Consider the following 1,153,433-nt stretch of genomic DNA (forward strand, 5'->3'; position numbering starts at 1 on the left):
TTCCATTCATTGTTTTTCATATATACAATAATTGACTCTTCAGAGAAGTTGCACTGATACAAAGATATCAATCTGGTTCCCAGTCTCTAAGGCCTGGTCTACACTACGGGGTTAGGTTGAATTTAGCCGCATTAGGTCAATTTTAAAATGAATGTGTCCACACAACCAACCCTGTTCAGTTGACTTAAAGGGCTCTTAAAATCAAATTCTGTACTCCTACCCAGCGAGGGGAGTAGTGCTAAAATCGATCTTGCTGGGTCGAATTTGGGGTAGTGCAGACACAAATCGACGGTATTGGCTTCCAGGAGCTATCCCAGAGTGCTCCAATGTGACCGCTCTGGACAGCACTTTGAACTCCGATGCACTAGCCAGGTACACAGGAAAAGCCTCAGGAACTTTTGAATTTCATTTCCTGTTTGGTCAGCGTGGCGAACTCAGCAGCACAGCTGACCATGCAGTCCCCCCCCAGAATTGCTCCAGCATGGACCGAAAGGGAGACACTGGATCTGATTGCTGTATGGGGAGAAGCATCTGTGCAGGCAGAACTCCAATCAAAAAGAAGAAATGCTAATATATTTGCAAAAATCTCACAGGGCATGTTGGAGAGAGGCTACAACAGGGACACACTGCAAAGTTAAGGAGCTGAGGCAAGCCTACCAAAAGACAAAGGAGGCAAACGGTCGCTCCGGGTCAGAACCCCGTATATGCCGCTTCTATGATCAGCAGCATGCCGTTCACCCTACCACTACCCCACCACTGTCCATGGCCACCTGCAAGGGGGCAGTCTCACGCAGCAGGGAGGAGGATTTTGTGGAGGAGGAGGAGGAGAATGCAGTGAATCCGTTCTCCCTGGCAGCCAGGACCTTTTCATCACCCTGGAGCCAATACCCTCTGAAGGCAGGATCCCCAACTCTGAAGCTGGAGAAGGCACCTCTGGTGAGTGCACATTTGTAACTACACTACAGGGTTTAAAAGCAATAGCGTTGAATGTTTGATTTGCCCTGAAGAATTGGGATGCATTCGCGGCCAGTACAGCTGCTGGAAAAGTCTGTTCACATATCTGGGGATGGAGCGGGAATCCTCTAGGGACATCTCCATGAAGTTTTCCTGGAGGTACTCTGAAAGTATTCTGGAATCACTGCAGCACAAAGCATGACAGCGAATAGTCCTGGGTTGTAGTCGCATTCAAGCAACATCCGGTCTATATCTTTCTGTGTTAGCCTCAGGAGAGTGATATCATTCATGGTCACCTGGTTGAAATAGGAGAATTTTTGTAAGGGAACAGTAAAAGGACCCCGTTCATGCTGGGCTGTTTGCACTTGGCTAAAAGGGATCATCCCGGAGAATAGCCATGCGGTGGGGTGGGGGGAGGTGTGTGCTGCACATCCCCCCGAAAACCGCAGCCCCTCCTTTTAAATGTCAAACCCAACCCATTGCTTACTATGGGAAGGGATGGCATTGCAGTTTGAAACCATTCCCACATGTTATGCGTAAGAAGCCAACCTTGCGTACCCTTTGCCTTACCATGGCTGCATGGAAACCGAATTCTGTTGCCCAGCCGTGTGTGATGTGTCACCACACAGGCAGATGCTCAATATAAAAGGCAAAATGCGACCTTGTACCTAAAGCACATGTGCTATCTGCTGTGAATTGCTTGATCACTGTGAAAGAGTCTCCCTTTTGTTCTCAGAAATATATCATCTTAAATTTTACTCTCCCTTTTTATCTCCCCCCAGGTGCAAATGTTTATAGGATCCCCCTATCATCTCTGTCCCTGAGGTTATCGCAGATTAGAAGGCAAAAAAACGCACTCGCGATGACATGTTTTCCGAGCTCATGCAGTCCTCCCACACTGATAGGGCACAGCTGAATGCATGGAGGCATTCAGCGTTAGAGGCTAGAAAAGTGAGTGCAAAGAGCAGGTCATTAAGTGAATGCAAAGAGCAGAGGCAGGAGGCAATGCTAAGGCTAATGAGGAAGCAAACGGACATGATGAAGCGTCTGGTGCAGCTGAAGGAAAGCCAACAAGAGCACAGACCCCTGCTGCATCCATTGTATAATTGCCTGACCTCCTCCCCAAGTTCCATATCCTCCTCACCCAGACGCCCAAGAATGGCAGGGGAGGTTCCGGGCACCCAGCCACTCCACTCCAGAGGATGGCCCAAGCAACAGAAGGCTGTCATTCAAACAGTTTGATTTGTAGTGTGGCTACAATAAGCAATGTGGCCTTGTCCTTCCCTCCTCCTCCACCCCACCCCACCTGGGCTATCTTGTCAGTTATCTCCCTTTTTAAAAAAATAATAAAGAAAGAATGCATGGTTTCAAAACAATGGTTACTTTATTTTGAAGCGGGGAGGGTGGTTCGTTTACATGGAATTAAAATCAGCAAAGGGGGTGGGTTTGCATCAAGGAGAAATACACACAACTGTCACACCGAAGCCTGGCCAGTCATGAAACTGGTTTTGAAAGCCTCTCTGATGCGCAGCGCACTTTGCTGTGCTCCTCTAATCGCCCTGGTGTTTGGCTGCTCAAAATCAGATGCCAGGCGATTTGCCTCAACCTCCCACCCTGCCATAAATGTCTCCCCCTTACTCTCACAGATATTATGGAGCACACAGCAAGCAGCAATAACTAGGGGAATGTTGGTTGCGCTTAGGTCTGACCTAGTCAGCCAACAGTGCCAGCGAGCTTTTAAATGTCCAAAGGCACAGTCTACCACCATTCTGCATTTGCTTAGTCTATAGTTGAACTGCTCCTTACTACTGTCCAGGCACCTGTGTATGGCTTCATGAGCCATGGGAGCAAGGGGTAGGCTGGGTCCCAAGGATAACTATTTGCATTTCAACGCTAATTTTCTGGTCTGAGAAGTAAGTCCCTTCTTGCAGCTGCTCGAACAGCCCAGAGTTCCTAAAGATGCAACTGTCATGCACCTTTCCCGGCCATCCCACGTTGATGTCGGTGAAACGTCCCTTGTGATCCACCAGTGCTTGCAGCATCATTGAGAAGTACCCCTTGCAGTTTACGTACTGATTGGCAACGTGGTCCAGTACCAAGACAGGGATATGGGTTCCGTCTATCGCCCCACCACTGTTAGGGAAACCCATTTCAGCAAAGCCATCCACTATGAGCTGCACATTTCCCAGAGTCACTGCCCTTGATGACAGAACGTCAATGATTGCATTGGCTACTTGGATCACAGCAGTCCCCACAGTAGATTTGCGCTCTCCAAATTGATTCCCGACTGACCGGTAGCAGTCAGGCGTTGCGAGCTTCCACAGGGCTATCGCCACTAGCTTCTCAACTGTCAGGGCAGCTCACATCTGGGTATTCCTGCGCTTCAGGACGGGGGAAAGCAACTCACAGAGTTCCAGGAAAGTGGCTTTACGCATGTGAAAGTTTCACAGCCACTGTAAATCATCCCAGACCTGCAACACTATGCGGTCCCACCAGTCTGTGCTTGTTTGCCGGGCCCAGAATCGGCGTTCCACTGTATCAACCAGTCCCACTGCCACCATGATGTCCCAACTGCCAAATCCTGTGCTTTCAGGAACGTCTGTGTCCATGTCCTCATCAAATTCAATCTCATGCTGGCGTCTCTTAGCCCGATCCTGCATATACTCCAGGATAATGCGCGAGGTGTTTACAATGCTCACAACAGCAGCGGTGAGCTGAGTGGGCTCCATGCTTGCCATGGTATGGTGTCTGCAGGAGAGCAGAGTTGCAGCGGAAGCGGTGGATGACGACAACATGGAAAAATTTGCTATCGAGTCTGAGCTCATTTACAAGAGCAGCAGAGAAGAGTTACAGCGGAAGCAGTGGATGATGATGGTTGGCAGTCATACTGCACCGTCTGCTGACACAACAGCAGCGGTGACGGTGAGCTGAGCTGAGCGGGCTCCATGCTTGCCGTGGTATGGCGTCTGCACGGAAAAAAGGCACAAAACGATTGTCTGCCGTTGCTTTCATGGAAGGAGGGGCGACTGACGACATGTACCCAAAACTACCCACGACAATGTTTTTGCCCCATCAGGCATTGGGAGCTTAACTCAGAATTCCAATGGGTGGCAGAGACTGCAGGAACTGTGGGACAGCTACCCACAGTGCACCACTCAGTAAGTCAACGCTAGCCACAGTAGTGAGGATGCACTCCACCGACTTAATGCACTTAGTGTAGACATATGCAATCGACTGTATAAAACTAATTTCTAAAAATCGACTTCTATAAAATCGACCTAATTTCATAGTGCAGACATACCCTAACAAACAATAGCGATGCGGGATGTGTTTACCAAAGTGACCAGAAAGTATATGCCTCTGTCTCATTCTTTGTGTAACAGTAACCAAGCATTTCTGATATCAGATCTGACCTGCTTTTCTCCCTCATGTCTCTCTGAAGCAGAATGTGCATGAGTGGAGCTTCCCAATTCCAGGGTTAAAAGTCAAGTTGAAAATTGAGAATAATGCTTTGCATTTCCAGCCAATCATCTCAAAGCACTTATCAAATATTCATTAATTCAGCCTCACAAGCCTCTATGAGATAGGGCAGAACCATTATTCCCATTTTACAGAGAAGAAAACTGAGGCGCAGAGAAGGGAAGTGACTCACACAGTGAGTCAGTGGAAGAAGCAGAAACAGAAAACAGGAATATAGGAATTGCCATACTAGATCAGACTGGTCCACCAAAGCTTGATACTACACTCATTGAATTCAACAGCAAAGCTCCCATTGACTTTAATGCTGCAGAATCAAGGCCCTAGTCCAGTATCCTATATCTCTGACAGTGGTCATCACCAGGTGCTTCAGAGACAGATGTAAGAAACTCCACTATGGGCTATTATGGAATAACCTGCTCTCATGGGCAGTTTCTTCCTTGCCCCCTTCAGTTAATGATTTGTTTATGTCCTAAAGTATGAGAGTTTATATCTGTCACAGCTACAGAGCTAAGTGCACTTCTGCCCCTTTCTGATCTCCCTGAATGTACCCCCTCAGACATTGGTCAGCCTGCCTTTAAGTCTCTCTGGGTGGCATTTTACAGTTCTGCCACTCTGAGACTCGGTACAACACCCCACCTATGCCACCTGCTTATTACCCTGCAGGCCCAGCTGGGTTCAGGCACCTGCAGTTCACCCCTTTGAAAGTCAGCAATCAATGATATATAGTGACCAACAGCCTTCTTAAAACAAAAGCAATAGGAACAGAACTTTAGGAGAAAAGGATTTTAAAATAACAATCTACACATGTGTCTCTCCTTAAGTTGTACCATCCCATGTTGATGACCTAGGCAGGCCTAAGTTTCTCAAGATCCCCTAGGGTCAGTATCTGAGACAAGTTCCTGTCGTAGATCTCCCTCCCCCTACCAGAGTTTTTTGTTCTCCTGTGTCTGGTGGGTCTTCTTGGCCATTTCTGGTTAAGCCAGTTTTGTAGTGTGTCCATAGCTTTGATGGTTCTTTCTAATAGTTCTGGCATTGTCCTTTACCAACTCTTAAGTGATAGCTGCCTATCAGCAATCTTAAGCAATTCTTTTCCTTTCTGCCTGTATCCAGACAGTCACCTATTGAGTTAAATTATTATATCCATACAGTAAACACCATCCCAATATGGAGGCCAACACACAGTATTCACAAATTATCACAAGGAGCTCTATATCCATCCCAATATCCCAACTAAAGCTGTTATTTATCCTTTTCATTCTGGCTGTGGATGTTCTCATTATCAAAGCCTTTTTGAAAGTCCTCATAAAGTTTCTCCCTTATCCATTATTTTGTTGACATTCTCAAAAATTCTAAATTAGAGTGACATCATTTTCCTTTACAGAGGCCACTCTGATTTTCCCTTCTCATATCATGTTCACCTAGGTATTTAAAAACAGAACTGTAAATTACTCAGGTATCCTGAATTCCAATCTGTGTCTTCACTACAAGACTGTTCTTTTTTTCATGGATTATATTTTGCTTAGTGCTGGATTCAGATTCCAAAAATTCTAGAATTTGAATCAGCAGAGCAAGTTTTTGCTAATACACTTAGATGAGCCACGATGACAGTAATAAAATTTAACAAACCTGGTAGAGCAGTTTCTAAATGAGTTTCTAATGGTGTCTGGAGAAACCTTTCTCTTCCTGGGGGGCGGGAAGGTACTTTTAAGTGAATATTCTTCACGTGAAAATGATAGACAAATAATCCTGGATGTTAAAGTCCTTTGAAGCAGTATAAGTTCTATCCACGCACTATCACCATCAATTGGCCTCGGCTCTGAATTGCAGGGACATACCTTGGTTTTTTAAAAAGACAATTAGTGTTGAATAGGATGGTATTTATTGTGATGTGGATACCTGGCCACCAGGACTGCGACTGAGATTCACCAAGTCATTTCACATAAGCCACCAAACAGCCATCTGAACTAATGACTTTGTGCCTTTGAGGGTGGATTTTTACTCAGGCTTGGTGGTGAAATGTGGTTTATCCTATTCCTAACCTCTCAGCCTTCCAGAAGGCCTCCAGTTTATTATTCAATAGTCTCAGACCACTGGTACTGAGGAACTATAGTAGTCTGGGGAGTTAGCCCATTCTATCCTGAATCTCATAGGGAAGGGAAAATGACAGAATTTGACTCTGTGTACATGAAAAAAGAAAACCAACAAAAACAGAGCAATAAAGTCCTACACAGGAGGAGAAGTTATATCTACAGCCTCTCCCTATATACGTTTCCCCATAGCATATCCACTGGTGCCTAGACTCATTTAATTTTGGATAGTTTAGCTTTGCCCCAAGAGATAAATTTTTCCAGGTGATGAGTACAAACAATATTCCTCTGCCCTTCACTAAAGTCTTCCATACGAGGATCTTTAAACCTATTAGTGAATTATGCCTGATAGTCTCTCTGAAAGGTAAACCAGTATTATCTCTATTTGTACAGAAGGGGAAAATGAGGCACAGAGAAATGAAACAGTTCTGCCAGGATGGGCAGGGAGAACAAAACCCAAGGATACTGAGTTCCAGTTCCCACTTGAACATGAGACAACTCTCCCTTAGCTATCAGAGAACAAGGATGGTCTGTTAACATTGCTGGCGTGAAAACTTTGCTTTCCTTGGCAATATGTAGAATGACAAAGCAACTGTTTTAGAGATTGATTACTTATTAATTTTAATGGCTTTTCCCTTCCTTCTGCAGAACAAGTTCCCTGTTTGTGTTAGCGAGGAGGGAAACTATTCAGAACACTGTTGTCCCTGTAGTTTGCTATGTTCTCTCACAGAGAGAAATGTATCCTGGAGCAAATTAAATTTAGCTTGGTTCTCTCTAAATATTCGAATACCTTGGTTTTCTCTCTCATGCTTTTTCATTTTGTTGCCTCTAATCCAGGATACATATTTTAGTGTAATGTCTAAGGGGTATATCATACCCTCCCACAGAAAATCCCAATGGAGATGCAGATTTACATAGGAAATGATGCAGCTGGGGCAGGTTGGTGGACCCACACACGGGGCTGGGGACAGGCACTTTAACAGCATCAGTGTACCAAGATTGATGAAACTATGGGATATCTGTTGAAGGCCTGCACTTCAATGCTACATCCCAGGACACACTTGTAACACAGCTCCCTCAGAGGCTAATCTCCCCTACCTCTGCAGAGATGGAATCCACAGAAGTTAATCCTTAGGTTGTTTCCACATGAGTATGCCGGGGGTTGATGCTATGTAGACTGGCTCTCCCACATCTTCTGCCTAACAGGATTTCTGTGCAGGGGGAGTGCAGAATATGGGAGCTGAGATCTGAGAATTTTGCCCAAAGAATGTAACTACAGAGACACGACACAAACCTTCTTCACACTTAATTGGCTACATTTCCCACTAGGTAGGGTTATGATGTTTCAAAGAGGACACTGCCGGAGGGAGTGAGAGGAGGGGTACAGTTGCGGAGTGCTGGAGAGGCACATGTGTACCTGGGGGGTGCTGGAGGGGATACCTGAGGCCTCACACTTGAGGTGAGGGGGCACTGTCACTCCCTGTCACGGTGGCAAGCACAGACATGGGATGCGGAGACAGCTATCAGTCAGCATGGCTCTCCCTCTCCCCAGGGCTGGGAGCTGGGGCCTGGGTGGGAAGGACCTGGCAGCTGTGGGGAACCAATCAGATGCGGAAGCCGGAGAGGGACCAATCGCGGCTCTTTCTGAGCTGGAATGTCTGCTCCACAAAAACCCCACACATTGCCTCTTATTTGAAAAATCCGCTCTAACAGAGGATCAAAAAAGAGGCAATGTCCGGGAAACCCCAGTCCCTACCACTAGGGGACTTTCAAGATGAAAAAAATCCTCTGTAACCTCAACTCATGATGAATCATGAACCTTACAGACATGACTATCAAACTTTGCTTTGTTCTCTGCACATTTGTCATCTCTGGCGCTTCACTTATTTACACACAAATGAGACAGAGTTCCACTCTGGAGTGGAGCCAGTTTTACATTTCTGAGGGGCTTGGAAGTGAGCAGGCAAAGAGGCAGCACTGAGAAAGCTACCAGGGAGGCCAAACTGACATAGAGGGAAATAGGCCAGGTCCGTCCAGGGGAAGTTAAAATCATTAACTAGAGTTTATAATGAAAATGCATTTCATATACTTTGGATCCTAACTCAATGACTTCAAGAAGACAGTAGCCTGAGGAAGGACTGTAAATCTCATACATATAAAGAAAGCATAATACTTTGGAAGGAAATGTCCATAAAATAATTTTTTAAAAGGAATGTACTCTAAATCTCTCGGTTTCTCCACGTTTACTCCGTCATCCTTGTTTCTGAAACGGGCTGCCTCTTTTGCTGTGTGTAGTTTTCCTGTAGCTTATTTTGTTTTTTAATTCTCTTTTACGTTCACTTTCCCTCAGACTTTTGTATAGCTGCCAAATTGGGCTTCTTTGCTTTTTGCCTTCCTGGCATTCACTTTTTGCTGAAGCTTCTCATTTTTCTCTTTATTTCCTAATGACACAAAAAATCGAGACCCTGACCACCTGTGCTCATTAAAAATCCATTTTTTGCAAGAGTTGGATGATAAAACTGGTTTCCTAGTCAACTTCCAGTTGCCATTTTTCCTATTTACTTCTATCCAGACCTCTTCGCGTCACTCTATATTAGGGGTCTATACTGCTCCCTCTCACCATAATCTCTCTCCTTCTTGCATATTTCCCTTTGTCCTTCTCCTCCTCTCTCCTCTCCTTTCTTCTCTCCCTCCCTTCCTAATTCTCCAGCCAGGCCCAGAGTGTGGCCTAAGAAACTCTTACCCCACAAAAATGTTCAGAATGAAGAATCCTCCATCTAGCCATGTTTGGAGTGAAAAACATTCTTCTCCCTCTATCCCAATCATTGGCTGGTGGCACAAGTCCCTCTCCATGCTACCTATGATTGTCACTTGCAACAAAAGAGACTAAAGAATGCCTATGGAAGGACACAGCCAGACTTATGCAGGAGTTTTTGTTCACAGGTGGGGTCCACTCCATTATGCTGCACTATGACTTTGCTGGGGCTCAAAGAAGTGCTAACTGCTCAAAGGAATGATCTCAAGACACTGGACTGACCTTTTTAACCAATGTTTAAATAGCTGCCCTTCCAGTGATGTTTAAATGACTAATTGACAGATAGCTTAGAAAACCAAGATAGATACACAGGCTGCCTTTCACAGATGGCAAAATTCAGGTATGGGGCCAAATTTTCAAAATAGTTCCCTCCCTTTGACAAGTATAATTTGTATCTGCAAAATATGAGCTGGTATTTTTGCATCTGCAATTATATGGCACCCACAAACTGTACTTGATCCTCTAACTACCCTATTGCAAGTACCAGTCTGTAGTTAGACATGCAAATATGTTGCTTTGCTCCTTCAGTTCTCTTTGCAGGTGCTTCTCCTACCAGAGGGGAAGCCTGGGTTCAAACCTTTTGAAAATTTAACTGAGAGAGAGCATCAGTAACCTGTCTACGCCCGTGCCGTGTTAGTCTATGGCAAAAGTGAGATTAGGATTCAGGACTTCCTGGCTCCAGTTTCTTGGCTTAGACCATCAGACCTTGCCACCTCTTTCTCAAAGTCCAGATACTTCCACCTATAGGCCCTCATGTTGCTTGGTAGATTAGTTGACCTAACAGAAGATGAAAGAAATACAAAAGGGTGGTATTATGTTCTTGGTTTTTCTAGCTTCAGGCATTAATGAACACTAGCCTCACTGCAATTATTCCAAGTCCATATTTTTACCAGTTGTTAATAACACTAGCAGTTGCCATCCCATCCTAGCTGTGATTACAGTTACTTTGCTGAGCTCCCTCTTTCTTTTAATGAATGAATGGGCACATTTGCCAGTTATGAATCTTCTTGCAAAGTCTCAGGCAGTCATGAATTTGGTGATTACAGCCCTAAAGACCTGGTCAGTCAAGTTTCACTGACTAAACTGAGCAATGCTGCTCACGGGAAAAAACTTTGCCCTCATCTTGGGATATCAATATTCATTTCTCCTGGATAAATCAGATGGCAGCCGTTTTCCTGGGAGAACCTAGCATATGCTCTGCCAATGGAACAGTTCAACAGATGAAGTGCTTGTGTGTGCAACAAAAGGATCAGCCAGGAGAGCAATGGAAATGGCCGGGAGTGTGCGGGGGATGTGGGAGCGGAGATGGCAGGAATATACATACTGTATATGCCCTACTCTGAGCAGCAACACCCTACCCCCGACCCTCTACCTCAGCAGGGTCACACAACACCGCAGACATCCCTTACCATCCTGCTGTTGGCTTCCAGTTCCCATCTCCTGAACAGGGCAGATTTGGGCTGTTTTCTGGGGAAGCATAATCCCAGGCTGAGCATTTCACTCGCGATACAGCCTTACTTTAAACATCTTCATTGTTTCCTTAGTAGAGTCAAAGTCCTGTTGTAGTGACTCTAAATCCTGTTATAAGGGACATCCAGAAGAAATAGAAATTGAACCACAGACATATTATTTGAAAGGCAGCCATCATAATCTGTTTTACCTCTAGATATGAATGAAAAAAATTCAACATCCCAGCTAAGTAAACTAAATTGTCAGTGATCTGAAGAAAATCTGTATGCAGGGCCAACCCAACACTGTGAGGACTGGCTGCTTTCCTTAGATTTAAAACTGAAATCATATCAGGATATTATGCAGGGAACTGGCGTTTTTTGTTATTCCTGTTGTCGCCTAAGAGATCTTTCAGTAAGTCATTTAATTTTTGTTCAACTCAGTGACCCAGTCTGTAACATAGCCTCAAAGACATACATTTGTTTTCAATTATTAGTGCTTGTTGACTAACTATGATCTTACTGTTTTCCCCCAATCCTTCCTTCCCTAGCACTTACCTACTACTTTGCAACTCCCTCTATGACCTCATGACTGAGATTAGATTGCAAACTTTTTGAGGCAGGGACATGTAATATGATTTGCGTTGTCCAGGTATTTAGTACACTTTTGGGTGATTTAAAATAAAATAATAACAATATGATGATGATGAAGACGACAATGGGAAAATTATACTGATTTACAGAATATCACAGGATTTCATTAATTAATGTTTCTACAGTGGTTTGCTTCTGGTACAAAGGATTCTGGGGCATGTCTTGGAATTAAATGTGCTAGGCTGTCAGTGGTTAAACTGTAAGCAATGAAGACCATATTTTTAAGCCGCAGTGTTGAGCTTTTAAAGTATTTTTTCTTATGCATTGTTTGTTTTATGCCAATATTTAATTGTATTATATTTTAAAATATTAGTGCAGGACCCCATGCCCATTAGCGGGGGGAGGAAAGGAGGTGCTATACAGATGGCATATATATCAGTATATTTTACTGAAGGAACAGGGAAAGGTAGAAGACTATGTTCTCTCTCCTGCTTTGATGGCGTCTGCTAAGCAGCCACCTCTGTCACCCACCCGTAAAGATTAACTCCCCAGCTGACTGAGTATAACCACCTCAGCTCATGTCATGGATATTTGAACACCAGAATGTCTTGTTCAGTAGTCTCTTCCTAGTGTTTCTTTGGTCTTAATTACTTTAAATACTCACCCGGCGGTTTAAGGCTTGCAAGTGGATCTCTACCCATTGCTCCTAGGATCTGAGACCTTTTCTATAAACTGTACATACTCTGCTATATCTACACCTCTCAGGCAGACCCTGGAACAGCGCAGTTGTGCCTTTTGTTAGGATGGTGGCATTTCCTCCTTTGTTACAGTAGTCTTTATTTTCAAATATTTTGTTTATTTCTACACTATAGACATTTCTGCACTGTGTTGATTACTTCATATCCTTTTAAGTTGCACCCTTATCCCACCTATCAAATCCATCTCCATCTGAGTGCCTTGACAGTAAACTACATAACAGGTTTCACTAAGATTAAATGGAATAGAAACAAAACAATGATGCAGTCACAATGAGATCAGACGCTTCCCTCAAAAGCCCCTGGGCCTTCACAATGACTGTTCTGCTCCTCTCATCACTTTTGCCAGGGTTAATTTCCTGCATGACATGGGGAAACAAAGAGCATGTGGGAGAAATTCTGAGCAATCACTGCCCTCTCCATTTCTGGGCAGTGGCGGCAGCAGCAGTGAGCTGACCTTACCTATCACTGATAGATGCTCCCCATAAATACATACAATGCAGGCAAGCAGCTGATATTGCAACTTCTTTGATAAAACTCCATGATTTAGTGTGTAATACTGCATACCTTTAGTATAAAACTCAGGATTTACAATAGATCACATTTGTGCAACTTCACCACCAAACTCTGTGATTTATATGGGGGGAGGAATTGTGGGTAAATATAAAGCATGGTCTCTGCTGGTTTGAGCTGCCTTGTTACATCTGTGATAGATATTTTGCCAGTCATCTGTGAGACTTGGGGAGCTGACTCATACAAAGTCCTCTCCCCATAAATTAATTTATTCATACAGCTGTATCCCTACTTGTCAAGAAAGCTGTGTGAAATGTTCCATTTGTATAGGCTTGTATAACAGTGGTGACAAGTGCAATACCTATAACCAACCAACTATTCCAGAAGAGACCCTCCGATACCATCTTTCACTAGACCCTTGTTTTATTTTGTTCTTTTATTCATGTGGTGTTTTAGAAAACGGAAGGACTGACAGAGAAAATATGGGCTGTGACTATGCAAGTAGCCTAGCTCTGAGGCTATACCTCATTCCTGACCTGCAACACTTGTATATCCACCAACACTCCCAATTTCTGCAGGAGGCTCCTGGTTTATTTGGATGCTATCCCATTCCAAGATTGCCTAGAAAACAATGTACGATGCAAAACAATTTTTCTCATGCTGTCATTTCTTTTTTATGATGTTTTACCATTGCTGATACACCATACTGTATTGCCTGACAACCTACATGGTGACCTCCCTCATGGTGCTGTTTGTTGACATCAGCGATGCCATTATATAAGGCATCAAATGTATTCCCTTTAATAACTTTAAAAAAAACAGGAGAAATTTTCTAGTCCCCATGCTGGCAACCATATGCCCCTGTAATTCCCATCCTGAGCAGATACCTCAAACCATACCATGCTGTATTGTGATATGTCTATTAATTATTTGGATGAACCAGTAAACTCATTTTTCATTGTGGTCTTAATTGGGTTAAACCCTGTCCTCTAGCAGTGAAAAGTCATTGCACTATCTCATTGCTCCCTTCCCATCCGAAGTGCCTTAGTTGGTCTATCTTTCCTTGAACGTCTTTGTCTTGGAACTCATCATCACTATGAATTGCTGCCTTTATAGGATGCTGCTGTATGCTGCTGGATCAGCTTTAAGCAGGCCTGTGTATGCTCCCTCCTCTACTAGAATAAATAGCATTAGGTCATGTTGTTATAGCATGATCTAGCAAATGTGTTCTTCAGGATGGAATCAGTGAGCCAGCAGGCAAATGCCCAGGTTTGTGAAGAGAACTTTTTATTACCATATTACAAGGAATTATATTTGAAATGATGTTTTCCTTTATTAAAAATCTTTTAAGCGCCTAAATTTGACAGTGTACTTTAGATACCCCATTATTTTCATCTTGTGTGGGTGGCACTGTAAATCAATCTCTCAACTATTTCTAAGATTTCCATTATAGAATATCTGCACATTATTCTTAAGCATGTATCATGCTGTAAGTATCCTAAACTAAAAGATTTGCTAGTCACTCGCTGGGGAGCCTTTTTACTATGATTCCCCAAGTTTTGCTGAGGAAACCTGTGCATGGCAGTGACAAGCTGTCCTGCAGTGGCTCAAGGGCATGAGTATCAACCTCAGGGCAGACTGTTAAGAACTAAAACACAAGCCCAAAATTGGTTGGGAGTGCTATACTTAGATATCACCAATTATCAATTCGTCATGCACGATCGCAGCCATAACATGGAGTCACAGACAGATCCATTGGGTACTCTGATCTGTTTTGCCACCCAGGTAAACTTACCTTTGTGATAGATGGTCCCTTACACAAAGGATCACAACAATATTCACATTATTCCCAGTCCCAAAGGACCAGTCACTTATCCCAGGTCAATTGCACTTTAGATCTCACACCAAGGACAACGCTTGTAGCCAATCCTATAATAAACTATCTAAAGATGTATTATATAGGAAAAGGAAATAAGAGAATCATTTACAAGGTTTAAGAGGGTGAACATGCACACACAAATGACTTCTAATCTTAAATTTCAAAAGGTAACAGAAGCTTCTATAATAAGCAATCTCTATATGTCCTTGCTTATGCCTAGGGTGACCAGCTAGCAAGTGTGTAAAATCGGGACAGGGGTGGGGAGTAATTGGCACCTATATAAGAAAAAGCCCCAAATATCAGGACCGTCCCTATAAAATCGGGACATCTGGTCACCCTACTTATGCCTAGAAAACCTTGCCCTCCCAGAGTCCAAGCAGCATAGAGATGCAATTCCTTCTTGTTAGGGGTTTTTATTCCCTTCCCCCTGTGTGCTTTGAGTTGCAAACTCAGCTGATGTGAGTGATTCATTTGCTTCACTTGTTTTCATGGTGGGGAGGGAAGAGTAATCAACAAAGTCTTTTGCCATCTTTAATGTTCCACAATACTTTGTCTGGTGTTGATGGGTCTTCCCTGTTGGACAGGACATAACACCATCTGTTGGAGACTGCATTTCACACAGCCAATGTCTCTCTCCTGTCTGGTGATTTACACAGTTACAGAGGCTTACAATATAAATGCTCAAATATTATCACATAACATGAGATACACATGTTGCAAATGAGATTAATGCAATCGTTTAATAAAGACTGAACTCTATAAACACATTTTTATAATGCTAATACCTATTTTAACGATACTAACACACAGGTGAGCCAGACTGATTCCAGAGATGCATTTGTCAGTGTTCAGTTGAGACATGGGTACAGTGGCATGAGCTGGCACCTGGTCTGCTAGCCTCACAGACAGCTGTATTAATGGGAGGACTAAGCAGCCCGTTTGGGATAACTTTGGTTTAGAATGCTCCTGTTCAGTGTTTGATGCCTTCTATTCACTCTTTGATGTTTCCACAGCTTCTCATTGCTCAAATATTCAACTTTAAAAACTCTCAGCAATTTAACACAGCACCCGAATGCATTTATAACTAGGGGATAATTAAATGAACCAGGCACACAACACTGATTTGCTAAGGATATTCCCTGAGAAAAATGTTTGAAAAGCAAAAGATAAACTCCTGCTGCAATACTCAAAGCAGCAGCTACAAAATACCATATGGGGATTGTGATGTTGAATATATCAGAGAAATCAAGAAAAAATATATCTCAGAATAAGTCAACATATGGCATGAATCAGCAACGCTCAGGCAGTTCCCAGCTAAAGCTGTGTGCTTCCTACACAGGTCACAGAATAAATCTTAATGCCAGGAAAAAACAAATGTATGGAAGATCAAAGTTTGCATGTGAGTTAAAAGCAACTCAACATGTGGCCACAACAAGTAATCCATGAAACACAATGAACAGCCCACTACAGTCCAGACTGATGCCTCTGTTCCCCAACTGAAACCACAGGAGCCACCTCAATTCCTCAGACTGCAACCAAGTTTTATGACCACTAATAATTGCAGTTAAGCATGCTAATAAAACGGTCAGCAGACCTCATGCTTCATGGCATCAACTGATCCCTTGAGGACGTAAAAGAGGCATTTCTGCTTATCTAATATTTTTATACTATGCCCATCACCATGATATGTATATATCTTAAAATATATTTAAGTGTAAACATAGAACTCTCTTTGCTCCCCCTATTCTGTAGGGGACTGCCCCTGACCTCCCTCCCGCTCATTGGCAGTACTGGACAATAGGCCAGGTACGTTAAGGAATCTTGCAGGTTTCAGAGTAGCAGCCGTGTTAGTCTGTATTTGCAAAAAGAAAAGGAGTACTTGTGGCACCTTAGAAACTAACGAATTTATTTGAGCAAAAGCTTTCGTGAGCTACAGCTCACTTCATCGGATGCATTCAGTGGAAAATACAGTGGGGAGATTTATATACATAGAGAACATGAAACAATGGGTGTTACCATACACACTGTAACCAGAGTGATCACTTAAAGTGAGATATTACTAGCAGGAGAGCGGGGGGGAGAGGGGAACTTTTATAGTGATAATCAAGGTGGACCATTTCCAGCAGTTGACAAGAACGTCTGAGGAACGGTGGGGGGTGGAATAAACATGGGGAAATAGTTTTACTTTGTGTAATGACCCATCCACTCCCAGTCTCTATTTAAGCCTAAGTTAATTGTATCCAGTTTGCAAATTAATTCCAATTCAGCAGTCTCTCCTTGGAGTCTGTTTTTGAAGTTTTTTTTGTTGAAGAATTGCAACTTTTCGGTCTGTAATCGAGTGACCAAAGAGATTGAAGTATTCTCCAACTGGTTTTTGTATGTTATAATTCTTGACGTCTGATTTGTGTCCATTTATTCTTTTACGTAGAGACTGTCCAGTTTGGCCAATGTACATGGCAGAGGGGCATTGCTGGCACATGATGGCATATATCATATTGGTAGATGTGCACGTGAACGAGCCTCTGATAGCGTGGCTGATGTGATTAGGCCCTATGATGGTGTCCCCTGAATAGATATGTGGACAGAGTTGGCAACGGGCTTTGTTGCAAGGATAGGTTCCTGGGTTAGTGGTTCTGTTGTGTGGTGTGTGGTTGCTGGTGAGTATTTGTTTCAGGTTGGGGGGCTGTCTGTAAGCAAGGACTGGCCTGTCTCCCAAGATCTGTGAGAGTGATGGGTCATCCTTCAGGATAGGTTGTAAATCCTTGATGATGCGTTGGAGAGGTTTTTCGTTGGGGGCTGAAGGTGATGGCTAGTGACGTTCTGTTCTTTTCTTTGTTGGGCCTGTCCTGTAGTAGGTGACTTCTGGGTACTCTTCTGGCTCTGTCAATCTGTTTCTTCACTTCAGCAGGTGGGTACTGTAGTTGTAAGAATGCTTGATAGAGATCTTGTATGTGTTTGTCTCTGTCTGAGGGGTTGGAGCAAATGTGGTTGTATCATAGAGCTTGGCTGTAGACAATGGATCGTATGGTGTGGTCTGGATGAAAGCTGGATCTTGCACTTTCCTCTGAAGCATCAGGCATAGGCCATTGCCAGAGACAAGATACCAGACTAGCTAGACCAATAGACCGATGTGGTTGGGAAATCTTATGCTCCTATGAGTCAGCAACTCTGCTCTGTTCTTTCTGGATGCAGTTCTGTAAGTATATGAACTCGCGCCATTTGCTCTGTGATTTGCACCAACCTATCTAACTTACTTCGACCTTAGTCCTTCCTGAGCAGCTGACACATCGGGCAGTCCATTTTTTCCATTTATTATGATAATTTGCTAGTTGTGGTAATTCTTTCCAGGTGATGCCAGCACATTCAATGCCCTCTCTCACTCTCTTCTGCCAGTTTTTTCTTGGCCTTTCTCACTTTCAATATGTGCTTAGCATGTCCTCCCATGTTCCATTCAAAGTACGTGTCCCAACTACATGAGCCTTCTTTGATGATACTTTCTAACATGTTCTGCTCTGTCAACTTCCTTACTCTCAGATTTTGTCTTTTCATTAAAAGCATAATATCTTCCTCAGGGTCTGTGATGGGCAGCCTTCAAATCACTTTGTTAGCCACAGTCACTGGCCAGGTGTTACCTCCAAACAGTAGTGTGCTCACTACAGTCACATGACTGTTAGTTTGGTATGCAGATGGATGTTTGACCAGATGTTGTTCATCCTTTCAGAAGTGGGATTTGCTTTCCCTAATCTCACATGAATATCTTCAGATATCATCACACTCCCCACATAGCAGAAAACTCTTCTACCTGTTTGATTTTTTTTCTATCCAAGTATGCCTTTGCACCTGTTGCACCTTCATAATTTTGGTTTTCTCTGCATTTACTCTCAATCCAATTTTTGCTGCTTCCTGTTCTACCTCTGATGTATCTGATCAACATACCAAGATGTTTATATGATGGAAGAAGATGTGCAGTATGATTGGATATAGGCCTGGCCAAGTGGTTTGAAACTGCGACTGGAGTTAGACAAGGGTGTGTGTTATCATCAGTTACCCTTTGCATTTTCAATAGGTGATAAAGCAGGCAACAACAGCTTCGTGGATGGTGTAAAATGAGTTAGTAGAGACAAGCTACACAACCTTGACTTTGCAATGACATTGCTTTACCTGCCTATCACTCAGAGAAAATGAATTGGCACTATCCAAGTTAACTCTCCCTCCTCCCCCTGCCAGCAGCTCTGACAGAAGCCCCTGGAAAAATACCCATTAAGCAAACTTCTGTGCCTTTCCCTATCAACCACCATCTCAACAGCCCCAATAGTGAGGGCTGACGTAAAGGATCTGCCAATTTTACCAGAACTCAAACTTGGAGATGGCAGAGATTAGCGGAAACTCTGACACAAGAGTAATAAAGACCTAGAGATGCACCAAACTGTGTGAAGCAGCAAATTGTAGCATTCCTAAATGCATTATGTGCACCCTGGTACAATATATGTCAATTTTTACAATAAGACTCTCCCTTGAGAAGTTGCTGTAGGATTAGTATTGTCATCTGTCTGGTGATGGTACTTGATCATTTTGACAGATGACAATACTAAGTGAGCTAAAAACCTAAATATTTTAGCTTTCATGATAAAAAAAATCCATTATACAAAGGATCTTTTTGTTAAGAATGTCTGTGCTGCACTTAAGTCACGTGCCTGTGGAAGAGAAGGGGAAAGAAAGTAGGGACATAGTTGAACAGGAGACAAGTGAATAAAATTATTCCCCTTGGGAAAACTAGCTAACATTACATGACCTGCCTGTCAGCCTCAAAGTCAGAATCACTCAAGAAACATGGGCAATTTAATTTGCATTCAACAAAAGAAAATTATGGTGAAAGCTGCTGTTCTAGGCTCCCAGAAGTAGAATTCATATGGGGACTGTTATCTAATGTCTATATAGTGTTTTCTGAGGGATAGAACTCATCAACAGTAACTTTGCCATAAGATGGAGATGCCACTTAAATTATGGATCTCCCCAAACTCTATCAACAGGAGGCTAAAGTGGAAACTTGCTAGGCTTCAGGCGGCTGCTCAGAGTTGGCAAAGTACAACCAGATTGCCGCTACCTCACCTTTCACATGGAGGTGGGACCTGTGGGGAATTCAAAGCCCAGCATGGAATGTGGGCTCCACATGGCTCCACACAGCAATGAGTTCTGGCACCTGCTGTCTCCAAAATCTTCATTAAAAATGAGTGCTGACATGACCCACATTTTTGCTGCATGCTGAAGTTTGGTCACATCTGACTGAGACAACAATCTATAATCCAAGATGAACTTGAAAAAATTTGGACAGTTTGTGCTGGATGCTCAGACAAGAATTTCAAACTGAACAGAACCATCATATCACTTGAGATTTGCTCATCGCTAGTGAGAACAAGCTTATTAAACACAAATCAGTGCAGGGATGCTTTTGTTTCATCAGCCCCTTTCAGCCTTAACTCCCTAACCCAATAAAAGGCCCTTACAACCATCACTAGACTGTCATTCTGATTATGTATCATGCCAACCTAATCTAAAATGACCAGCCAAGCTCCCTTACAACTCTTCCACATGCAATGAGCTTGGATTCGCAGAAGATCATAAGACTAAGGGATCGTTCTCTGAAGGATGGTAGAGGGTCTTTTCCTCCCCATCCCACCTTCTAACAGCCGAGATAAAATAGTTTGTGACTTTTTGGCATAGCTGTTCCCCTGTGACAAGCTACCATAGAGGAGTCATTTTCAAAGTAAATAAGTTAGAAAAGGAAAAAGAAAATATCCTGGCATACAAGTGAACATGAAGCAGTGTTTATGTGACAGAGGTTGCCAGTATTAATACAGGCATGAATGGAACAGCAATATCTCTCTGTGAGAAGAGGACTTAATCACTCCAGCCATGTGCAGGGAACCACAACTGCTGGCCCATCATCATCAATGAAACAGATTATTTGTGAACTCAATGTAAAGAGATAAAATTCTTGAACATTAACAGTCAGTCAAACCTCATCCCCACAAATGCCTGAAGAGCACTGGATTTCTTGCAGTGAGTCACAGGGGCTGGGACAGTTCTGAACAGATAAGGAAAAGGTAATGGGGAATTAGTATTTCAGAGTCTAGGCTCATTTGTTTATGCTTGGGCCATTGCTTCCAAGATCACAAGAGTTGAGGGAATGATGTGCTCACAGATTGGTTTAATTCTGGGGCATTAGCACCACCAGAGTGTAACAGCCACAAAAATCTTCTCTAGCTACCTTTTAAAAAGCTGACCTTTGAGCCTGTATTTAGTCTACTCCATCCTGTTATTTCTGGTGGCCTCCAGTCAGAGGGGGATGGGGATGTCTGGGATCAGAGAACAGTACTTCTGCTGATGGGAAGTCCTTAGAATGAGGGTTACCATAGCATCCAGAAGAGGACATTTGCCATCCTGTCCAGCTTTCAGTAATACCACTATCCATGGGAGAAAGCTTTTAAGTATGTATAAGCCCCTGAAGAAGAACACAATGACAGGTTTCAGAGTAGCAGCCGTGTTAGTCTGTATTCGCAAAAAGAAAAGGAGTACTTGTGGCACCTTAGAGACTAACAAATTTATTAGAGCATAAGCTTTCATGAGCTAAAGCTCACTTCATCGGATGCATCAAATGAATGCATCACAATCATCTGAAAAGCACATTTCTTCTAACTGGCTGAGTTGCAGAGACATCACTTCCTTGTATAGAGCGAGCAAGCCAATGCCACAGCACCCTCTCAGTGGATTTCATCTGGAGAAAACTTATGTACCAGCAACAAAAGTATTCATTTCCATTTTCATATTATTCACTTCCAAGTCTAGCTGAGGATATTATTTAATACTGATACCAATAAGCAGGGAAATACAAGTAAGACCATAGTCTAACTTGGACATTTGTGACAGACTCCTATTGATTCCTTACATGGAACCAGGTTAGAATGTGGCCCAATCTCCTTAACATAGTTTTTCCTTTACATTAATAGATGGGTATCAGAAAACATTTACTAAAGGTGAGATATGCTAGGATGTGAAAGTGTCTCCTAAAGGAAGCTCCATTACGTTGGCCATTTCAAATTGCGTGGGGCAAGGCAATGAAAGAAACAATCCTGCACTAGTTCCTCAGGACAGGAGACTAGAAGAGCTGATAGGTCTCTAACTAGTAAAAACAGTTTTCTCCCAGCAGTCTATAATAGAACAATTTTTGTGCAGTATTCCAGAAAAGAGTATTGTGCTAAGAAAAACACAGGCCAGAGGTGCATCTATTTGTGCTATATTACAATTACTTATGGACAGTCTAATATATTTAGATTATGAAGTGGTTAGAAAACAGGACATTTTCCAGTTCCTGACACTGACATCAATTATGTTAATACGTCTCAATGATGCATTGATAGTTTACAGCCTCATTAACCTGAATGGACTTATAAAGCTTCTTAGAGCCTCAGTCTTGCCCTGGGTAGCTTTCCATTCCTCTGTCTTCTAGTTAGGTTCTTATAGAGCACCCATCACTATGGTATGTGTATCTTCTGCTTGCACACACACACTCTCATAGACATTGTCTCTTATGAAATCAGGAGCCCCACCTATGTGATGTCTGCTCAACTGGAAATTTCAGAATGCAGCCTGGGCTCTGTTTTATGTGAAGTACCCAAAACTGGATGTCTGGGATTATGTGATGATGAAAGACATTTACTTCTATTTAATGGCTTTAGTCCAGTGATGCTGCAATCCTTAACAAAGTTTATAATTTATAAACAACGGGCCAGATATTCAAAGTTCACAGTTGTAGGAATCATCTACGTAATTTAGAAGTCCAAATACCAAAACCACACTTACAACAGACCATATGTGTATACACCTGATTTGCTTTTGCCCACTTGTGCATGCCAGGTCTGAACAAATGTATGTGTGCACCTGCATAGCTTCACCTTGAAACTTGGCTCAAGACATACAAAGGAATAATTTTTCCCACCACCAAAATGCAGCTACCTCTTCACTGAAAGTGGCCACTGTTTACCAGTTTACAGAAGTACAGCATGCACCTGCACTTCCTCAATGTTGCTTTACACTGCTAAACAGATTCAGTCCTAGAGATAGCTGTATTTCAGTGTTAAGTCAAGCAGCCCTATAGTATTTGCCTACCTCACCCAGGTCTTGTGAAGTTTAATATTCAGAGAGCACTTTGAGACACTTGACTGAAAGGCACTACAGATGTGCAAGGTTCCGTTAATTCTTCAGTCAAAGCTTTGATCTGTGTACTGTTGCTGTGCAGGAGTTGTTTCTGCAGGCCAGGAAGAAATCCATGCAGTAGTCAGACATCTTGTGGCTGGTGGAACAGAGAATCTGTGTATTTCTTCTGTTTCTCCCTGAATGTCTCAGTAAAACAAGTAGAAATCAAAAGAAACAAAGAAAAATCTTCTCTGCAGGTTGATATTGTAGTTAATTCTGTATCTGCTAGACATAGGCAACTGCCCAGTGATTGCTTTTCACCCAAAGATATTCCTGTGATGTGCCTGCTGTTTGTTAAAGGCCCCCTAAGACTCTGCCTCTCTCTATGTCCATGGCGCTCTATTGCTGACTTTTAGAAAGTCATGGGGAAGATGGACACGTTTTCTTTTCTGGGAGCACTGTATATTGGGGGGAGGAGAGGGACTCAGGAAGATATGAGACAGGCTAAGATCTTTATATGGATGGTTTCTTGATCCTGCCTTGAGCTGTGATGCAGCCATAGCCCCTGTTATTGCTCTCCCGAAAGATATTAATTTCTTTAGTACAGCCCACAGGGGTACTTAATTGGCAACTAATAGAGGGTGAGCCACAAAATGAATTTGAAACCAAAAATGTTCCCTGCAATCAAGAAATTTGAATAGTCGCTCAGGTCAAAAAGGGGTAACAATATCAAGTATATCCAAAATTGACTTAAAGCTGCACTGGGAACTTCCCAGAAGCCTCACGCGTTACCCCTGATTTGCCAAGATGGAACAGAATGAAGTTATCTTTTCCTTAATATGGAGATGTAGCCTGGGCAGACTAATTGTCCAGCATGCAGTGCTCCCTCTTGATTGCATTGGGATGTGATTCAGATCATATGATGGAACTCTGTGGCCTGCATTTAGCCAATCCTGCATTAGACAGATACCGTTCCAGCAGTCAAGTGTCATAACATCAGTGTGCCAGGAATCAAAAGAGGTCAGTTTGCCACAGTTCAGTGATCCGGGTAACTGGTATCTTGTGTGCCAAAATATAAGCTTTCACCTTTAAAAGAAGCACGTGAGATTGCAAAACTGATCTTTAAAAACAAAACAAAAAAAAACACAAACAAAGTAAAATGAAAACAGATGCAGTGATATTTTCCTGAGTCTGCAGAAAGCCTGCAACAATAAATCTGAGAGGTGTGAACTGGCCTACTAATGTCAATGTTGTGTTTACTCTGAATTTGAAAGCTAACAATGTAAATACCAACATTAACAACTGTGGCACTGCTGATCAAAGCAAAAATGAAAGAAGAGTGCTGATCATACTATGGATTTGCACAATTTACTGTTGTGTCTCAATTTGGTGTCATAAGTTGGTGGAGCCCTGGTTGTGTGCAGATTTTGGGAGAGTAACATCACTTATCTTTTCCCCCTCAGTCTGAGCCCTGCACTATTTAGGCAATAGAGTTTGCACATTTGTGTACAAGAAGAGAAAATCAAAAACAAGCAAAGCACCCCACAACCAGTAAAACTCTTGAGTTCTCCATACACAGAGAGCCACCACTGTCATAAGATATATGGAATTAAACACTGATGCTAGAGCATTAGTTGCTATCAGATAAAGGGCTCTTTGAAATCCATTCAAAGCACACAAACCAGAATTTTTATATCTGGGGTTGCTAAAGTTAGGCATTTAAAGCCCTGTTTAGGGCTGCAGATTAAACTGGCCTGATTTTCTGAAGTTCTGAACACCCAACAATTTTTACAGCGGTCCAGGATAACTGTCACCTCTGAAAACGCAAACTATTTTTATTTAGGTCCAACATTTAGGTATCCATATTTGAAAAGGTTCTCTCTCTCTCTCTTTTTTTTGGTAATGTATAGAATATTCTTTTGTAAAATATAGAACATAATCTCAATTTCTTCTGCATTGTTCTCACACATTTTCCCTCCAGAGACTACAATGGTATGTTCTGGTAATAAAAGCAAAAGTGCACTGAGACTGTGTACTACAGCTATTGAACTCAACATTCCCATTGGCTACAGAGATTCACACTTTGATAACAGAATACTTGTATTTTGTGTTATATGCCAAAACGGGCCTTGCCATTAATTTGGAATTCTGCCCAACTCTGCCTGACTATCTCTATTCACAGACGCAACATGTAACAGCACCAGATGCTATTTGTCAAAACTGGTAATTATTTTCAAGAAAACTCCAGACGAGAGATTAAGCACAAAAGATCACTTTATTCCTAAAATCCACATCACCTTGTAGAGGTGCACTTCTAGTTTTCAACACTGTAAATATATATCTTTTTTTCTTGTTTAACATATATATTTTAAAGGAAACAAACTAAGAAATAAATACAAAGCGTAACAGTTTCAACTTTACATTTGCTTTGAGCATTGTCTGATCTGGCATTCACTCTGAGCAGTTTTGCTCCTCTTTGAAAATCTTAAAAAAAAAAAATATCCAGAGCTAGCTCTCCAAAATCCTCAGGTAATCAGCTTTTTCATCCTTTTTCAATACAAAACATTCTGGAGCATGCTTGGATTGTCTTATATCAATTTTACAATTCTAAAATCCTTCATTACTAATACACACGCTTTCTGGGAGACAATGTATAAGGATGCAAATGTTCACAGAAAATTCCAGGTTACAAAATGTTTGTTTGATAATGTACATGTCCACTGGTGAAGAGTTCCCAAAGCAGCAAGGAAATCAGTACTAAAGAAGTTTGCTGCTTTGATCGATGTGTAACTTACAAGACCAGACAATTCCCAAAGTTATTGATTGCATAATTGCAGGACAATCTGGGACTGGGGCTCTACATCAAATCTAATTAGTCAAAATGGTTAGCAACGCACATAAACTGCAGTATAAAATATGCCACCAAGGTCATCAAAGCATGCTGTGGATGGAATTATTCTTACATGATCGGCACAGCTTACCACAATTGCACAGCTCTTTCTCACAGCCAGGCATCAAGGACTGATGCAGCAATTTTTATAAGGGTTTTACAGTTAAAGATGGGCTACAATAGTCAATTGCAGAAAATGTCATGTTCCTTCAAACCCAGAGAGGAGATTGGATATTGCAAGTGTTTTACTTTGGATGTTCCATTCTCAGAAGCGATGCCCCTTAAAGGTTCCACTTGGAATGAGGGACAAGTATGGGACTGAATGGGTGTGGCTCTGAGCTCATCCAGTAAGTATCTCTTTCTGGGGGCAGTATTCCCAAAAATGAAATCATCACATCTTAGGCTGGTATAACTACATCTATATGGGCATTTTAAGAGCACCCAACAGCTCCATCACAGAGCAAGTATTTTAGCATCAGCGCATCTCTGTTCACAACAGGGTGTGAGGTAGTTTAGAACCAAGCTATGGAAGCCTATTCTCAAGAAAACTGTTAAAGGGGGAAAGATGGCAAAGGACAGTTAATGCACAAAACCACCATTATATAGCACAACTGACAGTCTCTGCTAGGGAGGAATGGGACCAGGGAGTCTGCTGCAGTTCAGGAATGAGGACCATTGACAGATGAGTGGAGAAATTCATAACAGGCCCCACATGCATTAAGCCTGGCCCTAACATTTCTTTCATGAGCTTTGAACCAAGGGCATTAAAATTTACTCCAGAAAGAAAACCCAACTATTAAAAAAAATTATAATGAAGTCAATATAGGAGAGAGGAACCCAAAATATTACAAGAACCTCGTGTCTCAAGATTCTCAGAGTAAGTTAGTAGAAATTGGGTCCTAAATGAATAGGTAAGCTGTATGGGATGTTTGAATCTAAAGATAATTAAGTTATCTACTTTGTATTTGTTGGTCTGGCAAGACATACTCAATGGATACTTTCTTTTGCCAATGCAGCTTACTGAAAATATTCTCACAATCCAATAAATATATCAGTGTATTGTACTGATGAATTCCAGGAGTGGAGAAATGATGGTGATGGTGCATGATGTAAACTACACAATCCCACACAAAGCCTGATCCTGCACCCCTTGAAGTCAATCGCAATCCCCTCATTGACTTCAGTGGTGAATGATCAGAGCCACAATGCATGCAGACTGTGAAAGCGGATGCTTCCCTGGTGCCTGGGCAGATTGACTTAAACTTTGCACTTTAATAATTCTCTGCTTTCTACAACTTATAATGAAAGTCTGGATTCTAATGAATTGGGACTTGTATACATTATTCAGGTATGGGGCAGAGAGGTGAAAAGCTAAATCTCTTTAGTTCATCATCATTCAGAAAAATATATGTTAGGTGCAGAAAGGAGTAAAAAAACAGGAGCAGTGAGTAGAGACAAAAAAAGAGGAGCTGGTAGGCCTGGGACATCCCTGTTGAACCCTTCCCCTAGAAACTATTTCTGCATTGTTCCTTACAGTCTATTCTCCATGGCTTTATGTTCACTTTTGTTATAATCCTTTCCATAACAAAATCTAGATTATAAAATTCTTTAAACTAAAAGAAAAAAATATGAACGAGAGTCTACGTAAAAATAAGACTCAAATGAATTTCAGGATTCTGGTGACATGGACTTATGAAACATCTACATATACTTTCTAAGTTATATGTATGCATATATGTGCATGTTTGCAACTACATGACAATCTCATCATCATCAGATGGCTCATTATGAGAGCACTCGCTAATATAAGATTGGTATACTTTGACTCTTAACCATGTTAAACCCCATACTCTTGTTATATAATATCTCTTCATATCATTTAAAATGTTTACCTCCTAATGCCTGTAAATTGCATTTTATCTGTACAACAGTTCCAAATTAGGAAATGTTAATAAAGTCTTTGTTATAAAATGAGTACAAGTGAACAAACACAAATGTGAAAGCAGAATCTTATCTAGCCTCTGTATCAGATTATGAAGTTTTGGATTTCCCAGTCCCCCTACCAGCATTTAGCTTTAATCTGTTACTTGAAGCTCCCTTTGCACCCTAGGTTGCATCTCTGCCCACTTTTAATAATAATCCTATTTTTTCCAGGTCACTTTTATATTTTCCTCTTGCACCACATAGTCCTGAAACGTAGAAAGCAGAAGGAATCTGCTTCAGGTCCTTAGTAATGAAGCCATTTGTGATTCCTTTGAAAGTGTAGTTTCTGCATGTGTCAAATTCCTATGAGAAATTCCTGTGAAGAATTTAGCAGCTGAATTAAACAAAAAGCAATAAACATATGTAGAAGGTGCCAGAGAACAGTTCTAGTGGCTGACTGTACTTCAAGGGAAGTACAATATCTAAATGTTTTCATAAAAGGAGAATATTAATTGAAAGGGAACTCTTTATACCATCTATCTATACACATAAAGGTATGTACATGCTAGGTATTTATAATAAATCACCTGCATCACACAGAGACTACAGGTATTTGTATAGTCTCAAAACATTACCAAGAAAAAGAACTACTGTATTTCCTTGTAGGTGTGTAAATTTACTAGTGTTTGCTTTGGGAGAAGCTGCAATAATTATTATTGGTTTCAAAGTAGCAGCCGTGTTAGTCTGTATTCGCAAAAAGAAAAGGAGTACTTGTGGTGCCTTCTCTAAGATGGCACAAGTACTCCTTTTCTTTTTGCGAAAAATTATTATTAAGTCAGATTACAATGTGCACGGTCTCAAGGTGTAGGCACTGGTCTGAATAAGTACAATACAACCCCGCTTATCCAAAGGTTTCAGGAGACATTTGACACCTTCAGATAAACAGCATTTTGTTTGATAGGATATTTAAGTCAGTTCTGTATATGCCCCAGAATCCTCACACAAACATACCATAGAGTGTTGCTGATGTTTCTGCCAGCTTTCATGACTTACCAGACAGCACTGAAAATCCGGGGAAATAAGCTTACCTTCTGTTAACTGGGGTTTGATTCATTGGGACTGCACACAAATAATGGATGGGCTGAGGTGATCAATAAGGAAATAGTTCTAGTGAAAGTTCTGGGGATACATTGTAAGTTTTTATATTGTACCAACAATGCAGTCCCACAGCACTTCCATTACCTCTACTACAGCTCAGGGCCTGTAGTAACAGTGGGGGGCTCTCCTGTTTACTCCCTATATGAGAATTTTAGTGGTTTACCTGATGCAGTCTGAACTGCAATTCCCAGCACACTTATGTAAGGAATACAGCTCAATGCTCTGAAAAAAGTTATACTTATCATTCTATTAGACTGGGGGTGAGGAGGTGGGCAAAGAGATAATTCTCTGATTTTGCTAATAATGACTTATGCCAGCAGGGTATTATTACTCTGAGTAAGGTTTGTTATTCAGTTACTGCCACCATTCATATATGTTACAGTAATAAAATGCATGAGTAACTAAACATAAGTGATGTGTAACTGAACTTCCATCAGCTGTAAATTGTAGCCATCCTATGGGAAAATGGCAGGAATTTTCAGTTTCCCCCATGAGAATCCCATATATCACAGTTGTCATCTTGGATTCCCTTTGTCTAAGATAAGCTACATGGCAATTTCAAAAGTTTAAACTGCTACTGAAGCATTTTAAATCTAAAACAAAGGACCCAATTTTGCCGTGAGATGTGGGCACAATTCCTACTCATATCAATCAAAGCTTTCTAATGAGTGCTTGTGGATTTCCAAATGACACTCAGAAAAATCACGTGTAGGAGAGCTGGCTAAAGTACAGCCTGCACACTTCCACAAACACCCTAATTTTTAATAGGGATGTTGACTCTAGGGAGACAATAGGTCACAGCATACAAGGGAGCCAAGTGGTACCTGTAGTGTCTACGGACTGCACTATTATCCTGAAGATGGATATATGCAATTTGCTCTTTTTTATGTGTGTTACTTACAGCCAAATTACAAACATCCCTCAGCTGAGAACAACATGAACACCCCACGATTGAATGTCCACTGCTTCACACCTTGTGTGCATCAGTTTTAGGTGACCATAAAAGGGGTGTAATATGCTACCAAATTACAATAGTAGCATTTTATACCCAGTTGCATAGCTGCAAGGCCTCATCTAGACCAGAGTACCTGATTCTGTTGTAACTCAAGTTTATCAATTTACCTATTAGCCCAAGTTCGCTAACAAAACTTTAAATGCTTGTCTAGCTGCCCCAAGCTTTGGAATACACTGAGAGATCGGGACCAGAAATAAGCATTTGTATCTTAGAACACAGGTTTTTGGAGCATCTAGATTAACTTTTACAACTGTCTAAACAAGGTGGGTGAGGCAATATCTTTTACTGGACTAACTTCTGTGGTGAAAGAGACAAGCTTTTGAGCTATACAGAGCTCTTCTTCAGGTAGAGCTCTGTGTAGCTCAAAAACTTGTCTCTTTTACCAACAGAAGTTGGTCCAATAAAAGATATTACCTCACTCATCTTGTCTCTCTAATATCCCAGGACTACCATGGCTATACCACCACTGCACTTTACAATTCTATTAGTTAATTCAAATTAGCAGGAAATCAATTAACTTACAAGATCAAGACTGTAGCTTAAATAAATCATTAATAGATACACAATTGGGAGGCAGTGGGTAATCAGGCCCTAGACTCTGGAACCTGTAAATTAATATTTCTAAAATATGTCCTTGCACCATGGCAGCTAATTTGACTTTATGCATGCACAAGATTGTTGTTTTTAACTGGCTTTGATGTTTCCTAATGGCTACAACCATCACTACTATAACTTCCTAAAAATGTATTCCAAACTCACCCCAATGGTATCTCAGCACCTTGCAAAACTTATATAAAGACCACAAATACTTCCTAAAAGGAAAATAATTACAAAATTCCCATTTGCCAGAAAAGTTCAAAACTGAGTTAGTCTAGTCTCTGATTCCATATTTTATATTCTTGGGTGGGCATTGCAAACATTTTGGTCAAACAGAACTAGTAGCTCTATCTAACAATGCAATAATAAACTCTAGTAACTTTAACTTCTAGTCTCTGCACTGACTCTGGCTATGCATAATATTGTTAAATGATCTGTAGATATTAAAACTTCATATTTTGTCAATTGACAAAACCCTGAAAAATCGGTTTCATTTACCTACAGTATTGAATTACCAACATCATGACTAAGGCCCTACTTAACTTGTGATATTGCAGAAATTGGGGATTCTGCAATATAAGGTTTCCACCGCAATTTTGTCAGTCTGGCAGCTGACAGCAGGAGCCTACCCATGCGTGGTGCTGACAGCGGAACCCATCCTTGAGATGGGCGCTGACAGTTGGATCCCTGGCCCTCAGCCCCGTGCACAGCTGACAGCAGGAACCCTGTCCATCAGCCAGGTAGCTGACACTGGGAGCTTCCACTGTCAATCCCATGCATGGCTGACAGAGGGAGCGCATTTTCCAAATTACTGCAAATAATATAGGCCCATTATTACTTTTCCACAATTTCCCATGTCTTGTCTGCAACTCAACCGCAATTATATGACAATCATCTCACAATTCAAGTAGCGCCTTAATCTTGACCTTTCACCTTCCTCCTCTATCAGAAGAGCCTACCAACTTGTCAAAGCAGATACAATACAGAAAATTCTCTAACTTAATGTTATAATAATAAAAATACATTAAGGTGAAGATGCATTAACTGCATTAGAATTTTCCACAGCACTAATAAGCACTGAACTCCAGTGGGAGTTGTAGTCAGGACAAACATGCAGAATTGATTTCTAAAGAAAGAGAAAGAAATGGTGCTCCAGAGGAAGCAAACTGCACTGAAGCACCAAGTTTCCTATACATGAAAAAGCTAATTTCACCTCTGTACTAAACGTCTCACATCAGCCTCGGATTCACTTGTTTTGTTATAGTTCAAACTGAACATGTTACTTTTGCAAAAGATAACGTAAAAATAAAAAGTACACACTGCAAATTCCTGGAAGAAAACAAATTTAATTTTCTTTGCTTTTTACCACATTGCTTCATTGTCAAAAGGAACTTCTTAAATGAAGGCTCATGAAATGGGAAACTGTGCCTCTGCATTATCAAATGTCCCTCCATGGAAAAATAAAAATATTTGCTTCGTTCAGTGGTACACTAGTTTTCCTTGCTAGAGAAAGACAAAATTATATTTTTGTTGCTTTTTAAATTAAAGAAAGTCTAAACTGATCTTTCAGGAGCTTGTTTGTAAGGTTGCTTGACAATGGTTTGGAAAACAGAGCTGAGCAATTTTTGCTCAATTCAAAAACTCATTTTCCCAGAGAAATCAGTTTTACAAATACGGCCTGCTCTTGCTGAAAATATGGTTTGCTTTGGTGCCAGACGTTTCTGGGAATAAAAGTGTTTTTAATGTATTTGGAAGAAAGAGATACTTAATTAAAAAAGGAAACTTTAAAGGTAACTCTGCTGAGCACCACATGAGCTTGATGCTAGTCTAAACTGAAGCTAGCATTGGGAGAAAACAGAGGAAATGAAAAAGAATAGGGAAAAACTGAGGGTGGAGTTTTCATTTTTAATGTCAAAGTCAATTTAAGTGCTAAATAGAAACAATGTCTCTATAATGAGAATATAAACAAATGCTATTAGCATAGAGATCTAACAACAAAACTCTTATAGTCTGACAGGAGACAAGAGAACATCTGGTCAGTCCTGTTCTATCTCAATCACAGATAAAATATACATGTATGCTATATAGTTCAGAGTACCTGTATATATCCCATCATCCTGAAGGGACACACTATTTAATGGTACATCTAAGCAGCTTAACTATGCTTTTAGTTCTTTCCATCAAGAAACAAGCTAAAAACTCAGATCAGGGTTGACAAAAATCATACATGAATACCAGAATTCAATTAAGCAGCAATCTCACAATGAAGAAAATCTATAAAAGAACTGGAAAAAGCTGAGGACATTTATACCAAAATATAAATTAATCCTCCTGCCTCGCCACTGGCACATTATATTGGAAGAGAATGTTCATGGCAGAAGAGCATACAAGGCAATAAATAGATCTTGTGGGTTTTTAAAGACTGAGCAAAAATGAGATGCTCAAAACATACAACTCCAAAACCACTAACATTACTCGTTATACAAGACTAAAAGATTCAAACCACAAAATGGAAAGTGGTGGGGTTATTTTGGCTTGTAAAGGTTTAAAAATTCTGTGCCAACACAGACACAATGACTCACTTCAGAGACAGGTTCAAAGCACAAATAATTATCAGAGAGGGGACTAACAGGTGTGTGAAAGAGGCACGATCTGATGGGGAATCATAATGTTCAAAAAAATTCCTATTTGTTTGTGAGGAAGGATGAGGTAATTTATCTCAGCTGTGGCTGACATACTTTTTTTTTTGGATATTTGAAGTTCTACAGATCCTGTTGCTCTGCATTTTGAGAAAATCTCACATGTACTCTGCTATAGGTTAAACTTTCAAATTCTTCATGTCCCAAAACTGGGGTGAATAGAGGCCTGGGTGGCTAGTAGATGTAACAGAAATCTAGAATATATAGATATCTTTGATCTATGAAGCCTCAGAGGGCAAGATCAGAGAGAATGCCAGAAGGAGGGGTGTAGACTGATGGCTTCTAAAGAGTCTTTTTTTGGCTCAGCAGTATTCTACAAAATAATTGTCCATGTCTGGGAAGTATACATTCAAAACCCTGCACTTTGTCTGTGAGAGTCTAAACCCAGGGACAATAGTACAGATCTATTTCATTCTTATGTTACAACACTCCCTACAACAGTGGCAATTAGAGCTAACAAAACTGGAAAATGATGTAATTTGTTTATTCACAGTCTGAGAATGGTGAAATTAGTTGTTAGTTTATTTGTAGTCTCTTGCCAATGTCAACTCTGACGCTGAAGGATCAAACCAAGAAAGACAAGGCAGGCTCCATGCAACTCAATAGGTCCAGCGAAGATTACAATTGTTAAGGGGTTTTTGTTTGTTTCTTTTTAAATAAAAGTTTAGTCTAAAATTTTTTACCTCTGTACTTGAAGTTAATCAAAGAGCTCTGTACCCAATACTTAGTCTTTGAATTCCACTATGCTAAATAAATGTGGTAATCAGCAGCCAGTGCTAGCTGATGGCTCATGAGCAACATTCCACATGCAGAGCACCTCTACTAAGCACTATGAGGGATAGCCATGACACCTAATATATCACGTAATGTCCATGCATCTCCAATAAGAACCATCTTGATTCAGGCAATGGGGGCAAAGGGTTTGGGGAGGGAATACAGGAGCTAGATGAGAAAGACTGAAGATGGGTCTGGCGATAAGGAAAAAAAGATAAAATTGCCAAAGTTATTCAACTTTGCAGGAAATATATCAGAAAGAGGAAACATTTCTTTTTTTCTCTGCCAAGTCTCTGCTGTTTTGTAGCCACCATGCTATTTGTTCCTTCATGCTTTTAGCCCAACTGGTATTCAGAAAGAAATTCTTTCAGGTTAAGCAGTGTGATAGATTGATATACAATTCATTATATCATTATGTTCAAGCAGAGGAAAATCATATTTGACTTGACTAACTCTGACTTGTTTTGCTCTGGCAAAGGTGTATTAGACCAACAGAAAAAAAAATTCCAGGTCGATAAACTTGGACAGTAGATGCTCCAAAGGTCATGTACTTCAGAAGAAATATCAATCTTTCCTAATTATTTTTGCCAATGACATCAATATTGTGTGTAAAAACAGAACCTCTTCTTCCCACAGTGGCAAGCCCAGTGAGATGTGGAGCTTTTGCTAAATCATATGGACTGGAGATTAGAGGATCCTGGTGATCACAATGTGAAAATGCTCAAGATTAAGAAAAAAAGCAGATAATCTGATCAAGTTACAAAGGAGAAGTAGGACAGTTAACACTGAGATGTAAATTACTAAAGCAAGAACCAATGAAGAGTGAGATCAAACTACAATAGTTACATTAATTTTTTTCCATGAAGATTATGAGAAAAGCATATAAGTGGCTTTTTAAATCCCTAGTTGAACACTGTAGTCTATTATTTTCTTTAAAATATTTTTGACTGCAAATTCTCATTTTTGTATTGGTGAGTCTGATCAGCAGCATGCCAGTGGTCAGCTGTAATTACAAATGACAAATTACAATAATTTTTGTAGAAATTTAAGTAAAACTTGAAGAATCATCTTTGAATTAAGCAGATAGTTATCTACTTGTCAAATTGGAAGCTTGACTAGGAATTTCCCACTTGGAACATAGATAAGAAATGACAATTTCATAACTCAATAATTCAAGTAAAGTCAGAATTAAATACAGCATCCATGAATTGATTTGTTTTTATCATGAGGGTTTTTTCCTTGTCATACTAGGTGATACACATGTCTGTTACTTCCCTAATCTATTGTACTGTATGTACTACAGCCGAAAATAAGGGAAAAGTCGGATACCCAGTCAAAATGATTTAGAAAACAGCTTATCATTTACAAAGGAATATGGATTAAGAATAATTTAAAAAAATAAAAACAATCTATTTTCCATAGTGTTGTCATAAAGATCATCATTCTGTTTCCTAATAGGTGCCTTCAGGTAACAAATACTTAATTTATATTCCCTCCAGTCTACTGTTCATATGCCATTTTTGTATTCCAATCTGGCTCTGCCTTTTATTTCCTTCCATTCTCTTTTCCTTGGTTAGATTAAAGAGGTAGGGTGTTAATGGGGGACTTGATATAGATTGAAGATCTATTTTATCCCCCAGGAGACCAGCCTGATTTGAACAAATTGAAGAGAGTGAAGCAGCCCTTTTGTGTCCTTGGAAAGCCTTTTCCATTTCAGCATTTCCAGCTGCCAGGCATGGTCCCCTTTGTTCACTGAGAGAACAAGAAAAAAGGTGCCTGTACAAGAAGGTTGTGAATAATTTCGTATAGCATCATGGAGACTGCAAAAGCTCCTTTCCACTCTCCTTTATGGTTGGTGAGCATGTGTACGTGAGGTGGATCCAGTGAGGGAGTGCAGAGAACTGGTGCTTGAGGCTCGAACTGGGCGAGAAACAAGCTGTTGTGTGCCAGTGCCCAGTTCTGCTGTTGCCACTTCCTCGTTACCCTCTTCCTTGTGGGCACTGTTTTGTGCTGGACACTCAAAATGCACACAGTGAAACACCTGGAAAAAAAATGAAGAGATAAAGCAAAACAATTAACAGTAGCAAAAGTGTGAACAGAACTAAATAACACCTTAAATGAAGCATGCAGACAACGAGGCAGTGCCAAAGGGCCGATTCAAGTTAGAATGTTTCATCATAGGATTAACAGCCTGTGTTCAGAACCCACAACTGCTATGGTTGAAACAAATGCGAGTAACGGCCATGTAGGGGGAGAAGGCCTTAGCTGATAAGCCTTTATGTCTGGTAGTCGTTAATTTGAGGTGCTGAGCCTGAATTCAGATAGATAGTTCTGAGGCATATGGGGACATTTTGGTGATTTGGAAAAATCCTTTAGTTTGCAAAGCAGCATATTTATAACCTAAAAGCCATCAAATGACAATGAAAACGACTTAATTAAACTCCAGAAAGGCTGAACATCCACGTTATCTATGAATTAAAGTTACATTGTAATGCAGATGATGCTCTCTCATGACTGCCCTCTACTGTATTCAGCAACACCTCAGCCGATGCAATATTTTGCAGTACACAGAAATATAAGATTTGCCAGGTCCAAGGAGACCATTGCTTCATCAAATGCAGTATTCTGCTTCAAGTAGCAGTCAACAGTTGATGTTTCAAGATGTGATCATTGTGCAAGCAGTACATAAGGTAACTCCTTCCAGACCCTGCAGGTGATTAGCTTAGGCCCTGAAACATTTTTCACCATATTTCCTAGGTTAGCATAGCTGCTTATAGAACACCTGTTCATGTAGCTATTCAGTGGGTCCTTATAAATGCCACTAAACTGTTTGCTTCAATGATTTTTCCATGGCAGTGAATTGCACGGGTTTACCACCAACTGTGTAAATAAATCTTTCTTTCTATTAATTTTAAATTTGCTGCCAATCAATGTAATTGAGTGTCCTCTTGTTCTTCTGTCATGGCACTAGCTGAGGAGGGATGCCTGCTTAGTTTTTTCTAATCCATTCATTATTTTGTATGCTATCATGTTTCTTCTTATTCTCCTCTTAAACAGTCCAAAACTTTTAAATCTCATCTCATAGCCACATAAACCCACTGAAACCTCTTCAAATCTTAGCTGTCCTTTCCCAGGCCTTTTAAGTTCAGTAACATCCTTTTTGAGGTCAGATGACCAAAACCAAACAAAGCACACAAAGTGTAGACAGATCATTGATTTATACAAAACCAGTATAATATTATCTATTACAATCTAATACAATATTATCTATTACAATCTAATACAATCTAGAATCCTATTAGTCTTTTTCACTGTGACTGCACATTGAGCAGACATCTTCATTGAACTGTCTACAGTAACCCCTAGATCTTTTTCCTGAGAGTTGCTAGCTAATTTGGAACCCAACAGTGTGTATGAAACCAAGAGAGCTTTATTCATAGTCATGTTCTCTGTAGCTCTCTTATTATAAGTTCTTGCGTCTTTCTTGGTGCCAGAATTCTTGCAATTTTTTTTGTCGTTATTTTCTCTCCATTTCTAGGTGTGATATATACAACGTTAGCTTCTTTTGTAGAGTCAACTCATCTCTGCATTTGCAAGTGTGTTGCTGTGCTGTCTTTCATTAAATAGATTCCGCAGAGACTGTGATTACTTGCTAGGCTTTAAAGCTTTGAAGGTATCAGCCACTGTCATTTTTCTAGCTTCCAGTATAAGTATCAGAATTTAAGGAAATGGACTATCGATGATCAATGCATCTTTATAGTACACTGCTTTCTTAGCAAGGTGGTGTGGTCAAAATGGTTAGGGCACCGGTCTGGAAATTGAGACACTCCATGCTCCCACAATGTCCTATGCAAATAGAGTTTCTCATCTAAAATTTCATCTTATATTTATATAATGATACATCTTTTTATACAGTAGCTATTACTAACCATTAGCTGATACCAATCTATAAAATCACAAAAACTTGGCTCCTAAATTATACCTTTCATTGTTACCATTTCTTTTTCATACCAGGCTGTAATGTTCACCTCAGAAGCTGCCACACTGACACTACTGTGGACTCAAGAGGTGTATTATCATTGTTTCACTTTAACATATATAGAGCAATGCTGCTGAAGGGGAGGAGGATTCAGAAGAACAGTCCTGGATGTATCAATTTCACTCAGTATTTGATTTATATATGTAACCACAGATAAAGTAAAACAAACAATGATACATGTGCTTCTTTATAAAAGCAGGAACCAAGAACTCAGTATTATCCTCTAATCTGAGGATTTCTTGTGCTTCTCTTGGGAAATTTGATGAAGTTCTGGCATCCAAATAAGGAGAGCCAAACTCCCCTACATTTGTTTGAGGACAAGACACCTCTCCCAGCAGATACGGCACTGGTCTATCAGGGACATCATCCAAAACTTTCAGAAACAATAAACCAATGACAAAAAGATCCGAGGAGAACAAATATTCTTTTTTCTTATTTATAAAAAAATAGAAGGACGGACAAGTACAAGGAAAAAAGCCAATGAAAACTTTTTGTTCTGAAATGTACAAAAAAACCAATATTTCATCTGAAATTTATGGCTTTCAATTCTGTCAACAAATGGAAAACACAGGGATGGATAGAAGAGTTTATAACAATTAAATAAAAACATTTACAAAATGGTTCAATGTCACCAACCAACTACAAAAAACACTCAACCATCCACTGCCATCCTGAGAAAAGCGTGGAAAAAACACAGATTATGCTCTAAAAGTCATAAAATCCAGGCTCTGACAGACCAGGTAGGGAAGTACATCCTAGAGTTGAGGACTCCTCCTTGAGAACAGGCTGTCAGCAGCCCATTTTGTTTAATATTACACTGTTTCAATCAAGAAGTCTACTATTTACGGGCAAATAAATCTGGTCATCTGAAAAAGAATGATACACAAGCGGCATGTGCCCAGATTAATTTCAAAGCATGTGCCCAGATTAATTTCCTATGTAACTGAGATAAAAAATTCTGAAGGAATAAAATGAAAGGAGCAGAATAAATTATGGCTTGAATATAAATACGATAAAGGCAGGAAGTGAATGGTAAGAATTTGCCAAAGAGCATCTGATCTGATTGATTAAAAGGATAAGGAAGTTATGTAACAAATCAAAATAGATTTGTGAAAAGAACAGAACAGTAACAATGAGATACTGCTATGTATCAATAATCTAACAAACTGGGACACATTAAACAAGGGGAATAAATTGAGTAACACATTTATAGACCCTATGATAAGAACAGCTTAGGTGTGGCATGTTATATAAAGGAAGGAAGTAGGGACCTAATTCTTCTCTTGTGAAGTCAATGGGAGTTTGGCCATCAGACTTCAAAGGGAAAAGAATACAACCCCTTAAGAAGAGCAGTCATTGACTTCTGAGTAATAAAAGGACATGATAAAAACAGAATAAATTTTGGAAGAATGTGGGAAATGGCTGGTGAAATGGGATCAAATAAAAAAAGGAAAGACCACAGGAGAAATGGGAAGTTTTCAAAAATATATTAATGTATGCCTGCCATCTAGTGATAAGCACAGTAAGAGTAGAAGAAAAATGCTAACATGAATGAACATGGTGCTATAAAATAAAATCAAGACTAAAGGAAGAGACACAAAATAGGTGAGATATACGATGTCAAATTCAAAAGAGGATTACAAAGTGAAATTAGGGGAGAGAGGAAAAATGGAGGTAGAGAATACAAGAAACTTTTAATAAGAAGTTAAGATAAATGAATGAAAGAGCAATTCTCAGTACATCAGGAACAAGAGGTCAGTGAAGAAGGTATTAGGGCCTCCAAGAGCTAGCATTAGGGGAATTTGACAGAAGTAGTAAATTCTGCTAAAAATTTAATGAACTAATTGCCTTATTGTTCACAAAAGATGAGAGCCAGAAGTAGACACACGTTTCCCAGAGGAAGCAGATACAATGCTGAAGGAAATCAGGATCATGCTAAATAGGTAATTAAAACAAAATCAAACGTCCAAAGAGTAAAACAAACAAACAAACAAACAAACAAACAAACTTTACAGTCACATGCTTATCAAGACCAAAGCTCCAAAGGAAATGTCAAATATTCATGTTCTTCAGACATATCTCAAATCTTTTGGAAACAGGGAAGGTAGTGGCAGATTGGAGAGAAGCTTGTGTAATACCTGTAATTAAGCAGGAATCAGATTCTTTATCTTTTAAGACACCTTACTCAAAACATACAGGTGGCAGCCTGGCTTGTACCAGGCTGCAATTCAAATTAGAGTATTCTTGAGCTCATAAGAAGTTGCATATCTTTGTATTTGTGCAACTTTTTTTACTTAATGCTTACTAATACATAGCATTTCACATTTTTTAAAAACATTTTATAAGCACTAACTAGGTAATAATCCTTACACACTTACCTCACAGATATGTAAGTATTACTCACCCACTTTACAGATGAGAAAAACAGGAAGGAAGAGAGTAACTTGCCCAAAGCCACACAACATGGAAAGGGTAAAACTGGGATTAGAACACATGGAATGAACTCCCAGCCCCACTGAAATCAATGGAAGTTTTACCACTGGTTTCACAGTAGCAGCCGTGTTAGTCTGTATTCACAAAAAGAAAAGGAGTATTTGTGGCACCTTAGAGACTAACAAATTTATTTGAGCATAAGCTTTTGTGAGCTACAGCTCACTTCATCTGAATGCATCCGATGAAGCGAGCTGTAGCTCACGAAAGCTTATGCTCAAATAAATTTGTTAGTTTTACCACTGACTTCCATGGGGCCAGAGTTTCATCTACCAGCTCTCAGCTCCTGTCAGGAACAAGGAATCCCAGCCTGCTCACCTGCTAGGTTAACTCCCAGGCAGTCTAACCAGTGCAGCTGGGCCCTAACAGAGCTGCCTGATTGGCCAACACTCGATTGGCTGAGGCTATCAGCAGACATGCTCTTAAGACCCACAGCAGCAGCAAGGCACTAGCTGCTCAATGCATTCACTCACGGCTCTGATCGCTCCTTAGCCTGCTTGTTCCCATGTTCTAAATTCAGATCCAGCCCTGCTCCTGCCATGGACTCAGCCTTGCCTCGCTCCAGTTAATCTGGCTCTGACCCTCAGCTCCAATTCCTGGCCTGACTCCTGCTCCAACCACTAGATCTGACTCTTGCTGCAACAACCAGCCTTTACTGCCTATTTCCCAGTCCCTGTTTGATCAGTCCACCAAGAGGAACCCATCAGAGGAAAAGGTGTTCAGTTCTCTCTGGCTTAGATCCCACCATGACAAATGTTTTCCTGTCACAGATAGTGGGTGCAGAGTAGGACCTGCAGGCTCAGATTGCTGCCCTGCAGGTGTAGAATGTGGCCTTGCAAGCACAAGCTGCACAACTTGCAGCTCTGTCCCCTGCTCTCCATGAACCAAAGATTCCACTGCCAGATGAATTCAACAGTGACTGTAGCAAATTCTGTGGATTTCTGAGTCTGTACTGGCTTCTGTTTCTGTTGCAACCAAGAGCACTGACCAAGCCAAAGTAGAATTTATCATCAGCTTGCTGACTGAGGAGGCCCTGGCCTGGGCTTCCCTGCTCATGGAAAAATCTAGCCCTCTCTTGGGTCAGTTTGAAAACTCTGTGCAAGCCATGGCGGTAATCTTTGATGACCCAAATCACATATGCAGGGCAGAGGCTGTGCTTCAAGCATTGCGTCAGGGGGGCTGATTAGTTGCCAAGTTTGCCACAAATTTTCAGGGCCTGGTAGCAGACACTGAATGAAAAGAGGCTTGCAGTGTTACCACTTCCAGCTTGGCCGCAATGACAAAACCAAAGATGAGCTGGCACAGATGGAGTCCTTGCTTGGCCTGATCAATATAATCGAACTGTGCATTAAGAGTGATCACCGTCTGATGGAGCACTGCTAAGAGTGATGCTCAGCCTCTTGTGGCCCGGTGGTTTCCCTAACTCCAGTTTGCTAACCACTGGCTTTATCCCCGCAGACTGACCATGCCCAGTCCTCCCTTTCCAAGGCTGAAGAAAAAAAAGACATAAAAAATGGCAGGCTTATGCCTGTACTGCAGAGAACCAGGACACTTGGCATTGGGTTGTCCTACCCCAGCAAATACCATGTCTCAGCTCCAACGAAGATGCCTGGGTTGATGTTCTTCCCCTCCCCCGAGTACTTGATATTGACATTTGTCTGCCAGTACTTTGGCAACAGATAACCAGAACCCGACACATTTCCAACTCTCCCTCCAACTTTGACACCCCACCATATCTGAGGTCTGCCTGGAAGTGCTGGTTGATTTGGGTGCTTCAGTAATTTCATGGACTTGGACTTTGCATGAGCACATGCAATGCCCATCCTAGTGCGAAAGCTCTCCATACTTGGTGGAGTGTATCGAAGGGACACTTCTCTTGTAGGGCCTGGATACCCACCAGACTGACCCCTTGGAGGTTACTATCCTCCAGTTTGGGCTCATCCGAGCACCACACTCTCAGATTATCTTCAGCATGCACTGGCTCACCACCCACAATCCGCATATCCATTGGCGGGCAGGTGCAGTACATTTCAATTCCCTGCATTGTCAGCAATCTTGTCTCCCAAAACTCAGCCCTGGGCCAGAAGATCTCTGTGATCACTCTGCCTCCTAAGAAAATCTGAGGCCATTAGTTCACAGGGAATCTCTGTACCCTCCGCATCCCTTCCTGCCACCTCAGTGATACCTGGTAAATACCAAGAATTTATAAGAAGAATGTGTACACCTTGCCACCCCATCCACTTATGACTGCTCCATTGATCTTTATCTGGAAGCGGAGATCTTTTTTGGTTACACCTACTCTCTTTTTGAAGCTGCCTTCAAAAGAACCTTCAAAATGATTTCATTCATCCATCCATATCTCTGCCTGGGGCACTGATCTTCTTTGTAAAAGAGGAGGATGGATCTCTAATGCCCTGTTTGGAATACAGCGAGCTAGCAAGGTTACCAAACAGAATTGGTAATCCCTGTCCCCTATCAGGGAGTTCTTTCAATAATTTAGCTCTTCCATGCTAACCTGGTAAGGGTTAGGAAGATTGACGAGTGGAAGTCCACCTTCCATACCTAGTAGAGACATTTCAAATAGCTAGTTATGCCATTTGGCCTGTGCAATTCCCTGGCAATCTTCTAGCATTTCATCAGTGATATCTTCAGGGACATGCTATACCGTTTTGTATTATCTTACTTAATGATATCCTCACCTTTTCAGAAAATCTGGCCTTTCACAATCATGCAACATCTTAGAGGGACTCTGTCAAAATTGTCTGTATGCTAAGCCTGAGAAGTGAGAGTTTGACCAAGATACAATTGAATTCCTCAGGTAAATCATCTGTCCCAAAGGGATAATCATGGACTAAAGATTATGGACTAAATCATGGACTAAAGAGGCCATATGCAACTGGGCCTCACCAAAGGACTTCCATGGGGTACAGCAATTTGTGGGCTTTGCCAATTTTCACAGAAAATTTATCAAGGGCTTTCCTAGTTTAGTCACCCTATGATTGTCCTGCTAAGTAAGGGAGCCTGGTTCACCTGGTCCCTAGAAGCCCAATCCAACTTCAAGCAACTAAACGAGAGCTTCACTATGGCACCCATTCTGACCCCACAAAACCATGTACAGTAGAGGACGAAGTGTCAAACTTTGCTCTGGATGCAGTGTTGACCCAGCCAGCAGATGACTGCATCCTCCCCAGATGACTGCACCCCCATGCCTTCTAGTCACATAAGCTAATTCATGTGGAGAGAAACTATGATATATGGGAAAAGGAACTGATAGCCATAAAGGCAGCCTTCGAGGAACGGCACCGTCTTCTAGAAGGGACCAGGTTCCCTGTACAAGTCCTCACAGATCACAAGAATCTGGAATACCTTTGGAAAGTCAGGCACCTTAACCAATGAGAGGTCTGCTGGTCCCTCTTGTTTGCCTGGCTCAATTTCATAATTACCTGTCATCCAGTGTCAAAAAACCTGTCCTGCAAGGTTTTTGACTCTGGCAGGGGGACTCCTTCAACAGTTCTTAAGGTGTCCAATTATGTTAATGGGACAACAGACAGCAACCTGATGTCTTCCTCTATTCCTTGCAGCCCAATGACCCATTCACAGCTTAGATCCACCCATCCCTTGATGATGCTGGTACCCAACATGTTGTAGAGTTTAGATTACAGGATGATGTCCTCTTCCAGAAAGGCTGTATTCATGTTCTGGGGGGACAGCTTAGGCTTCAAGCCATGAATCACCACTTCTTGGTCACTTTGGCCACTTCAAGATCTGTAACTTGGTGTCAAGGACTTTCTGATGGCTGGGCCTGCATACTTCTGTCAAAAAGTGATAAAACACCCTGCAATCTTGGTGCCTGAACCAAGAGCCCATGCTTGAAACCGCTTGCTCTTCTCCAACCCCATCATATCCACTGTGGATCACCATGTTCATGGACTTCATAGTGGAGTTGCCTTGCTCTCAGGGGTACACAATGATCTTGGTGGTGGTTGATCTTTTCATCAAGATGGCACAACTCATCCCGTTTTGTGCCATCCCTATTGCCCCAGAAATGGCTTGCTTTTTCCTAGAGAGAGTTTTTCATTACCACAGATTGCCAAGAAGACCAGGGACTTCAGTTAATCTCCAGTTTCTGACAGGAGCGTCTAATGCTCCTGGGCATAGAATCCCTCATCTCTTCTATATAACATCTGCACACCAACTAGCAAATAGAACGGGTCAACCAGATCCTTGAACAATACCTTTGCTGCTTTAGAACTACCATCAAGATGACTGGGTTTCCCTTCTTCTCTATGTTGAATTTGTGTATGATAATGCCTCCACCCAACAAAGTCCCTTCTTTGCCAATGATGGGTTTCATCTTTGTTTTCACCCAGATATCCCTGCAAAGTCTCTTGTACCTGCTGCTGCAGATTTAACTTCCCACCTATGTCAAATACACCAAGAATCGAAGGAACACCTGACATCTGCTAGGGAGGCTTAAACCCCATGCCAACCAGGATTGCTAGGCTACTCCCATTCTTGCCATACACTACAAGGTTTGGCTACCCACTTGGAAACTTAGGTCAATGTGCCCGTTGGCTAAATTAGAACACCAGTATCTGGGTCCAGTTAAGATTCTGGAACAGGTCAATCCAGTGGCATTCAGGTTACAATTGCCTGAGTCCTTCTGGATCCACGCAGAGTTCCATGTCTCCTTCCTCAAGCCTTATATCGAGAACCCATTTCTGCCCTGATTCACCCCCTCACCCCCACCTATCACTGTCCAGGGGCAGGAAAAATATTTGGTTTGACAGATCCTTGACTCCTGACACATTAGAGGGAAACTCCAGTACTTAGTGGACAGGGAGGGTTATGGTTTGGATGAATGATCCTGGGAACAAGTGGAAAATATTCATGCCTTGGGCCTGCTTGCGAGAGTTTTACAAAACCTTTCCTGACAATTCTGGCCCCTGGGAAATGCCCTTCCAGGAGGGGATACTGTCAGGAATGAGGTCCTGCAGCTAGCCTGTTTACCTGCTAGCTTTACACTCAGGCCATATAATGAACACAGCTGGGCCTCAAGTGAACTGCCTGATTGGCCAAACTGCCTGATTGGCTGAGGCGATCACCAGACCTACTCTTAAGACCAGTAGCAGGGTGCTGGCTGTTCAAACATTTGCCCACTGCAGCTATAGCAACTACACTTGCTTGTTCCAAGACTTGTTCCTGCCCTGTTCCTAGCCTTGGTTCACTCCAGCTAACCCAGTTCTGACCCTCTGCTTTGATTCCTGGCCTGATTCCTGCTCCAGCCAATAGGCCAGACTGCCCACATCCTCGTCCCTAACAGTTCCCAGTCTTTTGTTCATTCTACTAGGTCATTCTGCTTCCTTAGTTTGTTGCATTAGTCTTGTACATCTACTTCAACACCATAAATATAATCATTTTGCCATTTTCACATGTTTTCCAGTAACATGGAATATGACTGCCAGTTCCGACGGTGTCATGTGCAGCAACATGCTGTTGAAAACCTTAAACCAGCCCACTAATAATCTAGGAACTACAGATTTGCAATACTAAGCTTCACAGTGGGGAAGAATAATGGAAATGTGAATCAGAGACAGAATATGAGAACACCTGGAAAGGTGTGAATTAATGAAGTGTGCATGCATTCATAGAATGAAGATCACATCAAACAAATATTATATTGTTTTGAAGAAATGAAACAGCTGATGGGGGAAAGGCAAACAGTAAAAATAATTTTTTTGGTCTTGAAGAAAAGTTTCTGATAGAGTGCAACATGAAAGAGCCAGTTTAGGAAGAAAAGTTCAGAATGTGAGTGCTTAACATTTTCTTTCTTGATTTGTAACCATATGTAAAACACAGTACGTTAGCGGCTTTTATGAACTAAGAGATTAAAATAAAAGAAAAAGGACCTGATTCTCATTTACACTAAGGCCCATTTATATTGATCTGGGAGCATAAAGTGGCCCTAAAATGGATGTAAATTGTATTTGTGGTCTTAAACTTCGGGTAAATATAATTTACTCCCACTTTAGGGCCACTTTACACTGTCAGAGCAGTGTAATAGAGCTGTAGTGTAAATTAATATTAAGTGCCAACAATTAAGGTATATCCAAAATGAGACAGTGCAAGGTAGATGGAGGAGGCTATTAGGTTAGAGGAATAATTTTACACACTATACTGTATCTGTGACTTAGACAATTCATTGCATTTCAGTAAATGCAGAGAAATTTAAGATATGAAACTCAGGAGAAAACCAAAAAAGATTACAACCTCAATGATCACTAAGGATGTGGGGTAGTAGACAATAAGACGGTTGATCCTGTTGCATATGGCTTTACAAAAAATAAAACAGCGGGATCAAACACTATATAAATCAGAGGAAACTGCTTTGGTTTTTATTGAACAGACTATATTGAGGCTAGCTTTGGAATACTGTGCAATGTTCTGGCCATCTTATTATTTAAAAAACAACAACATAAGGGGTCACAACTTAATACTAGTGAAGAGGAGGGCAATACAGAATTTAGATGGGATTCTTCTGAGCAGTTACTTAATATATAGCAAAACCACCAAGTGGAGTGATAGGTGCAACTCTCATAATATTGCTCTTGTAGAGTTTAACAGAAATAAAATAATTATTTGGAACAAAGTTGACTTTGGAATACAGTTCTTAGTGTCAAAAGAGGGAATGACCTAAATGGGCACCACGGTCTCTTTCTGACCTTTATCTATAATGCAAGCTACAGTGTGGAGAGCCAGAATGTGCAATGAATTTGCACATACGGAAGGAATTTTCACTCCAGGCAATGTGCTCTACATAAACTACTATACAGCTCCTTAGAAATAGCACCAATTTCTACAGAGAATTGCACTAAAAAGCCCCCTGAGCTTCAGGTCTTAACCAACCTTTAGCTATTGGAGGTCAGGATGAAACTTATCCTATGGGCAGAATAGCTCATAAATGCCTATTGCACACTTTCTTGGCCTTTCTCTGAAGTTTCTGATACTGGTTACTATTGGTGACAGGATACCACCTAAACTGATCTCTGGTTTGATCCAGTACGGCAGCTCCTATGTTCTTAAATTACTGCAAACTTCATTTATGGTTTGTGGAGAATGAGAGTTATCTGCTTGATATTAACCTTCCCAAATGTCAGGAATTAAATCAAAGAAGTCTGTAAAGAATGAAACCCGCAGGGAACAAAACAATGGCAAAGAGAAGGCTCCTTGAGGAAACAATGGGGGGAAGTGATGAACTGAGAATATTCCGTCTGGCTCCATCCAAATTAGAATGGTTTACTCTTCCCAAGGCTGGGCCTAGGATCAGAAGGGATCCTAAACCTCACAAATGTTAGGAAAGAAAGGAACGGTTACCCAGGTTGTATCAGTGAAAGCTGACAGATGGACTGAGGCACACTGATACATAGCCTGCTGCTGCAGGATTGGCTGCTTTCCCTGCCAGAAAGAGAGTTAGGTGGCCTGAGAGGAATTCATAAAAGATGGCAACGAAAGCTGAAGGTGTAAGACAGATCCATTTGTGTAGGCCTTTTATTGTTTTTAGCCTTTGCTTTTCTTGCTTTTGTACCTTAAAAAGAATGAAAACAATGTCTTGTTTGAGGTGCTGTTTCTGTGAACGTACAAACATGCACTATCACATATGCTCCCGAAGAGAAACTCTGACAGGTACAACACCAAGTTGGACCTATGTCAATAACATGATTGGGAACCAGGGAGATTTAAGACCAGAAATCCAATCTAAGAGTGGTTGGACTGCATTGTTCCGCCCAGAGTGAGGTGCAAGAAGCCAGGCCTGTCACCTAAAGGGTGCACTCCATGAGGAAAAAAGGGGTTTAAGATGCAGTTTTCCCTGTAGGCAGGATACTGTGCCTTTCATTGAACAGCTTTGTATAACTGGACAAAGTATTCAGTGGTCAAAGTGAAATCAGTTAGAAATAAAAACAAGAAACGGGTGTTGGAAATGATCATCCAAACTTATGAAATAGTTTTTCACTGATACTCAGTCCCAAAATCAGGACATAATCACAGAGCTGATTCACAGCTTTAAAGTAAATTCTGCAACTGTAGTTCATCTATTGCTTTGTCACAGGAGCTAGTACAGATGAATTTCGGAGGGAAAGGGAATTGATTTAACTTTTATCACCATTTCAGGTACAGTATCCAAGTCCAATGTAGTATCACATTTATAATGTCCCCAGAATTCTAATGTTATAAGTATATGTATAGGAATAAATCTACATTAGTGATCTTTAGTAAAGAGATGATAACCAAAAGAGACTGACGAGTGTAAATGTGACAGTCTACATAAAGCAGAAATGGAATAAGCTTTCATGGTGTACTTTCCACAAATCCATGGGAGGCAGGAAGATATCCTGGCTCCAAATTTCAGAGAACTCACTAATGAAAACTGAGCTTCACAACAAGATGTAGATTTTTAAAACATTTTTAGTGTTTAAAATATTTTTGATATTTGTTTCCAGGGTGTCTTTCTTCCCATTTCAGTCTCTTGCTCATTCTCTTTCCAACCTTCTGCTGAGTGTTGGCAGTGTTGACTGCTGATTCCGAAAGGTATGCATGATAGCAAGCATTGCCTCAGCAATTTGTACTGACTTGACTTGTGAAATTTCACTCTATATTTCCTCCGTTGCCTTGCCTAGGACAAACATCCCCATATAGTAAATAAAATCAGAAATCTTGATTTCTAGTACCACTACAGTTTTGAGAGTCCACCTGAAAGTCACATAATACACTTTATTGATTACTTAGTATTATTTGAATCACCCCAGGAGCCCGTCATGGACCAGGACTCAATCATGCTTGGCACTGTACAAACATAGAACAAAAAAGACCCAAAGAACTTACAATCTAAGCACCGGACAAGAGACAACAGATGGATACAGATAATTGGCACAGGAGAACAAGACAATATTGGTCAGCATGATAAAGAGCAGTCTCAGCACACCAGCAGCCTAATCATTGTCAATTTTTTTGAAGGCAACACTGCAAAGGAGAGTTGGAAGGAGGAATCTAAAAAAAAAATAATGAAGTGGCTTTGCAGATGTTGACGGGGAGCTAATCCCAAGCATGAGGGGCAGCATGGCAGAAAGCCTGAAAGTGCTTGTTTGAAAATTTAACAAATAAGTGATAGTGGCTGACATCATGGACTGACTGGAAGCAGGAGTCAACCTTACAATACTAAATAAGAGATGACAGGAAGGGTGGGGAGAGACTGTGAAGGGCCTTGAAAGTGAAGACAAAAGGTCTTATGTTTGATACAACAGAGAAGAGGGAGTCAGTGAAGGGATTTAAAGAGAAGGGTGAGATGGTCACAATGATGGGATAGGAAAACGATCTTTGCAGCAGCATTCTGAATGGCGATGAGTGCTACAACATAGCATCTGTCAAGTCTAAAGAACAGAATATTGCAGTAACTGAGACACAAGATGATGAGAGCCTGGATGACAGCTTAAGCTCTGTGGATGGATAGGAAAGGTTGTATCTTACAAATGTTATACCAAAAACATCTGAAAGACTTAGGCCTTGTCTACACTAAAGGGAAAAGTCGATCTAAGCTACGCAATCTGAGTTATGTGAATAGCAAGTCTTGGAGCCTGGGGATCACGGCATGCCTTGGTGACAAATGGGGGGGGCGGAAGAGAAAAACGGGGGAGGAACCTACCATAACTGAAATTTATAAGTGAACTAACTACGCTATCCTAACCAACTAGAACTATCTATAGCAAAAACCAAAAGTACTGCTAAGCCGCTTGCCGAAGCAGAGCAAGGGAAAGTTCCAGCTATCGTCACTGGCGGTAAGAAGGAATTGGGGGCCCTTTATTGGGTGCCATGAAGGCACAACTCCAGGAGGTGCCCAGGCCGACCCCACGGATGCTGCTAAGGGAAAAATCTTCCAGCTACTGCACATGCACGCGCACACACCTGATTCAGAATTGATATGAACAAGTACTCGAAGAAGAAGCATTTCTTCTTCAAGGAGTGTCCCTATGGGTGCTCCACATTAGGTGGCTACCAAGCAGTTCACTCTAAGGTGGGTGTGGTGGGGGGTGCTTCAGAGTTGATTCCAGTACCAAAGAAAGCACAGCCGAGCTGAACACTCAGAAGCAAAGTTATGACTTATTGAGTAGTGTTCAGCGAAGATACGTATAGATGCTCTTACATATTTCAATAATTGGCACATTTTTGAGGAATGCTGTGAAGGTGGAAATGGATCTCGTAGAGTAAATATATATGTTCAAAGGTATTTGAGTATTACAAGATTCGCAGCAAGAATTAATACAGAAGGATATCATCTTGGAAAGACTTTGATTAGAGATTACAGACACTTTTAACCTACCTACAAGCAAGACAAACAATTTCAGGGTCTTTCTATCCAGATAGAAGGCCAGGGCTCTTCTGATGTCAAGGGTGTACAACTGTGCTTCTTGATTATTGAGGGGAGACGTAGGGTGGAAAAATGGCAGGTGAAAGAACGGGTTGGTTAGTATGGAGCTGGAAGAAATTTTAGGTATAAACATTTTGGATGGGGTCGCAGCATGACCTTGTCCTTAAAAAAATACTGTGAAAGGGGGGCATGCCATAAGGGCCCCTACTTAGCCATCACTTGGAGATCAGTAATGTCGTTTTCACTGACAAATGGAGCAGTGAGCAGATAGCCATCTGTTCAAATGGTGGTTCTTGTGAGGCATTTAGGTATTAGATTAAGGTTCCAAAGAGCAGTAGGGTGCTTGACTGGCAGATCAAGGTTCCTCAGGGAACTCGGAAATCTCTCTGTCATTGGGTGAGCAAAAATGGAATAACCCTCTATTGGAGAGTGGAAAGCCTTGATGGCTGCTAGATGGACTCTGACCGAGTTCAGTGAGAGTACAGAACTTTTTAGTGTTAGGATATAGTCCAGTATAACTGGCAGTGATGAGGTCATCGGTGGAATATATCTGAGGTTACACCAAAAGATATGGTATTGTCCATTTTTGAGAGTATATGCAGCGAACAGACACTTTCCACCTGTGTAATAGTACTTTTTTTTTTTTTTTTTTTTTTTTTTAAAAACACTTCCTCTAATCAGGTGGGTTGAGAGAAATCATGAACCATCGACCAACCATGCTTTGAGACAAAACATTGTGAAACTGGAGTGAAGGATCTTCCTGCCTTCCTGGGAGAGGAGATGAGGAGCGGCATGAAGAGTGATCGGGGAGCAAACGGCCAATTATATTAGGTAAGGAATACATGTTAGTCTGGGCCAGGTCAGAACTATTAAGATGACTGACTGTCTCTTTTTATTTTGAGGAGAACACTGCTATTAGAGGAGTCTGTAGGAATGCATACAGGAGATCCGACAACCCAATGAAGGTGAATAACAGCCCTCAAGGATCAGTGACTAGTCTGCCTCTCAAGCAAAACTGGGTACACTTCTTGCTTAACTCTGTGGTGAACAAATCTGAGGGGGTGCTCCATTGATGGAATATATGGTGTAATAACCTATGATCTATTTCCCTCTCATGATCTTGGAAGAAGTGCCTGCTAAGTGTATCCACAGTCACATTTTGAACCTCCAGGAGATAGGCTGCTGTGATGATGACCTGGATGCATATGCACCAATTTTAAAACTTGACATCCTTTGCGCAGACAGGGGGAGGGATCTTGCTCCTCCTTGCCAATTAATATAAAACATGCATGATATGTTGTCCATCATGATCTGTATGTGTTTGCCCCTGATTAGTGGTAAAAATTGGAGACAGGAGTATCTGACTGCTCTGAATACCAGGACATTGATATATATCGTGGTCTCTTGTGACATCCACTTGCCCAGGGCTGTGAAAGCATCTAGATGTACTCCCCACCCTAGTAGAGAGGCATCTGTCATTATGATGACCACTGGGAGAGGATGTGCAAATGGGACTACTGCAATAGTCTTTCCAGCAGTCGAGGGATTGTTTTACTCAGGTGGGTATAGAAAGAAGCACATTTTAACTGTTTGTTTGGTGAATAAACTGACTGAGCCTAAAAGCAGTTCTTGACTGGAGTTTGGGAACTGAGTTGCATTGTACTGGCTATGTTGGAAATGGCCACAAACCTGTGCAGAGGAAAATAGACTCTTCCTGTTAATGAACTGAGATGAGCCCCTAAGAATTCTAAGTTTTGCACAGGGGTCAAAGTGGACTTTGAATGTTGAACTGCAGGGAATATTTGAGGAAGAGATCTATGGCTTTGGAAGTTGTCTGTGATGTTCAGGTAAGGGAATACTAAAATACATTTCCTGCAGTGCTGTGCTGCTACTACTGACATGACTTTCAAAAAGACCCTCGGGGTAGATGACAGGCCAAAGCGGAGCACCCGGTACTGAAAGTGGTCCTGACCAACAGTGAAACATAGGAATCGTTTGTGGGATGGATGGATCACTATGTGGAAATATGCATCCCAAAGGTCAAGGGCTGAGAACCAATCCCCTTGCTCTAGTGATGAAATTAGTAGCCTCAAATCTAAAATGAAACTCCAACTGCCATTCTTTGCTGGTACCAGAAAATACCCAGAATAAAATCACTTTCATCTGTGTTGCATGGGAACTGGTTCTATAGCCCCCAAGCATAGGAGAAAATCTATTTCTTGATGAAGCAAGCTCTTGTGAGAGTGGTCCCTGAAGATCGATGGGATAGGGGGGTTGTTGGTGGAAGCATAGTAAAGTGAATGGTGTACTCTGTGGAAATAATCTCCAAAACCAACTTCTCTGTATGATTAACTCCCCAGCCCACCTGAAGCAAATGAAGGAAGGCAGGTGAATTGGTGCAGCTGGTAAGGAGAAGGAGAAGGATGGTAATTCAGGTCCTCAACTAGCCTGTCAAAATTGCTGCTTGAAGGTGGAAAGAGATAGGTGGAAGGCTGAGAGGTGGATGGTTTCCTTCTCTGGAAACGATGTCTCTTCTGATGTGGTTCATATGACATCTGGAAGATCAGGCTTTAAGCAAGATGGGATCTCTAAGCCATCTGGGACTTGCTGAGGTTTCTCTTGTGGGCAGGTGTATAGATACCAAGAGAATGTCAGGTAGCCCTAGAGTCCTTTAACATTCACAGAGTTTCAACCGTGCTGTCCACAAACAATGCCGACCTATCAAAATGGAGGTCCTCCACCATATTAGAATCATAGAATCATAGAACTGGAAGGGACCTCAAGAGGTCATCCAGTCCAGTCCCCTGCACTCAAGGCAGGATTAAGTCTTATCTAGACCATCCCTGACAGGTGTTTGTCCAACCTGCTCTTAAAAGTCCCCAGTGATGGAGATTCCACCACCTCCCTAGGCGATTTATTCTAGTTCTTAACCACTCTGAGAGTTAGGAAGTTTTTCCTAATGTCCAATCTAAACCGCTCTTGCTGCAATTTAAGCCCATTGCTTCTTGTCCTATCCTCAGAGGTTAAGAACAACAATTTTTCTCCCTCCTTCTTGTAACAACCTTTTATGTACTTGAAAACTGTTATCACGTCCCCTCTCAGTCTTCTCTTCTCCAGACTAAACAAACCCAATTTTTTTCAATCTTCCCTCATAGGTCATGTTTTCTAGATCTTTAATCATTTGTGTTGCTCTTCTCTGGACTTCCTCCAATTTGTCCACATCTTTCCTGAAATGTGGTGCCCAGAATTGGAGACAATACTCCAGTTGAGGCCTAATCAGCATGAAATAGAGCGGAAGAATTACTTCTTGTGTCTTGCTTACAATGCTCCTGCTAATACATCCCAGAATGATGTTTACTACTTTTTTTTTTTTTTTTTTTGCAACAGCATTACACGGTTGACTCATATTTAGCTTGTGATCCACTATGACCCCCAGATCCCTTTTAGCAGTACTTTAGCTGATGGCTAGACATCCATGAGCAGATGTTAGAGAGATGGACTGAGATTTTAATTTGGATAGAAGAAGACAGTGTAAACAAAAAGCACGAGAGGTGCTGCAGATCAATCACGACATTGCTAATATGGTAGGAAACTGCTTTTCATGCTTGAAATACAAGCCATGCCAAGAAGCAGAGCCACAAAGACTTCATCCAGTTCCACAAAGGCTTTATGAAAAGGTAGGCACTGACTTATTTACCTGGCAAACAATGGATTATTTAATAGTCCCAGATTATTATTCTCTGTATTCAGAGATTTGCACACTGCACAGTACTAATAGTAAGTAAGTGACAACCAGTGTGAAAGGTATCTTGTCCACACACGGAATTCCAGATGAAGTCTTTACTGATAATGGGCCACAATTTTCTAGTGCAGATTTTAGGCAATTTGCAATAGATTGTGATTTTCATCACAGAACATCAAGTCCAAATTATCCCCCAATCAAATGGATTTGTGGAAAGGTCTATATGGACAGTAAAGAACCTTATGAAAAAGACTTTTGACAGCGGGGGTGATTTGTAGAAAGCTTTACTGGTTTACCGAAGTGCACCCCTGGAGAATGACTTTTCTCCAGCACAGTTGTTAATGGGAAGAAGGATCAAATCTAATTTACCAATTACTGATAACTTGCTGAAATCTCATAACAATAAAACTATATGGAAGATGAAAGAAAATCAGAAGTGGAAGCAGAAATATTATTTTGACAAAAGGACCCATGATCTCTGAGGTGACAGAGTGTGCCTGAGGAATCACACATGTAATATTTGGGGCCAAATGAGTACCATTAAAGAACAACTGTATCCAAGGTCATATGTAGTCCAGACAGAACAGGGGACACATTTCGATGTAATATAAGGGATCTGTGAGTAATCCTAGAAAGTTCTAACACATTGACAGTACATGTGGACTCTGGTATTTCCCATCTGACTGATCCTTTATTATCAACACACAAAGGAGAAACTGTCAAGGAACAAGAGAACAACTCAGATGCTAATGAAAGAGTGATACTGAGAAGATCAGAATGGAGATTAAGCATCCTGAAAGACTCATAGAGACTTGCTAACCTGCCTGGAGAAGGGGTACTTGAGGAAAGTGAGTGGTAAAGACACTCCAGAGTGATGTACTGGTAATCTCTCCTCTCTAGGTAGTTGACACATTGGGTTTATGGAAATGCACGACATGGGTAGAGAATTTAATGCATGTGTTATTAGATAGTTGTTAGCTCTTTTTATATAAGAGTTAATTTGTTTTTCTTTAAGATGAAAGATGTAGAGATATGTTTGTAAAAGACTATAATTTAGAGATGTTCCCTCATAAGTGACAATATTATGAACATAAGAATTTGGACATGTGCCCTGGAGGCGGGGATTGAGAACACCACATGGCTGTGTGCAGCAGTTTATCAGAGACACTCTCCAGTTTGTTTTATTAAAGGTTTATTTCTTTCTCATTCACTGGTTTGTTATTTAATGAACCCCACATTGTTAGTGCTGAAGACAGCTGACAGGCCAAGGACGATGAGGACCGAGTATGGATTCTGAGACTTGTCTAGAAAAAGATAATTCGAGATTTTGGTGAGAGCGGTTTCAGTGGAATGCAATAGGCAGAAGCCAGACTGGAGAGAATCAAGGATGGAATTGAAAAGGAACTCCAGACAGTGATTGTAGACAACACATTCAATGGGCTTAGAGATGAAAGGGGAAGGGGTAGTTGGAGATGGAAGTGGGGTCAAGGTTGTTTTTTTTTTTTTTTTTTTTAAGATGGGAGAGATTAAAACATGCTTGGAAAAAACCAGACAAAAGTGAGTGGTTAAGGAGAAGATTAAGGGAGAGGATGAGAGTGGGCAGGAGAGTGATCAGGAAATGCTCAGGATGGATTCACAGGGGCAAATAGAGAGTAGGAGCTGGAAAGCAGATAAACTTCTGCATCCGTGACAGTGGAGGAGGAGAGTTGTCCTGGAGAAGGGAAAGGAAGCTGAGGGGAGGGGGAAGGTCACATTGTATTTTCTCTTGAGAGAAATCAATAAGAGCCTGTGCTGAGAGAGAAACGGAGGCAGGAGGAGTCGAGGGTTTGAGGAGTGAGTCAAAGGTGGCAGAAAGGCAGCTGAGATTGTGGGTGTGAGAGTCACTTAAATTGAAGTTGTTTACCTAGGAAGGTGGCAGAACTGAAGGAGGAGAGAACTAATTTGCAAGGAAGGAAGTCAGCCCAGTCACAGGATTTCCACCAGAGATGCTCTGCAGTTTGAGCACAGGAAGCAGATGTTGAGGATGGGCTGGGGGTTGACAGAGGAGACCTTGTGATGGCAGAAAGGGGCAAAACAGTCAAGGGTGGAGGAAAGTGAAGCATGGAGAAAATCAAAAACCCCATCAAAGGAAGAAAGGGAAGAGAGGGCTGAGAGCAGGTGAGAAGTTATCCACACTGATGGCCTGGAAGTCACAGAAAGACTGAGTGACAGGATGTGGGGAGTAGGGGGACTGATGGGTGATGCTGAAAGAGATCAGACAATGATCGGAGAAGGGGAATTCGGCAACAGGAGATCAGAAAGAGAGCGGTGCTTGGGCAAGACCAAGTAAAACAAATGGCCGTTTTCATGAGTGGGACAATTGAACCGGGGCTGCTGGTCAAATGAAGGCTTGAGGGTGTGGAAACGCGTAGCTAAGGGATCAGCAGGATTGTCAACATGGAAGCTGAAGTCATCAATGTGGAGTGTGGGAGACTGAGAGGAAAGAAAGCGAAAGAGAGAGCAAGGAATTGAAATCAGAAGGTGTGGCTGATGGGGAGTTCGGTGGACAGTAGATGACAGTAACATGGAGGCGGACAGGAGAATAGTGTCGGATGCAGTGCTGTTCAAAAAACGCAAAAGGGTGGGAAAAGGAGGTGTTGGAAGTGGCATGAATGGAAGAGAAGACCAACACCTTCACCATAGTCTGATCCAGGGAGTGTAAAAATCCTCTGTAAGAGAGGGCAGAGGCAGTGTCTGAATTATAGTTGTATTATAATAATGCTGAAAGGGCTACGAACACAATCAGAACCACATTGTGTGGCTCTGCAAACACATAGGAAAACATGGTTCCTGCCCCAAACAGCTTACAATCTAAGACTCTGCTAAGACATACACATGAACTCACTTAACTTTACACATTTTGAGTGGCCCCCCCAAAGTTAATTGCAGAAACAGGATCTGATTTGAGACAATATGTAATCAGAGTCTCAAACTAGTGGAGAGGAGGGAGGAGCAGGGTAACAACAGAAAGATCACATGGTTACATACCGCAGGGTAACTAGTGCACAACTTGATGTTTCTAAATATTCGGAATTAAAAATAAATAAATAAAATCAGCTATCCTGATTACCACACAACATATTCATTGCTGACTGATTGCTTGGCTCACTGATTTATAAGTAGAATAATCCTATTTATACATGATCCTCTTCTGGAAAATGAGACTTTTTATTATTATTTATAGGGCATCTTAATATTGTGTGATAAAAAACAAGCAATCAGAGTCTATATTGCTTCCCCAGTGCATTTATAATTGTGTGATCATTCCTAAAAATAAACATTTGTACACTAAGTATTACTCCTAACCTACAGCAATGTTCAACAATACCATGATGAAGGCCAGACAAACATTTTGGACTGGTCTACAATACAAAATTAGGTCGGCTTAACTTTGTCACTCAGGGCTGTGAAAAAATTCACGCCCTGTTGTAATGTAATTAAGATGACCTAAGCCCCAGTGTAAATACTGCTAGGACAATGAAGAATTCTTCTGTCAACCTAGCTACCGCCTCTCAGAATGCTACAGTGGTTTTTACATTTGGCTGTAAAGAAACCTGTACAATCTGGAAAGATAATGACAAAGTGACCAAAATACTCTTCATTATTAGACTGCTAGAACAGCAATAAACATAGGTAAATTTTAGGCAGCATTAGCAGTTTACTATGGAAATACAATGAAATCTGTATATCCAGCAAGAATATTATAGTTTTTCCTCTCTTAAAAACTGTCTCATACCTCGTTAGCTGTGTTGTGAGTTCCAACTATTCTGATGAAGGATGCAGGTTGTCTGTCAAAAGTTATTGCTTGCCAAGATCTACAAAAGAAAGCAGAGGGACATACTGTATCAGGCGGAGTTACCATAGGTTGCAGTGAAATACAGAAAGAATCCATTGAAATGACAAAACTGGCTGGCATTTAATGGGACCAGAAGGGGGACACACTTTTCATAGCCTGAATTTCCAGCAGTCTTGGTTCAGTTTAGATTTTTTAAGTGCCTTGACTCTACTTAGGTGTATTCCACACACAATTCAGTGCAAAAATTCATACAGAGAAGTTAAGCTCTAACTATTGTTAAAGATCTTTAAGAAAAACTGTAATAGAAAAAAATATTGGTCAGAATTCTAAAGCTCCTTTGAATTAATTTCTGACAGTATCAATAATAGAAATATACAGGAGGAAATGGATGTTAGTATTAACTACCTGTGGAGACCAAAGGAACCACCAGGGCTGGATTAAGGCAAATCGGAGCTGTAGGCACATGATGACACGAACTCCCCACCCTCTGCATGGCTCCACCCCATGGCCTCACCCCCAGTGCTGTGGCCTCATTCCCCACTTCAAATGGCAGTGGTGCCACCCTCCCTTTCTAAAGGCAGCGATATGGGGTCCCCTTCATTCAGCCAGGAGTGATAGGAGCAACTCCTCCCGCTGGGAACAGCAGGCCCCCACCTTTATACTCTCAGAGGGGCACAGCTGGGGTGTAAATGTTGGGTAGGTGGCGCAAGACTGAGTTCACTGTACTCTTCTCCTGCCACACACACAGTCCTCTGTTTTGGAGGGTAGGGAAGAAACTGAGATGCACAGGTTCTCTGCAACCATAAAGGCTAGAAACATTCTTCTGAAGTGATCACATGATTCAAGGTGCTGGGGCCCTAATATTGGTCTTTAGTACCTATGCCTTTATCTGGTCCTGGGAACCACCCAAATCTTTCAGGGTATGTCTACACTGCAATTAGACACCTGTGGGTGGTCTGTGCCAGCAGACACAAGCAGGCAGGGCTCAGGCTAAGGCGCTGTTTAATTGCAGTGTAGGTGTTCAGGCTTAAGCCTAAGCTCTGGGACCCTCCCACCTCGCAGGATCCTAGAGCCTAGGCACCTGCCTGAGCTCAAATGTCTACACCACAGTTAAACAGCCTCTTCACCTAAGTCAGCCCCAGGTTTTTAATTGCAGTGTAGATATGCTCTTAGTTACTCTTGGCTTGATTGTTGAATGTTTCAGACATTTCTCTGCATTTTTAGTGCATCCATGACCATGGTACCTTGGTCCCATAAATCCTTGATTAGTATAATGATTATTGCAGTTTACACAGCATATTTCTAATCAGTATGTTGGCACCCACAACTGTAAAAATCACACAGTATTTTTATCTAAAAGATTTGCAGTCCATAATTAGATTTCTTCCTTCCACATCAGATAGTTGCAGAGACATGTTTTTCAGTGATTATTGTGAATTACAAATGAAAGATCAAAAATTATTTATATTTAGATTTATGTCAGTTCATTGTTCTTTGGACCCTTTACTGAATCCTCACTCTATAAAGCGATTTTAGAGAAAGAAAAAGACCACTTACTCAACATGTTAACTTAGTACTTATTCTTCATTATAACAAAGTGAAATATATCAGTTATTAAGAAAAGCAAGAGGTAGAAAATCATAGGCTATGTCTAAACTGCAGTTGGGAAGTGTGACTGAAGCACACTCACACATACGGATGCTAGCTTTGATCTAGCTATATCAGAGCTATCTCGAGTTAGAATAGAAGTGGCAGTCAACGGAAACAAGTTACTCTCATCTCACTTTTAGGGATCCCACTCATTACAAAATCTCAGAGAGATACAGTTGCCTTAGTTTTATGTCAATGGTTTTATATGCAGCAAATTGTGTAAATTGGAACTGCAGTCAATTTATATTTTGTCCTCATTCTTAATCCTGTACTCCAGATGGTTTACTTACAACAATTAATAAAGAAAAAATTGCATGCAATAGGACAAATTAGCTCCCATAAGGAAAGAAACTTTGTTTCAATTTTTATGATATACTGTAAAATCACCCCTGCATTGTGATTTTAAAAAGAAAATTGCTTCCTCAATTTACTGCCTTGGAGTCTGACTTTTACATCATAATCCTTTTCTTGAACAGGAATATTTGATTTGCAAACAGTGTGGGGGTCATAATGTTGTGTAGCAGACTTTGCATGGGATTGTGAAATCTCTCCCTCCTAATAAAATAGAGCAGCATTACCCCAATAAACAAGACACAAAGCATTCTGATTCCCACCATTCCCTCAAGTTCACAGATCATGCTAAAAGTGAAAGAGGAGGAATAGGAAAGAATAATGTGATCTGAAGGTCTCAGTTTAAGAGCAATCTTCCATTATACTGGATTTTAGAGAGACAAGGTGAGTGAGGTAATATCTTTTATTGGACCAACTTCTGTTGGTGAAAGAAGAATAGGAATATTTGAACAGGAATATTTGATTTGCAAACAGTGTGGGGGTCATAATGTTGTGTAGCAGACTTTGCATGGGATTGTGAAATCTCTCCCTCCTAATAAAATAGAGCAGCATTACCCCAATAAACAAGACACAAAGCATTCTGATTCCCACCATTCCCTCAAGTTCACAGATCATGCTAAAAGTGAAAGAGGAGGAATAGGAAAGAATAATGTGATCTGAAGGTCTCAGTTTAAGAGCAATCTTCCATTATACTGGATTTTAGAGAGACAAGGTGAGTGAGGTAATATCTTTTATTGGACCAACTTCTGTTGGTGAAAGAAGTTTTCGAGCTACACAGAGCTCTTCTTCAGCTCAGCAACACTGCAAACATCATACTGGATTAACACTTAATTGCATTCAAATTTATTTTCAATAATACAACCTGAATGCTAGATACAAAATTAACCTTAATTAAAACTACCATTACAAAGGGCTTTGAATGATAAAAAATTAATATAATTTGATGAACTTCCTGAAGAGAAAAAAAATCAGACATTTTCCTGAATTTATTCAGAATAACTTCAAATGTTATTCATAGAAGAAACAAAATAGCAACAGAAAAAGTGACAGGCACATCAGAGCCAGTCTGTTATAACAGCTTTGCTGCTCACAGGTACATTTGACTTGAACTAGAGTTTTATCCTGATAGTAAACTTTCGATCTTTTCTTCACAAAGATGGTATTACTGTGTCTAGGTTTTACTAGTTTTATTATCATGAGGTTGTATTAATTTAAAGGAGACTATGAATCTCAATCTGTTCCAATTTATACCAGTTTTACTGCATTGACTTCAGTGGAGTTATTTGTGATTTACGTAAGTGAGATATGAATCTGTCACCTCCCCCCCCTCCTGAGGTACAGCATCTATCCGCACTCATGCCCTGCACATAATGTATTGTTTATTTGTATTCCTTATGGGATTTGGGTCCCTCCTATTGTAGAGATCTGGCTATCTCTTCATGCTCTAAATCAGTGTTTCCCAAACTTGGGACACCACTTGTTCAGGGAAAGCCCCGGCGGGCTGGGCCGGTTTGTTTACCTGCTGTGTCTGCAGGTTTGGCCGAATGCGGTCCCACTGGCCGTGGTTCACCGTTCCAGGCCAATGGGGGCTGCGAGAAGCGGCGCAGGATGTGCTGGCCGCCCTTCCTGCAGCCCCCATTGGCCTGGAGCAGCGAACCGCAGCCAGTGGGAGCCGCATTCGGCCGAACCTGTGGACGCTGCAGGTAAACAAACCAGCCCGGCCCGCCAGGGGCTTTCCCTGAACAAGCGGCATCCCAAGTTTGGGAACACTGCTCTAAATGAAACATGAGATCAGATAGGACTCTTTCACTGACTATCCCTATCTTTGTATGTCTATGGGAGTGCAAGTATGTTCTCAGTGGGGTATCCTGGCTTCTTGAGTTTGCTTCCCTAATTAGTCTGACAGAGCCTGAGTCAATTAACGTTCAGGGCCTATTGCAAGTCCTACGTATTCACTTATGCTTTTGTATGAGGTGCAAACTGCCAAAGTTGAGTTTCTGTTTTATTTTGGAGAGTTGTGGCACTCTTACTTGTAATAATCCATCACTTCAGTTTGCATTAATGTATGTGCTTGCACATATATATATATGCAATTCATGTACTGAAAAATGAATATTTCTTTTTACAGACTGAACACTAAGAGAAGAAAAAGCTATATGGAAAGGCTAAATCTGCCTTTCTCCACAGTGATCTGGAAAATATTCTAAAATTATGCTTTGTGAAGGTGTTTAAATTGCTAGGAAAAGTTATTAGGAAGGGTTATATGTCTTTGTGGCTTCCCAAGTTAGGAAACTTGTAGTTCTGGGACCAGGAAAAAGTTAGTTTAGGGATCCTAGTATACAATGTAAGTAAAAATATATCTATTTATAGCAATTCTGAGCACAGGTCAGATAATCGTGCCATCCTTCAATGCAGATTCCCCCCAAAATGGGAATAAGTAACACAGACTGTCATCTCTCAGATGAAGTGGAGACAATGGGGCAGACACATCCACCCAGTCATGCAGCAGTGGGATGTGACTGATATTAAAAGGCATTGAACAAGTGGTAGAAGTCCACTGAAGATCCTTTCAGTGACATTTTATGCAATTGCTTCCTGCAGTTACCTCACAACCACTGCCATCACTGGCAAGTAGGGGAATCCTTATTGGCTGCCACAATGCTGTGATTGGAAAAGTACCACAATCACTTCTTTAATCATATTGAAAGATGATGTAACAAATCTGAGGATTTTCTTGAGGATTTGAGGAGAGACAGGGTTTTTAACTTTTTATTAAAGTTGGTCCAGAGCATCTTTACTATTTTTTGGTGCATATAACACCTATTACCATGCTGGTTCAACATTTATTTACAACATTAGAGAATAAATTTCATAGTTATCAAACAACCTCCCAGTATCCACCATCATTTTTCCTCTAACCTACTGATAGACTCTAATACTGTGTGGCTAATTATAACTGGGAGGGCTGGGATAAGGATTCCTCCAAGGTAAGTTACTAATACAGTACAATCACTCAGCAATAAACAGTTCCAGAACTGATATAAGAATCTGTTGAGCACGCCACCGTGGTGTGTTTCCTCTTTCCTCCTTGTTTTTTAAACTTTATGAAAGTGTTGATCTTTTTCTACCCTTGCACAGTGTCTGACTTGTTGATTCATTTTAGATTTTCTGCTCAAGCTGAGGCAGTCCTGGTCATCACTTTAACAGTAGACATAATCATTACCTCCAGCTGAGGTCTACATCTTGAAGAAAAGACTAGGGACCAGCAGCATACACTGACTTACACTAGGGTCCTCAAGCTGAAAGGCAGCAGTGCAAGTTGCTTGGCCTGCAGAATTCCCTTTGCACCACAGCTTCATTTTTAAAAAGAAATTAGCCTTGTTACAGCCCTACGGTGTTTTATTTAATACTCTACAGCTCACCTCAGCCACACACCCCCAACTCTCTCATACTGCCTGACTCCCCTAAGGAGATGCAGTAATTGATAATTAGCATTCCAAAGCCAAGCTTGCATCCTGTGAGCCCGTCATATTTAATTACATTTTAACTATATTCGTCTTCAATAATAGCCTGAACATAATTTAGATAATTATCTCTCACTCTCTTATTCTCTTAGTCTGTCTGTCTCACTTAAAGCTCTTTACAACAAAAATCGCTTTTTCTGCTCAAACACATAAACAGACTCTCGGGCCAAGTGCTTTCATCTCTCCAACAGCAACAGCTTTGCACATCCAACAATGGCTTTGCGCATCCAACAATCGATTCAGGAAAAAAAATTCTTCACGTTTCTTCCTACCTCTTTATTTACTGGGGCAGGTGGGAGAAGAAGAATGGAAGAGGCATTACTATCCAGGCAAATTATAGCCTGTATCTCCATTATGGCACTTTACCTCTTACAAGGTGTAATGGCTTTTCTCACTGGTTTAAACTCTTGCCTGGTAAGTCATCTGAAAAGGTGCAGTCTTTCTAATATGATTTATTGCACACAGGAATCTAAATAATGACCTTTCCCCTTTTTGTGTTTCCCTCCAGAAGAAAGCAAGTTAAGAAAGAGGGAGAAACGTATCTATTACTGAGGTTTTCTAAGGATCCACTGACACTGTGAAAAGCTACTATATGGCAGGATCTACTTACAACACAGTAGTGCTGGACATGGTTAAAACCCAATTCATTCTTGTAGTGTAGAAAGGATTAAACCATACTTCAGAATTATGCTCCAACCGGGCTAACTCCAAGAGTTTAGCATGACACAAGAACACTTAAAATATAGTTTTGTTCTTGCTACACTGCAAGACCAAACCTATTTTAACTGTGTAAGATACTACCATGTTGTAATGAAGTCTAGCAATATGCTACCTTTCCACAACACAGATAGGGCCCAAGCAATAGCATTAATGCACCTAATTTCTACTGATACTCACTAGAACAAATTCCCCTTTAAAATATGAATGAACACAAATAGAATTTATATCAAACATGGAGTTCTTTCATGGGTCCAGCCTATTTGCAATCTATAGTGATAAACTGGAAATTCAAATTCTACTTATTCTCATGGAGGCAGGACAGAAGCAAAAGTGCCAGTCCCCAGGCTAGGTAGCAGTAGTGGGGATGTCAGTTTCATATGCTCTTCTAGATGGTCTCTGGGATCACAGGGAACCAGCCTCAAAAATTCAAAAAAATGAATGAATCAATGATTGTGGCCGAGGTATGTACAAGTAGCTTCTACTGGAGTTGTGATAATAGGGACACTTAATGGTAAAAATGGACAATAGGATGAGTAAAAATTTTAAATGGCCTCCTGTCTGTGCACACATAAATCTGATAATTGCATTAACATAAAATGGGTCATTAACCACCCAACCAGTATGTGCAAACACAAAAATGTGTGTACCACACAAAAGACAAGCCCATTGTGTCTACAGCAAGCATTGCAGCATGTTCTGCACAAGTAATATTCCTCCTGTATTATAAACATTATTATATAAATTTCTACTATGGAACAACTACAAAATTAACATGGATATGTGTATTAAAAATGCTATGAAAACAGCCATTGCAGTTCAACAGCAGCCCATTTTCAAATGATAATAAGTTGGCAGTTTTCCTTTTTCTTTTTTAAATACCAAAAGAGACCAAACCACTTTATAGACAAATTGCCTGTAAATTTCCAGTTTATAAAGAAAGCTCATTTTCAGATACAGTGGTGCCAAAAAAAAAATCCCCAATCTGCCCACCCTGGGAAATCTCTAATTTAGCACTTTAACATAAGAACAGGGGAGATCCAGCTAGCAGCTGCATGACCACATAAAGCACCCAAGTTAAGGAACCAGCTCAGTCCTCTTCTCTAAAGGACCTGCAGGGACTGGGAAGGGACATAGGGAAAGGAGAAAATATTGTAAAGGGACCCTCATAATAAAAGCTAAGGCCATTTTAATTTTATTTTTTTTTATTAAAGTAAAACTCAGCATCCCTTTTCTCCTCACCTCCCTCAACTGAGGACTATGAGAGCTTCAGCTCAGATTCCACCCATTTGTGATGTCACCATTACAGTTTTCCAAAGAGCTTGGCAAAATTCTCCAACAAAAAGAGGACTGTCAAACCTAGTATTTCTAAAGGAGCAATAAGGATGCCAGCTCAAGTAGTTGTTTTCCCTCTGTAATTCTCTTTTCTTAGCCTCTCTTTGGTTAATTTATTTTTAGTAGAGACAAAGCTAAAAGACATCTAATAGTGCATCTTGGTTACATTTATGTTATATTCCTTGATATGATAGTAATGAACAATGAAGAAAAGTAGAGCAAGAGGACTTGAAATGGCAATAGAAGTCTTTGAAGGAAGATATAATGAAATCTCTGAAGTAAATGTAAGAAGAATAAGCACTACACATTAGTCATGGCAGTATCTGTTACGTAACTGCAGTATGTATTAACAAACAAACATGTTACCTCCTTTATAAGAAGTCCCTTAACTTTAAAATACATGAATACAAATTAATTAAACACACCAACAAGACTGACATTCCAGTAAACATTATACATCATTCCACAGTGGCACGCCATCCAGGATACCAAAAGATCTACATTCCCTGAAGAGGTTTTAGAGTAGCAGCCGTGTTAGTCTGTATTCGCAAAAAGAAAAGGAGTACTTGTGGCACCTTAGAGACTAACAAAAACCTTGAAGAGTTACCAATTAGCCTCTCTTTGGATAATTTATTTTTAATACACTTTATCAGACTCATGTATTGAGGCAGCTATCTGTGTTTAAAATACTCAAACAACACAGGAAACAACATTATTTATAAATGAACATAATATAAAAGCAGTCCACTAATTATCACTGGTGTATCTTTTCATCCCGAGTTCACTATGGCATTGTGAAGTGAATGAGAATTACTTCTGGGGGAATCCTGTGCCAAAAAATTAAAAATTCTGTGCACAATATTTTAAAATTCTGCATATTTTTTGGTCAAAATAACACAATATAATCAAGGCGGGTTCAATTATTTTGGTAATTTATTTAAATTACAATACAATGCATGGAGAATGGGAGTGGGGAGCACTGGAAGAAATCCCCAAACTCCCTCTGTCTAATAGTAATGTTGCTAGTATTGACCCTTTACTTCTAGTTATTAGTCAACGAATATATGCAGCCATATGCTCAGTGTTAGATCATAGGCAACTGAAAAGCAAGTGAGGGCTGGGGACTCAAAAGTCACAATTTATATTGGCTACTGAGCATCTCCAAAAAGGTCAGTAACAAACAGTTCACGGAGCACATTTTGATAGAAAATTTTTTCAGTCCAAAAATTTAGACCAGCTCTAATCACTAAAGCACCACAAGTATTTATAAGGCCATACTGTCCTTTACAATAATGCTCCTTTACACCACTGTAGCAATGTAAAGGAGACTTAAAATTTGTACACCTGTTTTATACTCCTGGGGGAATTCACAAAGACAATGGGAACAATTCACTACATTCTGCTCTGCCTGAGGGAACAGAGCCTGCCCCATGCCTATCTCTTCAGAAACACTGCCAAGCCCTGCCCCTATACACTGAGCATGCCACAATAGTGAGCGAGAGGGATAGTGTGTGTGTGTCTCTCTCTCTCTCTCACACACAAGTATGACTGCCCAGCTCCTCCCCCCTGTGGTGATTTATGTCTCTACCAGCTGCTCTGGGTGCCCAAAGTGACCTGCCTGCACTGCTAGGGAAGTGGTACATGACTGCTCTTGTGGCTTCCCTTTGCTTTCCCGTCAGAAGTAATTTTTCTGCAAAGCACAGAAATCTGTGGGGGCCATGAATTCTACGCACGTGCGGTGAAGCAGAATTCCCTTAGGAGTAGAGAATGATGTGGGATGAGATGTTAATGCACTCTGCACCTGGCCTAAAAAACTGACAATACTGGACCCACACTTCTTCATATTTTACTTTTCTGCACATAGACTTACTGGATCCCAGGATGTAAGTGTTGTGTGCTACATTATTTACATTTGAGGCTTCCAAACCAGAGGGTAATCACAAAACAGACAACCTAATTTTGGCATTCTGTCCAATATGAACTGGGCTTTCTAAGATTAAGTTACTGTGATCATTTCCTTATGGAGAAAAGCTTCTGACAATCCCCCAAAAGGTTTTTATTATGAATATTTTTCCCCTATGGAAGACATGCAATCCTGTAAGCATTTGCACACGGATTTGAAGCTATAACTCCTACATGAATTAAACAAAACAAAACAAAAACATCCCCAACTATCAACAAGGGATCTTTTAATGAACTGATATAAAGTTTTACAATGTGTGATTTATTGTAGTCATAAAACACCAACTTGATAATGCATATTTATTACAATAAAAAGACTAACTTATGAAAGAGATTTAACAAAGTCTATACTGACTTCCTGACATCTTTAAATGCTGCGAATGAAAAAAATACATCTCTTTTTAACGTAATCTCTCCTTTCACAACTTCAGTGTAACATACGATAAAATAACAAATATTACAATAAAATATTTTTTTAAACGCAGCGAAGAAAATTTTATAAAATAGTCAAAGCAGAGCAACAGTAAAACAGAACCAAGTCACAAGGGGCCAGATTTTCAAAGATATTCAGACACCTAAAGATGCTGATAGATGCCTGGTGGGATTTTTCAAAAATGCCAGTGAGAGTTAGGCACCTAACCTGCTTAGGAGCTTTTAAATATCTAGCCCGGTGTTCATCTGCATCTTTAGACACCTAAATACCTTTGAAAATCTGGCCCTAAAACATACGTTCCTGATTATGTAACTTTGTTAAACAAAAGACTGGGAGTCAAATTTTCCAATATTGCCTCAAAACTTATGCACACAAAATGTACATATACACCCACTTGGGTATCTGCAAACACAAACAGAGAACGAGTGAGTATCCATCTGATTGGCACACCCCTGGTGCACATAAATTCTTGCAGGCAGAAAATTTGCAAGCACAATTTTGGAGGGTAAGCGGATCCCATATTGAACATTTTGTTGCATATATTTATTTCCACTATTTTGATGGATTGTGTACCTGTAGCACATGGTTGTTCATGTAACCATTAAAAGTAATGACGGTCTCTAATAAGATCATAATATATGCAGTAATACAATGAATGAACAGGGTGCTGCTTATGACTTTTCATCCAACCCCCACTGTGTGATCAAATCTTGATTATTTAACTTTTCAGATAACTAGAACAGAAAAGTTGATTGACAGAAAATTAAATAAATAACATTTTGGTGTGTGAGATATAATCATGTTCCCTATTAATCAGTTCCTTTGTGGTATGCAGGGTAACATGATATTTATCACTCTACTCTCACATGCTCCTTTGGGGTGTCATTTCATGGCCTACCCATAAAAACTTCACATTTACAGGAACTGTCCTCTATTACTGTCGATAACATCTAATTGACATGTCAAACTCCAAGGAATGTAGTAAATTCCAAGGAATGTAGTAGCATCACCTCAAAGACAAAAATAAACTGGTAAAAAGGTAAATCAGCACCTGTCTCTCTATAACAACACACAAACATGCTAGAGATTGATAATTAAGGGAGAAAATTCTTCTTCCATTATTCTCACCACACCGAATTAGCTATTAACCTGATCTTTGGAAACAAGGCCACTCAGCTTGTAATTCAGTCTTGTGAAATTTGAACAGCAAAAACACTGACCCAAGTTCATAGTGATACAAATGTGAACTATTGTAGACATGAAATATGGCTGTCCAAAAAAATGAATGCAATTTTTGGTTTGCATCATGTCAGAGATCAGGGAGATGATAGGTTATCTCCATATGATTCTGGTGAGACTAAACTTTGAATACTCATTCAACTCCCTGCATCTCAACACCAAAAAGATGTAGACAAATTGGACGGAGTTCAGAGAAGATGACAAAAACGATTTAGAGGCTGGAGGGATTGATTTATGAAGAAAGATTAAAAACTAAATATTAGCTAAACTTGTACAACTAAGGTGGTGGGAGGGACAGAATGACTGTCTATAAATATGCTATTTGAAGAGTATAAAATTCAAGAAAGGAGAATAATTGTTTAGTGTGATATAGGGGAAGCAGTTAAGTGAAATTAGATAGGCACATTGAGACTGAATATCAGGAAGGATTATTAATGGTAGAAATCTAGTAAATTGGACAGTAGTTACCATCAGAAAGGGGTGAAAGCCCCATCACTTGAGTCATATGAAATTGTACTGACTGAATATAACTCTAGCAAATATACTGTAGGGAACAATCCTGCAGCAGCCCCCAAGGGATGAACCTGAAGACCTAATAATTCTGCTCCATCTCGGATTTCTATGATTCATATATTTAATTTGTATGGATACAAACTTTACTTGGAATGAATCAATAGTTTAATATTGTGAATGCGTTATAGCATTTTGTGCCAGCCAGGTAGTGTTTACTATGCTATAAAAACTACACATGATTTGGTCAGCCCAGGCAAAATGGTGATTTTTCAAGGGTGTAATGAAATTAGATCCTGCATGTCAGCAATCTAATTAGGACAATTTTTTTCGGAAGAGAACAGAAATGCCACCTTTAGCAGAAGATACATTAACCTTCGACTTGGTTTGTGCATGTACAAGTGATTCTAACAGTCACTGTGGTTTAATGGCCACTTCTGTAACAAAGGGCAGCTGCAAATACTAGCGGCACCAGGCATTTGAAGACTAACCTATCAGCTAGTTTGTGAACATTCAAACAGTTTCTATTAATTAGATAGCTAAATGACTATCTTATACAACAATCACAGCACAGCAAATAAAAGCTATCACCAAATAAAAATTGCAACATTAGCAGGCCTTCCCTTACTCCAAAGGGTAATCAGCCCTTTCTCATAGGGAATGCCTGATGTTTGGATTATTATTTTGTGGTAACAATTACAATGGCATTGGTTATGGGGGTATGTGTATTTATTTATATTCAGATGAAAAATATTTATTTTCAGAATACCACAGCTCAGCAAAAGCAATCTCTCAAGATATGGTTGGCCATGAGATGCTTTACTGATCCAAATTTATCCAAAATGTCATTATTTAAAATATACAACCATCAAATGGAAGAAGAAAAGAAAAAAGTGTATTCATGAAAAAAGCCAATGATATAAAAAGACTTTTTAGGTCCCATCCAGGCCGTTGCACCAAGGATCAATGCAGGATTGTTTCTGTTGTATTTTCTAGTGTTTTGTCCAGTGTAGTTTTGAAGATATAAGAGCAGGAACTCCATTCAGCACTTTTCCAAACATTCAAATATGGGCAGGCATTCACCAGTACTCTCCAACCCCTGTTCCACCAACTGTGAGTGTGCCCTTGACAAGGGAATGGGAAGCTGGATTAGTGGAAATGGTGTGTTCAGGTTTCAGGTGCATAGGTTTCAGTAATACATAGATTAGTTTAGCAACCTATTAGTATTTGTTAGGTTCACCAGAGTTGGCAATAGTTGCACAAGTTTAGCAGACATCTCCAGAGCTGCTCAAGGCTGGGAGCCAAACTGAAATGTGATGTGTTAAAGGTGCAACATACAAGTCAGTAAGATTCATATATTCATGGACTTTAAGGCCAGAAGGGTCCACTGTGATTGTTTAGTCTGATCTACTTTATAGCACAGGCCATAGAAGTTCTCTGAATCTCCAGTATGATGTCATGATAAGTCCATGAGTCTAAGTTATTGTAATGTACATACTTACGGGCCATGTGATGGGGCACCTGCTCTGCACTGGCCCTGATAGGGTTAAAACCCAGCCTGAAGGGCTGCAAGGAACAGCCAATTAGGGCAGTGGCTGCAGCCAATTAGGGTGGCAGCTGGACCAGCCAGCAGAGCCCAGCTGACCTGTATAAAAGGAAGCTGCAGACCAGAGCAAGTGAGTCTGCAGCAGGAAGCCCAAGGGAGAGGACTGGCTTCCTAGAGGGCTGAAGAGACTAGCACCATGAACAGGGCTGCTAGGGTTTCCAGGCCCAAGGCCCTGGGAGGAGGGTGAAGGAGCCAAAGGCAGGAGCCGAAGGTGCTTGGGCTGTGGGGAAGTGGCCCAGAGAATTGAGACAGACTGCTGGAGAAAGGAGGGACAGCGGGAAACTGTTGTTTGCTGGGACCCAGAGTAGTGAGTGGGCCTGGGCCTTGGTCTCCCCTCCACCGGTGAAGAAGTGGCCAGGCTTTGGACTCCAAGCCACTGTGAGGAGCGGCTATACTGTTGCAGAAGGAGTCCCCTGGAAGAGGGGAACCTGGATTGAGATATGGCCAGAGGGCTGTGATACAAAGCAGAGGCAGTGAGACTGGAACTGCAGTGGGTCTGTAAGCGGAGACGAGGACGGGAGAGCCACCACGACTGGAGGGCACACCTGCTGACCAGCACTAATTCCCATAAAGGCCAGCAGGAGGTGTCAGTGTGGTGAAATAGGCCACAAGAAGGTATAGGTCCCTTAGGCTCATTTACAGTATCTTATCCACTATCTCTAGATTTGGTCTTATGACTGTATTAAACAATAAGGAAGGTGCAAAAAACATAGCATGGTGGAATATTAAATTGATGGACGCTTGTGCCCTCTACAAAGCAAGCCCTAATCGAAAAAAGAATTTCTATAAAGAAATATTATTTGCACCATAACTACAAACAAGAAATCCTGGACTAATGTACAATTTCATTTATTTTCTTTTTACACACAATTTATTGTAAAATTATTACAAATGTTTGATCAAACTGGAGATTGTCAATCACTAGCTATAGAGAAAAGGAAAACTAGAAAACTTTCTAGTTCAGAAAAATAGATCATGTGAGTCCCACATAAGAGGAAAGGGTAGCTTAAGTGAAAGGACACCACCACAATAGTGGAAAGTCACAGAAGTATGGTACCGCGAGTCAACTAAGTTATGAAAACCAAGAGTATAGTTTTTAATCGTCTTTGGCTAAGAAGCCATCAACAATGATGGAAGATGGCAAAAATATCTTGTTTCGAGTAATAAGAGAATAATCTGGCTGCCACACTGTGGCACTCCTGAAGTTAGAAAAGTAAGGATTTAAAAAAAAACTATAATGAGGTAATTGCAATAGTTGAAATGAGAGGTAATTAAGGCATGAATATAGATTTCTTGTCAGGACTGAGTAAGGATAAAATCTGGTAATATTCAGGAGATGGCAACAAGCAGACTAAAGCAGGAAAGATATGGAAGTATAAAAAGGGAAAAATCAAGGGTCCAGGGCTGGGTCCAAGTTTTCTAATTTGGGGAGTAAAGTTAAAGTCTGAGGTACAGCAGAATCAGATACACTGAATAAACAGGATATTTCTTTCTCCATAGGAAAATAAAAGCAACGAGTTATTTAAAGCCAATTTATCCAGAATAAATGAGTCAAGCATCTTATGGCTTTTAGTCAGAGATGGCCACCATTGGAATAACCACAGAAATTAATGACTTAAAAATGTCTGAGATACTAACTTCCTTACTAAAAAAAAAAAAATCTTCCATAGCAAAAATATAGAAAAGAAGATCGACAATGAGGAAGTGATTAGACATTATAAAAATAGCTATTAATAAAATGTAATTAGGAAATATGTAGAAAGTCTGAATACATATGGAACTGATTAATTTACACTAAGGCCCCATTTACACCTCACTGATAGTGAGAATCAGATCCATAAAAGTCTGGGTAGTCTATATCCTAAGATATTAAGCAAGTTAGCAAATAAACTTACTACACACTACTGGAAATTAGTTTTGAAAACTACTGAAAAAACTGGGAACTACCAAGAAATTGGAGAAAAGCAAATCTAGTACTAATCTTCAAAAAAAGAAAGGAGAACGATTCTGGTAATTACTCTCCAGGATTCTAATTTCTGTCTTCAGTAAACAAGGGCAATGGGTGTGGTGGGCAAGGCCCCCTTACTCCAAATGATTTCTGGGTGTTGAAATGGTCTGTTGGGGCCACTTACAGCTGATGTAAGTTGCCCCATTTTATGTCGGGGAGCATCCTAGTGCCAAAACGTCTCCCCAAGTAGAGGCACACACAGGTGGCTTAAAACCACCATTGTCCAAATCTCTCAAGCTGTGCCAAGTGCTCTTTGTCCACAACTCAGTATTTGGGCCTAAGTGTCCAATTAAAACAGCTAGAATTTGACATTTCAGTTCAGTGAGCCCATACAAAGTATTGTTCATAAACACTCTATAGAACAAGAATTATTCTCCAGAATTATTCAGTGAATATTTCTGAAAAATGATGAATTGAAAATCAATCTGTTTATGGACAATTTACAAAATGAAGAGACAAAATTAATTTTCTACATTTTTCTATAGCAATTATTCATTCAGATTTCTGATGTATTAATCCTAAAAATTAATTACACTTGGCCTGGAGAAAAACACTATCACATGGATTGGAAACTGGCAAAAAGAAGGTAAACAAACAGTAAATGGCAAAATCTCAAGAATGAAAAAGGTTTCTTATGGAGTACCCCAGGGATCCATGTTTTCTCTGACCTTGTTGATGATCATGGGGTAGGCTTTAACAGCATGTTAAGGAAGCTCACAGATTACATTAGTTTGGGAGACGATGCCAGTACCAGTGATGATCAATATAATACATCTATGGAAAAAATAATGCCACACATATATGTTTCCTGGGAAGGTACAGGTTGGGAGAAGTGATACCAAAAGAAAACCAGGGGCTTGTCTACACAGCAAGTTACTGTGCAGAAGCATTTCTTTGCTCTTGAAAATGATTTGGTTGCAATTCCAATCCATGTGTTGGTTGCATATAAAAAGATCACATCATATAATGGCTCCACACTGCACACTTTGAATATTGCACTTACTCTGGACACCTTGTTAATAAAGAGATACTGACAAATTGGAGAATGGTTACAGAAGAACAACAAAAATGTGGAGCTGGAGGGTTAGATTTTTGAGGAAAGATTTAAATATGCATAGCCTGCCAGAGATGACTCAAGGGTAGAACATGGTAACCACTACAAATATCTGAAAGAGAGAGGAGATATTATTTAGTATGATATACGGAAGTATAACTAGAAGTAATGGAATGAAGTTAAGGAAGTAAAAAACTTACAGAAGGCAAATTGTATTAGATGACTGAAAAGTCTCTGAATGAGAACTAATGAAAATAGTTAACTTAAAACACATTTAAAGTTAATTGGCCACTGAAAATAATTCTACATCTTGAAAGACAAAATCAGTGAAAAATCCTGGGCCATAGTCTGATTTTAGTTTAGTTTTGAAAGACATAATTGCTGCCTGCTCATAAAGTGACCTATGAGTCTAATCTGGCTAACACAATACCCACGAGACTTGGAAGATGTATTCATAATTTATTGTCATCTTCAAAATACTGAGCTGTACATGCCAAAAAGAGTTACGTATCCCACAAAAAATATGTAAAGGTCTACCTGACTGGTAGATTTAAAAGGGAAAGATGTATTCATGATGCAATTTACCAGAAATATACAATACCTTCCACCTCCAGATCACAAAGTACACCTTTATGAATTTCATATTTCTCCACTGGAGTGGTCTGTCCAGATGGCCATATCTGTTTCTCAACATCTTAATTCTTTAATATCTGCAGAAATGGCCATATATTAAATTTCTCTGCTTTGCACCATTTCTTCAATATTCTTAAATGTCTTTACCAAACTAGGCATTAAGGTCTTAACTACATTAAACCTCTGAGTAACATCTACAGAATGTTGATTTTAAATATAAGCCTATTCTCTAATGGCCCAGAACTGTGCAATGAGCAATCCTGAGAGTGATAAAGAATTAATCCAATACTGTAAGCCAGAAGAGGTTGAGTGCAGCAACACATTCAGCTGGGAGGGTGAGTCTTTCGCCCTCATTAGCTGATTAAGAAGCAAAATTGAGAGAATTAAATATTGAGGGGAAAAGATTTTTAAAAAAAACTCATACATCTTATTTTCATAACCATGGAAGAAGATCTAAATAATTAGAGTGAGAGCTCATACAGCAAAAAAAGAAAATGATGACTACTACAAGCTCAAAGTATTCTAAAATAGATCAGTTCCCTACTCCAGCATTTGTTGCACAGAATATATAATGTTCTGAAAAGCCTGAGAGACTGCTAACAACTAAGTCAGAATCTCTCTGTTTAATGACAGATCAGCTCTATATCTGGCAGTTAGTGCATTAGTCTTTCCTTCTCTAATGAACTGTGCATGCCACTGGCCATGATCTCTTGCATGTCAGCAAAAGTCATTTCTGCTTTCATATAGTTCTAACTCTTAGGTTATATTTATAAAATGGGAAGCTATCTGGCAACAATGTGACATCTATAGCTCCAATGGACACCATTGTGGGAACACTATATCCATTTCTGCTGAATTAGAACTAGATAAGAATCAGTCAAATATTGGACTGATTAAAACATCAGGATATTTCTTTATTTCTGCAGTAGCTTCTGATTTAAGTTTTTGTAAAATCTAAATTTTAATTCAGAAAAAAAATCTATTTTAACCAATTAAACAAATTTTAAAAGGGTATGTGTGTGTGTATTATATTATATGTAAAACTATTTATTTATTTAGACATTTTTAACAAGTTTACAAATTCTTGCCATGTAAATATCAAAAACAAAACAATCATTACAACAGTTGTTTTTGTTTAAAGAAATATTATATAGGGATACAGTCATCAGCTCTTTCTATTTAATGGGGTGTTACCACATTACAAAGTGAGCACCATTATGACAATATGTCACTTCAGATATTTTATTGAGTGAAATCTTTATTTACACATATTTAACAGAGCAGGCATGTCTATCAAATATTATTCAAAAAAATTGACAGGTATGTTGGGTTTTTTAAGGTGAATGTACTATGTCTGAGTATTGTATAAAAATAACTAAATATTTAAGTATCAATGTCTGTTTAGCTCGGTACATAGTTAGTGTATTAATTTTTCCATAACCACAACCTCCCATATTTTTTGAGCCATTCCTCTATAGTTGTACTATTTTTCTCTTTCCTATGAGAGGCTACCAACAGTTGACCAGTTACTAGCAGATGAGAGAAATTCTTCATTTCCTCTTGTCACCATTTCCACTAGCAAGCCCAAGGAAGATTACCAAAGGATCATTCGGTAATAAATATCCAACAATTTGTGATATTTGGTTACAGATTGCATCCCAGTACTCTCTAATGACTGGACATGTCCACTATATATGCATTAATTCTCCTCTTTCACCACAATTTCTCCAACATGCATTCCCATTCAATCTATACATTTTTTTAAACCTAACTTATTCTTTTATTGTGCTATCTATTAAAGTTAGCTTTCTGTATAAAAAAGAAAATTTTTAGACATTTCTTTTTCTAGAAAGCTAAGAAATATAATGCCTGACTCAAAAGTACTGGAACCGGCAAGAGTGGGCCAGTTATAGTTAGTTTTGCTCTCTAATTAAGTTGGAAAAGTTTCTCTACTGAATAGCTAGTCAACCGTGAGTGCCCTTGGTTCTCCCAATCTTTGAAGCTTTCTGGTTTCTGATATGGGTTAAGATGTGGATTATTAGCGGTAGGTGTCATCGGCAAAGGTAAAGAACTGATCTTATTTCTATCCCAAACCTAATAGCCTTTGTTAAAGGATGTGTGTAAATTTCTGGTGGGCATGATTTTTTTTTTATTAATCCATACTAGCATAGTGATATTTACACTGCCACAATTTTCTTGTTCTACGAAGACCCAATGTTTGGCTGGGTTAACGCATTGCCACTCCACTACTGCTTAGAGCTGGCTGGCTTGGTAGTACCACAGAATATTTGGAAAAGCTAGTCCCCCCTGTTTAATGGGTCTGTAAAGGGGAGATATTTGTAATTAAATGTGCTATTGTAATGTTACCCAATTACAGAAACAGATTTAATCAGTAGACAAACGTGTGTTTCTATATGGTTTCAGAACAGCCAATATTTTCAGCTGAAATTAGACCACTTTCACCATCTTCCAAAGCTCTGGAAACTTTACATGTATAACTGAGATTGTTTGATATGATTACGCACTCAAATGTCGAGAAATGTCAAAAGTAAGGTTATATTTGCAACTCTAACCATGCCAAAGAGAATCATGGCATACTCATGGTTAACTAGCTATTCGATAAAGAAACTTTTATAACTTAATTAGAGAGCAAACTGACTATAACTGGCCCGCTCTCCCCTGGTACCAGTATTTTCAAGTCAAGCATTATGTTTCTGAGCTTTCTAAAAAAGCTTTTTTATACAAAAAACTCAAATAAAGCCATATATCCTTCTGAAGTATTTCCAACAGCCTAAGACATACATGAGTAGCATCTTGTAATACCATTCATTCTTGCATACTTTACTTTCATTGTTATAATGGTCCAGTGTATCTTTATTGAGTTACACTTAAAATTCTCTTCTCTCTACAGTATACATTTTAATAATTTACAGTTACAATGTATATGCTTATGAAACCTTAACTACGGCTGCTGCTGCTACATCTGCTATAATAATCTAAAGAGAAAACAGGTTAAATCAAGAAATGAAAAAAAACCAGTATGAAGAGATATTATACCCCTTGAAAGGCTTTTTAACATTTTGATCTTCACTGTGGATATTTCAACTTCACAAGCCTCATAATTTACATTGCTTAACATTTACAAATATCAAAAGAACAAAACAGAAGATAAAAGGTTGTAGGCTATATTTTTCAAAGATCTGCTCATGTTGCAAATGTAAAAGCATCAATTACACCTTTAAACGGATGTGTGCAAGTTGCATTTGGGAGTGCTTTTAATTCTCTTCAGGTGACATTTAATAGTAAAACTACTGTAACCCGAAAGAAAAAAGTAGAAATACATGTGGGGAGGAGAGGCTGGGAACTGTCTATTTAAACAAATTACATATTTCAACCTTTCCCAACTGTGATTAGTCATTGAGTACCCAAATTTAGTTGAGGCTTCTGCATACATAATTATGATTTATTTAAAAGCACTCGTGGTAATAGTTTGTTCTCCATCACTTACAAATGAAGTTACTGAGGGAGACAGTTGATTCTGAAATTGGAAAATGTTTTACTCATTATGATATGTAGTAAAGATAATCAGAAGGAGGAGATCCCCCCCCCCTTTTTTTTTTTTTTTTTTTTTTTTGCTAAGAGGGCAGTCAGACATTGGGTTATTTAAACTTTCAGGAGAAGTTTCATAGACAGAAATTTGGCAAACTATACTTGATAAATATGAAAAGTTAAAAGTTGATTTGGTTGGGGGGACTGTTTACATTTTGATATCCCTGTAATTAATATATCTGCCTCTGAATTAATAAAATCAGGTTTTCACATTGTACTGATTTTCCTTTAGTCACAGACACACTTGACTGAGTGACGCGGACACCAAGCTGTAAAAAGTGCAAAGAGGAGAAGCCAAAGATAATCCTGTGATTGAAGCACAGAACTAGGAATGAGATGATCACGGACTTTCTGTGAGCATTGGGGTATGTCACAACCCCAGAGTACTTCAGCATGCCCATCTATAAAATGCAGAGGATAATATTTACATACCGACAATGATACTGTGAAGTCCTCAAACTTGGGCAGGGAGCCCCACAGATCGAACTCATACCGGCCCAGGAGAGCCTGGTGGTTTGCCACTCGTACCTGAAAGCTCAAGGACGAATACATTTTTCTTCCAAGAGTCCAGCCTCCATGAGTCTTTATTTTTCGGGGTAGGGGATGGCTGGCCCTGCCATTCCCTGTGGTTGACTGACTCAACCACAAGGGAGTTGAGCGCCGGGTGGGTGTATAAGTACTCGTGTTCCTTGGCAGGTACAAAGTAGTTGCGTTCCACCCTCTTAGAGATGTGGCAAACACCGGCCTCGTTGGCCCCCACGGCATTTGAAATTTTTGCCACCCCTTTATGGAGAGGCAAGGCTACCTTGCCCGGTGCCGAAGAGGACAGTACATTAAACAGGGAGTCCGAGGGCTCCTCCATCTCCTCTGCCTGGAGGTGAAGGCTTGATGCCACCCTTTTTAAGAGTTCTTGGTGGGCCCTAAAGTCCTCCTGCGGGACGGAGGGGCAATAATCGCCTCCTCTGGGGAGGGCGAGGAGGCCGGTGCGGTACTCTGGGTGTCCACCGGCACCAGAGGGTCCACCACCTGGTGGGTCTCCATGGTGCCGAGGATGTACCTCCCACCGACTCCTTCCTCGAAGGTCAGGAGAGGGAGGCCGATGGTTCTTCTGAGGCTCCAGCCACCGAGGGCTGTGTCAGAGGTCACAGTACCCACTGGTACCATTGGGCTGGCCACGGGGCCCGGTGCCCCTGTACCTGTTGCGGCACCAGTGGAGCCAGTTGTTCAGCCTGGCTGGCCTAGCCCATCAATGGACGACTACGAATGGAGGCCACGCTGATATATGACCTGCCACTGTCCCTGGACCAGGAGGAGCAGCAGTGCCAGAAACGATGCGGACCACGGGACCATGATCCCGACGTGGAGGACTGGTACTGTCAGTAACAGCTACTCTGTGATCGGCTCTGACGGGTGTACCTGCAATGGCAAGACACCGGCGATCGACGCCCGGGGCTGTGGAGGCAAAGCCTTGGCAGGATCTTGGAGCGGGATTCCGAGCGGGAATGGCATCGACATCCATGCCATGACTGGCTGCAATAACCCCTCTGAGACAAGGACCTTTGGCGATGTTTGCCTCGGTCCCGTCGGTATTTGCTCCTTGAGGTGGAGCGGTGCCGAGAGTCTCGGTTGGATGGAACCCAACCAGTCTGGTGGGAGTCAAGGGCGAACCACGTGGACTTTGCCCTGAACGGTCGCTGGGTGGCCAACGGCATCGGGAACGTTCCCTTGACCGAGACTGGTACCGAGCCAGGGGCGACTGCGGAGATCCCAGCAGCGGCTTGCTTCTGGAGCGTGGAGCTGACATCGCTGGTGCTCCTGCTACTGTCATGGACATAACATCCCGGGCATCCCGGGCCTCAGGCGTGGAGGGCATCCGGACATCTGGGGAGGCCTGCTCAGAATGGGCCAGGCTACTCCATTCGACTTGAGTCAGAGACTTAGAGGCCGGTGGGGATCGAGGACTGCCCGACATGGGTCTAGCCTCTGTCCTGGGTTTACTTCGGTGCCGCTGCGAAGAAGGCATCTTTATAGCCTTCTTGTCATGCCCTGTGGATGGGAAGCAGTGTCAACTGGTTGATGGCGCCGGAGGGTTGCTGCGCACTGACACCATGGTGCCCGGTGCCGACTCGGACTGGCACGCCGGAGTTGGGGTCAGCGCTGACTCCATCAGAATGGCCCGGAGCCTAATGTCCCTTTCTCTCTTGGTCCGAGGCTTAAACAACTTGCAAATCTTGCAGTGATCGCTGATATGGGCTTCTCCCAAACAGCGCAGACAGTTTGCGTGCAGGTCACTCCTTGGCACAGATGGCCTACAAGTGTTGCATGACTTAAAACCTGAGGCGTGGGGCATGCCCTGGCCTGGGTGCTCTAACTAACTGAACTAACTAAACTGCTAACTAACTACAGGTACCAACACTGAATGAACAAGCAGTTCTGGGGACGAGCTACAGAAAAGCCGGAGCAAAATAGTTCCGACGCACCTTCCCTGGAGGCAAGAAGGAACTGAGGGTGGGAAGAGCATGCAGCTCCCCTTATACCGTGCCATGGAGGCATCACTCCAGGGGTCACTGGGGTGCTCCCCCCTTACGAGTACTCCTAGGGGAAAATCTTCCGGCACCTGTGCACGTGGCAAGCACACATACCTATTGTGGAATACACATGAGCAATCACCTGAAGAAGAACCTAATTTATTTTTCACCATATATATTATTTATTGAGATTTATTTTAGTGGTCTCTGTATCTGAGATCTGAATGACTCAACATCTTGGTCTCTCAGCCTTTCACCTTTGCATTTCTTATTTCAGCCATTGCATAAATCAAAGATATCACAGAATAAGTGAAATGATTTAAAATGCTGAGAAGTCTTCCCTCAGACAGACAGCATCAGAAAGCAGGTTGGATAAAATCCAACGACTTTTTTTAACTGGGGGAAAGCTTTTATAAATTTAAATAGGATTTTTTAGATTGAAGTTAAACACATTTTCTTTGTAAAAATAAACCTATTTAAAATTTAATATGAAATTATGACAATCTATGTTAAGGCATAATTTTACCTCAGTCTATTAAAATTATTTAAATTGAATAAATATGTAAGATTCAAGTAGTACATGTTTATTGCTGAAGTTTTAAAGAAAGTCAAACCACTGCGCTGGAGGAAGTCATTGCCTAAGCACCTGGAACCAGAGTTTGTTGAAGAGCTAAACCAGCTTTTGACAACAGTAGCTACTTCTACAGGTGCAGAGAGAATATTTTTTTCATTTCAGTTCATAGTTGAGAAACCAATTGGGACTAGGCAAGAAAGCTTGTTCTCCTCTTTCCATCTATGAATAAAAATGAGGTTTGAGAGAATGCAATTTACTAATTCTAAAATCTTGGAGGACATGGTGACTAGAAATAATCAGTTCAATTCACTATCTACTGATAACACTTCTTTTGTTTAATAAATCAGTTAGTTTTAAAAGCAAATCATTTTTTGATAAACTTGCTTTTTCCCCTTATGTATCACACGTGTAATTTAGTTTTACTTATTTAATTAAAAAAAGTTTTAAATTCTGGTTTTGTGCATTTTAATTGAATTCAAATTTCCATCCAAATGCAGCTTGACACAAATCATGAGTAAAATAAAACTAATAGGCAATATATCATTCACCATTTTCTAATATAATAAAAATGTAAAAATCAAGAATTTGAATGAATATATGTTCAGCTATATAATTGCTTAAATAAATTTGTACAGATGTCATGAATCCTTCTGATTCACAAAAAGTAGTACCAATTTAGTATAAAGCCTATATTTAGTTGCAAATCAACATGTTTTAATGATTATCAACCAGTAAGAATCAATCTTTCTTTTGGAAAATAACTAAAAAGTACAAATGCAAAACAAGATTAAAATTGATTATTTAAATCAATATACCTAATGAGAAAGTAGAAAGAAAATGGAGTGAGGAAGAAAGTGGACATCCTGAAACAACACAGAAAGAGAAGAGTATATAAATCTGCCTAATGTAGATGTGGATAGTATAGCGAGAAGCCTATAATATGGCTGGTATCTCACAGCTACAAACAAGTCTATCTTGTATAAAGTCAAAGGCATAAGAAATACAGTTGGTGAAGTAGTTTGAAATAAATGCAAATTGCTTATCTTATTTAAGAAAATAGAAGAGAAATCTTAAGTCTCATAAAACTAACAAAAAAGCTGTTCTTTAAAAACACCTGAATTCAGGTGGTCAAAGCAGAACTTTCTGCTAAATTATGCGTTTGAGAGAAAGTATTTAATCCTCACTTCTGTGGACAGTGATTGAGAAAAGTCACTGAGTCTGAAAGGAAGATAATGAGCCGTATACAAAGAAATAATAGAAGGAATAAATTTGACTCTATAATCCATGATTTTGCTTTAAAAGGTTATCAGCAGAACATGGCCAACTCATACAAATTCAACGGATCAACTGCATGTTGGCATAATACTTTAAAAAAGTCACAGGCATCAAAACGGCAGGCAAGAAATCTACAGGAGGGCCATGTACAAGACAGATAAACGACAGCAATGGCTTGTGATGAAAGCGCCATGGCATCTCATCTCATCATCATGATTTACAAGACTTACAAGGTAGCACAAAATCAACAATTCTGGCAGCAGCTGGCCTTGTTCAAACCCAACAGGGATAAGTAGTTGCAAAGATGAATATATATACGTGAATGAATGGCTAATGCAGAGTGTGGCTATCTTGTTCTCCAACCCCTGACTATGTCGTAGGGTCTGAGTTGTTTTACAGCTTACACAAAGACATAACACTCCTTTTCTATTACAGAATAATTCTGTTCGGTGGGAGACAGTTTTTTGCTCAGAAATGCAAAGGGGTGTTTCTTGTTATCCTCCCCAGTTTGCATCAATACAGCTCCAAGATATGTGCTGGGTGCATCAGAACACAAGTCAAACTTTTTCTTCAAATCTGGACTGGCTAAAATGGGTGTCTGATCAAATTTGTTTCACTGCATCAAAACCCTTTTGACAGATGTCTAATCAAACCACTTTTACTGCCTTTGTATTCTGGAATAGGTTTGTGATAGGACCAATGCTGTTAGTGAAACCTCCCACAAATTTTTGATAATAGATCTATGAAAGATTGAACCAGTTTTTAGTTTTGGGCCAATTCACAATAGCTTCCACTTTCAGGAGATCTGGGTAGATTTGGGCTCCACACACCCAATGACCCTGGTTAAGAGATCTTTGCTGACTCCACTATACATTTTGAAACCTTCACTGTGAGGCCTACCTCCTCAAGATTTCTCAATACCTTTCCTCACTTGTGTTTTGTGTTCCTCTCAGATGTTGCTAAATAGAGCAATATCATCTATATAGTTTATAGCAAAGTCCTGGAACCCACATAATAACTGATTATGCCTCTGGAATGCATCCCCTGCATCAGTTAATCCAAAAAGTAATATCTTAAACTCCAAAAAGTCCAAAATCAGTAATGAATGCAGACTTTTTCTGTGACTCAGTATCCAAGGGAACTTGCCAGGATTCCTTGGTTAAATCCACAGCAGTTAAATATTTAGCTAAGTATAGCTAACATATCATCCATACAAGCATCTGGGACTGTAACAGCATTAAATTTTCTATAATCCACACAAAACCTTACTGTATAGTCTTTCTGTGGGACACTAGGATAACTAAGAAAACCCAGGGGGCTATCTGAGACTGCTACAATTTCCATATCTAGTATGCTGTGCATCTCCCCCTTAATCTCTTCCCTCGTCCCTGTTGTCCTGTAAGCCCTACCGGTTACTGGGTGTGCTTTGTTGGTATTAATCTAATGTTCTCTCACGTGAGTTAGGCTAGATTTGTTAGAAAACACCCCTTTCTGACTTTGTAACACACTCATGACTTCTCTCTTTTCTAGTTGGGTTATCCTTTCAGTTCAATTAACACTCTCTAACGGGTCTCCCCCTTACTCTCAAACATTAAGTCTAAGAGAGGAAATACTCTGCAGCCCTCATCTACATAGCATATCATGTTTACAATAGCCTCCCTGTTATATTTTCAGTATGTTAATGTGAGCAGTTTGGGGTAAGCCCTGATGGTAGGTTTCTGTACATGCACTTAATTTAGTCGCTTTATCACCTCAAAGGATCCTCCCATGAGTCCTGCTCTTTTTCAGGGACTAACACCAGAAACAAATCACCTTTATCAGTGGTTCTCAACCTTTCCTGACTACGGTACTCCTTTCAGGAGTCTGATTCGTCTTGCGTTCCTCAAGTTTCACCTCACTTAAAAACTACTTGCTTACAAAATCAGACATAAAAATACAAAAGTGTCCCAGCATACTATTACTGAAAAATTGCTTACTTTCTCATTTTTACCATATACTTATAAAATAAATAAATTTGAATATAAATATTGCACTTACATTTCAGTGTGATACTTGAGCCTGTTTTTCACTTGTGAGCCATGTCTGAAGCCTTAGCTCCAGGTGGTGGGGCTGAAGCTGAAGCTCCACTGCCTGAGGCTGAAGTATGTAATTTAGCTTCGGGGGGCCCCTGTTGCATGGGAACCTGGGCAATTGCCCTTTTTGCCTCCCCCTAACGCTGGCCCTGCACTTGTGACCCCTCCACCCCCACCCCCAAACCCATCCCATGACCCTCCAGGGGGTTGCAACACCCTGTTTGAGAAATACTGATCTGATGAGTGGTCTAGATGAGCTAATGTACCCACGGAAGTCCTCTGCATACCCCCAGGTGTATGCGTATCCCTGGTTGAGAACCACTGACCTATATCAAAGGATCTTTCACATTCCTTTTTATCATACCATGGTTTTTGTACAGTACGGGTTTTTATGCCACTTGGCAGATTATGCTGTATTAGGTCCATAACATATTTCAACTCTGCCCTGAATTTAGATAGGTTTAAGTTTGGGGCAATACCTCTTTACGTGCTCAACAGAGTCATACACAAAGAATTTTCTTGGGCCTTTATCCTGGGCCTGGAGTTTGTAACTGGATTAATTAGAGGGTACCTGTTTGGGATATATTTGGCCTTGCCTTCTCCCTCCTTCTTCCCATGAACAAAGCTGGGATCCCTTTTATAAGAGACCTCTGCCCTTCCCTTTGGGGCTTTCTTTCAATACTTGGCCTGTACATGCAAATCAGTAGCCCAAGCAGCCACCTGCACTATGTCAGGAGACCTTTCCAACATGGCAGTTTTGATTTCATCTGAGCAAGCAATGAAGTGTTCTTGGGCAAACAAATCAAAATTTCCCACAGTCCCCTTCTTCCCTTTACCTTTTACCCATTTTTTCATATAATCACATATTTCACGCATAAACTCCTCATGACTGATACTATCATGATCCTTTAGACTTCTAAACTTCAAACCATATGATTCTGGTGTAATTTCAAACATTAGCAACACAGCTTCCTTATATTTATCATAGCTCATGGCTTCCCCCACTCCATGCCAGTAGACTTAGAAAGCTTCAACCAGTATAGACATTCATTTGTCCATAGGGATGCCATTGGCCTAGCATTTTTAATACAGTCTTAGTCTTTAAAAAGCGGGCACATTCTGTCCCAGCTGGGCGAGTTCTCGGACGGATTACCCACAGGCTGGGGAAGAGATTTCCCTACACCCCCCTTATGGGGGTGTTTACCCCCCCTGAATTTCCCCCCAGTTTTGTGAACTAGTTACATGCAGTGTTGCCAATTTAGTGATTGTTTGGAAATGTGAATTGAAATTGAAACATTAATACACACTTTAAAAGCATATACAGTGTATGATAAAATACATGTATCTGAAAAAGTGTAATAGATTTGAATAGTATGAACATAGACTAGATTCCTTGTACAGCTGTTTATGACAATGTCAGTGCATTCATTGCGGAGATGTTGGCCAACCTAATAATTTCAAATTATGATTTCTAAGCAATGTCTAAATGAGCTCTCCCTGACAGCTGGTGATGAGCTGGGGGCTGGGGGGAAAGGCTTCAGGACCAGATTGTATTTACATTCACGCCTAATCTACGTAGGTATCCAGAGCTGTGTTGCCCAAGTGATAGATTTTGGCTGGGTTTGGGCTACAAATCACTTGAATGCGGGAGGGAGGGAGGGGGAGGTGTAATGAGATGTTGTTATTCTTATTGTATGAGTAAAGGGCAGCAGAACTGTACTTAGCCTGTGCTGACTGAGGGCATCGAGAGAGAGGGTGGGGACAGGTGTTTTGTTTGATGGTCTGTCTGAGTCCCAAGTACTATTAGACCTGCCCCTTTCCACTGTTTAAAGACAGAGCTGATTAGACTCCATAGATAGTCTTTGTTTGGTTAAGTGATCACTACAGCTGAAATCACTGATAATCAGGTCTAAGTGCTTAGACTTGCTGTGGGACAGTGTTTCTGTGGAAGAGACGGCCCAGTCTGCACTAGCAGCGAGGTTCCCCCACTGAGAGCTCAGCTAAAATCATTGAGAGCTGGGTGGAACCTCAAGAGACAAACTCGCAAAGGTCACAGTCGCAGGTGGCAGCAGAAGGTGATGGCGCAGGGCCATTGGCAACAGAGCGGTGGAGTGAATGGTGGCACAATGAACAACAGTGGCCAGAGTGAACAGTGAGCAGCTGGAGGAACGAGCAAGGCGCCTTCTTGCCCCCCACCTGGGAGATGAACTCATGTGAAAGCACCTCTAAACTCTGAGTTTCCACTGACCAAGGACAAACTCCGGTGAGTGCTAATGAGGCTTTTAAGAATGTTGGAGACACAACACAGTTCATGCCAACAAACATGGCCGTGGCATCATACTTTCTATTTAAGCAAGAGATACCACACACTACAAACTGGAGGCCAACGTTAAGTGTATTGTCATTTGTTAATCCTGAAGTTGAACACTGGTTCCAAAAAAGACCAGCAAATGCTCACTATCTTTCTGCAAGAAACTCAACTGACTGGCTAGACGCATGTGGTGCAACAGTGAAAGACTCAACAGTTGAAAAAGTGAAGAACTCTCTCACCACATTCAAAAAATTTGCAGACGTGGCTGATGAATGACCAGTGCAAATGGTCATCAAGTATTAAGTCACTGTGTATGTTATCTTGATGTCAGTGGTAGGCAGTAGACGCATTTCAAGATGTTCAAATTATAGAAGACAGATTGGCTGCATTTGTGACAATCCACATCTTAGAAGGGTTAAATGCTTGTCAGTGAGACCCCAAACAGATGGCTGTTTGTGCATTTGATGAAGCTGCAAAATTCTCTGGCAGACATGGTGGAGCACAAGTTTTGCTCAGAGAAAAGTGTAACCCTAGGCCTCTGCAGTGTGCAGAGAGACATCTACTCCAACTAGTGCTAGTACGAGCTGCAGACTCTTCAAAAGACATTTAAAAAGCTATAAATTTAATGTCTTCATTATATTCCTTTTTCAGCAAGAGTCCAAAAAGACTGAGTATCTTGGAAAATATAGAAGATACACTGGGACTGAAGTTCAAATTAGTCCAACCTGGGAAAACCCTCTGGCTTTCTCATGAGCAATCCTTGGCTGTTGTCTTAAAATTACTCCAGCCATTATTACTGGCTTTGGAAAGTATCTACCAAGATGGGATGGATCTAAATAGCAAGGCTGGTGGATTACTTTTGCTACTACGTTCAGAGAAGACTATTGCCATTCTCTCTCTTGTAAGTCTACTGTTGAAACCACTTGGGTCATTAAACAATGCCATCCAGGCATCTGCTACAACGGTAGTAGATCTTTGTCCAGCAATAGAAGCTACATTTGGATGAATCAGAGAGCTATCCATTGAAAAAATACTGGAAGAAGCAAAGACTTCAGTCTAGAAGTTGACTAATGAAGGCATTTATATTGAATCCTTAAGTGAACAGGACAAGAAGTGTTTTTTAAGACAACTGAAAAAGTACACAGACTTGATTCTTAAAAATCTACAACAGCGACTTCTAGATTCTACTCAACCTCTACATAGCTTTTACAGATCCCTGTCTTATAAAACACCAACAGTTGAGTGGAGTGAGACACCACCAGCAATGGGGCTGCCATGTGCTCAGGACAGAATAGAGAATTTGAACACAGAGTGGAATATCATACGACGAATGAATGAAGATTTGACTTCAACTTCTTTTTTATCATCACTAGTGGCTTGACCTGATCTTTATGCTATGTTTTCTGGGCTGAAAGAAGTAGGAATTCATCTCTTGCTACTCCCAATCACAACAGCTACAGTTGAGCATTCTTTTTCATCATTGAATAGAATTTTGTATTTTGAAAGAAGTCACCTTCTGCCTGACCATGTGAATGAACTAATGAGCATATCAATTGAAGGAATGGAAGTACCGGACACACGAGAAGCCACCAAAGATGAATGCATTGCATTCAAGAAGTTAATTAACAGAGTTGTGCAAAATGATAACAAGAAACCAAGAAGAATGTAGATGTAGTGCTTCATAGAAGGCTTGAGTAGCCAACTGTAATTTGTGTGATGATTTTAAAATCTAATAAAATGGTCATGAAGCATTTTTCAGTTTTTAATATGGTGCCATACAGCCTACCTTCACCCTCACGGTCTCACCCCTCATCGGCCCTGATCCCCACACCTGTAAATTTGAACACCCCCCCTAATTTCAATTCCTGGGGAAAACACTGGGCTGGGGAATACCTTTCTGCTGCTCTAGTACTCAGATCTGCATTTCCTGTGCCTTCATTTGCCGCTTGGATCCATTGTCTACAGCCAAGCTCTACGATATAACCGCATTTGCTCCAACCCCTCAGACAGAGACAAACACCTACAAGATCTCTATCATGCATTCCTACAACTACAATACCCACCTGCTGAAGTGAAGAAACAGATTGACAGAGCCAGAAGAGTACCCAGAAGTCACCTACTACAGGACAGGCCCAACAAAGAAAAGAACAGAACGCCACTAGCCATCACCTTGGCTATAAATCTCCCCTCTGTTTTTTCCACCAAATGCATCCGATGAAGTGAGCTGTAGCTCACGAAAGCTTATGCTCTAATAAATTTGTTAGTCTCTAAGGTGCCACAAGTACTCCTTTTCTTTTTGCGAATACAGACTAACACGGCTGCTACTCTGAAACCAGTCATTACTTCTGGCCTTTGGTTTCTTTTCTTTTTAATATGAATTCTAGACTTCTTGTCAGTAAATTCTTCTAACAAGTTCACATCTCTATTGTTCAAAACTAAAACTCAGGCAAACTTGTCACAAATGTTTGCCCTTTAAAAAAAAACAAAACAAACAGAACCTGACTGGTTTTCTGTCATACTGCATAGAGAAAAACAGGGTTTAGTTTGAAAACTGAAAAAATTTGCCTACATAGAGCATCTTTAAAATGACAATTACACAATCAGTGTGCATTAATTGGCTCCCATTTAAGGACAGCAAGCGTTCCCTGTGAAGATAACAACATCCTGGCTTCTCTCCTCAGCCTTTTGAGACTGAGTGAGAGAGAAGAGGAGGTTAGGAATAGCCTGTCACTGGAGGCTTTGAGCACTGAATTACTAATTCAGGCAAAACACTACATTAAAATACCATTACCCTGACCAAAGGCAACACATTCAGAGTTTAAAAGGAATTTTCTACTTGGGTAGACTATCAAATAAAGTATATGTTACTTGAACAAAATTCAATTTACTTTCCCTTTGTTTCTTATTATTTTCTTTGACATTCTTACTGATCATCAAAGATGTTTGTTGAAGTTTGAGTTTGCTACCTTTATAGTTTGTTCTACTCCTCCTTCTGGGAATCCAGCAGGCTGCTTTGGGGACCTCACAATCCCTTTCAAGACAACAGTCTACAAAGGATTAGAATTTCAGTACAGGATTAGGCAGACAGACAAGCCAGGCTGCAAGGGAAAAAGCTCTTATCTAAGCACATCTTTAAGAACAGCAAAGGGGATACAGAATATCTCTAGCAAAGTAAATTGTTTTGATTTAAACATTCCCCTTTTTTCCAACTCTGCAAGTCTCTCTCTCTCTCTCTCAAGCTGAATTTCATCCCTAATTCTCCTCATTTTCTTTTGCAATTGCAACATATACTGCATTGTAAGAGACATCACTCATTTTTCTACAGTTCACAACAGAGAACAGTATTAGCTGTACAACTTGTACTAAAGACAGTAATTGGAGAATTTCAGACAACCACAAACATAAAACGGTTATATTATATAAAGCTTTCTATAACTGTTATTCTTCGAGATGTGTTGCACATGTCATTCCAATGTAAGTCTATATGTGCCCTGAGCACAGCTGCCAGAATTTTTTCCCCTAGAGGTATCTGTCAGGTTGGCTCCGGAGCCCTCTGGTGCCGTGCGCTCTTAACACTGGTATAAAGGGCCCTGCTGATCCACTCTTCCTCAGTTTCTTCTTACCAACTGACTCTGATAACAGGGGTTGGAGGTTGGGTTTTGGAATGGACATGTGCAACATATCTCGAAGAACAACAGTTACAGAAAGCTTAATAACCATTTTTTCCTCTTCAAGTGCTTGCATATGTCCATTCCAATGTCGGTGACTCACAAGCAGTTGTACAGGAGGTGGCCTTAAAGTTCAAGGACAGGCTGACTGCAAGACTGCACGGCTGCAGTTGGAGTCATTTCTAGCCTGCTGGGTGATGGCATAGCACATTGAGAATGTTGCTGATCTGCAGATGTCCTGAATAGGAACTTGCGCTAAGAATGCGGCCGAGGGGGCCTGTGATCTTGTGAAATGAGCAGTCCTGTTAGCGGGGGGCAAGATTCCTGTGAGTTTGTAACACGCCCAGATGCATGAAGTATCCCAAGAAAGGGGAAAAAATTCATATGAAGGAGTTGTAGACCAAGCTGGATGAGCAAGCATCTTAGAGAGGTGATTAAGAAGAAGCAGAAAGCATACAGGGAGTGGAAGATGGGAGAGATCAGCAAGGAAAGCTACCTAATTGAGGTCAGAACATGTAGGGATAAAGTGAGACAGGCTAAAAGTCGAGTAGAGCTGGACCTTGCAAAGGGAATTAAAACCAATAGTAAAAGGTTCTATAGCCATATAAATAAGAAGAAAACTAAGAAAGAAGAAGTGGGGCCGCTTAACACTGAGGATGGAGCGGAGGTTAAAGATAATCTAGGCATGGCCCAATATCTAAACAAATACTTTGCCTCAGTCTTTAATAAGGCTAAAGAGGATCTTAGGGATAATGGTAGCATGACAAATGGGAATGAGGATATGGAAGTAGATACTACCATATCTGAGGTAGAAACGAAACTGAAACAGCTTAATGGGACTAAATCAGGGGGCCCAGATAATCTTCATCCAAGAATATTAAAGGAATTGGCACCTGAAATTGCAAGCCCATTAGCAAGAATTTTTAATGAATCTGTAAACTCAGGAGTAGTACCGAATGATTGGAGAATTGCTAATATAGTTCCTATTTTTAAGAAAGGGAAAAAAAGTGATCTGGGTAACTACAGGCCAGTCAGTTTGACATCTGTAGTATGTAAGGTCCTGGAAAAAATTTTGAAGGAGAAATTAGTTAAGGACATTGAAGTCAATGGTAAATGGGACAAAATACAACATGGTTTTACAAAAGGTAGATCGTGCCAAACCAACCTAATCTCCTTTTTTGAAAAAGTAACAGATTTTTTAGATAAAGGAAATGCAGTGGATCTAATTTACCTAGATTTCAGTAAGGCATTTAATACCGTGCAACATGGGGAATTATTAGTTAAATTGGAGAAGATGGGGATCAATATGAACATCAAAAGGTGGATAAGGAATTGGTTAAAGGGGAGACTGCAACGGGTCCTACTGAAAGGTGAACTGTCAGGTTGGAGGGAGGTTACCAGTGGAGTTCCTCAGGGATCGGTTTTGGAACCAATCTTATTTAATCTTTTTATTACTGACCTTGGCACAAAAAGTGGGAGTGTGCTAATAAAGTTTGCAGATGATACAAAGCTGGGAGGTATTGCCAATTCGGAGAAGGATCGGGATATTATACAGGAGGATCTGGATGACCTTGTAAACGGGAGTAATAGTAATAGGATGAAATTTAATAGTGAGAAGTGTAAGGTTATGCATTTAGGGATTAATAACAAGAATTTTAGTTATAAGTTGGGGACGCATCAATTAGAAGTAACGGAAGAGGAGAAGGACCTTGGAGTATTGGTTGATCATAGGATGACTATGAGCTGCCAATGTGATATGGCTGTGAAAAAAGCTAATGTGGTTTTGGGATGCATCAGGAGAGGCATTTCCAGTAGGGATAAGGAGGTTTTAGTACCGTTATACAAGGCACTGGTGAGACCTCACCTAGAATACTGTGTGCAGTTCTGGTCTCCCATGTTTAAAAAGGATGAATTCAAACTGGAGCAGGTACAGAGAAGGGCTACTAGGATGATCCGAGGAATGGAAAACTTGTCTTATGAAAGGAGACTTAAGGAGCTGGGCTTGTTTAGCCTAACTAAAAGAAGGTTGAGGGGAGATATGATTGCTCTCCATAAATATATCAGAGGGATAAATACAGGAGAGGGAGAGGAATTATTTCAGCTCAGCACCAATGTGGACACAAGAACAAATGGGTATAAACTGGCCACCAGGAAGTTTAGACTTGAAATCAGACGAAGGTTTTTAACCATCAGGGGAGTGAAGTTTTGGAATAACCTTCCAAGGGAAGCAGTGGGGGCAAAAGATCTATCTGGTTTTAAGATTCTACTCGATAAGTTTATGGAGGAGATGGTATGATGGGATAATGGGATTTTGGTAAGTAATTGATCTTTAAATATTCAGGGTAAATAGGCCAAATCCCCTGAGATGGGATATTAGATGGATGGGATCTGAGTTACTACAGAAAATTCTTTCCTGGGTATCTGGCTGGTGAATCTTGCCCATATGCTCAGGGTTTAGCTGATTGCCATATTTGGGGTCGGGAAGGAATTTTCCTCCAGGGCAGATTGGAGAGGCCCTGGAGGTTTTTCGCCTTCCTCTGTAGCATGGGGCATGGTTGACTTGAGGGAGGCTTCTCTGCTCCCTGAAGTCTTTGAACCATGATTTAAGGACTTCAATAGCTCAGACATGGGTGAGGTTTTTCATAGGAGTGGGTGGGTGAGATTCTGTGGCCTGCGCTGTGCAGGAGGTCGGACTAGATGATCAGAATGGTCCCTTCTGACCTTAGAATCTATGAATCTATGAAGTAATCCAGGATGAAATTCTCCAGGAGGAGATGGGAAGGCCCTTCTTTCTCTCTGCAAATGCTATGAACAGCTGAGTCAATCTGTGGAACAGTTTGGTAGTTTATATACAGAAAGCCAGAGCCCATCTAACATTCAAAGAGCGTAGGCACCGTTCCTCTCTGTTCGCATGCAGTTTAGGATAGAATACTCACAGGAAGATTGCTTGACTGCAGTGGAATTGCGAAACCACCTTTGAGAGGAACGACAGGTGTGGATTCAGCTGAATCTTATCTTTGAAGAAGATCATACATGGGGGTTCCAATGTAAGGGCCCAGATCGCTGAAACCCTTTTGGCCGGAGAGATGGCTGCTAAGAAGGCCACTTTCCAGGAGAGGTGTAACAACAAGCATGTTGCTAGTGGCTCAAACGGTGGACCAGTGAGTTTTGACAGGACAAGGTTTAGATCCCAGGGAGGAATGGGTTCTCTAAACTGGGGGTATATCCTCTCCAGGTCTTTAAGAAAACAGATAACCATCTTGTGTGAAAAAATGGATCGGTTGTTGACCTTGGGATGGAAGGCTGAAATGAACCTTAAGTGAACACTGACTGAAGAGAGGGACAGACTTTGTTTGTTTCAGAAGCAGAAGGTACTCCAAAATGAGCTGCAGTGAGGACTGCATAGTTGAATTCTCTATTAGTAGGACCAGATGGAGAACCACTTCCATTTTGCAAGGTAGGTGGCCCTGGTGGAGGATTTTCTAAAGCCCAGTAGAATTCTACAGACTTGCTCCTCATGATTCAGCCATGGAGCTTCCAGGCCATCAGATGAAGAGAGCTAAGTTTCAGATGGGAGCTGCAGGATGGGTGCATAGGAGCCGGAAAAGGGACATGCCTCTGCTTCTGGGAACTGCATGAAGTAAGAGTTGCCTGGAGCCTGCACCCCTGAGCCTCTCCCCATGTCCCAACCCCATTCCCCCAGCCCTGATCCCCCTCCTGCCCGCCAAACCCCTCGATCCCAGCCCGGAGCATTCTTCTGCACCCCAAACCCCTCATCCCTAGCCCCACTCCAGAGCCCACACCCCCAGCTGGAGCCCTCACCCCTTCCCGCCCCCCAAACCCCTATCCCAGCCCTGATTCCCTTCCTGCCCTCCGAACTCCTTGGTCCCAGCCCAGAGCACCCTTCTACATCCCAAACTCCTCATCCACAGCCCCACCGCAGAGCCCGCCCCCCACTACCAGAGCCCTCATCCCCCCTCTCCTGCACCCCACTCCAGCATGGAGTCCCCTCCCGCACCCTGAATGCCTCATTTCTGGCCCCACCCTGGAGTCCGCACCCCCTCCCACAACCCAATCCCAATTTTGTGAGCATTCATGGCCCACCATACAATTTCTATTCCCAGTTGTGGCCCTCTGGCCAAAAAGTTTGCCCATCCCTGCTTTAACTAGTACAAAGTATATGCGCTCTATATGCTTTGCTGTAGGAGGGAAGGAGGCAGGGGTTTGCCACAGTGCCCTGACTGAGTCCATAATGGTCTTGTTGAGTGGTAGAGCCACCCTAGAGGGACCTGCCACTGACAACATATCCAGAAGTCTGTGTATTGTCTCCTTGACCAACCAAGTTTGAGGCTCCCGGCTTTACCAAGTCCTGATATGCCTTGGGTTCATCTTGCGGCGGGGAGACCCCTGCTGCCACCATTGCCTCATCTGGGAAGGAGGAGGAAGTGGCGATGACTGGCTTAGGAGCCTCTGTCACTTCATCAGCGTCAGCCGAGGCCTGCGGGACTTCTTCCTGAAGGTTGGTGTGGATTTGGTACTGGAGTCTAGGTTGAAGTCTCTCAATGCAGTTTTGGGGGTGCCCTGCTCTCTGAAGCCACAGAGTATGATCGCCTTGAGAAGGTGCCCTGGGCCAGGGAAACCCCATGGGTTCCAAAATGGCCATTGCACAGGTACTGGTGCCCATGGACCTGCTGGCCAAGTGTTTGGCAGCACCCCTGTATTTGGGGCCACAGTAGTATAGGATTGGTCCGGGGAGCAGTGCATGTGGCTGTGACGATAGGGAAAGTAAGACCCCAGTTTGGACTCTGATGAAGAGGATGAACTGCAGCGAGGAGACCAAGGTGGTGCCATTCCCTTCAGTGCCGTTGATCGGCATCATGGAGAAGATTGTGCAGGGGCTGCCAAACGGGGTTTCCCCTAGATGGCGGTCACCAAATAGGGCCAAGTCCAGGAGATAGCTCTCTAGCTGCTCAGCAGGTACTGGCACTGCTGAGTCTTGAACATCCAGGGACACAGATGTCAGTAGGGAAAGTAGGTCCATGACCACTGCAAATACCTGCGGAGTCAACAGTACCGCGAACTGACCAATATATTGTCTGCGTGAGGAAGGTGCCAGTGTCAGCGAAGCTTGCAGTGGTACTGAAGCTGAAAGTACCTGATGCAATGGTGGGAAGAAAGAGCAGTCCGACTTGGGTCTCACTCTATCCCAGGCCCCCTGCATGTTTGTTTTTGGCACCGGGGATTGGCTCTTCTCCTGGTGCTTTTGGTGTTTCTTCTAAGGCACCAGAGAAGAAGATTGGTGCCTGGACTCTCAACTGGTGAGAAGAGCACTCCGCACCGAAGCTGAGGTGCTTGATGCTGAGTCTGAGCACGGCTCCAAAGCAAGTCTTAGGGCTGCCTCCATGAGAAGCACCTTCAACTCGCTTCCCGGTCCTTCTTGGTGCAGGGTTTGAAGTCTCTGCAAACCTAGCAGTGGTCTTTCCTGTGAGATTCCCCTAAGCACCTGAGGCAACTCAAATATGGGTCACTCAATGGCACTGACTTGCCACAGGAAGCTTGAAGCAGGGCTTGAAACCTGGCAACTAAGGCATGCCCCAGCACCGAAATGTGAACAGCCTTGCTGACTAAGTGCACAGGCATTCAAAACTATCTATTAAAAACTATTAGAATTAACTACTAACTACCAAAGTACAATAACTATTTACATTAAGAGGTAGGAAAAAGTCACTAGGAGAAATTCCCTAAGCAATAAGAAGTTCCAGCAACCATCACGGGTGGTAAGAAGGAACTGAGGGAGAGTGGGGTCGCCAGAATTATGAGCACGTGGCATACACCTACACTGGAATGGACATGTGCAAGCACTCAAAGAAAACCCTGGATTTTGCGCACGCGTTCTCTCTCTCTCTCTCTCTCTCTGTGTACACACACACACACACACACACACACACATTGTGATAGGGTGCTGGGCAAAGGGTTGCAGATTCAGCCCTCTGTCATGCCCGCTCCTCATTAGAGGAACAAATTAGAGTGGGCTGGAGGTAACCTGGCCCTAATTGGGGACAGCAGGAGTAAAAGGAAAAGGCAGGGAATGGAAGCAGGGAAGTAGCTCTCCCCTCCCACCTGCCTGCAGACGGTGAAGAGTGACTTGTACATGGTGAAATGGTGGTGGAAACAAGCCTGAGAATAAAGTGAACCACTGATTACTAAACCCAGGATCTCCGAGTAACTTTGTGAACCTAGCAGAGGCAGAAGCAAAGGGGGTCCTGCCACGCTCTGCTACACGTGGGGGCTTGTCCGGGATCTCCTGTGCCAAGTGTTTGGCAGCCCGGAGATGGAGGAGACTCTGCAATGGCTGGTCAAGCAGCAGGAGGAGGAGCAGAAGGCAATGCAAAGTTTTCAGCAAGCCCACCATCTGGAGAGACAGGCCTTGCTCACCTGGCAGACAGAACAGCAGAAGAGCCTGCATGACTTCATTTGGGAGCAGGCCGGCGTCCAACAACAGCTCCTGCAGAAAGTGGTGAGTCCCATGGCAGGGGATGGTGTTTGGGCGCCAGGCCAAGGACCATGTAAAATGGGCCTGACAGATGACGCTGACGCCTTCCTAGCTGCTGGAGCTGGATGGGACAGGACAACTTAGGCCGGATGACTGGCTTCCTACATAGCTGGCAAAGCCCAAGCAGCCTACATGGCCCTAAGTGAAGGGCAGGCCAGAAATTATGAAGTAGTGAAGGCAGCCATCCTAGATTGGGTGGAGCTGTCCGCGAAGTACTGGCAGAAGTTCCAGGCAGCGAGGTGAACGGCGGGTTTGCAGCCCCGGGCATTCACCCAAAAGTTAATGGACTGGGCCACCCACTGGCTGAGGTTGGACGCCCAGACTGTGGGGGAGATCACGGACAAGCTCGTCCTAGAGCAGTTCTTACAGGGCCTCCCCGAGAACAAAAAGGTGTGGGTGAGGAGGCACCAACCAAATATGGTCGAGGCAGTTGTGAAATGTACAGAGGAGTAGGCGGAGGCGTCCTTTCCCAGGAAGGAAGGATGGCCAAGCAGGGACGTGGAAACCAGGAGAAGGCCCAGAGAAACCGCACCTGGGAAGGGCCTGGAGAATGAACGGGAGGATACGCGAGGGGCTCTCCTGGGGTCCTGACCGGTAGTCTGCTGGCAGTGCGGACAACTGGAACACAAGAAGGGAGACTGCCTGCACATGAATTGTGGGTGGGTGGAGTTGTGTGGCTGGGCAAACACTGGAAGGCAGGGAAAGGGGTAGAAGCTGTCCACCATTCTAGTGATGGTGGGGAGGAAATGCCAGCAAGGGTTAGTGGACTCAGCCTCAGCCTGCTCCCTGGTACAAAGGAAGCTGGTGAGGCTGCACTGGTAGATTCCCAGGGCGAAGATGGACATAGAATGTGTCCACGGGGATAAGAGGCAATACACTATGGCCCAGGTGCCCCTCGAGGTTTGGCGCAGGTTTAAGCGGCAACGGGTTGGGGTAGTAAAGGGCCTATCCCATGATAGCGGGTATGGACTGGGACCCCTTCCCAAGAGGGAAGGTGGGCAGAGGGAGAAGCCCAAGATAGAGAAAAGGGGAGATTCCCCTAAGAAAAGGCTAGAGACCCCTGAGCAGAAAACCTCTAGAGAACAGAGCCCGAGAAGGAGAGGGAAGCTATGGGCAAGATGTCCACCCTAGAGCCCTTGACTGGAGAGCAAGACCCGGTGGAGGCACTTATTAGCAGACCCTCAAAGGAAGAGACACCGGCTCTGTTGGACAAGCGTGGGGGATAGGAAGCCCTGAGTGTCCAGGATGGGGCCAGGACCAACCCCGAACCCTGAAGGAAAGGAAGGTGTGGGGGGAAACAAGGGAACACCCAAGGGGCTGTGAATGGTGCGAGGACCTGTGGGTCACAGTGAAGTTGTGGGGCCATCCACCCCCATACAATGTAGTTTCTGTGGGTGGGGGATGAAGGAAACCCACACGGAAAACCCTGGTATTGACCTGAAAGAGGGGAAAAGACCCCCCCCATAGAGGGCTCCCTCCTCCCCCAGGAGAGGAAGGAGAGGACATGGAGGTGTGAACCTGGCGGTTTGAGAAGGGGAGGTGGTGTGTGACAGAGTGCTGGGCAAAGGGTTGCAGATTCAGCCTGTCATGCCCGCTCCTTGTTAAGGGAATAAATTAATTAGAGTGGGCTGGAGGTAACCTGGCCCTAACTGGGGAGAGCAGGAGTAAAGGGAAAAGGCAGGGAATGGAAGCAGGGAGGTAGCTCTCCCCTCCCTTCTGCCTGCCTCCGAGTGACTTTGTGAAGCTAGCAGAGGCAGAAGCCAAGGGGGGCCCCACCATGCTCTGCTACAGGGATTTATTTATTTTTAAATATAAATGCTCTTTCAGAATGAGAATTGATATGCCAAGTTTCAACTGAAAGTAAATATTTACATGTATTTAATAATATAATACACCCTCGCTATAACGCCCACTGGAATCCAAGTCTTTTGTTCATTATAGCCAGGGATTCATTATACTGAAAAAAACAATCAAAATGAATGATAAATTGCTGGAGTAAGTTAATGAAGTTGCCTTGAATAAAGGCGTTATCAGTATTAATTAATTAATTAAGCTAACAATAACCATTTGTGACATGCATCTAGTATTTTGCATTAATTCACTGAAGAACACAGCACAAAAAACCTCAAATCTCAAATTGAAATGGAACATTCAAAACCAGTCAAACATGAAAAATTTAAAAGCGCATCAACAAATTTTCAGTTTTGTTTCAATTCAAAAAATAAGAATGCCAAATGTTTAAGTCTCAGTTCTAAAAAAAATCATCGATTTTGCTTTCCTGCGCCAGTTGCATGGAAGCAGTACAAGCCAACATCAGCATTTGATGGAGTTGCAGGATTTTTATTGCCTCAACATCCTGTGTTTACATCAGTGCAAAAGCAGTCTCTAACCGCATTACTGCCTCAGATGCAAGTGGGGCAGGAGATGCTGGTTCATCTGCCTCATCGATTTCATTTTCTTGGGCATCTGACCTCCCAAACACGTTGTTAATGATGTCTTCATCTGTCAGCATGATAGTAACTGCACACTCATCATCCATGTGAAGCCAATCATTCACTACAGCTTCAGGATTCTCCACTCCATTTGGCAAATGAAGAGTCTGGATATCCAACAGAAGTTGCTCATTGTCGTCATTTTCTAGTTGGAGCACTTCTGCATCATGACTGACAGTTGGCAGGGAGGATACTAATGTCTTGTTCCAAATGTTTATGAAATTTCCTGAATGAATATCGGACCACGTGTCAGCTGCAAGATATATCAAATCTTTCAGAGTGAAGGATGTCAAAAAAGTCAGATAGCCTGTATTCCTTGTGACTAGGATTTCCCTCAGTAGCCTTTTTCTATACTGCTACTTGAATGCTGCAATTATCCCATCATCCATCAGCTGGATTTTTGACGTTGTGTTTTTAGGTAAGTAGACAATTTTTCTGGCAGATGTCACTAACTGGTGTGCAGGGAGTGTGCTGGGCAGTTGTCCAGGAGTAACAGGGCTCTTCCATCTTAATGCACTCAACCTTGACGTTTCTTAACAGTAGGGACATAGTCCTCAATATACCACGGATTAAAAATTTCCCGTCATCCAGGCTTTTCTGAGTTCTTGTAATACACTGGAAGTGATTTCATATTAATGTGATGAAAGCATCGTGGCTGTCATGACTTTCCAATGAAAAGTGGGATAATTTTGGAACTTCCACATTTGCATGTTAACAGAACAGAAACATCACCCTTTCCTTCAGAATTCTATATCCCTGCACCATATCTGTTCTCTGGGACAATGTCCTGTCAGGCACACATGTCCAAAACAACCCTGTTTCATCGGCATTGTATATCTCAGGGGTTCTCAAACTGGGGTTGCGAGATTATTACATGGGGGGTTGTGAGCTGTCAGCCTCAACCCCAAGCCCTGCTTTGCATCCAGCATTTATAATGGTATTAAATATATAAAAAAGTGTTTTTAATTTATAAGGGGAGTCACACTCAAAGGCTTGCTATGTGAAAGGGGTCACCAATACAAAGGTTTGAGAACCACTGGTATATCTGCTCAAGGATATAACCTTCTAACAAAAGTTGCTCTAGCTTTGGGAGAAAGCTGTCCACAGCCTCATCATCACATGAACGGGACTCACCAACGATTTTCAGTTCCTGAATGCCATGCCTTTTTTGAAATCCCCACAATCAGCCACCAGATTCTTTGAATTTTGTTTCAGGATTAATTTGCTGTGCCAGGATGTTTGCTTTTTTGTAAATGATCGGTCCAGATACAGGATTACCATTGCTTCTGCACAGCTGGAACCACAAGACTGCTTCATTTAGTGCATCATCATCGGATTTTAATTTCTTTTGTGACAGTCCTTCGTCAATGTTGACTTTATGGACAAATGCTTGGAGATTTTTCTGTTTTTTTTTTAAATGTTCCAATTGTGCTTTTTGACAGACCATAGTCACATCAGAGATCTGCCTGCATTGCTCCTTTTTTCAAATGATCAATAATTCCTTTATTGCAACAGAAATTGATTTTCGCTTTGGAGGCATGGCTCATATTTTAATGACACCTTTGTTTTAGAGGCACAATGCGACACTTCCGTTTTGGAAGCACAGCACGAACATATGGCACTGGATAAAAATTGTACATGTATGTGCAACATCCTTTTGTTACTTATTTATTTGTTTGTTTGTTTACAATACTGTAGTTGGGATCCAGGGACCAGGACTGTTATAGTTTAAAGTCTGTAATTATGGAAAGGCATTATAGAGTGTATACTGTATCTTAATGGTCATAGGCTAACAGATCCTTAATTGTAGTGTTGCTGTAGAAGGCACTGGAATAATATACACAGCCCCAACACCCCCCATCTGGTGACAAATCTCCTATTTTCCTTAACAAAGGAGTGCAAACATATACCAGTTTAACTTGCACACCAGTGAGTAATTCATTTTCTTCTCTTTGTTAAATTTCTTTCCCTCATCAAACACTAACACCCTGTCCAAACTAATTTTCAATGAGGACAGCATGTCACTATTTAGTGCACAACTAATTGACTGGGTATTCTCTCAGAAACACTATTCTGCATTCAATGAAATTATTAGCAATTATCAGATAGGAACTAATTCAGTGAAAAACTCTGAATACAATACTAATATCTTTCTGGGGTGTATTAACAGAAGTGTCAAATGTAAGATATGGGATGTAATTGTCCTGATCTACTTGGCACTAGTGAGGCCTCAGCTGGAGTACTGTGTCCAATTCTGGGCACCGCACTTTCAGTGAGATGTGGACAAATTGGAGAGATTCCAGAGAAGAGCAACAAAAATGATAATAAATGTTTAGAAAACCTGACCTATGAGGAAAAGTTAAGAAACTGGGCATGTTTAGTCTTGTTATTTACAAGCTTAAGATCTATGCCCTCAAAGTGGGATTTCCAGGAGTAGCTAAGTTACTTAGGCACACACATTTCAATGAAAGTCATTTCTGCTTCTAAGTCAGCTCGGCGCTCTTGAAAAATCCCACTATTTTTTTTTAAATTACTTTAAAGATAATTCAAGGGTTTTTCAGCTCTCCTGTGACTGTTTGCAAAAGAGAACCTGACTAAATGACTGAGTATGCAGGAAAGATAGTGAACATGATTGTACACAATGTCAAATACAAAATAAATTAACCAGAAAAAAAAACAGAAAAAATATTGCCCCTTCCCCCGCATTTAACTTTTTCCATGTATACTGATGTTAGGAGTTATTTGTAACTATAGTAGGTACAAACATTTCAGACAGAAAGGAGATTTTTCAAGTTGATGGTGTTTCTTTAAATGTTATTAACTCCATTGGATTGTACTGTTTTTGTATCCACTGTGCTTTTGTAAGTTTGAGCTTCAGGGCAGAGACGTTTATTTGTTTAGCACAGATCATTATTAGGGGAGCTGATAGAACTGTCTATACTTAATGTTGCCCAACAGTTCCCATTACATGCCCTTTTTTTAGTTGATTATACCATTGCCAAACTTAAAATTATTCAGGCTGATATTTTTCATGCCAGGTGTCGGCTTCAGGTTGATGATTTCTTTTGGAAACTTTCAGCAAAAAAGGTTCAGCAGTTTCTGAGCATGAGAGTAGTGAAAAATACCCTGTTTAGCCCACGTTAAAACAATAAATCCATTCTTTGAGAACTTCTAGCACTTCTATGCTTTGGATCTCAGGCTTGAAATTGAGTGAGAGGGGTGCCATGGAAGTGACATTTGCTATTCCCATGTTAAAAAAAAAATCCAAATTTGGACAAGCTATAAATTTTTTTAAAACCTCCCTTCAAACATGTTCACTAGAAACTTTGTTCAAGTTTGACAGCTAATGTATCAGAAGATTCTGCTTGCTCTGGCCATGGTCTTGCACAGGGCTGCAGCAGCTGAGTAGTTCTTTCCTTGCAATTGCTCTTTCTGGCTGCTGTAGGGCTGCGTGGTGGCATGCACAGAGAATGAGAGCAGAGAGACTGCTTCTTCTGTGCTCTCAGTCTCTCAGTGCTTCCCCTGATGGTGACCAAGCAGCATGGAGGATGATGCAGCCTGTCATGAATGCAGAGGGGACAAAAGCCAGACCTGGGAGTAAAGTTGCCAATTTGGTTGGATGTATTCCTGGAGGTTTCATCACATCATATAATCTTTAATTAATCCTGGTGGGTAGGTAACCCTACCTGAGAGCAACAGGTTGGTGGCAGAGGGAGTAGATTGGGATGAGGTACCTGGGGAAGGAAGGGGGGTGGGTGGGTAATAGGGAAAATGGTAGAAGATGGGGGGGAGACTAGGACTCAGAGCCAGCAGAGAACTGGGAGCTATGGGTGGGGGGAGGAAGGAGACTGAAATCAGATGCAGATCTGGAGGCACTGGATGAAACTGACTGGGAGGGCTGAGTCCAAGGGGGTGAAAACTGGAATGAGGAGCGAGGAGCAGGACACAGGTCTGGGAGAGGGACAGACTTGAATGGTTTAAGAAAAACAGTGTGTGATCATGTAATTAAAGACAATCATAATGCATATGCACAAGGGGAGAAAATTACGGTTGCAAGAGCTTGACCTAGCAACCTTAATATTCTTTCAATGTAGTTTTAAAAATGTAATTTTGGTAGAACAGTAGCTACACTATAGTTAAAGTTGTGCTACAAAGTTCAGATTTAATAGGAATTTTCAATCTTTATTTTGTAAAAATTGCAGTGAAAAGACAAAAACCTTAACAGAATATAAACTTTGAGCACTATTTAAATTTTTTATGATGGTTTGATGAAAAATGAATTGATATAGAAAGAACAATAAAAGTTCAAAAACACCCTTTTGGGCAATTTTTTCACTGGATTGTTCTCACTTTCACCCCTTTTACAAGAAACAACACACACTGGGACTCATCCTTTGGCCACTATGTTGCTCCTCATGTGCTGATTCCAAGAATATAATTTATACATTTTTACCTATCACAGAAAATATGTGAGCCAAGGTGAATCTACCAAATTTTAATTTGATGACAAATTTGCTGTAGCATGAATGCTTGCACCCTCTCTCTCTCTCTCTCTCTCTCTCTCTCAAACACACACACACACACACACACACACACACACACAGAGTTTCCTGAGCTACAAAAGAGGAGACCAGAAGTTCAGATCTCACTTCTTCTAAATGCTATTATCATGCAATTCACTACCCTTATTACTGACTACAGCCATAAACTCCAATCTAGAAGACAGGGAAGAGATGATGATCTCCCTCCCACACCCTTTTTCAAAAATAAATTAGCAAAGATATTATGCAAGATCACGCAGGCAGAAAACCCAGATCTCTAAAATGACAATAACCAGTCTAATCCACTACACTAATCTGCCTTTTAGAGGGACTAAACCAGTTTTAGTTATTCTTTCACTAAACACTATAAATCACATCTTCTATCCCAGAGCCAGGCATAGACTCCAGGATTCTTGATCACAAATATTCTTCTGTTGACTAGTAAATAGTTATGTAACTTACTGTAAAAGTGTGTGTGAAATCCCCCTCCTGCGTTAGGTCTAGAAAGGATCTAGCAATTACTTGTGTAGCTCAAACAATAAGGGCCTAAAATAGGGATGTGTAGGTCAAGGAATTCAAACCCTACTGCTAATTTATGTGGCAGGATGGTATGGTTGCATGTGATTCACACAGTGAAAAGGCCACTTTCAAACAGGTGTTGTAATTAAGAACCATCACATGACTTGAGCGACATTAAGGCAAAATAATTTCCCAGATGCATGGATTATGGGACAGTCAGATGTGCTGATCTGTTGATATAATTGTTATAAAAACATATGAAATCACTATCAAGGTTTTGCATTATAGGGCAAATTAGATTAAACTGGGTACGGCGTATGTGTATCTGTTGGAGCTAGAAATGAAAGCCTTTGGAACATTGGAGCGTATTATTGACAGTGTGTAGGCAATAAGGTAGAAAGGAATGTACCAGTCTATCCCCTTCTTATTTCCATGTGTGACAGATTATGGATATATCTTTGTCAACTTGTAAACTTCAATTTGTTTTGTGAATCCCATTTTGGTTCAGAGGCTCTACTTTGTACTGTAACCTCTTTTGTATATCCATTTTGTAGCCGGATGTAATGGGGTTTACAAACCCCATAATGGGCCTGAAGGGGTTAGAAGGCAATACTGGGCCCAAGTAAACCTGCTCCTCCAGGCCTGCTGAGCATGCTCCTACTGGAGAAGTGGGTTGAAAGGAGCTGAGAAGCCCATGCAAATGGTGATGGGATGAGCTGCAGGAGAGATGACTCATCTGGGAAGCCAGACAAAAGACTGCCTGAGAGGGCACACAGATTGGGTAAGGCTCATAGACATTGCCTTCTCCAACCACCACTCCCTTTGAGGTCCTGCAGAGCCTTGCTCCTTTGATCTCTTTTGTTAACTGATTGACTGACTCTAGGGGCCATGCCCCAAACTGAAGGGACATATAGGTAGGAAGTTGCTCAGGGCAGTGGACTCAGACTTGCTGCAGGGAGGATCCTGGTCTGGGACCCAGTGGAGTGGGAGGGCCTGGGTCTGGATCCCCCTACCACACCACTTTAAGGTGTGTTGCCCAGATGTGGGTGGAAACCAGGAGATTTCCATCTTAGAGTCAGGAACCAGACATCTATACTATCCTGAAAGAGATGCAAGGGGCTGGAGGGCCAATGGCACTACCTGCTAGGCTTTCTGGTCTTCCAAGCGACCTATCACACAGGGGCTTGAGACCTATGTCTGAGAAGCTATGACAGAACAATCAAGGGTCAACAACATAATGACTATTCCCTACTGGGTTTTCTATGGGTAGGGCCCCTGATTCGCAGCCCAGAAGCTGATAGGGGACATGGAGCCTGAAACTTTCCTAAGAAGAAGCACATGGGTAAATGGAGGACACAGGCTGTTTTAAAAGGGTGTTTTTCTAAGCCAGAGGCCAGACGACCATGACAGGCAAGACCACTGGGCTAAGGAGGACAGAAAGGGCTGCCAAGCCTAAGGATGCAGACCAAACCTCAGACTCATAGGAGGGCACAAGGTCAGGCTTGAGGAGTGTGCTCAGGATTTTGTTGTTTTTCAAAGATCTGTAACTCTTTAGCATGTATTTTATTAAGAAGCAAGTGGTTAAGAAATTCTTTTGCTAGGCCAGTGTTCCTGGCTTTCCTGTACCTGAAGGGCTAACTGAGAAATCAGAGCTCCCACAGCCTGAAGGGACTGTGGGGGAAAGCATCTAACCAAGTGGGAGCTTGGGAGTGATGTCAGACACAGGGTGTGTATGTGGGAGTTTGCTGGAGGGACCCAGAGCTAGAGCAGTGATCCGTGACTACCCTGATAAAGGGCTCTTAGAAACGTAAGGGCCCAGAATTTGGGACCCATTACAACAGACTGTGTCCATTCAGAAAGATAGCCTGGGCCAGGTTGTGACACCATACTTGTCAGGTTTTGGGTAGACAGAGTGTGTCCTACTGCAACCTTAACTGTAACTAAACATTGTTTTTGTTTGCTAATAAATATTACATTGGCAAAACAGTCTGGAAAAATGTGGAACTGGCTTGATCGGGAGCATCCATAAAAGTTGGTTTTGGTTTGAAAGAATGGCTCTTGAGCTACATTTGAAGTCTCCACTCCCCAAAATCACATATGTTGGGGTCTAGTCTCAGTTACTTGCAAGTTATAATGGTATAATTCCAACCAGTGTTAGTTAGACGCAATCATGTAAATCTCACACAGATCAATGGAATAATAGTTTGCTTAGTTTCTCCCATGGGCAAATAAGTGGAAAAAATTAAACTCACTTGCAGGAAACTTTTGTTCGATCAGCCACCATGGTCCATTGCTGTTGATTAGTGGAAACCTCAATGTAGTAACTATAGCTCCGATCATCACAGTCCCAGAGAAGTAACCTGGACAGGGAGAAATAGAATACAGAAGTGATCAGTAAAATTACCACTAAATCAAGCTGCTCATTTTTTTTCAGTCTTTTCTATCTTCTCCTTAATCCTTATTTAGCTAAACTCTTTGGTCTACAATGTGCCTTTAACAATGTGTTCCCTGTTGATACCCTTTTCCTTTCGCACATTATTTCAGGTGTTCCTCTGAGTCCCAACTATTCACACTACTTTACGTTAACGCCAACAAACAATCTGTAATATATTCCCTATAGTCATTCTACAATATTCATACAGTTTATTTTTAATTTATTTACTAATCTATATATACTCTATTTCAATTGCCAGGTGGAACTGCCATTGTATCACTGACTTGAAGATCTGTTTGGATAATGTGGCTGTGTACAGAAAGCACAGCTCAAGGGCCAGAAGAAAAATAAAGCAGATCCTGATTGTGTGGAATACTGTCTTCTGGCATATATTCTCTTATTGTGGCAAACACACAAGGATTACCCACTAGCAGAGAACTCAAGGCCTGCATATGAAATGGGAATTTCTCATCTCTATGGATCAAATTGGCAAAGAAAGAAAAAGTAAAACTGGCCTATTCAGGTCAGGTCAACTCTTAAGAAGGACCCCTTCTTCTACTCATGCTACCTAATGAGTGTGCTGTCCTTCAGGAAACACATTAAATGCATTGTTAAGGAGCTCCCTTCACCTTATCTTGGTTTTCCTGCAGTGTCCAGGACACAAGGCACCAGGAATATGGTTTAACTAAGCTCCAACTTTATCAAGTAAGACATCTGGGAACTATCTGGCAATAGCTTGTCCAGAGCAGGTCATCCTTCCATTGTAACCTGTGCCACTTGGAGGGAGGTGGCCTTCAGCCTCCTACTCCTAAAAGTGTCATATGCTACCTCTGTGATTATTTGTACTGCATTTATGCCTCCTACTCCTCTGTTCCATCTGCTGTATGGCTGTTGTCAGCTTCCGTTAACCTGTCTCGGAACCATTTCTGGGACTCCACTGCCCTTTCCTCCCAATATGAGGTTTAAAGGAGTGGGAAAGAGAGGGTCGTCTCCTCACTGTACCAAACATTAGAAGCCCCATCCCCATTTCCCACCTTCTTTATGAGATGTGGCTTCCTATTTCTCTTCTAGTTCTGGTTTATTAGGTAACTGAACCCCATGCTCAACAACTACCAGGACTGGGCACCTATGAAAAAAAAATAACTTTACAATCTAACCTACCCACTCAGTCCCTGGGCTGTTCACAGGAAGATGAAACCACACCCATCTTAGCCCAATCTGGCAGTGAGATAAATTCTTTTCCAGCACTAAAAAGGCAACTAGCATGATGTCTACAACAAGGTCCACAAGCCCAGTCCTACCATAATGCCAAGGGAGATGAGAGGGTGGAGCAGGAGCCCCCCCACCCCGCTGCAGAATGGTACCCTCAGACAGGAGGAAAGATTTATAGACTTTCCCCGTGGGTGCATGGGAGTCAGTAGGCTTATGCTGAACCCTTGTCCAACCAATGAGCCACAGAGCTCCGCCTCCTTCACTCTTCAACCCTGGAGTAGCAGAGGGTGTGCGCGCACGCAATCCTTTAAGGAGCCAAGGGTTTTCTTTCCCTGATAGTCCAGACAAAATTTTCCCAAGTGATGAGGTGGAGTCTATGCTACAGGACTAGTACACCATAGCTATGGCGCCATAGCAATGTCAGCATAACCCTATAGTGTAGATGCAGGCTACAGTGATGGAAAGGGTTTTTCCATTGCTGTTGGAACACCACCTCCCCAAACAAAGGTACTGAGGTTGATGAAAGCATTCTTTCATTGACCTACCTGCGTTTGCATTGGGGATTAGATCGCCATAGCTATGGCCCTCGGAGTATGCTTTTTTTCACACCCCAAGTACTGTAACTATGTCAACCTAAATTTTAAGTGTAGATCAGGCCTGAGGCTTGGGGGCGTTGGAAGGCAATCTCGTTACATATTTTTGTTTAGAAGCAGTGAAGCATTTTTAAAAATTGATTAATAGATGTGATTTTGTTTATATCTTACGTAAATGCCTGGGCTGGCTGCATATCATTGATTAGCAGGGGTTTGGTTTACAACTGATTGCTTTCTTTGCTGTTGTTTTGATATAAAACTCAATAGCAAGTATGTTCTCAAAACTCTTATCTTTGCTGTTTGAGCTAGGAGTGACTGTAGACAAACTCAACAAACTGCACTTCCCTTTCTTCAAAATAATTGCTCTCTCTTCAGTCTGTGAACCAAGTTTTTAAATGGTAACATTCTAATTGGAAAGCCTGCATTATGCATGTTATGGCAAACTATGTTATGCTGAATGTGGTTTTTTTTTATCTTCTATTCCTTTCCTTAAGGGATTAATTCTCTATCAGATTAAGAGTTACAAAGATTGAAGTCCTTTGCTTATTCACTGAACTGGGTGCCCTTTAAAAGCTTATAGAAAGTGCCTGCTCCATATTGTTTATGCAGTATGCCTAAATTTGTGCAATACACTAGTGTAAATATTTCAGCCTTTGTGATAATTTGGCCAGCAGATTCTTGTCAGAAAATGTTGCTAACACTAAGGCTGGTGCACACTAGGAACTTATGTTGGTATAACTCTGTGGAAAATCCATACCCCTGAGCAACACAGTTATACCGACCTAATCCCTGGTGTAGACAGTGCTATGTTGACAGACTGCTTCTCCTGTTAACATAGCTACTGCCTCTCTGGGATGTGAAGTACCTATACAGAATGGAGAAGCTCTCCTGTCGGCACAGATAGCGTCTTCACTAAGCACTACAGTGTCACAGCTGCACTGGTGTAAGTACAGACAAGCCCTAACTGTAATGAACATTTGGTATATTTTGATTGCACCTGCTGTCTGCTATGGAATCCAATGGGACTTGTTCCTACCACAATAATCAGAGCACAACTAACCAATCAAAAATAGCTAGAACTACATTGACCATCTAAATCACTATAAGGAGAGCTAAACATACAAGTCAAAAGCCAACTGTGGAATCTAGTTAGCACAATTAACAAAAGGGGCTAGTCAGGGTTCTTTCCTCAACTATGCACAGCAAACCCTTTTCAAACTACAGTGGGTAAGGATTGTTGCCTGTCACTGAAAATATCAAGAAACATCCACATTGAGCCAGTTAGATTCTAAAATAAAATAAAATTGGTCACATTTAAACACTTTTCCAGGAGCAAACTATCAAGCTTGTGTTTCTTTAAGGATCTCTTACCAGAATGCTTAACTCTCATATACTTTCACTTCTTCCCAGTGAGACAATCTTTCTTGCTTTCAGCTGCTACCTCTGCTGTGACAAAAATTACTGTTCAAAAATTATTCCATTCTTCAGAGTTAAACAATGCTGCTGGTAGAGAGGTGAAAATGACCTAGCTGGGAGCTGAACATGGAGCCCTTTTCCTTATGCGAAAACGCTATCCATAGCTGAGCCCGCCTTGCTTTATGAATTCATTTACTAGGAATATATGGGTCCAATCCCTGCCCCAAGAATAACGCTAAGGCCTCGTGCTTCCATGATCCTGTGCCAATCAGAACCTGGTAAAACTTTAGGTTTAGCATTATATTTCCTATTTCTCAATCTCAGAAAATTTGGGCTCAGGTAGGCTGAACAAACAGATTTTACAAAGAGACTTCAGAATCTCTCAACTCAATCCCAGACCATTAATATTATTAATAAATAATAATTTAAGACACTAAAATAAAAGGCTTCCAAAAGAAGCCTTTTAGCACTCATTAGTGCTGTCTATCTGCAAATTAAAAATTCAGAGCTGATTCTGTCAAATTCCCAGAGGCATCTTTTCAGGACTTGGTCAGAAGAAAGATTCAGCTATGAGAAATTCTGCTTCCTCAGATCCTCACTCATCCGGCTTTTCTACAACTGTTAAGGTTGTTTGCATGCTCAAGGCAAGACAGACTTCCTTGTTAAAAGTCTGACAACGTAAGGGTAGAATTCTAGATGTGACAAGTACTTATAAACAACAGATACTGAATCTAATTAACAATTTCTAATCGTAGGCTAAATCTTCTGAAGGATTATAAAGAGGGAAAAAAGCAAACACATATGTAAATTGTTTTATTTTAAAAAGGCTGTAAAAAAAGTAGCTAATTATGTTTTTCAATGGAATTCTTTCATTATTGGGGACTCAATGCAGTTTCCTTGTGCCAGGTCTTCAAAGTTTTGATCAGGAGTTTAAAATTCAAATATTTTCAATAGCACAGTGGTAATTACAATTATTCTAACCGCTAAATGCTTTCTAATTAAAACACAAGTGGTGTGGATTAAGAGCGAAAGACTAAGTGGACATATCTCTTTTTTTGTGAGTTGCTCTCATCTCAGCAGTACTTGGCCCAGGTTAAACTACTTGAAAGAGGACATGGCTTTGGGTTATCATTAACAAACAGTGTATTAATTTAAGCCACTCCCAAAGAGACTTAACATGAATGATAAAAATAGACACTTCCTCCTTTGGGATTTGTGAATTATGCTAATTATGTTTTTCAATGGAATTCTTTCATTATTGGGGACTCAATGCAGTTTCCTTGTGCCAGGTCTTCAAAGTTTTGATCAGGAGTTTAAAATTCAAATATTTTCAATAGCACAGTGGTAATTACAATTATTCTAACCGCTAAATGCTTTCTAATTAAAACACAAGTGGTGTGGATTAAGAGCGAAAGACTAAGTGGACATATCTCTTTTTTTGTGAGTTGCTCTCATCTCAGCAGTACTTGGCCCAGGTTAAACTACTTGAAAGAGGACATGGCTTTGGGTTATCATTAACAAACAGTGTATTAATTTAAGCCACTCCCAAAGAGACTTAACATGAATGATAAAAATAGACACTTCCTCCTTTGGGATTTGTGAAAGATGCAAAATAAGAGTTTGGCCTATGCCTCCACATTTTTTTTTTTTTTTTTAAAAGAACGAAGAGAGAAAAGAAATACACCCTGTTTGGAATTTATTCTGCAAGAGCTGTCTTTTCAGAGAAAAAAAAGCAAAAGCCTGCCAGGCACTTGCATGAATATTCACCAGTGCACACTGGGCACAAGGGCCACTTTTCATGCCACATGCACTAATCCTTCAAACGTATTCCAGGCAAGCTACTAGGGTAAACTTCTATAGAGGAGTGTGCTTTGCTGTGATGAATTTGGGATGGCTGAAAGGAAATGTTTAACTACAGAAGGCAGAGTTGCCTACATAACAGGAATACATCAGTCATGGGCAAAGCTGATTATGATACTGGGGCTTCCCATATTAGAATAAAATGTTACATTAGCTTTCATTAGTAAATCTTGCCCTGTGGGCAGAGAGAATTGAAGGTTCCTGCAGCTCATTCCCTGCAATAGCAGAAGCATTAAACATTTGTTTCTCTTATATAAACATTCCCAGAAGCCCAAGGCTTCCCCTATTATTCACTTAACCACTAGTGTTTATTTAAATTACAAATTTGATAACACACTGCACTTTATAAAGTGCATTTAAAATACAGGTAAATATTTCCATGTTACAGGTGGGAGAATTGAGGCATACACAGATTAAGTGATTTGTCCTAGTCCACACAGCAAAACCAGGTCAAAGCCTGGCCTAGAATCCAAGTGTCCTCTCTCCTAGCCTTGGATATAGAGTAACCGTGTTGCCTATCACATTCAGTATCCCTGATATTCATATGCAGGTATATGCAACATTCACTACTGGGTGTCTTAGCAAATGGCATCAGTCTGCTACGCTTTGTCCTCTAGCTCAAGAAATGTATATTGTAAATACAGTTATGCTGGAAGGTGTTAATGGCTGCCACCAAGCAGGTTGTTGATCTACAGACAATCACAGACCTGGTTAAAGCTGATATATATGCTAAGCACCCTTCTCTCAGGATCCATAAAAGAAGCAATTAAGCCCATTTATGTAGTGAAATAGCTGGAAACTTAGAAGCTGCCACTCAAGGCAATTGGTCCTATGTTATGGCCTGATACTAAATTTACTAAAGGATTCCCTGATTGCAATTGTAGAGGCTAAGGGATTATTTGGCAAGATGAGTGTGAGAGACGTAAGAAGACAGGAGAAAAAAGACCAGCACAGAGTAAGAGAAGCAGTTGTGAGCCTTGAGAGGGAGCAGAGACAAAGATCTCCTTGGGCATGGAACTTGCTGGAAATGCAGGCTTGGGAATTTCTGAGAAGGGAGGCTGCCTGCTATTTGTTTCTACTGCGTTCAGGCAAACAAGATTTGGGTACACACTTAGTAAACAAACAGGATTCCACCAAAGAAATAGCTGAGTTGTATCATCAATTTCTCCTCCTAATGGAACAAATGTGCAAGGCCTCAAATATTGGCTAATTATGCAGACCAAAGGAGGCAACAATACTTTTTTTCAAAACAGCTAAAAGTGTCATATGCTACCCCTGTAATTATTTGTACTTCATTTATGCCAGTATTTTACATTGCTGCTGCTCAGATTAAAAAAAAGCTGGGCATGTTTAGTCGTGAGAGGAGATGACTGGTGGGAGACCAGATAACAGTCTTCAAATATGTTAAGGGCTGTTATAAAGGGGATGGTAATCAATTACTCTCCGTGTCCACCAAGGGTAGGACAAATAATGGGCTTAATCTGCAGCAAGCGAGATTTAGGTTAGATATTAGCATACATTTTCTAACTATAAAAATAGTTAAGCACTGGACTAGCCTTCCAAGGGAGGTTTTTAGGAACTGGTTAGACCTGGGGCGGGTAAACTTTTTGGCCCGAGGGCCGCCTCAGGTTTCTGAAATTGTATGGAGGGCTGGTTAGGGGAGGCTGTGCCTCCCCAAACAGCCAGGCATGGCCCGGCCCCTGACCCCTATCTGACCCCCCCCCGGGACTCCTGCCCCATCCAACCTCCCCTGTTCCCTGACAGCCCCCTGTCCCATCCACCCCCCTGCTCTCAGTCCCCTGACCATTCCTGGAACCCCTGCCCCTAACTGCCCCCTGCCGCCCCCTCCTTCCTGACTGCCCCCCCAGAACCCCTGCCCCATCCAACCATCCCTTCTCCCTGACCGCCCCCAGACCCCTCGCCCCAACTGCCCCCCCACCCCATCCAACCCCCCCTCCTTCCTGACTGCCCCCCCTCCAGGACCCCTGCCCCCATTCAACCCCCTGTTCCCCACTCTCTGACTTTCCCGACCCCTATCCATGCCCCTGACCACCCCCCGAACTCCCCTGCCCTCTATCCAACCCCTGCTTCCTGCCCCCTTACCGCGCGGCCTGAAGCACAGGTGGCTGGCGGCGCGGGTGCGCCAGGACAGGCAGCCGTGCCACACAGCACAGAGCACCAGGTCAGGCCAGGTTCTGGAGCTGCGCTACCCAGAGCATTGCACTGGTGGCAAGGTGAGGCTGTGGGGGAGGAGGGACAGCAGGGGAGGGGCCGGGGGCTAGCCTCCCAGGCCAGGAGCCAGGCAGGGCGGTCCCATGGGCCAGGTGTGGCCTGTAGTTTGCCCACCTCAGGGTTAGACAAACACTTGACAGGGATGGTCTAGATATACGTGGTTCTACCTCCGTGCAGGGGGCTGGATTAGGTGAGCTCTCAAGATCCTGAGCAGCTCCATAATTCTATGGACCTATACTCTCAATCTGTCATCTTTCTGGGGAGGGATTTTTGTTCCCTGAATAGTATGTTCTGAGTGTGGTAAATAACTGGGAGCTGAGAAAATACTTAATAATAACGCACCTCACAAGAACATATTCCCTTCTTGAATACCTTAAAGGCAGTTCATGACACACGGATATCAGATTGTGATATGTCCATACAGTATGTGCAGTTTGCTAGAAAACCAGCTGTAGTTCAGAAAATATTCAAGTACAAGGTAACAACACTCAAAGAAAAATGTAATGAGCAAGCTTTAATAAACAAAATATTTTCATGGAAAGACACTTAAATTACCTACAGTTTCTGTAATCTCCCTTTCTGTTACTGCATTTATTTTTGTTTGAATAGGTTTTCCTGCAGCCAACCAGTCCCTTTGCTGGATCCTGCAGAGGAGCCATAACCCTGCACACTTGTTTTGTGCTTATATCATCACTTATTTAGACTTATGACTTCACTGCAGGATCAGGAAAGCATAGAAGATTAGCAGTAAGGGAAGAAAGTGATAATTAGCAAAAATTGCATGGGATAATTGGAAATAGAATAGGTGTTTGGGATGATGAAATACAGAGAAAATATTAACAAATTAATTCAAGAACCTTTAATGTTAGAAGGTACTTTGAAGATGAAAAGCACCATATATGTGCCTATTACTATTATTAAAGAGGGACAAATAGTTAATATATGTTTACAGAGGTATAAAATAAGCCTATTTATTTTAACATGAGGAAGAAATTAAAATGCAGGCAAATACCATATACACTGTTACAAATTATGTACTTGTTGGTTGTCTTTTCTTCCCCTTTGGGAAACTGTAGAAAAAATCTATAGGGTTATCAGCCAAATACGGAACTATAATATCATTAAAATCTCCAATTCAAGGATTGTTAGAAGAGAGTTACAGCTATTCAGCTGATTTTGATACTGCAGCACTTTCATTATTAAAAACAATTTTAGCAGCTAAATAGGAAGACACTTGTATTGTGTTTGCCATGTTAAATATACAATTTACCACATTTCTGCTCCTCATGGGATAACTTTTTTTTGTTACTAATAAGGACCAGCCAGAGGGGAAAATGTGAAAGACATTTTTAGTCCAAATAGAAAACAGAGTATGAAAAACTGTCTAAAAGGGATGTTTTATGTTCTGCATCAGCTATCTGCTTCTACTATATTATTATCTGCCACATGTGTGAGCCTTAGCTATAAACTTCATAAATGATAATTTTGTATTTTCCTATCCAAAATCTAAAAGATACAAATAAACTCATTTTCTTCTTTAAAAAAAAATCAAAATGTTTACAGGTTTTTTGTTGCAATGGCTGCTTACTATGAAAATATTTCTAAGCTTGTAATATTCATTAGAATTTCTTCCTAAATGTTTACATCTGGGAGTAAAGTGCTTCTCAGTTTATAAACAATCATTTGAAGGAGACAAATAAATTAAATCTGCAGTAAATCACAAGCACAAAACAGGTTCCTAAAGGGTTTAACCTTCTGCATTTCCAATGCATGAGTTTCAACAGCCCTTCTGTTGAATTTAGTTGCCATAGTAATTTGCCATAGTAGTTGCCATAGTTGCCATACTAGTTGCCATAGTAATACTTTCTAACCCTGAAATATGATTTTAATGGAATTCCTTCCAGTTTCTGTAGACTACAAGCATCTACTGCCCTTTTTAAAGAATCACTGTTCTTGATCTAGATTCATAGATTCATAGATACTAAGGTCAGAAGGGACCACTCTGATCATCTAGTCCGACCTCCTGCACAGCGCAGGCCACAGAATGTCACCCACCACTCCTATGAAAAACCTCACCCATGTCTGAGCTATTGAAGTCCTCAAATCATGGTTCAAAACTTCAAGGAGCAGAGAAGCCTCCCTCCAGTCAACCATGCCCCATGCTACAGAGGAAGGCAAAAAAACCTCCAGGGCCTCTCCAATCTGCCCTGGAGGAAAACTCCCTCCCGACCCCAAACATGGCAATCAGCCAAACCCTGAGCACATGGGCAAGATTCACCAGCCAGATACCCAGGAAAGAGTTTTCTATAGTAAATCAGATCCCATCCATCTAATATCCCATCTCAGGGGATTTGGCCTATTTACCCTGAATATTTAAAGATCAATTACTTACCAAAATCCCATTATCCCATCATACCATCTCCTCCATAAACTTATCGAGTAGAATCTTAAAACCAGATAGATCTTTTGCCCCCACTGCTTCCCTTGGAAGGTTATTCCAAAACTTCACTCCTCTGATGGTTAAAAACCTTCGTCTGATTTCAAGTCTAAACTTCCTGGTGGCCAGTTTATACCCATTTGTTCTTGTGTCCACATTGGTGCTGAGCTTAAATAATTCCTCTCCCTCTCCTATATTTATCCCTCTGATATATTTATAGAGAGCAATCATATCTCCCCTCAACCTTCTTTTAGTTAGGCTAAACAAGCCCAGCTCCTTAAGTCTCCTTTCATAAGACAAGTTTTCCATTCCTCGGATCATCCTAGTAGCCCTTCTCTGTACCTGCTCCAGTTTGAATTCATCCTTTTTAAACATCCTTTTGATCTCTTAGGATTTACCACATAATCTGAATATAGTAATGCTTATGAAACTCAAAACATATTTTCATTCCTAATCAATAGTTAGGGCCCAACCCATTGATCTAGTAACAAACTCAGCTTCTGAAGGGAGGAGCAATTCACTCTATATTGACTCTCTATAGCCTACCTAAGAGAAGTGCTGCTGAACTTTGGAAGGATCCTCCTCTCCCAGCTGGAAAAACGGGATCACTCAAAGTGCCTTGAGGGAGGTAGCTAAAGAAGAATAGACAAAGATTGTGGAGGATCCTCCATCTTTCTCCAAAAAATGCAGGTTTAAATGAAGGGGAAGCTTAACTGACTGAATTTTTGTACTAAATTCAGCTTAACTCAATTCTGGTTTCTCTTTCGGGGACTCCTGATAATAGCAGCACCTTTGATCTTTCAGGTTTCACACTAAGGGAAGCTACTAGACAGCAATAGCAGCTAAACAATAGCGTAATGCTGATGTAGCAGAATGGTAACAAAAGAAGGCCTTCCACAGTCTATGTTTATAGTCATACTATTTAGGGACAAGACACCTTCACTAGTGACCAAGGCAGTATTTTACTTCTTCAGCATTTGAGACTGAACATTTGTCTGTGGTTGCCTTGCATTACTTTGGGAGACAGTAATTTTTTTCACACTTGTTTTAAAAAGCCTGATGTTAGGTTAAATGCTGAACATTCATCAAGAGGTTAAAAGGTTTATGAACTGTGAAATAAATGCTGCTGTCCAGGGTGACTGAATAGACATTTCACTGGAGGCTGCTGTTAGGGCCGGTGAATCTTCCTGCAGTAGCAAATGCAATTACATAAGCTAAACCCATATGTATCTGGTTTTAGTTTGGTCTATAAGGAGGCAGTGTGGTTACTTTTGTCTTTTAAAGGGGGCGGGAAGATGGGAGGGGATATAGGTGTTGTAGCACTACCTCTTTAACACTACACTACTCAAGGGTTCGCCTCTCTCAGAGGAATCCCTGGATGCCCCTTTAGAGTAGCTTTCCATCTGGTTTGTTCTGTTGCAGCAGCAAAAAGCTGGCAGGGTCTGAGTTGGGAAACTGACCCCATGTTTTCACAGTTCACTCTCATTGCAACTGACTAATAATTTTATAATATGGAATAATATAGTTTATATTTTAATTTATGCTATTACACAAACCAATTATATAACCATCATTTTCTGGCCCCAAAAGCTACCATTCATCTAAAACTGTTTAATAATGAGAATTATTAAAATTGGATCTGCTCGAAGACAATAGAGGGTGGCACAGAGCTTAATTACAGAAAACAGTCAATTTCTTGCACTAACCTGAAAATACTGAAAACGATATAACAATTAGCCAATTGAAAGATGATAGGCAAAGGAACTATAAACTGAGAAAGTACATAAATTAGTGATTAGTGCCCTAATCTTTTATGTTGTCAGGCCTCTGCAGATTTTTTATTCTTAAATTTTAATGTTTTTAATTGGTATGAAAATGATGTAATTACTTCTCAATCACCAACTTCTAAGACATTCTGAGTACTGTATTTTTCCTTTTTCTATGTAAGCTGTGATAGTCGGTTGAGGATATAAAAGCCCAAACTGAAGAGTGTGAACTGTTCACTGTACAAAGGTACTGACTGCAATATCATTGCTCATTGAACGTTCACCAGCAACATCTCTGGACTCAAATTCAGTGCAATTTCTATAGCAGTATTATCATAATTGCTAATGTTATAGTTAAGAATCTGTCAGGGTGTCTAACCCCTACACAGCTAACTTCAGTTTTATATCAGCCATAATAGTTTGTTACAAGTTGAAACTACAAAACAAAAGTTTATCAGGAGGACAATAAATATTTCCTGAAATTTATAAGGTGTAGGAGTACTAATCTAAGTGGTTCACCAATTCTGCACTCATCCAAAAATAGCTCCACTTCTAAAAAATGCAAATGTACAGGCAGTTAGTGTATAATGTGAATAAGAGGAGGACAGGACACAAGAGAAAATCCTTAAGTCTCAGACCTTTTCCTTGTACTTTTACTGATATCGTGCCAAACCAACCTAATCTCCTTTTTTGAAAAAGTAACAGATTTTTTAGATAAAGGAAATGCAGTGGATCTAATTTACCTAGATTTCAGTAAGGCATTTGATACCATGCCACATGGAGAATTATTAGTTAAATTGGAGAAGATGGGGATCAATATGAACATCAAAAGGTGGATAAGGAATTGGTTAAAGGGGAGACTGCAACGGGTCCTACTGAAAGGCGAACTGTCAGGTTGGAGGGAGGTTACCAGTGGAGTTCCTCAGGGATCGGTTTTGGGACCAATCTTATTTAATCTTTTTATTACTGACCTTGGCACAAAAAGTGGGAGTGTGCTAATAAAGTTTGCAGACGATACAAAGCTGGGAGGTATTGCCAATTCGGAGAAGGATCGGGATATTATACAGGAGGATCTGGATGACCTTGTAAACTGGAGTAATAGTAATAGGATGAAATTTAATAGTGAGAAGCGTAAGGTTATGCATTTAGGGATTAATAACAAGAATTTTAGTTATAAGTTGGGGACGCATCAATTAGAAGTAACGGAAGAGGAGAAGGACCTTGGAGTATTGGTTGATCATAGGATGACTATGAGCTGCCAATGTGATATGGCTGTGAAAAAAGCTAATGTGGTTTTGGGATGCATCAGGAGAGGCATTTCCAGTAGGGATAAGGAGGTTTTAGTACTATTATACAAGGCACTGGTAAGACCTCACCTAGAATACTGTGTGCAGTTCTGGTCTCCCATGTTTAAAAAGGATGAATTCAAACTGGAGCAGGTACAGAGAAGGGCTACTAGGATGATCCGAGGAATGGAAAACTTGTCTTATGAAAGGAGACTTAAGGAGCTTGGCTTGTTTAGCCTAACTAAAAGAAGGTTGAGGGGAGATATGATTGCTCTCTATAAATATATCAGAGGGATAAATACAGGAGAGGGAGAGGAATTATTTCAGCTCAGCACCAATGTGGACACAAGAACAAATGGGTATAAACTGGCCACCAGGAAGTTTAGACTTGAAATCAGACGAAGGTTTTTAACCATCAGAGGAGTGAAGTTTTGGAATAGCCTTCCAAGGGAAGCAGTGGGGGTAAAAGATCTATCTGGTTTTAAGATTCTACTTGATAAGTTTATGGAGGAGATGGGATAATGGGATTTTGGTAAGTAATTGATCTTTAAATATTCAGGGTAAATAGGACTAATCCCCTGAGATGGGATATTAGATGGATGGGATCTGAGTTACCTAGGAAAGAATTTTTTGTAGTATCTGGCTGGTGAATCTTGCCCATGTGCTCAGGGTTTAGCTGATTGCCATATTTGAGGTGGGAAGGAATTTTCCTCCAGGGCTGATTGGAGAAGCCCTGGAGGTTTTTCACCTTCCTCTGTAGCATGGGGCATGGTTGACTTGAGGGAGGCTTCTCTGCTCCTTGAAGTCTTTAAACCATGATTTAAGGACTTCAATAGCTCAGACAAAGGTGAGGTTTTTCATAGGAGTGGGTGGGTGAGATTCTGTGGCCTGCGCTGTGCAGGAGGTCGGACTAGATGATCAGAATGGTCCCTTCTGACCTTAGTATCTATGAATCTATTTTCCTTCAGGTTGGATCAATGTCTCAAATTTTGTTTTAATTAAAAAAAGACAGGAAAAAAGCATCAATTGTTGCAAGGAGTTTGAATCTCACTGGCTAATCAGTCAGGTACCTGTCTTAATAGGGAGAGGGCACAGATCTAGTTTCTAGCAATACATGTCTGACTTTGTAGATCAGCTATTGCTAACCTCTGAGGGTGCCAAGATTTCCAGTTTCATCCACAAGCACTGTAAATTTAGAAATCTCTCTTCTTTTTCATCATATCACATAAGACACAAATGCAGTTCCTGACAACATACAAGAACACTACCTGATTTTCTTAGGGCTTGTCTATATATTGAATTATTCCAAATAGTTATTCTGAGATAGTTCCATGTGCATATACTCTTATTCCAGAATAAGAGAGCCTTGTTCTAGTTCAGCATAATCCACTTTGAAAGTGGAATAAGAAACAGGAACAAGGCACTCTTATTTCAAAATAATGGAGTTATTCAGGAATAACTATTGCATTTTAAATTCCCACCCTATCTTAATCCAAATTAACTTTCACATGTAGACAATCCCTTAGTGTGAAAACAATCAGCTCAATGGGGTAAGTCTACACTGTAGGTAATAGTAAGCCTCCCACCCTGCGTAGACAGAGTCGGGCTAGTGGGGCTTGAGCGAGCGTGCTAAAAATAGCAGTATGGACATTGTGGCTTGAGCTGGAGCTCAGGCTCTCTAGCCTAGGGTGTCAGAATCCATCCTAAATCTGCAGTAAAGACATACCCTAAGAGTAGGCATATGATCTTAATATGACTCTCCTTTCTTCAGTTGCTGCTATCATTTTTATCTAACAACATGTATATTACAGAGCATCTAGCTACTCCATAGTTAAGATTGAAACTAATTTTCTGTTTTAATACAGTAGACTTTTTTCTTCTTTTTATAACTTTTTTTTAAATCTTACTTTTGTATTTTGGTGCTATCCATACAGATGTATAAGGCAGTCACTGACATCATGTAACTTTTACTTTTGTTCTGATATTGTATTACTGTATTTTGACATAAAATTTGATAGATGTTGAGAAATTAAACATACTATGTTACATTGGAACAAAAATAAAAAAACAAATAGATAAATACTAAAATATCCCCAATGATACAATTACTGACCAGGAAATGTTTCACATTTCAGAGTTGATTTACAAGAAAGCAATTTTATCTGTAAGGCTGCTGAAGCCTCATTGCTACTGGGTCTTTAGAGAAGAAGAATCCCCTTACCGTATTGATCCAATCATGAATGGCTGTGCTAGCTGTACCACAATAGCACCACTGCCTAGCTGATGACACGTATACCCGGAATCCCAGTCATAATTCTTTGTATCTCCATTCAACAAGGCATTGCGACTTCGACTTACACCCTCAATCACACTGGCACAATCTGCAATTGTTGCAACATTTTCAGTGGGAACTGTAAATTAAAACACAATGAGAGCAAATGTGATCAAATGGCCAGCAAATGAGTTATCCAGTGTTAACAATTTTTATTTCTGGTGAAGAATAAAAAATAAGCATAGAATTATCGCTAACACAAGGAGCTCTGGATCTGTTTCATGGCATAAATTAAAAACACATGTGATCTCTGAACCCAAGCAGTAAAATTTTTACAGCACAGATTCCAGCGTAGTCGTGTGACAAATTAAGTATTGATAACTAACATTCGGGGATAACTAACATTTGGGATACCACGGTTGGGACATTAACATTCTGCTTCCTTTCCTGTTGGTGTGAAAGGACCCTGTTGATAGTTTCCGTTAGACAAGCATGCCCAGGCTCAGGCAGCGTGAATGGAATGCCAATAACAGGAGCATTCCCCAACCAATCAAGCAGAGGCAGGTAGGGGCAAAAATAAAATCCTGCATAGAAGAAGTTATGTCTCTTGGCAAGGAGAGGAAAAAAGAGTGACCATATGGACCTTAACTTAATGGGAGTGGAGGAAAAGAGAGTAGATGCTATTTTCCCTCCTGGGGGTAGCGTTGCAGTATTATGAGATTTTTGTTTTCCTTTTTACATGGACTTTTATCCAAAACTCATTTTGGATCATGTGTCCATTTATATGTGACTGCAAAAATGCCACTGCACCACTGCTGTCACAAAGTAAAAGAGTTTACTGCAGAATATGGTGCCCAGCTAATACAATAATTATAATGATTAATAAAATATCTCTCTCTTATGTAGTAGAACTGCAATTATTTGAATGTCACAGCAACCGTGAATAAGTTCAAAAAATTGAGGAAACCTTCATTATAATGAATGGATGACTGAGATGACAACAGAGAGTTTCAGATAATCAAGGGTAGACTGCAATTATATAACAAACTAAAAGCTAGAATTAAAATATTTTCTGTAATGTTTTTAGAGGTTTAGGAAGCTTACAAACTCATTTGTGTCAGAATAAAACAATGTTTGAGTATTAGGGGCATTTTCCTCTGATTCAGGAAAGACATCTTCTTAGAGATTGCTCCTTCGCATGGACTGGTTCTTTTCCTACTCATTCTATTCTGTTTAGGTCTGCATGCTCAGTGGACTCCAATCTATTTCATCCTTCTGAAACAGCTTCCCCATCTTTCCAGAGCAAACACAGATCATTACAGTAATAGTTTATTTATGGATAGAGGCCATTTAAACAATTTCCCCCAAGATCAAAACAATAATAACGTGAAGGCTTTTAACTCTTCTCAGAGCATGTTGACAGGATGGGGTGGGCTTGTGTGTGCACAGGTGCTTTTTTTCTACACTGTGTTTTACAAAGTGCTCTCACAAAAAGCTCTTATTTCTTGAATTCCCCAGTATTTACCTTAAGCAACGTTTAAGCAGGTATAGTGCTCTCTTAACTAGTTCCTTTCTATAATTCATTTGGCCTAAAAGCTGCTGTCAAGTTTTCAAACTTCATCTTGACAGTAAAGAGACAAATACATACACTTTTACATTTATAAAGATGGCAGAAATCCCTTCATTAAAGATATACTATTCAAGTCCAGCACCTTCTTAAAAGTCGACACGAGTCTTAAAATATTCCTTCTTTCTTTAGCTAAACCTTTCATATTTTTATCTAACACTACTGCAAATGCAAAAAGCTATGCTAAAGGAATGCCTGGATTGCAAAATGAAGTTCTCAAGTTTGGAAATGCAAAAATTAAAGTTGCTTGCTGAACCGTAACCTTGACCATTTGCATGTATGTATTATGATACACAGTTTAATTATATGATAATATATTATTTTTGACAGGGCCATTGCCTCCTTTGGTATGCCGATGAGATATTAAGCAGTGAATAAAGCAGCTGTTCAGTTTTTTATTTTATATATAGTTTATATATATATATATATAGCCACACTATATAAATAGGTGGTGCCTTGCCTTATTTACTTCACACAAATAGCCCTTTCCCTGTTTTGCTACACTCAATCTAACATGTACTGTGAATCCATATAATCCTGCATCTCTTCATAAGCACCTTCACTTATCATACAGCATGAGGAATGCCTCTTTCCATATTCATCTTCATATATTAGTCCTGTCTTCACTGTAGTGTTAGCTCAACTTATCAACACTTGAGATAACTCCTCTTGAGTTAATCTAGCTCAACTGAGAGTGGTCACACTACAAAACAGCACTCAAGTTGCAGAGTGTTTAGATTAGCAGAACAGAGCAATTGTCAGCAGCTCTCAGATTTAACCCATACCTCCTGAGGGGCCAGCTAGCTCAAGTTTAAAGCACCACTTAACTCAAGCTAGAGATTTTTGTATGTGAAGTGGGGTCAGCTTATGGGGCAACACACTGAAGACAAACCCGCTGTATGGAAAAATGCTGGGCTTCTTCACATCCCTGCCTCATTCCACAAGTACCCTCACTAATCGTATTCCACATTTAAAATAAAATATCTCCACCGGACTTTCTTACATATTCCTCTGCATAACCAATTGTTCAGAGATCATGTACTGCATGAAAATTTTCTAATCTATTTACATACATGTGTATGTGCAGTGCCAATAATAAATAATAGAAAGGACGTGCACATACACAAAATACACTTTGTTAACTCTTACAACTAAAGCAAAGCAAAACTGACTTTTCTCAGGACCTCTAAAAGGCATATCATGACCTACTGTCCCATTCAGGTCCCCCCGCCCTTTTTTTTTTTTTTTAAACCAGCTCATGCTGAAGTACTATACCTATTTAAAAGGGTGAGAAGGGTGAAATGTTTCATAATGGCAAAAGTGTACAGTACTTCTTCAGTCTTGAAAACAGTTGAACCATTTTTGCTCAGGCCTTCAAAATAAAAATTCAACCCAACCTATCCCCGTTCCTCACACTAGAACTAAGAACAAATGTGCAAAATTTCAGCCCAAAAAATAAAAATTAAAGTTATGAGCAAATGAAAAAGATCCTTTAGAATTGGACCACTAGTGTAACTATTGTAATACCACAATCTTAACTCTGCCCCACTAGGAATGCCACCTGTTCAGCACCACATTTTCCAAATTACCCCCTCCAACCTCAGCCATAGTACTCCCCTCAACTTTCCCTTCAGCATGCTCCATTCACTAAAGTATCAGCTCCAAATATTATTAATTGTGGGTATTGTTTATAGGAGGTACTGGAAGGTTGGTGTCCCTAAGGAGACAGAGTTAAGATTGTGGCTTGTGATTTGTAGCATATTTTAGCTGTTGTGGTACTAAGATGTGAGCTTCGGGTGGAGGAGTAGAGGTTGGCTATTTTTCATTTCCTTGCTTATTTGGTTTTGTGAGGGATATTATGTGTGTAACAACTGCTTAACAATGAACAGGATCTGGCGAGGCCTAAGTGGCAAGCGTGGATTGTGGTTGGGGATATGAGGAAGGGCAACCCCCAGTATTGCCAAATGCAAGCATTTAAACACCATGGAACAGATCCTCCAAAACTCATGAGATTGGTAGATGTATATTTATTTATTTTAAATCATATTTTTTGTTTGTTTCCTCTTTTTGAGTCGAGGACTACGTCTTCACTGCAGTGTTAACGCTGGTGGTCAGCACCTAGTCCTAAGTACCCACACTACAAAGCCACAATTGAGTTACTGTGTCCTCACTGGTACTGTGTACACACTTGTATATTGCTAGGATATTTGGGGGGCGTATCCCATGTTACTTTGCACTGCTGCAAGCTCAGCTGCTCTATGATACTTTTCCAGTGAATTGTGGGAGACTTGTCTGTTTTTCTGGGCACATGAGGGGAATTAAGAGAAGGCAGTGGATGACTATCAGCACTCAACTGATTTAGCCTGCATCCTCTCTGCAAGGTGGGCATGTTACCTCACTTGGGCTTTAACTGATAGCCTCAGATGAGCCAGCAAACCCAGGTTGAAAATACCACCAAACTTGGCTGAGAGGATTTGGTGTGTGGACAGGAGGGGAAGGATCAGTGCAAAACTGAAGTAAAAACTCTGCAGAGAAGACATATCCTGTAGCAAGAAGTACCCACCCCCAGTGAGTGTGGGATCATTTCAGGCTCAAAAGCCAAGTTTAAATGCATTAACGCAATCCTCCCTGTTGGCTACTCGAAGGGAGATTCAATTTACTGTCTTCTAATTCTGTCCTTCTACATCCCTGTCCCTATAACTGGTTTCAGAGTAACAGCGGTGTTAGTCTGTATTCGCAAAAAGAAAAGGAGTACTTGTGCACCTTAGAGAGTAACAAATTTATTTGAGCATAAGCTTTCATGAGCTACAGCTCACTTCATCGGATGCATTCAGTGGAAAATACAGTGGGGAGATTTATATACATAGAGAACATGAAACAATGGGTATTACCATACACACTGTAATGAGAGTGATCACTTAAGGTGAGCTATTATCAGCAGGACAGCATGGGTGGAGGGGAATCTTTGATAGTGATAATCAAGGTAGGCAAAGTTGTCAACTGCTGGAAATGGCCCACCTTGATTATCACTATAAAAGGTCCCCCCCCGCACCCACACTCTCCTGCTGGTAATAGCTCACCTTAAGTGATCACTCTCATTACAGTGTGTATGGTAACACCCATTGTTTCATGTTCTCTATGTGTATAAATCTCCCTACTGTATTTTCCACTGAATGCATCCGATGAAATGAGCTGTAGCTCACGAAAGCTTATGCTCAAATAAATTTGTTAGTCTCTAAGGTGCCACAAGTACTCCTTTTCTTTTTGTCCCTATAACTGTCTCCCTTTCACCTGATCCTCCCTGCCCACCCCTTCCTGTCTTTCTCTCTAGTTTATCTAGTTTTCTGTCCCACTCATATGCCCTCACCATGATCTCCCATAATCTCGTCTTCCACATTTCTAATATTCATTTACTCTGCAGAGGTCCTTTTCAGAAAAATGGAAGGCAGTGACCATCTTAGCTACCGGCAACACAAACTTTCTTCTGCACAGGCTTTAGAGAAACACAACCCTGTGAACTGAGGGCAGCCTGTGGTCTCTGTCCACAGAGAACAATGCGAGATGGTAATCTTGTTTGAAAAAGAGCTATTTATTTTATTTTTATTTATTTTAATTTTATAGTTGCAAACCGAGTGAGTGGCGAACAGAGGACAGGCAAATAGAGGAAGTTTGCGTGGGGGGGAGTTCCCACAGAGCGTTTTTGCCTTTCAGGCTTCTGTGAGCAGTAAATACAACATCTGAAGAGGCTCTTAGAAGGAAAACATTATGGATAGTGAGCGACCAGCTGTTGTGACCTGTACAGGATGTGCCATGTTTTTCAGAGGATAGAAGCGACTTCGTCTGTACAAAGTGCAAGCTGGTCTCAATATTGGAAGAGAAGATTAAAGGACTAGAGACCCATGCATCAATCCTGCATTGCATCAGAGAAAATGAAGACTTTCTGGATAGAAGTCAGCATTTGGTACTGCAGGCACAGGTTGCTAAAGAATCAGAGAGGGCAGTGCAGAACGGGGAAGAAAATTGGCAGCATACGACCTCCGGAAGAAGAATGAGGAGAACCCATGTACTCCAATGCAGATAGAGGTAAGAAACTGTTTTCAGGCTCTCTGCACAGGTACTATGGCGGAGAATGGTTTGGAAGAGTTATCCAAAGGAAGGGATCAGAAGGAGACCCCATTGATCGGAAAGCACGGGATGCATTGTCCTAGGGATGGGGGTTCCACGACCACCACTCTCAAGAGGAGGAGACAGGTGGTGGTGGTCGGGGACTCCCTCCTAAGGGGGATGGAGTGATCCATCTGCAGTCCAGACTGGGAAACTCAAGAGTGTGCTGCTTGCCTGGAGCTAGATTTTAGAATGTGATAGAATGTCTGCCGAGACTGATCAAGCCCTCGGATCGCTACCCCTTCCTACTTCTCCACATGGGCACCAATGATACTGCCAAGAATGACCTTGAGCAGGTCACTGCAGACTATGTGGCTCTGGGAAGAAGGATAAAGGAGTTTGAAGTGCAAGTCATGTTCTTCTCCATCCTCCCTGTTGAAGGAAAACGCCCAGGTAGGGACCATCGAATTGAAGAGGTAAATGCGTGGTTACGCAGGTGGTGGCGGAGAGAGGGCTTTGGATTCTTTGACCATGGGATGTTGTTCCATGAAGAAGGATTGCTAGGAAGAGATGGGATTCACCTAACAAAGAGAGGGAAGAGCCTCTTCAAAGGCAGGCTTGCTAACCTGGTGAGGAGGGCTTTAAACTAGGTTTGCCAGGAGACAGTGACCTAAGCCCAAAGGTAAGTGGGGAAGTGGGATACCGGGAGGAAACACAAGGAGGAGGGTGCAACAGGGGAGGCCTCCTGATTCATACTGAGAAAGTAGGGCAATTGACTAGTTATCTTAGGTGCTTGACGCAAGAAGCCTGGGAAACAAGCAGGAAGAATTGGAAGTCCTCGCATGGTCAAGGAACTGTGATTGGAATAACAGAGACTTGGTGGGGTAACTCACATGACAGAAGCACTGTCATGGATGAGTATAAACTGATCAGGAAGGACAGGTGGGAGAGAAAAGGAGGAGGAGTTGCACTGTATGTAAGAGAGCAGTATGATTGCTCAGAGCTCCAGCATGAAACTGGAGAAAAGCCTGTTCAAAGTCTATGGGTTAAGTTTAGAGGCGAGAGCAACAAGTGTGATGTCTTGGTGGACATCTACTATGGGCCACCAGACTATGGGGGTTGATGTAGACGAGGCTTTCTTCGGACAACTAACAGAAGTTTCCAGATCATAGGCCCTGGTTCTAATGGGGAACTTCAATCACTCTGACATCTGCTGGGAGAGCAATAAAGCACTGCAGAGACAATCCAGGAAGTTTTTGGAGAGTGTTGGGGACAACTTCCTGGTGCAAGTGCTGGAGGAACCAACTAGGGGCCATGCTCCTCTTGACCTGCTGCTCACAAATAGGTAAGAATTGATAGGGGAAGTAGAAGTGGGTGGCAACCTGGGCAGAAGTGACCATGAGATGGTTGAGTTCAGGATCCTGACAAAAAGAAGAAAGAAAAGCAGCAGAATATAGACCCAGGACTTCAGAAAAGCAGACTGACTTTGACTTCTTCAGGGAACCGATGGGCAGGATCCCCTGGGAGGCTAATTTGAGGGGGGAAGTAGTCCAGAGTAGCTGTTTGTATTTTAAAGAAGCCCTATTGATGACGCAGGAACAAATCAACAGAATATGCAGAAAGAAAAGCAAATATAGCAGGCAACCAGCTAGGCTTAACAGAGAAATCTTCAGTGAGTTTAAACACAAAAAGGAAGCTTACAATAAGTGGAAACTTGGACAGATGACTAGGGAGGAGTATAAAGATATTGCTCAAGCATGCCGGGGTGTAATCAGGAAGGCCAAAGCAAAATTGGAGTTGCAGCTAGTAAGGGATGTGAAGGATAACAAGAAGGGTTTCTACAGGTATGTTAGCAACAAGAAGGTCAAGGAAAGTGTGAGACCCTTACTGAACAGGGGAGGCAACCTAGTGACAGATGATGTGGAAAAGGCTGAAGTACTCAATGCTTTTTTTGCCTTGGACTTCACAGACAAGGCCAGCTCCCAGACTGCTGGACTGGGCAGCGCAGTATGGGGAGGAGGTGAAAGAACAAGTTAGGGACTTTAGAAAAGCTGGACTTGCACAAGTCCATGGGTCCGGATCTAATGCATCTGAGGGTGCTGACTGAGTTGTTGATGGTGCTGACTGATGTGATTGCAGAGCCATTGGTCATTATCTTTGAAAACTCGTGGAAATCGGGGGAGGTCCCGGACGATTGGAAAAAAAGGCTAATGTAGTGCCCATCTTTAAAAAAGGGAAGAAGGAGAATCCAGGGAACTACAGACCAGGTAGCCTCACCTCAGTCCCTGGAAAAATCATGGAGCTGGTCCTCAAGGACTCCATTTTGAAGCACTTGGAGGCGAGGAAGGTGATCAGGAACAGTCAACATGGATTCACCAAGGGCAAGTCATGCCTGACCAACCTGATTGCCTTCTATGGTGAGATACTAGCTCTGTGGATATGGGGAAAGCGGTGGACATGATATATCTTAACTTTAGCAAAGCTTTTGATCTCCCACAGTATTCTTTCCAGAAAGTTAAAAAAGTATGGATTGGATGAACTGACTATAAGGTGGATAGAAAGCTGGCTAGATTGTCGGGCTCAATGGGTAGCAATCAATGGCTCCATGTCTAGTTGGCAGCCGGTATCAAGTGGAGTGCCCCAGAAGTTGGTCCTGGGGTTGGTTTTGTTCCACATCTTCATTAATGATCTGGATGATGGGATGAACTGCATCCTCAGCAAGTTTGCACATGACTCTAAGCTGGAAGGAGAGGAAGATACACTGGAGGGTAGGAATAGGGTCCTGAGTGACCTAGAAAAATTGGAGGATTGGGCCAAAAGAAATCTGATGAGGTTCAACAAAGACAAATGCAGAGTCCTGCACTTATGACTGAAGAATCCCATACACTGCTACAGGCTGGGGACCGACTGGCTAAGCGACAGTTCTTGAGAAAAGGACCTGGAGATTACAGTGGACGAGAAGCTGGATATGATTCAACAGTGTGCCCTTGTTGCCCAGAAGGCTAACAGCATATTGGGCTTCATTAGTAGGAGCACTGCGAGCAGATCGAGGGAAGTGATTATTCCCCTCTATTTGGCACTAGTAAGGCTACATCTGGAGTACTGTGTCCAGTTTTGGGCACCCCACTACAGAAAGGATGTGGACAAACTGGAGAGAGTCCAGTAGAGGGCAACAAAAATGATTAGGGGGCTGGGGCACATGATTTATGAGGAGAGGTTGAGTGAACTGGGCTTATTTAGTCTGCAGAACAGAAGAGTGAGGGGGCATTTGATAGCAGCCTTCAACTACCTGAAGGGCGGTTCCGAAAAGGACAGCTTCTCAGTGGTGGCAGATGACAGAACAAGAAGCAATGGTCTCAAGTTGCAGTGTGGGAGGTCTAGGTTGGATATTAGGAAAAACTATTTCACTAGGAGGGTGGTGAAGCACTGGAATGGGTTACCTAGGGAGGTGGTGGAATCTCCATCCTTAGAGGTTTTTAAGGCCTGGCTTGACAAAGCCCTGGCTGGGATGATTTAGTTGGGGTTGGTCCTGCTTTGAGCAGGGGGTTGGACTAGATGACCTCCTGAGGTCTCTTCCAACCCTAATCTTCTATGATTCTATGATTAATTTATCTGAAATAGAAGATTTTATGTGCCAGCCCCTGATGAAGAACAAACTTTCAGTGATTTAGAGTAAGGGCAAAATATTATCCTTTATGCTAAGTATTTATTTTCTGAAATTACCCTCTGCACTAGATCTACTCAAAATCCATTAGTTTACCAATTTTGTGTAGTTAATAGTGGGGGGGGGGGCTTGTTCCCCCCACCCCCAAGAAATCAGTTGACTAAAAGACTAATAGTCAAAAATAAATTTCTCTTTCCCAATTTCAAACATTTCATATTAAAAATTTGTGAAAAGAAACCAAAGAAGAACTACACAGAAAATTCTTAGGGCATAATAAACTAACACTATGCAAAATTTCACATGGAAAGACCACTAGAAGGAGGTAAAAACAGAAATTTATGCTATTTTAAGACCATGTCAGAACACAAACAATTATAGAGTTGCAACTGCTGCTTCTATAATGTTCTTTTAAAGTACTGCATTGTTTGAAAATGGTTGAAACACAGTCATGTGAAACTTCAGAACTACTCATGAAACTTCAGCTCTAAAAAATCATTGAATCGATTTGAAAAGAAGAGCATCTCTAGAATACCATTTTTACTATGCTGCTCATAATTTTCGTAAAAAGGAGTGGGAATATGGCTTTTCTTATTGCTGAGACAACCCACCATATGCTGCTGAGACAAAATCAATCCCTATGCCAGAAATGCACTACAGTAACCCTATGGTCCATGACAGAAAGGTACCAAGTACCATCTCTTCATGTGCCATATCAAAAGCTACCGAGTGACCATACATGATATCCAAAAAACCCTCTGGTCCTTAATGCCTGAAAGCAGTCATTCACCAAATTTCTGATTTATAAGTAAAATAAATAAAATTGTGGCAAACATTGCAAATATTTCAATAGGAAGGACTCAAAATGCGTTACTGTGGATAGACATGACAAAGCCTTGGCTGGGATGATTTAGTTGGCGTTGGTCCTGCTTTGAGCAGGGGACTGGACTAGATGACCTCCTGAGGTCTCTTCCAACCCTCATCTTCTATGATCCTAAGACATGAAATTGTCCTTCCCCTGACAGTAAAAACTGCAAGTGCTGGCACCAAAAAAGGAAAGTTCTTTGGCTCTTCTCTTCCCTCCTCGTCTTGCAGACAGAGGAGACTTCCTTGGAATTAAGAAAACATATAGACTGCTGCTTTCAGTTTAAGGGGGAAAACTACTGACCTTTGGGTTAGAAAAGGGGTAGTGGGGCAATGCCAGTGTAACAATAATGCTTTCAGTTTGTGGTTTGGGGCTTTATATCCCATTTCTAGACATTTTGTGAACTGAGCAAGACATTAATTTAGCATTGCACACCTCAACTCTATTCAAAAATTTACTTGCACACACCAAGCCCTACCCTCCCTCTGTTACACTGAGTGATTTTTGAATTACTCCACAACCTCCTCACTCCTAAAAAACTATTTTCTTGCCAAGCTGAACTTCCCAATAATTGCCCAAAAACCTGTTTCACTACACATTGAATGCAATACTGTGGTCCTTTTTACAGTGGTAAATTAAACAGTGACTCTAACTGCAACACACAGAAGGTGCCATACTGTTTTTGCTCCCAAGGGGAGTCTGCCACTCCCCATTTTGAATGTTCATTATCATCTTTCATACCCGCCTGATAAATTTATTAAAAACACCATCTGGATGGGACTCTGCTCTGTGTGGTATTTTCAGTCTTCTGGCTCTCTTCCTTTTCCCCCCTGGAATTTCTGCCTCAATTTGTGTCATTTTGTTTACAAAAATGCACTGCCAAAAACAACAGTCTAGTTTCTATCTATTTCTGTGTTTCTTTTTCTATGCTATCCAACTATTACAATAACCCGAGCTGCAAGAAAAAGCAAAAGAGGAATGACTACATGGATGGGAATTACTTTTTTCGCCTTCTGTGCACATAGCAATTTTGCTCAGACAAATTTAATTTGCTGTTATGGAATGCAAAGAATGCATGTTAACAAAGTGTGCACATTCAGTAAGCAAACAAAATAAAAAATGACTGTGGCAATGGATAACAGCAAGAAAATACTTATCTAAAAATGTTTTTACTGTTCCCCACTCTTATGTTGCAGCATGGAGTGGTCAACAGCTTGCCGTACATTTAAGGGCAGTGTTATTTCCAGGAAATGAGCTGGGTGCCACCTATACCAACTATGTTTAAAGATAAGACTGACATGTTATTTAACTACCTTCCACCTCTGAGAGAAAGTGGTGGAGAAAAATGTCAGTCAGATATGTATATTTTCCCCTTTTTTTTATTAGGAGATATTCTTTTTTTAAATAACTATTTTTAACACCCAGTGTTTTCAGTAGGAAAAACTGGTCCCTAAGGTACAGTTCTACTCTGAAAAGTGACTTTGCAAAAGTAACACTGTGGATTTCCATATTTATATACCAGTGACTTGCATAGATGAGACTAAAGCTGGGTTCTTTCCATCTCAGGCATCACCACCAGTAATAATAGTCTGTTAAGGCTAAATTCTACCCTCAGTGAAACCAATGCATCTTCAATGCCTTCAAGTCACTAGCATGGGTGTAAGCAATTGGCAATTAGCAATGTTGATGAACAAGAAGGAATAGATAGAATTCACCTGATTTTTGTATTGGCTCTCAGGGCTAGCAGGAGTAATAAAAACATAATGTAGTTAATAAAATAAGAAGATATGACTCATACACAGAGAAAGCAGATACAGGTAAGAAGGTACCATTTTTATATCATCTATTTTCATAAGAGAACTCACTTTAAGATATTGCAGACTTTATCTGTTGGACATGTTTCTGATGAAATCTAGGCTTTCCATTCAACTCAACAATTGGGGTTTGAGGCTAAATAGTTCAGTTAATAGAATGGACCACTCAGATTCCACAGAATTGTGCTGCTGATTTGCAGTCAGGAAGGTACGCAAATGCTAGCAGGGGTTTCTCAGAGACAGTACCTGAATACATTTCAACCCATAGCAGATCTATTATTTCAGTTAAAAGAACTGTATGACTTTATTTCTCCACAAACTGGAAGGACAACAATCAACATCCAATCACACTAGAGGAAAGTGTTTTGTTTTTTTTTAAAATGTGAAGTGACCATTCCTTCTCCTTCTGTTGCCTGTCAGACTGTCCATTTACCTTCCCTCATATCAGTGGCAAAATTATATTTTCTCTCTATTCAGCAGTAGGTTAAAATTTCCTGACTGGCAAACTACATATGTAAACACTTAATGCTGAGGGCAAAGAAAAAGAAAGGAAATTAGGGTTGCTAACTGCTGTAACCAGTTTTGCTCTTTCCTATTATGTTACTTTAATCTTTTTCCACTTGGAAACATCGGGATTTTTACCAGTATTTTTGAGTGGAGATTAAACGAACATCTCTTGTTCATTTTATTAAAAAATAAACAACATTAAGAATCCAGACTGTACATTTAACTACTGTATGAAAACTTGTGTTCCTATTGCTGTCACCCCCGTCTTTCCTGACTCCCACAAACAGGATTTTACACCCATCTGTTGTTACATCTGGTCCCTATTAAGATCATAAGCTCCTTCAGGCAGGCACTGTATGATATGTTTGTACCTAACCCAGCACAACATGCTCTGGTTGGGGGCTCCTAGGTGTGGCCCTTGTTGCAACACCACAGTACATAAGAAATTAACATAGTTGGTTTTGATACTAGTTTATAATATTGAATTAGGCCAAAACATTTTTAAGCATGAAAATCAAAGATGCCAGCAAAGCTCTGGGGAGAGTGTACTTGCTACTTAACCTCTGCTACACAGAAAGCAGAAGGGCTACAATGCATTTTTTTAAAATGAGCCATACAAAACAATATAGCTATTTCTTTGTTCAGATTTGTTTTTTGTCTTCTGATGAAGGTGCAGATTTTGTTTTCTTAAACTAGCTACGTAGGGATAGATGGTGGTTTCTTGCAACTGCAGCCATAGTGCCGGGGGGGGGGGGGGGAAGAGAAAAAACACTCAGCAGTCCCTGGAGGAATTCTGCTTAAAAGCTGTTGTGGCAGATGGAATATATCCAGGGCACTGGGAGAACGTGCTCAGGAACAGCAATGATTACATTCTTTTAAAGGGTGGAGTCTCTATTTCTCCACCACTCACACACTTCTCAGTAATAGCTGATGCAAAAGAGGCAAGGGTGCTGTCCACATTGTACCCAGCCATACCCCTGCTGTGGTGTGATATGCCATTCTAGTCTGCTTCTTCTTTCAGTCCAGGAATGTAAACACCCAAAATAATTAAAAATTCACTTTAGTGTCAATCAACTTTTAGTGTCTCTTGTCCTAAGAGAAATTTGATGTGGTCCCTAAAGAACACCTGAAACATACCTTGCAACCACACACAAAAGTGTACTCAAGAGGGAACAAATGTTGCAACCATCATTTAGATTACACCTGCTTAGAGCAAAGTTCAGCACAGTGTGGTCCTCAACTATGCCAGTCTCCATTGTGCAGTGCCAGTGTGGGCAGAGATAGATGGTGTATTAGTCCCCAGAAAGAAGCAGCCAGGAACCTGGGTAACTTAAGGGAGGAACTAGAACTACTGATGCAGGAAGTGAAACCAGACATTACAGGGATAACAGAAACATGGTGGAATAGTAGTCATAACTGGAGTACAAGTATTGAAGGCTATGTGTTGTTCAGAAAATACAGAAATAAAGGTAAAGGTGGTGGAGTAGCATTGTATATTAATGATGAGGTAGACTATAAAGAAAAGAGAAGTGATGGAATGGATAAAACAGATTCAAAATCACTTTGGGGAAGAAAGCTACCAGATGCTCCCCCAGGAAAGTGCTTGAGGTATGCCACAGACACCCCCCGCCCCCCAGGATCCAACCTGGATATGGATGGAGACTTCTGATGCTTTTAATGAAATAAATACTACTGGGAATTGTGTGATTATGGGAGACTCATTTCCCAGATATAGATTGGAGGACATGTGCTACTAATAATGGTAGGGTCCAGATTTTCCTGGATGTGATAGCTGACAGATTTCTTCACCAAACAGTTACCAAATCAACAAGTGATGATGCCATTTTAGATTTGTTACTAGTTAGTAGTGGGGACCTCATAGAAGAGCTGGCTGTAGGGGACAACATTTGCTAAAGTGATCATGAGCTAATTCACTTACAACTAAATGAAAGAATAAACAAAAATAGGTCTGCAAAAAGGGCAAACTTAAAAAAATTAAGGGAATTAATGAACTGGACTAGACTGAAGAACTCATGGATCTGAACATGGAGGAAGCTTGGAATTACTTTAAGTCAAAGTTGCAGAAACTATCCGAGGCCTGCATCCCAAGCAAGGGGAAAAAAATTCAGAGGAAAGAGTTACAGACCAAACTGGATGAGCAAGCAGCTCAAACAGGTTATGAAAAGAAGGCCTACAAAGAATGGAACATAGGATGGATCAGTAAGGAAAGCTACCCCTTGGAAGTCAGAAAGTGTACAGAAAAAGTGAGAACTGCCAAAATCAGGCAGAGTTGGACCTTGTAAAGGAAATTAAAACAAATAGTAAAAGGTTCTATCTCTATATAAATAAAAAGAAAACAAGGAAGAAGAAATGGGCCCACTAAGCATGGAGAATGGGGTGATTAAATATAATTTAGGTATGACCCAACAACTAAACAAATACTTTGCCTCAGTTTTTAATAAATGTAATGAGGAGCTTAGAGTTAGTGGCAGGGTGGCTAATGGAAATGTGGATATGGAAGCAGAAATTACCATAGCTAAGGTGGAAATCAAACTCAAACAGCATAATGGGACCAGATTGGGGGCTCCAGATAATCTCCGTCCATTAATATTATAGGAACTGATATATGAAATTTCAAGCCCAAGAGCAAGAATTTTTAATGAATTAATAAACTCAGGGGTCATACTGGAGAATTGCTAATAGAGTGTCTCTTTTTAAGAATGGTAAAATAGTGATCTGGGAAACTACAGGCCTGTTAGTTTGACCTCAATTGTATGCAAGGTCTTAGAACAAATTTTGCAAGAGAAAGTAGTTAAGGACATAGAGGTCAATGGTAATTGGGGTTGTCATAAATATATAGCTAAGGGTAGCATAAAATCCCTCCTTACCTGTAAAGGGTTAAGAAGCTCAGACAACCTGGTTGGTACCTGGCCAGAAGGACCAATGGAGAAAGAAGATACTTTAAAATCGGGGTGAGGAGCTTTGTTTGGTGCTCTGTGTGTTTTCTCCCCAGAGACAAAGGGAGAGACCAAGCAAGTAATCCAGCTCCCACTGAAATGATACATCTAATATAACAGAAATAGTAAGCAATAGCAAGGAAATGTGTTAGAGTAGCTTTTGTTTTAACTTGTGAATTGTCCTGTGCTAAGAGGGAGATTTATCCCTGTTTTTGTAACTTTAAAGTTTTGCCTGGAAGGGAAATCCTCTGTGTTTTGAATCTTTTTGTTACCCTGTAAAGTTATCTTCCATCCTGATTTTACAGAGGTGATTCTTTTATCTTTTTTTAAATAAATTCTTCTTTTAAGAACCTGCTTGATTTTTCATTGTTCTTAAGATCCAAGAGTGGATGTGTATTCACCTGTACCAATTGGTGAGGACATTATTCTCAAGACTTCCCCAGGAAAGGGGGTGTAGGGCTTGGGGGAATATTTTGGGGGAATAGGACTCCAAGTGGTCCTTGCATTGATTCTTTGTCTTAATCACTTGGTTGTGGCAGCATACTGTTCAAGGACAAGGTGGAATTTGTGCCTTGGGAAAGTTTTTAACCTAAGATGGTAAAAATAAGCTTAGGGCATCTTGCACATGGGTCCCCACATCTGTACCCCAGAGGTCAGAGTGGGGAAGGAACCCTGACAGGGATAAAATAAAACATGGTTTTATAAGAGGCAGATCATGCCAGACCAACCTGATCTCTTTCTCTGAGAAGATAACTGATCGTTTAGACAAAGGAAATGCAGTAGATCTAATCTACCTGGATCTAAGTAAGGCATTTGATACAGTTTCATTTGGGAAATTATTAGTTACCTTGGAGAAGCTGGGGATTAATATGAGAATTGAAAGGCGGATAAGGAACTGTTTAAAGGGGAGACTACAAAGTGTCATACTGAAAGGTAAACTGTCAGGCTGGAGGGAGGTTACTAGTGGAGTTCCTCAGGGATCAGTCTTGGGACCAATCTTATTCAACATTTTCAGTAATGAATTTGGCACAAAAAGGGGCAGTGTGCTAATAAAATTTGTAGACGACACAAAGTTGGGAGGTACTGCCGATATGGAGGAGGATTGGAATTTCATATAAGAAGATCTTGATGACCTTGAAAACTCGAGTAACAGAAACTGGATGAAATTTAATAGTGCGAAGCGCAAGGTGCACTTAGGGACTAACAACAATTTTTTTCTATAAACTGGGGACTTATCAGTTGGAAGCAACCGATGACAAGACAGACTTGGGTGTATTGGTTGATCACAGGATAACTGTGTGTCGCCAATATGATGCAGCCAAAAAAAAAAAAAGGCTAATTCAATCCTAAAATGCAACAGGTGAGGTATTTCCTGTAGAGACAGGGAAGTGTTAGTACCATTATATAAGGCACTGGTGAGACCTCATCTGGAATATTGTGGGCAATTTTGCTCTCCCATGTTTAAGAAAGATGAATTCAAACTGGAGCAGGTGCAAAGAAGGGCTACTAGGATGATCAGAGGAATGGAGAACCAACCTTATGAGAAGAGACTCAAAGAGCTTGGTTGTTTAGCCTAAATAAAGGCCGAGGGGAGATATGATTGTTCTCTATAAATACATCAGAGGGATAAATACCAGAGAGGAAGAGGAGTTATTTACATTAAGGGACAATGTTGACACAAGAACAAATGGATTTAAACTGGCCATCAACAAGTTTAGGCTTGAAATTAGATAAAGGTTTCTACCCATCAGAGGAATGAGGTTCTGGAACAGCCTTCCAAGGGAAGCAGTGGAAACAAAAAACTTAACTTGACTTCAAGACTGAGTTTGATAAGTTACTGGAGGAGATAGTACTATGAGACTGCCTAGAATGGCATGTAGCTGAGCTGTGACTGCTAATAACAAATATTCCCAATGGCTGGTGCTGGGACACTACATGTGGAGGGTTCTGAGTTACTACAAAGAAGTCTTTCCCTGGTGAATGGCTGTTGGGCCTTGCCGACATGCTCAGGGTCCAACTGACAGCCATATTTGGGGTCTGGAAGGAATTTTCCCTCAGGTCAGATTAGCAAAGACCCTGGACGGTTTTCGCCTTCCTCTGTGGCATGGGTCACTCGGCAGGTTTAAACTAGAGTCAATGGTGGATTCTCTGTAACTGGAAGTCTTTAAATCATGATCTGAGGGCTTCAGTAACTCAGCCAGAGGTTAGGGGTCTATTATAGGAGTGGATGGGTGAAGTTCTGTGGCCTACAATGTCCAGGAGGTTGGACTAGATGATCATGATGGTCCCATCTGGCCTTTAAGTCTGAATTTATTTCTATGTAAACTAGATCACACCAATTAAGAGCTCAATGAGACTATTATAAGACACATCCTTTCTTCAGAAGTATCCATTATTACTGAAACCTAGTTTCCTCTAGAGTATCAATAAAGAGAGAGAATTCCAAAAGGCACAAATGGGAGTTTAGGGCCAAGTATCTGATTCCCATTGAATTTCAGTGGGAATTAGATGCTTAATTCCCATTTATTCCTTAACAAATCTCCCCCAAAACCTTATGTTGCACTTAATAAAATGCAGTTTCATTTTGTGGATAGAAGGCCATACTCGGTGTCAGGAGACGTGAATTTTAAACCCTCAATGTGCCAGTGATTCACTGTGTGACCATGGGCGAGACATTTACTTCTTTGTGCCTCTGTTTCCTCATCGGTAAAATGATATTTAACCACCTACATAGAGCTCTTTGAGATCCATTTTAAGTGCTAATTATTATATTAGCAGTGTTTATTAATACTTAGCATGTATGTAACATAAATCCTCAACACCCCTTAAGATAGGTATGTGTTATTTGTCCCATTTCATATGAGGAAAGACATAAAAAGATTAAAATATTTCTCTAATATTACTCAGTGAGTAAATGGCAGAATTGGGATTAGAATTCAGGAGATCCTGGCTCTCAGTCTTGTGCTCAAGCCACTAAATAATGCTGATTTTTTAGATTGATAACAGTCCTTCCCACCTTTAAATATTGAAAACCCAAGGTCTGACAAATTATCTGCTGTAGATGGCAATTTTTATGTTTACCACGACTAGTAGTTAGACAAGCCAGTCAGCATCCTGTGTATTACATAGGAATGTAAATTTTCCCATATGCTCCTATGTAGTGGAATTTGCTACCTGGAAAAAAAGAGGGAGGAAGTTAGAATCAATAAGGTTTCTACTGACCTGAGAAAAACTAGTAACACTTGCTAGTGTTGCATGCAATTGGCTGGTTTAGAATAACAAAAGAGAAGTCTGCTTTTTCTGGTCAATATCTGCTGGGGCTTGCTGTTTCTGACCCAACGAATCAGATGAAGATCATTCAAGTCATTAGAATGAAACAGACTTTTCACTAACACCATAGTGCCTATAGAGCTCTTTCATTAAACATGAGGCCTTCCTGCAGCCTGCTTTCAGAAACTGCAATTGCTTCAGAAAAACTTAGGAAATGAGCATTGTTTGCCGCAGCATTGGAAACAGGGAAGAAAGAAAACCTAAACTATGGGAATAGATCTTTAGATCTACAGATAAATGGGCAGCAGTAAATAAAACTGGGCATGTGGCTGTTCTTTACTGTAGAAGGAAAAAAATTCCCAGCAGTATTTAGGTAATCTTAAAATTTTCATAATTTCCTAAGGGTATGCTTAGTGCAAAGCTGACAGATGTTGCTGGGAAAACCTGTTCAACTTTGAAAAAAAAGCTAACCTTTAAAAAAGGGAGCAAGAACAAGATACGACAGCTTTGTGTAGATTTGACATTAAACTGGACAAGAAAACAGCACCTCTCACTGCTTCATCATGGGGGAGAGAGAGTAATATTTCACAAAGCTGAACTGCATTACTAGGAAATTGATTTGGTTATTTTCCCTTTGCTATATGCTTAAATGATTTTTTAAATAACTGCCATTGAGCAAAAGACAAGTGAATGATTATTTATTCCGTTTCTTTCTTTCCTTCCTTTTTTCTTTAAAACAATTTCTCATAAGGTACAGGATGGTCTGCAAATGAGGGTTCACAATGATTCATAAGTTCTGAATAGCATTCCCCAGAGGATAACCAAGGACATTCTATTTTTTATATCCATCTCCTACTCTTTACCCATTATTCACTGTTTTCCCCTGGTATGTTATGTAGATGTAGAAAGATAGGCTGATAAATTGAGACAGGCCTGAAAAGCCAGAGATAAGTACAACATACAATATAGGCTTTTCAGATTGTACTACCAATGATCTGGACCAGACCTCAAGGTAAGGTGAGAGGTTGCTCAAACCCCCATGCTTGCATAGTCCTTGACATTCCCTAAGCAGAAGATGCCAATAGTGCCAGGTTTGAGGATTTCAGTAACTCAGCCAGAGGTTAGGGGTCTGTTACAGGAGTGGGTGAGGTTCTGTGACCTGCAGTGTGCAGGAAGTCAGACTAGATGAGCATGATGGTTCCTTCTGGCCTTAAAGTCTATATGTCTAGTACAGCAGGGATATTATAACACTGACTACTGTCTCCTGGGACTCAGTTTAGGTAATCAAATTCTCTTCACTCCAAAGCAGAGAGAGCAAAAGGTAGCTCCAAGACAAGAAAAGACAACAAATGTATAAGGAAGCTCCTGACCTTTTGTAGTAGACCCTTGTCACAGGGTAGTTAAAGAACTCTAGCAAGGTCATCACATCGCAGGGTCCTGACTCTGCATCCAAACTAGTAGTTCTGTCATTTGCTAAGACACTGGTATATTTTGCTTTACATTTCTAAATAAAGTCTCAGACTTAACTCTGTTCAAAATTTTTGATGCTGAAATTCATGAAAGCAATCACTGTGTCTCTTTTTTAAATTTTATGTCCTTGTTAAGCAAAATATTTACGTCAATACTATAAGGATGTATGTAGAGCTATTTAACAAATGTATGCATTTACAGACTAACAACATGCCATAAGGAAAATTAAACCTCAGCCCAAACATCTGCATTGGGGAACAATTTCACAAGATCTCATTCATTTATATCACTTATCTTGTTTATCAGGACAATGAATTGTAAATTGGCACTAAAACAAGCAGTGCTAGAAAGAGCAATTCCATCTAGCTTTCCCTTAAAACTGCTAGACAACTGCCATTAGAGCTTTTTGGATATTGATTACAGTACCTGTTTTACATCTCTCTTCTCACATTAACTTTTAAATGTCATACGTTGGGAGCTAATGTTTTTGACATGAAAATGTTGTATGTAAAACACAGTGACATAAAATTGCTATTATGAATCTACTACATGAAATTACACTTCACTTTTATTACTTGTTTGCCAGGCTCCTAATCTCCACTTTACAGCGATGGTCATTATGTAGACGCTACACACTTGAAAATAATATGTCTGACAAATGTCCCTCCCTGTATGGAAAGCTACCTGATCCAATTGAATAAGTCTAATAAAGAGATTAAATAACAGACTATATGCATTTGCATGAGAACCCCCAAAAAGCCTCTCTCACTGACCCAATTTTTTGTTATTCCTTTGATTGATGCTTTAAATAACAGGACCCTTTTGCATAATTCCTGGCAATTGTCCAGGAAGTTGTTAAAGGTCACACAGCTCTTCCTAAAATGGCTATGTCCACCTGACGGACTAGCCAACATGCATTTTCTTAGTAAAACAGACTCTTATAATGACTGCATTGTAATCTCTTGTAGTATTTAATGGCTGCCACACTGTCTACACAGTCAATGCATTAACTGTATCTAAGAGCTAGTCTAAATAAACAGTGCACAGCAAGATGGGGTGTAAATCCACAGTGCACTAGCCTACCGCACACTAATTGTCCATGTGGACGCTGCTATCATGCCCTAAAAGTTCCCTAGTGCACTTTGAGCTACTCCATATTGAAACAGGAGGTCAGTGTGCACTAGGAAACCTAACATGGTGGCAGAGTCCACACAGACAGTGAACGGCAGGCTAACGCGCTGTATATTTACACCCCAGATTGCCATGCACGAACTGTTTGTCTAGACTAGTAGTCCCCAAACTTTTTACCTCGCGACCCCATTACCCCTATCTGCCCTTCTCCCCCACCCCCAGGGCCGGGGTCAGAAGTGGGGCCAGGAGACGCAGACAGAGGTATGGGGTCTGAGGGTGGGGCCATAGCTGGGGGTAGCGGGGAGTGGAGCCAAGGTCGACAGCTGGGGCCCTGGCATCGAGCCAGCAGCTGGGGCTGAGCTAGGAGTGGAGCTGGGTGGCACTCTGTCCCTGACCAGGCCCCAGCTGTAAACCCTCCCCCCCCCCCGAAATGTTCCTCTGTGCCCCCCTAGACAAGCCATAACACATTGCTTCTGTAAGATATTTGAGAATGCAAGGTGCTATATGTAACCAAATTCTTTTCTAAACTATCCACTTGTAGCCTTAGTGCCCTCATACAGTTCTAGGAGAATAGTTCTTGTGGGGTCCTTCACAACTTTAACATTTTTCAATGTTTTGTAATAGAATGCATTTCAACAATCCTAAGAGATTCCATGGAAATTTGCAAAACATTAGAACAAATCTCAGGCTTCCCATGGTCAATATAAACATTTACACTTCAATTTATTGCACTTTCAGTTTTGTCTTATAACAGTAACATGGAAAACAAAATCAATAAAGATCAGGCTAGTTATTCCTGTTATCGTCAGGCTAGAATTCAAATAATTTCCTGGCAGAATTCTATGTCATTTATATGCTAATTGTATCACAGATAACGGCATGCTTTCAATATACTGTTATTCTTTGCTAAAATCTAACTGTAACTTTAACAGGGTAACTTACCATTTAATGTTGCTATAAAAAAGATATTTAAGTCTTTACAACCTTTAGCAATAGAGATTGAGCAAAACCGAGTCTCCACCACTATACTGAAACTGAAATGCAACTGCTTTTATCAGGCATCCATTGACATGCAACTGCAAAAACAGACAAAGAAAGCAGGAACATGTCACACCAGAACTCTGCTAAAACCAAACCAAGTGTCAGAGAGATATTATCTGAAAGACAAGTGAATTAGGATCTAAGCTCACACGTATACCCACACACCTTGACCCCCTTATTTGTTGGTCTGACAAAGTAGCCTTTAAATATTACAGCTCTGACCTCACAAGTTGAAAACAAACAGTGTTACATGTGCCCTAAACTGTAGACTAAAAAACCCCAAACAGCACCCTAAGTAATTCTTAAAATCCCAGCTCTGGTAATACTATAATACACATGTATCTATTACTGATTTGCACACAGTAATAATATGGCTTTACATGAGTGAGCACAAGATTTCTGCACCTTAAATTAGCTAAGACCGTATTTATTTTAAAAGTATTTACTCCAACATGCTGGGTACTATTCTCTGTTGAGTAACTGCATACTCTTATTGATATTGCACTTTTTCTTTAAATGTAATTCCTTCCTACACTGCCTAATATACAGTACCTTGCTGACATCAGATATGAGATTATTTTGTGAACTCCTCAGGGGACAGATAAGGTCTTTATATCTGTATTATGAGGAGCCTTGCACACTCTTGATCCATGTCAAATAAAATTTAGAAAGACTTAACCTGATCTCTCATATATTTTTGTGACTGGCCACTTTAAGAAAGAGTGGGTGTCCAGTGCATCTGCGACTGATTAGCTGTTACCCAATTGGGTTTAATTAAGTCAAGGCACATGGGCCTGAGGAGACGGAAGACAGGAAGAGGAAAGGGAGAGCTGCCTGGGAGAAGCAAGGAAAGGTGTAGGAAAGAACTGCCTGAGAAATACGTAGAGAATAGCAGTGAGAACTACCTGGGAGGAGCAAGAAAAGAGGCAAGGGATAGCTGCCTGGGAGAGACAGGAAGTTTCTGCAGGTATTACTTGGAAATAGGGAGGAACTGGCAAGGAGACAAGTGGAAAGGCTAGCCTGCTGACCTTCCTGAGCTGGAGAGCCAGTGATAGGAGGCTGAAAAGGGTTCAGTAGTTGGATTGTGTTTAGACAGAAGTGTCATGAAACTGGTCACTCTCAGGTGGATGGCCAGGAGACTGGGGCTCTGGAACAAGAGCAGAAAAGAACTGCTGGTGGACTCAGAGATCTAGAAGTAATCTCCTTGAAAACGGGAATGGAAAATTGTAATACCTTTCTATGTTTTACTGTGGGAATTGACAGAATGGTTTTAGCATGAGGATTCTATAGATTATTGCCTGTATATGTGAATAAAATGTGCTCACAGGTGGGACTCTGAATTGGACAGTGAGAGGAACTGTGCTCTTATTATGGCTATACCAAGGGGAAACTGAGACTGCTATACTTGTTCTGCTGCAGCCTGCCGCAAGAGGACTCCACAGGCAGGGGCTGCCTTCTCACATACTTACAAGCCTAAAAGGAGATTCTGAAAGAGATTTTGTGGTAAATCTCATGAGATGCTGAACAGTGATTGTGAAATTATCTTGTTTCTCCACTGTACATGGCTAAACAGAGGAATAGAAGACTCAGAGACTAGCTCTCCACAGTCAAATCTCACAAAAGAAATTTAGGAGAGAAATGTCCCACTAGAATTTTTCCCCCTTTTTGAAAACTGTTTTTCCTTCACCTTCACTGCTGCGTGCATAAAATTTAAAAATTCTGTGAATCCTGGAAGGCCTCCTCTGAATTCTGAATCTTACTATCCTAAGAGGCACTGAAATATACTACAAGAAGCAGTACTTCTTGTCTGGTATGGAGCGTACAAGACGATTCTTCAAATGTTGTCACACAGCAGCTATAGGAAGTCTCAAATAATCTTCATAAAAGATTATTTTCTAACAGTTACTCTAGTAATTAAGCATAGTAAGTGTGACACAGAGGCCTACTGGTAATTCATTACTGTGTGTCAGGTCTGACATACTCACTACACTTAACACAGTGTTATCATGATATATACCCGGAAGATGGCATGTGATATATCATTGGAAAACTAATAACTCACTAAGCATTAATATTCCTGCATGATGTATGTATGGGGCGTGTACAAAGAGTTATAAATATGTGCTAGAATTACGTTCCTAAAATGTGTTTGGCAAGCGATGCATAACCACAGTTTGCCCTTTAAACAAAGGAACGGGTATCTGCTTGTCTGTCTAGCCTGGTCATCAGCCAGACACAATGAAAGTATATTTACATATAAAGTAAACAAAGCTATCAAGCTAACAAGCATGGGAGAAGGCACCATGGCATCTACCTCCCATCAGAAGAGAGAAACTTCATCTAGAGATACACTTCAGAAGAATAAATTTCAAAAGTTTATTGAGTTATAAAGACAGGGCTTTTGAAATGCAACTGATAAGTAATTGAATCAACTGACTGTATACAATATTACTGTATTATAAAAGTGTATTGAGTAAGATCTTTTATGAAAGCCTGTGACTCATAGTGAATAATATCGTGAAATGTATGAGTTAACAATATATGAGGAATTATGGATACTAGCTGATATTATGCTTTAAAGTCTGTGACCAAACACAGGGAGAAACAGGTTTTCTCCCAGACAGGAGGGAAGGTAGATATTTACCTGTCTCCAGTGTAAATTAAGCATTATGGAATCAAAACAATGGAATCCCTATTTACATATGAACCTGCAGGGGGATAGGAAGTCAACAGGAAGGGAAGAAAAGCAGGTAGCTGTCTCTTGTAACAGGGTCAATGAACTTTGGAAGGTATAAGCAGAAACAGAAAGCCATTGTGGTATTCATCACTTGGGGGATTAAAGGAGCCAGGGTTCCTGAAATCACAGAACGTTGAATCCTTCAGCCAAGGGGCTTGATGTCTCTGGGAACTGAGTTTAGGTGAGAAACCTGCTTAGGCAATGATTGTAACTTGCTGAAATTAAGTTTAGTGGTAGAAGAGTATTTTTCTTTTGTTTCCTTGTAACTTTTGCTCTTTTCCCTTACACTAAGTATCCCTTAATCTTATGTTCCTTTGTTAAAATAAACTTGTTTTATTTTACTATAAACCAAATCAGTGCTGTGATTGAAATAAGAGTATTTGTCAAACCCCAGTAAAATTAACGAGCTACAGTATATTACCTCTTTAAAGGATCAACAAAATTAACTTCAGTAAGAGGGATGGACACTGCAGAGAGACATCTCTGAAGAACTCAGAATTTGGGGCTCACTGTTTGTTACCTGCAAGGTAAGGTTTCGACTGGCAGAGTCCTGAAGAATTTGCTGACAAGACAGACAAGCTGGTGTGTCAAGGAGTTGTCACACAGTTTAGCTGTAGCACAACTCTCATTTTCTGAGGCTTGAGAGGGATAACATATGAGATGTTGCACCCCATAATGCTTTATGGGAATATACTTATGAATGTATATATGACATAACTGGAATATGTTTTATGCTACATATGCCATGTAACATATCTCTATAGAGATTATGATCTACTGAATATATTCATCCTATTTGCATGTATCATTTTTGTATTCAAAGTTATCGATATTGGCTATGTACTTGTTTAATTTTAAGTAGCCTCAGCAAAGCAGTTGGTCAACTTCCTGAGAAAAGTCTATTCTCAGTAAGTGCCCAATCAAGAAACACTTAAGCTAAAATGAACTTGGAGATGCCAATCTACATCTGAGTTTTCCTAGGAATGTGGCCTGGCTGGTAAGGAACTCAATCATGCATGAACATGTGACTTGCCCATGTGACTCCAAAACCCCATCTTGAAGCTGAATTCTGGATAGGAGAGAGAAGGGGGTCTGCACCCACAACAGAAAGTCTATTTAAGCCCCTGGGAGATCCCTCCATTTTGTCTTCAGCTGGCTCAAGAGATAGCCTCTCCACCCCCAAAAGGATACCTGAAAGAAACTGGAACAAAGGACAGTAACCACAGGGGTGTGAATGATTGCTGGATCCAGACTAGAAGGAGGCTAGTCTGTAAAATAAACTTATTGGAACATCTCTGAGGGTGAAATTTCATCTGTAATCACTTTCTTACTGTATTAGGTTTAGCCTTGCGTGTTTTATTTTATTTTGCTTGGTAATTCACTTTGCTCTGACTGTTATTATTTGGAACCACTTTAATACCACTTTTTGTATTTAATAAAATCACTTTTTACTTATTAATTAACCCAGGGTTATTTATTTACTCATTAATTAACCGCATTAATACCGGGGGGCGGGGGGGAAACAGCTGTACATATCTCTCTATCAGCGTTATGGAGGGCGAACAATTTATGAGTTTATTCTGTATAAGCTTTACAGAGGGTAAAACGGATTTATTGAGGGTTTAGACCCCATTGGGAGCTGGGCATCTGAGTGTTGGAGACAGGAACACTTCTTAAGCTGTTTTCAGTTAAGCCTGCAGCTTTTAGGGAATGTGGCTCTGACCTGGGGCTGTGTTTGTAGCAGGCTAATGTGTCTGGCTCAAACAAGGCAAGGTTCTGAAGCCCCAAGCTGCCAGAGAAAACGGGCTCAGAGGTAGTCTCAGCACATCATTTAGGAGGTTTCTGTGATCCAACCCATCACAACACAGTAACTCACAATGCTGAGAATCCCAGCAGACAGTCACAGTAAGTCTTTTAGACTTGGCCTCTACTCAAAGCTTGAGTGAGCATAGCTATTCTGGGCAGAGGTATGAAAAAAACACACCCCGACTGACATAATCATGGCGACAAAAGGCCCCAGTGTAGACGCAGCCAGAAAAGTGCTTCTGTAAGCACAGACAATGTTCTTTACGGAGGTCATATTCCTACATTAGTAGAAAAATTCCTTCTGTCAATGTATGCTGTGTCTATACTAGGTGGCTATGAAGGCATTGCTATGACACCATAGGCTCTGTAGTGCAGACACATCTTTAAAGTCATGTAGCCAACCTACAATGGAAGCAGACACAGGAATGTTCTTACAAACAAATGGGCTTTGCTTCTACTGGTACGAGTGGAACCCTAGGGTTGCAAAGACAAGATGAGTTCAGGCAATGAACCTGAAATGACTGAGAACAAACAAACAGTAGAGATTTACAAACAATAGAGATGATAACTATAGAATTAAAAAACAGTTGTATTTCTTACCTATAAGACCTTTCTCAAGAGTGAAGGTTTTGTTGGTAAACATGCATTCAAATGCCACAATATGGAAAACTTTGTTCACTGTGTTGTGGGTGCCAACTATTCGGATGTACCTAAGAGGAGAGAGAAAAAACAAGTTAAAGATGATGAAGACCCACTTTCCAAGTAACCAATGATTCATTAGGACACTGTCAGTGCTCTTGCCCTATCAAAGTATTTTGCCCAGCCACAAGAACCGGAGAATTGTTAAGAAGATTATGGATTTGACTACAGATATTGCACCTACTCAGAAATGCTGGTTCCAACAGAGCTTAGGAGAGTTACAGCAAATTTAAGAGCTGTGAAATGTATCAGAATTTTACAGAATTTGGATTAGATTTATCAAGAAAATAAAAACAAGACATCATCCAGCTCAAACATCAACTGTTTGTCCATAATACTACAACATTTGAGAACTACAAATAGCTGCCTGATTCTACTAATGGCTACAGAGGCTAATAGACAACTTTCCACCACAATGAAAGATTTCATACATTAAAAACAAACTCAATAAATCAATGTTGCTTCCCTACAGAAGCCATAAATTCTTTTATTGTAATGCTGCTTCTAATTCCAAATTGCTAAATTAACTCGACACATCAGACACCAACTTCTTTCTTGCAATACCTTTTATTAATCCCAGAAAAGTTATTTGAACAGTCAGGCTTCTGGGTTTCACTCTTGGTTATATAGCTTGCACTTCTGAACGCAAACGCAAAGTCACAGGCAGTGGCTCTTGAACAAAATAGCCTATTCACCCTTTGCATTACCTTGGAGGCTTAACCTTCTACAAACAAGTATTAACCTTGAATCAATATGCTCCCCTCATTTTCCAAAGGGATCTGACAGTTCAGAGGTTAATGAACAGCTGAAGTCATTATTATGAGTTCTGGAAAATCCCAAATGGGATACTATATGCTATCTTGGTGGATCTAAAAAAACAACCAGGAAAATGACTTGAATAGATAGCATTTCTCCAGTTATGAATTATCCACACTGAAGGAAGGTGCATATTAAATGAACAGATTTCAATTAAGAGAAAGCAGAAGCTGTAAGACGTTAGCAATATCTTTCTCTCTGCGGTGTAAAATAACCTTTCATTTATCTAATGTAATTTTAGTTCTAACCTAATGGCTGTTCGCTAATACAGTAAGCTTGTCTCACGTTCTTCATCACTCCAAGTTAACTAGGTAAAGTAAATGATGATTTTTTTTTAAGCCCTTAACTAAGAAAGCTTTTTGTACTTAGAGCTATTTTTCCTTCTAATTTTATTTAGGTCCCATCTACATACCAAAATGATTGTGTTAAAGGAACAATTCTTAAAAACCACTGTTGATAAATGTTTCAACTAATATATATTTTTCATTAGTGTAGGCAGAGCGGAATTCTTTAAAATGCTTTTAAATAAGTGGTTTACGAAATTTTTACTACATCCACAAAGGCGGCTAAACTATGTAAGCTGAAAACATTTGAAAAATCAACTTTTAAAATAAATTTCCTAATGTGATTTTATGTTGCAGATAGAATTTAAGTCTATCTTTAGGCAGTCAGCAAATACATTTATTTATTTTATCTGCTGACTGTTTCAAAGTGTTGACTTATTTAAAATTTATTACTAAGTACACTTTTTGGCCAACTTGTGTGACATGGTAAACCATATTGAATTTATGAACTTTCTCCAACAGGGAGCTGTAAGCCTCTACCTGCGCTACACATGATGCAAAACATGTAATGTTAACTCTTGTGAGTACCACAACTTTGGCCCTTGCTGATGGCAGTCCTGTAATGACAAAAAACTCAGTCATGTGATTTTTGAGGGAAACTCCTTCATACAGGGAAAGTGTACTATACTGCATGCCTAGAGACCAAAGTTCTAATCCAAGTTCTTTCACTGACTGCTGTTAATATTTCTGAAACCTTCACAACCCTTATAATGAATCAAGACTTCATGCCACTATGTTGGGGGGAACTATCAGTCGCGCATTTCACAGATAGATACCTGAGAGTACACACACAGTCATTTCAGGCACAGCTGGGAATAGAATATAACAGAGCCAAATATTATACACTTTGCCACACAGCATTTCAGAAGATCTTCTACTTCTTTAGCTTAAGCGGTAGAAGTTCATGCTTTTACATCTAGCAGTCTCAGATCTGGTCCCCTCAGATTACCCACAGGTATTGTTACATTTGACTTTGCTGACGATAACTCTCAGATCATACTGCTCCCAGAGCCAGAGCCAGAAACCAAAATACTGTTGCTCAGAATTTTACTGCAGTCTCAAAAATACTTGCAAAGTGTATGCTGTCTCCCTGTATAGGCTGGTCCCCATAGAGAATAAAGGAATGCTCTTTTCCTCCACCAGTTACTCCTAAAGTATAGTAGGAGAGATCAGTGCTGTGAATCTGAAGGTTGTCAAACCATGCTTATGACCCACATGGAAGTGAAAAAACATATACATATATGTATAAAAGTTAGTAAATTAACCCTGGAGTAACTGTTGGCATAATTTTATATTGCAAAACGTATTTAGAAGTATTTACAACATTTGGGTGTTGTATTATTGTTGTATTTCTGGTGTTTGTATCTTTCCCTTTAAGGATAGGGTGTGGTACTCTTCTGTAGAGTCTTTCAGATTGAGAACAAGGTGCAAGAGATTTTGCTGGTAAGTCCAGAGAGGGGAAGAACCAGCCTGTGCAAACTCCAAAAAATTCAGAAATTACAATAAACCTATCTTTCAGAAGGCAAGCATTATTATCTAAAGTGTAACATTAGAACTTATGGGGGACTGAATGTTTCAGGGCATTGCTAATGAACAAAGTTCTTCGCTGTTGGTATTTACTGATTTTCTCAAAAAAATTCCGCGTTTTGAAAATGCCAGCATTTGGGTTTTACTGATTTTCACCCAAATTTTGGCTTTTTTGGGACCCATAAATGTTCTGTGGAAGAAACACACAGGGCTATGCTGAAGGGCCAGGGTTAGGAGGGTAACGGAAGGCTGCATTCCATGAGTAGTGATCCCCCACCCAGAGACTGAGCCCACTGCTGACCCCAGCCCTTCGGCACAGCCCTGTCCACTTCCAAGGGCCACGCTGAAGGGCTGGGGTCAGGAGGGGTGCTATCTGGCAGAGGAAGCAGATGGGCTCCTTGTGGGTGGTCTCTACTGCCAGGACCAGGCTCCCTGCCCATCTAGCTCTCCAGTGGTGCAGGTGCAGCAGCCATCAACTGGTAGTTAGCCTACTCTGTGCAGGAAGCCAGCAGGGACTCTGTGAATGGGGAGCTGAAGATAGGACCCTGGGATCTGTGGCAGGATGGTCAATGCTTCTGGCCCTTCAGAACAACCCACTCTGCTTCCACTGTGTAGTGAGGGAGCGAGAAGAGCAGGGAGCCCATTCCTGGCAACTGAGACCACAACCACATCAGTAACCCCCGCCCCAGGAAACCCTTTTCTGCCCATTGCCCTTTGTTTTAGATTACTTACTTTCTCTGTTTTAAAAATTTAGAATAAACACTAATACATTCCCAGGAAATTTTGAAAAAAAATACCATAAAAATCCAAAACGAAGGGCCTTACTAATGAGCTACCTCGCCTTTCACTTGCAGGTTGTCAGTTTGAATCCTGCTCAGTTCATTAGGGATTAAAAACTGTTCCCATCTATAGATGCTTGGTACCATTTACATGAGATGAGATTGATGGGTTTCAGTTCCAGCTCCCACATCACAAACTCACCACTACATTTAATATTAAACTGTAAACTCTTCATTAAGTGCTCATACAGTGCCTAGCAAGATGGGCCCCTAATCTCAGCGGAGTCCTTGTAAAAGCTCCTGCAGTGGGGGTCAACAATGCATAACTCACTGTACAGTTGCAACAGTTGACAACACTGTAATTGTCAGACACATATTGGGAGTTGGAAGGGGGAGTTCAAAAATAAGACAGGCCAAACGCATTAATTTATTATTATTTTTATTTCAATCTCACGATTTTGGGGCCAATATCCTGAGTTTTTTTGCAGGGTCTGACTCATGATTTTTTAACTTTTGGGGTTAGCAATAACTAACATATCATGCTGTGCTATGATTGTGCCAGTTCTTACCAGCTAACAGATCAGAACCAGATCAGCATTTGGATGGGATGCTTACAAAGAAAAGCCCAGGTTGCAGGAAATGAAACAGCTGATTTAGTAAGCAACATTCTCCCTTCTGAGTCAGTACTGAGCAAGTCCCCCACCTTGTATGGCTATTAGCACATTGCCTAAAGAAGGTGCTATTTTTAGTATGAACTGTAAAAAAACCAATGTTTTGACTACCTACAATTATTAAAAGATCCCATGGAAATATTCCAAGAGGAAGGGTGTTAACTTATGCATCATGATCAAATTCCAATACAGGCAATTAAATGTTACCTCCTTAAATTCCCCCAACAGTTTCAGCTGGATATGGTATTTTTCTTCATTTACTGTCCTATACAGTTATGTATTGATGGCGTGCACTATTAAATAGTCATTGCATTCTACAACAAAAGGTGTTCAAGTGATTATGTATATCTTGTGTATATATATTCTAAGACAAAACTATGCAGAAATGGCAGTAAAGTTGAGGATATATAAGAGTAACGTAAGGGTAAAATACGTTATAGAGATGTTGCCATTATCCCAAAACCAAGCATTGGAACCCGAGGAAATTCAGAAATACAGCTGCATTGAAAATAAATTCAAACATGTTAAAAGGTATAGAAAGGGAGAGTTGTGGCACCCCAACCATCCTTACTGCCTCCTAGTGATGCCAAGCAATGAACATTTTAGTTTTTGGTTCCAGATTAAACTGATTTTTAAAGATCGTTCTCCCCTCCCCCCAACATATATATATTTTTACCTCTGATCTATTTACAGGGCAAAGTTGGATTCTTTTGATGCCTTAACTCTGCATTTCCATACCTTAACATGTCTAGATTTCTTTTAAGTGTAATCTTTGGTATGAATTTTCTAGGTTTGAAATACCTGATTTTGAGATAATTGCAACATTTCCGTAATACTTTTTCACCCCTAAGTTTCTAGCATTTACTTTCAAGTGTAACTCCATTTCATCACAGTTTTCCTGAGTTTCCTTGTTCTTTTTAAAGTTATTAAGTTTCATACATGAACACTAAATAAGAAACTCAAAGATAATATTTCTATACAATATTTCTAATAGCTTGATGATATGTAGTATCAACCTAGAATCATTTTTAAAAATTTTAACTTTCAAAGGGCAAATTCATTGGTATACCAGAGCACTGCAAAGCAACCAAACTAATTAAGCTGGGTTTACAGCTGCTTCGCATCTCTAGAGAGACACAAAGCTTCTGAAATCTACTGGTGAATCTGGCCCTTAATTTGCAACTGACTAAATGTTTTAGAGAGCTGTATTACATACACTGATGCTGTGTGAAAGGAAGGTTGCTCAGTGCCTCATCCGTGGGGTCTAATGTCTCTGTGCTTTAAGGGGCAATGTCTCCCTGCTCTCCTGGCTCATTTGTGCTGGCAGTGGACCCAAACTAGCTGGGCCATGGGGAACCTCCCAGCACCGATGCCCAAGTTACCATGTGGTGAAGGAATCTTTAAAGAGCAATGACAGTTCGGCAAGTAATTTACAAGCAAGAACTCTTCTCATCTGTTCTGTCTCCCTCAGATCACTTACTGATTGCAACCAAGAGAACTGCTGTGTGCAAATTAGCTGAAGATGAAGGGTGGTGATTGGTTGAGCTACCTCTCATGTCACAAAGATCGCACTTAAAAGCTACTTAAGCAGTTCACTTTAGCCTTTCTGTAGCTTACTTAAAAGCTTTTAGCTAAAAAAAATCAACAATAACATGGTTTAATTACAACTGATTTTCTTCAAATATAGCCTATGCACAGGATTTCAATTAATTTTAACTAAGTGGAAAGTTTGGAAAGTTTTTATTTCAGTATGAAATAGTGTTTCTTTATGTATGAAAAAAACAGTGTCACACACACACACACACACACATATATAATGTGTACACACACACACAAAATTTTTTTTAATACATAAAGAAGGTGAATCCCAGCTTTAAATGCAAAACAGAACTCTATAGTTAAGGTTGAGTCACAACCAGTGTCTCCAGAATATGTACAATATATTATACAAAATTTGAAAAGCACTTGAGAATACTTCAAAATGTAAAGAGATATATAAATGAAAGATATTAAAGTATATTACCTTAAAGGCATATTTTTACTACTACACTCACCTAACTTGTGAATATAATACCTATACTGGTACATGTTTAATTAATTATTTGCCTTTAACATTCACTGTAATCTCAGGAAATTAATATGTAAAATTCACAAAATGTATGACGTATTTTAAAATAACTTCCTCCGTAAAAATAGATAAATACATCATTAATCCTTCACCATTTAATTGACCAAATGGAAAGAATATTTTGTAACTTGTCCAGCAGGAAGTGCTGCATGAAAAACATCATCTCCATAAAAGATCAATAGCATCCGCACTGAAATATAGCCAGCCTATACAGCTCAGCACCCAAGATGCAAAATTCATGCCAGATCTCAAGCCTTCATCAAAACTTAATTCTCGTTATCCATTTACCCCTGAAATAAACCCGTAGGTAACTCTGAGCAATCAATAAAATGGCCTGCATTTATTCTTATTATATAATTTACAGTAAAAAGAATGAATATTTTCAAAGCTTTCTGTTCTATGTCATGGCACAGGAACAATGACAACACATACCACACTTTCTAGACAATTATTTTTGAATGAAAGCTGGAGGTTTTACTTGTTTCTCTTCCCCTTTCAATGTCATTTCTCAAATACATAGGAGGCTGAGATTTAAGCTGATAATAAGGACACTGCAGATAACTGACTTTATCAAGTCTGTAGAGGGATACTGCTGGAAAAATAGAATGGATGTTCCTCAGTATCTCTAAGGTCCTCTGCAAGAGCTTAGCCAGATGGAAGATAATTAAAACTTAAATAAGGATAGGGAAGATACATATGCAACAAACTGACCACCACTGATGCAAATGAATGCTAAAGGCATAATTCCTTATCTAGCTATCCATAATTACATCTTTATCTTCCTCTTCTTCAACTAATTCTACCCAATAACTAGGTTCGGTGCACACATGAAGATTAGGGCAGGAAAGGAATACTGTTCAGAGTTGACAAACAGAAAAAGAGTGGACAGTACTTGAACTTCCAAGCTAGTTAAATTATGAGGGGCAGAACAAAGTGAAAGTTGGAGTATCTAAATCAGAGGTCAATCATCCAAAGATACAGGTACTTATACTTCTCACAGCCATATTAGTGACTGCCCCTTCCCTCCCTTAACAAAAAGCCTCTATCTATGGTGTGCCATTTTGTACCTCCAGTCCCTGCCTCCTCCATTCATTAGTTTAAGCTCTAACATAAAATGTAGCTTTGCTTATCTAGGATGAAGACTATGATTTGGAGCAGCTCATACTTCATTACAGTTCAGATTGTACACAAATGGAATGAATGGAAAGCAGTGGGCACTCATACAGATATTGGAAAAGCTTAAGACTCCCTGATCTAAGCACTGGGAGGCCTAGACTATAGGCATCTCTTTGTGAGCCCAACATGCAAGTCCTAATGCAAAGGTTATCATCAAAGTCAATATGGAACTAAAAGTGTGCCTGCCCTGCTCTGCACTCAGTAGTAAGCTTCCCTGTAGTCTGGAGGAACGTTTAGCTCTGGGAGTTGTGTTACATTTCTGCATATTAGCTTGAGCCTCTCTTTTGGGAATTACAGGTGCATGTTTTTTTGTACAACCTTGCAAATCAGTTTCACACTGACACACCCCTTTACACAGGCAATAAATATTAGGACAATTACTCATGAAAATGACTGCCTATAATAATTTAAGTGTTGTGTATTCACTGAGCACTCAACTTAGAGTTCAGCAGTATTATGGCTTCAATGTGGTTGCAGTGCACTATTTAATCAAACACGTAGTCTCAGCAATGTCATCTTATAACCTGTAATCCTGAAGTGAAAATAACTGTACCTACTAAAATGCAATTCAAAATTGTCACATTTTCCATTTAGCTCGTGGAGGGGGAGTAATGCAGCACACTACCAAGCTGAAGATCTAGGTCCAGGGAGTGACCTTGAAATTCTTGTCCCTAAGCCAAATGGAGATTAGTATGTTGCAGCTACATCCAACTCTTTCTGTGGGAAGAATGTAGCAATAGGCAAGAAATGAGGCTTGTACAGAATCCTCTCTAGGCTAATCAACAGAGCATTACTAATTGGGATAATCAGAAACCACAGATTCTGCTCCTCTGGTTTAAGAAATCTGGGAAAGGAAATAAAATAAACTAAAATAAGAGAAAAAGATTACACTGACATGAGATACTGCTTCACATAAACATGAAAATCCTCATTCTGTTATATATTTATCAAGCGATGCCATTAGTCAAACCTTGCAAAGAAAGGGAAAAAGAGAGAAATTTCTTGCTCTTTATTTAAATATCAACCAAATAAGCAAGAGAACCTCATACAGTATCATGCCACCAACTTTGAAGAGTTTGAGATAGCAGCAGCAGCTTTAATATGACCCAAGAATATTCTATATAACAAAAAATAAATGGTTTGCAGTGTTCTCATTTGACAAGGGATAGGAACGTATATTATAATTACACACCAAACAACGTATCTTATCTTGAATAATAGCTAAAAGTATTTCACATTAGTGATCATCTATAATAAAACCTATTCCATCAGCTAATAGTTATATATTTCTATGTTAATCTTCATAGTTAGAGTATTTAAATACTATTATCACAAAAGGTACTTACTGTGATATTACTACAATAAGGAATTAATAATATAAGAACCCAGCTTCCTCCCAATAAATCCTGTATTTTTTTCCTCTCGGGTTTCTCATTAGGTTAAAAGCAGCACTATTTCCTGCCTTAATCTTGCATTCTTTCATGTGGTAAGAATTTATTCTAGATATAAAACCATTAAATGCACAGCTTTAACAATTTACTCTAGCACCCTGATTTTTAAAATCATATTTTCACCTCAGGGGTATAAATTAAAGTCTATGTTTCATTTGATCCAAATAGCAAAAAAATGTCATTGCCTGACACTGGAAACATGATCTCCCTCCAACAAAGCAGAACGGATTCAGAATGTCTGGTACATCTTGGTAATGGACAAACTAACTATGTCTGAATGATAAATACCAACAATACACAGATACATTCAATAAACAGATAGGCTTAAAAGCCTCTTATGAACACTTTTCAACCAGTTACACTGAAGAAATTTGCTTTCATGTAAGTAATTGTAAACAATTGCCTAAACACTGGAGAGATGGTTCAGAAATACATCAATGATGGCGTGGTAATGCAACCATAGTTAAGGTTTCACAAAGATTTCCATTTTAAGAAGGAAAATTAAATTCTCTAAAATCTATTTAAATCACATTTGATAGTTAAAAACATTATCATCAATAAATTAAGATGCAAGGCAAGAAAATACAGGGGTTTCACATTTTGATCATTTGTCACATTTGGATTGCTCATGACATACATCATCAGAACTGAAGTTAAGACATATGGTACTGACAACATAAGTTATGATGACAGAATGTCACAGTTCTTTTTCTACAGGACTTGAAAAGATGCACTTGTAACCCACGCTAACACAGTGGTGGTTTTGGTCCTTTAGCTCAAGCAGTAAAGCTTCAAGTGGGGGAGAAGGACAGGAGCTGGGATGGAAGGAAGTATAATAGCAGAGGGGTGTGAGAAGAATAGCTTAAAAGGATGGAGACCCAATATATAATTTTTAAATTTTATATTTCATATGATAGTTTCATCTTGATAAGCTTTAAAGTAACTTTATCAAGATGTAGATGTCAGAAGATAAGATAGAATGCACCGAATGCATCCGATGAAGTGAGCTGTAGCTCACGAAAGCTTATGCTCAAATAAATTTGTTAGTCTCTAAGGTGCCACAAGTACTCTTTCTTTTTTTTAAGAAAGAAAGGTTACTGTAATTGCTTTGTTTCCAAGAATAAGAAACTGGAGGTGATGACACTGATCATAAGTTTGAACTTATTTTTAATTTAATTGATGAATGAATATTGAGTGATTGGATGTATTAGGGTTTTTTCCAATTAGCTATTTTTATAGGATTTTAATATTGAACTTTTCATAAACTGGCGACATAACATTATCTTAAGACCTTTCACTCAATAAGACCATACTAGCTTCTTCAAAACTGGTCTCATGTATCTGGAATTTTCATATTTTTGGGAGGTCACAGATGGGGCACCCGCATTCTAAGGGCACCTTACCTCTCTAAAACTGTGTGCAACACAAAGGTCAGCTGTAGGCAGGGGGCGCTCTGAAGATGCTGTGCCTAGGAGTGCATAAAGGGTAAATCCAGCCCTGATGGCACAGTCAATAAAGTCTGCAAACTATAAGGATCAAGGGTAAGACCAAGAAACCTCACCTACTGGATCAGTGAGCCATGTGAGGGAAGACTGACCTTCTTGAACCTCTAAGGTTAGCCACCTTGTGGAGAAGAAGCCACAACATCAATAAAAAAAAGCTTTGATGATATGTTTTCTTGATTTTATTTTTGTGTGTTTTATTAAAAGTTATAAAAGAGATACTGAGTTACATTTCTTTCATCAAGCAATATAGGAAATTAAGGGCCTGGGGTGAATGCCAGCTGGTCAACCTAAAAGCCAGACCAGCTCCCGCTAATTAGTCTTTGGTGCTTGTAAGCAATCAGAGACAGGCTTGGGGAACAGGGACAGAACAATCTATAACTGCTAAAGCGAACACTCCCCTCCAGGATCTGGAACTGAATTGAGAATTTCTGAGTCTCAACAATCCCCTGCTCTCAGCACATAGCTGTGAAAGCCACCAGAAAATTGTCTCTCTTATCTACCACTAGTGGCTGCTCCACACAGAGGGTGGCAACCTGCTACCAAATACTCCAATAGCTCAAGTGGCAGAGGTCAGTATTGTAGATCTAAAGACTCCACCTGGGCTGATAATCTATGCTGGGGTCAATATGGCTCCCCACCCTAGAATTTCAGAGGATGGGTCAGCTTGTTGTTTGTTTGTTTGAATCTATGTGTTTTCTTTGTATAATGTTCCATGTCATCCTGGAGAACTGGATTCTATCCTTGCTTCTGCCACAAGTTCCTTTGTGATGCTGGGCAAATTGTTTAAATCATTTTTTTTTTTTACTGGTGTCCTATAGTTCTGTATCCTTCATTTTCTGCGTGCTCAATTTGAGACATCTGGAGGCAAATTTGCAGAAATGCTGAGTGCTCACAACTGCAACTAAAGTTGATTAGTACTATGCTTTGAAAATATAAGGGGCTATAAAAATGTTAAATACTCTGAAAAATCAGGCCCTAGGTGTCTGCCTCAAGTTGGGCACTCAAAATTAGTGGTCACTTTTGACTATTTTAGCCTTAATCTCAATGTGCCCCTGTTCCCCTTATTCTGTAAAACAGGGATAAAATACCCTCTTTACCTTATAGGTGTGTTATGAAGAGAAATTCATTAATGTTTGTGCAGTACTTAGATACTATGTTGGGAACATCATACAAAAGTCCATGAAGAAAATAATGTTGCATTCAGTGCAAGGATCGGATGGTGAGTGGTAAAATAAGGCCAGGGGCCACACATTGAATGACATGCATAGAAAGAAATACTGAATGACTACCCATTCAGTGAACATGGTCCATGCTGTGCACTGAATGAGGCAAGACGTTCTGTAGGGGAAAACAAATATGTGATCATATAATTATAGATAATATCAAAACGCATACTCTCAAAAGGGCCCAATTAAGGTTGCACAGGCAACTTTAATTCTGGCATTTATTAACTTTTGAGAGCTTGATTTTAAAACCTTAAAGGTTCTTTTAATGTAGTTTTTTTGTATGTGATATACATATAAGGTTTACGACCTAACATTCAAATACACTGTCTTGGAAAGAAAGTTTATTTTTGCTTAACTTAGTGTTTATTTTTGATATTTCATTTATTTTCTCTTTTGTTTATTTTGGTTGTTTTCTCCATGGAGCTTGGAAACAATAGGTGACAAATAAGCAGGGGTGGGAGTGTTGGCGACCAATAACTAATCCCTTTTCTGTATCCATTCTGTGCTATTGACAATAAATCTATCCATGTGGGAATACATTAAATCTTTTTTATTGTTCAAAATATGTTTGAAACAATCTTACCTATTTTGAAGACTAAAAGTAAAATATAAAAAGTTCAGTATTTGGGTTTTTTTTAATTAATTACACTTTCACCAACTTAAGTATTCAGAACAAAAAATAGGTTCAACTTTAAACTGGGTAGCCTTCCCCCAGCTTATCAGATACATATTTGCATTCTTTGTAGAGTTTTGAACTATAAAAAAACACTATATTTTTAATTGATGGCATGGTGCCAGAAGTCTGGGACAGGTATCTTTTATTCTGCTTAAATCAACATAAATTAATAGGTGTATTCATTATCACCTGTATCCATGCAAACTCATTTTTCTGCCATTCCCCATGCTTGATGTGTATCACTGGTTAAAATTTTTTCTCTCTCTTTGTACACAAGATCCTTGCATAGACTAACTTGTGCATCCTGAATCATATGTTCCTTTAAAAGGTCTGATTCCCAACTGGGGATGTGGGGGGGGGAGGGAGGGATGCTTGTGTGCTTGAGAGTCATGTAAACTTGGGTATAACTGATTTGGTCTACGAGACAGGAATGGTAAAGAATGGAGTGTGCAGCCAAAAACCTGGGGCCAAACTGTGAATTTTAATGACGTCTCTCTCTTTCAGAGCAATGACAGACACAAAAGAGGAGTACAGACACTAAAAACACTACAGGCAGTTTTCCCAATGAAATTAGAAATTGTTCACCTTCCTGTCAGAAATGCAGCATTTACATACATCACATAATTTCTATAAATCTTCCTGTGGTTCAAGGGGAAAAGAACCACAGTTCAAGGACTGTATTAGTTCTCCTGTCAACTAACACTCCCATCCCCATCCCACCCCAAATACAAAGAAAAAATACTTCTTTATAAAAGGAAACCTGCATCACTTTGGCATTTAAAAGATTTTTCTGTAGCGAAGGGAACGGTACTGAATAACTAAATCTTTGCCATTTGACAAAACATTTAATTTTGCGGTTTGATCCTGTTTGAGAATAATGGATACTTCTAGCTGCCTATAAATTATAAAGGTTTTGCTTGTATTTTTTTCAGACTCCTCTACTCCTCGTTGGTCATGTTCCATTTTTTCCACCAATTGCTATGACAGCAACGCCATGGAGGTCTGCTGTTAAAACTTTCCTTATTTTAATAAAATATTTGTTTCATGTTAATGTGAATACAATAAATAAGGTATTTATTTTAATTGCACAGAACAATTAAAGTGGTCTGTTGGCCACTTGGTAGAATATGTATCCATAAACAACTGAATGAACTGCATGAACTGATATACACATCAGCGGTAGGAGGACAATCCCCTCAAGTTTTACTTCTCACCCAAAAAGTCATCTAACTGCACAGGCAACTATCATGACTTGCACACTTTATTGCAGATACAAATGCTTCTGATATCTTCCTAAACAACTGCACTGCATCTTACTTCTGCTGTTTCATTTGTACAGTTGACCCACTTCATTCCCATAACAGCTGCTGCTGAGTACACTATAGATTAATTCAGCTGTGGATATCCTGGAGGACTTCTAATGCCACACTTCAGTCAGCTGCCTCAGAACAGTACTTGGAAAATGTGTGCTAAGGCACAAAAATGTACCTATTGTAATCCCCTTTAATCCTTAGAGTTGTAACAGCAGCAATAAAATGGAGACAAACATTAGTATTGCTTAGGCATAAATTCTAATCCCCTAAAAACAGTGAACAAGAAAACAATCTAAAAAGTGGAGAAGACGTGAATGAGGAATATCTTGCATCAGTATCCCTTTCTAACTTACTGGCTAGTGCACCAAGAGCAGATAAAGTTTTGTTTGCCTTTGACAAAGTGGGTTAATGCCAAAGAAAAATAAATTTGATACATATAAAATATAGGTCCAAGCCAATTTTGGGTTTTGTTTTCCATGTGTGGGACAATTTATAGAAGAATGCCACTACCAGGACTACCTAGCTCAGATCCCTTATAATTATTTAGAAACAAGTAACATTCACATTCTGATCTTTACCTTCCTTATCTTACAAAGCTCCTGCTTTATAGGTGCTCTTCAGGTTATATCATGTACAGCCCAGTAGACAAGGGCATTAAAAGGTCATTGTGTGTTTGTTTCTCACTAGAAAAGGAAACAGCGTCATTCACAATCATCTACACTTTTTCTTGGCAACTCTGTCACATGCACAATCCTTCAAACTCAATCAGCTGAACCAACAGACTCATGGCAAAAAGATAAAAGAATGAGAGGGGGGAAAAGGCTTACTAGCCTTAAACAATGTGCAAAATGGGAACATCATACCTTAAAAAGGTATGAAGCCAGAACAAATGTGAAAACAATACACTTGGAACGGAAAATCTTAAAAAATATACCGAGTCCATTTTACCTGACTGGAAATCCCTGCTACAAAGCTATGAAATAGCTCATAATGGCAGCAAACAACATAAAATGCTTACACAAAACTCAACCATTTAACACTTGCAGGTAAAATATATCTAAACCTGTAAACGTCGCACAGGAGCAAATATATTTTCATCGAAACAACTGATTCAGATACAAGCAGCAGTCTAATAGGTGGTTTCATTAACCTAATGCATTCCTCCCAGTAGATTCACTACACTGTTTACCCCAAACCTTCATATTGCTGGTTTTGCCTGGATCAGTTAAGGGAATGAAAACATTGATGCAGCTGTGTAACGGTTACATACAGTGTGTAGTTGCACAAGCAGCTACACACTGCATTTAACTGTCACTACACTGTGCAACTGATATGGTTCTGGAGATATTTAAACAACTGAGCATCTGCAGAGATAGAAGCATAATTAAGAGACAGAGAGTGGCACGACATAGTTTTCCATTTCCAAGTCAGAATGATGAGTTTGCAGGGAAATAAAAATTTTAAAATAATTCTTCATTTCTAACTTTAGATTAATTTTCTAAATAGAAAAGAATAAACCTGCCAATATAAGAGATAAGCCCAAATCATGCAATTTGCTCAAAAATGAACTTCCAAATTGTGTGTGAGAGCGTATGCATTGACATTCAAATCCTCAGATTTGAACCTGTCTCTGGCATTTTAATTTCAGGTGAGATCCCAAAATGGAATGGACCTGTTATCCTAATAACCTTTGGATGTGGACCAAAGAAGCAGAAGTCCTATAACATCAGCTGATCTCATGTGACTTTTACCATTTGGGTGCAGAAATCTTGTAAAAGTGGCTAATGAGATTTTGATGCCATCAAATCTGTACTTGAATCATAGTTCTGGTTCAGCACTGGTTGAGCGCTAATCCTACATATAAAACCTCCATGACAGGATGAAATCTAACACAAAAGCATCGAGAAGATATATATAAGATAGAAAGTTTTGTGTGTGCACCAACACAAAGTTCACGTACACAAAGCGTATGCACACTACAAATAAAATTGATGCATAAGAAGTTTATGTGCATGGCATAGAGCACATAAAATTTCTCTGCTGGTAACAACTGGCACATAAATTTTCAGTTATGACAAATAATGGCTTAAATGACCCAAAATTCAGACATTAAAACCCCCCTACATGTTGCACCATATCTACTGAGGAAACACCTCTCCAGTAAATTTTTTCTAATTAGACATTTTTTTAAGATATCAGTAAAAATTAAAGGTTGGATTGCCAAGGACATATTTCAGCCAGAGCCCAATTTTAAAAAAATCCCATTAAAATTATGAAAGTAATTAAATTAAACCTACAAAAAATTCAAAGGGTACAAAAATTAACACTGTGTGAAATTTCACACTGACTGGCTAGCTAGTGTTGGAGGGGAGAGGGGTGCAAGGAGAGGAACCAACCAACCAACCAAAAAAAATCCCAACCCTTCCTAAAAAAAAAACAAATTTCTCCGCACTCCCTCCAAAAAACCCACCAAAGAGATTGTACCCTATTTTAAGCCGAGTTTTGAACACAATCTTAATGATGAAATTGGTATTAGGTTCTATAAAATTAGGTGTCACTTCACACTAGCCCATATCATGACTGCAAAAAGACTCAGATTATTATAAATTATATTATGCAGGCAATAAAATCTCAGGAAACTGTACCATACTGTTAAGTGACTACAGTTATCAACTGTACCAACTAAAGATGCGTCAAAATCTTACATGGACTTGAGGGGTTGAAGGTTCAGCCAAACGCATGCTATGAAGTCACACTTTAAATTTATAAATCCCAGAATTTAGAATAGACAGTTGAAAATGAAGTCCATGCTTTTTGACAGAATAATCTGAATTTCCACTAAATACAACCTATACCTTAATCTCTATAAACTTTTAAAAATGTCATTCATTTATTGTATGCAGTGTAGTTGTAGCTGTGTTGGTCCCAGGATATACAAGGTGGATGAGGTAATATCCTTTATTACAGTGTTTTATTGCAGACCCAAACTTGGGATGTCGCTTGTTCAGGAAAAGCCCTTGGCGGGCTGGGCCGGTTTGTTTACCTGCCGCGTCCGCAAGTTTGGCCGATCGTGGCTCCCACTGGCCGCGGTTCGCTGTACCTGGTCAATGGGGGCTGCGTGAAGTAGCACGGGCCGAGGGACGTACTTGCCGCCGCTTCCCACAGCCCCCATTGGCCAGGTACAGCAAACTGCGGCCAGTGGGAGCCGCGATCGGCCGAACTTGTGGATGGTGTACGCAAGTTTGGGTCTGTGTTCGCCTTTACAAATTGGTGAGGATCTTTATCAAGCCTTCCCCAGGAAAGGGGGTGTAGGGTTTGAGGAGGATTTTGTGGGGGAAAGACGTTTCCAAGAGGGCTCTTTCCCAGTTATATATTTGTTAGAAGCTTGGTGGTGGCAGCAATAAAATCCAAGGGCAAAAGGTAAAATAGTTTGTACCTTGGGGAAGTTTTAACCTAAGCTGGTAAAAATAAGCTTAGGGGGTTTTCATGCAGGCCCCCCACATCTGTACCCTAGAGTTCAGAGTGGTGAAGGAACCTTGACAGACAAAAAATTTGTTATTGGATCAGACAATGGTGAAACAAGAGGTCTCAGACACAGGCCAGTAACATGAGCAGCAGAAAAAAGTAAAAAAAAACAAACACTGTTAAGGGCAATTTTGGAGTAACCAAGTCGTAGGGGAAGTTCTTTCCAATGCTGGTCAATCCGTGGCTGTCTTATACTCTGAAGCATGGAGGTTAAATCTATTAAATCAACACATGGAGGGGTTTCATTCATTTAATGGTGGACCTGTTCTGATGGTAAGGCTGATTATGATTTTTGAAAACTTAAAAAACAGAAAGAGCATGAAATTTGATAACTAACATCTTGAGAGAATGAATTGATGATTTTTGTTTATAAACTGGCTTCTTTTATTGTGATCAGATTGGGTTTTAGCAGCTTCATGGAAGAAATATGTAGTTTTGTACAGTTCTCATTCAACAAAGATCTTTTCACATTTGCAGGTGAAAACTGACAGCAACATGGAGCCACTAAGGAACCTCTTCAGTCCACAGCACTGCAGTTACCAGCCTTATTGACACAAGCAGGATGCAAAAAGAAATTTTGTCCCAGAAGTGTGTCAAATACGTAACACTGCATCTTGTGTTCCTGGATGAGACCAGGGAGCATAAACCCAACTTTGAGATTACCTAGACCAAAAGAATTGTGCTGAAGACTACGTCCTGCCTTAAAAAACTTATTTACAAGCCAATATTGTGACATTTTCATTCACAGAAGATGTCTATAATGCAAGTGCTTATGGTATGTTTCCACCAGCTATTATGCTGATTACCCTGTAAAAAGAATTTTTAGGAGAGTCTGACTGAAGTGTTTCTTGCTTCTAAAGTGCCTGAGATGAACTCATTGATAGAGCAAGGTTAGCCTACTTTTCCATGAGGGGAGTAAATGAAGGAGTAAAAAAATAAATAGAAAAAAAATAAAAAGCAGAGTCATAATACAAAGTCTCAAAATACATTGTCTCAAAATAGCCTTTCGTTCTACATGCAGTTTTAAATTTTCATCTTTGATGTTTTTTTAACCACAGAGTAATCTTTTCTTCGAAGTTCTATGAGAGAGTATCCTATCCCAGTTTGTGCTTAATAAACAAGCCAAAGTCTAGACTGTATGGTCATTTACGTTAACAATGGTAAAGATCTCTGAAGTTTACAGGGTAGATAGTCATCTAAGATTTTTCTCAATAGATTATTGCTTTGATTTTGTGAACTTTGCTGTAAATGATCATAAATCTTGTACAGATATAATAAAACTTTTTAAAATGAATTCAATACAGACAAATAATTTCACACTTAATGAGCTACAGTGTCTGGAAATGCTGATCTTGCTTTCCCCTTTGCAGAACTTTCTGCTTACAGGTCAAACTCTCACTGAAGGTTTTGGGTTTTTAAAACACAAAACGATCCATTAAAAAAAACAACATACTAACCAGATTAACCAAACTTGGTAAATCTGACTTTTTTTTTAATATAAGTAGTTTAGAAAAGGATTAAGAGAGGACTCAAATATATACGGAAGTATACATTACACACTGTATAAAATGGAGACAAAACTCATTATAAGCCATAGAAAGCATCCTTTTCAGATAAGCCAACCTATCTTAAAATTTCCAGAAGTCCTTCAAAATATATAAAAGAAAATAACAATTAATTCTTCTAGAGCTTTGAACTTCTGTGCCTAATGAGAGAAATTTGGCATTATACCAATTTGTAAAATCATTGGCTACCTGTCTATAGTTTTTACTCTTGTCTATTCCAGTTAATCAGTAAGTGTTTTGTAATCTGTATTACTTTTCCAGTACACTCAAGAACTAGCTGCTAATTACTGCGGGTCTGAAAAAAGCAGCGTACAAATGACAAAAGGAATACATTATTTAGGGGGTTATTCATCAGATACAGACAGTGCATTAGATTCAACCTTGAAAGTGTCATATGACCAGTTATTTTTAAATCAAATTGTATTTTACTGGAAATAAAGGTGGCATGGCAAAAGAGCACAATAAATTCACATGAACAGTAGGTCTATATTAATCTGCAACAAATATTTCCAGTTACCTCAGCAAGAGCAGTTCCTTCCCAACCAGAAAGATGGCTGCATCTTAATAGTTTGTGAAGAGCTATATAAAAACCTTCCAAAATCCAACTCCTGGAAAACAAGCTGTGTGTGTTCGTGTGTATTATTATCCCCACGTGTGTGTGTGTGTGTATTATATATATATAAAATACACACACATGTACATATGTACATGTATTAAAGTATTCTTCAGAGCACATATTCAGGAATAACAATTACTTAACATAAAAGACCCTTGTCCTTGCTATTTATTTCTCTCAACTCAAATATCTTTCTCTGCTGCGATTCCTTTTATCTGTAGAACAAAATCATGTTTATCATCTACAGCTCATCACATTTCTCTTGCTGACTGAATTAAGGGTCAGCAAAAAACCCTAAGTTGATGAATACACAAAGGGAACAATTGGCACTGCCTCACCAATTTAATGGATTACAGTGGGTATTCTTTCATTGAGGGGTTACTCATCAGGCTAAAATAATTTAGTGTTTTGTGCGTTGTACATGAGATAATTTTCTTTTGCTAAAATTCAACTCTGTGTCTCTACAGCTCTAAAATATTCTAGCATTAAAACCATTCTAACAACATGTAGCAGTGAAACATGCAAGCACAGAGGTAGCCGACTCAAGTTCAGGAAGCACCTATTATCATAATCTGTTTGTATTACAGTTGCACCAAGATGCCAGACTGAGATTGGAACCCCATACTGTGGTAGGTGTTGTATACATTGCAACAGACAACCCCTGTCCCAAGGAGCTACTGATCTAAATAGACAAAACCACCAAGGGGTGGGGGGAAAGTTAGTATCATCCTGGTTTTCCACATAGGGCAATTTACCTAATATCTCTGTTCCTCAATGTCATATTGGAAATCTACACAAGAACCAGGAATTAAACCCAGATCTCCTGAGTCCTAGAGCAGTGCCTTAAGCAAAAGATCATCTGCTCTCTCTACAAGCCACACCAATGTTATACCAACTTCACATGGCCAAATATTCTAAGAAAATGTTTTTAATATGTCATCAATATTCACTTCATTGTGAAGGAAGGGAGAGAGCAAAAGGACTATTAATCACTGAAAAAAAGGGAGAAAGGATTTCTGACCAGAACATTCCTGTTTTGTATGTAATAGGAAATAAATGAATTTCTTAATTTTCTAATCTTTCTATGATTTGTTCACCTGCAGAATAATTACACTCACAGGTTGTCCCACTTCAAATGTAGATTAACATCACCCCGTCATTATCTAAATAAATTGGTATTGAGAATTAGCCAGACAGTTTCAGTCTGTTAAAAACATGTACTATGAATGAGATGAGCAGAAGCTGTTAGGTTTTTATCAAAATTATGAAAATTAATGGAATACATATTTTTGGAAGTCAGTTTGCCCTTGTCTGCGTCCTTGGTTGGCATCTCTTATTTTTTAAACTAATCACACACTTCTATTTGGTACAAATCTGTTGTTGGCCACAACTCAGGTGAAGCAAGACTGAGCATCTTTACCCATAGGTGCAATAAAGCATCAGTGAAATAAATTAAAATTTCACATGTAATGCCACATTAACGTAGCCTCCTTCAAACATTTACCAAAAAGCTTTTACTAACTCTGATAATGCATGCAACTCAACCCCTATAAGCCCATCTGTTACCAAAGGTACTTAGAAAAGGGAGCCGAATGAACAATTCCCCTTTCACTGTCTCTAGGCATTAAACCACAGAATTTCTGTTTGATAGTGTCCCTGTACAGCACTCATTTCCATTGGAAAATCGAGAATACTGACATTTCACTGAAGTTACAATATAACTTTGTTCCCTTTAAAAGCGGCTGGCTTAAAGAGTGACACAAATTATCACCCATGTTACCAGAAAAGAATGTGATTTGGTTGAATCTCTGATAGCACCACATGCAAGTTATTTCCCAAGTTTAAACGATGTCTGTGTTTACAGTTCACAAAATCATTACTGAAAACCAAGACACAGAGATAAATGGAAGCAGCACTTTCATAGTGTCATCACAGAGTTCTGGAAGCAGCAGCATGTCCCCCCTCTGGCTCCTACATGGAGGCACAGCCCAGCAGGTCTACACACTGCCCCATCCGCGGGTGCCACCCCTGCAGCTCCCATTGGTCAGCCAATGGGGCCAGAGGGAGGTGCTTGGGGCAGGGGCAGCATGCAGAGCCCCTGGCAGCCCCTACACATAGGAGCCGGAGAGGGGATGTGCCGCTGCTTCTGGGACTGTGTGGAGCAAGACCCCAACCCCAGTCCCCGGCAGGAGCTTGAGGGCCAGATGAAAACACCTGAATGACTGGATGCGGCCCTGGGGCCATAGTTTGCCCACCCCTGTCCTAACTGCTAGTGCTGCACTGTTGCTACCGGCACTGAGAGGCTCTCTTTGCCCTCTGCAGCAGCAGGAGACTTTCAGCCAACAGACTTAAAGCAGCTTAAAGCTCCTTCTAGCAGGGTGACTCTGCAGGAGTGGAGAGCACAGTCTCCTAGCCCCAGCAGCAGCATAAGACACAGATGACTTTTAAGCCTCATTTAATAGTCTCTTAATTTTGGGGGGGGACCCCGAAAACAGCATATTAACAGTTTTTTCTCCAAATACTCATGGCTCCTTGTCTTACAGTTAAAGAAGCACTGGCTTACACATTGCCTTTGGGTAGGGTGACCAGATTGCAAGTATGAAAAATTGGGACAGAGTGTGGGGGGTAATAGGCACCTATATAAGAAAAATCCCCAAACGTCGGGACTGTCCCTATAAAATCAGGACATCTGGTCATCCTACCTTTAGGTTACCATAGCCTGACATGACATGCCATAGCATTAACAAAATTTTACAAAATATGTTGCAGTGGAGTGCACAATCAATGTGTGAACCTTTAAAAATAAAATATTACTAGAGTACCAAGCCCAGATAAAGGGAATCAAACTGCATATTTGTGTCAATAATATAAAGAGATCCACCTTGAATGATTTCTTTAGTACTGCATATTTCAACAGTCTAGCTACTCAGTGGCAGAGCCCTATGTGAAATCAAAGAGAACATTAATAAAGAGCCTGTACAGAAATATACATACAACTTTAAGGATGATTATGACGACTGCAATGAAATACTTCTGTTTCATGATAACTGAAAATACACAGTAATCATTTCCTTCCTCAGACAGCATAAACAACTAATTCCAGACAAAAATTATATATCCATTGTGAAAGATATGGCAATTTTGTGCAATATCCTGAAAAAAACCTTATTGAATTAAATTTAATTCAGTAAGGTTTATTTTAATTATCTTTGGAATTCATTTTATTAAAAATGCAAATGTTTATGTATTACTGTGGGATTGTATGTAACATGTCGTGGGGGGGGAGAAGACGTGAGTAATGTAAATACTGGGAAATGTTGAGTATGGCACTACCAAATTCACGGTCCATTTTGGTCAATTTCATGGTCATAGGATTTAAAAAAATCTTAAATTTCATGTTTCAGAGTAGCAGCCGTGTTAGTCTGTATTCGCAAAAAGAAAAGGAGTACTTGTGGCACCTTAGAGACTAACAAATTTATTAGAGCATAAGCTTTTGTGAGCTACAGCATCCAATGAAGTGAGCTGTAGCTCACGAAAGCTTATGCTCTAATAAATTTGTTAGTCTCTAAGGTGCCACAAGTACTCCTTAAATTTCATGGTTTCAGTTATTTAAATCTGAAATTTCACAGTGTTGTAATTGTAGGGGTCCTGACGCAAAAAGGAGTTGTGGGGTCAGTGCAAGGTTATTGTAGGGGGGGTTGTGGTACTGCTACCCTTACTTCTGCACTGCTGCTGGTGGTGGCCCTGCCTTCACCTGTGGGCCATGTGGGCAGCCGGGGAGCAGCGGCTGCTGGCCAGGAGCCCAGCTCTGAAGGCAGAACCACTGCCAGCAGCGGCACAGATGTAAGGATGGCACGATATGGTATTACCACCCTTACTTCTACGTTGCTTTCTGCAGAGCAGGGGCCCTCAGTCAGCAGACGCCACCCTCCGGCTGCCCAGCTCTGAAGGCAGCAATGCAGAAGTAAGGGTGGCCTGGTATGGTATTGCCACCCTTAGTTCTGTGCTACTGTTGGTGGAGCGCTGCCTTCAGAGCTGGGCACCCAGACAACAGCCACTGCTCTCTAGCTGTCCAGCTCTGAAGGTAGCGCAGAAGTATAGGTGGCAATACCACAATCCCCTAAATTTATCTTTTGACCCCCCTGCAACTCCCTTTTGGGTCAGGACCCCCAATTTTAGAAATGCTGGTCTCCCCCATGAAGTCTGTATAGTATAAGGTAAAAATCACACAAAAGACCAGATTTCATGGGGGGAGGAGGGGACTAGATTTCACAGTCCGTGACATGTTTTTCATGGCCGTGAATTTGGTAGTGCCCTAGTTATGAGCTTCAAAGGATTACTTGAAACAATTTACCAGACAAGAATAACTTTTAAAGTCAAGTGGGTTTTCCAGAAATGTCTAGTGGGAGCTGTATGCAATTGTAACCCCTCTCGTTCTGCAAGAACTCAACCTTTTAAAGCTTCACCCTGAGGTGGGGACCTTTCTCTGCTGATCACTTGTTATATGAGGACAAGATCAGAGGCACAAACTGTATAAAGGGGTGACTCTCAGATTCATGAGTGTGCCTGTTCTGAGCAAAAGGTGTTATGAACTCATAAGCACAGAAAACTCCTGCATTCCTACCAGAGCACTTGTTGGGGATTGGGTGATTTCTGATAAGTTTATTAGCATGTGTATAGGTTCTTTTATTGTTTTAGTATGTTTTCTCCTGTAATGCTTTCACTTTAAGAATAAATGTTCTTGTTTGAGAAAAGCTGTGTGGTACCTTATAATTGTGGGCAATTACACTATTTATAGCCTCTGAGAAGAAAGCAAAACAGTGCTGCTTAGGTGGCCTGACTTGCTGGGGTATTCACAGTGCAGGCAGTGAACTGTGCAGTTTGGAAAAATCCCAGTCAGCAGGGAATGAGACATGTGTCTCTATCCAAGAGAGGTCATGGCTAAGGAGCTTGGATCCTAAAAGTGGGTGCCCTTGCTAGACCACAGGGGGGAAAAACAGGTGCAGTTCCCTTAACTGTGACACCCATCACAAAGAGTTCCAAGCAATCAAACAAATTTTGGCAATAACTTTTTCAGATGTTTGGCTAAGAAAGTAGTAATTTCAAGCAAAAGAGGAATGATTAAATTAACAGTATTTAATTATTCAATACCCGCAACACTAATGACTCTGCAAATCTATATCCTCAAACGCATTAAATATAAGTTTGTTATGATATGACTACTTTGTTTAAGCAAGTTAAAATAAAAGTAAAAACAGAAATGGCAAGATTCCCTTCAGACAGACAATGACATCTAATACTGAAAGGATACTTTTGGAAATTCCTGAGCAGGACAATCTTAAACAGAAAAAAAACAAAACAAACCCTGTTTAAGACAAAAGCAGTAATTTGTCTCCACTCTTTATTTGGAAATCATAGCTGGAATTTTGTCTGGATGCATACTGTCAAGAAAGAGGGATTTGTAAACAAGCATGAATAGTAAAGACAAAAACACTGCATAATGACCACATCCTAACTCGGACACCACCCTCCACAGCACAAACCCAACCCTAACATGATAATCTAGTGGAGATGCACTGTTACAATTGTCTTTAATGTGTGCAATGTCATAGGTGCAAATAGAGTGTCTCACTATCCACAAAGAACCCTGGGATACCATGCCTGAAATGGCAGTGCTAATGTCACATAGCAGCAGCAGCAGTATGGACACAAGTATACGCACGAACATAGTAGAGCTGTGTCCAGCACAGCATAATGTGGGGAGCATGCACAAGCATGTGCATGGTCCAACACTTGAGTATGCGCGCCAGTGCAGACATAGCTTATAAGACTTATCACTAAGTCTGTGCAAATTTAGAGTCTGTGGACTTCATCTTCATTAACATGTCATGTCTATTTTTCTGAATCTTCTGTATTACTTTTTTATAACCATCCTATTCATTGTAGTGAGTGTACAAATTTTAAGTTTGAACTTGGTAGTGGTTATTTCAATATATAGATAAACTGAAGTAGAAGAGTTCTGTGCCTTGTATTCGGGCATATTAATTATCAGAAGACACATTTCAGCAGGCAGCTATTCATTGTTGTTTAATGTTTTATTCCCAGTGGTAATTGATGTCAGTTATGACAAGAAGACTATTATGAGACTACCACTATCTTTTCCATTGGAATATTATTCTCAGCCTAATGAAAAAATCCCTCCTATCTGAGTGCAGAGATACTCAATATTATTTATTGCCATATTTTGAATAGCTAGCAATTACAGAACAACACTGGATACATTTCAGAGGGGTTATAAAGTTGTGATCAGATTATTCTTTTAATTCAGAAAGTGGGACCACAGCCCTTCTTTTGCTCCATCAGCTTCCCTGGCTTCCTATCTATCTCAGTGCCAGCTCAAAATTTCAATTTTCATTTTCTGAACTCTGACTCAATCTACTCTACATCTCTGAGCTCATATCCAATTCCTCTACCCTTGGCTGCTCACTTATCTCCTATGATCTCCACCCTCTCCTCCCAGAAGGTCAAATGTAAAGTAACCATCAAGCAAAATTATCAAGTATCAAGCATAGATGATATGGTCAGAATGAATTATCTCACATCACCTTATATTAAATTTTGAGGTCAGTCTGAAGTTAATGTTTTACTTATGTACCTTCACTATAACATTTACTAGAACCATTGCCTCCAAATTCAGCAGTTTCATTCTTGCTATGAAACCAAACCAGTCTAGTGTTCACAACTGTATGATTCTACTGTATCCACCTCCTCCTCAATTACCTAATCATAGAACTCTCTCAATCTCCACCAAATCCCTCTGAGATTATATCCATCAACTCTCTCACTTCCCAACCCCTTTCATCCATGCTTCTAATTTTGTCTCCCTCTGTCACCTCCCCATAATGTTTCACATTAGGGTCACTCTCAATTGTACAGTCACATGTGTTTGGAGATGCCACACAATCCTCTGGCCCAAATGAATCAATTTACCTCTTCAAAATGTCACATTAACATCTTCCTATTCCCTTTAGTTTGCAACTGAGTCTCTCTACAAACATCTTGAAATCTAGCATATTAAACTATACACAAACAAAAAGCATTGTAATACATAATATTTTTACTACCCGTCTACTGTATTTAACTTCTAGTACGTTGAACTCCTAGGTTCCACATTTTGTATCTTCTGCCTCAATGAACAGTTCCTTGTTATGAAGAATTCAATAAAATAATATTAAAAAAGATAAAGAGTGCTGTCAAATATAAATTCACTTTTATGTTTTCTGCAAACCCATGGCCCTTCACAAACTGTTCTATTATGTCTTCAATAGAAATTCTATCTAGTATTGAACAATCATTCTTTTCCAAGTTACGAATTCTTCATAAGCGATGATACTGGAGTTTCTCTTTGCTGATGAATTAAAATGTGGTTAGGAGTTTTCAAAGTGTAAAATGGCTGTGATCTCATTCAATTTAAAAGGTATAACCTTATAGTCCTTTCTTGATCTAGCTTTTCCTGTAGAAGAGGATCCTGAACATAAATTCCTTTTATTGTCTCTAGAGAATTTATATTCTTCTATCTGAATTGCTGATGGAAACATTTTAAATCTGGTCTCAAACAAAAATTCTAAAAAATTGATCCATATCTGAAGGGCATATGTCATTGTAAAATTATCTACTCTGCTTGTGAATTCAACAGTACTTGATTTTTCAAGGAGAATCAAGAATTACTTGTGTAGCTAGATCTGGACAAATTTCAACACCAATACCTTTGTATGACTGGAATAGTAACCATCATTTACCCAAAGCATGATTTCTATCTTCTGTAATTATTTCAATCATCACTTTATACAGCAACTACTAAATGAAAATGTTTAAATAAAATCTGATTTAATGAGATATATCTGTACATAAGAAGCTGTTTGGGAAAAAGCATTATCCATTCTGTTGCATGTAAGTAACTAAAGAACTAGTGACTGTAATAGACTTGTTATCTATTCAAATATCAGGGAAGGTACCTGTCTTCAAAATTCAAAACAAGGAAATAGGATACAAAGGAACAGAAGTGTCAGAAAAAGGAAAATCCCACCAAGACTAAGCTTTGTTACTAATCATGTTTGTTATGGTAGTGCCTAAGGGTCAACCAAGAATATGGCCCCTTTTCACTAGTTACTGTACAAACACAAAGGGGATAGACAGTTCCTGCCCCAAAGGGCTTACTATCTAAATAGATAGAGGTGGGAAGGAAAGAGTGAAACAGGCAGAGTGAACAATTTGGTGTAATGGATATCCACAGCATTCCAAATTTCTCAATGCCCAGGAGCACAGCTTTAATTTTAAAATACTTATGGTCCATATCATCTTGAGTTTATGTACTTGTCCCTTTCTCAGACATCCTTTCTGATAAACATCCAAAAAGGCTTGTGTTTTAAATGAAATATAATCTCAATGTTCAAAAGTCAATCATGGAAAAAATATTTCCCCTCTTTCAAATGAGATCTGATTTTACAGTCCTTCTTTGCAAAAGGTGACATTTTGTTAACATGTTTGGCTTTAAATTTTCGTATGTTTACATAATTTTGTGAAAAAAGCCTTTCAGCAGAACTGTTTACCTCCTTTGGCACAATGACCTAACATTTCACATTTTATTTGGTTGGAACCCACGTGTTGCGGGTAAATCACGTATGTAGACATTGAAGGGGCATTCCTATACTTCCTTTATTCCTTATAACATAATAAAAACAGGTGTTCTCTTGAACCAGAATCGGAGTATAATTTGTACAATACCTGGACCAGATGTTAACAGTAATGTTTGCCTGAGAAGCACTTTAAATATTTTTCTTATTACTTAGAAAAATCTATAGCTATAGAATGATCATTTGTAATGGGGAAAACCCTATGCTGACACTTTGATTTCTGCACCTACTGTTCCAGTTTTCTGCCATCTTTTCACTGCATTTGTAGTGCCAATAAATAGAAAAGGAAAAATATATGGAATTCCATATAATAGGGGCATGTGTTTTGGTCCACTATAATGGAGAACACTGTAATTGCATCTACACTATGGCTCAAAGCTTATATAGTCTTTTTATATGAAAATGCCTATTCTACCCCTAAAACTTCAACCTTGAAATGATGAAGATTCTCATAAATACTAATCCCAAAGGCATGAGAAATATTTAAAATGGAATTCAGAGTAAAACCTTCCTGACTTTTGAAATATTAAAGCGTCATCATAAAAAATACATTTTAAAAGGGATTACATACATTTTATTTTATGATGCATCCCGGTGTCCTTTCTAGAGAGTGAAATTCCTGTTTTGTATTTTAGTAAAAGATCTGAACTATAGATGGAACTTGCTTAAGCAAAGGCTGAGACTGGTAAATTAATGTTTTCTTTGGCCTGGGAATATACCACTCTTACTGCTGTTGGAGGTGCAGTCTGAACTGCTCTCAACTGAGGAAGAGTTCATGCCTGACTAAATTGTCTGTCTCCTATTAAAATTATATAGATTAATACCAGAAAGGCTCCTAAACATATTTTGTACCCATTTTCTCTTGTATTTAGAACAGATTTAAGTAGTACAAGACCACCCTCAAATTCCTCACTATGGAAGCAGGAAGAATATATTTTATTCCCTTTAATGTAACCAATTAAATATGCAATGTTTGGCTTTTCGTCGGCCATGGGGAAATCTGTTTTATATCATTCTTCTCTATGTTAGACTGAATCACTGTTACTGTGATGCTGGCAGACCAGGTGCCTGCCAAGGCCCCTAGGTTTCAACTGAACACTGACCAATACATAGCTGTAGACCCATCTGGCTCACCTTTGTGTTAGCATTGTTAAAATAGATGTTAAGTTTATAAGAATGTGTTCAGTGTTTAGCCTTGATGAAATGCTAGTAAGATGCTGCATGTAGTAATCTCACTTATAACATATGTACCCCATGTTATAAGGTTATATTGAGTTTTTGCATTGTAAAACTCTAATTGTGTGAGTCATCAAACAGGTCGTCAAATGTAAAATGCTGGCTTCCTACAGAAGGTGTTAGGTCCTGCCCACCAAGAAGGTCCACTGAAACCAAATGAGCCACTTTGAAACATCAAAGAACAAAGACTTTGCTAGTTGCTCTCTCCCCACATCGATGAAGGGGAGACATACAAGTGAACTCATCCCATCAAGCTTGAACTCTAAGGAAAGGAATAAAAATCCCTGACAGGAGGAAACTGGATCTCTATGCTGCTTGGACTTCAGGAGGGAAAGATTTCTAAGCATAAACAAGGGATTCCCCCGCTGCTTAGCCTGGGGTAGCCCTAGAGGACATATAGAGCTTGCATATTACAGCAGCTTCTATCATCTTTTGAAACCTTGTGGCTGACTTAGAACCATGCTTCCTCAGCTCTCGTTCCCTAACGCCCCTACTCTACTTGCACTACATTGATGGCATCTTCATCATCTGGACCCATAGGAAGGAGGACCTTGCTGAATTCCACCAGGATTTCAACAATTTCCACCCCACCACCAACCTCAGCCTGAACCAGTTCACACAAGAGACCACTTCCTGGACACTACAGTGCAAATAAGCAATGGTCACATAAACACCACCCTATACTGGAAAGCTACTTACTGCTATACTTCCCTACATGCCTCCAGCTTTCATCCAGACCACATCACACAATACATTGTCTACAGCCAAGCTCTAAGATACAACCGCATTTGCTCCAATCCCTCAGACAGAGACAAACACCTACAGGATCTCTATCAAGCGTTCTTAAAACTATAATACCCACCTGGTGAAGTGAAGAAACAGACTGACAGAGCCAGAAGGCTATATTCTGCTTATTGTATTTTTCACTCCAAGCATTTGATGACGTTGGGTTTTAGCCCATGAAAGCTTATGCCCAAATAAATTTGTTAGTCTCTAAGGTTCCACAAGGACTCCTCGTTGTTTTTGCTGATACAGACTAACACGGCTACCACTCTGAAATCTGTCATTTGTAGTTGTTTACCTGCTTTACACTTGTAAATAACTCTTATTTCTTTTTCTTAGTTAATAAATCTTTAGTTAATTTATTACAGGATTGGCTACATGTGTTGTCTTTGGTATAGCATCTAAGTTGCAACTGACCTGGAGTAAGTGACTGGGAGTAAGCTGAATATTATTGCGATTTTTGGTGTAAAGGGACCATCTATCACAAAGGCAAGCTTACCTGAGTGGCAAGATAGAATAGAGTACCCAAGGGGACAGTCTGTGACTCCATGCCAAGGCTGTTATAGTGCTTGATACTTGGTTCGGGAAATGTAAGTATATCACTCGTAACCAGTTTGGAGTTTGTGCTTTGCTTCTTAATAGTCTGTCCTGAGGTTGGTACTCACACTTCTCAGCCACTCCAGACAGCATGACAGCTACATCATTAGTTCACAATTAATGCAAATGCTCCAATGTTCTTACTGTATGTCAGATATGGTCTGAGAACTAACATTAAAATAATCCCTCTTCCCACAATACTTGGGTAACTGTACAGACTTATAAATATTGTGTACAGCCTTGGAGGTTAGTGTGATATTACATCTTAAAATGATGTCATTCAGGACATTTTATCACAGTTAGAACTCCACCTTTTAAATAGCAAATTCAGATATTATAATACAAAAATGTCCTTATAAAAATAATCACATTTGCTATTCTACCTTAAAACAGAATATTTGCAGAAGATTAAACATATATAAGCAGAGAGAGAAACAATAGTACATTACAGACTAGACTACAAGTGTGACTCACAGTTGCACAGGGTGCACAAGAGCAGGAAGAAGGCTCCTTAAATTCTTCTCCCTTTGAGAGTGTAGATAAACTACAGTCTAGCTGTGACAGGTTTCAATTGGTCCACCGAGCTCCTGGGGGGCAGTGGGGAGTTACTGTCTCACTGGCAGGCCTTGGTCACACCTTTCTGTCACTAGGGAATTAGCAGATGCGCCGGGGGAGCGCGGGCAAGAGTCAGTGGCGCGCCCACAGGCAGGGGGAGCGCCAGCAAGAGTCAGTGGCGTTGTCGGGATTCTGCTACCCGAGGCAGGTTGGCCGGGGTAGGGGAACACAAGCCCACCCAACTCCACTGCATTCCAGCCCAGGGCCCTGACAGTGGTGGGAGGAGAGGGTCCCACCACTGGGTCAGCAGGGAGCCATCCGCAACACGCTGACCAAATAGACCCACCGCACTGTGCAGTTCTGCCCCTGGGCTCCTTCCTATCCGGTCTCTCGAGAGGGTCCCTATGGTCTCTCCAGCTCGTCAGGGTTCTCAGCTGCTGGCTGCTCCATCTCCCCCTCCGCATCAGGCTCACGCTGGCCTGGGTTACTGTCTGGCTCCTCCAGTTCCGCCGAGTACTCGGCAGCTGGCAGCCCTGGTAGCCCCAGTCCTTCCTCCAGGTCAGGTTTCTCCTGGTCCAGGGCCTCTCCTGGCTCGGCAGCAGGGTCTGAAGGGAACAGCCAGCAGTCTGTGCCTGTCTCCCTCCCTGATGCTGCCCTGACTGGGCTAAGGCCCCTGCCCTTTGTACTTCCTGTTCCACCCCTCCCCTTCCGGGGGTTGGAGTAAGCTTGGTCTGGCCCCGCCCACTCAGGCTGAGAGAGTGGCTCTTTACCCTCTGGTTCAGAGGGAAGCCACCCCTTGCTCCCTACAGTAGCCCATAGACAAGTATCCTCATAAAGCACTCAGACTTTGCTCTCATGCTAACAGTAAGGTCCTCAGAATCACCAGATATATTTCTAGTCATATTTCACAAAATGTTCCTGAGTTGTGTTTATTTTTGTTTAAATCACACCACTGGAGATTAGTTTCATTGGGCAATAGAATTGGTTTAATATTTTCCTTTTCATTCTGGAAAAGCTTGATTATGCTCAAAGAGGACTTTTCAATCTAAAATAAAAAGCTCTTGTGGCTTTAAAAACCAGCCACAAGGACTTGTAAAAAAACAACAACAAAAAACCAACAGTCTAAAATCCAAGATGGCATGTGTGAACTACAGTTCCGAAGCTCAGGAGTTCAAAGGGGAGTGGTAATATTAGCACACCACTCAACTATGCAGTTTCCATGAAAAATCAAAACATAAGAATGGCCACACTGAGTCAGACCAATGGTCCAGCTAACCCAGTAGCCCCTCTTCTGATAGTGGCCAATGACAGATACTTCAGAAGGAATGAACAGAACAGACAATCGAGTGATCCAGTCCCTGTCATCCACTCCTAGACTCTGGAAAACAGAGGGTAGAGACACTCAGAACATGGGGTTCCATCCCTGACCATCTTGGTTAATAGCCATTGATGGACCTATCCTTCATGAACTTATCTAGTTGTTTTTTTGAACCCTGTGGTAGTTTTGGCCTTCACAACATCCCCAGCAATGAATTCCACAGGTTGACTGTGCATTATGTGAAGAAGTACTTCCTTTCATTTGTTTTAAACCTGCTGCCTATTAATTTCATTGGGTGACCTATGGTTCTTGTGTTATGCGAAGCTGTAAATAATACTTCCTTATTCACTTTCTCCACATCAGTCAAAATTTTATAGATCTCTATCATATCCCCTCTTAGTTGTCTCTTTTGAAAGCTGAAAAGTCCTAATCTTTTTAATCGTTCCTCATATGGAAGCTGTTCCATATCCCTAACCAAATTAAAAATGTCATTACAAAAATGACATTGGCGTCTTAATCTTTCTAAAGACCACATGTATGCTAAAGGACATTGGACATGTACAAAAAAAAATCCTACTGCATAGCTCTGAGGTCCTGGGGGGAACAAGATTATAATTTTCTCCAGTCTCCAATCACATAAAATCATCTGACGACACCCTAGCTGTGAAATACAAAATTTTATATTGTTAGTCAGATATTACAGTCAGAGACACATAAGAAATATCTAAGATAGTTAGAAGTATGGATTACATGCAGGTTTCTCCGTAGTTTCTGAAAAAATAAAAATCGTTGTATTCAGAATGCATGAATTTTATCACAGTACAGATGTATTAGTTTCTTCCAAACACACAGGGAGGCATAAACGGCACATCCTTTCATTTGATATTGTGATATAAATGTTATTGCTAGCTAATGTTCAAGTTCAATAAATTCTGAAAGGGTGGATGATGTACCAGAAGACAAAGTAATCAATCACCTTGAGTTTCACATAAGTTAACTCCATCTTCCCCAAAAGTATGTTTTGCCTAGACTGAAATCCCAGAGGAGAGGGATCCCTCCATTTAAAAAGAGCATCAAAACTAACAGAAAAGTTTCCAGATACTCAAGCTCTTTGTCTTCCTTCACTCCCACTCACATCTGTCATGAAAACTCACTACTTTCTGAACATATCACTTCACAGTGAGCCAATTTAAGGATTGTTTACTAGGATTTTTTTTTCAGTTAGATGCCTAACAATGAATTGTGTGGTGCAGCCGGACAGTGAGTAAGACTTCAATAGTGTACACCAGGGGTGGGCAAACACAGGGCCAGGGCAGGCAGGGAGCCTGCCTTAGCCCCACTGCGTGCTGTTGCCATCCCGGAGCTGCTCAAGGTAAGCGGCACTGAGCTGGAGCCCGCAACCCTCCTACACCCCAACCCCCTGCCTTGAGCCCCCTGCCATACCATTCCTGCACCACAAAACCCTGTAAGCCCCCTCCCGCACTTTTCCCTGCATCCTAACCTCCTGCCCTGAGCCCCCTCCTGCACCCCAACCCATTGCCCTGAGCCCCTTCCTGCACACTGCAACCCCTCCCACATCCCAACCCCCTGCCCCAGCCCTACATTAATGGCCCTGCATGCAATTTCCCCACCCAGATGTGGCCCTCGGACCAAAAAGTTTGCCCACCCTGGTGTACACTGAGATTGATTACTTGGAAAAAAAATCTTCTGAAAAAAGCTAATGTTAAAATTTAAAGCAGACTCAACGCCTCCAAGTACATACAGTATATAGCAATACATGGAAAATCCCTGTCATAGAAGCAGAACACAGTGATTTTCAAATCTAAGGAAAAATAGCAATGATCTTCTGATTCTTGATCTCATGAACAGAGAACATGATGATTGGTTCTTTTCAACTACACTTTTTTTTAACCCTACCTTCAACATCAATGTTGTTCTTATTCAATTCAAAGCTTCTGGCCTTCTAAAAAACAAATCTTTGCACTGCTAAATTTAATTGCCAGAACAGCGTCTGATCCTAATAGGTCAGCATTGATCTCTCTAAACCAATTGGCTCTTTCATTAGAGAGAAAATGAAGCAAAGAGAAAAGGCAGGTGAGCTCTTGCACATACAGCTGGACTTCATCTTTTTTTACCCTGCTTCTCCCTCATTAATTAGCAGCCAATCGATCAGGAACCTACTCAGAACCCAGAAAAAACTATTCATTCTGTGTCAGAAGTGATGATTTTAACGTGTCACTAAAGTAAAGAATATTTGGGGTATCCCAACTCTATCTTTGCAGTCTGCCTCTTTTCACATATTTTTTAAAGAGAGAGAAGTCCAAATTCTACATCCTTTAACAAAGTCCAAATTTAAGCTCAATGTAGCACTCAGAATATGTCCCTATCTGTTAGTTGCCCTAAAACAGGATTTTTTGGAGCAGGGCACCTAATTTGAAATATTCTGTATAGTGAAGAATTCAGTTTAATCAGGGAGAGAACCACATGGGGAAAGACAAGAGAGAATATTCCTCCACTAACCCCCAAACTCATCACTGGCCTCACTATTCCTTAGCTCAGTGCTTCCCCACCTGGGGGTCGTGAGCCACTGAGGGGGAGGGGCAAAGGACGGGTTTAGGGGTGTCGCAAGTGAAGGATGCGAATTAGGGGGTGGCAAGCAGCAGGGCAACTGCCCCAGGCCCCACATCCAAGGGCTCCTGCTGCCCTGGGCTGAAGCCCAAGCCCCTCCCAGTGCCCGGGGCTGAAGCATGTAACTTAGGTTTACAGGGACCCCTGTGGCATGGGGCCCCAGGCAATTGCCCTACCTGCCAACCCTAAGACTGGCCCTGAATATTACCCATAATTTATTTAATGATAATAAAAGTATGGGGTCTCAATTTTTTCAAGTCTTTGGGGGGGGGGGCGGAGGGGGTCCACAATTTTTTTTAAGTCAAAAGGGGGTCACCAACACAAAAAGGTTGAGAAACACTGCCTTGGCTGATCAAATTCAAGCCCCCCATGCTCACCTGCAAGGCTCTTCACAATCTCACTTCTATATACACCTCTGCTTTCATATTCCTTACACTACTACTTGCTCCCTAATACTCATCTCCAATTATCTCTCATCACCATTCCCTTGTTCTTCTTCTACTCCCAGTTCCATGGCTTCATTTATGCTGGCCCCATGCTTAGAAGAGTTCCCGGCATTTTATCTACTAAATGCTCTCTAATTCGTCAAGTCACTCTTTAAAAGCACATTTCTTCCACAAATTTTACCTACACTGGGATCTTCACCATTTAAAGCTCTCCACACACTTTTACCTAAGCTATTGTCCCATGCTTTGTCTTCTCTATATCAAACTTTAAGGTCTGCAGAGTGTTTTGTCCCTTTTCTATGTTCCCTAAAGTGCCACGCATATGCATTTTATGCGATTCTCAATTCATATTCATACCAGCAAGACCATGAGGAGGGGAAAACAAGAAGAGTAAGCATAAGATTGTACAACAGGAAGTAAAGGAATCAGGAAGAAAGAAAACTAAGGAAACAAAAAGAGGAGTAAGGAAAGGAGAAGAGAGTATGGGGAAAATAAAGGTCAGAACAGACAACAGATAACAAGGAAAAATGGAGTAAGACCACCACAGACATGGAAAAGAAAAAATTATAAATAAAAAAACAAGAGAGAGAGAAACAAGACACAAACCATGTGGGGTAACAAAAATATTTTTGCTTATAGTGTTAATGGCTATATTCCATTGTCTGTCTCTGGAATGCTACCCACATAAATTTATTAATTTTGGTGATCCTGAAGGTGAAAGTATGTTGTCAAACTTCTGTCCCAACTGTTTAGACTGCAACTAGATTTACTGGGTAAATAACTCTCCTCCCTGAATTTCAATCCCTGACAAACACAACGATGGTTTACATCTCGTGTCTGCAAAGTTCTCTTTTCTGAAATAGAAGCAAAACACAAGAGAGAACAACAGGCCCTTGCTAAAATTACTGAAAGTTCATGATGAAATCAAGCTTTTTACAGTTTTAAAGCCTCCAAGCACTCTGAATGCTGAACATCTGACTGATTTCTGGGAGTAGGGAGCTGATAGCTGGAAACAAGCACAAAACTGGTACCCATACACAGCCATGTTTCTTTATTACTATTTTGATCTTCCTTATTTTTTCCTACCACATCCTCATAATGCACCAAACATTATGAGTTGTGCTTTAGAGATCTCTCCAAGGATATATCCACTTTACAGAAAGAAAATGAGAGAGAAGAAAGGGGATGAGGGGAATTGTCCTAAAATGGAAAAGTTAGAAAAAGATGAATTTTCACATATTAACCAGTGTGCAATGACTTCCTTTCACTTTTTGTAATGCTTGCTTGGTATTACGTCACTGATCCTTTCCTCATACTAGCCCAAAATGGCAAATTGCTTATCTCTAAGTCTAAATGTATTTGTGCACAAACACTACATTAAATCCAATACCATAAAAACAACAACCACCCAACCCAAACAAAACCAAAAACAAACCCACAACAATCTTCTACAGTATATATCTAAATACAATAAATTCTTCGTCTGTATAGTCTTTCACATAATGGGCGAGCCTGACTGATGCTACCTACTTTAGTTCTGTCCCCAATCACTTATTTTTAATGAGCTGTATGTTCTTTTGTTTTGGGCTTTTAAACCTATGAGTGAACTTATGACATAACACTATGTTTAAATAAGTTTAATTCAACCCATTGTGACTCATGTGGATGGCTGAAACATAACAGTGCAATGAATGTGACAGATTTCTAAGCATGAAAAGAGAACTGACTGCTCCAACTAACTCTCAATATTTTTTGTTTGAAGAGAGAGTAAGTTATGTTTTCTAAACACAAGGACAGAGAGAACTATTGCCATTCACTTTAGCAGAGGTGACATGTCGGGAGTGGGGCAAGCAGGGTCAAGTGTGTCCCCCCCCAGCTGCTGGCCCGGGCAAGGAACAGAAGGGGCAGGACCAGAGCTGGAGCCAAAGGGGTGGTCCAGAGCCTCTTCTGGCCATGTTAGGATGCTGCCCAGTGCAGCGCAGCAGCTGCCTGGGAGAGCACTGGCCACGGCAGGCTGCCCGCCGCCCAGGCTCGGCTTCCTGGCATAATAGCTGAGCAAGCCAGAGGCTCCCCACCCTCCCGAAATGCTCAGCCCCTGTCCCTGGAAGTCAAGTCTGGGCAGGAAGCAGGCTGGTGTAGAGGGCTTCTTCATCCATAGTAGCCAGGAGGGTGTTTTCTGGAAGATCACCGATGGATTGTAGTTTCCGCAGGAAGTCAGTGGTGTCTCGAAGATAGCTGGGAGTGCTGGTAGCATAGGGCCTGAGGAGAGAGTCCACATAGCCATACAACCCTGCTGCCAGGGTGCAAATGCCTGAGATGATGGGGCATCCAGGATTCCCGGGTTTATGGATCTTGGGAAGCAGAACTCTAACAGGGGCCAGTATCCAATGCTTCAGAGGAAGGTTCAAGAAATTTTTCAGGGGATAATTAGAGAATAACTAGCAGCCTACAGGAATAATTCTCTTAACTACATCAGTTAGTAATGCACTTGTGCCCATAGCATGAGGATTTATGGCATATCCATGTTAAATGTTTAATCCGTCTAATGAAATTGTGGATGTTCTCCCTATGCATCTATATAAAGGTCTCTTTTTAACAACTAAATTTTTGAACTACAATATTTAATGGCAATGAATTCTACAGGTTAATTATGCATTGTGCAAAAAATTTTCCTTATGTTGCATTTCAACTTCATTAGCTCTGCATTATCTGCACTAAATGTCAGCCAGCCAGGCATTAACCCAGAGGAAATGGTTTGACACTTGGTAAGCAAGAGAACTGGACCAACCAGATCCAATGATACAGAATTTAATTTAATTTATATACTGGTGACAATGCTATCCATATTTCCTCACTGACCCTACTAGTGGCCCCATATACAGTAGAACCTCAGAGTTGCAGATACCTCGGGAATGGAGGTTATCTGTAACTCTGAAATGTTCTGTAACTCTGAAGAAGAGATTATGGACTTCAGCCACACGGGAGGTTGGGGCTGCACCCAGGGGAAGGGGGCAGTCAAGGCTCCGGGTGGGAGGGAGTCGGGGCTTCTGACCCTCAGGGAGTCAGGGCTACAGGCAGGGGGAGCACTGTGGGGCTCAGTGCTTTAAATCTGGGGAAAGTGCTGGGGCTTGGGGCTTCAGGGCCGTGGCTCTGTTCCCAGTTTCAGCCTCATAGGGGTGTCAGGGCTTGGGGCTCCCCTTGGAGCGAAAGCCCTGAGCCCCAGCGCCCCATGTGGGGCTGAAGCCAGGAACAGAGCCATGGGGCTGAAGGCCCGAGACCAGACACCCCCACAAGGCTGAAACTGGGACCAGAGCCACAGAGCTGCAGCCCCAAGGCCCAGCACTCCTCCAAGCCTGAAGCCCTGAGTCTTGGTGCTCAGAAGGACCAGAAGCCCCTCACCCATCACTCACACTCTGCGGCTTCAGCTTTAGCCCCCCATCGCTGAAGCCCTGAGTCTCGGGCCAGTACAGTAATTGCTGCTTTTCTTGTATGCGTGTCTGCACTGCTGCCTGATTGAGGGCTTCTGGTTCCACAACGTGTCCAGTTGACCAGCACGTCTGTAACTCTGGTGTTCACATCTTTGAGGTACTACTATACACGTTGAGGGAGGAGTAACAGAATGGCAACCTGAATGATACCCCACCCAGGGCAAATGAACAATTGCCTGTGGGTTCTCATAAAAGGAATGGAACCGTTCGACGCCATCTACAAATTCATATGCAGATCAACAATACCTCTAGGTCCATAGTAAACAGTACTATAGAAAACTGATAGATCTTAAAAGTAAATAAATAAAAGATCACCTGATCTTCACTCATTACCACATGAGATCAGGGAATGAAGAGGTATGGAGCAGAGCTGGTAGAAAAACAATTTTGTGGAAAATTTTAGTAGTTATTTCTGTTCCACTGGGTTTGAATTTATTCTTTTTCTGTTTTTCATTATTTTTTAATATCTGTTTTATATTTTACAAAATATAACATTGAACAAAACCCTGGTTTTCACTAAGAAAATGCATTTTTAGTACATGAAAAATTTCAACAAAAATTTAGAAAATTATTGATAAAATTTTAATGCAGATATGAATATGTTGCAGACAGCTTTGTGAAACAAAAATTTTGATTATGACCGTTTTCATTACAATTTTCATTTTCTTAAAGAAGCCATGTTTCAATAAATCATTTTGTGCTAAAAATTTCAACCAGCTCTAGTAAAGAGGTTTAACAACTTAGTCCAAGTGGAGAAGATTTGGGAATCGTCTCAGTCAACAGAAGACTTAGGAAAGGGGGCAAAATGAAAGCAAGTGGAGCAGCAGAACCTGGTGGCATAATGACTTCAATTGTAGCTTTTTATAAATGGCCATATCCCCCAAATATGGTTATTGTCTCTCAAGAGAAGAAAAGAACAAATTAATACTGATAATTATTTCAGCATGAACTGAACAAACAGGAGTCACGGAGTACTGCAAACATGAGCACATATCCATATTTTTGTTTTCTACATAATAGACATGAATATAGGAACCATTATTTCAGTTCAATGATATTTTCTCTTTTATTTTCTATTTATATCCATTTACTATCACATCTATTAATTACAAAGTAAAATGAAATCTTTTTGGAGATGAAGATCTGAACTGATTCTACAAAGTTTTAGTACTTGCTCCCACTTCAATAAACCTCACAGCAGAAGACTAAAATGAAAAATAATAAACATATTCAAAAATATTAAATATAGGAAGTTTCAATGGTGAAAATCAATTATAAGTCCTGATTATTTATTTTAACCCTTGAGTAACTGTTGTAGTAACTCTCCTCAATCCATTAGCACATACAAGACTTCTGAAAGGACAACAGCCTTACTCAGAGGACCCATCTTCTGCAAATCATAACAAAAATGCAGCTTGGTCAAGAAATCTTCCATCTGGAGCCTGCATTTTTCATTTAGCAGTTGGTTATTTATTTTTTATTAAAGAATTGCAGCTGTAATTCAGGCCAGAGTTTAGTATGGAGGAAGGTCACTGTCATGAGATAATTAGGGCACATTTCATTGTGCAAAAATGCCAGCACTTGTTTAGGGATATTTTTCATTAAACACATTAAAACCTAAAAAGCCCAATTTCCTGGAGTTTTCAGTATTTGTCACACTATGACTGTTAGCACTACATTACTGCCCACTTTGAAACGGGCTAGGAGTTATCCAGATTTTTAAGGAAAAATATAAAAATAATCAACAAGTATCTTGTAGGGTAGAAACACCAAGGAGGAACTCCTTAGTGGTTTCCACTGAGGTAGAATCAAGACTAATGGAATGAAATGAAAGAAAGGAATATATTAATTCACAAAAGAGTTACTAATGGTAAAATCTATAATACTGTACTAGGAGAGTCATGAAAGTCCTATAAATAGAGTTATTTGAAACTCCACTAGAGAAAATATTGTAGGAACCAATCCTGATTCAGTCTCCCAGGAATGGGCCAGATGACTTAATGGGTCATTTCCAACTTGTGATGTGAAGCTGAGAGAGTATAGAAAAGAGGAGCATCAGAATAGGTTTTGAGGAAGAAGAGATTCAGGACACAATGTTTACCGACACAATGATTATTTTTCAGCATGCTGTTCCCAGAAATTATCAATTATCAACCTCACACCAAAAAGCTCTGTAGACAATCTATTGTAAGATATGATATCTATTTATTTTTTATGGTCCAAACTAGTTGTTATTATATCTAAATATTAGACCAGATGCTGTTTAATTTCCTGGGACCCAGCTCTGTCACTATGTATTTTTTAATTACTATTTTTGCTTGCAAAAAACTGGTGGCTTACACATTCCCTCTCCCGTGCCCCTCCCATCTCTACCATCAACAGTTCTTTGTTACTTAATAGTAATATGGAATTTATTCAGAATTTGTAATTTTTAAATTTTATATTATACTATCTAGAAACATAATTTAATATCAGCTGCAAGTAAATCATGAAATCCATCTTTGTTCAAGTAAATGCTAAACATGTAAATTAGTATTATTTAGGATCAGAGATTGACAGTAAAAAAAGTATACACATTTCAAAACAAATGAGAATGGCTATGCCCTGAAGATTACAATCTAGAAGGCACAAACAGGTATAGAATAGATAAAGTAGCATTGTGGACTATGTTTCTTTTTAGGAGTGACTTGAAGCACTTACTATTGTAAAGGAGACATTTCAGTGAGAATCTTCTTCAACCTGTGGTAGTAAAACCTGGCTGTATGAGCCAGAGGTCAGAGCAAAAGACAGATCTATTCTAGATCAACCTGAGACCCTGACCTCAATGTGCAAGACTGGTTTGTGTCAAAAAATTCAAGTGCAACCCAAATTAAAAACTGAAGGGGGAGGTGGATGAAGGAGAGAGGACCTTAACTGAAAACTACATACAGCCTTCAAAATATGCCTTCCAGGGAAATATTCCTCCCCACAAAAAGACACAGAACACTCAGCTATAAATACCAAGAAAAAATTTCTGCCTGTAGCAGTTACCTAATCATTTGAAAAACAGAAATAAGCAAAAACAGCCCAATCCTGAAAGTCCACCACACTGGCATGGACTACACAGAACAGTCAATTACAATCATATTCAGCAATGATGTAGGTCAACTGAAAGCTCTGGAAAACTCCACAGACAACCTGTTGGCCTACATGAAAATATATTTGTAAAGTTTATCCACCATTCATGACAGAGTTCATGTTTTCTGCCTACAGACTTCATTTTAGGGCTACAGAATGCTGTACTGTACTTCAAATAGTCATTTCACACTTTGCACAATGGTGTTGTATGGCACATTATAAAAAGCTTGTAATAATAATACTTATTAAAGGGTGTTATTAAAAAAGAGAGGAAATTAGTGGTGGAGAAGTAATATCAAACATGCAGTACCCAGAATGAAACCATTTAGCTATGTAACCTTGATTCATTGTAAAAAAACAAACAAAAAAACAAATAAATTATGGTCTGGGGAAACTGTTCCCCTTGGAAAAGCCAAGGGTTGGGTGGGAAAAAAAAAAGAGGCAAAGGTACTTTGTGGTGTTCATTTGCCTCATGCAAATACCCCCATTTTCTTCTCACTGCAATTTCAAAATTCAGGAACCCAATTGTAAGGAATGAACCCAAATCCTTGGGTTGTGCCAGTATAAGCAATCATTCCTTTTTCTATGCTTTACAACCAAGAATTGTGGGAGGCTTCACTTTTATTGATGTCGTGTAAAAACACATTTAAAACCAAAATGCACTACAACTAGTATCAGCAAATTGACTCTTAAATTAAAGTACATCCAAAACATACAAATATATAGCTGTACTCATTTCATGTTAACACATATGTAACATCTGGGAAAGAGTATGGGATGATTTCCAATAATTAAGGCTATGATTTAGTCATAGGTATTTCTAATAAAAAAAGTCATGGACAGGTCACAGGCAATAAACGAAAATTCACGACCTGTAACCTGTCCATGACTTGTACTATAAATACCCTTGACTAAATCTTAGCTGGAGGGCCACTGCTGGGAGGAACGGGCGGGGAGGCGGTCCCGGGGGAGCTGCTGCTCCGGAAGGCTGCTACTTGGAGGTGCCCTCAGGGGGCAGCTGCTCTGGGAAGGGTCCAGGAAGCCAGCAGCACCAGCTGCTGGGGCCCACCAAGCAGCAGCTGCTCCAGCTGCCCCCATGTCGCCCACTTGTCATTGCTTCTGCCACCCCGGGGCCAGCTGCCTGGAACTGCCCGAATAGCAGCTGGCCCTGGGGCAGCTCCAGCAGTGGCTAATCCATCTGGGTGCGGGGCTGTCCGAATGTCTGGCTGCAGAGCCGCTCCAGCAGTGGCAAGTGTGGCTGTTCCTGGGGCTGCCTGAGCAGCTGTTCCCTGGGGCCAGCTGCATGGGGGCCCTGGGCTCAGCCACACTGGTTGCTGCAAAGGTCATGGAGGTTGCAGAAAGTCATGGAATCCGTGACTTCCATGACAGACATGGAGCCCTACCAATAATGCATTTTCAAATATAGTAACTCCTCTCTTAAAATTGTCCTGGTTAACATTGTTTCGTTGCTGATCAATTAGGGAACATGCTTGTTTAAAGTTGTGCAATGCTCCCTTATAGCGTCATTTGGCAGCCGCCTGCTTTGTCCACTGCTTGCAGGAAGAGCAGCCCATTGCAGCTAGCTGGTGGGGGCTTGGAACCAGGGTGGACCAGCAGCCCCCCTGTCAGCTCCCCGCTCCCCTAAGTTCCCTGTGCAGCAGCCGCCCAGCAGGCTATCAATTGCCGGCAGTTCAGTTGTCCTTCTCCCTCACTGCCATGTGCTGCTCCTGCCCTCTGCCTTGGAGCTGCTCCCTGAAGCTTCCTGCTTGCTGTGCTGTGTGGGGGGGAAGAGGGGGGGCTTATGTCAGGGTGACCCCCTCTCCCCTTCCTGCACCCTGCTTACCCCATCTTCAATAGAGCAAGGGGGACACACAACAGAACTCAGGACTGAGGGAGCTTCCTGGCAGTAGCTGCCTTCTCAACTTGCTGATTAACTTAAAATGATAGTGTAGTTAGAGTGGGGTCAATGTACTTAAAGGAGCAATGCACATCTCTCTCTCACACACAGCGTGTGTGTCTGTCTGCCATACTGTCTCCCCTCCCTCCATTCGTGCTGCCTTGTAGAGTGTGAGGCTACATTAACAACGAGTTAACCCTTGAGGACTCAGTCAATTGCTAGTTCATCATTTAGCAGTAAGGCATCCCCGGGAAATATCCCACCCTCTGTCTTCACCACCTCAACCAAGCTTCACAATCATCATCGCTGTGTACCAGTATCAAATTGTTTGTTTAAAACTTATTCTCTCTCTCTCTGTCTGAGAGAATGTGTGCGTGTGTGTATAATATAGTCTTTTGTCTGGTGAAAAAAATTTCCCTGGAACCTAACCCCTTCCCCCTCTTCACATTAATTCCTATGGGGAAATTGGATTCGCTTAACATCGTTTTGCTTAAAATCACATTTTTCAGGAACATAACTACAACGTTAAGCAAGGAGTTCCTGTATATGTGGAAAGAGAAAAACATCCAAATATTAGGTATTAAAAAAGTTGCATACGATTTATGGATGCATAGCATGTACATTCTCTATTCATTAACTTATTTCAATGCAAAGATAGTCTGACTCTAAATTGTCATGTCTTAAAACATAGGATCATCCTCCAAATCCCTAAAATACTGATAAAAATAACGGAATATCACAGAAATTAAAGTATATACACACAAAGTCTGCATTTGAATGAAGTCAACTTAATTTTTCTATTTAAAGTTAGACTTAAGCACGAACATGCCATATGCTCTGTGTCTGCAGAATGTCCATCAACATTTCTAAGCAATAGCAGATACAGAGAAAAGGAAATTACAGTAACAAGAAACTCTTTTTCATTGTCATTTCTAATGTAACAATCTTTAATATTGCTTTAATAGATACACAAGATTTATTACGCAACTTTTGCAAAGTAATACTATACTGTATTTTTTTGTACATAGGTTATCTATATCTGCAAAGCAAAGGCTATAACAGAGGTAGGCAAACTATGGCCCATGGGCCATATCCGGCCTACAAGACGATCCTGCCCGGCCCTTGAGTTGCCAGCCGGGGAGGCTAGCCCATGGCCCCTCCCCAGCTGCTCCCCCTCCCCCGCAGCCTCACCTTGCTGCGCCACCAGTGCTCTGGCCTGCCGTTCCTGCTGGGCAGTGTGGTGATGTGGCTGCCTCCGGCTGGGCTGCAAGCTCCTGCTACTCTGAGCGGCATGGTAAGGGGGCGGGGGGGTTGGATAAAGGACAAAGGGTCCCGGGGGGCAGTCAGGGGACAGGGGGCGGTTGGATGCGGTGGAGGTTCTGGGAGGGGGCGGTCAGGGGATGGGAGTCCCGGGGGTGGGGAGCTGTTAAGGGGCGAATAGGGGTCAGGGCAGTCAGGGGACAGGGAGCGGGCGGGGGTCGGATGGGGGTGGGGTCCTGGGGGGTTGGTTGGGGCAGAGGGTTCCGGAGAGCAGTCATGGGACAGGGAGCAGGGGGGTTGTACAGGGGGTGGGGTCCCAGAAGGGGGTGGTCAGGGGACAAGGAGCAGGGCGGGTTGGTGGTTCTGAGGGGGGCAGTCAGGGGGCAGGAAGTGGGAAGGGGTGGATAGGGGGTGGCAGCCAGGCTGTTTGGGGAGGCACAGCCTTTCCTACCCAGCCTTCCATACAGTTGCGCAACCCCGATGTGGCACTCAAGCCAAAAAGTTTGCCCAACCCTGGGCTATAATAATTTTTAAGACACTGTAATGTGTGTGAAAAGAAAAGGAGTACTTGTGGCACCTTAGAGACTAACAAATTTATTAGAGCATAAGCTTTCGTGAGCTACAGCTCACTTCATCGGATGCATTTGGTGGAAAAAACAGAGGAGAGATTTATATACACACACACAGAGAACATGAAACAATGGGTTTATCATACACACTGTATCATGTGTGTGGATAGCCTATAATGTGGGAAGAAACAAATAAGCAGGAACATAAGAGGAGTAATTAGAGTGCAACCTTGATCTTCGAGTTGTAACCATCTGTCAATTTTTACATAGGACCAACTATTTTATACTGAGCAGGCTGATAGCCTAATTTTATGTCTGAACATATTCACGAAGTAAATCAAATATTTTTAGGAAGCTTAAAGTGTAATTACTGAATAATTACTTTTTTGAGCAGAACATTTTTTGTTACTATGATAAATAAGATAATTCCATGTTAGAATTATGAAGTTATTTGTGGTGATGATTTGCATATGATTTATGAATTCTAGTTGCTATTATGAAGTTATTGCTGTGAAAACTACTGTGTCATGTAATGCCCTCTGCGTGAATCAACCATGGGCTGACAGGACCTAGCATGTATTCACCAGACTAGGGACAATGGAGGTATTTAACTTTTAATGAACGCTTTGACCTGTCAATAGACATGCTAAGGATATTTGCTGGAACTGGGAGATTTCCCACTTGTCTGCAGGAAGAGGAAAAGGAGTAAGTGGAAAGTTACCAGAAATAGGACAAACAGACAGTGGTGACAACGGAAGGGTTTAAAGAGGGCTTACTAGGGAAAGGCTCAGGGACACACAAAAAACATTAGGCAGGAGAGAAGGGGATGGACAAGTCAAAATCAGAGAAAGTGAGCTGGGCTAGAGAATGCTCTATGTTTCATAAAAGTCATGCACTGCAGCTGAAGGATCCTGGATGGCTCCAGATGACTCTGATCCCACGCCAAAGAATGTGGTGCAGTGGTGAGGAAACTGAGCCGGGGATAACGTGTGTAGGGTTTAATATTTTTGAAGAGAACTGTGTATTTCTTGTGCTATTAAAGCAAGATAAATACCTTTGTAGAATTTTGTGTGAAGTGCCTGTGCATTTCATGTGTTACATTATTCATGTGCTCCTTGAAGAAGTAGACTGTAGACCCAGAACACCCTATGGCTGGAATTCTGGGAAAGCGTGTGTTTAAGCTGGGGGACGAGGGGGTGGGAAGAAGGGAACCTGAGGACTCAGCACAAGTGCTAGCACTGGGTATGGGGCTGTGTGGTCACAGCTCTCTGCAGGGGGTACCAGATAGAGGTTCTGCACTCCAAGAGTCTGCCCGGAGGTCCTAAAGACAGTGGGAGTGAGTCGGCTCCATTCAGACTCAGGGGGTTAAAACACACAGGATCCAGCAGAGGGAATCCCCTCACAACAGTCTTGTGAGTGGCCAGAAGAGGTGCTTGGCTGGCTCTTTGACATTTGCACCCAAGAATCTCTAGGTTAATAAAAAAAAACCCTATATGCAAGATTCTTGACCCAAAACCACCACAAGTGTAATAGAGACCCAAACCACCAAATATGTAAGATTTTAAGAGAAACAATAAAAGTACACCTAATTGTTCACACATTTAACCAAACACTCTTCAGTGTGTAATATGAAACTCTAATGTCTAGAACTTCAGACATGACATACTGTATGCTTACTGGTAATAACATATGTCGCAAATAGCAATATATAAAAATATTCATAGACTAAGATCTCATCTTTTCTTACATTCCTTAGAAAATGACTAAGTACTCGTTAGTAAGTCTTATCTACAAATTACACATTGTATATTGATAGCAATAGTCACAGTAAAAGAAATATCAATGTTTCACTGAATTAATTCCTTCCAACAGGAGGAGTAGTCAATGCTTCTCTTATCTAAAAAGGGTTTCAGTCGCTCTATAATCCTGTTATTTCGTATTCTCTCCGTCTTCTCTGTCTAGTGCATGAATCTATGGTTTCTAGGAACCCAACACAATAAAATGCTATTTCAAAAAATCAGAACTGTAGAAAAAATGTTTAAACATACAAATATCTGTTTGATATGATGGCCTAACAGCCTTGTCCTATACTATAATGCAGGATATCTGGGTTTGTTTTTCTTGCACTGAAGACCAAGACTGCCATAGAGGCATGGTGTTTAGCTCTTGGGAAGACATAAATCTTTATGTCAGTATCGCCAAAAATATGACTGAGGAGTAATTTTGAAAGGCTTTGAAGGGTAGCCTGTCTAGTCCTCTTCAGAGGGAAGGATTGTTGGTGAAACACACACTGATGTAGGGTGTGGATTTCAAATAAGAATAAGAGGAGACTATCTTTTAGGTTCCATCAGGATGCAGTGCACTACTCAAAACTAAAACAAATTAAATCATGCAGACAAAACTGTTCATCACCTGCTTTATTATCAAGCTAAACTTGATAATCCAAAAAACTCTGGTTTTAAAAAGTAAATTACAAAAATTAAGTTACCATTGACAGAGTTGTAAAATAACTGACTCAAGAGTGGTCACTGCTAGGAACTTCAGTCAATTATTCTTATAATAGTAAGTGGAAAGAACAAAATTAAACACTGTAAACCAAATGTCTTAGGCAAAAGCCAATCAATATTTTTAGTTAATAAACTGCACCGAAGTTATGCCACAGAAAGAGTTCTGCTGATAGTTAAATAAGTCAGCGAAATACATCCCATTAATTCATGGTGTAGAACTTGAGCCAGTCTATATAACGTGTTGCTTCAGCTCAGCTATTAGTACCTGGATCAAAGAGCCAAGACTAGGCTCAACGGACTTCTCAATCAAAACTATAACTAGCACCAAAAGGCATCAGAAACAAACAGTTCCAACCAGGGAGGAAACAACTTAAAAGTTATATTCTGAAATCGTGTCTGAGCTGATTGAAAGTCCAGTGGTATCCTTCTGCCAGTGAAAAGGCACCAGAGGAAGAATAAACAAATGATGTAACAGATAGGAACAAGTTAGTACCGTGCTGGGGGAGCGAGGAACGAAAAATTCAAGGACAACTTTCAGTACAGGTTACCTACAATACAACTCCACTCTGGCACCATTTCTGACAGCTGGGAATCTTTTCTGAGGGGCCAAAGTAACAGGATGAAGGAAAAAACACCATGCAAAACAATGCTGGGAAAAGGAGAAACACTACCGCTCTCCCTCCTCAGAGGAGCATCATTCTGCAAAAATCTCACATTGAGCTGAGATTCTTAGTATTCCAATTCTACTGAGGGTATAATGTAAAATTCTGTCAACTGCAAAAGCCAAGAAAGAAGTACAGCACATAAAGCCGAGCACAAAGCATACTGAAGCTTGGGTGGGCTTCACATAACTTTAGTTCAACAGCCCTGAATTTTAAGGTTACCATATTCTATATTTGTTTCATATAATCTTCTACAGAACTCAAATTACTTAAATTTACAGTATTATTCGCATGGAGTTAGCTGCTCCTATCTAGACAATTTACTATGAAAGTGAATTCTAAGCACAGGACACACGTACAATTAGCACCTTCAAGATTTACACAGTTACTGATATGAAACTGAGCAAGCAAACAGAAAGAAACAGTCTCTCTTTTCTCTTATTGACTCCTGATCTGTTTACAAGGATCAGTTTGCACATTTTGTTCACTGTAACAAATTAGACCAAGCATAAACTTCAACATCTTTTATTACAATGGTTCCCAACCTTTTCAGGCAACTATTAATTTACTAGACTAAAACCTTGCTTGTACCAGCCAGCCAGCCAGAAAGAAAATGCTACAATGATATCACTACTAGAAGAAAAGGGGGGGGGGAGCTATGTTCACTAATGAGAACTTGGGACTTATATCAGGCCAAGAGAAAACAGGGCGTTGAGTCAGACATGGAATTCCTATATATCTCTGTATTAATGAAATATAGCAGTTCACAGCAACACATGCATTATATTGGGGCTTAGATGCTAAAGTGATGATGGGCACCCTAGAAATACCATCACTAGATTAGATAGATAAAGATATGCTTCAGCTGAACAATGAAGATTCTTGAATATGATGGATCTGCTGGTCACTCCTGATACCTGATCATTTTTCTAGATACCTTAGAGACTAACAAATTTATTTGAGCATAAGCTTTCGTGATCAAATGCATCCGATGAAGTGAGCTGTAGCTCACAAAAGCTTATGCTCAAATAAATTTGTTAGTCTCTACGGTGCCACAAGTACTACTTTTCCTTTTGCGAATACAGACTAACACGGCTGCTACTCTCAAACTTTTCTAGATACGTAGATCATTCACCATATAAGGAAATATTTTAGTGATGAATACTTAGCTCTAGCATGATGGAGGAGGTTAATTATGGCACACCAGCATCAGATCAGAGTACGCTTTTGCAGATGGAAAACAGCTGGTTCTTACTTCTCAGATGGCCTTGAAAAACTTCTCAGATGGCCTTTTTTATTATTTTTTATTCCCAGCTAGCTGTTTCTTGGTGAAATGATGAACTCTTTCCTTTTATCAGAGTTTACTAGTTGACAAGCCTGCTGACGGAGCTAAAGTGAGAGAGACGGTCGAGACCGAAGTCATTAAATGTAGAGACACTCAATCTTCCTGAAATTCTGGAAAACTTAGAAGGACCCTGCTTGTCAATGATGCAGTTACCTCAGACTCCTTTTTCCTCGATTTAAAGCAACAAAAACTCATGAAGGATTTTAGGTAAATTATTAAAAAAGAACCTGCAATGAACCTGTCAGTAGTACACAATCTCCCCCCCATAACTTCCACCTTTCCTTCAATCATTTTGTTTTATGGGGAAACGAGATAATAATTCAACAACACATGCCATTTTTTTTCTCTCTGAACACACATATGAATTTCTCAAGAGAAATCTTAACAGGAGACACCTGAACACATTTTACCACTAAGCATTCTCTACACATTTCATAGTCAAACGTCACTCCTTTTCACATATAACATCAACTGAAGGGGCCTGAATAATACACAAACTGTAACATTTTATAAAATAAAAAATATTAAGTAACAAATTAATACCTTAGAGAAACACTTTCAAATAATCTGCTTGACAAAAAGTTTAAAAAGGAAAATCTCTAGAGATTCATTGGTTTCAGAGTAGCAGCCGTGTTAGTCTGTATTCGCAAAAAGAAAAGGAGTACTTGTGGCACCTTAGAGACTAACAAATTTAGAACAATAATAATAATAATAAATAAATATAATAAATAAATAATAATAATAATAAATTTGTTAGTCTCTAAGGTGCCACAAGTACTCCTTTTCTTTTTTAGAGATTCATTGACATTTTAAGGAACTATTAGTGACACCAATCAAGTCCAGACTATTGAATTAAATAATATAGTAAGTCCACTCCTTACATGAGATTCTGAAAAGAACTTTATGAGAGTTCGATGTCAGTGCTAAAATGAAGAAAATAACCTAGCAAATAACTTGGAAACAGTACCCAATTAATACATCCTCTACTGGTCATTTCTTCTTCCCCTGCATCAAAGAGGGAAACTGAACAAATTCATTAATAACATATCCAGTATTGGGTTTTCCTAGTAATAATATTACCTTTTTAATCTGGAATAAAGTCTATGGCTTTGATGTACTAAAAGATAGATCACCAATTAATTTCTCTGGTCTGTACCTATCTTAAAGGTCTCTTTGTAATGTCCATCAAAATATCACCTTACTACTGATGCCTAGACAGAGATAAACCAAAGTGTTAATACAAAGTTCATCTCACAACTTTTAGCGATAGTTCCCATTTATTGCATTCCAGAAACAAAGTACTTTGTTAAGAGTTTCCTTTTTAAATGTTCTTTCCAGGGAGGGACAAAAAGAAAGCGGGATTGCACTGCTTTTTTCCAAATACTTCTGTATACGTGAAGCTGATCTTTGATCCTTCTTAGTGTTATGTCCCAAATGAAATTTATTTGTAGCTTCATTGTCGCACACATCTTTAAGCATTTTTATGTGTATTTCACAAGAGATTTCCACCCCCCAAAAATGATCACTTTTTTTTTGTATATCATTTTGCCCTTACAATAAACCCCTCAATTCTGTGAGGTGCTGCTGACATAATGGAAGTTGCTGGACCACCCTCAAACAGTATTGACTACATTGCGTGAAGGGAGACTCAGTACCTTTCAGAAAGTGCTTAGCTCTTCATAGAATCAAGCCTTTTATGAAAGGCTAAAAGCAACATAGGGATGCACAAGACAAACAAAGGATGCATCCACATGGCTCCTATACTGATTTACAGTTATAGCCATAAAACGTTGGTAGAGCTTGCACACTAAACAACATATTAAATACTTATTTGAGATTTACATGTTAAAATAAGAAGAAGAAAAAAGAATTTCTAAACATTAAACTAAACTGGTTTATTTTCTGAAGGATATACATTTAAAAAAATCTAATTTCAATGCAGCATTCATATTCATCAGGATATTTCATAAAATACTATGTACCACCAGAATGATGTGAGGTTAATTGGAAAGTCTGTGGAGAAATTCCATATTTTTTAAAAATATAGTTTGTTGTTATGGAATCATAGAAATGTAGGACTGGAAGGGACATCCAAAAGTCATCAAATCCACCCCTCTGCACTGCGGCAGGACCCAGTAAACCTAGACCATTCCTGACAGGGGTTTGTCCAACTTGTTTTTAAAAACTGATGGGGATTCCACACCCTTCCTAGGAGTCTATTCCAGAACTTAGCTATCCTCATACTTAGAAAGTTTTCCCTAATATCTATCCTAAATCTCCCTTGCTGCAGATTAAGCCAATTACTTCTTGTCCTACCTTCAATGAACATGGAGAACAATCGATTGCCATCCTCTTTATAACAGCCGTTAACATATTTGGAAAGCTGTACCAGATCCTGTCCCCCACCCCCATCTTCTTTTCTCAAGACTAAACATGTCCGTTTTTTAACTTTACCACATAGGTCAGGTTTTCTAAACCTTTTATCATTTTTGTTATTCTCCTCTGGACTCTCCCCAATTTGTCCACATCTTTCTTAAGTCAGGTGCCCAGAATTGGACAAAGACTAGCGCTGAGACCTTACCAGTGCTCAACAGGGTGGGAAAAGTACATGTCTTACATATGACACTCCTGTTAATATATCCCAGAAGGATATTTGCCTTTGTCGCAGCTGCATCGCACTGTTGGCTCATATACAATTTGTGATCCTTCTTGGCAGTACCACCAGCTAGCCAGTCATTCCTCATTTTGCAGTTGTGCATTTGATTTTTCCTTCCTAAGTGAAATATGCTGCACGTTTCCAATGAATTTTGTTTTGTTGAATTCACACCAATTCTCCAATTTGTCACAGTCATTTTCAATTCTAGTCCTGCCCTCCAAAATGTTTGCAACCCTTCCCAGCTTGGTATCATCTGCAAAATTTAAGAGCATACACTCCACTATCCAAGTCATTAATACAAATATTGAATAGTACCAGACCCAGGACTGACCCCTGCGAGACCCGACTAGATATGTCCCCCCAGTTTGACAGCAAAACATTGATAACTATTCTTTGTGTATGGCTTTTCAACTGATTGTGCACTCACCTTATAGCAATTTCATCTTGACCACATTTCTCTAGTTCACTGATGAGCATGTCATGTGGAACTGTGTCAAAAGACTTACTAAAAATCAAGATATATCACATCTAGTGCTTCTCCCCTATTTACTAGGCCAGTAACCCTGTCACAAAAGAAATTAAGTTGGTTAGGTAATATTTGTTCTTGATAAATCCATATTGGCTATTCCTTATAACCCTATTATCTTCAAGGTGCTTTCAAATTGACTGTTTAATAATTTGTTCCAGTATCTTTGTCACTAGTATTCAATGGATCTGCAGATTATTGCTGATCCTAAGAAAATCTGCCTCATTATATGGGTTATGCTCACTTCTCTGTAAGAAAATGTACATAGAAAGCAGAAGTAATATGGTAGTGTGTAACAGAGAGGGAGGGATCACCCAGCTCACTGAATTATGATCTTTGCTTTTTTTATTTTTAAGATATTTCATCTATTTTTCACCTCTTAATGTCATAATCCTAAAATTGAAGCAAAGAGTTGTTACTGTATGAGTAACAAGGTATGCAATAGGTGTTAAAGAAAATCTATCACTTCCTCACACTGCTCACAAAGAAATTCCTTAAGAGAAGCATTTCTTCTTTGATCTTTGTAGTAACAGCTCCTCCTAAAGTGGAAATAGCCCTTCCTCTCAGAATCTCCTTTGCTATACCATTTGCTGCAAGTGTAAATTTTTATGCACTACCTGCATATAACATCTGTTCTTCTTAATGCCAGAGAGAACTAACACTAATTATGAGAACTGTGTGTCCCCTGCTCCTCTCCCCCCCAACAAAGCATTGCCTCTGCATACTTGCTACCAGGAGAGTCTACAAGGAGTCTTCAGCTGGATTACCAAAACCAAACTGGTTGTTGTACTTTATGCATGACAAATAACAAAGAGAAGAACCTTGCTGCAAGACACAATATAATTTAAACACTTATCTTGATATTATCCAATAGCCATGGGCTCTCTTTTGATTATCTCTGTACAGAAAAGTTGGCCAAAACGTGGCCCATGGAATTCCAAAATGCTACTCATATGCCTCCATCATTCACGTTGAAATCTAAATAATAAAGACTAAAATCATAGCAACGTAATCTCCATTTTAGGCTGCACTGCAAGTAGGGACCTGTCGTCTCTATTGCATCAACAGCCGTATAAAAATCTGCTGTTTTATACAAGATAGCTGCAATCTTGGCAAATATCAATGATGCCCTTGGTTGGGAAAACGTCAGACATCACTGCTTTAATGCTTCTAGAAGGCATGTTTCTGCTACCCTTATACTTCAAACCCTCTTATTCTGTAGCAAGGGTGACTAATGTGGCAGAATTGGGTCCACTAGAGAGTCACACGCTTTGTTGCTACTGTAGGCAGAGCTCCTTTCACACACCAGGTGTTCCATCATCACTCCATTCTCCTCCATAAACTCCCTGTGAGCCACCACCCCATCCGCTTCTATTTCAGGGAGTCCCTGCAACCCTGCCTCTCCCCCCACATTCCAGGTGCTCTGTGTGCCTCCCCATTTCCCCGGTCCCCATTCACCCCCCCATGCCAGGGACTCTGTGTGCCCTAATTTCCCATGTTCTCCATATGAGGGCTCCTTTTCCCCCATAGGAGGGGGTTCTCTGTGATGCCCTCATTCCCCCACATGCCATGGTCTATGTGTGCCACACTTTCCATGTTACCAGGTTTACCATGGTGCCAATGCTTCAGGCGGGCCCCCACATTCGGAAGGGGCCCATAAAGACATATCTCCAGTCTCAGCATCTTGGCTGTGGGTCCCACTCCCAGGCCAGGCCCGGCCCAGTTGCTTCCATCACAGACAGGGCCTCGGCTGACCCCATAAAGAGAGAGAGAGCCCCCCCCCGGACTTCTCCACACACAGCTCCCCGGGGCCCCCCAGCCCAGCTGCAGAGATCCACTGCCCCCAGCCCCCGCCCCCTCCGCAAACAGCTCCCCAGCACAGCCCCACAGAGACCCACCATCCCTAGCCCCACACAAGAGACACCCCCTCAATCCTCACCCCCATATAGACCCCCTCACAATTCCTTCCCCCCTTGTGCCCTATTGTCCATGGCTGGCCCCTTGCTCTGGGAACAGCCTCTGCTCCCCCCGGTGCCATGTCCCATTGCCTCCAGCTGGCCCCTTGACCTTGGGGGCCCACAAATATGTTTGGCGCCAGGCACACAAAAGGTTAATCCAGCCCTGACTTTCCCCCATACCAGGGTAACCCATTCTCCTCTCCAACATGGGCTCTGAATGCCCTCCATCAGAGCTCCATCATTCTTTCCCTCATGCATGCCAGGGCTATGTGCACCTTAGTTTCCCCCCACCCTCCATCTCCCCAAGATAGCTGAAGCAGATAGCTCTGCTAACCAGATGCCATGGGCTTCATGCATTCTCATTTTTCCCCTCTCTTGGCTTTTCCCAAAATCAATACGGTTCTGCCCATTAAGATCTAGAATGAACCCTGAAATTTTTGAATTGTTAGGATTCAGCATTCTGAAGTTATGGCATTACACCCAGAGAAATGCCATCAAGTTGAGTGTAAGCCTTGCAAGGTCAACCAAGTACTACCACTCCCAAGTACTACCATCACCATGTTTAAAGTCCAGAACAGACCCTTCCCATTTCTTACTCTTTCAGAAGTAAAAACAACTTCAAGATGCACAGAAAAGGAATTAATGCTCAAAATAGTTGAAACCAGTTTGTAACTATATTACCTATTCTTTAAAGCTGGCCATAGAGAAAGACTGGAAGAAACCAGGTGTCTTACTCTTCTGTCTAGAACACAGAAGACAGTAGTTCCTGTTTTAGTTTGTGCACTTTCAATATTACACAGAAAAATTCATCAAAGAACAGGATGGAGCTATGGGTGATTCTAGATAAATAAATTCTACTAATGTAGGGTCAAAGTCAAGCCAATATTAGCACCAAACTGTGCTAAAATGATTCTCCCTCATTTATTTCCTTTTCTCTGAATGGTAGCTCTTCTGAAAAGCTCCTGCCGCAAAAAGACTAACTAAAATGCCAGTGGGTAACTATTTGAAATCCACAGCAGAGAAGTATTACAGTCATATTTAATTATATGATTCACTGCTTCTTCTTTAACATGCAATAAACAAGGCAATAAATTAGAAAACATTTTCTACAGTCTGTTCCATTAAAATTATTTTCTTTTTAAGCTTTGTGTCAACAAGAAAAATTCATTATTTCTATGGCATTTTAGTACTATTGAAACTTGCAAGAATATTACAAAACAGATTTATCTTTCATTGTTATAAATGTTTAACTGGAAACCAGCTGTGTGGATGTCAGTTTTAAGACTTCAAATTTCTGTATTATAGATTTAAAATAAAAAAACCCTATATTAATAAAATGTTAAGGTTGAAAGTTTAAACATAATGAAGTCTGGAACTTTTAATGTATGGTCCCCACAATAATCATAACTCATCCCATTGCATATAGTATCAATCTAATTTGGTACTACTTTATTCTGCATAGAACTATAATGTGGCTGAGTTAACACTATTGTGGGAGCCATAACTTACAAATTTCCTAATTTTTGTGTATTTAAATTCTCAACTTCACTCGGCATCAGCATACTTTTTTTGCACTGAACTATCTTTAAAAACAACCATGAACAAGAGAAAGGGTCTAGTATATTAAAGGTAAAATGAATTTATATCAAAATATGTGTTCTCCAGTGCCTCCTTGAGAGTTGTACCTGAGGTTGTAGGCTTAATGGGTTACCTATGTTGAACACCTTACGCAAGGAAGCTTCAATTTCTCAAGTATCATACACAGTATAGGATCATGTATTTACACACTGTGTCATAATATATATGAGCAACACAGTCAAATGAAGGTTGCCCAAGCAACCTTCATTCTGACATTTCCCAACTTCTGACTTTTTCTGACTTTACTAATTTTCTTTTAACACTGTTTATATGTTCGTAATTTCCTTTAAAAAAAACCTAACTGAAAAAAATCAAATTCCATTATGTGGCATCATATTGACACCCACGTGGGTCATCAGCAGGACTGGAACCTTTAAATCCATTGCACAGCACTCCACTGCTTCAACTAATGGATTAACTGATAGCAGCAGTAGGTTATCATCATCTATGTGGACCAGCTCTAGAGGCAGATGGGACTGGGAATGCCAGTGAGTTTCACAGATATTTGCCGAGAGTAGAGGAATTGTGAGACTCTGGGATCTTGGGTTCCAATCCAAGCTCTGAAGGGAAATGTCACATCTGCCATTCCCATTAAGCATGACCTCTTCTGCCCAATCCACTCCACCCTGTCCTTATCCCAGTCTTAGGCCTGGTCTACAATATGGGGTTAGGTCGAATGTAGCCACGTTAGGTCGTTTTTAAAATGAATGCGTCCACGCAATCAACCCTGTTCCATCGACTTAAAGGGCTCTTAAAATCAACTTCTGTACTCCTCCCTGACAAGGGGAGTAGCACTTGCTGGGTCAAATTTGGGGTAGTGTGGATGCAAATTGACAGTATTGGCCTCCAGGAGCTATCCCAGAGTGCTCCATTCTGACCACTCTGGACAGCATTTTGAACTCAGATGCACTAGCCAGGTAAACAGGAAAAGCCCCGGGAACTTTTGAATTTCATTTCCTGTTTGGTCAGCGTGGCAAACTCAGCAGCACAGGTGACCATGCAGTCCCCCCAGAATCGTAGAATGTTTCTATGCTCTCCCTATCATCTCCGTCCCCGAGGTTATCGCAAATTAGAAGGTGAAAAAAACGCACTCGCGATGACATGTTTTCCGATCTCATGCAATCCTCCCGCACTGATAGGGCACAGCTTTAATGTATGGAGGCATTCAGTGGCAGAGGCCAGGAAAGAATTAAGTAAGTGTGAAGAGCGGAGGCAGGACACGATGCGGAGGCTAATGGGGAAACAAACTGACATGATGAAGCATCTGTTGGGGGAGCAAACTGACATAATGAAGCGTCTGTTGGAGCTGCAGGAAAGCCAACAAGAGCACAGACCCCCTGCTGCATCCACTGTATAACCACCTACCCTCCTCCCCATGTTCCACAGCCTCCTCATCCAGATGCCCAAGAACGCGGCAGTGGAGAGGCTCTGGGCACCCAACCACTCCACTCCAGAGGATGGCCCAAGCAACTGAAAGCTGTCATTCAAACAGTTTGATTTGTAGTGTGGCTACAATAAGCAATGTGGCCTTGTCCTTCCCTCCTCCCCCACCCCACCCGGGCTACCTTGTCAGTTATCTCATTTTTTAAAAAATTAAGAAAGAAAGAATGCATGGTTTCAAAACAATAGTTATTTTATTTTGAAGGGGGAGGGTGGTTGGCTTACAGGGAATTGAAATCAACGAAGGGGGCGGGTTTGCATCAAGGAGAAACACACACAACTGTCACACCGAAGCCTGGCCAGTCATGAAACTGGTTTTCAAAGCCTCTCTGATATGCAGCACACCTTGCTGTGCTCTTCTCATCACCCTGGTATCTGGCTGCTCAAAATCGGATGCCAGGCGATTTGCCTCAACCTCCCACCCCGCCATAAATGTCTCCCCCTTACTCTCACAGATATTATGGAGCGCACAGCAAGCAGCAATAACTATGGGAATGTTGGCTGCGCTGAGGTCTGCCCTAGTCAGCAAACAGCACCAGCGAGCTTTTAAATGTCCAAAGGTACATTCTACCACCACTCTGCACTTGCTCAGCCTACAGTTCACAGAATCATAGAATATCAGGGTTGGAAGGGATCTCAGGAGGTCATCTAGTCCAACCCCCTGCTCAAAGCAGGACCAATCCCCAATTTTTGCCCCAGATCCCTAAATGGCCCCCCTCAAGGATTGAACTCACAATCCTGGGTTAGCAGGCCAATGCTCAAACCACTGAGCTATCCCTCCCCCCAGCTGAACTGCTCCTTATTACTATCCAGGCTTCATGGGCCATGGGAGCAAGGGGTAGACTTGGGTAGGTGCGACCACGCGGTGCTGCTGGCTGGGAGAGCAGCCTGGGGCAGAAGCCTCCAGCTCGCATGATATTCTAGGCAGGACTGAATCTCCATATGATGAAACTTAAAGAAGAGAATGACCTGGAGTCTCTGGCTCCCATTCGGTGCTCTAAGAGGAGAATAGCCATGTCTGTCCAGGCACCCCGATTGACCTCACTGAGATCTGCCAGGAGCACCCAGGAGACATACGACGGCTATCAGTCCTACTGCACCATCTGCCACGAAGGCAAGGAGCTGCTGCTATGTAGCAATGCAGTACTGAATCTGCCAGCAGCACCCAGGAGACGTACGGTGACGGTGAGCTAAGCGGGCTCCATGCTTGCCATGGTATAGCATCTGCATGCCAGGAAAAGAGGCGCAAAATGATTGTCTGACGTTGCTTTCACGGGGGGGGGGGGTCTGACGACTTGTACCCAAAACCACTCACGACAATGTTTTTGCCCTATCAGGCATTGGGAGCTTAACCAAGAATTGCAATGGGCAGTGGAGACTGCAGGAACTGTGGAATAGCTACCCACAGTGCACCGCTCTGTAAGTCGATGCTAGCCACGGTAGAGAGGACGCACTCCACCAACTTAATGCGCTAAGTGTGGACATACACAATCAACTGTATAAAAATGGTTTCTAAAAATTGACTTCTATAAAATCGACCTAATTTCATAGTGTGGACATTCCCTTGGTCTCTTTCCCATCCTGGCTCCTTGTCCCAGTCTTACTTCCTTCACCTAGCCAGTCCCAGTCTTCACCCCTCAGGCTTCTCATTCCAATCCCATCAAGTCCTTGTTTCACCCCTTTGGACTCCCATCCCAACCTGGCCCCCACACTCAGTTCCAGTCTCCTTGTCAAGCCATTCACAGTTTCCTTGTCACCCCTCACATCTCCTTGCCCCCAATTTCCTTATCTTACCACTGCTAGTTACCCCCCAGCCTCTCATTCCTTATCCCCAGTCTAAATCACTTCTAGTCCCAGTTCCTCCCTGCCCTGGCTCTTGATCTGATTTATTTTTCCCACTCATTCTGACCTCCAGCCGCCCACATTCCTCATCCACACTTGCTCCTAGTCTACCTCTCCATGCTCTTTGTTCTGTCTCAGCGTCTCTCTACTTGACCCTGGCTCTTGTCCCAGTCTCTTTGCATAGCCAGTTCCAGTTCTCCACCTAGTACCTAGCTCCTCATCAAACCTGTGTCCCTCCCCACTTACCTTCTTCCCCCATCTGATCTCAGCCTCCCTCCAACCTACTGGCTTCCACTCAGTTTCCTTCTCAGCCACCCAGTCTCCTTGCCCAGCCAGTCCCAGCCTCCCTCATCCTAGGACCCAGTGTCCCCGCATCCTTAACATTCAGTCTCTGTTTTCCCCTGTGCCCCATAGACTCCTTGTCCTGATCATCTTCCCTGACCCCCAGCAGATCTGGCTCTTGTTACCTCTAAATTCAAATCAGGCAGCTTTTTCCTATGTTTTCTTCACTGTCTGAGCCCCCTGCTTTCAGTTCAGACACCCAGACCCAGCATGGGCAGTAGCAACTCAGCTGCAATTTCATGGAAAGTCCTGCTCAGCCTTGGGCTGGAACATGCCTAGTGTAGACAGAATCTTCAGTGAATTTAGCTGCAAAGTTCTAGCAAGTCTCTACTAAGTATGGGTGGACTGTGCTTTTTCAAAGGTTTATAATTTGGTCAAACTTGGGCAGATTTGTATGAGAAGGACAAAAAGTATATTGCTGACACAAAGGCCACCCCTCTGCCAAATTGCAAGTCTCTGCTCCAAAGCATAGGAACTCTAGAGCTTCTCAAACAAAGATTACCAGGATAGATATTTTAACACGAGGAAAATATATTTTTTCCTAAACTTGTTCTCAGAAATGACTGAACCATTTTGGCAGAAATTTTCCAAATATTTAGCCTGAAGTAGATACCTAATATGGAATATTTTATCCCAAATGGTTAATTTTCAAAGTTATAAGCAACTGAAAACAAGGTCTTATAATTGGAAGTGTTGGGCAACCTTAATATCAGATGGTGCTACCAGCCACACTTATAACACAGGTCTTTGAGTGCAAGAGCTAAAACATGTGTGTCCACATCATTCTGGATAGCCTAAAAGGTCTTACATAAATGGATGGGAGAAATAACCTCATGAATGAAATCCTGGATCGTGTATGTACATTTCTGATATGTCTATATTATTTTATTACATATATGAGGGGTCATCAGCTCTGGAACAGGCTTCCCCACCGTATGAAATAGCACAAGTCTATCGACCACCCAGTGTACACCGAAATCCTTTTTACCTGGGCTGCTGCAAAGATGGGCTTTTGAGAGAAATCAGAATTGTGTGTTCTGAGGGCAGTTTGTTTTTCTAATTTATGGCAGGGATGCCTAGAGCCTTGGGTAGGATCCTTGTTGTTCTCTCTCTAAATCTAAATAAATAAATGAATGAGAAAGATCATACAGTAAGAGATGCTTCCTTTGCAACTTCAGTAAGGTCCCTCTTTGTTTTTAGAGGAAATGGTACAAAACGAATAAAACTGATTTACAAAACTCTGTTTCAGAGTAGCAGCCGTGTTAGTCTATATTCGCAAAAAGAAAAGGAGTACTTGTGGCACCTTAGAGACTAACAAATTTATTAGAGCATAAGCTTTCGTGAGCTACAGCTCACTTCATCGGATGCATTTGGTGGGAAAAAAAAAACAACAACTTTTTTTTTTCTCCACCAAATGCATCCGATGAAGTGAGCTGTAGCTCACAAAAGCTTATGCTCTAATAAATCTGTTAGTCTCTAAGGTGCCACAAGTACTCCTTTTCTTTTTACAAAACTTTGTGTTATTACAGATTTAGATTCAAAATTACCAAAAACTTAAGTATAAACCTTGATTTTTTTTTGTTTTTGTTTTTTTAGGTGTTGCTACTGGTAGGGTATTTTATCTGAATTTTACAAAACTGCTAAAGATAAGGTAAAAAATATTGACAATTAAGGTCCTGATCCTGCAAACACTTAAACAGGTATTTAACTTTATTCCTAGAATACTCCCATTGAGTTCAATGTGATTACATATGTATATAAATGTTTGCAGCATCAGGGACTAAAACTGTATTTTTATTTAAATATTCTCTCAGTGGCATAAAATTTGGCACCTCAAAACAAAAATGCTTTAATGTTTACAATGAAACAGACTTTCAATACATGAACAAAATTACTGTGAACATTTTTAAACAGGTTTCAGAGTAGCAGCCGTGTTAGTCTGTATTCGCAAAAAGAAAAGGAGTACTTGTGGCACCTTAGAGACTAACAAATTTATTAGAGCATAAGCTTTCGTGAGCTACAGCTCACTTCATCGGATGCATTTGGTGGAAAAAACAGAGGAGAGATTTATATACACACACACAGAGAACATGAAACAATGGGTCTATCATACACAGTGTAAGGAGAGTGATCACTTAAGATAAGCCATCACCCACAGCAGGGGGGGGAAAGGAGGAAAACCTTCCATGGTGACAAGCAGGTAGGCTAATTCCAGCAGTTAACAAGAATATCAGAGGAACAGTGGGGGGTGGGGTGGGGGGGAGAAATACCATGGGGAAATAGTTTTACTTTGTGTAATGACTCATCCATTCCCAGTCTCTATTCAAGCCTAAGTTAATTGTATCCAGTTTGCAAATTAATTCCAATTCAGCAGTCTCTCGTTGGAGTCTGTTTTTGAAGCTTTTTTGTTGAAGGATAGCCACTCTTAGGTCTGTGATCGAGTGACCAGAGAGATTGAAGTGTTCTCCAACTGGTTTTTGAATGTTATAATTCTTGACGTCTGATTTGTGTCCATTCATTCTTTTACGTAGAGACTGTCCAGTTTGGCCAATGTACATGGCAGAGGGGCATTGCTGGCACATGATGGCATATATCACATTGGTAGATGCGCAGGTGAACGAGCCTCTGATAGTGTGGCTGATGTGATTAGGCCCTATGATGGTATCCCCTGAATAGATATGTGGACAGAGTTGGCAACGGGCTTTGTTGCAAGGATAGGTTCCTGGGTTAGTGGTTCTGTTGTGTGGTGTGTGGTTGCTGGTGAGTATTTGCTTCAGATTGGGGGGCTGTCTGTAAGCAAGGACTGGTCTATCTCCCAAGATCTGAGAGAGCGATGGCTCGTCCTTCAGGATAGGTTGTAGATCCTTGATGATGCGTTGGAGAGGTTTTAGTTGGGGGCTGAAGGTGATGGCTAGTGGCGTTCTGTTGTTTTCTTTGTTGGGCCTGTCCTGTAGTAGGTGACTTCTGGGTACTCTTCTGGCTCTGTCAATCTGTTTCTTCACTTCAGCAGGTGGGTATTGTAGTTGTAGGAATGCATGATAGAGATCTTGTAGGTGTTTGTCTCTGTCTGAGGGGTTGGAGCAAATGCGGTTATATCGTAGCGCTTGGCTGTAGACAATGGATCGAGTGGTATGATCTGGATGAAAGCTAGAGGCATGTAGGTAGGAATAGCGGTCAGTAGGTTTCTGATATAGGGTGGTGGTTATGTGACCATCGCTTATTAGCACCGTAGTGTCCAGGAAGTGGATCTCTTGTGTGGACTGGTCCAGGCTGAGGTTGATGGTGGGATGGAAATTGTTGAAATCATGGTGGAATTCCTCAAGAGCTTCTTTTCCATGGGTCCAGATGATGAAGATGTCATCAATGTAGCACAAGTAGAGTAGGGGCATTAGGGGACGAGAGCTGAGGAAGCGTTGTTCTAAGTCAGCCATAAAAATGTTGGCATACTGTGGGGCCATGCGGGTACCCATCGCAGTGCCGCTGATTTGAAGGTATACATTGTCACCAAATGTGAAATAGTTATGGGTCAGGACAAAGTCACAAAGTTCTGCCACCAGGTTAGCCGTGACAGTATCGGGGATACTGTTCCTGATGGCTTGTAGTCCATCTTTGTGTGGAATGTTGGTGTAGAGGGCTTCTACATCCATAGTGGCTAGGATGGTGTTTTTAGGAAGATCACCAATGGACTGTAGTTTCCTCAGGAAATCGGTGGTGTCTCGAAGATAGCTGGGAGTGCTGGTAACGAAGGGCCTGAGGAGGGAGTCTACATAGCCAGACAATCCTGCTGTCAGGGTGCCAATGCCTGAGATGATGGGGCGTCCAGGATTTCCAGGTTTATGGATCTTGGGTAGCAGATAGAATACCCCAGGTCGGGGCTCCAGGGGTGTGTCTGTGCGGATTTGTTCTTGTGCTTTTTCAGGGAGTTTCTTGAGCAAATGCTGTAGTTTCTTTTGGTAACTCTCAGTGGGATCAGAGGGTAATGGCTTGTAGAAAGTGGTGTTGGAGAGCTGCCTAGTAGCCTCTTGTTCATACTCCGACCTATTCATGATGACGACAGCACCTCCTTTGTCAGCCTTTTTGATTATGATGTCAGAGTTGTTTCTGAGGCTGTGGATGGCACTGTGTTCTGCATGGCTGAGGTTATGGGGTAAGCGATGCTGCTTTTCCACAATTTCAGCTCGTGCACGTCGGCGGAAGCAGTCTATGTAGAAATCCAGGCTGCTGTTTCGACCTTCAGGAGGAGTCCACCCAGAATCCTTCTTTTTGTAGTGTTGGCAGGAAGGTCTCTGTGGGTTAATATGTTGGTCAGAGGTGTGTTGGAAATATTCCTCGAGTCTGAGACGTCGAAAATAGGATTCTAGGTCACCACAGAACTGTATCATGTTCGTGGGGGTCCAGTTGGAGAACACTTCAATCTCTCTGGTCACTCGATCACAGACCTAAGAGTGGCTATCCTTCAACAAAAAAGCTTCAAAAACAGACTCCAACGAGAGACTGCTGAATTGGAATTAATTTGCAAACTGGATACAATTAACTTAGGCTTGAATAGAGACTGGGAATGGATGAGTCATTACACAAAGTAAAACTATTTCCCCATGGTATTTCTCCCCCCCCACCCCACCCCCCACTGTTCCTCTGATATTCTTGTTAACTGCTGGAATTAGCCTACCTGCTTGTCACCATGGAAGGTTTTCCTCCTTTCCCCCCCCTGCTGTGGGTGATGGCTTATCTTAAGTGATCACTCTCCTTACAGTGTGTATGATAAACCCATTGTTTCATGTTCTCTGTGTGTGTGTATATAAATCTCTCCTCTGTTTTTTCCACCAAATGCATCCGATGAAGTGAGCTGTAGCTCACGAAAGCTTATGCTCTAATAAATTTGTTAGTCTCTAAGGTGCCACAAGTACTCCTTTTATTTTTAAACAGAACATTTTAAAAAACAGGAGCTGGAAATTAGGCCCTTCAGTCCATTTTTAGGCACCTAAGAGTGGTATTTTCAAGGGTACCTATGTGACTCAGGAGCATATGTCCCATTGTCTTGAAACTGCATACCCTGATGCTGGTGTATAGCCTGGTGAAAGCATCACACATTTCTTCACTTCTGGGATTTTAACACATAGGAAGGCAGTGGTTGTGGTGTTTGCAAATGCAGGCTGGGCTATATGCTTATCAAATTTTGTGTTAAGAGTATGTGTTTTTCTCATAATAAGGATGCTAAAGAGGGCCTGGATTTGTGTTTTTTCAGCAAAGATGAACATTTTATGTGCAAAACTTCTTAGTAGTAAAAAAACCCTACATAAAATCTGAAATTCTATGAACAATTAAAAACTAATTAAAGAAATAAAGACAAAACATCCATATAATCAGTTTGAGACCATAAAATGACAAGCAGAGAAATAATATGAAAATAAAAATCTGATTTAAATTAAAAAAAAAATAGATTTATAAAAATAATCTGATTTAAATACGGAATCACAATTTTTAAAAATCAACTACTTTAAATAAACTTTTGCAGGTTATTAAAGCAAATAAAATTATTTAAAAAACAGTAAAAATGTTCATGGAAATAATAGTCAGCCATGAGAGTAGATGGGATAGAAATCAAAGGGCTATTCATACTTGGGAACATACACTAAACACCAACTGGAGTTAAGAAGAAATTCTCCCCATAGATTATTGCAAAATGAGGAACAATGTATGAAGTTTATAATTTTCTTCTGATAGCCATTCTATAGGTCACTGACAGAGACAGGATATCTAACTAGACAGACAATTGTTGTGGGGAAGCAACTATGAGGTTCCTGTGAAACAGACAGTAACCCATGACCACTTTTAAGACAATAAAGGAAAATTTTACTAGAATAAAATTGCCTACAAATAGTTACACTGCACTCTAAAGAGTTAAGCTAGGCTTTGATCAGACGATTTTGCTCCTTTATATTAAAATAAAAGAACAGCAATTAGTAAGTTATTTGAATCCTGTTTGCCCTGATACTGTCCACATTACTTGCATTTCATGTCTTGCCAACGTCTTTACCGAGTAACTCCAATCTTATCAAGAGACTGGCCCGAGGGGAGGTGTGGGGTGGGGGAGAGGAAGCCTTTATGCTGAAAATAATGAAAGTAACAAAGGAGCCATTTTACTGCTGCAAACTCTGACAATTTCATCTTTGCATTAAAAAAAGATAGTAAGTGTCAAGCCAGTTATTAAAGCATATGACAGCTTTTAGAAAAAAGTCAGCATACCCAACTCTGCAATTATTCAGCGTGGACACATGGGAAAAGAGCAAACAATTTTTCTAACAGATTTTTCTGCATCAATGCCAATATGGCAACTAATATGAAAATGTTATTACTGTACTTTAATTCTTCTTCCAGCCTTTTTAATAATATTTTTCTCTAATTGATTCTGAGAAGCTACTCTGTGGACAAGCAGAAGTGTTTCTAAAAGATTTGGCATAAAGGACAAGACATGAGGTCAAATCAAGCTGTGACAACTTTTCAGACCCTCAAAGAACAGTTACACTGCTCATGGCATATCCTTGGGACTCAGTTGCAGTCAATGTAGCAAAGCACTATTCTTAAGCTATGGAATGCACCTCCCTGAGGAAATGCCAACTGATCTTGAGGAAGATGTTGTTCCTCTGCTGCTCTAATGTTTTGGGTTGAACAACAATTACAATCACTCCCACTCAATCCCAAAGTCAGGAGAGGAAATAGTGGCAGCAAGACTACGATGGCTTCAGGAGATGGTTCTAGAGACTCATTTCTCTCATCAAACTCCATCATTATAAAGTTCTGAGCAAGGGAGGGAAGAGAAAGGATGAAGAGAAAGTAGCCTCTCCACCAGCCTCTTTAACAGAGGGTTTTACAGAAAAGTGAATTAGAGGAATTTCCATTTCCTTTTATAACAAGGCTCCACAGACGTCATCCCAAATTTTATGTTGCTATTGAAATTCTGGGCTAGCTTTTTCAGTGCAACTGGACAAAAAATACCCCACCTTCAGAAGCATCAGCAAGTCAAATTCTTCATATGAACTTATATACAGCCTCTATATCACAATGAGGGAGAGAAGTTAGAAAATAAAAATGTAATGGGGTTGCCATCCATTGGAGAAAAGCTTGCTATCATTAAAAAAGGACAGTTAATCTGAGTTTTTAAAAAATGGTTATATAAAAAAAATTGACATTTTAAATAGATAGCATACCTGGACACACAAAGAGAGAGAGTATGTGTGCGCACGCATGTGCATTTTAAGTTAACGGTTTTTCTGTACACCTGTTTAGAAGGCTCTTTGGGCAGGTATAAGAGAAACACAAAACAACATATTTAAGGCCCACCTTCTCTCCCTTCCCTTTTATCTTGGCACACAACTATCTGTGCTGCTTGTTTAGTTTCAACTCTGTTGCTCCTGTTTCCAGTGAACATCCTCCTTCAGGACCTGGGGAAATATGTGCATCATCTACAAAATGGTGAAAGTGGATGTTCACAAAGGAATAGCAAACATACAAAGTAAAAAGAAAAGGAGTACTTGTGGCACCTTAGAGACTAACAAATTTATTAGAGCATAAGCTTTCGGATGCATCCGATGAAGTGAGCTGTAGCTCACGAAAGCTTATGCTCTAATAAATTTGTTAGTCTCTAAGGTGCCACAAGTACTCCTTTTCTTTTTGCGAATACAGACTAACACGGCTGCTACTCTGAATACAAAGTAAACAAAGTGATTAAAGAAAAAATAAAAATGTTCACATCTATTTCACTTCATAAAGTTTATTTGTAACAACAGGTAGGTGCAAAGTTTTCAGATGGAAATGTGATTTTTTTTTTAGTTGACTGTATACCTTTAATTAAAAGCAGGGAAAAGTAGATGCTGGACATATACTCACCTCACACACAGCCCCACTCTCCTTGAGACATATAATTCATATATCATGAGAAAGAGTGTCATTGGTCAAGTGCTTCAACAGCTACAGGTCACTGCTTATTCTCTAGACAAAAAGAACCCAAAGAAGCTAAATTAATTTGGTTGTGTCTTGTGGGGAGGAGGCAGGACTGCAATCCGAAGACATTTTCAGCATGGAAAAGCACAACATTAGTCATCAGTTAATCAGATACGGAATTGGAAAAGTCATACAGAATGACCATTCACACAGTCGTACAGTGAATGGGCCTGGGAGTTCATCCTAATAGAGAAGACTAGAGAGTATATGTGAATCATGTCATGAATGCTCAGATAGACTCAGTGTGGAAGGGGGGAGACAGCAGCAAGAGAGCAGCCGCCAATGTGGTGTGGCCATGAAAAAGGCTAATGAAAACCTAGGATGCATCAGGCAAGATATTTCCAGTAGACATGGAAATGATAGTACCATTATACAAGGCACTGGTGAGACCTCATCTGGAATACTGTGTGCAATTCTGGTCTCCTTATGTTTAAGAATAATTAATTCAAACTGGTACAGGTGCAGAGAATGGCTATAGGATGATCAGAGGAATGGAAAACCTCCCTTATGAGAGGAGACAAAGAGTTTGGCTTGTTTAGCCTAGCCAAAAGAAGGTTATGGGGAGAAAAGATTGTTGCCTATAAATACATGAGAGGGATAAACACTAGGGAGGGAGAGGAGTTATTTTAGTTAAGGCTGGTGTTGGCACAAGGACAAATAGATATAAACTGGCCACCAGCAAGTTTAGGCTTGAAAGTAGATGAAGGTTTCTAACCATGAGAGGAGTGAGGTTCTGGAACAGCCTTCCAAGGGGAGTACTGGGGGCAAAAAACCTAACTGGCTTCAAGAGTCAGCTTGATAAGTTTATGGAGAGAGAGGTGGTATGATTGGACAATGTGACGCTCTGTACCTCGGGGGAACACCTTACACCCTATGTTCATCTTTATAAAATGATTGTGTGGTATCCAATGCAAAGTTTGACATGTTGGGTGTCTTTGGAAGGCTCATGATGCACTGAGCATGGTTATTATAATTATGTTATAGTAATTGTTACAGTAATGTTATAGGTTATAATTTAATGTATGTAGTTATGAGGCTGAAACCATAGCCTCATGGCTTAAAATAAGCCCAGGCAAAAATTCTCCAAGAGCAGAGAGGTAGTTCACACCTCATCAGGGCAGGTATGGGACAAACCTAGCCCAGCAAAACAAAAGACGCTGAGCCTAGGCAACAACAAAAAAAACTTAGACTCTCTAGTGAGTCACCTCCCTTTCCTTTGGTCAGTTTGGAACCGCGATGAGTTAATGCTCATCTGACTCTGAAGGAGGGGAGGCAAAGCCAAGAGGGAAGAAAGGACATGAAAAAAGGGAGAGACATAAGCACTGAAAGTGTTAAGACAGCTTAGAATGTGTTTTGCTTTTATTTCATTTGACCAAATCTGACTTGTTATGCTTTGAGTTATAACCACTTAAAATCTATCTTTATAATTAATAAATCTGTTCATTTATTCTACCTGAAGCAGTGCGTTTGGTTTGAAGCAGTGGTTTGGTTTGACAGAGACTCCCCTTGGGATAACAAGCCTGGTACATATCAATTTCTTTGTTAAACTGATGAACTCATATAAGCTTACAGTGTCCAGCAGGCATAATTGGACACTGCAAGACGGAGGTTTCTAGGGCTGTGTCTGGGACTGCAGATATTGGCTAGTGTCATTCACTTGCAAGTAGCTGGGAGCAATTTACATGCCAGAGGCTGTGCATGAACAGCCCAGGAGTGGGGGTTCTCACAGCAGAGCAGGGTAAGGCTGGCTCCCAGAGTCGAGGATTGGAGTGACCTAGCAGATCACTGGTCCAGATAACACCAGAGGGGAATGTCACAGACAGATGTGGCCAATCCCCAGCTGCTAGTAGTGAATATTTCCGCAGTGGCCGGTGATGGGACACTAGATGGAGAATGCTCTGAGTTACCACAAACAATTCTTTCCCAGATTTCTGGCTGTTGGATCTTGCCGAAATGCTCAGGATCCAACTCACCGCTGTATGAGATGTTGGGAAGGAATTTCCCTCTGGGTCAGATTGGCAGAGACCCTGGGAGATTTTCACCTTCCTCTTCAGCATGGGGCCTGGGTCATTTGCAGGTTTAAATTAGTGTAAATGGTAGATTCTCTGTAACTGGTAGTCTTTAAATCATGATTTGAGGGCTTCAATAACTCATCCAGAGGTTATAAATCTATTACAGTAGTGGGTAGGTAAGGTTTTGCAGCCTGCAATGTGCAGAAGGTCATACTAGATATTAATGATGGTTGCCTGCTGGGCTTGAAGTCTATGTGTCTATGCGAAAGGTGGAAAATCACAACAATGGCAGTGTCTCTGGGTTAAAGAGTTATTAAAGAATTAAAAAGCCCTTTACCTGTGATTTTCCTGAGAAGGTTTCTCATATAATACTTAATGGAGGCAGTTAAAAGAACCTCTAATTTTGATATACCTTATACACAAACCTCCAGCTACTGTGGAACATTAATTTCAATGTGCATGCTGGGATGATGCTCGAACAGTCCTTTATGCCAAGGGCTGCTTTTAACTGCAAGCATATTTTTTCATGCGAGGCATCCAGTATAATGTTGAGAGAAAAAATTACATTTTTAATTTTATGGCAGACTCCACGCACACATTTATCTGTTGGCGAGAGCCTTTGGACACTTGTACATTCAAAGGCCCCCTTTTCTTTAGGCTACCCTTTAACTCAGTCCCTTCATCCTGAAACTTTTTCTCTAAGACCAGCTTTGAAACCATTGTCAATACCTCTCTACAGACCAGGAGGGACAGGGTGTAAGTCGTTTTCACACCATATTTGATACATAGTAGCCTGGAAAATGGTAGCCATGAAGTTGAACCCAGATCTCCTGCGTAACAGTGCAACATACTGTCGTTCTATATAATCAACTTTAGATATCATTTCTTCTTCAGTAAATGCTTCCATTACTAGTGATCCTTTTTATTTTCCTTAATCTAGCTTTGATCTGTTTTAAAGTTCATGACTGGCAAGATGTCTTCAGCTGCCTGTTTACAAAACCTTATGTAAACAAAATTTAGGAATTCTTTTCAGCCATAATTCACTTTGGAATAAATTCATTGTCTACCAACAACTCTTACCAGCATTTAAAAATCTCTTCTCATTTCTACAATAAGAAAACTTGTCATAGAACTTTGATATGTCAAGACACGAGGCTTTGGGACATGTGATGAAACAGAACTTTAAAATTTCCACTGCAGTATTTCGTGCCTTTCATTTATATTTGTAACACAAATTATCCAGAAACATAAATTAAATGCGGTAGTTTCTCTCTCTAGTCTTGTGGTGTCCTGAAGTATAACTGTTTCATTTAAACGTCTTAAAACTCTATCATTGCATTTCAGAGAAGAAACCAAGATTGCAGATAGCACTAAATATGACGACCTAGTCATCTGATAGATTAAGGGTCAGAATAAAATACAGTAACTACTCACTTAACATCCTCCCGCTTAACGCCGTTTCAAAGTTACGTCGCTGCTCAATTAGTTGTGCAATTTTCCCTTATAATGTCGTTTGGCTGCCTGCTCCGTACACTGCATGTAAGATTTTGTGGATGAGCAGCGACTTTACAGGGGAGCATTGCATAAATTCCTCTTCTCCGCCTCCTTCCCTTCCCTCCCAGCACTTCCCCCACCGCCAAACAGCAGTCCTAAGCGCAAAGTACTGGGAGGATGGGGAAGCACCATGTCTCCACTCTTCCCCCTCCCTCCCAAAAAGTCCTAAGCCTGCCAAACAGCTGTTTGGCAGCGCTTAGGACTTTCTGGGGGCAGGAAAGGAGCGGGGATGTGGCATGCTCCGGAGAGCAAGTGGAGTGGGGGTGGGAAGAGGCAGGCCTGGAGCATCCCCCAGCAAAGTCGGCACCTGTTCTTCTCTGGGTAAGCTGCCACTACTGCTACAAAGGTGCTTCCTAGAATCCTTGCCTGCCGCGGGCCGTGCCTGTGTGGGGTAAGCCAGGGGCACTTCCCAACCACAGTACTGTATAGTACTGTACAGACAGTCTTTACGTAAAAGAATAAATGGACACAAATCAGACGTCAAGAATTATAACATTCAAAAACCAATTGGAGAACACTTCAATCTCTTTGGTCACTCGATTACAGACCTAAATGTGGCAATTCTTCAACAAAAAAAACTTCAAAAACAGATTCCAACGAGAGACTGCTGAATTGGAATTAACTTGCAAACTGGATACAATTAATTTAGGCTTGAATAGAGACTGGGAGTGGATGGGTCATTACACAAAGTAAAACTATTTCCCCATGTTTATTCCCCCCTCACTGTTCCTCAGACGTTCTTGTCAACTGCTGGAAATGGCCCACCTTGATTATCACTACAAAAGGTTTTTCCCCCCCCCTGCTCTCCTGCTGGTAATAGCTCACCTTAAGTGATTACTCTCTTGTTACAGTGTGTATGGTAACACCCATTGCTTCATGTTCTCTATGTATATAAATCTTCCCACTGTATTTTTCACTGAATGCATCCGATGAAGTGAGCTGTAGCTCACAAAAGCTTATGCTCAAATAAATATGTTAGTCTCTAAGGTGCCACAAGTACTCGTTTTCTTTATGGCATGAAAGTACTTCTTATTCCCACAGAGAAAAAATATGTTAAGGTTGAGAGTTTGTATCAGTAACTTAAAGCTTAAATACATTACAGGTATGCTCTAGTCATTCCAAAATCAAGCATTACAAATTCAGGAAATTCAGAATGAAGGTTATACTTAACAGAAATGCAGAATTAAGACACCCAAACAACATTAAACTTTGTCCTGTATTAATGTCATGCAATAATTGTGCAATTATGATTAAAGCAGTAGTTCTCAACCTATTAATCATTGTAAGCCGCATATGCAGCCCACAATGTGTTACCCAGGCTGCAGGTTGAGAATCACAGCACTCCCCCCTCCCAAACCCTCCCCTCACACCACTATGCCCAGCACCCCCAGCTGAGAGACCTCCTCCACAGAGTGGGGCCAGGAGCAGAGGCCCGGTGGTGGGGCCAAGCAGCAGGGACCGCGGAACCCATTGTGCAAGGCCAGGCGGAAGCCCCGACCTGACCCCAATGCCAAACTTGAACCCAACGCCGACTGTGTGAGGGCCGGGCAGCAGCCCCGACTCTGGATCTTGTTTTGCGAGGCCGGGTGGCAGCCCGAAACCGATCCCACAGCCAACCCTGATTGCTGCTGTGTGGGGCTGGGTGGCAGCCCTGTCCTCGACCCCGGACCTTGGTGTGTGGGGCCAGCTGACAGTCCCGACTCCAACCCTGCTGTGCAGGGCGTGCGGCAGCTCCGACCCTGACCCTGCTGTGGGGGGCTGGCAGCAGCCCTGACCCTGGGCCCTGCTATGTGGCAGCCCCGGCCCTGGACCCTGCCACCATTTAGCATACAGCTGGCCTGCAGCTGTGTGCTAATTAAGCCACATGTTGCCTGTGGGCTGCAGGTTGAGAACCATTGGAATAAGGTAGAATAATGTTTATGGCCCAGATTCCTCGGCCCCCAAACTTTAGCTCTTATGATATCCCTATATCAATAGTGGGAATTTCCTCAGTTTTTAAAAAATAATTAAAAATATCTTACATGAACACCAAACAAGAAACTGAAAGAGAATGTTACCATGCAATATTTCTAGTAACAGGATGATACGTAGTATCACCCTTAAATATTTTTTTCAAGCTTTAAACAGCAAATTCAATGAAGCACTGAAAGGTTGCCGGAGTATCCCAGCCAGATAAACTGGATTTACAGCTGCTTTGCATTGCCAGTGCTGTGGAAGGTAGCTGAAGCATCTGGCAAATGTGACCCTTAATATTAATTTATTTATAGCTATAGATGGCTATGTTAATTGGCACAATGTGAAGAGAAAACCCCATCTCCAGTATGTTTGTTCTTTATGGGTTTCCCCTGCACATCTGCCCCAGTTCCCCCACCACTGCCATCTCAATGCACAGTGGAGCCAAGGCAGTAGGGCCACAGAGAGCCTTCCAAGCATTGATAGTCAAACTAGTATGTGGACACAGAATCTTTAAACAGCAGAGCCAGTTGGGCCAAGTAAACTACCAGTCAGTAGTCTTGAAACATGTCCAGTCTCCTCATATGATTGATTCATTACAATCAATAGAAATGTTGCACACAAATAAATTGTACTGAAAGGGTGGCGATTAGTTGAATTACCTCTGATGTCACAATGGTCCCATTTAAGAGTTACCTGAACCAGTCTGTAGCCTATATAATCAAAGCAATTATATACAACAATCATTAATAACTTATTTTAATTACAACCTAATTTTTTCAAATATAGCCTATGTGTACAATTTCAATTAACATTAACTATATGGAAGGTTTTAAGACTCTGCCTTATTATTTTAAGATGGTTTGGACCAAAGAAAAGACTGACAGATGCTAAATTACTTAAAGGACAATTTTAACTAAATTTTTACTTAGGGACTAACAAATTTACTTGAAAAATCTTAGACAATACATTCTGTACCCAGTGTAAGTGCTGTAAGTATGGGGAGGAATACAGTATTTTTCATACAAATAAGAGATTGTATCACAGCTTTAAGTGCAAATTAGAGCTCAATCTTAAACCCGGAGTTGTGCTCAGTGTCTACGTAATAAGAAGTACAAAGTAAATTTCATTACCCAAAGGTTTGGGAGTGAAGCCCCACTCAAAGGAAATTATATCAGTCATGTCCCCCTACAATCCCTTTATGCATTGAAGGCCCACTCATATTAATTTATAGATCTTCTGCATTTCCTCTTGCCCCCCGAAAGGGTCCATCCCACGCTTTGGGAAATGCTGGACTAAACTTATACAACAAAATAAAAATAGCAGTGAAAACTTGGTGGCTTACATAGGCTAGTTCAGAGCTAAATTAGCTTGAAAGTTAACTTCCTTATCCCCTGAATTGGAATACTGCAGGGGCACTGCTGGTTGAAAAGAAAGCATATAGTAAATAGATGAATGCTGATTGAACTATTATAATACCAGATAGATAAGGAAACTTACATAAAATGACTATGTCAATAAACATACTACAGCATTATAATAATGAATGTAATATAATTAAATAATGAAAACAGACAGACATTACAAAATACTACAAAAATGTACTTAAAGCTGAAGAAATCGTACATGATGTTATATTGTATTATTTAAGAAACAGTATGTGAAGATAAAATTGATGATTGCCTTGTAATTTTTTTAATGTATACATTCAGGGGGGCTTGAATGCTTGTACGTTCAAGCACAGCTTTGGTTTTTCATGATGAACAATTAAACATTGAAACAATACTTAAACATATTATCCCTTACCAAAAACTACCACCACCTTTTAGTTTTCCTTTCTTGTTACCACTTCAGTAGCTGTGTATCCTATATCATTTCAGTCCTGATTAAAACATAAAATGTCTTTAGGAAATGTTACGTCCTAATTTACCGCTTAATTTAATCTTATCGGTCAAACACTGCATCTCTTAAACAGAACAAACTTATCTATTATCACACTCCAAAAACCACATTAAAAGGAACCTTGCACTTCTGACAGATGATAGTAAAAGCAAGGAAATTTACAGTTAAAGAAGAAATACATCATACATCCTCCCGATACCTAATCGCAATGTGTTGCCTTAAGAGAACCACTACAGCGATGTTCCATAGTGCCTACATATGGGAGGACATATGACAACCTTCACTCTTATCTTTGCTTTTATTGTTTTCTCTCTATTCTACTTAGTCTTTTAACATAAGGGGAAAGAAACACAAAAGGTTGTGCTGCAGTGCCCTGAACTCCTTGATGGGTAGGGAGACTACACCTTCATTGCTCAACAATGACCCCCTGCAGTAAATTAAAGAGCGACACTGATTGGCTCCAAAGGGAGTTTCAGTAAAGGAGAACTTGAAAAATAGATGATGGTTACATTTGCAATCTTGAGAGTAGGGCAAATGAGGAGTCCCTGAGAATTCTGATAGGGAGAGGAAAGACATTTACAGGTATGGGTGAAGTCATACCAAAGGTTTCAGCAAATGGGATAATAAAACCATAGAGCACAGATTAAAAAACTGCATTTGGAAATTAATATGTAATTTGCGACCAAAGATTGGCTGGAGAGACTAGAGGATAGCAGAGGAAAAAGCATATGTACTTAGACCTTTAAGAAGATTTATGTTGGGGGCAAGTTACTGCAAGTAATTTCTTTAAACTTACAAAAAGAAGAAAAAAGCATTATTTTTACCTGCGTGAAGGAGAGCATGCAATTAGCCCACATTACAGGGTGGATAAAAATAAATGATTTTTAATAAATAAATAAATAAATAAATAAAATAAATTTTTTGATAAAATGCGTTTTGAGGAAAAACCCTATCTAAAGATAGTTTTAATTAAGATACATTATAGCTCAAAGATATCTCATTATGGAATAGGGATTATAAATTCTAATTCTATAGTACGAGACAATATATTCATGTAATGTTTAAGAAAAGTTTTGTAAATGAGTTCTAATAGCTCATAGATTAGGAACCCAATCTTATGGGGCTCCAGACGCTTCTGTATAGATTATTTAGGTTAATCTTTCTATCTACCCAATGGAACTCAGTGCTCAGTCTAGAAGATACCATCAGAGATGCTTAGTTTTGCAGTTCTCAAACTGTGGATTTATGTCTCCAGAGATAACATGCTTGTTAACAGCAAAAACATTTATAAAAAATTACATATAGAGGTGAGAAGTAACAGACTTCAACTCTATTGTCCTACAAATTTGTGTACACAGAGTCAATATCTTACCTCTCTCTAAAAGTGCAAAGTTTCAAAAAGTTCAATGAATAGAAGATTGTTGGGAGCGGAATAGATCTGGACAAGGAGTAGAAGTCTGGAGATAAATGTGAGAAGGCAGGGACAGAAACAAAAGTGAAATTGTTTGAGCAGCATATTCCAGATGTCTTGAGGTCTTTCTGAGTGTAGCCTTCTTTGATTTGAGATCTACCATACCATTCTCTCACTAGAAGGGAAAACCTATAATGGCAGCAGGCCATAAAACAGACCCAGTTTGGGAATATTTTAATGAAGTTCCTCTACTTGTGGGTAAGACAGGCATGCATGCAAAATGCAAACAGTGCAAGAAAGAAATGCAAGACCTGCTTGCCAGAATGAAACAATCATGAGAAGTGTTCCTTCTCAGGAGGAAGCTGCTTTGAAGATGATGAAAGGAACATGTCTGAATATGCAGGATCTTCAGGTTGGTAAACTTTTTTATTTCATATGTCTTTCTTAAGGACTGCCTTTCTTCCTTCTGGACTATTCTTGAATTCTCATGTTTGAGCCAAAAATATCGTTGTTACTCTATGGTACTATCATTTTAGATTCAGTTGTGATAAAAAATAAATAGCTGAAATAGGCAGATCTTCCTTTTACAGTTTCACCTTTAAAGTAATACTGAGTGTCAGTGAATGCCATGAGTAATACTAAATTAGCAGTATGGTATTTATAGTTAAATAACTGCATTGACTTATTTTGTTTAGGAGAATCCATCCTCAACATACAGGATTCTGAAGACTATCCACCTTCAAGATCACCATCATTTTCTATAGTTTCAGAGTTATTATCTTACTACATGTTCCATTCTATGCCTCCGATGAAGTGGGCTGTAGCCCACGAAAGCTTATGCTCTAATAAATTTGTTAGTCTCTAAGGTGCCACAAGTACTCTTGTTCTTTTTGCAGATACAGACTAATACGGCTGCTACTCTGAAACCTGCGAATGATAGTGTTTCAGTCACATCATGTATGTCACATAGCTACAGTATATCACCTGTAGCAAAAAGAAAAAAAAATCATCATTATCCAGAAACAACAATAGATAAGTTTGTGATAAGAACCAGCAGATTACAAAGAGAGGTAATTGATGAAAAAACTGCCTGGTTTGTTGATGCAACAAACTCTCCTTTCCGTATGATTGAGAACCCACACTTCATTAACATGGTTCAGTCATTAAGACCAGGATACAGTCCACCCAGCAGAGCAGATGTCACAGGCAAATTGCTGGATAAAGTGTATGAAAGAGAAATTGAGCAGTATGGAAATGGTCTAGAGGGTAAAATTGTTAACCTGAGTCTTAATGGGTGGAACAATGTCCACAATGATCCTGTTGTATGTGCTTGTGTGACAACAGAAGAAGGGAATGTCTTCCTTACAGAAACAAGTTTCAGAGTAGCAGCCGTGTTAGTCTGTATTCGCAAAAAGAAAAGGAGTACTTGTGGCACCTTAGAGACTAACAAATTTATTAGAGCATAAGCTTTCGTGAGCTACAGCTCACTTCATCAGATGCATTTGGTGGAAAAAACAGAGGAGAGATCTCTCCTCTGTAAATGCATCCGATGAAGTGAGCTGTAGCTCACGAAAGCTTATGCTCTAATAAATTTGTTAGTCTCTAAGGTGCCACAAGTACTCCTTTTCTTTTTACAGAAACAATTGACACATCAGGAAATGCACACACAGCATAATACTTACAAGAAGTAGCAGTAAAAGCTATAACAAACTGAAAAAAAAATCAAAATTCTAGTATGCAGCTTGGTCACAGACAATACTGCAAATGTATCCAAGATGAAGAAATTTAGAAGAGAGTCCCAGGCTAATAACATATGGTTGCACTGCTCATTTGATGCACCTACTAGCCAAAGACTTCAGTGTTCCAGAAATAAAGGCTAATGTTGAAATTGCAAAATACTTCCATAACAACCACTTTGCAGCAGCTGCTCTGAAAAAAGTGGGAGGGACCAAGCTAACTCTCCCACCAGACGTGTGCTGGAACTCAGTAGTGGACTGTTTTGAGCACTATATCAAGAACTGGCCTAATGTGATGACAGTTTGTGAACAAAATCGTGAAAAAATAGATGGCACTGTCTCAGCCAAAGTTCTCAATATTGGGCTTAAAAGAAATGTTGAACACATTCTGAGTACCCTGAAACCTATTTCTGTAGCGTTGAGCAAAATGTAGGAAAATAGCTATTTTATTGCTGACACTGTTGAAATTTGGAAGGAACTGAGATAGATCTTAAAAAGAGAAATATGCAATGACAGAGTTAAATTACAAGCATTAAAAAAATGAATGGGACAAGCACGATCTCCAGCTCATTTTCTTGCAAATATTCTCAATATTCAGTACCAGGCTCAAACCTGAACTGCTGAAGAAGAGGAGTTGGCTATGACATGGACATCCAGCAATCATACCTCCATAATGCCAACCCTAATAAACTTCAGAACCAAGGATGAACCATTCAAGAAATATATGTTTGCTGATGATGTTTTAAAGAAAATCACACAAGTGAACTGGTGGAAGTCACTTAAACACTTGGATTCAGAGACTGTTGAAGTGATAATCTCACTTTTAACAGCAATAGCTTCTTCTGCCAGTGTAGAAAGAATATTTTCTTCCTTTGGACTAATTCATTCCAAACTGAGAACTCGTTTGGGACCTGAAAAAGCAGGAAAGCTTCTTTTTCTTCTCCAGATTTTGAACAAAAAGGAAAATGAAGGTGAAGACGACTGAGCTAGCTGCAGAAGCCAATATTTTAAGTTTCTCACGTTGACCTGGCTGACATAGTCGATCTATATTTTTTTTTAATATTTCATTTAACTATTTTAGTTTAACAATTTTAACAAAAACAAACCTGATTTTATAAAACTTGAATGTTGAACTAAATTCAAAAATTCATATGCTTGTTTTGTTCAAATATTATATGTTTGCTGTTGAAGAAAAAAATCCAGAATACGTAACATTGTTGTTTTAATTAAATAAAACAATTTAAACGTCTGTCCGGTGATGTTCCCCTCCTAATACAGCATGGCAAGAAAATCCTCCAAATATTAATGATTAACCCGTTGAATAGAAGATAGTTCACCTCCCAATGACTTCATAAATATCTGCTTCAATTACCTTTGGTAAATGAAATAATTAAACAATCATCCATTTTCTGATATAGCTGTAAAACTAATCTGAAAAGTTTTCAAAATCAATCACTTTAAAAATGTACAGTGTGTACCTTCTAAAAATGAAGCCTATATCTATCTCTGAGTTGTGAAGAATATGTATTAAGGTTAACAACAAACAACAAGAATGCACTTTTATGTAGAAATCCATGATTAAATCTTCCTGACTAGTGATTTAAATCATGATTTAAATCAATTTGATTTAAATCAAATACACACTGCCACATTATAATTAATGGTCCCACACAAATAAGCATCTTTAAGATGCAACATTCCTATTGGCTAAAGACTCATCTACAAATATGACATCTGTCAAAGATGAAATTTTTAATACTATAGTTATGATCTCTTGAAAACAGGATATTGTAATAGGAAGTGCTGGCACAACGTTAACTTACTGCATTTCAAATACTAATACAATGGTCTTAGCTTGCTTCTCTATCACTTGTTTTATTTCACAGGGTAGATTCAAACATTTGAAAACTAGACAGTAAACTGCATTTGTATATCTTATATTATCTGGACTCTGTAACATATACAGCAGCAACGCTGATGGGGTCTCTAAGCTCTAATGCTAAAGTTACACATTTTGTGATTGAAGAGGACAAATAAAGAATCACCACTGTTGGAGAAAGCTACACTTTATTCTCCTTATTTGGTAGTTACACTAATTTTGATATTTCAGTCAACATGGCATTTGCTTCTGTTCCACAGAAGGAGCACATAGATCAAAAATGTCTATAATTCTGCTTTGCAAAACTAAAATTTAGCAAGAAGGGAGGAAGGGAATCTGCAGTTAATCAACCTCTTCCTGAAATGGCAGCTGACAGTCCACTGAAACAGAATTAGTTAGCAATATAGCAAGGCCTTGGAAAAGGGAAGGGGGAAGGAAGAGAATAATTTATTCAATCAGAAAAAGTTTATTTAAAAAAAATCTTCAAAACATGTTTAACTTCAAACTTTTTACCCAAATAACCTCTCATTAAGAATGATCACAAAACTAAAACCACTGAGATTGGCTATAGCGTTTTAAGTTTAATTAACCACATTAATTAATGCTAAAAACAATGTTAACAGTGTATTATTTTGATCTAGTTAAATAAAGGATTATACACATTTCAGTAGATTATACAACATTAAACATTTAAGTAACTTGCAATGAAGCCATTACTGTCATTCAAATAAGTTTCCACAGTTAAAGGCTGTATGTTATGTATGAACTGATTTGGCATTACAAGAATATAAATCCTTTATCTGCTTAGTGAGAACATGGAATGAAGAGAGAATTTCTATTCTTGAGTGAGAAGAGGTTTACAGTTGCACAGCACACTCTAGTGACCAAAGGTATTCAAGATAACTAAGATCTCTGAAGTAAAATGAATAATTTGTTCACGTTCAGACTGAAATTATTGTATTATTTCTATTAAAGTAGTACCCAAAATGTGTTAGGTGCTTTTCAAACAGACAGGAAGATACCCTCCCTGCAATGCACCTTTTCTGACCATTTCAATACCAAATTCTCAACATCAGCTTTTGTTTTTCTCGATGAAGGTTTATTAAATTTTTTAAATATATTTTAAACCATTTTTGCTATTTTCTACCAGGGTGAGTACAGCTTCCCTTTCAAACCCAGCATAAATGGCAGAGTAGAAAGGATTTGTGTTGTTATTAGAGTTCACATTCCTTTTCTTCATCAAGCACAAAGCACATGTACAGGAACCTCACTGAACCACTTGAAGACAGCCATGATTATGAATTGGTCTGTTTCCTTCTGATGCACACACACAGCACTATGAACGAAGTTACAAAAGGTTACAGGCTATGAATAAGGAATTGGACACAAATAGGTAACCAACTTCAGCCTTGTAATGTGATCATAGAATCGTAGAATATCAGGGTTGGAAGGGACCTCAGGAGGTCACCTAGTCCAACCCCCTGCTCAAAGCAGGACCAACCCCAACTAAATCATCCCAGCCAGGGCTTTGTCAAGCCTGATCTTAAAAACTTCAAAGGAAGGAGATTCCACCACCTCCCTAGGTAATGCATTCCAGTGCTTCACCATCCTCCTAGTGAAAAAGTTTTTCCTAATATCCAACCTAAACCTCCCACTTGCAACTTGAGACCATTACTCCTCATTTTGTCATCTGCTACCATGGAGAACAGTCTAGATCCATCCTCTTTGGAACCCCCTTCCAGGTAGTTGAAAGCAGTTATCAAATTCCCCCCTCATTCTTCTCTTCCACAGACTAAACAAGCCCCGTTCCCTCAGCCTCCCCTCATAAGTCATGTGTTCCAGTCCCCTAATCATTTTTGTTGCCCTCCGCTGGACACTTTCCAATTTTTCCACATCCTTCTTGTAGTGTGGGGCCCAAAACTGGACACAGCACTCCAGATGAGGCCTCACCAATGTTGAATAGAGGGGAACGAACACGTCCCTCAATCTGCTGGCAATGCCCCTACTTGGGCATTGGCCTTCTTGGCAACAACGGCACACTGGTGACTCATATCCAGCTTCTCATCCACTGTAATCTCCAGGTCCTTTTCTCAAGAACTGCCACTTAGCCAGTTGGTCCCTAGTCTGTAGCGGTGCATGGGATTCTTCCGTCCTAAGTGCAGGACTCTGCACTTGTCCTTGTTGAACCTCATCAGATTTCTTTTGGCCCAATCCTCTAATTTGTCTAGGGCCCTCTGTATCCTATCCCTACCCTCCAGCGTATCTACCTCTCCTCCTAGTTTAGTGTCATCTACAAACTTGCTGAGGGTGCAATCCACACCATCCTCCAAATCATTAATGAAGATATTGAACAAAACCAGCCCCAGAGTCGACCCTTGGGGCACTCCGCTTGATACTGGCTGCCAACTAGACATGGAGCCATTGATCACTACCCGTTGAGCCCGACAATCTAGCCAGCTTTCTATCCACCTTATAGTCCATTCATTCAGCCCATACTACTTTAACTTGCTGGCAAGAATACTGTGATACATGCTATTCTGTATGTATATAAAAAAAGTTATTTCCATTAATCTGCTTGAAAATGCTTTGAGCTATGGAAAGAAGTTTAATTATAAAACAAATTCTATTTGTTTTAAAGATTATCATTTTTCTTTATTAAAAATCATGCCATTGTTGCTGTACACACAACACACAAAAATTGTTTACCTCATTTGGGAAATGAGAGATATAACACTGCAAGAAAAATAAGTGCATTTTCTGATTTCTGCAAGAGTCCAATAGAGGTATCTATTTATCTTCAAATAAAGCCTTGCCTTTTTTTTTTTAAGGTAGATTTTCAACAGGTGTGCCTCATCTCTGTCATGAAGCTTTCCCATTAAAGATGAGGGCCATACAGATAAAACCCCACATACAGTTTTTAAATGCAAGACCAAACCTCAGTGGAACAATTATGAAATAAATTAAGTCTTGTTCCTTTCAGTCTTTAATTCTATTGCTCTTGAAAATAAGTTTAATATACCTACACAAAACAGTACACACATCACCAGTCTATTATATTCTGTGTTAACTCATTAAATAATGACCCAAACCTGTTAATTTGCTTAAAGTTTATGATCAAAAGTTCTTATTTATGGTATAATTTTAGCCCAACACCACAAAGCTGAATACTTGGCTGAATGAAGCAACTTTTCTGATGGGAAAGCAAAATATTAGGTTTTTTTATTATCATAGCATAAGGGGGGGAATAGATTTTATACCGGGGCTGATACATTTTCATGACAATTCCGCAAAGCTGCTTTAAACCACACTTTAAAATTTCCAGCCATTTAAATAAATATATTCTAGTGTAATTAAATCACACAATACACTCCCTTTAAAAACATAATTTAAAAAAACAGAGTACCAGACATTGTAAGCTTATCTATCTACCAGTGTGGTGGTGGTGGTGGTATTTATTTTGTTTTTAAGGGGGTGGATTTCTCTTTGGAGCCAAATCAGATTTATTAAGCTGTATTGTCCATAAAGTTCATGGTACAACAAGAAAACCCCCAAAAATATAAATCTGAGCTATGAAGGCTGATGAAGAAAACCTTTCCAATAAAACATCAACAACAAGACATATATTCTGTGGACATATTATCCTTTTCAGAAATTATTTACTGAAAGTGAATGTGTGTATTTATTCTCTTGAAATGCCATTATGACAACAAACAATAAGAAAAATTATTTCATTCTCTTTTTTGCAGGGTTGATATGGTAGTTTCATAACTTAATCCTGGAAAATGGTATATTTGTAGTATGGCGATGCTAACTGGACTATTACACCTTAAACTTACATACCTGGAAAATAATTACACATCCTGTGCAATCCAGGATTACTTTTCACTTGTCTTTATAACAAAGGTGCATAATTATAGGCCACATTAGAGGACACACTATGGAAATGTGACCTAATGCGTATCCTTATCTGTCTAAAATTCTACATATAAAGATACAATTACAAGGTCATGCCACAGATTGAGATGAGGATAGTTTATCTTAAACTAGAATTTTAAGACTAGAGCATACAATTGGGCAGGAAAATCCATGGAAGAGGACAAAATTCCCAGGGAACTGCACAGAGTCTTCTCCTAATGCTCTCCATAGGATAAATGACCTAGGAACCACAGAGAGGGAAGAGATGTTGCTTCTTAAACCTCTGAAGACCAGGGAGCAGTAATGAAATTTTTTCTCAACCTATCACCATAGAGCCCTCTCCATCCTGGCAGAAAGGTTCCCTCAAAATCCATACCATGATTGGATTCTGCCCACTTATTGCTGCTTTTACCAACACCACCTCTTGTTACTGTCCCTCTTCCCATGCTCCCTGCCTCATCTCCACCTATTCAATTACTGTAAGGTGGGTGCATACCAGTTGAAACACTGTACTCAAAGTGTAGATATCAATAGTTCACTGTCAAACTTGTGGACTCACCTATTGGGATCCTGCAGAGGTCTGCGCTGGATCCAATACTATTCAACATTTTCATTAATGATTTGAATAATGGAATGGAGAGCATGCTTATAAAGTTTGCAGGTGACACCAAGCTGGGAGGAGTTGCAAGCACTTTGGAGGACAGGATTAGAATTCAAAATGATTTTGACAAATTGGAGAACTGGTCTGAAATCAACAAAATGAAATTCAGTAACAGAAAATTCAAAGTACTTCACTTAGGAAGGCAAAATCAAATGCACAACTACAAAATGGGGAATAACTGGCTAGGTGGGAGTACTGCTGAAAAGCATCTGTGAATTATAATCGATCACAAACTGAATATGAGTCAACAATGTGATCCAGCTGCGAGAAAGGCTAGTATCATTCTGGGGTGTATTAACAGGATTGCCATATGTAGGTATGGGAGGTAATGGTCCCACTCTACTAGGCACTGGTAAGGCCTCAGCTGGAGTACTGTGTCCAATTGTAGGGACCACACTTTAGGGAAGGTGTGGCTAAACTGAAGAAAGCAACAAAAATAATAAAGGGTTTAGAAAACCTGATCTATGCATAAGTTTAAAAAAAACTGGACATGTTCAGTCTTGAGAAAAGACGACGGAGGTGGGGACCTAATAACAGCCTTCAAAATACGTTAAAGGCGGTTATAAAGAACATGGTGATAGATTGTTCTCGATGTCCACTGATGTTAGGACAAGAAGTAATGGGCTTAATCTGCAGTAAGGAAGATGTAGGTTAGACACTAGGAAAAACCTCCTAGCTATAAAGATAGATAAACTCTGGAATAGGCTTCCACAGAAGATTGTTTCAGAGTAGCAGCCGTGTTAGTCTGTATTCGCAAAAAGAAAAGGAGTACCGGTGGCACCTAAGGTGCCACCGGTACAGAAGATTGTGTAATCTCTGTCATTTGAGGTTTTTAAGAACAAGTTAGAAGGCCTAAATATACGTAGTCCTGAATCAGTGCAGGGGGTGGACTCGATAACCTCTCAAGGTCTGTTCTAGCCCTTCATTCCTATGATTGTATTATTCTACAATTTTATGCTTCCTTCTATTTCCATAGTGGAGAATGTGGATTCTCCTCTGCTTCAGAGTTCTCATTCCTCATATAACAAAATAAATAGACTAAACAATAAACTGACAGCAGACAATGGATTATATCAGTTGCTAATGGACATCTAGGATGCTGAACAACTATCTTGTGCACAGCATTCAAGATTATTATGTAAAATCAGAGCTCACTATGTTTCTGGAGGTGCATTTTAATCCTTAAACAAACGTTGGCTACAGCATGCACCCAACTGAAGGTCAAAGCAGCAAGTTACTTTGAATACATTTTAATGTTCAGGAGACTGGCAAAATTTGCTGGAAACTATTTTGAGATTAAGGTTTTTTGATTATGATAATTTCAACATTTGATATTAATTTTGTCAGTTGAAAATAGCCTCCAAACCCCCCACCCCACACACACTTTAATATCAGAAGATTTGAAAGCACTACAGATTCAACAACTCAGCAATTCTAAATTGTACTATCATCGTCCACCTTTTGATTATCACAATGTTTAGGAATATATTCTTTTGACAAAATAAAAACTGAGCATCTGACAATCCTTTCTGGAAAAATAGTGGGCTGTGTAATGTACCTATCTTTATTAGCAATTATTTTACACATATTATACTGAAATATTGAATTTCTCAAGATAATGGATCTCTTCTAAACTGAAACTCTTTCAACATCCTTTTCCCTCCTTATTAACCATTATGATTTTGTATTTTATTGTACTTTGAAATGGTTTTAACATGCAATTTAGGAGTCTTCTTTCCTGTCTGAAGCCTCACTTTTAAAACAGACTTAACATTCATCTTTATTACTTGGCCTTTTATCCTTTCTAATACAGATATTAACTGTGTAAACACTGGTATGAAGTTTGCATGAAATCTCTATCCATAGCTTTTTAACAAATCCTATCTTTATAACGTGCATTATCAAAATAGATATTTTTTAAGGGTCAGTATATGTGTGGTACCCGATTACTTAAATTCTCAACATTCTCAATTTTTTCTTAATTTTGTTAAGTAGACTTTTTGAGAAGTGTTTTAGATTAACACACTGCAACAGGTAAAACAAATGGTTCATTTCACTTCTAAAGGCCCTTTGTTGAGTCTTCCTCCTGAGAATATGCTGAAAAACCTTACACATTCCTTATGCTCTCACTGTACTCAATGCTCACACATATAGACTAGACTCTTCTGCATTCACCATAAAAATCACTCTCTCTTGCTAGAAACAACTACGGGGGGGGGGGGGGGAATAAAGAAAAAGAATCAGAATCAATTATCTTGAGATATTTTAATTCTATGGTCTTTTCTGTAAAACAGTGGTTCTTAACCGGGGTACACATATCCCTGGAGGTACGCAGAGGTCTTCCAGCGGTACATCAACTCATCTAGATATTTAGCTCATTTTACAACAGGCTACATAAAAAGCACTAGCAAAGTCAGTACAAACTAAAATTTCATACAATGACTTGTTTCTAGCTCTATATATTATACACTGAAATGTAAGTACAATATTTATATTCCAATTTATTTATTTTATAATTATATGGTAAAAATTAGAAAGTAAGCAATTTTTCAGTATTAATGTGCTCTGACACTTTTGTAGTTTTATGCCCGATTTTATAAGCAAATAGTTTTTAAGTGAGGTGAAACTTGGGGGTATGCAAGACAAATCATACTCCTGAAAAGGGTACAGTAGTGTGAAAAAGTTGAGAGCAACTGCATGTAAAACACAATATGTTGCCTTTGGAATAGGAACATTGGTTTAAACCTCATTACTGGACTGTACCACACTACATGGACCAGCAACAAGTCAATGCACGGCGCATTTAACTCCATTTGTTTGCTTATCAACGAGAGAAGTAACCATTTATATTTCACATAATCTGATATTCTACAGTAGTTTTATAAATGGAATAAATAACTTTTTTATTCCATTTATCTTCCAAAACACCTTAGTTAGAGTGAGCATATGCTTGGCCCTGTGCAGGTGCAGCCTCCTGTCCCCTTGCATCATGATGAAAGGTCAGGGACTGACAAGGTCCTTGCGCTCAGGATTACAAGGACTATATGTAGGGCCCTAAAAAATTCACAGTCCATTTTGGTGAATTTCATCACAGTCATAGGATTTTTAAAATTTCATGATTTCAGGTATTTAAATTTGAAATACCATGGTGTTGTAATTGCAGGGGTCCTGACCCAAAAAGGAGTTGTGGGATGGTTGAAAGATTATTGCGGGGGGGTTGCAGTACTGCTACCCTTACTTCTGTGCTGCTGCAGGCGGCAGCACTGTCATCAGAGCTGGGCAGTTGGAGAGTGGCAGCTACTCGCCGGGAGTCCAGTTCTGAAGGCAGACCGCCGCCCGCAGCAGCGCAGAACTAAGGATGGCATAGCATGTGTCATAAATATAAAGGGAACGGTAAACACCTTTAAAATCCCTCCTGGCCAGAGGAAAAATCCTTTCACCTGTAAAGGGTTAAGAAGCTAGGATAACCTCGCTGGCACCTGACCAAAATGACCAATGAGGAGACAAGATACTTTCAAAGCTGGAGGGGGGAAGAAACAAAGGGTCTGGGTCTGTCTGTGTGATGCTTTTGCCAGGGACAGAACAGGAATGGAGTCTTAGAACTTAGTACGTAATCTAGCTAGATATGCTTAAGATTATGATTTCTTTAAATGGCTGAGAAAATTATGCTGTGCTGAATAGAATGGATATTCCTGTCTTTGTGTCTTTTTATAACTTAAGGTTTTGCCTAGAGGGATTCTCTATGTTTTGAATCTAATTAGGATGATAAGTATCTTACAGGGTGATTTTACAGAGGTGATTCTTTTTACCTTTTCTAATATTTAAATTCTTGTTAGAAATTGAATGGTGTTTTTCATTGTTCTTAAGATCCAAGGATTTGCGTCTGTGGTCACCTATGCAAATTGGTGAGGATTTTTATCAAGCCTTCCCCAGGCCGGGGGGGGGGGTGCACGGTTTTGGTGAGGCTTTTGGGGAGAAAGACATTTCCAAACAACTCTTTCCCAGTAAACCCACCTGTCTGGTGGTGGCAGTGGAAGTCCAAGGACAAAGGGTAAAATAGTTTGTACCTTGGGGAAGTTTTAACCTAAGCTGGTAAAAGTAAGCTTAGGAGGTTTTCATGCAGGTTCCCACATCTGTACCCTAGAGTTCAGAGTGGGAAAGGAACCTTGACATGGTGGCAGAGTGGTGGGATCAACTTGAAATCATTTTGAGGTTTTTTGAACCAGAAGCAGAGATTTAAAAAGGAAATTTTTTTTTCCTTTGGGCTGCTGGAAAGCAGGTTAAACTGAAAACAGAGGTTTTTTTTCCTCTGCTTTGGGGCCAGAGCAGAGACAAAAGGGAATTGTCTTTTGTGAGGGGGAGTTTTCTCTACCTAAAGGCAGGGTAGTTAACCTCCTGCAGGGAAATTCACCAGTCTTCACAGACCTGAATTTTTTTTCCCCTAAGAGCAACTAGAGGGGTTTTCTGTCTATTTGCCTGGAGCCGAAGGTGTTGAGGTTGTTTTTTTTTTGGATTTTTCTGTAGGCTCACAATCACTATCAGAGAATATAGGTATCCTATTACAGCACAGGAAAATTTTACAAGCCAAGTTTTGTTTGTTTTATTTCTAACCCTCGGGTGTAAAGTTAGTAAAAAACAGAGAGGTAAAGATGACAGAAACCAAGACACTATACAAATTAGAGTTAGCCAGAATGGAGGCAGTGAAAGAGGCAGAACAATACCGAGAGGCTGCCCACAGGAGAGCAATGGAGGCCAAGGACAAAGAAAGGGAGGCAAGGGACAAAGGGAGGCAACTGGAGGAGAAGGAAAAAGGGAGGAAGCATGCACTGGAGATGGAGAAGGCAAAGGCTCAGCAGAATATACCAAAAAACCCTAGCAATCCTTCTCCAAGTACCACTCCCCATCCCAGAAGGTTCCCCACCTACAAGGCAGGCGATGATACCGAGGCCTTCTTAGAAAACTTCGAAAGGGCCTGCCTTGGGTACAGCATCTCTACAGACTAATACATGGTAGAGCTGAGGCCGCAGCTCAGTGAACCCTTAGCTGAGGTGGTGGCTGAAATGCCTAAGGAATGCACGAACCAGTATGAACTGTTTAAAACCAAGGCGAGAGTCAGAATGGGGCTAACACCCGAGCATTCCCATCGGCGGTTCAGAGCCCTAAGGTGGAAACCAGACGTGTCATTTACCCGACATGATTAGCACATTGTGAAACATTGGGATGCCTGGATATCAGGAGCAAGTGTTAAATCTCCAGCAGATTTGCCCTTCCTAATGCAAATGGAACAGTTCTTAGAGGGTGTTCCTGAGGAAATAGAAAGATACATCCTAGATGGGAAGCCCAAAACTGTAATCGAGGTGGGGGAGATTGGAGCCAAATGGGTGGAAGTGGAAGAGAAGAAAAAAACTGGTCGCAGTTGGAGCGGATACCAGAAGGGACAACCTCAGACCACACCCTACTACCGGGGGCCACCCAAGGCCCCACCTACCCCCCAAGGAACCCTCCAGCCACCTTATCATCCTGCCACACCGTTCTCCAGCAACCCACCTCGCCCCATTGACCCGTCAGCTGGACGATGTTTTAAATGTAACGAGCCGGGGCATGTAAAGGCCAACTGCCCCAAGAACGCCAACAGATTACAGTTCATTGCACCGGAATCACACCCAGAGGTCCTCAGGCCCAGATACCTCCCAGATACCCTTGGTGAGGAAGGAAACTGTGAGTGTGGGCAGGAAGAAGGTCACCGCGTGGAGGGACACTGGAGCACAAGTGTCAGCTATCCATGCTTCCTTAGTGGACCCCAATTTAATCAACCCAGAGATCCAAGTGACGATTCAACCCTTCAAGTCCAACTCTTTCAATTTGCCTACAGCCAAGTTGCCTGTCCAGTACAAGGGCTGGTCAGGAATTTTTGGACTTTTGCAGTCTATGATGATTATCCCATCCCCATGCTGTTGGGGGAAGACTTGGCCAATCATGTGAAGTCAGCCAAGAGGGTGGGAATGGTCACCCGCAGCCAGACTAAACCAGCCAACACGCCTAGCACTGTTCTGGAAACTTCTACCCTGACCCGGTCAGAGGTGATGGACCCGGACCCCAGGCCAATGTTTGCAACAGCAGTAGTGGATCCAGTCCCAGAGACCCAAACAAAGCCAGTCCCAGAATCGGAACCGGCGGAACAACCAGCACCAGACCCATTGCCAGCACTGAATCCAGTACTTGCAACTCCAATACCAGAGGGCCCCACCGAACCGGCAGCAGCTGATAACCCTACACAAGAGGCTCAGCCAGAGCCTGAACTCCAACATAGTGCACCAGCGGAGAGAGGTTCACAGTCAACGGAAACAGCCCCATACCCTACATCACTTCCAGAAGGACCAAGCATAGGTCTACAATCTAATGAGGCACTGATGTCTCCAGCATCAAGGGAACAGTTCCAGACCGAACAGGAAGTAGACGAAAGCCTGCAGAGAGCTTGGACGGTGGCATGGAGCAACCCAGAGCCTCTCAGCTCTTCTAATCGATCCAGGTTTGTTATAGAAAGAGGATTTTTATACAAGGAAACTCTTTCTGGTGGACACCAGGAAGACTGGCATCCTCAGAGACAGTTGGTAGTTCCAACTAAGTACCGGGTCAAGCTCTTGAGCTTAGCCCACGATCATCCTAGTGGTCATTCTGAGGTGAACAGGACCAAAGACCAATTGGGGAGGTCATTCCAATGGGAGGGAATGGGCAAGGATGTTACTACCTATGTCCGGTCTTGTGAGGTATGCCAAAGAGTGGGAAAACCCCAAGAACAGGTCAAAGCCCCTCTCCAGCCACTCCCCATTACTGAAGTTCCATTTCAGAGAGTAGCTGTGGATATTCTGGGTCCTTTTCCAAAAAAGACACCCAAAGGAAAGCAGTACATACTGACTTTCATGGATTTTGCCACCCGAGAGCCGGAAGCAGTAGCTCTAAGCAACACCAGGGCTAAAAGTGTGTGCCAGGCACTAGCAGACATTTTTGCCAGGGTAGATTGGCTCTCCGACATCCTCACAGATGCAGGAACCAATTTCCTGGCAGGAACTATGGAAAACCTTTGGGAAGCTCATGGGGTGAATCATTTGGTTGCCACTCCTTACCAGCATCAAACAAATGGCATGGTGGAGAAGTTTAATGGAACTTTGGGGGCCATGATACATAAATTCGTAAATGAGCACTCCAATGATTGGGACCTAGTGTTGCAGCAGTTGCTCTTTGCCTACAGAGCTGTACCACATCCTAGTTTAGGGTTTTCACCATTTGCACTTGTATACAGCCGCGAGATTAAGGGGCCATTACAGTTGGTGAAGCAGCAATGGGAGGGATTTACACCTTCTCCAGGAACTAATATTCTGGTCTTTGTAACCAACCTACAAAATACCCTCCGAACCTCTCTAGCCCTTGCTAAAGAAAACCTACAGGATACTCAAAAACAGCAAAAAGCCTGGTATGATGAACATGCCAGAGAGCGTTCCTTCAAAGTAGGAGACCAGGTTATGGTCTTAAAGGCGCTCCAGGACCATAAAATGGAAGCGTCGTGGGAAGGGCCATTCACAGTCCAGGAGCGCCTGGGAGCTGTTAATTATCTCATAGCATTCCCCACCTCCAACCGAAAGCCTAAGGAATACCTTATTAATTCTCTAAAGCCCTTTTATTCCAGAGAATTAAAAGTTTGTCAGTTTACAGCCCAGGGAGGAGATGACGCTGAGTGGTCTGAAGGTGTCTACTACGAAGGAAAACGTGCTGGTGGCGTGGAAGAAGTGAACCTCTCCATGACCCTTGGGTGTATGCAGCGATAGCAGATCCAGGAGCTGTGCACTAGCTATGTGCCGACGTTCTCAGCCACCCCAGGACTGACTGAACAGGCATACCACTCCATTGACACAGGTAATGCTCACCCAATTAAACTCCAACCTTACCGGGTGTCTCCTCAAGCTAAAACTGCTATAGAATGGGAGATCTAGGATATGTTACAGATGGGTGTAATCCGCCCCCTGGCAGTGCATGGGGATCTCCAGTGGTTCTAGTTCCCAAACCAGATGGGGAGATGCGTTTTTGCGTGGACTACCGTAAGGTAAATGCTGTAACTTGCCCAGACAACTATCCAATGCCACACTCAGATGAACTATTAGAGAAACTGGGACAGGCCCAGTTCATCTCTACCTTGGACTTAATCAAGGGATACTGGCAGGTACCGCTAGATGAATCCGCCAAAGAAAGATCAGCCTTCGCCACAAGTCGGGCTGTATGAATTTAATGTACTCCCTTTTGGGCTGCAGAATGCACCCGCTACCTTCCAAAGACCTGTAGATGGTCTCCTAGCGGCATTAGGAGAATATGCAATCGCCTACCTTGACAATGTGACCATATTTTCGGATTCCTGGGCAGAATACCTGGAACAGCTACAAAAAGTCTTTGAGCGCATAAGGGAGGCAGGACTAACTGTTAAGGCTAAGAAGTGTCAAAGAGGCCTAAACAGAGTGACTTACCTTGGACACCAGGTGGGTCAACCCTCTATAGGCCAAAGTGGCCGCTATCCAAAAGTGGCCTGTCCCAAAGTCAAAGAAACAGGTTCAATCCTTCTTAGGCTTGGCCGCTTATTAAAGACGATTTGTACCGCAATACAGCCAAATCACCGCCCCACTGACAGACCTAACCAAAAAGAAACAGCCAAATGTCGTTCAGTGGACCGAAGAGTGTCGGAAGGCCTTTAACCAGCTTAAAGCGACACTCATGTCTGACCCTGTACTAAGGGCCCCAGACTTTGACAAACCGTTTCTAGTAACCACAGATGTGTCCGAGCGTGGTGTGGGAGCAGTTTTAATGCAGGAAGGACCAGATCAAGCATTCCACCCTGTAGTGTTTCTCAGCAAAAAACTATCTGAGAGGGAAAGCAACTGGTCAGTCAGTGAAAAAGAATGTTATGCCATTGTCTACACTCTGGAAAAGCTACGCCCATATGTTTGGGGACGGCGTTTCCACCTGCAAACCGACCATGCTGCACTATGGTGTCTTCATACTGCCACGGGAAATAACAAAAAACTTATTTGGTGGAGTTTAGCTCTCCAAGATTTTGATTTTGACATCCAACACATCTCAGGAGCTTCTAACAAAGTGGCTGATGCACTCTCCCGTGAAAGTTTCCCAGAATCAACTGCTTAAAATCGTCCTTGAGATGTGGAAAATATTGTTAGCTTTTATATACTTGGTAGTATATTTAGAGGTGCATGTGTCTTATTAACTTTGTTTTCTCCTAGAGCTCCAGGAAGAAATCCCAGCCAGCGTTTCACTCTAGCTGTGATCTGGGGGGCGTGTCATAAATATAACGGAAGGGTAAACACCTTTAAAATCCCTCCTGGCCAGAGGAAAAATCCTTTCACCTGTAAAGGGTTAAGAAGCTAGGATAACCTCGCTGGCACCTGACCAAAATGACCAATGAGAAGACAAGATACTTTCAAAAGCTGGAGGGGAGGAAAACAAAGAGTCTGGGTCTGTCTGTGTGATGCTTTTGCCAGGGACAGAACAGGAATGGAGTCTTAGAACTTAGTAAGTAATCTAGCTAGATATGTGTTAGATTATGATTTATTTAAATGGCTGAGAAAATTACGCTGTGCTGAATAGAATGGATATTCCTGTCTTTGTGTCTTTTTGTAACTTAAGGTTTTGCCTAGAGGGATTCTTTATGTTTTGAATCTAATTACCCTGTAAGGTATTTACCATCCTGATTTTACAGAGGTGATTCTTTTTACCTTTTCTTATATTAAAATTCTTCTTGTAAGAAACGGAATGCTTTTTTTTCATTGTTCTTAAGATCCAAGGGTTTGGGTCTGTGGTCACCTATGCAAATTGGTGAGGATTTTTATCAAGCCTTCCCCAGGCAAGAGGGGTGCAAGGTTTTGGTGAGGATTTTGGGGGGGAAAGACGTTTCCAAACAACACTTTCCCAGTAAACCCAGTCAAACATTTGGTGGTGGCAGTGGAAGTCCAAGGACAAAGGGTAAAATAGTTTGTACCTTGGGGAAGTTTTAATCTAAGCTGGTAAAAGTAAGCTTAGAAGGTTTTCATGCAGGTCCCCACATCTGTACCCTAGAGTTCAGAGTGGGGAAGGAATCTTGACCACATGGTTTTGCCACCCTTACTTCTGCGCTGCTGCCTGCAGCGCTTGGCCCTGAGTTAGCAGCTGCCACTTTCCCACTCCCCAGCTCTGAAAGCAGCAGCGCAGAAGTAAGGGTGGCATGGTATTTTATTGCCACCCTTACTTCTGTACTGCTGCTGGCAGGGCGCTACCTTCAGAGCTGGGCACCCAGCCAACAGCTGCTGCTCTCCAGCCACCCAACTCTGGAGGCAGTACAGAAGCAAGGGTGGCAATTCCATGATTCCCCCTAAAATAACCTTGTGACCCCCCTGCAACTCCCTTTTGGGTCAGGACCCCCAATTTGAGAAATGCTGGTCTCACCCACGAAACCTCTATAGTGTAGGGTAAAATCACACCAAAAAAAACAACCCAGATTTCATGGTGGAAGACTGGATTTCATGGTCCGTGACGTGTTTTTCATGGCCAATAATTTGATAGGGCTACCACCAACAGGGATTGAAGTGAGTGAAAAAGAGGGAGGGCAGGAGGGCTAACCCTACTGCTTCCCACCTCATCAGCTAGTGAAGCTCCCTACAGTTTCCCTACAGGAAACATTTTTTCAGTGTACTTGCAGCACAATGGCTCCCAAATCTCCTACTGAGACATTTATAGGCAGTCACAAATGCAAGATTATGCCTTTAAGAGTTCAATCGTGCCTTTATTCATTTTAATTTTATTAGCAAGTATAATAAATTATCACATACACATTCCCTTTTGCTGCAGAAATGCACTGTATACTACACACTTTACAAACCGTAACAAGTCTCATGACTCTTCTGTAGTCCCATTATATACATCCTGTATTATTGTGTAGTCTAAAGAATTCCATAGATTACTTCTGTTTGCAGAGATGCTCTTAAAGTATTTTAATAGGAACAAGAACTTGAAATAGCAGCATGTGATGTCTCAGAAGTCAACATAATATTATATTTACTCACACATCTTTTCCCTACTTTCAAACAAATGGATATGTTAAACATGAACTGTCAGAACAACAAAAACTACATCAGTTCTCATGTCTAAACAGCTCTAAAATGGGAATGCAGGCATGATGCGACTCTGTAATGCATATTTTTGTATAACACTGAAAGAGTAGCAATTTTTTTATTTGCTATACTCATTTCTAATCAATAAGCAAGTGGTATAAACACAACAGCTTTTATACTCCTAGCCCCTATACTCCTTTCCTTGTGACAATGCAAATAGCCCAAGTTCAGCAGAAAACAGAAAGATGTCAAAGAAAAGAGATAGAAACCCTTTCCCGAGTCCTTAATGAGGTCTCCAGAGCCAAAGGCAAACCAACAACAAATTGTACTTTCTACATGGGGGGGAGGGAGAAAAGGGGGAGGAGGAGGAGGAAAGAAAAAAATAGAGCGAGAGAACCCTGGAGCTGTCATATGAAATTAATTGAACTTAGCCTTGCCAAGAAAAAACATTGGTAATAAACCCTCCCCACCTAAATTAAGTTTTTACACCATGAGAAAAATCAAAATTTATGGCAGTAATTTCATCTAGGTTTTTCAAGAAGTGCTTGCTGATTTTCTAGCACTCAGTAGAAAAATCCCAGAGGAGCAATGCAGACAGCAATAAGGCAGACTTCTAAAAAGATACCATTTAATTTCTCACTCCTCCCCTTGCATTATTACCACTATCCCACTTCTTTTTAGCTGACTATTAACTCTCTCACTGCAATATGCTTTCGTCAAGTTTCCAGTCTCAAAGACTATAACCTCCATGGACTAACAGTTCAAAAAGAAGAAACTATATCTTTGCAGGTTCATCAATCATTCCTATTATTCCATGAACAGCCTAATTATGCTAGACCTCGGATTAATCTGGGATTAACAAAAGGTGTCATAGACCAAAGGCAGAGACTGAAAATATTCTGTCTCAACATGGGCTAGAGGATTACCTTCCGCAGAACATCCGACACCAGATTTCTTAACTGTTTGTTCCTTACATGCTACAGAAACAAAATCATCTAACATTTGTCAGTTCTCTACTTCCACATCTTCATTCCATTTTTTCTGTCTTGCTTCACCTTTATTTCCTACTTACACAGTATAGCAACCCATACTTACCACTCTTCTATTTATTACATGGTTTTTTAGCCTTTGTTCATTTGAGTACTCCTTGTTTTGACTTGCTTTGTCTTAGTCTCAGGCAAGTTAGTATCTTTGTACCTCCATTTTTTCCATCTGCAAAATGGGGATAAAAACAGTTACATACCTTTTTGTAACTATTGTTCTTCAAGATGTGTTGCTCATGTCCATTCCATTCTAGGTGTGTGCACATCCACATGCACAGTCATTGATGATGTTTGCCTTAATGGTATCCACAGGTTATGGCACCCCATTGAGTGCCATGCTCATGTGCTGATATGTTAGGTGCCGCTGACCCTATGCCCTCTCAGTTCCTTCTTGCCAGCAACTCCGACAGATGGGTAGGAGGGTGGGGGTAATGGAATGGACATGAGCAACACATCTCGAAGAACAACAGTTACAAAAACGTAGGTAACCATTTTTTCTTTGAGTGCTTGCTCATGTCGATTCCATTCTAGGTGACTCACAAGCAGTATCTCTGGAAGTGGGCTCAGAGTTCACAGCCTAGCAGCTTGCAGCACAGCTCTACCAAAGTCAGCATCGTATTGCGCCTGTTGGGTAAGTGCATAATGGGACATGTGGATGAATGACCAGGTAGCTGCCCTACAGATGTCATGGATTGGTACCTGGGCTAGGAAAGCTGCTGAAGAGTTTTGTGCCATGCTTGAGTGAGCAGTGACAATCGCCAGAGGGGACACCTTTTCCTGATCATAACAGCAGCAAATGCAGGCAAATTGATCCAAGAAGAAGTTCTTTGAGTGGACACCGGCCAACCACTCCTGCTCCTCCACATTTAACCATGCAGCAGGCAAGCCGTCAGGTGCAGTGCCACCAGGTTCGGGTGCAGAAGACTCCCCTGGTTTTGGGACAGCAGGTCTGACCTGAGCGATAGCTATAACAGAACAGCCACCAAGAGTTCCAGCAGCATGCCGAACCACTGCTAGCGCGGCCAAGCCGGCACTATGAGGATCACCTTCACCCTATCCTGCTTGATCTTCATGAGGACTCTGAATTAGCGGCACTGGGAGGAAGGTACCCCCGACCATGGGAGCAGAAAAGCATCCAACAGGGAGCCTCCGTCAATCCCCAGAATTGAGCAGAAAATGTGACATTTTCTGTTCTGCCTGGACGCGAACAGGTCCACTTGGGGAGTCCCCCACCTCTGGAAGATGATGCTGACCACTTCTGGATGGAGGGACCACTCATGGAGAGACAAGAAAGACCTGCTGAGGCGATCTTCCAAAGCGTTCCTGGTCCTTGGGGAGGTGTGAGGTTATGAGATGGATGTCGTGTTATACATTGAAGTCCCAGAGCCCGAGGGCTTCCTGGCAAAGGGCAGGCGATCTGGCTCTGCTTTTCTTATTGATATAGAACATAGCCGCTGTATCGTCCATCAGGACCTGGACCACCCTGCTTTTCATGTGAGGTAGAAAGGCTTGGCAGGCCAGGCGAACCGCTCTGAGCTCCCTGAAGTTGATGTGTAGGGAGCGAACAGACTTGACCAACAACCTTGTGTGCTGAGATTGCCCAGGTGAGCTCCCCATCCCAGGCATCACCGACGGGCACAGAGCTGCAAACGGAACTCCCTCCAACACCATGCAGGATTCTACCACCATGTGAGTGACAATAATACTTGGTCCAGGACCCTGACCACAGAGTCCATGCTGTGTCTGTTGGGGACATAGACCACTGCCAGCCACGCCTGCAGGGGCTTGAGGCAGAGCCGCGTGTGCCGGACCACGTAAGAGCAGGCTGCCATGTGGCCCAACAATTGCAGGCACGTGAGAGCAGTGGTGAGAGGGTGGGCTTGCAAGCACAAGATCAGGTCTGCCATGGCTTGGAACCGAGCCTTGGGGAGGAAGACTCTAGCCTGAGTGAGTCGAGTCAAGGACCGCTCCAATGAACTCTATGCATTGCATTGGAATTAAGGTTGACTGTGTCTCATTTATCAATAGGCTCAGGTCGCGATAGGTGGAGCAAACCAGATTGAGATGCCACCGCACAATCCCAAGATCAGCCCTTTATTAACCAGTCATTAAGGTACAGATAAATTTGCACTCCTCAGTGCCGCAGGTAAGCAGCCACTGGTAATATGCATTTCGTAAACGCCCAACAGCTGAGCCGTGAATTGGAAATGGTGGTGGCCCAACATAAAACAGAGGAAACACTTGTGCCCTGGTAAAATGGAAATATGTGTCATTTAAGTCGAGGGCGGTGTACCAGTCTCCCGGATCCAGGGAAGGAATAATGGAGGCCAGAGAAACCATGCAAAACTTCAACTTTTTGAGAGACTTGTTGAGGCCGTGCAGGTCCGGAATGGGTCTGAGGCCCCCTTTTGCTTTTGGGATTAGGAAATAGTAGTAGAACATTTTCCCCTTTAAATCTGGAGGGATCTCCTCTACCGCAGGAATAGGAGGTTCTTGAACTCTTGAATGAGTAGTTGCTCATGAGAAGGGTCCCTGAAGAGGGATGGGGGAAGGGGGTGAGAGGGAGGGTTGACCACGAACTGCAGGGTGTAACTTGCAGATATTATGTCAAGAACCCAAAGGTCCAAGGTCAGCCACGACCAGAAGGGGAACAAGGCAGTTGAGGAAAGAGCTGGAGGGTGTGGGTGGATGGATCCTGGGAAGTGACTGGGGCACCATCCTCAGGAGCACCCTCCAAGAACCAGGCTGGGCAGAAGAACGGGAAGATGAAGGGTGACACCGTTTAAATCCTTTGTCTCTGTCTTTCTTCCTGTAGGAGCTGGACCGGGGGACACCCCAGGACCTTGACAGAGGCGGAGTGGGATGGAATGGCTTTTTAGCCTGTTTAGGCGTGTGTAGGCCCAAGGAACGGAGGGTGACATGGGAACCTTTAAGCAATGGAGCTGTGCATCGGTCAGCTCCAAAAAGAGCCCTGCTTACTCAATGGGAGGTCTTGAAGGATAGTCTGCATCTCCTGGGACAGCCCGGAGGACTGTAATCAGGAGCTGTGCCTCATGACCACCGCAGAGGTGACTACCCTGGGCACTGAGTCCATAGCGTCCCAGGCCATCTGGAGGGTGCCTCTTACCACTGATTTGCCCTCTTCCACCAAGGTGGGAAACTACTGGGCTCAGTCCTGAGGAAGGCTTCCTTGAACTTGGAGTCCCACAGGTTGAAGTTGTACCTGCTAACTGGACCTGATGGCTAGACATCTGAGCTTGCAGGCTGGCTGTCAAATACATTTTCCCGCCAAACAAGTCGAGCCTCTTGGCATCTTTATTTTGCCATGTGCTGCTCACCTGGCCCTTTCATTGACAGTGGACACAAGCAAGGATCCTGTTGGAGGGGTGGGTATACGGGTACCCAAATCCATTTGCCGGCACATAGTACTTCTTTTCCACCTTCTTGTAGGTAGCAGAATGGAAGAGGGGATCTGCCACACAGACTTAGCAATTTTTAGGACCCCTGGGTGGACGGGCAACGTGACTCGGGCCAGAGTGGAGGAGGGTATGACATGAAAGAGGTCGTCTGACCAGTCCACTTCCCTAACTAATTCCCTTAATTTTTTAAAATTTGTCCTTTTGAAATCAAGAACCCTAGTTGCAGACCTATTTTTGTTTATCCTTCCATTTAGTTTAAACTGAATTAACTCATGATCACTCAAACCAAGGGTTGTCCTCTTCAACCAGTTCTTCTATGAGGTTCTCGCTACTTACCAATACTAAATCTAAAGTGGCTTCACCTCTTGTTGATTCAGTGACTATCTGGTGAAAAAAATCTGTCAGCTGTCACAACCAGAAATATCTGAGCCCTAAAACCATTAGTAGCATTTTCCCTACAATCTATATCTAGTAAATTAAAGTCTTCCACAATCACATAACTCCAGGTAGAATTTATTGCATTAAAACAGGGGTCCCCCATGTGGTGCCTACAGGCGCAATGGCACCCGCTGCGACAGTTGTGTGCGCCCACAGGACACCACGCCACCACGGAATGCACCCACCAGAGAACCACCCACCAAAATGCCGCTGAGAAGCGTTGCCATTTCTCGGCGGCGACGATTCTTGCCGCTGCCGCATCTTGGAGGGAGGGTGTCTGGCACCCACCACAGTCTTCTGGGAATAGGAATACGCTATTCCCACAGAAAGGTTGGGGACCACCGCATTAAAATATTAAAGATATTTCTATCCATATCCAAATGGGATCCTGGGGTTCTGCAGAAGATCCCAAGCACTATCCCAGTGGAGCCTCTGTTACCCTTCTTTCCCAAAGTGATTCTGACCCAAACGGATTCCATTTTAGCCACCCCATCAATTCTAATTTCTTTACACTCTACCTTGTCATTAATATACAATGCTACTCCACCACCTATACCTTTATTTCTGTCTTTCCTGAACAGTACATACCCTTCAATAGCTGTATTCCAGTCATGACTACCATGTCACCATTTTTCGTTATCCCTATATCATCTGTTTTCACTTCTTGCACTAGTAATTCTAATTCCTCTACTTTGTTACCCAGACTCCTTGCACTGGTGTACAGACATCTTAATTATTTCTGCTTGGCTTCACCCAGATTCTTCACTCTATTAGGTACAGTCATTTTACTGTCAGCATCGCCTACCTGACTGTCACTAACAGCTGTACTGACAATATCTTTCCTCTTGTTCATTCTCCTACCCTTTGTTGTTCCTTTCTCCATTGCTGTATCCTCTAATCAGTTGTGCCAAGGAAGTTTATTTCCCTTCCTACTCAGGTGGTGTCCGTCCCATGAGAACACTCCTCTATCTGTGAATGCCTCCTATGCAATATTCGACCAACATTCCAATGCCCTCCTTTACAGTACCATTCTCTGAGCCATCTCTTGTCCATCATAATCTTGTCTCATCTTCTCTCTCTTCCTCTAGGAACAGGTAGAATCATACTGAAGTTCACCTGAATCCCTATTTCTTAAAGCATCTTCCTCAGCCTAACAGTCTTCCTTGATGTGTCCCAGTAAGAATATAACATCATCATTTGTTCTCATGTGAATGACAATCAGAGGATTCTTTCTTGCTTCCATTAGGATCTTCTTCACTCTTAGGTCCACATCCCATATTTTAGTCCCCAACAGACAACACACTATTCCATACTCCAGATCAGTTCTAGTGACAGGCATGTCTGTTCTTCTTACTAGGGAGCCCCTAGTCATGGAGACCTAACTCTTCTTAATAGTGGTGTCATTCTCCGGCCTTCCCGCTTCTGTTTTTTTCCTAATTGAAAGTCTTCTTGCCTTTTGTTCTCACTTGCAATCTTCTGTGAGTCATCTTCTATCCTCCTGCAGCTCCAAACTCTGACTATCTCCATGTGTCTTCCCCTCTTCTTGTAGGACTAGCTACTCTTCTCATCTTCCTGGCTCACTCATCTTCTGTTACTGCCTGCCTTTTCCCTTCATTTTCAAACTCAGCAAACCTGTTTTTCAGCTCTATTTCTCCCTCCTAACTGGTATTTTCCTCTGTCCTGATCTCATAGTCACATGCTTCCACTGGCCCATTTCCTCATCAAGAGGTCTATCCTCACAGTTCTCTGGTCCAGCATGCATCTGTAAGTGTTGGGGTTTCCCTTTAGCCTCTTCTCTTCTTTCCTCCATCATCTGCTCAAATCCCCTTTGAAACCTAACCATAGTTTCTAGCTGCATTTCCAAACCGCGGATCTTCTTGTCCATCAGATCTATCAGGCAGCACCTACAAACGAAGCACCTTTCAGGTACCCTCTCCAGAATAACGTACATCCCAGGCCTTCCATATCCAGTCACCTTCGCTGTCTCTTCCATTCTTTGGGTCACTACCACTTCTGCCTCTGTAGCTGTCACAGCCTTCCCTTCTAACCTCCCGTCAAGAAGGAAAAAAAAGAAAAAAAAACCCACACCCAAAACAGAAACCCCACATATACCCTCCCCCAAACTTCTCCGGTTTTAAGCTCATGTATTACCACAGTGCCTAGGAGGCTTAGTCATAGATTGGGACCTCATTGTGCTAGGTACTGTACAAACAAACAAAGATGGCCCCTGCCTCAAAGAGCTTACAATCTAAGTAGAAGACAAAGACAACAGATGACATAGAGAGGGGTTGGGGGGTCAAGGAAACAATGAGACAGTACAGGTCAGCATAATAGGCAGTGCTATTAGCGTGTCAGCAACTTAACCATTGTCAAGTTTTTTGTTGGCATCATGGCAAAAGTATTTTAAGGAGGGATTTGAAAGAGGATAATTAGGTAGCTCTGCAGATGATTGCACGTAGTTCTTCCCAAGCATGAAGGGAAATATGGAAGAAAGCAAACAGGTGCTGATTTGAAATTTTAATAGGTGGGTGATGGATATAAAGCATTATCAGAAACTCAGTGAACAAAACCATGACACAGGCCAATATTGCATTTTCTTCCTCTAGAAATAGCTCTGCCAACCCAGTCTAAGTTAGACCGACTTTATCCAGGAAATGTAGGACATCTGCAGAGGTAGATAGGTGATGGTAGTGGTCCCAAATTTGCCCTTTGGAACCAGATAGAGGTTAAACACATGGACTACAGTTTTGTGTGGAGCACCACATACGATACCAAATGCAAATTCAAGTGAGCATCCTCAGTTCTCTAGCTTTCTTTCTGCTCATGGTGAACAAACCACCCAACTGAAGAAAGATGGCTAAAAAAGGAGCCTTCTAAATTTCTAATAATACAAATATTCAGGATGATGTGTAAATCATGGATAACTGTTAACAGGGTTACCCGGCCTTGCTCCAAATAGTATGAACTGCTGATTATGGTCCTTGACAGTTAATGCCTTGGGCTCCAAAAGCAAAACAACTAGAACTGAGAAATATTAATGATCTGTCTAGAAGATGGTCTCTTTCTACCTGGTCTCTACATGCCTAATACAGAGACTGAAGAGCCCAAACACCTGAAAATTGTCCCCTAAATCACCATCAAAGGTAGCTCCATTCAGTCCTGTCTGCCACTCTATAGTGGATATGAAAATCATGTAGCTGGCAGAGTTTAGCACATAAACAAAGACCCTTTAAGGTAGAGGAAAAAATATAATTACTAAAAATATCAGGAGCTCAACTCATAGTTCTACATTTTGACAGGATGATGCAGCCGCTGCCATTTACAGCTCCCTGATCCTCTGCCAGGTTCCAAGGAACTGTTCATCAGCTGTGGATTGCTGAAGCATATTGTGCTCCAGGCATGCTGCTCAGCCCAAACCTCCTTGCCATGACAAATTTCCTGCACCAGAGGGCAGTGGGAAGGATTATATAGGAGTTGGCTCTTTACCCATTGTGGAATCCCCATGTTGGGGGAATCCCAAGCCAAAGGGTTGCAAACACACTCAAATACCTTTGTACTGCTCAGATGACCCAGAAGGACTTATAAGGCAACCAGAAATGTCTTGTTATGTAATTTTCCATTGTACAATGGGCTAACATGGTTTAAGAAGTCTGGAAAAATAAGGGGTTTTTTTTTAGCAGTAAAACAGTAGTTTCTGTGAAAATGATTAATACTTCACTTTTCCCTGAAAAATTACATGAAAGTGTTGTGCACTCCCATTCTTGACTGTAATTCAGAACTCATGAATATGTTTTGCCTACTGTTGATGATACAATGTTCTCTTATTACTAATCTACAGTATGTCAATCCAGAGTAAGGGATAAAATACATTTATAGTTTTAGTTTCAGCCAAGAGTGAATTATTTAAATTTCATTAATTTTCACTCCAAAAATAGTATAAATTTGCTGTATTGCAACAATTTGTTCTCCCTTCATTCACACACTTATCTGTGAAGGTGGAATTAAGTATGGTGTTGGAAAACATCTCTCTTTACAGCCTGTTATGTATGCTTTGTAATATATTAGAAGTTGAGATCAGCAGCAATAATTTCTTCTCGTCCTTCACTCTATTATATTTGTTTCTATTGTGGTTTTCTAATCAGATTTTACCAAAATACATTATAAATCCTTTTTTCTGCTCTTTATAAGAAAAATGAAATCTGAACAGAAAGTGGTGCTTGTGTGTACACATATATACAACCTCACACCCCCGTGGTAAACTTAGGGTTTGTCTACATGGTATAGCAATGCGCACTAGAGGAGCATGAATTCTAAAGTACACCAATGTGTTCAACATTCACTGGCTTGTGTAGACCCTGCTGGGGTCACCTAAAAGTTCCCTAGTGTGCATTAACAAATTAAGAATACTCAAGTGCATTTTTATGAATACGGGGGGGGGGGGGAAGACATCAAGGAAGAACCCACATTGACACTACACTAAATTAACATGCAAAAAAAGGTTAGTTTATAATCTCACCCCCCCTCGGCCAACATTATAATGCCTACACACTCAGTTGCCCAACAGATTTGTTCTTCTAATGATGCTACAAGGGGAATAAAGTTATTAAAAAAAATCCAAACTGGTCTTTATAAATTAGTTTTACCTGGTAACAAACATACTAATACGCACGAAAGCATAATTAATTATTGCCTGGCTCCACCACAGAGCATAGCTATGGTTGTTTGGGTGCCTGAATACTACATTGCCAGACCTTAACATGTTTGGATATGTAAAATTTCAACAGTAACTCTGAATTTCTACAATTTGTAACACTTGTTTTGGGATAATTAAAACTCCCCTGTGATTTTTTTTACCTGTATGTTACTCATATATACTCTGAATCTTAACTCCATTTAAAGCAAGGTTTTGTTTTATTTTTGGTTATCTGAGCATATAAAAATAGGACCAAGTTGATTAGGAAGCTAAAATAACTTCCCCCATGTACAAAAAATCCTGAAGATTTGGAGAATAAAACACTGCAAAAATTCCTCTGAGTCTGCAGAGAAATCCTCAAATATGCTGTCAAAAGTTCCTGCAGATTTCTATTTATCTATGATTGAGCTCTTCACATGACTGGTTACAAATAACCAAGAAAAAGCTTTCCCAGTCTTCAGATGAAAGGATAATAAATACACAGGATTTGAAAGAAAATAATAATGAACTTCAGAATATTCCATTAATTTTTAAGTGATCTACTGCCTCCCTTGATAATTAAAAAAGCATGCAAAATATACAGCTCAGGTTTTTAAAGACATTGTTACACAATGTAAGAGGATATATGGATTATCTCAACAGACAGAGGTTGTAGAAAAAATAAAAATCAATAAATCACAGCTCTGTAAAGAACTTTAAAAAACAGGATTTGGGAGTATTTCTTTGGATAAATTCAGTGCACTGTTTATAAAGTTAAACATGGTAAGAGTTGTGCTAAGGCTTCCAGTCTCTTGTAGATCATATGACCACCTAAGACACTTCAATAGCCAAAGCAATTCTTCAGTTTATAGAGCATCATTAGTGCCAGAAGAAAAATGTCATCAGGTCTACACAAATGCTATATATCTTGCTTCTAAGTAGCTAGGGAAAGATCTCTTTAGGGCAGCTCATAAAAAAAAACACTGGGTTTTAAAAATGGCCATCCAGTTGCTTTTTGTATGTATCATTTAAGAAATATTTCAACATTAGAATTGATTTGTGAGAGCTATGTTTTTACTTGAGCTTCTATAAGCACACACAGAACAGGAATAAAGATATTTACATTATAGCAAATTGAATATATTAAGGCAGCATTGTATAGGTCTTCCTTCTAACCGATTAACTATTTTAAAGGGAAAATATACTCTAAATCTTATGTCAATAAAGAGTTCATACGTTAATTAACCTCTCCATTTTACAACATGATAAAATTCCAATGTACAAATTGAATATTTCATGGTTTTGTTTTTGTCTTTTTTAAAAAACATGCCTCTTGAATGAAACAGTGATTTTAATGCCAATGACTGGTAAAAAAATCTTTCATGATCTGCAGTAAAATAAGAGACCAGTGACACACATTGCCACCTAGTGGAAATATTGGTTAACTAAGAACAAGGAGCAGTAGCTCACGAAAGCTTATGCTCAAATAAATGTGTTAGTCTCTAAGATGCCACAAGTACACCTTTTCTTTTTGCGAATACAGACAACACAGCTGCTACTCTGAAACCTAAGAATATAGGAACAGCCTTAGAAGATCAGACCAGTTGTTCTATTTAGTCCAGTATCCTGTTTTTAGCAGTGGCAGGTGCCAGATGTTTCAAAGGAAGGTGCAAGAACCCACTTGTGGACAGTTCTAGAATAACCTACCTATAAACAAACTGTCTTCCTAATGTCTTAGTCAGTGGTAGCTTACATTCTTGAAACATGATGGTTTAGATTTCTCCTTTTAAAAAAATGTTTATTTACCTCTACCTTATATAAATAATAACATCCACAACTGCATTAAAGTCAAATACTTTTCTGAATTATTAGCATCTTATATCCTCAATTATATCTGTGACCCTGAATTCCACAGGTTATTATGCAATGTATTTTTTAAAATCAGTTAATCTTATTGCCATTTAGTTAGCTGAATGTTGTCTTGAACTCATGTTCTGAGACATGGCAACTGGAGCACTGATTTATCTTCTCCATGTCTTTCATTATTCTGTATACGGAAGCAAGCAGGCAGCAGCTCACTGGCTGGGAAAGTAGAATAAAGCTCCCAACAACCTCTCCAGCATTGGCAATCCCACCCATTCAAAAAATCATGTTTTAGGCCCCTCCAAAAAAGAGTGGAGACTGGCTTAAAAATCAGATTTTTATAAATAACAAATTTGGGTTCTTTATATTTGCCTTTAGTTTTGAATTTTTATTACAGACTTGGGTCACATATTCAAGCTTTTCTCTACAACCACAAGGGCTAGAATCATATATACATCCATTTTATGAAAGCTGAAATCATGCAATAATAGTATTCCAGAAGTCAGTGTTTTAAGAAAAACAACAAACATCATGAGACACCTCACAAAAAACAGAAGAGCACTGCATCTAGATCAAGACCCTTTCTTCAGGGTTAGTCTTATTTTCAAACAAAAGCCCCAAACACAGAGCACAAACTCAAAATGCTAGATGTATTAATCATCTCAGGCTTTCCCAGCTTCCATTAAATGGGAGGAAAAAAAGACATGTTCTCTCCCTGTATTAATCCTTTGTGGCTAACATGGAGACTCCCATATTAAGACTCTGTGATCCCAAGCCTATCTGTTGCCACTGCCCCAGAGGCAAAGAGCCTGATACTTGGTTTCCTGTAGATCACGTTGGATCCTACTCAAGTGCCCTGCAACTACAGCTCCAAGTTTTAAAAGAGAGCAAGGCCAAAACAGGCACACTGAGATGTTCACATGCCCTCAAGGCCCACCGCCCTGTTACAGTATCTATCAGGTCTTTTTCTTGCATGGTTACACTTAATTTACTGCTTGTCTACATATGGAGCTATTCATGTACCACTATTCCTGAGCAACACTGGGTGTAGACACTCTTATGCTGGAAAAAAAAAAAGGCTTTGTTCCTGTGTAGATTAAACTAAACAAGATCAAGGCCCCACTGTTCTAGAATAAGAGTGTCAACAGGCAGAGATATTCAGGAATACCTGTTCCTGAATAACTCCATGTGGCATCAAATCCTCAGAACCCAGTAAAGTATATGAGAAGTTCAAGTTAGTCTTTCCAGTGTGCGTTATGTTGCATGTTACCACTGAATCTCATCTGCCATCGTTCTACCTATTCACTTAGTTATGCTAAGTCCCTCTGAAGTTCCTCAGTGCCTTCTCTAGTCTTAACTAGCTTCAATTTTGTTTATCGGCCAATTTTGCCACCTCAGCATTCACCCCCTTTTCCAAGTCATTAAGAAATATATTAAAACACCAATCCTGCCGAGCATTTCACTGTTAACCTTTTACTGTGTTGAAAGATGACCATTTATTCCTGCTCTATCTGTAATCCATGACTGTACTTTATCTCTCACCCCATTGTTTTAGTTTACCTTTGTAGATGAATTTTATCAAAGACTTTTTGAAAGTCCAAATTAAGTCAGCCACGTATTATTATCAAGTATATTGTTGCCATGCTCAAATAGTACTATCTTAGAGAAGCACAATTTTCCTTTATATAAATTATTTTGATTTGCCTATTCATATAGAATCACAGAACAGGAAGGGACCTCGAGAAGTCATCTAGTTCAGTCCCCTGCACTCATGGCAGGACTAAGTATTATCTAGACCATTCCTGACAGGTGTTTGTCTAACCTGCATTAAAAATCTCTGATGCTGGAGACTCCACAACCTCCCTAGGCAATTTATTCCAGTGCTTAACCACCGATAGGTAGGAAATTTTTCCTAAAGTCCAACCTAAACCTCCTTTGCTGCAATTTAAGTCCATTGCTTCTTGTCCTATTCTCAGAGGTTAAAAAGAACAATTTTTCTTCCTCCTCCTTGTAATAACCTTTTATGTACTTGAAACCTGTTATGTCCACTCTCAGTCTTCTCTTTTCCAGACTAAACAAACACAATTTTTTCAATCTTCCCTCATAGGTCATGTTCTCTAGACCTTTAATCATTTTTGTCGCTCTTCTCTGGACTGTCTCCAATTTGCCCCCATCCTTCCTGAAATGTGGTGCCCAGAACTGGACACAGTACTCCAGCAGAGGTCTAATCAGCGCAGAGTAAAGCGGAAGAATTACTTCTCATGTCTTGCTTACAACACTCCTGCTAATACATCCCAGAATGATGTTATCTTTTTTTTTTTTGCAATAGCATTACACTATTGATTCATATGTAGCTTGTGGTCCATTATGACCCTCAAATCTCTTTCTGCAGTACTCCTTCTTAGGCAGTCATTTCCCATTTTGTATGTGTGCAACTGATTGTTCCTTCCTAAAGGGAGTACTTTGCATTTGTCCTTATTGAATTTCATCCTATTTACTTCAGACCATTTCTCCAGTTTGCTTATTTAAGTATGCTTACTTAAGTATAGCAGAAACCCGTTTATCTGGTCTAACAGGAACAGGGCCAGATCAGATAATCAAAATTCCGGATAAACCGGAGAATAGGAAAATGCAATGCTGCAGCGCCATCCAGCAGCCACAGGAGAGATCACCCGCTCTGGCCTTGGAGTCCTGGTTGTTCAGTAAATGCAGAGTTAAGGGAGGGTCAGATAAATGGGATTCTATGATATTTTATAATTCTATTGCTTTAGCCCATTTTCCTCATATTGAAATAAGGTTCTTTGGTTTCTTTTTCTTTTTCATGTCCTTTTAAAAGACAGGTACAACTTTTGTGAGATTCCAGTCCTCTGGAATTGTAGCTGATTTTAATGAGAGATTATATATTTTTGCTAGTAGCTCAGCTACTAGCCGCCTTAAGTTTCTTCACAACTCTTGGATGTACCACCCAGACCTTGTGGCCTGTTGCTCTTTAATTTAATCACTTTGTTACAGCACCTCAGTCTCAACAGTGCCTAATCTTTATTACCTGAAAAAAGTTTAGAGAAAATCTCCCAACATCCTCTGTGGCTTTCCATTTGGTTAAGGGTATATATACTTTCTGTGACTCATCATATAGTAAACTGGCTTCTATAACCTCCTGATTTTTAAATATCCTTATTTTTGACTGTTAAGTTTTGACAAAGAAAATTTGAGCTAGGGGTTAGCACCCTAGTCTGGAACTTGGTAGACATGAGTCAAGACTGTGGAGCCCCCCCCACCCAAGTGGCACCTTCATGGTGCTCAATATATGGCCCTGCCGATCCGACCCCCCTTCAGTTCCTTCTTGCCGGCTATTCAGACAGAGGGGAAGGAGCGTGGGTATTGGAATGGACGTGAACACCTCTCGAAGAACAACAGTTATGAGAAGGTGAATAACCATTTCTTTTCACATTGATTACAATCAGGTGATTCCCACGGTCCACCCCGGAAGTAGGGAGTTAAGGAATAGTTGATTGGAGTACTGTTCTACCGAACACTGCATCATCTCTGGAGTGTTGGGTGATCGCGTAGTGCGAGGTAAACGTATGCACTGATGAACATTTTGCTGTCCTGCACATCTCTTGTATCAGTACTTGAACCAGAAACACTGCTGCTGAGGCTTGTGTCCTTGTGGAATGTGCCTTAATAGCCAGGGCTGAGATCGGTAAACCTTTCATCTGGTCTGCCACGAATAGTTGGTTTGACTTCCTGAACGGCTTTGTGAGCTTGATATAGATTGCTAGCACCCAATGAACATCCAATGAGCGTAGCCTCTGCTCTTGGGTACTGTTGAGGCTTAGAATAAAAGATGGGTAGAAAAATGTCTTGACTAGTATGCAATTGTGACACTACCAGTGAGCTGTAGCTCATGAAAGCTTATGCTCAAATAAATTTGTTAGTCTCTAAGGTGCCACAAGTACTCCTTTTCCTTTTGTGAATACAGACTAACACAGCTGCTACTCTGAAACCTACCTTAGGAAGAAAGGCTGGGTGCGGTCTTAGTTGCACCTTGTCCTTGTGGAAGACCACGTATGGAAAATTGGAGGTAAAAGCCTTTAACTCCGACACCCTCCTAGCTGATGTGATGGCCACCAGGAAGGCTACCTTCCACGACAGATAGAGAAGGGAGCAAGTCACCAGTGGTTCAAATGGGAGCCACATTAGTCTGGAGAGAACCAGGTTAAAGTCCCATGCAGGAACAGGCTGTCTAACCTGTGGATATAGCCATTTCAGGCCCTTAAGAAAATGTCCTACCATAGAATTAGCCAATAGAGAATACCCAGACACTCCTGAATGGAAGGCCGAGATGGCTGTGAGGTGTGGATGACGCTGCCAGGCTTCGTTGGTTGAGGTGCAGAAGGTACTCCAGGATGAGTGGTATAGATGCCTGGAGTGGAGGTGTGTGTTGCTGGGCACACCAGGGAGTGAACCTCTTCCACTTGGCTAGATACGTGGCCCTGGTGGATGGTTTCCTGCTGCCAAATAGAACCTCCCTTACTGGTTCTGAGCACAGAAGCTCTATGGGGTTTAACCATGAAGCTTCCAGGCCGTGAGATAGACGGACTGGAGGTCTGAATGCTGAAAGCGACTGTGGTCCTGAGTGATCAATTGGGGTAGAATGGTAACACAATTGGGGTGTCCACTGACAGCTCCAGAAGCGTGATGTTACAATGTTGATGGGGCCATTCTGGGGCCAGCAGAATTACCTCTGCTTTGCCCCTGCCGGATCTTGAGAAACACCTTGTGCACGAGTGGTACCGTGGGAAGGCATACATGAAGCGGTCTCCCCAGGGTAGCAGGAACACATCCATGACTGAACCCAGGCTGTGTTTCTGGAAGGAGCAGAACACTGGGCACTTTATGTTGCTCCAGGTAGCAAAAAGATTGACCTGAGGAAATCCCTACCTTTGGAAGATGGAAAGAAGGACATCCAGACGGATGGACCACTTGTGGTTGCAAAACGATCTGCTGAGGTGATCCGCTAGTTCATTCTGCATTCCTGGGAAATAGGACGGCTCCAGGTGAATGGGGTGGTCTGTGCAGAACTCCCATGGGGGGAGGAACGGGCTCCACCCTGCTTGTTGATGTAAAACATAGCAGTGGTGTTGTCCATCATCACTGCCATGCACTGGCCTTGCAGCTGGGGCTGGAAAATTTGGCATGCTAGTCGCGCTGCTCTGAGCTCCCTGATATTGATATGGAGGGAGAGCTCGTCCTTCAACCACAGGCTCTGTGTTCAGAGATCTCCCAGATGCACCCCACAACCCAGAGCTGATGAGTCCATTACTAGGGACAAGGAGGGCTGTGGGCTGCTGAAGGGAACACCTTCTCATTCCATCTGAGGGTTGAGCCACCAACGTAGGGATTTGAGTATGTGTCCTGGCACCATCACTACCAAGTCCAGGCTGTCGCATCCCAGGCAGTATACCAACGCGAGCCACGCTTGAAGGGGCCTGAGCCTCAGTCTGGCATGCCAGACCATGTAAGCACAACCTGCCATGTGGCCAAGGAGACTCCGGCATCCCCTTGCAGTAGTGGTCAGGTATTGCCTGAGGCTTTGGATAATGTCTCTCACGGTTTGGAATCGGGTCTCGTCAGGAATGCCCTTGCCTATCAAGTCCAGCACCACTCTGATGAATTCTGTTCTTTGGGTCGGTGATATGGTTGACTTATTCATGTTGAAAAGGAGTCCCAATCTCTCGAAAGTGGATCTGACTAAGCATACCTGAGATTCCACCTGCTCCCTGGTATGCCCCCTGAGCAGCCAGTCGTCTAGTTATGAGTATACCTGTATCTGCCTCCTCTGGAAGAAGGTTGCTATGACCAACATGCACTTGGTGAACACTCGGGGGGCTGTCGACAGACCGAAAGGGAGGACCATAAACTGATCATGTTTGTGGTCGACTACAAACCGCAGAAATCGTCTGTGAACAGGCCGAATGGTAATGTGAAAGTACATGTCTTTCATGTTGAGGACGGCATACCAGTCTCCCGGATTCAAGGACAGGATAACAGAGATCAGGGAGACCAAGCGGAACTTCATCCTTACCTTGATCTGGTTGAATCCTTGCAGGTCTAAAATGGGTGTGAAAACTCCCTTTACCTTGGGGGATTAGAAAATAGTGGGAGTAGAATCCCTTGACCCATCACTCCCAAGGAACCTCTTCCACTGCCCCTATGGTGAGGAGTGACTGCACCTCCTGAATAAGGAGTTGCATGTGAGAAGAATCCCTGAAGAGGGACGGGGAAGACGGGGTGGAAGGGAGGGGAGGAGAGGAGCAGAATTGGAGAAAATATACCACTTCTACCATGTGACGAACCCAGTGGTCCGATGTTGTAAAACCAGGCAAGTTTCTAGATAAGCTAATGTACCCCTGGAAGACCTCTATGTATCCCCAGGGGTACACAGACCCCTGGTTGAGAACCACTGATTTAGAACAAATAATAGAATATAGCAAGTCAGAACAGTCTTCGCAACGTGCTTTTGTTCCACAGAAAACATGAATTGCATAAAATTCTGCAAACTACATCATGGGAATTCTACACCTGTCAGAGGACATGTCAGATGAAGAGAAAGGATTGTTCAATGGTTAGGGCACTAGACTCAGATTCAAAAAACCTGAATTCAACTCACCATGAGCCACAGTTTTCCTGGTGTGATCTTGGGTAAATCATTATTATTAAGTCGTTGTACCTCAGTTTCCAATTTGCAAAATGGAATGTAAAATGAGTATAATGCAGTGGTCCCCAAACTGTGGGCCTGCCCCCTAGAGGGGCACAGTGGGTCCAGGCCAGCCCCATGGGAGGCAGGGAGAGAGTGCCACCCCGATCCACTCTACCCCCAGTTCCGCTCCGGACCCATTCCCAGCAGCCCAGACACAAAAAGTCCAGTTACCCACAGTAAGAGAGGCACAATCCTAATAATAACTGATTCTTTTTGATGAAGTATTTGTCATGTGTTGCTTAGAAAAATATTTACTTCTGAGGTAAGAATGGGGTTTTCAAAAATAATTTCTTTATGTTTTAAGTCCCAGAAAACACACCACACACTTCCCTCTTGATTATGCACTGCTTTTCTTACCACAGAAACACAGTACAGTAAGCTGCAAAACCTGACACCAGTTCAGCTTTTGTATGTTCCCCACACTACAGAAGAGGGTGTGAAAATAAATCAATAAATTAACATCTGCCAAGAGAAAGAGCCGAGTCAATTTCACAAGATAACTGAATACAGCCAGCTGGGAATGGGGGTAGGTTCTATTTTTACCAGTTCTAAAAGCTTTCAAATGCAAAAGTAGGCCACAATGTGAGCGTATACAACTATGGAAGGAGGTGGAAGTGATGAGATTTGTTGGATCTTTCAAAGGGATCTTTCAAACTTAAATCCACACTGAAGCTCTGTATGAAAAGAGAGTGTAATACTCCTGAATAGAATACAGATTTTAAAATCAATATTTAATGCACATACTGTATGCAGGGGTGTCGAAATGGGCTGGGGCAGAGCCCTGTCACCTTTTCAGCAGGGGCCTCGTACCCTTCCCCCTGAAAGCCCAGCCCTCCTGGACAGGCCAGCAGCTGGAGCCCGGGCAGCTGTGGGTCACCACACTGCAGACCTTCCACCTGCCTGGGGTCGGGGAGTGGCAAGCAGCCCCCGCCCAGGATACGACGATCCGCAGCTCCCCAATTCTGCCCGCGTGCAGCTTTTACCTGGACCCGGTTCTGGCTGGGGGGCTGCAGCCCAGCATGGTAAGAGCTGCACAGGCAGCTGTGGGGAGCCACGCCGTGGGAAATGCAGGCCAGGGACTGCTCTTGACCCCCCCACCCCACCCTGGGCAGGTGGAGGGTCCGCGACATGGCTCTTACCATGGCTGGGCTGCAGCATCCAGCTGAAGCCAGGCTGGGGTAAGAGCCATGAACAGCGGTTGGGAGTCGCAGATCCTCCTGCCCTGGGCAAAAGGTCCGGGGGGCAGGACATGGGCTGGGGGCTGCTCTTGGCCCCCCACCCTGGGCAGGTGGAGGGTCTGTGACTCCCAGCCCGCTGCGGCTTCCGGCTTGGCCGGGGATGGGGCCTTGGGCGGGGCCTCAGGCAGAACAGGAGGGGGCGGGGAGCCATGAACCCTGACCCCCCCACACACTTTTGGGCAGGCTCTGCTGCCCTTGACTGTATGTGCAGTTATTCTCTCATGTGAACAATTAAGAATAGTGTACAGTGAAAATTTGTTAAGGTCACTGGTTTAAGTGTTTGCCATAATAATGAAGTACCTTATAAAAATTAATGAATTTATCCTCACAACATCTTTATGAAGTCAGAAATTATTATTATCTTCACTTTACAGATGGAGAAACAGACACAAAGATTAAATGACCTGAAGGTCACAGAGGAAGCGTGGCAGAAACAGAAACTGAACCCAGATTTCTTAAGTCTGAATCCAGTGATTTAACCAAATATAAACTTTCCACTCCCTAGCAGGATACTGAAAATACCAAACAAGTTGTTTCCAGTGGTAGCATGGGAAAATGATAAATTGTGCAAGGCAAATTTCATCTTGTTAGCCCCCTCAACCCACCCATCGCCATCTTTAATATTCTATTCCTTTTAGCATTTTTCTGTAACTGAAAGGGTATGTTTTAAGCTAGCCTAGGAGAGGCACTTGCCCAAATCCTCATTATAACTGATTATTTTTGTTAAAGTATTTGCCATGTGTTGCTTAAAAAAATATTTACTTCTCTGGTAAGAATGGCGTTTTCAAAAATAATTTCTTTATGTTTTAAGTCCCAGAAAATACACCACACCCAGCCCTCATGATTATGCAGAGCTTTTTTTTTTTTAAACGACTTCCTATGTTTCCTTTATGTTCTTCCTTCTCTTCTGTTTTCCTTTCCTTCACTAGTTTTCTTCCATTAGCTGTATACCCCATATAGTTTTCATCCCTTTTTCCCCCCATTTCCTATATACTGTAGAAAGGCAAGTCTTATTGGTTTTTCCATTTTTATTTCTCTATCTTTCGAACCTGCTCCTTTCTCTGACTTTTTCAGTGTTCTTTCCATTTCTCTTCTCCCTGTAAATTTCACCATTCTTCTTTAACGTCTTGCCCCTCAATCCCACCTCCTTTTTCTTCCTCTCCACCATTCCACTCACACTCGTTGTCCTTGCCCCAGGGGACACGAACACATGTATTCCCTCACCCCCATCTTCACAACAAAAGATGAATCCTCCTTCTGCATCTGGAACGCAGAGACATTCAGTTCAGTATGCAGGCCAGGTGGACTGATTAGTTCAGTCGGCTATCCCTGGTTTAGTCTGAGACAAGAAAGAGCGAGCCAAGCTTCAACTACACGCTCAGCATAGGTTCTGCCAGGACTAGGAGTGGAGGAGAAAGTTGCGGCAGTAATTTAGGGAGCTGCAAGGAGGATATGGCAATAGAGCCAGTGAGAGGGAATTGCAGCAAAGAGTTTTTTTATATACTCTCAGTAAAGCAACCTTAGACAGTCATACGGTCTTGTATAAAGTGGAGATAGCCCTCTAACCCAAGGATTCTTAAACAGGGGATCATGACTCCTCAGGGGGCAGCAAGGTGGTTACATGGGGGTCACAAGATGGACAGTCCCGAGCCCAGCCATGTGCAGGGCTGACAGCCCCAAGCCCCCGTTAAATTAAATAAAATTTAAATTAACCCTCCCTTCCCACCATTTTTAATTTAGAAGGGATGTCACACTGAGAGCTTTGCTGCGTGAAAGGGGTCAGCAATACAAAAAGTTTGAGAACCACTGAGTCTAACCACTACACTATTCTACAAGCGGACATGAAAGAAAGTGACTTGATACTATGCTAAACCAGATAGCACTACCTAATCTGAACAGAGAAATTAAGAGCAATTGTAATTTGTCAAATCATGATTAGATATCACACAAATGACACTAATGAAATCCTTAGAAGGTTCTGCTTCAAAATCTATAGCAAGATAATAAACTCATAATCCTGTAGATAGCACTTTTCCAACTTAAACCACTATAATATGATTTTAAAATGCAGCTGATTTTCTATTCAAAGGGAAAATAAACAGTCTAGTTTAGGTTTCTTGGGAGGAAAAAGTTTTGTTGTGTGTTACAATGCATTTAATGTGACACTCCTGTTCACCATATTGGTTCTACCTTAAAAACAAAGAAAGGAATATGTTTATACACAGAATGTGCCCTGACCCTTCCCAACAGGGAACCAAGTTTAAAAACAGTGGTCCAAATTTACTCCTAGTAATTATATCATTAACTTCAACTGAATTACACCAAAGATGACTCTGGCCCAACATTAGTTGACAGCTGGCTTTAAAAAACCTGGATCCTGAAACTGAAGAGCAAATCTACATCAATGTTCGTCTCTGTTTTTGCACGTAAGATTTGAATATTCATAACAATCCAGAAATGGAATCATTATCTGCTTTGCACTTCAAGTGTGATTTTTAACTGTGGTATAGTTTGTTTTAGATAAACAACAAACCATACCCATCATCTGTTTAGAAATAAGGAAAAGCATGTTTGCTTTAGATACTGACATTAAACAAATTCAACAGATGGCCCTCGCTGATCAGCTAACTGAAGTAAACTAGAATACTTATGAATCCAGAGAAATAGGTTTCCTTTATAAAATTTTTCCTGTAAAAAAAATTAATTTTCACAGAAACATCAACATCTGTGACATACTGTAGAATTATTAATATCAACAATATGTAAATTAATTCATTGGGTAACTAGAGGTTACTATACAAAAACTGATCATTTTGGTCCATATCACATTTCTTTTTTGGTTCAAATGGTCTAACAGATGCTACATTTTGAAGATTCCCAATGAATGCACACAATTCCTATGAATATTAGAAATGAAACTCATAGCTTTTCATCATGCAAAATATGTATGGACTACATCATTTATAAGAATAATTATAACTCATTAAAGTATAACCTGAAACATAATCAGACATAACAGAATATAGTCCAACTCTATTTCTTTCCTAGATAAGACCCACCAAGAACTCTGCTGGTTTTAATATGATACCTTGGCCAATTGAAGTCAAGTATTTTCACACCAGCAAATCTGTTTACAGACAGTCTTATTTTCACATTGAAAGATTAACATTTTCAGAAAGCTTACAGCCTGGCACATTGACTAGAGCTTTTGATGATCAATATGCAAATTGGTTTTTGTTCCTCCCCCGAGCTGACCATGTGTCAGTAAGAGCTCCCTCTTCTAAAGTATCAGCATAAGTTATCATGTTGATTGATAAGGGACCTGACAAAGAAACCCCGAAGGAAGTTCTTGGTGATTGTTTTATTAATTATGATCACAGGCTTCAGAAAAATCATCTTTTGATACCAGTGAGGTAGAAGCAACTCATTTGGAGCAGAAACTGAAAAACCAAGCCAAAGATCAAATGTACACAAGAAGTCAGATGAACAAAGATTTTGTAATCAGTGAACACTTTCTCAGTCAAGGCTGTAACTTGCTTGAGCTTGTGGGAGTTTGCAGGGAGACACTGTACCAGCTTGAGGACTGAGGCTATGTCATCACTAGGGCTCTGCATCTGTCATCGAGGTCACAGAAATCATGATTCTGTGACTTTCCAAGACCTCCAAACTTCTGCAGTGGCCAGCGTGGGTGACCCCAGGGCCGCCCAAGCAGCTAGCTCCTGGGCCAGCTGCTCAGGTGGCCCTGGGGACAGCCACACCAGCCACTACTGGAGCAGCTCTGCAGCCAGCCGCTCGGGCGGCCCCACAGCCAGCTGCACTGACCGCTGCTCAGGCAGCCAGCCACAGGACTGCCCAAGCAGCGGACAGTGCGGCTGGCCTAGGGGACCGCCCAGGGTTGTCGGAGCTGCTGCTCCTCAGAGGTCCGTGGCAGCTTGTGCCATTGGCCTTGCCCTCCCAATCAGTGCCCCCCCCGGGGCAATTTTTGTTTATTGCCCATGACCTGTCCATTACTTTTACTAAAAATACCCATGACTAAACTGTAGCCTTAGTCATCACCTTCGTTTTTCAAACTAGTTTTTGCTTTCTTAATGCTGAGATGGCAGGATGAAAAATAATAAAGTACTTAGATAGTAGTCAACACATCCAAAGCACTGAACAAAACATGAATTAGTCTTCAAAACATCCATGTTTAACAAGTAATTCACATTTTACAGATGCGGATACTGAGTCAAAGATGTACACCACCTGTCCAAGGCTCCAAGGTGAGTCAGTGGAAGAAAGTCAACTTTGGTAAGCCTTTGAAGAAAAGTACAGGATTCCAGTGGCTGGAAAGACTAAGGCAACTGGTAGACGAAGGCAGTTAGCCAGCTGATATCAGGGGATTTATTCTTATTGCTACTGAATTAACTTGGGCAGCAAAAGTCCTATGGACATTAATGACAAGCCTTTATCATAAGGCTTTTAAAATCCTTTTGGGCTGTTTTGAGGTCTTAGAGAGCGCTCCTTGCCTGAAACTCCTTTCCCATGTTTTTCAATCAGATCACAAATCTTCTAGAGAAGTACTATAAATTAAATCAAATCTCTTTTGGAGTGCTGCATACATTTTTCAAGTAAACACCACTTTCTACAGAAACAAATCACTTGCTGAAGGTAACTAGTGCTACGTCGTTTTGTAGTCACTGCCTTCCTCCTCAAATTCCAGGTTTGTTTTTAAATGCTTATAAAAGATTCTCTAGTCCTGTGGAATTATTAGCATCCCTCAAAATATACTTAATTTGAACCATTTTCTTAATGCCTCTATATATATTATCACCACTCTGATTATCCACTAGGCATAGGATCATTGTACTAAAATTATGTTTGCTATACTTAAAAGAGTACGAGAGCCCTAGAGATAAGCCTGAAAGTGAAACATAGCTTCTTGAATGATAATTGCTTTGCACTGGCTCCCATAAGTAGAAGGAAAAATGACTGCACTTCACTGTAGTAGTTTCAGAACCTTCTCTGAGGTTGTTTCTCCAAGAACAGAAAGCATCCAGGGGCGGGGGGGACACACGGACGACTTCCTTTCTGGTCCATACATAAAAGCCACAGCTTTTCACTGGAGGGTCTGCACAGTAGATAAGGAACAATTACCTGGCATCTCAACAGTTATCTGCGTTGCTTCCTAAGTATTTGCATCCCTTTCAATTTTGTTCTCTCATCATTCTTTTCAAGGCCAGGAGGAGATAGAACATGGTCTTCCATTTAACTCATCTGTTGCAAGGCTGCGGCATAAAATGATTATTGGGGAATAAGCTGTGGAGGCATGAGACAAAAAATTCGTAGTTCTTGTTGGCCCATTTGTCTCATAATAAGAAAGGAAAGGAATTTCCTGTCCATGGATGGATGGATTCTAATTTTTTAAATTTCATTATTTTAAAATTCAATATTTTGTCAGGTCATTGGCATTGCACTCATTGCCATAGAAGTTAAGTACCTTAATAAGAAAAATAAATCAAGGAGTACTTAATCATATGACATCTCCAAACCATCTGACATTTCAAAAGAAAAAAAGCAATATTAAAAGAGATCAAAATCTAAATAAGTTGTCAAAATATGAGACAAGAAAAGCACATTTAAAACTATTTTCTGCAATTACTTTATTTTCCACAACTGTCTGCATGCCATCCTTCAGCTTTTGTTTAATAAGGGCTTTAGTTATAGGACAATACCTATATAGAAAAAGAAAATATTTACTTTAAATTTATGATCTGTTAAGCCATGTTTTTAAAAAAAAAGAATCAGGAAAATGCTCAATATAAAAATGACTATTATATGAATAAGGCAATAAAATAGCAACATAATGGGGAAGGGGGAGGGGCAGGGAGACATCTTTCTACTTAACACAAACCTTTTTGCAGAGTCCAGAATTTCTACACAAATTACACTATTCTCTATACTGTAAGTTTGTCCACTAGGACAATTAAGTTTTTCCATCTTTTTTTTTCCAGTGTAAACTTTATTAAAACCTCCAAAATAGCGTTGTATTATGTTAAGAGAAGGGTCTGATAAATACTTCTGAGGATTTCACGCTGCTCTAATCTTCTGTCTCAGCCCTTTCTAATTTCCAAAGCAAGATGACAAAAATAGAATGATTTTAGAAGGCTCTGAAGTCTAGCAAGGAAGAACCATATACACACAATAGTTTAAATACACTACTACATATAACACATTTCAAAGGTGTCTGGTCAAAAACAGTAAAAAGCAAACTACAAATGAAAGAAAAGGTATACTATAGTGACACCATGTGGCTACATTTTGCTCTAAATTATTTTGGGACATTACTCTCAGTACATTTGTCATTATCTTATAGTTTTCTTTTAAAAATCTAAACCACAACCAAATTTCTTGCAAATTTGTGTGACACAACAAACTAAAAAAACTTGCTTACAAAACATAAAAATAGAGATGGATTGAAGAAAATGCAATATCTTAAAAGGTGAAGTGAGTTGCTCTGTTTTAGTCAAATCTTCTATCCAAACTCCAATTCCCAAGACATTTTGGACCACCATATACGGGATTATAGAAGAAAGTGAAAATACATTAGTGTTCTGTCTGTATCTTTTATTATTTATTATTAATTATTATTATATTTTTATATTATCTATAACTAGGAGATGATTATCAACCAAATCAACAAATACTTACCCTGTATTTTATCCTGGCCTGAAGCCTTACTGAGAAGGATCCAGGATACTGGCCACTGACATATGGCACTAGATACTTTTTTTCTAGCTTTACAATTTGCTTACTTAGAAAAAGATATTAGGCAATGTGTAGTAGTTTGTGAGGTCTCTGGCATCTAATAGTAGTTTTTTTAATACTAGTCAATCACTGCACATTGCAGCATGGATAGCCGGTTTTCTTTAAAGGATAAGTTGACAGTTTCTTTGGAGGGGTTATAGGTAACCTCTACTCCTTTTTTCCACCCAGGAAGAACACTGGGTCAGAATCACAGGTGCTGGCCCTGACAGCATCATTGTTTCCATAACTACTGAATGCGAGAAGGCCCTATATTTTTGGAAGAAAGTCATTGCTCCTGGCCTTGGGTTTGGCTTATTGGCCACACAAGCCACCAAGAATACCCTCAATATAGATCCTCTCTGTGAAGGTTGTAACAATTTTTCAAGATGACATATGAACTGAGCACTGCCCAGAACATGGAGCAGACAAGGACCCTGCCCCAAGAAGCTTCTAGTAGAACCAAAACAAAATTCCTCTTTTTTATGTGAATAGCAGCATTGTTTAGGGTGCTGAATTAGTAATAAGGTGTGTAATAAATATTTTGAGAAGAAATATGGAGATAATAAAAACATTAATTTCTCAAGCAGAAAGAATGGATTACAAAAAAGATACCCACTGCACAAGTCTTCATGCCCTGGGATTTCTGCATTCTTTAACTGTTAATGGAGGAAACTGTGAAACAGAATATCTGGGTTCTATTCCTAACTCTGCCATTGACTCTGCTATATAACTGTGAACAAGTCACTTAACCTGTTTTTCATTTCCCTGTCTTTGTAAAGACCTCACAGATCTGTAGATGAAAATGGCAATGTAAGCGCAAAGTATTATGAAATGGAGACAGAGATTGCTTGTTCTCAGGGATAAGGAGATAGATTCTTTAAAACAAATATCCCTGTAATATATTTCCATTCTTATTTGCTTTTTCTGCACAGTAAATGGTACATCTATACCACCTAAGTGAAGGAGATTGAACAAGTAGCAGTTGAGGGGTCAGAAAAAATTTAATTATGACAAAATGAAAAAAACCCTCAATGATAGTAAACAACCTCTAAAAAAAACCCCACTATTTTGTGTTGTTAAAAAAGAAAGCTTTGTATATTGTGACATTTCCCCTGTGCACAATCTGGATAGCTGAATACCTGTGTACCTTTAATTCTCTAGCCTGTGGTGCCTTTACACTGCTTTGCTGTCAGAACCATTCACCCCTGGCCTGTTCACAAAGCCTTTAGAATGCAAATTCACAATCAGCAAAATGCTGAGCTCTCTGACCAGTCACTCATGAATTACATACAGGAAGCAAATTCTTAGTCCTAGCCTTGTCCTCCCAGAAATGTGCATCTTGTACTGCTCAGTACCCTTCTGAATTGTACAAGCTGTGACAAAGCTCTATTCTTGCCTCTGTGGGTCCCGTGTTTCCTGGTGGATTTTGCTAGCCTCAGAGGCTGTGACCCTCCACGTAACCCTTTCTTTCTCTAGAGACAAGGGTCACGGTCTACTGAGCCATTTTCATCATAAGCCAGCGAGGGAAGTGAGGAGAAGTTATCCTTCCTTGCAAAGTCTCTGTTGTCTCCCAATCTCAGTGATTAATCAGGGGGCAAAAGGGGGGGGGCGGGCCCTCTACTATGGGCTCCAGCCCAGGGACCCTAATAGTATCAGCTACAGTAGCTGACCTTTTAGAAACATGACATGTACAATTCCCTGGGCTACTTTCCCCACAGCAGCCCTCACTTCCTCAAGCTCCACTTCACCCTTACCTCAGGGCCTCCTTCCTTGTGCCTGATATGGTGTGTACTACTCAGCCTCTCCAACAGCGCAACTTCCTCCTACAGCTCCTGATGTGCACTCCCACCTGACTAACTGGGAGGCTTTTAACTAGTTTCAGCCAGCCCGATTGGCTTCAGGTGTCCCAATCAACCTAGCCTTCTCCCTGCCTTCTGGAAAGTTCTTAATTGGCCCCAAGTGTCTTAATTGACTTGGGGCAGTTGCCATTTCACTTATCCTGGTACCAGGGATTTGTTTAGCCTGGAGCTAATATATCTATCTCCCACTACTCTTCCATAGCCATCTGGCCTTGCCCTGTCACATAGCCCCCTCCTCTGCTCAACACCATAGAGTTGGGCAACTTGGGACGCCAGGCAGTATGCTCGTGACAGACCATCAGCATTGCCATGGTGGCATCCAGCCCTGTGCCGTATGCAGAACTGGAATGGTTGGAGGGATAAGAACCACCTGGTGACCCTTGCATACTTTTCCTTATTCTGCTGCATCCACTGGAGGGGCGCCTGGTCCGTCACAAGAGTAAATCGCCAGTCTAAGAGGTAATAACGCAGTGTCTCCACACATTCTCTCTTGACTACTGCATATTTCTGTTCTCTTGGGAGAAGCTTTCTGCTTAGGTAGAGGATTGGGTGTTCCTCTTCTCCCACCATTTGCAACAGAACTGCTCCCAACCCCACCTCGTAAGTGTCTGTTTGTAAAACAAATTCCCTGTTAAAGTCCGGGGCTATGAGTATGAGGTCATTACAGAGGGACGTCCGAAGGTCTGTAAATGCCCCCTCTGCTGCGTCGGTGCATTTTACCATGCTGGACCTCGGGCCTTCACCAGGTCCGTGAGGGGACTTGCCGTAGTGGCGAAATAACCATCGGTAGTAGCCCACCATGCCTAGGAATGCACGGACCTGCTTCTTTTGGTTCGGTCGGGACCAGTTTCGAATTGCCTCTAGCTTATTCATTTGGGGCTTAACTATGCCCCTTCCCACAATATATCCCAGGTACCTAGCCTCTGCTAGCCCTATGGCGCATTTAGCGGGATTAGCAGTGAGGCCAGCCCACCTTAAGGTGCACAGTACTGCCTCAACTTTCTCCAAGTGGGTTCCCCACTCTGGCGTATGGATGACATCATCTAGGTATGCAGCTGCATAACTAGTATGGGGGCGCAGCAGCTTATCCATGAGACGCTGGAATGTGGCTGGGGCCCCATGTAGCCCAAAAGGGAGGACAGTGTACTGGAATAGCCCATCCGGGGTGGAGAATGCTGTCTTTTCTTTAGCTTCTTTGGTCAGAGAAATCTGCCAGTACCCTTTTGTCAGATCCAGTGTAGTGAAGAATCGGGCACTACCCAGTCGGTCAACCAGTTCGTCGATGCGTGGTATGGAGTATGCATCAAACTGGGATATTTCATTCAGTCGGCGAAAGTCATTACAGAATCTCATGGTACCGTCAGGTTTAGGCACTAGAACAATTGGACTGGACCCCTGACTGTAATATTCTTCAATAACCCCTAATTCTAACATTTTCTTTACTTCAGCCTTGATTTCCTCTCTTTTGGCTGCTGGGATTCAGTAGGGTCTTAATGTTACCTTGGCTCCGGGGATCGTGCGGATATGGTGATAGGTCTCAGTCGTCCGCCCTGGTTTTGTAGAGAACACATCTCGATTGCGATTAATCATGTCGGCTGCCTCAATCTTTTGGATCGGTGTCAAGTCGGATGATATCCTCACTGGCTTGTGTAAGTTATCCTCCTGGGGAAGGGTCTCCTGCATGACTAAGCATGTCTCTCAATCATGCCAAGGTTTTAGAAGATTGATGTGGTAAATTTGTTCTGATTTCCGGGGGCTTTGCTGCCGCACCTTATAGTTCACCTCTCCCACGGCTTCGTTTATTTCGTAGGGTCCCTGCCACTGAACCAACAGTTTACTTTCTGCTGTGGGCACCAGTACCATCACCCGATCCCCTGCTTGGAACCGTCGAAGCTTTGCTTGGTGGTTATAACGGGTTCATTGGGTCTCCTGTGCTCTCTCCAAGTGTTCCCGTACAATGGGCGTAACTCAGGCTATCCGATCTCTCATCTGCAGTACATGCTCAACTATGTCCCTTCCGGGATTTGGCTCCTCTTCCCAGGCTTCTCTGGCTATATCCAATATGCCCCGAGGGTGGCGCCCATACAGTAGTTCAAATGGAGAGAAATCCGTGGAGGCTTGCGGAACCTCCCGGATGGTGAACATGAGGTAAGGCAATAGGGTATCCCAATCTTTCCCATCCCAGCTCACCACTTTCCTGATCATGGCCTTGAGGGTCCTATTGAACCTTTCCACAAGGCCATCTGTTTGCGGGTGGTATACAGAGGTCCGGAGACCTTGTACATGGAGCAATGAACAGAGATCTTTCATCAACTTGGACATAAAAGCTGTCTCTTAATCAGTCAATATCTCCTTGGGTAACCCAACTCGGGCAAAGATCAGTATTAGCTCCTTAGCTACTGTCTTGGAAGCTGTGTTGCGCAGGGGAACAGCTTCCGGGTACTGGGTTGCATAGTCCAGTACAACAAGCACATGTTGGTGGCCCTGAGCTGTCTTCTCTAGGAGCCCTACCAGATCCATGGCTATCGGTTCAAAAGGAACCTCTATTATTGGAAGAGGTATCAAAGGAGCCCGCAAGTGCGGGCGAGGGCTATGTAACTGACACTCCGGACAAGAGGTGCAATATCACCGGACATCTTCATGTACTCCTGGCCAGAAGAACCTCCGCAGGATCCGTGCCTCTACCCCAGGTGTCCTCCAAACATGTGACTGTGGGCGAGACTCAATATGGCTTTTTGATGTTTTCGTGGCACCAGAAGTTCTCTCTCTTGCTCCTGCATTTGCACCAAGTGGTATAGGAGATCTTTCTTCACTATAAAGTAAGGTCCAGGACCCCGGACCTTCCCATCCATGGATATCCCATCAATCTTGGCCACCTCTTTCCTGGCATTATATCTGGGGCCCTCTGCCTGGTCCCGCCCAAAAGTCTCTCTCCCGGGACTAACCTGTCCAAGCTCCCAGAGGCCGGCTTCTGCTTCTTCCAACGGCTCGCCGCCATCATGGCTGGGGGCAGCTTCTGGCTCACCTTCTGTGTTGGAAGTTTCTTTGTTGGCTACTCGCGTCCATCTGCCTACTAGGGAGGTTTTCTGGCCCTGGGTCAGGATTCGGGTTCTCAAGGCCTTCGCGGCCTACCTCTCCTTTGTCGTCTTCCAGGTCTTTCGGGTGGCTGAGAACAGATCCTGAGAAATCTCAGTGAACCTCGCAGGTTGACATTCCCCCGGTGACAAGGCACTGTACTCAGGGTCCCCACCTCCCTCCAGCCTCTCCAGGGGAGTAAATTATCAAATCCTGGATAGTCCCTCCCAATGACTACAGGATATGGGAGTTTAGGAACTACGCTCACGGTCACCTCAATAGGATTTCCCTGAACCTCTATCTCCACGGGGATGGTGGGGTAATGGCTCACGGCCCCATGCATGATTGTCACTGCTACGCGTTTGGCTTGTAGCAGCTATTTTTTTTTTTTACCAGCTTACCCGATATGAGGGCGATAGCACTCCCAGAGTCCACAAGCGCTGTAGTCTCTGCTCCATTTATCCTCACTGGCCTGGTGTAATTATGCGGGGCTAATGCAGCCCCTGCGAGGTGGATAAGGGAGCAGGGGTCCTCCCAATCCCCCAAGTTACATTGCATAGGCTTCTCGGTCCTGGGCCATTGTGCTGCTATGTGTCCCCACTCCCCACATGCATAACATCTATAAATGCTTTTAATCACTCCCCTATCCCGGGGTTAGGGGGTTTAGTCCCAGGGCTCCCCCCACTCAGGCCAATCCCTTCCTTCTAGGATCCCCACTGGTTTTCGGGCCCCCCCCTTCTTCCACCTAGGACTCCCCAGGGGTTTGGCTGCCCAACCTTCCAGGGTTGGGGTCGGGTGCTTGCTTCCAAAGGGGCCTTCCTCGGTAGTCGGGTCAGTCCCCGGGCTCTCATCCATCTTTCTACCAGTGTTATCTTGTTGAACGTGGACAGATCTTTCTGGCCTACTCATTTGCGGAGACCTGGCGGCAGTCCCCACATGTAATGGTCTATGACCAGGGTTTCCAAAATCTCCTCCGGCGTGCACACCTCGGGCTGTAACCACTTCTGTGCGAGCTGTATGAGGTCAAATAGCTGGGACCTCGGGGGTTTGTTCTCCTGTATTTCCACTCATGGAACCTCTGGGCCCTTACCACTGCCGTTACCCCTGATCGTGCTAGGATCTCTACCTTCAGGCGGGTATAGTCAGTGGCATCTGTGGCAGGCAAGTCAAAGTAGGCCTTCTGGGCCTCTCCACACAAAAAAGGGGTGAGGATGCTGGCCCACTGCTCCTGGGGCCACATCTCATGCTGAGCAGTCCTTTCAAATGAAAGGAGATATGCCTCTACGTCATCTCTTGACGTCATCTTTGGCAGACAATCAGTGGCCCTCAGGGTTTGCGTCCCGTCGGACCCCTGGGCCTGGGTGGTGAGGATTTTCAGCTGGTCCACCACTTCTCTCAAGAGAGCACGATCTTGGGTCGCCTGGCTCATCGATAATTGATTGGTTACCTGCTGTAGCCGCATAGACTCCTGTTGTGCCATTGCCCTGAACCCGGGTGGCCTCCTGCTGGGCTGCCGTGGCTTGTACCAGAGCTCTTACCACCTCATCCATTGTGGTACAAAGCAAAACAAACAAAAACCAAAACAAAAAAAAATCCAAACCCCCAGTGCACTTTTTTTTTTAAACCTGTTTCTTCCGCCACTCTGTGAACGATATCCCACTCCTGACACCAGTTGTGACAAAGCTCTGTCCTTGCCTCCGTGGGTCCCGCGTTTCCTGGTGGATTTCACTAGCCTCAGAGGCTCACTGTGACCCTCCACGTAATCCTTCTTTCTCTAGAGACAAGGGTCACGGTCTACTGAGCCATTTTCATCATAAGCCAGCGAAGGAGGTGAGGAGAAGTTATCCTTCCTTGCAAAGTCTCTGTTGTCTCCCAGTCTCAGTGATTAATCAGGGAGCAAGGGGGAGGGGGCAGGCCAACCGGCGGGCCCACCCTCTACTCTGGTCTCCAGCCCAGGGACCCTAATAGTATCAGCTACAGTAGCTGACCTTTTAGAAACATGACATGTACAATTCCCTGGGCTACTTCCCCCCACAGCAGCACTCACTTCCTCAAGCTCCACTTCACCTTTACCTCAGGGCCTCCTTCCTTGTGCCTGATATGGTGTGTACTACTCAGCCTCTCCAACAGCACAACTTCTTCCCACAGCTCCTGACATGCACTCCCACCTGACTAACTGGGAGGCTTTTAACTAGTTTTAGCCAGCCCCTGATTGGCTTCAGGTGTCCCAATCAACCTAGCCTTCTCCCTGCCCTCTGGAAAGTTCTTAAGTGGCCCCAGGTGTCTTAATTGACCTGGAGCATCTGCCATTTCACTTATCCTGGTACCAGGGATTTGTTTAGCCTGGAACTAATATATCTATCTCCCACTACTCTTCCATAGCCATCTGGCCGTGCACCGTCACAAAGCTCATGGGAAGTTCATCATTTCATCAAGGGAAAATGATAATGCACCATCCTTGTTATCCCAAATACACTTTCCCACATACTTTAGACCAAACACCCAGGTTAAAATAAAACGAACTACAGAAAGACAGATTTTAAGTGATTACAAGTAATATGCATAAAAGTCAGGATTGGTTACAAAAGAAATTAACGAGTAAAACGCAAGCTAATACCTAACCTAACAAGCTAAGTGAACTTAAAAGGAAAAGGTCTTCCTCACCATACTCTGCAGTAAATTTCACAGGCTGGGTTCTTTCAGCCTGGAACCCTTCCCCTTTACTTCAGTTCTTTGAGAGTCATTAAGGTCATCAGCAGAGATGAAGGAAGAGAGAGGTGAGTTGGAGACCACTGTCTCTCATTCTTATGTTACTCTCCCTTCTTTGAGGATTACCACCAGCGGGGTGCAAGCAACAAGCAGTTTCTTGTGGACATGAGATTTAAGCCATCTGTGACACACTGTGCCCCATATAATGCCCTGTACCCACATATTCACCACTGTAATACGATTATGTTTTGTACAAAGTATGCCTTGTGAAGTATTGTTTGAAAAGTCATACTTTGCTAATCAGCAATGTCCTGTTAAAATGTGTGTATTATTGCATATAAAGTTATGAAATTTTGCTATATATTTGTTACTGGAACATGCTGAGAGTCTGAGAAACACCCACAGACTAGCTCCTTAGAAATAACAAAGGAACTATAAACAAAGGACTTACACATCATCCCCAGAGATACCTCAACTAACACGTAAACAGAAGGCGCAAGCAAGAAATTGCAATTCAGATGAAGGAAACTTGGCAATTCACATACGCCATGGAACTGCCCGACTCCCATGACCCAGTAGAGACTTTTTCAGTACAAAGGCTCAGAGTATAAAAGTCGGGGAGAGAAGGGTCTCTAACCACTTCTCTCCTCCACCATCTGAACTGAAACAAAATTGCTTGAAAGCCTTTCAACTGGTGAGATTGGTCCCAAGTTGGGAAAGGATCCAGCTTGTGTACTAGAAACTGAACTGCCCGTTGCTCAAAAGTCCATCTTGTACCCTGGTGATGTCACACTGTCCCTGTGATGAAATGTAAATTTCTTATTCACACTGTCCCCTTGCTGGAGAATGGCCACTTAAGCAAGTGATAGCCCTTTAACACCTGGTTGGGGCTAGTGTGTCTTTGCCTCTGAAAAACTGGTTTGTGGGTGTTATCCAGAATTACAGCATATTTCAGTAACAATCATACAGTAGAATCTCATAACTTCACATATAGCGTTGCTACACATATGTAGGCATCGTTTACTGGGGGGCCTCTGAACTTAACTGGGAGTGTTCCATTTAGGAAGATCCTTAATGCTGCAATCCAGCCTTCAAGACTACAACTCCCATATTGTCTTGGGGAACAGAGCAAGAGACTTCCTTTACTAGGGAATGCAGGGAGAGCGTGCGATAGGCTCCATTTTGGAGAGGAGCTGAGATTGCTTTATGGAGTTCTGTCCAAACCAGAAGCTGCTGCTTAGAGTCTGCTACGGCTTTGTTCAAGCAGGGAGCTTCAGAGGCTGTTGATGGGCTTCACTGAGACAGTTGCTGTACCCAGAGCTCACTGAGTGAAGGTAGTATGGGTAACCACCACCTTTGTCTGGGAAAGTACTTGCAGAAAAGAGACTTTAAGAAGTTATCTGAGTCTCAGAAGAGGGAAAGAGGTCTTGTCATCTAATCAGAATCAGGGTTGCTGACATCTGGTTAAAACAACTCCAAACTTACGAAGAGTTGTGCAGCTTGGAATGATTCCAAATTAGAATTGTTCTGCCCCTTGTTGCCTTGGCTGCACTGATTTACTGGACCAATAGAATTCTGTCCCCAGCTTCACAATCTTCAAGCAAACCCACTCAAGCATTTAGAACTCTGAAATCCAGGGGAGTGTACACTCAGAGGTGGGGTAAATGGAGACACTGTAAATGCAAGTTAAATATGTTTATTAATTGATTTATCCAACTGCCCCCTGCTGATCTAAATTAGTAGCGACATTTAATCTCAGTCTACTATCCCATGTTTCCTTAAATTATTAAGTAAATTGTGTTAACTCTAATCTAAGTGTATATTGGGTATATATTGTTTATAATTGGTATTTTAGAGTTAGACCCATTGCACAGATTAGTTTAGGTTTATTCCTGGAGGCTCCAAAGGCTCACCAGTGAGAGTGTACAGGCCCAGCCAGATGGAAGCACCACCCATTTTAATGTCCTTTACAAGTAAAAGGACTGCAGCAGAGGGGTGGATAGAGGATTCCCACCTATCCAATATCATCACTGGGATACTCAGGATCTCCTTTGCTGCCAACAATATCAGGCATCCAGGTGAGCATTGCTTGCTCCCAAGTAAGCCAGGGAGGAAAGGAGTAGGTTACACATATTTCAACAGTATAATGATATTCAGCAGTTTATGACTTTTCAAATGATACTTCACGAGACATACTTTGTACAAAATTTATCATAGTCTTGCAAAAGTGGTGAATGTACAGTATAGACTGTCACATATTTTATATATATATAAGCTTCCCCTACTAAAAGAGACTATGATGACCTTCCCTTCACATTAAATGAACGTAAACATCTATGATGGTGATCATATCCCATAAAGGAAAGAGTAAAACATAACAACTCTGTTTGCGAAAGCATAAGCAAGTTTCCCATTGTAATTTCAAAAAAAGCCACACTAGAGGGTTTGTTCACCATCGTTTTATTTTTAGTATATAATCAAGCTTTTCATCAGGACAAGCAAAATTCTTACAGATCTAGAAAACACCTACCATACATGTTTGAGGGAAAACATAAGCAGTTAGTGTTGAATCATAAAAGTATCACTGGCCATATTAAGTTACTAAGATGTCAAAGTATAACCAACCAGTTTGGACACCTCAGTGCATTGCCAACTGAGAGGTATTACGCATGAAGTACAACAGCACCCTTAGTTCACAAGTTCATTTGGATATTTTAAAGTGTTATACAAAAACAATTTCAGGCAGTAATAGAGGCTACAATACATTATAAGTAATGTAATGAACCACTGATGAAGTCTGACTGAATTAGTTTATATTTTTTGTGAAAAATTGTACATTTAAAAATTAACCTAACCAGAATTTGGGGGATGGAACACACATTCACACAGCATGCTTTTCTAATTAAGCTCATATGAAGCTACTATAGATACTGACAAACAGATTCATGAGTGAACAGATGCAAACGGAGGAAGATGAAAAGTGAGCACAGAATGAAGAAAAATGCAGTTATGTGGAGAATTGGAGAATTTATTCAAACAACCTTTAAGCATAATGAAAGACTTTGTATATTTTCTTAAAACTCGGGTGTTTGGTAGTCTAGTCTTGAAGAGCTCTCACTTTGCATGACTGATATTTATATGGCAGATAACTCAGACAGACAACTAGCCTGGCCAGTATTACAAGGTTAATAGTTTCTTTATACGCTATATTTTAACAATTTATCTGGTGTATTAGATACAAACAAACAATGTCCTTCATCATGAAGCATGGTATCTGTGTTGTTCAATTTTTTTTATTTATATATTTTTGAGAGTAAAACCATAATAACTGCACCCAATGAACACATATCCCCAAACTCCACTTGTGCTTGGGCTCTTCTCTATCCATCACAAAGCATTCTTAGGCAAAGGTGTTGTGAAGAGTCTTGATCCAAATTCTCTTTTTTAAACCCATTTCAAGACTGTATTAATAAAAGAGTAATTATTGGAGATCTTGTGCAATTGAACTTTAATCCCTTCTGTTGGGGCCTGATATTGATTTTTTTTTCACTTTAGCGCAAAAGAATACAGAGTCTAACTACTGAGATTTTTAGATGGCACCATTTAATGCATCAGGAACATCCAGCAGAAGCAGACTGCATTAAAGAAAAACTGCAGGCCTTTAGATAAATACTGAATTAAGGAACAGACTGAGCATTTAGGTTCCACTCTCAGTTGGGAGCAGTGAATAGCTGTGCTGCCTAGGTGTCCCGTCAGGTTCCCTTCATTTGACCCTTTGGCCCTACTCCTGTCCCTGTTATTTCATTAGTTGTCCCCAGGAAAGAAAAAATAGCCCTGGGAACCAATTGCAACTCAGAGTATGATTTACTCTAGAACAGCATGGGCAGGGACAGAATAAATTACTGCAGTTCTTACTGACTGACCTCACAGGTGCTCCCCTCTGCAGGAAACTACTCTAACTATTCAATTGGGAGGAGCAGAGCATTCCCCCTGACTCTTTTAAACTCTTTCCTGTCCACTTGCTTGAAAAGGGGAATATCTAGACAGCAGGGGCTGTATTCTGTACCAGACTCGTACCCACATGCTGGGTAAGTCTTACTTGCTGAGCAGAGGGAAGAGCCTTCCTTCCTTACTTGGCTGTGAAAAACAAGGACACAATGTAGCTCTAAATATATTGCATATTAAGAAATGAATTTCCAACACAGTTTCTGAACATGTCAGTTTTTAAACATTTCCAAAAATATAAATCATCCTAGTGCCCGAGAGGGTTTATTTTACCAATACAACATCAGACTGGATCCCATGCTGAAAGTATGTGTTAAGAGGTCAGAAAATGTGGCTCACCATTGGAGTGCACAGGAAAGACACATACTTTTTTCAACTACACCTTCCATATAAGTAAGGATAAGGCCTTTTCCTGTAGCCATATTGTAAGGCCCTTGTCTGCAACCACATTAGGAGAGCAGCAGCCAATAGCCAAGAAGTAAGAAAGTCACATCCTCACATTCCACCTAAATTACATTAAAACAATGTAATATCAGGCTGTTAAGAAGGCAGTCCTGTCCTACTAGTACTCACCATCACCAGATAAAGAAACAGATCTTAAAATGCTTAAAGAAAACTTTGTTTGATAGCATTCTAGCATTCTGTCCGGCAAGAAATCACTTAACAGTTGTGATTGTTAAATCTGTACTTCTATTATTTTGCCTTTATGTTCCCTACTTCTCTGTTGTTTATCTGTATGGTCGCTGTCTAGTTCTTTGATTGTTTCTGTCTATTGCATAACTAATTTTGGAAGGTATAAATCAACCATGTTGATAGGGTATGATTGGTTAAAGAATTGTTTTACAATATGTTAGTATTGGTTAGAAAATTTAGTAACATTTTAGTAAAATGATTGGTTAAGATACAGCTAAGCAAGACTCAAATTTCGCTATATAAACTGGAATCCAAAAGAAAGTTTCTGGGAATCAACTCCAGAACACAGCCCCAAGATCAGGGCTGCCAGATCTCACACCACACAGAAGCTGGAGCCCCCAGATGACCTAATCCTGACCGGCCAGCAGGAAAAGTTTGTCTGCCTTATTGGGAGTAAGTGAGCATTGTATGCTTAGCGTGTGCATTCTATTTTGGTGATTGTTAATAAATAGAGGTTAAGTCGGATATTACTGTGTAAGGCCCTTTCACTGGTAAAAGACCCCGTAAACCTGCAAAAGATTAAGCCCTGAGTCCACAGGGAATGGGTGTTTGTTCTGAGTCCATAGGGAATTGGTGTTTACCTGTAGCCCACAGAGGGGTAAAGTTAGGTCTCTTTCCCCCGGAGCCCTAGTAACTGGGAAAGGATGGGGATGCCTAAATCAACTGGGTTACGCCTTAAGCTCCAGGAACTAGGTAGAGGTGGGATGTCCTAGAGTGTGCGGGCAACAAATTTAGGGTAAAGCTGGATGCCTTATACCTGGAGCCCTAGGAACTGGGAAAGGGTGGGGGTGCCTAGACTAAAAGGGTTATGCCTTGAGCCCACAGAAAGGTAAAGGTGGGTACCCTAGAGAGTGTGTGTAATAGAAAATTTTATTAGGGTAACATATAAACACACGTTGAAGTTTAAATAATGGTTTAAAAATCAAATAATTATTTTTTATAAAAAGTCAGCTTGCACCAAGCTAGAGTTTCTTGTTTTCTTATGAATTCAAACTGTATTTCCTGTTGCTTATCCTAAATGAGACAGTCAAAATGGCACCTCCCTACTAGATGAATGATTTGGTCTCTTACTATGCTTCCATTTTAAACTGTAACCAACCAGTGAGAAAGGGAAGAAGAAGAATAAACTCCATTCAGTGCTACGTTAGCTACTTATCATTTAAGCACGGAGTTCCTCCTTTCATTTTAACGTTTCTGAAGTAACTGTTGCCTTCTGGTACAAACCCCCCTCCCCACCCCCCATCTTCCCCCAACCCCCCAAAAGGACATCAGAGGAGAGGGGGATAAAATACCCTGCTCCCAAAAGAAACTTGTGATCCTTCCCGAACACCTCTCAAAACTATATTTCCAGGTTTTATTACTCTACTGTACTTTTTCAAACCTTTTTCATCTGCATCATACATGAATAGTCATGGGTGCATTTTGGAAACCTGAAATATCTAGGGGGGGAAGACCCATGTACTTATAGCAAGAGTGATAGATTCAGAGGAGGAAGAAATTATGCTTTTAAGATCGGAGTTTCTCTCTTTCAGTATCATTGCACCCCCCACTGTTCCTCTGATATTCTTGTTAACTACTGTAATTAGCCTACCTTGCTTGTCACCATGAAAGGTTTTCCTCCTTTCCCCCCCCTGCTGCTGGTGATGGCTTATCTTAAGTGATCGCTCTCCTTACAGTGTGTATGATAAACCCATTGTTTCATGTTCTCTGTGTGTGTGTATATAAATCTCTCCTCTGTTTTTTCCACCAAATGCATCCGATGAAGTGAGCTGTAGCTCACGAAAGCTTATGCTCTAATAAATTTGTTAGTCTCTAAGGTGCCACAAGTACTCCTTTTCTTATTGCCTCTATGGTGTTCCCTACTAAATTGTGGAACAATTCCAAATGGGAAAATTATATTTTCTTTGAATATGATGCAAATATCTGAACAATAAAAGAGCAATTGTGTAAACAATTAAAGAAAAAAAAGTATCTGATAGAGGATAAATAAATGTTTCAGATGAAGTTTTATTTCATCTGATTCTATATAGTTCTAAATTAGAAAAAAAAACCACTTTTACAGTAGTGCTTTATAAGCTGGACATTTATATACCAACCATGTTTATGATAGATAATTACCCAGTTCCTATGCTGGTAAACTATCTAGCTGTTTCTCAGATCGTTCTTTCACCTAATATGTTTAGAGAACTGTGTCCGACAAGCTTCCAAATTGTAATGGGATTTTTTGTTTTTTGGTCTCTATATTTTCTTTAGAAAGTTATCACTGATGTTTAATTATGAATGTGTAATATAAATAGTGCTAAGCTTTAAAAATTATGTATTGTTTGCAATTAGATGCAGAGATTACAATATATTTTAAACAGCATAACCTCACCAATGACTAGGAGACCCACTACGTTACTGGATCTTGCTAAATAGCAGGTGACAAACAAAAAAACTAAGATACTTCATCACAAAATGTACTTAGTTCATCAGACAACTGAAGTTTAGCTTTAATTATCATCATATGATAATAGGAAATGTAGAATTTTTTAAATTAAAATCTTTATATAAGGCCTCACTAAAAGTGTGCTGGCTATTAAATCATTGAGCAGTGTGGAGAGATTGTTGTTTTGTATACAACAGTTGGAGAGTGTGTGCTAATTAGCAAAGTTCTACTCTATTACATCACAGTTTTGCTTTGAAAGAAAGTTCTTTCATACCTTTATACAAAACCAATTATTCTTATCCACCTGTTGACAAAGGCAGCTTCTTTGATGGATAAACCACGCAGCCCACTTAAAGCAGTACATCTGCCTTTTGACAGACATGCACAGTTCTTATTAACAAAAATGAGTGTCATGTGCTGTGAAGCGAGAATATACTCAGACTTAGACAGTCACCTTATTTGGTCAAAAGAGGTTCTCTCTGTCCATATTTTAATTCTGTAGTGAAGGACACTGTTGGCCACACCCCATTCAGATGCCAAATAACTTATTTATATTTGAGGATTGCATTGCTCCGGTTGTATGGAAAATTGGTTTAAAAACAGAATTTAAAATGAGAAAAAAAAAAAGATGAGCAAGGTCTTATCAGTCATATCATCATAGAAGTTCTGAAATTACATGGAAAAGGAATAATCTACTTCCTCTGTCTGCCAACGCAGGATTGCTCCCTTCATATATTTACTAGTATAGTGTCCAATCTGTTTTTAAAAGATCTCAAACAACTGGACTTCCAAGAGAATGTCATGAATTTTACCCTGATATTTAGCTTAAGTTATCCTTTTCTTCTCCCTTTACATATATATCGAACAAAAACAAAGAAAACAGTTATGTGCCTTACAGGAACTGTGATTTGTGATGTGTTGTCCACAGAGATCCCACTCTTGGAGTTCACGCATCCCGTGCGTGCAAGATCAGATTCTTTTGAAAATCATTGTTCATTAGGACCATGCCTGCACCCTGAATGCCCTCTTGCACTCCAGAGCTGAGAGCATAAAGGGCAGGGTGAACACAAGCCACGCATTCTGTTCCTTCATTGATAAGAATCCCATAGAAGTAGGACTCTGATCAGCAGGGAAGAAACCATTCTCTTCAAGTGAATGTTATGTTGAGTAGTCACCACCAAGCAGTTGGGAGTAGGGTGAGAAAAAGGGTATTTGGAGCCCTTGGCTGGAATTTTTCTTTTTTTAATTAGCCTTCATACACATGGATGCAATGGTGACAGGAATCTGCTAAATGTTATGGGCTGATTATAGGACAGCATCATTGATAGGCAGTGCTAGTTTGCCCCGAGATGTGGTGGGGAGGATATCCACTTGGGAGCATTGGAGCTTCTGTATTTCCTCCAAGGGAACCTGTAAGGTCTTGGCTACACTCTTCATCAAGTCCTGAAAAACTTTAAATTCAATTGCGTAGGATCGTGGAGAGGGTCTGATAGCTTCATGTAGGAGAAGACTAGGATTTGTTGGAAGGAGACACTTCCTCATTAGCTCTTGACTGCTGTTTCTCCTTGAAGTTTTCTTGATAATGGAGGCTGCCTGGAGAAGAGCTAATCTTGATGGGCCCACTTACAAAAAGACACCCATAGAACTGGTCACCATAGAGAGGCCTAAGGATTCTATAAAGTCCAGTGTGGTGGGGCATAAGGGAATGGAGCAGGACCCCAATATTGCCTGCTAGGGTTGGCAATGACTGGTTCCTGGAATGTCCTCCTCAGGGCTCATACCTGGGGATGCAGGTTGGAAAGAGAAGGAAAGCATAGATAAAGATGCTGGATTCTGAAGACATGTCCTCCACTGCATCCATTGGAGGAGCTCAAGGTGTTGGAACCAGCTGTCAAATCGGTACCAGTGGTCGAATGAGTACTGGCAGTTGGGTAGGCAGTGGCATCTGAATTGATACCAGTGACTGAGCTTTCATGGGCAGGAGCAGCAGTACTGATTAATATGTTGCATATATCGATACTGACAAGAACATCTTCTCACATGCAACTTATACTCACAGCCCTCAAAGGGTAGTGAAGACTGGACAAACAGTCCATGTGACTGGAGGGCTCTAAGGGGACACAGTCTGGGGCCCGAAAATTTCTTCCGAGTCCTTATGACCGGAGGGCTATGAAGGTCCTGAGAACCGTGCTGAATGGGACTGCTTACCGAGAGACTTCTCGATATGCAGAATGGTAGCAGACCTTTTTGGCAGTTCCTGGCTCTTGGTAACAAAGCAAACTAAAGCCACAACAGTACACAGAGCAGGATGCAAGATTTCCTTAGATCTTAATCTCTGAGGACATGTGGGACCCCAGAAGTCCAGTAAGAAGAAGCTTAAGTTGTCCTCCGTCAGTTTCTGAGATCTGCTCTTAAATCCGGAGAGGCCTTACACTTTGACGGGATGTGGAACTCTCCAAGGCAGCCAGAATGCCAATGGGAGAGGGGGAAGGACCTATAACAGGTATGAAATCTGGGGTTTGGGGCATAACCTGCAGAAAGGAAGTTACAGTCGAAAAGGGGGCTAATAGATAGGAAGAGCCCAACCCATGGCTGAAAAATTAAAGAAGGCACAAACTCTCGCTGGGAAAAGACAACAAAATTGCTGGAAAAGGGAATGATATTAAAAGAAAAAAAAAACACACAGAAAAGTAGCGTGTAGCTAGAAAGTCAGCAAACACTGCAATGCTCCATTTCAATCCACAGGTGATCGAGAAAGAACTGGAATGGTGGCAGGTCCACCCCTCCCTATATATGTTCAGTCCACAGTGTGAGGGAGTCTAGGTTGTGAGATTGACCCACATGCACTGCTGAAAAAAGTCTCCAATCACAAACATTGGCACACACAAATATAATGTGGAAACAACATCTGGAACAAGAGCTCTTTTTTTAATGTCAGCCAGCCAGCACCCAGACTTTCAAGTCCAGGTGCAGGATTCAGCCATTGTTCTGCAGGATAAAATCCAGGAGGACCTGCATATTGACAAGTTCATGTAGTCCAAATACCAAAGTTATCTGGCCCATGCTGGAACTATCACAATGATCTGACCCGCAGCCTGCTTGAGGTTCCTCATGACTCTGGGTATTGATGGAAAGGTGTACATCAAACCAGGAGCAGACAAAAATGAGAAAGGTGTCCGAGAGGAAGCCCAGACTCACACCTCACTTGGAGCAGAACCCTGGACAGTTGTCCACCTGTAGGAATCCCAATCTGAAACAGATATTTAGGAAGACCACGGTCTTGAGGGACCATTTATGGTTTTTGGATAAGTCTCTGCTGAGATGGTCTGCCAGTGTGATGTAGAGCTGTTGGAGTAATGTGATGATGAATGAACCAGTCCCCGAGATGTGTACCTTCCTGGCATAGAGGAGAGGATATAGTTCCCCCTTACCTACTGATATAGCGCATCGCTGTGGAACTGTTGTCCCTAAGCACTTGTATTGTCTAACAGATGAGGGGCAGAAAATCGCTACACGCCAGTCAGATAGCCTGAATTTCAGAATGTTTGTATATAGGAAAGCCTCATGGGCAGACCACTTCACTTGGATCTTCAAATGGTTAAGATGGGCTCCCCATCTGAGCACAAGCATCTGTTTCTAGAGTCTTTGTTAGTTAAAGCACTGAAAAGAGTACACAACTGCACACCTGGGTTGGATACATCCACCAATCCAATGAGAATAGGGCCTCCTGAGGAGCTGTGACCACCTGATCCACACTGTGCCTATCTAGTAGTTATGTTGATCTCAACCTCAATCTTGAAAGGGCGAAAGGTGAAGTCCAGCATACTGTGTGACATATCGACATGCTGATATGTCCCCAGAAGTATGAGACCAGTCCTCAGTAATGTTATCAATGAGTCTGAAGTTTATTATTAGGTTGAACATAATCTGAAACTTGGGTTAAGGGAGGTACACTTTTGCCTACTTGGAATCTAAGAGTGTCCTGATAACTCCACGGTCTGAATTGTGGTCAGTGTGGATTTTTCTCTGTTGACCCCAAGTCCTAACAACAAAGAGGTTTAGTGTCTTCTGAAGTGAATCGGTCACTTGTTGGGAGATGGGATGGTAGGGGATTTCCCCCATACCAGCCAGTCACCAGGAGGGGATACACTTGGATTTCTTGTCTTCTCAGATGGGCAGCCACATATCTAACATGTTGGTGATCACCTGTGGGGCTATGGAAAGACCAAAGGGTAGGACTCTATTGATAGTGTGATGTTCCAATCAGGAATCTCAGGTGCTTTCTCTGAGCCAAGTGTATTGAAATGTGAAAACAGGCGTCTTGAAGGCTGAGAGCCAAGCGCGCTCCATGGAACGAGAAGAGACCATCACTACTGGGGCATTAGAACAGGTCTTCACATTAAGACTTCTGGAGGAGTGAGTCTTAGGAGATGCTTTCTGTTCTGTCTGGAGAAGGGGAAAAAATAAATTGGTGCTTGCCTTGGTCCAGGGAGCGGTGTTCCTTTTAGGCCCTGTCTAAATGCATCACTGATGCAACTGAGGCACATGTGCACCACATGTGGAATCTGTGAGGACAATCACTCAAAGAAGAAACGTGCCTGTATGTTGAATCCCTTTCCTCCATCACTTTTTATCTCTCTTTTATCAATGTATGATATGTCTCCATCAGTATCAGGATGCCTCAATTTAAAAAAATTATCTTCAACACCTCTGTGACATAGGGAAGTGCTATTATCTCCATAATACAATAAAATGAGTCAAAAAGAGACTAAGTTACTTGCCTAAAATTCATTCAAGAAATCTGCGCAGAGTAGAGAACTGAACAGAGGTCTCCAAGGTCCCAGACTAGCACCCAGCCACTGGGCCATCTTTTTTAGAGGTTGTAAACTCTTTGACTGAGGGACCATGTCTTTGTAGGTATTTGTACATCTCCTAGCACAATGGCCTCTCTCCTGCAGAAAAGCTCTACTTGCAGTAGGGAAAAGGAGGGAGAGAATTTTTTAACGAGGTTCCCCTGTGCCCAGTGACCTCTTTCCCTCCATTATCAGGGACATCTCCCCACTAAGGGCTGTCTCCTGGGGGGGAAAAAAATCTACTTGCCGAGGCATAAGAGCCCTACAAGAAGGGACAGGCCCTTTTTGGGCTATCATTGTGTAGTTTGCCATATGGTTCCACTACTTTACTTTTCATTTTTATATACAAAAGAGATCATTTATTAAAAAGATTTACAGTGTATATCATGAACATTTTAAAGCATTTCAAAATTTCTCAGCAAATCACAGCTGCTGAGTACTACTTTTATGGAATGAAAAAATACTAACAGTCTTACCTCATTGGACTATAACTAGAGGAAGAGAGAAAAGAATACACAAACTATTGTTCAACTGTGCTGTAAATATATTTAGAGAGAGAGAGAAGAGCACCAAAGTTTTCAAACATGGTTCCCTAAAGTTCAGCAACTAAATTCATATTTATGCATCTACAGACCTAGTCTGATATTTGTAGATAAGTGACATCCACAACTTTCATTGAAATTACTATCAGATGTGGGTGCTCAACACCTGTGAAAATCAAGCCACTTATTTAGGTGCCTAAGAATTGGAAAGATACGCAGACAGTATTATGCATATAAACTAACCTGCAGACACGGGCAGGAAAATACAGCTTCTGCCAGGACCGACAAAGATATTTAGAATGATCGATCACACGGATCCAGTCTAGCTCGTCCATGGACACCTCAATATAGTAGGAATAAGACCTGTGGATTGCCAAAAATAATCGTTAGAATAGAAGCAGTCAATACTCGTGAAATAACCTGCTTTCGGGAAGTTGGTGTCTATGTAAAAATATATTTTCACAAAAGGGATCCATATCCAGACTTCTGTGAGGAGGCTGCATTACAAATTACTTTAAAAATAAATGTTAACGTAATCATATGTTAAAAGATATTTTCAGAACTACATAAAATGGCCAAATTCAGAATTCCCAGTAATAAGATGAGCTAAATTTAAAACCAGCACTGCAATTACTTTACTGAAATATTAACAAGATAGCAGAGAAAATTTAGCAGATCATAAATGTCAGCCTGAAACCCTTAACTGGAAAATGGAAGTTTATTTTGTGTCATGACATCTTTTTCATTGATTTTCTTTATCAGTCTTGACCTAGTTAGGTACAGTTGCCTCTCTATCCGTGTAATTTATCTAATCTTTTTTTGAATTCTACTGTTTTTTACTTAGTTGGTTCATATATCTTGTTACAATTAGTTCAATTGGTTATTTATGCATTGACTAAAAAGTATTTCTTTAGAAGCTTTAAATCTGTTGACTTTTGGTGTTTCCAAGGGAGAAAGAAAAATACCACAAATTCCAGTACTCCTGAGTTGATGGAACTTTTGCTCAACAATAAAAGTTTAGCTTTTAAACTAACAGGTCACTTCTAAAAAAAAATCAGTATATGTTATTCTGAAAGAACAATAACTGCACTTGAGATAAGTGAGTTTATTTGAAAGTATTAGTAATGTTAATATTTTTTATTCTAAAATAATGAGAGTTGGTTACAAAATCCAATGGCAGGGTGACAATTTACTGACTATATATTGTTAAAGACCTGGGATTAGTTTAACACAAGGATGGTCTACACTAGAATATTGAACCAACTACATTGCTCAGGGTGTGAAAAATCCATACACCCGAGCAATGTAGTTAAGTTGACCTAAGTCCCTATGCAGACACTAGGCTGACGGAATCATTTCAGTGTACAAAAGCTCATTACTTTTGTATATTAAATGTAATACTCTGTGAAAAACAAAGGCATGAAAACTTTCCTCTTGCATAACAGAATAAAGATATTGCACAGAATAAAAATATTTGCAGAGAGCTGTATGATTTAGAGAACTATTAATAAAATTAAAAAAAACCCTTCCTGATAGCTAGTATTAAATTGATATATTTTTGCTAATAGAAAATAAGGCTTGGAATTTCCAAAGTAACAGTGTCACCCAACTGTTAAACGTGTGTGCAATTTGATTCTTTAAGAACATAAAGTAGCAAGAATAAAATATGAGGTAGGGTAGTTATATTAGTTAAGTGGGCAGTGATCATTCAAATTTCACAAGTCTCCTTAAACAGGTCCCTAAGAACTATATTCATAACTTGGTAATTACCAATCTGGGCAATTTTATTACACATAGGTTACTGTCACAAACCTAACAGAAACAGAAAGGTTTTTCATTAAAATAATATCATTTTAACCAAAAGAACTCATTTTAAAATTCTCTTGCAGTATTGTGAACTGAAACACAAAAATATCATAGGTTTCAGAGTAGCAGCCGTGTTAGTCTGTATTCGCAAAAAGAAAAGGAGTACTTGTGGCACCTTAGAGACTAACAAATTTATTAGAGCATAAGCTTTCGTGAGCTACAGCTCACTTCATCCGATGAAGTGAGCTGTAGCTCACGAAAGCTTATGCTCTAATAAAAATATCATGTCACTGCAGGAGAACCAGAAAGTGAAACTGACCAGCCCAGTGTCATTATCTAAGAGCAAATGAGAAACGTAGACAGCATAAATGGAGAGAAATGAACCGCTTGTTTAAAATGATTTTAATAATTTAAGCAGTTATTAGTAAAAAGAAGTTTTACATATTTAAAGCATGTAGATGACTAAATATTATGTATTTTAATACTGCAAAGTGAACGTGACTTGTTACATAAGTAACAAGTATGAAGCAAAAAAACCTCATAAGCCTATTCAAATGTTAAAAATTAACATTTAAATTCAAGTTGTCAATGCTATCCCAACCATGATATGTTATTGAAACTGTGCAATTTATAGGCATTTAATAAAAGTTAATAATTCAATATTTTATCATTGAGGCAGGTGGGGTATAATCAGTTTTAATTTCTCTTAAATCAGGGTGACTTGTCACATACCGGCTATCTCTGTCCCAGAGTAGTATTCGTATGTGGTTGACTATCGATGGCTGACCTAGTTTAATTTCAATGCCAGAACGGCAGTCATCATCAATCGGGTGTCGGGAAAAACCATGATCCAAGTCGTAATTCTGTGTGTCCCCATCTAGCAAAGCAGACTTCAGCTCTCCTTTTACAACCTGGGCTCCATATTTCATAGTTGCAATGTTCTCACCTGATACTAAAAGTGGAAAGAAAGAGTTGCTTACCAGTTACGATTTTACAGCACAAACAAATTAGCAGAGATGATTTGGTGGCTACACAACCCTTCAGGTTGCTTCAGGGCTGTGAGAGCCTAATCCAAAGGCCAATGAAGTTAATGGGAATTTATTGGCTCAATGGTCTTTGAAATAGGGCCTACAACTTGGGCGCCTTTGTCTGCCAAAGCAGCAAAATCCAACCTTTGCCATAGAATTGTGCCACAAAATCTAGTCTTATCAAAATAGTTAGAGATAATGATCCTTAACTTCATTTGTAAAATACTGAGATATATGGTTGAAAAGTGTTGAGATAAAGTATTGTTTCTTTAAAAAAAATGCTTCTATCCCTCATAATTGCAAAGAAAATGCTGAAAAATATGACCTGAATGCAAAATACTGTGTTGTCTTCCTGACTCTGCAGACAGGCTGACAATAGCTTTAGGGTGTACATTTTGCCATTCATTTCAATATAGTGTTATGTCTAAAACCTAGATAATGCAAGTTAAAATGTTGACATTTTAAACATTTCATTGACGAACATGTTAGCAGAAACACCCAGCTAAGATGCTGCCCCCATAATTACAAACAGCCTCCGTTGCTTCCACAAATGCCAAAAGTCCCACCTGTCTTTTATCCACCTGTCACAACCTCCAGCTGGACCCACCCCACACTAATTTTGTACAATAGATTTTTATTGTCAATACAAATATTTACAAGCATATTGAAGACTAAACATGAGTGGACAGCATAAAAATAAACTGAACTTAGTATAACAGGCTACTGTTTCCAGTATAAGTTCATATTTAATTTTTCAAACTTTTTAAGATTTAAATGAAGCTGCTGCAGAATCCATGGAGCTTGCTGCAAAATTTAGGTCCAGCTTGCTATTGAGTACATGGTGTCTCAGATCATAAGGCTGAAACATAGGTATTTATTGACAGGAGGAAGGCTTGTGTAGAACAAGGCAGCCTCGCCTTTAAGAGAATGTACATGGATCTGTTACAACTGCTGTCTTTCTATCCTGAACTGTGTGTGAAGTTTCTGGAAATCTGCCTATTCTCTGAAAGTAGTAATAATTAAGTGGGCTAACCATACACATTTCATGATGCATTATTTAATACTTTGAAGTGAATAGTTTTCTGATGATAGTTTACAGTTTAATTTGAATTTAATACTTAAGGAAAAGCTACAGGAATCCAATTCTTAAAATAGCTACATTATTGACAGAGTGAAAAATCATGTGCTTCGGTGCCTGCTATCAAATGCTATCAACATGAATGCAGAGGATCAGTAAGGCCTGAAGTTTCCAAAGTGAAAAATCTGAAGGGACAGCTGCTTAAAAAAAAAAAAAAAAAAAAAAAAAAAAGCAGTTTCTCATGATGGAAAACTCATCCTGTATGATTTAAGAGACCACAATACAGAATATTCTCTAAGAGTATTCAACATTATTCTCAATTGGAGGGTAAATATTCTGTGCTATGTAAGCGTTACTTTATAGCACACAAATGTTTTAATAAAACACTTTGCCAACTGTAAAAGGTTAAAGCCTAATTCACAAATGATACAAATAATCTAGTACAATGGTGGAGACAGGTTCCTATTACAGCAAACACAAGTGAAATGCTTTCCTCTCTTTTCATACCTAAAATGTAAGCTCTCTGGTGCAGGGACTGATTTTCATTTTACACATTATGTACGCAAACAATGTAAAGGGGAAAAGAAAAAATCAGATACAGAATATTTTGAAACTAAACAGCAAAATTATTATTTTTATTACAAAATTAGCAATAAAAATCTGATAGATGCCTGCATTAAAGTTTGATAAATTTTTAGATAGAAGGTTCTGCAAATGGTTTTTCTTGAGGAAAAATTAAGCATTTTGATAAAAATGCACTCTGCTGTAATTTACATACTGAAGCAACATCTAGAATATGTGGAGTTAACATTTTCCTGATTTCCATTTAATGTTTGTCATCACTGCCATTGCAATTCTTCAGAAAAAGAGCAAATGAAAGTTAGGAACCTATTCCAGTTATACTTTTCATTACTCTTTCTGCCTCCAGGGTTAGATAAAAAACTCACTCTCACTTAAAGCAATTTCAGATATTTCCAAGCATTCCCAAGGTGTTGGTTTAGGCATTTTAATTGTATAGGTATTTTCCAATTAGTAATATTCCACTCATTTCTACTGGTAAATTATAAATCCATACATTGGGCCCTACCAAATTCACAGTCCATTTTGGTCAATTTCACGGTCATAGCATTTTAAAAATAGTAAATTTCATGATTTCAGCTATTTAAATCTGAAATTTCACAGTGTTACAATTGTAGGGGTCCTGACCCAAAAAAGAGTTTTGGGGGGTGGGGGGGAGAATTGCAACATTATTGGGGGGGGGGTTACCGTACTGCTATCCTTACCTCTGCACGATTGCTGGCAGTGGCGCTACCTTCAGTGCTGGGCAGCTGGAAAGCAATGGCTGCTGGCTGGGAGCCCAACCTTCAAGGGAAAGCCACTGCCAGCAACAGTGCAGAAGTGAGGATGGCATGGTATGGTATTGCCACCCTTGCTTCTGTGCTGCTGCCTGCAGAGCTGGGCCCTCAGTCAGCAGCTGCTGCTCTCCAGCTGCCCAGCTCTTAAGGCAGCAGTGCAGAAGTGAGGGTGGCATGGCATGGTATTGCCACACTTACTTCTGTGCTGCTGTTGGCAGGGCGCTGCCTTCAGAGCTGGGTGCCTGGCCAACAGCCACCGCTCTCCAGCCACCCAGCTCTGAAGGCAGTGCAGAATCAAGGGTGGCAATACCATACCCCCCTAAAATAACCTTGGGACCCCCTGCAACTCCGTTTTGGGTCAGGATCCCCAATTTGAGAAACACTGGTCTCTCCCATGAAATCTGTATAGTACAAGGTAAAAGCACACAAAAGACCTGATTTCACAGGAGGAGACCAGATTTCACAGTCCATTACACATTTTTTCATGACTGGATTTGTCAGGGCCCTCGCCATAGAACAGTTGCATTTTGAAAGTCCATCCTCAACAAGTTTAAAAAAATACTGATGCTCACTTAGCATGCCCCTGTAGTTGAGGTCCATGTCCCGACTTTCAGAACGGACTTTAATGGCATCCAGAATGGCATCAGGTGACAGCAATCCAGAAGGTCTTACAACATTTAGTAGCTCTGTCAGACTCATCAGGGGTAAGCGTACTGCCTGCATGATTTCAGCATGATTCTCCTTGGGGTTATGTTTACACCAGTTCATCAAAGCCTGGAAAATATCCTTCTCAGGTGCTGCAAATGAATCCCTCAGCACAACATTTAGAAGAGCAGCCTAAGTAGAGAACAACCAAGAAAATTCATGTCTAAAACATAACAAAAATTAACAGATCTTTAACTAGTAAAGCTATAAAAGTTCTTTCAAAATTTGATTATACTAGTGGGACAGTGACTCTGTAGACAAACACCATAGCCATTAACTGCCATTAAATAGCTCACATGTAGCCAGGGCATTAGAAAGTATTTTACTGAGAAAAGGAATTTTGGTCAGGACATTGGTTTAATGCCTATCTAGCAGATGGCACCTCTAAAAGAGCAACATTCCCAAAGGAGTGAATGCCCTGCACTGTCAGATCAAAGTATAAGCCAAAGTCCTCATACTTGAATCCTAACCTTCTTGGTCAGAGACGAAAACACTACTGGCTCACTACGACTCTCTTACTGAGCAGCCTCCCTGGCCTTTCAGTTTTTATTTTGAGTATTGTACTCAGTTGTAGCTTACTTGCTTTTACTCATTTTAAATCACTTATGCAAGAATTCTAGATTTTCTACTTACGTAATAGGTTATGATTGTACTACCACCACCAAAACTAGGCTTAGAGTGTGTAAGTGTGTCAAGCCACTCAAATTAATGGTATCCCAATGTACTTTAAATTCTCATTTCTGATGGGTCAAGGAGTAAATAAAGGTGATTTTTAGATTTGGCAAAATAGTTGGCTGCTAAAGTAAAATTTTGGTAGCACACTTCTGAACTTATCTATATGATCACTGGTGTGAAAATTAGATGCAGGTTTTGTATTACCCACTCCAAGCTCTTTCCCTCCTCCTTTCTTTTTTGGGGCCAAGCTGGTAACTGCAGAAAATATTCACATAGCTTTATCTCCGAGACAGAAGCACAAACACGCACCTATTGCAAAATGAAACCAACCAGAATTGAACAACTTTTTGCATTTTCACTTTGCAGACAGTATAAGTAGGAATGAGCCTTAGAAAAAGGAAGTCCTCCTGCAGCACTGGTTATCCCACGAACACCAGTTACTGAAAGGAGGTAGCATGTTTCCTGGTCATTGGAGTCTGCTGATTTGTTCCATTTTACACTGATGTTATCCCCAATGCATTCTTAGTTGACATATAATATCTGGCATCAAGTAGTTAACAGTGAGGACTTAAGTGTCAAAAGTGAGGGGAAGCAATTATAGTCTCCTTCGTAACCAGATACCGAGTTAGTTAGCTCTGTAAGGTCTCTGGCCCCAATTCGTAGAATAAATGTTCTCGTTAAACCTGCCAAAAAAGTCAGTGTATTTTTTACAATAAAAGGGACTTAAAATATTTTTCATACGTGTTTTAATATCCCTTTATAACCACACATTGAAAGCTTGAAACTGAAACTTGCATTCTTACAAAAAAAATTCTGCTACTTCACATGTATGCTGGTTTGAGAGCTGGGTTACTGGTACTGAGTTTTGAGGCAGATGAAACAATATGGGAGCATTTACTGTAGAAGAAAAGACATCTAGGACTAAATTCTCTGGTGCAGTGTAGCCACTTGGCACTGTAACATTGATGTATCCAGCCCAGAAGGCTCACTCTAGTGCAGAGAGAACAGGACTACTTGTGGCACCTTAGAGACTAACTAATTTATTTGAGCATAAGCTTTCATGGGCTACAGCCCACTTCATTGGTTGCATGCAGTGGAAAATACAATAGGACGATTTTATATACACAGAGAATATGAAACAATGGGTTTGCACACTATAATGAGAGTGATCAGTTAAGGTGAGCTATTACCAGCAGGACTGTAGTTTCCTCAGGAAGTCAGTGGTGTCTCGAAGATAACTAGAAGTGCTGGTAGTGTAGGGCCTGAGGAGGGAGTCTACATAGCCAGACAATCCTGCTGTCAGGGGGCCTGCTTGGGGTTCTAGGAGTGTGTCTGTGCGGATTTGCTCTTGTGCTTTTTCAGGGAGTTTCTTGAGTAGATGGTGTAGTTTCTTTTGGTAACCCTCAGTGGGATCAGAGGGTAATGGCTTGTAGAATGTGGTGTTGGAGAGCTGCCTAGACACACCCCTAGAGCCCCGAGCATGGGTATTCTATCTATTACCCAAGATCCATAAATGTGGAAATACTGGACACTCCATCGTCTCAGGCATTGGCACCCTGACAGAAGGATTGTCTGGCTAAGTAGACTCCCTCCTCAGGTCCTACGCTACCAGCTATCTTCGAGACACCACTGACTTCCTGAGGAAACTACAATCCATCGGTGATCTTCCTAAAAACACCATCCTAGCCACTATGGATGTAGAAGCCCTCTACACCAACATTACACACAAAGATGGACTACAAGCCATCAGGAACACTATCCCCAGTAATGTCACGGCACACCTGGTGGCTGACCTGTGACTTTGTCCTCACTCATAACTATTTCACATTTGGGGACAATGTATATACCTTCAAATCAGCAGCACTGCTATGGATAACCGCATGGCCCCACAGTATGCCAACATTTTTATGGCTGACTTGGAACAACGCTTCCTCAGCTCTCGTCCCCTAATGCCTCTACTTTACTTGCACTACATTGATGACATCTTCATCATCTGGACTCATGGAAAAGAAGCCCTTGAGAAATTCCTCCATGATTTCAACAATTTCCATCCCAACATCAACCTCAGCCTGGACCAGTCCACACAAGAGGTCCACTTCCTGGACACTACGGTGCTAATAAGTGATGGTCACAAATATCACCCTATACCGGAAACCTACTGACCACTATACTTACCTACATGCCTCCAGCTTTCATCCAGACCACACCACACGATCCATTGTCTACAGCCAAGCTCTAAGATACAAATGCATTTGTGCCAACCCCTCAGACAGAGACAAACACCTACAAGATCTCTATCAAGCATTCTTACAACTACAATAGCCACCTGCTGAAGTGAAGAAACAGATTGACAGAGCCAGAAGAGTACCCAGAAGTCACTGACTACAGGACAGGCACAACAAAGAAAGTAACAGAACACCACTAGCCATCACCTTCAGCCCCCAACTAAAACCTCTCCAGCACATCATCAAGGATCTACAACCTATCCCTAAGGACAACCCATCACTCGCACAAAGCTTGGGAGACAGGCCACTCCTTGCTTACAGACAGCCCCCCAACCTCAAGCAAATACTCACCAGCAACCACACACCAAAAACACTAACCCAGAAACCTAGCCTTGCAACAAAGCCCATTGCCAACGGTGTCCACATATCTATTCAGGGGACACCATCAAAGGGCCTTATCACATCAGCCACACTATCAGAGGCTCCTTCAACTGCACATCTACCAATGTGATATACACCATCATGTGCCAGCAATGCCGCTCTGCCATGTACATTGGCCAAACCAGACAGTCTCTATGTAAAAGAATAAATGGACACAAATCACATGTTAAGAATTATAACATTCAAAAACCTGTCGGAGAACACTTCAGTCTCTCTGGTCACTCAATTACAGACCTAAAAGTCACAATATTACAACAACAAAACTTCAAAAACAGACTCCAACGAGAGACTGCTGAATTGGAATTAATTTGCAAACTGGATACCATTAAATTAGGCTTGAATAAAGACTGGGAGTGGTTGTGTCATTACACAAAGTAAAACTATTTCCCCATGTTTATTTCCCCCCCTCCCCCCGCCACCGAACTGTTCCTCACATGTTCTTAACTGCTGGAAATGACCCATCTTGATTATCACTACAAAAGTTTTTTTTTTTTCTCACCTGCTGGTAATAGCTCACCTTAACTGATCACTCTCATTATAGTGTGCATGGTAACATCCATTGTTTCATGTTCTCTGTGTATATAAAATTGTCCTACTGTATTTTGCACTGCATGCATCCAATGAAGTGGGCTGTACCCCACAAAAGCTTATGCTCAAATAAATTTGTTAGTCTCTAAGGTGCCACAAGTACTCCTGTTCTTTTTGTGGATACAGACTAACACAGCTGCTACTCTGAAATCTAGTGCAGAGGTGGGCAAACTACGGCCCGCGGGCCACATCCGGCCCACAGGACCATCCTGACCGACTCTTGAGCTCCCGGCCAGGGAGGCTAGCCCCCAGCCCCTCCCCTGCTGCCTCCCCTTCCCCGCAGCCATGCTGCCACACAGGCAGCAAAACTGGCTCCATCTGGGCAGCACGGCTGGCAGTCCTGGTGCTCTCAGAGGCATGGTAAGGGAGCGGGGGGGTTGGATAAGAGGCAGGAGGTCCCGGGGGGCTGTCAGGGAGCAGGGGGAGGTTGATGGGACAGAAGTTTGGGGGGGCAGTCAGGGGACAGGGAACAGGGGAGGTTGGATAGGTGTGGGAGTCCCCGGAGGCCTGTCAGGGGTCGGGGGTGTGGATAGGGGTCAGGCCAGTCAGGGGACAGGGAGCGGGGGGGTTGGATAGAGAGTGAGGTCCGGGGGGTGTGTGGGGGGCAGTTAGGGGACAAGGAGCAGGGGGTTGGATGGGTCAGGGGTTCTGAGGGGGGGCAGTCAGGTGACAGGGAGCGGTTGGATAAGCGTGGGAGTGCTGGGGGGCCTGTCAGGGGTCAGGGATGTGGATTGGGGTCAGGGCAGTCAGGGGACAGGGGAGTTGGATAGGGGGCGGGGAGTCCTGGGAGGAGGCGGTCAGGGGACAAGGGGAGGTTGGATGGGTCAAGGGTTCTGAGGGGGCAGAAAGTTGGAAGGGGCGGGGGCCAGGCTGTTTGGCGAGGCACAGCCTTCCCTACCCGGCCCTCCATACAGTTTCAGAAACCTGATGTGGCCCTCGGGCCAAAAAGTTTGCCCGCCCCTGCTCTAGTGCACAGGGCAACTCCAGTGGCACAGAGCCACCACAGAGATTCCTACGCACATTCATATACTACATCTAGTACAATGTAGGGGATGTGACCAGAGGAATGGACATAACTAGAATACCCTACACTGCAATAATCCACAATTGTGGTTTCAGACTGTTGGGACAATTAACAGCTGGTGTAAATTGCAGCAGCCCAAAGGCCGCTCCAACTTATGCTGGGAGACTGATCCTGAGCGTAGGAGCCTTAGGATCAGGAGAATGAATATAAACTAAACTTGCCATCTTTGCAACTCCCTCCTCCAAACCTTTACTGCATACACTTTGGCCAGATTTCAAATGCCAGTATACTGTTTACAGGACAGTGCAGACTTTACAAATAGGTAAGAAAACAGAGAAGAAAAGAAGGTAAATATTTTCCTCCTACCCTTGACAATGTCCTGTTAAAGAGTCACGTTTAAGTTTTATAATTTGTCACAATTGACTAGCTCAATAGATATTACATTTAGGAATGATCTTTAGGGTCTCTTTATTACCACAATGTTTATGTTCATAGAATTCTACAAAATATTACTTATTCATCTCATCTTGACTTGAGTAACTCCAGCAATGCAATTTCACTGCTAACTGACCTTACTATTAAAGTATCTTATTACTTAGCCTATGCTTCTCTTTTCTTCATTTCAGACCACTATTAGCATTTTATCATAGTGTTTTTTGTAGACCACAACCAACATGCCTGAAAGAACTTACAAAGACGCACCTTAGAAAGTGACAGAAAACCTTCACTGGAGAGCACCTCTTGAGCATTTCTATCCATAAACATACAGCACATACAAGTCAGTTTAGGAAGCGAGTAGAGACTGGCAACATCAAAGGTCATACAAACGTTCTGAACATTAAGTATGGTGCAAAGATACTCAGAGGTGGAATCCTCCAGTTCTGGGAATCCATATTTGTGAGCCAGGCTCAGGAAATCCAGGAGTACCTCTTCTTTCTCATCTCTTAATGTAGCGCGGCCTGTGTAGATATATTTCAGCAGCATTGTAAATGCTTCTGCAGTGGTATCCTGAAGAGGGATTTCTGCTTCAGGCTGAGATTCTCTCATTCCACCATATAATAATGCTCTAGAGACAGAAAGAAAATGTGAGAAACTTGCACCCTCATAATAGGTGCCTTATTATATATATTTAAACAGTAAAGTAAATAAATCAAGCATCCAAATGCCAGGTGAAAAAATAAATGAAGATATATTTGCAATGGCTCCTCAGAAGAGACCACATAAAATGAAAAAGAATGGTCTTGAAAATATGAAATGGAAGCTGTGTAGACAGCTTAAAATTCAGCTCTACTCTGATAGTGTCTACGTAGGAATAACACTGTGGGGTCTCTTCATCATTATCTCAATTATTCTACATCAAGTTTAGTCAGTTTACCGGTAAAAAGAATGAGATGTGAGGAGGTTGTTGTTTGTTTTTTTAATTTCAGCTCTGAAAATTCACCCTGGGATCTGACAGTTAAGTTAGATTCTTTCCTCCTCACATATCACCACCAGCAGTAAGAGAGTTTTCAGATCAAATTATGTCCTTAGTGACACCTGTGCAGCCCCACTGAAAGTTGGGGAAGCAGAAGTACAGACAGGTGAAATGACTTGCTAATGCTCTTACTATGAAAGAATAGCAGAACTGACAGCAGAACCCAGGAGTATCAATCCCCATTTCCTTGCTCTATCCACTAACTATGGCATAGGACAGCATTGGAGGCCGAGGTGATGAGATTTGAGAAGAATAAAAAAATTTGCAACATGTTTTCTCTAGATGATAGGTAATTTGTGCATTCTGTACACATACATCTTAGTTTAATCACTAGTCTCTCTGGCATTCATATAAGAGAAGAATTATCTTGAAATTTTACTAGGCACATTTTAAGAATGGTAAGTAGATCTGCTGTGTTAAAACGAGACATGAGTTTCAACCCAATTTTTAAATATGCAGTATTTCCTAGTTCATATTGCAGCAGATAGACTCTTTTAAATGAACAATTTCAGCAAGAAAGGCTAAAACTAAATATTTTTAATAAATAAGTTGTATACAAAATGGGAAATGACTGCCTAGGAAGGAAAGAGATCTGGGGGTCATAGTGGACCACAAGCTAAATATGAGTCAACAGTGTAACACTTTTGCGCAAAAAAAAAAAAAGCGGATATCATTATGGGATGTATTAGCGGGAGTGTTGTGAGCAAGACACAAGAAGTATTCTTCCTCTCTACTCCGTATTGATTAGGCCTCAACTGAAGTACTGTGTCCAGTTCTGGGCACCACATTTCAGGAAAGATGTGGACAAATTGGAGAAAGTCCGGAGAAGAGTAACAAAAATTATTAAAGGTCTAGAAAACATGACCTATGAGGGAAGATTGAAAAAAATTGGGTTTATTTAGTCTGGAAAAGAGAAGACAGAGAGGGGATATGATAACAGTTTTCAAGTACATAAAAGGTTGTTACAAGGAGGAAGGAGAAAAATTGTTCTTCTTAACCTCTGAGGATAAGACAAGAAGCATTGGGCTTAAATTGCAGCAAGGGAGGTTTATGTTGGACATTAGAAAAACTTCCTACCTGTCAGGGTGGTTAAGCATTGGAATAAATTGCCTAGGGAGGTTGTGGAACCACCATCATTGGAGTTTTTTAAGAGCAGGTTAGATAAATACCTGTCAGGGATGGTCTAGATAATACTTAGTCCTGCCATGAGTGCAGGGGACTGGACTAGATGACCTCTCAAGCTCCTTTCCAGTCCTATGATTCTATGATACAAGCATGTTACCAGTATTTACACTTTTACTTTACAGAGGAAACCATCATCATATTTACATTATCCCATTTGTATTCTAAAGTTTATTTATTTTTAATCTGTAAATTGAGAGCCCAATTTAATAAAAGTCTAAAACATTACAATGTCATGGTATTTTCCAGCTTTTTACAGTTGGCCACAATGCTTTGATGCACTGGGAAGCACTCACACAAGAAAGGTCACGTTCAGTAAATAGTGGATTATGGGAGCATTTCTCTGTGAACTTCTTAATGTATATTTCATACACAAAGTTTCCTTTAAGCCTGACAAGAAGCAATACATCACCTGAAATAATGGCATCTGGCAGCCAGAATCACTCTATGTGCAGGAAAACGTTTCTTTTCTACAATAAAGGTAACATCACTATACTCCTCCCCATTCATCAGAGCACCGACATTCTCTGACAAAATGTGAACATGGTCAATTTCCCCCACAGCTGTGTAAGGACGGAGTGGGTGACTATTACTCATCTTGATGAAGTGATGGTATTGGCAGCCTATAGGAAGAAAGAAAAGAACCATAAGCATTTTTAAAACTGGGTACTGAAACTAACTCCGAGAACAAGTTACAATTACAAAAAAAGCTAATGTAGATGAAATTTAGACAATTACAAGTTTAACAATTTAGTGAGGTTTTTGCTAGATCAGTTACAATAGGAACCCACCCAACTTGCTTCAAAAATTATATATTTCCAGTTTGATTTCAGATATCTCCACCCTATTTTTCTTCTGCCAAAGCATCATTCTAAATCAACAAGATGCCATCAATCAAATCAAAGTAACTGAATGGGCTGTAAAACTTCTGCACTACTAAAAGACAAAACTCTGTATAAATTAAAATTAGTTGACTGAACAAGGATAGAGAAATCATCATCTGAGTAAACAGGCTTAGTCTAAATACTGAAATCTATGCTAAAGTATTTTCATCAGTAATTAGCCAGATTATGGGTGTTCATGACATATTCTGATTGGATCCAAATTAACTTTCTAGAACTGAAATAATTAGTGATTCTTAATTACTAACATATGAAGACTATTCAGGCAGAGATTCCAGTAAATCCTTGAAAGAGTTAGAGGACTCCATTGGGAAGCCATCTCCACCAAGTATATTTTCAGACTGAAGAGGCTTTATGAGAAGATTTTCTGCTCTTCAATTGCAGAGTCTAAAAGATCTCTTGAGGGGAGAAATGGCATTTACAAGGCATATGGTTTAACTATTCATTTCACTTTGTGTGTACACCCATGTGGTGTGTAATTTGAAATAGCATTCCTTACACTTCAAATATCACTTGGGGAGAGAAATAACATGTCTACATTTACACAGAAAATATACCTCTAAATATTTTCTTCTTACCTAACAAACCAGAAACCTACCCCACTTGATTCTCTAGCCATATGATTTACCTCTGGAATTCCACAAGCTTAAACAGAACGTGCAGACAGCCATAAAGGGTGATATGTCCTGGACTTTAACAACATTATTATACAAAATTTCAATATTATACCATAAATTAAATGATGGCCATTCCATTCTAAGCCTCAATTGTTAGTCTCCTGTAACTTCCACAAAAAACCTGGGGGAGTAAATTTATTAAAAAAAAAAATCACTGAGAATATTTGTAAGAGTTTAAAGGTGAAATGCAGAGCAAACCCAGAAATGGAATTAAGTTCAGATTTGTGTGTTGAGCGTCCTCATCCATCGGGCTTCAGGAAGCATTCAGTTCAGAAATTTTTGACTAAGTTATTTTCCCTCTTTTATACTCTCTTAGAATCTCCTTGTTCATTGAACATATCCAAGAAAGGGGCAACACAAATACCAGAGTTCTCATTGCAACTAAACACAAGCTGCGATATTTGTGATAACACAGAATGATGTATTCTGGGATACCTTCTGTGAACCAGGAAGTACCAAAATGATTTCACAGAGAGGAAAAGGGAATTTTAGAAATTAAAGTTTATTTCTGTGCAGTTCAGCTTGTGAGGACATGCAATGCAAAATATTGGGGTTTAATATTTATTCTTCCATTGCAGTTCACTTTTAAGAGAAAGTCAGTTCAACGGTTTGACATTAGTGATGCAGATTTTACACTTTGAAAATATTTTCAGACACTTTTTGTGTTCTAGTAACCAGCTTTATTTAAAATGTTAAATTGGGTATGTGTGTGTGACAGGGTCGGGCCAGATGGCTATAGGAGAGTAATAGAAGGCAGATATATTAGCCCCAGGCTAAGTAGGTCCATTTTCCCTGGTTAAGGTAACAGGGAAGGTTCCAGAACAATCAGGAATCTTCTGGGGACAATTAAGACAGGCTGATTAGAACACCTGCACCAATGAAGAAGCTGCTAGAATCAATTAAGGCAGGCTAATCAGGGCACCTGGGTTTTAAAAAGGAGCTCACTTCAGTTTGTGGTGTGTATGTGAGGAGCTGGGAGCAAAAGGCACTAGGAGCCGAGAGTGAGAACACGGACTGTTGAAGGACTGAGGTGTACAAGCATTATCAGACACCAGGAGGAAGGTCCTATGGTGAGGATAAAGAAGGTGTTGGGAGGAGGCCATGGGGAAGTAGCCCAGGGAGTTGTAGCTGTTGCACAGCTGTTCCAGGAGGCACTCTAGACAGCTGCATTCCACAGGGCCCTGGGCTGGAACCCAGAGTAGAGGGAGGGCCTGGGTTCCCCCCAAATCCTCCCAACTCCTGGTCAGACACAGGAGTCGTCGGCCTGGACTGTGAATTCAGAAAAATGGCCAAGCTGAGGGCTGCCGTGAAGCTCCAAGGTGAGCAAATCCGCCAATAAGTGCAAGACCCACCAAGGTAGCGCAGGAACTTTGTCACAGTGTGCAATCCTCCATGAAGACAGAAGCAATTAAATTCACATACTGCACATATTCATTTCTGTAATGAAATACTACGAAGTGTCACAAACTGAATGCATTCTCCTAGCTATGTATGCTTTATGTGCACATTCTAGTAAGTGTGCACATCAAAAAATACAACTGAGTTTAAATACAGTACTTCTATTTCAGTACCATCTAGAAGCTCTAAGAACAGGGCCTCGCTGTGGTAGATACTGTACAAAAAAAGAGAATCCCTGCCCCCAAAAGCTTAAATTTAGACAAGACAGCAAGGGTGAGAGGGGAAAAAGCAGAAGATAGAAGAGATGACTGGCCCAAGGACACACAACAGGTCAGGGTAGCAAGGGGAACAGAACCCAGGTCTCCCATTCTGCCTATTACTTAAATTAGTTGGGTGTTCTCGGTCAAACTCACTGCTAATATAAGCAGAAACAACTCCACTGATGCCAAACGAATCGCTCCCACTTATGCAAAATTATGAATTTGGGACTCTGAGCCTTTACTTAAATGTGTGATCCTATAGGTCCCCTCCATGATACATCAAAGAGGCTATGGTACTTTCAAGAATAATAAATCAAACACCGCCAAAAACAAAGTTCTATATATAGTAGACTTTACCATAGTATCAATTAACATACCTTTAGCTGCTGAAAATTTGTAGACAAATTAGTCTTTAGGAAAAACCAGATGCATTTTATCATGTAATACCTTTTTACCAAAAGAACAAATAAAAATGTATAAATTATAATTAGGGCTGTCAATTAATCCCAGTTAACTCGCGCTATTAACTCAAAAAAGTAATCACAATTAATCGCAGTTTTAATCACACTGTTAAACAATAGAATACCAATTCAAATTTATTAAATATTTTGAATGTTTTTCTACATTTTCAAATATATTGATTTAAATTACAACACAAAAGACAAAGTGTACAGTACTCAATTTATGTTATTTTTATTACAAATACTTGCACTGTAAAAAATGATAAACAAAAGAAATAGTACTTTTCAATTCAGCTCATACAAGTACTGTAGTGCAATCTCTTTATTGTGAAAGTGCAATTTACAAATGTAGATTTTTTTTTTTTGGTTACATAACTGCACTCAGAAAAACAATGTAAAACTTTAGAGCCTACAAGGCCACTTACTCCTACTTCTTGTTCAGCCAATCATTAAGACAAACAAGATTGTTTACATTTATGGGAGATAATGCTGCCGGCTTCTTATTTACGATGTCACCTGAAAGTGAAAAAAGAAAAGGAGTACTTGTGGCACCTTAGAGATTAACAAATTTATTAGAGCATAAGCTTTCATGAACTACAGCTCACTTTGAAAGCTTATGCTCTAATAAATTTGTTAGTCCCTAAGGTGCCACAAGTACTCCTTTTCTTTTTACAGATACAGACTAACACGGCTGCTACTCTGAAACCTGAAAGTGAAAACAGGCATTCACATGGCACTTTTGTTGCTAGTATTGCAAGGTATTTACATGCCAGATATGCTAAACATTCAGGTGCCCCTTCATGCTTCAGTACCATTCCAGGGGACAGGATTCTATGATGATCACACTCGTTAAAAAAAATAATGTGTTAATTAAATTTTGACTGAGCTCCTTGGGGGGGGTGGGGCAGGAGAATAGTACGTCTCCTGCTGTTTTACCTGCATTCTGCCATATATTTCATGTTATAGTAGTCTCAGATGATGACCCAGCACATGTTGTTCCTTTTAAGAAAACTTTCACTGCAGATTTGACAAAATGCAAAGAAAGTACCAATGCGAGATTTCTAAAAATAGCTGCAGCACTCGACCCCAGGGTTAAGAATCTGAAGTGCCTTCCAAAATCTGAGCGGGACAAATGGGGAGCATGCTTTTAGAAGTCTTAAAGAGCAACACGCCGATGCGGAAACTACAGAACCTGAACCACAAAAAAGAAAATCAACCTTCTGCTGGTGGCATCTGATTCAGATGATGAAAGTGAACATGCATCAGTCTGCTCTACTTTGGGTCATTATTGAGCAGAATCCATCAGCTGAATGGATACATGTCATCTGGAATGATGGTTAAAGCATGAAGGGAGATATGAATCTTTAGCGCATCTGGCATGTAAATACCTTGCAACGCAGGCTACAACAATGCCATGCAAACACCCATTCTCACTTTCAGGTGACATTGTAAACTAGAAGTGGATAGCATTATCTCCCGCAAATGTAAACAAACTTGTTTGTCTGAGTGACTGGCTGAATGAGAAGTAGAACTGAGTGGACTTGTAGGCTCTAAAGGTTTATATTGTTTTATTTTTAATGCAGTTATTTTTTGTACATTATTCTACATGTGTAAATTCAACTTTCATGATAAAAAGATTGCATTACAGTACTTGTATAAGGTGACTTGAAAAATACTATTTTGGGGGGGAGGGGGTTTACAGCACAAATATTTGTAATAAAAAATAAATATAAAGTGAGTCCTGTACTCTTTGTGTTCTGTGTTGTAATTGAAATCAATATATTTGAAAATGTACAAAACATCAAAAATATTTAAATAAATGGTATTCTATTATTATTTAACAATGCGATTAATCGCGTGATTAATTTTTTTAATGGCATAATTAATTGCAATTATTTTTTTAATCGCTTGACAGCCCTAATTATAATGTATCACCTAGTGGCAGATCTAGAATCTATATACCCATCAGGATTTCCACATCCTACATTTTAGGAGTCCCTGCTTTTCACTTGAATTACGACTCTTAAGAGTAGAGCCAGATGAATCTCACCAGAACTGGCATAGATCTTCCTGCTACTTGCTCATCCTCATGGGAAGCTGGGAGATTCATATATGGCAGTTTATGGTGTAGCAGGATATTAGCTTTTCCCCCCGCATCTGTTTACTTCCATGCATCTGCCCTACACTCTGTTACATCCTCCTTTTCTTTTGAGATCAGTGTGTGGAGGAATGTGACCAAACAAACACAATGGGTTAATTTTTCTAGGCATGTTTGAAATCAAGTTGACAGAAAAGATTCATCTGGCTCTCCACTAACTTTATTTCCAACAGCTGTAGACGCTGCCTAACTGGTAATTGAGTGGGTTAAAGATGAATAGCCTTCATATGAAGTCAAAACAGGTGAAAAACTTCTGGATTAGCAAGTGGTAGTTTGTATTCCTGCAAGAATCAATGTGTAACAGTGGTACTCAGACTAAGGCTCACAATCCGCAAGTGGCTCTTTAATGCGTCTCCTGTGGCTCTGTTTAGCACATATTAAAACCCGATGAGATTTAATTATCCAGTCTAAGTAATTAACCAATCAGGATGCTTTTACTATGTTATTAACCAATTGCAGTTGATAAAATAATAACCCTTGATCATTTTGCTGTGAGAATTTTATATATGTAAGCAAACTAAATATTTCCCATTATACTGTTTAAATATGAATATATAGTACTATAGTAAATGCAACAATGGATTCACACTACTGTGGCTCTTTTGGGTAATGCTGACCGCTAATTTGGCTCCCGAACCACTGAACTCTGAGTATCACTGGTGTACAGGATGATAGGTAGAATCTGGTTTGGGGAGTATTTCTGGGAGGCTTCGCCATTTAGACAATAGATGTGATTTGCCCTCTGAAAGGAACAATATTGTGCTAGTCAAGAGTATGGACTACAACTATGCTGATTGCTGGAGATGTAGAGTTCCAAGAAATGGATTGGTTACTGGTGTGGGAGTTTTTCAAATTCTGTGGCAACAAAGGATTGAGATGACTGATAACTTGATATAGATCAAGTGTTGGGGGTTTAGAATTTATCTTTCAACCTTGAGTAGGGCACTGTAGGATACTAAAGCTGGTTTGAAATGGAGGTTCTGGTCACATTCAGTGCATAATCTGTTTGGAATAAGGCCAAGTACCGCCATTATTTAATCATAAATGGCACTGCCTGATCATGCCTGCATTGCAGACACACTGCAGGAAGTTGCCAATGATGCTATATTGGCTGATCTCTGCCCGGCTGGTTACTCCATTAGATATAAATCCAGGCAGGGACAGGGACAATATGTGCCCATACTTTTTAATGTTAAGCTGCAGCGCAGGAGGTAACTCACCCCTGAAAATGAATTTGAATACATCCTATAATCAAATTAATCTAGAGATCAAGGTGATATACAGGCCACCTTACAACTCTTAAGATTTTTCTCAAGATAATTCAGCTTTGCATTACAACAATCAAAATTAACAGTCCTAGGAGATGTTACTACCAAGGATGACTCATGTATGCAATTTTGCAATGTCATCACTTGCACAACAGCTACAAGAGTACCCCAAGCAGTTTCAGGCACAAGCTGAATTGCTCAGCACACCTTTAATTTGATATTCAGAATTGGTTTGGAAACTAAGAACATAAGAATTATCATACTGGGTTAGACCAATGGTCCATTTATCTCTTCCTAAAGTGGCCAATGCCAGATACTTCAAAGAGAATTAATAGAACAGGACAATCATCAAGTGATCCATTCCGTCATCCACTCCCAGCATCTGCCATTCAAGAGGCTGAGGGACATCCAGAGCATAGGGTTGCATCCCTGACCATCTTGGCTAATAGCCATTGATGGACCTATCCTCCATGAACTTATCAAGTTCTCTTTTGAATTAAGTTACATTTTGGGCTTCACAATACTCCCTGGCAACAAGTGCCTGCTGGCTATTAATTTCATTGGGTGACCTCTGATTCTTCTGTTATATAAAGGGCTAAAGAACACTTCCTTATTCGCTTTCTCCACACCATTCACAATTTTCGTAGACCTCATATTCTCTCCTCTCCCCACCCACTCCCCGTTAGTCTCTTTTCCAAGCTGAACAGTCTCCATCTTTTTCATCTCTCCTCATACAGAAGCCATTCTATACACCTAATCATTTTCGTTGCCCTTCTATGTATCTTTTCCAATTCTAATATATCTTTGGGACGGGACAACCAGAATTGCACACAGTCTTCAAGGTGTGGGCATACCATGGATTTATATAATGGCATTATGCTATTTACGGTCTTATCATCCATCCCTTTCCTAATGGTTCCTGATCCTTTTAGCTTTATTGACTGCTGCTGCACATTGAGCAGACGTTTTCAGAGAATTAACCAGAATTACTCCAAGATCTCTTTCTTGAGTGGTAATAGCTAATTTAGACCCCATCACTCTGTATGTATAGTTGGGATTATGTTTTCCAATATACATTACTTTGCATCTATCAACACTGAAATTCATCTGCTATTTTGTTGCCCAGTCACCCAGTTTTGTGAGATCCCTTAGTAACTCTTCACTCTTCTGCTTTGGACTTAACTTCTTGAGCAATTTTGTATCATCGGCAAATTTTGCTACCTCACCGTTTACTCCTTTTCCCAGATCATTTATGAACATTGAACAGTACAGATCCCACTACAAATCCCTGGGGACCCTGTTATTTACCTCTCTCCATTCTGAAAACTCACCATTTATTCCTTCCCTTTATTTCCTGTCTCTTAACCAATTAATGATCCATGAGAAGATCTTCCCCCATTTATCCCACGACTGCTTACTTTGCTTAAGAGCCCAATTCAGTAAAGCACCTTGTTCAAAGGCTTTCTGAAACTCCAAGTATGCTGTATCCACTGGATCACCCTTGGCCACATTTGTAACCAATCTATTAGAATTCTTTGAGGGTGTCGAGGCATGATTGCCCTTTACAAAAGTCGAGCTGAATCTTTTCCAACAACTCCTGCTCATCCATGCATCTGATAATTCTGTTTACCAGTTTTCCTGCTACTGAAGTTAGGTTTACCAATCTGTAAGTGCCAGTATCACCTCTGGAACCTTTTTTAAAACATCAGCTTTATATTAATCATTATTTAAATCAGCAAGCGGGAATCTTTGATTTAAATCATTAGTTCTGATCTAAATTTTGCATTCCCACTTTAGTTATATTCCTACAGAAAAGTTGATTCTCAATGGTTGGTAACTATTATGCTTCTTGGGGTATTCAAGGCGGTGAGTCATCTTGTAACCAACTGCCTCCAGTGCTAGGGAGTCTTGCCTATGTTAGCTGGTGTTGGCTGCCTAACACAATTAGTCTGTCAGCCACTCACTCTTCTCTGGGCTACACCAGCTCTGTCTTTGCCTGGCAGGTTGACAATAGATTTACCTCAGCCTCCAAGTTCCTTCAAAGTGAACCCTTGTGGTGTCCAGCCTCTGATCACTGGATACTGAGAGAAATTCCAGATCATCTCATCCCAAAGGTACAGTGTACCACAGTTTACCTTTTTAACCTTAGATCAGTGCTCCTATATCACACACAACACTTGAGTTCAATTATAAACCAAAAGCATATTTATTTAAGAGAGAACAGAGATTCATAATCAAAACCACTCTGAGAGATGGGAACAAATGATTACATAATAAAACATCATAACACGCATTCTAAAGACTAAACTAACAAGTTATCGTCGTGTCTTAACCCAAGGAAACTGTCTACAGAAGTTTCTCTCACGCAAAGCTCTCTCCAGCACTTTCAACCAAGCCTTGCCGAGATCTCCTTTTCATGAAGCAAACTTACTGCCAGTTTACTTCCTAGGTGAAGGATACCAGGGTCTATTTTTTCGCCCCCAAATATTCCAGAACAGATCTTTGAGGTTTACGTCAAAAAAGATACCTCCTCCTCCTCCCCGTTATTTACTTTTTCTATTACTTTTCTTCTGAAGTTTCCGCCAGCTCTTCATTAGGTATTTGATTTAGAATGCTAATACAATCCTATTGTATGACATACAATACACAGTGGTCCCCACAGGAGATGTGTGTCTCTCACCCCTCTGTCTGGAGGAGTTTGTTTCAAGACATACTACCTTTCAGTGACCTGTTTTTAACTACAGATCTAGAGAACATAACTTTTAGTATAAAACACATAATTCTGAACGTATTTTCCAAACATGCATCTCACAATGGCTATAAGGACCAGTGTGAGACATGCTTTAATTAGACAACTTACACTTTCTTTCGTTGAACCCAGAGAATCCTATACCGCTATACACTGGCCTCTGCCAGTTGGCATCCAGAGTTTCTAGGGTCACAGTAACCGTTAAAACATGTTGATTTGCAGCTAAATATAGCTTTTACACTAAAACGGATATATTTTTGCTCACCAGGACAACATAATATAGCTATTTGTATTTATGCAGTTATATAGCTTAACATACATTTATTCAGGTTCTTAACTTTTACGTTTTATGATGTTTGCAAATAGTGAATCCTACCTTTTATTTTTTACTTGTGATTTGTGTCAAGTTGCATTTGGATAGAAATTGGGATTCAATTAAAATGGGCAAAAATAAGTTTTATTAGTTAAATAAAACTACTTTATAAGTCTGAATATATAAGAAAATAAACTGACCTGATTGTTTCTGGTTACCATATACCTCAATATTTTAGAACTAGTAGATATCATTTTACAGCACATTTTAATTATATATTGGAAGAGGAAGACAAATTGTCCTGCTTTTTCAACTCCTAATCAGTTTAGCTTTGAACAAACTAGTTGAATAAACTGAAATGAAGAAAATATTCTCTCTGTACCTCTCTGAAAATATCCTCTCTGTAGAAAAGGCTACTGCTGTCAAAAATTAGTCTAGCACTGCAAAAAGCCCAAGTTCAAGGTGCTTAACCAGTGACTTTCCCCAGTTCAGTGGTTTGACTTTTTTTAAAACTTTAGCAGCACACATGTACTAACAAATTAAATAAAAGATAATATTAAGTGATTTAAATAGATTATAGTAAATTTAGGCTTTAACATAGGTTGTCAATTTCAAATTTTAAATACATTTGTTTTAAAAAATGTATTAAAAATTTTTTACAAGCCTAGATTTTTACCTACCCAGCTGCTAACTTTGTCATTGTCCCTTGAGAGAGAATCACAGGTGCTGGATTAAGGTCAGACCTTCTAGGATAACCACTGCAAGATTAAATACCTGGCCAGGAAGGAGAGGGACTCACCCCAAAAAAGTTGATTGCTAAGAAGCCCAAGATATGCTCTAAGAATTATTCTGGAGAAGTTCTATAGCCTATGCTATACAGCAAATCAGATTAGATGATCATATGGTTCCTTCTGAACCTATAAAAATCTGAATAAGTATTCTTAAACAGGCCAAAAAGAGGAGCAGAGGTGCAGTTATCCCCAGAACTGTGACAATGGAAAAAGTCAACCTTTATTGTTATATAAAAAACATACTGCATAATATTAAAACAAAATATTTCAGTACAATAAGCCAGCATCTCAGGAAATCAGAAAACAGTGAAATTGTCTGGATTTAATTCAGCACACAAACACATAAGACAGTTGCAATTCTGCCCTTGAAACACTAGCCAGATAATGCCTACAGTTGCTCATCTTCTCTTTCAAACAATATTTTTTCCTAAAAGTAATTCTTCCTTTTCTGTAAGTTCATATTATTAGGGATATTTACATGGAAACAAAATCTTTGTTACATATGATCTTTTCTGGCGTCATCATCCTACCCAACAGTCAAACCCATATTTATGTAACAGAAATTATCTAAAGCATTGAATAGGCACAAGTAATACCTTAAAAAGATACTGTTTTCATATAATTATGTCTCGAGTAAAAAAAAGTACAAAGAGAAAATACTTTAGGTAAACAAGATGATCCCTAACCAGAATGTTGTCTTATATTTTTAAATGAAGCATTAGCAAATAACTAATTCTGAATGTCTTTGATTTTGCTGGATTAAGTCATTTTGTCAAAATTATTTTAATGTAACTTTGTGATACTTCATTTCTTTGAAGTTGGTAACACTAGTAGAAAAAACAGAAATTAATCTCGCACACATATGGAATAGTTAGAAGTCAGAGCAAAAAAACTGAAGACATTTCATTGGAAAAACAAAAAACAAACTTTCCATTGACACTGTACCAAGTCTAGGTCCTTAAAATGCAATGAATAAAACTATAAATCTCACTGAATTATAAACAGAACACTTTCAATGATACTGGTTCTCTGGGAATCTTCAAAAATAGGTACAAAGGGGGAAAAAAAAAAAGGAGGACCCAGACTAAATAAAAATCTTACTACAGAAGATATCTTTGGTATCATCTGCCATTTATATGAAAACCTTACTATGAATATAACAAAAATATTGTGTTGGTATACGTGATGTGACACTTCATATTATTTTTAGAAATATGCTTACGATATAAATATGGCATAATTAAGATATTTTATGCAAGATGGCTCACATAAAATTATCATTGGAAAGGTTATGATTTACTGAATGTGATTATCCAATTTGTATGCATGTATCATTTCTGACAGGTTTCAGAGTAGCAGCCCTGTTAGTCTGTATTCGCAAAAAGAAAAGGAGTACTTGTGGCACCTTAGAGACTAACAAATTTATTAGAGCATAAGCTTTCGTGAGCTACAGCTCACTTCATCCGATGCATTTGGTGGAAAAAACAGAGGGGAGATTGATATGCACATACAGAGAACATGAAACAATGGGTTTATCATACACACTGTAAGGAGAGTGACCACTTAAGATAAGCCATCACCAGCAGCAGGAGGGGGAAAGGAGGAAAACCTTTCATGGTGACAAGCAAGGTAGGCTATTTCCAGCAGTTAACAAGGATATCTGAAGAACAGTGGGGGGTGGGGTGGGGAGGAGAAATAACATGGGGAAATAGTTTTACTTTGTTTAATGATTCATCCATTCCCAGTCTCTATTCAAGCCTAAATTAATTGTATCCAGTTTGCAAATTAATTCCAATTCAGCAGTCTCTCGTTGGAGTCTGTTTTTGAAGCTTTTTTGTTGAAGGATAGCCACTCTTAGGTCTGTAATCGAGTGACCAGAGAGATTGAAGTGTTGTCCAACTGGTTTTTGAATGTTATAATTCTTGACGTCTGATTTGTGTCCATTCATTCTTTTACGTAGAGACTGTCCAGTCTGACCAATGTACATGGCAGAGGGGCATTGCTGGCACATGATGGCATATATCACATTGGTAGATGCGCAGGTGAACGAGCCTCTGATAGTGTGGCTGATGTGATTAGGCCCTATGATGGTGTCCCCTGAATAGATATATATATGTGGGCAGAGTTGGCAACGGGCTTTGTTGCAAGGATAGGTTCCTGGGTTAGTGGTTCTGTTGTGTGGTGTGTGGTTGCTGGTGAGTATATGCTTCAGATTGGGGGGCTGTCTGTAAGCAAGGACTGGCCTGTCTCCCAAGATCTGTGAGAGTGATGGCTCGTCCTTCAGGATAGGTTGTAGATCCTTGATGATGTGTTGGAGAGGTTTTAGTTGGGGGCTGAAGGTGATGGCTAGTGGCGTTCTATTCTTTTCTTTGTTGGGCTTGTCCTGTAGTAGGTGACTTCTGGGTACACTTCTGGCTCTGTCAATCTGTTTCTTCACTTCAGCAGGTGGGTATTGTAGTTGTAGGAATGCATGATAGAGATCTTGTAGGTGTTTGTCTCTGTCTGAGGGGTTGGAGCAAATGCGGTTATATCGTAGAGCTTGGCTGTAGACAATGGATCATGTGGTATGACCGGGTATGATGATGTATACCTTCAAATTAGCGGCACTGCGATGGGTACCCGCATGGCCCCACAGTATGCCAACATTTTTATGGCTGACTTAGAACAATGCTTCCTCAGCTCTCGTCTCCTAGTGCCCATACTCTACTTGCGCTACTTTGATGACATCTTCATCATCTGGACCCATGGAAGAGAAGCCCTTGAGGAATTCCACCATGATTTCAACAATTTCCATCCCACCATCAACCTCAGCCTGGACCAGTCCACACAAGAGATCCACTTCCTGGACACTATGGTGCTAATAAGCGATGGTCACATAAACATCACCCTATATCGGAAACCTACTGACCACTATTCCTACCTACATGCCTCTAGCTTTCATCCAGATCATACCACATGATCCATTGTCTACAGCCAAGCTCTACGATAACCGCATTTGCTCCAATCCCTCAGACAGAGACAAACACCTACAAGATCTCTATCATGCATTCCTACAACTACAATACCCACCTGCTGAAGTGAAGAAACAGATTGACAGAGCCAGAAGAGTACCCAGAAGTCACCGACTACAGGACAGGCCCAACAAAGAAAAGAACAGAACGCCACTAGCCATCACCTTCAGCCCCCAACTAAAACCTCTCCAACGCATCATCAAGGACCTACAACCTATCCTGAAGGACGACCCATCACTCTCACAGATCTTGGGAGACAGGCCAGTCCTTGCTTACAGACAGCCCCCCAATCTGAAGCAAATACTCACCAGCAACCACACACCACACAACAGAACCACTAACCCAGGAACCTATCCTTGCAACAAAGCCCGTTGCCAACTCTGCCCACATATATATATCTATTCAGGGGACACCATCATAGGGCCTAATCACATCAGCCACACTATCAGAGGCTCGTTCACGTGCACATCTACCAATATGATATATGCCATCATGTGCCAGCAATGCCCCTCTGCCATGTACATTGGCCAAACTGGACAGTCTCTACGTAAAAGAATGAATGGACACAAATCAGACGTCAAGAATTATAACATTCAAAAACCAGTTGGAGAACACTTCAATCTCTCTGGTCACTCGATTTCAGACCTAAGAGTGGCTATCCTTCAACAAAAAAGCTTCAAAAACAGACTCCAACGAGAGACTGCTGAATTGGAATTAATTTGCAAACTGGATACAATTAACTTAGGCTTGAATAGAGACTGGGAATGGATGAATCATTACACAAAGTAAAACTATTTCCCCATGTTATTTCTCCCCCCCACCCCACCCCCCACTGTTCCTCAGATATCCTTGTTAACTGCTGGAAATAGCCTACCTTGCTTGTCACCATGAAAGGTTTTCCTCTTTTCCCCCACTGCTGCTGGTGATGGCTTATCTTAAGTGATCACTCTCCTTAGAGTGTGTATGATAAACCCATTGTTTCATGTTCTCTGTATGTGCATATCAAACTCCCCTCTGTTTTTTCCACCAAATGCATCCGATGAAGTGAGCTGTAGCTCACGAAAGCTTTTGCTCTAATAAATTTGTTAGTCTCTAAGGTGCCACAAGTACTCCTTTTCTTTTTGTATCATTTTTGTATCTGGAGTTAGGAATATTGACTATGTAACAATTACAACTATGGTTATACTTGGAGACGCCAACCAGACAGTAAGCAATCGGCCTTGATAGGTCATTAGAAAAAAAAAATCTTTGAAGATGTGGATGTCCCAAGTTCTGGGAGTTCCTTCCTGTGGACACTGCAAATGTAAGCAGAGTCAGGATGAGCTCTACCCTGACATCTGGTGGCGAGTCATGGTGGGTTGTGAAAAAGAACTTCAGGGGCTGATCTCATTTGCATAGGCACACCCACCCTGCCTAGATGGTCACTTTGGCTGCTGTAGGAGCCCCAGTTTCTCTGTTACTGGGGCAGGAATAAACTGTTATTATCCTGATTATGTGAATCAAGGACAGTGGAACTGTACTTGGCCTTTTGTTATGATGGAGGGACTCATCATCAACTAAGCAGTACTCGCTAGGCAAGGGTCATGGGTTCCAAAACCCAGTGAATCGAGAGAGGCTGGGGACAAGTATTAATACCCGGTGGTATGGGCCCCCTGGTGAGGGCTTTATGTGCTAATTGCACTTCCTCCTCTCTCCACTGTGGAATATCAGAGCTAGTTTTGATTCCATTAGGAGTCTAGTTACAGGCTGATGAGCTCAATTCACTTTGGGCTAATGCACCAGCACTGAGGCTCCCCTACTACAAATCACAAAAGAGCTAAACTTACTAAGAGCTGAACTCACTGAGTGTTGTGTTAAGTAGTAGGGGAGCCTGAAGATATATTGCGGAGCAGTTTGTGGGATGGCTGGCAGAGCAGAGTGGCTGGTGGAGAAGAGCAGTTTGTTGGATGCCTGGAGCAGCTCATGGGGGCAGCTGGCACAGCGGAGCCTCTTAGAGAGGTGGGGCAATCAGCTTTGGACCACGTAAGGTGCCCTTTAACCCCCTCCCCCCTCTCTACCCTGGTTGGGAGGTAAAACCCTGCAGATAAACTTTCAAACTCGGGGGCTGCCCTGACCAGAGACAGAGACTTTTGGGTTGTTGGACTTTTGGGACTTTGGGCTGCTGGACTCAAGAGCCAAAGGGAAAGGACATGCCCCAATTTCCTTGTGGTGGGGTTTTTTGCTAATGGGTTGTGTTATGAATCCTGTTGGTGGTGTTTCCCCAACATAATGCCACATTGTTTCTCTCTGTTATTAAAAGGCTTTTTGCTACACTCAAGACTATGTGCTTGCGAGAGGGGAAGTACTGCCTCTTGGAGGCACTCAGTGGGGGTGGTATATATTTGTCCCAGGTCACTGGGTGGGGGCTCCAGCCGGTTTTGCACTGTGTTATTGGAATGTAATCTCTAGATACTGAACCTGGCCCTCGTTGCTGCCAACTCTGACGGGCAGCTGTGGGAAAGGCAAGGGCTGAGTCCCAACTAAGACAGGAGAGTAGTCTGTAAAGAGAAATAACTGGAACTGTAAGCTACAGAAACTCTGCAACTTGACTAAAACAACATTTAGGGTGAGAAATTACATTTTGTTACCTGTTTCTTGAGTATATGAAGCTTAGTTTGCATGTTTTGTTTTATTTGCTCAGTAATCTGCTTTGTTCTGTTTGCTATGCCTTATAATCACTTAAAATTTATCTTTCGTAGTTAAACTTATTTCTTGTTTATAACATAACCCACTTTGTGCAATTCATATGGGGGGAGAGGGAGAAAGAAGCTCTGCATCTCTCTCTCCATATTGAAGGAGAGGGAGAATTTTTATGAGCTTGCCCTGGGTAGATCTTTCTATGCAGCGCAAGACAATATTTTTTTGGGTGTACTTTCCAGAAGGGAACTGCACTTGAGTGCTGAGCAATTTCCTAGCTGAATCTTCCCATAGAGAGCTGCTTGAAGACCCTGTGAGATTCTACAGCTAGTGCGTCCCTCCCTGTGTGTGTGTGTGTGTGTGTGTGTGTGCGCGCGCACGCGCTGCCAGAGGCTGAAGAGCCTGATTCAGCAAAAAGGGAGAGGAGCAGGCAGGCTCAATGAAACCCCAGTACATCAGGTGGCACGCTGAAAGGAGGGGGTCCAACCAGCCACAATATAATTATAATTTTAATCAACAAACAAGTAGTAAAAACAGATCAGATTACGTCTCTCCTTTCTGCATGTACAGCATATTATTTTATCCTGATACATCCCTGCAATTACCATTAAGGTCAATTGGAGCTGTGTGCGCATAACTGAGGATGTAACTGGCTCTAGCTAATGACAAGTAGTAAGTGAAAGTAATCCATATAGTATGTACATCACAGAAGTTAAGACATTCTGAAATCTCCTGATTTCTGAAAATTAATTTAACAGTTTTACAATTTAAAAAAAAAGTTTGTTTGCCTTGCCCCCTATTCCTTTCTTGTGGGAGGAGGAAATTAAAGGAAAAAAACGGATTTGCTCACTATTCTCTCTCCACTAAACTGCCTTTTGCTGACAAAACTGTGTAGTATATACAAGGCCCAAGTGTCCACATGGGGAGTTAATGCGCACTAGTTATTCTGCACTAAGTTTACAGCTTACTTTACTCTGCACTAACTTTCCCACATAGATAAGTCCAGAGCAGCTTTTTCTAAGTAGCAGCTATTCCACAATGTACAGTGGTAATAGATACTTAGACCTTGAAAGCACCTGTTAACATTACATATACACATTGTTATTTATATTCCAGAAGCACTCAAGAGATTCCAACCAATGTTAGGACTCCACTGTGCTAGGCACTGTACTGACACAGCAAGCAACAATTCTAAAGAGTTTGCATTCTAAACAGACAAAGCGTGGGAGAAAGGAATGCAACATGTAAGCAGAAGTTGGACAACTGAGACATAGAGGTTAAGTGCCAAGAATTGAACTCAAGTCTCCCTTGAGTTCCATAATCTTTAGCCACTATAGTAATTATATTTATACAATTCAAAGGCAAAAAACTACATTAACATGAAGTTGAGGTTGCATGGTGATATGTTGATAAATGCAAAGTAATGCACATTGGAAAACATAATCCCAACTATACATACAAAATGATGGCGTCTAAATTCACTGTTCCACTCAAGAAATAGCTCTTGGAGTCACTGTGGCTAGTTCTCTGAAAACATCCACTCAGAATGCAGAAGCAGTCAAAAAAGCTAACAATGTTAGGAACCATTAGGAAAGGGATAGATAATAAGACAGAAAATACCATAATGCCTCTATATAAGTCCATGGTACAACCCCATCTTGAATACCGCAAGCAGACCTGGTCGCCCTATTTAAAAAAAAAATATTGGAATTGGAAAAGGTACATAGTAGGGCAACAAAAACGATTAGGGGTATGGAACAGCACAATATGAGGAGAGCTTAAAAAGACTGGGACTTGGAAACGAGACAAGTAAGGGGAGATATGATCGAGGTCTATAAAATCTTGACTGGTGTGGAGAAAGTGATTAAGGAAGTGTTATTTACTCCTTCACGTAACATGAGAACTTGGGAACACCAAATGAAATTAATAATCAGCTGGTTTAAAACAAATAAAAGGAAGTACTTTCTTTATATAATGCACAATCAAGCTGTGGAACTCTTTGCCTGGAGATGTTGTGAAAGCCAAAATTATAACAAGGTTAACAAAAAGAGATAAATTCCTGGAGTAGAGGTCCACCAATGTCTATTAGCCAGGATGAGCAAGGGATGCAACACCATGCTGAGTGTCCCTAGCCGTGGTTTGCCAGAAGCTAGGAGTGGATGACAGGGGATGGATCACTGGAAGACTGCCTGTTCTGTTTATTCTCTCTGAAGCACCTGGCATTGGCTACTGTTGGAAAACCGGATATTAGACTAGCTGGACCATGAGTCTGACCCATTATGGCCATTCTTATGTTGTCGCCCTGCGGGAATGCTCAGTTGAGCAAAACTCAAATGTCTGAAACCAAGGAAATGCACAGTTAAGGCTGCCCATGGAACCTTAACCCTCCCTTCTTGTAGCAATGCCCCAATAGGTCTCATTAACAGCCATACCTTTGCTCTGCCAGTGCCATAGCTGCTGAAATGTACAAGCTCTTCACCTCCTCTTACAACCAATTCACTCTCCCCCACAGGATTCCATCTAACACTTTTAAAGGACATAAAAGTATAAGAAAAGGAAAGGAAAAAAAAGGTTGCCCATGCCACATCCTCCCCGGTCCCCTGGAAATGGCAGTAGCCAATGTGAATTATTTGCATATACTCCAGGTACAATCAGTGTGTCAGACATTAGATGTACCTTCACTAAAGAGTGAAGGCAGTAGTTAGGCTTGAGGTGTGAGACAGACCTGTGATTATGCTCTGAAGAGATCTCTGTTTTGCACACTTCAGTGTATATGAGCAAAGAGAAGAGCTGCATGTGGATCTTTGGGATCCACTATGCATTATTTCAATGCAGAATTATGTAGGTTATGTAAGTAGCAAGGCATAGGGCTTTTATTACAAGGATTATTGTCAGCCTAGTCTTAGTCTACCTCTAATAGAGGTAGAATATGAAAGAATTTTAATGTTATAATGATGGTATAGTGAAAGTGTAGGTTGAGAAGATATCCTATGAATAAGTGTAAGGCGGTTGCAAAAGGCTGTGAAGTGGTTCTTAAATTGTACACGGATGGAACTCTTTCTGCAGAATTGGTTAAGTGTCTGTGTCAGGTCTGGATCTGGAACCTCCTGAATCTTAAGCCAGGTCAACACTACATACCTATATTGGTATAACTACACCACTCAGGGGTGTGAAAAATCTACATCCCTGAGTGACGTGGTTATACTTGTCTAACTCCGCGTGTAGATAGTGCTATATCAACGGGATCGCTTCTGCTGTTAACAGAGCTCCCACCTCTCAGGGAGGAGGGGATTAGCTAAAGTGCTGCAGCCACACAGCTGTAATGCTATATGTGAAGACAAGCCTTTCTAGTGCCAAGGGCTAATGTTACTTGTGTCTATGTGCATACTGAGGCACTGCTTGAAGAGGGTAGAGGAAAGGTGGCATGGGCAACCTTCCTCTCCCACCCCTTTATATCCTTTAACAGTATTAGATGGAATCCTGTGGGTAAAAGCGAATGGATTGTAAAAGAAGCTGAAACATACATGCTCTTCACCAACTGTTGAAATTGTTCTTGTATACTATTCGAGCCAACAAAACCTTAGTAGGTGCAATGCATTACCAAAGATAAAAATTGACTGAGACCATTTTGACCCACATAACAGCAACAGTTTGATCTCTAGTTCTCCACATACACACAAAAAACACCACCCTAGAAATTAAAAAAAAAAATAAAACCAATAAACAGCTATTTTATTCAGGGATTATATCTCCAGAAACCTTGGGTCAAATTACCTCCAATCTGGGTCACTAATCCTACTCTGCATTCCCATGAGGCCCAGCAAATTTAAAAAAAACCCATGAAAACATGTGGATTTTAAAGCATTATCCTTTAAACAGGACAGATAGAGTGAAAGGGCTCCTCTACACATCCATCTGCAGCATATAAGGTTCTGAAAAGAGTGAATAAGAACATGTTATGGAGATGAATACAACCTGAACTAATAACTCAGGCTTGGTCTACACTGGAACTTTGTCAGCAAAACTTTTGTCGTTCGGGGGGTGGGGGTTTTGTGTTTTTTTTAACACCCCTGAACGACAAAAGTTTTACAGATGAAAAGCACCGGTGTGAACAGCACGTTGTCGAAAGCTGCTGCTGCTCATTGGGGGTGGAATTTTTCTGAAGGCAAGAGAGCTCTCTCCTGCCGACAAACAGAAGCTACACTGCTCACCTTTTAGCGGCATGACTGTAGCGGCACAGCCGTGTTGCTAAAAGCTGCATAGTGTAGATATAGACTCAGACATGAGAACCACTTCATTTATTCCAGTGGTTGTTCCCATGTCCCTCCTAAGTGTTTCAGAGCCTGTGATATGCATTAAGTATGCCCATTCTTAGCTCCCAACGCAAAGAGCAAGGACTTCCCTATATCCTGGCTCATACGAGGACAGAAGGAGATCAAACTCTCCCAAAAGGTCAAGCTCCCTCCATCCCCCGAAACTGGCTCACATGCAGCAGGGTAGGGAGGGGGGTGTCCAACCTCTGTATATGGGCATGGGCCCTACGGATCTTGGTATACACAGACAGCAAAGAAAGGGACTCAGTCACCCCAAGAGAAGCAAGCCCCCCATACCCCTGCTTATATGAGGGGGTAGGAAGGGTAGCTCAGACCCATATAGAGGGACAAGAGGTCTCCAGATATGGGAACACACACAGAAGGGGAGAATGTGGGGCTGACAGGTACCCCAGCCTCTATTCTACACCAATCCTGCTGGCACTCCTCCCCGTGTCCCACCCCTCCAAAACCTATAATCCCCAAGCCTCCCTCACCTCTCTTCTACTACTCACCACACTATTTATCCCCCTTCATTTGCTACAGATCCAAACCTCTCTCCCCCTATTCCTCACTCCTCCATCCCCTAATACCACTCCCAGGAAGCATTCGTGGCTAATTTTTTCCTCCTAAAGACTTTGATTATACCCCCCAAAAAATGAAATTGCCACCACAATTATCCCACTCACAAGTGTTACACCAACCTTCAATCACTTAACCCATACACTCATTTTATCTTACATGGGGACTTGTGATTATTATCCTGTTATTAGACAAGGTGGGTGAAGTAATATCTTTGATTTGCTCAACTTCTATTGGTGAGAGACAAACTGTCAAGCTACACAGAAGTCTGAGGAAGAGCTCGAAAGCTTGTCTCACTCACCAACAGAAGTTGGTCCAATCAAAAATATTACCTCACCCACCTTGTCTCTCTAATATCCTGGGACCAACACAGCTACAACATTAAGTTATTAAGCAACAGAAGTTATCCTTAGTTATGTTAATTGAAGGATTAGTTCACAGCCAGTCTCAAAGAGGTCAGTGATTCATTCACTCATTAATGACAGGTTTCAGAGTAGCAGCCTTGTTAGTCTGTATTCGCAAAAAGAAAAGGAATACTTGTGGCACCTTAGAGACTAACAAATTTATCTGAGCATAAGCTTTCATGAGCTACAGCTCATGAAATACTTTTCTATTCACTCATTAGTACCTCTCCATTTAGCAGTACCAGGCAACAGAAATCTTTTTTTTTGGGGGGGGGGGGATATTGTAACATTGCAAACCTTGCTCAGATGATCCCACATGTGGATTACTAATGCTACTTTGCACCCTCATGAGGCACATCAAGTTTCAAAGAAACATGAAAAGGAGTACTTGTGGCAGCTTAGAGACTAACAAATTTATTTGAGCATAAGCTTTTGTGAATGAGCTGTAGCTTTTCTTTTTGCGAATACAGACTAACACAGCTGCTACTCTGAAAGAAATATGATTAACCCTTTGGATTTCAGAGCACTTTACATGCTGTAGAACTCAACGCTTGTAAATAGTGCCATTTTTCTGTACTGGTGCATGCATGCTGTAAAACAAAACAAAACCCCATCTTAAAAACTTTCCTCAATTTGGGTTCCCCACTGACTTAGTAGATACCATGCACCAACTTGGGGAAAAACTCAACAGATCGGGACCATTTTGAGTTGCATCACATCAATAGTTTGATCTCTAGCTCCAAGCAAAAAAAAAAAAAAAAAAAGAAGAAAAAAAAAGAAAGCCACCTAGAAACTCTGAAAAACAGCTACTTTTTTCTAGGCTTATATCGCCACAACCGCTACCTCAATTGACCCCCAAAATTTGAGTCACTAACGCTACCCTGCACTCTCCTCAGGCACACTAAACTCCAAAGAAACCCAACTAAATCCGTCAATTTTAGGGTTTTGGAGAGGTCAAGCAGAAGATATAAAGCAACTTTAACTAGAGTGGCACTGCTGGGGCACTAAAACAAGTGCTAGTCTCTGAAGTGCCACAAGAACTCCTCGCTTTTTTTTTTTTTTGCTGATACAGACTAACACGGCTACCACCGAAACCTGTCATACTATGGATATTGCTTCCCCCGCACACCTTTCCTGCTCCCCACTACAGGCCATTTCAGGTGCACGCCCTCCCTCGCACAATAACAGGGTTTCTGCAGCGGGCCCCTGTTTGTGCTCCCCACTGCTGGGGACCACGAATTATCCCCTCACAGCGCTATGCCGGGGTCGCATTCACTGGCCCTGACATGGCGGCGAGCGGGTGCCAGCCGCGGCCGCAGGGGAGGCAGCGGCTCGGCTAAGGGCCGGTCGGGACGGAACAGCCTAGACACCTACCGCGGCGTGCAACCCTCGACACACAGGAGAGCGGGCACCCAGGCGCGGGACCCGGCCCTAGCGCAGACCGGGACCCCGAAATCCCCAAAGAGGACGCACGTAAGCCCTCAGGGGGCGGAGGGGCTCGACGGGCCCCGCGGGGGAGGGGCTCGCCCCCCCCCCTCACAGGCGGCGAGGGTTGCGCGCCCCGCCACCACCCCTTGCTGGGGCTCCGCGCCCCCTCGGCGGGCGGGGGCAGAGGACAACCCCGAGCGATGCTGCGCCGGGCCAACAACAACAACAACCCCCCAGGACTCACCAGCGGCAGCGGCACCAGCACCCTCCCCCTTCCTCGGCTCGGCGTCACTACGTCATCCCTTCTGCACGTTGAGCTCCCCTAGCAACGACAGACGTGCCCCTACGTGCTGACGCACATAGCAACAAGGGAGCCGGGGTGACTGGCTCTCTAGTTACGGCCTCGGGACGTTCTAGCCTTGGGAGCTGTGGGCGAGCGCTGCGGGCCCGTTCCCATCAGCCCTGGCGCCCCGCTGGGGTCAGTAACAACCTGCGTGATTTAGCCCGAAGTCGCTCACCACCTTCCCTCTCTGGTACCCAACCCACGGGGGACGGAAGCGAGTGAGACCGTGGAGATGGGTGGGACCTTCTCCTCAGCCCCGACCCCCGCCTGGGTCCCCCCGCCCCTAAAAGAGTTTTTAGTTTGTGTAAAAATTATTTCCCTATGCTAATTTTCCCCTACTGTTACTCACGACTTCTTGTCAACTATTTGAAATGGCAGGTTTCAGAGCAGTAGCCCTGTTAGTCTGTATTCGCAAAAAGAAAAGGAGGATTTGTGGCACCTTAGAGACTAACAAATTTATTAGAGCATAAGCTTTCTGAGCTGTTGCTCACAAAAGCTTATGCTCTAATAAATGTTAGTCTCTAAGGTGCCACAAGTACTCCTTTTCTTTTTATTTATTTGAGCGTAAGCTTTCGTGAGCTACAGCTCACTTCATCCGATGTACCTCAGGAAAGCTTATGCTCAAATAAATTTGTTAGTCTCCAAGGTGCCACAAGTACTCCTTTTCTTTTTGTTTGAAATGGGCCATCCTGATTATCACTACAAAAGTTTTTTTTCCTCCTGCTGATAATAGTCCACCTTAATTAGAACGAGTTGTACTTGTGGTACCTTAGAGACTAACATATTTATTTGAGCATACACTTTCGTGGGCTACAGCTCACTTCATCAGATGCATTCAGTGGGAAATACAGTAGGAAGATTATATATATATATATATACACACACACACACACAGAGAACATGAAAAAATGGGGGTTGCCATACACACTATAACGAGAGTGATAAGTTAAGGTGAGCTATTATCAGCAGGAGGAAAAAATAAAAACCTTTAGTAGTGATAATAAAGGTGGCCAATTTCCAACAGTTGACAAGAAGGTATGAGTAACAGTAGGGGGAATAAATAAACATGGGGAAATAGTTTTACTTAGTGTAATGACCCATCCACTCCCAGTCTTTATTCAAGCCTAATTTAATGGTGTCCAGTTTGCAAATTAATTCCAATTCAGTGGTTTCTCACTGCAGTCTGTTTTTGAAGTTTTTTTGTGGTAGTATTGCCATTTTTAGGTCTGTAATTGTGTGACCAGAGAGATTGAAGTGTCATTACATTAAGTAAAACTATTTCCCCATGCTTATTTTTTCCCCTACTGTTACTCACACCTTCTTGTCAACTGTTGGAAATGGGCCATCCTGATTATCACTACAAAAGGTTTGGTTGTTGGTTTTTTTTCCTCCTGCTGATAATAGCTCACCTTAACTGATCACTCTTGTTATAGTGGGTATGGCAACCCCCATTTTTTCATGTTCTCTGTGTGTGTGTGTGTATATATATATATATATACACACACATACACAATCTCTTCTTACTGTATTTTCCGCTGCATGCATCCACTGAAGTGGGTTTAACCCACAAAAGCTTATGCTCAAATAAATTTGTTAGTCTCTAAGGTACCACAAATACTCATTGTTCTTTTTGCTGATACAGACTAACAGGGCTACCACTCTGAAACCTGCCACCTTAATTAATTACTCTCGTTAGAGTTGATATGACAATCCCCCTTTTTTCATGGTCTCTGTACATATATATCTTCCTACTGTATTTTCCACTGCATGCATCTGATGAAGTGGGTTTAGCCCACAAAAGTTTATGCCCAAATAAATTTGTTAGTCTCTAAGGTGCCACACGTACTCCTTGTTTTTTTTAGTGAATACATGTTTTTTATTGGCTTTTGTTAATTTGTCATGTCAACATTTCAGTTTTAATAATTATTCCCTAAAGGTTTAAGTGAGTCCCTGTTAATTTACAGTAGCTGAGATGGTATAGGACAAATCAACAACTGTTAGACTTTGCTTCTTTCTGTGAAGCAGAGATGAAAGCTCTCTCTCCTTTCTCAAATATTCAAGAGACTGATCTTGCCATCAGTCACCTCAACTACTATTTTAGTTATATTTTCATTTACACATATATTAGTCACCAAGAATCCTAAACCACAGCATCTTCCCATGCATTTGCACAGAAACAATTGACTAAATGCATGTTAGTTAAAAACAGCTTGCATAGGCATTCCTGTGCTAGCTTTAATCTAGCTAGAGAGGCTAAAAATAGCAGCAAATATGTGGTGGTGCAGGCCTCACCAGGGGCTGCACAAGCCTCTCTGGAACCCTGAATACATGCTCACACTTGCAACCTGCCCTGGGGTCCATGCTGCCACATCTTCATTGCTATTTTTAACCATGCTACCTATATTAAAGCTAGTGTGAGTATGCATATACCAGCTGCAATCATACTTTTAGTTGCAGCGTAAACACACCCAGGAGCATGAGGGTGCAAAACCACTGATAGTGTGACCAGATCATGCTTGTTCTGTTGAAAAAAGGACTGAACTTAATTTGACCTTAGGGTGTATATGTTTCAAAAGCACTTAACTCCTATTTTCAAAAATGATTTAGTCACTTACAAGCTAAGTCTTATTGAAAGTTAATGGGACTTAGCTGCTTTTGACTTCTATCCTTATTGTGTTACACCCTATCTTGAAGCCCCATTCTTCTGCTTTTCTCAAAACTGTTTCTATGTTGTTTCCTATGCTTGTTACACCCTCAGGTCTACTCTGTCAAGACACTCCCATCATTTCAAATTCCTCCTAAAAACCTTCAGTGATGCCTACAAAATGTGAAGCAACAACTACAGGAAAACATGACAACCACCAAAACTTATTTATGCCCAAAATGACCAATGCTTCTATTGCTGTAACCCTTATCCTTCTTGGCTACATCCCATTTCGATTGTTTATTGAACGCTCTCTTCCCAAAATGCATAAGCCCACTTCTAAAGTTATTTTGTGAGCTCTTCAAATCAGTGATATCTTTTTTAAGTGTGTAAAGTAGTTAGCACAATGATGGGTGCTGTAAAAAATAAAGAAGGGAGTTTCAATTAGCACAGGGAGGGGTAGTAAGATTGTCCTTCCAAATCCTGAATACTTGTTCCCTATGTCAGAGTAATAAGTGTATGACGTAAGATGAGGTTGCCTAAGATGCTTGAGCCCTAATGACTGTTTTTAAGAGTTCTCTCAGATTGCCCTTTCTGCATCTCTCAAAATTAATCTAAATCTAGAGGATTTGCTTTAAATGTGAACTTCGTGGCCATTGAATTGTTTCCTGGTATAAGGATCTAAAGGTTAACCTGGATTTATTTTTGTGAATATTGTTGAGATTGAAAAGGTAGGCACAGGTACAATAGCTTTAATAAAGGATATTTTGCTGCATTCAATTTATTACCTACCATCTTGGAATGGGTAAACATTATTCCAGGCTGTTAAAACTGGGCACATCTATGTTAAGAGTCACATAGCAATTTGTAATAGTATAAATTCTTCCAGATCTGCTGTCTCAAGGACATGCTATAATTTTTTGTTTTAAATTATTTATTTTTGCACCAACAGGGCTTGTTCATGTTCTAACAAGATGAAGTGTAGCTTCTTTCCTGTCCCCCACCAATCCCTGAACAATAATTTTCTATTAAAACTTCTAGATCCAGAAAAGTAAAAGTAATATACAACGTTATATTTCTTAAAAAAAAAAAGTCACCAACATTTCATTTTTGGCTCTTTTTATTGTCTCCCACAGTAGAAAGTCACCACACATCTCTGCTTATTCTTATACAGCCCATAGTTACCATAGTAGCAGAGAATTATACAGAAGGGTTTTGAAAGTTTTGCAGACACTTTATTTGGAAATAAATATTTTTATTTGATGCCACAGGGCTATCCAATTTAACAGTCACATCACTCAAGGCTGTTCAGTCCCAACAGGAATTATAAAGTGCTTATAGAACACACTAAATACCAAGATGGTTTTGTTATGGGTTTGGGGGGCGGGGGAATGGGACGGTAAAGTGAGTATTTCAGTGCTACTGAAACACTTTAACATGAAACTGGCTCACATGTACAAGTGTTTTCCTGTTATTTACAACTTCAGTGTAACTGCAACCACTATTTTTTAAAAGGCAGATAAAAAGTTGTCATAACAGCAGGTAGTCATGGTTTCACAAACTACTAGGATTTTAGTTAAACTCCTATATCAAACTGTAGCTTGATATAAAAGATGTTTTAAATGCACTATATTTAGCAGCACCCCAGGCATCACATACAATCACAGATAAGGGATAAGTATATCTGCCAGCTCTCAGCCACTAAATAGGGAATCATGGCATTTTCAGCTACTCCTTAGTTGTAAGCTAATTGCTGTATAGCCCTTGATTTTTAGAATAAAGTAAATGTTCAAATTCTGTGCTCTTAAGATGCCCACTCTTGAGATCAAGTGACAAGTCTGCCGACCTCCTCTGCCTACTTGCAGTTAGCAGTCAGAGCTGCTCAAATGCAACACAGACTGAACTCGCTCTGTTGGACTCAATGTGGCACTGACATTAAGTTTCTAGTCTCAAGCAGCTTGAGTACCTACAAGTTGCACCTGAAAGTCTACTGCTTACTGACATAACTAAGTGTACACACAAAGGTCCCAATCCTGCTTCCATTGAAGTCCAAAGGAATTTTGCCACGGACTTCAGTGTAAGCAAGATGTGGTCCAAAAGACTAGTTTAAAGTGTTTTATCCCCTCTCCAAGTTTCACAAAAAACCTGGCTCTGGCGGTAGACCTATACGACGTAAGATACAGCAATCTTCCTACTCGTATATCCCACCCCCCAATATACCAGTTCTCAGGCTGGTTTAAACATAGCTATATTGTGCAGCCAAAATTTCACTAACTCAATCAGCCCCGAAGGGGAGACTATACTAATTTTTGCATAAATGGTGCATGTGCATGAGTGCATTTTCAGAACACAGATGATATGTTCTAATTAGAAACAGGAAGCAGTGGCATCACAAAAAAGAAAACAAAAGAAGAATACAAGGGGGAATTCAAGCAAGATGAGGTTTTAACAGGATTGGTAAAGAACTATTTGTGGGTGATGTTAATTTCTCTCAATCAAGTATGTAGTAGAGTATGAATAGTAGAGTATGTTATATGTTTTCAGCCTCCTGGAGAAGACTTGTACCTATTATATAGTATGTTACTATAAAACTAGATGAGGGTCACCATGTGGTTAGGATTCAAAATTTCAATCCAGTAGCCATCAGGATCCTGAATAAATGCAAGTCCTTTCATTTTACCTACAATAAAAAAAATACATATTTTCAGATATAGTTAAGAACAACCTTAATAGTCTTTAAAGATTAAGATGCATATTTTACACTGACAAGAATGACACAATTTATGATTTCAAGATTGCCTCGTGTCTTTGCGTGGCAGACAGAGCAGGCAGTTCAAATAATGTTTTCTAGATCATATTTCCTCACCGACCCAGAGGATCCAGTTCAGACTTTTAAAGATAGTCAGGGAAGCAGTTTATACGATTCACTTGTGCTTTAAAACTATGGGGCAGATAGTATTTGTGCAAGTTTGCACATCATATCATATCGTACTTGACATAACTGAAGTGACACTATAACCCTGTCTTGTAGTTAGGCTGAACTACAACGTAAGTTGAAACCAATGTTATAAAATTGCCATTTTAAAATTGCTTTTTGCTTCACTGCTATGTCATCAGATGGCTTTTCCAACCTCCTATACAACAATGAATGTAAAGTCCAAACACTAGCTCTTCCTGGTGGCTGTTGTATTTTTGTGCTTTTGTTTGTTAAAGCACAAATTCAGCTCACACTTTTTTCCCAGGCCTGGCTGATCCTAGGGTTCCTCCCTGAGGACTATTCAACTCACATCTAGATTCTCCCTTCCCCACTTTCTTTCTGCCCAGGTAATGGTATTGAGTCACCTATCTCAAAGTGACCACCACCCACTTAACCCTCTCCTAGCAGCACCAACACCTGCTAACAAGGCGGGACGCTTCAGGTAAATACTGCCAGCATGTTACTTCAGGATTTTTTTAAATTTAAGTTTATCAGCAAAGACGTTTAATTGTCATTTGCTTTGACAGAGAAATCGATGATGAACTAGAAAAAAAGGTTATATGAGGTCTTCTTTCAAAAACTCTTGTTCTTATACTATCCATCAGGGTATTTAAAAAGTTGTTTCCCAGCCTCTGCACTAGGGTCACACATACCAATGCTAGTTCCAGCTATAGAACCATAGGGCTTCAGTTACATCACTATGTGTGATTTCCAAAGATCTCTAGCACAGGTAGAGAGGGTCTATTTCTTCCTATGGTGAACAGAAAGTGGGGGTATCACAGAGAGAATAGTGTGCTCTGTGATGTTACACTTCAATTCAGGTAGGAATCAGTGCTCCAAAAGGAGAGCCATTTTCTTCTCCTGTTGGAAGGATGATATCATGACAAAGTTTTCATGAAAGGCAGTTACTGACAGGAACAATTAATAGAAGACAGGGAAAGTGAGTTCTGTCTTGGAGCTGTGAGGTCCCTTCATACAGGAATAGGTTTGATAATACAGATTTTTCTTGATTCCCTGCCAGATTTTTTTTTTTTAAAAAAAGCAGATTATGCAATGAGATTCTCTCTCAATATAGACCCCAGAGGAATATTTTAGCACTCTCTCCACTGCATAAAATATAAAAGATTATACAATTCAAAGGGGAAAAAATACCCCTCAATAGTCCTATTCTATACCACAATAACTAGAAGACTGCTTAGGTTAGTAATGGATAAAAACTAATTTTCAGAGGATTTAACAGCAGTAAAAAGAAAAGAAAAACAGAAAGAGGAATACAGTTAATCCAATTTGGTCTGCAGTTTTGGTTACACCAATAAGCAGAGATAGGTACCACCATGTTGCGCGACGGACACTTGACAAAATTACCGGACTTAGTGACAGACATGGGAGGGTGGAGGGGAGTTATGTCATTCAATCATTCAACCCATAAAATAGCACACAATTTTCCACACTGAAAAAAATATACAGTAACCTAGCTAGCTAATAAATCATAAATTGAACTCATAATTAAATGAAAAAAGTGTGTATACAATATGAGATTACTACATGAGAAATGAAAATGAGCTTGCTTTAGGATTTTACAAGGCACTTGTATCATTTAAACACATTTGGTACCGAGTAATAACACTACTTCTTGCAAACCACATAAATAGGGAACCCATGGTCTCCTTCCCCTCACCTTACTGCAAAGGCACAGGGATTATTGCTGCCCTAGGGCTGCAGAAAACCCTATGGGAAGAAGGGGATCAATTTATACAGAGGGCTGAAGGGGGAACAGGGGGACTTCCATAGTGCATTAATTAACACTTAATAAATACATAACAGAGATAAGAACCTGGAGTGAAAGGCTTAACTTTATGACAGGCTCCAGAGAAAGAAGACCCAGAGAGAGTAATGGTAGGGGGAATCCTAGGGAGGCCAAAGGGGCTGGTAGAGGGAGCGGACAGAACAAGGGTAGAGGCAGAACAAGGGTAGAGGCAGAGTCGCTGCAGGGTTGACCCAGGTCTTCTGCATCTCCCCTGTGGGTGGAAACACTGATAAATATCACTATAGGAAGGAACGCCCAGAAGAATGAATGACTTGAGGACAATTTCCTGAGGAGATCCTTACTCTTGCAGAGCTTTTCTAGCTCAGACATTTAGACCTTGTCTACACTCCCACTTATAACGCTGAAACTTTCTTCGCTCAGGGGTGTGAAATAACACTCCCCTGAGCAATGCAAGTTTCAGTGCTGTAAAGTGGCAGTGTAGACAGTGCTACAGTGTTGGGAGCCGCGCTCCCAGTGCTGGTAGCTATTCCCCTTGTGGAGGTGGTTTTATTACAGTGCTGGGAAAGCATTAATGTTGGCTGTGTAGACATTCCCTTACATTTCCACATAGAGTGGTTTGGCCCACAGAAATAAAAATCTGCACATCTTCCATGTGTTTTTAGACCAATGGAGGGAAAAACAACAACAACAACAAACCCAACAACAAACAGTGACTACAATTCAAGCGTCTTAAAATTGCCTATGAAACTGAGTTAACAAAATAAATGAGGTTATAAACAAGAAAATATACTTCAAGTGAAAAAAAACTATAACTGGACTTCTTTGCAACGAAACTGTAAGTTTTCTTACAGGAAAAGCCACAAACTGTTTGGAAAGGAAGAGTAGATCGAATTACTTGCCTCAGTGAAGTTAAATACTCAAACAGAGAATTGTTGTGCCTGTGACGACAATGACCGGGGCTTGCTTACCTGCGGCTTCCCCTCCGAGGTGCGGTCAGGCAGGTCTGCCTCTGCAACTCAGGCACAGCTCCCATTGGCCGCTGAGGCCAATAGGCTGGGAGCCTCCCAGCCAATGGGCTTGTGAGTGGGGGGGGAGGGCCAAAAGGGGAGATTGTAGGGAGCAGGAGAGCTGTCTCTGAAGGTACAAAGGGGGGGGTCCTCAGGGTTGTGTGGGTCTCTGTGGGGTGGGGGAGGAGTGATGGATGGAGCCAGCTGCAGCCAGGGTCTGTTCTGCGGGAGGGGAGATGTTGCTATAGACAACCCAGGAAGTCCCCTCTGTACTCAATGCCAGCCCCGGGGTGCCCATTGCTGCTCCTTCCCCCACCCAGACTCCATTTGTCTGGCCCCACAACCCCCCAGTGTGTGTGTGTGTGTGTGTGTGTGTGTGTGTGTGTGTGTGTGTGTGAGAGAGACACACACACACACACACACACACACACACCCCTCCCTCTCGGCCAGGGCTGAGCTGCTGCCTGTGGCTCTCCTTCGCTCTCCTTTCAGGGGAGGTGCAGCCAGGCAGCTCTGGGAGCCGGGGAGGGGGGGGCCCACAGGCAGTGTGAGCTGCCCTGCCTCTGCAGAGGCTTTCTTCCAGAGTCATTACAATCCACTTCCCCTGCAAGGCTGCTGTTGGAGGAAGATCAGACCCAACTCCAGGTACCTTCCCTGGCTGCAGGAAGCACCGGGGCTGCTGCCTTCTGAGCCCAGCTCGGAAGGCAACACAGAAGTGAGTGTGGCAATCTCACAACCCCCCTACAACAACTTTATGACCCCCTTTGGGGTTGGAACCCTCACGGTTACACCACCATGAAATTTCAGATGTAAACACCTAAAACCATGAATTTAACTATTATAAAAATCCTATGACCATGAAATTGATCAAAATGGACCGTGAATTTGGTAGGGCCCTAATTATCTAGAATTGATACAGCAGAAAGTAACCAGAATGATACAACAACTAAAGTTTTGTATTTAAAAAGCAAGGACAGAGATAGCACATCTGTATCCTTTGGAAGAAAAGACAATTGCAACCCTAACAGTCCCCTCTTAATATATGACAAGTTGCAGAACCTTCCTAAAAGCCTTACAAAATAATCTATCCATCAAAATTGGGATGTTAAAATGAGACAACACAGATGTTACATGTGAATTTGGCACATAGGATAAACTTTCCCCAATCATAGGATTGCTGCCATACAAAATTCTATATGGAATAGAGGAGAACACAACATGGTCAATTGAAGTAGCAACAAAAAAGTGCACAAACTTTAGCCATAGATAGCTGACCAGATTTCCAGAAGTTATATTTGGCCTGCCCCAGAGTAAGTTTTTCCTAGTCTATAAAAGAGAGAAACTTTGATTGGCTCTAGCAAAACCTGAGGATGATTAATGAATTCAAGAAGTTACAGCAGCTATTAAAAACGCATATCACCTAGCCTCCTCCCCTAACAATACATGAAAGATGAAATCACAGTTTACTAGGGAAAAAAATCATCAAGAATCAAATCATATTGATAAGATGACTTGGTGAAGACTTACCATCTTCTGGTCTCTTCACAAATTTCACTCCCAGCTCTTCAAACCTCTTACAAGCTGCAGCTACATCAGGGACTGCAATTCCAATGTGACCTGTGCAACAGAGTAAGCAGAGGCAGAATACACAGTGCATAAATGATTAAAAATTACAACAAATGGATTGTTGTTACAGTACCAAAATATGGCAAGCACTTTACCCTATGCAAAGACCTTCCAAGTTAGCTCATCTAAAATGCATCTAAATGTGTTAAAAATAATTTAATCAAGGAAAGCCATGTTTTAGTTTCTGGAACAACAAACAACAAAGTGTATTAAGGATACTATCATTTTTGGCGTTTTTATGTTCTCCCAATAACCTAACTGTTTCATAGAGTTTCAAAAGTTAAAACGTTTTACAGAATAGTGACACAGTGATATACACAATAGAATCAGAGTTGAAGAAAAATGAAATTGAGAGGTAAAGGCAAAAGTGTTCATAAAAAACAGTAAGTCCAAGTATCAGGAAGTTTTCTGTATTTACAAAATAGGGTAAGAATTTAAACACTAATATTGTATTTATAAAGTCAAGTATACTAATCACTTGTTCCCTGGTTCAGGGATCAGTTCAGAAACTGCAAATATAAAATTAAATAGTCTAGTCTAAAAAATGTATTTGATAAATCATACCAGTGACCTTTCAGACATTCAGAATATCCAGTCACAGAATTTCTCTGCACATCAGGGCCAAATTCTGCTCTCACCCATGTATCTGAGCGAAACTCTATTTTAAAAAATTGAATGTTCTTCTAATTACACACAAAGTTCCAATCAAGATCCAAGTTCATGTTCTTCAACCAAGTCTCAACACTGGGAGCAACCAGAGACAAAATATTATTTTTACTATCTTTTACTAAAATCTTAATGTTAAAATGTTTATCAGAAACAATGATAAAATTGATTCTTAAAGCAAGTGTATGTACAAACTACAACTGTGGCTTATTCTTAAAACAATATATTTACCCACAAAGTTCTTATTCCTAATTTTCAAGGGTCTGTATACCGGAAAAACAGAGGTAAAATTCCAGATTTCAAAATCTCTTCAAGTCTCCAAAATGAGTACTTTTTATTTAAACTAATCCACAATGCTAAGTCACTTCATCCACATAACTGTACACTAATAGCATTTTTATTGTACAGTTATCAAAACAAAGTAGTAGAACTGTTCCAATAACCTGTGCACTTAACTTATTGCTCTATTTTACATATGAACATTTTCTCAATTCAATGGTCTAAAGACAGAGAAAATCAGACACTGAAAAGAAGAAAAAATGACTGCAGTGCGTAACTTTCTCTAAAACATACCAAATCCCCGAGGATCTGAATTGCCATTGTGGTAAGACTGATTCTCATCATTTTCAGTGCCCCAATTACTTAGAGAGAAAGGGAAAAACATGATTAATATAAAAGGAAGAGCAGCATGCTGTTTAAAAAAAAAAATTCTGAGAAGAATCAAAGAATATTTAGAAATATATGGCATTACACACAGCCAAGAATACATTACAGTCTAGATCCCTACAGTTCAGGGACAGCTGTCCTCATTCATAGAATAATCCCTATCAGAATATTCTCCCAAAGTTACAGCATTCAGATACGACAGAGATGGGTGAATTCGAAATGCATCTATAGATGGAACTCTGCACGCAATTCCCCCGTGTTTGGAATTTGAACATTGTTTGCAGAAGGATAACTTATATTTCCATGGTTTCAGAGTAGCAGCCGTGTTAGTCTGTATTCGCAAAAAGAAAAGGAGTACTTGTGGCACCTTAGAGACTAACAAATTTATTAGAGCATAAGCTTTCGTGAGCTACAGCTCACTTCATCCGATGCATTTCCATGTTCTCATTGTGATAATTTAAAATGTTCTCTTTTGCCTCATCTACAAGATAAATTTCAGACAAATGTTTCTTTAAAAATAAAATGTAGCTATCTAGGCATTTGCTGTGGAGATAGGAGCCTTATATCAGAGGACTTACTTGTCCTGGCAATCACGGTCATGAACTCCAATTTCACAATGCTTTATTAGACTTAGATGGTTTTCAGATATTGAAATTTAAATTGTCATTCGATATTTAAGGCCTTATCTACACTGCCATTTTACAGTGCTGCAACTTTCTTGAACAGGGGTGTGAAAAAATACCCCCTCAGTGCTGCAAGTTTCAGCGCTGTAAAGTGGCAGTGTAGACAGTGCACCAGCCTTGGGAGCTGAGCTCCCAGTGCTATTCCCCTTATGGAGGTGGGGTGTTTTTGTTTTTTTTTTTGTTTAGTTTAACACACAAACACAACAGAGCTCTCTCCCAGCACTGGTGCCCCGACTACACAGCCATGTTAAAGCGCTGCAGCAGCAGCACTTCAACATTGCTAGTGAAGACATACTCCAAGATAATTTTTTTGGAGTTTGTGCAATATATGGACTCACATATAGGAATTCAAAATTTTATTAAAGTTAATGTTCAAAAATCAAATTTACACAAGTTCAGGGGGAAGGTACTGTACATCCAGGGTCGGGCTTGGGTTATGGGGGATTGCAAGTATCGGTTACAAGGTTCATGAGGTACAAACATATTGCATAAATCCAGATTGAGGTGTGGGAGTTTTTAAAAGCGTCAGTGGATAAATGGGCTCGGGTACGCCACCAATGGAATGTATTAAGAGTCCAAGTCAGTATTGGTGTAGAGAATAAATACATGGGTGGGTATATCTCTTGATTCATCAGGGAAAGAAGTGGGTTATCTCCCTGGTTGGTGTTCATGGTTACTCAACCTGGTACTGGTGGTGTCCTGTGATGTGTTCTGTGTAGATGTCTCTGGACCACTACACTCATATCAAATAGTATTATATTAAATTTAATTACGGTTGTGCCTGAAGACTCCAATCAGAGTTGGGGCCCCATTATTTTAAAAAAAAGTCTGTCCAAACACACATTAAGAAACAGATCCTGTACCAAAGAGCTAAACAGTTACAACAGGCAATTTAACAGATGGAAATGGAGAAACAATATAAGAGGTCATACAATTATTCAGCTCTTTCATTTGCAAATCTTGTGGCTCAAAACAAATATGAGCTGTAGGATGTTTTATAAGTGTTAACCTTTCACTAATTTTCATTCTCTTTCTTCTGGCTCATTGAAACTGAATTCCTGACTACTTCCTATTACTGAATTTCCCATCTTTCATTGTTATTAGACAACACTCCCACCAAGAACACTTAAATATATTAAATCCCTTTGCCCTGCCCTCTCTCCACCATTCAACCATAGGCTACCCTCAGCACTCTTCCAGAGTCATTACAATCCACTCTCCCAGAATAAAATCCCTTCCCTAGCACATGTTTGCAAATTGTTAGTGATGTCATAGGTTGGCAGTAACAGTTCTGGGATTTTGAAGGTATATTCCCTATACCAGGAGGCAGGCAGACTGAGCCAAGCTTGCTTCCCCACTACTGATGTGGCTCTAGCAGTGTCTGGACTCTGCTCCTCTCAAGGATTCAGGCTCAACTCTGGAAGGGTTGGGATGGGGCTCTAACCTCATATAGATTAGGAAGAGGGGGTGTTGCAGGGGTCAGCTCTCAGCTGTTCACTAGGTGTGGAGGGAAGAGGGACCTGAAATAGCACAACAGGGGAGTACAAATTTGTTTTATTAAGTTTGTGTACTGGTCTATTTGAGAGGTTCTCTATGGTCTCTACATAAGTTATCAAAACATTTAGGATACATTTTATTTCTATGTCAAAATACATGGTGGCACACTGACAAAATAGTTAGTCATTCCGTGTAACAATTGAGACTTCAAGCAAGTTTCTTACATCACTGTAGTATTACATGAGAAAGTGACATTAAAAGAGCCACATGCACTCAAAAAACAAAGACAAAATAATTTCACGTCCTTCTTCTATACCACTTTTAATCCATCAGTCTCAAAGTGCTCTATACAGTGAAAGCTTAAATGACTTTTCTAAGGTCACACAGTGAGTTAATAGCAGTGCTGGGGATAGAATCCAGATCGGACTCTCAACTGTATCCTCAGTCCAGTACACTACAACCACCTCATAGCTGTTCTCTAAAATTCCTTTCCTAGTACACTGGACCCCTTCATCTTGCTTTTCACTGCTCTCCTTTAATTAAGGTTTTCCTCAGGAAGCAGTTTCCCCCTCCTTTATGCTATGTTGGGGCTAGTGAATATTGAGAAAAGCACAGTTCTACTTGTTCAGGTATCCAGCATCCATCTACTTGTCATTTCCAGCATCCAAACCATACTTTTATGATATAAAAGAGAAAGTATTTTTCCACATTACGTTAATTGTACACAACCATGTTCAGATAAAACAAAGTACAATAATATAACAGTGCAAAGCACACAGATGTAACTAATATCCATTAAATATAAGCAGAAGTGAACAGTAAAAAGCTGGAGTTAACACTTACTGTGTTAGTTCAAGTGTAGCCTTTCTAGAGAAAGTCCAAGCTGTTCTCTCTTTTGTATCTTTTGGGATATCATTTTTATCTTCATAAGCCAAAAAATACAGTGAGAATTTCATAGTGGGAAAATCACATTTTTGGAGCAATCTAAAAGGCAACAATTTTTAAAAACAAGAGTGTCATAATTGATGGCATTTTTAAAGTTGCAACTAGACTGCAAGTCAACTTAAAAAAAAAAAAACAAAAAAAAAAAACCACACACAACACCCACTTTAGAGAATTATGACTATGCCCTCCCACAGCCCCACAAAAGTGGTTCAGTTTTCAAACGTATGTCATGGAAATATTCTTGAGAGCTACATTCATGGACATGTTTGGAAAATAATCAATTAAAAAAACCAACAACTGTAGGTACACTAGAATAAAAATCTCAAATCTGAGACTGGTATTCAATGCCTTGTGCATGAGAGTTTCCATAAGGGTGCTTATGTCCATCTTCCTTATTTATTTTTTTTCACCAAAGACTTAACAGGCAATAAACTAGTAAGAGGATTTATTTTTTAAAACTCAATACAATTAATCTGTTGAACTCATTGCCACAAGATATCACTGAGGCCAGTGCATAGCAGAATTAAAAAACAACAACCACCACCACCACCACCACCACAAAACCACACCCAACAATAACATACATTTAGATGGATGAGAACATTCACACTTACATTAGATAGGACAGAAAGATAGAAAAACAACAGGATACAAAACCGTCATATTTCATGGAATAAGCCAGCTGCTAGATGCCTTGGCTTAGGAAAGCCTGCCCATAAAGAAAGCTTTGTTTCTTTATTGGCAGTTACAGATATTTATGCACAGTCCTCTAAGGCATTTGGTATTAGCTATTGGCAGACACAGAATACTGTACTAGATATAGACTACTAGTCTAATCTGCTATGGCATTTCCTGTGAAAATCCATTAGCTTCAAGAAAATAAATCAAGGTTTGTACTCAGATAATCCGTAATAAGTTTTATCTGCCTTCCAGCAATAAAGATGTTTTAATGGCTCACTTTTCATATAATACAAAAAAAAGCTGTATAGGAAATACTTGACTCAGTATGCCTGTTCATGTCTGTGATTCAATCTTTTTCAGCCAACACTAAATCTCCTCCAAGGAGACCTAGGTCACTCAGACTAATATATACTCTGTTTCAATCACTTCTCACTAAGTAACAAATACCATTTATATGAAATAGCTCAGTCAGAGATATTCATTCACTTCTCATTTCTTATTAAACCCATTGCTTCTTGAACCTTTCTCTCGTGAAAATATTTGGAAAATATTTTCCTTATTAACTTTAGATGGGGCTTTTTCATATGTCAGAATGTTTCAAAAATCGGCCAGAACTTTGTTTCAGGGCCCTTCTGCTGTGCTTGATGTTTGAAATGAATTTTAAGCACAAACAAAATGCCACTATAGCAACTGCAGGGCATTAGCCTCCCAGCAGCATTCCTCACATGAGTGGGCTGGGATGCCTACCACCTTCTGGGGCAAACACCTAAGAGCCGAGAACCCTAGAAAGCTAGGGCAGACAGAGCAGCCCTAGAAACCTTTTAATAGTCCTAAGACTTCAGTTTCTTGTTTATCCTTCAATTAAGTCAGAGCATCATGCTTAGGACAGAATTTTATTACTAAGAAAATAACTGCAATATCACAATTTCTGTATGATTATTTAACTGCAGTATCAGAGAGGAGAAAGCCTGTAAGCTTTTATATAAGCAGACTTAGCGGAATTCAATTTTTACTTTTTAAAAATAATTTTGGTGGATAATATCAAGGTTTGTTTTAAAGTTTTCCCCCCCATATTTATAGATTTAAATGTTCAGAGTCGTGGGAACTAATGGGGCAGAATCACAAAATGACAGTCATAATAATTAATGATAGTTGATGCTGAGATTCAAAAAAGTTAAATCTGGTTTAACCATTAAAACAAATAGTTAACATCACATGTCAAAATATACAAACAAAAACAAATCCTTAAATCAAACTCTAATAAAAGTTTCCAAGCAGAATTTTTCTTACTTTGCGCATCTAAATTTCGATTAACATAGATGGAAATATTTTTCCTCAGTTTGTGAGCGTACAGTGAAATTGACATTTACCAACAAAAAAAATCTAATCCTTCCAAGCCTATATATAAGCAAACAACTTTGGCAATTAGCAAAACTAGCAACAAAAAGCTGATAATTTTCCCCATATAACATTTGATTTTAAACTATTCTGATTTCACCTTTTTGAATTTAAAATGTAAGAGTACTGTAGAAATCCTCAATCACGAAGATTAAGTCAAGTGAGTCACCAAATTGGGCACGAGCTGATTAACATGAACCAGACTGAATCATCAGACTTAAATGCCAAGGTTTGCTTTTCAGATGAATGGATCATTAAAATATATTTAAGACAAACCATATCTCATGCAATTTTTACTCACGTCATTCCAAGAACTCTTGTATAAAAATCCAGTGACTTCTTAGGATCTTTTATTCGTAACATGGTTTGCTGCAACAGAAAATCCTAGAGAAAAATTATAGTAGTTATGCTACTCAGGAAAGCACATTAACATGCCAATACAAATACATGAAGTTGGGCTTTTATTGTGAATCAATAATTTAGAAGGATATTGTCAAGGTCAGCAGGACCAAAAAATTATAAACATAAATACATACATGGTATGTCTATAAGTCTATTGCTCTGACCCTGCAAACACCTATAGGGCCTACATAATTATTGATAAAAGATATTTTTCTGTAAAATGCTTTGCAAATTTACAGTGCTGTGTAAATTAATTGTTTTCCCTCACCAATGATAAATGCTTTGGTATTTTGTTACTTAAATTAAAAACCAAAAAAAAAAGCTAACAAACTTTATCTTTGTTTCCATCCCCTTACACATAGTTACTCTATTTGAACCACTTTTTTTTTGGGGGGGGGGGGGGGGGAAAGGTGTCAAACTACACCTCTAGATGTATACCTCTTTTAAACAGAATGTAAGGCCAGAAGGGACCTTTATATCATAGGCCATTAAATTTCACCCTGATAGTCCTATATTATGCTCTAAAACAAGGATGGGCAAACTATGGCCTGCAGGCCAGAACCAGCAGTCAGGGCTTTGGATCTGGCCCACAGGATTGCCCCTGTGGCGCCACCGAAAGGCGCCACATCCCTCCAGGAGCGGGGGAGGGGAAGGAAAGGGGCAGACGGCTCCGCGCGCTGCCCTCGCCTATAGGCACTGCCCCCCATTGGCTGGGAAAGGGGAACCGCGGCCAATGGGAGCTTATGGGCAGGTACCCACAGATGAGGGACAGGTGAGGGCAGTGTGCGGAAACCTCTGCCCTCTTCCCCCCCCCCCCACTTTCCCCAGGGGCCGCAGGGACATGGTGCCGGCTTGTTTCCAGGAGCGGCCTGTAGCCAGGGCGGGCAGACAGGCAGGGAGCCTACCCTGGCCCCGGTGCATGCCACTGCCACCCTGGAGCCCACACCCCAAACGCCTCCTGCACCACAACCCCCTGCCGTGAACCCCCTGCCATACCCCAACCCCCTGCCCTGAGCCCCCTGCCACACTCCTCCTGCACCCCAACCCCCTGCTGTACCCCTACCCCCTGCTGTGAGCCCCTTTGTACACCCTGCACCCCTCCTCCACCCCAATCCCTTGCCCTGTGCCCCCTCCCATACCCCTGCCCCAGCCCTACATTCATGGACCTGGATGCCATTTTCCCACCCAGGTGTGGCCCTCAGGCCAAAAAGTTTGCTCACCCCGGCCCTAAGACTTCAGTTAGACCAAAGCATTTCAATCCACAGGAGATTTAACTGTTGCATGCCCCAGACATAGAACACGAAAGGCTAAGGTACCACCAATGCCTAAAGCCCCTGAATGGCACAGAATTGATTAGGTGAGACATGCCCAGATGATCCCACCAGATGAACCATGATCCATGCCACAGAGGAAGGTGGGGGGGGAACCCCAAACCAAGTACCTGCCAATCTGACCTGGGAGAAAATTTCTTCCTGACCCCAAATCTCTGTACCACTTCAGTGCCCTCCATTCTATCCCGTTGTCTCTCCAACTGTTACCAATCTCTGACGCTTCAGGGAAAGGTGGCAATGGGGATCAAAAATCCTTCCTGATCTCTGCAGGAGACCACTCAAAGCTCTGAAGCATGAGCTTTGATGTCAGGATAACCTATACATATAGTAATACCCAGATCCTGCATTTTTCTGTCTCCCTCAGACTCCCTTCTTGCCTCTTAATGCTACTGAGTAGATTGCTTTTTTTTCCTCTCTCAATTTCTTCTAATTTGCCAATGCTTTATTTTAAGTGTGTTGTCAGCAGGCCACAGGGAAATTTCAGTTATTTTGTTGCCATAAGAATTAACTTTTTGATGTAAAATGGAAACAGTCCTCGGGAGTCTAGCCCTAACAAACAATTTACAAGATAAAATTCCATATCAAGAATGGTTCAAATATTATTGCATAGTTCCCTCCAAAATAAGGTAATCATGTAAAACTAGTCTATGGAGTTTTCCCCAGCCAATCCTTTTTCAGAATAAAAGATCCTGTGAAGTACTGTGCTAAACTGCAACAAAGATCAAAAATGGAGTTTGAGTCTTAACTTTTACTCAAGGTTTTGCCCCCCCCCATTCAAATGCAGCACAGTAAGAATATTTAAGCCTTTCTACAGCTGATCCTGTTACTTTGCTATAAGAACTGATTTATTATTATTTTTTGGCTGCAATTATAAAGCTTCAAAATGGGAGGCCAATCCTTTCTGCACAGTCCTTGGGACAAGAAGCATGACAGGGACCCATGTCTAAAAAGAGAAAGTAAAGTAAAAAAAAACAAAAAAAACCAACAAAAACAAAAAAGGAAAATCGGATAGATTTTTCTGTCAAATGGCTCCGATCCAACCCCCGAGAAAAGTTTACACCAGCCTTATCAAATGCAGTGAGTACCAAGGATCGAAGAGCGCGGGAGACGCCGTCCAACTGTATGCAGATTTAGTTACTCAACTACAGAGAAATCCAGGTTTCAGAGTAGCAGCCGTGTTAGTCTGTATTCGCAAAAAGAAAAGGAGTACTTGTGGCACCTTAGAGACTAACAAATTTATTAGAGCATAAGCTTTCGTGAGCTACAGCTCACTTCATCGGATGCATCCGAAAGCTTATGCTCTAATAAATTTGTTAGTCTCTAAGGTGCCACAAGTACTCCTTTTCTTTTTTTAGAGAAATCCAGGTGAGAGGGGAAACCACCACTGGGGCTGCATGAGGAGATCCTCCCCTTGCCCCGTTAGGTAAGGGCGCCACAGGAATCTGCACTCTCTGCGCTCTCCCCAGGCTCCCTAGAGCGTCTCAGAGGCCAGACTCCCTGTGTCGCTCACAGCACGTTCCCCACTCCCCATATCACTTCACCTTCCTCGTTACCACGTTCTTCCTAATCCCCCGTCTCCCCAGATTGCCTCTTTCATCAGCAGCTTCGTCCCCCAGTCCCCCGTTTACCTTGGTACTGGGATCCGGGTCGGAGCAGACGTGGTTGGCGGCTTCATCGCTGAGGCCGCTGAGCTCCGGCTGTTCCGACATGTTGGAATTAGATCTGCTGAGCAAGGACTCAGGGTGGTTAAGAAACGTTATTAGCTATTAGCTATTAGCGCTAACACAACGCACGAGGCGTTCTCGCACCAGCAGCCTCCCCCACAGTAAGAAACAGAGGAGCGTCCCAGCCAGTCACTGCAACCATTGCAAATTAGAGCACGTCGGGATGATGTAATATTTCCATCAGGGTTCTCTCTGACTCTCTCTCTTACTACAATTCCCAGCATGCAATGTTTAATTTGCGATTAAATCACCTGAAGCAGTCCGCTTAAACAAAACAGCAGGTCCCACCTTTCAGTGCTTCGTAGTGGTGTAGCTAATATCGAACCGGGATATGCAATGCTACACTGAACAGAGTCTGTTTATATATTTCACAATACATATGTGGAAGAGCTGCACAACCTTTATGGCAGAAGACAAAGTGAAATCAAGATATTTGTCACTGTCCAAGATACCAAGGAGCATGAGAAAGATATGTCCTCAAACTGTCAGATAGTATCGGGGTTAGCAACGTGTCCGTACACAGACACAAGTGTCCGTGATAAAAATTTTGAGGTCCATCGTAATTTTTCAAAAAATTGAATGACTGAATGATATAACCCCCTCCAGTGTCCGTCACTAAGTACTGTAATTTTGTCAAGTGTCTATCGCACAACATAGTGGTGCTGAGCCCTGGATACTATAAATGATTGTCTATCTAATAAGGAAGAAATCAATCTATATTTAATTCAGGGAGAAAGACAGCAATTTTCATGTGGTCCTTCCCGTTAAGTGCTTCAGCAGGACCAATGCTATCAATGTGGCCACTGAATGCCACTCAAGTGCCTTGCAGTCTAAAAAGCAAGAAGCATCTAAAGCAACTCTGGGAGGAAAGAGAGCATATGAAACATTATGCTATTTAGTGACCTACCGCCAAATAAGAATTGGACAATACTACAAAAGTGACACATGATAAAAAATTCCAAGCAATAGTGCAAGACCCTTTCCCAGGAAAGCGTTTTGTGTGTTCTATCTGTCTCTGAAAGGCAACTCTCAGATTTCTTTTCACACATCAGTTGGCTGTCCAGATAGCTAGTGTGAAAAATCGGGTTGTTGGTGGGGAGTAATAGGAGCCTATATAAGAAAAAGCCCCAAATATCAGGACTGTCCCTATAAAATCGGGACATCTGGTCACCCTACATGTCAGTGCCTGTATATAGCAGCTTGTTATGACAATAAACATTTGATTTGGAAATGATAGATTCCAGCATGATGGAACATAGTCTAGCCTAGAATTTGTGACTGGAGTTACCATTGTTGTTAGTTATCCAACACAACAAACTTGTTTCTCATTAAATAATAAACTTGAGGAATCATGATTTATCAGCATATCAAGATGCAACATAAATTGTTGTTCTAAAATGTCATCATATTGAATCAAAATGTCATCATATATCTGAAAAGGATATTTCATGGAATCTGAAAATGGTTAAAAATAGGACAAAGTGGGTTGCACTCTTTGAATAATAACTCTATGAATAATATTTAACCTATGGGAAATGCTAGTTTTGTCTTGCCCTAGATTGTGGATTTGGGAGAAGTTAAATGTTAATGAAGTGAAGAGAAAGTAGAGAGGAACAACCACAACTTTTTTTCTCAAACTGACAGAGAACAAAAGGAAAGCCAAATATTGCACTAGCAGGCAGAACAAAGGCATACTGATAATCAGTTGAAATTAGAAATGTTGCTCCCTTAACAAACAAACAAAAAACGGATTACCATATATCTTCCTGCAAAATATTGAAAGAGAACAATTAAAGCTCACAGAGTGTAAATTTGTAATGTATGCATATTTTTATTGCAGAAGTTTCCAAGTCACAAGAGAGCTACATCCAGTGGTATAATCCTTTTACTGTATGAGCGTTACAGAATATATGCAAAGCATGAAGAAAAAATACAATCTTTATAAAACTCAAAGTTTGAATATCACTTAAAAATATCCTCATTTCGTCCTGCATATGAACGTAGGCCCCAAACCTGCAAACACTCATGCATGAGCTTAACTTTACTACCATGAAAAATTCCCTTGACTTATATGGGACTATTCAGGGTAGTAAAGTTAAGCATGTGTGTAAGCATTTGCTGGATTGGGGTTGCAGAGTATAGTTCACCTGTCTTATCTCGTTATTAAATAAGTGGGAGGAATGGCCCTGCTTCCTTGCCTTTCTTAATTATTGGCAATGCAAAGAATGTTATTCAAAACAAATAAGTGAATTTAAAAAAAATTAAGACCATAAGAGCTAAATGGAAAGACAAAATAATTTGTTATGATACAGGTTGCAAATATATATAAATTAAAGAGGAAAAATAAAATGAAACTGTATTAAAAAATTTGAAACCTAGGAAATGTCAAGTTGAGGCAAAATTTAAAAAACAAACAGATTCAAAAATTGGAAAGTACTGTTAAGGTATCCCAAGCATTCCACGCTGTGTATTAGATGGGCACCATATTTCCCTACTTTGCTTTAGATAGTTACCCTGTTTCTCTGACAGGTTTTAGTGGGTGTGCTAGACAGAGGCCATTCTGTGCAGGTGTGCCAGAAAGAGGCAAGAGCAGCAGGAACTTTGTCTCTCCTGTCTAAGTATTCTTGCATAAGGGACAGACTTAATGTGGCTGCCACCACTTCAGAAACTGGGCATGTCTATACTGCCACGCAGTGCAGTGTATGAATAGCAGTGTGCACCAAAGTGCTGTACTATAACTCGCCCCATGTGGATAATGTGGGCATGAGCTGAAAGATCCTTAGTTCACTATATGATGCTGCATGCACAGATTTTATTGCAGGTGTGAAGCCCTGGTTAGTTTCCTTTGTTTCATATAGCAGTCAAGGAAAGAAAAAATGATTAAAATAGGAAAATGTGATTTTAAATCCACAAAAACTAACTGGGGACTCATGAGCAAGTATATTACTTGAAAAAGTACTTTTGATTAATATTTTAAAATTGATTTCAAGTTGACAATGGTCCTTTAATGTTGTTTAGGGACCACTGTTTGTTTGACTTCAGGCTTGTGACAAAATGTATGGCTATAGTTAGAATATTTTTGATTTATTTCTTAAGCACAGTTACCTTTGATATTCGTACATCACCTTCTGATTTTTGGGTAGGAGGTAGTCCATGCATATTCTTATTTTAAATTAAATTATTGTTTTGGACCAGACCAGGCCTTAGAGGGCATGTGGAGAGGATGGACTCTACATAATTAAAGGATACTAGGAATGCGAGGGTGCAGTGGTGCTGCACTAAAAAATTGCAAGCAGAGGAAGTATATGATTAAAACTTACTGCCCTGATTCTGCTTCCTTCCAAAAGTTAGGGAAAGGATCTCTGCAAACCCTTCTATACAAGAGCTGTGAGTGGGGTCTAAAGAAGAAGCATGTTGTGTATGATTTTGCCTGGGGATATAGCTCACACCACATGCCCTGTTCCCTCTGTGGGCAGAAATACTAAACAGGGAAAGACTGTGGAGTATAGTAGGTCACAATACAGGAATGCAGTAATGCTGCCTTTGCAATGGCTGTGAAAGTTGCACCTGAGCATTTACCCCGTTGGGCAGAATTTGGTCCATCAAATGTGCACATTTCTGGTGGTTAATTAAAGAGGAATCATGCAACCTGACAACAGAACAAGTCATAAAATTGGTTGGCTAATGAAACCTGGCCCTGGGCACGTGCAACAGGGGATCTAACCCTGAGACAGTGGAGCACCTACAGGCACAGCAGGAGTTTTCCTCATGGGAAGAGAGGGCTTCTGAGGCTACAGGAGCCGTGGATAGGGAGCAAGTTAAGGGGACGGACAGTGACTTGGCTGGGGGTGACTTGTGGGAAGGGGTCAGTGGCAGAAAGTGAGCGTTCAGAGACGGAGCAAGTACCGGGCCCTGGTGCGGCAATTTAGGGCGCTGTGGCTCCCCAGGCGGGGCGGCATCAGAGACAGCAGAGCAGCCGCACGCGCCTGGCTCCCCCCCCCCCCACGATGGGACGGGGGCGCGCGAAGGCTGGTCTGGCTGGGTCGCGCGCCAACGATTCTCTCCGTAACGGTCTGCTCAACGATGCTTCCGCCGCCGCCGCCCTCCCCTCCCCCGCCCTTCTATGTACCCTTCCGCAGCGCTGGCTAGTCCCGGCGCTCGAGCCTGGGAGCAGCGGCGGCACCTTCGTATTTCGGCAGGTGGAAGGATCTGACGGAACTCATTTCTCTCTAGTCCTGGGACGCAAACCGTCGGCGCTTGGCTGAGGAGGTAAGTGTCCCGTTTCTCTCGAGAGGCCCGGCAAGCTGCTCGGTACAGGGCCGAGCCAGGTCAGTGAAGGGAGCGGCCTGCGGTGAGGGAGAGGCCGTTACCCACCTGCTCCTCCAAAAGGAGGCGCAAGAGAGCGGACACCTCCTGAAAGCAAAGGGAGAGACAGTTAAGAGCCAGACATACCCTCGCTCCCGAAACCGGCCACCCTCAGTGCCCGGCCCCGGAGGGAGGGTGTGAGACCGACATCAGGAGGCAGCAAGAGACGCCGTTGTCCGCACACACCACACCCAAACACAGAGCCCGGTCTGGGCGTGGTGGAAAAGGCTGGGGCGCCCGCCCGCTTCTAATATTCGGGCAAGACAGCAAAGCGAACCGTTTTCCCCGGGGAAAGCGGAGAGCGCTTCCGCTCCCCTCAGGAGGTGGGGAAAACTAAAGAGAGCCCAGCCGAGCTGCAGGGATGAGGGAAAAGGGAGACCCCGACTCCCCCATTGACGGGAGGGAGCCTTCAAGGGTCGGGGAGGAGAGAAACCAACACATTCATCTCCATAGCAATAGAGGGGCCGCCACTCTCTCTAGCTCCAAGGTAGGGAGAGACTGGATGAAATCCTGTCTCCGTTGAAGTCGTCAGGGTTTTGCCACTGATTTGTCCAAGATTTCACCAACTTCCCCAGCCCTGTGGGAAGAGGTGGCGCACTAACGCCCTGAATCTAGAGGGAGAGAGAGACTTATCGAAACAGCCGTAGAGAGAGAGAGAGCGAGCAACTGAGAGTCCTACAATTACCCCAGCCACCACTGCAGGTGGAAGAAGAGAGAGATTGCCTTCCAGGCCCTGAAACGGGGGAGGGGGAAATGAAGAGACTGACTCCAACCTCAGTAAGATAGAGGGCAAAGGTGGCTTTTTTGCCATCTTAGCACTTCAGGGTTTTGGAGACTGCTAGTGGCTGGTTTGGCCACTTACATATACCAGGGCTGGTCTATTTGATATTCAGGCTGCAACAGACCCCCAAGTAACTGCTTGGCAGCCCAGAATATCAAGAGAGCTGATGGTATATCTCTTCCTCCCTCCTCTGGCACATCCCTATGCCAGATGCTGCAAGACTGTGTATGTCCTGGGTGTTGCAATTTGTGGGTGGGAAGACCTGGCATTATAGCATAAAAGGAAGAAACAAAGTTCAGGATTGGAGTCAGACTCCCCACTGTCATGGAAAAGAAATCCTGACCCCCTACTCCCTAAGGAAGAGGCCATCCTGTGGTCCCTAAGAAAGAGACTGATCCTAACCCCTGAAGAAGGAAGAGAATGATTGCACCTATCCCTTGCTCCAGGCAGCATAGGCAGGGCATATACTGACACCCACCCTCAGGGGAGAGGAAGTAAAAATTTCCATTCAGGGATGCTGGAACAACTTTTGGGGCGGGGGGTGCTGAAAGTCATTGTACAAACTGTACATCCTGTAAATGATGGAAGCCATGTATCGGGTTGCTATTATTACTTCAAGCCAGGAGATGCTCCAGGAGTCATCCCCAGCACCTCCAGTTCCAGCACCCCTACTTCCACTCAGACCTTATATGTAGTGAGCACACCCATGACCCTGTAGTGAAAGAGATATAAATACTCCCCTTCAGGAATAAGGGGAGATAGACCTACCCTCCAGATTCTAAGGTGTAGACAGACTGACCAATCTCAACCCTAGCCTCAAAAAAAAAGAGGGATACTGATGCCCCTGGCATTAGGGACAGTGAGACAGTTGCAGGAAGATAGAAAAAAATGTGGCTCTGTGCTCCTTCCTCCTAGCTCAGGGAAGCAATAAAGAGGAGTGACCATCTCCCCTGCACCCTGTTGGGAGTGGGGAGAGATCCATCAATCTCTCTCCCATCTATAGGAGAAAAGAGATCAAATGAGGTTACCCTCCAGTCCTTGCCCAAGTCAGAGAGAGACTGCCGCTCCTCCTCCCTAATATAAGGTGTGGAGGAGGGAGATAGATACTTTGGCTCTTGGGAGTGGGATGGGGATGAGAGTGAGAGCGTGTGTATAAGAGACCAAACAGTTAATCTGGGCCCCAGTGGGAGAGAGACTGATCCTTTGGTTCCAAGTTTCAGAGTAGCAGCCGTGTTAGTCTGTATTCGCAAAAAGAAAAGGAGTACTTGTGGCACCTTAGAGACTAACAAATTTATTAGAGCATAAGCTTTCGTGAGCTACAGCTCACTTCATCGGATGCATTTGGTGGAAAAAACAGAGGAGAGATTTATATACACACACACAGAGAACATGAAACAATGGGTTTATCATACACACTATGTATGTGTATGATAAACCCATTGTTTCATGTTCTCTGTGTGTGTGTATATAAATCTCTCCTGTTTTTTCCACCAAATGCATCCGATGAAGTGAGCTGTAGCTCACGAAAGCTTATGCTCTAATAAATTTGTTAGTCTCTAAGGTGCCACAAGTACTCCTTTTCTTTTTGGTTCCAAGGGGACTGATGAGGGAGACTAACCCCCTCCTACATATCTGGGCACTAGGGGAAGACACTATCTGAGATCTTCAGCTTCATGGGGAGGGGATAGAGAGAGAAATAAACTAGCCTATCCATTCTACTGGCAGGTTCAGGTGAGAAAGATTTAACTCTTATCCAACGACCAGCCTTGCACCGAGAAAGATCACTGATCCATTCCCCTCAGATACAGATGAGGTGTACTCCCATCCTTAGACAGGGGGAAAGATCTAAATGGATACATTATCTGAAACATAAGGATAAAGATTAGGCGTGGGTCAAGGAGCTGAACTATAATCATGGGGTTAGGACTTCTCTTTTCTGATTTTTCTGTATCAGGATTTTTTTTTTTTAATTTTCCCATCTCAGGATTTTTCTTTCAAGAAAGAAAAACAACTTTGGTTCTGGAGGAGGTGATTGTATGTTAGATTCCATAGAACCTCTCAAGGACTGCTGTGTCAAGATCTTTATTTTTAAATTACTCTCTGTACAAAGGCATTCTTCACAAGTTTTTTTCTACTGTCTAAAGCCCCCATCACTACAGTATTTGAATGCATCACAATCTTTATTCTGTCACAGCTGCACCTGTATTCCCCCTCTGTTGTCCCTCCAGGTCAACCACTTTAGGCTCCAGCCATCACCTCTCTTGCATAGAGACCTGTATCTCTCCTCTTCCCGAGTGGGGTTTTTCCAGGCTGCATACTTCCCTGTTTACACTGATATCCTCAGCAAGCCAGACTGCCTAAACGGGCTGGTGTCTGTGCCTTGCTTTGCTAAGGCTACAAACAGCTGTAATTGCCAACAGTCACAAGTTACCACACAGCTCTTTGTAAGCAAGCACATTTGTTCTTAAGGTAAAAGCATCACAGAGAAAATACATTAAACAATAAAAGGCCTACAAAGATGCTCATAAAACTTACCAGAGATCATCCCTGCCCCCCAGCTCCAATATGGGCTTTGGTAGGAGCCAGTCCTTCAAACCTCACCAAGGGTTTTTTCTATGGTCAACTCCAGCTCAGAACTAGTCCACCCCGCAAGGAACAGATAGGTCATTTCTTTGTACAGCTTGGGCCTTTGATTTTGAAACTCTGGGAACAGATAATTAGCAGTCAGTGATCCTCTCCTCAGGGCATAGCTTCAGAAGGCTGGGTTTTTGCATAACCTGAGGTAAGGAATTTGCAGTATTCATGTTCCTCTAGAGCAGTGTTTCCCAAACTTTAACAGCCCGCAAAACCCTTTCACTAAATTGTGAAACCTCATGAACCTCCTCCTAAAAATGAATATTTCCAGGGATTTAAGTTTAAATTTCCTCTGCACTTCACACTCCGTGAGGTTCCTGCTGCTGGACCCCGTTGAGCTTGGGCTGCAGGTCCCGCTGACTGCTGGTGCTCAGGCTGCCAGCCCCAACTGCCCAGCCCTGCTCTCCCTGGGGTTTGAGCTGCCGGCTCCCCTGCTGATGGGGGCAGGACTCGGGCTGTCAGCCCCAACTGCCCAGCCCCGCTCTCCCTGGGGCTCGGGCTGTCTGCCCTGCAATCGGGTCCCACCTGCTGCCTCCAATGCCTGGGATTCACTGGCCGCCATTAGTGAAATTTTTCTGGCGAACCCCCTGTAACGTTCTGTGAACCCCTAGGGCTTTGCGAATCCCAGTTTGGGAACCACTGCTCTAGAGATTCCCCAGGCAAACCACTGGTTACTGTTTGTGCAGAAAGTCCATTCTCATCTGGCACATTGTTCAGTTTAGTCCCTTGAAGCTTATAACACTTCCCAGGATTCACATCACATCTCCTTTCTAGAAAGAGGGGACATACAGTCCTGGCCCGCAATAATACATAGTCTTTGCCTTTAATACAGTTCATGCCAAAGAAACTTAATACAATAAATTTATTCAAAGATATTGTGGGGAACTGCAATATTTGTCACATCTATCCCTCAACACCCTTGTGAGCTGGGGGTTGTGACAGTGCCTCCCATAAGGCTTTATGGAAATATACTTATGAATGTATATATGACATAACTAGAATGTGTTTTATGCTACATATGCCATGTAACATATTTTTGTAAAGGGTATGATCTACTGAATCTATTAATCCTATTTTTATGCATGTATCATTTTTGTATTCAAAGTTATGAATATTGGCTGCATACTTGTTTGATTCTGAGTAGGTTTTAGTGAAGCAGTTGGTCAGCTTCCTGAGAAAAGACTATTCTCAATAAGTGCCCAATCAAGAAGCCCTTAAGCCAACAATGAACTTGGAGACACCAATCCACATATGGGATTTCCCAGGAATGTGGCTTGGCTGGTAAGGAACTCAGTCATGCATGGACATGTGACTTGCCCAGGTGACTCTAAAACTCCATTTTGTAGCTGGACTTCACATAGAAGAGAGGAGGGGGGTCTCCACCCACAAGAAAAAGTCTATTTAAACCCCTGGGAGACCCTTCCATTTTGTCGTCAGCTGGCTAAAGAAAGAGCCTCTCCACCCTCAAAGATACCTGAAAGAAACTGGAACAAAGGACAGTAACTACAGGGGGTGTGAGTGATTGCTGGAACCAGACTAGAAGGAGATTAGTCTGTAAAGGAAAACTTACTGGAACTGGTGAGGTTTTTATCTGTATTCAGTTTGATTAGACATAGACTTGTATGTTTTATTGTATTTTGCTTGGTAATTCACTTTTTGCTGTCTGTTACTACTTGGTACCACTTAGAGTGTATCAAAGCTCTTGACTTTATTCTTGATATTAATTCTGGAAAACATGTAGTGAATGTTCTACCTTTAAACTTTGATTGGACTGTCTTAAAGGGTTCTATTGATAGTGACAGAATAGCTGTGATGGGACATTCTTTTGGTGCTGCCACAGCCATTGAGGCTCTTAGCAAAGAAGCTAGATTCAAGTGTGGCATTGCCCTGGATGCATGGATGCTTCCTCTAGATCAGTGGTTCTCAAAGCCGGTCCGCCGCCAATTCCTGCAGCCCCCATTGGCCTGGAGCGGTGAACCGGAGCCAGTGGGAGCCGTGATCGGCCGAACCTATGGACGCATGTTCTGGGCCACAATGCTCAAAGCACCACAGGTCCAGCAGGAGTACTTCGAGAAAAACGAGGCTTACATACGAGCTGTGAGTTACTGGCTTTACTGAAGGTTAGTGACCCACCTGCAACGGGGACTCCAAGCGTTGCAGTCACGAAGGCGGGGAACCCAGCACACCGGAGCTCTGCCTGGGACGGAGTCCAACGGAGGGTCAGACAGTCAGCGTTAATAAGCACTACACAAAAACAGCTCATGAATATAGAATTAGGTACTTCCCAAAGAGGGGGGCTTTCCGCTACCTGGCAAAGAGCCATGCAAAGCAGCTGTGTCCTTCAGGAACTAGTTATATCCCCCAATAACAAAGCAGCTATGTCCTTCAATAACTATCCATATCCTACAATAACAAAGCAGCTGTGTCCTTCGGCTCGAGAAAGCAGAAATTCCCTAGCTAGGCCGTAAAAAGTCTTCCGCAGTCCCTTACAATGTGGCAGGTAAACAAACCTGTCCGGCGCGCCAGGGGCTTTCCCTGAACAAGCAGCGGACTGGCTTTGAGAACCACTGCTCTAGGTGATGAAGTTCATGCCAGGGTCCACCAGCCATTGTTGTTTATCAACTCAGAAAAATTCCATTGGGCTTCAAATGTTCTGAAGATGAAGAAACTTTACTTCAGTGGCACAGAAAGAAAAATGATCACTATCAAGGGATCAGTACATCAGAGTTTTCCAGATTTTACTTTCCTGGTTGGTTCCTTTGTTGGAAAGATTTTCAAATTAAAGGGAGAAATAGACCCAAACATAGCTATAGATATTAGCAACAAAGCTTCATTGGCCTTCTTGCAGAAACATTTAGGTCTGGAGAAAGGTTTTGATCAGTGGGACACTCTCGTAGATGGCGAAGGTCATATTGTCATTCCCGGAATCAACATTGATCTACCCTCAACTCGGCCTGAATCACTAGAATGAAGAAACTGATAATACCGTGCATACTAAAGCACTTCTTAAGTCTTCAACAAGATCTTACTTAGAAGTATAGTACTGGTGGCCAGCTACTTCCCACAGCTACAGTGTATTTTTTTTCTTACTTATCAAGACAGGTGACTGTGAGGCAGTCTTATTGTACACTGATAAAAGAGTTGCAGGGGTTTAAATTCATACCAGCCTATAAACTTATTATTTAAAATACTGTAATATAAACTTTTACTTTCTACCAATTAAATATTAAATCAGTTATTAGATGGATGTCTGGCTCTAAATTAGGAAAGAAGCAGTGTTGCCTAGTGTTTACATCAGGCGACTTTCATTCTGGCAAGAGTTTGGGCAAAATGTTTATCCTCTCTGCTCTTCAGCATCTCCATTCTTAAATTGAGAGAATACTTAACCAGCGTATCAGATGCTTCGAGCTCTCCAGCTATAGAGTGCTACATAAGTACTGAAAAAAAAAATTACTAGACCTAAGTTAGCCTGACTTAAAGAATATCAAACGGGAAGCCCTGATTCAGTTTCTTAAGATTCTGATCCCAAATGGAAATATTTTGTAAAATCCATTTCCACCAGCCACCAGCACCACTGGAAGCCTCTTGAGAGCAGTTGTTCTTGGGAGGGTTGCTGTAAGATTTCTGGTTTCAGAGTAGCAGCCGTGTTAGTCTGTATTCTCAAAAAGAAAAGGAGTACTTGTGGCACCTTAGAGACTAACAAATTTATTAGAGCATAAGCTTTCGTGAGCTACAGCTCACTTCATCGGATGCATTTGGTGGAAAAAACAGAGTAGAGATTTATATACACACACACAGAGAACATGAAACAATGGGTTTATCATACACACTGTAAGGAGAGTGATCACTTAAGATAAGCCATCACCAACAGCAGGGGGGGGAAGGAGGAAAACCTTTCATGGTGACAAGCAGGTAGGCTAATTCCAGCAGTTAACAAGAATATCAGAGGAACAGTGGGGGGTGGGGTGGGAGGGAGAAATACCATGGGGAAATAGTTTTACTTTGTGTAATGACTCATCCATTCCCAGTCTCTATTCAAGCCTAAGTTAATTGTATCCAGTTTGCAAATTAATTCCAATTCAGCAGTCTCTCGTTGGAGTCTGTTTTTGAAGCTTTTTTGTTGAAGTATAGCCACTCTTAGGTCTGTGATCGAGTGACCAGAGAGATTGAAGTGTTCTCCAACTGGTTTTTGAATGTTATAATTCTTGACGTCTGATTTGTGTCCATTCATTCTTTTACGTAGAGACTGTCCAGTTTGGCCAATGTACATGGCAGAGGGGCATTGCTGGCACATGATGGCATATATCACATTGGTAGATGCGCAGGTGAAGGAGCCTCTGATAGTGTGGCTGATGTGATTAGGCCCTATGATGGTATCCCCTGAATAGATATGTGGACAGAGTTGGCAACGGGCTTTGTTGCAAGGATAGGTTCCTGGGTTAGTGGTTCTGTTGTGTGGTGTGTGGTTGCTGGTGAGTATTTGCTTCAGATTGGGGGGCTGTCTGTAAGCAAGGACTGGTCTGTCTCCCAAGATCTGAGAGAGCGATGGCTCGTCCTTCAGGATAGGTTGTAGATCCTTGATGATGCGTTGGAGGGGTTTTAGTTGGGGGCTGAAGGTGATGGCTAGTGGCGTTCTGTTGTTTTCTTTGTTGGGCCTGTCCTGTAGTAGGTGACTTCTGGGTACTCTTCTGGCTCTGTCAATCTGTTTCTTCACTTCAGCAGGTGGGTACTGTAGTTGTAGGAATGCATGATAGAGATCTTGTAGGTGTTTGTCTCTGTCTGAGGGGTTGGAGCAAATGCGGTTATATGAATGGATATGAATGAATGGACACAAATCAGACGTCAAGAATTATAACATTCAAAAACCAGTTGGAGAACACTTCAATCTCTCTGGTCACTCGATCACAGACCTAAGAGTGGCTATACTTCAACAAAAAAGCTTCAAAAACAGACTCCAACGAGAGACTGCTGAATTGGAATTAATTTGCAAACTGGATACAATTAACTTAGGCTTGAATAGAGACTGGGAATGGATGAGTCATTACACAAAGTAAAACTATTTCCCCATGGTATTTCTCCCTCCCACCCCACCCCCCACTGTTCCTCTGATATTCTTGTTAACTGCTGGAATTAGCCTACCTGCTTGTCACCATGAAAGGTTTTCCTCCTTCCCCCCCCTGCTGTTGGTGATGGCTTATCTTAAGTGATCACTCTCCTTACAGTGTGTATGATAAACCCATTGTTTCATGTTCTCTGTGTGTGTGTATATAAATCTCTACTCTGTTTTTTCCACCAAATGCATCCGATGAAGTGAGCTGTAGCTCACGAAAGCTTATGCTCTAATAAATTTGTTAGTCTCTAAGGTGCCACAAGTACTCCTTTTCTTTTTGAGAATACAGACTAACACGGCTGCTACTCTGAAACCTGTGATTATGCAAGGCACTGAATTTAGCCGTATAGAGTGGAAATCTGTCAACTTCATGAAAAAACTCGCAGATACAGACAGACATCATCTTCCTCTCCAAATGCAAACAGATGGACATCATACCGAAAGGACTGAAGGTAAAAAATCCATTACAATCTACATACCACACAGACTATGCTGACAGCTTGTGCCACACACTCTCAAGGAAACTGCGGAACCACCTGATCAACATCCTCTACAGCAAACAGGGAAAGATTAAGAATGAGCTCTCAAAACTGGATACTCTCATAAAGAACCAACCTTCCACACAAACTTCCTCGTGGCTGGACTTTACAAAAACTAGACAAGCCATTTACAAAACACACTTTGATTCTCTACAAAAGAAAAAGGACACTAAGCTATCTAAACTACTATATGCCACAAGGGGCCACAACAATGGTTCCCGTAACCCACCCAGCAATATTGTTAATCTATCCAACTATACTCTTAGCCCAGCGGAAGAATCTGTCCTATCTCGGGGCCTCTCCTTTTGCCCCTCCACCCCCACGAACATGATACAGTTCTGTGGTGACCTAGAATCCTATTTTCGACGTCTCAGACTCAAGGAATATTTCCAACACACCTCTGACCAACATATTAATCCACAGAGACCTTCCTGCCAACACTACAAAAAGAAGGATTCTAGGTGGACTCCTCCTGAAGGTCGAAACAGCAGCCTGGATTTCTACATAGACTGCTTCCGCCGACGTGCACGAGCTGAAATTGTGGAAAAGCAGCATCGCTTACCCCATAACCTCAGCCATGCAGAACACAGTGCCATCCACAGCCTCAGAAACAACTCTGACATCATAATCAAAAAGGCTGACAAAGGAGGTGCTGTCGTCATCATGAATAGGTCAGAGTATGAACAAGAGGCTACTAGGCAGCTCTCCAACACCACTTTCTACAAGCCATTACCCTCTGATCCCACTGAGAGTTACCAAAAGAAACTACAGCATTTGCTCAAGAAACTCCCTGAAAAAGCACAAGAACAAATCCGCACAGACACACCCCTGGAGCCAGGACCTGGGGTATTCTATCTGCTACCCAAGATCCATAAACCTGGAAATCCTGGACGCCCCATCATCTCAGGCATTGGCACCCTGACAGCAGGATTGTCTGGCTATGTAGACTCCCTCCTCAGGCCCTTCGTTACCAGCACTCCCAGCTATCTTCGAGACACCACCGATTTCCTGAGGAAACTACAGTCCATTGGTGATCTTCCTAAAAACACCATCCTAGCCACTATGGATGTAGAAGCCCTCTACACCAACATTCCACACAAAGATGGACTACAAGCCGTCAGGAACAGTATCCCCGATACTGTCACGGCTAACCTGGTGGCAGAACTTTGTGACTTTGTCCTGACCCATAACTATTTCACATTTGGTGACAATGTATACCTTCAAATCAGCGGCACTGCGATGGGTACCCGCATGGCCCCACAGTATGCCAACATTTTTATGGCTGACTTAGAACAACGCTTCCTCAGCTCTCGTTCCCTAATGCCCCTACTCTACTTGCGCTACATTGATGACATCTTCATCATCTGGACCCATGGAAAAGAAGCTCTTGAGGAATTCCACCATGATTTCAACAATTTCCATCCCACCATCAACCTCAGCCTGGACCAGTCCACACAAGAGATCCACTTCCTGGACACTACGGTGCTAATAAGCGATGGTCACATAAACACCACCCTATATCGGAAACCTACTGACCGCTATTCCTACCTACATGCCTCTAGCTTTCATCCAGATCATACCACTCGATCCATTGTCTACAGCCAAGCGCTACGATATAACCGCATTTGCTCCAACCCCTCAGACAGAGACAAACACCTACAAGATCTCTATCATGCATTCCTACAACTACAGTACCCACCTGCTGAAGTGAAGAAACAGATTGACAGAGCCAGAAGAGTACCCAGAAGTCACCTACTACAGGACAGGCCCAACAAAGAAAACAACAGAACGCCACTAGCCATCACCTTCAGCCCCCAACTAAAACCCCTCCAACGCATCATCAAGGATCTACAACCTATCCTGAAGGACGAGCCATCGCTCTCTCAGATCTTGGGAGACAGACCAGTCCTTGCTTACAGACAGCCCCCCAATCTGAAGCAAATACTCACCAGCAACCACACACCACACAACAGAACCACTAACCCAGGAACCTATCCTTGCAACAAAGCCCGTTGCCAACTCTGTCCACATATCTATTCAGGGGATACCATCATAGGGCCTAATCACATCAGCCACACTATCAGAGGCTCCTTCACCTGCGCATCTACCAATGTGATATATGCCATCATGTGCCAGCAATGCCCCTCTGCCATGTACATTGGCCAAACTGGACAGTCTCTACGTAAAAGAATGAATGGACACAAATCAGACGTCAAGAATTATAACATTCAAAAACCAGTTGGAGAACACTTCAATCTCTCTGGTCACTCGATCACAGACCTAAGAGTGGCTATACTTCAACAAAAAAGCTTCAAAAACAGACTCCAACGAGAGACTGCTGAATTGGAATTAATTTGCAAACTGGATACAATTAACTTAGGCTTGAATAGAGACTGGGAATGGATGAGTCATTACACAAAGTAAAACTATTTCCCCATGGTATTTCTCCCTCCCACCCCACCCCCCACTGTTCCTCTGATATTCTTGTTAACTGCTGGAATTAGCCTACCTGCTTGTCACCATGAAAGGTTTTCCTCCTTCCCCCCCCTGCTGTTGGTGATGGCTTATCTTAAGTGATCACTCTCCTTACAGTGTGTATGATAAACCCATTGTTTCATGTTCTCTGTGTGTGTGTATATAAATCTCTACTCTGTTTTTTCCACCAAATGCATCCGATGAAGTGAGCTGTAGCTCACGAAAGCTTATGCTCTAATAAATTTGTTAGTCTCTAAGGTGCCACAAGTACTCCTTTTCTTTGTAAGATTTCTGGAAGTTTGGCTCTTCTTGTGAAGTTTCAGTTCCATCTTAACTGCAAACTGAAAGAAAGTTCCTTCTAGTTTTGGATTTGACCCAGAACCAAAATTGCAAGGACAGATTGGGATCTGGGGACTTAAATCACAGTTCTACCTCCCAAAATTCAAACCAGTTTGGATTGTAGGTGCCACGTACAGTATTTTTAGTAGTTAATAACTGATTCTGTTTTTTAGAAGCTACAGTGTACATGCTTAAGCATTCCTGCCATGCTCTAGGAAACTAAAACTGCACACAAATTAGCTGAAATGTTTTCCCTCAATGACAGACAACGGAAGATTAGTAGAATTTCTTATCAAGATTATGAAGCACATAGAGCACTTGGGTTGGATTTTCCAAAGCACCTAAGTGACAGAGGAGCACAAGTCCCGTAAAAATCAATGGGATTTTGCACCTTCTCTATGCAGCTTTTGCCTGCTTTGTAAACATCAGTTGGGGATGAGGCTGATACTGGAGAGAAAATTGAACTCTCAAGGCAATGTAGTCTTCATTTTTAAGAGGAATTCTTTTGTCTCTATATACATTTTCCTGCTTTGTACAAATGCCATCTCAATATATTGTGACGTGCTATTACTTTAGGGATGCTTTTTTACATGCAAAGAAAAAGAAAAAAATCAGTGAGGGATAGCTCAGTGGTTTGAGTATTGGCCTGCTAAACCCAGGGTTTTGAGTTCAATCCGTGAGGGGGCCGTTTCGGGATCTGGGGCAAAAATTGGGGATTGGTCCTGCTTTGAGCAGGCGGTTGGACTAGATGACCTCCTGAGATCCCTTCCAACCCTGATATTCTATGATTTTACTTAATTAACCCAGAGTATGTATTAATACTTTGCCCCCCCCCCCCAAACAGCTGTGCATATCTATCAGTGTTATAGAGGGTGAACAATTCATAAGTTTACCCTGTATAAGCTTTATACAGGGTAAAATGGATTTATTTAGGATTTGGACCCCATTGGGAGTTGGGCATCTGAGTGTCAAGGACAGGAACACTTCCTAAGTTGCTTTCAAAAAGCCTACAGCTGTTATGGGACGTGGTTCAGAACTGGATCTGGGTTTGCAGCAGGCTAGCGGGTCTGGCTCAAACCAGGCAGGGCACTGAAGTCCTAAGCTGACAGGGCAGAAAACCAGGAGCAGAAGTAGTCTTGGCACATCAGGTGGCAACCCCCATGGGGTTTCTGTGATCCATCCTGTCACAGGGGTAATAGTATTTCCCTGCTTTTACAGATGGGAAACAGAGAGGCTAAGGTATTTAGGTGCCTAACTCCCATTGATCAGTGGGAGTTAGGTGCCTAAGTACACTTGAGGATCCGGGCCTAAATGACCAAGATCACACAAAAAGAAAAGGAGTACTTGTGGCATCTTAGAGATTAACAAATTTATTTGAGCATAAGTTTTGGGAGCTACAGCTCACTTCACTGGATGCATACAGTGGAAAAAAACAGTGGGGAGATTTTATATACATAGAGAACATGAAACAATGGGTGTTACCATACAAACTAACAAGAGTGATCAGGAAAGGTGAGCTATTACCAGCAGGAGAGCACGGGGCGGGGGGAAGGAACCTTTTGTAGTGTTAATCAAGGTGGGCCATTTCCAGCAGTTGACAAGAACGTGGGAGGAACAGTAGAGGGGAAAATAAACAAGGGGAAATAGTTTCTTTGTGTAATGACACATCCACTCCCAGTCTTTATTCAAGCCTAAGTTAATTGTATCCAGTTTGCAAATTAATTCCAATTCAGCAGTCTCTTGTTGGAGTCTGTTTTTGAAGCTTTTTTGTTGAAGAATTGCCACTCTTAGGTCTGTAATCGAGTGACCAAAGAGGTTGAAATGTTCTCCGACTGGTTTTTGAATGTTATAATTCTTGACGTCTGATGTGTGTCCATTTATTCTTTTACATAGAGATTGTCCAGTTTGGCCAATGTACATGGCAGAGGGGCATTGCTGGCACATGATGGCATATATCACATTGGTAGATGCTCAGGTGAACAGGCTTCTGATAGTGTGGCTGATGTGATTAGGCCCTATGATGGTGTCCCCTGAATAGATATGTGGACACAGTTGGCAACGGGCTTTGTTGCAAGGATAGGTTCCTGGGGTTAGTGTTTTTGTTGTGTGGTGTGTAGTTGCTGGTGAGTATTTGCTTCAGGTTGCGGGGCTGTCTGTAAGCAAGGAGTGGCCTGTCTCCCAAGATCTGTGAGAGTGATGGGCCATCCTTCAGGCTGAATAAAGACTGGGAGTGGAAGTGTCATTACACAAAGTAAAACTATTTCCCCTAGTTTATTTCCCCCCTACTGTTCCTCCCACGTTCTTGTCAACTGCTGGCAATGGCCCACCTTGATTATCACTACAAAAAGTTCCTTCCCACCCCGGCGCTCTCCTGCTGGTAATAACTCACCTTTCCTGATCACTCTTGTTAGTCTGTATGGTAACACCCATTGTTTCATGTTCTCTGTGTATATAAAATTTCCCCACTGTATTTTCCACTGTATGCATCCGATGAAGTGAGCTGTAGCTCACAAAAGCTTATGCTCAAATAAATTTGTTAGTCTCTAAGGTGCCAGAAGTACTCCTTTTCTTTTTGCGGATACAAACTAACACGGCTGCTTCTCTGAAACAAGATCACACAGGAAGTCTGTGGTGGAGCAGAGAATTGAATGCTTGTCTTTCAAGTCATAAGCTAGTGCCCTAATCATTGGGCAACTCCTGATGGTTTAAATACTAGCATCAGCCAATTAATGACCTGTGAAGGGCGGCCCTTTAGCCCTTGCTGGGAATTATGTCCTGCAGAGCCTAGATTCATAGGGTTCCCCCATGGAAAGCTAGCCTAAGCGTCTAGTGGTTCTAACAAAAAAGGTCAGCAACTCACAATTCCTGTGTTTCTGGGTTCTAGTCTGCCTGATTGTTACAAAAGTCAAATGAGACTACTTATGTGCTTATAAGTTAAGCAATTGCATAAGTGTTGGCAAGGGTGGGGTCCAAAAATGTATTTATTCGGAGGCTTAATTGTTTCAGTAAAAATTGGGGAATGTTGTATTTCTGATTTACTGGAAATTAACTTTTAAATCAAATTGTAGTATATGTAAGATAGACTGTTAGAATTAATCTGCAAAACTGAAACCAACTTGTGTTAAATGTTTTTGCTTTCCTGCATTTATGTTATACAACATCTGTATCAATTTTTTTTTATAGTGACTAGTAGTTTTCATCCCATAAACTATGACTAAGCATCACTCATGTTAATATGGGTTGCTGGCTCTTCATTCTCCACAGTATTCTTCTGCACTGCTGAAAAAACAAAACAAAATCTGTACATTGAAATCAAACTTGCTTAAGTGCTATATAATAAAAATATACAGTAGGTAAAGGTTGAATAAGTTTCAGTAAACTAAACTGAGAAAGTTTCTAAACTATCTTCATCTGCACTTGTTTTTTGTGTGTTGATTAGCAAAATAAGACTAGTTGTTTACACCTAGTCATTTTCTTAAATTAGAATGACTAGTACAAGTTTAGAAAAGATTCTCTGTACCTGCAGTAGATATTACAGAAGGAAAAAAAGCTGTTTTATTGCTTATGTCAACTATGTACACATGATTGGCCAATATTTCCATCAGTTCAGTGGTTCAGATTTAGATCTCATTTCTACAAACATACACAACTTCATGCATGAGTAATCTCATTGAAGTCAACAGGACTACTCATGTGCATTGAGTTAAATGTATGTGTGATGCTCTGTACCTCGTGGGAACACCCTACATCATGGTCATCTGTATAAAATGATTGTGTGGTATCCAATGCAAAGTTTGTCATGTTGGGTGTCTTTGGAAGGCTTATAATACACTGAGCATAGTTTTTATAGTAATTGTTATAGGTTATAATTTCATGTATATAGTTATGAGGCTGAAAATATATCCTTATGGTTTAAAGCAAGCTCATGCAAAAACTTTCCAAGAACAGAGAGGCAGTTCATCCCTCATCAGGGCATGGATGGGACAAACCCAGCCCAGCCTCACAGGAACAATGGATACTGGCTGAGGCAGCAACAGAAGAATCTTAGACCCCTGAGGGAGTCATCTCCTTTCTTTGGGCAGATTGGGACTGCAATGAGGTAATGTTCACCTGACTCTGAAGGGAGGCGCGCATGCACAAAGCCAAGAGGAAAGAAAGGACATGATAAAAGGGAGAGACATTTTGCCATGCTCTCTCTCTCCCACCTACATCTACAGACATCACGACCACCAAGTGACTGAAACGCTGATCAAATGGGAGAGCCTGACTGAAAAGCCAGCCTGTGGTGAGAAGCATGTGAGTTTTTAAGGACATTGAAAATGTTAAGATCAGCTTAGAATGCGCTTTGTTTTTATTTCATTTGACCAAATCTGACTTGTTATACTTTGAGTTATAGTCATTTAAATCTACCTTTATAGTTAATAAATCTGTTCATTCATTCTACCTGAAGCAGTGTATTTGGTTTGAAGTTTGTTAGAGACTCCCCTTGGGAGAACAAGCCTGGTACATATCAACTTCTTTGTTAAATTGACTAACTTATATAAGCTTGCAGTGTCCAGTGGACATAACTGGACACTGCAAGATGGAGGTTCCCAGGGTTGTGTCTGGGACTGGAGATATTGTCATTCGCTTGCAAGTAGCTGGGAGCAGCTTACATGCTAGCAGCTGTGCGTGAACAGCCCAGGAGTGGGGGTTCTCACAGCAGAGCAGGGTAAGGCTGGCTTCCAGAGTAAGGACTGGAGAAGCCTAGGAGATCACCGATTCAGATAACACCAGAGGGGAATGTCACAATGTGCTATGTCTGGGAGATTTGTGCACCAAAAAATTAAAAATTCTGCATATTTTGTCAAAACGCCACAATATAATCATGCTGGTTTCAGTTGTTTTGGTCATGTATTTAAACTACAATACAGAAAAAAGTAACACACAAAAAAGTTGCAACTACTTGGTAACCAATACCCTACCCCTAATTCTGGAGTTTCATTTAAATTACATTCCAGAACACCAAGCAGCACAATAAAAATAAAATAGAATGTCATTTTAAATTGCTTATACTTTTACATGAGTCATTTTTGCTAATCATGGTCATTTCAGTACAATCCAGTATTCTAATTTAAATTATAGTACAGAAAACAAAGCCTTTAAGTTTTTCCTCACTTAGTGATTTCCTTTAGGAGAACGGATCAAATTGTACAGTGAAAAACTATGCATCTGCAGAGTTTGAGACAGCATTTATGCAATTCGAGGCCAGCATTTATGTGACAGCATTTATGCAGTTTGGAATTCTGTCTTTCACTGGAAGCCAAAACACCTGAGGGCTACAAAAATAGCTGCACTTTAAATAGCTTCAGGCACAATTTTTTCCCCTCTACAGTTTTAGCTCCTGTTCAGGTACCTCAGAAAAAGCCAGGCATTGTTTATATCCTGCCAGACAACTGTATTTTTAAACATGATGAGAATCAAATCTACATGTCTCAGAAAATTCAGATCTTCTTGTCCAAATGAGAAATATTTGTCAATCTTTTCAGAAGATTGACGACCTCTAAAGAGATCTAGAAGTTTGTCGAACAGGAGATAAGTTTTCTGCCTCTCAAAATTTGAAGAACTCTGAGGTGCTTTCTGAAGAAAGGGAGCTCTTGATGTGAACTGAAATATCTGTAATTCTTCCGGAAGGTCAAATGTGTTAACACTGCAAGGCTTCCTGCTCTTGAATGTCAGATTTAAACTGAGACTTCATTCACATAACTCTGCTAGAAAAGTGATGTGTACTTTCAACAATGCATACTTAGCTGGCTCATTCAGCATTTTCTGAATAGTTCACACAGAAACTGGAGAGCTGCTATTGCACTCCTCATTAAAAACTTTTGTACTGGAAGTTCTTAGAGTGATACCCGAACAGCATGGAATGAGCTGTTCCCGTTTGTGGGCTAGGAGGTCTGGATGCTTTGCCATCTGGAGACTCTTGTAGTTTCTGGTTCATAAAATGGAGGTACCTCACTTTTGTACTATCCAAGTTGTAAAGTGCTTCAAAAACATGTTCTATAAATGTTTCTAAATGCTTCACCAATACCTTCAACAATGTGTCAAACAGAGGATATGCCCAGAATTCAGAAACAGTGTTTTCTAAGAAAAAACACAGAATCAAATGCCTTTTTCATGTAAGTAGTATTGTCGGTATCAATTACTACATTTTCATGATCAATCTGGTACTCATTTACAGCTTTGACTACAGCCTGTGAAATAGTTGAGTGATTATCATCATCTAAAAAACACTGTATCCACCAAAAAAAGTAAACAAGTCAACTGCAATCAGGTTCTAATGGTGCAAGCAGTACATTCAGAACTGATCTCGCCTCATCACCACAACATTCAAAAATAACAGCAATTTTCTTGTCTTTAAGCTTCAGTTTTCTTTCAGGTTCACTTCAGGAATGTATGTCTCAGTCAGTTGTGTCCAGGAATCGCACACCCCATTCCAGACCCTGCTGTCAAGAAATTCTCTCACAAATGGGTGGTCAGTCTTTGACAAGGGGATGTTGGCACCTGCTTGTGTCTTCACCCATGCTGTACAAATTTGAACGTAGAAGCAGTTAGATAAGTCTTGAATGAGGACAAATGTTTACTACCCATGTAACATTGTTAATCTAAGATTAACACATTTATTCATACTATATTTAGTTCTGAATTTCTAGATTTTTAATTTAGATTTAAAGTATAGTAAATCATATATGTAAATAAAATATTTGGTTTATGCCTCTAAGGAGAGGCACACTCAATAACAAAAATGCATCATCAAATCAATCAACTAAAATATCACATGAAAGTGCAAGTTATAGTGTAGAGCAGTGATTTTCAAACTTCTTTTCTGGTGACCCAGTTGAAGAAAATTGTTGATGCCCGTGACCCTGGGAGCTGGGGATGAGGGGTTTGTGGTGTGGGAGGGGCTCAGGGCTGCGGGGTGGGACTAGAAATGAGGGGTTCAGGGTGTGGGGGGGCTCTAGGCTGGGGGTTGCGGTGTGGGAGAGGGTCAGGGCTCTGGGCTGGAGATGCAGGCTCAGCAGTAGGGCCAGGGATGAGGGGTTTGGGGTGTAAGAGGGGGCTCTAGGTTTGGGGGACTCAGGGCTGGGACAGGGAATTGGGGCACAGGCTTACCCTGGGCAGCTCCCAGTCAATGGCGCAGTGGGGGTGCTAAGGCAGGCTTCCTGCTTGTCCTGGCAGCGTGGACTGTGCTGCGCCCCAGAAGCGGCCAGTAGCAGGTCCGGCTCCTAGGTGGAAGCACGCAAGCAACTCCATGCAGCTCTCGCCCACAGGTACCGCCCCCCAAGCTCCCATTGGCCAATGGGAGTGCAGAGCCGGTGCTCGGGGTGGGGGCAGCACACCCCTCTGCCTAGGAGCCAGATCTGCTGCTGGCTCCTTGTGGGGCGCAGCGTGGTGTCAGAACAGATAGTGACTCGCCTGCCTTAGCTGGGCAGCACTGCTGCTGGAACTTTTAATGGCCTGGTTTGGTGGTGCTGACTAGAGCCACCCCGACCCAGTGCCTTACATTCCGTGACACAGTACTGAGTCGCAACCCACAGTTTGAAAACGACTGGTGTAGTGTGTATTATTAAAGAGAAAACTGAGTATAATCACTTAAAAAGAAAAAGTTAACAGAGCTGTATATTCAAGATCTTATAGCAAGTGAAGAGACCCCATCGCTATAGCTCTTCTAAGCTACTTCTTATATTTCAGTATAAGAACATTTTTTTGTATTTCCATTCACCTCCACATGTTCTTGCTTTGCCTGGGTTTTGTTTTTCCAGTGTACTTGTAATGGTCTTCTGATGTTTGTTTCTGCCTCTCTCTTGGGTCTATCTTCCTTGATTTTTTTTTTTGATGCACAATGATCCACAATTGCATACCATCAGTCATGATTGAAAACAACATTGCAGGATGTGCAAAATAAATTGTTCCCATCCACATGCAGTTTTGTAGGGGTTCTTGAGTATGAGAAGCTGGTGCAGCCATTTTTGATGCATGATGTGAAGGATGTACAGGTTGTGCAAAAGAATGAATATCCCTTTGGTCACTTCATCTGGACCTGTCTGGCTACTTCGGGAACTGCTTGGTTCTGACTGTCCTGACAGTTTATTGATTGCATTATAAGTATTTTATTTTCCTTCATAGTCTTTTTTTTTTTTAATGGGTAAGTAAAATAGATCCTGAGCTGTAATCTAAAGCCATTATGCCACTCTGGCACGGGAGAAAAGAAAGAAAGCACATAGATCTTCCTAACTGAGGAAGAGTATGGTATGGAAGAGTCCTGACTGTCCTATACCAATCCCTGTATAGGAAACAAGGAGGGGTGGGGAAAGGAGCATAGTCAGAGCATGCTACACTTTTGCCATTGCGAGCTGAACATGGCCCCCTGGGGACCCACTAGCTGGCATGTTTTGTGGTAACAGCCTCCATCCTTGTACTCTTTAACCAACCAACAATAAATGTACTGATTGGTTTAAAAATCAAGCACATGCTTGACCAAAAAGGGGACTTGTACCTCTCTAAAGGTCAGTAAAGTTAAGCTATCAGCAAAAGTGCCTCAGAATGATCTCTTCTGTTCTTTGATGGTAAACAGGGTGAAACAACAGACAGGGATTCAGGTGAATGCTGAGCTGGACGGAGAATAGGAGTGGGGAGCATTGGAGGCAATCCCCAAACCTCTTTGTCTAATAGTAAAGTAATTAAATTTGAGCCTTTATTTCTAGTCATTAGTCAACTAAAAATGAAGCCATATGTTCAGTATGGCATCACAGGCAACTGAAGATTAAGTGAGAGCTGGAGAATCAAACTCCCAGTTTATATTAGCTACTGACCATCTCTAGAAAGGTCAGTAGTAAACAGTTCATGGAGCACATGGACTGAAAACTTTTTCAGGGGACGGGGAGTAGCTGGCTCACTACAAAAGCAACTTTCCTTCTCCTGGAATTGTCACCTCCTCATCAATTATTGGTAGGGGACTACATCTACCCTGATTGAATTGGCCCTGTCAATACTGGTTCTACACTTGTGAGCTAACTCCCTTTTCTTCATGTGTCAGTATAATAATGCCTGCATCTGTAATTTTCACTCCATGCATCTGAAGTGGAGTCCCACCCCCGCCCATGAAAGCTTATGCCCAAATAAATCTGTCAGTCTTTGTGGTGCCACCAGCCTCCTTGTTGTTTTAACAAAAAAAAAATGGTTTTATTCTCTGGTGCTGCAATCTCCTATGCACATGCTTAATTTGACCACTATAAAGTTATGGTCCTGCTTAAATGTGTGCAGGATCAGGTCCTTAATTTCAGTAATTATTTTTGCCTATAGCAGTTTTGTAAAATTGAAATAAAATATCCTACCAGTAGTAGAGTGTTTTTAAGAAATAGCATTTATAATTTAGTAAGTTATACGTTTTAATCTAAATTTGCAGTGGTGCACATATTCAAATTAGTTTAACAAGGCCTTAACTGATTTAACTTGCTTGATTTAAATCAGTTTTTTTAAATTATTTACCCTGTCCTATGTACCTCTTTATGCAGTGTTTCCTGATATTTCTTTCAAGTGTCAGTAATTTCTATTTGTTTGTCCAAAACAATGTGACTAGACTTAAATATAGTCGTACATCTTCAATTGTCTTATATTTACTACTTTGGCAGTGATAATAATATATGTTTTGTCACAATCCGCTTTACTAGTTGTCATTAGGATAGGTTGGTTATTGTATATCTTATGGAAGATTAAGTGTTGAACCTCCTGTCTTAGGTGAAAATGAGGCAAAGTGGTTATAAACTGAAGTATTTTACAGTTTTCCATTATTCCTGGAATATCTACTTTGAGTGAAAGATACATGAATACTGCAACATATGTAATGAGTTTCAGATTTGCCTCTTTATTCTGATTTATGAGATTTTTTCTTCCTCTATCACATTTGTAGCTTTGTGACTAAGTTGTCCATGTGTCATTTGAATTTTTATTCACAGTTACAGGTTTTATCGCTACTTCTGTCAAATACTGATCAGTGAAGACACAGCATTTGTGTGTCAAAAATGTTTATTCCAAACATATAACCTGTAAGGTGGTCACGGTGGGAGACCACACGCCCTTTGCTACAACACTTCCAGAGTGCTTCGGTTCAGGGGAAAATTAGCTCACAGTTAGTTTACCAGGCTTGCAGTCACACTGAGCAGCGATAAGTATAGGCCCAGAGCCCTCAATTAGGGCGAGGCGACACACAGTTAATGGCTCTGGCTTGTGGTCTGGAAGACCAGCAACAAGTCTCTCTGCTCAGGTCCTCAGTCAGGGCAGGGCAGTAATCCAGTAGGGGCTCTGACCTATGGTGAGTCATGCAGAACAATAGCGAGTCTATTCCCCCAGCCCTCAATCAGGGAAGGGCAGCACTTAGTTCAGGAAAGGGGTTCTGGCCCTCAGTCCCGCAGAGCAACAGTGGGGAGATTAGCTCTCTGGTGTGAGAGTCAGCAAACCATCTGCCATCCTAGTTCAGGCAGGGTCCAGACCAATGCAGGCCTCCTGACTACAAAGTGGGGAGGCTGTCACCCCTGACAGTGGGACAGCAGGGGGACCCAGGCCCTCCTGCTCCACTACATCCCAGCCCAGTGCCCTAACAATGGTCCGCCACTGGGTCAGTGGGAAAAATCAAACCGCAACACATTGGCCTGCTTGCAATAAGTCACACAGCCAAACCCTATTTGGCTTTCCTAGGCTCCTTCCTACACTCAGTCCAGGTACCTGGGGTGGTTGTTGGTCTTGCTTGAGTAAACAACGAGCAACAGCCCAAACAGCTCCTTGGTAATCCCTGGCATCCAGCAGCTCCAGCCATCCTTCCAGGTCTCTGTAGTAGCTTCTATCAAGTCAAGGCTCCAGTAGCAGGGGAAAGACATGCTACTACTATGCACCAGCTGAGCTAGAGGGCCGGCCTTTTATAGTTCCTGTTCCCTGCTCTGCCCTGGTGCTTTCGGTGGGGTGGCCATGGGTTTCCCAGTTCTGCCCACCAGAGGGCAGTCGTGGCTCTCTCCCGGTCTGTCAGGGAGGAAGGCAACGCCCCCTTGCTACACAACCCTATATTTTGATTTCATATGATTTCCATGATAAATGGAACATTGTGGATATTACTCCACCAATCAAGACTCAGTAAGAGTTTTCTTCTCCAAGAATAGTGCACATGCTGTTTAATCTCATTATTTACTCAATCCAGCAATCTTTCAGTAAATGTGCACAGGTTCATGTTGAGCACAAGAGTAGACCCAGTGCAATCAGTGGGACTACTCGCATGCTTAAATTTAAGTAGAAGCATAAGTTGTTTGCAAGATAGGGGCCTAAGTCATCAATGAGGTTGTCACAGTCCTCAAATTAGGTGCAACTCTGGTCTCCTGGTCTCCTCCAGTGCACCTCACTAGGTCTTAGGCTTCCAGCCATCACCTGTCTCAGACCAGGGCCTTAGTTTGCAGATCCCTGCAATTCGTTATGATTTTGCCTGCAGTTCTGATCTCTCAGGGTAATGACACGGTTATCCAGTGATCAGTCTGCTTTCATAAAGCAAAGTATTATTTATTTAAAAAAAAAGTGGTTCTGAATAAAACAAACAGTTTATATGCATCCTTAGCTTACCAGGTGTTCACTCATCTTCAACATGGAGATCCTGGTAGGGCTAAAATACTTCAAGTCCTCCCACAGAGCTTGTTTTTGTTGATCACAGTCTCATGCCTGTCAGTTCTGGATGGTGTCTTTCCCTGGATCAGGGCTGTTATTTTTTATAAAATTTGAAGTTCCTTTTCTGCTAAGGCCTTTGAAACAGGAAACACCAATATGTGTGCTTTTTCCTAAGGGGTTGAAACTTCTGTTGTATGTTTGAATATAATCAGGCATGATGTCAAATAACTAACTCAGTTTAAGTTTTATTTAAGTATGACAGTCTATCAGTAGTTAATACAGTGCTATACAGAAAGGAAAATATGTTATCTACTCCCTGTAATTGGAGAAGTGATGTAAGCTTATTTCAGTTCACTCCTAACTTCCCAAGCTCTTTATATACTAGTTTAGAACACAGAAAACCCTTTCTCGTGTTCTTTTTTTAGGGTGGTTTTGCTGACATTAATTTATTTTGAATATTTTCTGCTGGTGGTAATCAATAAATTAATGACATCTGTAAGCATATTTAGCTGTTAATGACTTAGACATCAATCAGTATTTCTTGTTACATTGATTACAGAATACATCTGCTGTATCAAATATTCCTTGTCCATTTGGTCAATTACTAATTTGATCAGTTACAGAGTAGTTATGAGTCTCCCTTATCAATTACACCATTTTGTCCATTACAGCATACATCTATAACAGGCATTCCTTTATATGCTATGTGTGTTTATAGAAAAGAGATAAAAAATGACCTATTGCCCTGTGAAGCTTTTTTTAATGATATCTGCTTTACTTAATTTATATGCTAAAAGCACCTTTTGATAGTTTTTTAAAAATTATTATTATTATTAATTGCAGAAAACACCTGCCCCATATCAGTTACAACTGGTCCCTTTCTGGGCATTTGGACTAGGTCAGTTAAGTCAGAGTAAAAAACAAAGTGGATAATTAAGTACAGTCCTACTGATTACAGACATTTTTGTGAACACTAGTTTAACACAAATCATTAGGGTTAGCTAAAGTTCATTTTAGGTTAATCTTAAATACAAAGAATTATAAACACAAGGCATAGTGGGACTTTGGTTCACCAACAAAGAATCAAAAGGTTATGGTAGGTTGAGTCATTTACTGTATTGTTTCAGTACTGGAGATTTGCATTCATTATCCCCCATTTTCAGTAGTTTCTGTAGAAAACATTCTTTATTTTATCCATTTAAGCAGGAATGCAATCACTACTAACAAGCCCATAAAGATACATATCATATTTATAAAATTAAAACAATAGTGTTTAAATATTCAATGATTTCATATCATGTGTCATAGAGTCTAGACCTTTAACATGTATGAAGGAATTTGGTTCACAAGTAAAAAAGGAATTTGAAAAATGACAAAAATAAATTTTAATTACAGTAAGCCAACTTGCTTGCTTGTTACTTTACTTCATTTGTCCAACTATACTAGCTCAAATTAATTTAACTTTTTTTAATTGAGATATTAAAGTGCAAAAGGTGCTTATTTTATAGTCTGAGCATCTCTACCCTTGAATTAAAAATGCAATCAGTATAACAAGAAATACTACAACAACCCCACAAATTAGAATAGAGCCATACAGCTCAAATGAATACATTAAATTCTTTACCTCACAAGAGAGAATGAATGTAACTGTCAAGTTCAAAGCTTAGCACCCAAATTGGTGTAAAAGGGCTATCAATCAATATTCTATTGACATCTCTACATAAATTATGAAACCCAGCTACTCTGCAATATTTGATACATCATTAATGACAAACTTCTAACTTTCATAAGCATTTAAAAATAGACAAATTCAAATGAAATCGATAAACTGCTCTGATTTTCATTGTAACTCAAAAATGAAAGGAAATAGCATTTATGAACAATTAAGGTTAAATATTTTTCCAAATTCAGTGAAAAGTTTAGCATTTCTTACTAAAAGATCCTGAATATTCAAAATGACTGACTGAAACAACATCTTCAATTTCACCCTTAGTATCAGCAGCACAATTTTCAGAATGTTATTTTAGACTTGCCACCACATCTTTGTTGCACTTTTTATATCATGCATGTAATTCTTTCTTAACATTGCCAGCACTAAAGAGTTTCTTTAAAATATTTCCAGATCAGATCCTTGTTGCAACCAGGAGACACTGTCCATTTTCACACTAAATATCTAGTACTATAACTTTATATAATAAAATTGTAAAAATTAAACATTTTTCTGCAAAAGTGTATATAAAAAGCAACTTATTCCTAGCTATGCTCTGATCTTGCAAGCACTTATGTATGTGAGTACTCCTATTGACTAAGTGGAGCTACTCTTGTGTAAAGTTACTGACATGCATAAATGCTAGTGGACGGAGGCTTTTAGGGCCTGGTCCAAAAGCCGATTGAAGTCAATGGGCGTCTTTGGTGTGGTCAGCCCGTGTGTGTGTGTGTGTGTGTGTGTGTGTGTTATAAACTGATGGATCCCGTTGCTTTCATGGATGAGTGTTCAGCCAGTATTAACTTAAGTTTTAGATTTATTTGTTTTTATGGCTTCTCACATGGGATGCTCATCCAGTCCTGGATTTGCAGATGCAGTTACATGTCTTGCAAGTGTAGTCTTATTGAGAGAAGGGTTTGAGACATTGACCTTAACACATGCTCTCTTCTTCTGCAAAGACCTTATACGCTACTCCTCAAAAGTGGACATGGCCTCATATTACAGACCTCTCCATGTGGATCTATCCAGAGCAACTTGTTAACCAGGTTTTAATGTCTATATTGCATACTTTGAGGCATAGGCGCTGACTCTGTGGGTGCTCCGGGGCTGGAGCACTCAAGGGAAAAAATTCATGGGTGCGCTGCACTCACTGGTAGCTGCCCCGCCCCGCAGCTCACCTCTGCTTCTGCTCCGCCTCCTCCCCTGAGTGTCCCGCCACATCCTGCTTCTCCTCCCTCCCAGCGCTTGCACTGCGAAACAGGTGTTTCGCGTGGCAAGCACTGGGAGGAGGAGGAGGAACACTGCACACTTGGGGAAGAGGCGGGGCTGGGGCAGGGATTTGGGGAGGGGTCGAATAGGGGTAGGGAGGGGGCGGAGTTGGGGTGGGGCCCGAGGGTGGGGCTGAGGGTGGGGGGGCATGAGCCCCACTAGCGCCAACGAAAGTCAGCGCCTGTGCTTTGAGGTTGGCCTTCAGGTGTCTTTGTATCTGAGGATTGATTGACCTTTAGAGTGGGTTCCCATGCTCAGTTGGCTATAGAACACTGCTTTTGGTATATGGGAAAGTCTCCATGCAGACCAAATGTCTGACCCAGCGAAGCTGAGTGCTGATGAGCATACTCTTGATGCCAGGGGGTTGGCACCTCTCAAGGACTTAAGTGCTGGGGATCCTGTCCTGCTTCTTGATGTTGCAGATGGATCTTAAGCAGCAAAGGTGCCTTTAATTTACAAATTAAAGTAACCAATATAAATTTTAAAAAGCTTCTTTAATTTTTTTTTTAAAATGATTGATTTTATTCACCCTGATATTTACAGATAATTTGATATTGGGTAGAATAAAAGGCTATAATATTATATTTTAATCAATTCCAAATTGTTTAAAATATATGGTAAAACATTATTGAAAAATAAATATAAATAGTTGGAAAATACTTTTTAAAATTGTCAATCAGATTCATGTAATGTTTGCGTTAAAGAAATTTATATAAGTTCCATAATATGTTATCTTTAACAACTTCGAGAGAACTTGACAGAAATATTAGGATTATGTATTTGATGAATGACTTTAGAGGTCTACTACCTTTTTTCCTACTCTCACTTGAGGATTAAAGGAGTTTCTAAAGCATTGTTACAGTAAGTGAATTGTTTGTAAATTGCAGGCTTCAAGATGGAGGAGGTGCCAGAGGATCAGATGGAAAGCCCAGACACTAGAGAGGAAGCTGGGCCCGGCCCCGCTCCGCCAGAGGAAGCTGGGCCCAGCCCCGCTCCGCCAGAGGAAGCTGGGCCCGGCCCCGCTCCGCCAGAGGAAGCTGGGCCCGGCCCCGCTCCGCCAGAGGAAGCTGGGCCCGGCCCCGCTCCGCCAGAGGAAGCTGGGCCCGGCCCCGCTCCGCCAGAGGAAGCTGAGCCCGGCCCCGCTCCGCCAGAGGAAGCTGAGCCCAGCCCCGCTCCGCCAGAGGAAGCTGGGCCTGGCTCTGTTGCTCGTGCTCGACAAGTGACATCTCTCCGTCCTCCCCTAGAGTCGTTTAGCTCTTTTCTGGGTAACCGCAGGATGTCTAAATTTTGTCGGAGTACTAGTGGAGTTCAGTCCCTACAAGAAACTTTAAAAGAAAAACAGGTTTAGTATCAACTATTACATCTATAACAATGTAGTTTTCTTTCTCAACGTTCTGTTTCTTTTCTCAATTTATTATATCAATTTTTGGTAGGAAGATCTGCCTATTAGAATGTGGCTGACTTTCTCTTGAAATAGTTTTTTGCAATATTTTCTTTTTTAATTTTAAAGTAATGAATAAAAAAGTGCAAAAAACATTCACAAATAACATATACAGATATATAGTTGCAGTCAAGCTATATTTGACTTTGGTCCTGCAAATATTTATGCATGTGTTTAACTTTATGTACTGTTAGTAATCCCACTGAAGTTACTGGTAAGTGAGCTTTCTTTTTCTGTATTGGGACAACAATAATTGAAGGAGTGAATTATGGAAGGAGTGTACTAGTTAACACATAACACACATATAGTAAAATATTCTGGGAGGTATGTTGTGGAGTATACTGTCCATTTAAGGGACACTCTGTAGCTTACAGCCAAGACAGCTGGGCTGCAGCGAAGGAGTATCCTCCATCAATCTTGGGGCTGGGCAAAATAAACAGGAAAAGGAAGGGAGATGGAATCAGAAGCTGAATTATAGGTTACAATCCCCCTCAGCACTAGGGCACTATGACGGGGGCCCTAGAGATTTTGGTTTTCTGATTGTAAGTTGGTTGCTCTGACTTTATGTTCTGAGGACTTAAGAACTTAATTAAACTCCTCCTTCCCTGGCCTGATACCTAAAGAAAAAGGAGAAATCCTGCCTGTTTCCTAGAATAATAAGAGAGAACTGGGGACTCTGCTGGCTGGGGTTGGTTTGGAGGCCTTCTAAAAAGGGGATGTGATTATTTTTGTTGTTGTTATTAGTTTGGTTTTGGCCTTCACCATCTTGGATCTTCTACATGTAGCCTAGCTGACAGGATCTTATGGGAGCCCCCTTTCTCTTAGAAGGGTCATGAATGGGAACCTACAATTATTCCTGCAACAACAGCAAACAGAGCAATAGAAACCGCTAGTTCCAGGAAGAACAGGTGGCTGCCCAGCAGCACCGAAAGGAAGCACAGCTAGCAGAGAGGAAACACCAATTTCAGGAAGTATGGCTGGTGGCTCAACAGGAGATGCAGATAGCCACCCAGAAATAACAACAGGATATGCTACATGCCAGTCAGGAGTGGAACCACCAATTTCAGGCAGACATGGCTAGACGGCTCACCCAGCGGTCTGCAGGGGGAAGGGACCACCCTGGGAGGAGAAATTAGCTGTAGCATACAACTGAGCCTCACCTTGACAAAGCTGAGAGATGGTGATGGTGACCCAGAAGCCTATTTGACCACTGTTGAATGGGTTGCTACCCCAGAGGGCTGCGAGAGAAATACCTAAGTGATATAGCTGTCCCCATACTTCACCAGGAGACACAGGTAGCCTACTGCATGCTGAGTGAGGATTAAGCAGGGTCTTATACTGCACTAAAGATGGCTATAATGGATTGGTTCAACCTTTCCCCAGAGGTATGTTAGTGGAGATACTGGACTGAGCCATTTTCCACAAAAGCATTCCCATGTTCTGTGGCCCAATGATTCTAGTATCTGGCCTCTTGGTGGCTGGTTCCAGAGACCCAAGTCTGTGGGGGAACTAATGAACAAGTATTTGAACATCCTCCCAGATGTGGTGCAAGCCTGGGTCCAGTGCTTCCAGCTGCCATCTGTAGCAGTATCTGTGGAAATCACTGAGATGTTCCTGGAGGCCACAGCATCTAGGAAGGAAAGTCCAGTCTCATGATGGCCTGGCCTGGCTAGGAATGGTGGCAGGAGACAACACAGCTAGTGCCCAGCGACATCTGCAACCACAGCCCCAACCAGGACTGTAATTGTATTAAGTTCACAATCTTTAGTGCTCCATCAGGAAAGTTCTTCTGGCCATGTTTTGTTCTTTGACCTTGCTCACAAAATCCTTCACCTTGCCAATCATGGAGGCAGTCCCATCTGTGTCAAACACTACGACAATTTTTCCAGTGTAATTCTCTCTCCTCAAGATAGGCCATTGACACTCTGAAGATTTCCTCCCACATAGTGTGATGTGGCAGTTGTCTACAAAATAAAAAGAAAATTCTTTTATACAATCTCCATCAATACCTGACATTAGCCAAGAGTTGAGTATGACTTCTGATATCTATTGATTCATCAAGATGCAGTGCAAATTTTCTGCTTGATTTGATTTTTTTATCAGACCACAGTCTCAATGTCAGCTAATGTCATCAGTGCAGTGACTTATCATATTATCTGAAAGGGAAACTTTTGCAATTTCATTGACTGCATTTTCACCTAACGTTGTTCTCAACATTTCTTTGCATGCTGGTGAAATTAATATTTCTGCAACTCTATGCAACTTTTTCGTCTTTGCTACAAACTCAGCAACGAAGTAGCTTGCTTTCAGTGGTTTATCAGAAGCTATTACACAATGTTTCATCAGGTGCACTTGTTTTTCATTTTGATCCTTCAAATGCTCAAAAAAATATTTGCCTTTGTTGGCAGGGGACGAATGTTTGCTAATAAGGTGTCGATTTTACTTACTTGGCACCGCTGCATGATTTGAGAGTTTCTCCCCATACATAAGACATTGTCAAAAAGAGCAAGATGGTTCACCTATAAATGAAAATCGAAATTGCAAATAACTCTCACAATAGCATTGGTTCACCACTTTGACTTTCTTATGTTCATGTCAGCTACATCACTGAAAGTAGATGTGGATGTGCCAGAATCTCTTTTCCTCAAATATTTGTCCATTTTTGAGTCTTCAATTCAAAATTCACTACTGTAACTTAATAGTTGATAAGAAAACACAGCTACCACATAATACCATGTGAACAGCAAGGTCATTTGAGCATAGTGTGTGTAATGTAATTCAATGTGTAGCACTGAAGAGGAACAGCACAAAATGCAATTTGGTTATGGCACTAATTAAAATAAAGAAATTTTTCTCCACAGAGGTGACTTTTCCGAAATTCTGTGGCACACATGTTCATGCTTGATAGCACACCGATGTGCCATGGCACACCAATTGGGAAACACTGCTTTAAGGGACAGTTTGGCTCTTACAGACAAATCAGCCTGGGTGCAGTCAAGGAGCACCCTGCCTGCTCTTGGAGCTGGGCTATATAAAAAGGAAAAGGAAGCTGAGTAAGGGAGGGTGGACAAGAAGCAATGCTGGTGGCTACAGGTTGTGGGCTCACTCAGGCGCCAGGACACTAGCTTGATCAAGACCTTCAGAGACTTGTTTTCTGACTGAGGACTGGTTTACGGAATAAGATAATGTGCTTTACAGGAGTGTGATTTCTAAAGCACTCTAACGTGTTATGCATTAATTGGTCTGATTAGATCCTGAATAGATCCTGCAAGTACCCTTTAATTTAGTACTGTTTGAAACAATAGTATGTTAAAGTGCACTAGGAAACCTTGAGTGCACACAAGCAGGGTCTACAAGAACTAATAAATAGGGAACATGTTAGTGAGCTTTAGAAATCAGACCCCCTGTACAGCGCATTAACTCACTGTGTAGATAAGTCCTAAGTTTGGTTGCTCTGAGATAAGGACCTTATGAATTTGGTTAAGCTGCTCCTTCACTGACATGATGCCTAAAAAAAAGGGAGAAAGCCAGCTGCCTCTTGCAACAATAAGAAAACTAGGAACTCTGCAAGCTGGGGTTGGTTTGGAGGCCTTCTTAAAGGGGACATGATTTTTTTTTGTTGGTTTGGTTTTGCTCTTTCCCTTCTTGGATCCTGTATACAGATATTCTGTGTTTGCTTATCCTTGACATTCCCCCAGAGTTGACTTATGTATTTCAATGTTTATTTTTATTTTGTTCTCCGAGTAGCGTCACTGTAGGTACTCCACTTCAGGTGCGCATGCATCCCCGTGTGCCTTTGATTGGAGATTTTCTGTGGTTCCCATTTGGGCCCATGCATACACTTTACAAATCCTCAGGCCCTGTACCAAGGATATATAGAGCTGCATGGGTGAACTACCCTTAATTCCTTCTCAAATGCCTTTGGCGTATCAGCTTCATTTAGATATAGGCACTTAGCTAAACATAGTTTTCTTAGTTGTTTTCTTAGCTCAGTTTAGTTATAGTATTTAGTTTGCGGGTTTGTTTGTTTCCCTGCTTGAAGAATTCTGGACTTTGATGCTTCTGGGTTATGCTGGGATCCCCAGGTTTTAAGCACTGTCTTTCATACTGGAAAGCTATCCTGGTCAGTGGTGGATACCCATATACCAGCCAAGTGTAAGATTTCCTCCTTCAAGAGAAGATCTTGTAAAAAGTGGGACCATAACATTTAAATCTGTTAATGGTGGAACAAACCATAAGTCCAGTCTTCAACTCAGGTTCTGAGAACCCCCCTGTGGACTGGCCTCTGAGCACACTTAGTGCCCTATGTGTGGGTCCTGGTCACCGAAAGCTTTGAGGGATACAGCTTCAGGTACCCCATCTGTCTCTGGGTCTCAGTCACCAAAAACATTGAGGGATACAGCAGTACCAAGAGTAAGACTGTGGGTACTGACAAGAGGAGCAGGAGTGGTTGGTCTGTTATTAAGAAATCTTGGTCACCGACTGAAAAGAATGTTCTAGAGACCTCAGGTCCTAGTAGGAGTGCTACTGAATGCTACTCTACATGGTTCTGGTACTGTGAGACTGTCAAAGGCTTCCTATAAGAGTCACTCTTCCACGAAATAGAATTCAGTGCCAAAGACTTTGCTGGCATCAGGTGGTCATGTCCATTCTGGTAGACATTCCACTTCAAAGAAGTCTGAACTATCAGACTTTTCTATACCTTTGATACCAACACTGGTATCCCATACTGCTACATCAGTACCATCTGAGTCTGACTTTGGATGTACTCATTCAAAACATTCAGTGTCCACAGCACTGACATTTTCTGGACAGATCTCTGATTTGGTACTGATGCTGGCCTCCACAGCATACTCCTGGAGGAATTCTGCACCACTGTGCAAGAGCAGAATTAATATCCCCCACAGATTTTACTCTTTCCCCACAGGTAAATTGAATCACATGCCCCTCCTGGGCTGTGGTCGAGGGATATGGCATCTGGTTCAGGCGTCAGGAGAAGCTGGGGGAGATGCATCCAGGGAGGGGCAAGGCTGGGAACACCCTGGCTGGTGGCTCCTACCATGTGGTGGGCTCCAGCAGATAGTTCCACTGGGCAGTGGGAGGGATGGGGACAGCACATCCTCTTCCACTGCACAGGCTGTTCCCAGGGCCAGGTCAGACCCACTTCCAGGAACCTCCCCCAGCTGCAGGAAACTCCACACCTCCCTACCCCCTCATCCTGCCCCCATCGCTCCCCAGCAGTAGAGGGAGGGGTCACTGTTTAGGGAGTTGCCCCCTCTGTCTGCCCAAACCCTGTGAATATGGACCCCACACCAAATCCCCCCTGCTGAGCCCCAACCCTCTGCATCTAGAACACCCCACTGAGCCCCCTGTATCTGGACCCCCATCCCACTAAGCCCCACACCACCAAGGCCTACTCCCTCAGCACCCGGAGCCCTCTGCTGAGCCCCGTGCACTCAGACCCCTGTGAGCCCCATGCTCCCCCACACCCAGACCCCTCCCTGCCAGGATCCAACCATCTCCTTCATCCTCGGCAGAGTCCCATTTCCCCCTGCACCCAGAATCCCCCAATGAGCCCCTGTGCATCCAGATCCCACCCGCCCCAGACCCACCACTGAACCACCTGCAAGGGCTGACGAGGTAACAGCTCACATAAACATTTCCTTGTCATCCATCACCAGGTGAGGCTGTAATACCTCCACCACCTTTCATGGCAGATGAATTTAGACAGTTTCTGGAGCTGTTGAAGTACACCACAGATATGCTTCAAATTCCTTTAGAGAAGCTCCAGGACTCTCCTCATATGCCCCCGGATGTTTTACATACTTCAGCATCTGCACATATGGCTTTTCCTGTGAATGAGGCTTTATTAGAGCCTACTACGATCATCTTTGTCATAGATTCAGTTAATGAGCATGGTAGATAATACCATATGAAGTCTACCCCTTACAGCAAGAACCAGAAATGACTGTTTCTTTGGCTGCAAGAGTTACTTGGGGTCTAAATTAGCTGTTACCACTTAAGAAAGAGATCTTGGAGTCATCGGTGGATAGTTCTCTGAAAACAGCCACTCAATGTGCAGCGGCAATCAAAAAAGCGAACAGAATGTTGGGAATCATTAAGAAAGGGATAGATAATAAAGCAGAAAATATCATATTGCCGCTATATAAATCCATGGTATGCCCACATCTTGAATACTGCATGCAGATGTGGTCGCCCCATCTCAAAAAAGATATATTGGAATTGGAAAAGGTTCAGAAAAGAGCAACAGAAATTATTAGGGATACGGAACAGCCTCTGTATGAGGAGAGATTAATAAGACTGGGACTTTTCAGCTTGGAAAAGAGATGACTAAGGGGGGATATGATAGAGGTATATAAAATTATGACTGGTGTGGAGAAAGTAAATAAGGAAGTTTATTTATACAAGAACTCAGGGTCACCAAATGAGATTAATAGGCAGCAGGTTTAAAATAAACAAAAGGAAGTGTTTCTTCACACAACGCACAGTCAACCTGTGGAACTCTTTGCCAGGAGATGTTGTGAAACCCAAAACTATAACAGGGTTCAAAAAAGAACTAGGTAAATTCATGGAGGATAGGTCCATTAATGGCTATTAGGCCGGATGGATAGGGATCGTGTCCCTAGCCTCTGTTTACTAGAAGCTAGGAATGAGTGACAGGGAATTGATCACTTGATGATTACCTGTCGATTCCCTCTGGTTCACCTGGCATTGGCCACTGTTGGAAGACAGGATACTGGCTCGATGGACCTTTTAGGCCATTCTTATGTTCTTATTAAAACACCTTTCTTGGTGGCCATTACTTCTGCCCAGACAGTTTGAGGCCTGCTGACTTTAATGACAGATTCCCCCCATTACAGTCTTTCGAAAGGACAAAGTCTTGTTACATCCACATCCTAAATTTCAACCTAAAGTGTCTTCTGAATTGCATATTAATCAGATTAATCATCTCTCAGCTGTTTTCCTGAAATCATATCAGACTAGGCAGGAAGTTGCATTCCATACCTTAAATGTCAGAAGGGTATTATCCTTCTATATGGACAGAACCAAACCATTCTGAAAGTCTCCCAGGTTGTTTTTTTTTTTTCAATTGCAGACAGATGCAAAGGATCCACAGTCTCCTCCCAAAGAGTCTTAAAGGTGGATTTCTGGGTGTATTGTCTCATGTTATGAATCTGCAAGCATTCAGCCTCCTAGAGTGTTAGCCACAAGGTCTCAGTCTACTTCTATGATATTATTCAAGGATGTTCCAGTTGCTAAAATTTGCAGAGCTGCAACCTGGCCTACAGTACATACTTTCTCCAATCACTATGCTTTGGGTAATGTCTCTAGATCAGATGCTGCAGCTGGCAATGCAATTCTGTATTCAGTATTAGACTCTGCATCTAAGCCCCTTCCATCCTGGGGGATACTGCTCAGAAGTCACCTGAAGTGAAGTACACCTAGGGACCCTATTGGAAAAAGAAGGAGAGGTTACTCACTTTGTGCATTAACTTGAATTCTTTAAGATTTGTGTCCCTGTGGGTTCTCCACTATCTGCCCTCTTTCCTGGGATTCCTCTATGGGACTTTGTGGTAGAGAAGGGGTATTTGCCTGCATAGCGTTCAGTATCCTTGGTACAGGGCTTGAGGATGTGTAGAACATACCTGTGGACCAAACGGGTACTGCTACTGAAAATCCCTGCTCAAAGGCACATGGGGGCATACATACACCTCAAGTGGAGCACCCAGAGGGACACACATCTTGGAGAACTCTAGTCAAAGGCGGCAGAGCCTGCCCCAAAATATGGGGGGGAGGCAGAGCCAGGGTCCCCCACACCTCCTCTTCTGCAAAGGCCTCACCCCTGACCAAACCAGAAGCCGGAGTGGGCCAGAAGCCCTGGACCCTCCACCTGCCTGGGGTGGATGGGTCGAGAGCAGCCCCTGTCTTTGTCCCCATCCCACAGGCCCCCCACGCAGGGCGGGACGGTCTGTGGCTCCCCACAGCTGCCTGCAAGGCTCTTACCATGGCTGAACTGCAGCCCCCGAGTCGGAGCTGGGTCCAGGTAAGAGCCACATGTGGTGCATGGGCAGCTGTGGGAGCCGTGGACCCTTCTGCCCTGGGAAGGGCGTCCGGGGGACAGGGACATGTGCTGGGGGCTGCTCTCAACCCCCCCAACCTGGGCAGGTGGAGGGTCTGTGGCATGGCGACTCACAGCTGCCCAGGCTCCTTGGTCCAGCTCCAGCTGCTGGCCTGGCCAGGGTTGGGGGGAGGCCTCAGGGAAGAGGAGGGGTGGGCCCCTGCCAAAAAGTGGGTGGGCCAAGCCTGTCCACTTTCAAAAAGTGGGAGAAACATGGCCCTTTGCCCATCCACCCCCCATTCCGGCACCACTGACTCGAGTTACTGCACAAGCTGAGTAACCTCCCCTTCTTTTAACCTATGAAAATATAGTTTATTTTTAAGGAGTAATTAAGGGAGTTTCACATAATCAGCAAACTATAATATTAGTTTCAAGTTATGGGTCAGGTTAACAAATAATTTTGCAAACACTGCAGTTTTTAGTTTTTTTAAACTTTTTTTTATGTTTTAGGCACGATATAGAGATGCAAGGGAAGGTCGAAAAATGAAAATTGGTGTTTCATATAGATACATATTTGAAGTCCTAGGGGACAAACTTGGTTTAGATGCAACAACTGTGGAAGATATGATCTTGGATGGCCCTTTAGTAAGTCTGATTTAAACATTTTGTTTGTTTGTTATTGTTAATGTAGTTATATATTGTTACCTAATTTATAAGTAACTTTTTTTCTTTGAGTGCTTGCTCATGTTGATTCCATTCTAGGTATGCATACACCCATGTGTGCGGCTGTCTGAGATTTTTACATTAGTGGTACCTGTGGGGCCAGCTGTGGCACCCCCTGGAATGCTGTGCTCATGCCAAGGTATATCAGGTACTGCAGGCCCTAGGCCCTCTCAGTTCCTTCTTACCTCCCATGGTGGTCAGTCGGCGTTCCTTTCTTGCTTAGCAAGAGCTAGTAGTTTCTACCATTCTGAACTTCATGCCTTAAGGCCGTTGTACATAGTTCACCAGATCCTTTTGGCGCTACTCTCCGGCATGGGGTTGACGCTCCCCTTACTATTTCCGGCACCGCTCACTATCTCAACGGTCGTCCTCTAGGCATAAGTCCCAATCACTGGCACAGTGGGAACGTTCCCCGTCCCGGTACTGGTCTCCCCAGCGCTGGTTGCACTGGTACCACTCTCCACGCTACAGTTACCAGTCAGTTATGCCTGGGCAACAGTCACTGGTAGCCATGACCAGAAAACAAAAACAGGCATCGATGGCTCCTCCCTGGTCACCAGAAGGTGGTTCCTCCGGTATGGAAGGCTAGTTCAGCCCATCGCCAACACTTACTGGCATGATTGGGTGCTGGAGCCTGCTCCCTCATCTGCGGCACCGCAATGGCAACACATCCAGTGGCCAGCACAGTGGCCTTATAGGAGCACGTGAGGTGTACCAGTTGTGATGATGCCTCCTTTGCAGCACTCCTTGGTCACCACGGTGGAGCATTGGGCAGTGGCCCCACCAGCACTGGGCCCAGTACTGGAAGCCTGTTCCGAGGTCCGAGTGGAGGAACCTGTGCCAGCTGCAAAACCTCTTTCTCCAATGGTGGTCAAGACCCTAGCACCCGCACTGGCGGTCCAGTCTTCCTTGTCCTCCCCAGATGAGGCGATCGCAGGACCTTCCAGAGCTAACTGGCCGGATGACTTTATGGAACATCAAACCCTTCTCTGGTGCGTGGCCGAGAACTTGCGGTTTGAGGTACAGGAGATGGCAGAGCAGGAGGACATCCTCTTTGTCCTCTTGGCTTTTTACACCCGCCTTGATCACCCTGCCTGTACATGAGGTCCTCCTCAAGATAGCCACGACCTTTTGGCAGACCCCTCCTCCATCCCACCCACCTTGAAATGGGCTGAGAAAAAGTACTTTGTGCCAGCCAAAGGTTTTGAATACCTTTATACCCACCTGCCCCGGGCTTGCTGGTTGAATCTGTGGCCAACGAAAAAAACAATCAGGTTCCCACCTCCTCAACTCCCAAAAACAAAGAGGCTAAGAAACTCAATTTATTTGGGAGAAAAATGTATTCAGTCGCTAGCCTGCAATTTCAGGTGGTGAACCAACAGGCCCTGAGGGCCAGTACAATTTTAATCTCTGGGACAGTCTCAACAAGTTCCAGGAATCTCTCCCTTAGGGTTTGGCCCAAGAGTTTGGCACTCTGGTGGAGGAGGGTTCTGTGGTGGCCAGATGTTCCCTGCAGATGGCATGGGACATTCGGACTCAATGGCAAGGGTGGTCGCAACAGTGGTGATCATGTGATGCAGCTCCTGGCTCCGGGCAGCAGGCCTCTCCCAGGAGATGCAGGCCACAATCCAGGACCTCCCTTTTGATGGAGTTGGTCTGTTCTCGGATCAGACAGATGCCAGGCTGCACGGTTGAAGGACAATAGGGCTACCCTTCACTTATTGGGTATGCACACACCGCAGTCAGCCAGAAAACCCTTCCGGCCCCCCCGCCGCCACCAAGAACCTTACAACCTTGTCAGGAATCTACAAGAAGAAGGGATACCAGTTTTGATCATTGTCACCCTTCTTCCTCCCAATTTCCAGCCCATCCTGGGGCCACCAAACACCCAGGGGGCCAGAAGCAATCATTTTGAGGGTGCGCCTGAGAGTGATGCTGTAGCAAGGTGGTGTGGCTCCCCATCACTCTGGAGAGGGTCGAGTCTCTCCAGACACCAGAGTGGGCGGAGCCTGCCCCTCAGAGGGACAGGAGGTGACCCGGAAGTAGAAAGGCGCGACCCGGAAGTAGAAAGGCAGACCCTCAGAGCTCACTAGAGGACCAGGTTAGCCCGTGCCTGGGAAAACCCCGCGGCCCCAGGTCCACGCCAAGACTGGCCTGACCTGCCCTGCGCCTGCTATCCAGGGGAGTTACCAGACCTGCCGCCTTCCCACAACCCTGAGGAACCCATGGTGCTGGACCCCCCAGAGAACACTGCCGTGACCCAGGTACCAGAAGGAGGGGAGTTAGGAAGCAGCCCGGGGATAGCAGACCCTAGTCTGGCTATAACTCTGCCAGAACCTATGTCAGTGTGTTGTGGTCAGGATCCCCACTGACCCAGCAGCGGGTCGTTTGCTGCTGCTAGGGCCCCGGGCTGGGACGCAGTGGAATGGGTGGGCCTGCGTCCCCCCTGCCACCCAACTCGTGGGTGGCAGTCTCCCCCTCTTCTAGGTCCTTGGAGGCCTGGGCTAATTCACACATGCTGTGTTGCTCAGCCCCTGCCTGAGGGCTTGAGCTATTGACTGTTTGTTGCCGCGCCCTGACCCAGGGCCTGGGCCTGTTACCACTGAACTATTTGCTCAGCCCCTTCTTGAGGGCCTGAGCTACTGACTATTTGGTGCCCGCCTTGACTCAGGGCCCGGGCCTACAGTGCTCATTCCAGTTACCTCAAGGGCTGTCGAGGGAGACTCCGGTGGCCGGACAAATTCCCCAAAGTCAACTGTGTGTAGCAAGCTGGCGTGGTTCCCCAGTGCCCTGCAGAGGGTTGAGTCCCGGCCTAGCCCCTTTACAGATGCCCTAGTCAGTCGACTGGATCCTACCCATCTTTTCCTCAACTGCCTCTCTCCCTTCCGCTCGGCCTGGTCACGGGTTATGTTGGACTGCTCGGTCCTGGATATAGTAGCTTGGGCTATATCCTGCAGTTCTTAGCCGCCCCTTTTTCCTGCCCCCCCCCCCCCATTTTTCTGTCCCTCTTCAGGGACCCTTCTCATGAGCAACTCCTTGTTTAGGAAACGGAGAAGCTCCTGGGCTTGGGAGCTGTGGAGGAGGTTCCTCAGGACATGGAAGGAGGAGGATTTCTACTCCCGCTGCTTCCTAATCCCAAACACCAGAGGGGGCCTCAGACCCATCCTGGACCTGTATGGCCTCAACCAGTGTCTCAAGAAGTTGACATTCCGCATGGTCTCCCTGGCCTGCATCACCCTTCCCTGTGTAAGCAGAGTCAGGATGAGCTCTACCCTGACATCTGATGGTGAGTCATGGTGGGTTGTGGAAAAGAACTTCAGGGGCTGATCTCATTTGCGTGGGCACACTCACCCTGCCTAGATGGTCACTTTGGCTGCTGTAGGAGCCCCAGTTTCTCTGTTACTGGGGTAGGAATAAACTGTTATTATCCTGATTATGTGAATCAAGGACAGTGGAATTGTACTCGGCCTTCTGTTATGATGGAGGGACTCACCATCAATTAAGCAATACTCGCTAGGCAAGGGTCATGGGTTCCAAAACCCAGTGAATGGAGAGAGGCTGGGGACAGGTATTAATACTTAGTGGCATGGGACCCCTGGTGAGGGCCTTACACGCTAATTGCAATTCCTCTTCTCTCCACTGTGGAACATCAGAGCTAATTTTCCATTAGGAGTCTAGTTACAGGCTGCTGAGCTGAATTCACTTTGGGCTAATGGTGTACCAGCACTGAGGCTCCCCTACTACAAGCTGAAATCACAAAAGAGGTAAACTTACTAAGAGCTGAACTCACTGAGTGTTGCGTTAAGTAGTGGGGGAGGCTGAAGATATATGGCGGAGCAGTTTGCGGGACGGCGAGCAGAGCAGCTTGTGGAGCAGAGCAGTTTGCGGGATGGCGAGCAGAGCAGAGCAGAGCATTGCAGTTTGCGGGGCGGCGAGCAGAGCAGAGCAGTTTGTCAGATGCCTGGAGCAGCTTATGGGGGCGGCTGGCACAGCGGAGCCCCATGGAGAGGGGGGGCAATCAGCTTTGGACCACGTAAGGTGCCCCTTAACCCCCCCATCTCCACCCAGGTTGGGAGGTAAAACTCTGCAGATAAACTTTCAAACTCAGGGGCTGCCCTGACCAGGGATAGAGACTTTTGGGTCGTTGGACTTTTGGGACTTCGGGTGATTTTGGGTTGCTGGACTCAAGAACCAAAGGGAAAGGACATGGCCCAATTTGCTTGGCGTCGGGTTTTTGCTCATGGGTTGTGTTATGAATCCTGTTGGTGGTGTTTCCCCAACATAATGCCATGTTGTTTCTCTGTTATTAAAAGGCTTTTTGCTACACTCAAGACTATGTGCTTGCGAGAGGGGAAGTATTGCCTCTTGGAGGCACCTAGTGGGGGTGGTATATATATGTCCCAGGTCACTGGGTGGGGGCTCGAGCCGGTTTTGCATTGTGTTATTGGAATGGAACCCCTAGATACTGAACCTGGCCCTTGTTGCTGCCAACTCTGACAGGCAGAAGGGTTACACCTGGATCTGGGGGGCTGACATGCTGATCTCAACTTAAAGGGCGTTTACTTTCATGTCTCCATATTCCCGGGCCACAGGCGCTTCCTGCGTTTCATAGTGGCTGGGTGTCACTTCCAGTTCACAGCGCTACACTTTGGCCTGTACTTGGCCCCCATGTTGTTCACAAAATATGTGGCGCCGATAGCAGCTTACCTAAGATGTTGGGGGGTCCAGATCTTCCCGTATCTTGACGATTGCTTCATCAAGTCAGCTCTCTGGAACAGGTGCAATATAGCCTCAGTCTGGTGTGTGGTGTCCATCTGCAATGATCTGGGTCTGTTAATAAACACAGAAAAGTCTATGTTAACGCCAGTCTAAAGCATAGAGTTTATCGGAATGGTTCTCGACTCCACCTGAGTCATGTCCTTCTTTCCAGAAGCGTGCTTCCAGGCCATGTCAGACTTGATTGCCCACATAAAGAACCATCCACAGCCCACACGTGCCTATGATTAATGGGCCACATGGCTGCCTGCATGTACATGGTCAGCCATGCCCGAGTTTATCTACAGCCACTGCAGGCGTGGCTGGCCTCAGTCTCTATCCCCAGCAGGCACACCCTGGACCAAGTGGTCATGGTGCCGAGCCACATCCTCTTGTCCTTGGATTGGTGTCTGAATCCCAAATCAGTGCTGTGGGGGCTCTCTTCGTGACACCCGTCTCCGTTGCTTACCCTGATCTCAAATGCGACCTGGCCCTTCATATCAATGTCAGGGAGCTCAGAGTGGTTCTCCTGGCCTGCCAGGTGTTCTTGCCCCACCTGAAGGGCAATGTGGTATAGGTCTTGATGGACAATACAGCTGCTATGTATTACATCAACAGGTAGGGTGGCGCCAGGTCTTCAGCCCTGTTTTAGGAGGCACTCAGTCTCTTGGACTTGTGTGTGGCATGTCATTCATCTGGTGGCTGCCCACCTGCCTACAACCAAGAACGTCCTGGCGGTTCACCTCAGCAAGACCTTCTAGTCTTGATACGAATGATCCCTTCATCCAGAGGTAGTCAGCCTAATCTTTGGCAGGTGGGGGACTCCCCAAGTGGATCTGTTTGCGTCCAGGCAGAAAAGAAAGTGTCAAGTGTTCTGGTCTCTGTGGGACAGGGACAAGGGCTCCCTGTTGGATGCCTTCCTGATTCCATGGTCAGCAGCACTGATGTACGCCTTCCCACTGGTAACGTTGATCCACAAGGTACTGCGGAAGGTGAAGCAAGACAGAGCTTTGGTTATTCTCACAGCCCCAGTGTAGCCTCGTCAAAACTGGTTCGGCATGCTGCTGAGTCTCTTGGCAGCCACCCTGTTGCAGCTACCTCTTCAGCCAGATCTGCTGTCCCAGAACCACGGCAATCTGCTGCACCCGAACCTGCATCACTGCACTTGACTGCTTGGTTGTTGTGTGGCTAAGTATGGACAAATGGGAGTGCGCCGCTGCTGTCTAACAGGTCCTGATGGGCAGCAGAAGACTGTCCACCAGGGCTACATATATGGGAAAGTGGAAGCAGTTCATGTGTTGGGCCTTTGACCAACACATTCGTGTGGAAGAAGCCCCACTGCAAGGACACCCTCGACTATTTACTGCACCTTAGGCACCAGGGTCTATAACTATCTTCGATCAAGGTACACCTGGTGGCCATTTCGGCGTTTTACCCTCCATTTCAAGGCCTGTCGGTCTTTGCCCATCCCATGATGGCGTGCTTCCTGAAAGGTTTGGAGTGCCTTTACCTGCATGTCCGGGACCTGGTCCCTCCTTGGGAACTGAATCTCGTGCTATCGAGGCTCATGGGTCCCCCCTTTGAACCCTTGGCTTCCTGCTCCCTCTGGCTTCTCTCCTGGAAGGTCTACTTCTTGGTCGCCATAACTTTGGCCTGTAGGGTATCCGAGATCAGGGCACTCACGTCAGAGACACCCTATATGGTCTTCTATAAGGACAAGGTCCAGCTGTGTCCGCATCTAGCCTTTCTGCCCAAGGTCGTCTCCCAATTCCAAAGCCTTATGTGACAGATGAGGAGCGCAGGCTGCAGATGGCACTGGCCTTCTACATTGATAAAACAAAGCCGTTATGTAAGTCAACACAATTGTTCATTGCTGTCACTGACAGGAGAAAGATTCCCCAGTGTCAGCCCAGAGAATCTTGTCTTGGATCATGGCCTGCATCCTCTACTGCTATGAGCTGGCAAAGGTGCTCCCGCCGGCGATCATATTGGCTCATGCGACTAGGGCGCAGGCGTCAGCAGCTTTCCTGGCACAGGTGCCAATCCAAGAGATCTGTTGGGCCACAACTTGGTCGTCCGTCCACACTGCAGTACACGCTGACCCAGCAGGCTCAAGACAATGCTGGCTTTGGCAGAGCAGTGCTGCAAGCTGCAATACTGTGAACTCTGAGCCCACCTCCGTTGATTCTGCTTGTGAGTCACCTAGAATGGAATCAACATGAGCAAGCACTCGAAGAAAAAAATGGTTACCTACCTTTTGTAAATATTGTTCTTCAAGATGTGTTGCTCATGTCCATTCCGTTGCTTGCCCTCCTGTCCTTCCATCAGAGTTGTCAGCAAGAAGAAACAGAGAGGGCATAGGGCCAGCGGCGCCTGATATACAGAGGTATGAGCGAGACACTGCAGAGGACACCACAGCCAGCCCTATGGGTACTGCTAAGGCAAAAATCTCTGATGGCTGCACACGTGGGTGCATGCACACCTAGAATGGAATGGACATGAGCAACACATCTCAAAGAACAACTGTTAGGAAAGGTAGGTAACCATTTTTTCTCCATCTTGTCTACTATTTGTGTGAATTATTGAATAGTTGCTGTGGTGATTAGTGTTTTGCAAGTCATTCAATATGTAAAATAAATTAGTACTTGAAGATGATACTATGGCATAATTCCTGTGAAAATACCAGCAATTGAAGTTTAGGGACTGAAAAAAAAAATCTATTAGGTTACCTAGTTCATCTCCCTGCTAGTGTTGGATAAAGTATTTATCATATCACCAAAACTTTGAACAGATCTCCAGTTAAACACTATATGTTCTTTTAAGACAAATAAAAATGTAGTAATTTGACAGCATTTGATTTACAGTAACTTACTTTTTGATTTAACAGTTACAGGCATTTGATAATTTTTTTGCCAAAGACGGAAGTAGAACTTTGAAATTCTTATATCAAGAAGGAGAAGCACCAGGAGTAGGTACATGCAATTAATTTTTAACAATATTGTTATAGGTGGGGCTTATTGCACTGCCTGTTGTTCAGGTAGTTCATTATAAATCCCTATTTGCAGTTTAAAACTTTGCCCAACTTGAACATTTCAGCGCAAATGGTTAATATTTTGTATCTGCCTTAGTCTGAATTGTTTTGGAAATGGTCAAAATAGTTCAATTGTTTTTGACAATGAGGGTTGTGATATATTTGCAGAGGATTGAAATTTGTATTTAGTTACTAATAGCTTCATAAATCGTTCATGAACAGTATTAGTTTTCGCCATAGAAAAAAACTATTTAATGATGTAATTTCACAGTTCCTTTTAACAAATTATGTTCACATACACAAGCACTATTAAGGAAACTCTCTGGGTTGTGCCTGACATGCACAAAAGGGGAAAAAATAAATAAAATACTGAGTTGCAACAATTTATTTTACTGTAATAGTTTTAAACATTTTATAATATAAATACATTTTAAAATAGTAATGTGCTTAAATTTATTTTCAGAATGTGGTCGAACAATTCCAGGAGTTGTAAAAGGAACTAAAATTATGAGATTATATTTAGACACTGCACCAGACAAATTCAAAGGACTCTGTTTATTTTTTGTTCGTTATAGGAATGACATCCCTCTAAATGCAAAAAGTATACATGAGGTATTCTCATTTTTTCCTGCTGCTTATATTAATTTTACTCAAAATAAAAATTAAAAAGTTAATTGTTAATGTTTTGCAAAGGTTCATATTATTGCCATATTATTGCTAAAATTATAATTTTAGTCTTTCATATAAATTTTCCTGAGTGCTAAACTGAAGCACACACCTGTTTTACCATCCTGTCGTTGGGGAACATTGCATAGTTACAGTGCTCCAAATGAAGCTTCAAAGTGGCATTGTGCCTCAGGAATGTACTATGTCTTTAAGAGTTCAGGTGAGTACAGCAAATGAAACATTGTTAAAGAGGGGCAGCATTGTTCTTCCCCCTGTGCTGACCATCTCTTTGCCCCGTCTGCTTTTCTTGAAGAGGTTTAAGCTATTAGCAGTGTTAATGGGATCACTGAAATCTCTGAGCTTGAGGGCTCAACAGTTTGTTTAGCCCATTGCATGCTTTACACAATTATGAAGGTACCAAACACAATCTTGCCCTTAGTAATTCATGTAGAATGCATGTTTCTGTTTTACAGTGATTTTAGTGATATATGGCCCTGATTTTCATTTCCATGAAAGCCCATTTATACTGCTCTGGCACTATTAAGGAGCCTTACTATAAATGAAAATCAGGCCTATACTTTATCTATACAAATCTATTGTGATTTCAAATTCTTAGGAGAGGAAATCTGTCATTGCTCTGTTGTAGTGTATTACTATACACACTATGGAGTTACATGATAATAAATAGTAATAATTTTGTTCATAAAGTGATAATATTTATACCGTTAATAAGTTTAGATTCCCAGATATCAAAAGGAATAATGCACCGGTGGTGTATAAAATACAGAATCTTAACACTGTTAGATGTCTTAGTTTTGGACCCAACTATTTTTGGGGGGAATTCCATATTTTGAGTTCATGAGGGGAAAAGGAAATTTATGGGAAGTTCTTCTAAAAATTGGTAGCTTGAAACTGCTTCAAAAATTACAATGATAGAAGTAGAGATAGTTCAGACAGATTAGTGTCAGGGTGCAGATGAGATGTTCAAAACTAGTCAATGGCACTAAGTAAATGTAGTTTATTATTCTCAGACATGGTGTCTTAAATGATGCATCTTCAACACACATTGAAGCATTTCCCAAATCTTCTGAATGACAGAGAAATTGCATGAATATAATCTACAACCTTTAAATTAAGTGTTTTCAGATATGTTGAATCACTAGATAATGGCTTCTTGACTACCCTATTTTGTTGGAGAGAAAGTTCAGTAACATTAAGTATTCTCATTGTGTTTTTATTTTATAAATATTCTCAATTTTTCTTAACTAAAGTTCTGCAAGTAGTTTCCCTATGGGTGCTCCAGTCTCGGTGTGCTAGCGCCCCCTGCACCTTTGATTGGAGATTTCTTATAGCAGTGTCCACTTGGCCTGCACATGCATGCTAGTCAACCTTATGCCTCATGCCATTGTTATACAGCACAGTGTGGGGGAACTGCACTCAGTTCTTTCCTCAACTGCTTTAGCCTGAGACGGAGCTCTGGCAATTGTTCCTGTTGAGATGTCCTCAACTTTGTTCTCATTAATTATTCTATTAGTTGTAGTTCTTAGTATTAGTATAATTAATAAGCAGCAGTAGCTTTAGCTGCCTAGTTAAAAATAAATTTCTCATATATATTTAGATAGATATTAGTAGATAAGGTAGTTCTTGTCTACTGGGAGGTTATTCCCGGTTCTCCTGGTTTCAAATGCTGTCTGTAGTGCCAGGAGGCAATCCCAGTAAACAGGAACTCCTGCTGTGTCTGTTGCCTTGGGGAATTGCACATTGTACAGAAGTGTAACTTCTGTCTTGTGCTGAAATCCAGAGCCAGAAAAAAAAACAGGTAGCTAAAACTTTGTTTGCTCCTGATGGACAGCTCTTCACACCCAGCTTCTGATCCCAGCTAAGGGACCATGCCATATGCCAGTCTCCGAGCATATATACCGCCTCCACTATATCTGAGCTGCACTCCTCCAGGGCATAAGAGGAAGCTGCAAGGCCCCTGTCATAAGTCCTCCAAGGACCAAGCTCTGGGATCACCAGGTGGAAAATGTATCTCTAAAAAGCTGAGGTTGTCGGTGTCTTCAGCCACTTCAGCACCATCCACTCTCCAGTTAGGTACCTGTAGTGGGGTGACTGCTCCACTCCTGGAGAACAGGGATTGAAAGCAGCCAAGCTAGGCTGATTGGGGAAGCAGCCATAGCTGTGGCCAGCTCAATCTGGGCCCAGCCAGCCCTTATAAGAGGGCTGGGGCCAGGAGCTGGAGCAGTCTCACTCTAGGCCTGGAGTGGGAAGGGCTAGCTGCCTGAGAGCAAGGTACCTGAAGCGGAGCAGTGCTGGGGAAGGGCAAAGGGAGCTGGAGAGCTCCAGCCTGGTGAACCCCCAAGCAGCAGGCCTTGGTGAAGACCTACAAAAGGTACTGGGGCTGTAGAGAGGCAACCCAGGGATAGGCAAAGGCAGCAGGTCATACCCCCTTGCCAATGATGAGTGGCCATTACAAACTTCAGTCTGCCCCAGTGAAAGGGGGCTAGATGATGACTGGCAGTAGCCACTGAGGCAAGGTGGGGATAGAGGACTGGGGGTTCCCCTGGGAGGGGAGATCCAGAGTGTGGGGATATTGCAGGGGAAGAACCCTGAGGTAAAGGGCACTGGAGTCTGGGAGGTACACAGGGCCTGAGGCAAGCGAAACACCAGCCAGCAGAGGGCGCTCTGAGAGCTGAAAGAGCTAATTCCTAAGACAACCAGCAGGAGGCACCGCACCGGTGAGTGGTCGCTTTGCTACAGTACCCAAGAAGCTGTTGGTTCCTCAGATACCCAGGGCATTGCTAGACTGAAAGATGGCAAAGCCATGGGCCTGGAGAGATCATAGGTATCATTAGCAGACCAAGATGGCCAAAAAAGCTAATCCTCTGCTTCCTCAGTACCAGAGAAGCCTGCTTGGGCTCCAACTGCACTTTTCTTGGCTCACCCAAGACCCACAATACTGTCAGTGGCCTCAGCCACCAACACCTCGGTGCAGACCACAGACTCTGTACTCACAGCATGCTCGGCATTGCAGGAATTCTGTTTCCCCTGGGACTTGGCTGTATCAGAGACTTCTGATTTCTTGCTGCTCGGCTCCGACGTACTTTCCATATCAAAGACATTGAGAACACCTGAAATGTGCCTGAAACTGATGGTTTCACCTGAAATTTCTCCAGGTTCTCCACTATTCCAGAGTGAGTTTGTGGAAGAGGAAAGTCTGATTCATAAGCTGCTTAATATCCTTAATTCATTCTAATCTGCCTACATAGTTAGCTTTGCTTGTCAATGATGCCCTTCTGGACATAGTGAAGATCTGGCCTGCTCCATCTACTATACCTGCTACATGAAGAAAGTAGTATTATGTTCCTGCAAAAGACTCAGAATTTTTATTTTCTCATCCTCCCCAAATTCCTTGGTAGTCAACACAGTTAACGAACATGGAATGCAACACCATACTAAACCCCACCCCATGAAAAAGACCATAAGCATCTAGACCTACTTGGGAGGAAATCTTATTCGTCAACCTCCTCATAATTTAGAATTTGCAATTACCAGGCATTAATAGTAAAATACAATAATGTAAATTACATCAAACTGAATTGTTTTGTTGACCACCTATGGGAAGAACAGAGAGCAATTCCAGACAGTCATTGGGGAGGGACAGCTACTTGCCGGAACATCTCTACAAGCCTCCCTTGATGCCACTGATACTGCTGCCTGTTTGATTGCTACATTGGTAGTTATGAAAAGGGCTTCCAGGCTCCAGCTCTCCGGGTTTCCAAAAGAAGTCCAGAATATGGTGGAGGACCTCCCTTTTGATAGGTCTAAATTGTTTGTGGACAGCACAGTTGAATGTTAAAGGACTCTAGATCTACCTGGCATTTGCTTGGTATCTATACACCTGCCTACAAGAGGAAGCTCAGCAAGTCACATATGGCTCAGAGATCCCATATTGCTTAATTCCTGAGCTTCCAGATGTCATATGAACAGCATCAAAAGAGACAGATTCCAGAGAAGGAAACCATCCACCTCTCAGCCTTCCACCTCTCTTTCCACCTTCAAGCAGCAATTTTGACAGGCTAGTTGAGGGCCTGAATTACCATCCTTCTCCTTACCAGCTGCACAGATTCACCTGTTTTCTTCCGTTTGATGACCACCTGTTCTGCTTTAGGTGGGCTGAGGAGTTAATCACTACAGAGAAATGGGGTTTGGAGATTATTTCCACAGGGAAACCATTTACTATGCTTCCACCAACAAAACCCCTATCCCATCGCTCTACGGGGACCGCTGTCACAAGAGCTTGCTTCGTCAAGAAAGAGATTCTTTCCTGTGCTTGCGGGCTATAGAACCAATTCTCATGCAACACAGATGAAAGGGATTTTATTCTGGGTATTTTCTGGTACCAATAAAGAATTGCAGTTGGAGACTCATACTAGATTTGAGGCTACTAATTCCATCACTAGAGCAAGGGGATTGGTTCTCAGCCCTCGACCTTTGGGATGCATATTTCCACATAGTGATCCATCCACCCCACAAATGATTCCTATGTTTCACTGTCGGTCAGGACCACTTTCAGTACCGGGTGCTCCACTTTGGCCTGTCATCTGCCCTGAGGGTCTTTTTGAAAGTCATGTCAGTAGTAGCAGCACAACTCTGCAGGAAATGTATTTTAGTATTCCCTTACCTGAACATCACAGGCAACTTCCAAAGCCATAGATCTCTTCCTCAAATTGGCCCTTCAGTTCGACATTCAAAAATCCACTTTGACCCCTGTGCAAAACTTAGAATTCATAGGGGCTCATCTAAATTAATTAACAGCGAGGGCCTATTTTCCTCTGCACAGATTTGTGGCCCTTTCCAACATAGCCAGTATAATGCAACTCAGTTCCCAAACTCCAGTCAACTGCCTTTAGAGGTGGCTCAGGCTGTTTCTTCACCAAACAGACACAGTTAAAATATGCTTCTTTCCATACCCACCTGAGTAAAACAATCCCTCGACTGCTGGAAAGACTATTGCAATAGTCCCATTTGCACATCCTCTCCCAGTGGTCATCATAATGACAGATGCCTCTCTGCTAGAGTGGGGAGTCCATCTAGATGCTTTCACAGCCCTGGGCAAGTGGATGTCGCAAGAGACCACGATATATATCAATGTCCTGGAATTCAGAACAGTCAGATATGCCTGTCTCCAATTTTTACCACTAATCAGGGGCGAACACATACAGATCATGATGGACAACATATCATGCATGTTTTATATTAATTGGCAAGGAGGAGCAAGATCCCTCCCCCTGTCTGCACAAAGGATGTCAAGTTTTAAAATTGGTGCATATGCATCCAGGTCATCATCACAGCAGCCTATCTCCTGGAGGTTCAAAATGTGACGGTGGATACACTTAGCAGGCACTTCTTCCAAGATCATGAAAGGGAAATAGACCCTAGGTTATTACACCATATATTCCATCAATGGAGCACCCCCTCAGATTTGTTCACCACAGAGTTAAGCAAGAAGTGTACCCAGTTTTGCTTGAGAGGTGGACTGGGTCACTGATCCTTGAGGGATGCTATTCACCTTCATTGGTTGTTGGATCTCCTGTATGCATTCCTACAGACTCCTCTAATAGCCAATGTTCTTCTCAAAATAAAAAGAGACAAAGTCAGTCATCTTAATAGTTCTGACCTAGCCCATCCAAACATGTATTCCTTACCTAATATAATTGTCCGTTTAATCCGTGATCACTCTTCATGCCGCTCCTCGTCTCCTCTCCCAGGAAGGCAGGAAGATCCTTCACTCCAGTTTCCACAGTGTTTTGTCTCAAAGCATGGTTGGTCAATGGTTCATGGGATTAGAGACCGCCTGATCAGAGGAAGTAAAAAAAGTACTATTACACAGGTGGAAAGTGTATTCGCTGCACATACTCTCAGAAATGGACAAGATTTCTCTTTTGGTGTGACCTCAGATATTTCACTGATGACCTCTTCACTACCAGATATACTGGACTATATCCTAATACTAAAAAGTTCTGGACTCTTGCTGAACTCCGTCAGATCCATCTGGCAGCCATCAGGGCTTTCTACTCTTCAATAGAGGGTTATTCCATTTTTGCCCACCCAATGACAGAGAGATTTCTGAATTCCCTGAGGAATCTTGATCTGCCAGTCAAGTGCCCTATTACTGTTTGGAACCTTAATCTGGTACCTAAATGCCTCACAAGTCCACCATTTGAACAGATGGCTACCTGCTCACTGCTCCATTTATCAATGAAAATGACATTCCTGATCTCCAAGTGATGGCTAAGTAGAGACATGCCCCCCTTTCACAGTATTTTTTAAGGACAAGGTCACACTGTGATCCCATCCAAAATGTTTATACCTAAAATTTCTTCCAGTTCCATATTAACCAACCCATTCACCTGCTGTTCTTCCACCCTAAAGCTTCCCCTAGATAATCAAGAACCACAGTTGTACATCCTTGACATCAGAAGAGCCCTGGCCTTCTATCTGGATAGAAAGACCCTGAAATTGTTTGTCTTGCTTGCAGGTAGATTAAAAGTGTCTGTAATCTCTAATCAAAGTCTTTCCAAGAGGATATACATCTGCATTAATTCTTGCTATGGGTCTTGTAATATTCAAATACCTTTGAACATATTTATTTACTCTATATATATTACTCCATTTCCACCTCTACAGCATTCCTCAAAAACATGCCCATTATTGAAATATATAAGGGCATCTATACATATATTCTCTGAACGCTACTGAATAACTCATGACTTTGCTTCTGCTAGAGTGTTCAGCTCGGCTGTGCTTTCTTTAGTACTAGACTCAACTCTGAAGCACCCCCCACCACACACACCTTAGACTAGTGAACTGATTGGTAGTTACCTAACGTGGATCACCCATAGGGACACTCCTTGAAGAAGAAATGGTTCTTCTTTGAGTGCTTGTTCATGTCAGTTCCAATTCAGGAATGTGCACGTGCACAGTAGCTGGACGATTTTTCCCCTAGCAGCATCCGTGGGGTTGGCCTGGGCGCCCTCTGGAGTCACACCTTCTTACCACCATGATGGTAGCTGGAACTTCCCCTTGCTCTTGCTTCAGCAAGTAGCTTAGCAGTACTTTTGGTTTTCGCTATAGATAGTGTGATGGGGCAAGGCCAGATGGCTATAGAAAAGTAGTGGGAGATAGATATTTTAGCTCCAGGCTAAACAAATTCCTGATACCAGGATAAGTGAAATGGCAGCTGCTCCAGGTCAATTAAGACACCTGGGGCCAATTAAGAACTTTCCAGAAGGCAGGGAGAAGGCTAGGTTGATTGGGACACCTGAAGCCAATCAGGGGCTGGCTAAAACTAGTTAAAAGCCTCCCAGTTAGTCAGGTGGGTGTGCATGTCAGGAGCTGTGGGAGGAAGTTGCACTGTTGGAGAGGCCGAGTAGTACACACCATATCAGGCACAAGGAAGGAGGCCCTGAGGTAAAGGTGAAGTGGAGCTTGAGGAAGTGAGGGCTGCTGTGGGGGAAGTAGCCCAGGGAATTGTACATGTCATGTTTCTAAAAGGTCAGCTTCCATAGCTGATACTATTAGGGTCCCTGGGCTGGAACCCAGAGTAGAGGGTGGGCCCGGGCTCCCCCACCACCTTTCTCCCCAATTAATCACTGAGACTGGGAGACAACAGAGACTGTTCAAGGAAGGATAACTTCCTCACCTCCCTCCCTGGCTTATGATGAAAATGGCACAGTAGACTGTGACCCTTGTCTCTAGAGAGACAAGAGTTATGTGTAGGGTCATGGTGAGCCTCTGAGGCTAGCAAAATCCGCCAGGAAACGCAGGACCCATGGAGGCACGGACAGAGCTTTGTCACAATAGTTGTAGTTGGTTAGTGTCAAGGTGTGGGACTCACCCCTGTGGTGCCTCCTGCTGGTCTCTCAGGGAATTATCTCTTCCAGCCTCCAGAGCACCCTCTGCAGGCCGGTGTCCTGCTTGCCGCTGCCCCAGTGTCCCTCCTGTACCTGGTGCCCCTTTTACGCAGGGTGCTACCCCCTGGCAGTACCCCCACAGATCTCTGGGTCTTCCCTCCCCGGGGAGCCTCCACCCACTATCCCCACCTTACTTCAGTCTTTGGCTACTGCCAGTCACCATTGAGCCCCCGCATACTGGGGCAGACTGCAGTATATAAGCCAATCATCACAGGCAAGGGGGGTTTGGACCTGCTGCCTCTGCCTACCTATGGGTTGCCCTGTTACAACCCCAGTACCTCTCTTAGGCCATCTGCCAGGCCTGCAGCCTGGGGCTTTTCCAGTCTGGAGCCTCCCAGCTCCTCTGGCCTTCCCCAGCCCTGCTTCACTTCAGGTACCCTGGTATGCTCCACAGCAGCCAGGCCCATCTCCCTCCACAGCTAGAGGAGACTCTCTGCTCCTGGCCCACTGCCCTCTTATAAGGGCCAGCTAAGCCCTGATTGGGGCGTGGCCACAGCTGAGCCTGCTTCCCCCAATCAGCCTGGGAACTGCTTGCTCCCAGCCACAGCCCTCTCCTGGGCTGCTTTAAGCCTTTTAAGGCTGGAATGGGTGACCACCCCGCTACAGTTAGTATAGCGTAATTAGTTCACTTAAAAGTTTCAGTTATGAGGGGTTCCACCCCATTTTTCTCCCCCGCTTATTTGTCACCGGGGCATGCTGCAATCCCTGGGCTTCAAGACTTGCTAGGATTGCACGAAGAGCATGCCTAAAAGTTACCCCCACACCTCCTGTTTACGGTGTCTGGGTGAGGGTCACCAAAAAGACCGCTGCAAGATCTGTTGGGAATTCTGACTAAGAACTCTTAAAGAGAAGGAGCAGTGGCTTAAAATCCTCAGGGAGGCAGTTCTATAACCTCAGTCAGACCTAGGTGCCAGGGATCCCACTCCCAGTATGTCTTCTTCAGTGCGGAGCACTCCAGCACTGTCTTCGAGAGATCTGGTCTTGAAGAAAGACACTGCCAAGGAGACTCGGCACCATCATGGAGCCTCTCGGGGGCACTTCAGCCTTTGACACTGGTCCCAATCGCCAGCATAGAAGAAGAAGATAGAAAGAATCAGATGCCCCTCAGACCAGCCATCAGTTGCACCTCAGTCGGGCCACAGTTTTGAGGCTTAGAGTGGGGCTACATCAACTCCTGCCCAAGTGAGAAAGTCGAGTCCAGGCGCATCGCACTTGCCGAATCCTTTGCAGCATGTGCCACTCCTGTCCACCCCGGAGGCATTTGAGGCAGTGCAGGACCTGCTGAGACTCATGGTGTCGTTTTTATCCCCGAGGCAGGAGGATGTGCTGGCACTGCAGCCTCCATCCTGGCACCCCGTTCAGTCAAAGGGAAAGCCAGCGATGATGTCATGCCAATCCTCATCACCTCTGCACTCCCAGACACCAGCGCCTCCATCCAGGGAGTGCAGTTGGTTCCCAGGCTCCCGATGATCTATATTGAGAGGTGCAGCAATGCCCTGGGTCTCCTATGCTGCAACATCAGAAGCGGAGTTGGACTCATACTGCTCTGACTATAGCAGGAGCAGAAGGTCCAACTCAAGGCACTGGAGGGGTTCCTGCCTGATGCAGTGGCCCTCACAATGGCAGAACACAGCTTATTGGCCCTTTTGGACTCTGTGGGCTTTCTATCAAGGGCAGAGTTGGAGCCAAGGATCCTGCTCAGGAGCTGCATCCGTGGCGTTCGCAACGTTTGTTCTGCCACGACCAGCGACTGAGCCATTACCTCAGGAATCAACACTGTTGGCTGCAGCACTGTCACCAACATCGGCACTGACAGCAATGGCACCCTTGACAATATCTTTGGCACCAGAGGTGTCAGTGGCTCAGACTGCTGATACGGTGCCGGCTGGGACCTTGGCACCAACAGTGCTGGCTGTGACGGCATTGATGAAGACCCCAGTGCAAATGCTACCCCAGGCATCTACACTGGCATAGGCATGAGACCCAATGTCAGCACCAATACCCAATCCCTTCTCGCCACTGGGACTGGGCCAACCAACCAAGGTCCCCCAAGGTCATGAGATCCCTCGGGTGGGGATGGTAGAGAGCAACCACCTCCTCCTCCTCTTTACCAGATGAGGCACTGGCGGGCACTTCCATAGCCCCAGTTCTGGAAGACTCCAAGGTGTTGCCGCAGTTGCTGTGCCAGGTCATCCAGGGTCTGGACATTAAGGTGGAGGAAGTGGTAGATAATGCACACCCTGTGGTTGACATCTTGGTCCCCTCTGGCCCTTCCTGTATCACCTTACCATTTATAAAGACAATTATGGATATGACTAAGACCCTGTGGCAGAACCCAGCCTTGCTGCCACCCACTGCCAAGTGTAACAAACACTGGCACTTTGTGCCCTCCGGGAGTTATGAACATCCCCATCCTCACTCTCTGGTGGTGGACGCTGCTAACCAGTGGAAGAGGCAAGGTTTTCAGGGCCCTTCCCCCAAGAATAGGGATGCTAAAAAACTACACCTATTCGGGCGAAAGGTGTACTCAACGGGGAGACTACAACTCCGAATATCTAATCAGCAGGCCATCGTCAGCAGTTACTCCTACAATACCTGCTCGGCGATGGCTAAGTTCACGGAGTTGCTCCCCTCGGACTCCTGTGCAGAATTTTCAGCTTTGGTTGAGAAGGGGAGAGTGATCTCCAAGGTGTCCCTGCAGGCTGCACTTGACAGGGCAGATGCTGCCACCAGGGTTATGGCCACAGGAGTAGCTATGAGAAAGGGTTCATGGCTCCAGGTTTCTGGTCTACCCTATGAGGTCCAGCAGACCATACAAGACCTGCCTTTTGAGCATGAAATGCTTTTTTTTTTTTCTTTTTTTTGGAGAAAATGGACAAGAGGCTAAACAGCCTAAAGGACTCCAGAGCCACCCTCAGGTCCTGGGCCTCTATACACCATCAACGCAGCAGGGACACTTCCGTCCGCAGCCTCCTCAGTGGTTCAGTCACCAGAACTGCCAGGTCAGGTCCAGAAGGAGAAACAGGACCGGCAGGAGAAGACCACGTCAACCCTTTGGCCAGGGCTCGGGACAACCCATGCCATCTTCAGGGCCCAAACTGGCCTTCTGAAGGCACGGTCGAGGACTGTGTACCACACCAAAGAGTGGATCCACCTTGCCTTACCTCTCATCCCAATTATCCCCTTTCTACTGTGCATGGTCCTGTATCACCTCAGACCGCTGGGTGCTCCACATGGTAGAGAGGGGATACTCCATCCAATTCTGTGACATCCCACCCTTTCAGCCCCCTTCCCCGTCCCTCTTCAGGGACCCATCTCACGAGCAACTCCTTATCCAGGAGGTGCAGTCACTTTTATCTCTAGGGGTAGTGGAGGAGGTTCCTCTGGAGCACAGGTGTAAGGACTTTTATTCCCAGTATTTCCTAATACCGAAAGCCAAAGGCAGCCTCAGGCCCATCCTGGACCTGGGAGAACTTAACAAGTTTGTGAAGAAACTCAAGTTTTGCATGATCTTGTTGGCCTCCATCATCCCCTCACTGGATCCAGCAGACTGGTATGCCACCCTCAACTTGAAGGATGCTTGCTTTCATATTGCAATCACTTAGCCCCGCAGGAAGTCCTTCAGGTTTGTGATGAACAGTACCCATTACCAATTTACACTCCTTCCGTTCGGCCTGTCAGCAGCACTTCAAATCTTCACCAAGTTTGTGGCAGTTGTTGCTGCATTTCTGTGCAGGCATCAGGTATAGGTGTTTCCGTACCTCAACGACTGGCTGATCAAAGGCCACTCCAGGACCCAAGTGGAAACTCAAGTCAAATTCATCAGGGCCACCTTCGACAACCCGGATCTCCTTCTAAACAGAGCAAAATTGACTCTGTCCCCCGTTTAGAGGATAGAGTTTATGGGGCAGTACTGGATTCGACCCAAGCCAGGGCATACTTGCTGGAAGCGAAGTTCCAGACCCTGGCCAGTATCATTCGAGGTCTCAGACAGTTTCCCACCACCACAGCAAGAAACTGCCTGAAGCTTCTGGGACACATGGCTGCCTGTACCTACGTGGTGCAGCATGCCAGACTCAGGCTCCGACTGCTCCAGTCATTGTTAGCATTGGTGTATTGACCAGCCTGGGACAACTTGGACAGAATTGTGACCCTGCCTTGCCTGGTCCTCGACTCCATCCTGTGGTGGCTTTACCCTGAGGAGGTGTGATCGGGGTCCCCTTCGCCAGTTCACAGCCGTCTCTTTTGCTAGTGACGGACGCATCAGACTTGGGCTGAGGAGCACATCTGGGAGACCGCAGGACAAAGGGTCTCTGGTCTCAGGCAGATCTGGCTCTCCACATCAACATCAGAGAGCTGAGAAAGGTGCACCTGGCTTGCCAGACTTTCTGGGCATACTTAACGGGACAACGTGTATCGGTTATGACAGACAACCCCATGGCAATGTTCTATATCAACAAACGGGGGTGCACACTCCTCTCCTCTGTGCCAGGAAGACCTCATGCTGTGGAAAGTCTGTGTAGAACATTCAATATGCCTACAAGTGTTGTACCTCCCCGGGGTATAGAACAAGCTGGTGGACCACCTCAGCAGTTCCTTTCACGGCCACAAGTGGCCCCTTCACTCGGACATCACAAATTCAGTGTTCCAGAGGAGGGGATTTCCCCAGATAGACCTATTCACCACAGACTGCAGCAGGAAGTGCCAGCAGTTTGCTCCTTCCAAAATCAGAGCCCGGGCTCCAGCAGACGCAGTGCTCATCTCATGGGGAGGTAGTCTCCTGTACTCCTTTCCACGCATACTGCTTATTCACGAGGTTCTCAAGATCCAGAGGGAACAAGCTCAGGTCATATTGATAGCTCCAGCCTGGCCCTGTCAGCACTGGTACACATCTCTCCTAGACATATCTGTGGAAGTTGCAGTCACCCTTCCGCTCTTCCTGGACCTTCTGACACAGGATCGTGGTTGTCTCCAACATCTGAACCTTGGGTTGCTGCACCTCACAGCATGGAAGTTCCATGGTTGAACCCAGTGGAGCTTTCCTGTTCAGACCAGGTTGGACAAGTCCTCCTTGGCAGCCGGAAACCCTCTACAAGAGCTACCTACCTTGCCAAATGGAAGAGCTTTTCAATCTGGTCAGCACAGTGCCATTCGTTCCTGACGCTAGCCTCAGTGCCGCTTATTCTGGACTACCTCCTCCATCTGAAGCAGCAAAGGCTTTCAATGTCATCAATAAGGGTTCACTTGGCTGCCATCTTGGCCTTCCACCTGGGCATGGAGGGCTGCTCTCTCTTTGCTAACCTGATAGTCAGCCCATTTCTATAAGGTCTCAACAGGCTATACCCTCATGTCTGGCAACCTCTCCCGGCTTGGGACCACAGCCTGGTCCTTTCTAGACTCATGGGACCGCCCTTTGAACCCTTGGCGTCATGCTCCCTGCTCTACCTCTCTTACAAGGTCATGTTCCTGGTAGCAATAACCTCAGCCAGGAGGGTGTCAGAACTTAAGGCCCTCACATTAGAGCCCCCTTACACCGTGTTCTATAAGGACAAGGTTCACCTCAGACCTCATCCTGCTTTCCTACCAAAGGTTGTATCACAGTTTCACATCAACCAGGACATCTTTCTCCCAGTATTCTACCCTAAGCTGCATTCCAGGGGCAGGGAGCAGAGACTTCACTCCCTGGATGTCTGTAAGGTGCTAGCCTTCTACATTGAGAGAACAAAGCTGTTCAGAAAATCGGTCCAGTTAGTCATGGCAGTGGTGGACAGAAAGAAAGGTCTGCCTGTGTCATCACAACGCATTTCGTCATGGAACACTTTGTGCATTCGTGAGTGCTACAACCTGGAGGGGGTTCCTGCACTTCTAATCACTGTGCATTCCACCAGGGCACAGGCTTCATCAACAGCATTCCTGGCTCAGGTTCCCATTCATGGTCCTCCATTCATACTTTCTCCACACACTATACAATTACCCAGCAGGCCAGAAACGATGCGGCCTTTGGATGAGCAGTGCGCCAATCAGTGGACAACTCCGATCCCGCCTCCTGAACTTGGGCTTGAGAGTCATCTGATTGGAACTGACATGAACAAGCACTTGAAGAAGAAAAAATGGTTACTTGCCTTCTTGTAACTGTTGTTCTTTGAGATGTGTTGTTCATGTCCATTCCAAAATCCACCCTCCTACACCTCTTTTGGAGTTGCTGGAAAGAAGGAACTGAGGGGGTGGTGGGTTGGCAGGGACCTTTATTGGGTGCCATGAAGGGACAACTCCAGCAGGTGCCCAGGCCGACCCCATGGATGCTGCTAGGGGAAAAATCTTCCAGCTACTGTGCATGTGCATGTGCACACACCTGACTGGAATGGACTTGAACAACACATCTCGAAGAACAACAGTTACAAGAAGGTTAGTAACCATTTTTTACTCACTCTGTGCAGTAACTGTGGTTCTTAAACATGTGTGTCCCTACAGTTGCTCCACTGTACCTGCCCTCTGCTTCAGAGTTCTCTGTTATGATTCTTCGTGGTTGAGGAGGAACTGAGGTTGGTTCAACTGTGAAGTGCTATATAACAACAGCATGGGGAATGAGGCTGACTAGCATGAATATACGGGCTGAACTGGCAGGGCTAAGAGAAATCTCTGAGCAAAGATGCAGGGAGCGATAGTAAATCTAGAGTGCAGCACCCGTAGGGGGACACATCTCAAAGAACCACAGTTGTTACAAAAAAACATTTATTTTTGTACTCAGAAATGTAATGGATCTATATGGAAGATTTTTATGTTCTAAAAATGTGGTCAAGTTTTCAGTATAATCGATTGCATTGCTAATAATCATTCTATTGTTACATTTACAGGACATATACTTTTGTGTACTGGATGCAACGGAAGGACTCTTACGTGGTACTAGGAACATGCTAGCAAATATTTTTCTACCAGCTATCCTTGCAACAAATAATTGGGGTGCTTTAAGTCAAACCACACAAGGAACAATTGAAAAACAGAGTTTCATAGAAACCATTAATAGATATCTTTCATTTTTAGATGGTAAGAATCAGATTGAGTAAACAATCAGTCCGCTTAAAAATTACTTTTTAAAAACAGTAAAGTTGTTATAAACATGGGAAAACATTTCTTTACTTCTACAAGGAAGAATAAAAAGATAAAAACCTCAAGTATAAAAAACAAATATATTTGTATTTATTACATACTTGACAAACTTCAGTTTTAGTGATATAAAATTTTTAATGTAAGGGTCTAATTAGATTTCAGAAAAACATGGTCTTTTGTGTGTGAGCCAGTAAAATGGTTATTATATTGCAAGACTAATTATTGGCTTATATTCCCAAAGTGAAGTGATTCACCTTGGTAGAAACAACTGCTGGAGTATGTTCTGTATTTTAATTACTTTTTTTAGGTGCTAGAGTATGCATAGAGGGAACTGTTGAGTTAAAAAAGATGGATCACATTGACTTTTCTAAACTTCAGTCCTTTGAGGAAGTGACAGCAGCAGCTGCTAATTCTGATACAGTTCATCAACTAGAGGAAGTGCTTATGATATGGTATAAACAGATTGAACAAGTAAGTTGTTTTAACATTTATATCCTCTGGTATAGAATTAAGGAGGTGTCTGGAGTCCATTTGTACTAAGTGCTATACAAGCACTTGCTATCTTTGTCACAATCTAATTAGAAACAAGAGTTTCTCAACAGTGAGTGTAACAAACCAGTAGGAAGAGGGGACAGTAGGAAAAGAGAAACAGCAAGGAAGACATATGTTAACATAGGCCAGCTATGTCTACAGTCGGATGGCTTCAAATCTTTTAATATCTATCTGTCTGATACTAGTAGTGGAAGTGGATGTAGCTTTGATAATTTACACCCTAAGGATCTGTCCCCTGATATTTATCTCATCTTACTAATATATTTTTATAAATGAGAAATATCAAGGAACAGAGCTCTATTTATATAAGATATTGGTAACATAAGATAAATATCGGAGGGCACATCCTCTGCTGTTGTATATTGTCATTGCTCTGTTGACTTCAGTGGAGCTCTTTTATGATACCAGCCGAAGGTCTTCCCCCTGAAGTCCATATCAGCTATCTATTTAGCCGTTATCAGTTGGCAGCTTACTGTAGATGAAATAGGTATTGCAACATCATCAAGCTGCAGTGCTTGCAAATTTCCTTGGTACATGAATGCCTAAATCCACCAGATGAGAGGAACCTTTAAAAAAAAGTATTACTAATTAAAACAATCTCTTCCTCATTGTTTTCTCTTAAAAATAAAAATAAATGATCAGTTATTTTCAAAACTCATAGTCCCTGATTCAGGAAACCACATAAACACATGCTTTAGTCCATCCTAATTTAGGACAGCACTTAAGCACTTGTTTAAGTCCCATTGACTTCACATCAAACATATGATTAGGTGCTGTCCTGAATAGGGATGCTTTCCTGAATCAGGCCTGTCTTTTTGCCATTAGCAGTGTGTGTGGTGTTTTATTTAGTGTTTGTATTTTTGGAATGTTTGCCTTGGTGCTCTGTGGAATGCCTGATCCGGCCTTTAAAGTAATCATTAGTGTGAAATATAATCTTCAGCCTGGCGATGTTTGTGATTCATGCCAGCTGGTAGATGTCTCCATTATGAGAAACCAAATGCATACAAGAAGATATTTTAATGTTTCAATTTTAACTTTGGAATTAGAGTATCTATATAAATAATGGGTTTCAGAGTAGCAGCCGTGTTAGTCTGTATTCGCAAAAAGAAAAGGAGTACTTGTGGCACCTTAGAGACTAACAAATTTATTAGAGCATAAGCTTTCGTGAGCTACAGCTCACTTCATCGGATGCATTTGGTGGAAAAAGCAGAGGAGCCAAATGCATCCGATGAAGTGAGCTGTAGCTCACGAAAGCTTATGCTCTAATAAATTTGTTAGTCTCTAAGGTGCCACAAGTACTCCTTTTCTTTTTATATAAATAATGCTTAATCTTCAAGTGATTGTCCACATGGATTCACTCTTGATGCATATGTGACCCATGTGTGCAAGATCAAATTTGTTTGAATAGAAGTGTCTGTTGGAGCTGTGCCTGTGCCCATTGTGCCGTCCTGCTTCCTGCAGCAGAGGGTATAAAAGGCAGAGTGGCTGCAAACCATGCTGAGTTCCCTTTTTCTGCTTCTGGCTACTAGATGAAACCCACAGTATCTACATTCCTTTCTTTACGAGGAATTAGAAAGTTTTTCAAGTTTAAAGTTTTAGTAGTTAGATTTTCTTTGCTATTTGACCAGTTTTTGTTTGTTTTTAATCATAGTTAGAAGTAGAAGTAGGTTTTCTACTCTGTTCTGGGTCTTTCCTTGGCACATACCTCCCTCTATGAGAGATTTCTACCTCTCTATGCCCCATGCACATACTCCCACTGAACAGGGGGCTACCCACCTGTGTATAGCTCAAATGATAGATCCTAAGTCACTGGGCTTCAAGATCTGGCTGTCTTGTGATGCTGCCATCCCAGTGGATGAGGCCATACTTGGTGTGCAATGGCAAGGGACTTGTTCTGGCACACTGTTCTATCTGTAAGTCCTTTTCAAGGAGGACCCAGAAGGCCAAAGGGTGAAGGTGAAGCTGTTCCTACTTGAAAGGAGACTTAAGGAGCTTGGCTTGTTTAGCCTAACTAAAAGAAGGTTGAGGGGAGATATGATTGCTCTCTATAAATATATCAGAGGGATAAATATCGGAGAGGGAGAGGAATTATTTCAGCTCAGCACCAATGTGGACACAAGAACAAATGGGTATAAACTGGCCACCAGGAAGTTTAGACTTGAAATCAGACGAAGGTTTCTAACCATCAGAGCAGTGAAGTTTTGGAATAGCCTTCCAAGGGAAGCGGTGGGGGCAAAAGATCTATCTGGTTTTAAGATTCTACTCGATAAGTTTATGGAGGAGATGGTATGATGGGATAATGGGATTTTGGTAAGTAATTGATCTTTAGATATTCAGGGTAAATAGGCCTAATCCCCTGAGATGGGATATTAGATGGATGGGATCTGAGTTACCCAGGAAAGAATTTTTTGTAGTATCTGGCTGGTGAATCTTGCCCATATGCTCAGGGTTTAGCTGATTGCCATATTTGGGGTCGGGAAGGAATTTTCCTCCAGGGCAGATTGGAGACGCCCTGGAGGTTTTTCGCCTTCCTCTGTAGCATGGGGCATGGTTGACTTGAGGGAGACTTCTCTGCTCCTTGAAGTCTTTAAACCATGATTTAAGGACTTCAATAGCTCAGACAAAGGTGAGGTTTTTCATAGGAGTGGGTGGGTGAGATTCTGTGGCCTGCGCTGTGCAGGAGGTCGGACTAGATGATCAGAATGGTCCCTTCTGACCTTAGTATCTATGAATCTATGAATGCTTTATGCAAGTGTCCTTTGACTGGGAAGATCCTCAGAGAAAATACTGACACTGGGCCTGCTGCACATGATCAGGACTCCAATTAGCCGTCATACCATCCTGAGCTCCTGTTCTGCCTCACGGAAGTCTTCTGCATCAGCCACACAGGAGATGATACTGGAGTGTAGCAACAGGGAATATTATTCTAATGAGTAGAGCCGGTAATGACTCCCTTGCATGGAATAGGGATGGAAAGCTCTCCTAAGACTTGGACATTGAGAGGTCTTAAGGTTGATTCCCATACCAAGTCCTTAGTATCCAAACCAAAGTCAGCACTGACTGGCTCCTCTAAACATAAGGACCATGCTACCACCAGCACAGAAAGAGGCCCCATGATCTTGGCACTGACTGCCACGTTTCCAAGCACTTTGGCCCCAAAGACAACACCAAGTACTGTGACTGCAGTGAGGATTCTGTACTACCCATCTGGGCACCAATAGAGATATTGGTGAAGACACAATTCTCCTTCACTGGCACTATTGCAATACACCACACCCAAGAGGAGATGTAAGGTGGTGATGGTTGGGGAGTCCCTTCTGAGGGGGATGGAGGCATCCATCAGCCAACCTGACTGATGTTTCAGGAAGTGTGCTGCCTGCCTGGAGCACATATCTGAGACATCATAGAAAGGTTGCTGAGACTCATCCCTCCTCTGACCATTACCCATGCTGCTCATCCATGTGGGTATTAGTGATATTGCCAGGTGTGACCGTGAGCAGATCAGCAGTGACTAGAGGGGTCTGGGAACAAGAGTGAAGGAGTTAGTGGTGCAGGTGGTGTTCATGTCCATTATCCTGGTTGAAGATATGGGCCCAGGCATGGGGAGACACATCCTGGAGATGAATGGCTGTGCAGATGGGGTTGATGTTATGGCTTTGGATTCCTGGATCATCAGGATGCTGTTCAAGGAACAAGAATCATCACTTGATCATTGGCCTAGTCTGTTCATTCCCTTTGAAGCATCTGGCATTGGCCACTGTTGGAAGACAGGATACTGGGTTAGATGGGTCATTGGTCTGACCCAATATGGCCATATTCTTATGGGATGCTGTTCCAGGAAGAAGGACTGCTGGGAAGAGATGCGGTCCTCTTGACTAAGAAGGGGAAGAGCCTCTTCTCACACTGACAAGCCAACCTGGTAAAGAGGGCTTTAAACTAGCTTCAGAGAGGCAGGTGATGAAAGTCTACAGGGAGGTATAAAAAGGAGAACTTAACGGAGGGCTAGATGTTTGAGGGGGAATGGAAAATTATGATAGTCATGGGAGCAGCAAGAGGGAAAACTGGGGAAATCTGTTAACAACTAGATGTCTGTTTGCAGATGCAAGGACTATTGGGAGTAGAGATGGAGAACTTGAAGTATAGGAAGACAAGCTAAATTATGACTTCACGGGTATTGCTGAGACTTGGTGGGTTAAATCTCATGCCTTGAATATTGGTATAGAGAAGTATAGCTTGTTCAGGATGTACAGATAGCAAAAAAAGAGGCAATATTGCATTATACATCAAGAATGTATACATTTGTTCTTAGGTCCTGAAGGGGGTGGGAGGCAGACTAGTTAAAAATCTGAGTGAAGATAAAAGGGGGGAAAACAGGATGATGTCATGGTAAGGGTCTACTACTAACCAGCAAATCAGGAGGAGGAGACATTTGTAGGTCAAAGAACAGAAATGTCCAAAACACGAGACCTGTGTTTTAAGGGACTTTAACTACCCAGGCATCTGTAATAAAAATAATACGGCAAGACCCAAAATGTCCAGTAAGTTCTTAGAATGTATTCAGGACAGCTTCTTATTTAAGAAGGTAGACTGGGTAACCAGGGAGGAGGCTATTTTAGAGTTGAGGAATTTTCTTACAGCCTTACCAACATTGGTCCATGTTAAGAAAATCTAGGGAAAAAGGAGTTCAGGAGTCCTGACAGTTTCTCAAAGAGACAATATTAAAGGCATAATATCCTGATATGAAGGAAAGAGAGGGAGAATAGTCAGAGGCCAATATGACTCTATCAGGAGCTCTTTAATGACCTGAAAATCAAGGAGGCATCCTACCAGAAGTGGAAACAGACAGATTGCTAAGGACAAGTGCAAGAGATTAGTACAAGCATGTAGGGGCAAAATTTGTGGGTATGTTTACACAGCACACTAAGCCCGGGCCAAGTTTAAGCCCTAGCCACCCTTCCATCCACACAGAAATCAGTCTAGGATGACCAGATGTTCTGATATTATTGGGACTGTCCCAATATTAGGGACCTTGTCTTATATAGGCAACTACCCCTCCCCGCCCCCCTTCCCAAAAGCATCCTGATTTTTCACACTTGCTATCTGGTCACCCTGAATCAGCCTGGCTAGGGCCAGTAACCCCTCTGGACTTGGGCCCTTCGACCCTGGGTTGGTCAGAGACCAAGTCCTTCTGTGATGTGGGTTAAAGCCCAGGCATTTTGCAGCATGGATGCAGCTCAAGTCCAGGTTGGCAGATTTGGGTCTGGAGAGTCTGTCTTCACTATCCCATAATCCCCTTGGGTGTGCTTTCCAGCCCAAAACTTCCCACTTGCTTCCCAGGAACTGGAAGCAATTTCTTGATTCAGATATAGCTGCTTGGTCTTTAACTCTTCATTTCCACATGGACTGCTCAATTGGAAACATAGTCAACCCTGACATATATTAGCTATGACCAGCACAAAGATGAAGTCCTGCATGAAGCATGCTACTAGGTGGCCAAAGGGACACAGCTTGTTTCTGGTTAACCTCTGGTGCAAGGTGAGCAAGATATTTGACTTCAGCAAGAACATATGAAAGGATCATGTCTTCAAAGCTATATCCAAGTATCTGGAGATGTTGAGGATCGACTGGATAGCAGAACAATGCAGAAATTGAATGAAGCATCTGAATGTAGACTGCTGCAAAGTTAAGGATGCTAATGGCTCTTCTGAGAACTATTTGATTTGAAAATCTTTGAACTGTCCTTCTTGTTCCCAAGTGACAGTGTTATTATATGTGGTCCTGCATATTTAGGGTTCTTGGATCTCTCCCTAGCGCCGGTATCAGAGATGCGTGGGTGGTCGTAGGAGCTAAGTCTCGCCCTGGAAGATATCAAGGCTACCAACCTCACAAGGGATGCCTTTCTTTGAGGCGGCTCCCTGATGGGTGAGCTCAGGGCCCCTTTCTTTTCATCTGGGCAGGATGAAATCTTAGAGGTGCTTGATCCAGGTCTTTTCCATTGATGAAGGTTAGAAGTGATTTATGGTCTGTTATCAGTGTAAAAGCATCCAATCCACACAGACATCTGTAGAAGTTTTGACATACCTATACACTTGCCACACACTCCTTTTCAATCTATGCATATAGTTTTTCTGCTTGTGTGAGTGTGCAAGAGCAAAATGCAACTGCCTTCTACACAGATCCATGTTGTTGCAACAGTACACCAGCTATGCCACAGCTGATTGTTTGGAGAATACTGTAGCTCCTTTCTCTTTGAGAAGAAAGTCATGCAGTGTTGGGAGGATGTATTATTCAGTCAAAACTTTTTCATTTAGTCTTTTAAGATCCACACAGATCTGTATTTTTCCATTTTTCTCTATAACTGGTACTATTGGGGCACACCAGGGTGCTGGCTCAGAGATTTTCTCAATTATGCCAATCCATTCCATTCTCTTTAACTCAGTTTCCACTTTTTGAAGTAATGAGAATCCTTTGGTATATGTACACTGTATGATTTAGCATTGCCTTTTACTGTTATTTGTACTGAGTCTCCTTTCAAAAGTTCACTATCACCAAATATTCCATTGAATTCTTCCATCTTTCTCACTAGGCCCATCATAGCTGCCATGATGCAGCTAGGAAGGTTGTTGGTCTTTGATCTTTTGATCACATATGCTCTGAATACATAGCTTTTTGTCTTTGTAAATTGTTTCTGTGATGAACTGGCTTGTGCAGTTCAGAATATCTCCAGGGCTAATCAAGGCTGAGTCATGATTTCAGCTCTGGGAGGCATTGAAAGTGATTGTAAGTCCCTTCTGAGATGATGGTCACATCTGCTCCTGAGTCAGTTTTAAAGTCAAATAGTCTATTCAGTTCACTCTCCAGGCAGGTTCTGTGTCATCATGGGTGATAGATTCCAAAAACAATGGTTCTTGATTGTAATAAGCTGCAAAAATTATATATTCTATGCATGTTTTCCATATTTTACTTTAGTTGGACACACATCTTGAACTGTGAAATTTTCTATTTCTTGTGTAATCAGTCTAAAATGCTTTTTGCAGTTTGCCTGAAATCTGACCCTCTTAGTCTCAGGAGTGTTTTGGTAATTACTCTTAGCATCTACAGCTTCTAAGTGTGACAAAGCTCTGTCTTTGTCTCCGTGGGTTCCTCGTTTCCTGGCGGATTTCACAAGCCTCAGAGTCTCACTATGACCCTCCACGTAGCCCTTCTCTTTCTAGAGGCAAGGGTCACAGCCTACTGAGTCATTTTCATCATAAGCCAACAAGGTGAGGTAAGGTGAGGAGAATCTATCCTCCCTTGCACAGTCTCTGTTGTCTCCCAGTCTCAGTGATTAATTGGGGGGCAAAAGAGGAACCCAGGCCTGCCCTCTACTCTGGGATCCAGCCCAGGGACCCTAATAGTATCAGCTATGGTAGCTGACTTTTTAGAAACAGGACACATATAATTCCCCACAGCAGCCCCCACTTCCTCAAGATCCACTTCACCCTTACATCAGGGTCTCCTTCCTTATGCCTGATATGGTTTGTACTGCTCAGTCTCTCCAACAGCGCGACTTCCTCCTACAGCTCCTGATACTTGCACCCACCTGATTGGCTTCAGGTGTCCCAATCAACCTAGCTGTCCTCCCTGCCTTCTGGAAAGATCTTAATTGGCCCCAGGTGTCTTAATTGACCCGGAGCAGCTGCCATTTGCTTATCCTGGTACCAGGGATTTGTTTAGCTTGGGGCTAATATATCTATCTCCCACTACTTTTCTATAGCCATCTGGCCTTGTCCTATAACATAAGTTAGTTTCAGATTTTTCAAGTTTGAGAAGTTGCCCTTGGTTTTCTGTTTTACTAGCTCAGACTGCTTTTCTGTTTTCTGTGTGTAGGGTCTGTTTTTAATTGTAGCCGCTGTGAAAGGCTTTTGTCTGATAACCCAATAATCAGCCTATCTCTGATATTTACGTGTTTTGCATTTACAGAATGACAGTTTTCAGCCAGTACATACAGAATTCTTATAAAACATTCAACATTTTCACCTGGTTCTTGAATTCTCTGGTGAAAGCATGCTCTTTCATAAACCTTATTTCTCGGCGGTATAAAGTATGTGTCAAACATTGCCCAAACTCTTTTATAGTCATCTTTGTCACAGTCTTCAGTGAAGGTGAATGACTTAAAGATATGCTCTGCCTGCTTCCCCATAGCAAAAATTAAAGAGCATACCTTGCTATATGTCCAATTTCCTTGTGGAGTTTGGTTGCAATGTGAAATCTTGCAAAATATTGCTTTCAGTCTGTCTATTCAGAAGGTTTTGTCAAAACAGAAGTTCTCTGGAGCATTGAAGAGCGGCATGTTGATGAGATCATGCAAACTTTGTTGCTTTTCTTTCCTTCTATCTGCAATCTGTGTTGATTTGTTCCTTCTGTTTCTATTCTCCTCTTGCACTACTTTACTTCTGACAGCATATCATGTACACCTTGTACACAGTACTGCAGGTCAGGCTTTTGTACCAGATATGGACTGGCTTCAGAGCTTCCTTTCCAGGGTCATACAACATAGATGTGTCCATGATAAGATCTTTAATGTAGTGCCAGGTGTGGCTGAGGTTAGCTTAAATAAGATATGTTACATTCCGTGCTTATAATACTGTTCAGCCTTCCATTTCATCTTGCTCCTGCAGGTATCCAGTGTCACCAGATCTGTGGCTGACCAAGGACCCTCTGCAGCTCTGATGTCACAACCTCACTCTCTTCTTCCCTTGACAACAATGCTGCAGAGGGCTCTCTGAGCTGCTACAGGGCCAGTGACACCTGATCCGTGCAAGTACAAGTATGGGGGCAGGCTGCACTTGTGCCTTCTGTTACCTATGGCTGTTTTTTCATCGATTTCAGTGTTTCAGCTAAAATTGAAGTTTACTGACATCTGTTTATTTCAATTAAGCCTGCCAAACCTACCTATGAGAAAAGGTTAAAAAAACTGAGCATGTTTAATCTTGAGAAAAGAAGGCTGAGGAGGGACTTGATAACAGTCTTCAAATGTGTTGAGTAGTGTTGTAAAAGACAATAGTGATCAATTATTCTTCATGTCCACTGAAGGTAGAACAAGAAATAATGGGTTTACTCTGCATCAAGGGAGATTTAGTTTATGTGTTAGAAAACTTTACAGTTATAAGAATAATCAAGCACTGTAATCAAGCACAGGCTTTCAAGGGAGGTTCTGGAACACCCATCGTTGGAGGTTTTTAAGAACAGGTTAGATAAACACTTGTCAGGGATACTCTAGGTGTACGTGGTCCTGCCTCAGTGCCGGCAACTGTATTTGAGGACCTCTCAAGGTCTCTTCCAGAACTATATTTCTGTGATTCTACGTCCAGCTCTCAGTCCTGGCTGATTTAAGTTCTCCTTCTGAGGGATTCTAATTAGCAAATGAACTAAGAATGGGTTGTGACCTTCCCTGCCCTTTATACCCTCTACTACAGGAAGCAGGAGGGTGCTTAGGGTGTAGATGTACCTCCAGAGGAAGCTGCCATTCCAAACAATCCAATCTCATGTTCATGGGGTGCATAAACACCAAGAGTGAAATCTGTGGGGACAATATATCTTGAAAAAACATAGTTACTGTAGGATAAGCAACATTTCTTTACATAGAGTAAGAAATATCTAAACTAGAGATACAAACTTTGTTTTATATTGTGACAAAGCTCTGTCCTTGTATCCTTGGGTCCCGTGCTTCCTGGCGGATTTTACTAGCCACAGAGATTCACTGTGACCTCCACATAGCCCTTCTCTCTCTAAAGGCAAGAGTCACAGCCTACTGAGCCATTTTCATCATAAGCCAGCAAGGGAGGTGAGGAGAAGCAACCCTCCCTCACACAGCCTCTGTTGTCTCCCAGTCTCAGTGATTAATCAGGGAGGGAAGGGGGGAGCTGGGGCCCGCCCTCTACTCTGGGCTGCAGCCCAGGGAGCCCTAATAGTAGGAACTATGGTAGCTGACTTTTTGGAAATAGAACGCGCACATTTCCCTGGGCCATTACCTCAGGGCCTCCTTCCTTGTGCCTGAAATGGTTTGTATTGCTCAATTACTCCAACAAGGCAGCTTCCTCCTACAGTTCCTGACACGCATACCCAACTGACTAACTGGGAGGCTTTTAACTAGTTTCAGCCAGCCCTTAATTGGCTTCAGGTGTCCCAATCAACCTAGCTATCTTCCCTGCCTTCTGGAAAGATCTTAATTGGCCCCAGGTGTCTTAATTGACCTGGAGCAGCTGCCATTTACTTATCCTGGTACCAGGGATTTGTTTAGCCTGGGGCTAATATATCTGTCTCCCACTACTTTTCTATAGCCATCTGGCCTTGTCCCGTCACAATATTTAAAGTTATTTTATTGATTTCAGGTTCTTATTGAGAGTGAGCAGATGAGAAAAGAAGCCGACGATTCAGGGCCATTGACTGAACTAGAACACTGGAAACGTATGTCTGCTAAATTCAATTTTATTATTGAGCAGATCAAAGGACCAAATTGCAGAGCTGTCATAAATGTTCTAAATGTTGGACATTCCAAACTATTAAAGGTAATTCTTATTTTGTTCTTTTAAAAACTCCTTTGGTTGCTTTGAGCTAGACTTGCAATATTTATTTTACCTCATGGGTCTTTGTGAGGAGAAGTGGGAGAAGAAAGAGGAAAATATAGGGGAGGAGGTACAGTTCATAGTATATGGAGAGAAATAGCATGGGATATTAGAGGATGTAGAAATAAATTACAATTACTGAAGCTAACTCAAGATAATTTCAGGGCCTGCCTTGACATTGTTTTTTCTGAATATCATTAAGTTTGAGTGATTGCACATGTCAAATCTACTGTAGATGTGTGTGCTCCCTGTGCACAGATGTCAGAGATTTCCCCCCTTTAGCGGTACCCATTGGGGTGGCTTGAGTGCCTGCTGTCACTGTGTGCCACTGCATGCTGGTATAAGAGAATGGAGTTGCCTTTCTCCCCCTCAGTTCCTTCCTACTGCCAGTGACAGTTGTTGGAACAATTCCAGACTTGATTAGGTCAAGCACTTCCCTCATTCTTCTTTGCATATATTTGTAAGTTAGTAGTTACAGTTAGTTTTAGTCAATTTTACATAGTTTTAGGGCTAGGTGTCCATTTTTGGTCTCTTTTGACCTTTTTTCTCTTTCGGTACTGGGACCAATACCGGAATGATGCCTCACTTCCTGGGTTTTAAGTCCTGCCAGACCTGCACAAAGCCTATGCCAGTCAACAACTTGTATCCAACCTGCCTGAAATGTTTCAGAGAATCTCACATCAGTGACAAATGTCACATTTGTAAAGGTTTCAAGCCTTGATCAGAAAAAGATAGGGTGGCGAGACTTAAGTGTTTGCTTATGGAAGCAGTACTTTGACCCCCCCATTGGTGTTGTCGCATGGGGAAAGCACACCAACTACATCTACTTTTTTACGGGTGTTGTTGCATGGGGAAAGCACACCAATTACATCTACTTTTTACGGGGTGCATCGCTGGTGATATCTCTGGCTCTTTGGTCCCATTGCCTGATACTGGAGAAAAGACTCAGACCTTCCTCAGTTTCTGCTTCTGCATCAGTATTGAAGTAAGACAGAGGCAGCCACTCCACAAAGCATTTAGGAGAGAGGCTATCCCTAGAACACTTATCAACTCCCAAGGGGGATTGCAGCCTCTGGAGCTTGTTCCAGGTCTGTTGAGTCTGTCACCTGAAGGACATTGGTAGAGCCAAGAGATGGTGCCAATCCCAACAACATCAGAGGCATGTGCAACTGCAAGAGACTTGCTTAGCCTCTTGGTACTGGTATCAGCGGCAGTGGAAAGCCTGCAGTTAGTGCTGATGCCTGAGGCTCATACCTCACCGCTTCGAGATCCTGTAGTACTGTGATCCAAACCTTCGCAGAAGCCTGTTTTGTTGATAGGGAAGCCTACTGTGATATCCCTGCTACCCCCATCCCTGGGCTTGGGCTATCTCTCACCAGTCCCATTGGGATTGGTCCCTCCTCTGTCAGAGGGATCCTCCTCCTCGGACCCAGAGGTGAGGTCCTCCCTATTATGTCTGGGAGATGGCACATCCCCCCATCAGATTTGCTGGGAGCATGGGCTGTGCAGCAACTCCAGCAATGGTCCCCAACTTAACCATCAGTGGCCATTTTGGTGACCACTGGGGCATTCCCCCTCCAGCCATGTCCTCCTTTCAACCTTCTTGGGTGCAGTCATAGAGGGTGAACCAGAGACACGAGCACGAAGAGAACCATTCCCTGATATCTGGTGCTGAGACCGGTTCCAGGCACCAAGAATACCGTTTTCTGGTACAAAGACTATTACTGAGCAGCCGGAACTCACTTGGGCAGCCTCAGCCACTACCTCAGATATCAGTTGAATGTCTTTGTCTTCATCACCCGATGAGGCTATAGAGCCATGAAATTACTCACTGGAGGACTACAGAGCCCACTGAGGTTTAAAAAACAAAAGGCCTCTGTACTTGATTTTCTGTTTTTGTTTTGTGTATGTGTGGTTGGTTCGTTTTTCCTTAATGGGAGCTTAGGAGGGAAATCTGTGATGGCTATAGAGGCAGCAGTGGTAGTGACCCAAGAGTTGTCTGAGAGCTCTCACAAGTTGGTAGACATCCTGGTGTTGGCAACCCTGGCTAGGGAGGCTCTACCAACTAATGAAGCCATCATGGAACCAGTCAAGGCTCTTTGGCAGACACCCTCCTCCCTGCCTGCCCCCAGCAAAATGAGCCAAGAGGAAGTACTTTGTCCCTTCTAAAAGTTATGAACATTTTTACTATCATCCCTCCCCCTCCGGGTTCTTTTGTGATGGCAGCTGCCAATGAGTGGGAAAGACAGGGACAACAAGCTTCCATACCGAAAAGCAAAGACTCAGGGAAGAGGCACAGATGCCAGCAAACAGACCTGAAAACAGGGGAGTTTGAGTGGGAGTATTTAAAAGGAATTTGTGAGGGGTGCGGGGGGGGAGGGTGTATTTAGAGAAACTGTGTGGTGTTCTGTTTTTGTTTTGTGTATGTGTGGTTGGTTTGTTTTTCATTAATGGGAGCTTAGGAGGGAAAGCTGTGATGGCTACAGAGGCAGCAGTGGTAGTGACCCAAGAAATGGAAGAGACAATGAAGATGGCTGGTTGTGGAAATGGCGGGATTTACATTATCCTGGACTGGATATCTGAAAGATGTTTTGTATGAAGTGCTGCCTGATAGATCTGATGGAAGAGATGATCTGAGGTTTGGAGGTGCAGGTAGAAATGATGGTTGAGTTTTGAAGGGGATTTGAACAGATATGGAGGGAAGGAGAGAGGAGGCTGAAGGGAAAACTCAAATCTTGCAGATGCAACCTGGACTGGAGAACTGTGAAGGTAGAATGCTGGATGAGGAAAGTGGCCAGTGGAAGCATGTGAGTACAAGAAAAAGGCAGAGGAAAAGACCAGCTAGTGAAGGAGAAAAAGAGCTGAGGAACAGGTTTGCTGAGATGGAAAATGAAGGGGCTCAGTGGGCAGTAACAGAAGGTGGGAGGACAAGGAAGAAGAGCAGCGAGTCCTACAGGAAGAGGAGAAGAGTAAATCGAGGTAGCCAGAGTTTAGAACCCCAGGATGTTAGAAGATAACTCGCAGAAGATTGCAAGTGAAAACAAAAGACAAGAGGACTTACATCCAGAAAGAACAGAAGGATAAAGGCTGGAGAATTGTACCAACAACAGCAAGGTGCAGGTCTACATGACTGGGAACTCCCTATAAGAAGAACAGACATGTTTGTCACCATAGCTGATCCAGAGAACTACAGGAGGATGTACTGTCTGCCAGAAGCTAAGATGGAGTATGTGGACCTGAATCTGAAGAGGCTCTCTAGCAGAGGCAGGAAACAATCCACTGATTGTCCTTCACGTGGGAACAAATGATAGTGCTATATTCTTGCTGGAATGCATCAAGGGAGACTATTCTTGGCTGGGGAAGATGCTTAAAGAAATGGAGGCTCTGGTGACCTTTAGTGGATCTGGTGACCTGTCCCTAGAGGAGGAGAGTGAAGGTGAGAAGATTATGATGATCAACAGATGGCTCAGGCAATGGTGCTATAAGGAGGGCTTTGGAATGTTTGGCCACTGGGAGGCATTCATGGACAGAGGACTGTTCTCATCTGACGGAATCCACCTGAGTAGAGAAGGAAATAGACTTCTGGAATGGAGGTTGACACAACTAATTAAAAGAGCTTTAAACTAGGAATTTGGGAGAGACAAGTGGGAGATGCTCATGTAATTGTCACACCTTATTCTAACATTGAGTGGAAGGAAAATCAAGTAATAGAGGAGACAGCAATGGAGAAAGGAACAACAGAGGGTAGGAGAATGGAAATCAAGATGAAAAATAATGACAATACCAATGACACAAGATCCAGATAGGTGATACTGGCAGTAAAATGGCTGTACCTAATTGGGCAAGAATCTGGGTGAAGCCAAGCAGAAATAAGCAAGATGTCTGTATACTAATGCAAGGAGCCTGGGTAACAAAGTGGAGGAATTAGAGCTATTGGTGCAGGAAATGAAACCAGATATTAGAGGGATAACACAAACATGGTGGAATAGTAGTCATAACTGACTACAAATATTGAAGGGCAAGTGCTGTTCAGGAAAGATAGAAATCAAGGCAACGGTAGAGGAGTAGCATTGTATATTAATGATGAAGTAGAGTGTAAATAAATTAGAAGTGATGGAATCGATAAAATGGAATCTATTTGGACCAAAATCACTTTGGGGAAGAAAGGTAACAGAGGATCCACTAGAGTAGTGTCTGGGATATGATACAGAACCCCATGTTCCAATTTGGCTATGGATAGCCATCTCTTTAATATTTTTTGATTATATAAATACTACCAGGAATTGTGTGATTATGAGAGACTTAAATTTCCCAGATATAGATTGGAAGACAAGTACTACTAATAATGGTTGGGCCCAGATATTCCTGGATGTGATAGCTGACAGATTTCTTCACCAAATAGTCACCGAACCAACAAGAGTTGATGCCATTTTAGATTTAGAATTGATAAGTGGTGAGTATCTCATAGAATAATTGGTTGTAGAGGGCAACCGTGTTTTGAGTGATCATGAATTAATTCAGTTTAAACTAAATGGAAGGATAAATAAAGAGTTCTGTCTCTACCCTTTTGAAATCAAGGACTGTAAACTTTAAATAATTTAAGGGAATTAGTTAGGGAAGTGGACTGGACTGAAGAATTCAAGGATCTGAATATGAGGAGGCTTGGAATTACTTTGTCAAGTTGCAGAAACTATCTTGATCCTGCATCCCAAGCAAGAGGAAAAATGCATAGAGAAGGGTTGCAAACCAAACTGGATGAACAAGCATCTAAAACAGGTTATTAAGAGACACCTGAAAGCCTATAAGGAATTGAAAGTGGGTTGGATCAGCAAAGAAAGCTACCTCTTGGATGTCAGAAAGTGTAAGGAAAAAGTGAGAACTGCCAAAAGCCAACCATAGTTGGACCTTGTAAAGGAAATTAAAACCAATAGTAAAAGGTGTTTTTAGCCATATTAATGAAAAGAAAAGAAAAGAAAAAGTGGGACCGCAGGCACTGAGGATGGAGTGGAGATCAAAGATAATTCAGGCATGGCCCAATACCTAAACAAATACTTTGCCTCAGTTTTTAATAAGGATAATGAGGATTTTAGGATTAGTGGCAGGAGGGCTAATGGAAACAAGGATATGAGAGTAGAAATTAACATATCTGTGATGGAAGCCAAATTCAAACAAATTGGGGGCCCTGGATAATCTCTATTCAAGAATATTAAAGGAGTTAGTACGTGAAATTTCAGGGACAAAAGCAAGGATTTTTAATAAATCCATAAATTCGGGGGTTGTACTCTATGACTGGAGAATTACTAATATAGTACCTATTTTTAAGAAAGGAGAAAAATTATCTGGGAAACTACTGGCCTCAGTTGTATGTAAGATCTTGGAACAAATTTTGAAAGAGAAAGAAAGTAGTTAGGGACATAGAGGTAAATGGTTATTGGGATAAAACACAATATTGTTATACAAAAGGTAGATCGTGCCCAACCAAGCTGATCTCTTTCCTTGAGAAGATAACTGATTTTTTTAGGCAAAGGAAAGGCAGTAGATCTAATCTGCCTGGATTTCAGTAAAGCATTTGATACAGTTACACCAGGGGAATTATTAAGTTGGAGAAGATGGGGATAATATGAGAATGGAAAGGTGGATAAGGAACTGGTTAAATGGAAGACTACAAGGGATCACACTGAAAGGTGAACTGTCAGGCTGGAGGGTGGTTACTAATGGAGTTCTTCAGGGATCGGTCTTGGGACCAGTCTTAATAAACATTTTCACTGATGACCTTGAGACTAAAATTGGGAATGTGCTAATAAAATTTGTGGATGACACAAAGTTGGGTGGTTTTGCCAATAAGGAGGAGGATCGGAATATCATATAAGAATATTTGGATGATCTTGAAAATGGGAGTGATAGAAATGGGATGAAATTTAAGCATTCAAAGTGCAAGGTCTATGCACTTAGGGACTAACAGCAATAACCTGGGACTTATTATTTGGAAGTGACAGAGAAGGAGAAGGACCTGGGTGAATTGGTTGATCTTAGGATGACTATGAGCTGCCAATGTGATGCAGCCATGAATGCCAATGCGATGCAGGTCACATTGGCAGAGGCATTGTGGGTTTTTTTTGCCTTTCTCTGCAACATGGAGCATAGGTCACTTGCTGTCTTAAATTAGAGTAAATGATGATTCTCTGTAATTTGAAGTCTTTACATCATGGTTTGAGGACTTCAGTTACTCAACCAAAAGTTATTGGTCTATTACAGGAGTAGTTGGGTGAGGTTCTGTGGCCTGCGATGTGCAGGAGGTGTGACTGGATGATCATGATGGTCCCTTCTGGCCTTAATGTCTATGAACCTATTAGGCTGGATATGTTTGGTTGCAAGCTTTGTTCTTCAGAAAGTGTGCAACTCATGATTGCAAACTAGCAGACACGCCTGAGTAGATATGACTTCACCCTTTGGGAGATGTGACAGGGTCAGGCCAGATGGCTACAGGAGAGTGTTAGAAGGGAGATATATTAGTCCCAGATTAAGCAAGTCCATTTTCCCTGGGTAAGGTAACCGGGGCAGTTCCAGAACAAGAAGGAACTTGCTGGAACAAATTCAGGCAGCCTAATTAGGACACCTGGAGCCAATTAAAAAACTGCTAGAATCAATTAGGACAGGCTGGCTAATCAGGGCACCTGAGTTAAAAAGGACCTCACTTCAGTTTGTGGCATGTGTATGAAGAGCTGGGAGCAAGAGGCACTAGGAGCTGAGAGTGAGATGGTGTACTGCTGGAGGACTGAAGAGTACAAGCATTATCAGACACCAGGAGGAGGATCCTGTGGTGAGGATAAAGAAGGTGTTGGGAGGAGGCCATGGGGAAGTAGCCCAGGGAGTTGTAGCTGTCACGCAGCTGTTCCAGGAGGCACTCTAGACAGCTGCAGTCCACAGGGCCGTGGGCTGGAAACGGGAGTAGAGGGCGGGCCCGGGTTCCCCCCAAACCTGCCAACTCCTGATCAGACACGGGAGGAGATGATCTGGACTGTGGGTTCCACCAGAGGGGAAGGTCTCTGGGCTGTTCCTCGACCCACATGGTGGATCAGCAGAGACTGCGGGGATTGTTCTCCTTCCTTTTTCCCAGGCTGGCCAATGAGGAGGTTAGCTGAGTGAATGGCAGGTTTGAGCCACTAGCAAAAGTGGCCAAACTGAGGGCTGCCGTGAACCTCTGAGGCAAGCAAATCTGCCAATAAGCGCAGGACCCACCAAGGCAGAGGAGGAACTTTGTCACAGAGAGCATTAAAAAATTCTACAACAAGTTACGAGAGGACTGTAGACAACAGTTTTTAGTAAGACTGAAGAGGGTAAGTTGGTCACCACGACTGCCCTTCAAAACAGTTTGGATAGCACAGATTTAGCTGCTTGAACCATGGTATCAGCCATTCGTATGAGAAGGTGTTTATGGTTACAGTTTTCTGGGTTACCCTAAGAGGTCCAACAGATTGTCCAAGACCTCCCTTTTGAAAGCCCTTCTCTTTGTTTCAGACAGGCTTCATAGCCTCATAGATTCCAGAGAGAAACTCAAATTGCTTGGAATCTAAACATTCAGCAATAAAAAAAAAGCAATTTCATACACAGCAGCCATTCAGACACCAAAATTTAGCTTCTCAATTCCAAGATCCGCCAGGGGAAAAGGGCAGGAGTTATAGGAGTCTCCCTTCACTGCCATCCTCTTCAGCATCAGTGGGCTCATCCCATCCAACCCTCACTTCCAAAAATACATTTTGAAGGGATAGTTGAGGATAGTGTACCACCTACTTTAGTTTCTTCTGTTCTCCATCTTTTATTTACCATTCACTTATCCCTCTTCCTAAGTGCTCGGTCCTACATAACATCAGATCAGTGGATCATAAGCATGGTGGAATGGGGATATGCCATCCAGTTTATTTCTCCACCCTCCCTTCCCTGTGTCTTCATCAGGAACCACTCTCATGAGATTGCCCTGCAGTGGGAGATGCAATCTTTTCTTCAGGCAGAGGCCATAGAGGATGTTCCGTTGTGCCTCATGTTACCAGCTTTGCCCTTTACTTTGGGGTATGCTCAATTATTAGGGTTACTCTTCAGGGAGGAGGGGCGTTCTGTACGTTTATCAATGTACTGCTTGTGTCATTTGTGTTCTCATATGGAGCTCTGCTTCTCCCTGCTGCAAGTTCCCTCCCAATGGAGCTATCCTGCAGGACCTAGGGTCCCCAGGCTAGGTTCTTCCAGCCCCAGAATCAGACTCACACACACACGCATATTAACAGAGCGCGTCTGAGAGGACCGGGTTAATCAGCACTTCCAAGCTGACCCCTTAGATGTCCCTGGACTCAGTAGGCTGGGTCGAACAGAACCTCCAAGCTGATCACATAAGTCAGGGCAGAAGGCTATACTTAGAGAGAGGTGGTGGTAGCTGAGGGTCTGGAGTGCTGGAGACAGGCAGAGCCCCCAGCATAATCAGTCAGGAGAAGATGAAGCTGCAATGGAACTGATTCAGATTTTGGATCCAGGCATCAGAACACTTACTTGAGCATGGATAGTGTTTTTTGTAGAGAAACAACAATGGTTCAAGGGAGAACACTAGATTAGTTTATGTGTAAACAATGGAGTATACCAAAGTTGTTTTGTTCAGGCTAGACATGGGAGCTGATCATTCCTGGCTTTGGGCAGTGTTCCTTGGAGGGAGCTCATAATGCAATTAGGGAGCTTCACTATTTTGGTTACCAATAAAGGATTTATTACTAGAATTGGTCTGATAACTACTGAGCTTGGTGTGCAATGCAATTGAGGTTAGGGGAGTTTCCTTAATTCTGTTGTCCTTATCCCAAGGGTTTAGGTGTGTCTCCCACTGCCTTTTCATAGCTTTTTGTAAGTCTTTCTTCTGATTGGTTTTGGTTCAAACAGAGGCGGGCGAGGTGGGTCCTTTCATGAGTCAGACAGGCTGGGTACTGCACACTGGTTCCCCAAGAACACAGAGCTGGTAGGTAACACTCAGGGTAATAGGCTTCTATTCAAGCTGCTTCCTGTTTCCCTAAGTTGTGAATGGTTGCCATTATCAGTTCACAGTGCTCCTGTTCAGTCTGCCAGATGCTCCTATGATGTTCACAAAGTGCATGGTGGTGGTGGCGGCGGCCTGTCTTCGAAAATTAGGTGTCCATGTGTTTCTGTACTTGGAGGACTGGTGGATCAGAGATTGGTCTAAGGCTGAAGTCCTGTGTAGCCTGTCCACTGTCCTATCCACATTCTGTACTCTGGGTTTCCTAAAAGATCAAGACAAATCCTGAAAACCCTCCTGGTGGTCACAGATGTGTCTTTTCTGGGTTGGGGAGCTCATATGGGGTCCCTACAGATGCAAGATCTTTGGTCATGTAGGTATCTAGATTCTCACATAGATTCATAGATACTAAGGTCAGAAGGGACCATTCTGATCATCTAGTCCGACCTCCTGCACAGCGCAGGCCACAGAATGTCACCCACCCACTCCTATGAAAAACCTCACCCATGTCTGAGCTATTGAAGTCCTTAAATCATGGTTCAAAACTTCAAGGAGCAGAGAAGCCTCCCTCCAGTCAACCATGCCCCATGCTACAGAGGAAGGCAAAAAAACCTCCAGGGCCTCTCCAATCTGCCCTGGAGGAAAATTCCTTCCCGACCCCAAATATGGCAATCAGCTAAACCCTGAGCACATGGGCAAGATTCACTAGCCAGATACCCAGGAAAGAATTTTCTATAGTAAATCAGATCCCATCCATCTAATATCCCATCTCAGGGGATTTGGCCTATTTACCCTGAATATTTAAAGATCAATTACTTACCAAAATCCCATTATCCCATCATACCATCTCCTCCATAAACTTATCGAGTAGAATCTTAAAACCAGATAGATCTTTTGCCCCCACCGCTTCCCTTGGAAGGCTATTCCAAAACTTCACGATTTAGTCCCATTAAGCTGTTTCAGTTTCGCTTCTACCTCTGATATGGTAATATCTACCTCTATATCCTCCTTCCCATTTGTCATGCTACCATTATCCCCAAGATCCTCTTTAGCCTTATTAAAGACTGAGGCAAAGTATTTGTTTAGATATTGGGCCATGCCTAGATTATCTTTAACCTCCGCTCCATCCTCAGTGTTAAGCGGCCCCACTTCTTCCTTCATAGTTTTCTTCTTATTTATATGGCTATAGAACCTTTTACTATTGGTTTTAATTCCCTTTGCAAGGTCCAACTCTACTCGACTTTTAGCCTCTCTCACTTTATCCCTACATCTTCTGACCTCAATTAGGTAGCTTTCCTTGCTGATCCCTCCCATCTTCCACTCCCTGTATGCTTTCTGCTTCTTCATAATCACCTCTCTAAGATGCTTGCTCATCCAGCTTGGTCTACAACTCCTTCCTATGAATTTTTTCCCCTTTCTTGGGATACAGGCTTCCGATAGCTTCTGCAGTTTTGATTTAAAGTAATCCCAGGCCTCCTCTACTTTTAGATCCATAAGTTCTTCAGTCCAATCCACTTCCCTAACTAATTTCCTTAATTTTTGAAAGTCAGCCCTTTTGAAATCAAAAACCCTAGTTGCAGATTTATTTTTGTTAATCCTTCCATTTAGTTTGAACTGAATTAGCTCATGATCACTAGAGCCAAGATTGTCCCCTACAACCATTTCTTCTATGAGGTCCTCGCTACTCACCAAAATTAAATCTAAAATGGCATCCCCTCTAGTCGGTTCAGCAACTACTTGATGAAGGAATCTATCAGCTATTGAATCTAGGAAAATCTGAGCCCTATTATTATTACTAGCACTGGTCCTCCAGTCTATATCTGGGAAGTTAAAGTCTCCCATGATCACGCAGTTTCCATTAGTATTTACTTGATTAAAGACATTAAAAAGGGCTCTATCCATATCCAAATTAGATCCCGGAGGTCTATAGCACACCCCAAGCACTATCGTAGGAGAGGCTTTACTAGTTTTCTTCCCCAATGTAATTTTTGCCCAGACGGACTCTGTCTTATCCATTGCATCGCTTCTTATTTCTTTACATTCTACCTCATTGATATACAATGCTACTCCACCCCCTTTACCTTTGTTTCTGTCTTTCCTAAACAGCACATACCCTTCAATACCTGTAGTCCAGTCATGACTACTATTCCACCATGTTTCTGTTATCCCTATAATATCTGGTTTCATTTCCAGCACCAGTAGCTCTAGTTCCTCCATTTTGTTATCTAGACTCCTCACATTGGTGTACAAACATCTTAATTTTTGCTGTTTGGACTCATTCACATTTTGTACCCTATTAGGCAGTCATTCTACAGCCAGTATAACCTATTAGACTAGTATCTACACCGCCCTCGCTCCTTATATACATTCTCCTACCCATGGCTGTATCCTTTCTTACTTCATCTTCTTCCCTCTCAATGCTAAAATGTGGCGTGGAGATTTTCTGGACATCTCCCATCCATCTCCCCCCAATTCCTAGTTTAAAGCTCTCTTTATCAGTTGTGCCAGCCTCGATCCTAGAAGTCTATTTCCTTCCCTACTCAGATGAAGTCCATCCCGAGAGAACTGACCTCTGTCCGTGAATGCCTCCCAGTGGCCATACATCCCAAACCCCTCCTTATAGCACCACTGCCTAAGCCATCTGTTGACAGTCATAATCTTGTCACACCTTTGTTGCCCTTCTCTAGGAACAGGAAGGATCCCGCTAAAGATCACCTGAGCCTCAATTTCCTTAAGTGTCTTCCCCAGCCTAGCATAGTCTCCCTTGATACTTTCCAGTGAGAATCTGGCTGTATCATTTGTTCCCACATGAAGGATAATTAGGGGATTCTTTCCCACTCCCTTTAGGATCCTTTTCAACCTTAGGTCTACATCCCGTATCTTAGCACCCGGAAGACAGCACACCCTTCTATTCTCAGGATCAGGTCTAGTTACAGGCCTGTCTATTCTTCTCAATAAAGAGTCCCCGATCACATAGACCTGCCTTTTCCTGGTGACAGTGCTATTCTCCAGTCTCTCCCCTGTTCCCTCTGGCTGCAAGTTCTTTCCATTCCTATTTTCCCTTACAATCCTCTTCAACCCATCCTGTATCCTCCTGGGGCTCATATTTGTTGTAGTCTCCCTTGACTCTTTCCCTTTTCCTATAGGACTAGCCTCTCTTCTCTTCTTCCTTACCCTTCCACCTTCAAGAAGTACCTGCTGAGCCCCTTCTTCATTTTCCAACTCTGCAAACCTGTTCCTAAGCTCTATTTCTCTTTCACTAGCCCGTCTTTTTCTCTGCCTGATTCTTTGAGTCACATGTTTCCACTGACCACTTTCCTCACCCAGTCTCTCCTCAAAATTCCCCAGCCCTGCTTCCATCTGTGAGTCTGAGCTTTTCCCTTCAGATACCTCATATCTCTGCTCCATCATCTGCTCAAACACCTTCCTAAACTCAACCAGACTTTCCACCTGCATCTCCAAACCTCGGATCTTTTCCTCCATCAGCTCTATCAGACGACATTTCATGCAGAAAAAACTCTTACCGGTTCCCCCCTCCAGGATCATGTACATACCACAGCTTCCACATCCAGTCATCCTCAATGTGTCTTTCACTACAGGAGTCACTCCCACAGCTGCCTCTGTATCTGTCATCTCCTTCCCACCTAAATCCTGTTAATCTGGGAAACACAAGCCACACCAAAAAGACCACACCCCCCCAGCAAAAGCGAACTCCAAACAAGCACCACAATCCAAACTCCCCTTGCAAACTCCCACTCAAACTCCCCTGTTTAGAGCTCTGTTTGCTAGCTCCTGTGCCGCTGCCTGACTGGCTGGCTACCTTTATAGGGCCCCTAGTCAGAAGCCCCACCCCCTAAGCAGGGCTCAGCTGCTCTCCCAGCACAAAGCCCCACCCCCTAATCAGGCTCAGCTGCTCTCCCAGCACAAAACCCCTACACACACACACAAATACTAAAAATACAAAACCAAGTACAACTACCTTCTCCTCCAACAGAACTCCCACTCAAACTCCCCTGTTTAGAGCTCTGTTTGCTAGCTCCTGTGCCGCTGCAGCTGTCTGGATTGTTTATGTCTAACATAAATGTCAGGAAGCTAAAAGTGCTATGTCTAGCCTGCTTGGCCTTCCTTTCCCACATAGTGGGAAAAATTGATCAATTCTGACACATAATTCAGTGACCACGTTTTCCATAAACAGACAATGAGGAACACGGTTAAATCAACTCTTCCAGGAAGCAGATTTTTGTATAATCCACCCAAGCGTTTTCAAAAACGGTTTTCAAAAAGAAAATGCCATCAATTCTGTTCCCGGGGAGGGCTCAGCCCAGGCTCACTGACAGATGTTTTTCTCATGTCCTGGAAGAATTACCTCCTGCAAGCCTTCCCTCTGATTTCTTTACTGCTCAGAGTCTTATTCAAAATAAAATGAGACCATGCTAGCTACATCCTTATAGTACTAGTGTGGCCTCCTCACCACTTGTACTTGATCCTACTAACCTTGTCGATTGAGCCTCTGTCTCTCCCATTAGATCCAGACATAATCTCCTGCAACCAGGGGCATCTGCTTCATCCCAACCTCCAAGGTGTCTAACACTGTGGATGCTTCATGGCTGATACCCTTTGCACATCCTGCTTGAAGGATGTACAAAAAGTGCTTCTGAATAACAGAAAACTCTAAGCTAGAAACACTGCCCTCACTAAGTGGAAGTGCGTCTCCATTTGGTCTTGTAGGAAAGATGAATCTCCAGAGTAAGCATTCTGCACCTCGTAATGGACTATCTTCCAGGTCTAAAAAAAAGTTTGGCTATTAACTCAATCAGGGTGCATCTGGCAGCTATTTCAGCCTTTCACGTCTGGGTGGATAATAGATCCCTTTTCTCCAATGCCAGCATCACCTGATTCCTAAAGGGTATGGCCAAATTGTACCCTCAAATACGAGACCCCATCCCCCCTTGGGATCTGATTTTAGTCCTAACAGAATTGATGGTACCTCCCTTCAAACCCCTTGTAACTTACTTTCTTCTCTGTGAAGATGGCATTTCTGGTGGCAATTACCTCAGCCAGAAGGGTGAGTTAGTTGAGAGTTCAGGTGTCAGAACCCCCCATATACAGTTTTCCATAAAAATAAAGTTTATCTCTGCCTTCACCTGACATTTCTTACAAAAGTAGTCTCTAATTTTTGTGTTAAACAAGCAATCTATGTACCCACATTTTTTCTGAAACTCCATACACTTAGAGATGAGGAAAAGCTTCACTTCTTGGATGTAAGAAGGGCTTTAAGTTTCTACCTGGAACATGCTAAATCTCTACAGATCCTCTACACAACTCTTTTTAGCAGTTGCAGAGAGAGGTAGGGGCCCTCCAGTTTCCATTCAGATAATCTCATCCTGGATCTCTTGTGCATGGTCATCACTCCACACTTTCATAGAATCATAGACTTTAATATCAGACGGGACCATTATGATCGTCTAGTCTGACCTCCTGCACAAGGTAGGCCACAGAATCTCACCCACCAACTCCTGTAACAAACCCCTAACTTATGTCTGAGCTACTGAATTCCTCAAATCGTGGTTTCAAGATGCAGAGAATCCTCCAGCAAGTGACCCGTGCCCCACGCTGCAGAGAAAGGCGGAAAATTCCTTCCCGATCCCAAATATGGCGATCAGCTAAACCCTGAGCATGTGGGCAAGACTCACTAGCCAGACACCCAGGAAAGAATTCTCTGTAGTAACTCAGATCCCACCCCATCTAATGTCCCATCACAGGCCACTGGGCATGTCTATTGCTAATACTCGAAGATCAATTAATTGCCAAAAGTAGGCGATCCCATCATATCATCTCCTCCATAAACTTACCAAGGTTTGTCTTGAAACCAGATATGTCTTTTGCCCCCACTGCTTCCCTTGGAAGGCTGTTCCAGAGCTTCACTCCTCTGATGGTTAGAAACTTTCATCTAATTTCAAGTCTAAACTTCCTGATGGCCAGTTTATATCCATTTGTTCTTGTGTCCACATTGGTACTGAGTTTAAATAATTCTTCTCCCTCCGTGGTATTTATCCCTCTGATATATTTATAGATAGCAATCATATCTCCTCTCAGCTTTCTTTTAGTTAGGCTAAACAAGCCAAGCTCTTTGAGTCTCCTTTCATAAGACAGGTTTTCCATTCCTCGGATCATCCTAGTAGCCCTTCTCTATACCTGTTCCAGTTTGAATTCATCCTTCGTAAACATGGGAGACCAGAACTGCACACAATATTCCAGATGAGATCTCACCAGTGTCTTGTATAACGGTACTAATACCTCCTTATCTCTACTGGAAATACCTTGCCTGATGCATCCCAAGACCTCATTAGCTTTTTTCACGGCCATATCACATTGGCGGCTCATAGTCACCCTATGATCAACCAATACTTTGAGGTCTTTCTCCTCCTCTGTTACTTCCAAGCAATGCATACCCAATTTAAACAGAAATTCTTGTTATTAATCCCCAAATGCACTTTTCACTATTAAATTTCATCCTATTACTATTACTCCAGTTTACAAGGTCATCCAGATCTTCCTGTATGATATCCCGGTCCTTCTCTGTATTGGCAATACCTCCCAGCTTTGTGTCATCTGCAAACTTTATTAGCACATTCCCACTTTTTGTGCGGAGGTCAGTAATAAAAAGGTTAAATAAGACTGGTCCCAAAACTGATCCCTGAGGAACTCCACTAGTAACCTCCTTCCAGCCTGACAGTTCACCTTTCAGTGTGACCCATTGTAGTCTCCCCTTTAACCAGTTCCTTATCCACCTTTCAGTTTTCATATTGATCCCCATCTTTTCCAATTTAGCTAATAATTCTCCATGTGGAACCGTAACAAATGCCTTACTGAAATCGAGGTAAATTAGATCCACTGCATTTCCTTTGTCTAAAAAATCTGTTACTTGCTCAAAGAATGAGATCAGCTTGGTTTGGCACGATCTAACTTTTGTAAAACCATGCTGTATTTTGTCCCATTTACCATTGACTTCAATGTCCTTAACTACTTTTTCCTTCAAATTTTTTTCCAAGACCTTGCATACTACAGATGTCAAACTAACAGGCCTGTATTTACCCAGATCGTTTTTTTTACCTTTCTTAAAAATAGGAACTATGTTACCAATTCTCCAGTCATACAGTACAACCCCTGAGTTTACAGATTGATTAAAAATTCTTGCTAATGGGCTTGCAATTTCATGTGCCAGTTCCTTTAATATTCTTGGATGAAGATTATCTGGGCCCCCCGATTTAGTCCCATTAAGCTGTTCAAGTTTGGCTTCTACCTCAGATGTGGTAATATCTACCTCCATATCCTCATTCCCATTTCTCATCCTACCATTATCCCCAAGCTCCTAATTAGCCTCCTTAAAGACTGAGGCAAAGTATTTGTTTAGATATTGAGCCATTCCCAGATTATCCTTAACCTCCACTCCATCCTCAGTGTTAAGCGGTCCCACTTCTTTCTTTGTTTTCTTCTTATTTATACAACTGTAGAACCTTTTACTATTGCTTTTAATTCTCTTTGCAATGTGCAACTTTACATGGCTTTTGGCCTTTCTCACTTTATCCCTACGTGTTCTGACCTCAGTAAGGTAGCTTTCCTTGCTAATCCCTCCCATCTTCCACTCCTTGTAGGCTTTCTGCGTTTTCTTAATCACTTCTCTGAGATGCTTGCTCATCCAGCTTGGTCTACAACTCCTGCCTATGAATTTTTTCCCCCTTTCTTGGGATATAGGCTTCTGATAGTTTTTGTAACTTTGACTTGAAGTAATTCCAGGCCTCCTCCGCCTTTAGGGCCACAAGTTTTTCAGTCCAATCCACTTCCCTAACTAATTTCCTTAATTTTTTAAAGTTAGCCTTTTTGAAATCAGAACCCCTAGTCATAGATCTATTTTTGTTTATCCTTCCATTTAGTTTGAACTGAATTAGATCATGATCGCTCAAACCAAGTTCGTCCTCACTGCTCACGAAAACCAAATCTAAAATGGCATCCCGTCTTGTCGGTTCAGCAACTACTTGATGAAGGAATCCATCAGCTATCGTATCCAGGAAAATCTGAGCCCTATTATTATTACTAGCTCTTGTCCTCCAGTCTATATCTGGGAAGTTAAAGTCTCCCATGATCACACAATTCCCATTACTATTTACTTCTTTAAAAACATTAAAGAGGTCTCTATCCATATCCAAATTGGATCCTGGTGATCTATAGCAGACCCCAAGCACTATCGTAGGAGAGGCTTTACTAGTTTTCTTCCCCAATGTGATTTTTGCCCAGACAGACTCTGTCTTATCCATTCCATCACTTCTTATTTCTTTACAGTCTACCTCATCATTGTTATAAAATGCTACTCCACCACCTTTGCCTTTATTTCTGTATTTCCTAAACAGCACATACCCTTCAATACCTGTACTCCAGTCATGACTACTATTCCACTATATGTTTCTGTTATCCCTATAATATCTGGTTTCACTTCCTGCACCAGTAGGTCTAGTTCCTCCATTTGTTACCTAGGCTTCTCGCATTGGTGTACAAGCATCTTAATTTTTGCTGTTTGGCTTCGCTCACATTCTTTACCCGATTGGTCACAGATATTCTACCGCCAATATTATCTATTAGATTGATATGTACACTGCCTTTCTGCCTTATGTCCATTCTCCAACCCACAGCTGTATCCTTTCTTACTTTGTTTTCTTCCCTCTCAAAGAGAATCTGGTGTGGAGATTACCTGGACATCTCCCAACCATCTCCCCTGAATTCCTAGTTTAAAGCTCTCTTGATCAGTTGTGCCATCCTCCATCCTAGAAGTCTGTTTCCCTTCCTACTAAGGTGAAGTCCATCCTGAGAGAACAGTCCTCTGTCCATGAATGCTTCCCAGTGGCCATACATCCCAAAGCCCTCTTTATAGCACCACTGCCTGAGCCATTTGTTGAGCATCATAATCTTGTCACACCTTTGTTGCCCTTCTCTAGGAACAGGCAGAATCCCACTAAAGATAATCTGACCCTCGATTTTCTTAAGCATCTTCCCCAGCCTGGCATAGTCTCCCTTGATACATTCCAGCAAGAATCTAGCCATATCATTTGTTCCCACATGAAGGGCAATCAATGGATTCTTTCCCGCTCCTGCTGGGATCCTCTTCAGCCTCAGGTCCATATCCTTTATCTTAGCACCTGGCAGACAGCACATCCTTCTGTTCTCTGGATCAGCTCTTGTTACAGGCCTGTCTATTCTTCTCAGTAATGAGTCCCCAATCACGTAGACCTGCCTTTTCCTGGTGATGGTGCAATTTTCCAGTCTATCCCCTGTTCCGTCTGGTCGCAAGTCCTTTCGATTTCTATTGTCCCTTGCAATCCTCTGCAACCCATCCCGTATCCTCCTGGGGCTCATATTTGGTGTGGTTATCTCCATTGACTTTTGCCTTCTTCCAGTAGGACTATCTGCTCTACTCTTCCTCTCACCTTCAGTGACCTCCTGCTGTGCCCCTTCTTCATTTTCCAACTCTGCAGACCTGTTCCTGAGCTCTATTTCTCCTTCACTGGCCCGTCCTTTCCTTTGCCTGGTTCTCTTAGTCACATGCTTCCACTGTCCACCTTCTTCACCCAGCAGTATCCCCTCAGAGTTCTTCAGTCTTGCTTCCATCTGCAAGTCTGAGCTTTTCCCTTCAGCCTCCTCATGTGTTTGGTCCATCATCTGCTCGAACCCCCTTCTAAACTCAACCAGAGTCTCCACCTGCATCTCCAATCCTCGGATCGTCTCTTCCGCCAACTCTATCAGGTGGCACTTCATGCAGATGAAATTCTTTTCAGGTACCCCTTCCAGGATCATGTACATGCCACAGCTTCTACATCCAGTCATCTTCACTGTGTCTTCCACTATTTGGGTCACTCCCACTGCTGCCTCTGTGTCTGTCATAGCCTTCTCACCTAAGTCGTATTAGTCGGGGAAACACAAACCAAACCAAACCATCACTACCCACAGCAAAACAAACCCCCAACGAGCACAAAAACACTGCCAGAACACCACACACTCCCTTCACTAGCCTGTCTGTTCCTTTTCCCGGCTCTTATTCTTCCCCCCAAACTCCCTTTACAAACTCCCACTCAAAGTCCCCTGTTTACAGCTCTGTTTGCTGGTGCCTGTGCTACTGCAGCTGTCTGTGCCACTGCCTGACTGGCTGGCTGGCTACCGTTATAGGACCCCTCATTATGTCAATTCCCATCAGTCCAGAGACAATGCCAGTTTCAGATGGGGTGTCTTGCAATAACTGTTAAGATAGATTCCGAACCCAGCTCCCTGTGTGTTTGCTTCTGAGTCACTTACAGTGGAATTGACATGTGCAATCACTTGAAGAAGAAAAAACAATTACCTACCTTTTTGTAACGGTTGTTCTTTGAGGTGTGTTGCATGTGTCCTTTCCAGGACCTAACCAACCTACCCTCGTATTGGAGTCTGTCTGATACAAAGGAACTGAAGAGGACAGGAGTGGCTCCACTCTCTTCTATCAACACGCAATAGTGCACGGCAAGAGAGGGCACTCGAGCCACTCCAACAGGTACTGCTGAGGGAAAAAAAACTCCAACTTCTGTGCACAGGGCACACACACCCACCTACAGTTGCATGGACATGTGCAATACATCTTGAAGAACAACAGTTATGGAAATGTAGATAACCATTTTTTACAAATGTGTACATTCTGCACATCTATACATTGGCAATAATATATTGATATGGATGAAGTTTTTGTAGTATTTTTCCCTCTAGATGTGGCGAGAGTTGGATGCCAGAATCACAGATACTGCAAATGAATCAAAAGATAATGTGAGATATTTATACACACTTGAAAAAGTATGTCAACCGCTTTATAACTATGATCTTGTAAGTATACCTTTTGTGATTCTCAGTATACAGTTTAAATAGTCATGCAGAATGCATAGAAAAACAGTAAACTTTAGGATAGAAGTAATCTTCTTTGTGGGATGTTCTACTTCAGAAAATATATTTTTTCTAAATTTTTGTCTAACTTGTTATTTTTAAACCATTAATTTATTGGATTAGATGCAATGAAATATTAATTACTGTTCCTTTGCATAGAAATTAAGTCTAAATTCCTATAGGGTCCAAACATTTTTTAAATTTGTATTTTGTTAACAATTGTGAAGGTCCATTTTGTCTTTCTTGGAATAGTATATACTTTTTAAGGAGCTAAAACAGAAAACATTTATGTACACTACAAAGATCATATAATTAAATTCAGCATGTGCCAACAATAACCATACAATTGTATCCAAGAAACCACAGTTTCTCTAATACATGATGTGATGGGTTGGATCACAGAAAACCCCTTGGGATCTCCCAACTGATGTGCTGAGACTATTTCTAACCTGTTTTCCTTGCCAGTTTGAGCCAGACACGCTAACCTGTTACAAACCCAGACCCAGGTCTGAACCATGTCCCCCAGCAGCTGCAGGCTTAACTGAAAACAGCTTAAGAAGTGTTCCTGTCTCTAACACTCAGATGCCCAGCTCCCAGTGGGGTCCAAACCCCAAATAAATCTGTTTTACCCTGTATAAAGCTTATACAGGATAAACTCATAAATTGTTCGCCCTCCATAACACTGATAGAGATGCACAGCTGTCCCGCCCCGCCGCCCCCCCCCGACCTGGTATTAATACATACTCTAAATATGTTAAATAATAAGTAAAACGTGATTTTATTAAATACAAAAGGTAGGATTTAAGTGGTTCCAATTAATAACAGACAGAACAAAGTGAATTACCAAGTAAAATAAAATAAAAAACGCAAGTTTAAACCTAATGCAGTAAGAAAGTGATTTCGATGAAATCTCTCCCTCAGAGATGTTCCAGTAAGCTTTTACAGACTAACCTCCCTCTAGTCTAGGTCCAGCAATCACTCATACCCCAGTGGTTACTATCCTTTGTTCCAGTTTCTTTCAGGTATCCTTTGGGGGTGGAGAGGCTATCTCTTGAGCCAGCTGAAGACAAAATGGAGGGGCCTCCAAGGGGCTTAAATAGATTCTCTTGTGTGTGGAGACCCCCTTCTCTCTCCTATCCAGAATTCAGCTCCAAGGTGGAGTTTTGGAGTCACATGGGCAAGTCACATGTCCATGCATGGCTCAGAACTTTACAGCTGGCAGCCATTGTTCACATGCTACTTTAAACATCCTCAGGTAGACTTCTTCTGTGGATTGAAGGCTTCCACGATCCATTGTCCATTAAGTGTTTCTTGATTGGGCTCTTAACTTGCAAATTTCCTTTCTAAAGAAGCTGACCAAATGCCTTACTAAGGCTACTAAAAACAAACAAGTACACAGCTAATATTCATAACTTCGAATACAAAATGATACATGCATACAAATAGGATGAATATATTCAGTAGATCATAATCTTTACAGAGATGTGTTACATGGCATATGTAGCATAAAACATATTCCAGTTTTGTCATATATACATTCATAAGCATATTCCCATAAAGCATTATGGGGTGCAACATCAACATGAAATATTTGTTCATTTTTTAACAAATATTTTAAGGCTGCCTAAGAGTAGCAAGATAGGGGCAGAAAACGTTCCAAGATGGTGTATTTAAGAGGGAGGTGGAGAATTCATATATGAGCACATACAATGTAATCATCAGAAGAATATAATTTGAAAAGTACCTTTTTTGTTCCCATTGAATTCCAGATTTCTTTCTACTTTTGCAGATTAGTTAATCTTGTTTCTCATAGTAACTCTTTACAGGCAGCTAACAGAGTTCTGTGTTTAGAAGAAGAAACAACCTCTGTGCCTGAAACACTCATTTCAGTTAACATGGACAAAAAAGAAATAGCAAGTGATTCTAGAGGATTCACAAGCCTTCTAGTAAAGAAATATATTCATCATGTTTGATTCAGTCCCGTCAGTCTGTCTATGAATAAGATTCTGACACCTAAGCAATTTTATTGAAATTCACAGCTTTGCCTCTCTGCCTTTATTCCTTTTTGTTCTAGTTGGGAGGATATGTCAGCTAAGGTATTTGTAGAGCCCCCATTATTGTCATATTTGAGCACTTCATAATACTCTGTGAGGTAGGGGAATATCTGCATTGTACAGATTGGAAACTGGCTTGTCTGAAGTAACGCAGGAAGTTTTTAGCAGAGTAGGGAACTGAACCTGAGTATCCAAAGTTGCCGGCTCGCATCCTAACCAGTCTTCTTTCTCATACAGTTTGTCGTGTCAGGTTTCCCTCTTCCTCAGACAGCAGGCATGGAAGCTGGTCAGTCCATGTATAAAATTCAATTTCTTCCATGCCACTATTAGAGGAGGTTTTGTCTAACTGTTTGGCCCTTGGGCCCAGAACATTCCAGTTTCTTTTGGCCAAGGAGTTATCTGCCCAGATTCTCCCATTTTGAGAAGTACACAAGCCGGATGCAGGGGTTTCTGTCCCATTCTTGTCCTCTACTTCAAAAGAGTTCTGCCAGCCATGATTTGAGATAGAAACTCCCAGGTCCACACTTCAGGTCATCCCATCTCCTCTGTTCAGTGGACCTAAAAGATACACACTTGCCATCATATCCCCATCTGTTAACATTACCCAGGTCTTTCAGTGTCTACTCTCATTTAGCTCAGGGACAAAATCAATCACTAAGTTATGAATCGTGGATACCTAATCAATTGGGAGACAGAGAGCATAAGGAAATAATGCATTTAGGAACATAGATAGCAAGGTCTTTCTTTTTCAAGTTTTATCAAACTCTCTTATCTTCTGTAGCCAGGTGTAAGAGGAATGCAAATGTTCATAAATTCCTGCTGACTCATTGTGATGTGCAGTTTGTTGATTCTACCCAGGATGTAAAGAAGTAGGATTGTCTCCTTGGGTGAGATAACTAGGTCTGGGATTAGAGGCTCTATTGTGAAATTGTTAGAAACAATTTAGCCTGGAGGAGAAAGTTTAAATTGAGCTTTGTTTGGTATTTTTATTTCAAGTGACAAAAGAAGACATTTAGGAAGAGGGGTGAATTTGGGCATTAATCCAGAGTATGTATGCTCTTTTCTAGAGTGTGGTAAGGACTCAGCTTTTCCTGGCAGGGTCCTTTCCAGTTTCTTCCTTTCCAATCCGGTAGATCTTACAGCTCATGGACTGAGTGAACCTTATCCTGAAGGGTTGTTTTCATCTTTATTTTCTTCAAAGATTCCTCCTCCTTCTGTGGTATTCTTTCTTGAAAGATTTTCTTTCTCTCCCTTAGCCTTTCATAAACCAGTTATGTAATGGTGCTACTACACTTTGGCTACTATGGTCCTGAGCTTCTTTTCCTACTCATCTGATTGTATCAAAATGATATTCCCATTTTGGTCCCCATCTTCTAATACAAAAAACCATAACTTTTCTTGGTGTTAGACCCAGAGACAGATGATCCTTTTAGATGTGTAGTCTTAAAAATATACTGGTATTCCAGCACCCCACAGTCTTGTTTATCACCCTAGCTGAAGTAGCGTATGTAAATAGATAGTGGTGAACACCTGGACCCATACAGTTGGACTTCTCCTTATCTTCCCTCTGCATCTGGATAGAGCCTCACCTTGTTTACATCAGAGTGGTTTAGCTTATGCAAAGAATACTTCATGGAGGATTTCAGAAAAATGGAGCTTACCGCTCCCTGTCTTCAAGGTCGTGTGATAGCAACGTAGGTCTTCAACAGTTGATTAGTTCACCATAGTTCACTTTTTGTTCTTATATGCCTAATAATGAAACTTCATCATGTCACAAGTGCTAATAGTCTCAGGATATGACAATATCTTGGCATGGAACTTTAAAATATCTGTCTTTTATATTTGCAAAACTGTCAACTTGCTTTGTCTGTTGCTGCTGACTCAGTTTGACTATTTGATTTTTCCAAGCCAAGTAGTCAAGCCATCCTTTGGGGTAACAATGTATGTCCATAAAGACTGTTACCAGGGAGAATGGGAAAAGGAGGCACAACCAGAGAAAGTTACTCACTCTTAATCCTGTTTATCATAGTTCTCTGTTCTCTCATGTGATATCCCTCCTTCCTCCCAGTTCTTTTAAGTAACTTACAGTTTTCCTTCTTTTTAAGTTTTCACTGAGAGGAAGTGGGTGTATTGGGGCTTATATACTATCTATGATAGATAGATCTTTGCCTTCTGTTTGGTGGAGCCATAGTGTTACTATTAAGGGCTGTTGCTGTATGGAATGGGACAAAAGAGGACTGCCGCAAACAGGATTAACAGTGAGCAATCTTCCTTCTGCACCACAAGGAATCACCAAGTGGTGCCAAGTATCTTGCCTTCAAATTCACAGGTACATGTGAACATGAGATTTAGATTGTCACCAGGGTTTCTTCCCCAGGGTGCCCCTTAGGCCCTGGGCTTAGCCCCAGCACTCACTCAGGCCTCTGATCTGTGATGGCTGGGTGTTTTCCCATGCCAGGTCCACTCAGAAGGGGTTCAGCCAGAGGGCTGAGCCCAGATAGTCCACCCCTTCCAGTGTTGTCAGTGAACTGAAGAAGGGGAATTAACACAAATGAATTATCCCATGACTGGTAAGATTCTTTTCCTTCAGCGAGCTATTGTTGAGCTGCAGTCCCCAACTAAGTTCACAGGCAAATATAGAGGAATAGTCACCTCAAAAAATGAATCAGGATCAGACCCTCCCTTCTTTCAAGGAGAGGCTAGTGATTAGCAGCCATCAGAGGAGCCCCTGCCTTGTCAGCCTTCTCTCCAGGAGCTGAGGACTGGAGGTTTCCTCAGCTTTCCTCCTTGGTCTGCCACCAAATGTGCTGGGTTTTCCCCCTTTTGAGCTCTTTCCTCCAGGTCCGACATCTTTCATAGGTGTGGTGGGGTGGAGCCACCTGAGTCCACATTAGCTCATTAACCCTAAATTGTGTAGTGTGATGTTTTGTATACCGCATTACACTGTTGTAGAGTAGATTTCCGAATGGTAGCCGTGTTAGTCTGTATCAGCAAAAACAATGAGGAGTCCTTGTGGCACCTTAGAGACTAACAAATTTATTTGGGCATAAGCTTTTATGGGCTAAAATCCACTTCATCAGATGCGTGGAGTGAAAAATACAGTAAGCAGTATATATATTACAGCATGTGAAAAGATGGGAGTTGCCTTACCAAGTTGGGGGTCAGTGCTAACAAGACCAAGTCAATCAAGGTAGAAGTGGCCTATTCTCAACAGTTGACAAGAAGGGGTGAATATCAACTGAGGGAAAATTACTTACCTACATGCCTCCAGCTTTCATCCAGAGCACGTCACACAAACGATTGTCTGCAGTCAAGTTCTAAGATAAAACCGCATTTGCTTCAATCCCTCAGACAGAGACGAACGCCTACAGGATCTCTATCAAGCATTCTTAAAACTACAATACGTACCTGGTGAAGTGAAGAAACAGATTGACAGATCCAGAAGAGTACTCAGAAGTCACCTACTAAAGGACAGACCCAACAAAGAAAGTAATAGAACGTCATTAGCTATCACCTATAGTCCACAAATAAAACCTCTCCAGTGCATCATCAAGGATCTACAACCTATCCTGAAAGACGGTCTCTCACTCTCACAGACCTTGGGAGACAGGCCAGTCCTTGCTTACAGACAGTCCCACAACCTGAAGCAAATACTCACCAGCAACTACACACCACACAACAAAAACACTAACCCAGGAACTAATCCCTGCAACAAACCCTGTTGCCAACTCTGTCCGCATATCTATTCAAGGGACACCATCATAGGACCTAACCTCATAAGTCTCACCATCAGGGGCTCGTTCACCTGCACATCCACTGATGTGATATATGCCATCATGTGCCAGCAATGCCCCTCTGCCATGTATCCGGATAGTCACTATGCAAAAGAATAAATGGACATAAATTAGATATCAAGAACTGTAATATTCAAAAACCAGTTAAAATAAAAACCTAAGATAACTAGCTGATTGCCCTGCTTTCTCAGTATGAATCAGGAGGTCTCCCCTGTTGCACCCTCCTCCTTGTGTTTCCTTCCGGTATCCAACTTCCTCACTTATCTCAGGGCTTAGGTCTCCATCCCCTGGTGAACTTAGTTTAAAGCCCTCCTCACTAGGTTAGCAAGCCTGCCTGCGAAGATGCTCTTCCCTCTCTTCGTCAGGTGGATCCCCTCTCTTCCTAGCAATCCTTCTTCCTGGAACAACATCCCATGGTCGAAGAATCCAAAGCCCTTTCTCTGACACCACCTGCATAACCATGCATTTACTTCCACAATTCGATGGTTCCTACCTATGTAGTAGAAGGATTTTATGTTTGTGTTTTGAATAAATTAGAATGAAGGATAAAGAATAATAATGTAGCATGTATTAAATGTATTGATTTGACCATATTCTGCCAGCCACCATTTCTGAAAGCAGAAAGGAATGGCCTACTGTGTCTTTGGTAAAGATGCATCAGCCAGAATCTTGTGTCTGAAGTTGATTTCAAGGCAGTAATAGACCTTTAGGGTCACCACTCTGTTATAGGTTAAAAATTAGCATTTTGAAAAAAGTGAAAGAATGCAATGATTGTTTTTTCCTGCATTGCAATTTGATGTTCCTGTTCAAATGTTCTGTATGAATCTATCCTGTTTTGTGTGTGAATGAGGAATGTGTGTGTTAGAAGGTAAGTGTGAAGGACATCACTGGACCAGATGTTCTAGGGAGGAATCAAGGACAGACGTAAAGTCACCAGGAGATTGCAACACACCCCATTGATATGTCAGAGGAGGGCAGATTGATGACTCTAAAAGAGAAGGCAGGCACCTATCAATGGGGACAAGCTCTGATCAAAACTAGCATGGGATAACTCCCTGAGAGACTGATGAAAGAACAAGATAAAGAATAAGGAGAACAATTTAAGAAAACAAGCACTCGTCAAACGGCGATTGATTACAGCATGACAGTGCAAAACTCATTGGTCCCAATGAAGGAAGATCACTATATAAATAGGGTGCTTTGCCATTAAACTTTGGGTTGGTCGTGCCAAGACTTCCCCAGAGCATCATGTCGCGACCGACAGAACCTGGCTCCTCCCTACCTGCGATCAACCTAGCTGGCCCCTAGGTTGCTCCTGACTCTGGACTGGTAACTATAACATTGACTGGCGGGATAGTGTGTGTGTGTGTGTGTGTGTGTGTGTGTGTGTGTGATTGAATGTATATGCTAATTGTTGTAGCTCCAATAGACGCGGTGTATTGCCTTTTCCCCTGAAAAAAGATCCTGGTGCTTCTTTTAAACATAACGCCTGGGCCTTTTCCTTAAACAGGGAGGATGGATGAGAACATGACTTGCGCCTCAAACTCCTTTATCCTTCTTCTCAAAGCCACATAGTGTGCAGTGACCCACTCAAGGTCATTCTTGTTAGTATTATTGGTGCCCATGTGGAGAAGTAAGAAGGGGTAGCAGTCCCAGAGCTTGATCAGTTTCAGCAAACAGCCCTTCACATTCTGAATTCTAGCTTCAGGCAAGCAGCATACTTCTTGAGTTTCCCGGTCTGGATGGCAGATGACTCTATCCCCCTCAGAAGGGAGTCCCCGACCACAATCACGCATCTCCTCCTTTTGGGAGTGGTGATCATCGAACCCCCATCCCTGGGACAATGCATCCCATGCCTTCTAGTTGATGGGGTCGCCTTCTGATCCCTTCCCTCAGATAACTCTTCCAAACCATTCTCCACCATAGTACCTGTGCAGAGAGCCTGAAAATGGTTTCTTACCTCTATCTGCATTTGGGGTATATGGGATCTCCTCTTTCTTCTTCTGGAGGTCACATGCTGCCAGTTTTCTTCCCCATTCTGCACTGCCCTCTCTGATTATTCAGCATGCAGTGCCTGCAGTACCAAACGCTGACTTCTGTGCAAGATGTGACATGTTTTTTAAGACTGATAGACATGAAGAAAAATGTAATTTAGAAGTTGTGAATAGGAAACTTGGTAAGGGGAGAGAAGCTCACATCATTTTCTTTAAAATGTCTTTATTTTAGGTGTCTATGGCACATGGAATACAAAATTTGATTAATGCTATAAGAATGATTCACAGTGTTTCAAGGTATTACAATACGTCAGAGAGAATGACATCATTATTTATAAAGGTACGCACATTAATATCAAGGCTTCATTTATATAAACTGTGATGAAAGCAAACAGCTCTGAATATGACATTGCAGAAACACTTGCTTTACTTCAATCAACAGGATATCTTGGTGAAAAGTGGTAAGGATTTTACAAAGCTGTGATGCCCACTACTAAATATATAACACTTCTGTTTTCGTTCTATAAAACAAATCAAGCATAAAGAAAACATCAGGCACTGCAACTGCAATTTGTTTCTTATAGTATTTTATATAGGCTCACAAAGGTCTAGATTATGTCATCTTTATATTTAGTAGTCCCTTGCTCCACAAATACTATTTAACATGCAAAAAAGGAAGGAACTGTAGTGCTTCATGATGGACAAAACAGGTGGCAGATCCAAGCATAAGTGTTCTCTACTTCTTATCCTATGGGTCTGCTACTGTCCTCTAACTTCTCTCTCAGAACTTGTCTATGTCTGGCCAAATGATACCCCCTTGTCAGGATACATTATCCAGCCTCTCTAGGGCTCTTCCCAGGTTCTTTCACAGGGTTATTCCAAAACTTTTCTCAAACTCTTTCTTTGTGGAGACCCAGAGCCCTGGCTTCTAGTTTCTCTAAACAAGTAGTAGCCTAGAATACCCCATCTAGAACTTCTGAGTTTTACTAGTGTGGCAAAACTCCGACCTTGTCTCAGTGCATCCCACGTTTCCTGGCAGATTGAGCTAGCCTGAGAGGCTCACTGTGACCCTCTATGTAGCCCTTCTCCCTCTAGAGGCAGGGGTCACAGCCTACTGAGCCATTTTCATCATAAGCGAGCAAGGGCGGTGAGGAGAAGCCACCCTCCCTCGCACAGTCTCTGTTGTCTCCCAGTCTCAGTGATTAGTCGGGGAGGGGAGGGGTGAGCCCAGGCCCTCCCTCTACTCTGGCTCCAGCCCAGGATCCTGATAGTAGCAGCTATAGTAGCTGACTTTTTAGAAACAGGACGAGTACGATTCCCTGGGCCACTTCCCCACAGCAGCCTCCACTTCTTCAATATCTGCGTCACCCTTACCTTCCTTGTGCCTGATAGGGTTTGTACTGCTCCGTTTCTCCAGCAGCCTGGCTTCCTCTTACAGCTCCTGACACACATGCCCCCACCTGACTAACTGGGAGGCTTTTAACTAGTTTTTTAACTTAAAACCAGCCTGTGGTTAGCTTCAGGTGTCCCAATCAACTTAGCTAACTTCCTTGCTTTCTGGAAGGATCTTAATTGGCCCCAGGTGTCTTACTTGACCAGGAGCAACTGCCATTTTCTTACCCTGGTAACAAGGATTTGTTTAGCCTGGGGCTAATATATCTATCTCCCACTACTTTTCTATAGCCATCTGGTCTTGTCCCGTCAAACTAGCTAAAACTCAAGTAGAGAAGACACCACATTTGTTTTCTCAGGACATTGCCCTTCACCCATGGATGCGCCCTGCACGCACGGATGCAGCCATTTCTAGTTGGAACACTGGATAGCCTCTGTGTATGTATGTTTAAAACATATAACAAACATGGTGTCTTCTGTTCTTGAGTTTCTGCTAGTGACATTCTGTGAGTATCTATATATTTTACACATACGTGTGGGTGTGGGTATGGTGTGTGTAGATAGATAAACACACCTGTAAGAATGATGCATGACTTCTAGTGGAGGTCCTGGCTCACATGCTACACAGCTACCACATGAGTAAAAATTCTCAGAACTGTGGTAGTTCTGCTTGTCTCATGGTGGGAAACTAAGATCCAGGAGTGAGAATCCTGTTAGAGTGATATCTTGAGAAGCAGAATTATGAGCAAACATCTTTTCCTTTTATGCCTGAGACCTGTTCAAATATTATATGAGTGTTTAGAAGTATCTAAAATACTGTACTGTACGTAAATCACATATGTTAGGATATTTAACGTAATTGTGATGGAAAAGTTCCAATTGCAGGTATATAATTTTGTTTTTTTTTCAAGGTGTAATACAAACAAAATTTTGGAGATCATTAACAAAGTTTGTTTTTCACTTATATGTACTAGGTTACAAATCAAATGGTTACAGCGTGTAAGGCATATATTACCGACGGTGGTTTATCTCGTGTATGGGACCAGGATACACCTGTAGTAATTAAAAAAATTCAGGTTTGTATAATGGTATTTTGTTGTTTTCACTGGTTTAGATCACCTTCTGATATGGGTTCTTATTTCACCTAGTAAGCACTGGCTTGTAGGACTGTACTGAGTCCATCATTTTTATTAGAAAAGTATGCATTGCTTTGTAATATAAATTTTTCCAGATTTCATATTAAATAAAATATTCAAAGCTTATTTATTACTGTTAAAAATAAACATATAACACTATAGGATTTAAAAGAGAGACAGTCCCACTATTTAGAGTGTTCAATCTAAGGTAATCAGTCAAAGAACATGAAAGCAACAGACAAAGGAAAAAGGATGATATTTAAAACAAGTAAAAATAAGTAATTACAGCATAGGGAGCTAATCATATAAATTCTGATATTTTTAAATAGAAGTTGGGAGTAGCACAGAATGTGCAACTATCAGAGCCATGTCAGTCAAGAGGATTTAGAGGGACAGGATGGTATACAGGAGGAGGAATGTTATTCCAGGAATCAGAAGCAGTATGAGATAAGGCACAAAGGCGAGAGTGACAGCAGTGTACTAATGGAGGAATGAAGCAAGAATGGTCAGAGTGCTGGTCTGATAGGTGATAATGAGATGTAGGTAAAGGGAGAGTTTTAAAAATGATGAAGAGTTTCGATTTTATGTAGAAAGAGACAAGGAGCCACTGAAAGTACATTAGAAAGTGAATTATATGGTAAGAGCAGCAGGAGAGTAAGATTATTTTTGCTGTTGAATGTTGGATAGATTGGAGAGGAGATGGTCAATTGTTTTGATGAAAAAACTATATAGCAAAAAAACCTGAGTTTTGTCAGACTAGGGAGAAATTTTGGAAATGTTAGTGGGAGAAGCAAAAGGATTTGGTGAGAACCCGGTGAGGAGAGAAGGAAAGGGAGGAGTAAAAGAATTTAAAGGTTGAGAGAGGGAGTGTGCATATGTGTGGGGGTGGAGGGACTGTGTAGAGCACCAAAAATTTAACAACCTGTCAGAAGGTTGGGCTCCCTGCTTCATGGGTAATAATATAAGTTTGTCCTTTGTAGAAAACCAGTTTGCAGGTTAAGACCAGAATTTCCCTTTATCTTCTGTTGATCCCCTTTTCATGATCAGTGATAAGTATTTAATGAGGTGGGACCTAATAGTACTCCACTCCACTTCAATTTGCATTGCTTTTTATCATTATTCTAAATAATCCTACTTCTTCAGCTAGGTTTTACTCTCCTTTGAGTGCCTGTACATTACATTTTAGATGTATGTGTACTCAATGCACTTTAGTCAGAGACCTTTTCTAGTGGATAGTGGATGTGGTAGTGTATGTGGGGTAGTGGATGTGGCCTGGTGTGGTGGGGCGGTGCCCCACCCCCATGCCAGATTGGGTGACAACAGGCCAGAGCGGCTGCGCAAGGTGGCAGCCAATCAGGGAGGGCCTGTTAGGGAGCCAATCAGGGCCAGTATTACAGTCAGCCAATCAGGGCTAGGCTAGGACCTATATAAAGGCTGCCCAGCAAGGGAGCAGGCAGTCTCTCCCAGGCCTTCAGATGGTGAAGGTCTGTCTCCTGTGTGAGGAGACTAGCACCAGGGACAGCGCAGCGCAGCGCAGCGCAGCGCAGCGCAGGCGGGGGTAGCAGAAGGGAACTCTCGCCCGGTATCTGCTGGGCTGTGGGCCCTGAGAAAAAGGGCCTAAATGGTGCAAAGGGGCCGAGGGGGAAACGGCTGAAGGAGAGAGACATTCAAAGAGAGAAGAAGAGCAGGCAGGAAGGCTGCCGCCAAAGGGTCCCTGAGTTGGGAACCAGAGTAGAGGGCAGGCCTGGGTCTCCCCATCCTTGCACTTCCACCTGGCTGTTAGGAGTGCCCATCACGGACTGCACCAGACCCCTGCCAAAAGGGGTTAGACTTTGGGGTGTGGTTGGCCATTGTGGCTGGGGCGAAGAGAAGGACTGCTGATAACACCAAACCCCCAGAAGAGGGTGACACTGGAGCAGTGGGCACTGCCAGAGGGCAGTGTCCTGAAGAGGATGCCGCAAGCTGGGAGCAACGCGGGTTGAGACGCCAACGGAGGGCGGGAGACGGATGGGACACCACCGGCAGAGGGCGCTTTGCATGAACTGAACTAATTCCCTGACTGAGCAGCAGGAGGTGCTGCGTCACACCGGGATGTCCTTGTGATGCATCAGAGGGTATAAAGAGCAGGGCCACACTGACTCCCTCTCATTCTTTCTTACTGCCTGTGGAAAGTACTGGAGATCCCCACTGCTTTTTGAGCTTTGTCATTTCTAGCCAGCTTTACATGTTGAAATTGTATATAGTTGTAGATACTGTTAATAGTTAGTATTAGTTTAGTGTTAATTAATTATATTATATTATTATTATTTTCATTTTTCCTTCTGAGTGTTGCTCCTGGAGTCTCTCTGTTTACAATGCAGAGATCTTCAGGTTTCAAACTAAAGTAACACCTGCAACTAATGGGCATTAAGTTGCTTGTTTTGTTTAGGAGAGGAACATGTTAAAGATAAGTGCTCCAATTGTAAGTCTTTTCTGTCAAGTATGAAGAATGAGAGAGATTCATCTTATGGCGTACCTGTTAGAAAAGGCAATGTGCCCCTCAGAATCTGATGACTTTGTTCATGAGAGCTGAAATCTCTGCCACCCTGTAAAGAATGACCTTTGGGCTACCTCTTCTGCATATAAGGGAGAGACTGGGGGAAAGAGATGGTTATCTTGTCCCCGATGCTTCCTTGAAACCAAAGATGCTTGCTATTTCCTCTGAGTCAGACTCAAGACAAAAGAAGTTTTTCTTTTCAGCTCTCAAAGGTGAGACATCAGACGGAACTATACATTCTCTGGTACTGACTTGGGTGCAACATAAGAACAACGATGACCTCTGGTACTGTTAGAGGTGGCACTGTCAGATCTGGCACTAATGTCTCTGGTGCTTTCGAGACTGGCACCTTCTTCATTTCACATGATGCTGTCGACCCCGCTATTTAATTCTTCAGAACTGTCGAGATCAATGTTGTGTACTTCAGCACCAATACCATCTACTTTGACTTGGGGGCACTTCATTCTATCTCCATACCTACAATGCTTCAAGCTTTCTTAGTTGCTAAGGACTTAATATGGCTCTCAGTACCAGACTCGCCACTGCAGTCAGTATTGGTCGCAGCCATGTCAGCTAATGTAGTTTCACTATACCTTTTATGGGTTTCAGAGTAGCAGCCGTGTTAGTCTGCATTCGCAAAAAGAAAAGGAGTACTTGTGGCACCTTAGAGACTAACAAATTTATTAGCGCATAAGCTTTCGTGAGCTACAGCTCACTTCATCGGATGCATTTGGTGGAAAAAACCAATTCTCTATTCAAGCCTAAATTAATTGTTAATTGGACACAAATCAGACATCAAGAATTATAACATTCAAAAACCAGTTGGAGAACACTTCAATCTCTCTGGTCACTCGATTACAGACCTAAGAGTGGCTATCCTTCAACAAAAAAGCTTCAAAAACAGACTCCAACGAGAGACTGCTGAATTGGAATTAATTTGCAAACTGGATACAATTAACTTAGGCTTGAATAGAGACTGGGAATGGATGAGTCATTACACAAACTAAAACTATTTCCCCATGGTATTTCTCCCCCCCACCCCACTCCCCACTGTTCCTCTGATATTCTTGTTAACTGCTGGAAATAGCCTACCTTGCTTGTCACCATGAAAGGTTTTCCTCCTTTTCCCCCCCGCTGCTGGTGATGGCTTATCTTAAGTGATCACTCTCCTTACAGTGTGTATGATAAACCCATTGTTTCATGTTCTCTGTGTGTGTATATAAATCTCCCCTCTGTTTTTTCCACCAAATGCATCCGATGAAGTGAGCTGTAGCTCACGAAAGCTTATGCTCTAATAAATTTGTTAGTCTCTAAGGTGCCACAAGTACTCCTTTTCTTTTTGCGTATACCTTTTATGGTTCTGCCACCATTGCATGCTCCTCAACAGTCATTGGTACTGGTAACTACTTCTACATCAGTACTTGCTACATTGGCTCCAGTACTGACGATAGTGCTGACAACATTTCTGTCTACATCTCTGGTACCACATATTTCTTTACTCAAACTGCTGTTGCTCCAAAATTTCCAGAGAACTGTAATATGTCTTCATCTAACTCTAGCATCAGCTGGCCAGCTTCACCTGTTATGTCATTTAGATCTTGCTACTCACCTGCTCAATCCTCACATAGATGTACTGCAAGGACATGATACTTGGCCACTTCTCCCATGTGCCTCCAGACAAGTCTGAGATTCATCTAGAGACTTCTCTGCCTGGTGCTCATCACCTTGGTCTGTGGTTCCCTATAACTTCCCATCCTGACCCTATTGGGCCATGGGATGCCTCTCAAGATGTGAGCTTGGTGTCTGCCTCTTGACCCATATCTAAATCACTGTGCTCTGCTCCATCTTCTGCTACATAGGAAGCACCTCCCCTGGCTTCTGCGCAGGTGTCCCGCTTAGAGATCTTGGAAGAGGTGAGAGACAGATGAAACCACTGTCAAACTTCCTCTTCATCTTCACCAGATGAGGTGATTACACCAGAAACATCCTTGCCACCTGGTGGATTTTAAAACTTTTCAGGATTTGATGAAGTGGTGACATTCACATTATGGCTATAGGCCAAGGTTGTTTAAGTTGACCCTCATAAACTCCTGAAAATATTTGAAACCTTGGCTCCAAAATGCGTGGCTCTTCTGATCAATGAAACTCTTCTCAATTCTGCTAAGACTTTATGGCAGAACCTGGCCTCCCTCCTGCTGGTATCAAAAAGGGCTGACAGTTGCTACTAAGTGCCCTCCCAAGAGGGTTATTGTTTTGTCATGCATCCTTCCTTGTATTCTCCTGCGCTAATGGCTGTGAATGAACATACCAAAACAATCACAGACAAAGTTTAACCAGAAGATAAAGAATTGATTAAGTTAAACCTGTATCGGATTTCGTGCCATACAACAGCCAGTTAGGAAATGGGAGTCTCAAACTATCTGGCTCTTCTGGCAAATATGTTTATTAATTGGAACTCTATCTCAAAATTTGGTGATAAATTGCCTGAGGAACTTAAGGAACAATTTCTTGCCATCATAGCTACGGGTCACTTAACCACATTGACTCAGTGGTCATGGCTTTTAAATCTATGGCTACAGACATATCTATAAGCCATTCCTCCTGGCTTCAGGCCTCAGGGATTCCTAGAGAATTTCAAAACACAGGTGAAGATCTGCTTTTCAAAGATCTAAATTGTTTTTGAAGAAAAAACTGCTATGCTTTGCTTACTCCAAAAGACTCTCTGTGGCTACATTATGTTCTTTGGAAGTCTACTCTCTGTCTCTAAAGAGGGACACTGTAAATCTCAATTTATCTGCTTAGACACGTGTACCCTTGTAGAAGATGCAGTACGCCTTCGAGGTGCAAGCAGCTGCAGGATCTTCTAACCAGATGTCTGCTTCTTTAAAGCAGTCAATTTGATGGGCATTTCAATGACAATTGACCAGTCACTATGTATCTGTAGTGGGGTGGTCACCCGCTCCGGCCTTAAAGGGCTTAAAACAGCCCCGGAGAGGGCTGTGGCTGGGAGCAAGCAGTTCCCAGGCTGATTGGGGGAAGCAGGCTCAGATGTGGCCATGCCCCAATCAGGGCTTAGCTGGCCCTTATAAGAGGGCAGTGGGCCAGGAGCAGACAAAGTCTCCTCTAGCTGTGGAGGGAGACGGGCCTGGCTGCTGGGGAGCATACCAGGGTACCTGAGGTGAAGCAGGGCTGGGGAAGGCCAGAGGAGCTGGGAGGCTCCAGACTGGAAAAGCCCCAGGCTGCAGGCCTGGCAGATGGCCTAAGACAGGGTACTGGAGTTGCAACAGGGCAGCCCATGGGTAGGCAGAGGCAGCAGGTCCAGACCCCCCTTGCCTGTGATGATTGGCTTATATACTGCAGTCCGCCCCAGTGTGCGGGGGGTCAGTGGTGACTGGCAGTAGCCAAAGACTGAGGCGAGATGGGGATAGTGGGTGGCGTTCCCCGGGGAGGGGAGACCAAGAGATCTGTGGGGGTACTGCCAGGGGGCAGCACCCTAGGTAAAAGGGGCACCGGGGTCCGGGAGGGACACTGGACCAGCGGCAAGCAGGACACTGGCCTGCAGAGGGCGCTCCAGAGGCTGGAAGAGCTAATTCCCTGAGAGACCAGCAGGAGGTGAGTCCCACACCATGACAATATCTTTCATACTAATTCCCTTTGAGAACCATTGGTAAAGATGCATCAGCCAGAATCTTGTGTCTGAAGCTGATTTCAAGGCAGTAATATACCTTTAGGGTCACCACTTTGTAGGTTAAAAATTAGCATTTGTCTCTCTTCCTCAGTGCGTGCACCTCCATAACATCAGATAAATGGGTTCTTAGCACTGCTTAAGAAGGATATGTCATACGTTCCAATCCCTCCTCCACCAACCTTCCCTTTTCACAAGACAGCTTCAGGAAGTGCAATCTCTCCTCTGTATGGGAACCATATTAAAAGTACCTCTACAACTTGGGGGGGAAAGGGTTTTATTCCCACTACTTCCTCATTCCCAGAACAGGCTGGTGTTCTGATATCCAGGTTTTTCCTTAGCTGGATGACTGGCTGATGGGAGATCAGTCAAAAGAGCAAGTAGTGAGCAGCATTATTCAAATCCAGTTACTGTTTGCTCATCTGGAACTGAGAATAAAGGCAGAAAAGTCAACTTTAATCCCAGTCCAAAAGACTGAATTTGTAAAAGCCATCTTTGATACTATTACAGTGACTGCTTACTTATTTCAAGACAGGTTTCTGGCCATTGTCAACTTTTCAAGAACTTCAAAGCCAATCCCAGGACAATGGTATAATCCTGCCCATGACTTCTATGTCTCATGGCATCATAGAAATATGAAATTTAGCATGTCTTCACCTCAGGTATATGGAGTCCTGGCTCCATTCCACAACTGAGCAGACACTCTCTGGACATGCTGATTTATGTACTTGTATGAGTGCTTTTATCCCTAGATTGGTGAATGGACCCCAAAAACATCTGTGTGGGAGTTCCCTTCTCCCCTTCAGAACCAGCAATGATAGTCGGCACAGATTCCTCCACCAAGGCCTGGGGTGTCCACCCAGGGCAGTTTCACTACATATACAAATCATAGAGTTAGGAGATGCATTTCATGCAAGCAAAGTGTTCCTAGCCATAATCAAAAGGCACACAACTCAGGTACTTATGGACAATACCACTGCCATGTTTTATCTGATCAGGCAAGGCAGAGCCAGGTTGGGTCCCTTATGTGAAGAATCGATTCATCTCTGAAGTTTTGTGTTCAGAACATTACACTGAAGGCCTTCCATCTGCTGGGATGAGAAACACCACAGTGTATTCCTTAAGCAGAAATGTCATTTATCACCAAGTGTCATCCTTGAAGATAAACATATTGGCCATCATGTTCTAGAAATGGGGACCACCCGCTGTAAATCTCTTTGCAACAAACCTAAACAAAAAGTGTTAGAGGTGTGTTTCAGGGTGATTGGAGTCCAGACTGAGTAGCAGATATCTTCCTTCTTCCTTGGTCAATGGATCTTCTCTGTGCATTTCCACTGGTTCACCCTTGAAATCAAAGGATAAGGGAACTAAAATAAGATCACGCTACATTAATACTGATAGCTCTGGCTTGGCTAGGGCAGCATCGCTACATAGATCATCAAGAGCTCACAATCCAATCACCAATAACACTGCCATTTGTTGAAGGATGTTTGTCTCAGAATCAAGAAACTACATCCTGACCTACAGAATGTGCATCTCATGGCCTCATGGGAGTTTCAATGAAGTCAGACAAATGAGGCTCATTCTTGTCACTTGCCAGCTTGTGCAGATCAAGGAGTGACTGGTTCACATTCTTTTCCAGGTGCAAGGCACACTCCATTGCTGTCAACCCATTCTCCCAATCATCACAATCTGGTTTCTTGGAACCATGGAGTCCTTGGAAAAAACTTGTTCTCAGGAGATCCAAACCATTCTTATTAACAGAAAGGATTCCATGAGATCTACATACTTAGCAAAGTGGAAGAGATTTTTCTATCTGGGCTGCTTCTCATCATCTTTGTCCCACTGGAGCTGAAATTCAGGACATCTTGTATACAAGACTTTTCAGTTAGCTCCATTAGAGTTAATTTAGCCACCATCTTGGCCATTCACCCTTCCATTAAAGGCTTGTAAGCTTTTTGTCACACCTGGAGGTAGTGAGGTTTCTTAAAGAGCTTGTTTGTGTATACTGTCCTGTCAGAGATCTAGTTCCATTTTTGGAGCTGAGGATGTGTGTCTCAACTTCTAGCCTAAGTTGACCTATATTAGGTCAACTTACAGCCACCACAGTAATTACTGCAGTGGTGTCCACACTACCCTTCTTGGGTTGGTGGTGCACGTTCTCACCAGGAGCACTTGCACTGACTAAGAGGGGCAGCATAGGGAGCTGAGAGCCCAGTCTCTCAGCTCTGCTGGCAGCTTCCTGCTGGGAGCCTGGCTGCCCTATATGTTCCTGGGTTCCCAGTGGGCTGCGCTCCCCTCTGCTTCCTGTTCCATGCTGGGAGTGGGGGGGAACCCCCTGGAGCTTCTCCCCCATCGTTCCCTGCCGGGAGCGGGGGAAGCTGCCTTGAGGCAAGTCATTTAGAATGTCTCCTAGACTGTTTGTGCCCTACCAAAAAAAAAGAGAGTGAAGGGGAAAGCAATCTCAGCTCAGATATCTTCTTGCATAAGATCCCATTACAAATTGGCAAATGTAACTTCTCCAACTCACTCTACAAGGGCTCAGGTTACCACAACAGCCTTCCTAAATAATGTACTGATCGTGGATATCTGTAAAGTGGATACATGGTAATCAATACATACCTTCTCCAGACTATGCCATCAACTCCGGCATTGTGAATGGATGTGGACTTTGGTAAATCTGTACTTCATTCCCGGTTCAAGTAGGTCCGAAGTCCCACTGCCTGTGAAGAAACCCACAGTGAAATGTACATGTGCACAATCCTTCAAAGAAGAAAAAAAACCAGTTACTTACCTCTACAGTAGCTGCTGCTCTTCACCATATGTTTGTGCACACATTGAGCTTGTCTTCACTACCGGGGTAAGTCAACTGAAGTTACTCTACTCCAGCTATGTGAATAACATAACTGGAGTCAACATAGTTAGGTCGACTTACCCCGGTGTCTTCACTGCTCTGCATCAATAGGAGATGCTCTCCAGTCAACTTACCTTACCCTTCTCGGGGAGCTGGAGTACTGGAATCGACTGGAGAGCACTCTGCTGTCGAGTTAGCAGGTCTTCACTAGACCCGCTAAATTGACACCCGCTGCATCAATTGCAGCAGTGTCGATCTCCTGGTAGAGAAGACAAGCCCATACATTCCATGACCCTCCCTCCTTCTCTTCTAGTTTGGAAGTGTTTTCATATTTCTGATGCAAAGGAACTGAGGAGGGTTTTTTTTAATGCCCTTGGCTGCATACACAAGGACATCATAGATGCATCCAGTGCCCCAACGCTACTGCTTATGAAAGTCTCTGACTCAAATATTTTGGGCACACACATACACCTACAGTGGAATGTATGTATGCCCAACACATCTTGAAGAACAGTGGTTATAGTAGAGGTATGTATCTGTTTCTTTCACATGACAATGATCATGTGAAGGTCAGTTTTTAAATTAGTTTTATGAGTGACCTTTTGTAAGAAGCATCAAATGCTTTACTGAAACCCAAATATTTTGCTATGTTTCCTCCAGCCACAAATTTTGTAATTCTAAGTGTACAAATCTGGGCCAAAGCTGTCGTGTCAGTCTTGATAATAAAGAAAAAATGTCACAAAGGAAAATTATAATATTGTCTCTTTAAAGGCACCAGCCTTCATTTTTAACATCTTTTAATGCTGTGGCTTCTTTCTAAGGATATGGACCAGGCTTCCCTCACATTGTTGTCACTAAAAAAGTCTACTGCCACATCCGGGGAGGCTTCTTTTGGACTTTATAAACAAAGACAAGAAATCAAAAAGTCTTATCGGAGCCTTTTCAAGCAAAATGCAAACCTTAGGCAGAGATGAAGCAATTTTTTCTTCTGGGAGCACCAATCATTTCCACTTCCTGTTTAAATATCTGTTTTGCTATCAACATGTGCTAAGATGGCTTGCAATCTGTCTCTTAATAACTAGTTGTATAGTTTAAAAAAAAATGGGAAACCAGGGATGTACTGAAAATGAGGGATCTGTCACGTACCAAAGGACTGGGGGAACCTCCACCTCCACAAAGGTCTTATTAATATATTTTTAAAAAAGGATGGAAGAATGCGGAAAGAGGGATTCTGGAAATTACTGATTGGTAAACATATAATGGATTGAAAATAAAGCACAAATATTTTTCCATCTGTAAGCACTTGGAGGATAATGGAACTATGAGAAATAAAGTTATTTCTTCAAATCATGGACTGTATGTTTTGATTGAATTATAACATTGGTGGATGTAGGAAACATAGTGGTAATATATGGACTTAAACATGATATCATGCCTCACATAAGCTAAACTGAAAACAAATTCAGAATGGCTGTGTTGAAGGCCCTATGACTTGCAAGCTTGGCCTAGATTCTGCAGCTAGATCCTATTTTCTGTAGCACTCTGATGAAAATTTTGCAGCTTCTTAAATACAATTTTAAAAAGTGATGTTTTAGAGAATTAAATATGAAAATGAATAATAAAATTAAAGTAGCTCCTAGGTTATTTATTTTTAATATTAAATTTCCATTTATTTTACATTGCCTCCCCCGTTTTCAATATACTGCAGATTGTTATTTTTAGGTTTCAGCATTGACAACACTTTAATTTAATGGTGCATTTCAGACATTCTGAGCTATGTTTTTCAGGCAGTATGACAACTCAGGAAGACATCAGTACTTTGATTTACATTTGGATCACATTTCCAAGCTTTTCTTTGGGACCACAAAGCCTAGAAACACATTTTTTTAAAATGAAAGCTGAGATCCTGGAGCAGCTTTCTGCAGAAAGCATGACTTCCATAACAAATTCCATGGAATTCCAGAATACATGGGACTTTGGCCATGTCTGCACTACCACTTTTGTCAGTATAACTTATGTCACTCAGGGGTGTGTTTAAAAACAAACAAACCAAAAAAACCCCACCCTCTTGAGCAACATAAGTTACACTAAAAGAAAAGGAGTACTTGTGGCACCTTAAAGACTAACAAATTTATTTGAGCATAAGCTTTCGTGAGCTAAGATGCCACAAGTACTCCTTTTCTTTTTGTGGATACAGACTAACACGGCTGCTACTCTGAAAAAAGTTACACTGAGACAGGCTGGTGTGGACCGCACTATGTAGGTAGGAGAGCTTCTCCTGCTAATATAGCTACCACCGCTCATGGAGGTGGTTTTATTATGTAGATGGGAGAGCTCTCTCTCCTGCCAACATAGAGCAGCTACACAAGTGATCTTACAGTGGCAAAGCTGCATTGGTACAGCTGTGTTGCTCTAAGCTCGCTAGTGTAGACATGGCTTTAGACTATGATTTGACGACTGTCACTTATGACCCTAAACAAGGGCTACTGATAAGTTTGTTTTTGTTTCTTTAAATTGAGTTGAGATGACCAACAGAGTGCTTTAAGGGTTTGTGTTGATTTAACATAAAGCATCTATTATAAAACATTCTAGAGAATAAAAGCTTGAACTTTTTGATTGAAGACAGGTTTGTTTTGTTACATCAGCTGAACTGGTGCATTAATTAAGGTCCCCATTCAACAAACCACTTAAACATTTGCTTGCAGTTCAACATGTACTTAAATGGCTTTTCTGCGGAATTCTACTCCTGGACAGCCAAGACAGAGTTTTTTACGTTAGGTATAATATTTGAAAGAGCTGCTGCCTAATTGCCGTCAACCTTTTTCCTCTACATTTTAAACTGGAAATGCTCATGTTGGCATAGCTAGTTTTAACCACGCTATGTTAATAGTATGCTTATAGAAAGTACTGTTTTCTGTTTTGGCTTCTTCTTGATACAGCCACTGTGTGTCAAAATCGTTTGTCTCCTCTTTCTCCTTTACCATACAACTTCTTGTCTTGTTCCCCTCTTACTGAAGTATTTTTGCTAATTATTATTAGGTCACTAGGCCTCAGTGGCTCCCCAGCCATCCTTAGCACCCCCTTTTGTTAGGTGCTTTACAACACATGGTAAAAGCCTCTGCTCTGAAGGGTTTACAGTCTAGGGCCTTGATCCTGCAAAGGCTTACGCACATGCTTAATTTTAGGGGTAATAATAATATTTGAATAATACTTAATACTTCAGCAAGAGGGAGGGAGAAGTCAGTAGAACTATTCAGTGAGGAAAGTTAAGCATGCGTAAATTTTTGCTGGATCAGACCTAAGACAAGACAAATGTAGCAAGTGTAAGAAAAGAAATCTGAAGGATCTGAGATGTTCAAGGGTAACACTGATATGGGATTTGGTAAAGATTAACTCCTTGCAGCGATAGTTTTGAGTCAATTATTCTTAATCATAAAGTAAGATAAATACAGGAAATCCTTAGTGGTCATCCATCTAACATAATTAGTTTGGTTTTTCACATTTTCTCCTCATCACTTTTTTCTTTTTGAAATGAGAATAGTAAGTGCTAAATAAGAGGAATTTCTCCATGTTAGTGCAAGACACAAGGAATAGGCCACAAGTCTGGTTGCAAAATTCTGTTTCAATATCAAAATGATAATGTGGACTAATTACAAAAAAAAAACCATTTTCTAAAATACAGAACAGCCAACAGAAACAACAGATTTTTTTTGTATATAAGAAATATTGCATGTTTCTTTCCATCTGATAGTTATTGCATTTGTTTCTCAACTTTTTTAGGACTGCATTTTTTTATTTAAAGAATATCAAAAATGCTTTCATAAAACAAGGAAACAGATTTTGGAAGCTCTAGGGGAAAAGACATTTGAAGTATCAGAGATGTATATTTTTGGCAAATTCGAAGCTTTTTGTAAAAGGCTAGAAAAAGTAAGTAATTGTGCATGTCTTTAATGAGATTTTTTGTAGATTGACTAAAGAATTGCTTAGTGTGCTGTATTCTTATTTCAATATGAAAGATTTTTTTTAAATATAATTGATGGTTTTGGATAAATACGGCATTTCTCTTGATTTCTTAGACCATCAAATTATTATGACTTTCACAGATAACGAAAGCTGTAGTTAAGAGTTGCAACTCACTTTTTTCATTTGCTCATAGTTTCTTAAAAAATTTCATGTTTGACTTTCTATGCTTAGTCTCAGCCTAAAATTCAGTTTTTTAAAAGGGTTCAGAAAAATCAATTAATCCGAACCTAAAGCTTTGTGCAGCTTTTAGCAATATGGCTGTGCCACTACCGCCACACTGCTAAAAGGCGCGCAGTGTATCTGCTGTTTGTCGACAGGAGAAAGCTCTCCTGCCAAAAAACTTCCACCCTGCTCAAGCAGCAGTGACTTTGTGGGCAAGAGAGCACTCCTGACGACAAAGTGCTGTTCACACTGGTACTTTTCGTCAGTAAAACTTTTGTCTTTCAGGGTGTGTGGTTTTTGTTTTTTTTGTTTTTTTTCAACACCCCTGAATGACAAAAGTTTTGCCGATGAAGTTCCAGTGTAGACAAAGCCTAAGTTAGATGGGCAGAGGGAAAAAAAATAATAGATTTACATTTTTGCCAAAATACATAAGGCTTTCCCCCCCAGAGATTATAAAAAGAAAGAGACCCACCACACACACATTGCACTTCAAATCTTCAAAACATGATGTTTTTATTATTAATTTGTTTATTTATTAAGCTCCCATAGTATTATTTGTGTTGTACATGACAAAAAAAATAAGATAATTATGTATCCTAAAGAGTTTATAATCTATCCAAACCCCATTAACATGAATGGAAAGAGTCTTGTTAATTTAGTGGGCTTTGGAACAAACTGTAAAAAATAAAAAATGGAGAAGTGAAGACTAGGAAACCCAAAGGGAGGATTGTTTTCGAGCTGTTGGTTGCTGGTGTGGTTTGTTTTTTTTTTTTTTTTTTTTTGTTCTCTTCCTGTGGGTTTTGTAGAAGTGACATTTTAGGAGGGATTTGAATATGGAAAGAGAGAGTGGTGGATTAGCTCCATGCAGGTGGCCTGATAACCCTTGAGAGCCTTTTGTCTTCAGTGCCCTCTGGCAAACTCTTGTGCATGAGTCTTCAGCATTAATCAGTGCATTTGCAAAATCAGTTTACAGAATAGCAGCCCTGTTAGTCTGTATTCACAAAAAGAAAAGGAGTACTTGTGGTACGTTAGAGACTAACAAATTTATTAGAGCATAAGCTTTCGTGAGCTACAGCTCACTTCATCGGATGCAAAATCAGTTTAGGATCAGTTCCTCCAAATTGATCCCACTTGCACAGAACAAAATCAGAAAGAAACATTTAAAGAATTCCCTAAGAAACCCAGGCTGGAGACTTTCATATCCTGGGTCCAAGGGCCATGAAGTAACCCCAGGTGGATCAAAGAGATCCTTAGTCTCAGATCAACTGGTATTCTGTTTGTCTTGAAAGCAAGGCAACTGTGCTGGAAAATCTGGTGAATGGGCTGTCTGTATAAGATAATCAGTTGGTGAACTCCTCCTCAGCTTATTTGGGGGTTAGACTGAGCCTTGCAGTCCCTTCTAACCCTATGATTCCACCATCATTGCTACCTGCAAATGTCAGCTGAGATCCTCTGATTAAACCAATAAAAACTCCAGACCCAGATGCTCCCAATATGTTGAAAAGCTAGGCAGTGATTGGATCTAAGCCTCTTGCAACCAAGGAGGACATATTTCTATTCTCTTGTGCAAAGGGGATGGACATCATTAGGGCATACTTGTCCTTAGACCATCTTGTAAAATGCAGAGATTGTCACTATGATTCTAGAGCACTTCTTCAAAACTTTTCACTTAAAGGGTCACAAAGCCTTTTTGTTAGTACTGTTTTTAAAGCACCAACAACGTGCTTAGTGATGAGCAAGATACAAAATGATTACTAGTCTCTGCTGTGAGGACAATAGCTCACGAAAGCTTATGCTCAAATAAATTTGTTAGTCTCTAAGGTGCCACAAGTACTCCTTTTCTTTTTTGCAATACATATGTAACCCAAAGCCATAGGTACAAGAAACAGGAAGAGGGATGTGGGAAATAGAAACAACTAAATAAAATAGTTGTCTCCTATTATTAAAATAGTGTCTCCTATTACTTAAGACATGTACATCTGTGGAAAATGTTTCTCTACTCTGACCCAATGTCTGAGTATGACTGGAGACTAAAAACTGAAGCCTATTCCAAAAACAAAGAAAAATTGTCTACCCTACAAAGTTTTGTTGGCAAAAGTTATGCCACTTTAGTTAAAACTGCTGTTACATGTCTACACTATGCTCCTTGTGTGGGCAGAGTGCATCCACACTATCAACTCTTGCATTTATAGCCGTGAGCTTTGGTATCTATCCCACTATGCAACTGTCCGCAGGATGCTTTAGGAAGGGTTTGCAATGCCTCCTGGGGCAGGTACAGCGTCACATGATGCAGGTTTCTCAATCCCATAGTTCCATGGCACCCTAATAGATTGTCAGACACTTTTCAGCTGAAGTGGGCGGGGGTGGGGGAAAGGGAGGAGAGTGGTGTGGGGGGAGACAGCAGGCTGTCCAACCTATCCTGAGGCAGAGGGTGGGGGAACCCCCCCCATCAGCCCCCAGCTCTGCTCAGTACAGCAGTCTCTCCCGAAGCAGCCTGCTTTGCCTGCCTATGGCTCTGTGATTTCCCTAAGAGTTCTCCCACAGCCTCCTCAGCTGCCGGAAGCAGGAGAGGCATCCTGCACAGGTCTGTGAGCTCTCCATGCTAAAAAATGTCAAAGCAGCACAGCAGTCCATCCCCTCCCCGCCCCCCACTCCCTGCAGCAGCAGCCTGTCTTCCTCTGTGTTCCTAGTGCAGGGCAAAACAGGAGCAATCCACATTAATGATCTGACAGCTGAGCTTGCAGATGCTTCCCGGAAAGGGGAGGGACTCATGCCTGCAGGGCAGCAGAGATCAAAACAGTGAGCAAAGCCCTTAGGCATTGTGTTTTTCCTTGGTAATCATACAGTGCATATACTAGTTCTTGTGGTCTGTCTGTTGCGCTTGGAAATTCCCGTTTGTATATCTTAAACGTTGATGCTTCAGCTTTTGAGCCATTCCCCACCCTATCACTCAGATATTAAATGTAATTTAATGTAAAAGTTAACTACAGATAAACCTTCCTCAAGATACCAAGAAAAACAGAGCAAAAATATTGAAACAATTTAGATTAGGTTGAGTGATGGTGAGGGTTGGGGTAAGAAGTTGAGGGAGCAGTGTTTTGTTGTGAGTATTTAGGTGAGGAATTCTAAGTGAAATAACCAATCAGAGCAGACTGGCCATTGATCTCAGTCTAGTCTGTTTAGCCCAGGATGTAATTATTCCTTTGTCAACAAGAAGCACCACAAGAAAACTAAATGAATTGAAATAAATTCATAATTTGATCTGAGTGTGAAAAATACTTTTTTATTTCAGATTACAGAGATGATTACTATAGTACAAACATTTTCTGCACTTAGTATGTCTACAATTGAAGGGATAGATATTATGGCAATAAAGTTCAAAAATATCTACCAGAGAGTTCAAAAGAAACAATATGATATTCTTGACCCACGAAAAACTGAATTTGATGTAGATTTTATAGACTTCATGACAAAAATTGAAAGTTTAGAGGTAAGTAACATTGTTATCTGTAACTTATTCAAGGCCATAATCTCATGATTTTTACATATTCAGAACCCCTTGGACTTCAGTGGGAGCTTTGACTGGAAAAGGACTGTATGATTTGGCTTTATTTGGTGAATGGTAGAGTTTGTTAGGAAAATAATAACAAATTTCACAACTTGTGCAAAGGCTTTTATATTTACCTGATCCTTAAATTTCTTGCCTTTCTTATGGTTATTTACAAATTATTAACTGCAGGAATATACTTGCCTACAGTTTTGTAAATGATATAGGTATCTGTTTTCCAGATCTTGTGTACTCATAGCTCCCATTAATATTATAGGAATTATGTTCTCACTTTGGGAAAACGTTTCACAAATGTAAGTTTTGCTATATACTGTGTACAGTGGACACCATTGAAAACTGCACATTTATCCCCTGTGGTAGTTAAATTTACCAAGGTATCTGAGGAAGCATTCTAACTATAGGTAAATATTTCAAACATTGTGATAAAGATAAATATGTGGATGTTGTAAACATTCCTTATTATTGACACCCACTGATGGGCAAGAGTTGGATCTCTTTCTGGGTAGATCTCTTGCCAGAAAAGAGAGGTTCTTCTTCAAGTGATTGCACAAGTCTGTTCTACTTAGGTATGTGCATATGAAGTGCACTTGGGTTGGAGAGCTTTCACTAATAGTACCCTGTGCTTACCTGTGTCTTCAGCTGTGGGTTTAAAGGATGGAGCTGCCCTGACCTTCCCTCAGTTCCTTCTCATCTTCCATGGCTAAAAGTTGGAGGTCCCCATGCACTTTGCTTATGGTTTTTCCCGTGAGCTTTCTCACATCTTTTATTTGGTAAATGGTAGTTAGATTAGGATAGTTAGTAAATAATTTTGTGTCATTTTGCATTTTTGTCCCTATCTTGGTTTTTCAAGGCCTGAGATGCTTGGGTTTAAAAGACTAAAGTCCTCATGCTTTAAACATTACCCCTCCAGCCGGGTGGCAATGCCAACAAACAACCCACATACTCGCTGACTGTTATGTCAGGATGAGGGACACATCAGAGAAAAATGCAGCATTAGTTGTTTTTTTCTTAAAAGAACACAAATGTCCCGGACAGCATATCTATTCATGCAGTCCCCCCACGCATCTTCTAATGCTGGCCCCTCGCAAGTTCTGAGATTTGACTTTATACCAGTGAGGAGTGCTCCCACAGCTTTGTCTATTTCCCACTGTGAGAAGAGGAGGCACTCCCCTTCACCAGGATCTTCTCATAAGATGCCCCAAACTGTGACTACTTCAGATCAATCTCTAGCTTCAAGACCCGGGAAGGGCTTCTTGAGCTACACAAAGGACCCTGGGGATTATTGTGCCTCAAATAAATCATCTCAGATGCTAACTGTACTAAGGTGAGTGTATGAGCCTTGGCTTGATGTTCCCTGTTAACATCCCAAGCGAGGCTTGACCCACCAGTGATGTTGACTCCATTACTGACTCTGTCAGTGCAGTTTAAATCAGTACCCACTAATCTGTGCATCTCTGCTACCAACAGAAGGACCTGCAGCCCCTACAGAGGATCTGAACTCATTTTCCCAGATCTTGATCAGCTTCAGTAGCCTTCCTAAACAACATACTGATCATGGACGTGTAGAGCAGCCACTTGGATGTCCATACACATGTTCACAAAACATTCCACAATAAACAAGGGTTTAAGATTGGACACATTGCTAGATCTTACAGTGCTATCATCGCTTACACAAGCAATGCTGAAGTTCCTTCTGTCCAATGAGAGACACTGCTCAACAGTCACCTGAAGTGGAGCACCCACAGGGACACTCTCTTCAAAGAAGAAGAGAGGGTTACTCACCCTGTGCAGTAACTGAGGTTCTTCAAGATGAGTTTCCCTGTAGGTGCTCCACTACCTCCCCACCTCCCCTCTACTTTGGAGTTCAATTTCTGGACTCTACAGTAGAGAAGGAACTGGGGGGGGGGCTGGACACATACGCAAGGTAGATGCCAACAACAGCACAAGACGGGGACAGCACATGCATGACCCAAATGAGCACTGCTGCTGAAATTCTTCAATCAAAGATGCAGGGACGCACATTCACCTGAAGTGGAGCACCCACTGGGACACCCATCTTGAAGAATCTCAGTTACTGCACAGGGTGAGTAACCTTCTCTTCCTCATCAAATAAGATCTGGTCACCAGAGACCTCAGACCCTGAGAGGATTGCTAGTAAGACTCTGAGCACTTTGGGTACTGTGAAGCACGTTAAGACTTCACCTAAGTCCCATACCTCAATGGTAAAGGGCTTAGTATGAAAGACTGCTATGACCAAGAGAACGGATTCAGTGGAATCCTTTACCCAGTTGGTACCAACATCAGCACCTCACACAATGGTTTCTGTAACATCATCAGTGCTTTTAGCTAGTTCTTTTGTGCTCCTGGGTACTGCAGGAATTCCAGTACCTGAAAGACCTCAGGATACCAAATGAGCTTGAATCTCCAGTCCTTGTGACCTGAGTACTCCTCTCAGTATTGAGGTCAAGAGGGTCGTTGACTGCTCATGTTTTTGTGAGACCTTCCTCTTCTTCATCTTCTACTATCCATGAGGAGGGGTTATTACCTCTGATTATATATATGGAGGAGCATTCCAACTCAGAGTCTGAACTTTCTGTTCAAGACTCTCCAATTTATTCCAGGAGATGTTATTCCCTAATGTGGCTGCAACAAAGATAGGACACTAGACCCCTGTCTGCTAATACTTGGTATGACCAACATTGGATATCTCCCCACATGCCTTATGGTCTCCCTCATTGGCCTTACTGGGATTCATGGGCAATGTACTGGCAGTAATTATGAGAGACATCAACTCAGTCCTATAGGGAACACAGAAGACCTCATTCCCCAGTACTATCTATCCCTTCACTCCACTTTAAAAGTCCAAGAAGACCTTTGAGGAGAAAGAGGCAAGGGTGGACAAGGAGGTTACTCACCTTACAAACGTCTCTTTGTCATCACCTGATGAGGCGTAAAGCCACCTCTGTTATTGTTAGCTAATGACTTTAAACATTTACAGGATCTGATGCAGTGGGTCGCTGACACCCTGCACATTCCCCTGAAAGAAGTCTGGGTTTTCCATCGCAAGCTCCTGGACATAGTGCACAGCTCTTCCTCAGCACTGGTTGCACTGCAAATTACTGAATCCCTCCTTGAGCTAGCTTAGTCCATCGGCTAAACCCCAGCAATGTCCCCCACATACATGCAAACAAGCTGATAAAAAATCCTGGCCTTGATTCTCTCACCCAGCAACAAATTATTTTGTTGTCGCCCCGGTCAATGAAAGGGGCAGGCAACATACCCAAAAAGCCATCCCTTATAAGGACCAGAAACCTCTAGACGTTTTTGGTTGTAAGAGCTACTCATTAGCAACATTACAGTTCAGGAAAGGTAATCACCAGGTGCTGATATCGAAATATGACTACCTGAACTATGAGAAGTTTAATGCATTTATTGACCATTTACTACAGGTACATCCAGAACAGTTCTGGATAATAAGTCATAATAAAGGAGGGTCAACTCTTGGAAAAAACTTCACTGCAGGCTTCATATGATACTGCAGCCAGGTCTATTTACAACAGAGTAGTGAGGAGATGAGCTTCCTTCTTTCCATTGTGTGGTTTCCCTGTAAAATTTACTTTTTGATGGCCAGAAGCTTTTTGCAGTTTCCACAAACGATTCGCTTAATACCCTAAAGGACTCCATGGCAACACTTAAATCTTTATGGATATACACCCCTGCAAATAATAAGTTTAGCAGGTCTCATTTGGCACAAAGATCCTACCCTACTCACTCTTCCACCTTCTGCAGGCCACTGGAACCACCAGCTAAGAGGTTGAAATTTTCAAAGAAAAAGCTGTCAACTACCTAGATTGTGTCATTCCAGCCTTTAACATTGTCCAAGCACCAGTTCTGATGATTCGGTCAAGAGTGTAGACCACCCAATGACCAGGTTTTCTCTGCTGCAATGCACAATCCCCCCTTCCTCAATGTGGGCACTAACTCTCTCTGTTCAAGTATGGGAGGCTATAATACCGGACAGATGGACATTGGAGGCCATTAGTTTGGGTTGTATTGTCCAATTTACCTCCATCCTGCCCTTCCAACCCCCTTCTCTGTCCCCCCTTAGGGAGCCCTCTCAGATTAATTTGCTGACACAGGAGATTTCATCACTCTGAAGTCTAAGAGGCATAACACCAGTCCCACTTCAACACAGGGGAAAAGGATTCTATTCAAGATGCTTTCTAATACTCAAGAAAAACAGGGATTGGAAGCTGATATTAGATTTCAGACAATTGAAGAAGCATGTCAGACATCTAAAATTCAGGGTAGTGTCCCTAGCAGCTATAATTCCCTCCCTGAATCCAGAGACTGGTTTGCGATCCTCAACATCAAAAATGCATATATCCACATAAACAACAAGCAGTCCTTGTGGCACTTAGAGATTAACAAATTTATTGGGGCATAAGCTTTTGTGGGCTAAAACCCACTTCATCAGATGCATGGAGTGAAAAATACAGAAAGCAGTAAAAATATTACAGCACATGGAAAGATGGGAGTTGCCTTACCAAGTGGGGGGGTCAGTGCTAACAAGGCTAATTCAAGTAAGGTGGAAGTGGCCTATTCTCAACAGTTGAGAAGAAGGGGTGAATATCAAAGGAGGAAAATTACTTTTTGTAGTGCTAACAAGGCCAATGCAATCAAGGTGGACGTCACCCATTTCCAACAGTTGACAAGAAGGTGTGAGTATCCGCAGAGGGGGAAAATTACTTTTTGTAGTGACCCATCCACTCCCAGTCTTTATTTAGGCCTAATTTGATGGTGTTTGCAAATTAATTCCAGTTCTGCAGTTTCTCATTGGAGTCCGCTTCGTTGAAGAATTGCCACTTTTAAGTCTGAGTGTCCAGGGAGATTAAAGTGTTCTCCTACTGTTTTTTGAATGTTATGATTCTTGATGTCTGATTTGTGTCTATTTATTCTTTTACGTAGAGGCAGTCCGGTTTGGCCAATGTACATGGCAGAGAGGCATTGCTGGCACATGATGGCGTATATCACATTCGTAGAGATGCAGATGAACAAGCCCCGATGGTGTGGCTGATGTGGATATACAGATTCCAAATAAATTTGTTAGTCTCTAAGGTGCCACAAGGACTCCTTGTTGTTTTTACTGATACAGACTAACACGGCTACCACTCTGAAACCTATATCCACATAGCAATTCATCTTTCTCACAAAAGATTTCTTTGTTTCACATTCAATCACAATCATTACCACTATCAGGTCCTACCCTTCAGCCTGTCTTCAATCCCAAAGGTGTTCTCAAAAATCATGATAGTCGTAGCTCCTACCTCCGTTGTCTAGGAATAACTCTCTTTCCCTACCTTGATGACTCACTCCCCAGGGGCTGGTTATATCAGGAGGTAGTTCAAACAACAACTTCACTATGTCAAAGTCTAGGCCTGCAGGTAAATCTCGAGAATTTGATCTTACCCCCTACACAGCAAATTCTGTTTTTAGAAGCATTTCTGATATTGATAATAGGTAGACTTTATCTCCTTCTGGCTCTAAAGGACTTTATCCAAAGTGTACAGCTCTGTCCTCAAGTTCCAGTTAAGGACATGTCTGTAACTGCTGGGATGCATGGCACTTCAGTTTTTGTGGCACAAAATGGCAGGTTGCACCTTCAAAGTTTCCAGGGGTGGCTTAGGACAGTTTATGTAACTAACAAACACAATCTGCACAAACAGGTATCTGTATGCGCCTGAGTAATTCAGTCACCTGGTGAAGTAATCTGTCCAAGGTTTGTGCAGGATTCCTGTTCAACCAGAATCCCCCTTTGGTCATGTTAACATCAGACATTTTCCACTTGGGCTGGGAAGCAGGTTTTTTGGATCCTCGTACAGTTGAGGGAAAATGGCCACAACAGGAACATCAATCTATTGGAGTTTGAGTGATCAGAATGCTTGGCATCATTTTCCTTCCCTACTCAAAAACAAGGCCATCAAGATCCTGACAGACAACATAGTTTGTATATATTATATGATTATGACAATTATATCAATTGTCAGGGCAGAGCACATCCCCCCTCACTCTGCACCAAAGCAGATGAATCTTTAGAACTGGGAATTGGTGCAAAGCCAATCAGATAGTCATCTCAACTTCTTACCTCTTGGGTATACAAAACACCCTGGCAAACAACCTCAGCAGACACTTCCCTCTAAATTACAAATGGGAGTTGGACTCATGAGTCTTCAATAACGTACTCCTAGCTTGGGGATTTCCAGAGGTCAACCTTTTTGCCATGGCACAAAGTGGAGGAAATTCTGTTCCAGAGGGGGACTTGATCTCCAGTCTCTGGGAGACGCTTTCTTCATTGCATTAACAAAAGGTCTTTTTTATGCATATACTCCAACTCCATTGCTCTTAAACTTTCATATCAAGATCGGACAGGACCAAGCCAAGGTAATTTTGATTGCAACAACACAGCCAAGACAAGTTTGGTTTCCTCACCACATCAGACTCACCTTTTGCCCTTCATGGTGGCTCCCAGTCAAGCCTTGACTGTTGTCTCAGGAGGCAGGTCAGATGCTTCACCCCAATCTGAACATTCTGCAAGATAACATGGTTTCGCAAAGGTTTTTGGAACTAGAAGCTGCCGGTTCAATTGAAGTACAAATTGTAGATTCCTTTTAGCTGTGGAAAAGTACAAGACATATTTACCTTCAGAAATGGAGAAGATAATCGTTGGTGTAACCAGTGCCATACTTTCTCCTTTCCAGTTGTCTCTTTCCACAGTCTTGGATTGCTTGTTGGAATTAAAAATTTCAGGCCTTTTTGTGAGTTCCATCAAGGTTCACTTAGCAGTATAGTTTGTAAAGAAAGGATCTTAATGAGACCACAACTAAAACTCCTAAGTCAGGTGGTTTCTGATTTCCACCTTTATCAGACTTCTGCCTAACTGTTTTCCTAAATCACACATAGAATCGTAGACTATTAGAGTTGGAAGAGACCTCAGGAGGTCATCTAGTCCAAACCCCTGCTCAAAGCAGGACCAACCCCAATTAAGCCAGGCCTTAAAAATCTCTAAGGATGGAAATTCCACCACCTCCCTAGCTAACCCATTCCAGTGCTTCACCACCCTCCTAGTGAAATAGTGTTTCCTAATAACCAGCCTAGACCTCTCCCACTGTAACTTGAGACCATTGTTCCTTGTTCTGCTAGCACTGAGAACAGACTAGCTGCATCCTCTTTGGAACTCCCCTTCAGTTAGTTGAAGGCAGCTATCAAATCCCCCCCTCACTCCTTTTTCCCCGCAGACTAAATAAGCCAAGTTCCCTCAGCCTCGTCTCATAAGTCATGTGCCTCAGCCCCCTAATCATTTTCGTTGCCCTCTGCTGGACTCTCTACAATTTGTCCATATCCCTTCTGTAGTGGGGTGCCCAAAACTGGACACAATACTCCAAATGTAGCCTCACTAGTGCCGAATAGAGGGGAATAATCACTTCCCTGGATCTGCTGGCAATGCTCCTACTAATGCAGCCCAATATGTCGTTAGCCTTCTTGGCAACAAGGACACGCTGTTGATTCATATCCAGCTTCTCATCCACTGTAATCCCCAGGTCCTTTTCTCAAGAACTGCCACTTAGCCAGTCGGTCCCCAGCCTGTGTATGGGATTCTTTGGTCATAAGTGCAGGACTCTGCACTTGTCCTTGTTGAACCGCATCAGATTTCTTTTGGCCCAATCCTCCAATTTGTCCAGGTCACTCTGGACCCTATCCCTACCCTCCAGCATATCTACCTCTCCTCCCAGTTTAGTGTCATCTGCAAACTTGTTGAGGGTGCAATCCACACCATCCTCTAAATCATTAATGAAGATATTGAACAAAACTGGCCCCAGGCCCAACCCTTGGGGCACTCCACTTGATACCGGCTGCCAACTAGACATGGAGCCATTGATCACTACTCATTGAGCCCGACAATCTAGCCAGCTTTCTATCCACCTTATAGTCCATTCATTCAGCCCATACGTCTTTAACTGACTGGCAAGAATACTGGGGGAGACCATGTCAAAAGCTTTGCTAAAGTCAAGGAACAACATGTCCACTGCTTTCCCCTCATCCACAGAGCCAGTTATCTCGTCATAGACGGCAATTAGATTAGTCAGGCATGATTTGCCCTTGGTGAATCCGTGCTGACTGTTCTTGATCACTTTCCTCTCCTCTAAGTGCTTCAGAATTGATTCCTTGAGGACCTGCTCCATGATTTTTCCAGGGACTGAGGTGAGGCTGATTGGTCTGTAGTTTCCAGGATCCTCCTCCTTCCGTTTTTTAAAGATGGGCACTACATTAGTCTTTTTCCAGTCGTCCATGACCTCCCCCGATCGCCATGAGTTTTCAAGGATAATGGCCAATGGCTCTGCAATCACATCTGCCAACTCCTTTAGCATTCTTGAAAGCAGCGCATCCGGCCCCATGGACTTGTGATCGTCCAAATTTTCTAAATAGTCCCAAACCACTTCTTTCTCCACAGAGGGCTGGTCACCTCCTCCCCATGTTGTGCTGCCCAGTGCAGCAGTCTGGGAGCTCACCTTGTTCCTGAAGACAGAGGCAAAAAAAGCATTGAGTACATTAGCTTTTTCCACATCCTCTGTCACTAGGTTGCCTCCCTCATTCAGTAAAGGACCCACACTTTCCTTGACTTTCTTCTTGTTGCTAACATACCTGAAGAAACCCTTCTTGTTACTCTTAACATCTCTTGCTAGCTGCAACTCCAGGAGTGATTTGGCCTTCCTGATTTCACTCCTGCATGCCCGAGCAGGATTTTTATACTCTTCCCTGGTCATTTGTCCAATCTTCCACTTCTTGTAAGCTTCTTCTTTTTTGTGTTTAAGATCAGCAAGGATTTCACTGTGAAGCCAAGCTGGTCGCATGCCATATTTACTATTCTTTCTACACATCAGGATGTTTTGTCCCTGTAACCTCAATAAGGATTCTTTAAAATACAGCCAGCTCTCCTGGACTTCTTTCCCCCTCATGTTATTCTCCCAGGGGATCCTGCCCATCAGTTCCCTGAGGGAGTCAGAGTCTGCTTTTCTGAAGTCCAGGGTCCGTATTCTGTTGCTCTCCTTTCTTCCCTGTGTCAGGATCCTGAACTCGACCATCTCATGGTCACTGCCTCCCAGGTTCCCATCCACTTTTGCTTCCCCTACTAATTCTTCCCGGTTTGTGAGCAGCAGGTCAAGAAGAGCTCTGCCCCTAGTTGGTTCCTCCAGCACTTGCACCAGGAAATTGTCCCCTACATTTTCCAAAAACTTCCTGGATTGTCTGTGCACTGCTGGATTGCTGTTCCAGCAGATATCAGGGTGGTTGAAGTCTCCCATAAGAACCAGGCCTGCGATCTAGTAACTTCTGTTAGTTGCCGGAAGAAAGCCTTGTTCACCTCATCCCCCTGGTCCGGTGATCTATAGCAGACTCCCACCACGACATCACCCTTGTTGCTCACGCTTCTAAACTTAATCCAGAGACATTCAGGTTTTTCTGCAGCTTCATACTTGAGCTCTGAGCAGTCATACTGCTCCCTTACATACAATGCAATTGCCCCACCTTTTCTGCCCTGCCTGTCCTTCCTGAACAGTTTATATCCATCCATGACAGTACTCCAGTCATGTGAGTTATCCCACCAAATCTCTGTTATTCCAATCACATCATAATTCCTTGACTGTTCCAGGACTTCCAGTTTTCCCTGCTTGTTTCCCAGGCTTCTTGCATTTGTGTATAAGCACTTGAGATAACCTGCTGTTTGTCCTGCTTTCTTAGTATGAGGCAGGAGCCCTACCCTTTTGCGCTCTCCTTTTCGTGCTTCCTCCCGGTATCCCACGTCCCCACTTACCTCAGGGCTTTGGTCTCCTTCCCCTGGTGAACCTAGTTAAAAGCCCTCCTCACTAGGTTAGCCAACCTGCTTGCGAAGATGCTCTTCCCTCTCTTCGTTAGGTGGAGCCTGTCTCTGCCTAGCACTCCTTCTTGGAACACCATCCCATGGTCAAAGAATCCAAAGCCTTCTCTCTGACACCACCTGTGTAGCCATTCGTTGACTTCCACAATTTGACGGTCTCTACTCAGGCCTTTTCCTTCCACGGGGAGGATGGACGAGACCTTGTGCCTCAGACTCCTTTATCCTTCTTCCCAGAGCCACATAGTTTGCAGTGATCTGCTCAAGGTAATTCTTGGCAGTATCATTGGTGCCCATGTGGAGAAGCAGGAAGGAGTAGCGATCCGAGGGCTTGATGAGTCTCAGCAGTCTCTCCGTCACATACCCATAGCTGGCCTTTTGGTGGCAACAAAGGAGCAACTAACATTCCCAAGACAGATTTGCATTAGGACTAACCAACCAGGGGTTGATGGCCCATTAAGGAAAATCCACTCTCCCACTGGATCCCTTCCGAAGCACATAGACAATGGAGGTCCAGTGTCTCAGGAGGGCACATAGCACATACGACCTCTGACTCCATGTTTGAGACTGTATCTTTCCATGCGCATGGATTGGGGGGTATAAATTGGAGTCTGTAATATCAGCCATGACCTCTCCCCTCCCACATCTATTCTGAAGGCAACAAAAACGCTGGGAAGAAAATGACTTTGAACTGTGGAGTTTGATCCCAGACTGAGCAGGGAATTCAGCTTGTGTATTAATAACTGTGAATTGCTTAGAACACAGAAAAACTGCTTGATTCAAATCTTGCTTAGTCTGATATAGCAATCTAAATTCTAAACTTCTTTTATTTTTTATTTCTCATGTAACCGTCTCTGTTCTTTATGCCTAGCACTTATAATCACTTAAAATCTATCTTTCTATTGTTAATAAGCTTATTTTAATGTTTTATCCTTACCATTGAGTTTATTTAAAGTACTTGGGGAATCTGCTCAGATTACAAAGGCTGGTCATGTTCACTCTCTTTTGATGAAGTGGTGAAGTAATTAATGAGCTTGCATTGTTCAAGAGAAAGTCTTGAGCTGCGTAAACTCTTATATTTCTGGGGTACAGGGCTTGGGAGTTGGGGGATTTGCTGGTGTCTCTCTCTGTATAGTTCATGAGTGGCTTAGAGAGCATTCATGCAATTTAGGTGGGTATATCCCCGCATGTTGTTGGCTGAGTGATCACAGCACTTGGAGAGGTTTATTGCTTATCACAGCAAGTGGTGTTGCTCTGCCCCTCCTTAGGAGGGTTTAATGGCTTTAGAATTCTAGCTAGGAGAAGTACCTTTGTTGATAGGGTGCCATCTCTTTAAGATCAGGGCAGGTTGAATACCGTCCCCAGGATATATAATAAAGTTACCAGAGTTTTTGTGTATGTAAGACTTATAGGTATTGCAATAATGGGCTTAATAAGGGAGCTCAGTTTGGATGTATGCGTTATGTCTCATTTTACTGTTGTTATTGCTAATAAACTTGGCTTTGTAGCCCTTGAGTCTTAGCAGTCTTCAGGATCTGAGATCTGGGGTCCAGAAGACCCTATGTTGCACTTCCAGTCACACATTAGGAGCATGTATACAGGAGTTGAGATCTATTTTATTAATAACTCACCTTTGGAGTAGCTGTTACAATTTCTGCTATCAATAAATACTCAGAGAAAATATTCAGAGAAAATTATTTATATGTTGAACGTGCAAATATATATGATTTGAAACTACACAGAAACAGCAATGATTTCTTGTCATGATCTTCCTTGTTTTCTCTTTCTAGATTGTCATAGTGGTCTTTCTGTGCCTTTTTATTGCATTAAGAAGGTACATTTATTGTAAAATACTCTTATTAAACATGTAGGAAAGCTATAGTAAATTAATACAGAAATATGTAAATTATTAGTCATTAGTCACATCCATAAAATGTAATATAGCTGGAAATATTCATATTTGTCTTAGGTGCAGATACAGACATTTATGAATACTTGTTTCGGAAGAATTTTGTCTTCACAACATTCAGTTCAGCTACTTCAAAGGTAATGGCAATTATGGTTACAAAATATTTTTAGAAGTAATGTTAATTTAAAAATGAATGACTTAGTCTACTACAATGCATTTGTGTCTTTATGGACTGTGCAAACTTTGAAAGCCCATGGATGAACACTGGTTTTCTAGCATATTTTAACCATTCCTCTGTTTCTTAGTTTAATGATAATCTCAAACAGGTTTGGCTAGGACTTATCCTTTGGGCAATTTTTTTTGGTCACACTCTAAGTTTTTGCACATTGCTCATATAACTTTATATATCCCAAAGTTCCAGCCTAGATTATTAGATCTGCAGAAACACAATAAATTAAAATGTTTTCCTTTAAATTAATATTTGATTATAATCTAATATAGGTTTCAGAAGCTGAATATGCCATGTCTTCAGCAGGAAATAGCACATACTGTTGGTCTTATTCTCCAGCATTATGTAGCAGAACTTGAAGCTACTAAAAAGGTAATTATTTTTTGTGTAATTAGATATTTGAAATAAGTATATTATATGTAAGTATAAAATCTCCAATATTTAAATATATTCTAATCTAAAGAGTTCCTAGTTTATTTTTTAACCTATTTTATTAGTCTTGATTTATTATATTTCTTCCTGCATCCTACCGAAGAAAATATCCTGTCTAAATGTGGGCACACTTTTCCTTTCTAGGCATATCTGGGGGAATGCTCCCTCATGAAAATTTTGCAATTTAAAACAAACCAAAACATTATACTATTATTACTTAGGTTGGCCAAATGAAAATATATAATCATTTGGCAGTAACCATACCTCAATTTTACACATCAGCTATTAAAACACAAGATCAAATTAGATGTCAAACATAATTTGCCAAGGTATAACATGATTATAAATTGAATTATCGTTTACACAAGGCTACTTTATACTGTTCAGTAAAGAGCCCTGTGTCACTTTATACACTAACAGACGTATTGGAGCATAAGATTTCGTGGGTGAATACCCACTTCTGACAGTGTAGAAGGGCTTTAATTATATTTACATCCCACTTTATATTTACATCTGGCCCCTTTACTACATCGGGCTGTAGGTGTCTAATTGAGTAAACTATTATCCACTACACAGACTGGTTATAATTATTAAATTAGTGTCACTTGTTAGCAAAATTCCCAGTAGAGAATTGGGGGTAGGGAAGTCCATCCCTAGTTTGTCCAAGTCTAGAAAACATAGAATATGATCAAGTAGGGTCAGATTTTACTTATCTGTAATGTAGCCATGCAGGGAGTAAGACTTCCCTCCTTCTCTGCTTTGGCACAAAAGAGAGCATGGACTGCATGCGTAGTACTCTCCATAACCAGAAATATGGGAAGTGGTGTGTACAGAGGGCACAGGAGATTTTCGTTATCAGTGCCCATTTGGTCAGTGTATGCTTTCTACTGGTACTGTTCTGTGTCTGAGTTAATGATGACTCAAGATTGTCAAATAACAGGCTCAATTGGAATTATTTAATCAAAGATTACTAATCAGAGATTAGTGCAGCACTATTCAGAATACACAAAGAACAGATACATTACCACCCTTTGATGTAATAAAGAACTGGGTCTGTGTCTCTTCTTCACTGCAACTGGAGGGATCCGCAGTTTCATCCCTCAACTAAATTCTAACACAAGTGTCATTATATAGGGTTTTTATACAAAGAAAACCTTTTTGCCAAAAGAAACACATATTCTGATGTAATTTCTATACATTCTCAATTTACCTGATTTTTGTGTGAAGGCATAATTATTTACAGTTGAGAGGACTTCAAGATAATATTTTTCAGGGGGGTTTTCTTCCCCCATAGTTATTCTACCCTGTTGATTCTCTAATAGGAAACATGTACAGTAACAAGACTATCTACAGTTCTATAAACATGGAGATGCCATGGATTATTAGATGCAGTCTAACACATAGAATTCCTGAATAGGATTACTTTTTAGTCAAGGACCAGTGTTCTGGGCCTTAGAATTCAACATACTCTTTGTTAATATCATAAAGATTCTAGAGAATAGTGGATATATACATGAATCAAATATACAGGAAAAAAAAGAACTAAAAGAGTTAATATTTACTAACAGATACTAACACTCCTGACTCTGGTACTGGTTTGGTACATGGTACCAGGAAATGGGGGTTTATAATGAGACTGAATCCCTTTTACTCTCAGGGAGATTGCATTTGGTACCAAGGTGAGACACGATGCCTCTGTCAGTACTGTTCTCTTTCCTAGTACTGTCTGCAAGTTCGGGTAAACCTTAAACTAACTCTTTCCCTACTGCTCCATTTCTAGAGTCAGGGGTATGATATTCTTTCTTTGACTCCCAGCATAGTGGAAATGCATCATCTGAATATTCTCCCAGAGATGGGTCTCCAGAAGGGGCTCAGATAAATTTAAGGCATTGTAGTGTTCTAGATTTAGGCCCAGATTTTTAAAGGTAGGTAGGTGTGCTGTGCTCAGCATTGCAATGCCTATCTGATTTAGTAGCCTAAATCTCACTTTCAAAAGGGATTTAGGCATTTATGAGCCAAAATCCCATTGACAGTCAATGGGATTAAGATGCCTAAGTGCCTAAATCCCTTTTCAAAGTGAGATTAAAGATTTGTGTACATGGTGCCACAGACCAGTCCCCAACTCAACTTCTGAGGCATCAATTTATAGGAGGAATTCCTTGGTGAAGTCTGGGTTGTAGAAAGCAAGCTCCACACAGAGGTGATCCTTTAGGGTCTGAAAGGCCTTCTCACAGGTTTCCATTCAGAAGATCTTTCTCAGGCTACTGTCGTTGAACAGATTGATGAGAGAGTCTGCAATAGATGAGATGATATCCCTGGCACAAACCAGCGATAGGATCCTGCCAGCCCCAAAACCTGGTTATCAGGGCTGGGGTCTGGGCAGCCTGAACTAAGGATTAGTGTCAGGCCTGGATCCAGGGACCAGAAGTCAATTACCAGCTATCAGGTTGGGTGGAATGCTAGGAGATCAGAATCAAGGGACCAACTGGAGGACAGGAACTAGAAGGCAGTTACCAAGAGTCAGGCCAAGTCAGGATACTAGAAGGTCAGGATCAGAAAGCGGTAGCAGATAAACACTAGACCAGCAGTCCATGGCAGGGTGAAGCCCAGTGTACAGACAACTTCCTTTTTCCTCTTCTGGCTTAAATCCAGAAGCATTGGAGCTCTTCTAATCAGAATGTAGGGCTGGGGCTAGTGTCTCAGTTGGGCTCCATGAATCCCAATCCCAGCTGCTATCTGTGAGCTCCTGGGTGGAGGATTGGAGCATGAAGATTCACAGGGCCACTGCGACCTCGGCTTCAAGACCCCCAGGGCCTGACACTCCTACTTCCTTGAGGTGGCAACAAGGCAGGCCTTTAAGGCCTTGTCTATAAGAAATTGTATCTGACCATTCCACAATGTATATCCCAGGTAAGTAGTTTTGTCTATGCCTATACAGCATTTTGTGGGGTTCTCCTTGAGGGACTGGAGTACAGCAGCTACCTGCTTCAGTGTCCTCCTAGTTCTGGCTATAGAAAGCAACATCATTGAGGTAGGCCATCGACATAACTATTGTGTGGCCAGAGGACCTGGTCCATTAGACATTGGAACATCGGTGGGGCCCCATGTAGCCAAAACAGCATGGTCTGAAACGGATGTAGGCTGTGTGTGTGGAGGGGAAGGCTGTTTTTTCTCGAGACTCTAGAGTTAGTGGGATTTGCCAGTATCTCTTTGTAAGATCTAGGGTGGTAATATATTTGGTCTCACCTGGCCTGTTGACGTGAAGTGGACCTCTTGAACCCTTGTGAGGGAGAACCCAGGAGGAGCTCTTCTTCAGGCCATTGACACCCCCAGTCCTGCCAGTTTTCCCATTACCTGGAGCCAATTCCTTCATTACAAGGGTTCCTCCATGGATGTTGCTGCATCTGTCCCAGCCATCTTATACCTCTCCATTAGTTGGATTGCTTTGGCTACTGTCTTGGGCCAGTGCTGTAAGTCTCAGTCCTTTTTCCCCCGGCTGGGTGTAACTGAGTAAATTGTTCAAGCAAAATCATTTCAGCCAATAGAAACCCTGTCCTTGTCTTGGGTTTTAGCCACTGCTGGCACAAGTCCTGCAGTTTCTGGGCCCCTGAGGAATATCATTCTTCATGAAATTGCTGGTGGAACGATTCTGGGATATCCAATGAGTCTAAAATGGATGCTTTGACTTGGGCATAATCCCATGCCATCACTGGGTCTAGTCCATGATAGACAGCTTCTGTTGTCCTGGTCAAGTATGGGGCCAGTAAGTCTGCCTATTGCTACAGTGGCCAGTGTGCTGCTCTTGCCACCCATTCAAAATTTCAAGAAAGACATCTTCAGGCCCCATCTTAATGAGTTTGACCAGCACCAGGGGTTCCACTGGATATAACTCTAGCGAACCCCTGGAGGAAGGCCCCCAGCCATTTCTCTTAACAATTTGGGCATTTAATTCCATGCAGAAGCTATATCTGTTCTGAATATATTATTATTTTAGTGAAGAAAGCATTGCTGGAAGCTCCATCATCTCCCTACATTTTGGTTAGGGAAGAGATATTAATCTGAAATATTAGAGAAAACCATTTTAATTTTTCAACAATTTTATAGCCTTGCATTTACTAATAGCGAATTTATTTTAGCTTTACCAGGCTCAAAAAGATGACCCTCCTCTTGCCCGAAACATGCCCCCTGTAGCAGGAAAGATACTGTGGGTGAGGCAGCTTTTCCGGCGGATAAGTGAACCAATCAACTTTTTCTATGTAAGTTGATCATTACTGATGTGAGGAAAAATTATAGATTTCATAAACAATCCATACTTGGTTTACTTGTGATCCAGTGACAAGACCACCTCTGGCTCTGAACTTGTCACTTCTTGTGTGCAAGACAACATCAGTATTTGGATGTAAAATTGCTAGGAAAACACTGGTTCCACAAGAAGCACTTCTGGGGATTCAGGAAGTGGTAGTATTTGACTCAGTATTAAACAAGTGCTCCAGCATCATGGTAGCAGGCATTGAATTATTGGAAATGCAGTCATAAGAATGGAAGAATGGCCATACTGCACAGACCAATGGTCCACCTAGCTTAGTATCCTGTCTTCTGATAGTTGCTGGTACCAGATGCTTCATAGGGAATGAACAGAGCAGGGCAACTGAGTGATCCATCTCCTGTCATCCAGTCCCAGCTTCTGGCAGTCAGAGGCAAAGGGACAGCCAGAGCACTGGGTTGCGTCCCTGACCATATTGGCTAATAGCCATTGATGGACCTATCCTTCAGGAACTTGTCTAATTCTTTATTGAACCCAGTTATATTTTTGGTCTTTACAACATCCCCTGGCAACGAGTTCCACAGATTGACCATGCATTGTGTAAAGAAGTACTTGCTGTCTATTAACTTCATTGGGTGACCCTCCATGTAGCCAATGGTTCTTATGTTATGTGAATAACTCTTCCTCATTCACTTTCTCCATACCACTTATGATTTTATAAATCTCTAATATTCCTTCTTAGTTGTCTCTTTTCCAAGTGTGCAATCACAGTCTTTTTTATGTCTTCTCATATGGAAGCTGTTCCATACCCCCCATCTTTTTTTTTCCCTCTTCTCTGTCCTTTTCCCAATTCTAATATATCTTGTTGAGGTGCGGTGACCAGAACTGCATGTAGTATTCAAGGTGCAGGTGTACCATGGATTTATATAATGGAATTATGATACATCTTTTTCTCTATTCCTTTCATAATGGTTCCCAACATTCTGTTAACCTTTTGACTGCTGCTACACATTGAGCAGCTGTTTTCAGAGAACCGAGTAAATGTTTTCAAGTCTTTGAATGAAGTATTATTTGAAGATATATTTCATCATTCCAGACAATAGAACCTATGAGGCAGGATGAGACCAGTCAGTAAGGAAGGACTTATGCTCTGCCCATCATCTAGTAAAGTGCTATCCTGTTTGGTTTTCAAATAATATAATAAAAGTTTCCTCAAATTAAAAATACCACAGCACCTTGATATTTGATTAATAACTTTGTATGTGACATTTTTCGTAATCCAAATTATTTACAATTTGAAAAATTTAATTGCTTTTCATGTAATTATTTAAAGAAATAATAAAAGTGAAATTTGTGTGTGTTTAGCCTCAAAAATCTCCTTTATTCAGATTTATCCAAATCCTGAATAGCGCCGAGCATCCATTTCAAGAGAAGTTATAAGTTCTTTGCACAATAGAGTAATGTTGTCACTTTTTAATGTAGTCTTTTTAAAAATGCAGAGGTTTTTTTTAATTATTACTTAGGTCAATCTCCTATTGATTTCAGCAGGCCATACATTTGGATCATACTCTACTTGATAGCATTCTTTAAATATAAATTTAATTTGAGATTTAAAGCTTCAAAAATTCATAGTAAATCATTTTAAACAATTTTCATTTGACATCGTTAAACTGCTGTTTGATACGTTTATAATTTTAATTTGCAATGCTTTAATAGAAACATTCAGATATCTTGACAAGTCCAGAAGGTAAAGCAGTGGTTCGATTATTCAATAAAATTTCCTATGTATTGGTGGAATTTGAGGTACTTTATCACATGGCTTGGGTGAAGGAAATTTCACAGCTACAATACGGTGAGTAGTTAGGTATGTAAGACTTCTAATAAACGTGTGTAAGATTTTCACATCAGCCTTGTTCTGCCTGTTATAATGTTTTATTGCAATTTGTTCTTATATGTTGTTGACAACTGCTAGATTTATAGAAAATCAACTTAAATATGTTTTTAGTATTTTAGCCTTTAAAATGTGCAAATGATAGTCCTGCTCCTGCAAGTATATATGATAGCACAGACCCCTGCCTCTGAATGCCTTCAGTGGACCACTGTGTGGGTGAAGAGGTTTACATTATGGAACTCCTTGCAGGGTGGGGCCAATGATTGATTTATTTGTAAAGCATAATCAGGGCTGGCCTTACCATGAGGCGAACTAAGGCAGCCGCCTCAGCTGCCAGACTGTTGGGGGTGGGGGGGTGCCACTAGGACCCTAGACAAATTGGAGGATTGGGCCAAAAGAAATCTAATGAGGTTCAATAAGGATAAGTGCAGGGTCCTGCACTTAGGATGGAAGAATCCAATGCACCGCTACAGACTAGGGACCGAATGGCTCGGCAGCAGTTCTGCGGAAAAGGACCTAGGGGTGACAGTGGACGAGAAGCTGGATATGAGTCAGCAGTGTGCCCTTGTTGCCAAGAAGGCCAATGGCATTTTGGGATGTATAAGTAGGGGCATAGCGAGCAGATCGAGGGACGTGATCGTTCCCCTCTATTCGACACTGGTGAGGCCTCATCTGGAGTACTGTGTCCAGTTTTGGGCCCCACACTACAGGAAGGATGTGGATAAATTGGAAAGAGTACAAGGAAGGGCAACGAAAATGATTAGGGGTCTAGAGCACATGACTTATGAGGAGAGGCTGAGGGAGCTGGGATTGTTTAGTCTGCAGAAGAGAAGAATGAGGGGGGATTTGATAGCTGCTTTCAACTACCTGAAAGGGGGTTTCAAAGAGGATGGCTCTAGACTGTTCTCAATGGTAGCAGATGACAGAACGAGGAGTAATGGTCTCAAGTTGCAATGGGGGAGGTTTAGATTGGATATTAGGAAAAACTTTTTCACTAAGAGGGTGGTGAAACACTGGAATGCGTTACCTAGGGAGGTGGTAGAATCTCCTTCCTTAGAGGTTTTTAAGGTCAGGCTTGACAAAGCCCTGGCTGGGATGATTTAACTGGGACTTGGTCCTGCTTTGAGCAGGGGGTTGGACTAGATGACCTTCTGGGGTCCCTTCCAACCCTGATATTCTATGATTCTATGATTCTATGAGTGTAGAAAATGGTGTCTGCTGCTAGTGCATATGTATTCTCTCTGCTCTAGATGCACAGAGTTGGTGGAGTGCTGTGCTGGAGGAAGGAGGGCACAAGAGACATAACAGGCAGGCAGGAGAAAAGGCGAGAGGGAATAACAGAAAGCAGCAGGAGCTGCAAGGAGAGAGAGGAGGAGCCTCTTATGTACCTCTCTAGCACCCCCAGGAGCCTGGACTGATTAACACCAGCTTCTCAGGGAGCTTCCTGTTTCCTGCTGCTTCTCTGAACCTACTTGAGGAGAACAGGCAGTCAACCGAAGTAGTAGGATCCAGTTAGGCCCTTAAGATGCTGATATTTTCCCTCACTCAGCCCCTGCTGCCAGTCTGCTTATTTGTCCCCTTCAACTGAGTGTTGAGAGCCACTATAGCTGGCATAGAACAGCAGTCATAAGTGAAAGAAGAAAATGCCCCTCTGGGGAAGCATTCTGAAAAAGAAAGAAAGCAAAGGAAGCTTTTCTAGCTAAGCAGGAAGGAGCTCTCCTGAGATACATAGACACAAATGTTCACGGTGAGCCTTCCGGCCCCAGTGAAGATGTGAGTGGTGAGGAGATGCCTGATCTTCCAGTTAGTCAGAGTGCAGGTGACCTGGCAGCTACTGCAGCATCCATATCTCCATCTCAAATGGATGTAACCATGCACATTCCTGAAGAAAAGTGTGTAGATCAGAGATGAGTGAGGTGGAGGCGCAAGAAACAGCTGTTGCTGAGTTTAGTTCCTTAAGTCTAGATGATCCAGGACTGTGGACCCACTTGAGCAGTAGCCTGAGGGACCTCCTTGTACTGCATGGGCCACAGCAAGTGAAAAACTTCATGTTCCCCAAAGACAATGAAAATAGACATTTCCATTCAACACATTACTGGCGTGAAATCCCCAATGGTGACAAAGTGGAGAGGCCATGGTTTATGTACTCAAAAACCCAGAATGCTGCATACTGTTTTTGTTGCTAACTCTTCCAGTCTAATGTTCCAGCCACATTGGGTTCTACAGGAACAAAGGACTGGAAAAATCTGGCTAGAAATCTGGCATGCCATGAGAAGGTTGCAAATCACCAGAGAGCATTCCATAGGTGGAAAGAGCTTGAGATGAGACTAAGGTTAAAGGCCACCATAGATGATCCGCATCAAGAGAAGATTGCATCAGAGTCTCTTTACTGGCAAAATGTTCTGAAAAGGCTCATTGCCATTGTGAGAATGCTTGCTACCCAAAACTTAGCACTGCGTGGCAATTCAGATCAGCTGTATGTGCCAAACAATGGAAACTTCATTAAAACTGTGGAGCTGATGGCCGAGTTTGATGCTGTATTCCAGGAGCATCTAAGAAGAGTCACCACCCACACACCACTACCTTGGAAAAACAATTCAAAATGAGATCATACAGTTACTGGCAACAAAAGTCAAACAGAAGGTTGTGGCACATCTGAAGTCAGCAAGATATTACTCTGTTCTTCTTCTTGACTGCACACCTGACATCAGCCATACAGAACAAATAACTTTAATGGTGCGTTTTGTAACAACAAGAGAACCTAGTGAAATTGTCCCTGCAATGGTGACTGTCAGAGAGCATTTTCTAGAATATATTGACATTGATGATACTACAGGAGCTGGTATGACAAATATGCTTCCTAAAAAGCTGGAAGATATGGGAATTGCAATAGTGACATGAGAGGTCAGGGCTACAATAATGGTGCCAACATGAGAGGAAAGAACAGAGGAGTGCAGACACGGATCCGAGAGTTAAACTCTCGAGCTTTTTTTGTCCCATACAGTTCTCATTCATTGAACTTGGTGGTCAATGATGCAGCATCAACTTATAGTGAGGCTGCTGAATTTTTTAATGTAATTCAAAGCATCTATGTATTTTTCTCTGCATCAACTCATTGATGGCAAATTTTGAAGCAACATCTGGGAACATCCTCTCTGACACTGAAACCACAGAGTGCCACACGATGGGGAAGTCGAGTGGAGGCAACAAAGCCTATCAAACACCAAATTGAGAAGATAGATGATGCCATAGTTGTCATTATGGAGCATAATGCTATGTCAGGAACTGTTCATGGGGGAACAGTGGCAGATGGAAATGGAATCACCAGAAACATACATAACTTCAAATTTCTGTGTGGTTTAGTGTTGTGGCATGACATACTGTTTGAAGTAAATGTTGTAAGCAAGAGACTCCAAGATGTTGACCTTGATATATCTGGAGCAATGGAAAAACTGGACAAATCAAAGTCATACCTACAGTCTTACCAGTCAGATGAGGGATTTCAAAACGTTCTGAAGAGTGCACGGAAGTTGGCAGAGGAACTTCACACTGAAGCTATTTTCCCACCCATTCAAGAATACAAGAGTCACCGAAGAAGAAGACATTTTAATTCTTTAACCAGTGCTACATTGTGCAATACATTCAGTTAAAGAATGTTTCATGCAGCTCAAGGAACACAGCAGTATATTTGAGATGTTGTATAATATTCCAAAAGTCCTCACTATACCTGAAGAAGACCTCACCAGCAATGCAGGGCACTAGAGACAGTGTTGACACATGATGACATGCACGATATTGATGCAAGTGATTTAGGTGATGAACTGAAAGCCCTTTCAAGATACATTTCAGCAGGATCAACTCAGGATCATTTCATTTCAGGATCAACTCCAAAGGCTGTTCTGGAATGTAAGCGCACAAATAAGATGACCACCCTCTTTCTAAATGCTTTTGTTGCTCTGTGCATACTTCTAACGCTTCCTGTAACAGTTGCCAATGGAGAACGCAGCTTCTCCAAGCAGAATTTAATAAAAACACATCTACGCTCCACAATGACACAGGAGAGGTTGGTTAGCTTTGCAATCATCTCAACAGAGCATGAGCTGGCCCAGACTGTGGACCTTCAGCAGGAAGCAGTTCAAATCTTTGCAACTAAGAAGGCACGGAAAGCACCACTTTGATTATTCAAACAGATAAAAATGCCAGTGTTTACTATGCAGACAAGAAAAGTTACATTTGCTGTTCATGCATTTGAAAGTTAAGTGGCAAAGAGTCCTGTGGCACCTTATAGACTAACAGACGTATTGGAGCATAAGCTTTCATGGGTGAATACCCACTTCTTCAGATGCATGTGAAAGTTAAGCGTTACTTAAAATTTTTGAACAAGGCATTTTAAGTTGGTAGTTCTTCTTTATTGGGGTAGCTAGCAGAGCAGTACCCTGAGAGGAGTAGAACAGGAAAAAAGCAGAATTGAGACATTTCAAAGTTTTGGCCCAAGCAAGGGGGCATGGGAGCATCATTTGAGCTCCCCACCTCAAGTGCCAAAATGTTGTGGGCCAGCCCTGAGCATAATTATCTTAGTATTACATTACATTTTTAGTTATGTAGGTTATATTGAATAGGAATTATAGTACAAGTAGCTAAAGAGTAATATGTAAAAGAAAATCTCACAGATATAAGATAATATGACTTTTTAGCAATTAAAACATTATTATTAATTTATTTGTTTACCGAGTTTCCAAAAATATATTAGGCACCATAAAACAAACCAGTCATCTCTGAAGATATTACAATGGAAGGCCCCGATCTTACAAAGAGTTAAGCACAAGCTTAACCAAATGGATCCTGCTCTGAAAAAGCTTACAATCATATTATAAATATGGTGCAACATGAAAGCAACAATTAACTGGGCTTAAATATATGACTATGAATCCAGGTACCTCAACATACTTTAAATGCCTCTAAACCACGTTGAGGTGCCCTGATTCATAGTCATATATTTTGAGCCCAGGAAGGATCATTGTGATCATCTAGCCCAAGTGTTCTCAATCTTCATTGCACCATGATTTCCTTCTGACAACAAAAATTACTACATGACCCCAGAATGGGGGACTGAAGCCTGAGCCGTCCCGAGCCCTGCAGTCCCAAGCCCCACCGCCCCAGGTGGGGCAAAGCCAACGCTCGAGCCCCACCACCCTGGGCGTGAGCAAAGCTGAAGCCCAAGGGCTTCAGCTTCAGGCAGGGGGTTTGTAACCTGATCCTTGCCACCCAGGGCTGAAGCCCTTGGGCTTTGACCCTGGGTGGTGGGGCTCGTTTTTGGCTTCAGACCTGGGCAGTGGGGCTCAGGCTTCAGCTTTGGCCCCCAGCAAGTCTAATGCCAGCCCTGGTGACCCCATTAAAACAGGGTCATGACCTGCTTTGGGGTCCTGACCAACAATTTGAGAACCACTGGTCTAGCCTGATCTCCTAGATAGCGCAAACAATAGCGCTTCTCTATATTAATTTCTGCTTCCAGTCCAATAGCTGTGCTTGAACTAGAGCATATATTTTAGAAAAACATCCAATCTTGACTTAAACATTTCCAGTGTAAACTGTTCCTGGTAAGCTGGTCCAGTGTTTAATTACTTCACTGTTAAAATGTTGTGCCATATTTCTAGTCTGAATTTATTTAGTTTCAACTTCCAGTCATTGGTTCTTGTTATACCTTTGTCTGCTGGACTGAAGTTCACACTATCATCAACTTTGATTGTACAGGCTGCTATTAGAGACAGAAAATAGAACAAACCACTGGGCTTTAACTCTGAAAATAGATCCATGCAAGTAGAATTTTGTGCTCACATGGAGCCCCCTTGAAGCCAACAGAACTCCTCATGGAAAAAAGTGCCCACATGCATGGTCTAATTGCAGGAATGGATTTTTCTATCCTTACATTTTGGGTTTTATTTGGCGTTGTTTTTCCTTAATCTTCCTGTCTCAGTATTATCTTCTTCTTGGACTTGTTCCTGCAAGATATTGAGCAACTCCTTAAGGTGCTTATGTCCTTGTAGGACTGAGCCCATTAGTGCTTCATGCCCAGTCATTCACATTTCTCAAGTCTAATAAGGACTCATTATACAATAGAAACAACCAATAGTTTGTTATGAATATTTATTTTAAAATATACTTTAATTTACTTGCAGCATTACAAGCTACACTACTGGTACGTCATCCTGAAACTGGGAAGTTGCTTGTTAATTTTGATCCCAAAATTCTAGAGATTGTCCGAGAGACTAAGTGTATGATAAAGATGGGTCTGGAAGTACCAGAGCAAGCAAAGAGGGTAGTAAAAATGGAAAATATTCTGAAGACAGACAAATTGTATTTGGAGGTAAGTTAAAAAAAAACAAATAACTACTATTGTCTAGTTTATAGTGCCATACTCTGTATACGGGTCTTTTAATACCACATTTCGAGTCCTGACTCCCTATCAGTAATGTTAATTAAGAGGAGCCAGATTTTTTTAAATAAAAAATGAGAAACTTTTTTTTGGCTTATCACCAATTTTCAGGAAAAAGGTTGATGAATAAGACAGTTTGAAACTGAGGTGTTTTTGTGTTAAGGGGAAATTTGGTATTTGGAAGGTTTTGTCTGTTTGTGTGAGTAGTAAGATTGGGGATCATATAATTTAATATAGAGAGAATGGTTTTGGTGGGACACACGAGTAGGAGGGAGTATTTATCTTCATTCATTGCAATTTTCCAGAGCCTCTTTCTCCCTCTCCTCTATTTTGGTTGCAGCTCCCTGTTCTTTCTTACTTAATTCTGATCTTGGGCCGAACTTTCTAGGTGTTGGTCCATGGTGCACTAGGCTGGGTCATCTTTCTTTGAATTATCAGAGCACTACTGTACTGTGGATTATGCAATACAATCTGGAAAGCTTTATAATCATTTGTACAGTAGCATATGAAGAAAACAGTGAGGAATGCCTGCAGAGAGGGAAACAGTCCATTCAAGTTTCAGCATTAAGACATCTAGATTTTAGGCCTGAATTAAAGTGAGGATAGGGAAAAAGGGAAGAGATAATAGAGAGCTTTTTCATAGGATGAAAGACTGTGGAAAAGTAGGAGAGGATGTCAGATATCTGATTTTACTGAATATAGGAATTGCCATCCTGGATAAGACCCGTGGTTCAGAAGGCTATTTCCAATAGTTTCTAGGAATGGATGCTTCAGAGAAGGTTCAAAGAACCTTGCCCGTAGAGAAAGTTTCTTCGTGACTTTGGTTAGAGTTTTCCTTATGCCCTGAAGCAAGTGTGTGTGTGTGTGTGTGTGTGTGTGTGTGTATAACCCTTCCAAAAATCTTCTTTTGTTTTGTTTTTAATCCTTACTATTTTAATTAGGGGGGTTCTCATTATCCATATAAATGAATAACCTTCTTTTAATCTTACTAATTTTTTTGCCTCCATGATATCTTATGGCAGTGATTTCCACTAGCTAATTGAGTACTGTGAAAAAGTATCTCATTTTATTCATTTTAAATATGCAACCTATCAGTTTAATTGAATATCCTTCTGTTCCTGAGATTATGAGAAATGATACATAGGCTGGAGAAAATGCCTTCAAGTGAAAGACTTATGGAGTTCAATCTGTTTAATTTATCAAAAAGAGGATTGAAAGGTGACTTAATTACAGTGTTCAAGCTCCTTCATGGGAGGAAAATACTGCGTACTAAAGGGCTTTTTAATCGAGCAGAAGGAGAGATAACAAGAACCAGTGGCTGGAAGATGACACCAGACAAATTAACATTAAAAATTAGGCACACATTTCTAACAATGAGGTTGATTAATCACTAGAACAAACTACCAAGAGAAGTGGAAGGTTCTCCATCTCTTAATGGTTCTATAGCCATATAAATAAGAAGAAAACTAAGAAAGAAGAAGTGGGGCCGCTAAACACTGAGGATGGAGTGGAGGTTAGAGATAATCTAGGCATGGTCCAATATCTAAACAAATACTTTGCCTCAGTCTTTAATAAGGCTAAAGAGGATCTTAGGGATAATGGTAGCATGAGAAATGGGAATGAGGATATGGAGGTAGATATTACCATATTTGAGGTAGAAGCGAAACTGAAACAGCTTAATGAGACTAAATCGGGGGACTCAGATAATCTTCATCCAAGAATATTAAAGGAATTGGCACCTGAAATTGCAAGCCCATTAGCAAGAATTTTTAATGAATCTGTAAACTCAGGAGTTGTACCAAATGATTGGAGAATTGCTAATATAGTTCCTATTTTTAAGAAAGGAAAAAATAGCGATCCGGTTAACTACAGGCCAGTTCGTTTGACATCTGTAGTATGCAAGGTCCTGGAAAAAATTTTGAAGGAGAAATTAGTTAAGGACATTGAAGTCAATGGTAAATGGGACAAAATACAACATGGTTTTACAAAAGGTAGATCGTGCCAAACCAACCTGATCTCATTCTTTGAGAAAGTAACAGATTTTTTAGATAAAGGAAATGCAGTGGATCTAATTTACCTCAATTTCAGTAAGTTGTTTGATAGCGTGCCACATGGGGAATTATTAGTTAAATTGGAAAAGATGGGGATCAATATGAAGATCAAAAGGTGGATAAGGAATTGGTTAAAGGGGAGACTACAATGGGTCCTACTGAAAGGCGAACTGTCAGTCTGGAGGGAGGTTACCAGTGGAGTTCCTCAGGGATTAGTTTTGGGATCAATCTTATTTAATCTTTTTATTAATGACATTGGCACAAAAAGTGGGAGTGTGCTAATAAAGTTTGCAGATGATACAAAGCTGGGAGGTATTGCCAATTCGGAGAAGGATTGGGATATTATACAAGAGGATCTGGATGACCTTGTAAACTGGAGTAATAGTAATAGGATGAAATTTAATAGTGAGAAGTGTCAGGATATGCATTTAGGGATTAATAACAAGAATTTTTGTTATAAGCTGGGGACGCATCAATTAGAAGTAACGGAAGAGGAGAAGGATCTTGGAATATTGGTTGATCATAGGATGACTATGAGCTGCCAATGTGATATGGCTGTGAAAAAAGCTAATGCGGTTTTGGGATGCATCAGGAGAGGCATTTCCAGTAGGGATAAGGAGGTTTTAGTACCATTATACAAGGCACTAGTGAGCCCTCACCAGGAATACTGTGTGCAGTTTTGGTCTCTCATGTTTAAAAAGGATGAATTCAAACTGGAGCAGGTACAGAGAAGGGCTACTAGGATGATCCGAGGAATGGAAAACTTGTCTTATGAAAGGAGACTTAAGGAGCTTGGCTTGTTTAGCCTAACTAAAAGAAGGTTGAGGGGAGATATGATTGCTCTCTATAAATATATCAGAGTGATAAATACAGGAGAGGGAGAGGAATTATTTCAGCTCAGCACCAATGTGGACACAAGAACAAATGGGTATAAACTGGCCACCAGGAAGTTTAGACTTGAAATTAGATGAAGGTTTCTAACCATCAGAAGAGTGAAGTTTTGGAATAGCCTTCCAAGGGAAGCAGTGGGGGCAAAAGATCTATCTGGTTTTAAGATTCTACTCGATAAGTTTATGGAGGAGATGGTATGATGGGATAATGGGATTTTGGTCATTAATTGATCTTTAAATATTCAGGGTAAATAGGCCTAATCCCCTGGGATGGAATATTAGATGGATGGGATCTGAGTTACCCAGGAAAGAATTTTCTGTAGTATCTGGCTGGTGAATCTTGCTCATATGCTCAGGGTTTAGCTGATTGCCATATTTGGGGTCGGGAAGGAATTTTCCTCCAGGGCAGATTGGAAGAGGCTGGGAGGTTTTTCGCCTTCCTCTGTAGCATGGGGCACGGGTCACTTGAGGGAGGCTTCTCTGCTCCTTGAAGTCTTTAAACCACAATTTGAGGACTTCAATAGCTCAGACATAGGTGAGGTTTTTCGTAGGAGTGGGTGGGTGAGATTCTGTTGCCTGCGTTGTGCAGGAGGTCGGACTAGATGATCAGAATGTTCCCTTCTGACCTTAGTATCTATGAATCTTAATGTCATCAAATCAAGACTGGATGCCTTTTTGGAAGCTATCCCTTAGTCAAACACAATTTATTGGGCTCAGTTTTGGGGTAACTAGGTGAAACATAATGGTTTCTTGTATGCAAGAGATCAAAGTCCCTTCTGACCTTAAGATCTATGAAAATAGAAATGGTCAGTCAATCTTTTCCATACCTTTTTTTGTTTTGTTTTGTGTATGTCCTCATTGTGATGGATGTGAAGATGCTATGTAATAACCTGAAAATACTGAGATGTAATAATTTTATGACTACTGCACATGACTTGTTCAGTGAAGTAAGATTATTGTACATTCACTTCTTCTATATAGTCCCATTCATGGGATGCACTGACTGGTGCAGCTTTAATGTCGGAAACGCAGCTAGCAGTGCCTGTTGGAGCACTTGCATGCCTCCTTGTTCTCCTCACTTCTCTGTTCCTAAAAGTTCTACAGGCAAGGCTAAAAAAGAGGTGTGTGTGGTGCTTCACCTGCTTCAGTTTGTTCCAACTGCTGTCAGTGACTGTTTAGCAAGCTCTCTGGATCATTGGTCCAGATCCTTCTTAGACAAACTAAATGCCAAGTTTTTAACACATCTAGATTTAATTAGCCTTATATATAGTTACATAGTTAAGATTTTAGATAGGAACCAATACCAGGAAATGCCTATGTGGAAAATACTTCAACGGCCGATCCGAAGATCAAAAGACCAGGATTTAAGTGTTGCACTTCCTTCCCAGTAGCCTTCCTAACATCAGATGCATACTCACAAGACACGTCTACACTACAAAGTTAAGTTGACTTAATGTAAATTGAGATCCAGCTGCCACAGTAATTAAGTTGGTTATGTATGTCCACACCATGCCCGTTGTGTCAATGGGGTGTGTTCTCACTAGCAGCGTTTGCATCAATGCACAGAGCAGTGCACCATGAGTAGCTATCCCACAGTATAACTAGCTGCAAGTGGTTTTAGGAAGGGCTTGCTACGCCTCATGGTACCAAAATATTGTCGCAGGGGGGAATGGGAATATGGCTTCAGCCTTCCATGATGCAGTTTCCTTCCTCCCTCCCTACCCTGATATCAATGGCAAACAACACATACTTTCTCATGCTTTTTTCCGAAAGCCTGGCTTAGCATGGTCCCCACTCAGCTGTGCACTCTTGGGTGAGCATTACAAACACCTTACACCTTATCCTGCAGTATTTCCAGAGCCGAGACAGGAGCCACTGAGTGAAACATTGCAATGTCATTAAAGCAGTCCTGCTGCAAGCCATAGAATGAAACAATTTCCAGTTTCTGCTGGTAGTCGTACAGCAGCTGAACATGGTACAGTGCCCTTTCTGGTTCTGGGAAACAAGCACTGCCTGATGGAATTGCATCATTCTGCAAGTATGGGATAATGAGCAGTGGCTGTAGAACTTTTGAATGCAGAAGGCCACTTTCTAGGAGCTTTGTGAAGAGCTTTCCCCAGCCCTGAAGCAGAGCAACACTAAAAAGAGACCTGCTCTGACAGTGGAGAAGTAAGTGGTGATTGCTCTTTGGAAGTGTGCAATGCCAAACTGCTACCAGTCAGTGGGGAATCAATCTAGAGTTGGTGAATCCACTGTGGGAACTGTTGTAATCCAAGTATGCAGGGCCATTAATCGACTTCTGCTAAGAAGGGTAGTGACTCTCGATAATGTGCAGTACATAGTGGATGGTTTTGCCGCAATGGAGTTCTCTTAGCTGCAGTATGACAGGTTTCAGAGTAGCAGCCATGTTAGTCCGTATTTGCAAAAAGAAAAGAGTACTTATGGCACCTTAGAGACTAACAAATTTATTTGAGCATAAGCTTTTGTGAGCTACAGCTCACTTCATCGGATGCTCAAATAAATTTGTTAGTCTCTAAGGTGCAACAAGTACTCCTTTTCTCTTAGCTGCAGTGAGGCAGTAGATGGCTTGCATCTCCCTATCACCAGGCCACCTAGCCAAAGAGTACATAAACCGTACTTGTGGCCGGGGTGGCAGAGCACTTCTCTGGCCCTGTGGCAGTGACTGGGACAGATCGCTCCTCTGCCCCCATGGCCAAATCCATGGAAGAGAGTTCCCACAGGGCTGTGGCTGGGGCAGAGAGTTCCTCCAGCCCCGGCTGTGGCTATGGCAGAGGGCTCCTCTGGCCCTGTGGCCAAGGCTGGGGCAGATAGCAACTTGGCCCAATGGTTGTGGCCAGGCCAGAGAGCACATCAGTCCCATGGCCATGGCCAGAACAGAGAGCTCTCCTGGGGTTGTGGGCAGGGCAGAGCCCTCCTTTATCCCCGGGGCCATGACCATGGGGCCATAGTGGAGCAACAGAGAGCTCCTCTGGCCCCAGGGCTGCGGTGGGGTGGCAGAGCACTCCTCCGGCCCTGGGGCCACGTTGGGAGGGGGGACTACAGAGAGTTCCTAGGGGCTTCAGGTGGGGCAGAGAGCTCCTCCAGGGCCATGGCCAGGGTGGTTATAGCACTCCTCTGGCCCTGGGGCTGCGGGGGGGTGACAGAGCACTCCTCCAGCCCTGGGGCTACATCGGGGTGGGACAGAGAGTTTCTTGGGACTGCAGTGAGGTGACAGAGTGCTCCTCTGGCCCTGGGGCCACAGACGGTAGAGAGCTCCTCTGGTCCTGGGGCCATGGGCAGGGCAGCAGAGCCCACCTCTGGCCCTGGGGCTGCAGCGGGGTGGCAGAGCCTCCTCCAGCCCTGGGTCCGTGGCTGGATTCCGTATTGTTGTTTTGATTCTGCGATTCCATCCACATTCTCATTCATAAGGCTCTATCTATTGGTGCTCCATGACCCATGCTCCTCTCCTCTACTTCAGAGTTCTTAATGTGTGGGCTCTGCGGTAGAAAAGAGAATGAGGATGGTTTGCCTATGCAGCGCTAGTTAGCCTTGAGGCAGAACACAAGGGGGAGAGAATGCATGTGTGGGGCAAATGGATGCTGCTACCAAAAATCTCTGATCAGAAGCACAGGTCGCAGACACACTTACAGTGGAGCACCTATAGGGACATACATCTTGGAGAACCATTGTTACTGTACAAGCTGAGTAACTTCTTCTTTTTAAGAATTTTTTTTTCTATTTAAATTTTCACAGTTGTGGGAAATTATGGGAGGGGTGTCAGACAACAGTATAAGACAGACAATTATTTAATGATAGAAGATGTTAAAATTCAAAAAGCTAAACCTTTGTATCCATTGAAACACAAATTGTCAACAAAACATAAAAATGTACAAAATAAATATCTTTACATCAAACTCTAAGTTCTCAAGCAGCATTTTTCTTACTTTGTATATCTGTAAATTTTAATTACTATCAATGGAGATTTTTTTGTCAGTTCATATGCATATTTTGAATTCAACGCCTACTGATAAAAATCTAATCCTTCCAAACCTCTGTATAACATTTAATGTTAAGAGTTCTGATTTGCATTATGGAGTTCTCCCAAATTCAGTCCAGTGCCTTAACCATAAAATCGTTCTTCCTCTCCCTTTTTATTGGCCATGCCCCCTGTGCTGGTAATAGACATGAGGGGAATAATGCTGGAGTCTGTATTTTGGCTGTGCAGCATCAGAGGATCATCTTTCTACTGGGACCAGATATCCCAGTCTAGTTTTCACTGATTTGGTACTGCATTACAACAGATTTAAGTCAGTCCAACTCCATTAAAAAACAATCCAGAATGGAGTTGCACTGATGTAAAACTGAAGTCACATAATGCTGAATCAGATCCTAATATCTTAATCTTAACCTGTGTGATAGATGAATAAAGTTCTCCTAAAGTTCAGGTTTTCAGGTCCTTGCTTGTTACAGGTTTTTTTGTTCAGTAGAACTTTACTTAGGAATTTCTGAGTTTCTTAATATTTGTGGGTTGCTTTTAGAAAACTGAAATGTTTAATTTTTTTTTGCTGAAAAAAAAATTGGTTCTTTAAACCAGAACTCAAGGTTAATTAATATTTTTGCTTGGAAATTTTCTTAAATATGTTTAAGTTTGTGTAGTGTCAGAATGCTTTGCAGGCCTTTTAGGGACTCCAACAGACCTGACAAACCATGCACAGACATCATTGGACCTTTCAGGTATTCATGGCCCCTGGTGGATCTTGCTAGCTTCCCAGAAATGAACCCTGTTCTATCCCAGACAACTGCCCATCTCTGCATATTTACTTCCTTCTTCTTGTTTTCCATGTAGACATACTAATTTCCCATGTAACTTTTCCCTTTTATCTTCTTCTAGGCTGGATCTGACAGCACTACAAGTGGTTCCCTACCTGACAGTCCTCCCATTTGTGCAATGCATGCTTTGCAAAATATGCAATAAACAGATGCATGCATTGCTATATATCTTCTTTAAAAGATACAAGTATATAGGCTTCATAATATACAACTGCCTATACTTTTTGTGGGGTTTTTAAGTGTATATATGTGTGTTTTTTATTCTGGTGATATTTAAATATCTCTGCAATCTTTTTGTTTACTTTTTCAAAGGCATTTCTACTTGTTAGGGAGTTTTGGAGAAGCAGTTTGGAATTTTTATGTAAATCTGTTTTGGAGATATCGTGACCCAAAAATGCAATAGGAAAACCTCTGAAAACTAAATGTTGGGAAACCCCTAACTTCTTGTGAGATTTGTTTCAAACTTGCTAGAAAACTTCTACCTTTGGGATGCGATGTAGTATGTGAAATTTCATGATTGTTTGTATTTTGTTGAAGATGAGGACAGGACAGGATGGGAGGGTGCTGAAAATTAGATTGATAGCAGGAAGTGAGTTTTAACTTTAACTACTATATGTAAGAACTAAGGCCTCTAGTTCAGTGTGGGAGAGGGCATGGCCCTGCCTCTCTCTGCTTCCTATGGGGAGGCTACTGCCACTTCTGGTAATAGTCTTGAGCAAGGACTGGTGTTTTGTGCTTCCTAAGCACAAGGACTTGTATTTTGACTGGGACATGTGCCTAGGGACTAGATATGTGAGGTGGGAAGTATCCTTTTTTTTCTTTCTTTCTCTTTTCCACTCACACACCTCACACAGGAAAACATAATCTTGCTGTTTTTCATTGATAACAAATAGATAAATATTGTAAGTGTTCATGTCAAATTTTGCATTTAGAAATATTCTGGGGGAATATGTTCTGTACCATTGTCCTGTTTTTTTATGCCCATTATAATGATTTGTTTTTATTTCTACTGTTTTGCTTCTATGAAAATCTTCAATAAAGAAAAATATTTAAAAAAAATATTGCTAATGAAATTGTCATGTTTTAATATTAACAGAATCTTCTGCAATGTTACGAAGATTTGTGTCAGGAAATACCAACAGTGTTTGTAAATTTGATGGCACCAAAAATGAGAGAGGTTAGTAATGCTAAATATATTTTTATTTGAATATACTGGAAGTTAGTGTAGCTTTAGAATTGTTTGTAATTTTCTTAACATTAAGATTCCAAGTTAAACAGTTCTGCACAGTATAATCTTACTGATTCTCACTAATGCCTGGGAGACCCATCGCAGATTATGTAATGTTGTGATTTAGCAAGTGAATAACACAGTGCGCCAGATTCTCATTTATAGTCAGGCCACTTTATACCACTCTAGCAGTATAAAGATTGCTTACTCCCACTTTGAGGCTTGTTTAGACTGCCAAAGCAGTGTATGTGTTCAGTATAGGAACATAGGCCTGGAAGGGACCTCCTGGGACTTGAGTCCAGTCCCCTTATATTGCAGGTGAGATGTGTTCCCTCTAAGCTGCCTGGTTGTGCAGCCGCCCAGGAGTGAATCAAGTGACACACACTTGATTAGCAGAGGTATGCACGATGGCATGTGTTCGGGTATTTGGGCTCCTGGCCAGCAGCCACCACTCTCCAGCTTTCCAGCTTTTCAGCAGCTGCGCAGAAATAAGGGTAGCAGTATCGCAACCCCCCACAATAACCTTGCAACCTCCCCACAACTCCTTTTTTGCATCAGGACCCCTACAGTTACAACACTGTGAAATTTCAGATTTAAATAGTTGAAATCATTAAATTTATGATTTTTAAAATCCTATGACTGTGAAATTGACCAAAATGGATCGTGACTTTGGTAGGGCTCTAGTCATAGATTTCCCCAGCAGTCAGCGCGCACACACACACAGAGTTTGTTTGTTTGTTTGTCCCTCTCCCCACACCTATGTACCCCCACGGAGCCAGGGTTGGGGGTGGGGCAGGGTTCAGGCACTGGAGAGCTGTTGGCAGTTGCTGCAGTCTGAGCCTTCATATGCTGTCTCTTTAAGGCACTCACCAGATCTCTCAGACTTCCCCAGCAGCCAGCACACACACACACAGTGTCTCTCTTACACTAATACATACACACAGTTTCTGACACAGTCACATCTCAGCCCATACTGGTGTTGTTGTTACTTCTTGGTACTTCCTGCAATGTACATATATTCTCTGTAATTTTATTTTTTCAAAGTGCTGTTATTTTAGTTTTTTGACTGATCTATGCATTTCATAATTTTATTTCTCTTATGCTTATATTTAATTTTTTGGGTTCTAACATGCTTAACCTGTCCTGATTGGAGTAGTTATCCCTATGGTAACTTTTTAAAATATATATTATATCTAGGGTTTTTTTGTTTCTTCTGGTGGCACACATCCGCACATTAACTTGATATTGGTGCACCTAACAAAATTCATTCCTTACATGAATGGAAAAAATTAGCGGGAACATTGCAGGTGACCCTGTCCTATTAATACAGTTCATAAACTGATCAAGCTCCATCTTAAAATTAGTTAGATTGTCTGCCCCCACTACTCCTATTGGGAGGCTGTTCCAGAAGTTCACTCCTCTAATTATTAGGAACCTTCTTCTAATTATCAGCCTAAATTTATTCATGACCAATTTATAGCCATTTGTTCTTGTGATAACATTGTCCTTTAGCTTAAATAGCTTTTCTCCATCCCTGATGTTTATCTGCCCCCCGCCTCCAATGTTTTTGTAGAGAGCAGCTATTTCTTCTTCGAGTAGTGTCCCTGTGGATGCTCCACTCTAGTTATGTCTGATTCCCTGCGCTGATGATTGGAGAACTACAATGTCTCTTGGACCCAAGCATGCACTGTCTCTCCTTCTAAACCACCCTTGGCTAGAGATAGAATTTTAGCTGTCCATTCACGGATCATTAACTCCTTTACAGTTGCTAATTTTTAGCTTCCCTTAAAGCCCCTTTTCTTTATTTTCTTCATTTTTCCATTAGCCGTGCCTTAAAAAAAAAAGAGAGAGAGAGAGAGAAAAAGAAAGGACTTTGTTCTTTTATCAACCCTTGGTGTGGGGGAACCCCCTGACCAAGGGTATGCCCCAGCTCCCCGGGCTTCAAGAAGTGCTGCACTTGCAGTGAGGTGATCCCGGTCGCTGACAAGCATCCTCAGTGCATCTGCTGCCTTGGCAAGGGCCACATCCAACAAAATTGTTCCCTCTGCCAGCAGCTCCAACCGAGATCCTTCAAGAACAGAGAACTGTGCCAAAAATTTATCTTCATGGAGGCAGCTCTTCAATCTCAACCTCCCGGCAGTCGTGAGTCTCCCCCCCACAACCTTCAACCTTGAAGGACAGTGAATCAAGGAAGTGGTCTGGGACTCCTCTCACAAGTCCAAAAAAGAATCAGAAGTCCCCTCAGCGAGCCTAGGGGTAGACGCAAGCAATTGCAATCTCGCTCAATATACTCAGCACTGCTGATGTTGAGACCACATGGCATCCTCGCCTCATGGTAACCATCAATATCTAACTAATGGACCCTTTGGGCATGGACACCAAATCGTCATCACCAAAAGATAAGGGCAAACATCCTAGAAAGATGTTCCCGGTATGCAAGTCAACCTCAGTACTGTCAGCAACAGGAGTCCACCCAGCACCAGAGAGACCGGTGATGGTTTCCTCTCCCCTCTGGCAATGACACCGGGATGATTGGTACTGGTGGAATTCCATCAGACCAGAGACCTCTGCATGCTAGAGGCATCCGAGTCTTCGCTCCTCCATACCAACATCATGGCACTGAGCCTTTGCCAGGCACGGGGGATATCCCCACAATCATGCCATGCTCCTCCACTGTCTAGTGAGGGGTTGGACAGTGAGCCAGAGGAGATCTCACAGTACTCCTCCGAAGCGCCATATGAGAACCATTATCAACAGGGTCCAAGAATGTACTTGCAGATGGCACCATCACCATATTGGTATGGCCACCCACTGACATCTCCACCAGATCCTATACCACCCAATGGCCATACTGGTACCCTTGGATGGCACACCGACAGCCAGCCTCGCAAGCATCAAGCGTCACCCGACAAGCTTCCTGGCATGCTCCTTCAGCCACAGCATCTAGGGTCTCAAAGCCTCAAGAAATGGAGGAACAAGAAGCTGACACAGAGGAAGACATAACACCTAAGCCCATACCCTCCTCTTTCCTGAACAAAGTGGTCATGCCTTCACCACCATCAATGGCAGATGACTTCTGTCTGTTTCAGGAGCTGGCGAAAAGAGTAGCAGATGCCCTCCACATGAACTACCAGCTCATTGATATCCTCTACTCTTCATACTCCCTGAAGATTGCCCTCCCAATTAACGAAACCATCTTAGACCCAGCTAAAATGGTGTGGCTAACCTTGGCATTGGTAATCTCGATGTACAAGCATGCAGGCAAGAAATATGTCCCCACAAAGGAATCAGAATTCCTTTTCTCCCACCCACCACCCAACAACATTGTGAGGGATGCCATGAATTTCCGTGGCCAAGAGCACCATTCCAGGTCAATGCCCTACTGCAAAAATTGGAAGTGCCTTGATCTCTTTGGCAGGAAGGCTTATTCGTTGGCCACCTTACAATTCCGTGTTGCCAACTATCAGGCGCTCATGGTAAAATACAATTACATGAATTATAGTAAGCTGAATGACTTTATTGTTAAGCTACCAGAGAGTCACTGGGAATCCTTCAAGGCCATCATTCAGGGGGGACAACTAGTAGCAAAAACATCACTACAGTCGGCCCTCGATGCCACCAACACGGCAGCCAGATCCATCTTCACTGCTGTGGTGATGATACGGGTATCATGGCTCCACTTGTCAGCGTTCCTGAAGACGGTGCAGACCACAGTAGACGATCTCCCCTTTGAGGGTATGAAGCTCCTTACAGAGAAGACTGATGCCTCCCTTCATAACTTGAAGGATTCCAGTGCCACTCTCCAGTTACTGGGAATCTGTACACTGGGGCAAAAGAGACGCTTTAGGCCCCCAATCCCAGCACAGACCATATATGACTCAATTCCCATCACAGTGCCATTATGAGCCACAACGGAAAAAGGGGAAAATTCCCAAAATGCAAGCTGCCCAGTCCACAATCTTTGATCGAGCCCCCTACTTCTAAGCACCACTTTTGATGGGCAGGTCAAGGTACCGCAAGACAACACCCACAAATGACTAGGATTATGCAGCCATTTGGCCAATATTCTGCAGAGCCAGGGAGTGCATAACGTCATATAGATGGGTCTTAGAGATCGTCCAATCCGGATACTCCATGCACTTCACCTCTCTACCCCCTCCACAATACCCTTTCTCATCCCTCTTTAGGGATCCTTCTCACAAAAGTCTATTATGAAAGGAGATTGCTCCAGTTAAGAGCTATAGAGCCAGTACCTCAACATCTCTGAGGCAAGGGGTTCTTCTCTCATTACTTCCTAATACTCAAAAGAAAGGGAGATTGGAGACCCATACTGGACCTCAGAGCTCTCAACACGTTTATCAAAGCTCGGAAGTTCAAGATGATTACATTATTGACAATTATTCCATCACTGGAACAGGGAGAATGGTTTTCAGCTCTTGACCTACAGGATGCCTACTTTCACATTTCAATCCTACTGAATCACAGATGATTTCTCATAGTCTCTCTGGGACATGACTATTACCAATACAGAGTCCTCCCTTTCAGACTCTCATTGGCCCCAAAAGTATTTTCAAGTGTTCTCTCAGCGATAGACTTTCATTTACACTTGCAAAGGATAATGATCTACCCACATCTGAATGATTGTCTCCTCAGATCTCAATCGCTCCAGGAGGCTCATCAAGCCATCAACACCACAATGCACTTGTGTACAGAACTGGGCTTTCAGATCAACACCTAGAAATCACCCGTCACGCCAGTGCCTCACCTGGAATTTATAGGGGCTGACCTGGATATTCTACAGGCCAAAGCCTTCCTATCTCAACATATGTTCCTATCTCTGATCTCACCCATAGACACAGCTCAGCGTAGTCCATAAATACCAGATAGATGCTGCTGCCTCCAACTATTGGGGCACATGGCGGTGGACACGGCCATGATACCATATGCCAGACTCCACATGTGATGCCTCCAACTATGGTTCAGTTCAGTTTAGACTGAACAGGGACAGGGTGGAGAAACCTCTGTCACTACCTACCAGGATCAACAACTCCTTAGACTGGTGGAAGGACCCAGCCAATATGTGCAAAGGGATACCCTTCTTGTGCATGTCACCAGTGTTGCTCCTTACTACTGACACATCACTCATAAGGACAGGTTTCAGAGTAGCAGCCGTGTTAGTCTGTATTCGCAAAAAGAAAAGGAGTACTTGTGGCGCCTTAGAGACTAACAAATTTATTAGAGCATAAGCTTTCGTGAGCTACAGCTCACTTCATCGGATGCATTTGGTGGAAAAAACAGAGGAGAGATTTATATACACACACACAGAGAACATGGTTTCATGTTCTCTGTGTGTGTGTATATAAATCTCTCCTCTGTTTTTTCCACCAAATGCATCCGATGAAGTGAGCTGTAGCTCACGAAAGCTTATGCTCTAATAAATTTGTTAGTCTCTAAGGTGCCACAAGTACTCCTTTTCTTATCACTCATAAGGTGGATCATGCACTTAAACAGCCTCGCTACTAAGGCAAATGATCACTTACAGAGATATCTCTACACTTCAATCTCCTTGAACTGAGGGTGGCCAGGAATGGCTATGCCCATTTCTTCCTGCTGATAGCAGCATCACATACACATTTCCTAACAGACAACATAGCCTGCATGTACTATATCAAACGCTGGAACATAGGAGGCCGCCCTCCATATGTATGGAAGCAATGAGGCTATGGAATTGGTGCATCTCTCACAACGTCATTTTGTCAGCAGCTTACCTCCTGGGCATGCAGAACTCAACAGCAGACAACCTCAATCGCAAATTCCTGCATGACCATCAGTGGGAGATGCACCTGTCCGTACTCCACACTCTGTTCACATGATGGGGAACGCTGTCCATAGGCCTGTTCATCACTTACCAGAACAAGAAGTGTGCGTGCTACTGTTCCAGGGTGCAGATGAAACAACTCTTCTCCCCTGGGACAAGGACCTTTTTTACATCTTTCATCTGTTTCCTTCTTTTCTGAAGGCTCTGCTAAAAATAAAAAGGGATGGAGCTCACATCATCTGACCGCTCCTACTTGGCCGAGTACCCTTATCCGACACAGCTTGTGACATGCCTGACGATCTCTCTTTCGACTCTTCCGCAACTCCTTTCACAGGCTGATAGGCATATCCTACATCCCAATTTAGGGATGCTCTGCCTCAAAGCATGGCACCTGCATGATTCCAGCACTAGAAAGTTTATGCTCAAAGGAAGTAGAAGAGGTTCTATTACACAGTAGAAAGTTATCCACACAACATACTTACCTGCAGAAATGGTCCAGGTTTCAGATCTGGTGTACGTTCCAATAAATCTCTCCAACATCAGTAATTCTTCCACATAGAATCATAGAATCATAGAATATCAGGGTTGGAAGGGACCCCAGAAGGTCATCTAGTCCAACCCCCTGCTCAAAGCAGGACCAAGTCCCAGTTAAATCATCCCAGCCAGGGCTTTGTCAAGCCTGACCTTAAAAACCTCTAAGGAAGGAGATTCTACCACCTCCCTAGGTAACGCATTCCAGTGTTTCACCACCCTCTTAGTGAAAAAGTTTTTCCTAATATCCAATCTAAACCTCCCCCATTGCAACTTGAGACCATTACTCCTCGTTCTGTCATCTGCTACCATTGAGAACAGTCTAGAGCCATCCTCTTTGAAACCCCCTTTCAGGTAGTTGAAAGCAGCTATCAAATCCCCCCTCATTCTTCTCTTCTGCAGACTAAACAATCCCAGCTCCCTCAGCCTCTCCTCATAAGTCATGTGCTCTAGACCCCTAATCATTTTTGTTGCCCTTCGTTGTACTCTTTCCAATTTATCCACATCCTTCCTGTAGTGTGGGGCCCAAAACTGGACACAGTACTCCAGATGAGGCCTCACCAGTGTCGAATAGAGGGGAACGATCACGTCCCTCGATCTGCTCGCTATGCCCCTACTTATACATCCCAAAATGCCATTGGCCTTCTTGGCAACAAGGGCACACTGCTGACTCATATCCAGCTTCTCGTCCACTGTCACCCCTAGGTCCTTTTCCGCAGAACTGCTGCCGAGCCATTCGGTCCCTAGTCTGTAGCGGTGCATTGGATTCTTCCATCCTAAGTGCAGGACCCTGCACTTATCCTTATTGAACCTCATTAGATTTCTTTTGGCCCAATCCTCCAATTTGTCTAGGTCCTTCTGTATCCTATCCCTCCCCTCCAGCGTATCTACCACTCCTCCCAGTTTAGTATCATCCGCAAATTTGCTGAGAGTGCAATCCACACCATATTCTGGAATATGCCCTGTGCCTTATAAAAATTGGGATTATCCCTAAACACTCTTAGGGTCCATCTAGCAGCTATCATAGCCTTTCACCAACTCAGAGGGATACTCAGTGCTGTTGCATCCAACCACGAAAAGGTTCCTTAAGGGTATAATAAACCTTTTTCCTCACCTCGACTTCCTACCTCCATGTGGGACCTAAACCTGGTGCTGAAAGGGCTGACTAGGCCCCCCTTTGAACCCATGGCCACCTGTTCATTAGCATACCTATCAGTGAAAACAGCCTTCCTGATACCAATCACCTTGGCAAGAAGAATAGGGGAGATAGCAGCTCTGATGGTGCATCCTCCTTACACAGTATTCTTTCCAAACAAGTTACACTCAGGCTGCATCCAAAATTCATCTCTAAGGTAACCTCCCCATTTCTAATGAAACAGTCAATTCACTTTCCAATCTTCTACCCCAAGCCTCACCAAGTCAATAGGAAGGCTATACTACATACCCTAGATGTTAGCCTTCTACCTAAATAAGACAAAGGCCTTCAGAAAATCCCCTAGATTTCTCCTCTCTGTGGCAGATAGATCCAAGAGCTCACCAATATCATCCAAAAGACTCTCTAAGTGAGTCTTGAATTGGATCAGACCGTGCTATGACATTTGCAAATTGACCCCTCCAGATTTGATCCATACACACGCCACAAGATCAATCTCCTCATCCGTTGCTTTTTTCAAGGTTGTCCCTATGTCAGAGATCTGCAGAGTGGTGCATGGGTATCAGCCCACACTTTGGCAGAACACTATGCGATCACTGGGGACTCCACCACGAATGCTATCTTCAGCTCCACAGTACTGTCATTTGTAATTGACCCAACTCTGAAGTCCCCACCCTCCAAAAGGGATGCTGCTCAGAAGTTACCTACAGTGGAGCACCCATAGACACACTACTTGAAGAAGGAGAAGAAGAAGTAGTTACTCACTTTGTGCAGTAACAATGGTTCTTCTTCAAGTAGCGTCCCTGTGGGTGCTCCACTTTAGGTGTTGGTGTGTCTCTGCACTGGAGAGCAGAGATTTTAGGTAGCAATGCTCGGTCGGGGCGTGCACATGCAGTAGCTGTCTTGCCGTGTCGTTGGCGCCTCTTGTAGCACACACACGACCTGAACCCCTCAATTCCATCTCACCTGTCCTCGACTGCAGACAGAGCTCAGTGGCAGTGCTACCTCTTTGAAAATCTCTAGAAAAAAATAGTTTTAGCTTATTAGCTCTTAAATAGATAGTTTAATTAGACTTTACTTAGCCAGTTATTTTTTAAAAAAAACTTTTCTTTTTTTCTTTTCCATTTAGTTTCTTAGCTTAGTGGTAGAAATAGAGTTTTCTTTTAACCAATTTCTACGTTTTTCTTCTCATCTCCCTTCTCAGTTGGGGGAAAAATTATTGGACACAATGCCATGCTTTTGACACCTATGCCGCCGCCACCGTCAGTAACTCATTTATCGGCACCAACTACCTCCGTGAAAGCTGACCGCAATACAATTGCGGCACTGGTCACAGTGGCACTGGCACAAATTTTACACTATAGGGACATAGCGGTCTCCTCGGTACCACAATTGCCTCAACTCGACACAGAACAATCTCTGGGCCAAAGAACCGAGCAGCCCCCCGCATCTCCCGCCCCTCAGTCCATATATAGTGACAAGGAGGGGGATGCACAGTACAGCTGTTTCTCCTATCAACACTCCTCAGTCACAGAGAGGAAACCTCCATGGGAGACTTCCAGAGACAAGCCTCACCACTATGAACAGATGCAGCAATGGTATGGGCAATCCTGGCTCTGCCTACCACCATCCTCCCAATGGTCTCCATATAGAGCCCACTCCACCAGATCTTCCACCCCAGCCAGATGGGAAATCAGATCACCTCCACTTTCACCAAGCATGGAAACATATGAGATCCCTGAGTAGGGGATAGAGGAGGAAGAGGTGATTTCAGAGATTGAGCAAGAACACACTTCACCTGCCCATAACTCATCTCCCTCACCGGATGAGGCCGTTATACCACCAACTCCAATGACCTGAAGCAGTTTCAAGAGCTTTTTAAGAGAGTGGCAGTCAGCCAGGAGATCACACTAGAGGAGGTGCAAGAGAAACAGCACAAACTGCTTCAAATCCTCCAACCATCTACCTCAGCCAAGATTGCTCTCCTCAACGAAGCCATAACGGAGCCGGCAGAGACCATATGGTAGACACGTAAATCAGCACCTTCTACCAGTAAAAGGGCTGACAGAAAATACTTCATCCCAGCTAAAAGGATGGACTTTCTTTTCTCCCACCCACAACCCAACTCCCTAGTGGTGGAAGCTGTCAATCACTGCAGTAAGCAACCCCAGTTCCATTCAACACCACAAGACAAGGAACATAAAAGGCTAGACCTCTTTGGTCATAAAATATACTCCTCAGCCACACTCCAATTCACCCTCTTGGCAAATTATGACTTCTCTAACTATGGCAAACGTAGAGGATCTTCCTGAAGACAAACGTCCTCAGTTCAAGGCCATCATGACTGAGGGACAGATAATAGCCCATGGCTTTACAAGCCTCAATGGATGTGGCAGACACAGCCACATGAACAAAGGCCACAGCAGTGGTGATGCGCAGAGCATCCTGGTTGAAGGCATCGGGAATTCCGAAAGAACTACAGCTGAAGGTGGAGAACCTTCCTTTTGACCGTGAAAGGCTCTTTTCCTCTAAAACAGATGAGGTCTTACATACAATGAAGGATTCTGGGGCCACATTATGTACCTTAGGCATATACACCCCGCCTAATAAATGATGCCAATACACACTATATCAAAGAATAAGAAACGCATCTTTCCACCACCACCAACAGCAGCATTTGGACCATAACTGGAATAAACAATGCCCTCAAAGTTATAGAGCCCTGCAACATCAGGCCTCGTCTTCTCTACCATTGACAACCAAGCATCAATTTTGAAGTCTTGGTTGAGGATCTGAATGGCCTCCCCCAAACTATAGCTCTCCTACCCAAACTTTTGGCCACCACTTATGCCCATTCTGCCACGCTTGGGCAGCTATAACAACGGACCAACGGAGATCATAAGATCTGGTTATGCCATCCCCTTCCTCTCCATCCTACCCCCCCCCTCCATCCCTCTTCAGGGAACCGTCTCACAAGCACCTCCTATAACAGGAAGTGGACCACCTCCTCCAATTGGGTGTTGTGAAACGAGTTCCAAATCAAAACAAAGGGAAGGGTTTGTACTCAAATTAATTCCTCACCAAAAAGAAAAGTGGTGGATGTAGACCCATCTTAGATCTTAGGAAGCTAAATAAATTCATATGCAACCACAGGTTCAAAATGGTCACAATAATACCAGCACTAGACTGCAGGGACTGGTTTTCAACCCTCGATCTTCAAGATGCATATTTTCTTATCACCATACAACCGGCCCACAGACAATTCACGCTAGGATCCAACCACTACCAATACTGAGTCCTACCTTTTGGTGTCTCCACTGCCCCTTGAGTTTTTTTCAAAAACACTCGTGGTAGTAGTGGCACACTTACGACGCAGAGGAGTGATGATCTTCCCGTATTTAGATGACTGCCTATTGAAAGGTATGACCTGGGAAGAGGCAACACACATGGTACAAACAACCATAAAGCTATTCCACAAATGAGGGTTGCAGATAAGAACCCTCTAACAAAGAAATCAACTCTAACCCCGACACAACACCTGGAGTTCTTTGGAGCCTACCTCAACTCCATACAAGCCAAAGCAATACTACCAAACCACAGGTTTATGACAATGAACACACACATTTCCATGATCACCACCAGTCCACAAACCTCAGTAAGGACTTGCCTTCAGCTCCTGGGGCATATGGTAGCCACAACGTTCATCTAAAGGCATGCAAGATTCCATATGTGCTGTCTTCAGGGCTGGCTAAGCACTGTGTATATACTCAGCAAACAAGACAAGTCAGAAAATGTCTTCACAGGGATGCCCTTTCAACAGGACCCTCCATCACTCTCTATCACAACGGATATGTCCCTGATAGGTTGGGGCTCTCATTTGGACCACCACATCACACAGGGCAAGTGGTCAGTGGTCACTTCACATCAACCTCCTAGAGCTCCGAGCATTACACAACTCATGCCGTCACTTCCTGCCAATCATACAAAACAAATCAATTTGCATACTAACCAACAACATTGCATGCATGTTTTATATCAATCGACAAGGAGGAGCTCGCTCTTGCACTCTAGGCACAGAAGCTCTGAAATTGTGGAGTTGTTGTACCTGCAACAACATAAACATCACGGCATCTTACCTACCGGGATGCCAGAACACAAGGTGGACACACTAAGCAGACACTTCTGAGAGGAACACGAATGGGAAATACATGACAGTATCCTCAAAATGATGTTTGAGGACAGTATCCTCAAAATGGGGCTACCCATCAATAGATCTATTTGCATCACCAACAAACTGTATGCATTCCCACCAATACGCCTAATCTTGCGAGTCATTCACAAGGTATGGACCAATGGAGCACACATCATCCTGATTGTCCCCACCTAGCCCAGACAGACTTGGTTCTCTTACATGTCGCGCCTGGCAGTGTGTGCTCCACAAATGCTTCCCTTGTGGATGGAACTTCTGTCACAGAACAAGGGCCAAACACTCCATCCGAATCTGGAGAAGCTCCATCTCAAAGCATGGGTCCTACGAGGTTCCAACATGGAGAACTAGAATGTTCAAAAAGAGTATTGCTAAACAGAAGATGATATACCAATAGAAATACTTATCTTCGGAAAAGGAAGAGATTTTCGATATGGTGCCAACAAAAAAAGACACATGCAGTCATGGCACCTCTGCCGACTATATTAGACTATATACTAGAACTGAAACCATAAGCTCAGTCAAAGTACATCTAGTGGCCATTATGGCTTTTCACAATAAGGTGGGAGGGGACATCCGTCTTTGCTCATCCAATCACAAGACATTTCCTAGTGGATATACAGAACGTGTATCAGGAAGTTCAACAACCTACACCACCATGGGACTTGAATCATGTACTCAGATGCCTGACCAGGCCACCCTTTGAGCCATTAGCAACCTGCTGTCTCCTACATATGTCAATGAAGGTCATGTTTCTGGTGGCCATCACGTCAGCCAGAAAGGTGAGTGAAATAGGGGCACTGATGGCTGAACCTCCCTACAACCAAGGAGAAAATCATGCTATAACCACACCCAAATTTTTTGCCGACAGTAGCTACATCCTTTCACATAAACTAAACTATACACTTACCCACTTTTTACCTTAAACCACACAGGGATTTGCAAGAGGCTGACTTGCACACACTTGATGTCAGGCGAGCCATAGTGCTCTATTTAGACAGAACCAAACCATTCTGTAAATCACCAAGACTGTTTATCTCCACAACAGAACGATCTAAGGGTTGTGCTGTATTGACCCAGAGACTATCTAAATGGATCTCCACCTGTATCCAAACCTGTTACCAACTACACAATAAAGAGCCTCCCTCAGGCTTCAGATCTCATTCTACATGTGCTATGCAGTGAGCTGTAGCTCACGAAAGCTTATGCGCTAATAAATTTGTTAGTCTCTAAGGTGCCACAAGTACTCCTTTTCTTTATGCTACATCAATAACCTTCCTTAAGAATGTCCCCTTAAAAGATATATGTAGACTTGCCACCTGGGCATCCGAGCACACCTTTGCTAAACACGATGCAATCACCCAAGTGCTATGTCAGATACCATAGTTGGCCTTACTGTGCTCTCGACCACTACACACATAACTCCAAAGCCCCTACTATCCACTCTGTAGGGCTCTGCTCTACAGACACCTAAAGTGGAGTACCCACAGGGATACTACTCGAAGAAGAAGTTACTCACTTTGTGCAGTAACGATGGTTCTTCAAGATGTGTGTCCCTATGCATGCTCCACTACCCGCCCTCCTTCCCTCTACTTCAGAGTTTTTGCTATCAGACTCCGCGATAGAGAAGGAACTGAAGGGGTCGGGTTGTGAGTGCACTACAAGAGGCGCCAATGACACTGCGAGACAGCTACTGCATGCACACTGTCGGACCGAGCACTGCTACCTAAAATCTCTGATCTCCGGTGCAGGAATGCACCGACACCTAAAGTGGAGCGCCCACAGGGGGACACATCTCAAAGAACCATTATTACTGCACAAGGTGAGTAACTTCTTCTTCTTTGAGATGTGTGTCCCTATGAGTACTCTACAACCTGCCCTCCTCCCCTCTGCTTTGGAGTTCTTGTTATGACCCTGCGATAGAGAAGGAACTGAGGACGATTAGCCTGTGTGCACCGACTAGCCTTGTGGTGCAGCACAAGGAAAGACGGCGCATATGCGGGCCCAATGGACACTGCTACCAAAGTGTCTGTGATCAGCAGCGCAGGGACACAGACACACCTACGTTGGAGCACCGTAGGGACACACATCTCAAAGAACCATTGTTACTGTACAAGGTGAGTAACTTCTTTATCTCCTCACAGCCTTCATTTTGCTAGACTAAACAAGCCAAGCTCTTTCAGTCTCCTATGATAAGATAGGTCTCTCCACTCTTCTGATTACCCTAGAAGCCCTCCTCTGAACCTATTCCGGATTGAATTCATCTTTCTTGAATATGGGTGACCACACTGTACAAAATATTCCAGATGAGGACTTACTAGTGCCTTGTACAATGACATTAATACATTACTATTTCCATTGGAAATATCTCATCTCATATATCCCAGGATTGCATCTGTCTTTTTCACAACCATATCACATTGGTGGTTCATAGTCATCCTGTGATCGACTAATACATCCAGGTCTTTCTCCTCAAACTTATTAGCATCCCAGCATATAGCAGAAATTCTTGCTCTTTTTTGAGTAATGTTCCTACAGGTGCTTCACTTCTGGTAAAAGTGCACCCTATGCACCGTTGATCAGAGACTTTTGGTAGCAGTGCCTGTTTGATCCATCATGCACCCTAGCTATACTTGTGCCCTATACCAAGGGTGTATAGGGCTGTGTTGGATGAATCAGACACAGACAGACACAGAATCGGCACAGACAGCTGCAGCGGCACAGGAGCTAGCAAACAGAGCTCTAAACAGGGGAGTTTGAGTGGGAGTTCTCTTGGAGAAGGTACTTGTACTTGGTTTTGTATTTTTAGTATTTGTGTGTGTGTAGGGGCTTTGTGCTGGGAGAGCAGCTGAGCCCTGCGTAGGGGGTGGGGCTTCTGACTAGGGGTCCTATAAAGGTAGCCAGCCAGTCAGGCAGCGGCACAGGAGCTAGCAAACAGAGCTCTAAACAGGGGAGTTTGAGTGGGAGTTTGCAAGGGGAGTTTGGATTGTGGTGCTTGTTTGGGGTTTGCTTTTGCTGGGGGGGTGGTCTTTTTGCTGTGACTTGTGTTTCCCAGATTAACACGATTTAGGTGGGAAGGTGATGACAGATACAGAGGCAGCTGTGGGAGTGACTCCTGTAGTGGAAGACACATTGAGGATGACGGGATGTGGAAGCTGTGGTATGTCCATGATCCTGGAGGGGGGAACCGGTAAGAGTTTTTTCTGCATGAAATGTCGTCTGATAGAGTAGATGGAGGAAAAGATCCGAGGTTGGGAGATGCAGGTGGAAAGTCTCGTTGAGTTTAGGAAGGGGTTTGAGCAGATGATGGAGCAAAGATATGAGATATCTGAAGGGAAAAGCTCAGACTCACAGATGGAAGCAGGGCTGGGGAATTTTGAGGGGAGACTGGGTGAGGAAAGTGATCAGTGGAAACATGTGTCTAAAAGAACCAGGCAGAGGAAAAGACGGGTTAGTGAAGGAGAAATAGAGCTTAGGAATAGGTTTGCAGAGTTGGAAAATGAAGAAGGGGCTCAGCAGGTACTTGTTGAAGGTGGAAGGGTAAGGAAGAAGAGAAGAGAGGCTAGTCCTATAGGAAAAGCAGAAGAGTCAAGGGAGACTACACCAAATATGAGCCCCAGGAGGATACAGGATGGGTTGAAGAGGATTATAAGGGAAAATAGGAATGGAAAGAACTTGCAGCCAGAGGGAACAGGGAAGAGACTGGAGAATAGCACCGTCACCAGGAAAAGGCAGGTCTATGTGATCAGGGACTCTTTATTGAGAAGAATAGACAGGCCTGTAACTAGAGCTGATCCTGAGAATAGAAGGGTGTGCTGTCTTCCGGGTGCTAAGATACGGGATGTAGACCTGAGGTTGAAAAGGATCCTAAAGGGAGCGGGAAAGAATCTCCTAATTATCCTTCATGTGGGAACAAATGATACGGCTAGATTCTCACTGGAAAGTATTAAGGGAGACTATGATAGGCTGGGGAAGACGCTTAAGGAAATTGAGGCTTAGGTGATCTTTAGCGGGATCCTTCCTGTTCCTAGAGAAGGGCAACAAAGGTGTGACAAGATTCTGACTGTCAACAGATGGCTTAGGCAGTGGTGCTATAAGGAGGGCTTTGGGATGTATGGCCACTGGGAGGCATTCACGGACAGAGGACAGTTCTCTCGGGATGGACTTCATCTGAGTAGGGAAGGAAATAGACTTCTAGGATGGAGGCTGGCACAACTGATAAAGAGAGCTTTAAACTAGGAATTAGGGGGAGATGGATGGGAGATGTCCAGGAAATCTCCACACCTGATTTTAGCATTGAGAGGGAAGAAGACGAAGTAAGAAAGGATACAGCTGTGAGTAGGAGAATGTATATAAGGAGCGAGGGCAGTGTGGATACTAGTCTAATAGGTTATACTGGCTGTAGAATGACTGCCTAATAGGGTACAAAATGTGAGCGAGGCCAAACAGCAAAAATTAAGATGTTTATACACTAATGCGAGGAGCCTAGGTAACGAAATGGAGGAACTAGAGCTACTGGTGCAGGAAGTGAAACCAGATATTATAGGGATAACAGAAACATGGTGGAATAGTAGTCATGACTGGACTACAGGTATTGAAGGGTATGTGCTGTTTAGGAAAGACAGAAACAAAGGTAAAGGTTGTGGAGTAGCATTGTATATCAATGATGAGGCAGAATGTAAAGAAATAAGAAGCGATGCAATGGATAAGACAGAGTCCGTGTGGGCAAAAATTACATTGGGGAAGAAAACTAGTAAAGCCTCTCCTACGATAGTGCTTGGGGTGTGCTATAGACCGCCGGGATCTAATTTGGATATGGATAGAGCCCTTTTTAATGTCTTTAATAAAGTAAATACTAATGGAAACTACATGATCATGGGAGACTTTAACTTCCCAGATATAGACTGGAGGACCAGTGCTAGTAATAATAATAGGGCTCAGATTTTCCTAGATGCGATAGCTGATGGATTCCTTCATCAAGTAGTTGCTGAACCGACTAGAGGGGATGCCATTTTAGATTTAATTTTGGTGAGTAGCGAGGACCTCATAGAAGAAATGGTTTTAGGGGACAATCTTGGCTCAAGTGATCATGAGCTAATTCAGTTCAAACTAAATGGAAGGATTAACAAAATAAATCTGCAACTAGGGATTTTGATTTTCAAAAGGGCTGACTTTCAAAAATTAAGGAAATTAGTTAGGGAAGTGGATTGGACTGAAGAACTTATGGATCTAAAGGCAGAGGAGGCCTGGGATTACTTTAAATCAAAGCTGCAGAAGCTATCGGAAGCCTGTATCCCAAGAAAGGGGGAAAAAAATTCATAGGCAGGAGTTGTAGACCAAGCTGGATGAGCAAGCATCTTAGGGAGGTGATTAAAAAGAAGCAGAAAGCATACAGGGAGTGGAAGATGGGAGAGATCAGCAAGGAAAGCTACCTAATTGAGGTCAGAACATGTCGGGATAAAGTGAAACAGGCTAAAAGTCGAGTAGAGTTGGACCTTGCAAAGGGAATTAAAACCAATAGTAAAAGGTTCTATAGCCATATAAATAAGAAGAAAACTAAGAAAGAAGAAGTGGGGCCGCTTAACACTGAGGATGGAGTGGAGGTTAAAGATAATCTAGGCATGGCCCAATATCTAAACAAATACTTTGCCTCAGCCTTTAATAAGGCTAAAGAGGATCTTAGGGATAATGGTAGCATGAGAAATGGGAATGAGGATATGGAGGTAGATATTACCATATCTGAGGTAGAAGCGAAACTGAAACAGCTTAATGGGACTAAATCGGGGGGCCCAGATAATCTTCATCCAAGAATATTAAAGGAATTGGCACCTGAAATTGCAAGCCCATTAGCAAGAATTTTTAATGAATCTGTAAACTCAGGAATAGTACCGAATGATTGGAGAATTGCTAATATGGTTCCTATTTTTAAGAAAGGAAAAAAAAGTGATCCGGGTAACTACAGGCCAGTTAGTTTGACATCTGTAGTATGCAAGGTCCTGGAAAAAATTTTGAAGGAGAAATTAGTTAAGGACATTGAAGTCAATGGTAAATGGGACAAAATACAACATGGTTTTACAAAAGGTAGATCGTGCCAAACCAACCTAATCTCCTTTTTTGAAAAGGTAACAGATTTTTTAGATAAAGGAAATGCAGTGGATCTAATTTACCTAGATTTCAGTAAGGCATTTGATACCGTGCCACATGGGGAATTATTAGTTAAATTGGAGAAGATGGGGATTAATATGAACATCAAAAGGTGGATAAGGAATTGGTTAAAGGGGAGACTGCAACGGGTCCTACTGAAAGGCGAACTGTCAGGTTGGAGGGAGGTTACCAGTGGAGTTCCTCAGGGATCGGTTTTGGGACCAATCTTATTTAATCTTTTTTACTGACCTTACACAAAAAGTGGGAGTGTGCTAATCAAGTTTGCAGATGATACAAAGCTGGGAGGTATTGCCAATTCGGAGAAGGATCGGGATATTATACAGGAGGATCTGGATGACCTTGTAAACGGGAGTAATAGTAATAGGATGAAATTTAATAGTGAGAAGTGTAAGGTTATGCATTTAGGGATTAATAACAAGAATTTTAGTTATAAGTTGGGGACGCATCAATTAGAAGTAACGGAAGAGGAGAAGGATCTTGGAGTATTGGTTGATCATAGGATGACTATGAGCTGCCAATGTGATATGGCTGTGAAAAAAGCTAATGCGGTTTTGGGATGCATCAGGAGAGGCATTTCCAGTAGGGATAAGGAGGTTTTAGTACCATTATACAAGGCACTGGTGAGACCTCACCTAGAATACTGTGTGCAGTTCTGGTCTCCCATGTTTAAAAAGGATGAATTCAAACTGGAGCAGGTACAGCGAAGGGCTACTAGGATGATCCGAGGAATGGAAAACTTGTCTTATGAAAGGAGACTTAAGGAGCTTGGCTTGTTTAGCCTAACTATAAGAAGGTTGAGGGGAGATATGATTGCTCTCTATAAATATATCAGAGGGATAAATACAGGAGAGGGAGAGGTATTATTTCAGCTCAGCACCAATGTGGACACAATAACAAATGGGTATAAACTGGCCACCAGGACGTTTAGACTTGAAATCAGACGAAAGTTTTTAACCATCAGAGGAGTGAAGTTTTGGAATAGCCTTCCAAGGGAAGCAGTGGGGACAAAAGATCTATCTGGTTTTAAGATTCTACTTGATAAGTTTATGGAGGAGATGGTATGATGGGATAATGGGATTTTGGTCATTAATTGATCTTTAAATATTCATGGTAAATAGGCCAAATCTCCTGAGATGGGATATTAGATGGATGGGATCTGAGTTACCCAGGAAAGAATTTTCTGTAGTATCTGGCTGGTGAATCTTGCCCATATGCTCAGGGTTTAGCTGATTGCCATATTTGGGGTCGGGAAGGAATTTTCCTCCAGGGCAGATTGGAGAAGCCCTGGAGGTTTTTCGCCTTCCTCTGTAGCATGGGGCATGGTTGACTTGAGGGAGGCTTCTCTGCTCCTTGAAGTCTTTAAACCATGATTTAAGGACTTCAATAGCTCAGACATGGGTGAGGTTTTTCATAGGAGTGGGTGGGTGAGTTTCCGTGGCCTGCGCTGTGCAGGAGGTTGGACTAGATTATCAGAATGGTCCCTTCTGACCTTAGTATCTATGAATCTATGAATCAGTTCCTTCTCTATTGTGAAGTCCAGCAAGGCAAAGGCTCCAAAGCAGAAGGGAAGGAGGATGGATAGTGGAACACCCTATATGGTACTAATGTCTCAAAGAACTCCAGTTACTGTACAGGATAATTAAGTTCTCATTCTGTGAATAATGTTCTCATGGGTGCTCCACTTTGAAGCAATACTCCCCAAAGAAAGTGGGTGCTTTTGATCCCCATCTAAGACTGTTTGTAGAACTGCAGTACCAGAGGGGGTGACTGCTCTAGAGGCATGTAATACAGCATAATATTTTAAGAACGTACAGACTAAACCCCACGTGGTAGCTTTGCATATTTCTGCAATGGATGTGTCGCAGTGTCATCAGGGCTATGGAAGTAGATTGTGATTTAGTAGAATGCACTTGTAACAGGTCATGCTCTCATCCCCACAGCGCCTCCAGGAATTAGCTCATCCTAGCCTCAGAGCGCCTCCTTCTGGCCAGCAACTCTCCTGCTGTCACTACTTGTCTTTCCATTATGAATCTTCACCACTATACCTCAGGCCCCATGTCCTTCCTGGCCCGCGATGCCCCTTCTTGGGTACTGCCCCGCGGCAGTACCCCAACACTAAGGGATCCTCCCCTGAGCCCACTTCGCCTCAGTGACCCACTGCCAGTCTTCATCTAGCCCCTTACTTCACGGGCAAACTGCAGTCTGAAGTGGCCACTCATCATCAGCAAGGAGGTTGGACCTGTTGCCTCTTCCTCCTCATAGCCTTCCGGCCCTGACAGCAAGGCCGCTGCCTGAGGGTTTGCCAGGCTGGAGCTCCTGCAGCTCCTCCTGTTCTTCCCCAGTACTACACTGACCAAGGTACCCTTTTCCTCTTTCAGGCAGCCAGGTCCATCTCTCTCCAAGGTTGGAGAAAGACTGACTGCCTTCTGGCCCTGCAGCCCTTTTATAGGGCGCAGCCTGGCCCTGATTGACTGCCTCCCAGCCTTCTCTGATTGGCTCTGAGCCCTCTCCAAGGGCTGGCTTTTAACCCCTTGTAAATCAGAGCAGGGTGACTGCCCCGCTACAGCGCTATAACTAAGGCTGCAAGTCTGTCATGGACATCAAGGAAGTCACGGATTCTGTGACTTTCCATGACCTCTGTGACTTCTGCAGCAGCTGGTGCTGGCCCGGGGCTGTCCGGCTCGGGCAGGCCCTGGGCCAGCAGCAGGACTTTGGGTGTGTGGGAGGGGGCTAGGGGCAGTGATTCAGGGGGTGTGCTTACCTGTCGGGGGGGGTCCCCCTGCAGCTCCGAGGGGGGGTGGGTCTCCATGCTGCCCACAGGCCCCACCCCCACAGCTCCCATTGGCTCCATTTCCTGGCCAATTGGGAGCTGCGGCAGGCAGCACTTGTGGTGGGAGCAGCGGAAGAGCTCCTGCCCTGGCTCCTGCCTCTGCCGCCTAGAAGCTGCAGGGACGTGGAGCTGGGTAGAAAGCCCCTGCCAGTCATAGAATCATAGAATCATAGAATATCAGGGTTGGAAGGGACCCCAGAAGGTCATCTAGTCCAACCCCCTGCTCAAAGCAGGACCAAGTCCCAGTTAAATCATCCTAGCCAGGGCTTTGTCAAGCCTGACCTTAAAAACCTCTAAGGAAGGAGATTCTACCACCTCCCTAGGTAACGCATTCCAGTGTTTCACCACCCTCTTAGTGAAAAAGTTTTTCCTAATATCCAATCTAAACCTCCCCCATTGCAACTTGAGACCATTACTCCTCGTTCTGTCATCTGCTACCATTGAGAACAGTCTAGAGCCATCCTCTTTGAAACCCCCTTTCAGGTAGTTGAAAGCAGCTATCAAATCCCCCCTCATTCTTCTCTTCTGCAGACTAAACAATCCCAGCTCCCTCAGCCTCTCCTCATAAGTCATGTGCTCTAGACCCCTAATCATTTTTGTTGCCCTTCGCTGTACTCTTTCCAATTTATCCACATCCTTCTTGTAGTGTGGGGCCCAAAACTGGACACAGTACTCCAGATGAGGCCTCACCAGTGTCGAATAGAGGGGAACGATCACGTCCCTCGATCTGCTCGCTATGCCCCTACTTATACATCCCAAAATGCCATTGGCCTTCTTGGCAACAAGGGCACACTGCTGACTCATATCCAGCTTCTCGTCCACTGTCACCCCTAGGTCCTTTTCCGCAGAACTGCTGCCGAGCCATTCGGTCCCTAGTCTGTAGCGGTGCATTGGATTCTTCCATCCTAAGTGCAGGACCCTGCACTTATCCTTATTGAACCTCATTAGATTTCTTTTGGCCCAATCTTCCAATTTGTCTAGGTCCTTCTGTATCCTATCCCTCCCCTCCAGCGTATCTACCACTCCTCCCAGTTTAGTATCATCCGCAAATTTGCTGAGAGTGCAATCCACACCATCCTCCAGATCATTTATGAAGATATTGAACAAAACGGGCCCCAGGACCGACCCCTGGGGCACTCCACTTGACACCGGCTGCCAACTAGACATGGAGCCATTGATCACTACCCGTTGAGCCCGACAATCTAGCCAGCTTTCTACCCACCTTATAGTGCATTCATCCAGCCCATACTTCCTTAACTTGCTGACAAGAATGCTGTGGGAGACCGTGTCAAAAGCTTTGCTAAAGTCAAGAAACAATACATCCACTGCTTTCCCTTCATCCACAGAACCAGTAATCTCATCATAAAAGGCGATTAGATTAGTCAGGCATGACCTTCCCTTGGTGAATCCATGCTGACTGTTCCTGATCACTTTCCTCTCCTCTAAGTGCTTCAGGATTGATTCTTTGAGGACCTGCTCCATGATTTTTCCAGGGACTGAGGTGAGGCTGACCGGCCTGTAGTTCCCAGGATCCTCCTTCTTCCCTTTTTTAAAGATGGGCACTACATTAGCCTTTTTCCAGTCATCCGGGACTTCCCCCGTTCGCCACGAGTTTTCAAAGATAATGGCCAAGGGCTCTGCAATCACAGCCGCCAATTCCCTCAGCACTCTCGGATGCAATTCGTCCGGCCCCATGGACTTGTGCACGTCCAGCTTTTCTAAATAGTCCCTAACCACCTCTATCTCTACAGAGGGCTGGCCATCTCTTCCCCATTTTGTGATGCCCAGCACAGCAGTCTGGGAGCTGACCTTGTTAGTGAAAACAGAGGCAAAAAAAGCATTGAGTACATTAGCTTTTTCCACATCCTCTGTCACTAGCTTGCCTCCCTCATTCAGTAAGGGGCCCACACTTTCCTTGGCTTTCTTCTTGTTGCCAACATACCTGAAGAAACCCTTCTTGTTACTCTTGACATCTCTTGCTAGCTGCAGCTCCAGGTGCGATTTGGCCCTCCTGATATCTTTCCTACATGCCTGAGCAATATTTTTATACTCTTCCCTGGTCATATGTCCAACCTTCCACTTCTTGTAAGCTTCTTTTTTATGTTTAAGATCCGCTAAGATTTCACCATTAAGCCAAGCTGGTCGCCTGCCATATTTACTATTCTTTCGACTCATCGGGATGGTTTGTCCCTGTAACCTCAACAGGGATTCCTTGAAATACAGCCAGCTCTCCTGGACTCCCTTCCCTTTCATGTTAGTCCCCCAGGGGATCCTGGCCATCTGTTCCCTGAGGGAGTCAAAGTCTGCTTTCCTGAAGTCCAGGGTCCGTATCCTGCTGCTTACCTTTCTTCCCTGCGTCAGGATCCTGAACTCAACCAACTCATGGTCACTGCCTCCCAGATTCCCATCCACTTTTGCTTCCCCCACTAATTCTACCCGGTTTGTGAGCAGCAGGTCAAGAAAAGCGCTCCCCCTAGTTGGCTCCCCTAGCACTTGCACCAGGAAATTGTCCCCTACGCTTTCCAAAAACTTCCTGGATTGTCTATGCACCGCTGTATTGCTCTCCCAGCAGATATCAGGAAAATTAAAGTCACCCATGAGAATCAGGGCATGCGATCTAGTAGCTTCCGTGAGTTGCCGGAAGAAAGCCTCATCCACCTCATCCCCCTGGTCCGGTGGTCTATAGCAGACTCCCACCATGACATCACTCTTGTTGCACACACTTCTAAACTTAATCCAGAGACACTCAGGTTTTTCCACAGTTTCGTACCGGAGCTCTGAGCAGTCATACTGCTCCCTTACATACAGTGCTACTCCCCCACCTTTTCTGCCCTGCCTGTCCTTCCTGAACAGTTTATAACCATCCATGACTGTACTCCAGTCATGTGAGTTATCCCACCAAGTCTCTGTTATTCCAATCACGTCATAATTCCTTGACATCACCAGGACCTCCAGTTCTCCCTGCTTGTTTCCAAGGCTTTGTGCATTTGTATATAAGCACTTGAGATAACCTGTTGATCGCCCCTCATTCCCAGTATGAGGCAGGAGCCCTCCCCTCACAGACATTCCTGCCTGTGCTTCCTCCCGGTATCCCGCTTTCCCACTTACCTCAGGGCTTTGGTCTCCTTCCCCCGGTGAACCTAGTTTAAAGCCCTCCTCACTAGGTTAGCCAGCCTGCTGGCAAAGATGTTCTTCCCTCTCTTCGTAAGATGGAGCCCGTCTCTGCCCAGCACTCCTCCTTCATGGAACACCATCCCATGGTCAAAGAATCCAAAGCCTTCTCTCCAACACCACCTGCGTAGCCATTCGTTGACCTCCACGATTCGACGGTCCCTACCCAGGCCTTTTCCTTCCACGGGGAGGATGGACGAGAACACCACTTGCGCCTCCAACTCCTTTATCCTTCTTCCCAGAGCCACGTAGTCCGCAGTGATCCGCTCAAGGTCATTCTTGGCAGTATCATTGGTGCCCACGTGGAGAAGCAGGAAGGGGTAGCGATCCGAGGGCTTGATGAGTCTCGGCAGTCTCTCCGTCACATCACGAATCTTAGCCCCTGGCAAGCAGCAGACTTCTCGGTTTTCGCGGTCAGGGCGGCAGATAGATGACTCAGTCCCCCGGAGGAGAGAGTCCCCGACCACCACCACCCGCCTTCTCCTCTTGAGAGTGGTGGTCGTGGAACCCCCAACCTCAGGACATCGCATCTCATGCCTCCCAACCAGCGGAGTCTCCTTCTGCTTTCTCCCCCCAGACATATCATCTGGTCCACTCTCCGCATTGGTACCTGTGGAGAGAACATGAAAGCGGTTAGTTACCTGTGTCTGTGTTACTGGAACCCGGACATTCCGCTTACCTCTTCTGGAGGACACATGTTGCCAAGCTTCTTCACTGGCCTCTTGGCTCCTCTGTGCAACCTGCTCTATATCTTTAGAGCTTTGTGCCCCTAGAAGGCTATCCTGAGTTTGGTCCAGAAAATCCTCAGTCTCTCGTATACAACGCAGGGTCGTTACCTGTTGCTCCAGACCTTCAATCTTCTCTTCCAATATGGAGACCAGCTTGCACTTTGTACAGACAAAGTCGCTTCTGTCCTGTGGAAGAAAGACAAACATGGCACATCCAGTGCAGGTCACAACAGCTGAACCCCCCCCTTCCATATCACCTACCTACTATGAGCTTCCTCAGAGACGTTGGCAAGATGTAAGCCTCACTGGGCTCACTCCAGGCGAACTCCCAGGCAAACTCCTGCTGTGAGCTGCTCTGCTGTCCCCGCTGCTCCGCTGCCGCTCAGCTGGTTCGCGAGGCTCTGGCTATTTTTAAACAGCCAGGCTTCCCTGACGCAAACACACAGACACCCTAATGCCCGCCCCCTGCAGGCTAGCAGCCAATCAGACACTCACTCAGGCTCTCTCCCTGCCCTCCCAGCAAACACACGCTCGGATACTTCCTCAGCAAGCAAACACACACACTCGGATACTTACCAGTCCCAGGCAAACTCCTGCTGTGAGCTGCTCTGCTGTCCCCGCTGCTCCGCTGGTTCGCTTCAACCCTCCCTACCCCAGTACCAGCAGGGGTCCTGGGTCACCTCCCCCAGCACCTGCGGTGCCCCCAGATTGCCCCCTGAGCACCCACGACCCCCACCCAAGTTTTAGTCACGGTGGATATTTTTAGCAAAAGTCATGGATAGGTCACGGGCCTGTGAATTTTTGTTTACTATCTGTGTCCTGTCCATGACTTTTTTACTAAAAATACCCGTGAATAAAACATAGCCTTAGCTATAACCATAGGAGGGGGCTGAACGTTAGCAGCGTTGTAGCAAGAGGGGATACAACCACAAACCCATTTCAGGAGAGCCTTTGGGTCAAAACAGGGGCCACTTTAATTCTGGCCAAGAAAGAGACAAACAGCCCTCCAGGCTTTAGTCCTTTCCAAATAGAAATTGAACTCTCTCCTGACATCCCAGGTGTGAAGAGCAGCATCTTCCCTAATCAGATGTAATTTAGAATGAAAACTGACAACTGAATGACCTGATTGATATGAAAGTCTGAGGTTACCTTAGGCAAAAAATAAGGTTGTGGCTTGTGAGGAAAGCGAGGATTTTATAAATAGTACAGGGAGTGCAGCAACAAGATTTAGTGAGAAAGTGGATGTGATGAAAAAGGAAAAGGAAGAGTCAAAAATACGATTCATATGAGCTCCAGAGATGCGATGTCAATCTGATCACAGTGATGGAGAAGTGCAGCAAAGAACAGGGTTTAGGAGAAAACATGGACAGTTCAGGTTTTGTTTTAGTTAAAGGAAGTAACATCCATGAGGAAATGTTAGAGGACCAGCAAGAGATTCGAGACTGGACAGGAAGAGAGAGGTCAGTGGTGGGCAGGTACATTTGATAATTGTCAGCATAGTGGTGAATATGGCTGTAGTACACATAAAAACCTAAATAAACATTGAGTAAATCACTTCAAGGAAAACTGCAGAAACAAAACATAGAAGCAAACTAACAGAATCTGTTTCATTCAGTAATGAGCACAAGACCATTGTTCATTTTTATAATCATCAGTCCTGTTTGTATGTTATATTCCTAATATTTATTTTTTTCTATATTTAGTTATCATAATTTTTGTTTTGTTTTGTTTGTTTGTTTGTTTAGGTAGAATCTGTGTTGAGACAAGGACTTACTATATTAACTTGGTCATCTCTGACATTGGACAGTTTTTTTCAAGAAGTTGATGAAGTTATGAATATGTTTAAGCAGCTTTTGAAAAAGGTATGCATATTTGCCAAATTAATTAAAATGACATTTTTTGAAGCAATTTCAAAAACACTTTCATTTGATTTTAGAATATTTCACAGCAAAAAATAACCTGTGCTTTAAACTCAGTTAATGATTTGACTTCTATTCACATGTAAGAAACTTCTTAGGGCTTGTCTACATTGCCGCTGGATCGACAGGCAGAGATCCATCCAGCAGGGGTCGATTTATTGTGTCTAGTCTAGACGCGATAAATCGACCGCTGAGTGCTCTCCCGTCAACTCCGGTACTCCACCAGGGCAAGAGGTGCAGGCAGAGTCGATAGGAGAGCATCAGCCATTGACTTACCGCAGTGAAGACACTGTGGTAAGTAGATCTAAGTACGTCGACTTCAGCTATGTTATTCATGTAGTGGAAGTCACGTAACTTAGCTCGATCCCCCCCTTCCCCGCAGTGTAGATCAGGCCTTAGTTAAGATTAACATTAAATTCTTAACAACATTTAGTGATAACGTTTTGCAACAATGAAATATGTCTGTTTTTTTAAAGCAAATGTTGTTGTTCACATGCATTTCTTTTGGAAGAATAAGGCCCTGGTAGTTTCTCCATATTTACATCCATCTTCTACCACCTTTAAACCCTAGATTTTAACCTCTTTTCTTCAAATTTTGAGTTTATATCAGATCTCACCATTGTTTGTGACTAGTACTCTGATTGCTTGTCAGAAAGGGTCTCTAATTTTTGTCAGTGCCCTCCCCTTCTGGTTTGAAGAGCAAGGTAAGTTTTTCTTATTTCTCAGACTACTACTGGGGTAACCATGCGGGTCTACAGAGGCAACTGCATAATCCTCCCCAGCCTTTTCTAGGCTCCTCTTGCTGAACATGGCCAATACTGCATGACCCCCAGTCATTACTTCTCATTCACCAATGGAGGCATCTTCAGCTCTCCTTCTGGAATCCTTTCTTCTCCAAATCTTTTTTTCTCCATGCTGAGAATTGCTTTGATAAGCTTCCCCCTCTCCAACAACTCTATTCATTGGCCTTGCCTGAATCTGTTATAGAAAAGAAGTCAGTTCAAGTGGGAGAGTGTGCAAAATCACATGACACTATCAGTTCTTCAAGTGGTTGCAGATGTGTATTCCACTCAGGTGTGTGTATGCCCAGTGCACAGAAGCCAGAGAATTTTGCTTAGCAGTACTTGTAGGGGTGGCACTCATGCCTTCTGGCCACGTAGCTGCTCCTCTGGCTATTTAAGAGCAGCAATGTCCCAACCCTCCTCTGTTCTTTCTCACTGCCCATGGCTAGAGTTGGAATGCTCAGTGTGCTTTTTACCTTATGCTGTTTCAGAGAGTTTTTTTGTATATACACCTCTACCCCAATATAACGCGACCCGATATAACACGAATTTGGATATAACATGGTAAAACAGTGCTCTGGGGGGCGGGGCTGCGTGCACCGGTGGATCAGCGCATCAGCATGTCTGGCTCCAACACACTGCTCTGAGCGGCGCCAGGCCAAGGCCGAGGGGTTGGATAAGGGGTAGAGGGTCTCGGGAGGTGGTCAGAGGACAGGGAACGGGGGTGTTGGATAGGGCGTGGGAGTCCCGGGGGGTCTGTCAGAGGTCAGGGGTGTGGATAAGGGTCAGGGCAGTCAGGGAGCGGGGGGGTGTTGGATGGGTCGGGGGTTCTGAGGGGTCAGTAAGGGGGCGGGAAGTGACTATTAACGGAAATTCTCGAGGCCAAAGCAGGTGAAACCACGTTATATTGAACTTAACGCGGTAAGATTTTTTTGGCTCCCAAGGACCGCGTTATATTGGGGTAGAGGTGTAGTTGTTAATTGTAGTTAGTTTAGTGGTGCCTATAGGTTTAGTTTATTAAAAATGGTTGGATAGGATTTTGCCTGTTGTGATGCCCTTGCCAGCATTTATCACTGCCCATCATGTGGGGTAGTTAGGTCTAATGAGCACCGCACACTCAATGCTTATTGTGCCTTCGGGAAGGGCCCATTAAAGAAAGGTCCTTCATCTGCAAGTCATTCAAAAAGAGAATGCAGGTGGACAGAGATTTTTATTTGAAGCAGCACCCTCAGGAACAGACCACGAGGCCCGTTTCAGCACTGGGGACCTTTGCAGATTGTCAGGCCCCTCAGAGGGCATCTGAGCTGGCAAGGCTGCTATTAGACCAAATTCATATTCTTCTCCCCCACAGAAAAAAAGAGACAGTTCTTCCTCTGGTGGTCCTAGAAAAATTTATCACAAAATGGACTGGGGCCATTCCAGAACTCAGAGAGATTCCTCCTCCCCTTCCAAAAGGAGTGCAGATGTACATTGTGATTCATCCTGGATGCACGATAGAGCAGGGCTATTTGCTCTCCAGTGCCGAGGTGAGAGCAACTGGACTCTACCATTGACTCAGGTACCATCCGTGGGACTTCCTCTGAGTCTAGTACCAACAATTTCAGTTTCAGCATTGACTGTTTCCACACCAGTGGTGTATCAGGCAGCATTGGACTTTCTTTGCCTGGCTGTTCCTGATCCTCCACTAATTGAGGAATGTTCAGCTGTGGAGGCTTCTTTAGTGTCCTTGGTGCTGTCTGGATTGGTTGCAGACCTGCCATTATTATTGGAATCTTCTTTTGCGCCTCTTCCAATTCAGGGTGCAGAGTTGAGGTTGCCTGCCTTTTTGGTACCGAGGGACTTGTCAACACAGCTACTATCTTCCGTGCTGATGATGATTCCGACACACTGCATCTATGGGTCCAGTGCCAGCTTCGACTTTGGCACCGATGTCTGCTTCAGTACTGAGTGTGAGTATGAGGTCTGTGTTAGTGGTTAAAGCACCAACTGCTTTACTGTTGTCAGTACTGTTGCATCCTGTGAGCTGGACTTTGGATAAGGCTGGATGTTTGTTGGATGGGTGGCTCCTTCATTGCCTATGGACTACTCTGAAGGTTCCTCAGGTTTGGGTTTGGAGACTTCTTCCTCCTCTTCCTCGCCTTCTCAGTATCTCTCTCAAAAGTTGTTGAGACTTCCTGGGGATCACCGTTGGTACTGGGATTGGCACCCCATGCAGAGTGTAGTACAGATCTGCATTAATGTCTCAAAGAACAGCAGTTACCATACAGGCAAGTAACAGTTTTTTTATGTAATAGGGCACTTTTGACTCAACTGCCCCCTACACATGAACAGAAAAAGCAGTGGTCTGGGCTGGTCTCTGTGTATTTAATCTTGTGGGATGCTCTGCCTCAGTGCTGCAGAGTTTCAGTGATCTTCTGCAAAACTGCCTATTGGGCTTGCTCAGAGAAATACAGATCTCAGCTTTGGAAGGTTTGCCTTGTGAAGATCATGAACTCTTCAGTTTAAAGAGTTCTCTCGCTATTGCAGTGAGCCAGGAGTCTGTGTGGGGTCAGGGCTGAGGATGACCCAGCCAGTGGCTGCTATTGTGTGCTAGGCTCCAGCTGCTAGTCCTGGCTGGGCTGGGAAGGACGGGACTTCCTCTTCCTTTGCACGGGCCCTCCTGGGGCTGGGTCGGACCCACCCCCAGGAACCTCCCCCCGGCTGCAGGAAGCTCCGCACCTGCACCTTCCTCTTTCTGTCCCCATCACTCCCCAGCCACAGGAGGAAGGGGTCACTGTACAGGGAGCTGTGCCACTGTCCACCCAAACCCCCCATGCATCCAAACCCCCCACAAACATCTAGATCCCTACCAAGCCCCACCCCCTGCATCCAGACTCCCCCACCAAGCCCCACTCTCTCCACTCCTGTTGTCCTTCTAATCTATTGTCTGCAACAATTTCAGTTCTAGTCCGGTGACTATATAGTGACATGCTGAGTATTACTTAGCTATGCCAGTCACTGAGATCCCAATCTGGTAAAGTATTAGTTTCAATGGGGATACTCAGGTGCTGAATTTTATGCACATATTTAAGTGCTGTGACAGATCATGGGCTAACTTCACTCCTAAGGATGTGCCGCTCATTAGGGTATGTCTACGCAGCAAGGAAAAACACATACCTGGCCTGTCCCAGCCAACTCAGGCTCACAGGGTTTGGGCTGCAGGGCTGATTCATTGCTGTGTAGACTTCTGGACTGGGACTGGAACCCAGGCTCTAAGACCATGCAGAGTGGGAGGGTCCCAGAGCTACAGCTCTAGTCTGAGCCCGGAAATCTGCACTGCAATGAAATAGCCCCAGCAGGCTGAGCTGTCAGCTTGCATGGGCCCACCATGTTTTTCTTTGCTGTGTAGACATACCCTTAAGGTCTTCACTGTTTGACATACATGGAAACATTAGTATTGTCATCTGCTCTGTGGAGACACACAGATGTACTAATATGCCTAGTAAGGAATCTGTTTGTCAAAAAACATTTCCTGAATCATTTTTCGTTGTCTGTATTGTATTGACATAAACTATCGAAATAATTGAAAATGGCACAATTATATTGTGTTATTTTGACAAATAAAATATGCAGAATTTTGCAGAATTTTTAATTTTTTGGTGCAGAATTCCCTCAAGAGTATATTATGCATATGTCTGATGCAGAGGATCCCTGAAAGATTCCTGTACACCTCCTTGCCCTCTGCCAGTTGGCATCGAGAAGTCCCTGGGTCATAGACCCCTTGCACAGAAGGTCCATCAAGTAACAAAGGTAAAGCATGCTCTTTGGACTCATTCAGAGAGACCTTAATCATTAACTCTGGTGACCTCTCAGGGACTGTCACGTCTGGCTACTTCTTTGATGGCAACAGAGCAGTCTTTCCTGATCACTGCAAGTCAGCAGCCCATGTTGATACTGACTACACCAGAGGTTTACACTGTGGATAGAGACTTAATATACCTGTTTGTACTGCTATCGTCTTTGCCTCAGGGTGAAGAATCTGATCTGGCACTAAAGCAGCCTTCTAGATGGTCTGCACTGGGTTGCTTGACCATGTCATCAGATTCCTCTGAGTTGGTACTACCACTTTCCACAGGACCAGCTCCAGATTCCCCACATCACATGTTACTGACAGCCAGGAAAATGTCCATGCTGTTCCTGGTACCATGGTCACGGCATAGGTCCTGTTCAAGGTCTCCAAGAACCCCTCTCAGCACTGGTTCTCTGGGTACTCTGAGTTGTGATCAGATTCTGAAGGTGACTCTCCTATTCCCTGGTAGCCTAGGGCTCATGCATGTCATTGCTCTCATTGCGTGTCTTTGAGAAGAGTTTGTCCAGAAATTGGAACTCATGGGCCACACAAGCCAGGAGGCTGGTACTCTATTAGTCCCCAGTGGTCCTATTGGTTCCCTTGTGGGATGCCGTCAGCACCCACCTGTACACTGCCTTATATGACTAGATCCTTTCCTCCCAGCTCACAGAGGCTGGTAACAGTTCATACCAATCAGACTTCTGACTCCTGTGCACTCAGCTTACCACTGCTGAATCTGGAATATCTGCCAGTTCCGCTGGTACCAGTACCAGAACAACAACCCAGAGAGTAATTTCCCTTGCCTCCATTTCACACCTCTTCCTCATCACCTGATGAGGCCCTGATACCAGAGACATCATCCTGGGGCCCAGTACCAGATGACTTTGAAGGATGTCAGGAGTTACTCAGGAGAATGGCAACATCTCTGGACAGCCAAACGGAGTTTGTAGAGGTTAATATACACAAGAGCTCCATCTCACTGCAGCAGGGAAGGTAGCCCTGCCTATAAAAGATGCTATCATTCAGACAGCCAAAATGATCTGGCAGACCCCTTCGTCCATTTCTTTGGTGGCCAAATGAATGGAATGGAAATACCAGGCTCCATCCCAGGGTTCTGAGCAATTCTGTCTACCCCACCCCAGCTCATTGGATGTGGCTGCCGTGAATGAGAGATGTCATCAGGGCAGGAATAAGGCTACCCCAAGGACAAAGATGGTAAAAAGCCTGATTTTTTGGCAAAAAAGAAAATTATTCCATGGCAAGTCTACGACTCTGGATTGCCAAACATCACACCCTGTTGTCACAATATGACTTCTCCAGTTGGGAAGCCATATCCCACTTTGTCATCAAGCTGTCTGTTGCTCATGGCTGAGGGATGCCTTGGCTGTCGTTCAGCATTGCAAGCTTCCCTGGACGTGGTGGACTCTGCAGCTAAGGCCATGGTGACGGTTGTAATAATGCGCTGCGCCTCCTGGTTGCATTCCTGGTTGCATACTGTTCAAAACAAAGAAAAATCCTTTCTCATGCTCCATCTTGTTTTGAATCAATAAGTCAATGATATTTGTAACTAATTGATCACTACTAGGACCATCTGTGACCACAATTAGGTCTTAATGCTTAGACATCAATCCATACCTAATTGTTTTGCTGACACATTGATTATAGAACACACCTGCTATACCACATGTGCCTTGTCTGTTTTGTCATTTATTAAGTTAATCAATTTCAGAAAATTTATGGGCATTCCTTATCAGTTACACATTTGATTTACTAACACATACATCTATAGTAGTGTAACCGTTCTATAAGGTGGAGTTGGCAGCAACAAGGGCCAGGTTCAATATCTAGGGCAGGGATCGGCAACCTTTGGCCCGCGGCCCTCCAGGGTAAGCTCCCGGCGGGCTGGTTTGTTTACCTGCTGCGTCTGCAGGTTTGGCTGATCGCAGCTCCCACTGGCCGCAGTTCACTGCTTCAGGCCAATGGGGGCTGCGAGAAGTGGCACAAGCCGAGGGATGTGCTGGCTGCTGCTTCCTGCAGCCCCCATTGGCCAAGAGCGGTGAACTGTGTCCAGTGGGAACTGTGATCGGCTGAACCTGCAGACGTGGCAGGTAGACAAACTGGCCCAGCCCACCAGGGGGCTTACCCTGGCGGGCCATGTGCCAAAGGTTGCCGATCCCTGATCTAGGGTTTCCTCTTAACAATATAAAACAGAACTGGCTTGAGCCCCTACCCAGTAATTTGGGAAAGCTTACCATCACCCCTGGGTTCCTCTGATAAGCAATACTTTCCCACTCACAAGCACTGAATCTGTATATAACAAAAGAGAAGTTTTATTAAAAGGGAAAGGGAACCCAGCATTAATTTAGGGGAAAAACGGTTACTAACCTTTCCATAGCTCTTGTTCTTTGAGATGTATTGCACATGTGCATTCCAATGTAGAAGTGTGTGCGCTCCAAGCACAGTTGCCAGAATTTTTCTCCTAGTGGTATCCATTGTGTCTGCACAAGTGCCCTCTGGTGCCGTGTGTTCATAGTGCCAGCATAAAGGGCTCTGCCAACCCCACTTTCCTTCAGTTTCTTCTTACTGACTGCCTTTGATAAAAGGGGACGGAGGCTGGGTTTTGGAATGGATATGTGCAACACATCTTGAACAACAGTTACGGAAAGGTTAGTATCGGTTTTTCTTCTTCGAGTGATTGCACATGTCCATTCCAAGATAGGTGTATAGGAGATGGGTTTGGTGTTCAAGGACAGGCTGACTGCAAGACTGCATGTGTACCAACAACAAGGTTGCTGCTCCGAAGATGTCTAAAAAGGGACTTGCACTAGGAAGGTGGTGGAGGAGGCCTGAGATCTTGTGGAATGAGCTGTCAGATTAGCTGTGGGCAAGATGTTTGAGAGTTCATAACATGCTCAGATGCATGAAGTAATCCAACATGAGATTCTCTATGTGAAGATGGGGAGACGCTTTATTCTCTTTGCTATCGCTATGAACAGCTGACTAGCTCTGCGGAATGGTTTGGTCCTTTGTATATAGAAAGGTAGGGCCCATCTAATATCCAAAGAGTGAAAGGGCTGTTTCTCTCTGTTCGCATGTGGTTTAGGGTAGAATACCATCAGTTTGCTTGACTACAGTGGAATTGTGAGGCCATAGTATATACATGGTGAACAAATTTAATAATGGGCTCTTCAACCTAGTAGAGAAAGGTATAACATGATTAAATGGATGGCAGTTGAAGCTAGATAAATTCAGACTCAAAATTAGGCATAATTTTTTGACAGTATGTGTAATTAATCATTGCAACAATTTAACAGTGGTTGTGGTGGATTCTCCATCACTGACAATATGTAGATCAAAATTGGATATTTTTCTAAAAGATATGCCCTCGGAATGATTTGGGGAAGTTCCGTGGCCTGTGTTATACATCAAGTTAGACAAGATGATCACAATGGTCCCTTCAGATCTTGGAATCTATGACTCTATGAAAGATCTGGTCCATGATTCTTAACCTGATCATCAAACTAGCTGCTTCCTTCCTGATGCAGCAGATGCTGATTCAGATGATAAAGAAAGCCTCTTCCTGGAGTATTGCAGCTTCTTAGGTGGTTTATTAGATCTTTGATATAGCTTCTGGACCTGAAGGAAGACTTCCTCTTTCTGGCAGATGTGCAAAGTGCAAAGAAATGCAATCTTGTCCTGGAGTCATCTACAGTATGCATAGATTCGTAGAGTTTAATGCCAGAGGGGACTGTGGTCCCCAAATCTTTTTCAGAGTCACTGCCTCTGAGGATAGAATCCCCAGTCCTGTAAGTATGGCCCAAATGCTTTGTTCCTAGATGTATACATTTACATTTAACCATATTAAAATACATATTGTTTGCTTGTGCTCAGTTTACTAAGCAGTCTGTATCACTCTGAATCAGTGTCCTGTCCTCTTCATTATTTACCGTTCCTCCAATTTTTGTGTCATTTGCAAACTTTATCATTGATATGTTTTCTTCCAGGTCATTAATAAAAATGTTAAATAGTGTAAGGCCAATCCCTTTGGGACCCCATGAGAAACAGTCGTGCTCCATGATGATTCCCCATTTACAGTTATATTTTGAGACCTATCAGCTAGTCAATTTTTAGTCAATTTAATGTGTGCCAGGTTAATTTTATATCATTCTATTTTTTTAATCAAAATGTTGTGCATCACCAAGTCAAATGCCTTGCAGAAGTCTTAAGTATATTATGTCAACACTTCTATCTTTATCAATCAAACTTGTAATCTCATCAAGATATTCAAGTTAGTTTGGTGACATCTATTTTCCACAAATGCATGTTGATTTGAATTAATTACATTAGCCTTGTTTAATTCTTTATTAATGAAGTCCCATATCAGCAGCTCCATTATCTTGCCTAGGATCGACATCTGGCTAAGATGGCCTATAATTACCTAAGTCATCTCCTTTTTAAGAATTGACACAACAGTAGCTTTCTTTCAGTCTTCTGGAACTTCCCCAGTGCTCCAAGACTTATTGAAAATCAACATTAACAATCCAACATGCACCTTGGCCAGCTCTTTAAAAACTCTTGCAAGTTGTCTGAACCTGCTGATTTAAAAATGTCTAGGTTAAGTAGTTTCTACTCAACATTCTCCAGAGATACTACTGAAATGGACAGAGTGTTAGTATAATCATTTGATGAGATTATATCCTCTGTTTACTCAAATAGAGAACAGAAATATTTGTTGAACACTTCTGCCTTTTCTGCATTGTTAGTGATACTGCTACCATTTCCATCCAGAAATGGACCAATACCATTGTCAGGAACTTTTAATTTGTTATAACTCTATAGTCTATTCCTTTAAAAACTCCTTGTCCTTAACTCTGTTGGCCACAGAGTTCTCCTTGTGTCCCTCTTCTTCCCTTATCAATTGTCTATAATTCCTGATCCTATGATTTATATTAATTACTATCAACTTCCCCTTTCTTCCAAATATATCTATCTCTATATATGGCTGCCTTTACTTCCCTTCTAAAGCAGGGATGAGCGTAGCCTTCTTTTAATGAGCGTAGCCTTCTTCCTCAGTTGTAGGATTGTGGCTTTTTGGGCAGCTAGTACGGTGTTCTTAAATGATGCCCAATTATCATTCCTATTCTTCTGATTAAATTCTCCCGAGCGATTTGGTTCATAATTGTTTTCAGCTTTATAAAATTAGCCTTATTATAACACCAGGTATATGTATTATTGTTCTGGACTTTATTCTGCTTGCACATGTGATCAAGTAATGATCACTTGTACCTAAGCTACCATTAACTTTTAGTTCTGTGGTTACTTCTTCTGTATCTGTTAGGACAAGGGCTAATAAGGAATCTCCTGTAGACTGCCTTACTTTTTTGACAAGTACCTTTCTTTATTTCCTTGCTGCATTGAGAGGGATTACCACAACCAGATTCTCAATAAGCAAACAAGATTACACCATCCAATTCCACTCCATGATGTCTTCCATCCCCCTTCATGGTCCCTGTCAGCTGTACTGTGGATAATGTGGGATGCTCATCTGGGACTCTTAAAGACATAGAGCTGCAGAAAACCTCTACTCCCAAGAATCCCTCTGTAAAAATGTCCTGGAGCTCCATGAAATCTGTCTAATTTAGAAGATTTTTTTTAAATCAAATGTTGGGCCTCTCTCTTCACAAATCTTGAGAGACAACACCACTACCATATATCATGTCACATAGCAAAGGAGGGCGTAGTCAGCTCCTCTCTGCCTTGAAGCCTCAAGATTTTAGAAACAGTAGGTGATAGCTATAGCTCTTATCTACCAAACCTGGGGAATGACCTGGCCAACAACCTAGCAGACAATCAGCCCATTATGTGCGGACCTCAAAGCTTTTCTCAGGAGCACCAGGGGCACTTTCCCTCAGCCACCTAGAGAATCAGGCATGTCAGCACCCCACCCACAAATACACCCCAGCTGTGGGAGTAAGTATCTGTTTGGGCCTGTGATCTGTGCCCATTGTATTCTTCTCTTGCTACACATCAATCTTTGATGTGGTTTTGACAGGCCTCCCAGAATAGTGGTTCTCAGAGTAAAACCTCCTTGAGATCTGTGGAAAAGTTCATATGTTTCAGAATTATTGTTTCAGGTTAGCTGCAGACTCAGGTAGATATTGCTGTTTTGGTTACTGTGATAGGGAGTACAAACCTCACACTGGCCAGGATAGGTTTATCTTTCAAGGTTGTAGCTGTCTATACTTCTCTTATCCTTAGTTGATTATTATCCCTTGCTGTATTGTGTCTTATTTAATGCCTGATCCTGCAAGATGCTGAGTACCTGCTGAGAGAAACTGTGTATTAATTTGGCTCTTATTAAAGTCAATGGGAGTAGAGGGAGTTCAGCATTTCTGAGCACTCAACCCCTTGTACGATCAGCCCTTACGTTGTAGATTCGTGGGGGCAAGGAACTGACAGTATTTGTCTGTAAAACCCTAGGTATACTGATGGCATGATATAAATAATAATGGTGCATAACACTTTAGAGGTATAAATGTAGTGTTAATTCCATTTTGCTTTTCTTTAGGTTAATGACTTATGTGAAATGCAGATTGATTTAATAATGAAAGACATATCAAATACTGTTTTAATTGTCCTGCCAGAGGATGGTCCTATCAAAATGGAGGATATGCTGGCATGCAATGAGGTATACGTCATTTTACATCTTAGAATCTGAATCCTTGTGTTTTGTGTACATTAGAAAATAATGATAAAATAATACATTTTTTTATCTAGAAGAGGGATTTTCCCTCTCTGGAACAACACAAAGTAATGAATATTCTTGTTTTTAATAAGTGTTAACCATACTTGTATTTTCTTTCTGATTAAAATATTTTGTTTTGAATAACTTTACCAGTTTTGCAAAGGTAAATATATTCTTTTATAGTTATAGTCCTTGGTCTACGTCTTGGATCTACTGAGATTATAATATTGCATAGAATTTGAATTTATTTAACTATCACTAGTATATGGCATGCATACACCTATTTTTTTATTGAGGTCTACAGCTACTAGCTTTGTCAACTTATTATTTTTGTCATATGTCTGGTCTTCCCCACCTTACAGTAGAATCCTTACATTAAATATTACTATTTCAGTTATTGAGACACAAAGAGGTGCAAAGTCTTTCAATCAAGTTTTAAAAGACCAGACGTATCACTTTCTCTTTAGTCTTTTTACTTGTGTTCTTAAAGTACAAAGCCCCTATCAGTTTTCAATTCTAATTTTACTTCTACTTTTTTTTCTTTACTGTTCTGTAGCTAGATGTGAGAAGAAAAGAAGGCAGATAATAGAAGAAATGGTAACATGAGGCAGTTACAGCTCAGGCTTTTTAGCAGTACAGATTATTTCCTTGCTAGATCTGCAGAATCCTGAGTTGTTAACTGGAAGTTCACTGCATTAAACCTCATGTTGCCATTCCTTCTTTATGGCAAACCCACACTTCAGATTTTGGTGCCTGTGAAAAAGTTGGTGCTGCTGCTACTTTTAATGATGGTTTCTGTGTAGCTGGTGTTGGCATGAGCTCTGGCAGTAAAGGCTCTCTCTTATCTCCACATCGGTCTATCATTCTTCAGAGCCTGCTTGAGATTGAGACACACTGAAAAAGGGATGATTAAAACTGATTTTTTTTTAAAATATGAAAGACACTAAGTCTTCATAGATCAGAAAATATCCTTATGGTAAGAGGACAACGAGCATATCTGGCTGCTGCTTCTAGAATGGATCACTAGAGTCACTGGCTTTTCTTTATTCACTGTCAAGTAGTTCCTCCATTGAATATATTTGCAATGCCTTTGAATCCTGTTCTGGACAGATTGGTGAAGGATATATAGCAACATCCTCATTCCATCCTGGACAGAGTAAAGGCAGTTGAAAATAATTACATTTTACCTATAGATACCTCAGCCCCATGAAAATTTAAGAATAGCCCCTTTCTGTGAGGCATTAATGCTTTTCAAGGATAGGCACACTAAGTGCCTTCCATGTCTAGGAGAAGACCACATTGACAGGTGCTCAATTTGTAAGTCTTTCTCAAAGAAAACATCAAAAGCTAGAGCAGCACACCAGAACATGTTTTTGATTGAGAAATCAATTCATCCATCCTCAAGCCCTGGAGTCACTGGGGCTGAAAATCTGGAGCAATTGTCTAAAGTGCTCCACATCAGAGAACTGCACTGATGAAGTGACAGGAAGTCATTAAAAATAAGCTTCCTCCTCAATTGGTAATGTCTCTCGGTGCATGAGAATAAAGAAACATTCTGACAGCTAGATCTCTTTCCCTAAGTCTCTCTCACAAGACTCTCAAAAAAACAGAGCTCCCGCTTTGGCCTTGGAGAAGGATATCATGAGGCCCAGAAAGGGTCCCTCTGCAACTCACTCAAGCTCTGAACACTGAACCTTCATACTGGTCTCCTCAGAGTGTAAAAAATTGCCAGGTACCAGTCGTGTGGAACTGAAGCACATGGTACTGATGCCTTCAGTACTAAATTTTCAGCCAAACCTGCAAATGAGAATTGCCAATTAGCAGGCATTATTGGGCAAATATGAATATTTTAACTATGACAGTATCTCCAGATTCACTGATAAAGTCCCACAGGACTGCAGGAAAGAATATTTAATTTCAGAAAGTCAACTAGTAGTACATCCTTCCCTTCAGGCAGCTCTTGATGTGTTGGATATAGCAGTGTTGATCTCCATGGTACAATCATTTGGCTCCAAGCTTCCTGCATTCTTAGGAGATACAGGTTACTGTAGAAGACCTGCTGTCATAAATATAAAGGGAAGGGTAAACACCTTTAAAATCCCTCCTGGCCAGAGGAAAAACCTTTCACCTGTAAAGGGTTAAGAAGCTAGGATAACCTCGCTGGCACCTGACCAAAATGACCAATGAGGAGACAAGATACTTTCAAAAGCTGGAGGGGGGGGGGAGAAACAAAGGCTCTCTCTGTCTGTGGGATGCTTTTGCTGGGAACAGAAAGGAATGGAGTCTTAGAACTTAGTAAGTAATCTAGCTAGATATACGTTAGATTCTGTTTGTTTAAATGGCTGAGAAAATAAGCTGTGCTGAATGGAATGGATATTCCTGTTTTTGTGTCTTTTTGTAACTTAAGGTTTTGCCTAGAGGGATTCTCTGTTTTGAATCTAATTACCCTGTAAGGTATTTACCATCCTGATTTTACAGAGGTGATTCTTTTACTTTTTCTTCTATTAAAATTCTTCTTTTAAGAACCTGATTGCTTTTTCATTGTTCTTAAGATCCAAGGGTTTGGGTCTGTGTTCACCTATGCAAATTGGTGAGGATTTTTATGAAGCCTTCCCCAGGAAAGGGGGTGTAGGGTTTGGGGAGGATTTTTGGGGGAAAGACATTTCCAAGCGGGCTCTTTTCCAGTTATATATCTGTTAGACGCTTGGTGGTGGCAGCAATAAAGTACAAGGGCAAAAGGTAAAATAGTTTGTACCTTGGGGAAGTTTTAACCTAAGCTGGTAAAAATAAGCTTAGGGGGTTTTCATGCAGGTCCCGACATCTGTACCCTTGAGTTCAGAGTGGGGAAGGAACCTTGATACCTGCCTTTTGAGAGATGTAATTTATTCAGTTCCAAGACTGATGAGGCCTTACATTCTTTGAAGGACTCCTGTGCAAGTCTGAGATCCTTGGGAGTATATATTCCTGCTTCAAAGAGCAAGCCAGCTTGACACCACTCTTATCCAAGTGAATCTTATTACCTGCAACACAGATCTTCTAACTTTCCAAGAAAGCTTCAGAGGTTCCAGATGAGAAAACCCATCAGCATTCTCTGTGTCATCTGCACATCCAGCTATGTCCTCAAGGCAGGAAATTTGACTTGTCACTCAGGAGTTCTGTGCAACTTTGAGTAGACCTACCTGTTATTTCCCTACCTTTTGGGAACTGCCTTTTTCATTTTCATGGGGTTTGGATTACCATAACGACAGACGGTTGGGTTTTGAAGATAACAGAACTGGGATTCAGTTTCACACCTTTCAGTTTCACACCTTTCTCACCTCCCACCCCTCTTTCCCATCCCTTTTTGAGAGCCTCTCTGCAAAAGAATCCTATATCAGGAAGTATAATTGCTTCTAGCTCTTGGTGCAGTAGAAGTAGTTCCATCAGAATTTAGAGGGGAATGATTTTACTCCTGTTTTCTGATACCAAAGAAATAGGGGGTCTGGTGCCCAATACGGGACTTGAGACAGCTTAATGGCTTCATCCACAGACTCAAGTCCAGGTAACTCAGGCTTCAATAATTCTTTCCCTGGATCCACAGGACTGGTACTCTGTTCTCTATCTTCAAGATTTATATTTTCATAGTAATACTTCCGTCCTGCCCACAGAAAAGATAGCTGAGTTTTCAAGTCAGCAATTCCCATTACCAGTACAAACTTTTGGATTACGCATAGTAATGAGTATTCAACAAATGCCTGTAGTAGCAGCTTACCTAAGAAAGTGAGAAGTCAGTTTATCCATACCTTGGTGACTGGCTCCTCAATGGTGGTCAACACCATTTAACAGATGCTTAATTTTTTTGCCTCCCTGGGAGTCAGGGTCAACCAGGAAAATTGATTCTAGTCCCCATTCAAAAAATACATTTCATAGGAGCAGTCCTGGATGCAACAGCAGCAAACACTTACCCACCCCAGGAGAAATTCCATGATTTAGGAGATTTAGTCTTTGGTGAGCAGATGGATCTTAGAGACTGGGCTCTAACCTGAGCCTGAATGTCTACATTGCTATTTTTAGCCCTGTAGCATGAGCCCTGTGAGCCCAAGTCAGTTGATCCAGGCGCTGAGACTCACAGCCACTGGTCTTTTTTTGTTTGTTTGTTTGTTTGTTTGTTTGTTTGTTTGTTTGTTTTCAGTGTGGGCATATCCTTATGCTTTAAGGGCAGAAGGGACCACTAGATCATCTAGTCTGACCTTATGTATATCACAGGCCGTCAACAGTACCCAGTACCTGTGTATTAATCTCAACAACTGAAATGAAACCAAAGTATTACAACCCACAGGAGACTAGACTATTATGTGCCATAGGCAGATAATAGGAGGTACTGAGGTGCATCAGTGCCCACAGCGCTTGCAGTGGCAGGGAGATTAAGTGAGATACCCAGATAATCCTGGCTGGTGACCTGCACCTACATGCTGCAGAGAGAGGCAACTCCCTGTCTCCCCCAGATCACTGCAAATCTGACCTGGAGGAAAACTCCTTCCTGACTACATACATGGTGCTCAGTTAGACTCTGAGCATGTGAGCAAGAACCAGCTCGCCAAGCTGTGAGCTCGCCAGCTCGCTTGTTTATCAGGAAAGATCTTAACACAGTCCTTGAATTATAGTAGAGTCCTTTAGAGTAGAATTATAGAGAAAGGTGAGACCAGTAATCAGTGGATCAAAATTGGTGTGTTGGAAACTAGGTTTCAGTTGTGAAATAATGAGGGGATGGGCTGTTCCACCTACTACCTGTTTGGGGTCCTCAGGAAAGACTTTGGGGGAAAAGCTGGCTACCACAGTGCTGTGCGTCAGGATCCCAACAAAGGCAGTTAGGGCTAAGGGTCAAAGCAGGGGCAAACCTGAGGCTAGGAGTAGCCGAGGGGTCCATACACAGTTCCAGACCAGGGTCTATACCAAGCACCAGAGTCGAAGTCAGGTTTCAGGGTCTGAGTCGGGAAGCGAAGGCTAAAACAAGCTGAGGTTAAGCTAGGAATCCAACAGCATAGAATAGGAACAGTCATTGCAGCTACAGAAGCTCCATTCTATTATCTGGATGCTTTCTGGAATGCCCCTTGGGTTTATATAGGGCAGGGAGCCAATCAGGGGCCATGGGTCTGCTCCTCACCAAACCTTTGAGGTGGAACTTCCTATGATCTCTGTCCACAGCAAGTCATGGGATGTGGCACGCAGATTAGGTACAGCTGCTGCTGGGTAGCAGCTTGGAGATGTTAACTGCCTGGTAGCTCTATAAGCCTGGGTCCTAGATCTATGGGGCCTTACACTGGATGGGGAAAGAGTGATCTTTATCATTATATCTGCCACCCCCACACATCTTTTGGCACCATTTTAACATTGTTGCGCCTTTATCATTCTGATTCTGACCAAACTGGACCAGAGAGAGGGGGAACCAGATGGCATTGCCATCTCCACTAATGTTGACTAAATTCTGAACAACACTTGGCATGTGAGACTTTGTAACTCATCCTCTGCTCCCAGTGTGTCCTTTACCCACACCTTATATCTTCTCTTTCCTATCCTTCTCCTTTTGCCTTCTGTCTAATAAGAGTCTGTCTTAGCCAGCCAGGACCTTATATTTTGCAACACTCCTGTAAGCTTCTGACTAGAGAAACACAGCTAAAAGCAATGACCTGAACAGCTCAACACTGGAACAAGTTTGCCCTCTTTGAGTGGCTAATAAAATCATGTGCCATGCCTGTTTCTCCAGCAGTAAGGTTGCAAGTAAGAGTCAACACCAGAAATAGTAGCTGCATTTTCTATCTTTGCTGTTCTTTTCTCTTCCCTCTAGTGTGTATTTGTCTTGTTTTGTCTTCTAGAAAACAAGATCAGACTTCAACAACAACAGCACTGACAACAGCTCCAGCCCATCTCAACTAACTTCTCTTTCCTACCCAAAGGACACCTATGACCATCATTAATATAATCTAAGAGACTGTTAAATAAGAGATTTTTTTCCTTCTAAAGACTCTTTATAGCTGAAGGGAATGGGAATAAAGAGATACTGTTAAAATGAAAGCCTTACGTAATACTTTACATTTCAAATGCTTTAACTTTTTCCTTTTTTCCCCCTATATTTTTTAATATGTTTGCCATAGTACTAGGCAGGCTGAGGTCTTGGTATATCAAACCCCGAACCTTGTTTAGCACTGTTCAATTTTGGACAGTAAGAGAGTCATGTTAACACCTTTAATTCTGAGTCCCTATAATCCACATACATTAATACAACTTCTTTGAGAAGTATGCCCTTAGCAGAAATATGTAGGACGACTACTTTGCATTCAATACATATATTTACATAGCCGTAGTAGAAATATTGCAATCTGAACCTTGTTTTGGCCTGGCCCTCTTACATCTTTAATTTGTTAGACTGTCAGCTCCATTCAAATTAAGTTGCTACTTGTGACTCACCATCAATGAAATATATATATTGGGCAAGCACTCAAAGAAGAAACTGTTACTTACCTTACAGTTTCTGTGGTCCTTCAAGATGAGTTGTCCATATATATTAGATGAACCACCTTTTTGCTTGCTACTGTGGAGACTGATTACACCTGAGAGGTTTCAGAGATGAGCCACAGGAAAGATTTCAGAGCTGGAAAAAAAATATTTACATCAGTGTTCTCTAAACTTCAGAAAGCTGAGAAAATTAAACCAATCACAACCCCTTTCAGCCATGACGTGGCTTTAATGACATTATCCATATTTTAAGTCTTTGTAATATGATGCATCCTTTCTTTTCTTACATGCTTTGAGCAGTGAAATAGTAAATAATGTTGATATTTAAAATGTCATCACTGGCACCTAAGTTAACATTCATTAAAAGCAATAGGGCATTTCATGCCTCAGAACTATTATTCCAGGCTCTCTGTAAATTCAGGCACACATTGTTGCTTCCTTTACACTCAAGGTCTTGTTTTTAAGGTTTTGTCCGCAACCATAAAAGCTAGAGATTAAAAAAACTGAAAAGTGAAACTCTGGAAAATGCATAAGAGGCCTTGTTTGTGTATCTTTAGGCAGGTATGCCTAATGCTTTGGGGAACACTGCATTTCAGTTAGATGTTTAAGGAGCACAATTTATTTAGTTTATAAAAAGAAGGTCAAGAGGTGACTTTGTCACTGCCTGCAAAATGTCTGTGTGCATTAACATTAATGTAAAGGATTGTGTGATACATTCAGTTCAGGGATCAGTAATGTATTTATTTATTTTATTTATTTTGAGATTAATAACAGCACATGAAATACTGTTTAAGGTGTGATTTTTTTCCAAGGAGCTTAAAGGAATCAGGAGCCCAAATTAAGCTCTTTTAAAAGTTCCAACCTATATACAAGTAACTTTTAGTTCTTGCATATAGTCAGTATTTTATGATGGAATTAAGTGGTTTTGTTACCCAAATTTAATAAAATATTTCATATTTCAAACAGAACATGCTCTAGTAAATATGAGTTTACATTTCTCCATCCAATCCCTCGATTTCCCCTTCAAATCCTAGGGAGGATCCCTGCAGATCAGGGTTAAGGCACATGACAGTCAATGAAGAAAAGAAAAGGAGTACTTGTAGCACCTTAGAGACTAACAAATTTATTTGAGCATAAGCTTTTGTGAGCTACAGCTCACTCACGAAAGCTTATGCTCAAATAAATTTGTTAGTCTCTAAGGTGCCACAAGTACTCCTTTTCTTTTTTCGAATACAGACTAACACGGCTGCTACTCTGAAACCTGTTATTAATGAAGAAAAGCTTGCACTGCTATTCATATATTCTTGTTTTATAAAAAAAGAAAAAGTCTCCAATCTCTGAGGCTTTCAGTTGGCTAACATTCATTAGCAGTAAATACACTTTTAAAATATTTTCCTATTGCAATAGCACCTTTTAGAAAAGATGATCTTTAAAAAAAAAGCAAGATCATTAATTTTGTGTTTTACCTTTTACCCTTAACTTTTACCCTTATTAAATTCGTATTCAGTGTACTAAACATATGTCCAGGTAACAATCTATATTAAGGTAATTTACTGTATATATTTTAACAGACTTACACCAAAGAATGGGCTGAAATACTGAACCATAAAAGTATGCACATAGAAGATGCTGTCCAGGAGCTGATATCTATATTTGAGATGATTTATGAAATTAAAGATTCTAAGAAAACTTTAAAAAAGTATTCATTGCCAGGTACTTATTAGTGTGTGTACTTATGTTAAGCAATTTCTACTTTAAGTTTTTGAGAAAAGAGAGAGTATCTGACAGTAGAATTTCCTTCCAGAAAAGAGGGTTATTTTAGACCTCTACCTTCAACCCCTTCTTCTGTTGCATGGCTTCTCTTCTCATTCCTCACTAATGAGTTAATGTCCCCCACCTATTGAATTCAAATGCAGTCCAACATTTTTGCTCGGACTTCAGGACTAAGCCCCACCTTTCAGTTCAGACTGCCATACAAGTCCTTTCAAAACTGGAAATACTCCAGAAACCTATTATTATCATTAAGACAACAACTTGATATATTAATTGATCTTAAAACAATTAAATGTCTAAATCTTCCTTTTGAGAAAAAATTCAATTTGTATTCTGATTATTTACTGAACTACCAGGGTGGGTTGAATGAAGAAAGAAACTGCTAAAAGAATAAGATATTTCTTACTTGATAATTTTCTGTCTGCACAGCTTCTTTCCTCATTCATCATTAATGGGAAGTAGCAAGCATTGAATCACAGAGCAGAACCTTGGGCATTTTGCATTATGTCTTTTTGTGAAAAGATTTATTTCTGGGTGCCCTCAGACAGCAAATATTTTTTGTCTTTTTTCAGGGACCATTCTTGTATTTCTTCCCCATCCTTGCTGAGATGATCTGCCAAATATCGTCTTTTCCTTCTAGATCAGGGGCGGGCAAACTTTTTGGCCTGAGGGCCACATTGGGTTTCTGAAATTGTATGGAGGGCCACTTAGGGGAGGCTGTGCCTCCCGAAACAGCCAGGCATGGCCTGGTCCCTGCCCCCTATCTGACCCCTCCCTGCTTCTTGCCCCCTGACAGCCCCCCCCTTGCTTCCTGTCCCCTGACTGCCCCCCGCCATCCCATGCAACCCCCCCTTCCTGATTGCCCCGCTGGGACCCCTGCCCCCATTCAACCCCCTGTTCCCCGCCCTCTGACTGCCCCGACCACTATCCACCCCCCGCCCCTGACCACCCCTCCGAACTGCCCTGCCCTCTATCCAACACCCCCTGCTCCCTTCCCCCTTACCGCGCTGCCTGGAGCATCGGTGGCTGGTGGTGCCTCAGCCGTGCTGCCCAGAGCACCAGGACAGGCAGCCATGCCACCCGGCTGGAGCCAGCCATGCCACCGCTCTGCAGTTGCACTGCCTGGCAAGAGCTCACAGCCCCACTGCCCAGAGCATTGTGCTGGTGGCGCAGTGAGCTGAGGCTGCAGGGGAGGGGGAGCAACAGGGGAGGGGAAGGGCTGGGCAGGAGCTCAGGGGCCGGGCAGGAGGGTCCCACGGGCCGGATGTTGCCTGGGGGCCATAGTTTGCCCACCTCTGTTCTAGATGGAATGCTATGGGTAAATGCTGTGATGAATACACCAGTCCTATTATATAATAGCCTCCTTGCAGAATTGTAAAGAATGAGCTCCTCCCTGTTTGTTTATACAGAACATAGCTACCACGTTGTCACTTACTACTTCAATTGCTAAGTCCTGTAGGTGAGGTAGAAAAGATTTGAGACTTTGTTAGACTGCCCTTTGCCCCACCATGCTGATATGTAGATATTTCTCAAAGTGGTTCCAATGACTGTGTTCGCTGAACTGACCACCCCATCCTAAGTTGAATACATATGACGTGATCGTATATGATAGGAGTGGAGGATTGAATGACACCCTCCTCAGAATGTTGCTTCTCTATATCCACCATTTAAATGAAAATAGCATTTCTTTTGGAAGAGACAGCTTTATGCAAATGACTTGGCTGGTAATTTCTTGCTAGCCAATGCTGTAATAATCTCATTCTGAAGTGAGTGTATAGAGTTACAAATGTTGTTGAAACCTGAGGCCCATCAGTCTGAAGAGGAACATAACTATCTGGTTTGAGTCTCTTGGAGGTTCATTGGCAGACTGAATCTTTAGGAATTTTTCTTCTGGAGGGAAGGCTCTTCCAATTTGGGAATTTAAAATTGCTTCAATGAAACGGATCTGCTGTGTAGGAAGAGATGTGACGTCTTCCAACCTATTCTGAGATCTGGTTTCTCAAAAAGAATTAAAGCAAAGTCCACATTGATGGTCAGGGATTCTTTCAATTTAGGAAGGAACAATCAGTTGCACACATACAAAATGGGAAATGACTGCCTAGGAAGGAGTACTGCAGAAAGGGATCTGTGGGGTCATAGTGGATCATAAGCTAAATATGAGTCAACAGTGTAACACTGTTGCAAAAAAAGCAAACCTCATTCTGGGATGTATTAGCAGGAGTGTTGTAAGCAAGACCCGAGAAGGAATTCTTCTGCTCTACTCTGCACTGGTTAGGCCTCAACTGGAGTATTGTGTCCAGTTCTGGGCACCACATTTCAGGAAAGATGTGGACAAATTGGAGAAAGTCCAGAGAAGAGCAACAAAAATGATTAAAGGTCTAAAAACATGACTTCTGAGAGAAGATTGAAAAAACTGGGTTTGTTTAGTCCGGAAAAGAGAAGACTGAGAGGGGACAGATTACAGTTTTCAATTACATAAAAGATTGTTACAAGGAAGAGGGAGAAAAATTGTTCTTCTTAACCTCTGAGGATAGGACAAGAAGCATTGGTCTCAAATTGCAGCAAGGGAAGTTTAGGTTGGAAATTAGGAAAAACGTTCTAACTGCGAGGGTGGTTAAGCGCCGGAATAAATTGCCTAGGGAAGTTGTGGAATCTCCATCACTGGAGATTTTTAAGAGCAGGTTAGACAAATACCTGTCAGGGATGGTCTATATCAGTGGTTCTCAAAGCTGGTCCACCGCTTGTTCAGGGAAAGCCCCTGGCGGCTGGACCGGTTTGTTCACCTGCCGCCTCTGCAGGTTCGGCCTATCGTGGCTCCCACTGGCCACAGTTTGCTGCTCCAGGCCAATGGGTGCTGTGGAAAGCGGTGCGGGCCAAGGGATGTGCTGGTTACCCTTCCCGTAGCCCCCATTGGCCTACAGCAGTGAACCGTGGCCAATGGGAGCCGTGATCGACCGAACCTGTGGACGTGGCAAGTAAGCAAACCGGTCCAGCCCGCCATGGGCTTTCCCTGAAGAAGCGACGGACTGGCTTTGAGAACTACTGGTCTAGATAATACGTAGTCCTGCCATGTGTGCAGGGGACTGGACTAGACAACCTCTCAAAGTCTTCTCCAGTTCTATGATGCTATGAAATGAAGCTATTAGCCAGTCATCCACACAGAGCTATATGTGAATCTTGCAATCTTAAATGCTCTGCCGTGACTGAGTGGCATCTTGATACCTGACGAGCAGTAGAAAGGTCATAGAGGAGGATCCTGTACTCTTAGTGATATTCCCCAACCAGGAAACAGAGGTATTTGCGATGTGAAGGTATGATCAATGTATGAATATATGCATATTTGAGGTCAAGAGTGCTGAACCAATCTAGTGTGGATAGGGAAGGAATTATGGATGCAAGGATCACCGTGTGGAATCTGAACTTCATGACGAAGGAATTAAATGTTCTGAGGTCTAAGATGGGCTGGTCTGCCTTCCTTCTTCGTATTAGGACACATATTTGGGCTTTCTGCACTCTAACTTCTTTCCCAGTTTGAGACATATCCATGTTATAGCTCTGTTGCAGCGAATCCTGGAAGTAGATCAAACTACTCTATGAAGGCTCGGGGATTTGGCCACACCATTATCCGCCTCCAGACCAGTAAATGAGGTCTCCTTCCTTTCCTTTCCATTTCCCAGCTTTTAAAGCCAAACTCTAGAAGTAGTATGCAGCATCACTCTCTTTGCCTTTTGTCTTTTCTTGAGGCAATTGTTTAAAAAAGGTTCTTTACTTGAACAAGCTGGAGTACATTTCTTCCATTTTTATCACCTTGCTTGGAAGCAAAAGATGAGAAGGTGCTCTATGTGTGAGGAGATGAACTCAGGAGCTCCAGTAGGGGAGCTCTGTCACAATTGTTCTCAGCCTATGGACACTTGTTTCTCTGGGACCCTTGATTAGCTTAGCTCAGAATCTGGAGATTTGTGGAGATCTTTGTGTCTTCCAACACCAGCTGATACTCCTCCCCTGATACTGCCACAATGACATAACAGTTCTCCTCAAGTTAGGGAGGAGTGTCAAGGCCATCTCCAGTCAGAAATCAGTGGGGATCCAATTCCCCCTCCACCTTTAAGAGAATAATATCCAAAGTCCCTTCTCAAGTTGTTAAGTGGGTATTAAGAATCACATGACAAGGATCCTGGTCTTCCCATGTTTCCAGCAGAAGGATTTGGATTGGTTCAGGGGGAAGCCTATAGTGGGCTTGTTGATGGACAGGTAGAAGTACGGTTTGGGGTGAAGGTCATGGTTTCTGTAGTTGACTTTGCCTGCATGTATTGCAAAAATAAAAGGTGCCTTTAGTCTTTGTTACGCAGGAGGTCAGAGTAGATGATCATAGTGGTCCCTTCTGGCCTTAAAATCTATGTCTTTCTGTATTTCATTTCAACAAGGGGCACATTTTAGGGAAGAAGGAGGAAATATTTTGGTGGCAGGTTAATCTTTTAAAAATGGTAGTTGTTTGAAGGGATTTGGAATATTAAAATAAGCCCTAAGGAAGAAGTTTAGAAGGCCAAAGGCAGTGAGGCAATCAGAAATTTATGAAATTGCTCTGTAATTTAGCAAATGGACATCACCTCACTTTAGCATGTATGCATGTGTGTGTGTATATATGTATATGTATTTGTATATGTTACCCTTAAGCTATCAAAGCACTATGTGCCATAGGTGTGAAGAGAAAATCAAACACCTGTTCCAACTCCCATTAAAGTGAATGGAATGATTTCCATTGACTCCAGCATGCTCTAAAGCAGAATATAATCTTCAAGTTACAAGAAATACAGTTAAATAATTTAATATTTGTTGTAAGTCTAGTCTATTTTAGTTTGTATTGTCTTCTAATTGTTTTTTATTTACAGTAAAAGGGAAACATGTGGCATTTGGAGGTGATGGAGAGGAGGGAGATACTGATGGTTCTTCAGGTATTCTTAGTGAGGATGCTGAGGACAATGAGAAAGAAGATGAGTTTAGAAAGGTATTTCATTACAAAAAGAGAAAATGTATGAATTTCATAACAAAAGTTTTTAGAACTGAACAGAAAATGCCTAATTTTTCATAATTGAGTAACTGAAGCCACCATACAACTTCTGAGTGTAATTCATAAGGTTAAAAATGTCTTATCTTTCAACGAATGTATTATATGCTGCAGCATGGCTTTCATTAATCAATTTTTCAGTAAGTAAGGGAGCCAGAGATGTATTGGTTGGGCAACAGCCCAAGATGTTGTGCTATAATAAGAGGCCATAACAGACAGGCTTCCTCTAGTGCAGGCAAACAAACATTCTCCTCTTCCTCACAGTACAACCAACTACCCATTTCCTCCTCCTCTTCATTTCCCCACTGCCCCCTTCATTTCAGAAAGTCCACCCCTATATTTTTCTGTCAGACAGTGCAGGAAGGCATCCACCTTCTTTTTCATCTCCCACTCTGATGGGAGTTGAAGCTAAAGTGATAACTTAAATCCTAATGATAGTGCCAGGAGTTACAGCTGCTGGGTGCAGGTGAGTGGTAATGTGTTGTGGTGAATGGTGACTGGGTTGTGTATGGTGCATGGTGCTCATGGGTCCTGTGGATTGAATGATATTTTCCTATGAACTTCTTTAGTCCAGTACTGTTAGACTTTCCTGCCTTTGTTCCTTTCTTCAGAGATTGACACAAGATTCTTGTGATTTTTATCCCCAAAATGAATGCTGGCTCCTCTTGATGGCATCCTACTTACTGCAATCATATTGGGTATGTCTACACTGCGCACTAAGCCCAGGTCTTTGGCATGTGGATTTGGTGCTTCCAAGCCTGCATATGAGCATCCAAACTACTTTGTAAACTGTGTTTTCAGGTGCTGGACACAGGTCTAAGAGCTGTGCTAATGTGTCCATACTGTGCTATGAAGACCTTCTGACTCAGGTCTGCTGCTTGACCTGTGTGCAGACTGCAAAGTGACAGTGCTTGGACTTGAATCACAGCAAGACTCAGTTTCTGACTCCCCCCTGCCCTGCAGAGTCCTAGTACCTGGGTTGTGAGTGCTTGCTGACCAGAGTTAGAATGATTTGTGTGTGAATGGAAGGGGGGCTTGGGCTCAAAACTGAATCAGAGCCCAGGCTTAGTGTGCTGGTTAGACATACTTCATTTAGAGCCTGTTCTTATCAAGGCAAACTGAGTTTTCTCAGGGATTTATCTGTGTGCCCTCTTCCAAGCAGGGTGGGTGGGTTCTTTTTGTGGGGGTGTGATGGGAGAGGACTATTTCTCTCCTTCTAGCTCTAGCCTAGCAGCAGTTCTGGAAAGGAGAGGATATTTTGGAAGGTTTTCAGGAGACCAAGGGAATTCCTAATATTAATGCTTTCTGTAGCCCAGCATCTCCCACTTCTGTGGTACATATGGGCTATTCTTCTTTGACAGTTCACACGTATTCCACTCAAATAAGTGCATGCCCAGAGCTGGAGAGTTTTCTGTAGTAATATGTGTCAGTGTGGTGCATGCACTATGCACTTCCTGATAGTCCTTTCCAAGGCTATTTAAGCACAGCACTTCTTTGACCTCTCTCAGTTCTTTCTCACTTCAAGTGGCCTGAGTCAGAACTCCCCATGTAGTTTACCTCATGCAGTGAGAAATTCTCTTTCTAAATCTGCTAGTATTGTTAGTTTATAGTGGTGCATGTAGTTAGTGATAGTTTGGTAACTTTTGTTTTTTAGAAGAAGATAGTGCCTGGTGGCATTCCATCACTGGTTTCAAACATTGCCCATTGTATGGGGTAGCTATCCCAAACAGTGATCCAGACATGCTCTGTCTCTTATGCCTTGGTGAGGGGCATATCAGAGAGAGGTGCAGTATTTGTTGCTCCTTTAAATGAAGAACACAAATCTCTAGAAACTTATGCCTCAAACAGCACCTCAAGGAGCAGGTAGTATGATCTTCTTTGGCACTGAGGCCTATGGCGGGTCATTCAGCCTCACAACTGGCTTCTGAATGGTAACAAGTCTCAGACAGGCCTCTGACTCAGACTCCTCTCCACAGAAGAGAAGGGATCAATCCTCCTCTACAGGCCCTCCATGAAAGAGCGCCCATAAACTAGACAGAAGCCATGCCAAATCAAGAGACTTTCCTTCTACCTGAAAGAGAGATTATGAACACTGCTAAAATTCCTCTAGTGCATAGGGTAGAGCCCGACCTTCATCCCATGTCTCCTTGGTTCCAAGATGGAACCATACAAGTACTATATCATTGACTCTGACACTGTTACAGGGATGGCAGTTGAGTCCAGTACCAATAGACATGACTCCAGCACTGTTCCTTTTGGTGCCACCGCCCCCACAGCACTTTCAAGTGGCAACTGGCCTGCTTGGCCTATCCCAAGTTTTCCAATGGCACAAGACTATAACTTAAGATCTGCCTTCAGCCATTCTGGTTCTATCCAGTTCTGCAACCTCTACACACAGTCCACCAATGGTACCAGTACTAGTTTCCACACAGAGAGACAATACAAATGCTTCCCCGGCACCAACTTCGGTACCACGGTTTACCAGATTGGTATTGTCTCTGACTTTGACTTCTGTGCTGATTCTTTGTCCAGCGCCTCCAGTTTCAGCACCAAATTGGTCATCTGTTTTGATATCAGCACCAATAGAAAGGCTGTTCCTGGCAGTTTCAGGTAATTTGCGACCACTGTTTGTCCCTCCAATCCCACTTCTTCACTATGATCTGCATATGTTTGAGACTCTTGGACCACATGGTCTCATTTACTTACATACTGTTGCATTGAGAGGCTGCATCTGCACATTCTCCAAAGTTGACTGAAGTTGGTCTACCAACTGAATTTCCATTTATTATATAAGTTGACCAGGGTTCCCCAGCTGGCTCTGTTGTCCCTATGTCACAGCCAAGTCATAGGCATCCAGACTTAGTGATTAGAGCTGGGGTCCACAGTCATGGGACAGGAATCAAGAATCAGCCAGGTCAGGATACAGACTTGAGAGGAAAACCACAAATTGGTAACTGGAGTCATGCCAGGTCAGGATACCAGGGGTCAGAGGCAGGTGACAAACTGGAGATCAGAACCATGGGTCAAGAGTCAGAATCTGAAGGTTTTTCAGGACCTCATGAGATTAGCTGATACTTCAGACATCTCATTAGAGATAATCCAGAATAAATAGCACAAGGCATTGGACATTCTACAACTTGCTCAGTCAGGTAGACTAACCCTATCTATTAATGAAGGGTCGTTGCTCAGACCATATGACACATTTCTGTATCTATCTCTGAGACCTCCAAATGTGCAGGCAGGAGATACCAGGTACTGGTTAACACTTAGGGATATTTTTTTCAACACTCCACTCACAGAGGTCCTGGGTTATCCAGGCCATACATGAGAGTCAAAAAACAGCAGACCATAGAAAAAATTCCAAAGAAACTGGACCTTTTGGGTTGGAAAGTCTACTTCTCATGAGCCTTCAACTTAGAATAATTAATTATCAAGCACTTGCAAAATATGACTTCCTACTGTGGGACAGACTCCCACCCCAATGGACATGTTCCCTAAGGAATATCAAGAGCAAGTAAGATCAACTATGACTGAGGGTCAACTCAACAGCAGAACAACACTCTGGACAGTGACTGATGTCTCAGATATGGTGACAAGGACCACAGCTATGGCTGTGACAATGAGGCGGTCATCCTGGTTCCAGATTTCTGGCATCCCTTGTGAAGTCCAACTGACTATAAAGGACTTAGCATTTCAATGGAATGATCTTCTCAACAATATAATTAACGAAGAATTATGTTTGCTGAAAAATTCCTGTATGACCCTCTGTTTACTGGATTTCCATGTTCCAGCTCAGAATCACAAGCAATATCAACAGTGGCCTCAGTTCTCATTCAGATACAGGCCTCAACAGTTTCAAGAACATCTTTCAGAGCCACTGAGGAAGAGAAAATGTTCTGCCCCTCGGCAGCCCCACAACAAGGGCAAGTGCCCAGAAGCAGTACTAATGTGATTCTTGAGAGCACAGCTGGAGCATCTATGGATATGTCTCCTTCTACTCAGTTTGGCAACTGCTTGTTTTATTTCAAGGAATCTTAGATTGAGATTACCTTTGACCAGTGGGTCTTCAAGATTTGTGAACAAGTGGTATCCCATCAAGTTTCCGACTGAGGCCATGTCCTTCTTTCCCCCATGTCCCAATCTCTCTTCAGGGACACTTCTGCAACAAGAAGTCAACTCCTTACTACAGCTGGGAGCAATAGAGGTGGTACCTCAAGAATTCAGCTGGAAACACTTTTACTTCCAGATTCTTAATTCCAAAGAAGAAAGGGGGATTTACACTCATCCTAGACCTTTGATGTCTTAATCTCTTTATTCATAGTTTTAAATGCAGGATGGTTGCCTTAGCGTCTGTTATTCCCCCTTGGATCCTTTGGACTGGTTCATGGCTCTCATCTTGCAAGATGCCTGTTTTCACAGCTCAATAGTTCTGGCACACAGAACATTTCTAGAGTTTATGGTAGAGATATTTGAGTACAAATACAAAGCCCTACCCTTTAGCCTGTCCACCATTCCAAGGGTGCTTACCAAAGTTATCACCATGATTGAAGCCCACCTAAGAAGGCAAAGAATCCAGATTATTTTACCTGCACAACTGGCTGATATGGGGCACATCCCTGCAGCAGTTCACTGGCTCCATTCAAAAGGCTCTAGAACCTCTTTGTTACCCTAGGTCTTGAGGTCAACAAGGACTAGTGGACACAATTGGATCAGGTATGCACAGATCTTCTGTTCTTCTCATCCCTTCCATCGAAGACCCTAATCATGGATGCCTACACCAACTTCAGGTTCAGTGGAAATGGTTGATGCCCAAGACTTCCCTTCACATCAGTATGCTAGAACTCATAGCTGCCCCTCCTATGGAGACTTACCATACCAGTGCCTACAGACAATATCATGGCCGTGCATTACATGAATAGGCGAGGAGGAGCCTGGTTTTGCCCCGCAGTGTAAAGAAACCTTTCGTCTGTGAACTTGGAGTATTCGGCCTCATGTCACCCTGACAGCTTTCCATCTTCTGGGTCTTCAGAACACTATGATAGATTGGCTCAGCAGAGACCTCTCAGAAAACCCTGAATGATCCCTCAAATTTTGTTGTCCAAAGTCCGTTCCACAGGAGGGAATACCGGGTGATAGATCTATACATGACATGCTACAACAACAGATGCCAGAGGTTTTGCTCCAGAGGAGGTAAGAGCCCAGGATCCCTCACAGATGCCTTCCTCTTTCCTTGGACTGCAGATCTCATGTATGTTTTTCTAACAATATCCATGGTCTCCAAAGTCTTGTGGAAGCTTGGATAAGACTCAGACTGTCAATCTGATAGCCTCATCTTGGGCCAGGAAGCTCGAATACTCAGACTTGATGAAGCTTTTGATTTAGAAGCCAATCACTTAACTGGCCTTGCTTGACTTACTGTTTCAGGTCTACTGTCAGGTCCTCCATTCAGACCCAGACTCTATATGTTACAGCCTGGGTGCTGACTGACTGACCTCTGCTGAAAGGAATTGTTCAATGGCAATCCTAAACTTCTTGCTTCAGAATTGGAAGCCTTCCACAAGACAAATTTACTAATCCAAATAAGACCTTTCTCTCTGTGTAGTCTGAACAGCAGCACTTGCACTTCTGCAAACAATGGTCCCAAATATATTGAACTGTTTACTCCTCACTGAAACAGTCAAGAATGTCTCTTAGCTTGATTAAGGGTCATCTCCCTGCTGGAGGGACACATGTTATCTTCTCAGTCTACTGTACTGAGATTTCTTAAGGGACTGATTTATGCCTTTCCACCAGTCAGAGAACCCCTTGCTCCCTGGGATCTCAGTGTAGTGCCAACTTGCTTAATGGTTCCTCCCTTCAAGCCAATGGCTCCCTTCTGATACTATCACCTTTCCATGAAGACATCTTTCCTGTTGGCCATAGCATTGGCCAGGAGAAAAGGAGAAATTCAGGCCCTCCTGGCAGAACCCTCCATACAGTCTTTCACAAGGATAAGATCACCCTGAGGTCTCAACCCAAATTCCTGCCTAAGGTTGTCTCAGACTTTCACATTAATCAATCTATTAATCTACCAGCCTTTTTTTCACCACAGATCTCATTCTTACCTGACCAGAGTAAAACTTCATACACTAGATGTGTTTAGAACATTGTCCTTTTACATGGCCAAGATTAGATTAGTTAGACAGCACCAAGACTATTTGTTGTATTTGCAAAATGGAAAAGGGACAACCAAGTTTTTCACAGAGACTATCCAAATTGGTTTTGGACTTTATACATTCTTGCTATGGATTAGTGAAGCAAGATTCACCTGGTCACATAAGGTTTTATTCAACCTGAGTTCAGGCAGCATCTGCCAATCTTTGACCAATGTTCCCTTGACTGAGGTTTGTAGAACGGTAATTTAGAAATCAGTCCATACTTAGACCACTCACTATGCCTTGGTACAGGCCTCTAGATCAAACGCAAGCTTTGGTAGAGTGGTCCTTCAATTGATATTTCAGTAGAACCCCTCTTAGACATGTCCAAGAACAGTGTACTGCTTGCTAGTCACCAAAAATAGTGCGGGGGATTATCACTCTAGAAGAAAGTACAATTATTTATATCACAGCAACTCTGGTTCTTCGAGATGTATTATCTTCACATTTTCCATTACATGCCCTCCATCTATGCTAAATCAGAGTCCTGACACTTAGGATTCTTATTGGCAAAGGAACTGATAGGCAGTTGAGGCCACCCTGCCCTTTATACCCTCAGCTGGTCACAAGGGCTGCCAGAGTGCAGGAATGGCCCAAACTGCTATCTCAAAATAATCGAATCTCACACATGTTGGGTGCATCTACCTCAAGAGTGGAATCTTATTTTTATTTTGTTTTAAGTGGGTTTCATCTTCATGGACTTCAAAGTAACTTTTTTTTATCAGATGATTCTGGTGATTCATTTTATCAGATGATTTTTTTATCCAGATGATTCTGGACTTCAAGCTCTTTGACTTATAGACCAATTCCCAAATAGAAAAATTACTGTAAATCCCTTGTTTTTGAGAAGGAACTGGAGGTGTTGAAACTAATAACTGATTATAAGTTTATTCAAACTTACTTTAAATCTTGCTGATGGATGAATGCTGAGTGACTGGTTGTTGCTAGATTTCTTTTTCAATTAGCTATTTTTGTAGGACTTTTATGATGAACATTCTGTAATCTTGTGAGCCAATGTCATCTCAGGTCTTTCATTCAGATAAAACAATGCCAGTGTTCTCAAAAGTGGTCTCATGAATCTGTATTTTTGATATTTTTAGGTATTCACAGACATCAGTCTCTATGGTATTCAAAATACCAAATATTTTTAAATTGCTGATTTAATCAGGACTTTTCCAAATCTAAAGATGACCTAATTTTAATCAGATTAGACCTGCTTGCATGGCTCCAAGATAGCCTTGCACCTGATTAGTTCAAATATCTTGGAGGGAGGTGCTGCAAGGTGGCATAACCAAAGTTTGCAAGTCATAAGAATCAAGGATTAGGCTGAGAAGTCCAGCCTTTTCAGTCAGTAAGTCACATGAAGGAAGACTGATGTTCCAGAAGCTCAGAGAGCTTGAGGAGAGGAAGTCACAACATCAACACACAGGCTATGCCAGCCTTTGACCAATCTTTCTGCATCTGAAGAAGGTCTGCTAGTGAGAAGCACTGTGCCAGCAGAACATTACTGTCTGGCTTCTTCACTGCAGTTCTAGCTCTTACTCTATGAGAGACCAGAAGACTGAGAGAACCGAAGAGGTTGCAACCCCCTATTATCTTAAGTATCTTAATTTTCCTTTTTCTATTTTTATTAGCCAAGAAACAGCCCAGGCATTTTATATATTATAGAGCTGATCCAGAGAATAGAAGGGTGTGCTGTCTTCCGGGTGCTAAGATATGGGATGTAGACCTGAGGTTGAAAAGGATCCTAAAGGGAGCGGGAAAGAATCCCCTAATTATCCTTCATGTGGGAACAAATGATACGGCTAGATTCTCGCTGGAAAGTATTAAGGGAGACTATGCTAGGCTGGGGAAGATGCTTAAGGAAATTGAGGCTCAGGTGATCTTTAGTGGGATCCTTCCTGTTCCTAGAGAAGGGCAACAAAGGTGTGACAAGATTATGACCGTCAACAGATGGCTTAGGCAGTGGTGCTATAAGGAGGGCTTTGGGATGTATGGCCACTGGGAGGCATTCACGGACAGAGGACAGTTCTCTCGGGATGGTCTTCATCTCAGTAGGGAAGGAAATAGACTTCTAGGATGGAGGCTGGCACAACTGATAAAGAGAGCTTTAAACTAGGAATTAGGGGGAGATGTCCAGGAAATCTCCACGCCAGATTTTAGCATTGAGAGGGAAGAAGATGAAATAAGAAAAGATACAGCTGTGAGTAGGAGAATGTATATAAGGAGCGAGGGCGGTGTGGATACTAGTCTAATAGGTTATACTGGCTGTAGAATGACTGTGCCTAATAGGGTACAAAATGTGAGCAAGGCCAAACAGCAAAAATTAAGATGTTTATACACCAATGCGAGGAACCTAGGTAACAAAATGGAGGAACTAGAGCTACTGGTGCAGGAAGTGAAACCAGATATTATAGGGATAACAGAAACATGGTGGAATAGTAGTCATGACTGGACTACAGGTATTGAAGGGTATGTGCTGTTTAGGAAAGACAGAAACAAAGGTAAAGGTTGTGGAGTAGCATTGTATATCAATGATGAGGTAGAATGTAAAGAAATAAGAAGCGATGCAATGGATAAGACAAAGTCCGTGTGGGCAAAAATTACATTGGGGAAGAAAACTAGTAAAGCCTCTCCTACGATAGTGCTTGGGGTGTGCTATAGACCTCCGGGATCTAATTTGGATATGGATAGAGCCCTTTTTAATGTCTTTAATAAAGTAAATACTAATGGAAACTGCGTGATCATGGGAGACTTTAACTTCCCAGATATAGACTGGAGGACCAGTGCTAGTAATAATAATAGGGCTCAGATTTTCCTAGATGCGATAGCTGATGGATTCCTTCATCAAGTAGTTGCTGAACCGACTAGAGGGGATGCCATTTTAGATTTAATTTTGGTGAGTAGCGAGGACCTCATAGAAGAAATGGTTGTAGGGGACAATCTTGGCTCAAGTGATCATGAGCTAATTCAGTTCAAACTAAATGGAAGGATTAACAAAAATAGATCTGCAACTAGGGTTTTTGATTTCAAAAGGGCTGACTTTCAAAAATTAAGGAAATTAGTTAGGGAAGTGGATTGGACTGAAGAACTTATGGATCTAAAGGCAGAGGAGGCCTGGGATTACTTTAAATCAAAGCTGCAGAAGCTATCGGAAGCCTGTATCCCAAGAAAGGGGAAAAAATTCATAGGCAGGAGTTGTAGACCAAGCTGGATGAGCAAGCATCTTAGGGAGGTGATTAAGAAGAAGCAGAAAGCATACAGGGAGTGGAAGATGGGAGGGATCAGCAAGGAAAGCTACCTAATTGAGGTCAGAAGATGTAGGGATAAAGTGAGAGAGGCTAAAAGTCGAGTAGAGTTGGACCTTGTAAAGGGAATTAAAACCAATAGTAAAAGGTTCTATAGCCATATAAATAAGAAGAAAACTAAGAAAGAAGAAGTGGGGCCGCTTAACACTGAGGATGGAGTGGAGGTTAAAGATAATCTAGGCATGGCCCAATATCTAAACAAATACTTTGCCTCAGCCTTTAATAAGGCTAAAGAGGATCTTAGGGATAATGGTAGCATGAGAAATGGGAATGAGGATATGGAGGTAGATATTACCATATCTGAGGTAGAAGCGAAACTGAAACAGCTTAATGGGACTAAATCGGGGGGCCCAGATAATCTTCATCCAAGAATATTAAAGGAATTGGCACCTGAAATTGCAAGCCCATTAGCAAGAATTTTTAATGAATCTGTAAACTCAGGAATGGTACCGAATGATTGGAGAATTGCTAATATAGTTCCTATTTTTAAGAAAGGAAAAAAAAGTGATCCGGGTAACTACAGGCCAGTTAGTTTGACATCTGTAGTATGCAAGGTCCTGGAAAAAATTTTGAAGGAGAAATTAGTTAAGGACATTGAAGTCAATGGTAAATGGGACAAAATACAACATGGTTTTACAAAAGGTAGATCGTGCCAAACCAACCTAATCTCCTTTTTTGAAAAAGTAACAGATTTTTTAGATAAAGGAAATGCAGTGGATCTAATTTACCTAGATTTCAGTAAGGCATTTGATACCGTGCCACATGGGGAATTATTAGTTAAATTGGAGAAGATGGGGATCAATATGAACATCAAAAGGTGGATAAGGAATTGGTTAAAGGGGAGACTGCAACGGGTCCTACTGAAAGGCGAACTGTCAGGTTGGAGGGAGGTTACCAGTGGAGTTCCTCAGGGATCGGTTTTGGGACCAATCTTATTTAATCTTTTTATTACTGACCTTGGCACAGAAAGTGGGAGTGTGCTAATGTTTAAAAAGGATGAATTCAAACTGGAGCAGGTACAGAGAAGGGCTACTAGGATGATCCGAGGAATGGAAAACTTGTCGTATGAAAGGAGACTTAAGGAGCTTGGCTTGTTTAGCTTAACTAAAAGAAGGTTGAGGGGAGATATGATTGCTCTCTATAAATATATCAGAGGGATAAATACAGGAGAGGGAGAGGAATTATTTCAGCTCAGCACCAATGTGGACACAAGAACAAATGGGTATAAACTGGCCACCAGGAAGTTTAGACTTGAAATCAGACGAAGGTTTTTAACCATCAGAGGAGTGAAGTTTTGGAATAGCCTTCCAAGGGAAGCAGTGGGGACAAAAGATCTATCTGGTTTTAAGATTCTACTTGATAAGTTTATGGAGGAGATGGTATGATGGGATAATGGGATTTTGGTCATTAATTGATCTTTAAATATTCAGGGTAAATAGGCCAAATCCCCTGAGATGGGATATTAGATGGATAGGATCTGAGTTACCCAGGAAAGAATTTTCTGTAGTATCTGGCTAGTGAATCTTGCCCATATGCTCAGGGTTTAGCTGATTGCCATATTTGGGGTCGGGAAGGAATTTTCCTCCAGGGCAGATTGGAGAGGCCCTGGAGGTTTTTCGCCTTCCTCTGTAGCATGGGGCATGGTTGACTTGAAGGAGGCTTCTCTGCTCCTTGAAGTCTTTAAACCATGATTTAAGGACTTCAATAGCTCAGACATGGGTGAGGTTTTTCATAGGAGTGGGTGGGTGAGATTCTGTGGCCTGCGCTGTGCAGGGGGTTGGACTGGATGATCAGAATGGTCCCTTCTGACCTTGGTATCTATGAATCTATATCCTTTAATTTTAGGATGTGAAAGTGTACTATGTACATGCACAGGCCCGCCGACAGCAATTCTGGGCCCCAGGGCAGAACAGTCAGTGGGCACTCTTCCAGCACGGCCCGGGCTTCCACATACCCACTTGGCTGCCTTCGCTACTGCTGACACCACCCATTGCATGCCTAGGAGCTCTGCGGCCCGCCAGGGCAATTTAAAAGGGCCCAGGGCTCCCATGCCCTTTTGAATCGCCCAGGCCCCTGGGCAATTACCCTTTTCCCCCTTCTCCCCCGACTCCCACCCCCTGTCAGCAGGCCTGTACATGCGTGTATGTCTGAGCACCCATAAAGACCACAAGGGGAAGGCACCAAAAAAGGAAAGATCCCCAAGTTTAAACAGCCCTAAATATTGTCTCATAGACTATATGAATAGTTTTATCTTTAAAAGTCTTGATGATAGACTTTAAATTATCTGTAGTTTCTAGTAAATAAGAGTTGCCCAACCTTCTGCTTTTCAAGAGTGTTTCATTAAAAATCTGTATTATAATATCTCTGTTGTGGAGAAGGAGGAAAAGGTTAGCCACCACATAAGAATAGAATTCTAGGAAGGAAGCATTATTATTGGCTTCTCAGGTTGTGGTTTAGACATTAAACCAGGGGTGGCCAGCCTATGGCTCCGGAGTCACATGTGGCTCTTCAGAAGTTAATATGCGGCTCCTTGATAGGCACCGACACCAGGGCTGGAGCTACAGGCACCAACTTTGCAGTGTGCCGGAAGGTGCTCACTGCTCAACCCCTGGCTCTGCCATGGGTCCTGCCCCAACTCCACCCCTTCCTCCCCCCCAAGCCTGTAGTGCCCTTGCTCTTCCCCCCTCTCCCCCAGAGCCTCCTGAACGCAACGAAACAGCTGATTGGGAGGTGTGGGGAGGGAACAGGAGGCTCTGATCGGTGGAGCTGCAGATGGGTGGGAGGCACTGGGAGCGGGGTGGGGAAGCTGATGTATTACTATGGCTCTTTGGCAGTGTACATTGTTAAATTCTGGCTCCTTCTCAGGCTCAGGTTGGCCACCCCGCATTAAACCATTTGCTTTCAGTATTAAACTCTTGACCTGCTTTAAACCAAAGATCTGATAGACTTTAGTGTAAAAATCTTTAGTTGGGATTTATAACCAAATATTCAACCACCTTTTTAGAATCCTCTTTAGAATTTATAAGCATTGATTTTGATATTAATTTCATTTAATTAATTTGATGATTAAATTCCAATCCAATATTGAATCTAATTTATTGATTTGATTTTGATTTAATTGTTGTAATGTTCCATTTTTAGTTTAATATTACTATTAACAGCTTAGCTTTGATTGTTTTATTGATTTTTCTTTTGTTTAAATTTTTAAATACAATGTTATTGAACCACATTTCTTTCAATAAGCAGGATCGGTCCAGAACCTTTGACGATCTTGTTGGGTGTTGGCTAGTTAAACTAAAAACCTGACCATAATTCCCCATAATTAGTCATTGATTCTCAGCTGGTGTAAGGAGGGACCAAAATGTCCCATTTCTGGCTGAGGTAATATTTCTTGTGGTGTAGGCATTGCAGAAGAAATTAAAAATGCAGGTACAATTATTTCAGATCGTTAAAATGAGAATTTTTTTTAAAAAAATGTTACTTCATTGAGTAACTTAGAATAATTTTCTCTCCTTTATTTTACCTTCTCCAATTTACTTCTTTTACATTTCTTTTAACCTTTGGATTATATGCATACAGGATCTAAATATTTTTATTTGTTGCAGGAATGTAAAGAGGTAGTTGCATATTTCAGTCATCAGTTACTAGACAGTCTGTTGAAAGCCACCCGGCTATCTTTGGATACTCTTAAAAAAAGAATGTTTGTTTCAAAGTAAGTTGCAAGTGAAGTAGTAATGCAGTAAAACAGCTTAGAGAGTAATACTGAGGTAGTATTATGAAAATCCATTTGGTTTCTTTATCTTTCTTACCAAGAATTTATATGAAAGACTAAGGGGAAAATGCATTTATGTTCATTGATTGTAATTCTTTTCTTCTAGTACCAATGGATGCTACACATCCTTTTTCCATGAACCAAAGCCTTCTACCTTTTAATATAACTTCCTGTTTTCAATAGACAAAATAAAGGGTTTTGGCAGTGTAACATATTTCAAATTCATTATTTTTTGTTTGTTTTTTTCTAGTGGCACTCCCAATACAGTGGGTGGTTTCCGGAAATTGGAGAAAGAATTAACCTTGCTTTACATAGCTCATATTCTAACAATGGACAAACAGATTAACAAAGGCTTTTTCCTTCAATCCTTCCACTAGGATTTTCCTTCAATACTAAGGAAGGTTATCCTAGTGACAGTTTTGATAGCAGATGTATCTGTGAATGCCATGTGCTTTGACTTTAGAACAGTAAACTCAAACTCTGAAACCAAGCACTAGATCTAATTTCATCCACAGATAGTGAACAAACACTCTAAGCAAATATTTTGTGCTTCCAAGTTCAAAGAATCCTTACTTTTCTGAGAAAAGATGGTGAAACAATTATAGCTTACAATGCCCCAACCCAAACAGTTGCTTCCTCTCTCAGCCAACAAACCAAGAAAAGAATAAAAGTTTTCCTTTACGCAGAGTCGCTCCTTTTGCTCATACTCAGAGCAAAGATACCTGAGAAAGGAGAACACTTGCAGTGTTTTCTTGGATTGCAGATGCAATCCTTGGAGTAGAGTCTAGGATTCCAAGACTAGAGTTATCTCAGATGCCCCCTAGACATGGCATCAACTATCCACAGAGATTTGGGCCAGTTCTGTAATCATAACAGACTTTGGGGAAACTGTCCTTGCTTAGGAGATTGGTCCTCCCCCACTTCATGCAGCAAAATTTGGGAAATATCCCTTTGGAAGGACTGGAGTTGTTCAGTGAAAAGACACTTAGCACTCTAGAAATTAAAGGATTCCTGATCAATCCTAATCTGTCTACCAACCTTCCTATGGAAGACCCTTTTCCATTTTCAACGTAAGGGACAACAGTAATAGTAGGCTATGGCTTGGTACACAGGTTCCTCAATGAGACAGTCGTTTACTAGAAGATAAAGGTCTAGACATTAGAAAAAAAAAGTCTTTATATGGTTCAATTTCTGAATCTTCCTCCAAGATGCAAATCTAAGGACACTCTTGAATTTTCTAAACTTCTGGATTTTAATTTCCCTTCCATTTCTTCTTGAGGAAACACTATTTTTTTCATGATGGCCTGGAATTGAACCTCAGACAAATGGATTTTGGAAATTCTCTGACAAGGCAGTGTAATCCAACTCCTACACATAACATCTGGCCACTGCCTACCTTCAGAGATCTTCCCATTGCAGATATATATAAAGCAGCTACTCTTCACATTTTTACAAAGTATTGTTGCTTGGGTTTGGCTTCAAGTTTCAGGTTTCCCATACCCAAGATTTATTTCTAAGGTAGGGAAGTCCAAATTCTCTCTATAGCCCTACCACCACTGCCAAGAAAATAAAAATTTGCAGGATGCGCTTTTTCTTTATTTAACCAATTTCCTTTCAATATATTTTTTTCTTTCTAATTACTGTCTCCTCCTACAGACATTAATGTATCTAGTTTCTTGTGTTGGATGTTTAAGAGGTGTTCTATCATTGTGCTTATTGCAGCTTTATCAATTTTGGGGGATGGGAATGGGGGACATGACTCATACTTTTGGCTACAAAGTGAAATCCTGGCCCCTTTGCAGTCAATAGGAGTTTTGGCTTTCACTTCAGTGGAGCCAGAATTTCAGCACAGATACCCTGCATAGATGGAATCTTGAGAGAAGGAAATTACTTAGAAGTTTTTCTGGTTCACTAAAAATATCATCTTGCAGAATTCTCACTCACCTAGCCACTGCATTTTAGGATTTGTAAACTGTCTGTTTTAACATGTCCTGATTCTTGCAACTTGTTTTCACTTTTTTTTGTCTTTGGGGGTATGGTTTAATCATGTGTTGATCATTTTGTAGTGGTTTATCATCCTGGCAATTTCACTTTCCACCCTATTGAAGGACCTGATTGAAATGCTTGGTGAGCAGATTTCATTATTTTGGGGAGCCTTCTGTCACACTTAAACAAGTACTGACTGAAAGACTCTAAGGGCAGTGGCTAGGTCCAGGGTGACATGTGGCTATCTTTGGTGGGGATGGTGGTGCTCTTGGCTGCTACCACTACCCTTAGACATTAAAAACTTTTAGAACTAGGGGCATTCTGTCTGTCCTGTGTTATAGATCCTGGGGTGAGAATTCTCCGAAATGATTTCAGAGATGCCAAATTTCAAGGGAAGTAATTTCCGTTTATAGTAACTCAAATGATGATGGCATTATAATTGAAATGTTTTATGTGAAGTATATATAATGTATTTCAATTTTATTTTCGGCGCCAGCACCTTTGGACGAACACCTTTTTTTGCTCAGGCAAGCAAATCTGAAGAGGTTGTTTCTTTCCTAAAAGCTGAAGTGCATCTTGCTATTCCTAATGTGGTAAGCAATGTATGATATTATATTTAGCAAAGTAAGAAGATGTTATTTAAGAATTACATTTCCATATCCCCACTTGTGAGATGTGTGATACCTGTGCTGACCTTTCAGAGTAGCAGCCGTGTTAGTCTGTGTTCGCAAAAAAGAAAAGGAGTACTTGTGGCACCTTAGAGACTAACAAATTTATTTGAGCATAAGCTTTTGTGAGCTACAGTTCACTTCATCGGATGCTGACCTTGAAACCATCTAAAAGAACAGTGACTGCTGGGGCAAGGCAGGTGTCCCCTTAGTAAAATGTGTTCACACCCCGACATCCTCAGTTCCCTCTTACAGTGGCTAGCTGCAGGCATCAGGACCATTTATAGAGTGTTGTAGTATTTGTCAGCAACTATATTTTATATTTGTTCATTTCTGTTCTTTTTGATTATTGTAGTTGGCTGTTAATTTCTCCCTTATTTTTGGGTTTTGAAATGTTAGATTGGTTCTTTTTTATATTGACTCTTTGGCTGTTTTATGGCTTCAGCCCTTGGTGTGGTTATGTGATTGTGTTGATAGTTTTTTTTTTTGCTGTGGTGTTTTTGTCATGACCACAATCTTTACAAGCACATCACCTCACTTGTATTATGAACAATGGAAAGTGGTGATCATGTGGAAAAAGATAAATTCTTTATAGGTTTCTCTGAAGATTTTATGTACCAGCCTGTGCTGACAGATAAACTTTGTTATGGAAATTAATGCCAAAAATTGCCATTAATACTAAATACTTATTTTCAAAACAAATCCATTTCACCAGATCTATTTAACAAGGAAGGTAGATGGGAGTAGCAAACTAGGATGTGTGCATGTGGGTTTTTTTTAGAGATTCATGAGGAAGGTGTCAGAGTAGCAGCCGTGTTAGTCTGTATTCACAAAAAAGAAAAGGAGTACTTGTGGCAACTTAGAGACTAACAAATTTATTTGAGCATAAGCTTTCATGAGCTACAGCTCACTTCATCGAGGAATGCATCCGATGAAGTGAGCTGTAGCTCATGAAAGCTTATGCTCAAATAAATTTGTTAGTCTCTAAGGTGCCACAAGTACTCCTTTTCTTTTTTATGAGGAAGGTGGAGACTGGATTATGAATATACAGGGAAGTTTAGGGAAGTGCAACAGGTAGGGGGAATTTGGAGTAAAAGAGGGAAGGGGTATACTCTCTAGCTGCTTTGCAATGATCTGGCTAAACAAAGTAGCTTTAATTCCTGCGTAACTGGACAAATATGTTCAGGCTGTTTTATGCTACTCTAGAGTGGCATAAAGCAGCTGGGGCATACTGGTGAATCTAGGCATGAAAATTATATATTTAAAACGTGATTTGAGATTGATACTACATATCTTAAAATCTCTAGAAATGTCCCATGGTGTATTCTTTGAATTTCTTATGTAGTGTTAATATATGAAAACTGTAATTAAAACCAAAAATTTACATTTTCTGACAAAAACTGTTTTGAGATGGAGTTAAATACAATACAGGGATGTTGTAATTATCCCCAAACCAAATGTTGTTCTTTGAGATTTTTTTTTTTTGCACATGGATCTTACTTCAAGGTGCATGTGTGCTCCATGAACATGAGATTGTGGTTTTTTTGAGCAGCGGCGTCCACTGGGGTTGCACCTGCACCCTACATATTGTCCCTTACTTCTTTTTTTTAATTACCCATGGCAGCTGAGACGGAACTTAGGATATTTCACCTGCTTCCCCACAATCCTTTATTATAGATTCAGTGTTTTATGTAGTAGTTAGGTATTTATTACTAGTTATGCTTATTGTTTTACTTTTATATAGCCCAAACCCACACATTTTTATACGTTTTAGTTCGGGCCAGGGCCTTCTCAACACCAAGACCTTTCAGCCTCATGGCAGAAGCTAAGTCCCCAGGATTTAAATCTTGACCACCTTCTTCAAGTGCTTGGCTACATATATTTCACTGTTGGTGTGCATGCGCCCAATGCACCTGAGTTCAGATTCTTTTGGCCAGCAGTGTCTGTTGATTCCAAGATTCTGACTTGTGTCTGTCTATACAGCTGGTTCACAGGAAGTACATGTAATTCCTAGTAGGAAAGACTTACTACCAGTGCAGGTTCACCGAGGGCCTTGCAGTGATGGCAACACATTTAAGAAGGCGCGGTACACAAATTTACCCATATCTCAATAACTGGTTGATCAGAGAGAAATCACCTCATCAAGTAGCACAGTTCAAACATTCTTCAGTCTGTTCTCACTGGGGTTCAGAATAAACAAGGCCCACGTTCACTATAACCCTTATCATAGAATACATAGGGATGCTGCTGTATTCAAATTCAGCAAAAGTGTATTTCCCATGGTAAAGATTCCAGATTATAGTGGACTTTATTACCCAATTACAGGCTCACCAAAACATCAACAAGGATGTGCCTCAGACTTCTGGGACACATGGTCTCCTGAACATACATGACACAGTTTGCTAGACTTCATCTATGTTCCATACAGGGGTAGTTAAAAATCAGTGTATTTTCCCAGAAAAAATCACATGGACATGCAAGTGACCTTTGCAAATGAAGTTATCTTCTTATTAGACTGGTAGAAAGACACACATCAAGTAGAAAAGGGGTTCACTTCTCCTGGCTTCTGTCTACCAAGAATCTAGTGACAGATGCCTCCATTCAAGGATGGGAAGCTCACTCAGATTACCGATAAATACAAGACCTCTGGTAGTTTTAGCATATTATTTCAATAGAACTAACAGTTTTAGGAAGTCATTTTGGTTATTTGTTTCTTACACTATGACCTTTATGATTCTTAGTATTTCTGCCCAGACCTTTTCCAGGAATGTTAAACAATGTATCATTTAATGTTATGAGTGAGCAGTAGTCCCTGTGGCACTGTTGTAAGGTTTCATTGTACTAGGACAGTGACAGTGTCTTTTGCTTGCCTTAAACATGTTCCTATTGAAGAAATCTGTAAATCTGCTCCTTGGAAGTCAGTCCATGTCTTTAATAAATATTATGCTTTGGATTTAGATTTGATGATGCTTCAAACTTTATTTAATTAGGACTCTGTTCTACGTCCTGAGTTTTCAGCACTGCTTGCCATACTACTCACAAGTGGGAATATGCAGAGCCACTCAAAGTAGAAATGAAGATTACTTACTTGTAACTAGAGTTCTTCTAGATGATTCTGCATATTCACCCTTCCCTCCCACATTCCCCTCTTTCTTAGAGTTATATTATGGTTTCTCTATGTTGGTAGTGGAAGGAACTGAGGCAGAAAACAGTGCAGAACCCCTATATAGACTCACCCTCAGAACGTTAAGGTACACTGAGGAGAGAGACAGGAGGGAGCATATGTGTGCTCTAATAGGTGCTGCTTGTAGACAGTTCTACCATTAGCCTGCAGTGGACAGCACATAACCCGTAAGTGTGAATGTGCAGAGTAATTTTGGAGAACTCCAGGTATAAGTAAATAACCTTCATTTACTACAATGTAAGTAACCTTTTTATGAATCCAACAAATTTAATAAATATTAAATTTAAAAGAAATGCAAACATACTGAGATATGGAAAGGCACATTTAGGGCACTCAGATTACCTTAACTCTGCCTCATAGTGACACCATGGTGGGGAGGGGGGGAGGAGGAGAAAAATCTGCATCTTTAAAAAGAAATTTAATCTAATCTGGGACCAAAAAGATGAATATGCCTTAATCATAATCATATGATTATTGCATTGTGACACTACAGGACATTTTCAGAAATGGTCTTTGTCAAGGTTCCTTCCCCACTCTGAACTCTAGGGTACAGATGTGGGGACCCACATGAAAGATCCCCTAAGATTATTCTTACCAGCTTAGGTTAAAAACTTCCCCAAGGTACAAACTTTGCCTTGTCCTTGAACAATATGCTGCCACCACCAAATGATTTAAAACAAAGAACAGGAAAAGAGACTACTTGGAGAAGTCTTCCCCCAAAATATCCCCCCAAGCCCTACACCCCCTCTCCTGGGGAAGGTCTGATAATAATATCCTCACCAATTAGTCCAGGTGAACACAGACCCAAACCGTTGGATCTTAAGAACAATGAAAAATCAATCAGGTTCTTAAAAGAAGAATTTTATTTAAAGAAAAAGTAAAAGAATCACTTCTGTAAAATCAGGATGGTAAATACTTTACAGGGTAATCATATTCAAAACATAGAGAATCCCTCTAGGCAAAACCTTAAATTACAAAAAGACATAAAAACAGGAATACACATTCCCTCCAGCACAGCGAATTTTACAAGCCAAAAAACAAAAGGAAATCTAACACATTTTCTAGCTAGATTACTTACTAACTTTACAGGAGTTGGAAGGCTTGCATCCTTGATCTGTTCCCGGCAAAGGTATCACACAGACAGACCAAAACTTTTTCCCCCCTCCAGTATCTTGTTTCCTCATTGGTCATTTTGGGTCAAGTGCCAGCGAGGTTACCTTAGCTTCTTAACGCTTTACAGGTAAAAAGATTTTGCCTCTGGCCAGGAGGGATTTTATAGCACTATATACAGAAAGGTGGTTACTCTTCCCTTTATATTTATGGCAGTCTTGTTCCTGGTAATGATGCTGAGGAAGTTGAGGTCAGCTTTACAAATCCAGAAGTGAAGGTTTTTGAACCTGTATCTGTCTTTGTCAGCTCCTTCAAGGATTCCAGCCAGGAACCTTGGATAATTCAGCTTCTCTCATGGCTCTCTAATTCTCTCTAATTCTCTCCTGAATTAGAAGGATCTGAAGCCTAGCCTGTCAGTCTTTGCAATCCATAGGTGTGAAGGTCTGACAAATCTCACACTGGTTGGGGGGATGAGCTTCCTCAGACAGAATAGGTAGCTGGAGATGGCACCCAACTTCAGAAATATTCCTGGGCAGGAGGTGAAATCCTTTAATTTTGTGGGGGAAGGGGGGGGGCTCTGCCATGGTTAGTACAAGCAATGGCATTGAGTAGTTGGACACAAGAAAGGTAATATTCTGTGGCTGGCAATGGGGCAATGTCGCACATGTCCATTCCTGAGTAAAACAGAGCTCTGGACAATTGTGATTCAGAGGGGTGCTTCTGAGTCACAATTGTTTTGAACTCCTACTGAGGTGGCACAGCTATGCAGCACCCTTAGCAAGGACTATGACAAAAGGCTCAATGTAGCCCTTGGAAAATTAGGTTATGGTGCATTTATTTAAACAACATTTTGTATATTTCGTGCAGGTAATGGTTCCTAGTTTGGATGATATACAGCAAGCCATCAATCGCATGATCCAATTAACACTGGAAGTAAGTCGTGGAGTCGCACATTGGGGACAGCAACACTTACAAAAATCTAGTATATTACTGAACAGAAATGTATCTGTTGTCTCCTCATCACCCAGTATGGTAGCAGGGAAAACAGCCAAAAAAGAAGAAAGTAAGGTTTTTTGCTTGCTTTAACTTTTTTCTTCTAATAAAATATCTTTGCTTCTGAATATTTCATGATTATTCTCATTTGGTTTGAAAGGGACCTAGTGTGTATTCTTTTGGATTATTTTAGCTATTTTTACTTTAATTTAGTCAGTTGTATTTAACAGAAGTGGGTATTTCATACTCATGAGAGTAGTAATAAACTATGTAATAATTAGATAAACTATTGCATTATATAAATATTGTCACAGTATAAGTTTCCCCTTTAACTTCAAGCAACATAAACTTGTTAGTGTTACCTTTATGTACTGCTCCTACTTTCTTACTACTGAAGAATGTAGTACATCATGTTATTGGATAAAATAAAGAGTTATGCAAACTTCATTCACTGGATGGTTAACATGGGAAAGAGAGGCAGTGCTGTTATTATAATTCAGGTCACTGACATTATAATTGAAAGATTTCATTATTAACTGTATTCCTAAAGTGGACATATGCAGAATTGTCCTATTACCAGCATTATTAAGAGAGAGGAAGGATGCAAGAGGGTTAGGGCACTGGGTAGGATTTATGAGACCTGGATTCAGTAATCTGCTCCACCAAAAGCTTTCTGTCTGTGCTTCAATTCTGCATCTGTAAATTCAGGATAGCAGTACTTCTGTAACTCACAGGAATATAGTAAGGATAAATACATTAAAGATTGTAGGATGCTTGGATGCTGAGGTGATGGTGGCCATATAAGTAACTAAGATAGGTGACTAGATTGTCATTTAAATCATGAGGGGCATGTGTTGCACAGAATTTTTAGAGTTTAATTAATATGCCATGATATGAGAGAATGTAGAGATGCATAGAGCATTACTTGCAGGGCCGGCCTTAGGGCAGGGCAATGTGGGCACCACCCAGGGCGCCATAGTCGGGGGGCATTGTGATGCATAGGCCAGGGGCTTGGGCTTCCCCTCGCTGCCTGTGGGGTGCAGCCTAGCATCGCAGGAGCGTTGCGTACACTTCCCTGCTCTTGAGCAAAGGCCACCTGCTCTCTGCTCCACGTGGTTTCCCAGCCTGGCTCCAAGTCCTGCCTCCACACTCTGTGACAGCGAGCCAGGCTCTTCTCTGCGTCATTCCCCCAGACTGTCCTCATCCAATGGAAGGTGAGTGGGGCATCTTGGCCAGCCAATGGGAGCTGGAAGTTGCCAGCCTCTTCCAGGTTGGGATGGGAAGGGAAGGGACTGGGAATTAAAACTGCAGGGCAGAGAGATCAGTAAGTCTTAGGGGGTCCTGACCCCGTGCCCCAGGTTCCAGCCCCCAACAGCTCCCAGGGGACCCCTTCTCTATGCCCCCATCTACAAGCCCCCACCAGCTCTCAGGAGACACCTCCCTGTGCCCCCAGCTCCCAGGCCCCCCACCCTCCAGCTTCCAGGGGCCTTCCCTGTGCCTCTATGTCCCAGCCCACCCAGCTCCCAGGGCCCCCCCATGCCCAAGAGCCTGGAGTACCCCTCCCTGTGCCCCTAGCTCCCAGCAGCCCTCCATGCCCACACATCTCCCAGGAAGCACCTTTTTCTACCCTACCAGTCCCAGCCTCCCAGTTCTCAGCCTCCCCTCGCCTCATTCTCCCCAGTTATCAGGGGGTCCCTCACATCTTCAAGGTTCCCCTCCTGCATGCCACACTCTGACCTCACAGTTCCCCATGCTCCCCAGCTCTCATGGACTCCCCCTTTTTCTTACTCATCCCAAAGGGAGGTATTAGTGCTGGTGGTTGGGGATATTTCAGGAGCCAACCTTCCACCATCACCACGCACCCTAGCTACCTTCAGTTCACTGGAGCATTTTAACCTCTCCCTCCCGCAATAAGCCACCTTCCCTGGGACTGGGGAGTGGCACTTCAATATTGTGGATGCTCAGTATTGGGATGGGGAGAGATCTGCCCTTCTGGAGCCCCTATGTCACCACACCATTGTGATTCTATCTATGCAGCTCCGGTTCCCTCCATCCGTTCTGGGACTCTCAGGTCACCATGCTCCTCTGCCAACACCAGCCTTCTGGTGCCCTTCTGTGACTGCGCCTCCCCTTGGGCTGCCAACCCTCTGGGGCTCTGGCAGAGGAGCTGGATGCTGTGCTGAGTGGGAGAGTTTGGGAGGTGCAGGAGAGATACGACTCTGCCCCAGAGCCCGCTCACTCTGTGAGAATGCGGAAGACTGCCTACTATATTGTCTTTGCTGTCTTACTCAATGACCAAATGAGGGAATTCCTGTAACACTTGCTGGGAGAGTCAAAATGACTTCTGTGGGGTTTCCTTTGATGCCCATCACCATGGCATCCAGATGTGAATCACTGCAGGGCAAGACCAGCCCTACGTGTGGGTAATGTGGGCAGGGGCGGTGCTGTGATTAAGAGGTAAGAAGCAGGGTGGGCCTGAAGTGTGAGGTCATAGAAGGGAGTTTGGGGCAATGGGGGTGGGAGGAGAGGCAGTGGGGGCAAGGGTGATGGCGTAGGGAGCCTGGGAAGGCAGCTGGGGCCAGAGGCGGCAAAATACAAGTTTGCCCAGGGTGCTATTTTTCCTAAGGCCAGCCGTGATTACTTCCTGAAAATATTTTTGACTCTTTTAAAGAAAACATGAGAAAATAGCATAAAAATAATTGTCAACAAAAATACTGGGAATCACACTTTTAAAAATGTGTTGAATTGTATGTAAATTAGGGCTGCAGATTAATCGGAGTTAATCCATGTGATTAACACAAAACAAATTAACTAGATTAAAAAATAGTTGTGATTAATCACATTTTTAATCGTACTCTTAAATAATAATAAAATGCCAATTTAAATTTATTATAAATATTTTTTGACTTTTTCAACATTTTCAAATATATTGATTTCAATTATAACACAGAATACAAAAGTGTATAGTGCTCACTTTATCTTATTGTTTTTGGTTACAAATATTTGTACTGTAGTGTAATCTTTTTATCATGAAATATCTTACAAATGTAGAATTATTATTTTTACATAATTGCACTCAAATACAAAACAATGTAAAACTTTAGAGCCTACATGTCCATTTAGTCCTCCCCTTTATTCAGCCAATTGCTAAGACAAACAAGTTTGTTTACATTTATGGGAGATAATGCTGCCCGCTTCTTAATTATAATGTCACCTGAAAGTGAGAACAGGCATTCGCATGGTACTGTTGTAGCTGGCATTGCAAGGTATTTATGTGCCAGACATGCTAAACATTCATATGCCCCTTCATGCTTCGACTTGCAGGCTCTAAATTTTACATTGTTTTGTTTTTTGACTAAGGTTATGTAAAAAATCCCTACATTTGTAAATTGCACTTTCACGATAAAGAGATTGCACTACAGTACTTGTATGAAGTGAATTGAAAAATACTGTTCTTTTCTTTATCTTTTTTACAGTACACATATTTATTAAAAAAAACATAAACTGAGCACTGTACACATATTCTGAAATCAATATATTTGAAAAGGTAGAAAAACATCCAAAATATTTATAATAAATTTAAATTGGTATTCTATTATTGTTTCAGTACAATTAAAACTGCAGTTAATCACTACTATTTTTTAATCTCACAATTAATTGTAATTATTTTTTTAAATCATTTGACATCCCTAATGGACTTATGTACTAACCTCTCACATATAGAAATTGAAGTTAAAATGTGTCTCTTGGGCAACAAGTGACATTTACGGATCCTTAAACTACATATTTTGACACAATTGGATGTCTGCTTAGAAAAGGGTCTTTCATGGAATCACAAGGGTGTCGCATATAAGAGATAAAGTACATCATATTGTTTGAGAGAGCTTGTATGGTTAAATATTTGAAATGTATGGTTTTAAAAAACCTAATAAATATCACTTTACATAAAATAACATCAAAACTGTGCTAGGTGTCCACTCTACAAGAAGAATGAAGACAGAGTCCTTGAAAATTTAAAATGAAAATGGGCAACATATAGATAGAGGAGAAGGGAATGGGATGCAACAACCCAAGCAGTAATAAAGTACAGGTTACAGGTTTTGACACTTCCACAATTTTTGGTTTAACTCTTTTGTCTTCTGTTTTGTTAAAAATATATTGGGAGATGATTCTAGTTTCATATTTTTGGAAATCTGAAGGTGGATTTTAATGGTTTGTTAACTTTCATGTAAATTGTTTATTTTACAGAAGTACTCGATGACAGCATTCCTGTAAGAAAGCTAAGAAATTTTTATCCGGGTGTTGCAGAACACAAAGATATTTCTAAACTAGTTGTGCTCCTCTCCTCGTCTGTAAATTCCGTAAGAAAAGCAGCTAGTGAAGCACTGCAAGACTTTCAGAAATATAAAGTTCTGTGGACAGAAGACAGAGATGCTAAAGTTCAGGTAAATTTATTGATGAGCATTTCTAGAGGAGTATCCTCTATAACAGGGGTACACAAAGGTCTTCCAGGGGGCATGTCAACTCATTGAGATTTTTGCCTAGTTTTACGACAGGCTCTAGAGCCATGCAGTGGGACAGGGATCCCGCAGGTACCACAGGATCCACTGCCATAATACCAAGAGCAGGATAAAAATTCAACAAACAAGGCGGGAGCGGGTGGAAGTGGATATTATGGGGTGGAAAGGAAGCAGGATTAAAAAAATAGTCTTCCCTTGCCACAAACAACTTGAACGCCCCAGCCAGCAACCATTGCTCTCTGGTTGCCCAGTTCTGAAGGCAGTGCCGCTGTCAGCAGCGGCACAGAAATAAGGGGGGGCAATACCATATCACTGCTGTCCAGCTGCCGAATGACAAGGCTCACAAGTGAAAAACAGGCTTAATATCACACTGAAATGTAAGTAAAATATTTGTATTCCAATTGGTTTATTTTATAATTATATGGCAAAAATGAGAAAGTAAGCAATTTTTCAGTAATAATGTTTTTTGACACTTTTGTAATTTTATGTCTGATTTTGTAAGCAAGTAGTTTTTAAGTGAGGTGAAACTTGGGGTACACAAGACAAATCAGACTCCTGAAAGGGATATAGTAGTCTGGAAAGGTTGAGAACCACCGCTCTATAAGTCTCTTCATCTTCTAAAATAAGAAGACAACTGAAGAAGATTGGAGGAGAAGGATGTGGAAATAAATTGAATAACAGCTGAAAGAAATCACTATGACCTTACAGCAACAGGAATAAACTATATATACTGTATTTTTCCTAAGCAGGAGCACCCCACAAGTGAGGTGAGTTAGGGTATATTTACACTGTGATTAAACCCACCCACGACTGGCTTGTGTCAGCTGACTCGGGCTCACAAGGTTTGGGCTACAGAGTTGTAAAATTGCAGTATAGATGTTCAGGCTCAGGCTGGAGCCTAGGCTCTGGGACCCTCCCCCTTTGCGGGGTCCCAAAGCTTGGGTTCCGTCCATAGGCGCCGACTTCCCCTCTTCCCCATGGGTGCTCGATTCCCCTCCCTGCCTCCAGGCCCCGCCCCCACTCCACCCCTGGCAATTTGGCCATCCTGATGGCAATGGGGCAGGCTCATGCTGTGGAACGCCAATTCTGGGCCCGTGAAACAAGCACAGACTGGTGGGACTGCATAGTGTTGCAGGTCTGGGATGATTCCCAGTGGCTGTGAAACTTTCGCATACATAAGGGCACTTTCATGGAACTTTGTGACTTGCTTTCCCCTGCTCTGAAGCACAAGAATACCAAGACGAGAGCAGCCCTCACAGTTCACAAGTGAGTGGCGATAGCCCTCTGGAAGCTTGCAACACCAGACAGCTACTGGTCAGTCAGAAATCAATTTGGGGTGGGCAAATCTATTGTGGGGGCTGCTGTGATCCAATTAGCCAACAAAATCACTGAGCTGCTGCTAGCAAGAGTAGTGACTGTGGGAAATGTGCAGGTCACAGTGGATGGCTTTGCTGCAACAGGATTCCCTAACTGTGGTGGGGTGATAGATGGAATGCATATCCCTATCTTGGGACTGGACCACCAAGGCAGCCAGTACATAAACCGAAAGGGGTACTTTTCAATGGTGCTGCAAGCACTGGTGGATCACAGGGACGTTTCACCAACATCAACGCAGGATGGCCGGGAAAAGTACATGACGCTCGCATCTTCAGGAACTCTGGTCTGTTTCAAAAGCTACAGGAAGGGACTTTATTCCCAGACCAGAAAATAACAGTTGGGGATGTTGAAATGCCTATAGTTATCCTTGGGGACCCAGCCGAGCCCTTGCTCCCATGGCTCATGAAGCCGTACACAGGCAGCCTGGACAGTAGTCAGGAGCTGTTCAACTATAGGCTGAGCAAGTGCAGAATGGTGGTAGAATGCACATTTAAATGTTTAAAAGTACACTGGTGCAGTTTACTGACTCGGGTAGGCCTCAGCAAAGCTAATATTCCCATTGTTATTACTGCTTGCTGTGTGCTCCACAATATCTGTGAGAGTAAGGGGGAGACATTTATGGCAGGGTGGGAAGTTGAAGCAAATCGCCTGGCTGCTGATTACACGCAGCCAGATACCAGCGCGGTTAGAAGAGTACAGCAGGACATGCTGCGCATCAGAGAAGCTTTGAAAACCAGTTTCATAGCTGAGCAGGCTACGGTGTGACAGTTCTGTTTGTTTCTCCTTGATGAAAATCCGCCCCTTGGTTCACTCTACTTCCCTGTAAGCTAACCGCCCTCCCCTCCCCCTTTGATCACTGCTTGCAGAGGCAATAAAGTCATTGTTGTTTCAAATTGATGCATTCTTTATTAATTCGTCACACAAATAGGGGGATAACTGCCAAGGTAGCCTGGGAGGGGTGGGGTGGGAGGGAAGCACGGGGTGGGGTGGGGGAGGAGGGAAGGACAAGGCCACACTGCACTTCAAAACTAATTGAATGCCAGCCTTCTGTTGCTTGGGCAGTTCTCTGGGGTGGAGTGGTTGGGTGCCCAGAGGGCCCCCCTCCACACCACATTCTTGGGCGTCTGGGTGAGAAGACTATGGAACTTGGGGAGCAGGGCAGTTGATTACACAGGGGCTGCAGTGGCGATCTGTGCCTTTCCTGCGCCTCAGCCATACGCTGGAACATACCAGTTTGATCCTCCAGGATCCTCAGCATTGCACCCTGCCTCCTTTCATCATGCTGCCGCCACCTCTCCTGTTGCTCCAGCCATCTGTCCTCATGTTCATTTTGTGCTTTCCTGGACTCTGCCATTGTTTGCCTCCATGCATTCCCTTGGGCTCTTTCAGTTGGGTGGACTGCCTGAGCGCAGAGAACATTTCATTGCGAGTGCGTTTTTTTTTCGCCACCTTATCTGTGCTAGCCTCTGAGATGGAGATGCTAGTTGCAATTTTGAAACATTTGCAGCTGTGGGAGGAAAAAAAGGGAGATTAAATTGAAAAAGACACATTGGCCATTTAAAAGGAGGAGCTGATGTTTTTGGGTTAACATGCAGCACAAACCCAACTAACCCTCCCACCCCCAATTCTCTGGGATGATCGCTTCACCCCTCCCCCCACCGCTTGGCTAACAGCGGGGATGATTTCTTTCCAGCCACAGGCAAACAGCCCAGGAGGAACGGACACCTCTGAACGTCCCCTGAATAAAATTCCCTTATTTCAACAAGGTGACCATGAATGATATCACTCTCTGAGGATAACACAGAGAGATAAAGAATGGATGTTGCTTGAACGCCAGCAAACACTGGGACCACACCTGCCATGCTTTCTTATGCAATGATTCCAGACTACGTGCTACTGGCCTGCCATGGTAAAGTGTCCTACTATGGAAGACGTAATAAGGCTGCCCTCCCCAGAAACCTTTTGCAAAGGCTTTGGGAGTACCTCCAGGAAAGCTTCACTGAGATGTCCCTGGAGGATTTCTGCCCCATCCCCAGACATGTTAACAGACTTTTCCAGTAGCTGTACTGGCCATGAATGCCTCTCAAGTCTTCAGGGCAAAGTAATCTTTAAACACGCTTGCTTTTAAACCGTGTATTGTATTTACAAAGGTACACTCACCAGAGGTGCCTTCTCCACCTTCAAGGTCCAGGAGCCCGGATTGGGAGGGTATTGGATCCAGGGTGATAAACAGTTCCTGGCTGTCGGGGAGAACGGTTTCTCTGCTTGCCTGGTGTGTGCTGTCTTCAACATCCCCCTCCTCATCATCTTCCTCATCCCCCAAATCCTCATCCCTGTTGCGTGAGACTCCCCCTTTGCAGGAGTCCATGTACGGGGTAGGGCAGTGGTAGGGGCACCCCCTAGAATTGCATGTAGCTCATCATAGAAGCATGTCTGGGGCTCTGACCCCGAGCGGGCATTTGTCTCTTGGGTTTTTTGGTAGGCTTGCCTAGTTCCTTAAGTTTCACGTGGCACTGCTGTGGGTCACCGTTATAGCCTCTGTCCTTCATGCCCTTGGAGATTTTTTCAAATATTTTGGCATTTCATCTTTTGGAATGGAGTTCTGATAGCACGGATTTGTCTCCCCCCTACAACGATCAGATCCAGTACCTCCTGTTCGGTCCATGCTGGAGCTCTTTTGCGATTCTGGGACTCCATGGTCACCTCTGCTGATGAGATCTGCACAGTCACCTGTGCTGATCGGCTTGCCACACTAGCCAAACAGGAAATGAAATTCAAAATTTCTCAGGGCTTTTCCTGTCTACCCGGCCAGTGCATCCGAGTTCAGAGTGCTGTCCAGAGCTGTCACAATGGAGCACTGTGGGATAGCTCCCGGAGGCCAATACCATTGAATTGCATCCACACTAACCCAAATTTGACCTGGTGATGTCAATTTCAGCATTAATCCCCTCATCGGGGAGGAGTACAGAAATCGATTTTAAGAGCCTATTAAGTTGATAAAAATGGCTTCATTGTATGTATGGGTGCGGGGTTAAATCGATCTAACGCTGCTAAATTCGACCTAAACTCATAGTGTACACCAGGGCTGATAATATGGTGAGCAGCACTAAAAAATGGAAATTTACTGCAGCATAATATTCTTTTACCATGACATTTACTTTTATGGTTGCATTTTCTATTATTTATATTTAGAATTAAAAATACCTCAAATATTACAATTAATTAAACTACTCTGAGTAGTTAATGTCCAGAATTTTGTGGCACCCAGCATACTTAACATTAGAGAAGGATATATATTTCCTGATAAAATAACGTTTTGTAAGGATGTTTCTTGAAAAAAGCACAAAAGTGGGCGTGGCTAAAGAGAGGGATATAAATTAGACTGAGCTGTTATTGTTTCTGCTTTGTGTATTGCAAATATGGATCCTACTTATGGGAGACAGATGCTTCCAGGTGCCTTCAGATAGAACTCTTGAAAGTGCAGTGCCCTCTGGAACTATGAATGTACCTAGCCCCAGCTGTCATTTAGTTCCTCCTCACCTCTGTCAACTTAAGGTCAGAAGCTCCAGTCTTCACATTCAATCTTTCATTGGCTTTGCATTTTAAAAATCTCCAAAATAATCATTTATACTGAGCTATTTTTTGTGTTTTCTCTGTTTTTATAATTAGGCTAGATAGATTTAGGTAGTTCCACACTGTTGCATAAGTCTCTGCAGTTGTCTTTGGCTCTCTGCCCTGTTATATGCTGGCTTGTTAACCCTATTCTTCAGTTCTTCTTCAAGTGCTGTCTCTGTGGGTGCTCCACTCTAGGTGTTGGTGCATCCCAGCATCGTTGATCAGAGATTTCAGTAGCAGTGCCTGGTCGGGATGCAGGTGCTCAGTTGGTATCTCCCATCTCAATCTTCCTGAGCGCCTGCGTCCCGCACACCCCTCAGTTCCTTCTGAACCGTCCCCGGCTGAAGACGGGGCTCGGGGCAGTGCTACTTCTCTTCCCTGGTCTCTGTAGGAAAAAAGTAACAAAGAATATAGAAATAGTTATTAGTTACATCCCAGTTGTTTCCCTTCCTTTAGTGTAGTTACATAGTTACTTAGTTAAAAAACAAAAACAAAAAAACTTTTCGCTTCAAGCTTGTCTTCTGCTGAAACACTCTCCCCTGCCATTTCTAGTTCACAATGCCAGGGGCTTCAGGATACAAAAAGTGGGTTTCCCGTCAGGACTCCATGCCACGGTCCGATGGGCACTCACATTGTGTGAAGTGCCTCGGGGAAACCCACATTCCTGCAAAGTGCCTCCACTGTACGAGCCTCAAGTCAAGGGCTCGGCGCGACAGGGACCTGCGACTTAAAATGCTTCTGATGGAAAAATCCCTGCAGCCGCTTTCGGAGACAGGGAAAGTTAAACCCGCTCCTACAAGTTCCCCGGCCAGATCCGAACCAGTGGGGAGCATTGCTTCACCCTCTTTGGAACAGAGGCAAGAAGCACAGCAGTCTCATAGGAGAGACTCTGACAAGGGTAAAGGGTCTCCCGTGAGATCCTTACCCCCTGTGCTGACAGCGCCACAGGCAGGCGCCTCAGCTCTTTCTAAAGCTTCAGCCGCGGCTCCTGCAGACTACAGAGGCAGGACCTGACCTCCCGTACCGGGAAGGTTTCCGCGGCACCTAGCGCCTCAGTGCTAAAAATAGCCATGGTGCTGGCTGTGCACTCTGCCCCGGTGCCAACAAGGACGTCAGCACCAACCCCCTCCGCGCTTAAAATAGCTGCAGTGCTGACTGCGCGCTCTGCCCCAGTGCCGGGAAGAATGTCGGCACCGAGCCTGCCTCCTGCACCAGCAGCGGACCCCCTGCAGGGAACCTCCAACAGACCCGCCCACTGCTGACACTTTCACTTTCACTTGCTAATGCGCTATAGCACAGTCCAGGCTCAACGCAGCTCAGAGAGGAGGAGCAACAGTTCCTCACTCAGTGTGACCTCTCAGTGCCACCTGAGCCTAACTCTCCGCTCCTGGATACACAGGGCTCACTCTTTGAACAAAAAGAAAAGGAGTACCCGTGGCACCTTAGAGACTAACAAATTTATTAGAGCATAAGCTTTCGTGAGCTACAGCTGTATACGAATACAGACTAACACGGCTGCTACTCTGAACTCTTTGAACAGCCGCTCTCACCACCTGGACTGGCTACCTTCACTGACAGCGAACCCAATATACAGCAGCAGGTGGAGTTCTCCCCACCTGCCTCTCCTCCTCCACCGGACCCTCTTCCACCTCAGGCTATGGTCCACAGCCACCAGCCTCAGTTTCCCTACTTCGCTGCCCCCCCCCACTGTGGACGGCACCTGAGTTCTCCTACCTTATGCCTAGGCCCCAGTGGTACCCTTGGCCACATCCTCCTACCACTCTCCTCAGACCTCTTCCATGAAACCACTACCTGCTTCTGTGCCTTGATCTCCAGCTCCGTCCACTTGTAGAATACCTGAACCCCCTCCTGAGATTGGGAGCTATGAACCATATCCTGACTCACCAAACCCTAATTCTCCATCTACTCCAGACGGAGCCCTCTCCCCTGGCCTCAACAGAACATGAACCGACTGTAAACAATTTCAAGAGCTTTTCAAGAGGGTGGCACTCAGTCAAGACATCCCCCTAGAAGAGGTTCAGGAGACACAACACAAACTCCTCAGAATCCTTCAACCCTCTGCACCCTCAAAGATCGCACTCCCTATAAATGAAGCACTCCTGGAACCAGCTGACACTCTGGTAAACTCCAGCTTCTTTATTACCTACCTGCAGAAAGGCTGAACTTAAATACTATGTTCCTGCTCAGGATGCTGGCTTCCTATTTTCTCACCCACAACCGAATTCTCGTCATAGATGCAGTCGCACAAAGGACGAAACAGCCACAATATCCGCCCACCCTGCAAGACAAGGACCTTAAACGCCTTGACGTCTTGGGTCACAAGATTTACACGTCCACTCTACAATTCAGGATTGCAAACTACTCTGCACTCCTTGCCAGCTACGATTTTGATAACTACAATAAACTTTTTGAATTTGCCTCCTACGTTCCAGAGGATAGGAGAGCGGACTTTAAATTAATTCTGAGCGAGGGCCAATTGATTTCCAGAACAGCCCTACAAGCCTCTTTAGACACAGCGGACACAGCAGTCCATACTACTGCAACTGCTGTGGTTATGCGCAGATCTTCATGGCTTTCTGCTTCTGGCATCCCTAAAGATCTGCAGACCAAAGTGCAGGACCTCCCCTTTGATAAAGACAAACTGTTTTCCAAAAAAAACGATGAACTACTTCACACTATGAAAGATTCTAGAGCGACACTGCACACCTGGGTATTCACCCATCTCTTCCCAGGAGACAAACAATACCAACCTTACCAAAGACCACACACACAACATTATCGGTCTCAACCCAAACCATATGACATAAATAGGAATCGCTCTAGACCCCCTAAGCGCAGACAAAATCAAGCTCGAGCAACCACCTCCCACCCATCCGGGAATAAACAACAATTTTGAAACCTTGGTCGAGGGTCTGCGCGACCACCCCTTGATTCCACAGCTTACTTGCCCATTTGGCCGCCTCCAGAGTTTCCAACATGCCTGGTAGCATATTACACAGGATTGCTGGGTCCTCAAAATAGTTCAATCCAGTTACTCTATCTCATTCATATCCTATCCTCCTACCCTTCCCCCTTCCCCGTTCCTCTTCAGGGACCCCTCTCATGAGCACTTACTTCATGTAGAAGTTGTTCATCTTCTCCAGCTAGGTGCAGTGGAACCTGTGCCAAAGCAACATCGAGGGAAAGAGTTCTACTCCCATTACTTCCTGACCAGAAAAAGACTGGGGATGGAGGCCTATACTAGATCTTCGCCGAATGAACAAATTTGTGAGGATAAAAAAATTCAAGATGGTCACATTGGACACAATAATTCCTGCACTGGATCAAGGGGACTGGTTCACAGCCCTCGACCTACAGGATGCTTATTTTCATATATCAATTCATCCAGCTCACAGATGCTTCCTACGATTCACGATCGGTCATGACCATTTTCAATACAGAGTTCTTCCTTTTCGCCTCTCCACAGTGCCGAGAGTCTTTTCCAAAACTCTAGCCGTGGTCGTGACTCACCTCCACAAACATGGGATCACGCTTTTCCCCTACCTGGATGGTTGCCTCATCAAGAACAACTCCTATGGCGAGACACTTCAAGCTACCCATTTCTCCATCTCCTTCTTTCACAGCCGAGGCCTCCAAATAAACATCCAAAAATCCACCCTGACACCTACACCACAGCTCGAGTTCATTGGAGCTCATCTTGACTCAATCCAGAGCAGAGCCTCACCCCGTATCACAGATTCCTCGCTATCATGCAGCTCATACGCACGATCTCTATTCGTCCCAGGACACAGGCAAGAAACTGTCCACAACTCCTTGGTCAAATGGCAGCCACCACCTTCATGGTCCAATATGCCAGGCTACACATGAGATACCTTCAGGGCTGGCTCAATTCCAATTTCAAACCCAACAGAGACACCTTAGGGATGCTGCTAACTTCTCCTCCCAATGTTCTAGCTTCCCTACATTGGTGGACAAGACCAGAAAACCTCTGCACGGGGGGTTCCTTCCAGCAACGATCCCCCATGCTTATGCTCACCACGGACGCTTCCCTAATCAGTTGAAGAGTGCATCTAGGTGGACACGGGGCACAAGGCCAGTGGTCCACATCAGAGACACACCGACACATAAATCTCTTAGAGCTCAGAGCAGTGAGGCGAGCATGCCTTCACTTTCTTCTCCTCATAAAGAACAAATCTATTCTGGTCTTACTAGACAACTTAGCATGTATGTACTACATCAACAAACAAGGGGGAGCCCAATCACATTCCCTTTGCATGGAAGCCATCAGACTATGGAATTGGTGCATACAACATCAAACACAAATCATCGCTTCCTACCTACCAGACTGCCACAACACTACTGCCGACGTAGACACTTCTCAACAGAACACGAATGGGAACTGCATCCCGCAATACTTCAACAGCTCTTCTCCCTCTGGGGCACCCCATCAATAGATGTCTTTGCCACAACCCAGAATCGAAAATGTTGACTGTTTTGTTCCAGAGCAGGACTCGGGACTGCATCCCTAGGAGATGAGTTCCTCATCCCGTGGCACAGCTCTCTCCTCTACGCCTTCCCACCAATCCCTCTGCTATACAGGGTTCTTTGGAAGATTGTAGACGACAAGGCCTGGGTCATCCTTATTGCCCTAGCTTGGCCGAGACAGACGTGGTATCCTTACCTACTCTGCATGTCCTCCCGTCATCCACAGGCTCTCCCCAACAGGCCAGATCTCCTTTCCCAGGACAACAGACGGGTTCTTCACCCCCAGCTCCAAAAGCTTCACCTGACAGCCTGGTTCCTTCATGGTTCCAAACTCATGAACTAGCCTGTTCCAAGCAAGTCTGATATGTCCTCCTGCACAGTAGATAAGACTCCACTCATAAAACTTACCTGCAGAAGTGGAAGCATTTCGCCCTCTGGTGCTAATGTAATCACCTAACGCCCAATACAGTGACCCTCCCTAACATTCTAGACTACCTCCTGAAACTAAAACAGGACGGACTTTTGCTCAGCTCCATCAAAGTACACCTGGTGGCGCTTACTACCTTCCACGACCTGTTAGAAGGTTATTCACTCTTTACCCACCCCATGATAAAACGATTTCTCACAGGCCTGCAAAATCTCTACGGTGAAATTTACCCAACAGCAGCTACATGGAATCTTAACCTCGTTCTTCATGCTCCCATGAAACCTCCATTCAAGCCTTTGGCTACCTCCTCTCTTCTCCATATGTCCATGAAGGTAGCTTTCTTAGTTGTGATAACATTAGCAAGGAGAGTAGGTGAAATAAGCACCCTGATGGCCCATCCTCCCTACACAATCTTCTCCAAAGACAAAGTCACTCTGAGACTACATCCTAAATTTTTCCCTAAGGTGGTATCCACCTTCCACCTTAACCAACCGATATACTTGCCTACTTTTTATTCCAAACCGCACAAGACTCAACATGAGGCATCCCTGCATACTCTCGACGTCAGGCGAACAATCGCCTTTTACTTAGACAGGACTAAGCCATTTTGTAAATCTCCATGACTCTTTGTCTCCATCACCAAAAGATATGGCTATCTCTAAACGATGTCTGTCCAAGTGGATCTCTGACTGCATCAGATCCTCTTACTGTATTCAAAATATGCAACCTCCCAAAGGCATTAGAACTCATTCCACTCAAGCTATGTCGACATCCGTTGTCTTCCTACATAACGTACCCATTTCTGACATCTGGAGAACGGCTACATGGTCATCTGAACACACGTTTGCCAAACACTATGCTATCACACAAGATACCATGGCAGACACCATAGTAGGCCATACAGTACTCTCTACAGTACTCATTGCCGCATCTCCAAAGTCCCACCGACCATAGTGGGAACTGCTACACATTCACCTAGAGTGGAGCACCCACAGGGACAGCACTCGAAGAAGAAGGGGAAGTTACTCACCTTGCAGTAACTGAAGTTTTTCGAGATATGTGTCCCTGTGGGTGCTTCACTCCCCACTCTCCTCCCCTCTACTTTGGAGTACTAGTATAATCGCTCCATGGTAGAGAAGGAACTGAGGGCGGTGCGGGACACAGGCACTCAGGAAGATTCCAACGAGATGGGAGATACCAACTGAGCGCCTGCGTCCTGACCAGGCACTGCTACCGAAAATCTCTGATCAATGGCGCCAGGAGGCACCGACTCCTAGAGTGGAGCACCCACAGGGACACACATCTCGAACAACTCAGTTACTGTAAGGTGAGTAACTTCCCCTTCTGGTTTGTTCATTGATGTAATTAACATTATTAGATTTTAAGACCAGAAGGATCATTAGAACATGTAGTCTAACTTTCTGTATAATGCAAGTTATCAAACCTTACCCTTCCATCATGCAGAGTAACTTGTATTAGACTAAAGCATATTTTCCAGAAAGGCATCCAGTCTTGATATGAAGACATCAAAAAATTGAGAATCTACCAGTTGTCTTGGTAGTTTGTTCTAATTGTTAATCCCCCTTACTGTTAAAAATTTGTGCTTTATTTCTAATTTGAATTTGTTTGGCTTTAGATTCCAGCCATTGGTTCTTCTTATGCCTTTATTTGCTAGATTCAAGAGCCCTTTAGTACACAGTATTTTCTCCCTGTGAAGGTACTTTCACCATAATACATCATAATCAAGTTACCTCTCGGTATTCTTTTTGATAAGCTAAACGGATTGAGGCCTTTACATCTCTCACTGTAGGCATTTTTTTTCCAATCTTTGAATCATTTTTATGAATCTTTTGTGCAACCTCTTAAATATTTCAACATCTGTTATAAATGTGGACACCAGAACGGTATGTAATAGTCTAGTATCAATATCACCAATGCTTTTTTCAGAGGTAAAATCTCCTCCCTATTCCTATACACTACTCTCCTGTTTATACATCCAAAGATTTCATTAGCCCCTTTTGTTATAGCATCACAATTGGAGCCCATGTGAAGTTGCTTGTCCACTTCGATCGCTAAATCCTTTTCAGAATCACTGTTGACCAAGATACAGTCCCCCGTTCTGTAGGTATAACCTACATTCTTTGGTTCTAGAGGTGTGACCTTCACTTGTATTAAAATGCATTATGTTTGAATGGACCCAGCTCACCAAGTGATTCAGATTGCTCACTGTATGTAGGACCCTACCAATTTCACAGTCCATTTTGATTAATTTCACAGCCAGAGGATTTAAAAATTGGTCAGTTTAATGTTTTCAGATGTTTACATCTGAAATTTCACAGTATTTTAACTGTGAGGGTCCCAATCCAAAAGGTACATGGAGGTGGTCTGATTCCCCGCCCCCCAGAGGAGCTGTAAAGGGGAAGGACAAGTCTTGTCCCTCCCCAGCCCAGCAGTGACTCGCAGTTAGGAGCCCCTGGCTGGGGCCCTCCCAGCAGCAGTTGGAGATCGGACCCACTTCCACAAGCCGCCTCTGGCTGCAGGAACCTCTGGGGCTGCTGCCCAGCCCCAGAGGTTCCTGCAGCAGGGGGAGGCACTATGGGGGGGGTCTGATCTCCCCCGAGAGAGGCCATACCGCAGAAGGACAAGTCCTGCCCCTCCACAGCCCAGCGGGGACTTGCAGCTAGGAGCCCTCAGTTGGGGCGCTCCCAGCAGCATAGTGGGAGATCAGATTTCACAGGGAAGGGCTTATATCACAGTCTGAGACACGTTTTTCACGGCCGTGAAATTGGTAGGGCCCTAACTATATGACTGCCCTGTTCTTTTTATTATTTACCAATTCCGCCAGTCTTTGTGTTACCTGCAAATTTTATCAGCAGAGATTTTATATTACTTCCAGATTGTTGAAAATATTGAATAGAAATGGACCTAGTAGCAATTCCTATGGAACTTCACTAGAAAAACCCAAATTCAATGATTATTTGCCATTGACGGCTACTTTTTGAGATCTATCAGCTAGCCAGTTCTTAATCCATTTAATATTTTGTGTCAGGATCATCCCTGAGCTTGTGGCAAAGCGCTGCTGGGGCCTTGGGCAGATGTACAAGACAAAACTATTTTATTTGACTGTCAGGCCCTTCTGGTGGGTACCGTCTGCAACAGCTGTACTCAGCAATAGCATGCAAGTCACTAATCTTAAATCAAAATTATAATTCCATATGAGTCATACCTTCCCTCAGGGAGGCTCTCACAAGCAGCAATCCTTCAAGCAATTCTTGACCATATCCAGGCATCTTTCACAGAGTGAGAGCAGGAGGTCTGGTCTCCCTCTCATCCATCTCTCAACTGATCTGGGTTCTCCCCACAAACCTGACACTTATTGCCGGCATAGTTGGGTTGGGCTGATTGAGTCCACAGAAGTGGCTAGTGTGGAGATTTTATATCCCACCAAATATGTGCTTAACAGAAATTGTACGGTGCTATGTTTTTAATCAGAATATTGTGCGGCACTAAATCAAATGCCTTATTTTAGCAATATTTCTGGCTTTAAATGGTGATTACCATGATGGATCAAGATGTTGATCATGGATTAACATTCCTAGTATTTGAGTGAAGGTTATTCCATATTGGCACTAGGACTAGTTAGTCAAGGCTTAAACTCCTTCTCTTAGAGAAAGTTTTAATGAAGCTACCTACTGTTGAAAAGCCTATATGTTCAGAGTTAGGGTTAATTTAGAGCAACAAAACTATTTTGAAGACTAACTCCAAAAAGTCTTCAGGATTGAGATAGGCAATAGAGATGAGCTGAATTCAGTATTAATTACTTCTTCCTTGGTGTTAAAGAGGAGGTATGATCATTGCTCTGAGACTTGTTCAGAAAGCAAGAAAGCCTATGTTTTATAGTAAATTGACTGCTTCCCTTTAAAGAGACTCAGTGCTGAACCTCCTTTGCTTTGAGCGGGATTGGGAGCAGAAGTGTGCTTTGATATTGTTCACTTTGGTTCCACCCATCCTAATAGTGTCCTCTTGTTAATGGAGTATCCAGTATCCAATAACTGTGGGTCACTTCCCTTGGAATACATTCTGACTGTGAGGACAAATCTGATTAGGAAGTTGTGGGTGCTGATCCTGTCCGAGATAATTGACTGACATTAATTCATCAACATCCGTAGATGAGGATGTAGCTATATTCTCAGTTTTTCCATTTGATGACCAAAACCAATTTCACTAGATATCATCTAAGGTGGCAGAATGATTTTAGTGTGTCTCTTCAGGAGAAGACCCATCTTTTACTTGATGTTCTGGGATTCCTAGATTCACAGAAGACAAGGTCATAAAGGACCACGATGATCTGACCTCCTGAATAATACAGGCCATCGGATTTCCCTGAAGTAATTCCTGTTTGAACTAGAGCACATCTTTTAGAAGAAACGTACAAACTTAATTTAAAAATTGTCAGTGATAGATAATCCACTACAACCCATGGCAAGTTGTTCCAGTGGTTAATTAACCGCAGTGTTAAAACTTTTCTATTTCCTTTATTTCCAGTTTGAATTTCTCTGGCTTCAACTTCTTCTTTGAGTTACTGTCCCTGTGTGTATTGTATATGTGGGTAAGTGTGCGCACTGTGTGCTCAAGCCTGGAACTTCTTCATAGCAGTGTCTTTTGATCTGCATATGCACAGTAACTCTCCTTGTGCTCCCAACCGAGGGTATAAGAGGCAGTGTGGGTCAATGCTTCTCTAGTTCTTTCTTAGAGCTGGATGGCCTGAGTTGGAATCATGTCATCCTTAGTTATTGCAGAATCTGTAAAATTTAATTGTAAATAGTTTATATCTTACCTTAGGAATTGTAGTGTATAGTTTAGTATAGAATAGAAAACTACCCTTCCCCTCTCCCCAGTTGAGGTGAAATCTTTCCTGGTCCCGGGAGTATGCCCAGGGTCCTGGGATTCAAGAACTGTGTCTCCTGCCCTCACTCCTTCTCCATCAGCAATGAGCATCACAGGTGCCTATACTCTCTAAATGAGGCACATATCTTTGTGAAGTGCAATATCTGTAAATCCTTCTTGCTCAGAACTAAAGATGCCTGAGAGCTATGACGGAAAAAGTCTCTGATGGAAGAAGCTATGAGGCCCTGCTCTAACACAGGCCCGAGAGACCCCTTGTACATCCACCTCAGCCGACCAGCAGTGCTTCTCCAAGCACAAGCATTGGAGCAGAGCCCAACAAACCAAGGACTCATCACACAGGACTCCCCATGTGAGTCAGAGACACTTGTATGAGCATAAGGACAGATCCCTGCATCGGATTGTCCAGGAGAAATACATTTCCTCCCCGAACTGGTCCAGGTTGGGCAAGACATTGTGTATGGAACCCTCAGAAGCAGGTCTGCCGAGACCCTCAGGCTGGAGGGTAAGGTATGGGAAAAGAGGGATTCAACAGTGACTGACGGTGACCGGGGCAGAAAGACAAATGCTTTCCAGTCCTATCTATGAATGCAGGTATGATCTTGTCATTCCAAAGTCCGTCTGGCTCTGTCCCATGCACTGGGCCCTTTATGCATTTGTACTGGAACTCCTTGGACTCTGGGCCATAGAGAGACCTTTGTGTAATGCTGGAGGATATCTTCCTTCCTTACCTGCAGTCTCCGCTCCTTTTGGGCCCTGCCCTCCTGAGAGAAGTCCTTACCCCGGAGGAAGAACCGATGCTGTTGTCTCAGAAGAGGTCTGGTCTCCATCCATTGGGCAGGAACTCCTCATTACCAGCGTTCCGTTGCTACCAATGCAACTGTCCTCAGAATCGGAGGACTGGAGGAGATAGCTGCACTAGTATCTCCGCAAAGGCCGAAGAGTCCTGACAGACAGCCAAGGCATTATTATCCCTCCAGTTATGAACCCCCACCCTGGGACACTTGGTATTAGTTCCTGGGGGGGGGTCCACCATGATCTATGGATTCTTCCTCCTGGCCTTATTGGGGCCCCCTGGTAGGAACTTCTCAGGAGTCATACCACTTCTCCACCTGTCATCAGCTGGTTCTGTCAATATGTGAGAAGGAAGAACCAGACCTGGTTCCATTGGTACTGCTGGTTCTGATGGGGGCTTCCTTATAGTCTCTGGATGCTGCAACCACTCCATCATCCTCTCCACCGGATAACCACTGGCAATATCAGGAGTTGTTGCAAAGGGTCACTAATGATCTACATATCCTGCTAGAGGAGGCTCAGGACCCTCAACATTGATTCCTGGACATTTTATAACCACAGGGGCCAACCAGGAGGCCCTTCCAATCAATGAGGCCAGCCGCATCTGGTACACACCAGCATCTCATGCCCGTATGCCAAAAAGAGCCAAAAGATGCTATTTTGTGCTGGTCAAGAGTGCTGACTTCTTATTTTCCCATCTGCACCTAAGTCATTGGTGGTACAGGCAGTTATGGAGAGCGCTTGGCTGCATTACCAAAAATCTACCCTGCCAAATAAAGGGTCAAGAGACTTCACCTCCTGGGTAGGAAGGTATTCTCCTTCACAGGCCTCCAATTTCATGTAGCTAATTACCACACTTTATTAACAAAATACAATTTTAACACCTACAGAACGTTGCAGAATTTAAAGACAAACTGCCCATGGAAGACTGAGCCCAGTTTCTATCCTCTCTGGACAAGGGGAAATTGGTAGCAAAGGTGGCTCTCCAGGCTGTGGTAGATGCTACAGATACAACATCCAAATCTTTGGCCAAAGGATCATGTGAAGGGACTTGTGGTTCCAGTCATCCCAAGAGAGGCCCAAAATACTATACAAGACCTCCACTTTGATGAGTCCAACTTTTTAAATGAAAAGACAGATGAGTCTTTACACTCTGTAAAGGACTCAAGATCCACCCTGCAATCCCTGGGGATTTACACTGCGGACCACAGGAGAAAACACTAGAAACAGACCTTTAGACCACGAATACCCCCCTTTGCATACCCTGTACTACCAGTGTCCACCTGAACCTCCTCGTACATGACAAAGGATTTAGAGGTCCCATTTCTTAGCTCCCTCCACTGCTACACTCTCCAAATACTCCCAGCAACAGACCAGAGGCCCTTTTTTTGGCATGCACATCAAGGCCCACGTACTACCACTGATGCCACCTACTTCTCCTGTCATCTTTTGAGACCATCTTATTTTATTGCCCACAGTTGGAACAAGATCACCATGGACACTTGGTTTCTGGAGATTATCCATGAGGGATACTCTATAGAGTTTCTTTCTTTTCCACCTCACAAACCAGCTTTCCAATGCTACTTCAGGGACCCCTCTCACCAACTGATTCTTCACAGGAAGTGGAATCCCTGTAATGTCGGGTGTGATAGAGTGTGTCCCACTTCAGTACCAGAGGAGAGGGTTCTATTCCCCATATTTCCTAATCCCCAAAAAAGACAGAGGGTGGAGACCCCTCTTGGACCTTCAACAGTTGAACATCTTTATCCGAAAGCTGAAATTCAGGATGATTACTCTGGCCTCTATAATCCCCTCCTTTCAGAAGGAGCTCTCGACATGGAGTTCACATATTTCTGTCAATTAGCCACTTTTTAATCCATTCAAAGTGTGCCATATTAATTTTATATCATTCTAGTTTTTTAATCAAAATGACACATGGTACCAAGTCAAATGCCTTATTGGTATTCAGTTATCTGGTTTATTCTCCTTTCAGCCTGAGTGTTTGTCTATAAGGCTACAGATTTGACAGGATGTTTGAGACCCTCAAATTAGCCATTGCTCCTGACCTTCTTATGGTGATCGTCTATCATAGTTTCTTGTATCAGGACATGGAATTAAAGGCTGTTGGGTCCTAGAAACCATGATGTGTGGCTACTCAATCTAGTTCCACTCCCTGCTTCTTCCCAAGATATCTCTTTTAAGGGATCCCTCTAATGAGAAAATGTTGAGGTCAAGTCTCTCCCCTCCTGAAGATAGTATCTGTAGAAAACATTGCAGAGGAGTAAAGAGGGGGTAAAATCTATTCAAGGTACTCTTTTTGCAAAAGGACAATGGTCTTCACCCTAATCATGGACTTTGGAAAGTTAAACAGATACATCAAGAGTTTTAAGTTTCAGATACTCACTTTGTCTTTCATAATCCTTTCACTTTCCTTGTAAGATTGATTTGGGATTTTTAATTTGAAAAATGTTTACTTTCATATTGCAGTCAGACCATTCCACTTTCAGTACCTCAGATTTTATAGAGTCATAGAAATGTAGGGCTGGAAGGGACCTTGAGAGGGACCCTGTATGTGAGGCTGAACCAAGTATACCTAGACCATCCCTGACAGGTGTATGTCTAACCTGTTCTTAAAAACTTTCTATTATGGGGATTCCACAACCTCCCTTGGAAGCATATTCCAGTGCTTTACTATCCTTATAGTTAGAAAGCTTTTCCTAATAGCTAACTAAATCTCCCTTGCTGCAGATTTTACCCATTACTTCTTGTCCTACCTTCAGTGGACATAGGGAACAGTTGATCATTGTGCTCTTTATAGCAGTCCCTAGCTTAGATGAGTAATGAATTCAGCCATCTTGAAAAGTCTTAAAAGCCTCAGCAGAAGGAACTTGCAACCTATTTCAAACTGTGAATCTCCTCATACATTGAAAAAATTCTCAATGGTCCCATCTGAGGATCTCTTTAATTAGAGCCATTCTGGGCTAGATTCAGGCCAACACCTTCCTTTTGAAGTAAAAGAATTTTGAACCTCTCTGACCATATGTACTCTGTTTTGAAGCAGAACTTATATCAGACAGTGAAATTTTGCCTTCAGTTGATGGGTCTCGTGGCCTCCATGAAACATGTGACATCCTTTGCTCAACTTTGGATGAGGCCACTTCAAGACTTGCTAGGTTCAGAACTTCAGAGCCATTGTGGAATGTCTGTGAGCTTGACAATTACATCAGAAATGCTCTGGATCTTCTTCAAGTTGGTTGTACATATATATTCCATTTGTGGTGCACATGAGCTGCATACACTTGGGAGCAAAATCTTTTTGATCTTGCATATGACCTTATGCATTGTATTGAGGTTGTAAAGGGAAGAGTGGGCCCAGCTGCCCCTGAGATCCTTTTTACCATCCATGGCTATGAGAAGGAATCCCAGCAGTGTCTTTTGTCTTCATGCACACACTAAATCAGTTGTTGTGTATTTAATTTTAAATACTAATAGTTTATTTATTCATATCATTAGTATAGTTTTGCCTGTAGTCCCACAGGTTTACTCATTATTTTTGTTTTTGGTTTGAGACGAAATATATTTCACTGGTACCAGGATGTAGGGATGACTGAACCAAAGTCTCCTGGGTTCAATACTGCTCTTTCAGTGGTGAGACTATATTGTTCACAGGAGGATCACATAAGATTCCTCTTTTGTCTCGGAGAGGTGCATATCCCCAACAAATGCTTCATTTGCAAGTTTTTTTTCAAAAAGGTAAAGAGGGGCTTGTCTCAAATTATTTCTCTCTCAGAGGGCTATGTGGTTCTCATCAGACCTGACCAAACATGAAAGTCTGAGGCCAGAAGTGCCCTAATGAGCTCTGGATCAGCCACTAGCTCCATAAACAGATGTAGCCCTGACTATGGACATTGGTAGATTATCGCACAGGCCAATGGGGCGTGTGCCCAAGGGCCCCGGCCAATTTGAGGGCCCCACAGGAATGGCTAGAACTTTGCCCCCACTGCCCTGCTCCTTGTGTCCCCCCCGCCCCGCTTCTCCTCTGTCTTCCTCCTGAGGCCATGCCTTCAGCCCAGCTGGCAGCCTGTGGAATGGCTAGCAATCCATATTCCCTCCACCCCCAAGCAGTGCTGGCTGAGCAGCTGAGGTGGCCTGAGTCCACTCCTGCGACGTGCTGTGCCATGCTGGACCAAGCCCCATACATCCGACTGAGCATACAGAGAAAATTTCTGAAGAGGAACTTCCTTCTGTGGAGGAACATACTATACTAGCTGTCATCTCATCATTGTCCCAGACGAAGCAGTGGTTTCATGCACACCAATCCAGTTGGATGACTAAGAACTTTGAGGACTTAAACGGTCATATTGAGGAGTCTCTGAAAACACCTGTGGATGTACTAGAAGAGAGCTCCCACAATCTCTTTGATATACTGCATATTTCCATGCCTGGTCAGCTACTGCTAGCTCTTAATGACAAAAAACATCTGGCAAACTTTGCAAGTGTTGCACCAACCTCTGAGAAAGAGGAGAAGAGGTACCAGGTATTGTCCACTGGACTTGTATACCTGTCTGCGCACCTATACTTGGTTCCATGGTGGTTGCAGCAGCACAGGAGAGGAACAAACAACATCCAAAAATGACATCATTGAACAAGGAGCCCAAACAGCTGGATTTTTTTTGTGAGGAAGAACTATTCACAGCCACTCTGAAATTAAGAATTGCTAACTATCAAGCACTGTAAGAAAGATATGATTACTGAAATTGGTGTAAGTTCTCGGACTTCATTAACAGACTTCCTCAATAGTAACAATATCTACCTCTTATATAGCACTTTTTATCAGTAGATCTTAAAGTGCTTTACAAAGCAGGAGTATTCAAATCTTTGATTACTGAAGGACAGCTTATAGTTAAGATGGCTCTCTAGGCTTCATTAGACATCTCCACCACTGTGACTCAGTCCATGGCAACCTTGATCACCATGAGGAGAGTATCTTGGCCTCAGTATTCAGGCATCCCAAGGGAGAAGAAGATGAGAATTTAAGACCTCCCTTTTCAGAGCTCTAAACTCTTAAGCAGAAAGATGGTTGACACTCTGCATTTGTCAAAGGACCCTTCTAGAAACTGTGACAAAGCTCGCGTTTCCTGGCGGATTTCACTAGCCTCAGAGGCTCACTGTGACCCTCTATGTAGCCCTTCTCTCTCTAAAGGCAAGGGTCATAGCTTACTGAGCCATTTTCATCATAAGTCAGCAAGGGAAGTGAGGAGAAGCAACCCTCCCTCACACAGTCTCTATTGTCTCCCAGTCTCAGTGATTAATGGGGGAGGAGCCGGGGCCCACCCTCTACTCTGGGCTCCAGCCCAGGGACCCTAATAGTAGCAGCTATGGTAGCTGACTTTTTGGAAATAGGACGTATACAATTCCCTGGGCCACTTCCACACAGCAGCCCTCACTCAATATCTCCTTCACCATTACCTGAGGGCCTCCATCCTTGTGCCTGATTATGGATTTGTACTGCTTAGTTCCTCCAACAGAGTGGCTTCCTCCTACAGCTCCTGACACGTGTGCCTCACTGACTAATTGGGAGGCTTTTAACTAGTTCCAGCCAGCCCTTGACTGGCTTCAGGTGTCTCAATCAACCTAACTATCTCCACTGCTTTCTAGAAGGCTCTTAATTGGTCCCAGGTGTCTTGATTTACCTGGAGCAACTGCCATTTGGTTACCATGGTACCAGGGATTTGTTTAGCCTGGGGCTAATGTACCTGTTCCTCACTACTTTACTATAGCCATCTGGCCTTGCCCTGTCACAAAACATATACATCAGCTCCTAAAAGGAAGCAGGGATGATTACAGTCATATTCTAGGCAGAGAACATTCTTGAATGCCTTTTATAGTCAGTGGCTCTATAAACCTCCAAGAGGCAGTGCTTCCAAAACAGGAGACCTCTGACATCTACATCAGCCACCTATTATGCTGTGACCACTTCAGAGCAATCCTTTTGGTGTGTTAGTTGACGGTCGCCCAACAATCAGTCCACAAGATCTTTACCATTTCTTCCTCCCATTTGGGGACTGCCTTTATTATTTTCAAGGAGCATGAAGCCTTATAACATCAGACTGCTGAGTTCTAGAAATAATCTTGGTGGGGTAGTTGTGTACACTGCCTACCACTCACCCCCTTTCCCTGCTGTGATTCAGGCATTCTTCTCACTTCAATAAGTGCAATCCCTTCTTGATCTAGGAGCAAGAGAGGAATTTCCATTTCAGTACAGGGGGAAGGGTTATTATTCCAATTATTTTCTAATACGAAAGAAAAAGGGGGGATAGCATCATATCCTGGATTTGAGGTGTCTCAATGCCTTCTTTTGCCACTTCAACTTCAAAGTGGTAACTATGGGCTCCATAATTCCATTGCTAGATCTACAAGACTGGATTCTAACTCTTGCTTTGCAAGATGCATGCTTCCATATCTCCAGTCACACCTCTCATAGAAAATGCCAAAGGTTTCAAGAAGGAGAGGCTCACTACCAATTCAGGGTTCTACACTTTAGACTATTGACAGCACTGAGCATCACCAAATGCTTATCAGTGTTAGTGGCTCACTTCAGAAATGAGGAGTAACAGTAACCCTGGTCCGAGGGAAGTAACATCAACAATTGGAGAATTCCATTCATCAAATTTTCTGACACTTTGTTGAGTTAGGCCTGAAAATCAACAACAACAACAAAAATTCCATGATAGAATCATCAAGGTCTGATGCTTCTTTTGGCAGAGTGGTACTACAATCTTTAAGTAGATTCCAAGCACCCATCTCCTTGCATCAGGTCACTGCTTATGAGACACCAAGAGAAGAATATATGTGGACAAGCACTTGAAGAAGAAATCGTTGTTTTCCTTACAGTAAGTGTCGTTCTTAGATGTGTTGTCAATATATATCCTACGACCAGCCATCTTTTCTCTCTATTGTGAAATCCTGTAACATGGGTTCTGTCTTAGCAAAGGGATTGGGGAGCGGTTGGGACAGCTCCATCCTTTATGCCCATGGTACAGGACACAAGAACACGTCAGACACTGTATGACCCCAAAAGTGCATGTGCACCAAATAAGGAATTTCTACAACTCACCGGCAAGAATGATGTCCTTGAGAAGAAGCAGAGTTGTGCTCAGCCAAATTAACTCAAACAGTTACTAAAACAGTTAATGGTGTACTGGATCTCACAGAAATGCAGTCACCCAGAAACAGATTTGTTTGTCATCAATATTTATATGAAATGTTCAAGAATATGATCAAGGGCATGATGGACATACATTTTCTGTCAGTAATTTTCCTTTAGAGTTGGAACAAAGCCTTGATTATTCAAATAATTGGGAAAATAAAACAAAATAAAGCCAGAGTCCTTTTGGATACATCTTCACAGCCTGTGGCAGCCTGCAGCGTTGATCTTGAAAGTCAACAGCAAGCTGGAGTGTCAACAGACTCAGACTCAAAAGGCTTGTGCTACAATGCAAAAAATAGCTGTGTAGACAGAGCTTTTAATTTGTACATGGGCTGGAGCTTGTGCTCTGAAGCCCCTCTTTAACCTTCAGAACCTAAGATGCAATATCTACACACCTATTTTTAGCACTTGGAGGCTCACTGCTGCAGCTTGTGTAGACATACCCTTTGATTGTACCAGGTTGGGCCAGAATTCAGTGTTCACAGAACTCCAAAAGCTGTCTTGAGAAATGGCTGTATCTCCTTGTATCTCCTGTTGACTTAACCTAATTCAACATTCCAATCTCAAATCTCTTCATTTGACTACTAAGACCATGGGAGTCTAACTTCATCTGCCTTGCTTGTTCTGCTAATGTACAGCTTATACTTCTCAGTGTGGAAAATCATCTATATTAAAATGCTACTTGCAAAAATACAAAATATTCTGGCTCTGATTTTTCAATCCTAGAATATATGCTTTACCTTAAATTGATGGATCTTTCCATATCATGAATTCATGTGCTTTTCTCAGCAATTTCTGTGTACTGTTTCCCTGTGGGCTGATGCTGTAAGGGTCATGATTGATAGAATTTCTTCAAAAAACTGATCAATCTTTCCTCCATTTAAAGTCCCTGTTTTGATCTGGGATCTCAGTTGAATCCTCCTGAGGATAAAGAGGGATAATTTGAGCCCTTGGGAGAGATCTCTCTGTGTCACATGTCTCTAAACAAAGCTTTTCTCCTAGCAATTGTGTCTGCCAAAAGATTTGAGTGTAGTGCAGGCTCTCCTGACTAATCTTCCTTTCATGGACTCAGAGCTCACTCCACTAAGGCTAAGGAAGATTCCATGGCCTGCCTTTGTAACATCTCTACTAAAAATATGTAGGGCTGCTATTTTGAGTTTAATACACGCTTCTACTCTGCACCACTCTCTTGACTTAGGATATGTCTGCACTGCAATAAAAGACCCACAGCATGACCACAGCTGGCCCAGGTCAGCTGACTTGGGCTTGAGAGGCTTGGGCTGTGGCTCTATAAAATTGCAGTGTAGATGTTCAGGCTTGGGCTGGAGTCTGGGCTCTGAGACCTCGCAAGGGCAGAGTCTCAGAGCCAGGCCTTCTGCCTCAGCCCAAATGTCTACACTAGCAATCCCCAAAATTTTGAGGGTCATGTCCCCCCTAACCCCTGTCTATGCCCACCCCAGAGTTGGGCTGGGAGTGGGGTCGTGGCTCCAGGGGAATGGGGATGCAGACAAGGGTAAGGGGGCTGAAGCTGGGCCCCACCTGGGGAGTGGATCTGGGGCCAGGAGCACTGTCATGGCCAGGGGCTGGAAGTGGGCACAGGACTGGAGCTGCAGCTGGGCTGCAGTGGGGTCTGGCAGCAGGCCTGTGGCCCGGTGTGGCTCCACTCCCAGCTTTGTCCCCAGCCTTGGACCTGGGCTGAGAATGGAGCTGTGGCCAGCAGCTGAGGCTGGGGACTGGCATGGGGCTGGGTGGCGCTCCCTCCCATCCCCACAGGGGCTGGTCCGGCCCCTCTGTGCCCCTCTGGACGTTGGTCCACGTCCCCCTAGGGAGGTGTGCCCCATACTTTGGGGACCTTGGGTCTACACTGCAGTTTTATAGCTGTACAGCCTGAGCCCCTGTGAGCCCAAGTCAGCTGACCTGGGCTCTGAAACATGGTGCAATGGATTTTTAATCACAGTGTAGAACATACCTTTAGTACCCATGATAGATGTTTGTTTTGGGAGGTGATTTTTTAGTTTCTTTTCAACTAGTACTCCTCCACCAACCTCTTCATGTGGTTTGTACTGCTAGCTAAACTCTCACAAGTAGTGGGCACATGCAGAGGGCGCTATGAAGAAGAAAATGTTAGCTTACACTAATAACTGAGTTCTATGAGAGTGTTGCCTCTGCATATTCACGCTACGCACCCATATCCCCGTCTTCCTGACAGTTCTTAGGTGAGATTTGAACTCTGAGATTCAGCAGAAGGAAATGAGATAGTTGGGGACTGCATCTCTTATATATAACTTCAGCCCTGGATATTTGTTAATGTGAGAGAGAGTTCATGTAGCACTCAATGGACACTGCTCTTTTAGAAGGTTCAGAAGTCCTGCAGCATCCAAGGACACATCCCACAACTGAGACTGTACAAAGACAACACTCTCAAAAAACTCCAATTATGATTAAATAAAGTGTTATTCAAAAGACAGCACCTCTGTTACTTGTGATTGAATATTCTGATTTGAAAACTGAAAATAGAATGGAAGCAGAAGTGCAGTTAAATTTATATTCCCTTTAAATAAAATTGATACATTCTTTTTCTTTGCTGCAGAACATTTATCCTTATGACACTTTTCAGTTTTAAGTTTTTAATTATAATTAAGACTGTCCAGTTTCCTAGAATAGATTGAAGGGAGCTATTACTAGGAAATACAATGAGTTTGGGTTTCTTTCAGTGGCACATTGAGCACAGTTGGGACTGTTGCTTAGAGACGATCCTAACTTGCTCCATATCAATCCTGCTGGGAACCATTCCCGGTTCATGCAGCTTGTCTTCTCAATATGTCCAGCTTCCCCTCACTGCCTGCAAGGAACCTGCGAAAGAGATGTGTCAGATATATGGAGGGTGTATTGAGAAAGAGAGGCTGGCATGGAGCCTAAAGTTGCTCTGTATTCAGATAAGAGACTGGGAGTGGAGAGAGAAGATTTCATTACTTGATACTCAGTTGAGACAGGAGAGGGAAAAGTGGGACACTCAACAGTGGGAAGGAGTTGGGGCCACTTCAAGAGAAGAGCTGGAGAATGCTTGTCCTCAGGACTCTTAAAAGTAAAATCTTTCAAGCAGAATTTTTTGCTCAATTGTGACATAACAGTATGGTGTACAATGGCTAACACTGAGTAATTTTATAGCCTCCCCTTGTTTTTTTTCCTTTTTTTAACAAAACAGTAATTATATGCCCAGCTGCACATCAAAAATTACATCTTTACTCTAAGTTTTGTAGTCTAAGAAGAAATATTAGATAATACATCCACAACAACAATGAATATATAATTCGCTATTTAGTGTACTGAGGGCCAAATTTTCAAAGGCCCATATAATGATAAAACCAAGCACATAGACAATTGCGGGGCAAAATCCTATAGTTGCATGTACATACTGATACTTGTGCATGGAATTACTCAATTTGTCCATACAGTTGTGGGAAGTACACATATATTTGATGCAGCTCTTTCATGGTGTGGTTATGATGGAGTGTTTATCCCTTACCAGTCCTAAAGCAGTAAAGGGGCCCAATAGGGGCCAATTAAACTAGAAAACTCCACATGGAGGGACACTTAGGCTTAACTGACAAGCACTAATTGAAGATAGAGCCTATCTGGGCAGGAGTAGGTGAGGCTTGTATAAAGCCAGGAAGTGAGAGCAGAAGAGAGTTTCAATGTGGAAGTCTGCAGTCACTCTCTGGGCCTAGTGAGGAGACAAGAAGAAATCTCATGGGGGAGCAGAAACTCTGGGATCCTGACCCTGAGGGATGGAGGGTTACCCAAAGGGGTGGAGAAGGAAAGCCTGAGAAGGTAGGGTAGGAAGAAGCCTAGGAAAACAGCTGCCAAAGTCTATACAATCCCCATCCTGGCAGATGTTTCCCTGGGCTTCTTTCTATCCTGCTTTCTTAGGGTTTCTTTCCTCACAACTTCTCTGGGATTGACCCCTCTTCCAAGGCTTGGATCCCAGGGCTTATTTTCCATACTGGGTTTCCTCCTCCCCACCCCTGCTCCTGGAGAATGACTTCAGACTCTCTCCCTGCATCCTCTTTCTATTACAAACCTCCTCTAATCATTTTCCATCTTCTCCCTCTGCTGGACGTCATCTGCAATTAGTAATTATAATTCCCTGAGTCTCCTGTCAGGTGCAACTGTAGAGGTTAAGTCCCCTCCTTGACCACCTTTACCCCTTCAGGGCTAATGTGGGGTGAACACCCCATTACAGCAGAGATTTCAAAATTTGGCCTTTTAGGTTCACAACTTTTACACATTAAAAATGTGATATATAATATTAAAGTTTGTTTCACTGATGAGATAAAAAAACCCATTTATTAACTGAGAGTTTAAACTACCCACAGCAATTTCTGGCTAACAGTCCCTCTCTGACTGAAATCAGAGCAGAAATCCTTCATTATGCTACTTTTGAACAAGAGATTGAGGATTTAAAACCTACTATTATTGTGGGTCCAGTTGAATTACATACAGGTATGAAAATTTATCTTTTTCCTTTGTACATAATATATGATATAATAAATTAATATATTTATATTTTGGGCCCTGCCAAATTCATGGTCCATTTTGGTCAATTTCACAGTCATAGGATTTTAAAAATCATAAATTTCATGATTTCAGCTATTCAAATCTGAAATTTCACAGTGTTATAATTGAAGGGGTCCTGACCCAAAAAGTAATTAGGGGCGGGGAAGACCCTCAAGGAGGGATTGCAGTACTGCTACCATTACTTCTGTGCTGCTGCTGGCAGGGCTCCACCTTCAGAGCTGGGTGCCTGGCCAACAGCCACCGCTCTCCAGCCACCCTGCTCTTAAGGCAGTACAGAAGTAAGAGTAGCAATACCAAAAAAACCAAGGTGTTCTTAGAGACTAACAAATTTATTTGGGCATAAGCTAAGCCCAAATTTGTTAGTCTCTAGGGTGCCACAAGTACTCATCATTTTTTTTTTGCTGATACAGACTAACATGGCTACCACTCTGAACCCTGTCAGTGGCAATACTGTGACCCCCCCGTAAAATAACCTTGTGACCTCCCCACTGCAACTCCCTTTTGGGTCAGGACCCCCAATTTGAGAAAAGCTAGTCTCCCCAGTGAAATCTGTATAGTATAGGGTAAAAGCACACAAAAGACCACCAGATTTCATGATGGGGAAACTAGATTTCATGGTCCATGATGCATTTTTCATGTCTCTGAATTTGGTAGGGCCCTACCCATAGGAGCTTTAAGAACTGTGTATCCTGGTCAGTGATAATTCCTGAGATGGACTCCTATGTTAGATGCCTTATATACCTTGGTGAGACCCATTCTGTGTCCTCACGTGCAGTTTGCTGTGCCTTTACTCCCTGTGCCTGGAGGGAGACGTTTGATTCCTTAAGTGAACATGGCTTCTAGAGCCTACAACAAGGGCTAGTGCAGCTGTTCCATTGGGAGTAGTAAGGCCAGCCTCTGTGGTGTGGTTTTCCAATAAGAGGCCTAAGACTCACCTCATCACTCCCATCTTGGTACTTCCCTGCATATCAGGTCTGAGATCTGCTCTCCAAGACCATCCTCTGATGTTGAACCTGCTGGCAACCACCACTAATGCTGGACAAAGGCTTCTTGGCACTGTGTGAGGCAGAAGAAGCCCTCATTGGAGTTGAGTACCCATCTGGCACCGACATCATTGGTACTGACTGGCATCATGACTTTGGCTCCAAAATCCCTGCTGAAACCCCTTGGATCAAGAAGATACAAAAGAGGAAGCATTCTGGTCCATAACAGGATTATAAAATGAAAAAGAAGACACATTCTTTTCTTTCCTCACCTCCTTCAATGAATGTGAGCTTCAGATATCCTTTGCTGATGCCAGCATCACCTTTGGCTGACACCGCTGGGACCAGAATTTTCAGCATAGTCACATATGGATTACTCTCGCGTGCATATCAGCAACACCAACTACAGCTTTGTACATTATTGGAAGCCCTTCATTAAGGTGCTCACTATGCCTCCAAATGCCTTTGTGTTGCATGACTGTGCAGCTCCAATCTTCCAGAATCTCCTTGGAGTATATGATCTCTCTCTCAAAGTAATCATGGAAGGCTCACCAATATGGGAGCTCACAATACAGACAGACATTGTGAAGGGCCTCATTCAAGGCTTTCTCCATCTCCTGTTGTGAATTGACATTCAGGAGTCCATGAAGGTCCTGCTGGATGCTATCAAGTTGAATCTAGCCACAATCTGGCATGGCCACTATCATTGGCAGCAGTGCCCCTTCTAGTACTATATCCTCCTTCAGCACCTTTGCCTTTCTCGGTACCATGTCCTTCCTTGGCACTGATGCCTCCACTGACATCCACCTTTCAGCCAGAACAATCAGCATTGCCAGCATTGGCACTGCAAGCTTCTCAAGATGAATTGCCAGTGTCCTTGTTTGTTGCAGAGAGGGAGATTGCCTCTGGCAGTGAAATGTTGGATAAGACTGTCTTCTTGTAGAGGATGTGGCTTGATTGAGCCCTAAAGATCAAAGAGTAACCTTAGTTGGTTCATATGCACATTCCACAGTCTACACACTATCCCCTGTACCTCAGAGTCCTTTATACCTGGGATTCCACATTTGTGAGGAAACTGAGTGATGCGCTCCATCCTTATTTGCCCTCAACATGGAGCATGAGTACTCTCAGGTTGTATGCACACCATACAGACATGGCTGGCCAAAAGACTACAAACTCAAGTGAATGGGGCTCGTGTGAACTGTTGGTGGAATTTGCATATGGACAGCACATTTGGAAGAGCTTCAGTTAGTATACAGGTAAGTAACTTCCCATTTTCTATTGGTAAATACCTGGATGGGTAACTTTGTTTCTAAATTCCAGCTGATAGCTTCATCCTTTCAAGGTGGTCATCTTTTTTGAGATAGCCTGTGTCATCAGACATCACCGGTGTGGTGCTCTGCTCTGTTCAATGCTGATAACAGTCGGGTGCATGTGTGTGTTCCCTCTGTGTGCTGCCCGGGCTCTGCAGATAGCTGACACAGCAGGCCCTCGAGAGAACCCCCAATGTCCACAGACTCTGATAAGGTATGAAGGCACCCGTCCAGGTTTATTGTCAAGCAAAGCACAGTAATAGTTTTCTGCAGACCCTACAGGACATACTATGAATATGTGCCCCCTGAAAATGGACCAGCTCAGTCAGTGGCAAGATTCTCCACTGCCCCCTAGGCCAGACCAAGACAACTCCTCAGGGGTAAATTCTTATACACAGGTACAAATAGGTTACACATCACTCCCAATGTATTGAGGTACAACCCCTCTGTGTGTTAAAGTGCTGCCTCTCACCTTGTACATGTTGGTTTGAATAAAACAACTCTATCCATCATATTACCCTTTTCCCCTGTCTTTAGGAGAGGGTCAGCCTGTTCCTTGTTATCTGTGTGGAGTGTGCAAGTATCGGAGTGTTCTTGGTACCATCCTGGCACATGTTTATATCTCTAATTTCTGGTACCTTTTAGGTCTGTGTATGTTTGCAACATCAGCCTTCTCCTTGCCAGACTCTGAGCAGGGCCTGCCTCTTGCTCACAGCTTAACTTTGCTTTATGTTAACAAAGTCTTGATCATTACTTTAGTTCAGGCCTTAGGCCTCATACCGGGCCTCTGATACAAGGGTTTATGTTTCAGTGCCTCATCTTATTACAGCCTGGATCTTAGGGACACTTCCATGTGAAAAATAAGAAAAATCTGGAACTTTGAACAAAACCGCATATGGTAAATTTTTGGTTTTTTAGATATCCAAACAAAATTCATCTCAAATTTCAGTTGTCTTATTATCCCAAGGGAGACTTCTGATGCAATGCAACTTGCAAACTATTCAGCCATCCTGTTCAGTCTATACTGTTGTTCAAGACAAGTGCTGAATGAAGTCCTCCTTTCTTTTTGAGGATCACAATCTACTTATATTTGAGGGAGTGGAAGGAGTTACCTCTGTCCTGTGAATGATGTCTATAGTCAAAGGGGGCTATGCTTACAGATTTTGGCAAGTTCTTAACTTGAGACTTTCAAAAGCTCTTCATCACATCCCTCCAAAAGAAACAGAAGGAAGAGTCAGCTCTCTTCACATTGTGATTCACAGAAGGTCAGAAGAAACAAGACCAGTGCTTCACCTCAGCTGTTTAAATCAGTTTTTCTAATACAAAAACTTGTAGAGGGAGCTTTTGTTCTTCGAGTAGTATCCCTGTGGGTGCTCCACTTCAGGTGTCGGTGCATCTCTGTGCTGTAGATCAGAGATTTTCAGTAGTATAGGTCAGTCGAGGCGCACATGCACACTAGTTGTCTCATGGCGCCATTGGCGCCTCATCTAGCCTGCACATGACCCGACCCTTTCAGTTCCTTCTCAACTGTCCTTGACTGAAGACAGAGCTCAGTGGTAGTGCTACCTCTTTGTTAAATCTAGAAAGAGATAAGTTAGTAGTAGTTTAGTAAGTCTCATTCAGTTTAGATATCCTTTCCCAAAACAAAAAAACAACAACTTTTTTTATTGTTATTTCCCCCTTCCCCAATGGCGAATTCTTAACAGTCATGATACCTAGTTCTCTAGGCTTTAAAAGATGTGACTCCTGCTGTGATGCAATGCCAGTCTCCAATGGCCACTCTATATGTGTCCGATGTTTGGGGGAGACACATATCCTTCAAAAATGTGCCCATTATAGTATCCTGAAAGCCAGGGCATGATGCAACAGAGACCTTCATCTCAAAATGATCCTAATGGAAAAGTCCCTTCAGCCTACTGATATGGGACCAAAACCAACATCAGCAGATGGCTCCCCAGGCAAAACCTCTGCTAAAGAAAATGCTCAGTCTTCCAAAGTTTCTAGGAAGTGAGCTGTGACCTCCCCTCACAGGGACACGAAATAAAAGGAGGTTTCAGAGTAGCAGCCGTGTTAGTCTGTATTCGCAAAAAGAAAAGAAGTACTTGTGGCACCTTAGAGACTAACAAATTTATTTGAGCATAAGCTTTCGTGAGCTACAGCTCACTTCATCGAGGAATGCATCCGATGAAGTGAGCTGTAGCTCACGAAAGCTTATGCTCAAATAAATTTGTTAGTCTCTAAGGTGCCACAAGTACTCCTTTTCTTTTTGCAATAAAAGAAGAGGTCCCCAGCGACTTCGCTGTCCTTGGTGCTGAGCTCAGCTAGAGTTAGCATCTTTGAGGCTCCGGGCACTTCTGGCACCTTCATGGACCTCTGCTGAACCCCACCACATCGATAAGGAGTTGAGGCACAGACTTGCCTCCTTTTCTATGGCACCAACCACCCCAGTGTTTGACACAGTACCGAGACCCATACCATTGGCAATGCTGCCAGCACCGATGGAGTCATCGGCACTGACTGACAGACTGAGAATGGCACCGACTGTCCTGATGAAGACTACATGTAAATCTGTCACAGCACCGACCAAATCTACAACAGTGGCACTGTTGACACCGAAACAGGCAGCTCCGCAACAGTTTCTGCAACACAGAGACCTTGCTGTCTCTTCAGTGCCACAATCATCCATGCTCAGCACTGATAGATCTCCAGGCTGAATATTGGAGCAGATACCCCCTTACCTGCTCCCCGACCCATCTCCAGTGATGATGATGATGATTTTCATGGGAACCCCTTCTCCTCCGAACACTCCTCTCCCACGGAACGTAGACCTCCATGGGAAGCCATGAAAACTAAGACCCATCAGAGTCATGAAATGCAGCAATTGTATGGGCAACCCTGGATCTGTCCATCGATGCCCTTTCCTATGCAGTGGTGCCCCCTGGGACTCATGAGTGGTGTACAGGGCTCACTACACCAGACCGCTGACTCCAACCAGGGTGAAATCCGATCACCTCCACTATCCCCAAGCCAGGAGACACTGGAGGTACCAGAGGGCTTGGCTTAGAAGAGAGGGGAAAAAGACACAGACCAAGACAGCATTTCACCTGCCCAAAACTCATCCTCTTCCCCCGATGAAGAAGTAATGCCTCCAACCACGGTGAAACAATTCCAGGAGCTCTTTAAAAGAGTAGCCATCAGCCAAGACATACCACTGAAGGAGATGCAAGAAATCCACCACAAGCTGCTGCAAATCCTGCACACATCTGCATAATCTAAAATAGCACTACCAATAAATGATGCAATAATGCTACCGCTGGAGAACATTTGGTAGAGGCTTACGACAATACTACCTATCAGCAAAAGAGCAGACAGAAAATACTTTGTTCCAGCTAAAGGGATGGACTTCCTTTTTTTACATCTGCAACCTAATTCCCTAGTTAAGGAAGTTGCCAACCACTCCGGCAAACAACCCCAATATTGATCCACTCCCCAGGTCAAAGAACATAACCGTTCAAACCTTTTTAGCCAAAAAATATACTCGGCAGTTATACTACCATTCCAGGTTTCCAATTACTCAGCCCTCCTAGTCAAATATAATTTTAACAATTATGGTAAGCTGCAAGAATTTATTGAGGACTTACCAGAAGAAAAATGACCACAGTTCAAAGCTATAATGATGGAGGGACAGCTAATTTCCTGAAAAGCCCTACAGGCCTCTATGGACTTAGCGGATACAGAATGATGGCCATGGCTGTAGTAATGTGCAGAGCCTCATGATTGCCGTCATCGGGTATCCCAAAAGAGTTCCAACTCAAGGTTGAGAATCTACCCTTCGATAGGGAGAAAGTCTTTTCCACAAAAACGGACGACATCCTTCACTCAGTGAAGGACTCACAGGTCCTTGCATGTTTTAGGTATATACATGCCACTTACCAGAAGGTGTCAGTACCAACCGTACCAAAAGGGCAGGGACACCTCATTCCACAGCCCACAAAAACGACAGTTCGAACCTAAGAGGAACAAATAATGCCTTGTTTGAATCTTTCGCTCCTTCATATGTCTATGAAAGTTGTGTTCTTGGTTGCGATCACCTCAGCCAGACGAGTCAGCGAGATTGGGGCACTGATGGCTGAGCCCCCTTACACCGTGTTCGCTAAAGACAAGGTCACGTTGTGACCACATCCAAGATTTTTGTCTAAAATATCGACATCCTTTCACATAAACCAACCCAGACACCTTTCCACATTTTACCCAAAACCACGCAGGAACTCACAAGAGGTCATCCTACTTACGCTCAATGTCAGTTTGCCATAGCGTTTTACATAGACAGAACCAAGCCCTTCCAAAAATCTCCAAGGCTGTTTATTTCCACAACAGAACACTCCAAAGGATGCACAGTATTAACCCAGAGATTGTCTAAGTGGATCTCTACATGTATCCAACTTTGCTATTGGCTGCATAACAAAGAATCCCCACAAGGGATCCCATCGCACTCCACGCATTCCATAGCTACGTCTATAGCCTTCCTGAACAATGTCCCTCTGATAGACATATGCAGGGCTACCACCTGGGCCTCTGAGCACACCTTTGCAAAACACTATGCCATCACCCAATGTTCTATGTCAGACACTATATTAGGACTTACTGTGCTCTCTGCAACAACTCATGCAAATCCGAAGCCCCTTCTGTCCACAGTGGGGCACTGCTCTAGAGTCACTGAAAGCAGAGCACTCACAGGGACACTACTTTGAATCAGAAGAAGTTACTCACCTTATGCAGTAACGAGGGTTCTTCAGATGTATGTCCCTGTGGGTGCTTCACTACCCACCCTCCTCTCTTCTACTTCAGAGTTTGCTAATTGAGCTCAGCGGTAGAGAAGGAAATGAAAGGGTTGGGTCGTGCGCACACTAGATGAGGCGGCAACGGCACTGCGAGATGACTACTGTGCACATGCACCCCAACTGAGCACTGCTACAGAAAATCTCCGATCTATGGTGCAGGGATGCACCAACACCTGAAGTAGCACACCCACAGGGATACACATCTCAAAGAACCCTTGTTACTGCACAAGGTGCGTAACTTCCTCTTTGGTAGTAATTTGTCATGAAACCTGGCAAGGTTTTTCTTCAGTAGACCCTTGAAGAAAGTATTCATACATTCTTATTTTTAAAGCTCACCAGAAGAATCTTGAATTTTCCCTCTGTAAAGAACATTAACAGTATTCCTTTTTTCTGTTCAGCCTTGCAAATGTTCTGGTTATGTGTCGTGCAGTTGGCTGCTACCCAAGCATCCCTCATGATCAGAGGTCTTTCTGCAGTGCTTTGCCCATGTTGTCTCCTTCACCTGGTACCTTAAACAAATTCAAGACAGTCCAAAGGACATTAAAATATTCCCCACCTGGGGTCCAATTTATTCACTCTTTAATTATATGCTGGCTGGGCAAGTCTCGACCCCAGTTCAATGTCTCTCTCCCCTTAACAGGCGGATTCCTAGTCCTCTTTCCTATAGCTGGGCACAATTCAAAGTCTCTGCATGTGCTAATCTTGCTCCCTGAAGCCGTGTCTGTTCCAGCCAGCTATAAGTTCTCAAGCCTCTGTTCCTGGACATCCCCCAGCATTCTGCAGCAACCTGCTGCCCTTTATAGGGAGTTTCCTGATCCTACTCAGATGGGGCTTAACCTGTAATCAGGGTTGGCTTAGCCCCAGGATCTCTGTTTATGGGGCAAGCTATCCTGTTACATGGTGGCAGCGATAAATCCAAGGCTCAAGTAATCCCATATTTAGATAACTATCTGGTGAAAGGTTCAATGGCCACAACCACTTAGGATGCAGTATATCAAGTAATTCTTTATCTCTTCTGTGTGGGGTTCATGATAAACTTAGAATTTACTGAGCCCTTTCCAAAATTTCTCATTTGGGATCCCTCTTCAGCAGTCTCATGGGGGGAAGTTCATCTGAATCAGAAAAGGATTGAGAAGATAACTATCCCATACAGTATTCAATTTTGTGGGAAAACTTCAAAGCTTTAATATATTAGCAGTTCTTTAATTTCTTGGGCTAATGTTTATTTGAGCTGGTTTCTTAATTGAGACTGTTTTCCTTGATACTTCTCCATATTTTAAGGTCTTAGTGGAATCAGTTTCTACCCTTTTGCTCATCCCTTTTCTCTTCATATTTTTCTCTTCAATGCTGGGGTAACCAGATCAGCGTATTCACAGGAGCATAACTGTGCACAACATGCGTAAACATCAAATGTATAAAGAGAAAATGAAACAAAATGCTGATCAAGTACACAAAGCTTAGAGAACATAACTTTGAAGCTGGAGATCTTGTCTGTGTTGTCAACACAGAAGTGGAAGTAGCCTAGAAGTAGGTTAGAGAGCCATGGGGGAGACACAAGGTTTAGGAACTATCTGAATCAGAACTTGAATCTGATTCCATTGCTTAAATGGTTGGTGTAATATTTAAATTAAAGAATTCTCTGCAACCTATGACTCTGCTTTTTCAGGAGTACTATCACAGATGTCAGTCTGAAAGATGGGGGAGCAACACTGAAAGCATGTTTTGGACACATCACCCAACAGGAACAAGAAGCAGTTTGCTGTGCCCTTTTGTCACTAAGGTCTGGATACACAAAACCAATTAAGCATATGCTTAATTTTAAGCATGTGAGTAGTCACACTGAAGACAATCTGCTTAAATGATTTGCTGACTAAAATTCTGAAATTTCTGGACATGATTCAGCCAGCACTATGGTTGTGGCATATGTAAATTTAAGGAAGAGATATTTAGAGAACCCTTGGTTAGAGAGCTTTTCCACAGTCCAGTTAAATAGACAAGCAAGAAAAGCTGAGATTTTTACACCATTACAGGCAAATATTATTTTAGAGATATTAGGATGCACAAAGCAGAAGACAGAAGTCGAAGTCCAGAGGTAACACCTGAAGAATATGTATCGGAGAAGGCAGAAGATGCTACTCTAACAGTCACGCTGCTTTTAATTTTCAAAAAGATCGATTATATTTTCCAAGGGGCAAAACCCAACCAGCATCTTGGAAATCATTAAGGATAGATACATCCTTTAATTCTCTCTGCTGAAACTAATAAATGTCATCTCCTCACATATACTGACCAGCCCAGTTAATGGAGAAACAATAAAAGTCCTAATGGTATGTCACTTGTATGTTGTAGCCATAGAAAATGTCTCAACACTAGTTTTCAGGCATTTATTCTGTTTTTTTTGTATGCCCAAGAAAAATGTTAAAATACAGTCTGTTCTGGACTTAAAGAAGCTCAACCTGTTCAGTAAAGATCAAACTAAGACTGGAATCATTCACTTTCACCTCTTCTCGTCCCTTGAAGACCTGGACTTCACAGATGATCTCGCTCTCCTATTACATACCCAACACCATAAACAAGAAAAAAAACCTGATTCAATACATTCAGCAAGCAAATCGGGCTGGAAATCAACTGCAATAAGACAGATATCATGCACTATCACCATCACCAGTATGGATAGAGGATCACGTTTTCACTCAGGTAAAAATATTCACATACTTGGGCAGAACCATCAGCCAGGACAGTAGAACAAGCCAGGACATCCGGAACAGAATCAATGAAGCCTGGAACACCTTCAGGAGCTTAAATATAGTCTGGCAATAATCAACAACAACACCAAAATCAAACTCAAGATTTATCAGATCTGCATGCTTTCAGCATTATTTTATAGTGCAGAATTCTGGGGAATAACAAAGTATGGCATGTCCAAACTGTCTTCATTTCATACAAACTGCCTCAGAAAAATTCTCTGTATCCAGAACAATCTCAGACCAAAACCTATGAGCACCATCATTGCCAGGAGGCATTGGAGATGAATTGGCCATGTGCTTTGGATGGAAACTGATTTCATCACCAGAATAGCAATAAGACAGACACTTGAAGGCAAGCAAAAATGAGGCTGCCTGAAAACAACATAGTGAAGAGCTGTGGAAACTAAGCTGAAAACCCTGGGGCACTCTTGGGGAACCACTGAAAGGCTTGCCAGAAACAGACTGGAGTGGAAGAGCTTCGTCGCCCTAAACGCCAGAGGCATAATGGATACTAATTAACTAACTAACCCCTCTATCTGTGTAACAAAGTGACTATTTGATAAAGGCAGATTTACCTTATGCTTGCAAGCATATCATAAAGGAAGAGTCAATGCAATCATCTGTTTCTGCTATATGTTGATCCACAATATCCAAATACGGCCCTTTGACCTATCTCTAGTGCCCCCTGATCTTTACAAAAATGCTCACAGTCCCCATTACCTCCAATAAGATGGAGGAACCCATAGGCCATATCCTCACCTTGTAAAAATGGGCCATAGATCTATTGACTGAAATGTTCAAAACTGAAATGTCATCTTAGCTCTGTAACATACTATCTATACAAACCTCTGCATTCATTGCCCATAAATCAGGATAGACTTCTGATGACAATCACCTCTGCTATGAAGATCTTTGTGAAAAAGATTCAGAAGAGCTTTCTTAGTAGGGAAAGAACCTTGCTTAAAAATCAGGTAGTCTTTTCAGGACTTAACTAGAGTTCATAGGATGAGAGGCAAATTTCTGCCATGGATCAGAAACTGGCTAAGAGAAAGAAAACAAAGAATAGGCATAAATGGTAGATTTTCATCATGGCAAAAGATTCTCTGTGGGGTGCCACAAGGTTCCATATTGGCACTGATGTTTTTAAATATATTTTTTAATCTGGGAAACAGGGTGAGCAGTGAGGTGGCAAAGTTTGCAGACAACAGTAAATTATTTACGTTTATGAAGACTGAACAAGAATGTGTGGAACTTCTGATGGCACAGGTGAAATTTGCTGTTAAAAAGGATGAGCTAATTCATAAAATGGGAGAAATAATTTGAACTACATGCATTCTTTGCTGGGTTCTAAATTAAGGGTAACTGTTCAAGAAAAAGACCTGGACATTGTGGATAGCTTAATGAATCCTTCTTCTGCTTATATAATCAGCAGCAGTAAAAAGAACCTAATAAAATATCAGCATGCATGAAGAATGGGATGGAAAATAACACTGAAAACTTTACAGTGGTGTATATATAAGTCAATGGTAGGCCTCACCTGAAATATGGTCTTGAGTTCTAGTTACTCTACTTAATATATGATACTTAATACTCTACTCTACTTAATATATGAGGTGGATGAGGTAATATCTTTTATTAGATCAACTTCTGTTGGTGAGAGAGACAAGCTTTCCAGCTACACAGTGCTCTTCTTCAGGTTTAGGAAAGGTACTTCGAGCATCACAACTAAATACAAGGGGGAACAGATTGTTTAGCATAAGTAGTTAGCTCATATTCTAAGGACCATTCAAAGTACAGTGGGCTACCTTGTCACTCTAAGGTCCTGTGACCGACACGGCTATAAATACACTATACTGGACACACATATATATGTATATAATATAGCAGAAATAGAGGAAGTGAATGATTGGGCAAAAATAATAAATTAGAGGCCTGGAAAAAACTTCCATATACAGAGAAATTGAAAAAGTGGGTCTGTTTATTTTAAAGAGAAAATGAACAAGAAAGGACAGGATAAAGATATAATGAATGGTTGGTATAGAGAAGGTAGATTGGGCACTTCAATTCATCCTTTTGAATAAGGGACATTCAGTTAAATAGAAAGCAAATTTGAACTCATAAAAGAAAATATTTTTTGCACAGTGAGCCTGAGGAACTCATTGTCACAAGATATTATTGAAGTTAATAGCTTGGTAGGATTAAGAAAAACCTGCAATATGTATGGACATTAAGAATATTCAGCATCCTTGGTTCAAAAATGTAAGCCTCTTTCTAGAAGTTTTATCTATGATCATCAACATGCTTTTTCAAATTCATTTGTTTAGTGCTCGGATGAAAACATTTTGGCAAACATAATAGAAGAAGAAGTAGCTTATGTGCAATTCTTGTTTTATGAACATAATTATTATATTAGGTTAGCAATTACTTATGTTCTATCACTAGAGTTCAGAAGTGTTTGTTGAAATTCTTATTTGTTCCAAAAATAACCAGTAATAGAAAGAGTCAGCTCTTCTGCTTCTCTTTTGGGTGCGTGTGTATATGTGTATTATCTGCTTATGATATGATGTAACAATTCAAAATTTTAGTTGTGGCATATTCCAGATGCAGTCATGTAAAGGAGTACAGTCCCAAGATGCCAAATCCTCAGATGATGTAAATCAGTTTAGCTCCATTGACTTTAATTAAGCTATACTAATTTTACATGAAAAGAGGATCTTGTCTGTGAATTTGAAATGATGCAGTATAAGTGAATCATTTTCTCCTTTTGTTAGTTGTCTAATACGTTTGTTCTTTTAGTGAGGTAAACTTATAAAGATGCTTTAAAGCTGATAAAATATACAAAGCAACCAGAGATTAAGTGAAATAACTTTTAAATGATTATGAAACAATAGAATTAAGTAATTCAGTTCACTTTATATAGTAATTTTTCTGACTATAATTCTATTTTAAAGATATACACATGATTCTTTTGTATAAGTAGTGTAGTTGTCTTCAGAGCATTACAATTTAGATGCAATTAAGTGTTGGGGTTTTTTAAACCAGGACCATTGAAACTCGCTTTGTCAATTGAAGCCAAAGCATGGAAGATGCTACTCTGTCGTTACTTAAATGAGGAATATAAGAAGAAAATGACAGACATGATATCATTTATAACTGAATATTTGAAGAAATTATCTCGACCTATTCATGACTTAGATGATGTCAGATTTGCAATGGAAGCTTTGTCTAGCATACGTGATAATGAAATACAAATGGATATGACCTTAGGACCTATTGAAGTAAGACACTTCCTAATTTTTATTGTTTTGAAATAAAATAATTTATTTAGAATTTGGGATTTTTAAAATAAACTTGGAGAACCCTAATGATGAGTGTATGTTCCTCCAGTCTCCACTTTGAGGGGTGGGAAATAAAATACTTATTTCTCCCCTTTTACCTCCCTGCAGCAACACTTCTGTTGTTCTTGATACTCACCATCCTAGTCCTACCCTTTTTTGTATGCATAGATAGAGCCTCCTGCAATCTTATCTTTCTGCCTTCCAGATTCCCTGCACAGAGCCACTTTTCATTTAGTAAGTCACAGTACATTGTCAGAGGTATATGCATAATTTTTCTAGTGTAAGTTCTTTTAGTTTTCCCAGTTTTTTAATTTCTTTTTTTTAATTTGTCCATCTTTTGTGGAAGGAGGGAAAAGGCTAAACACTAACGTTCTCCATTCTGAAGACTGGTTATACTGTGAAAGATAGTGGTTAAATATTTCAAATGATTATAAAAGTACAAAAAGAACAAATATAAAGGCAAAGGCATAGTCAGAAAAAGCACATGCCAATGTAACAAAGTGCAATGTGCACCTGGTGTTGTAATTTTGTCAGATAAAATAGACTGAGTCTTTCTTTCATTGCTTTCTTTGATGTCAGTAGTTCTCTATGTTGGATGTCACTGACATTAAAGAATAAGAGTATTTTCAATATCCCTACAAACCTCAGTCCTCCGTTCACAACCACTATTTAAAAAAAAAGCAGCACAGAAATAACAAAAAGTACTTACTTCAGCATTCATTTATGCTGTTTTTGTTACCTCCTTTAACTGTTGATGTATTATATGTTGTCTTCCTAGTTTGTAGATACTTTGGGGTAGAAACTATATCTTTCTATGCATCTATAAAGCACTCTACACAGTGCTGACTGTATACAAATAATATTAATAATGTATACCTGTCAGAGGTTATGTTTCATTTTCATATCTTTAGCAGTATTCTGTCCGGATCATACATAAAACAAGAAAATCCTTCCACGGGTTTAGTGCATTTGTTGAGATTCTCTTGTGTTTGTTTGCTGCATATTGATGTTAAATTCAAATAAGGACTTTCTATATTAGGGAAATTTGCATTGGTGTAATTGCATATTGTGTTCACAGTGAAAACCTAGTATTGCACCAGTTCAGTGTGTATACACTAGAGGTTTGCACCAATGTAACCATAGTGATGCAGTTACACTGGTGCAAATTTCCCTAATTTAGACAAGCCTTGTTTCCCCTAATTTAGACAAGCCCTGTGTCTGTTTTTCAAATTAGGTATACGAGTGTGTCAAGGTTGATACCCCAATCTGGCACTTCGAGTGCAGAATGTGGGGTTCCGCAAGGATTCTAAAAAATAATACTGGCCACTTCAAGTTTGCATTAACCTCCCAAGGTTACAGCTTTTCTCGGACCTTGGATGGGTATATGCTGCCACCACCCAAATGCAACCTCAGGAAGGTTATTCTTGATGAAGCACTTGGGAATTCCTTCCTGTGGAGTACCCTCAAGCCCTTTCACCCCCACTCTGGGGAAAAGCTGAGAAAGAAAACAAAGGAAATTAGCTGTTGCCCCCAGCTAATTAAACAACATATGCACAAACCTCTTAAGACACCAAAAATCCAATCCTGTTCTTAAAAAAGGTAAATTGTATTAAAAAACAAAAAGGAAGAAAATACATTTGGCACTTAGGCTTTTGCTAGATTTAAAAAACCTACTTACAAAAATTAAACATAAAGAATAACCTTCCTGAGGTCCAGCTTAAAGGTTACAAGTAAAACAAAAAGCATTTGGGGTTAGCACAGAGGAGTCCACAAGCCAATAAGAAATAAACAGAAATAAACCTAATCGTGTCTTTCTAAACATTCCTGATCTACTTACATATCTGGGTTGTTAAATAAGTAGTTCTAGATATGATTTGATGATTTCCATATCTGGCCTTAAGCTTCTCACAACATAACTGCTCCCTGTTCCTCTCTTTTCCGGAGAACCACAACACACAGACAAAGGGAAGTTTTTCTCCATTTTAATAAAAAAGTTCTAACCCTCCCATTGGCTCTTTTGGTCAGGTGCCCACTCCTTTCCTTTTACCTGTGGGCTTGTTAACCCTTTACAGGTAAAGCAAGTAGAGAAGAGCACGAAGAGGGTTTTTATAGCTAACTGGCTGGCTGGCTGTCCATAAAAGAAATCTTCCCCCCTCCCTCATTTATCACTGAGTCATTCGTTGTCCTTTATGTCATCCTGGTGGGCCAAGATTCTTACATTCCACACGGCTCCCTGATGGATTTAAGCTAGCAGCACTAATAGAAGCAGTAAAACCACCAATAGCAAGATTAAAAGAATAGGTAGAGTTTATACAAGAGAAGTATGTGCACAAGTGGAGACATGGAACAGTATCTTCACCAACAGCAGTAGTTTTAGGAAAGCATAAGCCATCTCGTTTCTTAGTGGGAATCTACCATGCACCAACATCCAGTCTACCAGTTCTTGGGATTCTAGTACAATCATAAATTCTGATAGTAGCAGCAGTGTTTAACATATCTTCTAGTATAGCCAATTCATGTTGTTATAAATGTGTAGGGAAAATGTTACTGAATCTGATGAATATTTATTTTATTTTATTTTAATAGCTCCATATGTGTCCTACGTACTTAGAGAGGGGTGTAAGGATAAGGTCCTGACCCAAAGTGTTTACAGTATATACTATAGAGCAGTGGTTCTCAAACTGGGGGTCGGGAGCCCTCAGGGGGTTGCAAGGTTATTACATGGGGGGTCGCGAGCTGTCAGCCTTCCCCCCCCCCCCCCCGCTTCATCTCCAGCATTTATAAAAGTGTTAAATATAAAAAAAGTGTTTTAAATATTTAGTGGGGGTCGCACTCAGAGGCTTGCTATGTGAAGGGGGTCCCAATATAAAACTTTGAGAACCACTGCTATAGAGTTTCCTAACATGTAAGTTCCACTCATGTCAGTGGGATTACTGACATGAGTACATCACTTTTAAATATAAATATTTTCAGGATTGTGCCCTAAGTGGAAAACATATAAACCAGGAATGTGAAAAAAAACAAGATATAGAGCAATGATAATTAGCAAGTTACTTGTTAGTTCCATGTTTTTGTTTGATTTTTGTCCCCCTTACGCCCTCATTGATTTAATTAATGTTTTGTTGAGGGGAGGACTAGTTTTCATAAGCCTTACTGAAGTGTGGGTTAAGGGAATACTTATAAGAAGAGATGGCATAGGCTTGAGCTGAGATAGGAAGAGGTTTCCAAGCATAGAGGGTTTCAGGAAAGAAGGAACTGTGTATTCACAGGCAGTCGTAAACTGTAGTGAATACACGCTACAAGTACACAACAGCAGGCAAATGGCTTACATACTTCACTCAGCCATTTATCTTAGTTGGTTATAATTTTTCTCTATTCAGTTGTGAACCTTAAACTAAACTAATTATCCCATTTTCTCCTTTAAATAATCTGTGCCCTATTTCTAAAATGGGGGTAGTAAACTAGAGAATATATAAGCCTCAGCATCAACGGAACCAAACTACATAAAAAAATCAAGCAATGTTAGCTTCATCCTAGCATTATTATATGTGAAAGCACTTGATAAATCAGTCTGAACATATTGTAATAATATTCCTTGTAAACAAGCTGATAAGAAAACCTCAGTGTGGTGTTGATAATCATCCAGAGTTGGGAACATTTCTCAAAATGTACATGTATATCTAGATACTATACAATTAATAATCTACTTTGAAAAAAATGTAATTAGCATGAAAAACATGTTATATAATAATACATTTTAGACGGTTCTGTGAACATTAACACAGGCAATGTCTAGTGTTTCTAAATTTGCCTCTAATATTTCATATAGCTCTGCTCATTATAAGATTAGCTGTATCTGTTGTGCTCAGAGACTGGCTCTTCTTCATCCAACCCCTTTTTTTAAAAAAAACAACAAAACATATATTTTGGGCCTAAACTAAGTTGACTGTATTCTTTTAAAGTATATTTTACAAACTTTGTATTCCTGCAAATAAATTTGAATTGTATCGTAATTATTTTTTCTTCTTTTATAGGAAGCCTATAGTATTTTAAATAGATTTGAAGTTGAGGTGACAAAAGAGGAATCAGAAGGAGTTGATACACTTAGATATTCTTTTAACAAATTACAGACCAAAGCTGTAAGTATCTGAAACTGTCCTTTTGCTACTACTTATTAGAAGATAGTATGAGTCATTAGGCTTAGATGAGAGTAAGGGATTAATACATAAACTGTACTGCTCCAGGAGTAGCCAATGTAGGAACTGGTCACCTCTTACAATGATAGTGAGAGAAGTAAGTTACTTCCCACATTTCATAGTGTCAGAATACAGCTGAATCCTATCCTTTTGTTTTGTTCTTCCCTAATACTTTTTAAAAAAATCTCTGAATATGAATGATGTCCAGGTTTTGTTGTGTAGCTAGTTAGTTAGTTTAGTTTAGTTTGTTTTGACCACTCTGAATTTTCTAAAGATGAGGAAGTTACAGCATCTTGTAAGAGAATAATGCCTTGAAGGTGTTTGGATTTTTTATTTGGATTTTTTTTAAACGCTGTTTTCATATTTAGCTGTCTGAATAAAAAGCTGTTTTTGTCCAATGCTTCTGTAGTTTTTTTAATGTAACAAATCAACTTGATTATATAGAATTGACATCCCTTTTTTATTACTATTTTTAAAGAAATAACTTTATTTCAATAATTTATTAATAAACGGACATTCATTTATATTTTAGGTCAGTGTTCAAGATGAGTTGGTTCAAGTTCAGCCAAAATTTAAGAGTAATCTATTAGAGTCCGTTGAAATTTTTCGTGAAGATATGGCAAACTTTGACACATCATATGACACGGTAATTAAGTTTGGAAGTTATCTATTGGGTTTGTGGTTCAGTTCCTTGGAATATATGGCTTGAAGCAGTTGGGTGCCAAAATTTTGATCTGCTGAGTTGTCTCTGAGTTCCTGAGGGCATGGTAACCCAACAGACCTTCTGTCATAGTTACTAGGTCAGCTTTGCTTTAGATCCCTTTTAGTCCTTCTTAAGTGCACCCCTCAGATGATAAACCCGCCTTCATTAATCTCTCTCAAGGATTGAACCACTAGTTTTACCACTCTTAATCTTCATCTCTGGGCTGCAGCCCTGCTTTTTCTCAATCATGTCTATCTGACAGACCAAACTGAGTTTAGCACCTATAAGACTTTTCTCTGGGAGCCTGTGACCAACAAGCTGATTAATGTGACTCAAAAACAATTTATTCAAAATAAAGTTTTATTTATTCTTTCACCCAAAGACATAAAATAAAAAAGGCCTATACACGTTTTCAGACAGCTCTTGTTCCTGGACACCCACCTGGCCGCTGTGTTTGGGTCCCACATCCCTGGGCCCCGTGTGCTTTAAGCTTCCCTTGGTCTGAATATGCTGCAGCACAGCCTCTTTCCTTGGTCTCAGTGGCATATCTATTCAGGGGGTACCATCATAGGGCCTAATCACATCAGCCACACTATCAGAGGCTCGTTCACCTGCGCATCTACCAATGTGATATATGCCATCATGTGCCAGCAATGCCCCTCTGCCATGTACATTGGCCAAACTGGACAGTCTCTACGTAAAAGAATGAATGGACACAAATCAGACGTCAAGAATTATAACATTCAAAAACCAGTTGGAGAACACTTCAATCTCTCTGGTCACTCGATTACAGACCTAAGAGTGGCTATCCTTCAACAAAAAAGCTTCAAAAACAGACTCCAACGAGAGACTGCTGAATTGGAATTAATTTGCAAACTGGATACAATTAACTTAGGCTTGAATAGAGCCTGGGAATGGATGAGTCATTACACAAAGTAAAACTATTTCCCCATGGTATTTCTCCCCCCCACCCCACCCCCCACTGTTCCTCTGATATTCTTGTTAACTGCTGGAATTAGCCTACCTTGCTTGTCACCATGAAAGGTTTTCCTCGTTTCCCCCGCCCCTGCTGCTGGTGATGGCTTATCTTAAGTGATCACTCTCCTTACAGTGTGTATGATAAACCCATTGTTTCATGTTCTCTGTGTGTGTATATAAATCTCTCCTCTGTTTTTTTCCACCAAATGCATCCGATGAAGTGAGCTGTAGCTCACGAAAGCTTATGCTCTAATAAATTTGTTAGTCTCTAAGGTGCCACAAGTACTCCTTTTCTTTTTGCGAATACAGACTAACACTCTGATTCCTGTGCATAGATTCTCTGTTATCCCCTCTTGGAAATGTATCTTTGCAGCCCAGCTAGCCTCAGCCCCAGGATTACTGTTGTGTCTCCTTTCCTTTCCCACAGATTCCCCACTACTTTAACCACACCATCTCCCAGAACTCCAACCTTGTGGGCATTTTGGGCTTATAATTTAACTCTTTAGGTGATAGGTGAAGCCTATAACACAGACAAAGATTTCTAAACACAATTACTCCTTGCTTTAGATAGCAGAAAAGCTATACAGATCCAGTCATAAATAATAAATCCCTACATGCATTTCCTCACTTCATTTTCATTACCACTCGAGAGCATGATCTGGGTTTAGGTCAGAGTTTCTAGGATGTTCAGAATCCCCTTCCTGCAGTTCATGGCTTCCCCTCCGAATCCTGGAGTCCCTCTGTCTCTCTTCCAGGTTAACTTCCTTTGATGTTGGCTGGTCCCATACTCAAAAAAGTTCTCTGTTCTAGGAAAGCATGCTCAGTTTACTTCTGCTCCTTGCCTCAAGCTTCCTGAGTGTAATCTGTGAGTTCTCCTGGGTATATAAATCCTAGCATTAACACCTGGCTTCTTAATTCTGTTGTTTAGGAATTGTCCAGCCTCCAAGCCCTCTCCCAGACAAACATAGACTAATTGGTTTCCCTGTTCTGGTAATCCTCCTTAGCATACCCATTATTCAGTCAAAGCACAGTTAGATACGCCTTGTTGGAGCATCTTCCAGAATAACCTGAGATGATTGCTAAGGGTATTTTCTCAGCATTCTCTCCAAGCATTTTCTGATGCTTCTGACTCCTTTAGCAAGTTCAGTGGAGACTGCAATTATGCTTTATTTGTGAAGCTACCCTGATTTTCATTAACTAAAGATCAGGCGCTATACCTTTTATAAATAATTGATCTTAATGATCAGCTCATTTTCTCTCATATTACTGACGGTAACATTTTCAAAAGCACCTAAGTGCCTTAGGAATAGATCACAGTAACTTTTTCTGAGATGAAAAATGCAGATCATGGCAATAAAAATGCTTTATGAATTTGTGTTGAATTTGCTGAATTGTTTTGGTCGGGAAAATAAAATTTGGAAAAAATCAAAACAATTTCTTTTGAAATTTTCTGAATTAAACGTTATGATTTTTTGAAACAAACTACCTTTGTTTAGAAATTTACTTCAATTTTATTTTAAAAAGGTTAGAAAAACTTAAAAACAAAATGAAATAATTCGTTTTGGATCAAATAAAATGTTTTGCTTGTGGCAAAACAATTTTTTTTTTTACTATTTTGGTACACTGAAAAATGTAAAAAAAAATGTTCATTTGGGTCAACCTGAAGCAATTTTTTGTTTTGTTTTTTGATATGACCAACAACTGAAAAGTCAGTTATTCACACTTTTCTGTTTAGGGGCCTATGTTCCACTGATGTCATGTAAGGGCTTCTGAAAATTTTACTGTTGGTCTCATGGATGGGTCTCAAAGGAGAAATATAATTCTAGCTCTTTGAATATATTGCCTTCTTCATTCTCCTTCCAAACTTCAGAGAAGTGGGATTTAAGTAGTGGAAAAAATGAAGGCTGTTGTGTCACCAGACCCTTTGTTTCTTTGCTTTAACAGTCATGGGGGATGCTTTCACAGCCCTAATGGGCACTTTTTTAAAGTGATTCCAAGCTCTGTGGCACAATGGGTTTGCATCCATAATGCAGATCTACAGAGTCAATATACTTGAAATACAGTTACTGGTATGTTAATCTTTCTATCTTCCTCCCTTCCACTCCTAACACCTCAAGTTACACTTAACAAGAAATCATGTGCAGTTCTAATAAATACCAGTGAAAGTAAGCTCTGTGAAAAGAAAAGCAATACATGGCAGATTGGGTATTCTGTAACTTTGATTATACCTTTGATAAAAGTAAAGAGTGCCTCAAGTCAATTTTTGGGCATTCTCGCTTTATTTTTGACAGGATGAAAATATGTGAAACATGAAAGTATATTATCTACTAATACTAAATTTGATTAGACTACAGAAATTTCTATTTTATCTAAAATATTTTTTCCTTTGATACACTTCTGTAACTCTTTTGGCATTAGTGGGATTTATGGACACACTTCAATGATTCATACGTATAGCCCTTACATATATCCCTTGACTATTTAAACAATTTTGTATATGCTGATGGTTTGTAAATATACAATTTGCCTTATGCTGATAGTTTGTAAATATACAATTTGCCTTAACACACTTGAAGAGTTAATATTCACTTTGGTTATAATTTGTTTGCTTTAGGAAGGACCCATGGTTCCAAATACACCACCACAAGAAGCTAGCAACAGGTTACAAATATTCCAGGTAAGAAAAAAATTAGTTTTGAAATGTTAAATTGAGAGTCATAGTTGTGAATCAAAGTCAGTTTAGAAAAAGATCCATTACCATTACATTATCTATGGAACACGGGAATTGATGGACAAGCTTGAGCATTATACTGTAAATTACTTAGATCATAAACTCTTCAGAGCAGGGATTGTCTCTTACTATGTGATTATACAGTGCCTAGCACTATGGGCCCTGTGCTCAACTGGGACCTTGAAACAGTGCTGTGATGCAAATAATAACAACATGAAGAAAAATTTAATTTGTTCAGTGTGTTTTCTACAGACATTTTCTGCATTAGAAACAGAAATTCTCAGGGGATTTTAGGGACTGATTTCTGCAGCAAAGATACACAGTTGGTATGTACCTTTGCTTCATTCTGTTAGTCACAGTCAAATGGCCCTATGTCTTTTCTTCAAAACCAACACCTCTAGCTCCCTTTAATTTTTTTTTCCTCATTAGACACTTGCTGCTGAGTTTGATAGTTTCCTAAAACTAATTTGTGGTTTATGCAACAGTGTTCCTATCCATGTCTGCTTGAATTATGGTAATTTTGAGACTAATATTTTTGAGTAACTACCTGTTACTCCATTGCCCTGTATTTTATATGGTCATTTGTATCTGTGAAGAGTGAATGCAAATTGCACATAATGTGCTTCCAGATTGGAAGAGTAATGCTTTATGTTTAGTCTGCACACATACAAATGAGTCTCCAAGGTAGAGGCCCACTATATTTAATGCTTTTGTAAAATTCAAGTGTATTATGTTGGCCATTGTTACTTCTTCTGTCTACATTTGTTGTGCTGTCAAATAATGCAGTCAATGCTCAGATATCACAGTGATAGTATTGTATTTACTATAGGTTGAGTGATTTTTGTCTGGCCAAGTTTGTTCATTGGTTTTATGCTAAATATTTAACTTTTTTGCCATAATATTAATTCAATTATTTTTCTGAGGAAATAAGTTATAGTTATTGTGATAGTCTGTAGACAGGCTGTCCTTTGTGAGACCCTTTACAAGTCCCTTGATTTATCCCTTTCAAGTGGTAGACCCATTCCTCAACTTCTCTTTGAGGAGGGATCCTGCTAAGCAACCATTCTCTGACTGGCCTCCAGCTTACAACACCCTGGTTGCCAGCTTGGGTTGCCAACTATCTAAAAGCTGAAAACTGAACTCTTGCTCTACCTTTTCTCCTGAGGCCCCGCCCCCACTCACTCTTCTTCTCCCCCCTTTTCCCCATCGTTCGCTTTCCACACACACACACCCTGCTCATTCCCCCATCTTCTGGGACTCACCTGCTGCCTGCAGAGCCAGGCTGGGAGGAGCTGATGCAAAGCCTGCCCACCTGCCAAATTGGGACACAGCAGTCGGACTCTGGCTCAGGAAAGGAGCATAGTTAGTGCATACGCAGCCTTTTAACACTCCCCTTTCCCATTCTTTCTTTCAATGTACAACTGTATTGAGCTTTTCCTGATTTCACTTAATATCCCCCATTGACTTATAATTAAATTAGAGCCTGGTAACATAGTACACAGGAAAATGAAGGTGAGATTTTATTGTTTGATTTGATCTGATCTGTGCAATACCATTTGCATAAACCCAAGGTAGATCATAGAATCATAGAACTGGAAGGGACCTCAAGAGGTCATCTAGTCCAGTGCCCTGCACTCAAGGTAGGACTAAGTATTATCTAGACCATCCCTGACAGGTGTTTGTCCAACCTGCTCTTAAAAATCCCCAATGATGGAGATTCCAGAACCCCCCTAGGCAATTTATTCCAATGCTTAACCACTGTGACAGTTAGGAAGTTTTTCCTAATGTCCAACCTAAACTGCCCTGGCTGCAATTTAAGCCCATTGCTTCTTGTCCTATCCTTAGAGATTAAGAAGAACAACTTCTCTCCCTCCTCCTTGTAACAATCTTTTATGTACTTGAAAACTGTTATCATGTCCTCTCTCAGTCTTCTCTTCTCCAGACTAAACAAACCCAATTTTTTCAATCTTCCCTCATAGGTAATGTTTTCTAGACCTCTATTCATTTTTGTTGCTCTTCTCTGGACTTTCTTCAATTTGTCCATATCCTTCCTGAAATGTGGTGCCCAGAACTGGACACAATACTCCAGCTGAGGCCTAATCAGTGTGGAGTAGAGCGGAAGAATTACTTCTCATGTCTTGCTTACAATACTCCTGCTAATACATCCCAGAATGATGTTTGCTTTTTGTGCAACAGCGTTACACTGTTGACTCATATTTAGCTTGTGATCCACTATGACCCCCAGATCCCTTTCCACATTACTCCTTCCTAGGCAGTCATTTCCCATTTTGTATGTATGCAATTGATGGTTCTTCTTTAAGAGATGTCTCTGTAGGTGCTCCACTGCAGGTGTCAGTGTGCCCCTGCGCCGTCGTTCGGAGATGTTTACAGCAGTACCCATACTGGTCGTGCATGCGCAGAGCCTGCCTCACATACCAGTCTTGTCTTAATAGTGCGCATTCACGACCAATCTCCTCTGTTCCTTCTCTACCGTCCCTGGCTGGATTCAGAGTTCAGCAGACTCATTAAAAACTTTTTCTCTTACTCATTCTACATCCTCTTTTCCCTTAGTTTAGCACCCTAGTTACTTGATAAGTTCATCCCTTTAAAAAAAATAAAAGTTTGTTCCCTCTTGTTCCTGTCATCCTCCAGCCGACGCTAATATGCCTGGCTCCCCAGGATTTAAGCGGTGCACTACATGTAGAGATGCTATCCTTATCTTGGATGGTCACTCCCAGTGTGTAAAATGCCTGGGGGGCCCCTTCATGCTGGCCTCTCCACTGAGGCTGCCATGGATGGGGCTGGTTTAGGAAGCAATAAAAATGGGAATGTTTGCCTTACTAGCAAGGGACTAAGCCCTCCTATTCATTTCCCAGACCCCTGGGGACCCTCGGAGCTCCACCCAGTCTTCTCAGAACCTTACTGGAAAATTGCATGGAGCAAGTGGGCTCTGAGCCATGATCCAGCCACTCGTCACACTAATGCTTAGCACAGATATAGTGCTTCGCTGCCAGGGATCTCAAAGTACACTGTAAATGGAAGTGGATATTGCCATCCTCATCTTATGGAAGGGGAAACTGAGACACGGAGCAGGGACATGATTTGCTCAGGGTCACCCACCAAGTCTGTAACAGAACTGGGATTAGAACCCAGGAGTCCTATCTCTCAGTCCCTCTGCTGTAACCACTAGCCCAAACTCCCTTTCCAGCATGTGTATGACCTATGCCCTTCCAAAGTATCCTGCCCCTAGGCTGCAATCCTGCTCCCCAGGAAATCAATTCCCTACAGGTGCCTACATGACACCCTTGGGCTGGGGTCTGCCTTGCAGAGGGCTTTCCCCTGCCTGGTGGCTGGGTCTCTGGGACGCTGAGTGTGGGCACAAAGCAGCCTACTGAGCACAGGCCCTGTACGGGGCTCAGCCAGCTTTAGGAGCCATGCGTGCCTGGCCTTTGTGGAGCTATAAATGAGTCAAGGCCACTTTTCGGTGTGGCCCCTGACCTGGAATATGGTGAGAGAGGGCAAGGCCCATGAGCCATGGGGCTTTCTTGCCGGGTCAGCAAAGCTATCCTACTGCAGAAAGCAGCTGGGCAGCCTAGGCTCTCTGCTGCCTCCTTGCCCCATGTGCAGCTTTGCCTGTTCCCCCCTCCTTGCCCTGTATATTGCCCGCCTGCTACCGCTGCCCCTCCCCACCTGTTGCTCGCCCGCATGCTGCCACCCCTCTCCCTGCCCCACCTCTTCCTGAACACCTGTTGCTTGGGTTGTTGCCGCCCTCCCCACCCCTCTTGCAGGTGCCTGGGCTGTTGTCCCCCATCCCTGCCATGAGTACCCCCCCCTTTCTTGCTCCACTTGTTGGAGTCCCGGAACCCGGCTCACCATCAAGTGACCCAGCCAGGTCATGGCACTCGTGTCTCTCCAGACACTGCGGATCCGCAGGAGGCCTGGGAGCAGAGAGCAGCTCCTCGTGGCTCCAGCCACAGCTGCTGCTCTTCCTGCCCCCTCGGTGGAAGAGGCGGTTACTACAAGTAACCGGACTTTGAGCACAGCTGTCTGGACGCTGCCAGGTTCCCCTTTCGACCGGGCATTGCCCCTGAAAACCCGTTACCTGACTCTATTGCCAACTGTGTTATTTATTAGCAATCCCTGGCACTTTGCAAGAGTTTTCCTTCAGGAGCCTGTGGAAAGCAACAATATGCAGTGAGACAGAAGCAGTTTCTTCAAAACAAAGTATGGTTTATTTGCTAAAAGATTCACTTCACTCAGGAGAAAAAGATTTAAAATAACAGACCTCTGTGTATACTGTGTTACCTGTGCTTGGCATTCCCTTCAAGCCACTAGGTAGACATGGGTTTGCCTCGATGTCCGCTCTTCTCTTGAGGACCAAATTAAAGTTTGTCAGTTGCAGATCCCTCACTCTCAGTTGGTGTCTCTGGGTCAACCTGCAGCTGCTGAAAACTCCCCCCACCCCTCCTTCTCTGTAGGGCAAGTCTTTTAATAGACCAATGTTTTGATGTTCAAATTCTCAGCCCTGGCAAACAGTCACATTGCCAGGGTTGGAGCTGAGAAGTCCCTCTTCATGGCTATAAACGTAACTATTGTGTATGAGAGGATGGTTCTTATCTAGGCTACGGGTTATTCTTTTCTACTTTCCTTCTCTACAGCCCCTCTTGATCTAATTATGCATTTAGGCAGGGTAGTATTACCTAGATTAACTGAAAGGCATATGTTAGTTATAAAAAGTAATATAAATATTTTCCAATTCTCCATACTTATGGAATGGTAATTGCCAGAATCACTTATCCTTCCTTTTTTAAAATTGATTCTATATTTGCGTTTTACCAATCTTCTGGCAGTACTCTTTGCCTGACAAGTTATATAATTCTGCCTCTATTTAATGTTTTTTTCTAGTTGTGTCCACACCAGCTAATACAATGTTTAATTTCTCCTGACTGGATAATATAATGTGGCTTTAAGTGTGCATCCTTTTTTATAAAATATTTCTTCAGATCTTTGTTGTGCACATTTTCTCTGTTTAGCTGGAGCATATGTAATATTAAATGAGACAGTGTTTTTAAAAAATCTGTTAAATTGTAATCTGCCGCTATTGTGGAATTCCTTATTGACACTAGAAAAAACATTCCCCACTGTATGTAGAAATTGAATAGGATTTAAAATCAAATGTATGTCCTTTGGAGACCAAAATATGTTACTAGATATTTCTTTGTATATATACTGCAGACTTAAGATAGCTTTATAATTGGACAGCAGTTTATGATAATTAGAGGATCTCTTAGTTACCAAATGTATATCCTGTTTGCATTTTTAAATTTTAATTTGATCAGGCCAATTTTGATGAACTCTGGCGGAAATTTGTCACTTATTCATCTGGTGAACAGCTGTTTGGATTACCTGTTACAGACTATGAAGTTTTACATAAAATCAGGTAATGGAAAATAGAGTTATCTTCAAGAACATGTTAAGTATTTTAGAAATGCTGTAATGAATTGAAAAAGGGCATTTGTACAAAAGTATATGTACTTATCCCATCATTTCTGGCAGACCTTATGTGGTATAAAAGAGCAGGGTGCCTGCAACTCTTAGCAGAGGGAGGAGAATAAACTGAGGTATCCAAAGGAAGATGAAGACCATCTGTGGTCTGGAATTAGAATGGAGTTGGAACTGCAGAGTCATGGCTGACTGGGTGCTCTGTCCATGGAATGGGGCTGGCTGGAAGTAAAAACTGCAATTGGGCTCTAAAGTGGTACTGACTGGAGCTAGGAAGTGGTGTTTCAGTTAGGGAGTAAGGAATGACCAGCATCTGGAGCCAGGCAGCAGGGATTAGCTGGGGATTCAGAGACGGAGACAATCTGAGGGTTTGGGGAATTGGTATGACTGGCGAAATGATATAAATATTACATGTATTCCAGGAAAAAAATTCGCATGCCTGACTCAGAAATAGTTGAACAGTATTCAAGCTTCCTCTGGATGGCTCACAGAGGTTTTTGCAACTGTAGGCTAAATTTAAAAAAACAAAACAATCCACAAAGGGAGATTAGAACATAGAATCTTTGTTAACTTGCAGGTAGGATTGCACAACTGAAGAAAAGATACACCATTAAACATATCTGTAAAACCCCAAAGTATTAAAAACCATAACAACTGAAAACTAAAGTTACGCAAACAATTCTGCCACTATTTTTAATACTCAGTACATATACACAGACCATTTAACATCAAAACAACTTTAACTTTGGTCCTGTATCGAAATCCAGAGGATGAGATCCTCAGCATTTGTGAATCAGCATAGCTCCTTTGAAAGATGAAGTCCAGAAATTTTAAAACCTTACTCTTATTCATACAATTGTTCTAAAAAGTTGGCCTTTCATAGAATTGTAATTATAGTATATAATGAGTGAGTATATATATAGTGAGTATGAACTCACTCATTTCTCTCTGTGTTTGCCTATTTGATATTTGTACAATATTGTATTGTATTGTCTTCTATTTACTCATTCCTTTATATTGGAATAATATGAGAGCAAGGTATTTTGTTATTATTTAGGTTACTCTACCTAGATAAATGTATTGGTATGATATCATTTAAATACTAAATATAAATATTTCTTTGTAAGTCAGTCCTCCAGCTTTTTAATAATTTTTGTTAATATTCTATGAATTCCATCCAATTTATTGAAAACTTTCTGGTATTGAGACAGCCAGAACTATATACAGTACTCTAATGGTTTTCCAACCTCAGCAATATAAAAAGCAACAATCGTTCTGGTCCATGATATAATGCCTATACAAAGGCATCCCAAAATTAATTAGAAATTGTATTAATATAATCTTGCAAACTCATGTCAAACCCATTGTCCCTTGCTAAATCCATTTCTCCTCTAGCTATTCAAGCATTATTCTATAATTTGATAGTCTTGGGCATCCCCCTGCCTCTCATATTCCACAGCTTTTTGGTCAGAAGTTCATTTATCTGGCCTTTCTGTACAAACCAGCTAAGCATTTCCTCCAACTTAAACCATTTCAGGAGGGAAATATTAAAAGGCATCTTCAAATAAAAACTAAAATGTGGGCAATACAGGCTTGTCTATACAGGGGAGTTAAACTGGGTTGAGCTGAGCTAATATGGTTTGAAAACACTTTCATGCACAAAACACCATTCATTGTGATGCACTAACTGCATTTATCAAACTCTGGAGTCCTCTTTCAAAGTGAACTAAGTTTGATATGAGTTGTGTAAGTTCAGTCTATTGTTTATGTTCATGCATTGCAGCTGCGCACTACTTTGGCAGTCCTCCAATTGCTATCCCACGTTGCTTTGTGGGCGATCATCACTGATTTGTTCATGTGCCCTCCACTGCTCTGGTGTCAAGTTGACTGGATGTCCCCATTTGCTCCTTAATTCAAAAATATCTGCATTGCTGTGATATTGCCTTACAACATTACTTGAGCAGCTGCCTGGAGCTATACTGAGACGCTCGATCTTATCCACAATCTGGGAAGAAGCATCAATGCAGGAAGCTCTTGTGGCCAGGCACTGAAATAAAGATCCTTTTATGTACATTGCTAAGCAGATGTCTGCGAAGCACCCGAACCAGATCACCCACCAGTGCAGAATAAAGACCAAACAGCTCAGGAGAATGTACATTAAAACCAAGGATACCAGGAAAAGTCCGGCAGTGGAAATGTGATCTGTATATTTTTGAGGAGCTGGACACAATTTTGATCCATTACACCAGAAGTCAGCAATCTCCGGCACGCAGCCCATCAGGGTAATTTGCTGGCGGGCCATGAGACATTATGTGCTGGCCACCGCTTCCGGCAGCTCCCATTGGCCAGGAACGGCGAACCGCGGCCACTGGGAGCTGCATGGGGCTGTGCCTGCGGGTGGTCAATGTAAACAAAATGACTCGCAGCCCATCAGCGGATTACCCTGATGGGCCATGTGCCGAAGGTTGCCGACCCCTGCATTACACTACTACTGAAACTTGCCTCCCCCTTTGCTGCCCCACTCCAAGGATGAGCAGCAAGAGTCATTGGAGGATGAACATGAGGAGCCTCCTGAAAAGCTGTCCCCAGCAAGCCAAGATGTGTTCAGGAGTCAGAACTTTGTTGCCAGGTAGAAAGCGACCCTGATTCCTACCATGCAGGAACTGAGCGTGATTCCTAGCCAGTTTCTAGCCTGAAATACAGGCCAGGGTTGAGGAGGCACATCCTATTGAGGAAAACTTGTCATGTATCTAACTATTTTTAAAATGTATTATTATTATTATGCTATACTACCATGTTACCTTCTGTTCTGGAAGCTTAATGGCCACAGCCATTTTAGGCAGATATGAACTAGTAGCCTTTCTGAGTCTCCAGCTCCCTCCTCAACTCCCTTCTTCATCCCATACATTTGGCCACCCCCTGCCCCCCACCAATACATGTTTTCAAAATAGAAACTGCTCATGCCAGATAACTGACCTGTCTCATGTTATCACCATTTTGAAGCCCATACCATGACCTATCTACCTATGTTCCTTTCCCCTCCCCACATCTGTCCTACCAGGTGAACTCATGCCGCAGTATATCAGGCGCCGCCAGCCCATGCTCTCTCAGCTTCTTCTTACCGCTAAAGTGCAAGCATCCTCTGCAGCCTTCCTTGCTCAGGTCCTGATCCAAGAGTTTGTCGGGCCGCCACCTGGCCATCTGTTCATACGTTTGCATTGCACTACACACTGATCCAGCAGGCTTGAGATGACGCTGGCTTTGGCAGACCAGTGCTGCAAGCTGCACGACGGTGAACTCCAAGACCTCCTCCATTGATACTGCTTGTGAGTCACCTAGAATGGAATCGACACGAGCAAGCACTCAAAGAAGAAAAAACGGTTATCTGCCTTTCGTAACTGTTCTTCTTTGAGATGTGTTGCTCATGTCCATTCCATTACCCACCCTGCTGCCCCTCTGTCATAGTTGTCAGCAAGAAGGAACTGAGAGGGCATGGCCGACTGTGCCTGATATACCACAGCATGATTGCGGCACTCTGGAGGGCACCACAGCTGACCCTATGGGTACCACTAAGGCAAAAATCTCTGACGGCCACGTATGTGAGCACACACACCCACCTAGAATGGAATGGACATGGGCAACACATCTTGAAAAACAACAGTTACGAAAGGTAGTTAACTGGTTTTTATGCACAGCATCACCTAGTGGCTGAACAGTATAGTACAGTTTAGCATTCCATTACAACAACTTTTTAAAGTTTCTACATTCCTATCATTTCCAAAATATATACTTAGGAGAGGCTCATATACCAGAGAAGTGTACCTTCTGTCAAAAATTGAAGGCAAGGACAAGAAAGAGCTGTGAACTGAAGCTGAGGCTCCTGATGATGGAGAGGTCTCAGAGACCAGCCACTGACCCTAGTCCTGGGACTCCCCCAGAGCAACAATCCCCAGTGCAACCATCAACGTCCATGGCACATCAAACTCTGGTGGTGTCAAAGAGGAAATCTACTGATTCCTCTCACAAAAGCTCAGAAAAGAGAGCTATTCTCAGATTGAAGAATTGACCAGGAGAAAGAGATCCCTGGCAAAATCAGTGACCTTGATACCAACAGAGCCACAGCGCAGTACCCATGAGACATTAGGCTCCTCAACTACGAATACCAGCACTAAGCCTAAAAACCAGAGGGGCACAGCTCAGTAGCATCAGTACCATCTGACAAGAGAACTGGTAGAGACCAGAATACCTCTTCTAAACTGGGACCTCTGGAGACAAGGAAAGCCGTGGTACTGAGCACTTCAATCAGAGAGACCTCTTCTGGCTGATCATCAGACAAAAGACTACAGCTACCACTGACTCCTTGATACTCATTGGCCATTCTAGACAAATTTTGTTGGTACCAGTTACCATGGCAGTACCACAGGAATTTCGTTTCTCCAAGGACCTCTTGGTTTCAGAGAAACTGGAATTCCTGCTGCTTGGTATTGGTGGTGCGGTGCAGTACTGACCACATCTCAGTCTCTGGAATTCCCTATGGTTCTAGGACACTCACCGCCAGCCTCTATCAAATGAAAAGGAAGAAGACAATGATAACTTATCTTCGGTCTAAGTGCAAAGTTTCCCAGGGCAATGTTAAGGAACAGTCACCTAGAACCATGACAGGACTGACAAGGCCCACCCATTTGGTATGGATACTTTTGTGTACCATCACCCAGGCCCTTTACACCATATCAGTGGCTGTACTGGGACTCATGGGCAGCCTATAGACACCAGTCCTCTAGGACCTCAAGTGTCTCCCATAGGATTAGAGTAAGATGATCTCCTCAGCTTCCATTTCTAGACTTCCTGATCCACAAGAAGCAGGAGGCAAGGCTCGATCAAGAAATTACTCCAGCAATAAACATTTCATCATCCACTCCAGGTGAAGCTGTGATGCCTCCTCCACCATCTACGTCACATAACTTTGAACAATTTTTGGATCTCACTAGGAGAGTGGCAGAGACATTTCAGATCCACCTTGAAGAAGTAAAGGAGTTGCAAAACAAGATGTTAGACATCCTCCACACATCCTCACCAGCACGTATTGCATTCCTGATCAACAAGGTCCAACTAGACCCAGCCAAGGTCATCCGGCAAATGCTGGCCATGATAACTCCCACATGTAAAAGGACAGACAAAAATATTATGTCCCCTCTATGATTGTGGACTTTTTATTTTCCCAACCATCCCCAAATTCCCTTATTGTATATACTGTAAACACACATGGCAAACAGCACCATGCTAAATCAACACCCTACTACAAGAACTGGTAATGACTGGCCTTATTTGGCAGGAAGTCATATTCATCAGCAACCCTACAATTTAGGATTGCTAATTACCAGGCGCTATGGTGAAATATTATATCGATTATGGAAAACTTAATGCCTTTATTAAACATCTCCCAAATGATCAAAGAGAACAGTTCTAAGCCATCATTGCCAAGAGCCAGTTTCTGGCAAGGACAGCACTACAGACTGCATTAGATGCTGGAGACACAGCTGCCTGCTCCATATCAATGGCAGTAATGATGAGGAGAGCTTCCTGGCTTCACCTTTCCATTCTCCCAAGAGAAGTCCAAATGACCGTGGAGGACCTTCCATTCAAAGAATCCAAACTCTTTGCAGAAAAGACAGATGCCTCACTACACACGCTGAAGGACTGAAGAGCCACATTATGCTCTTTGGGGAGCTACACAGTGGCACAAAAAAGACAATACAGTAAGTCACAGACATCACAAAGATCCTGACCAGCCCAGTTTCCTCCACCTCAGAGACAATACAAACCCCAGCAGAAGACAACAGGTGCAGAAATGAAAGCCGATGGTTCCCCAAACTTCAACTGTGCAGCCCTCAATGTTGAAACATCAGTTTTGATACTTTGGCTGAGGTCCCAAGGAACCACTGCCATCATCAATTGCTGCAAAACTCGAACCATCTACATCCCTTTGGACACTGCCTTGTTCTTTTTCAACAAAACTGGGAAAAGATAACATCAGACAAATGGGTACTGGAGATCATCTCCAATGGTTATTCAATCCATTTTACCTCCCTCCCTCCTACCCATCCTCCCTCCCCACCCTCTTCAGGGACCCTCCTCATGAGAGCCTATTATGTCAGGAAATAAATCATCTCCTAAACCTTGGTGCTATAGAACCAGTTCCAAATGAACACAGAGGGAAGGGTTTCTATTACAGATATTTCCCAATATCGGGGGCAAAACAGAGGATGGAGACCCATTCTCAATCTGAGAGCACTAAACAAATATGGAAAGGCACAAAGCATTACATTACCAGCAATAATTCCATCTCTAAACCAGGGAGACTGCTTCTCAGTCCTTGACCTACAAAGATGCTTATTTTCACATTGTGATTCAACAGAAGGTTTCTCAGGTATACTTTTGGTCAAGACCATTTTCATTACGGGGTACTTCCATTCAACCTGTCACCTGCACCCAGCATGTTCTTGAAGGTCCTATCTATGGTAGCGGCCCACCTTCACAAATGAGGAAACATGATGTACCTGTATCTAGATGACTACCTACTCAAAGCATGATCTTTTGATGACACCTAGTGGTCACGCAAAAGACTATAGATGTATTCACACAATGGGGACTACAGCTGAACACTCAAAAATTGACTTTGACTCCTGGATACCATATGGAATTCATAGGAGCCTATCTCGATGTGGTGAAGGCCAAAGCCTTCCTCCCACTACACAGATTCAACACCCTCACTGTGTTAATAGACACCATTCCAACTCCCAGATCTCGGCCAGAAATTGCCTCCAACAACTTGGGCACATGGTGGCAGGCACACTTGTGATAAGTCACATGACACTTCACATGTGTTGCCTTCAGGCATAGCTCAAAATGGTATACGCACCAAACAGAGACACATTGAATAAACAAACTACTGTTGACAGTCAAAGACTCTCTTGAGTGGTGGAAAGATCCTCAGAATGTCTGCACAGGGGTCCCCTTCACACAGCCACCTCCAACATTGAAACTGATAACAGACACATCTTTACTGGGCTTGGGAGCTCATGTAGACAGTCACACAATTAAGGGCAAATGCTCCCCCATAGAATCAATGCTCCGTATCCACCTACTGGAGCTCAGACTGGTCAGGAATGCTTGTGCACATTTCCTACCATTGATCAATGGCGAACATATAAAGGTCATAACAGACAGCATAGCATGAATCTTCTGCATAAGCACCATGGAGGGGTGAGATCACCATCCCTTTCGGCAGAGGCAATGAAACTGTGGAATTGATGCATTCGGCACAGCAGCATTATATCAGTAGCCTACCTGCTGGGTGTATGAATACCTTAGTGGACACCTTTGTTGCTTTTTTTCCCTTCTGTTTGCAACCTTTGTTGCTTTTTTCCTCTTTTTCCGTTCTCCTCGGGCACTTGTTTACTTCTGACACCATGTCATGCTCCTGTACCAGATATAGACTGACTACAGAATTGTCTTCTGAGCAAGATTCACACCAAATACAAGAGCCTTTAATGTTCTGCCTGTATGGCTCAAATAAGGTATGTTTCCACAATGCCACCTAGTTGGCCCAACAGTATAATACAGCTTATCATTCCATTACACAAGTGGCCTTTGAATGGCTTCATTAGCCACAGCAGCAGAGGATAAGATGGGTCTTCCTGGGTAACCAGAGCAATCTGACACCATTAATGTCCACAGGGAGCAAATTGTCCTTTCTCCGTTAATTTAAATAGTACCGAGTTTCAAAAGATCCTAGTATCATGCATCCTTCCAGACCATCTTGAAATTATGTTTGTAAACCTGCTATGGTGGTCAACTAGCCCTTGGAACACTATGGAGAAATACCCATACCTTTCTGTTTATTAATTCTGAGCCTTGGTGTGTGTGTGTGTGTGTGTGTGTGTGAAATAATAGGCACATGTAAGGCCATCAATTGCCTTACTACACCTTGAGAACCCTATGTAGGCAAAGTCATCAATAATCTCTTGATCATTATCATGGTTTGTAAATCAGTGCAATGGTACTTTATGTATTGCATCATACGCCTTTGTGACAATGGCCCCAACAGTTCACCTTCCTATGTCTATTTGGTTGGCTACAGACTGGTAGCATTCAGGGATGGCAAGCTTCTATATGGCAGTGGCAACCCACTCTTCTACAGGTAAGAGACATCTCATGTTGGTACAGTGCTGCTACGGTTCTGGTGCTAGTTCAGCACATATCTAAAAAGGGTTGCCTTCACCATCCTGAAATTCTCTTGCCACTGTTAGTCATCCCAGGTCTGCAGACTGATCCATTCCCACCAATTGATGAACCCAGAAACAGTGCTGCATGGTGTGAGGCTGCTCCAGGAACAGCTCCTGGAATAGCAGTTGCTCTGCATTATCTTCTTTTTCCTCATCGTCATTTGGCTTCCTCTGCTGCTGCGGAAACTCAAGCTTCTGTTGATGCCACATCATCTGCTTGGTGGTGCACTGGGCAAGTCGAAAATCAAAGTTATCCAGCTTCAAAAGCTGAAATACAGCCAAAGCAGCTTTTGCATATTTATAGTTGCCAACATAGTCTTGTGGAGCATTGTTGGATCCATACTGGCCAACAGCAATTTGAAAATGGTGCTAGCCTACCCAGAAAGGAAGCACATGATTTTTACAAATGTGAACCTACTGGGCTTCTGCTATGCATCCCACAATGCATAGCGAGGAAAAATCCCAGAATGCACACTGCTGAGCGGTGAAGCAAAGGACCATAGGATATCCTCAGAGAATGCCGTGTGTTTAGTACACAGCAAGCTGCTACCATGTGAGTGCAATGATACAAATTGAAAGAGGGCACAGCTGACTTGTGTGCATGCTATTAAAGTGCGGCTTGCCTGTTGCATGTGAACTAATGTGCATCAAATCAGTCTGGTTTATCCCCCAACATCCCCCCCATAGACAAGACCCTAATTAGTCTACCTGAAACTTTTGCAATATTGTTATTAATATCAAACAACTTGATTATTGGGCTATTCAGACTAGTACTTCACATTGTTTTATTACTTGATTGCTGCTATTGTTCTCTTTGCTAGAGTACATAGACACAGCTTTCTAACCCCAAAGGCTTGCATTCTAAAAAGATTTTAGTTATTCTTCTGTACTCATAATAAATGAGCAGAAATTATTACACTGTCTTTCAGTAGCTGATTCTAATGGTTGATATGGTTTTTATCTTGTAGGAAGGAGCTAGGATTGCTTCAGAAATTATATGGATTATATGATACTGTAATGAACAATATTAGTGGGTATTATGAGATACTTTGGACAGATGTAGACATTGAAAAAATTAATGCTGAACTTTTGGACTTTCAAAACAGGTATTTCTCCTAATTTGAACTTTTTAACAGGTTAAATCTGAATATAAATAATGATAATTGCATTACAAATAACTTAGTATCTTTAAAGCATGTTGATATATATATAAATTTGGGAAATTTGTTAATAGTGTTTGTCACAGGGTGACTGGCTCCTTTGAGGGGATATGAGTCCCAGCCCAGGCTTTTACTAATCAGGTGCCTCTTTGCTGAGGTTGTGGGGCTAGGTTCAGGTGACAACCTGAAGATTACCTGTTCTTTATAAAGGCCAACAGGAGCTTTGTGCTGGAAAACGGTAGGGGAAAGAACCAAGTTATTAGGTGATTTCTAGACAGATGGCTTAAAGAGTGAACTGTAGGGAGTAGAAAAGCTGCTGCAGAAATCCGTGGGTCAGGGCAAGGATGGGGAGAGACTGAGAGAGATGAGGGAAAAGCCACTGGGAACAGTAGACAATGTTGGGTGAACTATATATTGGGGTATTGTGCCCAAGTTTTCTGTTTAATCAAAAAACTGTGCCCAAAGACAAGGACCCACAACAGACTCAGGTGTTACATTGATCCTGCCTGGACTAGTGAGCTAGCTCACTGGCTTACAGTATTGACTATAAGATTAAAATTTGAGAATCTCTTGAAACATTGTATACTATTCTTAAAATACATAGGTAACCTAAAATAACTTGAGAAACTGAACACCTTTTACAGTAGGCGTTCCTGTTATATAATTAGTAGGTGTACTACTCCAGTATTCTTGAAAAATTAAAAATATTTTGATACTTTGAAGTCTAATGAGTCATAGTTTGCTCACAAAAAAGTTTTCTAATTTTTAAATTTATTTTATTTTTAGTGCTTTAGAAATTAGCTTCAGTGTTATGTGAGGAAATATATAGCATGGAGGATGGGGGCTAGATTTATGGGACAGAATAGATTTTTTTTTGTTCAGCATAGCTTCTTTCCTCAGTCACCACTAATGGGTTAATGCCCTCAACCTGTGGAATTTGTAGGCAATCCAAAGTTGTTGCTGGAGGCTCCAGGACAACGCCTCATCCTTCAGCTCAAACTACCAGATGTCCAGCCTCTGGTGGCATAATAAATTGGTGGTTCAGTTTCTCCTGTGCACTTTGTTTTATAACTTTAATTTTTATTTGTTGTTGTGCAGCAGTAATTTATAATCTTTCTTCCACATTCTCTTTCTCCCTTGGATTGGGTATTTAATAGTGTGATGGTTTCAGTCACCTGGATCTGTCATTGCTGTGCCTCCCTTCTGGGATCCCTCTGCCTGCCCGCCTAACAGGCAGTGCTCTCCCACAAACATTGGGCTAAATCTAAGTGGTGTTCCCTATATGAGGCAGCATGTACTGGCACTAGAGAGGGCAAATTATAGCTTACCTGTTCACAGCTAGCCAAACCTTGCATAGCCAGGGCACAAGGCTCAGAGTTGAACAGATATGTCAGGACATTACCTTCTCCCAGGAGCTGTGACGCCAATACAGAAAAGCTTGGAGGTTCTGAATATTTTGGGAAGAGGGATGAGAATGATGTTATCAGTCTAACCCAGAGAGTAAGTCCAGCATCAGAACTGGGCTGGAGTAGAAAACCTCCTGAAAGGATTCGAAGTCGTATCTCTACCCCACCCCGGTATTGAAGTGGATACTTAGTTTCCTAAGGAAAAAAGCAGGGCTTCTACAAAGCCCTTTTCCTCCCATGATGAATCAGGATTCTTATGATTTTCAGGGGTAAGGTGAAGAAATGGGGTTTCTTCTTCAAGTGTCCTCTGCATACTCCCACTCTTTGGATATGCACCGATTGGTGTGGTAGAATGGTGCAGGCTTTTATTAGTAGTGCCTGATTGTTTATGTGTCCTTCTCCGCCCCCGCCTTCAGCATCTGATCATGTTTTGAGGGCATGGCTGTAAAAGGGGGCATAGCAGTGGTTACCAGTCCCACCTCAGTTCCTTTTAACTGCTGCCTGGATGGATGTGAGCCTTCTTTGGATTCAATAGGTGCCATGTTTATTATTTTTAATAGTTAGATAGTTAGCACTTAGTGTTAGTATTAGTTACTGTTTGTTATTGCAGATCCAAAGATCAAGAAGCATGGTTTTAAAAGATGTGTATTATGTCTGGCAGTTTTTCCAGAGTCAGATGCCCATGCTTGCTCGCTTAGGAGCAGGGCATTCTCCTTGTTGTTGCTTGATGTATGTACTTTCACACCATGAGCTAGTAAGGACAGGCAAAACAGATTCCAAGCTCTCCTTATCAATTAAAACCTCCAGATCTGAGGTGTCTAAGGTTTCAGATAATAAAAGCAAGAGGCCTGGTTTGGCTCCAAGTCCTTCAAGTTCCACAAAGTCTTTTGTGGTTAAATCACAAGGAGTCCAGTGGCACCTTAAAGACTAACAGATTTATTTAAACCGTCAATCTTGGCAGTGAGCTCCAGTTCCAAAGTCCTCTGACCTGGCTGCAAAGAAGGTACCAGAGTCAAGGAAATCAGGTTTGGAAGATAAATGACCTGAGAATAGAAGGGTGTGCTGTCTTCCGGGTGCAAAGATACAGGATGTAGACCTGAGGTTGAAAAGGATCCTAAAGGGAGCGGGAAAGAATCCCCTAATTATCCTTCATGTGGGAACAAATGATACGGCTAGATTCTCACTGGAAAGTATTAAGGGAGACTATGCTAGGCTGGGGAAGACGCTTAAGGAAATTGAGGCTCAGGTGATCTTTAGCGGGATCCTTCCTGTTCCTAGAGAAGGGCAACAAAGGTGTGACAAGATTATGACTGTCAACAGATGGCTTAGGCAGTGGTGCTATAAGGAGGGCTTTGGGATGTATGGCCACTGGGAGGCATTCACGGACAGAGGACAGTTCTCTCGGGATGGACTTCATCTGAGTAGGGAAGGAAATAGACTTCTAGGATCGAGGCTGGCACAACTGATAAAGAGAGCTTTAAACTAGGAATTGGGGGGAGATGGGTGGGAGATGTTCAGAAAATCTCCACGCCAGATTTTAGCATTGAGAGGGAAGAAGATGAAGTAAGAAAGGATACAGCCGTGGGTAGGAGAATGTATATAAGGAGCGAGGGCGGTGTGGATACTAGTCTAATAGGTTATACTGGGTGTAGAATGACTGTGCCTAATAGGGTACAAAATGTGAATGAGTCCAAACAGCAAAAATTAAGATGTTTGTACACCAATGCGAGGAGTCTAGGTAACAAAATGGAGGAACTAGAGCTACTGGTGCAGGAAGTGAAACCAGATATTATAGGGATAACAGAAACATGGTGGAATAGTAGTCATGACTGGACTACAGGTATTGAAGGGTATGTGCTGTTTAGGAAAGACAGAAACAAAGGTAAAGGTGGTGGGGTAGCATTGTATATTAATGATGAGGTAGAATGTAAAGAAATAAGAAGCGATGCAATGGATAAGACAGAGTCCGTGTGGGCAAAAATTACATTGGGGAAGAAAACTAGTAAAGCCTCTCCTGCGATAGTGCTTGGGGTGTGCTATAGACCTCCGGGATCTAATTTGGATATGGATAGAGCCCTTTTTAATGTCTTTAATCAAGTAAATACTAATGGAAACTGCATGATCATGGGAGACTTTAACTTCCCAGATATAGACTGGAGGACCAGTGCTAGTAATAATAATAGGGCTCAGATTTTCCTAGATGCGATAGCTGATGGATTCCTTCATCAAGTAACTGAGCTAATTCAGTTCAAACTAAATGGAAGGATTAACAAAAATAAATCTGCAACTAGGGTTTTGATTTTCAAAAGGGCTGACTTTCAAAAATTAAGGAAATTAGTTAGGGAAGTGGATTGGACTGAAGAATTTATGGATCTAAAGGTAGAGGAGGCCTGGGATTACTTTAAATCAAAGCTGCAGAAGCTATCGGAAGCCTGTATCCCAAGAAAGGGGAAAAAATTCATAGGCAGGAGTTGTAGACCAAACTGGATGAGCAAGCATCTTAGAGAGGTGATTAAGAAGAAGCAGAAAGCATACAGGGAGTGGAAGATGGGAGGGATCAGCAAGGAAAGCTACCTAATTGAGGTCAGAACATGTCGGGATAAAGTGAGACAGGCTAAAAGTCGAGTAGAGTTGGACCTTGCAAAGGGAATTAAAACCAATAGTAAAAGGTTCTATAGCCATATAAATAAGAAGAAAACTAAGAAAGAAGAAGTGGGGCCTCTTAACACTGAGGATGGAGTGGAGGTTAAAGATAATCTAGGTATGGCCCAATATCTAAACAAATACTTTGCCTCAGCCTTTAATAAGGCTAAAGAGGATCTTAGGGATAATGGTAGCATGACAAATGGGAATGAGGATATGGAGGTAGATATTACCGTATCTGAGGTAGAAGCGAAACTGAAACAGCTTAATGGGACTAAATCGGGGGGCCCAGATAATCTTCATCCAAGAATATTAAAGGAATTGGCACCTGAAATTGCAAGCCCATTAGCAAGAATTTTTAATGAATCTGTAAACTCAGGAATAGTACCGAATGATTGGAGAATTGCTAATATAGTTCCTATTTTTAAGAAAGGAAAAAAAAGTGATCCGGGTAACTACAGGCCAGTTAGTTTGACATCTGTAGTATGCAAGGTCCTGGAAAAAATTTTGAAGGAGAAATTAGTTAAGGACATTGAAGTCAATGGTAAATGGGACAAAATACAACATGGTTTTACAAAAGGTAGATCGTGCCAAACCAACCTAATCTCCTTTTTTGAAAAAGTAACAGATTTTTTAGATAAAGGAAATGCAGTGGATCTAATTTACCTAGATTTCAGTAAGGCATTTGATACCGTGCCACATGGGGAATTATTAGTTAAATTGGAGAAGATGGGGATCAATATGAACATCAAAAGGTGGATAAGAAATTGGTTAAAGGGGAGACTGCAACGGGTCCTACTGAAAGGCGAACTGTCAGGTTGGAGGGAGGTTACCAGTGGAGTTCCTCAGGGATCGGTTTTGGGACCAATCTTATTTAATCTTTTTATTACTGACCTTGGCACAAAAAGTGGGAGTGTGCTAATAAAGTTTGCAGACGATACAAAGCTGGGAGGTATTGCCAATTCGGAGAAGGATCGGGATATTATACAGGAGGATCTGGATGACCTTGTAAACTGGAGTAATAGTAATAGGATGAAATTTAATAGTGAGAAGTGTAAGGTTATGCATTTAGGGATTAATAACAAGAATTTTAGTTATAAATTGGGGACGCATCAATTAGAAGTAATGGAAGAGGAGAAGGATCTTGGAGTATTGGTTGATCATAGGATGACTATGAGCTGCCAATGTGATATGGCTGTGAAAAAAGCTAATGCGGTTTTGGGATGCATCAGGAGAGGCATTTCCAGTAGGGATAAGGAGGTTTTAGTACCGTTGTACAAGGCACTGGTGAGACCTCACCTAGAATACTGTGTGCAGTTCTGGTCTCCCATGTTTAAAAAGGATGAATTCAAACTGGAGCAGGTACAGAGAAGGGCTACTAGGATGATCCGAGGAATGGAAAACTTGTCTTATGAAAGGAGACTTAAGGAGCTTGGCTTGTTTAGCCTAACTAAAAGAAGGTTGAGGGGAGATATGATTGCTCTCTATAAATATATCAGAGGGATAAATATAGGAGAGGGAGAGGAATTATTTCAGCTCAGCACCAATGTGGACACAAGAACAAATGGGTATAAACTGGCCACCAGGAAGTTTAGACTTGAAATCAGACGAAGGTTTTTAACCATCAGAGGAGTGAAGTTTTGGAATAGCCTTCCAAGGGAAGCAGTGGGGGCAAAAGATCTATCTGGTTTTAAGATTCTACTCGATAAGTTTATGGAGGAGATGGTATGATGGGATAATGGGATTTTGGTCATTAATTGATCTTTAAATATTCAGGGTAAATAGGACTAATCCCCTGAGATGGGATATTAGATGGATGGGATCTGAGTTACTATAGAAAATTCTTTCCTGGGTATCTGGCTGGTGAATCTTGCCCATATGCTCAGGGTTTAGCTGATTGCCATATTTGGGGTCGGGAAGGAATTTTCCTCCAGGGCAGATTGGAGAGGCCCTGGAGGTTTTTCGCCTTCCTCTGTAGCATGGGGCATGGTTGACTTGAAGGAGGCTTCTCTGCTCCTTGAAGTCTTTGAACCATGATTTAAGGACTTCAATAGCTCAGACATGGGTGAGGTTTTTCATAGGAGTGGGTGGGTGAGATTCTGTGGCCTGCGCTGTGCAGGAGGTCGGACTAGATGATCAGAATGGTCCCTTCTGACCTTAGTATCTATGAATCTATGAATCTATAAATTCTACCTTACACTATAGGCGAAGTTAGAGAGAGTATCATGCCACGACCTAATTATCATCATGGGAGACCTGAATGCCAAGGTCGGTAAGGACAACACAAACAATGGCAGACTAATGGGAAGACATCGGTGTGGCACCATGAATGAAAACAGAGAAAGCCTTGTTGATTTTTGTAACATTAATGACCTAGTCATCAGCGGAACCCTGTTTGAACATTGTGAAATTCACAATCTCACATGGTAGTCTCCAAATGGCAGAGGTAAGAACCAGATTGATCATATCATGATCAATGGCAAATGGTGACGCTCACTGACAGATGTGAAAGTGAGAAGTGGTGCAGATGTTGGCAGCAACCACCACCTTGTGACAGCCTCCATCAAGCTAAAACTGAGAAGTGTGGGTCCACCAAACAAGGGACATAGATATTATGATATTGACAAGCTTAAGTCCCTTGAAATACAGAAAGCCTTCGTTCTGCAGTGAACAAACAGGTTTCAAGCACTTGCGACCTTGATTAAGAGGAGGGGAATTCAGATGAGGAGATTAACAAAAGGTGGGACAAAGTAACAGCAATTTATAAACAGAGCAGTGAAGACTGTCTAGGCTACAGGCAGAAGAGAAGGAAGGAGTGGATTACACCCAGCACATGCAATGCCATAGAAACCAGATGAGCCCTGAAGAAAAAAGTTTTAGACACAAAATCCCAGAAGCTAAAGGATAGCAAGACACATCAGGAGGTCAAATGCCATTTGAGGGCAGACAAATGGCATTATATTGATAATCTGGCAACACAAGCAGAGGATGCAGCTGCTCGTGGTGAGCAAGGAGCTGTCTACAAAATGATGCAGCTTATCAGTGGTAAACGCCAGACACCAACAAATACTCTCATCAGGAACAGACAAGGACACCTACTAACAACCGAAAAAGAACAAGAAATGCGCTGGACAGAGCATTTCAAAGAAATGCTGAACAGGGAGCCACCTAAAGAGGAAACAAACATCCAGGAGGCAGAAGAAAATCTTGATATCAACATAGACCCCCCAACTAAGGAAGAGATCATTCAAGCCATCAAATCCTTAAAAAATGGGAAAGCTCGTGGCAAGGATAACTTGAATGCAGAAATGTTCAAGGTAAATCCTAAATTAGCAGCATCTATCCTGGCCCCTCTATTTACATCAGTCTGAGAAAGGGAAAGAGTGCCAGGTGAGCGGACCAATGGGGTTATAGCAAAGATACCAAAGAAAGGAACTCTCAGTGATTGTAATAACTGGCGTGATATCACACTTTTATCTGTGCCAAGCAAAGTACTGTGTAAGATCATAGTCCAGCGTATATCAGAGGCAGTTGATAGTATTCTTAGAAAAGAGCAAGCTGGTTTTCAGAAAGGGCATGGTTGCACATACTAGATCTTCACTCTACGAAACATAATAGAACAGTGCTTAGAATGGCAACGGCAATTATATATAAATTTATATAAATCACAGACTTTGAGAAGGCTTTTGATAGCATTCACAGGACCAGCCTATGGTGCATTCTGAGTGCATATGGAATTCCTCTCTGTATAATCAATATCATCAAAAGCTTCTATTTCAACTTTACATGTAGTCTTGATCACAGTGAGCTCAGTTTTTAAGTCAAAACAGGAGTACATCAGGGGTGTGTCATGTCCGCAATCCTCTTCAATGTTGCCATTGACTGGGTAATGTGGCGTACAACAGAAGACATTCCAAGAGGCATTAAATGGACACTCTTCTCATCCCTTGAAGACCTGGATTTCTCAGATGATGTCGCTCTCCTATAACATACCCAACACCATATACAAGAAAAAACAATTCGACTCAACGCATTCAGCCAGAAATTGAACTGAAAATCAACCTCAATAAGACGGATATCATGACCTTTAATATTACCTCACCATCACGAGTACGAATAGAGGATTATGTTCTCACCAATGAAGAAACATTCACATACTTGGGCAGCACCATCAGCCAGGATGGTGGAACAAGCCAGGACATCTGGAACAAAATTAATAAAGCCAGGAACGCTTTCAGGAGCTTAAATACAGACTGGAATTCATCAAAATACAACACCAAAACCAAACATAAGATTTATCAGAGCTGTGTACTTTCAACACTACTTTATAGTGCAGAATGCTGCGGAATGATAAAGTATGACGTGTCCAAACTGTCTTCATTCCGTACAACCTGTCTCAGAAAAATCTTCCATATCTTTTGTCCCAGAACAATCTCAAACCAAGATCTATTGACACCATGTCACCAAGAGGATCTGAGCATCATCATTGCCAGGAGGCGTTGGAGATGTATCAGTCATGTGCTTCAGATGGAAACTGATTCGATCACCAGAGTAGCAATAAGATGGACACTTGAAGGCAAGCAAAAACGAGGATGCTTGAAAACAACATGGCAAAAAACTGTGGAAGCTGAGCTGAAAAACCTGGGGCACAGCTGGGGAACCATTGAAAGACTTGCCAGAAATGGACAGGAGTGGAGCAGCTTCATCACTGCCCGAAATGCCAGAGGTGTAATAGGAACATGATGATGATGATGATCTGATAAGGGTATGGATCCTCTGTCAGCACCTATTCAGTCTATATTAAGCTATATTTAAAGAATAAAGATTTATCTATTGCACCATTAGGGGGCATTTAGCTGCAATAGCAGCTTTTCATGTGCAAATTGATGGTAAATCAGTATTCTCACAGGATGTTGTTAAAGAAGTTTTCTAAAGAGTTACTAAATTTGTATCCCCCAGTAAAAAATTCTATAGTGCCATGGGATTTGAATTTAGTAATATCACACCTTATGTCTGTACCCTTCAAGCCCTTATCTTCAGTTCCATATTTAATCTGTCAGTTAAGACTGCTTTTATTATAGCAATAATATCATACAGGAGGGTTAGTCAATTTCAGCTTTAATGACTGACCCTCTGTTTATGAGTTTTTATAAGGACTATGTAGTTTTTCATCCACATCCAAGATTCATACCAAATGTCATTTCTGACTTCTATGTTAATCAATCCATTATTCTACCCGTCTTTTTTGCCAGATCTGATTAAAATAATGGTGAATCAAAATTACACTGTTTGAATGCAAAATAATTTTATAATTCTATTTTGATAAGGCTGAAGATTTTAGTTCTTCACAGTAATATTTTCATATGCAGGTAACTTTAAAAGGAATTCCATTTCTGCATAAAAATTTCCTAAATGGGTCAGAGTATAATTGAAAGTTATAAAAATGCATCATGATCTCCTCCTGTTCAACTGAGAGCACACTCCATTAGAGTATTAGTGGCCTCAGTGAGATGTTTGGAAAATGTCCCATGAGTAGAAATTTGTAGAGTCACCACATGGATTCTATACATACATTTACAAAACATTATTTGTTAGATTTTGCAACCAAATAGGATGCCAAGTTTGGTAGATCAGTTCTTCAGTCAATGTTTAGTTAGGACTCCTTACCCACCATCTGGTTTTCTATATGTACTGCTGATTAAACTATCCCAAGAGTCGGAATATGAAGAGAACACTCAGGTAAGAAATTAAGATGCTTCTCACCACAGACTGGCTGGTTGCCCTTCAGCCAGGCTCTCCCCTTTGGTCAGCACTTCAGTCGCTTGGTTGTGGTGGTGTCTGTAGATGTAGGTAGAAGAGAGAGAAAGAGCATGGCAAACGTCTCTCCATTTTATCATGTTCTTTCTTCTCTTCTGGCTTTGCCCCCCCGTTCAGGGTCAGGTGAGCATTACCTCATCGTAGTCCCTGTCTGACCAAAGGAAGGGTGGTGACTCATTGAGAGTCCAACAGATCCTTTTTTGCTGTCTAGGCCAGTGTCCTTTGTTCCTGTGAGGCTGGGCTGGGTGTGTGAACTGCCCATCTGTTCCTGGAGAGTTTTGCCTGGGCTTGTTTTAAGCTATGAGGATACATTTTCAGCCTCATAACTATGTACATGAAATTACACCCTATAACATTACTGTAACTTTACTATAACAACAATGCTCAGTGCATCATGAGCCTTCCGAAGACATCCAACATGACACACCTTGCATTGGATGCCACACAATCACAATATAAGGATGAATATAGGGGTGCAGGGTGTTCCCCCGAGATCCAGAGTGTTACAATAACTTAAGTCACTTAGGGATGTGAATAATCCACACCGCTGAACAATGTAAGTTATACCGACCTAAGCACCGGAGTAGACAACGCTATGTTGGCAGGAGAGCTTCTCCCACCGACATAGCTACCACCTCTTGTGGGAGGTGGAGCAATTAAGCTGACTGGAGAGCTCTCTCCCATCAGCATAGGGCGTCTTCACCAGAAGAACCTCCATAGCACTTCTAGTGTAGATGTAGCTCCAGATTGCGTACATGACACCAGTCATGCCTCCCTCCCTTTTATGCTCAGTGTTATAGAAATATTGTCACAGGGTACCTGGTCCCTGTGAGTAGAACTGGACTAAGCTCCCTTGTGTCAGAACAGGTGAGCCCAATTCAGACAATTAAAGGTGATTGGGCTATACCTGAAGCTTTAAAGGGCAGGAAATGAAGGAGGAGAGGGTGATTGAGACAGGCTGTGCCTAGCGAAGAGAAGCCATAGTGGAGTGGAGCTAACTCCAGTGGTGTGTCTCTGGAGCAAAGAGCCAGGTGGCTAGGGAAGCAGCCCTGGGGCTGCTGCTCCATAAAGGGAGGACAGCTGATTAAAACTGAGAAGCTGTCAGGAGCAGGAGTGCCAGAGATCCGTCTGAGGAGTGGCCCTGAAGTCTGAGACAACGGAAAGAGTTAAAAGATGGTTTTCTGTTTGTTTACTTGCCTGTTTTAAGAAAATGAACCATCCTCAAGGAGATTGGGAGTGGCAGTGTGTGCTTGAAAAGCTGGGAAGAAGCTCCACCCTGTGACAAATACATAGTGAGCAGCTAAACTAAAGCAAACATATGGATCATAAAAATATAACCAAAATTCTTACATTGATCACGCACCTTGGAAGGTGTTGACACTGTTTTTATGACCTATTACAAAAATTTGTATAACATACCCTCCTATCTCCCAACCCTCCATTGTCCTGCAGAGGTGTTAACTTTCCACTTCAATTTAAATGGGCTCCTACACCATGTGTGAACCCCTGATGCTTAAGAAGTCTGTCCCACCTTGTATTTATCTTGGACACTCTGATTACCTTTTCCAGGTATGAAGAAGAGCTCTATGAAGTTCAAAAGTTTGTCCTCTCTACCAACAGAAGTTGGTCCAATAAAAGATATTATCTCACCCACCTTGTCTCCCTCATATCATGGGACAACACATCTACAACAATAATGTGACATCCCTAGAAAGCTAAAGGTATAACCCAAACATTCAGAGTGCAGACCCTAATTGTTCTCTGCACATATCATTCCATCCAAAATGCCAGGGCCTTAGGGCCAGAAATTGCTTTAGGCAAGATGTTAAAATCCTGCACCAGTTGCTATGCTAGATATCTGGGAAATATTTTGGGAGAAGAAATTGAGACTCCATCTACAAGTCTCTATTGGCATTGTTGGAAATAGTTTGAGGAACACTTGCTAAGTAGATTTCCATTCTTATACAGGCCATCCTTTGGTAGGAGTGTATTACTGGGTTGGTTCCAAAATAATTCTTTAAATTCCAAAACTCTGGCTTTATATGGGGGGACACTTCCACTTCTATCTATTATACTAGTCTAATAATTAAAATTGCTTTTTTCTTTTCTACTTATGTGATTCACAGCTCACTACTTCCTATTAGTGAGGCAACAACCTTTTCTGCAGAATGTGAAATCTCTTATCTGCTTTTCTTTCTGCTAGCAGGTTCTCCTCTCATCAATCCACTGTGCTAATCTGGTAAACAACTGGAATGCAATTTGTAACAGATTTTTTCTCTAAAGGAAGAATTAGACAGACATATATTTGCTTGACAATTAGCTGTAATATACCAAGTATGTCTTAATGCTACTAATAGTTGATGAAATATTTCTACATCTTTGGAAGAATATTACTGATTACCTGAATTGAAGGATTAGGTTTAGTTCTGAAGCATTCAGCAATTATATTGATCTCTCTCCAAATTTCAAATTAACCCATTAGTAATGAATGAGGGTAGAAATGGCTAAGAGAAAATTATCAGATAATAAATTTTGCACTTGCATTAAAAGATTACTTTCTTGGAGTTCTGTTTAATCCACCACCTGTGTGAGAGTGGGATTGAAGGGATAACATTATGCTTTTTAGAACAGTGCTTACAATGATTTTTGCAGGAAAGATACACTGATATCACTGGTACACTATTTACATGAAATTGATATTATAAGTCAACAAACTAATTGTTCAGCCATTGTTACTGAGAAAATAATTTTGGTGAAACAATGGTGTCTGTTTTAAATCACCTATTTTTTCAAATATACATTAAATATTTCAAGGTGCTTTTGATAAAATATTAAATCAACAATATAAGAAGTGTACAACTGTATCAATTATTATTATTTACCGAATTAAAGGTGCCGGAAACTTCCCAAAGGACTTAAAAACTGGCAAGCATTTTTAGACCTCAAGAAAAGAATAGATGATTTTAGTGAGTCATGTCCACTGTTGGAAATGATGACTAATAAAGCAATGAAGCAGAGACATTGGAATCGCATTGCTGAAACAACAGGACATCAATTTGATGTGGAATCAGATTCTTTTTGTCTTCGAAACATCATGGAAGCACCACTTCTTAAACATAAGGATGATATTGAGGTAAGAGCATACATTGCTTTTGATCCTTCAATTTATATTTTCAGGAAAGAACAAAATATTACTTGTATAAAAGTTATATTTATGATGCATTTAAGGACTTTTTGACTATGAAATAAAACACTATTCTGAAACAATGCATGGTATGTTAAATAGTTGGTGTCTATTATAGAATCATAGAAATGTAGGGCTGGAAGGGACCTCAAAGGTTATCTAGTCTAATACCCTCTTTGCTGAAGCAGGTCCAAGTATACCTAGATCATCTCTAACAGGTGTTTGTCTGACGTGTTCTTAAAAACCTCCAATGACTGGGATTCCACAACCTCCTTTGATAAGCTATTTCAGTACTTAACTATCCTTGTAGTTAGAAAGTTTTTCCTAATGTCTAACCTAAATCTCCCTTGCTGCAGATTATACCCATTACTTCTTGTCCTACTTTCAGTGGACATTGAGAACAATTGATCACCATCCTCTTTACAACAGCCCTTAACATATTTGAAGACTGTTATCGAGTCCCCCCTCAGTCTTCTTTTTTCAAGACTAAACATACCCAGGTTTTTAAACCTTTCCTGAACCTTTTATCATTTTTGTTGCTCTCCTTTGGACTCTCTCCAGTTTGTCCTCCTCTTTCTTAAAGTGTGGTGCTTAAAATTTGACATACTAATCCAGCTGAGACCTCAGCAATGCCAAGTAGAGTGGAATAATTACCGCTTATCTCTTACATATGATGCCCTTATTAATGCACCACAGAATGACATTTGCTTTTTGCACAAATGCATCACATTGTTGACTCGTATTCAGTTTGTGATCCAGTAAAATCCTCAGATCTTTTTCTGCATAGCCAATTATTTCCCATTTTGTATTTGTGCATTTAATTTTTTCTTCCTAAGTGAAATTTCAGTGTGTTGGTTCAATACTACATCACAAACAAATTAAAGAATCTTAGGCAGAGATATAATCTGTCCTATACCTTAGAATTAAATGCAACTCCAAAACATCTCTTTCATCCTCCAGCCAATCAAAATACAAAAGTATGAAGACTACAGTATATAATCTGCTTCAAACTGAGCTAATTGATTTTGCAGGGAATAAGAAGGTTTAGGAGTGTATTCCATTCCTACCCTGATGCCCAAGGGCTCAAAAAACTGAGGAGCACTCAATGTGAAATTCTTAAATAGTTTTTTTTCTAGAAGCTACAGTTCAATTTGGAGACCCTAAATTTCAGTTTAGTAGCTATTCTCAAAAGGATTTTTAAAATTTTTCTCTAGCCTTGATTTGAAGAACCCCTACCAATGCACTGCATGAACCTCCCCTAGGAGATGTCTTGGATTCACATGCAACAGACAATGTTGTTAGTGTGCTGCTTTTTCTTTGGTCTGCCTGCCCCTCTAAGGGTGTCTTCCAAAGTGCTAGTTAACACTGTTTTCCTCTGGCAAAAAGGGTTCATATATACCAACGTTGAGATTGCCTGCTCAGAGCACCATTCCTGGAAAAGGCTCACAAAGCTGCAGTCTCACAGCTCAGATTCTGTTCTAAAGCAACATGTATTTGTCATCACCAAGAGCGGAATGACACCACATGGTCAATATTACTTCTGGGAATAATCAGATATCAACTTCCACATACGTTTATTTCTGTCAGAGAACAGGATTCAGAAGCTGGTCGCCACAGAGTGCAATGTCATTCGATCTCTAGTCACATCTGTCAGGGCTCTGCCTGGGATCAGAATGATGGTCACTTCCACCAACATACTGCTGAGTCTTGAGAAATTAAATTTAGCTACATGAGATTTGAGAGGTAATAATTAATATAGTTATTCAGATGCTTTTATCATATCTTTAGCCTTGAGAAAGTATTCCTAGGGCCTGGTCTATACGTAAAGCTGTATATATAGAGAGAGAGAGCTAAGTCATTAACATATAAGTATCCAGTCAAGATAAGAGCAAAGCTTTTATTTCTTTCTATTTTTTTTTTAAATTTTTATAGTAAGTCTTAATATGAGCCAAAATCCTCAGACTTTAAAATCCAGATAATAAACATTTCCAGCTCACTAGAAATGCAAGTGGATGCAGGATTTTCCTCTCTTTCGGACATAAGAATTCTTGGAGCTGCCTCACTTCTAATCTCTACACCAATGAGGAGAATTCCCATATAGGATTAAAATCTTATATTAAAAATCCAGATGAAGCATCCCTTTGATCCCTTTTCAGAAGTGCCCTTAGATTTTTTAAAAGGCTTATCTCCTTTCAGTCATTTCAGTAAATAGTGTTTTCAGAAGTTAAGGTCTTATTGGGGAACAGCGACTCTTCATGAGGACAAAGATGTACTGAGAGTTAATTCTTTATTCCCAAAATAAACCCAGTTACAAAAAATTATTTTCCCCATCACTTTTGTCCCCTATAAAAAAACCAACAACCTTTTAAAACAGAACAAAAAATGAAACAAAGAACTTCCACTCTTTTGGCATACTCTTGATGTCAGAGGTCTAAAAATCAACATTGAATGTAGTACCCAATTCAGAAAAATCTCTACTTCTCTTGGTCTGTATACCCATCATAAAAAATGAAAAACAAACAAAGAAAAACAGAAGAAATAATGCAGTTTGTTATTAGATGGCTAAATTGGTGCATTTCAGATGCTTTCAAAGGTAGAAATCTTTTTTTCCCCTTGAAAATTCGTGCTTATTTATTCGAAGTAATTGAAGATTCATATATAACAGAGATATGCAGTGGCCATCTGGTCACGTTTTCACACCATCACTAAGATTAACCATTTAAACATGTAGGCTTCATCAGTCTCTGCCATTGGAGGTAGGGATTTGCACATTGTGCTCCCTTAAAAAGGGAGACAAGTCTACGCCCTCATTCGTTCTTTGTTTCTCTCCCCAATGATTCACTGTTATTGGACATCGCATTGCCATGGATCTGTGGACTTTCTCTGTGAAGAACAGGAAAACTTAACCCAAAATCTCCTTTCTTCTAGCAGGAAAGTCTGGAGAGAGCTAAGCCAACTGACAAAAGAATTATAGTTCTGAGGAAGGCTTAAACTGTCAAATTCAAAGTTTTCCCTGCTGGAGGAAGTGTTTTTATATGATTTTTTCTATCTAATAACCTGAGAATTAAAGTTGAAAGGAATTAGCTCTACAAAGCAACTTTGGAAGTATTTCAGACTGAATAATGCAAGTATAGCCACTTCAAACTGTGATCGACAGGTCTGGGACCTTCCTCTAAAGAACTGCAGCAAGGGTAAGCCCCATTGTAATAGATCTATGGTCTTTCCCTCTAGAAGAAAGGAAACTTTTCAGGTAAGTGAAAGTTTTCCTATTCCTTATCTCCCCACAGTAGTCTAAACCAGTGAACAAATTGTTCTTCATTTGATTGGACTAGTCACAAAGCAGAACACTTTTTTCAGCCAAGAGACTCAAATTTCTTTTCTGCTTCCAGCTGTTCCATTGTTTTATGGAAGATGACAAACAGCTTTAATAGCTTCAATCACCACAGCCACAGAAATTTTCTTTCCAGATCGCAAGCTTTTCCTGTTTAGAGGCATGATCAACAGAGCCCCCAGTACTTGTAATTTCTCTTTGTCCACTCACTTTAATACTTCTGATAGTCATATTCGGGTTAGAAGCCTTTCACAAGTGGTGGCAACTTCAGACTCCAATTTGGAACCACTCAATCAGGAATACTTGGGCCCATGGCCTTTATAGAGGCACAAGGTTGGGCAGTCTCCTTTTAGAAGCCCAACACACTTCTCAATTGCCAGAAAGGAGAACATTGTGAACTCAGGAGCTATTCAGCTCCAGGGTGAACAGTCCCTCAAACTGTCCAGTTCTTCTTCAAGTGATTGCGTATGTTCATTCCATTTCTGGTGTGGGCACAACCTGCACAGTCACTGGAACTTTTTTCCTTCAGGGATATCTGTTGGCACAGCTCAGATGCACTCTGCTGCAATCACAGACAACTGGTGCCTCTCCATACTGGAAGCTCTGTAGCCAGCTGCCTGGGAGAGAGACGAGCTGACTCTGAGCATGCTGGAGGGAGGAGGACTCTGGCTCACTAGGCCACTGTCTCTAGAAGTTTCAGAGTAGCAGCCATGTTAGTCTGTATTCGCAAAAAGAAAAGGAGTACTTGTGGCACCTTAGAGACTAACAAATTTATTAGAGCATAAGCTTTCGTGAGCTACAGCTCACTTCATCGGATGCATTTGGTGGAAAAAACAGAGGAGAGATTTATATACACACACAGAGAGAACATGAAACAATGGGTTTATCATACACACTGTAAGGAGAGTGATCACTTAAGAGAAGAGTACCCAGAAGTCACCTACTACAGGACAGGCCCAACAAAGAAAACAACAGAACGCCACTAGCCATCACCTTCAGCCCCCAACTAAAACCTCTCCAACGCATCATCAAGGATCTACAACCTATCCTGAAGGACGAGCCATCGCTCTCTCAGATCTTGGGAGACAGACCAGTCCTTGCTTACAGACAGCCCCCCAATCTGAAGCAAATACTCACCAGCAACCACACACCACACAACAGAACCACTAACCCAGGAACCTATCCTTGCAACAAAGCCCGTTGCCAACTCTGTCCACATATCTATTCAGGGGATACCATCATAGGGCCTAATCACATCAGCCACACTATCAGAGGCTCGTTCACCTGCGCATCTACCAATGTGATATATGCCATCATGTGCCAGCAATGCCCCTCTGCCATGTACATTGGCCAAACTGGACAGTCTCTACGTAAAAGAATGAATGGACACAAATCAGACGTCAAGAATTATAACATTCAAAAACCAGTTGGAGAACACTTCAATCTCAATTAATTTGCAAACTGGATACAATTAACTTAGGCTTGAATAGAGACTGGGAATGGATGAGTCATTACACAAAGTAAAACTATTTCCCCATGGTATTTCTCCCTCCCACCCCACCCCCCACTGTTCCTCTGATATTCTTGTTAACTGCTGGAATTAGCCTACCTGCTTGTCACCATGAAAGGTTTTCCTCCTTCCCCCCCCCCGCTGTTGGTGATGGCTTATCTTAAGTGATCACTCTCCTTACAGTGTGTATGATAAACCCATTGTTTCATGTTCTCTGTGTGTGTGTATATAAATCTCTCCTCTGTTTTTTCCACCAAATGCATCCGATGAAGTGAGCTGTAGCTCACGAAAGCTTATGCTCTAATAAATTTGTTAGTCTCTAAGGTGCCACAAGTACTCCTTTTCTTTTTGTCTCTAGAAGCCGAGCCTGGGAAGGGGGCAGCCCACCACCACTGCAGCCAGGTGCTCTCCTAGGCAACTGCTGTGCTGCACCCCTGGCCCTGCCCCTTCTGCTTCAGCTCTGGCTCTGATCTTTGTGCTCCACACCCAGGTGGCTGCTGATATGCACTTGACCCTCCATGCGCCCCGATGCGTCGCCTCTGGCTGCCATTTGCTGTTGACATCGGTATAAAGGGACCAGCCAACCAAGAGCCCTCTTAGTTTCTTCTTACTGCTTGTGACAGTCACTGGAACTGCTCTTCTTGCATTTGCAAGTTCTCTGAGCAGACTTTGTTCTCTTGTATTGTAAATAGTTTGTGTTATTAAGATTATTAGTATTTAGCTAAGGGTTTTGTTTGTTTGTTTGTTCTTTTACCATCTCAGGGTTTCAGTTGACACCCAGTGCTGAGGGATGCCTTGGTCACCGGGCTTCAAGTCCTGCATTTCCTGAAATAAGGCTGTGCTTGTGAGCGACCTGCGCTCAAGTTGCAGTTAAAGTACCTTTGGGAGCTTGTATTGGAGAGAGCTGCCAAATTTGAAGTGACTTTAAGCCTTGCATGAAGAAAGATTGTGAAGCCAGGCTAAAGCTTCTGCTCATGAAGATGGCCTTGAGACCTCCATCTGAGTCAGGTCAGTCAGACTCTGCACTGACTGCCTTGACATCGGTAAGGAGTGTGCCTCCTGCCATACCTGAGTCCCGATACCACTCACCATCCCCAATGCCTAAAAATAGGCATAAGACACAGACTGCTGAAAGGGAGAGATCCGCGGCACCGAAGTCTGGTAGGCATGGAGATAAGAGTAGAGTGCAGTCTAAAGCCTGGTCTACACTTAAGCGTTAGGTCAATGTAAGGCAGCTATTGTCGACCTAATTATGTTAGTGTACATACTACAGCCTTGCTCCTGCCGATTTAAGTGCCTTACTACACCGACATATAACTTTACCTCCACGAGAGGCATAGGGCTTATGTCAGTGTAGTTAGGGCCATGCAGTGTTCCTGTACACACTGTGTTACTTACATCTATTGGCTGTCATCTTGTAAATTTCATGGCTCTGCTGGAGCCATGAAATTGACAAGAAACCTGGCTCCCAGTTCCCTGGCCAAATTGCTTCCCGGGTTCCCACTTCCAGCTGTGCTGCCACCCCGGTTCATAGAATCATAGACTTTAAGGTCAGAAGGGACCATTATGATCGTCTAGTCTGACCTCCTGCACAACGCAGGCCACAGAATTTCACCCACCCACCCACTCCTGTAACAAACCCCTAACCTATGTCTGAGCTATTGAAGTCCTCAGATCATGGTTTAAAGACTTCAAGGTGCAGAGAATCCCCCAATATTCCAGATGAGGTCTCACCAGTGCCCTGTATAAAGGTACTAACACCTCCTTATCTCTACTGGAAATACCTCGCCTGATGCATACCAAGACCACATTAGCTTTTTTCACGGCCATATCGCATTGGCAGCTCATCATCATCCTGTGATCAACCAATACTTCGAGGTCCTCCTCCTCCTCTGTTACTTCCAACTGATGCGTCCCCAGCTTATAACAAAAATTCTTGTTATTAATCCCTAAATGCATGACCTTGCACTTTTCACTATTAAATTTCATCCTATTACTATTACACCAGTTTACAAGGACATCCAGATCTTCCTGTATGATATCCCAATCCTTCTCTGTATTGGCAGTACCTCCCAGCTTTGTGTCATCCGCAAACTTCATTAGCACATTCCCGCTTTTTGAGCCAAGGTCAGTAATAAAAAGATTAAATAAGACTGGTCTCAAAACCAATCCCTGAGGAACTCCACTAGTAACCTCCTTCCAGCCTGACAGTTCACTTTTCAGTACGACCTGTTGTAGTCTCCCCTTTAACCAGTTCCTTATCCACCTTTCAGTTTTCATATTGATCCCCATCTTTTCCAATTTAGCTAATAATTCTCCATGTGGAACCGTATCAAATGCCTTACTGAAATCGAGGTAAACTAGATCCACTGTGTTTCCTTTGTCTAAAAAGTCTGTTATCTTCTCAAAGAAGGAGATCAGGTTGGTTTAGCATGATCTACCTTTTGTAAAACCATGTTCTATTTTGTCCCAATTACCATTTACCTCAATGTCCTTAACTATTTTCTCCTTCAAAAAATTTTCCAGATGTCAAACTAACAGGCCTGTAGTTACCCGGATCACTTTTTTTCCCTTTCTTAAAAATAGGTTCCTAGCTCCCCACTCCCATCCAGGCTGCTGCTTGGGCTCTCAGCTCCCTGCTCCCCTCCAGGAGCCTAACATAGGTTGACTTAAGTTTACAGTGTAGACATGCCCTCAGTCTAAGCATTCCTCTGCTTCAGTACCACAGAAGACAGCACCATTGATTCTGGTCCATAGGCAGGTTCCATCAACTCCAGAGCCGGAAGGAGCTCCTGTCACACCTGTGGCACCTCACCATACCAACACTATCTCAGAACCAATCACATGGAAGGCAACTGTGGCTGCCAGGGCCTTCCTGCGTGTTAGGTTGATGTAAGCTACGTCGCTCTGGGGGAGTGATTTTTGAGACCCCTGAATGATGTAATGTACATCAATTTAATCGGCAGTGTAGACCAGGCCTCAGTCATCTCTCCTGTGTTAGTGTCATGACCTACAGGCCTCAAACCTGTCCACAGGCACAGTCTCACTACACCCCTCTATTGGGCTGCCTGCTAACAACTGCTTACCCAGGACCCATGAATCCCAGCCTCAGTTTGAGGCTCTACCCCTGATGTCCTATTGGCACAGTCCTGGAGCAGCTGATTGGCCCTTTGGCCTTACTTAATCCAGCAGCAGGAACAGGAAGCTGTTCAAACAACTGAGATCCACCCTGCTCTGTACTGTGTATCTTGTGCCTCCTGCTCCTGCTCCTCAAGCTTGACTTCCCAGCTTCCTAACGTGGCTTGACTCTGGACCTCTGACTTGCGGTTCAGACCTCTGGTTTGTCACCTGCCTCTGTCCTCCTGATATCCTGACTTGGCTTGACTGTGACTACTGACTTGTGCTTCTGATCTCCAGTCTGTCTCTGGCTCCTGTCCTCCTGATATCCTGACCCAGCAGATTCCTGACTGTTGACTCTGGCTCTGACCAGTAGGTGTGACTGCCCACTACTCGGACCTCACAGTGAGGAAGCATTTACCTATGGGAATTTTGCATAGCCCATTCACTGAACCTTGAGGCCCATTACCTTCCAGGGGTACAGAATGAGCTAGCAGATTGCCTGCTCAGGTCTTTCTCCAGTTACAAGTAGTCCCTTTGCTTGGATGTAGCCGCATGCATTTTCCAGCAGTGGAGGACTCCCCAAATAGACCTATTTGCAAACAAGTACAACAGAAAATGTCACCAATTCTGCTCCCTACAAGGCTACAGTGCAGATTCCATCACAGATGCTTTCCTGCTACCCTGGATGGGAAATGCTTTTTATTATGCTTGTCCCCCAATCCTACTCCTACACAGAGATCCTACTAAAGATCAAGTGGGCGAGCGTCTATGTTTTGTTAATATCCCCAGCGTGGCTCCACCAACTGGTTCTCCATTCTACTGGACCTCTCAGTGGTGACTCCAATCTCACTCCTATTGCATTTGGATTTGATATCTCAGGATCATGGCTGGCTGCTCCACCCAAACCCTGTGAGCCCTTCTTTTTACAGCCTGGAAGCTCCAGGAAATCCCAAAGAGCAGGCTTGCTTGGAGCAAGATTGCCAGATCTTACTAGGTAGCAGAAAGCCCTCCACCAGGGCCACCTATCTGTCAAAATGGAAGCAGTTGTCTCTCTGGGCTTGTCAAACCAGAGTCTCACCAATGCATTTGTCCATCCAACAAATGCTTGACTATCTGCTGTACCTGAACCAGCAAGGCTTACTGATTTCCTCCATCAAGGTTCACCTGTCAGCAGTATCAGCTTTTCATCCTGATGTGGATAACTGTTCTTTTTTTTTTTCTAATGACATGACAAATTACATTCCTTGAAGCCCGGAAAGATTGTACTCTTAACTAAAGAAGCACATTTTTCCTTGGGACTTGAACTTAATTTTGTCTAAACTTATGGGACCACCATCTGAGCCTCTAGCAATGTGCTCCTTTCTACACCTTTCGTGGAAGATGGTTTTCCTAATTGCTGTTACTTCTACCAGAAGGATCTCTGAACTGTGCACCCTTACATCTGAACCATTGTAAACAGTCTTCTTTAAGGATACAGTGTATTTACACCCTCATCCGAGATTTCTCTCTAAGTTTCAAATTTTCATATCAATGTACTTACTTTTTTTTTTACCCAAAGCCACCCGCAAATACAGACAAGCAGTGGCTACACACATTGGATGTTAGATGAGCACTGGTGTTCTACATAGACAGGGCCAAACAGTCCACTCAACTGTCTGTGCCTGAGGGGACAGAATGAAAAGTCTTCCAATCTCCAGGCAGAAAATTTAATCTTGGATAACTTCTTGTATCCGCATGTTATGATCTGACAGGCTGCCAGACAAACCGACTGACAACTCTGTAAGATTGCAAGTGTCCTCAATGGCATTCCTAGCGCAGATTCCTATCCTGGACATTTGCAAAGCAGTAACCTGGTCATCCATGCACATTTTTTCCTCTCATTACACCATAACTCCTGGGGAAGTGGGGGCGGGGGAAGGTTTCCAAGTGAAAAATGGCAGGCAGGGTTTTCAGGAGTAGGTAACAACCCCCACTCTTCTCCCAGAGCCAAAATAAGAACCTGGGGGTAAGGGTTCCCAACTGTTTTAACCCAGGGAGCCTACTCTGGGCTCAAAGCTAACTATATTCTTTTCTTCTTTTCCTTCTTCTTTCTCTCAGTTTACTTAATTTGCTGCAGGTAGCCTGTACTTTAAACTGACCTCACAGGGTTAATTGGTTTCTTTCTACCTCTTCCATCCTCCCCTCCCCCCGCTTTTCCACACTTTTGTTTTTCTAAAGTTTTAATGGAGGGTACTTTGAATACTTATGTAAAATGTTTTTGGTTTTTTGAACAAAGTATGACAGATGTCTGCTGTATTCCTCTGAAATTTTTTGGAGTAAAAGATCCATGGGCATCCATGGAGACAAATGTTTTACTGCCTTTTTAAACAGTCTCAAGGGAAAGCCAGCACAGGTTAAGGCAGCTGTGTGGCAATAATTGTGTGGCAGGCAGCTGTGTGGCAGGCAGCAGGCAAAAAAAAAATCTGATCAAAATTATTTAACTGTTGGGTTATCAAATTAATCAAAATTACTAAAGGAATGTAAGGGGTTTCTATTAAAACTTAACTTGGCTGCCCCTGGCTGTCTCTAGTTGTACAAGATGGAAGTATAATCGGGGTACAGTTGTGTAAAAAAAAAAAAGTAACCGCAATGCAAGGGATGTTAGGCAAAAGAAAATTTTGTGTGTGTGCACTGGAAAAAGGGGAGCAATCATGGGAACACTGAGCCTTGGGGTGGGTCTGGGGGATTGGACTGTCGCTTTAGTATGAGTGCGTGAAAACTCTGTGGCACGGGGGAGGCGGTTACACCTTGTGTAAAATTAATATGGCTAATATAATGTTATGGAGGTTAAACTATGGAAATAATGTGCATTTTCTCAGGATGTGTGCAGTGTATATTGGAGAAGAGGTAAAAGAAATGCAAACAAAACATGGTACTTAATTAAAATCCTATTAAAGCTCCAAAAGGAGCCATGTCCTCTGGAATGCAGGCTGAAACATGAAGGGGCATATGAATGTTTAGCATATCTGGCATGTAAATACCTTGAAATGCTGGCTACAAAAGTGTCATGCGAATGCCTGTTCTCACTTTCAGGTGACATAAATAAGAAGTGGGCATAGAATCATATAATATAAGGGTTGGAAGGAACCTCAGGAGGTCATCTAGTCCAATCCCCAACTAAATCATCCCAGCCAGGGCTTTGTCAAGCCTGATCTTAAAAACTTCTAAGGAAGGAGATTCCACCTCCTCGCTAGGTAACACATTCCAGTGTTTCACCACCCTCCTAGTGAAAAAGATTTTCCTTATATCCAACCTAAAGCTCCCCCACTGCAACTTGAGACCATTACTCCTTGTTCTGTCATCTGCTACCACTGAGAACAGTCTAGATCCATCCTCTTTGGAACCCCCTTTCAGGTAGTTGAAAGCAGCTATCAAATCCCCACTCATTCTTCTCTTCTGCAGACTAAACAAGCCCCGTTCCCTCAGCCTCCCCTCATAAGTCATGTGTTCCAGTACCCTAATCATTTGTGTTGCCCTCCGCTGGACATTTTCCAATTTTTCTACATCCTTCTTGTAGTGTGGGGTCCAAAACTGGACACAGAACTCCAGATGAGGCCTCACCAATGTCGAATAGAGGGGAACAATCACGTCCCTCGATCTGCTGGCAATGCCCCTACTTATACATCCCCAAATGCCATTGGCCTTCTCGGCAACAAGGGCACACTGTTGACTCATATCCAGCTTCTCGTCCACAGTAACCCCCTAGGTCCTTTTCTGCAGAACTGCTGCCTAGCCATTCGGTCCCTAGCCTGTAGCGGTGCATGGGATTTTTCCGTCCTACGTGCAGGACTCTGCACTTGTCCCTGTTGAACCTCATCAGATTTCTTTTGTCCCAATCCTCTAATTTGTCTAGGGCCCTCTGTATCCTATCCCTACCCTCCAGCATATCTACCTCTCCTCCCAGTTTAGTATCATCTGCAAACTTGCTGAGGGTGCAATCCACACCATCCTCCAAATCATTTATGAAGATATTGAACAAAACCGGCCCGAGGACCAATCCTTGGGGCACTCCACTTGATACCAGCTGCCAGCTAGACATGGAGCCATTGATCACTACCCGTTGAGCCCGACAATCTAGTCAACTTTCTATCCACCTTATAGTCCATTCATCCAGCCCATACTTCTTTAACTTACTGGCAAGATACTATGGGAGACCGTGTCAAAAGCTTTGCTAAAGTCAAGGAACAACACGTCCACTGCTTTCCCTTCATCCACAGAGCCAGTTATCTCGCCATAGAAGGCATTTAGATTAGTCAGGCATGACTTACCCTTGGTGAATCCATGCTGACTATTCCTGATCTAAAGGAATGTAAAAGCCTAAAGGCCTGACCCAGGCCTTTTCCTTCCATGGGGAGGATGGATGAGAACACCACTTGCACCTCAAATTCCTTTATCCTTCTTCCCAGAGCCATGTAGTCTGCAGTGATCCGCTCAGGGTCATTTTTGGCATATCATTGGGGCCCACATGGAGAAGCAGAAAGGGGTAGCGATCTGAGGGCTTGATGAGTCTCAGCAGTCTCTCCATCACATCGTGAATCCTAGCTCCTGGCAAGCAGCAGACTTCTCAGTTTTCCCGGTCGGGGCGGCAGATAGATGACTTAGTCCCCCTGAGGAGAGAGTCCCCGACCACCACCACCCGCCTCCTTCTCTTGGGAGCGGTGGTCATGGAACCCCCAACCCTAGGACAGTGCATCTCATGTCTTCCAATCGATGGAGTCTCCTTCTGTTCCCTTCCCTCAGATGTATCATCTTGTCCACTCTCCGCATTAGTACCTGTGGAAAGAACATGAAAACGGTTACTTAGTTGTATCTGTATCATTATCTCCTGCAAATGTAAACAAAGTTGTTTGTCTTAGTGATTGGCTGAATGAGAAGAAGGACTGGGTGAACTTGTAGGCTTTACAATTTTGCGTTGTTTGTTTTTTGAGTGCAGTTGTGTAACAAAAAAAAATCTACATTTACGAAAAAGAGATTGCACTACAGTACTCGTGTGAGGTGAATTGAAAAATACTGATTCTTTTATCAGTTTTACAGTGCAAATATTTGTATTCTGTGTTATATTGATTTCAATTACATTTGAAAATGTAAAAAGCATCCAAAAATATTTAATACATTTTCATTGGTTTTCTATTGTTTAACAGTGCAATTAAAACTGTGATTAATTGCGATTAAATCTTTTTAATTGTAATTAATTTTTTGAGTTAATTGCTTGAGTTAACTGCGATTAATCAACAGCCCAAAGTAGGATTACAGAAGCATGGTGGAATAGCACTCATGACTGGAATACAGGTATTGACAGGTTTATGCTATGTAGGAGTGATTAGGGATAATGATAAAGGTGGTGGGACAGCATTGTTCATCGACAAAGTGGTAAACTGTAAAGAAACAAGAAGTGATAGTGTGGACAAAACTGGATCTGTTTGGCTCAAAATCACTTTGGAGAAGGATTGTAAAAGAGGTGATGTTGGGATAGTGTTAGAGGTCTGCTATAACCCCCAGGGTTAGACTTAGATATGGATAGAGAGCTCTTTAATATTATTACTATTGGAAATTGATTCATAATGGAAGACTTTAACTTCCTGAGTAAAGATTGGAGAATAAATGTTACTAATACTGAGAAGGCTCAGTTATTCCTGGATGCGATAGATGACAATTTTCTTCATCAAACTGTAACCAAACCAGCAAGAGGTGATGCAATTTTAGACTTGGTTTTGGAAAATAGAGAGGACATCATAGAAGAGCTGGTTGTAGAAAATAACCCTTAGATCAAGTGATCATGAGTTCCTTCATTTTTAATTTAAATGAAAGGATAATCAAAACCAGATTCATCAACTGTGATTCTGGATTTCAAAAAGACAGACTTTGGGAAATTAAGGATACTAGTTAAACAAGTCAGCTAGACTGAGGAGCTCAAGGACTTAAATATGGAGAAGGCTTGGAATTTCTAATATGCATCTCAAGCAAGGGGAAGAAACCTGTAGGGAAATGCTCCAGACCCAGCTGGATGAATAACCATCCCAAAAAGATTATTCGGAGTAATCATAGAGTCTAACGGGAATAGAAAAAAGAGTTGATCAGCGGAGAAAACTACATCATGGAGGTTAGAAAATGTAGGAATAAAGTGAGAATTGCTAAAAGTCAAATTGAATTAGCTCTTGGCAAGGAAATTGCAATAAGTAATACAAGATTTTTTTAGTTGTGTAAATAAAAAGAGAATAAAGAAAGATGAGGTTGGGCCATTATGCAGTGTAGCTGGGAAAGAGATTAAAGATAATCTAGGTAGGGACCAAAAATTAAATGATTACTTTGTCTTGGTTTTCAATATGGATGATAATATGGGGATGTGCATCAAGGTAGTATGGCTGATGGAAATGAATGTCTAGAAGTGGAAATGACCGCATCTGGGGTGGAATTAAAACTTAAAAAGCTTAATGCATTCAAATCAGGGGGACCAAATAATTGCCATTGCAGAATACTGAAAGAACTGGCACATGACATTGCTAGTCCAATAGCAGGGGTTTTTAATATATCTGTGTATTCAGTGGTAGTACAATATGATACAACTAGCTATCATTTTATCTATATTTAAGAAAAGGGAAAAAAGGTGATCTGGACAATTACAGAACTCTTATTCTGACCTCAGTAGCATGCAAGGCTTTAGAACAAATGGTGAAGGAAATAAAAATTAAACTTATGGAGGTAACTGGTAAAAGGGATATAATACAACAGAGATTTACCAAAGGTATATCATTCCAGAATAACCTGATTTCTTTAGGAAAATAATTGATTTTTTAGATATGGGAAGTATACTGAATCTAATATATTTGAACTTCAGTAAAGTATTTCACATGGTACCTCATGGGAAATTAATAGTTAAATTAGGGAAGATGTGAATTAATACAGCACTGTAGGGTGGATAAGGAATTTGATAAGGGGGAGAAAGCAATGGGTTGTGCAGTAAGTGAATTATCAGACTGGAAGGAGATTACTAGTGTAGTTTCTCAGGGATTGGTCTTGGGACCATTCTTATTCAATCTTTTTATTAATGACTTTGGCACACAGAGTAGGAATATGCTAATGAAATTTGCCAAGGACAAAAAGTTGGGAGGTATTGTCAATACAGAAGAGAATTGGAGAATTATACAAGAAGATCTGGATAATCTTGGAGACTGGAGTCACAGAAATGGGATGAAATTCAATAGTACAAAGTGCAAGGTCATGCACTTAGGATATAATAGGAATTTCTACTACAAGCTAAGTGCCCATCAGTTGGAAGCTACAGAGGAGGAGAGAGATCTGGCTGTGTGGGTGATCAAAGGATGACTGTGAGCTATCAATGAGATGTGGCTGTGAAAAAAGGCACAAGGCACTGGTAAGGTAAGTCCTTGTTTGGAATACTGTGTACAATTCTGGTCACCCATATTCAAGAAAGATGAATTCAAACTGGAACAGGTACAGAGAAAAGCTATGAGGATGACTGGGGAATGGATGATCTATTTTATGAGAAGAAACTGGAAGAACTTGGCTTGTTTAGTCTAGCAAAAAGAACACTGAGAGGGGGTGTAATTCATTGTTCTCTATAAATACATTAAAGTGTTAAATGCCAGGGACAGTGAAGAGCTATTTAAGCTAAAGAACGATGTTGGTACAAAACAAATGGGTATAAACTGGCTATGAACAAATTCAGGCTGGAAATTAGAAGGTTTCTAACCATTGGAAGAGTGAGATTCTGGGAGTTGTGGGGGAAAACAGCCTAATTAGTTTCAAGAGAGAGCTGGGCAGATTTAGAGTGTGATTGTATGACAGGGTTGCTTGTGATGGTAGGGGGCAGGACTCAGTAGCCTTGGGGCTCAATTCCCATTTATATTGTATGTTCGTTAAGCTCTTGCTTCAGGCTTTCCACCAGCAACCAGCAGGTGTCAGGAAGGGCTTCTCCCCAATTTATTCTTTTAATCTCCTTCCTCTGAAGTGACAGTGATATCCATGGCTGGAGCTGGAATACTGGGCAGCGTGTGCCAGGGCTCTGAGGTGGCACTGAGCATTCTCTATCTCAAGTGCTTGGCTTGTCTAGTTAATGCTCACCTGCTCAGGGTCTAACTGATCACCATATGTAGGGCTAAGAAGGAAAGTTCCCAGAGGTGAGATTTGTAGTAACTATGTGGGTGGGGTTCAACTTCCTGTGCAGCATATGGGTGTGAATCATTTGCTAGGATTATCTCTGTATATCTCATTTAATCATTTCCCTGCCATTGTAGGGGCTTTGGGCATTGATGCATCTTGTCTCTCTCCCTCCCTCCCCCCTCCCCCCTTCTCAGATAACACAGCTTTTACTGTATTAGGAAAGGTTTCACATCTGGATAATGAAGATTAAAAAATTGTTTTTTTTACTTTGCAGGATATCTGTATATCTGCTATAAAGGAAAAGGATATTGAAGCTAAATTGTCTCAGATAATTGAAAGTTGGGGAGGCCAGAATTTGACTTTTTCATCATTTAAAGCCAGAGGAGAGCTACTGTTAAAGGGAGCTGAATCAGCAGAAATTATTACACTTATGGAGGACAGTTTAATGATCTTGGGCTCTTTACTTAGTAACAGGTAATTCTTAAGTGAATTTTTTGTGGATTTGTTAATTTTTGTAAATGTTGATAATAAACACACCATAATTAAATTTGCAATCATGTTATTCGAAGTGGCAAAGAGTCCTGTGGCACCTTTTAGACTAACAGATGTATTGGAGCATAAGCTTTCGTGGGTGAATACCCACTTTGACCGATGAAGTGGGTGTTCACCCATGAGAGCTTATGCTCCAATACGTCTGTTAGTCCTTAAGGTGCCACAGGACTCTTTGCCACTTTTACAGATCCAGACTAACACGGCTACCCCTCTGATACATGTTATTAGATTGACACTTAATCAGCAATAAATGTGGATGAAATGTTATTGTATTGTGTGGATGTTGGTATATTAATAATGTTACTACAGATAACTTCTTTCAGCTCAAAAAGTATAGCAATCTATTCTCTTGATACATTTGAATAAAATTAATTTGTTTATTCAAGTTATCAGGAGATCATTTTTGTTCTCTGATTTATCCATATTTTGTTTCTCTCCTTCTATAAATATTTTACTTTATACTTTAATTTAAAGTTATTCTTATTTTTCATCCCTGGTTTTAGATATAATATACCATTTAAAAAAGATATTCAGAACTGGGTGTACAAACTGAGCACCTCCAGTGATATCATTGAAGAGTGGTTGGTGGTTCAAAACCTATGGGTTTATCTGGAAGCTGTTTTTGTAGGGGGAGATATTGCAAAGCAATTACCTCAGGTAAATCTATAATACTTACTCATATTTATATTGTAAAAACTTAACTAAATACCAGTTTACGAAAGAATGATGTACCATGTTGATTTAAATTATGCTTAGGAAGCAAAACGTTTTCAGAACATTGACAAATCATGGATAAAAATAATGCAACGAGCTCACGAGAATCCTAATGTTGTCAACTGTTGTGTTGGAGATGAGACTATGGGACAGCTTCTGCCTCATTTACATGAACAGTTGGAGGTGTGTCAGAAATCACTTACAGGGTAAGACATTTTTTTGAATACATGATTACATTATACAGTTATATAAAGTCAGTAATGTTTTATTTTAATTACAAATCAAAGAGCTAAAAGTGTTAAAAGTAGAAGTTATTTTTATAAGGTTGTCACACACATTAATATACTGTAGTCTGTCTCTAGAAGAGCAGTATTGCAATCTTCATTTTATTATTTGTATTCAAAACTCCTTAGGCAATTGGTATGGCTAGATAATCTCCCAAGAATAGGAATCTGTACTAATAACATTTAAAGGAGAAAGTGTGACTACAATAAGTATAGATATTCAGATAGGTTTAGACATCCAAACTGCCTTCCCACTTCTTTGAAGTATCATACATAGATTCTGATGTAAGGAACTGAATGAACACAGGACATTAGCTCTTGAAGTCCTGAATTCAGTTTAAATGATTTGCTGTACTGGGCCTGTTATCCTGTTATAAGTATTCTTTGTTGCCAGAAAGGCATGTGTGTGACCCTAGCAGTCATGGGGTATGTCTATATTTGGAGCTGAAGGTGACCTTTCCAACTTTATAGACATCCTCGCTGTAGATGTCATTGAGCTAGCTCACTAAAAATAGCCTAGCCGCTTTATCACAGTCAGCAGTGAGCGGTGATATGGCATAGCCACTCTAAGTGAAAATCTGCCTGGACGCTGTAGGTACATACTTGTGGCTAGCCTCTGCCACCCATTCTGCTACAGCTGCACTACTATTTTTAACATGCTGACTTGATGAAACCTACTTCAAGGATGTCTACACATCCTCAAAGTCGGATGGGAATCACACCCCTAGCTCCAAGTGTGGACATACCCTCAGTGTTGAAGTCAGAAACATATGGAAAGTTGTGGCTATGTCTACACAGTAATTAAACACCAATGGCTGGCCCGTGTCAGCTGACACAGGGTCTCAGGGCTTGGGCTGTGGGGCTGTAAAATTGTGGTGTAAACATTTGGGTTAGGGCTGGAGCCCAAGCTCTGGGACCCCTTGAGAGGTGAAAGTCCCAGAGCCTGGGCTCCAGCCTGAGCCCGAATATCTACACCACAGTTTTACAGCCTGAGCCCACTAGCCCCAATCAGCTGATCCAGGCCAGCTGCAGGTGTTTAACTGCAGTGTAGACATACCTTGATGGTCCAGTTGTGCCCAAGAACAAGAATCTGTACAACAGAATTTACTCAAAGAACTACAGTTATTGGTAAGCATCTTTCTTTCTAGGCATTAGCACAGAGCAGGGTGGAAAAAATTCAATTATGAAAAAAAATTAAAATCTTATTTTTAATGGAAACACATTTTTTCTTTCTAAAAAATCCATTTAAAATTAAATTTGAAATTGTCAACCTAAATCAAGGCCTAAACTTAATAGATTATAGTAAAAGCATTTACATTAAATAAAAAATAATATTCAAGCAGTATGGGTTAGCTGCTGAAATTTTAAAGAAAGTCCACTGAACTAATGGAAATTACTGACTAAAGCACCTGCAAACAGAGTTTGTTGAAGTTTGAAACCAGCTTTTGAGAGAAGCAGATTCTTCTGTAGGCACAGAGAGAATATTTTCTTTATTTCAGTTTTTTTCAACTAGTTCAGTTCAATGAGTAGTTCAAAGATGAGAAACTGATAGGGTGTTGAAAAAGCAGGAAAAGTTGTTTTTCTCTTCTGAACTGTACATGAAAGTGTGAGAGTATGAGATCTACTAGTTCTAAAGTCTTGAATGACCGGCTGACCCGAAGCAATCAGTTCAATTCACTTACTACAGATAATACTTCCTTTGTTTAATAAATCAGTTTAAAAAACAAAACATGTTTTGGTAACTTACTGGTTTCTAATCTATCTAGCACATTTAAGGTAGTTTTATTCAACTGATAAAAACAATTTTAAATGCTGTTTTTTAAAAAATTAATGGAACTTCAGCTTGCATCCAAACACAGCTTGACACAAATCATGAGTAAAAAATTAATCTAGTAAATAACAAATGTGTCATTTGCCATTTTCTAACATAATAAAAACTGTAAATATTAAGAATATGAATAAATGTATGTTAAACTCTGTAATTGCTAAATAAGTGTATAAAAATATAATATCCTCCTGGTTAGCAAAAAAAAGCGCACCAATTTAGTGCAAAGGCTGTATTTAGTTGCATATCAACATGTTTTAATGGTTGCCAACCAATAAGAATAATCCTTTCTTTAGGAAAATAACTAAAAAGTAAAAATGCAAAACAGAAATAAAATAAATAATTTAAATCAATTTTTCCTAATAGCCAATTTAAATCATGATTATAATTGGTGATTTAAATTACTTTGCTTTAAAACAGTTCACCCTGGCACATACTATTGTGGCAGTGAGCTATGGCTTTTGATATTTTAAGCCCTGATTTGTGAAAGCTGCCCTATTCAGGACAGCACTTAACTATGTGCTTTAAATTAAGCATATGTTTAAAGTGCCGTCCTGAATAGAGGTGTACTCAAGCATGTGCTTAAATCTTCTTCTAAATTGAGTGTTAAAATGATAGGTTTAGGAAGGATGAAGAAAATGGTGGTTTTTTTAAATGATGTAATATTTCACAGTCTAATTCACAATTTCATGTAGAATACATTTTGTAATGAAAATCTTGCACAATATTTAAGATATTTAGAGAAGAAAAGGCTACTGTTTCCCAGATTCTTCTTTATCTCTGATCCTGCCCTTCTTGAAATTCTTGGACAAGCAAGTGATTCACACACCATTCAGGTAAGTCTTGAGTGACTATTTTAAAGTTAGTGTGCTACCAAAAAAAGCTTTGAAAGAAATATTTAAATAAATAAAATATGCAAAAAGCAAAGGCAAAGTAAACTGTAAATGTAACAGATTCTTCTTGCAAACCTCATTCAGAGTAAGATTTTCAGCTGCTTCTCAGACTTTAGATTTTACTGTAAAACAAACACACAGAAAGTAACTTAAAAATTCTACATTTAGTGCATAATGACATTATCCTGTTACATAATCTGTGCAATATAAAACTCCGTTTGTGAACTTCCTTGCAGGATCAAGTCAATAGTTATTTTTCTTATATGTCCGCTAATATTAAATGTTTACATTGAATTACTTTCTGAATTATCCTTCTAGCCACATATGCCTGCTATATCTGATAACATAAATGAAGTGGAGTTTCACCCAAAGGATTATGATCGCATAATGGCAGTCATATCAAGAGAAGGAGAGAAAATTCCAGTAATACTGCTAATTTCTTATCAATTTATCATTAATTTTAAATGTTTCATGGTTTATTTTTTTCAGTAACCTTATTATATGAGAAGCCATTCTTTTGCTGAATGCACACAAGTAGACTGTTAAACTAAGTTAATTATGAATTAATAGTTAATTACATGATTTCTTTGAAAAAATGATCAGAATAAATTCTACATATTTGGTAATATGTTTATTGATATTTAAAATCAAAACAATAACTATATAATATTTATAACACAGTAATAAATAATAGGGATTTGGTAGCTACATATAATTGTGTACATTTCACTTCTATTAAATTTTTCAGTTGGACACTCCAGTGAATGCAAAAGGACCTGTAGAACTTTGGCTGCTAGATTTGTTGCGCATGCAACAGTCTTCATTACACTGTGTAATTAGGGCAGCATATTATCAAATTAGTGACCCAGGATACCAGCTGCTTAACTTCCTTTATCACTTCCCAGCACAGGTAAGAACAGGGGGGGAATATATATGTCTATGTATGCATATATGTATAGATTAGAAGCAGCCTTCTGAGAAAAGCAGAGGTTGTACAATTTATGTGGTTGGCAATTTTATCTATTTGTTTCAGGTAGTGCTCAAATTGTGCTTGGTGTGATAAAAACATAGTCCCTGACCTCAAAAGTTTATACTCTCAAAAAGTTGAAATGATGATGATGGGCGATCACTTGTCACTGGATATGATCATCTTCCATGGGAGTTATGGGTCCTCAGGTGACTAATAAGGCCAATCCTTTAATCACAAGTTCTATTACAATGAGGGCAGATGTTTTCAGGCTCAGCAGGGGCTGTTGACCATGACTGGAAACCAGTCTCTCCTTTCTCCTTTGCCTCTTGTCCTCTTTGGCTTGTCGGCGAGCAAGTTCAAAATGCAGGGGACCATTACATAGTACTTCACTCCATTTTATGTGATCCTGGGCAAGTGTCTCCCAAGTGTCAATGTCAATATTACACTTTTTTAGGTTGTCCTTCAGCAAGTCCTTATAACGCTTCCATTGTCCACCCATGTTACGATACCCTTTTTTCAGCTGAGAGAACATGACCTGTTTTGGGAGGCAATGGTCTGGATTCCGGACAATGTGACCAGTCCAGGGGAATTGCTGATGGATGATCATTGCCTCAATACTGGTGGTCTTTGCCACTTCCAAAAGACTAATACTGGTGCACCTGTCTTCCCATTTGATCTTCAGAATCTTATGAAGGCAGTGTTGATGGTGCCTCTTGAGGACTTTCAAGTGGTGTCTATAGATTGTCCAAGTTTTGGACCCATACAACAGTGCTGGGAGAATAACGGCTTGATAAATAAGGAGCTTGATGTCTGTTCGAATGTTGTGATCTTCAAAAACCCTGTGTCATAAATGAGAAAAAGCTACACTGGCACAGCTCAGGCGATGTTGAATTTCTGGATCAATATCTGCCTTGGATGAAAGATTACTTCCAAGATAGAGGAAATGATTGACATTCTCCAGTGCCATTTTGATAGATGGGGCATGTAATACCTCATCTGGAGAGGGCTGATAGAGCACTTTAGTCTTCTTGATATTAAGACTGAAACCAAGACATGCATAAGCATCGGCAAACACATTCAAGATAGTTTGAAGATCTTTCTCAGAGTGGGCAAAGATTGCGTTGTCATCAGCATACTGAAGTTCTACAATAGATGTTGTGGAAATCTTACTCTTCACTTTCAGCCTGCTAAGCCTGAACAGGTTTCCCTCCATTCTGTAAATGATTTCAACGCCAGCTGTAAATTTCCCAGAAATTAGTTAAAGAATGACAGCAGTAAAAAACCACAAACATGGTTGGAGCAATGATACAGCCCTGTTTGACTCCTGTTTGTACTTTGAAAGGTTCACTCTTGGGAGCCAGTGCTGCTCAGAACAGTCACTTCCATGTTATCATGAAGCAATTTTAGGACATCAATGTATTTATCAGGACATCAAATCTTAGAAAGTACAGTCCAGAGGGCACAACGATTCACTGAATCAAAGGCTTTAGTTAGATCAATAAAAGTCATAATAGTGGTCGGTTTTGCTCCTGACACTTTTCTTGCAGCTGCCGTGCTGTGAAGCACATATCCACAGTTCCACAATATGGTCAGAAACCACTCTGTGACTCCGGTAAGATTTCTTCTGATAGGGGCAGAAGGCAGGTTGCAAGGATCCACGCCAGAACTTTGCCTGCAATGACTGGAGGGAGATACCATGATAATTTCCATAATCCACTTTATCCCCTTTCTTGAAGAAGGTGACAATCAGGATATCCCTCATTTCACTGGGTATCTCCTCCTTTATCCAGATGTTAAGGATAAGCAGATAAAGCTGCCGAATTAGCTCTGGTCCACCATTTTTAAAGATTTCAGCAGGGATCCCATCTAGACCTGCTGCCTTGTTGTTCTTCATCTGCTTGGTGGAATTGTGTACCTCATATAAATTGGGAGGGTCTCCGAGCTCATCCCGAAATGGTCATTGAGGGATTTGCTCAAGTACTTCATCTGCAACCACAGAATTACAGTTAAGGAGATCTTCAAAATGTTTTTTCCAGCGAGAATTGATGGCTTCATTGTCCTTCAGAAGTGTGGTTCCGTCCTTAGAGCGAAGAGGATTCATACCATGACAAATTGTCCCATAAACAGCTTTGGTGGCACTAAAGAAACCACATGTATTGTGGATGTCCATGAGATGTTGGAGTTCTTGCTCTTTCTCAGTCCACCATTTGTTCTTTAGTTTTACGTTGTATTTCTGCCCTCACCTTGGCATGGGCTTCTCTCTTTATATTACAAATTATGTCATTCTGCCAAGCGTGAAATGCCATTCTCTTCTCATTGATGAGTTGCTCAATTTCAGCATCATTCTCGTCAAACCAATTCTGATATTTTCTGGTTTGGTAGCCTATGGTTTCCTCACAGGCATTGATGATTACTGCTTTCAACTGGCTCCAATGTTCCTCAATTTCTTCCGGAAACTCTGATGGGATCTTTTCTTCTAAGACTGCTTGGAAGTGGTCATGCTTAATAGGGTCCTTCAAATCTTGAGCCTTCAACTTGTGCCTGACCTGCTTCTTTTGCAGCATCCATTTGGGAGCAATCTTAATTTTCATTTTGTGTCGAATAAGGCGATGATCAGTGCAACAGTCATCAGCACTTGCCATTGTTCTTGTGAGAAGTACGTCACTACAATCTCGGGCATGAACTCTCGATGAGATGCCCGCGCTTTGACCGTGGGTGTCTCCAAGATGTTTTGAACTTTTCCTTTTGTCAGAAAAGAGTTTTCATAATAATTTCATGTTCAGCACACTTGGTCAGGAGTAGAATTCCATTTGAATTGTTTTTGCCAACTCCTTCTTTCCTGATTGTTCCTTTCCACAGGTCCGACTCTCGTCCAATACTTGCACTGAAATCCTCCAGAAGGATGATCTTGTCTTCTGTAGGGGTCTCTGATAAAATAGTTTCCAACTGAGAATAAAAATCTTCCTTTACATTCTCGTCGGCATCCAGTGTTGGTGCATAGGTGCTCACAATAGTTGCCTGTTGATTTTTGGTGAGCCTCAATCAGAGTGTCATAAACTGCTCAAAAGGAAAAGGAGTACTTGTGGCACCTTAGAGACTAACAAATTTATTTGAGCATAAGCTTTTGTGAGCTACAGCTCCATGCATCTGATGAAGTGAACTGTAGCTCACGAAAGCTTATGCTCAAGTAAATTTGTTAGTCTCTAAGGTGCCACAAGTACTCCTTTTCTTTTTGTGAATACAGACTAACATGGCTGCTACTCTGAAACCTGTCATAAACTGCTCATTGATTTCAGCTGTTACCTCAGAGAGGCACCTTTCAAGCTTGTTCTTTATAGCAAAGCCCACTCTATGAAAATGGGGTTCATCTATAGATTTTCCCTTCCAGAAGCAGGTACAGCCTCCTTTTTCCTCCCTCACCTGTCCTTCGTCAGCTCTTCTAGTTTCAGACAAAGCAGCAATACTGATGTTAAACCGACTCAATTCACAAGCAATAATGCCTGTACGTCGCTCTGGTCGGTCACTGTTTGAGTTGATCATCAGGGTACGTACATTCCAAGTTCCAAAGTTGAAAAATTTCTTTCATTTTCGACCTCTGAGGTGGTAATCCTGCTGGATGCAGCTGTTCAGCCAGGAAAAACAAAGGCAAGACTATTTTTAGGGTACCTTTTCTAATTCCCTCCCCGTGTGGGGTGAGCAGAGCGGATCCTGAAAAGGACTTCTCAGTCATGAATGCAGCTACCGAGATGCTTGACCTGCCTCAATCCTCGAGCAAGATGACTGTATCACATACCCACCTCCTGTGTGTAGGTCTGTGACTAGGAACTTTTGGATTTCACTGTCCTGTTCCTGTCACCACTTGCCGATCACCACTGGACTTTTGACTTGTGCAAATGTTGTTTTCCCCAAAACTGGAAGATGTCGGTGCGGGACTTCTTTTAAAGTGGTGAGACTGGTGCACAACAGTCACCATACTATCCTTGACAGATAGAGGACCTGAAACCAATGGCATGGACACCATGACGATTGGAGATCCTCTATCTGCTGCAGCCTTCCTCAACCTTCTAGTCTGATATTTCTGACACAGCCGTGAAAACCTCACCACTTTCTTCCTGATTATTGATGTAGAACATGGCAGTTGCATTGTCCATCATTATCTGGATGGATTGTCCTCCAATGCAGTGGAGGAAGGACTCACTAGGTTTGCAGATTGCTCCAAGTTCTAAAAGGCTGATGTGCATTTACACTTCCTGTGACATTCACAGGCCTTGCACATATAGACCATTCCTGTGCACTTCCCACACCAGAAGGAAAGTAACTGTCACTACAGTCTTAGATGGGAGGAGAAGCGTGAAGGGAACTCCTTTACAGATGTTCATGAGAAATACAACGGGACCATATGATGTTTGACAGGGATGTATACTAATTTCAGCCAGCCTTGCATGCATTGGAGAAGTCTGGCATGTTGTGTCAGGATGAAGTATCTAGTCCATTAATATAGGTGTGCACATGCCCCATGCACTTGCGTTTTGGAGTCTTTTGGACAGCAGTGTCCATATGGCATGCCTGCATACTGCAAGTCTATGTGCTGTACATCGAGAGCATAAAAGGGCTAAGCTTGCCAACCACCATTAAGTTCCTCTCATCACCATCTACATAGAGATGGAGGTGCTTGTTGTTCATATTTTCAAACAGACTAGCACCTTGTTTCACTGGTTGTTTTTTAAAATTACAATTTAGCTAATTAGTTTACCTGCCCATTGGTAATTTGTTTAAGTTTATCTAAATTTCCAGAAATAGACTTTTGATACTGGGATAGCCTCTTCCAAGTCTCCTGGATTCAAATATTGTTCCTCATCTGAGGGATCCATGCTGGTAAATGACTGTCAACTTAAGTGCTGGCATTGCCTAACAGAGTCACATTTTCTGGGAAAATGTGCTACCTATAGGTTGTTTACCTACTGAATTCATAAAGACAAAGAGACCAGACTGCAGATTTACCTCATGTCCATAAGGCCATCATCAGACCCCAGATCGCAGGACCCTATTGGACATGATCTATTGCACTGAAGAACACAAGTGCAGGCTAGCTGTTCCATGGGGCCCCATCTTCTATTAAGCCATCCAAACCTGATAAAATACCTTTACAAGACAAGGCTCGGGGCATGGGAAGATCCAGTGGTATGCCGCTTACTAAAAGCACTCCCTACTAAGAGCTTTTCCAAAAGGTAAGCACATCCCTGCACCTTTCTTTGACCAAAACTTCGCAGCTCTGTGTGATTCCCACCAAAGATACCTCTCTCTGCAGTGCCAAAGACAGAAGCAGCAATCCAATGGACCATCAAGAATGGCATTGATAAAACCTCCTTCAGTCAAGGGCTCGGCCCCTCTGAATTTCTTGCTTGGCACAGACAAAGGCTCCTATGGTGCCACTACATGTAACATCACAACTTACAATGAATTTCTTGCTTGGCACTGACAAAGGCTCCTATGGTGCCACTACATGTAACACCACAACTTCCAGTGCTGCAGGTGATGCCATTGCCTGTGGTATTGTCACTTGGGGTGGCATTGCCTCTCAGTGAAACAGCACTTCACAGACCATACGCTCTACAAACACCAGATAGCACTGTTGAGGTTTACTGAACCTGCCTACTTGCTCCTTCTTTCGGAACCAAAATCATTGCTATTATCAATATCCATCTCCCTAGTGGTGCTGTGACTTTTGCTGACCAGGGTGCCGGGTACCTTAGTGATTTTAGGACACGTCCTCATGTATCATCCTAGAAATGCAACTATCTCTTACATATGTGAGGCAAACCACCTTTGGTCTATTCATATGTTTACTAGACGTGATGTGATTACTGAAATGTCTAGGTCAGATACTGCATTTGGCAAGGCTGTGCTTCAATTTTTTTTCTTTTAAGGGCTTGTTTACACCGAGGGTTAGTGCATGGTAAGCTGGGATGTGACTGTACAGTGCACCACCTTGCCATGCAGTAAGTGGCCCTGCCATTGTGCATCAAAAGTTCCGTGGTGCTCTTTGATGTACTCCCATTTGAAACTGGAGTATGTCAGAGCACACTACTGAAATTTTAGTGTACGGTAGCAGGGTCCCTGTAGCCAGTTAGTGCATGACAAGCTAGTGGTCTGTAGATTTATGCCCTGGCTTAAGTACTGAGTCTCCATGTAGACAAGTCCTAAGACTCCAAGCTTCCGTCTCCACTGCACCAGTCTATTGCTAGGGAGTTGCTATTAGCAGAATGTGCATATGAACAGCCACTCGAAGGACAATGAGAAATTACTTATCTGTACAGTAACTGGAGTTCTTTAACATGTGATGTCCATATGCACAATACATACTCTATCCTCCATCCTTTCTGCCATGGAGTCCTTCACTTCCAGGATTCTGTAGTTGAGAGGAGACTGAATGGTGGTTGGTGCGTTCACACCCTTTTACACCCTTGATATGGACTATGAGGACTTGCAGGGTGCAGCCATGACATATGGATACTGCTGGCCAAAATACTCCAAATTTGAGTGCATGAAGTGCAAGGACACCTGTCAGCTGTGATGAAACCAGCCTTGTGCAGAAGTTCCACTTCATGCTGTCTATATTACTTCTTAACCTGGTCAACAATTGTTCAAATCAAATTAGCAAGAAAAAGGCAGAGTCTATAAACATAAAAAAAGAGTCTTTAAAAGGCTCTTGATTATCTGAGCTTTTATCTTCATTTACCCCTTTGCCCCTCCAAAGGGGTTACTAGTCTCTCAGAGGCAGACAGGTGGAAACTTCTTTGGGTGGCTGGTAGAAAACTGTTACTCCTTAGGAATCCCTAGTTCTTCTGCTCCTTTTCTTACTGTTTTTCCCTCTTTGTAGTTGGGCTTGCCATCATTAGTCATGCAGCTGTGGGTGTCTCTCCATAATTGGCATTTCTCACAGCTGAGCTTGGGTGTGGTTAGTTTGGCAGTCTGCTGGCAGGGAGGGTTCTTAATCCTTTCCTTCCTGTGTTTTGTGTAGGGTCTGTAGATCCCTTCACAGCATCCATTAATGAAATGTGCATAAGGGAAACACATATTTAGTCTTGAAAAAAGAGGAGGGGGACCTGATAAGTCTTCTTCACAATCTAAACAGAGAAAGAGATCCTTCAAACCTTGGATGAAGACTAAGACATCATAATCAAAAAGGCTGACAAAGGAGGTGCTGTCGTCATCATGAATAGGTCAGAGTATGAACAAGAGGCTACTAGGCAGCTCTCCAACACCACTTTCTACAAGCCATTACCCTCTGATCCCACTGAGAGTTACCAAAAGAAACTACAGCATTTGCTCAAGAAACTCCCTGAAAAAGCACAAGAACAAATCTGCACAGACACACCCCTGGAGCCCCGACCTGGGGTATTCTATCTGCTACCCAAGATCCATAAACCTGGAAATCCTGGACGCCCCATCATCTCAGGCATTGGCACCCTGACAGCAGGATTGTCTGGCTATGTAGACTCCCTCCTCAGGCCCTTCGTTACCAGCACTCCCAGCTATCTTCGAGACACCACTGACTTCCTGAGGAAACTACAGTCCATTGGTGATGTTCCTAAAAACACCATCCTAGCCACTATGGATGTAGAAGCCCTCTACACCAACATTCCACACAAAGATGGACTACAAGCCGTCAGGAACAGTATCCCCGATACTGTCATGGCTAACCTGGTGGCTGAACTTTGTGACTTTGTCCTGACACATAACTATTTCACATTTGGTGACAATGTATACCTTCAAATCAGCGGCACTGCGATGGGTACCCGCATGGCCCCACAGTATGCCAACATTTTTATGGCTGACTTAGAACAACGCTTCCTCAGCTCTCGTCCCCTAATGCCCCTACTCTATTTGCGCTACATTGATGACATCTTCATCATCTGGACCCATGGAAAAGAAGCTCTTGAGGAATTCCACCATGATTTCAACAATTTCCATCCCACCATCAACCTCAGCCTGGACCAGTCCACACAAGAGATCCACTTCCTGGACGGTGCTACGGTTATTAGCTACGGTGCTAATAAGCGATGGTCACATAAACACCACCCTATATCGGAAACCTACTGACCGCTATTCCTACCTACATGCCTCTAGCTTTCATCCAGATCATACCACTCAATCCATTGTCTACAGCCAAGCGCTACGATATAACCGCATTTGCTCCAACCCCTCAGACAGAGACAAACACCTACAAGATCTCTATCATGCATTCCTACAACTACAATACCCACCTGCTGAAGTGAAGAAACAGATTGACAGAGCCAGAAGAGTACCCAGAAGTCACCTACTACAGGACAGGCCCAACAAAGAAAACAACAGAACGCCACTAGCCATCACCTTCAGCCCCCAACTAAAACCTCTCCAACGCATCATCAAAAATCTACAACCTATCCTGAAGGATGACCCATCACTCTCACAGATCTTGGGAGACAGGCCAGTCCTTGCTTACAGACAGCCCCCCAATCTGAAGCAAATACTCACCAGCAACCACACACCACACAACAGAACCACTAACCCAGGAACCTATCCTTGCAACAAAGCCCGTTGCCAACTCTGTCCACATATCTATTCAGGGGATACCATCATAGGGCCTAATCACATCAGCCACACTATCAGAGGCTCGTTCACCTGCGCATCTACCAATGTGATATATGCCATCATGTGCCAGCAATGCCCCTCTGCCATGTACATTGGCCAAACTGGACAGTCTCTACGTAAAAGAATGAATGGACACAAATCAGACGTCAAGAATTATAACATTCAAAAACCAGTTGGAGAACACTTCAATCTCTCTGGTCACTCGATCACAGACCTAAGAGTGGCTATACTTCAACAAAAAAGCTTCAAAAACAGACTCCAACGAGAGACTGCTGAATTGGAATTAATTTGCAAACTGGATACAATTAACTTAGGCTTGAATAGAGACTGGGAATGGATGAGTCATTACACAAAGTAAAACTATTTCCCCATGGTATTTCTCCCTCCCACCCCCCCCCCACTGTTCCTCTGATATTCTTGTTAACTGCTGGAATTAGCCTACCTTGCTTGTCACCATGAAAGGTTTTCCTCCTTTCCCCCCCTGCTGCTGGTGATGGCTTATCTTAAGTGATCACTCTCCTTACAGTGTGTATGATAAACCCATTGTTTCATGTTCTCTGTGTGTGTGTATATAAATCTCTCCTCTGCTTTTTCCACCAAATGCGTCTGATGAAGTGAGCTGTAGCTCACGAAAGCTTATGCTCTAATAAATTTGTTAGTCTCTAAGGTGCCACGGGTACTCCTTTTCTTTTTGCGAATACAGACTAACATGGCTGCTACTCTGAAACCTCTCCTTACAGTGTGTATGATAAACCCATTGTTTCATGTTCTCTGTGTGTGTGTGTATATAAATCTCTCCTCTTTTTTTTCCACCAAATGCATCCGATGAAGTGAGCTGTAGCTCACGAAAGCTTATGCTCTAATAAATTTGTTAGTCTCTAAGGTGCCACAAGTACTCCTTTTCTTTTTGCGAATACAGACTAACACGGCTGCTACTCTGAAACCTTCCTTATATTTGTTTTTAAACTGCTGCCTATTGATTTCATTGGTTCATGTGTTATGCAAAGGGGTAAATAACACTTTCTTACTCACTTTCTCCACAGCATCCATGATTTTATAGACCTTTATCACAATCCCTCCACTAAGTTGTCTCTTTATATGAAGCTGAACAGTCTCTATCTTTTTCATCTCTCCTCCTAGGAAGCTGTTCTATACCCCTGAACATTTTCTTTGCCCTTTTCTGTACCATTTCCAATTCTAATATACCTTTTTTGAGTTGGGGGAACCAGAATGCACACAATATTCAAGATGTGGGCCTACCATGGATTTATATAGTGGCATTATGAAATTTTCTGTCTTATCTTCTATCCCTTTCCTAATGATTCCTAGCATTCTGTTAGCTATTTTGACTGTCTCTGCACACTGAGCAGCTTTTTTCAGTGAACTATCTAAGATGATTCCAAGATCTCTTTCATGAGTGGTAACAGCTAATTTAGATCCATCATTTTGTATGTATAATTGGGATTATTCTTCCCATGTGCATTATTTTACACTTATCAACATAGAATTTCATCTGCTATTTTGTTGCCTAGTCACCCAGTTTTATAAGATCCTTTTGTAACTCTTCGCAGTCAACTTTGGACTTAACTATCTTTTGTGGTGATAACCAAGGTGGGCCATTTCCAGCAGTTGACAACAACGTCTGAGGAAGGGGGGGGGAATAAACATGGGGAAATAGTTTTACTTTTTTACGCTATGATTTGCTTTGGGAAGCTAAAGGAAGTTGGGGTATGAAGTGGTCCTGGAGGCAGAGGCAGCTGCTTAGTATCTCATTGTGCCAGTTGGAGTTGCCCAACATTGGACCCTGGACCAGAGCCCAGTGAAGAGGGTGAACCTGGCTTACGTTAGCCTCTCCAAAAGGACATTATCAAAAGAGCCTTCACCTAGGGTGAGAGGCCAGCTGTCAAAGGCTTTGACTGTTCGGGGCCCAGCCCCTCAAATTCCTGTGCTAAAGGGGATGACTGGAAACCCTTAGGGTGGGATGTTGAAGGACAGCACTGTATTTCAACTGGGAGATGACCTGCCAACCTGTTTTTAATTTCCTAGACCACATGCTCATAAAAGGGAGTCTAGATTACATAGTTTGCATGCTAAAAGGGCATTGTCCTACTACTTCAGTAGGAAAAAGGACTTCAGAATCCTGCAAGTGTTAATTTCTTCTGCTGAAAATTGTAAGGGCTGGGCTATTTCTGCTCAGTCATTGTCTACATAGGTCTGATAATGTATAGAAAAGCATTATAAAACTTCGAGTTCTTCCCCTGATAGAATTAAACCACACTCTACCGGAGCAATGGCTGCCACTTTAGCATGTCTTAGACATGTCGTGCTTGTTGAAATTTATAGGGCTGCAACTTGGAGATTGAGTCATACTTTTACTAAATATTACACTATAGATTTGAGATCTGATGCTCATTTTGGGAGAGCAGTACTTCAGTCATTTTTTAATTAGGGCCCTTAGTCCCTCCATCCACTAAAGAATACTGCTCGCCAAACTATCTCAAGCGTGGGAATATACAGAAGACACTCGGAAGAAAAAATGGCAATTACTTACCTGTAACCAGAGTTCTTTGAAATGGACTCTGCATATTCTGCTCCCCATTCACCTTCCCCTCTTCTGTGGATCCCTAATTAGCTCCTGTGGTTCCTGAAGCTGTGAGGGGGACTGCAGGTGGACAGCAGAGATGGTGTAATGGTGTGTGAACCATGAATGGGGGAAGGGGGCAGGGGGGCTAATCCCCAGAGTACCAGGAGAAAGTGAGCAATGCACCCTGTGACAGTACCACATCCCCTTCAATAGCCTTGCCCTGAAACATACTCAAATGCTAAGGAGAAGAGGAAAGGCTGGGTGCTTTAATGGGCACTGCGACCAGAGTGAATATGCAGAGTCCATCTCAAAGAATCCTGGTTACAGGTAATTAACCTCCATTTTGGTTATACTTGGGATATGAATTAAAGGTGGTTTTAAATCATATAATTCCTTTATATTCTGATGCTGTGCAAGGGCCTTTGTTGTAAGTTAGAGCAGCTCTGAGGCTGTAATTTATATTGTTTCCTATGGACTCTTATGGTCCTAGGGAAGAGAAAATAATTGTAGAGCGCTACAATTAGAAAAGTGCACCCTAGAAACCCTCTGATTTTCTTTCTATTGAAACAGAGAAATCATTAGTGAGATATCACTTTGAATCCCTCCAATAAGTTACCCTAAGATATACTTAGAAAGTAGGGTACCAAAATCTTATTAATACAATAAATATTAATTAATGTGTCAGTTTACTTGTTATATTTTATAGGTAGGGTTACTGGGAATTCAGATGTTGTGGACACGCGATTCAGAAGAAGCCCTACACAATGCAAAAGATGACAGGAAAATCATGCAAGTAACCAATCAGAAATTTCTGGATATACTAAATACACTTATCAGTCAGACAACACATGATCTTTCCAGCTTGGACAGAGTGAAATTTGAAACCCTGGTTACCATTCATGTGCATCAGAGAGATATTTTTGATGACTTGGTAAAGTACAGATTTTAATTTCTGAAAGCCAAATATAGTTTCTGTCATAATGATACCTAGTGCTTATAATGACTATATAGTGCTTTTATCTGCAGGATCCCAAACTGCATTTATGTGTGTGTTAATATGGTAACATCATTATTCTCTCTAGAGTTAAGATTGTATTTAGATTTTTGCTAGTGATGAGACTTTTGCTTAATACATGACTAAAATCCATCTGTTTTACACTCATTCTAATGATTGAATTTAGTCTCCAAATTTTTATTCTTTCTAAACCATTTGATTCTTCTTTGAGTAGTGTCCCTAATGGGGCTCCACTTCAGGTGTCTGTGTGCCCCTGCACCTCTAATCGGAGTTTTTTGGTAGCAGTGTCCCATTGAGCCCAGGCATGTGCTCTCCCTCCTGCCTGGAGGCTATTTAGCACTGCCTAGGCGGAACCCCCCTCACTTCCTTCTCTACTGCCTTTGGACTCTGACAGAAGGAGCAGTTGTCTCTTCCTTATCTGTATCATTAGCATAAATAGTGTTTGTTTTGTTACATTTGTTCTCCCTAAAAGTACTCAGGCTAGTGTTTGTTTTGTTTTGTTTTGTTTTGTTTTGTTTTGTTTTGTTTTATTCCTTTGGTTTAAAAAGAGGAAAAGGAAAAGAACTTCACTTTCCTTCCCTGTCTGGGGGCATTCCCCCCTCCCCAGGCATCTAATAGACTCATAATCATTTTCTTTTTCAGATTAAAAAAAATAAAGTAAAGACAATGTTCTGCATATTCCTCCCTGCTAGAGGATGACAAGCCCCTGCCCAGGGGCTTGCCTGGCTCTCTCTGCTCCAAGCTGTGCCTCTCCTGCCAGGAGTCATTTCCTGTAATGGCCAGACACTCACTGTGCCTGGGAGACCCTCACAGAAGTGCTTTACCTGCCACACCTAAAACTGCAGCCTCACAGGAGCTGGGAGCTGAAGTAAAAATTCCTCCCTATAGAGAAAACACTTCAGTCTGCAGGGGACTCCGGTGGGTGTTGACCCCGGATCATCCCTGGAGCCTTCACTTCAAAAGGGGTCGAGTGGTGAAGAGGAGGAGGGGTGGGGGGAGGGAAGCCACCAGTAGACTCCCCCTGGAAAAGCTCCTCCGAGCAACTGGCCAGCCAGAGGGGTGTTTCCCAGTGCAGCCATCTCAGCACTGATCCCCGAGCAACTGGCCAGCCAGAGGGGTGTTCCCCAGTGCAGCAGTCTTGGCACTGATCCCCGAGTAGCTGGCCAGCCATTGGGACTCCCCAGAGCGGCCACCTCAGTAAGACAATACCAACAGAGGAACCTCCTGCTGTGAGCTCAGCTGCCACTCAGGTTTGGCACGGGGCTTCCTGCTGTGAGCTCAGCTGCTGCACAGTTCTGCACCTAAGCTCTTGAAGCTGAAACCTGAGAAGGGGTTTCCTGCTCTGAGCTCTGCTCTCCGCACCAACAAGGGGCTTCTGTAAGCTCTTTACTGCTCTGAGCTCTACTCTGGGCAACTATTGCACCTAGAGGGGATAAAAAGAAAAGGAGGACTTGTGGCACCTTAGAGACTAACAAATTTATTTGAGCATAAGCTTTCGTGAGCTACAGCTCACTTCATTGGACGCATTCAGTGGAAAATACAATGGGGAAATTTATATACACAGAGAACATGAAACAATGGGTGTTACCATACGCACTGTAACGAGAGTGATCAGCTCAGGTGAGCTATTACCAGCAGGAGAGTGGGGGTGGGGAAAAAACCTTTTGTAGTGATAATCAAGGTGGGCTATTTCCAGCATTTGACAACAAAGGAAGGGGGGGGAATAAACATGGGGAAATAGTTTTACTTTGTGTAATGACCCATCCACTCCCAGTCTCTATTCAAGCCTAAGTTAATTGTATCCAGTTTGCAAATTAATTCCAATTCAGCACTCTCTCATTGGAGTCTGTTTTTGAAGTTTTTTTGTTGAAGGATAGCCACTCTCAGGTCTGTAATCGAGTGATCGGAGAGATTGAAGTGTTCTTCGACTGGTTTTTGAATGTTATAATTCTTGATGCCTGATTTGTGTCCATTTATTCTTTTACGTAGAGACTGTCCAGTTTGACCAATGTACATGGCAGAGGGGCATTGCTGGCACATGATGGCATATATCACATTGGTAGATGCGCAGGTGAACGAGCCTCTGATAGTGTGGCTGATGTGATTAGGCCCTGTGATGGTGTCCCCTGAATAGATATGTGGACAGAGTTGGCAACGGGCTTTGTTGCAAGGACAGGTTCCTGGGTTAGTGGTTCTATTGTGTGGTGTGTGATTGCTGGTGAGTATTTGCTTGAGGTTGGGGGGCTGTCTGTAAGCAAGGACTGGCCTGTCTCCCAAGATCTGTGAGAGTGATGGGTCGTCCTTCAAGATAGGTTGTAGATCCTTGATGATGCGTTGGAGAGGTTTTAGTTGGGGGCTGAAGGTGATGGCTAGTGGCATTCTGTTGTTTTCTTTGTTGGGCCTGTCCTGTAGTAGGTAACTTCTGGGTACTCTTCTGGCTCTGTCAATCTGTTTCTTCACTTCAGCAGGTGGGCACTGTAGTTGTAAGAAGGCTTGATAGAGATCTCGTAGGTGTTTGTCTCTGTCTGAGGGGACAGTTACTGTACCATCTCTAAAAGAGAGACACAGAGAAGCCCTGCTGTCAGCTCTGCTTCCTCACTGAGACACCAGAGGCTTCCACCCTCATGCTCTGAGGCATATCCCCTAAGGAGATGGGACAGTTACCGTAAGATCTGTAAAAGAGCGTCATAGAGAAACCCTTTGGTACCTGATGCAACAAAACTCCCATCTAGGAAATGTTCTGCGCCTTCCCAACCATTGATACTGACTACAGACACTCCTCTGGGGTTCCACATGAGCCCATGCTAACATAGGTGTTCTGATACTCTGGAGACCTGTGGCCTCAGCACCCAGGGAGAGACAATTACTACACCGTCTCTAAAAAAGTGGCACCAATAAACTTTTTGTACTGGGCAAAACTCTCATTTAGGTAGTGCTCTGTCCAACTATTGGTACTGACAATGTACCACAGACCCTCCTCTGTGGTACCAAATGAACCCATGGTACTGCATGAGCTCTGGTACCCTGGAGACCTGATGATTGGGGAAGAACCACAATCCTCATTAGTTGGTACCAGGACCCCGGTATCAAGCACATCCTGGCACCCAGAATTGCTGTTAGCACTGGGCTGTATACTGCCAATACCCCAGTCAGTGGCACCCTTACACACGGATGAATCTGACACTGGCCAGGAGGAGATCATTCCCTGGCCTCTTATGGTGGCCCACCACCACACTACAAGGGTCATCCCCAATTCCATCATGCCAACCGCCCATGCCCACCTTCCTGCCCCTCTCTCCCAAGGCCATATTGTAACTCTTCAGTGATATATACACACACTTGGCGCGACCGTCTCCGGGGTGTCTCAGGGAGAGTTCACCAGATGGTTTGCTACAGCCTGGCACCTGAACCAGGGCAGGAGTGCACCTGAGCCAGGATAGGAGAAAGCTTTTTTAGAACAGGAAAGGGGGGGGAATGAAGAGGAAGCTACCTCTTCAGCACACTTCTCCTCATCTCTCCCAGATGAGACTGTGCTGTCCACCCCTCATCACTAGGTGAAGATTTAAGAACTTTCTGGATCTTACCAAGAGGGTGGTAAATGAGCTGCAGATTCCCTTACAGGAGGTGGCAGATACACATCACAAGTTGGTGGAAATTCTGCACACTACCTTCTCATCTAGAACTGTCCTCCCAATTAATGAGCTGATTCTAGATCCTACCAAAGTCATCTGGCAGAACCAGCCTCCATCGCACCAACCAGCAACAGAATGTAAACAAAAACAACCCTACATCTCTACCCAAAGAGGCAGACTTTGTTTTCAACATTCGCAACCCAACTCCATCATAGTGGATGTGGTTAATGCATGAAACAAGCAACATAATGCCAAGTCAACTCCATAAGATCAGGCTTTGCAAGATGGCGTATTCATCGACAACATTACTGTTTAGAGTCATAAATGACCAAACTGTTATGGCCAAAACAATTTTTTTAATTTTGGAAAACCCAGGATGTTTCTGAAACATTACTGGAAACACAAAAAGAACAGATTCAGATCATTCTTAGAGAAGGTCAGTTAATAGCCAGATTGGTCCTAGAGACACCATTGGATGTAGCTATTACAGCTGCCTGCCCAGTCTCCATGACAGTGGTACTGAGGTGGGTTGTGGGTTTGTTTGTTTTTTGTTCGCTCCACCTCTCTAGATTGCCCAAAGAGCTACAGACTTCCAGTTTGAAGGGCCAAACTCTTTGTGGAGAAGACAGATTTTCTCTCCACATCCTGAAGGATTCTTGGACCTCACAATACTCCTTAGGAATCTACGCTGTGGAACAAAAGAGAAGATATACCTCTCAACCACGCCACAGATCACAATCTTCTCAATACTCACCATCTCAGTGCTGTTATGAACCATAGTGTAAGAGGTCCAGGGCTCAAAAGTGAGAACAGTCTGCACCCCAGTCCATGACCTCTCAAATTGCCTCTTATAAGCACTTTGATGAGCTGTTTGAGGGCCTGAACAATGATACCTTACAGCATCAGCTGCCATTTATACACCTATCATGCCATTCAAAAGTCACCTTACCTTACTTCACAGCAGTTAGAACCAGCTCTAGAGCAAAGAGATTGATTTCTAGCCCTGAACCTACAGGGTGCCTACTTCCATATGTCAATACAATCATCGTACAGGAGATTTCCTACTGCTTCCCTTTGGGGCAGGATCATTATTGGTACAGACTGCTCCACACAGGGTATTCTCCAAGGTTCACATCATTGTAGTGGCATACTAACCCCAGTACAGTGTCTGGACTTCATCAGCACCAACCTGATGCAGTATGAGTGAGAGCGCTCCTCTCACTACCCACATTCACCACCCTGGGACACATGTCTCCCTAATATGTTGGGGAGCTTATCTACACAACAACAAGATTCAGGACAAATGGTCTTCCATAGAAATGACCTGTATGTTTTGTATAAACTGCCAAGAAGCTGCCAGATCTCCCTCCCTCTACAAGACAGCATTCAAACTTTGGAATTGATGCACCTATCACAATGTGCTCATCTCAGCTGCCTACAAGGGATACAGAATGGGACAACCAACAGTCTCAGTTGGAATTTTCTCATGACAATGAGTGTATACTGAATTCAGAGGTGCTTCAAGATATAGCCATCCTTTGGGGAACCCGGCCTATGAATCTCTTCGCTACTTATCGGAATCAGAAAGGTCCTTGTTACTGCTTCAGGGCCGGTTTGGGGAAACATTCACTGGCAGTTGCCCTCATCTTCCCAGCGGATAGGGCCCACTTGTATGTCTTTTCCCAGTTTCCTACTCTATCCAAGATTCTGTTGAAAATTCAGTGAAACAAAGCGAGAGTTATTGTGATTGCCCCTCTTGACTATGACAAGTCTGGCTCCCTTACCTGATGCAGATGGCAATATGCCCTCCTGTTCCTCTGACATCAACCCATTCCTCATCCGCTCTCTCAAAACAATGGTCTGACCCTTCACCCCAACCCATGGGTCCTCCGCCTCCAGGCTTGGATCTTTCTTTGTTCCAAGGCTTAGAAGCGGAATCCTCTGACAAGCTGAAACACGTGTTGCAACACAACCACAAGTTGACCACTCCACATACCTATCTACAATATGGAAACCATTCCAAGTTTGTAAAATTCCAAACGCACAGACCCAAACTCATCTTTCCTCAGTCTTATTTTGCACTACATTTTAAACTCTCACTTAGCTCCTTTAAGGTAAATCTCATGGCGAAAATGGCTTCCCACTTGGAGTTTGCTCAACTACTAATGCATAGATTCTTTAAGGGCTTTCTTTGGGACTCTCTTCCCCCATGTAACACCATCTGCTCCAGCTTGGGACTTTAATCTAGTTCTCAGGGCTTGGACTAGACCTCCCTCCAAGTCCAGAGCAACTTGTTCTCTTTTACACCTGTCCATGATGACAACATTTCTAATTGCCATCACCTCAGCTAGGCACATAGGAGAAATAGTGGCCCTGATGGCACACCCTTCATTCACGGCCCTTTTTTTTTTAAAGACAAAGTAACTCTAAGACCATATCCCAAGTTTCTCCCTCCTTTTTCTGCACTTTCCATATCATATCACTTTCCATATCCATAATCAACCGATCCATCTCCCTGTTTTTTCCCAAAACCACATTGTGACAACTGGGAGACAATTGTGCATATGCTAGATATTAGAAGGACATTAGCATTCTACTTGGACAGGACTAAGGACTTAGGAAATCCCCTAAACCCTTCCTTTCATCCACAGAAAGATCCAAAAACTCTGTGATATCTCCTCAAAGACTATCCGAATGGGTCTCTAGTTGCATTAATCACTTAGCAAGTGTGCAACTTGCTTCTGTCCATATGCACTCCATGAGATCAGTTCCTACCTCAATCACATTCCATAGGGATACTCCTATCTCCCCAATCTATAGAGCAATGATTGGGGCCTCTGTCCATACTTTCGCAGAACATTATGCGATCACTGAAGATTTGGCCGCTGACACCGTCTTCGACTCCACAGTATACTCTGTAGTAAAAGACTCTGCTCTGAAATCCCAGATTCCAGTGGTGGGTACTGCTCCGGAGTCACCTAAAGTGGAGCACCCATAGGTACACTACTCGAAGAAGAAGAGGAAGTTACTCACCTTCTGCAGTAACGATGGTTCTTCGAGATGTGTGTCCCTATTGGTGCTCCACAACCCGCCCTCCTCCCCTCTACTTCGGAGTTCTCTATAGGGCTCTGTGGTAGAGAAGGAAGTGGGGGGTTTGCCCGTGCAGTGCTAAATAACCTCAAGGCAGACTACGAGGGAAAACATATGCGTGGGCTCAACGGGACACTGCTACCAAAAATCTCCGATTAGAGGTGCAGGGGCACACAGACACCTAAAGTGGAGCACCCATAGGGATACACATCTCGAAGAACCCTCATTACTGCACAAGGTGAGTAACTTCCTCATCTTATTTTTCTCCAGAAGATTTAGAAATTTTGGCAAAAGCATGTTTAGAATGTTCCTTTTTGGAATTGGGTTCTGACACACTCACCATTTGTTTGTGACAGAAAATCTGAGCTGGGAAGGGGGATTGGATGGGTGTGTGGTGATGGTAAAAGAATAGTCCAGTTTGTATTTCTGACCAGCTTCCCTTGATTCATCACAGGGGGAATTCTTATTTAATGAACCAAAGGAAGTTTGAGAGAGACAAGGTAAGTGAGGTAAGACCTTTTATTGGACCAACTTCTTTTTTGGTGGAAGGTACGAGCTTTCGAGCTACACAGAGTCTTCTTCAAGTCTGGAGAAGGAAGTGGAGTGTCTGAGCTAAATACTAGTTAGACCATTTGTTTTCTTCCCCAGAACTGAAGCAGAGCTCTATCTAGCTTGAAGGCTTGTACCTTCCACCAACAGAAGTTGATCCAATAAAAGGTCTTACCTCACCTACCTTGTCTCTCTGATATCCTGAGACCAACATGGCTAACCTACTGCAAACAAAGATGTTTGTCAGACTAGGAGTGCAGCTTTACATTCCTTATGAAGCTGGTGGGAGCCCTCAAGTGGATGTGGGTGGGGAGGGGGAAAAAGAGAAATGTTGCTTTGGGAGGGGGTTCAGACAGACTTGGCGGTATGTACAGTCGCTCTACAACACTCCATCGCTCATGGGCTACTTCTTCCTCTCCCCAATTCAATGACTCTCTTGCTCATTGGCTTCTGAGGGCTTCTCAGCTTTCTGCAGTATTCTGCCAATGAAACAGCAGAGTTCTTGGGCTTATGGAGATGGAAACAACTAAGGGAGCAATAGGGCAGAGAGTACTGGGAAGAGATTGGGCAAGTGAACCAGGATCTCAGAAGCTGGTGAGCCGAGAGGGAATAGAAACTGGAGGAGTAGAGGAACCAGGGGATGGAAGGAGGGAGACAGAAAGGGCTACTTTGCTTCTACCCCTTCCATCAGAGTTCCTGTACTTTCTACTCCCATAAGGCTGCTACTGGCCTGACGAGGGAAGTCAGTGGTAGTCCCAGTCTTATGTATGTTGGTTTGCCAGAGGAAGAGCTCTTCTTTGATGAACTATGGGAAACGTATTCGAGTGGGATTGCTTCTTTGTCTTTATAAGGCTCGTGGAAGTTTTGAGGGGATAAGGAGAAAAAACAAGATTGTGGTAGGGGAAGGGAGGAAGAAGAGAAATTGGGTGTGGTGGAAAGGCAGGCTGGGCTGCTGGACCCCTGCTCTTTGTGTTCCCTGCCCTACAAAACAAGAGGGCCCATAACTCTGGAGAGACTGACAGGTAGCATGGAAGAGAGTTGACAGTGGACTGAGTGATATGAAGAACCAAGGACACTGGTGACCAGAAAGCTAAGGGTCACAAGAGCTGGTGGGTCAGAGAGGAATAGACAGCGGGGAGGCATAGGAACCAAAGAGGTTTGAGGGGTGGGCAAGAACCAGATGAAGGGAAAACCTTTAACCATGAAGCCAGTGGCTTAGGTATAGCTATGGAAGACAGGACTCCATGCAGTCCAGCCTGCCTTCCCCACATCACCAGCACCACTTATTTCTCCCCACCGAACACAATACCCAATGATCCTTCCCCTTCCTCCCCAAACTCTCTGGCTTTGCAGTGTGGCTGGTGGTAGACTCACGATCTACAAGGACAACTTATACTGCAAAATGGAAGTGGTTTTGCTTCTGGGTTTGCCAACATAATCTTTCTCCATGAGACATCAATCCCTCATATGCTTGCATATCTATTTTTCGTAACCTCTGGTTTGTCACTTAGTTCATTAAATACTTATATGGGTGCTATCTCTGCACATCATCCACCAATTCAAGATGGTCACAGGGTGGCTGGCTCCAGTGTTTAAAATAGATCCAGCTCCCTTGTACTAGCGCAGGTGCTTCCAGTTGAGCTAATTGAAAGTGTGGGTCTATACCTATATTATAAAGAATCAAAGGGAATTTCAGTGAGGGCAGAGTTAGAAGGGGAACTGTGAAGTGAAGCTTCGGGGGGGAAGAGAGAGAGAGAGAGAGAGACTCCTGCAGTGGTTCCAAGAAAGGGAGTTGTGACTGAGTAAGAAAACCCAGCTGAAAGTTTGTTTTGTTCTTCCTTTAGGAGAAAGCAGGCAGTCCAGGTCTTTGCATCTTCTCCAGATGCTCAGAGAGCAATAATGGACAGTACCTGTGGGAAGAGAGGCAGTACCTAACTTAAGGCTGGGTGGAATTTTTTTTGGTTTTGGAACTTTGATAACAAAAAACAGACCCCAAGAAGGACTGTGATTGGATGAGGGAGACTGTGTGGCATTCTTAAGTGGCCCTGAAGAAGAAATTGAGGCAGGATGCTGCAGAGCAATCTCTGGTGTCTACGGGGTGCTCAGGATGCAGCTGGCCATTTTATAAAGACCACAATGTTTTGTTTTTGTTTTTTATTGTTTTTTATGTTAAAATGTTTGTGAAAGATCTTCTGAAAGTTTATTTTCCCCCTCTGATAAGACCGCCTTCTCCATATTGGAATCTTAATGTGGTACTTACCAATTTGTTGGGACCTCCATTGGAGCCATTAGCCTCATGCCCATTACTCCAGTTATCTATGAAGACAGCAATCCTCATTGCAATTACATTGGCATGCAGGGTTTATGATTTGAAGCTCATGTGAACCCTTCATATACAATTTTTCACAGGGATAAAGTTAGTGTGGCCATAAATTACTTTCAGAAGAAATTTAGGGTATGATTTTCATTTAAATCAGTGCATTCACATAGCTTTTCCCCCCAAAGACTCATACAACCAAGGTTGAGGCTGTGTTACAAACTCTGAATGTTCTCTGAGCTCTGAATGAGTGAACAATATGCTGCAGTTGTGAAAAAGGCTAATATTCTGGGGTGTATTAACAGGAGTGTCCTATGTAAGACATGGGAGGTAATTGTCCCACTCTACTTGGAACTGGTGAGGCCTCAGCTGGAATACTGTGTCCAATTCTGAGCATCACTCTTTAGGAAAGATGTGGACAAATTGGAGAGAGTCGAAAGGAGAACAAAAATGAGAAAAGTCTTAGAAAACCTGAATTATGAGGAAAGGTTAAAAAAAACCGGGCATTAGAAAGGAAGACTGAGGGGAGCAGAGGGGACCAGATAACAGTTGTCAAATAAGTTAAGGGCTGTTATAAAGGGAATTGTGAGCAATTGTACTCCATGTCCACCGCAGGTAGGGAAAGAAGTAATGGCCGTAATCTGTAGCAAGGTTAGATATTAGGAAATAGTTTCTCATTATAAGGATAGTTAAACTCTGGAATAGGCTTCCAAGGGAGGTTGTGGAATCCTCAACGTTGGAGGTTTTTAAGCAGATTGGACAAACACCTGTCAACGAGGGTCTAGATTTACTTGGTCCTGCCACAACGCAGGGGGCTGGACTTGATGATTTCTGGGGGTCCCTTCCAGCCCTGTATTTCTGTGATTGGTTTTGTGCTAGCCAAAAAAAAAAATTCAGGCAGTCCCTAGACTATTAACTGTGAAGAGCTCCAAGGTTAGGCAACCTCAAATCAGAAAATCTTGAATTGGATGTCACAGTCTATAAAGTCATGTGGTGGCCAGTTTAGAACTCCCAGATCATGTTATGTCACATTCTGCCAGAGCACAGGCCTCTTCTGCAGTCTGTTTTAGGGGAATGCCCATAGCTAGTATATGTAGGGCTGCTACTTGAAGTAGAATACATATCTTCACTAGCTACTACTCTCTCATTTAGCCATCTCATTCAGATGCCCAATTTGGGAGTGCTGTGTTGCAGTCTTTGTTTATTTAGAGGAGGGTACTGCAAGTCTATCTACATTCTGCTGGAGAGTCACCAGAAGTAGAACATGTGTAAACAAGCACTTGAAGAAAAAAATATGGTTAGTAAATGGAGTTCTTTGAGATGTGTTGTTTGTGTTCGAAGACCTACCATCCTTTCCCCACATCTGCTGAGTCCAATAGCCTGGACTTGATCGTTGCACAGGACCTGATGATTGGTTTGTTGCTCTGTTCCCTTGTGGGGGGAGAGGCTCGAGGACATCAGGGAGCATGTGCGACCAACAGACACTGCTGGCTAAAGTGTTCTGATCTCCAGTGCATGAGGTGCATGCACACCAGTAGTAGAACACATGTAAACAACACATCTCAAAGAACTCTGGTTACTTAAGGTAAGTAATTTCCTTCATGATGAGAGAGAAGTGGTGTGTGGCTGGGGGACAGGCAGGTGGGGCAGCAGAGAGTGTTCATCACTTGTGCTCTACTGTCTGGCACTACCAGTCTTATGGGTTCCTACGTTGCATGTTTCGTGGCTCCCCATCCATTGTTTTTCAGATCTCCAGCACTCCTGCTACACATGTGGGGCCCATGGGTATGGGGACAAGGCTGAATGAGGACCACATGCTGTGCAGGGAAAACAGGAGGCTGAGAGGAGAAGGAGTACTGGGAACACAGTGGGTTGGAAGTCCAGTGGCCACAGGAGCCAATGGACTTGGGGGTTAGCATAGATGGGACGTAGAGGACCCCATGGCCTGTGGGGGACAGTGTCTGTTTAAAAAACAAGGAAATGCACACAAAATATTGGTTCAAAACAGATAAGGCTACCAAAATGATGCATGGCTCCTGAATGCAAATACACAAAAGCATAGAAATATGAAAGTAAGCCCACGTACACGTGGTATACAAAAACACATATACACATATTCTAGATACTCATTTTTTGAGAAGGAGGATAGTGGAAATAAATCTATTTGAAGGAAAAAATGCTAATTTTTAAACAGGGCTAGTACCAAATGAGTGGGGTTAGAAAGTTGAAATTTGAGCATTATTTCATTCAGTATTCATCTGTCTGCTGTGTGAAACAAAGTATTTACACACACAAAGGTCAGTGTCAATAGAATATTGGTATACAATTATTAAAAAAAATGTATCATTCTTGTATCCAAGCTAATGTTGCAATAAAGATGTTTTTTAAACGCTTATGTCTGAGACCATAAAAAACCCATACATTTTAACTATCTTTAGGCCATGTCAAATGTAAAATTTTTAATCCCTTCTGTTGAGAACCTAGAACTGTCAATCCATTTTGTTATAATGGCAAAAGTTGGGTTTTTTGTCTTGTGGGGTTTTACATTCTTTTTTTATACCCATAAATGCCTGCACTATTTTTTTTTCAAATTATTGGAACATGGACTGAGGTTTAATTTTTCTGAAACTTTTCACAAAATGCTATTTTGGACTAGAATATTTAGGCAACTTGTATATTCTTGTAATATTTACAAGAAAAAGTTTAAAAATCACAACCTTAACGATAGGTATCCGTTTGCACTCCACCTGTGTATACACAAAATAAACCTTGATTATCCAAATGTCTCACATGATATCTGAAAACTTCAGATAACCATTTCAGTTTATGAAATAAATATTTGTGATGAAGAAACAAATGTTGGATAATCCAAAACTGAGATAATCAGTCTTCAATAATTGTGGTTTACCTGTATATATACTATAGCACTACTAAGAATGTTAATTTTGGAGGATTCTCTTTATAAGTAGTCTTTCTTCTAAGACTTGAATAAACTTGCTTAGTAATATTGTTATCCCTTTTTTACCCAAGCGTTTAGCTAATTTTCATGATCTAGTCAGTTTCCATTAGGAGGAGAAATTAATTGTAGAAGGTATTTTTGATGCAATCCTGTTAATTTATAAAGAATATATAAAGTCCTGTTTCCATGAACACAGCAGATATCATACTGGAGATAGCTTCTTTGCTCATATTTCCATGCCTTTTTCAGCCAGGACTTTACCCAAGAAGTCTCTTAGTGTTTGTTCCTCAGTGTCACTTTATCAGGACTTCTCTGGCTGTGTCTGGGGCTTCTTTGCTCTGTGTCCTTCTCTCTGTTTCTGCCGTTCCTCTCACACCCAGATGCACAGAGCTCAACCAATCAAAACCGCAGCCCCTGTGTTTGCTATATCGGTCACCAGCAAATAGCTTTGGGCCACATGGTTCAGCTTCTACTCAAATTTTGGAATTTCATTGTTTCATTTAAAATGAATGAAAGGCAGCAGTTACACCTACCAGCTTCAGTGAAGTTTTGTCCAACCCTCCGCACCACTAGAATAACAATATGTTGCAAGTCCTCTGTGCCTGTGTGGGCTAGCCTGAAGTATGCTGCTCCTCTGGCATGAACGATTTGTAAACCCATTTTAACCGGTCCACTTACTGAGGGGATTCTGCAGTGGCATGAAGCTGACATAGGGGCTCTTATACCATTTAGGGTGTGTCTGCACTGCAATCCAAAGTGTAATGGCAGCTACTGAAGCTCATACTGCTGCGTCTACACTACTATTTTTATCCATGCTAGCCCAGGTAAAGCCAGGGGTTCTGGGTGCAGCAGCACCCCATGGCTTGAAGTGGTTTCCATCATATACAGGGTTTACAGTTTTGTTCCACGGCTTTCAGCACCCCCACTATAAAAATTGTTCCAATGCCACTTGGTAAAGCTACTGTGTAAGTATGCCTAAGCATTCTGCAACCACATGTTGGATTAAAATGTAGATATGTCCTTACTGTTATTACTGTGCATATAGCAAGAGGAAGGAAAAAGGGTCTCTGGAGAAAAGAGGTGTAGGCCAAAACATCCCTGTGCCACACTGGCCTCCTTCTGTGTTTTGGCCCTTACGGCAGTTGCAGCTTGGCCTTCAGACTGTTCTGAAACAGTGCAAGGGGAATGGACATGCACAGAGCTAATGAGAATTTTTTAAGCCAGTTATACACATCAGCTGCTGATTTACAATATCTGCATTTTGTTTGTCCCTCATGATCTTGCTTTGTGTGTTCCTGTTAAAGCCGTGGGAGCTTTACTGTACATGAATAATAGGTTTCATATATGGATTCAAATGATCAGAACATTTTCTGAATTATAAACTTTAAAAATAAGTTCTTTATGCAGTGCAGAAATGTTTTCAGTTTTACTCCTACCAAAGCTTGAAACAGGTGATCATGCAAGTATAGTGAAATGTTCTATCTTTATTATTCTAATGCAGTTACTCGTTATATAAGACATAATACTAGGATACTGTGCATCTGTAATATATGGCTTATTTTTCTTTTTGTTTAAGGTAAAAATGCATATCAAGTCAGTAACTGATTTTGAATGGCTAAAGCAGAGTCGATTTTATTTTAAGGAAGATGTGGATCAAGTTTGGGTATCCATTACAAATGTTGATTTTATTTACCAAAATGAATTTCTGGGTTGCACTGATCGTCTGGTTATAACTCCTCTGACTGATAGGTGAGAAACAATGTTTTTCTTGAGGCTGGGGGAGAAGCCCAAAAACTGTTTAACCTGCAGAGTGGCTTCTTTAATATAATATCTCCACAGAGTCATACTCTGGACTGCTGTAAATGTAAAATTGTATATTGTGTTCCAGAACATGTAATGAATGTCTCCCTGTGTGTTTGAATAGGCATCTACACCTCTTTTTCATTTAATAAAATAGACTCTCCCTAATCTACATACTTTATAACTCCTACAAAAATATGATCTCTTCACTTTTCTCAACAATGATTTAATTAACAGCAGAAATGTGTTTATATTAGAATAATATGTTATCATTTAGGAAGTATTATATTATATAATGATAACTTGATGGTAGAATTGGTATTTGAGGTCCAAGAGACTCCTGGACTTGGCTTAAATATTTGATGTGGGGGACCTAGAAATCTCTTCTTCTTCCTTCTTGTTACTTCCCTATTCACGGTCAGCAATTTTTGTAGCTTTCTTCCAGTACTGATGATTGTGCACCTGGCTGTTATGAAAACTGATCTCTCCCTAAGGTCCAGTGATATCTGGTCCATGTACTGAGTCTTTGGCATCCTCCTTGGTGATCTTCCATTCATGAACATTGCAAGGATCCTCCTACCAATGTAACTTTTGGGTCTTCACTGGATATGTCTATACCAATGTATCCTCATCTCACTCACTTGTCTTCAATTGGGACAATCTGCATTAGGCACCTCCCAACCTCATTTCATTTCTTATCTCCAAACATTGAATCATTTGACCATCTCAACATCTTAATTTCTGTGGTGGATGATTTCTTTTCTTGTGGCTGGCCAAATCTCTGTTCCATACATTAGGATGGGTTGAATTACAGTTTTACCTTCATGGACATCTCTTTATTACAGAGAATGGGGTCAGCTCCCACCATTTATACTGTGGCTTTGAAACAATGCTAGGCATCACTTAGGAGGACACCACTGTTACCAACCATTAATCCTAGGTATTTCAGTTCTTTCACTTTTCTGAGCTCTCTGCCTGTAATATCCTTTTATTGTGGGTCCTCCTGCCTAAGCTATCATAGCCTCAGTCTTACCAATACTCACTCTAAATCCTCTCTACTGAAAACTCTGTTGCCACTGTTCAAATTTGATTTGCAGGGTCTAGCAATCTTCTGTGCACATCACTAAGTCATCAAGATAGTTAAGACCAAAGCAGACTGTGAAGAACTTCAAAAAGATCTCACAAAACTAAGTGATTCGGCAACAAAATGGCAAATGAAATTTAAAGCGGATAAATGTAAAGTAATGCACATTGGAAAAAATAATCCCAACTATACATACAATATGATGGAGGCTAATTTAGCTACAACTAATCAGGAGAAAGATCTTGGAGTCATCGTAGATAGTTCTCTGAAGACGTCCATATAGTATACAGCAGCAGTCAAAAAAGCAAATAGGATGTTAGGAATCGTTAAAAAAGGGATAGAGAATAAGACAGAGAATATCTTATTGTCCTTTTATAAATCCATGGTATGCCCACATCTTGAATACTGCATACAGATGTGGTCCCCTCATCTCAAAAAAGATATGCTGACATGAGAAAAGGTTCAGAAAAGGAAAACTAAAATGATTAGAGGTTTGGAACAGGTCCCATATGAGGAGAGATTAAAGAGGCTAGGACTTTTCAGCTTAGAAAAGAGGAGACTAAGGGGGGATATGATAGAGATTATATAAAATCATGTGTGGTTTGGAGAAAGTGAATAAGGAAAAGTTATTTACTTGTTCCCATAATATAAGAACTAGGGGCCACCAAATGAAATTAATGGGTAGCAGGTTTAAAACAAATAAAAGGAAGTTCTTCTTCACTCAGCGCACAGTCAACCTGTGGAACTCCTTGTCTAAGGAGGTTGTGAAGGCTAGGACTATAAAAGGGTTTAAAAGAGAACTGAATAAATTCATGGAGGTTAAGTCCATTAATGGCTATTAGCCAGGATGGATAAGGAATGGTGTCCCTAGCCTCTGTTTGTCAGAGGGTGGAGATGGATGGCAGGAGAGAGATCACTTGATCATTACCTGTTAAATTCACTCCCTCTGGGGCACCTGGCTTTGGCCACCGTAGGTAGACAGGATACTGGGCTGGATGGACCTTTGGTCTGTCCCAGTATGGCCATTCTTATGTTCTTATAAAAGAACAACATAGTCCATGGTGATTTCCTTTGAAGACAACTACAGACAAAAAAACCACAATGCTAACCCCTGGGACAGGCCAATATTGACTGGAAATTCTCTGCTGTAGCCCCATTTGGTTTTGACTACAGTAGTCACTATTATATATATCCTCAATAAGATGGACATTCAGCAAGCTAATTCTTTTGGTACACAATTGTATGCTTTCTCCAAATCCACAAAGACCATGCCCAGTTGCTGTTTCTTTTCTCTGTGCTACTCCATGAGGATTCATACAGCAATTATGGCATCAATTGTACTTCTTCTTGGGACAAATCCATACTGATGCTTCCAAATTTAAACTATATGATGCAGATGCTTTTCAGTAGTCTTCTCCCATACTTTCGTAGCATGTGAAGTCAGCATACTTGGGCGATAATTAGCACACAGTGAAATATCTCCATTATCATTGAAAATGAGCACCACAAAGCTTTTATGCCATTCATCCAGCATTTTTTCTTAATATCATTGAACAGACTTTTAAAATCCTTGACACCATCCCTTCAGCAAGGCCACTGGTACTTAGTCTGGCCTAGGTGCTTTCTCCTTGTTCATTTTTCTTAAGACCCTCTATAGCCTCTTCCTCTTCCATCTATCCTGCCCTAGTTCTGCTTCATCACTCTCAAAAAAAAATCACTCCAGATTTGGACTCACCATTCATTTGCAATATTAGAAATGAACATGGTATATAAACAAACTTGTTCGTGTCCCTCATCATTTCTTCTCTTGCCTTAATGAGTTTCTAGATGGTCTTTTCTCCTTCAGATCCAGTTAGGTGGTTAGGTAGCTCATCACAGGTCAATTTTTTTGCTGTTGGAACACTTCTTTTGGCCTTCTTTTTACCTCCATATAAGCTGTCTTATCACTGCTGAAGCCAGCTCCTCTACCATTTTATAAAAGTTACCTTTTTTTTCTCAACCAATCCTTTAACTTGAGAATTCCACCACCAAGTCTCCCTTCTTATCCTTTTTTATACTGGTTTCATCACTCTTAGGACTTCATGTGCCATTACTAACAATGTTAACAGTTTGTACCAGTTATCCTCCACACATCCCTGTGTGTAGTCAGGAAGTCTATGTATTACTTCTTGTTTAAAGATTTTTTTCATTCCCATCTTTAAGTTTTCACTGCTTAGGCTTTTTCAATGTTCAGGGGTTCAAATGTTGCTGAAGTCTGTAGAGGTCTGTGCTGGTTTACAACACACTAACTAGGTATTACCTTACAATTGATTTGTGATCTATCACTTACTCTTGTTTAAAAATAAATGAATTTGAGATGTGTGCCCACCACTGGGATAAGTTATGAGGTGGCTTTTTCTCTTCTGAAATATGGGTTTGCAATCACCAAGTCCCATGCGAGACATGTTTGTAGGGCCATTTTTTTCTTGGAGTTTCCAGGTCTGATGTTGTGCCCTCCATGGACTGTTTCATATTCAGCCTTCTCAGTTCCAGCATGTGCATTTATATCTGTTCTGATAATTGCCTTCATAGAATCATAGAAGATCAGGGTTGGAAGGGACCTCAGGAGGTCATCTAGTCCAATCCCCTGCTCAATCCCCAACTCAATCGTCCCAGCCAGGGCTTTGTCAACCCTGATCTTTGGGTGGTATGTTTCCAATAAAGCACAACAATTCATTGAAAAACTCCTCTTACCTTTTGATCATCTCCTAACTGTGGTGCAAACCCATTTACTGTGTGGATAGTCACTTCTTCTCGCCACAGTTTAACACTCATCGGTCATTCTGATAACTTCTATCACATGCCTCTGCATAGTTTCATCCAAAATAACTCCAACACTATTTCAGGAGGTTGAACTCACTGAATAGTAGATTTTTGTAACCCTCCTCCAGCATCTGAACTTTACAATCTCTCCATTTAGTCTCTTGTTCACATGTCAGATTTACTCTTCTCTAAGACCTCACATAGCTCCAAACTTCTTCTAGTCAGCATTTCCATGTTCCAACTTGCATAGCTCAGCTTACTCACTTCTTTAAATTTAGTGGCTCTAGTCAAGGTTACAAGTCAGGCAACGCTTTTGTACATCACTTGCAGAGCTTACTCTCAGGTACACTTGACCTGGACATTAGTTCACATGAGCATATCTACTGGACAAGCTTTATGGATCACCTTCCCCTTCTTCTAGCTGAGCTGCCTCCCTAGGCTAGTGAGCTTATCTGCCCCAGCAAGACTTATTTTAAGGTGATCTTTAATCACCTTGATGTCCTTTTCATAGGACCGGTGTGGTATTTCATGGAAGGAGCCACTCCACCACATACCCAACACATCCTGCTGAGAGATGCCTCCAATTGTTCTGAGACTCCTTATTTGGATCTTTGCAATTGTCTGGTATATGCAGGGATGTTCCCCTTGCTGCCACACAGGGATGTTCCTGATGGGAGTTGATCATTCCTTCACAGGGTATGGGACATAAAAATCTAAAGGAAAAATACATCTTTTCATTAAGTTAAAGTTTCCAGCTCTTTTGCTTGTGATGATTACCTTGAAAATGTAAACCAATATGAACTGATATAAACCCCTCACTACAGCTGAAAACTAGTTACTGATTTTTCCTAAGAATCATAAATGTAGGCCTGGAAAGGACCACAGTTAGGTCATTTAGTCCAGTCCCTTGCACAGAGGTAGGACTAAGTATTATCTGGACCATCCCCGACTGGTGCTTGTCTCCCTGTTCTTAAAAACCTCCAGTGACAGAGATTCCACAACCTCCCTAGGTAATTTTGTTCCAGTGCTTAACTACCATTACAGAAGGAAGTTTCCTGTTGGCTAACCAAAATCTCTTACTGCAATTTAAGCCCATTATTTCTTGTCCTGTCCTCGGTGGATAAGGAAAACAATTTTCACCCTCTTCTTGGTAACAACCTTTTATGTACAATTGACTCATTTAGTTTGTGATCCACTATGACCCCCAGATCCATAGGCGCCAACTCTGTGGGTGCTCCAGGGCTGGAGCACCCACGGGGAAAAATTAGTGGGTGTTCTGCACCCATTGGCAGCCAAGCTCCCCACTCCTCCCCCGCCCCAGCTCACCTCCACCTCCTCCCCTGAGTGCGCTGCATCCCCGCTTCTCCTCCCAGTGCTTGCTACTGCAAAACAGCTGTTTTGCAGCGTAACAAGCTGTGGGAGGGAGAGGGGAGGAGTGGGACTGCAGCATGCTCAAGGGAGGAGGTGAGGAAGAGGTGGGGCCATGGCGGGGATTTGAGGAAGGAGTCTAATTGGGGCAGGGAGGGGGCGGAGTTGGGGCAGGGACTGCTTTTGGGGAACCTCTGAATCAGATTAGATTGTTCATTCAGTAATCACAATAGCATCACAGTCAAATCTGAAGCAAACAGAGGAAAAAATACGTAAATCGTAGGTCACAGTACCTTATTGTATACAGAAACTACCAAAAATTGATTTTAAGTTGAGAAATCTGTGTAGAATCAAATCATTTTTAATGTGAAGCATGACCTCCATTATTAGGTATTTGGTAGTTGCCATGTTAATGATTATGCAAATGAGACAATTTTTCATAGTATTCATTATTGTAATATAAAAAAAGTAATTACCCAAAATTGGGTGAAGATGTATTCATTTTTTGTCAAAATATTGCCTATACCCATTGTTCACCCAGTGCTTCTGCTTACTAGTACTGTTTTTGTGGAAACAAGCATACCTCCACCTTTAAGATACCCTGCAGAAAGGTCCACCACATATTTATGTATTAGGTATGCAAGAATATTTTTTAAAATGGGAATTTGCTCACCCAGATGGTAACAAAAAGTTGTCTGGTTCATGGACTAACACACCAGTAATCTACTTTTGTCCCTTAATTGTTCAAATGTCCTATAGTTTCTTTATCTCAACCCTAGAGAGTTAATTTCTTTATCTCAACCCTAGAAAGTTCATGGAATCCTGCTCACTTGGGGTTAGATTAAATCTTTAGTCTTGGCCTTGAGCAAGGGTGATTTATACCTAACTGCTCCTCCATAGGAGTAGTTTTACAAAGGAATTGTGATTCAGAGAGGCACAGTCATTTCTTGGCCTCTGAATAAATTACTGCAGCCCTTGAAAAGGTTCATCTTATTTATTTCTTGTGTATGGGCACCTGTTCTGACCAAAGGCTTTGTTCACTCTGTCCCTCTCCACACTTTCCCATCCATTATCTCACTGGGAGGAATATCCAGACAACAGGGGCTGTGCTCTACAACAGACCCAAGTCTGGGTAAATCAAGCAGTGGGGTGGGTTGGGTGGCCTCCTTACTCCCCCTGAAGTGTAGCTTGGCCAAGCAAAGCAAAGTCACATGTTAGCCTTTTATTAAAAAAAGGTTGGATTGTGTTTTTAACTGCAGTTGCCCCAGGAGGCAGTGTGTGGCTCAGAGAAATATCTCTGAGGCTCAATTCCCTCCCTGCTCCCCCTTTTCCTGGAAGTGGGGGAAGGGTAGGAGGATAATAATTTACTGTTGTCCTGTACTAGCCACAAATTACAATACCCCCTGAACTGTGTTGGCTCAGATATGCTGGCTAGCATATTGACGGGCCATTCCTCACCCACCTGCTTTGGAGGTGGTTCTTAATCCTTTTTCTCCTCTGCATGGACATTTAGTCTAAGTCAATCTAGCCTAATGGGACTATATACCTGTGAGGTACGGCTTAATATGAACAACCATGGCAGAATCCGCTCTTCAAAAACTATCTGCTATGATAATTGATAATGAACATTCTTTATTGTGATACTGCAGGTTGTTTACTGCTTCTTTTTTAGGTAGCATATATTGTACCTCATCTAATACCTATAGTCTGTAGGTGAATCAGGTTAAGATTTATTTATGACATTGACATTTAAAGGCTATATTCTGCCACTCTCACTCATGTTGAGTAGCACCTTATCATGTGGGTAGTACTACTGTTATTATTGGGACTGCTCTAAGAGTAAGGTACAATTCAATGTGAGGGTTATAGCCAATACTTATTTCTTTATTATATGCATGTAGGTTTTATTTCTCACTTTCATCTATAGTTAATTATACATTTTAATTAACATTTACAGATGCTATATAACCTTAGCTCAGGCTTTGGGAATGAACATGGGAGGAGCTCCAGCAGGACCAGCTGGAACTGGTAAAACAGAAACTACAAAAGACATGGGAAAGGCTCTGGGAAAATATGTAGTAGTATTTAACTGTTCTGATCAAATGGACTTCAGAGGCTTGGGTCGGATTTTCAAAGGTAAGATTTTCCATGTTGCATGTACTGAGAAACAAAGAACAAATTACTTTTTTTATTAAAATTATAATAGTCAAATAGGATAAAATTTTCACAAGCACTTAACCCCCATTTTCAATAGTGACTTAGGCACTTAGGAGTTCTCCTACTTGCTCCTAAGAGCCTAAATCACTTGAAAATGGGTAGAAGTTCACTACTAACCTGTAACTGCCTCTGAGCATAGGCATTGCTGCCTCCCTTTGGGCATCGAAATCCTATCTCCTGCCTAAGCCCTGGAGTGATTCACAAACCAGGGGAAGATGGGCATTCAGCAGCCTAACTCTTCTGAGGGGCCAGATCTGATAGATGTGTTCAGAGGAGGGGCAGGCACACTTTTTGGCCTGAGGGCTACATCGGGTTTACAGAATTGTATGGAGGCCTGCTTAGGGGAGGCTGTGTCTCCTCAAAACAGGAAGGCATGGCCCAGCCCCTACCTCCTATCCAAACCCCCCACCCCACTTCTTGCCCCCTGATGGCTCCACTGGGACTCCTGCCCCATCCACCACCCCATCCCCTGATGGCCCCCCGGGACTCCTACCCCATCCACCATCCCCTGCTACCTGTCCCCTGAACACCTCCAGATCCCCCACCCCTGACTGCCCCCTGCCGCCCCATCCAACCCCCCCCTCATTCCTGACTTACCCTCCGGGACCCCTGCCCCATCCAACCACACCTTCTCCCTGTCCCCTGACTGCCCCCAGAACTCCTGCCCTTGACTGCCCCCCCAGACCCCTGACCCATCCAACACCCCTATTCCACAGCCTTTGACCACCCCGACCCCTATCCACACCCCCACTCCGTGACTATCACCCCCAATTCTCCTGCCCTCTATCCAACCCCCCCGCTCTCTGCCCCCTTACCGTGCTTCCTGGAGCACTGGTGGCTGGCAGCACTACTGCCATGCCAGCCGGAGCACTGGGTCAGGCTGTGGCTCTGCAACTGCACTGTCCGGCCTCCCAGAGTGTTGTGCTGGCAGCGCAGTAAGCTGAGGCTGAGGGGGAGGGGGAACAACACGGGAGGGACTGGGGACAAGCCTCCCAGACCAGGAGCTCAGGGGCTGAGCAGGAGGGTCCTGCGGCCTGGTTGTGGCCATGGGCCACAGTTTGCCCACATCTGGTTCAGAGCCTGCCTACTGGATCAGGCCCCAATAGATGAGCTTTCACAAAATAGCTGGAGGGGTAGGACCTCTCTCATAACTTTTAGCCCAGTGCTTAGGGTGCTCACTTGGGAGGTGGGAAAGCCCTGGTTAAAGTCCCCTCTTGAACCAGGGATTTGAACCAGGATCTGCTGCCTGTCAGGTGACCACTCTAACCATTGGGCTATAAGTCTAATATAGAGAGTCCTTCGGTCTCTCCTGTTGAAGCTGTTGCATTGTGGATAAATAAGATACGAATCATTGGAGCAGAGGGATTGGATCCTGCGTGTCCCACATCCTGGGTGACTGCTCTGTCAGGCTATAGAATCAGCCTTATGCTTGTATTCTCATTTTCACTTTCTCAGTCATTTTAAATAGTAATGCCTATCCATACAAATATGCTTTCCTGAGGTAAATACTCATTTAGTCTTTTTTCAATAATAGATGTATTACACACAAAGTAAAAAGAACATTATCAGGGTTGCAAAATCAAGAAATCAAAGCTAAGAAATGCCAGAATTGCCTGTGTTCAGCTCCTTGAGTATGCATTATAATGTATTATTTAATTACATGATCACAAGTTAGCTTATCCCAGTTATTGGTGACCTGAGATAACTGCAGTGGAAACATGCAGTCACAACCAGTCCGAAGTATCTGTACATGTTAATCTTTCAATCCCTTCCCACTAGCCCCCTGAGCATTTAGTCCTGTGTGCCATCTACCCATACTTTGACCCTTGACTGGAAGATGTCTACCTTCATATGCATCTGCTCAGCTCCTCGGTCCCATTGTTTGTGTATTTTCTGTAGCTTCATCCATCAATCACTCTAAGAAGAAAACATGATTACTTAGCCCTATTGTAGTACTTCATATTATGGTTCACATGTGTATTCCACCACCTACCCTATCTCCCCTCTGCACTGGAGTCTTCAGATACATTTCCAATGTAAGGAACTGAGGGTGTAAGGGGAGAGAGGAAGTTCGAGGTGGCACAACACTTATATAGCCTTAGAAGGGGCCATGAGGAGGTGCAGGGTGCCTGTGCCATCTTGATGGGTGCTCTAACAGAAAGCTCTCTGGCTCCAGCTTGATGGGCATGCACACATTCCTGTGTGGAATACATAAATGAACCACATCTCAAAGAACAACAGTTGTAATACAGGTAAATAACCATTTTATCCTCTTTGCTAGAGCAGTTCTCTAAAAAGCGTAAATGATCAGACCACTCTTGACCTCCAAAGCCAAAAAAGAAGACTGCTTCAACTTTCTCAGAGTCCTCAGTGTGGGATTTTTCTGCCCAGAGATTAGCCACTCCAATACCAAAGGAAGAGCAAACCTTTTGGCTTGCCATTCCCTGGTACTACCCCAAACTGGCTCTCATAGAGCATGGCCTTTGACTTCTGTACCCATTCCAGGATGATCAAGACTGGCTACTTCAGCAATGGCAACAGTGGATCCACCATCGCTGCTGTTGGTAGGGCAGTGGACATTATTGGTGCTGACCATGCCAGAGGCCTATGTAGCTGCAAAAGATCTGCTCTTCCTCTTGGTAATGCTTCACTGCTCATCCAAACTAACGGCACATTCTTGGGACTGTCACATGCAGTGCGGACATCAGCACTGATATTGGGGTCTATTACAGCAACTGTGACCACGGGTCAGATACAGTCTTCCTCAGTCTCCTTCGCCTAGACTACAGGTTCTGCTTTGCCTCAGTGCACGGTACCAATAGCTTGGAAGCCCCTGATATTGCCACTGGTATCTCAGTCCTATCATATATCAGTGTCCTGATCTCTGATGACACCTGCTGATACCGTACTACCCTTGCCTTTGGATCATTCTGACCCTTCTTGGAGTGTGAAGTGGGTTCCTATGTCTCCCACTTCAGGGAGTTCAGGGCATCCTCCAGGACTTGTTCCTGCTCTCACAAACATCCTGCCCAGAGCAGGTTGAAAGACTAGAGTGCCTGGTCTAGACACAACTGGAGTCTGATACCATATCAGCCCCATTATTGGCCCTAATCAGAGCCTTGAAGAATGCCTCCAGTGACCAGGTCTGCTTCCTCATTACTCTACAGAAACAAATCGCCAAGAAGGGAGGGTTTCCTACCTGGTTCAGAGAAGTCACTTTTGATCAGTACAAAGCACCTGCCATACACCCAAGAGTGGGACTTTCCACAACCTGCTTCAGATCTGTCATCTATATTTGTGGTGCAAGATCAGCCTCTGGAGTTTTCTACCCTGCCTTCTTTGAAAGTCTCATCCTTGTCACTGGATAAGGCTCTGGTATTGAAGTTTCTTCTCTGGTACCAGTTGACATTAAGCTCTACCCAAAGCTCCTGAAAAAGATGGATACTACATCAGTTGGTATCCAGATGGAGCTAATGGAGCAGAATCCTCATAATCTCATGGACATTTTACACCCAGCTATATCAGGGAAAGATGCCCTTCCTGTAAGTAAGACTATAATGCAGCTCATTAAATCCCTATGGCAAACCTCTTCATCAGTCATGCCTGTGGCAAAGTGCATAGAACATAAATGCCAAGTTCTGTCGCAGACATACGGACACTTCTATCAACACCTCCATGCCAGGCTCTCTGGCAATGGTAGGTAGTAAATGAAAGACCACGACAGAGGTAGAGCAAAAGCTGCCCTCAAAGAAAAGGACACAAAAATTATTTTTTAAAAGGTATTATTCAATTGCAGGGGTACATCTGCATATGGCTACCCATCAGACTCTCTTATCCTGATATGACTATTCAAATTTGGCTGCTATGTTCAAATTCCTAAACAAGCAACCTGAGGACTGTAGGAACAAGTTTTATTTCCTTCTGATGGAGAGTCGTTTGATCTTCCAAGCTGCTCTTCAGACTTTCCTTGATGCTTCAGACTTAGCTGCAAGGGTCATGGTGACAGTCATAGTCATGCACCATTTGTAATGGCTTCAGTTATTGGGGATTCCTGTAGAGGTGCAGCAGACTCTTGAAGACCTCCTCTTTGAAGGCTGTGCTTTATTTTTCTTTAAGACTGATGAGGAAGTATACACACTGAAAGTCTCCTGGGCTGTGCGAAAGTCACTGTACTTTATATGCCAGACTAGGAAAGCACTATGTTTCAGTATCAGTTTCAGCTGAAACAGCAGTATTACCCACCCAGACACCTGGACCAGTCCAGGTACAAACAAAGACAACTTAGAAGGAGGCCTACTCCATCTACTCTGTGGTCATTTTCATCCAGACAGCTGCCGGCCTTAAAGGAGCTTGTTTGACTCCTGTCAAGGATAGCCTACTTGTCAGATCAGATCTCTGTTTATCCTACTTCCTATGTGCGTAGCAGTCCATCACCTCAAACAAGTGGCTGCTAAGAACAGTGGGAAGTAGATATACCCTGAAGTTTCTTTCTTTCCCCTCTTTGGCCCCCCTTCCCTGTCCCTTTTCGGGGACCTATATCCAACTCTGTACTAAGACAAGTGCAAACTCTTAATTCTTTGGGAGCAACAAAGGAATTGACCCCTCAGTACCAGGACAGGAGTTTCTACTCCCACTGCTTCCTATAACCAAAACAAAACAAGTCTCAGGCCAATTCTAGACCTTCAGAACTTGAACAAATACATCAAGAACCTGAGGTTTCTTGTGGTTTTCCTTGTACCTATTATCCCTTCATCAGAGCCAAGTGATTGGTATGCTGACTTTGATTTGTGAGATGCATATTTCCATGTTGCAGTCTACCCAGGCCTCAGAATATTCCTAAGGTGCATAATAGGAAGAGATCACTTCCAGTTCACAGTTCTACCCTTTGGCCTATCATCTGCATTGAGAGCTTTCACTAGATTCATGGTGATAGCAGCTTGTCTCCGCTATTGGGATGTCCGAAGGTATCCATACCTGGATGATTGGTTGGTGTGGGGTTGTTCCTGTCAACAAGTGGATGGAAGTATCTATTGGATGCTCTCTCTGTTCCAATACCTAGGGCTGGAAGTGAACAAGAGACATTGATCCTCAAGCTCTCCAGAGTATACAATTTATTGGGACAGTCCTGGAGGTTTCAGCTCCAACCCAAGTTGTTTCTTCTTTGAGACTCCTATGTGCCATTCAGAAGCAGTCCCCAAATCTCAGTGAGGAACTATCTCAGGATCCTGGGACCTATGGTAGCATGGACTTGTGACCTCTCCCTCCCCTATTCCAGACTGCATCTCAGAGGCTGACACACACAGCTCAGATCAGTTACTGCCCTCATATGCACTATCTGGACAAGCTATTTATTTATTCCAGGCAAGTGGTTGGTGGATGAATCCTGGCATGTGGGGAGTCCTGTTCTCACCAACTCTCCCCTCTATGATCAGATGATGGATGCTTCTACCACGAGGTGGGGAGTGCATTTGGGTGATCTGAAGGGTCCTGGCTTGTGGTCTCTCACGAGGTCCAATTACACATAAATGTTCTTGAGTTACGTGCAATATCCAGAGTGTGTTAGTTTCTTCCACACATACAGGACAGAATCAAATCAATCATCCAGGTGCTCACTGTCAATACCACAGTAGTGTTTTTATGTGTACAAACAGGAGGGTGCCATATCAGGCAACTTGTCTCGAGGCAATCAAGCTGTGGGTTTCTACATATGGATATGGGTTTCTACATTACTAACTCTCAAAGCATCTCACCTGCCAGGAGTCCAGAATGCTCTAGCAGACTGCCTGAACAAGTTATTCAATTTGGATCACAAATGGTCTCTCCAGCTGGCTACTTTAAGATCAATTTTTCAAGTAGGGGTTGTTTCTACAGTAGATTTGTTTGCAACTCTCCAGAACTGAAAATGTTCCTGATTCTGTTCAAGTATAGGTCACAGTCCCAAGTCCATCTCTGATGCATTCCTCTTCCCATTGGACAAGGATCTGTTGTACATGTAGACACCAGTGCCTCTTGACAATGGTTATTGTCAAGATGAAGCAAGAACAAGGCAAAATTATCCTCATTGTTCCAGATTGGCCAAGGACATTGTGGTACTCCAATCTACATAAGCCTTCAAGAACCTACTTCTAATAAAAAAAATCTGATATCCTAGAATCATGGGCAGGTGTTGCACCTGAATCCTCAGTTGCTGTAGCTCATGGCCTACTTCCTCAGCAATTAAACCCAGAGGAGGTGCACTGTGCAGTAGCAGTTTAGAATGTCCTGCTCAATAGTAGGAAAACACCCAAGTGATCTACTTGCCTTAGTAATTGGAAGTTTCTTCTAACTGGGCAACTAGTCATGGTGTGTCTCCTACACAATCTACAATTCAAAAGATTTTGGATTATTTGTTACACCTTAAAGGTCTGGCAGTCCTCTCCATCAAGGTGCATCTGGCTGCAATACAGGCATAAAATGCTGAAATTGAGGGCAGGACTGTATCTCTAATCCTATGACTATCAGCTTCCTAAAAGCTCTAGAGAGGTTGCTACCACCATCAGAGATCCTACTCCACTGTGGGACTTGAATTTAGTACTGTCAATTCTTATGGGACCTCTGTTTGAGCCTTTAGCTTCCTGCTTGTTGTTACACCTCTCAGGAAAGGTGGCCTGTTTAATAGCCATCTCCACTTCAAAGAGAGTAGGGGAACAGTGTACCCTGGCAACGAATCCTCCATTTATACAAGGACAAGGTGCAGCTTAGCTCACATCCTAAGTTTCTTTCCAAAGTAGCATCTGATTTCCATCTCAATCAGTCAATGTACTTATCTGTCATCTTTCCAAAGCCACATGCTCACAAAGATAAACAGAAGCACCACACTTCGGATGTTCGCCAAGCCTTGGCTTATTACTTGAGTAAACCAAAGATCTTCCAGGTCTTTTCTAAACATTTTTTTACTTTGTGCAGAATGAATGAGAAGCCATCTTGTCACCAAATGGATCACCAGCTGTGTTGTAATGTGCTACGCTGCCAAGCGTACTGTGCTCTTAAGAAGCTTTTAGAGCAGTGGTCCCCAAACTTTTTACCTTGTGCCCCCCCATTTCTGTCTGTGCCCCTTCTCCCACCTCCCCCAAGCTGAGGCCGGGAGGGGGGGATGTGGACATGGGTAAGGGGGCCAAGGCTTGGTCCACAGCTGGGGACAGGAGCAGAGCCTTGGCCAGGGGCCAGGGCCCTGGGTATGGAGTCAGCAGCCGGGGCCAGTGGCAGGGGCCAGGAGCGGAGCTGGGTGGCTCTCCTGCCCTCCATGGGTGCTGGCCTGGGCCCCAGCTGAGCTCCCCAAACATTCATTGGCATCCCTCTGAGGTGGGGGGGTGCCCCCCCAGTTTGGGGACCTCTGGGTTAGAGCATTCATCTAGAGCATGCGCCACCTCCTCAGTGTTTGTGGGGAAAGATCCATATCATGGACATCTGCAGAGCAGCGACATGGTCCTCAGACCACATATTAGCTAGATGCTGTATAATTATTGATGCATCAAGGGAAGATGTGAATGTGGGCAAAGTGGTCCTGCAACCCGTCTTCCAATTATACTCCTAGTCCCTACTCCATTGAAAATGATTTAGGAGTCCCCTAGTGTAACTGACACATACAATCACTTGAAGAGAAGAGTTACCTTTTTGTGACTATTGTTCTTCGAGATGTGTTCCATATATCCATTACCCAACTCGCCTTTCTTCCCCAATGCTTTGGAATCTAATTTCTAAGATTCTGGTATAAAGGAACTGAAGGATGGGCTAGTCGGCTCCACCCTTTATCACTTCAACTCGGAGGATGTGGGATGCCAGGGCACAGGTTTGGCCGCCCTGCAGGTACTGCTAAAGAAAACTCTCCTGCACATCCCTGCACATATGTACAGTGTAATGAACAAATGTAACACATCTCAAAGAACAACACTTATGAAAAGGTGAGTAATCATTTCTTTTCCTTTAACCTTATTCTTGGAAATGGCTGAAATCTTCTTAAATAGTTAACTTGAGGCAGACACCCAGCCTGGAAAATTTCAGCCCAAACAATTAAGGTGTGGCAAAGTTGTAAGCAACTGACAACTGGGTCTTTACAGTATCCGCAACATTAATAATAGATGGTGCTACCAGCTCTGCCTAGAATAATTTTGTTTTGAAAGCTTCATAATTAGGATGCTAGTCAGATTCTTGTCATTTAATGGAAAAGTGTCAAGATACTGTCTTTTTGGAACTCTGTGAATATTGTAGAGAGAGAGAGATTAGTAATTTTTTTTTAAATTACAGTAGCAAAGGCCAGGAGGAAGTGTGTGAGAGCTGGAGAGAAAACATTCTTGGCTGAGGGGATCTGAGTGTGGAATGAATTTCCACAGGAGATTAGGTGAACCTAAAGTGTTGCCCGCTTTAGGAAATACTGCAAAATTTTCCTCTTCCAAAAACCATATCTACTTTGACAAGAATCACATTCACAACATTGACACCGTCCTCTACCCAAACACTCTGCCCACAGAAAAAAAAAACACCCAACACCCTGAAACAAACAGATAAATAAAAAAATAAAATGAAAATGTCATAGCCAAAATAGAGATTTTACCCCCAAAAGAAGAGTCAGACTCCAGGAAGTCCACTAGGAATTTCAATATTGGTATTAATTTAATATGGAAGGTACTTAGATATTGCAGTAATAGGCAGCCATATAAAACCCATAAATAGATAACATACAATTTAAAAAATTTCATTTACAAATCTATACGAAGTTATTCATGGTGAAAATCTGAAATTTGGAGCAGTGCTTACAGAAAGGGAAAGTAAGAGGACAGGAATACTAGTAGATACTGAGGAAGAAGGAAGCCATGTAGCTGTAAAAATGTACTGTTCAGTTTCTGAAGTTCTGATCAGAAAAAAGATGCAGAAAGTGTGACTGAGTGATTTTAGAAAGATAGATTACATACCGGTAATCCTGATTACACAGTCCACCTTTTTATTCTCACAATTTTATCCTGAGTCTTGCGATTGTGTTCTATTTAAAGTCCCAGATACTGGAGACAAGTGATTACATGAGAATGTTGGCTTTAACTTAAAAAAAAAAGTAGTAAAAGTTTCTAGACTTCATGGTTGCAGAGGAAAGCTTGAAAGTGTGACCCAAGTGCACCCTGAAGAGTCCAAAAATTGAAGGCAGATAAAAAGAACCCAAATCTCTTTTATTTTTTTTAAATTAAGAAACTAATCTTTATACTGAGTTATGGGTCCAACTGTAGGAAAACCTGTATCCAAGACCTGGCAATTCCCTGAAGAATTAAAAAAATTTATTCTGATTGAGTTTCACTGTTAAGAAGTTTGTATACTGAACTGCCTGCAATATTTGCAGGAAGAGAGGTGCCGACCAAATAGTTTAGGCTTGTGGGGGAATCATTTCCAGAAACCATGTCATCAGCCACATTTTCCTTTTCCATTGTAGGTCTTGCACAGTCAGGTTCCTGGGGATGCTTCGATGAATTTAACAGAATTGAATTACCTGTTTTATCAGTTGCAGCACAACAAATTTATATTATTTTAACAGCAAGGAAAGAAAGGAAAAAGCAGTTCATATTTTCTGATGGAGATATTGTAGATTTAAATCCAGAGTTCGGAATTTTTCTTACAATGGTAAATATATCAATGGAAGAGTGTAATTTGGTAATCCTTGATAAAAGAAGACAAATTATACAAGTTAATAACATAGTAACTTGAAAGCAATGCATATTGTTAATTACATTATGGTATGTACATAGTACTGATTTTGCAAACAATAAGTATACAATAACTTACCACCACACTGTCTCCTGAAAATGTTGTTTGAACTTTTTTCAAAACAAAGCCCAGATATATTTGCCTAAATGAATGCTGCTTCCTTCTGTATAATGAATCATGATTGTGAATTACCTATTAATGTATTAATAGTTTTGTTCCTTATTTAATGATAGTGAAGGATAGTCATCTAAAAAGATTGCCACAGATCTTGTGTGTGTGTGTGGGAGGATGTCTTAATTTTTAATAGTATGCAATAAAATATTCTTGATGTGCTTCTCCATACATATTCTGCTTTTGGCATGCTTATATCCCCAAGCACTCACGATTGGAATAGTTGGGCCAGCAATGTCTGTTGGGCTATGCATGTGTTTTGAGTGTCCTCATGACCCTTCATTCTCCACACACACACACACCCACACACACACACACCCCCCTGAGGGCATAAAGGTCAGAGTGGGGCCAAACAACCCTCAGCTATCCCTTACCTCCCGTGGCTGCAAGATGGAACTGCAAGCCACTGTTTCTTTGTCTTGTGCACGTGCATACAGTAACTCCTCACTTAAAGTCGTCCTGGTTAACGTTGTTTCGTTGTTACATTGCTGATCAAGTAGGGAACATGCTTGTTTAAAGTTGTGCAATGCTCCATTACAACTTCGTTTGGCAGTTGTCTGCTTCATCCACTGCTTGCAGAAAGAACTGCCCGTTGCAGCTACCAGGTGGGGGCTCGGAACCAGGGTGGACCGGCAGCCCCCCATCAGCTCCCCGTTCCCCTAAGTTTCCTGTGCAGCAGCCACCCAGCTGGCTATCAATTGCCAGCAGTTCAGCTAACCCTCCTCCCACTGCCATGTGCTGCTCCTGCCCTCTGCCTTGGAGCTGCTCCCCGAGCCTCCTGCTTGCTGTGCGGGGTGTGTGTGTGTGCGCTAATGTCAGGGTGTCCCCCTCCCCCTTGCTCCTGCACCCCGCTTACCCCATCTCCATAGAGCAGGGGGATACATGACTGGGCTCAGGACGGAGGGAGCTTCCTGGCAGCAGCTGTGGTCTCAGCTTGCTGATTAACTTAACAAGGCAGTGTTCTTAAGAGTGGGTCAGCGTACTTAAAGGGGAAATCAGCATCTCTCTCTCACTCTGTCTCCCCTCCCTGCATTCCTGCTGCCTTCTAGAGTGTGAGGCTACATTAGCAATGAGTTAGCCCTTGAGGGCTCAGCCAATTGCTAGTTCATCATTTAGCAGTAAGGCATCTCTTGGGATATATCCCACTTTCTGACTTTACCGCCTCAACCAAGCTTCACAATCATCATTGCTGTGTATAGTATTAAATTGTTTGTTTAAAACTTATGCTGTGTGTGTGTGTGTGTGTGTGTGTGTGTGTGTGTGTGTGTGTATAGTCTTTTGTCTGGCAAAAAAAAATTCCCTGGAACCTAACCCCCCCATTTACATTAATTCTTATGGGGAAATTGGACTCGCTTAACATTGTTTCGCTTAAAGTTGCATTTTTCAGGAACATAACTACATTAAGTGAGGAGTTACTGTATCTAAAACAAATTCATTGTATATAATTAACACTTTAGAATAGTTTTAGTAGTTTAGGATTACTATAGGTTTATTGGTTTCAGAGTAGCAGCCATATTAGTCTGTATTCGCAAAAAGAAAAGGAGTACTTGTGGCACCTTAGAGACTAACAAATTTATTTGAGCATAAGCTTTCGTGAGCTGTTACAGGTAAATTTTTTCTGGTTACCTGCTACCAGGCTTCATCCTTTATGAATGAACAAAACCTCAAATAATGCCTGTCATGTAAGGCAACTGTATCCCTCAGTGATGGTCATATAAGTTGTCGGTTAGACTTTCTGAGAAAAAAGTTTTATGAGGCCTGTCTCTGATCCAGCTATGCAGGATAAACGCATATCTGAGCAGTCTTCCTGAAATGCCCTGCAGCCAGCTTCTGGACTCCTGCTCCCATGAAACACACTCCTTGGCTGCTCCTGTTGTTAACTATTCATCACTGAGTGTTAGTGGTAGGACACGGAATACTTCTTCTAAAGCACAAGCAGAGGTCTCTAATAAAAGAGGCAGAGTTTGCCTCGTTCCTCCTTAGTCAAGGGTAGTACAAGGCATAAATTCAGTCATTCAGACACTCATAAAGAATCTAGTTGCTGTACTTCAGTATTGGCCATTGTCTCTGGCACAAGCTTCACAGCTCTTAATACTGACATCGGAGCTCACTCTAGAAGTACCAGCTATATTGGTATCATCATTGTCAGCAACTTCCACCCAGTGCTGTCATCCTCAAAATGTTGTTCACAGTACCAGCTGTCTTGACACTGAAATTCACAGTAGTGGGTGAATCTAGCAGTATCCACCCTTCTGAGTCACCACTATTGTCTTTGGTACCAGATACAATCCTTGGTACTGACAAGCATTCTTCATCAGGCCTAGGGACCCCTACCAAATCAGATCCTCCACTGGTAGAGAATTATTACTTTTCCACATCTGCTTCAGACTGCAGTTGTGGGAGAGAGGTCTCCCACATATTCCCCAAGATCTTAATGCATCTCATAGAGATTCCAGAGCACAAGGCTACCCTAGTAGACACAGGATATAAGAAGGACATCCTCTGGTATCCTACACCGCAGTCCCTCGTTCATTTTACTTCTGGCTCCCATGCTTGGCCATACTGGGCACCACAGGGTCTTCAACATGCCAGAAAACCCACCTCTGTCCTTCCCAGGGCTAAATCTGCCTCCTCTTAGGATTCAGCAACAACAATCCCAGATGTTAGAAGTAACGGAAGAGGAGAAGGACCTTGGACTATTGGTTGATCATAGGATGACTATGAGCTGCCAATGTGATATGGCTGTGAAAAAAGCTAATGCGGTTTTGGGATGCATCAGGAGAGGCATTTCCAGTAGGGATAAGGAGGTTTTAGTACCGTTATACAAGGCACTGGTGAGACCTCACCTAGAATACTGTGTGCAGTTCTGGTCTCCCATGTTTAAAAAGGATGAATTCAAACTGGAGCAGGTACAGAGAAGGGCTACTAGGACGATCCGAGGAATGGAAAACTTGTCTTATGAAAGGAGACTTAAGGAGCTTGGCTTGTTTAGCCTAACTAAAAGAAGGTTGAGGGGAGATATGATTGCTCTCTATAAATATATCAGAGGGATAAATATAGGAGAGGGAGAGGAATTATTTCAGCTCAGCACCAATGTGGACACAAGAACAAATGGGTATAAACTGGCCACCAGGAAGTTTAGACTTGAAATCAGACGAAGGTTTTTAACCATCAGAGGAGTGAAGTTTTGGAATAACCTTCCAAGGGAAGCAGTGGGGGCAAAAGATCTATCTGGTTTTAAGATTCTACTTGATAAGTTTATGGAGGAGATGGTATGATGGGATAATGGGATTTTGGTAAGTAATTGATCTTTAAATATTCAGGGTAAATAGGCCAAATCCCCTGAGATGGGATATTAGATGGATGGGATCTGATTTACTATAGAAAATTCTTTCCTGGGTATCTGGCTGATGAATCTTGCCCATGTGCTCAGGGTTTAGCTGATTGCCATATTTGGGGTCGGGAAGGAATTTTCCTCCAAGGCAGATTGGAGAGGCCCTGGAGGTTTTTTTTGCCTTCCTCTGTAGCATGGGGCATGGTTGACTGGAGGGAGGCTTCTCTGCTCCTTGAAGTTTTGAACCATGATTTAAGGACTTCAATAGCTCAGACATGGGTGAGGTTTTTCATAGGAGTGGGTGGGTGACGTTCTGTGGCCTGCGCTGTGCAGGAGGTCTGACTAGATGATCAGAATGGTCCCTTCTGCCCTTAGTATCTATGAATCTATGTCAGTTGTGAATACTTAGCTATTACAAATTTCTGATGAGGAATTCCATCTGCCTACTGAACTCACTCTTGTTGCCATTTCATCATCATCACCTCATGAGGCTGTGGTCCCATCTACTCCATCACCTCCTGATGGCTGCAGGGCATTTCAAGACCTCCTTTGAGGAAGGGCTGTGACATCAGAAAAAACATTTGATGTGGTACAAGACAAATCTCTCAAATTGTTATATACCATGCACTCCTCAATGCCAGCAAGACTGGCTATGCTAATCAATGAAGGATGATTAGAGCCAGCACAGCTCTTGTTGAAGAACCCCCACCTATTCCACTGCCTTTGAAAAAGGAAGAGAAAATGTACCAGACACCATCATCAGGATTTCAGTATTTTTATACTAATCCACACCTAGATCTCTTGTTGTTACCATTGCCCAAGAGCAAGCAAGGCAATACCTAAGAAAAGGGAACTCAAGTGACTGGATCTCTTTGAAAGGAAGAATTACTCACCTGTCAGTCTCTAGCTTAGAATTGCCAACTACCAGGCACTCCTTTCCAAGTATGATAGCTTCAACAGGCACAAGGTATCGGACTTTACTGACTGGTTACAGCAGGAATCTAGAGAGGAATTAAGTTCCTTGATCTCTGAGGTCTGATTGGGAGTACTGTGTGGTGGAATTCAGGGAGGGAGCACCACCTCCACTACCTGACTCATCTTAGTAGGCCACACAGCCTGTGGGTCAGTGTCAATATCTGCTGCAGCTGTGCCGATTTCTGCTCCCAGCAGCCTTCATGCCCAGTGCTGGCTCTGCCCCCAGAGATTTTGGCACGTGCCTTCCCCCACCCTGAAAACCCGAGGGGGAAGGGGCAGGTATTGTGTCTATTTTTGTCTTGGCTCGGGGTGGGGGCACAACCAAAAATTGTAACTTAAATGGGGGGCTCAGCTCATAAAGTTTGAAAACCGCTGCTCTAGATATTAGAAGAGCATTGGGTTTTTACCTGGACTGGTCTAGGCCATTCAGGTCTTTATCTCAAATCTTTGTAACCATTTCAGATAGAGTAACAGGCCAAATGGTCTCCATCCAGAGGATCTCTACCTGGATTTCCAGCTGCATTAATTTATGTTACTAATTGGCCGATGTTACACCTCCAAATAGAGTAATGGTGCACTCAAACAGGTTGAGAGCAACTTCTGCAGCCATTCTGGCTAAGATTCCTATTCTGAATATTAGTAATGCAGCTACCTGGTCATTGATCTATATGTTTGCCTCTGACTATGCCATCTCTCATCAATCAAAGGACAATGCCAGATTAGGCCAAGTTGTCCTTCAACCCATGTTCTGATAAACCAGTTCAAATTGCTTGTGAGTCACCTACAGTGGAATGGACACATCCGATCACTCAAAGAAGAAAAAACGGTTCTTCTTTGAGTGCTTACTCATGTCCATTCCAATGTAGGTGTGCACATGCACATGCACCATCGACAGAAGTTTTTCCCTCAGTGGTGTCCATCGGGTCAGCTCCTGCACCCCCTGGAGTGGCACCCCCATGGCACGGTATATAGGGGCCTACCGACTATCTGCCCCTTCAATTCCTTTTAACCGCCCATGACGGTCGCTGGAACATTACTGGTCTCTTGGTCATGCAAGTGCTTCCTTCAGTGGACTTTTGTAAATAGAAAATTGTATATAGTTATTACATTAGTTGGTAGTTAGAAGAGTAGTTAACTGAGTTAGTATAGGTTTAGTTCCCTGCACACGGGGCTCAGCTGCCCCGGCTCCAGGACATGCCTTTAAGCCATGTGCTCCGTGCCACAAACTGATGCCGGTGAGTGACCCACATGACAGTTGCCTAAGTTCCTCGGAGAGACACATTCAAGAGAGGTGCTGCATCTGTAAGACCTTTACATGTAGGACCAAGAAGGAGAGGGACAACAGGTTAAAGTTCCTTCTGATTGAAGTGGCACTTCATCTCCATACAGAGCCACAAGGGGAATTGGCACTGACCACCTCAGGGTCGGTTAGGAGCACCTGGCGTCCCTGTGTCACAACTTTACTTTTCCTCCTCTGCACCTAGGAAGGACACTAAAAAGTACTGCTGGCCCTGTTATTCTCCATCAGTGCACAAGAAGACAATCCCTGCACCAACTCCTCAGCACTGCTCACCATTGCTGGTGCTGAAGAAGAAATGGCGTAAGATGAACCATGGGCACTTGCTGACCCCTAGGCCTGAGGGCCATAGGTGCTCAGAGAGGGTGTAACCCGCACCAGGCCACTCTAAGGCAACAGTAGAGTGCACAATTTCATTGACTCCAGTGCCAGGAAGGGCATTATTGAGTCCAATGCAAATGCTTTCCCTGCTGAGGGAGAGCCACTGGGGAAACTCAGTTCTGGCTTTACCATCAACACCAAAGGCATTCCACGCAGTGAGGGACTTACTCTTCTTCCCGATGCCACCATCTCCAATGCGGCATGAACAATCAACAGCAACCCCAGCACCGAGAGAGGCTATGGCACCAAAGCAAGTGCGTAGCAAGGGCAAGGCGGCTATGATGCAATGGCACAGCTCTTCCCCCAAGTGGCACCACTCCACCTTGTGGCACCGATGCACTTTACGACATTGGTCTATGTTGCAGCAGTGCTCTCCCCTGCGACACTGCTCTACTTCCCAGCACCACCCCACTTCGGTACCGCACTGCTCATCGCCCCCACAACTCTGCTCACCGGTGCTGACTGGCACCGTGCCACCGTGATCACCTAGGAATGACTTTCCTGAATCAGACTCAGAGGCTGAATCCTGTGCCTCAAGGGGGAATAAACATGGTTGGGCTACAGACACCGAGTGCTAGACATGGTTTAAGAGGTTGACATCAACACCATGGCCACCAACTCAATGGCAAATACCTATGCAGTGGCCAATTTGGAACCCGTGGGCATTCCAACAGCTCCAAGGGCCCCATTCAGAATACGCATACTTGGTGACTTTTAAAGGGTGAGCTCCCCCACAGTCCCCCTTGGATTAGCAGTTCCCGGCGCTGAGGTCAATGCAGAGGCTGGTGGTAATGCTGGTACCGAGGAACGAGATACACCTTCACGGGACCCATCTATAGAAGAGACGGTTCCAGGTCTGGTCCCTGTACTGGCTTCGTCATCCTCCTCCCAAGATGAGGCACTAGTGGGGACCGCTGTGGTGCCCACCAAGGATGACTGTAGAGCACATCAGGAGCTTCTACACAGGATGGCCCAAAACTTGGGCATTCAGGCAGAAGTTGCTGAGGCTGCTCACTCCCTTGTGGACATATTGGCACTCTCAGGGCCGTCGCGAGTTGCCTTACTCCTGAATGGGGCTATTCTGGAGCTGATAAAGGATCTTTGGTAAGCACTTATGTTGATACAAGTAAGAGAACAGAGGTAGTATTTTGTTCCTCAAAAGGGATGAGTTCCTATATACTCACCTGCCACTGGGCTCCTTGATTGTCTCTGTGGTGAATGAAAAAGAGAAGCAGGGGCTGCAGGGGCCATCCCCAAAAGCCAAGGATGTAAAAAAATGGATTTATTTGGAAGGAAAGTCTATTTCATGGGGGGCATCCAGCTGAGGATAGCCAACCATCAGGCCCTCTTAGGCTGTGTCAAGGTTCCTTCCCCACTCTGAACTCTAGGGTACAGATGTGGGGACCTGCATGAAAGACCCCCTAAGCTTATTCTTACCAGCTTAGGTGAAAAACTTCCCCAAGGGACAAACTTTGCCTTGTCCTTGAACAGTATGCAACCACCACCAAGTGTTTTAAACGAAGAACAGGGAAAGAGACCACTTGGAGACGTCTTCCCCCAAAATATCCCCCCAAGCCCTACACCCCCTTTCCTGGGGAAGGCTTTATAATAATCCTCACCAGTGGGTACAGGTGAACACAGACCCAAACCGTTGGATCTTAAGAACAATGAAAGATCTATCAGGTTCTTAAAAGAAGAATTTTAATTAAAGAAAAGCTAAAAGAATCACCTCTGTAAAATCAGGATGGTAAATACCTTACAGGGTAATCAGATTCAAAACATAGAGAATCCCTCTAGGCAAAACCTTAAGTTACAAAAAGACACAAAAACAGGAATATACATTCCCTCCAGCACAGTTTATTTTACAAGCCATTAAACAAAAGAAAATCTAATGCATTTTCTAGCTAGATTACTTAATAACTTTACAGGAGTTGTAAGGCTTACATTCCTGATCTGTTCCCAGCAAAAGCATCACAAAGACAGCCCAAACCCTTTGTTCCCCCCGCCTCCAGATTTGAAAGAATCTTGTCCCCTCATTGGTCATTTTGGGTCAAGTGCCAGCGAGGTTACCTTAGCTTCTTAACCCTTTAGAGGTGAAAGGATTTTGCCTCTGGTCAGGAGGGATTTTATAGCACTGTATACAGAAAGGTGGTTACCCTTCCCTTTATATTTACGACAGGCTGCTATGGGTTTAATTCCGTGTCTGCCTTGGAAAAGTTCAAGGAGCTCCTGCCTCTAGAATTGAGGGGCGAGTTTGCAGCCTTAGTGGAGGAAGGAAAAGCATCCCTCAAGGTGGTTCTGGATGGGGCAGATGTGGCTGCCTTAGTTATGGCCTCGGCGTTGGTGATGAAACAATTACAGACCTTGGGACTTCCATATGAGGTCCAGAAAACCATCCAGGACCTACCATTTGAAGGAGGCTCCCTCTTCTTTGGGCAAATGGCCTTTTGAGAGTACACCTGGGGATGGCGTACCAGGACGTTACCTGGATCCTATCTTCCCTTCATTTGTGGACCGGGCATGGTCCTGCATTACCACCGACCATTGGGTGTTGTGCACAGTAGAAATGGGATATATCCTACAGTTCAGTTGTTCCCCTCCTTTCCATGAGATTTCTGGCCCAGGAGGTGCAGTCATTTCTACGGGCAGGAGCAGTGGAGGAGGTTCCTCCAGAGCTAAGGAGCAGAGGTTTTATTCCCATTATTTTCTGTTCCCAAAGACCAACAGTGACCTAAGACCCATTTTGGATCTGTGGAACCTCAAGATCTTCAAGAAAAAGCTTACATTGAGCATGGTCTGACTGGCCGTGATTTATCCCCTCTTTGTATCCAGGGGACTGGTATGCCACCCTCAACCTAAAGGACACATTTTCACACTGTGATATTCTAAGGACACAGGAATATCTACAGTTTGTGGACCACAACCATTATCAGTTCAGCGCTACCCTTTGGCTTATCAGCAGCACAAAGTGCATGTCAGTTATGGTGGTCTTCCTGAGGAGTTGGGTGCAAGTGTACCCCTACCTGGCTGAGTGGCTGATTAGAGGCCAGTCCAGGAACCAAGTCGAAATTCATGTAGCACTGATACAGTTAACCTTTCAAGACTTGGGGCTATTGATTAACAATTAGAAATCGATATTTTCACCAGCCCAGAGAATAGAATTAATTGGCACGGTCCTAGACTCCACCTGAGCCAGGGCCTTTCTTCTGGAGAGTCACTTTCAAGCAATAGGGATGCTTATAGAAGATGTGGCAGAACACCCCATTAGTACAGTAAGGATGTGCTTGAAGCTGCTGGGTCACATGGCGTCATGCACTTATGTGGTGCAGCACACAAGGCTGAAGCTAATGCCACTCCAGTTGTGGCTAGTGTCAGTATACACATCAGGCCGCCATCATTTGGACAGGGTGGTCTCCCTTCCCCCATCGATAATTTCAATGCTTCGATGGTGGCAGGACCCAGAGAATGTGTGTGCGGTTGTTCCCATCTCAAGACCTGCTCCCATTCTGTCCCTAGTCACAAACGCTTCCAATGTGGGATAGGAAACCCATCTGGGGAGCCTCAGGACCAAGGCCTTTGGTCACAAGAAGAACTGGCCTTGCACATCAATATGAGGGAGCTAAGGGTGGTTCACCTGGCCTGCCTGGCTCTCAGAATTCATTAGCGGGAAACCAGGCAGTGGTCCTCATGGACAACACAACAGCAGTATTTAACATAAACAGACAAGGGGGGCTCGGTCTTCTCCCTTATGCCAGGAGGCTCTGACTTTATGGGATTTTTGTATATCCCATTCTATTCACCTTGAAGCATCATACCTGCCATCAGTTATGAACGGGTTGGTGGACCACCTCGGCAAATCCTTTACCAACTATCATGAGTCATCCATTCACCCAGACATCGTAAACATGATTTTCCAGAAGTGGGGTTTGCAATGAGCCTCAACAAGAGATGCACCCAGTTCTGCTCTTTTTGGGGACACAGCCCAGACTCTCTCACAGATGCCTTTCTTCTCCCTTAATGGGAATGCTCTTGTGCATGTTTCCTCCTACATCCCTGATCTGCAAGGTCCTACTCAAAGTCAAGAAGGATCGAGCACAGCTGATCCTCATAGTACCAGCTTGTCTGCACCAAGATTTGTTCATAACCTTGTTGGACCTCTCAGACTGATCAGCTTACCACTGCTCCCCAACGTCATCTCACAAGACCATGGTCGCCAGCTCTGCCCGAACCTCATATCCCTTCACCTGATGGTGTGGAAGCTCCGTGGTTAAACCAGATGGAACGGTTGTGTTCAGAACAAGTGCAGGAGGTGCTCTTGGGGAGCAGAAAACCATTGACTAGAGCCACATACCTGGCTAAATGGAAAAGATTCTCTATCTTGTCACTTCAAAAGAGAGTCTCCCCCCTGAGGCCTCACTGCCCCGATCTTGGATTACTGGCTCCATCTGAAACAAAGAGGTTTAGTGATTTCATTGGTAAGAGTCCATCTGGCAGCGATCTCTCCGTTTCATCCCTGGGTGAATGGCTGGTCAGTATTTTTGAACCCCGATTTGTGCCTGGTTTCTCAAAGAACTAGAGTGAATTTACCCGCAAGTTTGCCAGCCCCTGCCCTCTTGGGACCTTAATCTGGTACTGGCAAGACTGGCAGGCCCCCCATTCGAGCCACTGCCAATCCTGCCCATTACTTTATCTGTCATGGAAGGTGGCATTCTTGGTGGCTATCACCTCAGGTAGAAGGATCTTGGAGATTTGGGCATTCATCTCTGAGCCGTCATACACAGTCTTTTTCAAGGACAAGGTGCAGCTATGACCCCACCTGTCCTTTCTGCTAAAAGTGGTCTCTCAATTCCATAGGCATCGAGATGTATTCCTCCCAGTCTTCTACCCAAAGTCCCATGCTAGCAGGGAGAAACTGTGCTCCATTCATTGGACATTTGATGGGTACTCACTTTCTATTTAGAGAGGACCAAGCCCTTTAGGAAGACTGTGGAACAGTTTGTGGTCATCGCAGACAGAATTAAAGGCAACCCAGTCTCAACACAGAGAATCTGATTGTGAAATCCGTACTTGCTATGAGTTGGTGGGAGCCCAGCTCCTAAACTGATGGCACACTCTACAAGGGTGCAAGTGTCATCAGCCATGTTTGTGGCACAGGTCCCGAAACAGGACATGTAGGGCAGCGACATGGTCACTGGTACACACATTCATGACACATTATGCTATCACTCAGCAAGCCAGAGATGATGCAGGCTTTGGCAGAGTGGTACTCCAATCAGCATGTAAATGAACTCCAAGCCCTCCTCTAATGTAACTGCTTGGGAGTCACCTACATTGGAGTGTACATGAGCAACCATTCTAAGAAGAAAAAATTGTTACTAACCTTTTCTGTAACTGTTCTTTGAGATGTGTTGCTCATGTCCATTCCAAAACCCGCCCACCTACCCCTCTGTCAGAGTTGCTGGCAAGAAGGAACTGAAGGGGTGGAGGATCAGCGGGTGCCACTCCAGGGTCACAGGAGCTGACCCGACGGATACCACTGAGGGAAAAACTTCTGGCGACGGTGCACACGTGCGCACACACTTACTTTGGAATGGACATGAGCAACACATTTTGAAGAACAACAGTTACAGAAAAGGTTAGAAACCGTTTTTTACCTACCTTTCTGTAAATGTTCTTTGAGATGTGTTGCATATGTCCATGCCACAACCCACCCACTTCCCCTCTCTATCGGAGTGTTTTTGGTAGGAAGGAACAAAGGAGGGACGGGGGGCAGCGTAGCCCTTTATGCCCGCATGCAGTGGTACAAGGTACCAGAAGGAGCTCACGTTGCCCTGACAGCGATTGGTAAAGGAAAAATCTCCAACAATATGCGGTGGAATGGATGTGTGCAATGCATCTTGAAGATCAACAGTTACGGAAAGGTAGTTACCAGTTTTTTCTCTTTCAAGTTCTCAGGCAAAATTCTGTGACAACATACATTCTTGTGGTATTTTGACACCAGAGGTTCTTGCAACAACTACCCAAAATATTTCAGCACCCTTAAATATATTTCAAACCCAAGAGGAAGATGTAGGACCTAGATCCATTCCTTTCTTAATGCATTGCTTCTGATTAGGGCTGTTGATTAACCACAGTTTTAATCTAACAGTTAAACAACAGACTACCAATTGAAATGTATTAAATATTTTGGATGTTTTTCCACATTTTCAGTAATATTGATTTCAATTAAACCTAGAATACAAAGTGTGTATTATTTTTATTACAAATATTTTCACTGTAAAAATAACAGAAATAGTATTTTTCAATTCACCTCATACAAGTACCATAGTGCAATCTCTTTATCGTGAAAGCACAACTTACAAATGTGACAATTTTTTTGTTACATAACTGCACTCAAAAACAAAGCAATGTAAAACTTCAGAGCTTACAAGTCCACTCAGTCCTACTCCTTGTTCAGTCAATTGCTAAGAAAAACAAGTTTGTTTATATTTATGGGAGATAATGTTGCCCACTTCTTATTTACAATGTCACCTGAAAGTGAGAACAGACATTCACATGGCACTTTTGTAGCTGGCATTGCAAGGTATTTACATGCCAGACATGCTAAACATTCATATGCCCCTTCATGTTTTGGCCACCATTCCAGAGGACATGCTTCCATGCTGATGACACCCATTAAAAATAATATATTAATTAAATTTGTGACTCCTTTGGGGAGAATTGTATGTCTCCTGCTCTGTGTTTTACCTGCATTCTGCCATATATTTCATGTTATAGCAGTCTCAAATGATGACCCAGCATATGTTGTTCATTTTAAGAACACTTTTACTGCAGATTTGACAAAATGCAAAGAAGGTACCAATGTGAGATTTCTAAAGATAGCTACAGCACTCGACCCAAGATTTAAGAATCCAAAGTGCCTTCCAAAATCTGATTGGGCCAGGGTGTGGAGCATGCTTTCAGAAGTCTTAAAAGAGCAATGCTACGATGCAGAAACTACAGAACCTGAACCACCAAAAAAGAAAATCAACCTTCTGGTGATGGCATCTGACTCAGATGATGAAAATGAACATGAGTTGGTCTACACTGATTTGGATCATTATCAAGCAGAACCTATCATCAGCATGGACGCATGTCCTCTGGAATGGTGGCCAAAGCATGAAGGGGCATATGAATCTTTAGGGCATTTGGCACATAAATATCTTGCAACGCCGGCTATAACAGTGCCATGCAAACACCTGTTTTCACTTTCAGATGACATAAACCAGAAGTGGAAAGCATTATCTCCTGCAAATGTAAACAAACTTGTTTGTCTGAGTGATTGGCTGAACAAGATGCAGGACTGAGTGGTCTGTAGGCTCTAAAGTTTTACATTGTTTTATTTTTGAATGCAGTTATTTTTGTACATAATTCTACATTTGTAAGTTCAACTTTTATGCCGCAAGGACTCCTTGCTGTTTTTATGATAAAGAGATTGCACTACAGTACTTGTATTAAGTTAATTGAAAAATACTATTTTTCTTTTTAAAGTGTAAATATTTATAATAAAAATAAATATAAAGTGAGCACTGTACGCTTTGTGTTTTTAATCACTTGACAGCCCTACTTCTGATGCTTCAGCTTATTTAATCAAGGTACAGGCACTCTTAGGTTTTCCATAGCAGTATTATATGAGATCAGACTGAGATAAGCTCAGTATATTTATTTATATTAGGGCTGTCAATTAATCACAGTAAATGCAAGCAATTAATGCAAAACAAGTTAATTAGATTTTTAAAAGTTGTGATTAATTGCAGTTTTATGAGTTACTGTTAAAGCAAATGACTGCAGTGTCCATGCAGCATCAGTCAGGTGTACCGTGACTCCAAGATAGCTGTCATTGCTCAAGGATGTCCAATGATCACCAGTCAAAGCAACCATTAGTGCATTTTTCAGAAGCTCCAACTTTGTAATCATGTTGTGATATAGGTCATGTATTTCTGATGCAGTGGTTCCTTGGGAGCACGAGGTGTATGACTAACTGGCAGGTGCAGTTTGAATAACATCCCTTAGCCCTCTGTGTTTACAATGTTGAGTGGTTTGCAGTCCATAGCTATCCATTTTCTAATAGCATTGGTTAAGCTGTTGCACTTAGTTGGATCCATGGGCTTGTAGTGATCCTGAAACTCTAAGTTTACTCTGTTGCAGCTGGCAAGATTCATTTGCTGTCAGTGGATTATCTGTAGCAGAAGAACTAGAGGCAAAAGCATGTTTGGCAGATAGGTGGTACTGCAGACCTGAACTATTTCAATGGTATTGGAACTCAGCCTCAGAAAAACTACAGATAACCATCTTTTTATCCAGAGAACCATCTGGAAGTTTTTTTAAACTAAACTTCCCATTCAAAAGACCTGAATTTTTGCTGCTTTGCTCCATTAACTTTTTCTGATATTTAATCACTCCAAACCATGAGAACACAATAGAACTGTGCCAGTATCCACTAAGCGATGAAGTACAGTAAGTGAAGAGGGTAAAAACAGAGGTGTATGATTAACGATAGTTTAAAAAAACATTAATTTGTTTTGTGTTAATCTCTTGCATTAAATGCAATTGACAGCCCTAAAAAAAAAAATTCTACATTTGTAAATTACACTTTCATGATAAAGAGATTGCACTACAGTACTTGTACAAGGTGAATTGAAAAATACTATATTTTTATCTTTTTTACAGTGTAAATATTTGTAATAAAAATAATAATATAAAGTGAGCACTGTATACTTTGTATTCTATGGTGCAATTGAAAACACCATAGTTGAAAATGTAGAAAAAGATCCAAAATATTTAGAGTAAATTTAAATTGGTATTCTAGTATTGTTTAACAGTGCAATTAAAATGACAATTAATCATGACTATTTTTTTAATCTCGTGGTTAATTTTGATTATTTTTTAATCGTTTGACAGCCTGAATTTAGATTAATGTCTAGTAATTCAAATGTTGCTTTATTGCATATATTTGGAGTGCCACAATATAGTACTGTACCTTCTGAACAGTAGAAAAATAAATACAACATGTAAATGTCTAATGCTTTCAACTTCTCTTTTTGAAAATTAAATTTCTCCAAACAAGTAAAGGCATTTGTGTTTTTGGCAACTTAAATATCCATTTTTCAATTATCCAAATGGAAAAAATGAATATTTTCTTACATTAGGAAAAAAGCACCTTTGCAAATTTATAGAACTCAAATATTGGATAAGTTTTTATTAAACTTAACTAAAATATTCTGTTTCGGAGTAAGGCTAATGAAGAAAAAGTTTGGCCCAATAGATATTTTATTCCATAAAATTGTATGCATTTGAAAACTGGTTTATAATGAAAATGCATTTTCAACCATAACTATAGCTATGCTTTTATATTTGTAGCTGTTTGCCAAAATTTCTTTCATGATATTTAATAATTAAACAATAAACTAACAACTGATTCTGATCTCACTTACCATAATCTACAGTAATATGGATCAGAATCAGGTCTTAAATATTTAAGTCATCATTAACATTCCTTAAGTAACTGGTCTGAACACTAAAAAAAAATTATTCTAGACTACTGTAAGTAAGAATATTGTACAATATATGTTTTCATGTATAGAATCCAGGGTATGCCGGCCGTCAGGAGCTACCAGAAAATCTAAAAATTCAATTTAGAACTGTGTCCATGATGGTTCCAGATAGACAGGTAAAACTAATTACTTAACTAAAGAGAAACCAAATATTTTAAGTTTATTGAGATACATTTTTAAAAAATATGTGCATATTTAAAAAAAATTAGCCCATTTTCCTTTTTTTCCTTTCCTTTCAAAATTTTCAGAAAAATTAATGGAATTCTTAATGCTATGTTATATTTCAGATAATTATGAGAGTTAAGCTTGCAAGCTGTGGGTTTATTGATAATGTGGTCTTAGCTCAAAAATTCTTCGTTCTTTACAAACTTTGCGAGGAGCAGCTCACTAAGCAGGTGTGTTTCCTAGTCTTACAGTATTTACAATACAATTTTTCCTTTAGGTTTTGATCTGAGCTGTATTGGAATATAAATGTTATGTTTCTTTTAAAGTTGAAATATATTTCAAACAAAAAATCTCTATATAAAGTGTATAGTACCTTTGAGCAAAGAGTAATCTTATTTTTCACCCCTTTAAATAGATTTAAACATATTTTGTAATAATTGTTTATCAGTAATAATTTGTAATAATTTTGGTTCTTCACTCTCCTTAAGTCTCCTGCACAGATACACACACATGGATTTGATGCTGGATTTGTGCGTGAACCAACAAGAAATTATTACTATTTTAGGTTAACATATATATTACAGTAACACTTAAATGCCTCAACTAGGTTGGACCCCATGTGCTAGGCATTAAATAAGTATTATAGTGGTGCACCAGTTCTGCTATTTTTAGGGTTGTCTAGTACTTCCTGTTTAAAGGACAAATCTTCTAAGTGCCCTGAAATCTGCATGCTTACTCATATTGTGTTGAAATGAGCTCTGCCTTATGTGGCATGGGATAGGGTTAGTGATCTAACTTTGGGATCAATTGATCAATATGTTCCCAAAATAAAGCCCTCCCCAAAAATAGCATTTCATAGAGTACCCAGATTCTACCAATTTGTTTTGCACAAACATGTGGCTCAAACCATGACTGTCATCACAGGACAGGAAGGAACCTTGATAGGTCATCTAGTCCAGTCCCCTGCACTTAGCCTGTCTCGATTAACCCATGCTAAACACTCATGAACCAAACAGATTGCAATGCACATGTCCAGAGAGAATAGCCAAGAGGGTTTCCAGCCATTAAATTTTCACATGTCCTGGATGGCTCCAGGACATGTTTTGACCATATATCTAGATGCTCTATGTTTGAAACCTACACTTGGAAGAAATCTGAGAATAAACTGTAGCCATATTGCTACAATTAGCCTCTGTCAAGGAGGGTTGTTATTTGAGGAAATGTACAGCAGATAATTCAGAAATTCATTCAAAGTTTTTAAAAAATAATTTACTCATATGAATGATTGCTGGGAGAGGAGAGGGGATTTGTGGGCAGAAGAGTGCGGGGAGTAGAGGGAGAGGGGTTTGGTGATGTGGTGAGTGGAGAAAAGGGTAGGAGCTATTATGGGGAGAGGGATAAATGGAGAATAGATTATAAGTATGGAGAGTTTGGTTAGGGTGCTCAGGTGTAGGGGAGAGAGTGAGGATTAGTGGGAGTGAGACACTGGGCTGGTGCAAATTAGGGTGGAGGATTAGATCCAGGGGGAGCTGTCAGCTCTACAGTCCCTTTCCTTTGTGTATGCTAAAATCTCATGGGGCCTAACACTCTGGTCGGGGAAGGAATCTGAGCCCCTCTTCCTCTCCTGGTGTGTTTGCCAGGGCCTATGCGGGAGGGGAGGTATAGGAGAAGTGTGGGGTCCAGGTTAGTTCATAGCTTGGACTACCTAGCCAAACAATGTGTGATCCTCCAGTAAGCAATAAGTTACTGTCTGTGATATGTGTATGAAGCAGCATAGGGCACCAGACATCAAGGAGCAATTTTTTACATGCTAATGGCTTCTAAAGTTCTAATGGATTAATGCAACAGGAAGAGGGAGCTTTGCTGGAAAAGGTGGGTGGAGGAGCTGTATGTTGCAGGGGATGATGGGGAAGGGGTGGAAAAGAAGAAAGACATACTGATCATTTCTCACACACATCAAGTTACTGTAACCACTATGTAATAAAACTGTCAAGATTTTGAACGTAAACCATGTATGTGATTTCTCACACTGGCTCTGTCAGCAACTTTATCCTGCAAATTTTGTGAAGCATGAACAGATTATGCTGGTATGTGCCATAATTCTGTGTTTCCTGGTTTTCATATGTTTATGTTTGTAATATATTAACTCTTTATTTCCTTGTTTTCAGAGAAATAAGTTTTGCTGAACTTGATGTTCTGGAAGGGCATGAGACATCACTGGGCAACCTTAATTCTATGTTAACAAAGTTGTTTGTCAGTGAATATACAGTAAATGACAGTCCCTGCCATAAAGAGCTATCTAAGGCTATACCTACACTAGTCCACATTACAAGCTTGGGATGTGATTCCTTGCTCGCATACACATATTTGGGTTAGCTGTCATAGAGCTAGCATGAGTATAAATAGTAGTGCAGCCACAGTAGCACAGACAGCAACAACATGGCTTACCTATGCCACATGTACCCACCGGTTGCAGGTGGGTTTGTACCTGGCACAGCTAACCAGCCTCCAATGCCACTGCTCATGCCACCGTGGCTACACTACTATTTATACTCATGCTAGCTCACTGAGAACTAGTGAAAATATGTTTTACAGAAGCTGGGAATCACACCTGTGCTCATATGGTAGATGTAGCCTTAGTTTTATTTCACAGAATCATGGAAATGGAAGGTTGGAAGGGACCTCAGGAAATCATCAAGTCCAGCCCCCTGTACTGTTGCAGGACCAAATAAATCTACACCCTCCCTGGCAGATTATGTCCAACTTGTTTTTAATAGCTTCCAATGATGGGGATTCCACAGCCTCCCTTGGAAGCCTATTCCAGAGCTTATCTACTCTTATAGTTAGAAATCTTTTCATAAATCTAATCTAAATCACCGTTGCTGCAGATTAAGCACACTATTTCTTGTCCTACCTTTACTGGACGTGGAGAACAATTGACCACAGTTCTCTTTATAACAGCCCTTAACATACTAGAAGCCTTATCAGGCCCCCCTCAGTCTTCTCTTCTCAAGGCTAAACATGTCTTGTGTTTTTTAACCTTTCCTCATAGGTCAGGTTTTCTAAACCTTTGATCATTTTTGTTGCTCTCCTCTAGACTCTAGGAAAGATGTGTGTGTGTGGGGGGAAGTGTGGTGCCCAACTGGGGCCTCACCAGTGCCGAGTACAGCAGGACAATTACCTCCTATGTCTTACATTCAACACTCCTGTTAATACACCCCAAAATCATATTAGCCTTTTTTGCAGCTGCAGCACATTCAGGCTCATGTTTAGTTTGTGGTCCACTATAACTCCCAGATCCTTTTCAGCAGGACTACCACCTAGACAGTTATTCCCCATTTTGTAGCTTTGCATTTGATTTTTTCTTCCTAAGTGAAGTATTTTGCACTTGTCTCTATTGAATTTCATCTTGTTGAATTCAGATCAGTTCTCCAATTTGGCAAGGTCATTTTGAATTTTAAACCTGTTTTCCAAAGTGCTCACAACCCCTCCCAGGTTCATATCATCCTCATATTTTATAAGCATACTCTCTACTCCATTATCCAAGTCATTCACAATAATTTCTTCTTTGAGTGATGTCCCTATGGGTGCTCCCCTTGTAGGTGCGGCAGTGCCCCCTCTGCCTGGGATCAGAGATATTCATTAGCAGTGCCCATTGGACTGCACATGCACACCTCCCTGTCTCATATTGTGCTTGGGATGTATATATAGTGCTGTACAGTCTGACCACCTCCAGTTCCTTCTGTACCACCTTTGGTCCAGGATGGAATCTGCAGCAGAGCCGTTTTCTCCTATTCCCTCACTAGACAGTGCCTTATCTGTTAGTGAAGTTTTTCTTTCTTTCTTTAAAAAATATTTTTTTTGTTTTAATTTTACCTTCACTGTTATTTCATAGCTTAGATTTCCATTTCCCTGCTTCCTGCCCTTTCTGACTGGAAGCTTTTCCCTTCATCCTTATGCCCAGGTTTAAGAGGTGCATTTCTTGTGGGCGGCATTCCCAGTAATGGATAACCACCCTCAGGGCATTCACTGTCTGGGAGAGGGATATGTCCCACAAAAATGTTCCTACTGCCTAGGCCTGAAACCCAGAGTCTGAAAAGACAGGGACACTAGATTAAAACTTCTCCTCATGGAGAAATCACTGCAACCTGCATTGGACCTGGACCCAGATTCTTCCATGGAGAGGACCTCATGCTCTGCCAAGTCATCTGCTGATCCTTACTCCCCACGTCGCTTAAAGAGAAAGTCTTCTCTTTCTCACTCAGATGAAAAGAATTGGGCTGCCTTCTCACACTTTGAGGCACAGCCCATCAGAACACAGTCCCCGGTGAGGTCTGTTGCCTCAGCGTCATCTGACAGGGAACACAGCTCCAGGACCTGTCCAAGTATCTCTGGTCCTGATGCGAAGAAATGGTATAAAGACCCTAACTCGGAAGACCTACAGCCCTCAGCACCATTTCCCAGCTCTGGGGAAGAAGACAGGTGAACTTCAGGAGCTACGGCACAGACAAAGATGTCGGCATTGGCACCCTTTCCGACACCGACAAAACCATTGGCACCAGCCAAGCCACCAGCATCGGCCAAGTCTCTGGTGCCATCTACAGACGCTTCAGGGAAATACACCCTTCCTTTGATACCAAGTCATACACCAGCACCAATTATGCTTTTTCCCTGTCCACAAGACTTTAGATACCCTAAAGACCTGCAGATATCTGACACTCCTGAGTCTCCGCTCGGTTGACGTGCCCTCCTCCTACTTCCGCCCTTCTCTCTGGACTCACAACACTCCTTCCTTTCTCTGCCAAGGATGGTACCTCCCTTCCCCAGCAACAGGGAGGGCTCGCATTGCTCCCTTGTCTACCAGGCAAATCACACGTGCTCATTCTCACTATCCACAATCCACATCTGGTCCACAATCTTAGCATGGTCCACCATGTATGCAGCCACATGTTTCTGTCCCTCACAACGGCCATAGTGGGACCCTTGTTCCATGTACAGGACACAGTTTGGGAACCATCCCTGGGAGCGAAGCCGGAGACCTACACCTCTCCTTTCTCCATTGGTCCCACATCGGTACCAACTGAAGAGGAGGAACAAGAGGAGGCTCCGCCAACACTACATTTTTCCTCCTCATCTCCTGATGATGCTATCATGCCTCCACCTCCTACATTTCTCGATGACTTCAGGCATTTTCAGGACTTATTCCGCAGGATTGCAGACTCCCTGCAGATTCCTTTGGAGGAAATCAAGGGCCAGAAGCATAAATTGCTTGATATCCTCCACACATCCTCTTCTTCCAAGATCATACTACTGATCAAGGAGGCTGTTTTCAGCCCTATGAAGCTGCTGTGGCAGACCCCAGCATCCATCTCTCTGACCTGGAAATGCAGTGACAAAAAATATTATGTTCCAGCGAAGGATGTGGAATTTCTATTCTTGCACTCCAGCCCAAATTCTTTGGTGGTCAATGCAGTACAAGAGAGAGGCCATCAATACCAGTCCGGTGCTAGTCATCCAAACAGAGATTGGAAACACCTAGACTTATTTGGACACACAGCATATTCATCAGCAATGCTCCAATTTAGAATCTCCAACTACAAAGCTCTCATGGCCAAGTGTAATTACTTAAATTACTCTAAACTGGAGGAATTCTGCCATGACCTGCCAAGGCTAAGAAAAAACAATTCCAGTCTTTCATATAGGAAGGACACCTTCAAGCCCGAATAGGTCTATAAGCCTTGTTAGACTCTGCAGACGTTGCTGCCCAATCCATCACGACTGCTTTGGTCATGAGGCAAGCATCATTTTCCTAAAGAGATTTTCCTAAAGAGGTGCAAACCATAGTTGATGAGTCTCTACACTCCAATCTCTTGGCATTTACCCACCTGTGCTGAAGAGATGCCTGGATAAATATCATCTCCCCCCACAATCCTGACCACAGCAGTACACCCCTCGATAACACTATGACATTCAGTGCCCAAGACAAAGGTCAGCTATCAAACATAGACAGCCCACTCCTCGAGGGGCTACCTCTCTCACCCCTCACTGAAGTAACAATTTTGAAGGTGTGATCAAGGACCCAAGAAGCCTCCCCTTATTCCAGTCATTCCCACCATCTTTGACAGTCCAACCATTTGGCTACTGACTAGCTCTGTTTTTCCCATCTTGGAGTACTAATCATCTTAGACAGGTGGGTTCTAGAGATAATCAGGGAAGGATACTCTATCCCCTTCCTATCCATCCTGCTCTGTGACCTCCTCTCCATGTCCCTCTTCAGAGACCCCTTTCATGATTCCATTCTATAGGGAGAAATAAACCATCTTGTGCAACTGGGAGCCATAGAACTGGTTCCTTCTCAGCACATGGGACAGGGTTTCTATTACCACTGTTTCCGGATCCAGAAGAAATCTGGCAGCTGGCAACCAATCCTGGACTTTTGCAATCTAAAAATGTTTGTCAAACTGCAACACTTCAAGATGGTTACCCTCTCCAGTATTATCCCAGCACTGGAAGAGGGGACTGGTTTTCGGCCCTCGACCTCCAAGACATGGTTTTATACTACTTACTTTCATACTACAATACACCCTGCCCACAGGCGATTTCTCTGATTCATCATGGGTGACAACCACTACCAGTATAAGGTACTGCCTTTTGGAGTGTCCATGGCATCTCAGGTGCTCTCCAAGATCCTTGAGGTAGTTGCTGCCTACCTAAGGAAACAAGGAGTTCTCATCTTTCCCTACTTGAACGACTGTCTCCTCAAGGCCACATCTGAGACTGATGTTCTCTGAGCTGTCTGCATAACAATAGATCCGTTCACAAAGCTAGGCCTCCTTGTGAACCTGGAAAAATCCACTTTTAAAGGTGGTACAACAACAAGAATTCATCAGTGCACAGTTGGGTGCCATACAAGCCAGAGCCTTCCTACCACCTCACAGATTCTTGGCTATAATACACCTGGTATCCAACATACAAGTCTGCCCCCCCGATCTCTGCCAGAACATGCCTCCAACTTTTAAGCCACATGGCAGCAGCCACTTTCGTGGTCATACATGCAAGACTACATATGTGATGTCTTCAGGCATGGCTCTGTACAGTATATCTTCCCCACAAACACAGCCTACACAAGCTCTTATCCATGCTGATGAGAGTCAAGTACTCACTGCTTTGGTGGACACAGCCCAACAACATCTGTGTCAGAGTTCCTTTCCTCCAACCAACACTGACCATGATCCTAACAACCAATGCCTCTCTAATCGGTCAGGGAGCGCATCTCCATGATCACATAGTGCCAGGCCGATGGTTGTTAACTGAATCTGCCCTACACATCAATGTAGAATTACGAGTGGTCCGCAATGCCAGCTGACATTTCCTCTCTCTGCTCAAACACTACCATTAGAGTCATGATGGACAACCTTGCCTGCATGTATTACATCAACAGGCAGGGTGGAGTGAGGTCCCACTCTTCAAGCTTGGAGGCATTCAAACTATGGAACAGGTGTATCCAACACATCATCACCATTTCAGCAGTGTACCTCTCTGGACACCAGAACACCACTGCAGACACATTGAGCATGAGGTTCTCCCATGAAAACAGGTGGGAACTGGACATGTGAGCACTTCAGTACATCTTTAACTGATAGGAATACCCCACCATAGACCTCTTTGCCACACAGCACAATGCCTGCTGCCCTCAATTCTGTTTCAGAGTGGGACTGGGACACTGATCTATGGGAGATGAATTCCTCATAATGTGGGATGTACCACTTCTTTATGCTTCTCTCCCTTCCCCTCCTATTCTGAGTACTTTGCAAGATACAGGAGGGCCAAGCTCATGTCATGCTTATAGCTCCAACATAGTCATGACAAGTCTGGTATACTTACCTCCTCCACATGATGGTATACCAACTGATCTCTCTTTCTCAGGATGCATCTTCCATCCCAATCCACAGATGCTCCATCTCAAAGCCTGGCTCCTCTGTGGTTCTGGGATTCAGAAATAACCTGTTTAGACACAGTCAAACAGATATTTTTGAATAGTAGGTGACATGACTAGACACACTTACAAATGGACTAGATTTCAATGCTGGTGCGCCCCCTACCAAGTCGATGCAGCACATGCTCTGCTACCACTTATTCTGGTCTATATATGCTACACCTTAAACAATCAGGGTTATCTATCAGCTCCATTTGCGTACACTTGATAGTAATATACTTTTCACTGCCACATAGACAGTCATTCTGTCTTCACACATCTCCTCAAAAAACGCTTTCCGAAGGGTCTCCAAAATCTTTATCCCCACATACAAAACCAAAACCCTGCCTGGGACCTCATCCTCATCCTACTTTCTCTGACTAGACCCCTGTTTGACCAACGGCAACCTGTTCTTACATGCATCTATAACGAAAATGGCCTTCCTTGTTGCCATCACTTCTGCCCGACAAGTTGGTGAAATTGCGGTCCTTATGGCATATCCACTATACATACACTTCTACAAGGATAAAGTTACACTATTCCCACACCTTTTCATCTCATTCTGAAAATCATCGCAGTTATTCTTCTCCACTGTCACACCCCCATGCTCCCCCCAATCAGAGGGTTCCCTGGGAAGGCAGATCAGCACTGTATGTTGCTAATGCTGTTGTAGCCATTGCAAAGTATTCTGGGAAGGGTAAAAGGTGTGCGTGGGGAATGGAAGATTCTTTTGCAGGCTGCAAGAGGCCAAAGGGTGAAGAAGAAAGAGAGCAGAGAATGGGTTAACTCAATACTTCAGCTAGCTCGGTCCAAAGATAAGATGCTGGCTCCAGCTCAAGGCCACAGCACATAATTGACACTCGATGGCCTGCCAAGAAAGATGGGACGGGCCTGGATTCCAACTCAGAACAGCCGCAAAAAAGAAGATTCAACTGCATAAACCTGTAGCAGCTGCAAAACCGAATGAGACAGTGAAGGCCGACGAGGGGGAAAACAACTGATGTAGCGTCCCTAAAGCCAGAATGTTTGGGGAAAACCAAAGAAGCCACGAAAGGCTGGCTCAGACCAGTACAAAGAGCATGGGGGGGATTTGGCAGTGTATACATTTATCTTACAAACTCCACAATAGACAACCTCCTACCACAGTCAGAGCACATTCCACACATTCATTATCCACCTTGATAGCATTTCTCAATAATGTCCCTATTGCTAAAATTTGCAAAGTGACCACATGGACATCAACAGACATTTTTTGCCCGTCACTACACTAGTACACATGATGCTACTGTGGACACTCTCCTCATAAACTCATAGATATTAAGGTCAGAAGGGATCATTATGATCATCTAGTCCAACTTCCCGCAAAACGCAGGGCACAGAATCTCACCCACCCACTCCTGCAATAAATCTCTCACCTATGTCTGAGCTATTGAAGTCCTCAAATCATGGTTTAAAGACTTCAAGGTGCTGAGAATCTTCCAACAAGTGACCCATACCCCATGCTACAGAGGAAGGCGAAAAACACCTGGGGCCTCTTCCAATCTGCCCTGGAGGAAAATTCCTTCCCGACCCCAAATATGGCAATCAGCTGAACCCTGAGCATATGGGTAAGATTCACCAGACAGATACCCAGGAAAGAATTCTCTGTAGTAACTCAGATCCCACCCTATCTAACATCCCACCACAGGCCATTATGCCTATTTACCATGAGTAGTTAAAGATCAATTAATTGCCAAAATCATGTTATCCCATCATACCATCTCCTCCATAAACTTATCAAGTTTAATCTAGGACATGCTGTCCTATCATTAATGACAGGTTTCAGAGTAGCAGCTGTGTTAGTCTGTATTCGCAAAAAGAAAAGGAGTTCTTGTGGCACCTTAAACACTAACAAATTTATTTGAGCATAAACGTTCATGAGATACAGATCACTTCATTGGATGCTCACGAAAGCTTATGCTCAAATAAATTTGTTAGTCTCTAAGGTGCCACAAGTACTCCTTTTCTTTTTGTCCTATCATTGACAGTAAATGTCACTCCAAAGCCCAGTCTTCCAATTAGGGGCACTGCTTTCTAGTCACCTACAAGTGGAGCACTCATGGGGACATTACTCAAAGAAGAAGAGAAGGTTACTCACTCGTGCAATAACTGAGGTTCTTCGAGATGTGTCCCCCTATGGGTGCTCCACTACCCACCCTCTTCCCATCTGCTTCATAGCCAAAAAAAGCATACTCTCTGTAGCAGAGAAGGAACTGGAGGCTATCGGACATACAGCGCTGTATTTACGTCACATGCACTGCGCAAGAGAGGGGATGTGTGCATGTGTTGTCTGATGTTCCTGGCTGATGAAGATCTCCAATCCCAGATGCAGGGGGTACTGCCGCACCTACAAGTGGAGCACCCAGAGGGGGACACATCTCAAAGTATCTCAGTTACTGCACAGGTTGAGTAACCTCATTTAATAGTACCAGACCCAGGAATGACCCTGCAGGACCCCACTAGGTATACCCTTCCAATTTGACAGCAAACCATTGATAACTACTCTTTGAGTACAATACTCCCCTATACTAGACTTTGGGGAGAGATAAGAGTATCAGAGGGAGCAATCTGAAGTATAATCTCACTGATGCTCCTCCTGAATGGCATGGTTCTGTCCTGCCCACTAGGCAGGGCTACAGTGTAAGTACCATAGTCTAGCCTTAGAGGTTATGAACACTGGTGAAATCATTGAAGTGGCACCAATTTACACCAGAAGAGAACTTTGCTGAGAAGGCCTAATTCTCTTTTTTTAATTATTAAATGAAGTCATTCTTCGTTTACACTAATTTCGGTGAAAGTAGACTCATGCTATAGTCTTTGTGCATTGATTGAGTCAGATAACACTGGTTTGACTAATTTTTTTAATAGGTTCAGGCCTGCGTGGCTTAGCACAAAACTGAGTATAGCTCTATTGAGGAAATAAATTTGAAGACTTCCAATTATTGGTATGTAAGCTATTTCCCCCCCCCCTTTTTAGGTTCATTATGACTTTGGGCTGAGGAATATCCTTTCCGTATTAAGGACTCTTGGAGCTCAAAAGAGGGCCAGACCAGATGACAGTGAATTGAGTACTGTTATGAGAGGACTAAGGGATATAAACCTCTCTAAACTGGTGAGAATCTGTCAGTTTAAGATTTCAGTAGTGTATGGGTGAATGTCCTACCTTTTTGTCAACCACAGTTGACCACAGTTGACAGTTTTTAATATGGTTTTTTAAAAAATCTCAAACACTTCTAGACTTCATTTTTAAAATTCAGACTGGCAAGCAACTCAATGAGCAGAATGTGCTTATCAAATTTGAAAACAATGCTTAAAATGCTTGAGGTCATAAACAAAACACTACTGTGCTGTGCATGAGCAGTATGTTGTTTTCCTTACTAAATTAAGTGTGGACGGGGTGATAAACATGGTATAAATGAACAGATTAACTTGAGTGCTCACTTAACTAGATTGCTCTTTATAGTCAGCCTGCTTAATGATGCATACTTGTGTACATGGATATACATCTAAAATATACATAATTAGGCATACTCAAAAGTTGGTGTGCATCTACTTAAATGATGTTCCTTCTTTTTTGGTAGCCTGAATTTAGGGGCATAATCAGCATGTTATTTTGAAATCAGCTACTAAATTGTTTAATGCTCATTATTGTAACATAATGATTCATTTTGACTTATGAGAAAAAAAAACTTTACTATGCCTAGTTGTGCTTTAAATTTCTTTCATTTTTTCATTTTTTAGGTAGATGAAGATGAGCCCTTATTTCTTAGTCTCATCAATGACCTCTTCCCTGGGCTACAGTTGGACAGTAGTACATATGTTGAACTACAGGCTGCAGTATCCAACCAGGTTGAAGAGGCAGGATTGATTAATCATCCACCTTGGAATCTTAAGCTTATTCAGGTAGAACATCTTATCTCTCAAAGCCTTCAGACAAGTTATAGATCGTAATAGATGCTCTTTAATTCTGTATGTGAATAATCTATTTTTGCACATCACATTCTCCTCAGTTCATAATGAATGGGATATGCCTCTTCCTTGTGGAATTTGGAAGTAGTCCATAGTTCTTTCTCTAGGATTAAATTGTGCCTTTCTGATTCTGAGCCTGTGGGTTCTCAATCTGTCAGGGAATAGGGATCTGTGTCTCAGAGGTGAGAAGAGGCCTTGACCCATTTTCATTAACTGGACAGTTGAGCACAAGGAGTATATACTCACAACAGAGCCACAGAAGGGCTCCATTTCAATCTAGTTATACCGTAATTGGTTTATACAGAGATAAGTAAGAAATCCTTTTCTGCAGCACAGCATCTCCAGCACTTCTCAGACATATGGGTCTGTTCCCCTCCTGTCTCCTGTTTCCAGGATCAGTTCAACACTGTAACACAGCCCCAGCTGATCACTCCCCCTTCTTTGGTTTATATCCAGATCTTCTGCCTCCACAGCAACAATGCAGTGATAGCATGGGCAGCGCATACCTTAGGCTGGGGGAGGTTAAGCTTCCCCAAATAGCCCTGCCCACACTCTGCCTTGAGGCCCCCTCCTGCTTACTACTTCCCCCTTGGCCCCAGCCCAGGCAGGCTGCTCCTCTTCCCGGAAGCATGCTGAGGCTGGGGATGGGACTAAGGTGGCTGGCTGGGAGCTGGGACTTGGGGTGGTTGGGGCTGCCCAGCGCTGGGGGGCCCCCAGGCACTGGGGTTGCTCTGCCCGGCACTCTGAGGCTGGGGGCGCTGGAGCTGTGCTGCCTGGCTCTCAGGCTGCACAGCACTGGGGCCTCAGATCCCACTCCTCTGGAGGCTGGGGCCACAGCAGCCGGTGCTCTGGGAGGCTGGGGCTGTGGCGCCCAGTGCTTGGGGGGAGGGGGAGGATGGGGGCGCTGGGGCTGCCCACCCTTTGCTCAGGGGAACTAGGGGTGCTGAGGCTGGGGCTGAGGTGCCTGGGTGCTCTGGTGCTTGGGGGGACTGGAGGTGTTAGAGCTTGGCCTGGTCCGTGCCTGTGCGGGCTGGGGCTGTGATGCCCTGTGCTTGGCTGGGGGGCTCGGACCACAGCGCTTGGCACTCGGGGGGATTGGAGGTGCCTGGGCTGTCTGCCCTGTGCTTGGGGATGCTGGGGGCACTGGGGCTGGGGCCGCAGTGCCCGGGGCTCAGGGTTCTGGGGCTGCCAGCCAGGTGCTCGGGCCACCCAGCACTGGGACCGCTGCATCCAGGGCTGGGGCCGCGGTGCCCTGTGCTTGGGGGTCTGGGAGGGGCTGGGGCTGCAGTGCCCTGTGCTCGGGGGGCTGGGACCATGGAGCACTGTGCTCGGGGGTAGGAGGGGAGCTGGAGGCGCTGGGGATTCCCGCCCTGTGCTTGTGGGGCTGAGGGTGCTTGGGCAGGGCAGCCCAGGGCTGGAGTGGCAGGACCAGTAGCCATGGGGAGCGGGGAGGGGAGCTGAAGGGGCGAGGGAGGAGGCAGAGGGGTGGCGGGGCCTCTAGCAGAAGCAATGGGACCGAGAGATGCCTCTGACAACAGCAGCTCACATGTTCCCCATGAGTGATAGTTTGCTTTGCTCCCAACTATTTTTATGCCAGCTTTGACTTTAATTGGTTTTTTTTTTTTGGAGTAGTTGTGTGCAGCCATTAAATTTCTGTTTCTCCTCCCCCTCTCCTGGATGATATAAATAGCAGTCTGGTGGTATCAGCCACTCAGATGCATTACTTCAAGACCTCCGTACTGGACTTCTTGCCTCCTCCGTCTCCCACCCTGGCATGGCATAGCTCTCCCACAAACACCAGGCTAAATCAAAACAATGTTCTATGTGTGAGGCAGGAATTATGGACTCTTCAGAGAGTGAATTATACTCTGCCTGATCGCAGCCGGCCAACTCTCATAATGCCAGAGAAGGGTCTTAGAGTCAGATTTGTCAGGTCCCCCCCGCCTTCCCACAAGGAGCCACAACTCCAGTGCAGAAAAACCTAATCAGGAAATAAAGAGCATATCACAGAGACAATCCAAGGATGAGGAGGACACCATCTGGAGAGCTCAGGGGGTATGTCCCAGGGCAGAGGTGAGCTGGAAGAAAAATAACCTTAGGGGGCACCATGTCCACCCTCCCACCAAAGTGAGTACTCAGCTCCCCAGGGGAAAAAGCAGGGTTCCTACACAGCTCCCCTGCTTCCCAGTACAAATCTGGGGACTCAAGTAATGAGATTCCCATCCCCAGGCAGGGAAGTGGGACCCTGAGGGGGAGAACACAGCTGGAGATATATCCAGAAAGATCAAGACACTAAATAAAGAGAGATCCTATGCAGTCACAGCTAAGTGACAACTCCTGCAAAGTAGGTGAAAAAGTCCAAAAATCCCCAAAAAGAATTTTAAAAAAAAAGGGGGGAGGAACAAATCTAGATGGTATTTATCCTCTGACTCTGGAGCCATCTCCTCTACTGAGGACGGAGTACTCTAAGATTCTAGCTCTGAGCAGGCCATGGAAAAAAGCTGCAAGGGTTTTTTTCTCCCTGATAAGTTTGAAATTATGTACAGAAAGGTTGTATCTGCCGTTTAGGCACATGATGACAGGCCTAAGGGTAAATACCAGCCTTCCAAATCTCTGCATAATACAGCCATCTTGCTGCTCCCAGCCTTTGTGGGCATAATCAGTGAGGAATGAGAAACATCTAGTGGGATAAACACTTAGACACTATGAAATGTAAGAGCTCAAACAAGCCATCACAGAATAAACCAAAGATCAATACTGTAGTGACATCTTTAGAAAAAGATATGATAATTCCATCCAAAGAGGGATTTTTTCCCAAAGAAATAACTGTCAAAAAAGTGAGAGCCACTCTGAGGCTTCCTCAGCCACCATTAGAGCATCCCTGGCCATTACCTGCTTTGTGAGAACCACAGAATTCAAGCTGGATGACCTTAAATCAATGAAAGACAGGGGCCATCCTGACTTCTAACCTACCCTGAAGAAAGTAGCCCTAGCAACAGCCTTTGTAGTAGATGCCTTAGTGGATGCAATGAGATTCTCAGTCAGGGCCACAACTTCCAGCTCAGAAGCCAGCAACCTTATTTGGCTACACCTCCAGACTGCAAACCCCCATGACACACACATCCTGTGCTCATCCAAATTCAAAGTGTCATGTTTTGGGGTGCAATTCAGACAAGTGAGATGTTGTGTCACTGCTTGTCCTGTAACCCTGATTTCCTTAAAATGATCTGCTGCTGTAGTTCCTTGTCTGGATGCTCACAGCCAGCATACAAGCATACACTGAGGATACGTCTTCACTACCCGCCAGCTTGGCAGGTAGTGATTGATTTATCGGGGATTGATTTATCGCGTATCATCTAGATGTGATAAATTGATCCCCGAATCGATGCCTGTACTCCACCTTGGCAGGAGGAGTAAGCAGAGTCAACGGGGGAGCTGCCACGATCGACTCGCCACCGTGAGGACGGCCAGGAAACTCGAACTAAGATACTTCAACTTCAGCTATGCGAATAGCCTAGCGGAAGTTGTGTATCTTAGTTCGAACCCCCCCCCCCCCCCCGCCAATGTAGCCCAGGCCTACGTGTCTGTATGTTAAGCAAGCCTGGTTCAGCAATGCTGACTCCAGCAGCCTGCTTGTTACACCACAACCAAAGTCTGGTCTCCACCAGCCTTTGTTACTGCTAATCATTTGACTACATCACACCCCCAGTCCCAAATTTCCCCCAAATTGTCTGCCCTGAAATTGTCCAGCCCTTTCCTGGAACTTTCAGAGGAGCAATAAGGTCTATTGGTCCTTTTAAAGAAACAAAAGCAGTGTATCACTTTAAGTGGAGTTAACAATTACTTCAATTCAAATACAGCACTGCGTTGTTTTAGATTAAAGTTAAAAAAAAGTTTATTAACAAAAAGAGATGGGGCTCTAAGGGAGTACAAGGGATAAAGACAAAATGGTCACAAGCGAACAAAAGTAAAATACACTTTCTAGTGCCTAACACTTTACTCAACAAGCTGCAGTTTGGTTCTAGGTATATTTCTTACCAGTCTTTTTTTTTCTTTCTAGCAATGTCTGACTTTCTCTTAGTCGGGTACTTAAACAGAAGTATAATGTGCTGGTTTTCCTTTCTAAGTGAAAGATTTTTGCCTTATCTGGTTTCTCACCTATATTCAGTTCCCATAGACTTCCTCCCCTGTAGCTGAAGAATCCATCTTTCTCAGTTTTCAAGAGTTCTGACCCCTTGTGTCTGCTCAGTGATGGATTCCAGGATGATTTCTTCTTCTTCAAGTGCTGTTCCTGTGGGTGCTCCACTCCAGGTGACGGTCTGTCCTGGCGCCACTGGTCGGAGATCTTCGGTAGCAGTGCCTGGTCGGGACGCACATGCTCAGCTTCTGTCTCGCAGTCTCGTTAGGGTCTGCCTGAATGCGCACGTCCCGCACCCCCCTCAGTTCCTTCTCAACCATCCTCAGCTGAAGACAGGACTCAGGGCAGTGCTGAACCTCTTCCCTGGTCACTAAAGGAAACAAGTACAAAGACATAGAAATAGTTAGTTAGAAACATCCCAGTTATTTCCCTTCCTTTAGAATAGTTACCTGTTTGAAAAAAAAACAAAAACAAAAAAACCCCTTTTTTTCTCCAGTTCTTCTCTTATTGATACACACTCCCCTGGCATTCCTAGTGCAATAATACCAGGGTCTTCCGGATTTAAAAAAGGTGCCTCCTGTCAAGAGACTATACCACGGTCCAACAGACACTCGTGCTGTGTGAAGTGCCTTGGCGAGACACATGTCCCTGCCAAGTGTGTCCATTGTACCAGCCTGAAAACCAGGGCTCATCGTGACAGGGACCTGTGGCTGAAAATGCTTCTGATGGAGAAATCCCTACAGCCACCTGTGGAAATGGGCAATAGCAAACCCTCTTCCTCATGCTCCCCGGCCAGGTCTGAACCTATTGGGAGAGCAGCTTCATCCTCTCAAGCGAAGAGGCAGGAAGCCCAACTGTCTCCATCCAGAGACTTTCAAAAGGGTAAAGGATCTCCTGCAAGATCCTTATCCTCAGTGCTGACAGCGCTGAAGGCAGGTGCCTCTGACCATCCCAGCACCTCAGCCACAGCTCCCGTGGAGTGCAGTGTCAGGAACCTGAATTCCCGTAGCAGGAAGGTCTCTTTGGCACCGGTCTCCTCAGCACTGAAAATAGACCCAGTGCCGACAAGAACGTCGGCACTGAGCCTGCCTACCACTCCAGCAGCTGGAGTGGACCTCCCACAGGGTGCTTACAAACAGCCTGTGGCACCGGCGAAAGCAAAACAGAAGTCAATACGGGCTTCTGAGCACATATCACGCTCAGCAAGATCACAGCCCAGGGAGCAGCAGCAATTCTTAAATCAGGACATCTCAGTGGCCCCTGAGCCTGACTCTCCGTTCCTTGACACACCGTGTTCACTCTTTGACTAGCTGCTCTCCCCACCTGACCTGGCTACCTTCACTGAGAGCAAGCCCGATATGCAGCAGCAGGTGGAGTTTTCCCCACCTGCCTCTCCTCATCCACCGGAACCATTTACACCTCAGGTCATGGCTCACAAACACCAGCCTCAGTTTCCCTACTTTGCTCCCCTGTGGGCGGGACCTCACTTCTCTTATCCCATGCTTTGTCCTCAGTGATACCCTTGGCTGGCTTCTGCTGCCACTCGTCCTCATGATTCTTCCACCAGACCACAAGCTTGTTCTGCGCCCCTATCTCCAGCTCCGTCTCCTTCTAGAGTACCTGCACCCCCTCCCCCCCGAAGAGGTGGGCTATGAACCATACCCTGATTCACCAACTCCTAGCTCTCCATTAGCTCCAGATGGAGCCCTCATGCCTCTGCTTCCACAGAATGTGGACGACTTTAAGCAATTCCAGGAACTTTTCAAAAGGGTGGCACTCAACCAGGACATCCCTTTAGAGGAGGTCCAGGAGACATAACACAGACTCCTCAAAATCCTCCAACCCTCTGCGCCCTCAAAGATTGCATTCCCCAGAAATGAAGCGTTCCTAGAACCAGCTGACACCCTCTGGCAGACCCCAGCCTCTATCCCACCAACTTGCAAAAGGCTGAAAGTAATATTATGTTCCTGCTAAGGATGTAGACTTCTTATTTTCCCATCCACAACCAAATTCTCTTGTAGTGGATGCAGCGACAGACAGGACGAAACAGCTGCTCTCCCAGCCCATGCCGCAAGACAAGGACCTCAAACGCCTTGACCTCTTGGGCCGCAAGGTCTATACCTCTTCCACTTCACAATTCAGAATTGCAAACTATTCCGCTCTACTTGCAAGCTACAACTTCGACTATTACAATAAGCTTTTTGATTTTACCTCCCATATCCCAGAGGACAGGAGAGCAGACTTTAAGTCCATCCTTGTTGAGGGCCAGTTGGTCTCCAGTATGGCCCTACAAACATCTCTGGTCAGGGTGGACACAGCAGCCCACACTACTGCAACTGTGGTGGTTATGCACAGATCTTCCTGGCTGTCTGCATCTAGTGTCCCCAAAGACCTGCAGAGCAAAGTGGAGGACCTCCCCTTTGATAAATATAAGCTTTTTTCCAAAAAAATGGACGAAGTCCTTCACACTGTGAAAGACTCTAGAGCAACCCTGCACAACCTGGGCATCTACCAATCACTTCCCAGGAGACAATGGTATCACCCTTATCAGAGTCCACGCATACAATAACATCATCAGCCCCAGCCCAGACCATACGACATAGCCAGGAATTTCACTAGACCTCCTAGGTGAAGACAAAACCAGGCCCAACCAGCTACCTCCCACTCATCGGGAAACAAACAACAATTTTGAAGTGTTGGTTGAGGGTCTGCGCAACCATCCCTTGACTCCACCACCTATTTGCCCATTTGGCCACCACCTCCAGGTTTTCCGCTATGCCTGGCAGCAGATCACACAGGACCATTGGGTCCTGGAAATAGTTAAGTCCAGTTACTCCATCCCTTTTATATCCTACCCTCCTACCCTTCCCCCTTCTCCCTTCCCTGTCCCTCTTCAGGGACCCCTCTCATGAGCACCTACTTCGCGTAGAAGTGGATCATCTTCTACAACGAGGTGCAGTGGAACCTGTGCTGACACAACATCGAGGAAAAGAGTTCTACTCCCACTACTTTCTGACCCAAAAGAAGAGCGGGGGATGGAGACTGAACAAATTCATACGTGTACAGAAATTCAAGATGGCCACAACTGGGCACAATAATACCCACACTGGAACAAGGGGATTGGTTCATAGCCCTCGACCTACAAGACGCCTGTTTTCACATATCCATTCATCCAGCACACAGACACTTCCTGCGATTCACATTCGGACACAACCATTTTCAAACAGGGTACTCTCTTTTGGACTCTCCACAGCACCAAGAGTATTCTCCAAGACCCTAGCTGTATTGTGGCCCACCTCCACAGACACGGAACCATGTTTTTGCCTACCTAGACGATTGCCTCATCAAAGGCAGCTCATACGATGAGACATTACGAGCTACCTGTTTTGCCATCTCCCTCTTCCACGGCTTAGGTCTGCAAATAAACTTTCAAAAATCCACCCTGACACCCACAGAGCGGATTGATTTCATCTGAGCTCACCTGGACTCAATTCGAACCAGAGCCTCACTCCCACACAACACATTCCTCACTATTACACATCTCATACTCACGTTCTCCGTTCATCCCAGGATACAGGCAAGAATTTTCCTACAACTCCTTGGCCACATGGCAGCCACCACCTTCGTGGACAAGTACACCAGGCTGCACATGAGATGTCTTCAGAGTTGGCTCAACTCCAACTTCAAACCCAGCAGACACAGCTTCTGCATGATGCTAACTCCTCCAAAGAATGTACTAGCTTCCCTACAATGGTGAACAAGACCAGAGTACCTCTGCATGGGCATTTCCTTCCAGCAACACTCCCCAGCACTCATGCTCACCATGGACGCTTCCCTGATCAGTTGGGGAATGCACCTGGGGGGACACATGGCACAGGGCCTCTGGTCCCTGTCAGACACATGTGCACATAAATCTCCTAGAGCTCAGAGCAGTCAGACACACCTGCCTTCACTTTCTCCCCCCATAAAGAACAAATCTATCTGGGTCCTTACAGACAATATAGTATGTATGTTTTACATCAACAGACTGGGGAGCACGATCGCACTCCCTATGCATGGAGGCCATCCGATTATGGAATTGGTGCATACAACACCACATAGAAATTACCGCTTCATACATACCCAGATGTTACAACACTACTGCCAACACACTCAGCAGACACTTCTCTGAGGAACACAAATGGGAATTACATCTCACGATACTCCGACAGCTCTTCTCCCACTGGGGCACCCCATTGATAGACCTCTTTGCCACAACCCACACACACTCTTTGGCACAACAAATGCCACCTATTTTGCTCCAGAGCGGGACTCGGGACTGCATCCCTAGGAGACCTGTTCCTCATCCCGTGGAACAACTCCCTCATGTATACCTTTCTAATGATTCCTCTGATACATAGGGTTCTATGCAAGATCAGAGATGACAAGGCCTAGGTCATACTTATTGCCCCGGCTTGGCCAAGACAGACATGGTATTCTTACATGCTACGCATGTCCATCCATCCTCCATGGTCTCTCCCCAACAGACCAGATCTGCTTTCTCAGGACAATGGCTGGCTTCTTCATCCGCAGCTCTAGAAACTCCACCTGACAGCGTGGTTCCTTCATGGGTCCAAACTAGCCTGTTCTGAGCAAGTCCGGAATGTCCTCCTGCACAGTAGAAGAGACTTCACTCATAAAACTTACTTGCAAAAGTGGAAATGCTTCTCTGTGTGGTGCTCCCATAAACACTTGATGCCCACATCATGACCTTCCCTAACATCCTAGACTACCTTTTGAAACTAAAACAAGACAGGGTCTCACTCAGCTCCATCAGAGTACATCTTGTGGCCCTCACCACCTTCCATGATTTGCTGGATGCATAGTCACTCTTTGCCCACCCCACAATAAAATGCTTTTTCACGGGCCTGCAAAATCTCTACCCTGAGATTCATCCATCTGCAGCTGCCTGGAATCTCAGCCTTAGTTCTTCGCTGTCTTATGAAACCTCCCTTCGAGCCCTTACCTACCTCATCCCTTTTCCACATGTCTATGAAGGTAGCTTTCTTGGTTGCCATAACATCAGCAAGGAGAGTAGGGGAAATAAGCACCCTGATGGCTTACCCTCCCTATACAACCTTCTCTAAAGATAAAGTTACCTTGCGACCCCATCCTAAATTTCTCCCTAAGGTGGTGTCCACCTTCCACCTTAACCAACCAATATACTTACCTGCATTCTAGCCCAAACCTCATAAGACTCCGCACAAAGCAGAGTCTACATACCCTCGATGTCATACGGGCAATCGCCTTTTATCTAGACAGGACTAAACCATTTCGTAAATCCCCTTGGCTATTTGTCTCCACTACTGAGAGATCGAAGGGTGCGGCTATCTCTAAGCAACAACTTTCCAAGTGGATCTCTGACTGTATCATATTCTGTTACTGAACTCAGAATGCCCAACCACATGAGGGCATCAGAACTCATTCTACTCCGGCGATGTCAACATCCGTTGCCTTCCTCCATGACATACCTATTACTGATATCTGCAAGGCGGCCACATGGACATCTGACCACACATTTGCCAAACATTATGCTATCACACAGGATACCATGGCAGACACCATAGTAGGCCACACAGTACTGTCTACAATCATCACTGCCGCAACTCCAAAGTCCCACCAGCCATAGTGGGTACTGCTTCACATTCACCTGGAGTGGAGCACCCACAGGGACAGCACTCGAAGAAGAAGAGAAAGTTACTCATCTTGCAGTAACTGAGGTTCTTCGAGATGTGTGTCCCTGTGGGTGCTCCACTCCCCGCCCTCTTCCCCTCTTCTTTGGAGTACTATTCTGACATCTCCACGGTAGACAAGGAATCGAGGGGGGTGTGGGACTCTAACGAGACTGTGAGACAGCAGCTAAGCACATGTGTCCTGACCAGACACCACTACCGAAGATCTCTGATCAACGGCGCCGGGATGCACTGTCACCTGGAGTGGAGCACCCACAGGGACACACATCTCGAAGAACCTCAGTTACTGCAAGGTGAGTAACCTTCTCTTCTCTCTCCTTATATCTTCCCAAACTCACTGATTTGTCCCCAGACTCAGGATGACCTCATGCTGTTCTTCCCATTCCCCTGTTGATTTGTATGTAAATGAAGCTTCCATTGTTTTTGATCACACCTTGCTTAATTTCAATGGAGACAGATAGATAGATAGCTGCCTTCCCTCCTGTTTGGGAGGAAACCTGTTTCTCCCTTTGATTGATCACAGACTTTATTCCTCACATATTATTAATACATTTTACAGTAATATTAATCGCAAGTGTGTCATTAGCTTTCACAAAAACCTTACTTGATATATTTTTTAATACAGTAATATTGTATATGATCAGTGGATTCAATTTCTTATCATTTGAGGTTCAGATCCCCGCAAAAGGCTAATCTCCCTCACTTGCTAGATTGATGGCTCTGTTTATCATTTCAGTAAATGTGCCTTCTTTTTCTCTGCCTGACAGCAAGTTGGTCAGCCAAGCAAATACACATTCCAGTGTCTAGGGCAGACTGGATTTATGTATTGCTTGCTGAACATAATTCTAATGCACATCCATAACTCTTTGTACATACCTCCAACATACATCATGCAAGAATAGTAACAATCAGTGAGTTATTAGTTTTACAATGATATATTACATGCCACCTTTTGGGAATATATCATGACAAGAGTGTTAGGTATAGTGAGTATATCAGTGCTGGGACAAGTTGCTGACATAGAGCAGTGTCACAAGAGGCTCTCTCCTGTTTGGGGAAAAGTTGTGTAAGATGATGGCAGACAGTGCCAAACTGAAGCAGTGCCTCCACACCCCATATAGCATATCAAGGAGAGTCTACGAGCTCACTAACACAGAGAATGCTCCTTTTGTCCACCTTTTTCCCAAAAGTATCAGAGGAAAGACAGCAGGCTCTGATTCCACTGGGGAAAACCCTGGAATCGCGGATCAGAAAGCAAAGCCAGAAGTGGTACCACCACTGCCTAGGGTTTATTATGAAAAAGAGTGAATGTGCTTCTGCCCAGATCTGAATCTAGGAGGCATAATTTGCAGCTTCTCAGGAGAACGGTCTGTATTGACCACAGACAAATGGCTGAGAGAGATAATGAGCTGCCAAAGGACAGATTCCAGAAAATCTAGAATCTGATATCTATGTTGGTAAGGAACACAAGGTCATCCATAGCTTAGTGTCTCCAACTACTAGGCCTTCTGGTTTTGTGCATAGGATTCACCCCATGAGCAAGGCCCCATATCCGGTGTCTCCAGCCATTTATCCTAAAAGTACGGATCCAGTCATTGAAACGTATGCATTATCAGGTGCTGGTCCCAAGCATAATACTGAACTCCCTCAACTAGTGGTGAATCCCAGAGAACGCCCGCAGGGTCTCCCCCTATGCCTTTGACACCCACAGGTACTCAAAACAGGTGCTAGGCTAGTGGGGAGAGGAGCACACCTGGGACACAGAATAGCACAAGGCAATTGAAGCTCCATTGAAAGGAATCAGACCATCAAATTCTAGGAGCACAGAGCTGTCAGGCTAGCCATATGAAGTTTCCAGAGCTACCGTAAAGGCCCAGGACATTTTGGCCCAGTCGGACAACTCTACCACTGTGGTATACCTCATCAATCAAGGGGAAACTCAGAGTTCTACTTTGCGTGTAGAACCAATTGAGATAATGGACTGTGCAGAGAAGAATCCCTCTTCCATAAGGCAATACACATCAAAGGAGAACTGAACCAGAAGGCAGACTGGCTCAGCAAACATGCTGTCAACAATTCAGAATGGTGTCTGAAGCAGGAAGTCTTCAACCTGATCTCACAGAATTATGGTCTTCTAGTGGTCAACCTGTTTGCCAGTCACAAGAGCAGAAAGCTGCCAAAGTATTTCACTGGACAAGCAGATTCCAGATCACAGGGGACAGAGAGTCTCTCTGACAGGGTTTGCTTTATACATTTCCACTTCTTACACTTCTAGAGAAGGTGATTCAGGAAATAAGATGAGAAGAAGGTAAGGGTTTGTCTCCACACTGGCTGAGGAGATCATGTTACTCAGATCTGGTAAACCTGGCAATGGAATCCCCACTGTATCAGTCAGTGTGACTGGACATCCATCACCAAGGTACTATCTTCCATCCAGACCCAAACCATCTCCAATAAACAGCATGGCTATTGAGAGGTAAGTGTTGATAGCCAAAATAATGGGGACTGTACTGTCTTCCAGATTATTTTTGATGCTAAAGGCGTACTCCTATATCTGGTCTAGGTTTAGCTCAGGGTGTCAAGAAAACAACAAAAATTCTGGTATTCCAGCTATTCTGGATTATCTTTATGATGGTGTGAACAAGGAGCTCCAGCCCAGCACCATTGCCAGGTGTTGCCACAAGCAGCATCTTTATATGCAGGGTCCTCTGGTTGGCAGAGGATCGTCAAATTTCAAGATTTCTCAACTCAATAAAACTGGCTAAACCTGCAGTCAGACCAGTCTTTTCTAAATGGAACCTACAACTGTTTAGTGGTTGCTATCATGCCTCCTGGATGAGTTTAGGAGTCGGCAGCTTTATCCATGCAGGAATCTCATTATGTGTACTATGACAAGGGGGTAAGGACTTTCTTGCCGAAAGTGAATGCATCTTTCCATGCCTCTCAGGAGGTCAGGATGACCTTTTCTTATTTTGTCTGAAGCCACAGCATTGTACAGAAAAGCTATGGCATAATCTGGTGTTCTTATACCACTAAAGATCTATCTTAAGCACATCATCTTGACAAGAAGATTGGGCTCCTTCTTTGCCTTCTTTTACCCAATGTGCCAAGTGCTCTGGATATCCAAACTGTTTCTTTCCTTCCCCAACTCTCACAATTCACTGCTCACTGCTTTTCATTTGTCACAGATTGTGGGGGATACTATGTGCTAGAGTGGAAATTTTCTTACCCAATAATTTCCTCTCTAGTGGTAACCTCCCCCATGATTAAGTCTACCCTGGTAATTGATTCTTTTTTTGGAGTATGAGTTATGTATATAGGTAAAAGTTAGTTCAATTTTAAGGTTAATAATGTTCTTAACTGACAGCTATATGAGTATCTCTACAGCTTGGGAATAACTCTCCAAGAGCCTTGGGAGCAAAATTGTAACACTGCCAAATTCCACAGGGAAAAGGGATAGCCTATTCATAATGAATTGTGGGAGATGCTGCCACTAGAAAGTAAATTATAGAATAAATAATTTTCCCTTTCCAGGCTCCTATGGGTAGCTTTGACTGAGACCACCTCACAGAGAAAGTCTTCTTCTTGAGATTTTTAGGTAGCCTCGTAAGGAAACAGGCAAAAGGACTTGAGTCCCAGGCAGTTTATGGTGTCTCAGATTCAGTATTTATAATGTGACTATGGCTATGATAAAATACCTTTACTGGCTGTTTAGTTTGACATTTGGCTCTGAAGTTCAGGCCAGGATTTTGGCTAGGTCTTTAAAAGAGTCTTATTTTGGTACCAAGATGGATGATACATTGTCCTGTCTTAAAAAGATTAGGGCTAAAACTAAGACTCAAGCAATGAATGCTACCCCACCCAGAATATCAAAAGGTAAACAAGTATTGAGTTAATATTGTTGATATAAGGGCTAGTATTACCATCACGTGGTATATCCAAATCTTGGGGGGGGGGGGCGCTTTGGTTAAATCCAACTGTTTTTGCCATTGAAATCTCCCTGTGATAACAGAAATTCCTGTGATCACCAGGATACAAAACTGGAGGTATTCTTTGTTTATGTGTACTTTACACATTCACGTTATTTAGAACTGCAATGGTTAACCATTCTCTTGCTATACCTTGTTTGTATTCACATTCATACTTCTCTGTGAATAGCATTAAATTTCTTTTAAAAATATGTTATAGTAAAGTTATTTTTGAGCTGCTGTGATGATGTCAGACAGGACTCCCCTTAAGAAACTATGTTTCACAATAAACACATTTAGTTTTCATCAGTTTAGGAGCTACAGGTTAGTCAGTAGCATTACACAAAGAGTAGCAATTACGAATATATTTGACAGGTTTCAGAGTGGTAGCCATGTTAGTCTGTATCAGCAAAAAGAACAAGGAGTACTTGTGGCACCTTAGAGACTAACACATTTATTTGGGCATAAACTTTCATGCGCTAAAACCCACTTCATCAGATGCATGCAGTGGAAAATACAGTAGGAAGATATATATACAGAGAACATGAAAAAATGGGGGTTGTCATACCAATTCTAATGAGACTAATCAATTAAGGCGGGCTATTATCAGTAGGAGAAAAAAAACTTTTGCAGTGATAATTGACAAGAAGGTGTGAGTAACAGTAGGGGAAAAATTAGCATGGGGAAATTGTTTTTAGTTTGTGTAATGACTCATCCACTCCCAGTCTTTATTCAAGCCTAATTTAATGGTGTCTAGTTTGCAAATTAATTCCAGTTCTGCAGTTTCTCGTTGGAGTCTGTTTTTGAAGTTTTTTTGTTGAAGAACAGCAACTTTTAGGTCTGTAATTGAGTGTCCAGGGAGGTTGAAGTGTTCTCCAACTGGTTTTTGAATGTTATATTTCTTGATGTCTGATTTGTGTCTGTTTATTCTTTTGCGTAGTGACTGTCTGGTTTGGCCAATGTACATGGCAGAGGGGCATTGCTGGCACATGATGGCATATATCACATTGGTAGATGTGCAGATGAACGAGCCTCTGATGGTGTGGCTGATGTGATTAGGTCCTATGATAGTGTCCCTTGAATAGATAAGCCTTTTAAAATAAGTATGATATTTTTCAAAATTGTTCACTTTTTTCTTATTAGTTATATGAAACTTATAAAGTACGCCATGGGTTGATGATACTTGGACCCAGTGGATCTGGAAAAACAACAGTTATAACTATGCTGATGAAGGCAATGACAGAGTGTGGGCATCCTCATAGAGAAATGCGTATGAACCCAAAAGCTATTACAGCTCCTCAAATGTTTGGCAAACTCGATACTGCAACTAATGACTGGACAGATGGAATCTTTTCTACGCTGTGGAGGAAAACACTAAAAGCAAAAAAGGGTATGCAAATATATTGTATGTGATGTGATCAAAATATCTCATCCATGCTGTGCTAAAAAAGTATCTAATATTTGCAAACGTGGTAACATACTCTCTCTTGAAGGAAGAAATATAGTTATGATGAGGGATTTGAGTTCAGATCTGTTATTAATAAGAGGTCAAATAATCAGGCTGAATCAATCTTTGATTAATAATCTTTGATAAATATTAATACAGCACAACACAGAAAGGAAGGCTATAGTACCAAACCTATCTGGAGACTGGAAAAGTGACTGCAGCTCTGTTCATTCCCAATTCACTCCTAGGAACTCTGCTTTTTATATACTGCATATTCCTATTTATCTGAAACCCTATTATCCGAACCTCTGCATTATCCAAATCCCTTCCTTGTCTCCCAGCATGAGATCTATGAGATCCATGTTGCAGAGGGCATGTGGAGGTTGGGATAATAGAGCAGGGGCCTCCAGCTGGCAGTGCGAGGAGGCAGGGGATGAGCCCACTGGCTGCAAGAGAGGCCACTCTGCTGCTGAATAGCTCCTGCAGCAGCACAGGGAACCCTTTGCAGCCCTCTTGACATAGGAATGAGTGAATAGGGTCATGACAGTGGAGCTACAGAGGGCTTCAGAGGCCCAGTCACTTCAACTTTTCAGTTCAGCACTGTTAATATGAATTATGCTTTGCTTTTGTAAAATTATAATCAAGATTTGTATGGATTAGTTTTAGTGGCTTTAAAATAATGTATTTTCTATTTTAATGTTAATTACTTTGATAGGATCTGTGGTTGCAAAATTTATATTCCTAATAATATGTTTTTTGATCTCTAATTGAAACGATGAAATATTTTTGACGGAGGAAGGGAATCTTAGTTTCTGCAACTTTTGTTTTAAAATTTGGAATTAACGGTGTCGGAGAAAAACACAGTTCTCACTCTTAGGTTGGGTGCAGCAAGTCAGATACACTTTATTATCTCAAGCAATTGCACAAAGGGAGAGAGTGCACTAGGGTTTCCCCCACCTAGGCGGGTCTCTCTAAAGATAAACAATTAGAGCAAGCATTTATACCTTTATTACAGACAATAATAAGCAACAACTGCATATTGTTTGTACATATTCCTTCATGATATCTTATTTTTCTCATATAGTCTACATTCTATTCTTATCTAATACAAGGTCACAACGGCCTCTTTCACAGTTCTTTTCCACTTGCTTCACACTATCCCCGCTTCTACAAATCTTGCGTTATTAAAGCTAGAGTTAGCCTGACTCCTGCTCTTTTCAGAGGCCTGTATCCAAATTCCCTTTATCTACTTCCACAATGGTAATATCATAAACAGAAATACAGGCCAACATTTTCAAGCTTGGGTGCCTAAAATTAGGCACCTACATCCATATATATTCACCTAAATAAAAGTAGTCTGATTTTTTTAGAGTTGCTGATCACCCACAGCTCTTGCTGACTGAAGTGGAAGCGACGAGTAATCCACATCTGTAAAAACCAGGTCACTTTTATTTAGCTGCCTAAATGTAGATAGTTTCCCCATTTTAGGCACCCAAGTTTGAAAATTTTGGCCTTTAGAACTACATAGGATATTGTATGAAGGCAGATACTTGGTTTTGGGAGAAAAGTGTTTAAATCACTGAAGATTTATAGTAGCTGTGCTTCTCAGCCAAGTTCAGGGAGTTCAGTGCCATCCAGTCTGCTACAATGGAACTGTGGAGGCAATGCCAGGCAGAAGAGAACAAGGTTTCTTACTTACAGTAACTCTTGTTTGCTGATTGTATTCCTTTGGTGAGCCACACTGACCCTTGCTTTTCCTTCCCTTTAACTTCAGAGCCCAACTCCATTGGGCTTCAAGAGGCAGAGAGGAACAGTTAAAAGGTGTGGGTTATTTATAATTGCCTTTGTGATGTGGGGTTAGAAGACATGCATCTATCCCCCAAAAGCCAGCTACTGCTTCGAAATTGGTTCCCTGGATAAGTATTCAACTCCTACAGTAGGGCTTTGTCGAGTCAATGCTACTGGAAGACAAGAGTTCTCCTTTTACTGATTGTCCATATGCATATTCCACTTATGGTGTGCATGCATCTCATACATCTGACATTGGAGTCTTTATGGCCATGAGTGCTCCACTCCGAGTTTCTTGATGCTCCACACTGAGAACATAAAAGGTCAGAGCAGGCCAACCATTATTCAGTTACTCTTACCACCTCCTGGCTTCAAGACAGAGCTGCTCAGTCTGTTACAAGAAAAGGAGTACTTGTGGCACCTTACAGACTAACAAATTTATTAGAGCATAAGCTTTCGTGAGCTACAGCTCACTTCATCAGTATGCATCCGATGAAATGAGCTGTAGCTCACGAAAGCTTATGCTCTAATAAATTTGTTAGTCTCTAAGGTGCCACAAGTACTCCTTTTCTTTTTACGGATACAGACTAACGTGGCTGCTACTCTGAAACCTGTCAGTCAGTTACTTCAGTGAACTCCTATCCCCTTTTCTGTGTCTTTGTATATACATTTTATAATCAGTAGTAGTTAGCTTGTTGCCCATTTGGTATGTTGTTTGTATTTAACCTAGCTTATTTTTTAAGGAAATTATCTTTACTCTTGATACTGAGATGGCCTCTTTTAAGTCTCTCAGTTTTAAGTAATGCTCATGAATGATGGGCATCTAAAGTGCTTATTTTGTTTGGGAGAATTGCACATCCCTGGCAACTGTACAATTTGTAGGTCCTTTACTCATAGGAACTGAAAATCTAGGGAGGCTCACCTACAAATATTTTAATGGGCAGATCCATGAAACCATCTTCATAGCTGGGGTCCTTTGACCCCTCTATTTATGACCTGGTAAGTTATAGGAGTGCTCCAGTGAACAAGAGATCTACGACATCTGAAATCCCATCAGCTGCTTCTTTAGCCCAGAATCTGAGAAAGACTGATAGTGTTCCTGCTGTGAAGAAGGGGCATGGTAAGGAAAATATGAGAGTCAGCTCTCCAGTCAGTTTATCCTCAGAAAAGAAAGTGACTTCAAATGCACTGTTCCACTCAAGAGAGATTTTGCTTCCCCATGTGGCCTCAGCACTGAAATGCCAGGCGAAAATGGCGTCTAGTACAGTGTCATCTCATGTTTTCTTCTCACCGAGCTTGTTACCAACTATTGTAACTCCAGCTATGGTGCTATCTACTTCTGCTGCTCCACTACTGCAGCCTTAATCACCTGCTCCAATACCACTGTTTCTCCTACTTGCTTTACATTAATAACAATATACCTGGCACTGGAGGATCTACCCATTTTGCAGGAACAGGCTTCTCAACCTGAGATCCTACTATGGAGTTGCCAATCCTTTCTGCTGACTTATTGGGACCTATTATAATGATGTCGTCCTTGGATGAGGCTGTGCTTTCTCCCATTATGCTACAGATAGATGATTTCAATAGTTTTCAAGACTTGTTAAAATCCCGTTGGAAGAGGTTCAGGAGTCCACTCATAACTCATTGATGTTATCCAATCCTTGTCTGCTGTTTCCAATTAATAAGTTGTAACAGGGAGCCATCTCTGATTAGTATGCTGTCCTCCTTTCCAGGGCTTGTCCTATTGGCTGGGAGAGAGGAGAGACTTGCCGCACCCTGCAAAACAAGAATCCTGGTCCCAGGCCCTTAAAGGAGCAGAAACACAGGTTTTTTCCCATACAAATTATTTGTTCCTCCAGGACCACTTCCTCTCTCCTAGGATCTGATTCTACCATTTCATAGGCCCTCATATACATCCGTATTCCTGTCATACCATGGAACAGGGGTTCTCTGACACCGTAGTCCCTACTATCCTCAAAGGGGATGGACCATCTCTGTTTCATGAGGCCATTATAGACCCTGCAAAAATTCTTTGGCAGATTCCCACATCAGCAGCTTCAGTGTCCTGAAAATCAGATACATATCACATTCCCTCTAGGAGAGATGAACTCTTTTATTCCTACCTGGTGCATGGTTCCCTTGTGGTGACAACTGCAAATGAGAATTCCAGGCAACAATTCAAAACCACGCCGAAAGACTGGGAGCCAAAGCGATGAGACTTCTTTAGTCAAAAATCTTATTAGTTGGCCAGTTTACAGTTTGGGATTGCAGATTGTCAGTTTATGTACTATATGACTGGCAGATAGATAATGTGACACCAATTTTGAAAAAATCTCAAGAGGTGATCCTGGCAATTACAGACCTAATTTCAGTACCAGGCAAATTAGTTGAAACTATAGTAAAAAAACAGAATTATAAGACACATGCATCAACACGATATGTTGAGGAAGAGTCAACACAGCTTTTGTAAAGGGAAATCATTCCTCACCAAACTATTAGAATTCTCTGAGGGGGTCAACAAGCATGTGGACAAGGGTGATACAGTGGACTTGGACTTTCAGAAAGCCTTTGACAAGGTCCCTCACCAGAGGCTCTAAAGCAAAGTAAGCAGTCATGGGATAAGAGGGAAGGTCCTCTCATGGGTAAGTAACTGATTAAAAGACAGGACAAAAAGGGCAGAAGTAAATCGTTTTCAGAATGGAAAGTGATAAATAGTGGTGTCCCCCAGGTATCTGTACTGGGACTAGTGCTGTTCAACATACCCATAAATGATCTGGAAAAAGGGGTAAACAGTGAGGTAGCAAAATTTGCAGATGATACAAAATTACTTAAGATAGTTAAGTCCAAACCTGACTGCAAAGAGTTACAAAGGAATCTCCCAAAAAATGGGTGACTGGGCAACAAAATGGCAGATGAAATTCAGTGTTGATAAATGCAATGTAATGCACATTGGAAAATGTAATCCCAACTATAAATACAAAATGATGGATCTAAATGATCTGTTACCACTCAAGAAGGAGATCTTGGAGTCATTGCCTATAAAGGTAGCCAGCCAGTCAGGCAGCGGCGCAGACAGCTGCAGCAGCACAGGAGCTAGCAAACAGAGCTCTAAACAGGGGAGTTTGAGTGGGAGTTCTGTTGGAGGAGAAGGTAGTTGTACTTGGTTTTGTATTTTTAGTATTTGTGTGTGTGTAGGGGCTTTGTGCTGGGAGAGCAGCTGAGCCCTGATTAGGGGGTGGGGCTTTGTGCTGTGAGCAGCTGAGCCCTGCTTAGGGGGTGGGGCTTCTGACTAGGGGTCCTATAAAGGTAGCCAGCCAGTCAGGCAGCGGCACAGACAGCTGCAGCGGCACAGGAGCTAGCAAATAGAGCTCTAAACAGGGGAGTTTGGATTGTGGTGCTTGTTTGGGGTTTGCTTTTGCTGGGGGGGTGGTCTTTTTGCTGTGTTTCCCAGATTAACAGGATTTAGGTGGGAAGGTGATGACAGATATGGAGGCAGCTGTGGGAGTGACTCCTGTAGTGGAAGACACATTGAGGATGACTGGATGTGGAAGCTGTGGTATGTACATGATCCTGGAGGGGGGAACCGGTAAGAGATTTTTCTGCATGAAATGTCGTCTGATAGAGCTGATGGAGGAAAAGATCCAAGGTTTGGAGATGCAGGTGGAAAGTCTGGTTGAGTTTAGGAAGGGGTTTGAGCAGATGATGGAGCAAAGATATGAAGTATCTGAAGGGAAAAGCTCAGACTCACAGATGGAAGCAGGGCTGGGGAATTTTGAGGGGAAACTGGGTGAGGAAAGTGGTCAGTGGAAACATATGACTCAAAGAACCAGGCAGAGGAAAAGACGGGCTAGTGAAGGAGAAATAGAGCTTAGGAACAGGTTTGCAGAGTTGGAAAATGAAGAAGGGGCTCAGCAGGTACTTGTTGAAGGTGGAAGGGTAAGGAAGAAGAGAAGAGAGGCTAGTCCTGTAGGAAAAGCGGAAGAGTCAAGGGAGTCTAGACCAAATATGAGCCCCAGGAGGATACAGGATGGTTTGAAGAAGATTGTAAGGGAAAATAGGAATGGAAAGAACTTGCAGCCAGAGGGAACAGAGGAGAGACTGGAGAATAGCACAGTCACCAGGAAAAGGCAGGTCTATGTGATCGGGGACTCTTTTTATTGAGAAGAATAGACAGACCTGTAACTAGAGCTGATCCAGAGAATAGAAGGGTGTGCTGTCTTCCGGGTGCTAAGATACGGGATGTAGACCTGAGGTTGAAAAGGATCCTAAAGGGAGCGGGAAAGAATCCCCTAATTATCCTTCATGTGGGAACAAATGATACGGCTAGATTCTCACTGGAAAGTATTAAGGGAGACTATGCTAGGCTGGGGAAGACGCTTAAGGAAATTGAGGCTCAGGTGATCTTTAGCGGGATCCTTCCTGTTCCTAGAGAAGGGCAACAAAGGTGTGACAAGATTCTGACTGTCAACAGATGGCTTAGGCAGTGGTGCTATAAGGAGGGCTTTGGGATGTATGGCCACTGGGAGGCATTCACGGACAGAGGACAGTTCTCTCGGGATGGACTTCATCTGAGTAGGGAAGGAAATAGATTTCTAGGATGGAGGCTGGCACAACTGATAAAGAGAGCTTTAAACTAGGAATTGGGGAGAGATGGATGGGAGATGTCCAGAAAATCTCCACGCCAGATTTTAGCATTGAGAGGGAAGAAGACGAAGTAAGAAAGGATACAGCTGTGGGTAGGAGAATGTATATAAGGAGCGAGGGCGGTGTGGATACTAGTCTAATAGGTTATACTGGCTGTAGAATGACTGTGCCTAATAGGGTAGAAAATGTGAGCGAGGCCAAACAGCAAAAATTAAGATGTTTATATACCAATGCGAGGAGCCTAGGTAACAAAATGGAGGAACTAGAGCTACTGGTGCAGGAAGTGAAACCAGATATTATAAGGATAACAGAAACATGGTGGAATAGTAGTCATGACTGGACTACAGGTATTGAAGGGTATGTGCTGTTTAGGAAAGACAGAAACAAAGGTAAAGGTGGTGGAGTAGCATTGTATATCAATGATGAGGTAGAATGTAAAGAAATAAGAAGCAATGCAATGGATAAGACAGAGTCCGTGTGGGCAAAAATTACATTGGGGAAGAAAACTAGTAAAGCCTCTCCTACAATAGTGCTTGGGGTGTGCTATAGACCTCCGGGATCTAATTTGGATATGGATAGAGCCCTTTTTAATGTCTTTAATAAAGTAAATACTAATGGAAACTGTGTGATCATGGGAGACTTTAACTTCCCAGATAAAGACTGGAGGACCAGTGCTAGTAATAATAATGGGGCTCAGATTTTCCTAGATGCGATAGCTGATGGATTCCTTCATCAAGTAGTTGCTGAACCGACTAGAGGGGATGCCATTTTAGATTTAATTTTGGTGAGTAGCGAAGACCTCATAGAAGAAATGGTTGTAGGGGACAATCTTGGCTCAAGTGATCATGAGCTAATTCAGTTCAAACTAAATGGAAGGATTAACAAAAATAAATCTGCAACTAAGGTTTTTGATTTTCAAAAGGGCTGACTTTCAAAAATTAAGGAAATTAGTTAGGGAAGTGGATTGGACTGAAGAATTTATGGATCTAAAGGTAGAGGAGGCCTGGGATTACTTTAAATCAAAGCTGCAGAAGCTATCGGAAGCCTGTATCCCAAGAAAGGGGAAAAAATTCATAGGCAGGAGTTGTAGACCAAGCTGGATGAGCAAGCATCTTAGAGAGGTGATTAAGAAGAAGCAGAAAGCATACAGGGAGTGGAAGATGGGAGGGATCAGCAAGGAAAGCTACCTAATTGAGGTCAGAACATGTAGGGATAAAGTGAGACGGGCTAAAAGTCGAGTAGAGTTGGACCTTGCAAAGGGAATTAAAACCAATAGTAAAAGGTCCTATAGCCATATAAATAAGAAGAAAACTAAGAAAGAAAAAGTGGGGCCGCTTAACACTGAGGATGGAGTGGAGGTTAAAGATAATCTAGGCATGGCCCAATATCTAAACAAATACTTTGCCTCAGCCTTTAATAAGGCTAAAGAGGATCTTAAGGATAATGGTAGCATGACAAATGGGAATGAGGATATGAAGGTAGATATTACCATATCTGAGGTAGAAGCGAAACTGAAACAGCTTAATGGGACTAAATCGGGGGGTCCAGATAATCTTCATCCAAGAATATTAAAGGAATTGGCACCTGAAATTGCAAGCCCATTAGCAAGAATTTTTAATGAATCTGTAAACTCAGGAATAGTACCGAATGATTGGAGAATTGCTAATATAGTTCCTATTTTTAAGAAAGGAAAAAAAAGTGATCAAGGTAACTACAGGCCAGTTAGTTTGACATCTGTTATATGCAAGGTCCTGGAAAAAATTTTGAAGGAGAAATTAGTTAAGGACATTGAAGTCAATGGTAAATGGGAGAAAATACAACATGGTTTTACAAAAGGTAGATCGTGCCAAACCAACCTAATCTCCTTTTTTGAAAAGGTAACAGATTTTTTAGATAAAGGAAATGCAGTGGATCTAATTTACCTAGATTTCAGTAAGGCATTTGATACCGTGCCACATGGGGAATTATTAGTTAAATTGGAGAAGATGGGGATCAATATGAACATCAAAAGGTGGATAAGGAATTGGTTAAAGGGGAGACTGCAACGGGTCCTACTGAAAGGCGAACTGTCAGGTTGGAGGGAGGTTACCAGTGGAGTTCCTCAGGGATTAGTTTTGGACCAATCTTATTTAATCTTTTTATTACTGACCTTGGCACAAAAAGTGGGAGTGTGCTAATAAAGTTTGCAGATGATACAAAGCTGGGAGGTATTGCCAATTCGGAGAAGGATCGGGATATTATACAGGAGGATCTGGATGACCTTGTAAACTGGAGTAATAGTAATAGGATGAAATTTAATAGTGAGAAGTGTAAGGTTATGCATTTAGGGATTAATAACTAGAATTTTAGTTATAAATTGGGGACGCATCAATTAGAAGTAACGGAAAAGGAGAAGGATCTTGGAGTATTGGTTGATCATAGGATGACTATGAGCTGCCAATGTGATATGGCTGTGAAAAAGCTAATGCGGTTTTGGGATGCATCAGGAGAGGCATTTCCAGTAGGGATAAGGAGGTTTTAGTACTATTATACAAGGCACTGGTAAGACCTCACCTAGAATACTGTGTGCAGTTCTGGTCTCCCATGTTTAAAAAGGATGAATTCAAACTGGAGCAGGTACAGAGAAGGGCTACTAGGATGATCCGAGGAATGGAAAACTTGTCTTATGAAAGGAGACTTAAGGAGCTTGGCTTGTTTAGCCTAACTAAAAGAAGGTTGAGGGGAGATATGATTGCTCTCTATAAATATATCAGAGGGATAAATACAGGAGAGGGAGAGGAATTATTTCAGCACAGCACCAATGTGGACACAAGAACAAATGGGTATAAACTGGCCACCAGAAAGTTTAGACTTGAAATTAGACGAAGGTTTCTAACCGTCAGAGGAGTGAAGTTTTGGAATAGCCTTCCAAGGGAAGCAGTGGGGGCAAAAGATCTATCTGGTTTTAAGATTCTACTCGATAAGTTTATGGAGGAGATGGTATGATGGGATAATGGGATTTTGGTAAGTAATTGATCTTTAAATATTCAGGGTAAATAGGCCAAATCCCCTTAGATGGATGGGATCTGAGTTACCCAGGAAAGAATTTTCTGTTGTATCTGGCTGGTGAATCTTGCCCATGTGCTCAGGGTTTAGCTGATTACCATATTTGGGGTCGGGAAGGAATTTTCCTCCAGGGCAGATTGGAGAGGCCCTGGAGGTTTTTCGCCTTCCTCTGTAGCATGGGGCATGGGTGACTTGAGGGAGGCTTCTCTGCTCCTTGAAGTCTTTAAACCATGATTTAAGGACTTCAATAGCTCAGACATGGGTGAGGTTTTTCATAGGAGTGGGTGGGTGAGATTCTGTGGCCTGCACTGTGCAGGAGATCAGACTAGATGATCAGAATGGTCCCTTCTGACCTTAGTATCTATGAATCTATTGTGTATAGTTTGCTGAAAACATCCATTGAGTGTGCGATGGCAGTCAGAAAAGCTAACAGAATTTTAAGAATCATTAGGAAAGGGATAGATAATAATACAGAAAATATCGTAATACCACTATATAAATCTATGGTATGCCTACACCTTGAATACTGCATGCAGTTCTAGTCACCCCATCTCAAAAAAGATATATTAGAATTTAAAAAGATACAGAGAAGGGCAACAAAATGATTAAGGATCTGGAACAGACTCCATATGAGGAGAGATGAAAAACACTGGGACTTTTCAGTTTGGAAAAAAGACGACTAAGAGGGGATATGATAGAGGTCTATAAATCATGAATTGTGTGGAGAAAGTGAATAAGAAACCATCATTTACTCTTTCACATAACACAAGAACTAGGGGTCAACCAATTAAATTAATAGGCAGCAGTTTAAAACAAACAAAAAGAAGAACTTCTTCACACAATGCATAGTGAACCTGAAGAACTCGTTGCCAGGTGATGTTGTAAAGGCCAAAAGTATAACGGGGTTCATAAAAGAATTAGATAAGTTTCTGGAGGATAGGTCCATCAATGGCTATTAGTCAAGCTGATCAGGGATGCAACCCCATGCTCTGGGTATCCCTAGCCCCTGATTGCCAGAAACTGGGACTGGAGGATAGGGGATGGATCACTTGATGATTGCCGGTTCTGTTCATTCCCTCTGAAGCACCTGGCAATGGCTACTGTCGGAAGACAGGATACTGGGCAAGATGGATCATTGGTCTGATCCTGTATGGCCCTTCTTATGTGCTAAAAGGTATAAAATAACCTAAGGGTCCTCTGACTCAAACACTTCCTCCTCCACTGAGGAAGGGGAGCTCTCAGATTCAGGCTCTAAGCAGGCCAAGAAAAAATATGAAGCAAAATTTTTTCCCTCCAGAAATGTTTGAAACCTGGTGCAAAAATGTTGCATCCATAATCCTGAGTAAGTGGTAGAGGACAAGCCTAAAGGCAAGTACCAGCATTCTAAATCCTCACCTGAGATAGCTGTCCTGCTGCATTCATCCTTCCAGGATGTGAACAGAGAAGAATATGAAACCTCTGGGAAAGGTAAACGAATAAGCAGATATGCAAGTTGTAAGAGCACACACAGACTACATCTTTGGTGTATTCAGGGCTCGTTATGGTATGTTACCATCAAGCATCATCTGGATAGGCTTCTCTGTGTACCTCCACTAGTACTCTTCTCCCTGAAACTCACAGTCATACCAAAGGTCAATGTCAGGCCTACGCCTCCATCTGGACTAAGTTAACTAATGGAATCAATAACACAACAAAATTGCTAAGGATCCTGCTATCCCACTTTTTTCTGGACTTTCTTCAGGGAAGGCATAGACCAGGATATTCAGCCCAGCTTCATAGCACCAGTAGTATCCTATTTGTAGGATCCGTCTGGTTCCTTGACAGAGAACCTTGAGGTATCCAGATGTCTCAGAGCAGTCAGACTAACTAAACCTGTGGTTAGATCTATCTTTCCTAGGTGGGATTTACCATTGCTGTTAAAAGCCCTAACCACACACCATTTTGAGCCTCTGACATCAATATCTCCATTCTACCTATCCATCAAAAACTGTTTACTGGTTGCCCTCACACCTCCTAGATGAGTTTCTGAACTGGCAGTTTTATCCATGGAGGAATCCCACTGTGGGTTCCATGATGACAAGGTGGTGCTAAAAATCCCAGAATTGTCCTTGCTTAAGATGAATTCACCTTTCCATACCTCACAGGAGATTGTCCTCCCTTCATTCTGTCTAAAGCCATAGCACCTGACAGAAAAGCTGTGGCAAACTTTAGAACTTTGAAGAGCACTAAAGATCTATATCAAGTGCACCTAAGTGATCAGAAGATTGATCTTCTTGTTTGGCCTCTTTCATCTGAAGTGCCAAGAGCTCAGGTTATCTAAGCTATTGGTAGCTAAATGGATCAAGCCATGCATCATAGAGTCATAGAATGTGTCAGATGCTTTTGTTCCAGACAGCATCAAGGCACATTTCACAAGATCCGTGGAGACTTCGTGGGAAGAAAGAGCTTGTGCTTCCATCACAGAGACCTGCAGGGCAGCAACATGGTTATTGGTTTATATCTTTATTACACACTGTACCGTGGACTTTTTGTCCTCTGCAGAGGCCTCCTTTGGCAGGAGGATGCTACAGATAGTGGTCTAGTAATAGCATTGCCATTTTAGGCAATTAACTCTGGGGGTCTTTCCTGTCTCATTCTATTTTTCTTATCACTCCCTACTTCCTTTCACTGCTCGCTACTTCTCATACATATCAAAATTGTGGGAGATGTTGGGCTGCAGAATGGTAAATTTCCTACCCATTAATTTTCTTTCTGCTAACATCATTTCCCACAATTCTACCCTCCCTGGATGGCTTCCTAGGGACAGTATTTAATTTTGATAGTTTTGCTTTAGTCGATAGCCTACTGTACATAGTTCTCATTGAAATTAATGTTACTAATCATATTCTGTGGGTTTTTACACAGCTTTGGAATAAATCATCTGGCAGCAGGCTGGAGAAGGGGCATGGCTGGCATGAGCTGTGCTACAGGTTTGAATTGCCTCTGGAAAATGTAGACAGGAGGAGAATAGCCCGTATGTATCACAATTGTGACAGAAGTTGCTAGCTGAAATAAAATTACTAAGTAAGAAATTTACCTATCTCACTGTGTGAGAATCTGTTTTGAAGTGGCCAAAGTGGAACCTCCTGCTTCTCTCAGAACTCACTCCACCAACACTCAGGCAGTCTCAGCAGCATCTGTGAGGAATATTTTGATTTATGCACATATATAAAGCAGTCACCTGAGGTTTTATTCATACATTTACGATGCATTATGCAATCACTGAAACCTCCAGATCAGATGCTGAATTTGGTAAGACTGTTACAATCCCTATTCTCCTAAGACTCTGAGCCTCACCATAAGTAGAATATGCATATGGACAATCACTCAAAAAAGAAAGGAAAGTTACTTACCTGGGTAACTGGAGTTTTTCAAGTTGTGATGTCCATATCGATATTCCACGATATGGACTTCTATTCCCTTTACCTTGGAGTTCTGTATCACTAGGATTCTGCAGCAGAAAGGAAACTGTGTGGTGATTGACCCATTCTGTTCTTTTATGCCCTTGGTGTGGGGCATGAGGACACTCGGCTTACATATGTGGCCATAACAGGTACTGCTGGCCAAAAGACTGATCAACAGTGCCTGCACATCATAAGTGGAATACGCATATGGACAGCACATCACAAAGAATTCCAGTTACTGTATAGGTAAATAACTTTACTATAGGTAAGTAGCTCCTTTTATACATATAGCTTAGCTATTTAAAATATCCTCCTTTGAATATATTTTGCTCCCATTTTGATGTAAAAATGTGAATTATTTCTGTTTTGATTGTTTCCAGGTGAGAATATCTTTCTGATTTTAGATGGTCCTGTGGATGCAATTTGGATTGAGAATCTAAATTCTGTTTTGGATGATAACAAGACTCTGACTCTAGCTAATGGTGATAGAATTCCTATGTCTCCTACATGTAAACTGTTATTTGAGGTTCACAACATTGAGAATGCCTCTCCTGCAACAGTTTCTAGAATGGGTATGGTCTACATCAGTTCTTCTGCCCTCAGCTGGAGACCAATTTTACAAGTAAGGTTAAGACTGAGGGGAAGGGTATTACTTATTAATTTTATTTTGTTGTACTTAGTATGTAGACAAATTTTATGCTTTTTTATTTTATTTTGCAGGCATGGCTAAAGAAACGTATACCTCAAGAAGCTGATATTTTACAGAATTTATATGACAGAATCTTTGAAGCAGCATATACATATATGAAACTAAACCTTAATCCAAAAATGGAGCTTTTAGAATGTAACTACATTATGCAGGTAGAACAGATATTGCCACCTAAATTATTTTATGTTTTTGCATGAATTCATTGTTTAAAATCAAGTATGCAGAAACAGCAAAAAGAACATTCACTTCCTTTAATACTGATTAAAGTGGCAATAAAATTCCATTTCAAAGGAAAATACCCTGGGAGCCCCACACGGGCTTCTTCTATCTGTTGGAGTTGTATCTTCAATAAGTTCAGATGCTCATGACTGTTCTAGAACGATGTTTTCCCTATTATAACCATGCTTGCCATTCCAGTAATGGGTTTTCCTCTGCACTGCATCTACAACATGTAGGATCAGACCTATTGATCACACTAAGTAAATTTCAGTCCCTCTTTTGAGAGAAGTTCCTGTTCATTCAGCCTGCTGGCAGCTTCAGTATTATTTATATTTGTTGCACCATGCTACACAGCAAATGAAAACTTTTAAAAGTTCTGAGTCAAAATACTTTTATCTTAAGGCTTTCTCTCCTTTTGGGGTACCAAGATCTCTTTCATGTAACATCTCTTCTCCTGACCTAAGATCCAACATGACAGTAAAACCATCGCAAATGAAGAGGAAAGCTGGAAGATGCCTCCCCAATTCAGTTACCCTCCAGGCTTGCTTAGTGGGGAAAATTTTGCTTCTTCTGCTTTAATAATGATTTTTCTTCATTTGGATTACCAAGTCCTTTGCCAGGGTTGCCACTGCTGCATCAACTGTAGGGAGGATGAACAAAGAATCTTTGGGTTCTAGGATCCTTCTAGAATTTCAAGGTTTCCCAAATTAGCTTCTCTTGTGTCAGGAGTTTCCCATTTATTAAGTTATTTGTAGGGTGAATATAGTAAGACAACAAAACAAATTCTATTTTAATTTTGAAGGGAAGGTATTCCCTTTTGTATTTAGCCTGCTTATCCTCTTTGACTTGCTGACTAATGATCTCAGTGGTGGTCACCACATTCTTCCCCATGGATTCAAACATGCCTGGAGGAAATAACCTTTCCTGCTCTGTGGCTCAGCATTATAATGATCTAAAACTGAGAGTTCCCCTTGTTCCGGGGAGAAGCTAGAACTCGTGGAACAAGATGGAGACCTAGAAAGGCTTTGGGGTTTTTACCCCGTGTGTCTGGGATCCCAGTAGGGGCCAGCTGTGGTCACTCAATTAGGGTGAACTGCAAAGAATGGGGCAGACAATCCCCAAAAAGCTGGTGGATATTCCAATACTTAGATTTACCAAGATAGCATAAAAAGCTTCCGTTTATACCTTACTGGTTACTGAGAACTCCAAACAACACCGTTCCCTTAAAGTGATCCAGCCTCATGCCTCCATCTAGGCACCTAAGTCAAATATGATCATTTCTGAAAATCTTATTTCATCATATAAAATAAAAGGTTCTACCAATCCCAAAGGATCAGACACATTACCTCCCAGGTTAATGAATGTTTCAGATCTTACCCAAATACACGCTGTGATGGGGCAAGGCCAGATGGCTATGGAAAAGTAGTGGGAGATAGATATATTAGCTCCAGGCTAAACAAATCCCTGGTACCAGGATAAGTGAAATGGCAGCAGCTCCAGGTCAATTAAGACACCTGGGGCCAATTAAGAACTTTCCAGAAGGCAGGGAGAAGGCTAGGTTGATTGGGACACCTGAAGCCAATCAGGGGCTGGCTAAAACTAGTTAAAAGCCTCCCAGTTAGTCAGGTGGGAGTGCATGTCAGGAGCTGTGGGAAGAAGTTGTGCGGTTGGAGAGGCTGAGTAGTACACACCATATCAGGCACAAGGAAGGAGGCCCTGAGGTAAGGGTGAAGTGGAGCTTGAGGAAGTGAGGGCTGCTGTGGGGGAAGTAGCCCAGGGAATTGTACATGTCATGTTTCTAAAAGGTCAGCTACCATACCTGATACTATTAGGGTCCCTGGGCTGGCACCTGGAGTAGAGGGTGGGCCCTGGCTCCCCCCTCTTTGCCCTCTGATTAATCACTGAGACTGGGGGACAACAGAGACTGTGCAAGGAAGGATACCTTCTCCTCACCTCCCTCACTGGCTTATGATGAAAATGGCTCAGTAGACGGTGACCCTTGTCTCTAGAGAAAGAAGGGTTACGTGGAGGGTCACAGTGAGCCTCTGAGGCTAGTGAAATCTGCCAGGAAACGTGGGACTCATGGAGGCAAGGACAGAGCTTTGTCACAACGCATACAGCCAATTCTTATTAACTAAACTAAAATTTATTAAAAAACAGAGAGAGTATGGTTAAAAGATCAATATACATATAGACATGAGTTTAATTCTTGAGATTCAGATTCATAGCAGAGATGGTGAGCTTTGTAGTTGCAAAGAATTTAGAATTTAGTTCATAGGTTATGGTCCAATGTCCAATATCATTTCAGGGCATTCCACCTTAGGACTGGGATCTCGGTCCTTATGGCTTAAGCTCCCCCTCTATGAAGCCTCAAGCAGATCTGAGATGACAGAATCAGGACCCAATGGTCTTTTATACAGTTTTCTAGCATCCATTTGACCATACAGTCCTGGGTAAGGAATAGGCTTTTGATGTAACCTTCTGTTTTCTAAACACCTCCAGTAATTAGTTACACAAATTAACATAGGGTAATTTATCCATTAGGCAGTCTATTTCAAACTTCAAAGAGAAATATAGACAAGGACATTATTTTACCCAAGATTCATCTAAATGTTAATATTCCCTTTTGATCTCTGAATGAGTAGCTATAGTGACAGACAGGACTGTTTACACTCTAAGATACACACAATTAGTATCATTTCTAACTTCTAACAATATAGGTTTGCATTTCAAAGTTCTAGCATATTTAGCATGAATGGCCCTAATTACTATTCCCATACCTTTCTACATGACTTTAAAGGTTGGCTTTGGGTCATCCAGCCTGCAAGCTGTTTAACCTTTTCTGGCCATGAGTTATACTTTGTATAAGATTCGTTGCAATTATATAACAGTGGTAGCAATATGATTTGCATGGTTATATTTTAATCAGACAATGTCACAGCCCAGGTTTTTGGGGTTTTTTTTTTAGCCTTTTGGAAAGAGGGTGGTCATTCCTGTTAGGTGACCAGTCTCTTTTCTTGTCTGGTGTTCCCTTGTGGGTTGTAGCCCGTAGGGTAGAGGGTGAGAGGGTTAGGTGCTCTACATCAAGTAAATCAATGACATACCTGAGAAAGGGATGGAACCTAGGTGCTTTTCCCTATTTGAGGTGCATTGGAACACTGGGCTCAGTGTGAGTTTTGGACTCACACCTGGGAGATTACTTGATTGGTGAGTACTGCCTAGTTTGTGAAGATGTTTAAAGGCTTCTCAATTGGTGTGGAGGGATGCAGAGACATCAATAAGTCATGCAGTCTTTTGGAACTTTTTTATGTGTGTGCGCGCGTACATGTGCGTGTGCATGTGCTTGTGCATGCCTGCATTCTCTCTCCGGTGATTTGGTGCTTTGTCTCTTGTACTTTGGCATGTTTCAATGTATTTTTTTCTTTAAAGATGGAAGGAGTCTGAGTATTTTCAAACTGTATATTTATTTGTTTTTGGCAGAAAAATGTCTGTTACAGATTAGCATTATTTTTTCATCTGCTGCCATAGATTTAAAGACTATGACCTAGGAGATTCACAAAAGGTCTTAGACACCTAACTGACACTGTGATTCACAAAACCTCCACTCAGCTGTTGCCAAACTCTGTGGAGCACCTAAACTCACTCAGTGTGCAAATCTTTTGCTGTAAAAGTTCGCTAGGTGCCTATGTTACTGCCTCTGAGCATGCATGCTGCAGGCTTATACCTCTGCCTAACTTGCCTGAGGGACCTGATATAATAAGTATGCTTAGACCTTGCCTACAAGATCAGTGAGCTTACACAAAATGGCTAGATGATGATGATGGGCCAAAAAAAGAACAGGAGTACTTGTGGCACCTTAGAGACTAACACATTTATTTGAGCTTAAGCTTTTGTGGGTTACAGCCCACTTCATTGGATGCAAAGAATGGAACATATAGTAAGAAGATATATATAAACATATGGAGAATATGAAAAGGTGGAGTAAGAGGCTAATTAATTAAGATGAGCTATTATCAGCAGGAAAAAAAACTTTTGTAGTGATACTCAAGATGGTCCATTTAGACAGTTGACAAGAAGGTGTGAGGATACTTAACTTAAGGAAATAGATTCAATATGTGTAATGACCCAGCCACTCCTAGTCTCTATTCAAACCCAAGTTAATGGTATCTAGTTTGCATATTAATTCAAGCTCAGCAGTTTTTCGATGGAGTCTGTTTTTGAAGCTTTTCTGTTGCAAAATTTCCACCTTTAAGTCTGTTACTGAGTGGCCAGAGAGGTTGAAGTGTTCTCCTACTTGTTTTTGAATGTTATGGTTCCTGATGTCAGATTTCTGTCCATTTATTCTTTTGCGTAGAGACTGTCTGGTTTGGCCAATGTATATGGCAGAGGGGCATTGCTGGCACATGATGGCATATATCACATTGGTAGATGTGCAGGTTAATGAGCCCCTGATGGCGTGGTTAATGTGATTAGGTCCTATGATGGTGTCACTTGAATAAATATGTGGACATGTGGACAGAGTTGGCATCGGGCTTTGTTGCAAGGATGGATTCCTGTGTTAGTGTTTTTTTGTGTGGTGTGTGATTGCTGGAGAGTATTTGCTTCAGGTTGGGGGGCTGTCTGTAAGTGAGGAGCGGTCTGTCTCTCAAGATCTGTGAGAGTGAGGGATCGTTTTTCAGGATAGGTTGTAGATGACGGGCCAATGATTCTTTTATTATGTATCCACAGTGGAACAGCTTCAACAGGAAAGAATGGGGGAGCCCTATATCAGAATAACCTATAGCGCAATAGTTAGGACACTCACCTCAAATGAAGCAGATCCTAGTAAATTCTCTTCTGCCCCTCAGGTAGAGGGGGGACTTGAACAAAGGATCTCTCACATCCCTGCTGAGTACTCTAATCACTGGGTTAAAAGTTATAAGATGGGCATCACTACCACCTCCTCCTCCTCCTCGTCTGCCTGGGCTTCTTGCTGAAATGGGATAGGTGCCTAAAGCCAGGACAGGTTTTGCTGCTGAGAATCCCAAGCAGAGGAGGTGCCTCTCTGCAGCCTGACCTTAGGTACCCATCTCCAAGAGAAGGGTGAGGCTTAGCACACACCCTTTAGCTTGGAGTCTCCCATGGCCTGTCTTAGGCGCGGAGCTGTATAGCATGCTGACTTTTGTGAATCCTATTCGGAGATGCCTGTCTCTCCTCATACATTGTATAGGAAGCTTAGGTGCCAAACTCAGGCTTTGTGAATCCCAGTGTTTTTCTAGTCACCTAAAAGTTAGGTGACAACATTTCTTTGTGAATTTAGTCCCCATAAATACCTTTAAAAATCTAGCTGATTGATTTTCAGGGAGACAGACTCCTAAATACTTAAGTCACTTTTGAAAATGAGATGTAGGCTCCTAAGTCACTTAGGTTCCTTTGAAAATTTTACCCATGGTTATATATATATATATGGCTTTACTCTGTATTTCCTTGTTATAATTTTGAGTTCGACATTGTCCTTTATCAACCTTGACTGGTTTTCGAAATGAGTTTTTAATGTCTGATTATATATGAAGCTAAAAACTGACTGTCGTATTTTCTTAATGCTGTTTTTTGTATATTTCCAGTCTATTGATCTTTTGGAGGGTTTGATTCCCTCAAAGGAAGAAGGCGGTATTTCATCTCCAGCACATCTTCATAAATTGTTTGCTTTTGGATTAATGTGGAGTTTAGGTGCTCTTCTGGAGCTGGATAGCAGGGATAAACTGGAAGCCTTCATTCGAGCAAATGATAGCAAATTAGATTTGCCAGAAATCCCTAAAAACACCAATCAAACAATGTATGAGTTTCATGTTACTGATTATGGTAAGAGAAAACACATTGACATTCTTTTTGATAATTAATGACTTTTTTCAAATAAATAAGGTTGGTTAGAAATATAAAAGTACTCTATAATTACATATCATTTGGTCACATGGTCAGAGTTTTCCTTTCTTGCTAAGACCCTATTGGCACACTAATTTTATGGAATCTGAATGCAAGTTATGTATGTGGAGGTATACAGTGGGAAGGAGTTGAGATCTTTTTGGATTAGTAATAACTTTTATACCTCTTGTTTTTAATTTAGTATTCATGGATTCTTTCTATTGAGGTTCCTTAATTAGTCTACAGTATAGGTAATTTTTGAGGATGTTATTTCTGTTAGATTAATTTTACTTTATCTTTTACATTTTTTCTAAAATAAATGGCATTGGTTCTCCTTTGACTTATTGTGCACATATACATTCCACTGTAGGTGTATGTGCACCCAATGCATTTGAGTCAAAGACTTTTGCTAGCAGTACTAGCATTTGCTTTGATTAACCAGCATTTCAAAATTCCTGTAGCATACATAGTTATAGATAGTATTTAGTGTAGTATAGTTAGGTTAATCGGTTATAGTATTTAGTAGGTAAATCCACCAGGTATTATGGAAAAAATCCCCAGGTTTCCAGCAGTGTGGAATGCATAGGGCTGTTTTCCCTGTTACAGAAAGGCATAAAAGTGGCTTGATTTGCTTTTGTGAGGACCATGTGAGGGACAAATGCTCCCTATGGCACACCACTCACGGCAGGTGGATGGTGCGGGGCTCCTGACAGTGTGCTGGGCTCCCTGGGCAGCTCCGTACCACCACCCAGTTTTTGGACAGGCCAGGAGGCAGGGCCATGGTGGGAAGGGGAGGCACAGAGGGTGGGGCCCTATGACAGGGAGGATGTGGAGGGCCCAAATGTTCTTTGTGCGTAGGGCCCCAATAAATCTTAATCCACCTCTAGTAAGGGGTATATAATTGCTCCGTCCATTGAGCCTGAAGGAGGGTGGTTATCACACCCATCAGCTTTTAAAGAGGGTTGTGACCTTCTATAGCTGAAAGATCCTCTTGATGACAGCCACTAACACCTTCATAAAAATACAAAAGGAAACCTGAACATGAGGTCCAATTGGTTAAGCAGACAAACAGTAGATCTGTTGGAATGATTCCTCACCCAGAAAATATTTTATCAGATCTTAGACCAGTTGGGCTATGTGAGGCTCTGTCTATTGACAACAAATAGAAATACCAAAGAACCAAGAAGCTAACCAACCCCAGCTGCAAACTCCTATCCCAACAGTGTAGGGAACACATTTAAAAATGTAGCATTTTAAAAGTTATTCCTTTCTCCAATCATAGCTTCAAGTTGCTGCACGAAGAAAGAGTTGGTTAGCTCACCAGCTCCTTTTGGTTTGTGGCAGAGACATGGAATAAATTTGAAGCCTCCCTACATACCCTGCATTTTCTTATCCTCTTGGTAGGAGGCATAGAAGAGAAAGGTTTCTCTTTGAGTCTGACAACTTGACTCCCCAGACAGCTCTTTCTGCTACTGAACTACCTGCTGCTGAGCTGTCTTTGGGTTTACTGCAGAGAGGAGAAAACACAATATTTTGACTAATGGAGCTACTAAATGCAGACAGAGTATTATTAGGTACTATATTCTCCATTTGTTGCTCTCTTTAGGTGACTGGCAACATTGGAATAAAAGTGTTCAGGAATATGTTTATCCAACAGAAAGTATCCCAGATTATGCATCTATTCTGGTTCCAAATGTAGACAATGTCAGAACTCAGTTTTTGATAGAAACAATTGCTAAGCAACACAAAGTAAGTACACTATTTCTTATTTAATTGCAAAGCTAATAAAAATGGTGTTACATAAAGAGGCTTCCTGTCATAAAACAGGGATGTGATAATCCCTCTTCATATTCTTTATCTCTACTCAGATTTGGTCAGGTTGTACATTTATTTAATTGTATTTACATTATTTTCATTATCTACAAATTTGCCCCTCACAAGCGTCTCTTCATCCACATAATACACTTAAAATAAAGCTCATGGTGTAAAAGATCAATAGAATTAGTCATACACACTCAAAAAAAATGTTAAATATAATCCAAATATTCCCTGCCATTTTTTCCTCTCAGGAAAAAGGCTAAAGGAGATTTTATCATCAGTTTCTGAGTATCAACAGACTAATGCTCTCTTAGATGAATTGGGAAGGTGGATTTCAGAGTCAAGAGACATCCACTAAAAACACCTTGCCACCACCTTTGAAGTTCTTTCAATGGGAAAACAATAGCTGATCCCAACTGTCATGAAAGTACAAAGGGAGAGAATGCTTCTCATTTAGTAACAATCTAAACCAGAAAAAACTTTCAAGAGCAAAATCAATACCTTGAACTACACCTGGAAATAAATAAAACTTTGGAGTAGTAATATGGTTTATTTAATTTCAATGTGTAAAATGCACTTATCGTACACTCTGAGGGTTTGCAAAAATAGTACATGCAATTCATAACAAAAAGATAAACCAGGCATTGATCCAATGCCACGGTGATGGGTTGTTCACTCCACATCAGCCCTGTAAGGGTTAAGGAAGTTGAGAGAGGGCCAATTAGGATAATATGCCACACATGAGTGGCTTAGGGCAGAAAAGCAACCCCTAATTGGAAGACAAAGATCATCTGAACAGGTGTGGGCTGGGCTAATATAAAGCCAGGAAGCTGGTAACAGAAATGGGGGCAGTGTGGAAATCTGCAGTTGTTGTCTGTGCATTAGAGAGGAAAGGAGGGAACCAAGGGAAAGAGTTAGAACCCTGGGAGCATGGCCCTGAGGATAGAGTGTTCCCAGGAGAAAGATGGAGAAGAGAGCCTGTGGAAGGTAGATAGGAAGCAGACAGGGAGAGAGCAGCAAAGCTGGGGACGGAGCAGACCTTGGCTGCATGTTGCAGGGTCTCTGGGTTGGAACCTGGAGAAGTGCATGGGCCTGTGTACTCCTACCAGCCACTGACAGAGTGGCAGTGCCTGGACAGTGAGATTCTACATCTTGGAAGGGGAAACACCATAATAACCTGCCCGGAGGGTTGCAGCTCCTGGAGTGAGAAAGGGGCCACAGAGTGACAGAGAGGACAATGAAAGGAGAGACCGCAAGAGGAGGTGTCACACCTGGAAGAGAGCTGTCAAGGTTACTTCCCCACTCTGAACTCTAGGGTACAGATGTGGGGACCTGCATGAAAACCTCCTAAGCTTACTTTTACCAGCTTAGGTTAAAGGACAATGTCGAACTCAAAATTATAACAAGGAAATACAGAGTAAAGCCATATATATAACCATGGGTAAAATTTTCAAAGGAACCTAAGTGACTTAGGAGCCCACATCCTAGAAGAAAAAGTAAAAAGAATCACCTCTGTAAAATCAGGATGGTAAATACCTTACAGGATAATCAGATTCAAAACATAGAGAATCCCTCTAGGCAAAACCTTAAGTTGCAAAAAGAGACAAAAACAAGAGTCTACATTCCATTCAGCACAGCTTATTTTCTCAGCCATTTAAACAAAACAGAATCTAACGCATATCTAGCTAGATTACTTACTAAGTTCTAAGACTCCATTCCTGTTCTGTCCCCGGCAAAAGCATCACACAGACAGAAAGAGCCTTTGTTTCTCCCCCCCCCTCCAGCTTTTGAAAGTATCTTGTCTCCTCATTGGTAATTTTGGTCAGGTGCCAGCGAGGTTATCCTAGCTTCTTAACCCTTTACAGGTGAAAGGGTTTTTCTTCTGGCCAGGAGGGATTTTAAAGGTGTTTACCTTTCCCTTTATATTTATGACACGCCCCCCAAATCACAGATAGGGTGAAACACTGGCTGTGATTTCTTCCTGGAGCTCTAGGAAAAAACAGAGTTAATAAGACACATGCACCTCTAAGTATACTACCAAGTATATAAAGACTAACAATATTTTCCACATCTCAAGGACGATTTTAACCAGTTGATTCTGGGAAACTTTCACTGGAGAGTGCATCAGCCACTTTGTTAGAAGCTCCCGAGATGTGTTGGATGTCAAAATCAAAATCTTGGAGAGCTAAACTCCACCAAATAAGTCTTTTGTTATTTCCCATGGTGGTATGAAGCAACTGTAGCACAGCATGGTCGGTTTGCAGGTGGAAACGCTGTCCCCAGACATATGGGCGTAGCTTTTCCAGAGCTTAGACAATGGTGTAACATTCTTTTTCACTGACTGGCCAGTTGCTTTCCCTCTCAGACAGCTTCTTGCTGAGAAACACTACAGGGTGGAATTCTTGATCCGGTCCTTCCTGCATTGAAACTGCTCCCACACCATGCTCGGACGCATCTGTGGTTACTAGGAACAGTTTGTCAAAGTCTGGGGCCCTTAGTACAGGGTCAGACATGAGTGTCACTTTAAGCTGGTTAAAGGCCTTCTGACACTCTTGGGTCCATTGAACGGCATTTGGCTGTTTCTTTTTGGTTAGGTCTGTCAGTGGGGTAACGATTTGGCTGTATTGTGGTACAAATAGTCTGTAATAACCGGCCAAGCCTAAGAAGGATTGAACCTGTTTCTTTGACTTTGGGACAGGCCACTTTTGGATAGCATCCACTTTGGCCTGTAAGGAGTTAATAGTTCCTTGACCCACCTGGTGTCCAAGGTAAGTCACTCTGTTTAGGCCTCTTTGACACTTCTTAGCCTTAACAGTTAGTCCTGCCTCCCTTATGCGCTCGAAGACTTTTTGTAGATGTTCCAGGTGTTCTGCCCAGGAATCTGAAAATATGGCCACATCATCAAGGTAGGCAAGTGCATATTCTCCTAATCCCACTAGGAGACCATCTACAAGTCTTTGGAAGGTGGCGGGTGCATTCCACAACCCGAAAGGGAGTACATTAAATTCATACAGCCTCACATGTGTGGTGAAAGCTGATCTTTCCTTGGCGGATTCATCTAGTGATACCTGCCAGTACCCCTTGGTTAAGTCCAAGGTAGAGATGAACTGGGCCCATCCCAGTTTCTTTAATAGTTCATCTGTGCGTGGCATTGGATAGTTGTCTGGGAGAGTTATAGCATTTAGCTTACGGTAGTCCATGCAAAAATGTATTTCCCCATCTGGTTTGGGAACTAGAACCACTGGAGATGCCCATGCACTGCCAGAAGGGTGGATTACACCCATCTGTAACGTATCCTGGATCTCCCATTCTATAGCAGTTTTAGCTTGAGAAGACACCCGGTAAGGTTGGAGTTTAATTGGGTGAGCATTACCTGTGTCAATGGAGTGATATGCCCATTCAGTCAGTCCTGGGGTGGCTGAAAACGTCAGTGCATAGCTAGTGCACAGCTCCTGGATCTGCTGTCGCTGCATATGCCCAAAGGTCATGGAGAGGTTCACCTCTTCCACGCCACCAACACTTTTCCCTTCATAGTAGACACCTTCAGGCCACTCAGCGTCATCTCCTCCCTGGGCTGTAAACTGACAAACCTTTAATTCTCTGGAATAAAAGGGCTTTAGAGAATTAATATGGTATACCTTAGGCTTTCAGTTGGAGGTGGGGAATGCTATGAGATAATTAACAGCTCCCAGGTGCTCCTGGACCATGAATGTCCCTTTCCATGATGCTTCCATTTTATGAGCCGGAAGCGCCTTTAAGACCATGACCTGGTTCCCTACTTTGAAGGAACGCTCTCTGGCATGTTTATCATACCGGGCTTTTTGCTGTTTTTGAGCATCCTGTAGGTGTTCTTTAGCAAGGGCTAGAGAGGTTCAGAGGGTGTTTTGTAGGTTGGTTACAAAGTCCAGAATCTTAGTTCCTGGAGAAGGTGTAAATCCCTCCAATTGCTGCTTCACCAACTGTAATGGTCCCTTAACCTCGCGGCCATATACAAGTTCAAATGGTGAAAACCCTAAACTAGGACATGGTACAGCTCTGTAGGCAAAGAGCAACTGCTGCAACACTAGGTCCCAATCATTGGAATGCTCATTTACAAATTTACGTATCATGACCGCCAAAGTCCAATTAAATTTCTCCACCAGGCCATTTGTTTGATGATGGTAAGGGGTGGCAACCAAGTGATTCACCCCATGAGCTTCCCAAAGGCTTTATAGTTCCTGCCAGGAAATTAGTTCCTGCATCTGTGAGGATGTCGGAGGGCCAATCTATCCTGGCAAAAATGTGTGCTAGTGCCTGGCGCACACTTTTAGCCCTAGTGTTGCTTTGAGCTACTGCTTCTGGCCATCGGGTGACAAAATCCATGAAAGTCAGTATGAACTGCTTTCCTCTGGGTGTCTTTTTTGGAAAAGGACCCAGAATATCCACAGCTACTCGCTGAAATGGAACTTCAATGATGGGGAATGGCTGCAGAGGGGCTTTGACCTGGTCTTTTGATTTTCCCACTCTTTGGCATACCTCACAAGACCGGACATAGGTAGAAACATCCTTGCCCATTCCCTTCCAGTGGAATGACCTCCCCAAACGGTTTTTGGTCCTGTTCACCTCAGAATGGCCACTAGGATGATCGTGGGCTAAGCTCAAGAGCTTGGCCCGGTACTTAGTTGGAACTACCAACTGTCTCTGAGGATGCCAGTCTTCCTGGTGTCCACCGGAAAGAGTTTCCTTGTATAAAAGTCCTCTTTCTACAACAAACCTGGATCGATTAGAAGAGCTGAGAGGCAGTGGGTTGCTCCGTGCCACCGTCCAAGCTCTCTGGATGCTTTCATCTGCTTCCTGTTCGGTCTGGAACTGTTCCCTTGATGCTGGAGACATCAGTTCCTCATTAGATTGTGGACTTATGCTTGGTCCCTCCGGAAGCAATGTAGGAGATGGGTTTGTTTCCGTTGACTGTGAACCGCTCTCTGCTGGTGCACTATGTTGGGGTTCAGGCTCTGGCTGAGCCTCTTGTGTAGGGTTATCAGCTGCTGCCGGTTCAGGTTCGGTGGGGCCCTCTGGTGTTGGGGTTGCAAATACTGGGTTCAGTGCTGGCAATGGGTCTGATGCTAGTTGTTCTGCTGGTTCTGGACCTGGGACTGTCTCTGTCTGGGTCTCTGGGACTGGATCCACTACTGCTGTTGCAGACTCTGGCCTGGGCTCCGGGTCCATCATCTCTGACTGGGTACGGGTAGAAGTTTACAGAACAGAGCTAGGCATGACGGCTGGTTTAGCTTGGCTGCAGGTTACCATTCCCACCCTCTTGGCTAGCTTCACACGATTGGCCAAGTCTTCCCCCAACAGCATGGGGATGGGATAATCATCATAGACTGCAAAAGTCCACGTTCCTGACCAGCCCTTGTACTGGACAGGCAAGTTAGCTGTAGGCAAATTGAAAGAGTTGGACTTGAAAGGTTGAGTTGTCACTTGGATCTCTGGGTTGATTAAATTGAGGTCCACTAGGGAAGCATGGATAGCCGACACTCCATGCGGTGACCTTCTTCCCGCCCACACTCAGTTTCCCTCCGCTCCAAGGGTATCTGGGAGATATCTGGGCCTGAGGACCTCATTGTACTGGAATCATACCAGAACTGTAATCTGTTGGAGTTATTGGGGCAGTTGGCCTTTACGTGCCCCGGCTCGTTACATTTAAAACATCGTCCAGCTGACGGGTCAATGGGGCGAGGTGGGTTGCTGGAGAACAGTGTGGCGGGATGAAAAGGTGTCTGGCGGGTTCCTTGGGGGGGGAGGTGTGGCCTTGGGCTGCCCCCGGTAGTAGGGTGTGGTTTGAGGTTGTCCCTTCTGGTATCTGCTCCAACTGCGATCAGTTTTTTTCTTCTCTGCCACCTCCACCCATTTGGCTCCAATCTCCCCCGCCTCGATTACAGTTTTGGGCTTCCCATCTAGGATGTATCTTTCTATTTCCTCAGGAACACCCTCTAAGAACTGCTCCATTTGCATTAGGAAGGGCAAATCTGATGGAGGTCTAACACTTGCTCCTGATGTCCAATCATCCCAATGTTTCACAATGTGGTAGGCATGTCGGGTAAATGACACATCTGGTTTCCACCTTAGGGCTCTGAACCACTGACGGGAATGCTCGGGTGTTAGTCCCATTCTGACTCTCGCCTTGGTTTTAAACAGTTCATACTTGTTCATGTATTCCTTAGGCATTTCAGCCGCCACCTCAGCTAAGGGTCCACTGAACTGCGGGCTCATGTATTGGTCTGTAGAGATGTTGTACCCAAGGCAGGCCCTTTCAAAGTTTTCTAAGAAGGCTTCGGTATCATCGCCTGCCTTATAGGTGGGGAACTTTCTGGGATGGAAGTGGTACCTGGAGAAGGATTGCTAGGGTTTGTTGGTATATTCTGCTGAGCCTTTGCCTTCTCCATCTCCAGAGCATGCTTCCTCTCTTTTTCCTTTTCCTCCTCCGCATGCTTCCTCTCTTTTTCCGTCTCCTCCAGTTCTTTGGCCCTTTCCTCCATAGCTCTCCTGTGGGCAGCCTCTTGGTTCTTTTCTACCTCTATTTCTCTCCTGTGGGCAGCTTCCAGGGCTTTTTCTGCCTCTTTCACTGCCTCCAGTCTGGCTAACTCCAGTTTGTGTTGTGTCTTGGTTTCTGTCATCTTTGCCTCTCTGTTTTTAACTAACTTTACACCTGAGAGTTAGAAATAAAACAAACAAACAAAAAAAATCTTAGCTTGTAAAATTTTGTTGTGCTGTAATATGATACCTATATTCTCTGATAGTGATTGTCAGCCTACAGAAAAATCCTAAAAAAAAACAAAACAAAACCCAAAAAATAAAACCCCTAACACCTTTGTCTCCAGGCAAATAGGCAGAAAACCCCTCTAGTTACTCTTAGGTAAAAAAAACTTCTTCAGGCTGTGAAGACTTGTGAATTTCCCTGCAGGAGGTTAACTACCCTGCCTTTAGTAAAGAAAACTCCAGCTCACAAAAAACAGTTCCCTTTTGTCTCTGCTCTGGCCCCCAAGCCGAGAAAAAAATAAACTCTAACTGCTTTCAGCTTAAAACCTGCTTTCCAACAACCCAAAGGAAAAAAAAATTTCCTTTTAAAATCTGTGTTTCTGTTTCAAAAAATCTCACATTGATCTCAAAATTATTTCAAGTTAATCCCACCGCTCTGCCACCATGTCAAGGTTCCTTCCCCACTCTGAACTCTAGGGTACAGATGTGGGGACCTGCATGAAAACCTCCTAAGCTTACTTTTACCAGCTTAGGTTAAAACTTCCCCAAGGTACAAACTATTTTACCTTTTGCCCTTGTACTTTATTGCTGCCACCACCAAACGTCTGACAGGAATATAACTGGGAAAGAGCCCATTTGGAAACGTTTTTCCCCCCAAAATCCTTCACCCCCTTTCCTGGGGAAGGTTTGATAAAAAATCCTCACCAATTTGCATAGGTGAACACAGTCCCAAACCCTTGAATCTTAAGAACAATGAAAAAACAATCAGATTCTTAAAAGAAGAATTTTAATAGAAGTAAAAAAAGAGTCACCTCTGTAAAATCAGGATGGTAACTACCTTATAGGGTAATCAGATTCAAAACATAGAGAATCCCTCTAGGCAAAACCTTAAGTTACAAAAAGAAACAAAACCAGGAATCTACATTCCATTCAGCACAGCTTATTTTCTCAGCCATTTAAAGAAAACAGAATCTAACGCATATCTAGCTAGATTACTTACTAAATTCTAAGACTCCATTCCTGTTCTGTCCCCGGCAAAAGCATCACACAGACAGAAAGAGCCTTTGTTTCTCCCCCTCCCCCCCAGCTTTTGAAAGTATCTTGTCTCCTCATTGGTAATTTTGGTCAGGTGCCAGCGAGGTTATCCTAGCTTCTTAACCCTTTACAGGTGAAAGGGTTTTTCCTCTGGCCAGGAGGGATTTTAAAGGTGTTTACCCTTCCCTTTATATTTATGACAAGAGCTAATCCACAGAACAGCCAGGAGGAGGTGCCACTGGCGATGAGTGAAGACAGTCATTTAAATGTTTCAATCAAATTCCTAATTAAATAACTGTATAAAATCTCAATCCCAAAAGGACTTCACACCTGTTCAGCCTAATCCTTACCCAAAAGACTGAATAAATAGATTAAATTAGGAAAACCCAAGGCAAGGGATAGCAATTGCCCAAACAAGCAAAATGTATTACAGAATTCAGTAGTCTAAGTAAACCATCAAAGTTATCCCAAAGTTCGTTGCAATGGGGGTCTCCCTTGCTACAAGTAGGAAGCATGGTCTTGTGGCTAAAGCAGTGGACTGTGACGTAGCAGATATGGGTACAGTTCTTGACTCTGCCAGAGACTTTCTATATTACCCTCGGCAAGTTACTTAATCTCTTTGTGCCTTAATTCCCCATGTGCAAAATGAGGATAATAAACTTTTCTTTCTCTCACCTTTTGTTTGTTGTATCTGTTAGATTGAAAGCTCTTCCAAAAAGAGACTCTCTCTTCCTAGATGTTTGTACAGTATCAAGTACAGTAGGGCCCCCAACTGTAAGCACCACTGTAATACAAATAACAGACAATAATGATGATCCTTTCAGAAGGGGATTTTTACAGCCCAGCATCTCCCATTTTTCTGTGATGCATAGGCTGTCCCCTGCATCCCCTTTTGCAGTTTCAGGAGGCATTTTAGTATTGCAGCATGTCCCTGGGATTAGCTATTACTCCATCTCAAGCAGTCCTCCAGATCACCTGTCTTCACAGCAACAGTCAGTGACAGTTTTCTTTCCTCCCAAGCTTTTTTTTACCAACTTTGATTTTATTACATTTTCAGGCAGTAGTGAGCAATTAAAAATCTCTCTTCTTCCTCCTCCTCTTCCTTCTTTAAATCAGGTAATTAGCAGCATAAGGTTCAGCCACCTGTATTCACTGCTGCCGTGCCTCCTCAGCACACATCAGGCTAAATCAAAACAATGTTCTAAATGTGAGGCAGCTTTTGCAGGCTCTTCAAAGGGTGAATTATGTTCTGCCTGTCTCAGCCAGCTGATTTTCTCAGTGCCAGGGCATGGGGCTTAGAGTTGGATGGATGTGTTGAGTCATACCTTCCCCTGTGAAGCAGCAACTCCAACACACAAAAACCTGATCAGGAACTTCTGATCATTTTGGGCAGAGTGTCTAATGATGAGGATGACATCATCTGGCCAGCTCAGGGTGTATGTCTCACAAAAAACCCAGGCCAGAAGGAAAAGCCCATAATAGGGGAACCAAACTTCCTTATAAATACATAATAAAGAAGGTTCTCAGCTCTCTGGGGAAAGAAGCAGGCCTCCTACCCAGGTCTCCTTTTTCCTACTATGAGTTGGGAGAGTCTTATGCAGAGACTCCATCCCACAAGCAGTGGGACTCCGAGTCAGAGGGGGAGAACACAGAGGGAGACATATCCAGAGGGATCAAGTCCCTTGATAAAAAAGACTACAAGAGATCCCACCTCACAGGGACCCCTTCGAAACAGGGGAAAAGAGCTTAAAAACACAGGAAGAACAAAAAGTGAACAAAAACATGTATATACTGTAAGTAATATTTGTTCTCTGACTTAGGCTCCCTCTCTACTGACAAGGGAGAACTTTCTGCTTCATGCTCTTCGGAGAAGGAGAAAAATCAGGAAAGCTTTTTCCCCCTAACAAATGTGTTACTATTGTGCAGGATAATGACATCTGCTATACAGAATCAATCAGATAACTAGGTATCAGCTCAGAACCCAAAGGGGAAATATTTGCCTGCAAAATGTCAGCAGTCTATCAGACTGAGCCCGCAGCTCCTCTGCACCCTTCCATTGAAGATGTAACCAGAAATGAATGGGAAAGTCCTGACAAAGGAAAGCTTATAATTAGACATGCATTTAGATTTTATAAAATGCAAGAGACAACAAATGATATCACAGAACTATCCAATGTAGATGCTGCATTGGTATCATTTATGAAGAATATTATAATCCCATTGGAAGGGAATTTTCTCAAGGACACAACAGTTAGAAAGGTGGAAGCCTCCCACAGGATTTATAGATTTTAATGCCATAAGGGACACTGTAATAATCTAATCTGACCTCTTGCATAACAGAGGCCATAGAATGTCTTCAGAATAATTTCTGTTTGAACTAGGGCATATCTTTTAGAAAACCATCCAATCTTGATTTAAAAAATTGCTAGTGATGAGAATATACCACAACACTTTATAAGTTATTCCAGTGATTAATTACCCGCCCTGTTAAAATTTTTGAGAGATTTTGAGGCTTTACCACTCTCAGAGAAATCCTAGCCACTACCTGCTTTGCCAGTACTATGATGTCCTAGCTGGGTGGCCTAAAGGCCCTGGATGACAAGGATCACTCTGACTTCTGGTCTAGCCTTAAGAAAATATTTTTGTCAACTGCTTTTGTCTCAGGTGCCTCATTAGACACAATGAGATTTTCAGACATGGTAATGGCATCCAGCTTAGTAGCCAGATGTCACACCCGTTTACAGCTCTGGATGGTGGCTGCCTATTTCAAACAAATCTGACATACCTCCTAATTTACAGATTAATTTCTATTTGGAGAAATATTAGATAAGATAGTGCCAGACAATGCATCCAAACAAAAGCAGTCCCTCAGATCTCCATGCCGTGCATCAAGAAGGGACTGCACGTCCAACTGCAAACACAAATGCTCCTTTTGTCTGTCTTCTTCACAGAAGTACCAAAGAAAGAATGCAAGTACATTAGAGGAAAATCCTGGAACAGTGGATCAAGCCACAAAACCAGAGGTGTCAGCAGTACCTCTAAGAGCTAACTATGACAACAAAAGACTATGCCTCTGGCTCAGTCTGAGTCCAGGAGACAGAATATCCTACTTCTCAGAATTGTCTCTCTCAAGCATAGACAAGTGGTCATCCAGTCACCCATCTCAAGCAATTCTGTGTGGAACCACTCACCAGAACACATGCAAGATCGGGTGCTGATTCCAAACCAGGTACTCAAATCTCTGAGTTTGACAATCCCAGGGAATATCCACAGTGGTCTTCCTATCTGCCATCCAGATCATGAAGTATATACAGCAGATGCCAACCTGCTGTGCTAGGGAGCATAACTGGCACACAACACAATGCAAAGCATGTGGACCTCCAGAGACAGGAACAAGAGCATCCACTTCTTCAACTTCAAAGTGATGAAGAAAATCCTCCAAAGGTTCCAAAGCCACCTTTGGGGGGATCACATTCTGCTCCAGTCAGAAAATATCATGACAGTAGCATACATCAACAACCAAGGAGGAACTCAGAGCTTAGTCCTGCACTTGGAAGTGAGGGAGATAATAGAATGGGCAGAGGAGAACCTGGCTTCCATAAGAGCAATACATATGAAGGAAATCTGAATGCAGATTAGTTTAGCACATGCTTAGTCAACAACTCAGAATGGTATTTGAATTAGGAAGTCTTCAACCTGATCTCACAGAGATTCAGCCTCCTGGCACTCATTCTATTTACAAGTTGGAAGAGCAGAAAGCTGGCACAATGCTTGATCAGAAAAACAGTTATCAAGTCACTAGGGATAGATGTACACAGGTGGCCAAAGGACTTGCTCTACACATTTCCACCTCTTCCACTTCTAGGGAAAGTGGTTGAGAAGATAAGGCAAAAGCAAGCAAAGGTGATAGTTCTGGCTCCACACTAGCTGCGGAGACCATGTTTTTCTAATCTAGTAGACTTGGCACTGGAATCTCCAGTGCATCTACCAGTGAGACTGCACATCCTTCACCAAGGTCCCATTCTCCATCCAAATCCAGGCCATTTCCAACTGGCAGCATGGCTATTGGGAGGGAAGCAATAATTATACTGCGGTTATCCTCCAAAGTGATTGGGACTCTATTGGCCTTCAGACAAACTTCAGCGCTTAAGTCCTACTACTCTGGTTGGTCAAGGTTGATCTTATGTTGTCAAAAACTAAACAAAGCCAGAAACCTCAACAGTCCCTGGAATTCTAGTGATTCCCGATTTTCTTTCTAGACAAGGGACTTTGGCCCAGCACCAGAGCATGTCAGGTGTCAGCCACAGCAGTGTCTTATATTCAGAGTCCTCTGGTTCCTTATCTGAAAATCTTCAAATCTCAAGATTTCTCAGAGCAGCCAGATTAGTCTGGCCAAGGGACTAGTCAGTCTTTCTTAAGTGGGATCTATTACTGGTGCAAAAAACCCTAATCACCTATTACTTTAAACTGTTAAGAGTTACACCACTCTATTTATCTGTCAAAACCTGCCTCTTGGCACATCCATTAGATGGCTTATGGAGTTAGCAGCTCTGTATATGCAGGTTCTAAGGACTCCAGAATCTTTCTTACCAAAAGTGAATTCCTCTTTCCAGGCCAGAACTTATCTTCCCACTATTCTGTCCAAATCCACAATATGCTACCGTAAAGCCATGGCATAATCTGAATGTATGTAGAGCACTGAAGATCTACCTCAAGTGTACCAGTTTAAGAAGAAGATCATGCTTCTTGTTTGTTCCTTTTCACCAGAAGTGCCAAGGTCTTCAGGCATCCATGCTTTCTCTGGCTTGTTCGAATAATGTGAAACATATTCCTGAAGGAATCAGAGCCTATTGTACTAATGTATTCTAGCCACATCATGAACAGAAAGAGCATGTGCTTCAACTAAGGAAATTTTCATGGCAGCAAGATGGCGTCTATCAATACCTTTATTAAACCTTATAAGGTGGATTTCATATTCTCTGCAGAGGCTTTCTTCTGAAGGAAGGAGCTGTATACTGTGATCAAAAAATAACTTGTTCTTCAGGCATTTACTTTCAGGTAGAGAATTCTTTATCTCAGTCTGTTTTTTGGTTCCTCTGTACTTACATTTCACTATTTGTTATATCCCACACACAACAGACTTGTGGGAAATGTTGGGCTTCAGAATGGAAAATTTATTGTACAATAATTTCCTTTCTTCTAGCAGCAGCTCCCACAATTTTACATCCCTGCTATGAGTTCAGTAGTCATAGCCAAGGAACAACATTTATTTTTATGTCTACAAGTTTATGGGCCTGATGAGCCCTACATAGTTCATTAGCTAACATTAAGGTTATTGCTTTTTATCAGTGTCTGGAGAGGGCAGATGGACCAAGCTGCAGGGGGTCGGGGGTCAGCTGGACCAGCCAGATACCTTCTCTGAAGCCCATGGAGCTGCCCCTGGCCAAGCTACTCGAGACCTGGAGCTTGCTTCCTATTTGCTGTGCAAAGCCGGGGGGGTGGAGACATTGACGTTGGGGTGTCCCCCTGTCCCCATCAGTGTACCTGGTCTCTGCTGAGCTGTGGTGGGGGTCAGGAGGAGCATGTCTGTGCTGTTGCCTCGGGGTTGAGAGTGGGTGCTGCCTCCACTGCTGTTGAGGCTCCTGAATGTTCTGCTTAAAGAGACAGTGTACTGACACACTCAGGTACACTCCCCACATTCCACCCGAACACACACACACACACACTCCTGCCCCCAACATACACACTTTCTCTCACACACACTCCCCCTAACACACACATACACACTCTCTCTCACACACACACACACACATGTGCACACACACTCCCCCAACACTCCTTCTCACACACACACTTCTCCAACATACTCTCGCACACACACACACTCCCCCAACACACTCTCTCTGTCACACACACACACACTCCCTGTAACGAGGCTGGTTCTGGTGGAACTCAACTGAGTGTGCCCATTCAGGACAAATAGCTTAAAGCAGGGCAGTTACAGCTCAAGGCTGGGGTTTCTGTGCACACCATGGCAAACCAAACCATCCAAACAGAGAAGACTTTGGTTTTAGCCCACTGGCTAACCACACGTCACACAAGCAATTCCCTTAGACACTCCAGTTTCCCAGTATCCCCACCAGTGCCACTCGTTATGGGGACAAATGGTTATGAAAACCAATACCCCAGTAAAAGAAAAAAGGTTCTCTCGATCCCAAAGGACCAAGCCCCAGACCCAGGTCAATATAGAAATCAGATCTTACCCACAAATCATGCTATTGCCAATCCTTTAGAGTCTAAAATCTAAAAGTTTATTCATAAAAGGAAAAAGATATGGATGAGAGCTAGAATTGGTTAAATGGAATCAATTACATACAGTAATGGCAAAGTTCTTGGTTTAGACTTGCAGCAGTGATAGAATAAACTGCAGGTTCAAATCAAGTCTCTGGAGTACATCCACAGCTGGGATAGGTCATTCAGTCCTTCGTTCAAAGCTTCAGTGTAGCAAAGTTCCTCCAGAAATAAGAAGTGGGATTGAAGACAAGATGGAGGAGCTGCAGCAGCTTTTTATATTCTCTTGCCATGTGATCTTTCTTTCTTTGTTCCAAAGATAAGCTGTCCATCACATGGCCTGGAAAAACCTCAGAGTTCTGTCCATAGGCAGGTCCCTGCATACCTTGCTGAGTCACAAGGCGTCTTCCTTCTCTCAGTGGATCACTTGTATAGCTGATGGTCCTTAATGGGCCATCAAGCAGGCTAGGCAGAGCTGACACCAACTTGTCTGGGGTGTCACCCAGAAGCATAGCATAAGTTAGGAATACAGACAGTATAAAGCCAATACTTATATCTTTAAATACAAAAATGATACGTGCAAACAGATAGTATAATCCTAACTAGCAAACCATAACCTTGTCTTAGATACCTTATTTGACCCCCTTTATACAAGATTTGGTGCCACTACAGGATCTTTGTTGCAACAATGTTCTATACGGTCCCAGTTCAAGTCAATAACATCACACTCCCTCAGCACACACACTCTGTCTCTCACACACACACACACACACACACCCCGACGTTGTTGTTGTTGTTACTTCTTGGTACTTCCTGTTGAAATGCACAAGGGATTTATAATCTCTGTAATTTTATTCTTTCAAAGTTCATTAAGGATTACAGTTGATATTTTAGTGTTTTGACGGTCTGTGTATTTCATAATTTTATTTCTCTCTTATGCATAAATTTAATTCTTTGAATAGTGAGTTCTAAAATGCCTAACCTGTCCTTGCTATAGTAATTATCATTATTACTTTTATTGCCATATTGTACTTTGTCATTCATTATTTAAAGTGGTACAATCAAATAATAGTATCCTTTTAGAAAGTAAATTTTGCTTGTACTCACCTTAGCAATGCCAGTTTAAAAAATATTAGCTAAACACATAATTTTAGACACCGTGCAGATGAAGGACGCTTATTTTAAAATAGTATTTTTAGTTATATCTGTAAAATAACTTAATATTCATACAAAAATAAATGTGGTTCCGAGTTTGATACTAATATTAATGATGGAGTCAAATGTTAGTGAGTCACACACATGATTGTGATCAATAAACATAAATGCCAAAATAATTAGATAAATAAATTCCTGTTCTTAATAAAAGAGAAAATAAAACCTTAAATGCATATGTTAAAATTAAGTAAATACATTTTTAGTGGAGTAAAAACAATTGACTAAAATAAAGTGGGAGTAACACAGATTGTGTCTGTTAGAGAAATTAAGTAGATTTTATTTATTTCTCCTAAAGATAGTGTACAAAGTATCAAACTTGTGTTTCTGATATCTATGTTAAAGCTCCAGAACTGATGCCTCAAGGTTTGGGATTGGGAATATCTTGCTGTATTATCTCCTGCTTGTTCTAAAATTACATATAAACTTAATATATGGCTTTAATTGGTGTTTGGATATATGTTTTCTTTCTTTATATAGGACTTAGATGCAGTGCTCCTGTCAGCTAATTTCTAAATTATTATCTGCAAAAAAGTCTAGTTTTCAGGTTAAAGTTGCGCCCCCCACCAAATCTGACATGGTGCTCCTGGTGAGCCAAGAGTTCCCAGAGGGCTGCAAGATGGCCATAGGTTCTGGCAAGATGCAGCCCTCATGTGACAGTATAGAGCCTGCCTTGAGCTACAGGCTGAGCACCAGGCATCACGAGCCGCAGCAGCAGTGTAGAAATAAGAGTAGCAATACATCATATACCATTCTACCCTTACTGCTACGCTGCTGCTGGTGGTGGCGTTGCCTTCAGAGATGAGTGCCTGGACAGTACCAGCTGCCCAGGCAGTGCTTAATTTGTGCTGGGACTGAGCTCCTGCAACTCTTTCAATATAAATTAAGCACTGGGAGGAGGCAGCAGGGCCAGAGGTGATGGGTGGGGTAGGGCACCTGAGGAACTTTTGGAGGACAGCGGAGATGGAGGGTAGGGAGCCATGGGGGCACCCATGGGGGCTAGAGATGTCAAAATATAAGTTTGCCCAGGGTGCCATTTTCCCCAAGGCCGGCCCTGACTGCTTTGACTAATCCAGTGCTGTCCTCCCCACAGCCATTTCTTGTAAGGAGACTTTGGCAGTGATCGTGTCAGAAAAATGGGATAAACTGAGACTATTGGATAACATTTGTAAAACTTTCTCCAGTACCCTTTTCCCTTCATTCCTTCCTTCTAACATCTGAACTTCAGTAGTTAATTTGTGTCAGGAAAACCAGAAGGGACAGAAACCTAATAGTTTGTCAATTCATACAGTAGCACAGACAGGCCACCAGCTTAATTACATTAATAAATCAATACCGTAGTTTATTATTTTTAAATATCCTTTGCTTTAAAATAATTTTCTATACAGTAAGTCATTTAATTAGCAGTTTTATAATATCTGTCTTTCTAAAATTTTTATTACAGGCAGTTTTGCTCACAGGAGAACAGGGAACTGCAAAGACTGTAATGATTAAAAGTTATTTGAAAAAATATGATCCTGAAGAACATTTGTCAAAAAGTTTAAACTTTTCCTCTGCCACAGAACCATTTATGTTTCAGGTCAGATCATCGATCTTTCACAGTACCAGTGTATTTTTTTTCTGTATAAATATTTAAAATGTACTTTAAAGTTCTGATGATAAAGGCTGGGGTTTTCAGAAGCTCCTAAATGATTCAGGAATGACTTATGCTGTAGGAATTATTTTGGGGAAGTTTCTTGGCCTGTGTTACATAGGAGGTCAGACTACATGATCACAATGGTCCCTTCTGTTGTTGGAATCTATGAAAGTCAATGGGTCTTGTTCTCCTAAATCACTCAGGGCTTGTCTACACTACTTGCTGCATTGGCGGGCAGCGATCGATCCAGTGGGGGTCGATTTATCGTGTCTAGTATAGACACGATAAATCAACTGTTGAGCACTCTCCCATTGACTCTGGTACTGCACCAGAACAAGGAGCGCAAGCAGAGTCAACAGGAGAGTGTCAGCAGTGAAGACACCGCGGTAAGTAGATCTAAGTATGTCGACTTCAGCTATGCTATTCACATAGCCGAAGTTGCGTATCTTAGAGCGACCCTGCACGGTAGTGTAGACAAGCCCTTAGGTACTTTAGACAATTCCGCACCAAATCACTTTTACAGTAAATTGTTCATTCTGCTGCACAGGTTTCCTCATTCTTCATGAATGGACTGTGCTTCTTTGCTATGGAACTCTGAAACCATTTGCTGTTTTCACTAGGGGCTCCAGAACCCACAGACCACTAGAAAATCCTATGGAAAAACTTAATGGTTTCGTTTCTCCCAATCACTTTGTTTCCTAACTTTATATTTCATTATTTTTACAGTAATGATCTAACTTCAGCCTCTAGCTCTTCTCTCCTTTTCCTCAGTTGAGGAATCATTAGAGCATTGAGACTCTAATCCTCTGGGTCCTCTGGTGCAGCACTGCTCTAGCAGACTCCCTTTGTTCCTAACCATAGTTGCTGATAAACTATGGAAGCATAAAATCAAGTTCAACAGGTACTATAGGGAGCATTTCAGGTGCTCAAGAGGGCAAGTGCTAGGCAAGCCACTGACACCTGCACTGCCAGGGCAACTGCCAGAGCTGAATTAGTTAGCTGGTGCTGCCGTCTCCTTGCTCAAAGCAGTGACACCATGGTGGAAAGCCTCAAATAGGAGCAAGGATTCCCCTTTGAAGGGTTCTTGAATGGAAGGGGATGCCAAACAGCCTGCTCCAGGGGTCAATCTTGCAAACTCCATGGGCTCTGGATCCCAAAAAGTCAAAATTAAGCACCCTGTTGTAAAGACCTAACTCATAACTTTAATGAGAAAATGGTATAAAAGTCAGGGTTTAGACCTTTTCTTCTTTACTTTCCCATGCTGAAGGAATGCATATAGGATACTCTCACAGTACTCTGTATCAGGCTCTGTGGCCCTGCAGTCTGTCTGGGTATGTAGAGAAGGCTGTTATTTCTGGTAAATCCTGCCTCGGGTTCTCAGCTCATGGACCCTTGCTTTGCCAGAGAAAGTGGCTCAGATTTCAGGCAGCAGTATAATGGGAATTATGCCTAACTGATTCTCAGTCCCAAGGACCCTCATCAGCCAGGGGTTCAGAATCTCAAAGGAGTGAAGGGTACATATACCAAGATTAGCAGCATTCTGTGTCCAGGCACATTGGACTTTTCAATGTGTCCGGTGTTTGGGGGAATCCCATGTTCCCCAAAAGTGTGCCCACTGTAACAAACTGAAGGCCAGGGCATGCAAAGATAAAGACCTGAGGCTGAAGCTCATCCTCATGGAGAAATCCCGCAGACCCAGGCCAGCAGGCCTCACAGCAGAGTCCACCACCAAAATCTTCCAAAGACAAGAAACTGACAAAAAAGTGGCCAGCCTCATTGCCTCATAGGGAGCAGATAGCCTCAAAATGATTGCCAACCAGGTTGGTCTCATCCGTGCCGGCCGTTCAGTGGCTCAGCAAATACAATGCTCCTGGCACCTCCGGGACCATCTCTGCTTCGGCGGCTGCCAGCACCCACAGCTCAGGTGCCGAGGCTGATGGCACTGAGTTGCCTGCCTCCACTGTGGCACTGTCAGTCATAGTAAAGGATGCGATGCCAACAACTGCTCCCATGCCCATGCCACAGATTACCATGACTGCTCCCATTGTGCCAACTCAAGTTACTCCGGCACCAACCCAGCACACAGCGCTGCCCGTGCATTTTGTGCCTCACCCATTGGAACCGACCCAGCACACAGTGCCTACGGTGCATTTAGTGCCTCAACAATTGGCCCCATCAATCTCCACACTGACCCAATTTATACACCAGAGAGATCTGGTAGTTTCTTCTAGCCAAGAATCTTGTCTACTGGGCACCAATGTTTCACCGAGGCCATCGGCACCTTACTGACAGCTATCCCAAATCCCTTCACACTTTTCCAGTGATGAAGACAATGATGTGGAAGGGTTTTTTTCTCCACACCTCTCTTCCCCAGTCAGGATGCCTATTAGTGCTGTGCCACTTAGATCACAGTCCTCATATTCCAGAGACTTACTACCTTGGTATGGCCACCCTTGGAGGGGGCCATCTCTGCCCTTCCTGGGACAATGACCCTATTGGAGTCCCTGGGGTTCTTACAGAAGACATTACAGAAGTCGTCCCAGCCCACGCAAGGAGGATGCTCAATCTCCTCCTCCATCTTCACACACCACTATGGCTGTACAGGAGGAACTTACATTTCTACAGGGAGAAGATGTCACACCCAACACCTCTCTACCCAATAACAATTCATCTTTGTCACCAGACGAAGCTATTATGACGCTGCCACCAACAACGGCAGATGATTTTACACATTTCCAAGATTTATTTAAAAGAGTCACTACAAGCTACAAATCGCTCTTGAGAAGGTGCCGGAGACTCAACACGAGCAAACCGACATTTTACAAACCTCTGCTTCTTCCAAGATTGCATTGCCAATCAATGGGGCTATCCTGGAACCCACCAAGACCATATGGCAGACCCCAGCCGTGATACCCCCAATGTGCAAGAGAGCTGACCGTAAATACTATGTCCCTTCTAAGGGATTCAAATTCCTTTTTACACACCCAGCACCCAACTCACTGGTAGTTGAAGCGGCCAATCAATGAAACAAACAGCAACATTTTTGGTCCACTGCATCAGATAAGGACAGTAAGAGGATGGACTTATTCGGCCACAAAGTTTACTCGTTTTCCATGTTACAAGTTAGAGTGCAGACTATGCGACTCTATTAGCCAAGTATGAACACAGGAATTATGGAAAATTCATGGAATTATTAATGGCATTCCTGAAGAAAAACAACAACAATTCAAAGCTGTGAAATCTGAGGGGCAGATGATATCTCGTACGGCTCTCCAGGCCACATTTGATACCGCTGATACAGCCACAAGGTCCACCGCTACAGCAGTGGTCATGCGTCAGACCTCATGGTTGAGCTCCTCCTCATTCCCACGGGAGATACAGAACACCATAGAAGATCTCCCTTTCAATGGCGAGAAGCTGTTTGCAGCCAAAACTAATGAAGTGCTGCACACCATGAAAGACTAACGTGCTACACTGAGGTGGGTGGGCATCCACACACCTGCCACAAGAAGGAGACAATACAGATATCAGCCTTACTAACACTCACAATATCCGGCGCACACACAAAAACATCAAAGGCCATACGACCATCAGCAGCACCAACGCCAGAGAAATAGCACCAATGGCACCACCCCCCAACACCAGCAGCATCTCAACTTCCTCCTCCTAATAAGCAGATTTGAAGCCTTGGTCGAGGGTATAGAAGACTGTCATGGGGCAACGACTCACCCTTGCGGCGCCTCCTGCTGGCTCTCTGGGAATTAGCTCTTTTTACCAGCTCCGGAGCACCCTCTGCTGGTGTCTTGCCATCGCTGGCCCCTGTGTCCCTCCCAGACCCCGGTGCTCTTTTACCTGGGGTGTTGCCCCTCCAGGCTATACCCCACAGATCTGGGTCTCCCCTCCCCGGGGAACCCCCCAGCCTCTATCCCTATCTTGCCTCAGCCTATGGGCTACTGCCAGTCACCATCTAGCCCCCTTTCACTGGGGCTGACTGCAGTCTGTATAAGTCAGTCATCATAGGCAGGATGGGTTTGGACCTGCTGCCTCCGCCTATCCTTGGGCTGCCCTGCTGCAACCCCAGTACCCTGTCTTAGGTCATCTGCCAGGCCTGCAGCCTGGGGCTTTTCCAGTCTGGAGCCTCCCAGCTCCTCTGGCCTTCCCCAGCCCTGCTTCATCTCAGGTACCTTTGTACACTCCCCAGTCAGCCCCACTTTTCCTTCCCTGCCACAGTCCTCTCCCCAGGCTGTTTTAAGCCTTTTAAGGCAGGAGTGGGTGACCACCCCGCTACAAAGACCTCCCAACCACTCTAGCACGCATATCAACCATCCACCCCTTTGGGCACTGTCTGCTCCCATTCTGTGCCAACTGGGTAGCTATCACTACAGACAGATGGGCCCTAGAAGTCATCCGCTCTGGCTATACAATCCCTTTCCTGTCCATACCCCCCACCTACCCCATCCCTCTTCAGGGACCCCTCTCATGACCACTTGCTCTGACAAGATGTTCAACATTTTCTGCAATTAGGTGCTGTGGAGACAGGGCCAGCTCAGCACAGGGGGAAGGGGTTTTACTCCCACTATTTTTGATACAAAAGAAAAGTGGGAGCTGGCGACCCATTCTTGGCCTCAGCCGACTAAACAGGTTCGTCAAGAAGCAACAATTCAAGATGGTTGCCTTAACAGCAATAATTCCAGTGCTGGAGCTGGGAGATTGGTTTTCAGCCCTCGACATGCAAGACACTTATTTTCACATCACTATACACCCTGCCCGCAGACGCTTTCTCAGATTTGCCCTGGGCTCAGACCATTACCAATACAAGACCATTACCTTTGGGCTCGCAAAGCACCCCTGGTCTTCTCAAAGGTTCTTGCGGTGGTAACGGCACATCTCAGGAAAAAAAGAGATAATAATCTTTCTGTACCTGGATGATTGCCTGCTGAAGTCACACACCCACAAAAAAGCCATCCGATCCACGCAGATGACTATCGACTGCTTCCAGAGTCTTGACCTGCAAATAAATATAAACAACTCTACGCTACATCCAACCCAACAACTGGAATTTATAGGCACACACCTAGACTTGATAACAGGGTTCGCCTCTCTATTGTCAGATTCTACACCATAAAGAATCTTGTTGGCCAGTTGAGGATCAGCCCATGGGTGACAGCCCCTGACTGCCTGCAACTTCTAGGCCACATGGCTGCATGTACTTTTGTTGTCAAGAACGCATGCCTGTACATGCAGTGCCTACAAGGTTGGTTGGCCACCATCTACAAACCAAATGTGCACAGACTAAATAGACTACTAACTATACCTCCAAAGATCAAGGATTCACTATTATGGTGGACTCTACCACACAACATGTGCTCCAGGGTCCTGTTCTCTCAGGATTCTCCCTCACTTATAATCATGACAGATGCCTCCCTCACTGGGTGGGGGGCACACATGGGACATCACACGACTCAGAGCCTATGGTCCTCTACAAAAAACACACTACATATAAATCTTCTAGAGCTCTGAGTTGTTCAAAATGCCTGTCTCTACTTTCTCCCACTCATCAAGAAACAAAGGATCAGGGTGATGTACGTTTTACATAAACAGACAAGGGGGCACTCGATCCCATTCACTGTGCACCCAGGCTAGGAAACTTTGGAATTGGTGCCTCCAACACAACATACATATCTCAGCCTCATACCTGGCCAGGTAGCAGAACACCACAGCAGACAAGCTCAGTCAATCTTTTCCCCTAGATCACGAATGGGAGATAAACAGTACCATCTTACACGGCATCTTCCACAGTTGGGTTATCCTCAATTGGATCTATTTGTAACTGCAACCAACACAAAATGCCCCAGATTCTGCTGCAGAGCGGGTCTGGGAAAGCACTCCCTGGAGGATGCGTTCATGATCACATGGACCGATAACTTGTTGAATGCATTCCCACCAATACCACAGGGTGATACAGAAGATATGAACAGACAGGGCCAGCATCATCCTAATAGCTCCTACATGGCCCAGACAGACATGGTACCCATTTCTAACATGATGTCCACTTGTGCCCTGATCTCGCTCCCTCCCCTTCAACGCAGGGGCTAGTTACACCACCCCAATATAGCAATGCTCAACCTCAAGGCATGGCTCTTCAATGGTTCTCTACTGAAGAATTAGATTGTTCCCAACAAGTCCGAATGGTGCTGTTACACAGCAGGACACAATCTACACATACTACCTATCTTCATAAATGGACTAGGTTCACCACGTGGTGTTCCACCGGGCACACCTCTCCTGCTTCCGCCCCTCTCTTACTTATACTGGACTGGTCTTCTAGAACTTAAATTATCCGGGTTTTCCTTTAGCTCAATAAAAATACATCTAGCAGCAATCACAGTGTTTCACCAAAAGATCGATGACACAGTGATCTTTGCCCACCCTATCACAAAGAGATTCCTCAAGGGCATCCAAACCCTGTATCCGGACATTAGACCAGCCACTCAGCCAGGGGACTTACACTTGGTCCTCAAAGCCCTGATGCACAAACCTTTTGCACCACTAGCAACCTGTTCCCTACTGCACCTATCCATGAAAGCTGCATTTTTAATGGAAATTACATCCATGGGAGAACTTTGAGCACTCATGGCTGAACCTCTGTACACTATCTTTTTGAAAGATAAAGTCACGCTTTGAACTCATCCTAAATTTCTCCCTACGGTGCATTTGTCCTTCCACCTCAACAAATCTATTCATCTACCAGCCTTCTTTCCTAAACTGCATGTGAATCCTTTGAAGCTGCAATGCACACCCTTGATGTTTGCAGGGTGTTATCTTTTTATCTGGATAGAAGTAAGCTGTTTAGAACTTCCCCTAAACTTTTTATCTCAATATCAGAACACTCTAAGGGCAAATCGATATCCACCCAAAGAATATCTAACTGGATATCAGACTACATCCACTTATGCTACCAATTAAAGCACATACAACCTCCAACCTCAGTCAAGGCACACTCTACTAGATCTTTGTCATCCTCTATAGCATTTCTACATAACATTCCACTTGCAGACATAAGAACATAAGAATAGCCATATTGGGTCAGACTAAAGGTCCATCTAGCCCAGTATCCTGTCTTCCGACAGTGGCCAATGTCAGGCGCCCCAGAGGAAATGAACAGAACAGGTAATCATCAAGTTATCCATCCCCTGTTTCCCATTTCCAGCTTCTGGCAAACAGAGGCTAGGAACACCATCCCTGACCATCCTGGCTAATAGCCATTGATGGACCTATCCTCCATGAATTTATCTAGTTCTTTTTTTAACCCTGTTATAGTCTTGGCCTTCACAACATCCTCTGGCAAGGAGTTCCACAGGTTGACTATTTGTTGTGTGAAAAAATACTTCCTTTTGTTTGTTTTAAACCTGCTGCCTATTAAATTCATTTGGTGACCCCTAGTTCTTGTGTTATGAGAAGGAGTAAATAACACTTCCTTATTTACTTTCTCCACACCAGTCATGATTTTATAGACCATATCCCCCCTTAGTCATCTTTTTTCCAAGCTGAAAAGTCCCAGACTTATTAATCTCTCCTCATATGGAAGTCACACCATATCCCTAATAATTTTGTTGCCCTTTTCTGCAAGGCTGCCACTTGGGCTTCAGAGCACACCTTTGCCAAAAATTACGCTCTCACACAGGGACCCCGGATGGACACTCGAGTGGGATGAGTTGTGCTGTCAACGGCTTTTCTACCAGATCCCAAGTCCTTACCATCCTAAGAGATGCTGCCTTTAAGTCCCCTGGAGTGGAACACCCACAGGGACATCTCTCAAATAAGAGGAGGTTACTCGCCTTGTGCAGTAACTGGTGTTCTTCGAGATGAGTGTCCCTGTGGGTGCTCCACTACCCACTCTCCTCCCCTCTACTTTGGAGTTTGGAGCAGGCTCTGTTGTAGAGAAGGAACTGTGTAGTCCAGGCTGCACACACGCTACTGAGGCACCAGCAGCACGTTGGGCAGGCATTGTGCATGCGCGGCCCGTATGGGCACTGCTGTAAAACTCTCAGAGCGAAGGCACAGTGAGTGGAGTGGAGCACCCACAGGGACACTCATCTCAAAAAACATCAGTTACTGCACAAGGTGAGTAACCTCCTCTTCGGCTTATTATTCTACTGTAATTAATAATTGAAATTCTAGTTTATTCTTTCTCATCTTGCTTTAGTGATTCCTTACTCTTTACTGCCCATTAGTGAATTTTGAGAGGAGAAACTGTGCACCAGAACTGAAAATGTCTTAGTTGATCATTTTCTTTTTGTTAGCAATTCCTCTCCTCAATCTACCACCCTAGTAGTTTGTTAAATGACCAAAATACAATTCAAAACTAATTGTTTTTTTTTCTCTAAAGGGAGACCTCAACACACCTTAAGGTTCATTAATATAATTTGAGATTATCATCTTAATGCTAATAATCAGTTGTTAGGAGTCTTTTTACATCTTTGGAAAAATACTTCCAGTGGCATGAGGTAATGGGTTTTAGTCCTGAATCCTCCAGGAATAATTCCAGACTACCTTTGAGTTCCATGAGGGAGAGAGACAGCCTATTTGCGAAGAATAAGACAAGAAACTGCTGTCAAAAAGAAAATTCTCAGACAAGAAATTTTCCATTATTTCAAGGCAACAAGCAGTACATTTAAAAAAAAAACCTTTCCAAATATAAATATAAAATGTTTAAAAAATATGCTGGTATTGTAGATTCTAAATTAGAACATTTTCTTTTTCTTCAGAGGACAGTAGAGAGTTATGTGGACAAACGCATGGGAAGCACTTATGGACCACCAGGCGGGAGAAAAATGACCGTGTTTATTGATGATATTAATATGCCAATAATTAATGAATGGGGAGATCAGGTATAGAAGAAAACTTCATATAAGAAGATATGACTAAAATATATTTTGTAGTATTTAACAAAAATATTTGAATCTTGGATTTTATAAGTCAGATTTTTTCTCATATACAGTAAACATTTTACTCCCTTTTACAATGCAATGTTTTTATTAAACTGTAAATCATAGAAAAGTCATATGATTATGGTGTAATTATTATTAAATAAACATCAGGGAGTAGAATAGATATTCTGAAGATATATCTTGGACTTAGGAGTCATATTTCATATATTATCCTTAACTTTATCATATTTTTAAAAGCTCTCATGAAAGCAGTTTTATCCCCAAAACAGCATGTTATTCAAATGTTCAGCCTGACATTAAATTGAAAGGACTAGTCAGTTTTAGTAAACCAAAAATTTCTGCAAAATAGTTCTGTATTATTTGTGGGAAAGCCATATGGTATGTTGTACACAGACAAAGTAGTTCTTAGTATTGCTCCTAGAGTTATTTAAAATAAGAATATTCCATTCCACATTTCCCTAGATATTGTACTCTCCTCATTCTACTGTGCTTATCCAAAGCCAGTTCACACCACAGAAAACAGATGGCATGTCATAGATGTGCAAAGAGCACAATGAATCTGTTTTCCTTGAACACAGCACATGAGAAAGACCCATAGCTTAGTATGTCTCTTGCCACCCAATAAGCAAAGGAAAGAAGTCATGGAAGTTTCCATAACCAGATACATAAGATATTGCCTTGTGGAAACATATAGGTGTTAGGAAACTCAGCTCTTGAGGGAATTTAGGACACACTCGCTTCCCAGTTGGATGGATACAATTGGGCCAGTACCTATTGGATGGATACATTTCCTCATCAATGATTAATGGAGAAATTATGCCGGGGAATACTAAATATACTCATCTAATAATTTCCTTCTATTAATCTTTTCACCAGAACATCCCAACAAATGGGAAGACCAACTGATATAAATATTAGCATGAAGATATTTCATGGGCAGTATATGTAGCTAATTTTACCATTATTGTTTGTATTATGGTAGAGCTTAGGTCTCCAGACAAGACTGGATCCACTTGCTAAGCACAGTACATTCATATATTTAGAAACTGTCTTTTCCCAAAGAGCTTATAATCTAAATAGACAAGATAGAGAAAGTTGGGAGAAAGCAAATAGCAGTATTTTCCCCATTTTTCAAAATGAGAAACTGAGCCATGGAGAAATTAAGTGATTTGCCCAAGGCCACACAGAAGTCCACAGCAGAGTTAGGAACTGAACCCATCTTCTCTGAGTACTAGTTCAGTGCCTTAACCACAAGATAATACTTCTTTATTTGGTCAAAGTGAGTAAGACAGTGTTTTTATTACCATTTAGTAATATCTTTAAGCTCTGAAAAAAAAATTCTGGTGGTTTGCCATGTAGGAGGTGCTGTGGTCTGTATCTAGACTAAGATAAAAACAAATTTCTCTGAGGATCAGAGGAGAGATTGCAAGAAGAAAGAAAATTAGAAGATGAGCATATTTCCATTTTCTTCTTTTGAAATGGTAATTAATATTTATTTTATAATCTTGTAGGTAACCAATGAAATAGTTCGTCAGATGATGGAAATGGAAGGAATGTACAGTTTAGATAAACCTGGAGACTTCACTACAATTGTTGATGTACAGTTAGTAGCAGCTATGATACACCCTGGAGGAGGCCGTAATGATATCCCACAGCGTTTAAAAAGGCAGTTTACTGTGTTTAATTGCACACTACCATCCAATGCATCCATAGACAAAATTTTTGGTATTCATATTTTTTTGTTATTTTGATTTATTTTACTGTAGACTAATACGTGTAAAATGTATAAACTTGAGTCCTGATTGTCCTCTTACATGAATTTAGATCAGGAGTAACTCCAATGAAGTAATTGGAGTTGTATTAGTATAAAATTGTGCAAGTGGGAGGAGAATTGGGCCTTGCATTAGAATGAGACAGTCAGATTCATTTGATTTGTGACTTAAAGGTGAATTAAATACTTCTTCTAATTTTAAATACACAATAAATCTTTTTAAAAGTTTTCAGTTCCCAAATCATTTAGGGTGAAATTTGTCATATTGGAAAGGGCCCATTCAAGGTCCAGTTCACCTCTTAAGTCCCTGGTGAAGACCTGGTGTAGGCCATATGAAATTAGATGAGTTCCACCCTAACAAAATATATGTATAGGCTTCTGAATTACGAACAAACATATGTTAAGAAATTAATAGTTAATTAATACTTTCCTCTCTGACCTCACAATACATGACCAATATAATTTCCTCTAAAATAGTTGTTGATATTGCTAACATCAAAAGCCATGTAAGGAGCATAGCTCCCTGCACTGGTGCTGTTCACAACAGGCATCTTAGCTCCCAGTGCACTGGATGGATTACCCCCTGTGCGAGGAGTATCACAAGGAATTAAGTTCTTGCTGGTGTTCCACGCAGCCACCTATGCAGGAGGATTTGAGATGCAATTTAGTCTTTGGTTTTTTAAACCAGTGGTTCTCAACCAGGGGTACACATTCCGCTGAGGGTACACAGAGGTCTTCCAGGGGGTATATCAACTCATCTTGATATTTGCCTAGTTTACAATAGGCTATGTAAAAAGCAATAGCAAAGAAACTAAAATTTCATACAGACGACTTGTTTATACTTCTCTATATACTATACACTGAAATGTAAGTACAATATTTATATCAATCAATTTATGTTATAGTTATATGGTAAAAATGAGTAAGTACGCCATTTTTCAGGCATAGTGTGCTGTGACACTTTTGTATTTTTATGTCTGATTTTTGTAAGCAAGTAGTTTTTAAGTGGGGTGAAACTTGGGGGTATGCAAGACAAATCAGACTCCTGAAAGGTATATAGTAGTCTAGAAAGGTTGAGAGCCACTGTTTTAAACTATTTATTATGGGCAAGATTCTGCCATTTATGCTTATTTTGAGTCATACCTTACTTTGCAATTAGTCTCATTGAAAAAATAAATAATTAAAAATACAGAACCCTGAATTCAGGACTTTGCAGGTAAACGGTCTCTTAAATTAATCTAAATAATTAAATTTGAACCCAGGATTTTAATTGTTAAAGTTTTTAATTCACTAACTCATAATTCAGTTTACATCTGAGCATATCATTTTTAAGTTGAGCAATGCCTTTATGTCTTTTAGCAAATTATCTGTCCTTTTTTCACTCTTTTCCTTTCCAATTTCTCTCCCAGTCAAATGTCTTCAGCTGAGTTAGAGGGTCTGTACCTATTATTCTCACCAAGCGTCACTTTTCATAGCTGTCTGGTTTTGGCAGGTATGATCTGGTTGTGTCATTTGTGGAATTTGTTTGGGTAGGATACAGAATAAATTTCAGATCTCAGAATAGAATTTAGAATTACAAAAATGAAAATTGCATGTTAACAAGAAGGATTCTATATTATACTTTTCAAAATCTGTTTTTGAAAATAGACTTGCAAACAGTCATGATTTTCATCTTTCCTTTTGCCCCCATAAATCCCTACTAATTCACATGAATAGTAGAAAAAAAACAGTGGGTCCAACTTTTCTTAGGATGCAAAGGGAACAGAAGGCCAGCTTAACAGGCTACTTGGGAAATCCTCCAGCCTAGGGGGATTCTCTGAATGCAGGTGCATTGGCTCTGCACTTCAACACTGTGCTACCCCCAGCATAGGGGCATGGCTGGAGGTAGAGGGTTTGCAGCTGGAGTGTTTCTATACTTCAGCTGTTTTTGGCTATCTGAACAGCCCATTGAGGCCATAAATAAATGGGCATAGGTTAGAACAGTCCTGAAGTTGCTTTTATTAAGTTAGGACTGAATGGGCCCCAGAGCTGGGGTGCTGCAAAGATAGTATAAAGCCAGCTTTGCACACTACACTCCTATTCTGTGGGTCATGGGCCAAACTTAGTTCAGTTGGCTTCAAGAATCAGGACCAGTGATGTTAGCAAGGCTATTGCTAGTTACTTTATTGGGGTATTACAGTCATTGTATTTCTGCGCTCAACACAGCAAAATGTTTACTACAAAGACTGCCCACTAGGGCAATGAAAGTAGCCAGGACAAAAGAGACACTGAGTTCCATTTCTTCCTTCCTCTGCTCTTCCTTGGCTCTGGAAAATTTTACCCTTCAGGAAAGTTACTCCTGCAAGTTCAGCTCCCCCAGCTCTGCTATCTTCTGCTGTGCTTTTATTTGGTGGGCTCCTATATTAACTTATTTTTAATATTAACTCTGTCTCCTTAGCATCACTTATCTTCCTTTTTCTTTATGACAACCTTTATGTTCATTATCAATTGAAAGAAACTTAAGGTTTTCCTGTTGCATATATGAATTAAAAATAAGGTAAATAATACATACATTCTTATGGGCATAATTGTAAGCTTGTGATTAGTCCCATTTAGGTCAACAGGACTACTCATGTGCCTAATGTTAGGCATGTATAGAAATATTTGCAAGACTAATGGCTGTGCTTGTACCTATTTTTTCTTCTTCAAGTGATTATCCACATGAATGTCACTTCTTGTGTGCATGCACCCCATGCTTCTAACATCAGATTCTTTTGGACAACAGGGTCCGACAGGGCTGCACTTGTGCTCTGAGTGCCCTTGCATCCCCCACACCTGAGTGCATAAAATGTGGAATGGACCCAACTTTCCCTTAGTTCCCTCTTACCACACATGGCTGTGAGATGGAACTCCTACAATTCCACTCCTCTGCACTCTGAGACTTTACTGATTTTGTGTATATCTATCTACTGATCGATACATAGATATAAGTAAATAGTGATATTAGTGCAATTAGTGAAATTGTTTTCTTTTCTATACCTGTTTGCTATACATATGTATATAAAAAAGCTTTTTATGAGGGCTAGGAACTTCCTTGGTACTGGAATTTAGCCACTATGATTGAAATGAAGTCCCTGAAGTTCAAAAATTTTCCCTCCTATGATGCGGTTATTTAGCTTAATGATGGAACTTGAGGTGCCATTTTTATCTTGAAGAGGGGCATATCCCTGATAGATGCTCACTCTGTTTCTCCTTCTCCAAGAGAACATAGAAGGTGAGAGAGGCCTATCATATACTTTTTCTTCTGGAGTGCTCAATGAGATCCTCCACAGAACCAAAGAAAAAAGAGCCTACTGGACCTGAACAGGCTTCCTTGGCTACTGCTTCTATGAATTGCAGCTCAACTCCAAGCTCCTTGACTCAATCAAAGAAACAGTCATTCACTGAGACTGGCAGCACAGCTATGTCCTCCTTCACCCAGTCATCGGAAAAGGGTAGGATGGAACATTGTTCCCAGAGTGAGCACAGGCCTAGGTCACCATTCCTGGGATCCAGTAAAAGGAGCCAGAGATCTCCTCGGGCTACTCAGCCAAATGGTGTTTCATGGCCCAAATCAGGTCCCTCTGATACCCTGATAAAATCCAGTCACCAAACATGTATGGTAGCGTCTCAGGCAGAGGTCTGCACTTACCTGTTACCAATCTCTTGGTATGAACACACAGTGCCATGATTCTGGTACTTACTGCTGTGGTACAGATGTTTTCAGCACCAACTTTCTGAGCATTGACTTTTTTTTGGTACCCCGTGATCTTACAGTGACTGGACAACCTGAGTCACTATTATTATCCCCACCTGTGAGAGTGTCCTATATGGCACAAATAACCAGTACTATTATGATACTGGTCACCTCCCCAGTTCTGGTGGTGGGAGAGATTCAAGCTTACTCCAGGACTCTGGTTAGGGTTGCCCCACCATCAGATAAGGAGTGCTCTTACTCTTCCTCCCCTTCTGAACTGTAGTAGGGAGGTATCTCCCACCACTCTCCTCATTCCCATTCATATTACCATGCTAGTCTGATTGGAATCTAGGAGCTGTCACTGTCAGCATAGAGACCTATGGACTCTAGGAAAGAATACTCACCTTGGGATTCACCCCATGGCCCCAAACCCCTCACCCCTGTAATGTGGAGTCTTGGCCCTATTGGGCCTCTGGAGGGATGCAACCAGTGAAGAGTTCTACCTCTACAGCTCTCTCTAGAGTTAAATCTCTTCTCCTTTCAAAACTCATACAGTTGCTCAAGAGGAACAGATGGCACAGACTCTCACTGTATATCAGAAGGACCAAAAAAGTGAGAAAGAACACCTGCAAATGGAGCAATACCTGATATCAGTAGCCATCCCCTCTTCCTCACTAGACGAGGCAGTAATGTCCCCTTCTTCATTCAACTTGGTGTTTTCAAAATGTTTCAGGAACTTTTGCATCAAATGGCGGATACATTAGAAATGCCTGTGGAGGTAGTGCAAGGGAAATCACATAAGCGTCTAGACCTTCTACGCTTTTCTATGCCCCAAATATTGCCCATGTGAATTAATGAGGGGCTATTATAAGCAACAAGAAATATATGGCAAACCCTGTCATCTGTGACACCTATCTCTACAAAGGCAGACAGGGTCATCAAATCCCTTAAGTTTGGTATGAATATTTTTATGTGCACCAGTTCTTCTTCGAGTGCTTGTTCATGTTGATTCCAATCAGGTGTGTGCATGCGCATATGCACATTGGCCAGAAGATTTTTCCCTTAGCAGCATCCGTCGGGTTGGCCTGGGAGCCTCCTGGAGTCACGCCCTCATGGCGCCTAATATATAGCCCTGCCAACCCTCCATCCCTTCAGTTCCTTCTTACCACCAGTGATGGTGGCTGGAACTTCCCTTGGCGCTTGCTCAGCAAGTTTCCTCTCTATTCCATTGTATATAGTTAGTTAGTTATCAGTAGTGTTCCAGTTAATAGTTTAGTGTAGTATAGTGTTGTTGGGGGTTTCCCCCCACTCTGGCCCCAGCGCCGGGGCATGCTGCGGTCCCCGGGCTTCAAGAACTGCATGGCCTGCGCCAAGCACATGCCGAAAAGTGACCTGCACTTGTCATGTCTTCAGTGCCTGCGGGAGACCCATCAGAAAGATTGTTGTAAGATCTGCTACAAGTTCTGCCCGAGAACACTTAAAGAAAGGGAACAGCAGCTGAAGGTGATCCTCATGGAGGCAGCCCTGTGCCCCCACTCTGATCCGGGCTCGAGAGACCTGACCCCTACAGTGTCGTCCTTGATGCGGAGTGCTCCGGCGCTGTCGGCGACTTCAGCACTGAGGAAGGACTCCTCCACGGATGCCTGGCACCACCATGGCTCGTAACAGGACCCGTCATGGGGTCTCTCCGCTCCCACTTGCCAGTGCCTCAAAAGAAGAAAAAGCCAGCAACTGTTCTCCTCCAGCTAAGGCTCGAGATGTGTGACCCCAGGTGGGCCACTCCTCAACATCTCCTTCCGGGGCTGTGTCAACTGCTGCCAAGCTGCAGCAGTCAAGTCTGGCCCCACCTCGATCACTGGTACCTACGCAGCGGCTGCAGCTTCTGTCCACACCGGAAGCCTACCAGGCTGCTCGAGACCTCCTCCACCTAACAGCACCATTCTCACCTGCCAAGGAGGAACCCTCAATGCTGACGGAGTGCACGTCCTCTAGTGCACTCTAAAGGGAAGCCAGCTATGATGTCGAGGTATACCCCTTCGCCTTGTCCATCGGTGCCTACCCGGTCCAACAGAGAGCCTTCCTGGTCCCCGAGTTCTCAACGTTCGAGGCATTGAGGATCAGCTCCTCCGTGGTCTTGTGTCTGAGACCTCAGAGTCAGAGCCCAACTCCTATCGCTCGAGTAGGAGCAGAAGCCGTAGAGCGAGGTCGGGCAGAGACAGAAGGGAACATCATGCGTGGCCTCTGCAGTGGCAGAATCCACCTCAGTGGCCCTTCTGGACCCACCAGAGCCAGGGAGGAACCCAGAGCCCTCAGTCAGTGGCATCTTCAGTGGCCTCCATCACTTTTGTACCGCTTTCCACTGTGCATCTGCCCCTGGCGCCTACGGTCCCGATACCTTTGCCTCTGGCCCCGTCGTCAACCCCGGCACAACCTCCTCAAAGGTTCCAGCAGCAGAACCGCCAGGACAATTCCACATACCTGGCCAAGTGGAAGAGATTTTCAGTCTGGTCAGCTCAGTGTGATTTGCCGTGGGCGCTAGCCCCAGTGCCCCAGATTTTGGATTAACTTTTCCACTTGAAGCAAGAAGGTCTCTCCTTGTCTTCTATAAGAGTGCACTTGGCTGCCATCTCAGCTTTCCATCTGGGGGTACAGGGCTGCTCAGTTTTAGGTAACCCCCTGATCACCCGCTTCCTGAAGGGCCTCGACAGGTTGTACCCACCTGTCCGCCAACCGGTTCCTGCTTGGGACCACAACTTGGCTCATGGGGCATCCCTTTGAGCCTCTAGCAACATGCTCCCTGCTCTACCTTTCCTACAAGGTTGCGTTCCTGGTGGTGATAACTTCAGCCCAGAGGGTGTGTGAGCTCAGAGCTCTAACATTAGTGCCGCCCTACACAATATTTTTTAAGGACAAGGTTCAGCTCAGACCCCATCCGGCCTTCCTCCCGAAGGTTGTGTCGCAGTTCCACATCAACCAGGACATTTTCCTCCCAGTTTTCTACCCAAAACCTCATGCAAGTAGCAGGGAGCAGAAGCTCCACACTCTTGACGTCTGCAGAGTGCTAGCCTTTTACATCAAGAGGACAAAACCATTCAGGAAGTCGTACAGCTCTTTGTCGCAGTAGCAGACAGGATGAAGGGTCAGCCTGTTTCGACACAGCACATTTCATCATGGATTATGACCGGCATTACCCAAGTGCTACAATCTAGCAGGTATTCCAGCACCCCCAATAATGGTGCACTCTACAAGAGAGCAAGCTTCATCAACAGCTTTCCTGGCTCAAGTCCCCACCCAGGCAATCTGCAGGGCGGTGACTTGGTCATTGATACACACTTTCGCTGCGAATTATGCAATTACTAGACAGGCCAGAGATGATGCGGCCTTTGGTAGACCAGTACTCCAATCAGTGGACGGCTCTGACCCCACCTCCTGAATTAGCTTGGGAGTCACCTGATTGGAATCGACATGAACAAGCACTCGAAGAAGAAAAAACAGTTACTCACTTCTCGTAACTGTTGTTCTTCGAGATGTGTTGTTCATGTCCATTCCAATACCCACCCTCCTACCCTTCTGTTGGAGTAGCCAGCAAGAAGGAACTGAAGGGATGGCAGGTCAGCAAGGCTATATATTAGGCACTATGAGGGCGCAACTCTACGGGGTGCCCAGGCCAACCCAACAGATGCTGCTAAGGGAAAAATCTTCCAGTCAACAGGCACATGAGCATGCACTACACCTGACTGGATTGGACATGAACAACACATCTCGAAGAACAACAGTTACGAGAGGTGAGTAACCGTTTTTTCTTGATCTTTGGTAATAGCATCAATGCAAGAAAGGTCATGACAGCAGGGATGCCCAAAAACAACTCCAAAAGATAATGATTTGAAAAAAGATGTATTTAGCAAGAAAAAATACTCATCAAATCTGCAAATTCACATTGCGAATTACCATGAGCTCCTAGAAGAGTTTGATTGTCTTAATAGGGACAAACTATCAGAATTTATTTTAAAAGTCCCTCAATAAAATAGGGAGAAACTGAAATCTTTGTAACTGAGGGACAATTGGTGGCTCATACATTACTGCATAGCATTAGATATGTTGGCCATTGCAGTACAATCAATGGCTACATCCATTGCCATGTTCAAGATTTCATGGATACAATCTTCAGATATACCAAAGGACCTTGAGATAAGTGAGGACTTCCTATTAAAAAGTTGTTCCCAGTCCAACGCTAGAACCAATGAAGACCTGCACTCTCTGCATGATTTGAGAGCCACTCTCAGTTCCCGGCAATTTACATGCCAGCCTGTAGAAAGCAGCCAGGTTACAAAGTTACTCTAGATAAAGACCTATTCTTACAAACCATTAAATCATCAAAGCCATTTGGGAAGAAACAGAAGCCCTCTGTCTCTTCCTCTGCAGCTGCACATCCCATGTCCACCTCACAGCAGCAAGTTTGATGCCAACTTCAAGAGCCATGCGGAGACTTTTGAGTATCTATATCCTTCCCTCTATTTTTTTGACACCAGCTTTTGAATTTTAGAAAGCCTGGAACTGAATTACCTTAGACAGTTGTGTTTTAGAGGTAATCAATGTGGGGATTTTATTCAATTTCAGTCTCTTCATATCTCCTTCCCCCCTTTCCTAGCCTCTTTGAGGGCCCTCTCATGAGATATTATTAAAGTAAGAAACATCTCCCTTCTAAATCTCATCACACTGGAAGACCTGCCTCTGCAGTTCAGGGGGAAAGTATTTTACTCACATTAGTTTCTTATCCTGAAGAAGAAGGGGAGCTGGTATCCAATCCTTGATTTGAGGTTTCTCAGCAAGTTCATCAGCCATTTTTAATTCAGGAGGGCAACCCTAGGCTCAATATCCTTAGATTTCTTAGACTGGTTTGTGGTTCTCAGTTTCTAAGAAACATACTTTCACCTATCCATTCACTCAGAGCACAGAAAATAGTTGAAATTCTAAGTGGGAACTTCCCACCACCAGTATTGACTTCTGCCCCTTGGTCTTTCAGCTGTACATACCAGCAAATTTGCCAAGCACGTGGCAGTCATGGTGGCCTATATAAGGACCCAAGGGAGTCAGATATACCCAGACCTCCGTGATTGCCTTGTTCAAGGAAGTGAATGTTCCATTCACAAAATCCTACATCTTTTCACCACACTGGGTCTCAGGAAAAACAAAAAAAGGTCATCATTGCTGTTGACCCAGAAAAGAAAGTTCATTGAGGTAATGCTGGTGGATTCCACATCAGCTGAGTTTATCTGCCATAGGGAAGACTCAAGACCAAACTAGATCTCCTCAGCCAGCTGTAGGCTTACCCACAAATGTCTGTAAGAGTATGCCTTAGACACCTGGTTCATGTGGCCTCTTAAGCATACATTATACATCATGCAAGACATCACCTACATTCCATGCAAGGGTGTTTGAAATCTGTGTATCTACCCAATAGACATCACATGCACATGAGGGTTCAGGTTCCTCAAAAAGTCTTGTGTCATTAAACTGGTGGAAGGACCCTTTCCAGGTATGCAAGGAGTACTGTTTTCTCCTCCCTCCCTACCAAGAAACTGGTCACAGCTGCCTCCATACTTGGGTAGGAAGTTCACCTAGACTCCTCATAGACACAAGAGTTCTGGACTCTTGCAGATACTCACCTTCACATAAACTTTCTATAACTTAGAGCTATTTGTCTAGTGTGCACAACATTTCTTCCCATGGTACATAGACTAACAGTCTAGGTAATGACAGACAACACAACAATGTTTGACGTCAACAGACAGGGAAGAGCACATTCATTCCTCCCCCTACACCCTCCCACACATACACACTTTGCCAAGAAGTTGTTCATCTCTGGAACTAGTGCATTCATCACTGAATCACACAAGTAGCTCTGCAACTACCAGGCTTGCAGAATGTCATAATGGACCAGCTCAGCAGGCAATTTGCAAATGACTACAAATGGACTGTCAAAGACACCATCCTACTGAGCAGCTTTGCAGATGGGGATACCTGACAGTTGACCTGTTTTACTTCAGATTGGAACAAGAAATGCCAAACATGCTGTTCAAAGGAAGGCCTGAGTCCAGGCTTCCAGTTGGATGCTTTGCTTGTCTCATGGTCTCTGTTTATCCACCAATTTCTTATCTACCAACCCTGTTAATACTTAGGGAACGCAGCAGGACTCAGCAGTAGTGATTATGCTGGCCCCAGCTTGGTCCAAACTCTCCTGTCAACTCACCCTCTCATAACATTACCTGTCTTATTTGATATGATCTGATCTCCCAGAACAAAGGTCAGATCCTTCACCCAAACCCAGCATCACTGCATCTGACAACATAGATATGGACTGGTCAATTACTGTCAAAAGAAGCTGCTCCTGCTGATGTCCATGATACTGATACACAGCAGAAAGGACTCAACTAGACTGACCTATTCAGCCAAATGGAAGAGATTCTCTCTTTGGCTCTATAATGCCACTTATCTCCCTTAGAAGCCCCATACCTACTATTCTGGGCTGTCTGCTATACTAAAGCATTTAGGGCTATCCATCAGCTCCATATGTGTATATTTAGCAACAATACCCAGTCACTGTCTTCCACGATATTTTATCACCCTATAATTGCTTAGATTTCTCAGGGGCCTTATTTGTACATTTTCTGCAGTCCAGGGGCCCTCTCCTTCAGGGGACCTTAATGCAGTCTTAGCGGAACAACTTGCTATCTGTACTGTCTATCCATGAAAATGGCCTTTTGTAGCTATAACATCAGCTCAAAGGGTAGGGGAGATTCAGGTCCTCATGGATGGTCCACTTTACCTGGTGCTCCTTGAAGACAAAGTGATCCTGAAGCTTAACCCTAAATTTTAACCAAAGATTGTTTTAGATTTTCATCTGAATCAGATGATTCACTGTCCAGTTTTCTTTCCAGACCTCACTTAAACAAGGAGACGCCAATTGGCACATCCTTGATGGGGTTAGGGCTCTTTCATGTGATCTTGACAGAACAGGACTTTCAGGAACTCTCCCATGCTGTTTGTAGAATTTGCTGATAGGATGAAAGGTCAGACACTATCCACCCAAAGACTATCTAAATGATATCTAACTGTATTAGATCATGCTATGAGTTAGCAAAATTAGGCTAGAGCCCACTCCACCAGGGCTCAGGCGACTTCTGCCGTTTCCTTGGGAAGCGTATCAATTTCAGAAATGTTCAGGGCAGCTACATGAGAATCAGTGCACACTTTTATCCAGCACTATTCCTTAGCTGAGACCTCAAGATTTGACGCCCTCTTAGGCATTCCTGTCTTGCAACCATTATTAAAATAGGACTCCTACCACTCACCTTCTGATTATGAGGTCCTTGCTTGCTAAGTCACTAGAAGTGGAATCCATGTTGACAATCACTCAAAGAAGAAAAAATGGTTACTTACCTAACAGTAACTGCAGTTCTTTTAGATGTATTGTTCCCACTGATTCTCTGGCACACCTTCCTTCTCTGCTACTTCAGAGTCCTATATCACTTGAATTCTGTAATGGTAAAGGAACTGAAAGATAGTTAGGTCCATTCCACTCTTTATGTCCTTCTGGGGTGTATTTGCAAGGCCCAATAGACACTGCTGGCCAAAAAAAATGCAATCTCACATGAATGGGGGGCCTGTGCACCAGACCAGAAGTGTAATCTATATAGACAATGTATCTCAATGAACCATGGCGACTGTAAGATAAATAACCTCTCTTTCTTAGGAAAGAATGAATTATATCTTGCAATCATTGTGAACTTGTATATTGCATCTTATTTTTCAGGAATAATTGGCTGTGGATACTTTCATCCGTGCAGAAAATTCAATCCTGAAATATGTGACATGATAAAGAAATTAGTTCCAGCAGGCAGAATATTGTGGCAATGGACTAAGGTACAGAATATAGGAAATAATGGAGTTGTATTCACTATTTATTAACAGGATGCCTATTACCATAAGTTAGATGCTTATTTCAAAATTTTAAAAACATATGTTTCATAAAACTAACCACAATGATCAGCGGTTAATGAGGGGAGAAAATATGGGTGATGCTCTTCCAAACTGTCCTCAAAAATAAGATCAACCCACATGAGATGCCACTCAGAGTAGATTACGCAAATGTTCCAAATGTGATCAAGAATGCTCGCTGGGCCTTTGGGCTTGGCTTTCCCACAATGGGATCTACTTGCTCTGCTGTGCTCTTCGTACTGGGCTTTCCCTTGGTAAAATTCATATGCTCCACTGGGGCTTCATGACCATGGCTCCTCTTAGAGGGGTCTCAGATGCTCCACTAGGCTGTGCTAGGTTTTTTGGGTTAGGGCAAAGTGGTGGGGGAAAGTGGTGTTAGCAAGGACAAATTGCTAAGGATGAGCATAAAAGAGTGGCATGCAGGCACAAGCATGCAGGGACAGAATCAGAAAGGCTAAGGCACAATATAATTTACAACTGATAGGGGACATAAAATGCAATAAGAAGAGATTCTATAAATACATTAGAAGTAACAGAAAGATGAAGAAAAGTGTAGGTCCATTACTTAATGGGGATGGAGAGCAAATAATAGATGACACAAAGAAGGTTGACATCTTGAATACCTTTTTTGCTTCAGTCTTCATTTTAAAAGCTAATTGTGATCACATGCTTAACATAATTAATATTAACAAGGGAGAAGGAACACAAGCCAGAATAGGGAAAGAACAGGTTAAAGAATATTTAGATAAAATAGGTATATTCAAGTTGGCAGGGCCTGATGAAATTCACCTTATAATACCTCTGAACTACTTCACAATTATCTCTGAGAACTCAGACAAGTGAAGTTCCAAAGGACTGAAGGAGGGCAAACATAATACCTGTCTTAAAAGGGTGAAAATAGAGGACCAGTGGAATTATAGACCAGTCATCTTAACTTCAATACCTGGAAGGGTATTGAAAAAAAAATATTAAACAATCCACTTGTAAGCACCTAGAGAATAATAAGGTGATAATTAATGGCCAACAAGAACAAATCATGCCAAACCAACCTAATTTCATTCTTGACAGTGTAACCAGACTAGTGGGTAAGGGCAAAGTAGTAGACATGACATACCTTGATCTTAGTACGGCTTTTGACACAGTCCCATTCTCATCCGACATTCTTGTAAGCATATAAATACCATTAATATGGTATAGTTTAAATTAAACTGGGAGGACATATCAAACAGGGTCACACAGGGGTCTGTCCTGGGTACAGTTCTGTTCAACATTTTGATTAATGACTTGGATAATGGAGTGGAGATTACATTTATAAATTTTGCAGATGACTCTAATCTGGGAGGAATTACAAGCTATTTGTAGAACAGGATTAGAATTTAAAATTATCTTGACAAATTAGAGAACTCGTCTGAAATAAATAAGATGAAATTCAATAGGGACAAGTGAAAAGTACTTCATTTAGGGAGGAAACCTCAAATGCACAAATACAAAATGGGCAATAACTGGGTAGGCAGTAGTACCGCAGAAAAAGATTTGGGTGTTATAGTGACACATATTGTCACTATATCCCCCACAAAAAGTCACAAATTGAATATGACTCAACAATGTGATACTTCTGTGAAAAAGGTAAATGTCATTCTGGAATGACCTCTAGGGCACTCCTGTGGTATGAGGAAAGGAGCCTCTCTCATCACAGACTTCCTTCTCTGCTGTCTGGGCTCCGAACCTCATTGTGTCTGAAGAAGCAGGCTGAGCAACTTGGTTTCTAAACAAAAAAGAAAAATAGAGTAAAGAATGTCCTTCTGCTTCTCCAGAAGATCCAGCTTGCAGATGTTCTTCAGCCATTCTCCCAGTAAGCAGCCCCTGCTCTGTGAATGCAACCCTTTACTAAACTTGGATCATCCCATCTCTAGGTTTGGCAATTTTGGGCACCACACTTTAAGAAAGATGTGTACAAACTGGAGCGAGACCATAGGAGAGCAACACAAATGACAAAAAGTTTGGAAAACATGACCTGTGTGGAAAAGTTGAAAGAATTGGCCATGTTTAGTTAGAGAAGAAAATGCTAAAGGGGGACCAGATAGCCGTCTTTAAAATATAAAAGATTATTATAAAGAGGATGGTGATCAATTGTTCTCCATGTCCACTGAGGGTAGGCCAAGAAGAAATTGGTATAGTAAGCAGCAAGAATGATTTAGGTTAAATATTAGGAAAAAAATGTTTTTCACTGGAACAGATTATCTAGGGAGATTGTGGAAATTCCCATCATTGGAGGTTTTTAAGAATAGGCTAGACAAACATCTGTGAGGGATGGTGCAAGTATATGTCAGTGCTGGGGAATGGACTAGATGATCTCTTGAGATCCCTTCTAGCCCTACATTTCTGTAATTCTATAATTCTGAAAGATAAGAAGGCACCGTGAAAGAGGGGTCAACATGTGATAGAGGTTGAATCCATGCCCTGATTATGATATACCTTCATCGCCAAGTCATTTCCATTTTCTTTGTGAGCCAGATTCTACTCTCATACGCTTTTACACAGAGTTTTTGAAATACATGGCAGTGTGAACTGGAAACATGCATCTGAACTCATTTTAAATACTTTTAATAATAATAATATTTAATAAATCATTAATGATAATATTATTCCTAAATCTTTAATAGATTTTGTGAATGTTTGAAAATCTTTCCCTCTTTCTCACCTGCCAAGATGTGAGTTCAGATTTCTATTTTTCTCCTGTTGGAGTTGATTGGGTTTCAGGCATCTGAAGCCTTATAAGGAATGCAGTTGCCTTTTTGTAAATGTGTTTTATATTAACAAACCTTTCAGTAGAAACAGAACCGTGAACATGCTACCTTGGCAGTTAATGAATCTTTGGGCCTATTTCTGATCTTGGTAGTAAAAAGGTAAAGTCTGTAAACAAAAGAGTAATTTAAGAGGGATTCGGTGATTAGATCTGACAACATTCCACCCAACTCTAATACTAAAAAGCAAGACAACAGCAAGTTATGGGACACAGTTACCACTGAGTAACAGGCAGTATCACAAGGAACTTTCTTCTGTCTCCAAGCCAAATGATAAGGACGCCCTTCAGATAGCATGTTAATCTCTCTCACAATATAGCACACAACCTTAATTACATCCTCAGCAACTTTAGCAAATATTCAGTATTCACTTATGTGCACAAGTTAAGTGTGCAGTGGGTCATGTATTGGTGGGGGGAAGCATGAGTTGTGATTAAGGTTTTGCATTATATTGTGAGGGAGATTCATGTGTTCTGTTCAGTGTGTCCCTTATCAGCTGGAGGCAGAAGGAAGTTCCTTATGACAATGCAGAGTTTGTTTATTATTGTCTTATTTTTTCTTAATGTGGAACTGTGCTGTGTAGGCATTGTGGTACAGGTAAGAGATGTCTCATAATTTGGTATTTCTTTTTTCTTTTTCTTTTCTTTTTTTTTAAGATTTGCCTTGTGGGGAAATATGACACAGTGCTGGGAATCAGCAGCTGAACCAGCACTCTGGTCACTGGTTAACCAGTTAGGCCCCAGCAAGGGCCTAATTAATGAGAGAAGTTACTGATTACCAGATTGGATTGGGACTGGGAAGCTAATGGGCTAGTTAGCCCTTTAACAAGGAGACTGGATAAAAAAGCACAGGAAGGAAGCCCAACAGGTTGGGTGGGAGGAAGCAGAAGGAGGTGGGCGGTGGATCGGACGGACGGATGGACTGACTGACTGACTGACTGACAGACAAAAGGGAGTTCTCTGGGCAGAGACACTTTTACTCCCTCCTTTTAGGAGAAGGGGTAATGAAGCTGGATAGCATTGTAAATACCATGACTGCCCTGGTATATAAAGGTGGTGGAGTGAACCGCTATAAATAAATTGCTTGGTGGTATCTACAAAAGGGAATATTTCTGAGCCATCTGTGTGAAGCAAAGAGGATGGGAGTGGAGGAATCCTATCACAGGTGGGAGCTTGCCTGGGATCCAGCCTTTATCTGGACAAACAGAGAGTCTGATGGGGAAGCTGGTGTAAAGGTTCAGCAGGCTGGGAGATGGAGGAGGCATTGCAGTGGCTGGTTGAACAGCAGAAGGTTTTCCAGACCTTCCAGCAGTCCCATCACATGGAGAGAATATTCTTTCTCACCTAAGCTGAGCAACAAAAAAGTCTTCAGGAATTTATAAGGGAGTAAGCCCAGGTACAGCAACAACTATTACAAAATGGTTTGAGCCCTGTGACGGGGAGCGGTAATCGGGGTGGAGGGTGAACCTCGGCAAGATTGGCCCTGTGAACAACCCCAATGCATTTTTGGTTACTTTCAAGAGAGTGGCTGTAGATGCAGATGTAGGGACAAGGGAACCTGGGTCCTACAGCTAGCCCTCTATTTAACAGAGGAGGCTCAGGTGACCTATATGGCTCTCAGTGGCAAGCGAGCAAGGGATTATGAAGTTGTTAAGGCAGCCATCCTAGACAGGACTTTCGACAGAAAAGTACAGGCAAAAATGTCCAGCTGCAAAATAGACTGGGGTTAAGGTCCCAGGCATTTGCCCCAAAACTGACAGACTGAGACACTTGTTCACTGAGGCCAGACACTCAAGGTGTGGGCGATATTATGGATGTTGTCATTCTTGAACAGTCCTTCTCTCCCAGAGAATATCTGGGTATGAGTCTAGTGGCATCAACCCATTACCCTACATGCAACAATTAAACTAATACAAGAGTTTGTAGAGGTGGACTTTGCTACCAGGGGGTGAGGGGGTGGCAGGTTAAGAGGATGGAGCTAGGGAGGAAGACTGGAGAAATTACATTTGGAAAGGCTGCCAAGAAGAAAAAGCCCAGAGGTACACTGATGGAGTCTCAGGCTCTTGTGTGTTACCAGCATGGGCAGCAGGGACATGTAAAAAGAGACTGCCCATACTTGGACTGTGGGTTTACAAAATTCTGGGTTTGAGCCAGGACTCCCAGGCAGGGAAAAAGAAGGAAATTACTTACCATTTCTGTAATATTGGGGAGAAGGTATCAAAAGGATCTTGTAGACACTGCCTCCTCAGCCTGTTCATTAATCAGGTAAGAGTTGGTGAAACCCCACTGGATATTTCCTACAGCAAGAGTGACACCCGAATGTATACATCAGGATAAGAAACTCTGACCTATGGCACAGGTGCCCCTGGATGTTCAGTGGAATTTAAATGGAAGTGGCTTGGGGGAGTGGATGAGTTGCACCAGCCCCTTGTGTAAGTCACAGACTAGAACCCCTTCCCAACAGGTGAGCAAAGGGGCATCCCAGGGGGAAGGAGTGAAATTCACAGGAAAGGGAGAAGAGCTGTTAAATTTAGAAGGGTTGGAAAATATTATCCAGAAGAACACATGCTAGAGAGAGAGTAAAGAAAGGGAAATATCCTGAGAGATTAAGGGAGAAGGAAAAAGAAAAACAAGGAAATGGTTTCAGGGAATGAAAATAACCCCAAATTTGTTAACAGTGGTCAAGCAGTTATCAGATTTTCTGCTTTAGAATGACAAAGGAAGGGACCCCAAGAGCAATATGGAATTATTGGGAGAACAAGTGACCACAGGTAGCCAGGAGGAACAGTAGCACAGGCAGACCCCTCCACAAAATAAAAGGAGCGAGAACAAAAAACCTGGCCCCCAAGGTTGCTCCCAGTGCAAGGACCTGTGGTCTGAAGTGGAGTTACAAGGGCAATTTCCATCCACCAAATGTAATTTCTGTGAGTGGAGAATGCACACCCCTTATAAGGGGACTCTAGGTGACTATCCTGGGAGCAAAGAAAGATTGAAGCCAAATAGTGCCTCCAGTAAAGTAAGGAGAGCGAAGGGAATGAAACACCTTTCCAACAGGCAAGGTGCAGGGGTGTGTGATAGAGTGCTGGGAATCAGCAACTGAATCAGCACTCTGGTCTCTGTTTAACCAATTAAGCCCCAGATAGGGCTGATTAAGGAGATTAGTTTGTGATTATCTGATCAGATTGGGGTTGGGAAGTTAATGAGCTAACTACTCCATTAACAAGGAGACTGGATAAAAGAGCACAGGAAGGAAGTGCAAAAGGTGGGTGGACAACAGAAAAGAAAAAAAGAAGGAAGAGATTAGCAGTGCCTAAGAAAAAGGCGTTCTTTAGGTGGAGATACTTTTAACCCCTCCCTCCACCCTTTCAAGAGAAGGGGTAGTGAAACTGGATAACATAAATACCACAGCTCCCCTAGTGTGTAAAGGTGGTGGCATGAACCACTATAAATAAACTGCATGGGGGTATCTACAAAATGGAAGGTCTCTGAGTAGTCTGAAACAAAGAGGATAGGAGTGGAGGCGCCCCATCACAGGAAGTCACACTTAACCAACATTAAACCTTTTAAACAAATTTTTGTGCATGGGATTTCCTGCAGTTTTAATACAGCAAGTTTAGGGGTTCATGAAATTGAGAAAGAGATCAATTCCCTCTACTTTCTCTAAGGTGTGTGAGGATATGAGAGTGTGGGGATGTTTGAGGAAGGAAAAGAGACGCAGCAGAATGGAGAGGGAATGGAAGGGAGCTAAGTGTTTAGGAGGGCTCAGCAAATCCATATCGACCCTTAATGACTCCAGTACAATGATGCATTCCTGAGACGGGGGTGCTCTTCAGTGTACTGTATTTCAACTGAATCAGGTTTCTTGTATGGGGGAAAAGGTGACGTGAACAATCCCCCTCAAAATATACTTTAGCTGAATTAAACATGCAGTGTGTTGAGAGCCAGGAAACCACGTGTTCAAATCTTACCTGTTCTGCTCACTATTATTTATACTTCTGTGCACTTCATAGTCTAGATTATTGAGCATACCTATACCTTAAGAGGAGGTCAAATATCAACTACTCCATTTGACACATTTAACTAAGAGGATGCACAAAGTAATTTATAGTAGAACTGGGAATAGATACCAGCTCGCTAATATGGCCGACACTACACTGGCTCTCAGAAAGAAACTGTCAAACCTCTGTGTTTCTCTGTAGTCTATAGCTACTGTTCTAACCACTAGACTACACTCCTCTCTGACATCCAAGAACAGAACTCAGGTTGTTCTTTGAGTGATTGTCAATATGTATTCCACCTCTGGTGCAGGTGCTCCAGGTATGCAAGATCAGATCCTTTTGGCCAGAAATGCTTGGGGCCGTGCTTGCACCCCGAGTACAACACCCCTTCCAATTTCTCTGTGCCCAACCATTATTCTGTGTCTTCTTACTGCCCATGGCTGTGAGATAGAATCCTTAGCAATGTCTGTTTCTCTTGCAGACTGCGTAACCCAGAAAATTTTTCTGTAATACTTAGTTCTGTAAATTTGGTGTTAATATAATTAGAGTAGTGTTTGTCAGTTAGTTAGTGTAAATAGTGTAGGTATACACATTGGTTTTAACAAAAGAAAGAAAAAACCTTATATGTTTCTTCATAGTTTTAGGGAAATTTTTCCTGGTATTGGAAGTTAGCCCTTGTGATTCAACCAAGGCCCCCTGGGTTCAAGAATCGCCCATCTTGTGAGGCATTTATGCCACAAAACAACTGTCACTCAAGATGCCTTTTTTGCTGTGGGCAAGGACATATGCTCTATCTGCTGTTTTTTCTGAAAAAGAATGCAGAAAATGAGAAAGGCTTGCCTTAGACTTTTTCTTTTGGACTTTTTTTTTTTAGGCCTACCTCAGAGAAAATAACTCCCTGGGCTTGAACAGCCTTTGTGTAGGAATGCTCCTGCTAGTTCTGACTCAACCCCTAGTTCCCAGGCCTTTTCTTCTAAGAAAACCTTGGCTTCAGAGACTAACAAGACTGCCAGTCCTCCTTGGCAAAATCTTCTGATGGTCGTAGGAAGGAGCACTGTTCCTCTGTAGAACATAAGTACAGGTTGCCTTTTCTGGGTCTTAGTGGGGGGAAAAATAGCTCACTTCACCTCACTCCCTCTAAGCGTAGTTCATGGCCTGGAATGTGTCCCACTGACACCCTGATGAAGACTGGTAGCTGACTGACAGTACTATTTCAGGAGAAGTTCCAGACTGTGCCTGGTACCAATTCTGTGGTACTGATGTCAATTCACTCTGTATTGATGACCTTCGGCACCCATGAAACTGGTGCTGATGATCTCTTTTCCACTCCTCTCAATTCTGACCTTCTCAGCACTGAAGCCATTTGTGGTACCAACTGACCTAACAGAGCCAACTATATTGTGCCCTGAATAAAGGTTCCTCCTATGGACCAGCCACTGCCATGGTACCCAGCACTTCTTCACAACTGACGAGATCACACTGTAGTCCTCCTCCATCCCTGGAGGAGGAATATTTCTTTTCTTCATCAGTCTCTGAACACAGCAGTGAGGTGTCCCCTGTCCACTCACCAAGGTCTCACTCATGTTATCTCTGTTGGTCTGTGAGGGAGTCTAGGGCCTGTTATTTTACGCACAGACTTAGGTTCATGGATCCTGAAACATTCATGGGCTAGTCTCAGTCATTGGGAGTCTACATGCCAGTACCTAAGAGAAAGCAAGCCAGGCCTCAGAGTTATTCCACAGAGAGTCCCTCTGCATATTAGTACACTCAGCAGAGAGTCTCAGAGCCACCAAGGAAAAGACAAATATTTCAGAGATAGAGACCTTCTGCCTCTGTGTCTTCTGCTACAAACCCTGCATCCACTTTGAAACAGCAATTTTGATACTGTGGTCAAGAGCCATTCTGTAGAACATCTGGAAGATCTATATTCTTTTTTGCCCCGTTTTGGAGACTGCCTTTGTTATTTTCAGGGAGTCTGGGACCTCATCACCTCAGACAATTGGGTTGTAGAGATTTTCAGATTGGGGTATTCTTTAACATTTCAGATTCCCTACCTTCACTCCACTTCTCTGTCCTTCTTCAGAGACCTCTCTCACAAGAGACCTACTTCAAAAGGTGGACAGACTTCTACATCTCAGAGCAGTGGAACATGTTCATTTGCAGTTCAATGGGTGGGGTTTTTACTCACACTATTTTCCCAAAGAAAAAAAGGGAGATGGTGCCTGATTCTAGAATTGAAGGGGTTCAGTGCCTTCATAAGCAGCTTCAAGTTCAGGGTGGTAATCTTAGCCTCTTGGTGCAGGGAATGTCTGCGTTTGGATGGAGAGGTTACCTGGATCATCATCAAATATGAGGAACTATGGACCCCTGAAGAATGCCTTTGCATAAAGGTGTCAGCACTCAGACTTATTTGTTTGGTCTGTCCGGCATTTCTTCTGATGATACAAGGACTGACAGTATGGCAGACTCTATGACAGTGATGATCCATGTGAACAGTCAAGGAGAAGCTCAGTTGTCCTCTCTGCCAGGAATCTGTTTGCCTTTGGAACTGATGCATTTGGCATCAAGTCATCCTGATAGCTCTGTATCTGCGAGGACTATTCACAACCAAGACATTAATCAATATATTTTAGAAGTGGGATTGAGATGTCTTTTGTAAGTTATCAATTTTATTTAATGAAAACCAGAAAAATATATGAACTTTTGGTTACATGTTCTAAGTGTTGACATTTTACATACAGGGCTTAATCCTGCTCCCACTGAGACTTTTGCCACTGATTTCACTGGGAGAAGGAGGAGGCCCAGATTGCGATATATGAAAGCAAGTATCATTATTATTTTCAGTGTGTATTACTTTTCTTTCCTTTTAGACGTCTTTGAGTTTGAACAATAACTATATTTTCGGCTTTAGGTAAAGATGCTGCCCACACCATCCAAGTTTCATTATATCTTCAATCTTCGAGATCTTTCCAGAATTTGGCAAGGAATGTTAACTATCAAAGCAGAAGAATGTGAGGATATCACTACGCTTATGGCACTTTTTAAAAATGAGTGCAATAGAGTCATTACTGACAGGTACAATAATTCTATAATTTTGTATGTATTATAATATTTAGTACTATTGGGAGAACATTAATTCTTTTTGCAGAAGCTCTCCATCTGATGTCGAGGAGAGGTCTGCACAGAGATCCATGTTAGAGTATGTCTTTGGTGTTGATTTAATAATTCTGTAATTTTATATGTTTTACAATATTTAGTAGTATTGGAAGACCATTATATTTATGGTCATAAACTCTTGCTCTTTCTTCAGGGATTAAAATCAGCAGTATAGGGCCAAGTTTAAAGATGTTTTATTTTTCTGCAACCATCCTGCCTTGTGCTTTTATCCCAACAAATATCAACTTTGGTCTAAATGGGCTAGGTCAGTAATTGGATTGAATAACACCAGAGGACATATTCTAACTTGGATCTCAATACAGACCTCTCCTTGACATCAAAGAGAGGGCTGGTGTGAAAAGAAGGTAATATGATGACTTAAATTTATATACTGGCCCACAGATCATAATTTAAAATGTAATTTAGTCCTCTCCACAGAATGAGTTTGACTGCCCTGTGATAAACCAATGGCCCCTTTCCCCCTGGGCATGTTCAAATGATTCATAAAACAAAGGTCTAGTTATTAAAGGTCCCATGGCACTATTTTCAAGAATAGGAGCATTAGCTCAGTATAGCAAAGAAGTGTGGCCGTCCTCAGTGATTCACAGTGAGGGACGGCCAGATGCACCCTGGTGAGTGGAACCAGGAAGGCCACGCTCATCATGCCAGAAGCAGAAGGGCGAGACAGGAACAGGAAGAATAAAAGGCAGGCCCTATAGCTCAGCTGGGAAGCAGCTGCCAAAGGAGACGGATGCATTCTTCCCACTGCTGATGCAGAAGACTTAAGTTACCCTGAGGACTCGCACAAGCTACCAGAGCTGCCAGACCCGACCAACACTGAGGAATTGTTGGGGTTGCCACTGGTGGTGTACCCTGAGGAGACACCAAATACTCACCACACTGAAGTACCAAACCTGGGGAGAGTAGGAAGTAGCCCAGGGAAACTAGACAACCCTCTGGTAGAGTGCTGGCCTGATACAAGCTCAGCATGTTGCGGGTGAATCCCCACTGACATAATGGTGTACCACTCTTCCACTGTTAGGGCCCTGGGCTTGGACACGGTGGAGTCGGGTGGGCCTGTCTCCCCCTACCCTCTGTCAGCCCACCCTTGGAGTGGCAGCCTCCTCACCATAGACCAGGAGGCCCGTGTCAGTTTACTGCCTGAGCCCTAGACTGTGTTTGGTGCTCACCCCTGCCTAAGGGCCTGGGCCTTGAATTGTTCACTGCTCTACCCTGCCTGTGGGTTGGAGCCCTAGAGACAGCTAATTTCCCCCTTGTACAGACTGCCATTCCGGGTGCGTGACAGCAAAGAAGCATGGCCTCCCTCAGAGATTGACAGTGAGGGACAGCCATGCACTCCTATGTGCCTACACTCAGGAATCATAGTAAAATTGTAGCTAGAGCAGAGGTGGGCAAACTATGGCCCACGGGCCACATCCGGCCCACGGGACCGTCCTGCCTGGCCCTTGAGCTCCCGGACGGGGAGGCTAGCCCCCGGTCCCTCCTCTGCTGTCCCTCCTCCCCCGCAGCCTCAGCTTGCCACGCTGCCAGTGCTCTGGCCCAGTGCTCCTGCTGGGGAGCGCAGCGGTGAGGCTAAGAGCTCCTGCTGCTCTGAGCGGCATGGTAAAAGGGGCGAGGAGTGGGGGGGTTGGATAAGGGGCTGAGGTCCCGGGGGCAGTTAGGGGCTGGAGGTCCCGGGGGGCAGTCAGAGGTCAGGGAGAGGTTGGATGGCGTGGAGGTTTGGGGTGGCAGTCAGGGGACGCATGGGAGTCCTGGGGGGCCTGTCATGGTGTGGGGGTGTGGATAGGGGTTGGGGCAGTCAGGGGACAGGGAGCAGTGGGGGTTGGATAGGGGGTGGGATCCTGGGGGGGGCAATTAGGGGCGGGAGGTCCCGGGAGGGGGCAGTCAGGGGACAAGGAGCAGGGGGGTGGGGGTCAGGCTGTTTGGGGAGGAACTACCTGGCCCTCCATACAGTTTTGCAACCCCAATGTGGCCCTCAGGCCAAAACGTTTGCCCACCCCGAGCTAGAGTATAGTGATCACAATTAAAAATCAACATTTACCCACAATTACTACTGAGATTTCAGATAATGCAGGTTTCAGAGTAGCAGCCATGTTAGTCTGTATCCGCAAAAAAGAAAAGGAGTACCTGTGGTGCTGCAAGTACTCCTTTTCAGATAATGCAGTTGTTTCCTATTCTAATTCCCGAGGGAAATTCTTTCATATTTCAAATACCATATGTTAATAACTATGAATAAATGTTAACTTTTTATAAACAGTTGTATATATGTTACAGGTTTCAGAGTAGCAGCCGTGTTAGTCTGTATTCGCAAAAAGAAAAGGAGTACTTGTGGCACCTTAGAGACTAACAAATTTATTAGAGCATAAGCTTTCGTGAGCTACAGCTCACTTCATCGGATGCATCCGATGCATCCGATGAAGTGAGCTGTAGCTCACGAAAGCTTATGCTCTAATAAATTTGTTAGTCTCTAAGGTGCCACAAGTACTCCTTTTCTTTTTGTATATATGTTGTATTTCTTCATGTATATATTACAAAGTGAAAGAAGTAAAAATATTTTGCTACAGAAACAACAGGAAACAGTGTGTAATAAAGAATAAACTCTGTCTTGTCTTTCTTTCTAATTAGTCCTAAACTCAGAGGTCTTGAAGTGGTACATGCCCTGTATCTTCTTTTGTACTTTTATCAGCCATATTTTCAGATCATATCTTCATAAGATGAATTTACCTATACTAAAATGTTGGGTATATAAATATTACTATTCAGCACAATAGATTTCACACACTGCTACTTATCTACTTCCACTCTGGCAAAGCCAAAAATATAAAAAAAAAGTATTTCTTTCTCTCTCACGCACACTTAGCCTGTGTCAGTGTAAGAGTTTCTGATGTACAAAAAGCAAGATTCTTCTTCAAGTAGTGTACCTATGGGTTTTCCATTTCAGATGCATATGAGCCCTGAGCCTTTTATCAGAAATTTTTGGTACCAATGCCTATTTGACCTGTGCATGCTCCCTACATATTCTTGTAGCCTGTAGCTAGGCTACATAGGGCTGTGAGGGTGAACAGCCCTCAGTTCCATCTAATCTGCCTTCAGCCAGAGACAGAGTTTAGTGTGTGCCTGTTTGCACTTTATATTAATAGTAGTTCTTTATCAGTAGTAGGTTTAGTACCTTATAGTTATTGGAATGGTTAATTTAGTTTGATTTTTTCTTATTTTCCAAAAAAAATATACATTTTTTGTTTTTCCCCTTTGAGGGGTTCAAACAAATTTTCTTCTGTCTGGAATCCTAAGCTCCCTGGGATTTAAAAGATGGCTCTCCTGTGCAGAAGCTGTGATGAGCATTTCCAGTGCATATGTTTTTTTGGAGACTCTCATCTACTCAGCAAGTTCAAGATTTGCACTTCTTTAAAGGGAAGATCCCATAAGAACAGGGAAATAACAAACAGGCTCTTAATGACGTAGCAAGCCCTGAGACCAGCTTCAGATGCAGATGCAGAGAACATCCCTCTACAGGGACCCTCCTCTTCTGTCAGTGCCCCGTTGAAGTCAAGGTCATGGTCACCAAGACTTTTCAAGGTAAAGAGAGCAGCAAGGTTCTGGTCTCTGATACTTTCCATGAGTCAGGCTGATAACTGCACCAGCAGTACTGAGAGCTTTCTGCTCCAAGTCTAAGAAGGGGGATAAGAGGAGCAGAAAAGAGAGTTCCTCCTCAAAGAAAACTCAGTCACTGGAGACCTCAGGCCTTGAGAGAGATGCTAGTGAGGCTCTATGTACTTTGGGTACTATGAAACACTTTAGGACTTCAACTAAGTCCCATACCTCAACAGTAAAGGGCTCAGTACTGAAGACGACTGTTACCAAGAGAGCAGCTTCAATGGAATCCGCAGGCCCCTTGGTACCGACACCAATGCCCCAGACAACAGCATTGGGAACATCACTGGTGTACATAGCAAGTTCAGTTGTGCTAGTACCACAGGAGTTCCCATACCTGAACGACCTTATGATACCTAATGAGCCTGAATATCTCCTCCTTGAAACTTCCAGACACCTCTTGATACTAAGGCCCGCTTGGTCACCAATCGCTCCTGTTTTGTGAGACCTGTCTCTTTCCCAGCTTCTAGTATCCAGGAAAAGGGATTTTCACCTCCTGTACAATATGTGGAGAAGTAGTCCAGCTCAGACTCAAAACTTTCTGTTCAAGGCTTTCCAGTTTACTCTGGGAGACATTATTCCCTGATGCAGATGCAAGAAAGGCAGAATATCAGATCCCTGCCTATTAACACTTGAGATGACCAACTCTGGATACCTCCCCCCATGCCTTATGGTCTCCTCATTGGCCGTACTGGAATCCATGGGCAAGTTACTGCCAGTAATTTCTCAGGGCCCCAATTAACTCCTATAAGGAATAAAGAAGGCCTTGTTACCCGGTATCATCCATCCCCTCCTGCACTGTGAGTCAGCAGAGGAGCAAGAGGCAGGAGTGAATACAGAGGTTATCCCCCTTACAAATATATCCTTCTTCATTACCTGATGAGGCAGTAATGCCACCACCGCCAGCAATAGCTGATGACTTTTGCCAGTTCCAGTACTTGATGAAGCAGGTTGCTAACGCCCTGCAAATTCCCTTCAAAGAAGTCCAAGATTCCCATCACAAGCTGCCTGACATATTGCACGCTTCTGCTTCAGCTTGAGTGGCACTGCCAGTTAATGAAGCCCATCTTGACCCAGCCAAGACCATCAGGCAAACTGCAGCAACAGTCCCCACTACATGCAAGCAAGCTGATTAAAAAAATACTATATCCTGGCCAGGCATTCTGAGTTTTTGTTTTCTCACCCAGCACCAAATTCTCGTCATGTGAATTAGGCAGGCAACATACCCAAAAAGTCACCCCATAAGAGCATAAGTGCCATTACAGTTCAGGATAGCTAATCATCGGGCAATGATGTCAAAATATGACTACCTGAACTATGAGTTTAATGTTTTTATTGACTATTTGCCACAGAAACACCAAGAACAGTTTAGTGCCATAATAAAGGAAGGTCAGCTCTTGGCAAAAACATCTTTGCAGGCTTCACTTGATGTGGCAGACACTGCAGCCAGATATATTTTCACCACAAGAGTAATGTGACAAGTTTCCTGGCTTCAATGGTGTGGTTTTCCATTTGAAGTGCAATCCACGGTGGAAGAATTACCTGTTGAGGGTCACAAGCTCTTCACAGATTTCCTGGACGATTTGCTTCATACCCTAAAGGACTCTAGGGCAACACCTGCAAATAAGAGAAAATTGGCACAATTTTCTGCCTTCCATAGGCCACCAGAACTACCAGTTAAGAGGTCAAGATTTTCTAAAAAGCAGCCTGCAACTACCTTGACTGCATCATCCCAGCCATCAATATTGTCCAAACTCCAGTTTGGATGGTTTGATCAAGAGTCCAAATCTCCCAATAATTAAGGTTTCTTGGCTGCATGACACAACCCCCCTTTTTCAAATTGGGCATGGGAGGCTATAATATTAGACAAATGGGTTTTGGAAGCCATTGCATCAGTTTATACTAACCAATTTACATCCATCCTGCCATCCCACCCCCTATCCCTCTTTAGGGACCCTTCTCAGAATCATTTGCTGACACAGGAGATCTCAATTCTCCTAAGTCTAGGGGCCATAGAACCAGTTCCACTTCAAGACAGAGGACGAGGATACCACTCAAGATATTTAGTGATACCCAAGAAAAAGAGTGGCAGAGGCCAATATGATATCTCAGACAACTGAACAAACATGTCAGATATCTGAAATTCAGAATGGTGTCCCTAGCAGCTATAATTACCGCCCCAAATCTGGGGCTTGGTCTGTGACCCTCAACCTCAAAGATGCCTACTTCCACGTAGAAATTAATCTCTCTCGGAAAAGATTTATTTGTTTCACATTCAATCACAATCATTACCAATACTTGGTCTGACCCTTTGGTCTGCCTTCTGCCCCAAGGGTGTTCTCAAAAATAATGGCTGTTGTAGCTGCCTATCTCCTCATGTAGGAATAACTGTCTTTCTCTACCTGGACAACTGGCTCCTCAGAGGCTGGTCTTATCAGGAGGTGTGGTTGGCAGTTCTAACAACAACTTCACTATTTCGAAGGTTAGGCCTGCAGATGAATCTCAAGTAATCAATCTTGACCCCTATGCAGAAAATACTGTTTACAGGAGCATTTCAGGATTCAATAACAGGCAGAGCATATCTCCCTCCTGACAGGTTCCTTGCTCTAAAGGATCTTATTCAAAAAGTGTAACTCCGTACTCAAGTTCCAGCAAGGGCACGTCTGCAACTGCTGAGACACATGGCAGCTTGCATTTTTGTGACACAAAACACCAGGTTCACCTTCAGTGTCTCATGGGTGGTCAGGACAGTTTGTGTATGAATAAACACAGTCTATACAAGCAGGTATCTATACCCAGCCAGGTCCTACAGTCACTCACCTGGTGGAAGAATCCTTCCAAGATTTGTGCAGGAGTCCTGTTCAGCCAGAATCCCCCTACCGTCGTGTTACATCAGATGCTTTCCTTTTGGGATGGGGGAGCTCACTTGGATCCTCACACAGTCCAAGGCAAGTAATCACAATAGGAACAATGCTGCACATCGATCTTTGGGAGTTAATAGTAGTCAGAAATGCTTGAGGCCACTTTCTTTCCCTTGTAAAAAACAAATCCATCAAGATTATGACAGACAACATAGCTTATGTGTATTATATCAATCGTCAGGGTGGAGCATGCCCCCCCACTCTGCTCTGAAGGGATAAAACTTTGGAACTGGTTCATAACCAACCAGATAGTCATCTCAGCATCTTACCTCCCAGGTATACAAAACATCATGGCAGATGACCTCAGCAGACATATGTCCCTAAACTACATATGGGAGTTGGATTCAAGTCCTCAACAAAATATTTCTATTGTGGAGATTTCCAGAGGTTGACCTTTTTGCCCGAGCAGCCAACACAAAGTGCAGGAAATTCTATTCCAGAGAGGAACTCGATCCCCAGTTTCTAGCAGATGCTTTCCTCATTACATGGACAAAAAGTCTTTTTTATGCATACCCTCCAATTCCTTTGCTTTTAAAGATCTTCATCAAGATCAGACTGGACCAACCCAAGGTAATTTTGTTTGCACCAACTTGACCAAGACAAGTTTGGTTTCCTTACCTCATCATACTCACCCCCTCACCCTCTGTGGCAGCTCCCCTACCAAACCTCGGCTGTTGTCTTAGGATGCAGGTCAGATGCTTCACCCCAATCTGAACATTCTGCATGGTTCCTCAGTGGTTCTTGGGATTAATGGCCTGTTCATCAGGAGTACAAAATGTTCTTTTAAATAGCAGAAAGGAATCTACAAGACACACTTAGCTTCAGAAATGGAGACTATATCATCTCTGGTATAACCGGCTTCATCTTTTACCTGTCCAGTCATTTTTCCACTATCTTGGATTAGCTGCTGGAATTGAAAACATCAGGCCTTTCTATGAGTTCCATCAAGGTTAATTTAGGGCCAATAACTATGTGCCTGCTGCTACATCTGTCTCTGAAGATGGATTTTAGTGGCCATTAACCAAACTATTCACCTTTCTGTTTTCTTTCTTAAGCTGCATCAGTCTACACAGGAATCTGCCTTTCATGCATTACATGTTAAGAAGTCATTAGCCTTTACTTGGACAGCACTAGGGCATTCAGGAAGACTCCTAGACTCTTTATTTGTATTACAGATAGGTCTAAGGGAGCCTCTGACTTCATTTTCTCACTGGATCTCTGGATGCGTTTATTGCCTGTTATGGTTTGGCTGAGGTTGCACCTCCTCTACAAGTGATTGCGCATTCTACTAGAGCACAGTCTACAGCATTTCCTTACTTAAGGACATTCAATTGCTGAAATCTGCAGGTCTGCAGCATGATCCTCAGTGTATACATTTTTCACCCATTATGCTTTGGTTCACTCTGCAAGATCACATGCTTCAGTATGCAACACAGTTCTTTCTTTTGTGATAACCTCTGTTCCAAAACTCCCAGCTCCATAAGGAGTTACTGCCATGGAGTCTCCTGAAGTAGAACACACACAGGGATACGACTCAAAGAAGGAGAGATTACTCATCTTGTGCAGTAACTGGAGTTCTTCAAGATTTGTGTCACTGTGAGTGCTTCACTATCCACCTTTCTTCCTCTCTGCTTCAGGATTTCCTCTGTGGGACTTTGCACTAGAGAAGGAACTGAGGGCGGTTTGCCTGCACAGCCCTATATAGCCTCAGTATGGGACACGAGGATATGTAGGGTACACGTCTGGGTCAAATGAGCATTGCTACCAAAAATCTCTGATCAAAGGCGCAGGCTATCTGAAGCGGAGCACCCAGAGGAATGCATATCTTGAAGAATGCCAGTTACTGCACAAGGTGAGTAACCTCTCCTTCACAATGCTTGCCTCTGGTAATCAAGTGGAGGCAGGCTCTAATTTTTATATTCCAATAATCTTCTGGTATAAGGAAGGCAATAAAGTTATAAAAGCTGGAGCTTTCCAAAATACTGATGACAGGCTTCCTGTAATATGGATGAAGCAAAAACAGGCTAAATATACATTGGCATATAGACTGCAGCAAATAATGACAGCTAAAACACACACAAAAAAGTTAAGTTATACCTTGAGCCTCTCTTTCCCCCATTCCCTCAGCCTATTTTCCTTGTGTCCCTATTGACGGAGCCTGTCCCCTTTCTCTCCCCTGATCCCTCTTGAGTCCACCGACAGGCTGTCCTTCTGACACCCATCTCTCCTCCCATCCCATTTTCTGAACCTGTTCTCACTTGAACAGATCCCTCTAATCATTTCTATCTAAAGCTCCTTATATACCAAGCATGCTTCAGCATGAGTCTCTGTCTCTGCCAGAAATGCCCTGAATCCATTGGCTGCTGCCTCTCCCTTCTCCCTAGGGAGTTCCACACTGTCTGAATGTCAGCAAGGGAGAACTATGAGTGGAGGAAGGCAGACAGTTTACCTGAGCTCAGTGCTGGTGCCACAGCAGCTCTTAGGGGGTAGGAAGAATCACTTAGTGGAAGAACCTGCTTAGTTCCTACCGCCCCTCTGGATGCACGAGATTCCAGCAGAGTTGAGAGAGTTCATAGAGGAAATCTAAAATTCTATGCACCAATTTGCATTTTCTTAATCTCAGGATTATAAATGAAAGTAAGACAAGAGTTTCCTGCTCCAGCCAGACACTCTCAATGCCACCATAGTATGAGAAAGACTACTCAACATAAATCAATTGTAGAGTACATTATCTGTGCATAAATTTCTTTGTGCCCTAAATTATGCTTACCGCTGCACATTATGAGAAACAAAAGTATATATTTGTACAGACATTAGTGCCTGTTTAATGGAAGAAGAAAGATGACACTCAATTTGAATTTGAAGTCAGGACCATATTCATTCATAAAATATTATGCCATGAAGCTTCAAAATAAAACCCTTTTAGGGAGAGCCAGCTATAAAGCGAAAGACATTACGTTTGGCATACAATTTATGTGATATCAGTTTCCTGAATATGTTCACATTCTGCATTGATTGGATAATATCAAAGTACATAAAGGGACATGAAAGATGAATGTATTTATATAATGTTCATGCATTGTGTTCTCCTACCCTGCTTTGGGTTCAACACAGCTAGTGTTATGATGCCATCTGCCAGAATGCTAGTAGACTAATCATGAGATTTGGGGGTTATATACAGGCTGACTCCACCCCTCAATTCTTCAATATTTTTGCCTCCTCGTCCAAAAGCACAGAGCTTTGCTCACAGCGGTCTGATTTGGGGTTGCCCCATTCTTTCCAACCCCCAATATTTCATCTCTGAGAAGGAGGAGAAAAGAAGGATGAATATCAGCACATTTAAATATCTGTGATTCAGAGTTCTTCTTAGCTGCCCACTTTTCCCTTTTCTAGGACTCTCTCACACTTTAACTACCAGCACCGAGCAGAGTGTTCCTAGCTGTTTCTTAAGAAATCACACTCCCACTACAAAAGGAACTGCTTGCTAATTCTGATAGCTTGTTTGAATCCATAAGCAGGATAGAATCAAAGGAGAAGGTTTAACTAGGGAAAATTCCTCACCAGTAACTGTATCAGTGTTCTCTGTTTTCTCCCATCCTGCATTCCTCCTGTCCTCTCCTCTGTATTCTTTCTTCTTTGTTTGCCTTTCCTCTGCTATTTGTGGATTTTGGTATAAGAGCAGTCTGAAGGATCAAGTTGTAAATTCAGCCTATACAGGTATATCCCCTCTTCTTTTCACTATTTTTTTGTTTCTTTGCTGCCTGAGAGGTGGCATCATGACTTTAGATGTATTGAATCCCAAAGTAAGAGGGGAGAAAAGGTAGGGCTCTGATTAAGCACAGCTATCAATGAATCATTTCCCCTTATTTAACTGATAAATTAAATGTTCTGTCCTAACTGGATGAAAGTAAGAAAGCTAAATTATTCTGTATTATAGAGGTATGACTATTTTACTTGTAAAACATAGTGGTATTTAAATTTCAGTGGCTATCATTATCTAATTTGTGTTTCACTAAAGTTTTACTTGAGTCATTTCAGTGTTTAATTAACTATTTTCATTCCTTTTTAGCTAAAAAGTTTTTCCATTCTTTTAAATTGTATTAATCTATGTCTTGTAGATTTGTTAATGATGAAGATGTAGCTTGGTTTGATAAAGCCACTACTAAAGCAATTGAGGAACATGTGGATCCAGGATTAGCATCAATTCTCCAGGCTGAACCATATTTTGTAGATTTTTTACAGGATATGCCTGAACCAACTGGTGATGAACCTGAAGATTTTCTATTTGAAGCACCAAAAATTTATGAAATGGTATTTTATTTTACACCTTAAAAATTAGGCATTCAAGGTTTTTTTTACTTATTAAATGTACTGTATTGTTGGGATCATATTGAAAGTTTTATCAAATAAATGCACAAATTTTGGTTTAGGGAATACATTTTTAGATGGTGAAATTAGATTGGTCAAATTAGTTTACAGTTAATCATGTAAATCTACATCTTTAAAAAGCAATTTAAAATGTGGTAAACAATCCACCTGATATAAATATAAGCTGTTCATTCTCTTCCACTTCACTCCACTGTTCTCCAGTCTTAATGACATATTTCTGGCTACACAGAATTAGTGAAACAGTTTTAAGAACCGACAGGATTGTGTGCTCCTGTGCGGCCCACAGCATGCCCTTTAAGACAGCACTGAAGAATATCGGTGAAATTTTAAATCCTGAAGGATAAATAGAGGATCTAAGGATAAATAGAGGATCTAAAAATCACTATTTTCTTTTGGGGTTGGTACAAACAATTTGAGATTCTTCTTTCATAACACACAAGATAATGCTAATTCAGGAAGAGCAGCAGTGGCCACGTGTTTTACTTCATTTGTAAAGAAAGTCATTGTCAAGGCCAAACAGGAGGTTGGTGTTGAAGAGCAAAGGGAAAGGTACCTTCTCAAGCCTTGAAGCAGTCACTGCAAGACTTTCTAAATAAAAGGATGCTCAGCCTCCTTTCCACCTCAGTTTTACTTTTTTTTCCCATCTGCCCATGACTTGGAGCTACTTGTGTCTGATGCTTTTTTAATGTGTTATAGTTCAAATGTAACTTTTCTATGTTGGTTTCAAGTACATTTTAATTGTTACTATAGTTTATCTGTGTTTGGCAGCAAATTTTCTAGCTGGCATTTTTTCCCCTGCTAGAAAAAATTGACTTAGCAGCTTTTTGTGGTAGCTTCCATTAGACAATGTAAGTCAGTTTGAACCTCTATGGGAAATATTTTCACACAAGGCTATGTTTTCAAAATAATGTGCCTGAATGTACATGTAAAATAGGCAATTGTATACCAATTGGGCCCTAAAACTTTTTGATTAAGTGGCATTTAAGAGTGTAAAACCAATCATACACCTAAGTGAAAGGAAAATTACAGGCAGGCCTGAGGGTTGACCATGTATTATATGCACAAATAAATTTTCAACATAGTTATGGGCTGAAACTGTGATATTACACTTAGGTGATGGTTTTGCACATTTAAAGAAGTAATAAAATAAGATCCATTCTGGAAAAATGCAAACATACTACATCTGGGGAAAATAATCCAATACACAGATCCATGGGGGGAGATTCTTGAAAAACAGTAATGATGAAAGAGACCTGGGTTGACGGTAGACTGCAAATTTACATGTGAGATGCCAGTGTAATTTTTTGCAGTATATAAAGAAACCTCACATCTCAAAGCAGAGGAGGCATTTGTCCCTTTCCAGGTACGGCTGTTGGAACTGCACCTAAAATATTGTGTTCTGTTTTGGCAAGCTAATTATCATTAAGTTGTTGAAAAAATTGAATCAATGCAGAAAAGAGCAGTATAAATGTAGGGATTGATTTATGAGGAAAGATTTAAAAAAAATACATTTGCATATTGTTACTTTGGCCAACAGTCAGAGACAATATAGTTGTGCATAAGTATTTGAAGTCTGTAAACCCCAAAGAAGGAGGTGGATTCTTTTGACTCATACAAGGAGATATAATTAGGAATTATAGGTGAAATTAAGCAAAGAAATTTTAGATTGAATTTCTAGCAAATGTCTGATTCCTAACCCTTCTGTAGTGTGAGACATTTGGGTTGTACCTATCTTCCTGAAACTAGTGGACCACTTCTGTGCCAGTGATCTTCCAGCATTCCCCGTATCCTTGGCAATCCTAGCTTTTAATGCTAATGTTGGGGCAGCAACAAGAAAATTATTTCCCCTACTCTCTGTTCTCCTTTAGGGGACAACATTTTTTGAGCTTTGTTTTTCAAAGAAGATCCCCCCAACAAGTTATTTTTCTCCATGTATTCTCCCTCCCCCATCATGGTGGAGCAGGTCAAATGGAACATACCAAAGGTTCAGAGTTATTTCATCTATAATGAGACCCTCCCGGAAGCCATGAAAGGGGAATACTGCCATGATCGTTTCAAGCTTATGTTTGCCATTTTTCCAGCCATCAGTCTGCCAGAACAGGGGGTTGAGAGTTTAGATGAGTTGTTGGTCTCTGCATTCCTTTACACCAGCTGAAACCACTCCAGAGACTTCTCCACAAAGACGGGTTAGTCTTCTTCAACTCTGTGACTCAGCAAATTGAGCCCCTAAGATGTTTTAAATTACTTGTTTCAATCCACAACTGTCCAAGAATCAGGGGAGCTGAAAAAGTGGCTTTGAGCCACTTTTCATCTTACTTTCCTCAATAGTGCAAAGTGTAAATTCAGCACAGCTGAGAATCTGTCCCAATATAAATAAGCCACAAGCAAATAAATCCTGAAGGAACTAATAAGAACACCAATGTTCTAGATATAAGAACAAGTGAAAAAACCAGGAGCTGAGGGCAGGATTCCTTGTAAAGATGCAGTTTATGTGCCATGTCAGAGCCTGCAAGCCTATTTTAGTTCTAAATGCTGTTAACAGTTCCTGACTATATTATGAGACACAATTCTAAAAGAGAGAGTCTATGGATGCAGCAGATTCATTGATCTCAGGTTACTGGGAAGTAATTCAGTGAAGGAATTTGCCAAAAAGTTTGTCTACATAATTTTATTCAGATAAGTGTTTTTACCTCTGTAGTTACACTAATATGCCAGGACTATCTATTAATATTGTTATTTTTCTTGCTTTTTTCTCTCTCTTTCAGATCCCGAGCTTTGAATTTCTGTGTGAAAAATTGCAAATGTACCAGAGGCAATACAATGAAGCTGTTAGGGGATCATTTCTCGATTTGGTGTTTTTTAAAGATGCAATGACACATCTTGTTAAGGTTTTGTTTATACAGCATTTAATAATCATTTAATTTAGGTGACTAGACCTCATGAGTCACATGAATAGTAGAACTAAACTGACCATTTGAATTTGGAATTGTCAGGTAGGGGATAGAGGGTAGTTGTGTGTAAAGCTAAATGTTCTTGGAAGGAAGCAAGGAGTGATGTTCAGAAGGCTTGGTAAGGGGACAGTCTTTTTCAATTTGCACAGGTTATGTGGTGGATGGAGCAACCTGCATAATCTCAAAAATTACCATGCAAAGAAATACAAAGTTAGGTGTTAATATAAAGAAAGATCTGAGGAATATACAGAAGGGTTTGAACAGTATAAAGAAATCAGTAAAGAATGGAATATGAATATGATTAAATAAATGTAAAACTATGCATTAAGAAGACAATATATATTGACTAACTGTATTAAAGGAAGCATTGAAAGCAGATGTATTATACAATAATAATGAGTTATGGTTTCATTGTTTGCCAACAGCAAAAATGAGGCTTAGGGCTTGTCTATATGGGGAAGCTATTGTGAAATAAGCTAGAGTGTGAATTTAAAACACAATAGCTATTCCATACTAACTGCCCATGTGTACACAATAGTACTAAGAGTGCCACTTTGGATAAAGCTAAACTGCAAAAAGGCATTCTTAGACAATATCTCCACTGGCCACTACTGGCAGTGCCATGTAGGGTATGTGTAGCTATATGCTGCAATGAAAAGTAGGCTGCGTCTGCACTGGGTATTTGGCTTCCCATGTCAGTGAAAGGCTGGTGGGGGGAGGCAGCAGAGAAAGGCTTGGCAGTGGGGCACACCAGAGTCTTTCCCACTGCTTCCCACCTCCAAAACCTTTTCCCACTGCTTGGAAAGCTACTGGCAGCTCTGCACTGCAGGAGCCTTTTCCTGTGGAAGGGAAAGGTTGATGCTGCAGGGAGTTGCCAGAACTTTTCCTGCTTTCTCTGCTTTAGGGAGAAAGTCCAGCAACAGGGAGGCAGGGGGACACTACATTGCTAAAAATAGCAGTTCAGATGAGGGAGGCACTGCTTTGATGAGTAGGGTACATACCCTGGTACGTACCCACAGGATTCAGGCATGTCCTTACTCTACTGACCTAAGCAGTGCCTCACCATCAACACTGTTCCCATGCTAGGGGTGTGGATAGTGTATGTACTCTACATACCACCAAAAGTAGAGTGCAACGTAGCTGTACCTTTAGTGTGGAATAAGAGTGTCCATGTGGGGAGCTAGTATGGAATAGTTAGTATGAAATAATTATTCTACAATACCTATTCTGGGCTATTTCCCTATGTAGATAATCCCTTAGGATAGAGTCACAAATTAAAACCTTTTATCAGGCAGACTAGATGCTACATATTATGTATAAAAGCTTACAAATGGAGAAGCATTACATTAAGAATTCATGGACATTTATTTCAACCCACTATGCAGTACAACCTATGTGGATGCAATCTACTGCTACTGGTACACAACCTTAAGTGTGAGCCTGATCTGTTGGGCAAATTTCAATTGAAAATATAGAAAACTATTATAATCACTTGTGAGATACTTTGACAATTAAGAATATGTGATGTGAAAATATTTCATGTTAATATATTGCAAAATTTTGATATTTACCATTTTTGCCACATGCTAAACAATTTCATTATTTCTGGGGTAAACAATACTTGCCCATGCAAAACTAATAATCATCTATTAATACATTGTCATTTTTTAGCTTTGACCAATAAACACCACATTAAGGTATTGAAATTAACTTAAACAGTACAAACTATAGTCATGGTCATGCTGCAAGTGTTTCTGGAACTGTACAAAAAATGACACCTTCTCATTTTGGGTACCCTTGTTTCAGCTCAACTACTGGCTTACGACATCTCTTGGCAGTTCAACATTATACCTCATCTAAATGTACATAATATAAGATTTCAAATTATATATGATGTCGGTGTGTGTAGGGTGGGTACATTAAACTCCAAAATATGGCCCTTTTTGGAGAATTACCGCACACCTATATGGATAGAGTGCAATTCTTGAAAGCTCATAACTTGGTCAAAGGAAAGCAAGTTTTCACCAGAGCACTGAAAGGCTCTTCTTTTCAGTGAAAGATATTTCCATGCTCTATTTTCATTTCTCTACCTTTTAATCAAGAGGTGTTTTTAGAAAAAAAATTGCAAACATTTCTATAAATGTAGAAGTGTGGGTTTTTTCACTCTTCTGCTAATTAAAAGTGGCTTTTGTGTTTTTTTTTTTGAAATCCCACTCATTAGGAGATTAAGCTTGGAAAATTTCAATCTTAAATCTATAATTAAATGCAAATCCTAAACACATTTATTTTAAATCCCAACTGCAACTCATAAATTAGAAGCTATGTTCTTAAAATGCAGCCCTTTCACTTAAGTCACATGAATCTCTTCAGATACTATTGCTTTATTTGGAAGAAGGGACCTTATTTTTCTCTATGGGAAAGGTCTTCAAAAATACTCTCCCAGATGAGATTTGGAGTAAAACAGATATTTAACTCTGCTAATCTTCTATAACTAGCTAAACACAGCACAGATTACTTGTATTTTTTCTGTATAGATTTCACGAATAATTCGGACTGCATGTGGAAATGCTTTACTTGTAGGAGTTGGTGGTTCTGGAAAACAGAGTCTTTCAAGATTGGCCTCTTTTATAGCTGGATACAGAATATTTCAGATAACTTTAACAAGGTAAGAAATGAAAAAATATTGTGTTATTTGTCTCTCCAAAACTAGAACCTGATGTTTTTGAGGAAATGTAAGTATTTTAATCTTTATTTTAAACACTATCTTTAAAAACAGTAAACAAAAAAATTGTTACACTCTGATTCATTTATGCATCATTGGCTGTTCACTAGGACCCTAATTCAGCAAATCATAGCTACCCATCAAAGCTCTGAAACACGTGCTTAAATGCTTTCCTGAATTGAGCCTGAGTCTTTCAATTTATTTCACGGGGAGATGGATCTTCCCCTCACTGAAGTGTGTGGATATTATAGTCATGATTAGTTCTACAAATTATATATTAAATATAATTTGAAAAATTGCAATGATTCTGTATTGTGTATTAAGCAAATTTGTAATTTCTCTTTTTCCTCATAGATCCTATAATGTTTCCAATCTGACAGATGATCTGAAACTTCTGTATAGAGTAGCAGGTACAGAAGGAAAAGGCATCACTTTCATTTTCACTGATAATGAAATAAAAGATGAAGCATTTCTGGAATACCTTAACAATCTGCTATCTTCAGGAGAGGTTAGATCCTCAAAATGGCAGTATACTTTAGCAATAAAAAATTTCAATATTTGCTTTTAATACCTGATTGCCATTGATTTTTGTAATAATTAATGGGGCTAGAAAGGATCTAAATCCCAAATATCTCAAATTTGGGACATTCAGGGCCCCAACTGAATCTCAATATAAATTTCTGGATTTACGTCAGTACTCTTGCAAGAATACCTTTTGATGCTCATAAAAGTACAGTATTTCCTCATGCAGCCATGCTCCAATGTGAACTTGATTTGGACAGATTATGTAAGCATTAGGGAGAAAATAAGTGAGGAGGGCATTTAAAAGTCCACCATTACTGAAGGGTGTCCTTGCTAGTTTAGGGCTTTATTTTTCCCTAACATCCATTGTCTTTAATGAAGTTGCACAGGGTGTAAATCAGGGAAGAATTTGACCCTTAGTTCATCTAAATTGTTTCTCTGTGTGTAGAGACAGATAGATGGATAGATAGATTACAATTATAAAATATATTATCATTCAGTTAAATTAATGCAATTTCTTTTCCTATCAATTTTGGTTTTGTACAAAGATTTCCAATTTATTTGCTCGGGATGAGCTGGATGAAATTACACAAGGATTAATATCTGTGATGAAAAAAGAGCTGCCTCGATTTCCTCCTACATTTGATAATCTTTATGAGTATTTTATATCACGGTCAAAGAAGAATTTGCATGTTGTTCTCTGCTTTTCTCCAGTGAGTTTTCTTTTTGTAACTATCTTGTTTATTTCTGTGGGTAGATTCCCATATAAAACATGATGTGATCATTCAAGGTTTATAATTTGAAGAGTCAGGGCATATATCAAGCAGTGAATGCAGTTTTTCAGTATTTTAGGTTTTACTGAAGTCCTTGATTGTTGCTGGAAAAACAAGAGCTCTCAAAGCAGGTGTGAGTGGATGTCAAGCTTTTAATTGAAATTAATGTTCAACTAACTGATGTTTTAAAACACTAAGTAGCATTCATCTTTAATATGAGTTTTTTTCTAATGTTTTTTTAATGTTCTAATGTTCTAATGTTCTAATGTTAATTTTATTGAGATAATAAAGATAATAAAAAGAATAGGATGCAGATATAGGGTAAAAGCTATGCATGATGTTATAAGGGTAAAACAGAATTAGAAAAAAATGCTTAGATTTTATGTACATGTTAATGTTTTGGATAAAATCAGATATGGTATCACACTCACTATATTAAGCATTGTTTTAAAACTGTTACTTTTATTAGGTTGGTGAGAAGTTCCGTGCACGTTCTTTGAAATTTCCTGGTCTGATATCAGGCTGCACTATGGACTGGTTTAATCGGTGGCCTAAAGAAGCCCTTGTTGCTGTAGCCAGTTACTTCCTTTCAGAATTTAATATTGTTTGTTCTTCTGAAGTTAAAGCACAAGTAGTAGAAACTATGGGTCTCGTTCATGATATAGTTTCTGAGAACTGTGAGAATTATTTCCAAAGGTAACATTTTGTACAAAATTTAAAAATTGAGCAACCACAAAAAATATTATTACTATTTGTGGAATAATGTTTATGGCATTGTAATATATGAAGAAATAATTGTCTTTTACAGTTTATTAATACAGAAGTGAAGTTTGTATTTGATAAATTCAAAAGCCATTCATAATAATCACAAGTATGTGGCAACTTATTACCCTATTCCTATTGTAGGATAAGAATAAAAAATGGTACAAGAAACTTTAATGTAGCTTGTGTGGATAAGGACAGATGTAATTGCACATAAAAGGTGACATTAAGTATTATCGCTGTGAAGGGATGCTGCATTTTGACTGCATGAAATGCTTCTCTTTCCATATAACATTGGCTGTCTGTGTTTTAAAAAAATAATTCAATTAAAACTGAAGACCTGGACAGTAGTGCGGCTATTTAGATCTCCAATGAATACTATGTGAAACTTATATATTATATTATAATTTTCTTAAATTTCTGCCTTTCAGATATCGACGAAGAGCTCATGTTACACCCAAATCTTATCTCTCTTTCATAAATGGTTACAAAGATGTTTATTCTGAAAAGCTAGGAAACATTAATGAACAAGCTGAACGCATGCAAATAGGTACGATGTATAGGGAATAAAAATAAATCTTAGATATGATCCCAGATGACCTCTGTTTCATGGTTGGGCTTCTCATTCACAGATCATTTAGGATCACTCCCCTTTTGTATCACAGTCAAATAGCCCAAATCTGAAATATGTATGTTAAACTTATAACTCAAATGATGGTCACTTCAGAGTACTGTATGTGGTAGTAACGTCAATTGGCCAAGTCCCTTGGTATGATAAGAGTGGTACAGATACAGCATTAAAACTAGTTTAATCATCTATCTGAGCATTCCCTCTATTAAACATAAATATTTAATATTCCCAAATTATCTTTTGTAACAGAAAGGGGAAGTTGAAAATGGCTAGAAAGAACACCTGACTGATTGGCTTGAGGGTTGAAGAGGCAGCTGAAAACCACTCCAATCCTTTCTTTGAAGTTTCTGCATTAGCAATGAGAATTCGGCATAAACTGTCACTTTGCCTCCTTCCCTAGTTACAGTGTTGAACGTGGCTGGAGAAGTGGCTGAGACAGGCAGAAGTGTGAGGGAGGTTACATGCTTTTTATGCCTGAAGCTAGTGCTTGTAGTATTTTAAAAAAGAAAAAAGAAAAGCCCTAAGTTCATTCAATTGGAGGTTAGACTAAATTACCCTTGAGGTCCCTTTGACCCTATGATTCTATGATTACTATAGGTAGAATTGGCAGTGCTGCCTATTATTAAGGTCGCCAGACACTTCCCATTATAAGACTGTGTTTTTAGTTTCTTATAACTTTGCCATACTTTAACTGTTTGGGCAGAAATTTTCCATGCTGGGTATCTGCCTCAGTGTGATGGGGTGCACATGCCCTGCACTGGACAAGAGGGGTTAACCCCATACTCTGGGCAAAGAAAGACACCGCCCTTGCCCCTGCTGAACATGCTTCAATTGGAGAGTCAGTATAAAAGGAGGTAACCCAGCTCAGTCAGGAGGGATTGCTGAGGAGAGAGGAGACACATTGCAATCTCCCACCCAGGAGCTGCCAGAGCCCTAGACCAGGGGGCCCAAGCCTGGGTAGATACCTGGGTAGACCTGGGTAGATACCAAGCTACCCGTGAACACCCAGGAGGCATTGGAACGGTCAGAAGCTCCACAGGCTGGAGACCCAGGAGACACATGGACCATACCACTAGAAGACAGGGTAGGAAGTAGACTAGGGGTCTAGTCATTGATCCAGTTGTAAGACCTAGACAAATTGTAGGACCTGGACAAATTAGAGGATTGGGACAAAAGAAATCTGATGAGGTTCAACAAGGACAAGTGCAGAGTCTTGCACATAGGACAGAAGAATCCCATGCACCGCTATAGACTAGGGACCGAATGACTAGGCAGCAGTTCTGCAGAAAAGGACTTAGGGGTTACAGTGGACCAGAAGCTGGATATGAGTCAACAGTGTGCCCTTGTTGCCAAGAAGGCTAATGGCATTTTGGGCTCTTTAAGTAGGGGCATTGCCAGCAGATCAAGGAATGTGATTGTTCCCCTCTATTTGACATTGGTGAGGCCTCATCTGGAGTACTGTGTCCAGTTTTGGGCCCCACATTACAAGAAGGATGTGGAAAAATTGGAAAGAGTCCAGCGGAGGGCAATGAAAATGATTAGGGGACTGGAACAGATGACTTATGAGGAAAGGCTGAGGGAATTGGGATTGTTTAGTCTATAGAAGAGAAGAATGAGGGGGGGTTTTGATAGCTGTTTTCAACTACCTGAAAGGGAGTTCCAAAGAGGATGGATCTAGACTGTTCTCAGTGGTAGCAGATGACAGAACAAGGAGTAATGTCTCAAATTGCAGTGGGGGAGGTTTAGGTTGGATATTAGGAAAAACTTTTTCACTAGAAGGGTGGTGAAGCACTGGAATGCATTACCTAGGGAGGTGGTGGAATCTCCTTCCTTAGAGGTTTTTAAGGTCAGGCTTGACAAAGCCCTGACTGGGATGATTTAGTTGGGGATTGGTCTTGCTTTGAGCAGGGGGTTGGATTAGATGACCTCCTGAGGTCCCTCCCAACCCTGATATTCTATGATGACCAGGAACTAAGTCAGTGTGTTTCAGTTGGATCCCCGCAGACCCAGTTTTGAGTACACTCACCTCTGACAGGGTCCTAGGCTGGGACTCTACCCCGGCCACACGCCCCCTCCCCCTTGATCATTAGGCCATCCAGCCCGGTGAGAGAGGGCAGCCACACTGAATATGGCCATTTGGGCATCCAGCCCTGCAGGAGAGGGCAGCCATATTGATTCTGGCCATTAGGCCATCCAGCCCTGCGAGAGAGGGCAGCTGTAAGGACTCTGGTCACTAGGCCTTGTAGCACTGCGAAGAAGGGCAGCCATATTGACTCTGGCCATTAGAACATCCAGCCCTGCAAGGAACAGCAGCTGTATTGATTCTGGCCATTAGGCCATGCAGTCCTGTGAGGAAGAGCAGCCATATTGACTCTAGCCACTAGGCCATACCACCGTGAGGCAAAGGGTGGTCTGGTAGAGTCAGCCACGAGGCTATAATGCCCCTTCCTCCACCGCAAAGGAGGGACAGAGTGCACTTGCCCTGTGACACTCACATTGAACTTTTTGAAAAGTTATAGTCAAAATGGGTCCACTGTTTGCAAGAATGAGATTAGAAAAAATAAATTATTTTGCCATATTAAAAAAATCTTTACAATTCTTTCATTGAGAAGATCTAGTCCCCCATGCTTTGGAGTAGGGATTTGAAATTCAGCATGTGGAGTTACATTTGTATCAGGGATATGCCCTTTGCTGTTCCCATGAAAAGTCACCCAAATTGGGTCAAGTTATAACACTTTGAAAAAACATAGATTGCATATGTTTAATAGGAATTTATTAGCGCTTTGCTGCTAAAATCTCTGAAGATTCCAGTTGCACTAACATGCTCCAGCCTATCTCAGCTCCTTCATGTAACTGAAGTGTGCATTTGCCATCCCTGGGCTACTGGGGGTGAGTAGGACTTTCCCTGCAATTGCAGCTCATGGCTGTTGAGGCTGGGCATTGGAACTGACAGCAGGGAGAGTGTCTCTTCTATTCTCTCAATGTCTCCCCACTGGCATCTAGACAACGTGGAGGAGGAAGGTGCCTGACTTGAATGCAGTGGGGACAAGAGCCACACTGGGGAAAGGTGGGAGGAACAGATTGAGAAAAGGACCCTAGTGGGGAGAAAAGACTTGAAGTGGAGTCTGGCAGGGGGCAAGAAACTGGGACCTGGGGTTGAAAGAGGCTGAGATTGGCTGGGCAAGAAGACATGGACTAGGAGTCGGGGGAGGAGAAGAGGGGGTACTAGGACAAGGACCTTGAGAAGAGTGAAGGGGAAGGAGACTAAGATTGGATGAGAATCCCAGGATAGGAGACTGTGAGCTAGTGGGCAGGTGAATGAGAGAGGGGAATAATTGGAGGGTGGGTGTGAGGGGGAAGATTGGAGAAGAGTTGGAAATTATCAAAAATATAGCATTATTCTTCATCTTTCTGAATGGCCATGATTATTATTTATATTTGATAGGTCTTGCCAAGCTGATGGAAGCCAGTGAATCTGTTGCCAAACTCTCTCTGGAATTGGCAGTGAAAGAAAAGGAACTGGCTTTGGCTTCTGTAAAGGCAGATAAAGTACGTACTTATTTGCTAAACATATTTGTGATCTAGATTTACTTTAATGTCCTCTGGTGGCAAAAAAAAAAAAATGGTGTGGGAGAACTGTAGTAGTGTAAAAGATCCACAACATCCTCTTTGTCAAGAAATTGCAGGAAATGGATGAACCCAAAACAGCCTGCTCCTGTGCAAGGAGGAGATGTGACAAGGGCAGCTGTGTATGCTGCTTCAGCACAGGCTCCACAGTAGCCCTGCCAGTGAGGCTCCTGAGGAGCCCCAACGGAGACTAAAGCTGCCCTGGTGGAACCCACTGGGGAGGGAGATGGTGGAAAAACTATACAAATGCAGGGCCTGGCATTCCCTAGTTTCTTTCCTCTATAAGCAGCACGTCTCATTGCTTGTTTCAGTGCTCTTAGTTGTCATACAGCTTGGTTTGAGGGTTATTAATAGTTAATTTTGGTTAAGTTATATGTATTAAATTAAGATAATTTGTTAATATTCAATAGCTCGACCTTTTTAGTGTTAGTCAATTCTGTTTCATCGTGTGGTTCTTCTCAGCTGTAATATGGGAGTTCAGAAAGAAAAATCAAGTTTGAGTGGTTCTGGTTTTGCAACAACAAAGTAAATTGTCCCTGTGATCTTGCACAGTTCTGGTCCAGTGGGTTGTGCATGTAAGCATAATTTTAAAAACGATGCTCAGCAAAGAGACCACAGAGGAGCCTGATTTGGCTTTAATGAAAGTGTTTCTATAGGGAATCAAATTATTCTGGTGTAATAACAGATGTAGCATCTTCTCTTCTCAAGGACATTCCACTCTACTTATCAGCCTTGGTGATGGTCTCTTGGAAACTGACATTAAAGAGGAAGGAGAAGAGGAACATGTTGATGATTTTAAGGCTGTTTCCAAAGCCTAGGCCCTCTTCCTCCACCTCACAAGACAATAGTATGCTTCCATTCTTCCATTTAACCACCAGATAATTATAAGATTTGTGGAGTTTGCAGTTCAGGAAAAAAATTGTACGGATTGTTTGACATTTTGGAGTTCAAATGTAATGGCAAAATATTTTTCCCACAAACCAAGGGATACTTGAGCCAGCAAAGACCTCTGGTTCTGTCTGGCTTTGATCCCCTGCTATGGCAAAGAGATTGACTTTATTAAGTGACAGAACAGGGATTTCCATGCTTTTCTTATCATCCTGCTCTGTGGTCCTTGGTGGAATTGGCCGTCTTAGATAAGTCAGAAAAAGGAATTATTTCTGATCAGTGTCTGGAGACAGAGAATCCAGAAGGTTGGACTATCTGGGATACAAGAACTAATCTTCTGCAGTATGGTCTTCTGTTTATCAAATTAGCCCCATTTTTACCTCTCTGCAGTCATCTTTCTTTACTCTTTGCCTTATTTTCTTCACTGTCTCCTAGCCACACAACTAACCATGCATGTGTCTGGGGGGTGGGAATGAGGCATATGTGTGTATAAGTAAAAAAACCCACCAAACAGAAAACAAAACAAAGCTCTTTGAGCCCATGATTTCATTTTTTATTTGTCTATAAAGTGATTTGCATATATAAGTATTATAGAAGTAATTAAGATACTAGCACACAATAATGTCCAAGTATAATTTCTACACTTGAGATTAGATCCCTGGAATAGCTGCCTGAAGAAAAACACAAGATTAGTATGCCTTTCGTTTCCTTAGAGAGACACGGTAGGTGAGGTAAAATCTTTTATTGAACCAAATAAAAGATATTACCTTACACACCTTGTCTCTCTAATATCCTGGGACCAACATGACTACAACACATTGCATTTCATTGTGTAGTCTGATTCTGTTCCTGGGGAAGACCCAGAGCTTGTGAGATTTATAGATAGAGTCTTGTTAAGGCCAAGCAAAGAACTACTGAGTCCCTATGACAGTTTTGTGAAACATCTGCAAAAGTGGGGCGAGTGCTCTTTGGGACAGACTGAACTTTATTTGGCATGAGAGGGAAGCAGAACCTGAGAGAAAAAGCGAGAAGCTTCCTCAAGACCTCACTCTGCTGCAATATCTGTCCCTCTCCTCAAGCGCTGAACATGTCAGAGTTGATATGACATAATCAAATGCCTCCTTTGGATGCAGACATATTCTGTGTGGATTATGTCAAAAAAACAAAAACAAAACCCCAAATCCAACTCCATTATCCCCCCCAAAAAAACATTTGTTCAAGGCTGAGGATAAGATTTACAGCAGTGATAGTCAGACCTCAATAGTTCAGGAGCAAAATCAGCAATCAACATTCACAAAAGAGCCACAGTAGTGTGAATTCATTGTTTCATTTACTATTTTTATACATACATAAAGACTATATATATAGTCTTGCAGCAAAGTGACTGACCAAGTATTCTACAATTGGTATAGAAGGTGCGGCTGCCACACCTCAGGAGAGCAGGGGTTAAAAGCAGCCCTTGGAGAGGGCTGTGGCTGGGACCCAATTAGACAAAGGATTAAGAGCAGCTGAAAGAGACTGGCTGAGAAGCTGGCCACAGGTGTAGCTAGCTCAATCAGGGCACAGCGGGCCCTGATGTAAGGGCTAAGGAAGGCACTGGGTCTGTCTCACTCCAGCTTTGGAGTGGGAAGGGCCTAGCTGCCTGGGAGTACAAGGATACCTGAAGCAGAGCAGCGCTAGAGAAGGGCAAAAGGAGCTCCAGCCTGGAAACTCCCCAGGCTGAGGCCTTGGTAAAAGCCTAAAGAGGTACTGAGGCTGAAGTGGTGCAGCCTTGGGATAGGCAGAGGCACCTGGTCCAACCCCCTTGCCAATGATGAGTGTCCATTAAAGACTGCAGTCTGCCCCAGGGAAAGTGTCTAGATGATGACTGGCAGTAGCCACTGAGGCAAGGTGGGTATAGAGGGTTGGGGGTTCCCCTGGGAGGGGAGACCCATAGTGTGGGGGTACTGCTTTGAGCAGAACCCCAACGTAAAGGGCACCAGGGTCTGGGAGGGAAACGGGGCCTGCAGCAGGCAAGACACTGGCCAGCGGGGTGCTCCAAGTGGTGGAATTGAGCTAATTCCCAAATGACCAGCAGGAGGCGCTATGCTGGTGAGTCAGCGATCTGCTACAGATCCAAACCCCAAATAAATCCATTTTACTCTGTATAAAGCTTATACAGGGTAAATTCATAAATTCTCTGCCCTTGATAACACTGATAGATATGCACAGGTATTTGCTTCCCCAGGTATTAATAACTTACTATGGGTTTACTAATAAACATAAGTGATGTTATTAAGTATAAAAAGCAGGATTTAAAGTAATAACAAACAGAACAAAGTAAGTCACCAAGCAAAATAAAGCAAAAACATGCAAGTCTAAATCTAATACATTAAGAAACTGATTACAGGTAATATCTCATCCTCAGAGATGTTCCAATAAGCTTCTTTCACAGACTAGACTCCTCCCTAGTGTGGGCCCAGTCCTTTCCCTGGTATAGTCCTTGTTAGTTCCAGCAGACATCTCAGGTGGTAAGCGGGGGTTTTCTCATGACTGGCTGCCCCTTTTTGTCCTGCTCCAACCAATTTTATAGCTTTTGCACAAGGCAGGAATCTTTTGTCTCTGTGGGTCCCCACCCCTCCTTCTGAATGGAAAAGTACCAGATTTAAGATGGATTTCATTATAAAGTGACATGGTCACATGTCACTTAAGACCCCTAGTCTCCATTCCCCATACACTGGGCACACATACACAGGAAGGCTTTCAAGTAACTAAGGCCATTTAGAGCTGATTGTTTCTGGAGCACCCTTAATGGCCTCCACTTAATATGTTTACATCAGTGATACAAGTTTATATCTTATTTTCCTAACTCCAGATCTAGAAATAATACATGCAAACAAATAGGATGAACATACTTATTAGATTACAAGCTTTCTAAGGACACCATACAAGGGATATTTAGTGTAAAGCATATTCCAGTTATGTCATATTCATAAGCATATTTCCATAAAGCATATGGACTGCAATGTCACAAATATATACACCTGTTCTGAGGTACCGAAGGATTTGAGAGGCAGATCAGTTGAAAGTCTCTGGATGAAGATGAGGATAGTTAAACTCTGGAATAGGCTTCCAAGGGAGATTGTGAAGTCCTCATCATTGGGAGGTGGGGATTAAGAACAGGCTAGACAAATATCTGTCAGGGATGGTCTTGGTTTACTTGGTCCTGCCTCAGCAGAGGAAGTTGGACTAGATGATCTCTTGAGATCCATTCCAGCCTCACTTTTCTGTGATTCTCAGATGTTGGCTGTTATATGGCTGTCACTTGGTGTGATTGTTTTTTACTGTGTACCCTCTCTCTGTTATTCTTCTGCTTGCCATTTTCCAGTAATTCTCTCCAGATTGTAAGAAGGGTCATTCTATGAAAGTAGATCAAGTTTATCTTACCTATTAATTGGAATGACCCTCAGCCAATTCAGAACAACCCTCCTTTGTGTGTTTTTCTTAGTTATATTTCATGTATTTTTCCAGCATTGGAAACTTTCTTTGGAAGTTTTAGTGACAAGCTGGCTTTTGTGGACCAGTGGCTGATACCGGGACATAGAAATATGCCTACTCCTGCCTGTAAAAGCAGTTTGGCAGAAGATTCCACTTTGGGTGTGCATGCACCCCAAGCATTTGAGATTAGAATCTTTTGGTCAGCAATGTCTGTTGGGGTAGTGCATTCTGTGTCCTTGTGCAGCTCCCTCCTCCCCCCACTTCTAGTGCATAGATAGATCCCTGCACAGATACAAAATTTGGATCCGCATCTATCCACAAACATGGTCTGTGGATATAAAATCGATATCCACATATTTGCAGGGCTCTATGCATAGAGGGTGGAGCAGGGCCAACTGTTGCTCAGTTCCATTTTTTACCACCAATGGCTATGAGACGGAACTTCTAGCAGTGTTCACTTTCTCTTGTGTATTTTGCAATTTAATCTATCTAGTTGTATATTTGTTATTATTAGTGTATAGTATATGTGTAGTGTTAGTATTATTCCCATTATTTTCTAATATCCAAGAAAAAAAGGAGTATGGTGCCCAATTCTGGACTTGAGATGGCTCAGTGCCTTTATTTGTTGATTCAAATTCAGAATGGTAACCTTGGTCCCTATAATCCCATACCTAGGTCCACAGGACTGGTTCATATTTCTCAACTGCAGAATGTGTATTTTCATATAACTATCCACCTGGCATACAGGAGATGCTTGAGGTTTCCAGTGAGTACTTCCCCTTTTCAAAAGAGAGTCCTACTGTTTGGTTTGTCCATAGTACCAAAAACCTTTACCAAATGCCTTGCTGTCATGGTGGCTAATCTAAGACAAGGAATACAAGTTTATCCTTACCTTGGTGATTGGCTCATTTGAGGGAGTTCACCTCATCAGAAGAAAGGTTCATTTAATTAGTTCTGTCAGCTTTTCACCATCATCAACACAAAAATCATCAATAGTGCCAACCTAGAGGGTAGAATTCATACAGGCAGTTCTAGACTCTACTACATTACTACAGCAAGAACATACCTACCTCAAGATAGTTTCAAAGTTGTGACAGATCTTGTTATGAATTATAAAACTGTCCTCAAACTCTGGTAAGAATGTGTGTAAAACATTACATGGCCTCTTGCACATACATAACGCAGCATACCAGACATCACCTTCCCTACACGCAAGGGTGGTTGAAATCCATCTACCTTCCAAACAAGCAGCACATTGACATGAGAGGGCAGATCCCTTGCGAAGTCCTCTTATCATTAAATTGGTGGAAGATCCCAGTCAATATTACAGGGGAATACCATTTTCGCCACCTCTACCCATGAAATTTTGCTACTTTACATTCCATAGTAAAATTATATATGTACCATGTGTAGCTAATATTAACCAAGAAACAACTGTTTTGTAGTCTGATTTCATTATATTTGCAAATGTATTCATTTTTTCTCATATTTGCATATTTTTACATTTTATTTGTTTATGTATTTATTGTTAATGCTAGGTGCTGGCAGAAGTTACAGTAAGTGCTGAGGCGTCAGCTAAAGTAAAAAATGAAGTCCAAGGTGTGAAGGACAAAGCACAAAAGATTGTAGATGAAATTGATTCAGAGAAAGTGATAGCAGAGACCAAACTGGAGGCAGCTAGACCAGCATTAGAAGAAGCAGAAGCTGCATTGAATGTGAGTAAAGTTTGTAGGTTTTCATCAGTCTACCAGGTGTTGTCTCCTGTGATGAAAGAATGGCTAATATCAGCCAGACAAGGGTTCACCTCATATTCATAGCCATCATTTGAGCTTGACAGTTTTAGTATGCAAGCCTTTTGTTAACAGTTGTGGAGTCCATATTTTACTTCCAAGTGCATCCATTTCTCTGCTTTAAGAGAGAGTCCTTCAGGTCCTGCTTCTATCTAGCCACTTAACAAGTATAAAGGATTAGATGTAAATCTTCCCAAAAGTTCTTTGAGTGATTGCACATGTGCATTGCACTCTTGATGTGTGCATGCCCCACGCACAGTCAGAATTTTTTCCCTCAGTGGTATCCATTGGGACAGCTCATCCTTTGAGCCTCTAGCAACATGTTCCTCCCTGCAACTAACTCTGAAGGTGGCTTTCTAGAGCTATCACTTCAGCCAGAAGGATGGCAAAGCTGTGTGTTCTGACATCCAAACCATCTTATACAACCTTCTTTAAGAATAAAGTATACTTCCCAGTCATCCAAGATTTTTCTCTAATGTGGTGTCTAATTTTCATATTAACTAGTCAATTTACTTACCTACTTTTTACCCAAAACCACACACCAATAGGGAGGAACAATGCCTGCACATCAAAGATATTACGAGACCTTTGGCGTTCTACATGGACAGGACTAACCAGTTCTGTTTGTCAAGCCAATTATTCATAGCCATTGTGGACAAGGTGAAGGGTCACCAGGTCTCAACACAAGAATTTAGTCTTGGATAACTTTCTGCATTATATGTTATGATCTGGCAGCAATGTGACAGCACATTACACAAGATAGCAAACAGCTTCCGCGGTGTTTCTTGCTCATGTCCCTATCCAGGAAATTTGTAGAGCAGCAACATGGTCTTCCATTCACACCTTCTCATCACATTATGCCATCACTCATTACTCTAGAGACATTGCTAAATTTGGATGAGTTGTGCTCCAGTCTGTGTGTACATGATCTCCGATCCTTCCTCCTACTTTATGACATGTGAGTCACTGAGAGTGAAATGCACATGTGCAATCACTCAATGAAGAAAAATGGTTAGTAACCGTCCATAATTGTTGTTCTTCAAGATATGTTGCACATGTCCATTACATGACCTGCCCTCCTCTGCATCAAAGTTGTCCAGCAAGAAGGAACTGAGGGAACTCGGGAGTCGCTGGGCCCTTTATACTGTCATGCTGTAATGCATGGCAACAGAGGGCACTCAAGCTGCTCCGATGGCTACTGCTGATGGAAAAATTGCCCACAATTCTGTGGGGGCACATATGCACACACCAAGAGTGCAATAGACATGCAACACATCGCAAAGAATAGCAGTTATGGAAGGTTAGTAACTATTTTTAAAGGTGTCAATAGAATCTAGAATGCCGTCCAGTCTGACTTGGAAAGTATTTTCTTAGTGTGAGAATAATGGCTTTTCATTATCTTGTTAGATCACTCATATCTTTCCATATTTCCTTAGCAAAAGTGGAGTCTGAAGGATGGATTCTCCTTCTCCCATTAATGGATTTTATGTATAGCTTTCTGGAACTAAAGAGAAAGAAACAAAGTAGGTCAGAGGGATCATAAGAAGAGATAACAAATGATGAAGCATTACTGCATTTCAGATCTTAATTGATTTGTTCTGCTGTACTCTGAACAGTTGTCAAGCAGAGAATCATGGAGAAAGGAGGAAGTGGCGTAGAGAGATAAAACCATCAGTATGTCTTACTGATTCAATCCATCTCCTGCTCCAGTTACTAATAGTTATACCAAGAGAAGGGTTCCGTCAATCAGAAGCAAGAGAAATCAAGCATTATCCACTCAGAAACATTGAAGTCCACATTGGTGATAGGAAGGGCTAGACTTTCAAAACTCTTGAATGCATCCTGAAAATTCCATTTTGTAGATGTAATTACCTCTTTGCTATGCAAATAGCAGCATGCATATATTTTGTTGGCACAAATTAGGCTGCTGGTTTTGATATGTTGACACAATATTTGTCTAATCACATCACTTCATTTACAGATAAATATTTATTCAAATGAGAAATCTATCTAAGCAGTGGTCTCAAAGTGACACTAATAGAAAGTCAAAGAGCAGCAATACAGGACTTTATTGCCTTCTCAATGACTCCATTTACCAAATGCCCACACAAGCCATTTTCTTGCCTTTCTATATCCTTCTGCCAGAAACATTACACTTTAAGTTACACCAATTTACAATTCATTTTTATCACTATTAAATATAACAGCTTAATTCCATAATGCCTGTATTATTTGTATTTAATTTTGATTTTCACAGGGGGATGGAGAAAACATATAGCTGTTCAGTATATATTTCTTTAAATCAGCTTCAGGGGCATAGAACTATAAAGTTTAGTAAAGTAATCCAAATAACTCATATATACTGTATGTTCATAAATCAAACTTCCCTCAAGCACAAAAATGAAAATTGGAATAATAATAATAATAATAATAATTAATAATTAATATTATATTGAATGAAAAAATCTATGAAATGGTACTAAGCAATAAGTCACTTTCCCTCCCCCCTGATGTAGACTATCAAACCAGTGGATATTGCTACGGTTCGGAAACTTGCAAAACCCCCTCATCTAATCATGAGGATTATGGATTGCTGTTTGTTACTGTTCCAAAAGAAAATAGACACAGTTACACAGGATCCAGAAAAGCCTTGCTGCAAACCATCCTGGGGAGAGTCACTAAAAGTAAGTAGAATTTCCAGGCAGCAAGTCTTGAACATTTTCTAAAACAATAAAAAAATTGAATATCAGTGAATTATGGTGCTAAATCCTTGTTCAAAATAGGGACATGCATCCTTAAAACATGAACACAAATATAAGCTTTTAGAGCAGCATAAATATGCAAACAAATTCTGCTTGATAACACAAATTTTGCTATGTCCTGAGTGGAAAGTGTGTTGCTTAAAGTTTTGATGAACAGACACATAAAGGGCTTTCTTCAATCCTTCAGAGTAAAACTGCAAGAAAGAATAAGTGAGGAAATGTAGTATTTCTGTAGCTCTAATTTTGTCTGACATTGAACCAGTTAGTTAATTTTATTGGGAACTGTAGGTGCTTCGCACCTCTGAAAATCAGGGTATTTTTATTTAGGGCTTGTCTGCAGACAAAAGTTGAACTGCTTTAGATGCTCAGGTATAGTTAAACAGGTACAACCCCCCTAGTGTGAATGCAGTTATACTGATATAAATGTGTATACTCGTATAGTTTATTCCCACATGGAAAGAAGCTATACCAATATAAGAAATCTTTATGTTAGTATAACTGCGTCCACATTATGGGTTTTATCGGTATAACTATTTTGATTAAAAAAATAAATAAAAACCTAAGTGACATAGTCAGATCAGTACAAAAACTTTGTGTAGACCAGGTCTAAGGTACCTACATTTGAAAATGTTGGCCAATACCCTTGCCCTGAAAGGCTTACAATATAAAATAGGAATGAAAACGGAACAGGGAGGAGTTTAAACTGGTGTAAACCAGTGTAGCTCTATTGACTTCCATGGAGCTATGACAATTTATACCAGCTGAAGATTAGGTTTACTGGAAGAACTAAACATCACAAAACATGGGGATGGAATGGATAGTATAGTTGACCTTATGATTGAGTCATGGAACTGGGAGCGGAGAGATCTGAACTCTGCTTCTACTTATTGAATACATTGGACCAACAGGTTTTTTCATAGCTGTTTGAACATGCTAGACAAAATAACTAGTCATCAGCTTCAAAGATACTGTCTCCTTGTCCAGCTGCACTCCTTCTCAGACTGACTTCTATGCTTTCTTCGGTTTATCTTCTGCCTTGGTGCCTCCTGAAGAGGTCAGCCATTTTTATGAGCAAACAGTAACATAGATAATAGAATCATAGAAATGTAGGCCTGGAAGGGACCTCAAGAGTTCATCTAGTCCATCCTCCCCATGCTGAGGCAGGATTAAGTATACTTAAACCATTCCTGAAAGGTGTTTGTCTAACCCATTCTTAAAAACTTCTACATCCTCTTAACCTGTTGCAGTGCTTAACTATCCTTATAGTTAGAAAGTTTTTCCTAATATGTAACCTGAACTTCCCTTGCTGTAATCTTACCCTCAGTGTACATGGAGAACAATTGATCACCATCTCCTTATAGCAACCTTTTACATATTTGAAGACTGTTATTATGTCCTGACTCAGCCTTTTCTTCTTTAGACTAAACATGTTTTTCCTCAGGTTTTCCAAACTTCTTATCACTTTTGTTGATCTCCTTTGGACTCTCTTCAATTTGTTCAAATCTCTCTTAAAGTGTCATGCACAAAACTGGACATGCTATTCCAGCTGAGTCCTCACCAGTGCTGAGTAGAGCAGAACAGTTACCTCTCATGTCTTACATATGACACTCCTGCTAATAAATCCTAGAATGATATTTGGCTCACACTGCATCACATTGCTGACTCATATTCATTTTGTGATCTACTATAATTCCCAAATCCTTTTCTGCACTACTGCTGCTTAACCAGTTGTTTGATTTTTCCTTCCTAAGTGTAATATTTTGTAGTTGTTTTTATTGAATTTTATCCTATTTATTTCAGACCAATTCCCTAATTTATCAGGATAATTTGGAATTCTAATAGCTGTGCCCAGATTCTTTCAGTGGTAGACTCATGGTGCTAAAATTGTGATGCATCCAACTCATCCTTGGTCTCTCTCAAGGCTGAGAAGAAGCTCCCTTCTCTTTTAAGGCAGGCATAATGGTCTCTTATAGCAAAGTCCATGACAGTGGCACCAGACTGGGAGCACTGGTTCCCCATTGTCTTGGGCTTTAGTTACTGAGTTCATTCCCTTCTGCCCAGCTTGTGATTTGGTCATCATTAGGAGCCCAGGTTTCTGCTCCCTGTTCTCTCAGGGCAGGTACCACTTCTGGCAACTTCTCCTGAGCCTTGTTTAAATGTCCCCATTCTCCTGCACAGCATCTCTCCTCATTTCTCACTCAGCCACCCACCTGTGGAATTCAAAGGTGCTACAGTTTTGTTGATAGAGGTTCCTGGACTAAGCTCCATCCTTCATTTCAGTCCACCAGAATTTTCTGCCTCTGGCAGTTGACCAAATTCGAAATTCAGATTCTTATGATCATTTTAATACTTTAAATTGATAATACAGTTTAATACTTTAAATTTTATTAGTTTTCATGCAGTAGTGACTTCATTTTGGCAACTAGCTCTTCTGTTCCTCTCCCAAGGTGAGGAATTGCAGAGTATTGAGGCTCTAACCATCTGGTTTCTCTGGTACAGCCAGAAGCCACCAACCCTTGCTCTTCCAGGGCATGAGATTTGATAGCAAGACCTATGTCCTGTTACCATAAGATGCTGATCCTCACATTGTCAGGGCGTGGCGCATTAGACAGGTGTATAGTAACTCAGCTCCCGCCCAAAGCAGAGACTCCACCATGGTAAGGCTGTGGTTTCCAGACCTTCTACAACTATTACAAGGAACCTGTCTCTCCCCATAACCACAGATCCAGAAGAATGGTCAGATTTCCCACCCAGACCCACAATATCTTCAGGTTACAATATGAGCCGTAGGGATCTGACAGACCTGTAAATGTCCTTCTAAATGCCAGAAATAGTCAACCCACAGATGCTATGACCTTAAAAGGAATAACTTTTCTGTCTGAGCAAATAATATGTGTGCAGTGTTGTTGTAGCTATGTTGGTCCCAGGTAACATAGATCCAGCATTAGTTTCCATCCATTCTATATTGGAGTATCTGCTTTATTTAAAATCTATAGTACTGTCTATATCATTTGTAAAGGTGCACTTAGCAACTACTTCTGTGCTCCATGTACTGATACAAGACTATATTCACCCATAACAGAGTTAAGAGATTCATGAAGGTACTAATGAATGTTTACCCTCCAGTTGAAGAACCAACCAATCCACCAACATTGGGATCTCAACCTTGTACTTACTAAGATCATGAAATTCCTTTAAAAACATTGGGAGAATGTTCCTTATTTCACCTTTCAGTGAAGAAAGCTTTAATTGTGGCCATTACATCTTTTGTAAGAGCAAACAAGCTCTTATAAGCTTACAAGCTCTTATGAATGACCCACCATCTACAGTCTTCCACATAGATAAAGTGGTCCTATGCCCACACCCTAAATTTATTCCGAAGGTGGTAACAGAATTCCATCTCAACCAGTCCATTAATTTGTCAGCATTTTTCAGAGTTCAGTCTCATTCAAGTGAGACAAAGTTACACCCTTAGATGCCAAGAGAGCTTTATCTTTCTTTTTAAATTGGTGCCTGGAATTTAGGAAATCATCAAGATACTTTATCTCTTATGGGGATAATAATAATAAAGGACAATCAGTTACATCACAGTGTCTGTCTAAGTGGGTTAGGTTTTGTATAGAGGAAAGTTAGAAACAAAGCTCAGTTCTTGCTTTTACAAAACACTACTCCCTAAATCTGACATCCAGATTAGCTCTCAGTTTAGTAAGGCACTGTTACAGTAGTTGCTTAACTAGACTCAGGGTCCCACTATCTGGAGACCGGAGTATTGCTTATCACACTATTCCAAGAGTGGTAATGTGCAGAGGCATTGAGGAAGAAATGACTGTTACTCACCATTAATCAGAGTTCTTCAAGATGGATTCTACACATTGACACACCCTGCCCTCCTTGCCTTCTTTGTTAGAATCCTGTTTGTAACTGTAGATCTGAGGAGGCATTGGAAGGAAAGGAGAGGGCCAGGGCACTTCTACTCCTTTTATAGCCTCTCGCTCAGAACATTCATAGAAATGTAGGACTGGAAGGGATCTTCTGGGTCATTGAGTCCAGCCCCAAGCTTTCACAGTCAATCATATCATATAATCATGTTCATAAACTTATCAAGCTCCATCTAAAAACTACTTATTTTGTTCAGGAACAAGGAGGAGATGGACTGCTCTTGTGCTCCAGCTGTCCAACAGACACTACTATGAAAAGGTTCTATTGTCCAAGCTGCACCGCCAGTACATTCCCAGAGTGTGACTGTGCAGAGGTCATCTTAAAGAACTCTGGTTATAGGTGAATAACCTTAATTTCTTCAAGAATTACTTCTGTGCATTCAGACTTTGCACCCACTGTCTCCTGTACCTTGGAGTTCTTCATATAGACAAGTCTCAGTGGTTCAAGAGAAGGAGTTGAGATGATTGAGGCACTGCACTTACTTAAATAGATGGGGGTACCAATCGCTCACTACTATGAGGGATCACTCATGTACCCCCCAAAAGCCATGTCTTTGAAGAGAGCCATGTGAGCTCATCACCAGGGGCCACTGTCCCACAAGCTGGATTGCACAGAGGTGACTCTTGAGGAACAGTTACTGGAAAGTAACCTCTCTTAATTTTAAAACAGTTGAAAGACTAGTTAAATAAAAATGTAGGAGGAGTTAGTATAATAAAGTTTCTCCTCTTCATATTAACTGTAACAGATTGCTCCTTCTGTACTTTAGGGTCATTTTCCAAACATTACTCAATCATGAAAGATTGAACATTTCAATGTAGAATATCAAACAGTTACTAAAGCTGATTTTTGTTTTGTTTTTGCAGCTTATGAGTGGTCCATTCCTGCAGAGTCTCCAACAATTTGCTAAGGATAGTATCAATGAAGAAACAGTAGAATTACTACAGCCTTATTTTAACATGGAGGACTATACTTTTGAGAATGGTAAAAAGGTCTGTGGTAATGTGGCAGGACTCCTGTCTTGGACACAAGCCATGGCAACATTTTATGGTATTAACAGAGAAGTGTTACCTCTTAAGGTAAAATATAATCTTTGTTTTTTATACTTGCAATTAGTGAATTAAAATACATATACTGTTTTATTTTGTAGCAGAAATATACTATCAGGGTTGGTCCATTAAAAAATGGCATATCAAGAATTGTTATGAATAAGAAAAAAACCTTCTAAATTGGCTGAAAATAGTCATGTGTTGAATAAATGGATTTTCACTCTCCCTCCATCAAAGACCCAGAGTAATCTTAACCTCCTGCATGAAATTGTATCTGCTACATGCCAGAGAAGTCTCTGAAATGTTAAAAACTCTAATATCCCACAGGGTCCTAGAGCGCAGGCTCCAGCATGAGCCCGGGATGTCTACAAAGCAATGAAACAGCCCTGCAGCCTGAGCCCCATGAGCCTGAGTCAGCTGGCACAGGCCAGCTGCAGGTTTTGCTTTGCTGTGTAGACATACCCTATGAATCTGGGGACAGCTGGATTTTCAAAAGAAATTGTCTCTTTTCTCCATGTTTCCTTCAAAATAGGAGGAAGGCTTTTTTTTTCTTAATTTAATTTAACTGAATTTAGTAGTGAGTAGCCAATTTTGTTATTTTAGAAATCTTAATTTCTTCAGACCTATTTGTCTTTAGACCATTATAATTGAAAGTGATAAGAAATCAGGATTTAAAAGGTGCATTTTTATGCATGCAAAAATTTCCCTAACAAAGAACACAATTTGTATTTGGGATGCCATGACACTCCCATAGTGGTGGTTTTCTTTTGGCTTTGAGGGCATTGAGAGAGAAATTTCAAAATCTTCTTTATGAAAGTGACTTTAGGCATGGCATTTGTGTGAGCGATTTTGCTTTTTCTTGTTTTAATCATGGATCCAAGATCTTCTTCAAAAACACCTGAAAAAGGAAAAGAAGTAGTTTGATTCATATCACATTTTTGGCAGAGACTACAGAGCCCTTGTCAGTGGCAATCCTGAACTAATATGCTACTTTAGCATGATCCTTTCCTTGATCAATGGCCTTGATATTTAGCATCAGTTTGCTGAATCAGTTCCACCTCTTTTGCATAATAGGATTTTCATTTGACTTCCCGCGTGGCATATTGTTTGTTCCAGCTTACAGAGAAAAATCATTAGTAACCTTGATCCAATCCAGGCTTCCAGTCAGTCTGCTCCCTAGAAGTCTCTTTCATTGCTGTAACCAGTGGCACACAGTATCAAGCACTTCTGCTCCAAAAGCTTTAGTATTAAGCACCATCTCAGTAAATTAAATTAAAGTTGCCTGTTTTTACTGTGCTCCAGTTATAATACTAAAGCCAGAAACCCACAAGAGGAATACTTTAAAATTAGAGACACAAGACAATAATTGTAATCAGGCAAAATGGGGGAAAGAATGTCATGTATATGAGCAGGGAATTTAAGGAAAGAGTGTTCTTTTTTCCAGGGGTTGAGATAGGCAAGGGAAAAGCTTCTGATGCCGCAGCACTCGTTGATCAGCGGAGTTACTTTATTTTGATGTTACTCTTGAGTTTTGTGTTTGAAAAATCAATTATCCCCCGAGGCAAGGACCTGAAATGGACTTGGGTGTGAGAGTGGTTCCTTTCTGTACCAGTGAGATAGCTTACCAGCTTACATGTCTTCTTTTCTAAAAATTCCTTGGAATCTAATACGGAGGGATAACTGCACAGTGATTTCAAAACTTCAGAAGTAATCTTGCAGTCATTGATAGAAATATCACATCCGGGAAGAGCAACAGTATATTGCAGTCTGATAATCTAAAGAAAATTGACCAAAAAGTTTCCTGTCATTAGTAAAAATATCTACTTGGCTACAATTGAGTGGCTTATTGGCCTACAGCTATGATTCTCAAGAGTGTCAGGTTATGATCCTTGACAAATCTCCTAAACTCATGATTAGCTGCCATTGCAGAAAACATGAATTATAAAAATAAAATAAAACAGAGCTGAACAACAAAGCCCCAGGGATGTTCTCTTTTCCAGGAGCCTGATTGTAATGCTCTTTTCAACATGCCTCTGTCTTGCTCAGTAAGGCATCTGACATCTTCCCAGACCAGAATATTATTTTAAAATTGGCACCCTGGAGCAGGAAGCCAAATTCTTACATTATTATGCTAATACAAAAATCATAAATACAGATTTAAAAATATGGATTTAAGTGACATTGTTTGGAAAAGGAAATAATTTAAAATACATATTTCATAGAATCATAGAATCATAGAATCATAGAATATCAGGGTTGGAAGGGACCCCAGAAGGTCATCTAGTCCAACCCCTGCTCAAAGCAGGACCAAGTCCCAGTTAAATCATCCCAGCCAGGGCTTTGTCAAGCCTGACCTTAAAAACCTCTAAGGAAGGAGATTCTACCACCTCCCTAGGTAACGCATTCCAGTGTTTCACCACCCTCTTAGTGAAAAAGTTTTTCCTAATATCCAATCTAAACCTCCCCCATTGCAACTTGAGACCATTACTCCTCGTTCTGTCATCTGCTACCATTGAGAACAGTCTAGAGCCATCCTCTTTGAAACCCCCTTTCAGGTAGTTGAAAGCAGCTATCAAATCCCCCCCTCATTCTTCTCTTCTGCAGACTAAACAATCCCAGCTCCCTCAGCCTCTCCTCATAAGTCATGTGCTCTAGACCCCTAATCATTTTCGTTGCCCTTCGTTGTACTCTTTCCAATTTATCCACATCCTTCCTGTAGTGTGGGGCCCAAAACTGGACACAGTACTCCAGATGAGGCCTCACCAGTGTCGAATAGAGGGGAACGATCACGTCCCTCGATCTGCTCGCTATGCCCCTACTTATACATCCCAAAATGCCATTGGCCTTCTTGGCAACAAGGGCACACTGCTGACTCATATCCAGCTTCTCGTCCACTGTCACCCCTAGGTCCTTTTCCGCAGAACTGCTGCCGAGCCATTCGGTCCCTAGTCTGTAGCGGTGCATTGGATTCTTCCATCCTAAGTGCAGGACCCTGCACTTATCCTTATTGAACCTCATTAGATTTCTTTTGGCCCAATCCTCCAATTTGTCTAGGTCCTTCTGTATCCTATCCCTCCCCTCCAGCGTATCTACCACTCCTCCCAGTTTAGTATCATCCGCAAATTTGCTGAGAGTGCAATCCACACCATCCTCCAGATCATTTATGAAGATATTGAACAAAACGGGCCCCAGGACCGACCCCTGGGGCACTCCACTTGACACCGGCTGCCAACTAGACATGGAGCCATTGATCACTACCCGTTGAGCCCGACAATCTAGCCAGCTTTCTACCCACCTTATAGTGCATTCATCCAGCCCATACTTCCTTAACTTGCTGACAAGAATGCTGTGGGAGACCGTGTCAAAAGCTTTGCTAAAGTCAAGAAACAATACATCCACTGCTTTCCCTTCATCCACAGAACCAGTAATCTCATCATAAAAGGCGATTAGATTAGTCAGGCATGACCTTCCCTTGGTGAATCCATGCTGACTGTTCCTGATCACTTTCCTCTCCTCTAAGTGCTTCAGGATTGATTCTTTGAGGACCTGCTCCATGATTTTTCCAGGGACTGAGGTGAGGCTGACTGGCCTGTAGTTCCCAGGATCCTCCTTCTTCCCTTTTTTAAAGATGGGCACTACATTAGCCTTTTTCCAGTCATCCGGGACTTCCCCCGTTCGCCACGAGTTTTCAAAGATAATGGTGATAATGATAATGATTTCATGGTGTTTATTTAATAATGATATTATGCACAGATTTGTATTCCTGTCTCGGTTGACTAACAATGAAGTAGATTTAAAATAACAGATTTTCTGTTGTATGCCATTATTGCCTAACCATGCTTTATTCTTAGACTAATTTAGCAAAACAAGAAGGACGTTTGAAAGTAGCTAATGCAGAGTTAGCCACGGCTCAGGCATTATTAGATGAGAAACAAGCTGAACTGGATAAAGTACAGGCAAGATTTGACACAGCAATGAAGGAGAAAATGGTAAGATAAAAATATTGTATGAATATAAAAAATGGTTTGCACACTGAAACTTTAAAGAGTTATATAGTTTGTGTTTACTATACATGTTGTGTTCAATCTTTTCAGAATACAATGAAAGATAAATTGGAGAATAATATGTAATTACTACAAATGAGCTCCATTTAACCCCTCTTCTTTATGATGCAATGGCTCAGGGACTACTTGCCCTTTATCGAAAAGTGATTTTTAATGCAACAGCATTTTGCTTATCTTTAGTTTAATTCTGAAGGTTTTAAAACTTAGCTAGGAAAACTGTTTATTTTAAAAGCCACTTGTGTGAAACATTGGGACCAGGAACCAATAAAAGCTGCATGTTCATTCAGGGCCTAGTGCCTTTTGAAGCTCCAGTAGGGGACTCAGATCTCAACTTCTTCAGTTTTCCTTTTTTTGGTTTTTCCTCTCCATGCATAAGGTAAGTATTCTTGAGAAAAAATAGTTTATAAATTTTGTAAATATAATAAAGGTCTTTGAATAATAGAATTTGAAAGTTTAATGAGACAGGAAAACTTGTCCAATTTTAGGACCTGTTGAATGATGCAGATGTGTGCAGGCGAAAGATGCAAGCAGCCTCTGCACTTATAGATGGATTGAGTGGAGAGAAAGTTAGATGGACTCAGCAAAGTAAGGAGTTCAAAACTCAGATTAACAGGTATAGTATCTGTTAGACAAAAGAGCAAGATGTCTATAAAATACAAAGACACTATTTGGCAATAAAATACCCTTCCATAGGTAATTTACAGTGCACAAACTTTGTTAGTTATATCCTGTATTTTGCATGGAAATTCCAGGCGTTTGAGTGTTTTCATTCTGAATTAGAGCAAAATCTCAGGCCTTGGAATGTCCCATGAAAGGGAATATTCTGATTCAGGAATGTACTAATGCCGCAGCCCATCTCAGTCTCCCTGTCCCTCAGTGCTGCTCTTTCCTCCTATGTCATAAGATGGGAGGAAGAATGAAGAAAAACCTTTGGGCTGACATGGGGGTGGGATGGAAACTCCTAGGTTAATGATGGAAGAGGATGGGGGTGGAAGGAAACCCCCCCCCACATTGATGATCGGAGTGTGTAGGGGGGAATGGAGGAGGGAAACCCGTGAGTGGTGACAAGGGAAACTCCTGGGCTCTAGACCAGTGGCTCTCAGCCTTTCCAGACTACTGGACCCCTTTTATGAATCTGATTTGTGTTGCATACCCCCAAATTACACGTCACTTAAAAACTACTTGCTTACAAAATCAGACATAAAAATATAAAAGTGTCACAGCACACTATTACTGAAAAATTGCTTACTTTCTCATTTTTACCATATAGTTATAAAATAAATCATCTGAAATATAAATATTGTACTTACATTTCAGTGTATAGTATATAGAGCAGTATAAACAAGTCATTATCCATATGAAATTGTAGTTTGCATTGACTGTACTATGCTTTATATCTAGCCTATTGTAAAACTAGGCGAATGTCTAGATGAATTGATGTACCCACTGGAAAGCCTCTGCGTATCCCCAGGGTTCTACGTACCCCTGGTTGAGAACCACTGCTTTAGACAGGGGGCTGCCCAGAGAGCCTCAGTGTAGGGAAGCCTGGGAGCAAGGCAGCTTGGCAGTCTGTGAACCAAACAGCCCAGGGAGGCTGCAAGTTTAGTGGACTGAAATAGTGAGTCACCATGCAATTAAATATTGTATCATAATGTTGTCTACTTAGGCAACCTTAATTCTGGCATGTCCTAGCTTTTGATTTTGCAACCTTAATGTACTGTTAAAGTAGTTTTTCTGGATGTAATTTATGTATAGGATACCAAGATACAATGGCAATAGGTACATTCAGAAAGCTTAGATTTAAAACAAATGTGGTGAAGACTTGCTTATACTGGGAAGAGGCCAAGAGAGTGCACGCTAGAACCTTATTGAAATTAAAATTCTCACTGACTTTCTGGTCAGTACACCAGCACGCACAGGTATCCAAAGGTTATAAATCTATGGAGAAAATTATTTTTTATGGAAATAAAAAATTTAATCAATTAACTACACAGGATTAAAACTGTTAATGAGTAGCAATAGGCTTATCCCATTTATTTGATATGATCATTCGATTGAGTAATGAAAATATAATTCTTGTTCTTGACATTATCCTTCCTTTCTCTCTCATGTTATTTTACATAAAACAGTTGTAAATAGTTCACAACTAGTTCAGATATTTATGTACAGTATACACTCAGTCTTAGAGTAAATTTTAGAGTTTTTCAGCTATTTGTTGATCTTTGCTGTTTTGGGGTCTCAATAGACCTTACCTTAAAGTGGTGGTTTCATCTCTGAAAATAGGATATAAGAAGTGTTCCTTTTGTGCAGCTGTGTTCCTTGCTGTACATGGGCATGAAAAGTGCCTATTATGCGTTGGGAAGAGGCTCTCGGCTAAAAGTTTTGAAGTATGCTGCTATACAGCTTCTTTCCTCATTCATCACTAATGTGTAGTGCCTCCCATCTGTGGAATTCAGAGGTGGTCCAATATTGTTGCTGGTGGCCCCAAGATTAAACCACGAGATTTCCTGCCTCTCGCAGAAGAACACATTGACAGTTCTTTTTCTCCCAACCATGTTGTTTTTATATTTTTAATTTGTATTTGTTTCATGCAGTGCTGACTTCACCTTCAAACTTTATTAGATACATGGTTTCCCATAGACATCTCCTTTGAGGACATCATACGAATTAAATGAGGACTTTTGATTAAAAGCAAATGTTAAATATAAAGAGATTTCATGAGTTTTGGGAGTCTCAGATTGGTGCAGCAGTAGCTCCAACCGTGAAAGATGTAGTCACATCTTCATATTCCCACTTATGGGTATTGCACAGTTTAATGGTGCCTAATTGTAGAACCTTTTCCATGTGGTGTCCATTACAGAGTTCTCATACCCCACTCTCCCCTCCACTCAACACCTCTGAACATAAGATATATAAGGGATGAAGCACCCTATACCACCTCAGTTCCTTCCAACTGCTTGCCTAGATGGAAGTGAAGCGTTCTGGTCCATTCAGAGCCGTGTTTTTTTTCCTTCTGTCATAGGGTTGTACTTCAGTAATGATTTTAGGTTGTTAGATCAGTTCCTGGTTATGGAAGAACCAAAGAAGAAGAAGCTGGGATTCCAGAGAGATGCTTCATGCCCTGCTGTCTTCCTGACATCTGATGTCCACATTAGGTGACTCAAGTGCTTGGGAGAGGACCACGCTTTTCTGGGTGTTCCATCTGCTGGACTTTTATGCCCAAAACTCCCTAAGAGAGGCAGAACAGATTACAGGTGCTTCTCCTTAAGGAAGTTCTTGAAGCTAAACCCTTTGGATCTAGGCAGTCATTGGATCCAAGGTCTAAGATGCCAGTTTCAGCTCCTGTGATTTCTTCAGTAAGTCAAAACAGTTTAAGGGTTCCAGGAAATTGGAATCTTTGTCGGGTCCAGCTGCAGTTCCCACTGCTCCAGCATTCAGGCCTTTGAAGCTGCCTTTGTTGGAACCAAGGGCCACATTGTCATCTCTGGCTGTCTCAGTACCAAAGGAGAAGTTGTCTAGGGAAAAGACAACCACTGTTAGCAGTGCCAGATCCCACACGTCAGATTTATCAGTTACATCCAATTCTGACAGAACCTCTACAGTCACAAAAACAAGGTTGGTTCTGGTCTCAGTTTCAGGAGTCAATAAGATGGATTTGGATATTTAATTGGATCCTGTGCCATCCAAAGTCTTTGGCTCTGGCCATAATCCTTGCTCTGGTTCTGGGTCCATCTCCTAGTTCTGAAGAAGACTTTTACTTTGGTAGCTGATGTGCACTGTTCAGCTTCCGGGCGTTCTGATCTGAGTGAGAATCCAAGAGTCTTGATAAAGAGATAAGCTTTGCCAGTTCTGAGTTTGGCATCTCCTTTGCCTGAAAAAAGAAGATCAGAAGAGATAGTTAGTCTTTCTCCTGGTTTGCCTGTACCTCATCCTAAGACTCCTATGGGTTCTCCAAGAAGAGTTTTCTCTGTTTGTTTCTGCCCTCCCTCTGGATCTGTTGTCTCTTGTGCATTCCATTGTGGATCTGAGGCCAGATCTGTATCTAGATCCTGGTTCAGCACTTCTTTTGATCCTGCACCTGCAGGTTTGATCCCAAATCCCAGTTGCTGGGAAGACTGGCAATCCTAGAATCCATGATCTTATTGGGGTCATCACAGGAATTTTTCATATGTCTTCTTATGGATGGAGAGGTGATGTTTCATCTGTAAAGGATCCAGTGATGGAGAACTCCTAGATCTGATTCCACCAGCTGCATCTGCATCTCAGATAGTGGTGCCTGGTATTCTGTCTGAAGAAGAGGATGAGAAGATAGCGCCTCTTTTTTCGAACAGGAGTATGCTGATGTAGATTATAATCCTGATTTGTCACCAAATGAGCGTGTGGGAGTGGCTTCTGCCTCCTCCTGTTCTGGCAACACTCTGCAGTTTCATGATTTAGTGGACCATATGGTATCCACTTTGGATTTGCATTCAGTGCCTGGAGGAGACATCTCATTTGGTGTTTGACATTCTTTGGGGCTACTTCCAAAAATATGATGTCCTTACCAATGTTTTATCCAGCCTGCTAAGAGGCAGGAGTGGATGAAACAGTCTTATCGGCCTATAGCCAAGAAGGCAGACAAATTATTTCAGATACTCTCTGAGGGGTTTTCATATGTTCATACACACCCTGCACCTAATTCACTGGTAGGTCAAGATCTGGACAGGCACATTTTTCCCCTGCAGACAGATTCTCCTGTTTCAGTTCTATACCCTGTATTTTAGAATATTTAATACACATAGAAATTGAGGAATTATGTAACTCACCTTTGAAAGTTAATTTGGAAGCTATCTCTGCTTGCCATTTTTTAGTTAATGCAAAATGCTGTTTGTGCATAATACAGATAAGAAGTTTATGAAAGGGCTATCTAATATGTATCCCCCTTTGAGAAATCCCATCCTGCCTTGGGATCTTAATTTGGTTTAGGTGCCACCTTTGGCTGAGAGTTCTTTATATTATTTATCTTTTATGATGGTATTCATTATTGCTATAACTTCAGCCAGAAATGTGACTGAAAAAGATATTACCCACTAGTAACTGTTGATCTTTGAGAGTCCCCTCTGTGCATTCACATTACCCACCTGCCTTCTTTTCTGCCTCAGAGTTTATTAATACATCAGAATTTTGTGCTCAAGTTTGAAGGAACTGAGATGGTCAGGGGGTGAACTCACATATAGTGTAGAAAGATGATGCCACTCTCATGCAAGACTGTTTATGCACCCTCCAATGGACATGTATTTTCAAAGCAGTTCCTCAGCTCAGTGCCAAGGGAACCATGTCCCAAAAGTGTGAATGCACAGAGGCAGTTCTCAAAGAATAAATTTCTGGTAAGTAACTGTTTTTGATATACACATTTCAAAATGTTGTGGTTTAACTGCATGGTATACAAATGGTACCTTATCTCATAATTGTGATTTTATCCCTTTTCTAGACTTGTGGGAGATGTTTTACTCTGCACAGGTTTCCTTTCATACTGTGGCCCTTTTAATCAGATCTTCAGGAACCTTTTGTTTAAAGATTTATGGGAAGTAGAGCTGAAAGTCCGGAAAATACCTTTTACTGAAAACTTGAACCTGATTTCAATGTTGGTGGATCAACCAACGGTAAGCTTTGTACACTGTTGATTTATTTACTGCTATAAAAATAAGATTATTCTCAGAGCTTGCATGCAAATGGACACACAGCTTAACATTTTTCTTTGGATTTTTTATGTCCAGTATTGGTACAAATAATTCTTAATGTTGGAGAAAGTGTAGTTAGGACAGAAGTGTAATCACTGATTCTTGTTTCTCTGTTATTGCTCATCAATATGGTACAGCTTGACAAAGTTGTTACTTGTTGGTTCCTACCATATATCACAGTACTTAGCAAGGTATAGATAGATAAATTAGACAGACCTATATACTAGACAACTAGAAGTGATAGACATTACTAACAAGTTGGGTATGGGTGCTGTGATGGGATGTTTTCTCCACATATGCCTTGAAAGTGTGTCTAGGTCATGGGGCAACTGCCTTTTATGGGGAGTTAGGGCCTAGTCTGCATGTGACTGCCTTATGAAAGCCCTGCATGTGACTGCCTTACCTGGGAGTAATTGACTACCCCAGGTGTCTGATTAGTAAACTAGCATCTAGGCTGGACCTAATAAAGGTTACCCAAGCTCAATTAGAGGGAACCCCAAAGGTGAGATCAGAAGTTCCTGTGGAGAGGAGCTCCTAGGAGAGGCCTGAGCAGGAAGCCTAGAGGATGAGCTCTTTGGCGAACCTATCACAATGGAGAGCCTGTAAGAGGTGGTCCTAGGAAGGAGAGCTTACTAGATGGGAATTGGAGTCAGTAGGCATCCAAGAGGGCCTGGTCTGAGCCAGCAGTCTTCCAGACATTGGCCAGAAACCCAGCTTGCTAAGGATCACCTGCTGTCCCTGGAGAAGTGGATGGACGTCCCCTGAATCCAGAAAAGGATCTTATTCCAGTAGAAGCAAGAAGCCTAACACGAGGGACAAAGATTGGAATGGAGAAAACCCCTGGGGAGGAGCCTGGGTAGAGACAAACACTTGACTCATTTGGGGGACAGATGGATTAATAATGACCCAGTCACCTAGGTGAAATGTTGGGGTGAAAGTTTTGTTTATGGGCTGCATTGGCTTTTCTGTTAATAAATTAGATGCTCCACAAGAATGTTCTCTTTAGAGTCTAACATTCTGTTTGGACTTGTTGGTACTGTGAGTCAAAGAAAAATCAAGTAAGGGCTGATCTGCAACATATGCCTGCCTGCAAATGGGAATGCCAGAGCAGCCTGGAATGATGACAGCCTGAGAGACCAATTAGCCTGCCTTCTCACATTTGGAAGGTGGGCCAGGACTAATTAGAAATAAAGCCCAGCTGGGGGAGAGCAGAGCTTGTTTCCATCAAGAGCTGGGTGAGCCCAGTTGGGAGGAGGAAACCCAGAAGAGAGAGGGTGGGCAGTTCCTTCTTTCTCTGACAAGCAGCCTGAAGGAAGGTTGAGAAGGAGAAAGGAGAGAACACTAGGGAGGCCTCCAGCTCACAGCTAGAGAAGCCTAATTGGGGTCTCCTGAACCCATGAGTAAGGGGAAGAGTGGGCCAGCCCCTGGATTTTGGGCAGGGTTAAAGCACAGAAGGACAGTCTACCTCAGCAGACTCATGCCTGATGAGATGGCACTTGCTTGGCTGAAGGCTTGTTTTTTGTTACATTTTTTAGTACTTTGGAAAAGGATGCTGAGGCCCTAAAAGAGGCAGGACTCTATAAAGTGTTCTAACCAGAGGGCTACAACACTTCTATGGCTGGAATAGGCTTAAGGACAGTGAGGGAAAACTGAAGCAAAAGTTGTTGCAATACCACAGCTAACCAGCAGTGGGTATGCTGGAGTATCAACTTTGCCACAGTCCCATATCATCCTGATGTGAATATTTCACAGTATCATTGTACTTATAATATTGTTTTATTGGTAACTTTTGGTCATGACCACATTGTCTGGGTGTGGATTTCTGATCCCAAACCTATATTTAATACTGGTGATAACATATCTGTGACCAAACAGTACAAAAAAAAAAGTATATTGTGCTGAAATGTCAAGTAATGAAAGTCAACACCCTGTCATTTTTGATTTACAGTAGAACCTCAGAGTTACAAACACCTTGGGAATGGAGGTTGTTCATAACTCTGAAATGTTCGTAACTATGAACAAAACGTTATGGTCATTCTTTCAAAAGTTTGCAACTAAACCATGACTTAATTCTGCTTTTAAACTTTACAATGCAAAGAAAATTTCTTCTTTCCCAGGGCCAGATTTCCAGTTAGGCACAGTAGGCACATGCCAAGGGTGCCGGCTTTCTAGAGGTGACTAAAAGTAAAAAATGGGTTAAAAGTTTCATTTTTTAAAGAAAACATGAAGGTCAGCTGTAGGCAGCGGGAACGCTGAAGATGCTGTGCCTAGGGCCTTGTAAGGTGTAAATCCAGCCCTGTGTTTTCCCTTTATTTTTTATTAGTTTACATTTAACACCGTAGTTTACTGTATTTGGTTTTTTGTTTGTTTGTTTGTTTTGTCTCTGCTGCTGCTTGATTGTGTATTTCTGGTTCCAAATGAGATGTGCAGTTGACTGGTCAGTTCGTAATTTTGGTGTTCATAACTCTGAGGTCCTATTGTATTAGAATTTTCATTACAGGTGCAACATAATTTCATAAGAGAGAGGTTGCATAGTTGTAGTCAGTTTGTGTAAGTCAAATTTGTATAATGTTTTTCTAACTATAAACGATTTTCACTTAATTCGATTTATAATCTTGTTGCAGAAAAATATAGTTTAAACATTAGCTAAAAAGGTGTTTGGGGAGAAAAACTGTGTAAGAGCCCAGTCCTTAGGGTGCAGGAGAAATTATTGCTTATAGTAGTGTGATTATCTCTGCCCATGTTGGGAATCCATTACTGTTGGGCTTCAAAGTGACCCATGTCCATTATTCTTGGCCACAGATAAAGCAATATCACGTGAGGTCCTTAAAGGATGGATGCAAAGGATTCCCTGTGAAAATATCCTCATGTCCACTGTGCCTTGAAAACCCAATTTTTTTACATTTAAAGAACATAATAAAATGTGAAAAATGGTAGCTAAAGTGCAGTTTCCCAACCAGCTAATGCTGGTTTGCACACTGAAATGTATATTTTTGTCAGCACTATATGATTTCTCTAGGCTAACCCATTATCCCCATATTTGTATATTTGGCCCAAAGTTTCAGAATTAATTACATTATGTTGATGATTTTCCTTTACCCAGATTACTGAATGGAATCTGCAAGGACTGCCAGGAGATGAACTCTCAATTCAGAATGGTATAATTGTTACTAAGGCAACCAGATACCCACTTTTGATAGACCCACAAACTCAAGGAAAAACCTGGATTAAACAGAAAGAAAAGGGTAATGAATTACAAGTAAGTAACAAAGTTTTAAATAAATATAATTGATTGTATTATGCTCCCTCTACCCTTGTCATCTTAGACTATAAGCTCTTTGGGGCAGGATGTGTATTTCCACATATGTTCGTATGTACATAACATAGAACAGTCAATTTCTGATGGGGCTTCTGAGAACTACAATATAGAATATTAAATAAATACTAAAACATTCAATGCAGGATAAAATAACTAAGCTTCTAAATATACAGACTGAATATCTCCCTGTTTACTAGGAAAAAGATTAGTTGTCCACAAAAATATCTATTCTGGCAGATTCCCACCCTTTATTTCACAAAGCCCCAGTGGGTGCTCCCTGTGCTCAAAGTTCTGGTACATGCTGCTCCTGCTGATGTGTCCAGGCTGCTTACAGTAAGTATTTAGTTAAGCTGGTTCATTTTAAAACAGGAGTTGGAAATAATTGCAGAAGAATCCGGAAATTAAAGAGAAAGTAAAAAGAGCAAATCACAGAAGTCTTAGCTGTCTGGGTAGGAGGGAGGGAGAGTAGTAGTCTATAAGGATGCATATCTTTACAGAACAATGACGGGTAAGCTTCCTTCTTTCAAATATACTTATCTGGACATATTTTTGGTCTCTTTACTCTTTTCAGAATATCTCTGAAAGGAAAACAAAGACACTGGAACAAGCAGAGAGCAATCAAAAGAGAAAGAAGTGCATGATTTTTAGTTTGGTGATTTTATTTAAATAGTACCCAAAATATGCTAGACATTATGCAGACAAATATAGACAGAGTAATGGGGGAAAAAACTAATAACAGAAAAGGGGAGGGAGAAAGGGATACACAGATTAATTTACAGGATTACTGGGAAAACACACTACCAACAGCATGTTGATTCCTTTTTTTAAAATAAATAATCTTTTGGGGTTTTTTTAATAAGGAGTTAGATGAAGAACTGCAAAAAGGGTAGGTTTTGATGGCTTTGAAGATGGCTTTGAAGGAGAGGAAGGTTGCATGGTGTACAAGATCAGAGAGGTTTCAGAGTAGCAGCCGTGTTACTCTGTATTCGCAAAAAAGAAAAGGAGTACTTGTGGCACCTTAGAGACTAACAAATTTATTTGAGCATAAGCTTTTGTGAGCTACAGGTTTCATCCGATGAAGTGAGCTGTAGCTCACGAAAGCTTATGCTCAAATAAATTTGTTAGTCTCTAAGGTGACACAAGTACTACTTTTCTTTTTTTAAGATCAGAGAGGTAATTCCATGTTGAGGGGATAGCATGGTGAAAGGGGTAACAAAGGAGTGTGAGAGAAGCAGTATTGGCAGAGGATAGAGTCTGGTCAGAAGCAAGGTAGGCAGCCTTTGAAGAGATATGGGCAGAGGTAGAATTGTGCAGAGCCTTGAAAGTGTAGACAAAATGTTTAAAACTGATGCAGAAAGAGATTTGGAGCCAGAGAAGGAATGCATAAATAGAGCTGATGTGGTTGGAGTAAGTTGAGGTCAAGGTGATGAGGACCAGGCACACAGGCCAAGGACCTAGGTAGCCCAAAGTTATTAAAATGTAAGTCCTCAAGCTAAGATGTCAGTTTATCAAAAAACATGAAAAGTAATGTTGATCACAATGATATCAAAGCTTAATATGAAAGAATAGCTAAGCAAAGTTAGCTGAAGTAGCTTGCGTAGAGAAGCCTGTGTTTTTAAAAGGCTTAAGCTAGTGTTGCCAACTCTTACAGTTTATTGAGTCTCCTTATTGTTGCTACACTTGGGGGCTAAAGCAGAGAACCTAGTAAGGGGGCACAGAATAGTGACGTTGCAGCAAAGTTGAAAACACACAAATGGTTGGGTGAAAGGTGGTAACAACTTAATTCTTTAATTATCTGCATCAGACTTATATTGGTGACCTAGTAGCGAAAAGCTCCGTATCCCATTACAACCAATCTCTTGAATCATCTTCATTAATTCAAAGTTGTATTAATACATTTCTCTGTATACATGACAAAATATTTTTTACCACAAGAAGACTGATTGCTACACTAAGCCAAATGAACATGTTGCTGTCTTTTAAATGCAAAAGCAAGCAAAGCAATTTTGCTAGTAAATCCTGTCATTTTCATAAAGAACTTTGAACACATAATTCTGTATTTATAATAATGAACTGTTTCCTTTCAAAGGTGACAACTTTGAACCACAAGTATTTCCGCACACACTTAGAGGACAGCCTTTCATTGGGAAGATCACTTGTGATTGAGGATATAAGTGAAGAGTTGGATCCAGCATTGGATAATATATTAGAAAAGAATTTCATTAAATCAGGAACCTCTTTCAAGGTTAGTTACTAACAGAAGAATTATAATAGTGTTTATTTTGTGTTGAATAATATAGTTCTTTATTTAGCTTTCTAAAGGGTCACTTCGAATCCCTATCCCTCCCAAAATATCCCCCCAAGCCTCTTCACGCCCTTTCCTGGGGAGACTTGAGAATAATATACCAACCAATTGCCTTAGCAATGGGGGCACATAACAAGACCCTTTATCTTCAGGACACTGAAACCAATCAGGTTCTTAAAAGAAGAACTTTATTTATAAGGAAAAAAATAAAAGGATCACCCCTGCAAAATCAGGATGGAAGGTAACTTTACAGAGTAAATAAAAAGATTGAAAACTCAGAGGATTCCCCTCTGGCTTCACAGTTACAAAAACAGGAATAAAACTACCTCTGTAGCATAGGAAAATTCACAGCTATAACAAAAGATAACCTAATACATTTCCTTGCCCTACTTACAATTTCTGTAATTTTAGATGGAATATTCCAGGTATATTTTCAGGAGATGTTGTACCTGCCTGGCTTCTCTCTGTCCAGAGAGGAAACAAACAAAGAGAACAACAAACAAATCCTCCCCCCTAGCCCCCCCGGCCCCAGATTTGAAAGTATCTTGTTTCCTCATTGATCCTTCAGTACAGCTACCAAGGAGGGATTTTATGCTACTCTTTCCTCTATATTTATGACAATAGGCTTCAGAAGAAATGACATCTAACTATCTTCATCAGTGGGCTGATCATAATGATGTATGACCTTTAACTTTTTGGAGTGTGCTTTACTGGTAATAAGAAATATCTGTCCTCCTCTTGTGTCTTTTTATTCTTGTGCTCAAATGACTCATGCAGTTCTTTTCCCCTTAATTTAGTTATATAACAGCACACATAGACAATTTTGATTTCCTAGAGGAAATGAGGGAAGTGTCCATCTACTTTGTTCTAGCATACATTATGGCTACCATTTTTCCTCTGCAGTTCTCCCCACCACTGCGACTTTCTCTAGACCAAGAAAATCACCTTTATAAACTATAAAAGGAGAAAAAAACGGAAGAATCCCCAACTAAAATAATTGTATCCCGTTTAATCTTAAATGACCAAAACAATAATTTGTCTTTGGGGAATTTTTATCTTTATTAATTTTCAATGTAAGTATGTATAATTACGTTGGAAGCTAAAGAGTATTTGACAGAGGTTGTAGTCCAAATTATTGGTAGTAATGAGAATTGTCTCCTATAAAACTGTTTAAACATTCTTTGCTGCTATTTTGGTTGAGTTGCCAGAGCAGGGTAGGCAATAGTGGTGAGGTGGAGATACCTCCTCACTAACCCAGTCTCCCCAGGGGTAGTGTTTGAAGTAGCCCAGGTAAGCCTATGTGTGCATGACAAGGGAGCTCATACCCATTGTTTTAACTTCCTTGCATTAGTACATACACACACATGCAGTTTTTAGGGAATATTGGAAATGATTTGTGGGTTTAAAACAACTGTGTGGATATGTAACTGATGTATGCAGTACTTTATAAAAATGATTGAATAAGATATTTATTTTTGCTGTGGTACTTTAAATTCATTTTGTTGTGATAAAGATAAGATAAAACTATTTATTCTACCTTGCTTAATTCATTAATTTCTTCCTATGCTCCATTTGTGAAAGAAAAATTATTTCTGTAAAGGTCAGCATTCTCTTAGGATTTGAGTCTTGAGCTGTGATTAGTTATGTTTGTGTTCAAGATTATAATGATAATGCCCTTGGAGTCACTGAAGCCCCATACTGGAAGTAGTCCCTGCATGTATCTTGAGATTAATACTACTTTTATAATACATCATAATTGCTAATCACTTTTTGTTTCTTGAGCTTTCCTTCTGGAGCTTGATTTTTTTTTTCATAACTTGACCTGTGAAACAAATATACTAACTACAAGCTGTCAGGAACAGTATTCCTGATAATGTCACAGCAAACCTAGTGGCTGAACTTTGTGACTTTGTCCTTACCCACAACTATTTCACATTTGGAGACAATATATACCTTCAAGTCAGCAGCACTGCTATGGGTACCCGCATGGCCCCACAATATACCAACATTTTTATGGCTGACTTAGAACAACGCTTCCTCAGCTCTCGTCCCCTAATGCCCATACTCTACTTGCGCTACATTGATGACATCTTCATCATCTGGACCCATGGGAAAGAGGCCCTTGAGGAATTCCACTAGGCTTTCAACAATTTCTACCCCACCGTCAACCTCAGTCTGGACCGGTCCACACAAGAGATCCACTTCCTGGACATTACAGTGCAAATAAGCGATGGTCACATAAACACCATCCTATACCAGAAACCTACTGACCTCTATACATGCTTCCAGCTTTCATCCAGAACATGTCACATGATCCATTGTCTACAGCCAAGCTCTAAGATACAACTGCATTTGTTCCAATCCCTCAGACAGAGACAAACACCTACAGGATCTCTATCAAGCATTCTTAAAACTGCAGTAGCCACCTGGTAAAGTGAAGAAACAGATTGACAGAGCCAGAAGAGTACCCAGAAGTCACCTACTACAGGATAGGCCCAACAAAAAAAATAACAGAACGCCACTAGCCATCACCTTCAGCCCCCAACTAAAACCTCTCCAGCACATCATCAAGGATCTATGACCTATCCTGAAGGACAATCCCTCACTCTCACAGACCTTGGGTGACAGGCCAGTCCTCGCTTACAGACAGCCCCCAACCTGAAGCAAATACTCACCAGCAACTACCAAACAACAAAAACACTGACCCAGGAACCTATCTCTACAACAAACCCCACTGCCAACTCTGTCCACATATCTATTCAAGGGACACCATCATAGGACCTAGCAACATCAGCCACACCATCCAGGGCTCGCTCACCTGCACATCTACCAATGTGATATATGCCATCATGTGCCAGCAATGCCCCTCTGCCATTGGCCAAACCGGACAGTCTCTATGCAAAAGAATAAATGGACACAAATCAGTCATCAAGAATTATGACATTCAAAAACCAGTGGGAGAACACTTCAACCTCCCTGGACACTCAACAACAGTCTTAAAAGTAGCAATTCTTCAAAAAAAAAAACCCTTCAAAAACAGACTCCAATGAGAAACTGCAGAACTGGAATTAATTAACTGGACACCATCAAATTAGGCCTGAATAAAGACTGGGAGTGGATGGGTCACTACAAAAACTAAAAACTAATTTCCCTATGCTAATTTTCCCCTACTGTTACTCACACCTTCCTGTCAACTGTTTGAAATGGGCCATCCTGATTACCACTCCAAAAGTGATTTTCCTCCTGTTGATAATAGCCCATTTTAATTGAATTGTCTCATTAGAACTGACCCCCACTTGGTAAGGCAACTCCCATCTTTTCACGTACTGTGTATATATATCTTCCTACTGTATTTTCCACGCCTTGCATCTGATGAAGTGAGTTTTACCCCACAAAAGCTTATGCCTAAATACATTTGTTAATCTCTAAGGTGCCACAAATAGTCCTTGTTGTTTTTGCTGATATAAACTAATGTGGCTACCACTCTAAAATATACTAATTGCCATCTTTGTTATTTCAAAGATGTAAATGTTTCCATGGTTTGTACACAGTCAGTCAATTAGCTTTACTGTTTAAAACCAAATTCATCTGCTGTCACTTGACACTTGTTAACTTTTTCTTCAGGTAAAAGTTGGTGATAAGGAGGTAGAGGTGATGACTACATTTAAACTGTATATTACTACAAAACTACCCAATCCTGCTTTCACACCTGAGATCAATGCTAAAACATCAGTTATTGATTTCACTGTTACAATGAAGGGACTTGAGAATCAATTACTGAAAAGAGTCATTCTTACTGAGAAACAGGTAAGCTAGCAAGATGAACAAAGAACTGCAATACTAATTGTGCAATAGTGGTACTTGTTTATCTGACTTTAATATATGGGATGAAAAATGCAAGTAGAGAAGGGCAAACTGTCAATCTTTTTTAATGTTTTATTAAGTTTCAGAAAGGAAACTTCTAAACAGAAATACACAGTTGTGAGTTTTCTCTTAAGAGTGAGAACTTGTGGAAAAGAGACCTGTCAATGTGCTAGTATCAGCATTAGGAATTATATACTGCAATTTAGCATTTATTAAGATAATTGAAGCTGGATAAACACAGGAAAAACATGCTACTCAAACAAAGAAATAAAAAATGTTATAGAAATAACATTTATTTAAATGGGGAAAATATAAAATAACTGAAATAAAATATAAGCTCTAGTATGCTGCAGTATTGACAAGTGCTTTTTAAATATGATGCAGTGGTATAGTCAATAAACAGTTGTATCATTTTCTTGATTTCTGACACTAGGAGCTGGAGGGAGAGCGAATTAAACTCATGGAAGATGTGACTTTTAATAAGCAGAAGATGAAAGAATTGGAAGACAATCTTCTCTATAAACTAAGCGCAACTAAAGGTTATATATTAATGAATAAAAACAGGGATTTTTGTAGGGAAAATAAAACTAATTAGTGTCAATGTGGAAGGGCCTTTATATGAACCATAAACAAAGCAAGAAGGAGTATATTAAACCACACCTACCTTTTACCAGAAGCTCATCTAAGGAAAGTGGAAGAAGGTGACTAGTCTAGCATTTGAGATGAACCCTCTAGATATGTATGGGCATGAACTGGTATAGTTCCACTGGGGAGAAGCCGGATCTGGTGAAGTCACACAGGGGATCTTTACCATTTGCACACAGTAAAGCTTCATAGAGGTATGGTTTGGTGAAAGGGAATATGAGGGAGGTCAGAGAAGGAGAAATCCAAAGATCTGCCATTGAAGCTGGTGTTGATGCTGTGGAATAGTTTCAGTGTTGAATCCTGCCCCAGAGGCCCTGGAACATCTGTATCTCCACTCCGTAGAGATCCTCAACACCCAAATGAATTAATGAGGCTGTGGAAACTCTTTTGGCTCTGTGTACCATATATGGGGACTAGTTTCCCTTTTTGTCCTATTGTGGGACCTGTTCTTTTTAAGTCTGAAGGAGTATTACAGCTAAATGAGGATCACCATATCAGAAACCTGACTCCCTATCTCTTGTGCTTCAGTATTGTATGTAGATGAAGAATACAATTAAGTCTCAGTGGTGACTTGGTAGGAACATCAGGAGTCTGTGTGGTGCTTATTATAGGTGTCTCTTCTGAGGGGAGATATCTCTTCCATAAAGGAAAAAACTGTTTAGCTAGTATGTCACTGCCTCTATTGAAGGAAGTCACTTTATATTGCTGTCGTAGTCTAAAGGCATCTTAAATGGGGTATAATCACTTACATGCCTTTTAAGGTCCATTTACATTGCTGGAGAAGTGGGGGTTTAACACCTACAGTGCAGTTATAACAGGAAAAGAGACAAAACTACTTCAGCCAGATACTCAGCTGCTGTAAACTGGTGTAGCTCTGAAGTTAGTGCAACTAGGCACATTTATACCAGTCCATTGTGCAATAAAAACACAGGATTATGGAGCAGCTTTTTAAAATTTCTTAAAAATACCTGTCCTGATTGGATATAAAAGCCAAAATCATTTTTTAGACTCGCTATGCACATGTATCTTAGTGGATTGACTCTCCTGGGAGTTGCCAGCAGCATGTCCCACTCTCCTGATATCTGAAAAAGAGAACAAAGAGAAAAGGACATTGAGCCCTTGTCTATAGGGGAAAGGATTTTTAAGTATATCTTTAGATTATTATTTTTTGCATAAACTGCCTTGCATCCAAACACAAATGATATTTTGCATTATCTTGTGTCTTATCCCACTATAATTAATCTTCATGGAAGCAACTTGATTCTAGTTCTAAATGAGAAATAGTGCTGAAAACTTCATATAGGTACATCACCATTTCCTAACAGCTATGCCACTGCAGGTAGTCCTTCTACTGCCCTTCCACATTGCTTTGAGGACCTGGGGAATTACAGACCAGTCAGCCTAACTTCAATACTTGGAAAGATACTGAAACAAATTATTGAACAATCAGTTTGTAAGCATCAAGAGGATAGAGTGGTAACTTATGTCCAATATGGGTTTGCCAAGAACAAATCGGACCAAGCCAACATAACTTGCTTTGATAGAGTTACTGCCTAATGAATAGAGGGAGAGCAGTAGACATGATATATTTTGATTTATATCAAAGGCTTTTGACACAATCTCACATTACATTGTCATAAACAAAATAGGAAAATATGGTCTACATGAAATTACTATAAGATGGGTGCACAACTTCCTGAAGAACTTACTCCGAGAATAGTTATCAGTGATTCACTATCAAACTGGGAAGACATATGTAGGGTCTGTCCCTACCATACTTTCATAGGTGGCTTGGATAATAGTGGAGACTATACTTATAAAATTGGCAGATGACATCAAGGTGGGTGGGTTGCAAGATCTTTAGAAGACAGGATTAGAATTCAAAAGGACCTTGATAAATTGGAGAATTTGGTCTGAAATCAACCAGATGAAATTCAGTAAAGACTAGTACAAAGTACTACACCTAGGAAGGAAAAATCAAATGCATAAATACATATAACTGGAATATCTGGCTAGGCAGTAGTAATGCTGAACAGGAGCCATGAGTTATATTGAATCACAAATTAAATATGAGCCAACAATGTGATGCAGTTGCGGAAAAGGCTGATATCATTCTAGAATGTATTAATAGGAATATTTGTAAGATGTGGGAGATAATTGTCCGACTGTACTCAGTACTGGTAGAACCTCAGCAGGAATACTGTGTCCAAGCCTGGGCATCACACTTTAAGAAAGATGTGGACAAATTGGAGAGAGTGCAAAGGAGAGCAACAAAATGATAAAGGGCTTAGAAAAGCTGACTTATGAGGAAAGGTTTAAATAAACTGGGCATGTTTAGTTTTGAGAAAAGAAGACTGAGGAGGGACTTGATATCTTCAGATATGTTAATGGCTGTTATAGAGGACAGTGATCAATTGTGCTCCATGTCCAATGAAGGTAGGACAAGAAGTAGTTGGTTTAGTCTGCAGCAATGGAGATTTAGATTAGATACTCAGAAAAATATTGTAGCTATAAAGATAGGTAAGTACAGAATAGGTTACCAAAGGAGATTGTGGAGTCCTCTCATTGGACGTTTTTAAGAACAGGTTGATCCTGCCTCAGCACAGGAGCTCTTGAAGTCCATTCCACCCTTACATTTCTATGCTTCTGTGATTGCTTCTCATTTTGATTGGTCTATTAGGTTACCTGTGCACTCTCTACTGTTTGGGGTCCACTTGACTGGATGTCCCCACTCTTTAAATACCAGCACTCACCTAAGTGCATCTCTTTGCAAATCCAGCTTGTGACAAGTTCACAGACCCCAAAGCCCATTATAACCATCATGCTTGTGTGTGCTTATGTTAGGAGATCCTGCTGTGACCTCTGGAGACAGATAAGGACCAAGTTCAGTCTTTCCAGTAGTCATTGGAATACAAAGAGCTACAGGTGTTTAGCAGAGCAAATATAGGCGGAGTATTCCCAGGACACATGCTCGTGCTGCATCAAAGACAAGGAGCTAGGGCAGAATTACAAAATCATACCTCTGTAATGCTCCTAGTACTCTTATATACTGTGAAATGCTTCCACAGAATATTGAATCAGATTCAAGGTCTTGGGTCTTATCTTCAAGGTGCTGCATGGCCTGAGCCCAGGATATATAAAAGATTGCCTTAAACTCTGGGATGAACATTCTGGTTGACAACTTAATTTCTCTGACACAATGAAACTTTCTACAATAAGGTTAAACCTTGTCTGTTCAGGAGATGAGAACTTTCTCAGAGCCACTTCTTTTTCCTGCCTTCTCTAGTATACATAGATAGTTTTGTGTGTGTGTGTGCATGCCACATTGCTCACTGCACCAGTGGAAGGCATTCAGCTACTACAACGATAAGTGCAATGTAAGAACTAGAATAGAATAGAACAGATTTTTGCCCAAGAGGCCACAACAAACTGCTGGTAAATGTTGGACAGTTTGGTCCACAATGAAGCAGTCACCTTTGGAAACCACACAGGCAACCATGGATCCCAGCCATGAGGAAATTCCCGTGGACAGCTACAATCTCTTCAACATTCCTTACAGCCAGTCAGAGACTCAACTGCAGACACCACTAGAGACCTAGCTGGAGAGCCAGGTTGACAAGATAGCAGAGAGGACCTTATCCAGTAAGTATTAAGTGCTACATTAAAATAATCTGTCACATTAGCATCTACTGAGGTGGATTTAGAAACCTTCTTCCAGGCACTGGCTTACATCACCATGTCTGGTAGATATTACTACAACAAGCACCTTTAACACAAGGCAGGTATCTCTCAGGAATCTTCAGCCTTGTCAGGAGATTCCACCTTCCTTCTATTCTTCCATGCTCTGTAGTTGTTATGCTGCTACTCCAGGTATAGTTGAACAGCTCCTTTCTCTTACACAAGTGTCCCATAAAAGGCTTCATAAGTCAGAGAAGCAGAGGGTAAGCTTGGCCTCCCAGAACAACAGCTGGAACCACCCCAGTAATGTCCATAGTGGTTTGGGAGCAAAAGTTTCATTTATCATTATATAAAACATAAGTGAATTTCCCAAAATCTCAGCATTATTGACCTTTCCAGACTATGCGCATTAATGTTAGTGAACTTGCTAGGGTGATAAATTTTTAGGGCTTATGTGGAGGAATACCCCTTTCTGTTGATGAACTGCAAGATCTGGTAGGATGATGGCCACATGCTTCTTCATATTTTGGGGAACCTGCATGTTGTTGGACCAACACTGAAGCTCTGGGGTAAGCTCTGTACAGCTTTTCATGAAAGTGACCTTCTGCATTCTGAAATTCTGCAGCCATTACTAGTTACACCAAGTCTGCAGTACTATCCTGTACCACCAGTTGGTTCTCATTGGCCAGGCCCAGAAGCAGTGCTCCACCAAGTGAAGTCAGTCCCGGAAAATGTCATACTGAAATAATTTCCTGGTTTCATCCTCCTCTTCCTCTAGCAGTATCTGTGTAGCATCAGTCTTCCATCTTCTATACAGCCACCTGCATGCATGACTGCCTATATATCTGGAGCTCCCTGTTCATACTAATGATGGTCAGGATTGCAGTGCTTCCTCTGCTGTCTGACAGCAGCTCAAAACTGGAACAGTTTGAAAATAGCACTAGTTAGTGAAAACCAGGTGAATTATGGAATACCATTGACAAAATCATGGAAGTTTGACACCAAGTCGCAGAAATCCAGTTGGTTCTGGAAGGTATCCCACAATCCACAGCAATAAACAAACCTAGATATGGAATACTGCATCCTGGAATATTTACCCAGAATGCTGTGTGGATATTTCAAAAAAAGGAGCACTTTGTCTGTGCTATGACTCACAAGGGATGTAGCTTAAGTCACTTTATACAAACCAGCATGGACCAACTCTTTTGGTTTAATAATACCTGTATAATTATAGTGAGAAAAACTTTCAAAAAAGTTTTCCAGTGTAGACAAGGCCTTAATTAAATGTTACTCTGAATTTATCTGCTCTAGGGACTGCAAGATAAGGGGCAACATTTTAAAAGTGGTTAAGTAATTTAGGAGACTAAGTCTCATTGATTTTTTCAGTGCAACCAATCCAGAAAACCTGAAATTCTTTCAACAAGTGCTGTGTGTAGATGTAGTAAACTGTATGCATGTGAAAGCAGACACACTGCACAGTTGTAGCTTGCATGAGTACAGTCAAATCTTCATCATCAGCATCAGTGCAGTTCTCTAACATACTAAATACAAAACTAGGTATTTTGACTTTTGCATTTGTTTTGCTCGACCTGCATTTTTTAAAAGTTGTGAAACTCAATAAATCATTTCAGTTTGAGTAAATAACTTCTGTAATTTTCATTTTAGAGTGCTACATATAGAAAATTCTAAAATCTATTCTAAACATATTTCATATTTGCCCTTTTAGGTTCTTTAGTAGATGATGAATCTTTGATTGGTGTACTGCAAACAACTAAACAAACAGCTGCTGAAGTATCTGAAAAGTTATATGTGGCAGCAGAAACTCAAGTGAAGATTAACACTGCACAAGAGGAATATCGATCTGCTGCTACACGAGGAAGCATTCTTTATTTTCTTATCACAGAAATGAGCATGGTCAATAACATGTACCAGATTTCACTGGCCCAGTTCCTAAAGTTATTTGATCAGTCCATGGCCAGGTAAGAATATATAGATTTCTCTGTCTTTGAAATTTTTCTCTTTCCATTCCAGTTAATATTTATATCAACTACATTTGTATTTTGTTTTCCTGCTTTAGATCAGAAAAGTCTCCTTTGCCGCAGAAAAGAATCTCAAATATTATTGAGTATCTTACATTTGAAACATTTACATATTCTGTCAGAGGCCTTTATGAAGACCACAAATTTCTTTTTACCCTTCTTTTGACGCTAAAAATTGATCTTCAGAGAGGGCAGGTCAAAGCCAAAGAGTTCCAAGCACTTATTAAAGGTAAAACATTAAAAAAGGTGTTGTATTTAAAATAATAATAATTTGAATTTCCTTTGGTGAGTTATTGGGCTTTTTAAACTTATAAATAGTACAAAGTAAACTTTGTTTTTATTTTCTGATTTACATTATTTCAAAGTGTGCGTTTAGGTGCACAGCTTCTACCATGATTCTTCACAATTGGGCTTTGCCTGTTCCCTGTGATATTTGAGGTGGTCCCTGGCTGTTGTGAGCAACTCCAAGATTAAGCTTCATTTTCCATTTTAGGCTATCGGAAGTTATGTCTCTGGAACAAGATGGTAGTTCAGTTCTTCCCAACCAGCTTGTATAGTTTTTATTTGTTCCTCAGGGAGTAGCAATCTCATTTTACCTCTGGCTCCTCTGCCCCTCTCCTCATATAGGAAATTGCCAAAGCATTGAGGCTTTCCTCTATAGTGGCATAGTAATCATGCAAGCATCAAGCAAAGTCTAAGAGGTACTATATTTTTACGACCATTTTTGAAGAGACCAGGAGCCCTAGTCATAGGTGTCCTGTGGCTTAGTCGCCAAAGGGCTTCCTTTATGCTTTTCCCCAGTGCCTCTCATTGCCAGGGTAATACAGAAAATCAGAAAGAAGGAAGCAGATGTGATCTTGGTGGTCCAACACTGGCCCAGGATGCCTTGATTTCTTGATTTTATGAATATGTCAGTGGAGCCACCATGGTTCATGAATCCAAGGCCAGATTTGTTATCCGGGGTCCAGTTCTTCACCAGGATCCAAGCAAGTTAAATCTATCAGTTTGGGATTTGAGAGGAACTTTCTAGAACCAAAGGGTTACTCTGTTGGTCTCATTGAAACTATGTTAGCATGTAGGATTAAAATCAAGAAATGGGGCTTACTCAAGGATCTGGTCTAAATTCGAAGCTTGTTGTAGAGAGAGACACTCAGCATCATGTAGCCAAAGTACCTCATGTTCTGGATTTTTACAAGATGGTTTTGACCTCAGTTTGCAAACTAATACCTTAAAAGTACATGTTTCTGCACTGTTTGCAATTTTGTATCCAGAAAATCTTCCATTTCCCACCAGAAGGACAAACTATTGCATCCTCCTAAGTTGCATAGAGTTCCATCTTGGGATTTGAACATTGTGCTTGATGCCTTAATACAGGTGCCCTTTGAACCTGTAAAATCAATTTCACTGTATTGCTAGACTATCAGAATTACCTTTTTGATCGCTATCACTTCACCACAAAAAGTGTCAGAGTTGAGTGCTTTGTCAGTTGTTCTATCCTGCTGCATTTTCACAAAGATAAAGTAGTTTTGAGAATGGATCCCATCTTTATTCCAAATGTAAATTTAATTTTTCCTCGAGCACAAGAGTTCTCATTGCCTTCTTTTTGTCCGCATCCTTCACACCCAAAGAAGCAGCTATGGCATTTACTGGATGTAAGGTGAGCCTTAAAGTGTTATCTGAAAACAAAAAAGAACATAAGAAAAACAGCAGCTTTGCTGGTTGTATTTCAGCCAAAAAAAAGATGACCTAATGCATCTAAATCATCAGTCTCTTGCTGAACACATTGATGCATTGCTGAGGTGTATAGAGCAAAAGAACTCAATCCTCCAGAGCTCATTCAGTACGAACAGTGGTTATGTCATGAACTGAGAAATGGCAGGCCCATTACAGATAAATCTGTAAAGCTTCAACTTGATCATCCCTGCATACATTTACCAAGTTCTACAAGATAGTCATCAGCCACTGCAGCCTTTGGCAAATGGGTCTTGCACACTGTGGTGATTTCTTAGAGAAAGGGAATCCTTTCTCTGACAGACATTTTGGTCATTTCTCTGCTGACAAAATCTCACACTGAGGCTTGGTGGACCTAGCTCTGTGAGAGAATGGGAGAATTTGTGGTTGCTTATCTGAGAAGTTTTGCTTTTTTGAAGAGATCAGTCCACAGATCCAGCACTTTCCTGAAAAAGGGAGATCTGTGAAACTTATTTTTGCAAGGTGCTGATGCAGGATAAGAGATTCATTTTGTGTTTCACGGTCCAGAGGGGCTAGCTTTGGAAGCATCTCAAAACTAAGGTGTGGGGGTCTCCAGAAGGTGGGGTCTAGTCCCTCATCAGCTGTTCAGTCAGCTTTGATTCTGCCCCCTATAGCCACAGACATATCCCTTCAAAGAAAGGAAAATTTGCAGGTAAGTAATCATAAATTTTCTCATTCTGGTGGCCTAAAGTGGGGGATAGAGGTCGTTTTGGAGCCCTGAGCAACAACACTGGAATACCTTCAAAATCTACAGAGAAAAAGCATTGCACATTTATGGAAAATCAAGGAAAAGCTGCTAACAAAAAGGAAGTCATGGTAAGAAATTGTATTCTGTATCCTGATCCCTCTCCCAGTCTGTAACAATTGGGTTGTACCACTTTTCCTTCAGTTACATGTCAGATAGCCAGTATATAAACAAGGGCCTTATGTTGATCTTCATTCAGGATTAGGCTCTTCAGGATGGTCTTTCTTCTACTTTTGCAAATTTCTTCCTCCTTCCCTGGCTTTCCTGTAAACTCTGATGGATTAGTTGGTTAATGTCTGTACTTTGAACATGTAACCACTGCTGCTGAAGGATTGTTTTTGACATTGTAAGATTCCATTTTACCTTTACTTCTATACTAGTCACAAAAAGGACTGTCTTGAGAGAAGTTCTTCATAAAGGAATATTTCTCTTCTTACAAGTAAATGCAAAATCTACACTGCATCATCATAGATGAAAGGAAATTTTAATTTATTCAAAGAATTTCCTGTGCACTAAAATAATTTTAGTGCAATAAATCATTTTGTAATAAAATAAATATTCAAAACAGCAGGGTGCAGGGAACCCCCTGTAAAAAATTAAGAGAACTGATGGTAAATTCTAGATCTGAAGGATTGTGACATGGATCTAAGAATATGTCCTATATATGAACAAATATTTCAAGTTAATTATACAAAATTAATGTTTAAAACTAAGTCAATTGTCTTTACAGCTAGTGTCAGCTCTGGCTGTGTACACATATTGTTCCGCTCTGGTTGTGGTAATAGCTACATTATATTGTAGTGAGTATATAATAGTCACTCTTGAAAAGTTTCTTTCATTTGGAAGATACTACTTGTTTCAAAGAGCAGTTCCCTTTCTTAACATAGGTGATATCGCAAAATAGAGATAACTTCTTAAGTGCAACCACTATATATTCTTGTTCAAGAGGTTGAACAGGGATAACATTTTTTGGTTGCTCATCAGTAACAATACATAATTTCTTTAGGACTTAGCAGGAGGTTCTCAGATTTAAGGGCATGAGCTTCCAAATTAAATAATTTCATACTATGTTACCAACATATACTTTCAAACTGAACTGGTGAATATATTAAAGGGATCCCTGCATTCAGAAAGTGAGATATTGAAATTTAATCTGCAAGTGAGCATCTTGGAGGAGTGAACATAGCTGCTCACATTTAAAACATTTAGAAATCTTAGACGATATCCTCCTCTTACAATCTAAAAAGAAGCAGGAGAGATGTGAGCAGAAAAACTCTCCGTCCCTTTTTTCCTCCTGCACTGCAATAATAATTCTCTGAGTTCCAAAGCATAGCTTGTATTGTTTACTGGCATTCCTATAGTATTTCAGCACAATGGAACAGAAATATCAAGCATGATTCATGTGTATTTCATCACAACAATATTCTGTTCCAGGAGGTGCAGCGCTGGATCTAAAAGCTTGCCCTCCCAAACCATTCCGGTGGATTCTTGACATGACATGGCTGAATCTGGTGGAACTGAGCAAACTTCCACAATTTGCAGAAATTATGAATCAGGTGGTGGTGGTTGTGTTACAATTATTTATCTTTATTGTATTAATACCCTAAGGTCCCAGTCAGGATTGGGGTCCCATTATCCTAGATGCTGTATAGACCCCTAAGACATGATCACTACCCTGAAGAACTTATCTTCTAAAAAGACAAAAATAGAAGAGGGCTGGGGAAAGGGGGCACAACATAGAAGCAAAGTGATATGAATAGTGATGGACACATTGATTCTATGTCTTTCCTTTTTCAAGAATATTCATTCATTTTTAATATTTTTGTATGTGGGGTGTAAAGTTGGAGTGAGAAGGGATTGGGTAAAGGAAGTAATGGAAAGAGGGACATAAGGGATGAATGTCAGAGGAAAGAAGAAGGAGAGGAGGAGGAGGAGGAGGAGGAAGGCAGAGGAGCATGAAGGCAAGAAGTATGAATCTAACAGTGAAGAGATTATAAGGGAGATGTGGAAGGTGGTTGGGGCAAACAGGAAACATTGTGGAGAATTCAAATTTTAGAAAACAGTCTGCTACCGTCGCTGATGTCTTCGGGCTGTGAAGATCTGAGGTGGGGATGGGGACCTTTCCCTGTCCTGCTGCTACTGCTCCCATCTGTTTCTGGGAAGATACCTGCTGTGCCTAGAAGGCTTGCTTCATGCCCAGAATGTCATGCTGAGGCAGGATGGTGTCTGGTGCCATTAGTGGGGATGCCCAGCCCTATAGTTCAAAATTAGGGGAAGCAGGGACCCTAGTCCTTTCTCCACTACTACTACTTCTAGATGTGGCTGAGAAACAACCATGTAATATTTAGTATTACAAACAGAGAGAGATTAATTCAGAGTTCAATTATTTGGTTATAAGATCTGCATTTCTTTGGCTTACATGGCTGTTATGCTAAGATTCCACACAGAGCTATTTCTGAGCTGTTGTTAAACTTCTGGTTCCAGGCAATGCCAGATTGGGAGGGGCCCCCTAAGGACAAGAGTTATGCACATTTGCTCCTCACTCCTCCTTTAGTCTGTATGAGTTGTGAGTGAGCAAGCTGTGCTCCCCCTGCCTCGTGGTGATACAGTACTTCTGAAGTTTGAGACTGTCCAAGGCCTAGTGAGCCAGTCAGACCTTTCTTCATATACAGTATATATGCAAGTTTCAGCATGCCTCTAGTTTTCCCTGTGTTGATCTGAGAAGCTTAGCTGTAGAAGACTTTACCTCTCAGGCTATGTCTACACTACACACCAGTGTTAGTGGTATATAGTGTACACGTAGTTACATGATGCAGTGAAAAGCAAGTTGTGTGCACATGTCCGTGAAAGACTTCATCAGATCCCTGCTGCTGGAGCCTTTCACTACATTGAGAAAAGACTCTGGGAGCAGGGATTCAGTGGGGATTTCCCCCCACCTTCACCAGACCCTTTCCCCTCTACAGCTGTCTTTCCCTGTGGTGGAACAGGGCTCTCGCAGTGGGCAGCTGGCAGAGCTTTTCCCCATTGCTTCTTGCTGCCTGAGTCTTTTCCTGCAATGGGGGAAGGCTCCAGCAGTGGGGAGCTTCCAAGCTTTTCCCTGCTGTCTCCCCACCTGCCAGAGTCTTTCTTCGCTGCCAGAATCTTTTCCTTTTACCGGGAAAGACTCCAGCAGGAAGGAAGGAGCAGGACATTACACTGCTAAAAACAGCAGTATAGACAGGGAGGCATGGCTTAGATGATTAGAGTAAAGATATGCCTGAAGGGTGTGGGAATGTACGCAAGTACATACCCTAAAGGGCTCTCTACTTAGCTATGTACTTATGTACATTCCCGCACCCTTCAGCCATGTCTTTACTCTACTTGCCTAAGCTGTGCCTCACTGGCTACACTGCTGTGTCCAAATGTACACAACACACGGCCAAAAGAAGCATGCAGTATAGACGTACCTTTAGTCACTCCAATCAGGTCCCAATTCTGTCTCTGTTTTTTGGGTTTTATATAGCGACCATCATCGTGGTCTTACTCTAGCCTTTATATCTCTTGACAGATATTTTAGGAGTGGTTTGATCACTCACTGGTCAGACTTACTCTCAGTTGGCATTTCAAAAGCTGCATAATATGATGGCTGTAGGTTAGCAACAGCTGTTATTTTTGACTTGGGCATCTTTGACCATTTGGTCCATAGTGGCACATGTGACAGTTTTAGCTATTATCTCTTAGTATTTTATTATTAAGAGAGACATATCAATTATAATACTCTTCTTCCTCCATGCTTGTAGCTTAGAATCAGCCTGCTGAACAGATGAACTTCCTAGCTTCCTACATAGAATATAATTCTCTGTTTGGGTAGTAATCTATTCTAAAACAAATTATTTGGAGACTATGCCTTAATATCACAATATTTTATTGTAATATCCTAATATTAGATTATCACAGTGATCCTTTCTAGCCCTGCAATCCATGAATATTACAGTATACGATTTGGGAATCTGTCTATACAATTTATGAATTCTGGTTGACATTATGAAGTTATCATGAGTTACTATCAAAACTGCTGTATCATGAATGTCTCTCTCTCTGTATGTGTGTCCGCCATGCCTTACCTGCCTAAAAAGCATGTCTTCCTCACAATGAGAATAGTAGGAAAATATTTAACTTTAAACAATTGTGCTTTGACCACAGTAGTTATTTGAAAGAGTAACTGCATCCAAATGGAAAAGATACTTCCTCCTTGTCTGAAGGGAGAGGGGAAGAGGAGAGCAGTGGAAAGTTACCAAAAGGCAGAATAAAGGAAGCCAGGTGTTAGAAGTAGGCACATAAACTAGGGAAATACAAAAGAACAGGGAGCATTAGAGGTTTTGGTCCTTTTGTCTCTAACTCAAGAGGAGAGAGAAGCACTGCAACATGTAGGGGCCTACATATGGCAGGGACTTTGCCTTCCTTCCTAAGCCAAGATGCTCTCCCAAGGGGCACTGCAGTTAAGATGTTTAGTGTTTTCTAAATGTTCTGTATTCTTTTGAAAAAAGAAAAGGAGTACTTGTGGCACCTTAGAGACTAAAAAATTTATTTGAGCATAAGCTTTCGTGAGCTACAGCTCATTTAATCGGATGCATTTGGCGGAAAATACAGAGGCGAGATTTATATACACACACAGAGAACATGAAACAATGGGTTTTATCATACACACTGTAAGGAGAGTGATCACTTAAGATGAGCCATCACCAGCAGCAGGGGGGGAAAGGAGGAAAACCTTTCATGGTGACAAGCAAGGTAGGCTATCTTTGTTGGGCCTGTCCTGTAGTAGGTGACTTCTGGGCACTCTTCCTCAGCGCTTCCTCAGCTCTCGTCCCCTAATGCCCCTACTCTACTTGCGCTACATTGATGACATCTTCATCATCTGGACCCATGGAAAAGAAGCCCTTGAGGAATTCCACCATGATTTCAACAATTAGCATCCGATGAAGTGAGCTGTAGCTCACGAAAGCTTATGCTCAAATAAATTTGTTAGTCTCTAAGGTGCCACAAGTACTCCTTTTCTTTTTGCGAATACAAACTAACACGGCTGCTACTCTGAAACCTGTGTTCTTTTGTGCTCTATAAGATTAGGTAAAAGAGAAATTATGTTAAAATCCTGTGCAAAATGTGTATGTGTTATCTGCTTCACAGTTACTCCGAAAGTCTCGTGAGAGAGTTAAACAGTAAACAAGAAAATTCACACCTTGAGATGGAGTTCTGTGAGAGGGTGTGTTTAAAATATGGGAGACGCCGAAGGGTCACCATTGCATCCAGGGGCTTGGCAGCAGGACAGCAGATTCCAGTTCTCACCTTGGGGTGATAGATAAAGGGTCTGTGCCCCAAGAATGTGTCTAGCGTCCCCAAGATAGGGGTAGTGGCTGGATTCCATTCATGCCTTGTAGGTTTAAAATATCGAGTGATCCAGGGACCCAGAGGCTTGTATTCCCCTCACAGCAGTTTGGTGGGTGGTCAGCCAGGAGATGCTCAAGCAGATCTGTCACCAACTTCTTAATATCACAATTCATATATCTCCAGAAATGCTACAGACATATATGTGACATATATTCTACTTAGCATAATAATATGAAGGATATTATTAAAACATAACTTTCTAAAATTACTGTGTACATTTTCTTATGGGCAAAGTTTATTTATGTGTTTACTTATGTAATAAATTTAGATATCCCGTAATGAGAAGGGGTGGAAAAGTTGGTTTGATAAAGATGCTCCTGAAGAAGAAGTTATTCCTGATGGATACAATGACTCACTAGATACATGTCGCAAACTTTTGCTTATCAGGTGAGAATCATCATAGATTTTGGAGCACTGTTCATTACTGAGATAAGTTTCTTATTGCAGTAAATATCGAAATGTATCATTGTGCTGTAGTTAATAGAATATGCACTGTATAAAGTTTCTATATATGGTATGCAGTAATATTTAACTGTTAAGATTCACTGACTTTACAGCCACTCACTGAAAAAGGAAACTCTTTGTTTGGAATCATCTACGAGTATCTAGTTAATAGTTTTCCAGAAAATACCTTTCTTCAACTTTGCCTTAAATATTAAGGAAGGATCACCATGCTAAAGAGCAATAGGAAGAGAACTCTAGAGCTGGAGAGTACAGCTTATGGAACCCCCCCCCAAAAAAATTATTGAAAATGTTAAAATAATTTTCATTCTATATATTTCCAAAATGAATTTTTTTTATTTTTGTGGAAATTATCATGATTTTTATTTTCATTTTTTGTTTTCAAAATAACTAATTTTCAAAAATGAAGGGTTTTTTGTTTTTAAAAAAAGATGGGGTTATTAAAAAAACCATTATCTGACTACATTGATTAATCAAAACTGCCGATACAAAACATAAACCTAAAAATAGGATGGATTGTTTTAAATCAAAGTAAATGAAATCACCAATTTTAATCATGATTTAAATCAGAAAGCAGGAAATCTTGATATAAATAATCGATTTTAATCATGTTTTGTATTTGTACTTTTTAGTTATTTTTCTAAAGAAAGGTTGATCTCATTAGTTTAGAATGTGTTACATGCAAATAAACACAGCCTTTACATTAAATTTTAGTCCTTTTTTGGTAACCAAGGTGATACAATTTATGTATAGACATCTATTTAAGCAATTAGGATCTTAATGTTTATGGTGAATGTTTAATGGTGAATGATGTACTTCGTATTTACAAAATAATTTTATGTGTATTGTGTCAAGAGCTATTTGGATGGAAATTTAAATTCAATTAAAATGCACAAAAACAGCATTTCTTGTTCCACTTGGACATTGAGGAACTTGTAAATGTTAGTTTAACTGGGGGTGGGATGTTAAAAATTTTTTTTTTACTAATGACTCCTCTGTGGCTGAGTTTGAAAACTTAACCATTTTTAAGGTTTATTAAAAACAAACAGTTCAAAGTGTTTTGGAATAGAATATTTTAAGTTATTTTATTATCAATGTTTCCTTAGCATGTTTTGTCTCCTATATAACCTCACAGTCTCAAATTTCCCTCCATAACCTTGAAATGAAATGAAATAAAATAAAATAAAATAAAAAAAAGAGATACTGAATTTGTAGCTCACTACATATGTGTATTCCCAGGTCTTGGTGCCCAGATCGCACCCTTTCCCAAGCCAGAAAGTATATTGCTGATTCGCTGGAAGAGAAATATACAGAACCAGTCATTTTAAATTTAGAGAAGACTTGGGAAGAAAGTGATACACGAACACCTCTTATCTGTTTCTTGTCTATGGGGTCTGACCCAACTATTCAGATTGATGCCTTGGCAAGGAAACTTAAACTGGGTATGAACATAGTTATTCATTCTCATCATAAAAAGGAAATATAACTTTGGGGATTTTATTCTAGAAAATTGCTTTGTTAAACCTGCCTTACCATTAGTTGTCCCTGAACTTTCTCCTAGAGTTGGAGAAAGAAAGTAATCAATAAATAAATACTGCAGTGCTGAAGATCATTCTTTTAGGGAGTGCAGCAATAATATGTTTTCAATGTTTACATTGCTTATTAGTTATCTTCCTTCCAATCCATGACATTATTCATTCTATAATTGTAAGTATTTATGATAGATACCTACTCTGTCTTATGGCTTGTCTACACAGGATATTACTGCGCAGCAAACCAGGGTGTGAATGTACATTGCATTAGCTTGCAGTGCAGTAGCATCCTGTGTGGACATTGCTGTAGTGCACTAGAAGTTCTATAGTGCACTTTGATGTCCTATCATTTCAAATAGCAGTACATCAAAGCACGCTATACAGAACTCTTAGTGCGCAATAGCAGTTTCTACACAGGACATTACTGTGTGGCAAGCTAGTGCTCTGTAGATTCACACCCTGGCTTGCTGCGCAGTAACATTGCATGTAGACAAGCCCTTGAGTTTTGCACAACTGAGAGTGCTGTCTCTTGATTGTACAATTCTAAATATTTCTTGCTGCAGATAGCAAGATAATCTGCCATTTGTTTATTTTCATGAAATTATTTCTGTAACAAAAAGGTACTTTAAAAAAAATTCTAGACTTTGAGCATATATTGTGTCTACAATATGTGTGATATTGTACATACAAATTGAGTAGTTGCATGGACAAGTGCTTAAATACATTTATGCTAATTAGTCACATTAGAATGTGCAGTTACTTGATTTGTGTGGACAGTTGTAATTTTGCCTGCAAATCTGGTTGCTAGTCGCATAAACTTCTTGAAAATCTTGCTTTGCATGTAATTAGGAGAAACTGTTGTGTTCAAATTCCCATTGACAACAGTAATATGAGCCATATTTATTCCATTATAAACACATAGTATGTCTGTTGAATATACAGTTTCAAGTGCTTCATTAGACTTTTAATATTTATAGAAAATTACGCTCATATTGAGAAATAATTAAATATTGAAGGCATACCAACTGAATAAATAGGAATAAAATGTATATATTTGTATGTTAAAATAGTGCTCCATTCCATCTTTCAGGAATTTTTCCCAATATCACTTTGAACTAATAATTTTAATTTCACTTGTTCTTAGCTGAAGAAGCTAACATATATACATTAATTAACAACATGCTGTTCCATCTGTTGTAGAATGTAGGACTATTTCTATGGGTCAGGGACAAGAAGTTCATGCACGCAAGCTAACTCAGATGTCAATGCAGCAGGTATGAAAGAACACTGAAATGCCAGTTAAGGTTCTGTGTTGCTTTTTGATGCCCTTTATACCCGTACCCTTGTATCCTACAGTTTCTGTGTAAAATTGACTCTGAGTTTTACATGCTCATCTCAAGGTCAGAAATATTTAAAAGTCCCACATCAGTTTAGTGTATTTATATCCAAAGCTGAAAATGCAATGCAGCACTAGATACAGAAAATCAGCAATAGCAATAGAAAACTTCTGAAAATCAAACTGGTTTTATCTAGGGAAGGGACCATCTTTTGTGTGTGTGTTTGTATAGTGTCTAGCACAGTGAAGTCCTGGTCCATGAGTTGGGGTCATAGATGCTATAGTAATACAAATAATAAATACATAATAATAATAATAATTTAGAAGAGTGACAGAGTTTAATTAAGCATCTTCCTCCCAAACTAGTAGAGACTTCTTAAAAGAAAAGAAATATATTTAATTATTTTCACTGTATTTCAGCTGGCCAAAATATATGAAATGGTGATAGAAATATTTTAATTAAATTTATTCATCAAATGTTCATTTGTATGTAAATGAACTAACACAAAATAGCAACTGTAACATTATAAATTACAATAAAACCCATGTAGGTCACTGGAATTAATTTAATAGTCTCAGATATTTGTATTAGGCTTCTTTTTCTTCTTAACAATAACACAGTTGAGGCTGAAAAAACTGATTATTTTAATTCACAAATAGAAGAAATTCATTCCTGTGTAGATGGCCAACCCTTGAAATACAGCTTATGTGGTACTTAAGGGATCCATAGGATTTGGGCAACCTTCTGCACAAGGCTGAATTTCACCCAAATGTTCTTATTGGAGATTAACTGTAGGTTATCAGTGAAAATGTTTAATCTTTCCTCATCCTTTCTACAGTAACATTAGACTCTTTAACTTACAGATAATTAAAAAGAAAAGATGTGTATGTTGGGTTTCAACTGGAATATTTTCACTCTTTGGAGACTTTTTGAACTGATAATGCAGTTGAGCCAATAGAAGTTTTTCTGGGTTAAGGAATGCCGGGTTTGGCTTTCTGTTATTTACTTTTGCCACTTGATGGCACTGCTACTTTACTTTTACATTGTGTCCAGTTATTTTGTTTTCAGTCTGAACTATAGCATATGAAAATAACTTCAAATTTATTTTTGCTAGCTGTTACATCTATGTCAATATCCAAATGAAATGATACTGTGTAGCCAAAAAACATACCAAACCTCCGCAAACTCAGAGTAATTAGATGTATGTGACCAAATCTGATTCTAACATAAATATGGTGTTTTTTCTTTTTTTAAAAATCACAAGATGGTTTACTGACTAAAAATTATTTCATAAATTATTTTTATACAGGGGGGCTGGGTGTTGCTTCAAAACTGTCACCTAGGCCTGGATTTCATGGATGAACTACTGGAAACAATTATTACTGCTGAGATTCCTGATGAGACCTTTCGAGTTTGGATAACCACTGAGCCACATGACAAGTTCCCAATTACACTGCTACAGGTTTGTTCAATACTTAGTTAGACCTAATATCATTAAGTGAGTTTATCTAAATTAGGTATATGAAAACGAAATAATTAGTCAAACAAAATTTGAAGCTAAAAATATGGCATTGGAATGGAAGTTATGTTGCAAAATCTGAAGCATTCTCAAAAGTCACATGTTAACATTTTGAAAATACTGTACCTCCTAGGACTTTAATTTACTGGTTCCAATATACATTCATTTTGTGTAGTTTCTGATCAGCTGCACTCAGCTACACATGTCTTGATTCTATGACTTGTAACTTTACAAGTTGCAATATTTTAGATAGAGCCTTGTTTTATTTTAAGAAAGTAAATCTAATTGTTTCACCATTTTTACATGACAGATTTCTATAAAGTTCACAAATGAACCTCCCCAGGGTGTACGTGCAGGTTTGAAAAGAACATTTTCAGGAATTAATCAAGACCTGCTAGATGTCAGCAATATGCCTATGTGGAAACCTCTGCTTTATACTGTAGCTTTCCTACATTCCACTGTCCAGGTATTTCATATAGGTTTTCATTCAACTTCATGTTAAGTGGAGTCTTTTTCACTGGGGTTCCTGATAAAAAGTAGATATTTGTATCTTTATTGTAATATGAAAGTCTCTTATTTCATGTTCCCTGTGCATCATTTTGCAGGACTGGGGACTCCTTTTCAGATGTACCTTACTGATTTAGTCTCTTTTAAGATGCAGACAGATTTTATATTCTGAGAATTTAAAACCTTATTTGCTTTTATTAATGTCAATAGACATTTTCCTCCATTGACTTCAGTGTGAGCAGGACTCGGCCCATGTTGTGTAATTTAAAGATATAAAAGAAAAGGAGTACTTGTGGCACCTTAGAGACTAACAAATTTATTTGAGCATAAGCTTTCATGAGCTACAGCTCACTTCATCGGATGTTGCATCCGATGACGTGAGCTGTAGCTCACGAAAGCTTATGCTCAAATAATATTCATCGTAAATAGGCCTAATGGCCTGTGATGGGATTTAGATGAGGTGGGATCTGAGTTACCCAGGAAAGAATTTTCTGTAGTATCTGGCTGGTGAATCTTGCCCATATGCTCTGGGTTTACCTGACTGCCATATTTGGGGTTGGGAAGGAATTTTCTTCCAGGGCAGATTGGAAGAGGCCCTGGAGGTTTTTCGCCTTCTTCTATAGCATGCGGCACAGGTCACTTGCTGGAGGATTCTCTGCTCCTTGAAGTCTTTAAACCACGATTTGAGGACTTCAATAGCTCAGACATAGGTGAGAGGTTTTTCGCAGGAGTAGGTGGGTGAGATTCTGTGGCCTGCGTTATGCAGGAGGTCAGACTAGATGATCATAATGGTCCCTTCTGACCTTAGTATCTATGAATCTATGAATCTAAATTTGTTAGTCTCTAAGGTGCCACAAGTACTCCTTTTCTTTTTTGTGAATACAGACTAACACGGCTGCTACTCTGAAACCTTTAAAGATATAGAAGTTGTGAGATTTATATTCTCACGTTTTTCACTTTCTGACTATAGATCCTTTTACCCACATATCTCAAAGAACTTTACAAACATGAATTAAACCTTAAGGTCTCTTTTGAAGGCTCAGCTACACTTACAGTGCTGCAGCTTCACCTCTCTACCATTTAGTGAAGACTCTGCCTACCTCCCATTGGTGTAGCTACTCCACCACCCTGATAGGCGGTAGCTATGTTGAAGGAAGAAGCCCTCCCGTGGACATAATGCTGTCTACACTGGGAGTTCTGTTGGTATAATTTTGGATATATAATAATGGATTTTCCACACCCCTGAATGACATAGTTATACCAACATAAATTTGTAGTGTAGAACAGAGCTAAGCTGCTGATATTCTTGCTGTGGCACATGGACTCAATTTTTAAAGGTCCCACCCAGGGAGGCAGGTTTATGCATGTATTTGCTCCTCACTCCTCTTCCAGCTCAAATGAATTCTGAGTGAGCTAGCTATGCTGCATGCTGCCTCATGGAGATACTGTACTTGTAGTGTTGGAGTATCCCAGGCCTATTCGGCCAGTGGAGTGGGAACTTTTTGGTAGTACTGTAGCTATTCATCCATCCAGATGAAGTATTTAAAGAGTGTCAGTCACCATACTTATATAGGCACTGGTCTGTGTTTAAACTCACTATCTCCTGATCCCACCCTGGCCACAACGGTCCCATAGATAAGTATACTGTACTCAGTAATTCAGGAAAATTTACAAAGAACCAGTATACTCATTCTTAAAGTATTATGGGTTAATACTGTCTTATTTCCTCATAGTAAATAATATCTGATTTAAGAAGAATAGAAGGAAAATTGTTTGCAACCCCAATTGTTCATTGAGGTTATTTGCGTATTTCACAGTTTCAGTGGTATCTAACTGTTCTTTCAGTCCTTAATTCAAATGCCTGTCCCTGCAACCTAAAACACAGGGCAAATTCTGCTCTAAGTTACACTGCGTAAATCTGGAGTGACTCTAGTCAATGGACTCATTCTAGATTTACTGAAAGTAGAATTGTAAACAACTATGGAAACCCTTTTTGTGAGGCTTCAACACAAATTTGATTAAATTAAAAGTGAATATTTTCTCCACAAAACTCTTTTAATTGTTAATATTAAAAATAAGTTTTCAAAAGTGAAACCTCTGAAAGTCACATATATACAATATCATGATAAAAGAAAATGACTTCTTCTTGCCTGTCAGTTTTTTCAATAAATAGGATTATTTCAAATGAAAGTCTATCACCAAATTATATGATTTCTAAGACATTCAGAAAAAGCATTAGTCCTTTTAAATAAATCATAACTCAGTAAACAAAAGCATAACTTAAATTTGACTGCTCAATTACATAACTAATTATGCTGAAAAATGCAGCTATATTTTAAAATAGATTATCAAACCCCTACCCCCACAAGTTCAATTTGGTGTTTTGACTTTTCTGGTGCACGTTTCCTCTTCTGCATCTTAAAACAGAAGGTATCCTGACAGACAGTGTATCTCCACCTCTTAGGAAGCAAGTAGGCAAAAAGAACTGTCTGCCATTGCAAATAAGGATCAACCTTCCAATGTTCTTTCTCCTCAATATTTTGCTCTTTCACATGGAAGCATAGAGCAAGTATCTTAGTCCTCCAGTTTTAAGCCTCTCTTTTTCTGTTGCATCACTTCTCTCCTCATTCATTACTCTTAGGCTAATGCCCCCAACCTGTGGAATTCAGAAGCAGTCCAGTGCTGTTGCAAGAGGCACCAAGATGAAGTTCCGCCTTTCAGATCAGGCCACCAGACTTTCTACCTCCAGTGGTAGAACAAGTGGGCAATTCAGTTTCTCCCAACCATTTTGTTTTTAAATCTTTACTTGTATTCGTTTTTGTGCAGTTGTGATTTATGATCTTCCTCCTCTTCCTCCCCTGGATCAGGTAAATAGCAACTTGGTGCTTTCAACCACCTGGATCTGCCACTGCAGCATCTCCCAGGTAGATTCCCCTGCCCCCACACAGGCATGGCAGAACTATCCTGCAAACACCTGATTTAAAGCAGTGTTCCCTAAGTGAGGCAGTACTTACAGGCTCTACAGAGGGTGAATTATGTCCTGACTGTTGCCAGTGAGCTGACCTTTGCCCTGCCAAGGCATGGGGACTCACATTCTGACCAGCATGTCAAGTCCTCACCCTGCCCTGAGGAAAAACCCTCACTCCAATACAGAAAAGCCCTATCAGCAGCTTTTGAGCTTTTGGGGTGGAGTCTAAAGGATGAGGAGGAAGCTAAATCCCACAACAGACTTGAGTTGGAGGGGCGGGCAGATCCTAAAAGGATCCAGAGACTCCACCCTCATCATCACAGATACTGGCGTAGGTCCTCAGGTCCCTGGGGAAAGAAGCAGGGATCCTACACTTCTCCCCTTCCTCCCAGTATGAATTGGGGGATTTTCATGATACTGAAGGGTAAAGCCTGCAAATCCCAGAGATGCCCGAAAAGGCTAAAGCAAGTGTGTCCATCGCAAGGCAGTGAAATTCAGGGGTTTGATCTCTTCTCCTTTGCTGCCTCCATTCCCTGAGGCAGTATTAGCTGGGGCTATTCTCCAGAATCTCTCTCTCAGTGCTGTGTGTCATAGTTCCTGCCCCACCCCCAGCCCCCCACAACTTGTCTGGGAATGCAAAGAAGCCAATTCCTTCTGTGCAGGTCTGCTTCAGGCTGCAGGTTACTGGAAATTTGGCCTTTCAATTTGAGGACCCTCACTCTGCTAGGAAGAGAGCTCAGATTTGAGGCAGCAGCAGAAAGAGAGTTGTGCCTTCTGATCATCAGCCATAAACCCTCTGCCAGGGAAAGGGGCTCAAACTCTGAAAGGTGAGAAAGGGTCTCTGTCTCCACCCCTCCTGTATATCATAGGCTGGCTCCACATTAAAGCCTTAGGAGCACTTCACACAGTCTGTAACCAAAACAGAGGGTTATGAGGAGGCACATGAGGATTTCACTCCCCGTGAAGGAGCATCATCGTGGGATTACAGGGAGATAAGTAAGAAATCCCTTTCCATGTTCAAAATAATCCTTATTTACTGAGTAAAGCCCTGAGTGGTACTAGATTGCTCTTACTGTACTTATTTGTGTGCTAACCAATCTGTGGGCAGGCAACCTTTCAGGTTCCTGGGGATATCTACCAATATACTTCCACAATCAGGGTATATGTATCATTACCCCTCTTCTGAATGTGTAATCCCCATGCCAGGATGAATAGTATATTACCTCATCCCCTGTAAATAACCAGGGGAAGAAATACCACATACATGAATAAAAAAAATTAAACCCACAGGACTTTTCCAGGACAGGATGTCAATGGCTTGCAAAGAATTCCTCGTCAAGCATTATCAGATACATGATTTCCTGTTGATCCTTCCTCTGAGGGCATCATAAACTCCAAATGAGGGCACCTGATTAATCCAAATATTGAACTAAAACAAATGTTATAAATGTTGGGAGTGTAAGGTTCATGCAGCAGTAGCTCCACCAATGAAAGACATAGTCACACTTTCAGAAAGGGACTTCGTTCCAAAAGACGCCATAGACCATAGGACTGATGACACACTGCACAGCAGTTTTAAAGCCTCAACTTTAGCCTTTCAGATGAAAGGGGTTTTTTTCATATATTTAGTAAAGAAAACTTACTTTGTGGCAAACAAATGCCTCATTGTCTAGAGAGGTATGATCCTTGCTTGTAGTGACATGTCTCATGTTCTGTCCTGGTCAAACCCTTAATGTGATTTGTGATGAGCAATGGATTCCAACTTGGTGGCTACAAGTAAGCCATGTTACACCTGTGAATAGACATCATTCATCTTAAACATATATTTTGTCCTACTCACGCTTGCAGGTGAGCAGCTATTGGGAGAAACATTAGAGAAATTACTACCTGTTTGCATTGTATTGTATTGAGTGAGGCCTCAGCCCTCACTGTCGAAGCTAGCACAGCAATCCATTGGTTGCTGACAACACCCAGGGTATTCAAGAAGGGACTGTTACCCTGTCAGAGGGAAAAATCTGGAGCAGATGCTTCCAAAGAAACATCAGTATATTTTCTTCCAAACCAAAACAAATCCTCAGCATGACAAAGACAAAGAGCATTTGTGTAGAAGAGCATCCTATTGCTGTGTAAGAGTCTGCTTTCTGATCCACTCTTTGCACCAAGAAACTTAAGTGGCTGGTGATCATCACAGTAAAGCACTGGTTTCATGTTACACATCTACACTCATGCATAGATAACATGCCAATCAGTACACTGTCCAGAGAAACAGACATCTTAAATGAACAGCTACTGGAAAAGATTCATAGCCACTGGTTCTTCAAAATCAAGCGTTTTTGAGTCCAATATGAAGAATTATTCACCCAAATACCAAAACAGATATGGATCTGGCTTTAATTTTACCATAATGATAAAGATTTGCAAAGATCAAAACCTTCATTGCATCAATCATTTCCTGAGAGGTCATCACTAGCCAATTATTTCCAGTGGCTAGGATTGCTGGTGCCATGCTTCAGCTTCATCTGCTCCAAGTGGATTTCTCAAAATGCACCTGCTTAAATTACTTTTGAGGACATAGAACCATGAACTTGATGCAATGCAAAATTGTGTGTCATTCTTGGATAACATCCAATGCCCCTTTTTAGGTAGGTAAATTAAAAAAAAATCCAACTTTGACGCTAAATCCTTGAAAAAACATGAGGTTTCTACCCCTCTGAAATCTAGATCCTTGCATACTCACTGTGAAAGAAAGCTTCCCTGGAAGACATATTTCCAAAATCTCATTGTACACATCCTTTCAGTTCATTTCAACACCTCTGTCAGAGTGTATCTTACGGGAGCAGAGGGAGAAAGGAAAATCCACAAACATGGCCATTTGGGTTTGGACCAATGGTCCACTGAGTCCAGTATCCTGTCCATGACAGTAACTAGTACCATCTGTATCAGTGGAAAGTGCAAGAAACCACATAGTGAGCAATTATGATACTTGCAGAGGCATGAGTGTTTATAACCCTTCTGAAACCAGGGTGTAACCAGAGGTCAAAGCTTCTCATGGCAGTAGAAATAATTTCCTGGGTACAGAAGAATTTACAGCCTTTTAAGACAACTCACCGAAAGGACACGGAAGAGAGTAAAAGGGAGAGTTTGTGATACTACTCTTAGTACTTCACAGGCCCAGAAGGCCTTTAGTTCTTGCTAGATAGCCAAGGACGCCACATTATCTGCAAAAAAGAAAAGGAGTACTTGTGGCACCTTAGAAACTAACAAATTTATTTGAGCATAAGCTTTCGTGAGCTACAGCTCACTTCATCGGATGCATTAGGTGGAAAATACAGTGGAGAGATTTATATACACACACAGAGAATGACTCATCCACTCCCAGGCTCTATTACAACAGAACCACTAACCCAGGAACCTATCCTTGCAACAAAGCCCGTTGCCACCTCTGTCCACATATCTATTCAGGGGACACCATCATAGGGCCTAATCACATCAGCCACGCTATCAGAGGCTCGTTCACCTGTGCATCTACCAATGTGATATATGCCATCATGTGCCAGCAATGCCCCTCTGCCATGTACATTGGTCAAACTGGACAGTCTCTACGTAAAAGAATAAATGGACACAAATCAGACGACAAGAATTATAACATTCAAAAACCAGTCGGAGAACACTTCAATCTCTCCGGTCACAGGATTACAGACCTGAGAGTGGCTATCCTTCAACAAAAAAACTTCAAAAACAGACTTGAATGAGAGACTGCTGAATTGGAATTAATTTGCAAACTGGATACAATTAACTTAGGCTTGAATAGAGACCGGGAGTGGATGAGTCATTACATAAAGTAAAACTATTTCCCCATGTTATTTCTCTCCCCACCCCACCCCCCACTATTCCTCAGACATTCTTGTTAACTGCTGGAAATGGCCCACCTTGATTATCACCACAAAAGGTTTTCCTCCTTTCCCCCTTCCTTCCTGCTGGTAATAGCTCATCTTAAGTGAGCACTCTCCTTACAGTGTGTATGATAAAACCCATTGTTTCATGTTCTCTGTGTGTGTATATAAATCTTCCCACTGTATTTTCCACCTAATGCATCCGATGAAGTAAGCTGTAGCTCACGAAAGCTTATGCTCAAATAAATTTGTTAGTCTCTAAGGTGCCACAAGTACTCCTTTTCTTTTTTGCGAATACAGACTAACACGGCTGCTACTCTGAAACACATTATCTGCAGAAAACACCAGACCTCTAGGAGCATGAACTCCTTCATGAGACCGGGAACACCTACAGTTAACAGCATGGATTCTCCACTAACCTCTGATACAGTTTGGTATCCAGACAGAACTCAACCAGGATATTTCAGGTTTCAGAGTAGCAGCTGTGTTAGTCTGTATTCGCAAAAAAGAAAGTGAGTACTTGTGGCACCTTAGAGACTAACAAATTTATTTGAGCATAAGCTTTCGTGAGCTACAGCTCACTTCATCGGATGAATGCATCCGATGAAGTGAGCTGTAGCTCACGAAAGCTTATGCTCAAATAAATTTGTTAGTCTCTAAGGTGCCACAAGTACTCATTTTCTTTTTTCAGGATATTTCATTTACTGATATGGTCAAATTTACATTTCTGGTGTGAGTGGAAACAGAAAGGTCTTTGAGACAGAGAATGTCTCTTTGTGCTGTGCCCAGCACAATGGGGACCTGACCTCTAGATACTATTGTGATACAAATATTATAATAATCCCAAAGGTCTGGTAATCTCAGCTACACTAGAGTTTTTGCAGGAGGTTTGGCTGGAATCCTGTAACCAAGCACTGTAGAAACGTGGGTACGAGCCATAGCAACATTTTGTAGTCAGGCAAATTGGATCCTCCATATGAGTGTCATGTATTACATTTAATCACATTGACCAATTAGAAAACCCTATGGCTGGCCTTTCTGGTTGCCATGACTTCTGAAAGGCAAGTTTTGGAATTAGTTCCTATGTCCATACAACCATCAACACTGCCTTTGTCATGTGGAAAAGGTTATTCTTGTAGCTCCAGAAACCTTTCAGTTCAAGATAAGTTCCTCTTTCTGCAATTCCTGGGAAATAGTTCTCCCATCATTTCTTTCTAACCCTTGGAAGGTTGTGGCATAAATGGGTATTCCTAGAGCTCTAAAGATATATCTCAAGCATATGGAGTACATATGACAATTGTACGCTGTTCATCTCATTCCAAAATGGCAAGGTCTTAGAGCCTCAAGGTTGCTGCAGGCAAGATATAAAAACCTGGCACCAGTTGGCATGCCAGGCATCTGGGAAACTATTCACAGAAGTCCTTAGAGGCACTAGGGGAAAAGTATATGAGCCTCATCTGAGGAAGACTTGCAAAGTAAGTTTCCATTCCTCTGCAATGGTATCCTTTGGTAGGAAAATGCTACTGCATTGGTTCCCACATAGTGTCTTAGTTTATAAAGCTCTTGTTTTATATGGGAGAAACTTCCATTGCTGCATATTATTTTACTATAATAATTAAACTCTGCTTATACATTCCCTCCCTACTTCTGGGATTCACTGCTCGCTACCTCCCCTGGGTAATGAATGAGGAGAAAAGCTATGTAACAGAATTAGAAATTCCTTAGCTGATTATTTTCTTTCTGTTAGCAGCCTCTCTTCAAATTCAGCCCACTGTGGTAGTCTTATAAATAACATGACTATAAATTGAAATCTTTCTCTAAAGGGGTTCTTCTCTAAAGGGAGAAATTATCATAAGGGTAATTTAATACATTATATCAAGTTTTTTTAATGCTAATAATTGGTTGCTGGAGTGTTTCTATAGCTGTGGAAGAACTCTTCTGGTGGCCTGAACTGAAGAGCAGAGCATAGTCCTGGGCCTCCAGCACAATATTGGGCCACCTTTGAATTCCACAGGTGGAGTGCATTAGTCCATGAGTAATGAATTCAGAGAGAAATTGCTAGCAGAAAAGAAATGTCTTATTTCCCTTTAAGCTCTAAACATCTCAACTGTTAGAAGGAGAAAGTGCTTACTGGGCTCTGTTTAGGCTCTGCTCAAAACCAATACTCTGCTTAATCTGAAATCTTATGATTTGTAACCCTGGAATTGTCCTCTCTCTTTGCTATCATTGCTAAAATTTTCTTCTCTGTTCCATCCTCATTCATATACACTTTTGGGGAGTTGATGGTTTTGGAACATGGAACTTTGCCTCTGAGGTTATGACATAATTTTCTATTCTAAACATCACTGTAGTCACATTTAGAGGTGAATCTAAGTCCAAGGGAGGCAAGAATTAGTTTAAATTGGTGTAATTTATACTTTCATCCAGGCCTCTCATTATGTACATTACACCAGTTTGAGCAATGGCAATGCAAATCACTCTGCAGCTTATCTCAGCCCTGACCTCAGAGGGACCATCTCTAGGAGTGTGACAAAATCCATAATTTCCTATCTGAGATTGACAAAAATCAGCATTCTTGTTGACAATGTAAACCATAACTTTTTGCTGGGTGAATATCTGTCCACTATAAACTAATCTGAGACTACCAGTTTGTTACATAGGCTAACTTCTTTTGGTCACAAGTGGTCTAAGGTGAAATTCATATTAGTGACATGAAGGTGAAAGCCTGATGTATTTTAACAAATTGCCTTTTCAGTCTAATCCCCTAGGACTAGTTCTTTTATACTGACTACACTGGGCAGCAGGGCCGGCCTTAGGGAAAAGGGTGCCCTGGGCGAACTTGTATTTTGGCACCCTTTCTTTGAGTCGAGGTGCACGGAGGTTGGATGGATTTGGGGAGGCTCCCCTGGCAGTGACTCCTCCCCCTGCATCTGCAATGGGGGCAGGAAGCAGGGCAGGGGTGCAGAGCTTCCTGCAGCCAGGGGAGGTGCCCCGAGGTGGGTCTGACCCAGCCCCGGGTGCAGCCCGTGCAGGAGAAGAGGAAGTCCTGTCCCCCCGTAGCCCAGTGCACAATAGGAGCCCCTGGCTGGGGTTCCCCAGCCCTGTCCCTCCCTGGCTCTGAGCCCAGCACTTGGGGGTTAAAGGGGCCTTGGGCTGGCTGTGTTTGGAGTCGGGGGGTTGATCACAGCACACACACCCCAATCACAGTTCCCTGGACAGTCGCCCCTGTCACCCACGCGTAAGGCTGGCCCTTATGGGCAGTTCTTTTGTCCTTATTGTTTTCTGGTCATTGAAGACATACTGCTCTCTGTTCGAATGCCATTTTACTGTAGTACTGAAAGCATAAATAGACTCTAATAAATACAGTGACTGATAATTATTTATTTTTTCACAGCTATTATGTGATGTCAGTTGAAAATTGAAAGCATGTGCAACTGCAATTGAATGAACATTTAGATGTTATTTTAATATTCTATACAGATATAGCTATTTTAGAATTTAGCCCTATGTATAGTTAACACTTACTCTTATGATGAACTTTTAAAATAAGGTTATACTTTGAAAGTGACTCTGTAATAATGGTGCTATGAAGTTTATCAACATTAGCTTTTTTGACATGTTCATTGTCTTTCAACAGTTTTCATATCAAAGTTGTTTAGATTACATATAAAAAGATGGTGTTTCTAACCTGCAGAACAGCAGGTTCACCCTGAGGATTGAATGTCAGGCCATTGTCTTTCTGGTTGTATAACATCATCAGTGAGATAGATTCCATAGCTGTAACTTAGTTAACAATAACAATGAGGAGTCCAGTGGCACCTTAAAGACTAATAGATTTATTTGGGCATAAGCTTTCGTGGGTAAAAAACCCACTTCTTCAGATGCATGGAGTGAAAATTACAGATGCAGGCATTATTATACTGACACATGAAGGGAAGGAAGTTACCTTACCAGTCTTGACGGGCAATTCAATCAGGGTGGATGTAGTCCATGCCCAATAATTGATGAGGAGGTGTCAATGCCACGAGAGGGAAAGTTGTTTCTATAGTGAGCCAGCCACTCCCAGTCCCTTTCAAGCCCAAATTAACTGTGTTAAATTTGCAAATGAACATTAGTTCTTCAGTTTCTTTTTCAAGTCTGTTTCTGAAGGTTTTTTGTTCAAGTATGGCTACTTTTAAATCTGTTATAGACTGTCCAGGGAAATTGAAGTGTTCTCCTACTGGCTTTTGTATGTTACCATTCCTGATGTCCGATTTGTGTCCATGTATTCTTTTACGTAGAGACTGTCCGGTATGGCCAATGTACATGGCAGAGGGGCATTGCTGGCACATGATGGCACATATCACATTAGTAGATGTGCAGGTGAATGAGTCCCTGACAGTATGGCTGATGTGGTTGGGTCCTCTGATGGTTAGTCAACAATGTTATGAATGTGTGTGCAAGCCATAAAAGAATTCAGCTGACTCTCCCATAGCTACTTTGGCATTGCTGTGTAAATGGGATTAAAGTGAGATAAAAATTTATTTGTCATGTGTAGCTAGCAATCAATACTAAGGCCTCCTTTTCACTCCACACTTGAATTTACAGGCAGACACATGAACCAGAAGAAAGAAAAGTCTCCTGCTACAGGAGGTCTGTGTTATTTAATGCACACTGGAACTAGCTTCCATTATGCTTCAGTGAGAAGCAGATACTGATGTATAGTTCTTTTTAGGAGTTCCTACCTCTCCCTGTTCCCCCAAAATGTCTGGAAACCATCCCTGAAAAATCAGAGGAAAAATATGAAGACATTTACTGACAGCTCTGTCTTCCCTGATCAGCTACAAGAAACAGAAGTTCTTCGAGTGATTGCACATGTACATTCCACTTCAGGTGTTTGCATGCCCAGTGTACCAGAGTTGGAAATTTTTCCCTTAGCAGTACCTGTCAAGGTGGTGCCTCATGATGCTGTGCAATGTGTAAATGGCAGAACCGCCCCAACCCACTCAGTTCCTTCTTACCAGCCATGGTCGGAGGTCAGAACATGGTAGCTTGCTTTTGCTACTGTTCTCCCTTTTGGTAGCATTGTTCTTCTTGTATATAGTTTGGGACTTGTTCATAGCTTAGTATAAGTTTCAATTTTGGTGGTTTGTTTTTCATAATTTAGTTCCCACTTGTTCTGGGTGCTAATGCCTGGTACCAGGGAATGCCTTGGTTTCCTAGCTTTAAGCCTTGCACTGGCTGCAGGAAATCCATGCTGGTGAGTGACCTCATTCTCAGTGTCTAAAGTGTCTTGGCGAGGGTCATGTCCAAGACAGATGACAAATCTGTAAGCCCTGGCCTAAAAAGGCTAGGGAGCTGAGGCTATGTCATCTTCTCCAGGAGGCTGCCCTGTGTCCACCATCATAGCTTTCCTGCTCGAGGCAGGCACCGACCACTTCTGCTTCAGACAGAAGTGCCCCTCCAGGCATTGCCACTCTCTTTCCCTGGTACCAAAAAGAAATATCAGGATACTTTGAAGGACTCATCCTCTAAGATATCAAGGTCCCTAGTACTGTCAACCAGTAAACAGTCTGGGAAGCAGGGTAGAGTATCTTCAGAGAAGAGCCATTCCTGGGTGCCACTGGATCTCAGGCAGGATCGTCAATTCTAGCATGTGTGCCTCTTCGATTGAGACTGGCTGCTGCTAGCAGACCAACCCATTCTGCAGTATCATCACCTTTAATGTAACAACAGCAGCATACAAGGACCTCTCAGTACCAACAACCCCAGAGGCATATGCTGCAGCATGGGTGCCTCGGAGTATCAGCATCCTCAGTAGTAAAGGAGACATCTCTCTTGATACCAATGAACACTCAGTCTGCATCATATCTACATACAGGTAGAGGCCAGCTTCTGGTACCATAGCCACCTTAGGATACTCCTGCACCGCCTTGCCTAGTGCCATGCAGAGGCGAACCCTCTGTGCTCATCTTGATACTGTCATCTCTAGAGTCTCAACAGCAGTCTTCAGCACCAAACATGACCACACATACCACCCATCCCACATATCAGATGACTCAGGCTCATTTTCAATCAGAGATTGCTGATATGTCTCAGTCCCAAGATAGGAGGCATCACTTTCCATTGTTGAGGAGTTTTCCCCCTTGGTGTCCAGCAGAGCTTCCAGATTGGTTGAGGGACATGAAAGAGGCCTGTTCAAGGGATGCACAAATGTCCTTATGAATAGAAGAAAACCTTCTTCTAAGTACTGTGGCAGAGCTCTGACTTTATACCCATGGGTCGCGCTTCTAGGTGGTTTATGCTAGCCTCAGTGGCTCACTGCAACCCTCCACGTAGCCCTTCTCTCTCTAGGTCCAGGGTTACAGTCTACTGAGCACTTTTCATCATAAGCCAGCAAGGAGGTTGGTGAGAGAACACCCACAGTCTCTGTTGTCCCTAGGGACTTATTTCAGAAAAGTTTAGCCTCCTGTCCGGACAGGGGCCTGTCTTCCCCTCCCAGGAGGTGTTTCTGTAATGGAAGGTTTGGGGGGAACCCGGGTCCACCCTCTACCTCAGGGACCCTAATGGTAGCAGCTGTTAGCAACTGACCTTTCACTGCCAGAGTTGCTACATTTCCCTGGGCCACTTCCCCACAGCTCTCCCGCTTCTCGCTTCTTCACCCTTACCATAGGGCTCCCTTACCAATGGCTTGAGGGTGTCTTCATTAACCAGATCTTCAGCTGCACTTCCTCTCCCCTGGCAACTTGGCTCTCCCCAGCCTGACTGGAGTGAGCCCTTTTATAGTATCAGAAGGGCCTTAATTAGAGTCAGGGGTTCACATTACCTTAATGACCTCACCTGACTTTTTGCAGGTTAATTGGACTCAGGTGTTCTCATTAGCCTGGAGCAGCCCCTACTCTGGTCAGTCAGGGAATAGAAAACTGCTAATCCAGTGGCCAGTATATCTGTCTTCTACTACTTTGTTGTACCCAACTGGCCTGGGTCTATCACAGTACACTTACTATTGAACTGGAACTTGTGGTCTCATCAAAAAGGTGTTTCACCGTTCTGGTCTTCTATACAGCATGTTCTGAACTATTTATTCCACCTGAAATAGCAACATCTTTCCATTAGTTCCATCAGGGTTCATTCATTTAGAAGCTATCTCCACTTTCCACCCTTCAATTGCTAATCAGTCAGTTCTCTCCAATCTCAAGTTCTTGAGGAGTCTGGGGTTATTTCCCCAAGTATTGGATCCTATCACCCCTTGGGACTTAAATCTGGTATTAATAAGGCTGATGGCTCCACTCTTTGAACCCCAGGCTAACTGGTAGTTGCTTCATCTTTCAACAGGGCTGGCCCACAATATTTTTGCACCTGAGGCGGGGAGCTCAAATGATACCCCTATGCCCCCTCCTTTGGGCCAAAACTTTGAAACATCTCAATTCTGCCTTCTTCCTGTTCTTCTCCACTCATTGTACTGCTCTGCTACCTACCCCTATAAAGGAGAACTAACAACTTAAAATGCCTTGTTCAGAAATTTTAAATAACACTTAACTTTCAAATGCCTGAACAGCAAATGTAACTTTTCTTGTCTGCATAGTAAACACTAGCACTTTTATCTGTTTGAATAATCAAAGTGTTGCTTTCCGTGCCTTCTTGGTTGCAAAGATTTGAACTGCTTCCTGCTGAAGGTCCACAGTCTGGGCCAGCTCATGCTCTGTTGAGATGATTGCAAGGCCGACCAGCCTCTCCTGTGTCATTGTGGAATGTAGATGTGTTTTTATTAACTTCAGCTTGGAGAAGCTGTGTTCTCCATTGGCAACTGTTACAGGAAGTGTTAGAAGTATGCGCAGAGCAACAAAAGCATTTGGAAAGAGGGTGGTTATCTTATTTGTGCACATATATTCCAGAACAGCCTTTGGAGTTGATCCTGCTGAAATGTATCTTGAAAGGGCTTTCGGTTCATCACCTAAATCACTCGCATCAATATCATGTATGTCATCATGTGTCAACACTGTCTCTAGTGCCCTGCATTGCTGGTGAGGTCTTCTTCAGGTATAGTGAGCACTTTTGGAATATTATACAACATCCCAAATATACTGCTGTGTTCCTTGAGCTGCATGAAACGTTCTTTAGCTGACTGTATTGAACAATGTAGCACCTGGTTGAAGAATTCAACTTTGAATTGTTTGGGGTCTCTTATGGGATTATCCTGTGCCACATAATCAAATGTCATCTTCTTCAGTGACTCTTATATTCTTGAATGGGTGGGAAAATAGCTTCAATAGTGAAGTTTCTCTGCCAACTTCTGTGCACTCTTCAGAATATTTTGAAATCCCTCATTTGACTGATTTGTAGGTATGACTTTGCTTTGTCCAGTTGTTCCATTGCTCCAGATATATCAAGGTCAACACCTTGGAGTCTTTTGCTTACAACATTTATTTCAAACAGTATGTCATGTCATGACACTAAGCCACACAGAAATTTGAAGTTATGTATGTTTTTGGTGATTCCATTTCCCTCTGCCACTGTTCCCCCACGAAAAGTTCCTGACATAGCATTATGCTCCATAATGACAACTATTGCATCTTCTATCTTCTCAATTTGGTGTTTGATAGGCTTTGTTGCCTCCACTCGACTTCCCCATCGTGTGGCGCTCCGTGTTTTCAGTGTTAGAGAGGATGTTCCCAGATGTTGCTTCAAAATTTGCCATCAATGAGTTGATGCAGAGAAAAATACATAGATGCTTTGAATTACATTTAAAAATTCAGCAGCCTGACTAGAAGCTGATGCTGCATCACTGACCACCAAGTTCAATGAATGAGAACTGCATGGGACAAAAAAACCTCAGGGCTTTAACTCTCAGATCCGTGTCTGCACTCCTCTGTTCTTTCCTCTCATGTTGGCACCATTATCGTAGCCCTGACCTCTCATGTCAGCTATCGCAATTCCCGTATCTTCCAGCTTTTTAAGAAGCGCATTTGTCATACCAGCTCCTGTAGTATCATCAATGTCAATAAATTCTAGAAAATGCTCTCTGACTGTCACCATTGCAGGGATATTTTCATTAGGCTCTCTTGTTGTTACAAAACGCACCATTAAAGTCATTTGTTCCGTATGGCTGATGTCAGGTGTGCAGTCCAGAAGAACAGAGTAATATTTTGCTGACTTCAGATGTGCCACAACCTTCTGTTTGACTTTTGTTGCCAGTAACTGTATGATCTCATTTTGAATTGTTTTTCCAAGGTAGTGGTGTGTGGGTGGTGACTCTTCTTAGATGCTCCTGAAATATAGCATCAAACTCGGCCATCAGCTCCACAATTTTAATGAAGTTTCCATTGTTTGGCACATACAGCTTATCTGAAGTGCCACTCAGTGCTAGGTTTTGGGTAGCAAGCATTCTCACAATGGCAATGAGCCTTTTCAGAACATTTTGCCAGTAAAGATACTCTGATGCAATCAATCTTCTCTTGATGCTAATCATCTATGGTGGCCTTTAACCTTAGTCTCATCTCAAGCTCTTTTTACCGATGGAATGCTCTCTGGTGATTTGCTGCCTTCTCATGGCATGCCAAATTTCTAGCCAGATTTTTCCAGTCCTTTGTTTCTGTAGAACCCAATGTGGCTGGAACATTAGACTGGAAGAGTTAGCAACAAAAACAGTATGCAGCATTCTGGGTTTTGAGTACATAAGCCATGGCCTCTCCACTTTGTCACCATTGGGGATTTCACGCCAGTAATGTGTTGAATGGAAATGTCTATTTTCATTGTCTTTGGGGAACATGAAGTTTTTCACTTGCTGTGGCCCAGGCAGCTCAGGCTACTGCTCAAGTGGGTCCACAGTCCTGGATCATCTAGACTTAATGAACTAAACTCAGCAGCAGCTGTTTCTTGCGCCTCCACCACACTCTTCTCTGATCTACACTTTTCTTCAGGAATGTGCATGGTTACATCCATTTGAGATGGAGATATGGATACTGTAGTAGCTGCCAGGTCACCTGCACTCTGACTAACCGGAAGATCAGGCATCTCCTCACCACTCACATCTTCACTGGGGCTGGAAGGCTCACCATGAACATTTGTGTCTATGTCTATGTCAACTCAGGAGAGCTTCCTGCTTAGCTAGAAAAGCTTCCTTTGCTTTCTTTCTTTTTCAGAATGCTTCCCCATAGGGGCATTTTCTTCTTTCACTTATGACTGCTGTTCTGTGCCAGGTATAGTGGCTCTCAACACTCAGTTGAGGGGGACAAATAAGCAGGCTGGCAGCGGGGGCTGAGTGAGGGAAAATATCAGCATCTTAAGGGCCTAACTGGCTCCTACTACTTCAGTTGACTGCCTGTTCTCCTCAAGTGGGTTCAGGGAAGCAGCAGGAAACAGGAAGCTCCCTGAGAAGCTGGTGTTAATCAGTCCAGGTTCCTGGGGGTGCTAGAGAGGTACATAAGAGGCTCCTCCTCTCTCTCCCTGCAGCTCCTGCTGCTTTCTGTTATTCCCTCTCGCCTTTTCTCCTGCCTGCCTGTTATGTCTCTTGTGCCCTCCTTCCTCCAGCACAGCACTCCACCATCTCTGTGCATCTAGAGCAGAGAGAATACATATGCACCAGCAGCAGACACCATTTTCTACACTCTGGGTTGTGGTGGCGCCCCCACACAGTCTGGCACCTGAGGTGGCCACCTCAGTTCGCCTCATGGTAAGGCCAGCCCTGTCTTTCAATGAAAGTAGCCTTTTTGGTAATGATCACCTCTGTGAGGAGGGGTAGACTTGTGAGCCCTGATAGCTGGCCCCATTATACAGTCTTTTACAAAGATCTTACATCCAAAATTTCTGACTTAAGTAGTCTCTCACTTCCACATCAATCAGGCAATACACTTGCCAACTTTCTTTCATAAGCCCCATGCTCATAAAGACGAGGAGATGCTCCATACCTGGGATGTCAGGAGAGCCTTAGCTTTTCACTTGGACAGGACTAACACGTTTAGGTCATCCTCACAATTGTTCATGGCAGTCGAGGACAGGATGAAGGATATTCCAGTCTCAACTCAGAGAATTTCGTCATGGATTTCCTCCTGCATATATTTTTGCCACGACATTGCCAATGCCACTCTGACAGAGTGGTAGGACATTTGTAGAACTGCAATTGGTCATCAGTACATACCTTTGCATCTCATTATGCCATGTCTCAGTCTAGAGAGATGCCAGGTTTGGATGTGTAGTCCTTCAATCATTGTTCAGTTAAAATCCAATCCCATCTCTCGATTGGACTGCTTATGATACACCTGAAGTGCATGTGCAATCTCTCAAAAGAAGAAAAAGTGGTTACTAATCTGTTCCATACCTTTTGTTCTTCCAGATGTGTTGTCCGTGTCCATTCCATGACTCACCTTCCTTCCCCTCTGTATTGGGGTCTGTCCAGAAGTAGAAACTATGGAGGTCAGCGTGGCTCCACCCTTTATACCATTGCACAGCAGCATGAGGCAGCAGGGGGTGCGGTATTGCTAAGGGAAAAATCTCTTACTCTGGTACACTGGGCATGCACATACATGAACTGGAATGGACATAGAATCATAGAATATTAGGGTTGGAAGAGACCTCAGGAGATCATCTAGTCCAACCCCCTGCTTAAAGCAGGACCAACACCAACTAAATCATTCCAGCCAAGGCTTTGTCAAGCTGGGCCTTAAAAACCTCTAAGGATGGAAATTCCACCACCTCCCGAGGTAACCCATTCCAGTGCTTCACCATCCTTCTAGTGAAATAGTGTCTCCTAATATCCAACCTAGACCTCCCCCACTGCAACTTGAGACCACTGCTTCTTGTTCTATCATCTGCCACCACTGAGAAAAGCCTAGCTCCATCCTCTTTGAGTCCCCTTCAGGTAGTTGAAGGCTGCTATAAAATCCCCCCTCACTCTTCTCTTCTGCAGACTAAATAACCCCAGTTCCCTCAGCCTTGCCTCGTAAGTCATGTGCCCTAGGGCCCTAATAATTTTTGTTGCCCTCCGCTGGATTCTCTCCAGTTTGTCCACATCCATTCTGCTGTGCGGGGACCAAAATTGGACGCAATACTCCAGGTGTGACCTCACCAGTGCCGAATAGAGGGGAATAATCACTTCCCTCTATCTGCTGGCAATGCTCCTACTAATGCAGCCCAATATGCCATTGGCCTTCTGGGCAACGAGGGCACACCGCTGAGTCATATCCAGCTTCTCGTCCACTGTAATCCCCAGGTCCTTTTCTGCATGTGTGACACATCTTGAAGAACAACATTTACAGAACAGAGTTAGTGACCATTTTTTCCATGTGTGTCTGAAATGTGCAGGGTCAGACTTCCAGCCAAAGACCCAGCCAGCAGCAAGGTCTAATAAGGCAGATAAACTTTCTTTTTATCACAAATATGCTGTCTCCCTACAAACCCACTGTGTCAGTTGCTTCCTCTTCCACAGCCACTGTGTGTGTCCTCTAGATCAGTGCTTCTCAAGCTATCTGGTGTGGGGGACTGACATTTTTTTTTCCAATGTACGAGACGACTGGCAGCCGATGGCTCGCGGACCGGCATCGGTCTGCGGACCACCACTTTGAGTAGCACTGCTTTAGATTCAGCTATTGCTTCCTCACGCTACTCTCAGCCATCTGACAGTGTCCCAGCTTACTTTTTTTTTTTTTTATCTTCTTAGATCTGGTATTGGTAGGCTGCCTCAACAAGGCCCTCAGGCCACAGAGGTTAGTCTCCCTCTACATGTCGTAAGAAAACTAGTGACAGAAGGATGGAAAGAGCCATGATTGGACAGTTGATGAGCTGTAATTTCTGGTTTTCTGCTCAATTCTGTTCATTTTCTTAATGCGTCCTCCCACCATTCCCCAATCTATTTGTTATGATCTCCTATTGTATCTTCTCTGTTATTTAGATTGTGAGCTCTCTGGGGCAGAGACTGTCTTCTTTAGTACGTGTCTGTATAGTGCTTGGTACAGTGAGGTCCTGATCCTTGATTAGAATCCCGAGGTATTATGATAATACAAATAATAGTAGTATTATAATAATAACAAGGTGTTTCATTTAGGGGGTAGAGAGTCCAGAACATCTCTAAAGCTTCTTTGTCACAGTATTTGGTTGAGAAGGCACTGACCATGCAGGAGAAAATTTAAATAAATAAATAAATGAATAAATTCATGCCATTTTAACTAATGACTTTGTAGCTGATGTTACAAATACTTTGGACATTTAAAAAAATTTTGTAAGTGGCCTGATCCAACTCCCATTCCAATCAGTTGGAGTCTTTTCATTTATTTTAATGGAGTTGAATCAGACCCACCGTTTGTGTCCAATGAAGTGGTAGCTCACATAATTCTCTGGCTTTCCCAATGGATTGTCAAGTTTCAGAATAAAGAAAAGGTTCTCTTCCTTGTGTTTTGGGGGAGTTGGACTTTTTAATAATACTTAGATAAAGCAGTAAGAGGTTTTTTCCCTAACTGGAGTCTTTTCTTCAGCAAAGTAAAGAAAGTCCCAAATTCAATGCTTCTGTTCAGAACCAATGAGCTTCTTCAGATAATCATACCAACATTATACATCTAACATTTGCAGCTCAGGGAACTATATATAAATATCAGAGGGACAGAGGACAGAAGATTTTTGGAAGGTCCTCATCCTAGTAAATCCACACTGATTTCCTGCCGCTCTCTGAACCCATTAATTCTTTTGGGGACAGAATTATCCTTTTTTTTTTCAAAGTGGAAAAACATACCATTAGACAAATGGATTCTGTCATTCTAACTGTTACTATATAGAATATGCCTCACTTCTCAGGAAATGTTATAAAGAGTGATGCTAATATATTTAGCAGCTACAAGAGATCTACGCTTTTCTTCCTTTCCCTTCAGATGAGCTGAATGAAGGCACTTTCTCTGCTGTTGCTTTTAAGTGCCCAAGCATTCAGAAGCCTTCACAGAAATCTTGACTCTCAAATGGCTTAACTGGCTTTTGGAGTATAGCAAATTCAAGAAGAAATTTCTTTAGTGTATAATAGAAGCTGTGCAGCAAAGAAAAGTTTTAGTATCCACAGTTGTGCAATACTCATATCTCCATACAACTACTGCTACATTTGTCAGAAGTATCCAAAGTTTAAGATCAACAACCAAAATTGTCAGTACATTGTCCTCCCTTTCAGCCTTGGTATGGCCTCAAAAATTTCCTCAAAGATTCTGATTGCAATAGTGGCTGCCCTGGGGTGTTCATGTTTTTCTGTATTTAGACGATTGGCTGGTAAATGATAAATCTCTTCCAAAAGTTCAGATTGTGGTTACAAATGAATTATTGGGGTTTATCATGAATCTTCAAAAGAGTGTTTTAGAACCATCGAAGATTCTAGTCTATTTGGGATCTTACCTCATTACACAGGAGAGTTATGTGAATTTGTATCAGAAAAGGCTTCAGAGGATTGTTAAGCCAGGGGTCTGTGCAAGGCAAAGTCATGGAATAAAAAAGACCTTTATATTAGCATATTGGAAAAGGAAGCTGTTTACTTGGCATGTTTACATTTCAAGACAGATTTTTCAGAATCCAGTTTTAGTCTGTTCGGACAGTTCTGAGGTGAGGTCTTATCTCAATAATTGATGAGGGATTGAGAACATAGCCATACTCAGAAAGATGGTACCCATCTTGAAATGGACAGGAAAAGAAATGCTCAGTTCCCAGCACAATCCATATTTGAAGTTTGGGAAATTCAAAATCATAGCAGGTTGGCTCAGCCACTCCAGTGTGCATCCTAGGGAATGTAGCATTAGCCCAGAAATATTTCATCTGATTTGCATGATATGTAGAGTAATAGGCTTATTTAACACAAGCCACAGCTGCAAATTACTTCTCTTCTACAGTAACAGGGATCTACTCGGAATAGAAACAGTCTGTTCCTTGGAATTGCAGAGTTCTCTGTGCCTTCCCTTCTTTCCCCCCTCATTCTCAGAATGCTGTGAAAAGTATGAAGAGAAAAGGCAAAGCTGCATGGTTGTGGAGAAGCTTTCTTGTGGTCTTGACCCTATTGACCTAAGCAAAGCCCATGAACTCTACGGCAACTTGCTGCCAAAAAGTGATTTTTTCACTACCACTAGTAATCCATATACCTACCTGATTACTATTATTTTAACCAGTTCCAGTAGTGTGTAAATTCTAGGCAAATTGCTTTTGGTTCCAGTGTGCACTAACAACATTTTCATCTAATTCATTTTACTGATGTCATTTGTCTGTCAAAAACAACAAGGAGTCCGGTGGCACCTTAAAGACTAACAGATATATTTGAGCATAAGCTTTTGTGGGTAAAAACCTCACTTCTTCAGATGCATGGAGTGAAAGTTACAGATGTAGACATAAATATACTGATACATGAAGAGAAGGGAGTTACCTCACAAGTGGAGAACCAGTGTTGACAGGGCCAATTTGATCAGGGTGGATGTAGTCCACTCCCAACAATAGATGAGGAGGTGTCAATTCTAGGAGAGGCAAAGCTGCTTCTGTAATGAGCCAGCCACTCCCAATCCCTATTCAAGCCCAAATTAATGGTGTTAAATTTGCAAATTAATTTTAGTTCTGCTGTTTCTCTTTGAAGTCTGTTTCTGAAGTTTTTTTGTTCAAGTACAGCTACTTTCAAATCTGTTATAGAATGTCCAGGAAGATTGAAGTGTTCTCCCACTGGCTTTTGTGTGTTACCATTCCTGATGTCCGATTTGTGTCCATTTATTCTTTTATGTAGGGACTGTCTGGTTTGGCCAATGTACATGGCAGAGGGGCATTGCTGGCACATGGTGGCATATATAACATTAGTAGACGTGCAAGTGAATGAGCCTCTGATGGTGTGGCTGATGTGATTGGGTCCTCTTATGGTGTCACTAGAATAGATATGGAGACAGAGTAGGCAATGAGGTTTGCTACAGGGATTGGTTCCTGGTTAGTGTTTCTGTGGTGTGGTGTGTAGTTGCTGGTAAGTATTTGCTTCAGGTTGGGGGGGGGGGGCTGTCTGTAAGCGAGGACTGGCCTGTCTCCCAAGGTCTGTGAGAGTGAGGGATCATTTTCCAGGATAGGTTGTAGATCATTGATAAAGTGCTGGAGAGGTTTTAGCTGGGGGCTGTACATGATGGCCAGTGGTGTTCTGTTATTTTCCTTGTGGGGCCTGTCCTGTAGTAGGTGATTTCTGGGTACCCGTCTTTCTCTGTCAGTCTGTTTCCTCACTTCCCCAGGTAGGTATTGCAGTTTTAAGAATGCTTGATAAAGATCTTGTAGGTGTTTGTCTCGGTCTGAGGGATTGGAGCAAATTCGGATGTATCTTAGGGCTTGGCTGTAGACAATGGATCATGTGTTGTGTCCTGGATGGAAGCTGGAGGCATGTAGGTAAGTATAGCGGTCAGTAGGTTTCTGGTATAGGGTGGTGTTTATGTGACTGACCATCACTTATTTGCACTGTAGTATCCAGGAAGTGGATCTCTTGTGTGGACTGGTCCAGGCTGAGGTTGATGGTGGGGTGGAAATTGTTGAAATCCAGGTGGAATTCTTCAAGCGCCTCCTTCCCGTGGGTCTATATGATGAAGATGTCATCAATGTAGCGCAAGTAGAGGAGGCGTGCTAGGGGACAAGAGCTGAGGAAGTGTTGCTCTAAGTCAGCCATAAAGGTGTTGGCATACTGTGGGGCCATGCGGGTACCCATAGCAGTGCCACTGACTTGAAGGTATAAGTTGTCCCCCAAATCTGAAATGGTTGTGGGTGAGGACAAAGTCACAAAGCTCAGCCACCAGATGGGCCATGGCCTCATCAGGGATACTATTCTTGACAGCTTGTAGTCCAGCTTGTCTGTCAATCACCTGTAGAGAGAAGAGATGCCGTTAGTATGGATTAGTGGTCTCTCAGAAATCCATTTCAAGGTAGAGAAAATTCCAGTTAGGTCAGTATATATAACTCTCAGTACACATAGGCAGCAGATCTGATGAGTAAGGTACCAGTTTTTACATAGTTATTTTTCTGACCATAGCCACACTTCAACACATTAGGTGACTGGCATGTTGAAGTCAATATGAATTTTGTCCATTAACTTCAATATGGCCAGGGTTTTACCCATTTACTGTTGCTAACTGGGAAGTTATGTTGTTTGAGATGCCTAATAAATGTGCTATCTCCGAAACTGATTTTAAAAAAATGTAAGTACAGTATTCCACAGCTCCGTCTTTATCTTGTTGTATTTCTTTACTTCTACATTTGGACAGTTTTTAGAAGGAGCAAAATAGCATGCAACAGCCATTTACAAGGAGGGCACAAATGTACATGTTCATACAAAGGAATAAAAATAACAGACTAAAAGAAAAGGAGTACTTGTGGCACCTTAGAGACTAACTCCTTTTCTTTTTGCGTATACAGACTAACACGGCTGCTACTCTGAAACCTGTCAAAAATAACAGACTAATACATATCTGAGATTCCTAGGAGTCATATAAGAAGATTGTCAGCAAATCACAGGCCTACACCACATGAGGAGTTTAAAATGTGGTTGCGAGGGATGTGAGGCTGTTCAGTGTTTTATAATGCCTTTGTTCTAAGGATTACTTCTCCATATTTTAGAGAGAACTATTTTTCTTTTTACTGGTAGATTTACACTTACATTTACAGAGAAGCATACAATGTTAACCTGAAACATTAATAATGAAGGATCTGAGATAACATAAGGGAGGTAGATGGGCAGCCATACCATGTGTAAAAGTGGTAAGAATTTTGAAAGGCATATAAATCAAAAGGTATCGGAGAAGGAATTAAGGCAAAAGGGACAAGCTAAGTGCACTTGAGCAACTCAGTGTCATAATATGAAACTGAAAAATTAAAACTACCTTTAGCAAATAGACCATATGTAGAAAAAAAAGAAAGAGTATATCCTGATTGGCAGATGTGCTGAGTCTATTGAAATCAATGGGAACTGCAAGTGCTCATCATGTCTGAAAATTAGGCCAAGTATAGTACTTAACATAACAAACTATCATCCTGATCCAGCAATAGAGACATAGGAGATATTAAAACCCAGGGCTATTAAGATGATTGGGATGGGTAGTGATAAATGTTTTTGTTGTTTTTCCTTCACATGTTGTTCCAATATGCTGCACCTGAAACCCATTTTTAATTATTAATGCCACAGAGGAATGCATAATGGGGTATTTGGACTGGGTCATTTATTGACTGTAATCTTTAATTCCAGTTTAACTTCACCAGAAATAATAATGAAACAACACAGTGAGTAAATTTAAAGAAAACAGACTGACTATTTATTTTCAATGGTATTCTTAAGGAACGACGCAAGTTTGGCCCTTTGGGTTGGAATATTCCCTATGAATTCAACTCTGCTGACTTTACAGCCAGTGTTCAGTTTATACAGAATCACTTAGATGAATGTGACATCAAGAAAGTGAGTCATATTTATGTAAACAGTATCTATAATTGCTTCTACTTCACATAGTTCTGTTTATATTGTGAAAAATATTTATTCTTTCAGTCATACGAATAGTGATCAAAATGTCAATTCTGAAGGACAGTCAGTCTAGTATGGACACTATGATCCACATGAAAACTGTAACAAAAAAAATTAAAATTAATTGAAAAAGCATTAAGCATTTTCTCATCCGTCACTATAGGTCAAATTCTGCAGTTCTTACTCAGCGCATATTCCCATGGACTACAATAGGAGTTCTGATTAGAGACTTCAGAATTTGATCTTGCAATTTCAGCATTCTATCTAAAATATGACTGCCTTTGAACAATTACTAGTTAATGTTGATTCTGTTTTTAAGTATATTATATTATAGAAAATAAAGAAACTATGCAGATAAACTACACGTCTATAGTTACTTGCATTTCTATGAAATTGGTTCCGTTTGTTCATAATAAAATTAAAAATGGCCATTTAAGACTTCATCAGCTGAGTATTTCTAATATTTCCTTTGATTCATAGTATCCAACTTTTTCATCCGTAAGGCCTAACTAATTGTTTCAAAGAGAGCAAGGGCAACAGTTTAGGGTAGAATCTCTACCATGCTCTGCTCTTTTTGTGATGCTTAGGCGGTGAAATCACCCACAAGTCCCCTGCAGGAATTTTCCCCAGCACAGAAGAGTCATAGAGCCAGTGTATTTGTTTCCTACACTTCTCTCTCCACAGTCTCTTGGATAGAAAGGGGGAATAGTTAGAGCAGGCTGAACTCTGATTATCCCCAATTTGTATATAGTCTCTTGGGGACTACAGAGAGCCAGTACACGTAAGAGCAATCCTCAGGCTGCTCAAATCTGTGATGGGATTGGGGCAGAGAATCCAGGAGCTATAACTGCTTATTGTTTCTCATCTTCTCCTATTTTGCCCTCTCCTGGGGTGCTGTGGGTGGCTGTGTCAGGGAGGGAAGCCATCCTTTGCTAAACATTCCCTTAGGTTCTGACAAAGTCAAACTTCTACCCTGTTCTCCTTAGGCTCCCAACGTGTAGTGCACAGAAGCAGGTAATGGACAGCCATCTTCTGCAATGCACCAGGTGGCCAGTGAGAAAGTGGATAAGAAACGAGGAAGAGACCGCAGCTGTTCAAAGGGCTTCAAAACCACACCATATCTGCTTTTGGGACTACAAAGGAGGTGGTGGGAGGTTTTTGGGGAGGCAAAGCCTCCATGTCATGGCAGGACCAATTCTAATACTTGAGTTTGAAAATTATAGGACATGGTTCAGGGAATATATTTGAAATTTGTGATCGAACTTTATCTTCTAAACACAGTCATTCTTGAGGGTCACAATTTAGAGCCTCAGGGACTACCAGGGTCCCCCAAACCTACTGGTTGGACACCACTGCCATAGATGGATATTGATTGTAACTACAGTATTTTATTTTATTTGTATCTAGGGTATATCATGGAGCACAGTACGATACATGATTGGAGAAGTGCAATATGGAGGTCGTGTCACTGATGATTATGATAAGCGTCTTCTTAATTGTTTTGCAAGAGTAAGAGAGCTTGAAAATACAGTTCTTTGTCATTATAAAGAAAATCTGGCAACTGTATCAATATTCATTTTTACTAAAATATATAATGTGATTTGTGATTTTTGCAGTTAGATTTCATGAAGTGAATATTTAAGTCAATATTGCAATTATATTGTATGAAGAGAATCATCCAGAATGTCAGAACTCTTGTTTCTGGTGGGTTTTTATCTCCTCAACACTCTACTTGTAAAAGCCTTGCCTTGTGGGTAAAATATACAAATTCTCCTTCCTAGCCCATGAGATCCTCCTCCTTGAATAGCCCTCTTAAAATAGGAGTATGCACACTTTTTAATAAAGAAAAATAATTTACCCAACTTGAACTCAACTTTTGAAGGAATCACTTCGTAATGACACAGCCTCATTTTTTTTTTAGAGTAAAATGACTGGTTTTAGCCCAACTATAATTCTAACTTCTCAAAAAGACTGAAGAAAATAAATGCAAGGTTGAAATCCCTGTATGAAATGGCAAAGTTATCCAAAGTTTTGATTTCTCTAAGTGTATCTTTTCTTCATTTTGCACAGGTGTGGTTCAGTGAAAAGATGTTTGAGAGCACATTTTGTTTCTACACTGGATATAAAATCCCAGTATGCAAAACTCTGGATCAGTATCAGGAGTACATTCAGACCCTCCCTGCCATGGATAGCCCAGAAGTCTTTGGTCTTCATCCAAATGCTGACATCACGTAAGTGGGTCTCAAACATTATGACGCTGAGGATTTTTCTTTTACTTTTGAAAACAATCAAAGCCCTATCAAATATATTTGAGTAAAAGCACACATTTTGCAGGGAAACTCTTGGACCTGTTTGGAGTCATAGATTCATAGATACTAAGGTCAGAAGGGACCATTCTGATCATCTAGTCCGACTTCCTGCACAGCGCAGGCCACAGAATCTCACCCACCCACTCCTACGAAAAACCTCACCTATGTCTGAGCTATTGAAGTCCTCAAATCGTGGTTTAAAGACTTCAAGAGCAGAGAAGCTTCCCTCAAGTGACCCGTGCCCCATGCTATAGAAGGCGAAAAACCTCCAGGGCCTCTCCAATCTGCCCTGGAGGAAAATTCCTTCCCGACCCCAAATATGGCAATCAGCTAAACCCTGAGCATATGGGCAAGATTCACCAGCCAGATACTACAGAAAATTCTTTCCTGGGTAACTCAGATCCCATCTATCTAATATCCCATCTCAGGGGATTAGTCCTATTTACCCTGAATATTTAAAGATCAATTATTTACCAAAATCACATTATCCCATCATACCATCTCCTCCATAAACTTATCGAGTAGAATCTTAAAACCAGATAGATCTTTTGCCCCCACTGCTTCCCTCGGAAGGCTATTCCAAAACTTCACTCCTCTGGTGGTTAGAAACCTTCGTCTAATTTTCAAGTCTAAACTTCCTGGTGGCCAGTTTATACCCATTTGTTCTTGTGTCCACATTGGTGCTGAGCTTAAATAATTCCTCTCCCTCTCCTGTATTATCCCTCTGATATATTTATACAGAGCAATCATATCTCCCTTCTTATCATATCAACCTTCTTTTAGTTAGGCTAAACAAGCCAAGCTCCTTAAGTCTCCTTTCATAAGACAAGTTTTCCATTCCTCGGATCATCTTAGTAGCCCTTCTCTGTACCTGCTCCAGTTTGAATTCATCCTTTTTAAACATGGGAGACCAGAACTGCACACAGTATTCTAGGTGAGGTCTCACCAGTGCCTTGTATAACGGTACTAAAACTGTCCACTGCCTAAGGAAGCTTTTATGGACTCTTTGAAAGCCACAGCTTTCAATTTAAAAAAATCTTTTTCAAAATACCCCCTGTGGTAATGTACAATGAGAGCAGTCTAGCAGCTTTATGGCATATCTCTGATAACAATTTTACTTATTCTTTTAAAGCAACTACTTACTTTCAAAAACAATGAAAGTAAAGTCATAGAAGTCTTTTTTGAATTCTGCTAACATTAGCCAACTTGTGTATTGTAAAATTATTCATGTTTATATTAATATGTGCATTCACTTACAGTGCCAGATACCATGCAATTCAACAATAAAAAGTTGGTAATGTTTGCATACTGCTGCTCCATGCTTCCAATTCATACACCTTTTTTGCTCCTATACACATTTTTGCCAAATAATTCTTTGGGTGACACTTTCTTGACAGTATGCCTTTTGATGTAAGAGTAACCTTTGTTGCCATGTCTCTTGTATATTTCCACAATTCGATTATTTAAAAGTGGCTTTTTGGCATCACTTAGTACCCACTCAGTTTTATTTTTTGTCTTTCACGTATTCCCTTTTTGATTCACAAACAATATATGCAACAGCTTGGTTTTTATTTTCTTCAACTAATATTATATGATCTCTAACAAGATATAATGAATCATCATTTTTCCCTGCAGTTCCTATAATTCTGTCATGAATTATGTCATTTGCAAGATATTCATACTTATTGTTTCTAGGACTGTTATACACTGCTCAAATGTTTCATTTGCATTTTTTAAGAAGTGTTAAACATCTGGTATTCAAATGTGATATAGTTCTATGAACCCAGTATTGTCTAGAATTTTTGTTCAGAGCATTGTTTTTGCACATTTCTTTATCCTCAATTTTAAGGTGCAGATTCTTAGCCATTTTGTGCAGTCACTGAAGGCACAAATATGCACTATTGTGATTTTTATATGGTCCCATCACCATAGTATATCACAGTGCCAATATCACAGGAATCCTAGGAGAATGGCACACCACCTTAGAGTCCACTGATCCAGGTACATCTATAGAAGGAAAGGAGCTGGAAGAGAAGCAGCTATCTTCCTCTTCCATTCCTGCTCCAATGCATTCAGGCCCCCTACAGCTGGATAAATAGTCCACCAAGATGAGTTGTGATTTACTCCAATCCAGAGCTGAAATAAGTCCTGGGGAGAACTACTTTGGATTTGTAATGGGGGAGTTAAAGAGAACTCACTCAGAAAATGAGCATTGACTCTGGCGCTGCTAAAGGGATTCCTAGAGAGACCTAAGCTGCATATAGCACTGTTCTGGAACCTTTCACTTCTCCTCAGCACTGGTTTTTATCCTCCTCTTGGTGCATCTTTTTCTTAGAGACTCCAACTAGCAGAGTGAGTGAGCATCAGCCTCTAATGACTTACCTTGTAAAATTTGGTATATAAAGATAGATAAGGTGATGCTGTGGACCAATCTGATATTTTTCTTCAAGGTGAAGTTGGAGTTCCATCTTAATGAGTTTATCACTTGGCCTGCATTTGTTCTATGCCAGCATGCCCTTCTCCATAATAAAAAGGTCTTGGGGCTCTCTTTGGGGCAGATTAGAGTCTTTAGAAAGTCCACCCAATCTTTTGTTTCTTATGACACCGATTTGTTGGGCAGTCCCAGCACTGCCCAGCAAATCGGTGTCATAAGAAACAATGGGAGATGTCAAAATAGATGTCAAAATGCATTTCCAATTGTTATAACCTGGCCAGCATGAAATAGGGAATGGCCAGTTTAAGGCTCACTCAGTCAGAGGCAAGGCTGTCCCTAATCCTGCATGTCCTAGGGATGTCTCCATTGCAGCAACTGTACAACAGAAATATGGTCCTTTCCTACTATGAGGTTACCCTGATTAGTGACGGACAATCTTGGTGTTGCCGGTGTTTGGGAGACATCCATGTGCTGGCCAAGTATAAGATCCATTCCTCACCAACTTCCATGGGACATGAATTGGTACTGCAGGAGTTTAGATATTCAAATGATTTTGTTGTTTCAGATCAGCCAGAATTTCCATTATGTACTGCTTCTACCTTTCCGCATCAAGATCTTCTGGGTCAACCTCCTTCTACCCTGATGTCAGGGTGAAGAGTTATCACCCACTCACCCACACCCGGAATTTGTTGACAATGAATTTTCTGATTTATAGATCTCAGTTCAGGGTTCTCCTGTCTGTTAGGCAAGACAGTATTCTCCTACCTATTCTGAGAGAATGGAGGACAGATGACATTGTCTCCCACCTACCTGGGGTGACCAACAGTGGATGCCTCCTCCTTTGCCTTATGGGCCACCCTAGTGATCTTATTGGGACCCCTATGCACCAGCAAAAATTCCTAAGATTGCCAAGTCACTTTCACAGGATGCATAGGCAGACCCATTCCTCTGAGCCCTCACTCCCAATTCGCCAACAAGAGCCAGTGGAGGAGATCTTTGAGAAGCAGGAGGCAAGGGCTGACAGGGAAGTAATACCTCACCCAAGTATTTCCTTGTCATTACCAGGTGAGTCTGTAGTGCCATAACCACCTTCCATAGCAGATGATTTTAGACAATTCCAGGAGCTGATGAAATGTATCACAGATAAACTTCAAGTCCCTCTAGAAGAGATCCAGGGCTCTCATCATAAGCTCCTGGACATTTTACATACTTTACCTCTGCACATGTGGTGCTCTCTGTGAATTAGGTTTTACTAGAGCCTGTTAGGACCACCAGTTTTGATGGCTTCATTGAGAGCCCGAACCATCCACTCCATAGGAATCTACTGCTGCACTATCCTCCCTCCTTCCTTCCTTTGGATACTATCTTTCCCATTTACAACCTCCATGGGAAAGAATACAGTCTGACAAACATGTTTTGGAGGCCATAACATCTGGTTATTCCATCCTTGTCATTGCCATTCTCCCCCGCCCCATCCCTTTTTAGGGACCCTTCGCACAATCAGTTGCTTTCTTGCACATTTACGGGTCATAGAACCAGTTCCAGTTCAGCAGAGGGGTCAGGGTTTCTATTCCAAGTACTTTCTGGTCCTCAGAAAGACTGGAGATGGAGACCAGTATTAGAACTCAGACATCTAAACAACTGCATGAAACAGCAGAAATTCAGGATGATGACCCTTGCAGCTATAATTCCCTCCCTAGTTTCCAGGGATTAGTTTATGACTCTTGACCTTCAGGACATGTATTTTCATGTCACAATTCATACCTCTCACAAGAGTTAACCATGATCACTTCAAGTATCGTGTGCTTTGTTTTGGTCTCTGCTCTGCACCAAAGGTACTCTCAAGTATCATGGTGGTTGTTGCTGCCTACCTACGTCAACTCATGATTGGCTTCCTTTATCTCTATGATTGGTTTCTCAGGGATCAGTCTTACCAAGAGGTCTATTGGCAGTACAAATGACCTGGCCTCTGTTCCACAGTTTAGGCCTCCAACTCAATGTCAAAAAGTTAAGTTTGACACCAGTATAGCAGTATTTCACAGGAGCTTCTCTAGATGCCATGACAATCAAGCCTTACCTAGCAACGGCCCTTAAAAAAAAAATCTCATTTCAAAGAATTAGATAAGTTCTCAAACCTTGACAAGAATTTGTCTTCAACTATTCGGTCATATGACAGCTTGTACCTTCAAAACCCAACACACAAGTTATACCTTTAGTGCTTCCAGGGATGGCTCGGGACAGGTTGTGTACAGAACAAACACAGTCTGGACAAACAGGTGTCCTTGTTGGGTTCTGGAGTCACTCAGTTGGTGGAAGGACCTCTCCAAGATTTGTGTGGAAGTCCCTTTTGTTCAGGCTCCTCCTACCATCATTATAACATCAAATTCATCCCTCTTGGGATGGGGCTGAGGGCTGATGAATCTTTTTCCACAGATTAGAAAGCCTACTCCAATATGGGACTTAAAACTTGTCCTTAATTGCCTGAAGAAACATCCTTTCGAACCATTAGCTACATGTTTCTTGCTGCACCTATCCAGGAAAACAGCTTTCTTGGTGGCATCACTTCTGCCTGGTGGATCAGAGAAATGGGGGCTTTAATGACAGATTCCCCTTTTTACAAAATGATTCAAAGAAAAGATCACATTACAACCACATCCTAAGTTTCTACTTAAAGTGTCTTCTGAATTTCATGTTAACTAGACTGTCATCTCCTAGTTTTTTCCTGAAATCACATGAGACTAAGCAGGAAAATGCCCTCCATACCTTGGATATTAGAAAGGCATTAGCCTCTTATCTGTACAGAACCAACCCGTTCCAAAAGTCTCTCAAACTGTTTCAGTTGTGAACAGATCCAAAGCATCCACAGTCTCCACCCAAAGACCTTTGTGGTGGATCTCTGGGTATATTATTTCATGTTATGACTGTGTCAACATTCAACCTCCTTCTAGAGTGTTATCTCATTGGTCTCAATCTACTTTTATGGCATTACTCAAGATGCTCCAGTTGCTGAAATTTTCAGAGCTGCAACCTGGACTCCAATACATATTTTTTCCAAGCATTATGCTTTGATTCATGCCTCTAGATCAGATGCGGCAGTTGGCAATGCAGTTCTGTCATCAGTATTAGACTCTGCCTTTCAGCTTCCTCCTCCCTGTGTGAATACTGCTTGGGAGTCATCTAAAGTGAAGCAGCCATACCTTATTTGAAGAAGGAAAGATTGTTCAGTAACTGGAGTTCTACGAAATGTGTTTCCCTGTGTATGCTGCACTACTGGCCTTCCTTGCCCTCTGCTTCAGAGTTTCCTCTGCAGGATTCTGCAGTAGAGAAGGAACTGAGGTCGGTTCACCTGTGCAGCCCTATATAGCCACAGTACAGTGCATGAGGATGTTTAAGGCGCATGCGCAGGCCAAACAGGCACCACTACAAAAAATCTCCGATCAAAGACGCATGGAGCTGTCGATCAATGGTGCATGGGAGCACATACACACCTGAAGTGCAGCACTTGTGGAGGACACGTCTCTAATAATTCCAGTTTCTGCACAATATTTTTTGAATTGACATCATAAGAGCTTCATTTTCCATGCATGTAAAGGAACTGACTGCAATGTTGGGATAGTGGTACTTATAACCTGTTAGGAATGACATATGACATCCTGACCCATTCGCTAACCTTGTACCACTACTCTTAGGAGTCAGAATTCTTTAAAAACTTGCACTAAGAATCTAAGACACAAAAGTAAGTATTTCTGTCTAATTGATATCTTCAGAAAAGCAGAATAACAAGTAATTTCTCCTAGTTTTTCTGATTTATAGTCTTTTTTAATTTTATTCACAAACTGTTTATGCTGAACTGCTATAGCTATTTTCTCCAATGTTATAATTTCTAAAAAAGCTTAGCTGCTTTGAGATTTCACATACATCCGTCTTTCAGCACAATCTTGAGTTTCATTTCTTATATAACTATATATGAGACAAACTAGTGGATGGAGATGGGTGTCATCTGAAGGTGGATCGGTAAAACTGACTGTAAAACTGTAAATTATGCTCCGAGTCAGTATACAAGTTCATGTGTTTTTGACTTGGAGGATAGGCAATGGCAGCCCTGCAACACCAGGACAGACTCCTCTTGGTAATAAACTGGTTTTATTCAGACTCTCTCTTGTACATCCTTATGACTATGTAGCAGTATAACAAAAGTACTTGTGTGACTGTACTGGTGTTGTAGGACTGGCATTGACTTCCTTCTTTTTGGATCAAATATAGCATATATTTATTCACTTCTTTATATTGTCTCAAAGCATAACCTTACACTAGCACTGCACATGCTGTATCTATTCTGTAGATAAGGGATTTTCATCTCCAGTGTTGTAAATCCAGAAATTTTTACCATCAATCCTGTAGTGCCTTGTAAAAGAATGGATTTACTATTTAATACGGGCCTTTACATCTAGCCTTGTGTAATGGGGACAGTATGCATAGCTCTTCCCCACCTCACTCCCCAAGAAGCAGCCTGTTAAGGTTCCTTCCTCACTCTGAACTCTGGGGTACAGATGTGGGGACCCGCATGAAAGACCCCCTAAGCTTATTTTTACCAGCTTAGGTTAAAAACTTTTCCAAGGCACAAATTTTTTGCCCTTGGACTAGGGTATGCTGCAGGGAAAAGGACCACTTGGAGTTCCTCTTCCCCCAGCTATCCCCCCAAGCCCTTACACTCCCTTTCCTGGGGAGGCTTGAGAATAAACAAGTTGAGCACAGACCAGCCTGGGTTTCTTAGGACCCTAAGAACCCAATCAGATTTTTAAAAAACAGAACTTTATTAGAAGAACAAAACAAAGATAAAAGAAACACTCTGTAAAATTAGAACGGAAGATAATCTCACAGGCAGTCAGATTTAAAATATTTCTCTAGGCAAAACCTTAAGTTACAAAAAGACACAAAAACAGGAATACACATTCCCTCCAGCACAGTGAATTTACAAGACAAAACAAAGAAAACCTAACGCATTTTTTAGCTAGATTACTTACTAACTTTACAGGAGTTGACGGGCTTGCATCCTTAATCTGTTCCCGGCAAACGTATTACACAAACAAACAAAAGCCTCTCCCCTGCCCCAAATTTAAAAGTATCTTGTTCCCTTATTGGTCATTTTGGGTCAGGTGCCAGCGAAGTTTTCTTAGCTTCTTAACACTTTACAGGTGAAAGGATTTTGCCTCTGGCCAGGAGGGATTTTATAGCACTGTATACAAAAAGGTGGTTACCCTTCCCTTTATATTTATAACACAGCCCAAGGACAGTTATTCTTGGCCACAAATCCTTCCCTTCTTCAAGCCAGCACATTGAGAGAGAAGATTCAAGGTTTTGCTCTCTCCTTACCCTCTTGTTAACAGAGTGGAATAATATCTTTGTGGAACCTGCTCTTCCTCCTATTCCTTGAGTAGAAATCTGAGGTCACACAAAGGTCCCCTACCCTACCGCATGCTCAGTATGCTCAGCACTGGAAAACAATCTCTATCCTGAGGAGTTCACAATCTAGTTGATAACCTAATAGATGTTTTCCATTTTCTACTTCTATGATTCTACAAAGCATAAAGTTTAGCTGTAAAGAAGCTATGTAATTTATGAAATATTCTTAATGATTTAATATTCCTCTCAGATATCAGAGTAACACCGCAGCCAGTGTTCTTAACACCATTACTAATATTCAACCTAAGGAAAGTGGAGGTGGAGCTGGAGAAACTCGTGAAGCCATTGTATTCCGATTAGCTGATGATATGCTGGACAAACTGCCTCCTGATTATATACCCCATGAGGTAAACTAGTCTGTTTTTTTTTATTTCTTCTTCGAGTGATTGCACATGTGCATTCCATTCTTGGGTGTGCACATGCCCTGCACATAGTCGCTGGAAATTTTTCTCTTAATGGTACCTATCTGAGTGGTTTGAGTGCCCTCTGCCATGGGCGACAAGTTCTATGGGCCCGTGGTGCCTGGGCATCAGGAATATTCCTGACCCAGGTCCCGGCTCCAGCAATGTCTGAGGCCTGGTCTCTCCCTCGGCCCTGTCTTCTGCCCCACATGTCTTGCGGGCCATTTAAAACAGCCCCGGGCCCCCACTCACCATCAGCAGTGCAGCAGAGCTGAGCAGTGTCCTGCCTGCTCGCTCCATGTGGCTACCGGCCCTGCCATGCAGCCCTTGGGTGGGGTGGGTCTGTGCCCTGCCCCCAAGTACCCCTGCCGCCAATAGGAAGCAGCGGCATGGTGCCTGGGGGTAGCAGCACATGGCGAGTCCCAGCCCGCCCTGCCTAGGAGCGCCAGGTAAGTGTTGCACCCTCCCCATCCCCAATTCTGCACCCAAATTCTGTCCCAGAGCCTGCACCACTCACCCCCTCCTACACCGCCACCCCTTGCCCAAGCCCAGAGCCTACACCCAAGCTCCATCCCAGAGTCTACACCCCTCACCCCCTCCTACACCTCCAGAGCCTGCACCCAGCACCCAAACTCCATCTCAGAGCCTGCACCCCAGACCCCCTCCCCCACCAAAACTCCATCCCAGAGACCAACCTCTCACCTGTCGTTCACCCCAATCCCCTGCCCCAGCCCAGGGCCTGCACCCCAGACCTCCTCCCCCACCCAAACTCCCTTCCAGAGCCTTAGGCAGGTGGGGGGCAGAGTTTTGGGGGAGCGGGTTCTGTGCACCACCAAAATTTCTACAAACCTGCCATCCCTGCCCTCTGCTGCTATGTGCTGCTGGTGCTGATGTAAAGGACCCAACCAATCCCGAACCTTCTCAGTTTTAGATTCATAGATTCATAGATACTAAGGTCAGAAGGGACCATTCTGATCATCTAGTCCGACCTCCTGCACAGCGCAGGCCACAGAATCTCACCCACCCACTCCTATGAAAAACCTCACCCATGTCTGAGCTATTGAAGTCCTTAAATCATGGTTCAAAGACTTCAAGGAGCAGAGAAGCCTCCTTCAAGTCAACCATGCCCCATGCTACAGAGGAAGGCGAAAAACCTCCAGGGCCTCTCCAATCTGCCCTGGAGGAAAATTCCTTCCCGACCCCAAATATGGCAATCAGCTAAACCCTGAGCATATGGGCAAGATTCACCAGCCAGATACCCAGGAAAGAATTTTCTATAGTAACTCAGATCCCATCCATCTAATATCCCATCTCAGGGGATTAGTCCTATTTACCCTGAATATTTAAAGATCAATTAATGACCAAAATCCCATTATCCCATCATACCATCTCCTCCATAAACTTATCAAGTAGAATCTTAAAACCAGATAGATCTTTTGCCCCCACTGCTTCCCTTGGAAGGCTATTCCAAAACTTCACTCCTCTGATGGTTAAAAACCTTCGTCTGATTTCAAGTCTAAACTTCCTGGTGGCCAGTTTATACCCATTTGTTCTTGTGTCTACATTGGTGCTGAGCTGAAATAATTCCTCTCCCTCTCCTGTATTTATCCCTCTGATATATTTATAGAGAGCAATCATATCTCCCCTCAACCTTCTTTTAGTTAGGCTAAACAAGCCAAGCTCCTTAAGTCTCCTTTCATAAGACAAGTTTTCCATTCCTCGGATCATCCTAGTAGCCCTTCTCTGTACCTGCTCCAGTTTGAATTCATCCTTTTTAAACATGGGAGACCAGAACTGCACACAGTATTCTAGGTGAGTGCCATTCACCAGTGCCTTGTATAACAGTACTAAAACCTCCTTATCCCTACTGGAAATGCCTCTCCTGATGCATCCCAAAACCGCATTAGCTTTTTTCACAGCCATATCACATTGGCAGCTCATAGTCATCCTATGACCAACCAATACTCCAAGGTCCTTCTCCTCTTCCGTTACTTCTAATTGATGCGTCCCCAACTTATAACTTCCTTCATATCACCTGTGACAGTCACCGGAACTGCTCTTCTTGCTTTTGCAAGTGCTCTCAATGGACTGTGTTCTCCTGTATTTTATTGTAAATAGTTTAGTTAGTTCAGTTTTTACCCCATCTGAGGATTTCAGTTCATTCCTGGTGCCAAGGAATGCCTTAGTTACCAGGCTTTAAGCCCTGCATTAAGGTTATGTCCAGGAGTGACCTGCACTCAAGTTGCTTGAAGTGCCTCAAGGAAACTCATACTGGGGGAGTGTTGCCAAATTTGTAGGGACTTTAGGCTGCACACAAAGAAAAACTGTGAAGCCAGGTTAAAGTTTCTACTCATGGAGGTTGCCTTGAGCCCTCCATTTGAGCCAGGTTGGTCAGATTCAGCACCAAGTGCCTCCTATCATGTATGAGTCCCAGCACTGCTCACCATCCCCAGTGCCTAATAAGAGGCATAAAAAGCAGAGTGACAAAAGAGGGAGATCCCTGGCACTGAATCTAGGCATGGGGACAGGAGTAGATTGTGGTGGTAAAGCACTCCTCTACTTTGGTCCCACCGAAGATGGCACCATTGACTCCAGTGCCTAGGCATGTTCCATTGAGTCTGGAACCAGAAGGAGCTCCTTCCACCTCTGTGGCATCACACCATACTGATACTATCTCGGTACTGACCATGCTGGAAGTATTTGAGGCTGCCAGAAACCTCCTGACTCTGTCGGTGCCTGTATTGCTGGCAGTACAAGAGTCGACGCTGTTAGTGCCAGTGCACAAAGGAGAACCAACAGAATCCCTACAGCACTCAGAACCATGCCTGCCTCACGTACTCCTGATGGCTCATTCTTCGGTACCATCAAAGGGAAAATCTGTGATGCCCGCTTTCTCTGCAGGCCTCTCTACCAGTCACCAGCACCATCTGGAATGGTGCCTCCAGGGCCAGCGGAAAGAGAATCATTGTCTTCCAAATCAGAGGTCAGGTCCTACATTTCCTGTTCTCAGAGCCACTCCCACTACACCTCCTCCAGAAGTTTCCACCCTTTCATGGATCTGGTCACAGGAGTACCATCAAGCGGTTGGCCAGGAGGTCACTGGGTGCGTATGCCTATCCAGCGGCCTTTTGGAATTCAGGGGGCTTTGAGCCTATTTCCAGATCCTATTCCAAGCACTCCTATTTAGTGGCATTGCAATGGCGTGCACACCTACCCACCAGGTAGCAACTGTCGCTGACTTTGGTACTGAGCCAAGTACTGGACAGCAAGAGTCAGCTTAACAGGACCCTGCAAATCAAGAAAGGGAGGAAGGACATCCACAGGCAGTGCTGGCCTCCTCTTCCTCTTCCCTTAAAGAAGCAGTCTCGGGGTGGGGTAGAGGGGGAACATGTTGCCTCCCCCACATGACTATAAGGTGCACCAGGAATTGTTAGAGGGTTTCCTTAAGGATATACATACAAGTGGAGGAAGTAAAAGAATCCTCTCATTTCCTGATTGATATTTTAGTCACTGCAGGTCCTTCAAGAGTGGCCATGCCTTTCAATGAGACCATTATGGACTCAATTAAGGGTCTATGGCAGACTCCTGCATCCCTTTCCCCAACTTCAAAAAGGGCCGAGCACAAGTATTATGCACCTGCTCAAAGTTATGAGTTCCTTTACTCTCATCCCTTTACACCTTTCCCTCTTTCCCCCTGGTAGTGTCTGCTACCAATGAGAGAGAAAAAGCCTGGGACATTTGGGCACAACCCTGAAATGAAAAGATTCAAAAAAGTTAGGCATGTTTGATAGGAAAGTTTGTTCTGTTGTGGGATTCCAGCTCAGGATTGCAAACCAGCATGCACTTTTGGGCTAGTATGACTCGAACCTTTGGAACTCCATGCTAAAATTTAAAAACATGCCCCAAGAGGATGCTAGGCAGGAGTTTCCTCACTAGTGGATGAGGGAAAGTCAGCGGAAAGGGCCTCACTACAAGCTTCTGTGGATGTGGTTGGCTCAGCAGCCAGGCTTATGGCTTTCTCAGTGGCCATGCATAGGAGCTCCTGGTTACAGTCCTCTGGGCTCCTGCTGGAGGTCCAACAGACTGGGCAGGGACTTGGAGGGATCACTTGCATCACTTGGAGGGATCCTTGCTCCTTTCGGAGCAGACTGATGCTAAGCTCCATGGGATAAAGGCCTTGAGGGCAATATTAAAGTCCCTTGGGTGCACATCCCAGTCCCTTCCAGGAAGCAATTCAGGTCTCAGCAACCCCTTCAGTATTCTGCTCCAGCTGTCCAACAGGACCTGCAGAAAAAGAAGAGTAGAGGTTATAGGCATAGACTACCTCCTCCTTCTACTTCTGCACCAATGCCTGCCCCTCCTAGACATCCAGTTTGTTCCTAGCAGGCATTTTGATGGAACACTCAGAGATGCTGTACCAGTTCCCAGAATGCCAGACCCCTTGTGTTTGTAAACAACCTTTCCCATTTCCTCAGTGCTTGGTCCCATATGACCATGGACTGTTGGGGGTTAAGCACTGTGGAAGTGGGATAGATCTTCCATTTTATTTCTATCCCTCTTTCCCACCCTCCTTCCCAGTCCCTCTTCACGGACACCTCACACAAAGAATTTCAGATCCAGAAGGTTCAAACTCTCCTTCAGATTGGAGACACAGAGGAGTTTCCACAGAATTTAAGAGGGAAGGGTTGCTACTTCCATTATTTCCTCATCCTGAAAGCCAAGGGATCCCTCAGATCTATTTTAGGCCTGTGTTGGCTCAACAACTATCTCAAAAAGATAAAGTTTCACATGATCACCATGCCATCCCTTATTCCCTCTCTGGATCCTGTTGACTGATATGCCACCCTTGATTTAAGAGATGCATACATTCAAGTATCAATATACCATGGGCAAAGAATGTTCCTCATATTCATAGTGAAACACTGGCATTACCAGTTCTTGATGCTTACATTCGGCCTGTCAGCAGCACTCGGGTGTTCACAAAACATATGGCTGTGGTATCGGCATTCCTCAGGAGACTAGGAGTGCAGGTCTTCCCTTGCCTGGATGACTGGCTAGTCACGGGTCAATCCAAACCCAAGATTATATCCAGCATGGCACTGTTAACACAAATCTCCAATTACAAGCGCAGGATGTCAAGCCAGCTAAAGTGGAGCACCCACAGGGACAACCATCTTGAAGAACCTCAGTTACTGCACAAGGTGAGTAACCTTCTCTTCAGTCATGGTTTCAGCTATTGGACTGTATGAACCCATGTGCTTCACTGTCCTTGCTTACTTTCACTGTCACAAATGTTCCCCTTCCTCAAATTTCACCAGGGCCTTTTTGCCTAACTTTCTGCTTTGCAGATCTAACAAATCATATCTTGATGCTAACTCAGCCATCTAAGGACCTGTTACAAGATCCTTGATTATTTTTTGTCAGAAACTGAATCTCTTAGAAAAAGATGGAGTCAATAAAAATATTTACTGACTTCCCTTGCATCCCCCTTCCTCCTTCTAAAAATCCCACTGGGTTGTGTTTCCACAATCCCAAATCACAGGCCTATCATTTATTTTTCTCAGTACTAAAAAAGCATTAAACTATCGTATACAACAATACTTGCAAAACTTCAAAACGTAATTGACTTGTTTTCTCTACACTTCCTATATTTTAGGTGAAAGCCCGTTTAATAAAGATGGGACACCTTAATTCTATAAATATTTTTCTTCGTCAAGAAATTGACCGAATGCAAAAGGTTATTACAATACTCCGAAATAGTCTGAATGATCTTAAGTTAGCCATAGAAGGAACCATTATTATGAGTGAGGTGAGTAAATGCGTCTTTCTCATAAAAAAAAGTACTCACTTTATAACTAACACATTTCAGTTGTTACAGGTAATTCATTAATTATTATTTTCACTTTTTCAGAATTTGAGAGATGCACTTGATAATATGTATGATGCTCGAATTCCTCAGCTGTGGAAAAGGGTATCTTGGGATTCTTCAACACTTGGATTCTGGTTTACTGAACTCCTGGAAAGAAATACCCAGTTCCATACCTGGATATTTGAAGGGAGACCAAATGTGTTTTGGATGACTGGATTCTTTAATCCACAAGGTATGTACTGTCAGGATTTTGCTAATGTTTATAGTACAGTGTATTATGTTTAATCACAATTTGATACATTTCACTACATATGTAATTTAATGTAGTAGATGAAAAATGATGAAATAATGAGTAGTTGTTTTCTTCAGTTCAGGAGTCTGGGTTATGGACCTAATGTAACAAAAATTGATAACATAGCTTCTAAAGAAAATATATTTTTATTTCCTGATTTCCTTATGACTTGTAACATTTCATCTAATTTTAAACTGCAAGTTGCAAGTACTGGAGAGTTGCATTCTGCCGCAACAGGTAATTTAGCAACTGCACAGTAGCCAAACCAGATATGAGTACATTGTGAGGGAACCAGTTTTGTACATTGTAGAGAAATATTTGTTGGCTTGTTTTGTTAATCTAGATCAGATTGGTTCATTATAGGTAGGAGGTGGAATCCTCTCTCTTTCATTCTAAGCTACCAGTCTTACAATGTAAACTCTTTGAGTCAGGTAATATATTTTACTCTCTGATTTGTAAAGTGCCACATACATTTGCAATATTACATAAATAAACAGTAGTAATGAAACCCTATTATGTAAATATTCCACCAGGGACAAATCTTTTCTTGACTTCTCAGTGGCTATTTGTATCTTCAACCACTTCATAAATCTTGATATCCTGTCCTCTATTGGTCAACTTCTTGCGAGGACATTGTTGCAAGCTTCACTAGATGCCACTGACACAGCTGCCTGCTCCATCTCAACAGCAGCAGTGCTGCAGGAGCTTCCTGGCTTTATCTTTCTGGCTTTCCAAGGGAGATCCAGTCCACTGTGGAGGACCTTCCTTTCAAAGCATCCAAATTATCTGCAGAAAAGGCAGATGAATCCCTCCATACACTAAAAAAATTCCGGAGCCACTTTGCACTCGCTGGAAGTTTACACACTTGCACAAAAAAAGGAGCTATAGTAAATCCCAGATGGCACAGATATCCTGGCCTCCTCAATTGCCTCCTCCCCAGAGGGGATGTACATCCCTTCCCCCTTCTCCCCCCTTGAACACTGTGGTCTCAATTCACACACAATTGCTGGCCTTGATGGAAACTCGTACTATTCGGGTATATATGTCACATGCTTGATGGGGGGTGCTCTGTCAGGATTTGCAATGTTATGTGCAATGAGGAAGTGGGACCACCAGTTTGCACTGCCTACCGCTCACGTACCCAGCCAGTTCTGGGCTTAACTCACGGCTAATCGCTTGCTGGTGGTTTGTCCAAGTCCTCCATAACACACCCCTTAGTTAAACAGTATATAACCCTCTGATACTTGTCGCCCTTCCCAATTGGTACCCTTTTTTAACCCCTATGCTTGGATTACACGTGTCTAGGTTCCTTTTCACTTAAATTTTAAAAAGCAGGAGCAAAATGTGTCTAAAAGGGATGAGAGACTTCTATCCCTAGCCTAATGAGGTGGTAAACTCAACATACTCACCTCTCTTTGGATGTCAGTCTCTGACTCCCAATCAGTTCACAAACTTGCATCCCATCCTCGTTGCCATCTGAAGGAACAGAAATGGACACTGTGTAGAGTCAAGCACAAGGGTTTATTACGCAGAGCATTGGCGGAGTGTCACTTTGCTTATCAGGCTCAGTGAGACTGCTAAACAATTGATTACAATTGATTATATAGGGTGCTTATGGGCGGAGAGAAGAGATGGGGAGGGAGTTCCCGAGCCCCTTCTAGCAGCAAGACAAGATTAGCACAATAAACCAATAGTCTAAAAGATTACATAATGGCTCTGCCCATCGCTCAGGTTAACATGTTGCTAATACACAGGTGTTTTCCCTCAAATTTTTCCTATTGCAATGTGTAGGTTAAATCCTGATTTTTTGGGGTCTATAGGAATGAGGTAGTTCTTCCAATTGGCCAACAGGTACATTCCTGGGGGTTTAAAGCAAAAAGACAGTAAAAAGCACATGGCAATAGATATTATCTTAGGGTTCACCATTTTGTTTCTGAAAACTAGAAGCGGCATCTGTAAGGGAGGATATGTCTGTGCAAGGGAGGATGTCATATCTCATACTGACATGTTAGGCCTCTCCCTGAACTCTGGTTGGCATTTGGGGAGTTTGTCTGTATCTCCTTCCTGCACCGGGGAGTAGACTTTGAGGCTCCTCTCAGTGCATTGTGTGCCTGTAACTCATGATAAGGACACCCAATTACTACTCACCATCTGGTGTTATGCTGACTCTGCTTATCTAGTTAAAACAAAGCAAGGTTGTCTCCTGTTCACCCAGCTTTTCTTTAGCCATATATTGTTCATTGTTAGCTAGGCCCCAGGCCTCTGACCAAGCTGTGGAATTTGGGCCTATGTGAAAAGCTCTTAATAGAGACTGTGGTTAAGATCTTACATACGTATTAATGAGTGTTAGCCTTTCAGATACAATGCTTTAAGATGGTTACTTTGGCAACAATAATCCCATCTCTAGGCCAGGGGGACTGGTTCTTGGCCCTCGACCTATAAGATGCTTACTTTGATATCACAATCCACTCATCCTACAGAAGGTTTCTAAGAGTCACTCTCGGACAAGACCACTTTCACAACAAGGTGCGCCCATTCTGTCCATCATCCTCACCCAGAGTGTTCTCAAAGATCTTTTCTGTGGCACTGGTACACATTTGCAAACAAGTAATTACGATATTCCTATATTTAGCTGATTGCCTGCTCAAAGCACACTTTGATGATGATTTGAGGGTCACACGAAAGACTATGGACCTATTTCTTCAACTGGGACTACAATTAAACATCCAAAAGTCCACATTAACTCCATTTATCCATAGGGGCCTACCTAGCTGCAGTAGAGGCCAAAGCTTTCCTTACCTCACACAGGTTCAGTACCTTAGACAACTTAATCTCAACAGATCAGACCAGACCTCAGTCAGAAACTGTCTTCAACTGCTGGGACACGTGGAAGTGGGCACCTTTTTAATAAGTCACGTAAGACTCCACATACACTCCCTTCAAGGATGGCTCAGTACAGTGTACATACAAGCACACACAGCTTAAACTTTTATCGATGCCCTTGTCAGTCAATACCTCCCTCGACTGGTGGAAAGACCCTCACAATGTCTGTGCAGGTGTTCCCTTCACTCAGCCAACTGCAATGTTAATATTGACAACAAATACATCCCTATTTGGATAGGGAGCCCACCTGGACACCCATGCTATTTAAGGCAAATGGTCCCCACTTGAATCCACATTACTGGATATCAATTTACTGGAACTCAGAGCAGTCAGGAATGCCTGTACACATTTCCTACCACTGATCGGGGCAACATATAAAGATTATGGCAAACATAAACCACCAGGGAGGAGTAAGATCACCTTCCCTTTGGGCTGAGGCAGTGAAACTCTAGAATTGGTATATCTGCTACCACAGCAACATCTCAGCAGCTTACCTCCTGGACATAGAGAATACTACAGCAGACGCTTTCAACAGGAAATTTCCCAGGATCATGAATGGGAAATATACTCTACCATTCTTCACAGCATATATCTACGTTGGGGAGTCCCAAAGATAGACTTATTCGCTGAAGCCAGAAACAAGAAGTGCTCCCAGTTCTGCTTCAGGGCTGGCCTGAGTCATCACTCTCTTTGAGATGCCTTTCTTCTACACTGGAACACAGGTCTCTTCTATGCCTTTCCACCAATTCCTCTAAAATCCAAGGTTCTTCTCAAGACAAGAAAAGAAAGAGTCAGAGTTATACTTATAGCTCGCATGTGTTCAAGACAACATGGTTTCCATACCTTACTCAACTGGCGACTTGCCTACCAATCACTCTCCAGCCTGTTCCTCATCTCCTTTCTCAGGATGCTGGTCGGATCCAGCACCCCATCTACAGGTTCTCTGACTCCAGGTGTGGCTCCTCAATAGTTCTAAAGGTAGGAAATGACCTGTTCTGAGGATTTAAAAATGGTGCTGCTACGTAGCAGGAAACAAACTACTCATCACACGTATATTCAAAAGTGGAAGAGATTCCAACTCTGGTGTGACTCAAGACACATTACTCCTACATCCTTTCTACTACTGCTTGTGTTAGAGTACATCCTAGAACTAAAAGGGTCAGGATTATTGCTAAACTCCATAACACAGCATATATCTACGTTGGGGAGTCCCAAAGATAGACTTATTCGCTGAAGCCAGAAACAAGAAGTGCTCCCAGTTCTGCTTCAGGGCTGGCCTGAGTCATCACTCTCTTTGAGATGCCTTTCTTCTACACTGGAACACAGGTCTCTTCTATGCCTTTCCACCAATTCCTCTAAAATCCAAGGTTCTTCTCAAGACAAGAAAAGAAAGAGTCAGAGTTATACTTATAGCTCGCATGTGTTCAAGACAACATGGTTTCCATACCTTACTCAACTGGCGACTTGCCTACCAATCACTCTCCAGCCTGTTCCTCATCTCCTTTCTCAGGATGCTGGTCGGATCCAGCACCCCATCTACAGGTTCTCTGACTCCAGGTGTGGCTCCTCAATAGTTCTAAAGGTAGGAAATGACCTGTTCTGAGGATTTAAAAATGGTGCTGCTACGTAGCAGGAAACAAACTACTCATCACACGTATATTCAAAAGTGGAAGAGATTCCAACTCTGGTGTGACTCAAGACACATTACTCCTACATCCTTTCTACTACTGCTTGTGTTAGAGTACATCCTAGAACTAAAAGGGTCAGGATTATTGCTAAACTCCATAACAGTGCCTCTCACAGCCATCACAACTTTCCATCGTAAGATAGATCGTTATTCTGTTTTGGCCCATGCTATAACAAGGTTTCTCAAGGATATGAGTAACCTCTTCCCACAAATCTGGTGCCCTACTCTGGCATGGGACCTCAGCCATGTCCTCAAGTGTCTTATGAGGCTTCCCTCTGAACTCCTGGCCACCTGCTCTCTTCTACACCTCTCGACGAAAACTGCATTCCTAGTGTCCATTTCGTCTGCTCAGAGAGTGGGAGAGATAGGTGCTCTAATAGCAAAGACAAAGTTAAATTACGACTGCACCCCAAGTTCCCACCAAAATTATCTTCAGACTTCCATATACATCAGCGTATCCACCTTCCAGACTTTTTTCTGAAACTGCACCAGGACAAAAGGGAGATGGCTTTACATACACTTGATGGCAGGAGAGCATTAGCCTTCTATTTGGCTAGGAGTAAACCCTTCAGGAAATCTCCCATACTATTTCTCTCCATTGCGGGCAGATCAAAGGGATCCTCATTTCTGAGGGTATGTCTACATTACCCGCTGAATCGGCGGGCAGCAATCGATCCAGCGGGGATCGATTTATTGTGTCTAGTCTAGATGCGATAAATCGATCCCTGAGCACTCTCCTGTCAACCCCTGTACTCCATCGCCGCGAGAGGCGCAGGCGGACTCGACAAGGGAGCGGCTGCAGTCGACTCACCGTGGTGATGACACCACAGTAAGTTGATCTAAGTACGTTGACTTCAGCTACATTATTCATGTAGCTGAAGTTGCGTAACTTAGATCGATTCCCCCCGCCCCCAGTATAGACCAGGGCTCAACAAAGACTCTCTAGATGGATATCGGACTGCATTACCCATTGCTATTACACTCACAACCTTCAACCTCCCTCTAGAGTTTGAACTCACTCCACGAGATCTCTCTCCACTTCCATAGCCTTCCTCAAGGACATACCAGTCGCAGAAATATGCAGAGCAGTGACTTCGACTTCTGCTCATACATTTGCTGAACATTATTCAGTCACCCACGACTCAGCATCCGATGCCATAGTTGGCTCCACTGTTTTATCCTCAATCCTAAACTTGACTCAGAAGCCCCACCCTCTATTAGGGGCACTGCTGCAGTCACCTACAGTGGAGCACCCATAGACACACTACTCGAAGAAGAAGAAAAGGTTACTCATCTTGTGCATTAACTGTGCACTAATTAATTTACAGATGATGTGTGTCCCTGTGCGTGCTCCACTACCCACCCTCCTCCCGTCTGCTTCGGAGTTATTACCAATGAGCTCTGTGATAGAGAAGGAACTCAGGGTGGATTGCCTGCACAGTTCTATCTAGCCCTGATGAAGGGCATGAGACTGGGAGAGCACATGTCAGGCCAAATGGATACTGCTCCCTAAAATCTCCAATCTGAGGCACAGGGGGTGCAAATACACCTGGAGTGGAGCACCCATAGGGACACACATCTCAAAGAACCACAATTACTGTGCAAGGTGAGTAACCTTTTCTTCTGTCTAGGTAATCTTATCCATTCTCACAGGTTTGACTGCTATCTCTAAGCCAGTGATTCACAAATCTATTTTTCTGGACTGTTGACCTTTTCTTCCTTTATTCTGGCTGCATTTCAACCTGCCTCTATGACATCTCCATGTAGCTGTCTCACTGGCAGTATAAACCAAACATGGCTAAAAGTTTTCATCTTTCCTCCCAAACTTTTCCCCGTTCTTCCATTCTTAGTAACCTTTGACAACACTGCCATCCTTTTAGGAACTCAGGGCAATGGTTTTGATATCTTTTTTTACTCCCCTTTCTCCAGGCCATATCCAGTTCTTGTAGCCTTTTCTTCAGCCCAACGTCTCCCACAATTCTGATATGTATGAACTATTGTCTACAGTTTCTGGAGGCAGTTCAGAACTGCTGCACAGCTTGTGCTAGCCATACGCTCTCTCCTCCAGCTTCCTGCCAGATCTTCTGCTTCCATGGCAGCAGTCAAGTGGTGGTTTGCTTCACTCCTATCCTTTTAGATTTTTTATTTTTAACCATTTTTCAGGCAGTTAAAGTGTTTGTATTTATTTTCAAACCTTCCGGCCTCCTCCTGGGCTTGGATCTGAAGAGTTCAAAGCCTCCGGCCTTCTCTGCCCCCTTTCAGGGATGGTAGCGCAGCCATGCAAGTACTGGATTCTGAGCAGCACGGTGGTCACACCTATCCAGAGCCTTCACTGCAGCACCTGCGCAGCAATTTCAAAGCCACAGCCATACCTGTTTAGACCAAAAGTATTTTCATATATTTAGTAGGAAAGCTTTCTTCATGGTAAACAAGCAGCTCATCTTCCAAAGGTATGATCCTTGCTTGGAGTGAGATGGTGCAGGTTCTTTCTTAGTCAGAGCCTTGATATGATTTGTGATGAGCAATGGATTCTAACTTGGTAGCTATTAGGATGTCATGATACACCCGTGACAGTGCATCCAGACTTACAGCTGAGGAGCTATTGATGGAAACATTCGAGAAATTAATAGCTGAGACGACAGAGAGGCTTCAACTCTCTCACTGTCAAAGCCATCACAGCAGTCCATTGGTTGCTACCAACACCCAGGGTATCCAAGAAGGAACTAAGTACCCTGGACAGGAGGGGGGAATCTGGAGCAGAAGCTTCCAAGGAAACCTAGATACATTTTCTATTCTCCCCTCTCCACCCAGAGTCTTAGGTGACTGGTAATAGTCACAGTAAGGCACACACTGCCACAATCCAGATTCTGAATCTCCTCCATGTGCATGGCTTTGCAGTAACACAAGGAAAAGCTCTCTGATTCACCTGACAAATGTAATTCACCTGGGAATGGAGACAGACACTTTGGTGACAAAGATCTACCCATCACTAGATTGATTCCAGAAGATCCAGGATTTAATATGAATGGACAAGTGAATGAAGCCAAACATAGCTCAATATCTTTAGACATTAGGCCTTCTGGTCTCATGCATATGAGTCTCCACGTGGGTAAGATCACATATCAAGTGTGTTAGGGGGCTAATTCCTTCACCCACTTACTTCCCTGGTCCTTCTCGCATGAACAGAGAGCAACAATAGCCAAAGTCCAAAGGTGCAAACAATTCGGTGTTTATTGGAGTGAACTTCCAGCAAGCATGATTCCAGTTTCCTTCCTTAGTGTCCCCCTTCCCAGCTCTGACACCACAGAGCCTTATCTGTGTCCCCGTTCCCATTCCTGCTCTTAGCTAAACATGATTCCAATTTCCCCACCCCCATTCCCTGTTCCCATTTCCCCCCCCACACACACATACTTTCTGATTGACTGCAGACTACATAGTAAAACTTGAGTTCTGCTTAGCTACACCTTAACCAATCATTTTACTGAAATTTAACTAACCAATCCTAACATATTGTAACATGACTATTTAACCAATTATATCCCACCACCTTAATTAGTTTATACCCAGCAAAATTAATTATACAGCAGACAGAAACAATCACAGAACCAGACAGAGATTATACAGACAAACAATAGGGAAATGGGGACTACAGTGATAGAACAACAAAGAAATGAGGATTTCACATCCCAGCTATTGATAAATGAGTTCTTGCCAGACAGGATGCTATCAAACTAAGTTTCCTTTTATATTTTCTAGGCACTTCCCTTTCTCTGGAGGCGATAGACATTATCAGGAAAGGACTATATTCCTAACAGCCCAATAGCACCTTATTTCAATGTGACTAGTTTGGAATGTGAGGATGTGACCAGTCGCTTTCCAGCTTATGGCTGCCTCTGTTGCTTAGCCAAAGGCCTTAGCCTAAGCATAGCGCCTCAGACTGTCACAGTAAGAGAAGGCTCTTACACCGGCAGACAGTGATTTTGATTCTTTCTTTTATACCTCTATAACTAGCCAAGTGATAAGAATACACCTAAATTCTTAGAGTATAGACCTTTCCAGACAGGCCTGAATATCTATATCCTAACAAAAAGAAAAGGAGTACTAGTGGCACCTTAGAGACTAACAAATTTATTAGAGCATAAGCTTTCGTGAGCTACAGCTCACTTCATCCGATGAAGTGAGCTGTAGCTCACGAAAGCTTATGCTCTAATAAATTTGTTAGTCTCTAAGGTGCCACAAGTACTCCTTTTCTTTTTGCGAATACAGACTAACACGGCTGCTACTCTGAAATATATCCTAACAAAGTGTGTTCCGGCCTTTCTTCTGAGAGTGTGGGACTGTGAGGAGCTGCACTTACCAGTGGTACCAAATCATGATTAGGTGCTGGATCATGATTCTCCTCCATCTCTAGAGTCCTCTGCAGGTGGTGGCTCTGGCACAGTGGTGGTCTCCTTTCCAGTAGACAGTAACTCAGCCCTCTGGCCAGGTCACCAGTGGAGTCTGCCCCTTTCTGGTGTTGGTGGGATAACAGTCCAACAAAATATGTAAGTCCAACATCCCAAACAAAAGAGCCTTCAGCTTATAGACAGGGTTCTGAGGGCTGCACACCCTGTCTCAGAGCTTACAGTGTCTCTATCCCCCTTAGCTCAGGGGCCCTTTGCAGGAAGTGAATTGGTAGGAGAGGCCAGGCCATCCCTCCCAACTAGGCTCCAACCCAGGAGCCCTATGAAAGGCAGTGATATCAAACACCCAGGAGTGCTTCAGAACTGCTTCCTTTGGTCACTTCCTGCCACTTACCCACCCAGTCCAGGTTCTGGTCAGAAAGCCTCACAAATGATTCACCAGACAATGGAGTGAAGGGTTCCCTAGGGCTTAGGGAATGGCTGGTCCTCCCCTAGGGGCTGGGGTAGCTGTTACTTGTAGACTTCACTCCTGCAGTTGGGCTTCAGCTGGGCCCTTTCTCAGGAACTCCCAAGGTAGGACCTATCCTATCTGCCCCCTTCTGAGCTATCTGGCTCTCTTTTAAGCTCCCCCTCCAACTGGACCGACTCTGCAGGTGTGGCAGGGTGGAGCCACATGGGCCCAAACTGCTCCTTTACCCTTTCTATTCCAGTGTAGGGTTTATATAGCTCATCACAAGGATCATTCCCCGGAGTGAATGCAACACCAGGTGCTGGTTCCCAACCTGATGCTGGATCCCCTAAGATGATGGACAGTTCCACAGAATGTCCCATATGCTTTCCAGGTTTGCAGGTTGTCACAACACACACCAGTCTGAAGGAATGGGGAGCACTTCTGGGACCCAGCACAATGCTGAGTATCTGGAGCTCCAGGAAAGGAACCACAACATCAAGTTCTTGGAGGTCACAGCTGTCAAACTAGCTCTGCTAAGATTCCAAAGCTGCCTACAGGGCAATCCCATCTTGGTCCAACCAGACAACATGTCCATGGTTGCATACATAAACAACCAAGAGGGAACAAGGAGCATAGCTCTACATGCAGAAATAGTGGAGACAATGGAATGGGTAAACAAGACTCTCCCTTCCTTAAAGGTGAGACACATAAAGAGAGAACAGAAACAAAAGGCAGACGCAAAATCAACTACTTGGAGTAATGCCTGAACCAGAAGTCTTTACTTTGATCTCTCAGACGTTTGGTCTCCCCTATCAACCTTCTTTGCCAAATGCAAGAATGCAAAATGGCCAGAAGTCTTCACCTGGGAAACAAACTCTTAGTCCATGGGGACAAATGCTTTGTTGCACAGATGGCTGCAAGGCCTGCTATATGCCTTCCTGCCCTTCCCTCTCCTAGGGAAGATGATCCAAAATGTAAGGTGAGAAAAAGCAAGGGTGATAGTGGTAGCTTCATACTGGCCAAGGAGACCCTGGTTCTCTTATCTGATAGAATTCAAGATGGAACCACAGTTAGATTATAATATCAAACATGTTTTTTCCAAGGCCTGTCCTGCATTCAGTCTCAGATTGTCCTGCTATTGAAAGGAAAGTGTTAGTTGCACTTGGCGTATCTTTCAAAGTGATCAGGATGCTGCTCTCATCCAGGAGAATTTACATGCTAAAAACCTATGGACCAAGTTCAGTCTCTGGTGCCAAGAGAACAACACTGATCCAAGGGATCCTGGAATTCTGGCCACTCTGGACTTTCTTCAGGGAGGTGCAGATAAAGGCCTTCAGCCCAGCACCATAACACACCAGGTATTAGCCCTAAGTAGTGTACTCTTTGCAGGATCCTTGGGCTTCTTGGTAGAATCATCAGGTATCCAGATTTCTCAGAGCAATCAGACTGGACAGACCATTGGTCAAAGTGATCTTCCCTAAGTGGGACCTACCATTGGTGTTGAAAGTTGTAACCACCCATCCCTTTGACCCTATGACTTCCTTCATTCTGCCCACGGAAACAGCACCCAGCCAAAAAGCAGTGGTGCACCCTAAATATCAAAAAAGCACTGAAGATTTACATCAAGCGTACAAAATCCATGAGGAGATCAGGCTCCTTTTTCATTTCCTTTCAGCCTGAGGTGCCAAGGATTTAAAGTATCCAAGCTGTCCAAAGATGCTGTCATTTGAATATGAGATCTATGATTGCCCTTAACTGCATGCCATCTGTCAACACCTCCAGGAATCCAGGTTGTTTTTCCATAGATCTGTGCTTTTGTGCTATCTAAGAGTAAATTGTGTGTGTTTAGAAATTCATTTGTAGAATCTGTATGTTATTTGCTTATTCTGTCCAATAGTTCCCGAAGAGGGAAATAGTAAACCAAAGGGTCCATAGCTTTGGTGGAACTTTGTGAGCATGCAACAGCTACTGCGGAGGCTTGAGAGAACTGGCACTAGTTTCAAGACCTAGGCAGAGCCTCACTGCCAAGAGGGGTGTCAAACATAGGGTCCATACCTGATGTATGTCCCTAAAGGCCCAGAGCCAGTGCCTAAATTCTGCCTATCCCCAACAAGCCAAGAGCAGATACCCCACATTTGGGTCCAGTCTAGTAGCCTAGGGAGTGTCCACTAGGTTTTTTCAGTTCTTTTGCTCAGATGACTTTCACTAAATCCTGTGGCTTGACTTTTCAGGCTTCCTGACAGCAATGAGACAAGAAGCAACTCGAGCACATAAAGGCTGGGCGTTAGATACAGTTACAATACATAATGAAGTTTTAAAGCAATCTAAAGAAGAAATCACAACACCCCCTGCTGTATGTATGACATATGAAGATATTTTTGTATTAAATTCTGTATTTAATATATATTTTTTCATACTTAAGGCATTTCAAATGGCTAGAAGAAAAGTTGACACTGTATTCGCCTCACAGTTTTTATCCATTTTACAAGTTAAATACAAATCACAGAAAATGTGAGGATTCTTACTTTCTCTTTTGCAGCTTATAAATATAAGTTTTATTAAAGAAATGTTCAAATATTCACACTAAACTACACTAACTATCTCTTGGGTTCTGTGTTGAACTGAAATTGAAAACATCTGTGCTATTTGCTAAATAATGGGACAAAGGTGCACCTATCAAAATGTATCTATTCTTCAGCCATGGAATAATTATGGCATATATTTTTACCATTTATGTAAGGTACTTCAGAATGAATGTTAGGTAGTATCTTCTATTTGGTGAAGTCACTTACTCAACTAACTAATCTCCATTCATTTCAATCACATTATCCTTCTAACTATAATACACATGCTTATTTTGAGAGGTTTAAATTAATTATTCATTCATTATTCATAAGTTAAACCAGATAACATATATGCATAACATATCTGCTCACTCTCCACACAGGAAGGGGTTTATATTTACGGACTGTACTTGGATGGAGCAGGCTGGGACAGACGTAATAGTAAACTCACTGAACCTACACCAAAGATTCTCTTCACAATACTCCCTGTGGTGCACATATTTGCTGTTAACACAATTGGTCCCAAGGATCCCAAACTCTATGTTTGTCCTATTTACAAGAAACCCAGGAGGACGGATCTGACCTACATCACTGTGATTTATTTAAGGACAATTGTATCTCCAGATCACTGGATACTGAGAGGAGTGGCACTCCTGTGTGATATCAAGTAAACCCTGTTCTTCAGACTATGACAGAAACTTTATAGACTTTGGCACATGTAACCAGTTATACCTATCCTAAGCTGCCTTTTTTCTAATGATTTAATATTTTGCCCTTTTACCCATTGTATTAAATCTTTTAAATGAATAATTTAAATGCAAGTTCTAAGAATGATTCTTTTCTCTTTCAGTCTAAAGAAGTTATTGAACTGGTGATGGAAATTATTATTTCACTGGTGATGTTTTTAAAGTCAAGTATCTCAGTAACTAACATTTGAGAGTTTGCATAACAATACTTAAAAGCAAAATAAAGATAGTTTTAAATAATAAAATGAGTGGAAGATGTTATTAAAAAGAAAAACATACAGTTGTTTTCTCATTATTTCTGCTGCCTGTTATTCATATCAGGTTTCAGTCAGATTAGAAGAAAACAGACTGCAATACAAAACGTTACAAAATGAAGCTTTATTTTACTTCAGATACAAGTTTTAAAAGCAACACTGGACAGCGAATCATAAATTTGAATATTAAACATAAAACTTTTCTGTCTAACATAGAGAAAACTTGACCCATACTTTCTGCAGGGAAGTTTCATGGTTCATTGCACAGTGCTAAACAATGTAGAAGTAGCAAAACTGCACTTTGAGTGTTTGTAAGCGATCCTCATGCATTTCCCTTTGGGCCATTGGACAGTGAGCAATATGTCCTGTATTCAGTTTAGCTGATATATGTATTGAAAAAAAAGGAGTCCTGATATGTGTAGAAACAAACCTGAAGAATCAGAGTAGAGTGCAGATTGGTTTACTGTCAGTGCTACTGTAACTGAAATACTGGGTCAAAATATGTACAGCTACTGTTACTGCCCTTCCTCCCTCCCAGTTTAACACTTTGCTGGTGCATAGACCAGAATGTTTGGAGTGCAGATCACAGTGCTCCCTACGCTGCCTGGTGTACATACACAAGTGCAGTTAACACTGAGCAAAAAGACCATCAAGATGTCCAATCTAACCAATGCATTTAATAACCCAAGCAGATTTGTGCTTGCCCGTGAGACTTTATTTTGGCTTGCACAGCTTCTTCATTCATCTTCCACAAATGTACTATATCTCTTCCCTATGGAATTCAGGGGCAATCCGGTGCCATTGCTGGGGGATCTAGGACTAAGTCCCACCTCTCATAGCAAGCCACCAAAAGTTCTGCCTGCAGTAGTGGAACATTGTGGCAGTTCAGTTTCTTTGGACCAGTTTGTTTTATCATATTAATTTTTTGGGGGGGTTGACAATGGCAATCTCATTTCAGCTTCTGGCTCCTCTCTCCCTCCAGTCATCTGAGGAATCACCAGAAAACTGAGGCTCTAATCTTCGGTGCCTTCTAGTATAGACCCTTTTTTGTGTTTATGTGTCCCTATGCCCCACCCCTGCAGTAGCAATGTAGTCCTACAAGAATTGAACCAAATCTAAGACATGCTATATTTTTAAGGCAGCTTTTCAAGAGCTTCTGAGGATGAGCTATGCCCTGTCTGCTGCCAGTCAGCCACCTTTGCTTTGTCACAACACAAGGCTTTGAGTTCAACTGTTGGGGCCTTGTCCCTCAATAAAGCCATGATTCTGCTGGGAAAGCTCAACCAGAGAAACCAGGATTCCCAAGGAGAGGACCCTACACAGCCTGTTGGGGGGTAAAGTTTGCAAAGCTCCATAAATTCTAGGTCTAAAAAGGCAAAAGCAAGCAACCCCTTCTTAAGGGGCTGTTATGTTATTTTATTCAGCTAGTAATGTAAAAATCAGGTTTTAAATAATTTCTTCTTTGCCTTCCCACCCTGAAGGGTTGTTTGCTAGGTGTTTTCTCTTGCACAGGGACTTTCTCTCGGTACTGTCAGGTTCTCTGCCTCTCCACAACTGGCAGCATGTCTGGACATCAAACTGTCATCAAACACACACAGTCTACTGAGGACTGTTGTGCCAGCCACAGTGACCACAGTTGATGCAATTGCATCAGGCATCAAGCAGTGAAGTTCCCAGATCTGGCTCAATCTTGCAAATCCATGAATCTCTGGGGTTCCCGGGAGAGTGGTGCCAGGTAAAGTCAGGGCATGCACCCCTTTGAACATCAATGTAGAGTTTGAGAACACAGTATGTTAGGGTGTTCTTCTCTATTTTAGCAACATGGCCAAAGAGCATGTAACACCGCTTTTGAGTATAATGAACGACTGAAGGAACATAAGATCTCTGCGAGACTGAAATTTTGCACAAAGTGAAACCACCGGTGGAATGCCTCTAGCCACTCCAACTCTCCCTGTAAGAGGGATCCATGTTTCTGATCCATATAGCAGTACAGGTTTGAATTATCCTTACCTTTGTCTCAGCACAAAGACATTTTTGCATCATCACCTCCTGCTTGAGGTCCATGTCTTACTTATGGGCATCAAAGAAGCACTCCAATTTAATGGCTGCTATCTGTGAAGACAAGGCTGATTCAAAGCACTCTGTCTCCACCCATGTCTGTAGCCTAGATGAACCTACTATAAAGTGTGTGTACAACTGGCTGGAAAAGCATGTTCAGAGAATAGTTATCAATGGCTCACAATCAAGCTGGAAGGGCATATTGAGTGAGCTCCTGCAGGGATCTGTCTTGGGTCCGGTTCTGTTCACTATGTTAATAAATGGTTTGGATAATGGCATAGAGAGTATACTTATAAAGTTTGCAGAGAATACTAAACTGGGAGGGGTTGCAAGTGCTTTGGAAGACAGGATCAGAATTCACAATGATCTTGACAAACTGGAGAAATGGTCTGAAATAAATAGGATGAAATTCAATAAGGACAAATACAAAATACTACACATAGGAAGGAATAATCAATTGCACAAATACAAAATGGGAAGTGCCTGCCTATGAAGGAGTACCGCTGCAAAGGATCTGAGGGTTATAGTGGATCACAAACTAAATATGAGTCAAGTGTGTAATGCTGTTGCAAAGAAAGCAAACATCATTCTGGGCTGTATTAGTAGGAGTGTTGCAAGCAAGACACAAGAAGTAATTCTTCCACTCTATTCAGCGCTTATAAGGTCTCAATTGGAGTATTGTGTCCCGTTCTGGGTACCACACTTAGGGAAAGGTGTGGTCAAATTGGAGAAAGCCAGAGGAGAGCAACAAAAATTATTAAAGGTCTAGAAAACATGACCTATAAGGAAAGATTTAAAAAAAACAGGTTTGTTTAGTCTGAAGAAAAGACGACTGAGGAGGGACATGATAACATGTCTGCAAGTAGAAGGTTGTTATAAAGAATAGGATGATAAATGGTTCTCCTTAACCACTGAGGACAGGACAAGAAGTCATGTACTGAAATTGCAGCAAGGGAGATTTAGGTAAGACATTAGGAAAAATTTCCTAACTGCAAGGGTAGTTAAGCACGGGAACAAATTATCTAGGGAGGTTGTGGAACCTCCATCATTGGAGATTTTTAAGTATAGGTTAGACGACCAACTGTCAGGGGTGGTCTAGATAATACTTAGTTCTGCCTCAGTGCAAGGGACTGTACTAGATGACCTACTGAGGTCCCTTCCAGTCCAACATTTCTATGATTCTATGAAATCCTGGCCCCATTGAGGTCAATGGGAGTTTTCACCCATAGTTCCCATAAATTTTACTTATATAATCTTAATTTTTTTAAAAAAAGAATAGATATGATGCATGGCTAGAAAGGGTTAAACAACTTGCAGGCTGAATGACCCAAAGCCCACCTTTAAACTCATGTTAGAAAGGTATGCGAATGATAATTAGGGCCATTCATGCTAAATAGGCTAGAACTTTGAAATGCAAACCTATATTGTTAGAAGTAATACTAATTGAGTGTATCTTAGATGCTATCCATAAACAGACAGTTCCTGTCTGTCACTATAACTATTGATTCAGAGATCAAAAGGGAATATTAACATTTGGATGAATCTTGGGTAAAATAATGTCATTGTCTATATGTCTCTTTGAAGTTTGTAATAGACTGCCTAATGGATAAATTACCCTATGTTAATTTGTGTAACTAATTACTGGTGGTGTTTAGAAAGCAAAAGGTTACATCAAAAGCCTATTGTTTAACTAGGACTGTATAGTCAAGTGGATGCTAGAACACTGTATAAAACGACCCTTGGGTCCTGCTTCTGTCATCTCAGATCTTCTTAGGCTTCATGCGGGGAAGTTTGAGTCACAAGACTGAGGTCCCATTTATGCTGGTATGGCCTGAATATGATATTTGGATGTTGGACTATAACCTATGAACTATTTCTGAACGAACTCTTTGCAACTACAAAGCTCACCATCTATGCTATGAATCTGCACCTCAATGAATTGAACTCATGTCTGTATGTATATTTATCTTTTAACCATACTCTCTCTCTCTCTCTCTCGTTTTTTAATAAATTTTAGTTTAATTAATAAGAATTGGCTATAGTGTGTATTTGGGTAAGATCTGAAACATTCAATAACCTGGGAGGTAATGTGTCCGATCCTTTGGAATTGGTAGAACTTTTCTTTTATATGATGAAATAAGATTTACAGAATTTTTCATCATATTTGACATGGGTACCTGGATGGAGGCCTGAGGCTGGATCACTTTAAGGGAACTGTGTTGTTTGGACTTCTGAGTAACGAGTAAGGTAATAAAGAAGCTGTTTTATTCTGTCTTGGTAAATCTAAGTATTGGAATATCCACCAGCTTTATGGGGATTGTCTGACCCATTCTTTGCAGTTCACCCTAATTGAGTGGCCATAGCTGGCTCCTCACTAGGACCCTGGTCACAGCAGATAACCAGGTATTGGAGTGTTTTATAGGTTTGGAAGCACTATTGTGGCTGGCCTGCAGTGAGGGACAGGGATTAGTTCTGTAGTCTCCCAGCACCAACACTGGACTGCCTCCAAATTCCACAAGGAAGAGACCGTTCGTTTATGTTGAAACAGGCGAGATGGTATTAACAGAAAGGACAATTATGTTAAGAATTTTTCCAAACTGTGGTGAAAGCACATTGTTTCCTGTTTTCTTCTGTGTTTGTCCACAACTTTTAATAAGTTTCCATAAATATGTCTAAATATAAGAGTGGCTGTTGTTCGATATCCAGATTATCTTTAGTGTCCAAACCCTCCAGGATAGGAGTGAATGCATTTTTCAAAGTAAGATGACTAAAAATGATTTTTAACAATTTTCTTGTTTCTAAGACAAGGAAATATGAGCTTCATGTTGAAATTAAGTATCTCCTTTGAGCTAAATCTTGTCCTCTATATTGCCATTGCACAGAATAAGTTTCCCAATGTCCACAGGCTACAACACCAGACACAGCCATTCACATTCATTATATAATTTACAAAAGTGTAATATAAAACCTTTATACTCATTTCTTTTCTGTCATCAAGAAATGCATGGCCAAAAGAGTACAACCCATATTGTCTGACAGTTGCCATTTGAAATTCTAAACCATCCATCTCGCATGAGTACCATTCATTCATCCCTTTGACATATAGAATACTTAACATATTGCCAGTCCTCTAGAACTTGAGCTGCAAATTATCAACTAATCATGCTTATTCACTCTAAAGTCTGCAACAAGGTTTCTGTGCTCCACATTATAAAAAAAAAAAAAAAAACAGGACGATTTCAGCTCCTGCACTGCTACAGTGTGTAGCAATAAATATAAGAACATTTCATCCAAGGATGATAACCTCCACGAAGTGGCTGGATAACTTTATAACTAATAATTCCATTGACAGTTAGGAATATTAAGATAAGGAGTAATGAGATTTCATGCTTTAGGGTATAATGCCATCATGACCAGGATCAGAAAGAAATCCCCCCCACCCCCACCCTAATGCATTACACAGTTGTCCAGTTGCTTTAAGGGTTTGCTGCTTCCTTTGCCATTTGAGATATTACCATTGTGTGAGGCAGGGTCAGGAACTTAGGAGTGACATAGGAGACAGGAATCATTGCTTAGAAGGTTTATTTTAATCCTTATGTGTTTATTGCAGCTGGATTTTAAAAACATAAACATTTTTATCTCCAATGTTTTTGTCTCCAAATGTCATGAATGCTATATAAATAATAGATACCCAAAATAATATGTTGCTAGCTAAGTCACAGTCCCCAAAAATCCAACGTTTGAAGCTGAAATTCAGACCATTTGGTTTCCTAAGTGGAAACCTCTTCAACTGTGGAAAACTGTAACAACATCCCCTGGAGCACTCCATGGCCCAAAGAAAACAGTTGCACCAGGACCTAAAGGCCAATGGGTTTGTAATAATAATTGAAGTTTACTCATTCTATAGGACACTTATTGTATAGTATTGCTATGAATTACATTTCTCATGCAGATGTACATAAAAATTTGGCTCTGCTGAACTTGTCTCACTTAACAAAATATCAGTAAGAACCAGACAGTCTCGCAAAAACCCAAACCCAGTAATGATGATTCAACAGTAAAATCCTTCTGCTTCAGTTCCTAAATATATATTTCAGTTCTCTAAATGATTTGAATAGCTTCAGTAATGTGCCCCAAATCATAGGCTGTGGCTCCCATATGAGGTGTAATGGCATTTAGGGATCTTTGAGAGAACTCGGCATCATGGGCAGTGGGTGAACCCGCTTTGGGGAGGCTAGCCTGCCGGCCCTGCCCCTTCTGTCCAAGGCCCCGCCCCCCCACCCTGTAAAAGGAGAAGCCCTGACTCTGAGGGGGCCCCATGACCAGAGGAGCCCTGTCCCACGCACCGCAGCCATATCGGGCCGATCCACTGCTGCCGGCCCCTGCCCCCCCAACCCCTCCCTGACCATCGCTCCCCTGCCAGAGTCAGGCCAAGCTGCTGGCCTCCCCAAGCATCAGGCCGAGCTGCCAGCCTCCCCCAGCACCAGGCCGAACTGCCGTTCTCCTCCAGCAAGGGACAAGGCTGAGCCACCAGCCTCCCCAAGTGGCGGCCTCTCCCAGTGCCAGGCCGAGCCACCGGTCCCCCCGGCACACAAGTGTCTGCTGGGCTGAGCCGCCAGCTCTCTAGTGCCAGCTCCTCCTGCCCCTGAAGACACCCTCCCCATCCACCGAGCCACCAGCCCCAGCCCCAGCCAAGTCTGCTCAGTCCACTGGCTGCTGGCTCTCTGCGTCCCTCCTTCTCTTCCAACTCGAGTAGGAAGGATGCGGTGAACAGCAGGGGCCAGGGTGGGGGGGGGGGGGAGTGGAGGAGGCAGTGGGGGTCTTGGGGAAGGACCGGGGCCACCACGCCCCAAGTGTCCTGTGGTGGGTCAGCAGCAGCGCCAGGGAGGGAAAGGCCTTCCCTGGCCTATTATACCCACTGCCCATGTTCTGCATGTTGTTCTAGTTGTCTCTGCAAGGAATGAATTGAGCTGAAATTCACAATCATATGATGCTGCCACAGATGCCAATTACAGAGCATGAGATTTTTTCTTAATATCAATATGAAATTAGCTCCATCTGAAAGCACCAAACAGCTAACACTATTTAAAGCACCTGGGCTACACTTTTAGAGCCACTGCTTGGGACAGCAACTCCCTCACCCCCAAATTAAATCCTTTGGATCTAGATGGCCTGCAGCTTTGCAGTCTGCAACCTCAGAAGTATGGATTGTCCGGTTGCGGTGGGGGTGGAGGTGAGGAGGGGAAAGGGATGTAGTTTAAGAGTTTGATTATCCATTTGTACTGCGGTAACACAGTGGTTCTCAACCAGGGGTATGTGTACCACTGGGAGTATGCAGAGGTCTTTCCGGGGGGTACATCAGCTCATCTACATATTTACCTAGTTTTACTACAGGCTACATAAAAAGCACTAGTGCAGTCAGTACAAATGAAAATGTCATACAATGATTTGTGTATACTGCTCTATATACAATACACTGAAATGTAAGTATAATATTTATATTCCAATCAATTTTATAATGATATGGTAAAAATGAGAAAGTAGGCAATTTTCAGGAATAGTGTGCTGTGACACTTTTGTATTTTTAAGTTTGGTTTTGTAAGCAAGTTGTTTTTAACTGAGATAAAACTTGGGGATATGCAAGACTCCTGAAAGGGGTACAGTAGTCTGGAAAGGTTGAGAGTCACTGACCTAGAGGAACTGACTAGGTTGGGACCTCATTGTATGAGGCCCCATACAAACATACAGTAAATGAGAAGGTAGTTACAATAGCAAAGACAATGTCATTCTTGCTGCTTTTGGTTGCAGATATTTTACATGCCACTCAGGAGCATAATATACTTGATTCCTAATGGAAACAAAGAAAGATAATTAGTATGTTATTTGGGGAAATGTCTGCCATCCAGATAAGGTCATAGTAATGCAGGCTCCCTAACAAACAGCACTTTCCTTTTTTAAGGAGCTTTTTGGGGTGAATGTGGAGAACTTCCTGTGGAAAAAGTAAGTTGGATAAAATACTTTTCCACTTGTTTGTGAATGCACTGAGGTTAGCGCTCACTCTTATTTCAACTGGTATTGAGCTTTAGAGCCTGCGAAAGCTCTAGATTCTGTGAAAGCACAGTCTCTCTTATATTCAAGAATTTCATAAGAACATAAGAATGGCCATATTGGGTCAAACCCATGGTCCATCTAGCTTAGTATCCTGTCTTCCAACAGTGGCCAATGCCAGGTGCTTCAGAGGGAAGGAACAGAACAGGCCAATTTATCAAGTGATCCATCCCGGGCCATCCACTCCCAGTTTCTGGCTATCAGAGGCTAGGGACAACCAGAGCATAAGGTTATGTCCCTGACCCTCTTGGCTAATAGTGATTGGTGGACCTATCCTTCTTGAACTTATCTAATTCTTTTCTGAACCCCGTTATAGTTTTGGCCTTCACATCATCCCCTGGCAATGAGTTGCACAGACCGATTGTGCATTGTGTGAAGAAGTACTTTCTTTAGTTTTAAACGCGTTGCCTAGTAATTTCATTGGGTGACCCTTGGTTCTTGTGTTATGTGAAGGAGTAAATAACACTTCCTTATTCACTTCCTCCACACCAGTCCTGATTTTATAGACCTCTGTCACATCCCCTCCTAGTTGTCTCTTTTCCAAGCTGAACAGTCCCAATCTTTTTAATCTCTCCTCATACAGAAGCTGTTCCATATGGTTGCCGTACTCTGTACCTTTTCCAATTCTAATATGCTTTTTCTGAGATGGGGTGACCAGAACTGCACGCAGTATTCAAGGTGTGGGCGTACCATAGAGTTATATAGTTGTATTATGATATTTTCTGCCTTATTTTCTATCCCTTTTGTAATGGTTCCTAACATTCTGTTCGCTTTTTTGATAGCCGCTGCACACTGAGCAGATGTTTTCAGAGAACTATCCACAGTGACTTCAAGATCTCTTTCTTGAGTGGTAACACCTATTTTAGACCCCATATTTTTGTATGTAATATTGGGATTATGTTTTCCAATGTGCATTACTTTGCTTTTATCAACATTGAATTTCACCTGCCATTTTGCTTCCCAGTCACTCAGTTTAGTGAGATCCCTTTGTAACTCTTCACAGTCTGCTCTGGACTTAACTATCTTGAGTAATTTTGTATTGTCTGCAAAAGGTAAGTTGGAAAAATTAATTTTCCATTTGTTTGTGAATGTGCAGTTCATGCTCTCTCTTATTTCAAGTGGTGTTGAGCTTTAGATCATGTGAAAGTTCTAGATCCTGTGAAAGCACTGTCTCATATTCAAGAGCTTCCCTCTACTAGTAATCAGCTATATTATTCTCATGACACATAGTTGTTGTGGATGCTGAGGCAATTTCTCAGGCAGCTAAAGCTGTTCCTGTGCAGATCTTTGAATATCAGGACTGAGACCTTGAATTGGACTTTGTATTCAATGAGAATCCATTGCAGAGTAGAGCACTGAGGTTCATGGCAACTTGTGTTACTTAGCAGATGGGCAGCTGTGCTTTGTACCAGATACAGCTTTCTGAAGATGTGTAGTTTTATTCAAAATTATAATGAGTTACAGTAATCAAGCCTGAACATCATAAGTACATGATGTCCAGATCTGTCTTTGAAATGATGGGGCACACTCTTCCGGCTAGTCTCAGATGAAATGAAGCGCCGAGTCCTTGGGTGCTCTGTGGCTGGAGCACTCATGGGGAAAAAATAGCAGGTGCTTAGCACCCACTGGCAGCTAAGCTCCCCCCACCCCGCCCTTGCCTCCTCCTCCTCGAGCATGCTGCATCCCTGCTCCTCCACCTACCTCCCAGCGCTTCCTGCCTGGCCACCACCAAACAGCTGTTTGGCAGCACTTGGACTTTCCGGGCGGGAGGGGGAGGAGCGGGGAGGAGGCGGAGAAGAGGTGGGGCAGGGGTGAGGACTTGGGGGAAGGGGGTGGAATGGGGGCAGGGATTTTGGGGAAGGGGTGGAATGGAGGCGGGGTGAGTGCAGTGCAGGGGCGGGAAGGGGCGGGACCAGAGGCGGGGTTGAGCACCCACTGGGCAAAGGGGAAGTCAGCGTCTATGTGAAACAGGGAGGTTTTCTTATAGCTATGGCTATCTGAGCATCCAGTAGCAATGAGGAGACCAGCATGACCCAGAAGTGTGAAATGTGAGTCTGTGGGCAGAGGTTGATGTTGTAGAGCAAGTGAGTTCATCTAAGCTTTTCCCTCTTCCTACCAACATTGCTCTCGTGGTGCTCAGATTCAGATTTAGCCAACTACTCTTCATCCAAGTGCTAATTCTGCCAAGTGGTGTTTATGTCTGTGTGACAGGGTATGAGGACACTTGATAGTGCAGATCCTAAAGAGTGAAGGTAGCAACCAATTAAACCTGACATACTGGAGGGAGCAGGGGAAACGTAAAGGGCTGCCTGGGAGGCAGCTAGGTGAGCTGAAGCCCTGGCCGCAGGTCTGTATGGGGAGAAAACTGCTGGTTGCAGTTGCTGTTTGTGTTTTGTTTCTGCTGGTTTTTGTTCTCTTTGGATTCTTTATAAGTTCTCAGAAAGATGATCCTGGGAAGAAGGGACCACAGCTAACTGAAGGCTGCCTGACTCTTCTATTTCATTGGCTAGGAAATCAGCGCACCAGCTTACCGTCTGACATAGAGGCAATGTAGAATAGGTACAGATGACATTTCAGCCTGTGTTTTGTCACCGACTTCCTCAGTGGTTTCATGTAAACACTGAATAAGAGAGGGCACGGATTCTCAAACTTTTTCACGTTATGGACCATCAACTCGCCCATTCATAACTGCATGTACTATCTCTCCTCTTATTCATGATGACACATCCTCATAGCAATTACAGCAATTGCCTGCATGTAAAAGTAATAGGAGCTAGCACCATGTGACAAGCCATCCCTCCACAACCCATCCCTGAGTTTTTACTGGACTATAAATCTGAGATAGGAGACAGGCCTGAGACCTATGGAACATTAAGGTGGATTCTGTGAAGATGAAAGAACTGTTGTTGACCATCACAGTCGTGGAGGTACAATCTGAGTGAAAGGGCTCCAGACATTTGAGGACATTTCTGCGGAGGTTTTACAGCCAACTAGTTGTTCAGTTTTGTTACTGAATGCAAATGAGGATTTGCTAATTAACACAGATCTGAACTTAATTCCAGATACTGATCCAAGACCTGATCTCGGAAGGATCAGCAAAGTTTATATCCCTCAGGCATATATATAGGCAAGACCAAACTACCAGATTAAGAACTGCTTTCCTTACAAAGTATAGCTGTCTTGAGTTTTACTCTGTTCTAATTTGAATGTTAAAGATTTTACATTACATGCCACTTTTCCAATACAAACACCTACAACTGCTTTCCAGTTGTTTCTTAACAGAAGACATGAACATATCTATTGTCAGTGCAAAACTGAAGCGATACCCTCCCCATCATAAATCTTAAGAATTTTGAACTAACTCAATATTCCACTCAAGAGGGAAAATATTGCATCTGCCCAAAAGACTTCAATTATTAGATCATATTTCTCAAATAAAACTAGGAAAGGACCACCTCATCATTCATTTGGATATTTTGATCAATCTTCTGTATCATTTTTCCCAGCACAGCACAATGCATCATCTCTAATGCTTCATTTGGATCTCCTCAATAAAGTTATTCTTCTTCCCCTTACAATAATTCTGATGTGGGAGATTAAGTTAAATTTCTAACATTAATAAATCCAACAATAAATGTAGTGAAGGTCTAACAGAAACATCTATTCCCACCCCTTTAGAGATGTCTTTCATCACTGCCTCCCAAAAGATGTTAATTATTGGACAGGTTCCTTACCATTTGTAGGATGGTTGTACCTCTGTTGTACCATGGTGATTTAAGATAACTGAATTTGTGTAGTATTCTGAAATTGGATAAGGGTTATTCGACAGACATAATAAAATGTAGCTGTTAGTGTTTAATGTTATAAATAATCCTTTTAACTATGGTAAGTCAAAACATGTCATCTTTCCTCACACCATCTTCCACATCACTTTCCTATTTTCTCCATATTTTCCTAAAGGATATCCATTATCCAACAATAAATACTCATAAAATTCCTTTCTCTTTCAAATAACTAATTTATGTAGTCTAAATACTGACAAATGGAAATAAATTTACTGTTTCTCCAGCAACACATACTTTATTTGAAAATGAATTTAATTGTAGAGATTCCTTTTTTTCCTAGCTGATGAAAAGATTTTTTTTCCCAAGTACATGCCACATACATCTCCAAGAACAGCCAATACCACATTTACCACATCAGAAATTGTATCAGTATAGCTGGAAAACTGGATTATTCCAAAGTGATCTTTTGATGGATATTTTGATTTATTTTAAATGTGTATATACAACAACAATTGTTTTGTTATTTATAATTTATTAATTTATCTATGTTTATATTGCTGTAGCACTGAGAAGAATCTGGGCTCCATTACGCAAACAATATTTAGAGTTTCCTTGTGAATTCTATTAGTTTTTGAATGCTCTTTTCCTTTTCTTTTAAATACTGTATATAATCACACCAAACTTGGCTGAGTCAATAATGGTTTCTGCTTCTTCAAGTGGTTGCACCTATGTCCACTTCAGGTATGTGTACGCTCAGAGCACAAAACCAGACATCTTTTTCCCAAATTGGTACCTGTTGGGGTGGCACATACACCCTTCACACACTCGTCCTGTTAGCCAATAGTCTAAAGAGATGGAGCCGCCCTGAGTCTCCCTCAGTTTGTTCTCACCATCCATGAACAATACTTGGAACCTGTGTGCCTACTCGCTCAATCTGTCTTTTCTTCTCTTAGAGAAACTTTATAAAAACGTAGTAAATAGTTAGATTTTTTGTTTTAGTGTTAGTTTGGATAGCAGTACTCACTTTTTATAATTTTTTGTTTTGATTGTTGGATTTGTACTTAGCATCATCGACCTTCGATACCGGGGCATACCTAAGTCCCTGGGCTTTATACACTGTTCTGGTTGTAATAAGTCTATGCCAGTCAATGACCTTCACTTCCATTGTTTGAAGTGTTTGTGTGACACTATGCAGAGGGTTCAAGACTAGGACCAAAAAATTTAGAGAGGTGAGTCTTCATCATATACGGCTGGAAGCTACCTTGTGGCCTCCCTCGGACCTAGCTGCTCAGTGTGCAGACCCATGGGCTCTGCTCCATGAGGGAGCATGTCTGTGGACATTGCTGTTTCCCCATGTCTGAGGGATTCAGACAGGAGGCATCATTCTTCCTCCACAATACTGTACGAGAAAGAAAAAACAAATCATCTACTTACTTTGAAGTCAAAGAGATCTTCTTCTTCAACAAGCCTTGATCCCCAGTGGATCCTTCCATGAGTAAGTCATGTACAAGAGTAAGGGGCCCAACTCTAGCTAGGGCACTCCCCGGTAGCACATACTGCCTTGGCTGCTCAGATAGAGTAGTTCTCTCCAGCACTGTCCTCGGTACAGTTGAGACTGACTCCTTTGCCAGGGCTGTCTATGACATCATCACTCGAGCATGTGGCAGGTGGCGCTCTTGATACCAACAACGCTGGACGCATATGCAGCAGCCAGTACCGGGTTTACCGTGGCGCCAGTGGCACCATGGCACTGGTCCCAGAGTCAGGAGGGCCCTGGCCAGCCCGATCCCTGGCCCCCGCCCCTGCTCTGCCCCTGCCCCGCCTCTTCCCCAAAGCCCACGCCCCTGCTCCACCCCAGCCCCGGCCCTGCTCCCCGGAACCGCCCCACACCTCTTGGGCTGATGGCCATAGTGTCCACCTGTAGGATTCTGGCCACAGCAGCCATCAGGTTACCCAAGCTAGCCCAGCTAGCCTAGGGCTGGTGGGTGCAGTGGTGGTTTAGGGGGAGGAGAAGCCTCGACCCCGGCAGGAGCTGTGCTGGGTGGTGGGGGAAGGGAGGAGGAGAAGCCCTGACCCCGGCAGGAGCTGCAGCACTGAAGCCCCCAGCTGCCCTAGTGGCAAAAGCTGCAGAGCTCAAGCCCCGACCCCCCTCTGTGCAGAGCCGGCCTGAGCCCCTCTCTCTCCCGTTTCTCCCTATGTGGATCTGGCTCTCATTCTCAGGCTGTGGAGAAATTCAGCCCAAATCTACCAGCTTTGGTATATTCATTTGCCCCATCATGACACAGCCATGAATGGATTTAGCCTAAGAGGCAGGGTCAGCATTAGCCCAATTTGGCAGGTGGGATCTAGGGCTGGGGATCTAGGGTGGGATCCAGAGGTGAAGTGACTTTCCCAAGGCTAAGCAGTGAGTCTATGGCAGAGCAGAGAACCAAACCCAGAACACCTGGCCCCCAGGCCTGTGCCTTAACCACCCACTGGCAAAACCAAAAGTCATCACCTGTGATGGGATGGGGAAAAGAAGGGGATAGGGGAAGCGGGGGCCCAGCATGCGGATTCCCTTGGCAGCAGCTGGGGCTCCCCTCTTAAGCAGACCCATCAAACCCTCACCCTGACAAGCCCCACCTCCACTACATCTATATCTCCCTGATGAGCCCTCCCAGATACCCTCCCCACTGAGCCCCAACCACCTACACCTGGACCCCCACCCAAATGAACCCCACCTCTCCTGCACCCAGACATCCTCCCCCAACTCCTGAGTTCCAACCACTTTCACTTGGCACCACTGCAGACTCCCATTGCCCCTTCACCTGGAACCTCCCTGTGCATCCAGATCCCCCACTGAGCTGCCCGCACCTAGATTGCCCCACATAGAACCCTCTTACCCCCATCTGGATCCCCCCACACTAAGTCCCTCTGCACTTGGATCCTGCTGCCAGGCTGAGCTGCCCTGCCCACATCTGGTGGGCCTGGCATAAAAGGAGCAGGGCCCCAGAGTGTTTCTGTGGCAGGCATGGCCCTTGTGCTGTATCAGGGACAGGTTCAGCCTCATTGCCAAGTCCCTGTCCCGGGGGCAGCGGAGGCTTCAGGGTATTCTCCCACTGCAATGGCCTGTGCTCCCCACTGCCATGGTGGAGCTTCCACATTTATTTATTGTAAAAAAAAATGGCAGAATTTTAAAATATTATGCACAGAATTTGATACAAAATTCCCTCAGGAATATGGGGCACTGTACAGCTGGGATGGTGGGACTGTGAAGGGGGTCCTGGACAGTAGGGGATCTGTGGGTGGGGGAGCTGGGCAGGGGGTATGGTGTGCAGAGTGCTGTGCAGTTGTGGTGGGGGAAGGGTCTCTGGGCAGAGGGTGCTGGGCATAGCAGGTCCGGGGGCATTGGGCATAGGGATCTCTGGGGGAAGTCTCTGGGTGAGGGGGTGCTGGGCATATGGGCAGGGCACGGGGTAGGGGCGCAGTGTGGAAGGGACGTGCTGGCTGTGCAGCGCTGGGCAGGCCAGTATGTGTCTAGCAGTTGTGAGTTTGTAAACAGTGCCCTTGTGCTGGGCTGAGTGGGGCCACTCCGGCTGTGCTGCGCCTCATTGCCCCCAACCGGCCCCCTCGTTCTGTGGACCACCCCCCATCACATGCCCTATTTCCCCAATGGGGGCCCACAAATATGTTTAGCGCCGGGCCCACAAAAAGTTAATCTGGCCTTGGCAGCCGTTAAAGACTTACTTTGCCTTTTAGTCCCTGACTCCCTGATTATACAGGAGGTCGAGTTATCAGTTCCAGCTACTTCTTCAAAAACTCCAGTACTGTCTACATCTTTGCTGCTGTACCACTCTACTCTGGCTTTGGTGCAGCAAATGTCAGTACCAACAACGAGCAAGACCTGTGTGCAGCTGCAACCTAATTGTTTGGTACTCTCCCTGGATAAGCCTCTGATGGTACAGGCTTCTCCCTGTACCCACCACATCTGATTACTGATCTCAATTGCCAATCCGTTCTACATAGCCTGGCACCGCGCCTCCATAGCCCTCTGACTATTCCTACTCTTCTTTGGAGTCAGAGTTGGGATCATACACAACCCAGTCCTGTTATAGGAAGTTTCATAATTCACCATCCCCCTCGTGGAGATCTAGATCTTGGTACCGACACTCTCTCAAGCGCAAGTCTAGAGACAAGGGCCCATAGGATATTTTTAACTGGGATCCAGTACCTTATCAGTGGCCATTCTGGAACCCATGTGGGGCATGTCACCAGCTTCCCATGTTTCCCTGGTACCTTGCTTGGCTAAGTTACCCCTGAGAAAAGGAGGGATGCCGATCGAGTTCCAGAGCGCTTATGGTCGGATCCAGGCCCAGCTGACTGAGCCTCATTGCACCCACCTGCTTAACGGGGGAGCCCCAGCTGCTGCCAAGGGGATCCGCATGCTGGGCCCCCGCTTCCCCATCCCCTTCTCTTCTTCATCCTCTCTGCAACAGGGTCAAATTGTCATTTTCAATTCAGGATGATGATAAGACATACTGTAAATGGGGTGAGCTACCCTTATGCCCCTCCTCATGGCCAAGTGTGGCCCTGTCTTTTCAGAGAATATCCTTCTGGATCACATCCTGTATCTTCTTATGCTATGAGACTGCTAAGGTTTCCTCAAACTGAGAGTTTCAGGACATTTTACAAGAATACAAGCATTCTGGGTTAGGTGATGTTTTCAGGGCTGTAACCTGGGCATTGGTACATACTTTCACTAACAATGTGCTATCTCCCAAGCAGGGGCGGCTTTACCACTTTTGCCGCCCCAAGCAGTCGCTGACGAATTGCTGCCGGGCCCGGGATTGCCACTGCGGGACACGGACGGCTGCCCCATTCTCGGTGCCGCCCCAAGCCCCTGCTTGGAAAGCTGGTGCCTGGAGCTGACCCTGCTCTCAAGCCTCAAGAGATTATGCCAGATTTGGGAGATCTGTCCTGCAGTCCTTGTGCAGGTAGACTCCGAAACCCTCCACCTTGTCAAACTGCTTGGGAGCCCCCTGAAGGGGAGTGGATGTGTGCAGCACATCTCAAAGCACAACAGTTACAGCACAGGGGTTTTCTGTCTTCTCAGTCAATGCAAACTGAAGAGGTAATGGGAAACATTCAAACCGAAGGGGCAGGAACGTTAGGCCACCCGTCCGCTAGGTAACCAAACTCTCGAGTCGGCAAAGACCTGCACTGGGACTACTCCTGCACTTAAAGTTTAGTCTGTGCCTGAGACTTCGTAGGATCAGAACCCTGGGTCAGGGTACAAGTATAGTCCCCGTAGTGCAGGGAATAAACCCTGGGTCAGGGTACAAGTATAGTCCCCGTAGTGCAGGGAATAAACCCTGGGTCAGGGTACAAGTAGAGTCCCCGTAGTGCAGGGAATAAACCCTGGGTCAGGGTACAAGTATAGTCCCCGTAGTGCAGGGAATAAACCCTGGGTCAGGGTACAAGTATAGTCCCCGTAGTGCAGGGAATAAACCCTGGGTCAGGGTACAAGTATAGTCCCCGTAGTGCAGGGAATAAACCCTGGGTCAGGGTACAAGTATAGTCCCCGTAGTGCAGGGAATAAACCCTGGGTCAGGGTACAAGTAGAGTCCCCCGTAGTGCAGGGAATAAACCCTGGGTCAGGGTACAAGTAGAGTCCCCCGTAGTGCAGGGAATAAACCCTGGGTCAGGGTACAAGTATAGTCCCCGTAGTGCAGGGAATAAACCCTGGGTCAGGGTACAAGTAGAGTCCCCGTAGTGCAGGGAATAAACCCTGGGTCAGGGTACAAGTAGAGTCCCCGTAGTGCAGGGAATAAACCCTGGGTCAGGGTACAAGTATAGTCCCCGTAGTGCAGGGAATAAACCCTGGGTCAGAGTACAAGTATAGTCCCCCGTAGTGCAGGGAATAAACCGTGGGTCAGGGTACAAGTATAGTCCCCGTAGTGCAGGGAATAAACCCTGGGTCAGGGTACAAGTAGAGTCCCCGTAGTGCAGGGAATAAAGCCTGGGTCAGGGTACAAGTAGAGTCCCCCGTAGTGCAGGGAATAAACCCTGGGTCAGGGTACAAGTATAGTCCCCGTAGTGCAGGGAATAAACCCTGGGTCAGGGTACAAGTAGAGTCCCCGTAGTGCAGGGAATAAACCAGTAATCACATCTACTGTGACAAATTGCGACCTAACGCAGCTATCATGTGCTGACCAACAAACGAAGGCGCCCCATCTAGCCAAGGCAAGGCCAGAGTTTCTGAGCAGAGGGAGGAGATTTGTTTTGCCAAGGTGAAGGGGAAACAGTAATAATTGAGGCGGATGTTTTACAGTCCGCCGATCCCGCGGGTTCACTAATCCGCCCGCCCGGCGGGACGCGGCTCCACCCACGGCCTCCGCGCTCCGGCTTCGCGCTGGGGAGCCCGCGCGAATAAAACCCGAGCGCCTCGCTGCGGCCTCCCCACACCATTGGGTGGCCTCGCGGTCTCAGCCCGGCGCGCCCCGCCCCGCCCGCTCACTCCGCGGAGTCGCAGCCCGGCTGGGGGACGAGCTGCCTGCCCCGGGCTCGCCCCAGCGGAGGCTCCCCGCGCTCTCCCGCTAGCGGCCGCTGAAGTTCAGGCCAACTCTGCCGCGGAGCCCGGCGGGCTCGCTCTGCAGCCCCCTGCGGGGGAGCGGCCGCGGCCGCGGTCCCCCCCCCTCCCTCGCCCCGCGCCTCTCCTCAGCCCTCACCCCGGCCCGGGACATGAGCCTCTCCTCGGCGCCGGCTCCTCTCGCCTTCGCTTTCGCGCTGTTCTCGGCCGCGGGGCAGTCGGTCCCCATGAGACAGGTGGGTCCGTCCGCGCTCTGGGGCAGGGGGCGCGGGCTTGGCTGCGGGGCAGGCGCGGGGGGGGGGGGTCGTCGGCGCTCACGCGCCCGCCCCGCTCTCCCCCCCCCCCCCTCCCGGGGTATTCGGGGACCCAGCCCGTGGGGGAGTCGCTTGGTTACAGTTTCCTCCCAGTTCCTTTTGGGGCCCCCGCCTCAGAGCGGCGACTTGCTGGGGGGGGGGGGTGTCAGCGGGAACGGGCGGGGGGGGGGGGGGCTCTGCTTTCAGTCCCATCCCTTTGCTAAACTGCCTGCGTGGACACAAGGAGTCAAGGGTCCTTCCCTGCCTCCCCGCCCAGGGCTGGCCCTAGACCAAATGGTGCTGCCGCCCCCTCCCCCCGCTTTGTTAAACTTTTGAACACCTTATTTTTATTGCATTTGTAGCCCGCTTCACCACTTTGATGCACGATTTACATGCATGTTTTAGCCCTGTCAGAGAAGACGATAAATTTCCCCTTTTGTCGCTAACAACAAAAACAGCACCCCGAGCCCAGTATCCCAGATGGTCGCCTGCCCCGAAATCCAACCCTGTCCCAGCTGCTGGGCGCCCCGTGGTTCAAGAGAAGAAGCCACATCGTTTCCTTCAGCCATTGGATGGCAGGGAAACCTGACCCCTCTGCTTCTTCGCTCAGTTCTGTCTTATGCACCGCTCCTTTGACTTGTCCAGAGCTGGCTTTCCATCAAGTTTTGTACCTTCTTCCTTGTGACCCTGTGCATCGGGGTGTACCTGGGCTCAGTGTCCACAGACCTAAGTGTGGCTACTAAGGAACGACTGGGAGGTGGAAGGGAAGGTGAGTGTGGAGTATTCTGCCTTTTTATCCAGTGGAAGAAAACTTGTAGGGGTCTCTTGGGGCTTGTCTTTCAAACTGGAGTTGAAACAACTAAATAAATTGTAATTCACACCTCTAGTTATTTTGGTGCTAGTCTCCCTGTGGACACTCTCTTATTTCAGATTAAGAATGCCAGCCCTATTTCAGTGTAATTTAAGTAGGTAACAAAATTGATTTAAATTATATTTAAGCTTGGAAGGATAAGATTTTTATCATCTGTGGTGTTCTAGACATGTTGGTCCCAGGATAGTAGGGCTAGTCTACGCTGGCAATGCTAAAGCGTCGCTGTGGTAGCGGTTTAGTGTGCCTTGTGTGGTCGTGGCACAGCGTTGGGAGAGAGGTCTCCCAACACTCTTTTAAAAAACCAAAAAAAACCCACTTCAATGAGGGGCACAGCTTTCAGCGCTGGGGCACTGTTTACCCTGGTGCTTTACAGCGCTGCAACTTGCTGTGCTCAGGAGGGTGTGTGTTCACACTCTTGAGCGAGAAGATTGCTGCGCTGTTAATTGCCAGTGTAGACAAGCCCTTAGACTTTGTGTACATTGCCACTTGAACGACACAACTTTTGTCGTTCACAGGTGCTTAAAAAAGGGCCCCTTCCCCTCCCTGCCCCCCGAAAGACACAAGTTTTTTCTGTGGCAAGGGGGTAGTGTAAATGGCTCGTCGGCAGGAGTGCTCTCCTATTGACAATGTGAACCCCACTCTTGGGGGTGGAAGTATTTTGTCTGAAAAAGTGCCAACAAACCACATTTACACTGCCTGACTTTTAGTGACATAGCCATGTCACTAACAGCTGTGTAGTGTAGACAAACCCTTAGTTTCCCAGACCTGATGGAAGCTTCTCTCTCTCTTACCAGTACAAATTTTTCCAATAAAAGATATTGCCTCACTCACCTTATCTCTAAGATTTTTTTACCAGTAAGCTTCAATAAATATCAACTTCACCGTGTACAGACACACACACACACACACAGACTGATGAAAATATATTTAATAAATTAAAAAAAATGTAGCTTGAGAAGTTTGATTTAAGGCTATTTACTTTGCCAACATCACATGCCAAAATACATAATTTGTGTTCTAACGGTTATAAAGATTTAACTTTTTAAATGTTATCCATTATTAAATAAGTATTGTCTGGTTCCACAAAAATTTACCCGTGAAAATGTAAATAGATAAACATAAGCTTTGATATTATCCATTGAAATGATAAAAGAAATCAAATTCTGCCAAGTCTAATTATATTGCAATAGGTCACTCTTAATCTGATATACAAGTGCCCAAACACAGATTTGCACCAAAATAACTAGAGGTATGAATTGCAACCGATTTAATTTGTTTCAGTTCTAGGTTGCATGTAGATAAATCCTTAATCTAGCTTTATAGCCATAATATAGTACTCCTATTGTGACATAATTGAAAAAAAGCTCATCTTCAGATTGTAAAGAGGCAGGATAGGAACACAGGATAGGAACAAGTGATATTACCTTATTTGCACAGTCCCAATGGTGTACTTTACAGATAAAGAAAAAGCAGATCCAGGTCCTGACGAGCTTGCAATCTAAATGGGGTGAAGGAGATGTAATGGAGAAGTAAAATGCCCAAATTAAAATCTTCTTAGTCCCAGGGTAACTCTTTATTCCACCCCACTCCTGGATTAAATATATGTTGTGATATGAGCTAAATTAAATCATTAGCAGATGACGCATGAGAGCAGGGCTGGATTGTTAGCAGTGGAAGGTCCTGAAAGAAGTGAGTTTTACAGAGGGATGTGTTGGAGAATGAGACTGCTTGAGATACTGAAGGGTTTGGAAAATGCAAGTAGGAAACCCTCCCTAATGGTGAGGGGTGGCTGTGGCACTGGGCCTGTGACTGATGTATCTCAAATATAAATATATATTTATTTTTATTTATATTTATATTTAATATATATATATTTTTTTTTTTAAAAAAAGTGTAGCCATTGTTAGAGACCTGAAAATTGACCTGATGCAATGCTGTCTTCCTGAGTCTCCAGTCAAATTACTCTAGCTAGTCTTCTGGCAACAGCAAAGTGAAGTGGGTGAAGTTCTGTTTGGTTTTGCTGCTAATATTTAGAACCCTATGTGCAGCTGTGAAAATGACAATCATGTTAATCTCCATTCCGTGAAACAGCTCTGAACAGTAGTTGGGCTGGGCTCTGGAGCTCGATATTATGGTAGACCCAGTGTAGGCAGGAGCTGCTATATGCGGAACCCTGAAAGTATGGATGTGGAATTAATAAAATGCAGAATAAAATGAGGCAAGTGGTGGGACAAGAGAGCAGGAAATAGGGGGTGATATTATTGAAGTGATGGACAGAATAGATTACTGCAGCATGTTGAAGGTACGACAGAGCGGGGAGGAGAGGCTGGGGAGAAGAAGGCTTCAGTAATTCAGGTGATGGAATGAGGGCATGTTAGCAGTAGGAACATAAGGGATACAGTTGCTAAGAGGTTGGATGGGCGGAAGAGGAAATGAAGATGAGATTATGGGCATTCATCATGGGGAAGAGTGGAGAAGAATAGAAGTAAGGAAGATGCTTTGGGATGGAAGATGTATGTGTTTACTGCAGCTACTGAAACTAAATGTGGAGCTTTTCTTCAAAGCAGAAACTGAAGGCTCTATGCAAAATAATTCTCTCGCCACCCCAGCAATTGGATTGTCCTGTTCATTATTTAAGATTTTCCCCCTAATGAAAGGCTGTATATAAGCACACAGTGTATTACAGCTTTTCTCTGTAATCTGTAGTAGCAACTGAACTTCAGTTTTCCTCTCTAATCCTCCTAATTTTGATACAGTACTTGGCTGCTGGCAGCATGTAGTACAGGATGAGGGAATTTAGTGCATAACTACAATACTCCGAGAAATGGGAGAACTCGTAATGCCACAGGACAAGACTGAGCTTGTGAGCAGGACATAGATGGTAGAGAGGCAAAGTGAAATGTGTGGCTCCTGCAGAATGAGTCAGAACAAACTCTCATTTGGCTGGAAAGAAATGGGGTCAGTGTGGGAAACCAGGTATCACTGGTTTCTTCTTGGTTGCCCTTAAGTTTTAATCTTAGTAACATAGTCTGTCAAAACATGCATGTTAAAAACTTAAGCCCTATTGGGTTCCATCTGCTCTGACCCAAGGGCAATGCAGGATATTTCCTGTTGTACACTTCCTCATGCTGTGTCCAGTTCTAAATGTCCACAACCATGTGGCTTTCACAATTTTCCTTGGCAGACAGTTCCACTACCTAAGATTTTGCTGCCATGAGTCCTTCCTGATTGATATTCAGTGGAAATGTTCCTTTTAACTCCATCCCATTACTCAATTATTGCCTTTTGGCAGTGCCTAAGGACTGACTGAAAAGAGGTGTCTGTAGAGAGCTAGACATTGGGACTGGCACTGCCTACTACTCTGTCTGTACAAAGAGCTTACAATGTAAAGAGACAAGATAGACATAGGGTAGGGAGACTGAGCAGTGTGATGGTGCAATCATCAAGGCAGTACCTTTGTTTATTTTTTAAGCTCTTCTTGGTTGGGGTTTTGTTAGGAGGGGATCAGCTAAATGGCAAGATGAGAGAGGAGGGAACAAAGGGGGGGATAGTACAGTGGAGAACCGAGAGGAAGCCTGTCCACTACCCTAAACGCTTTCTTGCCATCTTATTCTTGAGACCTGTTTACTTTTTTTCTGTGGCATTGAATGTAGTTGATATATCAGAGGGATAAATACCAGAGAGGGAGAGGAATTATTTCAGCTCAGCACCACCAATGTGGACACAAGAACAAATGGGTATAAACTGGCCACCAGGAAGTTTAGACTTGAAATCAGACGAAGGTTTCTAACCATCAGAGGAGTGAAGTTTTGGAATAGCCTTCCAAGGGAAGCAGTGGGGGCAAAAGATCTATCTGGTTTTAAGATTCTACTTGATAAGTTTATGGAGGAGATGGTATGATGGGATAATGGGATTTTGGTCATTAATTGATCTTTAAATATTCAGGGTAAATAGGCCAAATCCCCTGAGATGGGATATTAGATGGATGGGATCTGAGTTACCCAGGAAAGAATTTTCTGTAGTATCTGGCTAGTGAATCTTGCCCATATGCTCAGGGTTTAGCTGATTGCCATATTTGGGGTCGGGAAGGAATTTTCCTCCAGGGCAGATTGGAGAGGCCCTGGAGGTTTTTCGCCTTCCTCTGTAGCATGGGGCATGGTTGACTTGAGGGAGGCTTCTCTGCTCCTTGAAGTCTTTAAACCATGATTTAAGGACTTCTATGAAAAACCTCACCCATGTCTGAAGTGGGTGGGTGAGATTCTGTGGCCTGCGCTGTGCAGGAGGTCGGACTAGATGATCAGAATGGTCCCTTCTGACCTTAGTATCTATGAATCTATGTAGTGAAACAGTAAGGAGCTGCTACTGAGCTTCTACTGTGAGTGACCACTTTGCTATCACATACAAGCCTGCATCATCTGCAGATCATTGCTGTCTGAGCAGATTACAGATTCATAAAGTCACAAATAGTTTGTGTCCTGAGTCCTTCAAAGACCTGCTTCTCTCCCCCAGATAAAACCAGGTGAAGCCAATGGTCCTTTAGGGACATCTTCAGGGAAGTGTCTTTGACTCTGGCACACACTTACCTGTAGATTCACTAGAGCCCAGATTGGGGGTGGGGGGCTGGGAACAGGGCAGGAGGGCTATACTGCAAAACCAGGCTTTTTTGAGGAGGGGTGGTAGACTGGGTGGGTCTCGGACCTGGACACTAGTTTCCATTTGTATGTATTTGACAGATGCTCTCTTGGTTCTGGGCAGGGATAGATCAAATAAATGAAGTGAGAATATTAAGCAAATGTCTTGAGGAAGCAGAAGGGGAAACTGTGGCACTAACATTTAATCCTTTCTGTCGTCCTTTTCAGTCAGTGATTCTGTGCTTCAACCCATCCTGGCATCTGTATTTGTAACATTTAAATGTGTTTGTAAACTCCTGGAGAGATGCATGTAAACACACAGTATAGTTCAGGTGAAAGGTTACAGATCTTCTCTGCTCATATTCCTGAGGCTCCTTATGCTGAAACAGACAGGCATGCAGCATTGGTATCAAGCTCCACATTGCCTTAGTAAGTCAAAACTGTGCACATGGTACCTGTTGTTCTGCAGCTCCTGGGTTTTCTAAGCCTGGTGTCAGTTTTGGAGGACTGAGCAGCACCTGCTCAGCACCAGTATGGCTCCATGAAGAGACTGATAGTGGGTGCAGAAGTAGTTAGTGCTTGCCACTCATCCTCCCCCCCCCCCCCATAAAGACCACCATTGAAACTATGATCCAACAGCTTACTAACCCAGTGAGCACCATCCATCTCCACTTTAACTGCAGCGTAGGTTTCTAGTAGCAGGTAGGTTTTATGAACATCGCCTCTCTAAATCTTGACATTCCACTGGCAGAGATGCAGCTTTTAATGAAGCTATTTAAAAGTTGCATTGGGATTTGATTTGGGCAACACTTGATGCAAAAATCCCAGTTGTACACTTGCATGAGTTCTGTCACATTCACATTTACCTTCCCTCCCTGAGAAGTGGATAAGGAGTCTTCCCTTCTCCCTGAGGATATGTAAACTTCTCTCATTGCAAGACACACTCCTGCCCGCTGCTGGTTCCTGGATGGATGGATGAGCTGGTCAAAAACCAGTAACAGGGAGCTGGAGTGCGTGGGCTGGAGATGGGGGAGGGTTTTCAGGAGCAGGAACAAAGTGCAAGACTTGCTGCCAGCAAGAGCCTTGACCAACCCTGTCTCCCCCTTGGCCAGAAACGCTTCAATATCTACACTAACATTTTCTTCAACTCCCCCCACTGCAGCCTCACTAGTGCTAGTGTACACTGGTAACCAGTGCCTTAATTATTGGGGACAGGTCTACAACAGTGCTCCCTAGTTACTACCACCAGTAGAGTTGCATGCTGGCAGTGCAACAGTGGGGCAGTTTTGCAGAAAAAGGCTAGGGTGGACCAGGCAAGGTAGATAAAAATTAATGATTTTAAAAATGTATTTTTTAATTTTAAATTTGCTTTTTGGTTAAAATTTAAATACAAGTTTATCTTTTAAAAATCAACCTTATATAAAGGCCTACATTTACTATAATCTATTAAAATCCCTTCAATTAAATACAAAAATAATATTAAGCAGTATATTTTTGCTGTCAAGTAATAAAGAAAGTCAGACCACTGAACTGATGGAAGTCACTGACTAAGCACCTGGAACCAGCTTTTGTTGAAGTGATAAATCAACTTTTGGTATCGGTAGAGAATTATGCAGGTACAGGGTATATTTTCTTCATTTCAGTTTATTCGGCTAGTTCAGTTCAATGGCTGGATCATTCAAAATAAGAAACCAATTAAGAGTTGAAAAAGCAGGAAAACTTGTTGCCCTCTTCCAATCTATGAATAAAAACTAGGCATGAGAGGATGAGGTATACTAATTCTCAATCTTGAAGGATACGGTGACCAGAAACCATCAGTTCAATTAACAAATTACAGATAATACTGCTTTTGTTTAATAAATCAATTGAGTTTTAAATGCAAAATGTTTTGATAAACATACTTTTTTCTTGTGTCCAGCACATTTAAGGTATTTTAATTTGTTTTGTGAATATGTAATTGAATTTGAATATACAAATCCATCTTGAGACAAATCACAACTTAATCATCATCTAGCAAATAAGAAATGCATCATTTATCATTGTCCAACACAGTACAAAAATTTAAAAATTAAGAATCTGAATAAATGTAAGCAAAGCTATATAATTGCCCAAATAACCGAATATGATTATAGTGTTTCCTCCTGGCTAGTGGGGGGGAAAAAAAGCTAAAGTTTAGTGTAAAGGCTATTTTAGTTACAAACCAATAGTTTTTAATGGTTACCAACCAGAGAGAATCCACCTTTCGTTAGGAAAATAACTATAAGTACAGATACAAAATGCTATTAAAATCAATTATTTAATTCAGTGTTTCAAGGTCTCTGATACACTCATGTCCTGTTTCTTATCTATATCTAAAGAGCCAGTTCCTGGTTGATGCTCCTCCTTGGGAGTTAAACATTCTTTCACATGAAAATATTTATATAACATTTTTAGTCGGTAGTAATCTGATGGTACTGTTACTTACAAATGACAAATCCACATATGAGTTAATACATGGCATCCTTAAAGAGGGTTAACTGAAACCTTTATGCTGAACCTTAATGTATTCTTTATCTCACATTTTACAGAAACTATATTTTAGTGACGTTTTGGAGAATTTACAAAAAATTACCAACAGCATATTTGTGCCAGGAAGCCAGGTGCTTAAGAACAACAAATTCAATTTGTGTAGGCCTCAAAGAGAAATTATAACTTAACGTTTTAGAAATTTCTGAAATTGCCTGAAATAGCTTTTCTATTGTGACCTTTTTTAAAAAGAAACTCCTGATATCTTGGGTCATACAAGGATTAGAAGCAAGTGCAGTGTTTCCTGTAGAAGATCTTAGATAGCAACAGAATGGGGCAATTCCATCTCCCATTTCTAGTCGTAATGAGTAGCAAGTTATTGTACTCTAAATCTGCCTCAGGATCAGACCTGTATTTCTCATCCTGCTACTTGGATCTGTGTAATGAGTGAAAGAAGTAGCAAATGCTTTGTATGTAAATTGACAGGTTCTTAAAGCTGTTCAGAAGTTGGACATGTTAGAAGTAGTCCTGTTTGAGATGAACTAGTGGGCAAAGTACATGTGATAAATGTATGTTCTGCAAGACTCTGCAATGGATTACATGGATATTTCCCTCATATATAGGAGGTCTGTATTTTGGGGAAGGGGTTCTTTCTGAATGACTATATGGAAATGAAGTTTTGATTAATTGAAACCTCCTGCTCTGGGAAGAAGCTATAGGTTCAGCTGCTGTATAGTTTGACTAAGCAAACTGAGTCTGAGTTACAGGACATGTGTAAGGGTTGGTTACTGATGGCTGATTAAGTTTTAAATGGTACTGTATCACGTCCTGTTCCTGTGAGCCAGGCTAGCTAAATGAAGCTTTAATTTGCTGTGTTAATGTTATGTCCTCCAAATAGCTGGCTGTTCAGTACGAGCTGTTATCTCTGACATCACGGCATCTTTATTTGTTTACTGCTCAGGGCAGTCCTTGGAAAAGGGAATGTTTCCTTCTGCAATGCCCTAGGTTGCCAACACAATGATTTAAAGTATTCCATCTTTTTGTGTTCAGTGTTTATAAACATATAATAGTTTAATAGAGACGGGGGTATAAAAAATTTATTAATAGCTTGTCTCCATGCATGTTATCTTAAGGCAAGGTATTAGTTTCATTAGTCTTAGGCTTAATGCAGGTAACTTTACACAGTGGCAAATATCTTGTTGCTAGAGAGAAAAGGTGGGTGAGGTAATACCTTTTATTGAACCAATATCTGTTGGACTAAAATCTGTTGAGAGAAACATGCTTTCAAGCTACACAGAGCTCTTCTTCCTACCTGGGAAAGGTACTAAGGGTATGTCTATGCAGCAAAGGAAAAACCCATGGCTGGCCCATGCCAGCTGACTCGGGTTTGTGGGGCTTGGGCTACAGGGCTATTTCATTGCTGTGTAGACTTCTGGGCTCCAAGCTCTAGGACCGTGTGTGGTGGGAGATGAGGATAGGTCCTGATGTGATACTCCATCCTGATTGGAACAGCCTCTGCTCAGCACACGTGTCAAACTGTAGGTTGTACATCCAGGTGTAAGTGAGGGCAAATGCAGACTGCATTATAAAACTGAGCTACATTTGGCTCCTAGCTGCACTGTAGCCATCCCTGATGTAAATATACAGGACAGGATATAAAGAGTATCATGAATTTTTATTTGAAAATAAACTTATAGAATGTGGGGGTGGTACACTTTTTTAATGCACACTGGTTGGGTTGCCTTGCTCTGTATTTCACATGCCTCGGTTTGGAAAGCTTTGCTTTCACATACCCGGAACAAGGAAATTACATGACCCCACTTTCAAATGTGCCCCCGGGTGTCTTGGTCTGAATCTCCCTGGTCTGTGCCTCACTAGCAAAAGAAAAAAGAAACCTCCACCCAACTCTGAGGAAAATGTCCAATATTTAATAGCTCGATGAAAATGGAGCAACCCATAAAGGTATTGCTTTGAAAGACTAATTCTTGTGCTGTAGGTGTTCTCCCCGGTAAAGGCAAGCTGACTCTTATCAATTCTCCATTCTCGGTTACTCGAAGTTTCCTAAGTCCCGATGCAACTCCCTATTGGTGTGTATGTTTTGTCTCCATGGAAGTTTTTAAAGGTGTTACGTTTTGAAGTGTAGAGCAGCAACAAACACCTAATACAGACTTTTCATTCAAATAGAGCTTACTAGGATGGCCTTGTGAGCTACTCCCTCAAAGTTTAATCTTTCACTTTCATGAAGGCCCTCTGATTAGGGATAGCAGTTGCACAATGTAACACAAGTTTAGTTCAGAACAGTGTAGTGAGTACAAACAGAGCTAAATAATGGCAGATAGAGAAACTGTAAGTTGCAAATGTGGGAAAGGAAAGATCCATGAGCTATTTATTGCCATTTGAGTACAGTCTTACTGCAATTGACCATTGATTATTTTTTTTTTTTTTTTGGCCTGTTCACTTCTCTTTGCTATAAATTGACTCCTATCTCCTTGCTATTGATTACATTTCCTTGCTACTATTTATCCCTCTCATACACAATCTGCCTCATCGTTTTCCCACTTGACTCTAGACCTCCCTGTTCTTTGCTGCCTCTGTACTGCCACAAGGCTTTCACTTCCACACACATCCCAAACTGATTTAGGAGTTGCAATGTTGAGCTCTGTTAATGCAATTGTATTGCTCTGCTCTGAGACGTACAGAATGTGGCTTACAGCTGAGGATCAAGAAGTGCACCTAAGCCAGGAGGAAGCTCACTTGCTGGAGCTGCTGTTGGCTGAGCCGGGGGGGCCTCTGGTGTGGTTATTGTACCGGATGTGTCCCAGAAAGAGTTGGTCCACTTAATGAAGGACTCCATTGCAGAGTGACCCTCGGTGCTTGGTGCCTGGGTGAGAGCTACCACAGTGCAAAGCCATACCAGAGTTCCTGTCTTGCTGGTACTGCACTTGCCTGTGTATGTCACTGGGACTTCTGGGGGCATACCTCATAGTTCTTAGTGCTGCAGTAAGATGAACTGCTTGATTCTTTCCCACAGAATTGTAGGAGAACTTGTCTGTCTTCTGGGCATGTGATGGCTGGAGGGAGGAAATGTGGGAAGGGAATGGAGGGCTATCAGCACTGAGTGATTTTTAGCTTGTGTCCACACTGCAAAGTGGGTGAGTGTCATTCAGGCTAGTAATTGGAACCTGGGCTCTAACCTGTTTCCCTAGCTGTACCACTAGCCTGGGTTGAGAGGGATTTTTTTGGATGGGAGTGGGAGAGAGGAAGGGGTAACACCTGAGTATGAGCCCAGGCTAACTCTGCACTGTAGACACTGACATACCCTAAAGGGTGATAGTTGTCTGGGGTGTCTGGCCTCCTGCTGGCAAAGATGCCCTATACAATAAAATGAAGTGCAATTTTCTGTTACGTTACCTTTATGGTGGCAATTGAAACGTGCCAGAGCCAGGCACAGTGTGGTTTTGATTGCCTTATGGTGTTCTGCTCAGGTAGCACAACGTTGGGTGGCGTACTCATTCCTTGCGTTATGTTCCAATCTGGAAACTGAAGCTGCTTCTCTTGCTACACCACATATTGCTTTATTTAATTTCAATCAGATTAGTTTAAATTAACCAAATTTTAAATGTAGCCTGAGAATTGTACTGTTTGCTGTCCTGAATAACAAGATTTTCATTTACGCACACAACCCCCAAACCCTAATTTGGCTGATCTCACTCATGGCAAATGCTACAATGTTCTGAGTGTAAATAACCTTGGACTTTACAATGACACTGTGACCAGGGTCTGGGGGTGGGAGACACACTCAGATTACTCAATTAGGTCAAACTGCAAAGAATGGGGTAGACAGTCCCCAAAGCTGGTGGTTACTCCAATACCTAGATCTACCCAGTTAGCCACAGAACAGATTCTGTTATACCTTATTGGTTATACAGAACCCTTAAAAGCAACCCAGTCTTTGGGCTCCCTCCCAGACAGCCAAGTCAAATATGAAATTTCTACCAATCTCAAAGGACAGCACAAAGTCCTTAGGCGAACAACAGGTAATCCATCTAGACTTTGAAGTAGATCTATTTCTTAAGCATCGTCAGTAATTAGCTACACGGACTAACATGAGACTTTTGCCTGTTTTCCACCACTTGCAGGTGATCTGCTATATGCGTCAGAGAAATCAATACAGTGATCATTTAAATGTTAAGATCTCCTTTTGATCTCTGAATTAACAGAATACAGCATAGACAGGAACTGTTTGATTACATTGTCAATCTCTAACACATTATATAAACAACACACACAAACATAAACCTCTACCAATATGTCTCTAAAGTTTGAATTTAGGTCATTTATCATGCAGGATGCTTAACCCTTTCTGGCCATGTGTCACAGACACTGGTAAGTTGTTCGGGACAATTACTGAAGTATTGTAGCATATCCTTATAAGGAAGGGGATGGCAATATGTAACTCTAGACATTAAAGTATATCCTGACCTTTTAGTTACTATGCCTGGCTGGGCTAGGCCCAGAGGCCCTTTGCTGGAGGACTCAGGGTTCTGCCACACTTATCCCAGGAAAGGAATAGTGGCGCTAAGTCCTCCAAGCAGCCTAGAGAGACTGTGAAGGAAGCAGCCAATTGGAGGATTGCAGGCTAGTATAAAAAGAGCTGCAGTGCAGACCAGAGTCAGAGGATTGCAGGTGGTGCTCCTGGCTGGCCAAAGGAAACCGTAGCACCATGGACTGCTCAGCACTGGCTGGGACTGGGGGGAGGAGAGCTCCTGGCTGGCTGCTGGGTCTGATTACAGAAGAGCCCTGAGCCCAGCTTCTGCCCTCTGAGAGGAGGGGAAAGAATGTAATAGAGCATCCTAAGAGATGGCTGCCAAAGCTCTTCCCAGGCCTCCTGAGTAGGAAGGGATGAAGACCTGTAACTCTCTTATAAACGGTTCAGATCTTTAGTAAGAGAGGTGGGATAACCAAAGAAGCAGCTGTCTAGGGTTCCATCTAAGTGGCTCCTCAGTAACACTGGGGCCATCAGGGCTGTTTCCTTGTAAGACAATTTGAAAATCTCTCCTGTTTCCAGCAGCTTCTATCCAACTGGTTTCATCTCTATCCCATCACTGCTCTCAACTGAGTAGATGGGGATGCCTTTTCAGGAGGAGGAGATGGTACAGAGAGTGAGGAAGAAAGCAGAGCATGACTGGAGGATTTGTGCGCATGCCAAGTCTCCATCTAATGCCCCAGTTCGCAAGGGGCTGGGTTTCATGAGAACACCACTGGAACAGCAATCCTATAATGGCAAAAAACTTCAAAGGAGAGGCTCAAGATCCATCCTTGCTCTGCCTGAACTTCCTGGTACAATGGGATCCGGAGAGTCATATGCTGTTCCATGGCTTTTGCCTAACCTGGCCAAAATTAAGTGTTTCAGCAATAGCTGTTTCCTCATGTTAGAGGGCATGTGTTAAACACTGAAAACATATGCACACACTCAAGGTGACATTATCACTGCTCCTTCCCTGGTTGGGTGAGGGAGTATGTTTTCTGTTTTTAATGCTGGAGAGAAAAATAAGGGGAGGGATTGTGGGGACAGAGGACAAAATTGAGTGTGTGTGAGAGAAAATGTGGAAATTATGGTGCACTGCAGACAGGATAGCACCTTTACGATGGTGTTATGCACATTATATAACTGTTCAGTGCTTAGCTACCAAGGTGACAGGTGCCTTAGAAACACCTGATAGCTAGAGCGAGGAAAGCAGAGAGCACTGGGCCCTCTTGCTGAGTCAGAGCAGAAAGAGCCCCTGGCTTGTTTTCTGACACTGCTCCCAATGCCAGACACTGTAAAGCCAAGCAACTAGTGAGTCAACAAACCTCCAAATCCATCCTCGGGAAGCAGCTCTGCATATTTCACTATCCCATACACCATTCAGTGGCACTTTTTTAGTGCAAACCCCTAAACAAAGAAACAACTAATTGCTAGGCACTTTGTAGTTCAGAACGTAAATCCTCTACTGTTGTCTTCACCTCTCTCTTTTCCTGTTTTACCCCTTGGCTGTGGATTTTGTTGCAGAGTTCTGCATCTTATCTCATGTGATGGCTCTCTTCTCTGCACTATAGTGTCTAGGGTCAGTGGTTCTCAAACTTTTGTACTGGTGATCCCTTTCACACAGCAAACCTCTGAGTGCGTCCTCTTCCCCCCCCTCCCCCCATAAATTAAAAACATATTTAAAAGTGTTTAACACCATGATAAATGCTGGAGGCAAAGCAGGGTTTGGGGTGGAGGCTGACAGCTCATGACCCCCTGAGGGTTCCTGACCCCCATTTTGAGAACCCCTGGTCTAGCTCAATGTTCCTCAAATGTGGCCACCAGGGGCTTTTTGTGTGGACGCAACAGCCTTCTGGGCAGTGATTGGGAGGGGAGAAGCAGCAGCCCCTCCCCCACCCTCCTTGTTGCTCCTGGATGTGACACCCTGTACCACCTCTGGGCCACCAAAAAATTTGTTGTGAGAACCCCTCTAGCTATCATTTTTCAATCCGTCTGGAAAAATGTAAGCATGTGACAGCTTGTGGTCCTGCCCAGAAGCATTCCTTCCAGTCCTCTTTACTCTAGGATCTCCCATTCTGTCTGGATTGCTTTGTGTAATACTTCGCTTAAAAAAGAAAAATCGGAGCACCTAAAAGCACTTTATAGAGAATGAGCCTCCAGCCCTCTGAGGAAGGTATATAGATATCATACTAACTTTATGGCTAAATGATATATCTACTAGTCCTTGGCTGAGCTGGGAAAAGTACTTGGGAATTCTGACCTGTGTCACAAGAGAATGTGATCTAGTGCTTCCTCAAGCTGTACCCAGGCAAGATGGTAATTTCCTTAGTGATGCTATTAGGTGCCTTGCACCATGGGATTTTGGTCCTGGAGTAGGGACCCTGGGCTTTACAGTAATATAAATAATGAGAGGAATAATAGGTGCCCTTTGTGTATGCTTTGTAACTACATCCTGACTTAGCTCTTCTCTCCCCCTGCTCCTTGCTGAAATTTCTGGAGGAAAAGCAGCTGTTGAAAGTGAATGCAACAGTTTGTAACACTGAGACTGTGTACCTGCTCAATGAACTGGGATCACCACCGAGGAAAACATTTTAGTCCTGATTGGAGAAACTGCTGCCTACTGGCTTCTGAGAAGATCTGAAAATTGCTGCCACGGACCCTGTTCGGTGTCTGAACGCTGTCAAGTACATGTTGGTAGGAACTGAAATGCTGGGTTCCAACTATAGCATTAAATCAGCTGCATGGTGCCGACTGTATGTTTTATGGTGCAAACTGGAAATCATCTATCCATTCAACCAGGATTGGAAAGCATTACTGTGTGATCTTCAGCAAGCTACTTTACCTTTCTGTGATTCTTTTTTTTTTTCTCCTCCCATCCTTTTTCTGCCTTACTTATTTAGGATACAGTTGGTCATAAACTTTCCAAAAACTTCCAGACTGAAAATAAAGGTGTAAATTTTTGACAGTGTGGGTAACTAACCATTGGCACAATTTACGAAGGGTTGTGATGGAGTCTCCATCACTGACTATTTTTAAATCAAGATTGGATGTTTTCTTAAAAGCTCAGCTCTGGGAATTACTTTGGGTAAGTTTTGTGGCCTGTGCTATACAGGAGGTCAGACTTGAGGATCATAATAGTTCCTTCTGGCCTTAGAATCTATGAACAGAGTCATAGAAGCATGGGGTTAGAAGGGGCCACAAGGGTCATGTAGTCTAACCCCCACCAAGATGCAGGATTTGTTGTGTTAGCCATCTGTCTTTGAATGCTTTATCCAGCCTCCTTCTGAAAACCTCCACTGACAGCGCTTCCAGGACTTCCCTAGGTAGTTTGTTCTTACAGTTAGGAAGTTTTTCCTGAGATGCTATGCTGAGATATTTATGGTGTGCTGTAGTTTGAACCTATTGCCTCTTGTCTTGCCCTCTGTGACGAGCAATTTTTCTCCATCTTTTTTTATGGCAGACTTTCAAGTATCTGAAGGCTTTAATCTTCCTTCTTCCAAACTAAACATACCTAGTTCATTCAGCCTTTGCTCATATAGCTTGCATTCCATCTCTTTGATCATCTTTGTCACTTGCCTCTGGATCCTTTCCAGTTTCTCCACATCCTTTCTATACAGCAGTGACCAAGCCAGAGGCCTAACCAGTACTATCACTTCCTTCGACATGCATGCTATGCCTCTGTTAATGAAACTACTCCTGGGAGAATTCTGTGCACAATATCTTAAAATTCTGCACATTTATTTGTCAGAATAATGCAATCATGCCAGTTTCCATTGTTTTGGTAATTTATTTAAGCTCCAATACAATGGATGGAGAATGGGAGTGGGGAGCATTGGAGGAAATGCTTTGTCTAACACTAATGTAACTAGGTTTGACCCTTTGTTTCTAGTTATTAGTCAACAAATACATGCAGCCATATGCTCAGTGTTGCATCATAGGCAACTGAAGAGCAAATGAGGACTGAAGAATAAAACTCACAATTTTTATATTGGCTATTGACCATCTCCAGAAAGGTAAATACCAAACAGTTCATGGAGCACATTTTGATAGGAATTTTTTCCAGTCCAAAAATTTAGGCCAGTTCTAATCACTAAAGTACAATAAGAATTTATATGGTCATGCTGTCCTTTACACCAGTGGTTTTTCAAACTGCGGGTCGTGACCCAGTACTGGGCCATGGAATATAAGGCACTGGGCCATGACAGCTCTGGTCAGCATGGCTGACCAGGCCATTTAAAAGTCCCATCAAATCATTGGGAGTCCCAGCAGCGTAAAAGTCCCATCAGTGGTCCCGCCCAGCTAAGGCAGGCTAGTCCCTACCTGTTCTGAAACGGTGCATTGTTCCGGAAGCAGCCAGCAGCAGGTCTGGCTTCTAGGTAGGGGGGCCACAGGGCTCTGTGTGCTGTCCCCACCCCGAGCACTGGCTCTGCATTTCCATTGGCCAGTTCCTGGACAATGGAGCTTAGGGGCTGGCACCTGTGGGCGAGAGCCATGTGGAGCTGCTTGTGCATGCCTCCACCTAGGAGCTGTACCTGCTGCTTGTCACTTCTGGGACACAGCATGGTCTGTGGTGCCAGGACAGATGGGAAGCCTGCCTTAGCACCCCCACTGCACTGCTGACCTTGAGCCCCTGCAAACCCAGAGCCCCTTCCTGCACCCCAAACCCCTCATCCCCAGCTCCATTGGGTTGCAGGCATCAACAATTTTCTTCAACTGGGTCGCTAGAAAAAAAAAAAAGCTTGAAAACCACTGCTTTACACCACTCTGGCAACATAAAGGAACTTTAAAACTTTTACACCTGTCTTATAGTCCTGAGAGAATGGGAACAATTCACTAAGGCAGGCTGGCTGCTACATTCTGCTCTGCCACACACCTACCTCCTCAGAAACACCCCAAAGCCCTGCCTCTCCATACCAATCATGCTGCAATAGCGAGCAAGAGAGTCTTTCGACTGCTCAGCCTCTCCTACCCCATTCAAGTGGTGATTTGTCTCTACTGGCTGCTCCGGGTGCCCGAAGCAACCTGCCTGCGCTGCCAGGGAGGGGCACATGACTGCTCTTTTGGGCTTCTCTTTGTTTCCCCATCAGACATTTTTCTGTGGGGAACATTAATTCTGCACATGTGCAGAGACACAGAATTCCCCCAGGAGTATGAAATCAAAATTGCATTTGCTTCTTTTTGCAACAGCATCTAATTAACTTATGTTGTGGTTGTGATCCACCACAATTCCCAAATCCTTCTCAGCAGTGCTGCTGCCAAGCTAGTTATTCCCCCATTCTGTATTTGTGCATTTTTTTTCTTCCCTAGGTGTAGCACCTTATATTTGTCTTTGGTGAATTTCGTTTTGTTGTCTCTAGCCTAGTTTTCCAATTTATCAAGATCCCTTTGAATTTTAGTTCTATCCCCCAAAGTATTTTCTATTTCCTCTGCCCCCACAGTTTTGTATCATTAGCAAATTTGATCAATATGCTCTCTAGTCCCACATCTAGGTAATTAATAAAGATGTTAAATAACATTGACTCAGAACAGATGGCTGTGGAACCCCACTTGAGGCCTCCTTCCGATCTGACATCATTCCATTAATAGTCACTGTTTCTTTGCAGTTGTTTAACTAATTATGTATCCACTTAATGGTAGTTCTACTGAGCTTGTATTTCTCCAGATTACTTATTAAAATGTCATGTAGGACTGTGTCAAAAGCCTTGCTAAAGTCTAGGTATATTATGTCCATCACATTTCCCTAAGACACAAACCAGTTACCTTGTCAAAGAATATCAACCTGGTTTGGCAAGATTTGTTCTTAGTAAATCCATGCTGTCCACGAGTGATCACCCTTTCATTCTCCAGGTATTTGCAAATTGAATATTTTATACATTGCTCCAGTAACTTCCCAGATATCAAAGTCAGGCTGACTGGTCTATAGCTCCCGGGCTCTTCCTTTTTCTCCCCCCCCCCTTTTTTTTTAAAGGGAGTTGGTTCTCTGTCTGTTTGAAAATGCTTAGTTACCAGAATATAAAGTCTTTTATTCTGTTTAAAAATTGAAACTTTCAGCCAGCTAGTAGGCAGGCTGCCTGAGCTGCTCCATCAGCAGGCCAGCTCCCTATCTGGAATGTTTTGAAAGACTCCAATTCTGTGGGACACTTCATATTTCTGACTTTTTGTTGCTATTTGGAATGAAAAACACTTCAGAAACGTTGCATTTCGTGCATTAAAAAAAGTCCTGTTCCTCCACATATGTAACTTGGATATAAGATTTTAGGGTAGGGACTGATGCTTACTAGGAGTTTGTACAGTGCCTAACTGTGATGTTACCAGGGTTGAGATATCTTGCTACCACCTGCCCTGACACAAGGAAGCTTTGTCTGTGCCTGCCACAAGTCAGCTCCCCAACTCCACCAGCCGTAGGCAACACAATGTAGAGACCAAACCCCAGGGATCCCTTTGCCAGGTGGCACCAAGAGGTCCCTGGCTCATGCTTGCACAATGAGGTCCTGGTATCAGGGCCTCTAGGCCCAACTGTAATAGTTTTTCATGTTAATGATAAACCATATTCATGATGTGGAAGATTCCAACAGTGGCGTTAACTCAGCATCTTTTCACTCCCAGGCCTTAACTATGCAACCTTATTGTTGCGGTGACATTATTAAATGAACAAAAAATAATGTGATCGTCCTCATGCTCTGTTACTGCTGATACTCTACCAGGATGATTTGAAGAGAGGCTTTTCCGTTCAGGGGTTGGAAGCACATCTTGCTTTTTCTACCACCTGTTTCTTCCATTGTACATTGAACTGGGCTGTAGACTCTGAGGCTCTTGATCACATCTTTGTCTCCTGTGCTTGAGGTCTCCTGTAATGTTATCCAAATGCTATAAAGAACATTCAGGGTGTGAAGGAGGATTCTATGCAGAGGCCTTTGTGTGTTTCCTTGGAAATATCGGCTCCTTTGCAAATAGTAGATTGGGTGGTTTTGGTCAGTTTCCCCCTCTCTCTCTCTCTCTCTCCCTCCCTCCCTCCCCATCTCTCTCTCTTTTACTACGTGTGTTTCATTCTTAGTGGAATTAGGCGTGGTTCATTAAGTTCAGGACGTCTGTATATGAATTGCCCTAAAGTTGGTGTGGGTTGGTCCAAATAACTAAATGGTTTCATCTCGAAATATTAATCCATATAAACTATTATTATTAAAGCCTTCCCAGGATGAAAGGCTTGGGATTTTTCCTTCAAGTGTTAGAGATCAAGCATTCCAAATAAGTCCGGGGAATATTCTTGGCTACCTCCCAGGCTGAAAGCAAAAGTTTGGGCTCAGTGAGACAGAGTAATGAGAGGAAGAGAAGCTGTACAAGTGAATAACTTAAAAGAAAGCAAACAAAATTAAAAGCTCTTTCAATCGTATTGCAAGGACATCTCCCAGACAGCGCAGTGGGGATCAATCTTGAGGCCAGAGTTGGAGTGTGTCAATTTAGGACTAGAACAAGTGACCATGTTCCTATATATGACGCTTATGGAAAGTTTTCTGTCTCTCAAAATAAAATATATGTTGTATGTCTCTAGCACTCTACACTAACCAGTGAAATACTAATCATAACACGTGCTAAATATTCCCAATATCACAGGTATGTATGGAGGAAATGAGGCAGGGGGATGTAACTTTCTCAGGGTCACACAGTGAATGCGTGATAAAGTCCTGGCAGACTTCCAGCCCAATGGTGGAACTAATTTTTCAGTGTTAATGCTTTTGTGTGAATAGAGCTAATGGCCTCTGCTGTTGTCAGGGTGAATAAGCCATGTTGGGTAATTTTGGCAATTTAAGTCCTGGAAGTGCCTTGCTGTGCTGGCTAGCAGGAATACCAAATGGAACTTGCTGATTAAATAGCAATAGCTCTAAAAGTATGAAACAGAATCTGCCATTTTTCTGTGGGCAAGAGGGGCTGAAGATTGTCTTCAGGGTTCTTGAATGACTTGTATTCTCCAGGTTAAAAGAGGGGGATAGGGACTAGAACATCAATGGTGGGAAAACCTGGCCTGAGGCAGAGAGAAGTGCAAAGAATTTCTCCAAGTCTATATTGCAGCTGTTACAAGCAGAGACTCCCCTCCACCTGCATCGGGACCGCCAAAATGAGCCCAAAGGTGGAAAAGTGCTTTATGTTCCAGATTGCCTACTGTCTACTACTGAACATGACACTCCTAACTGTGAGGACTTGTCATTCAGCTTGCTGAGAAGATTGCCTAATCCATGAAAGTTTTTAGAGGTCTGGACTCAGAGATTATATGTAGGGCCAGTATCACAACAGTGTCCTTTATAGAATTTTCTCTATTCACATAATAGAAAATAGTGGATATATTGAAGGAAACACAAGCCATGATCTGATGTAAAACTGAAGGAAGAAAATTTAATGAAATTGAATGGGAGGAAAATTTAATATAAAAATGTCAATAATTGGGCACTGTTATAAAAATGCAGGATTCTGGGGTATTTAATAAAGCAATCTCATAAGAAGGCTTCTTAGGTTAAAAACAAAATGCACTTTTATTTTTATAGTGTGACAAAGTTCCTCCTCTACCTTGGTGAGTCTTGTGCTTATTGGTGGATTTGCTCACCTTGGAGCTTCACAGCAGCCCTCGGTTTGGCCATTTTCATGAACCCACAGTCCAGGTCCGCTCCTCCTGTGTCTGACCAGGAGTTGGGAGGTTTGAGGGGAACCCGGGCCCGTCCTCTACTTTGGGTTCCAGCCCAGGGCCCTGTGGAATGCAGCTGTTTAGAGTGCCTCCTGGAATAGCTGTGCAACAGCTACAACTCCCTGGGCTACTTCCCCATGGCCTCCTCCCGACACCTTCTTTATCCTCACCATAGGACCTTCCTCCTGGTGTCTGATGATGGTTGTACTCCTCAGTCCTCCAACAGTATGCATTCTCGCTCTCAGCTCCTCACATGCACACCACAAACTGAAGTGAGTTCCTTTTTAAACCCAGGTGCCCTAATTAGCCTGCCTTAATTGATTCTAGCAGCTTCTTGATTGGCTGCAGGTGTTCTAATCAATCTGTCAGTCTTAATTGTCTCCAGAAGGTTCCTGATTGATCTGGAATCTTACCTGTTACCTTACCCAGGGGAAAGGGACCTACTTAACCTGGGGCTAATATATCTGCCTTCTATCACTCTCCTGTAGCCATCTGGCCTGACCCTGTCACTGTGTGTGTGTGTGTGTGTGTGTGCGCGCGCGTGCACACAAATTAAATTTTAAAAAAGGATTTCCAGATTAAGCAGGGAAGTGAAAGTAGCAACTAAAATAATTTTACAAACCCAATATATAACACGTTGGCTCTCAGGAGTCTGATTTGTCTTGCGTATCCCCAAGTTACACCTCACTTTAAAAACTACTTGCGTACAAAATCAGACATAAAATTACAGAAGTGTAGAAGCACACTATTAGTGGGAAAAATTGCTTGCTTTCTCATTTTTACCATATAATTATAAAATAAAAATCAATTGGAAGATAAATATTGTACTTACATCTTGGTGTATAGTATATAGAGTGGTATAAACAAGTCATTGTCTGTATGACATTTTAGTTTGTACTGATTTAGCTAGTGCTGTTGTAAAACCAGACAAATATCTAGGTGAGTTGATGTACCCCTTAACACCTCTGCATACCCCAGGGATACGTGTACCACTGCTGAGAACCATTGATACAACAGTGGAAAGATGGGGAAGTTGATAGTAATGAGTACTAATCGGCAGTTAAGAAATGAAGACTATGGCAAAATTATCAATGGTGATACAGAAAAGGAAAATATTTTAATATTTCTGTTCTGTATTTGGAAAGAAGCAGTATGATGTATTCATATCTTACTGTGACAAGATTCTATTCCACCAGTAACTAGAAGGATATTAAACTTCTGTAAAGTGTCAGAATCTAATAACTTGCACTCAATCCTTGCACAATATCCACATGCTTCACACAGTATTTGCCTAATTGGATTTAACCTTGCACTTTTCCTTAATAAAGGGACACTTTTCCCCTTGATCCAACTTTGTATCGCAATTTCCTCAGTTGTGTGATTACTGAGAGAGGCAGGAGGACATAGGAGCATGGCAAGGGTTCTGGGCTCTATTTTGCAGGAATCTATCTGCAGTGTCTCAGTAGACATTATCATTGGATGATAATGCAACTTGTGCATTGATTGCCAGGATTACTTGATGGGACAGAAATAGGCAGTAATGTCTGTCTATTGTATATGCATGTCTATGGTGCAATTGCGGTGGTTGGTCACTGAGGTAACATCACACAGGAGATTTTTGGGAGTTGTGTTTGCGGGGTAGCCAGCTAACTTTCATACAGTATACTGAGAACTGGGGTGTACCTTGTTGCTGGATTTACACCTCAAAATGAAAGATTTGAGGGGCACTTGTTGCAGAACCTGTTGATTCAGGCGTTTGTAGCTAGGATCGATGATATGAGAACTATAGACTTATTGCATAAACCTGCAGTGTCAATTGGCTTGGGCTCATGTGGCTCAGGCTGCAGGGTTAAAAATAGTGTTGTAGACATTTGGGCTTGGGGTGAAGCCCAGGCTTTTGAGCCTGGCTAGGAGGAAGGGTTATGGAGTCCGGGCTCCAGCCTGAGCCTGAATGTCTACACTGTTATGTTTAGCTCTGTGAGCCTGAATCAGTTAACCTGGGCTCTGCTACTTGGTGCTGTGGGGTTTTTTTGTTTGTTTTTTGTTGTTGTGTAGACATACCTATTAGGGGCAGCTAGTCAGGCTTTTAGGTTGAGCAGATGGTATCCTCCACCTCAGAGGCTCTAGACCCACGTTGCTTATTTGAAAAAAAAAAAATTGCTTCTCTAAACGTCAACAAAATGTACTAAAACTCTTCATAATTTGATTTTATGGGGTGTTTTTTTAAGAAAATATATTACCAAAGCTAAATTAATATTCAACTAAAAATAAAGCCTTGTCAAATGGGAATCTAATCAAGATCAAAACAAACAGGTGAGTCTCAATATTAGATTGGAGTTAAATTATCCAATTAGTCAAATTTAATTAAATTGTCAAACTAATACAAAAATAATCCATCCTTAAATTCTTAGATGCATTCTAAAAGGGTGGCTGGCTGTTTGCTAAAACTCTTTGACTTTGGTTGTAAATCCCAACTAATCAACTCTACAACTTAGGAAACTATCTGAATATTGAAACAGAACGATATCTAGTTTCCTATTTTTGAATTGGACTATAGATCAAAAACAGATTCCAAGAGAAGCTATCTTGATAGAAAAGTTTTATTTTAAGGCTTATCATTTGAAACAGAGTATTTTAAATATTCTTTAAGTTCTGTATATACATAAGTTTTTCTTCTACAAGTGACTTGAGAGATAAATGCAACATCAATTCCCTGAAGGAACACACACAAAATAGTGGTTTGGAAGTCAGAATTCCCAGATTCCATTTCCCCTTCTGCCTCTTACTGTGTGACCTTTGGCAATTCCCTTAATGTTTTTGTGCCTTTAATTTAGCCCTCTATGAAATATTTATCTATTCCTATCTGACAAAGGTATTGTGAGGCTTCTGTTTGTAAAATGCCTTGAGATAGGAATTCTCACAAGTTCTAAAAGCCCACGTGGTCCCCATTGTGATGCTGCTGCCAAACGCTTGCTGCTTCAAACGCTTCATGCAGCGAGAGGCGCTCTAAGGGTATGTCTACACTATGAAATTACGTCAAATTTATAGAAGTCTTTTTTTAGAAATCTGTTTTATATAGTCAATTGTGTGTGTTCCCACACAAAATGCTTTCAGTGCATTAACTCGGCGGAGTGCTTCCACAGTACCGAGGCTAATGTTGACTTCCGGAGTGTTGCATTGTGGGTAGCTATCCCACAGTTCATGCAGTCTCCGCTACCCATTGGAATTCTGGATTGAGATCCCAATGCCGGATGGGGCAAAAAACATTGTCGCGAGTGGTTCTGGGTACATGTCATCAGGCCCTCCTTCCATCCATCTATCCCTCCCTCCCTCTGTGAAAGCAACGGCAGACAATCGTTTTGTGCCTTTTGTTCTTGAGTTACCTGTGCAGATGTCATACCATGGCAAGCATGGAGCCCGCTCAGCTCACTGTCACCGTACATCTCCTGGGTGCTGGCAGACGCGGTACTGCCTTGCTACACCGCAGCAGCAACCCATTGCCTTGTGGCAGCAGACTGAAGGCCTGAAAACCATCCTCATCGTGTCCGAGGTGCTCCTGGCCGCTGCAGTAAGGTCAGTCAGGAGTGCCTGGGCAGACATGGGTGCAGGGACTAAATTAGGAGTAACTCGACCAGGTCATTCTCTTTTAGTCCTGCAGGCAGTCCTATTGTACCATCTTATGGTGAGCAGGCAGGAGATGAGGATGGCTAGCAGTCCTACTGCACCTCTGCTGCTAGCCAAAGATGTAAAAGATAGATGGAGTGGATCAAAACAAGAAATAGACTAGATTTATTTTGTATTCATTTGCCCCCCTCCCCCGTGAAATCAATGGCCAACAATCGTTTTGGTGAGGTCTCTCAGGGGCACCTTGAAAACTTGGAGATTCAGTCCTGCCTGAAATACCAGAGGGAGGGATAGCTTAGTGGTTTGAGCATTCTCCTGCTAAACCCAGGGTTTTGAGTTCAATCCTTGAGGGGGCCATTCTGTGTGACAGTTGTTTTTGTTTCTCCTTGATGTAAAGCCACCCCCTTTGTTGATTTTAAATCCCTGTAAGCCAACCCTGTAAGCCATGTTGTCAGTTGCCCCTCTCTCTGTCTGCCGTTGCTCGGACGATCGTTCCGCGCCTTTTTTCCATGCAGGCACCATACCACGGCAAGCATGGAGCCCGCTCAGATCACTTTGGCAGTTAGGAGCACTTTAAATACCATGCGCATTATCCAGCAGTATATGCAGCACCTGAACCTGGCAAAGCGAAACCGGGCAAGTAGGCGATCTCAGCACGGTGACGAGAGTGATGAGGACATGGACACAGACTTCTCTCAAAGCACGGGCCCTGGCAATGCAGGCATCATTGTGCTAATGGGGTAGGTTCATGCAGTGGAATGCCGATTCTGGGCCCAGGAAACAAGCACAGACTGGTGGGACCGCATAGCGTTGTAGGTCTGGGACGATTCCCAGTGGCTGCGAAACTTTCGCATGCATAAGGGCACTTTCATGGAACTTTGTGACTTGCTTTCCCCTGCCCTGAGGCGCATGAATACCAAGATGAGAGCAGCCCTCACAGTTGAGAAGCGAGTGGCAATAGCCCTGTGGAAGCTTGCAATGCCAGACAGCTACTGGTCAGTCGGGAATCCATTTGGAGTGGGCAAATCTACTGTGAGGGGGCTGGTGTGATGCAAGTAGCCAACGCAATCAAAGATTTGCTGATATCAAGGGTAGTTACCCTGGGAAATGTGCAGGTCATAGTTGATGGCTTTGCTGCAATGGGATTCCCTAACTGTGGTGGGGCCATAGACGGAACCCATATCCCTATCTTGGCACCGGAGCACCAGGCCGGCGAGTACATAAACCGCAAGGGGCACTTTTCAATAGTGCTGCAAGCACTGGTGGATCACAAGGGACGTTTCATCAGCATCAACGTGGGATGGCCAGGAAAGGTACATGCCGTTCGCATCTTCAGGAACTCTGGTCTGTTTCAAAAGCTGCAGGAAGGGACTTTCTTCCCAGACCTGAAAATAACCGTTGGGGATGTTGAAATGCCTATAGTTATCCTTGGGGACCCAGCCTACCCCTTAATGCCATGGCTCATGAAGCCATACACAGGCAGCCTGGACACTAGTCAGGAGCTGTTCAGCTACAGGCTGAGCAAGTGCAGGATGGTGGTAGAATGTGCATTTGGACATTTAAAAGTGCGCTGGCGCAGTTTACTGACTCGGTTAGACCTCAGCGAAACCAATATTCCCACTGTTATTACTGCTTGCTGTGCGCTACACAATATCTGTGAGAGTAAGGGGGAGACGTTTATGGCGGGGTGGGAGGTTGAGGCAAATCGCCTGGCTGCTGGTTATGTGCAGCCAGACACCAGGGCGGTTAGAGCACAGGAGGGCGTGGTGTGCATCAGAGAAGCTTTGAAAACCAGTTTCATGACTGGCCAGGCTACAGTGTGAAAGTTCTATTTTGTTTCTCCTTGATGGAAAGCTCCCCACCCCCTCCAGAGTGTAGTTTGGAGAGTTCTGGTCCTGCGGGCTCAATTCTCAAGTCTCAATTCTACTCTGAAACAAGTCTGTCTGGTAATTATGTTCTTGGCTGAAAATGTACAAAGCCACTGCATATAGACAGTCTTGGGAGAGGAATGGTTAACAAGGTGTGATACAGGAGGACCAGAAAGCAGTGGTAGAGTGTTCAAGGGGAAATGTATAAGCCCAGGGCTATTTAAGGCTTGGTTCCATGTAGACTAGGGAGGGTGACTACTGGTTAATTGGAGCACTTGTAGTCAATTAAGGCCCTGTCAGGAATCTAATAAAACCCCATGCTTCAGGCAGTCAGGAGGAAGGAGAGAAGACTGGAGCTTGGAGGTGTGCTGTGAGACTTGAAAGATCAGAGAACTGAAGTAAGGGAGACACTGCCCCAGCAGGGGAGGGAGACTCCCTCCCCTAGCGTATAAGGACCGAAGGTACCCCAACCAAGGGGGAAGAGGGTAAGAACCCACAGGGGTTGAGAGGGGCTGGGGCTAAGAGCGAGGAGCAAACCCAGACCTCTCCCCCGCTTTCCTCCTCTGCCACCTTCCCGGGCTACTAGCGGGGACCTCAGTGGCCCAGGGGCAAGGGGTGGCATCTCAGCCCCCCTGCCAAGAAAAGTGCAGGACCCACCGTATTAACATCAGCCATCATGTCGCAAGGAAAAAATCAATATAGCAGATAACTAGACAGTGGACCTTGAATATGGTGACAATGAGCTGCTAACCAATTACTCTGCTATTGGTTAATTAAAACAGAAGTAACTAGTTTCCCTGAGCTGGAACTCTTAAACTATAGAGGTAATCATATTCTTCTCTTGAATTCAGTTATAATTAGGAGATGCAGGAGCCATGAAATTATGTACCACAGATTTCTTGAATAGCTTTGTGATTATTATTTCACTGTTTCCAAGCACTTGTTTATATTGGAGACTAAGTTCATATCAGTGTATCTGAGCAAACAGCAACAACAGAGGTAGAATAAAGTGTTCCTATCAAAATTGGTGACTCAGTTCTGAAGATTCACTCTTTTTTTGTTTTTAAGACAAATGTGGGGGTGTATATTTAGGATGGAACAGGGGTATTAAGGTTTTGATGTGTGTGGGTTTTTTTGTTTTGTTTTTTATCACTAGGGATATAACTGTCTAGAAATACCAGTAAAAGGCTGAGACCTGGTTTCTGTTCCTGGTTCTGCTGCTTCAATATTGGGCAAATCACTTAACCTCTGTGCAAACCTTTCCTCCATCTGTCTAAATGGGGATATTGCTTATCTTACAATGGTGTTTGTGAGACTTAGCTAACGGTTTGTTAGACTGTTTGAGACTCTTGGATGCAAAATGCTAGCAAGGGGCAAAGAGTTAATAAATTGAGGACCCTTGTTCTGTTAAATCACCTTAGGCATCTGCTGCGTGGCATCAAGCTCTCAGTTCTTGGAACTGAGATGCATGTTGTCTCCTAAAGGAGATGCTCTTTTCTTCTTGAATCTTAAATATCTTCAAGGAATCTTCCCTGCCATACACCCGATGTCCCAGTTTCATAACTACAGAGGTTGGTCTGCAGCACATCATTCTATATTCCTTATCTGTTCTTGTTTTGCCTATTCCCTGATGGCCAGCCTACCTGCCTGTATCACTTTACAAATGAAATAATCGGCATAGAGCTTTTCTATGTCCATGAGTGAGGTGCTTTAAATGTACCTGGTTCAGTAGGTATTGGGTTAGATATTTCCCTGGTGTATGTCCATGGAAGTCATCAAGGTTAATTTGACTCACTGCATTTTTAAAATACAGCAAAAAGAAACAAAAATCCTACTTGATTAGGTGAATCCTTCCCTCTCTGTATCACGTGAAGCTGCTGACCTCTACGTCACAGATCTCTGCACTTCACAGCGCCTCTGATGACCATATGAGGTGCATCAATCTTTTCCCTTTCTCCCTCTTCCCTTCCTCACCCCTTGAAAGATTCCATGTTATAACACACCACCTTCTGATAGAGGGCTGGGTTCACCTCCCTCTGGTGTGTTTGTGTGAGAGAGACTTAAATTACAGCTCTCCTAACCTCTGACAGCCCTGTCAAGTGAATTGGAGCAGAGGTCTGATTTCTCCCCATCTTCTTCTGCAGTTTTGCTAGCTGTACTGCCTTGGGCCAGCAAAAATATGCAACTCATTTAAAATAAGAATTACAGTGCTGGTAAAAAGAAAAGGAGTACTTGTGGCACCTTAGTTTTAGTCTCTGAGGTGCCACAAGTACTTTTTTTTTTTCTTTTTGTGAATACAGACTAACACGGCTGCTACCCTGAAACCTGTCATAGTGCTGGTAAAGTACTCCGTAAACCTTGTCTGTGGATAGCATTACTGAGCTGCACGTGGCAGTATAATCTAACTTATTTTTATACGGAGTCTGTACCATCTTGGTGTCTCCTCCTTTTGAGAGGAGTGCCACAAAATTGTCCAGCAGTCTGCTAGAATCATGGGGCTACTTTCTGATTTGGAGTTCTTGTATTGCTGTAGCTGCATATCATTTTTTTTTTAACTGAGCCTTTTTGTCACCAGAGTCCCCCAACGAACGGGGTTTTCCTTTGTGCCTTTGCTTAGGAGCATGGTTGTTTTCTCGTGTTGGATTTGTAACTGACCCAGATAATAAGTCCTGGGCAGGAACATTTGTCAGAACAGATGAAAAGTTGTAATGAAAAGAACATTTGATGGTAACAATGGCTGTCAAACTAAATCTGTGTCCACTTGAGCTGTAAGCATATTGACTATTGGTTCCCACAATGACCAGTGGGTAGAGCTCCATCCCAACCCAAATGCTGGAGGACATTTCAATGAGCAGGAGTAAAGACTGCTGCTAATTCTTCTTCATCCCATCCCTATCTGTCACTGAGGACAGGAGCAATAGAAAATGGCACTTCCCCAGTACAAAGCCACATAGGAGAGGAAAGCCTTTTTACAGCATCTGACCTATCAGAGGAGAAGCATTCCATGCATCGATTGCTAGAGGATCTCTCTTAATACTAGACACTGCTGAAACTGAAAGTGCTGTTAATAAGATAATGCTTTACTAGTGTGTGATTCCTGCTATGGCCCAGCAAACTTGTTCAGGTAAAATAAGAACGATGCTGAAAACTGAAACTGAATGTTGGTTGGTTTGGTTTTTGTTTTGTTGAGAGTCTTAGCATTCAAGATGTGTTGTCTCTGATCCACCAACTAATCTGGGACCAGGAGATAGATCCATGGCAAAGGATACCTCATGGAGGCCCGGTGTGCTAGGAGAGGGAATAAAAGACTAAATGCTGGAGAAATGGTGAGCAGCTCAGAGAGAGCCCAAATGGCAGGTGTATGCAGGAAGCTGCTGCAGAAATCTCACCGTAACTCCTGCAGTGCTTTCCCTCCATGTGTTCATCAGTTACTGCTCCCAATGAGAGAAGGGAGGAAACTTAAAAAGGGAGAACGTTGGGGGGGAGGGGGAATTTAGCTCTCCAGCCTGAGTAATTTTTTCTTGGTTCCTAGCAAACCAGAAACGTTTTGTAAAACATTCATGAAAGCTGGCAATAAACACTTTTCTCTGAATGAAGGGCTGCTCTGATTCAGTGCTTGCCATTTCCAAGGGGTTTGTCCAGAATGACCCAGCTGCCAACCAAGTAACTTGTAAAATATGAGTTGGGAGGCATAATTAAGGTGAGCTCATTTGATCAGTGAAGCAGTTGCCAAGGCAGGGTAATAATAATTACTTCATCTCAGAGGGGCACTGTGGCTTGCCTAAATCAAGAAGACCACACTAAATTGGAATGAAAATTGAAATTGGGCAGTATAACTCCAAGTGGGGGAAAAAAAACTGGAAGGAAAGTCATAACTTGGGGAAGAAGGGGAAATAATAAACAGTGGGAAAACTGTTTCTAAAATGAAAATATGCTTTAAAAGCGTATGGAAAACCACAGTTAGTCTCTCAAATGCCCTTAACTCTGCCTTGTATCATCACCCAAAATGAAGAGACAACATAGTCCTCCAACAAAGCAGCTCTTCAACACACAAAATAAGAGCTACAGGACTGCACTTTATCAATGGAATGTCCCATAGTGGATTTATTTGTGTCTATAGGGCACCCTGTGATTCATCTTCCATCTGCAAAAGGAATGTGAAATTTGGCATATAACAAGTCCCATGAATGAGATCGAAGTGGTCAAAATATTGCACTCCCCAATACCACTTCCAGAAATTCATAGATTCCCAGGCCAGAAGGGATCGTTGTGATTATCTGGTCTGACATCTGGTATGGCACAGGCCATAGAACGTCCCCAAAAATAATTCCTAGAAAAACATCCAGTCTTGATTTTAAAAATTTAGTGATGGAGAATCCACCGCGACCCTTGGTAGATTGGTCCAATGGTTAATTTCTGTCGCTGTTCACAATTTACACCAGATTTCCAATCTGAATTTATCTAGCTTCAACTTTCAGCAATTGGATTGTGTTGTACCTTTCTTTACCAGATTGAAGAGCCCATTATTAAATATTTGTTCCCCATATAGATACTTATAGACACTAATCAAGTCACCACTTAACCTTCTCTTTAAGTTAAATTGTTCCTAGATGAATACATTTGTTTAGCTATATTAAAATGCATATTGTTTGCTTGACCCAGTTTACCAAATGATCTAGATTTCTCTGAATCAGTGACCTGTCCTCTTCATTATTTACTACTCCCCCAATTTTTGCAAACTTTATCTCTGAAGATTTTATGTTTCTTCCATGTCATTGCCTCTTTTGGTTTTTCTCAGACTTTCAAGTTCTATTATATCCTGGCAGAGGAGCACCCTAACCAATTCTCAGAGATTCTGGGTACCTTTCCATGAAAGGTAAAGATGTGGAAGCAAAATCTGCCTTATTACTGAAATTGGATTTCAGCCTTACCAATGCTGTCACTACAGTTTCTGCAAAAAACACCACTGCCACCTTGATTTCTCTTTAAGATAAATATTTTTCTCTCAAGATTTTTAAAACTAATAATCTTCAGGTCTATATGGGACAACACCACGTCGGAGAGAAACTGAAAACTGGGTCAGAGGCTGACTCGGGGAACTAATAATGGCATGCTGACACTCTTGCTTTCAAACCACTGGATTCAATCCATTGCATCCCAGTAGTGACTAAAAGCTGTTACTGGCTGGAGGTTGTTTGGTGCTCTGTGTGAAATGAGTTGGGGGAGTGAGGAGGGATGTCAATCCATGTCCTTCTGGGCAGACAGACCACATAACAAAATTCCGCTACAAAATGGACGCTTACTGTGACAGTTATCTGAGAAGCCATAGACCGAAAAGAACCAGAGGATGAATCACTTCCATGCTCAAAGAAGCAGTGTCTACATCTGGGCTGAGGCATATTGTTGGATGAGGAGCACTTTGAGGGAAGTTTGCACTAATGTTGATGTGTCTGAGCCTGGTCTGTGGCTTGAGGTTCTGTCACCCCCAAATTCACTTAAACTTGAGAACTAAAATGAAACTTGAGAACTGCTCTCCCCAGAGAGAGGAGATTCTCACCCCTTGTGGATACAAGATGATAGCTGTTTACAGAGGACTTTCTGGGGTTTCAGTGCTGTACTCTGCTCCTTTAGGGCTATGATCAGAGGACAAAGCTCAGTGTTGTAAATTCAAGCCTATAAAATGTGTTAGTCTCTAAGGTGCCACAAGTACTCTTTTTCTTTTTGCGAATACAGATTAACACGGCTGCTACTCTGAAGCCTATATCTGTTGTTCCTAAATCAAATTGCCCATCCCGGGGAGTGGAAGCTTCTCTAATGCAGACACTTAGTTTAGAGAATCTTTCATGGGGCTCTTTATTCTGGCCTGTCATTCTTTGCCTCTTTTTTTTTTTTTTTTTTTTTTTTTAAAAACCTAACTAGTAATAGGCCAATCTCTAAAAGCTTTCAGATAAGATCCTCAGTCCGCCCCAAGCCTGGGATTCTGATCCAGAGCAAAATAGCCTGGAAATCGGGCATTGCTGGGAACCAATTTTCCTGACCATTTTCCTGGAAGGGTAGTCTTATTACTACTGATTTATTATTAGCGCTTCACATCTACAAATAACTGTAGGAGCATAATCCTATATGGATCTACACAACCCCACGGTGAGTAAGTATGGTATTCTACCTGTGTCACAGATAGAGAAACTGAAGCAGGAAAGTGAAGTTACTTGCCAGAGTCATCTGGGGAGTCACTTTGGGAGTTAGACTAGGAACTGCCAAATTCTAATCCCGTCATCACAGTTGATTAGGTTTCCAAATCATAAGGGACCAGTGTGATAGTTTAGTCTGACTTCCTACATAAAACTGGCCATAGAACCTACCCACAATAATTCCTAGAGCAGATCTTTTGGAAAAACATCCAATCTTGATTTTTAAATGGTCTGTGATGGAGAATCCACAATGATCCTTGGTAAGTTGTTCCTATGGCTAATTACATTGTTAAAATTGTACACTTTATTTCCAGTCCAAGTGTATCTAGTTTCAGCTTCCAGCCATTGGATCATGTTATAGCAATTGAGTCCTTGGTGATGAACTGGGGACATTGCATATTCTGGAATGGGACACAGCTGAGTGGATTGAGCAAGCTGAGGCCAATGTAGAAGGAAAACTTTTTTGTTTTCACACACACGGCTGGGGCAGGGAATGTATGGACAAGAAGGGAGGTAGCTCAATAGGGTTCTGAGAGAAGGCCACATTTTTCACAGCTGTATCAGAGACTGGGAGAGAACTTGCCCCATCCTGCAAGATGCCACGTGAGTTTTGTGAAGTCCTGAGCAGCCTCCACTTCCATTGACATCAATGAGAAATGAGGTGGTTGAGCACCTTGCAGTTTCAGGATCTTGTACCACGGAACAGCACTTGTGGAGTAAGGATTGTGTTGGGGTCAAATGGGTTAAATTACCTGGTATTACATGAGTGGCCTCCAGGATATAGGAAAATGATAAAAGTTCTTTTTTGTGCAGTGAAAACTGCTAAGATAGTGTGAGATCATGGTAAGGATTTCATATGAAGGTGTCACTGATTTTTCTAAAGAATTCTTTCCTCAGACTTTTCTGAATGGGATAATTTATCACCAGAGATTAATTGTACTTAATTATATTACTACAATGAATGGTTTACTGCACTTGTCTCTTTTAATTCTCCTGAATCCATTTCAGGCCACCCAAGCTGCATCACTGTTTTGCCTCCTTTGTGCTTCTCCCACTTGTGCCTCATGCAGCCCCTCATATACCTTGAAATCCCACCACCTCAACCTAATCTGCTATGCTTCTGTCTTTCCTTAGTACACATCATCTCTCCTGCAGGGAGGCTATTTACCTTTTAGTGCGTCTCTTCTCACTCCTCAGTACTTGGCAAAGAACTGAAAATAATAATTGCAAGATGGCAACAAACTAGTGATGAAAATCATGATACTTACAAGACGTGCTTAACTACACTGTTTGTTTGTTTGAGTTATTTGTTGCCTTCCGCAATGCCGCCTCCTGCCTATGGATTGTCCATTTAGGTGTAGGCCCTCTGGAGCAGGGGCCTTGTCATGTTTATCTGTCTATAAAGTGTCCAGCACACGGACACTATACAAATAGTAGTAATCTATTCACTAACTTAGTGTCTGTATTTTGAGTAATTAATTACATTGCCCATCTATAGTGCTATATAAATCATATTGATTGTTCATCTGGTATTAAGTCCCTTCGTAAAAGGATAGGTGGAATGTATAAAATGTACATCCGATGACTAATTTGGTATTCACCTGAGTAACAAGAAATGGTATTCAGATTAATCGGATTATAAATTGCTGAGTGCGTAGAACAATAAAGATGCTGTACAATCGATTATGGGTTTTTTTGTTTTTTTTTGTTTGTTTGCAACAGGATATTGGTAATAAAAAAAAAATCCCCCAAATGAGTCCTCCTCTTCACTAAAGAGAACATGTCTGATTTTCCTAATAATAGTTTGCTAATAATTGTATTAGTGTTGCCTTAGCACAGGATAAGAAATCATTGCAAATAGAACATCTACTTCTGATTAAATCAGTGGACAGATTTCAGTTTTCCCAGTCGTCATTAAAGGTGGTTATTCCTATATGGCAATTTTAAATCTGGTCAGAAAGAGACCTTTTTTTCTTTTTCCAAATTTTTTTTTTTTTTAAACTAGTGTGTTCTGGAAAATCTAATGACCTTAATGTGAATAATCTTGGGTTTATATAATTGACTACAGCTAGTTTTTAATTAAAAAATGATTTGCACATGTTTTTCAATACAGTATAATGGGGTGAATTTGGTTTGCTGTGATTTGGGGGTGTCATGTTTACTAAATATTCCATGAAAATATTTGTGAATCCAAATTTAGGGCAAAGGATTATTGTCCAAAAGCTTATCCTGGATGTGCTACTTTATTTTACTGTTCCTAAAACGTTTCCCATGCAGTTGGAAAGAGATGAAACAATACCGTGTGATTTAGGTGGCCAAGCATACAAGAAGAATAGTGACTGGTTACAATGAACAACCTGTAAACAACCCATAGTCTGAAAATGACTCGTTCAGCAGGTTATATTGTGAATATTCAGGAACAATTAATACAATTGAAGAAAATGAGCTCTGGCTTGTGAATGACTTTCTAACCTAATAAAGGAGAAGACCAGATTTTTTTTTTTTTTTTAACTTTAGGCACCCAAATAAATGGTCTGATTATTTTTTTTTCCAGACATCGGGAGCATGTAAGCTCCCTACACGTTTCTGTGTGTTTATAGACACCTGTATAAAATATGACTTGAATTCTAGTCCTTCAGTCAGGACTATGGGTGAAATCTGACTGGAAACGCAGCCCTAGTTGGCAAGATGCAGACTAGAGTGCTTTGTATCTACTAGACAGACTGTAACTGCTATTAAAATCTACACTTAAATACAGGCACTTAATAAATGTCCATGTCGTGTTTAGGCAAGTCAGTCCCACTCCTCATTAGGCCTCCCAAGAACATCTTTATGAATGAACATAATGATAGCGTTGCTGGCTGCTCATTTGGGCTTCTGGGACATTTGTCACAGGAGAGGAACTCATTTGCTAGTCATCAGAAGCTCAGCCTGATCAGCATTTTGCCGGTTTTTGTTGTGAGCTCTGATCTTCACAAACCTTACTAATATGTTAGTCAAGAGCAGAGGAGCACCTGGAAGTATGCATTGGCCAGTAAGGTCCGCAGGCCCTCACATAGCTCATATTTGTGAGAGAAATATTGTCATGCTTGTATGTCTGAGCATGGTTGTAATGTGCTCCCATTAGTGACCCCTATTTTGGGCGGGTTAGTTGCTCAAGGCAGAGGCTTGATGTGCAAATTTTTCTTCACAAACATTTTAAATGTTTCAGATTATTGGAAGGAGTATAGTGCTGGCAGGGGGAACCTTAAAGCGCCGTGTTCTAGAAATGTAGGGTCTTATTCTGTTCATGCTTATATTTATGTAAAATGCACGGCAATTGCATGGGAAATTCAGTTGAGTCACGCTGGTATAATGGAAAGAATCCAGCCCAGTTTTCTTTAAACTCTTGTATAATTAAAAATGGCTTCATTTTTATTTTATTTTTTTGCCAGTTTAAAATGATACTTTTTAGGCCCTTGGCTTCTCCCCACCCCCACAAAGATTTAGATATGTGAAGGGATAAAAAACAAAAGGGGCAGTTAAAGCAGCCAGGATAAAATTACAAGGGTTATTTAATGCTCATGCTTCAAAGCATAAACTGATCAACAGCTGGGGTTAGATGACATTTTCCCCCACCCCATGTTAGAGTATTGCACAATTAGGTTCATGCTGTTGGTTTTATGCCTTCTGAAGCATCCGTGCTGGGCCATTCTGAAACAGGATGCTGGGCTAGATGGACCATTGGTCACTTACAGGATGGTAATTCTTATGTTCATAATTCAGCTTTTGCTAGTTTGATGTTTTTAAAAGACCACAAGGGAAAATGTAGTCAACAAGATGGGCCCGTCGTAGCCACATAGGATGCCTGCTACTTAATTCACTTGGCTTCACTATGGTCACATTAATCATCAGTGACCAAATGTAGAAACTTCTCTTCCTGAAACTCTGAGAAGGTGGCAGTAAGTGTCTGTCTCTGCAATGTGCAGAGGCAGATCCTTCCCTTCCTCCCTCCCCCCCCGCACCCCCAAGAGACGTGTGCTAGATGTTTGAGCAGCTGCCACCCACAAGAGGCAGTTAACAAGGGGAAAGTTCAGTCCCTGCTTTGGAGGAACACTTGGACTGTGTCAGCTGAATGCACTGGGGTTTTTTTGGCCTCAATTTTGGGATCACAGAAGTTGCTGTTGGCTAGAAATCCTTTTCCAAGGAAGCTCACTGATGTCCCTGCTCATTGGAAAGGTTTGAAGGTTTGTTTGGAGGTAATGAATCAGATAATGAGCATCACTTGTGACCATGACCTTTTCCTGGAAAATCTCCATACCATGTCAGACAGGTTGTGTATTTTGCATTGGCCATGTCCCTTGGTTGTCCTGAGACAAACATGCAACATGCGCTCTTTATGATCATGAAACTCTGTATTTCCTTCTCCCTCTTTATAGGGGGTCTTGACAGGGCTGTTCTAGTACTTGCAGCTGTAGCTCAGTTAGATCTACCCTGCATTTTTATTTATCTAGGGTGTCTGTGAAGCAGCTGGTTTGGCTCTTAAAGTACCTCCAGACCTTTCTCTTACAGAGTGCATATGGGTCCCTCTCTGAAGTGATGCAGAAGTGGAAAGAATATCAGCTCCAGTGCCTGAAGTATCTCTATGAGACGCCCCCTCTTGCAGCAGGTAAGCCTGCTCGGCAGGAACGGGATGTCTACTTTTATAAAACATCTGCTAACTGTGGCAAGGAACTCTTATGGGCTTGAAAGTCCTCCCTCTCCATAACTCCATTTCCATTCTCATTCTCTCCAGCTCACTGCTTGTGTTGGGCTGCTTCCTGGGATAACAGCTTTCCATGCAGGCCGTGGGAGAGGAGATTACATGGAATGGATCAGCTATAAAGCCATTCATCTCTATGGCCCAAAGTATCTTGCAGTGCCATGGCTCATCTTCGGTTCTAAGGCAGGTGGTATAGTCAGTGCAGCCTGCAGGATGAATGCTACCCATGGAGTTCTGCAATGTGCCCTGCAGCCTTTAATGTGGAGGAGCAGCCCGAGGGAGACTATATAGGTCCTAGCAAGGAGTGTTCTACAGGGATCTTCAAGGAGAGTCCTGTATTCAACATAAGTCCATATACACTCGGTCCCTTTAATTTACACCACTTTAAGGACCCTTTATCTGTCAGAGTGGTGTAAAGTGGCCTTAGTGTAAATGAGAATGCAGTTCATGGTCTCTATAGTCTGAAATCTTCTGTTTGAAGATAAGGCCAGCTGCAATCTGTTCAGAGTTATGCTTGGCAAATTGCTAAGACTTGTGGACAATGCAGCCCGCAATTGAACACAGCCTGGGACCTCCTAGAGTGCCTCTGTGCTACAGTAAAACTCTGAAAAGGACCACACAGGTCTCAAACTACTTTTATAAAACACTGTTTTTAAAAATGTTGTTTGTTTCCCCATAGCTGCCTCTTGTTAGTTGTATTGCTACAATGGCGTGTATAGCGATAGCAGTAGTGGGAGGGAGATATTCATCTCCCTTTGTTCCATTATGCACAGAATGACGCCCTCCAAGACTGACGGTTTAATAAATGTGAAGCTGTAGCATTAGCACATTTATGGTCATTGTGTGGGTATATTAGCAATGTATCAATGTATTTAGAAGTCACAATGTCATGACAGCAACCAGTTCTCAGGGAAAGATTATATACAGCATTCATAACAAGAATGAGCTGCTGAGAACCAACATGAGTGACTGGGCTACACAAAGGTAGAGAGATGAGAAGGATACCTGGCACCAGGGCAGGATGGAAGCCTCTGGCTGCAGATATTGTGGCACCATGGCATAAGATCTTTGCAATGTCACTTCTGCAATCATCCTGCCTATTTGTTCAGTCAGTGAGAGAGCAGCCTGGCAGGTTCAGTCCCTTCCCTTTATTCTTGTAAGGGGTGAGGATAAATGGTATTCTTTTCCCCTTCCTAAAATAAAACACAATCTTTTACAGTTATGTGGTGCAGTTGCTTCACCTTCATTCCTCCTGTTTTCCAATGGTTGCTCTTCACAGTCATCATGGTTCAAGGGCAATGCTTGATCCCATTCTCCATCTCTCTGCAGAAGGCAAGTTCTGCAGCAGGACATTGGATGACTATGCCTGCTGGCCTGATGGGCTACCTGGGACCTATGTGAATGTAAGCTGCCCTTGGTATCTTCCTTGGGCCAGCACAGGTAAGAGCCTGTCCTTTCTGGGCAAATCCAACCCCAAATGTGAGATGTTTGCCTCTCAGCAGCCTGTTTAAACTTACACAGCCGTTGCATGACACTGAGACTGTGTTGGGGTCACCCTGTGATAACTTTTATGGCTGCTAAGAACCAAGGTATGGCTGGCCGGCTGCAGCACACACACACAGATAAGAGTGACTTGTATGCTGGAGGCTGTTTGTGAGGAGCAAGGCATTGTAAAGGGCACCCCAGGTTACAGGGCAGGGGTAACACAGCTACTCATTACTCTGGATTGTACCTCTGTATGCCACAGCAACCCACTACATGGCAACAAAAATAATTTGCGACTCTGAGCTGTTCAGGCAAATGGAATGGAATCTGGTCATATCTCCCCACTCCTCTTCTGGACAGTACGAATATGTTAAATCCGTTATTCCTATAAGGGTATAATATGTGGTTACCCCAAAGGGAGTTACCCAGATATTTCAACTTGAACATGCTCTATTTGATTAAAACAAGTTTTAAAATCTTTGTAGTTTAATTAGTACAAGTAAAGAGGTATAAATGTCAGAAATGGTTATAAGAAAAAATAAAGAGAAAAGGCTTACTGGTGCCTACTTTAACAAACTACACTGGAGTCAAAGCAAAGTTTTCTCACCACATGCTTTCAGCAGTGTTACTGACCAAATTCTTTGTCAGGACCCCTCCTCCCCAGAGCCCAACACCTTCCTTTGTCTCTTCAGGTGAAGGGAATGTGATAGGAAGGGGAAGGGGGGAGGGGTCCCATGGAGTGTTCGTCTGTCCTTCCTTTTTATAGTGTCAGTTCCCCTTGTAGAAAAACATTTCTAGCTGAGAACAAAGAGTTAGAGTCTATATAGAAGGATATTCCCTACTGTTTTTTTTTCTACCTGTTTGAACTTCGTTTGTGTTCCCTTCCTGCTTGATGACGACTGTGTTTACTGCTTAAATGCAAATTAAGCAGAGCACACATTCCTTTGTTTAGGACAGACCTGTTTGCCAGCTTCTGTTTGGGCAGGACTGTGGGGTTTGGAACATGTGATGTTAACACCATAAAGGTGAATCTTAGAACTTCACATACAATGTTGCCACACCTATTTTACGGGACAATACTGATCAGCAAATTGAGTTTTCAGATGATACCTTAAAAGGCATACCTTTATACCAAGATGATTACAGTAGAGGTATATTCTGTCACAGCTGCTCACTCCTTTTTCCCTTGCTGTCTGGAATGACCCTTACACTTTTCACATTACTCCTTTATCAGTACCTTGCTCACACTAAATAGCCATGTTGGAGATGATTTTTTCCAAGATATTTATTTTGCATTTGTCCAAGGTGAATAACATTTTTCTTACTCTGTCTATATTTCACTTTTTGTATTATTTCTCTGTTGTTGGTAGCAACTGTCAACTTGATATCATCTGTGAATTAATATGCTCTTTGTTTATCCCCTCCAGATCATTAATAAAGATTTTAAATCTTTCAAGCTATTTAAAGATTTTCTTTTACTAATGCACAGCTGTATTTTACTTCCAATTACTTGACCTAAAAGCCCATCAGATGCTCCAGAACTCTTTCCAATAACTCTAATCTTTTTGGATATCTAATAACCTACTTACAGGATTAAACTCCTTCCCTCCAGCAAACCCATTTATTTTCAGTCTTTAAGACTCTACGTGCAGTCATTTGACTGCTAACAACACTTGAAACCATCACTGCAAGAGAGAGTCAGAATTTAACGCAATACTGTGGGGTAATAAGTTATCAGAATGTGCAATAACTTTCATTTACTTTTGCAAATAAGTAAAAAAATGAATTGCCCTGAAAGCAGAGTATTTGAGTGAAAATAATACCAATGCTTTGGACTTCTACAGAGTATTGCACAGGAGGATTGCAAAAGCAGTTTAGACGCAAATTAAGCATCACAATCTCCTTCCCTCTTCATTGCTGGTTAGACCCTATATTGCCCTCATTTGACATAAGGGAGTTGGGGGAAGGAAGGGAACAAAGAAATGAAATGATTTGCCAAAGATAACACACAAAGTTACTGGAAATGTAACCCAGGAGTCTGAATTTCCATGGCCTGACTCATCACTGCACTGCACCTTGTGGAGTCATTTACACCACTGCCAAGTGGGTATAAAATGCTGCCAGACTAGATGAGTCATGTCCTTACGCTGTCTTTTCCCCTGGAGAAAAATCTTTCAAAAGATGCAGCATAGCAGTGAATTGGGCCTCCAATTCCCTTCTGTAGCCACACTCACATTGTTTGTATGTTCTTACATAGCAATGCATTCCCATACATCCAAAATAGGCTCTGGCACTGCTGGGTGTGGGCCCCTAATTTTCTATTCTACATATGCTGAAAAGGGAGACAAAGTTACAAATGAGGCTTTGTTCAGGAAGTATCTCGAAAGGCTCTTTGTTGAGGTCTGATGTTACTGAGTGGGAAGTGCAACATTTAAACGTAGCTTGAGAAGTGTGACTCTTAAGCTATGTCTTCACTAGAAATGCTGCCGTGGCACAGCTGTAGCGCTGCAGCTGTGCTCCTGTAGTACTTCAGTGCAGACACTCACTACAGTGATGGGAGGGGTTTTCCCATTGTTATAGTTGATCCACCTTCCCAAGAGGTGGTAGCTCAGTCAACAGAAGAATTCTTCCATCAACCTAGCACTGTCTGCACTGGGGTAAAGTCCAGCTTAAGTACATTGCTCAGGAGTGTGGATTTTCACACCCTTGAGTAACATCTGGGTTGACCTGACTTTTTAATGTAGACCAGGCCTTAAGAATATGCTTGACTTTATGCCTGGGGGTCATCCCATTAATGGAGGTTAGGATATGCCTACACTTAAAATCCTAAAGTGTCACAGCTGTGGTGCTTCAGTGTAGACGCTCACTACAAGGACAGAAGGGGTTCTCCTGTTGCTGTAAGTTAATCCACCTCCCTGAGAGGTAGTAGCTAGGATGGAAGAATTCTTCCTTCGATCTATCACTGTCTATACTGTGGGTTGTCAGCTTAATTAAGTTAACATCTTTCAGCATGTGATTTTTTTCACACCCTGTGAGATGTATCAATGCCGATGTAACTTTTCAGTGTTGACCACCCTTATGAAGTAACTTCTCTTGTCAACAGGTCAGTCAACTGCAGGATTTTCTGCATCTTCCTCTCAACATCTGCCATTGATCTGGTGTAGGCAATTCCTGTGTTCCCAATTTGTGCAGTGAGGCTGTAGCCATTGCAGATGCTATGGAGAGTGTGACCCGCCGCTCCTGCTGCGGGTAGAACATAGAAAGCAAAGTAAATGGAAAAAAACTGCTGTACTGTTTTGGTCTGGATAGTTATCACATTAGGGCTTGGGATATATGTTATGTGTTTTTTCTTCCCCCAAGTAATTGCTTAATATGATCATTTTGTGTTAAAAGGTAATCAGATTCCATTTTGCCAGTTACATTAACAAGCCTGAACTGGAGCGAGTTGGATTACAGGGCTGGAAAAAGACCCCACACTGAGTTCTTGCTGTGAGAGATTTTGTAATGCAGGAACTCTTCTTGTTCATACTGCAGACTTGGCCAGCTTTGTATTTGAGCAGCTACCCTCTTTCTCTTTCACAGGTCTTGTTCTCCCTCACTCTATTCTGGTGGGCTATCAGTCTTAGCACCAGCCTGCCTCATGGCTTTGCTGACACATGTAGCTCTGCAGGGTGACTAGCAGGACAGGAAGTTGAAAATGATTTGAAGAATGTTTTTTCATCCACTTAGCCATTAGTCCAATCCCTGATGCTCTCAGCAGTCTCACCTTCTCTCTGTCTGCAGCCACAGACTTTTCTCAGGGAGGTATAACTGTGTCCCACAGTGTGGTAGCTTCTGAAACTCTGCCTGCATCAAACTGGTAGCCTATACTTTAGTGCCCTGACCAGGAAGGGTCCAAACAGGCCACTGTCCTATTCTAGAGTAAATGGGAGAATTTTCTGACTCCCCCTTACCTTTTGAGGGGAGGCAAAGGCCAGCATTTTTCAAATCCAGGTGCTTAAAATGAAGTACTTGCATCCATATTTAGGCATCAAGTCAGGAACTTTTTGAAGGAGCTGAAGAGAATTAGGAACCCAGTTCCAGTGAATTAAATAACAATGACCTGAATCTGAGAAATGCTAAATCATACTTCATATCAGCTTTTTGCCCTCTGCCCGACTTAGACCAGCGGTTCCTGGTCCCAAGCTGTCTGGGCTGACATGTCAGTTAATCAGCTAAGGTCCTGGTTGAATCTGCTGTAACCAATAGCAGGGGGTTTGTCACTCATGAGCCTGAGACCGGAGGAAGCACTACCCCCTAGGGTTTGGTGCTAGTCAGGGACTTGGGAGACCTGGGCTCTAGTCTGTATTCCAGACTTTAAGCAAGTCATGCAGGCTTGGATCCACAAAGGGACTTAAGTGTTGTGACACCCAGTGTTGAAGTGCCTAGAAGATCACTGGTACGGTACTGTAATCTGCAAAGCCTGAAGAAAAGGAGTACTTGTGGCACCTTAGAGACTAACAAATTTATTAGAGCATAAGCTTTCGCTACAGCTCACAAAAGCTTATGCTCTAATAAATTTGTTAGTCTCTAAGGTGCCACAAGTACTCCTTTTCTTTTTGCGAATACAGACTAACACGGCTGCTACTCTGAAACCTGTGATTATGCAAAGCCTGAGGTTCCCATACAATGAATGGGGAGAAATTGGCACCTGAAAAGGCAATCTACTGTAGCCAGCGTGCTAGGCGGGAAGTCAACTAAGCTAGCCAATAGAAGATGCCAACAGGAGGGGTATATCCCAAGCCCTGGACCTCTCAGGGTTTGGCACCTATCTTTGCTTTCAATTCCCAACCAGAAACCTCTCTCATGGAGTCAGCTGGCTTAGGTGTCTAGCTTCTTGGGAGAAGGAGTGAGGCACCTGTGTCATGCCACACGAAATGGGAGGGGGTTAGTGATGCCTGCCTTGTGACTGTTAGCCCAGTGCTTAGCCCACTCACCTGGAATGGTGATGAATCCAGGTTTAATTCCCCACTGTCTGCAGAAGTGGGAGAAAAGGTTTGAACAAGGGTCTCCCATACCTGTAACGAGAGCACTTCAATCACTGAACTATGGGATACTCTGAGGTGGGAGGTTTAGGTTAGACATTTAAGAAAAATTTCCTAACTGTCAGGGTGGTTAAGCACTGGAATAAATTGCCAATAAATCTCATTGGAGATTTTTAAGAGCAGATTAGACAAACACCTGTCATGAATGGTCTAGATAATTAGCCCTGCCACGGGTGCAGGGGACTGGACTAGATGACCTCTTGAGGTGCTTCCAGTTCTGATTCTATGTGGAGCTCCCTTAGTCTCTCTTGTGAAGCTGTTCCACTTTGGATGGATAAATAGTCACTGGACCAGACAGCATGCAAATGACTCTCTAGCTTGGTCATTAGGCTACCCACCTAGGAGGTGGGAGACCCAGGGTCCAGTTCATCTGCTCCAGGAACTGTTTGTTTATTGATACACAGTGGAATAACTTACTCAAGACAGTTTGAGGGACCCTGTGTCAGAATATCCCATAGCTCAGTTGATTAGGGCACTCTTCTGAGAGGTGTGGGCTTCTCCTGTTTGAGTCCTTTCTCTCTTTCAGGCAGAAGGGGAACTGAACTTAGAACTCCCACATCCTACCTGAGTGCTCTAACCACTGGGCTACAAGTATCAAGGAGGTAACTACCACCACCTCCTCTGTCTCAGGCTGCATTTTGAATGGCCCTGACCCAGTAGGTGCTCAGGGCACACTTACCAGACCAGTTCCCCCAGGAAATGAAGGCATTTGCCTGCCTATCTTCCCCTGGTTTGTGCATAGCTCTTGAGCTTAGGTGGGAGATAAGTGTCTGGATGCCTACAGTGAAGCAGCAATGCACATGTGTATGCTCAGAGGCAGAAACTTAGGCGCCTAGGGAATTTCTACAGCAGGAATTTAGGTGCCAAGTGAGTGTAGGCACCGACAGGCTTAGTTGGCAGGTGAGCAGGGGCATACTGGATCACAGCAGAGCCTAAAACTGGAACTTAAATGCCCAAGTACCTTTGTGAATCCAGGCTGTAGTGTTTCTATACCCATTTCCTATTGGTAATATGGGGATAGTAGTGCTGCCGTACCTCCCAGGAGGCTTGTGAGGATTAAATACATTAGATTGTGAGGGGGTCAGATATGGTGACGGAAGCCATACAAGTACCTTAGCTAGACAGACTGTGGTTTAGACCAGTTCATTCTTCATTGCATGTTGAGTGGGAGGTGAGCAGCTGCTATGCACCACATCCCAGCAGAGAGGCTCAGCATCACAGTAGGGATGAGCAGACCAGCGTACCAGTCACTAAAGTACTACCTTATTCCCGCCTTCATTATATGAGGTACCAAACATCTGCATCCCCTGGTACTTCAGCACAAGCTGGCACTGTGTGTGTACTGCAGTTGTCTAGATAATGCTGCATCTGGCAATGACAGCAAGACGTACTTTGGAGGATGCTTACCTGTTTTCTATTCTTCTTGTGGGCAAGTCTCAAGGCATTCTGCTATGGGGAGCATTTGCTGATTGCAGCATTTCAGTCAAAATACTTTAAAGACTATGTGAAAATTATTTTTTTTCCTGTTGAGACTGTGTAGCAAATGTGCATCTGATTCACATGAAGCAGGCCTTTTATATTCCTGCTTCATGAAGTTCAGACTGGGGAATCTGACACCATATTGAAGTCCTTCTACCTAACTGTTTAGTTGCTTTGACAGCCCAGAACCATCTCCATTGCCTATCTGCCTTAGGTACTTGTATGTGCTTTATCACCACAGCAGCTGAGCACTTCATGATCTCTAAGGGATTTATCCTCACAATACCGCTGTGCCCCAGGGAAATACTATTATCCCCATCTTACACATGAGGAACTGAGGCCCAGAGAAGCCAAGGTCACACACAAAGTCTATAGCAGAGCAGGAAATTGAATCTAGGTATCTCAAGTCCCAGCCTAACACCCTAACTGCTGGACTATCCTTTCTCCCTCCTGTCATTCATTTTCAGTGCTCATGAACATGACCTGTTCATCTTTTCAGGAACCCAGTAACACAGTGCTTACCAAGCCATTTCAGATAAAATAAATCCTAACCTGAACTGGTGCTCAAAACTTAATCTTTAAAGTCTGAGGACACTGAGATAAATGTATGTTTGTTTTTTATTTCCATACTAGCCTCTGCATCTCGTGGTCTCGGACAGGGCTGTGTTGGAAATGTTGGACAATTGTGAAACAGTTCTTAGTCCTGACAGATGTTCTAGAGGACCTGTTCCCATGAAGTTTCCAGCTCACTTTTAGACCAACTCTAACGCCCAGAGAAGCCAACGTAAAGGCTTTCAGTGACTCCAGTAGGCTTTGGATCAGGTCTTTTGTGAAAACGCAAAGGTTTCAGAGAAACTTCTGCCTTTCTGTCTGAGTCAAAGCTTTTGAGATTTGCTCACTAGTAAAACTACAGAGTGACGTTTTGCGCTCAGTTATGTACAAGTAACCCCGTGGAAATCTGGTAACCATAAAATATGGCTGAAGATATTGTGACTTTTTGTATGCACTGAAGTCAATGTATTTAAATGGGTGCAATTGAGGGCAACTATGTACCTCGATGTACCATCAGTTAGCAATATTAAAGGAAAATAGCAGTGCCCCTTTGAGAGAAAGCATCCACTTCCAATTACTGTCACTGGCTATTCATCTCAGTATTGTTACTTTTAAAATTTAAGGCCAGTTGCCAATAATGCTGTGTGGACCTGGAAAGCTTGGAGCAGCTAGTAAAATTCATTTTACACTTTGTCCTTTGCGGTTCTGATATTTTATTGTTTAATGGCACTAAATCCTCTTAAATAGAAAATCTTCCAGAGATAGTGGTTCCAAACACGACGTATGTGCACAGTAACCACATCAGTTGTTTTTATGTATACTGGGGCATATAAAGGTTAGCTGCAGCCTGGTGGAGCATAGCCATAGCTCAGTACCCTATGACAGCTAATATGTTCCTTCTCTTCTTATTGTTTCAGGTAGCTCGGAAGCTAGTGGCTGTAGGGGTGTGCGTCTGTTGATTTAAATTACATTATTTGAAACATAAGCATTAAGTAGATTATAATGAAACACTATATCCAAGATCTTTGGTTGCTACTGATACCCACATTTAGTAGCTATAAATAGAGATGACACCAGGTCACAAAATTCAGATCTGGCACCAAACTCACCTGAAGTTTGTGGATGTTTGTGTCCAGGGTTTTGGTTCAGGATCCATCCCTAGCTATGAGGTACCTGCTGTCTGATTCAGCTTGCCTCCTAATCTACTATGATCCTGGATAACTTTCACTTAATTCAGTGGGCTGCCCAGTAGCAGCAGGCTGTGCAGTGGCCTTGTAACCAGTCAAGACAGTGGTCCCCAAACTTCTTCTGTCATGCCCCCCCTGCCCCCAGTAATAGAATCTATCCATACCCTCCCCCTCCCCCTGTGAGCTGGGAGCCAAGCCACAGCCATGCTCGGAATCCAGGGCATGGAGCAGAGCCACAGTCTGGGCTGGGAATCAGGCACCCAGGCTAGGGTGGGGGCATAGCAGGGCTGGGTGGTACTCCCTTCCCACCTGCGATGGGGGCTGGCTTCAGCCCCCTGAATGTTCCTCTCCTCCCCCCCCACCCCCCCCAGGTGGGGCGCACCACAGTTTGGGGACCTCTGAGTCAAGATGATGCCATAAAAACAGAACACTCACACAGTCCCTGTTAGGTCTCTACTGCATAAAAATTTTCTAACGGATTCCAAATTGTGGGATTGAAAGGAGCAGGGTAATTCCCCCAGAAGTTTCTTTGGTTTAAGCCTCCATAGCAGTAAGATCTCCTTCTTTATTATATAAACACCCTCTAAAAGGAGTTTCATTTAAAATATGGTATAAAGTAAAGCTGGGCAAGAGGGTTCACTACACTTTCTTTCCCTCTTACACCAAAATTAAGTTTTGTAGTAGGCTTTCAAATATGTTAACTTGGTCTCGAAAGGGGCCAGATAATATCCCCAGAAGAGATGTTAATTTGCATTTGCCAACCCTGTTAAAGCAATTCAAATTTTAAGTTTCCTTCCCTGGACTAAAAGTTGTCTCAATCTAATCAACAAATTCAGTTTGCAAATAATATGAAAACTCACTCACTGACAGGAAGCTTACCTTTGACTTTATCAGCCGACATCTGTTTATAAGATGGTAAACTCTAGAACATATGCCACTCTTGTTTCAAGGACAAAAATATGGACTGTTGGAATAAACAGTCAGAAATGTCATTAGGAGATACACAATGGAGGTATATATGTGTCAAGCTCATGGCAACTGCCCCAGCTTGGTGTGTGTGTAGGGGGTGGGGAGGTGTTGAAATGTCAATACTTTTCTTATATACTTGGTTGGACTGTGTTATCTAGGATTTTATTTATTTATTTTTGGTCAGAGTGGCCCTTCCAGTTAAAATAAATACAAATATATTATAGTTATTATATTATATAGAAATACAACTCCCCATCGAGATGTTTTTTCATTAGAAGTCTCGGGTGAAGAAATATATGGCATCTCATTACAGGGGACTTTACATCTTTTAATAGAAACAAAGTATGCTCTTGCTAGGTATTGATGAAAGAGAATGTTAATCCAGTCATTAGTTAGTAACTAAAGTTCTGAATTAAGCATTAATCTTGTATAGCAAGTGTTTTGCTGAAAATGGACTAAGGCTATTATCTAAATGTCCATTTTCCTTATCTGAAAGTTACCAGCTAGTTGGAAGATTCACATTCCAAACCCCAAAGACTGGATTATTTTTTTTTAATTTAGGTAAATGTAGTATTTATCAGCAGTGTTTCAGTTTACACTATTGAATTCTAAGAGTTTGTCTTCCTATGAGACAGACAGACAGAGACACACACATTCTAATTCTGATCTCTTTGGTGTAAATCAAAAGTACTGCCATTGAAATCAGGCAGAGTTACATACATGTAAGAGCAGAATCAGACCCCCTGTGAATATAGATTGCCAGGATTGAATGAGTTTGGAACTTTTTTTGCCTTTTTTTATTTATTGGGGTGTTCATCTTAATTTTTGGATTCCTTACATATTAGTATATAATATTGATTTGAAAAATACAAATATTTTCTGAGACCAAATCTCACTTTTCATAGAAAGATGTACACAGACTTATATGTATGGACAATCTAGGACATTTGATTTCAAAAGGGCTGACTTTCAAAAATTAAGGAAATTACTTAGGGAAGTGGATTGGACTGAAGAACTTACGGATCTAAAGGTAGAGAAGGCCTGGGATTACTTTAAATCAAAGCTGCAGAAGCAATTGGAAGCCTGTATCCCAAGAAAAGGGAAAAAATTCATAGGAAGGAGTTGTAGACCAAGCTAGATGAGCAAGCATCTTAGAGAGGTGATTAAGAAGAAGCAGAAAGCATACAGGGAGTGGAAGATGGGAGGGATCAGCAAGGAAAGCTACCTAATTGAGGTCAGAACATGTAGGGATAAAGTGAGACAGGCTAAAAGTCGAGTAGAGTTGGACCTTGCAAAGGGAATTAAAACCAATAGTAAAAGGTTCTATAGCCATATAAATAAGAAGAAAACTAAGAAAGAAGAAGTGGGGCCGCTTAACACTAAGGATGGAGTGGAGGTTAAAGATAATCTAGGCATGGCCCAATATCTAAACAAATACTTCGCCTTTAATAAGGCTAAAGAGGATCTTGGGGATAATGGTAGCATGACAAATGGGAATGAGGATATGGAAGTAGATATTACCATATCTGAGGTAGAAACGAAACTGAAACAGCTTAATGGGACTAAATCAGGGGGCCCAGATAATCTTCATCCAAGAATATTAAAGGAATTGGCACCTGAAATTGCAAGCCCATTAGCAAGAATTTTTAATGAATCTGTAAACTCAGGAGTAGTACCGAATGATTGGAGAATTGCTAATATAGTTCCTATTTTTAAGAAAGGAAAAAAAAGTGATCAAGGTAACTACAGGCCAGTTAGTTTGACATCTGTAATATGCAAGGTCCTGGAAAAAATTTTGAAGGAGAAATTAGTTAAGGACATTGAAGTCAATGGTAAATGGGACAAAATACAACATGGTTTTACAAAAGGTAGATCGTGCCAAACCAACCTAATCTCCTTTTTTGAAAAAGTAACAGATTTTTTAGATAAAGGAAATGCAGTGGATCTAATTTACCTAGTTTTCAGTAAGGCATTTGATACCGTGCCACATGGGGAATTATTAGTTAAATTGGAGAAGATGGGGATCAATATGAACATCAAAAGGTGGATAAGGAATTGGTTAAAGGGGAGACTGCAACGGGTCCTACTGAAAGGCGAACTGTCAGGTTGGAGGGAGGTTACCAGTGGAGTTCCTCAGGGATCGGTTTGGGGACCAATCTTATTTAATCTTTTTATTACTGACCTTGGCACAAAAAGTGGGAGTGTGCTTATAAAGTTTGCAGACGATACAAAGCTGGGAGGTATTGCCAATTCGGAGAAGGATCGGGATATTATACAGGAGGATCTGGATGACCTTGTAAACTGGAGTAATAGTAATAGGATGAAATTTAATAGTGAGAAGTGTAAGGTTATGCATTTAGGGATTAATAACAAGAATTTTAGTTGGGGATGCATCAATTAGAAGTAACAGAAGAGGAGAAGGACCTTGGAGTATTGGTTGATCATAGGATGACTATGAGCTGCCAATGTGATATGGCTGTGAAAAAAGCTAATGCGGTTTTGGGATGCATCAGGAGAGACATTTCCAGTAGGGATAAGGAGGTTTTAGTACCGTTATACAAGGCACTGGTGAGACCTCACCTAGAATACTGTGTGCAGTTCTGGTCTCCCATGTTTAAAAAGGATGAATTCAAACTGGAGCAGGTACAGAGAAGGGCTACTAGGATGATCCGAGGAATGGAAAACTTGTCTTATGAAAGGAGACTTAAGGAGCTTGGCTTGTTTAGCCTAACTAAAAGAAGGTTGAGGGGAGATATGATTGCTCTCTATAAATATATCAGAGGGATAAATACAGGAGAGGGAGAGGAATTATTTCAGCTCAGCACCAATGTGGACACAAGAACAAATGGGTATAAACTGGCCACCAGGAAGTTTAGACTTGAAATCAGACGAAGGTTTCTAACCATCAGAGGAGTGAAGTTTTGGAATAGCCTTCCAAGGGAAGCAGTGGGGGCAAAAGATCTATCTGGTTTTAAGATTCTCCTTGATAAGTTTATAGAGGAGATGGTATGATGGGATAATGGGATTTTGGTCATTAATTGATCTTTAAATATTCAGGGTAAATAGGACTAATCCCCTGAGATGGGATATTAGATGGATGGGATCTGAGTTACCCAGGAAAGAATTTTCTGTAGCATCTGGCTGGTGAATCTTGCCCATATGCTCAGGGTTTAGCTGATTGCCATATTTGGGGTCGGGAAGGAATTTTCCTCCAGGGCAGATTGGAGAGGCCCTGGAGGTTTTTCGCCTTCCTCTGTGGCATGGTTGACTTGAGGGAGGCTTCTCTGCTCCTTGAAGTCTTTAAACCATGATTTAAGGACTTCAATAGCTCAGACATAGGTGAGGTTTTTCATAGCAGTGGGTGGGTGAGATTCTGTGGCCTGCGCTGTGCAGGAGGTCGGACTAGATGATCAGAATGGTCCCTTCTGACCTTAGTATCTATGATATCGTAGTAATAGTTTTATTTTATAAAATATATATATATTTTAAAAATCCATCCCCCTTTCATTTCAAAACAGTTTCAATTTTAAAAGAGCTAGGCTGTGCAAAATGGCTGCAATTTTCCTTTAATCTCGCACATAGACTCTCTTGTTTATCTGCATTGTTACCCTTTCCCTCTAATATTTTGATCTGTACTTCCCCCTGAGAGTTTTCTGTGATAGCCAAATCCTCCACCTCCCACCCTCCAAGAGATCCTGTCGCTTATTCTGGAATTATGGCAAATAAAAACTCATCCTCAAACACACTTCAAATGTTGACTTTTTTAGAATTTGTATTCATCACCTTAAATTTTGTTTGAAAAAGAAGGAAGTCCTTATGGGTGGCATGTTTATGAGAAAACCCAGTTTTATGGCTCCTTCCATGAAGATAATGACCGTGGTGCTGGCTTGTTGCCAGTGTCATTTTTCCCCTCTCTGGAGCTAATTTATTCTGCTTTCTGACAATCAAAATAACAAGAGATGAGTTAAGGAAGAACAGGAGCAAGTGCTCAATCAGCATAATTGGTCCTACAGGAAAAACTGACTTGCATAGACAAAACCTGCTTGATGACTGTCCCTAGAGCTTAGTGAAGTGGGGCAACAATCACTGTCAAGTGAATACAAATGGAGAGACTCCTGTGAGATTGTTCTCACCCTCACTGTGGATGAGTGACAAAGGTCCCTTCCAAGTTTTTACACATGAGCAATCAATTAGCTGTGGATTTTGATGTTTAAAGAGAGGGTTTTAACCTCAGCAGAAGAAGAGGAGCTCTCAAACCCATAAAGAGACAAGTTACCTACAGACAATGAAGAACACATGAGAGGAAAGGCAGAAAATGTGGGATACGCTGACTATAGAATCTTGTAGGAGAATCCATGTTTAGGATTAGGATATAGAATGAAAAACTTAAGTGAGATAGGTTTGAGTGTAGTAAAGTTGGGTTGGAAATTAAGTTTTGTAATGGATGTGTTGGTAGTACCTATCCATAATTGTAGTCAGCCAAGGTAGCAATACCTAAAGTATTGTTAAAGTTGCTTGATGCTTCCTAAGATCCGATATTCAATTGTTTCTAACTTTGCCAAACTTTAACTGTTTGAGCTGAAATTTTCCATGCTGAGAGGCTGCATAAAACTGAATTATTTTTGGAAGTTTTAGCCAAAAAGCTTCTGCTGCTTCCCATATTGAGATTAAGGAAAATGGTGTTTTGCCCCTAATTTTAAAAAAAAAAATCTGTACAAGCTTTTTGGTCAGAAGCTTTAGCATCTCCCTGCTTTGGAGGATGAAGTTGAAATTTGGAAAGGGGTATTTGTCCTGGCGTCAATGTGCTTTTTGCTGATCTTGTGATGGACCATGAGGTCTCTTCCTGCTTCAGCACGCATGATGGATGGTATTCTGGGAATTTAAATCAGGGTGGTGCAGTGCAGGAGACTGTTGTCTGTAGGACCCTACCTTGTTTACTGCAGAAGTTGGAAGGTGACTAATGAATGAGGCAGGGGAGTGCTGTAAGAGATAGGACAATCTCATGGTTTAGGCAGTTGAATGCTGCAGTGGAGAACTCTCTCTACTACAGAGTTCCTAGGTGATGCTGGCAAGTCACTTCAGCCAAAATGTTCACAGGTGCCCATTCATTTTCTGGGTACCTGAATGGGGATGAAGATAATGCAATCTCATTTCACTGGGGTATTGTGAAGGTTAATGTATTGGTCTTTTTATAGAACTAAGATACTAAATGAGACCACCATAAACAAGTCCATGAGGAAATTACTAATTCAGGGCAGAGGTTGTATGGGGTGGTTAAATAAGGCTTAGAGCCACACACTGAGTTGTAAGGATAAAAGAAATATGGAATAGCGACCTATTTCGTGAGCACTATTCATCCTGGACACTGAATGAGACCGGGAGGGCCTTGTGCAAAAAGTCAATGATCGTGTAATTAAAAATTGTATGATGATAATATATAGACAAGGGGGCTGAACTGAAACTTTGCATTGGCAATCTTAATTCTGGCATTTCCTAACTTTGAAGTGCTTGACTTTCTACCTTTAATGTTCTTTTTGAGTATAATAATAAATATGGTCTGCACATATAAAATACAAGATCCACTGAGGAACCAAACTGCATCCTGACATAAAGGGAGTCTGATGTGCCATTTATGGGGAACAGGGTTAGTTCAGTTAGAAGCTTACATAGAACAGAGAATGTTCCAGCATGGAGCTCCACGAAACTGTGGAGGAGGCACTGCTACCTTTTATCCACAGCAACCTCCTCTTGATTATGCAGCATGATTCCTTTCTGCCTATCACCCACCCCTTCAGAGCAGAACTTTACAATACACAGACAGAATAAATAGAATATAAGATTCAGGGGGAAACAAATGCTTACTGGATATTTAAAGCCAGAAATACGTGATGGGAAATTCCTGATAGGTTATATGATCAGTTGCACCTCTGTTGACCAGTGGAAGATTGTTCCTCACCATCTCTTCAGCCCAGTTTTAAATATCCCTGGTGCAGGAGCTAAGAATATAATTTGGGATACTGTGGTAATGAACCTATTGTAAATATATAGTAGGGTAAATAGGTTTGCAGTAAAAGCTGGAACCCCCCCTTCCCCAACAGGGAGACTTTGGCAGGAACCTGCACATGTGCATACCTCCTACAGTAGGTTTGGGCTTAAGTCACAAAGTTCAGGATCAAACTTTCCTAAAGTTCTGGGGTGTTTGAGTCTGGGCATTCAGTTTAGATCCATTTCTTTTCCTAACAAAATACATGCAGTTTTCTCACCAAACAGAGGTTTGTTTTCAGCCACAAACTCTGTGGGTTGTTGCTGCTGCTGCTGAACAGTTGGAGTACTTTTTGTAATGTTGTTCTTGGAAGCCATACAAAGCTGACTGTGAGAATGAATGAACTGAAGTGTTTGTTACAGGAAGGGAGCAAGGTGAAGAACAGCTGTAATAAGGTGACAGATGGGGGGAGAGGTTAGGCTAAGCTTCGCAGTTGTTCTGTTCTTCTCCCCTGTAAGTCTGTGTTCTTTCCCTCCTTATCGTTGGCAGTGCTCCATGGACAAGTTTACCGCTTCTGCACTCCTGAGGGCACTTGGCTGCTGAAGGAGAATTCCACCCTGCCATGGAAGAACATTTCTGAATGTGAGGCATCAGATGGGGTAAGGGGAAGAGGTTTTGCCTATAAAAAACTGTAATAAGTCAACACTTGCCAGTGAGAATTCATATTTTTTTTAAAGAGACATTATTAAGGGCACAAAAAGCAAATGATACCAATGCATAGGAAAGTTAAGAAGTATGGTAAGAGGCCACCTTGGCTTAACCAGGAGACCTTCAATGACCTGAAACTAAAAAGAGAGTCATACAAAAAATGGAAACTAGGTCCAAGGATGAATATAAAAAGAAACAACGCTAGCATGTAGGCACAATATTAGAAAGACCAAGGCAAAAAAATAGATTAAACTAGCTAGGGGTATAATGAATAAGAAGAAAACATTTTACAAATACATGAGAAGCAAGAGGAAGACCAAGGACAGGATAGGCCCATTATTTAATAAGGAAAGAAAGAGAACAGAAAACACAGCAATGGCCAAATGCCTTTGTTTGTTTTCACTAAAAAAGTTAGAAATGTTTGGATGACAAATATAGCAACATCAGGGAGGTGGTGGAATCTCCTTCCTTAGAAGTTTTTAAGGTCGAGCTTGACAAAGCCTGGCTGGGATGATTTAGTTGGGGATTGGTCCTGCTTTGAGCAGGGGATTGGACTAGATGACCTCCTGAGGTCCCTTCCAACCCTGATATTCTGTGATTCTATGATTATGATCAGTGTAAATGGGGTAGAATCTGAGGCTAAAATAGGAAGTGAACAAATGAAGAATTACTTAGGTAAATTAGATGTCTTCAAGCTGGCAGGACCTGATGAAGTACATGCTAGACTACTTAAGAAACTAGCTGAAGAGATCTCTGAGCCATTAGCTGTTATCTTTGAGAACTTTGTGGAGGATGGAAGAGATCCCAGAGGACTAGAAAAGGGCAAATCTAGTATCTATCTATTAAAAAAAATGGAATAAGGCCAACCCAGGGAATTATAAACTGGTCCGTTTAACTTTGGTTTCCAGAATGGTAATGGAGCAAATAATCTATCTGTAAGCACCTAGAAGAAAATAAAGAAATAGCAGTCAACATGGATTTCTCAAGAACAAATCATGTCAAATCAACCTAATATCCTTCTCTGACAGGGTATCAAGCCTTGTGGATAGGAGGGAAGCAGTAGATATGATGTATCTCAACTTTAGTAAGCCTTTCATACTGTCTCACATGATGGTCTCGTAAACAAACTAGAGAATCCTAGCTTAGATGAACCACTATAAGGTTGGTGAACAACTAGCTGGAAAACTGTACTCGGAGAATAGTTATCAATGAGCCACAATCAGGTAGAAGAGCATATTGAGTGGGTCTTGCAAGGATCTGTCCTAGGTCTTCTTCTATTCAATATCTTCATAAATGATTTGGATATCAGCATAGATAGAGTGCTCTTATAAAGTTGGCAGATGATACCCAAGCTGGAAGGGGTTGCAAGCACTTTGGAGGACAGGATTAGAATTCAAAATGACCCTAGCAAACTGGAGAAAGTGTCTGAATTAAATAGGATAAAATTCAATAAGGACAAGTGCAAAGTATTACACTTTGGAAGGAATAATCAGTTTTACAAATACAAAATGGGAAATGACTGCCTAGAAAGGAGTATTGCACAAAAGGAGTTGGGAGTTATAGTGGCTCACAAACTAAATATGAGTCAACAATGTAATACTGTTGCAAAAAAACCACGCATCATTCTGGGATGTGTTAGCAGGAATTTTGTAAGTAAGACACGAGAAATAATTCTTCCACCTTTATTCAGCACTGATAAGGCCTCCACTGGAGTATTGTGTCCAGTTCTGGGTGCCACACTTCAGGAAAGATGTAGACAAATTGGAGAAAGTCCAGAAGAGAGCAACAAAAATGATTAAAGGTCTAGAAAACATGACCTACAAGGAAAGATTGAAAAAACTGGATTTGTTTAGTCTGGAGAAGGGAAGACTGAGGGGGGACATAACACTCTTCAAGCATGTAAAAGGTTGTTATAGAGAGGAAGGTGATAAATTTTTCTCCTTAGCCACTGAGGACAGGACAAGAAGTAATGGGCTTAAACTGAGATTTAGGATAGACATTAGGAAAAACTTCTTCTGTAAAGTTAGTTAACAAATTGCCTAGGGAGACTGTTGAATCTGCATGGTTTTTAAGAACAAATTAGACAAACAACTGTCTGGGATGGTCTGATAATACTTGTTCCTGCCTCAGTGCAGGGGACTGGACTCGATGACCTATTGAGGTCCCTTCCAGTCCTACATTTCTGTGATTTATGCTCTTTGTCTACTTTAGCTGAACTTGGTCAGCAAAGTTAAACTGGTCAATTTCACTTCTTGGCTGTAATGCACTAGACCTTGGGAGAAGTCAACATGCTATAGGACTAGCCCTTTGCCTCTGACCTATTTATTGAGTGCACAGTCCCTGTCTCAAGGAGCTCCGTGTTCTAGTATAGACACAGACAAACGATTCAGACATAGGAGATGCCCAAAACTGTCAGGGGTTCCTGTACTTCCAGAATTCCCTGTTCTGCAATGCCACAACCCTTCATAGGGAGCAGGATGATTGTAAATTGGAAAGGGAAGAAGAGAAATTCAACACATCTGAAGGAAAGTTTTAGGAAATGTAAGCGGTCCCCTAACTTGCAGCCCCATCCCTTGTCCCACTTCTTCAAAGCTCTGTGGCATCAAGAGAGCTTTAGCTTAACACAGACTGCATGCCTGGTCATTTTTTATTCCACTTGCAGCTTAAGGCTTCTTCCTTAACTATATGTTGAGAGCTGCTAAGCAGACAAATGCCTTTTGGCAACACTTGGCCATTTGGTACATATCTCATTTCCATGAAATACAGTGCTTCGGGGGGCAATTATGTTAAACCTAAATACACTGCGTCACCCCCTGTTATGGAAATTGCTTGCCATGTTTATTTCTATTTTCCACTTTAGCAGATGCAGAACTCCTAACTGCCTGCTTTTCAGATATGTTTATGCATTTGTATTTAATGTAGATGGAATATATGGGCTAAAGGTGTTAACCCAGTCACTGTCCAACATTAAACTGTGTTAAAGAAGGTTTGGGTTTGGTTTACAGAGACCTCAGTCTGCTTAATACCCTGGCAAACACATAATTAAAAATCATTTTAACCTCTATTAAAGATAAAGAAAAGAAGGGAAAGCAATTAAGGAATTTGAAATGAAAAGTATTAGGTAAGACTTTTATTTTAACATCCCTTGTTCCCTTTCTCGTTAGAGAGTGTTTAGAAGGAAAAATCCTCTTGTTTGACAGACTATTAAAGGGTATCAGAGATTGTAATAACAGTCCTTCTGGGGAAAAGAGAAGAAGTTAGTTGAGATGGGTTGGAGCTGCTGCTGCTGTTGGGAATCCTTAAGAAAGGGATAGATAATAAGACAGAAAATATCATAGTGCCTCTGTATAAATCCATGGTACACCCACATCTTGAATACTATGTGCAGATGTGGTCACCCCATCTCAAAAAAAAATATAATGGAATTGGAAAAGGTTCAGAAAAGGACAACAAAAATGAGTAGGGGGATGGAACAGCTTCCATATGAGGAGAGATTAAAAAGACTGGGACTCTTCATCTTGGAAAGGAGACAACTAAGGGGGGGATAGGATAGAGGTCTATAAAATCAGGACTAGTGTGGAGAAAGTAAATAAAGAATTATTTACTCCTTCTCATAACACACAAACTAGTGGTTACCAAATTAAATTAATAGGCAGCAGATTTAAACAAACAAAAGGAAGTATTTCTTCACACAATGCACGGTCAACCTGTGGAACTTCTTGGCAGAGAATGTTGTGAAGGCCAAGACTATAACAGGGTTCAAAAAAGAACTAGATAAGTTCATGGAGGATAGGTCCATCTCTGGCTTTTAGCCAGAATGGTCAGGGATGGTGTCCCCAGCCTCAGTTTTGCCAGAAGCTGGGAATGGGTGACAAGGGACGGATTATTTGATGATTACCTGTTATGTTCATTCCCTCTGAAGCATCTGGCATTGGCCAATACTGGGCTAGATGGACTTTTGGTCTGACCCAATATGGCCTTTCTTATGGTCTTATGTTAAAGTCCAATCTTATTTTTTGTCAGATGGTGTTTGGGACTCAGCTGGAGCTGGTAAGGGTGGCAGTGTCAGGAGGTCAGACTAGATGATCAGAATGGTCCTTTCTGACCTTAGTATCTATGAATCTGAGTCTTTCTCTCAAACCCAGTCTGGTCAAGATATCTCTCAGGATCAGGAGGATGAAGGCATGGGGTCCCAGGAGGTGGTGGGGGTGATGGTGAAGCTCACTCTAATAGCTCATTTTTATTCCCAAAGTCCCTTTCTTAAGGACCTCACCAAGGGAATGGTGGGTGGAATAGCCTGTCCCCTCGTTATTTTGTCCACGAATTAGGCATAGTTTCTGAAACATGAGTTTTGGTTCAGATTTTTGGTTCCATGTTTTTCTTGTTTACCAGGTATGATCTTAACACAATCCTTGAGTTATATTGGTATGCTTTTTTTGTTTGGACTAATTCAGTCTTTCTGTCTCCCTTTGGTACCTTTTCCCATCAGTACATGTTGTTATAGATTATTGTGACATCTTATGAACTTTTATGTACTTTTTACAGTTGAACTCACAATTAGGTTAAATTTTTAGGCCCAATTATCACAACATGTATCCAACCACAGGGGGTTTAGTTTGAGTAAAAATCACTGTATTGTGTTGTGGGCATCCCCCAAACATAAACCCACTAGGAATGTCGGAGGGAGGCTCCGCACAAAGATCACAAGCAAATAGTGTTTTGCCATCACCCTAAGATTTGTTTTAATGTAATATCCTCCAAGATGAGAGAGGAGGCATCATCATGTCCTTTAAACATTAAACATCAGTTTGGGCTGCGTTGATGTTTCAAACTGTTGAGTCTCAGAAGTTGTGCCTGGCTGCGACCCTGACAAAGTCTCTCCTTCTGGACTAAGCAGTCTTCAAATCCTTCCTTTTAAAATACTATTATTCCACAAAACCTGTCAGCGATGGCCTCTGCACTCAGTCTGAACCCTCACATGATGTGCTGTGTGCCTCTGAATGGTTTTATCTATTTCTGAAGCTAGGAGAGTGTATTCTTTGGTATAGCACAGTGCACATTGCTTAGTAATTGTAGTGTCATCAATCCAAAGTGGAGAAATAAAATGGATGAGTCTTGGAAATAGATTTGTGATTAGAGGTGAGCCAGAATCAGAATGAAAGAAAAGGAGTACTTGTGGCACCTAAGAGACTAACAAATTTATTTGAGCATAAGCTTTTGAGAGCTGTAGCTCATGAAAGCTTATGCTCAAATAAATTTGTTAGTCTCTAAGGTGCCACAAGTACTCCTTTTCTTTTTTGCAATACAGACTAACACGGCTGCTACTCTGAAACCTGAATCAGAATGCAGGATCTAAATCCTGCCCCACAACCCAAACATCATGATTCAGGCCTATCTAGTGCATGTTCTACAAAAATCTTTTCTCCCCAAGATATGGACCAAATTTTTCAAACTTGGGTATGAAAGGAGCCACTAAATATGGCATTAAGGAATATAGCTTTAGGCATCCCTAGTTGAAAATGCTGGCTTCAGAATTTTTATCTGCTATTGCAGAACTGATGTGTTGATGTGTCTGTTTGTATGGCAATCTAGATAGGAAGGACAGTGTTCCTTGCATTTGGAATTCACTCCTTTCTCCACTCCCTTCAGCCTTGTTCTGCAATAGCCACATTTTATTGACTTTCTGGGCTTGCTGCAAAGCCCTTGTATGTGAATGGGAATTTGGGGTGGGATTTTTGTTTGTTTGGGGAATGTGAAAAGTGGAAGATTCTGATTTGTAATGTGGGCCTCTGAGCACCTAACAAAGGGGTGGAAAAATAGTAGGTGTCATCAAAGTAGGGTTGGCGGGAAGGTAATGGGGAGACGGGAGAAGAGAAACAGGTCCAACGAGTGCTGTCTTTTCTTTCCTTCTATGCTGTCAGGACGCACCAGAGGAACAACTCCTCTACGTGTCAGTCATCTACACCATTGGATATGCTCTTTCATTCTCTGCCCTGGTAATAGCGACTGCCATCCTTCTTGGATTCAGGTAATCCTGGTGCAGTTCAAAGCAGAGTGGAAGCAGCCATGCTGTTCTCCCAATCTAAATAGCATCAGACTTTGAAACATTCAGCTTCTCCCGTCTACCATCTCCCCATTCTACTCCTTTCATCATCTCACCCTTCCCTGCTCCCCTCTTGCACCTTATCTCTCCCAAACATATTTAGCTTCTAAACTACTAGGAGTGCTGGTTGAAATATTTTTGACAAAATGAAAATTTGTCAAACTATGCTGTTTCACTGAAGCTGAAATGCTTTGTGGAGGTGTATTGGTTTTGACAAAATTTTCATTGGAAGGCAGGAGAGGACAGACTGACTCTGTCGTACGCTAGGGTGGTGAGGGGATTGGCATAGGAGGTAGGAAACCCATGTTCAGGTCCCAGAACCAGGGACTCGAACCTGCCAGATCAGTCTCCCCACATGAACACCTCAAGGTTTTGATCTGAATATAGACACTTTAAAGCAATTCCATTTTTGCCAAAATATTTGAAAGATTTTTGTTCTACTAGGGAACAATTCCCCCCCAATCCCACACAAAACTGCTAACAATGCCATGAACAAAATTGCCATCCTCCAGTCAGCTCTCTCCTATTAGTTTCTTCTAGGTATGACTCCATCAAATTCTGTGGAAGAGCATAGAAATTAACAGAGTCTGGCGACTGAGAAGCCATTGAAAGGACCCTGGAACATACGTTAGATTGCTTAGGTTTGGTCAAAAAATGCTGGCAGCCTGATCTAAATCATACATCTTTGCATAAATGCACCGTGCATGCCTGCAGCAATTTAATTGATTCTAGCCTGGTTTGTCTGAATTTTGGGGATTCAAAATGCAGCAGGTGCAAACATGGGGGCATTCAGAATAACATCTAGAAAGTGCAGGAAATGCAGAGATGTGATCCCGATCTATTGTATTTTATCTTTTTCCAGCTGAGAAATATGGGACCAGTGACTACTCTTTGCATGCCAAGAGGGCTTACAGTGACTATAGCTGAGTTGAAATTTGTGGGAAACCCAGAAAGACAAGATCTGCCTCTGTCAATGCCATGGGAGTATTATGATGATTCACATGTTTAGGCATTAGTACAGTTTAGGGATTCAGAGTCACTGCTCTCTGGCTACCACTAAATCATCCCTGCCAGAGATGATTTCTCCCCAGAATTCATAAAATTACTCCTGAGGAGCAATTTATTTTGCTGTTGAAATGGCGCAGATTGAGACAAAATGGCAGGTGTTTTCAAAAACTTTCTAGATGAAGATGTCCAAAACTCCCAACCACAGTTCAAATCCCTGCAGCTGAGCACCGTGTTCGGCTGTCAATAACTTTAGTATCAAAAAAACAGTTAAGATGTTAAATGACAAATGTATTTGCCTTTTGCCTAATTTATAAGAGCACTGTAACATAAGAAAATGAAAAATTGAATAGCATCAATGTTAGAGGCTTCACAAAAACATCAAAAAGGAGCCATTTTAAAGTCTTTAAATTTCAAAAAATGTTTGTTCAACTTGTTCATAATTCTCAGGACAAATTCTAGTTGTCAGAAGGACTTAACCCTAAACATTTGGAAGCATGATTTTTCTTTTTCCTTGTAATTATCATCTGCATTGTAGTTGGATTCTGACTGCAGCCTCCGTTTCTAACTATCCATAGCAACCTTGCATGCTTGCAGAACTGGGAGTAGAAACCTAGTTCCAAAACACAGATTTTCCACCTTGAGCTAAAGGAACATCTCTGTTAGCTATAGAATATCCTTTATATTAATTCTAAGGTGCAACCAGCCAACAGAGGGCAACATGCTTATAAACAAGTAGTGCCCAGTCCTGCTCCCACTGAAGTCAGTGGTAGAAACCTTCTGTACTCAACAGTGGAAACAGGATAGTCCCCATACCTCCCATTGAAATGGGAGCGGTATTGGGCACCTAAACTACCCACAATGGAGATAATCAGTAACTGTATTTACTTGCAAACTATTTTCTGGTGTATGAATTTTCAAGCAGATTTAAGAATATGGAAAGTTTGAAGGGGTAGCAACAAGCTAGTTTTGAGCTAGAGGGTGACCAAAGTTAAACATGGTTAAATTGTGAAATGACCTGTAACTCAAAAGTGGCTTAATGCATCTTCTTCAAACTTTGCAGAAATATTCTTCTTTGCCTTCTGAATAAATCTAGAAAATTTCAGGCCAAATCTATTTCCTAAGCCAATGTTGCAGGGCTGAAAAATTAGGACTTAAAAATATAGGAACAACTGTTTCTCTATAATATGCTCAGTATATTTTTCAGAAATAAAAAGTAATCACTTTCAGTAGAGCGTAGTTTAATATGAATTTTCCAAGTGGCACTGCCTACTTTCTTGATCCTAGTTGTGAGAATGTGTCTTTGTTTAAATGGAAAAACAAATTAATAGATTTTTTTTTCCCCCCATCTCTCCCCTCTGCAGCATGTATGCTTCTGCTTACATATGGAGTTTGTCACAAGCTGAGGGAGGAAATATTAGTAGGAGAACTTTGGTAAAATATTGACAGCATTTCATTGCCGAGTTTCAATCACACAACTCCCGTTTCCTTTGCCCGCCCAAAACACGTTTTGACAGGTAGCAATTTTGTTGTCTGTGCAGCTGGCTATTGAAATTCACGAAGACGATGATCTTTTGTCATTGTTTTTTATCATCATCACAAAGGTGAAAATCATGTTTCTTTTAGACTCATGGAAGACGTTTGTGATCCTCTCAGGATGCTGTTGATGAATGTAGTCTTCTCTTGTTGTCTAAGTGATAATTAATATGTATGATGATTTCCCTTCATGGGGACCGATACTTTAACATAGTCTGCTGCTGTGCTGCACACCAGCACATGAACCCTTCCAAAGTATTCCTGTTGCACTCCTGTTTTCTTTGCTGAAGGATCACTTAAATAGTTTAGATGGAGCATTATGTAAAAAGTCCAGTCCTTTAGATCCCTCAGCTGTGACCACTGTAATTAAGGTTGTAAATGTTTCATTATAACTCCTATTTTTCATACACTCCAATTATTATTCTGAAATATTAACCTTTTGGGTGGAAATTTTCCAGGTCAGGTTTCTGCCTAAAGATGAATATTTCTTACAGAGAGTTTCAGATCCCTGCAGCCATTTGCAAGTAATGAGTTTCCAGTGACTCATCTGCATGGGTATCCACTGATTTTGAAAATAATCTATCAATTTCACTCTCATTGATACCCATGGTATCATTGCAGCCTACACGCACTCACTGACTCAGGCTTTGCTTTCTTGTTACAGGCATCTGCACTGCACTAGGAATTACATTCACCTGAATCTCTTCACTTCTTTTATCCTACGTGCTGTATCTGTCTTCATTAAGGACTCTGTGGTGAAGTGGATGTACAAAACAGCTACGCCTGAGCACCAGTGGGAAGGACTTATCTCCTACCAGGTAGGGGCAGGAGTCATGCTGCTTCTGAGGTCAGCGGTTCATCAGCTGCATGAAACTCTGCAGTTTCCGTTTGCACTGGGGTTTGTCCAGAATATTTTCTTCACTTCCACAGGGTTTTCCTTTGAGTCCTTTGGCACACTTCAGACTGTTCTAGTCATGCAATCCCAGTCTTGTTACCTATGAATAACTGCTACCCCATTAAAAGAAAAGGAGTACTTGTGGCACCTGAGAGACTAACAAATTTTATTTGAGCATAAGCTTTCATGAGCTACATCCAATGAAGTGAGCTGTAGCTCACGAAAGCTTATGCTCAGATAAATTTGTTAGTCTCTAAGGTGCCACAAGTACTCCTTTTCTTTTTGTGGATACAGACTAACATGGCTGCTACTCTAAAACCTGCTACCCCATTGTGTTTCTTTCTATTAGAGGTTTGTCCCCATGGGGCAAAGAAAACATCAAGAGCAGGGATTTTTCACCCCTGCATGTTAGTAAATGCTCAATACCTCTCCCCCTCACTACACATTTGCCATTTCCAGTCATGACAATAGAATATTCTGAGATTCCACTACAACAGGTGACATTGTCCAGCCAGTCAGGTGATCCAGTGAGCTGGTCATTCTTGGGGTACTTTTATAGTCCTGCTAACTATGGTGATTTGATTTGAATGCAAGTCCAAATCTGGAAGGAGCTCTAAAGTAACATGTCACTTAGTCTTTAGTCTGAATATAGAAAGTATGCAAATATTCTGTGAGGATGCTGAAACCAGAGAACTGCTTTCTCTCCCCCTTGAGTGCTGGTATGTAAAATGTAACCAAGTTGTGGGAGACAGTGATTTGGAAATTTAAATGGGAGTAGATACTTATCTGCTGTGATTCTAGGTGATATGCAGGAGATTAAAGGCACTGGAAAATGTAATAATCAGGAAGGCTTTTTAATCTGTCTTTGAGCACTGTGATAGGAACCTTAGGCATTTTTCACCTTCCACTGAAAGGGGATCACCGGTTGGAATTTTCCTTCAGGGCAGATTGGAAGAGGCCCTGGAGGTTTTTTGCCTTCCTCTGTAGCATGGGGCACGGGTCACTTGAGGGAGGATTCTCTGCTCCCTGAAGTCTTTAAACCACGATTTGAGGACTTCAATAGCTCAGGCATAGGTGAGGTTTTTCGTAGGAGTGGGTGGGTGAGATTCTGTGGCCTGTGTTGTGCAGGAGGTCGGACTAGATGATCGGAATGGTCCCTTCTGACCTTAGTATCTATGAATCATCCCACATGATGATCAGTTTCTTGTAACATGCAGACTTTGGAGTGCACCAACAAGCTGATATAAAATCATAAATGTGAGGATTGGCAATGACCTCCTGGAATGTCAGTCAGTCCCTTCTGTCAAGCAGGGAGGGCTGAGTACTTCTGCGTAGTGTGTAAACAGTACTGTGTAGTTCAGATTTGTTTCATGATTTGATGGGCAAGTGAATTAGTTAATTGTATTTGTTTAGATTCTTGATTGCTTGTAAAATTCAGAGAAATGGCCAAGAGCGTTTTGCAGTCAGATATGATGCATCAGGGCAATACTGCTCTGGTATCACACACCACTTGCCTTTGAAGAATTGGCAGCATTGTGGCATCAACTGTGTGTTCTGGAGTAGTGGAGTTCTTATCTATAGAATACAGTATCTGTGGACCTGAAATTTTTCAGTGGCTGATTTCAGTAACTGGAGACAATCTTGTAGCTACTCTTCTCTTCCCTTCTCCTATACTGTACAGGCAAACTACCACTTAAGGTATACACAGGGGAATATATAGAGCAGTAGATGTGTAAAGAAACAAGGGGAAATGTTCTTTTATACAGTTCTCTGCTTTGGAATTCACATGCTGTGTTTTTGAAGTACAGTAGCTGATGCTTTGTTATCCCAATGGTTAAGTGTGATCCGTTTAGTCAAGATATTTTTTGTCTAGGAATAGGGGTGTACAGGTAATCCTGTTCTTCTGTTCGTGTTACTAGAACTTCTCTGGGTTTTTTTTTTTTTTTTTGGTCTCCCTTTTTCACCACCTCTGCTACATTCACTGACCTGTATTTTCTGCTCTCTCAGGAGTCACTCAGCTGCCGCCTGGTTTTTGTAATGATGCAGTATTGTGTGGCTGCAAACTACTACTGGCTGTTGGTGGAAGGCATGTACCTGTACACACTGCTGGTCCTGTCGGTCTTTTCCGAACAGAGAATTTTTCGGCTTTATCTCTGCATTGGCTGGGGTAAGTCAGTCTCCTGTTTTCTTTCTCATATTATCTACAGGTTGCTGAGTGCGTTTGCCTACACAGTCACTGTGGTGACTACCCTATCTCATGCTTTGGGACACGTGAAATAGGAAAATCTGTCTAAGTATATTCTCTTCTGTAACTGTTGAATTCAAGTCCTGCTTCCTGTTCCTTTTCTGTTCTTAATATCTGACCCAATGCTTTTAAAATCCTTTATAGATATTACGCTATTTTAGTTTCTTATATGAGAGCCTTTAGCTGAAAACAATGACTATGCATACATCTTGTAAATTCATACATTAGGCTCCACGGGACATCTATATAACTCCATAAACTCACAGAGACCCTGCAAAATATACTAACACCCACAAACTTCTATAAACTGGATGATGGGCACACAGTGCTTTACCACTGTATGTTAGTTGCTTGATGTGAAAGACCTTTGCGCTATATAAATATAATAAAATGGAACAGGCCAATCCAAGAATAGCCTTCATGTCAAGCATCTCACTTTACATAACAGCTGTTTGTCATCTGAAGACAGCAGCACCTACAGGAGGAAATGCTAACCACTCCTGAGTGCAAATGAGTGCATTTCCTTGTGCGTACAGCGCAGGGTTATAGATGTTGATTGCATGAGCTATGTGGAATATTACTGGGGCTGCTAAATGAAGGTAATGATAGGTCAGCTCTACCATTGGGCAGAACAATTGGTCATCTTCTGGAGAGCGATGGAATGTTCAGTGACTATTGTGTATGTGCATGAGAGAGATTAGGGGTTTTGATGGGTTGGATAAGTTTCGGTCCCTGGAGTCCAAGCTGTGTGTCGTAGAAATGCTAAAGCTCTGAATCTTTCTCTCTCCAACTAAGCTTCTTTTTGTTAAACTAAATAGATTGAGCTCCTTGTGTCTGGCACTGGTAAGGCATGTTTTCTAATCCTTTAACCATTCTTGTGGCTCTTCTGTGAACCCTCTCCAATTTATCAACAGCTTTGATTGTGTTACATAGGAACAAAGGACTGGAAGGGATCTCCTGGGTCACTGAGTCCAGTCCAGTCCTCTGCTATCACAAGCAGCCCCATCATGAACTCCTGTTCATAAATTTATCAAGCTCCATCTGAAAACTAATTAGGTTGTTTGCTCCCACAACTGATGTTGAAAGACTGTGTTCTTCCCCATTTGCCTTCTGTGAATGCGCTAGCAAATATGTTTACTGGTGAGATTCATATAAATGATCCATTGCAAATTACTAACTCACCTGTATTGAATACATAGTGATATATGAAAGGTGAAAAAGTTCTGATGTGTTGATTGGAATAAATAAATATGAGGAATAACAAATCTCCGTTGGAATATGCTAGTCAAAAAAGTGCTGCTGTAACCCTTTCTTTATCGTCTTAGTGTGCATAGCAACAGCACCTACATGCTGTATAATCATTATTAAAATCATACATAGCTCAAATCCTATGAGCAGTCCTGCCCCCCATAAAACTTATAAGGCATCCAACTCACCAGGGAGCAAAACAGAACAGAAATAAAAACAAAATTATATTCCGCAAAATGCCAAAATTCCTGTATAAGAAATAGTGGAAGGGGTGGTATTTTGTCTGAAAAATGTCTGCTTGCAGTTCAGCCTCTGGTAAGAACAAAAGATGAAAATGATGAAGAAAAATGACACAGTCCTGTTTGTTCTCCCTCATCTTTCAAGTTTTACTACTGTCAATTTCTTTAATTTTTGAGTTTGTGAAAATGACTGGCAATGCCAGAGTTTGGCATGCAATGTCTAGGCGTTATCCGCTCTTCCTGCCAGTACTGTTGACTCTTGACCTGCGAAGTCCCTTACTATTCCAACCTTGAGTACTTGCACAAAACACTGCCAATGTACCTTCATTCTCAAATACAGCAGCCTCTATGACTCCTAACCTGGGAAGTGCCCTCAAAAGTGTTCATAACTCATTCCTACATCAGACTTAATGATTGTGAATGTAATTACTGGCAAAATGAAGAAAGAATAGCTTTTCTTCCTGTGTCTCTGCCTTGCTCATTATTCTTTCTTCGTGAATAGATTCATAGATACTAAGGTCAGAAGGGACCATTCTGATCATCTAGTCCGACCTCCTGCACAGCGCAGGCCACAGAATCTCACCCACCCACTGCTATGAAAACCTCACCTATGTCTGAGCTATTGAAGTCCTTAAATCATGGTTTAAAGACTTCAAGGAGCAGAGAAGCCTCCCTCAAGTCAACCATGCCCCATGCTACAGAGGAAGGCGAAAAACCTTCAGGGCCTCTCCAATCTGCCCTGGAGGAAAATTCCTTCCCGACCCCAAATATGGCAATCAGCTAAACCCTGAGCATATGGGCAAGATTCACCAGCCAGATGCTACAGAAAATTCTTTCCTGGGTAACTCAGATCCCATCTATCTAATATCCCATCTCAGGGGATTAGTCCTATTTACCCTGAATATTTAAATATCAATTAATGACCAAAATCCCATTATCCCATCATACCATCTCCTCCATAAACTTATCAAGTAGAATCTTAAAGCCAGATAGATCTTTTGCCCCCACTGCTTCCCTTGGAAGGCTATTCCAAAACTTCACTCCTCTGATGGTTAAAAACCTTCGTCTGATTTCAAGTCTAAACTTCCTGGTGGCCAGTTTATACCCATTTGTTCTTGTGTCCACATTGGTGCTGAGCTGAAATAATTCCTCTCCCTCTCCTGTATTTATCCCTCTGATATATTTATAGAGAGCAATCATATCTCCCCTCAACCTTCTTTTAGTTAGGCTAAACAAGCCAAGCTCCTTAAGTCTCCTTTCATAAGACAAGTTTTCCATTCCTCGGATCATCCTAGTAGCCCTTCTCTGTACCTGCTCCAGTTTGAATTCATCCTTTTTAAACATGGGAGACCAGAACTGCACACAGTATTCTAGGTGAGGTCTCACCAGTGCCTTGTATAACGGTACTAAAACCTCCTTATCCCTACTGGAAATGCCTCTCCTGATGCATCCCAAAACCGCATTAGCTTTTTTCACAGCCATATCACATTGGCAGCTCATAGTCATCCTATGATCAACCAATACTCCAAGGTCCTTCTCCTCTTCCATTACTTCTAATTGATGCGTCCCCAACTTATAACTAAATTTCTTGTTGTTAATCCCTAAATGCATAACCTTACACTTCTTCTCACTATTAAATTTCATCCTATTACTATTACTCCAGTTTACAAGGTCATCCAGATCCTCCTGTATAATATCCCGATCCTTCTCCAAATTGGCAATACCTCCCAGCTTTGTATCCTCTGCAAACTTTATTAGAATATGTAACCCTCGTTCAGATCTCTTTATGCCATGAATGCTCAGAAGGTTCATGTTTGCTCCACCGAGACAAGATGCTCCTGTTCTAGGTTGAAGAGTTCTGTAGCTTGAAATAGTTTATCAGTTGTTAAAAGATCACCCTAGCAACAGAAAGGAACTAGTGGATTGAAAAAAAAAAAACCCCACAGAAGTGACGTGTTCAGTTGCTAGTCCCTCATGTCATCTATCTAACAATGGGAAGTTATGGACATGGGTCATGGACATGCAAAGGCCTTGAAGACAAAGATCTCAAAGGTTGCCATTATCTAGCAGTACAGTGCACATTGCATATGATGAATCACACCTGATAAAGTTGAACCAAAAAACAAGCACCTGCTGGTTTTTACCAGAGCTGGCTGAATAATTGATTTGACTTCCACTAATTTGTTCACCGCTTGCTATTGTTCAATGAATGTTTTTACATCAAATTTCGGTTTGTTATGAATATTTGTTTATTAACTATTTCTCCCTTTTTTTGTTTATAATTATAATTGAGGCGTTTGATTGGTCACAGAAGCCTCACGGTATTGTTTCTGCTTCCTGGCTGGATAACACTAATTTTTCTATGTATATGGTTTTGAGCTTCTCCCAGACATCCACATGAACAGAACCATTGGAGTGTTTATGAGCAACCACTGTATCCAGCTCGCTGGTTTTGTTCCCCGAATGTTTGCAAATACTCTTTTTTGTAGCATTTGCCCTGATGTAGTTGTTATGCTTGGCTGGTGTTGTGCATGAAGTCACAGAACAAGTAAGAGCTAAATAGGCTAGGCCAAATTCATCCTCATGTATGTGAAAATAAAGGAATTTACACCCTAGATAAATTTGACTGGCAATTTAGGGGCCAATCCGCAGCTAGTGTAAATGGTTGTAGTGGATCTGGCCCAGATTTTAGGCCTAAATGCTGAGCTTCGTTAAAATTTGTCATAAGGTGGACAGCAGCAGCTAACAAACACACATTGTTCCTGGAGATGTACTGACATGAGTCAGTGAGGATGATTTGAAACCCATGCAATTTCTGGGTGATGATATAAAGAGGTGGTTGTTAAATCAAAACTACCATGTTCGTTTAGTTTCTGTTCAAAACATGGGGGGTGAAACTGCTTTTTTTTTTTTTTTTTTTTTCCAACCCATTTGGAAAGCAGTCTCAGTGGGTTGTTTCTCTGTTGTGTCTCTTGGCAACGTTAACAAACAACAGGGAGTAAAATGCTAAATTACAAAATATTTTAAAAGAATTTTCCAAGTACATTTTAGCTAAAGGTTAATAATTGACTATTATGTAGATGGATTATTACTGTTTGTTTATTAGGATGTACTCCATTCACATCAATGCAGATTTGAGTTTATTTTTCTTTTGCTGTACAAATAAATAATTGATTTTTAAAAATTCTGTTCAGTTTACCCATGTAGCAAAACTGGAAAAAATGTAAAAACCTTTCCTGAATGATGTAAGTAAATTAATGTAGGGCAAAATTTCACCCCGTTTCACAAATCAGGAGTCATTTATGTGAACATCACTTTTATATTCACAGGATTCCACAAGCATCCCTGGATTTTTTTGGTCAAGAATCTCCATTTTTTTCTGGCTATGTCCTTGTAGAAAATATTGGGGAAAGTGGAATACATGGAGAGGGCAGTGTTATATTTTTGCTTGTTTCGAAGAATTATTATTATGCAGGTTACCTTAGCACCAAGGAGCCCCAGTCATGGGCCAGAACAATGTGCTGTATAAACGCAGAACAAAAGACAGTCCTGACCCCAACGGGCTAACAGTCTGAGTCGTGCAAAAGGTTTTGTGATTTCACACAGGCACGCATGTAATGTATTGTGCATGCTATGTAAACCAAAGTCCACATCTTCCCTTGTCGCCAGCATGTGCAGAGCTGCTAGAAAAATTATATTGTATCCAGAATAGAAACCGTGGCAACAACAAAAGAAGCCATATTGGGCAAATGGCAGGGCAGGTAGATGAGTTTCTCCCTTCAGTCTAGAGTAGCTAAGCAGAATATTGACTCAGAAGCAGTGGGCTCATTTGCAGTGGAAAAGAGAACGTTGTTGCTATTTATTTCTTATACTGCTCACAATGAGCTGAATGCTCCACAGACATAAGAGCCCCAAAGCACTTGTGTTCCACAAGAGACAAAACAGACATGGAATGCAGGGGGAAAGGAACACCACATGTAAAGTGATCATGGTGATAAGACATTGGTATTTTTGTTTGTTTTTTTTTTTTGTTTCTTTAAAATACATAGATTATTCCTAGTTACAGCATTCAAGGCAGCAAGACATTGTTCTTTTAGTCAGTCTGAGAGAGCAGGCACTGAACCCAACTCACCCCAACTAACTACATCAGCACTGTATAAAATAGTCTATGAGAACAGCAGATTACACTTCAACCCATCCATACGCCCACCGGCAGCTACTGGAACAGGGAACTTTTTACATTCTGAAGAGGAGGAAAATGATGATGCCTGAGCAACATTCCACAATTGCAATGTGCAGGGAGAATGACACAACCGGGCAATTAGCAGCACTAAAGACTACCAGGAATATATTAATAAAAAGCCAAACAGATTCTCTGAGCTCCTACAGCAATTTTACACCCAGCTGCGCTCACAGCAGGGAAGCTGCCATTCAGAAAAACTGACAGCCCAAACCACCTCCAAGGAAGAAAGAGCTGCAGGAATGAAGCTATCAGTGTCTAAAGGAAGATCTGTTTGGAAAAGATCCAGGAAGAACACTTTATTTCAACGTCTTGTATAGACTCAGTGTAGCAATTAGATGTGTTCGTTCCATTAGCCATTTTCTTTTTAACTTGCTTCTTCAAGTCTTTGTTAGAACCAGGGATATCAAGAGCCTTACTAAAAATACTGCAGCATTCTACATTAGCAGCCACAAGCCCTGCAGTACATACCGCTGTTGCAAGCTGCTGCGTTTTGGACCATTCCTCTTGTTGCTTCAGACTTTCCAAACAGATATGGGGATTGAGACACATTGGAGCTGTGTGTGTCTAAATCCCCTGGTTGAGTTTGAAACTCTCAGCCACTGGCTGTTGTTTTTTCTCTACCCAGAGTAACTGAAGACTTTTATATCAGAAGGGCCTTTGTTTTAGATTAAGGGCATGTCAACACTGACCAGGGATGGCCAGGGATGAGGTGCTATGGCAGAACTGTGTGTGGAGCCCAGGAATAGAATAGTTGGGGTGGGTGGGAATGTCAGGCTGAAAGTGGATTGGTGGAAGTGTTTGTAAGAAGCTTTCATAGCTTACAGCGCTTAGCACAATGGCACCTGATCTATTACTGGGGTTCCTAGGCTACATGGTAATATAAATAACAATAATACTCAACCCCGTGTTATAAACCCCTGTTTCATGAGCACCAAATTGATGGAAACAGTTCATAAAGAAAAATTAACTGTGTCAAATGTGGTTAAATTATGAGGTCTATTTTGGGAGAAAAACTTTTCTGTCTGTAGCAATGCAGATGTCAATGTAAAGTATAACCATGAATCTAATAAAAGATACCATTGACCTTGTTATCTCCTTTTTAATATAATTTGCAATCATCTTATCCTGTGGCTGCCACTTAAAAAGTCATAACATTAGAGATATCATAGTTTTTCCTCTAAATTGAGAATAGATGGTTGGTAAATGTTGATTTGCTGCCATGGCGTACTGTGATGCATGTAATCTTAGAAATGTGTGGATAGAATTAAAGATCTGCAATTTTTAGATCCCAATGGATATATTGGGGGAAAAGGAGAGGGAGAAAAAGATATGTTCCCTGTGTTAATACATTATCAAACCCTGAACTCACTTTGACATCTTTTCTTAGTCTAGCCAAACCACTGAACATACACCAAAATACATCACGGGCTTGTTTGACAAGGAAAACCTCTCCATTGGGTAGAGGTTTCTAAATCATGTGAAGTTATGGTTTCCCTCCTATGAACATGCTCTCTTGGTACATTACACAAAAGTTACCCTAGACTGAGTCTTGGAGCAAACCACACATGCTTGGGGTGTGTCTAGACTAACATTCACAATCATGTAAATTAACTCAAGTTAATTAGCAATCAAGACCAGGATCACAAACTCTTGGCCAGACAAAGCCTTTGAGATCTTTGAAAACTAACATTTAGGAGATGCTGGAGACATTGCTGTTTTTCTGTGCTATAAATCACAAGAGAGGCATTACTTCAGATTATACAGTCCATTGTAAACAGAATTTATGTGGATTAAGTAATGTTGTGGGGACATACCCTGACTAGATCCCTGACCAGGACATTAGAACAATAAGAGACTCTATCCCTCATAGCCCCGCTACCCCGAGAGTCTGTCCCAGATTATATACTGAGCCTAGCACCTCCTGGAACAGAACTTTGGAAGTTTGGTCGGTGCTGCATGTATATCCACGCAGTACAGACTATATCAATTAAAACTCATAAATTTCCACAATGCTGTCAAATCTCAGGGCCTTGGATTAAAGTGCAGAGACATGGGACATGACTGATGTAGCAACACAGGCACTGGATAGCAACTGGGAGGAGGAGAAGGAGGAGACGCCAGTCACCATGTTACCTTTAATTCATTTAGTACTTTCTAATCAGAATACTGAAGTTGTTCAGTAATGACAGGCTTTGTCTAGTTTGGCCCTTTTAAAATATATCACTAATAATTTGAATCTCACTGAATCAAAAAATCAAGTAATGCAATTAAATATGGAGAGATTGCTGATGTATCCAGGCTATGGAGATCTCCACAAATCATAGCACTTATCTCTCTAAACATCTGTTCCTTTCCTGAAATATATCTTGTTCTCTCAGAGTGTTCATGTTTCATCTTGTAAATTTCATATTAGGGTGACTTTTAATCCAGCCTTAATTCCCTGCAAAGTCAAGAAGGGAAAAATTCAAAGTCTAATTTAATAGCTTCCATGAATCAAAGACTCATTTGGGATTGAAAATGATCTGCAATGGGTCGCCTAAGACCCTTCCTAGGCGTCCTAGCACAACTGGAAGCTTGTCTACTTGGCCCTGCAGTTCGGACGGTGGGGGTGTTAATTGCATCGTACACTAGGGTGCATCACTGTAACTCCCCGATGTGAATGCTGTGGGTGCAAATGAACAGGTACCTAGCTTACATTAATGCAGTCCTGTTTGAAGAAGACTGCGTTAATGCACACCAGGTATCTTGAGTTTGTGCCTGCAGCGTCCATAAGGGGCAGTTACAGGGCAACACTTAGTGCACACTGTAATTCACCCCCCAGTTGTCTGGGAGGTACTCTGTAGCCCAAATTGTGGGGCCACATAGACAGTTCTCACTAGCCCATTCTGATAGATGGCTGCGTGATCCGAGGATTGAATACCTCCAGTGATGGTGATTCGGCAACCTCCCCCTGACTGGCTCACTCCATTGTCCTTATGATTACTCTAGTTATAAGACGCTTCAGAAAGTTTCCTTGCTGTTACTGCCTTCTCATTCTGTCCTTACTGACGAGGGAGGATAGCTGACCCTTTATCTCTTTGTAACAGCCTGCTCTCCTGGGTGGCTGGGAAAGAATACAATACAACACAACTGAAAGTTATTACAGCATAATTCACATCACAGATACTGTTTTGAGATTTCCAGACCACTGCAGATCATAACACTTTTATTACTCTCCCCCCCACCCCACCCCCACACCCCTTTAAAAACACTCCATGGATTGTACACCACCTTACTTGGCACTAATGTGGGTAAAGAACCTGAAAGGGTGTGCAGGGAGGGACAGATTCACAGAGAAATTATGGAAATGTGACACCTTGTTTGTTCTTGGGACAATGTTTCATGCCTCTCTGTCTAATGAAACATTCTCCCCTTTGCATTAGTGCTGGAAATGTCCAGAAACATCAGTTGACAGATGCACTTTTTAAGTGTAGATTTAAATGTGGATGAACGTAATGCAAGTGAAGGATGTTGGATTGATGGACTTGAGTCTGAATAACAACAGCACTGCAAGCTTCCCCAGCATAACACCTCCCACTCCTCCCTCACTGTGACCTAGCAGGAGCTCCTGAATTCGGTCTCCATGGCCCATTCAATGAAAGCTGCCAACAAGAGGTTCAATTAGTGCCAGTTTTGAAGGTATTTTTTGTCACATGAACACCTATCCACTTGGAACTAGACTGATCCCCCAACTCATTTTATAGAGGCACTAAAGGACGGTAACTTAGCAGCATTGTTGACCTGGAACTGTGATGGATAGGTACACTGGATGGAAGCTGCAACCCTGTCACTGGCTGGCTATGTTGCTCTTAGTCATATGATGTTTTAGCCTTTCCTGCTTTTCCTTGTTTCTGATTGTCAGTATCTATCTTGTCTCCTCTCTTCTCAGGTGTACCAATGCTGTTTGTTATCCCCTGGGGAATTGTCAAGTACCTTTATGAAGATGAGGGGTTGGTTCAGTTCTAATATCTAGCTGATATTTCATTTGTGGCGCATGTGTTTTGGGGGGTCATTTTTGTTTGGTTTGATTGCTTTGGCAATGGCTGATGTGCTGAAATCCTATGTAGTTGCTTGTGTTGTGTATGAAGCTCTTGCATAACATTTCTGAAAGGCACACAAGCTCATTCCTGGTCAGAATTTTCCATATGTCTAAGTTTATCTGTTCCTCTGCAGGTCAAAGAGAGGTATATTTGTATCTGTTTTTCAGCAGCTACAATATCCATTGTAGAGGTTGTCATACCTTATCAGACTATCTTTGATAGTCTGCCTCTGGCATTAGCCTCTCCAGGATTCTTCAGAGGAAGACAAAAACCTCCCACAATGTTCTCTGTTTGTGTTATTCCTTCCTGACCCCTGCTGTGATCAGCTTATGCCTTGCAGCAGAGATCTGATTATCCATTCTTGTCTTAGCTTCCATTATTCAGTCCTTTATAAAATACATGTTCTCTGTCTGGCTGTCCTTGCATTGCAGAGGATTGCACAGGTTGACCGCATTGCATAAGGAAATGCTGTAGAACTTGTTTTCTGTTAACTTTCACCATAGTGGCTGATTAGAAAAATCAGTGGCATCATTTAATTTTACCAAAGATTATTTCTAGCAACAGGCTAGTAGCAGCTTTCCTCTAATAGGGACTGGCTGGGAGCATGGAAATAATGTAATGCATGGCCAATGTCATTTGCACTGATAAACAATTCTATGCTATTTATTTTTTATTCTGTTTACCAACCATTGGGCCCTGTTGCCACTCAGCGTACACATCCTGCTGGCACTTTCCTAGAAAACCTTGTTTAAACACAGGCTGCTACTCTGAGTCCTTTGCTAGACAGGTATCAATATGGTGTGAAAATTCACTGTAGTTGGGCCCAACATTTATCGACTCTCCCCTTGACAGAGTATTCAAAGGTTGGGATATCCGGAATCAGTTTTTATTTGTGTCTTTCATAATACAAAATGGTTTGCTCAAGTCTTCTCCTTTCCAGGCTAAAATAATCCTAGGGTTTTCTGACTGTTCTGTCCAGGTCTGTCTCAACTATATTCTGTAATAAGTAAGACCTTGTCTTATCTGTTGCAAGTTTTGTCCAGATGATCACTATAGCTTTAAAGAACTTGAACAGCCAGCGCTCCACAGGCCCGAGGAACACAGGAAAATGTATTCAAAGTGCTCTCCCTCAGCCTTCTGCATTACACAATGCTCAGAGCTGACTTATGATTTCTATTAAAGAAAACTGTTCCCTGCTGCCTTCAGCAGACCCTAAAAGGGGCAATTTTGCATCTTATTAGGTTTTCTAAATCTTGTATAAATATTTGTAAAATACTGTAATAAATCACCTTGTGCAGCTTCCTCTCTGAAGGGCAAGATTTCTATGCCTCGGGCCTCAGGATGGCATTTGTTAGTGAGTCTAGGGATATCTTTCATGCCATTTGCCATAGTGCTGCCGCTGTGGATGTGCAGAAGGCTGTAAATTTCATTTGTGACTCAACTATCTCCCCAGTTATGAGGCATAACTAGAAATAAATAAGGTCAGGGCTACAATAGCTCAATGTTCTAGGCAATCCTGAGAATGTAACCACTCAGAATCAAGGATTGTAGCCTGCAAGGACAGGTCTACTTGCAAACTGTCTCCTTCCTGCCTGACGAGGATTACCACAATTGTGGCTACAACTGTGAAGTTCCCCTAAAAACTGCCATTCATTAAAAAGAATTGATCTATTACAAGAAGACCTTTCAGCTCCCCTGTTTTTTAAAATCTATCTCCATTTTTGTCGGTCCAATTTATATATGGGTGGAAGTGAAGACAGGTTGTTTCTGAATTGTAGGAATGCACCCACAAGTCTGGTACTAACATTCATCCCCCACACTCACGTTTGGACCATCAGTTAATTGCAGATGCAAAATGCAGGGACTAGGTTGCAGCTTTTTTTTTTTTTAAATCCGACTGTTCAATTGCACCAAACCAAGACAGAAGTGCACTGAAGATGATTTTTTTTTTAAAAGGAATACAAACTTGGGATGTAAAAGCAGAGTTTTTCAGTGGTATTTGGTTAGTTGGATAACTTCCCCACTAGGGACCGTATGCTGGGAGTTACTAAACATGGTCTGAGAGGCAGTGAGCACATCAGTTGCCAGTGAATAGATCCAAGTCGCAATAGATGTTGATGTTTTTATTACTGTAACAACTCCAGAAAGTACAAATAGACAAGAAATCACGTACAGATGTCAGTTTTATTTTTTGGACACTTTAATTGTGCTGGTACGCTAATTGCATTATAATGGTGTTGTATATATTTAAAAATAGTCAAGGCTGATCTGTGCTGTGGAAACCAATTAATGCCCATATAAATGTAGCAGAGTTAATGTAAAGAACCATTTCTCAGTCTTTGTCATTACTAGGAACTTTAAAAATTGTCTCTGTTTCTACTGCAGCTACTCAGAGAAATTAAAACTCTGCTTCTAGTCATGTCTCAGAAGTATCCACATAAAATTAATTTTAAAGGCTACATGAAGTTGGTTCCCAGTCACTCATGCCAGTGAAGTGGTTCTCCTGTTAACACCGTGTTTTAATCTGTTGGGTTTGATAAGAACTGGTGCCTTTGAATAATGTTGAATGGTTTGATAGGAGATTAATAAAGTTATTAATTCCAGTTTATGCAAATGTTAGGAACCCTGCATGCTACTTGCTCATACCTTTTTCTTCAAAAATTTCTTTGGGACTGAAACCTACATATATATTGAAGGAACTGGATATGCCCTTTGTCCTCATTTCCGTTAAATAGCCCAGGTTGGAGTGATTGAACAGGTGCTTTTAAAATATAGATGCTTAATCTTAACACTGAGCGGGGGGGGGGAGGAGTGAGAGAGAGGCTGGAAATCTGACCAACGCAATGCAGTTCCCTTCTATAGCAGCAGTTCTCAAACTTTAGCAACCCGAAGACCCACTTTTTTTTTTATTTAAATTTTTTCAGGGACCCCCAAACCCCCCATCTATGCTCAGGCCCAGGCCCCGCCCCCACTCCATCCTCCATCTCTTCTGCCAAGGCCCCACTTTCATTCCACCTCTTCACACCCCTGCTCACTGCATCCCCTCTCCCTCCGTTGCTTACTCTCCCCCACCCTCACTTACTTTCACTAGCCTGGGGCAGGGGATTGGGAGGGAGTTTGGGTGAGGGATGGGGTGTGGGCTCTGGGAGGGAGTTTGGGTAAGGGGTGGGGTGCGGGCTCTAGGAGGGAGTTTGGGTGTGAGCTCTGGGCAGGGGGTTGGGGTGTGGGTTCTGGCTGGGTGGCGCTTACCTTGGGCAGCTTCCAAAAGCCACCAGCACATCTATCTGGCAGCAATTCCTAGGCAGGGGGGTTCAGGAGGTCTCCACACACTGCCCCTGCCCGCAGGCACCGCTCCTGCAGCTCCCATTGGCTGCTATTCCTGGCCAATGGGAGCTGTGGAGTTGGCACTCGGGGTGCAGGCAGTGCACAGAGACCTCCGACCTCCTCCACCCCCCCAAGGGCTGCAGGAATGTGCTGGTCGCTTCTGGGAGCCATGCAGAGACAGGGCAGGCAGGAAGCCTGCCTTAGCCCCGCTGTGCCATCGGATTTTTAGCGCCTAAAATCTCTGTTTGGCTTCAGTAGCCTCCGGGAGATAGAGGGAGGAGGAGAAGGAGTTGAGGGAGGGAGAGGAGTTGATCAGCGGGGCCTGTGGACCCCAGTTTGAGAAACGCTGTTCTATAGGATATTCATAAATAGCCAAGTTACAAGAAGATTCGACTTTGGCTCTTTTAAGGTTTAATAAACAAAGTTGAATGGAAAGATTAGGGTAGCGACCATGCGGCAAAATATTTGATTTTTTTTAATGAATTCCTGCTCAGCCAGATGACATATTTGGACCATTGATTCAATGCTGTGAATCTTCACAATGACGGAAAATTATGTAGGGGGATTAGTCATCAGATTGCAAGAGAGACAGGCTAACAAAATCCAGTTGGGTGCTGTAATTTAGAACGAGGCATTCAAATGTTTCTAAGAACCACAAGTAGCAGCATCTGTTTCCATGTCCGCATGATGTGCTTTTCTGGTATCTAGTTTTCATCATCTGCATTGCCGAGACACATGATGAGAGAGAAGAGACTTCATGCATATTCTTAGCTTTTTGTTTTGTGTTTCATCTCTTTGCTGCCTCCCCAGTTGCTGGACCAGAAACCAAAACATGAATTACTGGCTGATCATCAGACTGCCCATTCTAATCGCCATTGGGGTGAGTGACCAGGAGCAGAAACAGGGATTCAGCATACATGTAATGAGGCAGATGGAGAGACCAGAGCAATCAATGCTGGAGGATATACTTTTGCTTAACAAAGCTATCATACAGCAGCTCTGCTCTTCACATGTAACAATGGAGAAAAAACTACAAGGGGAGTTTGGGAGCCAAAGCTGAGAGATTGCATGATGGATGAGTTAATGGTAGAGACAGAATGTGAGAGTCAGTATGAAAGATGTAATGGTGATGCCTACTTGCTACTGTCCTATAGGAAAACTGGGGAGTTCCTGGTCCTCACTTGAGTTCAGAAACATGATCATGTGAAATCAATTCTATTTCTAGCAGAAAAAACAATGCCAGACACCGGGCTAACGCAAAATGACAAATTCCATGGTATTTTAGAAAAATGCCAGATTCCTGAGTCACAGAATTGTGGAGACCACAGGGCACCAATTGGGATGAATAGGACCATTTATACTACTCAGAACTCCTGATTCCAGTTGTCTGCAGACTCAGGCAGGCATCACTTCTTTGATTTATGCTCAGTTTACATATTAAAGGTGAACTATCCAATTGTAAAAGCTAGAAACAGATTCTGGAGCATGATTCTGTGGCAAGAGCTGAATTCCATAGCAAATTCTGCAGCTGCAGAAACGTGGAATACACAGGGCCCTGTCTATAGACACCTTGACACAATGCATGTTCATCCATATATCTTGTCTTGCAAATATACTTCCTGATGATTATATCAGCTACTTCTTTCTTTTCTCCAGGTGAATTTCCTGATCTTCATCAGAGTTATATGCATCATCATTTCCAAGCTGCAAGCAAATCTGATGTGCAAAACTGACACAAAATGCAGGTAAGTTATTTGGTGAGCTAGCACTCGCTGTGCCCTTTTGAAAAGGGAGACACAAGCAGGAGTGGAGTGCCATAGGAGATTAAAGATTTCAGGTACTGGGTGGTATGTAGGAGGCATTGCACATAACTATGATAGTCCAGAACAACTGACCACAGATGAAGCCCGCTGGTGGGTACAGAGCTTATGGTAAATCTGCCCTATCAATGCCTTTGTTGTACCTGCTCTATGGATTAAATGGAGGTCTTGGTCTTCTGGGGCTGTCAATCCAGAATTTACCATGAGCACTGAAACAAAAAATCCATTAGGCAATTATTTTTAAGAAACGGAGAAAAACACTGTTGTCCTTGTTTCCATCACTGCTCTTACTTCCCCTCTCCACTAGTTACTGTGCCCTCCTATCATGACCTATGTGTCCTAAATTTTCTGACCATATTTGTGTGATTCTTCGTCTGGTACAGTATGTGAGGCTTACTGCATGAGTTTAATTTTTACCTTGCAGACTTCTTTGCATGTGGACTGTTCGTGGCTCACCTGGACAGCTGTTCACACCACCAACATTCATGGGCATATTCTTCAACCCTTGATTTCTCTGTCTTTGGGGCTTTAAGATCCTTCCCCCAGATTAATCTTGGGTGATGCACAAAGTTGTCCCACCTAATGCTGTGCATATCATGACACTGCATTGGTGCATGACAGCTTGAGTCATCACAATACCTTGTGACCCACTGTCATCATGTTTTGGTGGAACAGTATGATGCCTTGATACAAGGGCCCAAAACAAGGACCCACTAGTCTGGATTTGCTCCAGTACGTCACAGACATCTTAAGTAAGACCCTCACCTCCACTTACAGAGGACTCTCTAAACATTGATATGATGGGTAGCTAAGTCTAGGACCAAGGGAACATTAAAGACCTTGCCATTGTTAATCACATTTTGTTCTCTCTGTTATAACAATTCACCATAGCAATTGCTAATCTCTGCCTGCCTTTGCACATGAAATAATGGCTGTCTAAGGGGTATTTGGTGCTCAGCATGAGAGAAGGGGACTCCTTTTGGAGGGTTGGGAGAGATAAGATGGATGTGGGTCCACTTTATCTCTCACTATCACAAACTCTGTGACCCTCATGATAGGGAGGTTTATAAATCCTGAACTTTGATACGGCGGAGCCCTCTCTGAGTGATGATGTGTTTTGTGGCAACACACTCCAAAAAGCTTCACTATAAGCAGAGTTTCACTCTAACAGGAGAAGACTTGCCTGGCAAAAGATCCTCTCCTTTTCACCCAGGAATACGTAAGTCCTGTAGCCTATCCCTGCAGCTCGAAGGGGCATTGACAATTGTTAGGTGGGAGCCCTGAAAAGTTCCATCTTCACTCCAAGAGCCTAGAAAGATCAGGCTGGCTCCTGTGATGAGAACAAAACTGGAGGCCAGTGATTCCTCTCCACTCCTCTTCAAGAAGTTAGTGGTAACTTCTCCTTTCTGATGTTTCCTGAGGAGGTGGAGAGAGAGTGAAAGGCATTGATGGAGTTCGAAAGGTCTTGCACTTTTGCTGTGTTCTTTATAGCTGTTTGGTAGTTAAATATACCAACACTAGGTGCCCTAGAAATGCACTGGATTAGATTCAAGAGTATTTGGAATACAATTGATCTGATCTGTGCTGGTGTCAGGCAGGATAGGTTCTCCTTATCCCTCTCAGTACTTTCTCTCTTGTTGATGGAGATCTTGATGGCAGCAAATCCCTTTTCCTGTGTGGAGGAGCTGAGGTTGTTGGGAAACTTCTTGCCTGCCTCAGAGAATTTTATCTTGGGAGACTGGCCCGTTATTCCCCACAAGGGTGTTTCTCCCACTTTTGCAAGACCTCCTAGCTGAGTAGAGCCATGTTGGGACTCCCTTCTGAACCCATTAGCATTGTTGATATGCCAACCAAAGGGGCTGCTGCACAGCCACACGAGGTGCCTCTCCCTTTCCCCCATGAGGGTCCCCAGAGCAAGTTGAGCTTCTGCCGTATGAGGAAGCAAGAGGCTGACCCTGGCTTCCTCAGGTGGCAGTGAAGAGCCCTAATTGCAAGGCAAGTGTGGCTGCTAGATTTCCTTTTTAAATCATCTCTCAGCCACTCCATGGAATCCCCTGCCTAGGGCCATTGGTGAGCCTGCATCTCCCACTTGCCTGTAAGTGCACACTGATGTAAAGAGCTGCTTTGGTTCTCCATCTCTCTGCTTGCATATCACTTTGAAACACAGCATCTAGGGTGCGAAGCTAATCAAGAGCCTGCATTCAGTAACTTTGAGAGCCTTGAGATTCCACTGGGGCCTCTGCTTCCCATTTACTGGAGGAACAACTTGCATCTTGTCTGAAAATGACAACTCCTCACGAAATGCTGATAACATGTTAGCAGGTTCTCTGGCCCCAGGCAGCCTAGGAATTCCCATCTTAGGGATCTGTCATCTTTCATTAGCAGGTTGTGTTGCTCAGTGCCTTACTCCTCTCATCAGAGTTAAGAACCATTGTTTTGGGAAGCATTCTGCTCCTCCTGTGTATTCATATCTCTGCTTATTGCTCTTGCACTGGGTTTTCCCCTCACTACCCAGGTCCCTGGTCTTTGGAGCTTGCCTTGTAAACATCAGCAATCATTCCCTTTTACTTTTACGTTCACATCTCTCATTTGACAAAGCTCAGTGACTTACAGTTAATGTTAGCTATAGTGCTTTGAAGATGTAATGTGCTATGTAAGTGCTAAGGAATACTCAATAATCCTTTGGCCTTTGCTGGCGCTTTCAGTCCAGTGATCTCAAAGCGCTGTACAGTCAGCACTCCTCCTTATGCAGTAATTTATAGTATTCTGCATGCCTGCAGTGCCTTTGAACCAGCAATCTGAATGTGCTTTACAAACATTATTGAATTAATCCTCACAACCCATATTGTCGTGTGGAAACATTATCCCCATGCTGTACATGGGGGAAACTCAGGCACACTGTGGTAAAATAACTTGTCTGAGGTCACCCAATGACTCCGTGAGTCAGAAACAGAACTAAGGAATCCTAACTTCCAGATTTCTGTGCTAAATCAGTGCTGCTATACTGCCTGCTATGACTTCCCTTTCTTTATTACTTTAGATTGGCCAAGTCTACATTGACTCTGATCCCGCTGCTGGGGACCCATGAGGTCATCTTTGCCTTTGTTACTGATGAGCATGCCAGAGGAATGCTACGCTTTGTGAAGCTCTTTTGTGAACTCTCCTTCAACTCCTTCCAGGTAACACCCAGGAAACACACATTCAACCCAGTTTGTATGTTAAATGCTGCTGGAAACCAGTTTGTCTTTCATGGCAGTACCCTAAATTTCTTTCCTAATTCAGCTCTTGATGTTAGAGGATTATGAACCTAGGAAAAGTAGGGTAGCCAGAGTGCTAAAATCAGGTGGCCAGTCCTGGTTCTGGCATGCCACACACTCTCCTTTTTAGTGCTTCCTAGATCTCCAGCAGTGATCTGGCCCTTACATCTGCATGTTAATTTCTGTTTTATATGTAAAACCTAAAAACAAAATTGTCCTTGGTCTCCTGGGAAACTATAATGGTGTTACCCAGGGCAAATTGTATGGTTTCTATGATGCTTTTTTGGAAATCTGACCCTTGAAAGGCACATCTGTAGGACTATAACTGTGCATGTGGGGAGGTAGTTAAGGAGTATGGATAGAAAGGATGTGGGGGATTCTGTAATGATTCTTTTTCAGCTGTTGTCTCACATGTGACCTCTTTTATAGGAATTTCCCCATTTGTGGTGGGTGACCATTATTCTTCTAAAAAAGAAAAGGAGTACTTGTGGCACCTTAGTGACTAACAAATTTATTTGAGCATAAGCTTTTGTGAGCTACAGCTCACTTCATCAGATGCATCCAATGAAGTGATCTGTAGCATCCAATGAAGTGATCTGTAGCTCACGAAAGCTTATGCTCAAATAAATTTGTTAGTCTCTAAGGTGCCACAAGTACTCCTTTTCTTTTTGCGAATACAGACTAACACGGCTGCTACTCTGAAACCTGTCATTATTCTTCTAAACTTCCCACAGGCACCTACAGCCTGCATTTCAATGTCCCCATGAATTGCTGATGTATGGAGTAATTATAGGCCATGGTCAGGGAAAGGGGAGAGTTTAAGGCGCAAGGGTTAGTGGAACCTAAAAACGTTTGTGTCCTGTGGGACCTGTTTGGGATCATGTCATCAAGATTTTTCTCAGCAGAGAGGAATAAACTCTCATCCACTTTTCTGTTTTTTCTCTAACTATGGAGCATTCTATGTTGGAATGAGATTCTCCTCCCCCTGCAGGTTTGACTAGCAAAACTTGGAGCATTTCTGTGGGCTGTTTTTCTGACTGTTGTCTTGTTGGATTTCAGGGACTCATGGTGGCGATTCTCTACTGCTTCATCAACAATGAGGTAAGAGAGACACCAGAGCAGCTCCAGCTTGCCATATCACCATCCACTGCAGAAAAAGATATCGAAAATAGTCTTGAACTATTAATTGTATCACTTCAGGTTTGTTCTAGGGTTCTGCATACAGTAATGACTCATTGGAGGAAATTATAGGGTGATTTCTTATCACACAGGCTATGGGAAAGGATTCAGGCTGCATAATTCAGGGATAGTTGCGGGCAGAGTCCTGCGAGTTTATATGATGCAACCTTTTCATAGATTCCAAGGCCAAAAGGGACCACTGTGATCTAGTCTGAACTCCTGTATAACACAGGTCATAGAACTTCCCCTAAAACAATTCCCAGAGCGGATCTTCTTTTAAAAAAAAAAAAAAAAAAAGTCCAGTCTTGATTTTAAAAATTATCAGTGCTGGTGAATCCACCATGACCATTGGTAAATTGTTCCAGTGGTTAATTTCTGTCGCTGTTAAAAATGTATGCCTTATTTCCAATCTGAATTTGTCTAGCTTCAACTGCCAGCCATTCGATTGTGTTGTACTTGTCTCTGCTCAGTTGAAGAGCCCATTGTTAAATATTTGTTTCCTATGTAGTTACTTAAAGACTGTAATCAAGTCACCCCTAAATCTTCTCTTTGTTAAGCTACATAGATTGAGCTCCTTGAATCTATAACTCTGGAGAACGTTTTCTAATATTTTAATCATTCTTGTGGCTCTTCTCGGAATTCATCAGTATCTTTCTTGAAATTGTGGACACCAGAACTGAATGCAGTATTCCAGCAGTGGTTGCACCAGTGCCAAATATAACCTGTCTACACCTACTTGAGATTCCTGTGTATGCATTCAAGGATCACATTAGCCCATTTGACCACAGTGTCACACTGGGGAGCTCATGGTCAGCTGATTACCTGCCATGACCCCCAAACCTTTTTCAGAGTCACTGCTTCCCTGGATAGTGTCTCCCATCCTGTAAGTATGATCTACATTCTTTGTTCCTAGATGTGTAGTTTTGCATTTAGACATATTAAAATGCACATTGTTTGCTTGCACCCAGCTTACCAAGCAATCCAGATTGCTCTGTATCAATGACCTGTCCTCTTCATTATTTGCAGCTCTCCCAATTTTTGTAGCATTTGCAAACTTTAGCAGTGATGATTTTGTTTTTTTCAACATTGAGAAAAATGTTAAATAGCGTTGGGCCAAGAACCAATCCCTGCAGGATCCCCTAGAAATACAATTATTCAATGGTCATTCACCTTTTACAATGACATTTTGAAACTTATCAGTTAGCCTATTTTTAATCTATTTAATATGTGGCTTATTAACTTTATATCGTTCTAGTTTTTTAATCAAAATGTCTTGTGGCACCAAATCATATGTTTTACAGAAGTCTTAATATATTACATTGACACTGTTACTTTTATCAATTATATTTTTTGATGACATTACAGGTACTGTTTGATGTGACCTTTTTTCCATAACCCCATGTTGATTGGCATTAATTGTATTACTGTCTTTTAATTTTTTATTAATTGAGTCTCATATCAGCGGCCCGATTATCTTGCCCAGGATCAATGTCAGTCCGACAGGCCTATAATTATCTGGAATGTCCTGTTTACCCTTTTTAAATATTGGCACAACGTGAGCTTTCTTCCAGTCTTCTGGAACCCAGTGTTCCAAAACTTATTGAAAATCAGCATTAATGGTCCAGCAAGCTCCTCGGACAGCTCTTTTAAAACTCTTGGATGTAGTTATCTAGACTGACTGATTTTTAAATATCTAACTTTAGTAGCTGCTGTTTAACATCCTCCTGAGATGCTAGTGAAATTGAAACAGTGTTACATGATTTGATCACATTGTGGTTTTTCCCCTCAAATACAGAACAGAAATATTTATTGAACACTTCTGCATTGATACTTTTCGGCATCATTTTCATGTAGTAATGGACCAATATCATTGTTAGGATTCTTTTTGTTCCTAATATATTTAAGGACAATAAGAAGGATGTTTTTAATGATGCTGACCATAGATTTCTCCTTGTATTCCTTTGCTTCCCTTATCGATTTTCTACAATTCTGATTTATTATTCATTACTATCAACTTCCCCTTTCTTCCATTTGTTATATAACGGATATAAACTGGCCATCAGGAGGTTTAGACTTGAAATTAGATGAAGGTTTCTAACCATCAGAAGAGTAAAGTTCTGGAATAGCCTTCCAAGGGGAGCAGTAAAGGCAAAAGACATATCTGGCTTCAAAACTAAGCTTGGTAAATTTATGGAGGGGATATGATATGATGGGATAGCCTAATTCTGGCAATTAATTGATCTTTGACTATTAGCAGTAAATATGCCCAATGGCCTGTGATGGGACACTAGATAGGGTGGGATCTGAGTTACTACAGAGAATTCTTTCCTGGGTGTCTGGCTGGTGAGTCTTGCCCACATGCTCAGGGTTGATCACCGTATTTGGCGTCGGGAAGGAATTTTCCTCCAAGGCAGATTGGCAGAGGCCCTGGGGGGGGTTTTGCCTTCCTCTGCAGCGTGGGACATGGGCCACTTGCTGGAGGATTCTCTGCACCCTGAAGTCTTTAAACCATGAGTTGAGGACTTCAATAGCTCAGACATAGGTCAGAGGTTTGTTACAGGAGTGTGTGGGTGAGATTCTGTGGCCTGCCTTGTGCAGGTGATCAGACTAGAAGATTATAATGATCCCTTCTGACCTTAAAGTCTATGAGACCCTATCAGTTTTCCTTAAACAATGTCTCTGCTTTATTTTGAGGAATTTGAAAGCAGAACCATTGCCTTTTCATTCCAAAAACTCAGTTAAAGTGCAATTGGTAGCTTAGAGAACAACTCTTTTAACTAACCCCTCTAGTAGGTTTCTTATCCTCTCTGCGGCCCAGGCACTAGAGGACAACATGACTCATTCAGACACACTAGTCAAAACTAGTCCATTACAGCAGACATGGGATGGTGAGTTTCATGCATGCTAAGCTTCCACATCTAGATATGCTATATTCTGGTCCCATGCTTCAATTTAAGATATGACCATTAACTGATGTATGAAGGCACAAGGCACAATGGTTTATTTTATGCAGATAGATTTTTATGCTTAACTGCACTGCATAATCAAAGGTTCTGTATAATGTCCTTCAATATCTGGTGTAATGCTGTTTGGAAGGACATGGTCAAGGTATTTTTCATCACTGGCATTTTTCTTTAATTCACTATTGTTTTCAAGAATTTATTGGAAGCTCAAAACTTAGATTAGGGTTTCTATTGAATTTATCCTTTTATTGATGCAATTCTTGAGCCTGCTGTTTACTGAAGTAAATAGTTGCTATTTCTTTGCCTTATGGAATGAACATGTTGAAAATCCAAAGGTCCAAATTCATCCAAGATGTAATACCACTTAAATCAATGGAATTACACAGGGATGAATGTAGCCTCAGATCTTTAAGTGTTTGCAGTCATAAAACAAGGAAGGAAAGTTAGCTCCTGGTCTACAATACAAACTTATGTCAGTATAACTACATTGCTCAGGGGTGTGGAAAATCCACATTGTTATACCTACCAAACTCCCTGTGTAGACAATGGGCTTCTCCCGTCGACATAGCTACTGCCTCTCAGGGAGGTGCAGTACCTACACCAAGCGAGACGCTCTCCCATCAGCATAGGTAGTCTTCACTAAACGCTACAGCGGCGCTGTAAGGATAGACAAGACCTTGGACACCTTTGGCTGTGTTTGCAGTAGGAAAATGTATTCATTGCTGACAATGGGTATGTGCAACAGTTGCTGCTGAATTGGTGCTAAAAACTAACTGCAAGTACAGACAGGGCCAGACCATATTTAGAACTGTTTCAGAACTGCAGCTGAGCACTGCTTGGAGCAAGGTAATATACACTAGGCTTGCTGGTGCCCGCTGCGTAGCATAAACAGGTTTATTTATAGAGATAAAAGTAAGTGCTGTCATTATTTTGCTTATGAAATAATGGTGTGATGGACCAATAAGGTAATTAGGGAGACTATTTGAAGCAATAATAAGGGAGCCTTAAAACCTTGCCAGTGTCCTTCAATGTGACACATTTTATTTTTTCCTGTCCCAAAATGGGATTATTTCAAGACTTGATTTCCTTATTAAATGCCTTTGTTTCCTCCTTTGCTCGTGTAAGGTTCAGACAGAGTTTCGGAAAAGCTGGGAACGCTGGAGACTGGAACACTTTTATGTCCAGAGAGACAGCAGTATGAAACCACTGAAATGTCCAGCCAACAGCCTAAGCAGTGGAGGCACAGTGGGCAGCAGTGTCTATGCTGCCACTTGCCAAGCCACATTCAGCTAGGATTTCTACAGATGAAAATAGAGATGAGCCAGATTGCCCAAATTGAACTGTAGGAGGCACCTGAAGACCCTCAAATACCCAGGCACGCAGCTTAAAAATGTTTGCTGGACCCAGAGACTTAACCTTCTATTGCTTGTTGCTGGAGGCAGCTGGACAAGGCTTTCTAAGGAAAGCAGTCTGCTAATGTAATCAACACATCAGAAGATAAATTGAGCATGTCTAAAGTAAGTTTAAAGAGTTTGTTCCTGTTAATACACCAGGCCTCCAGGTGTCCAAAATTTAAGCAGTGCATTGATCCAGTCACAAACCACAGGGTCAATGGCTTATTATTGTAGGTGGGCGAGCTGAGATCCACTGATTAAATTACAAGAATACAGAACATGACTATTGACAATAAACCATGTTTGTACTTTTACTGGGAAAGGTGAGGCTGATATTCACTATTTTTAGAAAGAGACATTAGTGGATTTGAACATATTTCTTTGTGGCACAGTCACTGGGCCACAACAGTTAAATGGAAAGAGCATCCCAAAATCAAGGTTGGAGGTGTGTTTAACTGCTTGATACGAAGGGGCAAATATGGGACATCCATAAAGCCTATAACTGGAAACAGTAATGTGCACACTCCTGATTTTTTTTTTAAAGCTTCTTTTGGAGAAGTATGTTCTGTATATATTAGGGGCCTATCCTCCTGTTAATGAGTATGGGTTCTTTAGGTTAACGTTGATAGTGTAATACCTGAACTTTAATCTTTCACACAGCACTCCGCACTGTCAGTTGGCTACACAAATATTAATATGGATGGGAGTAATGAGTTGCACCTCAGAGTAAGTGGCTGACCATGGATAATGTTTTCTGTGGATGGTATGCTCCGTTTCTTGGGTGTACAAACATGCAAAGGTTATACTGTGGCCATTACACATCTTGCAACATTTTCTTCACTTTGAAATAATAGAATTCTTGGAGTTCGCTAGTGTACTCTCTCAATTTCCTTGTCTCTTGCCTTGTTTGTTTTCTTTTGGCATGATGCATCTTCAAGGCTCTTTTCTCATGATGCCAGGAACTAAAATATTGTTAATTGAGTTTATTTAGTAACTACACTTTTAGCACTGAGGACAGCTCCCTGCTATACTTTCTCTTCTGTGCTGGAGCTATTTAAACGTATACTCTTAATGAGCCTTTAGAATGTCACCACTTACAATGTTGCAAGACAAAAGGAAATATTTATGTAAACTCAAAGCTTTTTCTAAAAATGAGTGAATCCAGTCCAGAGGACCACTCAAGGTACTAATTGCCCTCAACTCCTGCTGAAATCTACAGGAGCTGAGTGCGCTCAGCGTTGTGAAGGGCAGAGCCTACATAAGAAGAGTAAGAGAAGCTATATACCCCTTGCTCCAGTTGCTTGGGCCAGAGCTACACTACACACTTCAGTATAACTACCTTGCTCAGGTGTATCAAACCTCTGAACAACGTAATGATAGCAACCTTAACCTCCCACGTAGACAGCATTATGTCAGCAGCAGATCTTCTCCTACTGACGTAGCTACTGCCTCTCACAGAGATGGAGTAATTTAAGCTAACAGGAGAGCTCTCTCCCATTGGCTTAGAGCATCTTCACCAGAAGTGCTACAGCACTGATGCAAGTTTGTAGTGTAGACCTGCCCTTAATGTGAAAGGACTTACTCCCATGGTCCTTATTCAGGCAAACTGCCCAGTGAAGTCTGAGAACTTTGTGTAAGGACCAAAGTATCAGGCCCACTGTTTATAGGCTTCAAATAGTCTAATGACTTATTTCACACTGTATTGCTGGCAAAATACTCCTCCTCTCCCTACATACCACTCTGATTGGTATTCCTCTGTCTCTTTGGGTGTAAATAAGCTTTGGTTGTATTGGTTAAGACCAAAACTTTGACTCCTAGTTAACTTAAAGGCCTGCCTCTCTTCTCATGTTGTTTACTCCCAGTGGAGTTCAGCCAAGGTACTCAACCTAATACCTATCTAGTGTAAATGTCCTGCAGGGCCTTCTCAATCTTTGAGCTAGAGTCACAAAGGGGAAAAGTACTAATAGTAATAGAACCAGCCCCCCCATAGTCTTTATTGCAGTGGTTAGAGCTCCTAGGATGCTGGAGACCCAGGTTCAAGTCCACTCTGCCTAATTGTGGAACTGAGTCTCCAACTTCCCAGGAGAGTGCCTTAGTCACTGGGCTACAGAGTCATTCTCTCTTTGGTTCAATGACTATTTATTTAAAAAGTGGAACAGCTTCAACAAGACAAGTTCCGTGGTTAGGGTACTCGGGTTGGGAGACTCGAATTCAAATCTCTACTCCACTTCAGCTGGGAGAAGTCAACTCTAGGTCTCCCACAGCCCATCGGTAGCCTGGGAGCATGTGGGGTAGCTGGGCTCCCAGCAAGAAGCTGCCAGCAGAGCTGAGAGACCGGGCTTTCAGCTCCCTGCACTGGCCCTCTTAGGCCAATGAATACGCTCCTGGTGAGGACGTGCACCACTGCAGTAATTACTGAGGTGGTTGTAAGTCGACCTAATATAGGTTGACTTAATTTTTTAGTGTAGACATACTCTCTGTCTCTCCTGTTGAAGCGGTTCCACTCTGTATAAATACTCAAATATTCATTGAGCCAGAGGGAAAGAAAAACTGAGAGAATGAATTTGAAGGCTGCTGGTTGGTTAAGCCATGGTCCTGGCATTTAGGAGAGTCTGCTTTAAGACCCTGTTCCAATAAATATTTAATTAATAATACGAAGTGGAACACCTTCAGCCGGAGAGATTGAGAGACCCATCCCAGGATATCCAACAGCCTTGTGGTTAGGACACATACCTACAATGTTGGAGACCTGCATTCAAGTCCCTGCTTCAAATCAGTCAAGCAGAACAGGGATTCGGAGCTGGGTCTCCCACCTCCTTATCCATTGGTCTGTTTAGTATAATGACACACAAGTATGCCTGGCAGCCACAACAATGCTTGAACTGTTGACTCTTTTTTATGCAAGGCCTGAACGGGTAGGCATGCACCTAATTTGAGAATCCCACCAGAATTAGGCATGAGCCAGGTGTCAAGCAGCTCCATGATTTGGGGGGGGTGGTACATGCTCACTGGTAGAAATGTAGGTACTATGGGAATTTAGGTACTTACAAGTTTAGATAGCAGCTGGTTTGTGAATACCATTGGCACCTAAAGTAGCAGTTAGATACCTATGTCCTTTGTGAATCTAGCCCTTAAGACTCTGCTTTCTCTCTCCCTCTGCTTGTCTGCAAACCAGAGTCTGTTGGGCTCAGGACATGCTGGAAGGCCCATATATTTGCTTGGACTTTTTCCTGAGGTGGGAGTAGTTCAAGGAAGTGGAGGTCTCTACTGTGGTGAAGATTTTACCAAGTCCTGTCATGCAGTTTATAATTGAATATGAATCAAATTGTTATGATTTAACTATATTTCAGTTTCAGACCCATAGCTGACAAGTACTCTTTATATGTCCAAATAATTCAGTGATTTAAGTCATCTACCACCATACAGTGAAAAAATAAAATATGGCAAATTTCCAAGAAAAGTTTTAGGTTGAGCTGCACCTGTCTCCATTTACACAGTGACTGTTACTAACAGATTTTTGAAATATGTTTTAACATTATGTACTTTATTAATACACATTTGTTTACATTCATATGTAGAATTCTCATCCTGAAAGAAGAGAATGGACCCCATTTTCACCATGATAAAAGGTTAACACTGGGAAACCACGTTTCCATGTTCGGACCCGTTTAATATATTTACCAATGAGCTGAAAAAGAGAGGTGGTAACAAAATGTTGCAGTAATGCAATTGTTTGGGTTAGTCAAGATAAAGGAATTACTATATCAGATCAGACCATTGGTCCAGTACAAGCCAATACTAGATGCTCCAATCGAACAACTAAAGAATAACTTCCCCAAAGGGGAAGTTTCTTCAGGTTAGCTTCATAAAGCTTACTTTTAGATGCCTACAAAAACGTAGGAATGACACTGCGATTAGGTGCTTAGACTTGCTATACAATAAATGGGGTGAGAGGCACCTCAGACTGCAATTCATTAATAGGTTAGGTTGCTCCCTACCTGCTGTCTAATAGATGCTGATGACAAGGTGTGGCCTAACCCTTGCTCCTCTTGCTATTAGGCACCTAAGTCCAGGCTGCAGGGAGGCACTTATCTCAGCTAGTGATCCACAGGCAGAACTCCTCTCCTGGAGTCAGGCAGTTTAGGTGTCCTTAAGGTGTTTCCTGTGAGAATGAGCCACCTACTAGCTGTGGGACAGGGGAGGGTGTCTCTGATTAAAGCTGTTCTGCTGTGGATAAATGAGCGTCATTGATGAGAGAGCTTGGAAGAATGACTGTATCCTGGTGATTAAGACATCCACCTAAGGTGGTAGAAGACCCAAAGTCTAGTCCCTCCATTCCCATGACACTCTTTATCCATAGTGAAACAGCTTCCACCAAAGAAATCAAGGGATCTGTATCCCCTTTTCCCCCACCCCACTACACTGGAATATAGCCTAGCTCACTTGACTAGGGCACTCTCCTGAGGTGTGGGAGACCTCCTGTTTAAATGCTTTCTTTATTTCAAGCAGCTGAGCAATTGAATCCAAGTCTCTAGTACACTAACCACTGGGCTAAAAGTTGTAAGTTTGGCTGCTCCTCATGTTCAGATTCTGAATGGGACCTGATCTGGTAGGCAGCCTCTGAGCACATGTACTGAATCAGGCCCTGCATGTGACTAATTTTGCCTGCCTTGGTTTGTAAATTGTTCTGGTGCTTAGCTGCGGAGTTAGGCATCTGGATACCTAGAAGGAAGCAGCAGTATGCCTGCCCTGAGGCTGAACCTAAGGAACTTCTAACATGTACACACCAAATGAAGGTATGCGAGGGAGTTTGGTGGCTTGCACTGGAACCAAAATTGGGCTTTAGTCACCTAAGTCTCACATTTAGGCACTTAACTATACCTTTGTGAATCTAGCCCTTCCTAATTCCCTTCACATAGGTATTAGCTTACACCTCTTATTTGCCATAAAATAGTAAAGAAAAAAAGAAAATACAAGTTCTCAATCCTTCACCTCTTGTGCAGATCATCTTTCAGAGGAAAAAAAAATCACTTCTGTCAGATACATGAAGTTAGTTTTTGTGAGAAGCTGCTGGTAAAACAAATTACAATGAAAAAAATCCTGGTTCTCAGTGACCCACCATGTCAAAATATTAAGGCTAATTTATTAGATCCTGCCTTTGGAAAAAGTAAACATTTTTCAGACAGGGCCTAGAAGACAGTTTTCACACATTTGATCAGCATCTTCAATAAATCCTTCTATTATGACTGCTATGCTTCAGAATTTGCAGCATCTTTTTAACCTGCATTTGTGAATGTGTATTTTTGTGCCTTGTAGCAACATGCTCACTCACCGTGATAATTTATTTCAAAAGTGTTTGGAGCCAGACTTTAAATGCGCACATAACTAAGGGTTTCAGTGAGTGAAAACTTTGTCTATTTTTGCTGCTACAAAGAATATGTACTTTCATGAATGTTTAAATGTTAATACGTATTTGAATGTGATTTCTTTGCATGTAAGAACAAACAGGCAGCTATAGAAGATGTATGTATATGTAGACCATATATGCTCCCCCATTAAATGGATGTGTAGTTTCCTTATTTTTCTGTGGAATGTAAGTCCCTTGACACACAAATCTGTTACTGGTGTGGTTTGTTTCTTCTGGCTACTTTTTACACAGTTCTTGGTGGAATATTTTCAAGGAGACTTAAGTGACAAGTTATGATTCACTCAAAGAAACAGAAAAGCCTTTATGTAGTGGATATTAAATCATTTACTGAGAGTTTATGTCCTCAAGCAGTTTGCCTAAAAACCATTTTCTACTTCTGCAGTGTTAGCAACTTTCTTGATTGCCCTCATAGCAATAGCTACTCCATTAGAATACCTGGTGAACAGTAGGACCCCCACTAGAATCAGATGGGGCATCTAAATTAGTGTTTTGAACAGACTGTTCAAATCAGAAAAGATGTTTTACTTGGTATGTGTTAATTCTTTCTAAGAGACTGAGGTATCATTAAAATTTCATGCAAATCTAATCAGTCTTCTAATTATCAAAGCAAACCATCTAAAGCTAGAAGCCTAAACACTAGCTAGAGAGCTGCATAAAGATCCTCAGTAGATCAAGCATGATTAGTAAGGATATCAATCTTGTCCTTTCACTTTGATTAACTCAGTGAGAGCATCTCACTATCTGAAGCACTTCTCTATCTATTCCCTTCCCACTTCCTGCTGGTAACTTGGACTGCAAAGTGTCATTTATACTATATATCATCTTTGTTACACAAAGGGAATAAATTACAATCACACTAAAACCATTTGATTTTCTTTTTTATGGGTACAGTCTCATCATGATACAATACATTTGAGGAAAACATACTAACATGAGTCAGTGTTGAAGAGCCATGGCACAGATTATTGGAGTAAACCCTTCCATGCAGACTTGTACTAGAGAAACCTCTCACAGTTTAAGGGATAGTAAAGTATAGCATCTGCCAGAGGCAAGAACCTCCAACAGTGATAAAAGTTGTCTCTGTCCAGCCAGAAACCAAAATGATTTCTTGGAATGGGACTTAATTATACATATTTAATAACCAGGACAAAATAAAAAAAGAGTACTTGTGGTACCTTAGAGACTAACAAATTTATTTGAGCATAAGCTTTCGTGAGCTACAGCTCACTTCAGCAGAAAGCTCATGAAAGCTTATGCTCAAATAAATTTGTTAGTCTCTAAGGTGCCACAGGTATTCCTTTTCTTTTTGTGAATACAGACTAACAGGCCTGCTACTCTGAAACTTGGCAGAATATGAAGCTCTAATGATTATTTTTCATCTCCTGAAGCCTACATTTTACTTTGAAACCGGAACCTCTTGGACTGGATTCTAAAGCAGGATAATTATTTTATAATAAGTCACATTCCCATAAGGATTAAGTAAGAAGATGGAAAAACAAACCTTACACTACAGGCTGTAAATTTAACTTGGCTGAGTGCAGACTATAACCCATCCTCCATGCAGCATTACAAAGGAGGCTAGGTGCCTTTGCAAGGGTGTTCACAAGACCTGTGGGGTGCTGGGCTCAATACCTCTTCTGTTGAAGAGTTTATTCCTTAATCTGCATAATTAGGAATATTATAGCAAATTAAGGATACCAAGTCAGTTGACTTTTCCTCACCATCTCCAGTTCTCTGCCTCATTTATCACCATCAACCCTTTATAAATGGCAGGACTAGCACCTGCAGAAGTGCAATTACAGTGATAAGGGCGAGGAGAAACAGTTATTAATCATACTATTAAAAGCCTCACTAGACCTAAATAAATGTCTGTTAATTGTTATTGACAAGCAGGGCACTGTTTGAGATTCCCCAGCAGCAAAACTTACCCCTTGCTGCAACACTCTGTTCCCAAATTTCAACTTTCATTTAAAAAACAGATTTGGTTTTGGCAGAAAGAACCTTGAAACCATAAAATGAATGTAGCTCAGAGGTGTAAAATACCCTATTCATTACAATCAGGGCCCTGGGGACTCTGCAGTCCTGTAATTTGGAATTCTTCCCAATATATCCCACTCAGCATTTTTGCTGTGGAATTTGCTTTGCTCTTGCAGCCAGGTGCCCATAGGACATGCCTGCAGCTTCCTCTTGATCTTCAGCTTTCCCCACAACAGAGAAGTAACTGGATTATCGTCCATGTTCCCTGCACTGTCCCATAGAGGAAGGCAACGGGTCAGTCACCTCCCACTTTCCTTTAGGTGGGAGAAGAGTTGAGGCCAGGAGAGTGGGATCAGGCCCCCTTAATCCCATTCTCTCCCACTGCAGAGCATAATAAAAAAAAACCTTTCATAAAAACTGTTGAAAATACAATAAATTTTAAACCCCTTAATATTTTCAGCTATGACAGTTATAATTTTATTTTTATATATATATATATATATATATAGGGGGAGAGAGTAAGAAACAAGAACGAAGGGTATCTCAGGGGCAGTAGAATAAGTTAACAGTGCTGTGACATTTGGTCCCAGAATAGATGGGGTCCTGACTCTGAAAGCCAGGCTGGGCATGGATGCTTCATTAGGCTGCTTAATATTAAGTTGACAATCTTAACAGGCTAACAGTTTTCAGTGGTGGGCCAGCAGCATAAGAAAATAAAGGCAAGGAGGCACAGACTGCCCTGCCCTCTGAGGTGCCAGGAGGCGATATCCGTGCCCAGCAGGCAGACTGCTTTGAACTGACAATAGAACTGGCGCCACTTTACAGATGTGGCCCTAACTCCAAGCCAGCCGCCGTCCATTAAGGCATTTCACCTGGAACAGAGGTTGCTACTTTCTTATTTGGAGCCGCCTCGAAGCCCCCCCTTCGACGCTCGGAGTGCCCGGAGGGTGCAGTTCACACCCGGCTTGAGGAGTGCGCCTAAGGCAGGGCAGCGAGCAGGGGCAGGACCGGCACCGGCACCGGGACCGGCACCGGGACCGGCGAAGCGCAGACAAGGCAGCGGAAGGCGGCCCCGGCTCCGGCAGCCCAGGGCCCCGGCGCCAGCCGCTACCTCCCGGCCGCGGCTCCGTAGCGCAGCTCTCGCTCCAGCTGCTCCGCGGTGAGCGTGCCCTGGATGGGCTGGCAGCCCGGGTTGAAGACGGAGTAGGCGCTTCTCTCCCCCGGCCGCCGCTCGCCGGGGCCGCGCGTGCCGGCGTAGAGCCAGTAGAACAGCGACAGGACGAAGCAGGGCAGCCCGAACTGCAGCTCCGCGGCGAGCCCCAGCAGCGCCAGCCAGAGCAGGAACTTCAGCAAGGCCGGGCGGGTCAGGAGAGCCCGGGCGTCCCGCGGGGGTCCCGGCCCGCGCGCCTCTTCCTGGGGGGCGAGAGCAAGCGGGGTGTGTGGGGGAGGGGCCCTGCGCCGGGCCGCCCCGCTCCTCCGGAACCCGGCGGCGGGCACGGGGGTCACGGGTCACCCCACCGGAGGTCCCCAGGAGAACGAGCCGAGCCGCGGCACGTGCTGCCGGCAGCAGCGCTGGCGTCCCGGCGCCACCCCGCGAGGGGCGGGGCAAGATCTAGGCCTAACCCCCTCCCCCACTCACCTGGGCGGGCCGGTCCCGCGGGCCGAGGGCGGCCTCCGGCCTGGCTGGCTGCTCGCGAGCCGGGGCCGCTGTGGGCCGGGGGGCGCGGCGCGCAGCTCGGAACTGCGCCAGCCTCCGCTCCATGGAGACCAACGGCCCCTGCCGGGCTCGGCCCGCGCCGCGGCTGCGCGTCCCGGCGCGCCCAGAGCCCTCGCCCCCACGGCCCCTACGTCACAGAGCGCCCGGGGGAGGAGCCACCCGCCGCCCCGCCCCCAGCTGTAGGGGGCGGGGCTGTGGGGCGGGAGCGGATTCCTTTCCTCTGCCCCCTTCACGCGAGGGGGCGGAGCCCAGCACCTGACGGGGAGCCGGGCCCACGCACTGGGGGCCTGGGCCAAGGGCTGCTGCCTCAATCGAGGCCGATCTAAGGCCCAGCCACTGACTGGCAGGGCCCAAGTGCCCCAATGCACAGGGGTGGCGCAGACCCCCCCTAGGGGAGGCGGATGGATGGGACCAGAGGTGGGGCCCATCCCCTTCTTCTGCAGGGGCCAGGCTAGCGCTCAGCCCCACAGGTTGGCAAGGAGGACGGGGCACCTGCAGCTCTGATCAGGGTTCGAGTTGAACTACGCTGTTTGCCAGCGGGCGAGCGCCAAGGACTTGCCTGGATTAGGCTGGTTCCTTTGATGGCTTTTACAGTTGTTGCCTTTCACTGATAGGCCCCTGGCTTTATGCTAAGAGACAAGGCATAGGGGAGGTTAGCCAAAGCCTTTCTTTTTGTAAGGACTAACCTTACAAACTTCATTTCAGGGGGAGGGGAGTGGGGATGTTTATACAAACTCCATTTCCTTTTCGTAGTTCTAGTTTTGCTGCATACATTCTTGCACATAAAAATACTAAAATAATTGTGCGTACTTCCATTGTTAAAAAAATCATCCTCGCTCTCTCCATCCTCAGTGGTTTCTGTTGCCTCACTGTGATACATTCCCACGCTGAACTGTTGAAGCATATCCTGGTGTGCTCCATAGGCAAAAAATTGGAGCATAGGCTGTGTCCGGTGGGCAGGCCAGAAAGTTCACAAATTTGGGTGTGTTTTCTTACTTGACAGAGTGGGGATGGGAGGATTCTAAAATGCTAAAGATGCGCATGTACATTGACACCCCCCCCATCACTAAAAATACTCCTACAGCCATTTTTAAACTATAACTTTGTTTTATTTGGAGGTCGCTTATTTGGGTGGGGTTTGTTTGTTTTTTTGTCATAAGTGTCTTGAACACAATCCTTCGCCTCAAAACATTAAAGCGGCTTTAAAAAAACAAGCCCAATTCAACTAGACTTTGTCTTGGAAGAGCGCAGATGCTCATGGGATGCAGCCTTCTGATCCTCTCCTGCTCCAGTAGGGAACGAAAGGCTTCTTCAACTTCCACATAGTACGTACCTTCCTCCCAGTGCTCCCACAGATACTGCATCCTTCCAGCCCAGGCCTCCTTAGAAAGAGCAGGGGCACGCAGGGGACGTGAATCTCCAAAGGGGCTTAACAAAAAAAAGTTTGGAAACCACCAATCTAATGAGAAGTGCCCCTTAAATGACCGGTTTCAGAGTAGCAGCTATGTTAGTCTGTATTCGCAATAAGAAAAGGAGTACTTGTGGCACCTTAGAAACTAACAAATTTATTTGAGCGTAAGCTTTTGTGAGCTACAGCTCACTTCATTGGATGTTACAGCTCACTTCATCAGATGCATCCGATGAAGTGAGCTGTAGCTCACGAAAGCTTATGCTCAAATAAATTTGTTAGTCTCTAAGGTGCCACAAGTACTCCTTTCCTTAAATGACTGGAAGTGATCACAGCAAAGGGAGAGAGAAACAAAGTAAGATATAGATGTTAATTTAATAGCAGTGGTGGATACTGGAACATTTGAAAACAACACTTGTAGTAATAGGTGTTAAAGAGAGGCCCTTTAAATACTACAAAAACAGAGTTTGAAACACAGCTTTTAAGATGGAAAGCAGCGTGTAGGCATGGGCAGCAGGTATAGGCCAGGGGAGGCTAAACCTCCACAAACAGGATGCAGCGCACCTCCCTTTGGAGGCACACCACTAGCCTGCCGCCTTTGGAGCACCACTGCCGAAAAGGCGCCTGTGGCCTTGCCCACGCTCTGCCCCGAAACCCCACTCCTGCAACCCGCTCTTCCCCGGTAGCCCTGCCCACACTGCTCCTCTTCCCACCCCGTCTGCCTCTTCCCCCCCCAAGGCCCTACACTCACTCCACCTCTTCCCCTATACCCCCCACCCACCTGCGCTTCTCTGCCAATTAACTACACGGCCCCCTGCTCCCACCTCTTTGCCCCTTGAGAGACAGAGAGGTGTGGATGGTGGGCAGAGGGGCCACTCAGGGGAGGGAGCAGAGAGGCGGCAGGTGCGGGGGGGGCCAAGCGAGAGTGGGGCCTAAGATGGAGTGTGAGCAGGGCCTCACGGGGAGGAGGCAAAATGGGGGCAGGCCTCAGGGCGGAGCAGGGGGCAGGACCACAGTCTGGGCCCTGGTGGCCCCACCTACTTGTAGAGAGCTTCAGGCCCTCAGGCCCAGCCTCCTCAAATGCAGGAGTCACGCGCTGCCCACGCATACAGGTTACGCATAAATGGCAGCAAAACTATTTTAACTGACAGAAGCCTATGGGATTACCAGGACCAATTAGCACTGTCTACGAACTGACTTTTTAGACCTAGTAAAATTGAGCTAGCCTTTTCTCTTTTTTTTTTAAATGCAACTTAACAGCATGGAAAGCTGGGTCAGTCATTATTTCAACTTTCTGCTGCTGTCATTACACCTCTGAAATACAAACTAGCTTATAGTAGGTGGCTGTGGGTTTATTAGCTCTTTGGCAGTAATGCTCTTGTTACTAATGAGATGTCACTTCCATGCTGTTCTGTAATTTCCAGTTCCTTATAACTCTTTCAGAAATGACCTTGAGGGGGCTGAAATTTCTCATGCTCAGTGTTTGGAAAATTAAATACAAATGCATGGAACTGTTTTTGAGTTATTTTAGGGTGGGAACATTTTTTATTTTTCAACTAAGACAGTTCTCAGCTGCATATTTTACACTCAATTACAGATCAACTTTATTTTAAACTTTAAGCTTCACACCCATGCCATGCTGAATCAAAATGTTTGCCTTGTTTAAAGAAACGTGGCCTGGAAATAAAATTCCAAATGTTTTAAAATAGCATGCATAGGACATTGGTTTGCTGCCTGACATATCTAGTATGTGGGATAAAATGCCCTTCTGGTGCTGATGAACATATCAAATAGAGCACACTTGAAGCACTGATGTTCGGACAAAAACATGAGCACTTAAAGAGATGAGTCCACACATACATCAGCAGTGAAGTGGTTAGTATGAGAAAGACACATAGTAAAGATTAATTATATCTGTACATATGACTTATGAGTTTGGTATTGAATTTATAATCCTTCCTGTCAAATTCTTCTCAAAGTCTATATAGTATATTTGTTATGCTGTGTTCTGTTGGTATGAGGCAACCCACTTTTCTGACTGTTAAAGGCAGAGGTAAGGTTGCTATGAGAACCTTAACTTTGAATGTCTTAACTTTTGTGCAATTGTAACTTCGTTCTTAACTGTATATTACAAACACACAGACTTAATTCAATCCATACTAGTGTCCACCCATGCTAAGTGACCATCCCTAAGTAGCTCTTCAATGTGCCCAACAACTGCTTAAAAATAGTCCCCATGGCAAAACAACCTGGGTCACTTCTGTCCACAATTATAATGACCATATGGCCTGTGCAACCCAACAAGCCCTAACACTGGATCCTCAGGCAGTTCATTTAAAGCAAGCAGCTGATATGTAGACTTGCCAGGAGCTGGAGCATTGTTGCTGGGACCTTTGTCAGTTTCCATTTAAAGGCCAACATGTTTATAAACATAATCTAATTAGCTGTTCAAAGTAAACTAAGCATTTTTAAAAGGCTACTGTTTTAAAAGACTTAAGCATAGTTGCTTAATATCATTTTCAAAGTATGCTTATGCTATACACACACACATGCAAGCATGGCAAGATATGATCAGGCTATGTCAGATTTAGTTCAATGTGAATCTCTTATTCTTGCTGCAATCAAAGGATCTGCTTTTAACTTAGTTTCTTGTTTCCTGTTCCTTTCTTATATCTTTGGCATGTCATTCTTAATAGCTACTGTCACATGGACAGACCAGCTTAGGCCATCGCTATAGGTCAATTCACTTATGTGTGAATATCAAAGGAGTTAAATGTATTATTATTTGTTCAAGCCAATTCACTTGTGTGTTAATAACAGCACAAAGGAGACGTTAATTGTATTGTTTTCACCTATCTATAGTCTGTTGTTTACTATTACATTATATTTACATTATGCATGCCTGGTAATTAAATAGTGTGTGTTAATGTAAGAATGTATTCAGGTGTCAGAACTTCATGAAAACTACTGGAATGTTACTTGTGCTGTTTTCACTTATCTATTCCTATTATAATGTAATGGTAGTCATTTATATTATGTATATTCCTGTGACTACATAACTCATCAAATGCAAATGAAGAGGAATGCTAAATGCAAAGCAGGTTTCAGAGTAGCAGCCCTGTTAGTCTGTATTCGCAAAAAGAAAAGGAGTGCTTGTGGCACCTTAGAGACTAACAAATTTATTAGAGCATAAGCTTTCGTGAGCTACAGCTCACTTCATCGGATGCATTTGGTGGAAAAAACAGAGGAGAGATTTATAGGTTTCAGAGTAGCAGCCGTGTTAGTCTGTATTCGCAAAAAGAAAAGGAGTACTTGTGGCACCTTAGAGACTAACGAATTTATTAGAGCATAAGCTTTCGTGAGCTACAGCTCACTTCATCAGATGCATTTGGTGGAAAAAACAGAGGAGAGATTTATATACACACACACAGAGAACATGAAACAATGGGTTTATCATACACACTGTAAGGAGAGTGATCACTTAAGATAAGCCATCACCAACAGCAGGGGGGGGAAGGAGGAAAACCTTTCATGGTGACAAGCAGGTAGGCTAATTCCAGCAGTTAACAAGAATATCAGAGGAACAGTGGGGGGTGGTGTGGGAGGGAGAAATACCATGGGGAAATAGTTTTACTTTGTGTAATGACTCATCCATTCCCAGTCTCTATTCAAGCCTAAGTTAATTGTATCCAGTTTGCAAATTAATTCCAATTCAGCAGTCTCTCGTTGGAGTCTGTTTTTGAAGCTTTTTTGTTGAAGTATAGCCACTCTTAGGTCTGTGATCGAGTGACCAGAGAGATTGAAGTGTTCTCCAACTGGTTTTTGAATGTTATAATTCTTGACGTCTGATTTGTGTCCATTCATTCTTTTACGTAGAGACTGTCCAGTTTGGCCAATGTACATGGCAGAGGGGCATTGCTGGCACATGATGGCATATATCACATTGGTAGATGCGCAGGTGAACGAGCCTCTGATAGTGTGGCTGATGTGATTAGGCCCTATGATGGTATCCCCTGAATAGATATGTGGACAGAGTTGGCAACGGGCTTTGTTGCAAGGATAGGTTCCTGGGTTAGTGGTTCTGTTGTGTGGTGTGTGGTTGCTGGTGAGTATTTGCTTCAGATTGGGGGGGCTGTCTGTAAGCAAGGACTGGTCTGTCTCCCAAGATCTGAGAGAGCGATGGCTCGTCCTTCAGGATAGGTTGTAGATCCTTGATGATGCGTTGGAGAGGTTTTAGTTGGGGGCTGAAGGTGATGGCTAGTGGCGTTCTGTTGTTTTCTTTGTTGAGCCTGTCCTGTAGTAGGTGACTTCTGGGTACTCTTCTGGCTCTGTCAATCTGTTTCTTCACTTCAGCAGGTGGGTATTGTAGTTGTAGGAATGCATGATAGAGATCTTGTAGGTGTTTGTCTCTGTCTGAGGGGTTGGAGCAAATGCGGTTATATCGTAGCGCTTGGCTGTAGACAATGGATCGAGTGGTATGATCTGGATGAAAGCTAGAGGCATGTAGGTAGGAATAGCGGTCAGTAGGTTTCCGATATAGGGTGGTGTTTATGTGACCATCGCTTATTAGCACCGTAGTGTCCAGGAAGTGGATCTCTTGTGTGGACTGGTCCAGGCTGAGGTTGATGGTGGGATGGAAATTGTTGAAATCATGGTGGAATTCCTCAAGAGCTTCTTTTCCATGGGTCCAGATGATGAAGATGTCATCAATGTAGCGCAAGTAGAGTAGGGGCATTAGGGGACGAGAGCTGAGGAAGCGTTGTTCTAAGTCAGCCATAAAAATGTTGGCATACTGTGGGGCCATGCGGGTACCCATCGCAGTGCCGCTGATTTGAAGGTATACATTGTCACCAAATGTGAAATAGTTATGGGTCAGGACAAAGTCACAAAGTTCAGCCACCAGGTTAGCCGTGACAGTATCGGGGATACTGTTCCTGACGGCTTGTAGTCCATCTTTGTGTGGAATGTTGGTGTAGAGGGCTTCTACATCCATAGTGGCTAGGATGGTGTTTTTAGGAAGATCACCAATGGACTGTAGTTTCCTCAGGAAGTCAGTGGTGTCTCGAAGATAGCTGGGAGTGCTGGTAAAGAAGGGCCTGAGGAGGGAGTCTACATAGCCAGACAATCCTGCTGTCAGGGTGCCAATGCCTGAGATGATGGGGCGTCCAGGATTTCCAGGTTTATGGATCTTGGGTAGCAGATAGAATACCCCAGGTCGGGGCTCCAGGGGTGTGTCTGTGCGGATTTGTTCTTGTGCTTTTTCAGGAAGTTTCTTGAGCAAATGCTGTAGTTTCTTTTGGTAACTCTCAGTGGGATCAGAGGGTAATGGCTTGTAGAAAGTGGTGTTGGAGAGCTGCCTAGTAAAAATGCAAAGCAGTTGACCACTGTGTAAGTACAGACACTTCTCAGATTGTTGTCTGTGAAAAGAAGCTAGAAGTACTGATTCAAAGAGATCCTTTATCTCTGGACTGTTTGGATTCTAACAGGACAGAACAACTGAACAAGAAAACAGAGATCCCAAAGTTATTCTGGGTAGCCCTGAAAAGACTTTGGGGAAACTGGCAGATTACTGGTTACAGAGTAGCAGCCATGTTAGTCTGTATTCGCAAAAAGAAAAGGAGACTTGTGGCACCTTAGAGACTAACAAATTTATTTGAGCATAAGCTTTCGTAAGCTATGAAGTGAGCAGTAGCTCACGAAAGCTTATGCTCAAATAAATTTGTTAGTCTCTAAGGTGCCACAAGTACTCCTTTTCTTTTGGTAAATTACTAAATCTCTGCTACCATTTTGGACTTACAGACCTTCACTTACCTGTTAACGTACCTGCTTTAATCTCTCAATAATTCTAATTTCTTTTTCTTGGCTAATAAACCTTTACTTTACTAGAGAATTGGCTGCCAGCATTGTCTTTGGTGTGAAATCCAGAGTACTAATTGATTTGGGGGTAAGTGACTGGTCCTTTGGGACTGGGAGAAAGCTGATGTGGTGTGATTTTTGGTTTATGTGACCATTATCACTAAGTCCAGTTTGTCTGGGGGGCAGGATGGGCTGGAGAGTCTAAGGGGACTTTATGGTAAAACTGTGGTATAGTGATCCAGGAGTGCACATTTGTTACTGGCATGGTGAAATCTAATTATAGATTATACCACCATTTGGGGGTGTCTGCCCTGTTTCTTGGTGAGACACTGCAGACAGAATGACAGCTACAATAATATGTGACAGTCCATCTGTGTTCAAAAACAGCAGATCATTGTAAGAATTTGGATTTTACTTAGCTTTATGCCAAACCATGACTGCTGTGTCCTATAAATGCAAAGCAGCACAGTTACTGATTTATTTTTGTCCAGGCAAAAAACAAGTTAAATAGAGGAGACTCTCTTATTCTTCAGACATTTTCAACTCTCAGAAATTCTGCAGGATACCTATGCCCTTAACCAAGTGTGAACAGCTTCATACCTATGATATAAAATAATCTTTACAAAATCAGAGTCACATAGGTCATTAGAACAGGTGGGAAACGGGCTGCATTTTGCTTCATTTTCCCTCTTCAAGAACTTCTAAAACTAGCACCATGCATGGCTTTGGACATCATATACAATCTGCAAACCAGCAGGAATAAATTCCATGCTGTAAGGATTGACAAAATAAGAATCTACTCCAATTTGTGTCCAAAATGTAAAATGAATCTTTAAGTGATTGCACAAGGGTCATTTATTTTTTCATTTTCACAAGTCTGCATTTTCTAGTTCCTTCTGGAAGCAGAAGGGCTAAAAAACAAGTTGAAAGGCTATTCTTTGAGATGACTGGAAGCAGGAAGCAATAGAAATTTCACCAGAAAACCTCTTCTTAAAAAATTTCTATCCTAATTTAGCTGATCTAAAGGGATGGAGAAACATATTAGATCTGATGTTTCTGAAATTGGCACATCACTAAAACAGTGCCACCACACCACAGCACCAGCAACCCATTTCTTCAATAATAAAACCTTAATCAGAGCTTTTGTTTAGTAGAAGTCAAATTTTAATGGAAATGCTGCTCCAAAGCTCTTTCAGCCTCACAAAGTGTCAGTTCTATCCTTTTTTGTGCATGCCATACTATTCTGAAATAATATTGATGATCAAATTCTATTAATTCTCTTGAGTACAGATGTATTCCTCCAATTAATTGATAGGAACTTTCTCTTTCACGACATTAACATCCACTCATGTGGACTAGCTAAGTGCCATTAATTCAGGCAAAGGCAACTGATTGATTATTAATATAATGATCTGACTTCATTACGTCTGTGGAGCTGAGAGAGAAAAGTCTGCAGTAGCTTTAGTTTTTGAGGGTTGTGAGAATGTGTATTAAATGAAATAGAGTGGGTAGACTTGGACTTGTCTAATTCCTTTCAGAGCTTTTTGCATATGTTGTTTAGCGCTGATTAGTAAATGGAGAGAAGAGATACTTGTTTTGTAAAACTTGTAATTTAGATTAATTTTTCCTTCTAAAATTCTAGCATTGGAGAATTAACTTTTAAAGACACAGAGTGAATATTGGTTCCTTTTTTATTAGCTTAGAACAGGGGTCTCAAACTCCCGGCCCGTGGGCCATCTGTGGCCTGAGAACCTTCCCAATATGGCCCGCCGGGCTCCAGCAATTTTGGGGCAGGGTCTCTCCTTTGGCCCCGCCTGCCGCCCCAGAACGCTCCCCCCCGCGCACGTCCCCCAGGCAATTTACAATGGCCTGCTTGTGCCACGTGTCTGCCGACTCCTCCCTGGAGCCTGAGGGCGGGGCAGGGCAGTGCCTCCATGCACTGCCCCCGCCCCGAGTGCTCCTGCGGCCAATGGGAAGCTGTGGGGGCGGCCGCGTGCGGATGCGGCCGGCCTGCCCCCACCTTGGATCCTTAGGTAGGTGCCACACACCCCGACTCTCTCCCAGAGTCTGCACCCCAACCCTCTCCCCCTTCCCACATACCCCCTTCTCCCCCCAATCTCTCTCCTAGAGCCTGCATCCCCTTCCCACACAAAACCTCCCACCCCCAAACTCCCTCCCAGAGTCTGCACCCCTTCCCCACAACCCCCAGCCCCCAAACTCCCTCCCAGAGCCTGCACCCCACCCCTTTCTCCCTCCCAGAGCCTGCACCCACATTGCCTCTCCCAACCCAGAGCCTGCACCCAGCACCTAAACTCCATCCCACAGCCTGCACCTCCAGACTCCCTCCCCGACCCAAATTCCCTCCCAGAGCTCAACCTCTCACCCTTTCTGCATCCACACTCCTTCCCAGAGCCTGAACCCCAATCCCCTACCCCAGACCTCCTCCCCACCCAAATGCCTTCCCAGAGCCTTAGGCAGGTGGGGTTGGGCATATTTTTTTTGGGGGGGGGGGGCGGGTTCTGGGTGGCATGAGTGACATTATTGGCCCGCTGGGAGGATTTGAGGACTGGCACTGGCCCTAAGGTAAATTGAGTTTGAGACCCCTGGATTAGAAGATCAGGGACTGATTTTCAAAGCTTCAGGTGGCTGGGATTGTGTGTAAAAAATGTGTGTATTTGTGTGCCGAATATATGAGCACTTACATTCCTTCTTTATACACAAAAATACTGTATGTTTTTCAACATTAAGGGCATTACAGACTGATGTTTTCATCTAAGCTATCTGAAAACTTAGCTAACTTTTCATGAGAATCCCCCTTTAAGAGGAAAAACATGTTGATAAATAAACCCTTACTAGCAGTACCGCCAGCTGTAAATGTCAGATATTATTCTAGTAAAATTGCTTTAAACCAGAAAGGAAGATGAAGTATTCAATTATTTTAAATGATATTCTATAAACATTTTGAATACTTTTCTGCTCTTCCCATAGCTTTGATGTGATTCAAAAGACAAAACATGCTTCCAAATCCTATAAACTTCCGGGCTTACAATATTGCTTTTGCCTTTTCCTGCTTTCTAAGAAAGTACATCTAGTGGGAAAAAATGCACTCTCACACCTGAAATCCTCTACAGTCTTTCCTCCACTCATCTGTCTCTTTTTTTTCCTACAAGTCTATGTGCCAGATATGCTAAACATTTGTATGCCCCTGCATGCTTTGGTCACTAAGGTTATTAAAAAAATAATGTGTTAATTAAATTTGTGACTGAACTCCATGGGGGAGAATTGTATGTCTCCTGTTCTGTTTTACACACATTCTGCCATATATTTCATGTTATAGCAGTCTTGGATGATGACCCAGCACATATTGTTCATTTTAAGAACAAAAAGAAAAGGAGTACTTGTGGCACCGTAGAGACTAACAAATTTATTTGAGCATAAGCTTTCGTGATGCATCCGATGAAGTGAGCTGTAGCTCACGAAAGCTTATGCTCAAATAAATTTGTTAGTCTCTAAGGTGCCACAAGTACTCCTTTTCTTTTTGCGAATACAGACTAACACGGCTGCTACTCTGAAACCTGTCATTTTAAGAACACTTTCACTGCAGATTTGACAAAACGCAAAGAAGGTACCAATGTGAGATTTCTAAAGATAGCTACAGTACTTGACCCAAGGTTTAAGAATCTGAATGGCTTTCCAAAATCTGAGAGGGATGAGGTATGGAGCATGCTTTCAGAAGTCTTAAAAGAGCAATGCTACGATGAAGAAACTATACAACTCGAACCACCAAAAAGAAAATCAACCTTCTGCTGGTGGCATCTGACTCAGATAATGAAAATGGTAATGAAAATTGATCCACTCTGCTTTGGATTGTTATTGAGCAGAACCCGTCATCAGCATGGACGCAAGTCCCTGGGAATGGTGGTTGAAGCATGAAGGGATGTATGAATCTTCAACGCATCTGGCAGGTAAATATCTTGCAACAGCGGCTACAACAGTGCCAGGCAAATGCCTGTTCTGACATTCAGGTGACATTGTAAATAAGAAGTGGGCAGCATTGTCTCCTCCAAATGTAAACAAACATATTTGTCTGAGCGATTGGCTGAACAAGGAGTAGGACTGAGTGGACTTGTAGGCTCTAAAGTTTTACATTATTTTGTTTTTGAGTGCAGTTGTTTTTTGTACAAAATTCTGCATTTGTAAGTTCAACTTTCATGATAAAGAGATTTTACAGTATTTGTATTCGATGAATTGAAAAATACCATTTCTTTTGTTTTTTACAGTGCAAATACTTGTAATCAAAAATAAATATGAAGTGAGCACTACACTTTTTATTCTGTGTTGTAAATAAAATCAATATATTTTAAAATGTAGAAAACATCCAATAATATTTAAATAAATGGTATTCTATTATTGTTTAATATAATGACTAATCATGAATAATTTTTTTAATTGCTTGACAGCCCTAATATATGTCATGTATTTGAATAAATGTGAATTATAATTGTTAAAAGCAAAGTAAATGCTGATATTAAATATTAAAACTAATATAAAATGGAATTTTATTTAAAAGAAGTAAACAGTTGTCCTAGTATTATTTCCACTTCATGTTAATATTTCTTTTTATCATGTTCCCAGTTTGTTTCATTAATATAAAGTGATATAAAAAGAAAGCAAAATGAAAATTAAAACAGTGAAGGCAAGTTTCTCAGCCGGTATGAAATGGTGCAACTTCATGAACATTAGAGGACATTAGCACCAATTTACACCCACTGAGAATCTGGCCCTGACACGTTCTGATTCAGAATTTAGGTTTAAAGCCAAAACAAGACACTGAATTAAACCTGCAGTTGATTCGTGACTCGGAAGGAAACTTGCAGATTGCAGAAAATGGACAGCTTTTACTGTATGTCTAATACAGCCACAGTTTACTGTAGGTCATTACCTTGATGATATAAATTCAGAAGAACTGTCCCATTGTCCTCTCCAGAAGTACCAAACTAAATTGATGTAAAATACTACCTTGTTATGAAAGCTTGCAAGTGCTCCCCATGTTTTGGCCAGTGAAACATTTAAGAGTGAGCATTATGTATGCACTATGTATAATCTAAGCTTATTCGTAGGAAAAGGTGGGGAAAAATCAGAGCAAAATCCACTACCGGATTTACCATGGGGCCGGGCCCACGCTCCAAAGGGACCCCAGTCTGGCCTGCTCTTCTCCGCCTCCTGCCCACTGCTCTCTCCTGTGGGGGCAGGCTCCACTGGCAGCCAAGCTCCCCAAGCTTCCCCCAAGAGTGCTGTGTTTCCGCCCCTCTCCCTCCCAGCACTTCCCCTGCCGCCGAACAGCTGTTTGCGAGGGAGGGGAAGGAGCAGGGCCGCAGCATGCTCATGGGAGGAGGAGAAGAGGCGAAGGCAGGGCCTTGGGGAAGGGGGTGGAATCAGGACATACCCCTCCAGTCCCCTGCAATGAGTCGTTCAGGGCAGGGGGCTGGGAGCACTCCCATGACCCCAGCCCACACCCCCATACCCATGTCCTGACTCCTGCACCCCCCCACACCCCATGACTGGACTCCTGCACCCCCTCACACACACCCAGCCCCTAGTCCTGATTCCTGCACCCCCCCCCCACATACCTACCCTCCCCATGCCCTGACGTCTGCACCTCCCCACATCCCCACCCCTGAGCACCAAACGGGAGCTCCTGCACCCCTCGCACCAAATGGGAGCTGCCCCAGGTAAGTGCTCCACACCCCAACCTCCTGCCCCAACCCTGAGTCCCCTCCCTCACCCTAGCTCCTGGCCAGATCCTGCACCCCAATGCCCAGCCTGCTCCTGCACCATAACTCCCTCCCAGACCCTGCACCCCTTGCCCTTTGCTCAGTGCACCCCCCCCTGCACCCTCAGCTCAGTGCAGAGAGAGACTAAGAGAATGGGCTAGAACCAGGGAGAAGGTAGGTACCCACTCTATGTTTACCCTCTTTCAGTTTACCCCTGGCCCCTCCCTTTCTCCAGGGACCAACCCTAGCTCCCGCCCCACTGTACTTTTGCTCCTGGTCCCTGCCATGCGCCAGTTAGCAGGGACTAATCCTCCTCCCATGCCCCACTGTGCTCATATTGCCCCTGGCCCCTGCCTCGCTCCAGCTGGGGACCGATCCTCCCCTCCCCACCCCCCGCACATGCCCCACTGTCAGGGTGGATAAAAATCAATGATTTAAAAAAAAAAATTTTAAAAATCAGTTTTTTTATTTAAATCGGATTTTTGAGGAAAAAAACCTATCTAAAGCTAATGTATCTTAACTAAAACTATATCTCATCATGGAATAGGGATTATAAATTCTAATTCTATAGTATGAGACAATATATTCATGTAATATTTATGAAAAGTTTTGTAAATGAGTTCCAATAGTTCATGGATTAGGGGCCCAATTGTATGGGATTCCACAGGCTTCTGTATAGATTATTTAGGTTAATCTTTCTATCTATCCAATGGGACTCAGTGCTCAGTCTAGAAGATACCATCCGAGCTGCTTAGTTTTGCTGTTCTCAAACTGTGGAGTTGTGTTTCCAGAGGTAACATGCTTGTTAACAGCAAAAATATTTAAATAAATAAATAATATATAGAGGTGAGAAATAACAGACCTCAACTCTATTGTCCCTTTGCAAATTTGTGTACACAGAGTCAATCCCCTACCTCTCTCTAAAAGTGAAAAGTTTCAGAAAGTTCAATGAATAGAAGATTGTTGGAGGTGGAACAGATATGGACAAGGAGAAGAAGTCTGGAGATAAATGTGAGAAGCGAGGGCCATATGCTTTTCTGTTAAAATATTATGTTTGCTGTTGAAGAAAATAATCCAGAATACTTAACGTTGTTGTTTAGTTAAATAAAACAATTTAAATGTCTGTCTGGTGATGTTCTCCTCCTAATACAGCCTGGCAAGAAAATCATCCAAATATTAATAATTAACCTGTTAAACTGGAGATAGATCACCTCCCAATGACTTCATAAATATCTGCTTCAATTATCTTTGGTAAATGAAATAACCAAACAATCATTCATTTTCTGATATAGCTGTAAAACTCATCTGAAAAAGTTTTCAAAATAAATCACTTTTAAAAAATGTATAGCATGTACCTTCTAAAAATGAAACCTACATCTATCTCTAAGTTGTAAAGAATATGTATTAACGTTATAACAACCAACAAGATTGCACTTTTATGTAGAACACCATGATTAAATCAAGTCTTCCTGTCGAGTGATTTAAATCAAATCTACCCTACCTGCTGTGCTCTTGCCCGTGGACCCTTCATTCCCCAGGGGGGCTCACAAATATGTTTGGTGCCAGGCCCACAAAAAGTTAATCTGGCCCTGAGTACTGCAATAGTAAAAAGACCAAGATCAGGGCCAAGCTGAGCCTCCTCCTAGCCAAGTCAGCAGCAGCTGTGTAAAGCCTTATACGGAAAAGAAACGCCTTATACAGAAAAGAAACTCTTTGAAAGTAAACCTCTGTAGATTGTTTTCCTTCCATTTAGTTCTAACACCCCACCTATGTACAACAAAATACAGATCTCTCAGATGCTACAATATGTATGTCCTCAAGGTGGCAGTGGTGGAGTATTATTGGCAAGGAAAGTCCTGTTAAGAGTATCTCTCAGAATTTCAGAGCTTGTTCACCAGACTGAGAAAAAAAAAAAGTTGCTTACCTTCTCGTAGCTGTTGTTCTTCAAGATGTGTTGCTCATATCCATTCCAATTAGGTGTGTGCACACCGCGTGCACAGTTGCTGGAAGGTTTTTCCCTAGCACAGGGGTGGGCAAACTGTAGCACGTGGGCCGGAGCCATTCTAAGCCAGCCTGCGAGCTCCTGCTGGGGAACGGGGTCAGGGGCTGCACCACACAGCTCGGCCCCACTCCTACCAGGGCAGCACCCGGCTGGGGTGCTGGGTTGGGGCTGCGCCACACGGCTCCTGGAAACTGCAGCATGGCCCCGCTCCGGCTCCTACACGCTCCAATGGCCCCCTCTGGCACTCCAATGGGAGCTACAAGGGCGGTGCCTGTGGATGGGGCAGCGTGTAGAGCCTCCTGGCCATGCCTCTGTGTAGGAGCCGGACAAGGGACATGTCACTGCTTCTGAGAGCCGCTTGAGGTAAGCGCTGGTCGGAGCCTGCACCCCTGCCCCAATCCCCTGTCCCAGCCTTGATCCCCTTCCCGCTCTCCAAACCCCTCGATCCCAGCCTGGAACACTCTCCTACACTCCAAACTCCTCATCCCCAGCTCCACCCCAGGACCTGCACCCCAACCAGAGCCCTCACCCCATCCCACACCCCAACTCCAATTTTGTGAGCATTCATGGCCCACCATACTATTTCTATTCCCCGGTGTGGCCCTCAGACCAAAAGGTTTGCCCACCCCTGCCCTAGCAGCACCTGTCCGGTCGGCTGGGAGCCCCCTGGAATTGCACCTTCATGATGCCACATATAAGGCCCTCCAGTTCCTTCTTGTGGGATACTCCAACAGAGGAGAAGGCAGGTTTGGAATGGATATGAGCAACATATCTCTAAGAACAACAGTTATGAGAAAGTAGGTAACCGTTTTTTCTTCTTCGAGGGCTTGCGCATATTGATTCCAATTAGTTGACTCCCAAGTCTTACCTAGGAGGTAGGGTCAGAGTTCATAGAATCACTGACTGAAGCACAGCCCTGCCGAACACTGCATCGTCCCTGGCGTGCTGAATGATGGCGTATTGGAAAGTGAAGGTGTGAACCAAGGACCACGTTGCCACTCTAAATATCTCCTGGATCGGGACATGGGCCAGGAAGGCTGCTGAGGATGCCTGAGCTCTGGTGGAGTGCGTAGTCAGAACGGGGACAGGGACCTTTGCCAGGTCATAACTTGCCTGGGTACAAGACGTGATCCCCGATGATATCCTTTGCATGGACACCGGGACATCCTTCATCCTGTCTGCCACCACAACAAACAGCTGGTTCAACTTGCAGAATGGCTTAGTTCATTCAATTTAAAAAGCCAGTGCATGCCGCATGGCCAGGGAGTGGAGCCTCTGCTCGCGGCTATTGACATGAGGCTTTGGGAAAGAGACTGGAGGGAATAGGTCTTGCTTGGCATGGAAATGTGAGACCACCTTCGGGTGGAATACCTGGTGAGGTTTCAGTTGCACCTTGTTCTTGTAAAAGGTGGTATATGGAGGGTCAGATGTGAGAGCCTTGAGGTCAGATGCCCTCCTGCCTGACATTATTGCAATCAAGAAAGCCACTTTATAGGGGAGAGAGAGAGATGGAGAGAGTGAGCGTGTCGCTAGGGGCTTGGATGGGGGTCCCTATCAGCCTTGAGACCATCAGGTTAAGGTCCCAAGCTGGGGTGGGCCACTGGATCTGAGGATACAGTCTGTCCAACCCTTTGAGGAACAGTTGGACCATTTGGTTAGTGAAGATGGAGTGGCCATGTTCTCCTGGGTGAAAAGCTGAGATGGCAGCCAGGTAAACCTTTATCGAGGAATGAGACAAGCCCTGCTGTTCCAAGTTTAGGAGCCCTGATCCCCCTCCCAAGATAAAGGAAACAGATGATTGTGTTGGAGGGATACGGCTCTGAGAGCACCAAATAATGAATCTTTTCCACTTGGCCAGGTAAGTAGCTCTGGTTGATGGTTTTCTGCTACCCAAAAGAACCTCCCTAATGGGGTCTGAGCATGAGAGCTCTAGTAGGTTTAACCACGCAACTTCCAAGCCATGAGGTGGAGAGATTAGAGATCGGGATGTTGAAGATGACTGTGATGTTGAATGTTGAGGTCTGGAACTAAATGGTAGAGTGATTGGAGAATCCACTGACATCTCCAGTAGCATGGTATACCAGTGCTGATGTGGCCAGGCCGGTGCCACCAGGATCACAGAGGTTCTGTTGCTCCGGACCTTGAGGAGGACCTTGTGAACCAGCGGAATAGGAAGGAATGCGTAGAAGAGTTGTCCTATCATGGAAGAAGAAACACACCTGCCAATGAGCCTGGGCTGTGGTTCGGGAAGGAGCAGAATTGCAGGCATTTCCTGTTGCCCTTTGTGGTGAACAGATCGATCTGGGGAACTCCACAGCATTGGAAGATATTGCTTATGTCTGGGCAAATAGACCACTCATGATCGTGAAAAGACCTGCTGAGATGGTCTGCTGGCTGGTTCTGAGACCCAGGACAATAGGATGCTTCCAAGAGTATCTAGTGTGCTATGCAGAACTCCCAGAGCCTGAAGGCTCCCTGACATGGGGAGAGGAGCGTGCTCCCTGCCATCTGTTGATATAAAACATTGCTGTTGTATTGTCTGTCAGGACTTATACCCTCCAGGAAAGGCCAAAAAGTCTGACATGCAAGCAGGACTGACCTGAGCTCCCTGATGTTGATGTGACACATCAGTTCCTCCGGAGACCAGAGGCCCTGAGTTCTGTGCTCTCCAAAGTGCATCCCCCACTCCATGACCAAGGCATCGGTGGTCAGACAGAGCGAGGGGTGGGGTTTGGAAAATGCGATCCCTGAACACACCAAGTGTGGGTTAAGCCACCACTGAAGAGACTTGAGAACCCCCGGTAGAAGGGTAACTACCTTGTCTAAGCTGTGCCTGCTCGGTTGATACACAGATGCCAACCAAGCCTGGAGAGGTCTGAGTCTGAGCCTTGCGTGTTGCACTACATACATGCAAGATGCCACATGTCCTAGGGGTTTCAAGCAACTCCGTACCATGGTTATAGGTTCATTTGAGGTCCTGTATGACATCGTGAATGGCCTGGAAGCGGGACTGAGATAGGAACGCTCTGGCCTGTCTTGAGTCTAGCACCACCCCTATGAACTCTATTCTCTGTCGTAAAGGTGAGGGTTGATTTTTGAATGTTTAGGAGAAGGTCAAATGCATCTACAGTGGATCTTATGAGGGTGACCTGTTAATTCACTTGTGTCCTGAAGCGGCCCTTGACTAGCCAGTCGTCTAGGTATGGGAATACCCGAACCTGCCTTTTCCGCAGAATGGCAGCACTGTAAATTGGTAGTGGGTGTCCCCAACTACAAACCTTAGGAAGCGCCTGTGGGGCAGGAAAATGGAAATGTGGAAATATGCATCCTTCAAGTCGAGGGCAGCATACCAATCTCCTGGATCTAGGGAAGGGTTAATAGTGGCCAAAGAGACCATATGAAACGTTAGTTTCTTCATGAACCTGTTGAGATTGCATAAGTTCAAGATGGGTCTGAGGCCCCCCTTTGCTTTCAGTATTAGGAAATACTTTCCCCTGAGCTCCAATGGAACCTCCTCCCGAGCCCCTGCTGATAGGAGGGTTTGTACCTGCTGGATTAGAAGTGAAAAGGGTCCCTGAAGAGGGACCGAGAAGGGGGATGGAAGGAGGGGGCGCAAAGAGAATTAAAGGGAATATCCCATTTCTACCATGCGTAGGATCCAACGCTTTGAGGTGATTTGGGACCACGCTCAGTAGAAATAGGATAGATGTGCCAAAAAAGGGAAAGGAGGATCCAGTTGGTAGGTTGGTATAATGCCCTAGGGCATATCCTCAAAAGGTTTGCATAGGGCCCGGTGGTTGCCTGGACAACGCAGATCACCAGTTGTTCGGGGGTTGGGGTTGGCGATGGCTGTTTTGATTTCTGGGTCGCCTGCAGTTCTGGGCCTGTCCAGACTGCCCCTGATATGGTCGTGATGTGGGCTGAGTCCTAAATTGTATATGCTGGGTGGCAGGAGTGTGCAGTTCCAGCGTTCTCAGAGGGGCTCAAGGGTCTGTCAAACTGTGGAGTCTCCAGTCAGTTTTCTCAGAAAATAATGTGGTGCCCTCGAACGGGGGATCCTGGATAGTCTGTTGGACCTCCCTGGGGAGGACCGAGGCCTGCAGCCATGAGCAACGACGCATTGCGATGCCTGAAGACATAGCTCGCATTGCAGATTCCACTGAGTCTAACCGTTTGCAGTGATGTCCTGGCGACTGTCTTGCCCTCATCCATGAGAACCGAGAATTCCAGCTTAGAGTCTAGCAGGACAAGGTCTGAAAATATGGACATTGCATCCCATGATTTAAAGTTTATATATAAAGCTAAGGATCACCTGCTGTTTTCCAATCTGAAGCCGGAGCCCTCTGGTGGAGTACATCTTCCTCCTGAAGAGGTCCAGCTTCTTCACATCCTTAGCTCAAGGGGTAGACCCTTGCTGCCCTTGCCTCTCCCTCTGACAGCTGCACCCACTAATGAGTCTGGAGCCAACCTGGTGGGTCCTGCCGGGGATAAAATGTCCACCATTGGGTCTGACACCTCGGTGATCTCTTCCATCTGTATCCCAAGGTTCTGAGCGACCTGCCTCAGGAGTTCAAGGTGGGACTGATCATAGGACCTGTGCCGGATGCTGTGCCGGTCCTTCTGTCAGTGGCAGGCGCGGTACCAATGGTGACGCTAGCAGCGGGACCAGTGGCTGATGCTCAAAAGAGATCCCTGGCCCTGGATGCAGTCCTTCTCTCGGAGGCGACCGAGAAGGAGCATCCCGAGACAGGACCACTGGGACTTATGGTAAGCCCATTGGGTCCAGAAGGGCCACTGTGCTGGTACCTGCCATTATGCTGGGTATGGCACCGGGGGAAAGGTCTGCATCATCCCCACAGTCTGTGAGTGTCAGCAGCTATAGTGCCAGTTCTCTGAAACATATGGGAATCCATCTCTGATTCAGACTCTGACGAGTCTGTGCATGGAGACAATGGTAGCACTCTGCCAGTCGGTGCTGGGGAGATGGAAATCAGTGCCGAGTCATAGCTGACTTCCCCCTGGACTGCATAGATGGCCTCTGTGTTGCCTTGATCCTTGGCCGGTGCACTGTCACTGTGATCGGGAGAGTGCAGACCTGTCAGAGTTATCAGGTCCTGGGCCATCTCATAAGTCTCAGGTGTGAAGGAAGGTCTAAATACTCCACCTGGGTCTTCTCCAGTGGTACCAAACTCAATGGCCCCTCCTGTGAGTCTGGAGTCGACAGCGCTGGCTGTTGAGCAGGAGGGGAGGTGTGGTACTGCACAGGTCACCCTCCCTTGGGCAGCTCTCATTCCGCTGCTTGGGACATGGAGCGCTCCCTGTCCGTCTTCCTGTGCTTCTTCCTTGGCACAGGAGACTGTGATCAGTGCCGTAATTGCTCCCATGCTGTGGTCTTCAGTGCCGGAGCCAAGGGTCCCTTACCTCAGAGTCCTTCCTGAGTACCTCTTGGATTGAAGCTGGTGCACTGCGCACCAATACCGAGGAAGCATCCAAACCAAAGTCCTTTTACAAATTTTCAAAGGATGGAACAATTAAGTGTTTTTGGAATGTAAAAGTGATTGTTTAGGTCTACCAGGGTCAAATGCTCTGTTTGCTGGGAAAAGTTTACACAAGGGAAAGTTACAGCAGAACTTTTGCATCTTAAGAACTTTCAAATTTCTGCCAAGAAGGGGACTCCTTCCTTGGGAAAGGAGTAGTTCAAAGGCCATGGCAGGGACAATGAAAAGTGTCTTTTGTAACTAGAGACGTCTTAAAATCCACCAAGAGACCCTTTCATACCGCTCTTTTAGCCCCTTTCTCCCCTATCAGTCCAGTTCCCTAGGTGCATTGTTAGATGTACTGAAAGGGGCTGTTCTTGTAACACGCCCCAGTGTTTTGGGGGGCCTCTGGCCTCACAAAGGGTAAAATCAGCCCTATGAGGCATTTAATGAAAAGAGCAGGACTGAGCCAGTTCATGTTGCTCTAGAGGCCCCATGGTTTTTGCAGAATTTAAGATTTCATTTTAAAATAGTTAGTTTCTAGTCCTTGTGGGTATGAAGATCTTGCTCTGAATTGGACGAGTGACTAGGCTGAACCTGCAGACAGGAACAAAACCTCTAAAGAGCTCTCGGCTCAGCAAAATGGCCATGATTCAACTGTGCAGCATGGGCAGGCAGTGCAAGGGGATTCCGAGGAGTTTGGTGCACAGTTGTCAACTTTCACATGGTAAATATGCACCCCAACTTTCACAATAAGCCAAAAATCAAGCTAATTGCATTTCAAAACAAGGCCAAAACAAACCAATCTCTTAGATCCCCCCAGTGTGAAGTCCGGGACTGTGGTCGGCCTACTGTGCACCCTTGACTCTCCCCCCTTGGCCCTGCTTGCCCCTTTGCCCCCCTTGCTGGGAGCCAATCAAAAAAAAAAAAAGCAGCAGCAACAAGCTAAAACAAGCAACAAGCCAAAAACTAGCCAACAAGCAACTCACAAGCCAATTAAGCCAAAAACAAGCTCAATTTCCACATTTTTTTCACGGGTTTGGAATGTCTGGTTTGGTGGCATGGTAAGGGCAGTGCTAAGGAGTGCCTAGTTGATCCACCACTACGTGGATCTACAAACCTGATCCACATAGCTAACCCTTCCCTCTACCTCAAACACCACCTGGGGCATAGTAAAATCCCAGCTACTATTAAAGCTCAATAGAAGTGGTAGTATACCAAGCTGCTAGGTTACAAATAGGTTGGTGTAATTCACACCCATGCTTCAGCCCCTTAGTGTGTAAATTACATCATCAAGTTGGACTTTTTCAGACCATCCTACCAATTTGCAACTTACACCCCATATAACCCATCTCTGAATTTGGCCCTTATAGTTTATCAGAGGGTGAAAGGAGGGTGTGTGTGTGTGTGGGGGGGTAATTGTTAAGAACAAAATATGGTTGGTTCAAGAAAAAAACATTCAGAATCTGTCCTAAGCCACCAGATACGGCAATCCAAATGACACCTTCCCTCCCAGAGGCCATTTGAACATTTGCCTTACAGGCAAGGCAGAAATCACACACTTTCGCTGACCTTATCAGGGGTAGTATTTTCATAAAGATAAACTGTTCTTGAACAATTTCTCCAGTGTATAACCACAAACAGGCCTCTCTTGAACATCAGGCATTCCAGGCTTTCTTCACATATTTACTTTTTGAACAAACCCATTTTATCTGGCCAATGCAAGAAAAATCTCTGGTTCTTTATGCCCCTTCTGCAAATAGGTACATTTTGCTGCATGTGCCTTTCCCCAGATAAATAATATAAAGAAGACACTTTCAAACACCAGTCTCTGTAGCAGTCCCACTTCCCTGCTATAGGATCTGTAGTCATTCATCACTGCTCCCTCTCACTTTGGTTATTAACCCAGCTCTTTCTCCATTTTAAGATTTCACCATCAAAAGCATGATGTAATTAACCTCTAATACATTTATATGGTGTTATGTCAAAAGGCTTCCTGATGTCTAATAAAAGTGAGTCTTCTCTGGTCACCTCTGCAAAACTAGTGTCATTTGTTATATACAAGTTCTCCCTGGGAAGACAGGTAATAGGATATGGAGCTTTTAACCTCTAACATGCTGGTTTGACTCCAGCGTTCTTCGGTTGCTACAATCTGATGGCTGTTTGACCATCTAGCCACCAGCCCAACAGGAACTAGTATGTCCCCTTGTTAGCAATCTCAACACAGAGACCAAGTAACTGGAGACTGAAGATAGATGAATTCAGACTAGAAATAAGGTGCACAATTTTTAATAGCAAGCATAACCTTTGGAACAACTTACCTATGGATGCAGTGGGTCCTCTCTCACTTGAAGTCTTTAAATCAAAATTTGCTGTCTTTCTCAGTGACGTGTTCCAACTTAACCAGATGGAGAGGTTACTTACCTTACGGTAACTTGAGTTCTTCAAAATGTTTTGTTCCCAAGGGTGCTCCACTGTAGGATGTGCATGGACCTATGTGCTTTTGACTAGAGATTGCAAAGTAGCATTCGCGGGCCTGCACAGAACAGCACCTCAGTGTTCTGAACAAGGGCATATAGGACGGTGCAAGCCCGCTGCCACTCAGTTCCCTCTCGACCATGAAGCCTAACTGCACAGCAAAGGAGTAAGTAACATCTCCTTTGAGTATACATCCCGATGGATGCTCCACTGTAGGAGACTCCCGAGCAGTAAGTCAATGAAGAGGTGGGTGCTGAGGAAGTAAGACCTGGACAGTTCGAAGGACTACATTACCAAAGGCAATAAAATCTCTGGAAGCAGGAAAGATGGCATAGCATTTGGCAAAGGTAGGGATTGAAAACCAAGTAGCAAACCTACAGATCTCTGCTATGGGAACATCTTGTGGACTGAGCTCTAGTAGAATGTGCTGTCACTCCTTGATGGGGGTGTATCCCTGCATACTTGTAACAAATCCTGATACAACCCAAAACCCACCTGGGACAGCCTTTGTGTAGAAATCAGTTGGCCCTTCATCCTATGTGTGATTGATACAAATAGTCTAGGAGAGGCATGGAATGGTTTAGTCCTGTCCAGGTAGAAGGCAAGGGCCCTCCTGACATCCAAAGAATGAAGGCTTGATTTTTCTCTGGAGGCATGGATGTTTTGGGTAAAAAACTGGTAGGTGAATTTTTGTGGTTAATGTTATGTTCCAAGGAGATCTTTGAGAAAAAATGAGGATAAGTACATATTATAGCCTTGTCTTTGTAGATAATGGGTGTATGTTGTGGGTCCACCATAAGTGCTCCCAGCTCCTACATTTGCCTTGCTGAGGTGATGGCAATTAGAAAAGAAATTTTGAGGGAGAGGTGGTGGAGGGAAATGATCACCGTCAGTTTGAAGGGGGGTTTCCTTTGGGTGTTCAAAACAAGGTTATGATCTTACTGGGGAGGGCCAGTTGTCAAATAGAAGGAAACAGGTTGTATTGTCTGGAAGATATTGCAGAAGATGGAGTCCTGGAGCTCCCATTCATGAACCAAAAGATATAATCTGTGATAGTGCCAGGGAAAAAAAGCACCCATTATTGGGTGAAAAGCATGTCATCAAGAGGGTGCACTCTTTGAAGGGGCAGGGGACTGAAACGAGGAAGCTTTTGAGGACATCTTCCGGGGGATAGAGAAGCTCTTGTCAGAGTATAGAATAGAGCTGAAAAGCCCAACTGTCTCTGAACCATGCCCCTAGGAAAGTTTCCCTCCTGTTAAGGCAATGGCTAAAAGAGGTGCTGGATAGGCTCACTGGTCTGGGAATAAAAGTGGAAGAACCAACAGAGTACACTCATTGGACATTGTATGTGTGGGTGGAATGCTTCCTTTATGTATAGGCCCAAAAGAAATTAATATGTAAAAAGAGAACATTTTCCACTACCACTAAGGGAGACATTTTTGGGGAGATGGCTGATGCAAAATATAGGAGCTCAGCAGGGCCGGTATAGTTAAGGTTGCAACATGATTTCTGTTTAAAGGCTGACCTTTCTAAGTCCTCTAAAATTGACATGCTTAGTTGGATTCCTTTGAAATTCGATGTGCCTCAGAAGGGTGCAGGGTCAGGTTAGTGACCCAGTTTGGGGTGACTTGATGCAGAGGTTGGAAAGATATAAGCCCAGAAAACATTGATTTTTTTTCCAAAGAGTTTCTAGATTTTATTTTATTTTATTTTTGCAAAGAGCTAGGAGGTCGAACTATTGATGTGAAATGGGTCAAAATGGTCTCAATCTGTAAAGTTTTACCCAAGATAGTCCATGGCACCCAATAATCTTTGGGGGACCCACACTGAGAATGGTATTTAAGAAAACGTAAATTTTACAGTGTTTATGTGCTGATACAGAAAAATGGCCAAAAAGTTTCCATTCTCACCATTTTATATGCTTTTAAAGCTTGACTCTTATAAATGCTCTAAAATCTAAATGGTTAATTGGATTTCTTTGAAATTAGCGTGCCTCATGGGATAGCATTAGTGATCTACATTTTGGGTCATTTGACCAAGGAGTTCCTGAGTTACAAGCCTCCACCTCAAACTATTAACCTGAGAGGTACCAAAGACTGGATGAATCAGATTGATGGCTGTGAACTCATCCTTCTAGTAACATAACTAAGGATAAGTTATCACAAACTCCCATCTAAAGCAAAAGGAATTTTGGACATAAATTGTTGGAAGTTGTTACAATTTGTGAGTCATGGATGGCAATTTTATGGGGGTAGGGGGGTTATAAATGTAATCAAAGTTTTGGGGAGAAAAAAATTAGATATCTGAATGTTTCCTGAGAGGAGGGGTTTGGGACTGTAGCAAGGGGAGAGGGATTGTGGGGATGAATGGAAGGGGTGGGGGGCTTGGCACATCCAGCTCTGCCTGTGCACATCAATCCCCTGCACCTCCCAGTTCTGCCTGTGCATGTCAACCTTCCTGCACACCATAGCTCTACCAGTGTGCAACCCAAGCCCCTTGAACTCCCACCTTCCTGTACCTCACAGCTCTGCCAGTGCACCCCAGCTCAGGCACAAATCCGACTCCTATCCACCAATTCACTTGGTTGTGTGCTCTTTGGGGCAGGGACTGCACCACTATAGTTAAGTTTGCATCACAAGTTCTGTGTAAAGGCCCATGCAACTGTACCTCTGCCCTCTTTCAGCAATGCCCTAATATATCTCATAAACACATACACCTTCACTCTGCCAACCCCATAGTCGCTGAAATGCACAAGCTCTCCACCTCTTTTTACATCCCATTCCCTCTTCCCCATAGGATTCCATCTAACAATAGTAAAGGAGAAAAAGGGGGGGAAAGATTGCCCATGCCACCTTCCCTCTGCCCTCTTCAAACATTGCCTCAGTGTGCACATAATCACATTGGCCATTGGCACTATAAGATTCAGGAGGTTCCAGATCCTGACGTATACTCCCTTACCCACTTAGCCAACTCCCCAGAAAGAATACCACGTGTACAATTTAAGAACCACTTCACAGCCTTTACAACTGCCTTGCACTTATTTAAAGGATACCATCTCAGCCCTACATTTTCACTTAACCATCATTAGAGGATTAGAATCCTCTCATATTCCACCTCACTGCTGACAACAACCTTTGTAATTACAGCTCTGTGCCCTGCTATCATCATAGCCTACACAATTCTGCATTTAGAAATGATGCTTACTGCATCCTGAAAGTACACATGCATCTCTTCTTTTCTGTCACACATGAGGTGCAAAACATAGATCTCCTCAGATCACAGTCACAGCTCTGTCACATACCTCAAAGTAATCCACAGATCTTGCAAACACACCTCCACCAAGCAGAGCTAACCCCTGCCACCACTACTCAGTACCTGACACAGAACACACTCACTTTCCCTGGAGTGCATGCAGACAATAAATGACTAGACTGCTTGCTATTGACAACATCATTTGTAATACATCCTATGCCCTGCTAATTGTACAACGTACACAATTTGCATTGAAATGATGCATCCTGAAGGTACACATGCAGCTTTTCCCTTTGCTCACACACATCAGAGGGTGTAAACCACAAATCTCCTCAGATCATAATCACAGCTCTGTCACACCGCTCAAAGAAATCCGCACATGTCCCCATCTAGGGCCCTATCAAATTCATGGCCATGAAAAACTTGTCACAGACTGTAAAATCTGGTCTCCCCCATGAAATCTGATCTTTTATGTACTTTTACCCTATCACAGCGTTCCTCAAACTGGGGGTTCTGACCCAAAAGGGGGTCAGTAGGCTATTGTAGGGTGGTCGTGATATTGCCACACTTCTGCACTGCCTTCAGAGCTGGGTGGCCAGAGAGTGGCAGCTACTGGCCAGGTGCCCAGCTCTGAAGACAGTGCTGCCACCAGCAACAGTGCAGGAGTAAGGGTAGCAATACCATACCATGTCACCCTTACTTCTGCACTGCTGCTAGTGGTCGCACTGTCCACAGAGCTGGGGAACTGGCTAGCAGCCACCGCTCTGTGGCTACCCAGCTCTGAAGGCAGAGCCACCAGCAGCAGCAGCACAGAAATAAGGATGGCATAGTATGGGGGGGGGAGGGGTGGTCATCATGGGCTTTACATGTTTATATTTTGCCATTTTGAAATACATATTTATGCTTTGTTACAACACCATGAAATTTATTATTTAAATATCAGAAACCATGAAATTCAACATTTTAAAAATGCTATGACTGTGAAATTTATGAAAATGAACTGTGAATTTGGTACGGCCACGCTCATATCAGAGGCACCTTTACCAAGCAATCCCAACTACTGCCTCCTCCATTTAGTGTAGGTACACCTAACACGCTGACTGTACCTGTAGTGTATGCAGATGGTTCCCATTGGCTACTGCCAGTTCCAGGGGACCCGAGGAAAGGGGGCATGGGCAACCTTTTCCCCCACTCCCCTATTCTGTCCTTGAATAATATTGGATGGAATTGTATGGGTGAGAGTGAATGGGCTATAAAAGGATGTGAAGGGCTTGTACATTTCCGTACCTGTGGGGTTGGCAGAGTAAAGGTTTGTGGGTGTACTAATGGGATGTATTGGCGCATTGCTGAAAGAGGGCATCCTTAACTGTGCATTTCCTGATTTTCAGAAGTTTGAGTTTTTCTCAGCCAAGTGTTTTGCAAGGAGACAACATACCACCAAGTCACCTCAACTCTGCGATACTATAGTTTTTTGCCATTGAATTTTTATGCTTGATGTATCAGAAGGGGCCTGGCAGGTGCCAGGCTCAAAAAAACCCAGAGCACACATTTATACACATTCAACATGCCCTTTTGGAGACACTGTTTCTACACACTGCTATTTAGGTTGTGTTTGCTACCTACGATTTCACTGGAAAAATACAATAGACTTTGGATGGTATAGAGGATGCTAAAATTTACATTGCTGACTTTTTGATCTGGGGAAAAATAGTAGGAGACTAATACCAGTGGCTCCGGGCTGGGAAGTTCTGGAATGCTTAAACAAAAATGAAAATTCTGTGCAATGCAAATACCATATCTGGGAGACAAGTTAACACTGCAAGTTGTACATGAAGATCACAGTAAGGTTAATGTCATCACTAGGATGTCTGCCCAATAGACTAACAAAGAACACAAAGATTCGTTGGAATGGTGACCTATGTAGGGAAATCTGTGCCTAATTTAGCTGTCCAAACAAACAACCCAAGAGCACTACTGTGCAAAGATGTCCAAAGGACAGGGGATGCTAAAAAGTTTGAGAAACTGAAGGAGTTAAAGAGACCTCAGTCCAGAGGTGCTATGGGGGAAATTTGGGGGTTGCAGACACACTCTAGAGCATTGAAGGAGTCCAGAGCTACATTTTGTACTTATTAATCTGAGGAAAAAACAGTCTGGTCTCAGATGAAATGTATACTGTGATTGCCTGAGCTGCTGCTCAGGATGAGACCCCATAGAAAGTAATGACAGGTTTCAGAGTAGCAGCCGTGTTAGTCTGTATTCGCAAAAAGAAAAGGAGTACTTGTAGCACCTTAGAGACTAACAAATTTATTTGAGCATAAGCTTTTGTGAGCTACAGCTCACTTCATTGGATGCATCCGATGAAGTGAGCTGTAGCTCATGAAAGCTTATACTCAAATAAATTTTAGTCTCTAAGGTGCCACAAGTACTCCTTTTGTTTTTTCACAGAAAGTAATGAAGGCTTTTAGCATCGGGTGGTGGTCATAGAGACCCCCTTGGGACTGTCATCGGACATGCTGAGATTACCTCTAAATCCATTTTTCCTGCCAATTTAGGACTCCAGAACCCTGTCTTGTTGAGCCAGACATGCTAGCCTGCTGCAACACAGACCCAGGTCTGGTCCACGTCCCCAAAGCTGCAGCCTTTAACTAAAAACTGCTCAGCAGGTTTCCTATCTCCAGCACCCAGACACCCAGTTCCCAATGGGATCCAAACCCCAAACAAATCCGTTTTACTCTGTGTAAAGATTATACAGGGTAAACTCAAATTGTCCTCTCTCTATAACACTAATAGAGAGATATGCACAACTGTTTGCTCCCCCCAGATATTAATCACTTACTCTGGGATCATTAATAAACAAAAGTGATTTTATTAAGTATAAAAAGTAGAATTCAAGTGGTTTCAAGTAATAACAGACAGAACAAAGTAAGTCACCAAGCAAAATAAAGCAAAAACGTGCAAGTCTAAGGCTAATACATTAAGAAATTGATTACAGGTAAAATCTTAACCTCAGAGATGTTCCAATAAGCTTCTTTCACAGACTAGACTCTTTCCTAGTCTGGGCCCAATCCTTTCCCCTGTACAGTCCTTGTTAATTCCAGCAGACATCTTAGGTGGAAAGCAGGGGTGTTCTCATGACTGGCCATCCCCTTTGTTCTGGTCCACCCCCTTTTATAGTTTTGGTACAAAGTGGGAATCTTGTGTGTCTCTGGGTCCCCACCCCTCCTTCTAAACAGAAAAATACCAGATTTAAGATGGATTCCAGTATCAGGTGACATGATCACATGTCCTGTGAGACCCCAGCTTCCATTCTTCTTGGGCTGGCCCACATGTACACAGGAAGGTTGCAAGTAAACAGAGCCATTTACAACCAATTGTCCTAGTCAATGGGAGCCATCAAGATTCTAAATCACCATTACAGCCCACACTTTGCATAATTACAATAGGACCTCAGAGTCATACTTCATATTTCTAGCTTCAGATACAAGAATGATATATGCATACAAATAGGATGAACACACTTAGTAGATTATAAGCTTTGTAATTATACCTTACAAGAGACCTTTTGCATAAAGCATATTTCAGTTACATCATATTCACATTCAGAAGCATATTTTCATAAAGCATATGGAGTGCAACATCACAGTGGCTGAGACAGGATATTCCCAGCTCCTATTATCAATTGAAGGGGGCTGTTAAAAAAGGATACATGAAGGTCATTAGGAATTGAAAAAATATTAAGAGAAGGGCCAAGATGTTTTATATTGGTCTCAAATGAACAGTGACATTGAGGAAGTGACATGGTTGTTTTATATGCCAAAAATAAATCAAATGAAAGAGCCCATGCTGGAGGCACAGGAAAAATTGGCCCTCAGAAGCAAAGTAGCCATAGATTTGTTTATACTGGCTGGAACAAACTATGTGCTTGTCCTAGACTATTATTCTCACTTTCCTGAGATAGCCCTACTAAAAGGTAGTACAGCTAAACAGGTAATTGTGCATATCAAATCTATTTTTGCTAGATATGGTACACCTGACATAGTGATGTCTGACAATGGGCCACAGTTTAGCGGGCATGCGTTTAAGCAGTTTGCAGTGAAGAACAGGTTTAGACATGTAACCACTAGTCTCCATTATCCCCAATCCAATAGGTTGGTAGAAAACTGTCAAAATAATAAAGCACCTACTGCAAAAGGCTGCAGAGTCAGAGCCTGCTCCATATTTAGCACTGCTAAATTACAGAACAGAACCAATGAAACATGGGTTGTCACCTGCTGACATTTTATTCAACAGAAAACTGAAAACACAAGATTGCCTGCACAATCAGAAACCAATGCTGGAATCATTGAGGACTCACAGATGTATAAAGGGACAAAGAAAGCAAAATAAAAAAAACACAACATAATTTGGGGTCCCAGGAGCTGCCACCACTTCATGAAAATGATGCTGTACACCTCTCTGATGGGAAAAAATGGTTGTTAACAGCAGTGGTGTCACAAGAGGTTGCCCTGTGGCCATATGAGGCTCTCACCCCAGACAGAGTCATACTATGAAGGAATAGGTGACACCTTCTCCAAATCCCAGAAGGGAAGGAGATAAGGAGCACTGAGTCTGCTGTTTTGCCTGAAAGGGTCTCAGACAAGCAACCACCACAGCAGGTTGAGGTAGTGGAGGGACACAAAAACAAGTGGACTTGCTGCGTCCTGACAGCAGTAGTGCTGAGGTTCCAGGGGAGCCCAGGTCCAAATGATAGCTCAGGGCACCTCAAAGGCTCATAGAATGTCGTTAGTGAATTTAGTGATTGGGCTGGTTATAAAAGTGCTATATGAATATGGGGTTGTAAGTGTTTTTGTTATTAACATTTGGCTTGGAAGGGAAGATGTGGTATTGGGGACTTTGCCTTTAAAGGCTGAGCTTCCCAGAAAGAGTCTGGACAGGGCGCTGTGAAGCTCTTGTCATTATGCACAGCAAGCTGGAACAGGACACAGGATAAACCAGATCTCTCGCATGCTCCCTGAGCACTGAGTGATCATATCACAGGACTGACTGCAGCAACAGGATGCCCCGGGAAGCCCTGGCCAGTCTTATGTTCTGTGTTCCTAAAAGTGATCTCTCCAAATCAGGGCTGAGGCCTACAGGTGGAGTGGTGTAGCTGGCTGGGGTGGGGGGGGGGGGGGAGATAGCTTTGTTATTGCCTGTACTGTACCTGTTCTGTGTTAAATAGAGGATTTTATTCTCCAGGGCTACCAAAATCCAGTACCTTTTCTTCAGCAGCAATAAATTCACATGCATTCTCCAGGACTGCATCCCTCTCCCTCATGATAAATCTGCAACTGACAGGTCTGTACCTTCAGCTGTCCCTTGTTCTTGTCCCTAATTAATGCTGTCTGCCCTTTCCCACTATGCAGGGCAGGAGTACAGATTTGTAATTGCAAGGTTGTCCTTATAAATGCAATGCAACCTTGATCAGCTGACACCTGAAGCTTTTGGCTAAGCAAGGATTTGGATGAATAGAGGCTGGCTCTGAGTGCAGAATTTGAGATCTGCAGAGCCTGCTCAGTTAACTGAGCAGAACAAGCAAGCTTCCTAAACAAACGAGGAGAGGAAACAGAAGGATCTAAAAAGAAAAGGAGTACTTGTGGCACCTTAGAAACTAACGAATTTATTTGAGCATAAGCTTTCGTGAGCTACAGCTCACTTCATCGGATGCATTTGGTGGAAAATACAGAGGGGAGATTTATATATACACAGAGAGTACATGAAACAATGGGTTTTATCATACACACTGTAAGGAGAGTGATCACTTAAGATAAGCCAGCACCAGCAGCAGGGGGGGAGGGAGGAAAACCTTTCATGGTGACAAGCAAGGTAGGCTATTTCCAGCAGTTAACAAGAACATCTGAGGAACAGTGGGGGCTGGGGTGGGTTGGGGGGGAGAAATAACATGGGGAAATAGTTTTACTTTGTGTAATGACTCATCCATTCCCAGTCTCTATTCAAGCCTAAGTTAATTGTATCCAGTTTGCAAATTAATTCCAATTCCACAGTCTCTCGTTGGAGTCTGTTTTTGAAGTTTTTTTGTTGAAGAATAGCCGCCCTCAGGTCTGTAATCGAGTGACCAGAGAGACTGAAGTGTTCTCCAATTGGTTTTTGAATGTTATAATTCTTGATGACTGATTTGTGTCCATTTATTCTTTTACGTGGCATATATCACATTGGTAGATGCGCAGGTGAACGAGCCTCTGATAGTGTGGCTGATGTGATTAGGCCCTATGATGGTGTCCCCTGAATAGATATGTGGGCAGAGTTGGCAACGGGCTTTGTTGCAAGGATAGGTTCCTGGGTTAGTGGTTCTGTTGTGGGGTGTGTGGTTGCTGGTGAGTATTTGCTTCAGATTGGGGGGCTGTCTGTAAGCAAGGACTGGCCTGTCTCCCAAGATCTGTGAGAGTGATGGGTCGTCCTTCAGGATGGGTTGTAGATCCTTGATGATGCGTTGGAGAGGTTTTAGTTGGGGGCTGAAGGTGATGGCTAGTGGCATTCTGTTATTTTCTTTGTTGGGCCTGTCCTGTAGAAGGTGACTTCTGGGTACTTTTCTGGCTCTGTCAATCTGTTTCTTCACTTCAGCAGGTGGGTATTGTAGTTGTAGGAATGCATGAAGGATCTAACATTGACTAAAGACCTTTAAGGGTTTATTACAAAACAGGAGAGGACAACAGTTGAGCCAGGTGGTGCCCTCTGCTCCCCCATGTATGAAGTTATAGATCTCTTCTCTTGGTTTCTTCATTTGCCATTTCTTTTAGGCCTGTGGGATGTAGGCCATGTTCTATGGGAATTCTCTCTCGCTAATTGCTCTGATGTCTTTTTCACCTGCTGTGGGTAAGACCCTTAGTTTTAGTAATTCATTTTCTGTCCTAGGAAAATGTCTTTTTGATTCTGGCAAGTTTCCCCTACTCTTCCTAGTGAACTTTGAGGCAAAGAAATTTTTCAGTTTCCCAGCATTATCTGCTTCTTCCATGACCAACTTCCTCTCTTTTCCCCTTGGCTCTAGCAGTCTCCCACAGACCTTTTGTTCCAGCATAATTGTAAAATCCTTTGTTTGTTTTCACGTTTTGTTGCCTTTCCATCATTTTTGCTTGTGGCTTTGCTGATTGTTCTCTGCCCCCTCCTACCTCAATGATTTTTTTTTTTTGTTACACACACACACCCTCTAACTTTGTGCTTTGATCCAGTTCCTGTTGTTCATATATTTTGCTGTGTCTTTGCATTAACTCCCCGCTCAACCCCCACCCCCCAAGGTAATTGGTCATTTTTTGCTTGCCTAACATTTCCATCTTGATAGTAAACATCTTGAGGTCCATGTAATCTACCTTTTCAATGTTTTCATTTCAGTTGCACAATGTGTTTCGCACAATAAGGCCTGAAACCTACTCTCAAAAATCAGAGTAATGTTTGTGTATTTGAAGGCAGAATTTGGCAGCTTTACATTCATTTTCCATAGTACTTTGTGGAAGCATAAGCTCTCTGTATTTCTACTGTGAAGACTTTGCCTGAACCTAATTTTAACTATAATTAGCTTAAGGACACTTATTATTTTAGTGACATGGGATTTTCTATTTATCCAGATTATTGAAAATTCCAAAATACTTATTTTCTTGTGAAATCAAATCCTGCTTGCATTGAAGTCAATGAGAATTTTACTAGGAAGATTTAGGGAGTGGTGGTTTGAGAATTTTGCACACTGCTATCTTGAATATCTGATCTTGTCTCCCTTAGCAACATTCTAATCTTTAGTGCAACACTAGAGATTCAGAGATATACTGAGACATTCAATATTTTACCTTAGAGCACATAATTAAAATCTTACCTGCATTTTTACATGAATGACAACATTTTGTTTTAAAAAGACAAATTGTCTAGTGACAGGGACTGGAGTCAGGGGTTCTGGATCCTGATTCTAGCATCAACTCAATGTGTGACACTGGGAACACTTTAGAAATGTGAAAGATTAGTTTGTAAAGTGCTTTGAGATCCTCAGACAGCCTGTCTCTGCATCAGACCTTCCATCTGAAGAACATGGGGAAAATCTGTATTATTTTTATGAAAAATAGGCATGACTCAGTTTCACCCACTAACTTTTATATTGTTACCTACTGGGATTGAAGGAAGGGGTGCTGGAACAGAGGGGCTAGGGGAGGCATAGCCCCATCACTTTTTACCGGCTATAAGGATGAGCGATGCGGGAGAGGAGGCGGTGTGAGGGCAGGGTCTCAGGGAGAAGGGGTGGCATGGGGGGACAGGGACATGGTTTGGCCACCACTGGGCCCCACTTTCAGGGAGCTTCCATTGCTCCTGATTGAAGGGTTTAATGTATTTCCTGGGACAGGGAAATAAGAGGGGTTTTGGTCAGATAGGCATGTCTGAGTTGGTATGAACTATCAAGAACATGTACAAGGAGGTACCTTGGAGAGACAATGGAAGACTAAGGACTGGTCATTAATGACTGCCAGCCAAGAGAGATGGAATGTGTGAAACCAGAGCGACTGCTACTTGAAATAAAGAACTGAAGCATGAGCAGACTTTTCAATCCTAGACATTTTGGGGCAAAAGAGGCAGGTTGTTTTGCCAGTATATACAGTAAGCTTTCCTTTTCCATTCTAAGCAGAGAAACCTACATACTGTATTCCAGTTGACTAAAATAAATGCTGTCGACTTTACAAAGACTGTTCTCTATCTCTACAGCAAACATCGGCTGATTGCATTGTTTCTAAAGAGGTAAAGTCTCCAACAGGGATTCAAGCTCTTTTGTGCTCACTGAAGGAGCCCTGGTGAGAAACAAACAGAAGTGCTGAAGCCAGAGGTCCAGTCTCAGAGTAGCGAGCACAGACTCCCCCTTGCAAAAAAGTGCAGGCCTCAGGCCTTTGTCTAAAAGGGGTACCCCCCAGAAAGGCTGTCAGAGGCAAGTTCATCCTGTGTATCTGTGACAGGCTGCCATTTTCTTTTCAGTTTAGACTAGACTTTCAGGAGAGACATATACTATGCTGTCTCCTCAAGGTTTACTTTTGCATTTTCTTGTTTTGCTGTTCTCTAGTTGGTTTTGTTTCTGTTCAGACTTTACTCAGTTTCACTTGCAAGTTCTCATGTATAGAAGGGTAGACTCATCACTGGCATGCTACCTCATAGTTGGGCATGGCCTAGCAGCCCCTCTCTCTAGCACCCCCTGCGGACGGTCCATACAATCCCATGGTGGTATGACTTGGCCCTTGAGCCCTTCCAGGGTAACAGAAAGTCCAACAAATAATTTGATGTCCATACAAAAGATCTTTCACCCTGATTCTGACCTCATGGACTTCACCCCCTTCTCAGGGTCTTCATGCCACCTTACCAGTGGGTGTTAGAGGAACCCAAGACCACCCTCTGCACTGAATTCCAGACTAGCGACTGCAGGATGAGCAATCAAGGTTCACTCCACCAGACTCCTTGCTGCTACTTTCCTGTCCTCCTTTCTAACAAGCCTGTGAATGGGCCTCTCCAACAGGCTCCAAGTTCACCCTTCTCTCAGGGCTAGGACACAGGGGGCTCGCTCTGGGAATCCCCTAATAAATCCCAAATCAAAAGGGTAACCTTAAACCAATTTCTGCCCCTCTCAGGCTTGCTATTTCATCCCTTTCTATTCCTCAGCTGAATGCCTCTCAGAGCTTTCTCCACCCTGGTGGCTCCCCTGTGACACTCCTAGCTTCTTGCTAGAATTTGCGACACAGGAGAGGATTCTAGGGCCAACTTTCCCCAGGCTTCTTCTTTGACGCCAGTCTCTCCACATACTAGTCCCAGAGCATGACTGTAAAATTCTTCCCTTGCCCCCTTCTGCCCCAGACTCCCTGCCTTTATAGCAACCACATAACTCTTCTCCCAGATGGGACTCATCTTTGATTGGGGCTGATCCGTATTCCAGGTTTAACCAGATGGGTTAATTGGCCTCTCAGCCCACATTAACCCCTTTTAAAGCCAGGATGGGAGTATATACCCCATCAGATAACCCAATGTTGCCATGATTGGGTTCCAAATACTGCAGGGGATATTGATTTTTTTTTAAATAAAAGTTTGTTGGAATGAAAAAAACCCAAACATTCCTATTAGTTTTAGGTTTTGAAAAATCTTGTTTTCACAAAACCGAAATGTTGCTACCTAGTGTGACCTGACAGAGTCACATAACGAAGTATATCTGACTGCTTTGGTTTCTTGTAGAGCTCAGTAGTTATTGTATTTCTACAATATTCTTTGATACTCCTTGAAACACATCAAGGTCAAGTTACTAAGAAACACCTCAACAAAATGCAACAACTTTATTTTTAGGTGAAGTATTATTTGCCCCTCCAGTAAAGACAAACAACATTGGAATGTACACAAACCTGGAGTGAAATGTTCTTATCTACCCTGTACTGCGACCAGAATTTATATTTAGAAACAAGAAATCATGACTTAGATTACAGAAAGTGCTTCAGAATTATGACAACATCCCAGAGAACATGTACAAAGCCTTAGTCCTACTTGAAAGAAATGTGCTAATGATCAGGGTCAAATTCTCCCTTGCACAGGAAAAACCTGAATAGGGGACAGGAAACTCCATGAGCTTCAATTCAGAGGCTTCCACCTTATCTTTTTATTGGAGAGAGTGAAGACACTTCTTTGAAGTGTCTTCACCCTCTATCTATGGATCTTGGGACACTGGGCCTGTACCTCATCATTACTTCAGGAGGCATGCTCTCATGTGGTCCCTAACAGCCACTGCCCCCAATTTCCTCCTCAGGTAGATTTACTTAGGATACAGTACAAGTAAATGTTGGCTGGGTCAACATAATCTTATGTAAATTACCCCCACAGAGCTAAGGCCAGGGGTGAAGGTGGGGAATAATATCTCAGAGAGCAGCCATCCCCGCACCCTTGGTATTTGAAATCTGCAATGCATTCTTAGAGGAGTTTCCAGAGGATCACAGAGTAAGTATTCCTCTCTTCCACACAGCTCAGATGTGCCAGGTCTGGGTTCTGTCCACTCACAGAAACACAGGAAATATTCAGGCCCCAGCTTTTTATAAAACAGGGCACAGAAAAGCTACTGAAAACGTGAATTGTAATGGTAAGGAGGTTTCTATCTGGGGTTTCAAAAAGCTTGCAAACAGTTGAGACACAGTTTTCAGGAAAAGTACTTTCAGCAGCACAACCCTATGTGCAGGATATTATGATAGTGATGGGAAATCATTCCATGCCTAGTGTCCTAAAATGGTATAATGCGGTGCTTTTTAGCCTGTAGTCCAGGGACCCCCGGGAGTCCGTAGACTATTTCTAAGGAGTCCGTGAAAGGTTGTTGTTACCATAGAACAGTGGTTTTCAATCTGTAGTCTGCAGACATCTGGAGGTCCATAGACCATATCTAAGATTTCCAAAGGGGCCCATACCTCCATTTGAAATTTTTTAAGAGTCCACAAATGAAAAAAGGTTGAAAATCACAAGTATAATGCAATATTTTAATGTATTCTGGGATACCTTTCCATCACTGAAAATGACTGAGATCCAGTGAGATATTAGCCAAATGTCCTAAGTGTATTAGTCAATACTGAGGAACAGTTCAGTCAGCCACATTTTTACAGACTGCTCTGTTAACTATCATGAAGGCAGCAAGAGGTATTTGAATGACAGGATCCCACTTCTGAATCTTTTTGAATGAACAAAACTTCTTTGTATATGAACATTTTTTCCCAAAGACTCCGGATGTTTTCCCGGGTTGTTTATGGGAATGAGTCTAGTTTGTGTTGACAAAGAGTCTTGCTTCTTTTCTCCCAAATTGCCACTTCTTCAATTCACAAGCAGTAGTAATATTTTAATGGAACTCAGTTTGTTTTTCATTACATAGGGCTTGCCTACACAGGGGATTTTTGCACCAGTGTACTACATCACTGTGGCTACACTAGTGCAACCTTGAATGTAAATGCACTGCTGCGGTGTAATAAGTCACTTGCACTGGTATGACTTACCCATACAAGTCACTTTTTACACAGGTGCAGGGCATCAATGCTAGGGGGTTGTGCTGATGCAGCTATGTTAGTGTAGTGCACTGGTGAAAAAATCCCCAGTGTGGACAAGCCCTTGGAGCAGGTTGGGCTCATACATTGCTTGGAGTTGATGAAGTTTGAGGAGCTAGTTGTGGATTTACCATGATGCTGGGCTTCAAAAAGCTTGTTCTTCTCTCTGTTATTCCCCACCTCCCAAGCCTCTCCTGAATCTTGTTGCTGATTTCCAGCTTGCCTTTACAGATCTCTGTCTGAAGAGGCAGAGATTAACTTAAACCTATGGACCTAAAATCCCCAGACCTTGGGTGAATTTTGGACCCAGATCCAAATCTGAACATTGCAAGCTCCGGCCCATTTTTACTGGGGAAAAAAAAATAGCAAAAAACGGTGGCACCAGAGATCTCTTAATAAAGATCAGCACTGCAACCCAGCTTTGTAAAATTTAACCATTTTCCCATAGCGTATGCAACACAAACACTGCCACATGGTGTTACGCCAGGAACCAGAAAGTGGAACTGACTAGTTATACTGCCCAGCTAAGTGAAAGGCAGAATGCCAACAAACAGCACAACATGGTGAAAATGAAATTCATTTTCTAAACATCAATAATCTCAGATATGAATAGCACGTTGCTACTTGGCTTTGACAACTGACCCTCTGCGCCTACCATGTCCACTTGGAACTTCAGGGTCAATAGAATTCAGATCCGCCTGTTCAAAACAAACCAACCGTATACACCAAAACCCAATTTATAACACTTAAGCAAAAAGAGACTCTCCATTCACTATTTGCAGTATAGGGGCTGACATTTATGTAGTTCTGAATCTATCCCAAAGAGGGCAACCACTCACTATTAGTTCATTACCGTATAAATATGATTTATAAGCTCTGCTGCTAGCATTAATGAGATACTGATTTTAAATGTAATTTTAAAGCCTTGTTTCCTTGATATGCCAAAGAAAGTAGGCTTCTAAACAAACATTATTCCAAATAAAGACAAAAAACAAAGAGAATCTGGTCATCCCCAGGGAGGAACTCAGGAGATTAGACTAATTGAGTGAGGTCTCATTTTTCACTTAGCCTTTCACTGGAGACAGCTGTTTTCCTCACTACAACCTCAGTTACCCTCTGTGCTCATCATTTACTTCTGAAGCTGTTAGAAAAAATAGGCAAAAGCACCAGACAAATTGCTCCCCCTAGCAGGAGACTGAGCATCTCCCCATGACAACATGAAGTCCCACAGGCTGAAACTAAGCAAGAAGACAAAGGAAGGCTAAACGGGGTGGGGAACTACCATAATTTCAGACCCTTTCTCAAAATTTAGCCCCCGGAGAGATTTTCCCTCCTCATAACCTTAGACCTATGGAGACCCTTGTTTAGGATGACCAGATAGCAAGTGTGAAAAATTGGGACAGGAGACGTGTGTGGGTGGTGGTGGTGGGGGGCGGTGGGTTAATAGGAGCCTATATAAGAAAAAGCCCCAAATATCAGGACTGTCCCTATAAAATCGGGACATTTGGTCACCCTACCCTTCCATTCCTAAATCCAAAATCTTCCTTCCATGTGAATCAGCCCACTCATTCTGCCCCTGGCAGCCAAACAGCCTGCTGCAATCTCTGCTGCCTGATAATCAGTCTCTGACTCAGTGCTCGCTGCAGGGCCCCTCTAACCTAGAGGCCTGGATCCCAAAGATCCTACTTCAATCTGCCCTTACCCCCAGGATTGTTTCTACTCATTGTGCATCCGAGTGCTTTTCTTGGGCAACAGTTGGAACTCCCAGCCTCAGGGACTCATCACTGATGTAATCTCTGAAAATATTTGCAAAATGCCAGAGATGTTTTAAATTCTTGGTGACTGAGCAATCCAACAGCTATGTATAAAAATCATCTCCCCAGTGTATTTTCCACTGAATGCATCCGATGAAGTGAGCTGTAGCTCACGAAAGCTTATGCTCAAATAAATTTGTTAGTCTCTAAGATGCCATAAGATGCCTTTTCTTTTTGCGAATACAGACTAACATGGCTGCTACTCTGAAACCTGTCAGAAAATATAGTACAAAGTATAAGGAGAAAGTGAAAATTAGAATGTTTACAATGGTTTAAAGTTTTATGTTATAATTAGAGATGATATTGAATGTAATTGTAGGGAAGCTGACAATACTGTATAGATTCAAATATCTGGGGGCTGTGAAACATATCACATGGTAAAGACAATACTAAATATTCTAAGAAATGGGTGAAAAAAAAAGAGAACCAAGAACAATCTTGTGCTCCTGGAACATCTGGGTTGTGTCAACATAGCATTTTGGAGTGAGTCTCCTAGCCTGGGTTGACAGACGTGGGCTAGCTGGGCATACTAGCGCTCTAAAATCAGCTGTATAGACTGTGCTTTGAAGTTGTGACTTAGGCTGGAGCTCAGGCTCTGAAGTCCATCCTCCTCCATAGGCTTGAGAGTCAAAGTTCCAGCCCAAGCCGCAACTTCAAAGAACTGTTTATATAGCTGTTTTTAGAGTGCTAGCACGAGTCTGGGAGGTTCACTCCAGAAAGCTGTGTAGACATACTCTAGGAGACTAAACCACCCAATAAAATTGCTTTTTTTTAAAAAAAGGAGAAGGTATCAATGGCAATGCTTCAGGAAACCTAAAACAAAACAAAAATCCAGCTTAAAAGGGAATGGGCGTCCCATGTGTACGGAACGTCTTTCAGTTCCCATAAGAGGAGTGTGTGTATACTAATAAGTAAACAAGAAGCAGGGCAATGTAGAAGGATCAAAAGAGATTTAAAGGGCTTAATGGTTTGTTGCAGGGATGTACAAGTCTGTTATATTATATGATATATGCCCCAAATGAGAAGGATACCCTTTTCTTCAATAATATTTTTTGAATGATTGCAGAGGTCCAGAGCTCATGGGTAACCATGGCAAGTCACTTAATCTGCTGTAGGAAGCTCTAGGTTATTAAAAAAAAAAAAGCTCAAGATACTGGAATCAGCAAATACAGAACAGGACATGATGGCTATTTGGAGGTTTGCTACACTCTATTGGAAGCGACTTCACTTTTTAACCCAATCTGCCAAAACATATCATAGAATAGTTGCTACAGTAATACAACAAAAACAGATTTTTAAATCAAGAGTCTTCTACACAAAATCCTTAATGTAGGAATTTAAATAATACATATCTCTGACTGTGCACTTATATTCATGAAAATATAGTCCAATTCAGGATAAAGAGAGAGAAGCTGGAGATTTGGTAATATATAGCTAGAAGACAAATATTTTGTGAATAAAATGGAAAAACATATTGATGATTATATTAAGGACAATCCCTTATAGGATATATCCCAGGCAACTAGGTGGGAGGCCTTTAAAGCAGTAGCAAAGGAACATTATCTCATACAATGGTTATGGGGGGGGTGGGTTGGAGGGAGGGACCAAAGGCAAAAAACAGGCAGACTTAGAGGAACTAACTTATGGTTTGCAGAAACAATACAACATGACCAATAATGTATATTTGCTCCAAGAGATTAAGACTGTGAAAAGAGCATTAGAGTCACTGATAACAGAAAAACCCAGCCAGCTCTCCTATTTGCCAAAGGAAGGTTGTAACAAGGGTTGTGATGGATTCTCCATTACTTTTTAAATCAAGATTAACTGTTCTTCTAAAAGATCAGCTCTAGGAATTATTTTGGGGAAGTTCTATGGCCTGTGTTAGACGGGAGGTCAGGCTAGATGATCATAATGGTCCCTTCTGGCCTTGGAGTCTATGAATCAAATGGGGGCACAAGTCAGGCAGATTACTACCAGACTGATTTCTAATAGAAGACCCAGAACAGCCATGGGCTACTCAAAAAACCAACACAAAAAACCCCAAAAAACAACAACAACAAAAACACAAAAACCAAACAAAAAAACCAAACAAAGAATTTACAAGATACTAACTAAATGATTTTCAGAAGATATATAATTAGCTGATATGTAAACACAGAATACTGTACTGCAGGATCTTAAACTGTCCAGACTCTCACATAATGACAGAGAGCTACTAGGTGGCCCATCAATATAAGAAGAAATAGAGACAGCAATTTCATTATTGAAATCAGGGAGCAGTCCTGGACAAGATGGATACATCTCTGAATTCTGTGAAGTATTTAAAACATAGGCAACTCCCTCATTAGTGAGTGCACTTCAGTTTGAGGCAACAGAGTGCTTATGGGACAGCTTATCAGGCAGCTGTAGGTTTGCCACCTAAACCAAATAAGGATTTACCAGATCCAACATCTTATAGGTCTCTCTCTTTAATAAATATAGATAGTAAGGTTCTGACTAAAATACTGGCATCCAGATTAGTGACAATATACCTAAATTGATGAACCAAAATCAAACTGGCTTTATAAAAGGAAGAAGCCCCTTAAGTAGTATAAGAAAACTTCTACAATGTGGTAAGCACTCCAGGAGCACTAATAACAAGACCTACATTCTAACCATGAAAAGAAAAGGAGTACTTGTGGCACCTTAGAGACTAACAAATTTATTTGAGCATAAGCTTTCGTGAGCTACAGCTCACTTCATCGGATGCATTTGGTGGAAAAAACAGAGGAGAGATTTATATACACACACACAGAGAACATGAAACAATGGGTTTATCATACACACTGTAAGGAGAGTGATCACTTAAGATAAGCCATCACCAACAGCAGGGGGGGGAAGGAGGAAAACCTTTCATGGTGACAAGCAGGTAGGCTAATTCCAGCAGTTAACAAGAATATCAGAGGAACAGTGGGGGGTGGGGTGGGAGGGAGAAATACCATGGGGAAATAGTTTTACTTTGTGTAATGACTCATCCATTCCCAGTCTCTATTCAAGCCTAAGTTAATTGTATCCAGTTTGCAAATTAATTCCAATTCAGCAGTCTCTCGTTGGAGTCTGTTTTTGAAGCTTTTTTGTTGAAGTATAGCCACTCTTAGGTCTGTGATCGAGTGACCAGAGAGATTGAAGTGTTCTCCAACTGGTTTTTGAATGTTATAATTCTTGACGTCTGATTTGTGTCCATTCATTCTTTTACGTAGAGACTGTCCAGTTTGGCCAATGTACATGGCAGAGGGGCATTGCTGGCACATGATGGCATATATCACATTGGTAGATGCGCAGGTGAACGAGCCTCTGATAGTGTGGCTGATGTGATTAGGCCCTATGATGGTATCCCCTGAATAGATATGTGGACAGAGTTGGCAACGGGCTTTGTTGCAAGGATAGGTTCCTGGGTTAGTGGTTCTGTTGTGTGGTGTGTGGTTGCTGGTGAGTATTTGCTTCAGATTGGGGGGCTGTCTGTAAGCAAGGACTGGTCTGTCTCCCAAGATCTGAGAGAGCGATGGCTCGTCCTTCAGGATAGGTTGTAGATCCTTGATGATGCGTTGGAGGGGTTTTAGTTGGGGGCTGAAGGTGATGGCTAGTGGCGTTCTGTTGTTTTCTTTGTTGGGCCTGTCCTGTAGTAGGTGACTTCTGGGTACTCTTCTGGCTCTGTCAATCTGTTTCTTCACTTCAGCAGGTGGGTACTGTAGTTGGTGATGGCTTATCTTAAGTGATCACTCTCCTTACAGTGTGTATGATAAACCCATTGTTTCATGTTCTCTGTGTGTGTGTATATAAATCTCTCCTCTGTTTTTTCCACCAAATGCATCCGATAAAGTGAGCTGTAGCTCACGAAAGCTTATGCTCAAATAAATTTGTTAGTCTCTAAGGTGCCACAAGTACTCCTTTTCTTTTTGCGAATACAGACTAACACGGCTGCTACTCTGAAACCTGTGATTCTAACCATGGATACAGAAAGGCTCCTGACTCAGGAGAACACCCATTTCTATTCAGAATGTTGGAGAAAATATGATTTTGGGGAACATGTTTAGAAGTGGATCAAGTAATCTATAGAAATCCTAATGCATGTATCTGGAAAAATGTTGCAAAAAACTGAGCTGCTACCACTTTGCAGAGCAACAAGATAAGCATGTCCCATATTACCTTTGTTATTTGTTTTGAATTATTGAATCATTATCACAAAAGATCAGGGACACTGAAAACATTCAATGAATAGGTGTATTGGAAATAGAAAACAAAGTTTCATTTTATGTTGACAACCTTCTGCTTTTTATACAAGATATATATAAAATATGGCCATTATTACAAGAAATAATTGAAGTTTGGTCAGGAATCAATGTACAGACTAAACTACTCTGAAATCAGATACTATGGCTCAGCTCCAAAAGATACTTATAAGATGATAAATGTCTACTGAAAGTAATGGATAATAAAATTAGGTACTTAGGCATTAACGTATCACCTGTAATGGGTGAGCTGTTTAAATTAAATATTGAGCCATTAATGAAAGCTATTTACAATGACCAAGATAGGAGGATATTATTGCCATTAGAAAGACATGGGTGAGGTAATATCTTTTATTGGACCAATTTCTGTTTGTGAGAGAGACAAACTTTCAGGCTACACAGAGCTCTTCTTCAGATCTGGGGAAGGTACTCAGACTGTTTCAGCTAAATAATTTAGCATATTTATTTGATCTTGTATTGGAACTGACACAGCAACAATAACGCTGAATACATTATTACCATTGACATCAATTAGTAGTACTTAATGAATGTCCTGCCCAAGTTCTCTGTCCCTTCCTTATGATTCCCTTGGCGCCAACTTTCAAGAAATTTAAAACAATTATTCAAAGATTCCTATGATCAAATTGGAAACCAAGAATCAAAACAGAGTGGCTGTAATATCCAGTTGAGATGGGAGATAGGCACTACCAGATTTCAAGAGATACTATAACATGGCACAAATCATACGAGTACTAGAATGGATCACTAATAGAGAAAAGCCATTGTGTATACAGAGAGAATAGAAACTGGCAAACCCAATTATGTAATTATGCAATTAAATGTATGTTAGACCCATATTCCAAAATTCTGGACTCTGTGAAAAATCACGTTACTTACAACTGCAATTATTAATTAGACATATGCGGGGCACTCAACCAAAAAAAACTCTATAATTTCAAAAATAAGAAATAATAGTGCTTTCATACCTGGGCTAAATAAGGACTTTTTAAGGTAAGGGCAAATACCACCATAATAAGTGGAAGGAAGGTTGAAAAATCTTAAAACAAAGCAGATGTAAGCAATATATTAAAAGAAAAGTACAAACTTATATTGCACAGATTGCTTATTTTACTTAAACAAGCTTCCAGAAAAGAAACAAAACTCACTGCATTAAAAAAACATTATACAAGGGTTTGAAGTTTCAGCAATAAAGATTGTGTCTAGAATGTATAATTTCATGACTCTCTTTTTAAAAGACAAACTGCATAAAGCTATTAAGTTATAGTGTAGAGACTGTAAATATGAAAACAACAAAAGATTGTTGAGCTGTACTGTCTGGTTCACAGAATGTATGTTTCTCCATTTCTGTATAATCAAAATACATATCGCCCAGATGTTTGTATAAAATGCAACACATCCAGATCCTCTTTCATGCTGGATGGTAGAAACATTTTGGAAATCCCTCCTAAAAGAAATAAAAAGCACTAGAGATAGAACTTGAACAAAACTTAAAAACATGGGTATTGGGAATTGGTCTATTAAAAAGATCTAAGGAATAAGGAAGCTACTTTTATTCTTGCTTGTTATAGGGGTGGGGAGGGGAGGGAGGAAAAATGAACAGCAATCCTAAATCTGTGGACCCACGCAACACTTTTTACTCTGGCTCCTGGAAAAAAACTGTTAGTGAACTATTCAGTGATGAAAGACAACATATTTTGTGAGAAAAATGCCAGACAAACTTCACCCTACCCTCTCCACGCTCCAAAAGGCATAAAAGTAATAGTGTACCCTGCACAGGAAAACACCACAATAGAAATACTGAAGTCATTGAAATGCTTTGATATAGACACAATAATTGCGAAGGGCATACAGAGAGGACATAAAATAAGGAGGATGTAATTCAGTTATGTTTTCATAGTTCCTATCTTCCCCTGAAAATGATAAGCTTCACAATAAAGATTTTAAAAATTTATTGTGAATGTTTAAATATACATATAATGAAATTATGGTTGTAATTTGGAAAGAGGGTAAAGGGAAATGATATAACAATATATAGTCAATATAGAATATTGTTAATTTTATAATAACTCGCTCATTGTACATATCACAACAATGTATCAAAAATATTTTATTGTAAATGCCCAGAAATGTCAAAAGTCTTTTCCCTATCAATAAACAAATTAATTAAATAAAATTAAGCTGACTGTGCTTTCATAGGACTTGCATTATGATTAACCCACGTTTTTATTAACAACAAGGCCTGGCTTTCTCCCCAAAATACTCAGGTTTGTCATAAGGTGAATATATTATCTGACCACTAGTTAGCACTGTTACTTCATGAAAATACATAGCTTTTAAATGAGGATAGCAGAATAATATAAATAAAATAAATAAACAAACTACCTCCTCAAAGACTTTTGAGGCTTAGATTTCATTCAGCTACATCTAGGTTGAGGGATGTGTGTGTGAGCACAAGTGGAAAATCATTCTCTTCCCCTACCAACCTGTTTCAGTCAACTAATCAACTCGAGCAGTTAGGCCAAACAGTGTTTGTTGAAGGAGAGAGGGAAACAACAGTCCCAGGTATAATTTGTCAGGAATAGTATAGTCAAAGGCACTGAATAGGTCAAGACCAGGCTGGGAATCCAGGCTCTGGAGATCTCTCTAGGCCAACGAGCTTAAATGGCAGCAGTATTTTGTTCTCACACTCAGCAGTTGATCATGTACATTACCCTGGAGAGCTACTTTTCCCTGCCACAACCTCTCACTGCCAGAGAATACAATATTTGAATATTTGCTACTACCACCAAGATCTGCACCTGCGGCGGCTCCACCCGTGCCTATGCCCTAGGCTTCAAGGCGCACCACAGCAGCCCTCCTAGTCATCATGGCGCAGCCCCCGCGGATCTCATTGCCGGCGACGGCCGGGTATGGGCCCGACACTCCAGCGCCATCCATTTTCAGGGCTAGTTGATTCAGCAGGTGAGTTGTTACACACTCCTTAGCGGATTCCAACTTCCATGGCCACCGTCCTGCTGTCTATATCAACCAACACCTTTTCTTCAGAACGGTGCTCGCTTATCTCTTAGGACTGACTGATCCATGTTCAATTGCTGTTCACATGGCACCCTTCTCCACTTCGGCCTTCAAAGTTCTACAATAGAGATTCTCATCCTGTTCTGACTCTTGCAGACTCTGCCTATAGCTATAGGCAGATGCCACTACTTTCTCCTTATAGAGCTTCCTCCATCCAACTCCATGGCATATGCATTATCTCTGTCTTCCCCACCCTTCCCAAATCTATGTGGATCCCCAGTGATCACTCTGAGGCACAGGACATCTGGACAAAGGCCACGTGTCTCCATACTAGCTCCAGGTACCCCTGTTGGCTCTCTGGCAGTCACACAGGACCTTATTAAAGGATGCATGTAGTGAGGCCTGAGGCTGCATTAATTTTTTTGATTGATTCCCTGTGAGGCTTGGAGAAAAGGACATGAAACCCCCTGGTTCTGCTGCCCCTGGCTCTTCTCTGCATACTGATCCCCTGAGAGACCCTGCACAGGTTCTGGGGTAGGAGGTGCCATGAGAGATCTTCCACATAAGAAGGTGGAAGTCCATGAGTGGAATATGCCTTCCACATCTAGTTCCTGGGGTGGAAATTTTCTCCCATAAGAGTCCAACTTCTGTGACGGATCCTTTATAATGAATATCTTGGTCCTGCTTTAAAGAAAATTCACTGTCAGACAAAATTGGGGCTAACGTTTCAGTTGCATAAAAATAAGCTTTCATGAAACCTAGAACCAAAAGAACTGTTTTCATGATCAAAAGAAAATAAATAGAAATGGAAACAGATTTTAAAATAAAAACAAAAATATACACCCCCTGCAATATTTACAGTACTGTAACCCTTATGGTTGTCAACCCTCCAGGATTGTCCTGGAGTTTCCAGGAATTAAAGATTATGTCATATGATGAAATCTCCAAGAATTCGTCCAACCAAAGTTGGCAACCCTAGTAACCTTGGGCTACTGCATGAGAACCATAAACTGAAATTGACTGTAAACTAGAGTGAGCATCAGAATGGAAATCAAAAAATTCTATATTTAAATTCTGTCTGCAAAAAGAAAAGGAGTATTTGTGGCACCTTAGAGACTAACAAATTTATTTGAGCATAAGCTTTCGTGAGCTACAGCTCACTTCATCGGATGCATTCAGTGGAAAATACAGTGGGGAGATTTATATACACAGAGAACATGAAACAATGGGTGTTACCATACACACTATAAGGATAGTGATCCTTTGATCACTTTGATCACTCTCCTTACAGTGTGTATGGTAACACCCATTGTTTCATGTTCTCTGTGTATATATAAATCTCCCCACTGTAGTTTCCACTGAATGCATCCGATGAAGTGAGCTGTAGCTCACGAAAGCTTATGCTCAAATAAATTTGTTAATCTCTAAGGTGCCACAAGTACTCGTTTTCTTTTTGTGAATACAGACTAACACAGCTGCTACTCTGAAATAAATCCTGTCTGTGCTACTGGGTCACCATGTGGCCTTGAGCAGGTCACATCACCTCTCCATGTTTCAGTTTCCCCATCTGTAAAATATCATCCACCTTGTGTGGCACTGTTAAAATTTAATTAATTATAAAATGCTATATAAATGCTAATTATAAACAAAAGTTGGACTGGCTCGTCTATTTTCATTGCCCAAACTGGAAAAACTTCCATTTTAAAAACCTAATTTGAAGAGTTGTTTGAAGTAGAGAAGAAATTCGTTTCTTAAGAGTGCTTTAACCTGACAGCATCTGTTTAAGAAAGTACTTTAGGTTGATCTACAAGAACCTCATACAATTAAACTTTATGTGATTGCTTTTTACATTTACTTCATCGGCACCATTTTCAAAGATTCAAGATAGCAAAAGCTGATCCCAAGACATCCAGGGTTGTTTCAAGCTATTCACACCACTGATTGGGTAGATATTACACCAAAATACTCTCAGTAGTTTAGTGGCCACTCTGATCATCCACTATCATCAGATCTCTTTGGGGTTGTTTTCTTTTGAAGATTCTCACCATTAAACAACTCGACGCACTGGAGGAAACAGATGTAAAGTTGCTTTAAAACATATAGAATAATGTCTCTTGTTTCTTCACACTGTAAAGCAACTGAAGACTGGATAACATCTCCAAGTTTATAACAGAGATTGCCTCCTGGTATTCAATTCACTTCATTATCACAATCTACAGAAAGCGTGTCCCTTATTCCACATGAAAAAAGTTTCCATTCTTTAAAGATAAATCAGATTAACAAGCTTTTAAAATTGGTAATGATGTAAGGCTTGAGGAATATCCTTCTGTGCAGCATTAACAATGACTCTGCTAATATCTCATGCCATTGAGGAAGAAAGATCACTAGCAGACCTAAGCCAAGATGCTGTGGGAAATAAATAGAAGACAACAACAGCTGGAAATATTTGGCTCCTGTAGTAAGGCTTTGCAACCCTTTGGATAATGGGTTTCAAAGCCTAGTTTCATGCGAACCATGTAGTTAAAGCTTGCATGGGAAACCAAATTAGTAGCATCAATGTATGCAACTATGTACTGCGGGACTTGGTTATTCTGTCACCTGAGATGAAATGTATGAAAAACAAAATCTTCCCATAAACAAGTTAGTCTCCCCGTCTGTAAAATTCACAGATGACAGAGAAATGCAACTTAGCTCCAGAGTTAACGTTATATGCATAGATCTGAAATGTAGATAGCTACTATACTGCAAGAGCGTTCTTGTTTTTGTTCTATTCCAATGGTTCCCAACTTTTTCCAGCATCAAATCTATTCACTCACACATTGACATGACCACGTCACCACATTAAGGTGGATAAGGATAGTGAACAAAATTATTTATTATTTGTATTGTGGTAGCACCAAGGAGCCCCAACTATGGATCAAGGCTCCATTGTGCTAGGCACAATACAAATACAAAATGAAAAGATATGACCTGTGTCAGGTCTTTGAGACAGGGACTATTTTACTCGCCTGTCAAGAAAAAAACAAACACATTTTTATCTGGAGTAAATGGGTGCATAGAATTTTGCAAGGGTGTAATCATAACAACAGTTCAAAATATATAGGCTCAAAAGTGAGAAAAATAAAGTAAAAAAAAAAAAAAAGTCCCAGTAGTTAGCAATGAAGTTTCCTACCTGAGCCTAGAGCACACACCCTAGCAGACCAAAGCAAGTACTTTAACCAGTTGTCTCTATAGGAAAAAGGAACTGGTCATCGATTACTAAGATTATATAAATTGGTAGATAAGTGGCTGATTACAGCTCTATGAAATATCATTGAGTTTCGCTAGGTAAAAATGAAAAGCTGAATAAAAAAAGCACCTAGAGAGGAAATGTGTAGACTAACTATTTCTGCCCCTTCCTTCTTTTTTCTATGAAGGATCGTCAATCACAGTGCTATTACAGTTACTCAAAGAATTTATGCCATTATGGTTGTGTAATGCTAGGATACAATGAATATTTAAGAAATCCAGAGAAAGTTCTTCTCCCATGGTATCATTTGATGAGAGACTTTCAGAAACTTGGAGAGAGGAATAACTGAAAGAAAATAAGCTGTTTGTATTCATTTAGTACAGCATGGAAATTGGTAAGTTGTGCCCCAGACCTTTACTTGAATAAACAATTATGTGTCTCATTAAATGTTCCAAACAATAAAATAAATAGTCTTTTAAGAAGTAAATCATCTGTGTAAACAGGGAATGGGAAATGCTACTGAATTGCCAACCATTTTCTGAAGAAAAGAAAAAAGAAATGACCAAGAAATCAGCTTCTTGCGCTGTTCCAGAGATCCAAATACAAACATAACCTAGGAATGCATTGTAGACTCAGGATAGTGAATGGCTGTCCTGACTCCCATCTCTACATATGGAGAAATGGGTTTGTGGAACATTCTACATAAAATTAATCAACAAGAGCCAGACATACTAGGCCAGCTTTGGAAATGTAGCTCCCAATATACTGGGCTTTTCCCTCTCTGACCATCCTCTCACACCTTCTTTTCCTCACCATGGGCAAATGGACATCTCCCACTAAACAGAGACTGTAAAAAAACCTGGGTATTACTTTTCTTATAAAAAAGAGAGACAGATGCACTGACTTTCCCAGTGGGAGGGAGGTTGTAGTCATTTGGTGCTGCTGCCACCTTCCCAAATGGAGACTTTCTACTTTGGGAGTCTTGTGTTTGGGGATGTTTTATCCTTTTAATATTTTTACTGTAATATCGTTCAGTGCCCCAGGCATTTACATGGTGAGGTTGGTGTCTAGAAATAAAATATTATTTTATTTTGCTTTGGGGTTGTCCAAAAATATAAAGGGAAGGGTAAACACCTTTAAAATCCCTCCTGGCCAGAGGAAAACCCTTTCACCTGTAAAGGGTTAAGAAGCTAGGATAACCTCGCTAGCACCTGACCACAATGACCAATGAGGAGACAAGAGACTTTCAAAGCTGGAGGGGGGGAAAAACAAAGGGTCTGTGTCTGAAACTGGGAGTGGATGAGTCATTACATAAAGTAAAACTATTGCCCCATGTTATTTCTCCCCCCACCCCACCCCCCACTGTTCCTCAGACGTTCTTGTTAACTGCTGGAAATGGCCCATCTTGATTATCACCACAAAAGGTTTTCCTCCTTCCCCCCCTCCTTCCTGCTGGTAATAGCTCATCTTATGTGATCACTCTCCTTACAGTGGTTATGATAAAACCCATTGTTTCATGTTCTCTGTGTGTGTATATAAATCTCCCCACTGTACTTTCCACCAAATGCATCCGATGAAGTGAGCTGTAGCTCACGAAAGCTTATGCTCAAATAAATTTGTTAGTCTCTAAGGTGCCACAAGTACTCCTTTTCTTTTTTGTCTGTGTGATGCTTTTGCCGGGGACAGAACAGGAATGGAGTCTTAGAACTTTGTAAGTAATCTAGCTAGATATGCATTAGATTATGGTTTCTTTAAATGGCTGAGGAAATAAGCTGTGCTGAATAGAATGGATATTCCTATCTTTGTGTCTTTTTGTAACTTAAGGTTTTGCCTAGAGGGATTCTCTATGTTTTGAATCTAATTACTCTGTAAGGTATTTACCATCCTGATTTTACAGAGGTGATTCTTTTTACCTTTTCTTATATTAAAATTCTTCTGGTAAGAAATTGAATGCTTTTTTCATTGTTCTTAAGATCCCAGGGTTTGGGTCAGTGGTCACCTATGCAAATTGGTGAGGATTTTTATCAAGCCTTCCCCAAGCAGGGGGGTGCAAAGTTTTGGTGAGGATTTTGGAGGAAAAGACGTTTCCAAACAACAATTTCTCAAAAATAAACCCGGTGAGATGTTTGATGGTGGCAGTGGAAGTCCAAGGGCAAAGGGTAAAATAGTTTGTACCTTGGGGAAGTTTTAACCTAAGCTGGTAAAAGTAAGCTTAGGAGGTTTTCATGCAGGTCCCCACATCTGTATCCGAGAGTTCAGAGTGGGGAAGGAACCTTGACAGGGGTGGTAACATTTTACAAAAGAACTAGTGGAAACCCATGCTGCACTCATGAAGCTATCAGACAATGGGGCCAAATTCTCTCAGGCCTGGTCTACACCTAAAATATATATTAACCAGCTATACTGTTCATGGATGTGAACAATTCACACCCTGAGAGAGAGACATAATTAAGCCAATCTTAGCCCCAGTATAGACAGAATTCTTCTGTCAACCTAGCTACCACCTCTTGAGGGAGTGGATTTACTACAGCAAAGGAAAAATCTCTTCTACTGCTGCATTAAGTGTCTATACTACTGCTGTGCCACTGTAGCACTTGTAGTGTAGACACAGACTCAGTTATATGAATACTATCTCACTGACTTTGATGGAGTTGCACAAGCATAAGTCAGAGGAGAGTTTGCTCCAAAGAGAAGTGCGCTAGACACTGAATCCAAGAGCTAGCTGAAACTGATAAGCCATCACATATGCAGCTAATCTGGAATCGGAGAGTGCTTCTGAGCACCTGTTGTGCTTCTTCTGCTCCATTATGGGCCTTCAGAGACGTATGTAGTATTCTGTGCCACTTTGTAAAGTCAACACTGAATGTGTGATTAGCACACAGCCTGATTAAATTGTTTCACAAGATTTAAGGATTACAAAAGTACATGACTCACTCTGTAATGGGGCATTAACATTTAGTGGCTCACAATAGGAGAGATTCTTGTGGTTGCATGTAAATTGGGAGGGGGAAAAGGCAAACAAGTTAAAACTGCCAAGAGGTAATCATTTCTACAAACAAACAAGAGGCTATTTGCACTACAGAAGAGGGAAATATACCTTTTTTATCCCCTAGATAAAAGAACTGTTGGAACAATTCCAATTATTGCAACAATCAGCAGGCACAGCAATGATATAGAATGAGAGAAAAGTGCAGAACTCTGAGATTTGTGTCACCAGTAGGATTTGTATTAGATTCTCTTACCACGATTAGGGAAAATGTTATGAGGGACAACTGACTTTCTGGGTCAGTTCGCAACCGAGCTCATTCCATCTAACTACAATACACTTAAGAGGGTCAATGACAAAACACATGGGAATGCTGCTGTCTTGATTACAGTAAAGACTTATGCAAACTAGGGGTGATCTGATTTATAAGACCACCAAAGCAGCTTGTGGAAATGAACATGCATCTGTTTGCAAAGGACAGTGAAAACCATGGGGAGAGTATGGCAGATATGGGCTCATACATATCCCGGCTCCAAAATTAAACCAAAAACTTTTTTGCATTGACATTTTGGCTCAGTGATTGATAGCTGCTGACCCTCTTCCTGACTTTTGATGGACAGGTGGGGGTGATTCAGTGGGTAAGAGAAACAGCATTGTTCAAAGTGTATTAAAGGAAAGCAAGAGACTCCAAAGGAGCTAGCTACCATCTCCATGGTGATCTTGAGCATTGCCATGAACCTCAGTACAGGAATAAAACACAAGAGGCCAGATTCAGACCGTGTGTAAATTGGCACAACTCCATTTAAGTCAATGAGTCAGATCCCAGAGATGCACCAATTTATATCAGCTCAGGATCTGGACAAAGATTAGAGAGTCTTGGGGGGGGGGGAAATCGAGGCAAACAATATACACTCCATTTTTAACAGTTGTGACAGATGTGGAATGGAGAGTGTCTGCCTTAAAGATCCTACACTTGAATGAGACTGACTAAGGGTACATCTACACTGCAAAAAACAGGACAAAAAACAGGGCAGCTAGTCTCAGAGCCTAGGTCAACTGACCTGGGCTTGCATGGATTGGGCTATGGGGCTAAAAATAGCAGTGTAGATGTTCTCACTTGGTCTAGAGGCTAAACTCTGAAATCTACCCAACTCACCTGGTTTCAGAGCCTGGGCTTCCACCTGAGCGGCAATGTCTATACTGCTTTTGTAAGCCCCATAGTTTAAGCCCTGTGAGCCCAAGTCAGTTGACCTGGGCTCTAAGACCGACTGCTGCCGGTTTTTGGTTTGGGGTTTTTTTTTTTCTTTTTTCTTTTCTTCTCTTCAGTGTAGACATATCAAGGGATGTAAAGTCATAGATGAAACAAATGTGTGACAAACAAGAAGATCTGAACAGCCAAGGAGGAAGAAAAACATTAAGGTCATAGGAATTCCTGAAAGCACAAGAGGTAAAAACCCAGTGACATTGTTTGAGTGCCCCCAAAACAACAAGATCTAAGATTGAGAGAGCTCATTTTATAAGATACCAATATGCAGACTAAAGACTGCCAGTTGCCAAGCTCATATACACACTTGTAGTATTGTATCCCAGTAAGGAATGAATAACTTGATTAACTGATTTCAGAGTAGCAGCCATGTTAGTCTGTATCCGCAAAAAGAACAGGAGTACTTGTGGCACCTTAGAGACTAACAAATTTATTTGAGCATAAGCTTTCGTGAGCTACAGCTTTCTTCATCGGATGTAGTGAAGTGAGCTGTAGCTCACGAAAGCTTATGCTCAAATAAATTTGTTAATCTCTAAGGTGCCACAAGTACTCCTTTTCTTTTTTTGATTAACTGAACTGTTCATTTTTGGATTTTTGTTTTTTGTCATTGTTTGGTAAGTATGCAAATATATAAAATGTAGGAAGCAAATTTCCTGTAAAACAACTCCACTTAACTTCAAACATATGCTGCAACTCATAGGGTTCTCCAGAGAAATATGTAGCTTTTCCACCCCTCAAAAAGATTAACAATCAGGAGCATACCAGAGGCATTAAACTAAATGCAAAGAAGGGCTGGAAATAAATTTTTAGCTTTGTGTCACTCTTAAACCTCAGACACTCCCTGTTTCTGGAATCTGACAGTGCAAAGTAAAAGTGATGTGTCATAGGATGCAACGGATTGCTTTTAAATGAATGCAGATACCTAATTGTCCACGACCTACAGACAGGTAGCGACCCAACAGTCTCAAAGGCTCTGTTGTGGCTTTTCACCACAGCCTTATTTTGGGGATGATGCAAAACAATCCATCTGAAAGGGTGCCCTGGGAAGCATAATGACTCTTAGAGCAAACTGGTTCACAAGTGAAGTGTGTCTGTGTTGCACCAGTTATCCCTTTCAACCCAAGTGGTTAGCCAATAATCAGGATTTTGCAAGTTGTTTCCAGTAGGAAGAGAAAAATTGTTGTTGGAGTCAGGCATTTCGTTGATGCAATCCTGTTTATTTACAAATAATATACACAAAGTCCTGTTTCTCCGAACACAGTAGGATTCATACAGCAGGAGACAGGTTTTTTGCTCACAGTTGCAAGTCTCTTTCCAGCCAGCACTTCACTCAAAATCTCTCATTGTCAATGGTTTCTCAGCAGCATGCTATAAGTGCTTCTCTGGCTGTCCCTAAGCTTCCTTCTATGTATGCTTCTGTGGTGCTGCCTCACTATAAAACAATATCCCACCCCCAGCATTTGTATTCAGCCCCCAGACAAAACCTCCATTCACATAGCTAAGATTCCTCAGTGGCCTTGCATGTGGCCTGCGTTCTGGGTGGTGGCTCCTAATGTTTCAGCTATCTGTTCCATAAAAGGGGGAGGGATAGCTCAGTGGTTTGAGCATTGGTCTGCTAAACCCAGGCTTGTGAGCTCAATTCTTGAGAGGGCCATTTAGGGATCTCGGGCAAAAACTGGGGATTGGTTTTGCTTTGAGCAGGGGGTTGGACTAGATGACCTCCTGAGGTCCTTTCCAACCCTGATATTCTATGATAATTGCCTTTTTTACATTTATTCTGAATGAAGGGCAGTTATCACCAGAGCTGGAGAAATAACTGATTTTTTGGTTTGCTGGCAGGTCTGACCAAAAAAAATATTTTAAAAAGATCAGTTTGACCCAAATCAAATCTAAAAGTTACAAAAAATAATAACAGGTTTCAGAGCTGTAGCTCACGAAAGCTTATGGGCAAATAAATTTGTTAGTCTCTAAGGTGCCACAAGTACTCCTTTTCTTTTTTTAAAAAAATAATAATAATCTAGCAAATTGAAATAAATCCATATTGGGTCACATGAATTGACTCTGAATGGATTCTTCTGGGTGGCAGTGACCTCCCTTTATTACTTTTAGCTCAATGGTTAGAGCACTTGCCCGGAATGTGGGAGACCTCACTTCAGTTTCCCCTCTCTGCCTGATGTGGAGAAGGCATTTGAACTTGGGTTTCCCATATTTCAGGACAGTGGCTCACCACTGGGTTAGAGAGTATTCTAGGGAGGAGCTCTCTCCATCTCTCCTGTTGAAGCTGTTCCACTTTGTAAATCGTTAAATAGTCATTGTGGGAGAACCACATTCAAGACCCAGATCCAACAGCTATTTAATTATGTATACAAACTGGAACAGCTTCAACAGGAGAGCCGTCTAGTGTGGTCAGTGGAGAGTGATGTCCCTCCTTCCCCCTTTGGGATGGCTCGTGCCCCAGGAGCACTAGCAAGGATCAGTCCCTGTGCTCAGGAGGGAGCAGGGACCATGACTGGCCATTATGCCGGGATGCATGTGCAGGGCAGGCTTCTTGCTTCCTCTCCTTCCACTGTGCACTTGCACAGGGGTCAACCTTCAGACTCAAAACACTGACATGGATGGAAGTAAAGATGGGCCCAAATAAAATAAATAAATAAATAAAAATACCAACTCCAATCTCATCATTTGGAGCCAACTGTAGACACAATATCTTAAGGTAGTAACATGCAATAAAACATTTAAAAGTGCTCCAAGCACATGCCAGAGATCTCTGATGGGAATTTCCTACATTTTTATTTTTCCATTTCCTTACATTCAAATATCAAAGAATACATCTTAAGCGTACGCAGCTTTGAAGAAAGCAGCCAAACAAGGAGTTAACTATGAAAGAACACGCAGCCATCTGTAATGTGACAATTACATTAAGTCCTCTGAGAACTAGTCTTTTGTATCCATACTCTGTTGTGGGTTTTTTGTTTTTTTTTTTCTTACCAGCCAACAGTAATTACCAAAGGAAAAATAATTCTTGGGAAAAATTATTTTATTAATCAGTCAATGTAACATTGAACTCAGTCACAAGCTTAATGTTTTACATTGCAATACCCTGTAGTCTGTTGTGATCCAAGCGCTGGACATGTATTCCACAGGAGACTCACTCCCCTAGGACTTCTTGGGTTAGAAGAAAAGGCATTTCTCTTTGTGGATGTTATTACTGATATACATACAGCATTAAGGTCAAGCTCTGGTAGTTAAAAATTTGTTATTTATATTTAGAAATCAAAACAACAAAGTGCCTCTCCCTGCTGCCCTAGAGGCCTTAATGCCAATTAAAATATATTTTTAAAAGCATTAAAGAGACATTCCTTTCAGCAAACCCCAACAAAAATAATCAATCCAATCAAAGCAACAAACCATAGAAGTCCTCCATCATACAGCAGAATCTATTCTCTCCGTACCCTCACCATCTCTAAATGCCAAGGCAGCAGATGATGGCTATTTCAGACCAAGGAGGGAAGTGAACTCTAGAGTCAAAGGGTCCTCATGCAGAGTGCTCTCAGAAAGTGCCTACTGTTTTAAACTCAGGAGGCTCCAGCTCAAGCACCTTCACTGACTGCATCTGTGGCAGAAAGGCATTGGAAAGAGACAATCTCCAAGGTACGCTGGTGCCAAAGCCAACATCTCAAGCTCCATCTGGAAGCCAATAGATAGGCAGATCAGAGTGGGATACCCCCATCTAAGCTTCCAAATCAGTTTAAGGAATAACCTTATTAGGGTGCATTGCAATAATCTAACCTCAAAGCATGCATGATGGTGCAAAGTCTGAGGGAAAAGGTCATACTCTGCTGGCTCCACATAGATGCGGGTGGGAAAGTATGAGTACAGATGCTTCTGGAAAAAGATATGTTAGAAATGGAAAAGGTACAGAAGCGGGCAACAGAAATGGTTAAGGGTATGGAATAACTTCCATCTGAAGAGAGATTTTAAAATTTTGGACTGTTCAGCTTGGAAGAGAGATGACTGAAGGGGGGGGAAGATGATAGAGGTCTATAAAATCATGAATAGTGTTGAAAAAATAACCCATTATTTACCCATTCACATAACAAAAGGACCAGGGTCACCAAATGAAGGTTTAAAAACAAACATAAGGAAGTACTTCTTCACACAATGCAGGGTCAACCTGTGGAACTCATTGCCAGGGGATGATGTGAAGGCCAAATATATAACTGAGTTCAAAAAAGAATTAGATAAGTTCATGCAGGAAAGGTCCATCAATGGCTATTAGCCAAGATGGTCAGGGATACAACTCATGATCTGAGTGTCCCTAAGCCTCTGGTAGCCAAATGATGGGACAAGGGATGGACCACTTGTTAATTGCCCCATTCTGTACATTCTCTTTGAATCATCTGACCCTGCCCACTGGTAGAAGACAGGATACTGGGCTAGATGGGCCATTGATCTGATCCAGTATGACCATTCTTATCTAAAAGCACCTGTTGGTCTAACTAGATCACCAAATTGCAAACTTGATTAACAATGAACTGAACAGTCAACTTGACCTTCACTCAAGGGAGGCATTAATATAATCACAAATTCCATTTGCCTAACTGAATATACCTGCACAACTTCAGAGCAGCATGATTGACTTGGTTTACTGTCCATGCTTTTCAAAGAGATGTGGGAGAGCAAGCCGGATTGTACTTTGTGCATCATCATCAAAACACTAGTTGCTGATGGTTGCATGGCCACAACTAGGCACTGCAGGATTTGGGGGTAGGAAGAAGTCCTCTGTTTGCATGCAGTGTGAAATGGCAATTAAATTAAAAATGGGTAAAAAAATAAATCTTTCCACTTTTCAGAGTGTTTCTCGTGTTTGACCTAATTCCATATTAAAGAAAAACAATTTTTTTAAATTTCAGAAAACTTAGTTCCTAGTCTGAAGTAAAACTGGAGTCCTGAATGTCTTCTCTGATCTTGGTCCATCAGTGAAAGGGATTTCAGATGTATGTTCCTAACAAATGTTTTGATGGGGGTAACTTCTATTATGAATTCAGAGTTTTAATGGTTTGTCTCCATTAGTGTGTCCCCTTTAATAAAGATTTAAATTAAGTAAGCAAAAATCAGGTCACAGAACGCTTTAAATAAATTAGCCTCTTCACAGAAATGTTTCTTCACTTAGCAAGACTGCTGAGTGTATTGAATCAGTGGATGATCAATAAACAGAAGTTGGGGTAATTCTTATTTAGTTCAATTGTCCCTTTCACAACAATGCCAGTGGAATGTTATTTCGATGTTGTCCTGTTATCAGAATGATGCATCTTCTTTTGCTGAGAGTTTGAGTGTGAAAAAGGTGCATTTGCTGCCAGACACGTATGCATATTCACAAGCTGCCACAAGATATATCCCATTGAAAAATCAACCAAGCAAAATTCAGCAGAGTTTATGGGTCAAGTTCTGCTCTCACTAAGACTGGTCTGAATTTGGAGTAAACTGGCATGAGCCAAAGCAGAGCTTGGCCCTCTGACTTAAAGGAAGAGACTTTTTCTTTCTTTCTTTTTTTTTAAAAAAGCATAAATAGTCCTTGGCATTTAGCAGTGTATTGTGTCTGATTGCGCACCTTAGCAAGTAACAACAAATTTGTTAATGCAATAATTTCTCTCCTGCGCTCCTTCCTTGCCCAGTTTGTCTCTTATGATGCAGTTAATCAAGTTTGCAATTTGGTGATTTAGTTAGACCAACAGGTGCTTTTAGATAGGAATGGTCATACTGGATCAGATCAATGGCCCATCTAGCCCAGTATCCTGTCTTCTACCAGTGGGCAGGGTCAGATGATTCAAAGAGAATGTACAGAATGGGGCAATTAACAAGTGGTCCATCCCTTGTCCCATCATTTGGCTACCAGAGGCTTAGGGACACTCAGATCATGAGTTGTATCCCTGACCATCTTGGCTAATAGCCATTGATGGACCTTTCCTGCATGAACTTATCTAATTCTTTTTTGAACCCAGTTATATTTTTGGCCTTCACATCATCCCCGGCAATGAGTTCCACAGGTTGACCCTGCATTGTGTGAAGAAGTACTTCCTTATGTTTGTTTTTAAACCTTCATTTGGTGACCCTGGTCCTTTTGTTATGTGAATGGGTAAATAATGGGTTATTTTTTCAACACTATTCATGATTTTATAGACCTCTATCATCTTCCCCCCCCCTTCAGTCATCTCTCTTCCAAGCTGAACAGTCCCCACTTAGTAGAGCACAGGAACTGCCATACTGAATTGCCATATCGGATCAGATCTAAGGTCCATCTAGTCTAGTATCCTATCTCAGACAGTAGCCAATGCTCCATGGTCAGAGGAAGGTGTAAGAAATCTGCAGTAGGCAGCTATGGGTTAATCTGCTCCTCACATTAAGTATCATCCTGATCTCGAATAGAGATTGAGTTAAGCCCTGAAATATGAGGTTTAATGTCCCTTCCACAATGTTTGTTAGCATTAACTATTATACCTCCCTCCTTCAATATCCCCCTTCCCTCCTCTGGACTTGTCTTGGCACAACCAAGATGGTGTACAGCTATTCTACAGGGAACCCCCTTACTCTGGAGATATTCCCTGTTGTGATGATCTGGCTGGTATCCAGTCACTGCAGTAGCATAAAGGGGCGCATGCAACTCAATTGTGGCCATTATTGTAAAACCTCGCTGTCAAGATTCATGTGTATTCTGGCAGTAGAGAAGAGGTTAATTGTAACAGCCCTGGAGCGTGTGACCCCATGACTGCAGCTCTGACAATTAAGCCCACTATAAAATGTTTCAAAATATTTCTTGTGACTTTCTCATCTTTGGCGTGGGGAGGGGGGAGATTACTCCCCTTGTATGCAAAAGAAAATAATAGCTCCAGGCAAAACTTTTCCAAAGGAGAAAGCTTCCTGACCATCTGTTTTTAACTGCATTAAAAACATCAGTTTTGCTGCCGAATATCAACAACATCCTTAGATATAATTTCATTCAAGGTTAAACTTTCATTTCCCTCACTCGCACCCAACCCAGCACCTGCTTGGAGCTGCAGTATTGTTCTGGTGTAAGCTGGTAGTTTTCCACTGTCTTTAAAATAGCTCAGAAGCTACATTTTTCTTCAAAATATACAATTCATGACTTTCCAAATGGAGGGTCTCATTCTGTGTAGTACCCAGTACCTAATCCTGGTTGACTTGAGTGGGAGCTGCAGGTATTCAGCATCTCTCAGGATGAGATCCTGGATGCATATTTATTCAACTTGTCCACGGAAAAGAAGTCCTTTAAATTAACTGACC

At 42.2% G+C, this 1,153,433-nt stretch overlaps 5 protein-coding genes and 8 long non-coding RNA genes across 18 annotated transcripts; 3 read left to right on the top strand and 10 right to left on the bottom strand.

Annotated features, from left to right (window-relative positions):
• Positions 1–30,307: 30,307 nt before the first annotated feature.
• BTBD9 (BTB domain containing 9) lies at positions 30,308–331,420 on the bottom strand. 6 transcript variants are annotated; one of them, XM_038394494.2, is made up of 11 exons: positions 331,250–331,420; positions 308,030–308,240; positions 305,664–306,027; positions 299,876–300,140; positions 296,575–296,794; positions 294,280–294,399; positions 150,563–150,672; positions 122,922–123,111; positions 107,717–107,824; positions 58,241–58,319; positions 30,308–35,815 (listed from the first exon to the last, which is right to left on the bottom strand). In XM_038394494.2, the coding sequence occupies exons 2-11, from the start codon at positions 308,212–308,214 to the stop codon at positions 35,621–35,623; spliced, it is 1,836 nt and encodes a 611-aa protein (XP_038250422.1). In that variant the 5' UTR covers positions 308,215–308,240; positions 331,250–331,420; the 3' UTR covers positions 30,308–35,620. The 6 variants fall into 6 exon arrangements, with proteins under 6 accessions (XP_038250422.1, XP_043367544.1, XP_038250429.1 ...); XM_043511609.1 differs by having other exon boundaries at positions 308,030–308,241; positions 331,242–331,420; XM_038394501.2 differs by lacking the exon at positions 331,250–331,420 and adding an exon at positions 330,952–330,970.
• On the bottom strand, positions 235,122–236,562 carry LOC122459462. Its single transcript, XR_006280175.1, has 2 exons — positions 236,405–236,562; positions 235,122–236,086 (listed from the first exon to the last, which is right to left on the bottom strand). It is a non-coding gene; the product is annotated as an uncharacterized LOC122459462 (long non-coding RNA).
• A 3,674-nt stretch (positions 331,421–335,094) lies between the features above and the next one.
• Positions 335,095–351,696, bottom strand: GLO1 (glyoxalase I). Its single transcript, XM_038396840.2, has 6 exons — positions 351,268–351,696; positions 348,208–348,290; positions 345,726–345,866; positions 342,610–342,677; positions 341,272–341,361; positions 335,095–336,672 (listed from the first exon to the last, which is right to left on the bottom strand). The coding sequence occupies exons 1-6, from the start codon at positions 351,346–351,348 to the stop codon at positions 336,584–336,586; spliced, it is 552 nt and encodes a 183-aa protein (XP_038252768.1). The 5' UTR covers positions 351,349–351,696; the 3' UTR covers positions 335,095–336,583.
• Positions 350,587–351,331, top strand: LOC122459464. The gene is made up of 3 exons (XR_006280176.1): positions 350,587–350,797; positions 351,005–351,062; positions 351,223–351,331. It is a non-coding gene; the product is annotated as an uncharacterized LOC122459464 (long non-coding RNA).
• A 3,261-nt stretch (positions 351,697–354,957) lies between the features above and the next one.
• On the top strand, positions 354,958–972,494 carry DNAH8 (dynein axonemal heavy chain 8). Its single transcript, XM_043511607.1, has 93 exons — positions 354,958–355,632; positions 383,150–383,604; positions 392,294–392,428; positions 400,149–400,233; positions 400,756–400,904; positions 415,789–415,978; positions 416,349–416,512; positions 426,967–427,143; positions 446,990–447,103; positions 455,235–455,342; positions 457,369–457,470; positions 470,386–470,532; positions 474,083–474,280; positions 486,256–486,332; positions 486,697–486,796; positions 490,993–491,112; positions 492,837–492,972; positions 499,188–499,375; positions 508,312–508,392; positions 534,792–534,908; positions 546,145–546,264; positions 554,385–554,526; positions 559,476–559,591; positions 572,759–572,864; positions 575,401–575,504; positions 580,741–580,936; positions 585,115–585,311; positions 612,598–612,724; positions 625,726–625,961; positions 630,056–630,160; positions 630,750–630,863; positions 634,513–634,575; positions 639,969–640,069; positions 649,385–649,522; positions 662,335–662,575; positions 679,022–679,221; positions 679,803–679,956; positions 680,056–680,219; positions 682,856–682,958; positions 683,334–683,438; positions 683,764–683,925; positions 695,910–696,134; positions 710,342–710,514; positions 717,777–717,955; positions 727,491–727,678; positions 743,543–743,629; positions 743,801–743,908; positions 754,670–754,804; positions 755,434–755,595; positions 770,643–770,889; positions 784,250–784,491; positions 784,590–784,730; positions 790,401–790,638; positions 792,305–792,447; positions 809,237–809,371; positions 818,197–818,319; positions 819,891–820,104; positions 831,679–831,788; positions 841,576–841,739; positions 852,532–852,724; positions 855,568–855,690; positions 858,288–858,418; positions 858,830–858,983; positions 859,546–859,710; positions 860,240–860,466; positions 860,964–861,082; positions 864,609–864,712; positions 870,694–870,870; positions 873,462–873,629; positions 878,510–878,722; positions 882,544–882,681; positions 883,242–883,369; positions 888,227–888,398; positions 891,580–891,735; positions 893,885–894,040; positions 897,725–897,907; positions 898,398–898,503; positions 904,014–904,266; positions 904,365–904,555; positions 908,258–908,379; positions 912,519–912,637; positions 913,952–914,154; positions 915,445–915,518; positions 916,891–917,043; positions 917,411–917,566; positions 942,737–942,853; positions 944,324–944,425; positions 944,987–945,147; positions 953,313–953,469; positions 959,180–959,332; positions 959,435–959,624; positions 971,340–971,461; positions 972,056–972,494. The coding sequence occupies exons 2-93, from the start codon at positions 383,158–383,160 to the stop codon at positions 972,341–972,343; spliced, it is 14,217 nt and encodes a 4,738-aa protein (XP_043367542.1). The 5' UTR covers positions 354,958–355,632; positions 383,150–383,157; the 3' UTR covers positions 972,344–972,494.
• LOC122459466 lies at positions 393,854–406,816 on the bottom strand. Its single transcript, XR_006280178.1, has 3 exons — positions 406,667–406,816; positions 397,214–397,336; positions 393,854–394,189 (listed from the first exon to the last, which is right to left on the bottom strand). It is a non-coding gene; the product is annotated as an uncharacterized LOC122459466 (long non-coding RNA).
• On the bottom strand, positions 580,552–596,609 carry LOC122459460. The gene is made up of 3 exons (XR_006280173.1): positions 596,496–596,609; positions 592,506–592,508; positions 580,552–580,562 (listed from the first exon to the last, which is right to left on the bottom strand). It is a non-coding gene; the product is annotated as an uncharacterized LOC122459460 (long non-coding RNA).
• On the bottom strand, positions 746,370–758,641 carry LOC122459465. Its single transcript, XR_006280177.1, has 3 exons — positions 758,631–758,641; positions 746,964–746,968; positions 746,370–746,504 (listed from the first exon to the last, which is right to left on the bottom strand). It is a non-coding gene; the product is annotated as an uncharacterized LOC122459465 (long non-coding RNA).
• LOC122459461 lies at positions 844,292–868,306 on the bottom strand. The gene is made up of 3 exons (XR_006280174.1): positions 868,059–868,306; positions 849,054–849,056; positions 844,292–844,333 (listed from the first exon to the last, which is right to left on the bottom strand). It is a non-coding gene; the product is annotated as an uncharacterized LOC122459461 (long non-coding RNA).
• Positions 972,495–991,084: 18,590 nt separating the features above from the next.
• Positions 991,085–1,087,178, top strand: GLP1R (glucagon like peptide 1 receptor). The gene is made up of 13 exons (XM_038396313.2): positions 991,085–991,427; positions 1,028,928–1,029,024; positions 1,030,447–1,030,557; positions 1,046,406–1,046,515; positions 1,052,486–1,052,592; positions 1,055,873–1,056,026; positions 1,058,111–1,058,270; positions 1,068,007–1,068,067; positions 1,072,292–1,072,361; positions 1,073,138–1,073,226; positions 1,076,342–1,076,480; positions 1,077,618–1,077,659; positions 1,081,826–1,087,178. The coding sequence occupies exons 1-13, from the start codon at positions 991,344–991,346 to the stop codon at positions 1,081,991–1,081,993; spliced, it is 1,392 nt and encodes a 463-aa protein (XP_038252241.1). The 5' UTR covers positions 991,085–991,343; the 3' UTR covers positions 1,081,994–1,087,178.
• On the bottom strand, positions 1,077,381–1,079,230 carry LOC122459468. The gene is made up of 2 exons (XR_006280181.1): positions 1,078,711–1,079,230; positions 1,077,381–1,077,705 (listed from the first exon to the last, which is right to left on the bottom strand). It is a non-coding gene; the product is annotated as an uncharacterized LOC122459468 (long non-coding RNA).
• SAYSD1 (SAYSVFN motif domain containing 1) lies at positions 1,081,264–1,091,357 on the bottom strand. Its single transcript, XM_038396314.2, has 3 exons — positions 1,091,139–1,091,357; positions 1,090,553–1,090,912; positions 1,081,264–1,081,275 (listed from the first exon to the last, which is right to left on the bottom strand). The coding sequence occupies exons 1-2, from the start codon at positions 1,091,259–1,091,261 to the stop codon at positions 1,090,607–1,090,609; spliced, it is 429 nt and encodes a 142-aa protein (XP_038252242.1). The 5' UTR covers positions 1,091,262–1,091,357; the 3' UTR covers positions 1,081,264–1,081,275; positions 1,090,553–1,090,606.
• Positions 1,088,386–1,101,322, bottom strand: LOC122459467. Its single transcript, XR_006280180.1, has 3 exons — positions 1,101,312–1,101,322; positions 1,100,577–1,100,583; positions 1,088,386–1,088,600 (listed from the first exon to the last, which is right to left on the bottom strand). It is a non-coding gene; the product is annotated as an uncharacterized LOC122459467 (long non-coding RNA).
• Between the last annotated feature and the right edge of the window lie 52,111 nt (positions 1,101,323–1,153,433).

The sequence above is a fragment of the Dermochelys coriacea genome, chromosome 3, assembly GCF_009764565.3.
Source record: "Dermochelys coriacea isolate rDerCor1 chromosome 3, rDerCor1.pri.v4, whole genome shotgun sequence".
Classification (NCBI taxonomy): Eukaryota; Metazoa; Chordata; order Testudines; family Dermochelyidae; genus Dermochelys; species Dermochelys coriacea.

What these genes read in the sequence shown, in the direction of transcription:
- BTBD9 (XM_038394494.2), bottom strand. Translation starts at nt 308,214, where the DNA reads ATGAGTAATAGTCACCCACTCCGTCCTTACACAGCTGTGGGGGAAATT. An exon ending in CAACTACAGGGGCATGCTAA is followed by an intron (nt 296,795 to 299,875) that starts GTGAGCATCAGT and finishes TTCCACTTTTAG; the next exon opens with TATCAGGTGAGAACATTGCA. An exon ending in TTTCCTGCCCGTGTCTGCAG is followed by an intron (nt 150,673 to 294,279) that starts GTTAGTTTATAT and finishes CTCTCCTCTTAG; the next exon opens with GTACATCCGAATAGTTGGCA.
- SAYSD1 (XM_038396314.2), bottom strand. Translation starts at nt 1,091,261, where the DNA reads ATGGAGCGGAGGCTGGCGCAGTTCCGAGCTGCGCGCCGCGCCCCCCGG. An exon ending in CGCGGGACCGGCCCGCCCAG is followed by an intron (nt 1,090,913 to 1,091,138) that starts GTGAGTGGGGGA and finishes CTCGCCCCCCAG; the next exon opens with GAAGAGGCGCGCGGGCCGGG.
- DNAH8 (XM_043511607.1), top strand. Translation starts at nt 383,158, where the DNA reads ATGGAGGAGGTGCCAGAGGATCAGATGGAAAGCCCAGACACTAGAGAG. An exon ending in CAGACAAATTGTATTTGGAG is followed by an intron (nt 499,376 to 508,311) that starts GTAAGTTAAAAA and finishes TAATATTAACAG; the next exon opens with AATCTTCTGCAATGTTACGA. An exon ending in TCGGAATTTTTCTTACAATG is followed by an intron (nt 727,679 to 743,542) that starts GTAAATATATCA and finishes TTTCATGTATAG; the next exon opens with AATCCAGGGTATGCCGGCCG.
- GLO1 (XM_038396840.2), bottom strand. Translation starts at nt 351,348, where the DNA reads ATGTCGGAACAGCCGGAGCTCAGCGGCCTCAGCGATGAAGCCGCCAAC. An exon ending in ACCCGGATCCCAGTACCAAG is followed by an intron (nt 348,291 to 351,267) that starts GTAAACGGGGGA and finishes ATTTTTCTCTAG; the next exon opens with GATTTTCTGTTGCAGCAAAC. An exon ending in ACAAGAGTTCTTGGAATGAC is followed by an intron (nt 345,867 to 348,207) that starts GTGAGTAAAAAT and finishes GTTGCCTTTTAG; the next exon opens with ATTGCTCCAAAAATGTGATT.
- GLP1R (XM_038396313.2), top strand. Translation starts at nt 991,344, where the DNA reads ATGAGCCTCTCCTCGGCGCCGGCTCCTCTCGCCTTCGCTTTCGCGCTG. An exon ending in TACCTTTATGAAGATGAGGG is followed by an intron (nt 1,068,068 to 1,072,291) that starts GTTGGTTCAGTT and finishes CTGCCTCCCCAG; the next exon opens with TTGCTGGACCAGAAACCAAA. An exon ending in AAAACTGACACAAAATGCAG is followed by an intron (nt 1,073,227 to 1,076,341) that starts GTAAGTTATTTG and finishes TTATTACTTTAG; the next exon opens with ATTGGCCAAGTCTACATTGA.